Source organism: Bos indicus, chromosome 9, assembly GCF_029378745.1.
Source record: "Bos indicus isolate NIAB-ARS_2022 breed Sahiwal x Tharparkar chromosome 9, NIAB-ARS_B.indTharparkar_mat_pri_1.0, whole genome shotgun sequence".
In the NCBI taxonomy this organism is placed as follows: domain Eukaryota; kingdom Metazoa; phylum Chordata; class Mammalia; order Artiodactyla; family Bovidae; genus Bos; species Bos indicus.
Window position 1 is genome coordinate 84,301,785 of NC_091768.1, and position 1,153,433 is coordinate 85,455,217.

Here is a 1,153,433-nt window from a genome sequence, read left to right on the forward strand (position 1 = left end):
AAAATCAAGGGTGTTTTTCCACAAATCTCTGTATCGCACTCACTCTCTTGGCCATTTTAAGTTTGATCTCTTGGATACATCTCAATTATAAGATTGTTTGTAATTTCTCAACTGTAAAGATACATTTTCCCTTACATTCAAATGTAATATGGGGCGTGTGCTACTTTGAGACTATCCCTTTCTTCAACAATGTTCCATTTAACTATCTTAAGCATCAATTGATGACACTGAATTATGAAAAATATTATTCCAATTTTACCAATGAAAAAACCAAGCTCTATCTTCTTTATATTAACTTTAGATTAGCTAGCTAATAGTAGTCAGGCTTCAAACGTACCCAGGGCCACAGATTCATAATCAGTTTCCCTGTGGGGTCACGCTGCCTCAATAAGATGTTGGTAAAATTGGCCCCAATTCCTATACCATAACCCAGAGAAAATGTATTGTCTTTTTAAAGATTCCTGTAACTCCTTCTGGGCCTCACACTCTCAGGGATACTCCTGGTTCCAGCCTTCTGGCCCAGATGAATCAGTGTTTCCTGTGCCACACTAACCCAAAGGCTGAGTCCAGTTTCAGTCTCTTTTCTTTCCTTGATTTCTATACACACACACACAAAAAATCTTCTGAGTGGGCATCAGACTTTACTGAAGGACTGAAGAGATGTTAAAAGAAAGGAAAAGATTGATTTTTCCTCTCCACCAAAAATCTAGAATCAAATAAAAGCGATTTCTAGCCTAAAAGTCACTTGTCTTGCTCCCATTTCCTTAGCCTCACCCACCCCAGCTTCTCTGTATTCGTCCTTATGTGAACACAAAGATTAACTTCCTCTCACTTTTATGGAGAACAATTCAGCACTCCCCAAGCCTTACAGTAAACTCTGATATTCCTGCTTCCCAATGTTCATTCAGACCCAGACAAAGATTTAAATTACACCTGATTAAAATATGATCATTTTTTCAGCTTTCAGGTCTTTCTCAGTTGTTCTGAGAGGGACTGGAGGAGGCAGGAGGAGTGGAAATCTTGTTAAATGATATCTTAGGAAAATCAACCAAATAAGGCCTTAAGTTAAAGCCAGTGTCTAGGCTTATATGCCTTTGAGTTTTCATGGAGATAAAACGTTAATTGGAATTGGCCACCATGAAGATGGTAAGCGGTTGACAGTATCAGTAAAAATGATACAGTGTTGGGTTTCAGACTTACAATAACTGACTCAGGATTGTATATGGAGTTATTCTTTCCCACAGAAGAAAGTGGCCCTTACATGTACATACAAAAAGAATAAGAGAAAGGGAAACATTTTTTATAGAGCATATAAAAGAGTAAATATAGGTACCTGGGCTCAGAATCAAGCTAAAAGAATTATTTTCTGCCTTTGAAAGAATCAAGACAGGATCTTGTAAGCAGAGAGAAACACCGAATGTCCCCAAGCCAATATCTCCATTGTGTCTTTGTTAACATATGAGAAAAGAAAGACCTACAAGATGACAGAATCTGCAATTGTTGTCTTAACTTTGTAAATATTTTTAGAATGCTTTATGAGACTAGCCATTTTTCAAGCAGGTTATTTTGTTCGTTTGTTTATTTCTTTGACCACAAAGAGTAAAATACAGGGAGAAACATCAGAACTTCAGGAAAATTCTATGCCTACTTTAAACTTTGTATACACATCTATGGAGACTTTTGTGGGTGTTAAATATTAATGTTTTATTCAAATGATATTGCCAACATATTTCCCCAAATAGGAACTGTTCCCAAGAAAACCACCTTTCCCAAAGCAACCACTTACTCCAGACTTTTCTTATATATTGTCCAACTTTGGGTCATCAGTCGGTGAAGCATTCAGTCCACATCACATACAACCTTTTTATTGATTTGGACTTGAGATTCTCTGATGGGCTACTCCATCAGCTTGTCACAGGGGAGCGAACACCACTTGTGGAAAGGGACAAGGTTCCTGGCTCTGGCTGGACAGCTCTGAGAGGTACCACTCTGAGATGACTTTGCTTTGTTCTCTGCAGCCTATCCATACCAACTGTCCATCTCCCCTCCCCTCCTTGTGCTTATATCTCTACTTTTTCCAACCACTGACTGCTTCCTAGATTTGAAGGAGTCTTTTGCTCTGTGGTTGGGACTGAGCCAGAATTAATAAAAGTTTCACTATCGTTGTGCACCTCTGCTCACACCATCTCAAGAGAAATAACTCAGACAAGAACTGTTCTGAAGAGGAAAAGAAGAAAAGCCAAGAAGAATAAAACTAAATGTAAGTCACTCTCTCTTTTGAAGATCTTCTCTCCTTTGTTAGGATCAAGATGAACTATTCCCCCCTGCAATGCGCCCTTCTCCTAATCATTGTTATAAACTCCTGTGGGCAGATCTGCTTCATTTTTATCTCTGTCTAGCTTCCTGAAACTATGTGGACTCAAAAGAAATGGCAGAAAGAGCATGGTGACAAAGGTCGGGATCATCCAGAGGGATGACTTTGAAATATGGAGGAGAAGAAGATGTAGGAAAGTGTCAGTTGTTCTTCTGAAGAGGAAACTTGGAAAAGGGAGTAAGAACAGGCAAAGCTGGAATAAAGCTGGCGAGATGCTGGTTTGCTGCTGTTAACAAAATTTAAATGGTTCCAGGGAGCCACAGGTAAGCCATTTCTTTGTTCTTAAGGAAGGGTCTATTTTTCTTTCTAGGAGTAGGAAACAAAACAAATTATAAACATTTTTCAAAAAGCTTCAAAGGACTCCATCAGCCTGATAAAAAGGTCCAACTTCTTTTGTACATTTAATTCTCAAGTTACGATTGCTCTCAAATAATAAACAGTAGTTCACAATTTTTTAATGCTTGGTATGAGATACGTATTATGTAAGTGCCTTGTATGGATGGCTTCCATTTTATAGATGAGGAAACTAAAATTTAAACAAAACAATTTGCTCAAATTTCCAAATTTGCATAATGAGTAAGTAGTGAAACGGTGTGAACTACCGCAACTACTCGAGACCCCTTATTTTGAAGCTGGATTCACCAATATAGGAAAACATCAAAAGAAAGATCCAGGACCATGGAGGATCAAGAGTTACACCATCTTAAAATAACCTTTGGCGCTACCAGATCCTCTAAAATCAACTTCTTGTAATCTCATCAGAACTACTTTTAGGTAAATTGAATAAAAGTGTCAAAAAAAAAAAAAGAAAAAACCAAGAAAGGGCAGTAGAGTTTTATTGGTCCTAGGAAGCCAGAAAGCTAGCCAGCTGTTCTCCCATAGCTGTCAATGTGCTTGACAAAAGAGATTCACATGTGAGGTGGAGGAACAGGGGGCAGGGGTAGGAAGAATAGCTAAAGGTTGTTTTCTTCTGAGACAGAAAGCATTGCAGACGTGCCTGATGGTGAAATTGCTCACTTTGAGGAGGTCCCATTCGAATGAGTCAGAAAGAGAAGAGGATGCTCTAAGGACAGCCAAGCAAAACTGCCTCTGTCTCCCTAGAGGGAAGGACATGGGGAACCCACAGGTAGCAAAGAGTCTGCCATTGTAACAGGAGCATTTAGGTAGAAATGCATATGGGCTTTTAAGTGTTTCAAATTCTTGCTTCATTTAAGCCTTCTAGGGTAAGTAAACACCAGCACAGCTTTCCAATCAAACTGGCAAACATTCTACCTTTCTGTTTGCTGACAGTCAACAGTTTATCTTCGATATTTCTGCTGGATCAGTGCTGAGAAATGGGACCTTGGAGAATCAAGGTCTTTCACCTTGCATTAATCCCTCTGCCTACTGAATAACAGAAATAACACTGCACTGCTCAGAGTCCTGCTGCAGATAAATTAGCTATTGTCTACAGAGGATAATGAAGATTAAAATGGTGTGTGTACTGTTGTCATGAATAATGAACACATTCGCTATACATCGTTATCCCAAACATATGTTTTGAAGCTTATCGACTGCAAAACCCATGACATTTTACGAGATGCTGGTTCAACTTAAAAGAAGGCCCTTTTGAAAAATGATGTATTAGATTCAATAAGATTTTAAAATAATTTGCATATTTCAAAAGATTAACTGTTTATTTAGGATCCCATTTTACATGGTCACTTGTCATCCATAGGTCATGCTGAGCTTTTCACAAAAGGATTTAAAATAGGGCCAGATTTTTTTTCAGCCTAGAGAGTAATGAACCTTTCTTCTTAATTGGTTAAGAAAATTGCAGAGCATATTAAGAAAAAAATAAATAAACCCAGTTTATGAAATTCTACCCACTCTTTGGATCTTCTAAGTCCTCCTGTCCCTGCCATTTACCCCACCCACTGGCACAACCTACTCGATGTACTTCTCTCAGCTAAGCCCCACTGTCTGTGTGCCCCTCCATTTAACTGATCAACCCCAATTTAAGTGCCTGAAACCATGATGAATCTCAAATTTTTCTTTGTGGCTTATGTGGTCAATCAGTCATCTATGGCAGTGAATTCTAGAATAACTAACACCTAAGGAACAGTGTCCCATGCTTACCCAGGGCCGCCTTATCATGTGAATCAAGTGTTAGCCACTCAGTCATGTCTTACTCTTTGTGACCCCATGGACGATAGCCTGCCAGGCTCCTCTGTCCATGGGATTCTCTAGGCAAGAACACTGGAGTCAGTAGCCATTCTCTTCTCCAGGGGGTCTTCCCAACCCAAGGATGGAACCCGGGTCTCTCTCATTGGAGGCAGATTCCTTACCTTCTGAGCCACCAGAGAAGCCACTGTTTTGTTTCCAAATGTCTGTGTACCTACCAGAGGTTGTTGGCCCTGTAACTGCCTCTATCGACTGACTCTGTGGCTGCCTCAGTCCTGGGCCCTCCAGGGCATCCTCAGCTCTCGCTTCCCTTTGGGCTCTTTGGCTCTTTATTTATTGTGCAAACTGTAAATCTGTTGTGGCATGTCCTTTGGCACTTTGATTGGACCAGCTTCTTTACTAGAGCAAATTTTAAACTAATCTGCTCTCTGTGGCTGCTGGTTGGGAATTTCATCATTTGGAGCCACAGAGGAGAGACAGAAACAGAAGCTCCAGGCACTCATTTCTGAACAAAATCCTAAAATAAGCAAGCTTTCCAAATGTGCATAAAATTTTGGTGGCATCTGCATGTCTAGCACACAGCGGTGAGTTGAAAGTTCTGTTTGTCTATGATGTGCTTAGTCATTCCATTGTGTCTGAACCTTTTTGACCCTTGACTGTAGCCTGCCAGGCTCATCTGTCCATGGGATTTTTCAGCCAAGAATATTGGAATGGGTTGCCATTCCCTTCTCCAGGGGATCTTCCTGACCCAGGGACTGAACTGCCATCTCCTGTGTCTCCTGTATTGCAGGCAGATTCTTTACCCTCTGAGCCATCTGGGAAGCCCATCTCTGGTACAGTGAAGCATAGAAAAATTGCCTCCAGAACTTGCCCCCACCCTCCAATAATATTGACAGTGCCAGTGGAGGGTGGCAGGGCGGGGGTCCTTGTGGAGAAGGAGAGAGAATGTCTGTGGAAGGCAAACTGGAGGAGTCACCCCTTAGACTCTGCATGTTTACAATTGCAGGGCTGAGTTTGGGGCAACGAAGGTGAAGGTGGGGAAAACCAGGTGCCAATTATTTATATGGGATTCGTGGTAAAGTAAAGTAGTCTTCTAAAGAAAATCTTTAGCTAAAAATAATAATTGGGAAGGATATTTCTTCATCCACGGTTTTAAATTGAGCTTCTTTAAGCAGAAATGCTTAATTCAGGCTCTATGGAAACTCTAAAAGTTCCTGGGGGTATTCTACAATTAGATGCAGAATGACAAGGTATGTATACTGTGTGTGACTACTTCAAGACTAGAACTCTTAAATGTTCTCAGTCTCAAAGAACAGTTCATAATTGCAAAACAATTATAAAATTGAATTAAACATTATAAAGACCCAAAGAGAGAGACATTCTGAACTATTGTATGGAAATATTGTATCTAGACATTGATTTATAGAGGTATGGTATATGACGGTCAAAGTAAATGAAAGGTACTATTTACTTATTATTACTACTACTACTATTTTTATATCACCTTTACTTATGCACAAACCCAGTGACAGTAGAGTGCCTCATGGAGGACAGAGAGAAGGCAACAGGATTAACAGTGCTGTGAGATTTAGGGAGGCATGGAAACCCTCTAAGCCTCTAAGCTCAACTCTAAGGACTTGATCTGACAGCATTTCAAGTGAACTTTCAGCTATAAACTTCCATAGCAAAGCCTTTTTTCCATACTATAATTTAAATGTCTGTTCTCAAAGGCACAGTCAATGCAAAACAGAATTTTAAAATAACAAACACACAAGGGAAAATACGTAAGCTTTTACATTTTCCTAAAATCTCTCCAAAAATGATCTTCCTTATCAAAACCCACTTTGGAGTATCTAGAGAATTTATCCCAAAGTGCAGCTTGCTTATGACTCGGTGACAGTCATTGAGAAAAAAACAATTATAGTTTGGGGAACAGCCTAATTTACTGATAGCTAAACACTAGCAGTTATTCTTAAACTTTAGCCTGAATCAGAATCACCTGACAGGCTTGCTAAAATAGATTTCTGGGCACTCCCCCCAGAATTTCTGGTTCAGCATGTTGGTGTGAACCCTGAGAACGTACATTTGGAATATGTTCCTAGATGATGCTGAAGCTCCTGCTCCAGAGACAAGTCTACCCCGTACCTCCTCCAACCTGTACTGCCTCCAACCTGAACCACTTCCAACATGTACCACCTCTGCAATAGAAGATTGTCTGAGCTCAGGAATACCCCCATTTGATTGTCATAGAGGAAACACATCTGTCTAGGTTTTTTTTTTTTTTTTTTATCTCTGAGAGCAGCCAGATGATGTTTAGAAACTCATAACTCTCTCATGAAACTTTGCTCCCTACATCCACATATACACTCATTCTTTGGTAAATCATCAATTTCACTGACTTATTCCAACCTCTGGGTGGCAGTAGCTTTAACCTCTCAGATTTCCCCAAAGAGAGAAAAAGAGCCATGTGTAAATTTACCCCAAAAATAGAAAGTAAAGGTTAATACCACCGAGACTTAGATCATGACCAGGCAATTGGATGTCCTGACTTAGCAGACATGAAAGAGTAGAGTCCATGCCTCCAGGGAATACTGAGGGGGGTAGAGAACACGCACTTGCTGCCATATACGTGCCACCCACTCATTACAACTCACTTAAAATAAAAGACAGGGACTTTTTTCCTCGAGATCCTGAATCCATAGGGTCGCAAAGAGTCGGACATGATTGAAATGACTGAGCACTCATCCCATGTCCTGAGCTTGAACTTAATATTTTCTTTCAAAGGTGGTGCTGTTTCTGGTGAGGAGCTGGAAGCGCAGCAGATGAGCATGCAATATGTACTCATTCACTCAGTCGTGTTTGACCCCATAGACCATAGCTTGCTAGGTTCCTCTGTCCATGGGATTTTCCAGGCAAGAATACTGGAGTGGGTTGCCATTTCCTCCTCCAGGGGATCTTCCCAACCCAGGGATCAAATCCACATCTCCTGTGTCTCCTGCATTGCAGGTGGATTCTTTACTCACTGAGCCATGGGGGAAACTCACAGCAGATGAGCACGGGAGGTTAAGACAAGACAGAGCCCAGGTCCTGCTACACCTCTGCTCTGGGACCTTTCTGAGCTCCCATTTCCTGGTGGGTAAAACAGAAACTACTTTAATTGTCATGAGTCTTGGAGGAAAATTTGCACTTTCCTTTCAATTCCCTACAGGTAATTGACCTTCATTCACCATGTGCTTTATCAGCCTGTTTCAAAGGTCCTAGTACACATCAGAACTATTTGGATGACACTAACACATAAATCTGTTAACTTTTAGAGACTGTATAAAGTCCATTCTTTTACACATGTGTAAGTGAAAACCATGATCATTTATATTAGACACAATGCTGCTGCTGCTAAGTCGCTTCAGTCGTGTCTGACTCTGTGCGACCCCATAGACGGCAGCCCACCAGGCTCCTCCGTCCCTGGGGTTCTCCAGGCAAGAACACTGGAGTGGGTTGCCATTGCTAAACATCTTAATAAAACACCTACTGAATTTTTATCAATAGTATCACCAGGGAACTTATTTAACATGTGGATTCCTGGGTCCCATGCTAGAACTACTGAATCAAAAATGCTGGAGTCCTAGCAATCTGTATTTCAAAAAGCCCACCAAGTAATTCTGATGTTTGCTAACATTTGAGAATCACTGCCATAGTGAAAGGAAGTATTAAAGGACTTCCCTGGTGGTCCACTGGTTACGAATCAGCCTGCCAATGCAGGAGACACGGTTTCCATCCCTGGTCCAGGAGGACTCCACATGCCGTGGGGCAACTAAGGCTGTGAGTCACAACTGCTGAAGCCCACACGTCTACAGTCTGTGCTCTGCCACAAGAGAAGCCACCACAGTGAGAAGCCCACACACCTCAGCTAAAGAGTAACCCCTGCTCACTGCAGCTTGAGAAAGGAATGAAGACTCAGTACAGCCAAAAGTTTAAACAATTAATATATATATATTAAACAAGCTGACTGTAATGCAGGGAAGCTTAGACAAGAGTTCAAATAGCAACCACGCAGAGCAGTGTAGCAGCTGTGTGAGTGCGACAAAGCTTGGACATTCCAGAGAGGGACCAGACCCTTCACACTGAAGCGTTAATAGAGGCTTCAAGGGGAAGGTGTAGGAGAGTGAAGACTAACAAATCTTAAGATGCAGAACAAGGAGGAAGGCAAAACAAGCTACAGGAACAGCCTGAGCAAGGCTCTGGAGGGAGGTAAATGATTAATTCAGAGAGCCTCTGGGTGATGAACCAAGGGAGGCAAAAAGTTGCTATATTATAGAGAATTTGGAACACTGTGCTAGAAATTTACTCCCAAAGCAGTGGGAAACCATGTAGGTTTTTGAGGAGGAAAGTTACTCAGGCTAACCTGTGTTTCAGAAAAACAGCTCTGGGAGCAAGATGAGGGATTTGGCCTACAAGAGTTTAGAGGCAGATAATGATGTGTTATATCCCTTCTGCAAGAGCCTCTGAATTCAAATTCAAGATCCCTGATATTGCTTAAAAATCATGGCATCAAAATAAAGACTGTTTTGTTTTAATGAGACAGTCTGCCATCTGATTGCATTCTGATACAAATCATGTTTCATAGCTCTAACTCAGGTGATTAACTTAATAAATGCTTACTTGAATGCTTTTTCTCTGCCACAAAACAAATGAAATTCAATAGCATGGTATTTCTTTTCCCAAACTTTCTTGTTAAGCAAAAATGTGTTTTACAGTCAGGGATCTTGTGTTCGTGCATTATCTTAACTTCCTCTTTCCTGGGAAGATGACGCAGCCTTTGGCGTTTATCAGTCCATCCGGCATATTTTTCAGTTCCTTCCACCTTTCACGAGCTGGGCCCGGTTTAGAACTTCCCTACCGGGTAGTGCCTACATGCCTCTCAGGAAATTCAGCCCACACATAACTGGCTCTTCAACCATGACCTCATCTCTCCTTTGGTAAAACTGACCTGTCCCAACCCGCAAAAGTCATTCTTTAGCTAGGAATTATCTATGTGAACTCAGTGGAACTTGATAGATAGGTAGGACTTGGTAGGCATAGGCAGGAAATAAAGGGGTTTGAAACATGCTAGAAACCACATTTGGGTTTGGTTTTGTTTGTAACCTGACTTCTTGTACATGGTAATGTTCAGTGTTGAGTTACTGATGACCCTGTTTTTAAATCTCAGCCAAACTACTATTTTGTGATCTTTTGCATTTGTCATTTTCTCTCCATTTATTCATATTCAATAGGGAGAAAATCCTGGAGTTGTAGTGATATAAAACAGTTAGCACAGGAACAATCATTATCATTTTTGAATTGTTGCAAGCAAATTGAAGTTTGAGAAAAAGTATCAATCTTGATCACTAAATTAATTAATAATGGAGAAGATCCACATCAACTGTTTTAACTCAGTGATGTATATTCTATTCTAGTTATTTAACAAGAGAATGGGGTGTATTTTGTTCAGGTAATACAAAGGAGAAAGGTTTTAAGTCTCTAGTCAAGGAATTGAAGCAAAGGATTATTCTCAAACAGCAATACAGACTACGTTTATGTTCCAAATATAGGGAATAAAATACATCAAAGTATGCAGAAAATAGATTTTAGGATTTATTCCTATAAAATTAATGAGAAGGACAATCTAGCTTTAAAAATAAAAATTTTAAATTGCTTTCAAGTTAAATTTTGCCCTAGAAATCAGCGTACTATAACCAACATTTTGGGTTGTAGTGACAACTACTCCATTTCACACTGAAGGATTCAAAGCATCAAAAAAGAAGGAAGTAGCTTAAATTCATGTTTATCACATGAGTGAAATCTCATGTAAGAACTAAAACTGATTCTTGAGTTAGAGGAGGGAGAGATGGACAGGCAGAACACAGAGGGTTTGAGGGCAGTGAAAATACTCTATATTATATTATAATGAAGGATACAAGCCACTCTACATTAGTCCTAACTCATGGAAGGTACGACACCAACAGTGAACCCTAAGGCAAGCAATGAACTTTGGGCAATGATGTGTCGATGTGGTTTCATCCTTGTTAGAAAGTGTACTATTCTGGTGAATGTTATTGATAATGGAAGATGCTATGCATGGACATAAAGAGCCTGCCAGGCTATAATCCATGGGGTCGCAAAGAGTTGGACAAGACACAGCGACTGAACAACAACCACCACACAGGTTGAGAAGGCTGAAAGCAGAGGTCACTGTGATCAGAGAAGGGTCTTGGTAAGTGTGGATCCTAAGAATGAGGAGCTGGAGTAGAAAATGGAAGGTGATTGAATCTGAGAAGATCAAAAATTCAAGAGACCAGGGGGTTGCATGAGTAATCCATGTGAACAGAAAAAGTAACCCACGAGAGAAACAAAGCTATAAACCAGGTGCTTCCCAAGAATGAGGAGGAGACCGAGGAATTTTGTAAAGGGGTGAGGTAAAGCAGGATGGGGATTTAGTTGGATGTCCCAAGTCTCCAAAGAGCAAGGCTTTAAATAACAGAGAAGCACTCCTGCCTGAAAGCAGCCTTAAGAATGAGAAGTCCACTGCCCAAGTCACTGGGTCTGGGGAACTGGGCTACCTCCACTTGGTGGGGAAAAATATCCTCACACTCAAACACTAAGGAAGGGTGTAGGAGGGATGTTCAGTGAAAGAGCTCAGGGAAAGGGGAGTTGTGGGTATAGCATAAGAGAGGACACAGAAAAAAAGCTGGAGAGGGAGGGCAGAAGAGAAAAGCGAGGTAATAGAAAGAACAGCATGGGATCCTTTGGGGATGAAAAGATGGGAGAGAGGAAGAGGAGCTTACATTTTGAACAGTCAGCGGAGTAGCAGTGGCAGGAGGCATTTTTTTCCATCTGACCCCCAGCGAATGGGAGGGAAATATTGTCAAGGAAGGATGGGGAAGTGTCCATAGAAGGAGTGTCAACTACAAAATGGCACTTGCTGAGAACCTTTGTCAGCGACTGAACAACAAGGGCATCTGACATCTGCCTCTGTGGAGACGGAACCCTGTGTGACTGCAGCTTCTGAGCTTCAACACCTCTAAGGGGAATTCAGGGTGGAGAATGAGGCACTCTGTGCTCCAGGGAAACAAGTGGAACAGGTCTTTAGCTAGTTAGATATTTTTAGGAACGGATTTCATGATCCCAAATCCTTGCATCTCTTCATATCTAGAAAAGCACTGAATCCCTTCATGGTGACATCAACTCCTTGCAGAAAACCTTGTAAAGTAAGTGTCTGACTGCACTGAAGTCCCATTTCACCAAAATCTTATATATTGACCTTCTCTCACGGCCTCTTTGGAGCAGTCTCTCAGAGCTCTCTGAGGTTGTTTCCTGGGCTGCAGTCCTCATTTTGCCCCAAATAAAACTTGCAACTCTCACATTGTGCATCTTTTTAGTCAACAGGAAATCAGGACCTGTGCTGATAGAGCTTTCAGGGAATTAGAGAGGTTTGGATAGCTTTGCTTCAAGAGAGAGACATAAAAGGTGGGGTGGGATAGGGTGATGGAGTCAAAATGGAGCAAGATACCTTTATTACTGTCTGCCTTTCAATAACCCTGAGCCCAAAGACATGATAGCTGAATGCCTTCAAGAAAGAAAGCTTCACCTCCTCTCCATTTCCTCCTGGGTTTCTCTCAGCTCAGAACATTTCCTCATATGAGGACTATGAGTCATTTGGGTATAAAACAATGTAGATCACAGAGCAGTGCAAGCAGTAAAAAGAAAGTAGGAATCTTATAGTACATCCACAATAGTGTACATGTTTTAAAGTTACACAGGGCATCAGTGTATTGAATTGAGGGGAAAAACACAGCATGCCATTGTATCCCCCCATAAAGCAGCAGAGCATCACCTCTTCATAGGGTCTGTGTTCTTTCAGAAAGATAGTGGGTCTCCTCATCTGTGCTTCTGTTCCTGTCCTCCCTCTCCTTAAAGCAATATCTTCTGAACAGCTGACTTTCTGAGAAGAGATAAGAGGATTTGGGTTTGTCCCAAATGCAGTCTGCACAGATCTGGCTCTTATCTGTTCAGATTCCCTGGCCTTCATTAACTATTAAACAGTAACCTTTCCTATTTAACAAGAGGAGACTGATTTTCAAGGCCTGATGAGAGAGATATGGGGGTCTATCAAGGTCATGTCTCACATTTTTGTGTTCTGGATGATATATCCTTAAAGAAGTTCTTTAGGCATTTCTAACTACTGCACAATTGCACTCATCTCACATGCTGGTAAAGTAATGCTTAAAATTCTCCAAGCCAGGCTTGAGCAATATGTGAACCGTGAACTTCCAGATATTCAAGCTGGTTTTAGAAAAGGCAGAGGAACCAGAGATCAGATTGCCAACATCTGCTGGATCATGGAAAAAGCAAGAGAGTTCCAGAAAAACATATATTTCTGCTTTATTGACTATGCCAAAGCCTTTGACTGTGTCGATCACCATAAACTGTGGAAAATTCTGAAAGAGATGGGAATACCAGACCACAGGACCTGCCTCTTGAGAAATCTGTATGCAGGTCAGGAAGCAACAGTTAGAACTGGACATGGAACAACAGACTGGTTCCAAATAGGAAAAGGAGTATGTCAAGGCTGTATATTGTCACCCTGCTTATTTAACTTATATGCAGAGTACATCATGAGAAACACTGGACTAGAAGAAGCACAAGCTGGAATTAAGATTGCGGGGAGAAATATCAATAACCTCAGATATGCAGATGACACCACCCTTATGGCAGAAAGTGAAGAGGAACTCAAAAGCCTCTTGATGAAAGTGAAAGTGGAGAGTGAAAAAGTTGGCTTAAAGCTCAACATTCAGAAAACTAAGATCATGGCATCTGGTCCCATCACTTCATGGGAAATAGATGGGGAAACAATGGAAACAGTGTCAGACTTTATTTTTGGGAGCTCCAAAATCACTGCAGATGGTGACTGCAGCCATGAAATTAAAAGATGCTTACTCCTTGGAAGGAAAGTTATGACCAACCTAGATAGCATATTCAAAAGCAGAGACATTACTTGGCCAACAAAGGTCCGTCTAGTCAAGGCTATGGTTTTTCCTGTGGTCATGTATGGATGTGAGAGTTGGACTGTGAAGAAGGCTGAGCGCGGAAGAATTGATGCTTTTGGACTGTGGTGTTGGAGAAGACTCTTGAGAGTCCCTTGGACTGCAAGGAGATCTAACCAGTCCATCTTGAAGGAGATCAGCCCTGGGATTTCTTTGGAAGGAATGATGCTAAAGCTGAAACTCCAGTACTTTGGCCACCTCATGTGAGGAGTTGACTCATTGGAAAAGACTCTGGTGCTGGGAGGGACTGGGGGCAGGAGGAGAAGGGGACGCCAGAGGATGAGATGGCTGGATGGCATCACTGACTCGATGGACGTGAGTCTCAGTGAACTCCGGGAGTTGGTGATGGACAGGGAGGCCTGGCGTGCTACGATTCATGGGGTTGCAAAGAGTCGGACACGACTGAGTGAGTGAACTGAATTGAACTGAACCATTCTCATGAGTATACCTGCCCTTTTCTTAACCCAGAGCTAGTTAGATGAATTTCATGTCCTCTGTATCTACAGCCACTCTGTTCACAGTGCCCACAAAAATGAGTGGAAACACCTCGTAGCTACTAATACTTCAGTCATTTGGCCACAGTGGGTGGATACAGTTCTCCTGGACAACTCTCTCTTTGCCCTGGGGGTGTCTGGGTTTCTGAGCTATGTATGACTCAGTCTATTTTTTGGGGCATTTTACTTCCTTTTAGTTGTGCACTTCCCTCTCCTAAGTCTCTGAACTTGTAATATTTACAATTCCTAAAGCAAAATTAGGTGAAATCATTCTGATAGTGAGATCTTTAGAAAAGCGTCGGTAACATGTTCTTTTTCTTTGTAATAATCTGGTTATCATTTTAATTTTTTGCAGATTAAATTCTGAGACCCAAGATTGACTTAATAATTTTCTGCCCTTTCAAACTGATGGTTTAAATATATTTGTTCGACACCTGTAGAGAAGTTATACGTTTTGTGGGGTGAGGTAGAGAAGGAGGGGTGCACTAGCTGTGCTGAGCTGTTCTGACTAATTCAATCCTCATCCCTGATGAACTTAACACTGTTGTACATCTCCTCACCCTTAACTGACCCACTAACCTCAGAATCAGATTAGAGATTTTTTTTTTCTTGTAACCTGAGCACAAGTCTTGGATGTCTTTGTTCTCATCCCCAGAGTCTTATCAGAGTACTTCTTGCAACTCTTTTTCCCTAGAGGAATTCTGGTAAATATGACTCCTTCTTATTATATTTCCATTGATGTCTTTGTACCCAGTGACCTTTAGTTCTCTTCATAGATGAATGAGCTGTCTCATCCTTTGACTCAGAAAATAACTAAGGTTCCAAAATATACATAAATGTACAACTCTGATGCTGTAGCAGTGATAACATAACACAAGAATACTGTTTGCTATATGTGACAAAGTTATGGCCAAGACCGGAAGCCAAACTAACAGAGACTTTGATAATTTTTTAAAGTTTCTTTTCATTTAACTTTTTAATGATTAATTCCAGTTTGGGAGGAATTCTGAAGATTTGCCAGACAAGTAACTGAAAGGGATGTTCTTGACCAAGGTTATTTAGATTTCAGCAAAACATTGGGCAAAGTTTTTGCTGTATGGTTAGATGAGATGGCTAAGCCTGGGTATAAACAAAAGGATAATACATGGGTAATATTCTTTAAAAATTAACTTGGAAAATTTTATGCATATGAAAAATATAAAACAGCAGAATAAGCCACTATGCACCTGCCTCTTAACTTCAACAATTTTTCATCACATGACTAAGTTTTTTTCATCAGTATGAGAAACTTCCCCACTAATCTTTCACCAAGATTAAAAAACACCTCAAAAAGCTGAGAAAATATTAACTGACAAAAGTCAGACAAAGACAAATACCATATGCTATCACTTATTTGTGGACTCTAAAAAAGTGATATGAATTAACTTATTTACAAAACCAAAGCAAACTCACAGATATAGAAAACAATCTTATGGTTACCCAAGTGGGAGAGAGGGGAAGGATAAACTAGGAGTATTGGATTTACAAATACACACTACTATATATAAAACAGACAAGCAACAGGGGCCTACTGTGTAGCACAGGGAACTATATTCAATATCATGTAATAACCTAGAATGAAAAAGGTTGTGACTTGGCCAGGCCTCTATCGGTTTCATTTGGTGACAAATTTTAGACTCTTTCAGGTCCTTTACTTCAGTATAAGCTTAATACCAGGCACACTAAATACTAGATGTTTGCTATTTTCTAACTGATGAACACATCAACTCTAAATTTGAAAAATGGAGTCCATATTGAGCATGGGAATGAAAATTTTAAATAGGTCTAGTAACTGATACCATAGAATTCCGCTAAGGTGAGATCAGAATTACTTTTAACAAGAGAAAAAAAAAAAATTCCTGGAGACATTGCTCGACAACTTGAACTTTCCAGAAAAGGATGGGTTATTGAGGGCAAGAGAAGGGAAGTCATTATCATTTCCAGAGCCTCACACAGAGCTTGGCAGATGTGGTCTTTAAATGCTAGTAGAGCTGATACACACAGGGCTGTATGCTGCATCAGGGGCCGACACTGAGAAGACCCTCTAAAACGCACTGCTGTTTTACTCCCATCCTCTCCAGTTTCTGAAAGTGTCTGGAAGTTCAAGTTTGGCACTCATTGGACCCTTTGAATATGATCACAATAAAAATGCAATTATTCTAGAACAGGCACAAAGTGGCCACAAAGATGAGCTCAGAGTCTTCCCAGTTGGGGATTCATTCCCAGCTCTGCCACTTACAAATTGTGTAACATAGGACAAATCTCTTAATCTCTCTGCATTTCTTTTAATATGGCCAAAGCTGGATTTTTAAAAGGATTAACTGCCACACGTGCTCAAGTAAGGGTAGCTGTTGTTAGTATCATCTTTCATCTGAAAATTTTGAGAGAGGAAGAAAGATCCTGAGGAAAGCAGGACTGAGGGAGGGGGCAGGAAGGCACACCACCCAGAAGAGGAGGTTAAAGAAGCCCCTTCAGCTTGGTGCTGGGGCCAAGGACAACCTCTGTGGACACCCCACCCAAGGCAGCTCACTGCCTGTCCCTCCCGTCTTACCCAGTCACTTTCCTGTACGGCCTCGACTCCCCTTCCCACACTTCACCTGCCCCAACTGCTTCCCTTCTTCAAACAAACCACTTGGTACAGCCATGCTTATGGCAGATTCTCCTGTGCTGATGGACCTTTAAATCAGTACTGATTCTTTATATAATGACAGATTCTACCTATAAGAGATAGAAGCCAATGAGATAAGAAAGCCAAAACAAAACAACAACAACAAAAAAATAAAGTCAAAGAAAAAGGCCAAGACAGCACAGGACATATCTAACATCTACCACTTTTTAGAACAAAATATATAAAATGTGACTTCTAGATCTTATTGTGAATTTACACCAGATTCTTCAGGACAACTGAATAGTTTTCAAGCAGTCAGTGAATTAACTTTGGAAGCTGTAATTTCTTTTGAAAATAGGGGAAAAAAAAAAAACTTTAAAGGACAAGAGGGGTAAAAAATGTTCCAAAAACGTTACTATGATTGTTACTTATCAAAATGGGGATCAAAAGTGTTGTCAAATCTTCTCAAAAAGACTTTGGAGGAGAATTGACTCTCACCGGTGATGATTCGCATTATAACTGGGTCAGCAGGCGAGTACTCAAGTCCCCTTGATGACCAGGCTGGTGACACTCTCAGGATAGTAAAATCTTAGAGTGTTTTTAAGTAAAATCTTAAAGTGTTTTTAAAATCTCGGGCCAGTAAAATCTTAGAGTGTTTTCTAAAGAGTAATGGGACCCATAATGTGAAAAAATAACCTCATTTGCGTTTGCGTGTCCATGCTCAGTCTTTCATTGTGTCCAACTCTTTGTGACCGCAGGGACTGTAGCTCACCAAGCTCCTCTGTCCAGGGGATTTTCCAGGCAAGAATACTACAGTTGGTTGCCATTTCTGACTTCAAGGGAGCTTCCTCACCCAGGAATCTAACCTGCCTCTCCTGTATTGGCTTTACCACTGCGCCACCTAGGAAACCCCACCTACATTTAAGCAGTTCCAATTTGTATCCTCCCACTCACAGTGGGCAGGCTGATCTAGGGGAGACGAAGAGCTGTGTAATGGGGGTCGTCCATACCGGGCAGCATCAACACCAGGTGAGCAGTTACTGCAGTCACTACTTTGCTCTGACTGTTCCAGCCCCGGGCAAAAGAAATTCATCCTAGGAGACAGGACAGGCTGCAGGCAGTGCTGGCCGGTGGTTGTGCTCTCTGTCCCCCATGCCAACTATCTGGTGTCTGAGATGTGTGTGGAGCTGTATCTCCTACCCTGAACAGAGTGCAGAGCCCATGTGCTAATCTGGAGAGTCTCTACTCTGAGCATGCGCTCTTGAGCTGTGATCTATTTCTTCTACACATTGAACATCAAGCTAAAACCCAAACTCTGTGATATGGAGGGACAAGGGTCAATTCCTTTAGTCTGGTAGGCACACACTCACTTTAATATCCTCATTCCTACCGTTCAAATAACTCTACACGAACCCAGGTAGAGGATCACTCGATTGGTAATTGAAGTTACTGATCCATATGCTGTTAGAATATTTGATTTTATTTATAAGGTCTAATTTAAATATGAACATGTGGAATATCAGATGAGGTCACACAGTAATATTCTATTCCTTGGACTTATGACAAGAACATAGTCTGTATGAAAAGTACCGACTGTTTTTTTACAAAACAACAACAACATCATAGGCATTTCTAGGCTCTGGCCCTAGCAACATCCTTCCTTTATGATCCTGCCACAGCTCCTACTCCCTAAACTCCAATAGAGACCCATTTGATCAGCAACTAGGTTTAGTGGGTAAAAACACATCTAGCCCAGGGCTAAGCTGGGTTCTGACCTAATTCTACCAAGTACCAGCTTGGGCACATTGGGCAGTCTCCTGGTGTGCTGGATGTTTCACTGTCAAAGGGGATTTTTATCAGGGTTGTAGAGAGGGCATAATGTGAAAAAGAACCTAACCTAGCACCTGGTGCTGGAAAATCTATTTCTTGGCCTGCCTCAGGCTCTTGGCTTTTTGCCCCACATTCCTGCAAACCTTGCTCTCTTTTATCCTTCAAGTTTCAACACACATGTCCTGATGTTAGGAGGCCTTCCCTGGCCACTTTATGTAAAATTGCAACACTCTCCCCCTTAGGGTTTTCTCTCCTCTTCTTTGCTTTACTTTTCTCCTTAGTTTCTATCATCCTCAAACAAACAGAATGTTTCACTTATTTATTGTCTGTAATCCCAGCTAGAATGGAAGCCCCTTTAAGGTAGGGAACTTTGTTAGTTCTTGCCTGGATTGATCTCTTGCATTATCTGTCATGCAGACTACACGCATAGCATTTTATAATATTTGTTAACGAGTGAATGAAAGGGTAGATCTTAGCAACTCTTAATAATATTTGTTAATGAGTGAATGAAAGGGTGGATCTTAGCAACTCTTAATATTAGTGCTCTTTTTTCACTCATTGCCATAAGCTCTGACGTGGCCACCCCTCTGCATTTCCTATTTGTGTAATAGCTACAAAAACACTTTCTTCTGCTGAGTGTTGAGCTCCTATTATTTAATCATGCTCACATGTTTGACAGAAACCCTGCTTCACCACTGACTGTTACCCTCCCCTGGAAAGAAAGCCTTGTCCCTGGTCGTGTTTGCACCAGGCAGAAGTCAGTTCACCTTCTTATGCACATCTGGATATGACAAATATGAGCAGGCATTTCATGTTCGTCTGTGTCTCAGGTCACTGGTTACAACTGCTTGTAGTACTATACCTGCAGCTAGGCTACTATATTGTAATGTCAGTTTATTGAAATTAAAAATATTTGTCTTAGGATAGATCAATTGAGTTTTGGTTGTGAGCAGAGTGTGAATAATGTGATGACTGGGCGTCCCTCATAGCTCAGTTGGTAAAGAATCTGCCTGCAATGCAGGAGACCCCAGTTCGATTTCTGGGTCTGGAAGATCTGCTGGAGAAGGGATAGGCTACCCACCCCAGTATTCTTGGGCTTCCCTTGTGGCTCAGCTGGTAAAGAATCTGCCTGCAATGCAGGAGACCTGGGTTCGATCCCTGGGTTGGGAAGATCTCCTGGAGAAACGAAAGGCTACCCACTCCAGTATTCTGGCCTGGAGAAACATCGGCTGTATTGTTCATGGGGTCTCAAAGAGTCTGACACGACTGAGCAACTTTCACTTTCACTTTTCACTTTCACATAGTGGAAAAAGTTGGCTCCATCAACATCAACTGGTCACAAAACCATGTCATGTATAGAACACTGTGAGTCCTAGAGTTGTCGTCTTTGCCACTTAATATCATGACTTTTGAGACTTATACCTGAGCTGGAGTGAGTAATGAAAGCACTTTCTCCTGAGTCATCACAGCACCCATCACCACGAACATGGTCCATTCCCTAAGGTGTATCCTGGCACATTGGACCGTGACACTGCGTATGTAGCAGACATATTATAATTTGGATGAACAACTTGGAAAGATACGAAGAAAATCTTTACTCCCAGGAATATTGGTTTGGCATTTTAAAAGATGTTTGTTGTAGAGACAATTTGGGAAATGTAGTGGTTAGTATTTCCACGAGATGGCACTCATTGTCTTCCTTACCTTTTACTAAGGTTTTGACATATTCTTAGTTAAAGAATCTGAATGAACACATATGCATGTACATATGCACATATATGCATGAATATATGTATATATACATACATGCCAATGAATACTCATATATACATATATGTGTACATTTATCTAAGGTTCTATAATTTACCTAGCTCATTCACATCCTTAACCAAAGTTTCATTTATTGTGGCCCCTTGGGGCCATGGGAATAGGGCACTTGTTGGTGGGTATAGAGAGGGAATCACTGCTTTCATCCTCTTCATTTCCACTGTATACTCTGCTTACGCCAAAGGATAAAAACACAAAGCTGGCCTTGAGCCTAGGAATTTATGAACAGAAGGCAAGGATGAAGCACAAAACCATTTAGAGAATAAACAGGAATGTAATGATATAAGCTATTTATAGAAAGACTACTATCTAGGTTGTTAGGGGACTGAGCAGGCTTGTAATTTGAAAAGCTGGTAACTTTTTAGAAAAAAAACAAACAAACATAAAAACACAGAGGTTCACTAACCTTGTTCCCGTTAACATCTGAGGCCCAAGAGGACTCTCCTTTCCTTTGTTGGTGGGTAATAATGTGAATTAAAAGAAGATCCTTTTCACTTGAATTTCTCCCACTGCCCACTGCAGTCTTGGGCTCCAGTTAGAATGCTTCACCATTGACAGACTTCACTGTGGATTTTGAGGTCAGAGAATCACAATTACAGTCAGCTGGAGAATTAACTAGGACTTCGGATCATTAGGAAATAATTCTGTTTTCATTACATTAGCACTAAGGGCGGGGGAAAGATCAGGAATTCAGAATCTATAGAAAAGCATATCAAATCATCTCTGGGGGAAAATACAAGTTTCTCAGCAACCATGACATCAACACAAATCAGCAAACTGGAAATTCAACTCACACTGACCTTGCAGGCCCTCAAACCAAGTGGCCACTTGGGAGACAGAAATGGGAAAGGTACTTATTACACAGTCTCATGCCACAGGCCTTAAATAATGGCAGTCAGTCCCTTCCACCTTTTCAGGAGCCTCTCCCTCACTGGGAGGAAGGTCTTTCCTTTCTATTAATATTTACATGCATTAGTTTTCCTCTGTGTAAATCCTAACATCATGGGTTCCATTTGTAAAGTACTTTGTTAATTTCAAAATACTTTGATGTCTAAGAATCTCCTTCATGCTTTTCTGTCACAATGGTATGGAAATCAATATGTTCATCCTGCTTTTACAGATAAGAATCCTGAATAGGGAAGGTGACTTGTCTGAGGTCACAAACTAGAGTAGCCCACAAGGCTCCTCTGTCCATGGAACATTCCAGGCAAGAATACTGGAGTGGGTTGCCATTTTCAACTCTGGGGATCTTCCCGACCCAGGGATCAAACCCATGTTTTTTGCGTCTCCTGCATTGACAGGCAGATTCTTTACCACTGCGCTACTTGGGAAAACCCAAACTAGACAGAATCAAAGCCTAAAATGGAAAGAACTTGATCCCCAGACCCATAGCCCACTCTGCCTTTTGGCTGATTGTGCATAAGCCCCAAATTGACATACCATAGGAACTAAAATCTCCATTTTCTTTCCTTGCACATCTAGGAGTAGTGTAATTTAAGCTCTCTGTCCAGTGCATATTTTACATGTGATGTTTTTCACCCTTAAATGTTATTTGCTCTAACCTCCTTGAGAATAGAGCCATGACCTCAGACAGAACACACAGTATATTAAGTTTCTCCTAGTCCTAAAACTGGATTTTCATTAAGGCCACTGCCTGATTCTTTTTTAGTACTGCCCCAGGCATGCTGGAGAGAGCTTATTTTCATGGTTAGCAAGGGCATCATTCAAAAGACAATCTGAATGTGGTCATTTATGAGGGGTTTTTTTTTTTTTTTTTTCCAACCCTACTGTTTGGATAACCTGCAGGGAAATCTTTAAAATACCCTGAAAAGAAATGCCATTTCTAATCTGGTGGACACACACATATAGAACAGCAGATAGTTCTGAGTGCATGTGTGTGTGTGTGTATTAGTGTATGTGTGTATGTATGTTTGGAGGAAGAAGTGAAGGGTTCTTTGGGAAATAACTAGCCTAGAAACTTCTATTAGTTCATTGCTGCTGCTGCTGCTGCTAAGTCGCTTCAGTCGTGTCCGACTCTGTGCGACCCCATGGACTGCAGCCTACCGGGCTTCTCCATCCATGGGATTCTCCAGGCAAGAACACTGGAGTGGGTTGCCATTTTCTTCTCCAATTAGTTCATTAGCCAGTGTCAATTATCTGTATTCCAGCCCTTCTACACTAGATTTAATGAGTTGAGGATGTAGACACAAACCAAGATAAAGAATCTGGAAGTTTGAGGTATAAAGACCGTTCAGAAAAGCCTTTGAATTTGCTTCTGAGCCACCCAGAAATGCTTGAGACATGACAAACCATTAAGACATGGCTAACTCAACTTGATCAAGTTTCTTCACACCTGCTGTGTGGGCAACTGAAATGTCATCATGCATATGTGCACGTGTGTGCAGAAATACGAAAGCATCTCTCCCGTTCTCATTCCCTGCATGTTTTCTCTGTCCATGTATGTTTAAGGGTATTTTTCTATTTGAATTTTTGCTTCTGCTTCTTTTTGAAAGGCCAGCGGAAAAGTGTTTAGAGAGAGCAGAATTACATAAAAAATCAGTTTCACCAAATTGACTTCAGTGTCTGTTGACTGTACTTACATGCATGCACACACAAGAACACACACACAAACTTACACACACAAACCTTTTCCATACTCCCTGCAGTAATCTAAATAATTAATAGTGACTTTCTCCTAGGTCCTTTGAAAGAAGCATTCTTAGACATTAGAATCCCCATCATTCTCCTGCCAAGTTGCAACGAATTCCTCTTCAAAGCTGTGACCCTGTTGATTTTGCTTGCTGCCAAATTTCACAACACGAAGAAAAATAGCTTGATATTAGAGTGATTAAATTTCAGGGAGAGCTGACAGAATGGAGTTCTTCAGAACCTAAACTCTGCCAATTTTGATGTCTCTAATTTATTCCAACAACCGTTTAAGTCTGAACGCCTCCATTTTAATCACATTAACAGTATATTACAAAGAAACTGAACACCCAAAGAACTCCAGTTGCAAAATGAATTTGGCTCTTTCCCCTCCTCTTTATGTTTGTGATGATCAAATAGCTGCTAGCAGGATCCATTTGCTGGAGCCAGTCCTTTGGCAATTTCCCTCTGCCTCCTGCTTCCTTAGCCAGAGGCCTGGACCTGGGTGCTTGCCCAGGTATCAGAGGGAAAATAAACACACCTACCCCTCAAGCAATAGCATTGGTAGTGAGCTCACAGTGTCCAAGAGCCCACATTTTTCTTGCATTTGGCTGGTGGTACAGAAAATTAGCTGTGTGAACTTCACCAACATCAATATATACCCACCCAGAGCCCAGGTCTGACAGACATCATGCCTCACTACGGAGGCAGCACCAATGCCCCCAAGAAACTATGGGTCCCTGGGCCCCCTCCTAGGTCTGACTAGTTGATAATGTGTTATTCTGTCAACAGGGTCAATGCAGAGATTTGTTCACACCAGGCCTGAGCCCTTGCCAACTGGCCCATTCTGTTGGTTCTGTACTCGCATTAAGCTGCAGGAAAGCTGAATATTTAATGCAGACAGTTTATTTGAAACCAAGTGCTTCTGTTCTCTAGAGTCTACTTTCTGTCACCAGCCTACATCCTAGAAAACAGAATAAATATTTTTCTGCCCTGCACAAGCCAAGTTATGTTCCTATTTCGATTCACAGTAGCCATCAAACTGCATGTGTGAACAGACTGAAAATTCAAACACCTCTTCACTGTCTTGGCAATATCTCCTGGTGTCTTGGTTTTTGCTGTTGGCCTGGCTGTGCTAACCTCTCAGGTCTGCCCCTCACTAGGTAACTTTCAGCAAGTCATTTATGTTCTCAGAGATTTAGTTTTCTCAATTATTAAGATGGGAAAAAATAATTGTTCCTACTTCACACAGTGTAGCCATGAGTAACAAGTGAAATAAAGCACAAAAAGTACTTAACGGAGACGGGCCTATGGTGAGTGCTTAATAAAGCACTTAATACAGCAAGTGCATAAAAAAGTGCTTCAGTTCAGTTCAGTTCAGCTCAGTTCAGTCGCTCAGTCATATCCGACTCTTTGCTTAACCAATGTTATTGCTAATGTGATCTTTATTAATATTATCCACTTGTAAATTGCTTTAATTCAAGATTTATCATGACTTGATAACAACACAGAAAAGGAGATGAGAAAGCTACAAATTACAATTATTCCTACTTAGTATGGACTCTAGAGCAGTAATATGCTTGGAAGAGGAGTTGGGGGAATTGTCTTAAAGTTGCCTTTGCATACTAAGCCTACTCGTTTTCCTTAGACTGTGCGATTATTTAAGGTGGCTTGGTGAATACAGGGATGGATGGAGATTCAAGGATGCCATCTTTTTGTATCTTCACATTTCCCATCTATTCTCCCCACGGTTTTCCCACGTCATACTTTCCCTTCAACATTATCTCCCAGGCCAAGAACAAATTTTTTTTTCAAGATAATTTTACAAAGTGCTTGATTTCCACTTGAAGTATCTTTGAAAGAAATGCATCATAAAAATAGAATTAAATGCCTAGCAAAGATTGTTTTCCTCTCATTGTTAAGACAAGGAAGCATCTTGTAAAGCTGGGCTCTGTTGATAACATTAGGAGATTTCACAACACGCGGGTGGAATCCCATAGTGAAATATGAATTGAGTCAAACATGAGGTAACTGCCCTCAGTCAGGCACTAAAGGTGATGGGAAAACAAGATTTTTGTTTTTAGAATTTACCATTAGTTCAATCAACAAATACTTTGAAGAATAAACAGGAGAGCTTTGGGATTGTGAAAGGTGAAATGAAACTTTTTTGGCATTTCAATGCAGATGGCATGTTCAAATTTCTGTTCAAGCAGCAGATCTATTTACCCTGTAAAATCAGTAATATTTCCTTGTCTATTGGTTATACCAAGGGAACATTTCATGCAAAGATGAGCTCAATAAAGGACAGAAATGGTAGGGACCTAACAGAAGCAGAAGATATTAAGAAGAGATGTCAAGAATACACAGAAGAACTGTACAAAAAAGATCTTCACGACCCAGATAATCACGATGGTGTGATCACTGACCTAGAGCCAGACATCCTGGAATGTGAAGTCAAGTGGGCCTTAGAAAGCATCACTACGAACAAAGCTAGTGGAGGTGATGGAATTCCAGTGGAACTATTTCAAATGCTGAAGGATGATGCTGTGAAAGTGCTGCACTCAATATGTCACCAAATTTGGAAAACTCAGCAGTGGCCACAGGACTGGAAAAAGTCAGTTTTCATTCCAATCCCAAAGAAAGGCAATGCCAAAGAATGCTCAAACTACCACACAATTGCACTCATCTCACACTCTAGTAAAGTAATGCTTAAAATTCTCCCAGCCAGGCTTCGGCAATATGTGAACCATGAACTTCCAGATGTTCAAGCTGGTTTTAGAAAAGGCAGAGGAACCAGAGATCAAATTGCCAACATCTGTTGGATCACTGAACAAGCAAGAGAGTTCCAGAAAAACATCTATTTCTGCTTTATTGACTATGCCAAAGCCTTTGACTGTATGGATCACAATAAACTGTGGAAAATTCTGAAAGAGATGGGCATACCAGACCACAGGACCTGCCTCTTGAGAAATCTGTATGCAGGTCAGGAAGCAACAGTTAGAACTGAACATGGAACAACAGACTGGTTCCAAATAGGAAAAGGAGTATGTCAAGGCTGCATATTGTCACTCTGCTTATCTAACTTATATGCAGAGTACATCATGAGAAATGCGGGGCTGGAAGAAGCACAAGCTGGAATCAAGATTGCGGGAGAAATATCAATAACCTCAGATATCCAGATGACACCTCCCTTATGGCAGAAAGGGAAGAGGAACTAAAGAGCCTCTTGATGAAAGTGAAAGAGGAGAGTAAAAAAGTTGGCTTAAAGCTCAACATTCAGAAAACTAAGATCATGGCATCTGGTCTCATCACTTCATGGCAAATAGATGGGGAAACAGTGGCTGGCTTCATTTTTCTGGGCTCCAAAATCACTGCAAATGGTGATTGCAGCCATGAAATTAAAAGACGCTTACTCCTTGGAAGGAAAGTTATGACCAACCTAGATAGCATATTAAAAAGCAGAGACATTACTTTGCCAACAAAGGTCCGTCTAGTCAAGGCTATGGTTTTTCCTGTGGTCATGTATGGATGTGAGAGTTGGACTATAAAGATAGCTGAGCACCAAAGAATTGATGCTTTTGAACTGTGGTGTTGGAGAAGACTCTTGAGAGTCCCTTGGACTGCAAGGAGTTCCAACCAGTCCATCCTAAGGGAGATCAGTCCTGGGTGTTCATTGGAAGGACTGATGTTGAAGCTGAAACTCTGGTACTTTGGCCACCTGATGCGAAAAGCTGACTCATTTCAAAAGACTCTGATGTTGGGAAAGATTGAGAGCAGGAGGAGAAGGGGACAAACAAGGATGAGATGGTTGGATGGCATCACCGACTCGATGGACATGGGTTTGGGTGGACTCCGGGAATTGGTGATGGACAGGGAGGACTGGCATGCTGTGGTTCATGGGGCCGCAAAGAGTCGACACAACTGAGCGACTGAACTGAACTGAACTGAATGAACTAGAACAGATTTTTTTTTCTTCCCTAAACAGTTGACCCATCACATAAAGATTCAGACTTAAAAGGACTGGATAAAACCCAAGCATTAATACTGCCTCTGAGCCTTCTGAAAGGAAGTTGCTCAGCCAAACAGAAGTGTATGCTGTTCTGGTTTTCTCATCTTTCTCCTCATGTTTTCAGTTGAGAAAGGAGAGTGGAATTTTTGGACACTTAAGTCCCCAAGAAAGTCGAGTCCGCTCTTATCTGTCTGGAGAATGGATGGCACTTCTATACTGGAATTCGGTGGTGTTAAGAGTGGGAAGGCATTGCATGTGTGCCCTGTTGCCTTAGGCTGCCCTGAAATTATAATATTGGGTTCCCTTTCTTTTGGGACCAGTGCAGTATATTCCAACTATACTAGATACAGTGCTTCCCCCAGGGTGGCTAGTGGTAAAGAACCCACCTGCCAATGCAGGAGACACAAGAGACTTAGGTTCCATCCATGGGTTGGGAAGATCCCCTAGAGGTGCACACAACAAGCCACTTCAGTATTCTTGCCTGGAGAATCCCATGGACAGAGGAGCCTGGCAGGCTTTAGTCCATAGGGTCACGAAGAGTTGGACATGACTGAAGCAACTTAGCATGCACCTACTAGGTATAACCAGTCAATCAAAGAGCAATCAGCCCAATCATTTGGAGAGTTAGCATAAATCTGCATCAGGTTCTGAATCTCATCCAGAGTAATGGAGTAGTCCTCTGCCGAGGTTCCCTAGGGAGAATGTTACTTAACGCTCATCTTTCAAATATAGCTAAAACTCAATCACATTTTTATTACAAATATAGTATGAATTATATATAAACCAGCTATATGTCTAAGGTCTACAGGGAAAGGTCTCTTAAAATGTAACATTTTCTTATATAAATCAGAACTACAATGAGGTACCTACCACCTCATACTGGTCAAAATGGCCATCATTTAAAAGTTTACAAATAACAAATGCTGATGTGGAGAAAAGGGAACCCTCCTAAACTGTTGGGTTCCTCAAAAAACTAAACAGGAGTTGGATATAATCTAGTAATCCTACTCTTGGGCATAGATCTAGACAAAACTATAATTCAAAAACATACATGCATCCTTAGTTCATAGAAGCACTATTTACAGTAGCCAAGACAAGGAAGCAATGTTAATGTTCATCGATAGATGAATGGATAAAGAAGATGTGGTTATTGTTTAGTTGCTAAGTCATGTCCATCTCTTTTGCAACCCCATGGACTATAGCCCACCAGGCTCCTCTGTCCATGGGATCATCCAGGCAAGAATACTGGAGTGGGTAGCCATTCTCTTATTCAGGGGATCTTTCTGACTTAAGGATCAAACCCGTGCCTCTTACACTGACAAGTGGATTCTTTGCCCCCAAGCCACCATGGAAGTACATGCACACACACACACACACACACACACACACACACACAATGGAATACTACTCAGCCATTCAAAAACAATGAAATAATGCCATTTGCAGCCATATTTGCAGCACCTAGAGGTTACCATACTAAGTTAGTCAGAAAGAAAAAGGCTAATACAGTATAATATCACTTATATGTGGAATCAAAACTATGACACAAATGAACTTATCTATGAAACAGACTCACAGGCACAGAGAACAGACTTGTGGTTGCCAAGAAGGAGGGGTGTGGGAGGGATGAATTGGGAGTTAGGAATTCAGTTCAGTTCAGTTGCTCAGTCGTGTCCAACTCTTTATGACTCCATGGACTGCAGCATGCCAGGTTTCCCTGTCCATCACCAAGTCCCAGAGCTTGTTTAAACTCACGTCCATCCACTCGGTGATGCCATTCAACCATCTAATCCTCTGTCATCTCCTTCTCCTCCTGCCTTCAACCTTTCCCAGCATCCGGGTCTTTCCAAGTAAGTCAGTTCTTCCCATCAGGTGGCTGAAGGAGTGGAGCTTCAGCTTCAACATCAGTCCTTCCAATGAATATTCAGGACTGATTTCCTTTAGGACTGACTTGTTTGATCTCCTTGCAGTCCAAAGGACACTCAAGAGTCTTCTCCAGCACCACAGTTCAAAAGCATCCATTCTTTGGTGCTCAGCTTTCTTTATAGTCCAACTCTCACATCCATACATGACTACTGTAAAAACCATAGCTTTGACTAGATGGACCTTTGTTGGCAAAGTAATGTCTCTGCTTTTTAATATGCTGTCTAGGTTGGTCATAGCTTTTCTTCCAAGGAGCAAGTGTCTTTGAATTCCATGGCTGCAGTCACCAGCTGCAGTAATTTTGGAGCCCAAAAAAGTAAGTCTCTCACTGTTTCCATTGTTTCCCCATCTATTTGCCATGACGTGATGGGACTGGATGTCATTAACTTAGTTTTTTGAATGCTGAGTTTTAAGCCAGCTTTTTCACTCTGTTTTACTTTCATCAAGAGGCTCCTCAGTTCCTCTTCACTTTCTACCATAAGGGTGGTGTCATCTGCACATCTGAGGTTACTGATATTTCTCCCAGCAATCTTGATTCCTGCTTGCGCTTCATCCATACCAGCATTTCACATGATGTACTCTGCGTATAAGTTAAATAAGCAGGGTGACAATATACGGCCTTGACGTACTCCTTTCCTGATTTGGAACCAGTCTGTTGTTCCATGTCCGGTTTTAACTGTTGTTTCTTGAACTGCATACACATTTCTCAGGAGGCAAGTACGGTAGTCTGTTATACCCATCTCTTTAAGAATTTTCCACAGTTTGTTGTGATCCACACAGTCAGAGTCTTTGGTGTAGTCAATAAAGCAGGGAGTATTGGGAGTTCGAGATTAGCAGATGCAAATTACTGTGTATAGAGTCAATAACAAGATCCACTGTATAGCCCAGGGAACTATATTCAATATCCTGTTATAAATAATAAACCATAATAGAAAAGAATATAAAAAAAGAATGTATATATACATATAGCTTTAATCACTTTGCTGTACAGCAGAAATGAAGATAACATTGTAAATCAACTCTGGTTTAAAAGTAGTATTTTCTTGGAGGCTCTTAGATCCCTAGGTTCCTTGGAGGGACTGGAAACCTTTCTAACACACAAGGGGAAAATAAAATTTCTTTAATGAATGAGATAAAAGTGCAAGCTTCTTTATCGAATTTAGTATTCTGTGAACTAAATTCATTAATTTTTTTTACAATGTTTCTTTTAGGAAGCTGAGGATACTTGGAAAAATACCATGTCCTGCAGACTAGTCTGTTTAAGCACAAGTAACTTCAGTCTATGCACAAGAGGACACGAGTATTATTAACTGATTACCATTTGATGTTAAGATATATAATTTAGCTCCTTCAGAACAATCTGCAAATTCTTGTTTTATGTCCCTGATATGTTTCAGTGTCTCCTAGTTTATAGTCTATCAGATTTTGAATAAAATTTGTATTCTACTGTTGTGTGAAAATTGGATAAATCTTAATTATGTTGAATTGGTTCATGGTGCTTTTGAAGTCTACTACATCCTTCTACTTCTCTGTATATTCATTCTGCTAATTTTTGAGAGTTTGATATTGGAACTCCAACTAAAAATATTAATTTATCTATTTAAAAAATAATTTTAACATAGAGTGGAACTATATGTAACTTTGTTCTGTATTTTCCAAGTCTCCTGAAAATGTGTTATCATACTTTTATAATTTAAAAAAATTTAAAAAGAAAGAGAAAAAAATTTAAAAAGAACAATCTGCAAAGAAAATGCAATAATGCCAGTATAAAATGTAAAGAAATGACCTTTCTCACTTACCCTTTATGACACCATTTCTGTCAAGATGGCTCCCTCTTGGGCATTTACACTTTGAATTTTCAGTGTTTACTTCCTTACTAATGTTCCTCTAAATCCACTTCTGGCTATAGATTGTTCCTCTCAATTTTTACTTCCATCCTCTTGGCACCAACTATCTGAGATATCGACTGATCTCTCTTTTTCCTGACATTCTCTCTGACTTACAGAGCCTGAGTCCTTTATGTGCGTTCGGAGCTATCTTTGGAGGCAGACTTGCTAGAACAGGAGGCTGCATGATGATGAAGTACCTTCCCCATTTACACTTGTATAGAAGAATATCATCCACTTATAGCAGTGTACTTCTCAAGTAAAGCAAGTTGGACATTTGTTCCTATGTCAGCCTTTGTGTGTGATTTCTCTTTTAACTCTTGATCATTCTGGCAGCAAATGCATTTGCTGTGAAATGTGCCATACCCTGTCTATGCACGTGATGTCTCCAAGAATTTGGAGAAAATCTCAAAGTCAATGTTAGAAAAAAATAAATATTTTAACCATGGTTGGAAAAATCAAAGACAGTTACTTATAGGAAAGTATGTCCAATTATAATCTTCACAGTATGGATGATAAGTATTTTAGAAATAAAGCAATATCTGTCTGTAGGGGGAAATGAATGCTGAAACTAAATAGTTACAGTGGTCTGAGGAGCAAACAGAAATAAATGTAGAGACTCTTAAGACCTTGGCACAGAGAGTGAAATAATGAGTTGTTTTGACAAGTTCAAAAAAATGTTTCTGTCTCTCCTCTTTCCTATGATTTGGCACCTCCTTTACCTTATATTGATTTGTTCCTCATTTCCCTTGCAACAAAATTTACCTTCTTGTAAACATATCATATGATATTCTTTCCACAAAGACTATTTCTAGAGCCTCTGCCTTCTTCCTAAATGATTTACAACTTTTTCTTTCCTACCTTTTATTATTCCTCCCTCCACTGAGAAACCAAAAACAAAAATTTGACCAGCACAGAATAATATATTATATTTTCCCAATTATCCAGAGAATGAAGATGAAGATGGGTGTCTAGTCCCGTGTGGACAACCACTTCTGCTGCCCATGGTGAATACCCCCAGGGATCCTTTCAACTTGACATCTTTGTCTCTAATTCTTCGTCTCCAAGTGTCTCATAACCAGATGGGTCATCACTGCTCTTCCCACATCTCCATGTCCCTGTAGGTTGATAGGCTCCTTCCAGCCTGAGTCTTCCCACATGTTCACCTACAGCCGAGAGCCAGGAGACGTCTAAGGGGAGAAGCTGAATTCAGTCAACAGAATTAGGAGGAATATGGCCCATATCATTCTTGACATTAAGTCACACTTTATTTTTTAACATTTAAATTCTATCCAACTGGGCATTCCATTCCATTCCATTTCCATTTCAAGCACTAAGCTCTTTCTCGAAGATAAATTCTAAATCACTTTGTCCCCCTTGTCTTCTCAAGCATAAGTGTTTTTGATTCTAAAAGGGACCATTTGAATAAAACATAGCCTCCTTAGGTAAATTGTATGTCCTCTCTACGGACTGCATTGCAGACTGCAGTGTCCATCTTCTACTTTTTTATCTCTTCTTGAGGAGTCATAATTTTTTCGAAACCATGATTTTTTTTGAGAAATTAAAGCAGATTGAGCTGTTTTCTCCTGACTATTATCAAGGCTTTAAACTATATTCAATGAGCTATCTTCTGATCTGTAGGTCAACTCTTCATAATTCCTTCAGTTTCATGGTTTAAAAAATGTTCTGTACTCTAATTCAAATCTTATATTTTATAAATAAGAAAAACAAGGCCTCTAAATTAGGTTAAGTGACCTACATAAGATTACACAGCCAATTTGTGGAAGATAGTGAACAGTACCCAGGTATTTATTATTTTCATTTACCACTCCATAAACAAATTAATTTTCCTGTAGTTCCACAGATAGGTATGTGAAGATCATGCACATCCACTGAATATGTTTAGACCCACTTTTGTGTTGGGAAATCTCTCATGTTTGTACAACTATGGTACTTCCATCAGAGGACAGCAGTCCACCAGCATCACGATAAGCTCTTTATCCTCTAGTTAGTAAAGATAGCCGACATTTGCACAGTATTCTACATTCTTCATATAAAGGGCTTTCACACCCATGGTGACATTCTACCCTTACTCTTACCCTATGAGGTTGATATTGTTAATATTTCTGCTCTATAGATAAGGACACCAAATATTCCCAAGTAGAAACCTACTTATTGCTCAAGTCATTGCTCGAGTCACATGACTTCATATTCAAGTAGTCCTTGCTTTAGCTTAGGATACATTTAGACCTCCTTCAAAACTGATAGATATGTCTGTACCTTCTTAGCTGGAGTGCTCTGAGAGAGGAGTTCTAATGGATGAGAAACAGTAACAGCACAGTCTGACTTCACATTTTTGCCCCATCCAGCAGAACTGGCCAAGTATACATATGTGCTTAGGAGTAAATTTTGATTAAATGGTGCTATAATGACTGGCCCCCAAGTCTTTACAGTGACAAATCCTACATTGTGGTACCCCAGACTTTAAATTTTAAATTGGATTTGAGTAAAAGCAGCTACCATTCCTATTAAATTATTTCTGACAAAACATTTTATAAACAAATAAGCATCTAAATAAATATTTATTTTAACTTCTAGTTTATGAATCAATTAATGCACACAACTCAGCAATTTTTCCCCTCTAGATGACTTTTATTTATACTTTGACATCTTCAAGAAAATTTTCAGTTATTTATAACTACATTTTATAAAGTCGTTTTGCTGCTAGAGCCAACATAAAAGTGCATGTGATTTATCTTCACAATATTTTATCTCTTTCTTTATCCATATGAAGTCTGGCTTCCAAACAGAGCTGTTCTATCATGAGAGGATAGTCTGATAATTCTGTTGAAGTATACAAAAATGCTAAATTTTAAAATAAAAAATAAATATATTGAGGGCAGTTTTCAATATATATTTTGCTAGTGGTGCACATTAATGTCTTGTGCTCATCCTGAGAAGAGACTCATAATGTGGTCACTTGACTTGTAAATAAATAAAATCTCTCACTGCTCTAAGGGACCCAATGCAGAAAGAAATTTATACTCAAAGCATTTGAAAAATCACCAGTATATCATTAATAGAAACATTCTTTGCATATAGAGCCATCAAAATAATCCCATCAGCATGGAGTTGTGAGCATTAAAGAATCACCTGGGTGAGGCACAGATAGATGGTACCGCAAACAAACCAGGGAGTGAAGGATCACCTGGGCAGAACCTCAAAGAGAGTGGGGTTTGGCCTAAGCGTTGCTCACCCCCGCTCCCTTTACCATCCCTCCTGTGAGTATTCTGCATCCACATGCTGCCCATGAGTCACCTCCTAAACATCATCCCATTTCTGCTCTAGTCCTCACCTCTCCTTTAGATGCCAGTCCTGGAAGCAACCGCTCTCAACTTTCTGACTCCTTAGAAAGCAGTCTGTGCGATGAAGTTCTCCAAGGAGTTCATGATTGATCAGTCAACTGATCATTTTCCCCTGATCACAGACTCCCCATGAAATGCAATGCTTTGGCTCAAAGCCTTAGCCCAAAGTGCTGGCAAGGGTAGAGAGAGTTTTTGACTGATAGCCTCGTTAGTTGTGATACAGCAAAAAAGCTCTAAAAAATCCAGAGATCTGGATTCAAGACCTGGTTTACATTCAAGCGACTTTCCTCATTTTAGATCTAAAAGCCACTTGCCTTGCCCTCATGTCTCCATCTAAGAAATGAAGACTTACAGGTTGTTTTAGGAGAGAAAAAAGCAGACTGTCCATTATTTATGTTACTGCCAGCATTACCAGAGTTTAAAATCATGTTTGCATCTCGTGCATTTGTAACACTACTAGTATTGCTTTCATATATCAATAATACCAAATGTACAAGCAAATTAGGATAAATTAATTTTCACACTTTTTTTGGTTTCTTTTAAAAGTAAAAGATCCATATATAATGAATACTGTCAAATGTGTGTCTTGGTCTTACAGCTGGTCCTTGTTAAAGGACTGTGCTTAGTCATTCAGTCATGTCCAACTCTCTGTGACTCCATGGACTGTATTGCCAGGCTCCTCTGCCCATGGGATTCTGCAGGCAATAATACTGGAGTGGGTTGCAATTTCCTTCTCCAGGAGATCTTCCCAACCCAGGGATCAAACCTGAGTCTACTGTATCATAGGTGGATTCTTTATACCATCTGAGCCACCCAGGACTAGGAAGACGCAGCTGCATGGAAATGAGGAGCTTGTGTCTTGCATCTCCCCAGCCCCTTCTGTAGCCAGGGCACAGTGGACTTGGCAGAGCTTGCCAGGCAGTGGCGAGTCTACCCACAAGCTCTTCTGGCTCCCAGGCCTGTTCCTTCCCCAGCTGTGCAGTTCAAAACTGCTGATTCATGCTCCTGCTCCCAGCCTAATGACCATGAACACGCTCTGATTTTTTTTCCTCAGGCACATTTTCTTGGTAACCAGACGGATGATGTGCTAATGTAAATTGGCAGACTTGAACTGAATGTACAGAAACTGGATCTGCCATGTGGAAGAACAAAGGACAAAAGAAACTTCCAGGCTGCCCTTCTGCCTTGGGTTTCCAACTCTGGCACACAATAAATGCTCAACAGAGACGTGGTATTCAGGGGAGACCTGTGGTGACCGTTAGGATTTTAAAACATGATGAGCCATCATTCTTTTCCTTGAATATAAATTTTCTTTGAGCCCTTTTAGTAACCTTGCTTTCAGAGACTCTCCTGCTAATTTCTCTCTTTGTGTGGAATAGCTCTGGGTCAGCAGCCTCTACTGAAGTCAGTGAGGCAGAAAGTCCAAATTTGCCTTTTCTCAAAATCCATCTTGGCCCTAACCTGGCTGCATCTCGCTTCTGAGTCATACAGCAAAGGTTCATTGGAAGTCACCCTAGTTCCGTGGACTAATTTGGAGCTTTAATGTATGGCTGTTGAAATAATGTTTAATCTCTTCTTGTCAGCTGGCTGGATGATACAATAATATTGTCCTGTGTTGCTGCACAAGTGATTAAAGAACAGGAGCAGAGTGAGGCCTGCTTTTCTACTGCTGTCTCACAGGAAAGCGCAGAAGATACTGCAGAAAGAAGGAGCCTTCTGCAACATACAGATATTCCCAGAAAGACAATTCCAAATCCAGCTTATTGCCTGTGTTTTCACTGCACTGCTGAGTGGAATGCCAGGCTGTGGGCTCCTGTTTTATTAAGGTTCTCTTCTAGATGACTGAGACTCACCTATTTTCTGACCATGGACTTGGAATTTGTTGTAAAGTGAGGGAACTGATGTGAACCAATTGAAATTCTGCAAACAAATTCAGCTCAGATTTGCAGTTGTTGTTTCTATTCTGAAATGAGCTTTTTCTTTATTATCCAGGAACTTGTCAGTTAGGTGGGTTGGGGTGAGTCTATTTTAAGATGTTAAAACTGGTAAATAAATCACCTTGGGTAATTTCATGCTGAAAGCGAAACCTCCTGTTGATGAAAAGGAAGATGTTTGGTTTCAATTGGAAAGGTCACGGTCGGTTGCTCTGCTAAGCTGATTTTAAAAGTGATATGGTGATAGGCACAGGAAAGGGTAGAAAATACTTACAAAGCAAAATGAAGATGAGGATTTTTCTCATCACAAGGGAGTACGATTCAAACCAAAGTCCTAAGAAAGAGATCATTTTAAGATCAGAGAATTAAAAGTTGGCTCTAATGGGTTTGAGTTTTTATTAACAGGTTATAACTGGTTGTTTCCTTAATCAGTTGGGCACCTAGAACAATCTTGAAATAGTTATTACCACTCTATAATAAAAATACTAGCAATGAAAATTTTTATTTTTTCCTCTGTCCTCCAGAATACCAAATCTTAATATCATCCAAACAACTAAATGCCTACTTTACCTTTTGAAGTGCTCCACAGCCAATAGTATGCCATAAACCTGCATTGTTGATAAGGATGGTTGTCAGATTAGCCCCAGAGATCTCATTGGATGAAGAGCCAGGAGGAAATAGCCACTGCAATCCCTCCAAGTCCCTAGGGCTGTCACTAAGTGGCACTGGGAGGTATCTGAAAGCCAATCACCATGGACCTGGAGTGTTATAAGCACCATCCACAAGGAGTATCTGGAACATTAAAGGGGGAAATTATATTAAAATTACTATCTCCACTATACAGATGAAAAAAAAAAATGAGCACATCAGTAACACCTCCCTATCCCAACAACCAACTGAACTTGAATCCATTTTTTCTATACTTGTGCCTTAAACTGGACATCTATCAGACCATGCCACTTCTTTTGGCACAGGGAAAAGAAGAAACAGAAAATTGGATAAACAAGCACAAAAGCTGCATTCTGAGGTTAAAGAGAAATCCAAGATGACACAATAGGAGCAATTTTCCAATGACCTGTTGTTTGAAGATTGAGGAGTAGGCATGGGTTCCAGGGAAGCACCAAGAAATGAGTTCCATTTTAAAAGTAATGCTTGACTCAGAGCAAGGATTTGGCAAAACTAATACAATTATGTAAAGTTTAAAAATAAAATAAAATTAGAAAAAAAAATTTTTTTTAATAAATAAAAAATAAAATAAAATAAAAGTAATGCTTGACTCAGAGCAAGGATATAGAACAAAATTCTGAAAAGTTGATCCTGACGTGTGTTTCCTTCTTCTGGGTTAGCAAAGGAATTAAGTTCCTTATTCTTCTCCACTAAAGGAAAAGTAAATTCACTTCTTCACAAGTGTGTTCTCATATCCCAAGCGGTTGAACAGCAACAACTGATTAACATAGAAATGGTCAAAACAGCATGTGTTTCATAATTCAAAAACATAACCAAGGGAAAAAAAACGTCTTGGACTGAAATTGTGCTTGTTTTCAGACAGAGTATTTGAGAAGAGAAACAATAATAAAGGCAAAGATTAGGAAAATATGGAAAAGATGGCAATAAGAGTGGACAGGGTAGACCTAGCTTTGGCCTGGGAGCACTGACTTCTCTGATCTTGCTCTTGACAATGGCTACCTTGAGACCTTCTGTGCCCAAGTCCAGTGAAGCTCTTGTTACCATTAGAGTATTGGAGCTGTGGCCTAGCTCCATTCATAAACCCCCACTCCATGTCCAGTTTTTAAAATATGTAGAAATACAACAACTGAAACAGCCTACTAGGTAAGTGTTACTAAAATTAACTCTGGAGAACTGACCAAGATGTGAGAAAGAGAAAGTATTTATTGAGCATTTTATTGAGCAAGTACTGTATGTCAGTTATCATACCAGAAATTTCAACCTGTTTTCTAATTGAATATTCTCAAGAAGCATGTAGGCTCTGGAAGTATACTAGAAACTGAGAATCAGGGAGGTTCAGTTACTTCCCCAAGATTATACAGTTGTAAATGAAATGACTGGGATTCATTTCCACGTGGGTTTTAATTTCCAACTAATACAAGTTTATTATTGAGCATTTTATTGAGCAAGTACTGTATGTCAGTTATCATACCAGAAATTTCAACCTGTTTTCTAATTGAATATTCTCAAGAAGCATGTAGGCTATGGAAGTATACTAGAAACTGAGAATCAGGGAGGTTCCGTTACTTCCCCAAGATTATACAGTTGTAAATGAAATGACTGGGATTCATTTCCACGTGGGTTTTAATTTCCAACTAATACAAGTTTATTAGTTGGAAATTAAAATGGACATGAGTTTGAGGAAACTATGGGAGATAATGAAGGACTGGGAAGCCTGGGGTGCTGCAGTCCATGGGGTTGCAAAGAGTCAGATGAGACTTAGTGACTGAACAGCAAAGATACAAGTGGAATATCAGCACATATAATGCATGTATGCAAATATTTCAAAATGTATGATAATTACTAACATCATTGTTATAAAATTGTAATGGATCATCCCAGGCCAGAACTTAATGAGGCAAAATTTCCCATTAATACATCTATAATTTTAAGTACAGTGAGATATTGACAACTAATTCTCAGTGAGAGAAGTCAGGGAAGATGAGCACATCAGAATCACTGGTACAACCTGTTTGAGCACATTTCTGATGCCTATCCTCTCCCCAGTCCACTTCACTTCTATTTGCAAATGTTATTGGGAGAATGTATTCTTAATTCTTAGAAATGTTGGGTTAGGAAAAAAATATATTGCGACATCACTTAGTAAATGTTCACACAAGTAAATGTTTTTATGCTTCTTCACTATCTTCAAGTAAAGGAATTTCTAGGTGAATACATCCTCAAGTTTTTTGAATTGTTACATTTTGGTGGGCTTCCCAGATGACTCTGTGGTATAGAATCTGCCAGCAGTTCCAGAGACATGGGTCCAATTCCTGGGTTGGGAAGATCTCCTGGAGAAGGAAATGACAACCCACTTCAGTATTCCTGCCTGGAAAATCCCACGGTTAGAGGAGCCTGGCGGGATACAGTCCATGGGGTCACAAAAGAGTCAGACATGACACAGGGACTAAGACAACAGCAATATTATGGTAGTTCATTTGTGCAACACACAATTTTACATGTAAACAATATTCTCATAAATATGAATGTTTATACCTCTCATTTACTTCGCAGACATATTCCACATGTACACTTTTACTAATAGCACCATTAATGTACTGACTTCAGATTAGATCAAAATTAGAGGAAATCAGTCCATAAATGTCAAAACCCCTAAAAATGGTATAGCAAGTGATATCAATGGATCTGGCTACTATTATTGTATATTCATTAATTTATTCATCTATTTACTACTGAGTGTCTACAATAAGCCAAGTGGTGGGTTTTTACCAGCTCAAGTAGAATTTACCCCATTGTTGAGATAATTAATAAGGTTATGTTGGAGAAATCTCTTTCATAACAAGGATGCACTAACTAATTCTGAAGATGTTTGAAATTATTAGAGTAGTTGTTGGTTCACTCTCAAGTGACTCTGCGTTTATTGGAGATAAAGCATTCATGCTTTTCAGGTGACACTTTCCAGATGTCAGCAATTAGTAATAAGATAGCATATTGAAAAGCAGAGACATTACTTTGCCAACAAAGGTCCGTCTAGTCAAGGCTATGGTTTTTCCTGTGGTCATGTATGGATGTGAGAGTTGGACTGTGAAGAAAGCTTAGCACAGAAGAATTGATGCTTTTGAACTGTGGTGTTGGAGAAGACTCTTGAGAGTCCCTTGGACTGCAAGGAGATCCAACCAGTCCATTCTGAAGGAAATCAGCCCTGGGATTTCTTTGGAAGGAATGATGCTAAAGCTGTACTTTGGCCACCTCATGTGAAGAGTTGACTCATTGGAAAAGACTCTGATGCTGGGAGGGATTGGGGGCAAGAGGAGAAGGGGACGACAGAGGATGAGATGGCTGGATGGCATCACTGACTCAATGGATGTGAGTCTGAGTGAACTCTGGGAGTTGGTGATGGACAGGGAGGCCTGGCGTGCTGCAGTTCATGGGGTTGCAAAGAGTCGGATACAACTGAGCAACTGAACTGAACTGATTAGTAATAATTTAAATCACTATCATTTATCTTGCTATATAGGTTGAAATTTGAGTAATATTGGGTTGTTTAAACTCTAATGGAAGCATAATGAAATGGACCCTCTAGACACCACCTACTTAGTGGTGCTACTTAGGGAATTCATAGTAAAACTCATCCATGAGGGAATCGATATCAGTAGCCTGCACTATATACTACCCAGGACCCCAGAAGAATGGGGATACATAAGGGAATGGCAGCCTTAAGACCTGCATCAAACTCTCAGTTTGCAAGTTCACTCATCTCTCTGAATTATAGCTTCTTCACCTGTAGTAATAATGGCTTTGCCCATATCATTGGGATATTACAAAGATCAAATAATCTAGGGTCAGTGAAAATGCTGCAGACACTGTTAAATGATATATTAATATAAAATATTAGTTTTGTGAAAATGCTTCAGGAACAGTAAAATGAAATATTAACATAAAGCATTAGCTTTGCAATTAGACCTTAAAATTTTATTTTTTACTTTATTTATAAACATAATTAGGTTTATTTAACATAATCTACTTTCTCATTGTAAGCAATCTACAAGATTCAAAGAGGAAGTAATGTTATATAAAGGCAAAAATTCAAGACTGGAATTGGTTAAATTTGAATTCCAGTCACAGAATTTATTGGCCAAGAGTCCTTAGCCATGTTGCTTCTCTGAACCTGTTACTTCATCCATAAATCCCACATGACAATACCTACCTATGTCAAAGAATAGAGTGTATGCAAAGCATGAGGTTCAGTTGCTTACTATGTAGACTCAATTAATGAGAATTACTTCCGTCTAGTCTCATCTATGGCAAATAGATGGGGAAACAATGGAAACAGGAACAGACTATTTTCTTGAGCTCCAAAATCACTGCAGATGGAGACTGCAGCCATGAAATTAAAAGATGCTTGCTCCTTGGAAGAAAAGTTATGACCAACCTAGACAGCACATTAAAAAGCAGAGATATTACTTTGCCAACAAAGGTCTGTCTAGTCAAGGCTATGGTTTTTCCAGTGGTCATGTATGGATGTGAGAGTTGGACTATAAAGAAAGCTGAGCACTGAAGAATTGATGCTTTTGACTGTGGTGTTGGAGAAGACTCTTGAGAGTCCCTTGGACTGCAAGGAGACCCAACCAGTCCATCATAAAGGAAATCAGTTCTGAGTGTTCATTGGAAGGACTGATATTGAAGCTGAAACTCCAATACTTTGGCCACCTGATGCAAAGAACTGATTCATCAGAAAAGACCCTGATGCTGGGGAAGATTGAGGGCAGGAGGACAAGGGGGCGACAGAGGATGAGATGGTTGGATGGCATCACTGATTCAATGGACATGAGACAGAGCAAGCTCTTGGAGATGGTGAAGGACAGGGAAGCCTGGCATGCTGCAGTCCATTGGGGTTGCAAAAAGTCAGACATGACTGCAACAACAACTTCTATTACTACCAAATTATAATAGTCCTTATTCTTTTTACTAACCATAGTTATGAATGTCCATATGGCTGAAAGATTGTATCTATTCTAGTTTTGTGGTCTGTTTATTTTGCTTTTCTGATCTCCTCCCAAAAGCAGAATTTGCCACCACCATAATTGTGATGCAGTTGTACTGGGTGGCTGATTAACAAGTGAGTATTACAGGTATTTTTTTGTGCTAGAGGTTATGTCCCACAGAGAAATCTGAATAGTGAGTCTGGTTTGAAAGGTAAAACAAGGAGAGGGTCATGCATGGTTGGAGACATGTTCTTGTTAAGGTGCCTCTTATCAAGGTTACGGCCTGAGTTTTGTATTTTATATTTTCTTTTTCTTGAAATAAGTGTTTTGAAAAATATTATCCCACCTGGAGGAATCTGGTAATTGGTAAAAGGAAGGCCTGTCTGAGAAACAAAACTCTGCTGCAAAGAATCTAATTTAGTATCTTGACTTTTATTCATTTTTAATATAGAATTTCATGGCTCATCAAGGAGTAAGCCAGTCTATCATAAGAATGTGTCTTTTTGTTCATTTTAGAAATGTTCCTGCTGTTATTGTGTGTGTGTTTGAAAATTCAACACAATTTACACAGAAGAGGGCTGACACTCTTCTCTTTCTCCTCCTCCTGTCCAAGTTGTCTTTGCCCTGAAAATCCCTCACAGTTTTACCAATTCCTTCCTGCAGCCCACAGTGAGTGTCATAGCTTAGCAACAATCATTTCATATTAAATTTATAGTTCAGCTAATATGATGGAATGATCTACATGCCAGAATCTCTTAATTTCTTTTCCTTTCCTTTACACAACTGCAGACTGGAACCAAATGCTCAGTCAAATATCTTTGTTATATAACTAACAGGAGGTGAGTGTTTTCCTGTTTCTCTTTTCTCACTCACCCTTATTCTCTGTGTCCCTCTCTATTTATAGAACCAGCTTTAATCATAATTTACCAGTGTGCTGAGGGCACATCAGTGATCGTCCAGATGGCTCAAACCCACCCATGAGAGTACATTTCCTTTCACATTTGATCTTAGAATAGCCAATATGTTGCTAGCAAGCACTGACTAAGCAGTTGATTAGACAGTTGATCTGTCTTTTTGCAGTTAGTTTCCATTCACCTGCTTTATGATCATGAATACTAATATTCCTTGATATTATATGTCCCCTATGCATCTCTGTATTTTCCCCTTTTAGATTTTCCTTTATGCTTAATCTGTGGATCAATATGAGGAAAGCCTTTAATTAAAATATTAAAATACACACACATATATGTGTTGTTATTTAAACAAGCTTTTCCTTCCAACATATGTTACAGATTCTGTAATGAAAGTCTTAAACTTAATGTCAAAAAGTGCTGGGTATTTATTCTAAAAGCATTTCTGAGAAAGTGAAAACTATATCTATAAATAAATGAAGAGAAAGATGGGGAAGAGAAAGGTATTCTATTTCACATGTTCTTTCATTTCCTATGAACAAATTCACTGCCAAAGTGTTTAAGATAGTTATATAATACCCATTTGGTTACTGTAACCAAGTACTCCTTCTATCAGTGCAGATTCTGCATTACTTTTATTTCAAAATAATGGTAAACAAATGCTCCAGAATGATGCTAAGAACTGTAAATAAGTCAGTGATGGCAAAGTGTTTATTATTAATGGTAATTTGCATATATATAGTAAATATCACAGAGAAGGCAATGACACCCCACTCCAGTACTCTTGCCTGGAAAATCCCATGGGTGGAGGAGCCTGGTGGGCTGCAGTCCATGGGGTCGCTAAGAGTCGGATACGACTGAGCGACTTGACTTTCACTTTTCACTTTCATGCATTGGAGAAGGAAATGGAAACGCACTCCAGTGTTCTTGCCTGGAGAATCCCAGGGACGGGGGAGCCTGGTGGGCTGCCATCTATGGGTTCTCACAGAGTAGGACACGACTGAAGTGACTTAGCAGCAGCAGCAGCAGTAAATAACATATGTATATATTGTAGGGAGCAGTATATGATAAAAGATTCTCATCCTTTCGCTTTTTCTGATCTAAAACCAATTAAACAAAACAGAATAATATTTTATTATAGGTAAAAATATCCTTTCTAAGCTTATTTGAACTGTCAATTTTTGGGGGGCCATATTGGAACCATGTACATGGAAATACTATGAAAATTCTAACAGAATTTAAGAATGTTTCGATATTTATGTTCATATGTAAGGAAACATAAAAGTTTTAGTTTTCAGTGCTACTCTAAGTGTCCATGGTAATTCTGTTCTCTACTATTTACTCACTTATTTTTCACCTGATGTACCTCCTTTGTCCAGCACTATGCATGTATCTTGGGGGTGGGAGTAGGTAAAAAGAGAATTAAAGTAATGCTGAGAAAATTTCAGACAGAGAGTATCAAATGAATGGGGAGATGAAGCACTCTGCTTCATATGGTGATTATCTTGGTTTCTTCCCAGAGTAGGAAGAGAGTCAGAGTTGATGTAGATGAAAACAGAATGTAGATAGTTTTCAATGCTATACTCAGGAATTTGGATTTTGTCCATGATGGGAAAACTGATATTTTTTTGAGCAGGTAAGTATAATGTATCATTGAAATTTCCTTACATATTTACAATAACCACAGTGTGAAGGGTATCATAAGAGAGTGTGAAACTATGGACAAATACATTAGGAGACCATAGCCATAGTCAAGGTGAGAGATGAGAAGGGCCTGAATCAAGACTAGAAAAGTAGGAATTTAAGTAGATACAATTTACAAGACTTAGGAATGATTAAATATCAAAATCAGAAGAAAGACACAAGTCTAGGTTGACTCTTGGCTTTTTGGCTTGAACAGCTTGGTGAACTTCTAAAATGAGGAATGCAGGAGGAAGGTAGGTTTGTGGAAGACAATGAGGTCAGTTCTGGACATGTTGTGAAGTATGTGAAACATGTCTCCAAGGCAGATATTTGAGACACATACTTTTAAGCTCAGGAGGGAGAGACCTAAGATGGATAAAAAGATTTTTTGGACAGATTTGATAGTCATTGGCATAGGTGACTCTTGAAACTCAGAGAGAAATGAGCTTGCCCACAAAGGCTCACTGGAGGAAAAGCAGAGCCCTGGAGAATACAAACACTTAATCCATCACTAGAAGAAGAGAAATTAGGAAAAGAGGAGTTTTCAGATAGGACAGAGGACTACCAGGAGAGAGTCATGATTCGTGAGGGAAGGGAAAAAGCAATTTCAAAATTAAATAAGATGAGGGCTGAATGATAATATTGTCTTTGCCCATAATTATGTCACTGGTAAACTTTGCCAGAGCTAATTAGTATGGTAGATTGCAGAGGCTATGACCAGTAAAATTTAATATGCACCAATTCTATCAATGGATCAAGTCATCACTTCTAAACATTACACAGAAATAATTTATTCAAAAGAATAGTTCATTTAAAAATGAAAAAGTGTTTGCATATGAAACATTAAAAATTGATTTTTGAATTACATTTTCCAGATGAAAATTCCTTCAAGTTAAAAAAAAAATTCTGATTAAAATAATTGTATTTTGGGAATATGAACCCCCACATTTGGCCATCACACATCAACTTATGCAGGACCAGCTCTCTCTCTTGCTGTACACAACTAGAAAGGTAAACAAACATATAAAATAATGTTTTCAGACATTAGACTTCAGGCAACATAAGGCAGTCTCTCCAAAGGAAGGAAACAAAAAAAATGTAATCCTTGTGATGTGTGGGGAAGAGACTTTTTCTGGATATTATGATGAGCAATAGCAATACAGAGCACCTGAGAGTTAAACAAACTTAAAGGATTTCAATAGGAAAAGAAAGGGTCATCGTAATTTGGGAGAATGATATAAAGTGATATGAGGCAAGAAAGCACATGTGCAGCGAACAGTACAATATCACTTGGGTTCATTTCAGAGACTTTCGGGGCTAGACTTAAAACATGTTGTGTTGTTGTTTAGTCACTGTCATGTCCAACTCTTTGTGATCCCACAGACCCCTACAGCCCATTAGGCTCCTCTGTCCATGGGATTTCCCAGGCAAGAATACTGGAGTGGGTTGCCATTTCCTCCTCCGAGGAGATCTTCCCGACCCAGGGATCAAAGCCAGTCTTCTGCATTGGCAGGCAGATTCGTTACCACTGTGCCACTTGGGAAGTCTTTAAAAAACTTAAAACGTCGGTGATGTCATAACCATGGAGCACCTTCAGCTCCAAGTGAGAGTTTGGATTTTATTCCATAAGCAGTTGTTACATTAATGAAAGTTTCTGAGCATGAGAGTAGCAGAGTCAAATAAAGATTTTGAAATCTTGATCTCATAAAAGCTATTTGGACTGGATGGAAGAAAGTTTAGTGACAGAAAAAACAGGAAAAACCCTGCAGTGGTCTGGTATGGTTCTTTGGGAGTGGAAAGAAAGGCACAGTGCCCAGAGGAACCTGAGGGTAGAGTCAATGGACAACAGCCACAAACCTAATCACATTTTCTAAATACTAAGATTAAAAATATATAAGCTACTGCAGACTACACTTTCTAAGCTCAGAAAGAACCTGAGATGGAGTAGAATTTTACTAGTAAAATCTTACCTATACGAGAAGATAAATATTACTTCCATTTATGCCATGCTATTGGTATGAAAAGACCTAAATTTAGTCCCAAATATCTGTGCATAAAAATTATTTTAGGAAAGAAACGAAGCCCTTTCCCACAATTTCTAAACATGAAATTTGTTGTTGTGTTGTTTTTAGGCACTTGTTCATGTCCAAATCTTTTGTAACCCCATGAACTGTAGCCCACCAGGCTCTTCTGTTCATGGGATTTTCCAAGCAAGAATACTGGAGTAGGTTGCCATTTCCTTCTCCATGGGATCTTCCTGACCCAGGGATTGAACTTGCATCTCCTGCATTGGCAGGCAGATTCTTTACCACTGAGCCACCAGTTAGGTTCAAGTAAATTTATAATGGGAAGCAACTAACATACACATTGCATATTCACTAAATTTTAATTGATTCTAGGAAGTTAGATGATTCAGAAATGATCAGTGCTTATTAAATCAGATATATTTGATGATATCCATAGTTTTTATTATTTTGCTCTCAACATGAAATTTGACTAATGTATTTTTCTCTCCTCAATTAACCAAAGTTCATGTACACATATCTCTGAGGTAGCTTCTAATCCCCTGTGTTTCTCTAGTGAATGTTGTCAAGAGACTAAGGCAGACAAGAATTTGATGTGTTGTGATTTTACAGCAGTAAACAAACCACAGTAGAGAAAGCAGCAATTAACATTGTGTATTTGTTAACACCACGATTGAAATAAAAGAATTTTTATGAAAACCAGCCTGAACAAAGACTTGCTATTTCCATGCTAGTCTTCTTTAAACAAACAAAAAATTCAAAACAAACACACAAAAAGTGCTTAATAAATGAATAGTCAAGACAGGCAGGATTATTCTGAATACTTTCAGAGTTTGTTCCTTTGGCTGGATATAGAGAATATGCCCTGTCCCATGCGTCCATTTGTTCAGCAAGCATATGCAAAGCACTGTTCTCTTGGACACTGTGCCGTGGTTTAAAGTGAATGAGATCCAGAGTCTGCCACAAAGGGAAGAAGAACATGTCCTCATATGACTTCAGAAAATACTATAGGCAATACTACAAGCAAAAGATTCCCTTAAAACATCCCCCCACGCTTGCAAACAATGATTTTCAAACATTGTGTAAAGGAAAGAATCCATAAAATCCTAAAGTTTTTGTTGTACTACTTATATAAAATTTTGTAAATTTTAAATATTTCCCTTGCCTGATGCAAATGCCCTCTGCTTAAGAACTAATATTGCACAAATCTAGTAAGCATTTACTGTCTGACAGATACAATTGTGGTAAGAGCTGCCCCTTCCTGGATAAAATCAGTCTAATGGTTGGACACCTCCTATTCTCAGGTGGTGTCAGTGGTAAAGAACCTGCCTGCCAGTGCAGGAGAGCTAAGAGATGTGGGTTTGATCCCTGGGTTGGGAAGATCCCCTGGAGAAGGGCATGGCAACCCACTCCAGTATTCTTGCCTGGAGAATCCCATGTACAGAGGAGACTGGAGGGCCACAGTCCATAGGGTCACAGAGTCAGACATGACTGAAGCCACTTAGCATGCATGCACACCTTGTAAACCAAGTGGGGATGGGTGGGCTATGAAGTACCAACTGCTTAGTCTGAGGCAAGAGAGGTAATGGTTAACAGACATAACACACGGGATTACACTATTATGAGGCACGTGTGCATGCAAGTTAAGTTGCTTCATTTGTGTCCGACTCTGCAAGGCTTTGGTCCATAGCCCATCAGGCTCCTCTGTCTATGGGATTCTCCAGGCAAGAATACTGGGCACGTGATCTCATACAGATGTGGGCGTGAGTCAAAGAATATCTGATTGACTTTACCTGGGTGGGAGCAAGATCAAAGAAAAGACGGGCCAGAGGAGACAGCTCCTAAAAATTGGTTGGTCACCAGGCAGCAAAGGAGTTATAGTAGGTGGTTACTGTAATATTTTGATTTCCAAAGCATTCAAAAGTACATCAAAAGGGTAAAATGCTTGAAGCATTTTAAATAAAGGATAAAATATTTTATTTTACTATTAAAATATTTCAAGAAATTATCCAACTAATTGATCACAGGCTCTTTTCTGCCATGAGTTTGAATTGCTAACAAACCAACCACAATGCACCAAGTATCGTGAGAAATGGGAGAAGAGGGCCTTGCTGCAGGAAGTAGTAGAGAGTAGCTCCTATTAGGTAGTAGGGTTTTTTTTGTTTTGTTTTGTTTTTGCTTATATCCTTTCACTGAGTTTTCAAAACAACTCTGGCTTGTGCTTTGCCCATTTTACAGATGAGAAAATAGAGGTCTAAAGAATTGTCACCAGGAAGTATAAATCTAACATCTGAATCCAGACAATTTTGTCTGATTCCAAAGCTCATGCTCTTTATTACAGGGTATTCTTTGCTTCATTTACCTTGACCTTTTTCACTCTAACCTCTTCAGGAAATACAGATACGAAAGTTCCATCAGGGACCTAAAAGAGCTGCCTGCAGCAATACTCAGCAAACCTTTGCTCAGGGTTGGCCAGCGGAACCTTTGGGAGAAAAGTCAGTGGATTACCAGCTCTCTTTCCCTCCTCCTGCTTTCTCTCAGTCTCGGTAAGATTTGGAGCAAGGTGTTCCTCTTGCAGCTGTGTGTCTTCAGCTCCAGAGATCTGATAAGGGTCAGAGGACCAGGGAGGACAGTGGAAAAGGGGCTACTTAGAACTAGGCTATGTGTAAGGTTTTAAGAGAAAGGAGAAAAGATATTGAGGCTTCTACTTTACCCAACTGAGTTCTCTAGGCAGAAGGTAAAGAAGGTTCCAGAGCAAAAGCCCCAGGTAGGAGAAAGTATGAACTTACTAGTATTAGCACCTAAGCACAATTGGAAGCGGCTGGATGAAGCACAGGACTGGTAGAGCTGAGGGTTCCAGGATGTGCATCATCAGAGGGAAGGACACTTGTAGCAGCGGAGATATATGCAGCCAGTCTTCCTAATCAGGGAAATTCATGAGAAGGATGCCCATCCCTAGGTCAAGGGTAGACTGTTTTTATCACTTATCTGGTCTCTTCCCTGGTGGTTCAGTGTTGTAAATAACTCGCCTGCCAGTGGAGGGACCATGTCTTCCATCCCTGGGTTAGGAAGATCCTCTGAAGAAGGAAATGGCAACCCCCTCCAGTGGACAGAGGAGCCTGTTGGGCTATGGTCCATGCGGTCGCAGAAAAGTCAAACACGACTGAGCGACTAACAACAACAATTTGAGCTCTTTCTCCAGTGTTCTCTCTCTCTTCTTAACCAGGACTAAGATACTGTTCTGAAACCTTCAACAGCTTCTTTTTGTTTACAGAATGACCCATGCATCAGGCAGGCACTCTGTATGCTCTACGGGGTGGCACAACTTCTTTCAAACTAGCGCTCTACTCTTGCAACAGGCGCTCTCCACCACATTAAATTGCTCCATTCCTAAACATTTTTTGTCCTTTCCCACCTCCGTGTTTTCACTCTCTGTATTGCCTCTACCCAAACATTTCTCTTGTATTTTCCACTCTCCTGTTCTCTCTGAACCTTATACACAGTATGGAGCACACAGAAGTTGCCCCATGGAAACTGCATGTTCCATGCAGGGCTTACACATTCATGTCTTATCTCCTTTATATTTTGGAAACTCTTGAAGGCCAGTAAAATATCCATAAAATCCATTATTCCAAGGCATAATTCCTTGTACATAATACATAATAAGTAGTCAATATATAACTCATAAATGAAAATGTTAGAAAGAAATGATGACAACATTAACTAAGCAGTTTGAAAGGGTCATTTGCCAGCCTCTATTCAAGTGGCTTCCAAATCCAGGAAACCAAATCCCAAAGAAATTAATGATCTTGATCTGCATGAGAACTAGTTGAAACACAGTCAGGACTAAGAGTAATAGCTAACTTCATTTGATTACCTATCATGTATCTGGCACAACTATAAGATTTTACTTATTTTGACTTTTGGACATTTTAATAATAATATGAGGTACTTAAGAGCTCATTTGATAGGCAAATAGAGTTGCACAGAAAGATTGAGTAATACATGCCAAGTCAAATAGCTTTGTAAATAGCAGAATCAAGATTTGACCACACTCAAGACTGATTCCAGAGTACCCATACTTAACCATGACTCCACTCAGTTGAACCTTCTATTAATCCAGTATCCATTCTACTATGCCATTTTATCCCCACTTGTTAGCTCAGTAGGGCATAAAGATACTGGCTGACCCACAATCTTTCTGTAAAAGGAAAGGCTTAGAAAGATCACACACATATCTGTATTCACTGGTAGGTATCCCCAGTAAAGCTAATAAAAAAAATGAAGTTAGTCCAAGCTAACACATGATGCGATTCCAGCTGAGAAATGAAGAATAGACCCTACTTAACAAATTCAGTCTTTTGGTCTCTATTTAGTCTTCCTCACAATAGGTAATAAACATATCTGTTTTTTGCTAAGACATGACTTGGATTATTTTGTTGTTATCTACTTTACTTTGGCCACTTGATGCAATGAACTGACTCATTGGAAATGACCCTGATGCTGGGAAAGATTGAAGACAGGAGAAGGGGATGACAGAGGATAAGATGGTTGGATGGCATCACTGACCCAATGGACATGAGTTTGAGCAAGTTCTGGGAGTTGGTGATGGACAGGGAAGCCTGGCATGCTGCAGTCCATGGGGTCGCAGAGTCAGACACGACTGAGTGACTGAACGGACTGACTTGGAGGAAAAACAAATTATACTGATGGTGCGTGTGGAGGTGCTGGGGTTTATGCTTTTGTTGTTGTTGATGGTGGTGGTAACAGTATCTTAATTCCAAATTTTTTCTGTGTATGAGTAAGCTTATTTTCTAGAGCTTCAGAAACTAAAATCTGTCTCAAGGAAGACTGTTTTGAATTGTTTTGTGCTTAGTTTTCTCTGCTAATTAAATTCCAGTTTATAATGTATTAGTGTTCCCTTTTCTCATTCACTGTATTTCTGTGTGAGCTATTTACAGATTAGAATTTTGAAATTTTCTCAAGGAAATATAAACCTTGCCTTTCTGTTAATTATAAGAGCAACTGTGACCACAAGATAATTCTGGAAAGGCAATTAAGTAGTGCTTCAATTTTCTCCAAAGTTGGACATTTGTAGTTCAAATCCACAAGTCTTGGAGATTATTCTATCCAGCCTGCAGCTCATTGGAATCGCCCTCTTCACAAGATCTTCTTTGTCAGCCTCTGCTGTCCCAATGTGGCTAAAGAGATTCTCCAAAAATATTAATACTAACTTGCTCCTGTTCCTCTACTTACAGGCCTTCTGTGTTCTCTTATCCACCATCTTTAACATGGCTACCTCTTCACGCTTGGACTTTTTTACCCTCCCGCTGCATCTCTCACCACTTCAGGTCAGAGCATTCAACTCACCACCATGCTATAATCTTTTCAAGTGAAAGTCTAGAGAAAAAAATCTAATGCTTCTTCCTCATGACCATCTCTCAAATATTCAAGTGCAGCTATTGTGTATTACCAAGTTTTTTATTTTCCAGGTTAATTTCTCTGAGTCTGGCCATTCTTCAATAATTATACCCTAATGTGTTCAACTCTTGGTAAAATCTGATAAAACTGAATCCAATATTATAATAAGGTCTATGCTGTTCAGAGAACAGTGAGCTTTTACTTTTCTTGTTCTGCGCACTAAATTTTATTTATGCAGAACAAAATTTCATAAGCCTTTTCATCATTCACATCCACTCAATTTTCACTGGCCAACTAAAACCTTACATTAATTTGCATTATATTAAAGTTCCCCAAATCTGCACTTTGCACTTATTGTTTTAAACAAAGATATGGTCATTTATATTCACTTTTTGTTGCATTGCATCTCATTAATTTTAATTCATTATTTTATGCTACTAAGATGTTCATCTTTTAGAATCTTATGTTTATATCTTTCAAAAGTTGAATAAATTGGCTGTCTTCATCATCATTCAAGTTATGGATAAAAAAGTTCAAAAGCACATACTCAGTATGAGGGCAGCTGATATATGATCAAAGTCATATTTCATTGTCTCATTATGAAGAATTTTAAAGACTATAACAAAATACTTTACTCGAGTATCAAATCACATGACATATTCTTGGTGAATCCATGTTAGTTCTTTGTGATCCAAAAATATCCTCATAATCCTTTTTGAAAGTGTATTAAGCATTGAAATCACATATATGACCCCAGCAGACCTTTTCCCTTTCAGAAAACTTAAAAAAGAAAGAAAGAAGTCTGAGGAATCTCTTCTATTTTCTGTAAGTTTTTGAAGATAATTTATAATGGCTTCATAATTGTATCAGCAACTTCTTCATTATGAGAAAAATATGCTGTAATCATCTCCTCACCTAGATTGTTATTTGATATTTTTCTTAACCATAGTGACTCTGCTCTTCCTAATGTGAAAATTATTCCTCTTAATAGAGAAGATAGAAGTAAAGCAGGAATTAGATTTCTAAAGTCTGAATTGGTCCTAATGTAATTTTACCCATATTTTCTTAAATCACACTAAAGGAGAGCTAAAGAATGCTCAAAATTGTTTAAAAAAAAAAAGCATTATTTTCTAACTCAGTCCCCTCCAGCAGCATTTCAGAAAGCCATACCCTGTCCTCCAGCAGGTCCAAATTCCCCCAAACTCATTAAAGATGGCCCTATGGATTTTTCATGAGCTTCTGAATGTGTGAATGGATGAATTCCTTGATGGTGAGTGATCAACGGCGACGCTTTGTCAGGGTCATTCCTGCTCCCCTGTCCTTCCTCGGTTGCTCCTGTTATGACGTCACAGTCTCTGCATGACACCCCAAAGCCTTCTGCTGCCCTGCCGCGAGTCCACTGCCCAGGTAACCATGCTTTCTCTGACTCCTGATACTGACTGCTCTAATGTCACTTGCTGCTTCCTTGTCTAGTCTCCTTGACATAAAAAAAGTTACTTTGCTGAAGGGGAGAAATGCCTTTCACTCATAACCAGCTGTGAGCATGCTGTGACTTCCTCCTCTTTCTGAGGTTCTAACACAAATCCCTGTGAGTGAAGGGGATGACAAGCTGAATAGCACACACCCAGGCACACTCCAAACTCTCCCTCTGAACTTCTCTGGTGGTGAAGTTGATAAAAATCCTCCTGCTAATGTAGGGGACATGGGTTTGATCCCTGGTCCAGGAAGATTCCACATGCCAGGGAATGATAAAGTCCGTGCACCCCAGATACTGAATCTAGACTCTAGAGCCTGTGCTCTACAACAGACGCCACTGCTATGAGAAGACCATGCACCGTAATGAAGAGTAGCCCCCACCTTCTGCAACTAGAGAAAGGCTGCGCAACAACAAAGACCCCGTGCAGCCAAAAATTTTAAAAATATAATAAATAAGTAAATAACAAACTGTCTCTCTTGTTGGACAGAGATTCATTATTTTTCAGCACTTTCCAGGATCTAAACTTTCTACTACGTTGGGTCAAGAATAATCCAAGATAATCTCCCTACCTGAAGGTCAGTTGGTCACCAAATTTAGTTCTATCTGCAACTTTAATTCCCCTGCCACATTACTTATGAGGTTACTCTACCTGCCATCCAGTGGGCCATATCTGACCAGAAGAAATACCCATGTCTTGCTTGCTCTGACAGAGTGCTCTCTGATACCAATGCAGACAAGCAAATACTACCACAGGCCACTTAAGCTTTCTTGGACATGACCAGACACTAAGCTCCATCAATGTTCAACTTCAAGGAACATATTTCTGAGTGGTCCTCTCCAGAGCACCCAACTTGGAGACCTATTATATCTCTCCTACCTCTTAGAAATAATGACCTTGTAGAACATCTCTCCAATCTCTGACCCTTCCTTGTGATCCTTCTCCATGGCTGGTGAGTTCATAGTCACAAAACCATTTCTATAACATCTTCTTTGTAAAGTGTGCATAAGGAGATCTACTTTAAAACTGGATTTTATTTAAGTTTTTTTTATTGTCATATTGATAGAAATTTTGCTTTTTGTATCCTGTTACATGGTCTCAACATCTGCTGGATCATCGAAAAAGCAAGAGAGTTCCAGGAAAACATATATTTCTGCTTTATTGACTATGCCAAAGCCTTTGTGTGGATCACAATCAACTGTGGAAAATTCTGAAAGAGATGGGAATACCAGACCACCTGACCTGCCTTTTGAGAAAACTATATGCAGGTCAGGAAGCAACAGTTAGAACTGAACATGGAACAACAGACTGGTTCCAAATAGGAAAAGGAGTACGTCAAGGCTGTATATTGTCACCCTGCTTATTTAACTTATATGCAGAGTACATCATGAAAAACGCTGGGCTGGAAGAAGCACAAGCTGGAATCAAGATTGCCGGGAGAAATATCAATAACCTCAGATATGCAGATGACACCACCCTTATAGCAGAAAGTGAAGAGGAACTAAAAAGCTTCTTGATGAAAGTGAAAGAGGAGAGTGAAAAAATAGGCTTAAAGCTCAACATTCAGAAAACGAAGATCATAGCATCTGGTCCCATCACTTCATGGGAAATAGATGGGGAAACAGTGGAAACAGTGTCAGACTTTATTTTTGGGGGCTCCAAAATCACTGCAGATGGTGATTGCAGCCATGAAATTAAAAGATGCTTACTCTTTGGAAGGCAAGTTATGACCAAATTATTATTTTTTTTATGACCAACTTAGCATATTAAAAAGCAGTGATATTACTTTGCCAACAAATGTCCATCTAGTCAAGGCTATGATTTTTCCAGTGGTGGAAATCCATCCATCATGTATAGATGTGAGAGTTGGACTGTGAAGAAGGCTGAATGCCGAAGAATTGATGCTTTTGAACTGTGGTGTTGGAGAAGACTCTTGAGAGTCCCTTGGACTGCAAGGAGATCCAACCAGTCCATTCTAAAGGAGATCAGTCCTGGGTGTTCTTTGGAAGGAATGATGCTAAAGCTGAAACTCCAGTTCTTTGGCCATCTCATGCGAAGAGTTGACTCATTGGAAAAGACTCTAATGCTAGGAGGGATTGGGGGCAGGAGGAGAAGGGGACGACAGAGGATGAGATGGCTGGATGGCATCACCAACTCAATGGACATGAGTTTGAGTGAACTCTGGGAATTGGTGATGGACAGGGAGGCCTGGCATGCTGCAATTCATGGGGTCACAAAGAGTTGGACACGACTGAGTGACTGAACTGAACTGAACTGACATGGTCTCTTCAATAGTTTAATATTATACATGATTCTGCAGTGAATGTTCTTGTACTTATATAATTTCATAAATATTCAAGATATTAGATAAGTATAACAAGTGGAACTAGTGGCTAAAGAGTCCCCATTTTGACTTTTGATGGATATTGCTAAATTGATGTTTATGTCACTTTCTATTCCTAATTACAGGTATATGCTAATTTACAGTCTCAGAAGCAAACAATTAAGGAAGACTTTTTCCACTCTACCACAAACTAGACATGATGTCTATTATTTGTGCTTTGTCTATTACATGATGCTAATTTTTTATTGCATTTCTCTTCTTGTGATTAGAAATGGACATGTTATATTTGTGATCTATTTGCAATCATAGATGTTTCCTGGCAATTTTAACTAACTTAAGAACCCAAGTAGCATGAAGCCAAAGTGTGGGTGTAACTAATATTGAAAACCTTCCCAAGAGAAAGAATCAAGAAAAAACGTGAGACAAGGAGACTCAGTAACCAGAACCATGAAGCCCCAGACTCTATTGACACTTCCTGATCCTTAGAGATTTCACTTTGACCATTTGAAGCTTGAAGAGTGATAACTGTGAAGATCTTATGACTCTAATGGTGTCTCTTCTCTCTTAGTGGAGGATATAGAAGCAGAGGCTCCATTCAATAAACCTAGAAGTCTCCCTTTGACTTGGGCTCAGTGTGAAAAAGGAAGAGTTAATATTACATAATCTTGAATTAAGAAGGATTATTCTTAAGAATGATGACCTATAAGCAATCCTTAAAATGTGTCAAAACTCCTAATTACAAGTTCGTTGTATTTAAATGTTCAAAATGGATGGGAAAGATATAACCAAACACACTATTCCCAACCTAAAAACTTTAAGGAGTCTATAAATATCAAAATAATATTGATGCATACTTACAAAACCTTAAATTTTGTGTTCATTCTCAAGTTGGATAAAATGACTATAATGCTCTCTGTTATTTCAGATGAACATTGACATTCAGTGCCCTTTACTGTGAGATCTTATACAATTCAAGTTCTATATTGAGCATATAATTTATGTCCAATGACACGCTCTCTTGAACTGCTTAAGGAAAAAGAAAAGGCTTCTTCAATTCCTTTCCCGTGAAAAATATAGGGCCAGGAAATGAGAATGCAGACTTCAGGTATTTTGATCTATTTAGAGAATCCTCAGTTCTGAGTAATGCAATAAATACAATTTTGTGACAGTATTTAATGGTGATTAAATGCTGGATCAAGAAATATCCCAAGGATAGAATAATTTGCTATGTTTTAATAAAACTTTGTTTTAAAGGCTCTTCCTCAACCAGCAAAATCATTTTGTTCACATTATTTTTCCCACCCTCTTATTGCATTAGCACTGTCTGTCTTCAGAATAGTGCCTTACTTTGCCCAGTAGTCCAGGGCCATATAAATGAGCAGGCAAGCTGAGACTACACAAAGTAATCTTATTCATTTAAAGATAAATTAATTTTAAAAAAGATTTTAAAAAATGTTTGTCAAAACTTTAAAACCCTCTCACCATAGTTCATAAATGTATAGGGAAATATGCATGTGTGCTCAGTCGCTCAGTCACATCTGACTCTTTGTAAACCCATGAACTGTAGCCCATCAGGCTCCTCTGTCCATGGGATTCTCCAGGAAAGAATACTGGAGTAGGTTGCCATTTCCTTCTCCAGATCTTCCTGACCCAGGAATCTGGGTCTCCTGCATTTCAGGCAGATTCTTTATCGACTGAGCTACAAGGGAAGCCCAAGGGAAAGATAAAATAAAATAAATATAATATTTACTTAGTACATTGTATTTAAAATATTAGAACTATTGAGAATTTAAAATTATTTCTTTGTGCCTTTATCAAGAGTAGTTTGAACAGTATTTGCTTCTCCTTGTCATGGAATAATTTTAGAGGCAGAAAGAGCATTTTTCTGCTTTGGGGAATTGTCTTAGCACTAAGTTTTTATCAGCTTCAAATATTTTAGACTTTGTGCTTTTAATGTTGTGAAATATCACTGAGAATTCTTTTTGCGTGAGGAGGTCACTTTCTTTAAGACCTTTATCCTTTTTCGTCACAGCTTTATCCTTTTTGTCACACTTTCTTCTTTATATTGATAAGATCACCTTCACTAAGTTTTCACTAAGTTACTCCTGCTGCATATCTACAGTCCCTTCAAGTGGGCCAGTGTCAACATTCCCCACACTCTGCTCTTTCTTCTATAGCCCCATTTATGTTCATTCAATATGCTATCACATGTCTCTTAATTGCATTTTCATATTTCTGTTCATTATCCATTTGTGGAAAATGTCATGTGGGTCTATCACTGGGAGACAAGGAAGTAGCACAACTGCATGCTTTGCTGTCATGTGAGCTGAATAACAGACATGCAGTGACCGGTCTCTGACAAATTCTGAAAGAAGTACCATGATGGGTTACTCATCAGGATGGGCATCTGTTGAGTGACTGTGGACTGAAGAGCAAGCAGGAGGTCTGCACTGATGCACCTGCTCAGTTAACTCGCTATAGTAACTGAAATTTGAATCTTGTTGTTGGAGACCTAATGTTAACAAAGCCATGATAATTTGAATCTTGTTGTTGGGGACCGAGTGTTAACTAAGCCATGATAACTGAACTCTGTACACAGGGAACTGGGAAAAGCAAGGATTGACCTGCTATATATAGAAATGTATTTATTTCTTAATTCATAAGGCTTGTCTTTTGGTAGCAATTAGAAAGCTTCTTTTAGAAATATTGTACAACATCCCCTACATGTGGAATCTGAAAAGAAATGATACAGATGAACTTACTTAGCAAATAGAAAGAGATTCATAGAGAATGAACTTATGGTTGCTGCGGAGTTGAGGTAGGGGTGGAAAGGGATAGTTAGGGAGTTTGGGATGGACATGTACAACTGTTATGATCAAAATGGATAACCAACAAGGAGCTACTGTATAGCACAAGGAATTCTGCTCAATGTTATGTGGCAACCTGGATGGGACATGAGTTTAGGGGAGATGGATACATGTATGTGTATGGCTGAGTCCCTTTACTGTTCACCTGAAACTATCATGAGACTGTTTGTTAATTGACTATACCCCAATACAAAATAAAAATTTTTTTAAAAAGCTCCTTTTTCTAGGTATAGTTTAAGAAAAGGGGTGAAAAGAAAAGTGGAAAAATACTAGAATCTGATAAGAGGTCAATCCTATATACATTTGTACATTTTACTTAATCAGATACTATTACTTTTATAATATTGATTCTGTTAGGCACTTTCCAAAAGTTCACAAACATCATTCCTTGTAACCATCTTAACAATAATGAGGGTGTTACTATTAGTTTCATCATGTTAAAAATGAGAAAGATAGGAAAAAGGAAGATAAGTGACTTGCCTAAGACTACATATTGTCAATGGCAGAGCAAGTTTCAGACCTAAGCAGTCTGGCTTTGGAGCCTGTTTGTTCAACCACTGCACAATGCTGTTTCTGCATCAGCCTGTGTTACTAAGTCTGCAAAGTAACGCATTATCAGGTCATTGCTCTTCCCGGTACACTTAGGTGTATCTCATTTATTGAGTTTATGACTAGAGATATAAAATTCAGTATACGAAGCTGACATTATTTACAACAGAGATTACTAAAGTTCCACAGACCATAGGGGAGACGTGGTGCTTCTTCTTTTTTTTTAGGGGAGCCATGAGTGCAAAGGGAATGATTTGGAGGAAAGTGAGACATTTCCGGCTCAGAATCAACTACATCAGCAGGTCAGAAGGTTGAAGCTCTTATCATAAAGCTCTACATGATGGTAGAAAAAAATCACTGGGGATCATGAAATGAATAAATTACTACTCCATTTCTATCTAGATTACAAGGGTCTCCTTAGGGAAATAGTTGAGCCAAGATAACTGAAATTTAAATGGCACAGATTTTACTTCGCTTTGCAAACAACTATCCACCTTCCCAACTACTAAGCCTGAAAATTATAAAAGTAAATTTTAATGAACCTGACAAATGTTGAGAAGAAAAATAACTCTATTAAGTAAGCACAACTGATGCGGCACTGCAAGTTCAAAAATATTATCCCACTTCTCTTGTTAAATCTCTGTTTGGAGAGTACTAGTAATCAGATAACTCAATCGGCTTCATTGGAATTGTGGTTAAAGATTAAAATGGCTGTTTATTTTTAAATGGTTTTGTGTGTGTGTGTGTGTCATTGCCACTTCCTGAATGTCTCCTTGGTGCCTAGCAACTGCCAATCATCCAATTTTCAGTGCTAACTTTTTCTCTTTCTGACAAATAAAAAGAAAACACCAAAATGTTATGCAGGTTGTTACTAGAAATAACTTGCTTCATAAAACAATATGAATGATCTAGAATAAGCCATTCATGAATTTAAGGTCATGGTGAAGAGCACAAGTGGAGACTGTTTCTCAAGGACTTTTTTTTTTCAATTTCCAAGAGCCAAGCCCACTAGTTATAAGAATATTTTTATTATCTATATAATAGATCCTGGGTTCCTGAGTGAGTTCAGTGAAAAGGAGGAAGAAAGGAGAGGCTCAGTACTGAAGAAAGAAGTGATATGGGAATTATCCATTCTTTGGTGTCTTCTGTCAGTCTCTTCCTCTTCCTTTGCATAATTAAAAATTATCTGAATCTGAAAATAAGCTTGTATGATTTTAAATAAACAGTTAACACATAAAAAATAATTATGTGATATGATAGAGGTGTTTGTTAGCTAACACTACAGGGGTATTCATATTGCAATATATATGTAATCACAGTAACACATTGTATATCTTAAACTTATACAATGTTATATGTCAATTGTATCTCAACAAAAACTTAATTTTTTTTTTAAATGATTACAAAAATTACTGAGGAAAAAACTGGTAACCTTGTGTGCAGGTGTGGGAGAGCCCAGTAAAGAGCATACAAACTGAAAAGAAGAGACAGGCTTGTGTCCCAGGCAAGGGAACTAATCAATGAAGACAGCAGTTTCCATTAAGATGAGAAAATCGAGCTATATGATCTCTAAATTCACATTAGGCTCCAAATTTGAATAATACTACAGAAGTGCTTTCATTATTTCAAGGTCATCCAAGAAACTGTAACATCCATTAGTTCATGCCACTTCATGCTGAAATGCTTCCATTGGTCTTCCATTTCTCTTAGAATGAAATTCAAATTCTTTACCATGGCCTGAAGCCCTGAGTGATCTGTTTCACCCCATTCATGCCATCATCTGTTCGCACACCCAGCTCTGCTACTCATACTTGCTAAGCTTATGTCCATCATGAGACCTTTGCCCGTCACTTTCTTTAAACATTCTATGCTCCACATTCAAGCTTATCAAGACTGCCACCTTCTTGTCCTTCAGACCTAAGCCCAAATGTCACTGTCTTTTCATGGTCTTTCTTTGTTCAGCTGAGGCTTTCCTTGTCCAGCTGACCTAAGGGACATTTTTCCCAGTTAATCTTTATCACCTACCCTGTTTTAATTTTTCCTGTAGCACTTAATACAACTTGCAGTGATCTTATTCATTCACTTGCTCTTTATCTGCTTTCTTTTGTACAAGAGCATAAACTATGGGAGGACATGAATCTTCCCCATCTTATTACCCTATGTATTCTCTGGAACTGTGCCTGGCAGAGAGCAGACACTAAGCAAGTATTTTGAGAACAAATTAATGATCATATATCATTTACTGATGCACTGCCAATGCCAAAACACAATGCTAAATAAGCATTAGCTTTTTTTTTTTTTTTTTTTAATAGAAAGACATACATTCCGTAGACTGAACTCAGTCCATCTCAGAAGATAAAGCAGCCCTGGAATGTAGGCGTGGTTAGTTTTTATGAGCTGGGTAATTTCATGGGCTAATAAGGGGGAGGACTATTCCGACTATTTGGGGTAAGGTACAGGGATTTCCAGGAATTGGGCCACTGCCCACTTTTTAGCCTTTTATGGTAGGCCTCAGAACTGTTACAGTGCTTGTGGGTGTGTCATTTAGCATATGCTAATATATTATGGTGAACACATAATGATGCTCAATATGTTCTTCATGTAACTGAGTGAGTGAACCGGATCACCTTATAAAGGTGTCTGTATGAATTATTTATTATGTGTTCTGTATTTCTTTCCTAGCACTGCTATAACAAATTTCCAGAAGTGTGGTGGAGTAAAGCACCACAGTTATTATTTTATAGCTCTGGAGGTCGGAAGTCTAACACGAGTCTCATGGGGCTGAATTCAAGGTATTGGCAGGGCTGCATTCATCCTGAGATTCTAGGGAATAATCTGTTATCTTGCCTCTTCCAGCTTCTAGAGGCTGCCTACATTCCATGGCTCACGGCCCCCTTCCAGCTTCAAAGCCAGCAATGGCCAGTGAGTCTTCATCACGCTAAATCACTCTGACACTAATTCTCCTGCCTCCTGTTATCATTTACCATGGAACCCTGGGATTATATTGGGTCTACTTGGATAATTCCAGAATAGTCTTCTCATCTAAAAATCCTGAATTTAATCACATCAGCAAAGTCCCTCTGCCATGTACCATGAAACATTCACAGGTTCTGAGGATTAGGACATGGACATCTTTGAGGGGTCATTCTTCTGCTTGCCACCTTGCCATTTGGTGTGATTCTGTACACAAAACACCCTTGTCTTGGGTACTCCTAAAGAAACCTCTTATCTTTCAAACATGTGCTATGTAGTTGCATTCTGGAGAGGAATTCCCCATAAATAATCTTGTCTTTCATTTTCCCACCTCTGTGCTGTGGCCTGAGAATGTGAGTAATACTCACTTCATATAACTTGAGCAAAGGGTTTCGACTGCTACCTCTTGTGCATATAAACAGCCTGAAAATGAGCAGATTTAGCAGACAATGACATCTCTGGGCAGACTAAACATCCATTTCTGTTGCTGGTAGAAGATAATTATGAGAAAAGAAAACACATTCCATTCTCATCACCAAAATTAGAAGGACAGCACCACTGTATATTGTAAGAAGATAGAATTCACTATCAAGCAAGAGTCAAGCAAATTGCATCATTATGAGAAGAAGCCTGGGAGGAGCAGGATGACGGACTCCAGAACCAGCATCGAGCTAAAGCAATTCTCTTCACTTGCCCAGGGTAAGTCAGCCTGCACAATTAAGCAAACCCAGGGGCCTAACACATTAACTTGCCATCGATATATCCTATCTGCCTTGGCACAAGCTAGTGTCTCTGGCATTATTTATGAAGGCAGTCTTGCTATATTTGCACAGCATGCAGCATTGTTCATAGCAGGCTACTGATTATTGTCAATGAATAATGCCCCAGAAGCTCCTAACCCTTTGTACTTATGCCTAATAACTAAATCAGCAATACTGCTTCTCTGTGCTCTGCTTAAGACTCTAGCACAGCCATAAATAAACTACCAGCGGCAGGATCCATTTGGGGTTAGTGTCTACCACCGCCTAGTTACAAGTTCATATTTTTCCCTGTTATACTATAAACAGTTGTCACTGCTAAGACTTTTTTTTTCTTTGGATATCAGAATTTTCTGAAATCTTATATTGCTTGAATTATTCAAGCCAAAATAATACATCAGGCCTTGTTTGGGCATTTACCCTGGAGGGATGGGAGGACTAACAGCAGCAAAGTGGGAATTCCTACAGTCATTCTTCTCTCTAAATTATTTAAAACTGCATGGACATTTATCTTCTAACATTCAGAGGGGGCTTGGACCTTTTTCTCCTGCTAACCAGCACACCTTGTCAGAGAACTTCAGAAGAAGCCCGTGGACCTCGAATTTTGCACTTCATAGCCCAGTTTGATAAAGACAAATACCCCTCAAAGACAAATACCCCTTTCCCTCTTCCTGAAGGCCACGGAGAAACACTTTACCAAATTAAAAGGAAAACTGGTACTCCTTTGGCTAAAATACCATGAGGGTAATCTCTGTGCCTGATGTCTTATAAATGTCTCTAATGAATACCATCCAAATTCATGCAAGAAACAAGCATTCAAAAAGATGTATGCACATTTTCCATGAGATCCCTAAAGGCACGGCTTGATTTATGACCCATGCTTTATGAAGACAGTGCAAACAAAGGGCCATGGGTGTTAAGAGAGGGAAGCAGAGCTGGAGTCCTGGACAGAGCAGTCCTGTTTGTCAACTGCAGTGATGAGGGCTGTCACCGCTAAAGGGCCCAGGAGTGCCCCCTCCTTCCCTGAACTTTCTCTGACCTTGTCATCTGATCAGGGTGAGTGAGTTTCCTGAGATGCCAAAACAAATGACCACAACCTGGGGGACTTGAAACACCAGACATTTATTTCTCTCACAGTTCTAGAAGCCAGGAGTCCAAAATCAAGGTGTCACAGGGCCATGCTCACTCTGAAATCTCTAGAGGAGATTCCTTCTGAGGCAGGAGATAGATGGCTCCAGGCTGAATGGTTTCTCCCCTGTGGCCAGAAACTCCGTAATAGCAAAAACTCCGTAAAAGCAGGATGATGGAGGAGGCTAAGCACTACACAGATAAGAGATAAAAAACTTCATTTTCTTCATTCTCAAAGTCAGGAGATCTCCCTAACTACACATATGCAGAAAGGCACTTTAGAGGTCAAAAAGGGAGGGGGCCGTCATCTCATAGTAAGTGATATGAACTACCCATAAACCTTTTCTCTAGAATCCATCTTGGCTAAGAGATGTGCGCACACACACAGGAGGACTCTGAGATATACCAAATGTGGACTCAGAGTCAGGCAAATCAAAATGATTGGCCAAAGGAAACCTGGAAGAAATGGCCCATAAAAGTCATTCAAAATGCCACAAGGGTGTGACTCAGCGACTCTCTCTCTGAGCCCACACGTGTGTCTATCTACACGTACTGTACTCGTTCTTTCCTCCTAACAAACACTTTGTTTCACTACTTTCCATCTTTTGTGGGAATTCTTTTCTGCAAAGCCTAAGAGCCAGGGCCTTTGTCACTGACCATTGGTCTACTACACGTGTTGCTTCCCACTCTTTTGAATCTCAGATGCACAGAATTGAATGAACTATGCACCACTGACTCAATGGACATGAGTTTGAGCAAACTCCAGGAGATGGTGAAGGACAGTGAAGCCTGGCATGCTGCAGTCCATGGGGGAAGCAAAGAGTCAGACATGACTGAGCCACTGAACAACAGCAATGAACATAAACACTTATGAAAACAACACTCATGAATTAGAATTTTTTTAGCTTGCTCTTTGCACATTATCTGTCCTAATTATTTCCTCATGTCACTAATAATCTCTAAAACACATTTTTAAAAATTTTAATTGGAGGATAATTGCTTTATAATATTGTGTTGGCTTCTACCATAGGGACGAATTGAGAAAGTAGCACTGACATATACACGCTGCCATGTCTAAAACACATACTTAATGGCTGCTTATTATTTCATGGTATACATGCATTGCGATTAATTTAAATCATCCTACCTTATGGACATATAGATAAGGTCCAATTTTAATAAAATAACAGAACAATATATAACTTTATTTATAAATCTTGACTATTTCTGATGTTACATCAAAATACATTTCTTAATCAAAAGATAGAGATGTTTTGATACATAGAACTAAACCTCCAGCTTATAGCAATTTACAATTCCACCATCTAGTTCATTATTCTCTTCAAACACTATTAACTGTGTCAACTTTGACAAACTCAAAAGACAATGTCATAGCATTCTCATTTGCATTTCATTGATTGCTAGAGAAGTTAGAGATTCTTATCATATATTTATGAATCATTATACTTCTTTTCTAATAGTCTCTTCAAATTCTTTACCTATATATTTCTATTGGAATATTTACCTTTTCAGTAATTCATTTGTTCATTTAACACATTTTTATTGCATATCAACTATGTGCCAGACAGTTGGCTGGATCTAGGGAAGAGAATTTTGTGGCTGGAGGCGGGGGGAGATGGTGTGTTGGTTTCTGCCTTCATGGAAAATTACATTCATTTTCTCATAAATTTGAGCAAACTCCAGGAGATGGTGAAGGACACCATAAATTTACAAAGTCTCTTTACATATTAAGGCTATTAACACTTTTCCATGTGTCACTAATATTTTTACTAATTCATCATTTTCACATATGATAAGTATTATTTTATGGAAGTTTGGGGGAGAGATTATTTGTAACTAGGATTGGGGTGAGGGAGGAGGAAGAAAGGAATTTATTCTTTGAAAGAATGTTCTCACCAAAAATGTCAAGCTACTGTTCTTCTCATTCACTGGTGTTTTCACTCTTTTCATGTAATTTTTCCATTTGGTCTTTATTTTGATTTATGATATCAGGTTTAGGAAATTTATTCTTTTCCCAGTACCATGTATTAATGATCTGCCATTTTCTCATTGTTCAGAAGCTCATGTTTATCATTTACAATATTTTATAAACATCTGAGTCTAAGTTTTCTATTCCATTCCATTGTTCTGTCTCTTCTTAAGCCAATGCCGCAGTATGCATTATTCAAGTTCTACAATATGTGTAGTACAGGACAGTGCAAATTATAGCATTTTTTTTTAAGTTTCTTGGCTATTTTCACTCTCTTCTTTTTCCTCATCCAGGATAACTTTATTATAAACACCAAAAATACACAAATAAAAACCTCCCAGGGAGACTTTGGAATTGTCATAATTTCCCTTTAGACTGTAAACTATATAAAATGTCATTCACTTTCATTCTCAGTTGCTAAGCAATTCTTCCTAATTATCCTTTATTCCACGGTCCCTTAACATACCTGACCTTATGGCTCCCTCTTACAGGATTACACTAAATAGAACTGTCAACTAGGGTCATTTGTTTCAAACTTGGCTTCATAAACCAGGAGAGTTGTAGGAAGAAAGGAAAGTTGCTTAGAAATTAAGAGGAAAAAAAAGACAGCTTCAAAAGCAAATTGTATAAGCAAGGTAAGTTTATAAATTGAGAAAAATAAAAATTCAATTAACCTTTCTTTTGTATTGATTAAAATAGTACACATATTTTGATATATTTTACTGAAAATGCAAAGTATTTTAGATATTTTATAATTATTAAAAGATTTGCTGGCTAGTCTGGTCCATTGTAGCATTGCTCTAGAGAACAGAAGTAAATAAAACTTCCCTAACATTCTTATTTATAATAAACTCTAAAAAATGCACTGGGTTCAGATAACTGTCTCCCAAAGCCTTTCACTAAGAACACCTATGCAAGTTTTAATTCTTTCTGAACTTTCTACTTGTCCCACATTGTTCCTGTCCCCGGCTGTACGATCTTCAACATTTGCGTGCATACAAGGAAAATGATTGCTTCAATCACTTCCTTATATACATGCTCACAGAAGGACAAAGCCTCACAAGCAAATGTATGTTATCATTTCCATGAGTCTTGGGAAAAGAAATTAAACAGTGAACTCACTTAAAATTTCCAGAGAAAGTCCTGGAAAATCAATGGATACCAAACTACCCATATTTTCTATAAAACTTGATAAAACTGAACAATTAATGTGCTACATTTACTCAGCTATAAGCAATAATAGCTAGCTTCAAGTTTGTTTTTTTTTTTCATTCCGTTCCAAATAACACAACTCACACAAAAGAATACATGGGATTCATTAAGTATTTATCCTTCTCTCTCTTGGCACCTAAAAGTAGGTCAAATTTCTTACTCAAAAGTCCAACAAAATTTTACTATTGCTGTGTTCTATTCAAGAACTGGATTGAAGCAAATCAGGTACCTTTTAGATAAAGCATTTAAGCTAATTCCAGTGGAAAATAAAGGCTGCATAAGTCTGGTGTGAGGCAGAGAATGAAGGACCAGCCATGAAAACAGGCAAACACTCTCTGAGCCCTTCTAAGTGATGTGTATGTTTTCATACACATTAATCTCAACCTTAACTCCCTGGTGAGTTCTTAGTCTCTCAGCCCCAGCCCTTCTGCCCCTCCGGTGTTTAGCATGAGACTAGGACTTTGAAGGGTGAACTGCAAGTATTGAAGAACTACCCCCAGGTCCTCTATATTTCCTGGCAGCTCTTACATAACACCAGGAAGCCTAGTCCCATCTCAGAAAAAATCACAACTAGGGATTCCTCCAAGGATCTCAGAACTTGAGCATGCCCCTCATGTGTTGTGGAGGGGTCCTTTGCAAACACTGTTGTTGAAAATATCTGTGTAAGAACTGAAGTGCTTAATCACCTACAGAATCATAAGGTCCCTGATCAAAAAACCTGCCTCGACCACGTAGGCATTAGACTGAGGCTGTAAATGTGCAATGGTCACTAGACCCTTAATTCCAAGTAGCTCCTCTTCAAAATTCTCTTTGCCAAAACCTTTGAAATGTCTTATTTTCCCCAATTTCAAGTGACAATCCCTCTATAACTGGCTATAATTTAATTTATATGTAAATGAAATTATATTTTCATTTTCATTTATGTTTCAATTGAAGCTGGAAAAAGTCACTACGTCAGGCTTATTAAAAGCCAAAAGATTGAGTCTTCTATGCAGACTAAAGACAGAATTTTAAGTTATATTTATACTTTCCAATTTAGTAAGCTGATTATATTACATTAGACTTGTGACATTTCCTAAAATGTCTAGAGTTTTCTTATTCAGCAAATTTTTCATTCACATTGCTTATTAAGAGGTCATGAACTTACTGTTTAACATTTTCTTTTTTTCTGATTTCACACTGAAATCATAGTCATCACAGATTTTCTTGGGAATTTCAGGAGATATCTGTTCCTTTTAACATTGCCTTGTTAAATGCAAACTTTACCTGGACTTCCTGGATTCACTTATATCTTATGGTTGCTTTATTGATATTTCAAGTCATTTTTACAGTTCTTACTTTTCCCTACATCTTTGACATAGAACATTTTCATTCCCCTGGTGTGATATTCCAATAGAAGTTGACAAAACTTGGAATGACATAGAGACTCCAATGTACAGGGTCATGCAATTACAATTATGTATAATTCTGACCAATTAAATCATAAATGCTCAGGAATACATAATTTATTACCTTTATATGCACTGAATCAATTCAAAATAGATGCTTTGAGTTCAATGTTATTTATAAGTAGTCTAAGGTTTTAATTTTTTTCTTGATAAATAAAAACATACCCAAAAATTGAGGTGGGTCTTATAAACAATAATAAATAATATTTATACAGCTTTTTTTTGAGGTACCAAACATTTATATTATCTTAATCCATTTAATCCTTACAACAACATGAAGTTAGACATACTTGAAAGTGAAAGTGAAAGGCACTCAGTCATGTCCAACTCTTCGCGACCCCATGGACTGGAGTGGGTAGCCTATCCCTTCTCCAGGGGATCTTCCCGACCCAGGAATCAAACCAGGGTCTCCTGCATAGCAGGCAGATTCTTTACCAACTGAGCTATCAAGGAAGCAGCTCTCCGTACTTGCAGAACCATTGGACATGGAGGGCTGACAGTGTTGCTATTTCATATAAGGGATTTGGGTATTTGCCAATTTGGGTATCCACGGAGAGGCTTGGAACTGATCCCCTGAGATATCAAGAGACAACTGTACTACTATCACAGCTTACACAGATGACGGAGCTAAGGTACAGGAAGGTTAAATAACTTGCCCAAAGTCACATAACTCCAGTGGCAGAATCCAGATCCAAATTCATGTCACTTGTCTCCAAACTCATGTTTTTAACCAAAATTCAAAGCATATTCCCAGGCAGTTTCCATTCAAGTATTACCCAAGAGCCTGACCTTGCTAAACTTCTATTATCAGATGAGCTATGATTAATTCACATAGTTATGCAGTATGGAATTCAGTCTTACAGTAATGTCTGAAGCTCTGTCTTGGCCTGAAAGTAATAACTGACATGCAGAAGGTCCTGAGCCACAAAAATTTTAGGGTTTAGTATATAAAAATATAAGAAGCCCAGTTCAGTTCAGTTCAGTCACTCAGTCGTGTCTGACTTTGCAAACCCATGGACTGCAGCACACCAGGCCTCTCTGTCCATCACAGCTCCTGGAGATTACCCAAACTCATGTCCATTGAGTCGGTGATGCCATCCAACCATCTCATTCTCTGTCGTCCCCTTCTCCTCCTGCCCTCAGTCTTTCCCAGCACCAGGGTCTTTACTAATGAGTCAGCTCTTTGAATCAAGTAGCAAAAGTATTGGAGTTCCAGCTTCAATATCAGTCCTTCCAATAAACATTCAGGACTGATTTCCTTTAGGATGGACTGGTTGGATCTCCTTGCAGTCCAAGGGACTCTAAACAATCTTCTCCAACATCACAGTTCAAAAGCATCAATTCTTCGGCACTTGGCTGGAAGAAGCACAAGCTGGAATCAAGATTGCGGGAGAAATATCAGTCATCTCAGATATGCAGATGACACCACCCTTATGGCAGAAAGTGAAGAGGAACTACAAAGCCTCTTGATGAAAGTGAAAGAGGAGAGTGAAAAAGTTGGCTTAAAGCCCAACATTCAGAAAACTAAGATCATGGCATCCAGTCCCATCACTTCATGGCAAATAGATGGGGAAACAGTGGAAACAGTGTCAGACTTTATGTTTTAGGGCTCCAAAATCACTGTAGATGGTGATTGCAGCCATGAAATTAAAAGACACTTACTCCTTGGAAGGAAAGTTATGACCAACCTAGACAGCATATTAAAAAGCAGAGACATTACTTTTTCAACAAAAGTCCCTCTAGTCAAGGCTATGGGTTTTCCAGTAGTCGTGTATGGATGTGAGAGTTGGACTATAAAAAAAGCTGAGCCTCAAAGAATTGATGCTTTTGAACTGTGGTGTTGGAGAAGACTCTTGAGAGTCCCTTGGACTGCAAGGAGATACAACCAGTCCATCCTAAAAGGGATCAGTCCTGGTTGCTCATTGGAAGGACTGATGTTGAAACTGAAACTCCAATACTTTCGCCACCTGATGTGAAGAGCCAACTCATTATTAAAGACCCTGATGCTGGGAAAGATTGAGGGCAGGAGGAGAAGGGGACGACAGCGGATGAGATGTTTGGATAGCATCACTGACTCAATAAACATGACTTTGGGTAAACTCTGGGAGTTGGTGATGAACAGGGAAGCCTGGCGTGCTGTGGTTCATGGGGTCAAAAAGAGTCAGACAAGACTGAGCAACTGAACTGAATAGCTTTCTTTATAGTCCAACTCTCACATCCATACATGACTACTGGAAAAACCATAGCTTTGATTAGATGGAATTTTGTTGGCAAAGTAATGTCTCTGCTTTTTAATATGCTATCTAGGTTGGTTATAACTTTTCTTCCAAGGAGATAAGAAGCCCAAGCAAACCTAATATATAGGCAAACACAATTCTTTTTAACATATATATGTTCAGGCCTCTAATGGTTATGTCCCTACATCCTCTCTCCTCCCAACCAAACTGCTCCCTTGTGATAGCAACTCCTCAGGCCCAGTGCCCATGCCATGTGACTTAGTGGTCTGAATTACAAGATAACCCCCTGTCCAAAGGTTTAATCCATCTCTTTATATTTCAATTGAAACCTAAGCCACAGAAGCTAGGGTATTTGGATGCCAAAGCATGAGCAAAAACTGTTACAAACTCCAAAGCATCATTCTCACTCCCACCGTTCTCCTGGTCCCAAATTCTCAGTGTAATAAAAACATTCAAAACTTCATATTGAGAAGAATATCTTTCTCATTCTATTGCATTCTGGGTACTCAGTTTCAATCACAAGACATAAAGAGCTGATGGACATGGTCTTTGAACATCTGAGGACAGAATTAAGTCCTGGAAGCTGTGTATCTGATAGCCTTAAAGCCTACACTGAGAATCAGGCCAAAATACAGGATTTCATATTAAGTTAATTACGGGGTGAGCTTCCCATTACTGAGTTCACAGTGGCCTTGAAAAATATTGTCCTTCGGGGTATGCCAAGTCAAAATCATGCAAAGTGCTACTTAATTGATGCATTGAGCTTAAAAGCAGCCAACTTCACCAAATTAACCCTGTGTTGGTCACATCGGCAACTGCTAAATAAATAACTTGTTGGCTGATTGACTGAAGGGATATTGGAAAGGTACTGGGTGATTCTCTCTGCTATATGACAAGATGTCCTTTGCAAAGATGAACTCAGCAGGGCAACAGAAAGCAATTGGGGGAGCTGCTGAAAATTATTCATGAGAGCCAAAAAGGAAGAGAAACACACTGTCTGCTTTCTCTGCTGGTTGTATAAGCACTGGAAATGGAGTTGTCACAGCAGTGAGAACAGAGGACACGGCACAGGATTGAGAGGAGGCTTGGATTTTTGTCCTCTGCCAATAACCCTGTGGGAGGCCATGGAAAAGTTCATGTAAGTTCTCTTTGAAGGTTCAGTAAAACATTGTCTAAGGTCGCTTCTGTTTTTTAACTTTTCTCCTGACTCAGGTTTCTATGCATTTGAGCATCAAGAAATTTTAGCTTCCTGCCTCTTCTCAAGTATCGATTTGTTGTTTTCATTCTTCAACTTCCTAAGTAGATTCCATACTTGAAAAAATGTCAATTTCTTATGAATATCCCTACTGCTAAGTGAGTTCAGCTAGCTAATCAGTCTAGCCCTAGAGGTACTACACAATCAATCCTTCTTATAGCCCTTCACTCTTTTAATTCAGTGAATGCTAAAATTATAGTCAGTAAATATTTAATATGTATTAAGGACCAGCTACATATTGTGCACTGAACCAGGGTTGCCATTTCCTTCTCCAGGGGATCTTCCTGACTCAGGGATTGACCCTGCATCTCTTGCATCTCCTGCATTGGAAGGCAGATTCTTTACCACTGAGCCACCTGGGAAACTTGGTCAATATTTAATGTTTATTAAGAACCAATTACATGTTATGCATTGAACCAGGTGCTGGTGGGAAGATTACTACTCTCAAAGAGCTTGCAGTCTAGGTGGAGAAATAGCAATGTAGACAAGAATTTCACCAAATTGCAGAACATGCTGTAACTGCAGTGTTTACAAAGAGTCGTGGTAGGCTAGAGGGAAGGTCACCATCTCCTATCTGAATCAATCAGAGAAGTCATGCACTGAGCAGAGACTAAGATGAATCTTGAAAGATGAGGTTGTCAGAAGAGCTAAAAGAAGCATTCCAGGATGAAAACACAAGATTATTTTGCAATAATACACACAACCGATAAAGGCTTGAAGGGAAAGGGAGTTGGGGAAGTGAAAGAGGCCACATCAATAGCTAAAAATCTCAGAAAGAAGAGTGAAATGAAGAATCAAAGTAGAAAAATCATCAAAACATATTAAAATAAGTATGTGTGTTTGTGGGGCAAAGCTTGAGGGGAGATTAAGAACATGAACCCCTGCCTTATAAAAGGTCTTACTAAACTGCACAGAGAAGACAACACTCATCTACACGTCGGTCTTTAGAGCAGGACATTTGGTTATAGCATCAACAGATGATTCTGTATTAAGTCTCCCATCTTCCTTAATGCTAGGTATTCACAAAGCTTACTTTCCCATGACCCCCACACTAAAGCTAGTGAGTTTTAGTTTGGGGAAGGAAGGTACTTCCTTCCCCAGCGGGCACTCTCCATTATGTGACCCCATCAATTACAACTTGTAAGTACATTGTATATTCACCTGTTTATTTACTTTGGACTTGAAAAAATATGGTTCCTTCCCACTGACTCTATCATTTGAACTTTAGTTTCTGTTCTTGAGTAAAGAATTAATTACTGTCCGCTCCAAACATGGCAGTGCCTAGCACAGTGTTTGGCATATCAAAACCAAAAACCTCTTGTTAGCATCTTGGAGCAAGAACCGTATATTCTTATACTGCACTAACCTTCACAACACTTCATATTCCCAGGTGTGCTAGGAACTCTTCTGGTCTGACCTTTGGGACCCTTCAGGTCTGACCCTTCAAAAAATAGTCCTGAAATTTGTGATTTCATATTTGTATTACCTTTTACATTTTGAAAATCCCTGAAGTTGCCACTTAAATCCTAATGAAACCTCTTCCCTTCTATGTTAGAATGAGTTAAGGGGCTGAAACAGACACAGATGGGGGAAAAAAAGGTATAATTAAGAATCAGCAGAATGGATGGCTTTCCTATTTGTATTTTATGGTTCCTTTCATTGAGTATAATGTATGAGCCTCGGTATAATAAGTAATGTGATCATCAATTTTAATTTTGCCAGCCTTTCATTTGACTATTGCTGTCATTCCTCTCCAAATCTTCAAAGAGCACTGCCAAAATAATTATCCCAGGCACCAGATCTTTCTCCTATAATAGTATCACTGAATCTGATCAACCTATTTTCTTTGCAACTTGGAATCATAGGTGAAGAGCTGTTGTACTCACTCTGATAATCATCTTTCTCCAAAAGCACAGATTTTAAAAGTGGTAATTACAAGTTGCATATTCTGTATATAACATTTAATACAATAATTAATAATATGAATAAACAGAGTCTATTCCACACTGAAATGGTTATAGCACTCCTGCCTCTATTCAGTAAAAGCATAGTTTACATCTTAGTTGAAAACACAGGAAAAGAAAGCATTCTCAAACTTGGCCATTTTACCAAAGAATCTCTCTGATGCTTAAATGTTTCACCTTAAAATAATTCTCAACCAAGAGTCCACTGAACACCGAAGAATTGACGCTTTTGAACTGAGGTGTTGGAGAAGACTCTTGAGGGTCTCTTGAACTGCAAGGAGATCCAACCAGTCCATCCTAAAGGAAATCAGTCCTGAATATTCATTGGAAGGACTGATGCTGAAGCTGAAACTCCAATACTCTGGCCCTGATGCGAAGAACTGACTCATTTGAAAAGACCCTAATGCTAGGAAAGATTGAAGGCAGGAAGATAAGGGGATGACAGTGGATGAAATGGTTGGATGGCATCACCGACTCAGTGGGCATGAGTTTGAGTGAACTCCGGGAGTTGGTGATGGACAGGGAGGCCTGGAGTGCTATGGTCCAAGGGGTCACAGAGTTGGACACAACTGAGCAACTGAACTGAACTGAACTGAAGAGTCTGCTTCTTTCCTCTAACGTAATATACTGCACACAAACTGAGTTTATGCAGAAATCAGTAGTTAATGCTGGAATTCATGAATAAATGTTATTCCAGTAAGTTTTTTAGTTCAAGGGAGATGCTTTCAACACAAATTTATATGGCCAGATTTGTTGAGTTACCAACTTTAGTTAATGTTTATAGTCTCAGATTTCACCTGAGATTCCCCAAGTAATAAAAAGGCAAGGCATTTTTTTTTAGGCTGGTGGTTATTCCCTTTTCTCTAAAATTTGAAGAAATTAATTTAGTATCTGATTATTACTTTCTCATCTGATAAATGTCTTTCCCCTGGATCTTCCCCAGTTATACCAATGAAGTTATGAAGGAAAACTATACAAACTGTGAGTTCTTGATTTTCTACAATAAATTCACAGAGGAATAGACAGAATTTCTATTTTGGCATCCTTGTGGCCTAAATGCACGTCACTCATCATTTTCAGGTTATTGTTTTTCTCACCTAGTCCTACCACACATATAATTAATAAAGGCTCCCACATTGCATATTGCCTCATCCGTGCCCCTGAAATGAATTTATTATCAAATTTATTGCATTTAATGCCAGTACAAAATCCTAATCTAAATTCATACTTTTGTGAATATTACTGACGACATACGCTATACAGTTCAATTCTTTTTAAATGCTTTCAGACACACGCACACGGGCATACACCACAAGATTATAAACAGTGGCATTTTGCATGGCAGGCAATTACTTTCTGAATAATCAGTGCCCATTAATACTCTCATAAGTCATTGTGTTTACAAATAAATGCAACAATAAGTTAACAGTATGAGTCTCCAACTGACATGCAGGGCAGTAAGGAATTCTTATTCACCATTTACCCAATGCCTAGAACAGTGCCTGAATTTTAAAAGTATTTTTTAAATGAATAAATAAATTCTCTATAAATATTTTATATTTAAATATTTATATCATATAATTATATAAATATTTATATTTATTACATGCAAATTCTCTATAAATATTAAGAATTTCACCTTTGAAATTCTTTTCTAACAAAGCAATGTAGAGGATGGTATATTTTGGTTTAAAAGAAAACATAAAGTTTGACACATTCATTTGACACAGAAACAGTAGGAAGATAGGAAGGATTTAAGGTGAATATTTCCCTTCTATAGGAGAATGTATAATTACCTAAATGTTGAAAAACCACAGTGATTTACATGTGCTGGAAAACCTTACATGCAGTAAGTTGTAGTAACCAAGGAGATCGGAGTGGACTGGCTGGCACAAAGGGCAGAGTGAAGGCAGGTAAGTACCCTTAATTGAAACTGTCTTTGGAACATGCCTCTGAGGGTGATGCTCTTACATGCTCAGCTCTAAGGACTACAGTCATCTCTTTGCTTGAAGGTATTTGGTCTAACATATCAGTTTGGGGGGCTTCCCAGATGGTACTAGTGGTAAAGAATCTGCCTGCAAAGCAGGAGATACAGGTTTGATCCTTGGGACAGGAAGATCCCCTGGAGAAGGAAACTCCAACCCACTCCAGTATTCTTGGGTGGGAAATACCATGGACAAAGGAGCCTGGCAGGCTACAGTCTATGGGGACACAAAGAGTCAGACATGACTGAGCACACACACAAAAATCAGTTTGTGAAGAAGAGCATGCAGTGTGCCTGGTTCATGGGAAAACACAGTTTTTCACAATTTGTTAACTCTTGGCCAGCTCTGCACCAGACCCATTTTTAATGTTACACTCTCATTTTCTCTCTTAGGCTGAACATGTCTGAGTTCTACAACTTTCCCTTTTGTGTGCGATGAGTATGAAAACAGAATAATGGAAAAATGTGACACGTTTGTTCTAACAAAGCTTCTTAGCTAAGTAATTCATGACATAAAACAAGAAACTTGATTTTCCTGTTTATTCTGCTCACCCTCAGCCTGGTCTGATTCCGAAAGTCTCAGTGAGGTTGACTCTTTTGGTCCAGGCTAACTCTTTAATCTATAGTCCAAGCCCTTTTCTCAGATCTGCAGCAAGTGTGTCGCTGGGGGTTTTATTGTGCTAATAAGAAATTCTAGGTGGATAGGGACCACTTTCAGATTTTTTAACTAAACCAGAAGACGTCTGCTTGTGGACTCAAAAAATTATGTTTCAGAACTTCTAAAGGATCCAGTGACATCTTGAAATGTAGATAGGTATATGGGGTGGGGGGGGGGGGAGATAATCATAAAAAGGAAAACTACAGTGGAAAAACAGAAGTCAGAAGTTCACACTTCTGGTTTTTTTCCATCCTTCAGCTGTTTTTACTTGCTAACTCTTCAGTCTGTTCATGGGTGCTGCGTAGCTCACAGCCAGCGTGATTTACACTGTGATGGTTGCACTGTCAGCTCTGGTTCCACATTTCCCTTCCCAGTACAGCCAGAAAGGTGTCACTGGAAAAACTGAAATACTGCATGTGAAAGTCAAAAAGGAAAGTACTAAGTGGGACATCTAGCCTAGGGGAGGGAAGGCCAAAGAAAAGGCAGGTAATAGTATTCAGACAGGTGCAAGGTGCCTGCAGTATCTGCTGACCTATGTTTTCAGTAAAGATTGAACTAAACTGAAGCCTGACGTTTCACCGATTGAAGGAACTTTAGAATTTATCTGGCTCAACATTCTTACTTTAAAGCCAAGACATTTATGGTAGAGACATAACCCTTAGAGGCTAAAAAGCTGAACTTGACAATCCACATCTATTTTGCAAAGGAGATTGATGTACTGAGGGCATGGTCAAACTACCACTTTATAAATCTGTTTTCTATTATGCAAGGTGATTTCAGGTGGTACAAAGGCAGATATATATTTTACTAGTTGTGTGTTTACTTCTCCCATATATACTTCGAAAAATAGAATCAGCATGGCAATTCAGTAATATATAATTTCCTGTAAGTGAAAATAAACAAATCCCATAATGTGCCACGCTCTTGGAAATGTGGCCTAGAATTTGTCCTTGATCTTCACTGCACCATCCCAGCCACCTCCTTAGAAGTGAAAAGGGCTGGAGTGGAGGAAATTGAGCTTCTTTGAGAAGCCAACAATGAGGAAGATTTTCCTAATATCTGGGGTCTTCATTTTAAGGGAAATTGGGTTACTCACTGAGGTCATAGGAACTCCTCTGGAAGTATCCCAGGAAATGATTAAATCAAGCCTTCCCTGAAACTATGAGATATTTGATGAACTTTGTCACATTTCCATCAGTAAGTGTCTGTTATTACTGAGAAAATGTGAAACCCAATAGTACTGCCAAATGGTAACAATACATTTAATATCTCACATATATCAAAGTGTTAGTCATTCAGGCATGTCCGACTCTTTGCAACCCCACGGATTGTAGCCTACCAGGCTTGGCAGACAAATCAAGTATAAATTAAACCTCACATTCAGTTTAGTTCAGTCGCTCAGTCATGTCCGACTCTTTGTGACCCCATGAATCGCAGCACGCCAGGCCTCCCTGCCCAGCACCAACTCCCGGAGTTCACTCAGAGTCCCATCCATTGAGTCAGTGATGCCATCCAGTCATCTCATCCTCTGTTGTCCCCTTCTCCTCCTGCCCCCAATCCCTCCCAGCATCAGAGTTTTTTCCAATGAGTCAACTCTTCGCATGAGGTGGCCAAAGTACTGGAGTTTCAGCTTTAGCATCATTCCTTCCAAAGAAATCCCAGGGCTGATCTCCTTCAGAATGGGCTGGTTGGATCTCCTTGCAGTCCAAGGGACTCTCAAGAGTCTTCTCCAACACCACAGTTCAAAAGCATCAATTCTTCGGCACTCAGCTTTCTTCACAGTCCAACTCTCACATCCATACATGACCACTGGTAAAACCATAGCCTTGACTAGACGGACCTTTGTTGGCAAAGTAATGTCTCTGCTTTTCAATATGCTATCTAGGTTGGTCATAACTTTTCTTCCAAGGAGTAAGCATCTTTTAATTTCATAGCTACAATCACCATCTGCAGTGATTTTGGAGCCCCCCAAAATAAAGTCTGACACTGTTTCCCCATCTATTTCCCATGAAGTGATGGGACCAGATGCCATGATCTTTGTTTTCTGAATGTTGAGCTTTAAGCCAACTTTTTCACTCTCCACTTTCATCAAGAGGCTTTTTAGTTCCTCTTCACTTTCTGCCATAAGGGTGGTGTTATCTGCATATCTGAGGTGATTGATATTTCACCCAGAAATCTTGATTCCAGCTTGTGCTTCTTCCAGCCCAGCGTTTTTCATGATATACTCTGCATAGAAGTTAAATAAGCAGGGTGACAATATACAGCCTTGATGAACTCCTTTTCCTATTTGGAACCAGTCTGTTGTTCCATGTCCAATTCTAAATGTTGCTTCCTGACCTACATATAGGTTTCTCAAGAGGCATATCAGGCGGTCTGGTATTCCCATCTCTTTCAGAATTTTCCACAGTTTATTGTGATCCACACAGTCAAAGGCTTACATTATATAATCCTAAATTCTCATTACAATTTATTGATTGGGTAGCAGTAAAACAAGAAAAGAATAAACAAACCATGAGAAAAATCTAGGCTTGGGAAAAATATTTTTATCATTATTATTTATATAAACTACACAGTCTAACATTCCCCTTAAATCAATACAAGCATTAAATGACAGTATTTCAACATTGAGCTTCAGCCTCTCTGTAGTTAAAACGAGTAAAGAGGAGGAGCACCAGAGTTAGGTCTTGTTTCTTTTACCAAAGCTAAGCTTGACCTAAATACAGACTTCTGTGGCACTTATGAAGACATGGCTCCATACGAGAGTCAGCTCAACTGACTGCTTCCTACCACTGAGCTCAGAAAGGAATCCAGCAGGAACTTTGGACCACTCCTTTGTGTGCATGCACATGTATGTGTCTGTAGCCCAACAGGCTTGGCAGACAAACCAGACCTCACATTAGATAATCCTAATTTCTCATCATAATTTCATCATCTCATCTCATCACAGTTTCAGACACAACGCTCAATTGTGTCTGATTCTTTGCGACCCCATGGATTGTAGCTTACCAGGCTCCTCTGTCCCTGATATTTCCCAGGCAAGAATACTGAAGTGGGTTGCCATTCTCTTCTCCAAGGGATCTTCCTGACCCAGGGATCAAATCCGGGCCTCCTGCATTACAGGTGGATTCTTTCCTGTATGAACGACCAGGGAAGCAATATGTCTGTATCCCATTCGCCAACGGATCGTCTTCGGTGCAGTGGTGTCATTGTACCTGTGCTTCTTGCCCATGAATTCCACTCAATCACATTAAAATAATCAGTACTATTTAGCTACTGATTTTTGTAATTGACTATAGAACTTAGTTTTTCAGACCTAAGAGATTCGTGATGGACTCAGCCTACTCTCAAAAGATGATCAGACTGAGTTCCTGCTTAGTCACTTCTCAAGAACAGCAACTGCCTTCTAAGATTTATATCAAGTCTCCTGGCAGAGGATACACTGCTATGATTTTTAAAAAATTAGTTTTAGGCCACTAAATATAATTTATACCCAAGCTCTCAGGCTAATTACTCCTAGCAAAGTTTTATGTTACCAAGATAATGTGTCAACGGTCTTCTAAAATAACAATATAATTGACCTGGCAAAATACACCTTGTATTTATAGAAAATATGTTATCTTACTAATGGTTTAAAGTTAACTGACTTTCCCACTACTCACTACTCTCTTCTTTATTAATGTGAGACATGAGACAATTTAGGAGCCTATGAAGTCAGTAAAGGGTTTTATGTCTTTTGAAGAGGTAGCTCAGGGGCTACTTCTAAAAACAAAACTTTCAGTACAGTTAGCATAATAGATTCTTGGATATGCAGTGAAAAATTTATAAGTGAAAAAAAAAAAAGATTTGACTTAACCTATAGCCACAAATTATATCTATACATAAATATATATACTTATATATCTGTTTATTATTAGGCAAAGTCATCAGTAAAATTTTGTGATCATGCAAATTATAAAGACAAAACCAGAGACAGGGTTAAGCACGTACTTTTCTCATTTTCCTTTGTACAATAGTCTCTAATTTGCAACAGTAGTAATAAGTCAGGCTAATCAGTTTTCTTACCAAAATAATAAGCATTGATTGAACTGAAGAATTTTCTATTTATGACTCACTGTGCCTGCTTTTAAGCATTTTGAAAAGCAACATGTTTCTTGCAAAGTCATCATTTGATCCAGATGTTAAACGGATTCTCTAGGTTAGATCATCCAGCCATGTAATTGAAACTTGTTTTACTTTACAATTCAGCTCATCATATTTCTCTTCTACTATCTTTGGTTTCTTTGACTTGATGTCAGTTGACATAATTACGAACATTGACTTCAATTGTGTATATGAATTTTGTCTGTTGGGATCTCAACTCTACAAATTCTAAATACTGGAAAGTGAAATTGAAGTTGCTCAGTTGTGTCTGACTCTTTGAGACCCCATAGACTGTAGCCTACCAGGCCCCGCCATCCATGGGATTTTCCAGGCAAGAGTACTGGAGTGGGGTGCCATTCTTTGATCCTATGGCCTCAAATACCTACTCTGCACTGGGCTTCCCTGGTGGCTCAGATGGTAAAGAATCCGCCTGCAATGTGGGAGACGTGGGTTCAATCCCTGGGTTTGGAAGATCCCCTGGAGGAGGACAGGACGTGGCAACCCCCTCCAGTATTCTTGACTGGAGGACCCCTATGGACAGAGGAGACTGGCAGGCTACAGTCCATAGGGTTGCAAAGAGTCGGACACAACTGAGTGACTAAGCACAGCACTGTACTGGTGACTGGCAGATTTTATGTCCACTCCAGCCCTTTCTCTTGAAACACAGGTCTATATGCAATTGCCCACTTCACATCTCCACCTAGATATATATTAGGCATTACAAACTTAATATGACTAAAACTAACAACTGATCTTTACCGTCCTGCTGAATATCTTCTCCCCCTCAGTTCACTGCAATTCCACTCTTCCAAAGTCTTTGCCCCAAATCAGTGGCTTCATCTCTGAATTCTCTTTCCCTCATGACCCACATTCAAACCTTAAGTAAATCTTATTCATTGCTGTTGTTCAGTTGCTAAGTCATGTCCAACTCTTTGCAACCTCATGGACTGCAGCACTGCAGGTTTCCATGTCCTTCACCATCTCCAGGAGTTTACTCAAACTCATGTCCATTGAGTCAGTGATGCCATCCAACCATCTCATTCTCTGTCATCCCCTTCTCCTGCCTTCAATGTTTCCCAGCATCAGGATCTTTTCCAATGAGTTGCCTCTTTGCATCAGGTGGCCTAAGTATTGGAGTTTCAGCTTCAGCATCAGTGCTTCCAGTGAATATTCATTTTACTTCAAAATAGTTTCAGAATCTGGGAACTGTTCACCATGTATACGGCTGCCAAGCTAGTTCAAGTTTCCATTAGCTCTTGCGTGGATTATTGGGATAGCCTCCTGCATGGTTCTTTCTTTAATCCTTATTTCTTACAGTTTATTCTTACCATACAATAGCCAGATGGATCCTTTTATAAGTTAAATCATTCTATGCTCTTCTCTGTCTCCAATGCTGTAATGGTTTTCCATATCATTCAAAGTAGTGGACAAAAAACCCAATACAACATCCAGGGTTCTACATGATCTCTCCCCAACCCCTGCCCTCAACAGTTCTGAGCTATGTCCTGCTACTCTCCCTCCTGCTGAGATCCAGATGTCTGGGTTGTGAAGAAGGAGAGGATTGAGGAATGAACCATGATCATAGGCAAAGTGTTTAGATTGTATGGAGGGCTTTTTTTATCCCAGTGAGTTTTCTGCATGGCTGATTTATGATGACAGGGAGAAGCTTGGTTATAAAAAGAAGCAGCACAACTCCCAGCCATAGCAACTGAGCACTCATTGCCTCCTCCCAGGACAAAGATTGTGTCCCTCATCTTTTGCGCTATGTATACTAATGCAAAACCCAACATATAGCAAGAAACTAAAACAGATGTGATATGTGCTAAATTTCTAGAGAACACACAATCTTTTCAATAATTTTGGCAAATAGTCTTTTGGAAAATAACATGTTAATGCTATGCCATACCCAGCATCCATTACTTCCATGCTAGTTAGGGACAGGCTCACCAATGCCACAACATCCCTAACACTGTTAGCCTGGTAGTTCCTAGGTCCCCTTGTTAATAATCAGGACACTTAGTGCCAAGTTATGTAAGTAGTTGAGAGACCTCACATCTAGGCTTCATTTTCAGGAATTCTGAATGAGAAACCTTCCCAACATATCCCTTATTTGTGCAGCACATATTCTCCATATCTTTGAGTTTTCGAGTAGTTTCTTGGTAAAACTTTCTAAGCCAGAATATCTATATATTATCAGTGAAATTTCCCAGAATTTATTTCCCGTATCCCACTGACCCCAAAGAGAACTCTTTCTACATGCTAAAAACATCATTTTACATGAAGAGTTGTTCCTTTAATTTCTGTGACAAGAAATTATGCAGGCTTACTGACTAGAAACTTCTCCTGAGACATTTCAAACATTAAATTGAGAAACACATTAGGGAGTTTCAGCATGAAATTTCATATCCAATATAACCCAGCATCAAGTCACCTAAGAAATAATAGTAATGAAACAGTATTTGGAGAGGTGATGCAGTTGTGAAACAGCATAAGCATTTATTCTTTTATGAGAATATAAAACTCTCTTTATAAATGTTAACCTCCAGTCATGACGGGATGGTAATCATTAATGCAATGTCTGTAATATTTCAACAGTTACAGAAAGTACCAGTTTAAGTGTGACCTGAATGTAAAGATTTAATGATGACATATATTTAGGTCCTACCGACTGAAGGAACATTTGTTTTATATTTCTCATTTTTCCCATTACTAATTTATTTTACCCCATGTGAAATAAATGAACATCAGAAATCAAAATGACTAATCTTAAATGGTATGGACCTAACAGAAGCAGAAGATATTAAGAAGAGGTGGCAAGAATACACAGAAGAACTGTACAAAAAAGATCTTCACGACCAAAATAATCATGAAGGTGTGATCACTCACCTACAGCCAGACATCCTGGAATGTGAAGTCAAGTGGGCCTTAGAAAGCATCACTACGAACAAAGCTAGTGGAGGTGATGGAATTTCAGTTGAGCTATTTCAAATCCTAAAAGATGATGCTGTGAAAGTGCTGCACTCAATATGTCAGCAAACTTGAAAAACTCGGCAGTGGCCACAGGACTGGAAAAGGTCAGTTTTCATTTCAATCCCAAAGAAAGGCAATGCCAAAGAATGCTTAAACTACCCCCATGATTGCACTCATCTCACACGCTAGAAAAGTAATGCTCAAAATTCTCCAAGTCAGGCTTCAGCAATATGTGAACAGTGAACTTCCAGATGTTCAAGCTGGTTTTAGAAAAGGTAGAGGAACCAGAGATCAAGTTGTCAACATCCACTGGATCATCAAAAAAGCAAGAGAGTTCCAGAAAAGCATCTATTTCTGCTTTATTGACAATGCCAAAGCCTTTGACTATGTGGATCACAATAAACTGTGGAAAATTCTTCAAGAGATGGGAATACCAGACCACCTGACCTGCCTCTTGAGAAACCTGTATGCAGGTCAGGAAGCAACAGTTAGAACTGGACATGGAACAACAGACTGGTTCCAAATAGGAAAAGGAGTACGTCAAGGCTGTATATTGTCACTCTGCTTATTTAACTTATATGCAGAGTACATCATGAGAAATGCTGGGCTGGAGGAAGCACAAGCTGGAATCAAGATTGCTGGGAGAAATAACAATAACAGATATGCAGATGACACCACCCTTATGGCAGAAAGTGAAGAGGAACTAAAGAGCCTCTTGATGAAAGTGAAAGTGGAGAGTGAAAAAGTTGGCTTAAAGTTCAACATTCAGAAAACTAAGATCATGGCATCTGGTCCCATCACTTCATAGCAAATAGATGGGGAAACAGTGGCTGACTTTATGTTTTTGGGCTCCAAAATCACTGCAGATGGTGACTGCAGCCATGAAATTAAAAGACGCTTACTCCTTGGAAGAAAAGTTATGACCAACCTATACAGCATATTAAAAAGCAGAGACATTACTTTGTCAATAAAGGTCTGTCTAGTCAAGGCTATGGTTTTTCCAGTGCTCATGTATGGATGTGAGAGGTGGACTATAAAGAAAGCTGAGCGCCAATGAATTGATGCTTTTGAACTGTGGTGTTGGAGAAGACTCTTGAGAGTCCCTTGGACTGCAAGGAGATCCAACCAGTCCATCTTAAAGGAGATCAGTCCTGGGTGTTCATTGGAAGAACTGATGTTGAAGCTGAAACTCCGGTACTTTGGCCAACTCATGCAAAGAGCTGACTCATTTGAAAAAGACCCTGATGCTGGGAAAGATTGAGGGCAAGAGGAGAAGGGGACGACAGAGGATGAGATGGTTGGATGGCATCACCGACTCAATGGACATGACTTTGGGTAAACTCCAGGAGTTGGTGATGGACAGGGAGGCCTGGCTTGCTGTGGTTCATGGGGTCGCAAAGAGTCAGACACAAGTGAGTGACTGAACTGAAGTTTAACTTTGCAAGAAGTCTTCAAAGTAGCCAGTTTTTTCATAGCGTTATCCACAGTATCCCTCGTATGCATTATCCCCTCTGTCTCTAATACTTGTCCACCTTGTTCACAGAATTCCTACTTCTTCTTCAAGGATTCCTTCTTGTGTAATCACTGTTCTACCTCCTCTGAGGAACTTCTCACTCACCACTGAAGCCTTCATTAGGGAATCATTTTCACTTTCCCTTTTGGCCTTAACAGTGTCTCTCATATTTATTCCATCCCAACTTCCCAGGTTGTGCTAGTGGTAAAGTATCCACCTGCCAATGCAGGAGATGCAAGAGACTCAGGTTTGAAACCTGGATCAGGAAGATCCCCTGGAGAAGGAAATGGCAACTCACTCCAGTGTTATTGCCTGGGTAATCCCAGGCAAGGGCCTGGACAGAAGGGCCTGATGGGCTACAGTCCATGGGGTCGCAAAGAGTCAGACACAACTGAGCAGAGAATCTTTCTTACTGGACTGTGATCATCTGGATGCCAGAGACCATTTCTTTTAAAGTCCAAAATCTCAGTGCAAAACAGATAAAGCATTAGACAATGCTTGTCTAACAAGCAAACAAACCTTCCCTTTTATAGAATCTATGCTCTGCAAGCCTGAATCTGTAGTGACGTATCACTGTGACCTGAGCCACAGTCAGAATGGCTCTGCTGATGAGCAAATCATGCTCAGTGTGCATTTTCTGGTATCTGGGCTGATGGTCCTGGCCAGAGTTCACTTCATGTAGATCGAGGATGGCCTTTATAGGAGAAGCTGCCCTATCAACTTCAGGAGCAAAGAGTATTGATATTTCTTAAAAGTGGGATCACACTATTTGTTCTCATGTAGATCATTTCTAGCAAAATCACATCCTCACTGAGACTTGCTGGACAGTGGAGAACAGAAGGGGTCATCAGTAACCATTTCCCACCCACTTCTTTTGTAACAAAATTACCTTAAACCAATTATCTTCAAATCACTGCTGTCCTCAAACCAAAGCAACAAGGTGACCGAAGACTTGATCCACCACCATGCTCCAGGCACACAGAAACTCCAGACTGTTGCTTTATATAAGCATTGACCCCCAAAGGGACAAACCAGTAAAAGGATAGCGCTGACTTGAAAATCAGAGACAATGAGTTTAACTGGTACAGATTCTAATTTCACTACTCTCAAGAACATTATTTCATCTCAACAAGTAAATATGTGCACCAGGATGCTTTCTTGATTTGGTATTCCTGCTCCATCTGACATTGACATTGAAGTCTCTGAGTCATGTCAGACTCTTTGCGACCCCACGGACTGTAGCCTACCAGGCTCCTCTGTCCATGGAATTTTCCAGGCAAGAGTACTGGAGCGGGTTGCCATTTCCTTCTCCAGGAGATATTCCCCACCCAGGGATCGAACCCAGGTCTCCCGCATTATAGGCAGACGCTTTATGGTCTGAGCCACCAGGGAAGCACTTTGCAAAGGCCAGCAAATACTTTGGCCCTGAGAGGGCACAGTAGTAGTGGCTTTAAAAATCCTAGAGCAAGCTGGTGAGGAGACGACAAAGAGGGTGTCTTTGGGTCAGGCTCCAAAACACAGGTTCATTTTGTTAGTGTGACTGATATGTTGTGATTCTATTAGAGACACTGAGAAGAGGTATACTGGATTTTTCAGGGGTCTTCACATGCTAATAATCGTTCACCACTGACAGTGGAACAATTTAACACATTGGAAAATAAGTCTGTATTTCAAATCCTCTACACTGTGGAACTTCGTGTTCCCAGCTTGTTCTATTTTTGCCGTTGGACCATTTCATTTTGAAGACACACTTGGGGAGGATGACAGCATTAATTTAGCTAACAACATTCATTTTGTTTTCATTAGTTGTTTTTGTAGTTTCATATTTTGATGCTGAATCTGATAAATGTATAATACCCAGAGGGTGCCTCTGTTTGTATTAATAAGAGCATCTCATTCACACTTCATCAGTGATAGAACAGCTTGGCTTCACTGTCAAAGGAGCATGAATCAGAAACAGTTCATGAGAGGAGAGATGTTTATCATGCAGATGGAAACCACAGGGATGGTGGGGTGAGGTGGGAAGTGCAAGGCACTGTGTAGGGAGAACAGACACGGGTGCTCTAAACAGCTGACGTGGGCAAGTCAATGAAACCAGCTAAACCTCAACAATTTCATCTGCAAAATGGGTATGGGTCAGTCACGCTATAAAAAAATGTATGATTCTGTAACTGTATACTTGCATACATTGAGTTTATAATGGTATAAACACTATTTAATTGAGAGACGATGACCCTTGTGATAACCTAACAGAAAACATTAAAAAGGAGAAATGCATGGTGCAATTAAATTTTGTAAGTCAATAAATTATAATAACCATTTATTGAATGCTTGTGTGACAGGCATTATGCTTTTTATTCATGTTATATTATTTAATCACCACTATTGGACTGGATCGGAGAAGGCAATGGCAACCCACTCCAGTACTCTTGCCTGGAAAATCCTATGGACAGAGGAGCCTGGTAGGCTGCAATCCATGGGGTCGCTAAGAGTCGGGCACGACTGAGCGACTTCACTTTCACTTTTCACTTTCATGCATTGGAGAAGGAAATGGCAACCCACTCCAGTGTTCTTGCTTGGAGAATCCCAGGGACGGGGGAGCCTGGTGGGCTGCCGTCTCTAGGGTCGCACAGAGTCAGACATGACTGAAGTGACTTAGCAGCAGCAGCAGCAGCAGACTGAATAGCATCACCGACTCAATGGACATGAGTTTGAGCAAATTCTGGGAGATGGTGAAGGACAGGGAGGCCTGGCATGCTGCAGTCCATGGGGTCACAAAGAGTTGGACACAACTGAGCAACTAAACAACAACAAATCACATGGTTCTATGGGTATTTCAACCTTATTTTAAAAATTTAAAAATCTAGCCTCAAAGGTTTTATGTAGCTTGCCCAGTCATATAGCTAGAACCAAAAGTCGAATCCAGAACTCTGTCTTCCAAGCCCAAGCATTTACCTATATCTCCTCTGAGTTAAATTCCACAGCAGCTATATTTATAAAGTTTCATTTTACAAGGGTACATTGCAATCACAAATGTCCATCACCGTGCCACACAAATGACACACCATTTTGTCATCAGCGTGAATGTCCATCATATAATTTGTTCCACTATACTATACTACACAATTGCTAGAACGGGGAGAAAAAGGTAGCCTTAGAAATAAAGGCTTCGGGAAACATTCTAAGAAAGAAATAATAAGTGCTTGAATTTATTTTATCATGTGTTTATGACTGTTGACTCAGAATGCCTTTGTCTGGGAAAGTATGTCTATCCTTCCTTTAATACCTTCAACACACTAGATGAAATCATCTTTATATGTGTTTATCTCAGTAGACTTAATATTTCTGAAAATGAGGGCCCAAGCCTTATTTATCTTTAAATTCCCAGTAGGTAACCCGAGTTATATATAGAATAAACAATAAACATTGGCTATATACATAATTTAATGAAAAAGCATTTTCCCCAAACCAATTTATCCTGAAAATTCACCTTGATATCCCTTCCTTCGTGTGTCTCTCAAAAAACAAACAAAAAAGTAAAAAAGAAAATGTTCAATTCCACTTGCATAGAAAAGGGAAAGCAGCTAAGGCAGAAAAAGAAACTGAATATTTAAAATAAGGTTGAGCATCCATGCAAAAGAGGAAACAGTGCTATCAGCCTGAAAACAAACCTTACTGAAAGTGAGGTAACCCGAAAATTATGTTTTTTAATGCATATGTTTCTTATTTGATATAATTTATAGAAAAAATTTTAATAGTGTTTTCTATGAGATGACTTATAATGACTCCGAGTGATTTATCCAACTCTACCAAAAGAAATTTTGAAAAGTAGGCCATTGTTAAGATCCCGATGACTGATGGGGAACTGAGCCCATTAGCAGCTGAGTGAGCATGGCCTGAGAAGATACCAAGGAACCCATTAGGTCTTAAATTATGGTGTGAAGACTTAAAGGTGTGAAGAGAGATCAAAAATAAGAGTTCTCCTGTCATGGTAGGATCTCTATCTTTGATTATCTTGGGGGCAGGTAGACTGTCTTGCTCTCCTCCCCATCCCCCTTCCTCATCAGTATCCTAGAGTAAATAATATCCCAGTAAAGTTAACATATATGGAAAATAAATCTATAGTTATCCCAGATTAGATTTCTCATATATTTAGAGAACATGTCCACGTCAGTGGCCATGAGTCATAAATAAAATGACCATTGCTCCTTAACCATGCTCTTAAAATTATGTACAAAAATAGCTACTTTACTTAAATCCCTGCTGAGACCTTCTGTTGTCTTTGAATGATGATTCAGAAGGACTATTTGGTATTTAAAATCTTCAATGCCTTCTTCTCTAGTCTTTTTTTTTAATTATTATTGTTTTGCATGGGAGAATAAAAAAGTCTAAGTTGTACTGCCGGGGACTCACATTTGCATAATTTTTTTTTTTTCCGATGCAATTTAAAGGTGCCATCTTATGATGAAGAAAAAAAGAATGAAATCAGTCTTTGGCACAATGGGAATAATATTGTGTAATCAGTAGTAATTTTGCATAAAAGTATTTAATTTTAAGTGATTGTGATAACATTAAGTGGTACTATCTTTGTATTTCTCCTGCTTTCATTAAATTGCTCCTTTAGCTGTGTCACTAAACAGACAGAAGTATTGATAGGTATCTGAGCTTGTAAAAAATCAATGAACAAAACTCATTCTGGTTTTTTCCAGTTTCTCCCTGCCCTAGATCTCTCCTCCCTTTGCTGCCTTTCTCTGTGGCCCAGGAGACTGATCCCTGCCTTTGCATCAGTCAGGCTCCAGTTAGTCTCTAGAGGGGCAGTCAATGGGGAGCACTCCTCATAGCAGATTAAAGGAGGAGAGGGGAGTAAGAAGGCTGGGAAAATGTTTCCCTCTCCCTCTATGCTCTGAGTGGCACCCCCAGCCCAAAAACTACAGCTCCTTATCATTTTTCAAGCTCTCTCTGATTCCAGATACATCATTTTCTCCCCCATTTTCCTTTAGCCCAGGTTGTGGCATCAACTTCCTGCTGTTGCTAGTCTCTGTGTCTAATACCCTTTCTTTTCCCTACCCAAGTAAATTACGTCCTGCATTAAACTCTCTTTTGTTGGAGTTCAATCTGTTTCCAACCAGGTCTTGACTGAGCAAATTGTGAACTTGAAAGAAGATCAACTTAAACTTTTCCCATTCCAATCGCTTAACTCTGTTGAAATAGCTATGAAAATAACTCCCCTTCTTTTTGTGTAATTGAGGCTGAAATGAAGCAGTTCAACAGTAATGTAGCCAGAAGGGATCCTTAATATTGGTAATCAGGGAGCATACTGATGGTCGTGAATTTTGTACACTGGAGAACTGCATCTCCTTGCTCCCACTTTGGGGTCACTCTTCTTGCTAATGGGAATGGGACATCATCTGCCCTTTAACTGTAGTGAGAACAGAGAAGGACAGAGCAATACTCAAAGGTTAGAGAGGAGTGCCAGAGAGGTAATACCTTGGAATCTGAGACAAAATGAAAACTCAGTAACACTGATCATGTCTTGATTGAAATGTTTTACATATTCATCAGAAACTTTTTGCATTAATTTAAATTGTGAAAATACTGCATTTTAAAATTATTCATCTTGGTTACTGAGTTTTTTGGTACCCCCTTGTATTTTATACCCAAAGTGGGTGCCTCACTCACCTCCCCCTAGTCCAGATCTTTTTAGAAATAGCATGTAAATGGAAAGTTGCTGAAAATTGAAGGACAGCCAAGGTTAGACTATAGTACTGTTATTAAAGATGCAAATTTGGAATTCAGACACACTTAACGTGAATTTTTCCCCTACCACTTACTAGTTATGACCTTGGACAAATTTCTTAAACTGTCCTAGCCTCAATTTCTTCATTGTAAGTTGAAGATAATAATATAGGTTAACAAACCCTAATCTATATTGCAATATCCAAGGAGTTCTTAGAACCAAATGATCGTTCATATCTTTGGCACAAACTAATTTGCAGCAAATTCTGACTGAGCTGAAGTAAGGCAATTCATGGTCTGTATTTATCCTATACATAAAGCAAATTACCTATGGGGTACTGCCTTAGATCTCACTGGGGGTGGTACAAGCTAATGTTAGACTTACCATTTAGCCTGTCTGAAATCTAAAATTTCTGAATTCAAAAACTTGGATGAGCCCAAGTATTTCGGATAATGACTGTGAACCTGTAAGAGCTCTCTGTGAGGATTCAATGAGACGCCACATGAGAGGACATCAGAGTGGACCGCCTGGTGACACTTGCTGGAAAACGAACTTTCCCAGAACCCTGGAAACTCAGAAGCAGAGATTCCATTTTAGGCCCAGACACAGCTTGCTGGAAGATGAGAACTTGCAGACACTGAGCTGGGTTCTAGAGGCAAAAAAGTTATATAAATCCTTCCAGAAAATGACGTAAACCCTGAATATTAAAGGGCAGTGACATGGCAAGAATGAAGATGTGTCTTCTTTGTGTGGCCAGTGCCCCAGGCGGCTATAGGCTCTTGTTAGATTTTGAGGGGAAGCCAAGGAAGCTATGCTGGCATATGCGGTGTCTGCTCCTATCCTGTGTGGCTACCCCCCTTCTGATTAGGTTTGCATCCTTGGCTAATTAAATTAGGGACTTCATCTAACTGTGCAGTAGTGCAGTATGTGCCTTGGGAGTAGGTCTCTTCTATCCATTGTAACCTGGCTGAAGCACTGCAGTGCTCAATAAACATGGCTTATTAATGTCATCTTAATCATGATTGTTTCCTAACTGGCAACAGGCATTTTTCAAAATTGAAGCTTTCTTAGAAATCAGTTGATTTACTGTATAATCTTTGAGCAATTGCAGATGCAGAGACTAAAATTTCACTGTAATTATGACTAAAAGCTTGATTGAAGAAAGTGAAAACGTCATCTCAGCCTGGGGAGGGATGGGAACTATATCAGCAGACCATGAATGATGAAGAGACATCTAGACTGGACTATAACAGAGACAATTCCTTTAACGGTAAATGACTAAGGATTTTATCAATTTCCAATAAGAATTAGAAATTAACTTCAAGCCTGTTGTATATTCTTCAGAGTTTCTTATTTTTAATTATGCTTAAATTAACTGGTAAGAACAGTATAGAGTTTTTATTTCAAAGGATGGGTTTAGTCATTCTCTTTCTTTTTTTTTTTTTAGCCTATCCATTGTCTTCATAATTTTAGATGATTAATCTGATTGAGGGCTCCATCTGCAACTTCAGTCAGAATTATAGTGCTCAGAATGGGCAACACAGATTAGAGTGACTCTCAATGGTAGCCTTGTATCAGGGAAGAGAATTACTTGTGAAGATGACTCAATGCATGGATACAAACACCCCCTCAGACTTACTGATGATGTTAAAGAGGAGTTTGTGTTCTTAACAGAGTCATCCGACAAGATGAACGTTGGAGCACATCACTTGACTTACTGTCCCTCAGCTTTATTTATAAAATTAGGAAGTTGAACTAAAAGATATTTTCAATTTATTTTCTTTTTGCAGAACTCTTCCCTTGCATTATTTTTAATTGGGAAGCTGAAACATAACATAAAAATAGAGGCTTTCTGATTGAAGTGGAAGTTGAGGTACAAGTGACCCCTTTTATCCCTAGAGTGTCCGCCTCCTCCTAGTAGAAGGCTCCAAAAAGTCTTATGAGAATCAATGGGCTAGATGGTTCCTAAAAAAGAAATCTTTTTGCTCTAGCACTCTTTAAATCCACAAACCTATGAGATTCTAATAGTTACCATTTACTACATGTCTAGTGTAAGCATTTATATACAGTATCTTAATTAAGCTTTAGATAGACCTTTTGCAGGGAGAAATATCAATATGGTTGGATGGCATCACTAACTCAATGGACATGAATTTGAGCAAACTCTGGGAGATGGTGAAGGACAGGGAAGCCTGGTTTGCTACAATCCATGGAATAGCAAAGAGTCGGACACAACTGAGCCACTGAACAAGAAGAAAGATCTAAGGATGGTTTATCCCCTGAAACAGAGTAAGGAACTGAGGCTGTAGAATGAAGTCACACAGCCAGTAAGTGCATCTCCAGGATTCAAGCTCCAATCAGCTGGCCCTCAAAGCCCGTATGCAAACCAGCATGTCTATTAGGGAATCTGAAAGAGGGAAAACCAGCATGGTGAATAAATCACTGGAAAGAGTCTGCCTGAAATTCATCTTAAAAGAATCTGGATTTTATCTTTCAATGTGTTAATATGGTATACCACATTGATTTGCAAATATTGAAGAACCCTTGAATCCCAGGGACAGTTACTCAGTTTCACCAACTTACACCCTAGGAATCCAGATAGCAAATGAGTAGGACACTTCTTAGGGGCAGTTACCCATCTCTGACCATTTCACTGTGGACCCATTTAGGGGAGCAGATAAGGCATAATATGGCTGTTCCTGCTGCCACTGGATAGCAGTCCTCAGACAAGAAAAATGGGAAAGTACTACTACTTGGAACAAAACATTAGATGGTAAGTCTCTTATAGAAAGATGGTCCCAACTTGATTTGAAAAAGATGGCCCTTACTTCTATTTTCTCATTGAAATTCTTAACTATTAAGTACCTGCTTTGGTCATGCTTTATGAGTATGCAAAAATCTGGAAGTCCAAGATGGTAATTTTATTTAGGGTTTTCTATCTACTACTTGGACAAATGACTTCTATACTAGTTCAGTTTTGTTTGTTTGCTGGTTGATTGTGTTTAATGATTACCTTTAAAGAACTCTTGACAGATCTGCCCAGACAATATTTGTAACGTCCAATGTAAATCCAAACATTGGAGAGATCAGAACATAAATACTAACAATTTTCAAGCAGTGGCCTGAGGGTTTACACAGTTTCATGTAGGCTTTAGAGAAGGGAATGGCAACCCACTCCGGAAGATTTTAGGGCTTCCCAGGAGGTGCTAGTGGTAAAGAACCTGCCTGCCAATGCAGGAGACATGCGGGTTTGATCCCTGGGTCCAGAAGGTCCTCTGGAAGAGGGCATGGCAACCCACTCCAGTATTCTTGCCTGAAGAATCCCTATGGACAGAGGAGCCTGGTGGGCTATACAGTCCATAGGATCTCAAAGAGTCAGACACGACTGAAGCAACTTAGCACTCACACATGTAGGTTTAATGTAGTTTATGTAGGTTTTTCATGTAGAGGCCATTTGCTCCTCTCTATAATTCTTTAGGATGGTGGTCCAGATGCCATTATGTCATTCCTCTTCTGTGCAAGGAGAAAGCATATCAAAAGGTTAAGAAACTTGCTCATAATCATGCAAGTGACAGCATGCCTTGAACTCAGGTCTCTGATTTAGAGTCAGTATGCTGAGGTTATTTGCAATAATTTCCCCTAGCCATCAGACAGTCTCCATTTTAGCCCCTGTCGTTTCTCTGTCATTAGTTCCTAGCTCTAACTAGATGAATACGTAGAGGATACTCTGGAGGTCTGACTGCCCCATTCCTTAAAGCTGTTCACTTGGCATTTCAGGTGGTATCATTAGTGTTGTTAGTTCTAGAAATGCAGCCTTTCTTACTCTGGGGCATCCATCTACAGTTAGAGAACTTCTAGTTCTGGTCTGTTTGACAGTCCACAAGGTGGGCTATGAACACCGAATCCTATTAGGCTCACTGTGTTTTATAGCTGTCGGGGAGTGATGGGGGGGCGGGGATAAATAGGAAAAAACCCCCACAGATTGGGCAGTATATCTTCTTTGTAATTTTCTGCTTTCTTTACTCCCAGTTCATCTCTTGTAACTGAACCAACAATCTATCTCTTTCTAAATGAGGTTATTTAGCCAGCATACCCAGTGATATTTGTACCTCATATAATAAATCCTCTGTTCAGAATGATCCTAATAATGCAATCTTTTCAGCTTCGGGGGAGGAAAATTAGACTCTTGTTAGAATAGTCCTTTCTATAATTCGCTTTCAATCATTTGACTGTCAGTAACCACATATGTGGGCTTCCCTGGTAGCTCAGCTGGTAAAGAATTTGCCTGCAATGCAGGAGACCCTGGTTTGATTCCTGGGCCAGAAAGATCCCCTGGAGGAGAGCATGGCAACCTACTCCAGTATTCTTGCCTGGAGAATCCCCATGGACAGAGGAGCCTGGTGGGCTACAGGCCATGGGGTCACAAAGAGTCGGACATGACTGAGCAACCAAGCACAGCACAGCGCACAGCACAACCATATATGTGCCTAAATCAATTTTGGATCAGACCTTAGGTTGGATCATTGGGAAAGAATATCAGGATGATGAAATAATAGAACAAACATAACCACAGCTCAGATGGTATATAACACTTTCACCTCTTTTTCCTTAACTTTTCAAACCCAGTTTTGTCCCTATCAATGAATACTAAAATAGCATTATTAAAAGAGATTATTGACCTCCTAACCATCCAAACCATGGCCCTTCTTCAGTTCTTACTATTTTTGAACTGTACATAGCAAATGATTTTGGTAATCTTCTTAAAATGGTCTCCTTCTTTGAGTTTGGGGATATGAAGCTATTGCATTTTTTTTATCCTTCTCAAAATCCTGAGTTTTTTTGTATGTTTTTTCTTCACTTGCTACTAATGTTAATTGTTTTTCCTTTTCTATCTATTTATCATCTATTTCAGATGTCACATCTAGTTTCTAGCTCAAATATCATTATATGGAAGACCTCCAAATAATTATAAATTTCCTAGCCCAAAGAAATAAAACAATGGGAAAAAGATACATAGGCAGTGAGTAATCCACACACTGCTAGTCACTCACTGGAAAGAGAATCTATGTGTTTCCTGGGAAAGGTATAGATTAGACTTAGAATTTATGAACTGTTCAAATTTTTATCCTTTGTTAAAGCTAATAGTCGGAGAAGGCAATGGCACCCCACTCCAGCACTCTTGCCTGGAAAATCCCATGGACGGAGGAGTCTGGTGGGCTGCAGTCCATGGGGTCGCTACGAGTCGGACAAGACTGAGCGACTTCCCTTTCACTATTCACTTTCATGCATTGGAGAAGGAAATGGCAACCCACTCCAGTGTTCTTGCCTGGAGAATCCCAGGGATGGGGGAGCCTGGTGGGCTGCCGTCTATGGGGTCGCACAGAGTCGGACACGACTGAAGCGACTTAACAACAGCAACAACAAAGCTAATAGTGACTCCCTTCTGCTTTTGGAGTTTGGGCAAGTTTCTTGAATCCTCTTTACATAAACTTTGCCTCTTTTTTCTCCTTTCTGAAAACATACGGACTTTTATTATTTGGATTTGATATCTACATTAGTATTAGAATTATGGGGTTTTGAATATTGACTCATTTCTTTCATGTCATGCTCCATAGCAGTAGACCATGCACAGAACAAGGCTTAAGCAAGAAAAGCTTACAAGAACTAAATAGGAACTCATATGAAAAACGTTAAAATGAAACTGTTTATGGTGTTTTTATGGCTATCCTTCCCAAACCTTTACTTGAATAAAGACTTTTTTAATATATAAATTGAAGCATCCTTGGTAATTTTGAGGGAGACAGTACTGAAAGGAAGATGGGTCCCTGAGTCAAGTCACAGTTTCTTACAGAGGTTTCACAACTTTCTAGTTCAACCTCAGTTTCCTTATTTCTGAAACAGAATTATTATAAATTCCTGTTATGGTTCTTGGGGGTACTAAATGAAATGATGTAAAATGCTTAGAACATTTTAATTCTTATAAACATTAGTTAATCTTATAATAGTGTCTCCGTAGTAGAAGAGGAGGACCAGGAGACTAAAATAAATCTAAATGATATAAAAGAAACCAGACTGTGATTTAACTGAAATCAGGAAGCCAAGTTCAAAACAGATCAAGATATCCTGCACTGCACTCCTATTCAGTATTGATGACACGTATAGTTACGACTACTGTTGACGTTTTCTTACTTGTGTAATGGGCTTCTCAGGTGGTACAGGTAAGGAACCCCCCTGCCAATGTAGGAGAAGCAAGAGATGCAGGTCCGATCCCTGAGTCAGGAAGATCCCCTGGAGAAGGAAATGGCAACCCACTCCAGTATTCGTGCCTGGGAAATCCCATTGACAGGGGAGCCTGGTGGGCTACACTCCATGGGGATTACAAAGAGTCGGTCACGACTGAGCAACTGAGCACACATTAGTGTAATAAGGGAACGAGCTAAACAATATAGCAAAATCCAAAATGGTTAAAAGCTCTCATACATGCAACAAGAAAAGTTAAGAATTTAAAGGCTGCCTGGGTGGTTTGTTGCTTTATGCAGGGTTGTCAAAGAGGTTTTTGTATACTTGCTTACTTGCACCACTGGATTATTTGATCTTAGCTTTATGAAGTGTGCTATTAGCCTATGAAGTATTGAAAAGAATTAAAAGCCTGGATATGTGCAGAGAATAGTTACGAGAACCTGACCAACGAATCTTACCAGGTTTAGATTCAGGAAGGCAGGGCTCGTTGCTCTGAATCTGCCATCCGTGGTAGTCGGTGGGTATTAAATTGCATTTTCATAACTGATTGGGTAGGGTTTTTTTTCCCCCAAGTCTCTTTGAAACAAACCTGAATATAAATGCTTTGTGCCCCCTGCAAGTCTTAGTAGACTCAAATCTTCATGCAGTGAAAAAATGTTTCCCCTGCTTCAGAAATCAATCACTGCAAACAGCAGAGGGAACTTAAACTGCCTCATGTTGGTGTCAAGTTTAAAGAAAAGCAAAAGAAAATATTGATACCTTGCTCCATGAGGATGAATAGCAATATCCTAGCAACTGACCTTTGACTGAGTAGTTATAGGAAACTGCTGTTTGCTCCCCTGAGCCAATTGAATCACAATGCTCTTTGTATCCTGGAAAAATATCAACTTCAGCTAGGAAAAAAAGAATAACTGAAGAGAGTGTTTGAACAATGAATGGCTTCCTTTTAACCATGTCTTTAGCAGGATAAGCCTAAAAGAGTAGGCCATTGACAAAACTCACAAAACAGCTAACCTATATTAGATTATTCCTAGAAGGTCTTGGATATATCTCCTAGAAAATGAACAAAGAAATCATGACACTATTTAATCAGTTTTCAATTATCTAGAAGTTGATAATCTTATTTGTGGATGGTTCATATCTCTATTCTCCTTCTGCTGTCTCTGGCTGAATGCCTTTTGGCTATTACAGTGTCCATTTGCACTTCTATGAGAGGGGGTAGGGAGAGATGTCAGCAAGCATATAAACTGAGAGATCTGCTAAATGAGGCTTATGTATTAACTGTAGATCTAAAAATTCCATGCTTTTCCTGAAGTCATATTATGATGTCCTGCCAGCTCAAGGCTTTGTATTACCAGCATTTGATAAATATTACTATGAAGAAAGTATAGCATAGTGATAAAAAGCCAAAGGCATACAGTTGGGTTACTTCTGTTCACATCTCATTGCTAAAGTTCAAGCTGAAGGACTGACTTGCTAGACCACTTTATGCCTTAGTTTCCTTATCTGAAAAATAGCATTGTGATAGATTGTATTGTTCTCAAAATACCAATTGAAGGGGTAAAGTATGGAAATGAGAATGAGCCAAGGCAGAGAGACTAATTAAATTCTGCCATGTTCACAGCTCCCAACCAACAATAACAAGGGCAGCTATTTATGGTGGAGAAAATATATACACTTTCCCAAACAGAAAGTCCACAGACCATGTGACAGTCTTCCCAAGCACCCTTTCACTAATGTGATTAGTTCACCATAAAGAAAGTGAATCAATAATTGTTGTATGCTCCTTGGCAGGAAATAAATAAAAAGTGGGTCAACAGTGGCTTCAAAGAGGAAATTTAAAAATACTTTGAAATGAATGAAAAGGAAAATATAACTTTCCAAAACCTATGGGAAGCAGCAAAAGCAGTTGGAAGAGGAAAGCTCGCAGCAATATAAGCCTACCTAATAAAAAAGAAAAAGGTAAACAATCTAGTTTTACACCTAAAGGAATAGAAAAAGGACAGGCAAAGCCCAAAGTTAGTAGAAGGAAGAAAATAATAAGGATCAGAGACGAAATAGAGACCAAAACAAGTAAACCCAAAACAATAAAAATGATCAATGGACCTAAGAGCTGGTTCATTGAACAAAGAAAATTGATAAACTTTTAATAAGATTCATCAAGAAAGAGTTTTGGCCCAAATAAATATAAGCAGAAATGATAAAGAATTACCGATATAGCAAAAATACAAAGAATCATGAGATTACTACTAACAATTATATACAAAATAAATAGGACAACCTAAAAGAAATATATAAATACCTGGAAACTAACAGATCAATTACTAGTAAGGAGATAGAATCAGTAATCAAAAAACTTTCAACAAACAAAAGTCCAGGACTAAACAGCTTTACTGGTGAATTCTACTAAACAATGAAATAAAAATTAATAACAATACTTCTTAAACTTTTCAAAATAATAGAAAAGGAAGAAGCACTTCCAAACTCATTTTATGTGATCAGTATTACCCTGGTACTAACCAAAGACATCACAATAAACAAAATTACAGACCAATATTCCTGATGAAGGAAGAACAAAGGTCTGTCTAGTCAATGCTATGGTTTTCCTAGTGGTCATGTATGGATGTGAGAGTTGGACTACAAAGACAGCTGAGCACTGAAGAATTGATGCTTTTGAAGTATGGTGTTGGAGAAGACTCTTGAGAGTATCCTGGACTGCAAGGAGATCCAATCAGTCCATCCTAAAGGAGATCAGTCCTGAATATTCATTGGAAGGACTGATGCTAAAGCTGAAACTCCAGTACTTTGGCCACCTGATGTGAAGAGCTGACTCATTAGAAAAGACCCTGATGCTGGGAAAGATTGAAGGCGGGAAGAGAAGGAGATGACAGAGGGTGAGATGGTTGGATGGCATCACTGACCCAGTGGACATGAGTTTGAGTAAACTCCGGGAGTTGGTTAGGGACAGGGAGGCCTGGCATGCTGCAGTCCATGGGGTAGCAAAGAGTTGGATATGACTGAGTGACTGAACTTAACTGACCTGAACTGATTCCTGATGAACATAGATGCAAAATATCCTCAAATACTAGCAAACAGATTCTAACAATACATTAAAAGATTATATACCATAGCCAAGAGAAATTTATTCTTATGGTACAAGGATGGCTCAACATCCACAAATAAGTCTATATGATACACCACATTAACAAAATGAAGGATAAAAATTATATGATCATTTCAAAAGATGCAGAAAAAGCACTTGACAAGATTCAATGTCTATGTATGATAAAAACTCTAAACAAATGAGTATAGAGAAGACATACCTCAACATATAAAAAGTCATACAAGACAAGTCCACAGCTAACATCATACTTAAGAATGAAAAGCTAAAAGTTTTTCCCCTAATATCAAGAAGAAGACAAGGATGCCCACTTCCACTGTTTTTATTCAACACAGTATTGGGAGTGTTAGAAACACAGCAATCTTATAAGAAAAAGAATTAATAGTAATCCAAACTGGAAAGGAATAAATAAAACTGTCAGAATACATGATAATATGTATAGAAAACTCTAAAGATGCCACTAAAAACCTGTTAGAAGTAATAAATTAATTCAGTAAATTCACAGGATATAAAATTAATATACAGAAATCATCAAGGAAATGCAAATCAAAACCACAAAGATATCATCTCACACCTCTTAGGGTGGCTACTATCAGAAAGACAAGAAATAACAAATGTTGGCAAGTATGCAGAGAAAAATAAAATGTAGTGCACTGTTGGTGGGAATGTAAATTGATACTGCCTCTACAGAATCAGTACCAAGTTTCCACAAAAAGTTAAAAATAGAATGACTACATGATCCAGTAATTCCACTTTGGGTATTTTTTCAAAGAAATAAAAACATTAATTGAAAAATAATTACACTGTCCAACATTCATAGCAGCATTATGTAAAACAGCCAAGCTGTGGAAACAACTTAAGTGTCCATCCACAGATGAGTGGATAAAGAAAATGTAGTGTCTTCATACAAGGGAATAACACCCACAGAAAAGAATGAAATCTTACTGTTTGTGACAGTGTGGGTGGCCATAGACAGGATTATGCTGAGTGAAATAAATCAGACAGAAGAAGACAAACACTCTATGTGGTCACTTACATGTAGAATCTGAAACAAACAAACAAGCAGAAACAGTTCATGAAGAAACAACAAAACAGAGGTTGACTGAATAGATACAGGGACCAACTGGTGGTGCCAGACAGGAAGAGAATGGGGAAGATGGGAGAAATAGGTGAAGGGAATTATGGGGTACAAACTTCTGCTTATAATATAAATGTCACAGCATGTAATGTACAGCAGAGGAAATACAGTCAATAATATTGCAATAATTTGTATGGCAACAGATGGTAAGTAGATTGTGGAGATCATTTTGTAAAGTTTAAATTATCAAATCAATATGTCGTACATCTGAAACTCACACGATATTGTAAATCAATTACATGTCAATTAAAAAGCATGCACAAAGAAAGCAGGAGGAAATTAATAAAAAATAAACAATAAAATGGTGAATTAAAGCCAGAAAAACCATAGATTTAACTAGTAAACATAAGGATGAAGAGTGTGAGGAGGATAACATTACTTACCACGTCCTGAGATTCTCTTCAAAAATCTCTAAAATACTCTTCCTCCTCAAATCTCCAAGATTCTCCTTTCTCCCATTTATACAAAATGTAAGATTTTGCTTAGAAATAATACATGTTCCTAAAATGTATTCTTATTTCTAAAATGGATAAAGCGCTCTTAGAATTCAGCTCAGCCAAATTAATGTCACCAGACTCATACTAGATATGAAGGACTGGCATTCAAAGAGGAGAAGGTCACTGTTCTCCTGTAGTTCAGTCTAATAGGGAAGAGAGAGCTGTACGGAGAAATGCACTTTTAGGGTAGCAGCATTAGATAATGGAGTTAAGGAAACAATAATAATAATTTATTATTTTCCTATTGCAGAAAGACAATCTACTCTACTCAAGACAATTTACTAAACAAGCTTTAGCCAGGAAGAACAAAAACTGAAGTGACACGATTTGAATTACAATTGTGTATTAATAATAAAATTTTACAAAAAAAGAAAAAAAATATTGTAAAACCTATGATATATCACTTAATTTTGTTGTGCCTCAGCTCTCTCATCTCAGAAACTAGGAGAATGACTGTACTCACAGTACTGAGCTCACAAGGTAAGAGATTCAATGAGATGATGTTCCTTAAAACCCTTTTAAATGTGCTATGTGCAAAAGTTATTTTCATTAACACCATTACCATCAAAGTGTAAATGATTGTGAATTTCACAAGTATATTTGAAGTTCACACTTCCCTTGCTCTTGAAAACCATCTTTAGTCACCGTTTTTTAAGTCAACACTTTCTTAAATGAATAGTGTACAGAGGATCTTGATTCCAAATTTAATAGCTACACTCCTTCATCTTAAAACCACAGTCATACCTCAAGTGTGTTGTCCAGAGTGTCAAGTTTTTTGTAACCTAAATATTCAGGCTGTTTAGGATATGTTGTGTTTACTCTTTTAGACTCCATTATTTAGACATCCGTGTTAATCATGTAATTGTAATGTGGTTACAAAACAATAGAAGTTCTCCAAACTGACCTCAGGTTAAGATTCTGTTTTATCCACAGCTTTCTGCTACAAGATGAATGCTCATGAATACACCTTTTGAATGCTGACATTCTTTTTCCATATTTGAGAGATATGCTAAGAGTCGATGTCTATTCCCAAACTCTTTAGGTGGGTTTTACTGATAATTATAATTATTGCTATGTACTTAAACTTATTAATATCTGAATAAACTAAAATTGTAAGTGGGAGAAATAGAATTGTTTCCATGAACATGAGGTTGAATGTCTTAAAACAATTCAAAAATAGGCAATCATCAATTTAAAAATTCACTATGAAATGAGTTGTGGAAAAGATAATTGTATAAAGTTAAGAGGGAAGAAGATAATAAATCCTAAAGGATTCTGAGCCAGTATTGTATCAGAAGTATCTCACTTAATATACTTTCAAGAATATGGAGGACTTCCCTGGTAGTCTAGTGGCTAAGACTCTGCGCTACCAATGAAAGGTACCCAGGTTCCATCCCTGGTCAGGGAACTCAACCCCACATGCTTTAACTAAGAGTTCTCATGCTGCAACTAAAGATCCTATGTGCCACAACTAAGATCTGGCATAGCCAAATAAATAAATAAAATAAATAAATACTTTTGAAAGTTAAAAAATTCTCTGAAAAAGGAATATGGAAATTTAGGACCATACCTTATGACTAACGCAATAAAATAAATCAGAACTTTTGTCAATGGACATGAAGAATAGAGGAAGAATAGAGTCTAAATGGCCAAAGAATAGGCCTGAGTACTATCTCAAAAATTGTTGAATGCATATACACTTCATGTCTTAAAATTTAACATTTTTTAATGTATATAGGAATTGTTTTTATGATTCTGTTTTGACTTTTTTAAATAAACTGACCAATTATGCAGTATTAAAATAGTAATTTGTAAACTGAAAGTAAGTCAAAATGAGAACAAATATTATAAGAACACATACAATTATTTTAAAATTTCACTAAATAAATAAATATGAATTAATTCCCAATTCAGCCTCAGATAAAATAATACACACTTTGGGGAATAGAAACATGAGTAAAGTTAAGTAACCACTTTCAAGGCCCGAAAACTCACAAACCTCTTACAATATGAGAAAGTTCTCAGGTCCCTTTGTACCCATCGTAGAACTGTAAACACAGGGCTTCCCAGCTGGTGCTAGTGGTAAAGAATCTGCCTGCCAGTGCAGGAGACATAAGAGACACAGGTTCAATCCCTGGGTGGGGAAGATCCCCTGGAGCGGGGCATGGAAACCCACTTCAGTATTCTTGCCTGGAGATTCCCATGGACAGAAGAGCCTGGCGGACTCTGGTCCATAGGGTCACAAAGGTTTGGACATGAGTATAAACAAAGAAGAGAGCATTTTTGTTTACTACTCAGTTCTGTAAGGATTAAAGTTGCAACCTGCTGCAGTCCTGACCAGCAGTGCACTCTGAAAAAAAAAAACTGAAGATAACAGGATGAGGCACTCTGTGCTTTGGACCAGCAGCCCCCTTAGACGGATGTTTATCTCAGAAAGGATTTTAATGAACCCTGATTATTGCATCTTCTCCTACACGGAAAAGCTCTAAGATCATTAAATTGAGATACCGCTTCTTGACTAGCAGTAATCTTTTACCAAGATGTACACTTGAGGGCAGGCTTCCCCAGTGGCTCAATGGTAAAGAATCCGCCTGCAGTGCAGGAGACTTGCAGGAGATGTGGGTTCGATCTAGTGGTCAGGAAGATCCCCTGAAGCAGGAAATGGCAACCTACTCCAGTATTCTTACCTGGATAATCCCACGGACAGAGGAGTCTGGCGAGCTGCAGTCCATGGAGTCACAAGAATCAGACATGACTGAATGACTAAACAGCAAACCACAAACACTTGAGGGTATGCATTCCCTAAACAAAAAATCAAATATCAACTGGCTTCTCTTTCTACTTTTCAGAACAGCTTCCTCAACTGAGTGGTTGTCATCTGGGCTTCAGTCCTCAGTAAGACCCTGAATAAAACTTAACTCACAACTCTTACATTGTGCATTTTTCTTTCTGTCCACACCCCTGAAGTTGTGCAGATCACAAATGGCATAACCTTTTAGAGTGGTTATAACATGGTCAAAATGAAATGTATCCTTGATTTTGGTGAATCAATCAGACTCTAGCACTAAAATATCTGATATTTTAGAGTCTGTTTTCCACATCAGCCACATTAACCTTTTTTACTGATAGGAATTTTCATTACATTCCTACCACTGTCTAAGTAGGAACAAGCAGAAAATACAATGATTAACAATTTCTGAATTATTTTCGTAAGATGGAAGGTCCTGAAAGGATTTTAAGATTAATGACATGATCCAGTTTACATTGTAAACTGTCTCAGATTACAAGGAGAAGAAAGGGTTAGAATGGGAAGAAAGAGAAAATCAGAAATGATGCTAATACGTTCTGTTATCTCCAGGTTTCTGAAATTGTGTTATCATGTTTAAAATGTGGTGAGCACATTTCAACTTCCTTATCCTGGATTCTAAGCTCCTTGATATTAGGAATCACAAATCCCACTGCTTGATAACATATGGTCCAGAATTTTCTCTAATTATCTTTAAGAGTTTGTCCTGAAATTTCTGTATACAGTATGTCCAATAGTGTTGGTGGCTTAGACAGTAAAGAATTTGTTTGCAATGCAGGAGACCCGGGTTCCATCCCTGAGTCTGGAAGATCCCCGGAGAAAGAAATGGCAATCCACTACAGTATTCTTGCCTGGAGAATCCCATGGACAGAGGAACCTGGTGAGCTACAGTCCGTGGGGTGGCAAAAAGTCCGGCACAACTGAGTGACTATCACTTTCACTTTCCTATATGCAGTAAACGACATGCCAGAAATTCTAATAGGGCTTCCCTGGTGGCTCAGCTGGTAAAGAATCTGCCTGTAATTCGGGAGACCTGGTTTGATCCCTGGGTTAGGAAGATCTGGAGAAGGAAAAGGCTATCCATTCCAGTATTCTAGCCTGGAGAATTCCAAGGACTATTTAGTCCATGGGGTTGCAGAGAGTCGGACACAACTGAGCAAATTTCATTTCTCTTCACTTCAAATGGCATCTCACCACATCTTGCACCCAGAAGCAATGTAAACCATTCCTCATTCTGGTTCAGAATATATGGCCACTGACTCAGGAAATCTAACACACTGTAAGTTTAACTCATCACCTATTTTTAAAACTACATTCAGGTAACTTTTGAAAAAGTGAAAAGACACACACAAAAAAATGATGTAAATTCTTTGTCATTTTCAGCTACTTCCCTAAAACTAGATACATTTGCTATTTATCTTTTTTTTTTTTTTTGACTCATCAGCGAATTTTCAAGGCAATTTGAGTTCACTTTTTGTGAAAGAGTCTTCAGGAAAATATTCTGTCAAGGGCTTTGGGACAATCAAGATAAATGACACTTCTACATTTCACTCATACTAATCACTCTTTCATGAATCTGCCCAAAAGAATGCATTTCTCTGTGCTAAGCTGCTCTGTATACAGTCCTAATGGTGCTACCTTCTGAGTCCTCTCTGCTTCATGCATTATCACTTCATGCTCTATCCTGTTCCTTCCTTTCCACCTGAAATTCTATTCTCGGAACAGTTCTGCTTGGGATTTTGGATACTAGAGATTAAAATTTTGAAAGAATGAAATAACTGATTTTTCATGCAGTCTTCCTCACTGTCATCTCCTAGACATTGATATTTTTCTATTTCTTCACTTAAAACTTAGATCATCTGTATAGATACATACATATCCTCTCCAGTGAAATTGGCTTCTTCAAAGCCAGTTTTCACAACTATAAGCAGAAGAGTTGGATCCCATGCCCACCAAAGTCCTTTCAAATTCTCTGGCACTTTTGTTACAGGAAGGGGGACCCCTTCCAGGGCCCGAAACTGGGCTCTTGTCTAACACTCGGAAATGAATTGTCCGAGGAGACACATGTGCTGACAAAGCAAGAGATTTTATTGGGAAAAGGCACCCGGGTGGAGAGCGGTAGGGAAAGGGAACCCCGGAGAACTGCTCTGTCACACGGCTTACAGGTTTTACGGTGATGGGATTAGTTTCCGGGTTGTCTTTAGGCAATCATTCTGACTCAGTCCTTACTGGTGGCGCACGCCTTATTCAGCCAAGATGGATGCAGAGAGAAGGATTCTGGGAGGTGGTCATACAGGTGGTGTCTCCTTTTGACCTTTCCCAAACTCTTCTGATTGGTGGAGGCTTATTAGTTCCCTGTTCCTTACCAGGACCACCTGTAGTAAAACAACTCAGGCAAATGGTTACTATAGTGCCTGGCCAGGGTGGGCGGTTTTAATTAGCGTGCTTCCCCTTACACTCTGAGCATATCTTTTATATTTGTTCTCCTTAAAAACATTCTTTTAATTACTACTGTAAGGTTAGGTATTATTCTTGATGTTGGGGAAACAGCAGTGACTGACTGTATAACAAGATTCTGGCAGGAAAAGAAAACTTTACCACAGATAATATATATATATATATATATATATATATATATCATGGATTTGGAGGAATTTGAGGTTACTCAAATTCTGTTTGCTGTCAAAAGAAATATTAGAATGAAATAATGGTATGGTAAAACTATCAAAGAATATGGTTTTTTATTGGAATATAATTGCTTCACAATGTTCTGTTAGTTTCTGCTGTACAACAACATGAATCAGCCATATGTATACATATGTTTCCTCCTCTTGAGCCTCCCTTCCATCCTCCCCCGTCCTCTAGGTCATCAGAGAATAGGTTTTTAAACTTTCTCTAAATGAGGCTGGAATAGAAAGGAATCATAAATAAGATTAAAATTTGATTGATAACTTGATGTGATTGATGTGGTGGGGAAAATGACAAGGTCGGAGCTGAGCTTTGGTTTTTCCACCTTTTTGTATTTGCTAGAACTTCAGATAATGAGGGTTTGTTGTAAAAATAAATATGGAAAAAAGAACTAACGGCATTTTTGCTAACCTAGTAACAGATATATTCTGCACCTCAAAGGAGAAGAATAGAGTTTGAGAATTAGAAGATGATTTAGGATCCAAAGTCATTTTACCACCAACATTAACTTGTCATTCTTTAGTTAGACAATCTCTTGCCAATATTATGACTCAGCTCCTCTCTCTAGCTCTACTGCTGGGTATCTTTTAGCTTCTGCTTAGTCATGACATCTGCACTCTGAACTTGAATGCATTCACAACCTCTGCATATTCAGTCTGTCTTTCAGCCACTGCCATCTCTGTTACCTGACTTTCGTGTCTTTTCCAGCATCAGCTTTCATCAGCAACTGGAATACGCTCTTTGTATTTTGCACTCAAATTCTCCAACAGAGAGAATCAGATGAGTGTTCTTCAGTCATCATTTTGTTTGGGCAAAGTTCTCATGCCAGATTTCTCATGGGCTGCTACTAGCCAATAGATGGATCCATAATACAACAGTCTGTTTTCCAGCCCTGACCTAATCTGCTACAGCTGGTGGTACACAATCATGTGGTAACTGCCTGTGCTGTGTTATTATTTATGTCCATCTATCAGCACCTAGGGCTGTGCTGAGAGCCTAGATTTCCTCCTCAGTGAACTTGGCTTCTTTGAGGCTTCATTTCTACATCTATAGCAGGAAAAGTTGGATCACATGTCCTTTAAAGTCCTTTAAAATTCTTTAACATTAAAGTCCCTTAAAATTCTAAAGTACTATGAGTATATATTTTGTATCTGTGCTCTTTAAAATTTTTTTTTTTAGTTACTACTGTGAGATTAGGAATTATACTCAATGTTGGGGAAACAGCAGTAACTGAGGCAGATCAAGTGTATAACAAGATTCCAGCAGGAAAAAAAAAACAAAACTCTTAACCACATATGAGTGAAAGTGGCTCAATTGTGTCCAACATTTTGTGACCCCATGGGCTGTAGCTTGCCAAGCTCCTTGGTCCCTGAGATTTTCCAGGCAAGAATGCTGGAACGGGTTGCCATTTCCTTCTCCAGGGGGACCTTCCCAACCCAGGAATTGAACCCAGGTCTCCTGTCTTGCAGGCAGTTACTTTACCGTCTGAACCATCAGGGAAGCCTACCCTATATGATACCAATCAAATTGTTTTCATGAAAGAGCTGCTTAGATTATATTAAGAAATGTTTAGGGAATAGATAAGGAAAGTTGAGCAGCAAGAGGGAGAAGCTACTACCACATCTAATGTTGAGTGGGCAAGTGGGACATGACATTAAGCCAATGAGACTTTGAGACTTAGAGGAAGAGATGCCTGGAAGAAACAATAGTCACAGAGGTACAGATACTGCCCAAAGATAAGGAAAGTTTTTCAATACCTCTCCTCACACTCCAGTTTACCAGGGTTTCACACTGGCCAAATACAACTGAAAATATGAGAGAAAATGATTCAAAGCGATATAGTCTTTAACCTCAGAGAGAACAATGCAGAACCAAGAAAATGGAAAATGGTTGCTGGAGGGGGAACCAAATGGAAACTAATCAGTGCATGGATCTCACCGTCAAGTGGAGTCAATAGATAACAAAATTAAACTAAAATAAATACAAAAGAAAACAATAAACTTTTAGTTTATTATTCTTTCCCCATATGGCTTACTACAAGACATTGAATATAGTTCCCTGTGCTGTCCAGTAGGATCTTTATGTTTATCCATTCTATATGCAATAGTTTGCACTTGCTAACCCCAAAATGCCACTCCAACCCTCCTCCCCACCCCACTTGCAACCACAAGTCTGTTCTCTATGTCTATGAGTCTGTTTCTGTTTCATAGATAAGTTCATTTGAGTCATATTTTAGATTTCACATATAAGTGGAATATGGTATCTACTATGGTATTTGTGATGCCATATGGTATAGTATCATATGGCATTTGCCTTTCTCTTTCTGACTTACTCCACTTAGTGTGATAATCTCAGGTTCATCCATGCAGCTACAAATGGCATTATTTCATTGTTTATGGCTGAGTAATATTCCATTGAATGTGTATACACACACACACACACACACACACCCCCCCACGTCTTCTTTATCCATTCCTCTTCCGATGGATATTTAGCTTGTTTCCATGTCTTGGCTACTGTAAATAGTGCTGCTATGAACATAGGGGTGCATGGATCTTTTTGAATTATAGTTTTTTCTGGATATTTGCCCTGGAATAGGATTGCTGGATCCTTCAGAAACTCTACTTTTAGTTTTTTGAGGAGCCTCCATAATGTTTTCCATAGTGGTTGCTCCAATTTACATTCCTACCAACAGTGTAGGAGGATCCCTTTTCTCCATACCCTCTCCAGTTAATCACACTCTTCTCTTTTAATACCTGTCACTTCTAATACCTGTCAGTTCTGCATAGCTTTTGAAATTCATAAAATAGAAATCTTATATTCATTTTTTTCAGTCTTGGTTTTTACACTCAATAATACTTTTTAATATTTACCCATGGTGATACACACTGTTGTAGTTCAACTTTACTGTTAAAAAATGCTTCATTTTATGAATATTGTATAATTTGTTTATCCATGTTCCTAAGGACATTGTGTTATCACCAATTTGTTGCTATTATAATACTGGTGCAAATATTCATCTATCTCTCTTTTGGATACATAAGCAGGTATTTATTTGTGATATATAGTGCATGCAAGAATAGAATTGGTATATTATGTAGACTATGCATGTTAAACTTCATAAAACAGTACCAACTTGTTTTTCTTACTGGCTGTATCTGTGTATACTCTCACCAGCAACATTTAAGAGCTTCCCTTGATTCCTGGACTCTCTATCATTCAATGCTATGGATTAAATGTTTGTATCTCTCCCCAAATTTATATGTTGAAATCCTAGACTCCAAAGGAATGCTTACAAGTAGTCCTGAATTATAACTCAAGACATCACCATGATAAGAAAATGAGATGGACACTCAGCCTAACAGCTACTAAGACTTACTATTAATAGAATATCATTTATAATATAAACTGTATAGTATTAACACAAACATAGAAAAATTGACCAACAGATCAAGATGACTGTGAGATAGACTCACATTTCAGAGTTTATTATATAATAAAGATGGTGCCACAAGTCAGACTGTTTAGTAAATGATGATAGGAATACTGCTCATGTGGAGAAAAATTCATACATACTATCATCTACGAGAATGAAGTCCAGATTCATCAAAGAAATAAATCAAAATAAACCATTAAAGCAGAAGATAATGTACCCTAGGGTTAGGGAAGAACTTCTTAAACAAAATTCCAAAATCATCGTTAATAGCTTTAGTCACATCAAATTAAGAATTTCTGTGAATCAAGCTAACATAAAAGCTGTTGCAGAAAGACGATTTTGGCCATGTCTAAAACCACAAGGAAATTATTATCTAGAATATACAAGAAACTCATGCAAATGAAGAAAGCATAAGAATCTCAAATTTCAAAACTGAGTAAAAGATATTTGAGTCAGTTCAGAGTCAAAGAAGCCCAAATATATAATCAGTGACGAAAATCATTAGCAATCAGAGGAATGCAATTTAAACTAAAAAAAGAGAGATATTGCTTTAGATCCATCATATTCTAAAAACAGAGTATTGAGTGAAAAACCATCATATTCCAAACAGAGTATTGAGTTAAAAAAAAAGAAATCCAATGCTATCTACACAAATCACAACCCATGAAATAATTCATGGCTTACACTAATACTTTAGAAAAGAGGAATATACATCAAATATGCTGTGGGGAGTTAGGAGTGAGGAGTGGAGCAGAGACCTTGCAAAGAGCAATGACTCCAGATGCCCAGAACTGCAGAGGGTTCCTAAGGAGCCCTCAGCTCACTAAAACAAAGCAAGACCACAACGCCCAGATGAAATCCTACTGTGTCATCTTAAATTCCAAATTCCATCATGAGAGTCCTAGGCACCGGACACCCAGCTCAGGAACCCACCATCACCTGAGCTCTTTGTTTGCGTGGGAATCTCTTGGTTCCACACAGTCATAATCATCCTTCTATAGGCTGAGAGTAAAATGACTCTTTATCTAGTTTTCCAAATATCTATATTCTTACAGAAATATAGCAACAGAATAAACAAGTGACAATTTTTTTTTAATAATTGCATTTTTAACCAAAACTTTTTTCTCTCATTGTTCCCCACCCCCCACCCCCTCCATTCCTTTCACTCAGTAGAACTCATTGCCTCGGGGAAGAGATCATATAGCAGAGAAGCAGAGAAAATGTTTTGGTGTTAAAAGCATAACTATGAAGTATATAACTTCTAAGCCATAAAACATTATCTTTGGGAAGCCAGAGACAGAGCCGGGCGAGCCTGTCCTCAGACTACAAAAAGGTGACCAGGACTGTGGGGAACAAGCAGAGTCACAACAGAAGCCGAGTTTAGATGACAGTGCATTCCTGAGCCCTGTGTCCTATAGAACCGTCTCCCCAGAGGGAACCTGGAATCACAGATCCAAGAGAAGTGGGCCCCCAGTCCCAGGGAAGCACCTGGAGCCAGCAAGATCCCTGTGTCTTAACCCTCAGCCTGGCTCCCCAGCGTGGCACCAAAGCAGGCCTGAGGCCACCTCACAGAGCATTCTGCAATCATGCAGCAAGAGCTGTGTGCCTGAGAGCAAAGCCAAGAGGGCTGCTCTGAGAGCCATTTGGAAGTTCATGGTAGATGCACAGCGGTCCAGAGTCAGGGTGGAAATAGGGACCTCTCCTATGAGTCTAGGTGGATGAAGAGGGATTTCAAGGAAAGGCCTTCTCCATCCTGCCTTAAGTTCTGACCTATCTCTTAGACATCACTCTGCAGAAAGGACAGGGCACTCCACTAAACCCATGGGCTCTCCATGTGGGACTATCTCACCCCATAGCAGACATTTGGCAATATCTGGAGACCTGTTTTGTGGTCACAACTGGGAAGTGCTACTGGAATCTGATAGGCAGAGGTCAGAGATGTTGTTGAACACTCTACGGTGCACAGAAAAGCACCCCCAAACAAAGAATCACCCAACCCCAAACGTCAGCAAAGTCAAGGATTAGAAACTCTTCTCCAAGCTGAGATTAGATCTTGACCACTTGGCACAAGAAAAGATTTATCATGTACAATGTAACTGTTCATTTGTTTTAAATATAGAAAATTACACCAAGTTCATGGACTAAAATGTGGAACCACTAGCTTATGGTCAGGAATATATCTGTTCTTTCATATAAAATAATCAACAATGATCAGTTTTGCATTTAATGAAATGGTTTTGAGTTGGGAAGAAATGCTTAAGTAGCTTTAAAGCAAGATAAAGCACCTCACTTACAAGGAGGAAAGAGAATTAGAGACATGAAGACAGATGCTAGAAACTTACAACAATATCTGAAGCAAATGGGAGGAGAGTGGAGAAAAGGAAAAATAAGCAGGTAAGTCATCCATGGAGTAACATTCAGAAGAGACAGATGATATGGGGAACTTGAGCATTTTTCAGAGAGATGAGATGGGTTTTCATCCAGAATCTACAATCAAAGTTTACTAAGAAGGTGACCAGAGAACTTCAGGTCAACATCAACATCCCATCAACATCCTGGGAGAATATCAGCAAAGGGAAAAACTGGAAGGGCTTTCCAAAATAGCACAGTGAAAGCAAAAGCCAAAAACAATGAAGAGAAGGAAAAAATGGGAAAAGAGAAGAGAGGGAAGAAGAGGAGAGAAGAACAGGGGAAGGGAGAGAGAAAGAAAGAGAGATTCAGAAACAATTTCAATGAATAATAAAAGTAAGTCAGTCTGATGTTAATGACATGCCAAAGTGCTCCATTTTTATGCAAAAGCAAATAACTGTGAAGTATCCCCAACATAAACACTGATTAAAAGAGATTAAATGTCTTGGGATGAAATGTCATAATATTACACAGTGTCAGTTTGCGGTGTTCTCAAAATGTTAATGACCTCCAGCTTCAGCTGCTTCCATTACCAGCAATCTCAAGGGAGAGCAACCTCAGCTCTGGGGCTCCCAGGAGGAGCTCAGAGCCTCATTCCATCTCCTCGCCATTAATAGATAAAATTTCACCGAAAATGATACGGTGACATTTGGCCATAATTCAGAAGGGACCACACATTTTAAAAAGAATTTTTCTTTTATCAGAAAGCGCTTGAGTTTATCTTACCATTTCAATAATGTTCCAGACCTGATTCAGTCAGTCTTCAGTCCTCTTTGGAATAATAGTTTTCTATTCTCTAACAGTGACATTTCCCCAGCAACGGTAGCATCTGCAGAAAATTTAGGAAGTGAGAGTTCATCATTTTACAAACTAATTCTGGAGCAAAAGCGTGGGTCAGGATGAATTTATAACTGTTTCATCAGGACTGATCCCAGAATTCTTCATGAAGTGTTAGTGTACTCTGAGGGGCCACGCCCCCTCATTTACTTTAATAAAAATCATTAGTACTTCCGAGCTCCACGACTATTTTTGCCTCCAAGCCAAATAAAATAGGCTAACACCCTGTGGTCTCTTTACAGATTAGTCATTCTCTCCCACCTAATCTACTGACCCAGTTTCTCTCACACAGCCAGTACATGTGCCTTTCCATCCAACTGGCGACACTTCTGAACATAGGCACCTCAGTGGGTATGTATGTTGCCCAGTAATATCTATGCCTCTGCAGTACAAAAGTGGGTTTTCCTTGTGGCTCAGATGGTAAAGAATCTGCTTCCAATGCAGGAGACTGGGGTTCGATCTCTGGGTCGGGAAGATTCCCTGGAGAAGGAAATGGCTTCAGACATATATGGTTGGTGCAATTTTATCTGCCTTTATTCAACATATGCTCATTGAGCTTTTAGTAAGTGCAAGCTTCTAATCAATCTCTCCTCTCAATAAATTTCTAACATCAGGAGTGGGGTCACGGGTGAGAGAAAGAAAAACATGGTGTGGCAGGACAGATCAATGCCTCTTCTAGGGCCAATTACAGTCCTCAGTGGGCTTCCTGGTGGCTCTGATGGTAAAGCGTCTGCCTACAATGTGGGAGACATGCGTTCAATCCCTGGGTTGGGAAGATCCACTGGAGAAGGAAATGGCAACCCACTCCAGTACTCTTGCCTGGAAAATCCCATGGATGGAGGAACCTGGTAGGCTACAGTTGATGGGGTTGTAAGGAGTTGGACAAGACCAAGCCACTTCACTTTCACAGTCCTCAGTAATTAACATATGATGAGAAGTCTCTTAGCTGGAGACTTCAGGGAAAACCTCAGGATGGGTGGGTTATATAAAAATGAACTTTGTAAATTTTGACAGTGTTGACTGAGATGCACTGAATGAAACAATCTATAAGCCCTGTCTGAACAGAGTAGCCTACGGCCACATGTGACTCTTTAAAGTTAAGTAAACTGAAATAAAGGTCTTTCCTAGTGGCTCAGGTGGTAAAGACTTTACCTGCAATGCAGGAAACCTAGGTTCTATCTCTGGATTGGAAAGAGCCCCTGGAGAAGGGAATGGCTACCCACTCCAGTATTCTTGCCTGGAAAATTCTGTGAGTAGAGGAGACTGAAGGTCTAAAGTCCATGGGGTTGCAGAGTTAGATGTGACTGAGCACAGCCACACACACCCACTGAAATAAAATTTAAACTCCAGTCACACTAACTTCACTTCAGGTCTCACTAGCCACATGTGTGGCCAGTGGTGACCATATTGGAGAGTGTAGAAAAACATGTCCATACTGCAAAAAAATTCTTTGGACAGCTCTGTTCTAAGTCAAAGAAATGGGATAATAACCCTGAGAGACTACAGGCATTTTACAGATATTTAGAAACTAGCAAATACTCCCCATTGGCTGGCATATACGGTGAGAATAAAACAGTAGTGGTAGATAAGACTGAAAAGAGAAGTTGAAGTCAAGTCCAGTGAGTCTTGAACTCATTCAGGTGGAATCAAGGGTTTGTTCGAGGCAGAGGACTGAGACTCTGGATTAATGTTTGGTAATGTGCAGAATGATGACCTGGAGAAACCACTGGGCAAGGATTCAACCCTGGCTGCACATTAGAATCACCCGAGGGGCTTTTTAAAATCCCAGTGCCAAGGCCATACCTGAGAAGAACTAAATCGGAACCACTGGAGGTGAGACTCAGGCAACAGTAATTTTTAAACCTTCCCAGGTGAGTCCAACGTGCCAAGGGACTTCGGGATAACCAATGTTTTTACATGCCAGCATCCCTTCTCTCACTTCTGTCAACAATAACCTCTGTCCTTATTATGAACTTCCCCTTATCATTTCTGCTCAATCCTGGTGGAGTTGCCACTCCTAATAAGTTGACTCCCTGACCACTAAAAGTGGCCTGGGAACCAAATCTTGACAAATACCCAGGTAATACTGGTCATGGTGATTGACCCAGATTTAGACTACAGTCCAAGTCAGGCAAGAAAGAACCTGATCTGGGATTTTACATACTGCTGGTTAGAAAGGTTCTCAATTCCATCTAGAAGGTCAACATACTTGGATGATGCTGGTCTGAACATCTCTGTGAATGTGTTCCCTTCTATGCTCCATCACCACCATCGCTCCATTGCAAGGCAGAAAGCCACTCACACAGGAACATTACAAAATTCATAGGCACAAGCACAACTACGAGGTCCCTTTTGAATCTGTGTAAAGGACTGATCAAGATTGGGGATCATGGACAGTTCTTGACCTATTTCCACCTTGGAGAGCACAACCAATGTCCTACTCAGTTACTTTGGCCAGTCATTCCCAGGTATAAATTAATGGGGATTTATTGTATTCTCTGTTGATGATTCATTACCATAGGCCAGTGAAGCAGAGAAAGTATCAGAGGCAGTGAACATAATTGGTTGGAAATGTGGGTGGGTCTTAGGTCTACTCACAGGAAGGGAAAATAAGGCTTTTGATGGGAAAAGACAGTACCTGGTAGTATAGGCATTATTTCCACCCCTGCAATCTGTCCACTGCTGATGTTTCCCATCATTTTTACCTGAGCATACAACCTCTACCTTGCACCACCTCAGGCATTTTATGTAACTTAACTCAGGCAATTTTCAGATGCCAGTCTCTATAGGATGTGCTCTGTATTTTAAAGGAATTTTACAATATATTTCCATTTATAGCATTTTAAGATGTAGGCTTCTCTTCCCTAGTGGGAGGTTGTTCAAGATGCCCTTTACGAGCCCTCTTCCAGTTCTAATAGTGAATGAACATATTTAGCAGGTGTGCATGTTTTGTGAATGTAAAAAAAGAAAAGAAAGAGACTGAAAGGTGAGAAATTAAAGGTCAAAAGTAGAGAACTTTGTTCTTCCTAGTGAGAAGATCTTTCCATTCTATAAATTCACTCACTTTTTAAAAAATGGATCTGGACTTCCCTGGTGGTCCAGTGGTTAAGAATCTGCCTGCCAATGAGGCACACAGGTTTGATTTCTGCTCCAGGAAGATTCCACATACAACAAAGTCTGTGTGAGACAACAACTGAGCCCATGATCTAGGGCCTGAGAACCACAACTCCAAGTCAGTGTGCCGCAACTACTGAAGCCTGCGTGGTACGCCCTACAGCCCGTGCTCCACAAGAAAAACCACAGCAATGAAAAGCCCAACGCTGCAACTAGAGAGCAGCCCCCGCTCATCACAGCTAGAGAAAGCTGGCACAAGGAACAGAGACCCCGCCAAATATAAATAGATCAATACATCCTTCAAGTTAAAAAAAGGATCTTACCCTACACCTATGGACTTCACACCTCCTCTTTAAAGGAAACAGATGTCCAATATGGAAATCATGTAGATGGTCCTATAGGGGCTGTGGGAACAGGGCTCTTTGAGTTTGCTCTTTCTAGTCCCTACATAATCCCTGAGATGCCAGTGAGCAAGGCTTGAAAACCACTATACCAAATTATTTCCATCACTGGCTGCCAAGTGTGGTACCCCCTGTACAGCATAGCCTTGCCCAAAAGGCCTGAAACATAAATTAATTCATTAGAATTAGGATGGCTTTGTATCTTCCAGAGTCTTCTATAAAAATGCAAATGTTCCTGGGAGGAGAAACATCTTAAGCAATCATGGAGTATTATTTTATCAATTCAATTTGCAGCTTGGAAACTTAGCTGACAGCAAAGCCCTGTAGGACTGGGCACAGATAAAGGAATTGAAACAGATATAACCAAGGAAAAATGTCTTTACTTCCTGAAGTAGTACAGGACCCCCCTAGCAGGCTATTAATAGGCTTCAAACAAAATTATAAAATGGTAACATCTGAATATATTTTGAATGTCAGATATTCTTGCAAGTCTCAATCTATGTTGTAGCTCATTTTATGTATTCCTTGACTCTTTTATGTAATTAACTCATATTTGTATTCCTTACAAAAACTACATGATGAAAGTACAATTTTTATACTCAGTATTACAGATAAGGAAACTGAGGCACAGAGGAGTTAAAATCATGCACCTAATAAGAGGCAAGATTGAAGCTAAGCCATTCAAGTCAAGATTCAAATCTGAACAATCTGACTCTAGGGACTGTGATAACCTCACACAATGGTTCATCGTCCAGAGGTGGACAATTATTTCAATTCACCCTGGCATTTCTAAAAGGTGGCCTTCTAAACTTTAACTCTCTAACCTCTGGGATCCTCTTGAGTTTGGCTGACTATCCCAAAGAAAACAAGAAGGATGAATTTCCAGTAAACTATGTGCTTATTGATATGGGACTTATCTTCTAGTTTTGCATGCAATCTAACCAGTTCAGTAAGGATTTCACTCAGTTGAGGCCAGGTGTTTTCAGGTCTTCCATGGACTATGGCAAGAACTGTGCTGCTAAACTCAGGAAAATGACACATATAGAATTTAACTGAACACCATCATCTAAAGCTGAATTGTGAAAACTGGTGACCCTAGGAGTTTGGCCCTTGCCAATATCATTAAAGCATCCCTGTTTTCCTCTAGGAGTTTTATAGTTTCAAATCCTATGTTCAAATATTTAAGCCATGTTGAGCTGAATTTTTTGACTACTGTAAGGTAAAGGTTCGATGACACTCTTTTGAGCATGGCTATTCAGTTTTCCCAGCACTGCTTATTAAACAGAGTATCTTTTCCCCATATTCTTGGCTCCTTTTTTTAAAATTAATTAATCATATATGCATCAGTTTGTCTCTCGACTCTTCATTCTGTCCAATTGATCTATGTATATGTTTTTATGCCAATACCATACTCTTATGATTACAATAGCTTTGTGATATAGTTTGGAATCAGGAAATGTGACATCTCCAGCTTTGTTCTTTTTTTCTCAAGATTGCATTGGTTATCTGGGATATTTTGTAGTTCCATACATATTTCAGGACTTTTTTCCTAATTCTGTAATCAATGCCATTAGAATTTTGATAGTGATAGCATTGAATTTGTAGATCACTTTGGGTAGTATGAACATCTTAACAATATTAATTCTTCCAATCCATGAACTTTGGTAAAATCATTTATTGGTTTTAACATTTTTTTGGTAGAGAGAAGACAACATTTTAAATATAATTTCCCCAAATTAATACAGATTCAACGCAATCCAATCAAATGCTCATCAGTCTTTTTTGGGAACTGATGATCTGATTGTAAAACTGATGTAGACTAGACAAAACAATTTGGGAAAAAATAACAAAGTTGAAGGACATCCTCCACTGATTTCAAGATTTGCTTTACTGCCTTAGGATCGAAAATAGCATGATATGGTGTAAAAATAAACACACAGGTCAATGAAAGCAAATAAAGAATTTAGATACAAACTCACACTTGTATGGTCAATTGATTTCAACAGTGGCTCCAAGGTAATTCAGTTGGGAAGCAATACTCTTTTCAACAAATGGTACTTGAACCATTGAATATCAGAGGACAAAATAAATGTACTTTATTTTTACATCATACCACATATAGAATATAACTAAAAATACATTATAGGCTTACAAATTGTGAGTTAACACTAAAAACTTCTGGGAGGAAATAGAGAAGAAAATCTTTGTGACCTTGAATAAATCCAAATTTCTTAAATAGGATATTTTTTTAAAAACTCAAAATGATACATTGAACTTCATTTGTAAAAAATTGCTTTTCAAAGATATTTTTAAGAAAATGAAAATGCAATCCACAGTCTACAATATTTGTAAAACATTCTCACAGACTGTAACCTGCCAGGCTCCTCTGTCCATGAAATTCTCCAGGCAAGAATATTGGAGCAGGTTGCCATTCCCTTCTCCAGGGAATCTTCCAGACCCAGGGATCAAACCTGGGCCTCCTGCATTGCAGGAAGATTCTTTACCATTTGAGTCACCTGGGGAGTGCCCTTGTAAAACATAGATCTGTTAAAAGACTTGTGTCCATAGTATATAAAGAATTCTTACAACTTAATAAAGAAAACAAAGCTATTTTTGAAATGAATGAAATATTTGAATAGAGAGCTTAACCAAGATATACCAATGGTTAATAAACACACAAATCAACATGATTAACCATTAGCAAATGCAAATTAAAACCACAATGAGATACTACATGCTCTCCAGAACTGCTAACATAACCAAGTGTTTGAAAGAATGTGAAGCAACTTGAGCCCTCATACATGATACACGGGAACATACTTTAGAAAACAGTTTGGCCACCTCTTATACTCTTATGAAGATACATATACACTACTCTACAACCCAGCAATTTCTTTTTTATATGTTTACCCAAAGGAAAGAAAGCATATGTCCACACAAAGATGTATATGCAAATGTTTATAACAACTTCTCTTATAATAGTTCAAAATGGAAGCTGAAGCTCCAGTATTTTGGTCATCTAATACACACAGATAACTCATTGGAAAAGTTCCTGATGCTGGGAAAGATTGAGGGCAGAAGGAGAAGAGGGTGTCAGAGGCTGAAACGGCCGGATGGCATCAACGATGCAATGAACATGAACTTGGGCAAACTCTGGGAGATGGTGAGGGACAAGGAGGCCTGGGGTGTTGCAGTCCACGGGGTGGCAAAGAGTCAGACACGACTGGGTGACTGAGGAACAACAACAACATAGAGAAAGATAAATAGAAATTGGTTTATGGTATTTTGGAGGCTGGCAAGTCCAAAATCTGCAGAGTCTGCCAACAGCCTGGAATCCACAGAAGAGTAGCAGTTCCAATCTAAAGGCAATCTGCTGGCGGAATTCCCTCTTCTAGGAAGTTAGTCCTTTTCCACTAAAGCCTTCAACTGATTGGAGGAGGCCCACCCTCATTATAAAAGTCACTGTGCTTTACTCTAGCTTCCCAGGTGGTACAGAGGTGAAGAATCTGCCTGCCAATGCAGGAGACACAAGAGATGTGGTTCGATCCCTGGGTGGAGAAGAGCCCCTGGAGGAGGGCATGGAAACCCACTCCAGTATTCTTGCCTGGAGAATCCCATGGACAGAGGAGCCTGGCAGGCTACAGTCCATAGGGTCACAAAGATACGACTGAAGTGACTTAGCATGCATGCACTATACCAATTATCTCATTTGTTCCTCATTATAAACCAGTTAGATAGAAGTTACAACTTCTACCATATACTGGGAAAGAAACTGAAATTTCAGTAAGTTTAATTTTTTCAATGAGTTAAATGACTCCCCGTTTCCCACTGCTAGCAAAGGCTGACTCTGGAATTCAGGGCAATTATCCTGTCTCCAGCTACATGCTCCTTTGACCACAGTGCCCTAGAGAAAGACAGTAAGAGTAAGGGATTAAATATATCCTTTGTTCCTTGTGAATTTCCCCTGGCATTTATTCAAGCCCAAGACATTTAAGGGTTACATAATTGTTCATGTTCATTTTTAGAGTTAGTAAAATCGATGATATATTTTATAAAGACTTATTTCACTTTTATCCCACGACAAGATGAAGTTAACAAAGCAGCAAACCACTGATTAGAGGCAGAAAGAAAATAGCATCTGAAGATGAAATTCCTACTTGCTTTCTCTTGCTATTTATTTCAAAACAGTATTATTAAAGGGGTGGGAGAAAGTCATGGACCATAAAAACCTGCTAACAGATGTAGAAAAAGAAATGTAAGAAAAGGAAAAAAGATTGTAAGATGATAAACCATGGGTCATCTAAACTAATTTATTTAATTGGCATTTTCCTCACCAAAATGCAGAAACAACATATAAATGCATGTTTAACAACACATAAAAAACTTATTCTACAACTCTTTGTCATTTTTTATATTTTCAATTTAAAGGGACAGAAATTTCTCCCACTTCAGTATAAATGAAAAGCTTATTCACTTCTATGTAATTTTAAATTCATTTTGGAGGTACATACAAAGAGTCGTTTGTTTAGCCCTATGGAGAAAGATGGAAGAAATCCCTTAGGCATTATCTTTGCCCTTCCACTACATGACCATGGAGAGAGCAAGCTTAGCACCATAGGTAACCACCTGCAAAAGTAGTATGATATCTACTTCACAGAAGTGTTAGGGGAAAGATGCATAAGTAAGCATCTAGGCAATTGGGAATCTACCCATTCTCTTGTGCTGCGCCTTCCCAGTGCCCCTCAGCAAGGCCTTCTCATGGTACAGCACCATTGCCCTTCATCCCAGGCCCAAATCTAGCCTATTTTCTTTTTTGTCTGCCAAGGAGGTCTTCTCACTCACAAATAAGAGACAAAAGAACCCAGGTGCCTTCTACTCCTTCAATACCATCTCTCAAAGGTGAGCGGTATCTAAGAAACCTCAGAAAGCATTAGCACAATGGTTCATATGTAGACAAACATTCTCTTTCCTCGTGGAATTACACAAGAATCTGTTAAAAAGCATAATATTGACAGCCAACTGGAAATGAGCCATGGAGTCAAATGTTATCAACAATATCAGTGACAAACTATTATCTGTTTTAGTGAGTGTTGTTCAAGGCCACGAACATTGTCATCTAATCCTACACCAATTCACCAAGGAGGGTATTTTTAGTACTACTTTACAGATAACAAATGAGTTATCATACAATTCAGAGACCCCACTCCTGAGCATATATCCATAAAAGATGAAAATTCTAATTTGAAAAGATACAAGCAACCCAATGTTCATTGCAGCACCATTTACAATAGCTAAGATATGGAAGAAACCTAAAGGTTCAATGATGGATGAATGGATAAAGAAGATGTGGTGCATATACACAATGGAATATTATTCAGCCATAAAAAAGAATGTATGCAGCAACATGGGCAGACCTAGAGATCATACTAAGTCAGAGAAAGAGAAATATCATATAATATCACTTATATGTGGGATCTAAAAAATAATACAAATAAACCTATTTACAAAACAGAAATAGACTCACAGACTTAGAAAACAAATTCTCCTTTGGTCTTTACCAAAGGAGAAAGTAGGAGAGGGAGGGATAAATTAGGAATTTGGAATTAACAGATATTCCCCAGTGGCTCAGTGGTAAAGAACTCACCTGCAATGCAGGATACACAGGAGATGTAGGGTCAGTCCCTGGGTTGAGAAGATCCCCTGGAGAAGGAAATGGCAACCCACTCTACTATTCTTGCCTGAAAAATCCCATGGATAGAGGAACCTGGTGGGCTACAGTCTCTGGGATTGCAGAGTCAGACATGACTGGGCAACTGAACAGGAACACTACTACGTATAATATAAATAAAAACAAGGACCTACTCTACAGCTATATAGCACAGGAAACTATTTTCAATATCTTGTAATAGCCTATAATGGATGAGAATCTGGAAAAGAATGTATATGTGTAATATGAATTCATGTGCTCAGTCCATGTGTATTCATGTGCTATAGTCCATAGGGTTACAACTCTTTGTAACCCTATGGACTATAGCCCACCAGGCTCCTCTGTCCATGGGATTCTCCAGGCAGGAATACTGGAGTGGGCTGCCATTTCCTCCTCCAGGAGATCTTCTGACCCAGGGATCGAACCCACATCTCTTGCATCTTCTGTATTGGCAGGCGATTCTTTACCACTGAGCCACCTGGGAAGCTCCCAGTATGTAAATACACACACATATAAAATCTGAATCACTGTGCTGTACACCTGAAACTAACACAATGTTGTAAATGAACTATACTTTAATTAAAAAAAGAGAAATTTATTAGAACTTAAAGAAGTTAAACAATTTGATTATAGCTATTAGAGTCAGGATTTAAACCAATGTGAAGGAAGGGGACCCTATACATTCATTCATCCTTTAGGACCTGGTACACAGAATAAAAGGGAATACAGACTTCTCAAAAATGATAATGGGTACAGGTTGTTCCAGAAGATGTGAGAAGCTGTAGCTTCTTCATCCTGAGGCCATGAACCCATGCCAAGGCATCTAGTGGAGAAGACTGAAGGAAAGACAAAGAGGGTACATGCGTTGAGATACAGGGGTACCCATTCTCTCCTGGCATTCCAACTCCCAAAACACTCATATTTGACAAACAGCTTTCATTTCCTTCCATACCTTTCCAACTTAATACCATTATTAACCAGCACATCCTCTGTGCAAAGCTTTCTTTTGGAAATTGATGGGAAGTAAGTAGGTGGGTGAGGCAGCAAGGAGAAAACATACTAAGAAGAAAAGGTGGTAAGTGGGTGGATGAAGGTCACTAGAGGAAAAAAAGAAACCAGAAATATATTCATCCTCGCTTGGACAAAATGACTAAGTAAAATAAGTGTGATCATTTGAGGTAGTCAGTCAGTCTGACCTTTATAGAAAGGGCAGGATGGATTCTTCTTTTCTCCCACTCCACGTTATTTTAAAGCAATCCATAAGGGTTCACTTCCATCAGAAGGCAGTGAGATGCTGTTGCATAGCTGTTATCCACAGAAAGAGTTTCAGATGGGTCAGCTCACATTTTCCCACTTTCTTTAAAGCAGAGAGGTGATAGACTCCAAAGAAAAAGTACATGGTTACTCTTGTTTGACTTTTCTTGGATATAGCATAAACAGAGAGGCCAGGTAAAAATACTGTAAGGCAAAATCTGATAGGAACAAAAGAATAACCTATTTTATCCTTTTTGACCATGTCAACCTTTTATTTCCAGATGAACTCCAGAGATAGAGAGTCCAGAGGTGCCACATGGGCAAGATGGGGCGGTAGTCCAAAGTGACTCCTTAGAAGTGACCCAGACGGAGCAAATACCGGGTGGGAAATCTTGTCTCCCAGAATGAAAAGAGTCTCTCCTGCAGCATAAGAAAAAATGTCCAGTTATGAGGGGAAAACAGAACAAAATGGAAGCAGGTAATTATTCATCTTAAAAGGTTTTCAAGTCTGATAATAGGATTTGTGATCTTCAGCAGGTTAAAGGTTTAGGAGATTCCAGCTCATTAATGCAGAACAGTAAGGCTCGCCCTAAACAAACCTACATTACTTTCCTCGGGCTCCTAAAACAAAGTAACACACAGTGGGTGGCTTAAAACAACAGAAGTGTATTGACTCACAGTCTGGAGGCCAGAAGTCTGAACTGAGTTGTCAGCAGGACCTGCTCCGTCTGGAGCCTATAGGCAAAAATCCTTTCTTGCTTCTTCTAAATTCTGGGAGAAGCCATTAATCTTTAGCATCACTCTCATATAGTTGCCTCAATCCAGTCTCTACCTCTATCGTCATGTGGTATTCTCCCTGTGTGTTTCTGCCATCACTTGGCATTTTTCTCTTTTTATAAAGACAGAAATCATTTTGAATTGGGGCTCACCCTACGGCCTGGTGGCTGCAGCTTCCCTGGTGGCTCAGATGGTAAAGAGCCTGCCTGAAACATAGGAGACCCAGGTTCTATCCTTGGGTCGGAAAGATCCCCTAGAGAAGGGAATGGCTACTCACTCCAGTATTCTTGCCTGGAGAACTCCATAAAAAAGAATGAATGCAGCAACATGGACGGACCTAGAGATTATCATACTAAGTCAGACAGTCAGATAGTATTCTTGCCTGGAGAACTCCATGGACAGAGGAGCCTGGTGGGCTACAGTCCATGGGGCTGCAAAGAGTTGGACATGACTGAGAGGTTAACATTAATGACCTCATCTTAACTTGATTAGATCTACAAAGAACTTACTTCCAAATCGAGTCACATACACTGCAGGCTAAGATTTCAACATATTTTAGGGGGGCCTCAGCAGCTCAAGTCCACCTCTTCATTCATTCAAGAATAAAATATCTGTGCTGTTTGCTGACTCCTAAAGGAGCAGCTCCACATAACAGGATGGGTGTGAGGTGGGAAGTAGGTAGAGGCGGCATTCAGGACAGAAAGCCTGGACAAAATTCCAGTGCGGCAGGAGGGGCAAGTGTCGGGTGTGTCAGAAGCAGCAGATTGAGACCAAGAAATATCATCAATTTTGGGTAACACTTTGGCAGAGTACAAAAAAGAAAAAGGAAAAAGTAGCAGTGTCAGGTTCCTAGAAAGGGCCAGTGAAATAAGGTCTGCAAAGCAAAGCACAATGATCACTTTCTCTTACATTCAGTGCCAAAGTATATAGTTTTAAGGAAAGTTGACAAAATATTCTATCCAGATTGAAATGTTTCTATTACAATTAAGCTGTGTATATATTCTTATGAAACCTATTCCACAAATTTTAAATACTGTATTTCAGAATGATTGGGTGAGGAATGATAAATTACCTAAATAAAGGTACTGAACTATTTGAAAATAGATCTTTTTCCCCCAAAATTCATATGTTAATTAAAATTAGCTTAATATATATTGTCTTTTAGAAGAATGACTGGCTCAGTTGGTGCAGATACTACATACACTTCAAATATATATAAAAATGCTTGGTAAATATCAGTTCAGTTCAGTTCAGTCACTCAGTCGTGTCAGACTCTTTGTGACGTCATGGACCGCAGTACACCAGGCCTCCCTGTCCATCACCAGCTCCCAGAGTTTACCCAAACTCATGTCCATTGAGTCAGTGATGCCATCCAACCGTCTCATCCACTGTCAGCCCCTTCTTTTCCTGCCCTCAATCTTTCCCAGCATCAGGGTCTTTTCAAATGAGTCAGCTCTTCCCATCAGGTGGCCAAAGTATTGGAGTTTCAGCTTCAACATCAGTCCTTCCAATGAACACTCAGGACTGATCTCCTTTAGAATGGACTGGTTGGATCTCCTGGCAGTCCAAGGGACTCTCAAGAGTCTTCTCCAACACCACGGTTGAAAAGCATCAATTCTTTGGTGCTCAACTTTCTTTAGAGTCCAACTCTCACATCAGTACATGACTACTGGAAAAACCATAGCCTTGACTAGATGGACCTTTGTTGGCAAAGTAATGTCTCTGCTTTTTAATATGCTATCTAGGTTGGTCATAACTTTCCTTCCAAGGAGTAAGTGCCTTTTAATTTAATGGCTAAGTGTCTTTTAATTTCAAGGCTGTAGTCACCATCTGCAGTGATTTTGGAACCCCAAAAAATAGTTTCTCACTGTTTCCACTGTTTCCCCATCTATTTGCCATGAAGTGATGGGACCAGATGCCACAATCTTAGTTTTCTGAATGTTGAGCTTTAAGCCAACTTTTTCACTCTCTTTCACTTTCATCAAGAGGCTTTTTAGGGAGGGAGGAGGGTTTAGGATGGGGAACACATGTATACCTGTGGCGGATTCATTTTGATATATGGCAAAACCAATACAATATTGTAAAGTTAAAAAATAAATAAATAAAAACTTAAAAAAAATAGGCTTTTTAGTTCTTCACTTTCTGCCATAAGGGTGATGTCATCTGCATATCTGAGGTTGTTGATATTTCTCCCGGAAATCTTGGTTCCAGCTTGTGTTTCTTCCAGCCCAGTGTTTCTCATGATGTACTCTGCATATAAGTTAAACAGGGTGAGAATATACAGCCTGACGTACTCCTTTTCCTATTTGGAACCAGTCTGTTGTTCCATGTCCAGTTCTAACTGTTGCTTCCTGACCTGCACACAGACTTCTCAAGAGGCAGGTCAGGTGGTCTGGTATTCTCAACTCTTTCAGAATTTTCCACAGTTTATTGTGATCCACACAGTCAAAGGCTTTGGCATAGTCAATAAAGCAGAAATAATTGTTTTTCAGGAACTCTCTTGCTTTTTTGATGATCTAGTGGATGTTAGCAATTTGATCTCTGGTTCCTCTGCCTTTTCTGAAACCAGCTTGAACATCTGGATGTTCACGGTTTATGTATTGCTGAAGTATAACATTTGTTAAATATAAAACTAATCTGAAAGGAAATACTAAGTTAATAAATAAGAGAGTAAATATAAGAGTTGATGCCTCTGCCACTGGGAGGAAAAGAAACCAATGGATCCCAGTATAGATCTTGAGAGAAAAAGGTTAGGTTTTTAATACCTAGTTTCATTCAGGGACATGAGACATGGAAATAAAGCACTTAAATAAAGCCAAGACCCTAAAACAGTCATGTTTTCTATTAAAAAGTTTCTAGGGGTAACAAGGAAGCCTATAGTCTGTTCAAAACACTGAATAGGGAAAAGTTAAATTTCCCAAGAGAAATTAAAATTGTATACATAATTAGGTGTGAGACCTAAATGTGCACTACACAATTGGCACAAGACTCTCAAGCTGGGAAATCAATTTTAAAAAGAAAAGCACACAGAAACTAATGTTTCTCAAAGTAGTAAATGGAAAACAAAACAAAACAAAACAAAAAAGATATAAGCAAAATCCAGATCACATGTGACTTTCCCAGATAAATAAGTGTATGAGCTAACCCCAAGGAATTTTAAACCATTAAAGGAAATGAGTCACTATGAGAAAGTCAGTAAATAAAAGAGGATAATCAGTAGGCTATTTAAAATCTTAAAATAGTATAAGAAATACGTTAATACCTAAAAATAAACAAGAATATGAAATAAAGCACTAAGAAAATTAATGACACTATGTTAAAAGCCAGATTAGTAAAATAATCAAAGATCTTTCTAGAAATTAAAAAAGACACTGTCAATAAAATCTAAAATTCAAGGAATGAGTAAAACAGTACATAAACATAGTCAAAAGGAAGGCAAATGAACTGGAAAATGGTTTAGAAAAATTACCCAGAGCCATAAAAAAATAGAAAATATGAATACAAAGTTAAAACATAAAGAGGATAAATTGAGAAAATCTAACATACTTCTAATAGGAGTTTCAGAAAGATTAAGAGAGAATGGTGGCAACACAGAAATTTAACATTAATAGTGGAGAATTTTCCAGAACAGAAAATTAGTCCACAATTTAAGCAAATAAAGTTAATTCTGTGCAGGAATAAAAAAATAAATTTGCACCAAGTCACATCAGAATGAAACTTCAGAATACAATACCAAAAAGAAAAATCTTAAAAGCAACTTGGAGAAACAGAGATTACCTATAAAAGAATAACAATTAAAAGGACTGTAGATTCACATCAGCAAAATCAGAGGCCAGAAGACAATGATAAAAGTCAGTCTATAATTTTATGCAAGCTAAGTAATTATTCAGAATAAGTTTTCAAACAAACATAGAGAAGCTAAACACAAAACAAAACATGCTAAATGGAAGAGATAAATTCAGAGGGTCAAAATGAATCCAAATCAGTGATTACAAGAAATAGAAAATATTAATCTCAAACTTAAGAAAACAGACATTCTAGGATAGGATAAAATGCATTTGCCAGTTACACAAAACATACTTAATACTCAAATATAGAAGAATTATGTTGAATAAACAGGGGAAAAAATAAACCAAGACACTGCCAAAGGAATAAAACCTATGGTAGCAGTATCAAGCAATAGGATTTTAGGCAAAATTTAGGTTTAAGAAAATCATTACTTTTAATAATACAGGGACAGTTCCCTGTGAAAATGGTCCTGATGTACCATAGAATATTGCTGGAAAATACAGAACAAAATGGACAGAAATTCATAAACAAATATCCCCGATAACAGTGAATAAAATACTCTCAAACACAATTTCTTTAAGAATAAAGCTTTTATAAAAGTGAAACCGAGTTAAAGTTTAAGACCAATTATCTCCACTGTCATCTTAGTTATACTACACATGAGCCTATGAAATCACAGTTTTAAAAACTCTTGCTCTGTCACAGATTATACATTTTTAAATAATGAAGTTTAAATATAAATAGTTAAGCTTCTTATGTCAAACTTTTTAAAAAACAATAATCCTTTTTGATATAGTGCTTTTCTGTGTATAAAAGACTTTCACAAGCACTGATGCTCAGAGAAAGTAGGTCACAAACACACAGTATATTAATAACTAAGAATAAGTGTAGAGCTCTTAGTTGTAAAACTTGGGGTCCTTTACATGTTACCAAACTGTCTCTCAAGCATCTTAAAGGATTTGTTAGAAAATATAACCACTGGTCCATTTATTTCATCCAGAATTTATTGGTGTGTATACTGTCGAAAAAATACCTATAATGAACCAGATATACATAGACCATGCACATTACCTTAAACATTGATTTCTAATCTTTCCATTTGTGGGTTTCCTCCATCTTTCTCATTGCTCCACCTTGGTCTCCATTTTGGGCTACTCTCTTCCTGCTCAACTCTTAACTCCTCTCCAACTCTGTCCTGTTGTATTCCTGGTCTTCTACATACTCTGACTGAGCCATCTCGTCATTACATTTCCCTCAAGTATCAAGCAGTGGTTAATCTGATGACTCTCACAGTGGTAACTCCAGTCTAGATCTCCATTTTGAACCCAAGGACAAATATCCATTTCATATTGGATACTTCTATCTATAAAAATTCTAGTTATTCTCTCAACTTACTCATCAGCTGAGGGTTACTAAAGTAGGTTTTGTGTTTCTGCTTCTTGGATCTCTACAAATTTATTCCTTCCCCAATATTGCCTTGTCTAAATTTCATCAACACCACTAATGGCACTGACCTTAGAAATGGATTCATCACCATCAGAGCAAAAGGATGAACTTAGCTACTTGTTCACTGGAACATAAAAGTTACTGTTGGGTTGGCCAAAAAGTTCATTCAGGGTTTCCTGTACAACTTATGGAAAAACCCAGATGAACTTTTTGGCCAGACCCAATACACATAAACTTCCTAGCCTTCCTTCTTGTCCTCTCCCAATTTCTCACTATTACACCCATTGGCTTCCATTCCCTCCTGACTCCTGTTGCAGAAGAGTCTCTTTTGCTTACAGAGACATTCTAGTAAGGCAGATGGGGGTGTCAGCAAGATACTCTTCATAACTTCAAGTCTGCATGCTGAGAATGAAATTGGGAGAAGTGTAATTAATGAGATTAGCCATCTGGACAAGAAATGTCCCTCAATAATGAATGGCTAAAGTGTTTCAGGAACATCCAGGCTCAGTAACCTCAGTGTCCTCAGAAAATCATTAGCTTATCTAAGCTTGTAGTTAATCAAGACATGAGATTTGGAGACAGACAGTTTAAATTTAAGCTAATCTACTTCTGTAATTTTGTTCAATCTATCTAACTCTTCTATGCCTCAGTTTTCTCATATGTAAAATAAGGTTAGTGGTACTTACTTCATATAATTACAAAGATTAGGTGAGTGAATTTATACCTAGCCTGTACACAAAATGTCTGGAGAAGGGAATGGTTCCAGAGTTCTTGCCTAGAGAATTCCATGGACAGAGAAGCCTGGTGGGCTATAGTCCATGGGGTCGCAAAGAGTTGGACACAACTGAGCGACTCACACACACACAGAATGTATCAATAAAGCATTATGGAGGCTAGAATTATAGCTGGAGAAATAGTGCTAAATGAGGTATAAATTCTTTATCATTGATTGTTTTAATGTGCAAATAAGAATTAGCATGAAGCATAAAAAAATGATGTCTAAGGGCAGCTACAACCTGTAATATAAAACTGTACCCAACATGTGTAGGTCTAAATGACATAGTTCTCTTTCTCTTCTTTTTTTTCTTTTTAAATTACATACCAATGACTCATTTATTTTATAACTGGAGGTTCATACCTTTCACCTTCTTACCTTCTTAATTCATTTTTCCCACCCTCTACCTCTGGCAACTACCAATCTATTCTCTGTATCTGTGTTTGTTTTTTCTTTGTTTTGTTTGTGTTTATATTCCACATATAAGTGAGATCATACAGTGTTTATTTTCCTCTGTCTGACTTATTTCACTTAGCATAATGCCCTCAATGTCCTCTATATTGTCACAAGTGACAAGAATCCATTCTTTTATATGGCTGAATAGTATTCCATTGTATAGATATACCACAACTTCTTTATCTGTTCATCCATCAGTGGACATTTAGGTTCTTTCCATGAGCCAGTTCTCCTGGTATATAGATTCCTACATTCTTCTTTGGGTTACCATAGCTCAGTAACCATGAAAATCATCCAATTAACTCTTTTTATTCTGATTCTGTGATCGTCAACCAATGTACTATTTGTAATTTGACTTCCAACTGAAACTGAAGTCACTCAGTTGTGTCTGACTTTTTGAGACCCCGTGGACTGTAGCCCACCAGGCTCCTCCGTCCATGGGATTCTCCAGGCAAGAATACTGGAGTGGGTTGCCATTTCCTTCTTCAGGGGATCTTCCCAACCCAAGGATCAAACTTAGGTCTCCTGCATTGCAGGCAGACACTTTAACCTCTGACTTCTAGGGAACATTCTTATCTAGAGAAAATATGCTGAATATCCCACCACCCAGTCCTTGTGACCTATATACATTCTATTATAAAACATTGGCATTCTGGATTAGGCACCAATTTATTGTGAATTGATTTGTAGAGTACATCCCTGAGAGACTGGTTATCTGTGTGCAAATTGACACTGTGACATAAGAAATATACACAGGTATCCCTTGGAGATATTGCAGGTTTTGTTCCAGACCACAACAATAAAGTAAGCATCACAATAAAGCAAGTTACATGAATATTTTTTGCTTATCTAATGCATAGAAAAGTTAGGTCTTTGTACTATAGTCTATTAAGTGTGCAATAGCACAATGCCTTAAAAATATATGCATACCTTAATTTAAAAATACTTCAGTGCTAAAAATTTAACTATATCTGAGAACATATAACAATAATGAAAAAGGTTGAAATATTGCAAGAATTACCAAAATGTGACACTGAGAAATGAACTGAGTAAGTGCTGTTGGAAAAATGGCACTGATATATTTGCTTGATATAGGGTTACCACAAACTTTCAATTTTTAAAAAATCACAGTATCTGTGAAGTGTGACAAAGCAAAGAGCAAGAAAACAGGTATTCTTGCATTTGGTCTTTGCCCTCCCCTTTCTGTTCCCCGGCACACAGCTCCAAAAACTCTAGGAATCTCTGAAATGATGTGTCTTTTTGTATGTTAATGAGTGACTAGTGGCTGGGGGCTCCTGGATAGCTCCTAGGGATGGAGAGATGGTTGCCGGGGGAAGCAACCAAGTGATTAGAAGGTTAAAACTTCCAAGTCCACCTACTGACCCCCTGGGAGCGAGAGAGGCTGGAGACTGAGTTCAGTAACCAATAGCCAATGATTTAATCAAATATGTCTATGTAATCAAGACTGTAAAAAATCCTAACTAATGGGTTTAGAGAACTTTTCCACTGGTGAACACACAGAGATGCTAGGAGGATGGTGCTCTTAAAGAGGGCATGGAAGATCTGTACCCCTTCCCCATTCCTTATCCTATGCATCTCTTCTATCTAGTTGTTCCTAAATGGTATCCTTCTATAATAAACTGGTAAATAAACTGTTTTCCTGAGTTCTGTGAGTCATTCTAGCGAATTATGGAACCAAGGAGGAGTGTGGGAACCTCCAGTATATATCCAGTCACCTAAGAATACAGGTGACACCCTGGGCTTGCGATCGGCATCTGAAGGGGTTGGGGAGGCAGAGGCAGTCTTGTGGGACTGAGCGCTTAACTTGTGGGGTCTGACACTAACTCCAGGTAGAAATGTCAGAATTGAATTGAATTTTAAGTCACCTGTCTGGTGTCAGGAAAACTGATCAGAGTTGGGAAACAAACAAACAAACAAACAAAAACAAAACCCTAATACAGACATAAAGTTCTCCCTCTAAATGGATAATAATCTTACCATAACTTAACCTCACTGAAACAATGCCAAAGTGTCTGACCAGTGTCACTCATGCCAAATCCATGTCCTCATCTTTCATGTTCAATGAAATTCCCCCTTAGTCTTGGGATATCAAGCCTCTTTAGTTTCTTCTAAGATTCTCTCTTTTCTTTTGTGTAATTGTTCTTTCTGGCTTCTCTATCTTCCCACAAACACATTTAAGTTTCCTCTAGTCTATATATTTTCTCATTTACTAATTTTTCTTCTCAAACTACTGTTTTTCCTTTTACATTTTTAATTGCAGATCTTCTTTAAAGAGTAATTTAAGATAAGTATGGCTGATTAAACACACATTGACACATCCTCTCTCCTCAAAATATTTAAAGTTACAGAAATAGTTTTTTGTTTTTTTTTTTTAAATAAAAGTAACTACTTGAGCACCATAAAAAAAAGAGGTACTTGGAAAAACATAATGGACAAGCCTTCAAGAGACAGACAACCCCAATCTTATACTAGCTGTTCTAGAGAAATAAAATAACAATAATAAAAATCATTTACCTTGTTTTATTAGGACAACAAGTCCAGATATCAAAAGTATCAGAGTATAAGAAAATAAACACATTGGCCAATTTTACTTACAAAATATACATTAGTAGCCAAATAAAACATTTGCAGATCAAATCCAATAGGTTATATGAAAAATGTGCTCACAAACATGTATTTTTTATCCTTTCTTGGAAAACAAGAGTGACTAAGAAATAAGAAAAATCAATCAACAAAATTTTCCCTATCAACAGATTAAGGGAGAAAAGTCATCTTACTACCTAAATATATTTTTAAAGCTCACAAGCTGTGGTAAACCTCGATATTTATTTCTGGTTTTTAAAAAACTGTTAAATTATAGTTAGAAGAATACTGTCTTAATCTGAGAAAATGTATTTACAAAGATCTTTATAGCAAGCATTATGTTTAAAGATGGAACTTTGAAAACATTCCTTTTAAAGTCAACTATAAAAACAACAAAAACTCTGCATTATCACTTCTGCTATGCAGTATTCTATCGATGTTCAAGTCAACATAATAATATAGCATAAGAGAAATAAACTAGAAATAATGAAGTAGAAGAAATAAATCCCCCCTTTTTCAGCTTGCATGACCACTCACATAGAAAACCTAAGTAGATTAGACGAAGAGATTTTACAGATTTATAAAAATATTCAACAAGCTTACTGAATACATAAAAAAATATATAAATTCCTTGAACACTACCAGGGTCATGATCACAAGTGGATGATGTCACTGTGAGAGGGAAAAGAGCATCATCAATGGACACACACTTATCTGCTTCCTCTTTCTTCCATTTGCTGAGACTGATCACCTAGCTCATCTCCCTTCCTCACCTGTGTGCCTAAGTAAGCTGGCATCACTCCAGCTCCCTTTGCCAAAAAGCTGGCCTGAGTGTGAAATGTCCCCAAATTTGCATTTGTGCAGAGAAAACAGGAGAGATTATCATTGGCCTTTACTATAAACGGCATATTCCAAATGAGCCTCATCAGAACTCAACACAGTAAGCATTGACAGTAACCCAACTAATAAGTGACATCTTGTTTCCCATCTATTCCTTTGGGAATGCCCAAAGTTTAGGCGTTCTTTTTTTTGCGGGGGGGGGTGGTGGGTGAGGGTGAGGTAGAGGTTGTTTTCTGTTCGCTTCTGCTTAATTAACTTAGTTGTAGAGGATCAAACTATCACCTTGAATGCTTATGCACACTAACTTCCTTTTGTGCATTCTCCAATAATTTTGTTCATGCTGTTCATTTCCTCAATTAGGAATGAATTCTCCCTTCCCCAACCAAAAGTTTATTCTTCATAAAAATTCTGCTCAAAAGTGTTCTCTATGAAGCTTCCAGACACATTCCAGTTAGTATCATCCTTGTGTTTCTACATGTCCATCTTTCTGTCTGTGTCTGTTCATGCATCACTGTGGGACATTGAGCATTGTAGAGGGAAGTACCTTAACAATACCTGTGGACCACAGTATTACAAAATTGATCCTAGTGTTGTCTAACAGCATTTCCTCCAATAAACAGAAAAGTTATATATCAGAATTCTCCAAAACTGTAGTCACTATCTGTATACGGCTAATAAGCACTTAAAATGTAACTGGTATGACTAAAGAAATGAGTTATAAATTTTATTCCAATTTAATAAATTTAAATGTAAACAGTGAAGTTTGAAAAGCTTTCTTGTGACAGAAAATGAAAGTCACATAAACTAATATGACATGCTATTTGACTTAGCTGGCAAATAACTGAAATTGAATTAATTTCCAACTTCAGTTATCATCTTAGGTGTCTGGTAGCATCTACTTACTGGTCTTTAGATCTACTTGATGGTCTCTAGAAAGACATCATCTTTGGTCTCTGCAGTTGGAGGAGACTTCATTAAGGAGAGAAAACTTAGTGCTGGTTTTAAAGGAATAGTAACCCTTTCACAATGAATGGTAGAAATATTCGAGAAATATGAGAAATGAGGACCATAGAAGTATGGAAGTGAAATTACCCCTTACTGAAAAAAATAATTTATTTGAAGACAAATTGTAGAAGGTACAGACTAAGACTTGTACTTTCTCTTGAAGATTGTATCCCATCTAATCTACCTCTAGTATTCTTCTCAAGGATATTTTTCCAGTATCTTGTCTCTTTCTCTCCATTATCATCAATTATTCCATATTTGTTTCTTGATGACTTCCCAGTAGATAATGTAGCTATTATTTCTGACACCCAAAAGAGGGGAAAAAGCACTTCCTTTGGATTCCTTTTCCCCAGCAATGCCCATCTCATTTCACCTCATTTATCTCTTTATTTCTCAATGATGAAGCATTTGATTGATGTTTCATCAGCTGATGGGCAATATTTGACACAATTGCTTAGAGCAGATATTAATATCCTTAGGAAAGCCAGGATTCAGGATTCAATAATTCTCAAGGAGACACAAACTACAGGGCTTCTGGGATACCATCCTATCTAGCTTTTCCTCCTATCTGTCCAGCAGCTCCTTTTCAGTTTCCATTATAAACAGCAATCAACTCATCCAGAGAGGTCAATAACTTATCATGCGTGTGCTAAGTTGCTTCAGTCATGTCCGACTCTTTGTGATCCTGTGGACTGTAGCCTGCCAGGTTCCTCTGTCCATGGGATTCTCTAGGCAAGAATACTGGAGTGAGTTGCCATGCTCTCCTCCAGAGAATCTTCCCAACCCAGGGATCAAACCCACATCTCTTATGTCTCTTGATTGGTAGGCAGGTTCTTTACCAGCAGCACCACCTGGAAAGCCCCAATAACTTATCAAAAGACCATAATCAATAATTGGCATACCTGGATACCAAACTCCATTCTTCTTTATTTCCAAGCCAGTGCCTATTACAATAATGTTAAATACTTTTATAGGCTATTGGATAGAGAAGGTCCCAGAAAGACATTTCCCACTTGACTATGCCCCAGAGAAGGGAAAACACAGAGATTAGAGAAAGATTGCTTCTGAAACATAGTTGCCTCATCTAAATCTCATTTGATGTACTCATGCATTGCATGATATTTCTTAGATCACCAAATTAATAATAGTATGTGGTCTATTCTGGGACACAAAAACTTTACAATTATGGTCACTAGCAACTGGTGTAGTCCACAGCTTCAGAAAGAAAGAGATGAGGAGGGGGTGGATTAATTTAATTCATTTGTTTTTTCATTTGTTTAGTCAGTAAGTCGTGTCTGACTCTTTGCAACTCCAGGGACCATAGCTCACCAGGTTCCTCTGTCCATAGGATTTCCCAGGCAAGAATGTCAGAGTAGGTTGCCATTTTCTTTTCTAGGGGATCTTCCTGACCCAGGGATCCCACCTGTGTCACCTGCATTGGCAGGTGGATTCTTTACCCCTGAGCCACCTGGGAAGCTCCAATTTAATTCATAAAATTAAATTAATCAAGCAAATGCATACTTGTACTATGGAATCATTATTCTCCTGGTTGTTTCTTCCTGGGCTGAAACAGACTCACAATTACCATATGGATTACCTGCACAAGGATCCAATTCTAATAACTCGTATTTGTGTAGTATTGTTTGCTTTGCAAAATCTTTATATTATCTTACTTAATTAATGTAAGTGGCAGTAGACTAAATTGATAAGAAATACAATATTTGCAGCTTGTTTGAAAATCACTTAGAAAAATTTTAATTAGTGTACTGTATTGGCTTCACACCTGTGGCCTGCAATCTGCAAAATGATTACCCTCCAGGTGTGCATCAAGGTGTTGATCATTAATCTGTGTGGTCTAGGTATTCCAGAATTCGATGACCTTACAGATGCTTTTCTCCCTGTACGCTGGTGAAAACTTCTAGAATTGAATGTAGTGGATGATAAAAGTAGTGGATCTTTGAAAGCTTTCTCTTCTGGTCCAAAGCACACAAATAAACTAGTAGTCTAGGGCATTAGACAAAGTCCATCTGTTTGGTAAGGCATTTGTCCAAAAGGAGACAAAGATTTTATATTCTTCTGCATGGACTGTTGTTTGTTTTTTTTTTTTTTAATTTAAGTATTCCTTCCTAGTAAAGGAAACTGAAATTGAGCCATGGTGGCTATACTTGAATGTGCTCAAGAATGATGCCCCTTCAAAGTGTTTTATTTTATTTCTAAATCTTTCCGTACTCCACCTAACAACTACCATGTAAACAACTATTTACATTTGTCTCTAGATGTTGAAATTAATATGTTCTCATTGCATCTCTCTTCAGATTTTACAGTGAAGACAGAAACTTTCTGTTAGATTCTTTTGGATATATTTTTATTTACTTATTTTTGGCTGTGCTGGGTCTCCATTGCTGGTGAACTTGTCTCCAGTTGTGGCAAGCAGGGGCTACTCTTTGTTGCAGTGCTCGGGCTTCTCACTGCGGTGGCTTCTCGTCGCGGAGCACAGGCTTTAAGGCACACAGCTTCAGAAGCTGCAGCTCCCGAGCTCTAGAGCACAGGCTCAGTAGTTGCGGTGCGTGGGCTGAGTTGCTCCAGAGCATGTGGGATCTTACCGGATCAGGGATCAAACTCATGTCTCTTGAAGATTCTTTACCACTGAGCCACCAGGGAAGCCCCCATTAGATCCTCTAGCTCTGTGCTCGCTCTTATGTCTTCAGCGAATGCCTTCCCTGCTGCACTGTAAGCTCCAAGAGTGTCAGGGCTGATATGACCCAGGGCTGATATGCAGGACTTCCCACTGCATATCGGCATCCATAACGGTATCCTGACAAATAACAGTTTCTTTTCCCACAAGAAGTTTGCTCGCTACTCAATAGTAAATGTAGAGTTAAGTCAATACTGTCAGAAACATTCTAAATGTGTAGATAAATATTCGCAAAAATCCCACAACTTAAGACTATTCAGATTTCCAATGCTGTTTTCCTGACTGTATGAAGATGAAGTACCATGCAACGTATCACAATACCAAGCATCACTCATAACTTGAGAAAAGTCTGAATGCGTAATGTGTCTTGTGATCCAACCATGATGGAAAATGAGGATGGACCCCCCTTCCTTAACTGAAAAGTAGCACTAACCTACAAAAAATACAGTACTTTCCTAGCAGGGTATGGGCAGTATATTTTTCTGAAGTAGAGTTGTGATAAAGTTGAAATAATAATAATATGTCATCACTAGATGCCAACCAAAAATCAGAGGACACAAAAACTCTAATATAGCAACACTGTGAGTGCAACTGAGGCAGATAAACTCTACTTGTATTGAAAGCTCACACCCATCTCCCAACAGGGAAACTGAGTTAATGCAAGAAGAAAGGACAGAAAAAGGAAAGGAGAGGAGAAAAAGAGAAAAGGAGGAAGGGAGGGAGAAATAAAGGAAAAGAAGGAGGAAGATAAGAAGGGAAGGGGACCACTTAAAACAAATTTACCTTAGATTCTTCTTGCACTAACTGGAACATAATAACTAATGTATTTCACAAAGGAATGCACTTTTTGCCCACACAAATGCTTAACTGACAATAACATGTTGAATTAGCTTGGACCTATCTTGTAAATGCAGTAAGACTCAGCTATATCCAAAGGGCAAATCTGAGGGATTCTGGAACTGCTGTCCAGCAGTTAATTAGCATGAAAGACCTAAATGGCTCTTGGGAAGGAACCTACCTTCAGGCTAAAGAGCAGCAATTTCCAACACAGCATCTAACTGATATTCAGATATGCCCTCAGCCCCACATCCCATGAACTTGGCCCAAGTCTATTATAAATGACTGTGACTAAATTGTCTGTGAGCCATCAGGAAATACAAATGGCTCTGAGCTGAGATGAGGGAGTACGTACACCAGGTAGAAGAAGTCTCTCCATTTAGTAGGACACATGGCATGATGTACGGGCACCAGTGCTCAGCTCTGAATGATTAGAACAGCTTCTGACTTCCTTACAGCTGCCACTTTAGCATCCACAAAGAAATGCAAGCACAGCAAGAGGCACATTTGCAGTTTTCTAGAACCATCTCCCACCATCATGGTACCAACACTACAGCAAGAGACTGCTCTTGAATATTCTGAGACACTCATAGAGGGGAATTGAAATAAAACTCACCCCTCTCTAGTTGGTACCTAGAGGATTCTTTAGAAGGGAATTATAGGTTCCACGATAGTAAGGAGAAATGAGATCAGAGAAACACTAATTCTATAACTGTACATCCCTCAGCTCTTAACCAGTGTGAACTGGTGAAAAACAAAATGCACAAAATCTTGAAACAACTAAACAATTTTAAAGCTTCCAAAAGGCCAATGCAAAAATATTCTTATTTCTATGTTAAATGTTTCTGGTTTCTGAGTCAGTACCAAGAGCAAATCATGCACACATCATACAGAACTATCAAATGAACCACAAATAAATGCAAACTTGTCAGACAGCAAGTGGTTCAACTATGGACCAGCTTCACACGTCACCTCTCCAACATACACAGCAGCTGCACTGCCAAGAGCACGTTCTAACTGAAATCTTAAATAAGTCAAAAATGATACAATTACAACTAGGATCAACTCAATAAAATAACTCGAGTTCCCTGGTCTGTCTACTCCAAAAACACTAGTAAATTCTTGAAATCATGAATGCCTGAGACTTTCATATACTTTTTTTAGTGGACTTATTATTCCACATTGCAGAAGTCAAGATTAAAAATGAGCTCCAGATTATTACACATTTGGTTTACAGAAATAGAGAAGTATCTTAAAAATTCAAGCCTAAGTACCTGATAAATGGATAATGGAGTTAAAGAGCTGATATTCCTATACTGGATCTCTGAACTGCTCAAATTTCTAAGCTTGTGTAGACCATAGATTAGTAACTTCAGAAAACTTGGAATTCAGATACTCTCAGGCAGACACAGTATGAAAGAAAGCTCCAACAAATGCTTGTAAAAGTCTGTAGTTTGCTTTTTTTTAACCTCTTCCTATTGACTTCAGTAAGTTAAGCAACATTACCAGAATTGGCTTTAAAATTAGACAGATTTGAGCTTGGTTTCCAGACCTACCAATTACTAACTGTAGACCTTAGAAAAGTTACTTGAGCAAGTTGACTGACATTGTAGGGATGACTACTAATACTCTGTAGAGTTTTATAAAGATAAATGCAATACTCTGTGAACCATATCTAGCACGGTACCTGGTACACAACACACATGTCAATGGTAGACATTACTGTAATTCCAACTGATGCTTTTATATTCACTACTTTTACTGTCACTATTACTTAATGCCATTATTACTACTAAGAGGGGCTTCTCTGGTGGCTCAAGTGGTAAAGAAGCCACCTGTCAATGAAGGAGACATGTTTCAATCCCTGGGTCAGGAAGATCCCCTGGAGAAGGGAATGGCAACCCACTCCAGTATTCTTGCCTGGGAAATCCCATGGACAGAGGAGCCTGGCGGGCTACAGTCCCGGGGGTTGCAAAAGAGTAGGATGTGAATTAGTGACTAAACAACAACAAAACTACTAAGGGACCAAGGATGAAAACTCTGGATATGAGAGCAATAAGTAGAGTTCATTTGTTTTCAACTATAGAAACCCAAGAATAAAAGTAATGAAATAAAAAATAAAATAAATTTTATTTATAAAATAAATAAAAGTAATAAAATAAAATTCCTGAATATCAAATCATCTCTAATAAATTTTTCTCTATGGTCAGGATGATGGAATTAACATTAGCTTCTTTAACTAAAACACAGAGGGAATCCTCTCTCTTTAGCCATTTTATCCTTTGGAAAGCCTATCCAAAAATATGCTAGGATACAAGAATTACAAAACAGCTTCAAATAATAGTGGGTATCCTTTTAGGATTTTAAATAGCTAGTGATTGCCAATTAGAAATGACAAAACAAAATAATATGCCAGTGGTATTTTTTAAAGCATACAGTATATTTATGAAGCCCATAGAATGTTGTAGATCCTTAGGCTTGAACCAAAGAGACCACCAATAACATGCAAGGTAAGATATCTAAAGTCAAAGAACTTATTATTACAGAAAAAGCAAGAGTAAACCATCTGAAACATTACATCTTCTAAAGGCTGCAGAAAGATGTGATCCTTGAAGAGTGAAACAGTCACAGAAAACTACATGAAAGTGATCAGAGATGCTTGAACTAAGCCCTAACAGGTAGCAGAGAGGAAAGGAAAGAGTTTCCAGGCAAGAAGTTTATCATAAACCAAGTCATGGAAAAAAGATTGAGCTTTAAATGTTTGCAGGAATAATGGAGGTCAGTGGTTTGCAAAGTATTTTGCCAAATAGTGGGACCTAAAATTGTACATAAATCAGCAAGCTGGTAACTTGAGAAAATCTGTTTAGGGAAAATGAGTCTACATCAGAATGCCACATGATTTGTGGATGGTGAAGACTGCAGACAGGAAAAATTTGTAGGAGGCTGCAATAATCCATAGTCTGTAAAAATGAGGCAAGAGGGTTTGGGCAGAGTGATTACAGAGAAATAATAGGAAAGATGCAGTATGAGAAAGAGTCTAAGGGAAGATGGACAGGATGCATTAACTGACTGGATGTGGGGATATGTGTCTACTGGGTTAAAAAAAAAATGAGTCCAAGGTTAAGCCTGGATACTTAAAAAGAAATAACATGAGATTCAACAGAAATAGAGTCCAGGACTACAGAGACTAGGCCAAGAAGAGGGGAACCAGGTAAAAATTACACCAGACAGGTTGAGATAAGTCTGTGTCAGGGGAAAATATTTAGGGGTGGATTTGGGTACTACCGACTTTCCTGGTGGCTCAGATGGTAAAGCATCTGCCTACAGTGCAGGAGACCTAGGTTCAATCCCTGGATCAGGAAGATCTCCTGGAGAAGGGAATGGCAACCCACTCCAGTATTCTTGCCTAGAAAATCCCATGGATGGAGGATCCTGGTAGGCTACAGTCCATGGGGTTACAAAGAGTTGGACACGACTGAGTGACTTCACTTTCCTTTGGGTACTACCAGCCTTGAAGTATGAGGGACCTATCAGAGCAGAAGACATCCAGAGAGTCTGAGGACAAGAACTTGTTCTTGAAGATGCTCATAACTAGAAGACAATGAATCACAGGAGCCAATGGTGAAGGACTTCCAGAAGGAGAAGTGTCTTTAAGAATTTCCCAGAAATCATCTCTATGAAACAAGCTTTATATGTCTTCTGAATTACATATATGATGGAAACTGCAAGTTAGGATTTATGCAATAAATTTTTATAGTGTATCCCTGTGTGCCAGCCACAGTGCAGGCAATGGGGAAAGAGAAAGCCAATGAATTGGAAATGAGGGCCTCAGTCTGCCTCCTATCCATTCAGAGTCATGGATTCTTTTTTTTTTTTTTTGGCTTGGGCTATGTTTTTTAATTTATTATTATTATTATTATTATTTTTACTTTACAATATTGTATTGGTTTTGCCTTACATCAACATGCATCCACCACGGGTGTACACATGTTCCCCATCCTGAACCCCCCTCCGACATCCCTCCCCGTACCATCCCTCTGGGTCATCCCAGTGCACCAGCCCCAAGCATCCTGTATCCTGCATCGAACCTGGACTGGCGATTCGTTTCTTATATGATATTATACATATTTTAATGCCATTCTCCCAAATCATCCCCCACCTCCCTCTCCCACAGAGTCCTAAAGACTGTTCTATACATCTGTGTCTCTTTTGCTGTCTCGCATACAGGGTTGTCGTTACCATCTTTCTAAATTGCATATATCTCTTTAACAAGTGGTGCTGGGAAAACTGGTCAACCACTTGTAAAAGAATGAAACTAGAACACTTTCTAACACCATACACAAAAATAAACTCAAAGTGGATTAAAGATCTAAACATAAGACCAAAAACTATAAAACTCTTAGAGGAGAACATAGGCAAAACACTCTCCGACATACATCACAGCAGGATCCTCTATGACCCACCTCCCAGAATATTGGAAATAAGAGCAAAAATAAACAAATGGGATCTAATTAAAATTAAAAGCTTCTGCACAACAAAAGAAACTATAAGCAAGGTGAAAAGACAGTCTTCAGAATGGGAGAAAATAATAGCAAATGAAGCAACTGACAAACAACTAATCTCAAAAATATACAAGCAACTCCTACAGCTCAATTCCAGAAAAATAAATGACCCAATCAAAAAATGGGCAAAAGAACTAAATAGATATTTCTCCAAAGAAGACATACAGATGGCTAACAAACACATGAAAAGATGCTCAACATCACTCTTATCAGAGAAATGCAAATCAAAGCCACAATGAAGTACCATTTCACACCAGTCAGAATGGCTGCTATCCAAAAGTCTACAAGCAATAAATGCTGGGAGGGTGTGGAGAAAAGGGAACCCTCTTACACTGTTGGTGGGAATGCAAACTAGTACATCCACTATGGAGAACAGTGTGGAGATTCCTTAAAAAACTGGAAATAGAACTGCCATCAGATCAGATCAGATCAGATCAGTGGCTCAGTCCTGTCAGACTCTTTGCGACCCCTTGAATCGCAGCACGCCAGGCCTCCCTGTCCATCACCAACTCCTGGAGTTCACTCAGACTCATGTCCATCGAGTCAGTGATGCCATCCAGCCATCTCATCCTCTGTCGTCCCCTTCTCCTCTTGCCCCCAATCCCTCCCAGCATCAGAGTCTTTTCCAATGAGTCAGTTCTTCACATCAGGTGGCCAAAGTACTGAAGTTTCAGCTTTAGCATCATTCCTTCCAAAGAAATCCCAGGGCTGATCTCCTTCAGAATGGACTGGTTGGATCTTCTTGCAGTCCAAGGGACTCTCAAGAGTCTTCTCCAACACCACAGTTCAAAAGCATCAATTCTTTGGCGCTCAGCCTTCTTCACAGTCCAACTCTCACATCCATACATGACCACAGGAAAAACCATAGCCTTGACTAGATGAACCTTTGTTGGCAAAGTAATGTCTCTGCTTTTGAATATGCTATCTAGGTTGCTCATAACTTTCCTTCCAAGGAGGAAGCGTCTTTTAATTTCATGGCTGCAGTCACCATCTGTAGTGATTTTGGAGCCCAGAAAAATAAAGTCTGACACTGTTTCCACTGTTTCCCCATCTATTTCCCATGAAGTGGTGGGACCGGATGCCATGATCTTCATTTTCTGAATGTTGAGCTTTAAGCCAACTTTTTCACTCTCCACTTTCACTTTCATCAAGAGGCTTTTTAGTTCCTCTTCACTTTCTGCCATAAGGGTGGTGTCATCTGCATATCTGAGGTTATTGATATTTCTCCCAGCAATCTTGATTCCAGTTTGTATTTCTTCCAGTCCAGTGTTTCTCATGATGTACTCTGCATATAAGTTAAATAAACAGGGTGACAATATACAGCCTTGACGGACTCCTTTTCCTATTTGGAACCAATCTGTTGTTCCATGTCCAGTTCTAACTGTTGCTTCCTGACCTGCATACAAATTTCTCAAGAGGCAGATCAAGTGGTCTGGTATTTCCATCTCTTTTAGAATTTTCCATAGTTTATTGTGATCCACACAGTCAAAGGCTTTGGCATAGTCAATAAAGCAGAAATAGATGTTTTTCTGGAACTCTCTTGCTTTTTCCATGACCCAGCAGATGTTGGCAATTTGATCTCTGGTTCCTCTGCCTTTTCTAAAACCAGCTTGAACATCAGGAAGTTCACAGTTCACATATTGCTGAAGCCTGGCTTGGAGAATTTTGAGCATTACTTTACTAGCATGTGAGATGAGTGTAATTGTGAGGTAGTTTGAGCATTCTTTGGCATTGCCTTTCTTTGGGATTGGAATGAAAACTGACCTTTTCCAGTCCTGTGCCCACTGCTGAGTTTTCCAAATTTGCTGGCATATTGAGTGCAGCACTTTCACAGCATCATCTTTCAGGATTTGGAATACTCAGCCACTAAAAAGAATACATTTAAAAATAAAATAAAATTTTAAAAAAATAAATAAAAAAATAAAGAATACATTTGAATCAGTTCTAATGAGGTGGATGAAACTGGAGCCTATTATACAGAGTGAAGTAAGCCAGAAAGAAAAACACCAATACAGTATACTAACGCATATATATCGAATTTAGAGTCATGGATTCTTGACAAGGACCACCCAGCCTCACCCAGTTCCAGAGAGAATCCAGACCAATGCAGGATGTCTGCATTAGGATCAGGAAGGCAAGACCCAGAACCAATCTTGCTACAGGAAAGCTGATACCTGGTGTTTTGAAGTTGATACTTAGATATATCCACACTCAGAACTTTCCCCCATCTCCAAAGTTTATCCTCATTTTATATTAATACTTTGATTATAAACAGAAACTGTTCTGTTTAAAGACAGTGCAGCTTGGATTACTGCTGAACTTCTCTGCATTCAATCTCCCTAGAGAAGAATTATCACCACTAAATTGTTGTTGTTCAGTCTCTACGTCATATCTGACTCTTTGTGACCCCATGAACTGCAGCACGCCAGGCTTCCCTGTCATTCACTGTCTCCCGGAGTTTGCTCAAACACATGTCCATTGAGTCAGTGATGCTATCCTACCATCTCATCCTCTGCCGCCCCCTTCTTTTCTTGCCCTCAATCTTTCCCACTAAATTAGGCTTTTCCAGATTTCTTAACTTCCCTACATATAGACACTCAGAGGAATTTTTAATGGATACTATTTTAAGAGGGATTTGAGAGTAGTAAAATTATACTAAAATGTCTCCAATTTCACATATATCTCAAGTAAAATATTCACTTATAATCTCAAAAGAATCTTCATTCTTTCACTGCAAAGGGTAGCCTCAGGTTTAACTTTCTAACTGAAAACTGAGCAAAGCAAAAGGATTCTCCAGCTCCAGGGAAGTCCCCAGACATCAGAGTCAGTGAACTCCCATCGATACAGTTCTAATAGAATTACATCTGTCCTCCAGCAGGGGTTTGTTCTGTTTATCAGGGCTTTTGGTCTTCTGCCCCTCTGTAACAATTGCTCTTTTTGGGTCCCATGCACAATTTTTCAAAACTGAAACTGGAAAAGAAATGTGTAAGAAGACATCCAAAATGACCAAAAAAAACCCCAAAAAACAAACAAACAAAAAAACCCAAGTAGTTTCAAAACATCAAAAACCAAATAAGAACAATTCTTTGTCTAGATGCAGTTAGGATTTACCCTTGCATGAAGAGTCAAGATATTCCCTCAAGCTGCAAATCAGATTGCAAAATTCAAATTCCATTTACTTAATCAGCAGTTTATACTATTTCAATAGCAATGAGTCTAGTTTCCAACAACCAAGGAAGTAAAATACAAGGTGACAATTTTGTCTACAAATCACTGATATAGTCACTAAATGGGTTTCTTTCTTCTGATTTTTAGACCTAGTCTGAATTCAAAAGAGATTTAGTTCCAGGTCTTTTACATCTGCTGTATTGGCCAGAGGTTCTTTACCACTAGCACCACCTGGGAAGCCCTCACTAAATATTAATGCAGAATTAGATATGCAAAGATGAATAAGGCTCAGTAGCCCTAACCTCCAGGAGTTCTTAATTATGAAAGTGTTAGTCACTCAGTCGTGTCCAACTCTCTGTGACCCCCATGGACTGTAGCCCACCAGGCTCCTCTGTCCATGGAATTCTCCAGGCAATAATACTGGAGTGGGTTGCCATTTCATCCTCCAGGGGATCTTCCCGACCCAGGGATTGAACTGGGACCTCCCACATTGCAGGCAGACTCTTTTATCAATTGAGCCACCAGGGAAGTTCAAAGGGAACTATGGCTCTTACAGGGACAAATTAATGATGAAGTCAGTTCAAAATCTTAACAAATCAGGGATAATGGCTGGTAGGAATTGAAGCAGCAGAGAGGAAGGTCGGGGTCAAGAAAGTGAACTTTATTCTGTGTGCTTGGAGGAAGGGGTAGACACTGAACTATTTTAAGCTGGAGCATCATGGGATCCAATCTGCATTTTAGACAGATCACTATGGTGATGATGGGCTGGAGGGAGGCCATTTGGGAGCAGGGAGAATGAGAGGGAAGAATTGCAGGCGCAGCAGTGGCAAAACAAAACGGGGTTGCTGGGAAAGACAGATAAGTATTAATAGAATCTGATTGGATCTGGCTTGAAAAGAGAGAGGAATCCATCTCCTCTGAGAGTTCTTTCACACAGCCAACCACATTACCAGACCTGAGGGCCTGCACGCCAGAGGCGAGCATCTCTCTGCCCAAGGCCCTGCCCCTTCACCACCTCCTTATCAGGCTGGCCCTTGTATTCTAAGTCCTAATGGCAACCGGTGTCCTTCAAAGTGAGCTAGGATGATCCAGTCTGATCTCCACATCTGCTACAATTGAATTTACTCTCACTTTTTCTTCACTAACCCTGATGCAATGGGAATGACAAAACTAGGGAAGTTTCATGGTCTTCGGATTTCAATATCGGTTTAAATGATAATGAGATGTGTGTGGCCTTGGGCAAATTACTTACCTTCTCTGAATTCATTTTGTCTATAACTTGGGGTTACCTTTGCCGTCCGTCTAGTCAAAGCTATGGTTTTTCCAGTAGTAGTCATGTATGGATGGACGGAGAGTTGGACCGTAAAGAAAGCTGAGCGCCAAAGAATTAATGCTTTTGAACTGTGGTATTGGAGAAGACTCTTGCAAGCCCCTTGGACTGCAAGGAGATCAAACCAGTCAATCCTTAAGGAAATCAGTCTTGAATATTCATTGGAAGGACTGATGCTGCTGAAGCTGAAGCTCCAATACTTTGGCCACCTAATGTGAAGAACTGACTCATTGGAAAAGATCTTAATTCTGGGAAAGATTGAAGGCAGGAGGAGAAGGAGATGACAGAGGATGAGATGGTTGGATGGCATCACTGACTCAATGGACATGAGTTTGAGCAAGCTCCAGGAATTAGTGGTGGACAGGGAAGCCTGGCGTGCTGTAGTCCATGGGGTTGCAAAGAGTCAGACTTGACTGAGAGACTGAACTGACTGAACTACAAATAAAAGCCCTTCTAGACACATCTGTCATTCATCCCAAGTAATTCTGTTCTAGTCTATCCACCAGTTATTAGTACCCAAAGAAAATACTGATTAACTCCCAAAGCAGTTCAGATAGGTTATATACTAAGTGACTTCTTGAAAAAGAAAGTCCCTGAAGCATAAAAGACAGAGGAAAAAAATAGACTTTGATTAAAACAAAAACATCAAGAAGGCAAAACAATTCAGTGGGATTTGATTGCTTGTTCTGGTTGTGAATTAGATATCTATCCAAGTTAGTTAAGAAAACAACCCAGTGAGTTTAACTGGCTGGCACTAAATCTAAGGAGAGGTGTGTGCCACTTCTGAACCAGGAAATCTCCGTTCCCTGGTTGTTCAGTTACTTCTGATTCTCACTGGTCATCTCATAAATTCATTTTTTTTTGGTGAAACATGCTGTTTATTTTTTCTTTTTATCTAGTAGTGTTCTCTTTCCCTGAAAACAGCATCACTCCATTCTTTTATGAACCAGTCTCATCACCCACTCAGATTCATGTTGGGAGTGGCTATCTTACTCCATAGCCTTGACTCCTTTCTTACAGCAATTTGACCATTCTTTTTTTTTTTAATTTTAATTTTATTTTATTTTTAAACTTTACAGTATTGTATTAGTTTTGTATACCTGTGGTGGATTCATTTTGATATTTGGCAAAACTAATACAATTTGACCATTCTTTGGGTTTCTGACCTAACCTGACCACTGTGCTTCTTTAAGACTTTGCCTGTTGAAGTGAAAGATAGAATCCTTTTTTTCCTAATGCTGAAACTGCAAAGATACAGCCTTCAAACTGTCAGTGGGAGATGTTCTGCTGAGGGGAAAAAAAAGGGGGAGGGGGGAATGAGAGAAGGAAAGGAAAAGTGTTCAAATGTCAGTCCTTAAGACACCCCTGGAATTGCTCCCTGCTTTTTCAAAATGTCTTCTTTGAGCTTTAAGCTTGCCAAAACTAGTTCAAGTGAGTTTCTATATTTTGCAATCAGAGAGGTCCTGATTGACATAGTAATTTTCACCACAAGAAGACATATGGAAGGGAGTGATTTAGATCAGAGATTGAACCTGGGTCTCCTGCATTGCAGGCAGATTCTTTACCATCTGAGCTACCAGGGAAGTCCCATGTCATCATCATCATGACTAGAAAAATAATTTAAGTGCTCAATTACAAGTGACATGTTAATGATATCATCTTCAAGTATATTGAACAACTATATATATATATTACATATATATATAATTACATACATATGTATATATTTGAAGTACAGTACTTGCTGGGCCAAACAAACACAAGAGTCCTTGAAAATAAACAATAAACAAGGCTTTGGTTTAGTTATTACTACTGTCGTCAAAATGCAAAAACTCATTTGCATTGAGTCAACTGCAAGAAGTTTATGAATTTCCTTTTTAGATGCTATTGATCTTCAGTAAAATATGTAGAAAGAAAAATCCATGTGATGTGTAAAGCTGGATGCACATGTAGATTATAACCTCACAGGACAACATTAGGGACAGTGTGGCAGAGGACATGTATCTACCCATCAGGGAAGGCCATCTGGACCATGTCAAGGGAATACAATAGAGCTACACTGAAATGACTGGTCTGTCCACCATTCAGACTGATTCTGGGAACAAAAGAAATTAAAATCATTTTCCACCTTCAGGAAAAAATTGGCTCAAACAGCTGGAAAAAAAAAGATAGGAGAAACAAAAATAACTACAAATCACTTTTCATGAGAGTCACTTGCTAAACTTGAACAGCTGGGCCTTGAAAGGCTTGGGACGTATTCAACAAACGAGTGTTAAATTCATTATGTTCTCACTTCTGCTTTGTGGTAAACCAGTTTGACAAAGATCATCTTCACAAATCGTTTTATTATCAGATCAAGTATGTAAATTGGGGGAAAATGAGTTCCCAAGAAGATAGGAAAGATAAAAGAAAAATTATCTTAAGAAATGTGGAAACACAGATTCATGCACAAAGAACTGTAAAGCAAGATTCTTAATCTTTCTGTTCCATAGGGCCCTTTGGTAATTTTGTGAATCCTATGGGCCCCTTCTCTATCTCAATGGAGAGTAACACCACTTTCCCAATTTAAGTCAAATATTCAGAAACCCTTATTTCCCTTAACCACAAACTCAAAAATAAGCTGTCAACAAATTCTGCTAGCTGCCTTTCCCTGTCCTCCAATGCTTTCACCACAGTCAAACCCAACTGATCTACATTACTACAAAATCCTGCTAACCATCCAGCATCTACCCAATCCCTTCTCCATACTCCAATCTATACATGGCAGAAAAAAACTATAAAAATTCTGATCATGTTAGCTCACTCCTTGCATAAAATACCCCCAATGACTTCACAATTTAATGTGAAAAAAAATTTAAATATCTTATTATGGTCTATGAGACCCTACATGATCTGAATTGTGAATCAATGATACGATAGCAATGGCTAATCTTTATTGAGCACCTACACATCTCAGACTCTGGTCAAATTGTTTTTTTATGTCTTGATTGACATCTTTCAATAATTCCATGAATTGTGTATAATTAGAAACTTGAGATACAGATAGGTTAGGTAATTTGTGCAAAGCCAAATAAATAATATGTGCCAGGTTTTTTATTTAAACCTAAGGCACAAGAGGCTAGGTTCAAAAAAAAAAGTCTTGAGTCTGGATTCTTACACACTATACGATTTCACTTCTCACCTCCTCCCATTCCCCTGCCTTTGCTAGCATTGTGTGCCAATCCCTCATCTTTCTCTTCTTTGAATATACTGAACTAGAACCTACACTCAAGGGTTTGCATGTGCTATTCTCTTCTCTGGAATGTTCTTCCTTCAGATCTCCATATGGTTGACTCCTCATTACTCAGGACTCAGCTTATTATAGGCACTGATAGTTGCCTGTCCAAATCTAGCCCCTCTTTTGTCCCTAATTTATTCATTTTTTTCACCATCTTTGGTCGTTCTTAAGAAAAACGACTCAAGATCCAGGAGTGGAATCTTAATTTAAAAATCTAAGTCTTAGGCTCTAGTCCAGTCATAGGAATTTCATTTCCCATAGAGGTGACACAATTTTGGCCAATAAGCTGCAATATGAGGTCTGCTGGGAACAAAGAGTTTATTGCTGTTAAAAAAAAAGAAAACAAGATTTATAGGAAGAAGCTGTCCCTTTTACTACAAGACTTTGCCTAAAAGAGTGTGAGGATGGAACACCTAGAAGTGATGTGACCATCTCGCAAGCAAGGCAGTAGGTAGAGGCCACATGCTGAGACAGGCATATAAGAACTGACGTTCTCTTACACCCACTAGCCTCTGATAATTAATCTAGAGCCCTTCTACCTGAAGACATATTTTTTGTAAGACAACAATTTCTTCTATTGTTTAAACTATTTTGTGTTCAGTTTTTTGTCACTTGCAGCTGAAGGTATTCTGGCTTATCCACAGTTAGCCACTTGCCAGAGAGACCTTCCTAGACCATCTTACAAAATTATTCTCCTCCAGTCACTATCACATTCCCATGTGTTTTTCTTCATAGTACCTATCATCTGAAATTATCCTGCGTATTTATTTACCATTTGCTTTCTTCTCTAGACTGTACATTTCCCAAGAGGGAAAAAAAAACTTCCTCCACTCTTGTCCATTGCTAAATCTCTAGTACTTCCTGGTGGCTCAGATGGTAAAGAATCCACCTGTAATTCAGGAGACCTGGGTTTGATCCCTGGATCTGGAAGACACCCTAGAGAAGAAAATGGCAACCCACTCCAGTATTCTTGCCTAGATAATCCCATGGACAGAGAGGCCTGGCGGGCTCTCTGTTGGGGTTGCAAAGAGTTGGACACACTGAATGACTAACACTTTCCACACTTTCCAAATCTCTAGCACACAGAATACTGCCTCACTCTTCCTCTTAAAATCTGTGACTTTAGAAAATTTTTTAATATCTCTGTGTCTCAGTTGGATTAAAGATAAAATTTATTAATTCATGGCAAGTGCTTTAAAAAGCATTACCACATTGTTAATGCTCAATAGCTTAGTTATTGTTATTGCTATTCTTAGGCACCTAATAAATATCCATTGAATGAATGAATATAAAACTGAATCTCAAGTGATGAAATCACCCTCTAAATTGGAACATAATAGGAGGACCTGTCTTACTCAAAAGAAATACATTTTTAAGAGAAAAAGAGGAACAGTGAAAAAAGGTCAAGAACATTAACCTCTGCATAGAAATCTTCATTTCCTGAAGAGAGAACACAGAGTATTAATAACAACAATGGTGGCCATTATGGAGCACTCATCATGGTGCAGGAATTAGATGTGAGCAAGACAGGTGAGGTGCCTGTAGCCAGTGAATGAGTCTTCAACTATCCATGAATAGCCCACACATTTTATTTGGCTAAAAGCCAACTATACAACAGATGCTCATATATCATTAATGAAATTTAATCTCTAAAGCAACAAGGAAACAATGGAGGAAATGACCCCTTTGACCTACTTCTGAGGACAAGAATAGACTGGTAAAGTCAAAGAAATGTGAATCTTAAAAGAAAGTGACCATGTTATCCTGAATTTTATTTTTTCCGAGGACAGCAAGAATTGTACACTCCATGCGAATGTCTTCAAAATGTTTAGAGAAAAGATATGCATTATTCATGGCATGAGAATCCTAAAGAGATTATGACTCAAAAGTGTTATGATGTTCTCAAAAATGCAATTTTGAGTGCAATTGCAAATGATAAAATAAGGAGAAGAGTAGAAAGAAAACCAAAAAAAAAAAAAGTAACTGAAGATATTTTTAAAAGAAAAAAATACAATTGCAAAGTATCCATCTCCATCTTACTCATCATCTTGGTAAATGCAGTGCCAAGAACCTAGCAAAGAGTCAAAAGGTATTGTCAAATGAATGAATAAATGAATGAACAAATGAACATGGAATATGAGAGTAGTAGGGCTAGAAAGACTCATATCAGAAAGATTAAGGTCTCAGATGAGCTGAGATTTGAGAAAAAAATTAAAATAGCTAAGTGTTTTATGGTTTTATTTGGAGCAAGAGAAGGCCGTAAGTTTGAGCTAATGATATAATACTGATACAGTGTTTTTCAACCTCCAAAACTCAGATAAAACACTATTAGGAAGAAATTGAGGCCTGGCAAGACTTTCTTGGTCAGCACCTAAATGAAGGCATATCTTCTGATGATAATGCATTTCAAACGACATTATGAAAATAATTTTCAATTGAAGTCTCTGGGTGTTAAGAAGAGTATTAGAAGATTAGGACTAGATGAAAAAGCCAAAAGAGTGAATTCCCAAAATCTGAAATGAGGTGAGCCATGGTTGATTCCTGGTGCATTGTGAGTGACTGGTCAAAAAAGCAAATACACTCACATTTCCTCCTTTGATATCATCATTAACCAGATAGGTCACTACTAATCTGGTAGATCATGTGGGTTTACACAAGAAGGTTTACATCATTCATGTGTAAATGCCTGTGAGACAGTCTGAAATACTAAGATTTGGAAACTAGTTTAACTTGATAAATTAGCCATTGGCTCCACTGACATACCCTTATATCTTCGCAGTAAGGTGACTCCCCTGATCACCTTGCTGCTGCTGCTGTGTCGCTTTAGTCGTGTCCGACTCTGTGCGACCCCATAGACAGCAGCCAACCAGGCTTCCCGTCCCTGGGATTCTCCAGGCAAGAACACTGGAGCGGGTTGCCATTTCCTTCTCCAATGCATGAAAGTGAAAAGTGAAAGTGAAGTCGCTCAGTCGTGTCTGACTCTAGCCACCCCATGGACTGCAGCCTACCAGGCTCCTCTGTCCATGGGATTTTCTAGGCAAAAGTACTGGAGTCGGGTGCCATTGCCTGATCACCTTAGCTAACGACTATAACAGCTTTCCCCTCATGTTAAGTCATTTCAGTTATGTCTGACTCTTGAGACCCCATGGACTGTAGCCCACCAGGCTCTTCAGTCCACGGGATTTTTCCAGGCAAGAATACTGGAGTGGGTCCCAATACCATTCTCCAAGGGATCTTCCTGACTCATTTCCCTCACCTACATCTATTATTTTCATCTTAGTTTATTTTTCTCTCCCAAACACTCATCACTCTCTAAGGTACTCTATATTATTTATCTCATATATTTTCTATCTTCTCCAAGTAAATGTAAATTCCCCAAGGATAAGCATTTTAATCCATTGTGTTCACTGCTTTATCCTCAATATTGAGTATTGTATCCCGAGTACTCAGTGAATATTTTCTTAACTGAATGAATAAATGAATGATCCTTGAAATATTGAGTGTTAAGTATAATAATGAAGAAGGATATAGGCCCACTGAATTTTTTTTGAGGGGGAGTCACTTGTGGAACCTCAAAATATGTTCCACAAAGAACGGAAGAAAAAAAGAGCACTTTTAGCCTAGGGGAGAGGTGATGGGAGAGAGTAGGAAGAGGATGATATAAGTTGTTTGACATGGTAGAAATCTTCAAACAACTCAGGACTATTATGAAAAGGGATTATCCTATTGTTTCTATTTCTAAATGATCAACTGGTATAAATAAATGGACTCTACAGGTAGGTTTCAACTCTATTTCACATAGTCCAGGCTTTCTAATGATGTCCTAACTGCCACTGAGGAGGCACATTTCTCCTTCTTGAAGGTTTGAAATGAATGAAAAATCCATGAGGATGATGGTCAGACTAGATAATCTTAATACTGTGTCAGACTATGATACATTTATTCTGTGAGTAAAATCATACAGCTTCCTTGTACTGAATGTATCATTTGGACAAATGGGTACAGAGAATATATTTACAAATGAAGCAGAATAACTAAACTCAATAGCTTGCAAATATGAACCTTAGTAATTTTTCCAGCTTTCTAAGTAGGAAAAGTTTTAAGACCAGTGAGTGCTCCATTATATGAAAAAAATTTCCCAATTTCTCTCTCAATTTTTGGATGCTAATCTTCTGTGCCCCTTTCCTTTTTTCTCAACACACATACACACGTAAGTTGTAATCACTGTAAAGATTACTGACTCATGTTTCTAGAATTCCCTCAGTTTTTTCCCAGATTTAACTGAAAAACAAAGGCTAAGAGGTGCTGATGGAGCATCTCTTCTTGATATACAAAAAAAAAATGCATATTTGAAAAAGAGTCGTATGCTAGTCTAGTGTCAGTCACTCAGTCATGTCCAACTCTGCAACTCTATGGACCGTAGCCCATACAGTCCATAGACAGGGGCCTGTATCAGTCTAATTTTCTTGATTACAGTTTCATATGTAATACATTCATCGCCTGTGATCATCTTTTCCCTTCAGATCTAGGTAAAATTGAACCAATTCCATTCCACATCCTACTGAAAGTCTAATGTGAGCCTTAAGAAGAAAGTAAGGTGGGGATGTGTATTTGGGATGAGGAGGGTAAGTTCTTTTGTTGCCACCAAATTCTTACTTCTGCTAGATTATCTCAGCATGTGGTCCATCTCATAGTCTCCACAAACTCCCAAGTTCTACACAATATCTACCACATGAATGAATCAGCTCCTTTCCTTTATTTCCACCAGAAAACAAGGAAACAAAGAAACAAAAAGTGTTCATACATATATTAATAGATTAGTGAAAGTATTAGTTTCTCAGTTCACTCTTTTTGATCCCATGACTGTAGCTCACAAAGCTCCTCTGTCCGTGGAATTTTCCTGGCAAGAATACGAGAGTGGGTTGCCATTCCCTTCTTCAGGGGATCTTCCAAAACCAGGGATCAAATCCTGGTCTCCTGCATTGCAGGCAGATTCTTTACTGTCTGAGCCATCAGAGAAATCAGGTAAAATTAATGCACTACCATATGTAAAATCGATAGCTACTGGAAAGTTGCTGTATAACTCAGGGAGCTCAACTTGGTGCTCTGTAACAACCTAGAGGGGTGGGATAGGGTGGGGAGTAGAAGGGGGGTTCAAGAGGGAGAGGACTTATGTATACCTATGGCTGATTCATGTTGTACAGCAGAAACCAACACAACGTTGTAAAGCAATTATCCTATTAAAATTTTTTTTAAAGGAGTGTTCACATATTCTTTTTAGTAAAGCAGACTTCATAGAAGTTTTGGAATAAAGGGGAGTTTATATTATAAGAAAACACACACGCACACAACACATATACACACATGCCCCTCAAAATGGAATATTAGACATCTTTCTTCAAATGTGCCTTTCCACTAAGTGTGTCCCAGCTTCTAAAAAGTTCTATAGGTCTCCCCTCTTTGTTTTCCTTCACTCAGAAATTCCTTCTTATTTTTGAACAGAGCAACAGAGCAATATGGCAATGTTAACATTTATTAGAAATCCACAAAAAAAAAAGGCATCTTTGATATTTCCTTTCCTGTATTCCCTATAACTAAACTGTCCCCAAATTTATTTTTGTTCTTCAGACATCACTCAGAATGAACTTTTCTTTCCTGCTACCTGTTCTACAGTGTAAATCCACAATCTACCACACCGTTCTCTCTGTCTTCCTGCAGTGTCAGTCAGTCAGTTCAGTCACTCAATCATTGTCTGACTCTTTGTGACCCCATGGACTGTAGCATGCCAGGCTTCCCTGTCCATCACCAACTGCTGGAGCTTGCTCAAACTCATGTCCATTGAGTCAGTTATGCCACCCACCATCTCATCCTCTGTCATTCCCTTTTCCTCCTGCCCTCAGTCTTTCCCAGCATCAGGGTCGTTTCCAGTGAGTCAGTTCTTTGCATCAGGTGGCCAAGGTATTGGAGCTTCAGCATCAGTCCTTCCAATGAATATTCAGGACTGATTTCCTTGAGGATTGACTGGTTTGATCTCCTTGCAGTCCAAGAGACTTGCAAGAGTCTTCTCCAACACCACAGTTCAAAAGCATTAATTCTTCAGCACTCAGCTTTCCTTATGGTCCAGCTCTCACATCCATACATGACTACTGGGAAAACCATAGCTTTGACTACTACCTGACCAAACACATGGAGCTATATTTGCTCATACTCCTTACTTAAAAGTTTAAAATGTGCTGGCAATTCTTAACTTTCCACCCAAAGTTTAAGAAGCCTCTTATACTTAGACCAGCTCTGTCTAACACAGGTCTTACAGCTCACACAAAGCATCACCACTGCCTATACCTTCTTGATATATATATATATATATACCTTTGTTCTTGATATATTCACATTCTATGGCAGTTCCCTGTATCTGCTTTGTTTATTCAAATCTTACCTATGTTTGAAAATCCCCCTCCCAATTCCATCCCCATCTTACAGATTTTAAACTTAAACTTCTCTCTCCCTTCATCATACAACTGTTCAGACAGTGACACATGGGTAAGAATACAACTGCTTCAAAGAATTTTATTTGTTTGCTTATATGCTTGTTTCCTAAACTTGACTTGAACTCATAGGAATAGAGAAGATTCTATTTTATGTGTCATTGTGTCCTATCACAGAGCTAAGGCTAAGAAAGCCTGGACATATAGAAGCTATTTGGGTTTACTGAACCTGATGGCAGCTAAGAACTTAGGCTGGGGATGGCCATCACTTACGCAGTGTGAGATATCAAGGCAACTTTTAAAATTTCTTCAGGGTTTTGTTTGTAAATGTGAGTAACTGGGTCACCATGAAGATTAAGTGATATGAGACATATAAAGCACTTGACCATAATATCTTCAGCATTTTCAGTTCAGTTCAGTCACTCAGTCGTGTCCGACTCTTTGCGACCCCATGGACTGCAGAACACCAGGCTTCCCTGTCCATCACCAATTCCAAGAGCTTGCTCAAATTCATATCCATCAAGTCAGTGATGCCATCCAACCATCTTATCCTCCCTCGTTCCCTTCTCCTCCTGCCCTCAGTCTTTCCCAGATTCAGGGTCTTTTCTAATGAGTCAGTTCTTCTCATCAGGCGGCCAAAGTATTAGAGTTTCAGCTTCAGCATCAGTCCTTCCAATGAATATTCAGAACTACACTTTATGTTTGGCGTTTTAGCCAGACAGTTTTTTTTAATTTAAATTTTATTTTATTTTTAAACTTTACAATATTGTATTAGTTTTGCCAAATATCAAAATGAATCCACCACAGGTATACCTGTGTTCCCCATCCTGAACCCTCCTCCCTCCTCCCTCCCCATACCCTCCCTCTGGGTCGTCCCAGCGCACCAGCCCCAAGCATCCAATATCATGCATCGAACCTGGACTGGCGACTCGTCTCATACATGATATTATACATGTTTCAATGCTATTCTCCCAAATCTCCCCACCCTCTCCCTCTCCCACAGAGTCCATAAGACTGATCTATACATCAGTGTCTCTTTTGCTGTCTCGTACACAGGGTTATTGTTACCATCTTTCTAAATTCCATATATATGCGTTAGTATACTGTATTGGTGTTTTTCTTTCTGGCTTACTTCACTCTGTATAATAGGTTCCAGTTTCATCCATCTCATTAGAACTGATTCAAATGTATTCTTTTTAATGGCTGAGTAATACTCCATTGTGTATATGTACCACTGCTTTCTTATCCATTCATCTGCTGATGGGCATCTAGGTTGCTTCCATGTCCTGGCTATTATAAACAGTGCTGCGATGAACATTGGAGTACACGTGTCTCTTTCCCTTCTGGTTTCCTCAGTGTGTATGCCCAGCAGTGGGATTGCTGGATCATAAGGCAGTTCTATTTCCAGTTTTTTAAGGAATCTCCACACTGTTCTCCAAAGTGGCTGTACTAGTCTGCATTCCCACCAACAGTGTAAGAGAGTTCCCTTTTCTCCACACCCTCTCCAGCATTTATTGCTTGTAGACTTATGGATTGCAGCCATTCTGACTGGCGTGAAATGGTACCTCATAGTTGTTTTAAGGATCAAGTAAAAACCGCATTTGAGGCAATCTACTCCCAACAATCAACATTCAGAAAACTAAGATCATGGCATCTGGTCCCATCACTTCATGGCAAGTAGATGGGGAAACAGTGGAAACAGTGTCAGACTTTATTTTGGGGGGCTCCAAAATCACTGCAGATGGTGACTGCAGCCATGAAATTAAAAGATGCTTACTCCTTGGAAGGAAAGTTATGACCAACCTAGATAGCATGTTAAAAAGCAGAGACATTACTTTGTCAACAAAGGTCCGTCTAGTCAAGGCTATCGTTTTTCCAGTGGTCATGTATGGATGTGAGAGTTGGACTGTGAAGAAAGCTGAGAGCCGAAGAATTGATGCTTTTGAACTGTGGTGTTGGAGAAGACTCTTGAGAGTCCCTTGGACTGCAAGGAGATCCAACCAGTCCATCATAAAGGAGACCAGTCTTGGGTGTTCATTGCAAGGACTGATGCTGAAGCTGAAACTCCAATACTTTGGCCACCTCATGCAAAGAGTTGACTCATTGGAAAAGACCCTGATGCTGGGAAGGATTGGGGGCAGTAGGAGAAGGGGACGACAGAGGATGAGATGGCTGGATGGCATCACCGACTTGATGGACATGAGTTTGGATTAATTCTGGGAGTTGGTGATGGACAGGGAGGCCTGGCATGCTGCAATTCATGGGGTCGCAAAGAGTCTAACACAACTGAGCGACTGAACTGAACTCCCAACACATCCACTTCACAAATAAGAATATTAAGTTTCAGAGAAATTAATTAAACTGAAAGACTAGATTCTTCTTCTAGGAAAACCAGCTGGTGACTTTCTCAAGGAACTTATTGGCTGGGTCTGACCAATGACCCAAACTCCTGACTCAAAGCCCATTGCTCTTTTTGCAACTTTCCAATGCCACTAAGATTAATTTGGAAGTTTAGAAACCTTCAAGTGATTGACAAAAGTTTTACATCAGAGGTTGTACTTGGAGTACCATGAAAAACTCTAGAGAACAGCTTTTAAGATGGCTTTAGATCATTTTGGAAACATTTAAAAAATCGATAAAGAATTAAAAGGTGTTATCTGTATTTAAAAAAATAAGAGGACACAATTGTTCTCCCTTTGAACAAAACAAAATGGATTTTAATATTTATCCTCTCAAAGCTTATACCTCCAAAATACCATCATAAGTTTTTAAAAGTATGTGTGTATGTGTGTTCACGCTCTAAAACACCAACAAAAGTGTCTGCACACAAGCATAAACATTTGCTTGTTGAGTGGGGAAGAGAAATCTACATCACCTGCTGAATTGTTTTCTACACTGACATCCTAACTCTTGATAACCCGAGCTGACAAGGCTCCACAAAGAAAACTGGGTAAATTCAGGCAGAATGTCAATTAGAGGGGTCCCCTGTAGCTCACCTCTTACAAAGAAGAATTTCAGACACAGTGGGATCCAGCTGTATCATACATATCATCTTGGGCCAGTCCTCATTCTCTCACCTACACCCATGCCTCTTCATACACACACACACACACACATACACACATACATGCACATACTTGGAAACCTCCAGGATATCTGCCCATAGAAACTGTATAATGGTTGTTAAAGCAGAGTCCCACTGGGAAACTGATCCATTTCTTGAGAATTCTGAAAGAGAAACAAAGCCTGTATCATCTATGCTCAGACCTACAAGGAAATTTTAGAAACTAGCTAGCATTTACCAAATACTTTTCATATTCCATCTATTTTTCCAGGGAATCTAATATGGACAGTATTGTTTACTTCTGTTCTATGAACAATTCTGTGTCCATCTGCTGCCATAGGACCCAAGAGATGCTCAAAAATACTTAGCAAAGGACTTCTAAATGAACTTGTCCAAGGTCCCACAATAAGTCAAACTAAGATGATATTGACTCCAAAGAACATGTTCTTTAGCTAGTAAACTATACCACCTCACAGTGTGTTCAGTTACTCAGTTGTGTCCAACTCTTTATGACCCCATGGACTGTAGCCCACTAGGCTCCTCTGTTCATGGGATTTTCCCAGCAAGAATACTGGTTGCCATTTCCTTCTCCAGGGGATCTTCACAATCCAGGGGCTGAATCCATGTCTCCTGCACCTCCTGAATTACAGGTGGATTCTTTACCACTGAGCCACCAGGCAAGTCCCAGAATTGTATGCACAACCCCAGCATATTCAAAGAAAAGAAAACTATGTTTGTTGGTTTGTTTTTTCTGTCAGGCTCTACTCATACCACATCTCACCCCCTGCTCCAACTGAAACTAAATGGGAAGGAGAGGCGGGTAGATTGTGACAAAATAGTCAGTGTTATTATATATTCAAAATAGTTATTAAAAACATATTGATGGAGGAATGATTCATGATTTGGATAAGAGTACCGCAAGGAGATCCAACCAATCCATTCTGAAGGAGATCAGCCCTGGAATTTCTTTGAAGGAATGATGCTAAAGCTGAAACTCCAGTACTTTGGCCACCTCCTGCCAAGAGTTGACTCATTGGAAAAGACTCTGATGCTGGGAGGGATTGGGGGCAGGAGGAGAAGGGGACGACAGAGGATGAGATGGCTGGATAGCATCACTGACTCGATGGACGTGAGTCTGAGTGAACTCCGGGAGTTGGTGATGGACAGGGAGGCCTGGCGTGCTGGGATTCATGGGGTCGCGAAGAGTCAGACACAACTGAGCAACTGAACTGAACTGAAGCTAAATATGAAAGCAGCAAAACTGTTTTTCCCCAAGCATTCTTCTTAACTTCTACTTTTTTTACATAGCAGACAACAGAATCTACAAAGAAATATTTATACCCATACAGCAGAGTGTGGAGTTGAAAAGAGATTTTCACAGAGCACTGTGAAACTCTTATAGGCCCCCTCTCTGGAACATAGCAACCTTGGACAGCTCCAGAACCTGTCCAGGACTCCTGAGCAGTACACACAGCTGCTCTAGTGGCCAGAGTAGGAAAACAAGATGAGGTCAGATTCCTCTGGGAACCTTTCAGAATGGCCTCCACTTCGTTAAAAAATATCTGAAGGTCATATATAATAATCTGGCACTCCTGTGGAAAGATTGTTTGTGGTCTGCTGGTGTGAGCCATAGATATTAGGCTCCAGATTATTCACCACAATGTCCCCAAGGCCTTTTTTACAGTAGAAACTCAGTAAATCCTACTTCTCTGCATCAATAACACAATACTAATTAGACAAATGCAGACAAGAAATCTGTACTTGCCTAGAAAACTCTGCTTAGTATTGAAGAACACGATGGTCTGAAATTAGGATCTCACTAAAATGTTTCATCAGGCAGACCTAGTTTTGCTATAAATAAGCTACCTCCCACATGTATCTGAAACTTATTTATTCCTCCCCCAAATTGCTGGCTGGCCATAATAGAGTCATCACTGTAACATAGACTGGATCTTGCGCAGACTTCCTCCTGAAGCACATTCACCAAATGGTCACAAGATTGTGGAATGTTAGGAGTGAGAGACAATCATTCAGTTCAACCCTTTCATTTCAGAGACGAAAAAACTGAAGTCCACAAGTTCAAATAATTTACCAAAAGTCACGCAGGTGAGTGCATCCTGTTTTTCCATCCTGTTCATTCCCTATTTTCATACAACTCCCTCTCAGCCTGCCTCCACTCTCTTCTCTGGCCATGGCCCTTATTTCACTATAGCCCCAGCTGTAGACCACAAAGGAGGTGACAAACCCAAGCAACCCTCTTCCTGCAAGCAGATTCTCACCGGAAAACTGGCACTCGGTGCCTTGGCAGAGAATTGCTAAAGCAGGAGCAGAGAAATGGCCACCATCTGGACAGTGTGTTGCTTGATGCCAAATGGGCCCCAGCCATGGGGAAGGAGGAGAAAGGAAGGGTGTCACCCGACCGCACACATTTATTTTCATTTTGAGGGGATTTGTTAGTAACCACGCTGTTTGAGAGGAAGCTGTTGTAGGTGGTTCTGATGGCTGACAAATGTGTAGGCAAGGATGAATCAAGGTGAGGGGTAGCCAGGCAGTCTGCAAATGATTTGTGAGCCAGAAATCGTCAGTGGTATCTGATTACTGTGTACAAATGAAAAGATGCATTTTTGAAGGGTAAAACAATATCAGTGCTTTCCCCTACTTATACCCGCCTCTTCCTTTTTAGTAGGCATGAGAATTTCTCTGACAATATCTAGGAAAAAATCTCTTTTTTTAACACGGGCTTCCCTGGTGGCTCTGTGGTAAACAGCCAGCCTGCGATGCAGGACATGTGGGTTCTTCCTCACGGGGAAGATCCCCTGGAGAAAGAAATGGCAACCCACCCCAATATTCTTGCCTGGGAAATCCCAAGGACAGAGGAGCCTGGCGGGCTACAGTCCACGGGGTCACAAGAGTCGGACCCAACTAAATGACTAAACAATAACAATCTACCAACATTTCTCTCTTTTTCATAAATTTTAATCATATTAAATTTTCCTATGTTACGGCTATGTGTCCCACCTGTGAAAACCACCCTGATGTACATGTTTTCCAGTGGTTAATTAGCAGCATCAAAGTGGAGGTTTTCCTCTTAGCAGTCCTGATTTCCTATGTACATACTTGTTTGGGCAACAGTGTTCAAGTAATGTGGACTTAATTATTATTGTTCATGTTAATTATGAAGATAGCTTGAATAAACTACATGATATTGAGGGCATGGGTGTTTTAAAGTGTCTTCCCCGCTTTAAGAATGAAATTGAATTTTCAATCGTATATCCACAAAACATCATCTCCATTCTTGGGCATTTTAGAATTTGCAAAGCACATTCACATATGTGATGCCATTTTAATTTTGACACCAATAATCTGATGTTGGCAATTATTCCTATTTTATAGAAATACTAAAAAGCTTACCAAATAGAACTCAATGCCTCTGAAGCATTGTGGAATGTGGATCAAGAACACACACTGGAATCACACACAAGCAGACTTGGATCTCAAAACCTCTTGCGACCCAGGACAAATTAATGAACATCTCCACATTTCAATGGTAGCAATTTCTGCCTCTAAGACTCATGTACATCCAAATAAGGTAATAATAGGAAGATCCTTGGCTTCCCAGATGGCTCAGTGGTAAAGAACTGGCCTGCCAGTGTAGGAGACAGAGGCTCAGTCCCTAGGTCAGGATGATCCCCTGGAGGAGAAAATGGCAACCCACTCCAGTATTCTCCCCTGGAGAATCCCATGGGCAGAGGAGCCTGGAGAGCTAAAGTCCATGGGATCTCAGAGAGTCGGACATGACTTAGCGACTGAGCATAAGCTTGAGAAAGATCCTTGGTGTGGAGGCACCTGTTTATGCCTTTTCCCTTTCTAAACTAACTTCGGGTCTCATGCTTTTCTATTATACAATGATATAGAAAAGAGAATGCCTTTCCTCTTTTTTTTTCCTGACATCTTTATGATCAGTGAGACACTTTCTGAGATATTTGTAAGAGATTATGAGAATAAAACCTTTACCTATAGAACTCAGCCCTGAGGAAGAACAGAGAAAAATGTATGCTCCAAACTTGAGCTAACCAACCCAATCAACACTATTATTAATGGAACAAAATTGGAATCAGACATAAATTTTTAGCATATTAAAGCCTCTCCCAAACTTAATGCGGTCATTTTCCTTTTATTTTTTAAAGGGCTTTTAGTCTATCACCATAAATTACCAGAAGGTAATGTTTCTTTTTTCTGTTTTACAGTGATTTAAATTCATATTTAGTAAAAGTAGGCTACTTATAACCAAAATGCTGAAGTCTAATAAGCTTCTTCTGTAATGATTTTTATCTTATTTGTTGCTGCAGTAATATGAAATCTAATGATGAAGCCAAAAAAAAAAAAAAAAAAAAGGCAACTGCTGCAGCTGATTCATTCAAAGTCTGCTCAAGCTCGAATGAGAGCCTCAAGGCAAAATCCTCAGTACTTGGGAGTATCCTTTTGGTTCATCAGGATTCAACGTCTGTGAATTAAAATCTGATGCTTTAATAGTTAATTCTCCAGTCAAGAAGAAAGCACTGCATCCTTGCTAATAGGAATCCACTTGTTATACTGTGTGTGTCTTTGAATACAACCTAGGGTGGATGACCACATGATTTCATTACTTTTTAGCAGACCATAAGTTCTACTCTCAAACTGCAGGCAGAAAAGATCTCCTTCTCACTAGAAAGGGATGTTGCTGCCCACTTACCATGTTTTCTCCCATGCAAAGAGTGCTACGTTATTGTGACCCTTCTAGGCTCTCCTCTCCCCTTCACTCCTTCTTCCCAAGGAAGTAGGAATAATGCAATGCGTTATTCTTAAAGGGAAAATCTGGAACGTACAGTCCAGGCTTATTCTTCCCATTTTCTCTTGAAGAAATGACTTTTTTTCCTGTAGCCTGTAATCTGGCAACATCTGACACCAAGGACATAGAATATTGTTTCATAGCTCCAAAAACATGTGACGCATCTAGATAGAATTACCGAAACCTGGCAATTTACCAAGTGATTACAACATTTTTTAAAATGAGGAATAAAATTGAGGTTGCTTTACAATGTTGTCTTAGTTTTTGCTGTATGATGAAGTGAATCAGTTATATGTATATATATATATCCTCTCCTTTGTGGGCCTCCCTCCCACCCAACCCCCATCTCACCCATCTAGGTCATTACAGAACAAGCTGAGCTCCCTGTGCTATAGAGCAGGTTCCCACTAGTTATATTTACACATGGTAGTGTATGTATGTCAATCCAATCTCCCCACTGCCTCCCTGACTATGTACTAAGGTTTGCAACAATCTTTATGGCTATAATAGAATTAATATCTACTTTTGAAGGGATAAAAACACTCAATATTTAATATATCTTCTTATACATTTATTTTACTTCTCCAACTCCAAAATTACAGAAAGGAAACCCTAATTAAACCATTATTAATTTTTAAAGCATATTCACAATCTAACCCAATTGCTCATATCATCAAATCTAATTATATATATTATAATTTATAGTATTTACATTTTCTATAAACATGTACATTTATATAATGTATATTATATAACTAGACTTGACATGATATATAAAGAAGTATACGTAGATGTAAAGGGAAAGAGATTAACATGTTGTCTTTTAAATTTGAATTATACATAAATCATGAAGTGGGATATTTTATTCTATTCTACCCTCCAAGTTGATGTTTAGTATGGGATGAGAGAATTTAAAAATCAAGTGAAATTTTTTGCTTGTTTTTTCTATTTATTTTAAAATTTTATTTATTTTTAATTGGTAGAAAATTGCTTTACAATTTTGTGTTGGTTTCTGCCATACAAAAACACATATTAATCATAATTACATATATATCTCCCTTCCCTCCTCAGCCTCCCTTCCCTCCGCCATCCTACCCCTTTAGGTCATCACAGAGCTCCAGGCCAATAAACACATGAGATGCTCAACATCTCTCATTATTAGAGAAATGCAAATCTAAAATGCAGTGAGGTGTCACCTCACACCAGTAAGAATGGCATCATCAAAAACCCTACAAACAATGAATGCTGGAGAGGGTGTGAAGAAAAGTCTCCTCAGCCGTGTCCAGCTCTTTGTGATCCCACAGACTGCAGCCTGCCAGGCTCCTCTGTCCATGGGACTCTCCAGGGTCCAATGTTGAACCCAGTTGCCATTTCCTCCTCCAGGGGATCTTCCTGACCCAGGGATTGAACCCGTGTCTCCTGTGTCTCCTGCACTGCAGAGGGATTCTTTACCCATCGAGCCATGTGGGAATATAAACTGATACAGCCATTAGGGAGAACAGCATGGAGATTTCTTTAAAAGATAGGAATAAAACTACCACATGACCCAGCCGTCCCACTACTGGACATATACCCTGAGATATTTTTGAATACTATAGGATATATGTTCCAAATAAAGATTTATAAATCAAAGGAATTGAGCCACTAGAGAAACCGTTCCACCCTCCATATGCCTAAAGACTACCCCAAATATCCCAGACACATGGGTATCATGAGGTACATTACTCGAAGCCCCGCAAATTAGGTTATGAAAGAATAGGCCAGAAATGCTCTCGTGTGTTCAGGCAGTTGATGTTTTCACTGGTGGCAGGTGGCTCTTCCCCTCCCTGGCCCTGGAATGCCATCCTAAATCCAGGTCATCTGCAAAACCTCAGGCCACTGGCTCTGTCCAGCCTGCTCTTCTCCAGATCCAGTAAGCTCCCCACTTGTGTATCATGTCCTCCCAGCCTCACTTTCCCTAACCTTTCAGGATCTTTTAGGCCATTTGCAACACTTTATTTACCCTTCCTCAGTGTCTCTTCAGAATTCCAATTCAAAGCTCTATTTATTTTTTTAATTTTTAAATTTTATTATTGGAGTAAAGTTGATTTACAATGTTCTAGTAATTTCTTCTGTACAACACAATGAATGAACTATAAGTTTTACAAATATCCCCTCCCTCTTGTGTGTCTCTCTCCCATACCCTCATCCAGCCCATCTAGGTCACCACAGAGCATCAAGCTGAGCTCCCTGACTATACAGCAGGTTCCCACTAGTTATCTGTTTTATACATGGTAGCCTGGTGGGCTGCAGTCCATGGGGTCACTAGAAGTCAGACATGACTGAGCAACTTACTTTCACTTTTCACTTTCCTGCACTGGAGAAGGAAATGGCAACCCACTCCAGTGTTCTTGCCTGGAGAATCCCAGGGACAGGAGAGTCTGGTGGGCTGCCGTCTATGGGGTCGCACAGAGTCGGAAACGACTGAAGCGGCTTAGTAGCAGCAGCAGCAGCAGTGTATATATGTCAATCTTACTGTCCCAATTCAACTCACCCTTCTCTTCTTCCATCCTATGTCTGTATGTCCATCCTCTATGTCTGTGTCTCTATTTCTGCCCCATAAATAGGTTCATCTGTACCATTTTTCTAGATTCTGTATTATGCATTAATACACAATATTTGTTTTTCTCTTTCTGACTTCACTCTGTATAACAGACTCTAGAGGCCCATCCGCATCTCTACAAATGATCCAATTTTGTTCCTTTTTATAGCTGAGTAATACTCCATTGTATTTTTATTTTAACATCCTTTCCCCCATTTATGCCAAAAATGTGCAGTTTCATATTAGCCAAAAGGAATGAAACACAATATTTCTCCCATATTTTGGAACTATTAGTTACAAGGTACATCATGTTAATAAAGAACACGATACAGGGTTGCATATACATAAACACATTGCAAAGAAATCGATTAAAGAAAAAGCCATTACTGCGATCCAAAAGTCTACAAATAATAAATGCTGGAGAGGGTGTGGAGAAAAGGGAACCCTCTTACACTGTTGGTGGGAATGCAAACTAGTACAGCCACTATGGAGAACAGTGTGGAGATTCCTTAAAAAACTGGAAATAGAACCGCCTTATGATCCAGCAATCCCACTGCTGGGCATACACACTGAGGAAACCAGAAGAGAAAGAGACACGTGTACCCCAATGTTCATTGCACCACTGTTTATAATAGCCAGGACATGGAAGCAACCTAGATGTCCATCAGCAGATGAATGGATAAGAAAGCTGTGGTACATATACACAATGGAGTATTACTCAGCCATTAAAAAGAATACATTTGAATCAATTCTAATGAGGTGGATGAAACTGGAGCCTATTATACAGAGTGAAGTAAGCCAGAAGGAAAAACACCAATACAGTATACTAATGCATATATATGGAATTTAGAAAGATGATAACAATAACCCTGTGTAAGAGACAGCAAAAGAGACACTGATGTATAGATCAGTCTTATGGACTCTGTGGGAGAGGGAGAGGGTGGGAAGATTTGGGAGAATGGCATTGAAACATGTAAAATATCATGTATGAAACGAGATGCCAGTCCAGGTTCGATGCACGATACTGGATGCTTGGGGCTAGTGCACTGGGACGACCCAGAGGGATGGTATGGGGAGGGAGGAGGGAGGAGGGTTCAGGATGGGGAGCACATGTATACCTGTGATGGATTCATTTTGATATTTGGCAAAACTAATACAATTATGTAAAGTTTAAAAATAAAATTAAATTAAAAAAAAAATGTCAGCCAACAAACCTAAGATGCTAAACATCATTGTTCATTAGGGAAATAAAATTTTAAACCACAGTGAGATACCATAAAAAAAAAAAAAAAGAAAAAGCCATTTGTCAGAAATTTTGGTGAGTTTATATTCTAAATTTCTCTTTATGCTATTTACATATACACTTTATATTGATAGGTTCAATAAGAATATTTACATCAAAGTCATTAAGGTAAACAGATGCTTTAAGTTTCATTAAGATACTACAAAGCTCGTCTGCTTCTATTTGCTGCAGGTTTTAAGTCATTGTGATCCATGTGTTGTATAATGCCTTACTGTATCAGATCAGATCAGATCAGTCGCTCGGTCGTGTCCGACTCTTTGCGACCCCATGAATCGCAGCAGGCCAGGCCTCCCTGTCCATCACCAACTCCCGGAGTTCACTCAGACTCACATCCATCGAGTCAGTGATGCCATCCAGCCATCTCATCCTCTGTTGTCCCCTTCTCCTCTTGCCCCCAATCCCTCCCAGCATCAGAGTCTTTTCCAATGAGTCAACTCTTCGCATGAGATGGCCGAAGTACTGGAGTTTCAGCTTTAGCATCATTCCTTCCAAAGAAATCCCAGGGCTGATCTCCTTCAGAACAGACTGGTTGGATCTCTTTGCAGTCCAAGGGACTCTCAAGAGTCTTCTCCAACACCACAGTTCAAAAGCATCAATTCTTCGGCGCTCACAGTTGGCTTCACAGTCCAACTCTCACATCCATACATGACCACAGGAAAAACCATAGCCTTGACTAGACGAAACTTTGTTGGCAAAGTAATGTCTCTGCTTTTGAATATGCTATCTAGGTTGGTCATAACTTTCCTTCCAAGGAGGAAGCGTCTTTTAATTTCATGGCTGCAGTCACCATCTGCAGTGATTTTGGAGCCCAGAAAAATAAAGTCTGACACTGTTTCCACTGTTTCCCCATCTATTTCCCATGAAGTGATGGGACCAGATGCCATGATCCGGTGAAAAGCCAACTTTTTCACTCTCCACTTTCACCTTCATCAAGAGGCTTTTTAGTTCCTCTTCACTTTCTGCCATAAGGGTGGTATCATCTGCATATCTGTTATTGTTATTTCTCCCAGCAATCTTGATTCCAGCTTGTGTTTCTTCTAGTCCAGCATTTCTCATGATGTACTCTGCATATAATTTAAATAAACAGGGTGACAATATACAGCCTTGACGTACTCCTTTTCCTATTTGGGACCAATCTGTTGTTCCATGTCCAGTTCTAACTGTTGCTTCCTGACCTGCATACAAATTTCTCAAGAGGCAGATCAAGTGGTCTGGTATTCCCATCTCTTTCAGAATTTTCCATAGTTTATTGTGATCCACACAGTCAAAGGCTTTGGCATAGTCAATAAAGCAGAAATAGATGTTTTTATGGAACTCTCTTGCTTTTTCCATGAGCCAGCGGATGTTGGCAATTTGATCTCTGGTTCCTCTGCCTTTTATAAAACCAGCTTGAACATCAGGAAGTTCACAGTTCACATATTGCTGAAGCCTGGCTTGGAGAATTTTGAGCATTACTTTACTAGAGTGTGAGATGAGTGCAACTGTGTGGTAGTTTGAGCATTCTTGGGCATTGCCTTTCTTTGGGGTTGGAATGAAAACTGACCTTTTCCAGTCCTGTGGCCACTGCTGAGTTTTCCAAATTTGGTGACATATTGAGTGCAGCACTTTCACAGCATCATCTTTCAGGATTTGGAATAGCTCAACTGGAATTCTATCACCTCCACTATCTTTGTTCGTAGTGATGCTTTCTAAGGCCCACTTGACTTCACATTCCAGGATGTCTGGCTCTAGGTCAGTGATCACACCATCGTGATTATCTGGGTTGTGAAGCTCTTTTTTGTACAGTTCTTCTGTGTATTCTTACCATCTCTTCTTAATATCTTCTGCTTCAGTTAGGTCCATACCATTTCTGTCCTTTATCGAGCCCATCTTTGCATGAAATGTTCCTTTGGTATCTCTGATTTTCTTGAAGAGATCCCTAGTCTTTCCCATTCTGTTGTTTTCCTCTATTTCTTTGCATTGATCACTGAAGAAGGCTTTCTTATCTCTTCTTGCTATTCTTTGGAACCCTGCATTCAGATGTTTATATCTTTCCTTTTCTCCTTTGCTTTTCGCTTCTCTTCTTTTCACAGCTATTTGTAAGGCCTCCCCAGACAGCCATTTTGCTCTTTTCCATGGGGATGGTCTTGATCCCTGTCTCCTGTACAATGTCATGAACCTCATTCCGTAGCTCATCAGGCACTCTATCTATCAGATCTAGGCCCTTAAATCTATTTCTCACTTCCACTGTATAATCATAAGGGACTTGACTTAGGTCATACCTGAATGGTCTAGTGGTTTTCCCTACTTTCTTCAATTTAAGTCTGAATTTGGCAATAAGGAGTTCATGGTCTGAGCCACAGTCAGCTCCTGGTCTTGTTTTTGCTGACTGTATAGAGCTTCTCCATCTTTGGCTGCAAAGAATATAATCAATCTGATTTCGGTGTTGACCATCTGGTGATGTCCATGTATAGAGTCTTATGGTCAATGTATTTGTGTGGTTAGATTATGTTTTCTATGAATTTTATTTCCAAATAGAAAGTTAGTCATTACAAAATATTTGCTATATAAGGGGCCAGAGGACTGATCAAGCTGAGGCCCACTTCCCTACAGGGCTACCCCCCAAGACCTCTCAGCCTTCTGGCTCAGCCCCGACCTTCTGTTTTCCTTGCTGCCTCTCAGACACATCATGCTTGTTTAACAAGTGACACTGATACTAGTTAGTTCATTGCCTGCACCACTTTTCCCATAGTTATCCATCTGGTTCACCTCCTGCAGCTGGGTCTCTGCACAAAGGTTAGCTTATCAGGAAGATATCAGTGATCATGTTCATAAAACTACTCTGTCAACTCACACACACTGACAACCCTCAAACCATATCCCTTTACTCTACCTGCTATGAACTGAATGTTTGAGTTCCCCCAAATTCATGTGCTGAAGCACTAATCCCCCAGAGAAGCTGTATTTGGAGATGAGGCCTCTAAAGAAGGAATGATAGTAAAATGAGGTCATAAGTGTGGGGACTTGATAAGACAGGAATCGTGTTCTTTATAAGAAGGGACACAAGAGATAGCCCCCAGCTCTGTGCAGACACAGAGAAAAGGCCATGTAAACACAGTGAGCTGGTGACCGCCTACAAGCCAAAAGAAGAATGAAACCTTCCCTGCTAGCACTTTGGTCTTGGACTTCTTTGCCTTCAGAACTGTGAAAATAAATCTCTGTTGTTTAAGCCACCAATCTGTGGCATTTTATTATGACAGCCTCAACAAACAAATACACCATCTTATGAAGGTAAATGAAGGCAATGAAGAAACAGATGTCTTCACATAAAATATATCTTCATTACACTTCCATAACCTGTCTTTGGTTTTCTGCCTTTGGTGCATCTCCTCTCTAGAAAGGAAGGACTGGGAGAACAAGGCCCTTGTCTCTTTCATCACCAAATCTGCAACTGCATAGATATTCGTTGGACAAATGACTGTTAAGTAGTGAATACTAAAGTAATATTAAATCTATTGTCTATGGTTTTATTATCCCTTTCTCTAGTGTGTCTGAAATGGCAAGATCTTTCAAAAACAAAACCCCCAAAAAATGCATTTTGTGTCTTTTCTGGCTTGTAGTAATGAGACATAGCAAGAATATGAAACCTAGTTCTCTAGTGTCCACAGTAGAATGTGCCATCACCTCCTGTGATCTCAAAATGAGGGAGAAACTGGGGGGAAAAGAGCAAAAGAAAAGCACGAACATTTCATAACCAAACAGGGAAGTCATTCCAATCTAAAAATGTTGATCATGTGTACTATGCTCGATAACATGAGAAAGGAGGAGACAAAAATATGCTCTTTCGTGCTATTTTGGAGGGACGAGCAGCTACATTTGCTCTTCCAGTTGTCAGATGTGTTCTTCTCGTATTATGAGGCTCCACGATGGCCAGCTAGAAACTGCGGGCTGACAGTTCTATTGATAGAGCCGAGCCACACACTGCCGTCTGTCATGTTTCACATTTACATCTTAGACTCTAATCTGTTTTTCTTTCCTTCATGAAATCAATTCTGTAGCAATTAAATAACCAGCCTACAAGGCATTTTAATATCCCAAGCCTTTATCTATATATAGCCCAGGAAAGGAAAAGTAATTAGAAGTGACCTAGTCTAGCTGGTAAAAGGAGACAGGTTAGACAAATCAGTACTTCAACATTACTCTAAGCAGGTATCACTAAATCTGCCTCATTCTTGATTCAGTCCTTCTCAGTGACATACTGTTGAGCCTTTTATTTGATCCCTGGAGGACACAGACTCTAAAATGGGTGTCATTATCTGGGATTTTGTTTCATTTTCTGTGAATTTAAGGCATCACAGAAATAGACTCTGTTTTTAGCTGTGGGACGATACCGTCACATGCACACAGCACTGGATGAAGTAGGCTTTGAAAGATATGAAAAGGCTCAAGGAAATGACTTTTCAAATTCTCATCCATTTGAGTGTTTTGAGCTGAGCCCTGAAGGTTGAAAATTTCTTGTCTAAGTGATTTTTCTAAAATGATAAGAAATTGTCACAAGATCCACACAAACTTTATTGGTCTTTCTCTTTGAAAATTTAGTTTACTACTTCATATCCATAAGCTTGCATATATGAGGCAGCTATCAGCTCAGTTCAGTTCAGTAGCTCAGTCAAATCTGACTCTTTGCAACCCCATGGACTGTAGCACACCAGGCTTCCCTGTCCATCACCAACTGCTGGAGCTTGCTCAAACTCATGTCCTTTGAGTCAGTGATGCCATCCAACCATCTCATCCTCTGTCCTCCCCTTCTCCTCCTGCCTTCAATCTTTCCCAGCATCAGGGTCTTTTCCAAGGAGTCAGTTCTTTGCATCAGGTGGACAAAGGATTGGAGCTTCAGCTTCAGCATCAGTCATTCCAATGAATATTCAGGGCTGATTTCCTTTAGGACTGACTAGATGGATCTCCTTGCAGTCCAAGGGACTCTCAAGAGTCTTCTCCAACACCAGAGTTCAAAAGCATCAATTCTTCAGCGCTCAGCTTTCTTTATGGTCCAACTCTCACATTTGGAAAAACCGTAGCTTTGAATAGATTGCCAAGGTCTAAAAAGCATGGAATTTAGCTTCAAAAGACTCAAGTCCAATTCCTGTTCTGCCTCTTACCAGCTACTACTAGTCATCAAAATCTCTGAGCCTAGATCTCCTTATTTGTATGATGGTTATTAAAAGACTATTCTTTGATTATAATTGCATATTTTTCCATTTTAGAAACTGAAATTCAGATGCATATTACAATGTATGGCTACTTTCAACAATCCACATTAATGTTTTGGACCAATCTGCTGCTTAGGGCCACTCTAGACTCCAGAAAGAGCTGAGCCACTGCTAATCTGAAGACACAGTCATGGTCCTGTCACCACCTCCTCGACCCATCTCCCTGGCTGTATGCACATAGTCCCTTTGTTCCAACCTCTTTCTCTGCTGAACCCAAGTTTGGGAACCTCTGGACTGAAAACTCCAGGATTTAATGTGGCACAGCATGGCACAAAGCAAGGCAGATGTTCTTGATCTATTCCCTAGTTCTATTACTTGTCTGTTATGATAATGCACCTATTACACACACTTCAAGCCAAAAGTCAGACAGAGTACCTGGTGAACTCATTTGGGGCTAAGGGAAAGATTCAAAGTACATTTACAGTAAGAGCAAAATAAATTTTCCAGGTGATTAGAAAACATTTTATCATGGTTAAGTAAAATAATTTTTTGCTTTAATAGTGATACATATTAAACAGAACTTTTATAATCTATGGTATGTTAGAGTCAATGAAACAGCAGGATTAGGTGAGAAAAAGAAGGTAAAGTGCTTTGTAAATGACAGAAGTCAATATAAATGAAAAATATGATAATGATTCTATGTCTTTTAAGCTGAAAGGAATTTGTCAACGTTCCTACAAAATCACTGGGAAGACAAAAAAAGGAGGTTCTAGACATTGCCTTTCAGGATGCCACTGTAACACTGGGCTATCAAGACATTTGCAATCTCTGCGACAGTCAGACTGTTAGGACATCAGGAAGTCATCTCTGCAAGTATTAAGTCCCAAAACATTCTGTCTTAAGTACAATCCAGAGATTAGGAGACTATTGTTCACTGCAGAGTCAGCCACAAATCAGATAAAAAGATGCCTCATACCACATGACCTGCTTCTCCACAAACACAAAACTAATGACAGGTAATAGGGACCTGTGTTAACACAGTCACAGAAACACCCACTGCTTCTGTGACCATGCTGGACAGCAAGAAATGGGAGAAGCAAGAGAAAGACAACCTCAGATTCACATTTTCCCCTGTGTCTCATGGAGTACATCTAACCAGTGAAATTTAAGTCATACCTAGAACCTTGGCTGCAAGGAAGCTTAAATGGAGTTCTTAGTTTTTCAGCATCTGAACATAAGGAGGCATACGAGGATGGTGGTGGTTCAGTCACTAACTGGTGTCCAACTCTTGCAACCCAATGGATTGCAGCCTGCCAGGCTCCTCTGTCCATGGAAATTTCCAGGCAAGAATACTGGAATGGGTTACCATTTCCTTCTGCAGGGGATCTTTCCGACCCAGGGATTAAACTCAGGTCTCCTGCTTTGCAGGTGGTCTCCTGCATTGCAGGAGAATTCTTTACTGACTAAGCCAGCAGGGAAGCACAGTATATGAGGATGAGGAAAGAATAAATGTACAGGGGCAATTCAGGGCATCTAGGGAATATCAGAAGACCATGTCTTTCTCCCACCCTTAAGATGAGAAGAGCTACCAGTAATAGTCTTCTTTAAAATCCATCCCAGAGCTGAGAAGGTAAAAAATCAAAATGACTTAAATTCCAAAACGTGACAAACCCTTCTCAGAAGAAGAGAGACCATTGGTTGTTTTAATTCTGGAGGAGGAGGAATTAAATTTAATTCTATCAAGAGGAGGAATCCACATCGATGGGGTATGGAGAAACCTGCCAAACTCTAACAAACTACAAATAGCCACATGCGAACTAACACAATGGACTGGAGTCTTAGGAACTCGTCACAGGGTCCGAATCTGCATCCACCCACCAGCACTTTCCCAGGAGCTTCACTGATGCATGGGCTGACATATCAAAGCCTGGGATGGGAAAAGAGAGTTGGAAGAAACCCCTCTAGGGTGCTCCAGTCCTGCCTGCTCCTAGTTCAGCCAGAAAGAAGCCAATTGCAGGCAGTAAGAGAGTCAGAACTATGAGTAATCTCTCCAAGGCACTTCAGATCTCTACCAAGTGCATTCCAGAGGCCCTTCACAGTCGGGGATAGCGCATCAGAGTGGAGAGATTTCCAAAGGAACATAAGGCCAGGGTGGAATGATAGAGCAAAGAGGAGTCCCCACAGAATTACAAGTCCTAAGAGAATACATGGGAAATTTAGAGAAATGCTCAGTCTAGAGTTTAAAGTTTATCTCTCTAGGATAGTAAGCACATAAATGAGAGTGGTAGGGTGCGTTTTAAAGTTTTTATAAGTAACATCTGTATACTACAAAAATTAATTATGATAACCATCAATTGGTAGATGTCTACATTGGACATGGATTCAGAAAAACATTATTCCTAGGTGGATATTTGGTGTAAGGGCTTTACAAGAGGCTTTAAATTCACTCTAGAATCAACATGGAGAAAAAGAGACTCATACCGTCCAGCAACAACCTACATTCTAAAGGCATTCTGAACACCAAGCTCCACCACCAGCATCCACTCCAGTATCTGAACATGCTGATTACTCATCAATCGTCTATTGAGACCTTACTAGGTATTTTCCTGGTAGTTCAGCTGGTAGAGAATCTTACTGCAATGCAGGAGACCTGGGTTTGATCCCTGGTTTGGGAAGATCCCCTGGAGGGGGACAAGGCAACCCACTCCAGTATTCTTGCCTGGAGAATCTCATGGACAGAGGATCCTGGTGGGCTACAGTCCATGGGGTCACAAAGGGTCAGACACAACCAAGCAACTAACCACAGCACAACATTAGGTACACAGCAGAACATGAGACACTTCAGAAACCGCATGCAACAAGGAACAGGATACTGGTTCTGACTCAGGGAAATTACTTTGCCTCTTAACGTCCTATAATTGAGACTTCCACACTCTAGGAAAAAACAATCAAGTGAATAATAATGTGTTCACTCAACACTATCTAGCAAAGATTTCAATGCTCTTTTCTCAGAGCCAAGAGGAAAATATCTCAACATGGTACATTCTACTACATGTGTTCTTGGGTATCAAGTGGGTAAAAATAAGTCAGTCATAAGTAATATGTCATGATCATTAGCACCTCCTCCTTTTCAAATACCATTTCAACTACGTTTCTGGGTAAGGGCCCTCCTTTTGCTTCATAGACAACTGCCTTCTCACTGTTACCCTATATGATGGAAAGAGAAAGCTCTGGTCCCTTCACTGACTTATAAGGGCACTATTGCCATCCTGTGATCACTATGCTTATGAAATCATCTTAACCTAATGGCTTCCACTGTGGCTCAGCTGGTAAAGAATCCGCCTGCAATGTGAGAGACCTGGGTTCGATCCCTGGGTTGGGAAGATCCCCTGGAGAAGGGAAAGGCTACCCACTCCAGTATTTTGGCCTGGAGAATTTCACAGACTGTATAGTCCCTGGGGTCGCAGAAAGTCAGAAACAACGGAGCAACTTACACTTTCACTATGCAGTGACCTCCCAAAGGCCCCGCCTCCAAATAACATCACCCTGGGGATTAAGGCTTTAACATCCTCATTTGGAGGAATACAAACAATCAGTCCCCAGCATAGATGAAAGATATTTATTAGTTGTGGGACCAAGAAGGAGTCTAGGAAGCCAAAGAAGCTTGGGAACATAGTAAGATCATGAACGACACTGTTCAAACTCACAGAAAAGCAGTTCTGGGAAGATTAAAGGTTCAGCCTTCTAGTTATTGCATTCTAATGTAACTTCTATGTGTTAATATCTTGCAGACAGCTAGAAATAATATTATGAAATTCAGATGACAAAACTACATCGGAGACAGAGTTTTGAATGACTGAGTTGGCACTGTGAGGGTAGGTAAGATCTTTGTGCTCAAGGTTGGAACCTAAGGAACGCTCATGGAGCCAGAGAATTAAGTTGCCATTGAAAAAGACCGAGGAGTGATTGCAATAAGAAATAACCAGAATAAAATGATGTCATAGGAACCACAAGAAAAAGGTGCAGAAGAATAATCACAACCAATAACAACTGAGAAGTGTATATTGCATTGGCTACTAGATGGTATCAACAGAACATTGCCACCCTCCTCTCAGAGTCTAGAAAGTAGGGAAGTGCAGAAAAAGTACAGGCTTGTCAGAGAATTAGACTATAATCATTAAAAAGGCTGTATATTCAGATGGCTCTGGCTTTGAATCCTGGCTCAGTCCTTCATTTTTGATGTGACCTAATTAATTTTTCTACATGGCAGTTTCCCATCTGTAAAATGGAAATGATACTAATTATATATAACTGTTATGAAGCATTCATAAAATGATAGATAGTAAGGTGCTTAATACATACCAAATATTTAATAATCAATATAAATTACTAGTACTAGCATATCAAATTTGCAGCTTTATAAGACATGATTATACCTACTAAGGAGATCAGCCCTGGGATTTCTTTGGAAGGAATGATGCTAAAGCTGAAACTCCAGTACTTTGGCCACCTCATGCCAAGAGTTGACTCATTGGGAAAGACTCTGATGCTGGGAGGGATTGGGGGCAGGAGGAGAAGGGGACAACAGAGGATGAGATGGCTGGATGGCATCACTGACTCGATGGACGTGAGTCTGAGTGAACTCTGGGAGTTGATGATGGACAGGGAGGCCTGGCGTGCTGCGATTCATGGGGTCGCAAAGAGTCGGACACAACTGAGCGACTGATCTGATACCTACTAATGGGCACAAGATTAAGAGAAAAACAATGTTTTAAACTTTGAAATTGAGCATGTTTATAGACTATCAACTTGATGTTTGTAGAAATAGACCTTGTAATTGACCAAGTACAGTCCTGGAGGATATAAAAGAACAAAATCAAAAATACAAATGACAAATTAGAGTATATATATATATTTTTAAGTTTAAAATTTTTTATTTATTTTTTAATTGAAGGATAATCGCTTTACAGAATTTTGTTGTTTTCTGTCAAACCTCAACATGAATCAGCCATAGGTATACATATATCCCCTCCCTTTTGAACCTCCCTCCCATCTCCCTCCCCCTCCCACCCCTCTAGGTTGATACAGAGCCCCTGTTTGAGTTTCCTGAGACATACAGTAAATGCCCATTGACTATTTTATATATGGTAATATAATTTTCCATGTTACTCTTTAGAATTGTCTACAAGTGTGTATGTATGAGAGAGCTACGGTGTGGGAGAAGAATCGAAGAGAGGAAAAAGTTAACGGAAGATGAGCGAGTTCCACCCAGTTAGTAAAATTATGGAGAAAGTCAGGTTAACACTTCCCAAGGGACCAATCTATAGGAGGAACTAAAATGTCACTGGAGAACATTATTTTTACCTGAACTTCTTGCAAAAAGAGACTGCAGTATTCTACATGACAAGGAGGCAACTTTGATCGCTCCTTGAGGTGGGGAAAAGTGAGACAGCAAGTTTTCGCAGCTAGCAAGGCTCATGCACAAGTGCTCACAACAAAAGGTGACTAAACTACTTTCTATAAAGGGGAGTGTCTGATGACATGCAGAGGTTGCTCTGCCTAGTGGGGTGTGCAAGGCTGAGGCCATCAGGAATTGCAAGGAATAACAGGGAAGCTGAGCTCGGCATCAGTCCTTCCCTCCTCCTTCACCAGTCTAAACAACACTGGTTTGAAAGCCTCCATGTCATCAGTCTCTGTGAGGTGCTCACATCTTGGCCTTGGTTAGGAATGGAAATGATCTAGTGAGAATCCGGGTAATGAGGAGGAGGTTAGGGTATTTGAAGAGTGGTGGAAGTGATGATAGATTCTGTGAGAAATGTGAAACCAACAGGCAGGGAAGATAGAAACTGTGCAAGGGGCTGACAGAATGAGAGAAAAGGGAAAGACCAAGTGACTAGAATTCTCTATAAGGTCATGTATGTTTCTCTTCCTTTTCTTTAATGCCTTCCATTTTACCAATTCTTTATGCCGACTTTGAAACTCTGCCCTTCTTCCTTGCCTCTTCCTTCCTATCTTCCCCACTCTGCATCACCTTTAGCCTTTATTGTAGTTCAATATTCCCCTGAGAGCATTGCTTTGTTAGCTCTGGAGGTAAACGCTGGCATATTTGATCTTATTGGCAGGATATTATGCTTCTCATTACAGTGGGGGGGCATGTATATAAGTCCCAATGTCTATGATCAAAAAATGGAGTCCAAAGGATTTAGATATGCTACACTTTCCACGTGTACACAAGTTTTCTCTTCTATTTTGCACTAGAGAACTACAGTCAGCACCGTTTGTAAACTTTATCACAGCTTGTTCAGTCCATCCAGTACAAAAGAATTCAAGCAGATGGCTTTAAATATGCATAGTCAAGCCAGAGTATTAACTTCAAAATAAGACATTTCCTAGGAATAATGACTGTTGTAGTTAATGACCTGTAGCACGGCTTGGTCCATCAGCTCCTCCCAGCTGGTTGATACTCCCGAGGAACTGTCCAATGTCTCAGTCATTATTGATTAATTAGTCCATCTTTCCTGGATGTGTCTGTGCTTTTGTGACATCACACCTCCAACAGCTGTGTTCAGTTATCCAGTAACCAAATACTGTGGTCTCATTTCAGCTCCTTCTAAACCAGCACTGAGTGATGCTCTAGTTTACTTTCACATAATTACAGGAACAAATGGAATGAGAATATAAAATGTGACTTCCAACACAATGCAGACTTTCTTTCTAAGGTAACTATCTACTAGCTCTGGGATACTAAAGAAGTTAATCTCTTTTGTACTTCATGTCTTTATTTCTAAAATGAGGATAATAATAACAGCTGCTATCATAGGAATCTCTTAAGAATTAAAAGACAAAGCAGAAAAAGCATACAGGACAATGTATGATAAATAGTAGGGCTTCCCTGGTGGCTCAGTGGTAAAGAACCTGCCTGCAATGCAGGAGATGTGGGTTTGATCCTCGGGTCAGGAAGATTCCCCTGAGGAAGGAAATATGGCCTCTATTATAATAATGATAGTAAAAATGATAGCATTCCATTTGATTATGACCTTTAAAAACTTCTTTTATGTATTATCCCATGTTGTTATCCAAACCACATGGCACATAAGTAGCTAAGAATATTATTGCCCCGCCTAACAGGAAAAGCTAAGAGAAACCAAGACTTGACTTAATCTAAACTCTCAAACTGCAGTAATTAATGCTCAGTCAACACTCTCCCATGACCTTGTGCTCATTTCACTTCCACAGTGGTTCTCAAGCCCCCCAGAGCCGCCCAGAAAAGCATGCCAGTGGGAACTCTCTTAACTCCCAGTTCCACCTGCAGTTTGTACTAAAATGCACTGAAAGTGAAGGACAAAAGAGAACAGAGTGCGGATGTACAAAACTGTACCTAACAACTGCTCTTCTTCTTCATCAAAAGCCACCAAATGTGGCCACTGAAATTGAGAGACTGACATATACATACAACTATGTATAAAATAGATAGCTAATATGGACTTACCATCCCTGGAGAAGGAAATGACAATCCACTCCAGTATGATTGCCTGGAACATCTCATGGACAGAGGAGTCTGGTGGGTACAGTCTATGGGGTTGCAAGGGTCAGACACAACTTAGTGACTAAACCACCACCACCACCGCCAAGGACCTATTATTTAGCACAGGGACCTCTACTCAATACTCTGTAATGACCTAGATGGGAAAAGAATCTAAAATAGGGTGTATATACATATATATATATATATATATATATATATATATATAAAACTGATTCACTTTGCTGTATACCTGAAACTAACCCCACATTGTAAATCAATTATACTTCAATAAAAATTAACACCATCAACAACAAAAAGATGTGGCTACTGAAAGTGGTGAGCAACGGGTAAGAGAAATCATGAGGTCAGGTCAGGGTTCTGATGTTTTTTCAGACACCAATGGGTGCATGCAGACCAAAGAATTAAAATGCCTGGGGCAGGGATTGAGGCTGAAAACCCAATGGGAAGGCAGGAAGGAACCCAGCTGGCTGGGTGCCTCTGTGCTGGATTAAGGCAGAGCTTCCACTGATGGTTCCCCCAGAGGCAGCCATGGCCCAATGGGGAAAGCCATCTTGGGAGTAACAGTGCCCTTCAAAGTTGGAACGCTGTAATCTCTGCAGACCCTCCCCAGGTCCCTCCCCTCTCACTTTCATGTCATCTTACTTTGCCTCTCTAAAATCAGGTAGAAGAAATAACAGCCTAGAAACTGAAAAGATCAAACATGCCTCACTGAATGTGATCTGTTATATGAACTATTACAAGTCAATGGTCTGAGCATTCCTTTTTTTAATTTTCAAAATCTTATTATACCCTTTAATAGGGTTCTTTTGTACATAAAGATGATTCAGTGCTTTTAAGTACAAGATTCTTGCTGCTTATAAATATTAGCTAGAATCACACAAAGGGAGGAAATTATGAATGTGAAAATGTGAAAGTAATAGGCTTCTGATGAGACCATGGAGTTGTACATTTTCTTAGCCCTAGAAACAAAAACATACAGCTCTTTGTTATAAATACAATCATAATAATTCTCCCTTAGGTTATCATTTTAACATTTTTAAGCCAATACGTTGAAGGAAAACATGTTATAAAATATTTTTTGTGCCAATAATGTAAAATAGTGACACTGTTACTTTCACTGCAGTGTTTGAATATCGCCCTTCATTTAGAATGCCCTCCGTATCTAAGTATCAGGTAGGGTCACAAAGGAATTATTGAACAACAAAAGCCTTGATTCCCATTTCAATTTCTACATGAAACTCCTGACAACTTGAAAGTATAATTGAAATAGGAAAATGAGGTTTGGTCCCAATAATGGCAGGAGAATTGTGCAGCCTGAAATTTCAAAATGTGAAAAACGTAATTTACTACCATAAATATCTAGAAAATTTGGATCTATACTAACTTGCTTTAGAAAGAAGGGAAACCTTAGGAAAATGTGCTGCCATTTCTGTATTGCTTATCAAAGTGATTTCATAGTTGGCTTTGCCGTACTCAACATGCCCTTCTCTGAGAAACACCAGCCCAGGAACCGGCTCACTTCCAATAAAGCTGATGCAGTTGTTAGATGTACAGAGGTGCTCATAAGGATTCCAGAAGCAGTAATAGCATTTATGTGGCATGCTGGCAGAAGGGAAACTTTCATTTAGATGCTTCGGTCACCTAAGATTTACCAAAAAGCGATGGTGACACCAGAAACTGTCAAGATCAAAACAAAGCGATGTGGGATGCATTTTACATCAAGGCATGCCATCACCGAGCTGCAAGAGGCCCATGAGAACAGACCAGTTATACTTAGGAACATGTGAGTTTTCATGATGGGTCAGTCAGGGCCCACCAAACTCAGCCTTTTCCATTGAATAATATGTCAACTGATGATCTGTGTGAGAAGATAGCTTACTTCTCCATCATTAAGAGGAGAAGATTTTATATTCACTACTCCAACAGTGGCTTTATTCAATTGGCATAGGGTTTTTGCTTTTTTTTTTTTTCAAATCATAGCATAACCGACTCGGTAGACATGAACGTGAGCAAATGCTGAAAGATAGTGGAAGACGGGGAAGCCTGTTGTGCTGTAGTCCACGGGGTCGCAAAGAGTCAGACATGACTTAGCGACTGAAGAACAATGACAAATAACCAGAGTAATGATACGAAAGGAACAAGTGGTCTGGTCCACACAACAGTCAGGAAAATAAGCCACAACTGTTCTGGATTTGGACCCTATTCAATTGAGTTGACCATCCTCCTTGGAACACAACACCCACTACCTAGGGCATGAAATTTAGTACCTTTAGCCTGCTTTTCAAAAAAATAAAAATCATTAAGCTCTAAGTTCCCTAGATAATGTTGTGCATTGTACAAAATTTAGATTCCAGACTTAGATGAGGAAACAGGCATTTCTTCTGGTCAAAGATGAAAGAAGCGCATCCTTCCTCTCTATGCCAATGCAGCACAAATTGAAGAGGCCACAAAAGTTGCTTTTCCTATCCCATATGCAACATTATGAGAAGATGCCAACTTGTGGGCCAACCTTCATCAACTTAATCCTGCTTATTCCTCATTCATGCCAGGGAGCCCCTGAAACAAAGAGATGGAACCCTTCTAAATGGAGACTGTGTCCTCATTGGCAGAAAGCATGCTGGCAGAGTCAAAGGGCAGACACTGCATCTTCATCTGCTCTCAAAAGAAGTGACTTATTTATGCAAGACACCGATTAACTCCCTACCCAGCAATGTAAGTGAACCAGAACTGCAAAAACGTATAAGGAGACACATTGTTTGGGGGACATTTGAAGACATTAACCTTTACAAAAAGGGAAAAAAAGATAAAAAGAAAGGAAGAAGATTTCTTCACTGTTAAGGGCCTGGAAAATTGTCACAGAAATTTACTCTTAGCAAATCAGTCACTTTGAAAAGACAGTTCTTTTTCAAATTAGCCTAAATACCACCTTCTCTGGGGCCAATTTATACTTCATCTTTACCGTGACTGAAACCATGATTTTGATGCTGGCTGTGAAAAGTTTGCTTAAAATCTAAGGCAGAGGATATGAATGGACACAATAGTATAGGATTTATACTAAGGTTTAAAGCTTTGACTGGAGAAGGAAATGGCAACCCACTCCAGTATTCTCACCTGGAGAATTCCATAGACAGAGGAGCCTGGCAGACTACACAGGCCATGGGGTCGCAAAGAGTCAGACACGACTAACTATCACTCACTCACACTTAAAGCTTTGAACAAAGACTCTGGTCCCCTGCAGGAAGAGAAAGCCCTAATTGGCTAATTATTTGGGGACTCCTTCAAAGTAAGAAGAAGAAAGGTCGAAAGGATGGGAAGAAAGGGAGGGACAGCCAATCAAAAGAGCAGTATCTCCAAATCTAGAAGAAATAAGAACAAACTTAAAAGCAAAGGTAATTTTCATTTAAAAACTTTCTAGCAAAGAGTCACATTCAATAGTTGCCTTTATTTATCTCAGTCATCCCCAGACCTTTCTCACTTGAAGCTCTGGGGAGATTTAAGGCTTAGTACCTTAGGATATATATACCCTTAGTAACTTAGGGTATATAACGAGAGGATTAATTTTTCTCCAGCATCTGGAATACTAGTCACATACACCCTTGGGAGAATCAAGAAAATGGAGATTCAAGTAGTTTTCCATTTCTGTGACTCAAATGAAGAATTCAACCTAAAAGAAATAATTTTCTGTAATACTGGTCCCCAAACATACAACCCCTCTCCCTCTCTCTTTCTCTCCACCCTCCACCCTGCTTTATTACAGTCAACCTAAACCTAAATAATCTACTCTTTGAGACCCCATGGACTGTAACCAGCCAGACTCCTCTGTCCATGGGGTTTTTCTAGCAAGAATGCTGGAGTGGCTTGCCATTTCCTCCTCTAGAGGATCTTCCTGACCCAGGGACTGAACCTCTGTCTTCCGCATCTCCTGCATTGGCAGGTGGAATCTTTACCACTGAGCCACTGGGAAGCCCAAATAAGCCCCACTTTCTCTCAGCCCCATGACTTGGAATCCTTTCTACCCACATCCCTCCCCTCCCTTAAGATTGCATCTCCCGGAATCTCTCCTGACCTCTCCCAGGCTGTTTCACACACGTTCTTGCACCTCCCATGGTGCTCTATCCTAATTTCTAATTTTAGCACTCATCATTATGTTGCCATGAACTGTGTACTGTCTGTTTCTCCCCTTCTTTGAGTCCAGGGGAAGCAGCTTAGTTTTGCAACTCCCGATGACTGATTTGTTTCTCAAATAAGAGGTGTTTAAAAGTGTCTACTGTTTTATTTTAAACAATTTTATCTATAATACCAGCCTAAAAGCATCTTAATGGAAGAAAAAGCCATAATATCATTTGATATTCCAAATGTTTAATTATCTTTATAATCTGTCAAAATGGCTGTGAAATTCTACTCCACTCAGAGTCTGAGGAGTCCTTGGAATAATTTATGGTCTTCTTTAAAGGCTTCTGTACAACAAAGGAAACTATAAACAGGGTGAAAAGACAGCCTTCAGAATAGGAGAAAATAATATCAAATGAAGCAACTGACAAACAACTAATCTCAAAAATATACAAGCAACTCCTGCAGCTCAATTCCAGAAAAATAAACCACCCAATCAAAAAATGGGCCAAAGAACTAAATAGACATTTCTCCAAAGAAGACATACATCCTTCTTTGGAAGGATTTACATCCTTCCAAAGGATGATGGCTAACAAACACATGAAAAGATGCTCAACATCACTCATTATCAGAGAAATGCAAATCAAAACCACAGTGAGGTACCATTTCACGCCAGTCAGAATGGCTATGATCCAAAAGTCTACAAGCAATAAATGCTGGAGAGGGTGTGGAGGAAAGGGAACCCTCTTACACTGTTGGTGGGAATGCAAACTAGTACAGCCACTATGGAGAACAGTGTGGAGATTCCTTAAAAAACTGGAAATAGATCTGCCTTGCTAAGTCACTTCAGTCATGTCCGACTCTGTGCGACCCCATAGACGGCAGCCCATCAGGCTCCCCCGTCCCTGGGATTCTCCAGGCAAGACCACTGGAGTGGGTTGCCATTTCCTTCTCCAATGCATGAAAGTGAAAAGTGAAAGTGAAGTCACTCAGTCGTGTCCGACTCTTAGTGACCCCATGGACTGCAGCCTACTAGGCTTCTCCATCCATGGGATTTTCCAGGCAAGAGTACTGGAGTGGGGTGCCATTGCCTTCTCCTAGATCTGCCTTATGACCCAGCAATCCCACTGCTGGGCATACACACCGAGGAAACCAGAATTGAAAGAGACACATGTACCCCAATGTTCATCGCAGCACTGTTTATAATGGCCAGGACATGGAAGCAACCTAGATGTCCATCAGCAGATGAATGAATAAGAAAGCTGTGGTACATATACACAATGGAGTATTACTCAGCTATTAAAAAGAATACATTTGAATCACTTCTAATGAGGTGGATGAAACTGGAGCCTATTATACAGAGTGAAGGAAGCCAGAAAGAAAAACACCAATACAGTATACTAATGCATATATATGGAATTTAGAAAGATGGTAATGATAATCCTGTATGCGAGACAGCAAAAGAGACACAGATGTATAGAACAGTCTTTTGGACTCTGTGGGAGAGGGAGAGGGTGGGATGATTTTGGAGAATGGCACTGAAACATGTATAATATCATATAAGAAACTAATCACCAGTCCAGGTTCGATGCATGATACAGGATGCTCAGGGCTGGTGCACTGGGATGACCCAGAGGGATGGTATGGGCAGGGAGGTGGGAGCGGGGTTCAGAATGGGGAACATGTGTACACCTGTGGTGGATTCATGTTGATGTATGGCAAAACCAATACAATATTGTAAAGTAATTAGCCTCCAATTAAAATAATTAAATTTAAATTAAAAAAAAGAAATATATTGCTTAAGTTAAAAAAAAAAGAAGAATTTATGGTCTTGTACATGTATTTGCTAAGTAAATACTGAATAAATGAATGACTAAACAAATGAATGAATGAAATATATAGGATATGTGAAAATTAATATATTGGATCCTAGGCATTCCAAAACAATTTTCAAAAAAAGTAAAGGAATAAAAAAATAAAACATCTTTGCTTTATATTTTTTGTAGTTTAATTGCTTTGTATTTTGTAACTACAAATTTGTAATTTATAATTTTCTATAAACATTTTTATCTAATAAAATGTTAAGGTCCTTTATATCTTAGACCACATCACAGATTATTGGATATACCCAGCATTCTAAGCACAATGATCAACATAGAACAAGAGCTTCATAAATTCATTAATAGCAGCATTAAAGTGAAATAAATTCTTTTTTTTTTTATAAATGGTCTATTGAATTGCTTCCCATGTAAAGAGTATTTGCTTCTAACACACTCTCAAATAATACTTGCTATTTTGATCATCTCACAACTCACACCACATCCAGAAATTACAGTAAGTTAATTATAATATGGATATGTCACCATTCCTGCCCTGCAGAAGTAATGAGAAAATAATAAGGAAGGCAAGAATGACCTTCAGTGGACAACAAATGTCAGGTTAAGGAACTGTGTCTTAATTTAACAGGAAGTGAGGGAGCTTTTTAAAAAGGCTTTTAAACAAACTTTTGGATAAAATACACACTTATATTCAAGAGAGCCGGAAAAGTTCACATGACATTTCACCTAAAACTCCTAAGAATATCAGTTGGTTCCACAGAAATCATTGTGCAACATCATTACGGGGAACAGAGACCTGGAGCCAGAGCATCTGAGTTCAGGACCCAGCAAAGCTGCTTACTGGCTGGATAACCGTGGGAGGTCTCACACTCCTGGGCCACTGTAGTTTCTCCATCTCTAAGACAGAGACAGAAATAAAACCTGCCTCATAGAATTACTGTGACAATTAACTGAGATACTATGCGTAAAACACCTACCAGTGACTAGCATAGAATAGATGCATGTAAATAAATGCATGTTAGTAATTAATATAATTGTAGGGACTCATATCTGAAAAGTATTTAGGTATCAAAAAGAGGATTAAATTCAGAGGAAATGGAGATTTTTAACGTAGGAGTTTCACTGTTACTTTTCCCCAAATGTTCATTTCTCACTTCCTGTCCCCTAGAGGCTGTCTCTTCTATGCGCCAGGAAAACTTGAGAGGATGAGAATAGGAATGGAAGGTTTTATTTAATGAAATTCCAACCAAAAAATTACTTACAAGCATTCAGAAAGAGAAAAAAATATGGGAAACCCAAACCAAAACAAAACAAAAAATCAAAATGGAAGAGCTGCCCAAGGGACAAGAAGGTTCCTCATAAAAAGAGAAATCCATCAAAGTCCATTTTCCTTCTGTTGGCCCCTCCCCATGTGCTCTCGGGCCAGCATCCATGTACACAGCATCCGTCTGGAAGTGTGCACTTCACAACCCAGCACCGAGACCAGATGGCACAGCATGGAGACTTCATTCCTGGTTGCAAATGATTTCGTAAATCAGAAGAGGAAACCTTCTGAGTGAACGTGATTTCCTAACAGGATTAAGCACACCCGGGGCTCCGACCCAAAAGATAAAAGAAAACCAACTGCCTCGGTGCACCCACTACATGTCTGGTCTTATTTGCAGAATACACCAGAGAAACATTTGAGATGATAGTTTCAGATTAAGAAAAAGAACGTAGCCAGGGAATGGAGAGGCACATAGAGAAAGGGTGATGGCGTAGCATCTGACTTCTCACTGCAAAGCCCTGAATGAAGAAATTCCTTCATTAAGAAAATATTTACTGAGGGTTTATCATACAGAACACAGTTTATCTAGGTAGCAAGCAGTAGTAGACAAACACCTCTGCCTTCTTGGCACCTATGTTCTAGATAAGGGAAGACACAATCCCATGGCAAACAAGTGAATTATCATATATTATATTGATGAGGAAAAGTCTGAAGATTAAGGGGAAATGAAAAAATAGTACAGCCACTTTAGAAAACCCTGGAGAAGGAAATGGCAACCCACTCCAGTATTCTTACCTGGAGAATCCCATGGATGGAGGAGCTTGGTGGGCTACAGTCCACGGGTCGCAAAGAGTCGCACACGACTGAACAACTTCACTTTCACTTTCACTTTAGAAGACAGTCTGGTGGTTTCTCACAAAAGTAAACATACCCTTATCAAACGATTCAGAAGTCATGCCCCTTGATATTTACCCAAGGGAGTTGCAAACCTATAGCCACACAAAACCCAGCACGTGGATGTTTCCAGAACCTTTATTCATAATTGAAGAAATTTGTAAGTGATCAAGATGTTGTTTAGTAGGCAAATGAATAAATAAACTTTAGTATATCCAAATAATGGAATACTATCCAGCACTAAAAAGAAATAAGCTCTCAAGCCATGAAAAACTAGGGAGGAAACTTAAATGCATATTACTAGTGAAAGATGATAGTTTGAGAAAGTGACATACTGTATGATTCCAACTGCATGACATTCTAGAAAAGGCAAAACTATGGAGACTGAAAAATATCAGTGGTTGCCAGGGGTTGGAGGGAGAGAAGAAATGAATAGTTGGAGTACAGAGGATTTTTCAGAGTAGTGAAATACTCTAATGATGGATACATCATACATTTGTCCATCCATAGACTGTGCAACACCAACAGTGACTGTTGTGAAGTCTAGATTTGGGGTGGTAATGATGTGCGTGGAGGTTCATCAACTGTAACAAATGTACCAGTCTGGTGGGGAGTGGTGATAATAAGGGAGGTAAGATATGAGTGGGCTTAGGAGTTCATAGCAAATTTCTGTACTTTCCTCTTAATTTTGCTTTGAGCATTCAGTTCAGTTCAGTTCAGTCGCTCAGTCATGTCCGACTCTTTGCGACCCCATGAATCTCAGCATGCCAGGCCTCCCTACCCATCACCAACTCCCAGAGTTCACTCAAACTCACATCCATCGAGTTGGTGATGCCATCCAGCCATCTCATCCTCTATCGTCCCCTTCTCCTCCTGCCCCCAATCCCTCCCAGCATCAGAGTCTTTTCCAATGAGTCAACTCTTCACATGAGGTGGCCAAAGTACTGGAGTTTCAGCTTTAGCATCATTCCTTCCAAAGAACACCCAGGGCTGATCTCCTTCAGAATGGACTGGTTGGATCTCCTTGCAGTCCAAGGAACTCTCAAGAGTCTTCTCCAACACCACAATTCAAAAGCATCAATTCTTCGGTGCTCAGCTTTCTTCACAGTGCAACTTTAACATCCATACATGACCACAGGAAAAACCATAGCCTTGACTAGACAGACCTTTGTTGGCAAAGTAATGTCTCTGCTTTTCAATATGCTATCTAGGTTGGTCATAACTTTCCTTCCAAGGAGCAAGCATCTTTTAATTTCATGGCTGCAACACCATCTGCAGTGATTTTGGACACCCAAAAATTAAGCCTGACACTGTTTCCACTGTTTCCCCATCTATTTCCCATGAAGTGATGGGACCAGATGCCATGATCTTAGTGTTCTGAATGTTGAGCTTTAAGCCAACTTTTTCACTCTCCTCTTTCACTTTCATCAAGAGGCTTTTTAGTTCCACTTCACTTTCTGCCATAAGGGTGGTGTCATCTGCATATTTGAGGTGACTGATATTTCTCCCAGCAATCTTGATTCCAGCTTGTGCTTCTTCCAGTCCAGCGTTTCTCATGATGTACTCTGCATATAAGTTAAATAAGCAGGGTGATAATATACAGCCTTGATGTACTCCCTTTCCTATTTGGAACCAGTCTGTTGTTCCATGTCCAGTTCTAACTGTTGCTTCCTGACCTGCAAATAGATTTCTCAAGAGGTATGTCAGATGGTCTGGTATTCCCATCTCTTTCAGAATTGTCCACAGTTTATTGTGATCCACACAGTCAAAGGCTTTGGCATAGTCAATAAAGCAGAAATAGATGTTTTTCTGGAATTCTCTTGCTTTTTCCATGATCCAGCAGATGTTGGCAATTTGATCTCTGGTTCCTCTGCCTTTTCTAAAACCAGCTTGAACATCGTTAAGTGGCTTTAAAAACTGTCTTTAAAAAAGGTTAAGGGGCACTGTAAATGTGGCAATCATCAATGACTCCTCAGTCACCAGTGTATAGAGCCAAAACCACCTGGTGGGTTCATAAAGATACAGCAAAGCGAGGGTTCCCATAAGAGGAATGGAAATCAGAAGAGTATGCCTCTCAAAGGTGAGCAAGAAAGATTCTTTTTCTGATATAAATAAAAAATGTACATGTATAAAATATAAAAAGCATTAAGAATATAGTCAACGAATTGTGGCAAATTTATCACACCCATGTAAACCCATAGATGTAAAGGATGCTATACATGCCACTGAAATTCGTTTTGGGGGAGTAAGACATTTATCCCTTCAGTTGTCAAGAGTGTTGGTTCCTCAGAACTCACATCTGAGTGGCTCTTGGCCAAAATTGACTGTCTTTTTTTAGGTTATACAGCCTCTCTGGGACAGAACTTATCCAACGACAGGTTGACAAATGAGTACAAAGGCCCAATGCTCTTTCCTTGAATAAGACAAATCTCAAAGGTAAAGGTTGAGGAAGAAGTTTTTTAAGGAGCGATCCAGTGTTAGTCACATCAGAGCCAAAGTGGCTTGCCCAGGTAACACAGCAGGCTTCGATCCATGTTTACTGGGTGACTGGATTAATTTCATAAACCCAATTCAAATCATAAACTTCCTCAAGATCGTCTGGCCCACCAAACACTAAAATGTTTGGAATACAGTTTTAATTAATGACAGCTGAGACACCTTTGAGACATCCCAAATGTGGCTCAGACGGTAAAAAAATCTGCCTGCAATGCAGGAGACTTTGGTTCGATCCCTAGGGTGGGAAGATTCGCTGGAGAAGGGCTTGGCAACCCACTCTAGTATTCTTGCCTGGAGAATCCCATGGACAGAGGAGCCTGGTGGGCTACAGTCCATGGGGTTGCAGAGAGTTGGATAGGACTGAGGCAACGGAGCACACACGCACAGACATGCACTCTGACATGCATGTTTATGGATTTTCTTCATTGAACCTCCCTGACCAAAATATGAGTTTGCTATTACTCTTACATACATTTTACAGATAATATTGAAATAGGACATAATTTGTTGTTATTTAGTCACTAAATCATGTCTGACTCTTTTTGTGTTCCCATGGACTATAGCCCATCAGGCTTCTCTGTCCAAGGGATTTTCCAGGCAAGAATACTGGGGCAGGTTGCCATTTCCTTCTCCAGGGGATCTTCCTGACCCAAGATCGAACCAGCATCTCCTACACTGGCAGGTGGATTCTTTACCACTGAGCCACCTGGGAAGCCCAGGACATGATTTCAGTTCAGTTCAGTTCAGTCGCTCAGTCGTGTCTGACTCTTTGCGACCCCGTGAATCGCAGCACGCCAGGCCTCCCTGTCCATCACAAACTCCCAGAGTTCACTCAAACTCATGTGCATCGAGTCTGTGATGCCATCCAGCCATCTCATCCTCTGTCATCCCCTTCCCCTTCTGCCCCCAATCCCTCCCAGCATCAGGGTCTTTTCCAATGAGTCAACTTTTCACATCAGGCAGCCAAAGTATTGGAGTTTCAGCCTCAGCATCAGTCCTTCTAAAGAACACCCAGCACTGGTCCCCTTTAGGATGGACTGGTTGAATCCCTTGGACATAATTTAGATGGGGTCAAAACAAATGGAACTGCAATTCCAACCCAGGGAGTCAGGTTCCAGGAATACTACTCAAAGCACAATTTGAAAACAAGTTTAGTCAAGGAAGCATAGGAAACAAGGCATCTGAGGGAGCTTAGTGCTAAAAAATTATAGCCCAAATCAATCAATCAACTCCTCAAAAAGCTTTGCCCCCCAAATCAATGGACTGTGTCAGTAAGTGGAATACAGGCGAGAGTATTAGTGGTAAAATCCTTTGCACATCTGAGACTAACTGATACTGTGTAGACATTAGAAAGACATTGATTAGCTAAGAAGGCAAACGTCTTAATTGATAAACCTGTTAAGAAATACAGAAGTTTTGCAAATAAGATCATCTGTACCATTTTTCTAAATTCTACATATGTGCACTAATATACAATAGTTGTTTTTCTCTTTCTGACTTATTTCCCTCAGTTTGACAATCTCTTGGTCCATCCATGTCACTACAAATGACCCAAACTATAAAATGGGTAACTTAGGGGAACCTACTGTATAGCACAGGGAACTCTACTGAAAGCTGTGGTGACTCAAATGGGAAGGAAATCTGAAAAAGAGGGGCTATGTACGTACATATGGCTGATTCACTTTGTTGTACAACAGAAAGTAACACAAAAGCATAAAGCAACTAAACTCCAATAAAAATTCATTTAAAAACAAAAAGAAACATCTATTACTGCTTTATTGACTATGTCAAAGCCTTTGACTGTATGGATCACAATAAACTGTGGGAAATTGTGATCAGATCAGATCAGTCGCTCAGTTGTGTCCGACTCTTTGCGACCCCATGAATCGCAGCACGCCAGGCCTCCCTGTCCATCACCAACTCCCGGAGTTCACTCAGACTCACGTCCATCGAGTCAGTGATGCCATCCAGCCATTTCATCCTCTGTCATCCCCTTCTCCTCCTGCTCCCAATCCCTCCCAGCATCAGGGTCTTTTCCAGTGAATCAACTCTTCGCATGAGGTGGCCAAAGTACTGGAGTTTCAGCTTTAGCATCATTCCTTCCAAAGAACACCCAGGTCTGATCTCCTTCAGAATGGACTGGTTGGATCTCCTTGCAGTCCAAGGGACTCTCAAGTCTTCTCCAACACCACAGTTCAAAAGCATCAATTCTTCAGTGCTCAGCCTTCTTCACGGTCCAACTTTCCCATCCATACATGACCACAGGAAAAACCATAGCCTTGACTAGACGAACCTTTGTTGGCAAAGTAATGTCTCTGCTTTTGAATATGCTATCTAGGTTGGTCATAACTTTCCTTCCAAGGAGTAAGCGTCTTTTAATTTCATGGCTGCAGTCACCATCTGTAGTGATTTTGGAGCCCAGAAAAATAAAGTCTGACACTGCTTCCACTGTTTCCCCATCTATTTCCCATGAAGTGGTGGGACCGGATGCCATGATCTTCGTTTTCTGAGTGTTGAGCTTTAAGCCAACTTTTTCACTCTCCACTTTCACTTTCATCAAGAGGCTTTAGATGGGAATACCAGACCACCTGACCTGCCTCTTGAGAAACCTGTATGCAGGTCAGGAAGCAACAGTTAGAACTGGACATGGAACAACAGACTGGTTCCAAATAGGAAAAGGAGTACGTCAAGGCTGTATATTGTCACCCTGATTATTTAACTTATATGCAGAATACATCATGAGAAATGCTGGGCTAGAGGAAGCACAAGCTGGAATCAAGATTGCTGGGAGAAATATCAATAACCTCAGATATGCAGATGACACCACCCTTATGGCAGAAAGCAAAGAAGAACTAAAGAGCCTCTTGATGAAAGTGAAAGAGGAAGTGAAAAAGTTGGCTTAAAGCTCAACATTCAGAAAATGAAGATCATGGCATCTGGTCCCCTCACTTCATGTCAAATAGATGGGGAATCAGTGGAAACAGTGGCTGACTTTATTTTTGGGGGCTCCAAAATCACTGCAGATGATGATTGCAGCCATGAAATTAAAAGACACTTACTCCTTAGAAGGAAAGTTATGACCAAACTAGACAGCATATTAAAAAGCAAAGACATTACTTTGCCAACAAAGGTCCCTTTGGTCAAGGCTATGGTTTGTCCAGTGGTCATGTATGGATGTGAGAGTTGGACTATAAAGAAAGCTGAGCACTAAAGAATTGATGCTTTTGAACTGTGGTGTTGGAGAAGACTCTTGAGAGTCCCTTGGACTGCAAAGAGATCCAACCACTCCATCCTAAAGGAGATTAGTCCTGGGTGTTCATTGGAAGGACTGATGTTGAAGCTGAAACTCCAGTACTTTGGCCACCTCATGCGAAGAGCTGACTCATTGGAAAAGACCCTGATGCTGGGAAAGATTGAGGGCAGGAGGAGAAGTGGACGACAGAGGATGAGATGGTCGGATGGCATCACCAACTCAATGGACATGGGTTTGGGTGGACTCCAGCAGTTGTGATGAACAGGGATGCCTGGCGTGCTGCGATTCATGGGGTCGCAAAGAGTCTGACACGACTGTACTACTGAACTGAACGGAAAAAAAAAAAAAAAGAAATACTGAACAGGGAATCTTCTTGCTGGTTTTCTTAGTGGCTGAATCAATTCACATTCCCACTAACCACGTATGAGAGTTCCCTTTTCTCCAAGGCTCTCCAGCACTTATTATTCTTGCTTTTCTGATAACAGCCATTCTAAGGGTCATGAGGTGGTATCTCATTGTGCTTTTGATTTGTATTTCCCTAGTAATTAATGAAGGAGTAGGAAATGGCAACCCACTCCAGTATGCTGCCTGGGAAATCCCATGGAGAGAGAAGCCTGGCAGGCTAGAGTCTATGGGATTGCAAAAGAGTCAGACACAACTTAGCAACCAAAAACAACAACACTCAGTGGCGTTGAACATATTTTCATGTGCCTGTTGGCCACCTGTATGTCTTCTTTGGAAAAATGTCTATTCTGATCCTCTGCTCGTTTTTTAATCAGGTTGTTTGATTTTTTTGTTTGTTTTCAACTTGTATGACTTCTTTAAGGGGAAAGCAGCAGATTCAAAAACATTATTACTTGAGATGCCACTAGCAGACAGGTAAATGCTGGCACAGAAGCCAAGTCAAAGCAGGTCAGGTGCTCAGAAGGGCTGGCCTCATGCCTCCATTGCTGGAGCCATCAATGTGCCCAGCACACACTTGGTAAAGGGAAACTGTGGCAGGAACAGCCAGGGGTAAACCCAAGAATAAGGAAATAGGCCACATATGCTGCACAAACTTCAGTTGCCCAAAGCTTTTACAGAGAATGCTTGTAAATGGGAACTGAACAAGTGTACTCAGGAAACCAGATCAATGAGAGATAAACTACTGTAAATGCTTTCTGTTTTTGACCAGCTGTGACAGGAGAAACCCGTGTAGGCAATGTTTTCTTAGCAAGAGAAACAGCTTGCCCCAGGGAGATATCTCAGAGAAATGTTCCATTTGAACCAGTATGTTCTGTCCTATTTAAAATGTTTCCAGCAAATCCTTAACCTTACATCTCGTGCAAATAATAAAACCCAGGAGAACCTCCTGCTCTCTTCCTCTTCAACCAAAGACCACGTGTAACTGCTAAGCCTGTCTCCTTTTAACTGTTAAATAGAATTATGTTTTACTTAATTACTTAGCACTTTATAGCATACAAACCGCTTTCACAAATATTAGGATGCTTAATCCTCTAATGCCAGTTGTTTCTAGTTCCACTTTCCAGAATACAAAAACAGCATTCCTAGTTCATCTACCCTGGGCCAGAATTCAGACCAAAGCTTCATTTTGTCTAAGTGAAAGTGAAAGTCGCTCAGTCGTGTTCAACTTTTTGCAACCTCATGCACTATTCATTCCACGAAATTCTCCAGGCCAGAATACTGGAGTCAGTAGCTTTTCCTTTCTCTAGGGGATCTTCCCAACCCATGGATCAAGCCCAGGTCTCTCGCACTGCAGGTGGATTCTTTACAGCTGAGCCACAAGGGAAGCCCAAAAATACTGGAATGGGTAGCCTATCTCTTCTCCAGGGAATCTTCCTGACCCAGGAATCGAACCAGGGTCTCCTGCATTGCAGGTGGCTTCTTTACCAACTGAGCTATCAGGGAAGCCCTCATTTTATCACAGATAACCCTATATCTCTTGGATAACTTTAGTCAAGTAAAAATTATCACAGTTTAAAATATTGAGCTAGTTTTTTGTCAATAAAAGAAAGTCAGCTGACTAAAGAATTCTCTCCACAGGTTAAACACGGCTGTATAGGAACCTCCGAGAAGCACAATATGAAGAGAGTAAAGAGAGGCTGGAGATAAAACTTGAGAAACATACAAAGAAACCGAAAAAGAGACAAATGAGAAGGAAGCTAAAAAACACAGGAAAAAACCTTCTCAACATGAAGTGGATTTGGCAGGGGGTCTCTGACCCTTTCAGATTCAATCTCTTTAACGTCTCTTTGTATTTTTCCATTTTAGTGCCTGCTTACTACTCAACTATCTGAGTCCCTGGTGCTTGATTTTAGTGATTTACCTAAAACTGGCAATAAAAGGTGTTTATGTGCTATGTCATTGAGAATATCAGGAACAGTCAATTATTAGAATTACCAGAGAAGTGAGCCCTGATTGCTGGAGAAGTAAGGCAAGGAATCCCATAGAGAGCTGCCATTTGCAACCACCCAGTTCAGTGGAGCACAGTGAGGTGGGAAGAGGGCGGATTACCATGAACCTCTTGAGAAAAATAGCACTTGCTTTGAGTTGTCAGTAAAAAATCAGGAGCCATTTTTATCACAATAAAACAACTCAAAATTGGAATAAATCTGCACAAATTCAAAGTTACATCCATGAAATAGAATCAGACCATATTGTACTAACTTTTCCAGAGAGAGCTAACAAATACACAACTGGACATTTATGGCTTAAAATTCCATCAATACTTTGAAAATGTAGCAGAACCTACTGAACCTCAGAAGAACATCTGGGGCAGGGCAGGGACAGGGGCTGCTGTGATTATTTCTTAGTAAGAACGTAGAGAATTCTGCCTGAGGTCATGCTGAATGTTAATGAATTCATGCTCACAGAAAAATGTGGCAAAAGTTAACCATGAATAGATGAATTGGGGACTTTTTTTTAAGGTTGAATATATGTTTCTCGATATAATCACCAATTAGAGGTTAAATGGCATTATCAATAAGGTTTTAAAATCACAGTGCAATACTTAAGTCAAGAACTGACAAGTCTATCAATTGTTCAAATAATAAAAACCACATTATCTAATTTGAAAATAAGCTATGGCAATAGAAATAAAAAATACAAAAAACATAATAGTTACTAATAGAAACATCATAGTTTGTTCTTAAAATGCAATTTTCCTAATAATTTTGAAAATTTTTCATCAGAAAATAACTACTACATAAGTGAAGCAGTCAAAACTCCATTTAACCCTCTGCAGGCTCAGCTTCTTTATACTTTGCTGGAATCCCACTTATGTTCCCTTCATGACCTCCTGTAACCTATCTAGTTGTTTGAATTAATTATTTTTTTAAATGATATATATGCCCTGCCTTGATTAGAACACTCTTGGTATCTAAGAGCAGGAGTCATACTTTCCAAAGGATCTAGCAAAATCATTTATATGCAGCCTTTGTTAGAAAAGTGGGTTGACTAGTAGGTCTAATTGCCTTTTTGGTTTTTATAAATTTTAAGAAAATGAAATTCAGATTATAAAGGAAGCAATAGCTTTTGGATTTAGGTTAAAACATTCCTAAATCAAGATGATATTTTTTATCCCAAATCTGCATATCAGAATGACATTCTGATCTTTTGGAGAAACCAAAGTATGCCATGAGTGTTTTTGCCACTCTTGCTCATTTTTTCTAAAATACAGTAAACTAGTTTTCTAATTTATCATGGTGGTTATTGAGATCAACCTGATTTGTAACAGTTTCAATGCTTCAGGCGTGTTGGGATCACAGTTCATTTACTCTTTAAGCGTTTATTGAGCCCCTATTCCCGGTACAGAAGGCTTGAGAGAAGAGTTACTATTTGCACAGCACTTGAGAGTTTGCAAAATCCTTCGCCACACATTTTCTCTTTTGACCTGCAGGGAAACCCTGAAAGGTAGGGCAGGTATTATGGGTGACCTTTTACAGGGAAGGGAAATGAAAGGAGATCCAGTCCAACATCACGGAACCTGTAAACAACAGAATGAAAATTCAAATCCGTCATGGGAATATTTCCCGCTTTATCTCTGGACCTTTGATTTTTAAATAAATCCGTAGGATTCCAGGTGACTGATTTCTGAGGAGTCTAGGAATTTAAGATCTTAGTGTTTTCATATCAAAAATGTTTTGATCTGTTGTTCTACAGCAACGTTATCACTTATTGACGGTTCACTTGGTACATCTCGGGCCTTTCAAGCAGCTGTTTGACAACATTGCTTCATCACTTTCCCAGGGCTGTCAAACATCCTGCAAACCTATCTCTTGCCATGTACATGCATGAATGGTTGACTGGAGTCTGTGTACAAAAGCAGCTGAATAATGAAACATGGCATACACAGAAGGTCAAAGATAACCGAACCAAATTAGACTGCATTGTTTGCAGACTGGTGACTCTGTTAATTTTAGTAATTTTCCAGCATAAATAAAGGTCATTCCAAGCGGGAATCACACTCAGCAATCCAGCTCATTCGACAAACTGGTTTGTTTGCATTTCTCAAAAATGACAGCTCCCATGAACACTGTGAGTCTACGGTGGAGTCAGCATCCGAAAGAGGGATAAGGAGGAGGATAACATGATGGAATACATGAGACTGGAGTGGGTATTAACTCCCCAATTTCCAGTTTTCTTTTGCTATCCCAGAACTAAAAGATAATGGTTGTTGGTTCACTCCTAGGAACACAGTATGCAATTTCTTCCTGGAGTGAGCCTCTCAATAGCCCAAGAAATGCAGAATTCCTTCAGTAGGCTTTGGATTTCAATTTTTGAGCCCAGCAATAAGTTGCAATAGGTTTCAGAACTATTTTTTAATATTATTTGACTTTCATTGAAAACTATATTCATCTGATTTTTTTTGCTAGAGGTTACTTTTCAACATTAATAATTTCTACATATATTTTTAATGTTTTTTATCTTGTTTTTTTTAATTAAAGTATAATTGCTTTACAATGCTGTGGTAGTTTCTGCTGTACAACAATGTGAATCAACTATATGTATACACATATTCCCTCCCTCTTGAACCTCCCTCCCACCATCTCACCCCCTAGGTCATCCCAGAGCACCAAGCTGAGCTTCCTGTGTTATACAGCCGCTTCCCACTAGCTTTATATACATCACTATATGTAATGTATATATGTCAATGTTGCTCTCCAAATTTTCTACACCTTCCCCTTCCCTCTGTATCTACATGTCCATTCTCAATGTCTGTGTCTCTATTTCTGCCCTGCAAATAGGTTCATCTGTATCATTTTTCTAAATTCGATATATATGCATTAATATACAATATTTGTTTTTCTCTTTCTGACTTACTTCACTCTGTATAACAGACTCTAGGGCCACCCACATCACTAAAAATGACCTCTACATACATTTTTATTTTAAGGAAGGTATGTAGCAAGTATTTGACACTTCTCTGATTTTACCTTGCTGCTGCTGCTGCTAAGTCGCTTTAGTCGTGTCTGACTCTGTGCGACCCCGTAGATGGCAGCCCACCAGGCTCCCCTGTCCCTGGGATTCTCCAGGCAAGAACACTGGAGTGAGTTGCCATTTCCTATTCCAATGTATGAAAGTGAAAAGTGAAAGTGAAGTCTCTCAGTCGTGTCTAACTCTTTTCGACCCTGTGGACTGCTGCCTACCAGGCTCCTCCACCCATGGGATTTTTCAGGCAAGAGTACTGGAGTGGGGTGCCATTGCCTCACCTTAGCATCCTCCAAAATAGTACAGTTTGATTATAGCACATATGTAATATTTTCAATAGCATCAGATATATTTTACCTGCAGGATCTTACAATATCACAATATTCTTTTGTCCTCTTTATCTTTTGACTCAATACATTTAAGGTAGGCTTATTTATTGCTGAAGCAGCAAGACAACTCCTAGCTCCACTGGAAATAAAATTAACATGGCACTTTACTAAGACAATGAATCCTTAAAATGTCCCACCATGAAGACAAACTCGAGTGCTTAGAGAAATGGCCAAATTGTATAAAATACCTGTAATACCTGAAAACATGTTAGACTCAAGGAGGACAGGGCTGATACAATCTGGCTACCCAGGGAGCTGAACACTTTAGCAAATTACTGACCAGAAGAGGAGTTGCCCCGTAACCGCACAAGCACGGGCTTGATGGAGTGAGGTCAGTAAGCAAACTGGGAGGACTGGCTGGACCTGAGTGTACTTGAGGTCATCCTCCATCTGAACTCGTGTAGTTCCTTACCTTCACTCTCCTATGGCACAATGGTTTTCCACCTCTTATTGGAGTGATTGGTAAACACATTTTGGTCTCTTACTAGATATTGCTATTGCTATTGCTAAGTCACTTCAGTCGTGTCCGACTCTGTGTGACCCCATAGACGGCAGCCCACCAGGCTTCCCCATCCCTGGGATTCTCCAGGCAAGAACACTGGAGTGGGTTGCCATTTCCTTCTCCAATGCATGGAAGTGAAAAGTGAAAGTGAAGTCGCTCGGTCATGTCCGACCCTCAGCGACCCCATGGACTGCAGCCTTCCAGGCTCCATCCATGGGATTTTCCAGGCAAGAGTACTGAAGTGGGGTGCCATTGCCTTCTCCGTACTAGATATTAGGAGCCTTCAAAGCAGGACCCATGAGTGACTCATGTCTGTGTTCACACACCAAGCCCAAAGTCATGTCCAGTGTGTGATCAATAGGCACTTGTTAGCCCACTGATGGCTCATATCCAAGGTCCAAGCCTCATATCCAAGATCCAACATCTTGGATCTTCTCTTGCAGGGCCTCTCCTGGCTGCTCATCTCATCCATGGGAAATGGGAAGAATGAATGTCTCTGGGGTGCTATACCACTTGCAAGAACCCTTATTAATGAAAGATGCACTACCATTATGGGTTTCCCTGATGGCTCAGTGGTAAAGAATCCGCTTGCCAATGAAGGAGACATGGGTTCAATCCCTGGGTCGGGAAGATCCCCTGGAGAAGGAAATGGCAACCCACTCCAATATCCTTGCCTGGCAAATTCCATGGACAGAGGATCCTGGCGAGCTATAGTCCATAGCGTTGCAAAGAATCGGACACAACTTACCATCTGAGCGTGCATGTATGATCATTAGATAAAAACAAGTTGTGACTGTGTTTGTCCACTCTCAACTTCTCCTTTCTCTTGTAAAGAGAGAGTGAGGATAAGAAGTTCTCTTCTCCTCAAGATCTGTGTTACTGACATCAGGAAAGCCAGGAACACTGAGTGAACAAAGAAGGATGTTTATATGTTTCCCAGAAGACCTAAATGATTAGCAGACAGTGACTTAGACAATATTAAGTACAGAGCTCATTTAATTTCTATTATGAATCTACTGAAAATAGAGTTTCATATTTTATCCATTCTGTTTCCTCATAATCATAGACACTGAGGGCCAAATTCTGGGCTTTAATGCACACTCACAGTTGCTATTAAATTAATCAGGAGCTGTGTTCATGCATTTGGCAACTGCATTTGCTACCATGGAATATTTCTTGACTTAGGGCTACATTTCTACATGTCTTAAGTTTTATTCAAGGAGTACAAATGCTTCCAATATAAAAAAATATATAACAAAAGGGAAACTAAAAACCTAAGCCCATGGTCAAGTATTTTTTAAACAAATTGACAACTCTAGACAAATTCACAGCTTTTTATGAATCAGAAATGTTTGTGAAAATTCAAGAAAACCATGAATCCTCTACCCAGAAAAATTCACATAGACAAAAAACTATTTTCATACTATTTCAGGGTTTTTTTGCACTCCCAGAGTTTATCTGTTAATCTTTTTCAGATCTACTGACTCATGGGAATAACTTCTACCCTAGACCAGTATTTTCTAAGGAAACTCAGGAAATAATAGAAAGTCTGCATCAGGACAATAGTACTTGATTTCTCACTTTTGTCCTCAAGTTCCTCCTCCCCTTCTCCCTTCCTCTTTTCCTCCTAAATAAACATATTTGCCTCAACATTTAAGATTACAGCAGTTTCTTTCTAAGTGGTGACTAGCCAAAGAATGAGTCAAATTCTCCAAAAGTAGGTAGGCGTATCTTAGCCTTGATATTCTCTGAAGCCTCTCCTACGGAATCTCATCAGGATGGAGGAAACTACGTGGGTGGACAGCATGGCATGTTTGCTGTATTAGGCTGACAATTGTAAATGACCAGGTAAATACCTCTCGGGAATATCAAAGAGCTTATTTTTCATTGTGGTTGTTTAAAATGCTATTCAACTTTGTTTCTTTAAAAATGCAAAGTGAGTGTTATCCTAGATTCAAATTTACCATTTAAAAGTATCACAGGGGCTCTAAGAAAACTCAACTGTTTCCGTCTTGAGACTTCATAAGACCTCAGACCTTGTCCTCGATACAGAGGTGCTAATTAATACATTGGTAATGTATAGGCTAACAAGCAAGCTGAGAATCTATAGATAAGCAGTTTGTATTAGTATTATATTATTAGAACGTAAACTTTGCCCAAGAGGTTCAAATATGAGTGCTCATTACTAATGTCTTGACTGTATCAAGTTTCACCTCTATGAAATTTCACATGACATGCAATACTAAGTTCTTAGGTTTATATTAAAACTTGCGACACTATTGTTTATGACGTGTTCTAGAAAATATTCAGCCATCAATTGTATATTCTATTTTCCTTTGTTGTTGCTATTTTTCTTTCTCCTTCCTCATTCCCATTCTTTTTTCGAAAATTTATCTCTTTTTTTTTTCATATGGTCTTTCTCCAAAGCAACACAACTGATACGGTGACAGGCCAAAATTCACAAGAATTACTAAGATCTCTCCCCGACCCCCAAAAAGTTTCTTGCGGCTTCTTCTACCCTTTGAAGAGGCCCTCCTATCCTAGTCTCTCACAGGGTATCCTTTGGCCACAAAGAAAGGACACAAACAAATACAGAGATTCTAAAATCTACTAATGTTTTACAATTAGATTCTAGACAGACTTTTAAACAATCCCAGTGGAGAGCATAGTCTTGAAAGTCAGGTATATACTATTTGAAAGAGATTTTTTTTTTTCATTTTTCCTTTTTTTTTTTTTTTTTTTTTGAGAGTGAGAAAGGAGCATTTGTTGAAAATCCAGGAACAAAAATCCAAGTCACCAGTGTAAAAGCTATACAATAGAGTTGAAAACAAAGCAGGATTTAACAGCAATCTCGCTGTCCAAGATAAGATAAAATCAGGAGGACATGGCATAAGGATAGATATGTAGACCAATGGAATATAATGAAGGGTCCAGGAATAAACTCATATATCCATGGCCAATTGATGTTGGACAGGTGTGCCAGTTACATTAGGGGGAAAAAAAAACTGTCTCTTTAAGAAATAGTGCAAAAACAACTACATTTTTCACTTGCAAAAGAATACAGTTGGGTCCTGATTTCATACTGTATACAAAAATTAACTCAGTTGGATCAATGTTTACATATAAAAGCTAAAATAATACCAACATAGAAGAAGAAAGAAAAATTATAAATCTGATTATCTTAGATTTGGCAAAATATTCTTAGATATGATACCAAAAGCACAAGCAACAATAACAACAAAAATAGATAAACTGAACTTCATGAAAATTAAAAGAATATTTGTGTATCAAATGACATTATCAAGAATGTGAAGAAAACAACCAACAGAATGAAATGATATGTTTTAAATCATATATCTGATAAAGATTTAATAGTTTTTAAACTCAACAACAAAAAAAGATAATCAATCCAATTAAAAAATAGGCAAAGGACTAAAATCAATACTTCTCTGAATAAGATACTTAAGTGGCCAATAAGTATGTGAAACTATATTCAACATCTCTAGATATCAAGGAAATGAAATCAAAGCTACAGATACCTCTTTCTATGTACTGCTGCTGCTGAATCACTTCAGTCATGTCCGACTCTGTGCAACCCCATAGACAGCAGCCCACCAGGATGCCCCGTCCCTGGGATTCTCCAGGCAAGAACACTGAAGTGGGTTGCCATTTCCTTCTCCAATGCATGAACGTGAAAAGTGAAAGTGAAGTCGCTCAGTCGTGTCTGACCCTCAGTGACCCCATGGACTGCAGCCTTCCAGGCTCCTCCATCCATAGGATTTTCCAGGCAAGAGTACTGGAGTGAGGTGCTACTGCCTTCTATGTACTAGGATGGCTATAATAAAAAAAAATAAAATGGGAGTTCCCTGGTGGGCTAATAGCTAGGATTCGGTGCTTTCACTACTGTGGCATGGGTTCAATCCCTGGTCCGGGAACTGAGATTCTAGAAGCCATGAGGTATGGCCAAAATATTTTAAAAATTACAAAACAAGTGCCAGTGAGATTGCAGAGATATTGAAACCCTTCATACACTGGTAACGCTCGGGGAAAAGCAGCTTGGCGGTTCTTCAAAAAGCTAAAGGTAGAGTTGTAGTTACCATAAAACCCACCAATTCCACTCACAAGTATATTACCCAAGAGTTGAAAATAGACCCTTGAACAGATATACTTGTATGCCAAGATTCACTATAGCATTATTCACAATAGCCAAAAGGTGGAAACAATGCAACTGTGCATCAACAGAAAGTGAAAGTGAAGTCGCTCTCTCCTGTCCAACTCTTTGCGACCCCATGGACTGTAGCCTACCAGGCTCCTCCATCCATGGGATTTTTCAGGCAAGAATACTGGTGTGGGTTGCCATGTCCTTCTCCAGGAGATCTTCTCAACCCAAGGATTGAACCCAGGTCTCCTGCATTGTAGGCAGACCTTTACCATCTGAGCCACCAGGGAAGTGTATCAACAGAAGAACAGATAAACAAAATGTAGTGTATATGGACGATGGAATTTTAGTCAGGAATAAAAATGGATGCAGTTCTATTACATACTAAACATGGATGAACTTGAAAACATTGTGCTTGGTGAAATTAATCAGATACAAAGGGACAAATATTGTTTGATTCCACTGAAATGAAAAATCAAGAATAGTTCACCTGAAATTATCACACTGTTAATCAGCTATACTGCAATATAAAATAAAAAGTTTAAAAAAAAATTAGACTGTGGTTTTCAGGAACTGGGGGAAGGGATCCAGAGCTCAACTGGAACTCATTTCCAACTTGACCCTTGACAACTGGGGCTTATATCTGAGGCCCTGACTCTGCAGAGAGGAAGGCACTGGCTGCGAGGACCACGAGAAGGATGGGCTACCTTTCTAAAGAGGCTGCTGTTCCTCTCTTCTTTCTTCCACTCAGAGAAGCTCTTCCTACTTTCATGTCTGAGCCAGCAGGAAAAACACGGCATCATGGGAATCCTTCAGGAAATAGTGTTCCTGGTTGAGGGAGGTAAGAACTTCACTTGATAGGTTTCTCACATGATGCTAAAGCTGAGGGCAGAAGATGATTCCACAGCCATGCACTGCCTCGTGTGTGAGAGGACACATCTGGAGAAACATTCTGCACAGGCACCCTGATGCCATTTTCTTGGGAAAGTAATGACTAGAATAGGTTGAAGGGGAGTGCTCTCTGCAGGGTGAGAAATAATCAGCATGGAGTTAAATGTGGAGAAATAAAATTCTGTGAAAATCAAACATTTTCTTCTCAGCATTTTGCTGATTGCCCAGCAACCTCTTATCCACTGAATCCCTTGGGATGTGTTTCCTCAGTAGACAGAGCTGTGAACATGAGGCAACTGAGTTTACAGATTTTGGAACTCTCAGCAAAAAAAAAAAAAAAAAATTTGAAAGCCAAGGTGTTCTTGATTGCAAGAAACAAGCTTTTATTGTTAAAGAATAAGGTTTTTAAGTGCCAAAAGCTTGGCTTCAAACATAAAGAGCCCCAATACTGAAGGACCCATAAACAGAGATTGAAAGAACAGTTGCCTCTTCAGTTTTTCCAACCTCCCAGGACGAAAGATTTCTGGACTAGCGGAGGAGAATGTTCAGAAATGGAGAGGAAGGAAATCATTAGCTAACTCTTGCATGGTCTCTGAGAAAGAGGGTCATTCCCTGCAGTCCCCATACAAGAGCTGAGCTTAGGCTGTGGAAATAACAGAAAAGCCAGTTAAATATGTTGGTATCCCAGAATAGAGAAGATACACGCCTCCCTTCCCAAAAATGTACTCTAGAGAAGCTTCAAACTTGGTGAAGGACAATGGCACCAAATGCCTTCTGCTGACTAAGCCATCTAGACAGATGAATCCACAAGACAAAATCATGGATACCTGGCAAAATCTTGGACACCTACACTATTTAAGAGCTTCCCTGGTGGTTCAGATGGTAAAGAATCCACCTGCAGTGCAGGAGACTGGATTCAATCCCTGGGTCAGAAAGATCCCCTGGAGAAGGGAATGGTAACCCACTCCAGTATTCTTTCAGAAGAGCCTGGCGGGCTACAGTCCACGGGGTCACAAAGAGTCGGACACGACTGAGTCACTAACACTAACGGCTAGGAAAGCGGTTCCCAAGACACCGAAGAGGAAGTAAATAAGGTTGAGAGTGGGTCTTGCGGTTTGAGAGAGTCAGCTTCAGAGCACTTGGACCTAGAATTCAGGAACAATGCATAGCAGTAAGTGAAAAGAAGGTGAAAGTCCCTCAGTCGTGTCCAAATCTTTGCAACCCCAGGGACTATACAGTTCAGGGAATCCTCCAGGCCAGAATACTGGAGTGGGTAGCCTTTCCCTTCTCCAGGGGATCTTCCCAACCCAGGGATTGAACCCAGGTCTCCTGCATTGCAGGTGGATTCTTTACCAGCTGAGCCACAAGGGAAGACCAAGATTACTGGAGTTGGTAGCCTATACTTTCTCCAGCAGATCTTCCCAACTTAGGAATCTAACCAGGGTCTCCTGCATGCAGGCAGATTCTTTACCACCTAAGCTATCAAGGAAGCCCATGAATAGCACTGAACAGCAGGAGTAGATGCCCAAACTCAACAAAGACCATTATGACCTGGCCAAGATAGACAGAGAATGCTCACAGACTGGATCCCCTCTCTTCTGCAATGCTGTGGTCCTACTGTAAACCTCCTGTAACTTAAACACAATCCGATAAAGAAAGACAAGAAAAACCCTGACTTGATTAAGTATATGATCAGAATAGTCATTATTTGACCAAGTTTGCCCAATAGGAACAAATTTCATGTTCTGATATCTAATGCAATGAAAAAAAAAAAAAAAAAGAAAACACTCAAATTTTATGGAAAAATTAAGTAACAAATTTGAACTTGAATTTCACAAATTCAAGTTTTTTTCCTGTGAAGTTTTCACCAACTACATATGATTTCTAACCCCAATTAAATTTCTGTTCCAAGCTTATTCTCAAATTATTTTGTTCAGCATTGTAATCATACTTGCAGTCTCTTGGTTTAGTTTCCCGAATATTCCCCTAAACATAAGCACCATGTGGTGATTTCAGTCATTAAGTTTTATGATAATAAAAGTGAAAGTATTGGTTGCTTAGTCATGTCCAACTCTTTGCGACCCCATGGACTCTATATAGCCTGCCAAATTAAAAGAGTTATCCAATACTTTGCAATCAGTGGTTGGAATTTTCTGAGTAAAGATGCTATAAGATACCTGAACAAATATGCTTTGTGGATAAGCAAAAAAGAGGGTAGGGAACAGCTGGCCTAGTCTTCCCCAGGCAAGCTGAAGGAGAGGACTAACCATGTTTCTTTTCTTGTTGTTTTTTAAACCTTGCTGTAGTGTTTAGCACAATAAAATTGCACATTATATATGTTCAATTAATAGCTATCTGTGGAAATGGATTGAAAGAAAATTTAAATAAATTTGGGGAAATTTTATATTTTCCAGGGGATCTTCCCAACCCAGGGATCAAACCCAGGTCTCCTGCATTGCAGGTGGATTCTTTACCAGCTGAGCCACAAATTTAAATTTAAATTAAGATTTAATTTAAAACTAAATTAAAATGTAAATTTGGGGAAATTTTAAATAAATTTAAAAAAACAAGCAAATATGGCTGGTTTTTACAGTTTTTTGTACTTTGTACAATTTATATACAGATATAAATTGTACTTGCAGATAATTTACCTTCCCCAAACTCATCAAATGGGGCTTACCTAGTGGCTCAGAGGGTAAAGAATCTGCCTGCGATGCAGGAGACCAGGCTTCAATCCCTGGGTTGGGAAAGTGCCCTGGTGGGCTACTGTCCACGGGGTCACAAAGAGTCAGACACAACTGGGTGACTAAGCACACCACAAGCTCATCAGATAAGTAAATGGCCAAGTCCAGAAAGGTGAGGGGGTAAGCTTGAATAAACATGGGTCATTATCTCAGTGTTGCAGGGGGCTTTGCTTGACTCCTAATAATCTATAAATGGCTTCTGTTTTCTAACTGGAGGAATTCCTTGAGTTCCTTTTAGTGCATTATCCCCTCAATTCTTGTTGAGCATCCTGAGATGTTAACCTTCAGGCATGGTTATTATACGAGGCAAATGAACACAACCTTCAAAGCCCCTGTATTCAAGGCTTACTTCCCTATAGGATGACCTTCAGAAAGTCCCTCAATCTCTTGAGCTTTGGGTTCATTATTTATAAAACAGGAATAATATTACCACCTCAGGTTGCTGTAGATATCAAACTAGATAAAAATTTTTTTAATGCTTAGTGCTTTCTTTTATCTATAATGTGCACAGCAGGAAAGGCATTCCATAGCTGATAGCTTTTCACGACATTGTTACATCAGAATACAATAATCAGGTGCCACTCTTTAATGTCTCAGGGATGAAGGTTTTACTGGTCTTTTCTTGACTATTTGATGTGAAACAAAGGCAAGTTTTCCTCCATTATATATTAATCTTTATATATACACATACATATACTCTGAGGCTTCCCTTGTGGCTCTGTGGTAAAGAACCTGCCTACCAATATAGGAGATGCAGGTTTGATTCCTGGGTCAGGAAGGTTCTCTGAAAAAGGAAATGGCAACAGACTCCAGTATTCTTGTTTGGGAAATCCCATGGACAGAGGAGCCTGGTGGGCTACAGTCCATGGGGTCTCAAAAGAGTCAGTCACGACTAGCGACTGAGCATGCACACATACGATACACTACAGCTAAAAGGGATGGGTTCATATTCCAAATAATTATCTCCGTATCCCCAAAGGTCTTCAGAAATCATTATTCATCATATTGTCATTAAGCAAAGTCATTCAACCAGCACACCTCAGTGTCTCTCAGTGCCGTGAAAACAGATGGATCCCTGTCCTCCAGGGGCTTCAAATGAAAAGTGCCCAACACCATACTACCTCACACAGAAACAGCTGAACAAACACTGAGTGAAGAAACAAATTTAAAAGCTAAATAAGTAGAAAGCACGTTAGCCATGTGTTAGCAACGTTCAGCAAAGGGATATGATCTTCTCCACAGGTCACCTTGTAGGAAACAAAACAACTTAACACCCCCTTCCCTGCTTAAGAAAATATACAAGGAACATAACATGTGTGGTTTGACTCTACTGAACTCTCCATAGTCCTTATATTTCAGTTCTGAATACATCATGGGCATTCAAGAAACACAAAGAAATTTTAAAGAGTCAGGCATATTGCTCTATCACTGATCATTTGGGAATGCATTTTGGGTTTTGCATCTTTTTTTTTTTTTTCCTGGGAAAGTGTTGAAAACGATGTAAAGCATTATGCCAATACAAAGTCTTATTATTTTTATTATTTCATGAAATTCAGCAATCTATATGCACACGCCAGGGGCTAAGATTGTTTTTACAATCCAGAAACGGCCCCAGATGCTATAACTGCCTGCTCCTTTGCATACATATCTCTCAGGTTGGCCTCATTTCTTAAACATGGCAGTTACCGAATGGCAAAGAATCTATATAAAAAGTGAAACTTATTCAATCATCCAGATGTTCTTGTTATATGACAACAAACAATGGAGTGATTGATTAACTGAACCTCCCCTTTGTATTTAAATTTCTGGCATTGTATATCACTAATTTAAACTTAATCTAACAATTGCAATATCAGCATCCCCATGAATTGTAGCTTGTCCATATATACAGAAATAGTAGTATATGTCAATATCACCATTTGGTTAGACACTTGTTGAAGGCATAAAGATCATGATCTACTGAAAAACTGCAGTTTTCTTATTTTCTGAATAAATTGTCTATTTGGTTCATATCTTCACCATTTATCAGGCAATCCAAACAAGAAACATTCATCGTTGTCACCTCTTTCTCCCACACATTCTGCAGTAGGTGTATATTCCATTTTACCATTCTGTACACATTGCCCTGTTTTAAGATCTCATGATCTCTACCTTAGACTTTGCTTTGGTTTTGTAGCATTTAAAAACCTGGGCAACGGGTTCCACCACCTATTTTCCACGGAGCCTGTATAACTCTCTCATCTATAAAATGTGGTTGATAATAGGACTACCTCTTAGCATTATTTTATGTAATGTATGTCAAACCCTTAGAACGTACCCAAGCACAAGGCCATTGGACTCTCTTCTGTTGTCATCCTCCTCCCAAATTCAATTATCTTTCCAAGAGAAGTATGATCACACTTCTCAGCTTGGAAACCCGTGAAGGCTCCTTCTGTCTATAAATAGCACCATTCAAGCCTTTCACCTCATTGCCTGAAGGTAATGTTCCAGCCTTATTCCATCCAACACACTCCCTGTGCTTCGGCCACAGCAGGCTTTGTGATACTTTATATATCCATATATTTCTGGTCTTCTATCTTTACTCGCATTGTTTGTTTTGATTTAACTATTCTATCTTATTCTTTACTTATTTCTAGTCTATGTTCGCTTCAAGACCCAGATCAAATGACAAGTTCTTCATGAAATCTTCCCTGAAACAACCCAAGCAGAAAGAATCATTCCCATGTGAACTCTTCTATGGAATTTTCTTCATCAGTGTAGGGCTCAACACATTCTATTATCATCACTTGCTTAAGAAAATGTTTTCACTCTTAGGTTTCTGTCCCTTGAAGACAAGGATCATGTCCTAATGGTCTTTATTTCTGGATAGTCTAATCTAGTGCCTGGTAAACTCTAGGTGCAAAATAAGTGAGTAGGCATTTGTTGAGTGAATAATAGTCACTTATCAGAAACTTTACTTTTCTTTTTCACAAGATTCAACCTGAATTCTAATTCCTTTAAACAAGCCTTCTAATTCCTTCAAAAGATTCCTTCCATCTTCCTCAGCACAAATGACTTCCCCCACTTTGAACTTCTCTACTGTTTTTTTAATCTGTCATTAATCTGACATGTATAATACATTGCATTGAGGCTTCGATTCCTTTTTCATGTATTTGTAACTCAGATGTCAGCTAGAGCCCCTCTACCCACTAAGATCTAACTAAGTGTGTTTCAAACCCCACCCCTGCCAGTCCTTGACACACCACAAGATCCCGGTGAATTCCTGGGGAGGGAGGTCTCCCGTGTTCTTAGTCATCTCTAGCTCTGAACCCCTCCTTGTGTGACTTAGTTCAGTGTGTAGCTCATCTTCCTCTCCTGAACTTGCTATTCCTATTCTGTCCTTGGTCAATGTGGAAGTTAAAGTCAGCCCTTTTCCCTGATGTGATAAAACAAAATCAACCAATGATAAGCAGATAAACCCTAGTCATACAAGATTTCATATAAGTGACAGACTTAACCACAATTTCAAATTTATATCACAATTAAAGAAATATCTAGATGGTGTCTGGCACCATATTCATTCAGAAATGTGTGTGTGTGTGTGTGTGTGTGTGTGTGTGTGTGTGTGTGTTCAACAGTCATTACTAAATCACGAGGAGACAGAGCAGGGGTCTACATTCCAACAATTAAAAAAAAAGCAACATAATTCATTAAAACCTAGGGAATCACAGTGAGGGTTTCTATGGCCATTGTCTCATGTAGCGTCTCAGATTTACTTCACTTCATTGGTTTCTTTCTTTCTCCTTTCTCCTACCCACTTCTGTCACCCTCAGTTCCTCCCCCATCCATTCTGGAACATCTTCAGGAGATTTTTTCTGTAATTTTTTTCATTATGTTTGATAGAACAATTCAATTCCTTTAGTCCTTACTCTCAAAATCAGCATCAGGCCTACATTTGCATATGCAAATTCAGCAAGATGCACCACCAAATAAAATGGTTTCTCATATTAATAGAATTTATTCTCCTTAAAAAACTGTTACGTTTTAACCCAAGATTTATTTTTCCTTTTTATATATGTATGTTTTACTCTGCTAATTAGATTTTTAAGTTCCTTAAGGACTAAGATAACCTATATGCTTTGATTCCTCAAAATACAGTGTCTTCAAAACCATTCCTTCATCCATTCAATAAATATTTATTGAGGAGTTGCTATGTACAGGTGTTTTAAAATAAGCAATCACTGCTTTTACCCTCAAGATGCTCCTAGGAGGTGGTTTACACACAAGAATAAAGGATAACAGTGCACTGTGGAAAGTTATACAAGACCAACGTGCAAACTCGATTCTGTAGGACCCCAGAAAGGGAAGTCTTCTCACAGTTTCAACCTTGTCTCCATGCCAACATTTCTGAATCCTTTCTAGTCTCCAAATAAAATCAGGAACTCTCTACAGCAGAGATTCTTGCCCTCCACGGGAGCACATCAGGGAGAATTTTCCTTCCCCCTTAAAGGATGGAGCAGAATAAAAGCAGGGAGGAACATGGCGATTTTCAAAAAGACTTGTAAACATCAGTGATTCTGATAAACCTGCTCAGGGAATGTACCCTTTGAGAATCATTGGTGTAAAACTTTAAAGATACAATTAAATTAGAACTCAATTTTTCAAAAATGCATTAATTCCATAAAATGGGGTACACTGGGCATATTTGTCTAAGTGCAAGCAACTGGTTAATGTATCTGCATAACAATCCCAGTGCCATTTGCTTAACTCACTAGCAGCAAGGCATAAGCAACTTGCTGCAGGTCTGTTTGTAATGGCAGTATAATGAGGTCTCCGGGGCCTTGAGCTGAAAATGACTTGAGATTTCTCTTTGAGAATATCCTTTATTGGCTGAGAACTAGGTTTGCTTTATGCCACACTCAGAACGAGAAGTAAAAAAAAATCATTTTATAGCTATTTTTTTTCCCAAATGGGAGTACAGTCTTAGCTATTTTTAGATCATTGTTCTAAATCCCAAATACTATTTTATTATGTTTTTTTCAAATAGAACTAGGCATCTGTTGAAAGCTATTTGCTAAATCCTTTATCAAAAAAAAAAACAAAAAAACCTGGCAATAAGCATATATCCTCCAGAGAACAATTTGCTTTCAGATTGAAATCACCTGATAAAACCATCCAGCTCAAGTGAAGCAGAAGTTTGTTTCCTTTTAGATCATGGAGATCAATGCAAAGAGAGAGGTAATCGCAATTCAAATCCAGACCACCTTTTGACCGTTAAAAGAGGAAACAAGATACAAATAGAAAAGAGGAAGAAATTTTTCTCTGAATCTGGTGAATCTTCCATAATTCAAGGATGCTTATCTGGATGACAACTCAGGCCTCTGCTTGGGTTTCTAATCAGATACCTATATGTGCTAAAGAAGAACAAGCACCAAGTCAAATTTCTTAGAACATACATTTATTGACAGTTGCTAATTTATGCTTCCCTGGTGGCTCAGACAGTAAAGAATCTGCCTGCAATGCAGGAGACATGGGTTCAATCCCCGGGTGAGGAAGATCCCCTGGAGAAGGGAATGGCAACCCACTCCAGTATTCTTGCCTGGAGAATTCCATGGACAGAGAGAGGAGCCTGGCAAGCTTGAGTCCATGGGGTCGTAAAGAGTTGGACACAACTGAGCAACTCACACACACACACACACAATTTATGCATACTCATTATCATATAAACAAAAAGAATACTCACTTTATATTACAAATATTAATAATTGTTTTAAAGTATGCAGCCCCTTGGGCTTTATTATACATGAATACTGAAGTGAAAAAACAATTTTCTGAGCAGCCTAGATCATAAAGGAATTTTATCTGCTATATTCAGCAGAAAAGAGAAGAAAAAAAAATGGAGTAAAAATGTTATTTTGCCGTTCCTCTGCCTGGAAAGTTCTTCCTCCCAGAAATAAGCATGACTTGCTTCCTCAAATCTTTTCTCAAATGTCACCTTCTCAGTGAGGCCTTCCTCCAAAAGGGAAACTGTAAACCTCCCCCTGCCTCCAGTTCTTTGAGCCTTCCTTGATTTATTTCTCTCTAGAACTCTTATGTCTTCTAATAAGCTGTATACACACTCAGTCGCTCAGTCGTGTCTGACTCTTTGCAGCCCCATGGGCTGTAGCCCCCCAGGCTCCTCTGTCCATGGGATTTCTCAGGCAAGAATATTGGAGTGGGCTGCCATTTCCTCCTCCAGGGAATAGGCTGTATAATGTATTTATTTATTTTGTTTGTTATCTGTTTATTTCCAAAAGAGTGTAAGTTCCAGAAAGGCAGGATTTTCAGTCTCTTCTTTGTTCTGCTCTATCTACAGGTCCACAGTTCACTGGACGTGCTCAAAAAATATGTGTAGAATAAATAAGCATATGGATCTAATGATGGGTGCCCCTTAATTGATAGAGGTTACTGTAGGCTCAATTCTATGGGCTTTTTCTGACTCCCTTCTGCAACAAAAGTTTAACCACTCTATGTCTAGTTACCCTTGCCCATTAGTCCCTATGAATTGCCCCACAGAGCCCCTACCTTTATACACTACATGATACCGTAGTAGATGAGGTTTTCAGAGAAAGTTAGCAGACTGAAATGATCAAATTCTCTCCCATCACAACTAAAGAAATGTACACACTTTAAGTAAAATAGACATAAAAATAAACCAGTAGCAACCAAACATAAGAAGAGACACAGATTTATGCTTCTGTTGTGAAAAAGCAAAGCTGAAAGGAAAAGGAGAGTGAGAGATTATTCCAGGAACTAGTATGGCTACTAATAGTGAGTGAAAAAGAGAGAGAAAGAGAGAAGGTAAAATCAGTAAAATAATATATATACATACATATATATACACACACACATACATATGTATGTATGTATATGCTGCTGCTGCTGCTAAGTTGCGTCAGTCGTGTCCGACTCTGTGCGACCCCATAGACTGCAGCCCACCAGGCTTTGCCATCCCTGGGATTCTCCAGGCAAGAACACTGGAGTGGATTGCCATTTCCTTCTCCAATGCATGAAGGTGAAAAGTGAAAGTGAAGTCACTCAGTCCTGTCTGACTCTTCTCGACCCCATGGACTGCAGCCCATCAGGCTCCTCCATCCATGGGATTTTCCAGGCAAGAGGTGCCATTGCCTTCTCCATGTATGTATATGCTGCTGCTGCTGCTGCCGCTAAGTCTCTTCAGTCATGTCTGACTCTGTACAACCCCAAATACTCCCAAATCAACTACAGTTCAATTTAAATTAAAAAAAAAGAATAATCCCAACTCTTTTTCTTGTAGAAGAAGGCAACAGGTGTAGAAAGAACGAACGGTTGGGATGGACGAGCTACTGAAGAAGGTGCAGCTTGTCTCTACGTAAAGATCAGCGTCAACGATCCACCCTAAGTTGGGTATCCCCAGGCCTTGGACATGTCATCACAAGGTTTTAGTAAAGTCTAGGCAGGACTCTGAATCAAACTAGAGTAGCGAGTGCAGAGAACAGGTTCATGAAACATAGCTTTCCACAATCCAAACAAGCTGTCATCCTTCACTCTGTCCCTCGCACAATAGAAAACAGGCAAAAAACACACTACGCAGGCCCCATGACACCTTCTAAAACATATGAACAGTTTCACAGATGATGGGAAATAAGCTATCAGAGACAGCTGTAGGTCTTGTAATACTAATGCCAGCTAACATTTCTTGTTTACTGTGAGGCAGGCACTAGGCACTTTATATATGTTAATGCATTGAATCCAACAACAGCCCAATAAGATAGCTACTGTTATTGGTACACCATTCATATTCGAAAATTCTAGAGTCAAACATGTCTTGAAATTTGTTTTTTGGTTTGTTTTTTTCCTTAGTTTTTAGAAATGGAATAAAGTATACGTGTCTTTAAGATATAAAACTCACAGGTCTCAAAGAAGCACTTTGTATTCAAACATGTAAATATTTTGCAGTTAAGTCTATGAATAGTCACACTAAGTCAGAGAAAAAAAATGTGTAAATAACTCATATCAATTCAAATCAGGCTAAGTTTTGCCAACAAAATGAGTTTGTGCCAAACCTACAAAATCATAGGGTTTTCAGAGCATTTTGGATCTTGGATTCATGGGTAATTGTTTAGATGTGATAAAGATAAGATGGCTACATTAAAAGGAAAAAGTCTTTATTTATTGTACATGTCAAGATAATGTGATGCCTGGGATCTTTTAGAAACCTCCAAGGGATGGGGGTAGGGGACAAGAGTTAATGTGGTTAGTCAAAATAATATAAGCGAAATACTGATATTTGTTGAAGCTGGAGAATGAGTGCATGGGGCTCATTATCACCACTCCATTTCTATATGTGTTTGAATTTTTTTCAAAATAGTAACTTGTTAAAAAATGATTCCATCTATCTATCTGTCTGTCTATCTAGCTGTCTATCCTCCATAAGCTCCTGCATTGACTAGTAAGTCACAATGGTGTATTGCGTATTTAGTGATCAACCTCAACCCAGGATCAGTATTTTATAACATATGAAAGGTCTGATGATTTTCCTTTGCCCAATGCACAGTCACCCTATAAATGCCCTGTGAGGAATGCGTAGAGGAAGACTTTTACAGTAAACATGAGATTAAATAGTCCAATCAGTATCATAGTAGATTATACATTCATTTCATTCAAATAGCTCCATGAGCAACTGACCACCACCACAGATTCCAGTGTGTCAAAACAGCTGGTCACTTTGATCCTTCCTGTTGTTACTGGAGCTGTGTGCACTTTGTCTCTCTGACCCTAAGCACCCCCACCTGTCCTCTGCCTAACCAGGGTTTCATTATTCTGGTTAAAATTGGGATCCCAGGTCTTCCCTAGCAGTCCAGAGGTTAAGAATCTGCATGCCAATGCAAGGGACTCAAGTTCAGTCCCTGATCCGGCAAGATCCCACATGTCATGAAGCAACTAAGGCCATGCCACAACTACCGAGTCCATGCTCTAGAGCTCGGTAATCGCAGCTACTGAAGTCCATGTGCCCCAGAGCCCCTGCTCTACAATGAGAAGCCACTGCAAAGGGGAGCCTATACACCACCACAAAAGGTAATAGCCCCCGCTTGCTGCAGCTAGAGGAGCCCTGTGCATAGCAACAAAGATTCAGCACAGCCAAGAACAAATTTAAAAAAAAAAAAAAAGTGGGATCCCATTTCAATGGCGACACTTTCAACCATCATTTCCAGGTTCTGGAGCAGAGGTCAGCCAACTCTTTGTGTAAAGGACAAATAGTAAACAATTATAGCTTTGAGAGCCATTTTGTCAAGACTACTCATCTGGTAGCACAGAAGTAACCATAAGCAAAGAAGCATGGTTGTATTTTAATAAAGCTTTATTTATGGACACTGATACTTGAATTTTATGTAATCTTTATGTGACATAAAATATTTTTTTTAACTATTTAGAAATGTAAAAATCATTCTCAGTTTGCATACCATACAAAAACAGGTAGTGAGCCATTGGCCCACAAGCCAATGTTGCCAACCAGCAGTTCTAAACCCTTAGAATTCATCCTTTTATGGGCTCCCTAGGGTCTAAGCATGTCTAAAAGAACTGAAAAGCACTTGCAGTTCCTTTTATCTATTTATTGTCTCCCCCTGGAAATGAATTTACAGTTCTCCCCTGTGCCATGATGTGATTTAACTCTACTTATAAGCATAGAAGCCTTGTGGATTCTAGAAAAACAGGCATTTCCCCAGTAAGGCAAATGCCTCAGGGAGTATCATTGAAAGGTCTCAGTGAAAGAGGAGGGTGATTTCCTGAGTCAGGGGAGGAGGGACTCTGCAGCAGCAGCAGAGAGGCTAGGTGATTTGGAGATTCCAATCATGTCTGCACAAACGTCCTTTTCTAAAGTCTCAGAAGATCTTTCCTTCTCAATCAATGCTCTAACCTTAGCACAAGAGACCTTCAAAGGTTGCATACTTAACCAGAGTTGTAATTCTGCAACTGAGCAATTCGATGTTAGGTCTGATCCTTATTCATGTCTGCTCTGCAGCTATAGGCAATTAGGGATTTTCTTAAGGCCTCCATAGGAGCTTTCTATTTCTCTGCTTTTGTCTTGAATTGTAGGTAAGGCAATATATTTGTTGTTACACAAGCTCTCCTGGCACAGACAGAAGCAGGTAACGTTCTCTATAATGTTTGTTATTATCATAACATCAGAGAGTACGACCACCTGATGATCGTCCAAAGCCTTACCCTCACTGGCTCTGTTTTCTACATCTCACTATGAGAGTAACTGAAGTGATCTTTACTGTCACAGCATGTCACTCATTGCTTGTGTCCTATGTTCCCAGGCATGCAGGTCATCCATTAATCTGCTTGCTGTATTAGTGACCCAGTCTGAGAATTTTATCACTAGGGCTATCTCTGGTCCTATGGACCAGTGGTCCCTGACCCTTTTGGCCACAGACCCTGGTTTTGTGGAAGACAATTTTTCCACAGACTGGAGATGGGAAATGGTTTGGGGATGATTCAAGCACATTACATTTATTGCGCACTTCATGTCTATCGTTATTACGTCAGCTCCACCTCAGATCAGCAGGAGTTAGATCATGCAGGTTGGGCACCACTGGTATAGACTGTATCTTTCAGGATCCTGGCAGGGAACATGGTTCACCCCAGATATTTCAAATGGAGAAACCTGAATAAAGGAACTACTTCAAAAGGTAGTCAGGGTTAAAGGAACAACAAGGTATGGCAAGATAGAGACAAGAGCAGTGGCATATGTTTACTGCCTGCAGGACGAGGAAGGAGAGGAGACTGTCTGGTGGGAGCTGGAGCTGGAGAGGAGTGGTCACAGACAGGGACTGTCCTCATAAGGAGTGCAGAGGGAGAAAGCAAGAAAAAAAACCCATTTCTCCCACTCCCACCTGATTTCCTGCAAGCCTAACTTTCCATTGGCCTAATCCAGCTGGAAGCCAGCCAGCCACGGAGCCCAGATGATGCGGAGAGCACAGTTCAGCCTCCTGGGGTACAGAAAGAGGCAAAGCAGAGCCTAGAGTGAATCCGGGGCAGGTGCACAGTGGGGCCAACAAATGGAATAAACTGGAGGATAAGGGTCCCCTCTTGGCTTCCTTGGTGGCTTAGATGGTAAAGAATCTGCCTGCAATGCAGGAGACCTGGGTTCGATCCCTGGGTTGGGAAGATCCCCTGGAGAAGGAAATGGCAACCCACACCAGTATTCTTGCCTGGAGAATCCCATAGACAGAGAAGCCTGGCAGGCTATAGTCCATGGGGTCACAAAGAGTTGGACACAACTGAGTGACTAACACTTTCTTTTAAGGATAAGGAAACGTGAGCACAGTTTCTTATTCAACGTCACATGGTGAGTGGAAAAGCTAAAATTCAATCCTAGTAAGACCTTCACACAGAGCTTAAACTCTCAGCAACTGCACTAAATATCCTCAGGCAGACACTACCAAACACTGGAGCATTTAGGAACGAGAACTCACCAGCTTCTTGAAAAAAGTTAGAAAAATGACATAGCAAGAGAATCCATGACAAAAAGATTACTGATGAGCAACAAATAAATATATGGGAAAAGGTTATGGAGGAAAATGCTATGATGTTATCAATTTAACAATAGTAGTACAAGAAAATGTGGAGTTAGTGGCAAAAGGTTGTTTAAGGACACGAACATTTTCATCTTTTTTTGTGAGTAATCAACAGTGATAAAGTTGATGTAAGAAATAAATTTTTTTGGTAATTTCTGTATTTTTGTTAGTCATAGTTTTCAAATGCTTATACATCTTATTTAAAAATTTTTGTTTTCCTAATTTGTCCATGGGTTACAAAAAGAGTTAATGTTATCATCACTGGGTTTCTGTCCATTTTTGAACATTTTTGTCCATTTCTGTCCAAATGTGTTTGTGCTATATTTCCTGATTTTTATGCAAGACATAGTCTTGATGTTGGAGTAAAGGAAAATTCACAGAAAATGTGAGCATTAAGAAAAGTATTTTATCTGCAAAGCTTTCCAGAAGACCGGGTTTCTTAAGTAAAGGATGTAGCCAATAAAGGATTAAATATAAAGTTGTAGTTTACTTATTCATTATTCCCCTTGGTGGTAAAAGAAAGACCCTTTCCCTCCCATGATTGTCCTGTCTGCAAGAACTGCTGCAGATCTTCAGATGTCAGAGAGATAGCACCATTCTCTCCTGGAATCAGCAGCTTTTACAGAGAAGGGCTTTGAGGCTTTGTTTCCAGAGGATACTCAAGAATTCTTGTTTTGTTTTTTGATTGTGTATGTGTGTGTGTATCCTTTATCTCGGAAAGTTTTTTGCCTTGGATGGTGGTGTGGAATATACACATCTCACTGTGATGGCCTGGCCCAGCATCAACTTTGGTTGCTCATTTTCATATTTACTGCATGAAGTTTAAAATAGTCACATCCATTTGTGATTTTTACTCTTCATATTATTCTTAAATCACACTTCCTTGTCTCATTTAACACTGCATGGGCTGATGTTAATGTCAAAACTACATCATTTTTTGCTTATCATTTGCCTTCTATTTCCTTGTCTGCCTTTTAAATCTTTCAGAATTACTTTTTAAAAAATATATCCTTGGCATTGAGCACTTAGTTTGATTTTACATCCAACCTGAAAACCGATTTATGACCAGTAAGTTTATGTTACTTATATTATTTATATGTATTTAGGTAATAGATAAATTTAGTCAACTTTTTCATTGTGTTTTCTATTTTCTAATTTCTTTACTCTCTGTGGTTATTGTCTGTGATAGATGTTTAATGGTGAAAAAATAGAAACATTCTCACTAAAATCAGGAGCAAGAGAAGGAGTCCAACACCAACCCTTCTATTTAATTTTATGTAACACTACTTTCTGGAAATAACCAGTCAATGTAGTTAAGGAAGAGCAAGAAATAAAAGCTAAATATACGACAGAAGGAGGAAACTTTTTCAATAATTTCACATAGCAATATAATAATTCTGGAAAATCCAAGAGAATCAACTGAAAAAGATTAGAAACAGAGAATTCAATAATATGCCTAGTTTCAAAATCAATATACAATAGATCTATAGTTTGTATCAAGGCAAAGAAAAAAGGAGAATATATAATAAGAGGAAGGATGATAGTAAGAACAGCAAACAAAAGGAGAAAATGTCTAGGAATCAGTTAACAAGAACTACATAAGTCTATATACGAAAAGCAATAAAATGCTACCAAGGAACATTAAAAAAGACTCAAATTCATCAAAATAAAGCTCTTGTTCTGGGATGGAAAGTGTATTATTGTAAAAATATCAATTATCCCTACATTGATCTAAAAATTCCAGGAAAATTTAAATTCAATTAAACTTTTCTTTGAAACTTTATAAAATAATATTAAATTTAAACAGGAAAAATAAGCATTCCAGAAAATTCTTATGAAGAATATTAAGGTAAAACTAGCTCATTAAAACATATTACAGAGCTTTAATGCTAAATTAATTGGGTACTATTTTACCAATAGAGTAATAATACAGAGTTTGGTAAAAGATCTAAGTATAGGTAGGAGTAGTACATTTAAAAGGTTACATTTATAATCAATAGTGTTGGTACAATTTGAAAATTTATCATTTTAAAAATAATTAAAAGCTGGACCCCCAACCTTTATGTTATATTACTTCCAAGTTGTTCAAAACTTAAAAAAATTTAACAGCCAAAAAAAATCATAAAATGTAGTTGTGTTTTTGCTACATACAGGAAATTTGTATTATAATTTCCTTTCTAATCTTTGGGTAATTTTAAAGTGAATTTTTAAAGTTTCCAGATAAATTTTTAAAGCTATCTTTCCTTATTTCTAATCTAAGAGATTCTAGCCTCTGTGATATCAATTTTTTAAACTTCGTAGAGATTCCTTTAGAGCATGTCTTGATTCATGGTTAGTTTTTGTAAATGTTTAATGTACATTCAATGAAACGGCTGTATGTTCTTTAAAATTGAGTATATGAATCAACCTTGTCAATTGTGTTATACAGATTTTTTAACCCTCATTAATTTTTGGCATGATTTGTTTCCATCTGAGGAATATATACATAAATAATCCAGTATAATGTCGATTTGCCAATATTCTCTATTATTAATTTACTTTTCATATGAAATGTTTATAACAGCTTTATTTATAATAGCTCAAATCTGGAAACAACTCAAATGCTCATCAACAGACAAACAGCTAAATATACTGTGGTGTAGCCATCAATGGTGCACCAATCAGTAATAAACAATAACTGTTGATGTAAAAAAAATAAATGACTCCCAGAAACATTTTCAGCAAAAAAAAGCCAGAAACAAAATAACAAATACTGTATAATTCCACTTATATAAAGTTCAAGATTAAGAAAAAAATCTATGGTGACAGAAATCAAACTAGTAGTTGCCTATAGGACGGGGAGAGTAGGAACTGACTGGAAGAGGACACACGGGACCTTTGAGGAGTAACGGACATGTTCTGCATCTTGATTGCCATGTTGATTATGGGACTCTCTATATTGGGCCAAACTCAACATCTCCTTTTAAATCAATCTGCAGTTTGTGTTGCCCAAGGCTCTTACGTTAGATGTATAAAGGTTCATTATTCTACCTTCCTTCCTGTAATGTTCATTTTTTTAACAATCATTTTGAATCATTTTCTTTCATTTTTAATTGATTTACCTCAAATTCTATTTTGTCTGGTATTATTGTTAAATCAGTTTATTTTCATGTTGGCATTCCATGATATATCTCTTTTTATATAGTTTTGTTTTAGGGATATCTCATAAGTAGGGCTTCCCAGGTGGCTCAGTGGCAAAGAATCTACCTGCCAATGCAGGAGAGGTGGGTTCAATCTCTGGATCTGAAGCTCCCCCAGAGAAGAAAATGGCCACCCACTCCAGTATCTTTGCCTGGGAAATCCCATGGGCAGAGAAGCCTGGCAGGCCACAGTTGATGGGGTCACAAAAGAGTTAGGCATGGCTTAGCAACTAAACAAAAACACAACATCTCATAAATAGCAAATAGTTAACCTTTAAAAAATTCATTCTAGGGAACTGCATTTTAACAGAATATGGTCTATTTGTACATATTATAAATACTAATGTATTTGAACTTACATATATCATTTTACTTTGTTTTCTATTTGTCATCTTTTTCCTTAATTTTTATCTTCTTTCCTGCCTTCCATTGCATGTGTAATATTTTTATTTCCTCATTTTTCTTCCATTACCATAGAAGCCATGAACCATCTTTAATTGCTAACCATTAAGATTTTTTAAACAAAATCAACAATTATTTAGTGTTTTCATTCTCCTCCTGACAAATCCTTAGTTATCCAAAGGAAACCAAAGCATTCACCACCATCTTTTTAAAGGTTTTAGTTTTATCCATTCTAAAAATAGTTATGTTTATATTAAATGTTAGGTCAATGAACATATTTTCATCAGCTTCACATTCATTGTTTTCTGTTGCCCATCCATAACTTCTGGATTGACTTTTATTTAACATACAAAGGTTTGCTAATTTTTGTTGTCATTAGCAGAATAAACGCTCTTAATCTTTGTACGTCTGAAACATTTCTATCTGCTCTTCCTTCACCCACCGGAGGAGAGATCCTGGTTGTGTTTCTCCACATTGAATTGAATACATTTGGCTGCCTATACTCCACAAGAGGGTTAATCCCCACTGGGAACAGGAGACCAGGCTGCTTGTCCTTCCACCCTGCCTGTACTTTATGCTTGCTCCAATTCTGCTTGATGGAGATATCCATCTTGTTTATAAATCCAGCTATGTGTCTGTGCTTTCTGCTTTTATGTATTATCTTTCACTGCAGTGCATTTGGTGGAAAGGGGCTGATTGAAATGGATTCACTCTTTCCCCCATTTCAAACTCTTGCTTTCCACGAAAAGTTATGTATTCTGAAGTTTCTGTTTCAGTTCAGTTCAGTTCAGTTCAGTTGCTCAGTTGTGTCTGACTCTGTGACCCCATGAATCGCAGCATGCCAGGCCTCCCTGTCCATCACCAACTCCCGGAGTCCACCCAAACCCATGTCCATCGAGTCGATGATGCCATCCAACAATCTCATCCTCTGTCATCCCCTTCTCCTCCTGCCCTCAATCCCTCCCAGCATCAGGGTCTTTTCCAATGAGTCAGTTCTTCGCATCAGGTGGCCAAAGTATCGGAGCTTCAGCTTCAGTATCAGTCCTTCCAATGAGTACTCAGGACTGATCTCCTTTAGGATGGACTGGTTGGATCTCCTTGCAGTCCAAGGGACTCTCAAGAGTCTTCTCCAACACCACAGTTCAAAAGCATCAATTCTTTGGTGCTCAGCCTTCTTTATAGTCCAACTCTCACATCCATACATGACCACTGGAAAAACCTTGACTAGTCGGACCTTTGCTGGCAAAGTAATGTCTCTGCTTTTTCATATGCTATCTAGGTTGGTCATAACTTTCTGTTTGTTAGATTATAAATTCTGAATAGGATGATAAAAACAAAAGTTTCTCTTCTGACATTGACACCGATTTTATTCCCTAGTAAACTCTCATTATGTTAATAATTAATTAACATGATTATGTTCATTAATAACCTATTGTGTATATCAAGCTTGTTATCCCTTTTTATTAAGTCAAGGTTTATGGATGTTTAGACACTGAGCTATTAATTCTGACTAGGATTAGAGAAGGTTTTACAGATTAAAGGACATTCGATCTGTGTCCTAGTAGATGAATAGGAGTTTGTCATACTAACAAAGGATGGGAGGCTTAAAGCAAAACATCAGGGGTTAAACTGCCCCACAGAGACAATTTGTCTCACAAAATGGTTTCAGAACATGAGCCAGTATTTTAAAAACAAGAGACTTCAATAAAAATGAGAATTTCTAGCTTCTGATGGGAGAAAAACAAGTAAAAGTTTTGGCAAAACATAAAAGTTTGCTCCCACAGGACTGAAGCTGAGTAGTTCTCCAACTTTTTAATAGAGGTCACCATCATCCTCCACCTGCTACTCTTCTCTTCCTTGTACCACCTGCTTGGGATATAAGGCTTGTGGGTGGCCCCTGCAGAAGTCTTGCCAACTTCAAAGGTATGTGATACATTTAGAAAAGGTTTGAAAATAGGAAAGTGATATGATACGATCTTTGTTTTCACGGAGCAACTCTGGAAACGAAAGGCCCTGGGTGGGCAGGGAGAAGAGGGAATGATTTCAAAGCAGAGAAAACAATTAGGAGGCTCTTGCTATAATAGTTCAGGAGAAAGATGACAAAGTGTAAACCCAATCAGCAACAGCAAGACAGCAGGGGTGGGCACAGTTTTGGAGAATTTTTAGAAGTAGAATCAAAAAGACTTGGAATTGGGTTGAAGGCCAGTTGTGAGGGAAAATGTGTCAAAGATGATTCAAATATTTCAAGATTTGGGGACAGTATGTTGCCATCAACTAAGATATGGAACTCAGGAGAAACTGAAAGTTTTGGAGATAAAAAATAATTGTGGGGCTTTTGGTGACCTCTTTGGATGAGAGGCTGGATCTTAGTTATCTTTGTGTCCCCAGCCTCTAACACACCTCCTGAAAGGGATTCAATAAATAAATGTTGAATTGAACTCAATTAAGCTTATTGATTTTTAGTTGTTTGTGGGAAGGTCATCCAGGTGGAGATGTCCAGAAGTCAATTTGTCATTTTAGAGCTCGAGATAAAGGTTAAAGCTGGAAATAAATTTGAGTGTTGTCAGCATCTTTTAGTTTCCTAACTGATTTCCTTTCATGAGTTGTATTTTATTAAGGCATAACAATTGATAGTATATTTTGAGTAAAAAGGTTATGATTTTATTTACAATTGCCACATGTGCTTAATATACTACACTAATTGAGGAGATATTGATATTTTCACTGTCTCTTTTGTGCCTTTAGCAATATATATAAACCATGAGAAAATATTTTTAACCAAAAAGATATTTCTGATAGACTCTAAAATGCCAACAAATCTAACTTCTTATAGAGTCATCAGACAATGTGAAAGGAATTCGAGTGATTTAAGTACAAATAAATCAACTCTAACTTGACTAAAGTTTCAAATAGAAAATAAGTTCAGGAAGAAAAATGATCACTCAAATGACAGAAGCATTCATGCCCGAGTTTTGTTCAGCAACACTACCAACAACAAAATGATATAAGCTATAGTCTAAAGAAAACGTCCATTGTTCACTAAAGGTAGTGTCTACATAATACTACGCATCTTTAAAATCAAGTAGTCATTGTTCAAATTGTTGAGTTAGTTTTTAGCTTAGCTTTGCTATATGTACTGAAAAAAGAAATATGTTCTCCGCTGTTAATTAAGTATGCCAGGAACATCCTTTTCTGGGTTTATCCTTCCTTTAGAAAGCATGTAAGTAGGTTTTGTTACAAAATGGAAGTGGGTACACAGCTTTTTTCACAGTTCCCTGTGGTCTCCATCTTCTTTCACAGTTTCCTGTGGTACTTGGTGATTCAGCGCTTAAAAGACTTCAAGGGATCTGCCCTCATCACTCTCCACGTTCCCTGCCTGGAGACACAATAGATTCGTCACCTTGGTGACCACTCCAGAGGAGGGGAGCCCTGCCCAGAGTAGAGTACAGGAACACTTAGGATGACATAGAAGAGGAGCTGGAATTCAAAAAGGAGTGCTCTCTTCTATTTCCCATCCCCCCCCCCTCCTTTTACGTTTCATTGACAAAACTAAAGAACACCAAAAAAAAAAAAAAAAGTGGAATATGATTTTCCCATGTAGTTGTCACCCAGCTACAAACCCTTCAACTCGGGACTCTGCTTCTTTCATCTATTCACCATCTGCTTCTTCCTTTCCTCGCAACAATGGGAATCTTTCAAGGCAAATATTTGCTATGATATTATTTCATTCATAAATATTTCAGTACACATGTCAAAGTGATAAGAACTCTTTTAAAAACATAACTAAAACGTCATTATTCTCTTGCCCCACCCCCGCCAAACAAAGGAATATTCTCTGATGTCATCACATATCCAGACTGTTTGAATTTCTCTTACCATGTGTTTATTTTTACCACTGAGTTGGTTTGGAAATGAATCCAAACAAGATGCATGGTTCTTATATTTGTGTGACAGGTTATCTCTTTTAATTGCTGAGTCCGTCCTCCCTCAGTTTTCTGCTGGCAATTCATTTGCTGTAATTTATTCCTAAGATTTGCTGACGGCCTTTGTATCACATCATTTGACATGTTCCTGTAAACTGTAGGTAGATCTAGAAGCATGCTTTAATTCAGTTTCAGATTTTGGGTAGAGTGTTTGTAGAGGTGCATAGTATAGAGATTCCTGCTTGGGAAAGATTGGGGTGAATGGGAGGGCTGTTTCTAAACCCACTAGGGAAGTGATAGTGAAGAGTTACAGACAAAAGAGGTAAATGCAAAGAAAATATGGAACTCTAACACAGAATTATGTGAAACCCTGGTGACCTGGCATTGCTATCAGTCTTCCAGTTGGAAAAAGAATGTCTTTTTAGTGAGACCAATATGCTCTTGTTATATGTCAACTCTCTCTAGAGCTATAATCACCTAATTTTCTAGTAAAGGAAATTATATTCCCTCTCTTAAATCCTTTCTCTTTCATTGCACCACAACTTCTCACTCATTGTAATTACATGAGAACAGTCCTGCTCCTCATTCATTATTCAGAATACCCTAAACAGCTAAACTTTAATGTTGAGTAAATCACTTTAATCAATGAACGTTTTTGTTTACGAGTTCTAACAAGCAAATAAACCAAAATAACCTCTCCAAAAGTGCTATAAATATACACAAAATGCCATTTAGTCTAGAAACTTTTCATGACAACTATAAGTTTTCACTGCAATTTTAAATTAAGACCTCACTCAATAAATGCAAAACAGTAAATTATCTATATATACATACTTCTTTTTCCTAAAGAGATTTCAGATTAAGGATTTTCTAAAGTGAATTGTCACTGAAGATCCCACCTCTAGAATTCTCCCTATGTGATATCATACTTGGCTGGACTGAGAGATTAGCTGCATGAGTTAGAAACCCTACTCAATTTGAAATCATAAGACCTAGATTTGAGCCCTGGCTCTGCTACTTCTAAGCTGTGCAAAATTGGACATGCCACTTAAACATGATTAAATGAAAGAGGAAAGCTATGTAAGGGCAGTGCCTGGTATTCAGTTGGCACTTAATAGGAACAGACATGGCATATCATTAGATCTAAAGTATTTGACAATTAGGAGTGAAGGGTGGTGGCATGAAACAGAACCACGCTCTCATTCTAATTTTGCCACTCACCAGCTTTGACTGAACCCATCCAGGGACTCTCTCAGCCTCAGTTTCCTCCTCTGTAAAGAAGAAGCATCAGTTCCCATCCCACAGGGTTCTTACAAACATTAATAAATATAACCCATAAGCAGAATTTAACACATTACAATGCTAGCAATTGTGTCTAGCACATTGTAAGTACTCAATAAGAACTTTTGTTAATAACTAGTTAATGTTTCAGAGAGATGCCTTATTGATTCTAAGTTTTTGGAGGTTTTAAATATTAGGATACTGAAGTAAAATATTTGAGCTACTTTGTTTTTAATTCAAGTTAATTCTAAATTATCACAGGCTAAAATCTGAACTTTAAAAGGGTTATGATATTAGTAAAAATAAAACATAACCAAAAAAGAATATCAAAATATTTTAATACCAGAATGCAATACATAGAGTATCCATCCAACTCATATTCTTTCTCTAAAAGTACTAGCAAGATGTGTTTTTATGGGAGGATTATAGGTAAAGGCACATTCTAATACATATTCATTTTACTATTTCTGTGTCACTGGGATACTATCTCCCAAATTGTCTCCTGTTTCCTGGTTTCAATATTCAGCCATAAGAGAGTTAGTCCTTTGCTGAAAAACATATTCCCTAGAAGGAAGACAATGTGCTATCAGAATGAACATCTAAGCATAAATGAGGTTATCAGAGGCATTCCAGAAAAAAGCATGGATTCATAAATATTAAAAATCATAAAGAGTAACAATCCAAAGGGAAAATAAAGGTAAACAGATGTTATAAAGACAAAGTTCACTTTCTTCCCAGCTAAAACTGTCTCCAGCATTGGTAACCCTGGTGGCTCAGATGGTAAAGAATCCACCTGCAGTGCAGGAGACCTGGGTTCCATCCCTGGGTTGGGAAGATCCCCTGGAGGAGGGCATGGCAGCTCATTCCAATGTTCTTGCCTGGAGAATCCCCATGGACAGAGGAGCCTGGAGGGCTACAGTCCATGGGGCTGCAAAGAATTGGACATGAGTACGAGACTAAGCACGGGATTGGAAAGGGGGAAACTAGGAATTTTTTATAGATTAAAAAAACTGCTTTTATTTAAAAACAAAATAATATATGTTCTTACATCTGGGTAATTGTGGGGGAAAAAAAAAAGATCTGATTTTAAAATTGCAAAGGATTTAGGCTACTTTTTTTTTTTTTTTTACATTCTGTCAATGATCCAGATCCTTGTGATAATTTGCATAAAAGAACATGCTACTTTGATAGAAAACTGTCTTATCAAAGATGCTTTTATAATATCCATTGTGGAGTTATAATTTTATTAAGGATGACCTGATGAAATGGAAAGCTTTTTTTAAAAAAAATCACCTATTTTTAGTTCTTGCTTACACATAAAGTAATGTAAAAATGTGCATGAGACTGGCAGGTCTGTCTTTTGGCAGCCAAAGACACAGAACCAAAAAAGTATAATTATAAAATCACTCAAAAACTATTTTGTCATGTAGTATGTCAGGTAAATAATGGTTGTTTTAATGTGAGAATTATTTTAGTACCCCATTATGCAAATATAGGCATTTGTTCAAAAGAAGGTTAAGCCTCTGAGAGGTAATGGCTAATATCCCTTGTGAATATTCTTTATTCTCAATAAAGGAAGTGCAAGTTTTTTATCTTGAGTACTCTAGAACTATGTACTTCTTTATTGTAAAAGGATTGATAAAATTCAAAAAGAAATATGTACTTATTTTTTTAATTTCAATATACAAAAGTATAATTAAAATATGAATATATCACATTATCTACTCTCTTAATTCTGCCCTTCATATATTCTTTACATATGTATCTATATGTGTACATATACAGAGAAACAGACACAAAGGGGGAAAAAAACCATTCTTCATACTTTATTGCCCATGTTATCAAATTCTAAGATGGAAATTTATAACAGCTAAAGATACATCTTTACAAATGTGGGAACCTTCTGAACTAGGATTTTTTCACCTTCATCTCATCTAGGCTCTGAACCAACTGTCTTACAAAATCTTGAAACTGTTCAAATTGGAATCATGGATATTCATAGCCCTGCGTTGTTCAGTTCAACATCTCACAGTTCTAGCTGCTAAAGCCAAAAAGGGCATCAATAGGCAAACTCTGAAAGCTTTTTAGGATTCAGTTTCAGTATTTACCTCCTATTTTAGATAAGCTTCCAAATGCTGCTCACTTTTTGCCATCTAACAAATGGCAACCCATTCCAGTGTTCTTGCCTGGAGAATCCCACGGACAGAGGAGCCTGGAGGGCCACAGTCCATGGGGTCGCAAAGAGTCAGACATGACTGAGCAAGTAACACTATACATCTAACAAATGGACAATAATCCTGATTTGTATCTCTGTGCATTAGACTGTAAACTCCTTGAGGAATCTTTCTGTCTCTAGTCTCAATGACTAACATAGTGCAAAACATATAATACGACCTCAATAATGTTGCCATATAGGGGGTAGTGGTTAACAGCACAAACTCTAGAACCAGTCTGTTAGGGTAAGTATTCTGGTTCTCCCACTTACTAGCTGTGTAATATTGAGCAAATTGCTTCGACTTTTTGTGCTTCCTAGGTTTACCATGAGGATTTTAAATAAATTATATGTTCATTTCTCAGAATAGTGCCTATCACCTTACGATGCTGTATGTTTGCTATTACTATAGTTACAATGATTTTGATAACTATGCTGCCCCCCCAACACTAACTTTAGAAATTCCTCATAGCACCAGAACACGTTCTCTGCCACATCTGGTGTCTACTAATCCTCTAGAAACTAAGATGGTTGCCCTTTTTATGTCCTAATAGATTGTGAGGACTAAGCTACCAAGTAGAATACCTTACCTGACTGCAGTTTCTGCCCCACGGGAAAAGAAACTGCCAAGTGCCTCTGCCATGGTTTCAATGGGCAAAATCAAGTCTTTTCTTGCTGTTTTGTGAGCAACATCCAAGCATGATCAGAACTGTGGCATGTGTGCTACAAGAAAATAACAACGTTGTCTAAATTACTGGGTAAATTATATTTACTAGTGACACTAATAGGGTTTTGGTATCAAATTAGAGTAAATAAGTAAATAAGGCACAATAAACCTATTCTCTCTAAAAATCAATAAATAATGCTTTTAATTCACTTGATGACTGGATTTGGCAGGAGAATAATTGTGTCATGAAACTGACACTCCAAAAAAAATCATTATGCCAATAAAAGCAAGTAAGAAGAAGCCAACAACTGAGCTGCAGAAAGAAAAAATATGCCAGGAAGTAGTTTCCGCCACAAGATGAGAAGCGCAGCTTCTGCCAATGGCCTCGGCGTGAGCGGGAGCAGTTGTCTTTTGCAAATTGCCCTTATTGCAGCCGAATGATATTATCTCTACCTGTGCAGCAATTCTTTCTGCCAACAGTTTCCAGAAGCAATGTGAAAACTGCATCCACCATCTCCTTAGTAAACAGCGCGAGTGGACGAGGTCACATTTGCATCAAACGGACTCTGCTCTAGATGCCTTTGTCGTGCGGACGGGACCACTGACTCACGTTTGGGTTCTATCTGGCCTCATGGAGTCATTCTAAAATGCTGAAGGAACAGCAGTTCTCTCCTCTGAAAGGTGTTAATTGTTGCTAATTTCAGTTAACACATTTCAGATAAAGCATCTTTTTTTTTTTTTTACCCCCTCTTTTTGTTTCCGGGAATCTATAATAAGAGCATCCCAGGTCAGCAAGAGTCGCAAGAGGCCCCTGCCCGGGTAGAGAGGAAGGAGGCTGTGCGATGGAGCTAGGGAGACCTATTCAGACAGCGGGCTTTGATTTCCACACTTTTGAGTTATAGGAGAAAATTCACTGTCCTTCCGGGGCCTCAATTCCCTCAGCAAAAGGGAACAGTAAAATCTGCCTGAGGGGGTTCTCACAATTTAACAAAATATGTAAGCACTTGTGCTTAGTCGCTCAGCTGTGTCCAACTCTTTGCGACCCCATGGATTGTAGCCCTCCAGGCTCCTCTGTCTATGGAATTCTCCAGGCAAGAATACTGGAGTGAGTTGCCATGCCCTCCTCCAGGGGATGTTCCCAACCCAGGAATGGAACCTGGGTCTCCTGGATTGCAAGTGGATCCTTTACCATCTGAGCCACCAGGGAAGCCCATAAATACTGGAATGGGTAGCCTATCCCTTCTCCAGGAGATCTTTCCAACGCAGGAATCCAACTGGGGTCTCCTGCATTGCAGGTGGACTTTTTACCATTTGAGCTACCAGGGAAGCCCTGGTAAGCACTTGGCACACAGTATAAACACAATGAATAATAGATACTATTATCAAAAATATCTGGCAAAATGACTCTTTTTTTCTTGGCCTTCTATATGTGGCAGAGACCTCAGGCTCCTTTGTGTAAAAGGACTGACATCAAACTGGAGTAGCCCTTGGAAGATGAAATGAAATCGTCTGGAATCTGGAGATGACCGGGACACGGTGACCCTTACAGGAGGTTTGAGACCTGGACAGCAGCCTCTCGAATGAGAATGAGATTGTCACATGTGAGGTAGTCACAAGGGCCCAGAAATCCCTTCTTAGGCTCTCCTGTCTTTACTTTTATTTTTAAAATTTGTACTCTCCTCTCTTTGTTACAATATGCTCTTACTCATATAACCTAAAACATTGCAAAAGGAAATGATTGCACCAATGCTATGGCTGTGGAGACTTCAGGAGAGGCTTACAAATGGGCTCTTCTTCCTGCAAGTTTCCTGACAGCTCTCCAGCAATCACCATCCTGCTTGCAGTCCTTTTGATGATTCCTTTGCCTTCTCTGTTAAACACACAAAAAGTTACAAGCCTGGAGCAAGCATGTGCCTCCAGCATGGGCACCTAAGGCTTATTCACAAACTTGGATGGAAAGAGGACTTGTTCTCATTTCCTTTCCAGATTGTTATTGTTATAGTTGCTGTGCCCACCCTCTGAGACTGAGGCATAACATTCATCATTCACAAACAGACAAAAAACTGTTTCACATGCCTCTCAAGTTCAAGAGCTAAAAGAGAAACAAAGGGTATGCAGTTAGAAGCAAAGAACTCTCAGTGAAACATGAGTCACTCACAACACACTCTTCCGACAAAGAAGCACAACAAGGGCTCAGTTCTCTGCTCATCCCTTTGCCCCAGGAATACCCAGGAGGACAGAATTTAGCAGGGCTTGGGCAGAGAAGAAAAGGCAAGAGAGAGGATTGTTTTTCTCTTTTACTTTCTCTCTTGGTTAATCAACAAGGCAAGGTGAGCTTCCAGTGGCTGACAGTGAATAAGGCTGCAGAGAGGTTTTATTTTACCTCTTCAAATTAGGTTGAATAAAACTTCTCCCAGAAAACCTCCTCACAATGTATCTACAGCTAAGAGATAGGAAGATCTATCTACATTCACAGTCAAGCAGCTACCAACCTTTCCCATCCCTCACCTCTCCTAATGAATGCCCAGAAATACGTGGGAAAGAACAGAGAGATGCCACCATGTTGACTCAACATTATTTTTTTTTTCAATCAACTGTCTGTAAAAACAATCTCATCAAGAAATATGCACTATGTATGTCAATCCCAATCTCCCAATTTTTCCCATTTCCCCTTTTCCCCTCGGTGTCCACACATTTGTTCTCTAAGTCTGTGTCTCTATTTCTGCTTTGCAAATAGGTTTATCTGTACTGTTTTTCTAGATTCCATATGCATTAATACACAATATTTGTTTTCCTCTTTCTAACTTACTTCACTCGGTGTGATAGTCAGGGAGTTGGTGTTTAATGGGAACAGAGTTTCAGTTTCAGTTCAGTTGAGTTCAGTTCAGTCGCTCAGTAGTGTCCAACTCTTTGCGACCCCATGAATCGCAGCACGCCAGGCCTCCCTGTCCATCACCAACTCCTGGAGTTTACTCAAACTCATGTCCATTGAGTCAGTGATGCCATCCAGCCATCTCATCCTCTGTCGTCCCCTTTTCCTCCTGCCCCCAATCCCTCCCAGCATCAGAGTCTTTTCCAATGAGTCAACTCTTCGCATGAGGTGGCCAAAGTACTGGAGTTTCAGCTTTAGCATCAGTCCTTCCAAAGAAATCCCAGGGCTGATGTCCTTCAGAATGGACTGGTTGGATCTCCTTGCAGTCCAAGGGACTCTCAAGAGTCTTCTCCAACACCACAGTTCAAAAGCATCAATTCTTCAGCACTCAGCCTTCTTCACAGTCCAACTCTCACATCCATACATGACCACAGGAAAAACCATAGCCTTGACTAGACGAACCTTTGTTGGCAAAGTAATGTCTCTGATTTTCAATATGCTATCTAGGTTGGTCATAACTTTCCTTCCAAGGAGGAAGCGTCTTTTAATTTCATGGAGTTTCAGTTTAGGAAGGTGAAAAATTCAGGAGATGGATAATGGTGAGAGTTGTACAACAATGTGAGTGTACTTAGTGCCATTAAACTGTACAGTTAAATATGTTTTAACTGTACAGTTAAAACAGTATGTTTTATGTGACTTTTACTACAATAAAAAATCACTTAAAAAAAGAGGAGTATGCACTAAACACATCTATAATGAGCTACATTGCACCGCTTCATTCACAAATTCCCTGACAACACAGATTCTTATCACCAGGAGACATGGTTAGTACCAAACACTTCAGCACATTGAAGTCTTGGCTCTCTGCTTCAGGGGAGTAGTTGAGAGAATGGGTCTGAGCACATGCAACAAAAGGAAAAAGAGGTGAATTGGACTTCACCAAAATTAAAAACATTTGTGCACCAAAGGACATATTCAACACAGTGAAAGGTACCCCTCAGGATGACAGAAAATATTTGCAAACTATATATCTGATAAGGGATTAATATCCAGGATCTATAAAGAATTCCTACAACTTCATAACAACAAAACAACCTTCTTTAAAAATGGGCAAAAGACTTGGATAGACATTTCTCCAAAGAAGATTTATGAATGGCCAATAAGCCCATGAAATATCCTCAACATCACTAATCAGTGAGAGTGAAAGTTGCTCAGTCCTGTCCGACTCTTTGCAACCCCGTGGACTATATAGTCCATGGAATTCTCCAGGCCAGAATACTGAAGTGGGTAGCCTTTTTCTTCTCCAGGGGATCTTCCCAACCCAGGGATAGAACCCAGGTCTCTCACATTGCAGGCAGATTCTTTACCAGCTGAGCCATTAGAGAAATCAAATCAAAACCATAATAAGATACCATAGGATGGCTATTAGGAAAAAATATTGACAAAAACTTGAATAACCTGGAGCCCTGGTGCATTGCTTGTAGAAATGTAAAGTAGTGTATCCACTATGGAAAATAGTATGGAAATTTTAAAAATTAAATATTTAATTATAATTCCACTGATATATACCCCCCAAAAATGAAAGCAGTAACTCAAACATATATTTGAACCTTTATGTTCACAGCAGCATTACACACAATAGCCAAGGATCCACCAATGGTTGAATGGATAAGCAAAATGTACTATATACAGTGGAATATTATTCAGCCTTAAAAAGGAAGAACATTGAGACACATGCTACCACAAGGATGAAACCTGGAGATCTTTTGCTAAGTGAAATAATCCAGACACAGAAACATGTTTATGATTTCACTTACATGAGGTACCTAGAGTGGCCACACGCAGACAGGAAAAAAGAATAGTGATTATCAGAGTCTGGGAGGAGGGAGGAATGGAGAGCTATGATTTAATGGGTGTGGAGTTTCAGTTTAGAAACAGGAAAATGTTTTTCAGATGAATGTTGGTGGTGGTTGCATAATAATGCGGACACAATGACACTGAACTGTACATTTTTAAATGGCTAAAATGTGAATTTTGTAAGATGTACGTTTTCCAATAAAAATATAAAAATTAAGAAAAGAAAGAGCACAAAGACTGGAATCAAAAATGCCATGATTGATATCCTAGTTACCCTCACACTAGCTGTGGGGCAAACAATTTACCTTTCTGTGACTCCCATCATTCTCATTTGCAAAATGGGATAATCAGAGTGCATAAGTCATTATGAAGTATCTAAGAGATGATAAAAAAGAAAATTCTGACACATACTGAGTCCATAAAACATGTTAGCTGTTGTAATTATTTCTTTGGTGTATATGATTGAAAAAAAAAAACTCTTTGATGCCACGGACAAATATTTCTTCCTTTTCTGCATCCCCCATAGAGTATGGTGTATATACTTCTAAATACTTATTGACTGATGTATGTATTTATACACAAAGATGAACCTATTGACTCACTATCAGTGGTTGTTTCTCCAACACAGAATATAAATTAATATTGATCCATTCATATTCTTGAATAAGCCTCTTTGAACCAAAGATATTCATTTAGACAGCTGGCTAAAGTGGAGGTATTATCTTGAAAAGGACATAATTCACACTGCTATGTTGCAAGGCCAGGGGAAACATGAGGTCTTCCCCTTGCTGCTATGTTATTCTGAACAACCTATAGAACTAGCCACAGAATACAAAACCACGTAATTGTTTGGGACACCATCATTTAAAGAAAGAGTCAAAATAAATAGATGGTAACATCCCTGAGCCCCAGAAGCTGATATCTTCTTAAATCTTTCCACACCACTGACAGTGATTTCAGGTATGAAGGACATTCAGACCACTATTAGTAAACTCTGGCCCAGCTGAGGTTAAAGACCTCTATTACATTTAAAGGCAAGTGTATCTGAGGATAGTATTGATAGCAGGTGATAAAGGCATGCATACTAAGTCGCTTCAGTCATGTCCAACTGTTTGTGACCCTATGGCCTGCAGCCCACCAGGCTCCTCTGTTCATGGGATTCTCCAAAGAAGACACTGGAGTGGCAAGAATACATGCCCTCCTCCAGAGGATCTTCCCGACCCAGGGATCAAACCTGCATCTCGTATCTCCTGCATTGGCAGGTGGGTTCTTTACCACTAGCGCCACCTGGGAAGCCCAGGAGATACAGGGCATTTGCTAATTCTGTCTATTTCAAACAAAACTATTTTAAAATAAAATCCTTTCCCCCCTAAAAAATGCTATAATAAAATATTAACATCCATTCTCAGAAATAACAGGTGGTTTCTGAAAAGTACAGAATTTTCACAAGGTTTTCCTATTTTTCAAAACCTTGGCTGATGCTGGTTTCTAAAGTGATCTTCTATCAGACTGAGAACAAATTCATTTAACGGTTTATTTCTCCAACAGTTTGAGTGACTATTTCCCCTAGATATCTTTTTCAGAGCCCACACCCTAAAGCTTCATAATTCCATTAAATCAGTGCACAGCTGGGCAATTCTTTCATTGCTCACATTATAGTGATCCCTGGGGAATTTATGTAAATCTATGGAAATTCATTTTCAAGTCTGTACTCTGTAAAGGAGGATGCATCCTCATTAAGTAAACGATTATATCTACAAACAAGCTAAAAGCAACATGCTGGAGAGCTAAATTAAACTTTCCATCAGGAAAACAAAACCACTCACTTTCACATATAGGCTTTACCTAAATGCCACCAAAATTATATGACAAAAGACTTTTACGAAGTCCAGATAGATGCCAGTGAAAGTGTGGCTGTGCCACTACTGCAGGGCACAGGCTCTTTTCTCATACCACCACTTCATTTCCTGCTGTGAGAATGAGTTCAGCCTTAGAATTCATGGGCTCTCAGGAAAGACTTCTCATATAAAAGTAGAAAGAAATGACCTCCCTTAGTCCTTCAAACGGAGAAGGCAATGGCACCCCACTCCAGTACTCTTGCCTGGAAAATCCCATGGCCGCAGGAGCCTGGTAGGCTGCAGTCCATGAGGTCACTAAGAGTCAGATACGACTAAGCAACTTCACTTTCACTCTTAACTTTCATGCATTGGAGAAGGAAATGGCAACTGACTCCAGTGTTCTTGCCTTGAGAATCCCAGGGACGGGGGAGCCTGGTGGGCTACTGTCTACGGGGTCACACAGAGTCGGACATGACTGAAGCAACTTAGAAGCAGCAGCAGTCCTTCAAAGGGCACCTAAGTCAATGTCAAGAATCCCTGATAAGACCAGAGCATCTGAAAATTAAAGGACAGATACTGTAGACTGGACTGAGGACAGGAGAAGGGGATGACAGAGGATGAGATGGTTGGATAGCATCGCTGACTTAATGGACACGAGTTTGAGCAAACTCCAGGAGATAGTGAAGGACAGAGAAGCCTGGCATGCTGCAGTCCATGGGGTCGCAAAGAGTCAGGCACGACTTAGTGACTGAACAACAGTTACAGGCTGGAAAGAGGAAAAGCTTTGTTTATAGTTAGACTTTACAGTCCAATCTTTGCTCCTTCATTTATTAGCTGAGTAAATCACCTAGATGTCAGGGTCTCATTTTCCTCATCTGTACATTAGGGATAATAATTTTTTACAATGTTATAAATTTTTAAAGAGGTAAACTATGTAAAGCCCTTCACCCAAAACCTAGAACATGACTGGTGCCAAGTGCTCTCACCTGGACCAAAAGATGAGATCTGAAAAGATCTAGGCTACAGAAATGAGGAATTCCTCCACTGAAATGTTTTGGGTCCTCAAACATCTATGGTGCCTTCCCATATTAGTAGATCTGCCCACCTTTCCTACTGCTGGCAAAGTAAGGCTGAGGGATCCATGGGAACATTGACTCACTATTGCACATTCCTTTCTTCTTAAGCCATTCCAACATTTACTCCTTTGAGTGTAGACCTTCTCATGTCTCAAAACTCCAGACTCTGCTCTCTCCACCACTGGCTAAGTCCTCACGTCCTTAACTAACCACATTCCTCATTGCTTTCTTAAAGACCAACCATTGTCTCTTGGCCTCAGGTGTCTTTTGTCTCAGCTGCTGCTGCAGCAACCAATTCTGCATATGTGTGGAATGATTTGATCCAGGTTAAGACTTGGCAAACTTATTTTAAGGCCATGTCCATATGCCTCTCATCAACCCCAGACTTTCTTGTTGACACTGAGGTGTGGATGGTCTTACTTAGTACCCACAAATGCAGTCTGGAATTTCAGGGATGTCCCATCCCAGTAGTGCAAAGCTTAAACCAATGGCTGACAAGAAAAATAGATAAATATTTCCCCTTTCTCCTCAACTATATGTGGTCCTGAGATGCCCTTTCATAGCACAGTCCAACAGCATGAAGCAGTCTAAATTAGTGCTACTAGTTCAGCAACACACCTTCCAATCAGCTTTTCCTCCTTCCCTATCTTGATTCCTTTTCACTCACTCTGGTCTCCCTTCCGAAAAATAGTAGCCTAAATTCTTATATCAGACTCTGCTTTCTGGAGTACTCAGGCTAAACCACCTGCCTGCATCATGAGGCCTTATTAAGGGGACACAATCATGCCTGAACCATGTTACTCTCCCACTTTTCAGGGGAAGATTGAACAGGGGTGAACATCTAACACAAAGGCTGTCAATCCACACCCTGAGCCAGTAAGCAAGGCTCTAGACTTCATATGAAAAGATGAAGTAAACTAAGTGAATTCCTCTCTAGGGAACTGGAAGATACAGAACAAGAGGTGAAGCTAGTTAGCAGATTGTAAAGAGAGAGGGTACAGAGCAGCCATGAGGGTCTAAGGGCTCCATTTCAGTGGGGAAAGAGGAGGAACTGTATTCATTCATCACTGTAAGCCAGTACCTGGCATAGTGCCTTCCATACATAGGAGTTGAATATATTTTTTGGTAAATGAAAAATGACATTTTTCTCCCACTCTTCTCAAGTTTAACACTCTGCACCCAGTCCTTCCCTGAAGAGACAAGAATCGCCTAGCATTTCCTCAATCCCATCAACACTCCGCTACTTTACTTCCACTCCACATAGCAAACGATAAACCACACCTTAAACCTCACCAGGTCTCTTGACTGCATCCCCTTCAGAAGCCTCTCCCTGATTATCACACGTTCTAGTCTCTGTTATCTCACCGGTCCCCTCACTTCTGAGCATGCTCTTTTCCTCATCAATCCTCCTTTATCACAGTCCTTCTTTCCTTTCCTGGCCTTCCTTACTTCACGCTCTCCACCCAGTCAGTACCCCATGGTTAATTATTATAATAAATACTTCTATTTCTGTGTTTAACTAATCCTTTTATAATACACATACAGGCATAAAAGTACCAGTTCCAACATTAACAGACTACACTGTCTGTTTTCCCCATTCCTGTTCCTGATATAACAAGCACAGCTAGAAAACATCACAGGTAACTTCAATTAGACCTTCCACACAAATGAAATTACAAGTTTTTTTCCCTTGTATCCCATGATCTTGTTCATACTACTTCAATTATTTCTCCTTCTGTAGTCCATATCTGGTAAACAACAAGATCTCAAGTTTTTTTCATGATTTTCTATGAGTTCATAAATGGAGAGCTTTTTCAAGTTCTTTCCCAATGGACTCACGGACACCCTGAAAATCAGGAGATGTGGCTAGGTGCTAGGCATATATCTAACTCCATCCACTAGCATATCAAAGCTTCAGCTATGACCCAACCAAGACTCCTTGTCAAGTAAGTCAGTGACCTTCCCCACTAACTGTGTTACAAACTTTTTATATATCCTATATGCAGGTCAAGAAGCAACAGTTAGAACTGGACATGGAACAACAGACTGGTTCCAAATAGGAAAAGGAGTACATCAAGGCTGTATATTGTCACCCTGCTTATTTAACTTCTATGCAGAGTACATCATGAGAAACGCTGGACTGGAAGAAGCACAAGCTGGAATCAAGATTGCCAGGAGAAATATCAATCACCTCAGATATGCAGATGACACCACCCTTATGGCAGAAAGTGAAGAGGAACTCAAAAGCCTCTTGATGAAAGTGAGAGAGGAGAGTGAAAAAGTTGGCTTAAAGCTCAACATTCAGAAAACAAAGATCATGGCATCTGGTCCCATCACTTCGTGGAAAATAGATGGGGGAACAGTGGAAACAGTGTCAGACTTTATTTTGGGGGGCTCCAAAATCACTGCAGATGGTGACTGCAGCCATGAAATTAAAAGACGCTTACTCCTTGGAAGGAAAGTTATGACCAACCTAGATAGCATATTCAAAAGCAGAGACATTACTTTGCCAACAAAGGCCCATCTAGTCAAGGCTATGGCTTTTCCAGTAGTCATGTATGGATGTGAGAATTGGCCTGTGAAGAAAGCTGAGTGCTGAAGAATTGATACTTTTGAACTGTGGTGTTGGAGAAGACTCTTGAGAGTCCCTTGGCCTGCAAGGAGATCCAACCAGTCCATCCTAAAGGAGATCAGTCCTGGGTGTTCATTGGAAGGACTGATGCTAAAGCTGAAACTCCAATACTTTGGCCACCTCATGCGAAGAGATGACTCATTGGAGAAGATTCTGATGCTGGGAGGGATTGGGGGCAGGAGGAGAAGGGGACGATAGAGGATGAGATGGCTGGATGGCATCACTGACTCGATGGACATGAGTTTGAGTGAACTCCAGGAGTTGGTGATGGACAGGGAGGCCTGGTGTGCTGCGATTCATGGGGTCGCAAAAAGTCAGACACGACGGAGTGACTGAACTGAACTGAACCTTAAAAATAACTCCACAAGGTTCTCATTATCATAGTTTCCATATGAGGAAACTAAGGTCCAAAGAAGGTTAAGTAAATTTCCGTAGGTCACACAGTTAATCATTGGCAGAGTTAGTATGGAACCCAGGCTTTCTTATCCCAAAGGATGCTCTTTCAGGACTACTATAATATAAAGATGCTTAGCATTTTTTTTAAATTCTCAATGGTATCAAAATAATATTAAGCCTTCAGGATTACATCCTTGGATAACCAATAGTATTAGTATTACTGGCAGGTTGCTTCCTTCTCTCTCTAACTCCTTAAATGCTACCAACATTTATGAAGTCTCTCAGAGAATAGCTTTCCTTTCCAGCTCCTAGTCATTATTTTAATTCAGCCTTTTGCCATCATGTCTGATTAATTGAAAGAAATGGGCTTCTAATCTGTATTCCCTGATCTCAGTATCTTCCTAACTCAATTCATTATTATTCATAATTGCTATCCTTCTTGAACAGTTTCATCATATCATTTTCTCTTCTATGAGAAAAGTTAATAACTTTTCCTTTTTTGATAAATGTAACATTAAGTGACTTCCCTCCTCCATCAGTCCATCAATATTAAACTCAGTTTCATCTTTTATGCTCTTTTCACTAGGATTTCACCCTCAAGCCTTATTCTTAAAACACAATTTATGGACTTCCAATTCAAAGAACACCACTGTCTTATTTGTTCAACAACTCTATATTCCTAAAACTATTGAAATGACCCAAGAAAAAAGTTTTAAGGGTAAAATATGTATCTATGTTAGAAAATATGGAAGATTTCCCTTAAAAGTAGAAAAATTTAACAGCTTTTATAAACCATGGTGCATGTCAGATCAGATAAAGGGAAGAAATGACTACAATTCAAATCAGCCAACAGAGCGACTGGAGAAAGTAGTATGTCAAGATAATCTGGATGATAAGATACAAAAGCTAAAATATATCTGGTTATTTGATAAACTACAGCCCATGATCTGGAAAATATTCTTCTGGACCCACAAGAAAGTAAGGAAAAACCTCAGGTTTACATTACCAGACAGAGACAGCACACCATGAGTTGAAGCTGGAGAGGAGTAAGAAAAATTAAAATCTGGAGTTACTATAAGGGAAACCTGGTACTGAGATACTAAGCCTGCCTCAGGGTTAGGTGAACAGCATCTTAAACTCCAACATTAGAATGAGATCCCTGATGGTGAACAAGATGGACCTAGGTTAGTAGCAACCAGAGAACCCAGGTAAACTGAACTCAGTCTTCTCTGTGTACCTGCTCAGTCATTAAGTCGTGTCCGACTCTTTGCAACCCTGTGGACTGTATCTCACCAGGCTCCTCCATCCATGGGATTTCCCAGGCAAGAATACTGAAGTGGGTTGCCACTTCTTCCTCCAGGGAATCTTCCTGATCCAGGGATCGAACCCATGTCTCCTGTGTCTTCTGCATTGGCAGGCGGATTCTTTACCTCTGAGCCACTTGGGAAGCCAGTCTTGTCTAGAGGAAAGCAATTCAATCATAATCCCAAGGATTTCCATAGATCATGAAATCATCATAAGAAAGGAGACAGCCTGCCTCAGGAATGAGTCAGCAGAAAAAGAAAAACAACATATTTAATCCCTGATAACTTCAAATTGTAGAATTATCAGCTATAAAAAATGAAATCATTTCAAATAAAATATTAAAAGAAAGAAAGAATAAATTGAAAAAAAAAGAAGCAGCCACGATGGGATTATTTTCAAAAGATCAGGTAACTTTTAAAAATACAGTTTTTAAAATAAAAACATAATCATTGACATCATAAAGTTCCTCAGTAAATAAATCAACAGTTTAGATAAAGCTGAAGATAGAATTAGGAAATTAAAAGATCACCCTAAAAGAATTACAAGGAATGAAGCAGACAGAGAAAAGACAATGCAACGTGTGTGGTGGTGGTGGCGGGGTGGGGGTAGGGGGCGGGGCAGGGGTGGGGAGACTAGATAATCAGACATAAAGAAATGAATGAGAATGTCTCATAAAGTAATAATAGATTGTAGGAGAGGAAACAGTCAAAGAAATAATGTATAATAATTTCCCAGAACTGATAAAAGATTCTGGAGATATACGTGAAAGATATCCATTCCTACACATATTGTAGTAAAAGTTCAGAACATTACAGCTTAAGAGATCTAAAAAATTGCCATTTCTTCTGCAAAGCAATGATAATTAGTCTAGAAGCAGACTTTGAATAGCCACAATAAAAGCCAGTAGTCAAGAAATTATTTCAAGAAAATAACTGTCAACCTATTTTGATTCCATTAAAATTTCTTCAAGATTGAGAGTGAATGAAATAGTGGATTAAATATATTTTCAAGCATTTTCTATGAGCAAAATCTGAGAGAAAAACAGTGTGCTTTCATGAGAAATTTCTAAAAGATATACTGCTGGGGGGGAAAAAAAAAAAAAAAACATGATCCCAGAAGGAAGATCTAAGAAAAGTGAGAAGAAATTGGTAAACATATAGATAAGTCTATATAAACTTTGTCTTACAAAATAATAAATAAAATGTCTAAGGAAATTAAATGATAGAACTTAAAGAGTAATAGCAGCGACGTCAGAATAGACAACTAGAAAAATTGGTTCAAAACCCTGGTGTTGTTCTGAAAGGGGAGAGTATAAATGGTTGATTAAACTTAGTTATTGTTAAGTTAGTGGTCACCCCTTAAAATGTCAAAATTTTAAAATACGTTAGGATATATCATTTCTAGTCAGTAAAGTGAGAAAATCGAATAATAAAACAAGCAAATTTGAAAGTAAAAGAAAAAAATAAAGGAAGAGAAAGAAACATAGTAGAAATTAAGATTATAGAAATAAGTAAATATATGACTAATCACAATATTTATGTTATACTCCAAACCTGCCACTTAAAAATAGAATTTTAAGGCCAGATAAGCATAATTCCATATCAGACAAACCTAAAAATGTAAAGAGAAAAGGACTGAAAGATATGTCCAACAAATAGCTCAAAGAAAGCTGGGAAGAATTATATTAATATAATAAAAATAGTCTTTAAGATAAAAAACATAAATTAGGAAGAAAAGTGATACTATCTGGTTTCAAATTATCAGTAAAATTGAACAACTAGATAGGTAGTAATGGCTCTATCTCAAATTACACAAAGTAAAACAGTCAAGAACTCCAGAAAAAAATGACAAATCGTCATAATAACATAAAAATTAAATTGAAACACATCTTTTTCAATTACTGATAGTTCAAGCAGAAAAAAGTTTATAAAATATGAATGTTTTGGACTACCAATCTTGATTTAATGTTGATAGATGACAGATTTCTTAGCACACATGATACACTTCTCAAAATTGAATATATTAATCCATAAAACAAGACTTATCTTACATATATAATACATATCCTTGTGTGAATATACATATGCTCTACATTATACAGAGAGAATATATGTGGTGTATGTTTTTGTGTGCTTATATATGTATTACATTCTCTAGCCACAGTGAAATTAAATCAGAAATCATATTTAAGGAGATGAGTTTTTAATATCATCTCATGAAAAATGAAATGAAAAATTCCCAACACACATGAGTAAATGAAGTAACATATAGAATGCTCATGTATCATGCATCAAGCTTCAGTGATTATTCAACTCATAGTCAATCTTTTATCATGTATACATCCACTCCCATCTGAATTTTTCTGAAGCAATTTCATCCATAAATACTTGCAACTTTATAAAGTAAGGACTTTTTTCTTTAACATAACCATAATACCATTATATATATTTTAAAATACATAAAATTCCTCAAATGTCCAGTCAGTGTTCATATTTCCTTAATTATCTTACAGTTTTTCTTAGTTTATTCAAATCAGGATCCAAACAAGGATCATACATTGTATTTGATATATATGTTAAGTCTCACGTAGATACTTATTATTAACAATCCATGTGATTGGAATTCTAAAAACACACTCCAAATAACTCATAGATTATAGAAGAAATAAAATTGGAACATTGAAAATACTTGTAACTGAACAAAGAGCAAAATGCCAGCATAGTTTTACTTTAAAATGCAATGAAAGCAATCATTTGAGGAAAACTTTATGCTTTAGTGCTTTTATTAGAAGAATAAATGGTGGAAATTAATGATTTAAACATCTAACTTAAGAATTTGGGTGGGAAGGCAGAATGATAGACTATAAGCAAAGAAAACAGAAAGGAATTTAAAGAAAGAATGGACTACTGAAATAGGAAACTAAAATACAACACAAGATCAAGGTGATGGAATACAGTGAAAGTGAAGTCGCTCAGTCGTGTCTGACTCTACGACCCCATGGACTGTAGCCTACCAGACTCCTCAGTCCATGGAATTTTCCAGGCAAGAGTACTGGAGTGGATCGCCATTTCCTTCTCCAGGGGATCCTCCCAACCCAGGGATCAAACCCGGGTCTCCCGCATTGCAGGCAGATGCTTTACCGTCTGAGCCACCAGGGAAGCCCTTGATGGAATAAAGATAGCCCCAATTCTTTGACACTCATCCCATTGATAGGAGGGCTGTATATTGACACCCTGTTTATTTAACTTATATGCAGAGTACATCATGAGAAACGCTGGACTGGAAGAAACACAAGCTGGAATCAAGATTGCTGGGAGAAATATCAATAACCTCACAGATATGCAGATGACACCACCCTTATGGCAGAAAGTGAAGAGGAACTAAAAAGCCTCTTGATGAAAGTAAGGTGGAGAGTTAAAAAGTTGGCTTAAAGCTCAACATTCAGAAAACGAAGATCATGGCATCCGGTCCCATCACTTCATGGGAAATAGATGGGGAAACAGTGGAAACAGTGTCAAGACTTTATTTTTGGGGGCTCCAAAATCACTGCAGATGGTGACTGCAGCCATGAAATTAAAAGACGCTTACTCCTTGGAAGGAAAGTTATGACCAACCTAGATAGCATATTCAAAAGCAGAGACATTACTTTGCCAACAAAGGTCCGTCTAGTCAAGGCTATGGTTTTTCCTGTGGTCATGTCTGGATGTAAGAGTTGGACTGTGAAGAAGGCTGAGCGCCGAAGAATTGATGCTTTTGAACTGTGGTGTTGGAGAAGACTCTTGAGAGTCCCTTGGACTGCAAGGAGATCCAACCAGTCCATTCTGAAGGAGATCAGCCCTGGGTGTTCTTTGGAAGGAATGATGCTAAAGCTGAAACTCCAGTACTTTGGCCACCTCATGTGAAGAGTTGACTCATTGGAAGAGACTCTGATGCTGGGAGGGATTGGGGGCAGGAGGAGAAGGGGACGACAGAGGATGAGATGGCTGGATGGCATCACTGACTCCATGGACGTGAGTCTCAGTGAACTCCAGGAGTTGGTGATGGACAGGGAGGCCTGGCATGCTGCGATTCATGGGGTCGCAAAGAGTCGGACACGACTGAGGGACTGATCTGATCTGATTTCTCCTTCCCTTAAATCTTTGTTCTGCGACTGCTCTGACCAAGAGTAGAGTAGAAGTGACGCTTTGCCAGCTCTAGGTCTAGCCTTCAAGAGGATATGTGATTTCCACTTCCTATAGAACATTCTTAGTGTTCCAAGCTACAATGTAAGAAGTGCAGACTGGAGAGGCCTTGTGGAGGAGTCCTGTGCTATGTAAATAGAGGGAGAACCCAACTGAGTTCATCCCTGTAGTTTTCCTTGCCGAGGCATCGGGCTCGTGAGTGAAGCTATCTTGGACTCTCCAGACCAGACCAAGAGCCAACTGAATACTACCAAGTAAACCCAGTCAAAACCACATGATGCAAGAGAATGAGCCAGGAAGACTCTCCCTGAATCCTTGACCCGCAATAAGTTTTGAAGGTTGTTACATAGCAAAAGATGATAAGAGTAATAAACAAAGTCAAAAGTTGATGCCTTGAAAAGACTAAAAAAATTTGTCTGTAATCTCTAATGATATTTGTTAAAGGGAAAAAAAGAATAAAACATTTAAAAAAAAGAAACAAAGGGCTTGGTTGCTAACTAGACATATCATGGGGTGCATTTTGCAATATACACAAATATCAAATCATTACGTTGTACATAAGAAACTAATATTATATATCAATTATACCTCAATCGATTAAAAAAAGACTATATATCAGATTATATTCCAAGGAGGTGACTCTGGATTAAAGCCTTGAGGCAGGATTAAGACAATGTGATGTGGTAGAACAAACAGTTGTTTGAGGTTTGAATTCTTCCACTAAATAACTTTGGGAAAGTTATTTAAATCTATTAGACCTAAGTTTGGGCTTCCTAATAGCTCAGTTGGTAAACAATCCACCTGCAATGCAGGAGACCTGGGTTCGATCCCTGGGTTGGGAACATCCCCTGGAGAAGGGAAAGGCTACCCACTCCAGTATTCTGGCCTGGAGAATTCCATGGGCTGTATAGTCCATGGGGTCGCAAAGAGTGGGACATGACTGAGTGACTTTCACTTTCACTTGCAGACCTCAGTCTGGTAAAAACAGACTAACTAAAGCTCCTTCCATAATTTTAATTCTTTGACATTGTGATTTTTTCATAATAAATTTATTCTCTGCTCTTTATAGGGCTGTACTTAAGAAATGATGAATTTAGGGTAAGGAGTAAGTTCAGTTCTGGAGGTAACCAATACTACTTGTTCTCTTTGCTTAAAGAGGGGAAAAATTTTGGAGACTAACCTGCCTTTTTTTTTCTTTTTACAGAATTTCACTATGTCTATTCAAGTTCTTTTTGTGTTAATAAGTCAATAAACATGTTATATTAAATTCATACACACAAAAGTTTATTTCCTAAAATAAAAGAAGTATCACGTTAGCTAGTTTGATAGGCATAGCTTATGAAGAAAGAACTAGTTTTTATCTTTATATATTCTGTACAAACATTGTATACTAAATTCTTGTTTTTTTTAAAGATTTTACAAGACTTTGAGACTCCTACAAATGACTTATGCTACAGTATGACATGGAATTCAGGTGCATTTAAGTGCTTAATGAAAATATGGCCATAACTTTTATTATACTTGGCACTTCATTTTCAACTATAACTTAAAAGTTGTATGAAAAGTGAAGGAAAGTGAAGTTGCTCAGTCGTGTCCAACTCTTTGTGACCCCAAGGACTGTGGCCTACCGGCTCCTCCATTCATGGAATTTTCCAGGCAAGAGTACTGGAGTGGGTTGCCATTTCCTTCTCCAAGGGATCTTTCCAACCCAGGGATCAAACCCAGGTCTCCCGTATTGCAGGTAGACGCTTTACCATCTGAGCCACAAGGGAAAATTATTGGTTTTTAACATGGTTTTTAACAACCAACATAGTTGGTTTTTAACATGAAATTTAGTTGATGAAGTTTTCTAGCAAGTTAAATTTCTTCTGATATTTTGGAATGATTTTGAAGCATATGGATAGAGGGGGTGGAAAGGGCCTTAGTTCCATCAAAATGTTCTAGCTTATCACCTTAGAGCAAATAAAAAGCTATACCATGCTTTCAGCTTAGTTTCTGGCAACAAAGTTTATTAGTTTAAATGCCTTTTCAAATCCCCAACTATTTTTATCTCAATTCTGAAATATAGTGTACAAAAAAGAAAGTTAGACCAGTTGACATAATGAACAGGTTAAAGGCTCCAATGAAAACATTAGGCCATTGTAAAAAAGATATCATTAGGATTTTTTGAAATCTCATTTTAAATCAGCAAAACTATTTCACATATTCAGTTGTTTTCTAATAAGGATAAATATCTGCATGATAAAATTAAGAAACATCTATGATTTAATGTATACAATATAAACATGAGAAACATCATACTCACTAATAGATACAGATACCTCTTACTCTGAACATAGACTATGTAAAACATCTTTAAATAGATAGCTAAATAATATGATATATTTATGTAAGAGTTCTTCACATTCTTATTAAAATTAAGATTAGGGCATCAATCTTGACCTTTATCCATTACTATTTCAAAAAAGAAAACCCTAGCTACATGCTTTTTTATTTCAAAGTGTCTTCTTTATCTTTGTGAGCTAGCTAGGTATCAGCTACAAGGCATTAATAATTCCTTTCTTTCCAGGTTATTTTTAGACTGCTTTAGCTTTATTAAGATGTCTACCAAATGCTAAAACGTTAAATAATGAGCTTTCTCTTCTATGCCTACCCCATATATAGGAGATTTCTTGTTTCAAACCTCAGTGCACACATGTAAACACAATTACTCAAAACAAGGCAACAAGTGAGAAGCAGGATTAAAATAAGAACTCAGACATTCTAACTCACAATCCAGCATTCAACCCCCTAGAACTTGCTGTTTTCTTTTGTCCTCTTTGCTGTAAACCAAGATACTTGTTCTTTAGCAGGGTGTTTCTGCTGCAAATCCAGTTGCTACTGCATTATGCAATGAAGTCAGAAGCCTGAGCTGGTGACATCAATATAGGTTGCTATGGTAACTCTTTCCATAAGTATTACAGGTTCATTGTAGGCTCAAAAAAGAGGACTTCAGCAGAGTAGCAAAATAGCTGGCATTATTCAGCCTAAATTACAATAGTAATTGATGCAAAAAAATGTCTTACACTAGCTATAGTAAATGCAGATTTTTATATTTGATTTATGTCATTCTTGAAAGTCATTTTCTAATCTTTTTAAAGAAATGAAAATTATTCAAAAGAAATAACATTGCCACTGACCTTCTGATATAAGAAATCCACATGACCCAGGCAGAAGAGAGCACTACAGTAACATAGCTAATTATTCCATGCATTGTGTCATTCCAGAAGTCAAGTAATGTTATACATTATCTGTTATGAATACACTCATAATTGCATGATTCCAATCCAGTTTTCTCATTACAGACATTATAAGAAGGTCCCACAGAGCTGTTTGTATGAAAGCAATTTTAGATAAATTTTCCCAATGAATGTGCCTATTTTTAACCAAACAATAGGAAAAAAAAATCACCTTTTTATTGCACATGTTTATCCCTATTTCCCCAGAATATCTTTGCTAACACCTCAGTTTTAATGGTTAAATCCATCTCCCTGTGTAGGAGACATTGGGAAATATTCTTTCTCCATTACATTCTTTTCACCTGAATTTGAAGCACATGGCTGCTGGTTGCAAAGCCAGAATTCCTTTCTTCCATAGCTCCTTTTCTTTATCATCTTTATCATCATCAACATGAGGATTTTAGTTCAAGTCTGCAATCATGCTCGAGCACAGCAGAGGGGTTGAAATGTGTCACACATGAGGTATAAGAAGCATAAGACACAATCCTTTCCATGAAAAGTTCACACTTATAGTAACAGCAACAACTTTAATAATATTTACTTAGTACCTGCCATGTGCCAGACACCGTCCTAAGCACTTTATATCCATTTGCTCATTTAATTTTTACAACAATTGGGAAGAGAAGGAGTTACTATCCCATTTTTCTGCATTAGAGAATTGAAGCTCAGGGAGATAGAGTCACTTGCCTGAAGTCACAGACATAGTTAGGGAACACTGCTGGCATTTGCACTTAGATCTGAGTCCAAATACTAACGATCTTTTTACAGAAATTAAGGAAATTTCTTGTTACTGTGGTAAAATTGAAAATTGCATCATAATCCTACTGAGAAAAATCCCACCCATATACTTCACTGAAGAAGAAAGGCAATGATAGTCTTCAGAGTGGCTTCATAAATACTTTTGATGACTGACTTTCCTGTTTTTGTAACACTCAGCAGTTCAGAAAGTGTTTGTCTGAAGACATTTTTATTCCCTTAGGTTATAAATGAAAATATCTCTCAAAAAGATTGGTCTATAAGTTTTCTTAGACAGTTGCATTGATATTTTCATATACTCCAAGCTACTGGACTATTTTCAGCTCAGATAAATATATTAATAATGTGTACAGTGTGAAGCTATTTACAAATCATACTAAACATTCACCCATTCAGCACATATTCATTGAGCCACTATTATGAGTCAGGCACTGTGCAAAATATTAGATATGAAACTCCAACAGAAAAATGAAGCGGTCCACAAATTAAAGATGCACACGATATAAAATGAGAGAGAGTCATTGATCAAAGAACAACATAATAAATGTAAAATAAGGACAGTGTCCAGACAGCAAATAAGAAAGGCTGATATAGATAATCTAAACATTCAGCCTTGAGTAGTGTACAGAAAACAAAGGGAACACAAAGAAGAAGGAAGAAAACAATAAAAAGAAAAAGAGAACCTAGGGAAATGTAATGCAACATACGACAGGGACGTCAAATGGCCAACCTGGTTCTTTGAAAAGATAAATAAAATTGACAAACCTTTAGCAAGGCTGACCAAGAAAACAGATGCAAGGCAAAAGTAAACAACATTTGAAATGACAAAGGGAACACAATTAGAGCTACAACAGAGATTAAGAAAGAAACAAGATACCATGAACTTTATGTCAATACATCTGAAAGCATAGATAAGGGGAACAAACAAAATTGATCAAGAAGAAACTTTAATAGACTGAGAAACACCAAAGAAACTGAATTAGAAATAAAAAGACTTCCCAGATCAAAAGCATGGATGGTGTTACAGGTAATGCTATCAAAATTGAAGAATAGATAATTCTAATCTTACAAAGTCTTCTAGATAATTTTTAAAAGAGGGAAGTATTCAAATGAATTATTTTATGAAGTTAGTATTAATATAACTTGATTAAAATAAAAAACTCAACAAGAGTAGTATAAGAAAAGAAAAATAAAGAATATCTCCCATGAACATAAATATAAAAGTTCTAAATAAAGTACAAAATCTAGCAAGTGTAATAAAATCCTGTATCCCTCTTCTTCTACCAAACTCAACCATTAATTGGCCTTTTGGATCTATTATTCTCTACTTCTTATTTTACATTTTAGTAATAATACTGAACTGTGGCATTTCCATGGACATACCTTACATTTCTCACCTCTGTGCCTTTCCTGATAATACTTTTTCCTGATAATACTTCTTCTACCTTGACGTCCATTCCTCATTTAACTAGATAATTCTTATCTTCTAAAAATCACCTCATCTCTTTCTCCTTCTGGCCTGAACTTTTTCTTATGATTTACCAGATAGTACAGAGTATTTTCGGAGAAGGCAATGGCACCCTACTCCAATATTCTTGCCTGGAAAATCCCATGGATGGAGGAGCCTGGTAGGCTCTAGTCCATGCGGTCACTAAGAGTCGGGCACGACTGAGCAACTTCACTTTCACTTTTCACTTGCATGCATTGGAGAAGGAAATGGCAACCCACTCCAGTATTCTTGCCTGGAGAATCCCAGGGACAGGGGAACCTGGTGTGCTGCCGTCTATGTATTTTAATGGATGTCTTTCCCACAGAGAACCATATGGTTACAGATTATGTGGTTTTCATCTTCTGCTGCTGCTGCTGCTGCTAAGTCGCTTCAGTCGTGTCTGACTCTGTGCGACCCCATAGATGGCAGCCCACCAGGCTCCCCCGTCTCCGGGATTCTCCAGGCAAGAACACTGGAGTGGGTTGCCATTTCCTTCTCCAATGCATGAAAGTGAAAAGGGAAAGTGAAGTCGCTCAGTCATGTCTGACTCTTAGCAACCCCATGAACTGCAGCCTACCAGCCTCCTCCATCCATGGAATTTTCCAGGCAGAGTACTGGATTGGGTTGCCATTGCCTTCTCCATTTCATCTTCTAACCCTTGGCTATTGACATATACCTGGAATGAAACTAAATCTTCTAAATCAACTGCATGAAGTCTGTGTTTTGACCACATAATCAGTCTTATGAACTAACTGAATGACCTTTACTTGGTTCTTCAGCATCACCTATATTCATAAAATCCACTTCTTACATTTTCTTTTATTTTGTATATAAAAATGAGATGATCATATGATTTTTAGCCTTAATTTTGGTAATGGGATGTATCATGGTGAGTGATCTAAGCAAGCTGAATCATTTCTTGCATACCTGGAATAAGTCCCACTGACCCTGGTATATGATCTTTTTAAAGTACTGTTGAATTTGATTTGATAATATTTTGTTGAGGCAGAGTGTCACCTGTTAATCATTATGTTATAGTTAACATTTTCAGAGATTATATTTTCTTCTGTGGCTCAAGGAATAGATTCAGTATAAATTACCTGGAAAATTGAGTTTTTAGTTAACCTCACATAATCTCAGGTTCTTGCATGATGTAAGTCCAACCTCTTTCTCTCCGTAAATGTATCCAGAGGCAAAAAGTCATCCAGGAAGTCTGTTTGAGAGGAAAGTGAATGAAAAGGACTAGAGAAAAAGCATGGTTCTAGCACGGTAGAGGCTTTTGGTTTTGTAATAGCAAAACAAACTAAGTGGCACTATTAAGGGTTGAACTGTGTCACCCCAAAATAGATATTGGAAAAGGAAATGGCAACCCACTTCAGTATTCTCGCTTGGACAGAGGAGTCTGTCGGGCTACAGTCCATGGGGTCACAAAAGTGTCAGGCATGACTTAGTTACTAAACAACAACAAAATAGATACGGTAGAGTTTTTACCTCCAGTACCTCTGGATTGCAACCTTATTTGGAAGTAGGGTCTTTACAGAGGCAATCAAGTTAAAATAAGGTCATTAGGATTGACTCTAAATCAATATATTAATAACTGAAGTCTTTTTTCCCAATAGGAAACCTGGAGAGAGAGACATTTCACAGAGCAAAGACGATATGAAGGAAGAATGCCATGTGAAGATAAAGGCAGAGATTAGGGTAATGCATCTACAACGCAAAGAATGTCCAAAATTGTCAGCAAATCACCAGATCCTAAGCGAGAGGCCTGGAATATTCTGTTCAAGAACGCTCAGAAGGAACCAACCATACTCACACCTTGATCTTAATGTTTACCCTCCAGAACTGTGAGACAATAAATTTCTCTTGTTTAAGCAAAGCCTCCCAGTTTGTGGTACTTTGTTACAACCCTAAAAAAATAGTATGAGTATCTTCAAGAAATCTGAGAACAAATCTGAACTTCTTGCTTAATGAGTAAAGCAATTCCCAACACTTTCTTCCATTGGGTTCCACATTGATAGAGCCAGTTCACAATGAAAATAGCTAGATCAAACCTCTACCTGTGATTTTATAGCCTCATAGGGAAAATTTGCAAATAATTTTGCATAGATATTATACCTGGTGTTTCCTAACGTGTTGCTAAAAGAAGATGAATCTTTTTTTCTGGAAAGAATGTGTCCCTTTCTGCCAGAAGACTGACACCTGATTCCTAAAAGATCATTACATTTTTTTTTAAATTCTTGGATTCTAAGACACATCTAAATACTCAGAATGGATTGTTTACCCATCACTACATAGTTAGGTTCGCATAAAAACATTCTCAAATACCAGGAAAGTGTTTTATTTTAACAACAATTAATAATTCATCTGTCTAAGGAGTCTGATGGGAAGCACAGTGGAAGATTCTTACCAAGGTTTTGGAAGAAGACAAAAACATGACATGAGTCATAGTTGGGATCTAGATTAATAACCACATTAGCAAGGAATATACAGAACTGAAAAGTTAAACATTTGTTATATTCTTGAGTAAACGGAGAATGTGAATAAAATGTATTAATGTTGAACACTGCAGTTCCCTTTAGGGGAAAAGGCAAGAATAAATATGCTCCTCTAAACTTACTTTTTCCAGACTGGTGGGGCTTGAGGGATGTTCTGAGCCAGGAGAACAGTCACTCCTATGCGCCCTCAGGGGGAAATGTCTGGCTTTTAGTAGAATTTAACAGAGTCACTGATCCCGTTGCTGGATTTGATATGCTTTCCTTCCTTTCTTCCTCCCTTCCATCTACTGTCCTTCTTTCCTTTTTAGTATAAACACATTTTCTATTAAAGTAATGCATGTTTGAAGTTTTAAAGAAGCCCCATTGTTTTATGCACAGAACTACCCAAACGAAGAAGAAGCATTTTGAAGCAGGCATCCTGTTTCTTATTTTCTCAATTCTGAGTATGAATTTAGAAGCATGACGTATTGGTTGGGTACATGTTTCAGAGTCAAATAGCCCTCGCCTTAAGTTGACAAGTTTTCTTATTTACTTAGGACTAGTACTTAGCCGTTCTGTGCTTCCTCATTTGTAATAAAGAATGAAAACTGTCCCTCCATCATGTGGTCTGCGAACCAAAAAAATATACTACCTGAAGAGCACATCACATAGGGACATCCACCTGGTGAATACTTAATAAATGTAAGCTAATAGTTATGCTTATAAAGAAAGAAAACATCAGTTATATGACAGTCTGGAGAAGTCAAAACTATAGCAATGGTAAAATGGTCAATGGTTTCCAGGCCTTTGAGGCAGGGAGAATGTTAGCTGAGGTCAAACATACGAAGCACCGTTTTAAGGTGATATACCTATTCTGTACGATACTATAATGGCAGATATATGATAGTACACGTTTGGCAAAATATATCAAACTTTATAACATAAACAGTGAACCTCACTGTATGCACATTAAAAAAAGAAAAAAAAAAAAACCTGTATCAGAGGTCTGAGTATCCCTGGGCAGCATGTAGAATGTGATTAAACTAATTGTACCATGAATGTATGAAATAAATGTAACTATTACAAATATAGAAAACAAACTCACCGCAAGGGGGGGTGAAGGGGAAAAGATGACCTAAGTAAATTTGGAAATGAAGGGAGTCTGTAAGACAATAGGCAAAATAAACCATTATATAAACACTGTGTGCTGGTAAAGCTGATTCTCATGAGGATGTAAGTAATTTTGATACTGCCATACATATATACTGGAATTGAACAATTAAGTAATTGGATACTGGATGTTAGGAGCAAGACTTCTCAGTGTTCGAGTGGGAGATTATACATAAGAAAGGCTGCTGCTACTGCTAAGTCACTTCAGTCGTGTCCGACTCTGTGCGACCCCATAGACGGCAGCCCACCAGGCTCCCCCATCCCTGGGATTCTCCAGGCAAGAACACTGGAGTGGGTCATAAGAAAAGAGAGGAGGCCAAAATGAGTCATGTGGGAATAGATCAGCATTGGAGACATGAGCATAAATGCATTTTTAGTTTGGTATAGGTGTACATGATTACATATAGAAATAATTGTAGAAATATGTACATACATGGGTTACTACACACACATATAACTCCTTGCTCAGTCAGTAGAAATAATGACACCTCAGTAGCAACAAGAACACCTATGACTCAGATCTTGCTTTCTAATACCATTTTCTAACTAAAAATAATATAAAGAAGGCCCCTTGGAGATAGATTCTAGGACTGAGACAAAAAATATACAAGATGATCCTAGAGCATCTTTTAGTACCAGAAAGTAAAGGAAATGTTATTTTAAAAAATAATGGAACATGCAAAGGGACCAAGCAGAGAACTGAAAAAGTCCCCAGTGGTCAAGCTGGAAATTTTTATCAACAAAATAAGTAAAGTGGTATTAGCTTATAATCCAAAACAAAAAATAAATCAGTGAATCCATACAGATATAGATAAATAATTTAAAGAGAGATAAGGGAGAACAGACAAATCTCCTAGACAGAAAATTTACAAATAATTAGTGTCAGTACTCTGCCCTGAAGGAGGTGAAGCATAAATTCTCGCACACTGGATGTGAGCTGTTCATAGTGACTTTCTTCCCAAAAGTACAGTGTAGAAAAGGAGATAACTTTATAGTAATGTTACAGTAGAGAAACCTGACAAACACTAACTCACCCAGTTGACCAAGGTAAATGGAGACAATGATAAACCATGTTGAAGTATGTACCCTTGACATGATGTGATGAAAATGGCCCTTTACCTCTGTGGTCTTCCTCCATAAAACCCACAACCCCAGTCTAATCATGGAGAAAAACATCAGACAACTCCCAGTTGAGGAACACTGTGCAAAATAGTTGAGTCCTCAAAACAGTCAAAAGTCACCCAAAACACGGTAACTTTGACAAACTATCATAACAAGAGGTGCCTCAGGACTCATGAGGATTAAATACAGTGTGGTAACCTGGATGAGATCCCCAAAGAGGAAAAGGACATTAGGTGAAAACTAAGGAAATTAGAATAAATTATAGGCTACAGGTAAAATAATATATCAATATTGATTCAAAACTGCAACAAATATCCTATACAAATATATGATGTTATTAACAAGGAAATATTGGTATGAGCTATATAGAAACTCTGTAGTGTCTTTAACTGTTTTAAAATTTTAAATCTGTTTTTAAAAAGAAAAAACTTAAAGACAGATTATTATATTCAACCTAAAAACAAAAACATTAACCAGCATTACTAAGAATTTTTTTTTTTTTTTAATTTGGTCGACAATTAGTACAAGAAATACCTAGCAACTACAAAGACTTATAAACTTGAATGTTTTAATCATCACTCCAACTAATCCTGGTCTACTTCTTATACTCAATTCAATTCAAGTTGAATCTCTTCTCAAAATTAGACCCTCCTTGAAGTTGATCTGTTATATTCAAAACCTTTATCACCCACTTTAATTTGTCTACAAGGAAATCTTACAGATGTCAGTGACTTTTACATTCAATCTGCAGTTTCTAATACTCTAAATACTCCATTACTCAGCACTCCTTGATTTAGAGCTCAAAGGACAATTTGCCCTTTGTAATCCAGTGAAAGACTATTTAAAAAGTAATAGATCAGTCACAAATTACATTAACTAACTGGTAACACAAATCCAAACATGGTGATTTTTCCCAATGTTAATTAGGTTTCACATCACTTATGTCTCCTGGGTTTAGTTCTTGGCCTTCTGAAGTCAGAATTTACATATTTAGCTTTTTCTCAAGTAAGTCCTCATCTAACAAACTTCCCCATCTACAACAGACTTTCTGTTGTTCTGCTGCTGCTGCTGCTGCTAAGTCGCTTCAGTGGTGTCCGACTCTGTGCGACCCCATAGACGGAAGCCCACCAGGCTCCCCCATCCCTGGGATTCTGTTGTACTATTTTCTGTTAAAAATGTGGAAATGCAAAACAATCACTAGTAGTTTTCTATATACTCCCAGAAAGTTATTCGCTCCCTCGCTACTGTTGCATAGAAAGGTACCTCTCTGAACTGAAGCTTTTTGTGAAGCCTGTACTTTGGGATCTTGAAGGTAACTATGAAGAGAGAGATGAGAAGAAACAGACAGAAAACTGAGCTCCCCCATTATATAGTTTTTGAAGGAGCTGTTTTTTATTCATCCCATTTATCTCTCATCTGCACACTGAAGGTTACACCCCATAATCTCCCTATCAGTGTTCTTAGGTCTTACACATGAGGAATCTGATAGGAGTATAAGATAAGAATAATTTAGAATTTTATGTTTCTTCACAAGGTCCTAAAACACCTAGAGACAATGGCCCTTGAAGTAGATGGGGCAAGTAGAAATGCAGATAAAAGGAGAGAGACTGAAAATTTTTACTTCTCTCAAGTGCCCCAAACCACCTTATTTATTCCCAAGTACAGTGGACCTTCCCTCAACACTACATATCTCCGTGTACATCCACACTGAAAAAACTTTAACCTACATTTGGAGGATATGAGCCGTAATTTTATTCAGTGTGAGTATCCCCTTTTCCTTTCTTGATGAAGTATAAAGTTATGCCGTAATTTGGTGATCGGCTCAGTGTGCCTGTCTTATTCACTGGAAGGAAGAGACTTCCTCTGTTGACTGGTAAAGGGAACCAACCTGGTACCCAGATTGAAACTCTAACTTGAAAATCCCTCCCCACCAAAATTCCAGCCTGGCCAAATTCCTATCTGGCTTCTGAGTAAAATGGAAAAAGCAAGTGGAACCAATTTATACGCTCTATACTTCTTGAATATATTTGGTAATTCACAAGTCTTGCAAAACCTTATGCAAATGAAAGCTTGGTGTCTATGGTTGTTTATGTATGTGAGTGTTGAGTTATGTTGCTTTTATGTACGAGTGAAGTCGCTCAGTCGTGTACACGAAAGTCAATTACAAGAGAAAGCTAAGCTATCTTGTGATACACAAATTCTTTCAGCCGTAGTACTTGTGACAACTGCTACTGTATGTTTTATCAAATGTCATATGGACTTAAATTGAGATAACACATTTTTAAGCTGTGGGGTCTCTTTCAAATTAAATGTACAGACAAGGTTATATGTACTGGACATGGTAGACTCCCATGGAACCATGAGACAACATGATACAGAAGACAACACAGCTATTTACACCTTACCTCACCTCCAGTTCTGGAAGCTGGCTTAATTCCATAACCAATCCTGATTGTGTCTGGCCAAAGCGATCTTGTTCTGCTCCTCAGAGGCCCTGGGAATCTGACTTGTCCCTGGTCCTCTTCATTCTATAATGCTGAAAGGAAGCCAGATTACGTTAGAATCAAACCTTAGAAACATGTCTGCCCTGGGGCAAACCAAGCAATCCATTTAACAACTTAACTTTCCCAACCAGACCAGAGCTAACCTAAAATTAACCCTTCCATAAAAGTGACTCAAATCTGGTGGCCGAATATTGGACTTTTAAAAGACTTGTCTAAAGGAAAGTGTAAGACTGGACTATTCTGGGTACTCACAACCCTTCTTTTCTCTACTAGAGCCCACTTCTGTGGTCATTCTAGATTGGCCTACTGAGTGCAGGATTCAAAACAGAGGCTCAGAAATGTTTTCATTAAAATGTATTGCAACTTTAGGTCAAAATCACATGATTAATTGTTGTATTTTGTTTAGTTCCCAGCCAGAGTAATTTTATTTAGTTCACCAAAGTAGGCCTTTGCAGTTTTAATCGAACTCTTTTTTTTTTTTTCATTATTAAATAGAATAGCCAAAAAACTATATGTCTGCTAGTTTTCACCCTACAAATAGATACAGTTTTGGTAAGTGATGCTTCACCCTTTTCCCATCACAGATTTGATTCTTGTACTAACCATTTGGATAGTTCAGGACCTGCAACATTGTCAGTGTCATTCAGTCTAAACCCTTTAAACTTTAAAAATTATTATTCATCTGACACACTGTTTTTTCTGTCACGCTATTGCTCAGCAAAGTGATATTAGGAATGAATAAGTGATTATAGAAATGAGCAAGCTTCTCCAAAAAGAGGAAACATAAAAAATAAAGGTGACATTGAGAAGTAGAATCTCATTTTTAAAGCCCAAGCTAAAACAAACTGAAAACCGCTCATCCCACTGTGAAGGGCTACTAAGTCAAATTGGGTTTCTGCTTTTTTTTTTTTCAAGATTGTATCAAGTATACTAAATTTATAAGGAAACAGCCTGTGGTTTTATAGAGCTTAAGAGTCCTTGCTTTATCACAGGAAGAAAGCTGCAGACTGTCAGGTTCTGAACAGCGATGGCTTCATTCATTGGCTAGAAGGCAGCATGATGACAATGGCCAGGGGTGTCAGGCTCTGGGAGTAGTAGGAATAAACAACACTTCCTAATATCTAGTCATGAATAAGGTCTTATTTAGTCTTTCCCCAAAAATGACCCCTTGTCACTTTTCCCATTTATGTCCCATTCCCCTATATAAATCCTAGTTATTGTAACTTTTACTTTTTATAAATATGCTCAGGAGAAGACTTGGTTTTAGAGAATCATTTCCCTACTCATGGGTGTCTTTATAAAATTGTAGACTAGTAGAAATCCAGTAAACTATGACAGAGTCATATCTACTGCTCTGTTACTGAACAGAAGCAAGGGCATTACCTTGCCATTTAGTGACAAAATTTTAGCAAGTGGCAGTTCTTAGCCTCAGAAGAAATATTTTAAGAAGGAGAGAATTTTGAAGGCCTCTATAAGAAGGAGAAATTACCCAAACATTATATATATAAAATTTATATGTAGTCTTGAGCTCACAAAAAAGTAAATAATAGATTTTCTCTTAGTTAACAGTTTAAATATGTTTATCTGCTACATGCCGGGAAATTTCTAGGCACTAAGGATGCAGTGGAAACAAGGCAATGTCCCTGTTCTCAATAGAGCTCTTACATTCAGAAGAAGAAAGATGGAGGATAAATTTGTAAATATACAAGATTATTTAGGAGATAAGTGCTAGGAAGAGAATAAAGAATTATTAACTGGGGGTGCTTCTTCAGCTAGGTGGTCTGGAAAAAGTCATTTCAGTTCAGTTCAGTTCAGTCGCTCAGTCGTGTCCAACTCTTTGCGACCCCATGATTCGCAGCACGCCAGGCCTCCCTGTCCATCACCAACTCCCGGAGTTCACTCAGACTCACGTCCATCGAGTCAGTGATGCCATCCAGCCATCTCATCTTCTGTCGTCCCCTTCTCCTCCTGCCCCCAATCCCTCCCAGCATCAGAGTCTTTTCCAATGAGTCAACTCTTCGCATGAGGTGGCCAAAGTACTGGAGTTTCAGCTTTAGCATCATTCCTTCCAAAGAAATCCCAGGGCTGATCTCCTTCAGAACGGACTGGTTGGATCTCCTTGCAGTCCAAGGGACTCTCAAGAGTCTTCTCCAACACCACAGTTCAAAAGCATCAATTCTTCAGCACTCAGCTTTCTTCACAGTCCAGCTCTCACATCCATACATGACCACTGGAAAACCATAGGCTTGACTAGACGGACCTTTGTTGGCAAAGTAATGTCTCTGATTTTCAATATGCTATCTAGGTTGGTCATAATTTTTCTTCCAAGGAGTAAGCATCTTTTAATTTCATGGCTGCAGTCACCATCTGCAGTGATTATGGAGCCCAGAAAAATTAAATCTGACACTGTTTCCACTGTTTCCCCATCTATTTCCCATGAAGAGATGGGACTGGATGCCATGATCTTCATTTTCTGAATGTTGAGCTTTAAGCCAACTTTTTCACTCTCCTCTTTCACTTTCATCAAGAGGCTTTTTAGTTCCTCTTCACTTTCTGCCATAAGGGTGGTGTCATCTGCATATCTGTGAGGTTATTGGTATTTCTCCCGGCAATCTTGAGTCCAGCTTGTGCTTCTTCCAGCCTAGCATTTCTCATGATGTGCTCTGCATAGAAGTTAAATAAGGAGGGTGACAATATACAGCCTTGACATACTCCTTTTGCTATTGGGAACCAGTCTGTTGTTCCATGTCCAGTTCTAACTGTTGCTTCCTGACCTGCATATAAGTTTCTCAAGAGGCAGGTCAGGTGGTCTGGTATGCCCATCTCTTTCAGAATTTTCCACAGTTTATTGTGATCCACACAGTCAAAGGCTTTGGCATAGTCAATAAAGCAGTAATAGATGTTTTTCTGGAACTCTCTTGTTTTTTCCATGATCCAGCAGATGTTGGCAATTTGATCTCTGGTTCCTCTGCCTTTTCTAAAAACAGCTTGAACATCTGGAAGTTCACAGTTCACATATTGCTAAAGCCTGGCTTGGAGAATTTTGAGCATTACTTTACTAGCGTGTGAGATGAGTGCAATTGTGCAGTAGTTTGAGCTTTCTTTGGCATTGCCCTTCTTTGGGTTTGGAATGAAAACTGACCTTTTCCAGTCCTGTGGCCACTGCTGAGTTTTCCAAATTGGCTGGCATATTGAGTGCAGTACTTTCATAGCATCATTTTTCAGGATTTGAAATAACTCAACTGGAATTCCATCACCTCCACTGGCTTTGTTTGTAGTGATGCTTTCTAAGGCCCATTTGACTTCACATTCCAGGAAAAAGTCACTTATGAGATGGCATTTGAACTGAGACCTGTTAAAGTCATATACATCTGTGATCATGTCTTTATAACTGTAGTTCTGAGATTGGCTTTCCTACAGGGTAAATTTGAAATGGAGTTTTCTGGATATGGGCCTTACATTTATATTTCTATCAAGGCATCATTCTTTTTGTGTGTGTGTGTCCTTTTCCCTGTCTCCCAATCTAACCTTCCTCTCTTTCTACCTTTGGATCATGCTCCTTTTTTTCCCTCTGTCCTCATCCCCTTTTTCCTTTTATCTTCCCTTTTGCCTTCTTCCTACCTCTTCCCATCAAGCTCATTATGCTCTCTCTGAAATGTTTTCCTTGCTTCTTAAAAAAACTTGTCCATCTGGCCCACTGGGGCCACCTGAATTTCTGTTCTAACATCTTCCTTCTTACTCTACTTACTGTTAAAACAGATATAAGCAAAACTCTTTGTATTTCCTGTGGAATTTAACAAACACAGTCTCACAGTGGTTTCTCTAAAGTAGTTGTGTCTTTTTTAACTTCTTTTGATTCTTGAGTTCTCTTTCTGTGCTCTCTCTAGGAAAAAAGTAAAATTAGATATGACGTGTTACGCCAGGTCAACAACATGTAAATACTTGAAATTTTTTGATCGCTTTAATTCTCCTGAATACATGTAAATTTCAAAACACAGTGCTATATTTTATATTTGGAGGAAGTATGTGCTCCAGTTTTATGCTTTTAACTGCAATCCCATCGATGTGTTTCAATGATTTTCTCCACAATAAAAGTAGGCAATTATCTATACTTATTAAAAAAGTCATCTTAACAGAACTTTTATTAAAACTGGGAAGGCTTAATATATCCATAATAAGACACACTGCAAATATTTATTTTCAGCTATAGCCTCATAAAAAATGTACTTTCTCTTAGAAAGGAACTCTGCATGGAATTGTTTTATGTTAATTTAATTCCAATAAAATTGAAGTGTGTTTTACAAATTAATACATAATAAAGTAACACATTCTGGTAGGTTATTTCTAATTTTTGTTGTAAGTTTTTTGAATGAAACTATAAATTTGAAGCTATCCACAAACCCTCCCCAAAAAAAGACTTGAATAAGACTAGGTAAAAATAAGAAAGCACAAGGACATAAATATTTAAACAATGTTGAATAGGACACACTATAAAGATATTTCACCCCCATTACATTCCCATTTCAGAAATATGGTAAATACTGGGGATTCCTTGGTGGTCCAGTGGTCGGGACTCAACCCTTTCACTGCCAGGACCCTAGTTCAATCCTTGGTCAGGGAACTAAGATCTTGTAAGCTGTGTGGCACAGCCAAAAATTTTTTTAATTTTAAGGAAATATAGTAAATACTGTAGGTTTATCTGGTAAAATGTCCAGTAATAAGACAAATCCTCAAACTGATGAAGATTTGTAATAGAGGTAATAGAAGATTCTATTACTGCTGACATTGTTCCCGGGCCAATAACCCTTCCTTGGCATGCTCACACAGTGTCCCATCTTGCTGCCAGCTTTGGCCTGGGAGGTTATAGTCTGGCCTCACAGCTTAAACAGGAACTTCTTACTCAAATTTACAAAAAGGGATTATACTTTTGTCTTCTGCTTTTAAGGAAAGGCAGGCCCATCTTCCAGAAAGCAAAGTATTTCAAAGAGAAAACTGTAGTGTGAGGGACCTCAGTGAGACAAGAGCACCTGTAGAGCCCTAGGCATGAGGCAGGAATGTGAGGCATCTTCTGCTGGGCGTTTTGCTTCAATCTGCACCAGAACACCAATAGTCTAGGACAGATTGAAGTGTTAAACAAAAGAGTTTTTCATCATATTCTCAAGCAAAATACCTATTAAGTCCTTTCCACTTACTCTTCTGACATAATTGCTCTCTGCTTCCTTTTTCTTGGTTTAAAAATGAGAACAGGATAAATCCCATAGTATTGTTATGGGGATTGAGTTAGTTAATTCAGTTAAAATATTTAGAATCTTACGTGAAACATATTTATCATTCAATTAGTGGTAACTATTATCCTTGCTGCCACTGCTGCTGTTATTATGGTAGTTAATAGTATGAAACGCAGATATGGTAGTACTTGTGCAGTTGTGGGACTTAAAAGAATTTGTAAATCAGAAACATATATGCAGCCTAGATGCTAGAAACATCCAAGTTTACCATCTTTTTCTAAGATCCTTGTCAGATATATTTCATAATTAAACTCATCTTTCTAATTACCTAGAAAGAAAGCCTTATAAGTCTAACTTTATTTAATATATTTTAGGCAAGTATGCCTGAAAATGTTTTAAGGAATAGAGAAAACAAATTCAAATTTTGCTCCTAGTTTTCAGGGAAACAACCAACGTAAGAGACCACTGTCATCTGTAGGAGAGTCATTTGGAAACTATGGACTTTACCACATAGAACAGATTAAGGAGGACTTTGCCCATCTTGGTTAAGTGTTTGCAAAAATGGCTGACCTAATATCCCTCTCTGTACCATGGAGAGTCCTGTCCTATGTTGACTCTGGGTCTGGATATGAGACCTGCTGTGGCCAACAGGATAACAGCAAATTTGGTACAAGCCACAGAATGAAAGGTGCTCGTGTTGGTCAAGGCTCCCAAGAAAAAAAAGAATTTAAAAATTATCATTTTATATAAAATATTATATTATTATACTAAAACACATTATCATATTAAGGTATACTATTCAATAATATATAGGTTTATATAATTCAATACATTATGTATACCATAATGATAATGTTTATAATATGTGTGTTAAGTCGCTTCAGTCATGTCCAACTCTTTGAAACCCAAAGGACTGTAGCCCGCCAGGCTCCTCTATCCATAAGATTCTCAAGAATGCTGGAGTGCATTGCTGTGCCCTCCTCCAGGGGATCTTCCCAAGCTGGGGACGAAACCCATGTGTCTTACATCTCCTCATTAGCAGGCAGGTTCTTTACTGCTAACATCACCTGGGAAGCCCAATGTTTGTAATATATATAATATAAAGCCCAATATTTGTAATATATATAATACAAATATATATTATTTGTGTATATAAAACCTGTTGGTTCTGTTAATTGGGGGAATCCTACTAATATAAGAATCTTTCATTCCTCTGACTGCATCACATTTCTCTTACACTCTTTCTATCTCTTAACAGAAAAAAAGAGAGAGAGGGAAAGAGAGAGAGATTTATTTATTCTAAGGAATTGGCTCAGGTGATTATGGAGGCTGAGACATTTCATGATCTGCCACATGAAAACTAACTACCCAGAAGGGCTGGTGGTGCCAGTCGCAGTCTGAGTACAGAAGACTGATATCCTGACTTGAAACCAGTCAGGCAAAGACAGCAAATTCGCTCTTAATGCCATCTTTTGTTCTAGTCAGGCCTCCAAGGAATTGGATGAGGCCCATCCACACTGGGGAGGGTAATCTTCTTTATTCAGATTAACAATTCAAAGGTCAGTCTCATCTCAAATACCCTCATAGACACACCTACAATAATGTTTAACCAAATATCTGGGCACCCGTGGCCCCATCATGTTGACACATAAAGCTAACCATCAGTGTTCATCAGAGAGCTAACCCTCTTTTGCTGCTGGACTCTTTCTCCATCAGGTAAACAAACCCAGGTAAGCCTGCCGGAGGCTGAGGACCACATGAAGGGACTGCTAGGCTACCTGTCTCAGCTAAGGTCCCAGGTACATGAATGAGATCCCCCTCAACAAAACCAAAACAGACTGGCCTGCACAAGCATGACAAACAATAATCGCTTGAAATTTAAACTATTAGGTCTTGAGATAGATTTTTATACAGCAAAAGCAAATCAAATTGCTAACTGGACACAATTTTATTAATAAAAGCTGATGTCACACTTAAAACCAAGGCCATATTATAATCTGTGCTTAATAAATTTCAGTCTGAGACAGAAAATTCTAATCTATACTTACTGCTTGGACACAGAACTTTTGAAATATGTAAAACTATTTTCGTTCTTTGTTATTAGCATCAAATGATTTATAGTTTTTTAAAATAACAGATCAAACTTTTAAAAATTCATAGTTAAGTACACACATAAAATGAATCCCAAGATTAAGTTACAAAAAATTGCAAGAAGCAAATTAAATTTCAGGTGAATATTAAAAATGCTGGAAATACCATTTCAGTTCTAAAATAATGACATAAACATTAACTTCAAGCACCTTCAATATCAAATAGTAAAAGATTTTGTAATATAACTCTTATTCTATAAAATTCACTGAAGTGTACCATTCAGTGAATTCTAAAATATTAGAGTTGTGCAAGCATTGCTACTACTAAATACCATAATATGTCACCCCAAGGAGAAACCCTGTACCAGTTAGTAGTCACTGTCCTTTTCTCCCTGAGTCCCTGGCAACTACTAATCTACTTTCTGTCTCTATAGATTTGCATATTTTGGACATTTTACACAAATGGAATCCTACCATATGTGGCCTTTTATATCTAGCTTCTTTCACTTAGCCTTGTGTTTAAGTTCATTCATGCGGCAGCCTTTATCAGTACTTTATTTCTTTTTATTGCCAAATACTATTCTCCTATATGGATATGCTGTATTTTGCTTATCCATTCATCATGGGCATTAGGTCATTTCCATTTTTTGTATTACAAATGATACTGCTATAAACATTTGTACACAACTTTTAATATGAATATATATTTTTTCAATTCTCTTGAATATAAACCTAGAAGTGAAAATGCTGGGTTATATGTCAGTTGTATTTTCAACATTTTGAAGAATTTCCAAACTGTTTTCCACAGTGTCTGCACTATTTTTCATTCTGGTCAAGAATGTATGAGGGTTCTTATGTTTCTTCATCCTTAACATTTGTTTTTTTCCTTTTTATATTTTTATTATAACCATCCTAGTTGATGTGAAATTATATCTCATTTTGATTTTGAGTTCTTATCCCCTGATAACTAATGATGTTGAATATCATTCATATGCTAATCTTCCATCTGCATGTCCTCATTAGAGAAATATCTATTCAAATTATTTGCTCATATTTTCATTAGGATATTTTTGTTTTTATCCTAGAGTTGCAAGAGTTTCTTATATATACTAGATGTAACATTCTTATCAGATACATGGTGTGTGAATGTTTAATTCCGTGTGTGTGTGTTAGTCACTCAGTCATGTTCAACTCGTTGCGACTTCACAGACTGTAGCCCACCAGGCTCCTCTGTCCATGAGATTCTCCAGGCAAGAATACCGAGTGGATTGCCATACCCTTCTCCAGAGGATCTTCCCAACCCAGGGATCGAACCCTGGTCTCCTGCATTGCAGGCAGATTCTTTAACATTTGAGCAACAGAGAAGCCCTGTATTTTATTCCATACTGTGAATCATTTTTGCATTTTCTTGATTTTTTGAGGCACAAAAATTTTTAATGTTGAGGAATTCCAATCTATTTTTCGTGTTGTTCATGCTTTTTGTATTACATTTTTAAAACTATTGATTGCTTAAACTAAGATCATGAACATTTACTCTGATGTTTTCTTCTAAGAATTCTATTACTTTAGTTCTTAAAGGTTTTATTCATTTTGAGTTAATATTTGGAGATAGTGTGAGCCACAGTCCAATCTCATTCTTCTGTATGTGAATATGAAGATGTACCAGCTTCATATGTTGAAAACACTATTCTTTCCCTCGTTGAATTTTCTTGTGAAAAGTCAAATGACCACAGATGTGTGCGTTTACCTCTGGACTCTCAGGTTAAATGCTACGTGATCTATGTGTCCATCCTTATGCAAATACCACACTGTCTTTTTTACTATAGCTCTGTAGTAAATTTTGAAATCAGGAAGTGTGAGTCCTCCAACATTGTTCTATTTTTTTCAAGATTGTTTGGGCTATTCTAGGTCTTGCACGTTTCCATATGAATCTTAGGATTTTCTTGTACATTACTGCAGAAAAGGGAGTTGGAATTTTAATAGGGATTATGTAGATAGATCACCCTGAGGAATACTGCCAGTTTAACAATAGTAAGTCTTCCCAACATGAGCATGAGATGTCTTTCTATTTATTAGGTCTTCTTTAATTACTTTCAACAATAATTTGTGGTTTTCAGTGTATAAGTCCTGTACTTCTTTGGATAAATTGATTTGTAAGTATTTTATTCTTCCTGATACAATTGAAATAGAATCATTTTCTTAATTTCATTTGGTTTTTTTTATTGCTAGTGTACAAAAATACAATTAAATTTTGTATATTCATCTTTTATTGTAAGCTTCAGCTTCACCAAACTCTTATTTGTTCTAATACTTTGTGTGTTTGTGCGTGTGTGTGTATACTTAGTGTTTTATATGATATACCTTATCTTATATATTTATGATAATGTCATCTGCAAATGGAGATACTTTCACTTCTTTCTTTCCAATCAGGAGGCTTTTTGTTTCTTTTTCCTGTCTAGCTGCCTAGGTTCATACATCTAGTACATCGTTGGATAGAATGGATGAGAGTAGACATCCTTGTCCTGTTCTTTATCTTTCACCTTAACCATGATACTAGCTGTAGGGTTTTGTAGATGCCCTTAGTAAGACTGAGGAAGTTCCCTTCAATTTCTAGTTTGCTGAACGCTTGATCCTGAAATAGTGTAGCATTTTGTCAAATGTTCATCTTGAATTTTTATCTATTATCATGATCATTTTCTTATTTATTCTCTTCATATGGTATATTATACTGATTTTCATATGTTGAAACAACCTTGCGTTCTTGGGATAAATGTCACATGGCCATGGTGTTCACTTTTTATATGTTTTGGATTAATTTGTAGGTTTTTGTTGAAGATGATGGTATATTTATTCATAAAGGACATTGGTCTGTAGTTTGATTTTCTGTGATATTTTGGTTTTGGTATCTTTGTAATACTGGTCTCATAGAATGAGATGGAATCTCTCTTCTTTTTTTTTTTTTTTTTTTGAGGGGGGATTATGTAAATAATTGGTGTAAGCAATATTTTAAATGTTTGGTAGAATTCACCAGTTTGCTTGATATTACTGAACTAATTCTGTAAAGGCTCTGTTCTTTGTCATGTGTGGCTACTAAAATCTCCGTTCATTTACTTTAGGAATCAGTTATGATTGAGTAATTTTTTAAATTCCTGGAACCAATAAATCTACTATTCTTTACTGAGGAGCTTTGTATGCACGTTAAAATAACCTCCAACACTGAGTTAACAACTGTCTTAGCTTCTACTTCCTGGTTGGCTGCTTCAAGGTCAGCCAGAGGTGAGAGCTTAGGACTTTCTCAGGTTCCTTCTGAGAATGCACACAGCTCTACACATGTGCACGAACTTTTAGATTCCCAGGAATCCATCCACACTTCCCAAAGCCCCTGTGGACACCTCATTTTCTTTTCAGGCTTTTTTGGTTAATCTGTTGTTTGTGCCAACTGTTAACTATCACCTCAGGCATTATGGTTTTGAAACATTTGCCTGTAAATGTTTTCCATAAATGCCCCTTAAGGAGAGGCTTTTAGCACTGGGCAAGCTTGAGTCAGATCAAACACAGACAAGCTTTTCCAGTCAGAAAACCACCTAACACATCAAATAAGATCAATTCTTTGGAAATGCAGCTTTGAAAGAGCCCAGCTCTGTCCTGCTTTCTCAACTGTTGAGAATGCAAGCTCTTCTTCTTCAAGGCCACTGCTGAGTTGAGGAGTGGGAGGTTGGAGTTGCTATCCTTACCAATATTCGGTAATTTTTCTTGAATAAATACTTCCTGGCTTGCTACAAGCCTTTAGTTAATTTCCAGAGTTCTAAAAAAAATTTAAAAAAAAAAATTGATTCTATTTCATCAGTCTGTTGTTGTTGCTGTTGTTGCATTTATGGAGGGATACATTTTTGGATGTCATTTTCACTGCACATCACCATTAAATTAACCCTATCAAAACTGAACTAATATAATACAGGCAGTTCACCAGTAATGACCTGTTATTTTACAACAATCCAATCTTGCACATTAACAAAGGGAAAAACATACTATAATTAATTAATTAATTAATTAATTAAAATAAGTAAAAATATGCTAGTGTGAATCAGGGCCTAAACTGTGAAACATGACTGCAGATAGTGACACAGGAATATCTTCTGCAAATATGAAGAACAATTAAATATAAGCTACTCGGGTGACTACTTAAGAAAAATCACTATCCAATGGCAGCTCCAGGATCTTTAGGAATCAGTCAGAATTTTTAAAATTAGGACAACAAATTATAAGAAGCAGTTAATAAATTTACAGTAAATTCTACTTGTAGAGTTAACAAAATGAAAGTAAAGGCTTTTTATTAGAAACTGCATGCATAAGAACATTAAATTCACATTGTACTTAAACTCTCATCAAGGATGATTGATGATAGAAGAAAAAACCAAGAAGAAACATATTTTGGTGACTGCACTCCTATTTGCTGACACTACAGAAAAACCAAATCTTTACTACACAAAGAATGAGTTCAGAATGGAAAAACACTGAAGCATCTAAATTTGACTGTATACTATACTAAGTCAAAAACCAACTCTGAAAATGCTCTACATGAAAACAAAGTTGTTTGCTAATCATCGTATTGGCAATTTTGCATTTTCTTTCAGCTAGAGGTTTATTTTTAAATTCAATCTCCCCTGATTGAAATGAGGTTTTTAAAAATCATATATTTCACATTTGTCCTCACAGCAATCGATGAGGTAGATGAGATAAATAGAACTATTCTGGGAGACACAGAATTCTAAATTAAATGATAAAATATGTCTTAAAATGACACGGACTAAGTGCTCTTTCAGTTGGATCAGTATTTAAGAGGCCGCTTTAATTTGATACCACTGGGGGCACAGACAACAAAGACACTTGGTTAATGACAGTGCATCATTATAGAAGACAATCTAGAAGTGTATACAGAGCTAAATCGTACCTATAAAGTCATCCCAAACACCTAGATTAACCAAGAGGACTGCGATCACCCTTTAAATTGTATCACTTGGCTTTAAATAGCTAATGTCCCTCTGAGAGTTTGACTTGTCTCTCATGCTAAGTCGCTTCAGTCGTGTCCGACTCTGTGCAACCCCATAGACGGCAGCCCACCAGGCTCCCCCGTCCCTGGGATTCTCCAGGCAAGAACACTGGAGTGGGTTGCCATTTCCTTCTCCAATGCATGAAAGTGAAAATGAAAGTGAAGTCGCTCAGTCGTGTCCGACTCTTAGCGACCCCATGGACTGCAGCCCACCAGGCTCCTCCGTCTCTCATGAGAGTGGATTAATTTTTAATCTCACTTATCTGACCTCCCACAGCAATTACAGTCACGTCTACAACATGAACAATTTATTGTCCATTATTAGTTTTCTGTGTTTTAACGTTGTCTTCATATTTAAATAATATGTTCCAGGAGTTCTTACATTTCTATGTCACCTTCTCTTTCCTCCTCTTCTCTCTTCTTTTACTCATGAGGTCTCCTTATTCCATTCCATGCCAGCTCTTTGCTGGGCAAAAAGTGCCCCAATGTTTCTCTCAAGTAGAGCAATTCATTCAAACAGTTTTGAAACCCTAAAATCTTACCTAATTAACTGAAAGAAACATTTCAGCTTTACAATGTTTCTGTCCTGTCTAAATATGATTTTGAGACTGCCTCCTATTTTATTCCTCATTTTCAAAAACTCATTGTCCAGTCGTGTGTCAATAGAGGGTTGCCTGTTTTACCGTCCCTAGACCTCACTGAAATATAGATTCTATCTCAACTATGCCACTGCAACACTTCACACTTTAAAGACTTTATCTAACTGGAAATTGCTGTAGCAATTTCCAGTTAGATAAACTTGAAACTGACCACACTCGCCTTATTAAACATTTTTTTTTCCCTTTGACTTCCATGATACTAAATTGCCTTCATTTTTCTCAGCCTCCTCCTCAGACCCACCTCATATGCTCAGTGCTTGTTTTCTTCTCTGATCTCCTAGAGACTCTTCTGTTTTTACTGTATATACTATACTTTTCATGGGTGATTTCATATCTCCCTTGGCAAAAATTTCTAGCTTTAAATTCATGATTCCCAAGTAATCTTTAGCCAGGAATTTTCTCTAGGGCTTCACATCTCCATAATCAACTGCCTTCCGAATGTCTCCACTTCTATGTTTGATAAGATCCAAAATGTAATCCACTGAAAACTGAACTCACTTCTATTCCCATCATTTCTGCTTCTCTTCCCGGTGTCTGTATCCCAGTGAAGGCTGCCACTGGCCAGCAAATGCACCTGGATGCCTCACCGAGTCCATCCTGGCCCTTTCCCTCCTCTCAACAGAAACACAAGTCTGTTCCAGATTTTCACCCTCCTCCACAAGACCCCTGAGCTCTAGCCCTGGTGTGTCTTGATTGGTTAAAACTACTTTAAGTCAATAATGATAGAATCATTCCCCTCCCCAGTAAGTGGGTTTGCGTGACCATGTGATAAAATTCTGGCCAATGAGACAAGAACTGAAATGCACTTTGTTTCTGGAAAAAGGGTTCTCATTTAATAACAGACACAGGAAGAAACTCCCCCCTTGGTTGCCCTTTTAACTTTGTTGCCATGGATTGTTACCTAAAACTGTTAGGCATCCTGTGTTTCCAGCCAGAATTTGCCTGAGAATTTGCCTGAGGACAAAGCACATGAAACAACAGAAGACAGAATCAAAAGAATGCAAAGCCTATTATACAGAGTGAAGTAAGCCGGAAAGAAAAACACCAATACAGTATACTAATGCATATATATGGAATTTAGAAAGATGGTAACGATAACCCTGTATGCGAGGCAGCAAAAGAGACACAGATGTATAGAACAGTCTTTTGGACTCTATGGGAGAGGGAGTGGGTGGGACGATTTGGGGGAATGGCACTGAAACATGTATAATATCATATAAGAAACGAATCGCCAGTCCAGGTTCGATACAGGATGCTTGGGGCTGGTGCACTGGGATGATTTGGAGGGATGGTATGGGGAGGGAGGTGGGAGGGGGGTTCAGGATGGGGAACACGCGTACGCCCGTGGCGGATTCATGTTGATGTGTGGCAGAACCAATACAATATTGTAAAGTAAAAACAAATTAAAAAATTAAAAAAAGAATGCAAAGAAGCAGAACTAGAGCCCCATTCCTCAGATGTTCTTCTCTCTCTCTTTCTTAAACTTTTTATTTTATATTGGAGTATAGCCAATGGATAATGTTGTGAGTTTTAGGTGCACAGCAGTGACTCAGCCACACACACATATCCATTCTCCCCCGAACTCCCTTCCCATCCAGGCTGCCACATAACATTAAGGTTGCTCTTCTCTCGAATGGTGATTCAAATCAGTGGTTTTGGTGATTCAAACCAGTGGTTCTCAAACGTAACCTGCAAAAACTTCTGAAATAGATACTGCTCAATTCCAATTCCAGAGATTTTGATTAAGTAGGTATATAAGTGGGACTCAAGAATTCACATCTTGAACATGCTCCCAGGTGATGTTAGTACCGTTTGTTCAAGAAATGCACTTTAAGAACCACTGATTTAAAATCACTGACCCACGTTTCCTACCATGTGCAGCCAAACACGGTTTAATGGATAAAGCTATGCACTTCACTGTCAAAATCAGAACCCCGTGTCTCATTTGAAGCTCTCTTCTTTTCTCCACACATACAACCTATCCCGAAATGTTATTCATTCTACTTTCTAAATATTTCCCATATTTGCAGGATTTCTCCATGGTGAACATCATTTTCTAGTTCAAGCCATTATCACCTCTCCCTTGGATTAGTGCAGTACTTGAACTGGCTTCTAGTCCCACCACTCTGTCCCCTTTAGCAGTTCACCACCATCAGGGTAAGTTTTCAAAAATGCAAATTCTGTTGTGTCTCATTTGCTTAAAGCTTCACAGAGGCTCCCCAGGCCTTCCAGTACCTTGAACCACAGTCCTTGGCCGCACATTGCACAGACTTGCTCCTGGTCACTCTGCATCTTACACTTGCCCACAACGGCTTTCCATAATGTCTCTAGTTCCACAGTGTCTTGAGTTCACTGTGCTCTTCTGTTTCATAGGCTCTTCTGTTCTCTTCCACCCTGGGCCCTTCTCTACTTGCATTGCACTTATTTATTTTGAATTAAAGGTTGTGTTCAGATATTTCTTTCTCAAAAAATTTTTCTATGATCTCCCAAGTGTGGGTCTGAGACACCTCCTGCAAGCTCACACAAAACTCTTTGCTTCACCTCCGACAGCATGTTTTTTATTGCCTTGTAGTGACCTCTTTCCTCATTAGCACACTTTCAGAGATCAGGGACCATGTCTATCTCATCTGCCTCATAATCCCTCACATAATGCTTAGGACCACATTGTCATTATCCTCATCCTCATCTTCTTCATCATGTTCATTATGTCGTCTTCCTTCTCCTCATCTGGCAAACAGACAGTAAGCTAAGGGCCTTACATATTTAATGTTCTAACTGCCATATTTTGCCATAAGGAAAATTAGGTTCAAAGAGACCAGGTAATTCACTGCAGGAGGCAGTGAGCAATGAAAAAGCAGGATTTGGACCCAAAAGGAATCTAATCCTAGAATTCTCCCTCCATTCCTCCTTCTTCCGATAACAGTATGACAATGCCTGATTGTCCTCTAGAAAATCACCCCTTCTCCACCTCCCTTGCCTGAGATTTTAATTCTTCTATTGTCAACCCTCCCCACCCCCAGCAGCATACATCCAGTGGCCTGTGAGAAGAGGCTTAATTGCAGTTTGCCAGATGGGTGCAAAACCTGTCACTGGTCCCATTCCCAGTTCACCCAGGTAGCTCTTCTCCACTCTCTGGGGAATGACTGGCCAGTGATGCTTTTCACTACACAGGTAAGACTGGGCATATATTGGAGAGAAAGGGCTATCCTTTCAAGTATTTAAGTCATCTGTCCCAATCCAAACTCTGAAAACACTAGGTTCTAAGAGGAAAAATAAGTGTTGACAGACTTTTTAGGCTTGATAAATTAGTAAAGCGAATAGAAAAACAAAAAAATATTCTGAAATACAAAAATGAAAACTCCAGCTATTCACAAAGCCCATCTCCAGGCCACTCCTGACAATGGCACACAGCTCAGTGGCTAATCTGTCTGGCTCTATGGCATATGACAAATTCTGTGAACTCTTGAGCACAAGGACTGTTTTTCATCCCTGGATGCCCATCATTGAGAACAGTTACTGACATAATGGTACTCAAAAAAAAAAGAGAAAGCTGTTGTGCATATAATCCAATATTTTCATGAAAGGTCTCTTCCGTCTCAGCAAGATAGTTTAAAGAGAAATTTGGTTGCATAATTTTGAACTTGAGCTTTAATCTGTCTGACCAGATGCTAGTGCGACCATTTCAGAATTGAAATGAAAAAGTTAAGTTGTCCTCGATTCTTTCACCGCCAATTCTCTGAGGCAGAGAGATTTACATAACTGTCACCCTGTCCGTAGTCCAGCCAAATTTCATTTTGCTACCACGCCTGGCCCCTGTGACCTTGGAGTAGCCCTCTCTTATGCCTCAATCCACTTTCTTCACCCTGGGGCAGCCTGTACGCAGCCTCTCATTTTCTGCACAGGCAGGCATCTTGACCCCATTCAATATTCTCTGGTGACAAGACCACATACGATAGAGCAGCGGGAAGGACAAGGTGAAGGACAGACCCCAGGGCCGGCCTGCCATCACTCCTGGTTCCTTAGCCAGGCAGCGGCTGCCCCGGAGAAAAAGTGCGCAGATGCCTGGCAGCCTACTGGAACAATCTATTCTTGACACTGATGAATTTTTTTCTAGTCAGCACTGTAATGAGCAGACTCAGAGCCTCAAAATTAAAGTTCCTGAGAAAAGAACATCCTGAAGATTGTTTGCCCTACATTACAGAAATTCATCTTAATGGGTAGTGACTCAACCTTCTTTGTTCATTGCAAACGTAAACAGGGCTGATTTTTAAGGGTGTGTGCCTGGTTAAACATATTGTAGACACCCTCTTTATAAAGACTAACACCTGGTTAGAAGCTGCAGTTTATTTTGTGGAGAGTGTTTAGTTTTCACATAGAATAGAAATTGAGATAGAGGTAGTTAAATGAGATCGACAGATGCGAGATCATGAGTGTCCTTCTAGATCCTTCATTTTTACTAAAAAGGACGTTATCAGAACATTTGGCAAAATTTTGAGTGCAGTATGAAGATGAGCGGGAGGTAATGTATCATTGTTAATGTCCTGATTTTGATTGTTGTATTATGGTTATCTTGCACATCTACCACATGCAAAAAAATGGTGAGGTGCAGACTAAAAAGAACAAAAATTGTCCCAGGTTGCTTATAGCCTAACAGGACAGATATCAGATGCATGTAAGATGACGGAAAATACAAAACGCAATTCCATAAGGACCAAATATCACACAAGAACAACGGTTCTTTATATTTTCTCCACCAATAACATTGATCCTAATACTCCTTCTTGAAGCTTTATGGAGGTTGAGACCCAAGTCACTGTGAGCTGGATCCAATTCCATTCCATTCTCCTCCATTAAAGGAGCAGGGGCTTTCTTGGTGGCTTCACATTATTCTAATACTGGTTTTTAATTTATGCTAATTTAATTTTAAAAGGTAAATGCGGGACTTCTCTGGCAGTCAAGTGGCTAAGACTCCACTCTCCCAATGCAGAGGGTCTGGGTTCAATCCCTTGTCAGCGAACTACATCCCACATACCACAACTAAGAGTTCTCATGCTGCAACTAAAGATTCCACAGGCTGCAACTGAGACCCAGTGCAGCCGAATCAATAAATAAATAGTCTTAAATAACATAAAAGGTAAATGATGCACCATCTTGAGGACATCATCTCTATCTAACTCATCTCCAAAACAGTTCATTATTATCTCTCAGATTAACTCAAATTAATACATTTTGAGTATGGCTAATTTTTAAATGTGCTTCTCAGGTGGCTCAGTAGTAAAGAATCCACCTGCCAATGCAGGAGACTCAAGAGGGCCAGGTTCAATCCCTGAGTTGGGAAGATTCCCTGGAGGAGGAAATGGCAACGTATTCCAATATTCTCTCCAGGAAAGTCGTATGGACAGAGGAGCCTGCCAGGCTGCAGTCCACAGGGTAACAAAGAGCTGGACATGACTGAGTACACACACAATCTTTAAATGGGGCAACAAGTACAATTACCACCCTTCCCACTGTCCCCCCATCATTAAGAAGTATTTCCTGCCCCCTCTAAGAGCAGCAATCACAAACCTTACCTAGTATAACAACTTGGGAATCTTAATGCCTGCCACTTTCTCGGTAGCTCTTTCCATATCTACCAATAACACTGTGATAATAGATTCATGAACAGCTCAAGTTTACTCCAAAATTGTGGAGTGTGCTAGGTGGTGAGAGGAATACAGTTCCTCAAGATGCTTGTAGTTAGAAGAGGGAGATGATAAACATGACTGAACTCTTTAATACATACAGACAAAACATGCACAAAGTCTCCTTCTCTTCCTCACACTACAAGATTTGGAATTTTTCATCTCACCTTCTCTGTCCACTGACTTTTAACAGAATGCCATTCTCTCCCAGCAACCCCACTCCACAAACAGGCAAATTTCACTGCCCTTGTTTGGGAAAGTTCATTTTTCAGGAGCCGGGGAGATGTACTTTGTGGTGACAGCAGTTTTCCTTACTTCCCTGAGTGTATTTCCACTTGTATAAATCCAGGACTGGCACACCCACTACCGAGCCTGGAAACAGGATGAAATGTGATCATGGCCATGGAAACATCCGCACTAGAAGGATTCCCCCCAGCTCTCTTTGCGTCTCTCAGGCTGGGGTAAGTCAGGGTCTAGGAACGCAGGGGACAGGTAAAAAGAAACTGGTGATGGCAGAAAAGGAAGAAGAAGGGAAGGTTAAAGACTCCCCTCTTCCACCACAGCTTTTTGCACTCCTAACCCAAGCTCATTTCTTCATCTTTCACTCTTGGAGAACAGAGAAAAGCCTCTGTAATGCCTGATCTTCTGTCCCATGCAACTGAAGTATCAGGCCACCTGTTCAGGTCCTTTTCAGTATCATAGAGCAAGAGTGAGCGGGCTCACTCAAGCTGATGTTGATCTTCTTCCTGGGGGCCTACGGATCTCTGAATTGACGTCTTCTCAGAATCCTCCATATTCCTTAGCTCAGCACCCTCCAGTGCTGGACCCTAAACCATGGTCTGGTGCAAGAGGAAAGACTTCTCTGCACTTCCTGTCAAGCCACCTCAAGAGCCTGGAGTCCCCCAGTACATGGCCACCTGCTTGTCCCAATGCCAACTATAGCTCTGAGCAGGATGGGTGGATGGGCTGGATATTGTCATTAGGTGGAAAAACGATGATACAACTATGTCTCATCTTTCCAAATTCATCTGCAAACTCTCAGTGAATCTCAGTTCTTGAATCTTCTTTTCTCTTCTACCCACTTTCACCACACATAAGAGTTACTCGTATGATTTTCCCAAATGACTGAACTGCCTGAGCCCTTCTCACTCTTCTTCTTACCTCACAAAAGCTAAATAAACCCTCCTTAGAGAAAGGCGTAAAAGAAAGGGAGAGAGACACAGAGATGAAACCAGGAAGAAGGTGGAAGCTGGGAATATTCATGCGACTTCAAATTTTGATTCATCAGAAGTGTACCTCTCCCTCCCCCTTGACTTCTATTAACATCAATCCCAGATCCCCATGTAATCACAGACTAGTTCTCCATTAAGCTACCCCACGCCCCCAAGCCAGAGGCCAGGGGCGGCGGCCGGGAGGAACAACCCCACGACAAAGGAGCTGTGGCTGCGCGAGGCCTAGAGGAGCTATCCCACGCTGAAGGTCAGGAACGGCTGCGGTGAGGGGATATCCCTCCTCCAAGGTAAGGAGCAGTGGCTGCACTTTGCTGGAGAAGCCGTGAAGAGATACCCCATGCCCAAGGTAAGAGAAACCCAAATAAGACGGTAGGTGTTGCAACAGGGCATCAGAGGGCAGACACACTGAAACCATACTCACAGAAAACTAGTCAATCTAACCACACTAGGACCACAGCCTTGTCTAACTCAATGAAACCAAGCCATGACCGTGGGGCAACCCAAGACGGGTGGGTCATGGTGGAGAGATCTGACAGAATGTGGTCCACTGGAGAAGGGAATGGCAAACCACTTCAGTATTCTTGCCTTGAGAACCCCATGAACAGCATGAAAAGGCAAAATGATAGGATACTGAAAGAGGAACTCCCCAGGTCAGTAGGTGTCCAATATGCTACTGGAGATCCATGGAGAAATAACTCCAGAAAGAATGAAGGGATGGAGCCAAAGCAAAAACAATACCCAGCTGTGGATGTGACTGGTGATAGAAACAAGGTCCGATGCTGTAAAAAGCAATATTGCATAGGAACCTGGAATGTCAGGTCCATGAATCAAGGCAAATTGGAAGTGGTCAAACAAGAGATGGCAAGAGTGAACGTCGACATTCTAGGAATCAGCGAACTGAAATGGACTGGAACGGGTGAATTTAACTCAGATGACCATTATATCTACTACTGCAGGCAGGAATCCCTCAGAAGAAATGGAGTTGCCATCATGGTCAACGAAAGAGTCCAAAATGCAGTACTTGGATGCAATCTCAAAAACAACAGAATGATCTCTGTTCGTTTCCAAGGCAAACCATTCAATATCACAGTAATCCAAGTCTATGCCCCAACCAGTAATGCTGAAGAAGCTGAAGTTGAACGGTTCTATGAAGACCTACAAGACCTTTTAGAACTAACACCCAAAAAAGATGTCCTTTTCATTATAGGGGACTGGAATGCAAAAGTAGGAGGTCAAGAAACACCTGGAGTAACAGGCAAATTTGGCCTTGGAATATGGAATGAAGCAGGGCAAAGACTAATAGAGTTTTGTGAAGAAAATGCACTGGTCATAACAAACACCCTCTTCCAACAACACAAGAGAAGACTCTATACATGGACATCACCAGATGGTCAACACTGAAAACAGATTGATTATATTCTTTGCAACCAAAGATGGAGAAGTTTTATACAGTCAGCAAAAACAAGACCAGGAGCTGACTGTGGCTCATGATCATGAACTCCTTATTGCCAAATTCAGACTGAAATTGAGGAAAGTAGGGAAAACCACTAGACCATTCAGGTATGACCTAAATCAAATCCCTTATGATTATACAGTGAAAGTGAGAAATAGATTTCAGGACCTAGATCTGATAGATAGAGTGCCTGATGAACTATGGAATGAGGTTCGTGACATTGTACAGGAGACAGGGATCAAGACCATTCCCATGGAAAAGAAATGCAAAAAAGCAAAATGGCTGTCTGGGGAGGCCTTACAAACAGCTGTGAAAAGAAGAGATCAGATCAGTCGCTCAGTCCTGTCCGACTCCTTGCGACCCCATGAATCGCAGCATGCCAGGCCTCCCTGTCCATCACCAAATCCCGGAATTCACTGAGACTCACGTCCATCGAGTCAGTGATGCCACCCAGCCATCTCATCCTCTGTCGTCCCCTTCTCCTCTTGCCCCCAATCCCTCCCAGCATCAGAGTCTTTTCCAATGAGTCAACTCTTCACATGAGGTGGCCAAAGTACTGGAGTTTCAGCTTTAGCATCATTCTTTCCAAAGAAATCCCAGGGCTGATGTCCTTCAGAATGGACTGGTTGGATCTCCTTGCAGTCCAAGGGACTCTCAAGAGTCTTCTCCAACACCACAGTTCAAAAGCATCAATTCTTCGGCGCTCAGCCTTCTTCACAATCCAACTCTCACATCCATACATGACCACAGGAAAAACCATAGCCTTGACTAGACGAATCTTTGTTGGCAAAGTAATGTCTCTGCTTTTGAATATGCTATCTAGGTTGGTCATAACTTTCCTTCCAAGGAGTAAGCGTCTTTTAATGTCATGGCTGAAAAGAAGAGAAGTGAAAAGCAAAGGAGAAAAGGAAAGATATAAGCATCTGAATGCAGAGTTCCAAAGAATAGCAAGAAGAGATAAGAAAGCCTTCTTCAGGGATCAATGCAAAGAAAGAGAGGAAAACAACAGAATGGGAAAGACTAGAGATCTCTTCAAGAAAATTAGAGATACCAAGGGAACATTTCATGCAAAGATGGGCTCGATAAAGGACAGAAATGGTATGGACCTAACAGAAGCAGAAGATATTAAGAAAAGGTGGCAAGAATAGACAAAAAACTATCCAAAAAAGATCTTCATGACCCAGATAATCACGATGGTGTGATCACTGACCTAGAGCCAGACATTCTGGAATGTGAAGTCAAGTGGGCCTGAGAAAGCATCACTACGAACAAAGCTAGTGGAGGTGATGGAACTCCAGTTGAGCTATTTCAAATCCTGAAAGATGATGCTGTGAAAGTGCTGCACTCAATATGCCAGCCAATTTGGAAAACTCAGCAGTGGCCACAGGACTGGAAAAGGTCAGTTTTCATTCCAATCCCAAAGAAAGGCAATGCCAAAGAATGCTCAAACTATCACACAATTGCACTCATCCCACATGCTAGTAAAGTAATGCTCAAAATTCTCCAAGCCAGGAGTCAGCAATACATGAACCGTGAACTTCCTGATGGTCAAGCTGGTTTTAGAAAAGGCAGAGGAACCAGAGATCCAATTGCCAACATCCGCTGGATCCTCGTAAAAGCAAGAGTTTCAGAAAAACATCTATTTCTGCTTTATTGACTATGCCAAAGCCTTTGACTGTGTGGATCCAATAAACTGTGGAAAATTCTGAAAGAGATGGGAATACCAGACCACCTGATCTGCCTCTTGAGAAATCTGTATGCAGGTCAGGAAGCAACAGTTAGAACTGGACATGGAACAACAGACTGGTTCCAAATAGGAAAAGGAGTACATCAAGGCTGTATATTGTCACCCTGCTTATTTAACTTATATGCAGAGTACATCATGAGAAACGCTGGGCTGGAAGAAACGCAAGCTGGAATCAAGAATGCCGGGAGAAATATCAATCACCTCAGATATGCAGATGACACCACCCTTATGGCAGAAAGTGAAGAGGAACTCAAAAGCCTCTTGATGAAAGTAAGGTGGAGAGTTAAAAATTTGGCTTAAAGCTCAACATTCAGAAAACGAAGATCATGGCATCCGGTCCCATCCCTTCATGGGAAATAGATGGGGAAACAGTGGAAACAGTGTCAGACTTTATTTTTGGGGCTCCAAAATCACTGCAGATGGTGACTGCAGCCATGAAATTAAAAGACGCTTACTCCTTGGAAGGAAAGTTATGACCAACCTAGATAGCATATTCAAAAGCAGAGACATTACTTTGCCAACAAAGGTCCGTCTAGTCAAGGCTATGGTTTTTCCTGTGGTCGTGTATGGATGTGAGAGTTGGACTGTGAAGAAGGCTGAGCGTCGAAGAATTGATGCTTTTGAACTGTGGTGTTGGAGAAGACTCTTGAGAGTCCCTTGGACTGCAAGGAGATCCAACCAGTCCATTCTGAAGGACATCAGCCCTGGGATTTCTTTGGAAAGAATGATGCTAAAGCTGAAACTCCAGTACTTTGGCCACCTCATGCAAAGAGTTGACTCTTTGGAAAAGACCCTGATGCTCGGAGGGATTGGGGGCAGAAGGAAAGGGGACAACAGAGGATGAGATGGCTGGGTGGCATCACTGACTCGATGGATGTGAGTCTCAGTGAACTCCGGGAGTTGGTGATGGACAGGGAGGCCTGGCATGCTGCGATTCATGGGGTCGCAAAGAGTCAGACACGACTGAGTGACTAAACTGAGCTAATAGGACAACAACAGGAAATAGTTCATAAATTTTTGAGAAATCATTTTCAATGAGTCAGTTTGAGAAGGAGTTGATCAAGGACTTATATTTGCCTTCTTCAGAAGTTTCTGGGCATCACCTCAGGCACTCCTGAGGAAAGCCTTTATATAGTTTTTGAGCCAGGGGTTTTCTATGGTCCATTATAATCCTTCCTCAGCTATTTTTAAGCCTTGATTCTGTTATTTTGGGCTATTTTAAGGGACTTAAAGAGTTTGGTTTGTTACATTGGGAAAGAAAATGTTACGTACTATATTTTAGTGGTACATTCCCCACAGCTTATCAGTTCTTCCTTTATTTACCTTGCTTTTCTAGGAGAAATGTATAGAATTAAAACAAACTAAAGTTCTAGCCTGTATAACTATTTCAGGAACCTCAAATTTAGAGCCAAGGCTCCAATTCTTACTCTATTAATAAACTACTTGCTGTGCAAATTTTGGGAAACATTGACCTGTCTCTCTCATGAGGTTGTCCTGAGGAGCCTATTAGATGATATGTAAAAGTAGGTTGACAAAATATAATATGTGGTGTAAAAATAAGGTGTCATATTTAAAGAAGTTACTAAAACAAGAAGATAAATGCAAAGCCTATATGAAAAAAACACATGAGACTTCTTTTTGCTAGAATTGTCTATTTTCTCTAAATACTTTAAAAGACTGTTGGAGTAGGGGAGAGTTTCTGAATCTAAAGGGCTTCCCTGGTGGCTCACACAGTAAAGAATCTGCCTGCAATGAGAGAGACCTGGGTTCGATCCCTGGGTTGGTAAGAACCCCTGGAGGAGGGCATGGTAACCCACTCTGGTATTCTTGCCTGGAGAATCCCCATGGACAAAGGAGCCTGGCAGGCTACAATCCATGGGGTCACAACGAGTCAAACACGACTGAGAGACTAAGTACAGACGTCCTCTGCTACCATGTGGATTGCATCTATAAGTAAATTTAACCCTGTAGGTGCTAGAATATGTTCTTTGTTGTTCATTGTGGTTTAATCGCTCAGCTGTGTCCAACACTTTGTGACCCCATAGACTGTAGCCCACCAAGCTCTTCTGTCCATGGGATTTCCCTGGCAAGAAGACTGGAGTGGGTTGCCATTTCCTTCTGCAGAGGATCTTCCCAATCCAGGGATGGAACTGAGGTCTCTTGCATTGTAGGCAGATTCTTTAGTGACTGAGACACCAGGGAAGCCTGTGGTTTTCGTTACTTGGCTGCTGCTGCTGCTAAGTCGCTTCAGTCGTGTCCGACTCTGTGAGACCCCATAGATGGCAGCCCACCAGGCTCCCCTGTCCCTGGGATTCTCCAGGCAAGAACACTGGAGTGGGTTGCCATTTCCTTTTCCAGTGCATGCAAGTGAAAAGTGAAAGTGAAGTCGCTCAGTCGTGTCTGACTCTTAGCGACTCTATGGACTGCAGCCTACCAGGCTTCTCCATCCATGGGATTCTCCAGGCAAAAGTACTGGAGTGGGGTGCCATTGCCTTCTCCGTACTTGGCATAAATGTCCAAACCAAAAACTGAAGTGCACCTCTTCTCTCCAGACAATTTGATCAATTATTTCTTAGAACTATTTAGAAGTAAGGTATGACATAACCAAAAGACCAACTGGCTATGACTAACAGACTAACATCCTACATCAGTGTAGGAAACATAATTGATTGAATAACTTGGGCTCAGAGTGGATATGAGAAGGTAGATTCTACTCATTTTTTTCTGTGCACGGAGCTTAGTTCATACCTCAGGATTTCATAGCACTGAAGTCACTTACAAGAGAATAAGATTCTTACTCAAGTGCTTAGGACTTTGTTCCTGTATCACAGCATAATCATGTAAGTCTTACATCTCATCAATATATCCTTTTATCTCATACAGTAAACCCTTACATTTGTTATCAAAAAACCACCATATAACACCCTTTATTCTGTGTTGCTATTTTTTTTAATGTTATGCTTATATTCTCAGACAGAACTACTTATTTTGTAGCATATTTTTACAAAATTAAAAAAGGTTGAAAACTTTTTTTTGGTCTACATATTGAAGACAAGTTCATTAAGGTAGTATAGAGTGGATGAGTTTTCTAAAAGATTTCTTTCATATGTTCTTTGCAGACTGCCCAAGAAAATAGATAAACACTCCACCAAGTCACATCGTATTATGAGTGATTTGATCACTGGTAGCTGGCATGAACAGCAATGAAAATGCAGTTTTAAAAAAATTAAATGCTGAGCTGGTCACACCCAGTCACCAGGCAAATATTATAAACACAACTCCTGTGATTTTTACCATAAGGAGGCTATTTGTCTTATTTATTTCTAGCTTCTAGCACAGTGTCTGATCCTAGTAACCATTCAATAAATATGTTTAACATAGTCTGGTAAAATAGAAATAGCCAGAGAAAATAGCTGGAAATAAAGATTATGGTAAGTTTTCCTCTTTGCTATGTTTTTCCTTTTTTTCTAGAAGAAGGCAAAAGTATATTCTTTATAGGTAATTCACACCAGCAACTCCCTTACAGCAAATTTCCAAGTAACTATAAGTATCTTTAAAAGGATGCATAGAAAAAGTCACTGTTCATGGTGGTTAGAAAGCATGTTGATAAGACAGACCGCAGCTTTTGAAAAGGATATGAAGTAACCTGAGCCTGCACAATAGTCTCTTATCCCAGACCACTCTGTATACAATTGCTTCTTACAACATGGTTTGCAGGAGTCAACAATCACCAAGGAAGAATAAATTGAACATGCAACCATTTCTCAAAGCAAGTTATTTTATATTCTGTTAGTGTTTGTATAAGAGACTCTTTCTAATTTCTGTCCAACTCTTCAACATAAGCACTGAACAATAAACCCTGAAATTTCATTTTCTAAACAAAATGTAAAGTTGAGACTAAGTATACTGATTGTGGAACTGATTCGTCCAATGATACTGAAATTCTTTCATTTTCTTCCCATCTCCCTACAAAGTGCTATAACCCAAGAAGAATTTTCTACTTGAACATCATTATAACTTTAGGGGACATGGTAGATACAAATGACAAAACTGAATTAAAATGATAATATAGACACAAGGTCTGGAAACCATTGTTTGTCTATTTTTAATTTGTTTAAGTGGATATGCTATATGCTGTAAGGCCAGGAAGTAAACAAAGTTATCATGTTATAGTCAGAAACTGGTCACGTTAAAAGTTTTTGACCAGACAGGTATGGACCAAAAACATCCAGAGGAAGGTTTTTTTCAAGTTTTGAAAGTACTGGTACAAGAAGAAAAGAGTACAAAAAAACAACTAAAATAGAAACTCAAAGATGATGGATATAAGAGACAGTAATACAAAGAGGGTGTGAGAGAGAATGAGAAGATAGAAGAAAATCAGAGAAATATGTTCATTTTAACATACTTCAAGAGTTTTAAAAACAGATACTTTGACATGGTAATTGTACTTATAGGAGTGTATAATAAAGGAATACTGCTAACTTTGAATTAATTCATGAGTTCCTTTCATTAAAAAAACAGAAAACAATCTTGTACAAAGAAGGGAAATATTAATTAAATTATGAAACACTAATAAGATGGAATATTTAAGATGTTTAATGTCTGCATAGAGTATTTCAATGACCTCAGGAATTATTGTGGTATAACATTAAAAAGAAAGAATAAACTTAGAGTATAATATCAACTTTGATATTAAAATATTTTATTTTTCTTAAAAATAAAAAAGAAATAAAGTTTGAAGTAAATATTTTTAAATGGCAAAAAAAGAGATAAATATATCCATTCCAAAGAGAAATTCCTGGGACCAAAGACAATGATCCCATCTACTATATGGCCAAACCCTTCTTAGCATATCTTCAAATTCCCAGGAGTTTACCTTCTCATGATTCTTTGTCCCCAGTCCCTGCATGCACTCAAACTATTTATTTTACCTCATGTCAACTTAATCTGGAGCCATCAGTATCAAGAATTATCATCAACTTTCATAAAAAAATGACACTCACCTTGAACATTTCTGAGTTGAATAGAAATCTACTGATGATCTAAACCATCAAGGATGACTGACAGGAGAATGAATGAAGAGACAGAAATCCACTTCACATTATTTCTGCATTTTACTGGCCTCATTCCATCTTCTCTTCTCTTTCTTTTCAGGACTTAAACACAAAATCTATTTTCCTGTCTTCCTGTTTGATCTTAGCAATGCCTCTGAAACCTCTGCACCAGCAATAATTAAGCCTCTGGATATATATAGAATGAGGGGAGAGTTGTGGAGACTGACTTTCTACCAATAATTGTCAATGTTTTCTTCTATTTAAATTAAAATGTGCATATCATATTTTCACTTCATTGCAAATAACTTAGGGATCTTATGCAGTCAATAAGATCTTATTTTCAAATAACATTTATAAATACAAAATGCTTATGATATGATAAATGAGGCATAAGGATATATGTGTGATACAATAATTTATATAAAAGTTGTATACATTTATAGCCTTAAAAAAAACTTCAGAAAAATACAATAAAATATGTAAAGTATCTGGACAGTGAAATTGTATGTGATTATTACTTTCTTCAGTAGATATTTTATCATATGAAGAATATTTTTAATATCAGGAAAAAAATGTAACATATTTAAAGATGACTCAGGGTCATACTCAGTAAAATTGTTTTTATATTAAGGTAATATCTGATAAGTTAGAGTTACAGAAAGAAAGTTTTCCTTTAAATGTGAAATATTAATACATACTTCATTTGTCCTTGAAACTTAAGCCATTTGATTCCTTGAGACACTGTGGATTTGATTTCTCCTTGTGGCTGCCCTGGTGGCTCCAATAGTAAAGAATCTGCCTACAGTGTAGACCTGGGTTTGATCCCTGGGTTGGGAAGATCCCCTCAAGGGAATGGCTACCCACTCCTATATTCTCACCTGGAAAATCCCATGGACAGAACAGCCTGGCAAGCCATAATTCATGGGGTTGCAAAAAGTTGGACACATTGAGCACCTAACAGTTTTTCACTTTGGGGAATTCAATCCTTTCCAGAATTTAAGTGATACACTAGCTGAAAAGAAAGGGAAAGAGAAAAAGAAATTATAAAAATAATATATGAACTAGAGATACAGTTGCATACAAAGTATTTCTTTCAATAAAAATTTTCATTATGAAGGATTTAACCAAGTGTTTTAGTTTGAAGACTTGGCTATGATCCTCTGAAGTTAAGTGAAATGATGGAATTCTACCTGAGGGCCAAGTTTTTAAAAAGTTGCTGATAATGATAATGAGATGAATAAGAAAAGTTCCTGTCCTTAAGGACTTCATGTTTTTTTGGAGACACCCAAGATGCTGGTAGGAAACCAAAGTTTATACAGTTCCTTTTTGCTTTGAGCATTTAATTATAACTAATGCTTACTTTTTACTTCTGAAAAAATATTCTTACTGCTTTGAAGGAACCATATGCAACTTCCTCCTCCTTCCTCCAGAAAAAAAGAATGTAAAATATCTCAATGATTTTTTTCATTCATTACATGTTGAAATGATAACATCTAGGATACAGTAGGATGAATAAAATACATTATTAAAATTAATTTCACCTTTTTAAACTTATTTTAATTAGGCTGATTAAATTTTTAAAAATTATATATGGCTCACATTACACACTAGTACCTGTTCATTGCACTAAATGGACTCAGTTTATTTCTGTGGAGGAAAAAATAGAGAAGACCACTTTTCAAGGCATATTTGTATAAAACACACACTTAACACTTACGCTTCAATTTTAGTAGTCAGCCAAAAGTGAAGTGTCAGCCAAAGTGAAGAAGTACACAAGATTTAGCTAAAAAAGAATTGTGTATGAGCACTGAGAGTTTTTGTGACTATATTGTGATGACTGTATAATACAGTGGAAACTAGTGACTCACCTCTTTTATCTTTGGGGGTAGAGTGGAAAAGCTCTTTTCCAACTTAGCAACTTGCAACTTGTTTTATATGACTGAAAACAAGTATTTTATTTTCAAAACTCATCAATAGATGCATTCTTACAAGTTTTATAATTTAGTCTTCTTCAAAGGATTATTAGACACTTTAAGTACAAATTCTACATTCATCTAGATGCATCTTTATACCAGAGAAGAGCCTCTTATTACACACCCAATGACCACAAATACTGTAAGAATGAAATTAGCCCTTCTCTATTCTCGAGTTGAATAAATCAAATTCTCTTATATTTGCTGTGATTCAGACTTAGTATTTGCAGTTTCTCAGTTAAATGTATGGAGTTCAATGAAATGTCACTAGAAAGCTTAAGACTCACAATACATTAAAAAAAAAAAAAAAGACATTTTTGTTCTTCTCAGTATACTTTCATGGACATCAAGAAGGTATGTTTAGAATTTATAAATAAAAATTCAGAATTGCAACTTCTTAGAATTCCTCCCTAGAATCCCTAGTTCAAGGCAGAATGACCCACACCCATTCTCTTCCCACCTCAGGGTCCCACGCACATGTACAGGCTGTTCCTCGCACACATGTGGGCATCTCCACAAACAGCTCCTCCCTTGTCCGCCATCCCTGGCGTCTAGGAATAAACTGTAGAATTCCTGTCTCTCAGTGATTCTCTTCAGATTTCCATCACCTGATGTTTTATAACATTCCAGGATTTTTGATGAACATATACCTTCACATCTAGTATTTGCTAAAATTGTTTACTAAACATCTATCGTTTTGTTTCGGCTTCTCGGGTGGTGCCAGTGGTAAAGAATCTGCCTGCCAATGCAGGAGACACAGGAGATACAGGTTCAATCCCTGAGTCGGGAAGATCCTCTGGAGGAGGAGATGGCAACCCACTCCACTATTGTTGGCTGGAAATTTTCATGGACAGAGGAGCCTGGCAGGCTACCATGCATGGGGCTGCAAAGTCAGACATGACTGAGCACGCACTCACCAATAGCTGTGGTTACGTAGCATTTTATTTCTTTTCTTTTTATGTAATATAAATAATAACGTATCAATCTTGAATTTGTTTTGTTGCTCTAGAATAAGTTTTGGAGATCTATCCAACTTTACTATGATTTTGTCCTTAAAAACCATAGATATTATTGTGTGTGTCAGATTGAATGTACAACAGGCCATATAAATGGAACTCTGACACACAATCTGAAGCAACCAGCTCAGGAAACCAAGCTCTTAGCTACAGTAACCAGTCCAGAAAGCCAGCCTGGTATCTGTAAGTCAACCTTGTTTGTTGTTATTTGTTGTTGAGCTGATAAGTCGTGTCTGACTATTTTGCCATTCCATGCACAGTAACCCACCAGACTCTTCAGTCCATGGGATTTCCCAGGTAAGAATACTGGAGAGGGTAGCCATTCCCTTCTCCAGGAAAGTCAGACTTGTAGGAACCAGCAATCAACTGTCCTAGGGAGTCAAAAAACAATCTCTAAAACAGCCCCAAATGGCAAGAACTTGATTCATAACTGATAGCTTCCCTGTTATCCCGGTTTCCAACTTAGGGCCAACTAGAAAAAGCAAATGGGCACCCCTGAACAATCACATGGGCTTCCTGGGTAGCCCAGAGGGTGAAGAATCCACCTGCAATACAGGGGACCCCAGGTGGATCCCTGGTTCAGCAAGTTTCCCTGGAGAAGGGATAGGCAACCCACTCCAGTATTCTTGGGCCTCACTGGTGACTTAGATGGTAAAGAATCTGCCTGCATTGTGGGAGACCTGGGTTTGATCCCTGGGTTGGGAAGATCCTCTGGAGGAGGGCATGGCAATCCCGTCTAGTATTCTTGCCTGGAGAATCCTCATGGACAGAGGAGCCTGGTGGGCTACAGTCCATGGGGTTGCAAAGAGTCGAACATGACTAAGCAACTAAGCACAGCACAACCAATTGTATAGGATTTCCTATTCTTCTTAACCCATCTACAGCTTTCCTATACCAACAGTCTTCCATCAGAGCACACCTAAGTCTTCCCTTTTATTCAGTATAAATCTTTCTGGCTCCTCTGCTTGTCTTTGAGTCTCTGCCAGACACAAGTATTGGTAGCCGACTCCTTTGCTATAACAAGCTCTGAATAAATAATCTTTGCTTGGTCTCATTTGGTTAGTCTTTATTTCCACACATAGCAGGCAATGATAGCTTTCATGCTTAATATTATTTATTGTAATGAAGCAGTTGGCAAATTTAACTCTAGCACATGTTGGTTAATATTTATTTATTTTTAATTTACTGAATTAAGTAAAGAATTTAACAAATAATTATTTCATATTTTACCATCAAAATTTCAGTTGGCTTGTTTCCTTTATAGAGCTAGCGGTGGCTCTAGTAAAAATGGAATTTAGACGGCTTAAGGAAAATATTCGCAAGGTTTTATTCATTTCCAGAGTTAGCAATAAAAGCAAACTTCTCAACAGTAATTTACCCAGTGAATGACAGATTCTTTGAGTTCTACACATAAGGATGAGTCATCCCCAAAGGATGTATCATATAGTGAAAAACAATGCTTATATCTATAAAGACTTTTTACATAATTTGCTTTAAAAAACGATGTTAAATCTGAATATATAATTGATTTTGTTATTTCAAAAGCATTTGGTAAGAGGAAGAAAACAGTGTGATATTTAGAGCAGTAGAATTCTAACTCATCACAGGTTGAAAATTAACATGAGTTCCCAGATATCTTCTCAGTCCTTATAGTAAGCTGTTTATGAGGTCTGTGACATGAAGCTATTTAAAATTCAGACCATAAATCAGAAGTAGTCATTTTGAAGACAGATAAAGTAACTGGTAAACTTTAACTCTGGTTTTTCTGTTTTCTGCAGATAGTAGCAAAGCATTTCCAAATTGCAGCCATCTATTCCTCTCCCCTTCACTGAGTATACATCTTTCTCCAGTCTCCCAAAACACTCACGAAGTAATTTCTTCAACCTTTTCCTCCTCCCAGTATCCAGTAACTTCTCAAGGTGAGGATGTGAGATTTTCCATCAGAATCATCAGAAGGTGCCTATCAAAATAAAGATTCCTGGGCTCCAACCCAGGCCAACCAAACCAGAGTCTCAGGGAGTAGGGGCAGAAGAATGTGCATTTTCACCAGCTCTCCAGGTGTGTGGGAAGATCCCCTGGAGAAGGGATAAGGCTACCCACTCCAGTATTCTGGCCTGGAGAATTCCACAGACTGTACAGTCCATGGGGTGACAAAGAGTCGGACATGACTGAGCGACTTTCACTTTCACCAGGTTATCCCATTGCACATCTGGCCTAGGGGTTACTGTTTAAAGCAATGTCTACCTCAGAAATCTCATCAAATCTCTTGGATTCACAGATGGTCTAATATGATAATGACAACATAATATATATATAAACATAATACATATATATTATACATATATATAACATATATATATATTAACCTTAGACTCATTTTTTAAATTCAATTTGTTTCTCTAACTTCTGATAAGAAACATTTCAGCTCAAGAAAAATAAAACCAAATTTGTCGTATTTGCCACAAAAGAATCTCCTTGGCTTCTTTTTATCAGTCTCCTAGTTACCAACTATTTAAACATTTAAAAATAAGAGTCACCTTAGGACATCCCTGACAGTCCAATGATTAAGATTCTGCACTTCCAATTCAAGGGGCATGAGTTCAACTCCTGGTTGAGGAACTGAGATCCCACATGGCATTCAGTATGGCCCAAAAAGTATTTTAAAAAAATCATCTTTGGCCTTTGTCCTCACACTATAAATCAAATTTGTCACCAATCATGTATCTTCTTCTTTCACTAAACATCTGACTAGCCAGATTTTATCTTTAAGTCAATTACTATTACCTGAACACCTGCTATATGCTAGGAAGTGGTGATATAAACGATCAGACCTGACCCCTGAGAAGGAAACAGCAACCCACTGTAATATTCTTGCCTAGGAAACTCCATGGACAGAGGAAGCTGGTGGGCTACAGTCAACACAACTGCACAGAGCTGGTCATGACTTAGCAACAAAAACAAAACAAAACAAAACAACCTGATCCTTGCCTTGATATGCTTACAGTTGAACTAGCATGAGAATCCAACAAATAAATAATTCTCTGTGCTAAGTGTGTGTGCGTGTGCTACGTTGGCTCAGTCGTGTCCGACTCTTTGCGACCCCATGGACTGTAGCCTACCAGGCTTCTCTGTCCATGGGATTCTCCAGGCAAGAGTACTGGCATGGGTTGCCATTTACTTCTCCAGGGTATCTTCCCCACCCAGGGATCAAACCCAGGTCTCCCTCATTGCAGGCAGACACTTTACCCTCTGAGCCACCAGGGAATACTATTTCATGATGCAGAAAAATTACATGAACGTTAGCATTCTTTAGCGTAATTTTATCATTTGTAAAGTTTTATTGAAATATTACAATGTTCAATTTTTACATATTATCTGTGGCTGCTGTTATGTTACAACTGTGTAACTGAGTAGTTGTGACAAAAACTGCGTGGCTTACAAAGCCTCAGCTATGTACTATCTGACTCTTTTTACAGAAAAAAAATATTTACTGACCCTTTTCCTAGAATAACTAGTCGGGGCAATGTGAAGAGCCTCAGGTATGAGGATTGAGCCCAGGTAATCTAGATAAAGAAATAGATCAGAAGTAGAGAAACTGGGAGGAAATAAATTAAACGTGTTTTCTGCCTCAAGTTTTTTCTTCAATGATTTCTGGTAGTCATCATTCTTCTGGTTAATATTAAGTCACAGAGCATTGTTGTTGTTCAGTCACCCAGTCATGTCCAACTCTTTGTGACCCCATAGACTGCAGCATGCCAGGCCTCCCTGCCCCTCACCATCTCCTGAAGTTTGCCCAAGTTCATGTCTATTGCATCAGTGATGCCATCCAGTCATATCATCCTCTGATGCCCTTTTCTCCTTCTGCCCTCAATCTTTCCTAGTGTCAGGGAGTTTTCCAGTAAGTCAGCTGTTCACATAAGATGACCAAAATACTGGAGCTTCAGCTTCAGCATCAGTCTTTCCAATGAGTGTTCAGGGTTGATTTCCCTTAAGATAGACTGGTTTGATCTCCTTAACTATCCAAGGGACTCTCAGGAGTCTTCTCCAGCACCACACAGCATTGCTGCTGCTGCTGCTGCTAAGTCGTTTCAGTCGTGTCCGACTCTGTGCAACCCCATAGACGGCAGCCCACCAGGCTCCGCCGTCCCTGAGATTCTCCAGGCAACAACACTGGAGTGGGTTGCCATTTCCTTCTCCAATGCATGAAAGTGAAAAGTGAAAATGAAGTGGCTCAGTCGTGTCCAACTCTTTGCAACCCCATGGATTGCAGCCTACCAGGCTCCTCCATCCATGGGATTTTCCAGGCAAGAGTACTGGAGTGGGTTTCCATTGCCTTCTACCCACACAGCATTAACCCTGAGCAAATTTAAATCATTACTATTTCTCCATGGAACTCGCCATGTGAGCTCCCCATTTCACTCTCTCCATATCATTACTGTCTATACCACTTATCAATATATCTTAAATTATCTGCATCAGTTCAGTTCAGTTACTCAGTCATGGCCGACTCTTTGCAACCCCATGACTGCAGCACAACAGCCTTCCCTGTCCATCACAAACTCCCAGCACTTGCTCAAACTCATGTCCAAGGGCATGAAGTCAGTGATGCTATCCAACCATCTCATCCTCTATCGTCCCCTTCTCCTCCCACCTTCTATCTTTCCCAGCATCAGGGTCTTTTCAGTTGAGTCAGTTCTTTGCATCAGGTGGCCAAAGGATTGGAGTTTCAGCTTCAGCATCAGTCCTTCCAATGAATATTCAGGACTGATTTCCTTTAGGATGGACTGGTTGGATCTCCTTGCAGTCCAAGAGACTCTCAAGAGTCTTCTCCAACACCACAGTTAAAAAGCAATTTTCCACGCTCAGTCTTCTTTATAGTCCCGCTCTCACATCCACACATGACTACTGGAAAAACCATAGCTTTGACTAGATGGACTTTGTTGGCAAAGTAATATCTTTGCTTTTTAATATGCTGTCTAGGTTGGTCATAACTTTTCTTATAAGGAGTAAGCGTCTTTTAATTTCATGGCTGCAGTCACCATTTGCAGTGATTTTGGAGCCCCCAAAAATAAAGTCTGTCACTGTTTCCACTGTTTCCCCATCTATTTGCCATGAAGTGATGGGACCAGATGCCATGATCTTCGTTTTCTGAATGCTGAGTTTTATGCCAACTTTTTCACTCTTCTCTTTCACTCTCATCAAGAGGTTCTTTAGCTCTTCTTCACTTTCTGCCATAAGGGTGGTGTCATCTGCATATCTGAGGTTATTGATACTTCTCCCGGCAATCCTGATTCCAGCTTGTGCTTCCTCCAGCCCAGCGTTTCTCATGATGTACTCTGCATATAAGTTAAATAAGCAGAGTGACAATAAACAGCCTTGATGTACTCCTTTTCCTATTTGGAACCAGTCTGTTGTTCCAGGTCCAGTTCTAACTGTTGCATATTTACATGCAAAAGACCAATTTTTCAAATTAACTGTAAAGCTCCTAGTGTTTTTCTTTTTTTAAGGGAAACTGCTGTACCCTCTTTCATTTTCTTGTATTTCTAAGACCTGGAACGAGGTTCTTATCCACCATGCTCATGAATGTTGATGGTGATAATGATCTCCTGGACATTACTTGTACTTTTTTCTCATAGGAAAGAAAATAAATCTTCCCCAAAAAATATATTTCAAATTATAAGAATTCCAACAAGACAGACTTTGATGGAGCTGAAACTTTCAGATGAATAGCACAGTCTGGGAATTTGGAAAGTATCCAATAGAACATGTGTTCTATGGCGGAAGAGTTGATGAAAAGAGACCTTTAAGCTCTGTCTTAATTTCCTTTCTTTGGGACTCCAGCCACCCCCTAACACACACACACACACACTCTTCAATCATTCTATTCTACTGTATTCAAAATCAGAAAGAAAATTTCTTGACAGTGAAATGAAAGTAGAGGAGCTTTCAAATGAGCATGCACTAAAGATGTAGAATGAAAAGAAAACAAAATCCAAAAATACCTCAGGCCGCTGTAGCTTGTGTCTCTGAATTTCACCCAGGATTCTGAGGGAAGAGTGAGCTGCAGTTTTCATTTAATTCAATAAGACACCCATTTGGCAGGGTTAACCTTTTCCCTTTTGTGTCTTCATTGTGACTTAGTTGATACAAATTGCCTTCATTAGGGTATTAACGGGCTTCTGGCTGTAGTCTCAAATGGAACCTGTTGTAGGGGTTCAGTACATAAGTGATCAGGATGCTGTTAACTGTGGTTTAACATTGGGAAGGAAGAGATGCAGGCTTATAAATGATTGCTGAAAATGTCTGTCTGAATGGAAATTCTGGAACCTTAAGGGATCAAAACAGAATCATAGATTATATACCTTTTTAGTCTAAGACAAGATCACTGAAGACCGTCTCGAACTTTCTTCAACGACATCAGCTATATAATGAATATAGGAAGGCTTGGTACATTTGACACTAATATATTTCTCTAATGTGACCAAGTAAGAGTAAAGTTGGAAAAAATGGAAACAAAGTGCGCTACATGGGCTGAAGGATTTGACAAATGGAACACAACAGAATGCCTAAGGCTCTGAGACAGACTTTAAGGAGTGATAGGCCAGAAAAACAAACTGGCAATTTTTCAGAAATTATAATAAAGATTAAACTTTCAACATCTCTTCCCCCACAATGCCAGCCGACTGACAATGTAGAGATGCCAAACTGCTTTGGAAACAGTTCTCCTAGCTTGACTCACAAACAGAGGATGACATAGATCCAAGATGTTTGGTACTTTGCTACTAATTTTGGAACTCAGATGTAAGGAAATACTTGTTCAGTCATCTCAGTAATCCCACGCAAAACACAAATTATAACAATGGATACATTAAGCATCCTCCACCTTCATAACAACTGAATATCCTTCATTGTTTGAATCATGTCTGGGCTATAAATTACAATAAGGAAGCTGAGAACATGGCATGTACTAGGCACTTGGTAAATATCTTTCAAACAAATGTATGGATGAACTACTAGCTAAATAACTGGAGGTCCCGGTGTATGGCTGCACAAATCCTGCCAGTACAGACAAAACAAAGCCTAAAAGAGTTTGTATGTATCACAGATAATGGTAAATATTTTAAAGATGAGGTCCAAGCAGATTCGTTTGTAGAATTCTATATGGGAGGGTTCTTGGTGAACACATTTTTAATCGTGATAAAAATATCAGCAGCACATTAGAGAAAAACATTCATTTATTTCTCATCCAGCAGACTTTACCAAATTAGTGTCTATTCTTATCATTACTGTTTGATAGATCCTGTGTATTAAAAAAAATCAGTGATTTCTCCTTGGAAAGAAAGGATTGTGATATTGCTATGGAATCTTTCTTCTCTTCATTTAGGTAACATTTTGATCTTCTTTGGAATAATATACATCAAGCATCAGTTCAGTTCAGTAGCTCTGTCATGTCTGACTCTAAGAAACCATGGACTGTAGCACACCAGGCTTCCCTGTCTATCACCAACTCCAAACATAGCATGAAAATATTTTTCACCATTTTATGGTGTGAATGGTACCTAGAATTTGGAAAACATGCTATATTCTACGTGAAAGTTGAGGAACTTGCTTGAAGGTACATAGAAGAGTAGAGAAAGGACAAAATTATGTGTCCCAAGATTTTAATCTGACCCTAAATTCTTTTGCTCAGAATAAAGCTCAGCACTAATCCTTTAATTCTGAGGAATAAATACCCATCTAATCTAAAAGCCACCTTTCTGAAATTCCCTTTTATAAGCGTCATTAATTATTTTATTTCCGCTCCTGGAAAACAGTGTTGTTTCAAGCATGACAAAATTAAATGTATACAGGGCCCAGGCAGGTAAAGCACATAAATGAAGTGATGTGACCAGTGGTGAGCGACCCTGAGCCCCGATTTCTGGGAGATGAAGATGATGAGAACTCTGAGAAGTTAGAGATTCAAACCCAATGTTGAGGATCCAATTTTCTAAGAGAGGGCAGAAATTCAGATTTGTGTACAAGGCTTTTCAATTTCATTGTGTTTATTTTGGGAACTAATTAAAATGTAAAACACTGTCCAGGCCAAAACCACAGACCAAACTAAGCATGTCTGTGGGCTGCATCTAGCTAGAGGGACAGCTCACTTCCTTTTTATATTGCCAGATGGAGCTGCTGGGGGTATTTTGCTTTCGGTTTAGATTGGCTTCTAATTTATTGGCAATAAATTAAAGAAAGCACAGGAATTTTTTCAGTAATGCCAACATAGATGGACTTGCACAGCCTCCCAGGATGAATACACAGTAGGAAAACACATTTGAAGTTGAGAGGTAGTGTTGTGTGCTAGTTAAGTATATAAACTCTGGATCCAGCTGTCTGGGATCTTTGACTTACCAGCCATGAAACCTTGGGCAAGAGATGTAATTTCTCCATGGCTCAGTTTCTTATCTCTAAGATGGAGATAATTAATGACAGTTATCATGACAGTTATATGAATACACACACACACACACACACACAGAGTACTTAAAATCTAAGTTGCGAGAGTACATGCCCAGTAGCTTCTGCTGCTGCTGCTAAGTCACTTCAGTCGTGTCCAACTCTGTGCGACCCCATAGATGGCAGCCCACTAGGCGCTGCCATCCCTGGGATTCTCTAGGCAAGAACACTGGAGTGGGTTGTCATTTCCTTATCCAATGCATGAAAGTGAACAGTGAAAGTGAAGTCGCTCTGTTGTGCCCAACTCTTTGCGACCCCACGGACTGCAGGCTACCAGGCTCCTCCGTCCATGGGATTTTCCAGGCAAGAGTACTGGAGTGGGTTGCCATTGCCTTCTCCATCAGTCACTTCAGTTGTGTCCAATTCTTTGTGACCCGATGAACTGTAGCCCGCCAGGCTCCTCTGTCCATGGGATTCTCCAGGCAAGAATACTGGAGTGGGTTGCCATGACCTCCTCCAGGGGACCTTCCTACCCAGGGATCTCCTGCATTGGGAGGTGGGTTCTTTACCACCAGCGCCACCCGGGAAGCCCAAAATCTAAGTTAGTGCTATCTAATTATTTGCTATTACCTATGAATCACAAATCATAGCACTGTTGAAAAGTAACAAATATTTACAGGTCTATGTCACATTAGACAACTGCTGACTCCACAAGTGGCCTCAGGAAACTTTCTTCTTCAGACAGAACAGGTGTGAGAATCAGGCTGCTTGTGGTAAATTCCCACTATTTTGTCCTTAACACCAGATGCCACCACTTCTTGGAAATGTCACAACTGCATATTTTAATGAGAGGAAGAAAACTTTTGAAGAACCAAAAATACTAGGAGTTAATAATATGTTAAGTTATCTTTTCACTTTTCCCTTTTTTTTTTTTTGGAGATCACCCATTTTAAAGTCAGAGATTTTCTATTCTGTTCCAGAGTTGAAAGGCGAAAAATCAAAGGACTTTATTTTCCTCTTTCAGGTGATTGAAGCATGAAACTTATGACAGATGCTTGAGTTGGATAGAAGTTATCATGCTAATTCACTCAAGATGATTCTCACATTCTGGAGGTTTTTGTCTTTTTAAAGGGTACCCTCCCAATTTTTTGGAATGTCTAGAAATAGAGAAAACAGAAGGTCACATGACATCGTATCCATGTTACTGAATCAATCATGTATTTTTTAAAACATTTCTTTAATTTATTTGGCTGCACCAGGTCTTGGTTGCAGCATGCTGGATCTTTAGTTGTGTGTGTGAGCTCTTAGCTATGGCATGTGGAATCTAGTTTCCCGACCAGGGATTGAACCCCAAGCCTCTGCATTGGGAGCATGGAGTCTCAGCCACTGGACCACCGGGGAAGTCCTAACCATATGTTTTTGAATAGCAAATTGTGACACAAAACTCATTTTCTGTGGCACAAGCACATTTGCTCACCAAAGAAATTGAAGGTACACTACCCTTTAAAGATTCCATAACTTGGCTTTTTATTTCCCATATTCCTGCAAAGAAATTAAAATTGCCAGGCCCACCATGTTTTTCATGCTACCAAATTCTTTCTTCCAAAGGCAGGAGGGACAAGTGTGAACTCTCAAAAACGATGCTGGCCAAATTTATCAAGACTGAGAACATCTATTTCCACTCTGATCTTGTCAAGTGCTGCTAGGCAGTGGCCTGATGCTCATGTGAAACCCAACCCAGGAGCCAAGAAAAGCAGACGTGCCAAAGCACAGAGTCACATTATAAGACGGGAAGGCACATTAGAATTAACAGGCTCCACACACCACGTCACCCTGCACTTAACAATGAAGTACCAATGCCCAAAGAGAGATGTGATTTACAAACGTGCAGCTAGACATCTGGGGGCTGGCAAACAAACCTAATATTGCCAATTGATTAAAATATTTTTTCTATCCTATACTGTGTCTACATGTTTCTAGAAGTGTATTGAAATTAGAGATGCATAACGTACAACATTAACTGTTTTTCCTCTCAAAACTATTTGAAAATTCTCAGTTTTTCTCAAATATGATGGCTGAATCACTTGTATGAAAATCACCTGATGTCTATAGAAACTCCAGATCCTCCAGCTCACTCCAGACCTACTGGGTGATGAGGAGATTGGCTACGTGAACTTTCAGTACACATCTCAGGGGACTGTTATAAAAAATAAAGTTTGAGAATCGCTGATGTCTGTGATCTGTGATGTACATAATTCAGGTGGGATTGTCAGAATAAGGAAAAACATTCCTACTTAATTTATTCAAAAAATTAATATACTTTAAAATCTCACACTTGAGTCTGCTTTATAAATTCTAAATGTGCTCTCGCCTGTGTGTACTCAGTGATTTTTTCATAGTCACTTGCTCACCTGGCTTTGAATTCTGGGGAGGGACCCCAAAATGAGTCTTCTTACTCAAAAGTCAATGAAAGCATCTGGCATATATTAGGTTGCATGCCGGGGTGCTCAGTTGTGCCCAACTCTTTGAGACCCCATGGACTGTAGCCAGCCGGGCTTCTCTGTCCATAGGATTTTCCAGGCAAGAATACTGGAGTGGGTTGCCATTTCTTCCTCCAGGGAAATCTTCCTGACTCAGGGAACAAACTGCGGCAGGTTCTTCACTACTGCGCCATCTGGGAAGCCCTAGGTTAGGTTAAGGAGTTATATTTTTCTGCCTTAAAACAGACCTACAGCTCGAATGTAATACTGTTTCTGAAAGTAAAGTGTACATACAGGCCAGAGCATTTCAAACTCAAAGAATGGCAAAGGAACTATCATGTAAAGATAATGCTTTTGTAACACACTGCTTTTCTTTTTAAGTGAAAGTGTTAGTTGCTCAGTCATGTCCAAGGCTTTGCAACTCCATGGACTGTAGCCCACCAGGCTCCTCTGTCTGTGGAATTCTCCAGGTGAGAATACTGGAGTGGATTGCCATTCCCTTCTCCAGGGGATCTTCCTGACCCAGGGATTGAACCTGGGTCTCCTGCATTGCAGTCAGATTCTTTACTGAAGGAGTCACCAGGAAAGCCCACTTTTCTTTTTAATTCAGTCCTTAATGTAAAAAGAAATACTGTAATTAAAATTAAACATTAACACAGGTTAGAGTTTAAACTGTACATCAAATTCAGAAACATGACAACTTTTAAAACACATTAAATCAGCAAGTGGCATTTCAAATACAGAAGATCCACAGACCAACTTTGAGAATTTGAACTTAAATTTGGCTCTCTTCTTTGTCCCTCAGCCACTATTCCCGTCAGTATCATTCAGAACAGACTTGGCACTCTATGGGTGAATTAGAGTGTTTTTTGTTTTTTTGTTTTACATTCTAAGACCAAAAATAAATAAATTTTGTTTTCATTTAAAACAATAATGATTGGAAAATCCCAAGGATGTATGCTCAGTGTTTCATTATAAAGGAGATATTTTTCCTTGTTTTCTGAAAACAAATATAATATTACATTGTTTTGGTATTCTTATTATGGTAAAATCTCTCTGTTTACTACATTTCTAGGATGCATAGTTCATTTTTATTATTTCCACATTAAACTTGAGCTGTTTTCTTGCTGACAGCTATTCCATTTAGACAACTAGATACTCAGCACTATTATACCCCTGATATTTATATCTTTTAGGAAACAAACATATTTAGAACAATAGTCAAAACTAATTTAACAACCATCTAGAAAGATGAAGAAAGTGAAAATTATCTCTCTGAACTACTGTCACCAGTCCATTGGATATGATGGCTATCTATAAAGTAGGGTTCATTGTGCATAATTTTCATCACTTTTTCCATACATTGCTTTTATGTTGTCATATAAAGCTATAGTCATCTGTAATACTGTGATAATTATAACTGGACATGGAACAATGGACTGGTTCCAAATTGGGAAAGGAGTATGTCAAGGCTGTATATTTTCACCTTGTTTATTTAACTTGTATGCAGAGTACATCATGCAAAATGTCAGGCTAGATGACTCACAAGATGGAATCAAGATTGCCTGGAGAAACATCAACAACCTCAAATATGCAGATGATACCACTTTAATGGCAGAAACCAAAGAGGAACTAAAGAGCCTCTTGATTGAGGGGGAAAGAGGAGAGTGAAAAAGTTGGCTTACAACTCAACATTCAAAAAGCTAAGGTCATGGCATCCAGTCTCATCACTTCATGGCAAAGAGATGGGGAAAATGTGGAAACAGTGACAGTTTATTTTCCTGGGCTCCAAAATCACTGCAGACAGTGACTGCAGCCACAAAATTAAAAGACACTTGCTCCTTGGAAGGAAAGCTATGGCAAACCTAGATGGTGTATTAAAAAGCAGAGACATCATTTTGCCAACAAAAGGCTGTTTAGTCAAGGTTATGGATTTTCTAGTAGTCATGTACAGATGTGAGAGTTGGACCATAAAGAAGGTTGGGCACCAAAGAATTAATGCTTTCCAACTGTGGTGCCAGAGAAGACTCTTGAAAGTCCCTTGGACAACAAGGAGATCAAACCAGTCAACCCTAAAGGAAATCAACCCTGAATATTCATTGGAAAGACTGATGCTGAAGCTGAAGCTCCAATACTTTGGCTACCTGATATGAAGAGCTAACTCACTGGAAAAGACCCTGATATACTGGGGAGGACTGAGGGCAAAAGGAGAAGGGGGCAACAAGGATGAGATGGTTGGACAGCATCACCAACTCAATGGGCATGAATTTGAACAAACTCCAGGAGATACTGAAGGACAGAGAAGCCAGGCGAGCTGTAGTCCATGGGGTTGTAAAGAGTCAGACATGATTGAGTGCACACACATGCATATCTAAAATTTTATTGGGAAATGAGGGGCAGAGGAATTCCATCTGATTGGCTGCCATTTAGAAGAATTAAGACCAATATTAAACCAAAATGCAAGGGTCCAAATCCTTCCATATCTGAATTGTTACATTAATACAAAGAGATGGATGACTTGCTGTGAAATTCTACACCTGGGACCACATTTCTGCACCTGGTCAGCCTCACACTTCTAATCAGTAATCTCTCCAAAGTTCATTCCAGATTAGAGATCAAAGCTAACATTTACTGCTACACGTACCATTCTGTGGGCCCTTATTTTGTTCCAGGAGTTGTACTAAATTCTTTACAATCCTATTAGCTTGTTTAAGTATAAATCCCATTTTACAGTTGAGAAAACTAAGAGTCTGTGCCCTTAATAACTCTAGCACATAATTGGAAGAATCATTTTTTGTAAATGTTTTATTTTTTATCCATATATTTGGTTGCAATTCTTTTTCTTTTGCTAAAAATACTACCTAGGTGAAGAGACATAAATATATGCTACCATACTGCAGATAAACAATGTAATATATCTCTCTTAGGTTCCAAATGTAAACATTTGTATCTCTCTGGGAATGGAAAGTATGCTTTCTTGTTGTTGTTGTTCAGTCGCTAAATTGGGTCTGAGTCTTTGCAACATCATGGACTGCAGCATGCCAGGCTTCCCTGTCCTTCACTATCTCCCGGAGTTTGGTCAGACTCATGTCCATTGAGTCAATGATGCCATCCAACCAACTCATCCTCTTTCACCCTCTTGTCCTCCTGCCCTCAATCTTTCCCAGCATCCTTTCTTATGTAAACAACACTAGTGACTAGGAGTGTAATATCTTTGGACTGAGAAAGCATTCCAGTCAATCCTACCCAGTATTCTTGTACTGCCGAACATTAGTAAGGGCTTGTTGTCTATAAACCCTTAACATTCTCCAAGTGGATATTTGACGATTCCAACTCCAAGGTAAGCAGCAAAGAGATTATGATCTTTACTTTAGAGATGAGATAACTGAAAGGAGAGGCTCTCTAGTCAACTGATTTACTCAAGATCATATAGTTAAATAATGGCAGAATTTTGTCTAGAACCTTGGCCTTCTAATGACTCATTCAATGTATTTCCAGTAGACTGTCCCTCAAATAACATTTAACTCTCTGACTATTCAGCCTTTATAGCTCACAACATTTAGGGATTTGATAATTTTTCTGGAAATAAGCAACTTTATGTAGAATACAAAATTAAGCTGAACAAAAAAAGGCATGGCAATACAAAGCAAAGATGTAATAAATTCCAAACCTATCATAAACAGTCATAAAAATATTTTTTGGAATATTGGATTTGAGCTGTCAAAAAATTTATTTTCCTCTCTGAAGATGCCTCTTTTTTTGCTTATTAAAATCCTTGTTTTTCTGTTTTCTGTCTGTGGTTTTGTATCTATTTCTTTTTTCCTTTCTAAGGTCCTAAATTTTCATATTTTACTATTCTAGCACCGATATTAACCACCCATAGTTTTGTCTCTTAATCCAAATTTTCATTAGATATGACAAATATACTCAGTCCTGTCTTTGGGCATCTTTCAATCAGATAATGATAAATAGGGTTAATATATAAATTAAAATATTTATATATATATATATATATATATATATATATATATATATATGTAATACCACTGAAGCCCACCAAGTCAGGATAGAGGATGGGCCAGGCAAACATGCAAAACACGTCTACTATATGTTAATAAATGTTTATAGAACATTATCCTAGTTGCTACAATAAAGGAAAACATACAGCATTATGGATGTACATGGAATAACACTTAAACTAGACCAGAAAGCATAACGAAAAGTTCCTAGTGGGGTAATATACGAGCTGAGATTTGAAGGATGAATGGTCAATAAGAGTTCAGTAAAGATAAGGAAGTTGTGTGTTTAAAGCAATGGAATCGACATGTACAAAAATAAGATGTATTGTAGACTTTGACATCTTAAAAAACTGTAGGTATTGCAATATGAATAAAGCAGAGGGTTAGAAGGGGAGAATAACAAGAAATAAATCTGGAGGGTTTAATAGGGACTAGATTAGAGAATATTAGTCAGGCTCATTAAGGGGAGTGATTTTATCCTAGAAGCAATAATACTCTCTTAAGGAATCCTTTAAGGAATTACAGGATTAATTATTAAAGGAATAATAATCCTTTAAGGAATTTTAAGAAGGGTTATGATATGGAAATGCTAATAATAATGTTAACAATGGCTAACTTTTTGAGTACTGATATATTTCAGGAACCATGTAAATGCTTAATGCTACCATATCAACTAATTATCAGAAGAACTCCATAAGGATACTATGAGTATCTGCATTTTTCAGATGAAACTATTGAGATAGGTTATGATATGGAAAGAGTTATGATATGGAAATGCTAATAATAATGTTAACAATGGCTAACTTTTTTTTAGTACTGATATATTTCAGGAACCATGCTAAATGCTAAATGCTACCGTATCAACTAATTATCATAAGAACTCCATAAGGATACTATGAGTATCTGCATTTTTCAGATGAAACTATTGAGATAGTATTTACCAGCTCAATAAAATCATAGCCTAGTATGAATATGAGAGGAGCAAGAATAGAGATAGAAAAAGAAGGTATAGGGTTGCTGCATGAATCCTAACCTTAGATGACTGGGACTCAATCCAAAGCAACAGAAAAGTGTAAGGAGAAAAAGGGCTGGAGAGGCAAGTGCTAAGGGAGTCAGAACCAAGAAGTCATTCAGATTCTATGTGGGTAAAAGGAAAAGGAAGTATCGGATAAGAACTCGACGTGTAATGGATAAGTCATCTGGGATGGCAATGACGCCAGAAAGAAGTAAATTTGAAAAGAAATACGTTAGACTTGAGACATCTGTGAGATACTAAGGTAGAAATATCTAGTGAACACTTGAATACACAAGAAGGGTGCTCAGGAGAGGCACCAAAAAAAAGGTAATTGGCTCAAGCAATTGGAAAATATTTCTAACTCACATGAAATTCTAGGACAAGTATTTCAGGCTGGTGGATGGCTCTTCCTCATGCAATTATTCAGAGGCCCTGGCTGATGGCAGCTGTTTCATGTTCAACTTGTGGTTTCTCTAGTCTCTCTGCTTAGAGAAAATAGTGGAAGGTTGAGGCCAGATATTTCCTCTTAAGCAAGGAGGAAGTTGAATATGTAACTTTTAATCATCTTCCCCAATGCTAGAACCATGACATGCCCATACCTATTGCAATAGGGCTAGGAAATGCTATCTTTAGTTTAGTGGACACAAAGCAGTTAAAATTCTACAATTGTGGAAGAAAGAACAGCTATAGAAGTAGTTGGAGAGTTTAGCACCATGGAAGTGAGTTAGATTACCTAGGAAGAATGTTTACAGTGAGAGGAAAAGAAGGCCAAGAATGGGATGGACAGATTAATAATCCTTTTCAGTCTATGCGAGAGCTGTCAGAGAGATTTCCTTGTCTTTTTGTAAATCTCGAGTCACATTTCTTATATCTTGGCCCCCTGCTTTTTGAGCACTTGATTACCTGACTCTTATTTATTTCATAACATAAAATACGATGGCAAGAAATGACCCCATTTCCTGCCACAATTTCAGGTTTATCACCCTCACCACCAACAGCATGCTGTACTCTCAACCATCTGCTTTATCTGCAGAGATCAACCAAAGCATATAGAAAGCATTTTATAAAACATTTGTATAACAGATGATTTGTAGGACAATTAATATATTACCTACACCAGGGTTAAAGGGGCTTAAAGGGGAGGAATGGTGGTCAAATGAAATTTATCTGATGATCAGATAAAATTTCACAGGCAAACATACAACACAGTTTCAAAAAATTAAGCTTATATGAAAAGCAGTATCAGATCTTGCTTGACAACAGTTAACATAAAGACCTCAAGTTTTCTTTGACTACAAGATCAATATGCAGGAACACTGTGCTACAGCTGCTTAAAAAAGTAAAGCAATCTTAGGCTTCATTAGCTGGTTTGGCACACACAACAAAAAATGTTGGTACATAAAACATTTTACACTGTGCAATTGGGAGTGCCATGCTAGTACTTACAATGTATATTCACCTTGAATTCCTCCTCTCCCTTCCGCTTACATTCAATTAGTATCAGTTCAGCTCAGTTCAGTCGCTCAGTCATATCCAACTCTTTGTGATTCCATGGACTACAGCAGCCCAGGCTTCCCTGTCCATCACCAACTCCCGGAGCTTACTCAAACTCATGCCCATAGAGTCGGTGATGCCATCCAACCATCTCATCTGTCATCTCCTTCGCCTCCCACCTTCTATCTTTCCCAGCATCAGGGTCAATTAATATCAGGTCCCACCTATTCTACATTTTAAATATTTTTTGATCGTTAGGATATTGAATTGGAATTGGAGATAATGAGTCTGAACTCATTTATATAAATACAGACATGTATACACATAATGCACGGTATATAATTTTACAGGAAGAGGTATAAATAAACAGGGTAGGGCAGGAAAACCATAAAATAAGTCTAGAACTTTTCATTGTACCAGAAAGTACGAAACTATTAAAATAGGGACATGTCAAAAAAGACAGAGGATCCAGCCTAATGAATATTAAAAAGAAGGGATGAAAGTTTGGCAAGCATGAAAATACACAGTTTGAGAGTAATTGCCACAAGTTACTTATTAATTACAAAGAGGAAAAAATAGTAACTTTATAGTAAATTAACCTAAAAATACAAATTTATTTAAGTTATCAAGATTAATGTCACTCATAACAAAGGCAAAATAATACTATGTGCTTCCTGATATGATACCCTGAGAAAGGCACAACATAACTGCTATGCTCTTACAATCAAAAATACGAAATCTGAAGCTGGTATGAGGAAACATCAAAGAAACCCAAACTGAGAATATTCTGCAAAGTTATTGGCTTTACTTTTTGAAAACGTTAAGATCATGGGAATTCCCTGGTGGTCCAGTGGTTAGGACTGGGTGCTTTCACTGCCAAGGCTGCAGGATTGAACCTGCAGAGGGGGAACTAAAAGCCCACAAGCCACATGTGGCCAAAAAACGGAAAAAAAAAAAAAAAAAAGATCTCAAAACACATTAAGATCATGAAAGAAAAAGAAAGGTTGAGGAACTGTTTAGGATTAAAGAAAAGGAAAGAAACATGACAATACAACAAGTGATCCTGGATTGTATCCTGGGTGAGAAAAAAAGCTACATATTATTTGAATAAGTTGTGAACTTGGAACAAAAAAGTAAGAATTAGATATAACATTGTACAAATGTTACATTTCCTGATTCTGATAGAGGTACTTTGGTTATGTAAGAGAAAGTCCTTAGGAAATACCTATTAAAGTATTTGTGCATAAAAAAGAAGACAGAGGGAAAGAACAATACTGAAGTAAATGGGGCAAAATAGTAAGAATTGTTGAATCTGGGTAGAGGATATAATAAGAGTTCTTTGTAATATGCTTTCCAACTTTCAATGAGTAAGGAATTGTCTCAAAATTAGAAACTAAAAAGGTAAACTTCTGAATCTGGCCCAAGTTATTAGCAATAGATCGTTTTCTAAATGTGATAAATATTTCCAAAGCAATCTAGGAGGGAGATTCCATCTGCTATGTACAAAGAAAAAAAAAAATGGAACAGTATATAAAGCCTCTGGTTTACATGTTGTTCAACACACCTATTAAAACATACCCTGTACCAGGGAAATCATATCATCATCCAGCAATCATCAGAGTAGTCAGCTTTCAATAATGGAATTTCAAAAACTAAGAAAAGTATAAAACTAGATGTAAAAGACTACGTTTTAGGGTACTAAGAGATCTCAATGTAAAAATATGCCAAAGGTGTCACATGTGGGCATTTTCATCTTTAGCATGTGTCTGCTAGAAGCAACATTGAATGCTCAAAAGAAAATTTTTCCCAGAGTGCTTTACCCTGTTATAATTCAATGTCACTAGCTACTAGATGAATTTTAAAAAGATACCACTTACATATTTTAGTATATTTGTATTCCTAACAAGGACCCTATGAATAAAATACTATTATCCCACTTTTACAAATAAAGAAGCTTAAACAAAGAGATGTTGACTAGCTTTCCAAAATTCATCTGGTCTGTAAGAACTTGACCTGGGACTCAAGCACTGTAGCACCACAAAAGATGTTACCATTTCTTCTTTCTCCTCTCTACCTCTATGTCACTGACATAGAAAGACTCCAAGGGTCCAGTGGTTAAGACTCCACCTTTCAAAGCAGGAGTGGGTTCCACCCCTGGTCAGTGGTCTAAGATCCCACATGCCTCGAGGTACAGCCAAAATTTAAAAACAGTATGAATGACTGTCTTTCAAAATATAAATGAGCAAAACTGATACAAGAAGAGACAGAAAATCAAAAATGCTAGGAGAGATGGAAAAGATTGTTAAACTTTACCTTTAAGAGAAAAAAAAGACTCTAAAGACACACATGTTCTAAGAGAGACTTTGCTCAGGCATGGTAAGTAGAAGAAAAGCTATATAGAGTCAGCACAGCTATCCTCTCACCCAAGAGTGTCCAAAAATGTTATTCATACTGGCAAAAATACATTCGAAGCAAGCTAAATGTCCAACAATAGAAACTGCTTAAATGAATCACAGTAGATACAATGAAATATAACATTTTCAGAAAATGCTAATGATCATAAGAAAATGAATGCCATAGAATGATTATTTTAAAAAAGTATACAGAATTATTTGAACAGTATGATTCACATATACAGACCTAATCTTTTGTATATATATATATATCTGTGTGTGTGTGTGTGTGTATACACATACATAGGAAAAAGGCTAGAAGGAAATAAATTTTTATCATGAGTATTGCAGGTTTCATAGGTTTACATTTGTGTAAGAAAGTGTTAGTCGCTCAGCCATGTCTGACTGCAAACCCATGAACTGTGGTCCACCAGGATCCCTGGGTTGAGAAGATCCCTTGGAGAAGGAAATGGCACCCCCAGTACTCTTGCCTGGAAAACCCCATGGATGGAGGGGCGTGGTGGGCTGCAGTCCATGGGGTCGCTAGGAGTCAGACACAACTGAGCGACTTCACTTTATTTTTTCACTTTTATGCATTGGAGAAGGAAATGGCAACCCACTCCAGTGTTCTTACCTGGAGAATCCCAGGGACAGGGGAGCCTGGTGGGCTGCCGTCTATGGGGTCACAGAGTCGGACACGACTGAAGCGACTTAGCAGAGGGTGTATGTATCTTTTTGAATTATGGTCTTCTCTGGACATATGGCCAGGAGAGTTTGTCTTCTCTTTCACCACCACCTTCAGTTAGATACCCAGGATTCTCCCTTCTCAATCGCCCTTTATCTGTTTCCTCCTCTCCTCCCTGTCACACCACTCACCCTACTTTGGATCTTCATTATTTGCCCTTATTTTATTGCAGTGTTGAGTTCACTGGCGTCCTGCTTTTAATATGGAACCCCTTCTTGCTAGGAAATTTCTAAAATAAAAATCTAATCTTATCATGTCCTTATTCAAAGCTCTTCATATCTCTTCACTCCCTGCCTCCAGTATAAAATTTTCACTCCTCGTCACGTTGTCCCTTATTAATTCTCCAGTATATCTTGTTTCTACTCATCTTTCATTTTACTTTCCAGAAACATGGAGCACTATCTTCTCTTGCCCAGTTTTGCTTTGACTAATGCTTGGCAGATGCCCCCCATCTTTCATCGTGTTAGTCTCAAGTCCTCTGTCACTTGGCCTACGAAGCCTCCATCACTGCCTCCAAGAAATGGGTGCCTCGTTGTGTATGCCCGCATGGCCCATCTTTCTTTTTGTTTTGTAACTTTATATAGGACAAACAAGCAATTGCAAGTTATAACAGTCATTTCCCTGTCAGCTCTGTCGATAGCACCCTGGAGTTAATGCAGTACACAGCATGTATATCAGTAGAGGTGGCCCTGACTGCATGTCTGCCTCTCTGCTAGACTCTACACCTTCTTAAAGGGCAAACATTTGCCTTGAAACATTGTTATCTCTAGTAGCTAGCTCTATCATCTATGTATCCACATGTAAGCCCACCCACTTGCACATGCACACATGTACACACTCACCCAAAAAATAATTTTCCCACTTTCTAAGGAATGTAGGCATAAAATACAGAGGCACATATTATAATTTAAATTCAAGTAAATGCAACAAGATTAAATCAATTCAAATTAAATCAATCCAATTAAATCTCCTTCAGTGGTTTCATAGAAAGTTGGATTTATAAGCAAATTCCATTTTTTTTAATTTTATTTTTTACTTAGTAAACTTTATTTCTTAGACTAGCTTTAGGTTCACGGTAAATTTAAGTGGAAAATACAGAGAGTTCCCATATATTCTGTCTCCACATATATAACATCTTCAAATGACTGCCCTGGCCACCTGGCTTGGTCACTGGATGAGCAATGATAGTCTTTTCTGAGGAGAAGAACATAAGGAAGGAATCATGATCAAGGGAAGAAATGAGAATGTTGAATCTATGACCCACCTCCCAGAGTAATGGAAATAAAAAATAAATAAATGGGACCTAATTAAACTTAAAAGCTTTTGCACAATGAAGGAAACTATAAGTAAGCTGAAAAGACAGCCTTGAGAATGGGAGAAAATAATAGCAAACAAAGCAACTGACAAAGAATTAAACTCAAAAATATACAAGCAGCTCATGCAGCTCAATTTCAGAAAAATAAATGACCCAATCAAAAAATGGGCCAAAGAACTAAACAGACATTTGTCCAAAGAAGACATACAGATGACTAACAAATACATGAAAAGATACTCAACATCAGTCATTATCAGAGACATGCAAAAACCACAATGAGGTACCATCTCACATCTGTCAGAATGACTGCTATCCAAAGTAGGGAACCCTCTTATACTGTTGGTGGGAGTGCAAACTAGTATAGCCACTATGGAGAACAGTGTGGAGATTCCTTAAAAAACCAGAAATAGAATTGTCATACGACCCAGCAGTCCCACTGCTGGGCATACACACCAAGGAAACCAGAACTGAAAGAGACACGTGTACCCCAATGTTCACCGCAGTGCTGTTTACAATAGCCAGGACATGGAAGCAAACTTGATGTCCATCAGCAGATGAATGGATAAGAAAGCTGTGGTATACACAACATATACACAATGGAGTATTACTCAGCTAATAAAAAGAACACATTTGAATCAGTTCTAATGAGGTGGATGAAACTGGAGCCTATTATACAGAGTGAAGTAAATCAGAAAGAAAAACACCAATACAGTATATTAACGCATATATATGAAATTTAGAAAGATGGTAACAATGATCCTATATGTGAGGCAGCAAAAGAGACACAGATATAAAGAACAGACTTTTGGACTCTGTGGGAAAAGGTGAGGGTGGGATGATTTGAGAGACTGGCATCAAAACATGAATATTACCATATGTGAAATAAATCACCAGTCCAAGTTTGATGCATGAAACAGGGCGCTCAAAGCAGTGCACTGGGACAACCCTGAGGGATGGGATGGGGAGGGAGGTGGGAAGGGGTTCAGGATGGGGGACACATGCACACCCATGGCTGATTCATGTCAGTGTATGGCAAAAACCACTACAATATTGTAATTAGTCTGCAATTAAAATAAATGAATTAATTTTTTAAAAAAAAGGATGCCTGTGTGGTATCCACATAGAAATGTTCTGCTGACAAGGATATTTGGATAATTTCTGTTCCACTGACATGGAAAAACCATTGCCTTCAGGATCCTCTCTATTTGCTATGCGGACACACGAGAGGACCATGCAACGTGCAGAGGGAGGTGGTACTGTTAGCTCAGAGATGATGTTCACCCCAGGAGCAGGGAAAGACTGACGCCGGCCCTGAACCAAGGTCAACAATTTCCTCTCTTCTAAGGCATTATTCTTTTGCTGCCGGGCTGCTATTCTGGAGCATGCTGGCAGGACAGAGCATGCGTCACCTCTCAGCTCAGGGTGGGTGCTTAGCTAGTGTCTTCATTCGTGCAAATGATACAAATGAAGAAAAACAAATAAACCACTTTTTTATCTATCTTGCTATATGAGCATCAAGACACACATTTATTATTAACAATATTACTGAATGAAGCCCTCTGGTAGGCATTCCATAAAATTATTAAACACTGTCCATCATCCCAGAGATTCCAGAGAAAAAAACTTCAAAAACAAAAATGGCAAACAGAAATGCAACCCTCAGGTTTAAAGGGTTTAAATGAACAAATACATAAATATGGAAGGATGTAGTTTGAAGAATGGGGAGCTCAGAGAGTTGCAGGCAAAATTAAACAGAGAGAAACAGCCACCTCCCTTCCAAACTACTAAGAAAAACTTCAGTGAGGACACAAAACTTTTATGTAGAATGATAAGTTTGCATTTCTGGGACTAGGAGAACTAGCAATATAAAAGAAATCTCCTGGAAGGGTTAGTAGAAAGGGGTGGAATAATCTGATAAAAGGAGAATCATGTCAGTTTTCTTGGGGAGAGATAATATGTTGGATTTCAGAGGCAGAGAGTGGAGATCCAAGTGTAAACTTTCAACGGGAAACCGTTTTGATTACTGTTACTGATATAATGCCTGCACTTAATAGTATTTATTAAATTGATCTATATAAGTTATGAGGGTATATAAAAGTTACCCTATATCGTGGCTTATTTGATAGAAGTAAAATTCAAATTACATCACAGTTTTCTTATGCATTTTTTCCCAGGGTTAATTTGAGTGTTGTTACCTCTATTGTAAGTTTCCAGTTTTCAAGTATAATGACAATGTGCTTAAAAGTGCATATTTTAGCAATTAAAAATACATTTCTATTTTAGGTGAGAGAAATAAGCTGACAAGAGGGACTCTTGAACAACAAGGAAATTATTTTCATCCAAATATCCTTAGTAATTAAAAAGTAAAAAGAGATGGAAAAGAATTCAGAACATGTTCAGTACTATATTTCTGCCACAAAATATTGGTACAATGAACATTTTTATAACTGCAACCAAAGAACTTTCACCACTGGTAACTATCAAGATCTTCTCTTGTGTTGTTGGAAGAGGATGTTTGTTATGACCAGTGCATTCTCTTGGCAAAACTTTATTAGCCTTTGCCCTGATTCATTTTGTACTCCAAGGCCAAATTCACCCGTTACTCCAGGTATTTCTTGGCATCCTACTTTTGCATTCTAGTCCCCTCTAATGAAAAGGACATCTTTTGGGGGTGTTAGTTCTAGAAGATCTTGTAGGTCTTCATAGAACTATTCAACTTCAGCTTCTTCAGCATTACTGGTCGAGGCATAGACGTGGATTACCGTCATATTGAATGGTTTGCCTTGGAAATGAACAGAGATCATTCTGTTGCTTTTGAGATTGCATCCAAGGACTGCATTTTGGACTCCTTTTGACTATGATGTCTATTCCATTTCTTCTAAGGGATTCTTGCCCACAGTAGTAGATATAATGGTCATCTGAGTTAAATTCACCCATTCCAATCCATTTGAGTTCACTGATTCCTAAAATGTCAACGTTCACTCTTGCCATCTCCTCTTTGACCACTTCCAATTTGCCTTGATTCACGTTGCCTAGACCTAACATTTCAGGTTCCTATGCAATATTGTTCTTTACAGCATGGGACTTTACTTCCATCACCAGTCACATCCACAACTGGGGGCTGTTTTTGCTTTGACTCCATCTCTTCATTCTTTCTAGAATTATTTCTCCACTGATCTCCAATAGCACATTGGGCACCTACCGACCCAGGGAGTTCCTCTTTCAGTGTCCTATCTTTTTGCCTTTTCATACTGTTCATGGGGTTCTCAAGGCAAGAATACTGAAGTGGTTTGCCATTCCCTTCTCCAGTGGGCCACATTTAGTCAGAACTTTCCACCATGACATGTCCATCTTGGGTGGCCCTACAAGGCATGGCTCATAGTTTCATTGAGTTAGACAAGGCTGTGGTCCATGTGATCAGATTGGTTAGTTTTCTGTGATTGTTGTGTTCCGTCTGTCTGCCCTCTGATGAAGAAGGATAAGAGGCTTATGGAAGCTTCCTGAAGGGAGAGACTGACTGAGGGGAAAACTGGGTCTTGTTCTGATGGGCGGGGCCATGCTCAGTAAATCTTTAATCCAATTTTCTGTTGAAGGGCAGGGCTGTGTTCTCTCCCTGTTATTTGACCTGAGGCCAAACTATGGTGGAGGTAATGAAGATAATGGCGACCTCCTTCAAAAGGTCCCATGCACACACTGCTACATTCAGCCTCCCAACCCTGCAGCAGGCCACCGCCAACCCACGCCTCCACCAGAGACTCCTGGACACTCACGGGCAAGTCTGGGTTAGTCTCTTGTGGGGTCAGTACTCCTTTCTCCTGGATCCTGGTGCACACAAGGTTCTGTTTGTGCCCTCCCAGAGTCTGTTTCCCAGTCCTGTGTAAGTTCTGGCTGAAGTATGGTGGGTTAATAGCAATCTCCTCCAAGAAGGGATATGCCATATCCCATATACTTTGCAGCCAAAGATGGAGAAGCTCTATACAGTCAACAAAAACAAGACCAGGAGCTGACTGTGGCTCAGATCATGAACTCCTTATTGCCAAATTCAGACTTAAATTTATTCAGGTATGATCTAAATCAAATCCTTTACAATTTTACAGTGGAAGTGACAAATAGATTCAAGGGATTAGATCTGATAGACAGAGTGCTTGAAGAACTATGGATGGAAATTCATGACACTGTACATGAGAAGGCCTGACAAACAGCTGTGAAAAGAAGAGAAGCAAAAGGCAAAAGAGAAAAGGAAAGATACCCATTTGAATTCAGAGTTCCAAAGAACAGCAAGGAGAGATAAGAAAGCCTTCCTCAGTGATCAATGCAAAGAAATAGAGGAAAACAATAGAATGGGAAAGACTAGAGATCTCTTCAAGAAAATTAGAGATAACAAGGGAAGATTTCATGCAAAGATGGGCACAATAAAGGACAGAAATGGTACGGACCTAACAGAAGCAGAAGATATTAAGAAAAGGTGGCAAGAATAGACAAAAAAACTATACAAAAAAGATCTTCACAACCCAGATAATCATGATGGTGTGATCACTCACCTAGAGCCACACATCCTGGAATGTGAAGTCAAGTAAGCCTTAGGAAACATCACTATGAACAAAGCTAGTGGAGGTGATGGAATTCCAGTTGAGCTATTTCAAATCCTGAAAGATGACACTGTGAAAGTGCTGCACTCAATATGCCAGCAAATTTGGAAAACTCAGCAGTGGCCACAGGACTGAAAAAGGTCAGTTTTCATTCCAATCCCAAAGAACGGCAATGCCAAAGAATGCTCAAACTACTGAACAATTGCACTCATCTCACATGCTAGTAAAGTAATTCTCAAAATTCTCCAAGCCAGGCTTCTACAGTATGTGAACCGTGAACTTCCAGATGTTCAAGCTGGATGTAGAAAAGGCAGAGGAACCAGAGACCAAATTGTCAACATCCATTGGATCATCGAAAAAGCACGAGAGTTCCAGAAAAACATCTACTTCTGCTTTTTGATTATGCCAAAGCCTTTGACTATGTGGATCATAACAAACTGTGGAAAATTCTGAAAGACATGTGAATACCAGGCCACCTTACCTGCCTCCTGAGTAATCTGTATGCAGGTCAAGAAACCACAGTTAGAACTGGACATGGAACAGCAGACTGGTTCTAAATAGGGAAAGGAGTATGTCAAGGCCTTAAATTGTCACCCTGCTTGTATGCAGAGTACATCATGAGAAATGCTGAACTGGATGAAGCACAAGCTGGAATCAAGATTGCTCGGAGAAATATCAATAACCTCACAGATATGCAGATGACACCACCCTTATGGCAGAAAGTGAAGAAGAACTAAAGAGCCTCAGTGAAAGTGAAAGAGGAGAGTGAAAAAGTTGGCTTAAAACTCAACATTCAGAAAACAAAGATCATGGCATCTGGTCCCATTACTTCACGGCAAATAGATGGGGAAACAGTGGAAACAGTGTCAGACTTTATTTGGGGGGCTCCAAAATCACTGCAGATGGTGACTGCAGCCATGAAATTAAAAGACGCTTGCTCCTTGGAAGGAAAGTTATGACCAACCTAGACAGCATATTAAAAAGCAGAGATATTACTTTGCCAACAAAGTCTGTCTAGTCAAAGCTATGATTTTTCCAGTGGTCATGTATGGATGTGAGAGTTGGACTATAAAGAAAGCTGAGCGCCAAAGAATTTATGCTTTTGAACTGTGGTGTCGGAGAAGACTCTTGAGAGTCCCTTGGACAGCAAGGAGATCCAACCAGTCCATCCTAAAGGAAATAATTCCTGAATATTCATTGGAAGGACTGATGCTGAAGCTGAAACTCCAATCCTTTGGCCACCTCATGTAAAGAGCCGACTCACTGGAAAAGACCCTGATGCTGGGAAAAATTGAGGGCAGGAGGAGAAGGGGATGACAGAGGATGAGATGGTTGGATGGCTTCACCGACTCAATGGACATGAGTTTGAGTAGAATCCAGGAGCTGGCAATGGACAGGAAGGCCTGGCATGCTGCAGTCCACAGGGTCGAAAAGAGTCAGACACAACTGAGTCACTGAACTGAACTATCGGTGTAAAACAGTTTTTCCAAATCATAGCTTGTAAGCAGAAATTTACCTGGATAGAATTATTTTATTCCTTGTAGACATTAGTGATAATATTTATTTTAAGAAGGATTTAAAAGTGACTTAACTTTGTAAACCTACAAGTCAGAAGAACAACATACATTTGACCTTTAGAATTGAATAGATCTTAAAATCTTCCTCAATCTGACCTGAGAGAGATTTACTTCTCCCACCATATGCCAAATAAAAATACTATCAGTAACAAAACTGTTTTTACTGAGCGTGTACTGTGTACAAGGCATTGTTCTAAATGTATTTCATGGGCGGAGTAATCTAAGCCTCAAGGTCCCAGTGAGGAGGTACCTTACATGATGGTAAAAGATATGGACTATCTACAGCTTTAGGCCCTGAAACGTTTTTATAAAGGTTGCTCAGTCGCTCAGTCATGTCCAACTCTTTTACAACTCCATGGACTGTAGCCTGCCAGGTTCCTCTGTCCGTGGGATTTCCAGGGCAAGAATACTGAAGTGGGTTGCCATTTCCTTCTCCAGGGGATCTTCCCACCCAGAAATGGAACGGTAGTCTGCATCTCCTGCGAATTCTTTACCACTGCGCCAACTAGGAGGCCCCTTTATAAAGGTTAATTAATATGCTTGAAAGTGAAAGTGTTAGTTGCTCAGTCTTGTCTGACTCTGCCACTGTGTGGACTGTAGCCCGTCAGGTTCCCCTGTCCATGGAATTCTGCAGGCAAGAATACTGGGTGGGTTGTCCTGCCCTCCTTCAGGGGATCTTCCCGACCCAGGGGTAGAACCTGGGTCTCCTGCATTGCAGGCTGGGTCTTTACCATCTGAGCCACGTGTTTGGAGTATTAAGTTAAGATACTCAGAAATGTAAGAATGTAGGACAGAAGGGATTTCCCTGGTGGTCCAGTGGGCAAAGAATCTGCACTCCCAATGCACGGGGCCTGGATTCAGTCTCTGGTCGAGACACTGCATCCCACATGCCACAACTGAAAGATCCTGCATGCTGCAACTAAGACCCAGCACAGCCAAATACATTAATCAAGGCTTTTAAAAACAATGTACTACAGGAAAGTCATGGTAATTGTACTTTAAAGATTCTTAATGGAGAGAAGAAAATTTAGCAGATGAAGAGTGAAGAAACTTTACAGCTGAGTCAGATTTTACTTTGAAGAAGAATTCACAAGGAAAAGGATATCGAAAGAAATGGGGAAAATCAGGTAGAAGATAGGGACTAATCTTCCAAATAAAGCTGAAGCAACACATGTTCCCCCATAATCCTGGTTTCTTGTTTGTTTCGTTTGTTTTTTTGCCATTCTATAACTTGGGCTAGTCACAAAGTGAGTGTGGGTAGAAGAAAGGGTTCTAGACAGATCATCCAAGAAACTGGGTTTTCTTCTTTACTCTCATTTATTGACTGTGTGACACTTTACAAGTCACTCTTCTCTGAGCTTTATTTCCTCACTGCTAAAATAGGGGCAGTACTATGTGGGTATTGTGAATATTAAACAGATAATATGCTTTTAAAAGTGTAAAATGCTATACAAATGAAGGATATCCTCTACATTATTTTCAGGTTCAGTCACTGAACATGATTCTTCATTTTCTTGATCTTTTTTTTCTTGTTGGCATAACAAAGTATCTTGGCATCAGCTTAGTATTCCGTTATGCTAAACTTCTGAAATTCTTAAGTTGAAAGGCAGTTAGATGACAGAACGCAAAAGCATTTCTAAGCTGGAGCAGGACTAAATTCCTGAGCCCACACTTCAACAACCCCTAGACTCAGGTCAACAAGGCTCAAGTCAATAGAATTCTTTGGACAACCCAGTTCATCACCCATCCAGGAATCTATTCTTGGTGGATGGCTCCAGGCAAGGGATAAACCTAAATTTGGAATCAGACATAATTAAACAATAGATAGCACAAATGACCAGCTGAACAAGTCTATGTTGTGGTAAGATATAGTTAATTTTCTGACCATAGTATATACATCTTGGAGCAGTTTAAGTTACTAGAAGCTTACTGTATATACTTTAAAAAGTGAAAGTTACTCACTCAGTCATGTCCGACTCTTTGCTGTCCCATGAACTGTAGCCTGCCAGGCTACTCTGTCCATGGAATTTTCCAGGCAAGAGTACTGGAGTGGGTTGCCAACTCCTCCTGCAGGAGATTCTCCCGACACAGGGATTGAACCCAGGTCTCCTATATTGCAGGCAGATTCTTTACCATTTGAGCCACCAGGAAAGCTCTAACCCTTTTCCTCACTACCCTGTCCTGATGAACTGAGCTGTTACTGTATCCTGAGGTTTGATATAGCACAACAGTGCATAGGGGAAGCAGAGGTAACCAGTCTGCCTCAGAGTTACAGTGGTGATGGCTGGAGTCAGTGGAAAAATATATGTTGTGCTCAAAGGAGTGCCGTTACCCCAGAGTCAGAGGTAATGGCAGAAAACCATGTAATGTATCCATTGCTGCTGATGCTAAGTCGCTTCAGTCGTGTCTGACTCTGTGTGACCCCATAGATGGCAGCCCACCAGGCTCCCCCGTCCCTGGGATTCTCCAGGCAAGAACACTGGAGTGGGTTGCCATTTCCTTCTCCAATGCATGAAAGTGAAAAGTGAAAGTGAAGGCGCTCAGTCGTGTCCGACTCCTAGCGACCCCATGGCTGCAGTCTACCAGGCTCCTCAGTCCATGGGATTTTCCAGGCAAGAGTATTAGAGTGGGATGCCATTGCCTTCTCTGATGGGGCAGAACAAAAGGCCGAGCCAAGATCTGGAATAAAACAGGATAGAGCAACTGAGCCTACAAGGTGGGAAGCCAGCCTAACAGAATTATGATTTGTTGTGCCGACATTCAGTGTGGATTTACTAAAAGAAGGTACAACTGAAGAGTATGGTGGTCTGGTGGTTAAGACTCCAAACTTCCAATGTAGGAACACTGGTTCAATCCCTGGTTGGGGAACCAAGATCCCACATCCTGCAAAGCATGGTCAAAATAAATAAATAAAATGTTAAAATAAAAAGTTTTTAAAAAGAAAGCATATAACTAGAGTATAATATATGTATGCACATTTATTGGTGTTGCTTTCATTTGGTTTTTGTTTTTCTCCTAACATGTTGAATCAATATCTCCATACATAAAACATTTCAGTAAATAATTAATTATGGATTATTGATAATGGAAACACCAGCACAAGGCCCCATCACAGCAACATCACTCTGACCACCAACTGTGACGCTAAACCTTAGGATTGCTACAGTCTTTGGGGTTTTCTAGTTGTTTGGATTGTGAGCAATCAAGAGTCCATGCAACATTCTCCAAATTACTGATTTAGAAAATTAATTAATCACAAAAAGTAAATAAAAAGTCAGTGCTAACAAAGGAAAAATCACAAAGGCAGAGATAATAAAATATTAGGAGGAATGGCATTTATTCCAGTACTTGGGTAGAAAATCAACTAAAAACTTTGAAATAGGATGAAAATCTGAGAAAAAAGATAACTGACTGCTGGAGAATTTGGTTAATTAAACCTGGGAGGAAAGTCAAAGTCAAGGTGAATGAACAGAATATTTGCTATGATGCTGCTTAAAACTTTTATTTTGAATCTTAAATTTTTCCCTGATGAGGTATATCCCTAAATTCTAATCAGGAAGGAAAGGTTTAAGAGTTATATATAAGCATGGGGAGTCCTACTCCTCCCACACCCTCAGATGGAGTGCAGAATTGGTGAAAGGTACCACACAAATGTAACTATTCAATATCTTTTCAAGTATCTTCTTTCTCCTTTGGCTCTCTTCTCCACAAGTGAAGAACCTGTGCTTCTTGAAACTGAGCAGAACCCTGTGGGGCCTCTCCAAGTTCAAAGGTCCCTCCATGTCCTCCATCTCTTACATGTAGAAAAACTGAGGTCTTCCAGGTCTCCTCTGAGTCGAAAAAGAGTGAACTCAAGCAGTTAATGATTAGGACAAGAGAGTCACGGAACCCTTCCATGTCTGATGCACATTCTTGAGTTGTTTTACAGATACCATAACTGCCACCAGAGGGAAAAGAACTAACTGCATGATGACCAGACTATAGCTATGACATAGCTGCTCCTTCTTGAAAAGCACTGAATCTGTGGCTAGCACAATTCCAAGAAATGGCCTTAAGAGAATGGGATTAACAATAATCTGTATTTTTGTGGGCATCCAAATAACGGTGGCTTGTACTGCCTGTATATGTAAGCAGACACTAAAACTGCCAGCAAAGAAATGTTACAGACCCACGGACAGGGGAGCCTGGTAGGCTGCAGTCCATGGGGTCGCGAAGAGTCAGATACAACTGAGCGACTTCACTTTCACTTTTTACTTTCACGCACTGGAGAAGGAAATGACAACCCACTCCAGTGTTCTTGCCTGGAGAATCCCAGGGACGGGGGAGCCTGGTGGGCTGCCATCTATGGGGTCGCACAGAGTCGGACACGACTGAAGTGACTCAGCAGCAGCGTGTCAGCATCTTCCACTCTAAGACTATGGTGTCCTATGTCAGCATGAAGAAGTTAAAGAAGATAGACCTTCACCCGTAATCCCATACAGATGTAGTCATGTTTGACACTGGGGATTTGTAAGCAGCTCTTTGCAGGAGGCTCTCTGTCTTGTCACATTACTTAAGCTATATTTTATCTAACTTTCAAATGTGATGTCCCCGTGCTTAACTAACTTCTGGCCCAAGCACACCTTTCAAATGCTTTACTCACACAATGCCTCACATAACCTGCTAATTCTTTTCTTAAAGAGGTAGAAATGAAGAATAAGTGCCTAACAGATGACTACAACTTTTCCCCAGCTTCCCCTTTAGTAATCTGGAGAGCAGACTCTGTGAACAAGATAGCATCGAAAGAAGGCTCACGAGGAGTCAGCACTTGCATGCAATGACAGATGGCAAAGAATCTGATGCTCTATTTTAACAATTCACTGAGATTATTTCCCCCTTTTTCCTTTAAAAACTTTCATGGCTGTGCAGAATCTTCGGAGTTGGTTCTAGGACACAAGCCTACCTTCTCCCCAGGTTGCTGATCTCTTGAATAAAGCAAATTTTCCTTTTCCAACCAACACTTGCTTTTCAAGTATTGGCTTTTGAGTGGTGAGCAGCTGAAACTGAGTTCAATAACATTTCGTTCCAGGTGAGGTTCAGAGCAACTACAAGCTTCCCAGAAAAGAAAGCAGGTACCCCCATCCAGTTGGTGAAGCCAGGAAAACAAACATATCAGGATATAGGCATGGGGAGGCTGATAAAGGTCCCCTTGTTTGAGGCTCACAACTGGACAAAGGATGTCATCTTAGATGGGTATAGCATAGTCACTGCCCCCTAGAAATCTGTTGATACATGGCTATATCTCAGCAGATCCAGGGAGTAGAGTTGGGCTCCTAGTACCATCTCTTTGTCCTTTGAAAGACTGTATTTATTTCCTGTGTTGAAGACCTGGTGAGTCAAACCAAGGCTGACAAGTCAACACTTCTCTTTCTCCACAAGGGCAGCATTGAGAAAGGGGACAAAAAGCAAACACCTTGGAATGACTATTTACAAACTTATGGTTGAAAAAGCCCTTAGTTTACCTGATGTAACAAGACTAATTTTCCACATCCGCTTCAAAAAAAATGGTGGGTAAGCTTCAAGTGGAGAAGGCAATGGCACCCCACTGCAGTACTCTTGCCTGGAAAATCCCATGGACGGAGGAGCCTGGTAGGCTGCAGCCATGGGGTCTCGAAGAGTCGGACACGACTGAGTGACTTCACTTTCACTTCCATGCATTGGAGAAGGAAATGGCAACCCACTCCAGTGTTCTTGCCTGGAGAATCCCAGGGATGGAGGAGCCTGGTGGGCTGCCATCTACGGGGTCGCACAGAGTCCGACACGACTGAAGTGACTTAGCAGCAGCAAGCTTCAAGTAAGAAAATAATTTTATCATTTGAAGATGAAGAATGTTTCACTCTCTTGTACACTGTAAACTTTGTGCCTGCTGCTGTAATAATCATGTTTCAAATAAGCAAAAGAGATCCTCTTTTGGGAATCTCTGTCCCTTTCTGAAATATGCCCCTGGATAATTAGTTGGCTGCCACCAAAGCAACAATGAGAGCTGCATGGTGGCCAAGAAAATCTCAGATCCTATGTTTGCTAATTGGACATAACAATTCATGCTCAGGGACATCAGGCAAAACGGGATTTATTCTGCCAGGATTGTTTTGGCTCCCATTTTTTTGGTTAGCATCAATATCTTAGTTCAAGTTTTTTGATCCCTAAAGCTACTTTCTTGGCAAGTAGCACCCAGTTATCTACCCAAGTATAAGAAACACTCATTCCACACTATATCTGGATAGACCAGAACTTGCTGTGAGAAAAGAGGAGGATTTGTAGCTGGGTAGATCTTTGTGCTTCTCAGAAACTTGATCACTTTAGAATAAGACCAAGTGTGAGAATTAATTTACCAGGAACTAAAGTTATAAACGGATGACAATAATATTCTGGCATACAATCTTTCCATTTAAATATCCTATTAATATAAATCATAGCTTGTAAATCAAATTACTGAGAAACAAATAGGCCATAACTTAACATGACATAACTTAAGGTTTAATCAATTAAAATTTGAAAACTTTCAGTTCTTCAATTACAAAATGGAGGCCCAAATAATCAGCCTTGCCTGATCTCTGTAGTAGATGCTTAGGTTATAAAAGAGTATTGGGGAAAAAAGGAAATCAGATTGAATCTTTAAAGGATTCTTAAAGATTTCAATTTTTTCCTCTGTATACAAAATTTGAAGCAGAGAAAGTGACCTAAAGAGGACACTACTTCAGTCTTGTAGAACTCCAAATAAGTCAAAGTTCTTTGATTTTTAAGAATAGTCATTTTTTCCTAAAAGAGATTAGTGTGCAGTGTACTGACAAACAAAACTTCTATTTCTATTACTTTTTATTTTTTGATTTTTGTTTGTTGATATTTACTATCTGATTTGATCTCTGTAGCATGTCTTATCTTTTTCCCACTTCACAAAGGGACATTTATAATCTGAGGGGTTAAGTGACAACTAAAGGGTTATTTGGCTTATGCTAGAAATGAGAAGGAACTCCTGCCTTCGGGCCCAGAGCCCACTGATTCATTCTGTCTCAGTCAAGTGTTCTATGCCCCAGGGACGCAGCAGAGATGAAAACAGTCCCTTACAAATAAATGGGCAGTGTGTCAGGTAGTGAGCAGGCTTGACTTTGCCAGGATTATTCTGGCTTCCATTTGGGGGTTAGTCCCACTCCCTCATTCCAAATTCTCTGACCCCTTAAAGCTACTTTTCTGGTGAATCCTCAAGAATTTCCAGTTCTCCACGCAGGTGTAAGAAACACCCATTCCATAATACCTGGAAAGACCAAGGCTTTCTGTGGGAGAAAATGAAGGTTTGCAGCTGGACAGAGCTTTTTGTTTCTTTCAAACTTGATTATTTTAGAATTAATAAGGGCAAATATTAGAATTCACAATTAATTAGAATTAAGTAGAGCAATTAATTAGAATTAATTCACAAGAAACTAAAAGTCTCTTCCAAAAAGGGAAAAAAATAAGGAGTCTAGAGCAGATATGGGAAGTACCAGTGTGTATGTTTGTGTGTGTGTGCACACACACACACATGTGCACGTGTGTGTTTGGGAGGGAGGGAGGGGTGAAACATGGGAATGGATCACATAAGTATCTGAGGAAAGAGAAATATTGGCCAGAGGTCAGAGGTCGGCTAAATTCAACTCACCGCCTTCTCATGTAAATAAAGTTTTATTGGAACACAGCCACACTCATTTGTTCAGTGTCTATGGGTTTTTGCACTATATTGGAAGTGTTGAGTCACTGTGACTGAGGCTGTATGTGACCCATAGAACTGAAAACATTTACTCTCTGGCCCATTAAGGAAAACATTCGCTAACTCCTGGTTCATGCTGAAGGAAAAACAGGCGCAAAGCCCATAAGGCACAAAGTGTGTTTGTTGGTTTCAAGGATTAGTAAGAAACCAAGTGTGGCTAAGGTGAGTGAATCAGTGAAGCATGAGATAAGGACAGAGTGAGCCCGGACCCTGCAGGGTCTAGCCCATTGCATAGAACTTTGACCTTTATTCAGAGTGAGGTGGGAAACTACTGGAAGAGGTTGAGTACCCACAGACATACTCTGACTTACATTTAAATTGATCACTTTTTTAAGAATAGAGGCTGCTGCTGCTGCTGCTGCTAAGTCGCTTCAGTCGTGTCCGACTCTGTGTGACCCCACAGACGGCAGCCCTCCAGGCTCCCCCGTCCCTGTGATTCTCCAGGCAAGAACACTGGAGTGGGTTGCCACTTCCTTCTCCAATGGATGAAAGTGAAAAGTGAAAGTGAAGTTGCTCAGTCGTGTCCGTGAATTTGGTATATACTGAAAAAATCCAAGTGAAAATTATTCTGGCCTGGACTAAAGCATGAAGTTGGAAATTGTGAGAACTGGTCAAATTCCTAATACATGAATATTCTGTAAAGAAAGTTTTGATGGGATTTTTTTGGTAAACTTGAAATAGAGTTATGTGGTATGTGTGGGTGTGTGGTGGGGGCAGGTAAGGAAGCAGATGATCCAAGATGACTTATGTGGTCCTGTACATCTGGGTGGACAGTCACCATTTACAGACAATTATGAGGGATATAAACTGTAGATTGTGGCTGGAAGTGAAGAATTCAGTTTGGACACTAAAATTTTAGATGTCTTTTGAATATTCAAGTGGCAATGTCAAGAGGCATATATGAATCACATATGGAGTTCAGGAGAAAGGTTTGAAACAGACATACAAATCTGGGAGTTATCAATGTTTAAATAATGGTGAAGTCACAGGAACAGAATAAGATCACCTAGAGAGTACTTATAGACATCCACAGAAATTGATTTGAATAAAATCCTAAAAGATGATGCTGTTAAAGTGCTGCACTCAATGCGGCAGCAAATTTGGAAAACACAGCAATGGCTACAGAACTGGAAAAGGCTAGTTTTCATTCCAATCCCAAAGAAGGCAATGCCAAAGAATGTTCAAACTACTGCACAACTGCACTCATTTCACATGTTAGCAAGGTAATGCTCAAAATCCTTCAACAGTATATGAAACTGACTTCAACAGTATATGAAACAAGAACTTCCAGATATACAAGTTGGATGTAGAAAAGGCAGAGGAACCAGAGATCAAATTGCCAACATCCATTGGATCATAGAAAAAGCAAGGAAATTCCATAAAAACATATACCTCTGTTTCATTGACTATGTTAAAGCTTTTAACTATGTGGATCACAACAAACTGTAGAGATTTCTTAAAGAGATGGGAATACCAGACCACCTTACCTGCCTCCTGAGAAATCTGTATGCAGGTCAAGAAGCAACAGTTAGAACTGGACATGGAACTATGGATTGGTTCAAAATTGAGAAAGTACTACATCAAGGCTGTATATTACCCTGCATATTTAATTCATATGCAGAGTACATCATGCAAAATGCCAGACTGGATGAAGCACAAGCTGGAATCAAGATTGCCTGAAGAAATATCAACAACCTCAGATATGCAGATGATACCACCCCAATGGCAAAAAGTAAAGAGAAATTAAAGAGCCTCTTGATGAGGGTGAAAGAGGAGAGTAAAAAAAAAAAACTAGCTTAAAACTCAGCATTCAACAAACTAAGATCATGGCATCTGGTCCCATCACTTCATGGCAAAGAGATGGGGGAAAAGTGGAAACAGTGACAGATTTTATTTTCTTGGGCTCCAAAATCACTGCAGACAGTGACTGCAGCCATGAAATTAAAAGACACTTGTTCCTTGGAAGAAGTTATGAAGAACATAGTGTATTAGGAAGCAGAGACAAAAATAAAAAATAAAAAAAGAAGCAGAGACATCAGTTTGCTGACAAAGGTCCATCTAATTAAAGCTATCATTTTTCCAGTAGTCATGTATGGATGTGAGAGTTGGACCATAAAGAAGGTTGAGCACTGAAGAATCTATGCTTTCTAATTGTGGTGCTAGAGAAGCCTCTTGAGAGTCCCTTGGACATCAAGGAGATCATACCAGTCAATCCTAAAGGAAATCAGTCCTGGATATTCATTGGAAGGACTGATGCTGAAGCTGAAGCTCCAATACTTTGGCCAACTGATACAAAGAGCTGACCCATTGGAAAAGGCTGATTCTGGGAAAGACTGAGGGCAGGAGGAGAAGGGGGAGACAGAGGATGAGATGTTTGGATTATACCACTGACTCAATGGACGTGAGTTTGAGCAAACCTCAGGGAATAGTGAATGACAGGGGAGCCTGGCATGGTGCAGTCCATGGGGTTGCAAAGAGTCAGACACGATTTAATGACTGAACAACAACAATTTCAATGTATGTGACAGGTTTTGAGCTAAGAACTTTGTATGGTTTTTTCCTCATCTTACAACCCTCTACTTGGGTTTTCTTTTACATATGAGGAAATGAACACTCAGTTAGCAGTCTGATGTAACCTAGCTAGTGACACAATCTAGGTATGCCTGCCTCTGTGGTAGAGTCCTCTCTGCTCTGCCAGGACATAAGGAACAGGAAGACAAGAGTGAGTATCAGCTCTATATGTCCGAATACTGAAGGAGGCATAGAATTTCCCAAGTAGGCTACCCAGTAACACAAAATTATCACCAGATGGGCACCTCTGCTTTAAGTTTAAACTGCAGTGAGAGGCTTCTTAAAGGAAACCACTAGGCTGGTGAACCACGATAATGCTATCATGGAACTTCCTTCTCAACTTCCTGAATTTAACAAACTCTCGCATCATGAAGTAGCAGAAAATTTCTTGTTTAAGAGCAGATTAAGAGGCAGACACTGCAGAGGAATGCATGCATCAGTGTAATGCACTGCATCATAGGCAAGCTGTGGATTACTAAGGTTAGATGCTCTTGCAGGACACTGGACAAATCCTTCATTAAGTCACAGGAGAGACACCTCATGACTGAAAACTGAATGTGAATCATTTAAAACAGCACAGAGACAGAGGCTATTACTCAACAATAGATCTGACCCATGGTGTTACTAAAATCCTTATAGCATTGCTTTAATCCTCACAAAGAAAAAGTTTCTTGGTTGACCGGTAGTCTCAAACTTGATCTTGCTTCCACTGGCCTCACAGAAGTGCAGTCATTCAACTGCTAAATATAACATGGAGCATCATGCCTCTGTCTTCCTACAGGCCTGGGCTGAAAGTAATCATCACTTATTTTACCTCTACAGAAATCAAAAGAGGTTCATCTCTCCATGTTGAAGTGTGAACAGGAACTAACCTATGTGCTCAAGGGCTTCCACGTAACCTAGTTAGGAAGCCACACCTTGAGGTTACACCCTCTTTATGGTTATGAGGAAACCAAGGAAGAGACGTTGTGTTTTGGGCCCTGCTGAACAAGATTAAGTCTTGGCAAAAATATTTAGGTCATGCTGGTCTGGATGAAACCTAGTCAGAGGTTTTGGATGAATAATAGGGAACTGAGTGATTCCAGGGTCTTTCCTCCTCCACCCTTCATGTTTCCCAACCCCAGGTGTTGCTTCCACAGAAACCCATCCTCTGGCACAAGGTACCATGATGATAAGTACATACCCAATGGGAGGGCATTATTAGTGTGGAGAGTTTGAAATGATATACAGTAATAATCCTCAGGAGAATCAAAAGATGCTTTCGGCATTGAGGTTTGTCATTCCTTTTAGGGATTTTGCTTCTTTATCACTGAACTGCCATCTTATTGAGTGCCATAAGCAAGTTCATCGTGTTTGTATTTCCCATAACGCTCAGCAAAGTACCTGTCACCAACTGGGTACAGAGCAAATCTTGGTGAAATGAATACCAGTCATCACCCTGATGCAGATAAACACAAGCACCAGGATTCGGACTCCTGATCCTGTCTTCTGTAAACTGCGCTAGGGCAGCACTCTTCTGTGTCTCCCTTGCTCTATAGACTTTAAACATTTTGTGTCCTCAACATCATGATTATTATCTCTCTGGATGTATTTATGAGCCAGGAACAAACAGAACTAAACCACTACAGTGTACATAATCATGTTTCTTGTCCCTTCCCTGTGAAAAGTATTCTTTGTTTGTGCTTCCAGGCTGTTCACTTTTTTTTTTTTTTTCCCCCTGATTAACTGAAAATATTAGGTGAGTGTCAGAGAGAAGGGAGTAGATGCTGTGATACAAGAACATGTCTAAGCAGATTGAGGAAGGGGGGATTTGGAGACAGTGAGTAAGCCATCCAGCAAAGGCCAGGATTTCTAAGGAGACAGGGATCTGGGGTACTGGAAAAACTGCCATGAGGTGGGGAACAGTAGCGGGGCATGTATAAATAGGTGAGGAGCATGTCCTGTGCTAACTGTTTTACCTTCCATCAAAGTTTGTCTTAAGAAATCATTCAAGAAAGATCGAATTCCAAGGCTTCAAGAGCTAGGGATGTGTAACATTTTGGTGTACTGACGTGTTAGTAGGTTATTTAATGGGATTCCCAGGTGTCCCATTTGTGTGTGCATGTTGGGCGGGGGGACCATAGTTGGAGACAGGGGACAGGTGAGGTGGAGAAGAACAAAGCAGTGGGGTCGAGGGTGGAACAAAATATTAACTTTAACTGCTTTTCAAAGCTTACTCAGTTTCTACATATTAAAAGTGATTAATTGCATAAAGTACAAACTTTATGGTTAGCTCTTCAGTCCACAAATCAAATACAAGACGTTATTTACAGTAAGATTTAAAACCTAAAATAAGATACTATAATTAAAAATTCTAGAAGCATTATTTTTCACCTCAAATATGGTCCTATTGTAGGACTATCATTCCCATGGTAGAAAGATTATATAATTAGAAATATTATAGAAATACAATATTATAGAAATATGTATAAATATGTATAAATATATAATAAATATTTATACTATTTATATTATATAAGTATATATAATAAATAAATATTTCAAAATATATTTCTAGAAATAGAAATATTATGTAATTATAATGTATTATAATTTGAAATGTATTAGAATTTATTGAGGACCTGATTGCTCAGTTTCTAATTTTAAAGAATCTGACAGTATTTCTCTCTTATATTTCTGAATGCCTCACATTTTCTGTTTAAGTGCTTATTTGGTTCAATTTGTATTGTTTTGCACTTCCCTTGAACTTCAGTTCAGTTCAGTGGCTCAGTCGTGTCCAAATCTTTGTGACCCCATGGACTGCAGCATACCTAGCTTCGCTGTCCATCACCAACTCTCGGAGCTTGCTCAAACTCATGTCCATCGAGTCAGTGATGCCATCCAACCATCTCATCCTCTGTCATCTCCTTCCCCTCCTGCCTTCAGTCTTTCCAAGCATCAGGGTCTTTTGCAATGAGTCAGTTCTTTCCATCAATTAGCCAAAGTATTGGCGCTTCAGCTTCAGCATCAGTCCTTGCAATGAATAGTCAGGACAGATTTACTTTAGGACTGACTGGTTGGATCTACTTGCAGTCCAAGGGACTCTCAAGAGTCTTCTCCAACACCACAGTTCAAAAGCACTACTGTGGGCAAGACTCCCTTCAAAGAAATGGAGTAGCCCTTATAGTCAACAGAAGTTTGAAATGCAGTACTTAGGTGCAATCTCAAAAACAACAGAATGATCTCTGTTCATTTCCAAGGCAAACCATTCAATATCACAGTAATCCAAGTCTATGCCCCAACCACTAATGCCAAAAAAGCTGAAGTTGAACGGTTCTATGAAGATCTACAAGACCTTCCAGAACTAACACCCCCAACAGATATCCTTTCATCACAGGGGACTGGAATGCAAAAGTAGGAAGTCAAGAGATACCTGGAGTAACAGGTAAGTTTGGCCTTGGAGTACAAAATGAAGCAGGGCAAAGGCTAACAGAGTTTTGTCAAGAGAATGCACTGGTCATAGCAAACACCCTCTTCCCAACAACACAAGAGAAGACTACACATGGACATCACCAGACGGTCAATACTGAAATCAGATTGATTATATTCTTTGTAGCGAAGCTGGAGAAGCTCCATACCATCAGCAAAAACAAGACCAGCAGCTGACTGTGGCTCAGATCATGAACTCTTATTGCAAAATTGAGGCTTAAATTGAAGAAAGTAGGGGAAATCACTAGACCATTCAGTTCAGTTCAGTTCAGTTCAGTCACTCAGTCGTGTCCGACTCTTTGCGACCCCATGAATCACAGCATGCCAGGCCTCCCTGTCCATCACCAACTCCCGGAGTTCACTCAGACTCACGTCCATCGAGTCAGTGATGCCACCCAGCCATCTCATCCTCTGTCGTCCCCTTCTCCTCCTGCCTCCAATTCCTCCCAGCATCAGTCTTTTCCAATGAGTCAACTCTTCGCATGAGGTGGCCAAAGTACTGGAGTTTCAGGTATGACCTAAATCAACTCCTGATTAATTACTGATCAATTTTCTTTCCCTTGAACTTACTGATCTTTGTCTAGGCACTTTTGTATTTAGTTTAATGATAATCTTACAAATAATATTAAATAGTAATAGAGGTGATCCATGGAATAATGAAAGCTCATTAATATCTGCCTAATCTATTTTTCTAGAAAGGCCAGAGCTTGACAAAGAAGATCACAACATAGTGGATCCTGCTTGTTCCCAGACAAGGCTTGTTTATTTAGCTGATGATATTTGTCCAGTTCATGCAGGCACAAATGGTAACTGGAAATTCTCCAGAAGTCATAAATGTGGAAATTAAATTGCAACACCACTCTTCTAAGTGCTCAGGCTGAAAACGGGGGCATTATCCTTCCCTTTTCTCTTTCTCTGATACCCTCCCTCATTCTGTCAGCAAATCTTGGCTCTACCATTAACATATAATTCAAAGTCAGACCCTTTCTCACAGTAACCACTACTTTTAACCTTTCCAAGCCACCATTTGCTTGCTGGGCTACTGCAGTAGCCTGTTAACTGTAGGCAGAATTGTGAGTATAAACTAAAAAGGGCAGTGAAAAATGGCTACACTATCTCTACATTCCTTTACATTTGGGGCAGGTTGTACCTAAATTTCTGACCAGAATATTTGATTGCAAGAATCAGAAACCTATTAGAACTCATGAACACAAAGAAGGAAAGTATTGCCAGATTTCCCAAGGAATAAGGATTGGGAACTGGAAAGTCAGGAATGGAGACTTTCCACCTCACTAGAGTCACTTCTCTGGTATAGTTTGTGTGTCTGCTTGGTTCTCCTAGGTTCCACAGATGTCTGGGAACTCTCAGCTTTAATCCCAGCTCTACATGACTTCTTAGTAGAAGACTAATTAGCATCTTTATGACTCAATTCCAGATTCCCAGAAGAAGGTGATCTCTTGGTTTGGCTTACTTCAGGTGTGTCTGCCTTTGAATCAATCAGTTTTGACCAAGACACATGGTCATGCAATCAAAACAGAGGTGCCCAGTTCTAGCATTTCAGCAGGGCCTAGGGGACCCATTCAGAAAAGGGGGCGTGAACCAGGCAAACTAACTAATTAACATCTCTACTGCAATTTACGGATAATTTAAATTCAATATTCTGTTAAATGGTGTAGTGAATCAATTATTGTCACGCACACATCCTTTGGGACTCAGTAAATGAAAATTAAGTCAATACAAATGAATGCTTAGCAGGTGAGGTAAAGTTTGTTTACCTTCCAGAAAGCTTTTGCCAATAACATAATTTCTTTTTAAAATATTTATTTTCAGTTTCTACTTTATTCTTATCAATCAGTATCCAGCTGCCCCTGTGAGACCAATAACAGGGCCTTTGTTAGCCTGGTAGCCTATAAACAAGATAATGAAGATGGGCAGATTCAGGAATGTTATGAATTCTTGGTCTTTGGCCTTTCGTGACAAATAATTGAATAAGCTGCCTTTCCTTCTATGTATCAATTATTTTTTTACCTTTTAATTTCTATTGAATTAACTGAGTATTGCTTAGAGCTGTCCTAACTCAGCTAAATGTATTAATAATACAGCTATTTATAATTTGTCAGTAGTATATATTATTATGTCATCATTTCCTGGTCCCTTCTTCAATAAGCAGGTAAGAAAGAACTCCATTTGGGAAAATATCATAGAAAGCCATTGAATTCTCCCAAAGGCAGAAAGCTATTCAATTGTTTGGAATTGATACACTGAGTCGTTCCAGCAAACAAAACAAGAATAAATAAATAAAATTTTGTTGTGAGATTACTATGGGTAAAACTATCCCATATGCTAAATTTTTAAATGAATAATATAAATTATTGATTTTTTAGTCATTTTTATTGTAAAATTTAAATTTCTAATTAATTTTAATTTTAAAATAAAGTCCTAATTTAAAACCAATTGACTAGTTGAAACTGATACAAAATGAGTTTGAGGATCTCATATTTTATCTTTGCCATCACAAAAGTAGATATTTGGGAGTGTTGTTGCTTTTTACCTAACAGAATTCTAGATATGTCTCTGAAACAGGAGAAGATGGATTGCAAGTGTACAAAGCTAACCTACAGTAGCAGATATGCTCAATATTCACCCTAAATTGTTTAAAGTTTACATGTCCTCTAGGAACCAAAGTTTTGAGAATGTCAGGATGAGCTCATAATCTGATGAGAGAGATGAAGTGTAAAAATCAACACAAAAGTTGATTTTTCCAAAAGTCCTCGCCCCTTAAATTGGTGGGGTACTGGCCTAACCTGGTGATTTGTTGAAGTCCCTTTCTCCCCAAGGACCCTGATAGTAGTTTTTCCATTTTACTGTGTGTACCTAATTAGTGCAAACTTTACATTTTTCTTCCCCAGTTTATCCTCCAAAACCCAAGGAAGAAGGTAGTATTAATCTCATTTTACACATGAGGAATCTGACCCTTAGGAAAAGTAAGGAATTTGTCCAGGGTTGCCCATATTACCAAGGTCCGGATTGAAATCTATGTCTGGCAGACAACGGAGTCTAGGATTTTTCCACTATACCACAAAGCCTCTCAGCAAGACATTGTCCCTTCTCCAAAGAGTTTCATAATCCAGTGATGACAAATCATCCAACAGATATAATTTTCAAACTAGGTGAAAAGGTGGATCATAAAATTCTGTGGGGAAGTGATCTCTCTGTTTTGCAATTTACTCCTATGGAGATATACCTATTTTTTAAAAGCTCTCCAGGTAATTCTGACCATCTCCCAGCTGGCTTCTAATGCTTTTCTCCCTCCTCTTCACCTAGCCAACTCCTTCTCACCTGGACTCAACTATGATGAGTTCCCCATCTTGGAGGCCTTCTGCTGCCTTCTCTTAACCCTCTTCAGTCCTTCTCTTGCATGATTCCCTCAATGAACTCATCACATTGTTTCACAATTATTTATTTACTTGAGGTTTGCTCCCATTTGACTGGGGAGCTCGTTGAAAGCTTTGAGTCTTCAATACCTAGCAAAGTGTTTGACACTCAAAAAATGTGTTTCACAGAACTAAATCAGTAAACAAAATTTTCAGAGCCACTTAGAAATGGCCTGAAAAAAATCTTAAAACTTGTTTTTATCGCTGGTTACGCCTAGTGAATTAACTAGGTAATTCAATAAATATTCAATAAATATTAAATTCAATACATATTAAAACAAATTTATAGGTTTCCAGTGAGAGCGTTCTTGGATGCGGAAGCTCCAGAGTACTACATTTCCCGAAATTCCTGAGGCTCAGCCGCCACTGGTTTGTTGACTGTTCTTGACTGCCTGTCATTTCAACCAATACACTGATGAGAATTTCCCTGCACCGGGCGGGAGGCGACCAATCATAAGGAAGAGGGCGGGCACTTCTGATTTGGGCTCAGAAAACCCTCTGTAACTCAGAAGCGTCAGGGGCTGGGAGTTGCTAGCTTTGGAAGAGTGTGCTTCTTCCCACTCCCACCTCACGAATTAGAATTCGTCTTTATGGGTTTCCAACCTTTTCTTTACGTTTTTCCTAGTTTCCACTCCTTCCTAATCAGTACATCTGCTTCCCATCCACCTTTCCGTGTTAAACTCACTCTCCGGAAAAGGTAACAGCATCATGAATCTATCTTTTCAAACTTGAGCTAGACATCTGTCTGTGAGCATCCAAGTGAGATTGTGACAGTGAAGCAATGGAAAGATTCGAGCGAAAACTTCCTTCTTTCCCCTTTTCTCCTTGCAAGAGTGAAGAAGCTACTGGAGATTGCTTAGTGGACAACAGGATTACAGGACGGACCGAAGATTTCTGAAATGAGTGCCCGCGCTGTTTACTTCCCTCCCTCATCTCCACCACCTTAGCGTGCGGACTGAATCCAGGGCTGGTGTGTCACTGGTTGGGGCAGACACCCAGCCCTGGAGCCGGTTCCCTTTGGCAGCCTATCCCATTCTAGCAGCTACCTGCCAGGTCCACGCTTCCATCCTACCAATAGTAAGAGCTTCAGGAAAGAATTCAACTCCTTTCCTAGTACCTTTCTAAGTCTGTCATACTCTTGCCACAGAAATAACCGTTGTCTAGACGCTCTTTTTCCAAAATTCAAATCCAAATCAATCCAAAACAAAGACCATCAATAAAGCAGCAACAATCATTGTGCAGCCAGCAGCCGGGAGTGTGTGCCTCGTTAAAGGGTGAGAATATAAACCCTCGCTTTAATGACCAATTTTGAAATAAAGGTTTCCTGCTGCTTGGTACTCATCAACATTTTTACTACCCCAGCTGCAGGAGAAGCAGCTGCATCCACTGGCAGGGCGATTGAGATGGGAGAAATTTAGCCACGGTCTGGGATTTTCGCAGAGGATAATTTGAGCCCCAGCTCCACTCCGACGGCGGAGGGGGGGGCGGGTACGCGCGGTGCGCATGCTCAGCAGCCCGGCTCCGCCGAGGCCCAGCTGCCGCCACCGCCGCGGCCAGCGCTGTAACCGCGGCTGCCGCTGCTGCTCGGAGCGGGCGTTGGTGCCCTGTGCCGAGGCGCCCTGTCAGGCGGGAGGGAGCGGCCGGGCGGGACCGCGGACGGCGGCGACGGCGGTGCCTGAGGAGGGCAGCCGGGGCTTTGAAGGAGCGAGGGCGGGCCGAACCAGCCGCGGAGAAGCGAGGCAGAGGGCGCGGGGACCCACCCCGGCGTCCTGCGTGCGATGCCCGGCGGGCAGCGGCGCTGAGCGGCAAGGAGGCCGAGCGGCGAGCGCGGACGGAGAGCCGGCGACCCCCGGGAGAAAGAGGAGGAGGAGGAAGCTGATCCGGAGCGGGAGGAAGCGCTGAGGGACTGCGGGGGCCCGGGCGGGCGACAAGCGGCGGGGCCGCGGGCCATGGACGCGGCGGCGGCGGCGGGGGCGAGCCGGGGCGGCGGCGCGGCGCAGAGTCAGCCCGCCGCCAGGTGAGGCTGGGCGGCGCGGGCTCGGGGCGCCGCCGCCACTGCTGTGCCGCCGGGCCGCGGAGCGAGGCGGCGGCGGCGGCGGCGGCTGAAGCGGCGGCCTCGGAGCGAGAGGGGTCGCCGGCGGGGCTTCTGGTCGCCGCTGCTCTCTCTCGTCGTCGCAGCATTTCCTGTTCGGATTATCTCTCGCTTCTCCCCAGCTGCCTCCTTCCCCTCACACTCCCACTCGCGCCAGCTCCTCTGCGTCCTCGGTCGAAGCTGCTCTCGGCCCGGGCCGGTTCCCCCCCGCCTGGGGACGCCCCTTACCTCGGCTCCCGGGGTGCGAGGGAGCCCCGCCGCGACCATGAGGAAATTCAACATCAGGAAGGTGCTGGACGGCCTGACCGCCGGCTCGTCCTCGGCCTCGCAGCAGCAGCAGCAGCAGCAGCACCCACCTGGGAACCGGGAGCCCGAGATCCAGGAAACGCTCCAGTCCGAGCACTTTCAGCTCTGCAAGGTGAACGGAGCGCGCAGCCCCGCGAAAATTGGGGTCGTTCTAGGGGCACCTCGGGCTTTAAGCCCGAGTGCCAGGGTTAGAACGCCAATAATACTCAGTACCGCGAATAAAGGGCTTGCTCCCACAGCACACATTTGCTTGGTGGGCTATTTTGGAGATTGACATCATCTTACTCCTGTTTTCGTTGATTTTCACATGCGGCAATCATTTCAGGATTGCTTCCAACATACTGACCTTTAATTCGTATTCTTAATCAACAACTTTTATATTCAAGCATTCTGATAGATCTTTCACCGACTTCCAAGTTTCCTTTGGGAACAGTGTCTAACGAATATTGTTTATGAAAAAGCTAGACGTGTTCAACTGGATGTTGGCTCATTTTCACCTTAAAATGTGGTAGGAGACTTCACATATGAAATCACAGGGTCTTGTTAGCCTTGTGTTTGGTGGAAAAGTTAGAAGTGGAATTTTTGCCTATTAATGGTACGGCAATTGCCATAGTGATGTGTAATTCAGAAAGAATGATGCAGCGAATTAATTCACCAGCTGCTCAGTGAGAAATACAAACTTGTGTCTGTATTAATACCTGGCTTCTTCATAAATACCAGGCGTTCGTAAGTCGGAGTTTAAGTGTGTATTATACTTTTTGCTTCAGTATCCTAAAATTAAGGATTTAATACCAAGATGCAAAAATAGATGCTGTATTTATTTTCATTCTGTTACGGTTGCAACATGATGAAATAGATTTTTGCTAATTCCTTTGCTGAATCCTTAATTAAGACAGCATTTTCGTAAACGTACTTGCATTTAACATAGAAATAAAGTAAGGATGAAGTTATCACACTTGAAATAAGCATGAATTGCATTTTTAAATGAATTTATAGAATTTTTTTACCACTGCCAACTTTAATAATTTGTTCTCAGACATAATAGTAAAAAGAACGTTAAATTTTTTTCTAAAGAGTACCTCTGTGATGAGAAAGTAGAAATGTAACAATGGGATCGATTTTCTTTTTTTGGTTTCAGTTTTTACTTGCAGAAGTTTTTATGTGATGTAGAATTCATAGTTTTCATAGTGTTTTTTTTTAAATAGCAGTGCATGTATGTGTGTTTTGTTTCAGTTATAATAGGTTCTTAATTGGTTCTAGGTTCTAATGTCTCTGTTGACTTTTCTGTTTTAAAACTTTGCTTCCTGCCCTGGTTGCTGTGATGTCACTTGCCTATGCCTAGACTGTTCGCCATGGATTTCCCTATCAACCCTCAGCCCTGGCCTTTGATCCTGTACAGAAGATCCTGGCAGTGGGAACACAGACTGGTGCTTTAAGGCTGTATCCTTTCATTTAAGTGAACTTTTCCCCAGTCATTCTCTATTGCTGATTAGTTGCTTTTCCTGTGTAATTCCAAAGAAATGGTATGATCAGGTATTAACGTGAAATCCTGTGGTTGTGTTTTTCCCCGGGATTATACACATGAAAGGTTGTGTGTTGCCTTGTTGTGTCTTGACTCTCAATTTATACATCGCTAAAAACATGTAAAAAGAGTTCTAAAGGTTTGCGATAATAATTACTGTCTTTGCGAGGAGGTAGAAGTTTCTAAGGGGAAATATATCTGCTTATGGTAGTGGTCTATTGAACAGACTGTTGAGGATGAAGCTTAAGGACAATTGTACAAGGCATATTTTATTTGCTTTTTAAAAATATTGTTCATAGTAGATGTTCCAGTTATGACCTATTTATTATTCTATTGAATTAGAAATTGAATTTGAATTTGTTTCTGACCCGATCATCTAGAAAAATTAGAAAACAACTGTAAATTTTATATAGTTACGAAGTGTTGCTGTTTTCTTAGTATAATGCAAATAGAGAAGTATACTATCTTGATATGTTTTCCTGTCATGATCTACATTTGTGATGTATATGTAAATACTGTGAGGTTAACTGTACTCTTAAGTATTATAGAGAAATTTTTTCTGGTTATGCATGAACTATAATTTTATCATAGAATGTTTTTCCAAATATCTATTCATTCTTCAAGATCATTTTTTCAGCCTGAACAATGGAGAATATTTAACAATTCCTCTCAAACTATTTAAACTTGAAGTAAAATTGTGTTTACACTTACTGTGGCATTCACCTACATTGCCCTTATTTTTAAACTTAAGATTTTAAAAAGAAAATGCTTTGTTATAGGAAGCAGGGTATCTGCTTCCTATATATTAGTGAAGTAATGTGTTGGTAATAAATAGCAAAAAAACACCAGATAATAAACAGAGACACAAGGAACTGTGCTCTCCACATTTTAGATTTATCTGCCTCCTGAGAAGAGGGAGGGGGTGGGAAGCTTGCCTTTGATTTAACATGTATCTTGCATTTCCTTACCTTTCAAAGTCTTCATTTCAAGGTAGGGCTATATATGGTATCAGGATATGCCTCGTTTCCTTTGTGATTAATGTGCTATGTTCCAAATGCTTATAAAAGTTTTCCTTGAATTGTGTTACTAAGTTAAGACTATCACTCATAGTAAATATCAATAGTACTCTCATACCTAGTAAAATGGTAATATCTGACCAGGCTAGATCTCAGTTTGTGAGTTTCTAAGACAGTATGTCTAAATGGTTCTTGCCCAAATATCTAGTTGATACTGAAGTATTTTTTACTTCATTTGTTTAGATATTCCTATATCCAGTGATCAATACCTTTCTAGTCTAGGATTCCTGTTTTAGTCTTGTGCAGATGGGACTTAAATTTTGGCAGTGTGGGTACTAGTTGTCCAGCACAGCTCTGTGTAGTGACAAAAGTAGTGTGTTGTTGGATCTAGATGGACTGTTTAGAATGAAAAGCAATTTTTTTTGTTCCCCAAAAGAGTATCACCTGGACTCAAAGGGGGAAAAATGTGGAACTACATTAGTTATTTTTAGATTATTTTGGTTTTCTTTTCAGTGGGTTTAATTTTTACTATTTTCCCAATTGAGACCCAATGTGTTCTCAATTTTTTTATGTACATAACTGTTTTAACAGCCAGTCTGCTCCTTTTATTACTTAATATAATAAGTACTGCAAGCAAGGCTGACTTTATAAAACCAAGTATTTTTCTTAAACAAGACTTTTTATCCCTAATGCATTTGAGTAATTAGCATATTAATACACAAAGGGAGAGGTTAAAGAGTTAGGCCTAATGTTAATTGCCAAATGACAGCAGGGATCAGGTGTACAAAATCATCACATATCAGTCTTTTGCTTTTGTACATGTTTAAATAGTTAAATACTATATGAAAAGTAAACCTATAATTTACATTTACACCTAATTTTTTAGAACTTTTCTTACTATATTTAGAATGAAATTAAGAAAGGAATTTATCAAATATATTTCTGCTTTCTCTTTTATGAGATTTACATGAACATTCCAGAGTGATAAATTGGTTTGCCTACCAGTAATAACACCTAGTCATTCCTCCTGTTAAGTTTAGGTAGAAGATAAGCTCATGAGCTTTATTATGGCTTTGATTTGTAGAAAGTGACTAAGATCTTTTTATTCTTATATAATTTCTACTATATGTGGTTTAAAATTTGTTCATTTCTCCATTCTTTGTTTTGAAAACTGGGCAGCTATAGTTTATTTCCAAGCTCCATATTGATTTAATGTGCAGACTTATTCTAAGTCTGTTCTTTTGCCCTAGCTCTTTTATGTTTTTCACTATTTTATTCAGCTTCTTTTAGTCCTTTGTTTTCTTCTCATATTAGACTCTTATAGCCTATAATACATTTGTTCTAAAAGATGTCTTTAGGACAGAAATATACTTGTAAATCAAAGTCTTTTCTTTCATTTAACTGTGGAGCAGAGTAGGGGATTTTTAAAAGTGGGATTGGGCTATTAGAATTTGGATTGCGTATCTAATTTAACTAATAGAATATCTTCCTAAATGTTGAAGGACTAGATTAAGTTCTGTTTTGAGATTAGGAAAAAAATATGGAATTTATATCTGATATCGAATGTTTGTAGATAAGAACTGTAGAAATCTGAATCCTTAAATAATATCTAACCAATAATGATGCAAGATAAATTGAATGTATTTGCAGCATTAATGTATAGCAAATGACTGATCTAATTATATAAACATGCTTTATGTTCAGCCTTCTTGGCTTCTGGAGTGAATATGAGGTTGGAGTGAACTTACTGATAGGAAGCAGGAGAGCATAATTTTATATGCCAAGTCATATAGTAGTGATTTAATTATCTTAATTCTCTTGCCATGTAGAAGTGGGTGCAGTTTGATTCTTCCAAGTAATCTAGGCATCAGAACTATTGGGATAAAATAATCATTTGTCCCCAAATGGAATACATAAAAGGGAGAAAAATGGTTCTAACTGAAGAATGAAGGCATTGCTAGGAATGCTGCTGTTGTCCTTATGTAGACTCAGGGTTTACTAGTATAATTTTAACCATGGTCTACCCTGATCTTATTTTTAAGGTAATTTTTTCTAAACACAATGAGGTCATTTTACATATGAATATTTCAAGGACTGTGCCAAAAAATGGAATTTCAAATTTACTGAAGTTTTGTAAAAATTCATGAGTTTTTTAAGTATCAAAATTATCAAAGAACCTCATTTTTGTCTTTCTGACTTGTGGAAAACATGATCGGCAGTCTCTGCTTTGATAAGGTGTAGACCTGTCTTTCAAATTTCAGTGTAAGGTTATTGAATGCAGAGTTATAAAAGGCTTTCTGTACATTGGAGTTCATTTAACAAGCACTTATTAAATGTTAACATTTGATTATGAATTGTGCCCTTATCTCTTGTTCATGTCTTGCCACTAAAGAATTATGTGTCCTTGAGTTAGGTTTTTTTCCTTACTTTTAAAATGAAGATGCTGTATTAGATGATTTCTTCAAGAAACAACTTTTTGATTCTAAGTAGCTATATATTGTCCTGAATGGGGAAAAGAAGTGAAAATGTTTCTTACTTTCAAGGATTAAAACTACACATAGTTGAAGCTAGAATTATTTAGGAGTCTACTTCCCAGGTGGTGCTAGTGAAAGAACATCCTTGCCAATGTAGAAGACATAAGAGATGCAGGTTCGTTCCCTGGGTGGGGAATATCCCCTGGAGGAGGACATGGCAACCCACTCCAGTATCCTTACCTGGAGAATCCCATGGACGGAGGAGCCTGGTGGGCCATGTTCCATAGGGTTGCAAAGACACAACTGAAGCGTTTTAGCTGCAGCAGCAGCTACTGACATAACACAAAGTGAAACTACAGTTGAATTTATTGCATTTGCTGACATTTCTGCACATTAGTAGGTGAGGATCCAGAATGGTAGAAAAGAAGAAATTGGAAAATTATTCTAGGCTAACTGAGGTCAAAAGTAGAGAAAAGAGAGTTATGGTACTTTGGAGGGATACTAAAGAGACTGGTTGAAATTGTGATCCTAATTGAGTTGGGAGAAATAAGGAACCAGTTGGTGGAAAAACTTGAGTGTCAACCTGAGTTACCTGGGCGTTATTCAGTAAGGAATCATTGTAGCTATGTGAGAGATATGCTGTCCGGTAGACTGTGACCTTTCGGATTTTTAACAGGGCAGTGTGTCATGGATGAAAAGAATAGAACCAAGGCAACCTTTGTATGTAACTATTAATCCCTGTGGGTAGTAAAGTGGATCTAAAGCAGGGGAAGTAGAATGGGAACTGGGGAAGGACTTGAGGACTTGTTTGTATCAGGTTTTAGAGGGAGTCACTGCAGATAAAATTCTCAAATACTGCCCTGAGGCAATTACAAGACAGAAATGGAAAACTTGGTAAAGAAGGTGGCAGAGTAGTATTGAGTTTGGAATTACGTCATCTTTTAGTTTACTCCTCTTGCCATTTTGAGAAGGTAGCCTAGACGTATTTTAGCTTAAGAAGTTGATACAGTTTTATATTTGATTGCCTTTGAGTTGCTCCCCAGTGATTTCTTGGATTTTGTTATTGAGCTAGTGTAAAGTCACTGTTAGCTGTTTGGCTTTGCCCGTTTATTCTTGGTCAGCATCTCTCAGTAATGCTAGCATTTGGGGCCGGATAATTCTGTGGGTTTGTCCAGCATGTTGTAGTCTGTTTGATATCCATGGTTCCTACTTACTAAATGCCAGGTTACCTCTGCTGTCAGTGTGCAACCCAGATGCCCTCGTACTTCCAGATGCCCTCGCACTTCCAGATGCTTCTGGTTGAGAACGACTACACTCTGTCTTAGGTCTTCTACCAGCTAAGTTGGAATAACCCTCCTAGCTCATGAAGTGAGAATCAGAATTTAATGCAATAATGTAAAAGTATAGTTTTTAAGAGCATGCCAGGACTGTTTCAGTGACTGTTCAATATAATATTATTATAAATACGAGTTTTTCCCGTGGTTTTAATTCTCACTTCTTTCATTTATTTCAGCAAAATGCTTACTGAGAGGCAACTCGGTGCCAGGCACTGTGTAGGAAGGCCTTAATTTCATTTACTTTTATAGCTGACACAGTCTTTGAAGAAAAGATCTTAAAGTACTATTTTTGTTTTTTTTTAAGTGGTTGTGTTTCTTTCAACCACAGGTTTGCAAAATTGTTACTTAGATGTGATAAGATAATATGTGAAGATTTGTTACACACAGTGGTTGATAAATGACTGCTTAAAGATTTTGTACTATAAGTTAGCATTGCAATGTTTGACTTGCTGCTTATTTATTTTACAGAACATAATCACAATGTTGGAAAAATTTGGAAATAGATTTTTGTTCAAGTAGTTAAAAGTGAAACAGTTTAGCTAGAAACTGTTTTTTAAAAACCACATTTTTATTACTCTTCTTCCCCACCATCCTTTTTGTTCATAGAGGAATTCTAGTCATTTGAAATTCTAGCTGTAGAGGAGAAACAAGGACTTTGAAACACTTTTATTCCTCAACTCTTAACTCATTAAAGAGGACTTTGTATAAAAGGAAGAATGAGTACTGTGTCAGCTATAGGTTGTGATTCTCAGCATGGATTATGGCAGCAGGAGAAAAAGACACATTGACTTTAGAAACTACCAGAAAAGCTGTCTGCCTGAAAGCAGTTATTTTACAATGAATTTCTTGTGGAGGGGAAAAAAGTATGATAGAATGTGAATGGAACTGAAAAGGGATATGTTAGTTACTGGTGAATCAAATTTGTGGTTGGTAAGCACTTTTGGCTTAAAGTAAGATAGGTGTTTTTTTTTTCTGTTAGGTATTCTCTTTGTTTTCCTTTTTTTTTTTTTTAGTATAATTTGCTTTTAAAATTATAACCTGACTTTGCCATTCTGGCAGAGAAAGGTAAAGGAATATTGGAGGAATTACCTTATTAAAAGTTTATGTTCTGGTCTTCAGACTAATTTTGGATAAACCAACTAAAATCTCTAGGCTTTTAGTTTCCTTTTTTGTAAAACTAGAAAATAGGGATCTGTGATTTCTAATAGTCCTTTCAGCTCTATGATTTTGAATTTCTGCTGAGGATTTGGGAATGCTGTGGACCACCTCTGTCTAGAGTATCTTCTGATTGGTTGTCCTGAGTACCTGTTACAGAGGGTGAAGTATTGGACTCACTTCCATTGTGGGTTCCTTTACTTTGTACCCATTGACTGCATTCATAACTCAGCAGATACAGAGTTGTAATCTTTTGTTTACAAAAGGGGGCAAGGAATAACATGTGAAGAACATTTTTTTGTTGTTGTTGAAACAACAGCTCACTTTGAGTAAGATGGTGAATTGTTGCTTTTCCTTGTATAATCAGTAAGTCCTCAATATGACATAGGAAAGTTGCTGCTGCTGCTAAGTCGCTTCAGTCATGTCGCACTCTGTGTGACCCCATAGACGGCAGCCCATGAGGCTCCCCCGTCGCTGGGATTCTCCAGGCAGGAACACTGGAGTGGGTTGCCATTTCCTTCTCCAATGCATGAAAGTGACAAGTAAAAGTCAAGTCTCTCAGTCGTGTCCGACTCTTAGCGACCCCATGGACTACAGCCCACCAGGCCCTCCGTCCATGGGATTTTCCAGGCAAGAGTACTGGAGTGGGGTGCCATTGCCTTCTCCGATAGGAAAGTTAGGGAATTTTTAATATTGTTAACAAAGTTTACTTTCCTTTCTTGAGTGTTAGTGGTCAGGTTGTAAAATTAAAATGAGATTACTTAAAAATAATGCTGGGTTCCTAATTATATGATTTAATTAAATTTTATATAAGAAATTTAAGAGAGACTAATTTCATTGACTTGCTAGCATGTAATTTGAGTAGCAAATCTGGTAATTGTATAGTACTTGGAATAGTAATAACTAGCAATGTACATGTAAATAAGTGAACTATAGGGGTGATTATCCTTAAAAAGATAAGCTTTGGTTGTCTTTCTTTGACTTTTAACTTCATGCACTGGAAGCAACACCTTATTTACAAGGAGGAAATTAATAATCAGAGTGTCAGCATTGATTTGTAATGTTAAATTGAGAATATCCTGTCCTGATTTGGTGCATTATCATCATTAGAAGGTATATTTGGTATTTTAAGGTTGCAGATCAATGAAATGTCTTTGGTTTGAACTAAACAGATGTCTGTTTAAGGATATAGCAAAATGATACAGAGAAAAGGACCTTTGCCTATATGATATCTTTTAAATTTGGGGCTTCCCTGGTAACTCAGCTAGTAAAGAATCCACCTACAATGCCGGAAACCCTGGTTTGATTACTGAGTCAGGAAGGTCCCCTAGAGAAGGGATTGGCTACCCACTCCAGTATTCCCGGGCTTCCCTGTGGCTCAGACAGTAAAGAATCCACCTGCAGTGCAGGAGACCTGGGTTCTACCCCTGGGTTGGGAAGATCCTCTGGAGGAAGGCATGGCAACCCACTCCAGTCAGTATTCTTGGCCTGGAGAATCCCCATGGACAAAGGAGCCTGGGGGACAAAAGTTCATGGGGTCCCAAAGAGTGAGACACGACTGAGCAACTAAGCATACCTTTAATATTTGAATGCCTTTTGTTAGACATAGTATAGTACTATATAACTATGGAGGAAGTAGAACAGAGTAGCTGACTTGATTTCTATTAAATAAACAAAGAATACATAAAACTGTCATTGTCAAAGACTACCAAAAGGTACTTGATATATCTATCTCCCTTGCCTTAATCACTTGTGAGATAAATCACTCTAAGAAGAAAATAGTACCTTCAGATTTAAATACTCAGACTTCTTACCATGAAGATGTTCAGGCTTCCATATAATGTCTTGTACTTTTAATTTGAACCCATTTCTGATTTTTATTTGTAACATCAAAGAAGAAAGATAAGTTAGTTATCTTCCATATATCATTATTACAACTTTTAACATTTTTGAAGAATTTAAAGACTAGTCATCTACTTCTGGATTTGGTGATCCCAGTTGCTGTAATCTCTCACTGTTTTGCATTCATTTTAAAGAAATATTGAATTCTGTTAATCGCTCCATTCAATGTGTTACTTTTGTTTTTTGGGTTTTTTTGGGCAGGAGAGTGCTTGAGTAGGAGGAGGGTTAGGGGAAAGAATCATTGACACAGTGACTCCTTACTACTTGTGCTCCACAGTGGGCCATGTGTTAATGATTCCTTAAGTCTAGAATCCTTTTTTTTTTTTCCCCATTAAATAATTCTTTAAAGCTGAATGCTTTTGTCTTTGTGATGTATTTTTCGTTTTAATTTCATCCCTATTTCCATTCATGGAGCCATCTTTTTCTTAATTCACTATTGAAAATCTAAATTTCTATATTATCATCCTTTTATATGTAATATGATATAGTCATTAAGTATCTAAAAATAGACCTTTAGGAATTTATTAACTGTCAGAAATGTTATGAGAAGATGCAGTAGAGTCCGAAGCAGTGCAAATTAGAATCAACCAGTATCCTCTGCCTTATATAAAGTTCAGAAATTTGGACAGAAGTCAGTATACAATTATAAAATCAAAACAGAAGGAACATGCAGATTCTTAAATGATTAGCTTAGTATGGTCTCTACTAAAGATCATATAAAAGATGAGTGTATGTGTGCATCAAATGAGGTAATGAAGACCTAAATCTTTAATTCAGGAGTCAGCAATTTTTTTTTTTTTGGTAAAGTGCTAGGTAGTAAACATTTTGGCTTTATCATCTCTGACCCAGCAACTCAACTCTGCTAGTGTAGCACAAAAGCAGCATAGACTGTGTGTGCAGGAAAGAATGTAGATTCTCCAGTATATAACTTTATTTATAAAATCAGGCAGTGGGGTAGATTCAGCCCGCAAGCTGAAGTTTGCCAATCCTTGCTCTAGTTTATTAGGCTTCCTTGCTCTTAAATTAGGGAGGAATGCTCAGGAAGGAATTATTGGGCTTCCCGGGTGGCTCAGACAGTAAAGAATCTGTCTGCAATGCAGGAGATCCAAGTTCAGTCCCTGGGTTGGGAAGATCCTCTGGAGAAGGAAATAAACCCACTCCAGTTTATTCAGCTTCCTTGCTTTTAAATTATGGAGGAATGTTCAGGAAGGAATGACTACAGAGATTTTTATAGTTTGATAAATTACACTTCCACACTCAATTTAAATTTAATCTTTTAGCCATAAATAGAAAAATATAGAAAAATACTGTAAAGAACCAATGATACATGGTACCATTATATACCAAGTTAATTTATTTTCATAAGTTTTTTTTGACCCTGTGAAAGATGAATTATTTTTCTGGTGAATTATAATTACTATGATAATGAATATGACTTATCAGGCATCCTTTGGGGACAGTTCAGTCATCAGTTGTATTATTGAAGTATTCAGCTTGTTTGAGACCTTTTCTTCCTAATTTTAATTTAAAATATATTGATTGATATTTGTATTTTTTTCTTAATATTTTCATTAATGTTATATTGAGATAAGTAGGAGCATTTAGATACTTCTAAATATAAAAATGAATGTAAACATTTTGTTAAAGTATTGTGATTTCTTAGATGTCTGCAAATTTTGATGAAAAATCATTTTCATTTGTGGAAAAAAACCTGCAAAAATGTATTAACAACAACAAAAACTGATAAAGCTCTTAGAAGTAAATTTATGTGCATGATAGGTGCATGATAGGTCAGATAGGTTGCTCACCCTTTCTTGGAATGAATATACATGGTACTTAAATTGAAAAATTATATCTACTTTGAAAAAAATTTTTTTTTAGGTTAATTTCCTTCATATGATAATAGGTATCTAAAATCTATATCATACATTATATTTAATGAAAAATAAAATTAAAAAAATGAAAAATTTTTATCATTGTTCACTGTCTATATAACTTTTCACTAGCAGTAACTACAAACTTTATTCAGTAAATAAAGCTAATTTCCACTTAGTTTCACTTTTCCAACTGGTGTTAATCCTTCTAAAGGTTATTATATAAAGACAAATGAAATGATGACATACTGAACATATGTATTTTTGCTGGTGCTATGATTTAAAAATGAACATTGATCTAAAATAACATTCCCTTAATCTGGGCGTAAATACAAAGAAAAAAAAAACTAGCTAATGCTTTTGACTTTAGTACAGTCTTCATTGGGAAATTAGAATTTGCTAAGCACATGATGCTATTTGCAAAATAATGTAGACTTAGAAATTATACAGTAGTTACTATTGAATAATGTTTTATTTTTTTAATTAGGGATATTTTTATAACACCTTTTGGTTGTGTTTCCCTTTCAATAAGGGCTATCTAGAACTTTCGAAGCTTTTCCTGGTGAGGTTGTCTGTTGAAGAGTGATTAAACTTACCCTTTCTTGAAAGTACATAATCTTTTGTGGTAATAGCCGCTACCTCGGCTTTTTTACAGCAGTACTCTGCCAAACGTGACTAAATCTAGTGGTATCAACTATTGCAGTACTTTCTGCCAAATTGCTTTCCTTTTGTGTGTGTGTGTGTGTATAATATGTATATATTAATATATATATAATATGTATATATATTTTATCTTTTGAAAGGGACAAAAAATATTGAAACAGATTTTCCATATTTGTAGTCTCTGTACTATATTTTTTATAATGTGTTTTATTTTTCTTCTAAAATTCACTTGGCCATACATACTTAAGAACTTAGCCATTAAGCATCTGAGAATGGATGCTGGGATAAAAGATTGTTACTTGATACGTGAGAATGTATGTTCCTTCTTGTTTCTTTAACCCAGACCACGATTATTTATGACTGTATTTTACAGATGACTGAACAAGTGGTTCATTTGAAAGTATATTTATGTATCAAAAGCCATTCTAAAGAACTGCCTGTGATAGTAAATATAATTCATTTTGACCCCTTTAGAGATAGTCCTAACTCCAAAGCAGTAAATAATAAGTGAATATTTTTCAACCACTCTATTCAAAAACAATAAATTCTTACTCAAAACAATAGTGGACGATGTAGCTCGAGACCTATTTCAACCAGTTAATGCTATAATTGGGGCTGCCCAGGTGGCACTAGTGGAAAAGAATCCACCTGCCAATGTGGGAGATGCAAAACATAGGTTAAATCCCTGGGTCAGGAAGATCCCTTGAAGTAGGAAATGGTAACCCACTCCAGTATTCTTGTCTGGAAAACTCCATGGTTAGTGGAGCCTGGCGGACTGCAGTCCATGGGGTCGCAAAGAGTCTGATGTGACCAAGCACGAGCACTATGCTGTGATTATACTGTAGTCTAGACGCTGCAGTCAGTTTGAGTTGATGTGTCACTCACAAGAAAAGCAGCCAAACACATTGGACATTCACTGTAAATTACTAAAAATTGTGTTAAGAAAGTTTTAAATGTTGACCTGTGCATCTTAAGTGGTTAATTTTAGCATTTTGTTTTACTGTAGAAATAGTCCACAATATAGTTTTGCTTAGGTAGCAGACTAGCAGAATGTTAGGATTGTGAATAAGAAGTAAAAATTACGTCCACCTTTATGACAGTGTGGCTAGTTTCACTTCTTAACGTATAAATTTTTTTGGTAGACCTTACTCTTCAGAGCAGTTTTGGCTTCACAGCAAATTTGAACAGACAGTACAGAGATTTCCTATACATCCCTATTTCCACTTGGCACAGACTCCCCCATTATCAGCATTCCCCCCAGAGCGATACATTTGTTACAGTTGATGAACCTACACTGACACGTCATCACTTAAAGTCCATAGTTATGGAAGGGTTCCTTCTTGGTCTTATACATACAGTGGGTTTTGACAACTGGATATTGACACGTATCCACCTTTATAGTATCATACAGAATAGTTTCACTGCCCTAAACATTTTCTGTGCTTTACCTATTCATCTCTTCCCTTCCCCTACCTCTTGGTAACCAGTGATCTTTTTCCTGTTTCCATAATTTTGCCTTTTTTTCAGAATGTTATATAGTTGGAGTCATATAGTCAGCAGCCTTTTTAGATCGTCTTTCATTCAGTAATATACGTTTGAGTTTTCCTTATCTCTTAATAGTTGATAATTCATTTCTTTTTTGTGTTAAATATTATTCCATTGGCCGAATATACTGCGGTTTGTTTATCCATTCACCTACTGAAGGACATCTTTAGTTGCTTCCAAGTTTTGAAAAAGTAGAAATACACATCCATGCATGGTTTTATGTGTGGATATAAATTTTCACCTCCTTTGGGTAAATACCAAGGAATAGGACTACTAGATTGTATGAGTATGTTTAGTTTTATAAGAAACTGCCAAATTGTCTTCCACAGTGGCTGTACATTTTGTATTCCCACCCAGCAGTGAACAAGAGCTATTTGGCCACATGTCATCATCATCATTCGGTGTTGTCGGTTCTGAATTTTGGCTCTTCTAATACATTTGTAGTGATATCTCCTTGTACTAATTTGCATTCCTCCAGTGACCTATGTGGGGCATCTTTTCATACGCTTATATGCCGTCTGTATATCTTCTTTGGTGAAGTGTCTATTAAGGTCTTTGGCTCATTTTTAATTGGGTTGGTTGTTTGCTTATTGTTGAATTTTAGGAGTTCTTTATATATTTTGGATAATGGTCCTTTATCAGTTGTCTTTTGCAATTTTTTTCTTCAAGTCTGTGGTTTGTCTTGTTATTCTCTGATACTGTGTTTCACAGAGCAGAAGTTTTAAATTAAGTCCTGTTTATCTTTTTTTTTTCTCTTTCATGAATGGTGCCTTTGATGTATCTAAAGAGTCATTGCCAAATGACTAGGTTTTCTCCTATGTTATAAGAATTTGATAGTTTGGCATTTTACATTTAGGTCTGCCATCCATTTTGAGTTCATTTTTATGAAGGATGTAAGGTCTGTGTCTAGATTAATTTTGGGTGGTAAGGGGAGAGGAAGCATTCTGTAGGCCTGTGTGTAGGTCGTAGTCTTTTTTCGAGCCTGTGCTTCAGGACTGTGAACTTCTCAACTGTTCTCAATTCCCTGCTCCTCCCATCTTTGCCAAAGGAGTTAGGGTGGCTGGAGAGGGTTGAAGTTGATTTCCCTTCCTTCAGGCCAGTTAGGCTCTGATAAACCCCCAGCAGTTTAGGCTCTGTTTATTGCTCCCGAGGGTAGACCTTGTTATGAACAGAACACTCCAGTAAATTTAAAAATGGTTGCTTTTCCCTTTCCAAGAGGGCATTTTCCTCGGATAGAACATGGTAGAGAGCTCTTGGAGGTAAAACTCACAGAAGTGTGGGAAATCCCCCCTCCCCATGACTGGGTCCATCTGGGGTTTCTTACAAACTTGTCTACATTAAGCCTCCAGCAGTTCATCATCAAGTGTAATCTAGGTTTTCGTGCCCCAGCACTGATTGCTGCACATGTGTCTGCTGGTTGGTTCATTTTGGTATGTTGTCATTCTCTGTATTGGCCTGTCTCTGCAGTTTTGGGAGCAGTCGTTTGCCCTGTGAATTCTTTTAAATCTAAGATAAGTTGTTGATCTTTAGTTTATTCAGCTTTTTATTTGTTGTTAGGATGAAATGACAACTTGCAAGTGTCTTATGTGCTGGACCAGAAATCAGAAGTCTGTATTAATTTTTATAGGTGAAAAATACATGATCTTTAATTTTTAAAAAGGTGTTTAAATTGATGTTTGTCAAGTCGATGAAACTATAAAGTTAGGGGTGCTATGCTAAGTCGCTTCAGTCATGTCCGACTCTGTGCGACCCCATAGACGGCAGCCCACCAGGCTCCGCCATCCCTGGGAGTCTCCAGGCAAGAACACTGGAGTGGGTTGCCATTTCCTTCTCCAATGCATGAAAGTGAAACGTGAAAGTAAAGTCGCTCAGTTGTGTCCGACTCTTCGAGACCCCATGGACTGCAGCCCACCAGGCTCCTCCGTCCATGGGATTTTCCAGGCAAGAGTGCTGGAGTGGGGTGCCATTGCCTTCTCCAAAGTTAGGGGTACTATACTATAAAAGTGCAAATAATTGCTATTTGACAAAAATTTTAGTATTGTAAATACATTCAAAGTTCATAAAATATGGAATGTTCTTCACTATCTTAAACCTATCAAGTTGATTAGAACTAGTTCAGATGGAAGTAGCAAATTTTTAGAAGTATGAAAAGTAAGACCTAAGATGAGATTAAGGGGATTCATAATTTTTCAGATTTTTTTTCTTCAAATGAAACAGTTTAATTTGTTGTTCTTTAATCACTAAGTCATGTCTCACTCTTTGTGACCCTGTGGACTGCAGCAGGTCAGGCTCCTCTGTCCTCCACTGTTTCCTGGGGTTTGCTCAGATTCATGTCTATTGAATTGGTGATGCTAACCATCTCATCCAGCATGAGGGTCTTTTCCAGTGAGTCAGCTCTTCGCATCAGATGGCCAGAGTAATTATTCATATATAAATAAACACCTTGTGTCTGTGTGCGTGCGTTTCATAGAAGATAATGCTTAATTATGCTTTTGCCACAAGGTTTCCCAGTTTTTCTCAGCCATGGCTACACATTGGAATGATTTGTGGAACTAGGGGGAAAAAAATGAAATAAAGCAATGCCCAAACATGTGCTTAGATTTCCACTCTAGATAGAAAATTCTGATTTAGTGAGTCTGGCATGGAGTTTGACATTTGTAATTTCTTTTTTGTTGTAATTGTTCATGGCTGCTTCTGATGTAGAGCCAGAATTAAGAAAGACTAGTTAAATGTTTGGTAGACAGGGTAGTGGTGTTCTTAGTGAGGCAAACGATAGATCAGAAACACATTCAATATAGTATATGTAGAGAGGATGTCATTTTAAAGCAGTCATAACATCTTGAGATTTATGGTATAACCGTGAGGAAACAAGCTGACACTTTGTTCTGTCATTGCCTTTGGAGACATCACTGTGAAACTGATGTACAAAGTATTTATGAAGATGAAAAGGAACTGAAATTCTGGGGGTGCCTTACTCATCTTCCTAGCAGTGTATTACTGGACATGAGAAACAGTAGTGAAAGGCCATGGAGTCTGATTAAGAGGTTGAAAAGTCTAGTCTTAGGTTTGCAGGTGATCCTTAAACCGATGAGGTAAGGGAGGCAGGGGCACAGTTCACAGGTGAGAATGCTGCAGCCCACATAGGTTGTCTTCGTTATCACAGTTCAGTTTGCGTATTTCCCATTTTTTTTCTGGTTATCTGCTACCTCTAGAACTTTCTTTGAGAACAGATTGTATGTATTGTTTGCCCTTTTATTTGTTGCCCCATTTATTCCTCATAACAGTACAGAATAACAGAATTGAAAGCTTTCACGTGCAATGTGATTTGTTTATGTTCACACAGAATAAATGGTAGACTAAAGCTCATTCTCTTTTCATTTTCAGAATCCTTTTGTCAATATTCTTTGACCACACTATGGCGGTATTTGGAATTTATCTTTGTTACTGAGAAATAATCACATTACAGTTTAAGACTTAGGCCATTGAAAGTAAAAATCATCCACCGACCTTTTATTCACAGAATAGTATGCTGGCTCAGAGTAGACACCTTGAAGTCTTACTGGAACACTTGAAGAGGTATGAATTACCCTGTTTGCTGAAAGTCTAAGGATGTACTAAAAGAAGTGGTAACAGAAGTTAGTGGAAATCTTCCGGCTTTCTGATGGATTCAAATGCTGTGCCTGGGCTTACTGTTTTTAACGATGTCAGGGAAGAACAGTTTACTCTTAAAAGTCTTTCTTGGTTTGTTGGCAGAATGTCTGCTCAAAGTTACATTCACAGAATGTGACATAATTAAACATGGGATAATTTATTAGTTACTAATTTATGAGTTCATGAAAAATATGGTTATCCACATCCTTGTTTTAAACTTTGCAGCATATAAATGTATTTTCAGATACTGCACAGGATATCAAAGTCCTCCAGTTGCTTTCCACTGTATTAATACTCCAGTCTTCTGTTTCTGGTTGCAAAATTGAATATGTCACTTCTGTTGCTGTTCGAACAATACTGATACTTTCTTTGACTTTTTCTTTGTTGACAGGAATTGATGAACAGATTCTCTAAGAAGATATATAATTTAAAAGATCTTAATAGTTTATTAAGTACAGTATGTAGCACTAATCATTACCACATTATTCATAAAAAGTAGAGGTTGTCCAAATATGTGTATAGTGCATAGTGGCAATGACAGCAGTGAAGTTTGCTGAGGAATTATTCTTTCAGAACGTGTGATTGGCTGAGGTCCCATTGCCTGCTTCTTTTACTGTTTTTTATTCTATTTTGCTGACAGTACAGTGGAAAAATCCCAGAAGAAAGAAGAAGCAATATGAGGAGCTGTTGCTATGATTGTAATACCGACCTAACAAATGAGTGGAAGGTCAAATGAATAGGCTGGAAATATAGATTTCCTGGAATTTTGAGAGCTATAATTGACCCTAAAGACAATTTAGTCTAGTCTCCTGATAGAAATAAGAACTTTGAACGTGTTTCTAGTATCCTGTACTTTTGGTTGACTTTCTGAAAAATGAGCTTAATTTTACCTAAGAAGATATGACAGGACATAAACAGGTTTCTTAGATTTTATAAAGTCATTCATTCATAGATATTTATTAAATGCCTGCTATGTGCCAAACACTATTGCAGGTTCTGGGAGTGAAGAGATAAGATCACCATATTCCTGTTACCTGAAACTCTTAAAAGTCTAGGTAGGCTGTAAGGAAGGCTTTCAAAACTTTATTGGTTTTATGGTATTTACTTGCAACTAAAAGTTACATTTGGTCTGGTTTTATTGTTTCAGACTAGTCTGACTTTGTAGTCTCAACTATAAGTGTTTCCTCTGTATTTTCAGTTTTAAAATGACTTGAAATAAGTCAGGTGATGTTTAGATGTGAAAATTGGTCCTTTCTTTTGGGGAAGTGAGGTTTGATGATGGTGTGTTCGTGTTTGTGTCTCTGTGATGTCCTGGAATTATTAATAGACTGCATGAGTTCAAACCCCAGCTTCCTTACTAACTAGCTATATGGCTTTGGGTAACTTATTTAACCTTGTGTATAAGTTTCCTCATTTGTAAAAATGTTGCTTATAATAGAGGGTGCTGTTTGTGAGGTGATACATGTATAGTACTTGACACATTGTTTTCAACAAATATTAGCTGCTATGATGATGATGATGATGATGCACTTACTTCTTTACTCCCTCCATTTCCAACCAAATATATATGTGTGTATGTGTGTGTGTGTATAAAACCATTTAGGCGACTGAATGAATGCTTATTTTGAATTTAAATTTGGTATGGTAGTATAAAAGATTCTACTAGATCTAGATCTAGTAGATCTTTGTTTCTGCTTATGTGTCCTCTGTCCTTACATATATCTTCCTGATTATTCTTCATTAATAGCTAGTTTTATTATATTACTTATTCCTGTAAATATTTCCCTCTCCCCCTCCTCCCCCCCCTCCCCCCCGCCCCCATTGCTTTCTTAGAGGATTTCCTGCAGGACATCTGGGCCTATCTAAAACATTCATAAGATATTTGGTCCATGCCAAAAGCTTCTTGAATTTGGTCCTGTCTAAAATGTCTATGAGCATACTTGATCTATGCAAAATGGCTTTGGACAGGACCCAATTTCAGGAACCTTATGGTGTGAACCCAATGTCTTAATGGTCATTTGAGACAGGATTCCATGTCTGTTCACCTTGAGGGTCATGTCTAAATTGGGAGATCATGTCTGTATTCAGAGACTCTGCTCCCAGTCAAACAGCCTTATCTTCTGCAGTTCCTCTTCAGGAGTCTTGCTGGTTGGTGCTTGTCTGGACAAGAACCATGAGTGTAGCTGTGCAGGAAGTGTCTGGTGTATGTCATGGGTCAGGTATATTGTTGGTTTACTCCAGAAACAAAGATGACTGGTAGGATTAGGTAGATATTAAAGCCTTTGATAGGTAAGCTGTAGACAAATTGAGACTAAAGGTATCTAAGGTAGGAAGATTGCAACATTTTGAAAAGAATACATTGGAATTCAGAATTAGAAGGTAAGATAAATTGACACAAAGAAATATCAGTGTAGCATTATCTCAGCTATACTTCCTAGTTGTGTGACTTGAGAGAAGCCATTTTCTCTGTGCTTCAGTTTCCTTGTCTGCTTGTGTGTGTGCATGCTGTCGCTTCAGTTGTGTCTGACTGTGTGAGACACAACTGGACTCTCACCTATGGACTCTGGCCCGCCAGGCTCCTCTGTCCATGGGATTCTCCAGGCAAGAATACTGGATTAAGTTGCCATGCCCTCCTCCAGGGGATCTTCCAATCCAGGGATCAAACCCACATCTCATGTCTCTTGCATTGGCAGGCGGGTTCTTTACCACTAGCATCACCTGGGAAGCCCCCTTATATGTTTATATGTGGGATATTTTATATTCTTTATGGTTGTGAGGATTGAATGAATTAATATGTATACTAAGTTTAATATAATGCCCAACATACAGAAAATGCTGTCTGTTTCCTGTTATTATATGGAAATTAATATTTACATCTTAATCTGTATTCTAGTATATTGTAAGAGACTGATAACATTCATTGGTATTATAACTTGCCACAGTTACAAACATATATATGTGGTTCTTTGTTATATTTTTAGCCTATGGTATTTAAAAATGACACTACAGGAATAAATACTAGTGAAAAGATAGTTGTTTCTAAAAGCAGTATTGCAGAATGACATATGTCTACTTTTCAGACTTGTTTACTGACTTGGGAAAAATTGGGTGCTCTATAGATCAACTACCTTTTCTTTTACTTTAAATGAAAGAAAAAGACTAGGGCTGGAATGAAGTATATTCAATATATGTAGCTTGTTTCTGTATATTGCTGTTTTTAACTTTTTTTTCTAGAAGAGATAGCTGTCTTATTTCTTTTAGATATAAAATCTCTGAGATTTCTGACTATCAACAGAAAGTAGCTGATTAGATCGATGCATAATCTAATTCTAAATCTCAGCCTTAGTAAATAGCCTGTATTGAATATGAGGCCATGGAAATATTTGTCTGTTATATAACTTTATCAATTGCTATAAAAAGCCCACACATACCATAAACTCCTTAATGAAATTCATGACAGCTTTGGTCGTCCAGGAGTAGAATGTTACTGCCAACATGACAGTGGAGCTGCGGTAATTCAGCTTCAGTTCCTGATAAATGAGGTTAGTGAGTTGCTTTACTCTCTCTTTGCTTACCTATGAAATAGGGCCATATCCCATCTTTCAGAATTCTTGCATGCAATTATATTTCAATATTTGAGCAAAACCAAATTTCTTGTAGGCCAGCGCTAATAGTAATTCACTTTAAGGCATCATCATGGACAGTTACATAAATAATGTAAGATGTTTCTCAAAACAGTGTTGAAAATAGAATGACATAAGGTAAGATCTTTCTGGTACAATGTGCTGCATTTAAATTTTATTCCACAGATATTGAAAGTTATGTAACATATAAAAATCTGCATTAATTTTTTTCAAAGATTGATCTTATTATAAATAACAAAATGCACTTCTTGCCAATGAGTTGTTTTGAAATACAACCAGGAAACCAAAATCCATTAGACACTGGTTATTGTCCAGAGTTCTTGCTGTATCACTTATTGGGTGAAGTAATTGATACCTTTCTTTCCACTACAGTGTAAAGTTGGGAGGGAATTAGAGATACATCATTTTATTAGTAGAATAAACAATGTGTTTGCAGGTTTTAAACAAGTTTGAGCAGCTCTGACAATAGATGTTTTCAGATGTAGGGACAGGCAGGAAAAGTTGGTCATAGAACAAAAGCAAATTACTCCAGAAAAGATTCTGCTGTACTTGGATGTGAGGGTAGTTTATGGGCATTCTTTTTGCCCCTGGGTCCTTGGGTTCCATGGAATGAATTTTTAGATGTAAATAAGAGAAAGAAAATATTTTCTTCATATCAGAGGATTTAAGTGAGGCAGTAGAGATATACAGAGCTAAAGAGAGTAATATAAACATTTTAGTAAAACTGTGATCCAAATGATACACAGTTGTGTAGGTTTTTCAAGGTCAGAGGGAAAAACTTCAGTATTCAATTCAGTATTCTGTGTAAGATTGAGCAATAGGCCTTGTAAAATGTTAAGATACACATAAAAAATCACTATGTAGAAAGTTGTTGAATCCATATGTGAGGTTTTTTTCCTTTTTAAAAAAAATTATGAAATAATTAGAATGGCCACTAGCTTCAAGATAGAGACCCTATGTACCCTCTCCCCTTTCCCCCATAGTAATGTTTTACATAACAATAGTAAAATATTAAGCCAGGAGAAAGACATCAATGCTATTTACTAGACTACAAGCTGTATTTTGAGTTCACCACCAGTTTCTACACTCTATTGTGTGTATGTGTGTATAGTTTCACGCAATTTTATTGCATACATACGTTTCATGTAATGACCAACAGGAACAAGGTACAGGTCAGTACCAGCACGTAAAGGAATGCCCTCAGGCTACCTCTTTATACTTGCAGCCCTTTCTGCTCTCAGACCCTAATATGTGGCAACCGCTAACCTAGTCTCTGTCTTTATGTTTCTGTTAAGATCATTTTTTTAAAAGCAATGTAAATAACATTGCAAATTGATTAACTATGCACCTAAATTTGGTCTACCCTGGTAGCTCAGGTAAAGAATCCACCTGCAATGCAGGAGACCCCGGTTCAATTCCTGAATCAGGAAGATCCCCTGGAAAAGGGACAGGCTACCCACTCCCGTATTCTTGGGCTTCCCTTGTGACTCAGCTGGTAAAGAATCTGCCTGCAATGCGGGAGACCTGGGTTTGATCCCTGGATTAAGAAGATCCCCTGGAGGAGGGCATGGCAACCCACTCCAGTATTCTTGCCAGGGAAATTCCTGTGGACAGATGAGCCTGGTGGGCTACAGTCTGTGGGGTCGCAAACAGTCAGACACGAGTGAGCAACTAAACACAGCACACCTAAATTTTTGAAATCTTAACTAGTCGATTAAAAATCTTATAATCTTATTAGTTGATTGGTGGCTCAGACTGTAAAGTGTCTGCGTACAACATGGGAGACCCGGGTTCAGTTCCTGGGTCAGGAAGATCCTCTGGAGAAAGAAATGGCAACCCACTCCAATACTCTTACCTGGAAAATCCCATGGACAGAGGAGCCGGATAGTCGATAACCCATGGGGTCGCAGAGAGTCAGACACGACTGAGTGACTTCACTTTGACTTTTCACTCTCATGCATTGGAGAAGGAAATGGCAACCCACTCCAGTGTTCTTGCCTGGAGAATCCCAGGGACAGAGGAGCCTGGTGGGCTGCCGTCTCTGGGGTCACACAGAGTCGGACACGACTGATGAGACTTAGCAGCGGCAGCAGTCATTATTCATAATGCAGGATTGTTTTCTGTAGAATTTATCATAAAGTTCTTTGATATTTTACATGTTTAAATGTTACACTTTAAGTACTTCAAAATGACAGTTTTAAAACATGCTTAACAAAATATGACTGTTTAAATGGGAATGGCTATGGAAATGTGAAAATTGAGAGTAGCTATTTGCTTTCAGTTTTGGAAAAGCATTATGTAGGTAAATGAGCCACCATAAGCAGTCAGCTGTATTTTGGCTCTACATCTTCTCTTCTTCCTTGAGATACTAAGATGGGACAAACATCTTGAGAAAGAAGATGACCTGGTCTGAAACTATGGTGGAAGTAAGAAGGAAGAGTACAAATTTGGATACTCTGAATCCTTTGAGTTTTCTGCTTCAGAGTGATGAAGATGTCTTCTAGTGAAAAGGAGAGTATGTGGACTTTAAGTATTTCTGGTTTCCAATTAGTCATATTGGGGCAATAGGAGTAGAGTACTTTACCCAGTAGAGTACTGGGTACTCTACTTTACCCAGTAGAGTAGCCCTCATCGAATTTCAAAGGTGGAAAGGACGTGGTGAGATCATTGAATGTAAATCGTCTTCAGAGCTGTTTTAGTTCTCTTGGATAAATGATAAACTCTTCCTATTTTAAAAGAGAGATTTTAAGATTTCTCATCATAACCTGAAGGATTGGAATTGCAAATCTTTTTTGAAATTAAAATAAGTTCTTCATGTTGCATTTATTATCTTATTCTCTGTTAGATGAAGAGTATCTTCTTCCTCTTTTGAGGAAAAACATTGATATGTCTTAATAAATCAGCCTTAGTCTATAGATTTTTAATCCAATTCACACATCAAAATCACTCCTGGCAATTAAAAAAAATAAATCTGCAATGGTTCTTGATCTAAAAATTCTGATTTGTCATGTTGGAGGTGAGACTGAGTCCCCTACGTGATTCTCACACGGTGCCAAAGGTTTTCTTTTTCAGACCTGATAGTGTTTAATAGTTTTGGCTATTCTAACTTTCTAAATTAGTCAGATTCTTCAACGCTTTGGAATGTGAAATTGTAGAGCTGAATGCTATCTTTGTTTTCCATATCATTATAGTAGTAGAATTATGATCTAAGCAAAGTACGTTAATTTGTCTTAAGCCAAATCAAAGTTACTTCATACCATATATTTTAGTCAAGGGAGTATGTATGATAAGGACAAAGTAACTTATGGTCTGACTTCTAATTTTATATAACTAGTTGTTGATAGCTATATCCAACTAGATCCTAGTATCAGTTCTGAATTCAGTTGCTCAGTCATGTCTGATTCTTTGTTACCCCATGGACTTTAGCATGCCAGGCTTCCTTGTCCATCACCAACTTCCAGAACTTGCTCCAATTCATGTCCATCGAGTCAGTGATCCCATCCAACCATCTCATCCTCTGTCATCCCCTTCTCCTCCTGCCTTCAGTCTTTCCCAGTATCACGGTCTTTTCTAATGAGTCAGCCATTTGCATCAGTGGCCAAAGTATTGGAGCTTCAGCTTCAGCATCAGTCCATCCCAATGAGTATTCAGGACTGATTTCCTTTAGGATTGACTGATCCTTGATTGACCCTAGGATTGATCTCCTTGCAGTCCAGGGAACTCTCAAGGGTCTTCTCCAGCACCACAGTTCAAAAGCATCAATTCTTCGGGGCTCAGCCTTCTTCACAGTCCAACTCTCACATCCATCCATGACCACTGGAAAAACCATAGCTTTGACTAGACGGACCTTTGTCAGTAAAGATCCTAGTATACTTTTAGTTTATAAGATATTAAATTGTACTTTAATTAAATTGTTTAAGTTTAAACATAATTTTTATACATCCATATACACATAATACACTCTTCTACGTCTGCTGCTTAGAATTTGGGTGAGGCAAATGTTTCTCAGAACTAAAGCTAATATTGGCAAAAAGCTTTGAAATTTGAGGAGATTTTTTGGCAGCCCTTTTAGTAGCATTAATGTTTGTAAATATATTCTATATAAAGTATATTACACTTTATTTTTAAGGGAGCTCTTGTGAGTGCCTTGGCTGATGACACCTTACATTTATGGAATTTACGTCAAAAGAGACCTGCCATACTACATTCACTTAAATTTTGCAGGGAAAGGTAAGAATTTCCTCAGTTATTTTATGTATATGCTATTTTATACTTCTTGAAATTTTTTGAATATCATTGTTTAATTTTTTGTGCGTGTGATGGATTTTGTGTGCAATCTAAAAAATAATTCAAAAACTTAAGCTGCTATACAATAAAAAGCAAGTTTCCTTCCTTTTCATACCTGTCTTCCTCTATAGAGGTACCCACAGAAATTTCTTTTGTGTCCCTCTAGAACTATGTAAATATATAAACAAAAATCTCTGTATATAGCTTTTTTATTTGCATAAAGGTAAGGCATTACATATTCTCTGTGAAACTTGTGTTCATTTAATAAAGCTGATCGATTTTTTTCATATTGCTATATTTAAATCTTCTTTAGTCATTTTTATAACTGCATAATACTTCACTGTATGGAATTGCCATAATTTATTCAGACTGTCTTCATGAATTAACTGGAAGTTTGATATATCTAAGACTGGGTTTAATATGAATGAACATTTCTGTCATTTTCAGTTTATTGTTCATTATTCTTTGTGATGTTACATATTTCTGTGCCCACTTAGGCAAGTATATCTATAATATAAATTTGTAGAAGTGAAATGACTTGGTTATAAAAATCTCACATGACTTGTGAATTTTGTGGGTGATTAGAAAGGGCTTTTTCATTCCAATTTTGTTAAACATTATCCCATATTTTTTTAAAGTGCTCTGAAAGCTGCATTTTTGTGCTTAAACTTTGATTCATGTGGAACTTCTTTTGGCATGAACTATGCATAAGGAATACAGTCTCTCCTCCCCATTGTTACGAGGTGTATTTTTTTGGTGTGTATATGTGTATTTGCTATGCTCTGCTTAGTCACTCAGTTGTGTCATACTCTTTATGACCCATGGACTATAGCCCACCAGGCTCCTCTGTCCATGGGGATTCTCCAGGCAAGAATACTGGAGTGGGGTGCCATGCCCTACTCCGGGGACCTTCCCAACCCAGGGATCAAACCCAGGTCTCCCACATGGCAGGAGGATTCTTTACCATCTGAGCCACCAGGGAAGCCCAGGAATACGGGAGTGGGTAGCCTGCCCCTTCTCCAGGGGATCTTCCTGACCCAGGAATCGAATTGGGGTCTCCTACATTGCAGGAGGATTCTTTACCACTTGAGCTACCAGGGAAGCCCATATATGTGTGTGTATATATATATGTATATCTGTGTGTATGTATATATGTGCATGTGTGTTAAGGTTAAGAAATCTGAATCTAGCTAGCATCTGAATGCAGTGGAGTTAGTGTCAGGCCATGTCTGTAAGAAGGTAGGCATTAGACTGCCCAATCCGTGTCCAAGAATCAGGCCATGTCCCTGCCTTGATAAATATCAATCCATTCAGATTATATAAACTGATCAGTCTGTTTGTGAATTTGGGCTTCTGCCCACAGTGGCCTTCCAAAGTAGACAAGCTAAAGAGGCTGCTGGGAATATAGCATAGCCTTTCCTAGCCAACACCAGAGCATGTCTGCATTGTATGCCAGACCAGAGCTGGCAGGTGGTCAGTAGCATAGTTAGCTATTGGGCTACATCTTGTCTGGGAAGATAAATCCCTAAATGGGTTGGAATCGTGGTTCTACTACTAGGAAAGGGGCAAACATGGTAGAGGAGTTGATGGAAGGAGGGAGCAACGAGATAAGGGAGAAAGGGCAAGGAAAAAGTCAAGGTTCAGTTCTTCTCCACCCAATGGGAGTAGAGCCAGCCTATCAACTTGCTGGGCAGAGTTTCTTAGTCTGTTTGCCAGTGGGATGTCAGAAGAGGCTCTCCATCAGCCTCAAATGCCATTGGACTGGTGAAAGTAGTGGTGAGCATCTTAGTACTCATCTTCTTGGTGTTGGTCTCCAAGCATCTACTGACAGTGGAAGTGTAGGTATAGCAGAGTTGTTGTCAACCTGGTGTATTTTTACCCTCCAGAAGGCATTTAACACTGTTTGGAGACATTTTTTGTGCACTTGAATTGGGTTGGGTGAGCAGTGGTACTGTTATCTAGTGGATAAAACCACAGTTCCTGTCAAACACATTAAAATGCATAAGACAGTCCCCCATAACAGAGAATTATCTGGTCCAAAGCATCAGTCGTGTCAAAGTTCACAAAAGCCTGCTAGTTTCACTAGCCTGCTAGTTCACTAGCACATCAGAGTGAAATCATTTGATCACTGTGGGGTGCTGTGCAAATTCTCTTAATCCACCACCCACTGAAGGGATTCTTCCAGGATGTAGAATTCTAGTAGAAGAATACCTCTGATAATTCATTTCCCAGTGGCATACCCATATTGCTCGCTGGGACACAGGAATGCGGCAGTATGTCATCCAAGTTCACATACATACACTGCAGGTTATCATGGCAACCTTCATGCAGGAGGGATCAGGCCTTAAGGAGTCCCACAGTGGTCAGAGTCCCATGATTGTCTGGTATGTAGTAAAGTCTCCTCTGTGGTACCCCTAAGGTTGGTTTCCAAAAAATTCTAATAAATGTGGATAAGGAACCATAAGCTAGTCAATAAGGTGCCTATAGGCACATATATTGGCAAACGGATGGCACCTTTGTCTGAAATATGAAAAAGTAGCCCTTTTTGGTGGATACAACTTCAGAGTCCACCATTCTCCTCCTTAGTGGGGCACCATTGTGCAGGGTGAAGTGGATACAATTGTATGAAGTGATCTTAAAAGTTACAAATCAAATCAACTGATGGAGTTCCCCATTTTCAGTTTTGTAATATACTCTACCCACCTCACCAGTAGAAACTAGTTGGTTCTGATCAAAGTTCAGCTTCCCCTCAGCCTTTATTGTGCTGTGCTTAGTCACTCAGTCATGTCTGACTCTTTGCAACCCCGTGGACTGTATCCGGCCAGGCTCCTCTGTCCATGGGGATTCTCCAGGCAAGAATACTGGAGTGGGTCGCCATGCCCTTCTCCAGGGGATCTTCCCGACCCAGGGCCTTTATTAGGACAACAAAGAGCAAGACACTGTAGCATGGGTAACTTGGTTCTTGAATATGCTCTTTGGATGAAATCCTCTAGGATGGCCACAGACTTCTATAGCAGCTGTTGTACCTCAGTGCTGAGAAATGGGCCCGATGCCTCATGGTAGAACTTAAGTTCAGATTTCCTCAAAAGGTAGGGAGGGGCCAGGTGCCGTTTGGGAGTCTACTATTATGCAGCATCTGGTTCCAGGTGGGGAGGGGAAGGCATACTACTATGCCTACTACAGCTCTAGGAACCTGCCCATGGTGGTAAGACTTATTCTGCCCCTCATCCTGAACTCTTGTCATTTACGACTTTTGACTTTTCATAATGTCCTGTAATCTCTGCTCTGGTGGAAGCCTTCTGTAGGAGCAGCTGACCCAGGCAGGAGGAGGGATGGAATCCTATCATTTCCTGCCCATCCTTCCGTCTCCCTCATTTGCAGGTATCTGTTTTTTTTCTTTATGCAACTGCTTTGCGTTCCGTTTTTATATCCGTATCAGTCAGAATAGTCTGGTATTATAAAATACTCTAAAAAATCTTAGAGTTAAAGGAACAACAGTTTATTTTTACTTATGCTATATGTTCTTTGTGGATTTGCTGGAACACTCTTTATTATCATTATCATTTTTATTCCAGAATCTTGGCTGAGGAACAGCCAGTCTTTACAGCATTACCAGTCAGTGTAGTGAAGAGAAAAAGAGTATGGAGAAACACGCTTGGCTGTTAAAACTTCTGCCTGGACATGATATATATCTCTTCCATTCTCATTTCTTGGGCCAGAGCAAGGCACATGGCCATCCCTAGTTTTACTCAACTAGAAGAAAAAGAGCTGGAATATTTATGAATACTTACAACTACCATGCTGCTGATTTTTATTATTGACATTGAAGTACAATAAGCAGTAACCTAGTTAATTTTCCCCTCATTCCATGATGGATTTGAGCTAACTTAATAGTTAAGTTACTCTATTTCATCTTTATGCTATGTGTTTTTATTCTGAAACTAGGAAAGGCAGCAAAAGTATGAAAATTTTATAAATCTATCTTATTACATTCTGAACAATTGTTAAATGCATCAAAGTTTTTATTGTAATATAGTCTTATTTTTTATTGTAATATAGTCTTATTTTCCAGAGAATGCAATGGCACCCCACTCCAGTACTCTTGCCTGGAAAATCCCATGGATGGAGGAGCCTGGTAGTCTGCAGTCCATGGGGTCACTAAGAGTCAGACATGACTGAGTGACTTCACTTTTCACTTTCATGCATTAGAGAAGGAAATGGCAACCCACTCCAGTATTCTTGCCTGGAAAATCCCAGGGACAGAGGAGCCTGGTAGGCGGCTGTCTATGGGGTCGCACAGGGTTGGACACGACTGAAGCGACTTAGCAGCAGCAGCAGCAGTCTTATTTTCGGAGAAGGCAATGGCACCCCACTCCAGTACTCTTGCCTGGAAAATCCCATGGACGGAGGAGCCTGGTAGGCTGCAGTCCATGGGGTCGCTAAGAGTCGGACACAACTGAGTGACTTCACTTTAACTTTTCACTTTCATGCGTTGGAGAAGGAAATGACAACCCACTCCAGTGTTCTTGCCTGGAGAATCCCAGGGACAGGGGAGCCTGGTGGGCTGCTGTCTCTGAGGTCTCACAGAGTGGGACACAGCTGAAGTGACTTAGCAGCAGTCTTATTTTAATAAATAGTTAAAATTTCTTATTTTAGTAGAAATTTATATAGGAATTACAATGATTTAATTGTAATTTTCCATAATGTGGATTTTTTCTGGTTTTAACTTTTTGAAATTATGCTATAATATGTTTGGCCACTAAGTTGTGTCTGGCTCTTTTGTGACCCCATGGACTGTGCTACAATATATATAACATAAAATTTACTGTCTTAACCATTTCTAGATGCACAGTTCAGTTGTGTTAAGCAACCATACAATGTAGATATTTTGATAAGATTTCACTTCTATAATTAAGAAAAAAAATGTAGAAATTGAAGTCTCAAATTTTGGTTTAACTATATGAATTTAGACATTACATCAATGCTTTGTTTGTTGGTTTTGGTAGAAACTTTGAATTTGACAAGTAAAATTCTATCTGGCAGTTGCCTTATCAGATTATGTTCAATTTAGCTTCTGTATTTCTTTTTTTCCTTTAAAGAAAGTTTAATTGGGAGAAAGTTGTGGTTTTATAATTAACTACAACTGTCTGCTAATCTTTTTTCATCACCTTGAACTATCATGGGTAGGATTCTTTTTAAAAAAAGTTTTTATTAGAGTATAATTGATTTACAATGTTGTGTTAGTTTCTGCCGTACAACAAAGTAAATAGCCTGTATGTCTACACATATCCCTCCTTCTAAAACCTCCCTCCCATTTATCACTCCTCTAGGTCATCACAGAGCACCAAGTTGAGTTCCCTGTGCTATAGAGCAGGTTCCCACTGTCTGTTTTACACATAATAGTGTATATATGCGCATGACCAATATTCTTAACTACATTACATTTTTCCTAATGGTTTTGAAGTAACAGTATATGAAACATTTGAAGATTAAAGAATAAATTTATATATCTATGCTTTCTTATGTAGGATCTGTTATTCTTTTAATGAAATTTCAAAGGCTAGAATTTTTCTCCATAAATATATTAGGCACCTCAATAGCCAAGTCTTTATATTGAAACTAAAATATTTGTCTTAAAGATACGTTTTCTTTTATTCTAACACTCTGATTTACAGTTTACTCTCTGATTTAAAGCTTTTCATTTGATGATATGTATTTTTAGAGAATAAAATAAGCATGCATTCTAAACTAATGGTTAGGAAAATATATGGATTGATAATCCATTAATAATCAAAATTTCATCTTAGCAATCATCAATGGAGCATCAGTGACCAAAGTCCTCTAAAGAAAAAAAAAAGTAATCAATAATAAAGTAACCAATTCAGATACCAACATAGCAGTAGAGAGTTGATGCCTGTAATACTTTAGGAATTGACTGCTGCCATAGCGTAGGATTTTCTTAGTAGCATCAATAAAATAATGTAGGGACAAAAACTAATTTGTCTCATTATATTCTTATTATAGTATTACCTAAATACTATTCTTTGCATATTTATGAGGCTTAAAATTTGCTTAGTTTTCACAAGAACAAGGCATAGCTATAAAAGAAAATTTGGCTGGGTATCAGCCCTCAAAGTTTCTAGAGGTCTTGGAAATACTTTAATTCATTGCACATATTTAATGAGAAAAATATCATAATATTGGAACAGATTCTATACCTGGAATTACAGTTTTTGTGGTAATTGCAAAATATTTTTCTATGAAAGCAGCTTAATGAAAAGTATACATGCATTAGATTTGAGAGCAATTTGGTGAGAGGAAATTCAGAACTAGAACAAAGGAATGGAATGAAAGCCAGACCTGTTAGGAAGGCAGGCAGAGAGATCTTCCACTCTGGACCTAATTCTAGTCCACAGAGAGAATTGCTTGCTCATATGGAAATGATGAGTCACCTTGGGAATTCTCAGTGTAGAGAACCACACGCTGAGACAAAATTTAAAAAGGGAACAGACATTCTAAGTGTTCAGAGAAAAAACAGTTGTGGACTGGTGACCTTGAGACTATAAAAGTCAGGAAGGGTTGGATAACTTCCTAGAGTAAACTTATAACTAAGGAATTCTGACAAGGAAATTGAGGCAGCCGGAGAGACTGATATACTTGCACCAGGGGTTTATAATATACTCAAGTGACAGTGGTACTCAGTGCAGAAGACACAAGAGACTCAGGTTCAATCCTTGGGTCAGGAAGATCCCCTGGAGAAGGAAATAGCGACCCTCTCTAGTATTCTTGCCTGGGAAATGCCATGGACAGAGATGCCTGGCGGATTGCAGTCCATGGGGTCACAAAAAAGTCAGACACGACTGAGCATGCTTGCACGCAGGTGCAAAAAAGATGTAGAAGGAGAGGATCCCTGTAACAAATACCTAAAAATGTAGAAATCACTTTGGAATCAAGCAGTAGGTAGAGGTTGGAAGAATTTGGGGAAATACGATAGAAAAGCCTAAACTGCTTTGACTGGCTGTTTGTAGGACTTTGGACTCAGAGACTGCTGCCAGAGAGAGCTCAGAAAGAAGAGAGGAACATGACTTTGGAAACTGAAGGAAGAAGTTCCTTGTGCTATAGCAGCAGAAAGCTTAACAGAAGTGTCTCTTTGTACCATGTTTAAATGTTAACTTGTATATTTAGCTGAAGAGATTTCCAAGGAAAGGCTTAGAGGTGTGATCTGACTTTTTCTTGCTACTTTATAATAAAATGCAAGAGGAGAGGAATAAATTGAGAGAAAGAATTTTTAAATGAACTAGGACTTGATTTGGGAAATTCTTACCCCTGATCTATTTGGCACAAGACAGCTTCTGAAAGTGTGGCATAGGGAAAAACCTGAGGATGTGGCTGAACAACTTTTCAGTAAAAATCTTTGGCAGAACAAAAGGTCATAGTATTTAATTACATAAAGAACTCTTTTAAGAGACTGAAAGTATGCCTTGTAGACCTTCTCAACCAAACTAGACAACCTGTAGGAAGTTTGAATATCATTCTTGGGCCCTCTCAGCAGGAGCCTAGATAGAGAAGGTATTGCCTCCAAAAGATTTGTGGGTATGACTTTTTCTAATGCAGAAAACCCAGTGAAAGGTATTCAAGTCCACAACTCAGCTTGGACTTAAAGAGAGTACAGAATGAAAGGAGGCTACAGCAAAAGTACTTGGCTGTGAAAGTGAAGTTGCTCAGTTGTGTCCGACTCTTTGCGACCCCATGGACTGTAGCCCACCAGGCTCTTCCATCCATGGGATTCTCCAGGCAAGAATACTGGAGTGGGTTGCCATTCCCTTCTCCAGGGGATCTTCCCAACCCAGGGATCAAACCCAGGTCTCCTGCATTGTGGGCAGAGGCTTTAACCTCTGAGCCACCAGGGAAGCCCTTTCATGAGAAAGGATGGTTAAGAGGGCAGAACTGGGGTACATGGAGGCTTATTCCCAGGCCTTGAAGCCTTATTAAGAAAAATCCAACATTTGGCCAGTTGGACTTCAGAAATTTTATGGACTCATTTTCACCTTCCCTTTCCCCCCATTTTGGACAAGAATTCCCACAATTGTTATGCCATGCCTGTTCAGCCTGAATCCTTGAGGAGCTGGGAGCAGATAATCGGTCTCTTCAGTTTCAGATGTGGAATTGTGCCCAAGATCAAGACTGAATAGTTCTCAGGACCCTCATCTGCTACAAATTTAGATGGTGAGATTTGAATTTTTGAGCTGATGTTTGGATGAGATTTTGAAGTTGAATTAATGCAGTAATTGGTTGAGACTTTGGGAATATTGAGATGGGTGAATGTATTGCATTTCGAAAGGATGAATCTTTGGAGGTTGAAGGACAGACGATTAGAGGCAGAATTCTAAGATGGCCTCAAAGATTTTCACTCTTTGGTAAACACACACCTTCTCCTAATTATTCAGTTCTAATCTAAGTATACTGCCATGAAGGAATTTTGCAAATGTAGTTGAGATCCCAAATCAGTTGCCCTTCATACAGGAAATTTATCTGATTGGCTTGGATTATCTGACTTAAAATGGCAATAAGTGAGTGGAATTACCCACATTGATTTGGCCTATCTCTGGAATTCAGTTTGGTTTAAGTGTCTCCCAGAGTATGTGGGTAACTTGAGGAAGATATGGGCACACTGATGAACCTCTGACTAGTGTTAGAAAGGAATGTACTGAAGAGTAGATGGTAGATAGGTAAACAACCGTGTCCACTATACTTTCCACTGTCTTCAAAATGAAGTTGAAACTTCTACTCAGCATGCCCTAAAAGGTCTTGTAAGATCTGCAACCCTTCTTTTTACTCACCGTAGTTTCTTTTCACTACATTTCTCCCTCTCTTTATGCATTATAATCCAGCCACCCTGGTTTTTCAGCTTTTTAATAAATTATCCTCTCTTATGCTTATTTGTATGAGCTGACCTCCCTGCTCAAAAATCACCTACGATTATCTTTCCATGGCTCACCAATGCCTTTTCATCTTTAAAGTCTTGTCATTTCCTTTACAGGTTTTTCTGTAAGTTCCCAAGTCTGGGTTTTGTATTACCACATAGTATGGTGCTCTTTCCCTAAAATAGCACAAACCATTGTTGTTGTCTAGTCATTCAGTCATGTTCAACTCTTTGTGACTCCATGGACAGTAGCCCACCAGTCTCCTCTGTCCATTCTTCAGGCAAGAATACTGGAGTATTTTGCCCTTTCCTTCTCCAGGGGTATTCCCGACCCAGGGATTGAACCCACGTCTCCTGTGTCTCCTGCATGGGCAGGCTGATTCTTTATGGTGAGCCACCAGGGAACTCTAGACTTACTCTTATGGCCTTGGTTTCTTAATTGTCTTCTCAATTAGAAAATAAATTGTATGTATTTTCCTTATTTTTTTCTCAGCAGCAGTCTCAATGCCTGATATTCAGTAAATACTCTAAAAAAGTTTGATTCTTACCTGGTTGCCTTTGCAGAAACAGAGGAATCTCTTTTCTCTTGAAGGCATGACCCTCCACACACTGTTACTGTGTGGGAAATAGGTTCCAACAGGGAGAGTCTTCAAATGAAAAAAACAGGAGTGTTTGCTCCAGGCTAATTTGATATAATCTTTATATACCTCCCACTAATCCAAAACTTGCTAGGTTGTTTGATTATCCTTCAAGTGCTATTTGGTCCATAGGTCCATAGCAAAGCTTTTACATTTTTTCCTTTTTTTGTAAAAAGAGTGAAATGGGAGAATAGAGCTTTGAGCAGTGTATTTCTTTTTCCTAAACCAGCATGCCTGGGAGTTAAAGCACACTTCAATCTGTAATAATCTGGCAGTGATTTTCAAAATGAAGATGGTTTTATTTTTTGTTTTTCTGCCTTATTAGCAAGAATTTTCAGGAAAAGGTTCAATGATATTGTTGATAGCAAGTAGCTTTTTCTTTTTAATAATTATAATAGTACTGCTTCTAGAGTTTTATTGTTAGCATAATATAGGTTTTTGATTTAAGATAAGAGTTTTTCCCCTTAAGAATTGGTTGTCAATTATGGAAGTTAACGAATCCACCTGCAATGCAGGAGACATGGGTTTAATCCATGGATCGGGAAGATCCTCTGGAGAAGGGAATGGCAACCCACTCCAGTATTCTTGCCTGGAAAATCCCCTGGACAGAGAAGCCTGGTAGGCTACAGTCCATGGGATCACAAAGAGTTGGACACAACTGAGCAACTAACACTTTTATGGAAGTTGTATTTTATTTTAATGCCTTTATAACATATTTTTAGATGACCGTGTGATTTTTCACCTCCCTTCTCCCTGAGGATTTAATCTGTGACATTAATAGATTTCCTAACACTAAGTTTTGGAGTTTTATGGTTTAGAAGACAGGAGAAAACAGAACAATGGGAAGAGGAGTAGTGACCGGAGGCATAAGTGAAGGAAATTTTGTGGAATTAGAATATCTGTGTCAGGAGTTAGCCCTTTCAGCCTAACCAGTAGAATTAGAAATACCTTAGTGAGCTGTATTGTAACACTCTCAGCACGGAAAGAACTCAGAAAATTTAATGCTTATCTGACACTAAGCCCCCACAAATACTCAATCTTTTAGACTTTGTTGGAAAGCTATGAAGTTAAATGTGTCTTAGATGTGGAGTTACTGCTAAAATAGAAAATATATAGTATTAAAACCATTAGAGAAGGAAATGAAGAAAATAAATAGGGGTTAGGAAAAGAGATAAAACATTAGAAAAACAGATGTTTAAGGAAAAAAAATTGGTTCAACTAAATCAGTAATCAGAATCATTTAGTATTCAACTAAATCAACTACTAAAATCAACTACTGAAATTTGGGGGTTTTGAGACTGGATTTAAAAACAATAAAATATAGCTGTTAAACTGTTTATAAAAGATATACCTAAAACATAATTACACAAAGTTAGAAAGTAAATGGAAGGAAAAAGGGAAGAAAAGCACAGATCATGCAACAAAGGTTACAGTGTTTATAGAAATACCACTAGCAAAAATAAAAACTTCATTCCAGGAATAAAAGAAAGGTTTAGCAAATGGAAAGTTTCACACTAAGGAATACTCAAGTTTTAAAATGTCACTCATCTCCATGTCTATAAATTCAGTACTGTTTGAATCAGAATTTTAGCAGCATTGCTCATTGAACTTAATAAGGTGATCTGCAGTACATTTGGAAAAAAGAAAGTCTCAGAGCAACCAAGACAGTTTTGAAAAAGAAATACGAGACAATAGGGCTTATTTATTAAATATCAAAAATCATAAAAGTATAGATTAAAAGGGTTCAGTAATTATAAGGGAAAGACAGATGAATCAAAACACAGTAAGTGGACTCTAGAAATTTGTATATGAAGAGAAAGAAAGATACACACACGCTTGATATACGACAAAGGTGTCATTGCAAAAAAAAAGGATGCTGCAGTAAACAAAAGATGCTATGACGGCTTTTATCCAAATGGGGAAAAGTGGTCCCTACTCCATGACTAAAATAAATTGCATGCCAGTTAAAAACCTAAATGCAAAATGAACAAAGAAAATGTAAAACTTGAAAGGAAATGACAGGGAGTATCTGTAAGACCTGAGCAAGGTGTGCTTAAATAGCATAAATAAAAAACACAAGCTAAAAATGAAAGGATTAAAAGTTCTGTACAGTACACTTACCATAAAGTTAAAAGGCAAACCTCATTCACCAGGTACTGATAGATAAGAACAGGAAATTCAGAACAATTTGTACAGTACTCTTTTTAAAACAATGACTCCCTCCGCACTCCAAATTCATGTTGTCTTATGTGTATGTTATGAACATGGAGCAAAAATATGGAAGAATATGCTGCTGCTGCTGCTGCTGCTAAGTCGCTTCAGTCGTGTCCAACTCTGTGCGACCCCATAGAAGGCAGCCCACCAGGCTCCCTCGTCCCTGGGATTCTCCAGGCAAGAACACTGGAGTGGGTTGCAATGTCCTTCTCCAGGAAGAATATGCAGTTCCAGGCTATTACTATGACTTACAGGGAGAGTATATTTTAGAGAAGATGAACATAATAAAAAACTATTAAATGATTTCAGTTCAGTTCAGTCACTCAGTTGTCTCCGACTCTTTGCGACCCCATGAATTGCAACATGCCAGGCCTCCCTGTCCATCACCAATTCCCGGAGTTCACTCAAACTCACATCCATCGAGTCGGTGATGCCAACTAACCATCTCATCCTCTGTTGTCCCCTTCTCCTCCTGCCCCCAATCCCTCCCAGCATCAGGGTCTTTTCCAATGAGTCAAGTCTTTGCATGAGGTAGCCAAAGTACTGGAGTTTCAGCTTTAGCATCATTCCTTCCAGAGAACACCCAGGACTCATCTCCTTCAGAATGGACTGGTTGGATCTCCTTGCAGTCCAAAGGACTCTCAAGAGTCTTCTCCAACACCACAGTTCAAAAGCATCAATTCTTCGGCATTCAGCTTTCTTCACAGTCGAACTCTCACATCCATACATGACTACTGGAAAAACCATAGCCTTGACTAGACGGACCTTTGTTGGCAAATGATTTAAGTCTGTATAAATGTACAAATAGAATAATATTAATGCATTTGTGTATGCATATATATATATATCTGTATAATATTTATGCACTTTTGTGTGTGTATATATATAGAGAGAGAGAAAGAAACTTCTTCAGTAGTCAAGCCATAGACTCAAGATATTTAGAGTATGCCCTTTACTCTTTAAGTAATCTAATATATAAATGGAAAAGTATAGTTAACAACTCAGTTGCACATGAGTTGTTCATTAACTAAATTGTGTCCGACTTTTTGCTACCCCAAGGATTGGAGCATGCCGTGCTTTCCTGTCCTTCACTATCTCCCAGAGTTTCCTAAAAGTCTTGGCCATTGAGTTGGTGATGTCATCCAGCCATCTCATCCTCTGTCACCTCGTTTTCCTCCTGCCCCCAATCTTTTCCCAGCATCAAGGTCTTTTCCAATGAGCCAGTTCTTCTCATGGGTACCAGATAGCTTTTGTTTATCATACCATTTGTTATATAATAATACTTTGACACCTTTATTTGCAAAGGTGAGTAATACTATTAAAAACAGAACTGTAAGAAACCCAGAAACCCTCCATACAACAAGCAACAGTGTTTTTCCGACGTTGTTGGTTATTTCTGTAGTTGACATACACTGTTTTCATATATGATAGTCACTGTTTTACTTACTGATGCTCAGTTTTTTGACATCCATTGATGATGTTAAGGTCTCATTTCACAGGAAGGGTTATTAATAGCATGATTTATTCGGACATATTTCCAAGTTCTTAACTGTTTTGTAAAAATTGAGATGTAATTGATAATATAGTAAATCAATACAAATGTAAAATGACCTTCAAAGATCTCTGAGGCTTATTTTTTGAAACTTTTATTACATTTTACTTCTGTGTTATAGATATGATGAAGATTTTTCTAAAGTAGCTGTGACAGTTTATCAGAAAAGATATGTGGGACTACAAATAGAAAAGTCCTTTGGACAGATTTATAAATTGCTTTCAGCTGACTCTGCTGTTTTGAGAATATTTGAACATTTCCATGTCATTAATGCAAACTTAAGTTTTCATCTAATAATAGGACAGTATAAGGTACAATTGATTTAAGAAAAATTCCAAATAACATTTGCTTTTTTATTTTCTTCTGCATTAATTCACTTGATAAACAATGATTAAGATCCTGACTCATGCAAATACTATAATAAATTCTGGAGAGACATGGAAGTTATAATTGTCTAAGGGAGATGGAATAGCTAATTACAGTGCAATGGAAAATGTGATATAAATATAGTGAAATTTTCTTATGAAATTATAAAGATTAAAATTAACCAGAAAAAGGGTGTATCACCATGTTTGGGGAATTTTAGATAAAGCATTACAAAGGAGCCCATATGAACAGATTTGTAGGGTTAGTAGGAATTTTCTACAATGGCACAGGGGAAAGGGAATTTCCATAATTTTCAGATGTTCTGATTTATAAAGCAATCTCACATGTTTCAGGAACTATATTTTGTTAGACATTGTTAGCTGTATAATCCATAGAGGATAATTTTGGAAAGATGAACAGGGTCTACTTCCTGAAAAGCTGTATGCAATTATAAGAAAGTTATTTTCAGCCTTTTTCCAACTTTTAAATCATTAAATGAATAATGTTGTCTGAACAAGACATGTTATTAAGTAGGTGTTTTTTGATCACTTTATACTATCATATAGATAAGTAGCTGATGAGGTACATCTCTTTGCTGTGTTAGCCAGGGTTCAACATAGGAACAGAAAGCCCTGTAGATATTTTTAGCATAAAGGAATTTAATTTAAGGATATTACTGTTTATAGTATGTTTGGAAGTGTGCCGGAACTGTTAAGTTTTAGACTTACTATTACTGCCGTACAACTGCCTCTTGCCATGTAAACCTCAGGAGCAGATCTTGGAATGCTGTGTTCGGTTTCCACTGCTCTTAGACCTCAGGTTTCCATGAACATTCTTGTCAGCAGAAACAGCATCAGAAAAAAGGTCTTCACCTCACTTCTGCCTACAAATCTTAAGCACATTCAGTTAGTAGAAACATAATAGCATCTAGAATTCCAGTTGTAGGAGGGTTTGGCAAATACAAGTTTTAGCTTTCTAGCATCTCAAAGACGAGAAGGCCTATAGGAGGATATGAAGAGAATACTGAGTAGCAGTTGACCAAATCCAGACTATAACCTCCTTTCTCAGACATTTATACCACAAAGTGTCAGTAAATATTGCCTAAGAAGCATCATGGTAGAAGATAGGAAGCCGTTAGAATCTTTCAAGCAAGATAATGGTGTCTGTGACCTCTCTTTGCTTTGAAAAGATAACTCTTGGGGCAGCTTGGAATTGATTTAACAATCAGTGGTAATGGTTTAAATTAGACCCAGGCCACAGGGCTAGAGAGAGATTAAGTCAAGAATATCTGATTGTTTTGTTAACTAACTTAATAAATTCTCACAACTTTTTATAGTTCATTTGTCCATTTAATGAATATTTGTTGAGTATTAGGTGCATGATAGTGTAATATTTGCAAAGACTATAAAAGTGATGACGTATTTCTTGTCATGTTGGGCTGATCGAATGGTAGTCTAAGCATGTAGAGGAGTTTATTGGCTCATATTTCTTTCTATGGATTAAATTGTAAAGTTGTAATCATCTGTGTATTATGCCCTTCTTTATGGGTGGTTAATTTCAATATAGGAGGCTATTTGTGTTCTCCTGTTAAAGAAAATTGGTAATAGTAAATCTTCCTTACAGTGCTTATTGACTACATAGTATTTGACAGATTGCTGCTAAGGATAGTGAATAGAATATTTGTATCACTCCCTAACAGTTAACATATTGCACATTTTTTTAAAGTTCTTCAAGCAAATATAAAAATTGTTGTGTTCCCAGTAATACTTTGTGTACATTAAATACATTTATGTGTAAGTTCAGTATAGGGAGTTAGAATACAGCTCCATTTAGTGTCACACTGAAGGAATTCAACTTTATTATCTGTGTATTTCTAATGTATTAGTTTCATTCACACTTTTTATTTTTTTGGCTCAACTTGTTCATTTTAAAGTTTCTTTTCAGCCTCAAGTTAATATTCCATTCTTATTTAACCTTATTAGTATTTACTGGGTTTTAATGTTTTCCATGTGGTCTCAATTGTATGTAGTATTATAGATTATTTTTAGTATAACCTTTTCCCTTAATAATGTCAGCACATAAACTTAACTTGGTTTCCTGGTATTAGTAAAAATTGAAGTCACTGTCATTTATTATGATGTTTATCACCTGAAAATTAAAAAATCTTTATGATAAAAGTACATGAAAAAAATAGTTATGAATTTGATTTTAATCACAGGTAATGTTTTAGCTTCATGATAAATACACTTACATTCCTAAAAAGTTTTCCTGAGGCCTTTTTAACATAACTCTAGAGCTTTAAGAATTGGTTTGCCCATGTTTCATGACTTCATTTTCAACTAAAAATTTTAGTTGAATAGATTATATTATGTAATAGATCAATTATCTATTCCTGAATATCAAAACATCCCAAAATTTAAGAGGCTAAAATAATGATTATTTTGTTTGCTTATCATTCTCTGCATCAGCCACTTGAGTTGGGCTTCGAAGGAGTCGTTTTCTCCTGTAGTCAATGTACCACACTCATGTGGTTGCTCTACTGACTTGGGTGATCTAGGCTTGCCTTCTCATTTGTCTGATGGTTGATGCTTGCTATGGACTGGGCCATTGTCTCCAGAAGTTTCTTCTGGGTTTCATCACATGGCATCTGGGTCCCAAAAGTATAAGGAAGAGGGAAGCCATAACGTGCAAGTTCTTTTCAGTCTCCGCTTGTGGCACAACTAAAGTTCCGTTGCTCAGTAAAGTCACATTACCAATCCTAGCATTAGCGTTGGGGAGATGGTGCAGGAGAGAGTGTACAGTGGGTGGAGATGAGATCTTCTGGAGCTATCACTGTAGTATTTTCCATATGTGATATTTGGTTCATTGTAGAAACCTTATTTCCAGTATTTTTCACATCTTTTGATCTGAACTCTTTTTGAAATGATAGTTCAGTCCCCTTTGTTTCATGACTACTTTTACTGAAAAAAATTAGATTTCCATCATGGATTGCTTTCTTCAGTCCAGTCACTCAGTTGTGTCCAACTCTTTGCAACCCCATGGACTGCAGCATGCCATGCTTCCCTGTCTGTCACCAACTGCCGACAGTTGCTCAAACTCATGTCTATCGAGTTGGTGATGCCGTCCAACGATCTCATCCTGTCATCCCCTTCTCCTCCCATCTTCGATCTTTCCCAGTCAGTTCTTCGTATCAGGTGGCCAAAATATAGGAGATTCAGCATCAGTCCTTCCAGTGAATATTCAGGACTGATTTCCTTTAGGATGGACTGGTTGGATCTCCTTGCAGTCCTGGGGACTCTTCAAGAGTCTTCTCCAACACCACAGTTAAAAAGCATCAGTTCTTCAGCACTCAACTTTCTTCATGGTCCAACACTCACATCCCTGTTTGACTACTGGAAAAGCCATAGCTTTGACTAGATGGACCTTTGTTGGCAAAGTAATGTCTCTGCTTTTGAATATGCTGTCTAGGTTGGTCATAGCTTTTCTTCCAAGGAGTGAGCGTCTTTTAATTTCATGGCTGCAGTCACCATCTGCAGTGATTTTGGAGCCCAGGAAAATAAAGTCTGTCACTGTTTCCATTGTTTCCCCATCTGTTTGCCATAAAGTGATGGGACCAGATGCCATGATCTTAGTTTTTGAATGTTGATTTTTGAGCTAGCTTTTTCACTCTCCTCTTTCACTTTCATCAAGAGGCTCTTCAGTTCCTCTTCACTTTCTGCCATAAGGGTGGTGTCATCTGTGTATCTCAGGTTATTGATATTTCTCCTGGCAATATTGATTCCAGCTTGTGCTTCATCCAGCCCAGAATTTTGCATGATGTACTCAGCATATAAGTTAAATAAGCAGGGTGACAATAAACAGCATTGATGTACTCCTTTCCCAGTTTGGAACCAGTGTGTTGTTCCATGTCCAGTTCTAACTGTTGCTTCTTGACCTGCATACAGATTTCTAGGAGGCAGGTAAGGTGGTCTGGTATTCCCATCTCTTGAAAAATTTTCTGCAGTTTGTTGTGACCTACCCAGTCAAAGGCTTTTGCATAATCAATAAAGCAAAAGTAGATGTTTTTCTGGAATTTTCTTGCTTTTTGATGATCCAGCAGGTGTTGGCAGTTTGATCTCTTGTTCCTCTGCCTTTTCTAAATCCAGCTTGAACATCTGAAAGTTCATGGTTCACAGACTGTTGAAGCCTGGCTTGGAAAATTTTGAGCTTTACTTTGCTAGTTTGTGAAATGAGTGCAATTGTGTGTTAGTTTGAACATTCTTTGGCATTGCCCTTCTTTGGGATTGTAATGAAAACTGACGTTTTTCATTGCTTTCTTAGATTCATTAAATAACAAAATGTGCATATAGTTTTTAGTATGCCAATACATGTTATTCTTTTTAAGTAACCAATTAATATAAATTTTCACCAATTTAATTATTTAATAAAAAGCTTCCTTAGTTATATATCTTAATTTCCAACAGAGAAGACTAAGATTCTTATTTTGTAACAAGGAAATAAGGTCATGTTTGTATAACAAATTTAAAGGACACTAGCTCATTATAGTAAGTCAAGTCCAGTTTGTGTTAACCACCAGCTTCATATTTTGGTAACTGACTAATTAAATTGCCCCAAATTTTAGAATCTTGTATTTCTTTGTAAAGCATGTTGATTGACTTGCTTCATTTTAGTAGTGCATTTCGAGGAACCGTATTTTCTTATTGGCCTTTCCCTAAGGCACTGGCATGGTATTGTTTTATTTGATTGCAACATGGAATTTTATTTTTCTCATTATATTCCTAATCCAATATGTTCATGAAAATTTGCTAGTTAAATTATCAAGTTAATTGTGATAAAAAAAAAAAAAAAAAAAAACATTTGACTTTCCCCCTCCTCAATTGACTTAAATAATCAAGGTAGTTTTGGAACTGAGTAAGTTTTAAATTTGGTGGGGCATTGTACAAATATACCCCTATGGTTCGTATTGTTTTTAAGTGTACAAGACTCATTCTAGGGATAATATTAAAGTCTTTGTGCCAGATCAGTAAGTAAACATTTTAAGTTCCTTCTTAAAATGTTAAACATTAAATAGGATAAAGATTAAAAGATAAAGATGCTTAAAATTTCCCAGCAATGTAAGTTGGTTTTATAGTTGACTGGAGGGAAAAAAAAACCTTACTATGGTAACTAATATTGAAAAAGTGAGTCTAGGGAAAAACTCTAGATTTCCTTCTGAACAGTAAAGAATTTGTTCTGACTTCACTTTAAATATTTGAGAAACAGCTGTAGTGTGGTGTTGCTGTGCTAAGAACAGAAAATATTGTATGATATATCCAAAATCTCTACCATTAAGGAGGTAAGTTTAAACTTTGTAAACATATGACTTAAATAATGTTAGTATTAAAATCAAAGGTGGATCATGTAATTGTATTAAGCCAGTAACTACTGCTTTTTTGAAGAATAATGGATAATTGCAAAAAAGCAGTACAGATCAGGAAGATGGATATTTCTGGGGTTTTTTTTGGTTTTTTTTTTTAGGTCCAACTCATGATTTTGGCTTATTTTGAAATTATTTTTGAATTTTCAGAATGTTTCAGCTATACTCATGTTTCACTTTAGGGCACATTTCAAATGAGATAGTTTATGATATTTATCGCATTGTTCATTTTGTACCTGGCATGCTATTAGTGTAATTTATTTTCTTCATGTTGTTAAAATTTGCCTATAACTTAATTGGTAGAGTAGCGTTTAGTTTTTTATAATAATTAGCTAACACTTATTGAGCACTTACATATGTCAAGGCTCCATTTTAAGCATCTACCATGCTTTGTCTATTTGATCCTTTCACTGAGGCTCTGCTGCTTAGACACTAAAGCTCTAAGAGATTGAGTGGGTTCCTGAGGGTCATGCTAGTGAGTGTTGGAGCTGGAAGTTACACCAAGGCAGTTGTATTAGAGTCACAATCTTTTTTTCATAATTCCTAAAACCACACAGCTCTGAAAAATTTATTTTAAAAAGCTTGATTTAGGTATAATGGACATACAGTAAACTGCACAAATTTAAAAGTGTGCAGTTTGATAAGTTTTGACACATACGTACACTCATGAAACTGTCACCATAATCAAAATAATGAACCTGCCCGTCATCCCAGAATGTTTCCTGTGGTAATCCCTCCTGTCTTCTGTTGCTGGTCCCTACCCCACAATTCCAGGCAAGCACTGACTTGTTTTCTGTTACAATAGATTAGTTTACATTTTTCTATTGCATATAAAGGGATTCCCTGGTGGCTCAGAGGTTAAAGCATCTCCCTACAATGCGGGAGACCTGGGTTCTATCACTGGGTCGGGAATGATCCCCTGGAGAAGGAAATGGCAACCCACTCCAGTATTCTTGCCTGGAGAATCCCATAAACGGGGTCGCAAAGAGTCAGACACGACTGAGCGAATAGTCTAGTCTTATTGCATATAAATTGTACATGGAACCATGTAGTATATCTTTTTTGTCTGGTTTTCCCTCATCTTCAGTACTTTGAGATTAATTAGTATTGTTGCATGTATGGTTTATTTTTATTTACTACTGAATAATATTCTAAGTATATAACACTTAAAATAATATTCTAAATATATAAGTTTGTTCATTTACCTGTTGAAGGACCTTTGGTTTATTTCCACTTTAGGGCTCTTGCAAAGTTTCTATGAACATTTGTGTACAGGTCTTGTGTAGACCTGTACATACACTTTCCTTCTTCTGGTTAAATACCTAGGAATAGCATGGGTGGTTCATATGGTAGGTGTACATTTAGCTTTTTAAGAAACCACCAGTAATTATAGGTAATAACACAGTGTTACATATTTCAACTTTTCTGAGAGAGTAGGTATTAAACGTCCTCATCATAGAAAAAAATTCTTACTATACCTGTATCTATGGAGGATAACTAGATTTATTGTGGTGATCATTGCATAATATATACATATGTCGAAGTGTTATGTTGTACACCCAAAACTACTGTTATATGATGATTATGTCTCAAGTAAACGCAATTGCCAGAAATTATTCCTCAAAAATAATCAGTGCATTCACCAGATGTTACCACGTAAAGAAGCCACCTGCCAGAGCAGGATATGTAAGAGACATGGGTTCAGTCCCTCGGTCAGGAAGATCCCCTGGAGAAGGGCATGGCAACCCACTCCAGTGTTCTTTTCTGGAGAATCCCGTGAACAGAGAAGCCTGGCAGGCTACAGTCTATGGGGTTGCAAAGGAACAGACACGACTAAATGACTTAGCACCCATGTACTTACATACTCAGGAAGATCCTCTGGAGAAGGAAATGGCAACCCACTCCAGTAATCTTGCCTGGAAAATCCCTTGGACAGAGGAGACTGGTGGGCTACACCCTATGGGGTCACAAAGAGTCGGATACAACTGAGCAACTAACACACCACTGTACTAGGTAATACACAAAATACTCATTTGTACCTTTCTAAAATGTGGAAAATTCTGAAACCTATATAGGCCTAAGTTTTTGTAAAAGTACTGTGGACTTACTGCCTTGTGGAGTAATGTGTGTTTGCTTAGTTGCTCAGTCATGTCCTACTCTTTGAAACACCATGGACTGGAATCCACCAGGGTCCTCTGTTCATGGTATTCTCCAGGTAAGAATACTGGAGTGGGTTGCTATACCCTCCTCCAGGGGATCTTTCCAACCCAGGGATCGAACCCAGGTCTCCCACATTGCAGGCAGATTGTTTACTGTCTGAGCCACCAAGGAAGCCCAAAAAGTAGTAAGATACTATAAGATGTTTTTTTGATTCAGTAATCATTTCTTTGCTTTGTTCAATTTACACATAAATCCTTTGGAAAGATGACATGCTGTCATATAAACCACTTAACAAAAAATATAGATGATGAACCTTAAGTAATTATCTATTTTATTACCTTTGGGAAATAGTGAGACCATGAGTTGCATGTATTTGAAGTGTTTTCATCTTGAAATTTCTCTGTGATGAAATTATGTTAATAGGAATAACAAATGTTCGGTATGTTGTATCTTGTCTAATGCTTAGTGTCATTTAAAGAGTTCAGCAGTGATTATCTTCATTGTATATTATTTGAAGGGCTATTCCATTAAAATCTTAAATAGTATATTTTGAAAGACACACACGTCTGAAAAAAATGAGTTTATATGGTTTCATAACATACAATGTTTTACTAAAAATGAGTTCTACGAAAAGGACAAGGTAGGTTCCATTCTTTACCTTGTAATCAATTGAGCTTATTTAGAAAATGTTTGAAATTGTTTGAATGATTATAAACTTTAATTCATGCCTGTAAATTTTTATAATGTGTCAACAAATATCTCTTACATCATTGGAAAGAGATCATTTGAGTATATTCCAATATCATTACCTAAGCCTGAGTACAGAGGATCTTTGCCCTCCAGAGGCGTAGAAGTTGGTGAGAAAGGTAGACTGTTTTATAAGGCAAGCCAGATAGAGATACAAAAGTATTGGGATATTGATTTGAATGAAGGTGGTATTTTAACTAGATCTTGAGCAAAAGAAAATTGTGAGCAGGAGGAGTATTTTGCATGGAAGGAATAGTCAGCACAGGTATTGAGATGGATTAGTGTGTTCAGTAACTTCTGAGAAATATGGTAGTGCCTAGGAGTGATGAGTGTTAGCTCAGTTTGTGGCTTTACAGACAGTTTGTGATGTGCCTGAAGTGACACAATGGATTTGAAATAGCCAGATATGAAACACATACTAATGTCAAAACTCGTCTTTTCTCTGTTTTGCTATTTATTTTTGTAATGACTTATATTTGACATTAAAGTAGAATTAGCATAATTGAATATTAACTGCAGTGAGGTAAATATGATGGTTGTATCTTTTTTGTTTCCTAAATTGTATATATCAGTATTACTCCTCTAATACTGTTAATAAAATTTGCCAAGTATTTTTCTAATTTCCTTTGGATATATTTTGTTTTGCAGGGTTACATTTTGCCATCTGCCTTTCCAGAGTAAGTGGCTCTATGTGGGCACTGAACGAGGTAACATACACATTGTCAATGTGGAGTCCTTCACACTCTCAGGCTACGTCATTATGTGGAATAAAGCCATTGAACTGTGAGTTTGAGCAAATGTTGCATATGTGTTTCTACTCTGTAGGCCTCAGTTTAGCTGAATGACTAAACTGTATGACTTCTTTTTCTCTGAGTAAATATTAGTAGAACTTTTTTTTTTTTTTAAGCATAATGCTACTTTTCTTATTTTTGATATGAGCTATAGAATTGAATGGCATACCCCAGTTGGAGGCTAGAATTCAGTAAAATAAAAATAGCAATCATTTACTGAAATGTTTTCAACCCTTGTAAATATATCTTTATTTTCCAGTTGTTATTTCTGTTGTAATAAATGTGTAGTTGTATTGCCATTTTTGGTTGAGAAAAAAAATCTTAACTTTTTTTCTTTCAGGTCATCTAAATCTCACCCAGGGCCTGTTGTCCATATAAGTGATAATCCAATGGATGAAGGAAAGGTAGATTGTTTCAAATAAATATATTTGTTATTTAAATGCATGAATTCCAGTATTTTTTACATATGCAAACTCTTCTGGAATCATGCTTACTCTGCAAATTTGAGATTGCTAACAAAGGTTGTATATCATATAAACAATTGCTTATTTATAGATTATAAGGAACAAGTGAAAGAATTAAAATCACTTACATTTTAAAGAAGAAAACTCTAAAACAAGTAAAATTTAATAAATACAAATTAAAGCTTATTAACTTGTTTTTTGCTTATTTGTAGTAATTCCCCCAATTCTCTGATAATCCTGACAAAACCCATTTTCTTCTAGTTTTGAATTCTTTTTTATACTTTTTGTAGTTATTCAATTTTTATTATACTTACCACATAACACCTCTCTCGCCTAAATTTTTCTTCATAAAAATCTCAGGTTAATCAGTTCAGTTCAGTCACTTAGTCGTGTCCGACTCTTTGCAACCCCATGGACTGCAGCACGCCAGACTTCCCTGTCCATCACCAACTCATGGCGCTTGCTCAAACTCATGTCCATCGAGTCAGTGATAACATCCAACCATCTCATCTTCTGTCCTCCCCTTCTCCTCCTGCCTTCAATCTTTCCCAGCATCAGGGTCTTTTCCAATAAGTCAGTTCTTTGCATCAGATGGCCAAAAGCATTGGAGCTTCAGCTTCAGCATCAATCCTTCCAATGAATACTCAGGACTGATCTCCTTTACAATAGACTGGTTGGATCTCCTTGCAGTCCAAGGACTCTCAAGAGTCTTCTCCAATACCACAGTTAAAAAGCATCAATTCTTCAGCACTCAACTTTCTCTCTGGTCCAACTCTCATATCCATACATTACTACTGAAAAACCATAGCTTTGACTAGACGGACCTTTGTTGACAAAGCAATGTCTCTGCTTTTTAATATGCTGTCTAGGTTTGTCATAGCTTTTCTTCCAAGGAGCAAGCATCATTTAATTTCATGGTTGTAGTCACCATCTTTAGTGATTTTGGAGCCCCCCAAAATAGTCTCTCACTGTTTCCCCATCTGTTTGCCGTGAAGTGATGGGACCAGATGCCATGATCTTAGTCTTTTGAATGTTGAGTTTTTTTTTTTTTTGAATGTTGAGTTTTAAGCCAACTTTTTCACTCTCCTCTTTCACTTTCATCAAGAGGCTCTTCAGTTCCTCTTTGCTTTCTGCTATAAGGGTGGTGTCATCTGTGTATCTGAGGTTATTGCTATTTCTCCCAGTAATCTTGATTCCAGCTTGTGCTTTATCCAGCCAGGCATTTTGCATGATATATTCTGCATATAAGTTAAATAAGCAGGGTGACAATATACAACCTTGATGTACTCCTTTCCTGATTTGAAACCAGTCTGTTGTTCTGTGTCCAGTTCTAATTGTTGCTTCTTGACCTGCATACAGATTTCTCAGGAGGCATATAAGGTCTGCTGTTCTCTTTAAGAATTTTCCACAGTTTGTTGTGGTCCACACAGTCAAAGGCTTTGGCATTTTTATTTTATTAGCCAAAGTTAATATTAATCAAAGGCTCATGTTAATAGGTATTTTTGAAAATAATACTTTTTTTATACTCAAAACCAGTTCCATGCAGTCATTACCTAGCTGTTGTTAATTTAGGTTCCTTAATACCCTGAAAAGCAGTAAAATTTAGTTTAGTTTCTTTAGTACACTAAAAAAAAGTAAAATTTTCTTTTCGTGAATCTGTTTCATAATTTAAACCAGTCTCAGTTCTTTTTAATTACGTTTTTTCTACTTATAAAGTTTCATGATAATTAGTCTGCATAAATACCAGGAAGTTAATCACTATCAGAAATCAGTGAAATGAACCTTCTGGATTTTGTGATGCAGTTTACTCAGGTTTTTCCTTTCTTTAATTACTGGGAGTAGTGATGCCTCTATGTTGTGTTAACACCGTTCTCTTATTTGACACAGAAAACAAAAGGATGGCTGTACTGTACTATTGGGAGCTGACTTTATCATGCCATTGTATGTTTTGAGAGAAACTTTCCATGAAGCAAGTTATAGTAACCTGTATCTTCACTTATTTATTTTTGGTATAAGATAATTGTCTAAAAGCCAGCCTTTAGGTAGGGGACCTGGTAGAAGAGCTGAAAACTTCCCTTTCTTTTACTCTGAATCCGTCACTAAATCATTTCAGTCCTTCCACTGCAGTGTCACTTTCCTATTCAGTCTCCTTCCCCTACTGCAGTTCAAGGCATTCCAACCCATTCTTGAGTCGTCTCCAGATCAGTCTTCCTCAAGTGCCATTTTAATCTTCTTGTTCTCCTGTTCCAAAGCTTTCAGTGGTTCTGTATTATCAAACAAACAAAGCAGTGTTTCTGTACAACATAAGCCTAGGTTTCATTATCTTTGAGAACATCCTTACCTGAACACTGTGCTGAAGAAAATAGTTACTGTTGCCCAAATGTGAGCTGCTCTTTACTATCTCCGTGACTTATTTATGTAAGACCTTTTGTTCAGAATTCCTTCTCACCGTTCTTTCTCTACTGAATTCCTACTCACATCTTAAGGCTCAGATTAAAATATCATATCTTTCATAATACCTTTCTTGATAATCCTGACATAAAATGCTTTATCACTTCCAAATTTATTAGCACCTTAGTTGTGCAAGTTTTACAGTATTTACCACATATTGCCTTGAATTAGAAATGTGTTATCTCAACTCCCCTGAACTTGAAGGACTCCTTGAGCACAAAGATAGTATTTATGCAAGTTTATATTTTCTATAGCACTCAACATGCAATAAAATAATAACTGTTCAATATGTTTGTGCTAAGTCACTTCAGTCATATATGATTCTTTACAACTCTCTGAACTGTAACCTGCCGGCTCCTCTGTCCATGGGATTCTCCAGGCAGGAAATCTGGAATGGGTTGCCATTTCCTTCTTTGGGGCATCTTCTCAACCCAGGGATCAGACCCATGTCTCTTATGTCTCTTGCATTCACAGGCAGTTCTTTACCACTAGCATGACCTGGGAATCCTGGTTCAATATGTACTTAATTGAAAAAATTTGTATCATCCTCATTTTTTGAAACGTGGCATTATATTATCCTCCTTAATTCCCAGAATTAATCTCTTTCAAACATTTTTACGTATTAGGGTACTAGAACAGATGATATTATCTAACTTTTGGTTTCTAATAGAAAATTTTACTTCATGCTACTGACACCTATTTCTAAAGATCTCTTTGACATTGTGTCACTGAAAAAAGAGGTAAGGTGATAGGATATGTCCTTTCAAAGCTAACCTTATGGTGGATGACGCTGCCACATTAAGCACAGGTCCTGGCCAAAGAAAGTTAAGTGTTCGTGTCAAACCCCTTACTTAACGGTAATAACTACCATTTATTAACCCCTACTTTGTCGGGCACTGCTTTCCACTTTATGTGCACTAATTTTATTTGATCCTGCCAACAAATCTTAAGTGAGCTGTTTTCCCTGTTTTATAAATAATCAGGCAGAGACTTGATCCAGTTATGTATTCCAGAGGTACAAAGCTAGATATTGATGGAGCTGGGATTTTGAATAGTGATTTCTCTGATTTCAACCTCAGAGTACTCTCCATTATGCTACATTTCTTCTGTAAGATGTAGATCATGTATTAATGTGAAGAGCTGTATCAGTATACCTGATGAATGCTTTTTATGAGAGAAAAATTCAAAGAAAATTCATCAATAGTACTGTTAAAAAATTAACATTTCTATGAGTTATAGAAGATTCTAGTGGGAATAAGCTTTGAATTTTCTGTTTATAAGTACCACATCCTTCAGTTCTTCTATTTTTTACTGTTTAGGAGATTATAGGGGTTAAAGTCTAACTTGTTGGCACAGATTTCTGATATTTGTAGGAAGGTAAAGCTGGCTGGAGGGGTTAAAGTTTACTATAATCCTCTTATGTTGTTAATGTCTGGATGGGTAAAATATTTAAGTTGAATAGTTACTATTGGTAGATCTGGGCCTAGACTGTAAGTTACCTGTGTCCTGAACAATCCAGTATTGTTTTACACTATACATAAAATATACACTATACATTGATTCTTAAATGTTATCTTTTTCCATCTCTTTTCTTACTCCTGAAGTTTCTCTCTTACTTCCCCCATCAGAAAATGCCATATACATGTCCAGGATGCTTAGAAGGACTAAAAAGGGTAAAGGAAACAAATACCAGTTTTTTTCCCAGAAGGAGTATGTATTACAGATGGTCAAGGAAAGAAGAGTTTATGTTAGGAAAATTAGCTCTACTTCGTACCAAGATGTAAATTTGTTTTATTAGTTTCAATGACTGGGTCTTCTGAGTGCCCCTATACACTGAAAATACACTAAGTTACTATATAGTGAAAATTACTGGGCCTGCCTCCAAATTTGTTCATATCTCCAGATTACGTGAATGATTATTGACTAGTTGCTGGTTATTCATGTACTTATTAAACAAATATTTATCGAATATCTACTATGTGTTAGTATATTAGATTCTAGAGACATCTATGGAGACTAGAGATGAAAATGCATGTATTAATATGGAGAAGGAGCATCTTTGTCCAGAGGAACTGGTTAGACTTACCCAAGGAAGCAACACGAAAAGGGAAGAAAAAGGGAGGAGCTTACAAGCAGACAAAACACAGTTATTTATAAAATGCCAGTGTAAACAGTAGGCAGTTTGTGAGGCAAGAACATGGATTTCATTCTAGAACTTATTTATTCACAAAAAATGGATTAAGGACCTATATTAGACTGTATGTCTTATGTTAAAAGTATAGTAGTAAACAAGATAAAACCAAATCTTGCTTAAATAAACCAATGTTATAGTCTGCAAGAGAATTCAGATAAGGAAAAGGACATTATTAAATTGTATAGTGACCTTTCAGGCTAAAAAATGTACAAGTTGCTGTTGGAGCATATAAGAAGGCACTGACTTAATTTGGTAGGTCAAGGAAGGCTTCCAGGAGGAAGTGATAGCTAAAATGACCTGAAGGATTAGTAGGATTAGTCAGGCAAAAAGGATGACTTCAGACGAAGTGGTCCAGTTAGGATGACAGCATGTGCAGAGGCGTAAAGGTAAGAGAGAACATGACCTGAAAGATGTACTGAAATGTATTGGGTAATAGGAATGTGGAACAGCATGAAGCTGAGGGGTTAAGCAGAGGTCAGACCATGATATATCTTGTAGGTCAGATTATTCAGTTTGGACTTGATCCTAAAAATAAGCATAAAGCATTAAAATTTTTAAATAAAAGAATACATTACATGATCAGACTAGCTACGATATGAAGTGAAGTAAATAAGGAACAAGACTAGCGAGTCAGAGAGACCAGAAACTAGAAAAGAGATCTTTGTGTATTGAACCAGGAGAGATGTATTGAAAGTGGAAAAATAATAAATTATATATGAGTGTAATTTTTAAATTACTTGAGGATTTTACCTAGTGGGAGAGACATTAGGATTAAGGATGACGCCAAAGTTTTTACTTGAGCTTCTTAAAGAATATTTTTAAAAATACTGAGAAAGCCTCTGTAACAGGAAATACCAGAAAAAGACAGTAGGGAAAAAAATAATGAATTCAGTTGTGGATACATTTGCTTTGAGGTTCTTGTGGAATAATATGTGAACATATGACCATTAGAATTATAAGTCTGAATCTCACAAGAGAGGTCTAGGCTAGATATAATTTGGAACTAATTAGTAAATGAATAAATGATATTGCCTGATAGTGTGTTAAATTAGAGAAGTTTGTAAACTTTAAAGCACATGTAAATTTTTATTAGTAAGTTAATGAATGGAAATGTACATTCTGGACTTCAAAATGGTACTGTTTTCATTTTCAATGATCGGTTGTATGATGTATGTTGAAATCCTAATGATCAAAGGTGTATGAATATGCAATGCAGTATTCCCATATGTCATCCATGTGATTAGCGATTAGCAATGCCGATGTTTAATGATGCTATAATTTTGTAGCCAAAGCATATGAATGATAATAGTTATCTGTATTGTCAGCAAGTAAATGTTTCACATGACTAACGTCAATCCTAGGTAATGTGGCATTTTCTTTTATTACAGCTTTTGATTGGCTTTGAATCTGGAACAGTAGTGTTATGGGACCTCAAGTCAAAGAAAGCAGACTATAGATACACCTACGATGAGGTAATAGCATTGCTTTTGTCATTTCTCCACTTCACAATGGCTTCTCTCAGAACTTCTTTAATTAATGACTTTAGGCAATCTTTGTGGTTACTGTAACACACAAATTTTTGCATATGTATCATATAATATATTTACATAGCTCAAAAGACACAAAAATGATCTCTCCGGCTCCTGTCATTTGACCATCCAATTCCCTTACCTCATCCCAATGTTACTTTCTCATGTATTCTTCCAGAGGTATTTTCTGCATTTACAAGCAAATTAATAAATGTGTGCTAGCTTTTTATTTTATACAAATGATAGTGTACTGGAAATATTTATAGCTTGCTTGCTTTAGAATCCAAATAAAGATTGTGATTAATAAAAAAAAAAGACTTTTATTGCCTTCAGATTTCCTATAAATTGGATGGTTTATTGAGACGACCAAATTTAGGTTCATTTTTTTGTTTTGTTTTTAGCAGGACTATTTCTTAGATGATGCTGATGCTCTTCACCCAGATTGAACAGTAGTGTCTGTGATAATAGCAGTCAGTTATGTTCAAGGCCTAAATCCATTACCATGCAGTTGTTGCAAAGTAGAGAGGTTCTAATTTTATGATTCCTTCTCTATCGATTATCTGGGATACTTCTGTAAAGAGAAGCTTCTCACCTGCTCTTTTGATTATATAGTTGTACAATTTGGATAGGAAAGGCAGGATAAATGCTTGTTTCTTTTATTTCAGTAAAAGGGGCTGTTCTCTAGCAACATTAATGATAAGCAATTTGATTTTGTTTCCCATTTCACTATGTACTAAAAGATTTAAACATTATTTCATATGCCTCAGTACACTACCGTTATTAGCCTTACTGATTTTCAAATTGTCCCGTCTTTCATCAGTGAATCTCTTCCATTTGTTTCCTGAGTCCTTTGATAATAGTCTTGGATAGCTTCTTTGCCATCTGTTAGAACAAAGCATACCTATTAAACTTGAATATTTCTGTCCCAAATTTAGAGTATCTTTTTCCGTGAAACTGGGTTCTTTCGGTGAGAAATGGTGTCTGGTGACCATAATTTGGTTACCAGGAGTGTTCATAATTTCTAATTCAGAGAATAGATCTAGGAAATGTGTGGAGTTTTTTTGTTTATTTTTAAGAAATGTCATGTGTTCATATTGATGCTCTCAGTTAGTCAAACAGATTACATTGAGTAACTATAGCAAAACTAGGAATACTTTGTAAATGTCTGCATATTATCTTTATAAGCCTGACCGAAAGAGAATTTTGTTTTCATAACTGTATACTTTTTTTTTGTATTTTAAAGCCTTTTAGTTAATAAATATTCCGTTGTTTACCAGTCAAGATCTTGAGTTTATTTTAAAAGAGTATTTTTAATAAAGAGTTCTTGTCATTTCTCTGGAAGCTTTGGCCTGTAGAGCTGTTTATTGTGTCAAAATGAAAGCATATTGTAAGCATATTTGACTTTTTTCTGTTTGCTTTTGTAATTTAAATAGTTATCTTGGCTTTAGCCACTATTGAATCACAGGGAATTTACCCTCTCAGTTTAAACAAACACACTGGGAAAATACATGTAAGAACAGTTTATAGAAATTAACAGATAGTATAGAACAGGGATTCCTTAGGGGATAAAGGTGAGCTTTTCAGTTGCATTAGCTTATGGTCTGGAGGTGCTTCCCTGCTGGCTCAGATGGTAAAGTGTCTGCCTACAATGCGGGAGACCCAGGTTCGATCCCTGGGTCGGGAAGATCCTCTGGAGAAGGAAATGGCAATCCACTCCAGTACTATTGCCTGGAAAATCCCATGGACAGAGGAGCTTAGTAGGCTACAGTCCATGGAATCGCAAAGAGTTGGACACAACTGAGCAACTTCACTTCACTTCATGGTCGGGAGAGATTTTCCAGGTCTCAATCCATGAAGGAAGGTGGGCAAGGGGGAACCTGCATTAAACCCAGCAGTCTCCCTAAATTGAGGAAACAGAGTTGGGAAATGGGGAAAGTTATCCATAATTTATAAAACAAGGTAACAGAATGTAGGGACCTGCCTTGTGAGAGAGTTTTAAAAATCCACAAGGAGCCCTTTACTTGGTCTTAAGTTGAACTGAATAATGATTAGTGTGAGGTTTAGAATAGATTCATTGGAAAGGAGTAGGTAAAGCAATTCTCATAGCACACACAGGGCTAAGAATAGGTCACATTCCCAACAGAACAGAGAATGCTTGTAATGGTCAGGGCATCAGAAGAATACTCACAAAGGTATTGCCTTGTCATTGGGATAGACTAGCCCTGCATTAAAAACTGGCTTAGCTAGCCTAACAGAGCTTAAGCAAGCCCGTTTCCAGGCTGTTTCCAAGTAGTATTTTTAACTACATACCAGAAGAAAAGGTGAAAAGTATTTAAAAGAGTATAATTGGGCTTCCCTTGTGGCTCAGTGGTAAAGAATCTGCCTGCCAATACAGGAGGCACGGGTTTGGTCCCTGATCTGGGAAGATTCACACATGAGTGAAGCAATTAAGCCCTTGCCCCACAACTTCTGAGCTTGTGCTCTAGATCCTGGGAGCTGCAACCACTGAAAGCTGCACACCCTGCGAGCTCATGCTCTGCCATAAGAGAAGCCACTGCAATGAGAAGGCTGCACACTGCAACTAGAGAAAAGCCTGCACAGCAACAAAGACCCAGCACAACCAAAAATAAATAATTTTTTTAAGCTAATGTCATGATTTATGAGACTGTTCTCCTATAATGAAACATTTGCTAAAAATTAAGAGTATAATTTATATATACCTACATATCTGCCATTTTGGTATTTTTCATTCTTTTGAGTAGATCCAGATTTCCATCTCATATCATTTACCTTCTGCATGAAGGACTGCTTGTAACATGTTTTATAGTGAAAATCTGCAAATTATCTATTCTTTGAGTTCTTTATGTGTGTAAATGTGTTTATTTTACCTTTGTTTTTGAGAAGATATTTGTGATGGATATAATCCTAGGTTGACAGTTTTTTCTTTCAGAACTGTTAAGGTATTACTCAACTGTGTTCTTGCGTTGTTTCTAAGGAAATATCTGCTGTCATCTTTATCTCTGCTTTTCTATATTTAATGTGTTCCCCTCCTTGTCTCCACCCTCTGGTTGCTTTTAAGGATTTCTTATCACTAAAGTTCCAGTTTTAAGCAATTGAAATATGTACTTTTATGTAGTTTTTTCCAAGTTTCTTTTGCTTTGAGTTCACTGCATTTCTAAGATATGTATGTATTCTAGAAGTTTATAGAGTTTAAAGTTTTCATCAGATTTAGGAAATTTTGGGTCATTATTTCTTCCAATATATTTTCTGTCCATAGGCTCCCTTCTGAGACTCCTATGACACACATATTAGTCTTCTTGAAGTTGTACCACAGTTTACTGATGTTCTGCTTATTCTTTGCCCATCTTCCACATTGAGCAGTTTCTGCTGCTGTGTGTCTTCAAGTTAATCAGGCTTTCTTTCTGCTGTGTCAAATCTGTTGGCAAACCCATTTGGAAACAATTTTTCATCTTAGACATTTTCATCTCTAGAAATCCACTTGTGTTTTTGAAGGCCTGCATGTCTTCCCTCAACATTTTCATGTTTTCACTTACCTTTTAGAGCATGTGGAGTCTGTTTAAAATATTTGTTTTAATATCCTTGTCTGCTAGTTCTCCCATAGAGAGTATCATTTCTGAGTCTGTTTCTATTGACTACATTTTCTTCTCATTTTGCATCGTATTTCCTGGTTTATTTGCATGCCTTATAGATTTTTGTCACCTGTCTTGAAGTTCAATATGAGGTATTTTCAATCAATCTTAATTCTAAATCTGCATTCTTGTCTCCTAGAACTTTAGTTAATTTATAAAAATTTTTCTGAACAGTCAATGCAACTAGTTTTTCCAGTGGGATATTGATTATAATTACTTGGTAATTTATGTTTAGTTATTGTTTATTCTAAGAAACTACAAGAATGCATTTTGTTTTCTTGAACTTGTCAATAATACATAATCACTATTATATTATTATCATCCTCCCTTAAGGAGTAAATAAAATTTTGAAAGTTAAAAGAGTGTTAGAACCAAATTAAATCTCATTTTTTTGGCAGGACAATTAAGTTATGGGAATTTAATATTAACATATGGACTTCAGCTTAGGAAATAAGAAAAAGGTTAATATGAAAAATTACTTCCAGTTTCAATTATGAATAACTTGATGTTTAAATAAGTTTTTGTTTTTAAAGGTGGAATTCTTTACCCCTCTTTTATAGGCTATCCACTCTGTTGCTTGGCATCATGAAGGAAAACAATTTATTTGCAGTCATTCGGATGGCACCTTGACTATATGGAATGTGAGATCCCCTGCGAAGCCTGTGCAGACCATAACTCCACATGGTAAGAATGGATCCCTTTTAAACACTACCTAAATTGTGATGGACAGAAAACTGTTTTGAGTTTGCATTTGGGTTTGTTTTTGATGACAAGGATGGGTTCTATTTTGAATTTTAAATTTTAATTTAATTTAAAATTTCTGTATTTACACATATAGAAATAATTTGTAGCAACTGAGTAAATGAAATCTCGAATAACTATATTTGCAGTTGAGATTGCAAATTTGAGCTTTCAGAAAATTAAAGTTACAAAATATTCTGAGTAATTTTTCTCCAATAGTCCAGAAAGTTGATAATTTTGTGAGTGATGTAGGACTTATTTTGAATTTTTGTCATCTTAATATTATCAACTGCAGGTTGCTAGTCTACATATAATATGTATTGAAACACTTGGCACCCTATAGAAGGTAATTGTATACCTTAAAATATTGTCTTCAGAAACCCCCAAATGACCCCAAGTTTGAGTCACTAGGAACACTCATGTTGCTGCTGCTGCTAAGTCGCTTCAGTCGTGTCTGACTCTGTGCGACCCCAGAGACGGCAGACCACCAGGCTCCCCCGTCCCTGGGATTCTCCAGGCAAGAACACTGGAGTGGGTTGCCATTTCCTTCTCCAATGCATGAAAGTGAAAAGTGAAAGGGAAGTCGCTCAGTCATGTCCGACTCCTAGCGACCCATGGACTGCAGCCTACCAGTCTCCTCCGACCATGGGATTTTCCAGGCAAGAGTACTGGAGTGGGGTGCCATTGCCTTCTCCGAGGAACACTCATAGGACTCAGCAAAAGGATGCAAAGTGAAATCAGCAAAGGGAAAAGGCACAAGGGATGGAGTCTAGAGGAATCCAGGCTCAAGCTTCCAGCAGCCTTCTTCCAGTGGAGCCACACAGGATATGCTTGTTTCCTCTTGCAATGAGTTATTACCACATGTATGAAATGTCCTGTACTAGGACAGCTCACCTGAACCTGATGTCCAGGGTTTGTATTAATGTCAGTCTATATGCACCCTCTGCTTTAGTTAGCTGGAGAAGGCGATGGCACCCCACTCCAGTACTCTTGCCTGGAAAACCCCATGGACAGAGGAGCCTGGTAGGCTGCAGTCCATGGGGTCACAAAGAGTCAGACACGACTGAGCGACTTCACTTTCACTTTTCACTTTCATGCATTGGAGAAGGAAATGGCAACCCACTCCAGTGTTCTTGCCTGGAGAATCCCAGGGACGGCGGAGCCTGGTGGGCTGCTGTCTATGGGGTCGCACAGAGTCGGACACAACTGAAGCGACTTAGCAGCAGCAGCAGCAGCAGCTTTAGTTAGCATGTACCAAAATTTCAGATGCTTAGAAGGAAAACAGAGATTGATCGTAAACCGTATTTTTTGTACAAGTAGTACAGACATCGTGTGCCACCCTTTTCAGTCTGGGAGTGGTGGAAGCTGTCTTGAAAGTCAGGTTACCAGTTGTTAAGCAAGAGAGCTAATCCTGAAAGCTGCCATTTTTCTAGGGATGGTGATCTCAAGCTGGTGTGTTAACGCTTAGTCTACAAGTAATGTATATAAAACCTCCATGAAAGTTTTATTAGAGTGGCTTACTTGGTGGATCAGATGATAAAGAATCTGCCCTGCAATGTGGGAGACCCATGTTTGATTGATCCCTGCATCTGGAAGATCCCCTGGAGAAGGGAATGGATATTCCAGTATTCTTGCCTGGAGAATCCCATGGACTGAGGAGGCTGGCGGGATACAGTTCATGGGTTTGCAAAGAGTGGGATACAACTGAGTAACTAACAGTTTCACTTTTTATGAATAGATTATGAAGGACTTTGAATTCTGGATTAGGCCTGGAAATTTGCATTCCTTTATTAATCTGCATTCTCATGATTCTACGCTAAGTAATTCTTAACCAGCAAATTTAGGGAAATGAAAGGAACTGTTGTTTGCATTAGTAGCATACGAAAAGAGTATTTTTATAATTGTATTTCATTGTTCACTTTAAAATATGACTGCCCATTTTCTTTAAAAATTGGTACATTCTGAATTATTGCAATGTAAAAAATAAAGTCAAATTAAAAATTTACTTTGTCTGTCATAGTATGAGTTTTTAGACTTGCTTGTTTCCTGGTAAAAATAACAGTTCTTTTAGCCACATATTGTAATATATTTTACCACTGTTTTTTGGTTGCAGTCAGAGACTCTTCTGGAAAAGCATTTATTTTAAATTTGCTACAGTTCTGTTTATGTGTGCCTCCAGAAGATAACCCTTTTCATAATAGGTTCCAGTTTTCCCTAATATATTTTTGTTCTTCCTTCTCTTAGTGCCTACGTCCCTAATCTTTGTGGTATTCCTGAGTATTTCATACATTTTAGAATCTCCTATCCCCATTGGAATCTAGGAATTCAGAAAATCAAAAAAGTTGAAGATTAGTTTAGAAACCTTTAATTTCAAACCCAGAAGGAAGTATGAATAATATTGAAGTTAGTAGAAATATGTATATTGGTTTTAAAGTTTTAAGTTTATCTAAATTTTCATCTTTTTTTGTAAGTATAGTTCAAAGAGGTTTTTTTAACCAGTTGAGAGTAAGTTGTCAGCATATTGCTTAATCACCCCAAAATAGTTCAGTATTAGTCTCTTACAGAGACATTCTCCTATATCACCAGGTTTTGCCTTTTGTCGAAAGGGTCTATATGCAGATTAGGTTTAGTTACCATGTTTCCTCAGTCTCTTTCAAACTAGAACTCTTCTTGAGCCTTTACTTGACTTTCCTTACAGATAAATTTTGAATGTTGCAGGTCAGTTATTTTATAGAATGTGCTTCCATTTGGTTTTGTCTGACGTTGTTTTCATGATTAGATTCATGTTGCACATCTTCAGCAGGACCATCCCAAAAGGATTGCTGTCTTCTTTTAACAGCCTCAAGTGGAGCTTGTGTTTGATTTGTCATGGTGATGTCTCATACCCTGATTCCTTGATTAAGCTTCTGTCTACTAGGTCTCTCCATTATAGCGTTATTTTTTCCTTTTGAAGTTAATAATTTTTTTGATTTTTTATTGTAATCAATAAGTGTTTTGATTTGAAGGAAATAGTTGAGACTTTATAAACATACTGTTCCTCATCAAAATTTATACCCCCTGGTTTTAGCATCTGTTGATGTTTCTTTGAAGGATTACTTATTACCATAATGGTTGCCAAATGATGATTTTTCTATTTTAATCTTGATTCTCTTTTAATACTAAAAACGTAAATTCTTGAGAGCAGGCTTTTAGAAGTAGCAAAATTAGATTTCTTCAGAATTTGTAGTATCTTAGTAAAAAAGGCAACCATACACATATTTGTGGTATGTAGTTTTTAGTATACTAAATATCTACTTTGATGGATTAAAATTTAGGGATTTCTTTTCATTACTGTCTGTGTTGTGGGCTCTTGCTCTTCCTTTCCTACAGGAAGGAAGGAAGGATTTATGGTAAATCATGGATTTTTTTCATATCTAAATCCATGTAATGTAATGGTTAAGTATCCTATTCTTAAAAACATTTATAAGCATTACCTTGGTAATTGATTGGAACTGATTGTACTTTTATTCATTCAACAAATATTGGTTCTACCATGAGATAAGCACCATTCTATACATTGGATCAAGTAAGCAAAATTTAAGTAAAAGTACTTGAAAATTATGACATGCTATATACATATATGATTATAATAAATGTAAATTTGGATATCTTATTTACTTGGTAGGATAGCACAAAATATACTTAGATAGGTTTTCCCCAAAATATATTTTATAATGCTAATGTTTCCTATGTTAGTGAGTTATTTGGTGAAAAAGCATGTTATGATCAAAGAAGTTCTAGAAATGCTGAAATAAAGTTGAACATTTTCTTCACTGAAAGACGTCTTAGTTTTCAATGTACACTGAATTTATAAAGGGAAAATATGTATAAACATACATACATATATACAATTGACTCTTGAAAAGAGCAGAAGGTTAGGGGTACTCATTGCTGCATATTAGAAAATCTGCATATAACATCAAGTCAGCCCCCAGTATCTGTGGATACAAATCTGTGGATTCAACCAACCACAGACTGTGTAGTCATCTAGTATTTACTACTGAAAAAATTTTGCCCTTAAAGTGAACCCATGCAGCTCAAACTCCTGTTGTCCAGGGGTCAACAGGATATTAATTATTTGTGCCAGTTTATATATTTTATGTGGCTTTTCCTAAATTTACTTGACTTTAGCATCTTTTATTCACAGAACATCTTACAGTACTCTAGTGTTCCTCAAAATAGCACTTTGAGAAATGATGGCCTGGTGCTTGAACTATAATTGAATTATAGCTTCAATATTCAGTTTGCCCTCAAATGGAATCATTCATTGCCAAAGTTGTTAGATAGTAGATTCTTATGAGGGTCGTGACAGTTATCTAGACAATGATGATAAAATGGCCAGTAAAGGAAAATAATTTGAATTCACTTAAGATAATTTCCTGATATAATGTTGGATAATTTTATGTGTATCAAGATGGTTGACAGTCATATTTTTTCAGAAATTTTCTATTTGGGTGTCTGAAATATATCAACTGGTGATTTTTTGACTAAAATAAAAAATGATACTTCCCTTTAATCTAGTTTTTATGATTATCAAAGAACACTTTCCCAGTAATCAGACAATCTGGTATGTAATTCTAGCACTGCTGTTTGTAAGTACTTTGTAGAAATAATTACTATTTTCTTGGACTTAGTTTCATCATATGTAAAATGGAAGGATTGAATGGGTGATTTTTAAGGTATAAGTTTTTTGATTATGTGGAAATTAAAGAACCAGGATTAGAGAACTTTTATTAAGGGTTGCTAAAGGGAAAAATAAATTCATACTTCACATAAATAAAAGTGAATTTATAGTATTTTAAGGATGTGACATATTAAAATTATATGAATCTACTTTTAAGATTTACCTGAAGCCTAAAACACTCAGTGAATCATAAATCCATACTGCAATTCTTTAATGTATTAATAGTTCATTACAAAAGTTTTTTCCCTAGTTCTTCGATTTGGAAGAACTTACCAGACTCCACAGAATATACTCAAATAAGGCTTTTGTTTAAAGGCAAAGGATACTAAGCAGCAAGAGAAAAAGAATGTGTATAAGCATTCTAAGAGATAGCCCGTATGAGTCTCCCACTCTGTACTTTTGCTCACAAGGACTGTACTGAGTCACCAGCTCCAGCCCCCAAACTCGGGCTTCTGAGAAACTCTCAGAGTGATCCTTTAAATGAATAAGCCGGTATTGCCAGTTAGGCCAGTTGCCGGCCATCCAAAACTACTACTCCAAGAGTCACCAAGGGGAGTTTGGGGAGTTTTGGATCTTGAAGAAACACATCATAAATCCCACTACTCTTGGCCATGATCCAAAAACCAGATATCCCATTGGTCATCGGTCCAGCTATAAATCAGCTCTCTCCACACTCATCAAGGAAAGAACACCTTCCCCATTTCAGACTAATGTTATTAACAATGTGATTCTCCAATTTAATTGTCTTATTTTCTAGAGCATCTTTGTTCAATAGAAATACGAGATCTGCATGTGTAATCTTAAATTTACTAGTAACCATATTAATAACAGTAAAAAAATTAAAATTAATTTTAGTAACAAATATGATTTACCCCAAATATGCAAAATATTACTACTTTAGCATGTAATCAGCATATAGAATCGAAGTATTTTGCATTCTTTCTCTGTACTCTTTGAAATCTAGTGTATATTACAGCACATCTGAACGTGGAGTAGCTACATTTCAAGGGCTCAATAGCCATGTGTGAGTGGTGGCTGTCGTACTACGTAGCCCACTCTTGAGTGAGCCCATGGCTGCTGTGTAGCAACAAATGTGTTCTCCATTCTAAGTGGCATTCTACTTCCCCAATTAGAAACTAGGGAAGCACTTGTTTTCTGACGGTGATCCTCATTTATTTGTTAATGCATCTCATTCATTCATTCATTTATTCTTTCAATAGACATTTATTGAGCACCTCCTCAGTACCGGAGATTAAATACTAGAAATATATTGCTCTTGGAGAACTCATAGTCCAGTGAGTGAAAATGATGTATAAACTAAACTACATACGATGAGTGCTGATAAAGGCCTGCATAGTATGATGTAGAAACAGAAGTAATGAGTATGTTTTAGGTGAAGGCTGTAGGAAGATTTCACAAATTTAGGCTGGATGAACTTGGTCTTAAAGGATCAGTGGGGAGTTATAAGAACAGAACAAGGTTATTTTAGTCAAAAGGTACAAAGACATAATCAAAAGCAGGGTATTTTTGGAAAACCGCTAGTTTAATATGAACAGTATTTAAAATTCCTTTGAGCGAGTAGCCAGAAACTAATAACTGCATACAGAGGCAAAAATATACATCATAGTATGCTAAAGAGTTTGGACTTCATGAAGGGAGACCTAGGAAATGATTTCACAGTGAGAAACATAAAATTTATATTTGGAAATACCCCTTTGATGATAGTGCGTCAGATGAGCCAGGAGTAGAAAAGAGAAGCCAATTAGGATGCTAATGTCAACAATAAATAAGGAGGACTTCAAATATGATTATAAATGGAAGAAAGTGGACATGAATAAAATTCTGGAGTTAGAATCAACAGGACTTTGTGTCTGAGTAGTTTTAGGGATGTGAGAAATAGGGAAGACATAAGAGACATGAAGAAATCACGTGTTACATGGAGGTTTGTATGATTTATTAAGTCAAGTTTTATATTTAACCAGATCTTCTCAGTGATTTTTTAAAGTAGTTCACAGGTAGTTGAAAGGGTAAGGACAAGTTTTTCTACTGAGGTGACTTAGCAGTTAAGAAGTCAGATGACAGTGGTGAAATCCAGTGATCCTCTAATTTAATCCTAAACTAAACTAATCCTTTAGTTATATGAGCTTTGTAAAATCTTAGCTAGTGCCTTATTACTTGATTTGACTTAGAAAATGGTTAGTCTAGGATTATCAGTTCAGTCGTTCAGTCGTATCCGACTCTTTGCGATCCTGTGGACTGCAGCACACCAGGCTTCCCTGTCCATCACCAGCTCCTGGAGCTTGCTCAAACTCATGTCCATCAAGTGGGTGATGCTATCCAACCATCTCATCCTCTGTTGTCCCCTTCTCCTCCTGCCTTCAGTCTTTCCCAGCATCAGGATTATAGATGAATAATCTAGAACATGAGCAACAATCAGTGACATAATTTTAAAAATCTGAGTTAAAAAAAAAAAAGATCAGAGTATGCAAATCAAAAGGACTCACTAATTTCCAAGCAAGATTTATGAAGAAAGATCACTATAAAAACAGCAGCATTTTTACTTTACAAAGATAATGAAACTACTCTTAACATCCATGCAGGGGGTGGACAGAAAGTATATAAAGAATTAAAAATCAGACTGGCTTTACATTTTATTGTAAGTATAAATATTGGACACAATAAAGCAGTAACAAAAGACTATATTGAGCAAGACGAAAGTCAAGAATTTCGTACCTGGCTAGGTTTTATGCAAGATATATAAGCTCAAAATTAAGAAGGCTCACTAATTATTCCACCCAACACCTGCCCTTTTTCAAGATTGTTCCAGCCACTGAAAGATTGGTGGTGAATATTGAAATAGATTAAATTGAGTGATATCTGAATAATTGTTTTGCTTCATAAAATAAAATGCATACAAAGTAATTTTTTTAATGTAAAAATTTTACCTATAATCTCAAATTATATCCATCTGCCACTCCTATTAGAACTTTGAGTGGTAGAGGAAGGCTGAAGTTCTGATGGTAGTCTTCTTCAGAACAGACTTTTAAATTCTTCACTGAAAGGTCATATCTGAACAGATTGAAATCGAGGTTGAAATTCTTAGTTTGTTCCTTGTACAGCATGAGGGACTAGTTTTCAGATTTAAGACTCCTTTTTCCCACACCTTTTTTATTTCCTCATTCTCTCTCCCACCTCAAAAATCCAGTCTTCTTCCCTGGCAGTCCTTTCCAGCCTCTTGATCTGATGTTCTCTGCTTAACTCTCTCAGTAGTCACTCTCTGGTTCTAATAAATTAGGATGCAAGAGGCTCAAGGTTCCATTGCAACATTATTTTCTGCATAAAGAGGGGAAGAGATGTTTCCCTAGGATCTTAAGGCAGGAGCATATGCTCTAATACCAGTTGACCGGTGTATATTTATGAAAACTTAATGTAATAAAGGTGAATTTCACATTAGTGGGGAAAGCTCTGGTGGTTCAGTGAGAATGCTGGCAGTTGTTTTTGTTGTTTGGTTGCTAAGTTGTACCTGACTCTTCTGTAACCCCATAGACTGTAGTCCTCCGGGTTTCTCTGTCCATGCCATTTCCCAGGTAAGAATGCTGGAGTGGGTTGGGATGCGTCCATCTTCCCGACTCAGGGATTGAACCCACATCTCCTGCATTGCAGATGGTTTCTTTACCACTGAGCCACCTGGGACACCAGTGCTGGCAGATGCATAACTATATCACAGCTCATCACATTATACACTTTAAACACTTGGTCTTTATTGTCTGACAATTATAGGTCAATAGAACTACACAAATAGTGATGAAACTATTAGAGAAAAAAAATCTTACCTATACCAAAGTATACCTCAGAAAATTAATGTAATAAATGAAACTATAAAGCATTTACAAGAAAATGCTTCCCAAAGTTGTAATGGTATTTGTGTGGGAAGAACTTCCTAACCATGAAACCACAGAAGTAGTGACCAAAAAAAAAAAGTTTTTTATACACATATACATACATACATATGTCATTGTTGATAAAAAGGATCATATAATACCAGCCTCTTCTCCATAAACCTTCCTCTATATTAGCATCCCCTTCCCTTTTCCTGCCTCACCGGATAAGCTATGTCAAAAATCTTGCAGATGTTCTTCCAAAATACATGTATTTCTAAAATCATACATATTTATAGACACATATAAGAGCATATGAGATTTTTTGGTCGTTGTTTTACATAAAAATAGAATTATATTATTCTTTCTTGCATCTTTTCTTAATCCTCTGTACTTGAGGAAAATCCCTCCTTTCATCTGGCATAGCTCTTAATTCCTTTATTTTAATGCTTGTGTATCAACCAGTTGTTTGTCTCACAATTCTTCATAATTTATTCAGCCATGCCTAATTGATGGATCACTGCAAATTATGCTGTAGTGATAAATTTGAAACTTTCAAATAAAAGTTTCAAATTTGAAACTGTATTTTCAGTTTCTGATCACTACAAATTATGCTGCCTTTACCTTTCTTGTACGTATTCAATAGGAATTGATCCTTTTATTCGTATGGAATAAATGCTTAACAGAATTGCTGCTCCTCAAAATGGACTCGTTTTATATATTTCTATTTTTCATAAATGCTCTCAGCCTGCTTTTCAAAAAAACTGTACCCTTCGCATTTTTACTAGCCATTTTCTCTGTTCCATTGTTCTTGCCAGCGGTGGTATTATAACTCATTTACTTCCTCCACTGATAGTACAGTTCATTTTACTTTTCTTACTTTTTTTAAAAAAAATTTTGAGTTTGCTCAGGGTCTCAGAGTTGGCCAGAGGTGAATGACAGGGACCTTGTCCTTTCCCAGGTCTTCCCTGGGCATGTACACTGCCTTAAGTACAGCCTGGAGTATGTCTACTTCTTAAGGACTTTTTTTTAATTCCTGCCCAGCCTCTTATTTGCCTCAACTAAAACCACAGCCTTAGGCAGGCACCATATTGCCAGCAGATTACTGTTATTTCTGTGATGTCTGGAGGTAGGGTTTTTGGTCTCCCTGAGCTGATGTCTGTTGTGTCAAATGAAATTGCCAGAACATCTTGGGATTAGAGTTTTTCAGGAAGCTGCAGTTGGGGATAATATACTGATTGGGCTCTAGGGAAACTGGTTTTAATGGAACTGCAAATAAACTTGAGTCCTATCTCTTGGCTGATGCTATTGCCTTTTTAATGGCACCATGCCACAGAGCTGAGGCGCGTAGGGGATGGAAATAGCCCTTCATCAGAACATCCAGGCCCGCCCCCACCCAGGTTTTAACAAGCTTCGGTCATTTCCACTGAGTAGACTGTGTTGTGTTCATTTTGTGGCTTCAGTTAGTTGGCAGAGTTCTGAAGTGATTACCCTTAGTTATCTTGCTAGTATTTCAATTTTACTAAGTGAGTGAGTTCACAGAGGTCTCACTTAGTCACTCCGGAAATCATCTCCTTTTGAGTTTCTTTAGCAGTTCATAGGCATTGAACTTTAAGGCCATTTTGTCAAAATTCAAACTTTTGAATAAACTGTTTGGAATAAACAGAGCTGTTGGAATTCTAATTCCATTAAATTTATAACGAAGTTTTGGAAGAAGTGCCATTTTAGGATCTTAAGTTTTCTTAAATGGAAGCGTGATTAGGACTGATAGACTCAATTATTTAAATGCACACTTCTATGCAATTTTTTTAAAAGGTCTTAGAATTCACAAGTGACACTAGGAAAAGTGGTTGCAACATATGGACACAGTGTTAATGAATTTGGAATGTTAAATTTATTTTTAAATATAAAGAAGATAACATATAACCATGGGTAAAAGATATAAGCTATTTTTAAAGAAGAAATACAGATGACTAGAAAGCCAAAGAATTTTCAGAGATTAAACAATACACTTAGCAAATCAGAAAAAAATAATAGCCTTGTTCAGGAAAGGTGGGACAAAGTACTCACATACTTTCTTCATCCTTTCTGGAATACAGTTCTACCTAAATATCTCTTTTCTTGGAATTAATCCTAAAGAAAAACATTAATTTATTCACTTATTAAATTGTTATTGAGTGTCCACCCTGTGCCAAACAATGTCACCATGGATACATAAACAAAAAACATATACACCCTTAAAAAGCTTTGCTTTCATGGAGTTTACATTCTTGTTGGTGAGGCAAACAGCAAACAAAAGAACATTAAAAATACGTTAGAACGAGCTAGTTCCTGGGAGGAAAAAGCTGGGAAAGAGGATAAGAAGTGTTGGGTTAGCAGTGTGTGCTTGGGGCCTTCACTAATAACATAATGGTGACACTGATTAATCTCTAAGAAACAGGAATTAGTATATCTTATTTTCTCTTAACTTTTTCTGAATTATTAATACAGTGAACGTGTAAAACTTGATAATAGAAATCAACCTTTTTAAAAATAATCAAAATTCTTTAACAGTATGAGTTTGACACATTTTACAGAGATTGGTTTATTTTAGCAGTTTCTTGGACATTACAATGGATGGATTTTACTTTAACAGAGTAAATATAATTGACTTTATTAGCAGAAGGATTAATTTTGCAGCCTGTCTCTTTGGGTGAAAATATGATTTAGACTTATTTTCCTCAAATAAGCTATATTACAACTTGAATTCATTTAGCAAATAGAAATCCTATTTTCCGTATCTTTAAAACACTGCAAAGAATAAATTTCTCATACTAGAATGTTGTCACAAATGTTGTTGACAAGTTATTCATTTTATTTACTTTTTAGCACTAAAAAGTAAACACTTCACTGGATTTCAAACACTAAATTGATCATTTAAAATATCTTATTTTGTATTAAATACTTTCAAAATTACTTTAAAATATTTCATGGTGGATTTCATTATATTTCATTTTATAAACTATCAATGTATAAGAATTTAGAGTAACTTAGAATTTTAGAATTTAATGCAGAAAACTATATTTTAGGAAAACAGTTAAAGGATGGGAAGAAGCCAGAACCATGCAAACCTATCCTCAAGGTGGAATTCAAAACGACTAGATCTGGGTAAGATTTTATTTCATTGACAATATTCACTGTATACAATGACTAAAATAGCACTGAAGACTGTCATTACTTTTAAAAACCTACTTTACAATGGTCCAGTGAGTTTTTAAATTTTATTCTTGCTTTATTTAACAAAATAACTAAAATTGGTAATTTCAGGATAAACTATTTCACGTATTCTCTGTCTTTAGTAGTTTTACAATATATCTTGGAAAGCTTGAATTACTTTTCTTGTCAAACTTCATATGTTCTCTTAGTCTTCAATAACTGTTTATTCACTAGTGAAAATTGTGGAATAAGCAATGAAGACAAAAACTGAAAATTTAACCTGTTAATATGTGTTATGTGTTAACATATATGCAATATGTGTTAATTATGAAAGTTATATGTATTCTTCACAAATTAAATCTTATTTTAAGAATATTTGGCAATTTCAATAACAAGTACAGCTGGATACTAAAGGAAGAGTGTCAGTTGTATTTGAATAGATTAATTGACACTGTGACTCGGGTAAGATTTATATGGTTTTTACAGTTTACATATCTTACAGATAGTTTTTTGTATATCTGTGTATGTGCATGCTCAGTCTGTCTGACTCTTTGTGACCCCATGGACTGTAGCCCTACAGACTCATCTGTCCATGGAATTTTCCAGGATACTGGAGTGAAATACTGCCACTTTTACAGGGTACTGCCAGGGAATTGTCCTCCAGGGATCTTCCCAACTCAGGGATCAAACCTGCCAAATGTTATATTTTAAAATATAATAATGAAAACAAATAAACATTTCTTTGAAAATTCTAACCTCTAAAGGAGACCCTTTATGTTCAAGTTTTCTAGGAAAAGTGTATGGTTTTATTTACTAGAACTGTGTAAGAGAGTGAATTTAGGTAGTGTATATAGTGCAGTGGTTCTCAAACTGTGACCCCTGGAGCAATAGGGAGCCGTAGTATTGGATGCTAAGTCACGTCAGTCGTGTCCGACTCTGTGTGACCCCATAGATGGCAGCCCACCAGGTTCCCCCGTCCCTGAGATTTTCCAGGCAAGAACGGTGGAGTGGGTTGCCATTGCCTTCTCCAGTCGTGGATGAGAACTCATTAGAAATGTACATTCTCGCAGTTCACCCCAGATCTCTGAATCACAAAGTCTGTGTTGTATGGGTGGAGCACCGCAGTCGGTGTGGGTGGAGCCCGGCAGTTGGTTCTCACTAGACCTGCAGGATACACACTTAAATTTAGAACCACTGGGACATTTTTTTCATATGCCAGTTTAGAACCACTGGTTATTATAACTGGCTTGCTTTTCTTTTTAATCTCTTCTTTTCTCAGTCTAATTCTAGTCAACCTTTTTTATCGAGAGTTCAGTTCAGTCACTCAGTCGTGTCCGACTCTTAGCGACCCCATGGACTGCAGCACGTGAGGCTTCCCTGTCCATCACCAACGCCCAGAGTTTACTCAGACTCATATCCGTCTAGTCGTTGATGCCATCCAACCATCTCATCCTGTCACCCCCTTCTCCTCCTGCCCTCAATCTTTCCGAGCAACAAGGACGTTTCAAATGAGTCAGTTCTTTGCATCAGGTGGCCAGAGTATTGGAATTTCAGCTTCAACATCTGTCCTTCCAATGAATATTCAGGACTGATCTCCTTTAGGATGGACTGGTTGGATCTCCTTGCAGTCCAAGGGACTCTCAAGAGTCTTCTCCAACACCACAGTTCAAAAGCGTCAATTCTTCAGTGCTCAGCTTTCTTTATAGTACAACTCTAACATCCATACATGACTACTGGAAAAACCATAGCTTTGACTAGATGGACCTTTGTCGACAAAATGTCTCTGCTTTTTAATATGCTGTCTAGGTTGGTCATAGCTTTCCTTCCAAGGAGCAAGCGTCTTTTAATTTCATAGCTGCAGTCACCATCTGCGGTGATTTTGGAGCCCAAAAAAGTAAAGTCTGTCACTGTTTCCATTGTTTCCCCATCTATTTGCCATGAAGTGATGGGACTAGTTGCCATGATCTTAGTTTTCTGAACATTGAGTTTTAAGCCAGCTTTTTCACTCTCCTCTTTTACTTTCATCGAGAGGCTCTTTAGTTCTTCTTCGCTTTCTGCCATAAGGGTGTTGTCATGTGCATATCTGAGGTTATTGATATTTCTCCTGGCAATCTTGATTCCATCTTGTGCTTCTTCCAGCCCAGCATTTCTCATGATGTACTCTGCATATAAGTTAAATAAGCAGGGTGACAATATACAGCCTTGACATACTCCTTTCCCAATTTGAAACAAGTTTGTTCTTCCATGTCCGGTTCTAACTGTGGCTTCTTGACCTGCATACAGATTTCTAGGAGTCAGGTCAGGTGATCTGGTATTCCCGTCTCTTGAAGAATGTTCCACAGTTGGTTGTGATCCACACAGTCAAAGGCTTTGGCGTAGTCAATAAAGCAGAAATAGATGCTTTTCTGGAACTCTTGCTTTTTTGATGATCCAGCAGATGTTGGCAATTTGATCTCTGGTTCCTCTGCCTTTTCTAAATCCAGCTTGAACATCTGGAAGTTCACGGTTAACGTACTGTAGAAGCCTGGCTTAGAAAATTTTGAGTATTACTTTGCTAGTGTGTGAGATGAGTGCAATTGTGCGGTAGTTTGAGCATTCTTTGACATTGCCTCTCTTTGGGATTGGAATGAAAACTGACCTTTTCCAGTCCTGTGACCCCTGCTGAGTTTTCCAAATTTGCTGGCATATTGAGTGCAGCACTTTCACAGCATTATCTTTTAGAATTTGAAATAGCTCAACTGGAATTCCATCACCTCCACTAGCTTCATTCATAGTGATGCTTCCTCAGGCCCACTTGACTTCGCATTCTAGGATGCCTGGCTCTAGGTCAGTGATCACACCATCGTGGTTATCCCGGTCATGAAGATCTTTTTTGGATAGTTCTCCTATGTATTCTTGCCACCTCTTCTTAATATCTACTTCTTATGTTAGGTCCATACCATTCCTGTCCTTTATTGTGCCCATCTTTGCATGACATGTTCCTTTGGTATCTCTCAGTTTCTTGAACAGATCTCTAGTCTTTCCCATTCTATTGTTTTCCTCTTTTTCTTTGCATTTTCTCAGAGTAGGATGAAGAATCTTAAGATTGCTGTTATTTCTCCTTGATCCTCTTCAGCCTTCCTCTGGGACCCAGAACATGTATTGTGCTCAGACAAAAGGTTGAGTGACCTCCAAGAGGAATAGCATCTGTTTCATTAACTCTGGCATCCCTCACTGTTTGACCTTTGGCACTGAGTTCTTTGACTTCTTTATGCTGGTTTCTTCATTTAAGACATAGGTGAGATAATAGGTAAAAAGTTTGTTGTAATGAATTGAGTGAGATGATCATGTTTTCAAAACAGTGCCTGGTACATTATAAACTTTCTATGAGGGGTTGCCCTTATATTTTTGGGAAACCTCCTACTACCAGCTGCCTTTTTTTTTTTTTTTTTTGCTGTATTTGTCTTGTGGCAAAAGTACATGAGTAGATAACATGACAGCAAAGGAGGGTGGGGTGGGTGGGGAACCAGGAAGAAAAAAAACAACCCTGGGCTTGTAATACAACGTAAAATGAATTGTCTAAACATTTAAACTAACAGTGCTGCTTGTTCTCTGAATTATCTAATCATGTTAACAACTGTGGTTTGGCAACAGAGGCAGACATCCTGGGAAGATTTTTCTCTTTGTGTGTTCTACCTGTTCCCATGTTCATTCCTATATATTGGGAGTATTTGTAAGTTGCTGATTTCTTCAGGGTGGCAGGGATAATTCTCCTTTCTTCGGATCACAAACGTAAAGCAGTCTGACTCTTTTATATGCATTCATGGTGGTGGTTTTGTCGCTAAGTCATGTCTAACTCTTTGCAACCCCATGGATTTTACCTCTTTAACCTCCTCTGTCCATGGGATTTCCCAGGCATGAATACAGGAGTGGTTGCCCTTTCCTTCTCCGAGGAATCTTCCCAACCCAGGGATCAAGCTCAGGTCTCAGGCATTACAGGTGCCACCAGTGTGCATTTGTAGGTGCTGTTAATACAAGATAAATGAATAGGCTAGCCATCTGGTAACAGTTCTCTCCAGCTTTCCAGTATCTTTTTCCACCTGGGATAAAATTTTCAGTAAATTAAATGAACTCTTTCTTTAACTCCATGACTCGTTTCCTTGTGATAGCTCCCCAGAACTGCAGTATGTACCCAACATTGAGAACTGCTGCACCAAGAGAAGGCTCACCTCCTTTAAGCCAGCTGGGCAGCACTCAGCCTTTCCTGTTCCGGGCAAGTGTGTTGGGCAGGTGCCCACAGAATATGTTCTGTCAGTTTATGTTGGAAAATCACCAGATTTTGTTAGAAGGGCTGTCCTCCCCTGCTCAGGATCTACCACGTCATCTTCTCTTTACCTGGAAATAATTCGAGGCCAAAAGATTGCCAAATATCCTCTGTAACTCTGCATAGATGTCACTGCTTTTCAGGCTGTCTTGACCATGCGTACTGGATCATGTCTGCTGGTAATTACTCTCAAAGCATGCTGTATTTTTTCCTTTCTAAAACTTATATCTGTCATTAGTAATGAAATTATTTACTTAACACATGCCTTTCCCGTTAAATATTCAGCCTGATGAAAACACAGGACATACCTGTCTCACTTTTAATTGTCCAGGCACAGCACTATTGAACATAAAGAAGATAGACAGGTGTATAGGAAAGTGCAGCCATGAAGAATTAGCATTACCTATTAACGATAAGAGCTAGCTGTTACTTTTAAAGATAAACTCTGACAAAAAGATGAGTCAAGATGTTGTGTGCCTTTTATTTTCTAGTAAAGCATAAATTACTCTAGGAGAGACAAGATTTTCCCCTTATGTAGAGAACAGTGACAATTTAATTAATACAACATTTTAATAGCACTTTTATTAAAGACATGCAGCTATTCTTTACACGTGCTGTGCTTTTAATTGCTCAGTTGTGTCCAACTCTTTGTGACCCCGTGGACTGTAGCTTTCCAGGCTCCTGTGTCCATGGGAATTCTCCAGCAGAAATACTGGAGTGGGTTGCCATGCCCACCTCCAAGGGACCTTCCCAACCTAGGGATCAAACCTAGGTCTCCCACATTGGGGTGGATTCTTTACCGTCTGAACCATGGCCCTTGACCAGTTCTTAATAAAATTTCACAAAGTAAATGTTAAGTCAATTCTGTTGAAGTTATTTCTTTGAAAATCTAATGTGACTCAGGTGTGAAGTCGTGCAGCCATTGGTGCTTGACCAGTGAGTGTGAGTGAGCAAGCTCTTGAGCCAGACCTCCTGGGTCTGAATCCAGCCTCGGCTCTCCACTGGTGTGCAGTCATCAGCTAGGCTTCCTGTGCTTGTTCTGTCTCTATAAGATGGGAATAATGGTAGTATGTACGTCAGAATTGTTGTGAAGGTTAGAGACTTCCCTGACAACAGAGTGGTTAGTACTTTGCCTGCCAAAGCAAGGCGTGTGGATTCAACCCCTGGTCAAGGAGCTAAGGTCACGCATGCGTTGTGGCCGAAAAAGCAAAACATAAAACAGAAGCAATATTGTGACAAATCAATAAGTAGTTTAAAAATAATTAAAATAAATTTTTAAAAATGTTATGAAGACTGAACAATATATATAAAGCACCATTCATAGTACCACCAGGTTGCAGGGAAGCTTCTCTTGTTAGGGAACCTAAAAGTGAATATTACCACAGTCAAATATGGCAGTTACATTTGGAGAAGCACATCTAAGAGATTCATTGAATCCCTTTTGTCATAACACATACTATGACCAGCTTTTGTGTACAGGGACAGAGAGTAAATACTTTAGGCTTTACAAATTGTTTGGGTCTCTTGCAGTTATTCAGCTCTGCCACCGTAGTCCCAAAGCAGCTGTGGACACTCATGAATGAATGAATGAAAAAGTCTTACAGTAAAACTTCACAGACTTGAAAATTTGAATTTTCACAAAATTGAAATTTTTCACATAATTTTCACAAAATATCATTATTATTTTGTGTGATTTTTTTTCAACTTTTTAAAAACATAAAAACCATTCTTAGTTTGCAGGCCATACAAAAACAGGCCGTGGGCCATGGTTTGATGACCCTTCATAAGCACACATGCATACACATGATATATTTGTTAACCTTTAAGGAAAAGTTGGGATTTTGTGTTTGATTATTCCCTTACTGTATTCCTCACTCCCATTCCTGGTGCCAGAACATGTTTTCAAGTAGTTTTGTAGATACGGTGATTTAATTTACTGAGTGTGCTAAAAGCTATAGGTAGATTATCTATAGAATATAAAAGACCAGATTACAATAAAAACTCAGGATATGCTGGTGATATTCTGGTTCTAAAAATATCTAAAGATATATTTCAGTAACTCCCACAAACTTGATACCACTGAGTCCTACTGCTAACAAGGCTGTGTTTCTGCTAAGAGAATCCTAACTTTGAGAAGTCCCAAACTCCTTGTACATGAAGTAATTTCTCCAGAACATGGGCTCACTTTTTGTGATTTTTAATCCTTCCAAACTTTTTTGGGGGGGCTGGAAATTGATTTTATTATTAATAAGTCACATGATACAAAAGGATAAGGATATTCAAGTGGAACTAAGGCACAGTGGAGGCATAGACAACTGGAAAAAGAGGCTGCAGAATCAAAACAAGCAATTTGTCTACACACACACATACACCCCGCACACCCCTCACGCCCTCAGCCATCAGATAAGAATCCACCTAACACTAAAACAGTGAGTGGGACCAGATAATCTGAGGTCTGGGAGCCAGTGAGGACTCTAGGAGAGATTAGGTTGTTCTTAAATAACTACATCTATTAACACTCATACTGGGCTTACTATGTGTGTGCTGCCCAACACTGTTCTAAGTGCTTTACACATATGTATTTAATCTCAGCAACTACCCTGTGAGGTAGGTATTATCTTACAGATGAGGAAACTGAAGCAGAGAGGTTAAGTAACTCACCCAAAATCATAGCTGAAAGAACCCAGAATTAAGTCTGTACTCTTAACTGTACTCGACTGCTGCCTACTCTGCATTAATGGCCAACCCCGACAATCATGCTTTACAGATAGATTGAACACTGAGAACAGTGTTTTGGGATCCAGGTTTCGTAATAGTCTTTCAGTTCAGTACAGTCGCTCAGTTGTGTCCAACTCTTTGTGACCCCATGAACCACAGCACGCCAGGCCACCGTGTCCATCACCAACTCCCAGAGTTCACCCAAACCCATGTCCATTGAATCAGTGATGCCATCTAACCATCTCATCTTCTGTTGTCCCCTTCTCCTCCTTCCCGCAATCTTTCCCAGCATCAGGGTCTTCTCAAATGAGTCAGCTCTTCGCATCAGGTGACCAAAGTACTGGAGTGTCAGCTTCAACATCAGTCCTACAAATGAACAGCCAGGACTGATATCTCCTTTAGAATGTACTGGTAGGATCTCCTTGCAGTCCAAAGAACTCTCAAGAGTCTTCTCCAGCACCCCAGTTCAAAAGCATCAATTCTTTGGTGCTCAGCTGTCTTTATAGTCCAACTCTCACATCCATACATGACCACTGGAAAAACCATAGTCTTGATTAGACGGACCTTTGTTGACAAAGTAATGTCTCTGCTTTTCAATATGCTGTCTAGGTTGGTCATAACTTTCCTTCCAAGGAGTAAGCGTCTTTTAATTTTCATGGCTGCAGTCACCATGTGCAGTGATTTGGGAACCCAGAAAAATAAAGTCAACCACTGTTTCCACTGATTGCCCATCTATTTGCCACGACATGATGGGACTGGATGCCATGATCTTAGTTTTCTGAATGTTGAGCTTTAAGCCAACTTCTTCACTCTCTTCTTTCACTTTCATCAAGAGGCTCTTTAGTTCTTCTTCACTTTCTGCCATAAGGGTGGTGTCATCTACATATCTGAGGTTATTGATATTTCTCCTGGCAATCTTGATTCCAGCTTGTACTTCTTCCAGCCCAGCATTTCTCATGATGTACTCTGCATAGAAGTTAAATAAGCAGGGTGACAATATACAGCGTTGACGTACTCCTTTTCCTATTTGGAACCAGTCTGTTGTTCCACGTCCAGTTCTAACTGTTGTTTCCTGACCAGCATATAGTTTTCTCAAGAGGCAAGTCAGGTGGTCTGGTATTCCCATCTCTTTCAGAATTTTCCACAGTTTATTGTGATCCACACAGTCAAAGGCTTTAGTGAAGTCAATGAAGCAGAAGTCTTAACAATTCTTATATGCTTACTTGAGATAAAAATAGCATCTTAGATCTTACTGTTTTCAATACCCTTACTTAGATGGCTTGGCTTTCGAGCACCAAGAAGAAAAGAATTAGTAGATACAGTGAACATTTCTTACTTGCTTACTGTGTGTCAGATATTCTCCTGTGCAATTTGAATGTATTATCTTTCATAATTCTCCTAGCAGTACTATGACTTGGGTGCTTTTATTGTCTGCATTTAGGATTATAGATAATGAGCCATGGAAAGCTTAACTGGCTTGACCCATGAAGTAATAGAGCCAATTTTGAGCCCAGGTTGACCCCAGAGCTGGAGCTCTTAATCAGTTTACTGGACATGCTCACAGATAGCCTGGGTTAGGATTGGATTATACTAATCACTCATAAGTCACTCAGTTCACCAAGAACTGCATTCTTTTTTATATTTGCTAGCTTATCAGATTGTCTTTTTAAATTTAGTATTAAATCATACTTGGTACACATAATCACACTAATGCGAGCTGAGGAATCTGTCTGTGCCTCTTAGCCTGGATAACTTAATGCAACTAACCCTAGCTACTCATGACCAGAGAGCTTTGTAGGTTGCTTTCAGGCTGCAGATTTAATTCTAACCTGATGATACCCACTGTTTTTTATAGTATCCATGCATGATCATAGCACTTGGTCATAGACCCACATTGTGGAAAATTCCACAAGCAGATTTATATTTAATTGTACCTAATGGGAAAAGACCTTTCTGAATCCACGGACTCTTAAAATTTCAAGTGTCTCATCAGATAACCTTCCCTATTTACTTGTTATTTTTACAAGTAAAGTTTCAATCAAGTCAGCAAGTTTTAATCTCAGATTGGCTGATTTTCATCTTATCACTGTCTTCAGAGACATTCTTATGACCCACTGCAGATTTATCTATATTATTTTCATTCTCTCAAAAGTAAAACATTCTCTCCCAGTCTTACTCTTTAAACCTCATACCTAACTAGTATAAGTTATTATTCACTTTCTTGCTTATAACATAACTTTTGACTTGCAGTGCCTTAACCTTATTGTATAATCCTGTGTAGCTAGAACACTGAGACTGCTGGATTGATAGCTGTTTCTTCTGACATCAGAACACTTCATTTAGTAGCTATATAAGTATATGCTCAAGATTAGGTTTTGTCCATGGCATCTATCAATTTAAAGTACTAAGATTTTTCTATTTTTAAGCATCTTTATTAATATTTAATTTATTACAGCTAAATTAAATATTATATCCATATTTAATTAAGTCTACTGATATCCAAATCCATTTTCTGTCATTAGCAAATTTTACTTGTTAACTTTCTTGGAAAGGAGATGTGTTATCAAGCCTTCAAAGTATATTTAACCAGTGGCAGTTGCTAAAAAGGAGGTGGTGTTGCTTCCGTCTGAAACAGAGCAGCATATACAGGATGCTTCCCTGACAGCTCAGAACCCTGTAGCACCAGCGCTCCCAGCACCGGTGTTTTACCTTGAAAGACGCTAAAATAAAATAGAAATGAAAACTAGCAGACTCCAAACAGGGGGAATGGAAATTTAGGATAATCATAATCCTGAAGTGTTTCTAGGAAAGAGTAAGCAAGCACTGTTTACTTCTGTAGAAAGATAACAGAAGAAAAGTTAGCAGATATATATTGTAGGAAAGATTAACTTGTAAAAAGGCACTTGAATAGTATCATTTCAAACATGAACCAGAATGTAGGGACGTTAAAGAAAAAGAAATGAATGGATTCATAATGGAAAACCCTCATGTAGAACATGTGTTTAGTGAATTCACCAGTAGATATAAGTAGCAATTATGTGTCATCAAGAAGAGTAAGGTGCAGATTCTTTTTTTTTTTTTTTTTTTTTTGAGAGTGGAAAGCAGTATTTATTTATTTTGGCCATAATGCATAACATGTGGGATGTTAGTGATCAAACCAGTGATCAAACCCTTGCTGCTTGCGTCAGGAGTGAGGATTCTTAACCACTGGTCCACCATGGAAGTCCCAAGATGCAGGTTTTTATTTTCATTTTAAATTAGAGAAGACCTCCATATGACTAATGGCAGAAAAGTAAGAGCCTTTGGAATAGGAGACACTGAAGATGAAATATGTTTAGAAGAAGGTTCTAGAGTGGATTTCTCATAATGATTACAAAGTACAGATGGAGAAGATAACCTTCTTTCTTAAATTTTGAAAGCATTTTTATATGATTATGTGATCTGCTGCTGCTGCTGCTAAGTCGCTTCAGTTGTGTCCAACTCTGCGCAACCCCATAGACGGCAGCCTACCAGGCTCCTCCGTCCATGGGATTGTCCAGGCAAGAATACTGGAGTGGGGTGCCATTTCCTTCTCCAGTGCATGAAAGTGAAAAGCGAAAGTGAGGTCGCTCAGTCGTGCCCGACTCTTAGCGACCCCATGGACCGCAGCCTACCAGGCTTCTACGTCCATGAGATTTTCCGGCAAGAGTACTGGAGTGGGGTGCCATCGCCTTCTCCAGATTATGTGATCTATTCTTTTAGAAAACATTTTTGGCATCGGACATGACTTAGCAACTAGACGACGAACAAAACCAAAAATCTTAGAATTATATAGATTTTAGATCTTGAAATGTAACACTGAAGTAGGTGAAGTAGATGATAAGAATAAACAGTGTGGCAGAGGGGAGTGCACAAGTTGAAGAATGGAATGAAACTAGGGAAATTAAAGGATGGAAAAGAAGAATTCTTAGCCCCTGCTACAGTGACTTCCACACATAAAGCACTTAGTAAAATGATAGTTGAATGAATGAAACATAATAATATCATGACTTAATTTGCTTTTTCTTGAGTGATCTAGAAAGCAGAAAAATTTTCAGCATAAGGTACATTTTAGCAGGATATAAGTATACTTTGTATACTTATATACAAAATATAATAACAGATATAGAAATGACATTAAAAATTGGCAAGCTCTTCAGATATTTCACAGGAAAAATGCACTTTTAAAAAGTTTAATTAGTCACGAAAACGTAACTTCATTTAAACCACTGTTATTATCTTATTCTCTGAACTGTTTTTGGAAGTATCTAGATTTTTTTTTTAATTTGTGACATTAAATAAAATCCTAACAAGAGAAGCATAGGACCTGTAATTCCACTATTCTAAAACAATTTTTTTCATGTGTTCATTTTCCCTAAGTCTTTTTTCACATGCATATCCATTTTCACTTAACTTTATTCTTTGAGGATATTGAGTCTGGTATATTTTTGTCCTCTTACTCGATCTAAAGTATCCTAGTTTTACCAATTTTTAAAATTAGTTTCAAAGGCTGTATAGTTTACTCAGACATGCCTCCCTTTTTTCAAACATTTAGTTTTTCACATTATAGATAATAAAGTTATGATATTACTAATATAGTAGTGAACATATTCTCTCATGATACTATAGAGAATTCAACAGATTTTTGTTATTATACTGTTTCTTTACAGTAAATTGCCAGTGATAAAATTTTGAAGATAAAATATTTTTAGGAGCCTTGACAAATAGACACATTTCTTTTTGAAAGAAGTATAAAATATAATAATTTCATAGTCTTATCAATGCAGTATGACTTTGTTTTTTAATTTACTGCCTTAAAATCAGCATTTATGCTTTAGAATTATCTTTAATTCTCTAGCCATAATGTGAACTCCTAAACTAATGATGTTAATGGAAAGGCAGCATGCTGTCATAATTGGGGGTTGAAGTTAAATTTATTTCTATCTGCAGGCAAAGCAGCAATGATTCATAGAAACTTTCCAATTTAATTTTTTGTAAGCATTTGTCCAGCTAAGCTTTTATGTTTTGACAGGGACCAGAAATTATTCATAAACTTGTCTATAGTTTTGTATATGCATTATTTATTAAAATACAAAGTTTTATTTCAAACCTAATCATTTTCAAAATTGTTGCTTATTTGTTATGGCTATTAAGACATTCCCTTCTTATACTGCCTCTAGTTGATTTTATTCTACTTTGCCTACTACTGAAGTTCATTCTGAGCTTTCCTACAGTTTCTTTTAGAGCCATGCTTACTTTTCATGTAAGTTGGTTCTCTGGGTAGTCACTCAGTCGTGTCTAACTCTTTGCAATCCCAGGAGCCTAGCCTGCCAGGCTTCTCTGTCCATGGGGATTCTCCAGACAAGAATTCTGGAGTGAGTTGCCATTTCCTTCTTTAGGGGATCTTCCCAACCCAGGGATCGAACCCAGATCTCCCACATTGCAGATGGATTCTTTACCTTCTGAGCCACCAAGGAAGCCAAAAAAAAAAATTGGTTCTCTAGTGCATTCTTAAAGCCTTATGTATTATTCAAGCTAATCTAAGGGTATATTTCCCATCTTTATTCATCATCCTAATCTGCAATTTTTCCTGTACCTAAAATGACTTCACTGTGATCTGTACATAGATGCAATGTCTTAGTGATAGTTCACTGGTTGTTGTTTTTGTTCAGTTGCTAAGTCGCGTCCAACTCTTTGTGACCCCATGGCATGCAGCAGCATGCCAAGCTTCCCCATCCTTCACTATCTCCCTGAGTTAGCTCAGATTCATATCCATTGAGTCGGTAATGCTATCTAATCATCTCATCCTCTGCTGTCCTCTTTTCCTTTTGCCTTCAATCTTTCCCAGCATGAGGGTCTTTTCAAATGAGTTGACTCTATGCATAAGGTGGCCAAAATATTAGAGTTTCAGATTCAGTGTCAGTCCTTCCAGTGAATATTCAGGACTGATTTCCTTTGGATGGACTGGTTTGATCTCCTTGCAGTCTAAGGGACTCTCAAGTCTTCTCTAGCACCACAATTCAGAAGCATCAATTATTCAACACTCAGCTTTCTTCATGGTCCAACTCTCACATCCATACATGACTACTGGACCTTTGACTATATGGACCTCTGTCAGCAAAGTCATGTCTCTGCTTTTTATTACTCTGTCTAGGTTTTTCATAGCTTTCCTTCCAAGGAGCAAGTGTCTTTTAATTTCATGGCTGCAGTCACCTTTCACAGTGATTTTGGAGCCCACTACTTGGATGTTTATAATATATATTGATACTAGCTTACATAGTTTAGGTTATATTTTCCTAGACGACAACAATAAAATCCCTGTAAGACTGTTTGCAGTAAACGACTTTTTAAATGTTGTTCTATAAATAAGCTTTGAAATTATACTTGTGACACTGTGAACCACATATATGATTCATTTCATCATAATTTAATTCCATATGGCAAAGACAACATTAAAAAGTTTAGATTTCTTTTTGGGAAAAAAAGAAAGTCTAATTGTTACATAGTAAAATTTTTCTATGTATATTGATACAAGAAAAAACCAGAGTGTTACACTGATAAGAATTACTGTTATGTCCTTATAAATCTTATGTATCCTAACGAATCTGTATGTAAAAACTGTAAAATCCACAGCATAAGTTTTGTGGAATTTGTATGGTTAGGATAGGTCTACTAAACTCTGTATCTTTATCTCATTGATTTACCATATGATGCCTACTGTTTTGCTTTCTGTTTAACTTCACACTACAACTGATGCTCTGTCCCAAAAAGCACAGGTGGAGAAATGTTATGTTGCCATTGCATGGCAACTTCATCATACTAGCTTTTATTATCATTATCAGCCTTTATGGGCTACTAGAGAGTTATTGTAATTCTTCTGACGTTTTTATGATTCATGAAATTTTCAGTTCATAGTAGCACTTAAGGAAGTTTTTGCCTCCAATGTGGGAATGGTGTTCTGAGATCCTATTTCCCTTTCATAATTAAGCAAGGACTTTAGAATTCATGGATTTTTCTGCCTTTATCTTTAAATTTGTGGTTTGTGGGCAGTTATTTAAATGAGATTTTCAGATATTAGAGGACCAATGCTAAATAACTCTTAAAAATTCTTAAATGATTAAGGAAGACTTTAAAATTTGACTAGTATAAAGAGAAGTCATTTTCCTCGGTTGCATTAGATCCCCTGGAGGAGGGCATGGCAAACCACTGCAGTATTCTTGCCAGGAAAATCCCCATGGACAGAGGGGCCTGGCATTCTATAGTCTGTGAACTATAGAAGATTGAACATCATCTTCATCATACTAGCAAATTATCTCATTATCATAATGATTTATTCTTATGGTACCCAGGTATTTCTCTGTTCAGTCAAATGATACCCTGATGAAAACTTCTTGTAACTAATCAGTAGTTCTCTTTTTATCAAAGAGTTGTTTTTGTGATCAGCCTCTCTATCCATCCAGGCCCAGCTAAAGAGTTCTGTGGTTTCTGATTGAAGTCTGCAGAGTGTAAGGGGTGTGCACTTACACTCTGCAGACTCTTATTAAGAATCTCTCTATAGTGAGATCCTTAATGACACTAAGTCAAGTAGTGCCAGTCATTAGGAGGCTCAACTATCTGTGCTCCACTACTCAGAGTGTGCCTGTATGAATGAGTCCACTCTGCTAACTGATCTGAGACAAAACAAGTATAGAAGTCAAGAGTAGACTGTAGAAACTTTCATCTCATTTGACATTGCCACAACAGCTACACACACTTTAGTTGTTGTTTTTCTTACAAAAAGTATAGATTTCCAGTGAATTTTAAAATTTTTAAATAGTTCTTGACCACAGATAGTTTGAGCAGCATTGTTTGAGACTGTAACATTATATGATTAGAAATTCATCTCCCAATGTTTTCTTCTTTTATTTTTATTTTGTATTATTTTTTTGCCCATGCCAACCACATGCCAGAATCTTAGTTCCCCCACCAGGGATCAAACCCACATCTTCTTCATTGGAAGCCCCTGGACTGCCAAAGAAGTCCCATTTCCCTGTATTTTCAATTTTATTTTCTTTTTTGCTTCCTGGCCCTTACATTGAAATATTCACATTTTTGAAACCTTTGTTTTTGCTTATTCCATTTTGATTTCTTGGCTCAAAAACTTTGTAGAAGGAATTCAATATTACTTATTGCATGTGCTTCACAATTTGTGTGGTAAGGATAAGGTATTTGTTACCTGGTAGCTTTCAAGAGCTAAGGTACAATTCTCCTCACCAAATGTAAAGTGTTAAACCACTCCAGTATTCTTGCCTGGAAAATCCCATGGACTGAGGATCCTGGCAGGCCCATGGGGTCACAGAGCAGACACAACTGAGCCACTAAGCACAACAGAGCACACACCTCTGAAATAGAATGGCATATCTTCATTCGGAAAAACTTGGGGAATTTGATAAGATTAGTAGTATAAATCAATGGCATATGAGATTACGTATTTAGAACTTAAATTCCAATCTTAAAAATATATAGGAGTAGTGAATAACATAGGTAAGAGTGCTGATTATGCAGGAGTATCAGAACAGCACAGCACTTGTATTTCAAGCTTCTTTAGACAGTGTTTCTCAATGTTGTTCTTGTTGTTTAGCTGTTGTTTAGTTTCTAAGTTGTGTCTGACTCTTTAAGACCTCATGGACTATAACCCACCAGGCTCCTCTGTCCATGGAATTTCCCAGGCAAGATTACTGGAGTAGGTTGCCATTTCCTTCTCCAATCTGACTGGGATGTGGGGCTTCTCCTACAGGAGTCAGTAAGTCAGTAGGTCTAGCACCAGTGAGCAGTAGGTTTAGTGATGTTTACAATGTACGTAACAAAAACATTTGGGGATACCTTGCCTAAGGCCTATGAGTACAGGGATTAAATACCATTCTGTGTCCTGAAGGAGCGCACAATACAAATGGAAAGTAGATAATGAAAATTCGGTGTGGAAATGCTGAAAAGAGGTATGGAGGGTGCTTAGGAACACAGGAAGGGCATCCAACTCAGGAAGAATGGGTCAGGAAAAATATGGAGAAATAGATATTAGCCCAATACAAAATGAGGGACAAGCATATCTCAGGCACTGAACAACCAAACGCTATTGTAAGAATATAAGTTGGAGGTTATTAGGGCCAGAACTCATGTTGATTAAGAAGTTGAAATAGAGAACGGTCAGGTTCTTGAGATCATTATGGTGTAAACAGAATGTGTTTGCAAGATTTGGGGTCATGTCATCTACCACATATTGCTTTACTCAATGTGTTGCAACCATGGTGGCCTTTTAGTTCCTCAGGTAGCCCAAGCTCATTCTAGACTTGAGGTCTTTGCGGTGGTTATTCCTGCAGTCTAAACTGTATATCCTTCTCTTCCAACCCCGAGATCTTTGATTGGCTGGCTCCTCTTCATTCTGATTCCAGTTCACCTGTCATTACTTTAGGGGCCTTTCCTGACTGCTCTGTTCTACAGTAGCCCCTCTAGTCCCTCCCTCACATTCAGCACTCTACCTTGTTCTGTTGTCTTCATACTTGTCACGGTGTGTTAACTGTCCGTCTAGAACAAGCGTGAAAGCACCATTTTAATCTCAGGAGTACAGGTGTTCAAATGAATGGATAGTATTACGGACTGAGTTGAGCAAATTGGTTATACAAATGACTTCTTGAGTAGAAAAAATGAAGAATGCTTAACCTGGAAACACAACTTCAGCCAAATCTATTGTCAAGGCCAGCCTCGGGAACTTAATCAGAGTCAGAAAGCATGTATACTTTCCTAAAGTGTCTAGCCTCTTAAAAATAACAATCAAAATTGTAAAAAGTTCCAACTAATACCTTCCTAACCTGGATACTTTCAAAAGGCAGACTCTTGGATAAAACTTATATTACTTCTAGACCTTATTATGATATCAAAAAAGATAATTTATTTTAAAAAAGATTATCCATATCCACAGTTCACATGTTATCTAGAAATAATCTAGATTCCTAGAACTTTGAATATAATTCCAAGTGTCAGCGAAACTTTTGAATTTTTATAGTTTTACATGCCAAATGTTAAAATATTTAACTCGATTTTATCATTGTATTTAAGACTGGTTTCTTCTGGTGAAATATTTATTTCCTTAATGTTTATGTCTCAAGATTTGGGACATTAAGTTTGTAAGTCAGGTGATTCCTGCCTGGCAAACTGAGGTGATTTTTTTTTTAAATATCCCATAAGATAAGAAAAAATATGCATACACATGCATTTATTGCTGAATTATGGAAACTTTTATTATTATGAAAAAGAATATTACCTTGATACTCCTTGCAAACTATTTCTTATTCATGTACTTTTACCCATAATTTGTTGTTGTTGTTGTTTCTCCTAAATTTACAAAAGAAGTATAGGCATTTACAAGGCAAACATAGTTGCGTTTTGAGGACAAACTTAACATGGTTTAAATAACATCATGACATTTTGTTAAGAGTTTGTCTAATAAACTGATTACCTACCTGTCAGTACCTACTTGGTATCTCCATAGGAATTTTATTCTGTAATGTACCTTAGCATCTTCCTGTTCATAGTTCTTGTATTGATAATTCAAGTTTTATATATATAAAAACAAACTTGTCAGACTTTTTTTGAAATATTACATATTAAATATGTGGCCCATGCCTCTCATTCTATAAAAGTGTAAGTTGTTAGACTCTCCACCCTTTTTAGTATTTTATATTCAGTTGTATGTTGTATTTCAGAATACAAGAGTTAGTTATATTGTTTATTCACTGTATGTAATGAAAAGTAGAAGAAAATTAAATATACTTTCCTGACTACAGTCAATAATCACAGTAAGTCAAGAATTGAGAACAGTGAAAGTATGGATATAGGTCTGTTACCGAAATAGTTTAGTGCTGAAAAATCTAAATGTTAGTAAGCTAGACAATAGTTAACATAACATACATTTTTGTTAATGTACTTATTTAATACCAACAACACACTGTTCTGCATATCAGATCAGATCAGCAGTGAACAAAACAGATAAATACCCTTGCCCTCATGGAGGTCATGTTTTCATGAGGAAAACAATAAGCAAAATAATTAGTTCCATGAATGATAATTTAAAGATAATGATATAATAATAGGTAATTCTTTACACCAGGCACTGAACCCAGTGCTTTGCGTATATTAATTAATTCAGTAATTGAGAATAAATACGCTTGCTTCTTCGAAGAAAAGCTATGACCAACATAGACAGCATATTAAAAAGCAGAGACATTACTTTGCCAACAAAGGTCCATCTAGTCAATGCTATGGTTTTTCTAGTAGTCATACATGGATGTGAGAATTGGACCTAAAGAAAGCTGAGCACTGAAGAATTGATGCTTTTGAACTGTGGTGCTGGAGATGACTTTTGAGAGTCCTTGGACTGCAAGGAGATCCAACCAGTCAATCCTAAAGGAAATCAGTTCTGAATATTCATTGGAAGGACTGATGCTGAAGTTCCAATACTTTGGCCACCTGATGCGAAGAACTGACTCATTGGAAAAGACCCTGATGCTGGGAAAGAATAAAGGCAGTAGGAGAAGGGGATGACAGAGGATGAGATGGTTGGATGGCATCACCAACTCGATGTATATGAGTGTGAGCAAGCTTTGGGAGTTGGTGATGGACAAGGTAGCCTGGCATGCTGCAGTCCATGGGATTGCAAAGAGTCGGACACGACTGAGTGACTGAACTGAAATACTTACCACTCTAGCTGCATGTTATATAGATGCAGAAACTTGGCAAGAAGAGATTAAGCACCTTATGCAAGGTCATGGGGAAAGTAGAGCCAGAGCTGAGATTTAAACAGAGGCAGTGTTGTTCCAGAACTAGCTATGTTTAACATTACATATTATCACATACTACTTGTACTAGGTGTGAGAGGAGGGGGATAGATACACTGGACCTAGAGGAAGCACTATGAAAGTACCTCAAAAATTATAAATGAGGACATTTAAGAAGATCATATAGGAACATTTTAAGTCATCTGCGTGATTCATAAACACAACTCCCCAACAACAAATTGAATGATACATGTGGCAGATCAAGAGCTGATTTCCTTAGAATGCAAAGAACTCTTAGAAAACCGTTAGAAAAGATACTAATCCAATAAAACATGGATGAAAAACATGTGCAGGGAAGTCAAGAAATACACATAGATCAAAGCATATGAAAGGATATTTAGGTATTTTTCTTTTTTCATATTTAAATATGTAGCTTTTAAAAGTAAATCATTACATTTACTAATGATGAATAAGGAGACAAAATTATAGGGCTTATTAGAAGTGTCAAAAGGGCAGTTGATCGATGTGCATGGGAGTTATATTTCTGAGGATACCAGCCAAGCTTCCAGAAGAGAATTAACCACTACAGAAAATGATTTGAGTGACCAGTTTTTCAGTTTTCTCAGGGGGATTTATGGCTAGTACATTCTTGATGCATCTTTGAGAAGCTAATTCATTGCGTACAATGGGTGCCTTAGGGTATTCACATTCTCTCTTAGAATGTCTGTTGAGAAGGTCTGGTTATTAGGATTGAAAATAATGACAGTACATTTAAGAGACTTAACAGGAGAAACCCAGAGAGAATTTTTTGAAAATTGTATAAAGAAGATAAAGGGAAAAAAATACAAGGACCAAAAGGAGATATGAGAGTAGAATGTGGTCAGTGTTCATAGGCACTGTAGATTATTTTTAAGAATTCACCTGGTTTTTACCTATTGCAGTTTAAAAATCTACATGTGAGTAATCAATTAGATGGTGCCTAAAAATGTTAAAATTTAATATTTTATTATTTCTCTAAAAAAGAATTTATGATACAGCAAGAAGATAGACTCCACTATGCTGTTTATAATCCTGTGTATTTTATTTCCAGGGAACCTTTTATTATTTTATCAGGAGGTTTGTCGTATGATACTGTAGGAAGAAGACCTTGCTTAACGGTAATGCACGGGAAAAGTACTGCAGTGCTAGAAATGGACTACTCAATTGTTGACTTTCTGACGCTGTGTGAAACACCATACCCAAATGGTAAGTGTTGTATCTTTAGAATTCAGTCTCTAGGTATGTCTGTTACTCAGAGCAAGACCTCCTTGTTTTCCAAGTAGTTAACTTACCCTGTTGTGCTAATTCTTCTGGGTAAGGAATGCTGCCTTCATAACTTTATACATTTTATTTGAGAAATTTTGTTTAATAAGCTGTGTCTGTTTCATTCTAAATTTTGGTAGTAAGTACCTCTGAAGGATAGACAAAAATGTCCACATTAAGAGCAACTTAAAAATCCTCTAAAAATCTAGTGTGTCAGTTACAGTTTTCCAGAATAACAGAACCAATAGGAGATTTTAAAAGGTGAACGAGAGCAGAAATATGAATTTATTTTAAAGAAATCGTGAAAATGTACTACCAATTTGAAAATTCAGCCAAGAGTTTGATTTGCAGTTTTGAATCTGAATTTTTAAGGCAGGAAACTCAGGCAGATTTCCAAGTTGCCATCTTGAGGCAAATTGCTTTTTTCAGAACACCTCCTGTCTTTGTTCTTCAGGCCTTCAACTGATTGAATGAGACCCACCCAAATTATCTACAATTTTCTACTTTACTCAGAGTCTACTAACTTAAATGTTGCTCACATCTAAAAAATGCCTTCATAGCAACATCTGCACTGGTGTTTGACCAAACAAATGGGCACCATAGCAGAGACAAGCTAACACGTGAAATTAATCACTATCATTGACATGTTATTATTTCAGGGGAAATTTAGCTGGATCTTTTTTACTTTTATTTAAAGCTAATTGAGATATAAATATGTAATGCATTTTATAGTTGATATGCACATAGAAAATACCCAAGAAAGAGTTATAATATTATAATGGTAATCTAGTGGATTTCTATGAGATCCAGTAATGAGAGTTGTTCTTAAGGGTATTCAGATTTAAACTTGAGATATATTATTCATGTACTGTCTTGGACTTTGCAATACCATGGAAGGTACTGAACTTGTCTAACTCATCTTTACAAAACAAATAATTATTTATGGGGTATTATATAGATTTCCCTCATCTAAAACATACTGCCCTTACAGTATATGAAGTACAGTATCAGAATGTTAAATACTTGAGTGAATGGAACAAAATAAAAACCACGCCCACATGTTTTGTTATCTGATTTGCAGCCCTCTTGCATATTTGTAACTATTGTTCATGCCTTGTTTTCCTGTTCCAGATTTTCAGGAACCATATGCTGTGGTTGTTCTACTAGAAAAGGATTTAGTACTAATAGACCTTGCACAAAATGGGTAAGCAATAAAATTTGGTGAACAGTTACTTTAGTATGTGGTGAAGAAAGTGTCTCTTTAGGATACACTATTTCATTTCTTTGAAAATGCTACATTTATATTCATAACCTGGACCCCCTTTTAGAACCACAGATATACATTTCTCATTACCAGCCAAATTTCTCCGTTATGGTACTCATATAGAAATCCAAGTTTAAATCAAAATTTGTTGAATTTCTGAAATTTTTTATGATTCAACCTAATACTTGAATACCCTGAAAGTGAAAATGAAAGTCGCTCAGTCATGTCCAACTCTTTGTGACCCCGTGGACTTGGACTATATGGTCCATGGAATTCTCCAGGCCAGAATACTGGGGAGTGGGTTAGCCTAACCCTTCTCCAGGGGATCTTCCCAACCCAAGGGTCGAACCCAGGGTGAATTCTTTACCAGCTGAACCACAAAGGGAGGCCCAAGAATACTGGAATGGGTAGCCTATCCCTGTTCCCAAGTTCAGTTCCTGGGTTTGGAAGATCCACTGGAGAAAGGAGTAGGCTACCCACTCCAATATTCTTGGGCTTCACCTGTGGCTTAGCTGGTAAAGAATCCGCCCCAGGTTCGGTCCCTGGGTTGGGATTATCTCCTGGAGAAGGGAAAGTCTACCCACTCCAGTATTCTGATCTGGAGAATTCCATGGACTGTAAAGTCCATGGGGTCGCAAAGAGTCAGAGATACATGACTGAGCAACTTTTACTTCACTTCACTTCACCAAACTTGTTACTCTTTTCTTTAAATCCCTTTGGATCTCTGTTTTTTATGTAAAAACAGCTTCTCAGCCTGCTACTCTACATAGAAGGGACTCAGCGTACATTTCCAAGCTGGCACCTGTTCTCTAGGAAAACTGAACAGTGTGTTAAACAAGCATCACACTCCCGTGTCTTTCCTGATGTAGCTCCCAGCAGCTAAAATGTTCCACTTGCGTCACTGACATCAAAAATCCACATAACTTTCAAAGCGGCCTTCTTTTCCTCTGCAAGCTTTTCCTATTCTCTCTTAACCAGATATATCATAACTGACCTGTAGATTCTCACCATAGATCCTGTGCAACTTTTTGTGGTATTTCCAATATTCTGCTTGTTCTAGATTAGATGATAGCATGTTTACTTATAAATTTTTTGAATGGAAGAACATTGTATTATATTAGTTGTATTTCCTGAGAGATAATCGTTAAATATGGTTTTAAATGAGTTTACCCATTCAGTATTTCTGGATTGGGGGCAGTTTTGCCCCTCAAGAGACAATGTCTGTGTAGACATCTATGGTTAGGGAAGGGGTGCTGCTGGCATCTAGTGGTAGAGGACAGGGGTGCTGCTAAATGTCCACAGTGCACAGGACAGCCCCCATAATAAGCTGTCTCATCCAAAATGGAAATGGCACTGAGATAGGAAAACCCGAAAGTGTAAGTGCATGGTATTATTTACCTTACTTTAAGGCATTCCAAAATTCACATCAACTTAGTGTGTGCTAACTGCAGTAATGATTTTTTTTTCTTCTTGAAAACAACAAGACCATGTCAAACAAAGGAATTTAAAAACATTCTCTCTAAATGATAGCCCTAGAATAACCTATTATTAAATAAGTTTAAATATGTTTTTCATTGTTTCATTAATCATAGGTAATGATTCATTAACAAATATTTTTTCTTTTCCTCTTCTTAAAGATATCCTATATTTGAAAATCCCTACCCTTTGAGTATACATGAATCCCCTGTTACATGTTGCGAATATTTTGCTGATTGTCCTGTGGACCTTATTCCTGCACTTTATTCTGTTGGAGCTAGACAGAAACGTCAAGGCTACAGCAAAAAGGTATTGAACATTAATGTTACTCATTACTTTACATTTCAGTATTTTATACTTCTCACCTTGATGTGGTTGATAATGATACCCTTTCTAGAGAAATTAAAAATCCTTTTTGGAAATGAAATGTGTTGTTTACTATTATCATAAATATATTATGAAAATACATGCTATGCTTGGAAATTGCTTTATACAATAATCTTTTCTTATAGGAATGGCCCATTAATGGAGGTAATTGGGGCTTGGGTGCTCAAAGCTACTCAGAAATAATTATTACAGGGTAAGTAAAAGTCTGTTTTCTCCTTAAAAAAATCATTAATAACTAAATATGGTTAGGACTACATGAATATTAATTAGTTGGGCAGGTAGTGCTTTTCTTTATATAGTAACATCATAAGTAATAAGTTATTGTATAGAACCTATGAATTTATCCTAAATTTTACCTTTTTCCTCATTTTGGTAACTGTGTTTAAGTAACAATATATTTAACTTCAAAGAGAAAAATAGTGTAAATTTTTTCGTCAACACATTCTTAATTCATTTGCTTTTCACAGGCATGCTGATGGGTCGATTAAGTTCTGGGATGCTTCTGCGAGTAAGTATTCTGAATATTATTTGTTACATGCTATGCAATATTACTTTTGTGTAATCTGTTTTATAATAATTTCATAGCTAACATTTAATTTGAAATTCAGAGGCTGTAAAGTTAATGCTTGATTTATCAAGTATTTGAGTAGAATTTATAATAGATGAAGATATTTGAAGGATATTAATTAGTAAATCAAGAATAAGTCTCAGCAGAAATACTCAAATCCTTTCTTCAGTATTTTTTCAAACCTTCTCTTCCTAACTCAGAGATAAGAGAAGTGAGAGTATGTTTCAAATCAGCATAAATCTGTTCAATAATTTTAGTGTCTGATTCTAAACTTATATCATGAAAGTTTATGCTCTCTATGTGAATTATATACAGTGGTTACATTAGCAAAAAGGAAAGAATGCTTTGAATGAGTAGTGTACAAACACTATTAATGAAAAAATTAGAATCCAGTTAACTCAGGGTATATTATGTTTGATCATGAAGAAGTGTGTTAGATAATAGTGGTACCTTTCAGAGAGAAAATAATTCTGTAGAGCAAAATATGTGCTTTATTATTTTTATTTACGCTTTTCTTTTTTTATAAAATCTTTTTGTTACTCATTTTTTCAGATAATCTAAATTCATCGTGATGGTGATTTTTTTTTTTTTTAAATGAATACGAGTATACCTTCTTTGGTCGATAAAGTATAGTGAATACATTATATAAAAGAATGTGAGAAATACAGACATAGGAATAAAAATATGATTCAAAAAACAGGCTGTTTTTCTGATGTGGTATGACTGATTAAATATTCCCTTTTATTCTTTTTGTACTAAGATATTTTATCCTTTTTTTTTCTTTTTAGTAACTCTACAAGTATTATATAAACTAAAGACATCTAAAGTATTTGAAAAGTCAAGAAATAAAGATGAGAAGCCAAACACAGACATTGTGGATGAGGATCCATATGCCATTCAGATCATCTCCTGGTGTCCCGAAAGTAGAATGCTGTGCATAGCTGGAGTTTCAGCTCATGTCATTATTTATAGATTCAGCAAACAGGAAGTGATTACAGAAGTCATTCCGGTAGTAGTCTCTTAATTATTTTCAATGTCAAATGTCTGACATTTAAGTTTTCAAATCACTTAGGAGACTATCTGTAGTCATTTTTAAAACACCTCAGTATTTACATTGCATTTACCTTTTGTGAAGAAAAGGCATATTTTTATGTATATCGTTTTACTGAACATTTATTTAAATCTTTAAATGCATTCTGTTTCATTTAAGGAAAGCTAATATAAGTATGAGCCTAATCTAATTTAGTACTAACAGGAGTGCCATAAATCCTAAAATCATAATGTGTATGTGTGAATGTACTTGCACACAAGCACACAATCATTTTTAAAAAGCTGAGTCAGAAGCATTTTTTTCTTTGTGAAATCTTTACCTTATTAACCTCACCAAATTTTTCCTTTAAAAATGTTCTTCCCACTGTAGTGTACATGTGTGTATGTATAAACTGACAAAATGAATAGGAATTGTTAGGAGAGGGTAACCTGTCTTGTTTTACAACAGATGCTTGAAGTTCGATTGTTGTATGAGATAAGTGATGTGGAAACCCCAGAGGGTGAACAGGCACCACCTTTGCCAACACCGGTTGGGAGTGCCAATCCACAGCCCATCCCTCCTCAGTCTCATCCTTCTACCAGTAGCAGTTCATCTGATGGACTTCGGGACAATGTCCCTTGTTTGAAGTAAGTTAAAGAAAAATACAGATGGTTTGGAACTTACCTTTTAATTTAGATAAATTATAAGCATTAGTAAACTTAAGTAATGTTTTCCTGTGACAGAGTAAAATGACATAACCACTTCTCTTTCTGCATTTCACTGTGGTTAATCCAACTCATTTTTTTGTGGCACCAAGAGGAATATGATTGCATTCCATGATTTTATCCTTAAAGTAATATGATTTGATCTCTAAACCCTACTGATGGACCAGCGTGGATTTTTCCTTTGTATCTAGCTCATTCTTCTCAATCCATCATCATTTTTTAGTCTGGGTTTATATGTGGATCAAACATACACGTTGACTGCTTCCTGGCACTCTGAAAATTCTGTTTTTTCAGCCTTTAGAGATATAGTTGTTTGGTAATCATTTTCTTTTTCTGAATCTTCTTTAATATCACAGCATTGTTATGTAAATGCATTTATTGTAGAAATCCAAATTTAATGCATTTTGCTTTTCTATAGGAGTAAATTGGACAAAATTTATTTTTACTTTTATATTATTGAATGGTTAAAATTTTTAAAGCATCAGTTCAGTTCAGTCGCTCAGTCATGTCCAACCCTTTGCAACCACATGGACTGTAGCATGCCAAGCTTTCCTGTCCATCACCAACTCCTGGAGCTTACTCAAAGTCGTATCCATTGAGTTGGTGATGCCATCCAACCATCTCATCCTGAGTCATCCCCTTCTCCTCTTGCCTTCAATCTTTCCCAGCATCAGGGTCTTTTCCAGTGAGTCAGTTCTTCACATCAGGTGGCAAAGTATTAAAGCTTCAGCTTCTGCATCAGTCCTTCAGTGAATATTCAGGACTGATTTCCTTTAGGATTGACTGGTTGGATCTCCTTGCAGTACAAGGGACTCTCAAGCGTATTCTCCAACACCACAGTTCAAAAACATCAATTCTTCAGTGTTCAGCTTTCTTTATAGTCCAACTCTCACATCCATACATGACTACTGGAAAAACCATAGCTTTGACTAGACGGATCTTTGTTGGCAAAGTAATGTCTCTGCTTTTTAATATGCTGTCTAGATTGGTCACTTGTAAAGCATATGAGCCTTAAAAATGGCATAGAAAGAAAACAAAGAGAGAGTTAAAATCACTGAATGATTTCATGAAGACTGAAGTGGGGTGCCATTGCCTTCTCCCATGATTAAAAGTATTATATTTACAGAGAAGTCAACTAGGATATAAAGAGAAGTCAATTAGGGTCATCATGACTGAAAGTGTGTGGAAAATATCAGAGGTTGAATACAAAAGTTGGGGGCGAAAGGCAGACTGTAGTAGGTTCAAGATAGGGAGGGTAGTCAGAAAGACAGTTTCATTTGTTATATCATGTATGAAACAAGTTGCCAGTCCAGGTTTGATGCACGATACTGCATGCTTGGGGCTAGTGCACTGGGACGACCCAGAGGGATGATATGGGGAGGGAGGAGGGAGGAGGGTTCAGGATGGGGAACACATGTATACCTGTGGTGGATTCATTTTGATATTTGGCAAAACTAATACAATTTGTAAAGTTTAAAAATAAAATAAAATTAAAAAAAAAAAAAGAACCAGGCTTTATACTGTTTTGACTTTAGGTCTACTAGAACCATTATTGAATGGTTCAATAGTTGCTGAGGAGAGTGTCTGCATAATCAAAAATGCATTCAACCAGAGATAAAGCAGATTTTTTTATATCACGATCACTCATGATATAGATCTATAGAAAAGTACAGCTTTTTTAATCTTCTTTATATGCTTACATAAATTTGAGATTGTGTTCTATGCCAGTGGTTCTCAAACAGGGATGATTTTGCTCCTCAGAATGCTTGGCAATGTCTGGAGACAAAATTTGTCACAACAGGAAGGACTGCTACTGGCATCTAATGTGAAAAGTGAAAGTCGCTCAGTGTCTGACTCTTTACAACCCCATGGCCTGTACAGTCCATGGAATTCTCCAGGCCAGGATACTGGAGTGGGTAGCCTTTCCCTTCTCCAGGGGATCTTCCCAACCCAAGAATCGAACCGGGGTCTCCTGCATTGCAGGTGGATTCTTGACCAGCTGAGCTACCAGGGAAGCCCAGACCAGGGTTGATGCACAACATCCTGCAGGGCACAGGACAGTGCTGCACAACAGATTCAGCCAGCTCAGGATGTCAGTAGTGCCAAGGATGAAACCTGATCTGACCTCAGAATATAAGCATTGAGGTTAAGCAGCTACTTTCGTAGAAAGGTCCTAGGTTTCTTCCCTCTTTCTCTCCCCCTTCCCCTCACTCCCTCCCCGCCCTCCCTACCCCCCGCCTTTCCTTTCTATCCCATGTATATACTTCCTTTCTGCTACAGTCTGGCATGCTTAGATAGAATGAGACTTGGCAATAAAAGAATTCTACATCTTTCCCTTTTGTTACTTACTCTGTAGTACTTTAAACTTAAATTTGTAAAATTTACATTAATGTCACTTCTTCCGATTTTCATGTATATTTCTGTTTTTTGTTTAATGTTTATAAGCATGTAAAGTAGTTTGTCTTTGAGGTTTGTTTTGGTAACAAATTTGAGATTTTTGTCTAAAATCCACATATTCACTAGTGACTTTTAAATCACAGGCAATTTGAATTATATATATATATATATATTTACACACACACACACACATTGTTTTTTTTACCATTTTAATAGTTTTCAGGTAAATGCGGTTCATGTTAACTGCACATCGTTTTAGTCCACAATCTCAAAAACCAATTTTAAAAGTCAGAGATATAACTAAATTGATGTGAAAATAACTAATACTTAGATTTTGTTTGTTTTTTGTACAAATTATTTTTGTACTTTGTTTTTTTTCCCCCATTGAAGTATAGTTGATTTAGAGTGTTATATTTCTGCTGTACAGCAAAATGATTCAGTTATACCTATATATATGTATTCTTTTTTAAATATTCTTTGCCAGTATTCTTTATCATAGGATATTGAACATCGTTCCCTGTGCTATATAGTAGGACCTTGTTGTTTATTCATTCTATATAACCCCAGCCTCCCACTCCATCCCTCCCTGTACATAATTGTCTTTTGAAGAAACTTTTTAAAAGTAACTGTTTGATTTTGTTTTTAAGTATTTTAATTGTGCTTTTTTCAAAGTATTAGTCACATCAGACAAACTGTTTTGTAACTGCCAGGCCTCTAAACATTATTTTTAAATTTAAAATACATTTGTACAAATTACGGAGCTTTTCATAAAAATAAGTTCTACCCTTTGTCTTTAAAAAGTAAACAAATGTATACCTGTGGCGGATTCATGTTGATATATGGCAAAACCAATACAATATTGTAAAGTTAAAAAATAAAATTAAAAAGTAAATTAATATATTAAAAACATTAAAATGATAACTTGCATATAACCATTATAAACATTAAATATAATGCCCACCCAGCCCTCATTTTGTATTTTTAAAATCTAACATATGTCATCATTTCTTGATTTGATTTCTAATTTTTTACCAGTTGAGGCTTTTTCAGCATGTTTGACTGTTTAAAGTTATTTTTGCCTAAGAATGTTTTTGTTTCATACTAAGTAAAATAAGAATTCCGTGACTTCTGTGTGTCTTCATCACTTACATCTAAAATGTGCCCATATATGCCTATCTGAAATTATCCCTGAATGCCTGTTCCTGCTCTTGAAAATCTGAGTGTGAGTATATAAGTGTGAAAGTCACTCAGTCCTGTGCAACTCTTTGCGACCCCATGGACTATATAAGTCCGTGGATATCTCCAGGTCAGAACTCTGGAGTGGGAAGCCGTTCCCTTCTCCAGGGTATATTCCCAACCCAGGGATTGAACCCAGGTCTCCAGCATTGCAGGCAGACTTTTTACCAACTGAACCACGAGGGCAGCCCTGAGAATCTAAGGTGCACATAAATATGCCAGAGGGAGAGTGGATACTTCCTTGAAGCTTATTTAATTGGTACAGGGAGAAAATAGCACCCTCAGACTCTGCAGGCTATGCTTGTATCAACAGAGGCTGTCTCTCGTGGACATGAAATGCTACTCAGTGTTTATTTTTGTCTTTTGGGGTGGATGGCTGTAGCCGATCAGTGGGTGTTTCCCAGAGGAAAATTAGAACTTCTGCTTCAGCCAGTGTGTAGTTCTGAGTATATTAACTTGCAGACTGCACAGGCAGTTGTGACTGCAACTCAGTTCATTTTAAGAGTACTCTTGGTGATTCACATTTCAGAAACTTGGACAATATCATGACCCTTTTCTTACCTGAACTGAGTCTAGCAAATATGACAGCAAGAGGTCTGGTGTGGTATTCTTCATGGAAGTACCAGCTATAAATGATCCAAAGGGTTCTCTGAGTTTAGTGGCAGGAGGTTAAATATAGAAAAGACTTCCAGCTGTCCTTCTTTGTACATTTACTTCAAGGCAGATGCCTCAAGAATCATTAGAATAACCAGGCTTTGTGTATGTTTTACAAGAACAATTACTGGAGAGTCTGTGCAATCAAAAATGTCCCCACCTTAAAGTAAAAGTAGATTTTTTTAATAGTAAAAGTAGTCACACAGATAGCTCATATTTTATACAAATTTTATCTTCCAAATTCACTTGAAGTTTACAAGTAATAAAGGTATTAGCTTAGTAACTTTATTCCTTAGAAAGTCTCACATTTATAGACAAACCCCTTCTTCGCTCCCTCTAACATGCTTATAACAAGTTTAACCAACATAAGTTTTGTGGGAACTCACTCAACGTAAGTGAGTATAACTGTTTTGCTGAATAGTTCACTTGAAGACCCCTACCATCCCCTCAAAGTTACCACATCTTCTAAGACTAGCTCTTCATCCTGACACCTTTTTTCTTTTTCAAAACTTAGAATCACTGTCTTCTTTTTCTCCCCTCCTCCGCCTCTAATCAGCCTGCAGCTCATTTTTTCATTCCATAAATACTGAATACCTCATCTGCTGGAGTATTAAAAGTAACCTTAATGGAGTTTATGAACCTTTTTGAGACTTAGTTCATGCATTTCAAATCTCTCTTATTATTTTACATCACACGAATCACAGGAAGTTCCTCATGAGTCGTCGTCTTCTACTTCATCTTGCGAAGTTCTACAGTTAATCTTCCCAAAATATTTCTCCTAAACCCTTCACTGTCTTTTAATTCTTTAATAATGAAAATGTATGCCTTTTGCATAATTTGGCCATTGAAAAAATTCTCTCATAGGCACTCACAGTATCCTTATACTGTGATTAAGTAAAATATTCCCACTTTCAAACAGGAAGACGTTAAGTGGCAGAACCAAGAGTCACACTGTAGCACTTCAGAGCCCTGAGTTCTTTCTACCAACATCAGACCTTTGCAGCCAGACCTCACAGACCCTCCAGTCTGGCCCTGGCCTATCTCGCTATAGTGACTTTTTTTTTTTTAATTCTTACTACACATACCTTCTACTGTGACCAAACATATACACTTGTTAATCTTTGTCTATGGCTTTCCTACTTCTTTATCTTGTTAGCATACTTTTTTGCAAAAGCAATTTTTTGACAGTATCCAGCAGTTTTGGCAGAGAAGGCGATGGCGCCCCACTCCAGTACTCTTGCCTGGCCAATCCCATGGACGGAGGAGCCTGGTAGGCTGCAGTCCATGGGGTCGCAAAGAGTCGAACACGACCGGGCGACTTCAGTTTCACTTTTCACTTGCATGCGTTGGAGAAGGAAATGGCAACCCACTCGTATTCTTGCCTGGAGAATCCCAGGGACGGGGGAGCCTGGTGGGCTGCCGTCTATGGGGTCACACAGAGTCGGACACGACTGAAGTGACTTAGCAGCAGCAGCAGTTTTGGGGGGAAGAGGCTCTGCTGTCAAGGGGCTTCCCTGATAGCTCAGTTGATAAAGAATCCTCCTGCAATGTAGGAGACCCCGGTTTGATTCCTGGGTCGGGAAGATCTGCTGGAGAAGGGAAAGGCTACCCACCCCAGTATTCTTGGGCTTCCCTTGTGGCTCAGCTGGTAAAGAATTTGCCTGCAATGCGGAAGACCTGGGTTCAATCCCTGGGTTGGGAGGATCTCCTGGAGAAGGGAAAGGCTACCCACTCCAGTATTCTGGCCTGGAGAATTCCATGGACTGTATAGTCCGTGGGGTCTCAAAGAGACGGACACAACTGAGAGGCTTTCACTTCACTTGACTTCTATGCTATCAAAAATACTACCAACTCAAAGTCAAAATAGATTTTTTAGTAGTAAAAGTGGTTATGCAAACAAAAATTGCTCACATATTTTATACATTTTCCTTAATTCCTTATGTTTTAAGCCAGTTTTCATCTACCTACACTGTACCTTTTTCAAGTTTTAAGTCTACTCTTCTATCTTGGGTTTTTTCTGTAACTTGATTTTTTTTCCTCTTAAGACCTAGAATGCAGCTTCTCTTTGTTCTTCTCTCCATCCTTCCCTGGTCTTCTTTCATTCCTCTCTACCCACTTCCTCCTTCTCCCCTTTCACTTCTCCCCTCCTTCCCCAATTTATATGTGGAACTTACCTGTGATTTCTTGCTTATCTGTGTGTTTTATCTCCAACTAGATTAAATGATTCTAGAGGACAGGATTCTGATTTTTGCATTTTATATCATATATGTTCAAATATAAAGTTATTTTTATATAGTTATTGATGGATGACTTTATAATTATATAGGCTAATAAGATAATTGAAGATGTGTTAAAAGACAACACGTTTTCCTTTCTTACAGAGTTAAAAGTTCTCCACTTAAACAGTCTCCAGGTTATCAGACAGAATTAGTTATACAGTTGGTGTGGGTGGGTGGAGAACCACCACAACAAATAACCAGTCTGGCAGTTAATTCTTCCTATGGATTGTAAGTATAATTTATGTATTTCTGTGTCTCTTCATTGTATTCCATGCATTTTTATATTTTTAAAAAGAGAATGGGTGATCCTTATTATATCATTTAAAATGTTGTATAAGCTTCAATGTCAGATCAAATTCAGTGTTGATTTGGAACATAATTCTGTTCTGAATAATTTACTCTGGATGTGCTTATTACTACTTCCTTATCTAAAGTTAAATATCTCATGGATCAATGAATCTGTCCTCACCTTGATGTACTCTGAGAAATAATTTCCTTGTTAATATTTGGTATAATAAAGATCTAACATCAACCGAAAAGACTATGTTCTAAATTGATTCTGTAAATGTTGAACCACAGCTGCATAATTTATTCTTTGTCCTCCCATAGTTAACTTGTAAAAACTGTAAAGACATAGTAATAGCTTAGTAAAGTATTCATCTGTACTTCAGGTGTGTTTTTATTTATCAGTTCATGCCTTCAAGTGTATAGTGTTCGTAGTACATACTTTTTAATATAATAGGATAGAATCATAAAGTATTTACTTTTGTTTTAAAAATCAACACTGTCAGGCTTCCTGGTAGCTCAGTGGTATAGAATCCACCTACCAATGCAGGAGACACAGGTTCAGTCCCTAGTCCGGGAAGATCCCACCTCCCCAGAGTAACTTATGCCCGTACACCACAACTACTGAGCCTGTGCTGTAGAACCCAGGAGCTTCAACCACTGAGCCACGGACCTCAACTACCGAAGCCTGCATGCCCTAGAGCCTATGATCTGCAACAAGGGAAGCCATTGCAATGAGAAGCCCACGCACTGTGACTAGACAGTAATCCCGCTCGCCTCAACTAGATAAAAGACCATGTAGCAACAAAGACCCATTAAGTCAACATTGTGATAAAAGAGGAACCACATGCCAACTGTTTGGTCCAGAGCTGTTTATCTTGTGTAGGTCACTGTCTCCTTCCTTGATTCTAGCCCTAGGAACTCATTCCTCTTCCTTCTTCCTTCTAACAGCTACTACCACCTACACCATCTCTTGCATTTGTACACATAACTAAGACTGGCTACAGTCTGAAATAGTCTTCTCTATTGTCTTTTATTTGCTCTCCCACAATGTGAAAGTACAGACGTTTCTTTTGTTTTTTTTTTTTAATATTTTGCTGTCCACAGCCATAAGAGAAACAAACCTGAAATAAGAAGCAGTAGAATGTTTCAAAGGAGGTTGCAGATCAGTTGCTCACAGTCCTGATTGGGTTCACAACTATATTTTGTTTAGGCTTTTTTGTGTATTTTTAAAATTTGAACTAGTTGCCAAGACTTTTTAATGTGAAAATCCATATTTAGAGCTTTAATTGAAAAGTTTGGTTATCTAGCCCATGTCTCCATTCCTGGTCGGCCATAGTTAGCAGGAGCTGAGGTGAAGCGTCCCCTGTTTAGATGAGTTGTTCACTCTTCAGGTCACCACAGTACTTAGTTGGCATGTTCTACTTACCTATATAGCCCCTCTATGTATGTTAGTTCTCAACACCTGGCTTACGGGATCTTAAATGAATAAAGTTCCTTCATTCATAGTCGTTTTTATTCATAGTTTGTTTGTACTTCCTGACTCATGATTGAGAAAGTATTTGGAATACCCCAAAGGGAGGCCTCCGAGATTTATGCTTTCTATGTTTTACCCTTGACTGTGCTGCTGCTGCTGCTAAGTCGCTTCAGTCGTGTCCAACCCTGTGCGACCCCATAGACGGCAGCCCACCAGGCTCCCCTGTCCCTGGGATTCTCCAGGCAAGAACACTGGAGTGGGTTGCCATTTCCTTCTCCAATGCATGAAAGTGAAAAGTGAAAGTGAAGTTGTTCAGTCGTGTCCGACTCCTAGCAACCCCATGGACTGCAGCCTACCAGGCTCCCCCGTCCATGGGATTTTCCAGGCAAGAGTACTGGAGTGGGGTGCCATTGCCTTCTCCAACTCTTGACTGTAGGGATTACCAAAACTTTTCCAAATGTATAGTGCCCTATTCCCCCTTAGGAACGAATGTTTTCCCCTGAGGAATTCAAAATAGTCAGAAAAATAGATGTTCTATTGCTTAGTGTGGAGATTTATGTCTTTGGTTAAATTTCACCTCCTACATCAGATTTTTTTGTTGATTTGTACACATTGATACAGAAGATCTGCAGAGCTCCATCAGAAGGCATATGTAACCTGTATTTGCATGTCTGTAATAGTGTTTTGTTTCAAAAGGAGTTTTCTTAAAGACCCATCATGCTTTTTTAGCCCTATAGACTACATTTTCTTCCAACTATGTAATTGTGCTAAAATGTTTGTTCTTTTCCTATTCCTAGGGTAGTTTTTGGCAATTGTAATGGCATTGCGATGGTTGACTACCTCCAGAAAGCAGTACTCCTCAACCTGGGCACTATTGAATTGTATGGCTCCAATGATCCTTATCGGAGAGAACCCCGATCTCCTCGTAAATCTCGACAACCTTCAGGAGGTAAAAAGAAAGAAATCCTGAGCTTTAGGATTTCCATAAATGCCAAGTTACTTCTGTGAATATAAGTATTTCCATTAGGTAAATAGCTTATCTGATTGTATCTGTTTTGTATAAACTGTCAAAAAAAAAATAGTAAAAGGTATCAACCTCCTTTTTAGTTTTGTATTTTTATTAGTTTATGCATTTGTTTTTAATATTCTAGAGTTTTATTTAACATTGGGAAGGGACCACAGTTTCAGACTTCTTTGGCTAAATTACTATGACAGGAAAATTTATCATTACAGAACAAAAGTTAATTTCATAGTTCTGTCCCTTTTACTGTTTAATAGTGTGAGACCAGCAGTTTATTGTTTTGAGTATCAAAGAAATAATTTCCCACATGGAAAAAAAATGTAGATGCAAAAGTCAATTTCAACTCTGTGAGATACAGCATTCTTGGACAGCTTGGATTAAGTGCAAGCCCAGATCCATTAAGAATTCTCTCTATAGCATTCTTTTGTGTTTGCTAGATAATTAATCTTATTTTAAATGTTTCAATACAATGCCTCATGGAACACATATATATTTTTAGCTGTTTATACCAGTATTACTCACCTTTTTTTTTTCCAAACCTCATGGCAGACACAGAAAATGACACTGGATCTCTGGCATGTAGACAGATGTTAATGGGGCCTCCAGTGGTGGTAACTGGCCTCTGAGCTCCAGACTCCCCAGGACCTGCCCAAGGGGACCAGGGATTCAAGAGAACTCCATCTGTGGCAGATGTAACCTAACCTGTTTGCAGAATGCCACTGGGAAGCCCTTATCTGCATCTCCTAACTCAGGCTCTCTGAATTAAAATTCTTTCTGACATTCATTTCTCAGTTGCTTTCAGGACATTTTTTGCTGATACTAAATACCTCTCATAATTCGCAACAGAAGAAAAGAAAAAGGTGATGGGTTATAGACCTTACTGTCACTTTGGCAATAGTTGAATATTTTTTTCTGTTTTTGTCTATGTGATCATTTTGTCATGTGTTATCTTCAGCAGAAATTGTTGTCCCAACCATACCATTCTAGTATCTGTCTCCTTTTTTTTCTTTTGCTTTTCGTTGCTTCACTGAGGCATGCTCATTGCGACTTCTTGCATGTGCGGCGTTTCTAGCTTATATTCTGAATCTGTGAAAAAACTCCGTTCTTCTTTTTTAAGTAAGTTATTCATTCCACGTCAGTAAAGTCATGACAGTGTATTTTGTCTGTAAAACTATTTTTTTCTCATTTATTTTTAAAAGAGCCTATCAAAGCATTCTATATCTAAAATAATATACTCATTACTTAAATTCATCTCATAATATATAAATGAAAACAGCTACTGAAATATTTGTGTTCCAATCCAGTTTCTTTATAAAGCAAAGAAATTAATATATAGTGTCAGAAAGTTAAACATTGTCTTGATAGAGAAGGAGTGGTAAAAGTTTTATTACTCACAAAATTAATTTCTTTTCTTGTTAGTACCTCATCATAGCTTACATAAAATTACTAGAAATTAAATACCTAAATTCATCCAAGGTTAGAGACCAATTCTGCCATGTGATTTTAATGTTTTTTCTTGCATTCCATTGCATCCTATTTTATTCTTTAATAAGCATTATTATATTATTCATATTATTATTTGCTTCAGTTTGTATTGAAGAGTTACACATTTAGGTATAAATGTGTAAGCAGGAAAACTACTTAAGTTTTTATCAGTTTAAGATGTTATTGTTGTTATGCTCACTTGAACAATATTAAGGAGAAAGAAAAAGTTAAAAATTAAGAGAAAATTATTTTAAAACATACTTTAACATTTTAAGAATATTTGTGTCTTGCCTCTAATATATATTATTTATATTTTAAATTAAATCAAATATAGAATAATTGTTACTAAAATTCTTTGATTGCATTGATGCAAAAAAGAATTTTTTGCTAAAGTGTATATTTTAGCATATATTCTTGAAGTGAAGCCCAAATACCATGAAATTGTTCTTCTGTCTTTCATGATAGATCAGTATGAATGGAGAAACTTTTTTTTGCTGCTACTTGGTGCTAGTAGGTTTTCATAAAGAATATGATGGCACTCATGAAATTATTTTGTGAGATAAAACATTGTCATTGAAGTGTTTTGTAGCTGTCTTAAAATACAGTTGAACTATTGACTAAAATATCTACAGTATTTTCATAATAAAAATTATGAAACTCACAGGGTACAAGTAGGGGTGGTGAAGTATTCTGGCTACATATATGTATCTGCTGATTATCGTAATTCTGTTGGGTTGTTGACCAGAAAGTTCAATTGGGTTTTTCTATACCATCTTACCAGGTAGTACAGTGGTAAAGAATCCACCTGCCAGTGCAGGAGGCAAAAAGACATGGGTTCCATTCCTGGGTCGGGAAGATCCCTTGGAGTAGGAAATGGCAACCTACTCCAATGTCTTTGCCTGGAAAATTACATGGACAGAGAAGCCTGGCGGGGTACAGTCCATTCATGTCTCAAAGAGTCAGACACCCCCCGACACACACACATACCATCTTATGGAAAAGCCCAAACCAACTTTTCAGCCAGCACAGTGTTAAAACAGACCAAATTCTCTACCCTCATGTAGCTCACATTATACTGGAAAAGACAGAGTTTGAAAAGGTAAGTGGTATATAGTAAGTTACATAGAGGTGCCAAAGGAAAAAATAGCCAAATGAGGGGGATTTGAAATAGTGACAAGGGTGTTACATTCTAAATAGAGCATCTTGAACAAAGATTTAAAGGAGACAGCTGTTCTCCTTGAGGATGTCTGTAGAGAGAACATTTCAGGTAGAGAATAGCAAGTATAGTGGCTCAGAAGCAGTGTAACTAGTGAGTTCAAGGTTACAGTGAAGGGTCAGTGTGGATGAAAGAGTCAGGGAGATGGTGAAGTAGGTAGGAGAGGAAATAAAGTCAGAGAGGTAATGGGATACCCATAGTCACGTAATAAATACCACAGTCATGTACCATAGGATCATACACATCAACCAGTCTTCTTGGACTTGACTAGCTTTTACCCTGAGTCAGATGGAAAGCAAGCAAGGGATTTTTAGCTTATTCCAGAATTTAATAACTAAATTATTCCTATCACATTTAATTTAGCTTCCTAAATGATTCCTCCTAGGCTATTTTAAGAAGGAAAATTAACATCTCTCACTACATTTTTATAGAGTTTAGTTGTCGTTCAGTCGCTAAGTTGTGTCCAACTCTCTGTGACCCCATGCACACACGAGGCTCTTCTGTCTTCCACTGTCTCCCAGAGTTTGCTCAAACAGTTGACAAAATACCAAAGACTTAAAATTTCAAAATTGATTATTTTTATTCAGTACCAGGCTCATTGTAATCCTGGAATATATTATCACTATTGATTTACTTAGTTGAGGAATATGAGATCACATGGTATTTGTCTTTCTCTGCCTCACTCACTTCACTTAGCATAATGTCCTCAAGGTCCATCCGAGTTGTCACAAATGGCAAAATTTCATCATTTTTATGGCTGAATAATATTCCATTGTATATTTATAACTCTTTTTCATCTAGACACTTTTTCATCAATGGACACTTGAATTATTTCCATATATCTCTACTGTTTAAAAACCTGTTATCTTAAGGCTTTATCAAGAAAAAGTTTATTTATATATATAGATATTATGTCAGAGATTAATACATGCATACCTATAATTAATCTATCATCTTAGAATTATAAAGAACTAGTTTTGCTTTTTTTCTAGAATCATTAGTTTGATGAAAGTTAAAAAGAAAAAAAAAACTGTCATTCAAAAGCTCCCTATTCAATGAAGACAGTAATACACAGTTCAAAATAGAAGACACTCCTTATAAACTCAATTCAGTACTCGTGTGTGCTCAGTTGCTTCAGTCATGTCTGATTCTTTGTGACCCTATGGACTGTAGCCCACCAGGCTCCTCTGTCCGTGGAATTCTCCAGGCAAGAGTACTGGAGTGGGTTCCCATCCCCTCCTCCAGGGGAGCTTCCCGAGCTAGGGATCGAACTTGTGTCCCTTATGTCTCCTGCGTTGTCAGGCAGGTTCCTTACCACTAGCGCCACCTGGGAAGCCCAGTTCAGTGCTTAGTGAAAGTGAAAGTGAAGTCGCTCATTCGTGTCCGACCCTCAGCGACCCCATGGGTTGCAGCCTACCAGGCTCCTCTGTCCATGGGATTTTCCAGGCAGGAGTACTGGAGTGGGATGCCATTGCCTTCTCCGAATTTAGTACTTAGCATTCTCTAAATGTTACTGTAAGAGCTCTCTTAGGGACTGTAAAGATTGTGACGTTATGTCTTTTACCAGAGGAATAGAAAGGTAGATACTGTTAATAACGTGCACATACATTGATTTCATACCTGATAACTTCTGAGGCCTAGACATGCAGCTTTTGTCCAGCTATCCCAAGCTCCCTGGCTATGAGTGTCCTAGATGGCATCTTCCAATAGAAGGCTGTTTCATCTACACTGGAAATCTGTTGACTGGTCTAGCCACCTCCATTAATTATCTTACTAGACTTCCTGGATAACTTGCTGCTTCACTTTGTACTTTTATGTTGTGGAGATGGCTTCTGTTCCTAATCCTTATGAACCAGCCTCTTCCAGCTTCAGAGTTTTGTGCAGCTTCCATGCCTCTCTCAGTCTTCATAAAATTAAAGAGAGTTAGGGCCTTGCTCTGGATTGGGTTTTGGGTTAAAGGGATGTTGTGACTGATGGAATCTTCTATCCAGACCACTGAAGCTTTCTGTCTGTCAAAGAGTAAGGCCATTTCACTTGATCATTCATGTGTTCATTGGAGTAGCACTTTGAACTTCCTTCAAGAACTTTTCCTTTGCTGTCACAACTTGGATAACTGTTTGCCTTAAGAGGTCTAGATTCTAGCCTTTCTGAGTTTTTGACATGCCTTCCTCACCAAGCTTAATTATTTCTGGTTTTGGATTTAAAGAGAACGGAGAGTGACTGACTGACTCTTCCTTTCACCTGAACCTTAGAGGCCATTGTAGGGTTATTAACTGATGTACTTTTAGTTTTGTGTCTCAAGGAATAGGGAAAACTGAGGGGAGAGAGAGAAAGAGAAAGATGGGAAGGGCAGGTCAATGGAGCAGTCAGAACACAGATGTTTCTTAGCTAAGTTTGCTATCTTATGTGAGTGTAGTGTGTGGTGCCCCAAAACAATTAAAAATAGTAACATTAAAGATTGTGATCACAGATCATCATAGAAAATGTAATATTTCAAACTCTTTTGTTATTATTATGAGAATTAACGAAGATACGACATACAAACATGAAGTGACAAATACTGTTGAAAAAAAGGTCTCTGTAGGCCATCTCCATGCAGGGTACCCATAACCTTCAATTTGTTTTTCAAAAAAAGCAATTTCATCAAAATGCAATAAAACAAGGTATGATTGTATTTTAAATGTTGCAAATTTGATGGTACAAAATATTTTCTTAATTATTTGTCAGTAATATTTAAGGGAGTGTATTTGAAATATACTTAGCAGAAACAACTTTGAGATATGAGTTGAGAGTCCCTATAATGTAAAAAAAATCACCAAAAAAGTAACCAAATATTTTCCCTCAAGAGAAATTTAATAAGCAGTGTATCATATGCCCTCAAATCACTGACTTTGAACAAAATCCTGTGTTATGTCTAATGTCCTTGAAGAACAGCAGATTGAAAATTGTTACTTATTTAACTGATGACTTCTGTATTAGTTTTAATATCAGAATGCTCCTATATTCCTGTCTCAAAGCTATTAAACATAATATCAATGCCAGCGTAGTCTGATAACCTGCTGAGTTTTTAAAAATGGACTGTCATTAGATATGTACTGTAAATATCAGGTACAACTGCAGTTACATAAACTTGTGTGTGGTATGACTTGGTCTGGCTTTTGTTTTTCAGCAGGTCTTTGCGATATTAGTGAAGGGGCAGTAGTCCCAGAAGATCGCTGCAAATCTCCAACTTCCGGTAATTTGCTTTTTATTTTATTAATAGTTGTAGTGCTACAAAAAATATAATGTGCAAAATTTTTATAGATAAACATTTAAAATACACCTACATGGAGCTTTTGTGTTACCTATTTATTCTTAAAATTATAACTATATTCTTTGCATTCTAATTAAGTTAAAAGAAATGCATTAGATAAAAATCTACAGGTATTACCTGTTGAGAGTAATGCAAGTGTTTTCTTAGCTTTCTAATATTTACACTTTTGGGGGGGAAATAGATCTTATTTCTCATCGTTGGATCAGAAGTTTAGTTATCTGCAGTCTTATCTTTGCTCCTGGTAGTCCTGGAGTCAGCTGGTAAAATAGTGCTCTAATCCTTGAATAATGTCTATTTAAATGTTATGAGAGATTTTGTTATGAGAGATTTTTAACACTTATTGTCTAATGGTGACTGTGGACAGTTAGAATAATTGTAGACTAGTTATATTTGGTTTGGATTTGATCAAAGTAATATATAATTTTGTAGCTATATTAAAGCATTTGTCCTTTGTTATCCATATATTGGCCTTATGTAACCTATGTATATGTTACTGTTTCAGAAGAACATTACTTTTAATTCTCCTTAATTAAAACTAGGAGGATCCTGAATTTATTGTTTTTTTTTTTAGTGGATTGAAAATTTGCTAAAATTTAATAAGTTTAACTTGGTAATTTTAACAGACATGTTTGAAGGCTGGATCTTTTCATCAGCTTTCTCCTGGAAAGACTGTTCTTAGCTTAAAGTAACACTGTTCATGGACAGATTTTGATCTTCCATAGGTAGTTCTGCGATATCATAAATAGTTAAAAAATAGGAAAAACTAAAGTGCATTTTACTTCCTCATATTTCAGTTGACCATTTTATTAGCTATAGGACCATAAAAGCTTTTTTGAGGTTTTCTTTTTAAAATTGCATTTTCCTGATACTGCTCAAGCTAATCATTTCTTCTCTTAAAATATATACACCTTCTGGTTTTCTTATTATTTAAGTTTCACATTTAAGTTCAGTCATTACACTAATAAAACACATACAACTATAATATATATACTATTATATACTATATTAGGGCTAAACATTGGTAGCATAACACTGAACAAATAATGTGGAGCAGTATGTACTTCCTGTCTCACAGGATGAAAACTATTTCTGAATATAATTTTGAATTATAATCTCTCTTAATTATTGCTATTTTTCCTCCAACTATATACAGTACTATTCTGATCTTCTCCTGCTCCCAATCCGTCCCCTTCTCCTCCTGCTCCCAATCCGTCCCAGCGTCAGAGTCTTTTCCAGTGAGTCAACTCTTCACATGAGGTGGCCAAAGTATTGGAGTTTCAGCTTTAGCATCAGTCCTTCCAATGAACACCCAGGACTGATCTCCTTTAGGATGGACTCGTTGAATCTCCTTGCAGTCCAAGTGACTCTCAAGAGTCTTCTCCAACACTGCAGTTCAAAAGCATCAATTCTTCAACGCTTAGCTTTCTTCACAGTCCAACTCTTACATCCATACATGACCACAGGAAGAACCATGGCCTTGACCAGACGGACCTTTGTTGGCAAACTAATGTCTCTGCTTTTCAATATGTATCTAGGTTGGTCATAACTTTCCTTCCAAGGAGTAAGCATCTTTTAATTTCATGGCTGCAGTCACCATCTGCAGTGATTTTGGAGCCCAAAAAAATAAAGTCTGACACTGTTTCCACTGTTTCCCCATCTATTTCCCATGAAGTAATGGGACCAGATGCCATGATCTTAGTTTAGTTTGAGCTTTCTTTGGCATTGTCTTTCTTTGAGATTGGAATGAAAACTGACCTTTTCCAGTCCTGTGGCCACTGCTGAGTTTTCCAAATTTGCTGGCATATTGAGTGCAGCACTTTCACAGCATCATCTTTCAGGATTTGAAAGAGCTCAACTGGAATTCCATCACCTCCACTAGCTTTGTTTGTAGTGATGCTTTCTAAGACCCACTTGACTTCACATTCCAGGATGTCTGGCTCTAGGTGAGTGATCATACCATCGTGATTATCTTGGTCGTGAAGATCTTTTTTGTACAGTTCTTCTGTGTATTCTTGCCACCTCTTCTTAATATCTTTTGCTTCTGTTAGGTCCATACCATTTCTGTCCTTTATTGAGCCCATCTTTGCATGAAATGTTCCCTTGGTATCTCTAATTTTCTTGAAGAGATCTGTAGTCCTTCCCGTTCTGTTTTTTTCTTCTATTTCTTTGCATTGATTGCTGAAGAAGGCTTTCTTATCTCTCCTTGCTATTTTTTGGAACTCTGCATTCAGATGCTTATATCTTTCCTTTTCTCCTTTGCTTTTCACTTCTCATCTTTTCACAGCTATTTGTAAGGCCCCCTCAGACAGCCATTTTGCTCTTTTGCATTTCTTTTCCAGGGGGATGGTCTTGATCCTTGTGTCCTGTACAATGTCACGAACCTCCGTCTATAGTTCATCAGGTACTCTTGTCTATCAGATCTAGTCCCTTAAATCTATTTCTCTGTAATCTATTTCTTAAATCTATTCCACTGTATAAAGGGATTTGATTTAGGTCATACCTGAATGGTCTAGTGGTTTTTCCTACTTTCTTCAATTTCAGTCTGAATTTGGCAATAAGGAGTTCGTGATCTGAGCCACAGTCAGCTCCCAGTCTTGTTTTTGCTGACTGTATAGAGCTTCTCCATCTTTGGCTGCAAAGAATATAATCAATCTGATTTTGGTGTTGACCATCTGGTGATGTCCATGTATAGAGTATTCTCTTGTGTTGTTGGAAGAGATAAATATGTAAGTATACTGAAATATAAGTAAATAAATATAAAAAGTTTGTTGTGGTAAAAATCCAGATTCTCTCTTTTGTACCAGAGCAACTCAAACATCATTCAGCATTTTCAAATATTCTGTGCTCTTTGGTTCAGAGGAAAAGATGATATAGTTGTAACATGCAGAAATTTATATGACACCAGGCATTTTTCAGGTGTTTGAAATGCAAAGTAAAAATTGTGACCACAGAAATTATTGATAAATCACAGACTCTCATCTTTAGACACAAACTCTTATTTAGTTTAGTCTTTGATTATGCTCTGAAGAGTTTTTGAAGACTTGTATCCATTCACACATACCAGGAAAGACCGCTTTTACAAAAGCAAACCAAACTAGTAGGCAATAATGGTACGTAAAACATGTTTTATATACCAGGAGATAGATGTTAGTCATGCATGAATACTAAGAACTATCATAGAAATCAGAATAAACCTCTGGAAATAGTTACTAGAAAACAATGTTTGTGTTTATGAAAGAAGAAGCATAAATACTGAGTTGGAAGTTCAACTGAATCATAAATACTAAGAAGAGTACCTCTATTATAGAAAATGAAAGGTAGTCATGTGCCCTTTATCACAACTAATGTGTTCATTTGAAATAATACATATAAGTGAGGAGGAACTTTTTGAAAAGCATTTAAACCCCATAACCAAAATTTGTGATCTGAATAATTTAGCCAATGAATATCAAATCTCTATTCAAAAATCATCCTGAGAAAATCCAAATTACAAGTATAGTTTTCCCTTTCTGTTTATTTTTAAATAAACCAACAATAACTCTGAAATAGAAAATTTTTGCCATCCTGAATTAACATAGAAAATTATTTCTGCCATCTCTGTTTGATCTTTATTTCAGAGAACTCATATTGCTTCACTGAGCACTTTAGTAACGTTGGGATATTTTTAGTACTGTATCCAAAATTTATGTGTATTTGTGTATATGTACGTATGTATTTGTATATATACATTTCAAATTGAAGAAAACACAGGGCCACATATCATGAGATGGTGACCTCAGGAGTTTCTATGTACCCTAGAGAAAAAAAATTTTTAAGCTATCTGTATTTTCTGTGCTTGTTTAATCATAGTCATTTGTAAAATATATTCAAGTAGGAAATGCTAAAAACATTTTTGGAACTTTTTCATAAGCTATCATGGAAGTTATGACAACTAGTAGTAGGCATTTTCAGTTAGGGGGAAAAAGATTTTCTTTACTTATGTTTGTGGCTTATGTTGCCTATTTTTATGTTGGAGTTACTGAACATTTTTATAATTTTATATTCATGTTTAGATATGCTATCTTGCTATTACTTTTATATAAAATATATAGAATAAAATAAGTATTAATCAATTTTTGTACATTCAAGTGGTTATATAGTGTCAGAGATGAATAGTATTTTAAATTATATATAACATCTTCTCATAACTATTATCTTCTTTAAATCTGAATTATATTTATATGAGAAAGGAGGGTACTTATTTGTATTCCTGAAAATGTTGCTGAGCTCAGTGTTTCCCGTGTGATATTTTTGGATATAACATTTATAAGGCTCTATAAATGCTATTTAGCAAAAATAAGGTAGTTTTAGAAGAGTAATTTTTATGAGACTATTTTAGAAGTTATTGGCTCCTGCCAATGCTGACAGGTTTTACTTGTTCTGAGAAGAGACTTCAAGGATATTTTCCACCTGTCCAAAGAAAGAAAGTGATTTTGTGGGGAAAGGTCAAATTTTGACCTTCTTTATTAAGGCTCAGTACTTTCACTGGGAGAAAAAAGAAATCAGCACAGAAAAACCGCTCTATTTACTTCCAGTTATATTCTAGACATTCACTTCTAGCAGAAAAGCTTTATTCGTTCAGCAAATGTTTACTTAGAGATTCCTACACGCAGAGAACTCCACTGAGTCCTGAAGGGATGAAACGATCAGATAGGGGTCCCGGCTTTTCACTTCAGTTCAGTGGGAAAGGTCAAGTGTATTGAAACTCAGAATATAAGGTGTTAAGTGATTAACATCATAAGAAAAATAACAGGTAAACTTTTACAAGAATTCAAAGGAGGGGAAGTGATTTATAAGCTGGAGAGATTTTGAACATTTTAATGGCTATCATTTGAAATGTGTTATAAAGAATAGATAGTTTGACTCTCATAGTCAACTAGAATACTGCTTAGAATTTCCTTAATAAAAAAAGATATGTGTTAGAAGTTAAAGAAATACAATGAAAATTTAGAAACATCTTTTTAAGAAAAAAGGACAAATAAAATCTCAGTTATAAAAGTATTAGATATGCTTATTGAAAGTCAGAGTCGAAATAAAATATTTCATACCTCATTAAAGTAAATATTTGAACATACCTAAAATTGTAAGTATTATCCTCAGTATTTTAAAGACCTGTATGGTAATAGTACAGTATGGTAATAGTACAGTTTATATAAAATTTTAAAGTTTGTATCTTGAAAGCTAACTCTATAAATTAACCTTATCAGGATAGTACTTGTACAGGATTCTGTGTGCCACTCTGTTCAGTTCAGTCGCTCAGTCGTATCCGACTTTTTGCGACCCCATGAATCGCAGCACACCATGCCTCCCTGTCCATCACCAACTCCCAGAGTTCACCCAGACTCACGTCCATCAAGTCAGTGATGCCATCCAGCCATCTCATCCTCTGTCGTCCCCTTCTCCTCCTGCCCGTAATCCCTCCCAGCATCAGAGTCTTTTCCAATGAGTCAACTCTTCGCATGAGGTGGCCAAAGTACTGGAGTTTCAGCTTTAGCATCATTCCTTCCAAAGAAATGCCAGGGCTGATCTCCTTCAGAATGGACTGGTTGGATCTCCTTGCAGTCCAAGGGACTCTCAAGAGTCTTCTCCAACACCACAGTTCAAAAGCATCAATTCTTCAGCGCTCAGCCTTCTTCACAGTCCAACTCTAACATCCATGCATGACCACAGGAAAAACCATAGCCTTGCTAGATGGACCTTTGTTGGCAAAGTAATGTCTCTGCTTTTCAATATGCTATCTAGGTTGGTCATAACTTTCCTTCCAAGGCGTAAGCGTCTTTTAATTTCATGGCTGCAGTCACCATCTGCAGTGATTTTGGAGCCCAAAAAAATAAATTCTGACACTGTTTCCCCATCTATTTCCCATGAAGTGATGGGACCAGATGCCATGATCTTCGTTTTCTGAATGTTGAGCTTTAAGCCAACTTTTTCACTCTCCACTTTCACTTTCATCAAGAGGCTTTTTAGTTCCTCTTCACTTTCTGCCATAAGGGTGGTGTCATCTGCATATCTGAGGTTATTGATAGTTCTCCTGGCACTCTTGAGTCCAGCTTGTGTTTCTTCCAGTCCAGCATTTCTCATGATGTACTCTGCATATAAGTTAAATAAGCAGGGTGACAATATACAGCCTTGACGTACTCCTTTTGCTATTTGGAACCAGTCTGTTGTTCCATGTCCAGTTCTAACTATTGCTTCCTGACCTGCATATAGGTTTCTCAAGAGGCAGGTCAGGTGCTCTGGTATTCCCATCTCTTTCAGAATTTTCCACAGTTGATTGTGATCCACACAGTCAAAGGCCTTGGCATAGTCAATAAAGCAGAAATAGATGTTTTTCTGGAACTCTTCTTGCTTTTTCCATGATCCAACGGATGTTGGCAATTTGATCTCTGGTTCCCTTGCCTTTTCTAAAACCAGCTTGAACATCAGGAAGTTCACGGTTCACATATTGTTGAAGCCTGGCTTGGAGAATTTTGAGCATTACTATACTAGCGTGTGAGATGAGATGAGTGCAATTGTGCGGTAGTTTGAGCATTCTTTGGCATTGCCTTTCTTTGGGATTGGAATGAAAACTGACCTTTTCCAGTCCTGTGGCCACTGCTGAGTTTTCCAAATTGACTGGCATATTGAGTGCAGCACTTTCACAGCATCATCTTTCAGGATTTGAAATAACTCAACTGGAAATTGAAAATTTGAAAACTCAACTGGAATTCCATCACCTCCACTAGCTTTGTTTGTAGTGATGCTAAGGCCCACTTGACTTCACATTCCAGGATGTCTGGCTCTAGGTGAGTGATCACACCATCATGATTATCTGGGTCGTGAAGATCTTTTTTGTACAGTTCTTCTGTGTATTCTTGCCACCTCTTCTTAATATCTTCTGCTTCTGTTAGGTCCATACCATTTCTGTCCTTTATCGAGCCCATCTTTGCATGAAATATTCCCTTGGTATCTCTAATTTTCTGAAGAGATCTCTAGTCTTTCCCATTCAGTTGTTTTCTTCTATTTCTTTGCATTGATAGCTGTAGGCTTTCTTATCTCTTCTTGCTATTCTTTGGAATTCTGCATTCAGATGCTTATATCTTTCCTTTTCTCCTTTGCTTTTCACTTCTCATCTTTTCACAGCTATTTGTAAGGCCTCCCCAGACAGCCATTTTGCTTTTTTGCATTTCTTTTCCATGGGGATGGTCTTGATCCCTGTCTCCTGTACAATGTCACGAACCTTATTCCATAGTTCATCAGGCACTCTGTCTATCAGATCTAGGCCCTTAAATCTATTTCTCACTTCCACTGTATAATCATAAGGGATTTGATTTAGGTCATACCTGAATGGTCTAGTGGTTTTCCCTACTTTCTTCAATTTAAGTCTGAATTTGGCAATAAGGAGTTCATGATCTGAGCCACAGTCAGCTCCTGGTCTTGTTTTTGCTGACTGTATAGAGCTTCTCCATCTTTGGCTGCAAAGAATATAATCAATCTGATTTCGGTGTTGACCATCTGGTGATGTCCATGTATAGAGTCTTCTCTTGTGTTGTTGTAGAGGGTGTTTGTTATGACCAGTGCATTTTCTTGGCAAAACTCTATTAGTCTTTGCCCTGCTTCATTCTGTATTCCAAGGCCAAATTTGCCTGTTATTCCAGGTGTTTCTTGACTTCCTACTTTTGCATTCCAGTCCCCTATAATGAAAAGGACATCTTTTTTGAGTGTTAGTTCTAAAAGGTCTTGTAGGTCTTCATAGAACTGTTCAACTTCAGCTTCTTCAGTGTTACTCATTGGGGCATAGACTTGGATTACTGTGATATTGAATGGTTTGCCTTGAAAACGAACAGAGATCATTCTGTTGTTTTTGAGATTGCATCCAAGTACTGCATTTCAGACTCTTTTGTTGACCATGATGGCTACTCCATTTCTTCTGAGGGATTCCTGCCCACAGTAGTAGATATAATGGTCATCTGAGTTAAATTCACCCATTCTATGTGCCACTAGGTAAACCTTATTCAGTTAACTAATATCAAGAATTTTTACATTTTCTTTCACAAACAGTTAGCTTCTTATGTTTTATTTATCTATTCTCTAAGTTAACAATATATATGAAGACTTTGCCAAATACTTGTATCTTATGGAAAAATTATTATAGGTTAGAGTTAATACATATACTAGAGAGTGGTCTGCCACGAAAGATAATGTATTACTGATTGCTGTTGCTACTTAATATTATATGAATTTTTATTAACTATATACACGATATTTTCTTGTGGCCAGTAGTGTGGGAACTTATCCTAGGGGTTACCAGATTACTTTGTTTGTACTTTTCCCTGTTACAACTCAGTGTTGGTGACTGATCTATGCCTGTTCCTTCCATTGTCTTCATTTGTGTAGGTTCTCCATCACCCCACAATTCAGATGATGAACAAAAAATGAATAATTTTATAGAAAAGGGTATAGTATCTTTAAAGTATTTTCTTTTAATTATATTTAATTCATTTAGTTTACCTTGAATAGATTTTGACATTTTATATCAAAATATTATTTTCAGTGAAGATCAAAAGCAGAAAGTTTTCCAAGATGGTAGCCAGTGATATAGGTAGGAAATAGACATTTCTATTTTGTTTCTAATCCTTGCTATATGCAATGCTAACGCAGCATCAGAAAATTATCTAATGCATTGCATTTTGTATATATTAATTTTTTATTCCTATGCTAAATGATAATCTCTTGGGCTGTGTTTCTTCTAAACTCATTGGGACAGTAATTATTAAAAATCAGTTAAATTGGGGTTGCAGTTCTTCCTCTGACTTAACCGTGTGAATTGCTCTATTAATTTTTATTTTTGCTTATTTTAAAATAAAGCAGGGTTCAATTTATGACAAAAGTAGTACAATTTTTTACTCCAAGGTTGTGAATTTTTTTAATGTATTTTTCCTGCCTTTAGTCTAACCTCACATTATTAAGACTCCAGATTTCAAGGAAATGGTTCTTTGAAAGATTGACTTTTAGGCTATAATCTGTACTACCCTTGAGTTAAACAGGAATTTTCTAGGACTCTTGCCCCCCAAGTAAAAATGAGTGGTACTTTGAAATTAATTACTCAGGCCAAGATTTTCAAAATTTCATGTTGGGGGATAAAAGTCATAGTTAAATTTAGGGATATAACCCAAATAGGATTTTTTAGTCATAAAAGTTTGAATTTTGTCTGAAGATTTTTAAAAGCCAGAGAAACACCGTTTTACTAAAAGAGAATACATTTAATCTTTGATTTAAGTCCAAATTTTTTATTTTATTATTATTTATTTCCCCTCAAACTCCCTCCATATATTCATTGAATTGTATTAAATTAGATGAATTTCTAGGTAGCTGGGATAGATTTACTTTTTTTCAACTCAAAGCTTAATATGTAGTAAAATTAAATTTCAAAAACTCTTAGAAATAGCACCATGTTGTCTGTCTGTTGTAAATTGAACCCTGTTGAGTCATATTAACATTGGCTGACTTTTAGCACCTCTGGTCATTTTTTGAATAAGGCGATTTATTCTTGGGCAAAGGGCTCTTCATTTATGGAGAATCAATTGTTCACTTCTTTGTATTTGTGGTACCTTAGTGAATCATCTGGTAATATTTCAATCACTTTCGTTAGCTACGAGCACTGTTGCATAATTCTTTTTCAACAAATTTCCTTTTTAGTATATACTATCTTAATAGTACTTTAGAGGTTCTTTTACTTTCATATAATTTGAAAAATTTGAAGGGACTTTGTATGTACAATTTATCAAAGAACTTGCAGAGTTTAATTACTTAAGAATTTTGCCTTGTGTGAAAGTTACTTTGTATATAATTAAAATTTTTGAATAATTTATCTGTTTGATTTTTGATCCTAGGGTTATATTGCTTTGTTAAATATATTGACTTAATTTTCATTTTTTTTCTGTGTAATGAATATATAACATTGAATATCTATCTGAATGTGATTATTTGAAAGACTTCAATTAATTTCTTAGAATTGAGAATATTATTGGAAGGATAGTTCTTTGGTAGCATAAAAAAAAAAAGCAAGAATGTTATCAACAAGTTTTTTTGTCATGCTGGTTTCTATAGCTATATTTTTGGGGAGACATGTTAACTTTCTTCAACTTTTCAAACTTATGTTAGTTTTTCACTTCCAGAAACCACAGTTGCAGCTGTGGTTTATATATGTCTGTATTTGTTTTCAGTTGGAATCTTTTAGTATTTTCTATTGACATATAATTGACTTAAACTATTAGATTAGTTTTATATATACAATGTTGAATACAAGATTCAACATTTTTATAATTACCCACCATACAGAGTTATTACAGTATTTGTGACTATGTTCCCTGTGCTATACCGTACATTCCTGTGACTTACTTTGTAACTGATATTTTTATATTTCCAACATATATCCCAGGTGATACAGAAGGAAAAACGTACTTCTCCATTTCTTCTTCATTTTCTTATTTAATCCACTCAGTAACTTCAGTTAGCTACTCATTGTTATTTCCCTGTTTTCAGTATGACAGCACTGTCAAAGAGTATACACAATATCTGTTGGTTACACAGCTAGCACACGTCAGAGCCACGATTTATACTGAGCTTGTCCAACTCCACTCTTTGTCCTCTTCCACACTGTACTGTATTACCTCTTAAGAAAATTTACTGAAGCCTGTAAGGATTCAAAGACAAATCTGTCATATGACTTACAACTAGATCATCTGGTTATGACTCTGTTCTATCTACATGGTAACCTGGAAAAGTAAAAACATGGCTCATATCAAACCCTGTCTAAGCTCCAGCTCATGGGTGCCATCATGGTACCCATCACCCAACTATAATATACAATGCCTGGAAGTCTACCTTTCTCAAAGAGCAGACTCAAGTGAAAGTAACAGGAGTCAACAGTAGAGTTCCCTGACCTGTCCATCTGAAGCCTGGCTTCACTGTTTCCTAACTGACAGTTAGCTCAGGTAAATGACACTGACAGTGAGGTCATTGTTCATGCATAAGAATAACAGCCTAAAAAGACATAACTGTAGTATTGTGAATTAACAGTAAAAATACAGCAGAGTGTACTGTATAATGCAACTGTAGCATCCCTGTGCATATAGGGATTTGTTTGGCCTGTTCATACCTTATGATTAATTTTTGTTACTAAAAATCTTAATGGCCAGAATTTTAAAAATCAATAATTTTCCCATAGTTAGCAATTTCTGTAAATCATTTTGAAAATAAGATTGGTTATCAATTTTTTATTCATTATTTATATTTTATAAAATTTCAGAAATATATAAAGCTTTTTGTTATTCTAAGTTTATGTAAAAATAGTCCTAAAATATGTATGTTTGTTAAAGTATTAAACAAATTTTTCATGATGTACTTGTGAATAAAATATGGTCCAGATGTTAGCATTCTTTGGTAGATTTTGATTAAACTTCTCTAAAGATTATTCTCTCTCATTATGGGTACTTTATTCAGAAAGTAGATACCTAGCTCTATTCTGTAGTCTCTTATCCTGCCAATGTCCCATGTTATTACTAATATCCATACAGAAGGAATGAAAGTGTAAGGAGGAAGTTATATTGGAGATTAAAGAATAAAGAGTCAGGAAATAAGGTCACTTAATTAGTGCTGTGCCAAAACAAGCAGGAGTAATAGCTCTATGTAATGAGCACCCCTAAGTTCTACATATTACACTAGGCGTTTGTCATATGGTATTTGTTAATTATAAGAAAGATAATACCTGCAGAGCCCTTTTTAATTTCTCAAATTTCTGAATTAGCTGTTACTTTGGGAATGATTGGTTTTCTTGCCTAGCAAAAACTGAAGTAAGTTTTGAAGTCAATTCAAATGAAAATAATGCCCAGGTGCTGTTTTCATGAGTTCTCCTATACACGTGTACATGCTGAGTTGCTCAGTCATGTCACTCCTTGCAACCCCATGGACTGTAGCCCCCAGGCTCCTCCGCTATGCATGGGATTCTCCAGGCAAGAACACTGGAGTGGGTGGCCATTTCCACCTCCAGGGGATCTTCCCAACCCAGGATCGAACCCACGTCTCTTGCATCCCGTGCACTGGCAGATGGATTCTTTACCACTCTGCCACCACATGGGTCCCAGTTACTCCTTTTTTATATTTAAGTGTTCTAACAGACTTAAATCTGTTCTGAATCATATTTTAAATCACTGACTCATTAAATCCTACATTTTAAAGCAACTCAGCCCTTTTAGTTTTCAAGAAAAGAACTTGAGCCTCAAAGAAGTCAAATGCATATCCAAAGTGATAGCACATGGTAATGACTTAGTCAAGGTCAGAATCCCAGTTTCTTGATCCTATACTACAGCATGTCTCTGCTTTCATAATGTGTGGCCTCTTTTTGTGCTCTCTTCCAAATTCATTTATGTTTACAATTTGAAAAACAATTTCTCAGAGGTTTGTTTGGAATTTTCTATATGAATTTGAAAAGATATGTATGTAATTAAGGTTTGTTTTTTGTTTACAATTTTAATTTTTTTATTTTGTTCTAAGAATTTTAAGTTTTAAAATTATTCTAATTTATTATAAAACAAAGTAGTACTGATATTTCTAGTTTATATCCCCCAATATTCATCCCAAAATGCGGCTGCTACATCTATAGAAGTTCATCTTTATATTTAATCCTCAATATGGCCATTGAAAGAACAGAAGCTTGTCTTGAAAGAGAAGATGAGTCAAGTATTCAATAAAACCCCTTTTACAGGTAACTTGAATATTTTCTACTTGGAAAAAAGATTATTATGTAATATTAATACTACCCTTACTTGGCCAAGAACTAAATTTCAGACAGGTACTTTAAAACCACTGTATAAATCAGAGTTCCTCTAAATGAATTTCTTTTTCTTTTTCAGGATGACTAAAGTCTGAGGATTTGGGCATATCATATGTTCAAACTCTAATTCTGTTTCTGACTGTATTTTCTGTCAAATTGCATAATAAAATCTGCTCAGCAAAGTCTGTGTCTTATATACCAGTACTTACTGTATATGCGTCTCTATAGAATCATCTTTTTTTAACATTCAAAGGCTATACAGTGATCTTTCTAGAAATAACTTGCTGTTTGCTTCCTAACATAAAGAAAATTAGTCCAAACTAAAGTTACATTATTGAAGTATTTTTGTCAACTATTGTTTGACCAGAACTATTAATATTAATGTGGCCATCTAGTTTATGTCACTACTTATTATATTTATTTTGTAGAGTTGCCATAGGAAAATACCACAAACTGAGTGGCTTAAACAACAGAAATTTACTTTCTCTAGAATGGTTCTGGAGGCTAGAATTCCAAGATCAAGGGAGTGACAGGTTTTTGGTTTTTGTGTGTTTTTGTTTTCTCCTCTGTCCTTGACTGCTTTCTTGCTGTGTTTTCACATAGTCTGTCTTCTAGGCACATGCACCCCTGGTGTGTCTGTGTGTCCGGATTTCTTCTTATATGTGCCAATCAGATTGGACTGATCTACCCACTTAGTGGCCTCATTTCAACTTAATCACCTCTTTAAAGGTCCTGTCTCCACATAGGTCACATTCTGAAGCCCTAAGTGATGCTTAAGGCTTCGGCATACCAATTTGGGGGAACAGTTCAGCCTGTGGCACTTAACTATGTTAAGTTTGTTTAATGCCTTCTCTAGGAAATGCTATGAGATGTCTTTTATGATGATATCCTAGATGTTATATTTTATGAATTTGTGAAACGTACATAGAGATGGGGAAAATATTGAAGACAAAAGCTCTAGGAGTTCAAGAATTAAGAGAGCTTGTAATAGCCAGGTCTTTACCAGGCAGGTATTAGTATCTCTTTAAAATTTCTCCTTCATTTTAGGTAATGGATAGGTGTCTTGTATTTCCAAAAGTTGTCTTTTTGATTAACAAGCTTATATTTAATTTGTCCTCTTTTTCTCTTTATTTGATTTCACTTGTGAAGAAATTCAGCTTCTTTCTAAAAATTCCAATGACAGCTTTTGTTTATTTATATTTTCTTTCATTATGTTTAATGAACATGCATACTAAGAGTTAGACACATATACATGGATGCAGTATTTTGCAAAATAAATTGCTCCCAAATTAACAGAATTTATATTCTAGCATGGGAGGTAGAAATTGATATTATTAGTTCCAATAGCTATTAAAATAACGTGTGATAGGAGTTTCTACTTCTTGGTCCCACTTTCCCCCTGGGATCATTTGCCCTAACCTATAAGCTGATTTTTAGTCTTTTTCTTTTTTAAGTTCTTATTGCTCTTATTTTATATGCATACATTTTAACATTATCCTTGAAAAGAGTTGCATTGGATCTCTGCCAGTGAGAAAAGTTATCTTGCCACTGTATTCTAACTATTGAACCTTTCTCGATAATAAAGATCCATTTGCTTTTTTGGCATCTTCTTCATAGTGTGATAAGAAAAAGTCATTTTACCTTGTATTGTGGGTACATTGTTTAATATAAAAGCCACATTCTAAAAAGCAGAAGTTGCAGTTCTGTTTTCCTTTAAGGAATCGTCCTTAGAAAAATAAGATGTGAAACACAGTGGGTAGAGAAGCTAAAGGAAAATTACAAAGCATCTGTTTAAATTCAGAGAAACAGTAGGAATCTCTGTAACAGAGAAACTTTTCTTGCAAAGAACTAAAAAGCATCAACCATGACAGAGCTGTCATCTCTAGTATAATGGTTTAGCCAGTCCCCTTTCCTCAAGATTTGCTTTTCTTAAACATCACACATCTTTCATTGGTATTGAAACCACTATTGCAGACTTGATTATTGTGATCAAGTATAACTTCATTATTCTTTCCAAGCAAATGCAGCTCTTTACTGCTTATTCAGCCAGCCAGTTTGATATTCTCATTCAGATTTATAAAAAGAGCAGAGACTCGGGTTAGCAGCCTGCTGAGATATATCTCTGACTGCAGTTTTCTCCAAATTTAATAAACTTCTTTACTGTCATTTCGTTGTTTCTACTGTGGACAAAGGCATAGAAAATGAGAGCTATTTTATAGCTTTGAGTGACAAAGAATTTCAAAACAAGAAAGGTATGGGGTTACAGGGGCAAGAGTTGAAGAATACACAAATGAAGAAGAGAAAAACAGATAGTTTGCCTTCCAGGAACTCATTCAGATGATAATGTTTTCAGTTTGAAGACCTCATTGGAAGCTGGATAACTTCAAAGCATGGACAGAAGTTTCTTTTCCAGAGTGATGAAATCAACTGACAAGATAACTGTGTTGGCAAGTGCTTCTGAGACTCCTGAGAAGTAAAAATATAATCTTCAGGAAGTGCTGGATAAATTATGCAGTTGCTTTATGCCCCACCTCTCTCTGACTGGAGAGTACTTTGCTGTTGCACTGCAGAGTGATTTGAACTCAAGTGGAATTGTAGCCTCATTAAGCTAAGGAGGAAGAAATGGAAGTTCTGGGCTGCTAAAGTGACTTGAACTTGTGAGGGTGGGCACCGGAGAGAAAGGAACTGCTAAGGGGCATTCCTAGAAGTCTTGTGTGTAGGTTCAGTGTAGGTCCCTGCCTTCGGCCTGGGTCACATATGAGCTGGTCAAGACTCCACCACCAGACCTCAGGCGCCTGCTCTGAGGCTGAGAGCTGCCCAGTGACATGAGAAGTCATGTGGTGCTAGGAGTAGATGTAGTGAAACCTTGCTGAGCACCTCAGTCATTCTACTGAAATCCCAGAAAGGCCACTTATTAAGAGTAAGGATCACTTCTTAGCGTGAAAGCCATACCCTAAAACAAAGTTCTAGCTGATATAGACCCACCCTAATAAAGAATAAAACCAAGAGTGATTAGAAGGATCCACCAGGAATTTAACTGCATGACAGACTAAAACTCAACACCTGTTAAGGTTGATGATATAATCCATACTCAACTTCAACATATTGTCCACTATTCAGTCAAAACTTATGTCCACATTCAATCAAAAAGTCCTAGGCATGTGAAATAAAGATTCAAAATCACAAGAAATATTGGGTTGGCCAAAAAGTTCAGGTTTCTGTAGGTGCTTATGAGAAAATCCAAACGAACTTTTTGGCCAACCCAATATGACCCATAATCAAGAATTTTAAAAATCATTCAGTAGAAACAGACCACAAGATGGCCTAGATGTTGAAATTAGCAATCAAGAGTTTTAAAGCAGCTGCTGTCATATGTTCAAGTACTAAAGTGGGAAAATGGCCATAGTAAGTGAACAGATGGAGAATATCAGCAGATAAAATTAAAACTTTATAAAAAATTGAAATACTACTGTGGAAAAATTCAGTATCTGAAATATGATCAGTTCATCAGATGAGTTTAGATGGAGACTACAAAAGAAAGGGCTATGGATCCTGAAGACATGAATGCAAATTATACAAGAAGAAATGCTGAGGAATTAAATCTTTCCCCCCTCCACCACTTCCCCTCTCCCCTTCCTCATAAAAATATCTTTCAGGTTACTCAGATTGTTTCTCTTTCTACAATTAGATATATATTGAATTTACTTTTTGAAATGAACTTAAAAAAGGTTGAGCTTATAGTTGTATATGCCATTCTGTATGTCCTAAAAATTGTTTTCCATTTTGTTTTTTTAGTTAATTGGGGTAGAATTGGGGTTGAATTACTGTAGAATTAAATATTTGGCTGTTTACAAGTATATTAATAGCTCATCTGTATAACATTTTACAGCTTACGAAAACTATTTCAATTGTTTAGTATTAATAGTAACTAATGTTTATCAGCTCTGTACTGTGTCAAATATTGCGCATAATGTTTTGCTTATGTCTTCTTATATAATCTTCAAAACTATGAAATTGGCATTATTATCCATCTCTGTTTTCCAGGTGAAATTTGAGGTTTAGAGAGGCAAAGTGGTTGGCCTAACGTCACACACCTAGTAATTCATTGAATTAGATACACGGTAATATCTGTTCTGATTCCAAATCCAATCCTCACCACCATACTTGACATTTCATGTTTTACAAACAAGATTTTGAAGCTTATTCAAGAATTGTTTGCTGTGGACTTACTGTATCTACGTATGGATTTGATGAATTAGTCTTGTTTCCTAATCTTTAAGTTACTTGTAGTCTAGGGACCTTGATGCTCCACAGACCAGGAGCATCAGCATCTCGTGGGAGCCTGTTAGAAGTGCAAGAATCTGATTTAACAAGTTCCCCAGATGATGAATATGCACATTCAATATTTATAAGCACTGGTCCTAAAGATACAGAGTAACTTAATCGAATCAGAGTAGTTAGGTCTAAAGAGGCATACACATCTGATTGTGAAAGGATATCTTTAGACTGTACCAGGCTAGTTTTTCTCCTTCAGTTACTATATAATATTATTTATCAGTCTGTGTACATTGTAGTTATGATATGTAATAAAAGATTAACTTCTTTCAAAAGTTAAATGTTGCATTTTAGAAAATGTTTTGAGTTGGGTAGACTTCAGTTTAGTTGCTCATTCATGTCCGACTCTTTACAACCGCGTGGACTGCAGCTCACCAGGCCTCCCTGTCCATCACCAGCTCCTGGAGTTTACTCAAACTCATGTCCATTGAATCGGTGATGCCATCAAACCATCTCATCCTCTGTCATCCCCTTCTCCTCCCTCCATCAATCTTTCCCAGCATTAGGGACTTTTCAGTGAGTCAATTCTTTGCATCAGGTGGCCAAAGTATTGGAGTTTCTGCTTCAGCATCAGTCCTTCCAATGAATATTCAGGGCTGATTTCCTTTAGGATGTACTGGTCGGATCTCCTTGCAGTCCAAGGGACTCTCAAGAGTTCTCCAACACCACAGTTCAAAAGCATAAATTCTTTGGCGCTCAGCTTTCTTTATAGTCCAACTCTTACATCCATACATGACCAGTGGAAAAACCATAGCTTTGACTAGGTGGACCTTTGTTGGCAAAGTAATGTCTCTACTTTTTAATATGCTATCTAGGTTGGTCATAGCTTTTCTTCCAAGGAGCAAGCGTCTTTTAATTTCATGGCTGCAGTCACCATCTGCAGTGATTTTGGAGCCCAAAAAACTGAAGTCTGTCACTGTTTCCACTGTTTCCCCATATATTTGCCATGCAGTGATGGGACCAGATGCCATTTATATGAGATCAACCATGATAGATTTCATTTGGCTTTTCAGTTTTCTATTACTTTTTATGCTTTAACCGAGGTTAAGTCTGTCAAAATGGGATAAGACTGATTCATATATTTGACACTTTGTTATGGTTTTTTTGAAAGGATGCTAATTAATGAATCTTAGAAATGAAAACCTGATTTCCCCCTATCCCTTCCCACTTAGCCTAATGCCTCTTCCCTAACAATGAATTTGTCATTTTTTTAGATGTGGAAGTTATGTGCTATGACTGGATTTCTCTTTGTTTACATGGCGCCCTTATGGACTAGCAGGGTCTGTTTTTTAAATATCTCCTAACCATCCAAAATTTAACCCCATATACACATTCATGTATTAACACGCAAATGTGTATTCAAAATTTCACTTAGGAAGCACTGTTCTGTTACGCATGCACTGCCACTAACGTAATAGATGTAGTAAAACACCTCCTAACTTTAAAGCACTTCGTAGATTTAGGCAATAACTGAGGATGGAAAGTGAATTCCAGTAAGGTTTTTACATAGACTTTTTAAATATCATAATCCAAAATAGAAATATCTGTAGTTTACATTTTTGTAAATACACTAGACTGAGCATGGTTTTGTTTTTTTGTTTTTGTTTTTGTTTTGTACTAAAATGTAAATAGAGATGTTAACATACATGAAGAAATGGATGAGCCAGATATTTTTGTGATGTAATCAAATACTTCAGCTTGACGTAGGTTCATCCTATATTCAAGATACTAACTTTAAAAAGAATGATCCCAATAGCTGTGAAGATGAGGAGCTGGAAAGTTTGTATTGTATCACATACGCAGACTAAGTCTTATGCCTCTGTTGCCCCTATCTGCAACATCTTTCTGAGAAATGACTGCTTCTCTTAAAGAAGCCTAACCCTTTCCTACGAGCCTAAGAAATAATTAACAGAATTTAAAAGGCTTCCTTGAAGTGAGAGCTTCAAGCACTCAAAGATATTATATCAAGTAAGTACAAACTTTTTAAAAAGCTGAAAATAAGATTTACTTTCCAACCATAACATTATTAATCGTATTTTAATTAGTCTCTAGAGTTAGTAATAAAAACATTCACTCCTATCTTGAAGAACAATTGATAGAAATAAGAATGAATCAGATATTCTTCAGAACTTTAAAAGTGCATTTTATTTTTCAGCAAAAATGTCAAGGAAGTTAAGCTTGCCTACTGATCTAAAGCCTGACTTAGGTAAGTAAAATAAATGAAAATATGCAGTAGTTAAAATCTCTCTAATGGGAAGACAAAAAGTCAGGAAATTTAAAATGACCATAGAATAGCTTTTCACTGAAAATTAAGTTTAAAATGACTGTTTAAGGAATAATAGCCTTTGGATGCCATCTGTATATTATAAGATAATTATAATATAAATTTAAGCAAACCAAAATAATCTATTTACTCAATCCTCTCATACTTTATATCTAAACAAAATTCAGTGTAAGATTAAAATTTATGTGATTTTTAGATTAATTTCTATTAGCTATCTGAAAACTCATCTTGAGCACTATGATTTATTAACTTATTTTTATGAGAATAATATTTTCAAAATATATGACTGGTTTTCTGTATTACAGTGAACCTCATGTCAAGAATCAATATTACTTTTTGATGATAATAAGTTGGGGAATATTTGTTTCTCTGTAGTACTTTATATACAACCTATCCATTAGGAAAGCAGAGTGAATATATCTAGCATATTCCTTTTGCTTTATATCCAGCTCTAAAACAGCTTCCTGATACTCCAGAATAGGGAAAATTGATGTTTCAATGAAGATTTAAAGAAGATTTCACATAGTGCATATAAAGCAGATTTCTTTTAGAAATGTCTACTGCTTTTATTTGAGTAGCTGCATATGGATGATTTCACCTATGTTTGTCTTAGAAACTAGACTTGCTCCTGTGTATTTGCTCACCCACCTCGTCTTCTCACTTGTAATTCTCTAGATTCCTTGACTATCTTTTTATGTATAATAGAGACTTAGATGTTGGTCCATTTCACCTTACTGATTTTAGGTCTTATCTCAGTTGTGATAGAAAATGTGTTATTACGAGTAGGCATAATATCATCCACTGTCATCAGAAAGAGTTTCCATTCCTGAACATAGGAAAGATAGCATGGTTGACCCCTGTAGTAACGCTGGTGTTAAGGGACCCAGAAGAAGTTCTAGAATGTAGTATAACATGTTTTGAGAAGAGGGGAGTTCCCTTCACTATAAAAATGAAATATGCAGTTTGAACACAAGTGTATCTGAAGCTAACCTTATGCATTTTTCCTCCCAACAAAAGTATCCAGAGTTGTCTTCAGTCTGTGAGAGTCCCAGAATTTCAGTAACATTAAATACTATTAGTTTAAGTTTTGTGACACTGATTTTGTGTCACTTAGTATCTACAAATCTGAGAAAACACATGTAGGAGTACTTTTTAAAAATCAATAAAATATGATATCAATTTAATTTTAAAAGAATATTCACACTTAGGTACTATTTAAGTATTTTAATCAAAGTGTGTGCTCCTTACTTTTATTGATTTATCTTTCTTTATTCAGCTTATCTTTTACTGTGTGCCCATGTATTTCAATGCCCTAAGCTAATTGCAACTTCATTTAATACATGCATTGAAACAATACCTATATTGCCTAAATAATTTCCCTTTAAGGTCATCATGCTACTGAACTATCTTTTGGTAGAGATTCTTAACTGGTAATTATTTTACACTGGCCAGAGGCTTCCCTTGTGGCTCAGCTGGTAAAGAGTCCACCCACAATGCGGGAGACATGGGTTCGATCTCCGGGTTGGGTAGATCCCCTGGAGAAGGGAAAGGCTACCCACTCCAGTATTCTGGCCTAGAGAATTTCATGGACTATAGTCCATGGGGTCGCAAAGAGCCTGATGACTGAGCGACTTTCACTTTCTGAGAGCCACTGGGGAAAAACAAGTGTCATCAGTAGGTGCAAACGGCCCAGTGTTGCCATGTGGTGGTGGTTACAGTTCCTGAACTGCTAAGATTCTAACTTGTTTTCAAACAGTTCCACACGTAAGATAAGCGACTTAGTTCTATAAGTTCAAAGTTGATTCTGATTCAGTTCATTTTCCCATATTGATCTAGCTATAGGAGTTTCTTTGATAACCTAATTTTTATAGAGAAGTCATATAATAAAAATGCAGTTGTAGTTTATAAACTTTATATCATTAAATTAGTCTATTAAATGAAAATGTTTTGTTGGCCTATGAATTAACATTTGAATTATAGATTGTTGTGAATCACCTATTGTAATTCTTAATAGATAACAGTAAAAAGCTTTTATGCAGCTTAATTTTTATTGAAATTTACAATATCAGGTTTTCTTATATCACTGATTTACATTTATATCACTAAGTCCCAACTGATAATATAGGTCAGTATGTGTGTTCATCTTGTATGTGTCTGTTTTATTAAAATAACAAATATTTTAATCAAAAGAAAATAAATTTTGAATTTCTATTAATTTACTGTAATAACTGTGGAAATCTGAAGAGTTAAGATTTGGCATCACTACCATATTACACTTATCCAATAGTGAGCTGTCGCTTTTGAAGGTTGTTTTATTTATATTAACTAGTTCTTTTCTCCTGTGTCATAATCTGTAACAGGATGCACAATCTCAGGCAAAAGAAGAGCATTTTTAGAAACTATAGTTAAAAATAATCCATGCTGCTGTCATAACTAGTGGCTTTATTGTTTTCAAGGCTAACTATAATCAAAATTATGTTGTATATAATTATTTGGGGGGAGAATTTTTTTTTTAACTTATGAATCTAAATTTGACCATAAGAAGCTTTTGTGGAGGTGTACATAGGATTCAGTAATACCTTTTTTAATTCATGAAATACAGTTTACAAGACTTGAACATGTTTTTCATTTTTCACAATATTATGAAGTCATTTCTTTCACAGTAGCATTGAAAACATACAATTTGAGGAATGACTTACTAGATGTGAACAGTAGAAGCTACTGGAAAGTTTAATGTCTCCCAGTGGTGTGGCAGAAACACCTTGCTCTAGAAACTTTGAACTGTGGGTCTGTCTTCAGCAAGTATCAGTTTACTGCTTTCATATGCAAGGCACTTCGCTAAATTCTGCAGGGAGTCGAAAGCCCTTGTTCTCAGGAAATTTTCAGTCACGTTAGAACAAGGCCCAAGACAAGTCAGAAATAAGTACAGAACAAATGTGCTATTAGTGCCATGGGGGAGATAAAAAGCTCTCAAGATTCAAAAGAGAAAAACTATAGATGGTTTTAGCAATCGGGATAAACTTCATGAGGATGACAGTACCTGAGATGGAGAATAAACACCATCTGGGTAGGTAGAGAAAAGGCAAGGAAGGAAGGAAGTCAGAAGGAAGAGCATGGGCAAGTGCCAAGTATGTATGGAAAACACTGAATAGCTTGGTTTACTTCCCACAGTGAACTGAAGCAAGGCAGCACTGGCAGAAGGGGCCAGGATGGTAGGCTGAAGATGTTTTGTGGACAATTTTATAAACCTGAGTAAAACTATAAAAGGAATCACTGTGGATTTTTAAGGTAGAGGTGATAGAATTAAAAGTGTACTTTGTAAAATTTGAGTTGTGATCGAACAATGACAGAGTGAAGGTGGGGCGGTCTCTTGGGAATTATAGATGAATGGTGATAAAGGCCTGAACATAGGGCCGTGGAACTTGATCGGTAATGGAAAGAAGAAGATAGAAATATTAGAATAATGCAGGACTTGTCATCCCATCAGAGACATACAGTTAAAGTGAAAGGGAAAAACCAAAAATGCGACTCATGTCAAATGTTATTCCCGAGGAGAATGGGGTTGTTGTCAATATAAATAGTACCATTAGAAGAATTTAGAGACTTGGGGAAATGGTGTGTTTTGATTTTGCATAGTGAGCCATAACGGGAAAAAATTTCATGAAGCATTTGGAAATGCATTCCAAGAGAAAAGAGGCCAGAGCTTGAAACAAACTTAAGATTGGTCACAGAGAAGAAGGTAACTGTAGACAAGAGAGGGTTTATTAGTAGAATTTATAAGTATCCCTGAATATACCTGGGATCGAGTTAAGAATGAGCCAGGTGCTAATTGTCCAGGTTAATGAAAAATGCCTGAGTTGAATGTAGATTCCAGTTAAAATAGCATTTAAGAAAAATAAAAGCTAAATTTTTATGGATTAAGGCTTTCATATGGACAGATTTGAAGAAAAAAGTCCATCATACAGTAAATTTGAAGGTAGAATCAGAGTACTTATAAATGCATTTTTTTAATCTAGGAAATTGAAAATACCCACTTTGCTAGTACTGCCTAATCGTGAACTATATTATACCAAAGGAAGAGGCAGCACATGAGAAAAGGTGGTGGTGGTGGTGGTTTAGTCGCTAAGTCGTATCCAACTCTTGCGACCCCAAGGACTGTAGCCTGCCAGGCTCCTCTGTCCATGGGATTCTCCAGGCAGGAATACTGGAGTGGTTGCCATTTCCTTCTCCAGGTTGCCATTTCCTTCTCCATGAGAAAAGGTAGTAATGACTAAAGTTGGAAAAGCAGCCAAGATATCAGCAGAGAGCTACACCGAAGCTGCAGAGATCATGCATCCAAAAACCCCCTGGCTGCCCCCAGCTCAGTTCTCACAAGTGTGGATTTTTCCCTTTGTTTTATGTATGAGCAATGGGCAAAATTGTTAACATAAAAGTACATTGTTTTTCTTTTCAGTGAAAATTAAATATGCTTTAGATTTTTCTCTTTTTGCAGATTAACTATTTGATAAAATTTAAAACAAACTAAATGGACTTCCTGGTGGTTCAGATGGTAAAGAATCCACCTGCAATGCGGGAGACTTGGGTTCAATCCCTGGGTTGGAACGTATTCTGACCCGGAGAATTCCATGTACCATATGGTCAATGGGGTCGCAAAGAGTCAGACACAACTGAGTGACTTTCACTCTCTTACCAAACTAAAAACATGATTATTTTATAACTTGAGTAATCTCACAACATTTGAAATCATTTCAGACATAAAAGATAATTCCTTCAGCCGATCACGGAGCTCAAGTGTAACCAGCATTGATAAAGAATCCCGGGAAGCAATCTCTGCTCTTCATTTCTGTGAAACTTTTACTCGAAAGACAGATTCAGCCCCTTCCCCGTGTTTGTGGGTTGGTACTACACTGGGAACAGTGCTTGTCATAGCACTGAACCTTCCCCCAGGAGGAGAGCAAAGACTTCTTCAGCCAGTGATTGTGTCTCCGAGTGGTATGTATGCTCTGCTGCTGGACTACCCTTGAAAGTTTGCTTTACTATAATTTAATAGAAGCCTTTGCTTTTCATCTTTGAATCAGTCTAAGAATTCTGAATGGAGATAGTTACAGTCTTTTGCTTTTAATTGAAGGAATACATGGATTAAGATTCCAGAATATCATTTACTTATACAGCCATTCAAGTTTTGCATTTTTTTAAACGTTAGGATCATGTCTAAAATGATAACTACATAGAAAATAAAACAAAATACTATTGTCTGTCTCATTCTAGGATACCTTGAAATAGTATGTTCTGTAAGCAAAAGGATGGTACATATGTAGGGAAAAAACTGAAAAGTTTTTAAAATCTTGTACACTTAGCTATTTTTAATCTCTTAAGTGTGAAGTCTTAAGATCGTATTTCTTCTCTGAAGAATTAGAAAAGGTAATTTAGCAAAAAATTTTAAGAAGAAAAAATTTATACTCTTCCTGTATTAAAAATGAGAGGAAGAAAAGCATGATTTTGCTTTCTAGTATATTCTTTGTTTATATATTGTACATGTAGTATTTTAAATTTTCTAATAGCCATATTAAAATGTAAAAGAAAAAAGTGAAATTAATTTTAGTATAACAAATTTCATTTAGCCCAGTCTATGCAAAGTGCTAAATCATTGTAGCATTAATCAGTATTTTAATTTTATTGAGTTATTTTATTATAATTTCACTGTGCTAAGCCTTCAGATCCAGCCTGTGTTTCACTCTTACAGCGGGCCACAGTGTGGTCAAGCCGCAGTTCACGTGGCTAGGCACTGGGTGGCCACATTGGACCTTGCAGCCCTAGGTGCCCTCTGCTTACACTCAACGACAGTACACTCGGCAGGTGTGGGTGTGAGACCTAGTTCTAGACATCCCAGCATTTATCAGTTTGGTAACACTTATTGAGATCTTTTTCCAGATTGAGATACCATGCTTGAGGTTTGAATCCTGTCAGCGAGCCAGTATACAATTTTGGTTCAGTATATATTCTGCATATTTTTGAGTGTCTAGTGTGTGTCAGAGTTGGAATAAACGTATTTACTGTCTGGACTAAAATACTTTTTGTTTACTGAAATTACAATTTTAGGTACTATATTGCGGTTAAAAGGGGCGATCCTGAGAATGGCGTTCCTGGATTCCACAGGCTGCTTAGTGCCACCTGCACACGAACCCTGGAAAGAACACAATGTCCCTGAAGAAAAGGATGAAAAAGAGAAATTGAAGAAAAGAAGGCCTGTCTCTGTATCGCCCTCGTCTTCTCAGGAAATCAGTGAAAACCAGTATGCAGTAATATGTTCTGAAAAGCAAGCAAAAGTGATCTCATTGCCAAGCCAGAACTGTGCTTACAAGCAGAACATCACAGAGACCTCATTTGTGCTTCGTGGAGACATCGTATCGTTAAGTAACAGCATCTGCCTTGCCTGCTTCTGTGCCAATGGACACATCATGACTTTTAGGTAAGAGGCTTTTGTTTGTTTGTGTTTTAAACACAAATATAGCATTTCCTCCCGTCAGGACATAATATTGCAGAATTGTATTTGGAGAAGTGCTTTTAATTTGCTTACAGTCATATACACAGAGAATTTATTTTCATTCAGTTACTAGTAAACAAGTACATGAGGAAAAGAAATCAGTTTTATCTCCCGCTCAGGTACACTTAATCATGAGGTTTAGAAAGTCCCTGCCATTTTTACTTCCTGTAGTATTTGTTCAAGACTAAAGCCTTCCTGTCTGTTAATAAGTCTCCATTGTATTCTCAAGTTTGCCGAGCTTAAGGCCTCTGCTGGATGTGTATTACTTGCCCCTTACCAACATGCGGATAGCCAGAACGTTCTGCTTCACCAACAACGGACAAGCCTTGTATCTTGTCTCACCTACAGAAATCCAGAGACTCACTTACAGTCAAGAAACCTGTGAGAATCTTCAGGTAAGTAACAAAACTATCACTAGCATTTCTTCAGAGGTAAAATATTTTCTAAGGTCGCTTACATTGTCCATCCCTTCTACTCCATGAGAAAATTCAAAGCTTTTCTTGAGAACTTGAGAGCATATGCTTTGATACTGGTAATAAAGTGTCTTCATCAGATTCCTGTTATAAAAGGGATTCCATCTCATCAATTCATATTTTTTCTCCCCAGTGATGTCAAAGAAATACAAAATACTACATCCGTTTTATGCCACTCTCCACACAGAATAAATATCTATTATATAGAAACAAAAGAAAAATCCTTTTTAAAGGCAAAAGTTGATGTGAAAATAATTATATCTATTTTAGGACAAATTGTGTCATTCCTTCTCATATACTCTGTATTCAAAGGATATATACACATTATCAGAAAAAATAAGATTTGATAATTTTCCTCTAAATATTTTTGTTGATCTATTTGTGAGAGATTACAAAATCTTTATAAAACTGTGTCTTTTAAAAGTATTGAGTGCTTTATGTGCTTGTATATTTATTAGAAATGATCAGTTTAGCTTGAACTTTTTAAATACAAGTGCTCTTTAAATATTAGAGCTAAAATATTCATTGATATTTAGAGAAACCATTATCTAAGGGAACTTTATTGTGAAAGTTTTTAGTTAATTAGCCATATTTTACTGGTTTATATATTTAAATTTGTGACTTATTTTTAGAATATGAGCTTTGGAGTCAAGAAGAATGAATTTAAGTCCTAGCTTTGCTAGTAACACAATTATGTGACCTTAGACAAGTTAGTATGTCTGAACTTCATTATATTTAAAATGAGGATAAAAATAATATCTAATGTCATAGGATCTGTTATAAATTAAAGGAGACAGTACACATAAAGTTCTTACTAGCACAGTGCTCAGTAGAAAGTACGTGCTCTCACATTTTAGTAGTATTATTTCTATACTAGAAACATACTCCTGATATTATAAACCTTGAGAGTGAAACAAAATTACAGTTATAACTGTATTACAATTAGAACTGTATTCTGGTAGCTCAACTGATAAAGAATCCACCTGCAATGCAGGAGACCCCAGTTCGATTTCTGGGTCGGAGAGAGCCCCTGGAGAAGGAATATGCTGTCTACTCCAGTATTCTTGGGCTTCCTTGGTGGCTCAGGAATCCACCTGCAATGCAGGAGACCTGGGTTCAATCCCTGGATTGGAAAGATCCCCTGGAGGAGGGCATGGCAACCCATTCCAGTATTCTTGCCTGGAGAATCCCCAGGGACAGAGGAGCCTGGTAGGCTCTAGTCCATGGGGTTACAAAGAGTTGGACACAACTGAGCGCCTAAGCATGTATACTTAAAAGTTAAGTAGGAACATAGAAGATATAAAGACCAAAATTGAACTTCTAGAGATGAAAAGCTGCAGTGTTAGAGATGAAAAATATACTGGATGGAATTAACATCAGATTAGACATTAGAAAAGAAAAGATTAACTTGAAAGCATAGCAATAGAGAAAAACAATTGAGTGTTTATACTTGAAAAATTTATAGCACTAAAACATCTGTATTCGAAAAGACATGACATGTATGCTCTGTCATGTCTGACTCTGCGAAAAGAAGTTGTCATCAAATCAGTGACTTCAGCTTCCACCTTAAGAAACTGAAAAAGAAGAGCAAGTTAAACCCAAAGTAAACAGAAGAAAGTGAAAGTGAAGTCGCTCAGTCATGTCTGACTCTTTGCAACCCCATGGACTGTAGCCTACCAAGCTCCTCTGTCCATGGGATTTTCCAGGCAATAGTACTGGAGTAGATTGCCATTTCCTTCTCCAGGGGATCTTCCCAACCCAGAGATCGAATCCAGTCTCCCTCATTGTAGACAGACGTCCCAAGGAAGTCCCAAGAAAATAGTAAATATCCAAGTGGAAATCAATGAGACAGAAAACATCAGTTCAGTCGCTCAGTCATGTCCGACTCTGCAACCCCATGAATCGCAGCACGCCAGGTCTCCCTGTCCATCACCAACTCCCAGAGTTCACTCAAACTCACGTCCATCAAGTCGGTGATACCATCCAGCCATCTCATCCTCTGTCGTCCCTTTCTCCTCCTGCCCCCAATCCCTCCCAGCATCAGAGTCTTTTCCAATGAGTCGACTCTTCACATGAGGTGGCCAAAGTACTAGAGTTTCAGCTTTAGCATCATTCCTTCCAAAGAACACCCAGGACTGATCTCCTTTAGAATGGACTGGTTGGATCTCCTTGCAGTCCAAGGGACTCTCAAGAGTCTTCTCCAACACCGAAGTTCAAAAGCATCATTTTGATATTTAGCAAAACTAATACAATATTGTAAAGTTTAAAAATAAAATAAAATTAAAAAAAATTTTTTTTTTATTAAAAAAAAAAAAGCATCAATTATTCGGTGCTCAGCCTTCTTCACAGTCCAACTCTTACATCCATACATGACCACTGGAAAAACCATAGCCTTGACTAGACAGACCTTTGTTGGCAAAGTAATGTCTCTGCTTTTGAATATGCTATCTAGGTTGGTCATAACTTTCCTTCCAAGGAGTAAGTGTCTTTTAATTTCATGGCTGCAATCACCATCTGCAGTAAATTTGGAGCCCCCCAAAATAAAGTCTGACACTGTTTCCACTGTTTCCCCATCTATTTGCCATGAAGTGATGGGACCAGATGCCATGATCTTCGTTTTCTGAATGTTGAGCTTTAAGCCAACTTTTTCACTCTCCTCTTTCACTTTCATCAAGAGGCTTTGTAGTTCCTCTTCACTTTCTGCCATAAGGGTGGTGTCATCTGCATATCTGAGGTTATTGATATTTCTCCCGGCAATCTTGATTCCAGCCTGTGCTTCTTCCAGCCCAGCGTTTCTCATGATGTACTCTGCATATAAGTTAAATAAGCAGGGTGACAGTATACAGCCTTGACGTACTCCTTTTCCTATTTGGAACCAGTCTGTTGTTCCATTTCCAGTTCTAACTGTTGCTTCCTGACCTGCATATAGGTTTCTCAAGAGGCTGGTCAGGTGGTCTGGTATTCCCATCTCTTTCAGAATTTTCCACAGTTGATTGTGATCCACACGGTCAAAGGCTTTGGCATAGTCAATAAAGCAGAAATAGATGCTTTTCTGGGACTCTCTTGCTTTTTCCATGATCCAGCGGATGTTGGCAATTTGATCTCTGGTTCCCTTGCCTTTTCTAAAACCAGCTTGAACATCAGGAAGTTCACGATTCACATATTGCTGAAGCCTGGCTTGGAGAATTTTGAGCATTACTTTACTAGCGTGTGAGATGAGTAAAAACTTGATCTCTGAAACCAATAAAATTGATCTCAAGCCAGACTGATTGTGAAGAGAGAAGTATATCAAGAATGAGAGAAGTGACTTCTGTAGATTCTACAAATGCTACTTAAAATGGATAATAAGGAAATACCATGAACAGCTTTAGGCCAGTAAATTAAAAAACTTAGGAAATGGGCACATGTGGTGTGAGACACATATTACCAAAGTTCACTCAAGAAAAAAAATAGATAACCCAGAGAATTCTATAGGGAAATTGAAGTTAGAAACCGTGGACAAAGACAATTGAGGCCTCAGTGGCTTCATTTGTGAATTCTATCAACATTTCAGGAAGAAATGGTACCAGTTCTATTTAAATCTCTCAAAAGTTAAAGAGGGGAAATGTTTCCTAACTTGTTAATGGTATGTTCATAGAACATGTTACCAAAACCAATGATTTTAGAGTAAAGAAAATTACATATAAATCAATATTCTTTACAAATATAGATGTTAAAATTCTAAGCAAAATTTTAGCAAGTTGAACCTAACAGTATATCAGATGGATAATTCTGGTCATGATAATTCATCATAACCAAATAGGATTTATCCCAGGAATGTAGAGTTGACTTCACATTTATAAATCAATCTATGGAATTCACATTAGTAAATTTAAAAAACAAAAGCAGTTGACAAAATTCAACATCCATTCCTGATTAAAGAAAAGTCACACAAGGTATAAATGGGAACTTAAAAGGCATCTAGGAAAATCTGCACCTGACGTAATACTTAGTGTTGAGACAGTGCCGTGAATATTGGTGTTTTCATTTTCTTCAGCTGTATACCCCGGAGTGGAATTGCTGGATCATAAGGTAGTTCTAGTTTTTTGGAGAACTTCCATGCAGTTTTCCATAGTGCTGCACCAGTTCACATTCCTACCAGCTGTGTGCTAAATTCCCATCAGCAGTTTCCCTCCCTCCACATCCTTACCAGCATTTGTTATTTGTGGACTTTTTGATGATAGCCATTCTTAGAGTAGCCAAGATATGGAAGAACCTAAGTGTCCCATCAGCAGATGAATGGATAAAGAAAATGTGATAGATAGATAGATATACGCACACATATACATACATATGATGGAATACTACTTAGCCAAAATGAGAATGAAATTTTGCCAGTTACCTATATACCATAATATCTTAGTGAAATAAGTCAGAGAAAGGCATACAGTATATTATCACTTATATGTGAAATCTAAAAAATAAATATCTATAATAAAACAGTAACAGACTCACACATGTAGAAAACTAGGGGTTACCAGCGGGTAGAGGGCAGGAAAGAAGAGCAATATAAGGATAACGGATTACATCTATGTATAAAATAAATAAACTATAAGGATATATTGTACAGCATGGGGACTACAGCCAATATTTTATCATTATTTTTTTAACTTTTATTCATTTGTTTGGCTGCTTCAGGTCTTAGTTCTGTCTTCGTTGTAGTATGCAGGCTCTTTAACTGCAGCATGTGGGATCTAGTTCCCTGACCAGGAATCAAACCCAGGCCCCCAGCACTGGGAGTACAGTCTTAGCTACTGGGCCACCAGGAAAGGCCCAGTTTCATGATAACTTTAAATGGAGTGTGATCTGTACAAATATTGAATCACTATGTTGTATATCTGAAGATAATAAAATAAGTCAGCTAATATTACAGTTCAGTTTAAGAAAAAAGTGATAAAGCGTATGCATTGACTCATTCATGAAATTAGATTCCTGTATTTTATCACTTATTAACACAAATGAGATACAGTTGTCTAACATCAGACAAGTATATTTGTTTCTGTACCTTCATATTTTAGAGTAGTTTAAAAGTTCCAGACATTGTTTCAGATGTATTACTATTACTAGATGTAGAGAAATATCACAGATAATAAAAATCTATTTAGATTTCACCATTGTTTATTAGTCATTAAAGTTAATTATCCTAAAGAATATGTTTATCATAATTAAAATTTTTATTTAAATACAAATGAAAAGTATTTAAGATACTATTCAATGGTATTGAAATACATAACTTTTTTAACATCAGTATTCCTCTCCAAATCCTAATACTAATCACAGACTGTGCAGATTCTTTAAGAAATGCCTAATTTTAAACTTCCTTTAAAGGTATATGTTCACAATGGTAATCTAAAGATAAATGACTTCATATTTTCTAATTTGTTTCATCTCCATGTGAAAGGAGGTTTTTCTATTTAATGTATACATCACTCAGTATCTAATCTTGGCATTTTGTGTTATCCTTAACTCATTAAAGATATTCTTCATTATCTTTAATCCTGGTAACATTCCTGAGAGGTAAGTATTAATATTACTTCTTTATAAAGTTACGGAAACCAGTTCTCTGAGAGACTGACTTGCCTAAGATCCCTCTGCATGTAAAAGGCAGAGGTGAGAATCAAACCCAGGTCCATGTGGTTCCAATTTATACTCATCCCAGTACACTATAGTGACTCTTAATTTATAACTATAATCTCTGCATTTTAAATATCCTACTTTATACTTACAAAATTACATGATCATTAAATACTAAGTAAGAAGAGTAAACCACTGTTCTAAAGTGAGGTAAATTTGAAAGAGTGTATTTTTATGCTGTGACTCTATATCTGTCGTATTACTCTATGCTGTGACTCTGTGCTGCTGCTGCTGCTGCTAAGTCGCTTTAGTCGTGTCCGACTCTGTGTGACCCCATAGACGGCAGCCCACCAGGCTCCCCCGTCCCTGGGATTCTCCAGGCAAGAATACTGGAGTGGGTTGCTCTATATATGTCTATATATCTCTTATTATTGATTTAGCATAAAAGACACTCAAATGGTAGCTGTTTGCAGTTTGTTGTATCGACTTAATAAATGCAGTTTAAATTATAATCTGTAGAGTATTGTATAAAAAAGATTGGAAATATGTCTAAAATCACCTTTGTTATACAGGCAAATGTAAATTTGAATTAAATAATAGGTATTAGTATATTCTATGGTGGATTTTAACAGGTTTGATTGATTGACTTTAGGGAGTTTTTCATTCTAGTTTTACTCCACTTTATAGAAATCAAGAGGAAAGAAAATTTAAATGTAAAGCCTTCAATCCACTTCAGCCTTATAAATGAAACTCTGTGTTGTATATTGTTAACATTATCTCCTTTCATTTATAATCTGGTTGGGGAGACAACATTAATACGGGTGTACCTGTGAATTCCCTGGCAGTCAGTGGTTAAGACTCCATGCTCTCATTATAGCTGAGGGCCTGGCCTCAATCTCTGGTCAGGGAATTAAAATCCCACAAAACAAAAGGTGCAACCAAAAAATGAAAAAAAGAAATATGGATATGTCTAAAAGTAAAATCTTGGGACATCCTTTATTAACTTGCTTAGCCCAGCCCTAAGAAAGAAACTCTAAAAAGTACATATTTTTAGCTCCAACTATAATGTAATATCAGACAGAACTACCTGGAACCAATCGTGTACTTGTCATTTCCATTATAGCTACTTCTCTTTACTGGGCAGAAATGCAGTCCCAAGCCTCACTATACTTTTATTTTGCTTTTAAAGGTTCCCAGAGTTGCCTTGTAAATAATATTGCTACCATCCTTCTTTTATAGAAACTTCTCTTCTCTCTTTATGTCTCATCTACAAAGTCAGTAAAATGGCAGCAGTTTTTCTTGTCTGCTGACTTACCTTTACCGTTTCTGTGCTCTGAAGAATATTGACAAAAATTTCAGGAAAATCTGACAGTATAGAAAGAAGCCTTTCCACCTTTCAGCCAGATGTCTGGAATTCCAGGTGTATGTTGGCATAATTCTGTTCCCAGCATATGTTTATGAAAAAAGATGTGTCTTTCTAAACTACTGATTTTCTGACTCAGCTATCATTACACTAGACTTCCATTTGCTAATATATTTTCTTATTTCTAATGTAAGAAGACCTAGTTATTAATACAGTTACCAATTCTTGATAATAAGTTATAGTTATATGAATATTTTATCATAAATATTGGAATCTCCTTACAGTTTAAGCTTAAATCATCTTTGTTTAAAATGTGAAGAAAGTAATCTAGCCAAAGTAGCAAACAACAAGTTACTCTTAATCAAATTAATCTTAATTTACTGTTTGACCAAATCAGACTGTTCTAGATCTGATCATTTGAAATGTGCTCATTAATTGTGAACCTCAACAGCTGATGTTATAAGTTTTAGTTAAAGAGTTTACAGGGCTGGTTTTGTGATTATAGTTTAGTGTCCCTGAAACTTTAACAATTACAATCTGTTTTGATTTTAAAGGAAATGTTGGGTGAACTCTTCACTCCTGTAGAAACACCTGAAGCACCAAACAGGGGATTCTTTAAAGGCTTGTTTGGAGGTGGTGCACAATCTCTTGATAGAGAAGAACTATGTAAGTTGATTTATTTAATTTGGATAATATATCTATAAAACAAACATTCAAGCCATGTAAATTTTTATTACGTGTATAAATTTATGTTCACCTTTTTCCTCTCTGTCACGACAATTGATGGATCCATCTTTTAGCAAAATGCATAAAATTGTTTTCTGCCATATTCTAACTCAAATCAGGGGAATAGTTTACTCAGCAAATCAAAATCAGCATGGCTTCAGGCTAAAAAGGAATAAACTTTAAGTGAGTAATTTGAAAATATTTTCTAACTTTCGTTAAATATGATCTTTATTATTATTTTAATTCTGTAATAGACTTTAGTTGATAACCTTAACTTCGAAAAAGTTTTTACATAAACATTTATTTTATCTTACAAAACCTCCGGAACTACTCTCATTGCACTTAGAAGCTTATTTAAAATGTAAAGTCTAGTTCATGTACTATCTTCCATAGAATTGGCACAAATTGGAAACTGGTCCTTGAATGAACTAGTAAATTGATGAATGTTTCACCTTTCTTTCAAATAGGAGCTATTAGCTATTCTTGAATTTTTATTTTCTTTTATTCTTTGTTTTTTACTAGAATATTCTAAAATTTTCCTTTTCTGTTTAGTTTACTAGAAAAACTGTAAGACTAAATATTAGCAAGTAAGAGTGTAGTACAGTTTCATTTTAAAAATTTATCCTAATGATTGGTCAGTCATCTGGGTAATGAGGATTGGTCAGTTGTAATTCATTTAAAAAATGACTGCTCTTCAAGTCATGGGGGACTGATTATTTAGAATAACATTCTTACCAAAATTAATTGATAAAGCTGTACAAAATTCAATTTTTATAAACATCAATGAGCTAACGACATAATGAAGAAAATACACATGGGGAAAGGTGGTAAGTATTGCAGCCTGAGGCCACTTTTGCCCTGGAGTACTTCGCTAATCTAAAGCAGCAAGCTGCAGTTCTGAACTGTGTTAAGACCAGCCAGGTAGGCTCCCAGAATTGGCTAAGGTGGCAACCCTGATAAATAACGCTTCCTCTTTGAAAGGACCCCAAGGACCAAGCTTAAGGACTTAAGCCATAGCTTAAGAGTAAAACTGATGTGAGCATATACACAAATAAACATTTAATGAAGCCCTTATCAACTCGCTGCCCCAAACTTTGTAACTTACTCTAAATTTTATTTGGGAATTCAAAAGTTCTCTCCTTTTCTGTTTAACACTGTACTAGAGTCTTTAACCAGGGCAATTAGGCAAAAAGACTATAGCTGGCATGCAGTTGGAATGGAAGGAATGAAACTGTCTCTCTTTGCAGATGACAGCCCTGCCTGTAGAAAATCTTCAGGAAACCACACACACAGTGGTTCACTACTGGTGGTTAGGACTCAGCGCTTCCACTGCTGTGGCCCGGGGCTCAATCCCTGCTTGGGGAATAAGATCCTGCAAGCTGCACTGTGCAGCCAAAATAAAATTTTAATTAAAAAATAAAACACATTCTAGGCAATAAACATGTTCAACAAGATTTTAGGATACAAGGTCCATATAAAGAGTCAATTGCATTTCTATACACTAGCAATGGACAAAACAAAAATTAAGAAAGGAGTTTCCTTTATCAAAAAGATGAAATACTAGAACATACACTAAAAAATATGCTAAAAAATTCAAACATCATTTAAAGAAATTAAGACATAAATGGATTAATATCTGCGTTCATGGATTGGAAAATTTAATGTTGCTGAGACGGCAGTACTCCCCATATTGATCTATATATTCAACACAATCCCTGTCAAAGTCCAAGCCGGTTTTTTGAAGAAAGAAATAAGCTGCTTCTAAGATTCATATGGAAATGGAAAGGATTCAAAATAGCCACACACACACACACACACACTTTTTTTTGTAAAGAAAAAAGATCTGAGTCACATTTTGATTTCCAGTGTTGTTACAAATCGGGGATCGATCAAGATAGTGTGGTACAGGCATTAGAATGGATACATAGACCAATGGAAAAGAATTGAATGTCCAGAAACAAGCCCATACATGTGTGGTCAGGTGATTTTCTACATGGACGCCAAGAAACTCCAATGGTGAAAGAGTGGTCTTTTAACAGATGGTATTGGGACAGTGGATATCCACATGCAAGAGAATCCAACTCATACCATACACAAAAATTAATAACTCAAAATGGATCAAAGACCTCAATGTAAGAGCTAAAACTATAAAACTCTTAGAAGAAAACCTAAGTATAAATCTTTGCAACCTTAGATTACACAATGGTTTCTCAGATATGACACCTAAATCAAAACCAACCAAAGAAAACAATAAATTGAGTTCTAAAATTAGAAGTAAGAAAACATAATGATATCTATTGAGTCTAATAGCCAGAGTGTTAAAAAAAATTCTTAAAATTTTTTTATTCTTACTCAACAATAAAAAGCCAAATAGTCCAATTTTAAATGGGCAAAGGGTTTGAATAGACTTTTCTCCAAAGAAAACATACAAATTGCCAATAAACACATGCAAAGATGCTCAATATCTTTTGTCGTTAGAGAAATGCAAATGAAAACCACCATGAAATACCACTTCACATTTACTAGGATGGCTGTATTCAAAAAGATGATCTTCTCAAGAATATGGAGAAATTGGAACCGTTACAAGTTGCTGGTGGAAATATAAAATAGTGTAACCTCTTTGGAAAACTCCAGCAATTTCTCAAGAAGTTAAACATGAAGTTACGTGACCCAACAATTCCATGACTAAGTGTACACCCAAGAGAATTGAAAACATGTGTTCACACAAAAACGTACAGATATTCATAGCAGCATTATTCATAACAGCCAAAAAGTGGCAACAACTCAAATGCCCATCAACTGATGAATAGATAAACAAAATGTTATATATCCATATCCATACAATAGAATATTACTCGATTATTAAAAAGGATGAAGTACTGCCACATGCTACCATATGATTGAATCTTGACATTAAGTGAAAGAAGTGTGTGAATCATTTGTATGAAATGTTCAGAATAGGAAAATTTATGGAGACAGAGGGGATTATTGATTGCCAAGGACTGAGACGAGGAGGAAATGGAAAATCACTGCTAATAATCATGTAGTTGTTTGGGTGTTTTGTTTTTGAGTGATAAAAATGCTTGAGAATTAGTAGTTGTACAGCCTTCTGAATAAACTTCAAGTTACTGAATTGTTTAGGAGTAAATTTTATGGTATGAATTACATTTCTAAAGAAGGAAATGTATACTAAAGTAAGAGGGAATCTGACATCAGTTTTTAACAGAATTTTGAAGACTTGCAGGCATTAGGTTGTTAGGTCATGAGGGTCTAGGTTGCAAAGAAAAAGGAAGCAATAAATTCCTGAGATCTGTTGAAGACAAACGTGATCTATTTGGTAAGCAACAAGATAAATGGATAGAAAGAAAGGAATGTGGTTACATACAACTTTTGGAGACTGAAAAGAAATACTGAATAAATTCTACATTTTTCTTCTAAGCCGAAGCATAGTATTTCAAGTGTGAGGAAAGTACAGAGTGAATAAAACAAATACGTATATTTAAATCTGTGTCTTTGAATTTAAATATCTTTAATTTTTGGACACTTAAGAGTGATTTTTTTTACTGTTATTAAAGTGGTATCAGTGTACCCATCATCCATTCCAACAAATAATTGTCACTTTTTTGCTCAAGTTCTACTATATGAACTAGAATGAAATATTTATTAATATATGTTGTATTTCTATATACTTGAAAAGTATCTAAAAGTTAATTGCTAAAACAATCATAATAAAATACATAATAGTTACAAAGTAATATATAAAAATACTTCAATTATATTGTCAGTCAAGTGTGTTTTAATGCTATCAGAAGATAGAATTTTACATTAATTAAAGTTTTCATTTTCTGGGTTACTCTTTCATGTGTCAAATCATTCAGTTGGAGAATCGTCCTCAGGAAAGGCTTCAAGGAGCCTTGCTCAGCACATCCCTGGCCCTGGTGGCATTGAAGGCGTGAAAGGAGCGGCATCTGGCGTTGTTGGTGAACTCGCACGAGCCCGGCTGGCACTGGACGAGAGAGGGCAGAAACTTAGCGACCTGGAAGAAAGAACTGCAGCTATGTTATCCAGTGCAGACTCATTCTCTAAACATGCTCACGAGGTATGTCTGTCAAACAGATACCTAAGGCAAAAAGCCTAGATAAAGCAAGTATGAAAATTATTGTATTTTTATATCTGTTGTATTTTGACACACAAATTTTCTTCTCATATCCTCAGTATGGTTGCAGATTCCTAAATTTTGCCACTAGAGGGAACCATTACAAGACTCTAAGTAGCCTTTGATCTCTTAACTGAAGTTTATTAATTTTGAAGGAACCTGCTCCCCCTTCAGGCTTTTTTTTTTTAAACAAAATCAATAAAAACAAAGTTAATTTTCCTAAATTCCTCAGATTGTACTACTAACTTCTGCTAGAAAAGAAAATAATTTATCTCTTGATTCTTTAGGTAGATTTAATCCAGCGAAATGATACTAAATGTGTCTGTAGACCAATTCATGCAGAGGAGTAATGTGCATTTTTGCAGTGAATTCATGATGAACGAGGAAGCTGTGGTGGAGGTTAGAAACAGAGACTATGAAGTAAGGGAGCCCTAATTGGCCCTCCTACAAATACACTTTGTTAGCCAGAGTAACACCCTTGAAAAACTGAAGTCTGTTAGGTGGAATGGCAGAGAAGGCAATGGCAACCCACTCCAGTACTCTTGCCTGGAAAATCTCATGGGCAGAGGAGCCTGGTAGGCTGCAGTCCATGGGGTCGCTAAGAGTCCGGCACGACTGAGCGACTTCACTTTCACTTTCATGCATTGGAGAAGGAACTGGCAACCCACTCCAATACTCTTGCCTGGAGAATCCTAGGGACAGGGGAGCCTGGGGGGCTGCAGTCTCTGGGGTCGCACAGAGTAGGACACGACTGAGGTGACTTAGCAACAGCAGCAGGTGGAATGGAGTACATGTTTCTCATTTTGACAGGTCTGCCACTCCCTGATACTTCATACTGGGCTACTTCTCACATTTAGTTCCTAGCCTAGCCCTCAAAGACATTTTGCTTTTATTACCTGAAGACACTGTATTAAGGTTGTTTTTACATTTGAGTACCCAGTCTGTCAGTAATAGCTCTTCTTTAAACTTTAGGTCAAAAGCCATCTCTTGCTTGCTCAATAATGTTGACAGCTAGCATGTATGAAAGAGGTAACTTGAGCTAAGAGATTTTTCCAGGTTTTCAAAGAGATTTTTGTGAGTCCTTGTATGAGGGCCACACATCTCAGAAAAAGGCTGCTGCTGCTGCTAAGTCACTTCAGTCGTGTCCGACTCTGTGCGACCCCATAGACGGCAGCCCACCATGCCTTCAAATCTAAGTCAAGACTTATGTTCACATAACAATGAACCTGACTATGATCTCTAAGGCATGTAACATTTCAGTCAGCCTCAGAATGTATCTACAGTCTAAATATTTAGCCAAGAGCTCAATCCCTAGCTGTTAGCTTTTCCCTTCTACCAAATGTTCCTCAGCCATATTTGAGAGTATAAAAAAGACAGTACATTGAGTTGGTTAAATCATGGGTTTTTAGATTAGACTACATGAGTTCAAATCCCAGTTTCACCACTGTGTTATCTTGGCTAACCTCTTTAAGCCTCAGTTTCTTCATTTGTAAAACAGGGAGACTAACGATGCCCAGCACATAGAGTTGTTGTGAGGATCAAGTGAATCCATGCAGGGAACATGCATGGCTCAGAGACAGCGGCTCAGCAAACTGTAGACGGCAGCAGTACTAGTCTCGGCCTTGCCTTCTCCAGGTTCTTTAAGCTTTATTTTTAATTCAGTTAAGAGAACTGAAAGTTACTTATTTTTTAAGTTATTAGCTTATGTCACCAAAGAATGCACTGAGCTAAAACTTACTTATATCATGTCTTTTAAGAAATGTGAGGACCTTCTATGCTCGTTCTTCATAGTTATAGTCTTTTTTTCCTTGAAACAGAACAGTTCTTATTTCTTGCGTTCAGTATGAATACTGAATATTAAAAACTGTAGAATGCTTCAGAATAATTTTAATGTTTTAGAAAACTAGAGAAACCAGTTTATAAATGTTGTTATTCTGTTATTCTGTTGTTATTCTTAAACATTTTTTAAACATGTTTTTTTCTTATTTTCTCCCCTTTAGATGATGTTGAAATACAAAGATAAGAAGTGGTACCAGTTCTGATAACCAGAAACCCAGCTAAAGTTCAACATCAGCCAGAAGGAAAAAGAATTTTCCTTTTTTATGTTATTGATTTCACTTTAGAAAGTTAACAAGAAAGGGATGTTTGTCACTGGATACTGCTCTTTCCTAGCACAATCACGCCCTGTCTTACCTCAGTCGTGTGGCTTTAACTGAGGCGTGCTCACACACACTCAAGGAGGAGTAGATGGTGCGGGCCAGCTATGAGCTGACAGTCTGGGAATTAGCATGGTGGTCACTTGTTACAAATGAAGAAACAGAGAGATTCGAGGAGACGTGGCAGGGACTATTCCTGGATCATTCCTGTATTAAACTTTCATATGCCAACAGATTCCGTGCTGTCCTGTTTCCATCAGTGTTTGACCTCTTTGAGGGAGAAGCAGTAAGTCAGAAGTCTCGAAGCTGAAACAGTTATGTTTGTATCATTGACTGAAGTATAAACTGCTGTCTTGGACTTTCCCTCCCTTCAGCTGACTGGTCATCAGTATCATTAGTGAAAAAAAAAACAACAAACTGTTTGTTACCATATCTTTAGACAGATAAGCTGAATGGTGGGCTTTAAATAATAAAAACATACACATAGTTGACTTGTGTATGGGCTACCCTTGGATTCTTGTTATTGTATACTTGTGTTTAGTCCATATTTTGTCAAAAGCAAAACAAGGCGATACATCACTTTTCATTGAAAAGAAAAGTGTAGAGCATGACTGAACTGCTCATCATTCTGGGAGTTTCCATGTAGTGACTGTGCAGTGTGGAAAGTGAGGAAAACCTCCATTGTGCTGAGGAGAATACTTCAATGTCTCTTGTCATTGTGCTCATTAATTCAGCTAAAGGTGGATTTGACCAAAATACTTACTGGTTAAATTTGTGGAGATGTTGAAATCAGCTAAGTTTTTAATTTTGCTTGAATTTTTATAAAATGTTTAACCCAATGTACCTTTGCATTGTTTGATTAAAATTGCTTTAAAAAATGTTTCATTATTTCAGTAAAATGTTCAGCTCCCTTTAAAAATAAAAAAAAGCGCCCTTCATTTGCTAACAGTTCCAGTACACTCAGGTGATGAGGCAATTAACTCTTAGTGCACATGCCGTCGCATGGAAAAACTCAAAAGCATCCATTGTCAATAATTATCTAAGAGTCTAGTCTGACCTACAAAGTATTTTCTGTAGAAATATACTATAAATCTGTACGTGTCCTTTCAAGGTTTTGAAAAACCGAAAAGGAAAATACGTGCATTTTGGTCACTAAATTATTTCTGTACTGGAGTATAAAGCAAATGAGACCATCAGTGGACAGTAAGTGACTGGTAGTAAAACAGCACACACAGACAGAAGAGAGATAATGGGATAGACCCGGAAGTAGGTGAGCTCATTCTGCAGGCTCATCCGAGATTATTACCGATCGTTCTGAAAGCGACAAAGGATGAATAATCTATAAGCATTATACTTAATGAAATTTAAAATATTTTCTTCTACAAAAAAATAGTTTAAAACCATTTTCTTTTGTCATTAAGAAATAATCAGAGCACAAATTGATAGCAAACATGATGGTTGTTTTTCTATTCCATACAATCATTAAAGGTTTATATAGAACATGTTAATTTCACAAGTCTGTTTTGTGTTTTTCCTCTTTACTGTTTTCATTGATAAAGCTCTTATGTTTACATTTTATGACGTGCACTACGGGATATGAAAGTTTACATTAAAATTTACTTTGTCATTAGGGAGAGATTGAATATATGTGATAGAGATGATTGATCAAGCCAAAAGAAATATTTTTAAAATACAGTCATTTTCAAAAGTTTTTGAATTTGTAGGAAGACCTATGAGTAACATTTCTGTTTAGTTAATGCCAGCTTTATAATGAACATGTAGCAGTTTACAAATTGCTTAATTTGTATCATATATTATCTAATAAACCCACTGTTCCATGATATGTCACAGGAAGTTTTCAAAGGCCATTTTTTAAAGGTACAGTTTCGTGTCATCAGTAAAATCAGTAGTTAATGGATTTGAAGTTGAGAAGCACTAAGTAAAGTAATATACATGAATGGTTGGTTCCCCATTCATGTGTAAGGGCATATTAGCTCCAATTATTTGATTTGCTATGTTGTTTTGTGTTAATTGTATATCAACTTAATTTTTATATCAACTGTCATTTTTCCTGTTGTATATAAAATGAACCAATCTTGTAATTATTTTCAAATAGAGAAGTAAATACATTTACCTGAGGTGGATTTTATAAGAAAACCTTGAATCAATATTTCGAGTTATTTTATTTCATTTTTAAATTAATCTACAAATTATGCACAGCAAACTAGAAACTCACGTAGGATTAGAAAGCTTGAAGTATTTTTGAAAATAGGAAATAAGCTTCTCAGAGTTATACTTGATTCAGTCTGTAGATAAGAGACAGTCTGCAGTAATAACTAACCCAGGGAATTTATTGTAATTTGAGAGGTAACATCTCTATTTTTTTTCTAACACAAAAAGTTATAGTCACCAGCAAGCCAAGATTTCAGGAAAACAAACCAAAAAAAAAAAGTCAAAATAGAAAATATTAGAAAAATGAAAGATTTTTATGTGCTTCCTCCATATCTTCAAACATTATTTTTTGTTGCCTTTGTCCTTGACTCTAAAATCATTGAAGTATTCATTGACTAGCAGTCTGTCAATAGGAAGTGGTTTCCATATATGTACCACATATCTGGTTCATTTCACTTTTCAAACCAAAATCCATATGTATTTGCTTTAGAAGATTATTTGAAACTTTCTGATAACTTCTGTATATTACATCATTTGAAGTTTTGCATCATCTTAATTCCCTTGGTTTGCATTTCAATTGTACTGTTTCCAAAAATGGTTATAGATATAACTGAGCTATTGCTAACTTCTTATGGTTAGCTATTGCTAACTTCTTATTTGATTTTCTTATGGATGTGAAAAAATGCTGCTAATGGTCTGTTATTATGTGTAGTAGATGACAATTTAAGTACAGAACTTTAAAGAAAGACATATCTCTTTTCCTTAGAACTTTTTAATTGTAGGTTTCTCTGAAGTTATTTTGTGTAGATATCTGTTTTAAACAAGTCTGAAAGTGTTACATAGTTTTTGATTACAGGAGTGGTGGGAAAACAACTGAGGAAAGGAAAAATAGGCGAAAGACACCATGGACTTCAAAGTTTCACCCTGAGTTCTATATTCCATATATGTTTTGCTTAAGGCATTTTCTCACGTGACATTAGAAAAGCTATATCCAAAGGTAAATTTTGTGTGGCAGAGATTTATTTTACATTTTAACTTTTGGGATTTTGTTTGTTTTTGCAAAATAAAGAGCACTGAACTTTAAACTTGAATTTTTTCTGCACTTTTTTAGGTAAAGAAGACTTTTTATTGTCATTGAATTCACATTTCTCCATTCAAATCAAGTGACACATATGTATAAAACATACCAAAATCATGAATATGCTGCTAGTTTAAACAATTAAACTGATCATAGTTTTAAAACCTTCAATAGGGTTTTATATAGTTTTCAAGGATAAAAAATAGTAAAATCATATGCTGTTTGTTTCAGTGTTCTAGGTCTTAAATTATTGCAACACTTTCAGATTTGTTTTAAGATCATACAGTAACATGTTATATTTATACATACTGCTAGAGAATATACTTTTAGTTTTAAAATGGAATTTTTATAAATGTATTCTTTAATTTTAAAAATGGTGAACTTGTTAAGTTTAAGTCGAAGTACTTAAAAAGTATGTATATTATCCATACAAAAAGTTATGTTTTACGCTTATAATAAGAAATACTGGTATCTCATATCGAGATACAATTAATTTTAAAGAAGCATACATCATTCAAAAGTCTTCACACATGACAGGAAAGATACCATTCCTATGGTTAAAAGAAACCCTCTATTGAGCATTTTCAAATATTAATTTTATTTTGGGGAAAATGCCCACAACAATAATTACAAGGTCTTTCTCAATACCTGCAGCTTGCTGTTGGATGCCTACCTTAACTATTGTTTTAAAATATATATATATATATATATATATATATATATTTAAAATAGTTTTCCAGATATTTTCTTCTACCTTTTTTAAAAATAAATTTCCAAAAATGAAAACAGAGTTTATGTATTTTTGTCAATGAAGGTTTTTATTTTGTAGTTTATAGAATTTGTTCCTTATCAGTTTGATACTTGATCAATATTCCTAGACTTTTTAATCTGTATTTACTTTGAAAAAGAGCATTTCTCTATCTTTAAGTGTCTTCTTTTTGTTCTTTTCCCTTTCAGGGTGTTTGTTTTCTTGAGTTGAAATTTATGCCCATAAGTTATTTTTTTTCATTTGAAAATGAATGTGAAGATACTGTTCACAGTTTTTTTTAATTATACTTTTCATCACTGATCAATTTCTTGTAAAGTGCTATGGGAATTATTTTTCCTGTGAATATTAATGATCTTACTATACCACAGAAGTTTTAAAGGTTCTGTGGACAGAAAATAGTGGTAACAACAACAAAATTAAAGGGAAAACTTTTGCTTACCTTTCTCAGCTGAATTAAATGGTTTTAATAACTTCCCAGTTGTCAAGCTTATAACATTGCTTTCTTCAGTTTCTAATACAGTCTTAAATTACTAGACACACTCATTTACAAATGGAGTGCAGTAGTCCAGGACTATGTGTAATTGCGCTTTTTATTGCACTCTTTACATCAGAAAAATCATGAATGTCAGTTTTGCCAGTATTTCACAATGAGGCTTATAGGGTAAATTAAAATTTTATAGTGTATGTGATGTAAATAAATCAGTATTAATTTATTGTAGGTTGTTTGGCTTGGGCATTTAAAATGGATATAGGCTAATGACAATGGAATCCTATTTATTTGGGAGTTTTGGGGTTTTTTTTATGCAGTGTGTTTTGTGTTGTTTAAATTTTGCTTCCACTGAAGACAATGTAAGGAATTGGAAACAGATTCAACATACCAATAGACAGTAATGCAAAAAGGGTAAATCATGTTTTAAATTTTAAATTTTTTTTGTAAATAAATGGTACTGTGATCCTTAGGTGTGACCTCTGCTTAACATGATAGAACTGGAAAAACATCTTGCTTTCTAGTTATACTATTGGTTCATTGTAAATGCAACACCAAAAACAATGTTAAAAAGAGCAAGATTAAGTTTTGCTAACACTGTCCACTTCAGGGGCAAGCATGCTTGATATAGAGCTCGAGCTTGGGTCCACCTTGAAATGTACATGCAGATAGTTTTCAGTTGCTGCACTTATTTTTTTTTTTTTAAATCTTGCTCAGTCCAGTAACTATCTCAAAGGTGATTGCTGGAATATGCATTTTCAATATGATTAAAAAACCCATCTCTGTGTACTGTTTCATTAAAAAAAAAAAAAAGCACTATTGCAAACACAGAAAAATGTGTTAAACTTTGTAGTTATTTTGCATTCCTGTACTTTACAAACTGTCATCACAGCAAAAGGTTTAAAAGTAGGTAATGAAATATTTTTGTAAATAAATACCGTTAAGCTGGTATTTTAAAAAATGTATTATAAATTAATGTTTCTGGAAAATGTTCATATATATGTATATGAATGTCTCTTTATGCTGAAGGGCTCTGATTGGGCAAAATAAAATACTCTAATCTCTCTGAAAACTAAATAAGCCCTTTTTTTCTGAAAAATTTGTTTTAATTTTTTCTCTAAATTGTGGAATTAATCCAGTAGTTTAACCTCAGCAAATAATGAAGTAGATTTCTACATCTGCAAAGGAAAAGTCAAGTTAATCAGATAATTCAAGTAAAACAAGCAATACTTTTCTTAACTATCTGAACTTTTTGGTGAAAGTTACCCGCCCCTTCATTGAGTGGGAAGTACAGGTAAGGGCGGGGGTCCAGCTGCAGATGAAAGCATCTTGACCTTGAGCATGTAGGACAGTCCTCAGCATCTTGTCAAAATTCAGATTTGGATTCCAAGTTTCTAAGGTGGGGCGTGACTTTGCATCTCCAACAGGCTCCCAAGTAATAACATGCTGTGGGCCTGTGGAACACACGAGGTAGTGAGACTAGATAATTTCTGTAATGGCATTTTGCTAGTTAATTTTGTCAGTGTCCCACCTACTTGTACCAAAAATGAACATCACATTGATGGATATAGAACATGAAGCTCACAGAGGACTGACCATTCTTATCATTGTTTCCATTGCATTTTCAGAATAAAGAATATGGTCATTCTCTTATTAAACTGAAGGTTTATTTGATTTTGAAATCTGTATCATTTTATTGCCCACATGGTGGCAGTCATGTCTCATCGTATTATCTGAGCCTTTAAGAAGAGTTTTCAGTATGGTATAACAATGGAAAGGTGCGACTTTGCAAAGGTTAATTTTTACGATTGATACTTTTCATCCAGAAAATTATTAGATATGGAACAGACGAAATATCTAAGTTATTATAAAGTGATGTAGATCATTTAGTAGTGATCCTCTATGTAATCCAAAGAAATAGTATTTTTTCCAGAAAATACAGGCATAAAGTGATAAAATTTTGAAAAGTAAAGAGACTGTCTTCATATCTCTGTTCATGGCTTTTTTTTTTTTTTCATGGCTTTTTAAAGAACTTTAATTTAGGGTGTGCCCTGCTTAAATGGTACAGTGCTTTTCACTGTTTTAGATAGAAATATTCTTGTCATTGTCAGTCTTCATAGGCCTATATAAGACAATTCTGATTTTCTTCCATTATTTTAAAAGATAATATGACTGCTGGTGTAATAATACTTTTTTTTAGTTTTTGTACAAATGTTATCCTTTAAAGAAGAAAAAACCTCTCAAAGTCGTCATACTTTTTCAAATTTTAATTAACATCTATATATATATATATATATATATATGTATATTCACTCAAAACTTAGGAAAATATTCTGACCTTTAATTTTGGTCACATTGTCTCATTGTATACTGTTTTAAAAACGAAACGTCATAGTTTTTTATCACTGTTAAAAACCACATAAAAGTAAGGTCCACAATTCATAAGAGCATTTTCAGGGAATATAGACTATGTTATTACAGTATAGAAGTCTGAGAGCTTCATTTAAACATCAAACTCAAGCATTTAACTTGTCTGTTGCATATTTGTCATCCATGGAAGACCAAGTACAGCTCTCAACAGGTATCCTAAGGGACTGTTAACCAGCAGTGTTACTATCCCACAGTGAGCGTGGGAGCGCACGCATGTGTGTGTGTGAGTGTGTGTGTCTGCTCCCAAATAGAAGACTGGTTGAATTTATCTCTGAATATTTCTCTCCCCCTTCCTTCCTCCCTCCCTTTTTCTCTATTTCTTTTCCCTATCTCTGTCTCTCCAGTGCCTCTCACCCCAAATCTCTTTACTCTTTATTAATGTTTATTTTAACCAAGCACATTTCTTTGCCAATTTGGGTCCAAAATACTGTTGGGTTGGCCAAAAATTTCATAAGATAGTATGGAAAAACGCAAAGGAACTTTTTGGCTGATGCAATATAATTCCTTATATTTCTCAAGGTCCCCCACACTCAATATTGGGTGAATTTGTAAACAATTTTCATAAGCAATAATGCCACCCCTATTCCTTATGGTTATCTCCAGACATGCAAAATCTCAACAGATAAAAACAGTTTAGCTCACAGAAGACCTGTGCTGATTTTGAAGCATAAGCGCTAGAGAGGTGTGAGGTGACAGAAAGCACCGGGCTGACAGCCCTCAGGTCCAGCCCCGCCCTCTTCACTAGAATGATTGACCAAGAAAGCATTGGCTTTGCATAGGTGTAAAAGCCAAAAGACTGAAATTAGAAAAGGTAGTAACCTCTGTGTTCCTTTAACAATAATGTGACTGCAGGTACCATTAGTCCAAGCAGCTGTGCTCAAACTTGGGCATCAGCATCTCCTGGAAACCTTGATAAAACACAGACTGCTGGGCCACATCCCCAGAATTTCTTGTTCAGTAAGTCTGGAGTAATAAGAATTTCTATTTTCAGCAAGTTCCCAGGTGAAACTGATACTGCTGACTCACTCACCACACTTGGAGACGCCTAATCTAGAGCATGCCCTAGAACCAGTTTCGCATTTACATCACAGATATTTCGGATGTTTCCTTTACTATACTCGCTAATGAATTCATAGATAATTGTTATCGTTCAGTCACTAAGTTGTGTCTGACTCTGTGACCCATGGATTGCAGCACGCCAGGCCTCCCTGTCCCTCCCTACCTCCTGGAGCTTGCCCAAGTTCATGTCCATTGAGTCAGTGATGCCACTCAACCAAGCTCATGTCCATTGAGTCAGTGATGCCATTCAACCATCTCATCCTCTGCCACCCTTTTCTCCGTTTGCTCTCAATCTTTATTAGCATCAGAATCTTTTCCAATGTGTCGACTGTAGATGACCTGCTTGCCTATATATGTAAATTTTTTTTAATTGACATAATACAACACTGTAAATCAACTGTACTCCAATAAATCTTTTTAATTGATAAAATAGCCTAATAACTACAGAGGTATGAAATGAATGTGATTTATAATTTAAAAGTTGTTTTTCAATACACTGCCAGAACAGCAACAACAAAAGGCCCCACAAATTTCCAAAACACTCCCTATAGGGTGGTCCCTCTTTCTGGCCCTCTTCTCCTTCTAACTAGCACTCACTCCCACACTCACAAGAACCACTGACCCAGAGAATAAGACACATTCCGAGGGGCTGTCAAGAATGTGCTCATAAATGGCTCTGCCATGGTGTATATAAGAAAGCGTAGAGAAGAAGTCCAGGCTATTTAAATGCTAGTTTAGATCTTAGTGTCTTTGCATTAATTTCTCTTACAAGTTCGCTTCCTCTTTTACATTTAATCTGTGCTTTTGAACTGGTCAGAGTGGGTGAGCAAGCCAGGTAAATTTGTGGCTGAAGCTCACAAATCTTAACACCTGATGTGGTTCTCTGAACAAAAACTCCTCTTGGTAAGATGAGCAGTGAATCCATTTATAAGGTTCTATTATATAATTTTTCTAACAGTTAGTGGAGTGAGAATCTGTCAAGTCCTACTCTTTGAGACCCCATGGACTGTAGCCCGCCAGGCTCCTCTGTCCATGGAATTCCCCAAGCAAGGATACTGAAGTGGGTAGCTGTTCCCTTTTCCAGGGGATCTTCCCAACCCAGGGATCGAACCCAAGTCTCCTGCCATCACAGGAGGATTCTTTACCATCTGAACCACCAGGGAAGCCCAAGAGTACTGGAGTGGGTAGCCTGTCCCTTCTCCAGGAGATCTTCCCAACCCAGGAATCAAACTGGGGTCTCTTGCATTGTGGGTGGATTCTTTACCAGCTGAGCTACCTGGGACACCCTTCTAATGGTTAGCCTACTGGAAAATTTTATCCCTCCTGATCAATCATGAAAACTCAAGGAGTGGTTATTGGTTAAATATTAGGCAAGTGGATTTACCTTGCATTTAATGCCAAGTTTATTAAAAACGGGCCTTATATGTAGCTCCTTTCAGAAGTGCAGGTTGACGTGAGTATGAAAGCCAGTCTTCCGTTCCTAAGTTTAGTACTATGCCAGTGACCTTTCCAAGTCACTTGACCTCTATTTGCCTGTTTCCTTATGTGTAAAACTAGGATGCAAATACTAGCCTTACCTACCTCACAGAGTACTTGTAGAAATAAAATAATCCCTGAAAATGGTTAGAAAACAAAATTACCACACAAACACAAGGCTTTGTGACCTTAAAAATATTAGTCCCTTAGAAGATCTGTGATTCAGAAATACATGTGAATAGGACAGAGCAAGTAGCAGCCTGGTACCAGGATCAGCAAGTCAGGTAATATTAAAACTGCTACAATCAGGATGAAAGCAAAGTGACACATCGTCTTTAACACAGTACCTAATGGAGAATCAATGAATTTAATCATGTTTGAATTTAATAAGCCCCTTTAGTTCCAACCAAATTTCGTGTTTGCAGTGTGAGACTCCAGAAAGCCAAACCAGGATGTGTTTATGGCCAACTATCATCCAGATATAGGATCGGATTAAAATTCAGATGTAGTTTCCTTTAAAATAAAACAGCCAGTATCCCAGTGCCTGGCACTTTTTTGTAACAAATACAAATTTACAAACGTTATTTTGTTTCTCCCTGGTATAGAGAATAAATTCTTTGGAGGGTTCAGTCATAGCAGATTTAACATATATTTTCACAGAGCATTTATAAAATATCTCTATAAATAAGAATTGTCTGAACTTAGGATGTTGCTTTCCTGTCCCTTTATTGTGCAGACTACCTTTCAAAGTCTTTGTTTGCATTTAGCTGGTAAAAGAGAGACCGGATCAGGTCAGGTCCAAGTCCTTTTTTGCTGCTTACCAACAATATGACCTCACGTTACTTAACCTTTTTTAAACACTTTCCTCAGATATTAAATAGGAAAGAAACAGCACCAATTTATGATTGTGTTAATGACTCCATGTGATAATGTGTAAGGTAACAGCAGAGAAACCTAGCTGTTGGGGCACCCTCTGTAGCTGTAGAGACACAGTGTACAGATAAGCATGCGCTCTGAAGAAAGCTGTTTTAAATCCCTTCTGCACGATACACATGGCTTTTAGCAAGTTATGAAACCTACCCATGCCTGTTTCCTTGGCCGTATGATGGTAGTGATTACTAATACAAGTGCTCAGGACAGTGTCTGATGCACATAGTATTGCATTAAACTAAGATGCCACTGAAAATTAGGCACCAGTATTTGTACCACTAACAACAATGCTAATAATTACATTTGCATAACCTATCCTGATTTCCAAGATGTGAGCTATACGAAAAAGGATCTAAGAGTTGATGAAATATGGTAATAAGCTTTCAAAAGTCTACCATTTTCCAGAGAACTAGGAAATGAGACTCCTTCCACTTATATGCAATTCTAGACTATCACCTGGAGGTGCAGGAAAGAACTTCTAATAATTTCTCTCTTCAGTGTGTTCCTATGCATAGATCTTGTTCTCATGAACCTACTGAAGCAAGAACTTCCAAGGTTTGTCTCAGGCGAGGTGGTGTTCCAGAAAGCACGACATGACAGATAAAAAATAATTTTAGAAGAATCCAACACTTAATTCAACTTTCTCAGAAGATGCTAAGGAACCCAACTCATAACAACAAAACACTTTTCAAAGCCTTTTGCCTTTAGAATTTTTCATAGCTGCTTGCTCTCCGAAGACTTTCAGATACTAAAACCTTCTTATGTTTCCTCCCTCTCTCCCATTAGACGCTGGCTCCTAGACGTGCCTGAAGAAGAATGATCTCAGCTCGCCTCCCTCCTCCTGAGCCTCAGGCAAGATGCTGTCCTATATCACTCTGGTTGCTGGACCCCAGGGGGAGCTCTCCCAGTCTCTCTGCCTGGGGGTGCCATCCCAGAATCTCAGCTGTCAGGCCAGCATGGTGTGGAGCACTCCTCTGAGTTCCAAAGGGAAATGGGGTCTCAGTTCTCCTTCCTCTTAAACCCTCAAACTTTTCAGCCAGTTGCATCTTTCCTCTGTCCTCCTTGGACCTAATCCCTGAAGGGTGTCAGGCTCAGAGCTCTGCCTTCTCTCCCCATCCCAGCATCTAATATTCTCATCTAATCTGGACAGACAGGAGAAAATCATAGTCTGCTTCCTGCTTAAGCCAGGGCCTCAGCTCTTGACATGGAAATCCAAGTAACCATTTACTCAAAGCCCCTCCTCCCACTTTTTTTTTTTTTTTTTTTGCCTAAAAGCTGTTGTCTATACCATGAGCTCCAAAATTCCATTTTGACATTCAAAATATTGGCTTTATTTTTAATTCAACAAATATTTATTGGACACCAGGATGTGTTAGATTCTGTTCTACATATTAGATATGGAAAAGTGAGCAAGATAGAACCCTTCCCTGGAGTTACATCCAGAGACACTGCCATTAATCTTTCTGTTTCTTCAGTAATAACAGTAAGTTAAGGACACAGATGGTAACATGCCTTTGCCACCTGAGTGAGAGGCAACAGGAATTTTGTATGTGGGGTGAGGGAATGCATCGTTTAAAACATCACCACACTATCACACCAGAAATACTTATTAAGCACCTACTCTTCTCCCTACCTCCACATCTAATCCGTCACCAGTGCTTCCTTTTTAACCTCACAAATGATTTCCAAATTTGCACTCTTTCTTTCCTGCTCAGTGATTGCCTGTACTTCAACATCTTACTGATTCTATTCCTATCTACTCTTCCTTTTTCAACCTCCTCTTCCTCTGGTATATTCTATCCCAGCTGCATAAAGCTGTTCTCTTTTTAAATTTCTCAGACTCCTGCGGTGACCGACCATGAAGTCCAAAGCTTTCATTGTCAGCTTGGCTCCTTAACAGTCTACCTTCTGTGTTCCATGGTTCTGGTACCATATACCATTCCAAACCCATTTCCTGCCATTTCCTCCTGCCCTTACAACCCACGCTGTTAACTTTCCATGCTCTTGTTCATGCTTTGAATACCCTTCATTTCTTTCTTATCTTGGAAAAATCCCACCAATCCTTTATGGCTAAACCACAATGTCATCTTCCATTGGAAGCTTTCCATGCCCCAGGAACGATGAATTGCTCTCTCCTCTCTGCTACAATAACCATTCCTCATACTTCTAGTTGGGTTCTTATCACAATGTGGGCCAGCTATTTGTTCACGCATCCATCTCCTCTCTAGATTATGGGATCCTTGAGAAAAGACTGTTTTATCCATTTTTGTAACTCCTCTAATACCTGGCATAATACCTGTCAAGTACAAGGTGCTAATTAATATTTGTTGCTAAACTCCAAAACTCAAGAGCTTTGTCACATACAACATATTTACACATATGTATAAGCTTTCAGATATACCCACATGCACATATATTTTTATATATATTGTATTTCATCTAATTTTTAATATCTCTGTACTTCTGTTGTGAATGTTCAGTAGCTGCTATTTCTGTGGAAATTTCTCATTAAATATAAAACATAAAATTGTCCTTTATTTTAAATGGACTAATATTCCATTCGAAGGCTTTTATAGTTCTGACAGTTCTGAAAACTTGACTGGTACCTGGAAGCTTATTATTAATTCCATAACACTTTATATTCTGTACTATGCATTATATTTAGTACACTGTTTAATTTCAATAAGATTGCCTACATGGTCAATAAGTTACAAGTGAAATGTATAAGTCAGCGGCAGCAATCTAGCAATGCCAAATCAAGTGATATGATAGTCTGAATTAAGTAATCAAATTCTTAAGTCTATATCATGATCACTATATAACTACTCAGAGAGGAACAATTAACTTTAGCTTTTTAGCTAAGAAACTAAAATGCTGTAATATCCAGGAGATTATTCTAGTCTTATTTCTCTTCTTTTTTTTTTTTTGCATTAGTCTGTGAAATAGTTTCCCATGGAAAGACTTGAGATCTTCATTTGAAAGTTATAGTCTAAAGAAAGGTAGAAATTACAATGGAATAAACTAATAAGAAGTAGTTTCATGTGCTGGGTTAAAAACCTGATTTATCCCTCCCCATCACCGCATTTCCCTTCCGATAACTGTAAGTTTGTTCTCAGTGTCTGTAAGCCTGTTTCTGAACAGTCATTTTTTGAAGTGTGGAAATTCAAGCAAGTGTCAGCTTTGGATATCATTGGGAGAATGATAAGGACTTGTGAACAGTCTAAGGAGAGGATGACTGTGGCCAATGAGACAAAATGGTGTGTAAAAACACTAACGGAAAGGAGGCCCAGAGGCAAGAAATGGACCCTTGTGGTTAAAACAGGAGGTCTCCATGAGGGGTGTGGAATGTGGACCATGAGAGGCCCCCAGTGGCCAGGGAGTCATTGCGTTGGTGAAGAGGTCAGGGCATTTGTACAACATCCTAAACTCTTTTCTCCCTGCCCATGACTGTCCTGCTTATTTTCCTGTTTTCATTTCATTGCCTGGAATCCCTTTTCTCTTACCATTTCAAGTAGTCCAAATTGAGTTTGGGTCTTACTCCCTATTTAGCTATATTTTTCCTATTTGAAGACTCATAGACTGAGCAACTTTCAAAGACAACTGAGTGACTTTCAAAGAGCCATAGAAAATTCAGTCTAGTATCTGAAGGTGTCTGAAGGAAAAGTGTTAGTCGCTCAGTTGTGTCTGACTCTTTGTGACCCCATGGACTGTAGCCCACCGGGCTCCTCTGTCCCTGAAATTCTCCAGGCAAGAATACTGGAGTGGGTAGCCATTCCCTTCTCCAGGGGACTTCCTGACCCAGGGATTGAACCCGTGTCTCCTGCATCACAGGCAGGTTCTTTACCATCTGAGCCACCAAGGGATGTTGTGCTACATAAATCTGAAGATAAAGAAAATGTCTACTTTATTATAAAATATGCACAACACAGTGCATTTCCAAGAGAGCTGACTTTAAACTAAGTCCTCACACTGAATATTTCATATATATTCTGCAGCTTACATTGATTAAAGTATGTATTTACTTACTTATTCATTCAACAAATACTTGAGCATATAATATATACCAAGCAATACATTTAACCATCCACCTATGAAGATGGTTAATTAAACAGAGCTCCTGATCTCAGCGACTTGGAATCAGCTACTAAAATTCTCCAGCAAACATCAAGAAACCTCTTTTAAGAGGGTTCTTTTTTTTAAATAGCAAAAAAAATTTAAGATATAAAAAACAAAAACTGACAAAGGACTAAAAGATATAATAGAAAACTCATGGAACAGAATTGTAAGGCAAAGGTAAAAATCAGAAGTTGAACACAGGTCAAGAGAAATAATCCAATGTGAACAACAGAGAGAAAAATGATTGCTAGAAAGGATCAGAGCCTTGGTGATATCAGAAGGATATCAAAACAAGTTTTAGATGGGGACTTCTCTGTCAGTCCAGTGGTTAAGACTCTTCGCTTCCAATGCAGGGAGTACAAGTTTGATCCCTGGTCAGGGAACTAAAATCTCACAAGCTACTGCTGCTGCTGCTACTAAGTCACTTCAGTCGTGTCTGATTCTGTGTGACCCCACGGACGGCAGCCCACCAGGCTCCCCCGTCCCTGGGATTCTCCAGGCAAGAACACTGGAGTGGGTTGCCATTTCCTTCTCCAATGCATGAAAGTGAAGTCGCTTAGTCATATCCAACTCTTAGCGACCGCATGGACTGCAGCCTACCAGGCTCCTCCATCCCTGGGACTTTCCAGGCAAGAGTACTGGAGTGGGGTGCCATTGCCTTCACAAGCTACTAGGCCAAACCAAACAAATCACCACTACCAACAACAACAATAACAACAAAAGATAGGTCTTAGATCTGAATCAGGAGAATCACAGAATTGTGGTCACAATGGATCTTTTCCTCTCCAGGTGCAGCCCTGAGGTGGAGGTTCCTGCATGATCTTCGGGCCTGGAAGAAGGTCAGTTTTTGAATTAGAAATTCATCAGCTTGCCCACCCCCACCCTTGCCTTCTCCTCTCTGCATACATTTCTCTTCTTCCACTGAAATCTGGCTCATTTCCTTCCTGTTATCCACCTGCCCCAGAATCTCATGATCAGACGTTTGGCACAATGTTTGCACTTCATGTTAAAGGTATCCCTGCATGCCTGCTAAGTCACTTCAGTTTTATCTGATTCTTCTGTGACCCTATGGACCATAGTCTGCCAGAATCCTCTGTCCATTGGATTCTCCAGGCCAGAATACTGGAATGGGTTGCCATGCCCTCCTCCAAGGGATCTTCCCAACCAAGGAATCAAACCCAAGTCTCTTATGTCTCCTGCACTGGCAGGCAGGTCTTTATCACTAGCGCCGCCAGGGAAGCCTGAAGGTATCCCTAAAGAGCTACAAAAGTCCTGATTTTTTTCCATGAAGTCTGAAATCCAGAATGGAGCTGGGAGTATCCTGGCAGCCTCCCACTGTGCAGGAGGTGGGTTAGTGATCTTTCCTCTGAAGTCCTTTTATGAAATGCATGTGATACCACCACACATCTTCCCAGCAAGACTCCCCACTGGAGATCCCCATAGAGACCCCTGAGTTTCTCCAGGGACTGAAGCCAGCTCCCTTGGTAGATCACATCCCTAGTTCTAGATATTCTTCCCCAATAGCTGATGGTAAACTGTCTTCTCTCCTGGTGGCTCCTGTGTTGTGCATCTCTGGGGTACATGCATGTGGCAAGCTTTAGAGGTTTGCTCTACTTTAAGCTTTACAATGGCCATATGGGGCAAAGCCCCCACAAGGTTTGAACTCACTTGTGATCTCCCAGACTATGACAGCAACAGTGAAACCATCTAACCATCTTGTAGTGACCAGGAACAATCCAGAGCCATAGTGATCAGGGTTTATCTCTCATTTTTAAAAGACAAACTAGAAATTATGCTCTGATCCTAATCTTAAAGAAAATCAGCACTAAACATTTATTGGAAGGACTGATGCTGAAGCTGAAGCTCCAATACTTTGGACCAACCTGATATGAAGAGCTGACTTACTGGAAAAGACCCTGATGCTGGGAAAGATTGAGGGCAAAAGGAGAAGAGGGCAGCAGAGGATGAGATGGTTGGATGGCATCACTGACTCAATGGACATGAATTTGAGCAAACTCTGGGAGATAGTAGAGGGGAGAGGAGCCTGGCGTGCTGTAGTCCACGGGGTCACAAAGAGTCAGACACAGCTTAGTGACTGAACAACAACCTAAAACTTGGATTGGGCTTCCCAGATAGCGCTTAGTGGTAAAGAACCTGCCTGCCAACACAGCAGACACAGGACACGTGGGTTCAGTCCCTGGATTTGGAAGATCCCCTGGAGAAGGAAATGGCAACCCACTGTAGTGTTCTTGCCTGGAGAATTCCATGGACAGAGGAGCCTGGCGAACTACAGTCCATAGGGTGGGAAGGAGTCGGACACGACTGAAGAGACTTAGCATGAACATAATACTCACATCAGTTACTAACACGTTTACTTAGGCTTAAACACCATTCAAAACATCCAAATCATTACAGCAATTCACAGGAACCCACCTTAAGCTGCCCAGCCTTCTCACTAACACATCTGGGAATCTGATTCTCAGCCTCCCTCCTAGTCCTCCCCCCCAACCTTGTAGGGGTCAGTCTGACTTTGAACTCAAGAATGTATCCTCCCCTTCTCGCCTCCTTCACTGCAGCCTTAATATCTTGTATGGGCCCTCCTTCAATTGCACGTTCCCAAATGAATTGCCATGGTGTGGAATATATGTGTGCACTTAGCTTCCTCTGCACAATTACCTCTCAGCGCCTCTTCCTTCATGCTTTCCTGGGCCTATTACTCAATCCTCCTACCTCTGTCCTGCCAGCCGCCCTGAGAGCTCTACTTTCCCCCTTTTCAGGTCATTTCAGAACATTCCAACCGCTTTTTCCTGTAAGTCATTCCTTCTGTATGACCTGTTCTTTATTTCTTTCATGTTTTTGCAAATGACTCTTTAGACTTCTACATTCAGAATAGAGAGGAAAAGCCAACCCGCCTTCATAATGTGCCAGCTGCCTTCCAATGTCCTCAGGTAATGCTCTCAACTCTTTTACAAGAGAGAAATGACTGAATGCATGAGGAGGCCTGAGGCCCAAGGAAGGAGATTCCGTAATTGTCCTGGGTTGCACGGCTGGTAAAGGACAGAACTTAGATTTAAACACAGAATCTGTATGATTCCAAAACTCCAGTGGTCTTTCCATCCTACAGCACTGCCTCAGTGACTTTTTTTTTTTTTAGTATTATCACATGTGAATTTTTAAAATTTTATTTATTATTGGCTGTATGTGGGATCTTTGCTGGGGCTCGGGCTTAGTTATCCTGAGCACGTGCGATCCCTGACCAGGATCGAACACATATCCCCTGCCTGTGGGTAATGCAGATTCTTAACCAGGGTACCACCAGGAAAGTCCCAACACAATTGAATTTTAAGTAAAAGTATCCAAAGATACATTGAAATCCTATCAATAGCCCTCTGAAAGACTCAGCGTGGTACTGTTTCAAACTACACGTAGGTGATCCCTTAATAAACAATCTCTTAGAATCAAGAATTCTGGAAATGGGAAGGACCTGAGAAAGGACTCTTTACATTTGAGGTGCCCAGAAACACACACAAATTTATTATACATTAAAAGACACAGTAAAACAAAGCCAAATCTAAAAAAAATAAAGAAAATAATTTGTAACATATATGACAAGATAAAGTGACATTTCCAATGTACAAGGAGCTCCTATTAAGAAAATAATAACTCCAAACAAGCAAATAAATGAATAGGCATTTCATAGAAGAGTTAATTCAAGTGGCCAAGAACCATATAAGGTGACGTTCATCTTCCTCTATACTTGTGAACGGAGAAGGCAGTGGCACCCCACCCCAGTACTCTTGCCTGGAAAATCCCATGGACGGAGGAGCCTGGAGGGCTGCAGTCCATGGGGTCGCTGAGGGTCCGACACAACTGAGCGACTTCACTTTCATTTTTCACTTTCATGCATTGGAGAAGGAAATGGCAACCCACTCCAGTGTTCTTGCCTGGAGAATCCCAGGGACAGGGGAGTCTGGTGGGCTGCCGTCTATGGGGTCACACAGAGTCGGGCACGACTGAAGTGACTTAGCAGTAGCAGCAGCATACTTGTGAAAATACAAAAGAAATGATGAACAGCCAGTTATCTGTCAAATTGACACAACTTTTAAAGAACAAGTCCAGGCTGGGAAAGACATAGGAATAAGTACTCTGTTCACTTGGGTTTCCCTGATAGCTCAGTTGGTAAAGAATCTGCCTGTAGTGCAGGAGACCCCAGTTCGATTCCTGGGTTGGGAAGATCTGCTGGAGAAGGGATAGGGTACCCAGTTCGGTATTCTGGCCTGGAGAGATCCATGTACCATAGAGTCCATGGGGTCACAAAGAGTCAGACACAACTGAGCAACTTTCACTCTGTTCAATGGCTATGAGATTTGTAGCTGATCTGTTCCTTCTCTGCTTGAATCTGGGCTGGCCTTCAGTGACTTGCTTGACAAATAGAATACAGAAGAAGTGACTAAAAGAACTTGCAAACGATAGGTTGTAAAAAGACCTACAACTCTCACCTGAGCCCTGAGACTGCCATATTGGCAACACCTCTATTTTGGAGATGACATTTTGGAGAAGAGGCTCTGAGAATACGTGGAGAGTCAGAGATGTCTGGCAAGCCACCAACTGTGCATCCCCAGCTATGCAAGTCATCTCAGCTCTGGGTCCAAACACATGAGGAGCAAAAACTAAATGATGCCCCCTAAATGTCACTCAAATTGCAGATTCATAAATAGGGTAATCAATTGGTGGTGGTGTTAGCCATTAAAAGTTGAAGTGGTTTGTAATACAGCAATGGATAACAAGAACAGGAATGAACTACCATTCAGTAAAGTAACCTGGTAATACAACTAAAATTAAAATACAATTCCCTTCAAACCAGAAATATCACTCCTTGGAATCTATCCCAGGAAATCAAAGCACCAGTACATAGAATATATGAATAATAATATTCACTGCAGCATTTTTGTTGCAGAATTAAAAACAAACAAAAACTAGTGAAAAAAATGAAGGCCCATCACTAGTGGAATAGTGAATATATTTTAAGCTAAGCTAAGTCGCTTCAGTCGTGTCCAACTCTGTGCGGCCCCATAGACAGCAGCCCACCAGGCTCCCCCGTCCCTGGGATTCTCCAGGCAAGAACACTGGAGTGGGTTGCCATTTCCTTCTCCAATGCATGAAAGTGAAAAGAGAAAGTGAAGTCGCTCAGTCGTGTCCGACTCTTAGCGACCCCATGGACTGCAGCCTACCAGGCTCCTCCATCCATGGGATTTTCCAGGCAAGAGTACTGGAGTGGGGTGCCATCGCCTTCTCCGTTCCCCACCCCTGGGAGGTAACTAAAAGACCACCAGAACCAGCATCAAGAGAACCCCATCACACATGTGGTGTGGTTTCTAGCTCTGTGTACCCATGAGGGTATCATTTCTCTCTCTGAGGCTCAGTTTTCTCATTTATAAAAGAAGGGTGAAAATCCTCAAGGATTGTTAGGAAACCTAAATGAGAGAATGTGGTTGAAAAAATCTAAATTATGACTGCCATGTAAGAATATGTGCTACATTCCAAGCGTCGTAATAAAGATGCAATGGAAAGAGAAAAGGAGTGAGGATCAGAAACTAAAGGTTTTTTCTCTCCATCACCGTAGCTGAGTGCTTATGGCCATTCCGGATCACCACTCATGGCCTTAATTTTTTCAGCTGTCCAATAAGCTGATGACAAGGTCTAATGACCTTTTCCAGTGCTTTATTTCTAACATTTAAAGAAAAAAAACCTCAATAGTTAATATTAGAAAACTTTTTATACATTTATTAATTTGTATTTCTTTGGGGGAAGAGAATTCTTAAATTCTTTACTCAGCCCTCTAAAGCTAAATGGGTTTACCTGGTGGCTCAGCTGGTAAAGAATCTGCCTGCAATGTGGGACACCTGGGTTCGATCCCCAGGCTGGGAAGATCCCCTGAAGTAGGGAATGGCTACCCACTCCAATATTCTTGCCTGCAGACTTCAATGGACAGAGGAGCCTGGCGGGCTATAGTCCACGGTGTCAAAAGGAGTCAGACATGACTGACCAATTAACACTTTCACTAAAGCTAAATATTATCTTAACTGAATGTACTTCAGGTATATTTAGTCACCAAAACCATTTCTGTGTTACTCAACGATAATGAAAAGGATTTCACAAGGTTCAGATAACAAATGAAGACAAATGTTTCTATAATCCTCTTTCCATAAAAGTACACAATCTTCATTTATCTTCAGGGATGACATTGTTCCTTTAAAAATATTTCCTTTATTAGATGCGCTTTAGTGTCTGACTGTGCCTCTTCACGACTCTTACATCTATTATAGACTGTCCAGCCCTCAAATCTCTCAACTGAGACTCAGATCTGCTGACTCCCTGCATTCTTCCAGCTGATTGATGGACTTCTTTCTAATGCAGCTGCCGAAAGAGCAAAATGCACAAATTGTACTTTGCCCCTATTATGACTCTGGTCCAATACAATTCTTGTCAACTACCGTATTTCACTTCTGCCTCTGCTCTCTGAAATGCGTGATTTATTTTATAATTAATAATGTTTCTAAATGAATATAAATAAAGTATAACTGATTCAAGCTAATTTTTGAGTCTTTTGGTCTCATGTTTAACTCATTCAGCATCTCTCTTGCCAGTTTTCAAGATAGCATTCATCTGCCAAAAATAGCCCATGTCTCAGACTAGATACGGCTGTGATGGTTAATTTGATATATCAACTTGATGGGGCCAAAAGGTGCCCAGGTATTTGGTCAAATAAGCTGAGTGCATCAGTGAGGAGGTGTCTACTTGAGATTGATATTTGTATTGGCAGACTAAATGAAATGGCTTTTTTTTTTAAATTTTGAAAGTCACTCAGTCGTGTCTGACCCTTTGTGACCCCATGAACTACACAGCCCATGGAATTCTCCAGGCCAGAATACTGGAGTGGGTAGCTATTCCCTTCTTCAGGGGATCTTCCCAACCCAGGGATTGAACCCAGGTGTCCCACATTGCAGGCAGATTGTTTACCAGCTGAGCCACAAGGGAAGCCCCACCCCCGCCGAGGGGGTGGGACCTTCCAATCCACAGATCCGAGAGAAAAACAAACAAGCTGGGTAAGAGTGAATTTCAGAGCCTGTCAAAACCTGGCGTGTTGGAAGCTGAGGCTGAGTACAGCTCAAACTCACACTGGTACTGCAACCACATATTTAATACTGAAGAGTATTTTTTAAGCAAAGGAAAATTCCTTGAAGTATTATTCCTCATAGCGCACACCTTTTGCTGCTTCGGTTAGGCCCGCAATGCCTAAAACAGTGTCACAAGACTGTCATCTCCTAACACATCCCTAGTCTATCCCCCCAGCAACCTCCACAGCACCTTTCCTGACTGCCTCCCCACCCCCACCCCCGTACTTGGCGCTTTGCCACTCTCTCCCCTCTTCCAAGACCAGCTGCAATGCTTTTGCTTTATGAACCCGGCCTCTCCGCCCACTCACCGATGGTAAATTCTCCCGGCTTGTTGGTTGCAAGTTTTTCTATCTTTGCATTAGGGATTGTCAGAGGGGAGTTTAGGGGCTGCTTCTGTCACCTGGAGCCTATCCATCCCAAAACCCCCATCCCCATCCGACCACTCAAAGCGCTCCTGCCAGGAACAAGCCGGCCAAGCCTGCGCAGTGTCTGCTCTGTTCCTCCGGAGGCGCCCAGAGACTGCTCCTGCTGGTCCCAGGCTGCGGAGGCATTCCTCCCCAACCCCACTCCCACTCCCCATCTCAGCCCGACTCCCGTCCCCCACCCCGCGATGATCAGCTAGCCAGGAGCCTCTCCTCTCCCACTTTGCCACTGCCTTCCCTGGGGCTTCCCTTGACACGTTGTGTCCAACTGGCTTCAGTCTTGTCTTTATGACCCCATGGACTGTAGCCTGCCAGGCTCCTCTGTTCATGGGATTTTTATTTTGTAGTTAAAAGAAATGACTTCCCTGACAATTAAAAAAAAAAAAAATCTGCCTACAATGCGGGAGACCCAGGTTTGATCCCCGGGTAGGAAATATCCCCTGGAAGGGGCTACTTGCAATCCACTCCAGTATTCTTGCCAGAAAATCCTATGGACATAGGAGCCTGTCTGGCTACAGTCTAGGGGGTCTCAAAGAGGGAGACAGGACTGAAAAACTAACACACACACACAAACACACAAAGAAATTTAAAATAGTTTTGCATTAATCTTATCAACATAGTTCAATACAGGTTGTGTGTGTATACATAGGACGCACACATAGATATGTATACAGTATACCCAGTAGCCAAGAGATTAGTGTGTTTATTATCCCTATTAACAGTAGACAGAATATGGTCATTCCTTTTTTCAAGTTGAATTGGATTTGCTTAACTTCTGAACTTCCTTCCTTTACATCATCCTTCTTTAAAAAAAAAAGTATTTGTCTACACTGGGTTCCAGTTGTAGCATTCAGGGTCTTCAGTTTTCACTGGGGGCATGTGGGATCTTTAGCCGAAGCGTGCAAACTCTTAGTTATGGCATGTGGGATCCAGTTCCCTGACCAGGGATCCAACCAGGGCCCCTTATATGGACAGTGCTGAGTCTCAGACACTGGACCACCAGGGAAGCCCTTGCATCATCCTTCTGGACACAACTATTACCATGTTGCTCCTGGACTAATCGTATCCAGTCATTAGACTTAAGTTGTGTCTTTTTTGGTTTTCTTTCCTGCTTTATTATCAAGCTTTGGAGTCTTTTCAGATTTTAGATCTCTGTTTGCTTTGTAATTATTCCCAACTCAGTTTCACTATTTGCAAAATAACTCAAAACCTAAAAAGCCCTCCATGTTCAGGACTCTAAACTTGTTCCCTAAAACTTACCAAAGAAGACTTAGAAGCATCCAGGAAGTTATTTATTTTTCTTTACCCTCATTCCACTTGACTGTGTCAAAGATGGAATGAAGAATGACAGCAAATCTACTCATAAAATGAGCTGAAAATTCAGAGACTGTGAATTCTGGCTCTGGCTTTGATGTTCACATATTTATAACCCCAGGAAAGTTATTTAAGCTTTTTCTCTGGTGTATGACACATTTGTCAAATCATATAGGATTTATGATAAATGTCATGTGTGATATATGATAGATACTGAAAACTAAGCCTGGGCTTATCTGTTGAGCAGGATAGAACAATTAGCAAATTCATTTATTACAACAATAGTTTGCAAATTCCAAAGATGAACAGAATCATCTTTTTTGACCTTTAAAAAATTCAGATGGTTACAGTTCATCCCAAATTGGCTGTAGTTGTTGTTGTTGTTTTGTTTTTAAAGATGCATTTTATTTTATTTTCTGGCTGTGGTGGGTCTTCTTTGCTGCCTGCTCTCTTCAGTTTCAGTGAGCGGGGCTACTCTTTGTCAAGGACCACAGGCTCTAGGTGTGTGGGCTTTGGTAATTATGCTGCGTGAGCTCTAGAGCATGGGCTCAGTAGCTGTGGTGCATGGGCTTACTTGCTCCACGGCATGTGTTATCCTCCCTGGCCAGAGATCAAACCACTGTCCCCTGCACTGCAAGGCAGATTCCTAACCACTGGGCAAAAAGGGAAGCCCCACATTTGTATTTAAGGAGGTCTCCTCACATAGAAGGCAATGGCACCCTACTCCAGTACTCTTGCCTGGAAAATCCCATGGATGGAGGAGCCTGGTAAGCTGCAGTCCATGGGGTCACTGAGTTGGACACGAAGAAGAGAAGCGAAAAGCAAAGGAGAAAAGGAAAGATATAAACATCTGAATGCAGAGTTCCAAAGAATAGCAAGAAGAGATAAGAAAGCCTTCTTCAGCGATCAATGCAAAGAAATAGAGGAAAACAACAGAATGGGAAAGACTAGAGATCTCTTCAAGCAAATTAGAGATACCAAGGGAATATTTCATGCAAAGATGGGCTCGATAAAGGACAGAAATGGTATGGACCTAACAGAAGCAGAAGATATTAACAAGAGGTGGCAAGAATTCACAGAAGAACTGTACAAAAAAGATCTTCACGACCCAGATAATCACGATGGTGTGATCACTGACCTAGAGCCAGACATCCTGGAATGTGAAGTCCAGTGGGTCTTAAAAAGCATCACTACGAACAAAGCTAGTGGAGGTGATGGAATTCCAGTTGAGCTATTTCAAATCCTGAAAGATGATGCTGTGAAAGTGCTGCACTCAATATGCCAGCCAATTTGGAAAACTCAGCAGTGGTCACAGGACTGGAAAAGGTCAGTTTTCATTCCAATCCCAAAGAAAGGCAATGCCAAAGAATTCTCAAACTACCGCACAATTGCACGCATCTCACATGCTAGTAAAGTAATGCTCAAAATTCTCCAAGCCAGGCTTCAGCAATATGTGAACTGTGAACTTCCTGATGGTCGAGCTGGTTTTAGAAAAGGCAGAGGAACCAGAGATCCAATTGCCAACATCCGCTGGATCATGGAAAAAGCAAGAGAGTCCCAGAAAAACATCTATTTCTGCTTTATTGACTATGCCAAAGCCTTTGACTGTGTGGATCACAATAAACTGTGGAAAATTCTGAAAGAGATGGGCATACCAGACCACCTGACCTGCCTCTTGAGAAACCTGTATGCAGGTCAGGAAGCAACAGTTAGAACTGGACATGGAACAACAGACTGGTTCCAAATAGGAAAAGGAGTTCGTCAAGGCTGTATATTGTCACCCTGCTTATTTAACTTCTATGCAGAGTACATCATGAGAAACGCTGGACTGGAAGAAACACAAGTGGGAATCAAGATTGCTGGGAGAAATATCAATAACCTCAGATATGCAGATGACACCACCCTTATGGCAGAAAGTGAAGAGGAACTCAAAAGCCTCTTGATGAAAGTGAAAGTGGAGAGTGAAAAAGTTGGCTTAAAGCTCAACATTCAGAAAACGAAGATCATGGCATCCGGTCCCATCATTTCATGGGAAATAGATGGGGAAACAGTGGAAACAGTGTCAGACTTTATTTTTCTGGGCTCCAAAATCACTGCAGATGGTGACTGCAGCCATGAAATTAAAAGACGCTTACTACTTGGAAGACAAGTTATGACCAACCTAGATAGCATATTCAAAAGCAGAGACATTACTTTGCCAACAAAGGTCCATCTAGTCAAGACTATGGTTTTTCCTGTGGTCATCTATGGATGTGAGAGTTGGACTGTGAAGAAGGCTGAGCACCAAAGAATTGATGCTTTTGAACTGTGGTGTTGGAGAAGACTCTTGAGAGTCCCTTGGACTGCAAGGACATCCAACCAGTCCATTCTGAAGGAGATCAGCCCTGGGATTTCTTTGGAGGGAATGATGCTAAAGCTGAAACTCCAGTACTTTGGCCACCTCATGTGAAGAGTTGACTCATTGGAAAAGACTCTGATGCTGGGAGGGATTGGGGGCAGGAGGAGAAGGGGACGCCAGAGGATGAGATGGCTGGGTGGCATCACCGACTCGATGGACATGAGTCTGAGTGAACTCCAGGAGTTTGTGATGGACAGGGAGGCCTGGCGTGCTGGGATTCATGGCGTCGCAAAGAGTCGGACAGGACTGAGCGACTGAACTGAACTGAGCAACTTCACTTTCACTTTTCACTTTCATGCATTGGAGAAGGAAATGGCAACCCACTCCAGTGTTCTTGCCTGGAGAATCCAAGCGACGGAGGAGCCTGGTGGGCTGCCGTCTATGGGGTCGCACAGAGTCAAACACGACTGCAGCGACTTAGCAGCAGCAGCAGCCTCACGAAGAGGCAGGTGGGAAGAGCCCTAGAATTGTAGAACAGGCTTGAGAACTGTTCCTGCAGTGGATACTTATCATCCATCTTTCAGAGAAATTAGTTCAAACTTTTATCATCCTGCCTAATTTATCAGTAATTAATGAAAGATGACCGTGTTTGAATAATTGCAGATGTGTCAAATTTGGAACCCATGCTGTTCACAGCAAGCCCTAGGCTGTCAGATCGCTCATGTGCACTTTCCTGCAACCAGACATGGAGATTTTTACTTATACCAATTAATGATTTTATTTAAAGTAAAACTATAAGTAAATGGTAGTGGGAGAACAGGGCTTCCCTTTTGGCTCAACAGTAAAGAATTTGCCTGCAATGCAAGAGATGCAGAGGATGTGGGTTTGATCCCGGGGTCAGGAAAATCCCCTGGAGGGTGACATGGCAACCTATTCCAGTATTCTTGCTATCTCATGGACAGAGGAGCCTGCCAGGCTACAATCCATAGGGTCACAAAACATCGGACTCAGCTGAAGTGACTAAGCATGCAAAAAAACAGGGTTGATGCTTTCCATCATATAAGTTTCTGTTGTATATTTCAAAGTCTCAAAAAAAAAGTTGAATGAAGTGAAATTCCTAAAGGAATCTTTAAAGGAGAATCTCAGATATGAAAGTGTGCCTTTGGGTATTAGGACATATAGAGGTTATTCACAAATCAACCATTTCTTAAATAACTTTGTGCCAGGAAAAAAAAAAAAAAAAAAAGATCACCATGCCCCCACAAAGCAAAAATTTTCCTGCAAAAGATGAATTCTTAAATTTTTTTCACCAGAAAATATCCCCCCACCTCCTGCTTCTTTGTATACTTTTTTTTCCTGCCATTTCAAAATAATAATGTTAGTGGCTTAAAGGGCACCAGGATTTTAATCTCTTCTGGTACAACAAAATCATGGATTGTAGAGCATATTTATGATAGGCAAGGTTAGCTGAGTCAAATCTCTCAGGCTCTCTAATCCTCCATCCCAAGTCAAGGGTTTATCTTGCAGAAACTGTGCACCTCTAATAACTATGTCTGTTAAAACTGGACTTCAATCCATCTCTTGACTTATGGACATAACCATTTCTTACAGTCACAGGAATCTTAACGCAGTGTTTCTTTGGGCTCTGTTTTATAGGTTACTTCCTAAACATCCCTAGAAATCACCCCTTCAATCTGAATTGCCTTCATGGGACTTGAGGGTAAGAGGAATTGATGCGAGCATGCTGACTCATGCTGCTTATTTCCTGAGTAATAACATCCTTTGTTTCTGACCCAGGAGTTCTGTCTTCCCTCAGCAGTGGCACCCTGACTTGTTAATTGGCAAGTAGTAAAATCTCAGAACGTTCACAGATCCTGACACATGTCAAAATGTCAGAAAATAATACAGTGAGTAATGGAAACTGGAATGGTGGGGGAGAGAGGTCAATGGAAGTATAAATTTCAATCTCATTTTTTTTGGTAGAGTAACAATAAATGCTATCTAAAATTGAAATATGTAGTTTAGAAAGGGAATAACTGTATTTTAGTGATTTTCATTATCTTATTTCTTATCTTTTTAAAAAGGAATATTTCTTCTTTTTTTATTGTTAAGCTTTTTCCTTTCAGTTTAGTGAGATATAATTGACATACAGCACTGTATAAATTTAAGGTATACAGCATAATGACTTGATTCATCTTCATCATGATTATCACAGTAAGTTTAGTGAACATTCATCTTTTCAAAATTAAAGACATAGACAATTTTCCTTGTGATCAGAACTCCTAGGATTGATGCTCTTAAAAACTCTCATGTATAGCAAACAACAATGTTAATTATAGATATCATGTTATATGTTACATTCTTAGTACTCATCTGTCTTATAATTGGAGTTGGTATTTATTGACTCCCTTCATCCAGTTCCCTCTACCCTCATTCCCCAGCCCACCCCCACCTCTAATTATAATTGACCCACAACACTATGGTAATTCCTGTTGCACAACATAGTGATTGGATATTTCTATACATTTCAAAATGATCACCATGATAAGTCCATATCATTCCCCTACTGATAACTCTTAGGAAAAAAAGCAAATCAAAGTAAGTGCGAAATAGAGACCCCCTGCTGAGTCTGGGAAAAAAAATTTTTTTTTTCGTTTTTGAGAGACTGACCCACAAGACTTGTCTTTCAAATCATGCAGCTCATGATGATAGTATACAAACCTGGTTCTGTAAACAGCTGCAGAGCCAGGACCCCACTGTGCTCATGGGTTTTACTGGCCTCTGAGAAAATGTAAGCTTCTGACAAGAAATTCTCCTGATGTAGAAGGCATCGGGAATCATGAGAAGACCATTAGCGCGCAGAGAACATTTGTCCCATCCACCTGTGGAGTCTGTGGATCTGGAGAAAGCTACATGGACTGCAGGAAATCTGCACACTCATCTCCCCCTTTCAACAAATGACATGTGTACTCCTTCCTGCTGCTGGTCCACTTCCATATTCACAGCTGGACTCATGTCATAAGACATCTGAAGGAATAGCCTCCAAAGTGGGGCATCTACTCTCTGGGAAATGTGTATGACAGAACAAGGAGGAGCAAAAAGAAAATATAAGGTAGTTTGCTTGTATTTGCTTTTAAAGTTTCCATTTTTGTGATATTTATAAATGTAAAAATCAAAATATACTTTCACATAGTACTGGGTGCTCAAAAGCTCTTTCTTAATAAAGATGAGTAGGGACTTCTCTGGTGTTCCGGTGGTTAAGAATCCACCATGCAATGCAGGAGACACGGGATCAATCCCTAGCCAGGGAACTAAGATCCCACATGCTGCAAGACAACTAAGCCTGAGCACGGCAACAACTGAGCCCATGCGCTCTGGAGCATAAAAGCCACAATTAGAGAGAAGGCCATGTGCCGCAGTGAGGATCCTGCATGCCACAGCTAAGACCCGATGAAGCCAAGAAATAAACAGAGTGACAACGATAGAGCGATGGACTCCAAAGACATTGAAATAAGATGCATTTGCTGTTTCAAAAACCTGATCACATTCAACTCAATTACACTTTTGGACGCCTCAGCTTTGGGGGGGTTCCTGGGCTGTCTGTGCCCTCTACACAAACCCCTAACCCCTTCCCCCACCAAAAAAAACACACACTGAGACGCATCCAGTGCAGAGTAGATGAGGCCCCAAGGATGAGAATCCACCCTAAAGCACTGACAGCCTCCTGGCTTCAGGATCATTAGGAAATCATTAGCAGGGAGGGATTGTGGTTTAAATTAGAATGACACTGCAAGACTTACACTTAGTAGAAATAAAAACTGTTAATTAAAATTGCATCTTATTCCCCCCAGGCATGATCTCTATTTGCCACTTGGTTGAATAAAGTCTTTTGATACAATTTGTCAACCCAAAAGAAACATTGGGAAAGTAGAAAAACATTTTAAAAGCTTCACTTTTTAAGGATGACAAACTACCTCCCTCAGAGCTCGTGTTTAAATTAGACTGTGTCTTGATTTAAAAAAAAATTTTTTTTAACTTTTTTGTTGTAAATTGTTACGGGCTGAATTTTGTCCACTCAAAATCCATGTGTTGAAGTCCTCAATATAAGGACTCAGAATATGACTGTTCATGGTGATGGGTCTTTAAAGAGGTAATTGAGGTTAAATACTGCCACTGGAGTGGATCCTACTCAAGTCTGACTGGTGTCCTAACAAGACGAGGAGACTAGGGCATAGATAAGCGCAGAGAGAAAACCATGGAAAATACAGAGGAGGATGACCATCTGTTAATATTTACAAGCCAGGTAGAGATCCCTCCTTGATGACCCTCAGAGAAAACTAACCCTGCTGACACCGTGGTCTCAAACTTAGAGCCTCCAGAAACACGGGAAAATAAATTTCTGTTGTTTAAGCCGCGTAGTCAATTTAGGAACACCCAGTACATTTTAGGGACACTAATTTCACCTCTTACTGAATTAACTTTCAGAAGTATCAGAATTCAATAGTCCATAGATTAATCCTGCCTGTAAAAAGTTCCTCTTTACTGTCAGTAGTTAGCATATGACTTAGCCTATTGAATGTGTTAATCAATATGGAACAGTATGTTATTTGTTGAAAATTTTTATGCATCAAATTATCATCTGTGGTTCCAAGAGTGTACATCTTATCATAAATGTCATCTTCCTTTTAAAAATGATTCAGAACAATCTCTTTTTGCTACAGTTGAAAAATGTTCAAATAAGAAAGGAAAATGCACACTACAAATGGTGTATACTCCAAAGTTATGTGTTCTTTTAGAGATCTGAATGCTTTCACATATACATTCAGGACTTTAGATGTAAACGCACTGACAAAATCAATTTCGTTTTCTCATGACTATAAATATAACTTTTGAAATACAAAGTTATGAATTGCCCTCCACTATCTCTTGCAATTATAGAAGTTTTCCACAAGTAGGTATAGATCAAAATGAATTGTTGCTGATGACCATCATGAATACACTGAAGATGGTATCTTTATTTATTTATTTATATTTGGCCGCCCTGGGTCTTCACTGCTGCGCTCGGGTTCGCTCTAGTTGCGGGAGGCGGGGGCTACCCTCTAGTTGCAGTGGGTAGGCTTCTCATTGCGGTGGCTTCTCTTATGGAAGGGCACAGGCTCTAGAGTGTTTGGGCTTCAGTAATTGTGGCATATGGGCTCAGGAGGTGTGGTTCCTGGAATCTAGAGCACAGGCTCGATACTTGTGGCGGACAGGCTTAGCTGCTCTGCAGCACATGGTATCTTCCCGGATCCGGGATCAAGCCCATGTCTCCAGCATTGGCGGGTGGATTCTCTACCAGTGAGCCACCAGGGAAGCCCCTCAGCTGGTAAGTTTATAAGAAGGAAACAGGTAATACAGAGTTAAAACCACAATAGTTGTCTGCTGTTATGGGCTACATGCTGATGGTTGGGCTACATGCTGATGGCTGGGCTACATGCTGAGGGCTGGGCTACACGCTGAGGGCTGGGCTACACGCTGAGGGCTGGGCCACATAGATGTTTCACTGTGACTCACGCTGTCACAGCCAAGAGGAAAACAAGCACAAGAGCACTTGTTTATAGACCCCAGGAATGACAACCCCTTTGTGCATAAGTCGTATTCTAAAACAAATGACTTAACTCTCTGCTGTTTTTAAATTTTCGTGAACACCCAGCACTCCTCCCAGGCAATGTCCCCTCCACCTTGTGTATGTTGCTGCTGCTGAGTTGCTTCAGTCACCTCTGACTGTGCGATGCTACGGACTGCAGCCCGCCAGGCTCCTCTGTCCGTTGTATTCTCTAGGTAAGAATACTGGAGTGGGTTACCATGCCCTTCTCCAGGGGATCTGCCCGACTCAGGGATAAAACCCGGGTCTCCTGCAATGCAGGCAGATTCTTTACTGCTGAGCCACGCGGGAAGCCCACATCTCATATATTCTTGTATCTAAACTCACATGTATTTAGATACAGGTGATTAGTTAACATAATTTTATATTCTATAGATACTTAGTCAAACATTTGTTAACATTTATTAATTTGATTCTGCAGTATTCCTTCAAGACATGAAATCTCTCTTTTTTAAAATCACAAATATTTCATGGTACCATGAAAAGTGCATAGGCTCCAGTGTTGTGTTTATGGTGTCCAGTGGATTAAAGAGTCCTGCCATGTTGTAGGACCTTGCAGACCAATGATTTACTACCGTAACTGACTAGTTGGCTGTGTCTTACAGACTAATTCTCAAATTTTCAGTTTCAGAAATGGCTTAGTCAGTTCATCTAAAAGCAATTGGACAAATAGTACTGACAAGCAGTGGAGTGGTAAACCAGAAACATGATGGGACAATTTATAATGAAAAATGCAATACTTCATAATGTTCACATCATCAATATGGCATATAATTATCTCTGGAGGGAGAATGACTTAAGTAAATTAAGTTTGGAAGTCAGATTATGAGTCATTCCTATACATCTAAGACTGAAGCAGATTTGTCTCTTTGGTTACCTCTCTTTACTAAGGAGTATCTGGCCATATTAGTTGTCTGGGATACTTATCAACATTTCACTTGGTTATTCTGGTTTGAATAATGAATGTATGGCTAATTGTGTACAAACCTAACAAACCCTTCCAAAGTGGCTGCAAAATTTTGCATTTCTCTCAGCAGTGTATGACAGTTCCAGTTATTCCAAATCCTTGTCAACCCTTGGTATTGTCAGTTTTTTGTTTTTTTTTTTAAATTGTAGCCATTCTAGTAGGTATATGATGGAATCTCATTTTTATTTTAATTTGCATGTCCTTAATCACTAGTGAGATTGAATACATTTTCACACTTATTTGCTGTTTTCATCTCTTTTATGGTCAAGTCAAATATTTTGCTTGTATTTGCCCAGTATTTTGTTATGGTCAACCAGCAGATTCTGTATAAGTTTTGCTAGATCTATCCCTAGATTTTTCTGTTTTTGTTTTTGGAGCTATTGTAAATGGTACTGTAAAAAGCAGTTTTCATACATTTCTGCTATATAGGAAGATGATTCAGTTGTATGTGTTGACCTGGTATCTTATACTATGACTTGGCATATGAGTATTAGAGTGTTTTTGTTTATTCCTTGAGATTTTTATTGTAGATAATCATACCATCTGCAAATAGGGCAGTTTTATTTCTTACTTTTCAATTGGTATGCTACCTTCCGATCTATCATCTATCTATCCATCCATATAAAATCTGTCTTGTCTTATTGTACTACTTAAGATGTACTATGCTCAATAGGAATGGTAAAAGTGGCCACCCTTGCCTTGTTCTTGATCATTTTACTTTTTCAGTTTCAAAATTTCAGCTTGGTTCATCTTTATATCTTCAATTTCTTTGCTGAGGCTATTTTTCCATTAGTTTCTAGAATGTTCACAATTGCTGGCTGGAATATTTGTATAGCTACTGCTTTCACGTCTTCCTCAGTTCCTTCCAATATCTGTGTCATATCAGCATTGGCATCTGTTGATTGTCCTTCCCTGTGAAAACTGTCCTGATTCTTCATCATCCCCCAAAGAAATCCCATACCCATTAGCAGTTATTTCCCATTTCCTCTGTTTTCAGGCCTGGTCCTAGGCAATCTACTTTCGACTTCTGTAAATTTTCCTATTATGAATATTTTATATAAATGTAATCATTCAATATAGTCTTTTGTTATTGGCCTCTTTCATCATTATAGTATTTTCAAGAGTCATGCATGTTGTAGCATGTATCAACACATCATTCTTTTATTGCTGAGTAATTGGAAGGACTGATGTTGAAGCTGAAACTCCAGTATTTTGGCCACCTGATGCAAAGGGCTGACTCACTTGAAAAGACCCTGATGCTGGGAAAGATTGAGGGCAGGAGGAGAAGGGGATGACAGAGGATGAGATAGTTGGATGGCATCACCGACTCAATGGACATGAGTTTGAGTAAACTCCGGGAGTTAGTGATGGACAGGGAGGCCTGGCATGCTGCGGTTCATGGGGTCGCACAGAGTCAGACACAACTGAACGACTGAACCGAACTGAACTGAATTTTCCATTATATGGATAGAAGCTATTTTATGCATTCATCACTTGATGAAAATTTAGGTTGTTTCCAGTTATTCATTATTACAAATAATGCTGCTATGAATATTCCTGTACAATTGTTCATGTAAACATATGTTTAAATTTATCATGGGTAGATACTTAAGAGTGGAACTGTTGGATCATATGGTAAATATATGTTAATATTTTGAGAAACTCCCAAAATCATTTCCAAAGTAAGTGCATTATTTCACAATTTCATTAGCATTGTTTAAGTGTTCCAAATTCTGCACATCATCACTGTCATTTTAGATATAAAGTCGTGTATCATTGTTGCTTTAATGTTCCTTTCCCTGATGGCCAGTGGTTTTTTTTTTGCTGAGGACTAAGGAAATGTCTGTTCAAATCTTTTACCCATTGTTACTTGTCTTTTTATTGTTATGAGTGTTCTTTATATACACAGAATACAAATCCTTTCTCAGATGAATAATCAGGTAAATTTTTTCTCAATTTATAGGTTGTATTTCATTTTTGTAATGTCCTTTGAAACATAAAAATTATAATTTTAATGAACATCTTTTTCTTCAGTTCCTTGTACTTTTAATGTCCTATCTATGTTTCATTCTAAGACTTTGAAGTTTTACCTCATATACAGAGGTCTCTGAACCATTCTGAGTTAATTTTTGTAAATGGCATCAAGTAGGAGTCCAGTTTTATTCATTTGCATCGTATATCCAGTTGTTGCACCCCTGTTTGTTGAAAAGGCTATTTTTATCTTGTTGATTGGACTTGGCATCCTTGCCAAAGAGCAGTTGACTGTAAATATGAGGATTTATTTGTGTACTTTTGATTCTATTCCACTGATCTATTCTACCCTCTGCATCTACCCTTATGCTGGTACCACCTTGTCTTATTCCTGTAACTTTGTAAAAAGTTCTGAAATAAATAAATAAGAGTTCTCCAGTGTTGTTCTTTTTCAATACTTTTTTTGCTTATTTCTATTTCATGTACCTTAAATTGACATCTAAATTTTAGGATCATCTTGTTAATTTCTTCCAAAAAAGCCAACCATACTCTGGGTTGAATAAAATTTGTAGATCAATTTGAGAAATATTGCCATTTCAACAATATTAATTCTTCTGAACCAAGAACTTGGGACATCGTTCCACTTCTTTAGGTCTTCTTTAATTTCTTTAAGCAATGTGTTATAATTTTCAGAGTATAAGTTCTATACTTCTTTCATGAAATGTATTCCTAAGTATTTTGTAAATTGTAATTTACAATTGTAAATGATACTTTTCTTCTTGCTTTCATTTTGCATGGTTCCACTGAGTTTTAACTTCAACACTGTATTTTTAATTACTGAAAGTCCCATTTGTATCTTTTTTCATAGTGACCTAATAATTCAAGCTTTACCATATATTCTTTTAATGTAAAAGGTGATCAGATTTGGTATTTCAATATATGAAATCTCTGCAAGTATATTTTGCTCATCTGTTCTCATCTATGTCTCTATTGTAGAGATTTCTTTCCTCCTTTGTTTTCCCCCTTTAATTGCACGAATGATGTAAGATTTAGCTTGAAAGTGTTCAGAGATCCTTTGGAATTGCTTCTGCCAGATCTCTGGGGACACCGACAACCCTGATCACTTGGAATTACTTTACCACCAGGGTAAGTATGCATTTCTGTACCAAACCTACCTGGATGTTAGGAATCTTCTAGGGAAACCTGTGTTTCCTCTGACACTCAGAGCCAAATTTGAGATGTTTGCCAATGCTCTCCCTTCACATGGTGATAGTTCCCGGACTTAGCTTATTACTGAGGTTATCATCCTTTGTAAGTTATATTTTTACATGGGGGGATCAACTATACAAACCTCTACTCTGCTCAAAGTGCCAGGTTTTGTTTGTGGCTCTTTTTTTTTTTTAAAGGCCTCATATGTTATTTATTTTTCAAATATTTATTTATTTATTTGACTGTTCTGGCATGGGGTATAATGAGTTGCAGCATGTGAGATCAACTGGATCTCTAGTTGACCACGATTCAGTCCAGACCCCTGCATTGGGAGCGTGGAGTCTTAGTCACTAGACCACCAGAGAAGTCCTTGTATGGGTTCTTTAAATCCCAAATTCTTGTCCCCCAGAGATTGCCAAATACCAAGGACAAACACCTGATTCCAGCACTTTCATGCCACACCAAATTCACACTTTATTATCATTTTTGGTCTTATTATTATTTGTACTTTTCTATCAGATCAACCATACGTTATAAAATACTTAAAATTATATAGCAATTTTTCTTTCTTCTGAACTTCATTTCTTCTGCAATATTAACTGCAGTGGATTTTAATTAATGTCTTTTTAATTTCACTCCAGCGAAGGTGGGGAATTTGATTCTGGTTCTAGCAACATGACCTTTGGTTAGTCTTTCTTTCTCTCTGTGTCTTAGCAACTCCATCTATGAAAAATGAAGAGATTGGGCTAAATTATCCTTATGGACCCTTTCAGCTGTAAATGTTCATTGCAGATGCAATAATTCTTAATTGTGCAGAGACTTCAATAGTTATTAATCACGTAGTGGGAGTTTTTTTTTTTTTTTTTACATTGCAGGGATGAGATTGTTTTACTCAAAACTATAGTTTTTCTCTGACCTGAGTGGCTCATTCATTTTCTCTTCTATAGTGGGAGTTCTTGTACTGGGGCCTGTACACCTGATTGATGACTATTATAATTCCACTTTAAAATATTAGAAGAGTAAAAAAAATACACCAAAATAAAAATTGTTTTTTTCCTTCACTTCGATTTTAATAGTACCCAGAAGAGGTAAAATAGCAATGACATATCCTTGAAAGCAAGATGTTCCGTAATTACTATTAATGACTTTAAAATTTTATTTTATTTTGGCAGCATCACATGGTTTGTGGGATCCTGGTTCCCTGACCAGGGATCAAACCCAGACCCCTGGCAGTGAGAGCATGGAGTCTTAACCACTGGACAACCAGTGAATTCTTCTAAAATTTTTTGAGATATGGTTTGGCTTTCTTTAGAAGAGTTATTGGTTATAGAAATTCTCCAAAAATTTCAGATAGCATTCAGAGATAACTATATATTTAGCCAATTCAACACTTTCAAAGCCATTCAAAAAACAAGCCATAAATCGGCAGCAGACATTGAAAAGGAAAAATCCTCTTGGAGCAAACACTATTTACTACCAAGAACCCATGAATGATAGAGAACAATATAAACCAAAAGGGTGTTTTCTTCTGTCATTTGAAGTTGCAGGAGCAAGTCTATATCCTTGAAGAAATGAAATGCACTGAGACAGCATGGAATACATTATTCAGTTGCTTGCTACATAATGTGATTTAAATTGTTTTTCCTTCCATTATCCTCGGCTCATGGGCACTTAAGTTGAGGCAGATTTATGAGCAGTTCATAATTAACAAGTGTTCCTCTCCAACAAAGATAGTAGCCTCATCTGGGGGGAGATGGGGTCTTTCTCTCTGTCCCCACTGAGCTTCTCCATCCGCACCTTTGCTTCCCTCCAGTGTACGACTCCATTAACTTCAAAAGCAAATTAGAATCTAGTCTTTTTAACTGTAGTTACTCCATTCAAATCAAAAGGTACTTAATTAGTTCGTGTCTAGGATATATTAGTGTAATAACAGCATCTAGTATAAATAGTATAACAGGATGGTCTAAGACGAAGTGGGTTCAGAAAAGATTTTGAACCTGAATTATGACCAACGCCTAAAGGACAGCCTGGACACCATCTGTGATTCTAGCCTACATTCGTTAGACTGTCACCCATTCATAAAGTCTTAAAAGACCCATTTGGCCATGTTTGGTGGGTCATGAGTCAGTCTTGTGACACGAGTTGAAGTTGGAAAGTTGTCTTCTCCAAGATGGTTTCGGCAAAGTCTATTTTCAGCAAATATGAGAAGCCCCAGAAGGAAGTGATTTATCTAGTTTTCTTCTCCTACCTCCAATTTGCCCACGCCTGGCGCTCCAAGCCCCGAGAACCCCTTGTTGTACTGGCAGAGCCACAGCCGCAAAACGTGAGGACAGGAAGGAGGCTTCTGACTGTCATGATGTTGCTTTTCTCTCTGTCTATACCTCGTGATCACCTGGGAGGAAGTCCCTGGGCATATATTAAATTCTAACTCGCTTTACCCAGCTTTGGAAAGTGTGATATACATCCTGCTGTGTTTCACAGGATGGTTTAGTGATACAGAAGCCAAGAAAAGAAGTATTTCCAGAGAAGGGAGTGGGTAACTGCATTGAATGCCGCTGAGAGAATAGAGAAGAGCTCTTTAAATTTGAGAACGTGAAGGGAGTCATGGGTGATCTTTGAAGAGGGGAAAGACATTTGACTGGGAGGAGCTAAGGAGAAACAAGAGGTAAAGATAACTCTGGTACTTATTCTATAAAGAATAATAGGAAGGAGGGATGTACCTCAAGAGGATCATGAGAGTCAGGGAAGTGCTCCTAAGAAGGAAAACATCAGAGAAGTTTCTGTGCAGATGACAACAATCCAGTGGACATTAATAATGCATTTCCTCTTCTAGGAACTTACGAATATAATCAGAAATGTGAACAAAAAGAAATGTACAAAAATGTTCATTTTATGTCCATTTAAATTAGTGAAAAAATGTATAAAAGTGGAAAAGAAATGTGCCAAACTGCCAACAGCAGTTATCCTTGGTTGATGGAATTATGAATAAGTAGTGATAAAAGTAAGAAGTAAGAAATTATTTTCTCCTTCATTGTTTATTTTCTAAATTTTCAATGTGAGTATATATTTCTCTTAAAATAAATGTAAGAAAAACATTTTCTTTTTAAATATGTGAATGTATCAAATCCCCATTAAATATGTTTAGATATTATTCCTCATGATAACATCTAACACAGTCTGATTAAGGAGAAATAAATTCTTATTTGTAGAGAAAGCCAGAAAAGACATATGTCTATAAGAATTTCAAATTTTTTTATATTCTCCATTTCAAGATGAGAATATTTATTTCCAAACCTAGCCTATGACTTTAAAGATGGAAAAATAAAATTTGCAGGTAATATTTATTTTTACAAAAAGAGAGTTGCTTACTTTCTACTAGACCTGCAAGCATTTCATATGAATACACAGTTCAACCAAATGGATTTAGGTGCATTTACAAAAATTGCATTAGGTGTGCAAATTATGATTGAATAAAATGCGTCATGGTAAGTTAAGTGTGTAAACCAAATGTTTAAGAAATGCTTCTGTTAATATCTTAAGTATAATAACTCTACATGTGCAGGTTGTCCAGTTTAAAACTCATAATTAGAATCTAGTGAAGCAGATGACAAAACAGATGCCTAGAATACAAATGTGTAATTTATCCTTGTATATGATTAATTTATGATCCGCTCTGCTTTGAAAATTTTGAAATAAGCCCATACATATTCCAAAAACTCATTTTTATTAAAAGTGGTTTGTTTCACAGACAACACAATTTTATATTTAATTTAATTTTCATTATTATCTTCTGGAACAACTGTTTTTTCCCTGAAATATTAAAGAAGAAAAATGTTTTATTAGGTATACAATTTACAACAACAGCAGGATCTGCTACTTTATTTTTTATGACATTTATTGTCTTGTGTTTTTAAAAATTCACAAGACAGTAAATTCCTTAGTGAACTATTTTTCCCATCTTCAAAGCATTGGTTTTATTTTTGAAATTCTGGTTATGTCCAAGGTTATAACATGTGTCCCTTATTTTTATGAGCACCAATTTCAAGTATCATAGCTAAAAATCAAGTAAATATCTTTATAAAGAAAAGTAAAATCTGAAACATTTCACAAGAAATACACAATAGACTGTGACCTTATTAAGACTGCTTGACTACCAACCACACAGAAGATCTTGTTAAACTTTAATCCCCTTCTTATACCTTTAATAATAATCACAATAATTTTTTGAGCGTTAGGAGGTACACTGTGGCTCTACAGAAACGCTGTCGGCACCTGGAGAGGCCATTTATCTCCACTGTTACTACCCTTCTTTCTTTCTGTGAAGTCTCTAATTTTACTTTATTTTGACATCTCTTCTGATTTTGACACTGACAGTTGGTTTACTGCCTGCTTCTCAACCTCTTTCTTCAATTATGGAACATCTACTCTTGGCAAGGTTTTTTGCCATTGCTTTTACATAGCTGCCTCTGGAAAGTTTTTAAAAATCAGATTATTTCAGGTGCTTTGATAATTGTTGATCAAGGATCCACAAGGATATGTTAAATGTAATGCAATGAAAAGAACATACAATTTGGAGCTGTGAGACCTGGGGTTGATAATCCTTTGTCTGTCACTTAATAGTTATGTGACTATAAATGACCAAGAGCCTTTCTGAACCCTGGTTTCCACACCTTACAGCGATAAAAATACTTATATCAAGGCTTATAGTGAATGAGGTGCACAAAAGATAAAGTTCTCAAAAGTGCTTTGTACAGTGAAATACTAACGCTATTGTTATTTTAAAACTGTAATGGTTCTGACTTGGTCTTCCTTTACTCCTAGTTGTCTCTGAGGCTTTCCACATCTATAATTGAATCTGCTATTTTCTCTTTGTTAAAATTAAAGTTTATGCTAAAACCTAAATGCAACCATGCTCTGGAGCCCACAAATTAGCACATTATTCTTTCCCAGTTTATCTATAGGACACACGCATGGTTCTAGGCAGAGGAGCGTGCAATGCAGCACGCTTAACTTTAAACAATGAAACGACAGAGATAAATTAGAAAAGTGCTAGGAAGAGCTGGGAAGAATAAGACCACTTTTCATTTTATTTCAAAGTTCTTTGAGGCTGCTCTAATCATTCTGGTGCAAATCTGTAAACACAATAGGCAATCAATGGTTCAAAATAAAATCATCTGAAGGAACAGACCAAGAGGGCCAGATAACTTAGAGGGCTTTAAAAATCCTAATAACTAAGTGTCTTTGCAATCTACAAATGGATTCCAAATAACAGGAGTCATGTACATATACATTATTACAGTAACATACATTATTCCAATTATGCATATAATGAAAGTATTATCTTTACCAAGAAATTACAGAAATTATGCATGCTCTTTAATGCAAGCTTGCTAGGTCTAGAAGTGCCGTGTGGATTTTTCCACCATGGAGATCTTTACAGATCTTTTAAAGAACTGCTCATCGTTTCTGCATTCATTCTAAAAATAGTCGTTAAATACCTCTCATATATTAGGAAATAAGTATAAACAGTATATAAAACAGCCACTATCCCACCCCCAATCTCTATTCTGATTGAACCTCATTAAATATTGTGTCAGATGATAATAAGTTCCAGGGAGAAAAATAAAATCAGGGAGGAGAGTGAACTGTGTGGTAGTGGGGGAGAATTTTTGCTTATTTATTTGCTTGTTTGTTTGGCCCTTTAATTAGGGTAGCCAAAAAAATCCCATTTGAATAAAGATGAAGGAAGAAGTGAAGAAGCAGGCCTGGCAGGTCAGGTGGGGAAGCTTCTTCAGGCGTAGGCAGCAGCCAGGGTTAAGGTTCCAAAGGTCAGCATGTGCATCTGGCATGCTTGACCATCAGCAAGGAGATGACTGTCCTGGAGCCGAGTAAGGCAGTGGGAAGGTTGCTGGAGCTGTCGATATATCCAGTAGGGCTTTACAGAACATCGTGAAACCATTGGTTTCTCTTCTGAGAGAAAAGATGGACAAACATGGAGGGCACCAAACAGAGGCCTGACTAAATCTGAATGGGATCTCTCCGGCTGCTGTGTGTGGATACACGGGATGGGGGCAAGTGCAGGAGTCGGGAGATAGGGTTAGGATGCTGCTGTGAGAGGTGATGGAAAGCCTGGACCAGGCTAGCGATGCTAAGATTACCTGAAAGTGTCATTGCAAGCATCCAAAATGGTGGCCAGAGAAGAAGGAGATAATTCAATTTAGAAACACCTGTATTTGTAAGGGCTTCCCTGGTGGCTCAGATGGTAAAGCGTTTGCCTGCAATGCGGGAGACCCGGATTCAGTCCCTGGGTCAGGAAGATCCCCTGGAGAAGGAAATGGCAACACGCCAGTACTCTTGCCTGGAAAATTCCATGGATGGAGGACCCTGGTAGGTGACAGTCCATGGGGTTGCATAGAGTCAGACACAACTGAGTTACCATCCTGGGAGTATTTGTAAGATAGAAAGAAGAAGAAGAGGAAACCAGATAGTCTCAGAGTTCCCAGAGGTCCAGGTCTCTGCTAGAACCTCCACCTAAATTTTGGTTCAGATGTCGAGACTGATAATGCCACACATACCCTGAAAGGTTATGAAAAAGTTGCTTAAATAATTGAGGTTTCTGGGCAGCAGGAATTAGAGGGGAGGGGATTGGAGGGGAGGCTCGTCTCTCAGGTCAAAATGGCCTGAGAGCGGAAGGAAAGGAAACTAACTCAGGGTTTTTATTGTGGTTGAGTGTTGGGACGGTGGTGAGAATTCTAGTGGATGTGCAGAGGTTTGTGTGGTTTGAATTTTCCATTGGATCCACTTGCTCTTTCTTATCAACTTGCCAGTTCGTGACACACCAGGGAGAGAAGGGTAAGGATTAAAAGCTGTGGGCAGTCAAACATCAAAATTGGAGTCTGACTCTTTATTATAGCCCCTAACCCAGTTTTAAAGAAGTCGGGTCCTCTAAAAGGTACTTCTCCTCCTGAAGAAGTAATGCCAGAGATAATATAAATATTAGCAAATGATATTTATTGACTCACAATTTCTTGTTTGTGCTTGTAATATATTGTAATTGTAAAAATAAAAAAATACAGAAAAGTATAAAACAGAAATTAAAATTTCCTCATAACCTCATCATCCTAAAATAATTACAGTGATCCTTTTTGTGTATTGCCTTCCTGTATAGATTAGTTTGATTATCAGAAAAATAAATTAAAAAAATAATGACATGAACTTTTTTCTGGTGTACATTGACCCCTTTCCTCAATTCAATCTCTATATAACTGCTGTTCTCAAACCTTTTTTAACTTATAATAAAGTTAACACTACTGTTCAATTTTGCTTACTGTCTCTGGTAATGCTTTCAGCCTATTCTCTTGTTTTTTTAAACATGGCAGAACTGAATCTACTGTATTTTTTAAAAGTCGGCAAATCTATGTTTCTTTGTCAGAGAAGTGTTATTTTTACCAGACGTATTTTTATTTTGCTGTCAAGAATCCACGGGAATTCGAACTTGATCTTTACTATTCAATGCCTCTTGGAAAGTTAAGAATCACCATAGGACCACACACCTCTACACCAGTCCACAAAAAATACATTGTATATTTGAAAATCCACAGTCTCTTACCACTCTCATCTTTCAGGTGCTTAAAGAACTTGTCAGATTCAAAGGCAGAACCACGAACTTTTACGTTTAAAAGATTTCATGGAAGTTTGGCAATGGTGCTTCTGAAGTCAACTAGAATGGGCACTGCTTACCCCCACTACTCTCATCTTTTCATATTTCTTACTGCTGTTTCTCAGAGCACTTTTCATTGCCACAACGCAGGGACAAATAGGAAAAAGAATCCTGTGTCATGTGTTGCTTGTCATCTACTCTTTCTTGGTCACTTTTTGTTTGTTTGTTTGCTGTGTTCCATTTAGTGAATATCAACCTACATAGTCAGTTCCACGATAAAGCTAGTGGAGTTAGCTCGGTCATAAGGCGAAGATGGCACGGCCTTGCGCTTTGCAAAGAAAACCCTCAAACATATGAAGACCTTCAAAGATTTTGGTTCTCAGGGACTTCCCTGGTGGTCCAGTGTGAAGACTGCACCTTTCAATGTCGGGGCTGTGGGATCAGTCTTTGGTTTGGGAGTTTAGATTCAATATGCCTTGAAGCCAAAAAACCAAAACATGAAACAGAAACAAGATTGTAACAAATTCAGTAAAGACTTTCAAAATGGTCTACGTCAAAGACATCTTAAAAGAAAAAAAAAAGACCTTGGTTCTCAAGGTGGTCCCAGAAAATCCCCCTGCATACATGCCCCGACACTTCAGTCATGTCCGACTCTTTGCAACCCCATGGACCATAGCCCACTGGGCTGCTCTGTCCTTGGAATTTTCCAGACAAGTAGAGTGGGTTGCCATACCCTCCTCCAGGAGATCTTTCTGATTCAGGAATTGAACCTGTGTCTCCTGCATTGCAGACAGATTCTTTACCGCTGAGCCACTGCAAAAGCCCCAGGAAATCACCTTATGGCTTTTCAAAAGAAGGTTGACCTTGGATCATAGAAATATGTGAATGTGTTTCCACTTCACTTACATCAGAGACATTTGTGTAAAGGATACAATATAAGTATATGTAGATAACAAACTTTTTCAGGGGGAAATGCATTTCGGGCTCTTTGTGGAATGGTCTAGAAGAGTGTTTTCTGATACTTATGTGGAACACAAAGCCTAGAACATTTACTGCTGGCCCTTGACAGGAAAGCAGATCCCTGCCCTGGTCATCCACATTCACACGGAGAGGACTGTTTATGTCAAAGTTTATTAAAAATTGGTAGTTAATTTAGCATTATAACTATATACATTAATTATAAAAACTAAATTATTGTCAGGTACTGACTCATAAATAGTGAGATTATATTTATTGCAAAAATGTCTAGAAATGGGGAATATCATTCTCGGGCAGGACATTGGAATCACATGGTAAAAAGAAACAAAGCAAGTGACTTTGGAAGAAAGCATGTGGTCTTTTGTTTAACTCATTCTTTGTCGTTGTTTTTGTTCAGTCACTCAGTCACGTATTGGAGCTTCAAGGCCTTGTTAGTTCCTGCACTTGAACTACATTGTGATAAAAACCAGCGTAAGACCTACTTTAACTTTATGAACAGTATTAGGTGAGCTTAGCTTGGTGTGATATATACAAAGCTATAAAAATCTACTTGTTCTCTCAAGAAGTTAATATTAACATTATTATTAATAATCGTACTAAGCAGGGGCTGCTGGATCTGAGAATTCATCTTTCACTGGTGTCTTTAAAGCCCATTAATTTGTACTGATATTAAGAAGCAGAAGACATTTTTTTCTTATGTACAAAGAATATTTTGAATTTCCTCTTGTCTTAACTTGATGTAGGCACATGAAAAATCTATATGAAAGGGAAATTCAGATTGGGATTTTATTACAGAAAAATGGAATTTTACAAAAAGAAGTTATGTTAAAATATTTTACTTACAAATTACTCTGTCCTGTGTGAGACACTTAAAAAAAACTTTTAGGTGATTTCTGTGACATATCATATCACATATTTGTGCTCTGTTGCTCGCTCAGTCACATCCAATTCTTTGCAAGCCCATGGACTGTAGCCAACCAGACTCCTCTACCCATGGAATTTCCTAGGCAAGAATACTGGAGTGGGTTGCCATTTCCTACTCCAGGGGATCTTCCCGGCCCGGGGATCAAACCTGCCTCTTTTGTGTCTCCTGCACTGGCAGGTGGAATCTTTACCACTAGTGCCACCTTGGAAGCCCACAGCATTCCCATAAAAGTGTAGGAGCTATGTGCGTTTTAAAGAAAGGCATGACCCTGTATCTTTCTACTACACACTAACATCTATGACATTTATTTCAAATAATTCTGCCCTTACCCAGAAATTCTGTAAGGAATTAGAAAATACACAGACATAAGTTCCTGTAATATTGCATATTTATCATTTTATTCATATTTATCGGGCTTCCCAGGTAGCTCAAAGTGTAAAGAATCTGCAATGCTGGAGACCTGGGTTTGATCCCTGGGTTGGGAATATCCCCTGGAGAAGGGCATGGCAACCAACTCCAGTATTCTTGCCTGGAGAATCCCATGGACAGAGAAACCTGGCAGGCTCCATTCCATGGGGTTGCAAAGAGTAGGACACGACTGAGCGATTTTCACTTCACTTCACATTTATCATTTAGTATTTGCTTCATAGAATTTCTACTTTAGTGGACACCCTAAGTTTTTTGTCAAGAAACTTTTAAACAGTTTTTCCCATTAATCTTATAAAATTTCTTGGAAAAAGTAGTTTTCTTAAAGTTCTTCTTTTTGGACGTCTTCAGGAAAAGTCTACTTTATAGCTTTTACATTTTATAAATCTTTCACGATATAAATTATTCCCACCTTCCTTTTACCTTTGGCAGCACAATATTTCAGAATTTTCTGGAAAGAAAAAGCTTAAGTCATTTCCCATCATTTCTAGGTATAAGATTAAATTAATCTAACAAAATTTAGAGAAGAAACTCTTCCTTTCATGGAGCATTTGTGCTCTTTTCTTTTATTTCCTTTGTACCTGAAATTTATGTGCTCAAAGGGATTTGTAAATCATTTTCGCCATCCACACCACTGATCTCAGACACTGGAAAAACATTTTTGAGTCTTGATTTCCTTTCCTGCAGCATTTTCAGGATGACAGATTATACTAAGATAATTTCGATTAGAATGTAAATTGGATTATCTGGAATTCTATCAAGTATAGTCATTTTCTCCTCTTCACTCTAATATCAAGATTAGTACAGTAATGATGTACTGATTAGTACTGTACTGTACTCATGTACTGATACACTGTAATAAGTAACTGATGCTCCTATTTATTACCCCAACGTACCACACTGTCCTCTGAATCAAGAAGGTTGCCAGTATGGTTTCAGTAGTTATTTTATTTATACTAATCCTTTAAATATGTACAATCTTATTTAACAGAGTCCTGTTAGCCAGATTATTCAATTAACTAGATCAGTTCTTTCCTTGCTTTATGTTGGATAACAGAAAGACTGTCAAATTTTAAGTTTGTTGGGTTATCCCACTTTTTCATTTTCTATATGTAAATCCTTTCTTGCATCTTATTCTTTTTTTTTTTCTAAGTCAAAGTGTGTTTAAAGTGAATTTTCCAGCAGCTCTGCACTTGCACCAGAGCACCTCAGTGCCACTGAAGAAGAACACACAATGCTGCCAACTGGTCTCATTCAATGTATGGCCATAGGTGCAAATATGACCCCGGGATTCCTGGCATCCCTGCTATATTTCTCTAGTCAATTCACTCTCCCACTCTCTAGGATGACTGTTCTTACACTATCTCCTATCTCCCTTGCCGCCTTCTTCTTTTTCATCAGATGACTTTGCTTTTGGTCATCAATCAGAACAGAACTTCCACATCCTTCCATCCCCACATCTACTCAGCTACCTGTGTCTGTCCCCACAGACTTGCTTTCTCACCTGTTACAAATGAAATGCGCCAGCTGGGCTCCTACCCAAGGCCAGAGCACCCACGCCTGCCTTGGATTCCATTTACATCCCCTCACAGCCACCCAGGCGCTATGCTCCTGTATCACCCATCCCCCCCACCCCCAGATTCCTGAATCCTTCCATTTGGCAGCCCCACATGCAGAAATTTCTCATTACTGAAAAAGACCCTTCCATACTGCATGACATTCTCTAGCCCCCACCCATTTCTCTGGTCCCTTATGGTTACAGCCCCTATATTGTCACAGCCACTTGCTCCCCTCAGTGTCCCTTGAGCCCACCCGCATGGATGAGACTGCTCTGGGCAAGGCCAGAAACTAGCCTTCCTGTTGCCAATCCAGGTCAGCTTCAGTCCTTACACCTCTGGATCCCTCGGCAGCAATGGACGCAGTTGCTCATCTTGAAATGGCTTTATTCACAGGTTCCATGCTGAGCTCACCGACTGATCCTTCTCCTCTCCTGTGGCTCCTGGGAGTCCCTCCCAGAGTCTCCATGTTGAGGTACATGTTCATTGCATGCCTTCTTTAATCTAATCTCACTTTATCCTATGATTTTATGTACCAACTACATGCTGAAATGGCCAAGGTGGCTCAGTGGTAAAGAATCTGCCTGCAATCCAGGAGACTTGGGTTTGATCTCTGGGTTGGGAAGACGAGGAGGAGGAGAGTATGGACCAAGCTGGAGGAGGGTATGGAAACCCACTCCAGTATTCTTGCCTAGGAAATCCCATGGAGAGAGGAGCCTGGTGGGTTACAGTCCATGAGGTCACAAAGAATCCAACACAACTGAGCGACTAAACAACACAACAATGATATTTCTACCTCCTGTTCTCCCCTGACTGCAGACACCCCTTGAATAACTCCACTTAGATGACTGTCAGGTGCCTGAAACTTGGTATGTCAGAATGAGGACTCTTGCTTCTTCTCCCTCCCCACTCCCAAACTCACTCCTGTCTCTTCCATTTTAGAAGACGGCAACTGGTCCCTCACCTACTCATGTCAAATATTTAGGAGTCCACAGCCCACATCTAGCAAGCATTCCTACTGCAGGCAGTCTTTGGAGATATTGCAGGTTCAATTCTAGACCACTGCAATAAAGTGAATATCACAATAAAGCAAGTCGTAAGAATTTTTTTTTGTTTCTCAGCGCATATAAAAGTTATGTGTACACTATATTGAAGTCTATTAAGTGTGTGATGGCATTGCGTCTTTAAAAACAATGTACATACCTTAATTAAAAGATAATGCTGTTGGGGAAAAAAAGGATGCTGATTGAATTGTGCAACTCAGGGTTGCCACAAACCTCCAATGTATGAAAAATGCAATATCTTCAAATGAGGTATGTCTGTGTCATAAATTCTGAACATTTCTCACCCCAGATTTGCCTCTGTAGGGACCAAGTTCAAGGCTTTGCTAGACCTATTGAGCACTGCTTCTGCCCTTGATCCCTCTGGTCTCTATTCCATGAAGTAGATAGAATAGTCCTATTAAATTATGAATCAGCTCAAGTTCTCCTGGCCCAGAACCCTCCAGTGACTTTTCATCATATTTGTGTGCTGTGTGTTAAATCGCTTCAGTTGTGTCCGACTCTTTGAGACGGTAAGAACTGTAGCCTGCCAGTCTCCTCTGTCCATGGGATTCTCCGGGCAAGAATACTGGAGTGGGTCCCGATCCAGGAATCGAACCTGTATCCCTTATGTCTCCTGAACCGGCAGACGACTTCTTTACCACTATCACCACCCAGTTTAAAATAGGGCCAAATACGCCTTGCAGCAATTTGGTCCTGCCTCGCCTCTCTGATTCCTCTTGCTTCCACTCTCCTGTGCTTTTCCTTTTCCCCCCACAGTTCATAAACCTTCTCATTTCTCCCCAAATGCACCACGTTTGATCCTGCCTCAGTACCTTTCCATTTGGTGTTGCGGCTACCCAGAGCACTCCTTCCTCCAGGTATTTCATGACATGTTCTCTTCCCTTTATTTTTCTTTATGTTTTTATCTGCATCTGAAATGATATAGTGTTTTATTTGAACGTTTCAAGGACAGAAACTGTGTCCCTCTTTAGGCAGTGCTATATCCCCACACTTACAAAAGTGTGAGAAACATGACAGGCACTCAATGAATATTAAAAGATAAAAACTAATCAATGAAATAAGGTATTTAAAATTTTTTTAGTTCTAGTTCCACCTACTTGCGTACTGGACATTGATTATACTCTTTGAAATGGAGCTTTTGTCACAGGTATGGTTCTAGTTGTCTGCAACTCTGGACCTTTACATAATCTCTCTGATCTCTGTCAGTGTCAACATCACCTCTTGAGAGTGGCGTGAGTGCCCCGTTGGTTCAGTTGTGTCTGACTGTTAGCAACCCCATGGACTGTAGCCTGCTAGGCTGCTCTGTCCATGGTTTTTCCAGGCAAGAATACTGGAGTGGGTTGCCATTTCCTTCTCCAGGGAATCTTCCCAACCCAGGGATTGAACCTGTGTATCTTGCATTGCAGATGGATTCTTTACCATTGAGCCACCAGGGGAAGCCCCCTTGAGAGTGGTAAGGACTGTAATTACAACAGACCACCTTGTGTTCATTTAAGAGTTTCAAGTCACCCACAGAATAATGTGGAATTTGCGCTGCCTGTATATTTGTTTACCTTTTATTATGAAAATCAGAAAATGTAAGATCATAAAGAAAATAATATAATGAACCCAATTTAATATCACCCAGCTTCAACAATTAATTAATCGTTGAGCTTGTTTCATGTAATGGGTTTTTCAAAAAGTTTGTTTTGGTTTGTTAGCCAAAACTTTTTGGCCAGCTCCGTATCTCAACTTCTTACTTCTCCAGGTTAACTCTGAAACAAATCTAGGCATTATCTCATTTCACCTGCAAAATTTGCATCTCTATTGTGTGGTTACATTAAAAAAAAAAAAAAAAAACACAGTTAACCATAATACTGGTATCACACCTTAAAATTATCAATTTCTTAATATCAACAATTAGTCAATATTCACATTTTTCTCATTTTCTTATAAAAATATTTAACAATGTTTGTTTGAATCAGGTTCCAGAAAAAGTCTGTATTTTTTAATTGTTTGATCTGCCTTTTGTTCCTCGTCAAAGTCCCTGTCTCCTAATTCCCCTCCCCACCCACTCTCTATTTTGCCACTTTTGTGGAAGAAACAAGGCCTTTTTTCCCCTGCAATCTCCTTTCATTCTGGATTTTGCTGATTGTACCTTCCACATTTTTATTCTCACACTCTTGTAAGTGTGGAGATATAGTGTTTCCTATAAATTGCTAAAGTGAAAGTGGAGAGTGAAAAAGTTGGCTTAAAGCTCAACATTCAGAAAACGAAGATCATGGCATCCGGTCCCATCACTTCATGGGAAATAGATGGGGAAACAGTGGAAACAGTGTCAGACTTTATTTTTTTGGGCTCCAAAATTACTGCAGATGGTGATTGCAGCCATGAAATTAAAAGACGCTTACTGCTTGGATGGAAAGTTATGACCAACCTAGATAGCATATTCAAAAGCAGAGATATTACTTTGCCAACAAAGGTCCGTCTAGTCAAGGCTATGGTTTTTCCTGTGGTCATGTATGAATGTGAGAGTTGGACTGTGAAGAAGGCTGAGCGCTGAAGAATTGATGCTTTTGAACTGTGGTGTTGGAGGACTCTTGAGAGTCCCTTGGACTGCAAGGTGATCCAACCAGTCCATTCTGAAGGAGATCAGCCCTGGGATTTCTTTGGAAGGAATGATGCTAAAGCTGAAACTCCAGTACTTTGGCCACCTCATGTGAAGAGTTGACTCATTGGAAAAGACTCTGAAGCTGGGAAGGATTGGGGGCAGGAGGAGAAGGGGACGCCAGAGGATGAGATGGCTGGATGGCATCGATGGACGTGGGTCTGGGTGAACTCCGGGAGTTGGTGATGGACAGGGAGGCCTGGCGTGCTGTGATTCATGGGGTCACAAAGAGTTGGACACGACTGAGTGACTGAACTGAACTGAACTGATAAATTGCTAACTATTTGTAGAGCTTTGATCAGAATCAAGTTCAACATAACTTTTAGCAAAACCTCTTCATAGGTAGTATCTACTTCCAATTGGAAGTAATAGTAATATCTGGATGTTTCTCTTTTAGTGATGCTGTCAGCTGTTAACATACTACTTAGATTAGCGGTCATCGAATTTTTTGCCTTATGAGTATATTACAGTCTTAAAAATTATCAAGGATCCTGCAGAGCTTTTGCTTTTGTGGATTTTATCTACTGATATTTACTATTTTAGAAAGTTAAAAAAAAGAAAACTTTAAAATATTTCTTTTTTGGGAATTAACTGGCAGTCCAATGGTTAGGACTCCACACTCTCACAGCCAAGGGCCCTGGTTTGATCCCTGGTCAGGGAACTAAAGCCCACAAACTTACAATAGTTATTTGTTTAAAATAACAATAATCAAACATTATATGTTAACATAAATAGCTTTTATGTGGAAAACTCTATTTTCCAAAGTAAAAAATTAGCAAGAAGAGCACTGTTTAATATATTTATTAATCTCTTTTATTAATCTCTTAAGCCAGACTGCTGGCTTCTTCCTTTTGTTTCTGTATTCAATCTGTTGCAATACGTTGCTTTACTTGAAGTACATTAAAAAAAAAAATCCATCATCACAAAGATGTGTTGTTAGAAGTGGAAGGATTGTTTTAACACCCTTTTCAGATAATTGTAGATATTTTTCTTGGTACTATATGAAGCCTTGATGAACACCTTTAGTTTTCTAAAGATTAGTTGCAATGTGAGATCTAAAACCACATCAGTGAACTTTTCCTATTCAGTTACAGATAGGTTTATCTTCCTTTTTTAGTGGATCTCTCAGCAGGCATGAATTTGTGACAATATTCGGAAAATATACTGATATAGGTAGAACTTCCAAATGTTGACGTATTTCTTTATTCAGTATCAAAGAATCACATTGATTAATAACCACTGGCTATTTTTAAAAAATCTGTCTTAGAAGCTTTCAAGCTCATCGTAACAAACTAAGGTTTCCATAGGGGCCCCAGTTACATGCAGGTTTCCTTTAAGTTAAAGGTTCAAGAGTGTTCAAGAATTTTAGACTGTATATCCCAACAGCAAACTTAAACCAAGTAAGAAGAAAGAGGTGAAAACAAATATATAAAATTAATCTACCTCAAAAAAGAACACCTACAACCTCTCAGTCAATAGGGAGCCAAATAGACCTCAGGAAGTAGCCTCACCAAATCATTTGTCCTAAGACCGGATTGGAAATCAACTGTTAGGTGGGAACAACTAATATTTGTTCAGTTTCTGACACCTGTTCATAAACTGAGTGATTTCACAGTTGTGATTAGGTAAATAACTTGCACTTGTCAGAGATAGCTTTCATCAATATTATTTCACTTGTATTGAGATTATTTTGATTATATCAGTATAACCTAATTTTCAGGTGGTAAGTTAACTTTGCAGATTTAAATGAGAAAAAAAAAAGTTACTGCTAAGAGCTTCCTATCATTTAACAAAATAGCTTCACCTATCATCTTTACCTTGCTGCTGCTGCTAAGTCGCTTCAGTCGTGTCCAACTCTGTGAGACCCCATAGATGGCAGCCCACCAAGCTCCCCGGTCCCTGGGATTCTCCAGGCGAGAACACTGGAGTGGGCTGCCATTTCCTTCTCCAATGCATGAAAGTGAAAAGTGAAAGTGAAGTTGCTCAGTCGTGTCCAACTCTTAGCGACCCCATGGACTTCAGCCTACCAGGCTCCTCCATCCATGGGATTTTCCAGGCAAGAGTGCTGGGAGTGGGGTGCCATTGCCTTCTCCATCTTTATCTTAGGAAACACCAAACTAATTCTTTCTTCTGGTTCCTGAGAGCATTTGAAAATATAGAAATTGGGGGGCTTACCAGAATGGTAAAGAATTAGGCTGCAGTGCAGAAGACCTGAGTTCGATCCTTGTGTCAGGAAGATCCCCTGGAGGAGAGCATGGCAACCCACTCCAGTATTCTTGCCTGGAGAATCCCATGGACAGAGGAGCCTGGTAGGCTACAGTCCATGGGGTCACAGAGAGTCAGACACAACTGAGCAACTGAACAGCAGGAGAGTGGACCAGAGATAAGAGTATAAGATTGTTAAAAAAACATATCTCATTTTATTTTCTATCTCTATTAATCTCTTGCTTGGCTCTTTCTGTTAGTGATCTCCAGGTCTCTGACTTTTTGAACATTTTTTTTTTTTTTTACCCTTTGTTCCTTCCTTAAAGAAAGAAAGGCCTGTTATAATAGTAATGAATTATCTAATGGAATCCTGCTGCTGCTCCCTACTGCTCCATGTCTCTCCTTCTTTCATATACGTGTTGTCACACACAAGTATAATGTATACGGCTCAGACATATTAACAGACAACCCCGCCCACCCTGCCCCCAATTAAGTTGCCAACCCAATGCCTGACTCCCAGCCACTGAACAGATTGCCTGTTACATCACTCAAGTCCATTATTCTTTTTTCTCCCTATGGCATATGCTCCTCCTAGATGCTTTTCAGCTCGTAGTTTAAACAGAGGCAAGACATATTCTGCATTTGAAGATTAATATTATATATCCTTGACTTTTACAAGCCTAGACACCCTGGGGACTGACATTTAATAGATGTTAATGGAATTTAATTTTTACACACCCTATGTGTGAACATTTATCTTCAAAAAAAAAAATGGTGTGAAACCTCATGAAACCTTATGTGGCACCAAGAAAATTTCACAACAAATTATTTTTCATTCTATATCCTTAAATCAAGTTACAGAGCCTGAGCAAAGTAGAAAAGCTGTCTTCTGAGATTTAGAATTTAAAACTTGAATATAATTATCATTAATTTATTACACTGAGTATCAACAGGCATTTTGCCAGTTATTACCATTACAAAACAGTTCAAAAGAATGTCTAAAAAGAAACATTTAGAAACTTTGTCTAAGATAGGTTAAAAAAGAAAACCTATTTTATTTTTGATTTTCATCAGGTGAGGGGTCCTCTCTCAAAAAAAATATCTGGCCCCAAACATTAAATAATAATCAGCATCATAAATGTTTTGGACATTTTCTTAAAAAGAAATTCTAATAAAGCAATACCACTTGAGAATACTTGTAAAATTATAGGTACTTGACAATGTGTGTTGAGTAAATTAATTTGGTGTTCTAAGGCTGTGCCTAGAAGCATAATAGCCACTTGTATTTTTTAAAGTACATTTTTGTCTGGATGTAGAATAGTTTAATTACAAATTTTGGCTAATGTAATGATTCATGGAATTTGAATAATTAATTAAAGATAGAAGAAAATATCACCTTCGTAATCTTAATTCATGAACCCACATACAAAAAAACAAAAAACTATGGGTTTATTCTCTGCATATTTAGAATGCTGAAATCTCTCCAGTTCCAATTAATGAAAAAAAAACTCTTCTCTTTTTGCTTCAGTGCCTGGCACTGAAGTGCCTACTTAATAAACATTTGATGAGTAAATGAATGATTTTGACAGTAGCCAGGCGCTTACAGCAAAATGAGGTAATGCAGGGCATTGTGAAGAACAGGGGAGGAAACAGATCTGGGTTCCTGTCCTAGATCTGTCAACAACCAGGGGCGTGACCTTAGGTAAGTGACTTGACTTTCAGAGCCTCAACTTCCTTCATGTAAACATGGATGCTTGAGATGACCTTGAAAGGCCTTCTAGCTCCAAAAAACTACAGTTCTAAATCTTTAAAATTGCCTGTTTTACTTTGGATTTTAGCCTTGTGTCTCTCCCTCCCCTTAAACCTAAAAAACTTTTGTATTTGAGATTACACATAGTTGCCTTTGGAACTAAATCTATTTAGAGAGGTTCAATATGCCAAGGCAAGCAGAAGAAAGAGCCTTGAGGGCTCACACATAAAAGGCTTGAGCAAGTGTAGGAAAGGAGAGAGGTTACTAGAAGTATCTGGAAAGTGTTGTTTGGACTAGTGAAGACTCCACATAGCAGGCTTTCTCTAGAGGTAATAGTAAGTTTTATTTATGACTGATTAGCAAGTGATTAATTTAGAAAAGGCTTCCCTTCCAAAGAGAGTACCAGGATGCTTTATTTCCTAATTGGATACTGACTTGCCCATAAATAAAGGGAGAATCACTGCCGCCGGCTGGGGAGACACTTTGACGTAGCAGGTTTGTTCTTATCTCTGCCCTGATTTACTGTATGACCTTGGGCAAGTCATTTATCTTTCCCCAAACCAGTTTCCCTAATTATAAAATGGAAATAAAAACACTGCTGCCCTTCTCTAAGGATTAATGAGCAAGGTGAACATCTCTCAGCTCACAGAGGGGAAAAGGCTGTAGATAAGCAAGCAAAGAACCCCTTGGTAACACTGTTGGATTTTTCATACAACTGGGGAAAGGAAAAAAAAAAAAATCACAGCAGTACAACATGGACCTTTCACTTTCCCACTCTAAAAACAAAATGCATTCCCTTATTACAACCAGTCAGATGTTTTCTGCATGTTCTCTAGAAGCTTCCTGGCTGAACACAAGCACTGAATCAATGCCTCCGGAGTTCTAACCCTCGCTCTCCTGTGAACAGTGGTGACATCTTGGGTGGGAGGAACAGGGATTCTTTTAGCTGCCTCCCTTTCTTCTGTAGGATGTTGTTGTTGTTTGTCACTAAGTCATGTCTTGCTCTTTTGTGACCCTGGTGTACTAGGGCCCACTAGGCTCCTCTGTCCGTGGGATTTTTCCCACAAGAATACTGGAGAGGGTTGCCATTTCCTTCTCCAGAGGCTCTTCCCATCTCAGGGATCGAAGCACTGTCTCCTGGAAGATTCTTTACCACCGAGCAACCAGGGAAGCCCCATACTGTATAATAATACGATATTTGCCGTATATACAGAGAAATGTGTAGGTTCCTGGCATATAGGAAGTTCCAAAGAAATATCTGATATAACTTCTTTTCTCAGCAGCATTATTCAAAGTGCTGGAATATTTGCCTCCTACAAGTCAAAGGTCCTTATGAAACAGTGTCTGGGTACAACGGTGAATCTGATGCAAAAAATAAACATTCATATTTTAAAAGGGGGCCAGGAACTAGTATAAAACCTTGAAGATACTTCTTTCGCTGAACTAAATCAAGTTTGGGGTAACTTATGGCACCCCACTCCAGTACTCTTGCCTGGAAAATCCCATGGACGGAGGAGCCTGGTAGGCTGCAGTCCATGGGGTCGCTAGGAGTCGGACACGACTGAACGACTTTACTTTCATTTTTCACTTTCATGCATTGGAGATGGAAATGGCAACCCACTCCAGTGTTCTTGCCTGGAGAATCCCAGGGACGGGGGAGCCTAGTGGGCTGCCCTCGGGTCGCACAGAGTCGGACACGACTGAAGCGACTTAGCAGCAGCAGCAGAACACCTTAAAATTCAGTCACGCTATCGCTAGGGGGCACTGTGAGTCCGCCTTGGAGCGAGAGAGGAGGTGAGCCGCGAGGGGCGGAAAGGACTTAGTGATTTCAGCGCCGAGGCGCGCAGAAGACTAGCATCCTAACAGAGCCGACGACTCCAGCTCGAGCTCCGGAAGGGATGACCCGGGTGACCCAGAGGGGATGGGGAAGGGCTACTTGCAGCCCCACGGCACTCCGCGCTCGATTTCCCACCTCTCACCAGGTTCCTTCCAGGCAGATCCTTCCTGGCAACTGTTCTTAATCTGCTAGTCCCGAGGCTTGGGAACCCGGGTCATCCTCTTCCCTCCGCCCCCAAATATAGGGAATATTTTGGGTGCAGTTAGGTGCGTTAGTTTCCCGCCTCAAAGGGCAAAAGCTATTTGATTGTTTAAGGGGTCTACATCCCCAAAGGGGTTACACTCTTCTGATTTAGGTAAAGCGGACCTTCTCCCCGCCCTAAAGACCAAATGTGCAGATCTGGAAACGACACTGAAATCATCGTGGTCCACCTCCAGGGTCGGGGCTAGTGGCTGGAACGTCCCCACGGAGACTCCAGGAGAAAAGTCCAGTTCAGGTCCTGAAATGGCTCAGGTGCGTAGCTGAATCGCCCATCCCCGAAAAGAGAGGAGACAGTGACCTTGCCCACCGAGTACTTAGACCCAAATTTCCCGAGCCCAAGAAGAGGTCAAGACACTCAAGGAAACTCGGGCGAGGTACTCGGGCTGTTCAACCTACTTCTCGGGTCCCCACCCCAGGGGCCTGTTCAGGTATTGAGCGCGAAAGAGACAAGTCGGTAGATTTCGTTCTTCCCAAGAGAGAAAGTGTGGCGGGCGGAGGTCCGCGTGTCTCCCCTAACGCGAGCTGGGTGGTGGTGTATCGAGGTCCACGCGATCCCGGGGCGGGAGGCGTGCGCTCTGCTGCCCAGGCTCCGGGACTGAACACCTCGAAGTGCCGTCCCTGGAGGACAGAGCCACTCGGGGAGGTCGGGCAGGATGCTGGGTGGTGGCGGTGGGAACGGAAGGAAAGCGTAGTGGACACGAGGGTGAGAGGACCCGGTGGGGGACTGCAAGGGATGCGCCAGCGGAGGGAAAGCACAACCCAACCCAAACTTTCGCGGACCCCGGGGTCTAGGAAGCGCGAGCCAGGCAGAACCACCAGCCTCTCCCACCGCCCGGTGCGCCCAGCTGTAGCGAGGAGGGGCCGAGCGCAGCGCGGGCTGGAAACGGGCGGTCCCCGCGTCGCGCCCACTCGCCGAGCCAACGCGCCGCTGCTCCCGGCGCTGAGCGGCGGTCCACCTGAGAAGCCGGACCGCGGGGCTCCGGCCTGCGCGCGGGCTCGGACGAAAGGGGAAATCCAACACGGATCGGGAAACCAGAGTGGAAACTTGACCTCACAGCCTCGCCCCGCCGGGGGAAGTGCCCTTGGGCGGCCGGCGAGCGCGCAGGCTGGAGTCAGGCTCGGGAAGTGAGCGCAGAGATTTTCACGGGCTAGAGAAAACGGATTAAAAAGACACGTAAAAAGCCATCCAAGGCGGCCGCTGGAGCCCGGCAGTTTGGAAGACCACCCCCTTTCCCGCTAGGAGGACAACCGTGACTCGCACTCGCCGAGACCAGGCGCTCCTGGGCGGCCTCGGGTCTGCGTGGAGGAGGTGTCTCTCCAACGCCGGGAGCATATTCAGACGCCCACGGCAGCGGCCAGGGATTGAGATGCGGCGCGCAGCCGGGGGACCGTCCCGGCTGAGGAAGGTCCGGGGCGGAGCCGGGCACCGCTGACCTCGCGCGGGTCCGAGGGGTGTGCCCGGGCCCCGCCCGCCTCCGCCCCCTCGCGCGCCCGCCGTGCGCTCCTCCCCGCGGCGGCTGTGGCGGCGAATCCAGGGGCTGCGCGGAGCTGCTCGCCCAGCCGCCAGTGCCTGCAAGCTCCGGGTTGCTTGGGGAATTCACTTGGCTGCTTCGCCGCTACTCCCTCCTCAGGCTTCTGATGGCTTTCTGTCTCCGGCCCTGTCCCTCTCTTTAAAAGGAAAACTTTACCGAGATTTCGTTTTCCCCTTTGGAGGAAGAGGATTAAAAGTTCTCAGAACTGGTGCCGCTCGGGCGCTGTTTGCCGGCGGGGTTCCGGTGCCACCATGTGCACCAACATAGTTTACGAGTGGCTGAAAGCGCTCCAGCTCCCGCAGTACGCCGAGTCCTTCGTGGATAACGGCTACGATGACCTGGAGGTGTGCAAGCAGATCGGGGACCCGGACCTGGACGCCATCGGGGTGCTGGCGCCCGCGCACCGCCGCCGCATCCTGGAGGCCGTGCGCCGGCTGCGCGAGCAGGACGCCGCCGCCGCCGGCCTCTATTTCACGCTGGAGCCGCAGCCGCCGCCCGCGCCACCCGGGCCGTCCCCGCTCGCCGTCCCCACCCGCCGCCTGGGGGAGTCGTGCGGCGGCCCGAGCCAGGGCCCCCGCGGGGACCCCCGCGGCCAGACGACCGCCCCTCGCGGCAGGGAGCTGGTGAGCTACCCGAAACTGAAGCTGAAGATCATGATCCGGGATAAGCTCGTCCGCGACGGCATCCACCTGAGCAAGCCCCCGTACTCCCGCAAGGTAAGGAGGCGCCGCCCGGACAGCGCGGGGCGCGCGGCTTAGGGACCCGCCCAGCCGCTCGGCTCCGGCTTGGGGCAGCCCATTCCGGGAGACGACGCGAGACGAGGATGCTTCGGGCGATTGGGATCCTTTTCTGTGTTCTTTCTGTCTTCGCTCTTTTATTCCCTCCTCCCTGGTGTTAAGACAGGACCTCTCACCCAGGTGTTAATAATTCTCCACTAGGACCAAGTCCCCCGCGTAGTCTCGGTCAGCAACTGGACGCCCGGTGCTCCCCCAGTGGGGCCCCGGGCAGTTCTTGATAGCCTCCGTGTATTTTTGGGTCTAGGGGTACCAGAAGAATGGTTAAACCCCACATGGTTCTCGACCTTTCTTTTTTCTCGTTCTTTTCCTTGCCTTTTCTAGAAGCTGCCAAGGGAAACTGGCCAACTCTTTTCATCAAAGAGTGAGAATTGATGCCCTGTTGCTCTCAATTCCATTCAGTCGCATCCCAGCACCGCTGCACATTTGGAACGCGAATGACTGGCCTGAACAGTGTAGGGGAAAAGTTAACAGAAAACCAAGTCGGCCCACTTGGAATAAGTTCCTTCGACTTAGGTAGAGGGAGGTAGTGGGTGCTCAGGGCGTTGGAGGTCCCAGGGCCACTGAAGGTGCGCTGCTGAGTTCTGTGCTGGGTCACCAGTTTGGTTGATTATTAATTCAGGTGAGATGAAGCAGGTGCTACGGACTTCTCAGTGGGTTCGAATGTGGGAAAGGAGGGCACAACCCAAGGAAGTGAGATTTTTCGTCACCAGTGAGGAATTCCCTAGGGAAGGAGCCTGGAAAGAAGCAGGGAAGTTGTGGCAGCCGCTGTGTGAGGAAGGCTGAACTGTGGATTTGAGCGTTTAATGATTATTTCTTTCGAGAACTCGGCCTCCAGCTGAGACTGTTCAGCTTAGGCTTCTGCAGCCATCCAGGTAGAGGGGTCCTAACTTGAAAGGAGGAAGTAGACAGTACATGGAATCCTCAAGCCTGCCTGGGGTTACTGTAGGAAAAGGAGCGCCTCAACGAGAAAGTCAGGACAGAGAGAGGCTCAGGGGGAAATGATGGTGGTGCTGCTCTTGCTGGCCAGGAGTGAACACCGCCTGCAAACAGGGCCAGGCGGATAATCCACACGTTGTGTGCTTGTCTGGGGCGCTTGCATTGCTTTATAGTCTGAAGACCATAACGTCTGGATTCAAGGAAGTTCCAAAGAAAACTGTAAAAAGTAGACAGAGGAGTTCAGGCCACTCAGACTTCTGTGATAACAGCCCAGGAAGTGAGGTGGGCTTGGGCTGTGAGAGTGTGAGCACCTGGGCACATGGTGAGAGCACAGGTCAAGTCCTGGCCAGAAAGGGATGCCAAGAACAAGTTCATGTCACTTGGTATTGCTTATGCTTCAGGAGGAGAGCTGGGTGCTGGGCTGGGAGGACAGAGGAGAGGATGGGCTGTAGGCAAGGTTGATGTGCAGGAAGTAACACATTTTGATTCTGATGCTTAAAAAGACAGACTAGATATCAAACAGAATCTAAAAAGAATCAGTGGAGGAGGATTCTAAGCTCATGAGTGCCCGGCCATCGGCTTTGGACTGTGCATTCCTGCCTAAATCAGTGTATGATATGGGTAAGAGCAATTTAATGAAGAAAATTTCAGCTTACATTGTAGTACGATTTACTTTTCATGTAAATAATAATTTTGGTCAACTTCTATATGTAAATCCCATAACAATAATGTTCGATAATAAAAATGTACCCTTTTTCACTTTCTATGCCTATGTAATTCTCTTTCTCAAACTGAAGAATAAAATGAGGCCAGAATGTTTTTGAACCACTTCCACTGATGCTCCCAACTGGGGACCAGAAAAATGTGGCTGACAAATTTAATTGTAAAAATATTCTGTTACTTTATATATTTTTTGCAAGAAAAACATACACTAAATTATAAATAATTATACTTAGAAACCAAAATATAATTAGTATAGTCCAAACTGAGCATGCACGTGTATAGTGCCAGATTATGTTGGTCATTCTGAATTTGTTGCTTATGTGTCCATTATCTCTTTCAGTTTTGGATTTTAGTTTATTTAAGATGTTTTTGGATGCAGCTTGTTTCTTTACAGACAGGTTTAGGACTCCTCTTTAAAATGTGATCCAATTTTTAATTTCCTCAGATTCCTTGGCTCTGTTATGATCAGAAAATATAATGTTTATTATGTGCATTTGGAATTCTGCTTATTAGAGAGGCCTCACCTCTTCTTTATAGTCTCTGCATGGCTGATCCTTGTAATTTTTTTGTACTGTGGTGAGATTATTAGATGGTTTGAAAGCAGATTTTACCAAGGGTGATCAAGGCAGGAAGAGTGAGCCCTTACAGAAGAAAGTAAGTTGCAGAGTTTCCCCAAGAATTACTTGAAAGGACTGTAGGATTGTAGTATTTGCCTCAATAACAGATAATATTACCAGGAACTCTGCCACACTGCTATGTTCATTACATCTTATCAACAGTTGTTAATTTCCTCTTTTAGGTCAGTTAAAGTGTAAGAAAAGTAAGTTTCTCTTTGTTTTCCAAAGGCAGTATAGCTTTGGAAAAAGCGCTGCTTAAAATCTAAAAACATTGAATGACTCCCTCCTTTGCCCTGTCCTTAGCTTCTCTGACTGTGGTGATTTTCTACCTTCATGAAATGAGGACATGTTTTCACAAAGTAAGTATTAGGTAAAGCTTGTACAAGAAAAAAAGGAAGTGAAGTTGCTCAGTCATGTCTGACTCTTTGCGACCGCATGGACTGTAGCCTACCAGGGTCCTCTGTCCGTGGGATTCTCCAGGCAAGAATACTGGAGTGGATTGCCATTTCCTTCTTCAGGGGATCTTCCCAACCCAGGGATCAAACCCAGGTCTCCCTCATTGCGGGCAGATGCTTTACCATCTGAGCCACCAGGGAAGCTCCTTCTCAATACCAAGCTTCTCTCTCTGGAGGCTCTGCCAGGCTCCAGGTTACTGAGATAAGCAGAATGCACCAGCCCTGCCCTCAAGGAACTTGGGATCTGGTGGGGAAGACAGAATAGAATGAACAACAATGATAAGGTATGCTGATTGCTTTCATGGGAGGCACATGAGCCATGGACAGGTGCCTCCAATCTAGTCTCGGGAGGTGGGGTCATGACAGGCTCTCTAGAACCTGTCTTTAGTCTGAGAACTGAAGGATGCAGGGGTTAGCCTGAAGGAGAGGAGCGACCTAAAGAGAACAAATGTTCTAGGCAGAGAGAATGGTGTGCTCAAGGGCCAGAAGGCGAGGGATGGCACCATCTAGCAGGGCAGAGGGGATGTAGAGGGATTCAGTCTGGCTGGAGCACAGAGTGCTTGGAGGAAGTGGTAGGAGGTGGAGACAGGCGGGGGCTGGTCCTGAATGGACTTGGACTGTATCTCAAGAGGGGAGCTATTGATGGATCCTGACCAGAGATGGAGTAAATGATTAGGATGAGGTTGCAGTGTCAGGAGACACGTGCTGCAGCCTGGACTGCTTGGCGACAGCGGGAGGTGCCATGGAGGTAAGTGAGCCAGGATTGGATGACTATTTGAATGACAAGGGTGAGAGAGGAGGGAGGTTGAAATGACAGGTAGAGAGTTCCAGTCTAGGGTTGTGAAGCCCTCTCCTGAGTAGGGAACCCAGGAGAAAAGCAAGTTTAGAAACAAAGATGTTGCCTTCGGGTTTAAACACACTGAGTGTCCAATGCCGGAGGCATATTTGTACATATTTATCTAGTTAACAGTTAGAAACATGGCTATGGAGCAGAGAAAAGATGCTGGGGCAAAAGATACAGATTTGGGAGTTGTCCCCATGTTGAAGCAACAAATATGAGTAAGCTGTAGAGGGAGAAGAGAGAAGGGACCCAGACAGAACCCTGGGGAAAACCAGGATTTGAGAGATGGGCGGAGGATGAAGAACCTTGGAGGGAGGTGAAAGGGTGAGTCTTCGGAAGCAGTGTTGCTTCAAGGAGGAGGGACTGGTCAGGAGGTCAGAGTGCGACCAAGCAGGATAAGAAATAAGTGTATCCATGGGAAGTAGCAGCCATGCCAGCGGAGACCTCTGAAATAGCAGGTTAAAGTGATGGACAGAGAGGAAGTAAAAATGGGGAGCACAAACTTTTTCTTTTTAAAGACTTAATTTTTTTAAAGAGCAGTTTTATTTTTTTTAAGATTTTAAAATAAGATTCTTTTATGTGGACCATTTTTAAAGTCTTTATTGAACTGGTTGCAATATTGATTCTGTTTTATGCTTTGGTTTTTTGGCCATGAGGCGTGTGGGATCTCAGCTCTCCGATCAGGGATAAAACTCATATGCCCTGAATTAGAAGGTGAAATCTTAACCACTGGACCATCCTGAAAGTCTCTAAAAGCACAGTTTTAAGGTCACAGCAAAACTGAGAGAATGGTACAGAGATTTCCTATCTACCCCGGCCCCTACCCAAGCATGGTTGCCTGTCTTATCTGCATCCCCCACCAGAAGTGGTACATTTGTTATGATTGATAAACTTACATCAGTATATTGTAATCATCTAAAGTTCAGATTTTACATTAGGGTTCACTATTGATGGTATGTATTCTGTGACTTTGGACAAATGTATACTGAATGACACATAGCCATCATTATGGTATCAAGCAGGGTATATTCACTGCCCTAAAAATCCTTTGTGTTCTGCCCATTCATCCCTCTCTTTTCCAACACCTGGGGACAAATGATTTTTTTTTTTTTTTTTTTGCTATTTCCATAGTTTTGCCTTTTCCAGAACATCACATAGTTAAGAGTTCTGTAGCCATTTCAGATTGGTTTCTTTCACTTATTAGCGATAGGCATTTATGATTCCTCTGGGTCTTTTCATGGCTTGATAGCTCATTTCTTTTTAGTGCTGAGTCATATTCCATTGTCTGGATGTACTGCAGACAACTTTTTAACGAAGTCAGACTGAGAAGATAGAACTGAAGCTACATCTGGAGGAAGAAGGGGGAATTTGGGTCAAGCGAGGAGTTTTGTGAATTTGTATTTTTTTCAAGAATGAGAGAAGCTATAGCGTGTCCGAGTGTTGGTGGGAGAATGTCAGGGAGAGGGAGCCTGTGAAGATAATGGGAGAAGGGAGATGACCCAAGAGATCAAGGAAGTGGAGGGAATTGTGTCCAGAGAACTGGAAGGAAAGGGGGTGGAGACGCTTTCTCTGTGACAGAGGGGTAGAGAGGAGGATGGATGAGCAGACTGGGAACTTTGTTGGGGTGACATTGAAGAGTCTTCCTTTCTCTCTCTGCCCACATGATACCAGTGAGGGGATAGATGGAGAGATTAGAGATTTTTGGCGAACATTGTGTTAATAGATAAATATTAGGTATTTTGAATCTGGTGTTTATGCTGCTGCTTCTGCTTAGTTGCTTCAGTTGTGTCCAACTCTTTGTGACCCCATGGACTATATATAGCCTGCTAGGCTCCTCTGAAAACTGGAGTGGGTTGCCATGCCCTCCTCTAGGGGATCTACCCGACCCAGGGATGGAACCTGGTCTCCTGCATTGCAGGCAGATTCTTTACTACTGAGGCATGAGGGAAGCACCTTTGCCTAAATAGAAATATTGTAGAACAATGCTAAAAGGATTTATATAAGTAAACATGAATAGAAACCACACTCACTATTCATATATTTGTGCTGCAGGTTATAAGCTATGTATGATGTTGTGTTATGTAAGTTTGGCCATGCTTGTGCATGGGGGTTATGGTAGATGTGGATGGTTCAGTTCAGTTCAGTTGCTCAGTCGTGTCTGACATTTTGTGACCCCATGGACTGCAGCATGCCAGGCTTCCCTTTCAATCAACAACTCCTGGAGCTTGCTCAAACTCATGTCCATCATATTGGTGATGCCATCCAACCATCTCATCCTTTGTTGTCCCCTTCTCCTCCTGCTTTCAATCTTTCCCAGCATGAGAGTCTTTTCCGTGAGTCAGTTCTTCACATTACATGGCCAAAGTATTGGAGCTTCAGCTTCAGCTTCAGCATCAGTCCTTCCAATGAATATTCAGGACTGATTTCCTTTAGGATGGACTGGTTGGATCTCCAAGAGACTCTCAAGAGTCTTCAACAACACAGTTCAAAAGCATCAATTCTTCGGCACTCAGCTTTCTTTACAGTCCAACTCTCACATCCATACATGACTACTCGAATAACCATAGCTTTGACTAGATGAACTTTTGTCGACAAAGTAATGTCTCTGCTTTTTAATATGCTGTCTAGGTTGGTCATAGCTTTTCTTTCAAGGAGCAAGCGTCTTTTAATTTAATGGCTGCAGTCACCATCTGCAGTGATTTTGGAGCCCAAGAAAATAGTCTTTCACTGTTTCCATTGTCTCCCCATCTACTTGCCATGAAGATGTGGATGGTAGGGAACTGTAAAGGTATCCTGTTTTCTAGCAGACTTGGGAAAGCGGAAGGGGGCTCTAGGGTAGATTGTGGATGAAGCAGGTATATAGATTTCACTGGAAAATACCTCCTAGGCACACGCTACCAACTAGAGCTGTTTCAGTTAGTATAACCTTACTTAATAATACTATAGGAGTGTTAAACTTCATTCACACCACAGACTTTCATGGTAATAGGGTTATTCATAGGTGTCTGGGAGAGATGGCTTGGGATGAAGGTGTTTGGAGGTAGCATGAGGGCTCCTGTGTCTGGCACCAGGGTGAAGGATATAGAAGAAATATTTAGAAAGAGGTTGGCACAGATAGGCTTGTGTCCTTTGGAGTTGTGCCTTGGGTCCTGGCAGAAGCTGAAATGACAATAAATATCCCTTCTCCCAGGAATTTCTGCCTTTATGAAGTTACTTTGGACAGCCTGGACGTTGGCAAATTTCAGCTTTTTCAAATCAAATCAATATCATCAAGTATCCTCAATCTGGGCAAGATATGATCTTTCTAGGTTTTTTTGTTTGTTTGGTCTTATTCCCTGAAAAGAATACTGTGGATAAAAAAGAGAGAGAGGAGATGAGCTTGGGTGCTGGCAGGGCTGCCCGTTTCATCATGCTCCTCATAGTTTAGTTTCTATGGAGTTTCAGCATCCCTGGACCCTCAGCCATCCATCCATCCACGCATCCATCAATCCATCCGCCCGCCGTACTTGATGAACATTGAACAAATGCCATGTGCCAAGCCCTTGGCTTTATTGTAGAGAACTAGACAGATATCCTTCTGCTTACTCTTTAATGGACCTTGATGTTGAGGGTCCAGCCCATTGCTGAATGGATGCACCATGTAAAAGTTGAATATTACTTCCAAAAGTTAGCAAGGATTGGAGAATTTTATGCTTGTCTTCATTTCAGATGTTAAAAAACAAGATCAACTGTGGTTGAGACTCCAGTCAGGTAATGAAGTTTAAAATCAAAATGTTTTTCTTCATTAAGTAGTATCAAAGAAGAACTAGGACTTAAAGTGCTATTCTTGCAAGTCATTTGAAAAGAAGATATTGGCAGCAGGGCCAGGACCAAGATAATGCAGGTAGGGTGCCAAGGTGCAAAATTGAAGAAAGGGATCACCCTCGGGGTTGTGCCAGCCTGGGCAGTCTGCCATTAACAAAATCAATCCCTTACCAAAAAATAGCGGATATTTGTGGGGATTGCAGGGAGCCTTCAAGTCGAATGCTGGGCAGTCACCTACCCTTCAGATACTCAGAACCTGCCTTCAACAGCAGGGTGCTGAGAGCCTAGTTAGAGAGCTGAGCTCCCAAACTAAGAGGACATAGTTTCTATGGTGATGACAGCCCATTCAGGTTATCCAGGTGAGAGAAGCATGTGGGTTCCTGTTACTCCTCTGTTGACATGATGGTCTAGTGGTTAAGAGCACAGGCTCAGAAGCAGACTGCAGAGTTCATGTCCCACCTCTGCCCCATGCAAGGTTATCTTTGGCTCCTCTCTCTGCTGTGTGCTTAGTCACCCAGTCGTGTCTGACTCTTTGTGACCTTATGGACTGACCTGCCAGGCTCCTCTGTCCATGGGATTCTCCAGGCAAGAATACTGGAGTAGGTTTCCATGCCCTCCTCCTGGGGATCTTCCCAATACAGGAATCCAACCTGAGTCTCTTACGTCTCCTGCATTAGCAGGTAGATTCTTTAGTGTCTGAGCCACCAAGAAAGCCCAAGAATACTGGAGTGGGTAACCTGTCCCTTCTCCAGGGGATCTTCCTGACCCAAGAATCGGACCAGTGTCTCCTGCATTGCAGGCGGATTCTTTACCAGCTGAGCAAACTGGGAAGCCCCTCTCTAAAAAATAGTAATACTCGTGACTCTTAAGGTGATTGGTCCTTGTACAGGTGGCACTAATGGCAAAGAATTGCCTGTCAATGCAGGAAATTTAAGAGTTATGGATTCGAACCCTGGGTCAGGATGATCCACTGGAGGAGGAAATGGCAACCCACTCCAGTATTCTTGCTGGGATAATCACATGGACAGAGGGTCCTGGTGGGCTGTAGTCCTTAAAGTGATTAGATGAGCTAATACCCTTGAAGTCATTAGAACAAAATTTCTATCCATTTCTTAGGACTGTGATCATAAACTCCCACAAACTGGAGGTGTGAAAAAATAGGAATTTATTCTCTGCCGGTTCTGGAGGCTAGATGTTCAAAACTAAGGTTCGGTAGAGTCTTGTTCCAAGATCCTAAAGGTCTGCACCGATTTACCTTTGGAGGTTTCCCCAAAGCACCTCCAAACAGCGCATCTCTCCCTGCCACTGAGAGGACAGGCACTGCCAACCTGCTGGAGCATGTGCCCAGATGTCCAAGCTGTCTGCATGGCAGCCTGGACCTGGTGCCTAGCCTTCCCCTGCTCTCAAAGTGCAAGTGTCAGTCGCTCAGTTGTATTTGACTCTCTACGACCCCATGGACTATAGCCGACCAGGCTCCTCTGTCCATGGAATTTCCCAGGCAAGAATACTGGAGTGAGTAGCCGTTCCCTTCTCCAGGGGATCTTCCCGACCAAGGATTGAACTTGGTCTCCTGCATTGCAGGCAGATTCTTTACCGTTTGAGCTACCAGGGAATCCCTTGGTCTGGGCCCCACTCAAACTAATGGATTTGGAGGGGTCTTTTGGTAAAAGGGCTGAAGCAGCACATCCAGAAGGGACATAGGTTTTCTCCAGAATCCAAAGGGGCACTGTGCCCCTTCTTTGATTGTCAGAGTGGCCAGATGCAACAGCTCATCCTTACTTTAGATAGGATATCTCAGTATAACCCACACCACTGGACCCCTGACAGTTGCACTGAGATAGAAAGCCCCTGAATTTTTGTTAGATTTCCCACTTTCTGACATGCAGAAGTCTTACCAGTACATCTAGAGTAGTTGGTACATCTTGCCCACTAGGTTCAAGCAGCGTGATGTCATGAGTATAGTGGTCCAGTGTGTCATTTTTCAGAAAGGAAAGGCATTTGGAAGAACATTGCCCATGGTGAGGGCAGGTATATCCAGGACTGTGATAGTTGTCACTTTTCAAGGTCGTAGTCTGTGTAGAGCTAGAAACAGCATCGAATCCTTGGCTTATGAAAGTTAAGTGAAAGTGAAAGTCAAGTCGCTCAGTCGTGTCCGACTCTTTGCGACCCCGTGGACTGTGGCCCACCAGGCTTCTCCATCCATGGGATTCTCCAGGCAAGAATGCTGGAGTGGGTTGCCGTTTCCTTCTCCAGGGGATCTTCCCAACCCAGGGATTGAACTGAGGTCTCCCACACTGCAGGCAGACGCTTTAACCTCTGAACCACCAGGGAGGCCATCCTTGGCTTATAGCTAAGGCTTCTTATAGCTAAGGCTTATTATTGCTACTGCCAGCATGTGAGCTAAAGGTTTATAACAGTTATTTTCTAAGGTTTATGAAAAGTGCTATTTGCGATCAAACTGCTGATTTGGGCTTGAGGAGGTTTGGGTGGAGTAGGAAGAGAATCCTTGTTTTCAGTCAATATGAAAGTATTAAGGACAAGGAATTGTGGATCATGCCAAAAGGCATTAAGTATACAATCTGTCTTACATAGAGACTAAGTGATATCTAATAGTTTAAACAGATTTCATTACCGCTTCTAATCGAAATAAATGGTCTGATGAGCCCTTAAAACCTTCCTATTATGTTTCCATAAAGTTATAAATACCAGCAAAATAAGATCTACCACATTTGGAACATGCTCAAAAGACAAGGAAAACAGTTCGTGTGTATTCTTTACCAAAATCCTAATGAACAGCTATTCCAATTTTAAGGTATTTTTCTTAGAGCATAACTTTATAATGAGACTAGAGATGAGCCTGTTGATTTGACACCTGTATTTTTTTAGCATTCTACCTCTATTTGACAAGATTATTTTAAGTACAAGTCAGAAAATAATGTACAGTATTTATTTTCTTGATTTTTTGTTTTAAACAGTTAACAATTAAAATAAGGAATGCATTTCAGTTTTAAAGAATTCAAATTTAGTAAAACCATTTCATCTATGGAATAGAATTTGCACTTAACCAAACTAACATACGACCCGCTTGCAGTTTGTACCAGTTTGTACTGTGTTCCCGTTTTGACTTTTCAACACAAATGAAAACTCTTTAAGTGGTCACATAAGAATAATAGAATTGAACTAATTCAAGTTTTGTTTGTTTTTTAACCAATCATGGTGCTAACATTGTTTATTTTCAGTCTGTTTGACTTATTCATGTAGTACCATGGGAGAGACATGACCACTTTTACCAGCTTATTTTAGAAAAGGACTCTTAGAACCCAGTTTGTGGGTTGGTCCCAGTTATATAACCAGGAGTTCTGTGAATTAACTCCCACGTAGAACACGATGCTTATAAAACGACAGGTAATAAAAGATGCTAGTTTGAAGTGAATGTAATACCATTATCACTTGACAGTAACTGTGACAGCTAGAAGTTAGGCCAACAAAAGATTTTTTCAGGGAGAAATGTTGTATCACTGACATTGTTTAGAGTTTCTTTAGGGCATGCTCATAATTCAGAGTTTCATTTTCTTTTAAGGGCTCGTCTTTGCCTGCCCCTCTCTCTGCCCTGTCCTTGGAAGACATAAAGAAACTTAATCTTTTTAGTTTAATAAAAATTATTTATTTTGTTAAATGGTGCCAGTATATATCTCAAAAGACTGTTGTGTGAATTAAATGGAATAATATTTATAAGGTTACTTTGTAAATTCTAAAAGAACTATACAAATTTAAAGTGTTCTTATTGATAGTGTATAAATCATTGTTTCTAATACAATTTTAAAATATTTCTGATTGAAAAGTGAATACACTGAATTGAGAAAATTTGGAAAATACTAAAGCAGATTGAGAAGAAATTTAAAATGGTCTGTACAATTTCTAACCCTCATAGTGTATTTCTTTAAAAATTACCCATGAATTAGAATTTCTGTCTTATACACATGCACAAATCTGGTATTGGATAAGAAGACGGGTAAGGCTATTCTTGTGTTAGCAAATATCATTTGATGATTTTAATACTAAGACATATTCCATCTTAGTTTAACACCATAATTAATTCAGTCATTTTCTTATTGGGTTGAAGCCTTACCCATGTTATTATTGATTATTTAATTTCTTTATTATTTGAAAATGTCATGTTTGAGAAGTAGTATTTCATCATTCTTTGAATGATATTTCTTAGATTACCAATCAACATAGTTTTATATTTGTAGCTTTTATATTTATAATTGCTACTGCTAAGTCGCTTCAGTCGTGTCCGACTCTGTGTGACCCCATAGACGGCAGCCCACCAGGCTCCCCTGTCCCTGGGATTCTCCAGGCAAGAACACTGGAGTGGGTTGCCATTTCCTTCTCCAATGCATGAAAGTGAAAAGTTAAAGGGAAGTTGCTCAGATCTCGAAGTTGCTTCATGATCCCATGGACTGCAGCCTACCAGGCTCCCCCATCAATGGGATTTTCCACGCAAGAGTACTGGAGTGGGATGCCATTGCCTGCTCCGATATTTATAATTACGTAGTGCTTTTAATGGTGTTTGCCTATTTTTTTTTTTGTTGGTCTTACACTATTTCCGGTTGCTTTGCGAGAATTCTTTCTATATTAAGGAAAATAATAATTGTTGCATAAAGGTTTCAGAGGTTTTTCAGAGTGTTGGTTTAGCTTAGAATTTTATGATTTATTTTTGGATGTCCAAAATTTTTAAACTCTTATGTATTCTACCTTATCAATAATTTTAGTTGTTTCTTTGAGACTGAAGGAATATAGAGGATACAGACTTAGAATTGAACTTAAAATCTTTTTTTTTTTTTTACCATTTACTTGGACAAATTATTTAATCTTTCTAAAACTGAGTTGCTCCATCTATAAAATGGGTGCACTATCACCCACTTGTTAAAGAGTGTTGAATACAGAGACAGTATATGAGAAACACCTCAGAGAGTAACTGACGGATAGTAATTCCTCGAAACGTCTGGGTAATGTTTGTGGTATAATACAAAACCGTATGATTATGAGGTTATTCTTAATATGAAGACTTATCTTAAATTATTAGTTTATGTCCTTGTGATTCTGTTGAGGCTAGTTGTTCTTTTCCTAATTTCAAAAAGCTTTTATACTATCAATAACATATATACTTTATTTGTCTGGTATAACAGTTGAAAATATTTTGCCCAATTTACCGTTTGCTTTTTATGGTTTTCTCTTTTTTTAATGAAGAAATATAATCAATCTCTATTTTCATGATTACTTTTATCCTTATAATATTTTATGATATTATCCTTATAATATTTGTGATTATTTTATCCTTAAATTCCTTCTCTATTAAAAAAAATCAGTTAATATTTACCTATATCTCCAATTAATTTTTTTGGTTTCAGATTTACACCAAGCTCTCTAATTCATCTGAAATTTATTTAGGGACATGATATAAGATAAAGTTCTAATGTTATATGTAATCTGATATAGACAAAATTTTGTCACCTACTTTCACAGGAATTATAGCTTTTATTTGTCTGTTCTGGTCTTATTGCATTGGCTAGAGTTTATATGGCAGTGCTAAATAATAATGGTAAGTAGATGTTTTTGTCTTATTCCAAATTTTAATGGACGTGCTACAAGGATTTTGTTAGTATTCTGCCATTGGCTCTCAGCTTAGGGTATCCTTCATGATGTTGAAGAGCATCTTGGTTTTAGTAACTTTGTAGGCATTTTTTATTAGGAATGGACATTTGATTCTAGTAAATGTCTTTTTTTGCAACTTAAAAATAGTTGAGAGTCTTTTTCTTCTTGGGCCTGCTGCTTGATGTATTGCATGAACAGATTTCCTGACATGAAACCATCCTTAAGTGATGTCTTTTGAAGCAACCTGGGTGTGAGGGTAGGAATTTTGTGATCTCACGCCCAGATTATTGTCACATTCTTTTATACTACGTATCTTTCCTTTCACGATGATGTTTGACATTTACCTTCAGTTTGGTAAGCGCTGCGACAGTTGTTGTCATGATATTATTACAGTTGACTTCTGCCAGTAGCTTTTGGAGGTTGTCATCTCTGTCTAGACAAGCAGGAGAGGCAGTGACAGCGGGGAGATGGGGGGACCAGCGCCACACTCTTCTTACTCAAAAGGCAGTTGACACGGAGTTGTGAGTAATGATTTAGTTTTCTGGTTTGTGGAGACATTTTGTCTTTGAACCAGAGGGCAGAGACTCTGAGGGGGGTGAGGGGTTAACTTGAATCTTTATTGATTTTACCGTTTTCACAGCCAAAATGGGCTCCCCCCCTCACCACCATGTGCAGCTCAGGAAATTGCTCCCAGATTCTAGAATTACATTCTTCTCCTCCTACTCTTCCACTTCCCCCACATACCTTGTATTCCCTGATCAATTAGTCTTCGCCCTTTCTGCCCCCACCCCACCCCACCCCTTTTAGTGGAAAATACAGATGGGGCTGCTTGTCAGATGCCATGTTAAATAGAAAACCCTTATAAAAGAAATGGAAGTGGCATTCATTTTAATGTGAATGTTTGGCTTTGTATAGAAACAACAGTCTACTTATAATAAAGATAAAACTGGAGAACTCTGTAAGAAATATTATTGGAGCAAGTCCTTGATTGACAAACATTTGTGGAAAGGTCAAATAGAATGACTTTCATTTAAAAAGGCCATTGAAGCGAATATTAAAGATGGGATACAAGAATGGTATGTTTCTAGATGAAACAGCTACCTCAGTTGCTGTATTCTGCTTAGTTTGTAGAAATGGATGCACCCAACGCTTCCCAAGCTGGCCATCAATCATGCAGTAAAGATATAGGCACTTTAAAGTAGCCATGCACCAGAGAAGGCAATGGCACCCCACTCCCGTGCTCTTGCCTGGAGAGTCCCATGGACGGAGGAGCCTGGTAGGCTGCAGTCCAATGGGGTCGCTAAGAGTCGGACACGACTGACTGACTTCACTTTCACTTTTCACTTTTGTGCATTGGAGAATGACATGGCAACCCACTCCAGTGTTCTTGCCTGGAGAATCCCAGGGACGGGGGAGCCTGGAGGGCTGCCATCTATGGGGTCGCACAGAGTCGGACACGACTGAGGCGACTTAGCATTAGTATAGCAAGGTAGTCATGTATCAATGCAAAATGAAATACTGCTGGATTAGGATGCTGTTCTTGGGAAACTCTTGATTGACAAAAGTAGTACTGCTTTAAGTATTAGGCATATTTTCATGGCCAGAAAGTAATAAAGTGGTAGATGGTCTTTATGAAGGGGAAATATTTTACATTAAAAAAGTTGAGTAATTTTTGTGCGTGTGTGTGTTTAGCTGCTCAGTTGTATCTGACTCTTTGCAACCCTATGGACTGTAGCCCACCAGGCTCCACTGTCCTTGTGATTTCCCAGGCAAGAATACGGGAGTGGGTTACTATGCCCTCCTCCAGGGAATTTGCCCAACCTAGGGATTGAATCTGTGTTTCCTGTGTCTCATGCATTGGCAGATGGATTCTTTACTGCTGAGCCACCTGGGAAGTCCCTGAGTAATTCTTAGGACTTGCTAACTACAGGATCCAGTTAAGATGAAAAGTTCAGTTCAGTTCAGTTCAGTCGCTCAGTCGTGTCCAACTCTTTGTGACCCCCATGAATCACAGCACGCCAGGCCTCCCTGTCCATCACCAACTCCTGGAGTTCACTCAAACCCACATCCATCGAGTCAGTGATGTCATCCAGCCATCTCATCCTCTGTCGTCCCCTTCTCCTCCTGCCCCCAATCCCTCCCAGCATCAGAGTCTTTTCCAATGAGTCAGCTCTTCACAGGAGGTGGTCAAAGTACTGGAGCTTCAGCATTAGCATCATTCCCTCCAAAGAACACCCAGGGCTGATCTCCTTTAGAATGGACTGGTTGGATTTCCTTACAGTCCAAGGGACTCTCAGGAGTCTTCTCCAACACCACAGTTCAAAAGCATCAATTCTTCGGCGCTCAGCCTTCTTCATAGTCCAACTCTCACATCCATATGTGACCACTGGAAAAACCATAGCCTTGACTAGACGGACCTTTGTTGGCAAAGTAATGTCTCTGCTTTTGAATATGCTATCTAGGTTGGTCATAACTTGTCTTCCAAGGAGTAAGCATCTTTTAATTTCATGGCTGCAGTCACCATCTGCAGTGATTTTGGAGCCCCAAAAAATAAAGTCTGACACTGTTTCCACTGTTTCCCCATCTATTTCCCATGAAGTGATGGGACCAGATGCCATGATCTTCGTTTTCTGAATGTTGAGCTTTAAGCCAACTTTTTCACTCTCCTCTTTCACTTTCATCAAGAGGCTTTTGAGTTCCTCTTCACTTTCTGCCATAAGGGTGGTGTCATCTGCATATCTGAGGTGATTGATATTTCTCCTGGCAATCTTGATTCCAGCTTGTGCTTCTTCCAGCCCAGTATTTCTCATGATGTACTCTGCATATAAATTAAATAAGCAGGGTGACAATATACAGCCTTGACATACTCCTTTTCCTATTTGGAACCAGTCTGTTGTTCTATGTCCAGTTCTAACTGTTGCATCCTGACCTGCATATAGGTTTCTCAAGAGGCAGGTCAGGTGGTCTGGTATTCCCATCTCTTTCAGAATTTTCCACAGTTGATTGTCATCCACACAGTCAAAGGCTTTGGCATAGTCAATAAAGCAGAAATAGATGTTTTTCTGGAACTCTCTTGCTTTTTCCATGATCCAGCAGATGTTGGCAATTTGATCTCTGGTTCCTCTCCTTTTCTAAAACCAGCTTGAACATCTGGAAGTTCACGGTTCACTTATTGCTGAAGCCTGGCTTAGAGAATTTTGAGCATTACTTTACTAGCGTGTGAGATGAGTGCAATTGTGCGGTAGTTTGAGCATTCTTTGGCATTGCCTTTCTTTGGGATTGGAATGAAAACTGACCTTTTCCAGTCCTGTGGCCACTGCTGAGTTTTCCAAATTGGCTGGCATATTGAGTGCAGCACTTTCACAGCATCATCTTTCAGGATTTGAAATAGCTCACCTGGAATTCCATCACCTCCACTAGCTTTGTTTGTAGTGATGCTTTCTGAGGTGCACTTGACTTCACATTCCAGGATGTCTGGCTCTAGGTGAGTGATCATACCATCGTGATTATCTCGATCGTGAAGATCTTTTTTGTACAGTTCTTCTGTGTATTCTTGCCACCTCTTCTTAATATCTTCTGCTTCTGTTAGGTCCATACCATTTCTGTCCTTTATCGAGCCCATCTTTGCATGAAATGTTCCCTTGGTATCTCTAATTTTCTTGAAGAGATCTCTAGTCTTCCCCATTCTGTTGTTTTCCTCTATTTCTGGCTCTACCTAAATGTGAAAGAAAAAAAAAGAATTCGATGAGTTGTTAATTGCATCCAAAGCCAGTGCTCTAGTCACCGTCATTTGTAAAGCATCTAAAGAAAAGATGGGATTAGTTCCTGTCTGGGGTCCCACAAACCCCCTGTATCTCCGGCTTGCTTAGGCTTGCGCAGTAGAAGAAGAATTCAGGATATGCATATTACATCCATTATAGATTAGATTGGAGCCAGGGGGTATGCAAAGTAATTTATTCTTTTGAGACCGACTTCATTATAGAGAGGTGGTGGAGAGTTGGAGTTAGGTTGGTGACATTAACTTTGAGTTTTATTGCCATGTCATTTTAAATCAGAGTTTTTACTGCCACTTCTTGGCAGAGCAGTTTGGGCCATGTTTTTATCTCTGTTAATATGGTTCCTTATATTGATATACTCACCTTGAAAATAGTGGTGAATTGAATCTTCTAATCGTTTATTAAAACATTGTGACAGTGACACGCTTGACCTGCTGAGTCATATTAGTCCTGCTGTCTGACAGGAAGCATGATCTTCTTTATCACCCCCAAGATTGCTGTTTTGGGATGCACATGCTGAATTATGTTACAAGTGATTTGCAGGAAAAGTAGGAGAGGTGTGCTTTTGGAGGCAGCAAACTTAAAAAGCAGGAGCTTCCTAGAGCAGCGAGCTAACCCTGTAATATGACCACTTCAGTGTGCTTCGATTCACTCATTGTGAGATTTAGACGTATTCTTGGTTCAAGGGCTTTCCAGGTGGCTCAAGTGTAAAGAATCTACCTTCCAAGGCAGAGGACACAGACAAGAGAGGTGGGTTTGATCCCTGGGACAGGAAGATCCCCTGGAGGAGGAAATTGCAACCCACTCCAATATTCTTGCCTGGAAAATCCCATGGACAGAGAAGCCTGTGAGCTACAGTCCATATAGGGTTGCAAAAAGGAGTCAGATACGACTAGCGACTGAATACATATACATTCTTGATTTAACCTTATATGAATTAATTATGGATATGTCTGATTTTCCTCTTCAATCAGGAGGGGACTTCTTGACTGAACTACCTCCTTCATGCAGGATAATAATCGTGGTAACAGTCTATATTATTTGAGTGCTTTATCACAGTATTTCATTTTGTCCTCATCACAGGTCTCTGAGAGCAACGTTATTTGTGCTATCCGTTTTATAGGTGAGGAAGATGAGGACTAGTTGTGGGGAAGGCAGTGGATATGTCCTAGAGATTTTCACTTTATTTTTAAAATTTAATAGCATGCTAATCAGTGTAAATTCCACAGGCTCATGATAGAATGAATCCATATTTTATGTTTGATAAGACAAAGAGAATGCCTTCATTCTTCCAACATGCATTACAGATACTGATTGGCAAAAGGAGACTGGAAAGAGACTCATATAGAAATTGAATCACATCAGTTTGGTAACACAAGACCCTGTTAATCTTGTGTTAATCTTCATCAGTGTTAATCCACTGATGAAGCAATTAGTCATCATTAACTGTGAATGTTACTGTGAACATATTCTGCACAGCAAATACTAGTTCTTTTTGGTTCTGATTTTCAAGAGTTTTTACTGTATTTTTAATAAAAATTTTTTATTTGGCTGTGCCAGATCTTAGTTGTTGCTTGCAACTGAGCTCTTTAATCTTGGTTGTGGCACATGGGATCTTTAGTTGTGGCATGTGGGATTTAGTTCCCTAATCAGGGATCAAACCTGGGCCCCCTGCATTGGGAGCACAGAGTCTCAACTAGGGAAGTCCCAGTTTTTACTGTATTACTGTCTTTGCTATATATATAACTTGTGATTTTAGTTTCTTTTTTTTCTTAATTATGTTTGGCTGTGCTGGGCCTTCGTTGCTTCACCAGCTTTCTCTAGTTGTGGTGAGTGGGGGCTACTCTTCTTTGTGGTGCTTGGGCATCTCATTGCAGTGGCTTCTGTTGTTGTGGGACTTACCAAGTGGTGCAGAGGTAAAGAATCTGCCTGCCAGTGCAGGAGATGCAAGAGGCTTGGGTTCAGTCTCTGGGTTGGGAAGATGCCCTGGAGAAGGAAATAGGAACCCACTCTAGTATTCTTGCCTGGATAATCCCATAGACAAAGGTGCCTGTCCTTGGGGTCGCAAAGAGTTGGGCACGACTGAGCATGCTCCCCCTCTTGTGGAGGCTGTAGGGCACGTGGCTCTGTAGTTTTGGCCTAAGTTGCTTGGTGGCATGTGGCATCTTCTCTGATCAGGGACCCAACCCATGTCTCCCATGCTGACAGGCAGATTCTTTAACCACTGAGCTACCAGGGAAGCCCAATTTTAGTTTAAGATAAGTTCTTAAGATCCAGGGCTTTTCTTCATTTAGAAAAAGTGTAGAATAGCATGGGAAGCGGACGTTTAATCAAGTGATTCTCTTCTTTCTTGGAATACTTCTTCTGAGTTGCTTTTGGAGCCTCCAAGACAGGTTTTGAACATCTGTAATATGGTTGGATGGCATCACCGACTTGATGGACGAGAGTCTCAGTGAACTCCGGGAGCTGGTGATGGACAGGGAGACCTGGCGTGCTGGGATTCATGGGGTTGCAAAGAGTTGGACACGACTGAGCGACTGAACTGAACTGAACTGAATGGCATTTTGGTGTTTGAGGTGGGGTTCTGAAACAATTGCAAGTCATTTTAGTAAACAAGTTAGTTAGTGTGTGCTCAGTCACACAGTCATGTCAGACTCTTTGCAATCCCATACTAGTCTCCTCTGTCTATGGAATTTTCCAGGCAATAACACTGGAGTGGGTTCCCATTTAGTTAGTGGGTAGTCCTATTTTAGTTCCAAATCCCAAACAAATGGATGCTTGGGGCTAGTGCACTGGGACGACCCAGAGGGATGGTATGGGGAGGGAAGAGGGAGGAGGGTTCAGGATGGGGAACACATGTATACCTGTGGCAGATTCATTTTGATATTTGGCAAAACCAATACAATATTGTAAAGTTTAAAAATAAAATAAAATTAAAAAAAATAAAATAAAAAGTAAAACAAACAAACAAAAAATGTGACTGTATCGAGACAGAGCTGATTTTCTTAGAAATGTGCATTCTAGGGAGAAATGATTTATTAATATTTTTATCATGTACATAGCGCTACTGTTGTAATAAGCATTGTCTCCCAACAAGTTACTTTTTAAAAGATTTTTATTTTTAAATTTAAAAAATTTAATTTATTGGAGTATGTTTGATTTACAATGTGTTAGTTTCAGATGTTGGAGAAGGCAATGGCACCCCACTCCAGTACTCTTGCCTGGAAAGTCCCATGGATGGAGGAGCCTGGTCGGCTGCAGTCCATGGGGTCTCTACAAGTCAGACACAACTGAGCGACTTCACTTTCACTTTTCACTTTCATGCATTGGAGAAGGAAATGGCAACCCACTCCAGTGTTCTTGCCTGGAGAATCCCGGGGACGGGGGAGCCTGGTGGGCTGCCGTCTATGGGGTCACACAGAGTCAAGACATAACTGAAATGACTTAGCAGCAGCAGCAGTTTCAGACACACAGCAGTGATTGTTATACATATATTCATTGTTTTTTTAGATTCTTTTCTCATACAGTTATCACAGAATACTGAGCAGAGTTCCCTGTGCTGTGCAGTAGGCCCTTGTTGGTTATCTATCTTCTATGGAATAGTTCCTGTGTGTTCATCCCAAGCTCCTGATTTATCCTTCCTGCTACCCTGCTGTGTTTCCCTTTTGGTAACCTTGTGCTCAGTCGCTCAGTCGGATCCGACTCTTTGTGATCCCATGGACTGTAACCCACCAGGTTTCTCTGTCCATGGGATTCTCCAGGCAAGAACACTGGAGTGGTTGCCATTTCCTCCTCCAGGGGATCTTCCCAACCCATGGGTCAAAGCCAGGTCTCCTGTATTGAAGGTCTCCTGTATTCATTACCATCTGAGCCACCAGGGAAGCCCATATGTTTGTTTTTGATATCTGTGAGTCTGTTTCTGTTTTGTAAATAATTTTACGTGCAATCTAATTTTTTTTAATGATACAAATTTGTATCATTAAAAAAATTAGATTGCATGTATCAGTGATATCATACACTATTTGTCTTTCTCTAACTTACTTCGTTTAATATGATAATCTCTAGGTTGCTGAAGTGATAATCTCATCCATGTTGCTGCAAATGGCATTGTTTCATTCTTCTTTATAGCTGAGTAATATTCCAGTGTGTGTGTGTGTGTGTGTGTGTGTGTGTGTGTATACCACATCTTCTTTATCCATTCTTTTGTCAATGGACATTTATATTGCTTCCATGTCTTCGTTATTATAAATAGCCCCAAAGGATATGTGCACACAAGTGTTCATTGCAGCACTGTTTACAAAAATTACTTTTAAGGATACTTTTTTTTTTAGCACATGTGTCTTGATTTGTTTGTTTAAAAAATATATTTATTCATTTATAATAAGTACCCCCTTTGCTTAGGTTCATCCATTTTAATGGTCTTACTTTGCAATAAAATTAAGGATATTTGAAATTGAGTAGCAGTTCCAAACTTGGGGAAATAAGCTGTCTTGATCTGAAGAACTAGTTGACATATTGTTGAGTTCCAGTAAAGCTCAGCCCACATTACATCTGTGAGCACCATGTGTGTCTTAACTGGAATATGCCTAGGAAACCTTCAGATCATTTCAGTCTGAAAAAAAGACTCACATACTGAATATGAGGCTTAATTTTGTTGGAAAGAAGGAAAGTTTCAAAATAATGAGAAAGCCTTTGGTTATACTGTAATGTCCATTAGGATCAATAACTTGTTTTAAATAATATTAAGCTCTATAGTTCTGCTTTCATTTAAGGTATAGAAAGCCACAAGAAGACACTGCTCCCACTTTAAGCATGAGAAAAAGATGCATAATGTACAATATCATGCCTATCTTTTGTTCCATCAGAGATCTGAGTTCTAAAGGCAAACAGGTGATCCAAATTCCAAGGAGAGAAGAGACACATCATGGTCAGTTCAGTTCAGTCGCTCAGTCATGTCTGACCCTTTGTGACCCCGTGGACTGCAGCACACCAGGCCTCCCTGTTTATCACCAACTCCGGGAGTTTACTCAAACTCATGTCCATTGAGTCGGTGATGCCATCCAACCATCTCATCCTCATCCTTCTCCTCCTGCCCTCAAACTTTCCCAGCATCAGGGTCTTTTCCAATGAGTCAGTTCTTTGCATGAGGTGGCCAAAGTATTGGAGTTTCAGCTTTAGCATCATTCCTTCTAATGAATATTTAGAATTGATTTCCTTTAGGATGGACTGGTTTGATCTCCTTGCAGTCCAAGGGACTCTTGAGTCTTCTCCAACACCGCAGTTCAAAAGCATCAATTCTTCGGCACTCAGCTTTCTTTATAGTCCAACTCTCACATCCATACGTGACTACTGGAAAAACCATAGCTTTGACTAAATGGACCTTTGTTGGCAAAGTAATGTCCCTGCTTTTACCAGCTGTCAACGCAGATGTTAAGACAACAAGCAAAATTTTTTGAAAAATTTAAAAAGCTAGTATGGGCTAGCAGAACAGTTTTAAGTGGTCACAAACACAAACACACCCCAGACACAAAGAGGATCTGTATATGCTTGCCACTCTTTTCCATAGGCCTTCACTCAATACTCATGAGAAAGATTAGGAGGGGGCAGAAAACCAGAGAGAGCCTGTCAGTGATGCAGGCATGCAGGTGATGGGAGACAGGCACAAAATCCCCCAGAGTCCCAGAACTTTTGTCATAGGATACAAAAGGTGTCATAGGCAGAGGATGGGCAAGAAAGCTGCCCAACCACCTGGATCCAGGTTCTTTTTTTACAGATTAGTTGTTTAGGTATAGAAAATAACTGTTCCAGCCCTGCACTGATGCTGGATAAAGCCCATCTGTACCAAGGGAGCTACAAGACTGAAGGCAGGAGGAGAAGGGGACAACAGAGGATGAGATGGTTGAATGGCATCACTGACTCAAAGGACATGAGTTTGAGCAAACTCTGAGAGACAGTGAAGGACACTGGAGCCTGGTGTGCTGCAGTCCACGGGGTCGCAAAGAGTCGGACACAACTGAGCGACTGAACAACAACCACCACCAAGGGAGGAGTGGGAAATCCATTTATGCCCAGGATCTGAACTGACATTAACCGGGGGTCTGCCATAGCTGGGGAGGAGCAGGCATGGACCCACGGCCCTCCAGCAATGCAAGGTAGAGACTGGCTGTCATTCATGGGTAGAGAAGGAAGGGATGCTGAGAAAGCCTCACCTCGGAAGCTTAGGTGCACAAGGTCTGTCAAAGACATGTGCAACAGGAGAATAAAGAAAACTCCTTTTGACTCCACCATGGAACACTAAGAAAAACTCCTCTGTTACTCCAGATCTCTCACTAAACATAAGGTAGCTGGAATCCACTGCTAGAGGAATTCATAGTTTTTGCTGTACCTTGTTACTATAGCAACAACAAAACATGCATCTACTTCAGTACTCTTAGATTAACACAGCCACTCACAATAATAGCCTGATAACAGAAGAGATGTGCCCCTCCCAGAAGTAAATTCATTTACCTTAGTCTCAGCTGCTCTTTTACATACAGTGTTTTGCATTTAATCAAAACTCATAGATATGCAAAAGGAATGGAAAAGTAAATTGACTTAGCAGAGAAAAAGCACTCAATAGAACCAGACCTAGGAATGACCAGGATGTTGTAACTGAAAGTTAAAAAATGGCTATTAATTATAAAAAAAATACCATAGGGGAAAATGGGTATGGGATTATATGGAAACTCTTTATACTACCTTCTTGATTTTTCTATAAATCTGAAACTTTTCTAAAATAAACTTTATTAAAAATTATATTGTTAAAGAACATATTTAAAATATATTATTAAGGAAATTAAAGTTTAAGCCAGAGACTGAGAGAAAGAATTTGAAAAATGCTTGTCGGATTAAAGGACTGATGCTGAAGCTGAAGCTCCAATACTTTGGCCACGTGATGCGAAGAACTGACTCATTGGAAAAGACCTTGATGCTGGGAAAGATTGAAGACAGGAGGAGAAGGGGATGACAGAGGATGAGATGGTTGGATAGTTGGATAGCATCACCGACTGGATGGAAATGAGTTTGAGCGAGCTCTGGGGGTTGGTGATGGACAGGGAGGCCTGGCGTGCTGCAGTCCATGGGGTTCAGAGAGTTGGACACGACTGAGCTACTGAACCGATGAACTGACTGACTAGAATATAGAAAGAACTCTAACAATTCACCAATAAGAATAAAATCATTTCAGCAGGAAAATAGACAAACATTTTGACCTTCACTAAAGATTTATGGATTGCAATTATGCCCATGATAAGATGCTCAGCATCATTAGTCATTAGATAAATGCAGATTAAAACCACTGTGAGATACTGTTCAGTTCAGTTCAGTCCCTCAGTTGTGTCCGACTCTCTGCGACCCCATGAATCGCAGCACGCCAGGCCTTCCTGTCCATCACCAACTCTGGGAGTCCACTCAAACTCGTGACAGTTGAGTTGGTGATGCCATTCAACCATCTCATCCTCATCCTTCTCCTTCTGCCCTCAATCTTTCCCAGCATCAGGGTCTTTTCCAATGAGTCAACTCTTTGCATGAGGCGGCTGAAGTACTGGAGTTTCAGCTTTAGCATCATTCCTTCCAAAGAAATCCCAGGGCTGATCTCCTTCAGAATGGACTGGTTGGATCTCCTTGCAGTCCAAGGGACTCTCAAGAGTCTTCTCCAACACCACAGTTCAAAACCATCAATTCTTTGGCACTCAGCTTTCTTCACAGTCCAACTCTCACATCCATACACGACCACTGGAAAAACCATAGTCTTGACTAGATGGATCTTTGTTGGCAAAGTAATGTCTCTGGTTTTGAATATGCTATCTAGGTTGGTCATAACTTTCCTTCCAAGGAGTAGCGTCTTTTAATTTCATGGCTGCAATCACCATCTGCAGTGATTTTGGACTCCCCCACCCCAAAAAAAAGTCTGACACTGTTTCCACTGTTTCCCCATCTGTTTCCCATGAAGTGATGGGACCAGATGCCATGATCTTAGTTTTCTGAATGTTGAGCTTTAAGCCAACCCTTTCACTCTTCTCTTTCACTTTCATCAAGAGGCTTTTTTTTTTTTTAGTTCCTCTTCACTTTCTGCCATAAGGGTGGTGTCATCTGCATATCTGAGGTTATTGATATTTCTCCTGACAATCTTGATTCCAGCTTAGAATGGTTAAAATGAAAAAGCCTGTCAAAACCAAGCACTGTTAAGAATATAAAGCAAGTAGAATGCATGTTTCTGATAATGCAGAATGGTCCAACCTCTTTGGAAAACAGTTTGGCAGATTCTTATGAAGGTACTCATAAGCTTACCACACAACTAAGCAGCCTCATCCATAGCTGTTCCCAAGAGACGTTAAACGTATGTTCATACGAAAACTTGTGCATGGATATACATAGAAGCTTTACTGAAAATAGTCCCAAGCTGGAAACAGCCCGAATCTTCATCTGCTTGTGAGTGTAGAAACAGATTGTCATATATTCATACTGTGAGATACTACCAAACAAGAAAAAGGAACAAATAACTGACCCTTGGCAATAACCTTGGAAGCCTTATGCAAGATGAAGGGAGCCAGATTCAGAAGACTATATAGTGTATACTTCCATTTGTATGATATTCTAGAAAAGACAGAAGTATAGTGACAGAAAAAAAGACCAGTGATTGCCATGGGCTGGGATGGAGGGATGGGAATGACTGCCAGAGGGCACATAGAAAATTTTTGAGATGATGAAAATGTTATATATTTTATTGTGGTTGTGGATTCATGACTGTATATGTCTGTCAAAACTCATTGAGACAAATAGATTAAAAGGATACACTGTTGTATGCAAATTATATTTAAACAGACTTATCGCCAAATGCTAGTATACTCTAGAAGAACACATAGTAAGGTCTTAGAAAAAATTTAAAATATAATTTTGAGATCGTGTGATACTTCCTGTTTACAATAATGCTGTGCTATGTGAGGAGGGTTGGATAAGTTACCGCTCTTCTTGGGGCCTTATTTTCCTTATCTGTAAAATGGGATAGCAATCCTTGATACCTTATATGAATTTTTTTTGCGAGCATTTAAATAATACACATAAAGGACTTAGAAAAATTCCCAGAACACAGTAAGGACTCAAATAATGTTATCTCTGTGTTGCTTTAGCAATTGAATGTAATAGGGGACAGAAGACTTAGATCTCCACGTGTTCTTGATGACCTGAAGTAAGAATCTAGATAAGTGTTACTATTGATCACTGAAACACTGCAACCTAAAAGTTGAGGATTATGTTTTATTTAGTGGCCTTATGGGTTATAGCCTCTCAGATAACTTGGAGAGGAGGTAAGGGAGGTAAGGGTCTGAAGAGGTAAGTGAGGAGCCAGGGTATATAGGAGATTTTGCCAAAAAAAAAAAAAAATCCAAACCAAACAAAAATCCAGGTAGTCTAAGTATCAAAAGATGACTGCTAATTAAAGAAAAAACATACACCTCAAGTTAATGAGTTTAGCACTTTTCTCTGTATGGGAAGATGCAAGAGTCTGAGCTTATTCAAATTACTCCTTTGATATACACTTTAACCATCTAGGGCCAGTGTCCTGTTTTTCTCCAGCCTGTGTTCCCCTTAGGTTCACCATCAAGAGTGGCTGAAGAGGTTGATGACTTGATGGCTGCAACACCCTTTGTTTACTGAAAGGCAGGTGCCATTCTTTGTCCATGCTGTTTTACTGCAAAACTGATGTTTGCTTGTGCTGTGCATAAACTCATTTCTGCATTCATTTGACATTTTTTGACTCTCTCTGTTAGACTTTGTTTGTTCGGTGGTGGAATTATCTTGAAGAATAAGACTCAGTCTGTGCTCTCAAGAACTTATTATGAGAACAGACCACTCCATAAGGAATTACAATGCTCTAACTGTGATAAGTACTGTGAGTAGGTGTGGGAGCCTGTTATGAGAGTCAATGGAGTGGGTATCTGATCTGGAAAGCAGGAAGATCTTATGGAGGAGGTGATGATGTGGTTGACCCCTGATGCAAGCTAGTCATCAGTTGGCCTGTTTGGGAGTGGAAATACATTTTTAAAACTTCATGGAACACCCATACAGAGAGAATAGAACCTTAAAAAATAGAACTCAATCTGTATAAATAGTCTTCAGTCTTTAAGTAAAATCAGTTGATATCCAGAGTGTCCATAGCTAGAGCTTACAAAGGATCTGATTCAAACCTTTTCCCGTTTGTGACTTGGCATCATTGTTAGTCTTAATGGAAAGGTCAGACTTAAACCAAAGCCCTCAAATTGCTAAAGAGAGCAGTTAGGATTGTAAGTTGAGGTGTGAACCATGGTGGTTGGTTCCTGTGTGGGCAAAATCAGCTGAAACCTGTGTCACAGAGTCTCATGAAGAGAGAAACATCTGTCAACCTGTGTTAGAGAAGTGCTGGTTATTGTCAGTGTCCCTGAATGTGCTTGACAAATTCTGCTGCTTTTGAAGGATCAGTCTGTTGATATGCTTACCTACAGGTAGAAAAGCACAACCGAGACAGCCAGTATGCCATCTGGAAAGCTAGATGGTTTATGATGTTCATTTCAGTTCAGTCACTCAGTCATGTCTGACTCTGCGACCACATGGACTGTAGCCCGCCAGGTTCCTCTGTCCATGGGATTATATAGGCAAGAATACTAGAGTGGGTTGACATTTCCTCTTCCAGGGGCTTATTTAGTGTAGGATGCAGCTTAGGGCTGGGCTGGGTTTTTGGGGTGCTTTGCTTTAGTGCTGAGGAGTGTAGAATTTATTCCATTGCGTGGGACCTGTCAGATATGTTTGACCAGGACAGTTACCTAAACCTGTTTATTTTACAAAGCTTCTTTATGCTTTCACCATTCTCTGTTTTCTTCCCTGTTATCTCCTCAGGAATTCTGATTCTCTTTCTCCACAAGCACCAGTTTATTGGGTTGCTACCCTCCAACTTCGGGGCTTTGATTTAAAAAACTGTCTCCTATATTTCTCTAATGGTAATCAACTACTTTTCCTTTTTTGTTGGTCAAAAGCATATAATTCAGGATATTCCTGCAAGGGTTGAACATGGATTTAATTGCTAAACTGTATTAGTTGACTGGGGCTGCTATAACAAAATACCACAGAGTGGGTGATATAAACAACAAAAATTTATTTTCTCACAATTCTGGAGGCTGGAAGTCCAAGGTCAAGGTGTGGGCAGGGTTCATTCCATTCTGAGGACTCTTCTTGGCTTGCAGATGGCCATCTTTTCCCTGGGTCTCCTCTCTGTGCGTTGTCTGTGTCCTAATCTTCTGATCGCCTCTTATCTTATAAGGGCACCAGTCCTATTGGATGAGAGCCCACCCATATGACCTTATTATCCTGTAATTACCTCTTAAAGGCTCTATCTTCAATACAGTCATATTCTGGAATTCTGGGGCTTAGGACTTCAACATGTGAATTTTGGGCAGGACACAGTTCAACCCATAACACTGACATAAAGGGGTTGCATCTATATTCTACCACCTGACAGGCAGTCATGCTGTTGGGGTTTAAGTCAATCTGTGGCCTACCAGGCTCCTCTGTCCATGGGATTTTCCAGGCAAGAGTACTGGAGTGGGGTGCCATTGCCTTCTCTGTCTGAAGAGCTCAGTCTCTCCCAAATCCAGAAGCAGTCCTTATTACAATAGTTTTAAGTAAGTTTGGAAAGGAAGAAGATAAGTCCGTAGCACGATTGCATGATGTTTACTAGAGAACAACGAACTAAGCAAGTGCTCGACAGCATGTATAGTTGATGAGATCCCAGGCACTCAGGTCTTATGCCCTGCAACACCATATATAGTTGATGAGATCTCAGGCGCTCAGGTTAGATGCCCTGGGCTCCATCATTTTTGATTTGTGTAACCTCCAACAGAGATGGCTTAATCTTTCTCTGCCACTCTTTTCTTATCTATAAATGAAAGATAATGTTCCCTACCTTATAAGATTGTTCTGAAGATTAAAGGAGAAAATGTATACCAAGTATTTATCACAGTGCTTGGTACATAGTAAGCATTCAGGAAGTTAACTAATATGTGTTCAATGTTTAGCTGCTGTTAGAGATAAAAATGGTGAATCTTTTCACAGGCATGTTAACAGTAGAACTATTAGCAAAATATTTGTCTTTCCAGCCATATTTGTATAAATAAAGTAAACTTTTTCTTATATATTTAAAAAATATTTTAAATATAGTTCTGGTAACCTTATCAAATAATGTGTACTTTTTATTCTTGTGTACACCATAATATTTTTGAAAAATAACTCTCCTTGGCCTTAATCCAACAATTTGAGAAATATCAATTTAGATGTAACTTCAATTTCAGTTCAGTCACTCAGTCATGTCCGACTCTTTGCAACCCCGTGGACTGCAGCACACCAGACCTCCCTGTCTATCACCAACTCTGGGAGTTTACTCAAATTCATGTCCACTGAGTTGGTGATGCCATCCAACCATCTCATCCTCTGTCGTCTCCTTCTCCTCCTGCCTTCAATCTTTCCCAGCATCAGTCTTTTCCAATGAGTCACTTCTTCGCATCAAGTGGCCAAAGTATTGGAGTTTCAGCTTCAGCAGCAGTCCTTCCAATGAATATTCAGGACTGATTTCCTTTAGGATTGACCTAGGTAGATTTATCTTCTAGAATTGAACATTTGATTCTGTTAACAGTATAAATTTAATTGTCTTACTTATGTGGAGTAGATGCAAATAAGTTATTTCTTTGTGTTAAGATACCCAGAACAATTGGATACCATTACCATTTTGTTACAGATAATGTTATAGGAAGGTTTGCATAAAGAAAGGATGGCATTCACAGAAAATGCTGAATAAACTCACTGGTAATGATTTTCTTGAACCTTTTGTGCTTTCTGCCTACTTCTTCCCACTTTGAGCAAAGCAATTTATTATTAATGCTTTTCATACCACTTTGCTAGTCCTATACTCACTTTAGCATATTTTGAAACATCCAATAAAAATGAGTTGGGCACTTATAAATACTTTGTAATATATGGCTATTTTTTTTTTTAACAAAGGGATTGGATTTCATTTTGGCCACTCGTGCTTCAGCGATGGCCACAGAAGGAAAGAGCTATATGGCTATTTTGAATAGTATCATAAAATAATTCTTTCAAAAGTTGCCCAGTTTATACAATGCAAATGGTAACTGAGATACTTATGATTTGTATTGCATGTTTAAAAGAATAAAGTCAGCAGAAAAGGTTTGTTAGTTTTAGTAACAGATTGAAAGGACATTTAAAAATGTCATAAATAGTTGGGACTCTTCAGCATCTTTTTTTTTTCCCCTTAAGATAGATTAGTCTTTACCACATATGGAAAAGGTACTTTTCTAATATTTATAGTCTCCTTTAAACAATCCTACAAACAGAGCTATCCAGCAAACATATTCAGAGGTTCTGCCACAGGAAAGGAAGTATTTGTTCTTTGTGATTGGGATTTCTCTTTAGCAATAATTACCATAAGGACAAATATCATATGATACTGCTTATATGTGGAATCTAAAAAAGTACAAATGAGCTTATTTACAGAATAGAAACAGGGTTATAGGTGTAGAACACAGTCTAATAGCTACTGGGGGAAAGAGGTTAGGGATAGCCTGGGAATGACCTATACACACTGTTACATACGAAACAGATAACTAATAAGGACCTACGGTATAGCACAGAGAACTCTCCTCAGTATTCTATAATAACCTCCATAGGAAAAGAATCTAAAAGAGTGGACATATGTATAACTGATTCACCTTGCTGTACAGCAGAAAGCAGCACAACATTGAAAATCAACTATGCTGTGTGTGTGCCTCGTCGTGTCCGACTCTTTGCGATCTCATGAGCTGTAGCCCACCAGGCTCTTCTGTCCATGGGATTTTTCAGGCAAGAATACTGGAGTGGGTTTCCATTTCCTTCTCCCGGGCATCTTCCCTACCCAGGGGTTGAACCCATGTCTCCCGCTTTGCCAGGCAGATTCTTTAGCTGCTTAGCCATCCAATACAAATGAAAAAAAATTAACCTTTTAAACTACAAGTAGAGGTGACTAGGAAAGGAATCAGGTTAATACTAGTGTAGGAATGTTTTCAGTAATAATTACTTACCACGATCTTATACACGTGTGTCACATACACACATGCACATTTTTCTTGTTGGCATTTACCTTGGAGCAGGGCCGGTGGGCAGTGTGCAGGAGGCAGGTGCAGAGAGCTTTTTGTAAGTGATAGGGCATGTCAGTTCTCATTTCCTTTCTGCAGAGAAGTGCAAAGTGAAACAGCCCACGGTACCCTCTGGGGCCTGCCAACTCCTTCCTTTTGCTGGCATCCTAGAGACGTGCCATCCAGCCCCCACCCCTGCCTTCTCAACCACAACTGGCTGGTCGTTTTTGTTTTTTAAATCTTTGTGGTGACTATTGAGGGTTGTGAAATTAATTAATTAAGCAGAACAAACAGTGAGAAGCAAACCTTACCAAGGCTTTGCTGTAAATGCTAAGGATCACCAACTAAAAGGCAGAAATCAGGGGTGCAGAGTGGCTTGGGCTGGAGTTGAGGAGTTGGCGAGATGCATGGCCGGGCTGTGCTTCCTAAACTCTGGGAGAAAAGTCCTTGGTTCTGAGCTCTGGGCATTTTGCATAACCAGCCTTCTTTGCAATTTCTGCCATTTGACGTCTTAATCTGTTATTCTAAGAACTACCAAATCACATTACACAGATCCAAGTTAATCCAAGTTAACCTCTGAACTTGACCTACTTTCATTTAGAATTAGCCTTATTTAAAATTGTAAACTACTGTCTTGACTGTGGCACATTAAACAGTGTTCTGTTTATGAAACATGCCTTTTTCTCCCCACTGTAGATCCCTTCTGGCTTGAGAAGTCTCTGTAACAAAACCAGAATATACATTTCAATTATCCCAGGGCACTTGAACTTTCAAGGATTTAAAAATAATGTATATATTTTTCTTTTCCATTTTGGAAACCAAAGAGATTCTTTAGGATTGAAAATGCTCAATTGGTTTTTGTTCTAATGTTTCCGAAAAAAATTTAAACTTGTTTTTGTGAATGAAGTCCAGTCCACATATGAAATCTATACCCAAGTCACAATAGTTATGATTATGTAAATTGTAGAAGTGAATTTGGCGCAACACTTAAAATATTCTGCCTGAAATTGCAGTACTTAATTGTAATCTTAGATGACTGTCAGGATAATTGCTGTTTTAAGTCTCTTCAGTCTATAAGATGTGAAGGCAGGCCCTTGTCTTATTTACCTCTTCAACCCCAAGGCAGGACACCATGCCCGGTGCCTGGCAGGCACCCACTGAATGGAATGTGCGCTAAGAGGACACTTGCCTCCATTTTCATCTTGCTGATTAATTTCAACAAACGAGCAACCAACATTCAAGTCAGAACCATGCTATTTATTATTATGGGTTGGCTTCCAACACAAGCATTCAGCCCAAAGCAACAAAAGCATACTGTGAGAATCACTTGGGTATTATGGAATTTATCATAAGGGGTGTAAGTGTTAGTTGCTCAGTCGTGCCCGACTCTTTGCTACTCCATGGACTGCAGCCCACCAGGCTCCTGTGTCCATGAGATTTTCCAGACAAGGATACTGGATATCTTTTTGTAAGTGATGTGCTATGCATCATTTATATCAGTTACATGTGTAATATGTTTATGAATGTATCTGTGTGCATTCATTTCCCTCCTGTGAAAGTGAAAGTCGCTCAGTCATGTCTGACTTTTTGCGACCCCATGGACTTTACAGCCCATGGAATTCTCCTGACCAGAATACTGGAGTAGGTAGCTGTTTCCTTCTCCAGGGCATCTTTCCAACCCAGAGACTGAACCAGGGTCTCCTGCATTGCAGGCAGATTCTTTACCGGCTGAACTACTACGGAAGCCCTTCCAGCTTGTTGTTGTAATTCAGCAGCACCGTGCCCTGCTGGGTCATGGTCGCCACCCCGGGTCCCCACTGCTGCAACCACGGTTACCACCTCCCTGCCGGCACCTGCACACTGCCTTGGTTTGTCCTGACCCCTGGGGAGCCAGTTATTAAATATTAACTGAACTCCACTGAGGAGGCCTTATTGTGTGAGTTACCTTTAGGAATTTAAGTAGTCAAAGTTAACTTAAATTCTTCTGAGCTGAGATTTTACACACCTGCCATGCAGCTTGGTCCCAGGAATGGTCAGACCTTGGGCAGGGGAGGAGTCTGGTGGCACTGCCAGAGGTGGGGTGGGCAGGTTAGGAGCTCAGACTCCAACTGGGGGCCCAGGCCCACCCATCTGTGGAACCCAGGGATGGAGCCAGGTCTTTTGGAGATGAAGGCTTGCCAAATTGAGTGGGTGGGCCACTTTCAAGGAACAAAATGCACAATTAGGTCAAAGCCCTGGGAAAAGCCCAGGTATGAAGCCCAGAAGCTTCAGTGTGTATGTGTTAGTCACTCAGTCATGTCCGACTCTTTGTGACCTCATGGATTATAGCCTGCCAGGCTCCTCTGTCCATGAGACTTTCCAGTCAAGAATACTGGAGTGGGTTGCCATTTCCTTCTCTAGGGGATCTTCCTGATCCAGGGATTGAACCCAGGTCTCCTGCATTGAGGGCAGATTCCTTACTATCTGAGTCACCAATGAAGCCTTCATGGCAGACCTGACTTTGATCAAGTAAAGGGAGCATTTTAGGGATCAGGCAAAGCTTTCAGGGACAACAGGATTGTAAGACATGATACCCAGGAAGCTTAGTGGTGGCAAAAGACAGTAAGAGACTTACTGAAAAAGGGTGAGGATTCTGTATTAGAGGATCAGAATAAATCAGTAGGGTGTGTGCATGGTGTGTGTGTTTGTGCATGTATGTGTGGAGAGAAAAAGAAGGAGAGAGTGAAAGTCTGATTTATTTTAAGGCATTGGCCCACATGATTGTGGGGGCTGGCGTGTCTAAACCTGCAGGCCAGGCTGGAGACTCAGGAAAGAGCTGATGTTGTGGTCTTGAGTCCAAAGTCAGTCTGAAGACAGAATTTCTTCATTCTTGGGAGACCCGGTTTTTCTCTTAAGGCTTTGAACTAACTGGATGAGACCTACCCATGTTGTTCAGGCAAAACTGCTTTAGTCTGTTGTAGGTTGATTTAAATGTTAACCACATTAAAAAAAAAATATCTTCATAGCAATGTCCAGACTGTCTTGGGGCACCATAGCCAAGCCACATTGATACAGAAAATGAACCATCGCAAACCCCAATGTGAACTCCCCACTTGGACACAACAAAGGGTGGGAGGGGGTCAGGTCACCTCCTGCCACAGTGTGATGGTCTGCCATACCTAGCACGCAGCAGAACGACACAGGTGGATTTTGGGGGGGTTGATCCCTGCTTTGCCATTGGCTACTTTAGTTTGGGGTCTTGAGTGAGGTGAACGCTTTAGCCTTTTCAGCCTGTCTCCTTCCTTATAAAATGACAGTTTTTGTAGAGACATGCTTTGTCAGAAGTGAAATGGCTGGGGTTTTCAATTTTTTTGTAGTACCCTTTATGAAGCAAAAATCTCATAAGGAATTCCCAAGCAGAGTTAACAGGAGCTTGTCTGAAAGAACAGTTAGGGCAAGGAGAAAGAGTCAGATAACACATACACAGCAGGTTGGATAACTCATCGGTTTGAGAATCACTGATTCATGTCATTCTAACCCTCTTTCCCATCCTGGCTTTGACAAAATCAAGATTTGAAGTCACATTTCTCCTGGCTGCAAAATTGGCTAGAAAATTCTCTGTTGAAAGTTGTGTCATTTACCCTGGTTTGCACTGATTTGCGTAAACACAAGTGTACATTTTGACATCTAGAAACATTTTTTTATGATTTTTAAATGAGAATTTCCTCTGCTCACTCCTCTGGAGAAAGTTCTAGTGAGAGCAAGTCAGAAACTTAGAAAAAAAAATTTATTGGTGTACAGTGGATTTAAGATGTGTTAGTTTCTACTGTCTAGCAAAGTGAATTGAATTAATTATACATCTGCATATAACCACTCTTTATTATTTTCCGGTATAGGTCATTACTGGATAGTAAAGTCAGAATTATAGAACTTACTTGAACTTATATAAAAGTGAGAAAATTTTAATTAAAAAAAATTTACTATCAGAGTCTTTGCTTTGCCATGTCTATAGGTTTGATTTGCTTGGAGCCAAACTGGATATTATGACAACATTTAGGTCTAAATAACTTGAGGAAGAACATCTAAACCTAAAATTATGGAACTCTGGAGTATTGGGAATTATGGGCAGTTTTTAAAAATACTTCAGCACGATGAGGGCATGATTTCTGTTGATGAACTTACAGTTGATAAGAAAAATTTGTGAAATATTACATGTGTAAATTAAGTGATAGCTTAAGGCAGCAAAGATGGGGGAAGCAGGGGGGCTGCTAGTTGAACTGAGTTTAGAATAAGGAGGATGAATCCTTCAGGGTGGGGTGATCTGGGAATTTCTAACATAAAGGATGAAATTTGAGTCAGGTTTAGATATGAATTGAGAGAAGGAATGGAAGCATTCCAGGAGAACGTGAAATATAAGCAAACACATATAAGCAGTGGGAAAGGAATGTTCAAGGGAGAGCAAAATCCTTTTTTTTTTTAAAGTATATTCAAAAATAAGATACTCAAAGGAGATTAAGGCCCTTCAGATGCCAGTGCATTGTGATTGGAAAATTATAATGCATGCAGTTTATAAAAAGGCTCCCTATGGTGGCACAACCTCATTAAAAGAAAATTGTTAGTTTTGCAGGGCTGTAACCTCTATAGTGGACATTAGGCAAATTAGTAGGAGTTAGTATATAGGAAATTTAATTTTAATAGGATGGTTACACTGCATGCTGAACCCTGTGATGTAATAGTAAATACTATAGCTACACAGATATGTGCATTCATGTGAATGCCAGTATTTATGGAATATATTTAAGAGGCAGTTATTACATCATTAGCTATTAAACTTGCACATAAAGTTATGTTCATAATATCACCATCCCTTCCAGTGGCTTGGTGGCCCTGTTCATTGCTTATATGTGTGCCGACGAGAATGTTGTCATTATAAACTTTTTGTAAATGGAGTGACATCCTTTGGTCATTTTTAGGAAGGAGATTGATGCTGCTGCTGTTGGGACTGTTGCAGTCCCCATCACATCCGATTGGTGAGGGTGGCTGTGGCAGTGATTTGTTGTTTGTTGTTCAGTCTCTGAGCCCTGTCTGACTCTTTGCAACCCCATGAACTGCAGCATGCCAGGCTCCCCTGTCCTCCACTATCTCCTGGAGTCTGCTCAAATTCATGTAAAGAGTCACTGATGCTGTCTAACCATCTCATCCTCTGCTGCCCCCTTCTCCTCTTGCCCTCAGTCTTTCCTAGCATCAGGGTCTTTTCCAATGAGTCAGCTCCTTGCATCAGGTAGCCAAAGTATTGGAACTTCAGCTTCAGCAACAGACCTTTCAATGAAGATTCAGGGTTGATTTCCTTTAGGATTGACTGGTTTGATCTCCTTGCTGTCTGTCTAAGGGATTCTCTGGAGTCTTCTCCAACACCACAATTCGAAAGCATCAGTTCTTTGACTCTCAGCCTTCTTTATTGTCTAACTCTCACATCCATACATGACTACTGGAAAAACCATAGCTTTGACTATACGGACCTTTGTCATCAAAGTGATGTCTCTGCTTTTTAATATCCTGTCTAGGTTTGTTGTAGCTTTTCTTCCAAGGAGCAAGCGTCTTTTAATTTCGTGACTGCAGCCACCATCCACAGTGATTTTAGAGCCCAAGAAAATAGTATCTGTCACTGCTTCCACTTTTTCCTCTTCTATATGCTGTGAAGTGATGGGATGCCATGATCTTAGTTTTTTGATGTGGTTTGGGGAGGGATGCACTGTTTAATATGCTTTTGTGGATGGTATATTCTATTTATCTGTTCTGTTTTTCTTTTTTCATATTATGATTTTCCTTAGAAATGTAAAATCCTGGTGATTAAGAAACCATCCACATAGTTTTGCTCCAAAATTGACTTCCCCTAATTTGGCAGTGTAAAATGCTCTTATTGCTTGAGACAAAGCAAATGCTTTCAAAGTTAATTCTGAATAGCTGAAATTCTTTGGCAACAAAATAATTCTGAATACTAGCAGAAAATTTATGGATTTCAATTAGAGTTTGTAGGGTATCATAATTCCAGTTTTATATTCCATGCAGTTCAGTGTTTTGGACTTTTAATGGGGCCAGTGCAGTAATAATAAAAGTGATTCAAAATGCACCCAGTAATTACAGAGATTTGCTGTTGCCTTTGCATTAAAAATGATGATGATTTACACTCAGTGAAATTGCGGTCTGTGGCTCTATTTAGGGTATTCTTGCTATTAAGCTGCTTATTAGTTATGGTCAGTGATTTAAAGCTTAAGAGCTGTATTAGAGGGCTGTGAAATTATTTATTCTTTAATAGATAATAGTAAATTTGAAACAGACGTTAGGTTAATTATAATCTTGTACATTAAGAATATGTATTAGCCCTTTGTCTTTTCTTAGGTCTTTTGAAATTCATTTCAAGTAAATGGCAGATGGGTGATTAGGTTAGAAATCCTGGTATATTCACTGCTTCTCCTGGTTTCTAAATGGTTAAACACCTTTTCTGAATGTTCAGGGAAATAATTTGACTTCTCATTGTGAGTCCTTCTCTCTGCTAAACAATTGCTTGTTTTTACTTTCAACTTGTCCTTGTTCCAGGTTGACATTGCTTAAATTAGGCTGAGAAGATCATAGGGTTAGCCCCATCTTCTGACGTGAGGGTCAGTGTGGGACAGAGATGTGGTTGAGGCCAATACACTTTTAAAACTGGTACTGCAGGAAGGAGTTTGTCATTATTCCTACTGCTGATAATTACATGTATGTTATAAATTTGCATGTGTATATGTGCTCCTCATTGTAGTTTTATGTAAGACAGAAATTATCCAGTGTAAATATCAGATGTGTCAGAATGTGAGTTTCTCATAACAGTAATTAAATTTGATATTCAAGTTCCTGTGTTAATGTCCTCGTATAATGCTTAGATGTTGCACTGAATCAAGAAAAAGTCTAAGATAAAGAGATTCTGTCCAAACTTGTTAAATTAAATCAAATGAGCAAATACACATGTATTATTTAGGATAAATTAATATTATTAAGTTGTGCCATAATAAGAAAATGACCCCCTACTCAATTTCAAAACCTTAACAGATACTTATGTATGGCCCCAAGAAAGTCTAGTATTTGTTGGTGGAGGCTGTCTTCCACACAGTGACTCAGAGATCCAGACTCCCTCTATCTAGTGTCCTGTCATCTCAGCACAAGGCCTCTTCAGGGACAAGAGTGCTTGAGATTGGATCTTGCTATTTTTAAAGAGTGTGACCTGGAGATGACTTCTATTATTTCTACTTAAATCCTGTTTGCCAGAACTCCATCATATCCCTAACATATTTGTAGGGGAGCCTGAAGCAGTAATCTTCCTTTGTGCCAAGGAAAAGGCAGAGCCGTCAGCGTGTTCCCTCTGCTGCAATATGCAAATACTTCTGAACTCTGTGTATAATCATGTGAATTTATCATTGGAAAAATGCCAGGAAGGCATGACATCATTTGAGCAGTTTTATCATCCCCCCATCCCCCTACTCCATGTGCCAAGAATCGATAAGAAAATCAGCTGGTTGTACCCAGTTTCCTGTCACTTGTGCTGCGGCACATTTTAGTTTTTCCTAGCTTTTCTCTTTCCTTCCTTTAGAGAAGTTGGTGACCCAGCACAGCTGAGACACTGCACCTGGGCAGGGTAAATCATACAGTATGTTCGCCCTGAATCTGTCCCACATTGGCTCCCACTTTTTCATCGCTGATCCTCCTCCCTTTTTGTTCCCAGAAAATTCCCCTCATTTCATTAGAATTAATGATGCACATTCTGAAGGTGGGAAGGAGTCATTATTTAGCCATTTAAGATAAGGAGCAGCGGCTGCACTTTGCTGGAGCAGCCATGAAGAGACACCCCACATCCAAGGTAAGAGAAACCCAAGTGAGATGGTAGGTGTTGCGAGAGGGCATCAGAGGGCAGACACACTGAAACCATAATCACAGAAAACTAGCCAATCTGATCACATGGACCACAGCCCTGTCTAACTCAATGAAACCAAGCCATGCCGTGTGGGACCACCCAAGACGGGTGGGTCATGGTGGAGAGGTCTGACAGAATGTGGTCCACTGGAGAAGGGAATGGCAAGCCACTTCAGTATTCTTGCCTTGTGAACCCCATGAACAGTATGAAAAGGCAAAAAGATAGGATACTGAAAGAGGAGCTCCCCAGATCGATAGGTGGCCACTGACTCATTTGAAAAGATCCTGATGCTGGGAAATATTGAGGGCAGGAGTAGAAGGGGACGACAGAGGATGAGATGGTTGGATGGCATCACCGACTCAATGGACATGAGTTTGGGTAAACTTTAGGAGTTGGTGATGGAGAGGGAGGCTTGGCATGCTGCGGTTCATGGGGTCACAGAGTCGAACACGACTGAGCGACTGAAACAGAACTGAACAATAGAACACTAGGTTGATAAATCTGGTTACATGTTGTATTAGTTTTCTCTTGCTGCATGACAAGTTTCCACCAACTTAATGGTTAAAAATAACCCTCATTGGTTATCTCACAGTTAGTTCTGTAGGTCCACACTCTGGGCAAGTTGGCTGGATTCTCTGCTCAGGGTCTTAGAAAGCCAAAGCCAAGGTATCAGTCAACTTGGGCTCTTATCTGGAGGATTTGGGGGAGAATCTGCTCCTAAGATCGTTAAGTTGTTGGGAGAATCCAATTTGTTCAGCTGTAGATTCGAGGTTCCTACATTTTTGCTGGCTGTAGGGTTGGAGACGACTGTGTGACTTCACTTTCACTTTTCACTTTCATGTATTGGAGAAGGAAATGGCAACCCACTCCAGTGTTCTTGCCTGGAGAATCCCAGGGATGGGGGAGCCTGATGGGCTGCTGTCTATGGGTCACACAGAGTTGGACACGACTGAAGTGACTTAGCAGCAGTGCTGGGCAACCAGGGGCTGACTGTATTCCTTCTCATGTAAGCCCTTCCATCTTCACACTGGAAGTGGTGAGCCAACTCCTTCTCTTGCTCCCAGTTTCTCTGTCTTCTAGCCAGAGGAGCATTGTGTTTTAAAATGACTAGAATTAGATTAAGCCAACCCAAAGAATCTGCGTTTTGTCATATAGTGTAATTTAATCATGGGAGTGACATCATGTTTTCATGGGTGTCAGCCTTACTCAAAGGGCAAGGGGTTTAGAGAAAGGCGAGAGTCAGTGATGACATTCTTCGAATTCTGTCTCCCTTAGGTGTTTCTGCCCAGGATAGGTTCGGGAGGAAGTTTTTATTGTGCAGAACCTGTTTTTTTTTCCTCCCCCAAACACAGCTTTGAAAGGGAAGAAATCTTTCTACAACAGGAGTTAAATGCAGGTAGGGGAAGAGGAGGAAACTGAGGTTGGTGAGGTGGGAGGATGAATTTTCTTGCAAAGTATTCATGATGTATACAAAATACTTAAAAAGCAACTTAATTTGGATAATGGGGATATAAAATAGCTTATTTTTTTTAAAATTAAGACTGCTGCTGCTACTGCTGCTAAGTCGCTTCAGTCGTGTCCGACTCTGTGGGACCCCATAGATGGCAGCCCACGAGGTTCACCCGTCCCTGAGATTCTCCAGGCAAGAACACTGGAAAAATTAAGACTATAATCATAAAAATGCATTTAATAAATAAAGCGAGAAAAGAATAAAATACTGGGCAATTAAAAGAGAGATTTAGTGGAGAATGGGACATGGGGGAGAGCACAGAGACTGAAACATTCAGAAATCTTAGTAGAGTAGCAATAGCCCTTAAAGGATAATGTTGCTGTGTCTAACAGCCAGGTTGCTCTTTACATACACAGTGTCATAATTTTCTTACATGTTGCCAGTTCAGAGAGATCACCACTCAGAGATGGGCATCCCACCTCTCCCCTTCAAACTGCTAGTACTGTCTTTAAAGACCTGCCCTAATTTGAAGTTGTCTCGGTTATTTGCACATCTCATTGTTTATTCTCTCTATCCCCTCCCCCTCCCTAAAGTGTACACTCCATGAAGGGAGGGGCATAGCTGCCTTGCTCTTCTAGGCATTGCACCCAGTGCCTAGAACTGTGCTGTGCACAGGATGAGCACTCAGGAAATACAGATGGAATGAATAAACGACTGGAATGGTCTACCACCCTTTCATCATTGGCCCCTGAGGCAGATCAAATTAAATAAAGGCTTGGAGGTTACAGTTTTCTCTCCCAAATAGGGACTCCCTTTATTTCAATGAGGCTCTTCTAACCTCTTCCCTCTTCCCACTTGGTTGTTTCATCTAATAGAATTCTGATGATACTTAAGTTTGTATTCATACAAAGACCTCGATGTTTCTGGTCAGCAGGCTGATATATCAAATGTTCTAACTGTAACATGCTTACTTGCAGTGGTATTTATTAATAAATTAAATTGAATTTTGTCTTGTCGGGGAATGCTTGCCTTGCTATTTAAATTGTTTCATTGTTACATTAAGTTGTTAAATTAAAAAAAAAGAGAGTTTCTGTAAAGTGTTTATACTTTTCAGGTAACTTGAATATAAAATGATGATGAATGTTCCCTATCAACCTTGCCCTGGAATGGGAATACAGAGAATTGAAGCCTCGGCCCAGGTCTGTCATTAATGTCCTTAGAAGTCAACATTATTTGTGATTTCTGAGAATCATTTCAACATCCATAAGATGAAGAAATTCACAGCATAGGACGTGTGATGGTTTCTTATCCTTCCCCATGAGGTATCCCTCATGCTTTTTTCTTCTTCATTGGAAAAAGATTTAGTTTCTTTGATTGAGACTTAATATTCCTAAATATTGATTGCCATGTGCTCAAAGAAAAGATGGTACCATGAAAGAATTTTCACAGGGTTCCTTAAAGTGAATTGCTCCTCTTACCCTTGGCTTTTCTCCTGTGAAAATGAAAGTATAGAGTAATAGACTGTGTTACTGTATTCTCAGTCACCTTGCTACATTATATGCCTTTCTCCCGAAGGATTATATATTCCAGCCCTTTGAATTAAATTTAGGCAGATGGCATGTTTTAGTCAATGAAAGGTGAGTAGACGTGATACGGACCTCTTCCAGGCAAAAGCTTTATAAAACCATGCAGAGTTCACAAATTTAATATCTTCCGTCAAACCGCAATAATCGGCTATGTTTTTGATGGAGACTGATTTGTCAGCTTTGGTCCTGGAGTCATGAAAATGTCCCAGAATCATAGCATACCCACCTTGGAATTGCATCATGAGTAAAAAGAAAGCTTTGTAGTTGGAATTCATTGAAATCATGGGGTCATTTGTTACTGCAGCATAAGTGGCCCATCCTCACTCATACACATGCTGACGCTTGTGTACATCAGTTCAAATCATCTTGGCCTTATTTCTTATCCCACTCACTGCTGAGTGAACAGTTCTGCACAAGCTTCAACAGGTAGCTCTGAGATGTAGCCTGACGGCTCATTGGCTCAAGCCTGTGCTTCTTGTTTTATAGCCAGGATCTCCTTTGACTTTGTCAGTAGCTCCTATGAGAGCCGACTGGGCACTCAACGTGTGTAAACACGAAGTGCAGAAAAATGACCACCCACGAAGCAAACCTTGACAAGTGGGTAATAGAAGATGAGGGCTAAATGTTTCTTCTTTCTTCTCTCGCATGCATGGTTTTGAAATGCATTTCCTGAGGTTCCTCTGACCATCTTACAGAATCAAACAGCACATCACAGAGTGGTCAGTTGCATCCTTGTGTTTATTTCACTCTCCCTGGCCACTATTTCTGCTCTCTGGGATCACATTCTCAAATAAATGACTGTACCTAAAGCTTTCATCTCAGTTTCTGTTTTTGGAGGAGCCAGTCAGACATTTTTTTAATTGACCCAATTAGAACATTATCTACCACTAGAGTGAATTCTTTAAGTAATTCAGTGGTGTCAACTTTAACTTGACACTGTAAAGGATTTTACTACATTTATAGAAGCTCGTGAAGCAAGCATAAGCACTTTGTTACTCAGCCTGGAAGTTATTGTTAGATTTGCTGATTCCAAAACACGACTTTCCCCTCCACCTCACAGAGATTAATTTCCTGTCCTGAGTTCTCAGTCCATTCTGATGCTGTAACACAGACTTTATTTGGGAGGAATCATGTATTTTTGAGGTTCAGTGATTTATTGACTAACATACTGTTGGGGTTCCCTGGTGGCTCAGATGGTAAAGAATCTGCCTGCAATGCAGGAGACCCAAGTCCTGTCACTGGGACGGGAAGATCCCCTGGAGGAGGGCATGGCTACCCACTCCAGTATTCTTGCCTGGAAAATCCCATGGACAGAGGAGCCTGGCGGGCTACAATCCATGGGGTCACAAAGAGTCAGACATGACTGAGTGACTAACACTACTACTATTACTACTAGGCGAATGTTTATTTGTTTAAGTTTTATTTATTCATTTTAAAAGCCAATTAGATCTTCACCTTTCCTCAGTTGAATTTTCTTTTATAACAGGTGTCACAGAGTTCCTTGCATGAACAATGGAATGGATTGAATAAAGTAGGCAGATGTTTAAATGTTAATACAGAATTGTGGTTTTGGTGAAACTGTTGCTTTGGGGAGCTCCAAGTGGCCAGTCCACTGACAGAGACAAGTGGAACGTGTGTCTGCATCGTGGGAGATACTGCCTTGCTTAGGAACTGAATTGGCCAAGGTCCCATAGCGTCTTGGCTCTGTTTCCCCTTCACCTCCTTGTCAGTCTGTTCTCTAGAAGTCTTAAAATCACAGCATGATAAGACCAGAGGGTATCTGAAAATCATCTCATCAAACTCTGTGTTCCATAGATCAGAGGACAAGCCTGTAAAGGTTAAGGAAAATGACCCACTTTGGTGGTAGAAGCAAGAGAAATGGAGGGGGTGCCATTTTGGTTGTTAAGAAGCTACCATTCTTTTCTGACATAATTAAATTCTTGATTGTGATGCTCTTAAATGAACCATGAAATTCTAAGTGCTTCCGATGCAAGTGTGATTTTTAACTAAGGCTTTTTCCCCCCCTAATCTGAATGTTAAGGTGGCAGATGCATAACTAATCTTAGCTGAATCTATATTAAGAAATCAGCAAGGTGTCTTTATTTAACTTGCATCATCTGTGAATATAATGTAGTGTCAAATAACATGATTTTGCACATGATATCCTAAAATAAAAACAACTCTGCCTTCAAAGTGATGGTAGAATGCAGTTATGTGAGAGGTGATTTTACATTAGGTCCCAAAGGAAATGAGAAACACAGAAGAGAATAACTGAAGAACTGGTTCCTAAATGTGATTTCAGCAGATGTTTATACATATTTTTTAATGGGCTTCCCTGGTGGCTCAGAGGGTAAAGTGTCTGCCTGCACTGCAGGAGACCTGGGTTCGATCCCTGGATCAGGGAGATCCCCTGGAGAAGGAAATGGCACCCCACTCCAGTACTCTTGCCTGTAAAGTCCCATGGACAGAGAAGCCTGGTAGACTACAGCCCATGAGATAGCAAAGAGTCGGACACAACTGAGCGACTTCACTTTATACATATTTTAAATACAGTTTTATCTGAGGGACAAAAAGTCAGCTCTTGGGATTGTGTTCCATGTCATACAAGGGAAACTCCTATCAACAATAGGGGGTTTCTGAAATCTCTTGTTATCCTAGTTTTGAATTGTCTGAAAGATGTGCAGTCCATTGAACTTCTCTGTTTTTGCTTGGGGATGTTTCCATGGATCTGTATTAGTTTCAGGAAATTTCGGTCCTTTCTATTATCTCTGGAACCAGACATGATTCTTGCAGAAACTACATGGGATTATCTGTTTCTCTGTTTTTTAACATCTTTGTTACAGTGGGTCAGATTCCTAAAGGAGTAAACAATGAAAAATTGTCAGGCTCAACTGTGGAAGATTGTGTGAAGATGAAAGCAAACTATTCTGATTTAAGTCATAAAAAATGTTGGCCTTTAGCTTATTGAAATACTGCTGTATTCAAGCAGTACTGAACTGTATTCAAGAAGTACTGAAATACTTCTTGACTGGCATACTCACCCATGCATGACTGGAGCAACCACACAGTATTAAAGAAGTTGCAATTCTGGCATTTGACTTTCACTTGGTTAATCTTTTATTTTAATGTATTTGAATTTCTTTAAGAACATGATCTTAGTTTCTGATGATTCCCTTTCTTCTGTGAAAGCATCTTCTAACATGAGAAACCGAGACTCTTAGGAATTAATCCAAGGGTCTTGGAACCTACTTGGGTACCAACTATTCTCAGTGGATTTTTACATAAATACTATGTTTCATATAAATTTATTTGAAGGAGTTCTTGAATTCTTGGTCACTTTTTTATACAACAATGTACATTTTATTTTATTTTTCCTTATTTTTGACTGTATCATGGGGCTTGTGGGATCTTAGTTACCTGATTAGGGATTCACCCACATCCTCAGCAGCTAAAGCTCAGAGTCCTAACCATTGGACCACCAGGGAATTCCCTCTTGGTCACTTTTAAAGCAACAATTTTTCTCAAACAGTGGAAAGAAAGTAAGAAGAATGTAATATGAAGTTACTCTCTTTTGTGGTGTATAGTGGGGGTGTGGGGGTGCATACACACATACCCTATGGCAAAAGTGGGCGGTCTTATGTTTTAAAACAATTAAAAAGAGGTTTTTATGCTTGAATAAGCCGAGAACGACTGCTATGGGAGTTATGTTCTATAGAGCATGCTTCACAAAGCTAACTGAAATTTTTAAAAGTTAATGGCTAGACAGTGCTTAAAGCATACACATTATTCCTGATTTATTCTAATAACATTTGTGGATGACTAACTTAATAATGTTGCCGCACATCCATTATGTTTTTCTTCTGAAGATGTGTCTAAGTATCTGTGCCTCCTTAGGGGTGGGTTTATATCACTCCCTGATTGAATGAAGAAATAGAATTCCATGCCTGTTATGGGGCATGTGTTAGAAAAAACATTCAGACACTTATATCGGCTTACACTGTGCCAGATACTGTTCTAAACCGTCTTGCAACTATTTTCTCTTTTAATTCTGATAATAACTCTCTGAAATGTAGGTAGCACTGTGGTTCCCGTTTCAGATGGGAAAGAAGCACAGAGAAGCTCTGTGTCCATGGCTACCCATCTAGGAAGTCGTCAGCCTGGAGTTTCCTTCCAGAGTCTGAGCATGGATCTCTAACCCTGCACTGCTTCCCCCAGGATTTCACTTCTGTCCTGGCAGGAAGGGATGTGATGATTGCTGAGGAATACCTGGAGGATAGGCTGGTTTGGTTTGAGGAAGTAGACCCATGCTTCCTCCATCCTCCCCCACCCTCCCCGCCTCAACATCTCTCTCACACACATACACACATACAGAGCCACCCTGGACTTACTCTGGACACCTGACATTAGGCTACCTTGAACTGTAACTGTTTGAAGCCCTCTGATTTGTGTTTTGCACCCAAACCTTCTCAGAGTACCACTTCATAACAGCAAGTGTATGTGTGCAAAAGACCTTCAGTGTATGATGGAACTCAGTCCTATTTACATGTTTTGCTGCTTCAGGTAACCCATTTACATGTCCTCAGAGTTCATTTGGACAAGGCTAACATTTTGAGGATTATTCAGAAGACTTCATAAGTACTGTTGATTTCTTTAAAAAAAAAAAAAACAGTTAGCTGATGGTTCTTAAGACCCAGAACAAGGGCATCAGAGTTTGTGGCTTTCTTGAGATGTTTGAAAGTGTCCCTCTTTCCCCTGCAAAAATCAGAGAAGTGGAGTGATGGAAAATAGCAGAGATCCCCTGAGTAGTGCTTCACTCTGCTGCCACTGAACATGCAAATGTGCTTTCCAAGGAATTGCTAAAGAGGATTATGACAGTTGTCTTGCTTCCCTGCCCATTCCAATTTGGCAGGTGAGGTTAAAGCCCAGTGGAGGCCACGCTTCAGTATTCAGGGAGCTGGGACTGGACGCCAAGAGACAAAGGGTTATTTTTGATCAGAATTGCCTAAGTCACTTCAAAAGCTCTTGCTTTTGTAAAGGCTGGCAAGCACAGTCCCTTTGAGAAGTGTTTCCCTGCCCACCCCTTCCACCCAAGCCAGCCTAGCTGTCTTTACAAACCCTCTCCCCAGAGGAGGAAAGTCAACTCACCTTCAAGGCAGAAAGACTATCTACAGACTTCCTAGTTTCAAGAGGTTGAGGCAGGTAGGGAGCCAGGAAGGTAAATGAAGAGTGGTTGGAAGGAAGGAGTTATTGCAAAGGGCAGAATTATATTCCATACTGATGCACTGGTCTGAGATCCACTGGTGATTTTGTGTGTGTGTGTGTGTGGCCTGTATCTTGACTCTGGTGGTTCTCAATGTGTGGTCCACAGATTCCCTGGGGGTCCCCAAGACTAAGTTTGCAAGGTAATAATTATTTCATAACAATACTCTTTGACATTATTTGCCTTTTTCACCTTGTGGACAATTGCATTAGTAGCACAAAAGCCATTAAGTGTAAAAATGCTATCACATTAATGCCAATCAAGGCAGTGACACTAAACTACGGTAGTGCTTACGGCATTCTTGTACACATGCCAAAAAAAATGACCATTTTTCTTAAAATGTCCTTGATGAAGCAGTAGAAATTAGTAAGCTTATTAACTCTCAACTTTTGAGTACATGTTTTTTGATAACCACTCACAAAGATTTCTGTTGCAAATGGAAATGAATGTGAACCTTGTCTCTCTTACCAGTCCCTTCTATTGTTGTCTAAGTTACTAGCTCAACTAGCTGCTTTAGTCGTGGAATATCATTTTCACTTAGAAGAACACTATGGAACAAACTATGGTTACCTATTGGATATTTGGCAGCTAAATTTCTTGAAAGTGAGTAAAGTGAACCTTTCCCTGGTGGCTCAGATAGTAAAGAGTCTGCCTGCAATGTGGGAGACCCAGGTTTGATTCCTGGGTTAGGAAGATCCCCCGGAGAAGGAAATGGCCACCCACCCCAGTATTCTTGCCTGGAAAATCCTGGGAGCCTGGTGGACTACAGTCCATGGGGTCACAAAGAATCATTCACTACTGAGCAACTAGTAATATTTTAAGAAAAACAATGGACAATATATGTTAATGACAAAATTTGAATATTTAAGTAAAACTTACATTAAAAACTTGTGTATGCCACAGTAAAACTGACAGTTTCCCAAGACTTGAAGCCTTTTTTGATGGGGTGGGTGGTGATAGTACCATATGTTTCTTTTTTGACATTGAATGATGATTAAGTGTTAACATTTAGAAGATTTGCATAACTCAGGAACCCAGTACTTTCCAGATGATTAATGCATGATATTACCAAGTCACATATGAGAAAGGATCTGTTAATAGTAGAAGACAGACAGATTTTCATGTAGTTAATGGAGTACAAAAAGTTTATTGATATGGTTTCAGATTTCACATTGTAACTGACTTAAGAAACTATACGTTATCAATTTTGGCATGGTATCATAAGAAGTCTACAATTGTTTACCTAGAAAATCTATTAAAATATTTTCCTCTTTCTAATGACAGATTTCCTTCATATATTTCAACTAAAACAACATACTATCACAGTTCAAGTGTGGAAGATGTAAGTACTCGGTAGCCTATTAAACTAGCCATTAAAGAGATATGCAAAAATGCAAAACAATGCCATGTTTGTTATTAATTTGTGGGTAAATATATTTATCTTTCATAAAAATGTTGTTTATGTTAACATGATGAATGTACTATCTTAATTTTTAAATGAATTTAATATTTTAAATATTTCACATTTGCAGTTTCAAATATGGTAAATATCAAGTTATTTTATTTATATATGTGTATATATACATATATAATACATATATACACATATATATACACATATATATATGAGTTACAATTCATGAACAAAAGCTCTTTGAAATCCTCAGTGGTTTTTAAAACTACAAATTGTTCCTGGAACCAGATGTTTGAGAACTGCTAATATAGAAATTGCCATGTTGACTAGCTGGAGGTTTCTGGACTGTTAAAGGAGTCAAAAAAGTTCTCCAGGTTGGGAATAGTAACTCCTTCATTACATATCTTTAAGTGTACAATGGAAATTATTTAAATATTTTCCTCTGTGAAATGAAGACCTCTTGGAGCTCAAATATGCTTACATTGCACGTTAAACTCTCATTCTTCAATTCTTCAATAACTGATAGCAGAATAGAAAAATACTGGCGTTTACATTCATTTTTAACTTATTGGAAATAAAAATGCCCACGTATATAGTATGTGATTTGTAGAGAAATACTTACAGGTAGTCACTGAAACCTTTTTTCTTATCTTGCAATTTAAAGCAAATCATAAATATTCAGGTATATAAACTAGTGGACATCAAGCAAAATAAAAACGTTCACCCCAACTGCTGACTATTTTATATTTTTGATCTTGTAGGAAATAGTTAAATCTCAGTCTGCATCCTAATATACATGGAGGCCATGCAGAAACACAGTATTTAGTTTTTAATGTATTTTTTATAAATCATATTTTTCCTATATAATTAAATAGTTGGCATCATTTATTTAATAGGATGAAGTTAAAATTTTCTTATATATTATGAATGACATTAAATATAATATCTAAGTAAGTATTATGCACATTTCTTACCCTGAATAAAAATGAAATACTTTTTGCTTAAAATCACATTTGCATGTACTGCTGAAAATGAAGTGATTAAAAATACTCCTAAGCTCATTTGAGAAATTATATATTTCTATGAAAGGGTTCCATATTAGTTTCTGAGGGCTGTACCACAGACTGAGTGGCTTAAAGCAACATACATTCACTCTCTAGCAGTTTGGGATTCCAGAAGTATGAAAACACAGTTTTGGTGAGGCCATGCTCCCTTCCAAAGCTTTGAAGGGAGAATTCTTCCTTGCCTCTCTCCCAGCGTCAGGTGGCTCCTGGCATCACTGGGCTTGTATTAATAGCTGCATCACTGCATTCTGCATGTCCATCTTCATATGGCCTTCTTCTTTGTGTGTCTCCTCTCGTCTTGAAAGGACACCAGTGATGGCATCTGCAGAGCTTACATCATCTGCAAAGGCTGTATTTCCAAGTTCACATTCTGGAATTTCAGGTGGCTGTGAGTTTGGGGGGATGTTATTCAACTATTGTACATTCCCAATCAAAAATGGTGGGGGGAATTCCCTGGTGGCCCAGTAGTTAAGACTCCTTACTTCCTTTTCAGGGAGCATGGGTTCAATCCCTGGTTGGCTGAGTCCTGCATGCTGTGCAACCAAAATAAATAAGTAAATACATAAATAAAATAAAACAAAAATGATGGGGAGTGCAGACATACTTTTACAAGGGTGAGCTTCACTGTTGGATAGAACGGTTTTGCCACTAATTTGACACTCTCAGGATATCTACACTTGAAAGCCTCAGATTCTTTGTAAAACTGAGTTCAGGACAGCCATCATGTGGGCTTATGGTAAGAAGTAAAGGAGATTATGTTTAAATATGCTGTGTCCTCAGCACAGTGCCTGGCACAGAAGAAGTTTATTCAGTTAATATTAGTAGCTGTTGACTGTTACTGAGGTAGACTTTTTATAATCATAGTATGTACTATAAAGATAAAGAACTAAAGGAACTAAAGAGCCTCTTGATGAGGATGAAAGAGGAGAGTGAAAAAGCTGGCTTAAAACTCACCATTTAAAAACCCAAGATCATGACATCCGGTCCCATCACTTCATGGCAATTAGATGGGGAAAAAGTAGAAACAGTGACAGATTTTATTTTCTTGGGCTCCAAAATCACTGTGGACGGAGACTGCAGCCACAATATTAAAAGGCATTTGCTCCTTGTAAGGACAAACCTAGATAGGGTATTAAAAAGCAAAGCCATCTCTTTGCCAACAAAGCTATGGTTTTTCCAGTAGTCATGTATGGATGTGAGAGTTGGACTATAAAGAAAGCTGAGTGCCAAATAATTGATGCTTTTGAACTGTGGTGTTGGAGAAGACTCTTGAGAGTCCCTTGGACTGCAGGGACATCCAGCCAGTCCATCCTGAAGGAAATCAGTCTTGAGTATTCATTGGAAGGACTGATGCTGAGGCTGAAACTCGAATACTTTGGCCACCTGATGTGAAGAACTGACTCGTTGGAAAAGACCCTGATGCTGGAAAAGACTGAGGGCAGGAGGAGAAGGGAACAACAGAGGATGAGATGGTTGGATGGCATCACCGACTCAATGGACATGAGAACCCATGTCTCCTGCATCTCCTGCATTGCAGGTCTTTTTTACCACTGAGCCACCTGGGAAGCCCTAGTATTCAGCATCCTGTAGCATTTATCATTGTTTCTGTTCTGGACTTCTATTGAGCGTTTCTAGGCCTGTGTCTTGATCACTATTTTGGGTAGCATTTGGAGACTTTGAAGCATAGTACAGAAAGTCTCTAAAAGCCCTTTCTTTGTAATTCTGTACCAGTCCTGCCCAGCCCAGCCTAATCTGTCCTCTTGGAACTGTCAAACTGATTTCATGTCACAATTCTCTTGGTGACTGTTCCAGATCCCCCCATGCCACCTTCGGGTGCCTTAAAATTACCCCTGCCCCCTCACCTCCCCTTCTGCAGACGGCCTTGGCTACGTCATTACCTAGAACATCGAGTCTGCTGCACAAGAGCTCCCTGCCTCTCCCCTCCTTCATCTCAAAGTGTGTTGGCATCTTTGCCCATCTGTTCTTTGTTCCCTGTTTCTGGTGAAGAATTACCCTCTCCCCTCTAAGACTAATCCGTCCTCTGGGTATCTACTCATGGCCCTAGTCATAATTATGGCCCATAATTATCCCTTTGTTTTCTTGCATTTGGTCTCTCTCCATGGAACCCTTCCACTCCTTCTGTAAACGTGCCCAGATCCTTCCTTGTTCTTAAAAGCACTGTCCCCTCCAGCTACTATTTTGCCTCCTTAACTGTGCTATTATACTTCTTGAAAGTGTGGTGACCTAGCCCCAGCTTCATGTTGTGACCGGCTGTTAATTATTATAAAATTGCTGAAAGAACAATTCAGAATTCCTAACAGTTCAACTCCTGATAATTTCTTCCTGGTAGAGATAAGTCAGGACCAACTCTGGGCAGTGAGGGAGGTCCTAGGCCTCTTGTCTCCAGTTTTCTGCAGCTTGCAGACCACAGCCCTGTGGGCTGCTCTCCATGTGGGGGAATTTTAGCATATTTGGAATATGCGATGACTGCAACAAAGTGCTTTTAAGAAATCGGGAATTTACATAGCTATTCAGTTGGAAAAATTATAAAGCCAGTTAATGTCTGGAGGAGAGAATAAACAAAGACACTTTTGTCTTTTAACCTCTGAGTTTTTTCCTGAGGGTTTGCTGAATAAGAAGGGGTAGAAAAATTTCCATCCTCTCCAGTATATTTCAATTTGCTGAAAACCTGCAAATTTAATCCTGAGTGAAGCCTAGAACTCTGTGAATCCAGAGAAAGTGGTAAGTAGCAGTGCAGTTTGTTATAACCCATTTAGTTTTGTCCAGGAACTAGCTAGTAAATCAGTACTTAGCAAGGACACTCCATACATGAAGACAGTTCAGTTCAGTTCAGTCGCTTAGTCGTGTCTGACTCTTTGCGACCCCATGAATCGCAGCACGCCAGGCCTCCCTGTCCATCACCAACTCCCGGAGTTCACTCAGACTCAACGTCCATCGAGTCGGTGATGCCATCCAGCCATCTCATCCTCTGTCGCACCTTCTCCTGCCCTCAATCCCTCCCAGCATCAGAGTCTTTTCCAATGAGTCAACTCTTCTCATGAGGTGGCCAGAGTATTGGACTTTCAGCTTTAGCATCTTTCCTTCCAAAGAAATCCCAGGGCTGATCTCCTTTAGAATGGACTGGTTGGATCTCCTTGCAGTCCAAGGGACACTCAAGAGTCTTGTCCAGCACCACAGTTCAAAGGCATCAATTCTTTGGCGCTCAGCTTTCTTCACAGTCCAACTCTTGCATCCATATATGACCACTGGAAAAACCATAGCCTTGACTAGACGGACCTTTGTTGGCAAAGTAATGTCCCTGCTTTTCAATATGCTATCTAGGTTGATCATAATTTTCCTTCCAAGGAGTAAGTGTCTTTTAATTTCATGACTGCAGTGACCATCTGCAGTGATTTTGGAGCCCCCAAAAATAAAGTCTGACACTGTTTCCACTGTTTCCCTATCTATTTCCCATGAAGTGGTGGGACCAGACGCCATGATCCTAGTTTTCTGAATGTTGAGCTTTAAGCCAACTTTTTCACTCTCCTCTTTCACTTTCATCAAGAGGCTTTTTAGTTCCTCTCACTTTCTGCCATAAGGGTGGTGTCATCTGCATATCTGAGGTTATTAATATTTCTCCCGCAATCTTGATTCCAGCTTGTGCTTCTTCCAGCCCAGCGTTTCTCATGATGTACTCTGCATAGAAGTTAAATAAGCAGGGTGACAGTATACAGCCTTGACATACTCCTTTTCCTATTTGGAACCAGTCTGTTCCATGTCCAGTTCTAACTGTTGCCTCCTGACCTGCATATAGGTTTCCCAAGAGGCAGATCAGGCGGTCTGGTATTCCCATCTCTTTCAGAATTTTCCACAGTTTATTGTGATCCACACAGTCAAAGGCTTTGGCATAGTCAATAAAGCAGAAATAGATGTTTTTCTATGAAGACAGGATAGTGATAAATAACGGTTTATATTGCATTTGGGTATTTGTGTTTACAGTCAAAAAAAAGAAAGTATACACAGATCATTCTGGAGCGGGCAAACATTTTTCTGGTCTATAGAATCCCTAGGAAATCTACCCTGTGGAACTCCTGTAGCAGGAAAAAGAACATCCATGCCAGCTCATTGTGTAACACGACATCGTGTACTCCAGACTGTTGTTCTGGGAGGCAGCCTCAACCTTCCCAGGAGCTCAGAGGCACCCCTCAGAGGCCTTTGGAGGAACTGAAAGGTGACCATGAAGATACTGATAGGATTAGTGAACATATTGATATTTTTTTCTCAGCCGTGGAGGCAAAGGTATCTATACTCCTGTCTGACTTGCTAGACTTAAATTTCTTGATAGCAACTTAGTTTACTGAGAAATTGGATGTAAAAATTTTACTGTGGACAGTTGAATCAGCCAGCAGCAGTAGTATGTGATGTGCTCTATAATATTCCCAGGGTGGATATTGCTGTTGTTGCTCAGAGGCCAAGTCCTGTCCGACTCTTTGCGACCCCATGTTCTGCAGCAAGGCAGGCCTCCTTGTCCCTCACCATCTCCCAGAGTTTGCCCTAGTTCATGTCCATTGAATTGGTGATGCCATCCAACCATCTCATCCTCTGCTGCCCTCTTCTCCGTCTACCTTCAGTCTTTCCCTGCATCAAGGTCTTTTCCAATGGGTTGGCTCTTAGCATCAGGTAGCCAAGGATTGGAGCTTCATCTTCAACATCAGTCCTTCCAATGAATATTCAGGGTTGATTTCCTTTAGGATTGACTGGTTTGATCTCTTGCTGGACAAGTGACTCTCAAGCGTCTTCTCCAGCAGCACAGTTTAAAAACATTAATTTTTTGGCACTATGCATTCTTTATGGTCCAACTCTCACATCCATACATGACTACTGGAAAGACCATAGCCTTGACTATATGGACCTCTGCAAAGTGATGTCTCTGCTTTTTAGTACACTCTCTAGGTTTGTCATAGCTCTCCTTCTTAGAAGCTGTCATCTTCTAATTTCATGGCTGCAGTGGATATAAAGAAGTGTAAAATGTGGTTATGCCTTTGGAGAAATTTGAAGCTAAAATGAGGCTGGATTTATACACACCTGCCACCTCCCCAGTCTGTTAGAGTATTACCAATCTTCCTTGGGTCCATCATGATAGGTAGTGTGACATGGCTAAATGTTGAGAAAGTCATGTGGTAAAAAAAAATCGTGTGTATCACCAGATTAGTGCATGTGTGCCATCCAGGCAAAATTTTTACTGTTATTTTTAATTTATTTTTCCTAAGAGATAGTTGCTGCTGCTGCTGCTGCTACTGCAGCTAAGTCATTTCAGTCGTGTCCGACTCTGTGCAACCCCATAGATGGCAGCCCACCAGGCTCCCCCGTCCCTGGGATTCTCCAGACAAGAACACTGGAGTGGGTTGCCATTTCCTTCTCCAATGCATGAAAGTGAAAAGTGAAAGTGAAGTCGCTCAGTTGTGTCTGACTCTTAGCGACCCCATGGACTGCAGCCCACTAGGCTCCTCTGTCCATGGGATTTTCCAGGCAAGAGTACTGGAGTGGGGTGCCATTGCCTTCGAGAGACAGTTGACCCACCCCCAGTTGTAAGGAAATTGCATGGATTATTATTGTACAGTCACCAGTTTTTTGTTTTTTTAAATCTCAGCTACCAAATGTGGAGAATTTATTGGTTCTACATCTGCAGTGGGGCTACCTCCTTTTAAATACTATCACAATAGCAAAATAACTTCTAAATGGCTTATCTTGCATCTGACACTGATTGCCTTTTAATTAGGGGGAAATTAGAAGCTAAAAAGTGTAGCAGACCTGAAGTCAGTTAAAAATCAGAATAATCAGCTAAGAAAAAAACACACATTATCTCATAAAACTTAATATTTAGCCACAGGATAATAGTTTTTTATTCTCTCAATAACTTTTTCTGTGCCTTCGTGCACCCCCTTCGTTTCTCCGATTGGAACTCTAACAGATTAGAATTGCCAGATATGTGGGAAATGAAAGACTTCCTCTCTTCTTCTCTCACCCTCCTTAATAGCCTAGAACAAATAAAACTGAGAAACCCACAGTTCAGCCCAGGAATTAGGTTTGTATGGCCCTGAGGTAAGAACTCTGAGTGTCTCAAAGCAGGTCGGGGAAGAATTAGGCCAGTTAGGATTATAAACGTTTTAGTAATATCTTCTCAGAAATAGATAATAATTTGGCACATTACAGACTACAGCCATTCAATTTTTATAAACTCTGTCTTTAAAAACAGTAAAGCTTCAAGAACGTTAGTAGAACCAAAAATATAATTTACCATTTATTGGTCTTGTGGTCTCCCTGATAGCTCAGTTAGTAAAGAATCCGCCTGCAATGCAGGAGACAAGGTTCGATTTCTGGGTCGGGAAGATCCCCTGGAGAAGGGAAAGGCTAGCCACTCCAGTATTCTGGCTTGGAGAATTCCATGGACTGTATAGTCCATGGGGTCGCAAAGGGTTAGACACAACTGAGCAACTTTCACTCACTCACTCACTCATTTATTGGTCCAGAGATGGAATTTTGCGAGTTTTGAGAAAGGACCAGATTTGAGGCAATTTTTTTCATGATTTTTTTTTTCTAAGTCAACCTAGTCCTGTATCCAAAGAAGGCTGTAAATGCTTATAAGGTGTGTGTATGTGTGTGTTCTCAGTCATGTATGACTCTTTGTGACCCCATGGACTATAACCTGGCAGGCTCCTCTGTCCATGGGATTTCCCAGGCAAGAATACTAGAGAGGGTTGCCATTTCCCCTTCCAGGGGATCTTCCTGACCTAGGGATGAATACGCGTCTCTTGTGTCTCCTGCATTGGCAGGCGGATTCTTTCCCACTAGTGTCACCTGGAGAGCCCAAACTTATATAAAACAGATTTTTGTTCCTTGGAGGAATGAAGAAAGGGCTTTTTTTTTTTTTTTTTTCCTCTCTGTAGGAATATGCTGGACAATTTAGGGGGAAAATGAAATGGAAAAATGTGAGCTGATAGGAGCAGCTCTGTGAAGTGAGACTGGACTGACATCGCTTGTTTGCCCATAAGACGTCTGTTTAGCAGTTATCTCCTTAATGCTGATCAGAGTTGTAAATGTGTTCATTTCTCTTCTGCTTGAAGAGTGGGATCTATAAGGAGCAGGATCTAGGATGTCACGGTGCATGCCAGGTGCCAGAGCGCCAAGGAGCCTTCCTAGCAGGGAAATTACTAATGTCTCCTGTGATCATGAAGCAACATGTGCTCCGCTAATTACTGTTCTCTGAGACTGCTCTCACATCTTGAAACTCTCCATGACCCAACTGCGGAAATCCTGTTTGTCTGCCTCCCACCCTTTCCCCCAAAGAATGAAAACTAGCAAATGGCAAGGCTGGGCTTGTTTAATCAATGCAATTTGTTTTTGCTGAACCTAAGATGCAAGAGGTTTCAGTTGGGGCTGTTAGCTTGATGCTGTATTTGTGGATGACTTCGTGGCCCACATCTTTAGCTAAGTTTAATGTGGAGGGTGCCTGCGTTTACTAGATGACAGCCTGGCCAAGGCGTTTTCTTTCTTTCCATAGGTTCCTGGAAGACGATGATCTTTAACACAGTGACCTTTAATGGTTGGCAGGGGTATCTTGCTGACTCCAGGCAGAGCTGTATCAGGCACGGTGCAACACCTGAGAATCTTTTGTTTTAACAAGAGTCTTCTCAGGATGGTGTCGCCTTCCTTGGTGACTTTGTCAAAATTCAGCTGTAGTCTTCCTGAGGTCTTTTGCTGTTCAGTTGTCCAGTCGCTCAGTAGTGTCCGACTCTTTCCGACCCCACGGACTGCAGCACTCCAGCCTTCCCTGTCCTTCACTATCTCCCAGAGCTTGCTCAAACTCATGTCCATTGAGTTGGTGATGCCATCCAACCATCTCGTCCTCTGTCATCCCCTTCTCCTCCTGCCTTCAATCTTTCCTATCAGAGTCTTTTCTAATGAGTCGGCTCTTAGTTGCCCTAATGCTGTAATCAGAGGCTCCTTCTGGTTTTTCAGGTAGAAATAGCAAGTTAACTCACACTCTAAAGCAAATACATTTTTGTTGCAGCTCTTTTTCATTTATTCATTTATTAGAGCATTAAAAATGAAACAGTTTTGCCTTCATGTTAAGCTAAATTTCCCTCACTTCTCCCCTCAAAAGAAAAAACACCAAAAAACTTAGCTTGTCAAGTTAGATCGAACATTGCTTTTACATAGTTTATAATAGGAGCTTAATTTTCATAGAAGAATGGATTGGCTTGGAGATGGGTTTATCTGAGTGACTATTTGAATATATTAGTGAGTACTAAGATATTACTTGGTATTACAGGGACAAAAAGATCTCAAAACAGCCTGATTCTCTGGGGAAAGAAACTTTCTGAGCATGGCTAGTAATACTTTCTGTCCATTTAGATGCAATTGTTGGATGATTTTGCCCAAAGTAATTAATAGTGACACATTAGTTAACATATTGCTATCAGCAGGTGGCTGTTTGAGCAGGGGTGAACATAGCCTGTGCTAAAACAAATTATTGTACCCTAGAGAAATGTGCAGAATCATTTTTTAAAGTCTTTTGATAATGCCTGCAATACAATTTTTCTGCAAGAGATAAAACTGGGGGTAACACTGGAGAGTTGTAGACTAGAAAAACAAAAATGAAAGAGAGCATAAGTGATTCAGCCTTTTCCAAAAGCATTTTCAGTTAAGCAACAATAAAAACAAACACACCAAAAAACAAGTAAATGGTTCAATACAAGCAGCACAGTCTGCCTGTCGTATCAAAAATCAAGGGAGAGACCCAGGCATCCTCATTCTTCCTTTACACTCTTTTTTTTCCTTCTCCTTTGTCCATTCTGATCTGTCAAGGGACTCTTGGCCCAGGACACAACAGTGACAGATGGGCAGGAAACTGGAATCTGTTGCTGCTTTTCATTTGTGGAGGAATCATGGTGACCATGAAGGGGTTAAAAGTGTCAACACCAATCAGAGCTTGGCGATAATTAGTGTAATATCAATCCCAGAACACTGGTGCAGACGACCACACAATAGCAGATGAATTCTGCTAGGTTACTGCTTTGTAGGAAATCCTTATTCACCTCTTTCCAGCTTATGCACAAATATGCTTAAAAGCCTGTGTGAAAAAGTTACTGTTTGTGCACACAAATGATTATGATTAAAGATGATTGTGAATCTTTTATTTAGGAAGGTGCATTTTGAATTAGCCTTTACACAGACAAGCTGGATAGATACATACCTCCTGAGCACGAGCTAGGTAGCGTTTCAAATATTTCAAATATTCTGCGGTATGTTGACTGATATTCTATGACTAAGGCTACCAAAGTGTAGATTTGAGTGATGTGATTTAGGAAGGCAAACTATTACAAGATATATTTTTATTTAATTTTGTTTTACTTTCCTATTCTCATAAGAAACATTAAAGGAAAGAGAAGTAGACCTTTTTAAAAAAACAGATATAGGCTTGAGAAGAATAAAATACATTTTCTTATTATTAGCTTCAAAGAGAAAATTGATTGATAAACAACAGTCTTAAAGTTAGTTTTCAAAAGTCCATATGGTAACCAGAAAAGGACAAATATGACTTAAAAAATGGAGCAGAAATCCGTGATGGACTAGGGGAAGAATGGGTAAAGGAGAACTTAAATAACCCCGATATGTTCAAATCCACAGGTCCCAATGGCTGGCATCCTAGAGTTCTTAATGAATTGGCCGAAGTCATCACAGAACCGCTAGATATCATTTTTGAAAACTCGTGGAGGACTGATAAGGTGCCTGAAGACTGGAAAAGGGCATATTTAGAACCTTCTTTCAAAAAGGGAAATGGATGATGACCCTGGAAATACTCATCAGCCTAACTTTTTGCTTGGAAAAATTCTGGAATTATCAACTTAGTACACTGGGTAACACATTCATAATAGCTAGACAAAAGGCAGTGAAATATCACATATAAAGAAGTACTGAATTCATTTTTTTAAAAACATACCATTGTTAGAAACAGTCTTCTGCGTGTTTGAGGGTTCTGCCCTCCACACTATACATTCTTGATGAAAACAAATGAGACTGGCTAAGCTTTTGGTTAATCTGACTAATTTTAAGTGTGTAATACAAGACAAAAAAGTTTCTGGCAATAGCTAGATATTATATCATTTCTAAATTAGCCTTTAACTTGAAAACAGTCATTTTAATTTTGTATTTAAACATTTTTTTTCTGCTTCATATAAGATTGTGTTTTCATAGGTTGAGATATTTTGCATAATTCTATATAGAATAGTTTGGTGAAGGAGCTCTTACTTTAGGTGCTTTAATATAGTTATTTCACATATAAGTACAATGATAAAGGTGACAGATTTATGTTCCTTATAAGATATACTTATAAAGAAAGAAAAGCAAAGGAAGAAACTTTTTTCTAACTTCTGTTTTTAAATTTCATCTGACTGAACTTGAGTGTTGGGACCTGTAAGAGTGTCTTACTCTGACGTACGTTAAGCAAGGGCCAGCTGTGTGGCTTGATGGCTGGTTTTCCTCAGCCCTGGACGCTGCTATGTCCCAGACTGCCTCCCCAGATTCTGATTTCAGGCCTTTGGCGGGGGGTGAGCAGTGGGAGTGGATATTAAGAGCCCTTTATAACAAGAGACTAAAAGGAGAGTAGAAGGAGGTGAGAGGAGGAAATGAAGATGAATCTTGAATTTTTTCTGCTTCCTGATGTTCTTGCCTTTGGATGTTGGCAGTTTTCTTTTCTGCTTAGAAAATGCAACCATGTTGAGAAGACCAAAAACTTAGTTGAAAGGAGACAATCAAAAAGATCTAGAAACACAGCCAGCCCCATGGTCAAACAGCTTCTGAGAACAGCTAGGCAGAACTGTATTCCAAAATCTTCTCTGGACTGCTTAGATATACATAAGAGGTAAAAGTTTACATCACATAATACTCAAGAGTAGGAAACTCTCAGAAAAAAAAAGAAATTTACCTTCATTTTTTCCTGGTGCATACTGGAATGGGTAGGCAGTTAAGGTCTCCAAGGGCCATTTTAATCACTTTAAAAATATCAGGTTTACATAGTTTAGCCACTTCTAAAGATTAATTTAGACTGGGTAAATTCAGTCTCATTCTTAAGTACAAATGCAAGGAAATTAAGCTCTGAAAGTATGTATCCATTGTCTTTTAAACAACGTGCTGTAGCTTGCAGCTCTGTAAGAGTTATATTCCAACCAATCTTTCATCATTATTTTTTTTAAGTGAACTAGAGTCTTTAAAATTTCCAAACTAGGTTTTCTTTCTTTTCATGGAGTGGGGATCTCTATAGATTTATAGATATGATTTATTGTGATAATAAATGGCTTCCTGTTCTAGACCTCATTTCCAGGTGCAGCATCTGTGGCAGATTTATTTCACAGATGTACATTTTCATGCATTTATTGAATTGTTGCTGGAGAGGACCCGATTTCTGAAAAATCTATTATTTTCACCCTGGGCATTATGATGCGACCTACAGGAACTAGAAAATTCTTCAGTCATTTCAAGTTTGATTTTCTTTTTGTATAATATGTACCTTCAATTATTTTGCCAAGTTTAAATCTTCTCTTTGGGTTTGCTCTTAAAATTTGAAAATGATAATCCTCTACCGACATTGCCAGGAGAAATATCAACAACCTCAGGTATGCAGATGATACCACTCTGGCAAAATGGCAGAATGTGAAGAGGAACTAAAGAGACTCTTGATGAGGGTGAAAGAGGAGAGTGAAAAAGCTAGCTTGAAACTCAACATTCAAAAAACGAAGATCATGGCATTCAGTCCCATAACTTCATGGCAAATAGATGGGGAAACAATGGAAACAGTGACAGACTATTTTCTTGGACTTCAAAATTACTGCAGATGGTGAGTGCAGCCATGAAATTAAAAGACGCTTGCTCCTTGGAAGAAAAGCTATGATAAACCTAGACAGCCTATTAAAAAGCAGAGGCATCACTTTACCAACAAAAGTCTATAAAGTCAAAGTCCATAAGTAGTCATGTATGGATGTGGACCATAGAGATGACTGAGTGCCTAAGAATTGATGCTTTTGAACTGTGGTGTTGGAGAAGACTCTTGAGAGTCCCTCAGACTGCAAGGAGATCAAACCAGTCAATCCTAAAGGAAATCAGTCCTGAATATTCATTGGAAGGACTGATGCTGAAGCTGAAGCTCCAATACTTTGGCCAGCTGTGCGAAGAGCTGACTCACTGGAAAAGACCCTACTCGTAGGAAAAGATCCTCATGCTGGGAAAGACTGAAGGCGAGAGAAGAAGGGGACAGCAGAGGGTAAGATGGTTAGATAGCATTATCCACTCAATAGGCTCGAATTTGAGCAAACTCGGAGAGAATGGAGGACAGAGGAGCTGTGGTGTTCTGCAGTCCACAAAGTGGCAAAGAGTTACATGACTTAGCAACTGAACAACAACAGCAATCTAAATTAAGAGGCACAATCTAGAACAGTGAAATAGCCTATGGAGTTGAAAGATTTCTTACCTGAAAGTAGAGGAAGAAAGCTTTAAGCAGAAAAGTATTGAAGGAAGCCCATTAATTCCTTTGCATTAAATGAAGATGAGTTAAGAGTTAGACTATAGATATGAGAAAGGAAGTAATCTTACCATGAATTGTATCTGGAGATAATAATGCTTAAGAAGAGTAATTTTTCACAGTGTTTTTTTCTTTTATCTAATATTCATGGTATCCTTAATTTTTTAAGGAGAAGGAAATAATGGAGGGATAAATAAATATATTATCAAAACTAGAGGATTATCTTGATTTGTATTTCCTAGACCATCGAGAGAGGTTAATTACAGACTTCATAATATTGAGGAATTGGGAGGATTATAGCAAAATTTTCTTCATTTGATCTAAAATTTTTGAAATGAAGATTTTACTTACTCACATATTCTTGGCAGAGTGAATGCATAATTTTAAGAGTTCTTTCCTCACAAAGGAAATTATATCAATTTAGAATAGCTGTTACTCAGGCATTTTTTCTGTCTAGAGAAATTTATAGCATCTTGATGTTGTGAAATTAATAACAGAAACAGTAAGCATTGAGTTTTCATTTTGGAGTTCCTCAGATCTGAGTTCAAATTCTAGAATCATGTTGATAGCTTTTTCCTGTGGTGATTGTGTTATGAACATAAGCTAACTGTTATATATACAAATAGATAATTGATAAGGACCTACTTATTATATAGCACAGGGAACTCTAGTGAATACTCTGTAGTGACCTATATGGGAAAAGAATCTAGAAAAAAGGCTGGATATATGCCTGTGTATAACTGATTCATTGTACTGTACACATGAAACTGACCCAACATTGTAAATCAATGATACCTCAATAAAAATTTTAAAAAAAAGAAGACAAGCTGAGACTTTAGCACGGGAAATGATCTTGAACAATTACTGAACTCATCAAAGACTTTTTAATCCTTGTCCATAAAATGGGAAGAATAAATACCCTTCCTTAGTTCTTAGGCGGCTTAAGAGTTCTGCAACAAACCCACACAGTTCATGGTGTTTGACGCATAGTAGGTGCACAGTGCCTCACTCTCTTGCCTTCTTTTTTTTCTCTTATATAAAAGATTACCTTGAAACTAACTAGACCACTCAAGCATAAATTGACATGTCCTTGTGGCTGTCTTCAACCCACTGAATAAGGCCCTTTGCTTTCTTTGGGGTGTGTGTTTGTGTGTGTGCTGAGTTGCTCAGTCTTGTCTGACTCTGCAACCCCATGGATGGTAGCCCGCCAGACTGCTCTGTCCGTGGGATTTCCCTGCCAAGAATATGGAGTGGGTTGCCATTTCTTTCTCCAGGTGATCTTCCCCACCCAGGGATTTAACTCACATCTCTTGCATCTCTTGCATTACAGGCAGATTTTTTACCACTGTGGCACCTGGGAAACCCTTGCTTTCTTTTAGGAAGGATAAAACAGGATTTCAGTGCCTGCTCATAGTAGGGTTGAAGAAGCGTTTATTGATAGAATGAAAAGGCTGTGATTTTTAAAAACAATGAACCAATGACTAAGATCAGTGTTTTTCAAGTCTGGGGTAATAGTCACATATAAAGGAACTCTTTAATTTACCTCTTTTTAAAACAGCTCTAGATTTATAAATTTGCTCTGCAAATTAGTGAGGGCAAATGTGCATTTTCCTTTCATTTTATGACTGTGATTTACAAATTAGGAGTGCACGTGGGCATTCCCCCATAGCCTTTTCTGAGATGAATCCAGCCAAGACACGAAGCAGATGATGGCGGATCAGCAAAATCTTCTAGATGAAGAGAAACCAGATGTGCTATGCCTGGGATGCACCTGCCAGCAAACAGAAGAGCCTTTCTGGTTTGTTCTCAGTGAAGAGTCTGGGTGTTATAAAAAGGTCTTTGCATGAGCACTGAGCAGTAACAAAAAAAAGGTCAAAGAAAATTTAGTTCTTGGACAAAATGATTAATATTTACATGTAATATTTAATTATGTGTTAAAATATCATGTTCAGACAGGCATAGCATTTCTGAATTTCAAAATAGAGAAGAAGATTATATCCAGAGACATATGTAAGACATAAGCAAGAGCTTCACCTTAAAAATGGCCAGATCTCCATTCATACCAAGGACGGAGTAATAGGGAATTCTTAGAGTAGATCAGCTGACAACTTGTGCTTAGAAGAAAGCCATCATAGATCATAGATGCTGTATTAAATTAAACAAAGTTAGTTCTGCAGAGCAAAGTGAATCAGCTGGGCTTTCTCTTTTAAATTTCCTAATTTTATTCTTATTAATAGTCTGAGTGGTAATCAATGAAACATTCCTATATCAGATGTTTTACCTATCAGATTCTTTGATTCAAAAATCCTCTTCAGTTTTCTGTTATTAATCTCTTAAGGAGATAAAATATAATCATTTTGTATTTCATGATCATTATTTTAGATATTTCCATAAAAGGAAAGAAAAAAGAACAGTAGTTCAGAAAAATGAACAACCTTATTTTTTAACTGATCAAAATAGAGATTTTCTTTTAAATTGTTTAAATTCCTAGAAATTAAATTTTATTTTTTATTGTTATTATTTAAAGATAATATTTAGAGGAAAATTGCAGGTTAAAGACTATTTCAAGAGCTTGGTGGGTTTTTTTTTTTTCTTTTTACAATTTGGCCAAAATTTCTTCCACTAGAACAAAAGGAAAGAAGTTGGCTATTTAATGTTGATGAGAAATACCTTTTATAGATATATTCTGTACCATGCCCTTTGTCAGATGAATTTTCCTTTGTTATTCCAAAAACTGAGATGCTGTATTGAGTATCTTGAGGGCAAAGTGGAATATTGATTAAGACAAATGTTAGAAATTCTGTTGTTCATTGAAGTTGTTGCTCAGCTTGATAAACTGGACAGTATTCTCAGATACCCTGTGGGTTATGAAAGCATTGTTCTTTGAAAAGTTCTAATCATACAAAAATGTGTGCACAGGCCTGAAAAAGCACCTCGTGTCTGTCTAGGCAGTAGAGCAGAGATGCATTCTAAATGAAAGTTGCCCTGTGGTTTTGTATATGTAATTGCAGTTGACACCTTTTTCCTTTCAGTTACCGTTTGAAAAAGGGACTGTGTGAGAAAGCTGAATTGGAACCATGTTATGAATCCTGGAATGTATGCTCATGCAACGCTGTGATCTGCAAACATATGTCCTCTGTTCAATAAATGTTACAGCTTTCACTGCGATTCCCGCCTTGGCTCTTTTGTGATCATTTACATTTCAATGAATGGGACCTAGTATGTGCGTTATTTAAATGGATGATATATAAATGTTTACGATACTGGAGCATTATGGTTAGCATGGGAAATCAGAGTGCTAACACAGAAGAAAGGAGAAAGCCTGGCTCCCCACACTGCATGCAAAATTCAAATAAATCCTTAATGATGTTTGCCTGGATGCTTTTGTGTGATGGTTATGTATATGTGTGTTGTGGCTTCTCCCTTCTCTCCCCACCTCTCTTCTGATTAAAAAAGTACTTTTGAGGGTGATAAATAGCATGCAATTCTGTTCCAGTTATTGTGGCCCCCCAGAGTGGGAGGGAGAGTGCTGGGATATATTAGGGGGTCAGTGGGGTCATTTGTGGAGTTTCTCCCATGGATTCTGCTGTGGCTCCCAGAGTCCCTGAAACTCCATCACCCACAGGTTGATGTGATTCAACTATAAATAAGCGGCATCTTGGGGGTCATGAGACCTAAACATTTAAATTCCAGCCTTACCACTTTCTGCCTCCAGGACCTTTGAACAAATAGAATAATTACTGTAAATGCTTAGCACACTAATTAGCACATGATAAGCAGCCCCCAACATTAATTCAAAGAAGTTTTGAAATAGTGTTTTGGGTTCTCTATATATGGTATCATGTGGTATGTTTTGATGATAATGAATAGCTGTTTTTATTCACACTGAATACAAGATGAGAGGAAAGTAAATTTAAAACCAGGAAGATGTGGAATAAATATTAGGAAGAAATGTGCAGATTTCTGATTTTTAGAAACGAAAAAGGACCTGAGGAAGACCTAAACAGATTCAGAAATTGTGTAGTTAAGACACACTGGAGCCTGGACTGTGTGACAAGCCCACCATGACACTGGGCTGGTGATAGACAGTTGAGGTTTTCCCAGATCCTCTAATCCTGGCTTTTTGTCTGATGTCAGGTCCTAGAAAGATACCTACAGGGATCTGTGGCATCTTGAAAAAAGACCCATCTTTGTAGACTGGCTTTAATTTCAACTTAGTTTCAGAAGTTTTCAAGACATGCTTTTGTTCATAAACTAAAGCTCCAACCAGCCCCTGGGTTCTGCGGGAGCCAGCATTATGGTATGAAAACCTAATCTTTCAGCTCTAAAATCTCATGCTTCAAATCTTCCTTGATCTGTTGAGCATTATTTAGAAAAGTCAATAATGTTGGTGAGCAGCTGCAAAATGTATTTTTTAAAAAACGTTTCCCCTACGAGCATGCGGTAGTGATCCCAAGTAAGGAGGATTTAATAGAAAATAAGATGGTTTATGTTATTAGTAAAATCACTTCGCCTAAGGCAGCCTTTAAAGTCTGTCAACTGAATCCGGAAAATGAATACCTTTTAGTTTGATTGCAGGTCATATGCTGTCCCATTGAGGATTTCTTAATTTATAAGAGGAATCTTGAACAATTTTAGTGAAAAGCTTACTTCCCTCCCTCCCTGACCTTAGAGTTACTCTGAGGACAGAGCGTCTTCATATAATTATGGACACTTTTTTGGCCCACTTTCTCCACTTTAATACATCCACATACCATTAACAGGATATCTGTGGAATCTCATCTGTCTCTTGGTTGAGTAATGAACACCAATCATAGGTTGTATATATTCGGTGTGCATTCTTGTACATCTGCCGAGCTCCATCAATTCAACTTCAACTTCATTTTGGAAATTAATCAATCTACATACTAGCATTTGCAAAAATAGCCATTTTGAGTGAAGAATATACATTTAGTCTTTTTTCTAAATCCTGACCTGTAAATCAGAAGCCCTGATTGCAATCTAGTCTTGGTTTTTCTGGTGAGTAGCTGTTTAACCACTTCCTTTCACCCCTTTGCTCCTCTCAGGTCTGTAAACATGTCCACTGGATAGCGTTGCCTAAACACACCCTGTGAAAGGTCTGGGAAACAGATGGTATCTGTGAATAACATCATGTCCTTGAGAAGAAAGTCACTGAGCGGCATGGTCTGTTTTTTGACTGTGACCACCCCAAGGCTGTGAGCACATCTGGTTCACCCCCACTAGAGTTGTTCCCTGCTTATGACTGATCCTTATGTAGTTCTGGTGCATTTCTGGTACGTGGTAGGTGTTCAGTAATGTTGTTGAATGAAGAGCCAAGTGAATTGCTCACATGCATAAGGAAACTGAAGTCAAGTTGTGTCAGTTGGTTCTACCAGGGCACTTCTGGTCTCGGGGAACTTGCAGGAACTTGATGGCCTTTGTGTTTGAAGGAGAGCATGCCTTTCACTGGGGCTTCCCTAGTAGCGCAGATTGTAAAGCTTCTACCTGCAGGGCATCAGACCCAGGTTCAGTCCCTGAGTCAGGAAGATCCGCTGGAGAAGGAAATGGCTACCCACTCCAGTATTCTTGCTTGGAGAATCCCATGGGCAGAGGAGTCTTGAGAGCTATAGTCCATGGGGTCACAGAGAGTCGGACACAACTGAGCACACATACGTGCCTTTCACTCCAGGACCCAAGAAACCAAATTTCTCTTTATCAGAAGTTCACCTTGAGGTGGGGTTTATTGTTGTTCAAATCCTCTGGGTTTCCTGTTTCCTTTTGTATAAAACTATAAATGCAAATATTTTATAAAATAAAAATTTACATGCTCATTTAAGTTTTCTTCTGCAGAAATATATCAAATATAATTTGTGAAGGCGTCTGAAAGTACCAAATTGCCACACTATTGGAATTATGATTTTCCTTTGGTTATATTTTTCTAACATGGATTGTGAAAAGGATATCACCTATTCCTGCAATTAAAGTTAATAAAATATAAATCTATTGTTGCAATTAAAGTTAATCAAACTCTGATGAATGTACTTATCACATGAATGCTAGTGTATGCTGTGTTACTAGAGAAGATGCAAAGATACTTTGATAACCTGTCCTACACAAAGAGTGAGGCTTCCCAGGTGCCACAGTGGCTAAGAACCTGCCTGCCAGTGCAGGAGATGCAAGAGGCACAGGTTCTATCCCTGGGTTGAGACGATCCCTGGAAGAGGAAATGGAGTGAGTAATACTCGCTCCAGTATTCTTGCCTGAAAAATGCCATGGACACAGGAGCCCAGCAGGCTGTGGTCCATGGGGCTGCAGAGAGTCAGGCATGACTGAGCTCCTTAACCTTTATCTACGTTTTATAGGGTTAAATTATTATGAGACCACACATGTTCTTAGTCGTTCAGTTGTGTCTGATTCTTGTGATCCCATAGCCTGTAGCCTGCCAGGCTCCTCCGTTATAAGGGCCTTACATTAAGAAGCAGGAGGGGTCAGATGTATGAGAGAAAGTTTATCTTAAAAGACAGTGTGTTAGAGGGGTCAGGAGACAAGGGGAAGAAGGGGTGAAATATACTGCCAGTCTAAGGTGCTGTAGAGGGTAAGGCCACTGGTAAGTGCCACTGGAAGAGAAGAAATGTTCAACTAGTACACCATACAGCTTTTTCATTAAGATTTTCTTTTTAGCTTATCGGCAGAGCTATCTTGATATTTATGCTTTATCACTCAGACACACGCAGCTGTAAAAGTAAAGCAAAGGAAGCATGAGGTCATCCTCCAGCGTTTTTCTAGGCAGACTCTTCTGAGTCACGGTTGGACTCAGGTCTGTCTTCACAGTGTCCTGGTCCGCAGGAGGATGGCTGACGGAGCCTGTCTGAGAGCCCCTGTCATCACTGGATTTCATCCAAGCCCTTCTATTCATACGAGTTTAGATGGTGGTACTATCTTGATCTTACTTGTCTGCAGAAGGTTTCCAGACAGTGTCTCATTCTTTCTTCAAATGGTGATTAAATGGTTTGTTAGCTGAAGTGTAGGCTGGAGTCTCTGCAATTGTCCTACCAGGAACGGCATCCGAGTTTGCATATGCACACCTCATAGCAATTGTGTCACTAGTCCTGGGTCGTCAGCTGTAGCTTCCCTTCCATCGTTCTCTGTCCTGATGTCATCGAAACGGGACAAAGTGTGCTTTCAAATCCACAAAATACACTTGTCTGTAAAATTATGAGGAAAATTAGACCACCCATCTCATTTTACTTTCTCTTCCTCTCTGTATTATATATTAGTAAGTTTTGATAATTCTATATTAGTAATTTCGTCTGTAACTACCTTAGACTGCATAAGAATTTCTTTTGACCTTTTTTGTAGTTGAGTCTGTGTTAATATTATTCTGTGGTCTTCTGATCTGATTTACCCTACAGTCATGGCATATATGAGCTTCCCTGTTGGCTCAGGTGGTGAGGAATCTGCCTGTAATGCAGGAGACACACCCAGGTTTGATCCCTGGGTTTGAAAGATAACCTGGAGAAGAGAATGGCTACCCACTCCGGTATTCTTGCCTGGAGAATCCCATGGACAGAGATGCTTGGTGGGCTATAGTCCATAGGATTGCAAAGAGTCAGATAGGACTGAGCAACTAACACACACATACATACACACACAATACATACTGGTAAATTTGGTTTACTGTATTCTGTATTTCGTGGGGATCTCTGGTTCATGGAGAGTCTTTAAATGATGATTTAAATATTATATTTTATAAAATGTAGCACCTTCTGCTATGGAATGATAATTTTTCATTTGAGTCCTTTAATGGTGTATGAAAGTCATTCAGTTGTGTCCAACTTTTTGCAACCATATGGACCACACAGTCCATGGAATTCTCCAGGCCAGAATACTGGAGTGGGTATCCTTTCCTGTCTCCAGGGGATCTTCCCAACCCAGGGATCGAACCCAGGTCTCCCTCATTGCAGGCGGATTCTTTACCAGCTGAGCCACCAGGGAAGCACAAGAATACTAGTGGGTAGTCTATCCCTTCTCCAGGGGATCGTCCCGACCCAGGAATTGAACCAGGGTCTCCTGCATTGCAGATGGAGTCGTTACCAACTGAGCTATCAGGGAAGCCCGAGTCCTTTAATGATGATGCCTTATTATAGAGTTAACCATCATAGCACCAGTGTCCCCAACCACTGCTGAAACCAGGAGTTTGTTCTCACTAATGCTTCAGGGCAAGAAATACTCTATATTGTAATTAGAATTCCAAGTGGCAGCTCATAATTTACTATTTGACCTTTAAATATTAGGACCCTGTTAAAATATTTGAAGTTTCTAAATGTCCACAGGAACTATTGGTCTTCCATGCCTTATGCTCAGAGGATGTGTGGTGAAGCAGAAAGAGGCTGGGGCATTGGGAGAAAGGAACCCCAGCTCCCTACTGAGTGGCCTTGGTGGAAAAATACCCAGTGCTTTCACTGGTCAGAGCAAGGTATACAAATTCCATTTAATTCTTATAATAACCCAATAAGGTAGTTGCTGCTGCTGCTCCATTTTATAGGTAAGGAAGCTAAGACACAGAGACTTTTTAAGTCTTAGGAAATTCATTTCACCTCTTTGATTTCAGGTGTCCTTAGATTTATAAAAGGTATGCTTGTGAGTACTAGCCATATCCTGAAAACACACTGCATATATCAGGTGATTGAAATGGAAACTGATTTTATTACACTGGTTTTTAATTACTTTTTCCTCCTCCATGAGTGCCCCCTAAGGTATAATAGTTTTCCATTTGAAATCACTTTATACAATCTGAGAGGAAAACAAACATTTTGGAATTTTTGACCCTCCCCCAAATAATTTTCTCTTACACATATTGATTCTTCTTGTTTTGTCTTAATTGATAACCTTTTTTTATATTGGAGTATAGTTAATTAACAACATTGTGTTAGTTTCAAGTGTATAGCAGAGTGATTCAGTTACACATATACATGTATCTATTCTTTTTTCAAACTCTCTTTGCATTTAGGTTTTTCATAGTATTTGGCAGAGTTCCCTGTGCTATATAGTAGACCCTTGTTGGTTATACATTTTTAGTATAGCAGTGTGTGCATGTCAATTTTTTTTTTTTTTTTACTAATATAACCCAGTGGGCAGCTTTGTACCAAGATCCAAACATTTCCACATGTCTGTGAATATTCTCCATGATGCCTGAACTGAAGGAATTTGGTGACCAAATTTTTTTTAAATTGGGCCTTTGGGGAGAAAACGTAGTATCTTCTCTACTTTGAATGAACCGATGATCATTCAGTTAGACATATAACAAACTATAACTTCCAATAGATCTCATCTTGATAAAATCCCAATATTAGCATTAGAAATATTATTTTTAGAAAATTACTTTATTGCCCCCCATGAAATACAAAACAGGGTAATATTTATGTACATGTTAAGACAAAGGAGTTCATTGAAGAGTTTGATAGAGGTAATTGACTAAGGCATAGTGTTAGGAAACACTGGACTCATTGCCTCAAATTTTTGAGGCTGTTTTCTTTCCTTCTTTCTTTTTCTCTCTTTCCTTCTTGTAACTGACAACAAAATGAGTCAAATATATCTCTTTTAGCCCACAAGTCCTATTCATCTGCTTTTATTTTTCTATGCTTTAATCTCCCTCCAAGTACATTCAAAGAATAAGTAAATATGTTTTTTGAAAATCTTGGCACATTTCCTAGATTTTAGAGGTGTGAGGAAAGGGTTGGCAAAGAAGTGACTTTTGAATGAAAAATTAAATCTCTACTTAGATTTAAAATCTCCAGACCTCATTGATATAAACCAAAATAGTGTTTGTAGTATGGAAAACAGCCAGTTGTATGTGATTTAGAGAAATGAGTTTTTTAAAAAGCATGTAGCAACTAAATCTGTATATAAATCTAGTGTTTGGTGTTTTTAAAACACAAACCGTAGTATAAATCTCAACCAATACTTGAATAAACTGATGAAGGCTATATTCTAGCATGGAGTATAGTATTTAAAAAGTCCAATCTATCAAAATAATAGGTCTGTTAAATGCAATAATAGGAATAAGGCAAGGCCTCTGACTGTATCATTCAATGGGGAGAAGTTGGAACACATTTACAGAGCGTGCTTCACAGAGTTACGTACAGCTGACGGAATAAGGACAAGAAAGTGCTGGGAATTAAGCTTACTGCCATCAGAAGTTTATTGCCCTTCTGCTTTATATTTTGAATCTTGCCTTTAGATTTTTTTAACTCTTAATTAATAGTTGCTTAAGGTTTACTCATTTTGATACTCTGCTGCTTAGCTGTGGTGTTAGTAGAATGTTTGGGGTCTGTGTGCCTGCTGAGTCGCTTCAGTTGTGTTCAACTCTTTGCAGCCCTATGGACTGTAGCCCACAAGGCTCCTCTATCCATGGAATTCTCCAGGCAAGAATACTGGAGTGGATTGCCATGCCCTCCTCCAGAGGATCTTCGTGACCTAGGGATTGAATTCCAGTCTCTTATGCCTCCTGCATTGGCAGGTGGGTTCTTTACCTCTAGCACCACCTGGGAAGCCCCATGTTCGGGGTCTACTTATATATAAATTCACCTTGTTTCATAAATAGTAAATAATCTTGGGCAAATAAAATGCTATGCCCATTTTCATTCCCACCTCCCAAACGAAGATTGACTTCCAGTTAGGAGAGTAACTTGGACTACCCAGTACACCTCTCTGCTCACCTTGGGGATCCCAAGGGAGCTTCTAATTATTGAAAAATTGCATGAGTATAAATATGTCTTCACAATAAAGGATGAGTTTATTTTTTGCATGATTCAAAAACAATTCTAAGGCATTATCTGGTTATAGAAAAAAATTAAGCATAATTTTCCCCTTGATGGTAAACTTGGTTACAGTAGACATAGAGCATGATAAATATTAATAGGTTATAATCCACATCCTGTAGTTAAAAATGCTTTCAAACATTTTGGAATTAACATCCACAGGAAAAACATACAGCAGAGGTTGAGAGTTGTCTGTGGGTAACACTCATTCATATTTTATAGAGTCATATATTCAAAGTGAAAAAATTAAGCTGATCCACACTTATTACAGATCATAAAACACAGTGCAAAGAAAAGAAAACACAAATGTCAGTGGAAAGAAAAGAGTTACACGTGGATTTGACTTCTTTCTGCCACCTAAATCCATGTGGCCTTGGGTGAGTTACCTCACCTATGTCAGGGTTATATGAACTGTTTATGTAGTTCTTTGCTCAGATATGCAGATGACACCACCCTTATGGCAGAAAGTGAAGAGGAACTAAAAAGCCTCTTGATGAAAGTGAAAGAGGAGAGTGAAAAAGTTGGCTTAAAGCTCAACATTCAGAAAACGAAGAAAATGGCATCTGGTCCCATCACTTCATGGCAAATAGATGGGGAAACAGTGGAAACAGTGTCAGACTTTATTTTTTGGGGCTCCAAAATCACTACAGATGGCAATTGCAGCCATGAAATTAAAAGACGCTTACTCCTTGGAAGGAAAGTTATGACCAACCTAGATAGCAATTCAAAAGCAGAGACATTACTTTGCCAACAAAGGTCCATCTAGTCAAGGCCATGGTTTTTCCAGTGGTCATTTATGGATGTGAGAGTTGGACTGTGAAGAAAGCTCAGTGCCGAAGAATTGATGCTTTTGAACTGTGGTATTGGAGAAGACTCTTGAGAGTCCCTTGGACTGCAAGGAGGTCCAACCAGTCCATTCTGAAGGAGATCAGCCCTGGGATTTCTTTGGAAGGAATGATTCTAAAGCTGAAACTCCAATACTTTGGCCACCTCCTGCGAAGAGTTGACTCATTGGAAAAGACCTTGATGCTGGGAGGGATTGGGGGCAGGAGGAGAAGGGGACGACAGAGGATGAGATGGCTGGATGGCATCACCAGCTCGATGGACATGAATTTGGGTGAACTCCGGGAGCTAGTGATGGACAGGGAGGCCTGGCGTGCTGCAATTCATGGGGTTGCAAAGAGTTGGACACAACTGAGCGACTGAACTGAACTGATGCATATAGTAAGTGCCCAATAAATGTTAGCAGTTTCCATCAGAATTCACTTTCATATTTGACAACTTTGCTGTTAAGATTGTGTGATGAACCAAGGCCCAATTCCTAAATGACGCTATTTGAGGAGAGTTTATTGAGCAGTGTTCCTGCAGGTACCACAGTGGGCTCCTGAAGGGACCCCAAGGAGGAATGAAGAAAGTATTTACTGTGTGTAGGAAGGAGGTGGGTGTACAACAGTGCTTGTTGTTCAGTCGCTGAGTCCTATCCGACTCTTTGCAACCCCATGGACTTCAGCACACCAGGCTTTCCTGTCTGTTACTATTTCCTGGAGTTTCCTCAAACTCATGTCCATTGAGTTGATGATGCCATCCAACCATCTCATCCTCTGTTGCCCCCTTCTCCACCTCCCCTCAATCGTTCCCAGCATCAGGGTCTTTTCCAGTGAGTCACTTCTTCGCATCAGGTGGCCAAGGTATTGAAGCTTCAGCTTCAGCATCAGTCTGTCCAATGAATATTCAGGACTGATTTCCTTTAGGATTGACTGGCTTGATCTTGCTGTGCCAAGTAAATTCCTGTTGCATGATGTGTATGATTTAGATGAACAGTCTTAAAAGCTGGGTAGGATTTTGATTTTTGGGAGGGTGAAAGAGGAGTGAGGGGGAGGGATTCTCCAGTAGGGGAGCTGCTTGAGCAGCTTGAGGCCTAAAGGGATGTGGAGGAAAGGATGTCGGCCAGTGGCTCTGGAGCCTAGGCATGTAAGGACGAATAGGTGAATAAAGGGAAGATGTGTCTGTTGGCTTGGAAAGTGGTCTCTGATTCCTAAATATTATGAATATCCTGAGAGGCCCTACTTTATTTTTTAGGCTGGATATTTTCAAGCTCTTGTTTCTCAAGGTGTATGGCTGTCGGCATTCACATGCCCAACGTATTTTCATATGACAAATGTGTATTGATGCCTTACTCATGCCAGACACTGTTCTAAGTGCTAGGGAAAACGAGACATAATCCTGCCATCATGGAGAGTGATTTTCTGAAGAAATATAGGTGTGGGTCATTTAGTGCTGTATTAGAATGCAAATCCATGATAATCTGGTTATGATAGGAAGAGCCTAGTGCATAAAATCACCAATTATGCACAAACTGCCGCTTTAAATATTCTTGTCAGCAGATTACTGGTACACTGAAAATCCACACCAGCTCTTCTGGGTGTCTGGCTCCCAGCACTGACAACTGCTGCTCAGGTCTTTGAGGAGGGAAGTGATGTCATCTGAGAAGAAACCAGAGCATGCTAATATTAAGGCTAGCCTTGATTTCCCTGGTGGCCCAGGGGTTAAGCCTCTGTGCCTCCACTGCAGGGCGCACAGATTTGATTCCTGGTCCAGAAACTAAGATCTTGCACGCTGTGCTCTGCGGCTAAGGAAAAAAAAATGCTAGTCTTCCTGTGAGCACCATTATTCTGAGAATTCATGACAGCCTTTCCCTGGTTCTCCCCTGAGACTTCCTCCTTCTTATTTGGTCGTCACCACCTTTATAAAGGCCAAAGGCACAGCTCTTGTCAGCGCCAATCTACCACTGGCCTTTTCCTCTCATTCAATCTTAGCTCCCTCTATTTTATTTCCCATTCTCATTAATTATATTTGTCTGGACTGGCCCTGTCAGGTAGCACTCTGTGCGGTGATGGGAATGTTTTATTCTGCCCCATTCAATACTGTAGCCACTAGCCATACGTGACTGCTGACTGTTTGGAGTATGGCTCATGCTACTGAGGATTCAACATTTTAAAATTTAATTTAATTTTTTAAAATTAATTAACTTACATTTAAATAGTCTTAGGTAGCTAGCAGTAACATGTTAGACAGTATAGAAGTAGATGTTCATAAAAACTATCCAAGTCCACATTCTGTTTGGTTGACAATCATATTTCTGGAAAATTCATACATTCGATTTTTCTAGTTTTCATGTACCTGGAATTCCTTTTTTGCAGCCAATCTATGATTTTTTTTTTTAATGAAAATTCTCACCTAGATCTAGGAGCAGGAAGGTGACATTACCTCTTGCTGTTTGTCTACACATGGCCTTCCAGCCATAGCAGCAGGCAGGAAAAAGATGCCATGTTGGGGGTACAGCTTTGTGGTGGCTTTTTATTCTATTCTACCTCTTGTCAGTCTCTCACCAAGGAAAAGAACAGCATTTTTTTCTTCCTCTCTTTTTAAACAGGCTTCCTCAAGGTAAGAGTTGCAAGAGAGAAGAGATAGTACTGTTGAGACAAAAAGGTACTCTGAAAAGTGATATGATTCCCCTTTACTGGCTCCTGCTGGTTGGGGGATGGGAGATGAAGGAGAGGGAGGGGTCATATATGACCTGACAGGTATCTCCATGAATGATGTCATTCATTCGTGAAGGATGCACAAGATAAGGAGTCTGTTAGCAGGGCTAGGGATATGTTGAACTCCATTTTGGATGCAATGAGTTTGAGGTCTTTGGGGTGAGATGTGCAGTTGGATGGAGAATGGATTTCTGCACCTCTGGAGAGTGATCTGTGCTGGAGATAAATGTCTGGGAGTCATTGGCATATGCTAATTAAAACCACAGGAAAGATAGGGTGGCCCAGGCACAGTGTGGAGAGTGAGAGAAGGAAAGGCCAAGAGACAGCACATAGCCCTAAGCATCAGTATTCACATGAACCCATGAAGCATAGGAGCTTTGACCAAGGTAGGAGGAAACAGCCAAGAGAAGATGGTCACCAAAGACAAAAAGAGAGACAGTTCCAAGAAAAAGAACATTTGACAATGTCATGTGTTGTGAAAGGTCTAGGTAAGGAAGGACTGAAAAGTAGCCATTAGATAAAGTCCCACGACATGGAAGGTAGAGACTCCAATGAAAAAGGGTGACGTGGCTTTGACAGATGGATGGAAGACGAGCAAACAAGGCCTGCAAGAGGGGTCCACTTAGAATAAGTGTGGCTGTGAAGGGGCGGGAGCTGGAATGGCTGGAGCTGCGGTGGGGAGATGGCTGGAGAGGTGTTTGGATTTGGTTTTGTTTAGTTCTACAGGTAGGTTAGCGATGGTTGAGGGTCTGTAGAGAGGGGTTAAAGGTGAGATGTGGGAATAGAGTGAGCAGATCATCCAGAGAGGGGCTCCTAAGAAGGGTACAGGTAGAGGGGGAGACAGCAACCTTAGGCAGGGGGAGGAGGGTGTCTTTCCATCTAAGATAGAAAGGACCAGTGTGGAAAGTTTATAGGCTAGTAGATAGAAAATCCTGAGTGCTGGTTTTGGTGAAGCTAGTTTTATGTCTAAGATTCTCTGTATCCCTAAAGTGACCTTTATATTTGACCTAATAGAAATAGTAATATGCTCATCAAAAGAGTCCCCATCGGAATAGGCTGTGCTCCCGAAGTTGGTCCAGGGCTTTACGAAAGGGCCTGGCCTGCTGTCCTCTGCAGAAGGACTTCTTGGCAGCAGGCAGTATGCAGGCTCTCAAATCAAGGGGAGCTCTAGGTATCCCCCTTGAGTATGTTAAAAGCAGAAAATGAGCACAGTAACTGTTTTGGCTTTTCCTCTCTGCACTTTGTATTGCAAATGTGTGGTTTTAATTTTAAAAACTCTATGAAAATACCTCCCTGAGTTTCTAAGTCATACCATACCATAGTATGCATGTGTGCTCAGTCATGCCCGACTTTTTGTGACCCTGTGGACTATATCCCACCAGGCTCCTTTCTCCATGGAATTTTTCAGGCAAGAATACTGGAGTGGGTTGCCATTTCCTCCTCCAGGGGATCTTCCCCACCCAGGGATCAAACCCATGTCTCCTGTAATCCTGCAGTTTCAGGTGGATTCTTTACCACTGAGCCAACGGGGAAACCCAAGTTTGAGTCTCTAAGGTGCAGAGCCCCGAAAGCTGTGAGCAAGACTTTGGATTGTACCAGTACTGCATCCAGAGGCCTGGTGTTAGCTGCACCTGCTTGTGTGCGATGGGGTTCCGTGGTGCCTGCCTGCCTGCCTGCTGTGGTGCACAGCTGAAACCTTCATTGTTTTTGCAGGTGCTAGAAAACACAGTTGCTTTAGGCGGATAGGGTGGGTTGGGGTCTGTGTGGCATCAGCTTCTGGGAAAATCTTGTTACACGAAATGAAAATCTGACTAAACATTAGAATACTTAATGATTTCTTAAAATAACATACCCCTTTCATTACATAAAAACAGGATGTATAAAATCCATATCCAGTTTTAAGCATAAACATTTCATTATGTGAATATTTTTCCAATATGAAACAGAGCAGCTGTTTCTCCAGATGCCAGATCAGCGCTCTGGAGGGAATAGTTGCTCAATCCAATACCACAGTGAGCTGGATATTGAAAAAAATGCTACAAGATGTATCTGGTCTAATCAGTAAGCCTCAGTGAACCAAAATATAAACACACAACACGGAATTAATGCAAGAATTTGGATTACATTCTAAACAAGGGAAATGTAATCGCTATGTTTTTGAGCTTATCATGTTCTAATTTTTATTATTTAAAACCTATTAAGGATCCATCGCAAGAAACCCTCTTTGTTTTTCCTACAATCAGTTGTCATTGTGGCAGCCAATTGTTTTGAGAGAGAAAGTACAACATTATTATTTATGAGAAAGAGCTGACACATACAATCCATATATTTAGCTGACTCTAGTATGCCTGGGCCAGCATATTAAATCATATGCATAACTACTTGAAAGATAGATCCAGAAGGTTACAGGTAATTTTTATGCAGGAACCATCAGCCCTATACTGAAATGAAAAACTGCTCATAAAGTAGTCCATAACCTCTTGCCATTCTGCTCGAAGAGTGGTAAAATGAAGAGCAAGGGAAATTTATGGAAGGATTCCGTTGCTCTGGAATGAGTTACCTGATAATTATGTGGAATTTAAAAAAGTCTGCAAAAATTGGCAATTTACCTGGAAGAAACTTGTTAGAAAAAAAACTAGTTCATTTTTTATTTTATTTTTTGCAAATAAAGCTACATCTCTGGAATATTTGTCTAAGATGTATATACTTAAAATGTTCAGTTATATTATCAAGTTTAAAATACTTTAACCTGTTTCAGAGCATATAGGATTTCAGTAAAAATTTATACAGCCTATCCATGTAGGAAAAATACCAGGCAGTATGTAACAATTTTTATCTTTGATTGGTTGGATTTATAGGCATTGTTATGATTTTTCCTTTATTGATGAATATTAGCTCTGAGCGTGTACTGCTTCCATGATTACTAAAAGACAGCCCATCAAAAAAAAAAAAAACCAAACCAACCTGTTTCATACATTTTTATGGACAGTTCATGGAGACCATTCAGATGTTCTTGACTAAGGACTTTCTTTTGTTTTTCAAAGAACTGTCATTTGTCTTTTCATTATATTTATAAAGGAATTCTTTAATCTCTATAGTGTGATCCACTGCTTCTTTAACTCTTTGCCACTCATATTCCTTATCCTAAGATACCAGAGACCCAGTGCTGGTTCTGGGTAGGGCTTACTTAGCCTGAAGCTGCCCAGAGCCTACGCCTTCCACTTGCTTTTCTAGCCCAGCCACTGTTGCTCTGTACTCACAGCTGCTGCGCTGGCCAATTCCTGGCCCACACCCCTCTGCTTATTACTGGATAATGAAGCCCAGCGACCATGCCAGGCAGCGTGGGAACATGGCTTTGGGTGACATTTGCTTCCTTGATTCTACACAATGTCTTACCACTGATGAATTATTATATAAATTCCAATTATATACTTATTTTGTTAGTGTAACATACCTTCTTAGAATAAATAAATGAGGACACATACTTATCGTTAAAGGGTTTCAAGCCACTAATTAGATTAGCTCTGTGAGTGCCTGGCAGAATGTAACTTGTGTGTTATCTTTGGCAAATGTGCTATCAACTATAAAACCCTTAATAGGAAATGTGACAGGAAGAAAAGAGCATGAGAGAAAATCATTGAGTTTTCAAAAGTAGCTTCCTGATAGAAATAGCTATAACAAACAAATGGTTCTTAATATTATCAAGGATATATAAATGCATAGCTATGTTAACCGTATTTTGGAGGGGAAGTTCTAAAAATTGCACCCATCCACATTGACTCCTGGTGGCTCAGATAGTAAAGAATCTGCCTGCAGTGCAGGAGACCCAAGTTCAATCCCTGGGTCAGGAAGATCTCCTGGGGAAGGGAATGGCTACCCACTCCAGTATTGTTGCCTGGAGAATCCCATGGACAGAGGAGCCTGATGGGCTATAGTCCATGGGGTCTCAAGGAGTTAGATATGACTGAGCAACTCAGATTACCAACACACTGACTTATTAAGTTTTATTCCCAACCACCAATGCCCTAGCCCTTGAATGAGTGTCTCTTATTTATAGGAGGTGTATATGGTGCAGATAAAAGGTTGAGAACCACTGATAGTGATACAAGAATCTGGAGAATGTCGTGGCAACTAGTTGAGGATCTATTAATGGAGAGGGATGGAGACCAGTGGTTCCCTGGTGGCTCAGATGGTAAAGAATCCGCCTGCAATGTGGGAGACCTGGGTTTGATCCCTGGGTTAGGAAAATTCCCTGAAGGAGGGCATGGCAACCCACTCTAGTATTCTTGCCTGGAGAATCCCCATTGACAGAGAAGCCTGGTGGGCTACAGTTCATGGGGTTGAAAAGAGTCGGACACGACTGAGTGACTAAGCACAGGAGGCCCGTGGAGGATTTTTAAACATTGACAGTTTCAAATAAAAAGCTACAGAGATAACTCCAAATGCTGCTGTAAATATTATCAGAGGGAAAGGATGAGGCTGGATGGAGTTATAGCATGAACCCTTTCCCCAGTGATTGTTAAGTCAGAAAACATGCTCCCAAAGTCAATAATTAATCTCACCAAAGAGAGTAAGGTGTTGCTCTTAAGAGCAGCAATGGGCTTGCTCCTGCCTCTTATGAACTTTATGAAATGGGCAAGAACTATTAATGAGAAGGCAGCAAAGTGCTTCTGTTAGTAGGTGCATTGAGTGTTCAGGTCACTAGGAATTCATTTAATAAATTACTACTCTAGCATAAGAAATTACTTCTTCATAGCTTGAAAAAGTGTTCCAATGGAGTAGCAATTTACTTCCTTCTTTTCAGGAGGAACAAACCCTATATACAGTATGAAGAACCTGCCATTTTTTGGTGTCATTTAAAGGATTTTTATTTTTGGTCTTAAATTATGGATTTGTAAAGAACTTTGATTTTCTTAAGTCCTAATACCATCTCAGTTTGAGAGAGGAAATATATACATATATTCACACCATGAATGCAGAAAACAGCTAGTGAAAAGTGAAAATTACGTGTTAAGAAAATCAAAGTTATTTTAGTGGTAAGGACCACAAAAAGATAAGAGTTGTAGTTTAAGTGAAATTTTCTTGGGGCCTCATTTCTGAACAATGTGGTCATGACAAAAAGAAATGGGTCAGATCAGAGAATGGGGTGGGAAGTGAATATTAGCTTGGAGCTGAGGTAGCAGTCATCCTTAAGGGTGGCCATCACAGGGCGCCATGATTAATTAAGGAATCTGCCAGTCATATGGGCCTGTATCGTGGCTTCAAAAGGGCAGAATGCCTAGATATTTACACAGGGATCATACACTCATATTCAGAGTGTTGTCACCGCTTCTCTTGGCAGCCTGGGGCTTGTTGGCAAAACGTCTTCAATTATGGGCAAACTGCCTCGTTTCATATCATCACACACCAATTTGTTAGGATGTGTGTATTTGGAAAGCTTTGGAAACAGACGTATTTGACTTATTTTTTAAAGGGTGGGGAAGAATCCTTGTGTACATATATTCGAAAACACCCAATCTTCTGAAATTTCACTCATATAAATATTTAATAAGAATGCTTCTGCCTTTCGAAAGGGAAACAAACTGAAGGAGGGATATCTGTATTAATGTTGATGTTAGTAGCTCTTTGGGTGTTTACAGAGAGATTGCCGAGTGGAGAGTCTAGAATATTTCTGCCTGAATATCCCCCCACATTTAAACTAATCAATAATACCATGGTCTTTCTCTAAATAAGTCCATACTGCCTAGGTTTTTCTTTTTATCATTTCCTCCATACTCTGTGAAAATAATAGGGGTTAAAGTATTAGCCATTATAATTCATATTGCAATAATATAAAGATGTAAGTGATATAAAGATAAATATAAAGACACAGAAAGAATGGAAAAGGGCCTTGACAGCAAAAATAAAGGCCAATTAATAAAAGTCAAAATGAAAAAAAATTTAGCATTCTTCCTTTTTTTTTTGCTCCTCACTGGCCTTTCTCTAATAGGCTGAAAAAAAAAGACAATTATGAGAAATAATAAAGAGTTATTAGCACATAAATGATGTATTCTGCTGCACCTCGTCTATGGTTTTATATGTTATTTTAAGCTTTGAAGAAAATAGCTGTTTTCCTGCGACGTTGATTGTAACATGAATGCCAATAAAATGAATGTTGTTTTCCTGTTAGATTTAGTTAGGGAGTTTGACAGTCTTTATTTGTGTGTGCTAACTGCTACTGCTAAGTCACGTCAGTCGTGTCCGACTCTGTGCGACCCCATAGACGGCAGCCCACCAGGCTCCCCCGTCCCTGGGATTCTCCAGGCAAGAACACTGGAGTGTGCACTTGTTTAATTCTTGTCTTCTCTGCTAGACTGTAAGCTTTTAGCGATAAGGCCTGTAACTTCTTCACCATTCTGTTCCCATCACCTGCAACAACTATGCTGTTACTGTTCAGTCTCAAAGTCACGTCCAGCCTCTGTGGCCCCACGGACTGGAGCACGCCGGGTCTCCCTGTCCCTCACTATCTCCCGAAGTGTGCTTACGTTCATGTCCATTGAGTTGGTGGTGAAATTTAACCATCTCATCCTCTGCCACCCTCTTTTCCTTTTGCCTTCAATCTTTCCCAGCATCAGGGTCCTTTCTAATGAGTCAGCTCTTCTCATCAGGTGGCCAAAGTACTGGAGATTCAGCCTCAGCGTCATTCCTTAAACAACTCTATTTCTTGCTAAAGATATTTTTTTAATGACTCTTGAAGACATGCTGTTCTGTAAAAGTATCATCAAGTATAATAAATCTAAAATCTTGTAAAATAAATGAATATAGATAGTTAGATATTCTCCACTCAAGTCATGGTGAATTTACTAACACCAGCAGAGATGCACCTGTAAGCCCTTGAACTGACTGTGTGATAATTTTTTCTATTGCAGCTTTTTCCAGACTTGATGGGACTTCTCCGCTTCTGTGTTTTCCCTTCCACTGTCTAAAATGCTTTGCCCCTCTCAGCCTGCCAGAGCAATGACTTATTTTTGTTGTTTAGTCTCCTAGAACTTAGCCTCTCCCTCTGTTCCATTTCTGAGTTTATAATACCAAATAAAGTTGGACTGTGAGGACTCATTTGCTGGAAAGATAGTCTACAACCTGGAAACTTTCCATGTTTGAAGCTTTGAATTTTTCAAAACGAATGAAGATCTGTTTCCACTTTTAAAATTCTATTGATTTCTTACAGTGGTAGATACTTGCTACTATAGGATTTTTAAAATGGAAGCCAAGAAATTAAGGTGAAACAAGCAATAAGGTGAGTCAATAGGAAGGTGAGAAGCAAAGGCCAGGGTAAAGTTGCTTTCAATTTATCTCATTTATTCTTGAGAATCATTTTTATGCTAATTAACAAGTCTTCCTAGGAGTCTGAAACATCTGATTTGTTTTCAAGTATTTTAGACAAATATATCATGTGAATGATATTACCTGGTTTCAGGCAATTATTTCAGTTCCCTGAATAAAATTCATTTTCTTACTCTATGATATGATTTTGAAATACATTTTAGAGGACTACTAAAAATAATCATCTGTTTGTCAACATAATTTATACTTTTGTTGCTCATAAGGATCACCTAACCTAGAGAAAGTGGTATGTGGGTTATTGTTCCTATGCATCTTTTTACTCACTTCAACTAATAAGGTGAATCGCATCAGAGTGCTTTTGGGTGATCACACCTCTTGGTTTATGCCTGTTGTCCGGGTATTATTATTAACAGCATCCATTTCACTTTCAAAAGTTTGGACAGTAACTTTTGTGGTTAGTCAGTCTGTAAGACCTTTTAGAACAACTTCTTCATACTCTAAACATGTCCCTCTTTTCTCTAACTCTGCTTCTCAAACATCAAGCTTTTCTTCCTCATATATGCCACAGAGACGAATCTAGCATGGCCATCATACCACCAGGACATAAAGGATTGGGAGCTGGAGACAGATGACCTAGTTTGAGAGCCCAGCTTGGCCACTTGCAGGGTACGTGACCTTGGGCCAGCCAGCCAGCCTGCCAAGCCCCAGCCTTCATTTGCACGTGGGATTACAGCAGCATTTCGTGGAAAGGTAGTTGCAGGCCTTGACTCGTGCCCAACTGCCTGAGTGCTCTGCCATAACATAAGACTACGAGAGCCTTAAATAAGACGACATATTTACAGGCTCTTAAAATAGAACCTGGCTCATGGAAAAATAAAAGTGTTAATTGCTCAGTCATGTCCAACTCTTTGCGACTCCATGAAATGTAGCCTGTGAGGCTCTTCTGTCCATGGAATTCTCCAGGCAAGAATACTGGAATAGGTTGCCATTTCCTTCTCCAGAGGATCTTCCCGACCCAGGAATTGAACCCGGGTCTCCTGCCTTGCAGGCTGTGTCTTTACTGCCTGAGCCACCAGTACTAGGTATGTGATAGTAATTGTTTCTAGTGCTCTGAGAGAATTAAATATGATATAAATGCAAGTGCCTAACACATAGTCAGCACTCAGTAAATGAGATCTAGTGGTATTACTGGACACTAACCTGATGTGTCTCTGGTTTTTCTCCCTCCCTAATTCCATCAAAAAAACATTCATCATAGATATTCTAAATATGTACATTCATGTGTGTGTGTATATGGGCCCAGAATAGGAGCTCTGAGCAGATATTGCTCTATATTCCCAAATAGATGGTTCAGTGCTGCCAACTACAGTTAAAAAATCTAGCAAAATGCCAACACATTTTGAATAAGATGCAAATGTGAAATTCACTTGCTCTTAGAGGGTGTATAAAGGCCTTGCTAAATTAGAAATGCAGAGAAGGGAGGGTTTATTGATCCTGTTTATTTGAAGTCAGAGCCAGAATTGTGATGGTTTAATGCTCCCAAATATTTCTTTGGGTTTTTCCAGGAGAGAAAGATTGTATTTATCTCTTAAATGGCCCATAGCTATTTTCACATAGAAACTGGGAGAAATTATTTTTCTTTAGCATTCTTCAAAGAAGGTATAACTCCCGTGGAATACAAGTTCCTTCAGTGAATGAAGTATTTCGTATCCCTCACGTGCCTTGCATGGGTCCTGTACATATCAGAAACTAGTGAGCATTTGCTGAAGGCAAGGAGGTCACACCTCACATGTGGGGTGCAGCCATTACTTGATTTCATGGTCTTTTTTTTTTTTTCTTCCCATTTCCTGTTTACCAGGAACAAACTTCAGTAGTCAGAAGTCGGCTTGACCTCACTGAGTGACATTTAAATGAAAAGTTTTGAAATTTTCTTTGTGATCAGCTTATGATGATTTTTTTAAAAATATGAAGTCATGTCCTGGGATACTGCAGAGGTAATTAAGGCTGTGTAGAGGGAAGAGCGCTTCCCAGGTGGCTCAGCAGTAATGGATCTGCCTGCCAATGCAGGAGATGTGGGTTTGATCCCTGGAAAAGCAGATGGCAACCTACTCCAGTATTCTTGCCTGGGAAATCCTATGGACAGAAGAGCCTGGTGGGCTAGTCCATGAGGTCACAAAAGAGTCAGACACAACTTAGTGACTAAACAACAATAACAACAACAGAGGGAAGAGAAATTGTGGTGAAGGGGAGTGACTTCACTTGGTCACATCAGAAGTTCGTGGCCAGGGCTGAATTCTAGTACCTGTGTATTTGCCCACTCATTCATTCTTTCATTTATTTTATTGAATATTGAGAGCCTCCTCTGTCACCCTGGAAAATATATGAATTTATAATGGCAAACAAAATAGACTTGGTTCCCTGTCCTAACAGAGCTTACCATCTAGGGGAGAGGCAGACAAAATACTGATATGAATAAATATTCAAATAAATATATGATCAGTGTACTAAAACCAAAGTACAGGAGACTAGGAGGAGGGGTAGGTGACCTACTTTAGACCAAGGAAACAAGAAAGGCTTTCCGTACAAAAAGTTGCCAATTTAATAGACCTGTTATTAGTACTACAGAATGATTGGTTAGTACTTCTGGTGGATTCCTTATAGTTAATGTGTTTGAAATTGTAGCTAATGCCCAAGCTTTGTATAGTGGTGTTGGGTACCAGGCATTTGCAGTTGGCTGCTGCTGCTGCTGCTAAGTCACGTCAGTCGTGTCTGACTCTGTGCAACCCCACAGACGGCAGCCCACCAGTCTCCTCTGTCCCTGGGATTCTCCAGGCAAGAATACTGTAGTGGGTTGCCATTTCTTCTCCGCAGTTGGCTGAATGCAGTACTTTCAGGCTGTCTGTGTCTGAAAGGTTGTCCTAGATACTGGCATGACTTGAGCCTGAACTTCAGAAGAATTAAAACTGCAAAATCATTCACTGACATCAGACTCCATTGTGCTTTCTTCTCCCAGATCATCTCTTGTAGTTACTTTCCGCCTCTATGTCCTGAGGCTTAGCAAACACATCCATTGTAGGAGGTTGACTTAGTCTTTCTGCAAACTCATTTCTGTGAAGGTAAAAATACAAAGCACCAGAAGCCAAAGAGAAAAGCACAAGCACGAGCACTTGCATTTCACAGCCTTAATTATCCATTGGTATTATCTGAGCACTTTGATCTTCTTTGCGCCCCTCCCTTGTTCTTTCTCTCATTTCTTTGCTTGTTAAGACTTCATCAGAGGTTAGGGAAGAGCAGAAAGAGGAGAATGCAGTAGTCTCTTTTCCTTTTTATTAACAGCTCTTGTAAAAGGTTTTGGTGGCAGGGAACATTGAAGGTAAAATGAGATTATAATGAAGTTTACAGATAATGCCATTGACTTTAATTATACCAAGTTCTGAGCAGCAGAGGTAATTGAAACTGAGTGGATTTTTACAAGTTTTCATCTAATCCATTATGTGACAAAGGTAGGTATTGGTAAATAGCTGTTTCCACTTGAAGGTATATAATTAAATGGATTTCAGAGAGTTATTATGATGGCTGATTCTTTTCAGAAGTGAAAGGAGAAAGATACTAGGCAGGAGTATGGAGCAAGGAGGTGGGTGTTCGGAGCTCATCCACACTTGAGACATATTACTGGAAAGGAAACTCTGAACAGTCTTTACTAACAGTCGGTTAATCAGAAATTGTCACCAACTTGCATGTCTGTGAATTCTGGCCATTAGAGGAAAACTGAGGTTCAACCTGACTGGTCCTTGGGTAATTCAAGAGCCTGAAGCATCTTCGAAGACTTACAGAAACGCTGAAGTAACTTCTATGTCATTTTAAAATGTGTGTGTAGTACGTGTGTATATTTTCCTCTGGAGAAGAAATGACAACCCACCCCACTCCAGTATTCTTGCCAGGAGAATTCCATGAACAGAGGAGCCTGGTGGGCTACAGTCCATGGGGTCACAAAGAGTTGGTCATGACTGAGGGACTAACACTTTCACGCTTTCCCTAGAAGTCAATGTGTGTACCTTAAAATGTGACAATTCTATTATATTTACTCAGTTGAACGTCCCTCCTCCAGGCACAAATGGAGGACAGAATGTAGCTTCTCTAAAGCTACAGAAGAAAACCTTGGTAAAGCTATTAGTTTAATTTTATATGGTAGAAAAATTTTCATCAACTGCCTTAGAACTTACTCAACATGATAACACCACTGCATAGTATGTCACCCTGAAAACTGATCCTGCTCTGAGACCCACTGCACCTTGAGCAGCCCCCTCAAAACTCCCCATTATGTGTGGAATGCTCACACAGACCGTGAAATCTTTTTTTTTTTCATACTGAAAACAATAAGTATTACTGTTTTAACATGGTGCAAAAAGCTTTATACACAATCAATAACTTAATGCTCACATCAGCCTTCTGAGATGGAGGCTATTATTTTTCCCAATTAGTACTGCAGCTTAGAATAACTTCCCAGGAGCTAGTCAGTAGAGTTCAGATTCTAACTCAGGTCTAGTGCAGCCCTTATGCCCTTGTTTTTTGTCCTCCCTGGTCGTGAAGGTGTTCTGGGCTACTTGCCCCCCACTTCCCACCCCATCTCACAGTGATTGCAATACTGAATTTTTTAAAAAAATTATTGCTTTATTGCTTTAAAAAAATTTATTGCTTTTGTAAGTATTGAATTACAATGTTGCATTGATTTTCAGTTCAGTTTAGTCGTTCAGTTGTGTCCAACTCTATGCAACCCCATGGACTGCAGCACACCAGGCTTTCTTGTCCATCACCAAGTGCCGGAGCTTATTCAAACTCATGTTCATCAAGTCAGTGATGCCATCCAACCATCTCATCCTCTGTCATCCCCTTCTCCTCTCGCCTTCAATCTTTCCCAGCATCAGGGTCTTTTCAAATGAGTCAGTTCTTTGCATGAGGTGGCCAAAGTATTGGAGTTTCAGCTTCAACATCAGTCCTTCCAATGAACACCCAGGACTGATCTTCTTTAGGATTGACTGGTTGGATCTCCTTGCAGTCCAAGGGACTCTCAAGTGTCTTCTCCACACCACAGTTCAAAAGCATCAATTCTTTGGCACTCAGCTTTCTTTTTAGTTCAACTCTCACATCCATAGATGACTACTGGAAAAACCATAGCCTTGACTAGACAGACCGTTGTTGGCAAAGTAATGTCTGTGCTTTTTAGTATACTGTCTAGGTTGACAATAGCTTTTCTTCCAAGGAGGAAGTGTCTTTTAATTTCATGGCTGCAGTCAGCATCTGCAGTGATGTTGGAGCCCAAGAAAATAAAGTCTGTCACTGTTTCCACTGTTTCCCCATCTATTTGCCATGAAGTGATGGGACTGGATGCCATGACCTTAGTTTTCTGAATGTTGAGCTTTAAGCCAACTTTTTTGCTCTCTTCTTTCACTTTCATCAAGAGGCTCTTTAGTTCTTCCTCACTTCTGCCATAAGGGTGGTTCATCTGGTATTTATCCTGGCAATCTTGATTCCCACTTGTGCTTCACCCAGCCCGGCATCTCTCATGATGTACTTTGCATATAAGTTAAATAAGCAGGGTGACAATATACAGCCTTGACGTACTCCTTTCCCAGTTTGGAACCAGTCTGTTGTTCCATGTCCAGTTCTAACTGTTGCTTTTTGACCTATATACAGATTTCTCAGGAGGCAGGAAAGGTAGTCTGATATTTCCATCTCTTGAAGAATTTTCCACAGTTTGTTATGATCCACACAGTCAAAGGCTTTGGTGTAGTCAATAAAGCAGAAGTAGATGTTTTTCTGGACTCTCTTGCTTTTTCAATGACCCCATGGATGTTGGCAATTTGATCTCTGCTTCCTCTGCCTTTTCTAAAGCTTGAACATCTGGAAGTTCATGGTTCACATACTGTTAAAGCCTGACTTGCAGAATTTTGAACATTACTTTGCTAACATGTGCTGCTACGTCACTTCAGTCGTGTCTGACTCTGTGCAACCCCATAGACGGCAGCCCACCAGGCTCTGCTGTCCCTGGGATTCTCCAGGCAAGAACACTGGAGTGGGTTGCCGTTTCCTTCTCCAATGAGTGAAAGTGAAAAGTGAAAGTGAAGTCGCTCAGTTGTGTCTGACTCTTCACAACCCCATGGACTGAAGCCCACCAGGCTCCTCCTTCCATGGGATTTTCCAGGCAAGAGTACTAGAGATGAGTGCAATTGTGCAGTAGTTTAGCATTCTTTGGCATTGCCTTTCTTTAGGATTAGAATGAAAACTGACCTTTTCCAGTCCTGTGGCCACTGCTGAGTTTTCCAAATTTGCTGGCATATTGAGTGCAGCACTTTCACAGCATCATCTTTTAGGATTTGAAATAGCTCAACTGGAATTCCATCACCTCCATCAGCTTTGTTCGTAGTGATGCTTCCTAAGGCCCACTTGACTTCACATTCCAGGATGTCTGGCTCTAGGTGAGTGATCACCTAGATGGATCACAGGGAACCATACTGAGTATCTTGTAATAATGTATAATGTAAAAGAATCTAAGAAAGAATGTATATATGCGTGTAGTTCCCTGTATTGTACAGTGGGTCCTTGTTGGTTATCTATTTTATATAATGTATATATTTTAATCCCAAACTCCTGTGTAATTAATCCCTCTCCTTTCTTTTCCCTTTGGTAGCCATAAGTTTGTTTTCTGTCTGTAGATCTATTTGTGTTTTGAATAAGTTTATTTGTATCCTTTTTTTAGATTTCACATGTAAGTGATATCATTTGATATTTTACTTTGTCTGACTTACTTCACTTAGTGTGATAATCTCTAGGTCCACCTTTGTTGCTGAAAATGGCATTGTTTCATTCTTTTTTATGGCTGAGTAGTATTCCTTTCTGTATATATACTAATCTTCTTTACTCATTCATCTATTGATGGGCATTTAGGTTGCTTCCATGTCTTGTCTATTGTAAATAGCCAATGAGTATTGGGGTGCATGTATCTTTTCAAGTTATATGTGTTTCTCTTGAGGTATGCCCAGGAGTGGGATCACTGGATCATATGGTAACTCTATTTTTAGTTTTTTGAGAAATCTCCATACTCTTCTCCATATTGGCTGCACCAGTTTACATTCCCACCAACAGTGTAAGAAGGAACCTTTCTCTCCACACCCTTTTCAACATTTATCTAAACTTTAATTTGTAGGCATTTCATCCATACCCTTCAATGCCTCTGAGTTCTTATCTGGAAAATAATGATAACAGGAGTCCTTTATACAACTCAGTATTATTATTTTGTCTTTATGATACAGATGAATGTGATATAGACTTATGCAGCATAGATTTTGCTGGCATGGGTATCTAAGGAAAATATATTTGGACTACATCCTGTTTACATGATGTATTAGCTGGAACCCCTGCTGTGTTTGCTGGGTTCCCAGTTAGGTAAGGTACTTAAGGCCATGTAAAAGTAACTAAAATTTATCTAGAAAATCACATTATTTTAGTATTTCTTTTATCTTCATTAATGTTTTCTTCTTTGCCAGGATATGTACTTGTCTTTTTTTCCTCTGTTGGTTTTTTTTTTTTTTTAATACCTCCTCTACTTTTGTCAAAGAATATGTCATGATGTAGATGGACTTACTGGTCCATGACTGTCTTTGTCTCAGCACAGTCATTACCATGAACTTTCTTATGCAGTGTTCTCAAGTTGTGAAACTTAATGTGATTTGCAAAAATTGATTAAAAGTATATTTCTGACTGCCTGTTTATTAAACTACTGGTGTTTCATTATGGCCATAAATGCTACTTTGGCAAAATTTTTGATTCTGTGTATGTGTACTTGAAAATTGGAGACTAACGTCTATTCTCTAAACACACATTTTCCAGCGAAATGACATTATATTTTGCTCTAAGAATGCCACTTGAAAAAAATTCTATTTGAATAATGAGTTATCAAACGCTCAAGTGTTTCTCTGCCCCCAGTTATTAATAAGCTGTTTTCCCAAACCATTTTTCCTCCTAACTTGACAAACATGCCCATTTATTAATATTTGTACATGCCTGCTTTATCTGTTAGATAGGTGATATGGAATAAAGTTCTGTCTGTTTCTGTTTCATCTTGAAAAATGTCATATGGACCAATCATGCTAGCTCATGGCAATCTTTCTTTAAATTTATTCGGAGCCTTCTTTCTAGGAAATGGCATGCTTTATTTTGGTGTCACATGTTTCAAGTTTCAAATAAACACCATCCAGGGACTTCCCGTTCATGCCATGAAGACTTGTGGGGTTATGATGGTGGGGGTGAGAGAGGAGGAGTGTTGACCAGCTGAAAAATCACCTTCATGGCACTGAGCATCCTGGTAGCTGTTGTCCGGTTAGCCAGTAAGTGCTTGAGAAGGATATTTATCATACAGATGGGGCTTTAGACAATCAGCAGTTTCTCAACTGTAAGGTTGTTGATTTTTAGGATTAATTAGTAGGGTTATTAATCCAAACAATTAAATTCTCTCCTAAGAGTACAGCTGTCTGATTAATTAATCTATTAATTAATCAGTGGCTTGTCCAGATGTCTGTTGAGATACTGTCCCCTGAGCACTGCTGGGATGTGTGTTCAGACCATGAATTAATCCCTTTCACTTACTCAACTTTACAGTAAAAGGAGACTATTTATAACAGAGCTTGTTGTGGGTTTGCTGTGAGCAAAAATCTATTTGTAATTATTTCAGGATATCCTTCTCACTCTCATATGAGACATACTTTGGTGTCATGAATTGATAACATTTGATAAAATCTTAATAGCTTTTCAGATATATTTCCTCTCACCTTACGGGAAAGTGTACTTACAAAATTAAACATTCCTGCTGAAAAGAGAAGAGTCATCACATTCTAAAACATGATTTATTTATTTCAATAAAGCAAGAAAATTATACCGATATTTCTAGTCATATAAATTTCATGACTTCTTTGAGAGCCACTGTTTTCCAGGTAAAACTTTTCATGGCAAACTGTGTTTTCCTGAGTCTTAACTCCAAATCCATGACTGACTCCAGGTTCCCAGAATAGCCTTTCTGGCGCAATACCTGGGACTCCCCAGAGAGCCACTGTCTGTAGGTAAAGGAATGCCTTGCTCCTCTGGGCATGGCTGAATTACTGTGGCCTCTGTTTACTTGTCTACTGCAAGAATAGGGCCACCTCTGTCCCCTGCAGGCCGCCCATCACCTCAGCTCTGCTTGGCCAGTCCTGCTGCGTAGCTGTCTCCTTCCTGGAGTTATATTACTTTGGCTGGATGATGCCAGTCTCTCTAGTGCAGCCTTACCAATCCACTGATGCAGTGGAGTCCATGAGGTGACAAAGCTTCTGAGTATTCTTTTTAAAAGTGGGAAAGAATGGTTCTCCCCTCTTTTTGTGGGAACATATAAAATAGCAAAAGATAACATGAGTTTAGAACCAGAAAGACTTGGATTTGGGCATTCATCCATCTATTGTCTTGTTGTTCAGTCACTCAGTCGTGTCCGACTCTTTGAGACCCCGATGGACTGCAGCACGCCAGGCTTTCCTGTCCTTCATTAGCCCCTGGAGTTTGCTCAAACTCATATCCATTGCGTCAGTGATGCCATCCAACCATCTCATCCTCTGTCTCCCCCTTCTCCTGCTGCCTTCAATCTTTCCCAGCATCAGGGTCTTTTCCAATAATGAGTCGGCTCTTTACATCAGGTGGCCAGAGCATTAGAGCTTCAGCTTCAGCATCAATCCTTCCAATGAGTATCCACTGTCTACATACATTAAACAGAGGGTAGTGATGATGATGGTGACTTTACAAGGGTAGCTTTGAGCTATTGCAAGATTGAATGTAATCCAGGCTCCTCTTTGGAAATTCAGCTATTGATTTCCCCAGCAGAGTTAAGAACGTTCTGTAAATCAAACGCATGCATGCATTCATTAATTCTTCAGTAGGTACCCAGTGTGCATCCATTGTGTCCAACACTGTGTTACGTCTTAAAGATGTGTGCCAGGTGCATAAGGGTGTGGAAGAGGACCAGAGGGAAGAATATGCCATGGGAAGTAGTTGAGGTTGTGGACCCATTTGAACTCACTAGCAGGAATGTGTGGAAATTTGAAAAAAAAAAAAAGACTATTGATGGACCTTTGGGCAACGGAGACATTTACAAGGAGAGCAGAAGAAGGGCCGGTAATGAAAACTGAGGAGATGTGATCAGTGGGGTGGAGGAGAACCAGGAAGGGGGATGAAAGCCTCAGTGGGTGGTGTCACAGAAGACAAGGAAAGAGTTCCAAGGAGCCAGTGGGCAGAGGGACACATTTTGAATGCTAAGTGTCTCTTGGATTAGGCAAGACCAAGGCGTTGGTGGCCTTGATGGAGTCATGGCAACGGATGCCAAACTGTCATAGTTTTGGAGGTGGATAGGAAGGTGGAAATATAAATTTCTTGAAAGAAGCATGGCTTTGTAGGAAAGAAGGCAATAAAAGAGGCAAGGAGAGTTAAGACAGGTTTGTTTTTTCAGATGAAGGAGACTGAGCATGTTGTGATATGTTCCAGATAGTTTTGCTTGCCAAAAAAGTGTAAAATTTGCAATGAACTAAGGTTTCTATAATTATGAAAATGGAAATTAATCTGTCACCTCCATTTTAATGATTGAAGTAAGATATATATTCTAACCTAACACAGTTATTGTATTTGTCAGAGTTGGAAGGGAAATGCATTTACTTTAAATTTTTTATTCAGTTTTTCCAGATTAAACCTGATATTTTGACTTGTGAAATACTTTGGGGGAAAAAGACCCAATCTAAACAGTTTTCCATGAACATCTTTGACGCCTCAGTGTTCAGCTCAGATGTTTCCTTCCTGAGTTGGAATTAGAAGCAATGAGAACCAGACCCCTTGTCAGGTCATATTTCAGTCAGTTCCTTGTCATAGGAGATTTGTAGAAAAGAGAACATCTTTGCCTGACTGCTTGGTTAAACTAAAGATCCTGCTATATCAAACTGATCCTGGCCCTTTCTTTCAGTCATTACATAGATTTTTATTGGATGAGCCTGACTTGTGAGGTCAGGTCACCCTGAGCCCAGCAAAAAAAAGCCCAGGTCAGTTTAGCAGCTGACCTGTGAGCAAAAGCTGCTAAACTCAGGAATTTTGCTGGGCTCAGGGTTCTCCCCATTTTCCCTCCCCTTTTTGTCTTCCTCTGGATTCTTATTTTTAGAAGGGAGAGTCACACTATTAACAGAGAGAGGAAGGAAAGTGACAAGGAGATAGGACTCTCTTTGCAGTGTGGTCAGAACTGCTGCTTGTTCAGCCTCTGGGTCCTTGAGGAGCTCCTTTAGGGCAGGAGAGCATAGGGCAAGGACCCCTCTTAGATGTTCTGTGTAGCAGGGGATGGTGATGATTCTTGCAGTGGTTCTCCCTGGTCCTGCCTCTTCTAGCTAACTTCACTCCAGCGCTGCTTCAGGGAATTCACAGAGGAGTCAATGTATTCCTGCAAAGGAACTAACCAAGTGTCTCAGTTTGAGATGCCAAACATTTTTTTCTTTCTTCCCTCCCTGCTTTCCTTCCTTTCTTGCTTCCTTCCCTCCTCCTTCCCTTCTTTGTTTCCTTCCTTCTTGGATTCAGATACATTCTTTATCCCTTGATAGGTAAAAGAGGTCAGTAAACAGAACTGAGAAATGGCTAGCTTCCCTGTCTTTTCCCTTTTGGGGAGTTTCATTTGCAATTCTTCTTCCTCACTTCTCCTCCCAACCCCCAACCCCAGTCTAGCTCAGAGTGCTCCCTGGCCCTCTCGGGTTTATCTTTCTTTCTCTTCAATTTCAAAATTAGATGAATAAACACATCTATTCTTGGAGTACATTCCTTTCCCTCACTTTCCCTCTCCTCATTTAGAATCCTGTGTTTTGACATAATTTATCATGGGTTGTCACCCTGGATGATTAAAAAAGGCACTAATGAGATGAAGCGTGTCAAGACTCGATCACAGGGTCTCTACATTCTGTCTGATGGTAATAGGACACCTTCAGGAGACTTGGAGAAAGTGGGAAGTGTGAGAACAAATTATGGATTCTTGTGGATGAGGGCAGAGGTGAGGCGAGGAGATGCCAAATCAGAATTCCTTAAGGAAATCAAACAGCTCGAGAGCAGTTCTGTTCCTGACTGTGTGACTACTTCATCAAGCGATGGGGGTGACTGCTAAAGCTTAGAACGACCTAACCACATGAACAGACTCTTCAAAAATAGGTGTAGATTTTTCTTGCAGTGTTCGGGACTGGACTGTGATGATTGTGTAACATACATAATATGAAAGGCTAGCAGATTGATTCATTTTCCATAGATTTCACGTGGAACTCACAAGCTGACTCTGAGACACACCGAGTTTATTTGCTTCTCCAGTGGGACTTCTTGTATGAGGTCTATCTCTTACTCTGAATCAGTGCAGCATAGCAGGCAAGTTGGCAGTGGTTCATTAGGAAACGAGTATACAAAAATAAGCAAGTCATGAAATCCATCAGGTTTCTGCCACAAAAATTTATAGATTATAAGTTAATAATATTGTTCGGTATGTACCAAACATCACCAATTAGATCTTTTCTGCTGATCTGCATGCAACTGTTTCATTCAGATGTTTAATCAGGTTACTTTTATATCCAGAACAAGTCCTCTAATTCATGTAAGAGTTTATTTTAGTTCAAGACTTGTATTTAACTATAACTTGTGATTTATTATTTTTTTTAAAAGACCACTGTATGTGTGTCTGCTTAATATTGTTTTAGAGACTTGAAACCTCGGTACATCTTGAGGACACTTTCTTCACAAACCTTCACAGAATGAACACATATCCACATTGTGTGAACATAAATGTACCTTAGATTACAATCCCCAATCCTAGTCATGTCAGAAAACTTCAGTTCAGTTCAGTTCAGTCGCTCAGTCGTGTCCGACTGTTTGTGACCCCTTGAATCGCAGCACGCCAGGCCTCCCTGTCCATCACCAACTCCCGGACTTCACTCAGACTCACGTCCATCGAGTCAGTGATGCCATCCAGCCATCTCATCCTCTGGCGTCCCCTTCTCCTCCTGCCCCCAATCCCTCCCAGCATCAGAGACTTTTCCGGTGAGTTAACTCTTCGCATGAGGTGGCCAAAGTATTGCAGTTTCAGCTTTAGCATCATTCCTTCCAAAGAAATCCCAGGGCTGATATCCTTTAGAATGGACTAGTTGGATCTCCTTGCAGTCCAAGGCACTCTCAAGAGTCTTCTCCAACACCACAGTTCAAAAGCATCAATTCTTCGGCGCTGAGCTTTCTTCACAGTCCAACTCTCACATCCATACATGAGCACTGGAAAAACCATAGCCTTGACTAGATGGACCTTTGTTGGCAAAGTAATGTCTCTGCTTTTCAATATGCTATCTAGATTGGTCATAACTTTCCTTCCAAGGAGTAAGTGTCTTTTTAATTTCATGGCTGCAATCACTATCTGCAGTGATCCTGGAGCCCCCCAAAATAAAGTCTGACACTGTTTCCACTGTTTCCCCATCTATTTGCCATGAAGTGGTGGGAGCAGATGCCATGATCTTCGTTTTCTAAATGTTGAGCTTTAAGCCAACTTTTTCACTCTCCTCTTTCACTTTCATCAAGAGGCTTTTGAGTTCCTCTTCACTTTCTGCCATAAGGGTGGTGTCACCTACATATCTGAGGTTATTGATATTTCTTCCGGCAATCTTGATTCTAGCTTGTGCTTCTTCCAGTCCAGTGTTTCTCATGATGTACTCTGTATATAAGTTAAACAAGCAGGGTGATAATATACAGCCTTGACGTACTCCTTTTCCTATTTGGAACCAGTCTGTTGTTCCATGTCCAGTTCTAACTGTTGCTTCCTGACCTGTATACAGATTTCTCAAGAGGCAGATCAGGTGGTCTGGTATTCCCATCTCTTTATAAAAAATAGTTCAGTTAAAGCATTATTTTTGTCTTATATTACTGTGATTCTCTTCTCATATGGTACAAAAAGATTAATCATGGTATGTTGGCTGACCTATAGAACTGATAGAGCTAACCACATTCACTGTGAATGCGATGATGCAGTTCAGAATTTTCATGAAGAAGCAGCTGCCAGAAGGAATGTGTGCTGGGGAGTGTTCATATTTTATGAAAACTATCTTGGTCCATTGCCTCCTTCCTTGAATTAGTGCTCAATTATCCTTAAGGAAGGGGCTGAAGGCTCAGCAGAGCTGGTAAGATAACCCCCAATCTCGTTAGCACAGCAGCAGCTGCCTGAATTTGCTCATACCAAATTGCAGCAACTTGTTTCGTTTCATTTGTGCTGTCTTAGTTTGTAAAAGAAACAAATGTATTTTACACTTTTGAAATGTCTTAGCACAGATTGAGAGCTCTGTAACAGCCTGAAAATTGGTAAAAATCTCTCACTTATGAAACATCTTTCATTCCCCTTTGAGGTTGGACAGGCTGAAAACCTCACATTCTTTTTTTCTTGGCAGTGAAAGTTCATCATTTTCAACATAACATTTTGAATTCAGAACACAACTTCTGGATTAAAAAGAATGGTGGGGCTGAATCAGTGTCATAAATTCTGCAGTTTTTTTGTTTACTAAACTAATCTATTTTAAAAATTACATATGGGGGTAGTTTATTAGATCGTATTTCAGAATGTGCCTTTACTCTGTTTGAAGGGATCATTGTGGAAACATAGTCACAAAAGTTTCTCACCCTAGGAGTATAAGTATAGTTCCAGAATAAGGAAAATTGTTAGGTAATTAAAAATAGCAAAGGAAAATATTGGGTCAAGAATACTGAAGCAAAAGGGTGTAGGATGGGAAATATAGGGACCCTGAAAGCACACAGTTTACTAGGACTCATGTCAAAACAGCTACATTACTTGAAGTTGATGAGCCTCTACTAGAATGGATGTAATGGAAATACATTGTCTATGTATGAAGCAGATTAACATGCTGTAATTTTAAAGCCATGTAAAGGTAAAGACAAAATTGAAAAGATAAGACTTTAAGTTCAAGATTCACATTCTTTTAAAAAGAAACTGATCTTATGTTTCTTCCTAAGGAATTGCATCGAGTATGTTAACTGAAGTTATTTCTAGGTGATTACAGCAGAAATTAAATTGGATATTAGGGAGGAAAAGATCCCATGTATTAATAAAACAGACTCTGTTGTCAGCATAATTTTAGGCCAACTGGTATAATATTACCCAGGCAAGTGTGATGTTTTTCGTGCTTTGTGCAATAATTTTGTGTGTGGAGGTCTATGTAGATATTAATGTGGGTTTATATTGACAAAACGAGAGATACTGTTTATTGGATTTCTAGTTGAAGGCACTCCTTCCTTTCAAGCTACAGGAATCAAAATCAAGATCTCAAAGCAATATTTGCACTCCCTTACTTATTGCAGCATTATTTATAATAGCCAGGATGTGAAAGGAACTCAAATGTACATTGACAGTTGAATGGATAAACAAAAATAAGGTTTATATTTGCAACAGAATATTGTTCAACCTTAAGGAAGAAAGACCTCCTATAAAACGTGACGACTTAGGTGAACTCGGAGGATATGAAGGTAAATGAGATAAGCCAGCCACAGAGAGACAAACACTGCATGATTTCACTTACAGGAAGTATCTACAATAGTCCAACTCATAGAAGCAGCAAGTAGAATGGTGGTTCTGGGGCCGGTGTTGTTCAGTCACTAAGTTCTGCCCAACTCTTTGTGACCCCGTGGACTGCAGCATGCCAGACTTCCCTGTCCTTCACCATCTCCTGGAGTTTGCTCAGACTCATGTCCATTGAGTCGGTGATGCTGACTCTGGAGCTGGAGGGAGGGGGAAATGGCAGTTGCTGATCAAGGGATAGAAAATTTCAGTTATGCAAGATGCCTGAATTCTAGAGATCGCTGTACAACATTGTAGCTAGAGTTAATATCTCACTGTGCTCTTAAAAGAATTGTTGAAAGGGTAGGTCTCGTGTTAAATATTCTGACTCCAAAGAAAAAAAGAAAAAAGTTTAGAGAATCAGTACTTCAGATGTGCTCCGTTAGAAACTGACAATAATAAGTAGATTGAGTTAGGGGAATGATGGGCGTTCGGTGCCCTCTCTCAGAACGCCAGGATCCTCGCCTTCACTGATGTCTGCTCTTTAGCTTTTTCAGTGTCCATTGAGGGAGGGTTGCAGAGCTAGTTCTCTGTGGAGTCAGGTCTGGATAGTGGTTTCCCAAGTTCCTGACCAATAGCTTTCCATTAAGTTGTTACACAAAGATTTCAGGTACATTAACATTTTAGCAGGTCTGTGAATGGAGCAAAGTCATTTGATACACAAAAAAACTGCCTTTTCTGTGAGATAGAGGTTTTTTAGATCTTTCTGTATTTATACAGTAATTGAAAACTGGGCATGACAGACTGAGTTCCTGTGTGCGTCTACCTTTCATTGGAAATATCCTCTAGGAATTTTTGTAAAAGAAATTTGGTGTTAGTTTATGAGGCCGTGTGTGTAGTTTTAGGCCTTAATTTTTCATAGAGGCTAGATTAAAAATACACAATTTTAAATTTAATATATTTTTTTTAAATTTAGAACATAGACTTAATATTAGTAGAAAGCAATGTTTCATTTCTTAACATGAAGACCAACAGCTGGAGAATTTTAGATTTAATAAAACCATCAAAAATGAGCTATGACAAGATTGTGAAAAAAATCTCATTTTTAATAAATTTATGTATTTTAAATTGAAGGATAGTTACAGTATTGTGTTGGTTTCTGCCATAGGTCAACATGGATCAGTCATAGGTAAAAATCTCATTTTTAGTACTATTCTTAATTTTTCCTACTACAAAGACCTGGCAGTTCTCGATGAATATAGTTTGAAAAGACAGCACAAGTGTTCTGCAGTTGGTATGAGATTGTGAGGAAATTATACCCTTTTCCCTCCGACCAGGTAGATCGGAGCCAGGAGATAGATTCCCTGTCAGATTAAGTGCTATGTAATTACAAAGTCGTTTTCAAGGTAGGCGGGTGAGGTCAGTTGTCAGGTTTGGGGAGTTTTGAAACACATAAGCATGTGCCAGCAGTGTTAGATGGGAATTCAGTTTCAATTCTAGTTGTTGAGGAGGGAACTAGCATTGGCTTATCTTTCCTTCAAGTCCCATGAATCCTTTGCTGAGCTTGGTGGGAAGAATTCTTTTGATCCTCTGACACATTGACTTAATATTGGCTTAAAAGCTTCAGCATCATGGAATTTGTGAACCAAGGCTGGCAAATTTACCAAATGAATTAATGTCGGGTGTAATTGCCTTACTGATAGCTTCCCAAATGCGTCTTCTACGACACCTTCTTTCCATACATGCTGTTGTTAGGAAAACGCTAGGCTGTGCCTCATTGGATAACTGGAGTGATAAGAGTAAGATAATTTTTTAAAAAATGGAGAGCAAAAATTTTTACTGTAAGAACTTCTGAAGCTCTGAACTGTGGCCACTGATTTGTATCTTAAGGCGGACAGTCAGAGCCTCGGCCACTAAAATACGGCCTGGCTGCGTTTTTGCAGCCAAGGTTTCTCTGACGCTATCTGCGTATCACTTCCCGTGCCCGGTCAATGTTGTGCTCATATTGCTGCTTTTAATTTTGAATTTTCTAAAATGTGTTGGTAGGAATGGATGGTGAAAAATTGAGTAATCTCTGTGGCTTTAGTCTTAGTCTGGAAACCAAAGAATTATGTAGGATATTTGAAATAAATTTAAATATTTTTCAAGTTTTTAAAAACAAAATAGCCTATGAAAAATGTGAAGGATAGAAGGGATGTTTCTAAAAAATATTAACACATTAAAAAAAAATCTATTGAAATTCCCTAAAAAGCAATCATTTACTTAGTTATGTTTTCTTCAACAGAATTTACACTAATTAGATCACAACATTTTGCAAGTTTACCATGCAGTAATTCAAGATGGAGTGATGAGCTGAACCAAAATGATAAACAAATTAACTGTTAGGACTGAAAGATAAACAAAATAACCATAAAGATTCTATCTGGTTCTGGGCAATATACTTTACAAGGAGAAAAATTCTTCTTTTAAGCAGAAAAGCCACAATGATAAAGGGAAAAGAACTATTTCCCATGAAGGATGTTTGAGGCACAAGACTGTTTACCATAGACAGGATTCTAGTTGGAGTAGAAATGTGTTGCCATATAGTAGGTACATAGCAAATATTTGTTGAACGCACGAATACCTATCTTCATAATGCTTGGGGACTGTCATGTGAAAGGAATTAGATAGGTTTGTCCCATCGATAGAGTTAGGATCCGGTCTACTCAATAAAAGGGAGAACTTCCAACTGTATAAAGAGGGACCAGCGTCCCCTGGGTGAGTTTGCTGAGTAGTACAGACTGCACGGCCCTTTGCTGTGGTTGCCATGGAGAGGATTCAAGAAGTGCACGGAAGATGGGGTCAGGGGAGTTTGCTGGCTTTTTCTTTTTCCTTTTGATTCTGACATGCTGTAAAGTGATCTTCTGTGTTTGTTTGTTTTTCTTGGATTCCTACTCAATTTCCTCATTCTGTTTTGGCAAATGTTGAGGTTTTATAATACCAGTGCCTTTGGATTTATTGAAACAGAACAAAACAAAATGGAAAAGCCATGCGTGAGATGAGGCAGGCCTGGGTGGCCGTCACTGGATCCTCTCTCCAGCAGTCCCCAGCATTTTCAGCGCCAGGGTCTGGTTTTGTAGAAGACAATTTTTCCATGAGCCGGGGTTGGGCGGGGGGTGGAGGGGGATGGTTTTGGGATGATTCAGCCACGTTACATTTATTGTGCACTTTATTTCTATTATTACTCCGTCAGCTCCACCTTAGATCATCAGGCAGTAGATCCTGGAGGCTGGGGACCCCTGTCCTATACGCTGTATGTGTGGCAAGAGGAGCTGATGTTTCCACTCCATTTTAGTGTTTAGAATTCTTTTATAAACACTGATGGAGTTTAAAATTCCAATTACATTTTAAAAGCTGCTTACTTTCCTGTATTAGGTAGGTAAGAACTACCTTGAAAAGCTGTTATTTTTAAATCCCCTGATATGGGCTTGACTGTGTCTCCCCTAAAATTCCAGAGAAGGCGATGACAACCCACTCCAGTAGTCTTGCCTGGAAAATCCCATGGATGGAGGAACCTGGTAGACTGCAGTCCATGGGGTCGCTAAGAGTCGGACATGACTGAGCGACTTCACTTTCACTTTTCACTTTCATACATTGGAGAAGGAAATGGCAACCCACTCCAGTGTTCTTGCCTGGAGAATCCCAGGGATGGGGGAGCCTGGTGGGCTGCCGTCTCTGGGGTCGCACAGAGTCGGACACGACTGAAGCGACTTAGCAGCAGCAGCAGCAGCAGCCCCTAAAATTCATTTGATGAAGTCTTAACTCCTAATACCTCTAAATGTGATCTTCCTTGAGATACGGTCTTTATAGAGGTAATCAAGTTAAAATGAGCTCATTAGATACAAATACAATACAACAGTGTGTGCTCAGCGTCTGACTCTTTGTGACCCCTTGGACTGGAGCCTGCTAGACTCCTCTGTCCATGGGATTCTCCAGGCAACAGTACTGGAGTGGGTTGCCATTTCCTCTTCCAGGGGATCTCCCCGACCCAGGGATCAAATTCACGTCTCTTGTGGCTCCTGCACTGGCAGGAGCTCATTAGAGTGGGTGCTGATCCGAAATGACTGGGGTCCTTATGAAAAGAGAAATCTGTATACAGACACATGTATAGGGAGGATACCAGGTGAATGTGGAGACAGACATCTACAAGCCAAGGAGAAAAAGCTGGAATGGGTCCTTTCCTCACTGGCCACAGAATGAACCAATCCTGTGAACACCTTGGTCTTGGATTTCTAGCCTCCAGAATCATCAGACGCTAAATCTCTGTTGTTTAAGCCATTGAGTTTGTGCTACTTACTTAGCTACTTGTGCTAGCAAAGTCGTGCACTCCCTAAAAGACAGTACTTTACATCTCTACCGGGTCCCTAACAGGGGAACATATTTGGTAGATAAGAGAAAACGGTTGCTTCATATGAAATATTTATTTTCCTCAGATACACCTGGCTTTAATTTTTCTCACAGTCCCATTTACGTTAACACAACTCGTTGCGACTTTTGTCGCTTCCATTAAACATTTGGGAAAAGAGCCACCAGCAAAGCGTGAAGATCCCACATTATACTCTGTGCTGTGTTCTGTAAACGAGGCACATAATTTTCGCGCTTATGAGATACTTTCCATGCCGGGCACACACCTCTTGTCACACATCTGACACTGTCCCTGTTCAGGTTTCCATTTACATTTATATGTGAACAGTATTTGGGCTGGCTGATAAACACACAGTGGAGGGAAGGAAGTAATTTACCTGAAGCATTTAGTCCTTTGCAACTTTTATTATTCCTAGCTGATCCGCCCCATCGGAGTAAAAACAGGAGAAAAATGTCCCTTTTCAACAGAGACTTTATTCAGGACACGGCTGGGTCTCAGGCAGTGACTGCACTCCTGGGAGCAGTTGTCAAGCCGGGCGATGTTGTGTGTAAGCACTGCCCGGGGGATGTGATTCTCCAGCAGTCTCCCCACCCCAACCATCTGTTGTGCAATGTATCTCCCACAAAATCGTATTCAAGCATGGAAGTGAAATTTGTCTTATTACCAGTATTTTACTATGAGTGAGACACTTGCTGGACATGTCAAAGTAACAGCAGACGGTCTTTGAAATTCAGATCACCTACTAGTCCTTTAAATCAGACTTTCACACACTGTCCTGGAGCCGAAGTCTTCTGATATGGCCTGAGGTCCCTGAACCAGTCACTTGGGGGAAGGTCTGACCTTCATTTTCCTCGATGCCACAAAAGGTTTGATCAGGATTTGGGGCTGGGCCCAGGGGCATGACCTGGGATGGGTGTTCTACTGAGGGGAGACAAGGAAGAAAGAGCCGGGGGGTCCGTAAAAGTCACAGGTCTTCATAGGAAATTAGACCTGGCTCTGGAGTGACCAGATATTCTCAGATGGAAAGTGCAAGTGAGGAAGGTGAGAGAAGAGACTGAGGACTGATTAAAGTGGAAGCTGTTCAGACGTACCCAGGCAGTGGGCATGCCGGACTCTTTGTGACCCCATGGACTGTAGCCCACCAGACTCCTCTGTCCATGGAATTTCCCAGGGAAGAATACTGGAGTGGGTTGCAATTTCTGCCTCCAGGGGATCTTCCCAACCCAAGGATCAAACTGAGGGGAGACAAGGAAGAAAGAGCCAGGGGGGGTCCGTAAAAGTCAGAGGTCTTCATAGGAAATTAGACCTGGCTCTGGAGTGACCAGATATTCTCAGATGGAAAGTGCAAGTGAGGAAGGTGAGAGAAGAGACTGAGGACTGATTAAAGTGGAAGCTGTTCAGACGTACCCAGGCAGCGGGCATGCCCGACTCTTTGTGACCCCATGGACTGTAGCCCACCAGACTCCTCTGTCCATGGAATTTCCCAGGGAAGAATACTGGAGTGGGTTGCAATTTCTGCCTCCAGGGTATCTTCCCAACCCAAGGATCAAACCCGTGCCTCCTGCTTGGCAGGGGGATTCTTCACCATTGAGCCACCAGGGAAATTCACCCAGAGAGAGTGAGGGGCAATCACCCTGACCTCAGTGAGGTGTTCCACGATAGGAATGGACTCCTCTGAAGACTAGAATGGAGCCAGACAGTCCTCAGCTTTTCTGCTGCTTAAATTATTTATTTAGGAGGAACAGAGACTCCCTGAAGTCACCTGGAGTAGTGCAGTCTCATTATAAGGCTCTGGGACAGGAATCTCACTTCAGTTGCCTAGAGCTCCAGGAACAGTCATACAAATGTCATTTGGGAAAAGGATGGTTGTCATCAGGGCTCTAAGGCAGCTGGGATTTCTGATTCTCTTCCCGCCTCCCCAGCTCACCAGACTTTAAATAAATGTCTGTTTTCCCTCCTGTTCAAGTTCTTATTGAATAAGTAAGCTTTCTTATTTAATAAATCCTGGAATGCAAAGTCAAGTGGGCCTTAGGAAGCATCACTACGAACAAAGTTAGCGGAGGTGATGGAATTCCAGTTGAGCTATTTCAAATCCAAAAGATGATGCTGTGAAAGTGCTGCCCTCAATATGCCAGCAAATTTGGAAAACTCAGCAGTGGCCACAGAACTGGAAAAGGTCAGTTTTCATTCCAATCCCAAAGAAAGGCAATGCCAAAGAATGTTCAAACTACCACCCAATTGTACTCATCTCACATGCTAGCACAGTAATGCTCAAAATTCTCCAAGCCAGGCTTCAACAATTCATGAACTGAATTTCCAGATGTTCAAGCTAGGTTTAGAAAAGGCAGAGGATCCAGAGATCAAATTGCCAACATCCGTGGAGTCATTGAAAAAGCAAGAGAGTTCCAGAAAAATATCTACTTCTGCTTTATTGATTATGCCAAAGTCTTTGATTGTATAGATCATCACAAACTGTGGAAAATTGTTCAAGAGAGGAATACCAGACCACCTTACCTGCCTCCTGAGTAATCTGCATGCAGGTCAAGATGCAACAGTTAGAACTGGACATGGAACAACAGACCGGTTCCAAGTCAGGAAAGGAATACAACAGGCCCTGCTTATTTTACTTATATGCAGAGTACATCATGAGAGATGCTGGGCTGGATAAAGCACAAGCTGGAATCAAGATTGCCAGGAGAAATATCAATAACCTCAGATATGCAGATGATACCACCCTTATGGCAGAAGGCAAAGAAGAACTAAAGAGCATCTTGATGAAGGTCAAAGAGGAGAGTGAAAAAGTTGGCTTAAAACTCAACATTCAGAAAACTAAGATCATGGCATCTGGTCCCATCACTTCTTGCAAATAGATGGAAAAACAATGGAAACAGTGAGAGTCTTCATTTTGGGGGGCTCCAAAATCACTTCAGATCGTGACTGCAGCCATGAAATTAAAAGATGCTTGCTCCTTGTAAGAAAAGCTATGATCAACATAGAAAGCATATTCAAAAGCAGAGACATTACTTTGCCAACAAAGGTCCATTTAGTCAAAGCTATGGTTTTTCCAGTAATCATGTAGGGATGTGAGAGTTGGACTATAAGGAAAGCTGAGTGCCAAAGAATTGATGCTTTTGAACTGTGGTGTTGGAGAAGACTCTTGAGAGTCCCTTGGACAACAAGGAGATCCAACCAGTCCATACTCAAGGAAATCAGTCTTGAATATTCATTGGAAGGATTGATGCTGAAGCTGAAGCTCCAATACTTTGGCCACCTGATACAAAGAACTGACTTACTGGAAAAGACCCTGTAAAGATTGAAGACAAGAGGAGAAGGGGACGACAGAGGATAAGATGGTTGGATATCATTACCAAGTCAATGGACATGAGTTTAAGCAAGTTCCGGGATTTGGTGATGGACAGGGAAGCCTGGTTTGCTGCAGTCCATGGGGTTGCAAAGAGTCGGACACGACTGAGTGACTGAACTGAACTGAAAATTGAAAAAAAACCAAAAAAACAAATGTGGCGCCATTGATGCAGTTCATGTCTCTCTCTGATTCTGTTTTCCTTTATCTGTCGTGGCTTCCATTGCCCCCACCAATTGCTGATCTATCATCGTAGGTCTCAAGTTCATACTCCCACAAAGCAAGGGTGGTGTTGGTTTAGTTGACTTGACTATGACCTAGTTGCTGTCCAGCACGAAGGTGGGCTGATCTTGGGTCAAGGACCCATCTCTGGCTGTAACGGGGTGGTCACCTGGTATCTTGTGTGGTGCTTGTGACAGGGGCTGTAGGTTGTACATCTTGTGACCTGGCCACCCAAACAGAAGCAGCACCATCTGTCACGGTGTGCATCAGTGCCGCTCTAATGCAGTTCCCATTGTTTTGACTTGAATCTCCTCTCGTTAAAAAATCCTTATTTTCGTTACTGTTTCCCAAGGATCAAGTTTGCACTTTCTTACTTGGAGTGCAAATTCTTAGTAATCTGACTTCAGACTACTTTCCTCACCTCCCCTTCCATAACTATTCTATTCTGACCTTCCCTCATATCTTGAATTGCTCTAAAATTTATTTCCCTAATAATTGTACTCCTGAGCCTCTTTTTTTAGGAAACGTGGTAGGCACAATGCTAGAATTGGCCTCAAAAGAAAAAAAAAAGTAACAATGCTGGAGAACAGAGGAAACTGCTGTGTGATATTGGATAAGTTACTAGTCATCTCTGGGCCATTGTCTCATTTACAAAATATACTAAAGTACATCATGTTATCTAAATTTCTTTCTTCCTCTTATATCCCGTGAAGGGCTGAACCAGTGCCTGAACTCAATCTTATCTCTCTTTTTCTTTTCTGAAGTCATTGCATTTGAAATCTCAGCTTTTGTTTGAAAGTTCATTGTGATATTTTATAGAGTCACTCGCTCTATTATCTGCCCCCTTGCTCCTGCACCCTCTATAGTGGCTGTACAGTGCAGGGGAGCCCTGTGACCTGTGGCTTTGCTTCCCTGTTGAGTGTCCTGAGCCTCTTATTAAACGCCTTCTTTGAGCCCCATGCGCTAGGAGACCAGTCTAACCCACAGTCACGGTCTGACACCTTCCTGGCCAGTTAGATATTTGGGCGCTTGCCTGGTCACACGCGCAGGGATTACTCTGTACTCCTAACAGCTCTTCTCTTCCATGGGCATAATTGAGTCACTCATTTTCTTCTCGTGATACCCTGTTCGGTGACCACTGGTCATGTCACCTGTTGTCTGGGCTCAGTAGCCTGATATTCCATTAAATGTTTTTCAAGTGAATTGACTAACACAAGAAAAGAAAAAAAAATGAATGTAAAAAAAATAAAGAAAATTAAGAGACACAGGGGGAGATGGAAGGGGTAAGGAAGAAGGGGAGGGAAAGAGTAGAGAAGAGGGAGAGGTGGAGAGGCCAGAGGAAAGGAAGGTGGCAGAAGAGGCAGGAGAGAAGGAAAATTGTGAGACTAGATCTTTGCCTAGATTACACATTTTTCTCAACCAGCACTCCACAGCTGCACCGCCCGTTCACATTTATCCTCTAAGTGACTATCCATCTGGTCTTCTCTCCTTTACTTCTCCTGGCGATTGCTCTACAGAATGGGGGCATCAAACCCCAAGAAGCAGATTAAAATATGTTTTAAAGAAAAAGACATGATCAGAAAAGGAGCTGCTAATGTCTGCGGAGATGGAGAAGTGCTTGATGAAGGAGATGACACTGGGTGAGCCCAGCAAGATCAGCAGGCTGTGTTAGGCAAAGAAGGAGGCATCTGAGTTGAGTCCAGCCTGCAAAAAGATGTGTGTGTGTGTGTGTGTGTGTGTGTGTGTGTGCACACGTGTGTGTGCTTAGTCATGTCCAACTCTTTGTGACCCCATGGACTGTAGCCCGCCAGGCTCCTCTGTCCATGGAGTGTTCCAGGCAAGAAATACTGGGGTAGGTTGCCATTAATGACTCCAGAGGACTCTCCCCGACCCAGGGATCAAACCCACGTCTCTTGCATCTCCTGCATTGGCAGGTAAATTCTTTACTACTGGACAAATAGACGATCTGATACAAATGAAGGAACTACTGTTACATACAACATCGTGGTCTCAGAATCTCAGAAACACTATTTGAGTCAAAGCCAGACACAAAAGAGACATTCTTATGACCCCATTTTATAAGGATGCTTCCTGCTCAGTCGCTTCAGTTGTGTCTGACTCTTGGCGACTGTATGGACTGTAGCCTGCCAGACTCCTCTGTCCATGGGATTCTCCAGGCAAGAATACTGGAGTGGATTGCTGTGCCCTCCTCCAGGGAATCTTCCCAACCCAGGTGTCTTCTGTGTCTCACGAATTGAAGGGGGATTTTTTACCCACTGGACCACCTGGAAAGCCCTTTATAAAGGTGAAGAACAGGCAAATTTAATCTTTGATTTTAGAAGCTGTAAAGTGATTACCTGGAATTGAGGGTAATATTCCATGGGACAAGGAGACTAAAAACTTTCTGTGATGTTGTAACTTTGCTATGTGTTGATTTGGATAGTGAGGAAATGGGAACATATGTATGTAAAAATTCATCATTCTGCACACGTAAGGTTTTTGCATGTCCTTATGTCTGAAATATACTGCAATTAAAAAATACTAAGTAGAAGAAAGTTTACATGTAGAATTGTACATTTAAAATAACAACAGAAAGTCTATTAGACAACTAGCCCTGATTTTAAAATGTATATTTCTGTTTTTTTGAAGCTTGTTGAAATTTAAAATTAGGCTGCATTAGTGCCATGCAAATACATTATAGTTCTGATTTGAAGGTTAAATTTAATAAATGAGTACCTTTAAATATTTATCAACTTAAAAATAGATCACTGGTAATGTTTGTCTCATGCCATTTGGGCACCTGTTTTTTATGACTTGGGGAAAAGTACTCATTTTTATTTATATCAGCAACTAGTAAAATTGAAAAAAATTGTTATTTTTATTTATTTGAGGAGCAAAGTATCCATTATTTCATTCATGACTGTGAACTTGTTTTTATAAACGCCCTGCACAAATAGTTGAGGAATTTGCTGTGCATGCTCTACTAGCAAAATCCAAATATTAATAAATGTTTAGTTCTTTGAAATATGCCTGGGGTGTGTGTCAGTATAAACATACTTTCCTTAACATAGTAATGTGAAAATATTGGCTGGAAAGATTCATATTTTTGTGAACTGAAAGTGTATCCATAAGTATTTTTTAATAAATAAATTATATTAGGCACAGTTTGAAATATACCAAAGACATAAACAGTTTCTTCACTGGAACTCTGCAGCTCTAGACTGAGGTCATGACTTTAATCTTGGCTTTGATGTTGGTAAGAGAAAATGCTGCAAAGGTCCCAGGGGACTAAATAACCCAATGCCTCTCCCCTTTACCCTTGGCTATTAGGACGTTCAGATATAAATGCATGTTCACTTAAGTACGTAATTCATTTCAAGTATATGGTGAGTTTCTATTTATTTCTTTCATTTTAGCTTCCCAATTTTGTATATTTCTTTTAAATAAGAATGGGGGAAGAAGTTACTTATGAATGATTTGAAAGCACATCTCCCATTTAACTGTGTTTTTACAAAGAGTTTCAACGTCCCTTATGTGCTCGTTGCTTCCTTCTTGTCTGACTCTGTGACCCTTATAGACTGTAGCCCACCAGATACCTCTGTCCATGGGATTTTCCCAGCAAGAATACTGGAATGAGTTGCCATGTCCTCCTCCAGGGGATCTTCCCAATCCAGGGATCGAACCTGCATCTCTTTACATCTCCTGCATTGGTGGGTGGGTTCCTTACTTGCTGAGCCATCAGGGAAGCCCCAGTGTCCTTGAAGGATGAAGTAATTTAGAAAACACTGGTGAGGAACTTCCCTACTGTACAGTAGGTAAGAGTCTGTGCTTCCAGTGCAGGGGGCCTGGGTTCACTCCTTGGTTGGGGAACTAAGATCTCACATGCCTTGTGGCTGAAAAAATTAAAAAAAAAAAAAAAAAAAACAGAAACAGAAAACCTCATCGTTGAGCCATGGAAATGTACCATGGGAAAACAGGGATTCATATTCGAAGAGATGAATCCCTGGGTAGACACGTGTTGCTTAAGTGACTTACTGAGAAATGGAATCCCAGCTCCTAATACCTATCTCCATGTGTAGCCTCGTGAGATGCGAATGCATGACAAGCTATAAACACAGGGTCTGGCATATGATAGGTGCTCAGTGAATGCTTCTCTCCACCCTTCCTTTCTTGCTTTTCCAGAAATTCCATGGCCACTGTGATCCCTCTATTAGCTATACTTACGGTAGCTTTGGGGGCTTCCCTGTAGCTCAGATGGTAAAGAATGTGCCTGCAATCCAGGAGACCTGGGTTCGATCCCCAGGTCAGGAAGATCCCCTGGAGAAGGGAACAGCTACTGGCTACCCACTCCAGTATTCTTGCCTGGAGACTCCCGTGGACAGAGGAGCCTGGCAGACTACAGTCCACAGGGTTGCAAAGAGTCAGACACGACTGAATGACTAACTCTACTACTACAACAGTAGCTTTTAATAGTTCTATTCACTGACCATATGGTAATTTCAGAATATATATTAGTAAGAAGAGAGTGAGTGATCTTTGGTTCAGATAGTTTTTCTCCCTTGTTTTCAGTGTTAATAAATACGTTCAAGTGGGACCTAGCAAGTTGAAGCTATGGGATTTCTCATCTGTGAATTTGAATAATTGGGGTCATGTGGCTTTCTCTCTTCATCATCTGAGGGATACTGTGGACAGTCTTTCTCCGAGCAACTCTTACCTGGTGTAAAGATGCTGTTCCCTGTAGAGGAGATTTGCATAGGCTATGGTGACCCAAAAACATATTAAGAAAAATTAATAGTATGTCTTGAAAAGTAAGTGAGAATCACAGGAACCTCAGTTGAAGCAGCATCTCCTGTGTAGGCTCTGTGCACAGCACTGGCTGCCATGCCACGAGGCCCCAAAGGACTGAAAAAGATACCTGGGAAAAGCAACTTTTCAGATTCATTGGCCTTTGGAATTGGTTTGTGACTTATAAACTCAGCTTAGAACATAATTATGTCATTTCCATCTTCGCAAATGCGGCATGCTCTCAAATCTAAGCTGCGGGGACTGCTTTATGAAATGAAATTGCTCCATAGTGCTTTCAATGGAAATTGCTGCATCAGCTACATGGTAGTGTCTATTCTGGAAGCTAATTGAAATTGCTCTGGCAGATGCTGGAAACAAATGCTGGGTTGCATTAGCTTATGGGGGTCACTTTCTCCACTGTCACATGTAAAACTTGTCAAACTGGCTTGCATTCTAGGAAAGCGCACAGGCCTTGGAGAAAGGGAATTTGGCTGCTGCCCTCCATACAATGCATACTTGTGGTGGCATTCCAGCCCTGTGCCTCATACAGTAATAATACCTACTTCTCATCATGGGGCTTCCCTGATGGCTCAGATGGTAAAGAATGTGCCTGCAATGCAGGAGACCCGGGTTCGATTCCTAGGTCAGGAAGATCCCTTGGAGAAGGGAATGGCTCTCCACTCCAGTATTCTTGCCTGGAGAATTCCATGGACAGAGGAACCTGGCAGGTTATAGTCCAAGGGATTGCAAAAAGTCCGACATGACTGAAGTGACTTAGCCTGCATGCATGCACTTCCCATGATTGCCACATAGATTTGTTGACACATTGTATAAAAGGAAAAGTCTACTGAGTATGTGTGTCTTGTACTTCTTAATATTGATTTTGTCGTTATAAAGTGAAAGTGAAAGTCACTCAGTCGTGTCTGACTCTTTGAGACCCCATGGACTATACAGTTCATGGAATTCTCCAGGCCAGAATACTGAAATGGGTCCTAGGGAAGATAATGACATTATATTCATTATATTCCTATGTCATTATATTCACAGTCATTTATTCAATAAACATTTATCAAATGCCTAATAATTTGGTTATTTATTTGAGTGCTTAATAAAAATGGTTAACTTTTATTGAATGCCTAGAATATGCTAGAACACTGTATTTTTTATGTTTTAGCTCACTTACTCCTCACAATAGCCCTATAATCTCTGTTTTATAAATGAGAAAACTGATATAGCTGAGGCATAGAGGTGAAATGATTTGATCAGCATTTGTTGAGTGCTTTAAATCTAAAGCACTTTAAAAAGTGTTTTAAATATAAATAAAAGCAGCATTTTTTGAGTGCTTGCACTGTACTGGGTGGTAGGAACACACAGGTCAATAAGATACAGCCTGAAGTATGAGAACATTAAAGCCTAGTTGTGGGTAAAACAAGAATAGGAAAACTGATGGGCCTGAAGATGGAGAACTGGCTTGGTCCTCGAGGAGCTCCATGGAGGGACACCTGGAAGCATTTTGGACCAAATGATGGGGAAGGGGAGTTCCAGCAGCTTGGGAGAAAGCTTGGACTAAAGGGAGCCTGGAGCATACACGAGGCAGCTGGACTTTGAAGCCAGTGGTTAAACTATCAGAAGTCAAAATAAAGGGAGCTTTACATTTTATCAGGAACTGAACAGACAGAGCAAGTTAAGGTCAGCAACTCGGGGGGACTGTCCACTCCCAAAGCCATATGTGAGGAGACAGAGAAGACCCTCTAATGCCTAGACCTTAATGGGGAACCCATTTTCTAGCAAGCCTGGAGAGCTTTGGTTTCTGAGGAAGCTTAGAACCAATGACGTACTTTGTCAATTTGGGACCTGTCCCTCAGGGTACCTGGATGTCCAAGCTTGTTCTTCTGAGTGTCTCATTTTTCAGTTTAAGCCATTTGAGCAACATAAGTCTGCCTATAGGATTCATCTCTTTCAAGTATTGTATTCCTTTGGTACATTCCCCTGGCTCGACAATGTTTCTTAAGTTACTTCATCTTTTAAGGAGATTGTGTCTCTAAGTAGAAAACTGGAATTCTTTGCAGAAACATAGTTAAATGGGAGCTATGCTTTCAAACCATTCAAAAATAACATCTTCCCCATTCTTATTTAAGAGAAATATATGAGATTAGAAAATTAAAATAAAAAATAATAGAAAGTCATCATGTACTTGAAATGAATTAAATACTTAATTGAACATTGCATTTATCGCTGAACTTTGTAGAAGCCGAAGTATAAAGGAAAATGCTCTGGATCCTTTAGTTCCTATAACCTGACAGAAAAGAAGCATAACCCCTGATCTGGAGAGAAACTTTCCTGAGTTCTCTGTAAGCATTTTCTCTACAAGCATGGCGGGTATGCTACTCTTGAGGATACTTTCAAGAAAAGATACTCCTTGTTACTCCTAAAGTCACAAATTAATACAAGACGAGATGCCTGGTTTTTGTCTCTAAATAAATGAATTGGAGAGGAAATCGGACCAGTTGTGCTCCATTGTGTTTTCTAAGAATGAGGGAGCATAGCCTCCTTTACAAATTCTTGAGGAACAGAGCAGACAGGGGAACTGTTCTCAGTATCAGTGACTAGAGACATCTGTTTAAGTGCAGTTGGCTGCAGGCGGGTTTGGACCATAGTCACTGCTATCCTCAGTCTAGAGAGGCCACTCGCGTCTCAGCTAAGCTGCCCCCTTGTGGTGATTACCCAAAAGACTGGCACCCCGGCATTAGGGTTCCAGGAGCCCCTGCAGGCTTATGCCCCCTGGAGAGGTCTGGTGGAGTCCTAGTAGACTAGCGAAGCTTCCACTGAAGTTCTTTTCTGGTTAATGGACAGGTGATATGTGATCACCATTTCAGTTGTGGATTCTGTAGGAAGTATAATGTTATTTCATCAAATCAATTGAGTGTTGGTGTTTCCTCCTTTAAGCCACATGTACTCCTTGCGGGAAAGAGCCAAGGCGCCGTGCTCTTCCTTGGTCCCAGGCCACCCTGTGGGTCTCATCCCTTCCTCTGCCCTGCCTCTATCCAGCCTGCTGTCTGCTCCCCTTCAACTTGGAGCTCAGCCTGCGTGGGTAACCTGCCCCTTTTCTTCTCAGGACTCCCTCCTCTTCTTCTCCTCACAGATTCCAGCCTTAGCCTTCCTCCTGGCGGACCCCTCAGCCACAGACTTTGCCCACTTCCTCCTCAGCTCTGCTCTCAGAACCAAGACCACAGAGCACAGTGTTTGCTTTGCACGTTCATTCCTGTAACCTGAGCAGGCGTCGTGGGCAGAGCCTGGTGGGCGTTCACCATGGGGGAGATTACATACAGGAATAACTAATGCGGGTTCGAGGCCGCAAGTGCGTGTACATTACAGAAGGTAAAAAACACTTCCAGAAAGACCCGGAGAAACTTCCTGAAGGAAACCATGTTCCTAAAGCAGAATGCACTTCTTTCCCTGGTTGCTGGAAATAGGATACGGGTGAGCTCATCTCTTGAGCTCAGCCCACTGGAGCGCCCGGAGGTAGTCAGACCAGTTTTCCTCTGTGGACTGTACAGAGTTATATTTTCCTGCGTGTATCCTGATGGGAAAAGGGTAGGGAATTTTTATTTTTATTTTTTTAGAGGGCTTAGATTTGGACATCGGGATTGTGACTCTGAGGGAGAGTCCCAAGGGAGGCAAGGTTGGAGGGAGGCAGTAGAGTCTCTTCTGTGTTTTTATGTTTGTGGATATGGCTGGGTTTTTGTGTGCGTAGCAATAGCCAATGAGGCTAAAAAGATGGATCAGTGCGCCATCAGGCAGGGCCTTTTTACACACCAGGGTCCTGAGCTTGACTTTTACTTTGAAGTCTGGGTTGTCGGTGAAGTTTATGCCTGTGGAGAGTGATAATCAGAGCAAAGCTTCTTAGGTACTTAGGTATTTCTTGGGGTAGAAAGGAAGATGGGCTGGAGAAGTCCTTGGGGGAGGTTTTGAAGTTTTATATGTAAGGAATAAGATAGGGTTGAATTGCCAATGTCAGTTGGATCACCGCAAAAGAACCAGAGTTCCAGAAAAATATCTACTTCTACTTTATTGACTATGCCAAAGCCTTTGACTGTGTGGATCACAACAAACTATGGGAAATTCTTGGAGATGGGAATACCAGACCACCTGACCTGCCTCCTGATAAATCTGTATACAGGTCAAGAAGCAACAGTTAGAAATGGACATGGAACAATAGACTGGTTCCAAATTGGGAAAGGAGTACAACAAAGCTGTCTGCTGTCACCCTGCTTATTTAACTTACATGCAGAGTACATCCTGTGGGATGCTGGCCTGGATGAAGTACAAGCCAGAATTAAGATTGCCGGGAGAACTATCAATAACCTCAGATACACAGATGACACCACCCTTATGGCAGAAGGCAAAGAAGAACTAAAGAGCCTCTTGATGAAAGTGAAAGAGGAGAGTGAAAAAGCTGGCTTAAAACTCAACATTCAGAAAACTAAGATCATGGCATCTGGTCCCATCATTTCATGGCAAATAGGTCGGGAAATAATAGAAACAGTGACAGACTTTATTTTGCGGGGCTCCAAAGTCACTGCCAACCCACTCCAGTGTTCTTGCCTGGAGAATCCCATGGACAGAGAAGCCTGGTAGGCTGCAGTCCATGGGGTCGCACAGAGTCGGACACGACTGAAGCGACTTGGCAGCAAAGTCACTGCAGATGGTGATTGTAGCCATGAAATTAAAAGACGCTTGCTCCTTGGAAGAAAAGCTATGACCAACCTAAACAACATATTAAAAAGCACAGACATTACTTTGATAACAAAGGTCCATCTAGTCAAAGCTGTGGTTTTTCCAGTAGTCATATGGATGTGAGAGTTGGACCATAAAGAAGGCTGAGTGCTGAAGAATTGATGCTTTTGAACTGTGGTGTTGGAGAAGACTCTTGAGAGTCCCTTGGACTGCAAGGAGATCCAACCAGTCCATCCTAAAGGAAATCAGTCCTGAGTGTTCATTGGCGGGACTGATGCTGAAGCTGAAACTCCAATATTTTAGCCACCTGATGCGACGAACTGACTCATTTAAAAAGACCCTGATGCTGGGAAAGATTGAAGGCAGGAGGAGAAGGGGACAACAAAGGATGAGATGGTTGGATCTCATCACCGACTCAATGGACATGAGTTTGAGTAAGCTCTGGGAGTTGGTGATGGACAGGGAAGCCTGGCATGCTGCAGTCCATGGGGTGGGAAAGAGTCAGAAGCAACTGAGCAACTGAACTGAATCCTTCCTTGTCAAAGGCACCGGGAACCTTTTCCTGTCTCTCTTCTCCAGAGACCAACCCAAAGGAATGTAGTTACTTGACTGCAATCTTGCATTCTTGGGCAGACGGTCTGGCTTGGTGTAATTCACTGCCCAGGACGGTAAGACTACGGTTTACAAGGAGGGCAGCTGTATGTGTGTGTGGATATGGGGGAGAGGGGGCCGGGGGCAAGCAGGAGGGGTCCTTGTGAGCTGCCCATACTCCCAGAATAGGTGTACTGTTCTATATGCTCACTGCTTACTTGGTTATTAGTTTCCAATAACCCCTCACACACAATAGGATTCTTAATGGCAAAGCTTTGCCGCCTATGGCAAACCATTTTAATGTTAAAATCGTTGTTCTGATTCCGGAGGACTTGGACATAAAAATGGTATGCCCATATTTTAGGATATATGCTATGCTTTTGAACTGTAGGAATAGTACATTAGCATTGTAAGCGGTGACTGGCTCCTTCCCCACTGAAGATAATACAGGAAGGGATAGGGTAGATGGAGTAATGTGATATTATCTTTGCTGTTTCCATGATTTGTTTTCCTGTGAGAACATTTTCATCGAAAAAAAACCAATATAACTCAGCAGATCCTCGTAACAATTCTTCCTAAAAACAGTGTACGTTGTGGAAAAATAAGCATTTGCTCGTCGTAACTCTGACCGCATTATGCCTGTGTATCTGAAGACTTATGATCTCAAAGGGCCATTAAACTTAGTAAGATTGCGCACATTACAGAAATGAAGGATCGGTAAATGGTAGCTGCCAATTTCAATTAGACTGAAATTTAACAGAGGGCATATACGTTTTTGTGTGTGTGTGTGTGTGTTTATTTCCTGGCTAAATTTATTTTCTGAATTTTTGTAGTACTGAAATCAAAGGAGAGGGAAGAATCTAAAAACCCCCAATTAGTCTTACAAGGAACCTGAAAGTGGATCCTAGCTTGGTGCATGAATACCTCCGTCTGGCCCTTGAGGATCCAGATGCTAATAACAGGGTCCTTTGGTGGGGCCTTGGGAACCAGGGCTGATCTGCCTGGGGCGTTGGTTTTACTTAATATGAAGTCATTAGAAACAGTTTTATGTTAAAGGGATACATTATGTGTAAAATAGATAGCCAATGGGAATTTGTAGTATGACTCAGGGAACTCAAACAGGGCCTCTGTAACAACCTAGAGGGATGGGATGGGGAGGGTGGTTCAAGAGAGAGGGGACATATGTATGCCTATGGCTGATTCATGTTGATGTTGGGCAGAAACCAACAAAATTCTGTAAAGCCATTTTTCTTCAATTAAAAAATAAATTAAAAAAAAAAAGAAAACAGGGGTACATTATAGAGAGAATACAAGAAGCTCTTGATTTTTGGTTTTTTTTGAAATTAAACTTTTTTAAAATTAAAAATTGTCTGTTTAGGACACCCCTCCCTTGGTTGGACATTGTGGTGCTGGGAGTTGTTGGGAAGTGGAGAGTTGGAATGAGATTCAAGTTAGGAGACTGAAAGAAATGGGTAAATTATTTCAGACCAAATATTCCTTTGGTGTGGATTTTATGGGGGAGGGGGCATATGTGGAGAGTCTGTGTGAATATCAGGGAATATCCGTATGAATATTCCATGTCTGTGAAGGGCTCAGGGTCTCCTAAGGATTGTAGAATCAATCTGATAATATTTTCTGGTTAATACGGATGGATGGTCCCACAGTTTGGGCTTTTAGTCATCATGATAAATGCTGCTGTTTTATCTTTTATGCTTTCATAGAGTTAGAATCACTCAGTATTGGAGCTGGCAGGGACTTGTGGCTTTTTTCAGTCTCTTACTCTACAGAATACGGTCTGGTTGAAAGAGTTAAAGGTATTAGGTGAGTTACTGAAACAATTTAGCTATTAAGTCACTCAGTTATTTATTAGTTAATTTATTAATAAATTTATTAGGCTAGGAATTTGGTTTTCCTAACTTACAGTCTTATTCCTTTTGAGAAAATAAAGGTTTAGATGTAGGGATATGTTAATACTTCTAACCAGTCTTAACTTAATTGAATTTCTTCAATGCTGTATTTTATATCTGGATCCTTATCTGAAACCTCAGGCAAAGTACAGTCCCACTCCTAGCTGATTTTTAGATAGCTCAGGAACTAAGAATTTTGTGTTTGTTGTTTAGTTGCTAAGTTGTGTAGGGGTTGTGAAAACAAAAACAAAACAAAGAGGAATATATGTCAAAAATCATATGTGGCCCTCAAAGTCTAAAATATTTACTCTCAGTTTCTTTATATGAATAAAGACCCCAAAGGCAGATGTCCAACTATGTAACTCCAGATCCAGTCTCAGCCTTACTAACAAAACCCTACTTTAATTCCAGGCAGCAGGGTGCTCAGCTCCAGACAATTTGTCACAAATCATCCAGTCAGTCATGATAATTCTGTTCATATTTCTCAGCCTGTTTTGTTGTTAAAAGTAGACGTGTAACTTAATTCTGTCTTCTGAGCTCTAAGTGGAAATCTTTGGATTGGGGGACTGGGAGTCATTTGGGGAAAGCTTTTGCTTTTCTGGTGTATTCATCTGACAACACCTTGTTCACGTCTTTGAATGTGATGTGGTGGATGGTGTTGCAGCAGCTCTTTTGTTACAGTGAGGAAATGGCCACAAGGTTTGCAGGGTCATTGGCCTTAACATTATAAAACTAAGAGCAGCAACCACCTATCTCAAGATATCTTGCTATGTGTAAGGAAATTAAATCTATGTTTATTTAAGGCACTGAAATTGTTTTATCTGTTATCAAATATCTTCCTACTGATAGGGGCACTATCCAGACTGAAAAATTTCAATTGTTTCCAGTTTTTTTCCCATAGGAAATGGTTTCTGGTTAATCAAGAATTATTGGACTTTTCTTAGCCTCTGTTTTTATCCATGATTGCCCGACTTCCTTATTACTTAATATTGATACAGGTTTGAAGTGAAAGTCACTCAGTCATGTCCAACTTTTTGTGACCCCATGGATGATAAGGTCCATTGAATTTTCCAGGCCAGTATACTGGAGTGGGTATCCTTTCCCTTCTCCAGGAGATCTTCCCAACCCAGGGATCAAACCAGTGTCTCTTGCATTGCAGGCAGATGCTTTAACAACTGAACTATGGGGGAAGCCCAAAAGTAGTTGCCTTTGCTGAGGGAAATTAATTCTCCAGGCAATTCTCCATGTCAACTCCTCTGTTGACATGATGGTCTAGTGGTTAAGAGCACAGGTTCAGAACCAGACTGCAGAGTTCATGTCCCAGCTCTGCCCCATGCAAGGTCATCTTTGGTTCCTCTCTCTGCTGTGTGCTTAGTCACTCAGTTGTGTCTGACTCTTTGTGACCCCATGGACTGAGCCCTCAAGGTTCCTCTGTCCATGGGATTCTCCAGACAAGAATATTGGAGTAGGTTTCCATGCCCTCCTCTGGGGGATCTTCCCAACGCAGGAATCCAACTTGGGTCTCTTAAGTCTCCTGCATTAGCAGGTAGGTTCTTTAGTGTCTGAACCAACAGGAAAGCCCAAGAATACTGGAGTGGGTAGCCTATCCCTTCTCCAGGGGATCTTCCTGACCCAGGAATCGAACTGGTGTCTCCTGCATTGCAGGCAGATGCTTTAACAACTGAGCTATGGGGGAAGCCCAAAAGCAGTTGCCTTTGCTGAGGGAAATTAATTCTCCAGGCGAGAATAATAGAGTAGGTTGCCATGCCCTCCTTCAGGGGATCTTCCTGATGGAACCCATTCTCCTGCATTGGCAAGATAAGGTTTTTTTTCTTTTTCTTTTTTCTTAAAAACCACCAGCACCACTTGGGAAGCCCAAGCTGAAGGCAGGAAGTGGAAGCTGCAAGCTGACAAGGATGGGATACAAACCCACGTGTGCAGAGCACAGTGGATTAGCAGTAGTCCATCGCCTTCACCACTCAGCTGCCTCGTCCTGGCAAAACTGAAGTGAAAGTTGCTCAGTTGTGTCTGACTCTTAGTGACCCCATGGACCGTACAGTCCATGTAATTCTCCAGGCCAGAATACTGGAGTGGGTAGCCTTTCCCTTCTCCAGGGGATCTTCCAAACTCAAGGATCGAACCCAGGTCTCCCTCATAGCAAACAGATTGTATACCTGCTGAGCCACAAGGGAAACCCAAGAAACAGGTTGAGCCTTTGTAATTTGTATTAACTTATGCATTTTAAATAAACTCCATAACCTTGGAAAATTACTTATCCTTTCAGTTTCCAGATTTCTAAAATGGGAAAAATAATAGTACCTACATTATAAGGTCCTTTGGGGCTTAAAAAATTAATGCATATAAAACATTTAGCAAAGTGTCTGGCACGTAATTACTGCTCAAATATGTGTGTGTTGTTGCTGTTGTTTTATTGTTATAATTCTTCTGTTTCTCTTTCTCTTCCTCCTCTTTCTTTCTCTAGGTCTTCCACAAAAGAAAAACATTTTAAGTTAAATATAGAACTGCAGCACTTCACAAATAGTACAAATGGCTTTAGAACTACTCAGGAAATACATAAGAAGGAGAAACTTGAACCTTTAAATTCAGTGTTGGAAATAGCCTGACTGTTTCTCATTCCTGATGTAATTTTAATTTGGGTTTTTGATACTGGGCAGATTTGGAGTATAATGACAGCAACGGAAACATTTCTTTCAGGTTTTGAAAGCTACCTGGGTAAACTGGAAAAATTTACAAAAGCACCTTATTGCTAACTGAAGGCCTCTGCTTATGTTTAACACAGTTTGATTTTTTTTTTAAAGGAACCATGTGGCGTGTCACCTGAGTGATATACATTTTGTGTAGGATTTTTTTTTATCATACAATTTATATTTCTCATAAAGTACCCTTGGGGTTTTGACAGGGAAGAGAATCTATTAGTAAAATTAGGTACAGGGGGTAAAAAAAAGTGCCTCTTTTTAAAATGATGCTTCAAAGGGAGGAATATTTCTCTTGCAATAAATTATTTTTTGATTGCCTCTATACCTCTTCCTGCTCATATCCCCATTCTGAATGGCATCATTAAACAGTGCCCGATGTGAATATTAATGTGAGTCAGGAGAAGTCTGCCAGCCACACACAATGCATTCAAATGTTGGCTTTACATAATTATCCTTCCTTTTTCCTGTGTTCTTTATGATGCCCAGTCTAGATTTTGCAGTGCTATCTAGTAAATCTGTGGTGAACATTTCTTTGTATTTGGATGACAGCCTAAAGTATTGCCAGTCTTATACCTACATGAAATTTGGCTCAAAAGAAACCAAGCTATTTCTTGTAAGCTATTTTGCCATTTTCATTGGCAAAAATGAAATTTTACCAGAGTTTTAAAGACACTGTTCACATTTCACTGATGTTTTGTTTCCTTTTTTTGTTTTGTACAGATATTCCTTGTCACTCGATTATTGTTCTACATTTTTAATATGTGCAGAAAGGTTGATAATGTCAGCCTCCATAGCCCAGTGCCTGGGATTTGTTCAGAATAGTTATTGAATATTGAAGGAAAGCCTAGTAAATATTTTAGTCTATGAAGATGTATAATTCCTCATGAATGAAATTATTATTATTATTGTAGGCCATTTGATAGTGCTGATAGATGTGCTTCTTGTTTGATTCCCAAATGTTGATGACGTTTCTTTAATCTCATTACAAGTCTTAGGTAGAGGAATGAGGCTCCAAATACAAGGAGATTATACAAGAGCTCCTGACTCCTTTAAATGACTTTCACCCTTTGGTAGGAATGATTTGCAATCTAACACACTGAAATAACTTGAAAATTGCATTTTTACACCATTGCTGACCATTTTTAAGAATTTGTGGGGAAAATAGTATTAATAATTTCTAAAAGTCTATGGTTTGGCAAGTGTGGCCCTAACTTTTAAAAATAATTAACTTAATGCTCATTCCAGTAAGAGGGTTCCTTAAACAAACATATTTGGGGAATTAAAAAGAGAAAAAGAAGCCAATCACCAGGAACCAACTGAACTTGGGAAGATGATTTGCTTTGATGGTAGAATTAAGGGAGTGCTGGTGAGGGGAGGTCAAGACAGGCTATCTGAATTTCAAAAGATAATTGTCAAAAGGACCTCATAATGCACTCATAGAAAATAGAGAAATTTGGTCTAAATCAGTGGTTTTCAAAGATTTATTTGAACACAAATGATTTTTTTTTTCCAAACAAGCATCATGAGGAAATACAATATGTAAATAAAAGAAAGAAAGAAAGAAAGTAAATGAAAAAGAGTTGGCTTAGGGAGATGAGAGAGTTCCCACCCTTTGCTCCCTTCTCTCCTGCAGTCCCTGGAACTGCTAATACTCTACAGAGGATAGATGGGAAACCACTGGCCTACAGAATAACATCTTTGGTTGCGTTCTAATTGGTTGAATGACCGTATCCAAGCAGTGCCCATTGCTATCTTGAGGACATTCTGGAATACGTCCTATAGTGGAATATCACAGAGATTCATTGTCTGTTTCTCATGCTCCCCATTTTCTAATTTTCTTGGGTGGATAAAGGTATTTGTGAAGATCAAATCCCTGAATATGATGCTAGGGAAAATATTAATATACTGGATGGCAAAATCAGACTCTAAACAGCTCTCAAGGTGTAGAGTGACAGGCAGTCCAATAGGATGAAATTCAGGGGAATAGATGAAAAGCCCCACATTTAGGTTATTAACACCAGTCACATGCCTCCAAGACACAGGATGTAATTTAGCAGAATGAATTTAAGTGTGAAGAGGTTTGGGGGTTTCAGTCCATTTTAAAATGACTACTAGTCAAAAGTAGTAAAAGAATAATGTCTAAAAATGGACAGCACAGTGATCTCATACTGATTGTCAGAACCAATCCGAATTGTGGGGTTCAATGTGGTCATAATGATTGTTAAATGCTTGCTCTATGTCAGACTTACTTTTACTTTGTGTGGACTGTTATCCCTGGCTTTCTGACCATATGAATTCTTCTTGTGTGGGTACATCGGGAATCTCCCATTTGTGTCCCCTCTTCTCACAGCCCAGAGGGCGTGTGGAGGGGGTATCCTGGGTGCCATCCTAGTCACCAGCAGTGGTTGCCCTGAAAGATCCAAGACCTCCTCCCGTCCACTGAAGAGTTTTCAGTGAGTCCTAATCCTTTAATTTTCTTCAGACAAAATTGGCATAGTTTTCCCCTATTCTAAAGAAGAAGAAATCAAAGGATCAGGGATGATTCAGACTATGGGCTTGATATGGGTCCTGTGACAATAGACTGCTCTTGACTGCTCACTTCTAATCCAGTCCTGACTCATAAAATTTGAAAGCATGTGTCAATGGCTAATGCTCATTTAAACATAATAAGCCTTAAAAATAATACTCTTTCCAAGTTCATGCTTGGAAAGGACATTAGATCAGTTCCACTATTTACACCTCATAACTTAAATTTTTAACAAGCTATTCTAATTAAAATCTTATAATTTATATAAATTCTTCCTTTCTCTTTTTTACATTCTTCCCTTGCCACTGTCTTAACCTCTTTCCTTCCTTCAACACATATTAAGCATTTCTATGCCACAGGTTCTAGAAAACAAAAAGAACAAAGCGTGGTCGGTGAGTCAGTGTTCAGGTGTAACCCATCGACGCAGCAGACAGATGAATGAAACAACAGATAGAAGGCAGTTTTCGTTTTTGGTTACTTTCTTAAAAGAGACCATCTTAGTATTCTTCACAGAGCTAGAACAAATAATTTCACAATTTGTATGGAAATACAAAAAACCTCGAATAGCCAAAGCTATCTTGAGAAAGAAGAATGGAACTGGAGGAATCAACCTGCGTGACTTCAGGCTCTACTACAAAGCCACAGTCATCCAGACAGTATGGTACTGGCACAAAGACAGAAATATAGATCAATGGAACAAAATAGAAAGCCCAGAGATAAATCCACGCACATATGGACACCTTATCTTTGACAAAGGAGGCAAGAATATACAATGGATTAAAGACAATCTCTTTAACAAGTGGTGCTGGGAAAACTGATCAACCACTTGTAAAAGAATGAAACTAGAGCACTTTCTAACACCATGCACAAAAATAAACTCAAAATGGATTAAAGATCTAAACGTAAGACCAGAAACTATAAAACTCCTAGAGGAGAACATAGGCAAAACACTCTCTGACATACATCACAGCAGGATCCTCTATGACCCACCTCCCAGAATATTGGAAATAAAAGCAAAAATAAACAAATGGGACCTAATTAAACTTAAAAGCTTCTGCACAACAAAGGAAACTATTAGCAAGGTGAAAAGGCAGCCTTCAGAATGGGAGAAAATAATAGCAAATGAAGCAACTGACAAACAACTAATCTCAAAAATACACAAGCAACTCCTACAGCTCAATTCCAGAAAAATAAATGACCCAATCAAAAAATGGGCCAAAGAACTAAATAGACATTTCTCCAAAGAAGACATACAGATGGCTAACAAACACATGAAAAGATGCTCAACATCACTCATTATCAGAGAAATGCAAATCAAAATCAGTATGAGGTACCATTTCACGCCAGTCAGAATGGCTGTGATCCAAAAGTCTACAAGCAATAAATGCTGGAGAGGGTGTGGAGAAAAGGGAACCTTCTTACACTGTTGGTGGGAATGCAAACTAGTACAGCCACTATGGAGAACAGTGTGGAGATTCCTTAAAAAACTGGAAATAGAACTGCCTTATGATCCATCAATCCCACTGCTGGGCATACACACTGAGGAAACCAGAATTGAAAGAGACACGTGTACTCCAATGTTCATCGCAGCACTGTTTATAATAGCCAGAACACGGAAGCAACCTAGATGTCCATCAGTAGATGAATGGATAAGAAAGCTGTGGTACACGTACACAATGGAGTATTACTCAGCCGTTAAAAAGAATACATTTGAATCAGTTCTAATGAGGTGGATGAAACTGGAGCCTATTATACAGAGTGAAGTAAGCCAGAAAGGAAAGCACCAATATAGTATACTAACGCATATATATGGAATTTAGAAAGATGGTAACAATATCCCTGTATACGAGATATCAAAAGAGACACTGATGTATAGAACAGTCTTTTGGACTCTGTGGGAGAGGGAGAGGGTGGGATGATTTGGGAGAATGGCATTGAAATATGTATAATATCATATATGAAACGAGTCGCCAGTCCAGGTTCGATGTACGATACTGGATGCTTGGGGCTGGTGCACTGGGACGACCCAGAGGGATGGTATGGGGAGGGAGGAGGGAGGAGGGTTCAGGATGGGGAACACGTGTGTACCTGTGGCAGATTCATTTTGATATATGGCAAAACCAATACAATATTTTAAAGTTAAATAAAATAAAATTAAAAAAAAATAAAAGAGAGAGACCATCTTACTCCGTGCCTAAGGCTCAATGATGTTTCTTCCAAAATGCACCAAATACAGCATTTTGGGGGCAAAGTGCCTAGTTCTTTATTTTAAAATTGTAGTAATTATTGCAGATAAACTCTCATTAGAGTTATACTCTTCTTCCTTTGAGAATATGAAAATTTCCAGCTGGCACCTCCTGCTCTGACTTCTCTTTATGAGATTTCCTGACCCTCAGGCCACAATTTCTTATTCCTTCTGTCACCGGAGGGAAATGGCCAATGACAGCATTAGCTTTGCTGGTTGCTGAGTGGGTTGGGAGTGACGGGAGACGTCATCTGCTGTCACTAGTCTAGCCTTTTGTGGACACCCCCATGAGCTGACAACTGCTACTTCTCCAACTGAAGTTCTGATACTGGTATGGAAATAGTTTTCTCTAGAGGCCAATGCACAACAGCTTTTATGCAAAGCATTTAACTTGATCTGGTAATTTGCATATAATTTGAACATTCCAGATAATTTTTTGACAGCATTCCAAAAAGTTATGGTACTGCTGCTTCTCCTTCTTCCTATTCCTCTTTTCTGTTTCCTTTGGTTCATTTTGAGAATTTTAAAATTATTAATGCAAACTGTATTTTTCCCCCTTTATTTAAAAATAGTATCATTGAGATGTCATCCACATACTATACAATCCACATACCATTCACTCATTTAAAGTATACAATCCAGTGGTTTTTTGTATATTCACAGAATTTTGTAACCACAGCTCAGCCAATTTTAGAATATTTTTATCACCTCAAAAGTTAATCCTGTATGTGTTGGTAGTCATGCCTTATTTATCCTCAGCTCCCATCTACCACCAACCCTCAGCAGCTGCTAATCTGCTTTTTCTCTCTAGAGATTTTTCTGTTTTAGAAATTTAATATAAATGGAGTCATTTATCTGTTCTTTTAGATGGTCTAATAGATGGTCTTTTATAATGGGCATCTTTATTCAACATAATGTTTACAAGGTCCATCCACAATGAAGCATGAGTTAATGCTTCATTCCTTTTTAATGGCTAACTGATATTCCACTGCATAGAGATTACCTCTTTCCCATTCTCTTATCTTCTTGAGACATCGAAGATTTGGCTCGTTTATTAGATTACAAGTATTTTAAGAGGACAGATTCTTCTCCTATGAGGCCTATGTGTTCTCCAGCATACAATAGAACACCTGCCAGTTCAGTTCAGTTCAGTTCAGTGGCTCAGTCCTGTCCGAATCTTTGCGACCCCATGAACTGCAGCGTGCCAGGCCTCCCTGTCCATCAGCAACTCCTGGAGTTCACTCAAACTCACGTCCATCGAGTTGGTGATGCCATCCAGCCATTTCATCCTCTGTCGTCCACTTCTCCTCCTGCCCCCAATCTCTTCCAGCATCAGAGTCTTTTCCAGTGAGTCAGCTCTTCTCATGAGGTGGCCAAAGTATTGGAGTTTCAGCTTTAGCGTCAGTCCTTCCAATGAACACCCAGGACTGATCTACTTTAGAATGGACTAGTTGGATCTCCTTGTGGTCCAAGGGACTCTCAAGAGTTTTCTCCAACACCACACTTCAAAAGCATCAAGTCTTCAATGCTCAGCTTTCTTCACAATCCAACTCTCACATCCATACATGACCACAGGAAAAACCATAGCCTTGACTAGACGGACCTTTGTTGGCAAAGTAATGTCTCTGCTTTTGAATATGCTATCTAGGTTGGTCATAACTTTCCTTCCAAGGAGTAAGGATCTTTTAATTTCATGGCTGCGATCACCATCTACAGTGATTTTGGAGCCCCTCAAAATAAAGTCTGACACTGTTTCCACTGTTTCCCCATCTATTTCCCATGAAGTGATGGGACCAGATGCCATGATCTTCGTTTTCTGAATGTTGAGCTTTAAGCCAACTTTTTCACTCTCCTCTTTCACTTTCATCAAGAGGCTTTGTAGTTCCTCTTCACTTTCTGCCATAAGGGTGGTGTCACCTACATATCTGAGGTTATTGATATTTCTTCTGGCAATCTTGATTCCAGCTTCTGCTTTTTCCAGCCCAGCGTTTCTCATGATGTACTCTGCATATAAGTTAAATAAGCAGGGTGACAATGTACAGCCTTGACATACTCCTTTTCCTATTTGGAACCAGTCTGTTGTTCCATGTCCAGTTCTAACTGTTGCTTCCTGACCTGCATATAGGTTTCTCAAGAGGCAGGTCAGGTGGTCTGGTATTCCCATCTCTTTCAGAATTTTCCACAGTTTATTGTGATCCACACAGTCAAAGGCTTTGGCATAGTCAATAAAGCAGAAATAGATGTTTTTCTGGAACTCTCTTGCTTTTTCCATGATCCAGCAGATGTTGGCAATTTGATCTCTGGTTTCTCTGCCTTTTCTAAAACCAGCTTGAACATCTGGAAGTTCACGGTTCACATATTGCTGAAGCCTGGCTTGGAGAATTTTGAGCATTACTTTACTAGCGTGTGAGATGAGTGCAATTGTGCAGTAGTTTGAGCATTCTTTGGAATTGCCTTTCTTTGGGATTGGAATGAAAACTGACCTTTTCCAGTCCTGTGGCTACTGCTGAGTTTTCCAAATTGGCTGGCATATTGAGTGCAGCACTTTCACAGCATCATCTTCCAGGATTTGAAATAGCTCAACTGGAATTCCATCATCTCCACTAGCTTTGTTCGTAGTGACGCTTTCTAAGGCCCAGTTGACTCACATTCCAGGAAGTCTGGCTCTAGGTGAGTGATCACACCATCGTGATTATCTTGGTCGTGAACACAGTGCAAATTCAGTAATGTTGAATTGATGCTGTAGAAGTAGATGTGGAAGAAATGAGTTTGTTCTTTTAGTTTTGACAAAGTGAAGGTTATGAAGGAAAGATATAAAAGGGACCATGAGAGAAATGATTTGACATAGTAGATTGAATGAGTAAGAAATTAAAAAATAATAATAATATAAAGAAGAGGGGCAAAACTCCTTAGATGAACACAGAGGGATTTGGAAATAGGACTCAAAGAGTGGGAGTAGCCAATTAGAGATACATGTAGACACATAGGAGCAGTTTGAGTTGAGCCAAAATTTTAGAATGTTCATCACAGCTTACGGGCAAAGACAACTGCCAAAATGTTGCTTTGCTTTGTTTGTTTAGTTTTGTAAATATCATGTAGTTGTTGAAATTGGAATTAGTACATTCATGAATAATTGAAATTTTTTGTGACTTGTCACTGTCATCTCTGCTGCCATCGTTGACATCGCCCTCAAGTCACCCCTGTTACCACCACCACCAGCAGCTGCAGTATCATGTTTATTGAATGCGTATTTAAACGTACTGAAAATGACCATTGCTTGGTGTTTAGGATGCTAGGCTGAAGTATTTTACATGGATAATTTTATTAGTCTTCCTAACAGTTCTATGAGGTAGGACCTATTAATATCCTCAGTTTTATTAATACATATGAGAAAAGTGAGGCTGGATTTTTAACTAGATTTGAGGGACTCTGATATCCATACCTATTTTAAAGTAATTTCTAGTTGCAGCTCCTAACCTTTTAGTCTAATTTCTGCTTCAGTCCCTTTTTGACTTGGTGATGATTTCATAGTTATGGTATAATAACTAATAATTTCATAGTTATGGGTACTTGTCAGTAAATATTCACATCCCTTCTGCTCTCCCTGCGGATGGCATGTGCTTCTCCTTCCATTAATTGGGGCTCATGTGACTGGCTTCAGCCAATGGAACTGTAAGGGACATGACCTAAGCAGAGGCGTTAAATGTGCTTGCACTCTTTGAACTTTCATGCACCATACATCCACCACAAAAAGAGAATGCCCAGATAGCCTCTGACCCTTCAAGACTAGGGCCTAAAATGAATATGTATGGAGCAGACCTGAGCAGACCTGTCTGGCATCACCCCCAGCTAACCCTCAACGTGAAACCCACTGGATCAGCTTAACTATGCAAATCTAAGAGCGTGAAACTAAATGCTTGAGGTTGCACACAACCAGGGTGAGATGGTTAGTTACACTGACTTATTGTGGCAGTACTGAGTATTATAATAGTATTTATTTGTTTCATTCAGTTAGTAATTGATTTAACCAAGGCTGATTTGTTTGTCTACCTTGTGTCAGTCACTGTAGCGGGTGTTGGGCTTACAAAAATGCATCCAGTAAAGTCTTTATTGTCTTGTGTTTGGAAAGTCAGGAAAGATGATGTGTCCATAACGTTATTAGAAGACAGGATAAAGTGCCTGTCAGTGCCCTAGCAAGTAGCTAAGTCTATGCTCTAGAAGTTCCCAGGAGAGGATATTATGACTGATTGAAAGAATCCAGAAAGGCTGGGGGACTCTGAGAATGCAAAGTAATGTATGTAAGAACTAAGAGAATTAAACTCTGCTGAACACCAAGAAAAGTACACATTCGTGAGGTTTGACTGTCATGTTTTTAGTAAACAGAGATGACACGCTCACCAAAAATCTAGAAATTAGAAAGCCATCAGTAAAAATTGAGAAATTGAGATGTCTCCCAAGTGTTCATTTGTATCAGCATATGATCGAGGTATTTGCATGAAACCATAGGGATGAAATATGAAATCTCATTCTGTTCTTTTTATGTCTCTTGGCCTGGATCATAAAAAGAAGATACCTGTCATTGGATTCCTACATCTCTCACTTCTTACCAGTTTTTTTTCCTGTGGCCAGTGCCTGGCATGATGTTGCCCAGTGGCTAAGCATTTAGATGCTGGGGTCAGATAAACCTGTGTGAAGGTCCAGCCTTTCTGCACCAAGTAATCTTCATAAAAGGTCAGTCATGTGGCAGACCATTATCAGATGTTAAATACTATTATTCACAGTATGATCTAAACCTTTGATGAACAGCTCCCGAGTCACATGCATCCCCTGCTGCTGCCTAATGTTCTGACATGCTCAACAGACAAATTTTAAATCTATCTTTAATTCAGAAAAGATGTTGACTTGGATGAATAGAAGAATGTGTGTGAGAATCACTCATCCCAGGAGTGATCCCCCAGCTACGTGAGAACAGCAGAGAGAGAAGTGGCAGCAGCCAGGAGTAGGCTGAAATCTGGGACAGACAAGCCCACACACTGGCCAGCCTCCATGCTCTGGGACCTGCCGAGATACTCTAGGCAGCATGACTTCATCTGCTAAGCCCTCATTGTATTAGGAGACAGGGGATTCCACCACAACAGGGGAAGTCTAGGTTGGATGAAGAGTGCCCCCCATCTTCAGCTTAGTACCTAAGGGTCTCCGTCAACCTTGCATTGAAGGAGTAAACTCATTTCAGCTCCAGATCCCTGGTGAACGTGTGTCTTCATGGGCAAGTATGTCTTTAGTTCTCTGAACCACAGCTCTTCCTCTCTGAAAAATGGAGAAAATATTACCTATCTATTGTCCTTTGGGTTATTTCAAGGTTGGAATGAAATACTGCATTTAGATGGACTTAAACCCTCATGTGCCTATTGAATGTAAAGGATGGACTTGAAAGCTATTTTGCCATTTTTGATACCTCCCCAGATATGTCCAGGTATGAACATCTCAGCGAAGCTGGCTTTTTTTTTTTTAATCAACAGTGTTCTCTTGAAAATGTGCAGTTTAACTGAAAAGTCTTAGCTGACACTTGTATGGCTTTTCATTTTAGAAAAAGAAAAAGGAACCCTCCATCTCATCAACAGTTTTAGCTTTAAGCACCCCACTGTGGGATCCAAGGCTGTTCACCATGATGGGGACATGAGGACTTATGTGTTCGTTCTTACTCGTTGGCACAGCAGCTGTTTCAGGAAAATGGATAGGGGACTGTCATCTGAGTGCATTCCTGTGTGTGATTTAACCATCTTCCTTTTCATAGGCAATTTCTGCTTTTTTTTATTCATTTAAACCAGTTTAATACTTTTGTTCAGTACCAGCCATTATTAATTTTTATCATGTACATATTTTAAATTCCTCACCTGACAGTTTTGAGAAACTAATGAAAATTAGAGTGTGTTAGCATATCACATCCCTACAGAGACCTGCTAATACATTCAATTACATTTAGTAATGGTAGTGGGACTACAGAGAAAAGCGTTACCATTTATACCTGCTTGCTCCTGTGCTGTCTCTCAATCTCTCTCTCTCTGTCTTTCCACCAAATATTTAGAAAAAATATAGCATTAAGCAAAGGAAAACCAATTTGGATGCTATTTTAAAATACAGTTATTTCTGAAAATGCTTTGCTCTTGGTAAGAAACAGGATGGTTATAGCACATGTAACCTACTTGTTATTTGTCAGTTAGGAATATTAGTCCATTTATCTACACGACTGAGAAATTTTCTTTTGCTCACCAAAGGCTTCAAAGGAATTACATAAAGATATTTTTTTCTGCCAAGATATATACTTTGACATTTTGATTTTGTTTTAAAGTAGCATAATTACATTTTCTCTGTCCATTCTGTGAATCACAGCTACCTTGGGAATTCCTTTGAAAAGCCTGATTAGGAATGTAAGATGCGACTGACTAGAATGTATTGATGTTCATCAGTCTCCTGAGCCAGGTTTGAAATTCAGCTTTGTCCAGCAGGGCCTGCCCTGAAGTGGATGACATTATTTTGAGAACTGTGGCCTGAATAACCTTGCTTGTGCCATGGCCAACAGATTGGCCAAGTCATCTGAGGGTAAATAGTGTGGGGGCCCTCAAACCTTGATGCCAGCACTTTTATGGCTTAATTTGAAATAAATTAAATGCAGAATTTATTCTTCATGAGTCTGTCAAGTTCAAAATTTTCTGTTTTAGATGGTAACCTTCTCTAAGTCAGGACAATGCTGTTAAGTTTATTTTGTGTTACCTGTATATGTATTTTAATTCAAATTTAATAATCTATTCATTTACTAGCTAATGATTTGGTAGACTGGTGTTTTCATATATGTTGATTAATTTGTTTCAGACCAAATACTGGCTGGTTTTTCCCAGTAAGAAAGAATAGTTAGGGCACAGAGCTGGACATCCTTTGACCTGGGTATGTTATGCACAGGCATTGTGCTGTGTATTCTGGTTCTAAAAATAGGCAGGATAAAGTCAATTATTTAAGCTGTAAATTTCAAAACCTTTGCAAGTGAAAGTTATTCAGTTTCTAACCTCCTGTGAAATTTTTAGCCTTGGCATCCATGCCAGGATGCCAGAGTTTCTAACTTTGATGTGGTTTCAGTTCTGATCTAAGTATAATACTCTAGTTATATGAATTAGTAGCAAAATACAAAAGTGCAATTAATGAGATTTGTAATATTAAAAATGCTGAACATTATCGAGTATTTGATCTGCGAAAATATACGTATATTCAAGGTATACTCAAGGTAAGGATATTCAGGATATTTATTCTGTGTAGCTAATGTACATATTTATGAGTGTGAACGATATTTTCCTTTTTTTTTTAATTAAGGAACGATATTTTCAATATGAGATGTTGCTAAGCTTCATGCATAACTCAAACCTCTGCTCAGCCTGCTCAGGAAGGATGGAGCTGCTGTTCTGGGATCCCCCTGAGGAGTGATGGCTCATCATCTCTGTGGGCTCCATTACCGAAGTGTGGGTGCTCCATCCTCCTGTCAACAAAGTTGTCTTTTGTTAGCAAGAAGGCCTGGAGGAGTAGAGAGAAGAGAATAGGTTTCCATTCCCTCATAGGAGCTGCCTTTCTAACTAAGAACATGCTTATACATGTTTCCTTTGCTTCTTTTTTGGAAGAATCCTTTTTTTGGAAGGATTTTCATATGTTCACTCTTAGAAAATCAGGAGATAATAGTTATTCAGATTCATCAATGTGAACATCCACTCTGTTTTAATTGGGTACCCATTCCCTAAAAACTTCAGCATAGGTAATTTCTGATAACCATGTAGAAACAAGGACAACTTCCAATCAAGGAAGTTATTGATGGATTGATTTTTACTAGGAAAGGTTGCTGCTGCCAGTTGTAAAGGGCAAGGATATTGCAGAGTTTTTTATGAGGGTAAAGATGGGGGACAAGAATAATTACTATTTGAGGCTGAGACTGTACACATTGCAGTTAAAAGGATTAGAGGTAAGAGAGAATAAATATAAAATTCAGCAGAGCTCTGCAAAATCTAGCAAAATTCCAAGGAGGAATCCTAAAAAATGGTTAAAATTCTAAAATGTTCTCACAACTTGAAGAAAGGTACATTTTCAAACTTCATAGTTCCCCAGTAAACCAGGATTGCTTTGCTCACCCCATTTAAAACAGGTTCCATGTGAAATTTCCTTACTAAAAGAAGTAAGATGTTATGAGGCCTTTTCCTTAAGGGCAAAATGGAAAAGCATCTAGAAAAGTTGCCAAGTCAAATGGTCACTGGCTTTGTCAGATTTTTGCTTCAAAGCCATGACCTCCAAAGTTAGTTAGACCTGAGGACTTTCTTCAAGAAGATCACTCAGATGCTTATCTCGTTGCTAAGCAGTTAAGCATTTTTTAATTTAATGTTAGCTTCCCTTGTTCTGCCTCCTCAACTCAAATATCCCTTTGAAGATTCATTGAACTCTTGTAGAAACTTTAAAATTGCATAATAGTAACTTTAGGCTCCTTAATCCTCTGTAAACCTGCTTTAACATCCAAGAGACATTAATAATAGTTGGACAATGATAGATGGGAATTGCTTTGTAGACTGGGGCGGGATACAGGATCTGAGAAATCCAGATTTTTAACCTGATTGCTGAATACTTCTACCTATAATAACCCCTTTAGCACTCAGCTCTTGCAGCTGAAATATTTGTTGTTGTTGTTTTAAAACTTTTAACTTTATATTGGGGTATAGCTGATTAAGAATGTTGGGATAGTTTCAGGTGGGCAGCAGAGGGACTCAACCATACATATACATGTATCCATTCTCCCCGAAAACTCCCCTCCCATCCAGGCTGCCACATAACATTGAGCAGAGTTCCCTGTGCTATATCCTTGTTGAAAGTGAAAGTGTTAGTCACTTAGTCGTGTCTGATTCTTTGCTACCCCATGGACTGTAGCCCGCCAAGCTTCTCTGTCCATGAATTCACCAGGCAAGAATACCAGAGTGGGTTGCCATTCCCTTCTCCAGGCCGTCTTCCTGACTTAGGGATCAAACCCAGGTCTCCTGCACTGCAGGCAGATTCTTTACTGTCTGAACCACCAGAAAAGCCCCCAGTTCCTTGTTGGTTATCTATTTTAAATCTAGCAATGTGTACATGTCAGTCCCAAACTCCTTAACTATCCCTTCCCCTAACATTCCCCCTGGTAACCATAAGTTCTTTCCTTAAGTCTGTTTCTGCTTTGTAAATAAGTTCATTTGTCTCATTTCTTTTTAGATTCCACATGTAAGGGATGTCATATGATATTTCTCCTTCTCTGTCTCCCTTACTTCAATTAGCATCACAATCTTTAGGTCCATCCACATTGCAACGGAGATATTTGATTCAAAGTTGGAGATCCAAGATTGGAAGATTTCCTCCAAGAATTTCTTTTCCCATGTCCTTCTGTTAAAACAGGCACCAGCAGGACGTGATGCAGTCAGTCCTCTGCTCTTTTGCTGGGGGAGGCTCTACTTAGATGCGAGCCGATTCGTTGGCTACAGTGAAGTCAAAGTTGGCTACCCACTGTGAAGCTCTCTTCACAGTGGGTTGATGGAGCAAATCAACCCCATTGGGAAGGTGGACCTTTTAAACATGGTAAAGGGCAAAATTGGCAACCCACTCTAGTATTTTTGCCTGGAGAATCCCATGGACAGAGGAGCCTGGTGAGCTACAGTCCATAGGGTCTCAAAGAGTTGGACACGACTGAAGTGACCAAGCACAAAGGGCAGTGTTCAGGAAAGAGGCAGAAGGAAGGGTGCTTTTCAGAGCTTCTGCAGGTCAGGCTGGTCTCTCCAACTTGGTTATCACCTTATGCTACTCTGACTCTCTTCCTCTCTCTGTCTTTTTGAAATTTTTGGCTCAAAAATTTAATGGTTGGATAACAAGACTCTCATCATAAAATTTCAAAATGTCTATAAAGAATGTGTGTTTTTAAATGAGCCAGATCCTAAATTTTTAAGAGCTTTGTACGTGATTAACTTTCAGCTGCCTCAGACTCTGCTGTGAGCTTTCTTTGGTATTCTGCCCTACATGCCACTGCAAGACTGATGTGGTTACATTTATAGTGTTTGATGAGAGGCAAGCAGTATAGAATCTATTCATTTTAACTATAAACTTGAGATAATTTAGCTTTTAGAGTTTTGCAGTAAAATTCTTGCTTGTTTCACTGGAGTTTGGATTCATGATGTATTTAGTAAAGTAAATTCCTCTTAATTCGGTTATAAGATGCTTAGGAGAAAAATCATATTCTTGGAATACTTGTTTTTTTGTTATAGCAATGACAGTAGAACATAAAGATGTTTGATTTGTTGTCCTGTTTTATTGTTCTATTTTAATTCCTAGAGTCTGGAAATAATGAATTACACCTTTTGTTAAAACTTTCTCTTTTGTTTCCTGTAAAGTGAAGAACGAGGTTATTACACACACATCACACAATGTGTTTTGTTTTTTTGTAGGAAAATAATGAGCTAGATTGTAGCTTACTGCAAAAATGTATGTGGCACTTGTGATTATTTCTTAGTTTAAAGAATCCATTTTCTTTTCAACTTTCTTGCTTTAAAGGTTTGATAAAAGTTTTCAGCTTCCAGCTTTTCTCATTTTTATTCATTGTTATTGGTGCATTCAATTTCATGTATCACAGGCTATGAAAAAAGCCCTAAATATTGTCCTTGTTGGTAGAAATGTCAGCTATCTGGACTTCAGCTTCCTTATCTATAAAATGGGAGGTGTACCCTCAGTTCAGTTCAGTTGCTCAGTCATATCCGACCCTTTGTGACCCCATGAACCGCAGCACGCCAGGCCTCCCTGTCTACCACCAACTCCTGGAGTTTACCCAAATTCATGCCCATTGAGTCGGTGATGCCATCCAACTATCTCATCCTCTGTCATCCCCTCTCCTCCTGCCCTCAATCTTTCCCAGCATCAGGGTCTTTTCAAATGAATCAGCTCTTCGCATCAGGTGGCCAATGTATTGGACTTTCAGCTTCAACATCAGTCCTTCCAATGAACACCCAGGACTGATCTCCTTTAGGATGGACTGGTTGGATCTCCTTGCAGTCCAAGGGACTCTCAAGATGTACCCTAGATGATCCCAGAAATCTTTTGAAGCTCCAGTTTATTTATTTATTATTTTTAAATTGAAAGATAATTAATGTGCAGGATTATGTTAGTTTCAAGTGTGCTACATAATCAGTTGACATTTGCATATGTTAGGAAATGATCACCATGATAAGTCTAATATCTGTATTACCCCTTAGACAGTTATTATACTATTATTGACCATATTACTTATGCTATATAGTACATCCCCATGTCTTATCTATTTTATAACTGAAGCCTATACAATAGATCAGCCAGCTTGAAAAAGCTGGTTTAAAACTCAACATTCAGAAAACTAAGATCATGGCATCTGGTCCCATCACTTCATGGCAAATAGATGGGGAAACAATGGAAACAGTGACAGACTTTATTTTATTGGGCTTCAGAGTCCCTGCAGATGGTGACTGCAGCCATGAAATTAAAAGACGTTTACTTCTTGGAAGAAAAGCTATGACTAACCTAGACAGCATATTCAAAAGCAGAGACATTACTTTGCTGACACAGGTCCATCTAGTCAAAGCTATGGTTTTTCCAGTAGTCGTGTATGGATGTGAGAGTTGGACTATAAAGAAAGCTGAGCACCGAAGAATTGATGCTTTTGAACTGTGGTGTTGGAGAAAACTCTTGAGAGTCGCTTGGATTGCAAGGAGATCCGACCAGTCAATCCTAAAGGAAATCAGTCCTGAATATTCATTGGAAGGACTGATGCTTAAGGTGAAACTCTAATACTTTGGCCACCTGATGTGAAGAATTGACTCCTTGTAAAAGACCCTGATGCTGGGAAAGATTGAAGGCAGGAGGAGAGGGGGAATACAGAAGATGAGATGGTTGGATGACATCATCGGTTTGATGGACATGAGTTTGAGCAAGCTCCAGGAGTTGATGAAGGACAGAGAAGCCTGGTTGCAAAGAGTCAGACAACTGAGCGACTGAACAAAAAGCGACTGAGGCTTTTATGTCTTAATCCCGTTTATCTATTTTACCTACTTCCTTACTCACCTCCCTTCTCGAAGCTATCCCTTTATTCTCTGTATCTGAATCTGTTTTCAGTTTGTCTTGTTTGAATGTTGTGTCTTTTAGATTCCCCACTGAAGTGAGATATTGTGGTATTCTTCTTTCTCGGCTATATACTACTGTAGTGTAATAGGTTTATAATACCTTTCACACAAATAGTACATAAAAAGTGACTTGTGTGAAAAGTATTATAAACCTATTGCACTACAATAATAATACATAGCACAAATAATACGTGAAAAACAAACATAAAAAATAAATGTTTTTAATTTTACCATACAGTACCTTGAATAAAGTACAGTTGTATAGTACAACAGCTGGCATACAGGGGCTGGGATCAAGTGAACAGGCAAGAAGAGTTACTGCCTGGAGGAGGGATAGGAGGTGGGAGATGGTAGAGCTAAGGGTCCTCTGCAGTAGGAGATTGAGGGCAAGTTGTGATTTCACTCGTGCCTGACATTGGTGGCACAGGTTGTGATTCCTTGCTGGATTCAATTCTGTCTCCCCTTTTGCTTCTGGACATCCTGAGCTTGAAATAAAGATACTGCTGCACTGCATGCAGTCCTGCACAGTGACGTTCACAAAAGCACAACCACTTGTAGAGGATGCACACACGTGACAGTGTATGCCAGACGTGAAGTAACTTACATGACTGGACATGCAAACACGTGTTTGCAATCTTTGAAAGTTCACAACTGGAAGGTTCGCAAGTAGGGGACATACTGTGTTATGTTGAAGTATAGTGCCTCTATACCCAGTTTGTTGAATTTTTTTTAATCGTAAATGAGTATTGAATTTTGTCAAAAGCTTTTTATGCATTCAACAAGATAACTATATGGTTTTTGTTCTTTAGTTTGTTAATGTGATGTATGACATTGATTGCCTTGTGAATATTGAACCATCTTGCATTCCTGCAATAAAGTCTATCTTGATGAATGATCATTTCACTGTTGATTTTTCTTTGATAATATGTTGTTGAAGAAATTTTCTTCTATGTTCACCAGGGATATTGGCCTGTAATTTTCTTTTCTTTTTTTTTTTTTTTTTTTTTGTGGTCTCTGTTGGTTTTGTGTCAGGGTGATGATACATGGAATGAGTTTAGAAACATTCCTTTCTCTTTGGAATAGTTTGAGAAGCATAGGTGTTAACTCTTCTTTAAATGTTTGGTAGACTTTACCTATGAAGCCATCTGGTCCTAGACTTTTTGTTGAGAGTTGTGTTTATTACTGATTCAGTTTCATTATTGGTTGCTGGTCTGCTCATATTCTATATTCCTGTTTCAGTCTTTAAAGATTGTATGTTTCTGGGAAATTTATTCATTTCTTTTAGGTTGTCCATATTACTGGCATATAATTATTTGCAGTAATCTCTTATGATCTTTTGTATTTTAGAAGCTGTAAAATTTTATTTTATTTCTGATTTGATTGATTTGAGTCCTCCCACTCTTTTTTTTTCTGATGAGTTTGACTAAAATTTTATTAATGTTGTTTATATTTTCGATGAGCCAGCTTAGTTTCATTGATTTTTCTGTTGTTATTTTAAGTCTCTATTTCATTTATTTCTGCTCTGATCTTTATGATTTCTTTCCTGCTGCTAACTTTGGGTTTTGTTTGTTCTTCCTTCTTTAGCTGATGTAAGTGTAAGGTGAGGTTGGTTATTTGAGATTTTTTTTCCTATGGTAGGCTTGTATCACTATAGACTTTCATCTTAGAACTGTTTTTACTGGGTCCCATAATTTTTTAATCTTTATGTTTCCATTTTCATTTTTCTCCAGGTATTTTTTAATTTCCTTTTTGATTTCTTCAGTGACCCACTGGTAGTATAGTAGTGTACTGTTTAAGCTCCATGTGTTTATGTTTTTTATAGTTTTTTTCTTGTACTTGACTTCTAGTCTCATGCTGTTGTTTTCAGAAAAGACTCTTGACATGATTTCAGCCTTCTTAAATTTACTGAGACTTGTTATGTTTCCTAGCATGCACTCTACCCTGGAGACGGTTTCATGTGCACTTGAAAAGTGTATTCTGAAGCTGATGCCCCAATTCAGATGACACTGTAATCATGGCAGCAATCAAGGTTAATAAGTCATTACAGTGACTGAATTACTCTGCTCATGTACTGCATTTTTGAAATATGACCTTTACATTCTAGCTGCAAGGTCCTCTTTTGCATGTTCCCCAAAAGGCATTCTTAGAGACATCTGCCAGCATTTAGTGCTAGCAGTCATGTAGTCCAACCTTTTCATTTTATAGATAAGGAAAGCAAAACAATGTTTTATTAAAACGTCAGTGTGATAGCAAATAAACTGACTTTTAAAAATTTTCTAATACCTATGGGACCCTAGTCTTACTATAAATAATCCCAATCCAAGGTTGCAAAACCTCAAAGCCAATTCTGTAGCATATTCCTACAGTCTAAGTCTTCCCACTGTCCTGGGGCTGCCCTCTTGCCTATCTGGGTGCAGGGCTCAGGGTGAATGTGACTGGGGTTGGCCCCACTGGTTAGTTGGTTATCATCTGTACCATTATCATGCCAGAATGAAGTCACTGAAAAGAAACAGAAAACACAAACCACTTAGGGTTTTCTCACTCTGTGGAGATAATTATTACTTCCCCACATACAATAAATTTAGTCAATAAACTTATGATATAATAATTTTATTCATTGTTTTAGTGAGGAACACTTAGCTCTTTCATATCTATTTCATACTCTCTATTTTGATACTTTTTTGATATATGGACATGTGAATAGTTACTTCTTACCTTTCATCTTAAAAGATTGAGATGTTTAGTGCTTAAGTTTTTTACATGCCAGAAATGTATAGTTTAAATTTAATGCTCTATGCCTAGCCCTGTGATAAGAAAATATTAGAAGGATAGAATTGCTTGGCCTACAGAAATGAAGATATGATGGGAGAAGGTTTGGCAGTAGATGGGAATGGAGTTGTGGGATCAGATTTTTGTTATTCATTTTCTTTTAAGACCTTCAGATTACACAATGAGTATGACACTGCCAGTTCATAAAACTTTTTGTGGAAACAGTTTTCCATCTTTAACAATTTTTGCCTGTGAAGCTGACTTTCCTTTAAGGACATGGATCATTAGGTAGGACCTTGAGTTGGGTTGGGCAATAAATGATGACCTTTCCTCCTGTATCTGCAACTCCTTCCTACTGGAAATTTTGATTGGATTCTAAAGATATCCCCAGTCTGATTGATTTTTCCAGCTGGGATGAAAAAAAAATCATAAAATCATCCCATCTTCATAATGTTGTATTTTCCTAGTGTCAAATATATCACTGTACTTTATTTGGTGAGGTTTATCCAGTGCCTTTCCAGCTGAAGCCCAGCATCTCTCTCTGCCAAAGAGTCAGCGACATAAAATTGCTTAAATAGTCATTTGTAATGGGAGTTGTGTGAGATTTCAGGATGCCATTGAATGATACAGCATCTATTATAACATGGCTCACCCTAAATTGAAAGCCAAATTTTGTTATGCATGCTGGGGGAAAAGGTCTGCCTGGGCTCATAGCTTTGAGAAAAGTGTCCATAGTTTTCCTAGATTCTCAAATAGCTGTTACTGTATTTTAAATGCCTTTAAAGGAAAAATACGTAGCTAAACTAAAGAAAAGACCTCAGGTTTTCATTAAGGGACAAATAAAATTATGTTGTTGCCTCTGTACCAGATATGTGGTAAACTTACAAGTAGCCTGATGGCTGTTGGACCAACTTGGCCACAACCGGTACCACAGTGAGTCACAGCCAATCTGTGAGTTTTGTTATATGGAAGCAGGAGAAATGGACATTTTTGCCCTATGACCAGTAAGAATGGGGAAAGAGAAGAATGTAATGACTTGTGCAGTGTTCATGGGTGAGCCCTATGTGTTCAGTAAAAATATCCATAGCATAGTTTTCTGTTTGGTAGTGATCAACACATAAAACCCAGGTGGTGCTGATGGTTAAGAACCCACCTGCCAACACAAAAGACCTAAAAGATGCGGGTTTGATAGCTGGGTTGGGAAGATCCCCAGGAGGAGAGCATGGCAACCCACTCTTGTATTCTTGCCTGGAGAATCCCATGGACAGAGAAGCCTGGCAGGCTACAGCCCAAAGGGTCTCAAAGAGTCAGATGTGACTGAAGCAACTTAGTACGCATGCACACAACACCTAAAAAAGTAAACCTCAGTGATTTCGATCAGAGCAGCGATGACTGGAGGGAGGATTCATAATCAAGTGACCATAAAACACCTATAATAAAAAGTATGAAATAGAGGCATTTTAAATGAAAGGTGCTCAGTGAAAGGTATGCAGTAGAATGACTGAATAGGTGCCATAATTATACTTGAGGAGTATTTGCAATGAGGCCGGAATAATAGCTTAATATTGTAATACATTGAGAGGTCTCAAAAATTATTGGCAAGTTGAGAAAACCATATTTCATTCCATTTGTTAATACTTCTTTTAAAAACTAAGAATTTACTTTTATTTATAGCAAATACAGTACACAAATTTGATTTTTATATGTTCTATATTCTATATATTTTTCTCTATACTTGGCATATTTTTCTGAATACAATTTTCTGTGGGATTTAACATCCATTAAATTTTTAAAAGGAATTAAATATTTGCTTAGCAATTAGATGTCCTGTCTACAGTCCTTTAAATCTTGTGGGTAGAATTTTTTCTTAATTATCTATGCAGTGGGGATGAGATCAACTAACATACAGTAAGGAAGATAATTTTATCCCACTGTGTAGTATTAATAGTAGCTCTTTTCGTTCATTTGACTTGGATATAGTTTAAAGAAAAAAGTGGACTACTGTTCTGTACATCAGTGTCTCTTTTGCTGTCTCGTATACAGGGTTATTGTTACCATCTTTCTAAATTATATATATATATATGTGTTAGTATACTGTATTGGTGCTTTTATTTCAGGCTTACTTCACTCTGTATAATAGGCTCCAGTTTCATCCACCTCATTAGAATTGATTCAAATGTATTCTTTTTAATGGCTGAGTAATACTCCATTGTGTGTGTGTACCACAGCTTTCTTATCCATTCATCTGCTGATGGACATCTAGGTTGCTTCCATGTCCTGGCTATTATAAACAATGCTGTAATTAATGTTGGGGTACACGTGTCTCTTTCCCTTCTGGTTTCCTCAGTGTGTATGCCCAGCAGTGGGATTGCTGGGTCATAAGGCAGTTCTATTTACAGTTTTTTAAGGAATCTCCACACTGTTCTCCATAGTGGCTGTACTAGTTTGCATTCCCACCAACAGTGTAAGAGGGTTCCCTTTTCTCCACACCCTCTCCAGCATTTATTGCTTGTAGACTTTTGGATCGCAGCCATTCTGACTGGCGTGAAATGGTACCTCATACTGATTTTGATTTGCATTTCTCTGATAATGAGTGATGTTGAGCATCTCTTCATGTGTTTATTAGCCATCTGTGGGAGAGGGTGGGATGATTTGGGAGAATGGCATTGAAACATGTATAATATCATATATGAAACGAGTCGCCAGTCCAGGTTCGATGCACGATACTGGATGCTTGGGGCTGGTGCACTGGGATGACCCAGAGGGATGGTATGGGGAGGGAGGAGGGAGGAGGTTTCAGGATGGGGAACACATGTATACCTGTGGCGGATTCATGTTGATATATGGCAAAACCAATACAATATTGTAAAGTTAAAAAATAAAAATAAATTAAAAAAAAGTGGACTACTGGTTTGATTTGAATTTTATTTCTGTTACCTTGCTGTAACAATTAGAGGGAAAAAATAAAATATCCAACTGGAAAATCATCCTAAATTCATTAGACTTATCCCTTGTTTGCCAGTAAGAAGCAATTGTTACGCTATGCTTTTCTGCCAAGGTAAAGTGTATAGTCTGAAGATTTTGTTACACAGAATGTGGTAAATGTTTATGGAAGACTTTACTAAACAGATATGAGTTTCTGACACATTAGCAAGGGTTTGTTTGGAATCTTAGCTTGCCTGGGGTTAACTAGTGTTGTAGGTCCAAAGTAACTGAGTTTAAATGTCACATATAATGACAAGTAGGAAAATTGGGAAGCTATTTGCATGCGGATGGGGATAAAGGTGACTGGTCGTTGATTCATTGCGTGATGAATGTTTGCCCTTGGTGAAATGTTTTACCTTCCGTGAAATTATAAACAGTATTTCTTGCTGACTGTAAAATGTAGACACCAAGCCTGGAAGTGTTTGCTTCTGAAATGCTGCTCCAATTAGAAAACTGTTTTTTTAAACCCAATCAGAAGAGGCAAAGAGACTTGGGATTTTTCCCTTTTGAGGTTTAGACTTCTCTTAATGTCTGTCTTTCTCTTTAGGAGAAGTGAGACAGGAACTGGATCATATACACCAGGAAGCATTAGAGGTTAGAAGACCAAGATGTTTTGCATATGTTCCTTAGGAACGTTTTTGAAGTCTCTAGAAGAAATTAGGTTTATTCTTATATCGTTTTGTTTTATTAGAATTCCTCTCTATTGATTTATGTGCTTTTTTATTTATAAAGTTAGTATCTTTTTGGAAATAAACACAATTCTTAACTGTGTAGGAACAAATTTTCCCCAACCATGTGTCAGTATCTCTTTAGGACTTTGATAATTAGAGCCTCAGAACTTGGTCAAAAAAATAGATGTTTCTTTTTTTTCTTGTAGAAACATTATCAAGTACTTTCATTGATTGAAAAGATTGATTTCTTCAAGACCACTTTGCTTCATACTGCTTCCATTTCATTATATTAAAGTTAGAACTTGATTTTATAGGGTATACATTTGGAAATTGTTTTATGTGCCTATGTATGTATGTGTGTCTGTATCATGTTTTATAACCCCTAAATTCTTTAAGGCATCAAAGAGAAATAAAATTCACAGAAGCCCCTTGATAAACCTCTTGGTCAAATAGTAAATTAGGATCAGGGTTAGAATTAGAGTTCACCAACAGCGCTGAATTTTAAGCCCGTTATTGAAACACACTGGTTGTGGTTTGATCTGCATAGAATTGTAGGTCAAGATGTTCACAGACGGATTTCTGTGTTTGTTGAAAAGACACAACAAAACCGAACATCAGAGACCGCCCGGGAAGCCCCCTTCATGTGATATGAAACACCGGCATCCCGGGACTTGAGGAAGAAGAGGCCTCAGTCAGAGGCTCCGTGGGGCTGCACCGCTGGAGCGCCCCCTCCCACTCCCCCGCACAACAGGACACCTCGCTGATTTGAAGAAATGCCACCAACAGCTGATGGCAAGTGTAAAGAGGGAAGACAATCCCCACTTGGGGGTCACTGAGCCTGACATCTCTCTTTCAAGAAATTGAGCAAAGGCCAGCTCCCCTGGGCTATGTGAGGTCAACATGCCAGACAGCACCACCTGTGGAAACGGGCTTGGAAATTGTCTCTAAAAAAAGCACTCTCCAAGTTCATTTCTCTAAGCTCACGCAATCTGTTTCTAAAACAAAAGGAACATTGTCCCTTCCTTTGCTTTGAGGTGATAAAGCTGACCTGTAGGTTAGAATCATAGACTTTTTCTGTAGAGGAATATATTTATGAATTTACTTCAGCTTAAACATGAAGGCCATCTGGAGAAAGGGAAAGAGCCAGTTATATTGAATTCCTTTGTACTAGGTATAATCTTGCACCATGTATGCTAACACTTTTCATCTCAAAGGATTTTCCATAACTGCGTGCAGTGAGGGTCTTAAGCACGGATGGTTTTAAGCTGAGAAGCTGGTCAAGGATAAGGATTAGTGAGGTCTGTGGCAAACGAAGGCCTATGTCTCATCCAAGAAGAGTTGGTGTTACTTGACTCCAGCTGATTGTTGCATAAAAAGTACCTATCCAGGGCTGTTAGGTCTTAAAACTTGTTTTCATAATAAAGTAAAACCTTGAGTTTTTATTTGAGAATTTTCAATCTTAACATTTTAAAATTGAGGTATAGGTGCTTGATGGGCTTCCCAGGTGGCGCTAGTGGTAAAGAACCAGCCTGCCAATGAAGGAGACAGAAGAGACGTAGGCTTGATCCCTGGGTTGGGAAGATCCCCTGGAAGAGGGCATGGCAACCCACTCTAGTATTCTTGCCTGGAGAATCCCATGGACAGAGGAGCCTGGAGGACTAGAGTCCATAAGGTTGCAAAAAGTCGGACATGACTGAAGTGACTTAGCACACACGCATAGGTGCTTTATAATATTGTGTTAGTTTCTGCTGTAAAACGAAGTGAATCAGCTAAATGTATATTATATCCCCTCCCTCTTGACCTCCTTCCCAACACTACCCCTGTCCTATGCATCTTGGTCACCACAGAGCACTGAGCAGAGCTCCCTGTGCTATATAGCAGGTTATCACTCAGTTCAGTTCAGTTCAGTTCAATTGCTCAGTTGTGTCCGACTCTTAGCGACCCCATGAACTGCAGCACGCCTGGCCTCCTATCCATCACCAGCTCCCGGAGTCCACCCAAACCCATGTCCATCAAGTTGATGATGCCATCCAACTTATTACTAGCTGTGTATTTTACAAATGGCAGTGTGTATATGTCAATCCCAATCTCCCCACCACCCTCCCCTATGTCCGTATGTCTGTTCTCCTCATCTCTTTTCCTGAAAATAAGTTGATCTGTACCATTTTTATGTATTCCACATATATGTGTTAATATACCATATGGTGTTTCTCTCTAATTTACTTCACTCTGTATGACAGACTCTAGGTCCATCCACGTCCATCCACAAGTGACCCAGCTTCATTCTTTTTTATGGCTGAGTAATATTCCAATGTGTATATGTACCATGTTGTCCATATGTACCTTCTTTATCCATTCATCTTTCCATGGACATTTAGATTGTTTCCATGTCCTGGCTATTGTAAATAATGCTGCAATGAACAATGGGGGTACATGTGTCTATTTGAATTATGATTGCTGAACAAATACAGATATATGCCAGAAATGGCCCTTGGCTCATCAGTATACTGGGATCATTATCAGTGGCTCACTGAGGTCCTTTATCTTCAATACAATTTTGTGAAACAGGAATTATTATTCTGTTTTCCTGATAAGGATGCTACACTTCTGTGTAGTTAGGTAACTTGCATAGGATTTAGCAACTAATATATAGCTTCCCAGGTGGCTCAGATGGTAAAGTGTTTGCCTGCAATGCAGGAGACCCAGATTCTATCCCCACGCCAGGAAGATTCCCCTGGAGAAGGAAATGGCAACATACTCCAGTACTGTTGCCTGGAAAATTCCATGGACGGAGGAGCCTGGTAGGCTACAGTCCATGGGGTCGCAAAGACTCAGACACGACTGAGCGACTTCACTTTCAGTTTTTCATAGAGGAAGAAAAGGAGACCAACCTCAAGTGCAAAATTTGAGTTAAATATTTATTGATATATAATAATCTTTCAGAGACATGCTAGGCTCTAGGGAGCCAATAAGAAATTAATAAATGCAGGAGGCTTATAGTTTATTTAAATTAAAATACAGCAGATGAGGGCAAGGATAAGATGCCTGAGCATGTGAGAGTAGAAGGATTCCAGGGGGTGATGTTCTTCTGGTGCTTGAGAGATGAGTAGGAGCTGACTAACAGAAGTACATAGCAATGGGATTTATGGTGTTCTGGGCATAAGTAGGAAGGATTCGCAGAGGTGAAAGTGGACAGGGGACCTTCTATGAAGTCATAGATGTTTGGTGTAACTGGAGATAGAGTTCCAGATTGGGGTGGAAAACGGCAAGAAAGATAAAACTGTTGAGATGAAGCAGAGGAGGCAAAATAAAGACTTTTATATTTTCTAGCCTTATTAAGGTATGATTGACAAATAAAGGTTTTATACATTTAGATTTTACAGTGTGATTTTTTTTGAAGGTGTACAACATGGTGATTGAATATACATATCCATTGTGATATGATTACCACTGTCTAGTTAGTTAACACATCTGTGTGTGGTGAGAACACTTAAGATCTACTGTTAGAAAATCTCAAGCGTATGATAAAGTATTATTCCCTTTCATTACCTTGCTGTACATTAGATCCCTGGAACATATTCATTTTATAACTGAAAGTTTGTACCCTTTGACCAGTATCTCCCCATTCCTTCCACACATTCTCCACCACCAACCCCTGGCAGCCACTGTTCTGCTCGCTGGTCCTCTGAGTTTGACTTTTTTAGATTTGACATGTAAGTGAAATCAAACAGTGTTTGTCTTTTTGTGTCTGACAATTCATTTAGCCTAATGTTTTCCAGGTTTACTCATGTTGCTAATAGCAAGATTTCCCTTTTTAATGGCTGAATAATATTCCATTCTGTGTATGTATGGTGTGTGTACACCATATTTTCTTTATCCAGGCATTTGTTCACCAGCATTTAGGTTCTTTCCGTATCTTGGCTATTGTGAAGAATATTTCAGTAAACATGGGCATATAGATGCCTCTTCAAGATACTAATTCATTTCCTTTGGATATATGTTCAGAAATGAGATTGCTGAATCTTACATTAGTTCTATTTTTCATTTTTTGAGGAACCTCCACACTCTTTTCCATAATGGCTACACCAATTTGCGTTCCCACCCGCAGTACGGAACTGCTCCTTGTCTCCTTGCCAGTGTTTTTTAGCTCTTATCTTGTTGGTAATGGTCAATCTAACAGGTGTGAGGTGATATCTGATGTGATTTTGATTTGCATTTCCTTGATGATAAGTGATTTTTCAACAACTTTTCACATATCTGTTGACCATTTGTATGTCCTCTTTGGAAAAAAGTATATTCATGTCCTTTGCCCATTTAAAAAATCAGGCTATTTGTTTCCTTTTGCTTTTGAGTTGTATGAGTTCCTTTTATATTTTGGATATTAGCCTTATCAGATATATGGTTTGCAAATATTTTCTCCCATTGCATAGGCTTCCTTTTCATTTTGTTGATGGTTTCCTTTGCTGGGCAGACGCTCTTTAGTTTAATGCAGTCCCAATTGTTTGTGTTTGTTTTATTGTAGGTTCTTTTGAGATTGTATACAAAAAAAGAAAAAAAATTACCAAGACCAAAGCTAAGGAGCTTTTCCTCCATGTTTTTTTTTTTTTTTCTAAGAGTTTTATAGTTTGGGCCTTACGTTTAAGTCTTTAATCCATTTCATGTTGATTTTACACAAAGAGTTTTAAAGTAGAGAATGACTTGATAATGGCCACAATATGGAGAGAATAGATTGAAGAGGTCAGTGAATATGAGGTTGAAAATAGAGGTGGGGAGATCTTTAGGAAGGTAACTGGAATAACCCAAGAAGAGGGTAGTGATGTGAAAATGCCATTAAAGTTTGCAGGCAATCTTTAAGAGGTACAATAAGTCAGAGTCAGAACTGGGACCAAGTAGATGCAGGGAGTGAGAGAGGAGATATTAACCAAAGATGAGATTAAGATTTCTGGTTTTATGAATTGTGCAGATGGTGATGCCATTCACAGAGATTCATAGTTTGAAAGAACTGGCTTTGAGGGGATGGCAGATAAAGCAATCAGATTTGGATGAGTGTGAAGTGCCAATGGGACCCTCAGGTCGAAATTTCTAGAAGTCAGTCAGTGATATTGATCTCATACTCTGGGGAGCAATGATGATTAGACAAATAGATTATAAGTGTGTAGATGGTGATGGAAAGTATGGAAAAGGATGAGTTGGCTAATGCAGGAAGTGGCATAATTGCTCTCAGAGTATTGGTTCCAGACACTGAGTTGCTCAAAGCACCCTTACTGGGGCTTCTGGATGAAAACAGCCAACAGGATGCCACTCTAAGCAGGGGTACCATCCCTGCCACGTTCATGTCCCAAGAGGAAATTTAGGTGACTTGGCAGACTTTATTTTCTTGGGCTCCTAAATCACTGGTGACAGTGACTGCAGCCATGAAATTAAAAGATGCTTGCTCCTTGGAAGAAAAGCTATGACAAACCTAGACGGTGTATTAAAAAGCAGAGTCATCACTTTGCTGACAAAGGTCTGTATAAGTGCAAGCTATGGTTTTTCCAGTAGTCATGTATGGATGTGAGAGTTGGACTGTAAAGAAGATTGAGTGCTGAAAAATTGATGCTTTCAAACTATGGTCTTGGAGAAGACTCTTCAGGGTCCCTTGCACTGTAAGGAGATCAAACCCGTCAATCCTAAAGGAAATCAACCCTGAATATTCACTGGAAGGACTGATGCTGAAGCTGAAGCTCCAATACTTTGGTCACTTGATTCGATGAGCTGACTCATTGGAAAAGACCCTGGTGCTGGGAAAGATTGAAGACAGAAGGAGAGGGGGACGAGAGAGGATGAGATGGTTGTATGACATCACTGACTCAATGGGCAGGAGTTTGAGTGAACCCTGGGAGATAGTGAAGGAGAGGGAAGCCTGGCGTGCAGCAGTCCATGGGGTTGCAAAGAATCCATGACTTAGCGACTGAACAGCAACAGCAACAAGGGGATCATTGCTCCCCACGTCCTCTTCTGAAAATGTATCCTTTGAGCTTTTCTCAGACATAATGCCTCTACAGTTTAGGTGACAGGGTTCATACCCACTCACACCCAGTGTCTTGGAGGGACTCTCTTTCAAGAGAGTAAATTGAAAGGTTATGTGACAGAATTTGAACCTGATTCTCTGGGACTCGATGCCGCCGCATCATCAGCTGGTTAGCCGAATCCTGGCTGGTGCAGAACTTCTCTCTCTGAGGCTGCCCATCATTGTTAGAGAAGCAGATTGTGGGTGTGTCAGTGCACTCTCTACCCACTGCCAGAAAAGGAAGTTGAAGGCTCTGGCTGGCCAAGATGCACCCCCTCACCATGGTCCTCCTTTCAGTTGATGTCCACAATCTCCTAACCATTCCTTTGCCAGAAATAGTCAGCTCTGGGAGAGATGCAAGCAGTCATCTCAACTTGGACTCCACAAAGGTGGAGATGGTTTGTCTTAAATAACCCCATCCGGGCGGAACAAATGTGCTTTGTACTGTCCTCTTTTAGAGGCATCTGCAAGTCAGTGAGAAAATAGAGAAAGTAACTGAAAGTAATTGGCTTGCAACTTTATATGGAATTGTAACTTGATCAAAAGTTGGCTATTACTTTATATATTTAAGTACTGGTTAAAAGTTTGTGACCAGTGATGCTTCACTATATACGTTTAATCACGATAAAAACCTGATAGAAAACATGATGACTTACTTTTCTTCCACAGTAAGATTCCGTAAGTTTTTGAACTGATAAAAGTCATTGCTCTGTGAGGTAGAATTGATTGTGGAAGCACTTTTACACGAGGATGTTTTTTAGATTACCTCTGTTGGATTCTGATTAGCAATGTTTATGTCCCATTTAACGTTTTCCATATGCTGTTACTATTTGAAAGTTTGGTCTGTGAATTTATTCACATTACCAGCTGTGGAAGTCTAGACCCTATGCAGCAGCTTCAAACCAAATGTCTGGATATTCTGGCATCCTGACTCTCAGAGCTGTTTATTTTAGTCGAGTTTAGTTTCATTTTTCATGCAATGTGGGGTTGGATGACATTTGTGAATATAATCACAAGCTTTTGATGTCCTTTATCTTTATGATGGGGCCATTCTGTCATATGCTTAGTTGACCTACAATATGAAAAATCTTGACATTTTCCACAGCCCTAAAGATAAAGCTGAATATTCTAGAAAATTCACTTGAGATGAATTATGCTATGACTTTTTCAAAGTCATTTGACTAGCTTTATAGAAGTGATCTGTGCTGAATGGATGAAAGCAATTTCAATTAATGAAAGTATGACCAGGAGAAAAAAGTCACCTGAAATGTTACCACCCAGGCTAGAACATCTTGCCCAGTGATCATCTTTCCCAGATCTCTCTCTGTGAATGTACGGCCATGTCTTTAAAATGATATTCTTAATAAGGCTACAGGTGCACCTGGTATGTTGACTCATAGACAATGATCATATGATTTATTGTCCACATCTGGACAATTGGGAATGAAAGGGAGATCTATTCTTAATCAGGCTGGGATGACCTGGGCTGGATCTGGGTGGACCTGGACTGTCCCAGGCACCTGGGACTAGGATTACTCTCCTCATAGCCCCCCTATTATGTGCATAGTTGTTCATTTATTGCACATTTATTATATGCCAGTCATCAATCGGTGAACTAAAGAAAATGCAGACTCTGCCTTTATGGACACGCCATACAATAGTGGTTAAAATGCCGCACAGTGGGGACTGTAGTAGAAGTGTGCCTGTCACGTTAGGAGAACACACATGGACAGTCAGTGAAGGCTGAGACTGAGCCGTAGAAGGGCTGAGGTGAGTTTCAAAGGATTAGTGAAGTCAGCCTGACACAGAAGGGAATAGGAACTGTCCCACTAAAAAACGATGATGTACACAAAGACTAGAGGAAAAGAGTATGTGGGAAATTGGGAACATGTTAAAGGCTTAGGATATTAACAACTTTTAGTGGAAAGTAGGAAGTGACTGAAGATGTGGCTGGCCATAAAGGCAGAGACCTGATTATGAAGCATCTTGAATTGATATGTCCTGTTAGAGAGATTGGGCTTTACATTAAGTGAAGTCGCTCAGTCGTATCCGACTCTTTGCGACCCCATGGACTGTAGCCTACCAGGCTCCTCTGTCCATGGGATTTTCCAGGCAATAGTACTGGAGTGGATTGCCATTTCCTTCTCCAGGGGATCTTCCCGACCCAGGGATCGAACCCAGGTCTCCCGCATTGTAGACAGATGCTTTACCGTCTGAGCCACCAGGGAAGTAAGCAGAAAGGTCATCAGATTTGCATTTCAGAATGCAGGATTAAGGTTCTATTCATAGGAAAGTTTGGAATCTATCTGATGAAATTAACGGGAGTTGAATCAACAGTGTTTGGAGCAAAGGAGAGGAAAGTGTCTTGGAGCCAAACTCAGATACCAAACTGGGTGATGAAAACATTCTCAGAAACACAGAACACTGAAGGAGGAGCTGGTACGGGGGAAAGGGAGAAGGGTGATGGATGTGTTCAGTCTGAGGCTCCAATAGGACATCTGTCAGTGTGGTTTTGTCTGGTGATGTCTGTCGGTGTGATTTTGGCTGGAACTCAATAGAGAATTCTAGGCTGGAGAGAGATTGAGGAATTGATAGCTTATAGGCTGTGTGAAGCCACGGGAATTTGAGGCCAGTTTGATTTTTATTACTTATCATGAATTTCTATTAACTCTGGTTCAAGGTTATTGAATTTGTAATAGAGTAGAATAAATGGTAGCTAAAATGATGACATTTTGAAATTCATTCATCCCCACCCATTTTCATGAAAGAAATGTTTGTCTGGGAGATATAAAATACCACTATTCAGAATTTATTGTCCAAAGGAATTGGCAAAGAGATTTTTAGTCAAAAATCAAGTTTAGAACAGTCACTCTTCTTTCTGTTTCATAACAAGGAGAGGTAATTAAAGCTGTCCGATTTAAAATAGCAAAGGATTGTGTTCCAGACTGCATTCTGGGGAGAGGGAGACTTTGGGTCATAAAATCAAACAAGCGGGAGAGTGATCAGAGAATAAGGGAGTTATGAGTGACGTTGTAACGGAAAGTTGGAGTCCAGCTGCTAATGGCTCAAAAGCCAGCATAGAGGCAAAGGTAGTGTAAAGGAAAGTTTGCTTTATTCTGGATGCTGGCAACCCACAGGGAGGGCGGACTCCTGTCCAAAGGCTGACTCTCCAACCCAACAACCAGTGGGCAAGAGCTTTTATAGACAGAGGAAGGAAGCTACATTCAGAAACAGCAGTCAGCTCTGACAGTCATCTTGAAATTGGTCATGGGTGGTCTGACCAGCATCATCTTGATTGTTTTAAGTACAGTTAATGTTCAGTCCCAGGGTTGGTTTGTCCTCATTTCCTTGGGGACAATTCTTGGAATTGTGGCAGCTTATGTCATGCTACAGTCTGGTCATCATGTAGTTAAGCTTCTTCCACTTGGTAGGGGTTTCAGTATCTGTAAGACAGCTCACAGGATGTAGCTCAGAATATTATCTGTAGTCCTTGAGAAGGAACTAAAGGTCCTTGGCTATCCCTAATGACTAAACTATTATTATTTAGTCTTGTAAGACTATTTTCTCTGGTTTCTGCATATTCTCACTTCTGTGATTAAACTTATTCTTTGGCTGAAGTTTTTCTGCAGACAAAAAGCAGACAGAGCACATGGTGGGCAAGGACCATAGAGTCCTGCTCTGTTTCAACATTAGAGATTCTTTATTCAGCTGCATCATATTTTAGAAGAGGAAACGGGAGACTAGAGTGTTTCAATGCCTTCTCCCAAGGTCACACATGTGCCCATGGTCAGAATGCTACATACAGCTCGCCGACTCCCTTCTGGCACCCTCCCAGCCAAGGATTCTGCAGAAATGAATGATTAATTCATTTATTATTCAAGAAGATAAACTTTTATTTGATTCTTTTTTGCTGTTTCAAAGCCATTGCTGTCTCAAAATACTGATAAATAAAAGCAGATAGTAACTACATCTAAATTGGCCAAAGTTTGGGAACAGACAATGAAAGGAGACAAAAGAGCATTTCTTAGGCAGTTGCTTTGCATTTTTCTCCTTAACTTCAAATATACAAAGTGTGTTGTCTCTGTGGTTACATGTCCTTTATTTAACTGCACTAAGAGCCATTTGGTTCCATTATAAGGTCCAAATATTGCCTTCAGTTTAATAAGTAAGATTTTTTTTGTCAAGTGGTTTTAACCGTATTATAAATGTTTTATAATTGCCATTCTCCTCTCAACCTGGCAAAAACATATAGATATAAAAGGGAAATAACTCAGTGATTATGTTACTGTCCATTATTTTCTCCCATTAATTTTCTGCAGTGCTATTGAACAAAAGCTCAGGGAATGAGAGGGGTCTAGATGGTGGCAACACCGTGGCCCAGTAGAGATATTGGCTAAGGCAGGGACTGCTCAGCGCCGTGGCCTTCTGTGGCCACTCATCTCTGAGACCCTGATTCATTCCCTTCTGTCTATGTGTGTTCTTATGGCTCCTTGCAATTCTAACAGTCTTTTATCCTGCAGTCAAGACATACATGTTCATTTCCCTACAATTTTTGACTCCTCACACTTTTTCTTTTCCTATCTAATGTGTCGCTGGAAAATGTCACTTTTTTCTGGTCAACATGAATTTGGTATTTATTATTTATTTTCTTGGTGCCAGCCAAGGTGTAGAAGATGCCTTTTGTGCCTGTCATCTCTTACATTCGTTAGACCTGCCTTCCCTGAGAACTGAGAATACCCAGTTTGCTTTTCTCCCAGACATGAAGCATTGCTTTCCTAGTTACAAATGAAATGTCTGTGCTTGAAGTATGTACATACCTTCTGAGTAGTCCAAGATGGTAATGTTTTATTATCTTGATTTAGTGTTAGAAAATGAGAAACAAGTTGAATGAATTAGGACACATTTAAAATCCACATATTTCCTAAAATGTGTCAGATTTTGATCTAAATAAGAAGTAAAAAGTGAAACAGTGTTAGAAATAAATACTCTCAGATGCAGTTAATTAGACTTCCCCTAGACTGAAGAGTTCCAGTAGAATTATCTAACCCTTGATGGCAATCTTCCTATTTTTTTATTCCATTTTCATTTTGATTGTTGCATTTACAAAATGGCAGCCAAAGACATTTAGGAGAGTGAAAGTGTGTGTCTTCACTACACACAACACGAATATCGAGTGTGTACATGTGAAGACTTCATACATCCATATGCATGTTATCTATTGCTCCATCGAGCAGTCCTCTTAATTACGCTTTATATGTGCTTTGTGCAGCCAGGCATTGATCTTTCAAGTACCGTTGTCTGGTTCAAAGACTTGTAATTAGGCAGAAAGACCTGGTAAAACGAAGTCTATGGAATTATTCAAATGCCCTGTGTGTATGAAATTGTTCATCTAGAATTATTTATCTGGAAAAAGGCACTTTTAAAGATGCACTGAGCCTATTTTGAAATTTCTGTTCCTCTCCATTATTTACTGATGTTTCATGCATTTTGTTGGACATTGGCAAATTGCTGGGCTTCTTTTCTGTTTTGATATGAAACTGCTTTGTGCTTTCCTGTGGGCCTGTTAATTGGTGAGCTCTTTATTCAGGAGATCAAGAATCAGCGGCTTCTTTATTAACCCATTGTGAGCTCTGAGATATTCCCAGGAGTGTAGAAAAGAGGAGTTGCCTTTGAGACTTCATGCTCTTCCTATTCTGTTACAGCACCAGTCACAGCATGGACGATGCAATCAAGAAAGACAAGAAGAATTTAATAAATAGTTTAGAATAGCATCCCCTGATACTGAGGATTCTGTAATGAGCCTTTTTGTCCTTTTCTCCCCGCTTTTGGTTAGCATTTGCCATTCCTTTTACTTCTGGGACTTTTCTCCTGCAGGATGAAACAATCCTGTTAGGGATTTTAAAATAAATAATTGAATTTCACATTGCAGTTTTGGAAACCCTGAAAGGAATGATGTTTATTTTCCTGGAAGGCATTGTCCTGGTCTGTAGGTGGTGGTGTGAAATGTCTTTGAATTTTCTCCCTTGAAAATGGAGAGACCAGTAGATTCCTTGTTTCTCTTTCACACTTAAATACACCATCGTCACATGCCTTTCTAAAGATGTATGACTTTACCTTCTAAGCAGTCTGAGAAATTATCTTTGCATAAAGAATTCCCTGGGGATTTGCAAGGTTTATAACTGGAGGAGGAGGAGATAGCTAGCCCTGCGCAGTCTCCACCACTCATAGGGGTTTAAGTGCTCCACTGCTACATGGCTTATTTTTTTTACCCAAACACATGACACCCCTTCCTAGGGCCTTGCTATTGCTCCATTTTAGCATTTGCAGAGTATGTTTTTTCCTTCCTTCTGATTAGCCTCTGCTTCCTTCCCCTGCTGCTGCTGTTCTGATACAAGTGCCTGTGAGTAAGCAGTTAGCTCCAGCATGCAGGGAGAGGGTTTTTTTCCCTCCGTGATTCTTAACAGTTTTTACATCAGAATGATTTTCTGCCTGGTTGGTTTGACTTTTTTTTTTTTCTTTAAAAAATTATATATGTATAAACAAAATCCTAAAGCAGACGGAAAACCTAAAATGCCTTCCTAACACTTTGGAAATCTGCTTGTTGTCAGTTTGCCATCCATTCTCCTCCTTTTTTGTTTTTTTGGATGATGCCATCAACAACTTTTGTTGTTTGTTATTGCTCTTCAGTCGCTCAGTTGTGTCTGACCCTTTGCAACCCCACAAACTGCAGCATGCCAGGCTTCCCTGTCTTTCAGTATCTCTCAGAGTTTGCTCAAACTCATGTCCATTGAGCTGGTGAAGACATCCAACCAACTCATCCTCTGTCGCCCCCTTCTCCTGCCCTCAATCTTTCCCAGCATCACCGTCTTTTCCAACAAGTCATCTCTTCGCATCAGGTGGCCAAAGGATTGGAGCTTCAGCTTCAGCATCAGTCGTTCAATTGAATATTCAGTGTTGATTTCCTTTAGGATTGACCGGTTTGATCTCCTTACAGTCCAGAGGACTCTGAAGAGTCTTCTCCAGCACCACAGATTGAAAGCATCAGTTCTTCAGCACTCAACCTTCTTTACAGTCCAACTCTCACATCCATACATGACTACTGGGAAAACCATAGCTTGGACTATACAGATCTTATTTATTTATAATTAATTGTTTATTTATTTATTTACTTTTGGCTGCATAGTTTCTTCGCTGCCACCCAGGCTCTTCTCTAGTTGTGGGGGGGGGGGCGGTTGGGGCTCTTCTCTAGTTGTGGTGGGCAGGCTTCTCGTTGTTGCAGGGCACAGGTTCTAGACTCATGGGCTTCTGTAGCTGTGGCTCATGGACTCTAGAGCTCTGACTCAATAGCTGTGGCACCTGGTCTCAGTTGCTCTGTGGCATGTGAGATCTTCTCGGATCAGAGATAGAATCCATGTCCCCTGCATTGGCAGAATGATTCTTATTCACTGTACCCCCAGGGAAGTCCACGTTGGAATCCTTTTAAGTAGAATGACAAGCCCATGTGATCAGGACTCCGAGTGACACTTTCACATCCCTGTTTAGTCATCATTATAATGGACACCAGACAATTTTAGTCTCAGACACTGAAATTCATTTCACGCATTTCTATTGTCTTTCCTTGTCCTCCCCACGTTTTTTCCTAAAGAGGAAATTGGAGCACTTTAAGGTTTCATTTCTCATGTAAATGGCCTGTGAAAACAGGATAAACATAACACATTGAGTGTCACATAGGCTTGTTGGGGCACACAGAATTTTTCTGTTTGCCAAGATGTTTACAAAGAGAAAGCACTCTGGTGTGTGCAGAAGTAGACTTCATATGTAAGTGTGAAAAGCATACTTGACTAGCGATTAAGCAACCTGTTTGGTAGCAGTGGTTTTGTACTAACTGGCTGTGTAACGAGGCAGGTCATGTCACTGGACCTCATTTGTGTCATATATATGAAAATCTTGGTTATGTTCATTTATTTTTGTTTTTTTTTTCTGAAACAATAAACATGTATGTCCACTTTGTCCTCTTATGAGCTCTTTGGTTGAAAGGTTGAAGTTGCTCAGTCGTGTCTGACTCTTTGTGACCCCATGGACTACAGCCTACCAGGCTTCTCCGTCCATGGGATTTTTCAGGCAAGAGTACTGGAGTGCATTGCCATTTCCTTCTCCAGGGGATCTTCCCAACTCAGGGATCGAACCCAGGTCTCCTGCATTGTAGGCAGACGCTTTACCCTCTGAGCCACCAGGGAAGCCCTAAGCCCCCTCAAAACTTGAATATTGCTGAATGAACAGAAAAACAAAACTCTACACAAAGATATTTAGAGTGATTGTATTAATCAGAATTTGTGTTACAAATCATCTCTTGCTGTACACAATTATATCCAGCACAGTAAATGTAAAAGAGCATTTATGTAATTTATTAATTGCAATATTTACTTGATTCTCTAGAGTTGCCACGTCAGGTAAGCAGAAGAGTCTGGGAACTCTCTACTTCATACATCCAATTAATTACTTTGCACTGTGTTTTTCTAGTACAGAGCAGTGCTAGTGATCAAAAAATGTGTTAATCAAGGAGTACAATGGATGTGACATTTGAAATCATGTAAATGCAAACTCTTACAGGTTTTTAGAAAAAAGTAGACTTCAAACCCCCCAAAACATTAAATAAGACAAAAATGTAACATTAGAAGCCATTACTACTATGAAATTGTAACAATTATGAATATTTATGTACCAAATAACACAGCATTCACTTCCATAAAACCGAAACCAATGAAATAAAATACAAACTCCAGAGTAATCCAATTACACATAGAAATTTAGTATAAAATAAAAGTAGTATTTCAAGCATGGGGATAAATATGGTCTTTTATAATAAATGGTGTTGGGAAAATCGAATAGCCATTTTGAAAAAAGTAAAATTAGATCCATTTCTCATACCATGCACAATAGTGAACTCCAAATGCATCAGAGATTTTTAAAATGAAAAGAGTATACACATATGAGAAGAAAATATCACTAAATCCCTCTAAAACCTGGGTGTAGGGAAAGACTTTTGAGTGATTGTTAAAAATTCTAATACAGTGAAACAAAAGGTAAATTTGTCTACATAAAACGTAAAAACCTTGCATGTTCAAAAGCAAACAAATGACACATTCAAAAGAAGAAAACACCATAAGCAAAGATGTTCAAAGACGAGTGACTATTGGGAGACAATATTTTCAGAATCCATCAGTGATAAAGGGCTCAGATAAAGGGCTAATACCTTTAATTAGTAATCATCTTTTAAAAATCAATGGGAAATGAACAGCAATCCTATAGAAAAGTGGGCAAATTACATGGATAATTCACAAAAGAAGAACACATGAAAAAATGTTCAAATTTGCTCACAATGGGAGAAATGCAGATTGAAACAACGGTAATCTATTCCTCATTCGCCAAATTGGCAAACTTAAAAGCTTGATGAGACATTCTTTTGGCAAGGCTATACAGAAACAGGCACTGTCATACATTGCTGATGGGAATAGAAAATGGTACAGTTTTTACAGAGGAGGACTTGGCAGTATCTACCAAAACTCTATGTGCGTTTGCTCTTTGACTCAGAAATCTTATTTCTAGGAATTTACCCTGAAGATAAACCTACAGTGGAAAAATATATATGCACAAGGTTGTTCACCGAAGCATTTTTTGTTATTGCAAAATACTGGAGGCTACTTAAGTGTTCAAGTGTAGAGACTGGTTGCAGAAACTATAGAATAAACACACTCTTATTATTGTGCAACTATAAAAAAATTATAAGGAGGACCTCTATAATAGAGTGATAAATGCCATTTATATGAAAAAGCTATATGCCAAAGAGTATATTCCTTTTATATGTAAAATAAGGAAAAACTAGAAAATTGGAAAGCATACATATGTGCTTGCACATGTGCTAAGTCACTTTAGTTGTGTCCAACTCTTTGTGACTCTATGAACCATAGCCCTCCAGGCTCTGCTATCCATGGGATTCTCCAGTCAAGAATACTGGGGTGGGTTGCCATGCCCTTCTCCAGGGATCAAACCAGCATCTTTATCCCTCCTGCCTTGGCAGGTGGCTTCTTTACCACTGGCGCTACCTGGGAAGCCCACATATGTGCTTATCTTTGCTAAAAGTTATATAAGAAGAAGTAAGCAGGAAACAATGAAGATGCTTACCTAATAAGGGGTGAGTATAGAATAGGATGAAAGCGCTATGGAAGGAATGACACTTCTCTATCTTTTTTTATATATTTTTAACTTTTAAAAGCATGTTAACATGCACAAATTCTGTGTTCATGGGGTCACAAAGAGTCAGACACAACTGAGTGACTGAACTGAACTGAACTGAAAGCAAATAAGTAAATATGTTGCTGTTGGGATCTAACTGTAGAATATAGGGTAGAAGAAGAAAGGAAAGATGCCCTTTGGGGATACATGAGAGTGGAGATCCTGGGTAAACAACATGTGGTTTTAAAAGATATACGTGTTTTGTGGATATGCATATACATGTGTAATTGCATTAATGTATATGGATAATTGTATGTGAATGTTTGCATCTGCGTGTATTTCTGAGCTCTGTTTGTTGAATGTGTGAAGGAAAGAAACCCCAAGGAGACTCACCCTAAGGAGTGAGTCTACTTAGCTCCATATCTTGGTCTCTAAATACCATTCCTCCCTAAGCTGAACCAGAGGTACATGAGAAAATGCCTGATTGCAGGACAGGGCTAAGGTGGGTAAAAGGACTTGATCTTCTTACTACACCACAAAGGAAGAAGGTACTGGGCCCAAAAAAGATGGGAAAGGACACAGAAGCCAGCAAGAAGAGACTTCTGGCCAAACCTTAGACAGTTTGAACACTAAAATGGTTAAGTGCAATAATGAATTATAAATCATTAAAAATAATAGGAATTCATGAATCTGTGCCAGAAAACAAAAGGTAAAAATGATACTCAAAGGGACAGGAAGGCAGGCTGTACTTCCAGCAGAATCCTGAGGGTTGACTGGTAATGGGGAGGGTGGAGATTGTGCAGGAGCCAGAAAAGTCATGGTAAGTAAGGAAGGGATCAGGCAAAAACCAGCACTGGATGCTAAAGGTAGGAGAAATTTTGATGAGAAGGAGGTGGATATATGGATGTTCTTAGTGTTTCCCAATGTACTGCTTATTACTAGTGATAGAGAAAATCTATGGTAAATTTACAGTCCAGGAATTGGGCAACACCTTGACCAGCGATTGAAATTAACATCACCAGTGAGACATTGTGTATCATCAGCTGTGATATCGAGGATACATCACCTGTGCAATATTCTGGCCTAGAATTATACCTGAATACAGTCACAAGGAAAATGAGACAAAATGGAAATGAGCAATGTCCTATTAAAATAAAGAATACATGAGAGTATGGAACTACATTCTTCAAAAATGTCAATTCCATAAAAGACGCTGAAAGTTATTTTATAACAACTATGTCAGTGCCCCAGACTAAAGGCTGTAGAGACATGACAAGCAAAGGAAACACTTGACTCTAGACCAGATCCTCTGCTGGAGGGTGGAAAAACAGGAGAAAAGATGTATTTCAGACAAATTTGATAAAATTTCAAGTACTAACTTTAGAGAAAAATATTTCTGTAAAATTTATTCAAGTTCATAACTATATTGTGGCCATGTAAGAGTATATCCTTATTTTTTAGTGATAAACGCCTTGATGTACATAATTATTTTGTTGATAAAGGGGAATGTAACCTACCTTCAAATGATTCAGAAAAAAAATGAGAAAGAGGGAGAGTGAATTGTAAATAGTGTAAAATGTTCAACGTAGGTGAATCTAGTCAGAGGGTAGATGACATTCTTTTTAATATATTTTTGCATTTTGTAAAGCTTGAAAATGTTTCCAAATTAACAGTCTTTAAAGACAGAAAAAAATAAATTTCTCACATACACCCAGTGGACGCTCCTGCAAGAGATGGCCCTGGCTCACTCTGTTCAAGGGCATCAGATAAACTTTTAAGGTCAGCTCTGTGGTCTTTGGGATAAGTTCAGAGCTCTCTCCAGAAACTCTTCCAGGGACCCATCTGCTCAGAAACCCAGGGATCCTCCTAAACAGCAGCCCAGTGATGATGGGCATGTTTAATTTGTTTCACTGTGATTGTCTTCCAGAGGATGTTAATAAGATAGTTTGGAGATTGGTATTATTTCCTAGCTCTTTCTGTGAACTGCAGAGGATGCTGACTCTCCTTAAAGCCGTCAGAACTAGTAGTGCCCAAGATGAAAGGCCACAGTTAAACGTAGAATTGTCTCTCCTGAATCTTTCCAGCAGAACCACAGTTGATTTAGCAACTGGGACTCCTCTCAAAATATAGAAAGCCTTAGTGAGAAAGTGAAAACTGTGGCTATTAAAGGGCTTAACATGGTTTTCTACCCATCTGTGCATTTCAAATTATTTACTAATTGAGATGGTATGAGAGATATTAAAGAGCCAGCTTTTCATTCTCCTATTGGGATAATGTGGGTTTTGTCCACTTTCGAGGCAGAATGTGAGTAGAAGAGAGCATGTATTGAGCATATGGAATGAAGGTAAAAATGTGCCTTGTTAATAGATTAATAGGTATCCTTTGGGGAGATGAATTTCCTAATAAATAAGATTGGGAAATAGAGCATGTTCTCAGAACATTTAAAAAGATGACTTCCACATTATTGGTCCTAGGAATATGTTTGAGAAATCATGGGGTTTTTCATCTCCCTGGTTCTGTGAATTTCTTTTTTTTATAGATTGTGTTATTAGCAAAGCATATCAAGTAAATACCTTAATACTAAGTATTTACTTACCTATAGTATTTTCCCCAAAGATCATGTAATCAGAAGAAGAGAACAAATACAAAAGAATATATAATTTTGCACACTAGCTCAGCTTCCTCCTGATCAAATAGGGTAGTTTGAATGGAGAGAGGTGGTTCCTTAGAAAGATAAAAAATTCTTAGAGGTGATCAAGAAAAGCAGCAAGCCCAATTTTCCCTGTGGTTCTCCCAAAGTGTAATAGAATGAGTGTATTCCATTTTTGCTTTTGTTAAATATAAGAGAAGTGCCATCTAGAGCATAAGTAATAGGCTCTAGCAAATAGTTCTTTGAAAATATCTAGCAGTAGGGTATGTATTTATAGCATTAGGGCATATTTCCCATTCCTCCCCCCAGCGTTAGATTTTCATAACTTGTAGTGGCTGAAAATAGGACTACGAAAAGCTACAGTAAATCTCCTGTAGGTCACCGCCCTATTGTGCCTGTAGAAAGAAGCAGCTCTGTGGGGAGGGGGCAAGATGGCCACGAAGTCCTAATAGACCATTTCTGTCTTCTCCCTATGATTGTCCTCAATCACTTGACAATCACGATGCTATTAGGAGCACCCTGACCGAAAACACTCACATGCTTAGATTTGCCGTTAACAACATTGACAGGAAGCTTTGAGGTTGCTGCAGACCTGACGGGTCTTGAGAGCCTTGAATTAGAAGTCTGCCTGTCCTTATGACATGCTAAAATGGTCCAGCTCCTTCTGCAGAAGGATGCTCAGGCAAGAATCGGAACTGTACACACGCAAATGTCTCAATTATTTCTTCTATATCTCTTTTCATATTCCACAGATTATTACATGAAATACAGTAGATTCCGGTTGATGTATGTGATTGTGGTAGTGGTTTGTACTAAAACGGACATTCTGAGCACACCCTAGAAACAGGATTTATAGAGTGATTTTCAGAACTCCACCCTTCCTCAGACCTTTGCCTTCTGGCCACCCTGCATTCCCACTATGCTGAGCCAATGTGAGGTGAGGCGAACATTTCCACGGTTTAATACTGCAGCTGCGCCCTGTAGATTTCATGATCTGCTCGGCATTGGGAAGTCAGGTTAAGGTTTCTCTGAGAGAGGGTTTTAAGATTGATCTTCCAAGTTTCATTAGATCACCTCTCTTCTCTGCCAGTCTACTCGATGAGGTCAAGCACAGACTTTTCCCTAATATATAGCACCAGGAGGATATAAATCTCCAAACTGGCCAGTGCTGAAGTTCTGGATGGCAATTTGGCAGTTATACATGTGTGTGTGTGTGTGTGTGTATATATATATATATATATATATATATATATATATATAATCCCTTTATGAGCAAAATTGCTAATCTTTCCCCCTTGACCTCAGCTGGGAAAAGAACAACCATAAAAAAAAAAAAAAAGCAGAATCTTAAGATTCCAGATAAGTATTATCCTTAAAATTGGGCTTCACAAGTGGTGCAGAGGTAAAGAATCTTCCTGCCAATGCAGGAAACGCAAGAGACGCGGGTTTGATCCTTGGATCAGGAAGATCCTCTGGAGTAGGAAATGGCAACCCACTCCAGTACTCTCGCCTGGAAAACTCCATGGACAGAGGATCCTGGTGGGCTACAGTTCATGGGGTCCCAAAGAGCTGGACATAACTGAGCACACAGCACACACATTACCTTGAAAGATAATTTCATTTGAGACGTCACCTTCAAACTTTTTACTGGATAATATACATTAAAAATATAAAACCAAAGATTAAAATGTTGTATTTTACTTATAAGAAGGAAGTACATAATATATTTGGGAAAGCACACTTGGTATCATAGCAGATTAAAATTAGACATCATACTGTAATGGAAAAGTATCTTTTAAAATGTTTAAATCAAGGGTTTCTCTAAACGTTCCCATGCACATCTGAGAAGTATGGGAGGACTGTATGATCTTGGAAGACATTGTTAGTCATCAAATTATTAATCACTCTTAAAACTCATTATGTAGGAAACTGACTTGCTGGAAGGAACAGAGCGAAGATTAGCAAGGAAATCCTCATTCATTAGAAGGACCTTGCTCTGTTTTTTTGTTTTTTTTTTAAAGATAGCTTGTCAACAGTTTAAGTTCATGGTTTCCCCATTTCCCCTCATTTTTTGTAGATTGATTATCTTCCTTTATTCCTTTCCTTTCCTTCTTTATGTCTCACATCCTCTCAAGAATAAGAAGACATGGCAGCAAAGGACAGACGAGGCATATAATACTCTGAAAGAGAGAACAGGCTTCTTGGCTACACACTTACTGAGCAGTGTTTCTGTGATGTAATGACCTGACTTAACTGAAAGATGAAAGAAGTACAGTATTTTATGGACTCATTCACCTTTCTCAATTAAACAGCTCAAGTTCATCTCATTTGTAATGTATCAAACTTTGGCCACAGAAAACAAATGAGATTATAACTACCTCCTTTCAGAGATGGATGTTCCAGGCAAGCCTTTGGGACACTGCAGTCCACTTGGTAATTAAGGGTCTCATTCTAAACTAGTAGTAAACTTGCTCTCTGGCTTCTTTTGAAAATGGAAATGAATGAGGATGCAGAATCTTAGACACTGAAAGGCATGACCAATTTCCATTTTGATGTGAAAGAACATTATTTGAATTAGTTACGGACTTAAAAGTTAAATATGAAACTGAGGAACCTGGTCACTGAATTGTGCAATAAATTGTGTAGTAGGTGAGTCTTTCCCAAAGTTTTGACCCCCTTCACCTTGTTGATGGACGTGCATTAGTGTATCAGGACCCTTCACTCCAGGCTCCCCAGTGTGGGTGAGAATATTTCCAGGGTGCAGAGGTTTGGGTTAAATATCACTAATGGAATATTTCCAGTTTGGGAATCGTTCTTTTGTTTTTGATTGTCCTAGAACAACAACTGCAGAGAATTCCACCCTTAAGCTACATCACTCTTTTGCATGCATTTAATCATTTCAGTGTGTCAGGTCTTCCCTAAACCATGTGCTTAATTGGATACATGTACTACAACAAAAGGTCCACTTTGACACCTGCCATTTCGGAAAAACAAGCACGAGTAAAGAAACAAGGATATTATCATAGACAGATGTATTTATTTTGACAAGTGTGATTTGTTTTTAATTATTAATATCTCACAGTATACTAGTAACTGTCTTGTAAGATATTTTGTACAAGCAACATCTGATAATGTGTCATTACCACATTAGCATTCCTCTGTGCAATTAAGGATCTAGTCAGAATAGGGGTTGACTTTCATTTTTAGTGAGAATTACCATGAAGCTAGAGAAAAATATGAATATGAGAATTCATAATAATATTGCATTTATGTTAAGCTTTTCATCAGCAATTTGAAAGCTTTTCATTGTTTCTACCACAGTGAAATCCTGAAGCCTTGATACAAAAATCTCCAATGATAAAAAATTCTATAATTTTTTCAATCATGTATTTATCTAAGTTTATAACATGGAATTCTTTTCTTTTTAAAAAACTTTGTACACTTTGTCTTTTGGAAGTTTGTAACGGAACGTATTTTAGCTGTAACAGATTGAGCTGTGAGATCAAAGCTGAGAAGGACCAGAGTTCATCTTTTTGTTTGGGTAATGGTTAGGGAAATCTGAGGAAACATGGGTGATTTCTCTGCAGTGGTTGTCTCTCTCTACTTCACACAACAATTAAAACTTTCTCATTGCGTGTGCATCATTTCTGTTTAAATGTTCTGGTGCTGAGTTTCCTTGACAAACTTGAAATAGTGAGAAAAGAGATATGGAAGCAAAGATTCTGCCCCTCCCCCATTCCCACCACTCTTTCGGAGACTAAGAAATCTGATTTTCCTTTAATTTGTACTCAGCAGTGTCAGCTCTGTCATAGGAAAGGGCATCCCCGCTGACAGTAATCATTATAGCTCCAGGAGACCAGCAGAGATAAATATACGATAAACCATCTTCTGAGTGGGTCATACTTGTCCTGATACTTTTGAGGTCCAGGTACTTTGCACAAAGATTTCTTCCATCAGATGAGTTTCTCACTCATGATCAAAGATGTGCTTGTTTTTGATCTTTTCATAGAAAAATATTAATATATTATACCTCAAAATATGCCAATTGTGTTTATTGAAGGATTCTTTTTTTAAAGTGAAAAATAGATGCTAATATTCAACAAAATAGGATCTCCATAAATTAAAAATAAACAAAAACACAAATCCAGAAACATTTCACACCAGATGTAAATTTAAATGGAATTTTGTTCTAATCTCTCATGACAGAACCTGATATTTGCAGAATTAATTTAAAATTGAATATGTATTGGGCATCAAATTCAGAAGCATGCAGCATATAGGTTTTGGGGGTTTTTTGTTTGTTTGTTTGTTTTTGCAGTCAGAATGCAGTTCCTAAATCCTACAAAAGGGAAAACAAATAGCACCAAGCAAGCATCTGCTGGTGGAATTAAATTATGTTGGTATTCATCACTGCTTTGTATAATATTGGTTTTTTTCTCTTTGTACTCTGAGTTTGGTCTACTGTTAACCTTTATAAAATTTACTTAGGTAGCAATTTCTTTATCATGTCCCAAGATTGGAGAGAAGCAAGTAGGAATCACTCAACCTTGTTTAACTAGAATGGGCATTTGCACTGTTACCAGACTACATGGTTCTGGTAATGAATATCTTCCCTTAAAAGAATGTTTTTATTGTATTTTCTACTGTATTGCTTTTATTGCATTTGGAGATAAAGTTTAAGCAACTGAATCTACAAACAGAGTTTAATGTAGTTTCTACAATTCTGCCAGGATGTTTTCTTTTTAATTTTGCATGGCTAGGTCTCTTTCTATTTTATATCCATCAATCAGATAAACCCTATGATGTATCACATAAATTAATGTTTTAAAAGCATTGAAATAACATAGGAAAAAAGGAGAGAAACATCAAAAGTTGTTATATTGGCATGGTATAATGATGGTAAATTTTATTTCCTTTTTTGAATTTTGGGGTACCTTATAAAAATGTACCATTGACAAGGAAGTGTTTCCATAATCAAAAGACAGAAAAAAGAACCTTGTTTTAGAAAGAATGGTTGTCGGATCAGTGATGATCAGGCTGCCAACAGCACTTGCGGAATTCCTACTGTGTACCTTTCACCAATCAACTCCATGGTCAGGATTCAAGCCTGATATAATTAGAGGGTGACTGCCCACTGCTTTTGGAATCTGCCCTTTCAACCAGCCATAAAAACCATTTCCACAGCTGGTGTCCCTGAAATGTCAACTGACATAATTTTTGCCAAGATAATCCTTGATGTGATACCATCTTTCAATGAAGATGTCTCTAGTGTGACTGTCTTCTTTCCAGAATCTAGTGAGATAGTTGTTACATCTCTTTTTCTTTTTTCTCCTGCGACAGTATTAGTGTTTTTAACCTTTTCTGTTGTTTTTGTCCTCTTAAGCTGCTGATGTAAGCAAAGAAAGATGGTCATTTCCCTCCATTTAAGATATATCTTACCACGTTCTCTCTGAATATGCTTTTTATTTTTTGCTTTCAGTACAAAATAACTCAATAAATTTGCCTTACTCTGACTTAAAACAAAAGAGTTGCATAGGGTGTGTTTGTACCAGCTCATTAGGACGTGTACGTGTATTTTGAGAAAAAGGCTTTTAAAAAATGTTTTCTAGTGAGTCCCCTCAAGACTTCATCTGTACTCTGTCCCTGAGAACAGGGTGCATTCCCAGTTCTGCTTCCTGTTGGCTCTCACAAGCTCTGGGCCCTTCTTCGTCATCCCTGTATCAGGGAGCTGGCCCCCCCTCCTCTTGGGTACCAGGCTGCTTTGCAAAGCAGAGGAGGGCTGAAATGAAGTCTCTCATGGTGGCCCCCAAAACTCACACTCTCCATCTGCATCTGCAATGGTAATCTTTCTTTTTGGGATCAGATTACAAATGAAGTGATTTAGGAATAGCAAGTCTCCTTTATTTGATTTGAAATGCCCAATTTAGTAAATATTAGTAAATTTAGTAAATATAGTGAAATATGGGGAAGTCCTCATTACAAATCCCAAGCCAGACAAACCCTCGTAAGATCCTCAGATAAGCATAGAGACATTTACTAGAATGATGATGAAAATGTATGCCCAATTTGTGTGTTTTTTTTTTTTTTTCAGATTGATTCCCATTTATATCTATCTCCCTTTTCCTTTGCCTTTCCCCAGTCCATCAAGCTTCCCCACCAAATTAAGGGCAATTCCCACCCTTAGTCTCTCAGTCATATCTGACTCTTTGAGACTCCATGGACTGTAGCCCACCAGGCTCCTCTGTACATGAGATTCTCCAGGCAAGAATACTGGAGTGGGTCACCATTCCCTTCTCCAGAGGATCTGGAAGAGATGTGACCAGAGGGTGGCAAAGAGTCAGACATGACTGAGTGACTAATGCTTTCACTTTCCCACCCTTAAGACTTTGGTCATATGGATCTTTCCTGGAATATCCTTCTCTCCCATTTTTTTCTGGGTTCAGATGACATGTCATTTCCCATATGAAGCCTTCTAGAGCTGATCTCGTTGGCTGTCACCCTCTTCATTGTGAGCAATATGGATATTATAGCCTTTTTTAAAAATCTTCAAATAAATGCTAGAGAGGATGTACAGGAAAGGGAACCTTCTTGCACTGTTTGTGGGAATGAAAATTGGTATAGACACTGTGAAGAATAGTATGGAAGTTCCTTAAAAAACTAAAATTAGATTTACCAAATGATCCAACAGCCCTACTCCTGTGCGTATATATGGAAAAGATGAAAACTCTAATTCTAGAAGATAAATGTACCTTAGTGTTCATAGCAGCACTGCTCACAATAGATAAGACATGGAAGCAACCCAGTGTCCATCAGCAGATAAATGGATAAAGAGGATGTAATGTGTGTGTGTGTGTGTGTGTGTGTATATATCTGTGTGTGTAGATGTTTATACACACACACACACACACACACACACACACACACATCCACACACTCAGTGGAATAGCGCTCATCTATAAAAAAAGAAGTAATACCATTGCAGCAACACAGACGGACCTAGAGATTATGATACTAAATGTAGTAAATCAGGGAAAGACAAATATCACATGATATCACTTATATGTGGAATTTTAAAAAATGATACAAATGAACTTATTTACAAAACAGAAATAGACTCACAGACAAAAGAAAATAAATTTATGGTTATCAAAAGGGAAAGAGCAGGGGAGGGATTAATTAGGAGTTTGGGATTAACAGGCACACACGGTAAAGCATCTGCCTGCAATGCAGGAGACCCGGGTTTGATCCCTGGGTCAGGAAGATCCCCTGGAGAAGGAAATGGCAACCCACTCCAGTATTCTTGCCTGGAGAATTCCATGGATAGAGGAGCCTGGTAGGCTACAGTCCATGGGATAGCAAAGAGTCGGACACGACTGAGCGACTTCATTTCACTTCACTTCACTTCACTGTATAGGACAGAGAATTATATTCAACATCTTAAAATAACCTGTAATGAAGAGAATCTGAAAAAAATTATACATATATATATATATATATGCATATAATTGTTGTTGTTCAGTCACTAAGTCGTGTCTGACTCTGTGACTCCATGGACTGCAGCACGCCAAGCTTCTCTGTACTCCATTGTCTTCCAGAGTTTGCTCAAGTTCGTGTCCATTGAGTTGGTGACGCTACCTAACCATGTCATCCTCTGCCTCCCTCTTCTCCTTTTGCCTTCAATCTTTCCCAGCTTTCAACAATGCCTTCAACATTTCCCAGGGGAATGTGTGTGTGTGTGTGTGTGTGTGTGTGTGTTGTGTGTGTGTTGTGTGTGTTGTGTGTGTGTGTGTGTGTGTATACATGTATATATCTTTGTTGTTGTTAGTTGCTCGGTCATGTCCGACCCTTTTGCTACTGATGGACTGTATCCTGCCAGACTCCTCTGTCTGTGGGATTTCCCAGGCAAGAATACTGGAGTGGGTTGCCATTCCTTCTCCAGGGGATCTTCCTGACCCAGCGACCGAGCCCGAGTCTCCTTCACTTCAAGCAGATTCTTTACCACTGAGCCACTGGGGAGCCCTATGTATACATACATATATATACACACATGTATATTTATATATAGCTATGTATATAAATATATATGTGTGAATAAATGAGTCACTTTGCTGTACACCTGAAGCTATCACAACACTGTAAATCAACTATTCTTCAGTTTTTTTTAAAGCCTTTATTGAGGTGCTGTGGACATTCTTGTCCTCTCTGTTACCTTATAGTGTAAGGCCCGCGTCTAACTCATTTGTTTTCTCACACTTTATTGTTTAGAGTTTTGCATGTATTGGGCACTAAGTAAAGGGTTATTGTCATTGTTTAATTTGAATTCCCAACATTTGTTTATTTTTATGGTGAGGTGTTGATTAGAGAAAGGAAGAGAGGCATTAAAAAGTAATTTGCAGGAATTGATAATAATCACATCTAACAATTTGCATGGCGATTTGCAGTTTTACAAAAAGGCGTTGGCACATAATAATAAGGAAGACTTAGTGGCAAAACCTGGTCTGGAACATCTTTATGATAACATCCAAAGAGGCTAAGAAAAAGCTGATAGTAGGCAGTTTGGTCTTATCTACATCTTGTGTGCAAGTGCCCACAAGGAAGTCTGTAGGTATTTTGCTGTCTACTTTTGTTATGATAATCCAAAGGTTACGTTCAAAGCTGTTTTCTACCAGTCTGTTTTGGAGAGAGATGACAAACAACCATATCAGTAGAGTACAGTTGAGCTTTTCCCACCTCTTCTGGAATTACTCAAATTCTTCTTATTTCCTTCTATTTTCCCTCCTCCCCTTCTCCTTTTCCACAAAAAGACTTTAAATATCATAGTATCATAGTAAAAACAGGTAATGATAAAACTGAAAATTAAACATTTAATTTTGGGTTCTGTACTTCTCATAATTTTTCTTTCTTACACAAAACCTGAGTGGTAAAATTAAAATTTCAACTTAAACATGAAATGATAAAAATATACTTGCCATAAGCTTTCCATTTTTGTTAGACTGGTTTATAATATTTTAAAGGGTACATTATGAAAAAAAATGTTTAGTTTCAAACAGAGGCAAAAGTTTCTACCCTAAGCAAAAGTATCAAATTTATATGAGAATGTATGAAGTATAATGTGAATTTCTCTCTCTATCCTACCCCTGTCTCACTCTTGTTTTCAGAAGAAACTTCTGTTAAATGTCTGTTGTACATTCTTGGAAACTTTTTCCTATGTACATATGTACATATGGACTGCAAATCAACTATTTTTTCTCCAGGGGATCTTGGACTTGGACTTCCTTAGACTTCCCTGGTGGTGCAGACGATAAGAATCTGTCAGCAAGTGCAGGGGACCTGGGTTCGATCCCTGGTTGAAGAAGATTCCACATGCCACGGAACAACTTAGCCTGTGCTTCACAGCTACTAAAGCCATGCATCCAGAGACTGTGCTCTGCAACAAGAGAAGCCACCCCAATGAGAAACACATGCCCCGCAGCAAAGAGTAGCCCCCACTTGCTGAAACTAGAGAAAGCCCAGTCAAAGCAATGAAGATACACTGTAGCCAAAATAAATAAATGAATAAATTCATAAATAAAACACATTTTTCAAAAGTTTAAGATTAAAAAACCCTTATATTATACTCTGTATTATGTTCAAGAAAATTAGAGATACCAAAGGAATATTTCATGCAAAGATGGGCTCGATAAAGGACAGAAATGGTATGGACCTAACAGAAGCAGAAGATATTAAGAGGTGGCAAGAATACACAGAAGAACTGTACAAAAAAGATCTTCACGACCCAGATAATCACAATGGTGTGATCACTGACCTAGAGCCAGACATCCTGGAATGTGAAGTCAAGTGAGCCTTAGGATGCATCACTACGAACAAAGCTAGTGGAGGTGATGGAATTCCAGTTCAGCTATTTCAAATCCTGAAAGATGATGCGTGAAAGTGCTGTACTCAATATGCCAGCCAATTTGGAAAACTCAGCAGTGGCCACAGGACTGGAAAAGGTCAGTTTCATTCCAATCCCAAAGAAAGGCAATGCCAAAGAATGCTCAAACTACTGCACAATTGCATTCATCTCACATGCTAGTAAAGTAATGCTCAAAATTCTCCAAGCCAGGCTTCAGCAATACGTGAACTGTGAACTTCCAGATGTTCAAGTTTTCAAAAAGGCAGAGGAACCAGAGATTAAATTGCCAACATCCACTGGATCATGGAAAAAGCAAGACAGTTCCAGAAAAACATCCATTTCTGCTTTATTGGCTATCCCAAAGCCTTTGACTATATGGATCACAATAAACTGTGGAAAATTCTGAAAGAGATGGGAATACCAGACCACCTGACCTGCCTCTTGAGAAACCTATATGCAGGTCAAGAAGCAACAGTTAGAACTGGACATGGAACAACAGACTGGTTCCAAATAGGAAAAGGAGTCCGTCAAGGCTGTATATTGTCACCCTGCTTATTTAACTTATACACAGAGTACATCATGAAAAACGCTGGGCTGGAAGAAGCACAAGCTGGAATCAAGATTGCTGGGAGAAATATCAATAACCTCAGATAGGCAGATGACACCACCCTTATGGCAGAAAGTGAAGAGGAACTACAAAGCCTCTTGATGAAAGTGAAAAAGGAGAGTGAAAAAGTTGGCTTAAAGCTCAACTTTCAGAAAACGAAGATCATGGCATCTGGTTCCATCATTTCATGGGAAATAGATGGGGAAACAGTGAAAACAGTGTCAGACTTTATTTTGCTATGCTATGCTAAGTCACTTCAGTCGTGTCCGACTCTGTGCGACCCCATAGACAGCAGCCCACCAGGCTCCCCCGTCCCTGGGATTCTCCAGGCAAGAACACTGGAGTGGGTTGCCATTTCCTTCTCCAATGCATGAAAGTGAAAAGTGAAAGTGAAGTCGCTCAGTCGTGTCGTGTCTGACTCTTAGTGACCCCATGGATTGCAGCCTACCAGGCTCCTCTGTCCATGGGATTTTCCAAACAAGAGTACTGGATTGGGGTGCCATTGTATATTGGGGGGCTCCAAAATCACTGCCCATGGTGATTGCAGCGATGAAATTAAAAGACGCTTACTCCTTGGAAGGAAAGTTATGACCAACCTAGATAGCATATTCAAAAGCAGAGACATTACTTTGCCAACAAAGATCTGTCTAGTCAAGGCTATGGTTTTTCCAGTGGTCATGTGTGGATGTGAGAATTGGACTGTGAAGAAAGCTGAGTGCTGAAGAATTGATGCTTTTGAACTGTGGTGTTGGAGAAGACTCTTGAGAGTCCCTTGGACTGCAAGGAGATCCAACCAGTCCATCCTAAAGGCAAGCAGTCCTAGGTGTTCATTGGAAGGACTGATGCTGAGGGTGAAACTCCAGTACTTTGGCCACCTCATGCGAAGAGTTGACTCATTGGAAAAGACTCTGATGCTGGGAGGGATTGGGGGCAGGAGGAGAAGGGGATGACAGAGGATGAGATGGCTGGATGGCATCACTGACTCGATGCATATGAGTCTGGGTGAACTCCAGGAGTTGGTGATGGACAGGGAAGCCTGGTGTGCTGCCATTCATGGAGTCACAAAGAGTCGGACACGACTGAGTGACTGAACTGAACTGAATATATTTCTAGGACAGAGTTCTAGAATTAGAATTTCTGGGTCAAGATTAAAGCACATTAACATATAGATTTTCTGACAAATTGGCCCCAGGATGGGTAAAACAAGTTGCTGACACAAATAGCACATGAGAACACGTTTTCTCCATGTATCTTCTTCTAAAATTGGATATTATTAATTTTTTTCTTAATAGTTTCAAGAAATTGGGCAACAATTAGCTCATCACTTAATTGTCATTTATCTTATTATCAGAGAAATTTAGTATCTTTTCTTGTGTCCATCAGGTTGGTTGTGAATTGTTTATCTTCTGCTTCTGTTTATCTTCTTATTTATTCCAGTTCTAATACCACATTTTTTAAGTACTAGAAGTTTATAATATATTTTATAATTTAGTAGATCAAATCCCTTTTTGTTTCCTTTTTCAGAATTGTTTTAGCTTTTGCACATTTACTTTTCCAGATAAATTTGAGAGTCAACTGGACAAGTTTCATAAAAAATTCAGTTGGGGATTTTGTTGCAGTCTGCACTGAATCTATAAATTAATTTTAGGAGAGTTTATGGGTTTACAGTATTGAGTTTTCCAACCAGGAACATGGTTAACCTCTGTCCTTACATTTTTTTCATTTGTAGCTTCCTATAAAATGTATGGGTGCAGCTCATGTGTGTTTGCTATTTGTCTTATTGCTAGTATTTTATGCTTTTTGTCCCCATTGTGAATGGGATATTTCACATTATATATTCTAATGATTATTAAAGAAAAATAAGGAAGTTCTTGGTTTTTGTTCATCTTATTGTAGATACTTCCATCAGTTTTAGCAGGCGTTTAGTGGATTTTCTTAGATTAAGAAATTCTTATTTTTTAATTACAAAATAATACTGTAAAATTTGCAGTTTAAATCCATAACATAAAAAGGAGAAAATGCTTTTCCATCAAATCAGTAGCCAATAACATTAAAAAAGCTTTTAATGAAAAAAAATCAGTGTCCTTATCACAACCCTTTCCACCCTCATCTGACCTCCCCAGAAGCTACTACTTAAGTAGTCAAGCAATTTTTGATGATATTTTTTCTGGCACTTTCTTGATGTATCAGCTTCTATAGATTTTTCTAGGTGGAAGATTCACTTTCTTTTAACTCATCTTTGCTCCTTCATTTCCTTTCAAATAATATATATCACAACCCACTCTAGTATTCTTGCCTGGAGAATCCCCATGGACAGAGGAGCCTGGCGGGTTATAGTACGTGGGGTTGCAAAGAGTCGGACATGGGTGAGTGAACACAGCACAGCACAGCACAATGTATATATCACATTAAAAAAAGAAAAAAGGAAAAAGACTAGTGGCCACTATTTACATTATTGGAACTATTTACCATCTTTATTGCTGGGCCAAACGGCATGCCATGTTTGATTTTTGTTTTGGATTTTTTGAAGATAATAGATGTTCTTCTCTTCCTACAATTATGTCATTACATTTAGTGTCTCTTTCTCACTCTTTTTTTTTTTTTTTGGTATTATTGGCTAAAACTCTTAGTATAATGTTAAATAGTAACAATAATATTGGTTACTCGTATCTTATCTCTAACTCTTACGGAACTACTTTGAATATTAATTAGTGATTTTGAAGCCTACACGAAATGCAGAATAAAAGGAAAAAAAATAGAAAATTGTACCCCATCTCACTGATGGTATTGCAGTGAATGAAGCTCACCCAAGTCTAGGAGCAGCAACATAAATGAGAGATGGGAAGTGAGGAGAGGATTTAATCTCTACAGGAAAAAAATTTTAAAAGAAAGTGGAGGTCCGTTTACTAGAAATAAAAAGCATAATGGGGTCTTCAAGTGTCTGAACAATAAAAAAAATAATTATAGTGTACAAGGCCATTTTAAGTTCTATAATTATTAGAAAAGGCTAGCAGGAAGTTGAAATTTGCCTTTAATCACACCTGTTCAACTCGTGCATTAGTGATGATGTACTGTAAATATAAACCGCGAGGTACTCTTTTATGTCATTTTTGGGTAGCAGAAAAAAAGGGGACAGTGGCTGTGATAAGTGGTCATTTTCTAAGAGCTCCACATCCCCAGAGCTCCCTGGACAGAATTTCATAGGAAATGAAGGCTGTGGAGGCTTTTCTTGGGTAATGTAGACGGAGCCGGTGGAGGGTGGAGGGTGACTGCTGGTAGCCCGGCTGCCTGTTACAGCAGCACGTGCCTCTGGGAAGCTCTCATCAGAGTCCGTGTGGACTTGGGGCTCAGCAGTTCACTCTCAGACTGAAAAATTCATCTGCTTCCACCCTCCCTTTCACATTCCCCAACACGGACCTGAAAGCCGAGATTAGTAGCACAAACACTGGACGCCTAGCACTCACCAACATCAGGTTTTCCTCATTAAACGTCTGATGGGTAATTTCTGAGTCCTCACCTCTTTCTAATGGGTTTTGGGGTGATGCTGCAGGGCTCTGCCCCTGTATGCAAGACTCCCTTCCATTATTGACTTCTGCTGCAGAGCTCTGGATAAAATCTCTTCCTGTTTAAAGTTACCTGCAGTGGGTCCTGTTTTCCTGACCAAACTCCAGTAGGTACAGTGACATGCTCTCATGTTTTAATGTCCCAGGGGATAGCTAGTTTGTGCTCTGCAAAGAAGTTACCTGCCTTAATAAAACAAACAAATGAAAGTAGATCCAAGGTTTTAGCAAAAGAAGGAGAATCTACAATTGAGTAGGGACAGCTGGACAAAACAATTGCCTAAGTCTCTTTTTACCGTTTCATCTTTCTTTTCAGTTCTCAAGTTATAGTTTCTCCTCCATCACCATGCCTGCTTCATGCAATAATGTATTATCATCCTTTGAAGCCAAGAATAGCATATGTGACAATATTAACCCTTGCCCAAGGCAGACATTAATAATTGATCATAGCAGTCTTACCTGCTGATAGATTTGGTCTGCATTCTTCTCAGCATTGTGGTCTGGCCAGCCACTAAGAACCAACTAAAATTGACATGTAAGAATAACTTATGTATTGGCTACAACTTTGACAAAAATCCCTCAAAGACATAAAAATCATAATGTTTATATAAAAACAATTATACGAAGAGAGTAAAGGAGGATCGTATATCAAGCATTTTTTTTTCCTTAGGTTTTGTGGATAATTTATCATTCTAACAAGGAGACTAAGTGCTTGTTTATGTATGACAAAAGCGTGATTCTAGCCTATGTTCATGGGCTTCCTTTAAGATTATAACCACACGTTCTGAAATGTGAGACCCTCAACCTAAATGCATTCCCTCTGCTTAACTAGTAAGGTCATCTTGCCAAGTGGGTACCTAATACACACCCACACTATACAACATGCCTGCTTCCCTGACATTATTTTTTTTTTTTAGTTGCGTATAATTGCTTTACAGTGTTGTGTTAGTTTTGGCTGTACAACAATGCGAATCCGATTTATATATATAGACACATATCCTCTCCCTCTCACCCGACGCCACCCCACCCCTCTAGTCATCACAGAGCGCCTAGCTGAGCTCCCTGTGCTATGCAGCATCTTTCCACTAGCTGTCTGTTTTGCACATTAGACAGTGTATATACATCAGTGCTGCTCTCTCAATCCATGCTACCCTCTCCCCCACTGTGTCCACAAGCCTGTTCTCTACATTCTGCAAATACAGGATTCCATACATATGCGTTAATATACGATATTTGTTTTTCTCTTTCTGACTTACTTCACACTGTATGACAGACTCTAGGTTGATGAAATTCACTACAGATGACCCAACTTCATTCTTTTTTATGTCTGAGTAATATTCCATTGTGTGTGTGTGTGCATACCACATCTACCACATCTTTTCTATCCGTTCATCTGTCGATGCACATTTAGGTTGAATCCATGTCCTGGCTGTTGTAAATAATGCTGCAGTAAACACTGGGGCACACCCTAACACCGCTGACACAGATATGCTAGAGATAGTTTTACTCTTTGTTCCGGTCATCTCAGTAGGTAGCAATCCTTCTTTGTTCCTCTTTATTAGTAACTTTAACTTATTCTACTTATTCAGAGGGTTTTGTATCTGTTAAAGTTGTCATCTGGTTTCTAACTTCTGGTTTATTTTGGTTGAGACTTGAAAGTATTAGTCACTCAGTCATGTCCAACTCTTTGTGACCTCATTGGCTGTAGCCCGCCATGCTCCACCATCCATGGGATTTTCCAGGCAAGAATACTAGAGTGGGTTGCCAGTTCCCTCTCCAGAGGATCTTCCTGACTCAGGGATCTTCCCCACCCATCGATCAAACCCAGGTCTCTCGCATTGCAGGCAGACGCTTTACCATCTGCGCTACCAAGGAAGGGCTGAGACTTAACACATGTTATATATCATTAAAGTCACCCATTTAAATGTGCTGCCTTTGAAACAGCACTGTAGCCATTTATTGGTTCAATAATATCATTTAAATATAATTTTAGGATATTTTTATACAAGGGGAAAACTGTAATACCCTCTCAGAATCCATTTAAAACTCACTGACAGTGATTTTCCATTAATGCTGTGAATCACTATAGTTCAAGGATAATGCATTGCATGAAACTTTTGGTCATTTACATTAATAAAATGCCATGCAAAAGAAATAAACTTACTTTGCATTTTATTAAACACTTGTAAATATGTTGGAGAAGGCCAAGAATATAGCTTTTAGGTTCAGTGTATCCATGCCAAGGACAGTTACCTTTTAACTGTTTATTTTACAAGGAGCGCTGAAAGCATGCAGCGGGTTGCTTTTATGGTAATTGAAGTTTGTTACCATGCACTCAGTTGCCTGTTTGTAGTGTTATCTCTGAGAAAATCACCTGGAAATGTGAAATTTACCCAGACAGAGATAAGCAGAGCATGCCATGGGTATTAACTCAAATATCATTTTTTGAACCCCTACAAGTTAACCAGGAAGCTGGAGGCCCAAATATCCATACAAAACAGTCTCTGCCTTCACAGAATTTACAGTTCAACTTTGGAAGCAAAGATATTAGCAGTGAAAACTGATCTTGTCTTTCCTCAACTGTAGGCTCACTTCCTTAGCTCCTGCATTGCTTACTCAATGCAGCTCAGTGCAGCCTCCTTGGATCACTTTGCATTAATACAACAAGTCCCTTACATACAAACATTCGAGTTGTGGACTTTCAAAGATGTGAACACATGTTTGCACATCCAGTCACATAAGTTAGTTCACGTGTCTGGTGTACATTGTCACACGTGTGCATCCTCAACAAGTGGTTGTGCTTTTGTGTACTTTACAATACTGTACAGAGCACAGTGACACAGTATCTTTGTTTCAAACCCAGGATATCCAGAAACAAGTGTAAAAGTGGTGCTGATGGAGCTACAGTGGTGCTGATTGTGATAGTCGGGTACCTAGGCTAACTTCTTTGGACTCACGAACAAATTGGATTTACGAATGTGTTCCTGGAAAGGAATTTGTTTGTACGTAGGGCACTTACTGTACTGCAGTTTCCCTCACGAGTCTCAGCATCCCTTCGTCTTTGATCCCAGCTTGTAGCATGCTTTAACAAAGTACGTTATTAGTAAATAATATACTGTGTTTTTTAAACCTACCCCCCTTGTTTATTATCAGTTCCATCTTACTAAAAAGTGGGTTCTAAGAGGGCAGATATTTTAGTTTCTTCACTTTATTGATGAGCTCCTAGATCCTATAAAGTGTTTGACACATCAAAGGCATAGGAATGAACAATCCTAAAAGAGTTGAGAAAGGGATTTAAAGAGAAAGTAACATTTAAACTAGACCAAAGAAGAGATAGAAATTTCCAGGAGGAATATAGACTTCCAGTAGACGGATGACCATATGGAAAGGGACAGCATGTCTAGGGAGCTAAGAGTGACTGCAGGTGGCTAGGGAGCTGGGACTGAGATGGTAGAAAGGGACGCAGGATTGAGGAAGATGTCAGGGAAGTAGAAAATGAGAGAAGATGGGGCTGGAATGCAATGGTGAAGGGCCTGATAAAAATGAAAATCAGCATATAGGTGGGCTTGCTTTGCTAAGTCAAGAGTATTTTTTTTTTTTAAGAGAGTGGCTCTTTTCCTGAGGATTCTGACTTTAGCTTATAAACCAAATCTTCAAAGCTACTAACGATGCTACCCTTTCAGTTCAGAAAGCTCGCTGTCCTCATTTTTGTGATGGAGATCCTATTATCAACATTGAGTCTGTGCCGAGGTTTAGCATCAGAGGGTGATAACAAGAAAGCGGCGTGACAGTGGACAGTCAACTGTGATTAGCCAAGGGTGTTTCAGAGGCTGTGAGCAGGGCAATGTCAAAGTGTGTGTGACAGCGAGAGATGAACCTGACCTTCCCTGTATTGGACCTGAAGTTGGTGAATAAGGCAGAGGAAGGGGTGAGATGGTTGCCATGGACAACATGAACTTCCATGAACCACCGCTCCGGTGAAATAGAAAAGTGCCGGAGCCGGCATATTGCATATTGAGTGCAGCACTTTCCACAGCATCATCTTTCAAGATCTGGAATAGCTCAACTGGAATTCTATCACTGCCGGGAGCCAGCGTGAGGAGCTCCGCCCATGACAAAGGTCATGAGGAAGGAGGCTCGGCATACGCAAAGGCGGGATCGAGCCTCAGGAGTCCCCCTGGAAATTCTCGAGCTTCTACCCCCAAAACCAGAGTCTGCCTACTTTCTGCTTTGTGCTTTCACCTACACCTCTGACTTTATGGGGGGGCTGTCCCCCACTACCTCTCTGAAAAAAGAGTTAGCTTACAGCTCCAGTTAATAATTCCTGGGCGTGACAAGAGTGTTTCAACCTACAAACTCCTTTGGAAATCCTCTAGCCTGCCTGAATAGGTTTTTCCAGCCACATGTGATTGTTCAGAGCCTCCCAACTGTGAGAGGCAGGAGATGTTCTAAACTGTCTAAACAGATTCCTTTGAGTAGTTAAAAGATTGATTAGAAATTGTATTGGTGAAGGGATTTTCACTTATTGGGCCAATGTTTGCTGCTAAGTCTCCATACCCCTTACCTACTGTGTCCTTGGCAGTGTATTGATTGATATAACGGGTGTATAGAAATGTAAGTAGTAGCCTCAATGTTTGTAACTTAGGACCCTTGAGTTAATTCTTTTCTTGACTGAGCTCACCTCACCTTTGCCCTATAGGAATGCAGCTTCGTCCAATGCTTTTTTGGAGGCTGGTGCCTGACTTTGGAATAATCACCTTTAGAGAAAGATAAGTTTCTTAAAATGTTAACAGGCCTCCTGGCCAGAAGATGATGTAATTCACCTGAACTTTTGCATATGATAAGTTTGAAAGCCTGGCTTCAATTAGGACCAGGAACTGCTGTCCTTGCATGACTCCACCCCTTCCCCCATTATCCTCTATGCACAACTTAAGGTATAAAAACTACTTTGGAAAATAAAGTGCGGGCCTTGTTCACCGAAACTTGGTCTCCCCATGTCGCTCTCTCTCTCACTCTGGCTGAGTCTCCATCTGGAGTGCGGAACCCGCCATGGTTACTAATTATGCCTGGGCTTCTAAGATCCGACCAGGGAGGCCTTAGTGTCTCCTCTTCTTCGGGAGAACGGAAGGACGCCTGCGGCCTACGTAAGTGGTGCAAACTTCTTGTCTTGAAGTTTTATTGGTCTCCCGCGTAAACCAAGCTACTCAGCCTCTTTCCTCCACTGAATTTTCCTACTGAGCTATCCTCATCCTATTACTCTTTATATCTTTGATAAAATATTTAAATAAATAGGTCGACGCTGTCCCCGCTTCGAATACCCTGGATCAGCCGGGGCTGGTCCCCGGCAGGAAAGTGGTGATTGGAAGCAGCCATGAGGAACAAGACAGTGAGCAGGAGAGCAGGACTGTCCTGAGGTTAGAGAAACAGTGGCTGCACTAGGAAGATTTTGAGAATAAGTTCTGAGCTGGAGGAAAACTAAATTACATTTAACATGAGAAAACAGAAGAAAAATCTGATCGATGCTATGGTCAGTGTATAACACAGAGAATGAAACAGACCTGTGGACATGGTGGGGAAAGGAGACGGTGGGACGGTTTGAGAGACTAGCATGGAAACATACACAGTACTGTATGTGAAATAGATAGTCAGTGAGAATTTGTGCTATGACTCAGGATGCTCAACCTGGTGCTCTGTGACAACCGAAAGGGGTGGGATGGTGTGCGATGTGGGAGGGAGGTTCAAGAGGGAAGGGATATATGTATAATACTTGTGGCAGATTCATGTTGATGTGTAGCAGAAACCAACACAATATTATAAAGCAATTATCTTTCAAAATTAAAAAAAGAAAGAAAGAAAGAAAAATCCAGAGAGGATGAAGTGCTTGGAGTGGCAGAGGTGGGGTGGGGACCAGAAGACTTCTGAGTCAGGATGACTTCATGAAGGAGGCAGGGAGGATGCCCAGGCATGGTAAATGGTCCAAGGAGAGGCTGGAGGCTGGGGGTCATACCACAGGGATGTCAACACTCAGGGGCACTTGGAGGGCAGAGGAACAGTTGGTGGGTGAAGGTGAAAGTGTTAATCGCTCAGCCATATCCAACTCTTTGCAACCCCATGGAGCAGCACGCCAGACTCCTCTGTCCATGGTCATAGCTAATAGCATGCTAAGTCACTTCAGTTGTGTCCGACTCTCTGTGACCCCATGGACTGCAGCCCCCCAGACTCCTCTGTCCATGGGATTCTCCAGGCAAGAATACTGGAGTGGGTTGCAGGCTCTCCTGCAGGGGATCTTCCCCATTCAGGGATCAAACCCACACTCTCCTAGGTCTCCTGCATTGGAAGGTGAGTTCTTTACCACTAGCGCCACCCGGGAAGCCGCATAGCTAATAGTGAAAGTGAAAGTCGCTCAGTTGTGTTTGACTCTTTGCCACCCCACGGACTTAAGAATACTGGAGTGGGTAGCCTTTCCCTTCTCCAGGGGAGCTTCCCAACCCAGGGATCGAACCCAGGTCTCCTGCATTGCAAGCAGATTCTTTACCAGCTGAGCCACAAGGAAAGCCCAAGAATACTGGAGTGGGTAGCCTATCCCACCTCTGGCCGATCTTCCCGACCCAGGAATTGAACTGGGGTCACCTTATTGCAGGCAGATTCTTTACCAACTGAGCTATGAGGAAAGCCCAAGGGAATCTTGTAAATGGTCACCTTATGTGCTGTGCTGTGCTTAGTCACTCAGTCCTGTCCGACTCCTTGCGACCCCCATGCATTGTAGCCCTCCAGGATCCTCTGTCCATGGGATTCTTCAGGCAAGAAATCTGGAGTGAGTCACCATGCCCTCCCCGGTCCCCTTATAGGCCCAACCGAAAAATGAACAAGTGAGCCAGTTCCAGGCAAGGCAACTTCCCAGTAGTTGAAACACTTGTGGTGCCTCCCAGGTGTCATCTTATATTACCCTGAAAATAGCTGCTCCATTTAGGGTTGCTGTTAACAGAGTTTATGCAGAAAAGATAAAGAATGGGGCAAGCTGTTCTCATCCTGCATCTTCAGTTAAGGGCATTTACTGCCTTGAAGGGTGGAGGTGGGGGCAGGATAATGGGTAATTTATAGTAAATGATCCTAGATATTTATAGATACATTTTACCCATCAGATTGTCTTCATGTTATTTTATATGCCTGACTTATAATTCTGAAAGAAGGCAAGGCAATTCTTATCTTTCCACAGGCACATTAAAACACACGTATGCATTTATATTAAAATAACACTAATGGCATTTGGTGTCTTGTTACTATTAAAAATAAAACAGTAGAATTTACAGAGAATAACAAAACTTGTTCTTGCAAAGTACCACAGTCCCTCATTGTTACGCCCTTAGAGCATCTTCATATTTTAAGGAATTTGCAATCATGTAAAATGTATTGAATTTGATAGACTCCCACCATAAAACAGCCGACTGCTTCATAACAACCAACAAAGGGATTGCATTTTTTCTGCCTGGCAGATTAACTGCTGGTTTTGTTTCCTGCCAGATCGCTCGCTGTAACGTGAGTAATAAATCAGCATGATTTTCTTCCTTTTTAAGGTTTTTATCTTTGTTTTTTTAAAAAAGCACATCAAAACTCTCTTTTCTAGTGGACAGAAAGCTTCAGGACCTAATCTGTATGTGTTCCTTGCCCCCATCAACAATTTTATTCAAATTTAGACGAGAGGATGCCCTGATTTGGGGAAAGAAGCATAAAAGGGCAGTTTGATAAATGCGAGTTTGTGGGGAAGGTGGATTGTTTTCATGGGTGTCTGAGCCATTTTTTAAAGACCTTCAATCAAGTAGACTTGACATACAATAAACTGCACATATTTAGAGTGTACAATTGTATACGTTTTGACATAACACGAATATCACCATTAAGACAATGGACATAAACATCATCCCCCAAATTTGTTGTTGCGTGTATCAATAATTCATTACTTTTTATCAGTGAATATTATTCAGTAATACTGCTGTATACTATTGTATGGCTATATGCCCCACAATTATATGGGTGTATAAATGCCAAAATTTGCTTACCCTTGCATTTGGATTGTTTGGCTATTACAAATTAAGCTGCTGTGAACATTTATGTACACATTTTACATATATCAGTTGTCAGACCTGATGCTTTCCTTTCTCTAGAAGTGGAATGGGATCAAATAGTAGGGGTCCATATAGCTTTTTAAGAAATTGCTAGGCTGTTTTCCAAAATAATTGTGTTATTTTACACTCTCGCTGGTGGTATTCTAGTTGCTTCACATCCTAACCAACACTTGATATTGTCAGGCTTTCTAATTTGAGAGATTCAAAAAGGTTTGTGGTGAAATCTCATTAGAGTTTTTATTTGTATTTCGCTACTGCACAATTGTACTCATCTCACACGCTAGTAAAGTAATGCTCAAAATTCTCCAAGCCAGGCTTCAGCAATACGTGAACAGTGAACTTCCAGATGTTCAAGCTGGTTTTAGAAAATGCAGAGGCCAGAGATCAAATTGCCAACATCCTTTGGATCATGGAAAAAGCAAGAGAATTCCAGAAAAACATCTATTTCTGCTTTATTGACTATTCCAAAGCCTTTGACTGTGTGGATCACAATAAACTGTGGAACATTCTGAAAGAGATGGGAATACCAGACCACCTGACCTGCCTCTTGAGAAACCTGTATGCACGTCAGGAAGCAACAGTTAGAACTGGACATGGAAAAACAGACTGGTTCCAAATAGGAAAAGGAGTATGTCAAGGCTCTACATTGTCACCCTGCTTATTTAACTTATATGCAGAGTAGATCATGAGAAACGCTGGACTGGAAGAAGTACAAGCTGGAATCAAGATTGCTGGGAGAAATATCAATAACCTCAGATATGCAGATGACACCACCCTTATGGCAGAAAGTGAAGAGGAACTAAAAAGCCTCTAGATGAAGGTGAAAGAGGAGAGTGAAAAAGTTGGCTTAAAACTCAACATTCAGAAAACGAAGATCATAGCATCTGGTCCCATCACTTCATGGGAAATAGATGGGGAAACAGTGGAAACAGTGTCAGACTTTATTTTTTGGGCTCCAAAATCACTGCAGATGGTGATTGCAGCCATGAAATTAAAAGACGTTTACTCCTTGGAAGGAAAGTTATGACCAACCTAGACAGCATATTGAAAAGCAGAGACATTACTTTGCCAACAAAGGTCCGTCTAGTCAAGGCTATGGTTTTTCCAGTGGTCATGTATGGATGTGAGAGTTGGACTGTGAAGAAAGCTGAGCGCCAAAGAATTGATGGTTTTGAACTGTGGTGTTGGAGAAGACTCTTGAGAGTCCCTTGGACTGCAAGGAGATCCAACCAGTGCATCCTAAAGGGGACCAGTCCTGGGTGTTCATTGAAAGGACTGATGCTGAGGCTGAAACTCCCATACTCTGGGAGTCATTTCCCATGAGTCATTTCCCATGAGTTGACTCATTGGAAAAGACCCTGATGCTGGGAGGGACCGGGGGCAGGAGGAGAAGGGGACGACAGAAGATGAGATGGCTGGATGGCATCACCGACACAATGGGCATGAGTTTGGGTGAACTCCGGGCATTGGTGATGGACAGGGAGGCCTGGTGTGCTGCGATTCATGGGGTCGCAAAGAGTCGGACATGACTGAGCAACTGAACTGAACTGAACTAAATGGTTAGTGATATTGAGTATCTCTTTATATGTGTATTTGCATATATTCTTTGATGAAATGTTTGTTCAAATATCTTGACCATTTTTAACTTTGGTTATTTGTTTTCATGCTGTTGAATTTTAAGAGTTCTTTCAGTATATTTCCTATTAATTTTTAAGTCATATAAGCACAGGGACTTTGTTTTGTTCAGATCTATATTTCCAGCTTTTGAAACAAATTAGGCACTTAAGGTATCTTTTCTAAGTAAATGAATTAACTTTCTAATGGAACATTTTATTTTACAAATGAGGTAATAGTTTATCCAGAGTACTCGAGGAATCTGGATTCTAGGTTCCTTGATCAGTTGGCTAGAATGAAGATATCAACTAACGTTTAATTTTTTTTTCTGAAATGTTGGAGTCAAATGTCTTGCCTTAGTAAGGACTGTGCATCAAGCAATATTTATTCTTTGAGGATCATGTTTTTTTCCCCTATGTATCTGAAGATGAATTAGAACCAAAAATGTCAGAGAGTCCCTTATCTGGAATTCAGTAATACTCCTGTTCTCCATGTGTGGATAGCGCTCGGTCATGTCCGACCCTGAGTGACCCCATGGATCTGCCAGGCTCCTCTGTCCATGGAATTTTCCAGGCAAGAATACTGGAGTGGGTTGCCATTTCCTACTCCAGGGGATCTTCCTGACCCAGGGATCGAACCTGCATTTTCACACCCCAACCCCAAGTTCCCCATGCAAGTGAGACAGAGGCTCGAGAAGAAGATGAAGTCAATTATGTAGCATTAACACTTTTACACTTCCTTAAACAACTGACTAGAAATCTGTTTTTTCATACACATTTGTTTCTGATTATGTCAATGTATATCCTTGTTTCATTTTTCTTTTAGACTTTTTAAATTCATTTGATTTTTTTAATATTTGAGATACAAATCCTTTATTTGCTTTATATCTTATATTTTCTTTTAGAAAGTCCCTTTATTTTTAACTTAACTGTGTAGACCTTTATAATTCTTATATGGTGAAATACCATAGTCTTTTATAGTTTATACTTTTTGTGCCAGTTTAAGAAATCTTTCCCAAGAAATCTTTCCCAAGAAATCTTTCACCTTTATAATTCTTATATGGTGAAACATCATAGTCTTTTATAGTTTATACTTTTTGTGCCAGTTTAAGAAATCTTTCCCAAAATCTTTTCCTGTATGATCCCAAGAAAGATCATACAGGTATTTTTTACACTTTTCTGATAGTTTTAAAGATTTGTTCTTAATCCACTTTATATATTTACTCTCTCAGAAGTTTATTGTTTTGATTTAAAACTTTTTAATAATATATTTTATTTAAAAATGAGAGTCAGCAGGAAACAGGAACAAGACAGAATCTCAGAGTCAATAAAGCCTTCTTTGAAGGCAGTGAATGAGAGAGGGCAAGCCTAGCACCAGAGTCTCAAAGGCAAGGTATTTGGCCTGTAGAGTGCTGAAAGCTAAAGACAAGCTCTCTTTACCACACTGTGATTCTAAATTAGTTTGACGCTGAAATGCAGTCAGCCCGGAATGGGCTTAAGACATAGCTCCAAAACATATAGGCTACTCACTTTGGAAAAAAATCTAATTAAGCTTCTGAGTGTATGTGTAAAATGGTAACTCCTTTTCCTTCCCCAGTTATTGAATGAAATCAAAAAGGAAGCAACCAAGGGGGTATTTTTTTCTAGATAGTCAGATGTCTTTGCTAGTGTATCCATATAGTAACACATTTAACATGGCAGTGATGCAATTTTGAAAACAGAGAAACTATTTTGGTGTTTTAGGAGAGCAATCATTTATTGTAAAAAAAAATAATTGTTTCTTCATGCCAAGGGGCTTACTAGGAAGTAGAATGATAGTGAGTGATTTAATTCTCCACTGAAATATAGCTGTCTCTGGGATGGGATGCTTATGAGATTAAATCCAAGATCTTTACATTTCTTTCATCTCTTAAAATGTTACTCTGTTTGGAACATTAATATGAAGAAGAGTACTATCCTGGGAGAGCTATGCCCAGTGAGTGAAGAACCAGAGCAAAAAGTAATAGGCTGTAGAAGCTAGATGTCCAGAATCTCCTCTAGAAACACTCCTGTTAATGGGCTAACATCATTATGTCATTAGCTTTTTTTTTTTGTCATTAGCTTTTTGATACTAAAGATGCACTGCTGTAAGATTTCCGTGTGTGTGTCTGTGTATGTGAGCACGCCCAGGATGTCTCTTTGCCACCGTATGGACTGTAGCCTGCCAGGCTCCTCTATCCTTGGAATTTTCCAGGCAAGAATACTGGAGTGGGTTGCCATTTCCTACTCCAGGGGATCTTCCTGACCCAAGGGTCAAACCCATGTCTCTTGCATTCGCATGTGAATTCTTTACCACTGAGCCAAGTGGGAAACCCATAAAATTTCTAGAGATATTTAAAGTGTTATTTATTTTGTAGGTATGTAATAAAAAGTTTTCTTAAAAATTTATGACTTCTTTAAAATACTGTTTCTAGAACAACAAAGTATAGTGGAAATGTGGAATAAGACTTTGATCTATTATTTTCATTCTACCTCTTTTAATATATGGGGTTGGATAAAGCAGTCAACTTCTCTGAACTTTATGTTTCCTCTCTGAAAATGAGAGAATTGGTCTAGACTCCAGATGGTGTCCAAGATCCCTTCCAGCTCTCAGGTTTCTATAATTCAAGACATATTCCTAAGTCTTACCTAACAGAACTCTACTGCTCTTTTTCTAATTATTTCTTAATTTTATGTGCATGCATGCATGCTATGTTGCTTCAGTTGTGTCCAACTCTCTTCAGTCACTAACTCGTAGAGTCTGTCTTTGTCTCCAGCCTATAAACTAAATATCTTCTGATTTTTTTTTCAGCTCTTCAGATTTACTGAGAGAGTCTAGATTTGTTCCTTATATGATGAGGCTTGTATAGCACAGGGATCTCTACTCAGTACACTGTAATGACCTATAAGAGAAAAGAATCTAATAAAGAGTGGATATATGTATATCTGACTTACTTTTCTGTACACCAGAAAACTAACACAACATCTTAAATCAACTATACTCCCATAAAAAATTTAAAAATTAAAAAATAAAATGGCCATGAACCTTGCATTCTTCTGGAGTGCAGTTTAAAAAAGAAAAGAAAAAAGTGAGGTTTGGTTATAAAATAATGAAAAAGTGTATTTCACAACCCCCAGTGTCTACATGGCAAAATATCTGTTGGGTTTGAATGTAGTCACTCAGGTAGTTACATGCTTACTCTGCCAAACCTGCCATTATTCAAAGCAGTCTTTTTCTTCTTTTAATATAAATTTACTTATTTTAATTGGAGGCTAGTTACTTTACAATATTGTATTGGTTTTGCCATACATCAACATGAATCCCCCACAGGTGTACACATGTTCCCCATCTTGAACCCCCCTCCCACCTCCCTCCCCGTACCATCCCTCTGGGTCATCCCAGGGCACCAGCCCCGAGCATCCTGTATCATGCATCGAACTTGGACTGGCGATTCATTTCATATATTGCTGGGGTCCAGCCCTGGTGGATCCAGGGAATTCGAAGGGGAGACAGCTTCAGCGATCAGGATATGATAGAATTAAAGATATAAAGAGTGGTTAAATAAGGATAGCTCAGTGAGAAAATTCAGTGGAGAAAAGAAGCTGAATAACTTGGTTTACGTGGAAAGCTAATAAAATTCCAAAATAAGGAATTTGCATCACCTACGTAGGCCGCAGGCGTCCTCCCGTTCTCCCAAAGGAGAGGAGACACTAAGGCCTCCCCGGTCAGATCTTAGAAGCCCAGGCACAGTTAGTAGGCTTGATGAGCCTCCATGCTCCAGATGGGAATTCAGCCAGAAGGTGAGAGAAAGAACGATATGGGGAGACCAAGCTTCGGTGAACAAGGCCCGCACTTTATTTTCCAAAGTAGTTTTTATACCTTAAGTTGTGCATAGAGGATAATGGGGGAAGGGGTAGAGTCAGCAGTAAGCCAGGCTTTCTTCCTGCAAACTTATCATATGCAAAAGTTTCGGTGATTTACATCATCTTCTGGCCCGGAGGCCTGTTAATATTTTATGATCCTTTCTTCAGAAAACTTATTTTTCTCTAAAGGTGATTATTCTAAAGTCAGGCGCCACCCTCTGAAAGCATTAGATAAAGTTGCATTCCTATAGGGCAAAGGTGTGGTGGGCTATAACAAGAAAAGAAATAACTCAAGGGTCCAAGGTTACAAACATTAAAGCTACTACTTACATTCCTATACACCAATTATATTAATCAATACACTCCCAGGGACACAGTAGGTAAGGGATATGGAAACTTAGCAGCAAACATTGGCCCAACAAGGTGAAAAACCCTTCACCAATACAGTTTCTAATCAATCTTTTAACTGCTCAAAGGAATCTGCATTTAGACAGTTTAGAACATCTCATGCCTCTCACGGTTGGGAGGCTGTGAACAATCACATGTGGCCGGAAGAACCTGTTCAGGCAGGTTAGAGGACTTCCAAAGGAGTTTGTAGGTTGAAACACTCTTGTCACGCCCAGGAACTTTATTAACTGGAGCTGTAAGTTAACTCTTTTTCAGAGAGAGGTGGTGGGGGACAGCCCCACGTAAAGTCAGAGGTGTAGGTGAGAGCACAAAGCAGTAAAGTAGGCAGACTCTGGTTTTGGGGGTAGATGCTCGAGAATTTCCAGGGGGACTCCTGAGGCTCAATCCCACCTTTGCGTATGCCGAGCCTCCTTCCTCATGACCTTTGCCACGGGCGGAGTTCCTCACACTGGCTTCCGGCAATATATGATATTATAAAAGTTTCAATGCCATTCTCCCAAACCACCCCACCCTCTCCCTCTCCCACAGAGTCTAAAAGACTGTTCTATATATCTGTGTCTCTTTTGCTGTCTCTCATACAGGGTTATTGTTACCATCTTGCAAGTCCTCCTTTGGAGTTGCCTTTAGTCGTAAGTCACCCAACCAACTCTCCCCTTGTTTTGATAGAGTATGTTTCAATTTTGACCCCAAATTTTAGTTTCTTTTAGACTCTTTTATTACTCTCACTTCTGAATGACAGCACTGTCCAGAACAGGAAGTTTTTCCAATCTAAGATTGGCCTTTGCAGGTATTAAACATTAGTAAATCTTGCTAAAGAGAAGGTGCTGAAGACTCAGAAAATAATTCAGAGGAAATTCAAAACAATTGCATTTTGATCAATTGCAACCTCATTGGAATAAATACATTGTCTTCAAAGACAAATAGGATATAGGTTTTATATGTGTGTGTGTGTGTGTAAGCTTCCCCAGTGGCTCAATGGTAAAAATCTGCTAGCCATGCGGTAGACACAGGAGACAAGGGTTCGATCCCTGGGTTGGGAAGATCCCCTGGAGGAAGGCATGGCAACCCATGCCAATATTCTTGCATAGAGAATCCCATGGACAGAGGAGCCTGGTCAGCTACAGTCTGTGGGGTTGTAGAGTCAGACACAACTGGAGCAACTTAACATGCATGTACATAAGTATATGTGTGTGTGTGTGTATATATTTCACACACATGTGTGCATACACATGTGCACCCCTTCTGCTGCATACCAAGTACTAAAACAGTGATTTACCCTCCTAATGTCACTTGAATCTTGCAATAACTATTTGAGTGATTATTTGAAAATGATGATAACTTACTGAAATATGGAAATTTTAGTGGCCCTGTATAAAAAGGTACTTTCCATACTTTAGAGCCCCATCTCATATGTTTGTCCATTCATTGTTCATAAACTTTTCTAGATGAGAATAGCTATGGCTTTCTTTAGTACACTGTATTTCAACCCTACCTAGCCTTTATAATAAGAAACTAATTGTATTTTATATCTTAAATTCATTATGATGCTCTTAAAGAGAAACTGTCTTCTTACTCTGCTTTCAATATGAGGAGCTATCATAGAATTCTGTATAGTGTGAGTTTTATCTTGTTTCAGGGCCTTCCTCTGTCTGTTATGGGAGTAACCATTTATTTAGCAGTGTTTTAAAATTGAGAGAAGTCCATCATGTGTGGAGTCTTAAGATTAGGCTATGTAAACACCAAGAAGGTTTTACATTTGTATGACTGTGGTATGTTCCTAGTTATTAAGTGACATCATCATTATGACACAAGTGATTTTCATACTCATTCCAATAAGTGTGAGCACGAGACCATCCTCTGGAAACTGTAACCACATGTCCCAAACTCTTATAGGATGTAATCAGCCAGGGACACAAGTGCTGAGCCTGTGGTCCCCAAGTGGAATCACTGTGTTTTTAAGAGAGCCTGCTGTCAGAATTCAGGGGGCCTCTCGTGTGTCTGACCTGCCAATAAAAGTTTGCTGCAGTGACAAGTTAGGTTCCCAAAAGTATAGCTCAAATAATAATTATTTTAAAACTATATGTACATATGTGGAGATGGGCCCAGAATAGCTGCTCTTTTCTTTAGCACAGAATCTCCAAAAGTTCAGAGTCTCATCGGATTTGGATAGAGTAGGTGGGGAAGATGAAAGAAAAACCTGTCGCCACTTACAAAAGATTCATTTGGTTTTCAATCAGTTGAAGGACTGTGCCGAAGACGGTACTTGTGAAATTGATCTCAATTAAAATCAGCCTGAGTGCCGCGCTCTCCCACAATAGCTCCGCGGGCCCAGGGAGAGCACAGCACCTGTCTGGACTCTCCTGGCACTTTTCCTGTTTTTAATTTTCACCTCAGCCTTTTCCTCTAAGCAGTCTTTGACCTCCGGAGCATTCCCAACGAACTCCTTTCAAGGCGCGCGCCTCTCCGGTCCTTGTTGTAATAGAAACGCGGGGAGGAAGAGGGGTGCCGCTGTCTTTCACCTCTGACAGCAGGGCAGGCACGTGGCCCATAGCTGTCAAGACACTGACACACCGCTGCCGCAGGATAATTGGGTCCTTGAGGAAGATTCCTAAGGCAGTATTCTGCCCCGGACCAGCAAGGAGCAGCCAGAGGAGGAGAGAAAGAGAACTGGTTCCAACCCGGGACTGAAATCTGCTCTTGATAAATAATCTATTTATAACAGGACAGGATGACGACTTTTGTTCCCAAGAATTGGTCATGATCCATGCAACTCAGGGGATGATTTTGAAAGATTTCAAGATCGAACTTTATGTAACGTGAAATCAAAGCTAGGTTACTGTGAGATCAGATTTGTAATGTGAAATCAAAGCTAGGGTGAGAAAGATGCGGAACATCTCATCTAAGAGGAAGCAGTAAGCCTCACACGGGCCAGGTCTTTTCATGCTGGAAAGTTTGTTGTTTTAATCAAAGCAACCTATCTGACAGCTCATTATTAAGAGACAACGAGAAGTGACTTTATTAATGTAGCATCGAGTTGGTTTCCTCTGCAAATTAAAGTTCTTTGTTCAGTTGTGACAGTTTGCAGAGGAGGCATCTGTTGAGGACCAAGTGGGATAACATTTTAAAAGTGTAATGTGATAACAATTAACCTGTAATTCCTCTTTCTTATATTCCCCCCTTTCAATTTTATTAGATAAACTTATCATGAAAGGCGATGAAGACAAAATCTTTCATGTGATTTCCTTGTGAAGTGGCCCCTTGTGATTGGCATCATCTGTCACAAAACTTCTTGGTGTTTATTTCCCTCAATATTTATGATTGTGCTTCCAAGATGTGGCAGGCTGGTGGTTACTATGCCTGCCTTGGTTGTGAAAGGCCAGAGGTCTTCATTAAACATAATATTTTAGTGGGGAAAATAATAATGCAGTCGATGTATTCAGTTAGCGTGTGTTATTACCAAATAGAAATTTAGGTAATAACATGTACTGTCGGCAATGGCACCCCACTCCAGTACTCTTGCCTAGAAAATCCCATGGACAAAGGAGCCTTGTGGGCTGCAATCCATGAGGTCGCACAGAGTCGGACACGACTGAGCGACTTCACTTTGACTTTTCACTTTCATGCATTGGGGAAGGAAATGGCAACCCACTCCAGTATTCTTGCCTGGAGAATCCCAGGGAGGGGGGAGCCTGGTGGGCTGCCATCTATGGGGTCACACAGAGTTGGACACAACTGAAGCGACTTAGCAGCAGCAGCATGTACTGTCGGAGCTGTGCAAAAAGATTTTTTCCTTCTGTAGTGATAGCCAGAGCATTCTGAAATCTTGAGTCAATTAGTAGTCAATAAAAACCATTTTAATTATAAGCGATTTACGTGTGGTAAACAGGAAAATGATTTTGAAAGGCAGAAGTGAGCATCTGTAAATAACAGCCCATAGTAGCAAAGTCTCACATGCTCTTCAAAGTTCTGTCACTGGCCGTCTGGAACTTGAAGGCTCCACACCGTCTCTCTGTTTTCCACCCTGGATGTTTTCCCTCTGAACATTTTTATTGCAGTGGAAATCACAGCAAATTTGACCCATGAAAGAAATATGACATGAATTTTAGCAAACTCCAGTACCTGGCGTGTTGCAGTTCATGGAGTAGCAAAGAGTCCTAAACAACTTAGCGAGTGAATAGCAACAAGGCATTTAAGTAAGGAATGATGTTGCATTTGTCTTCCTTGGACAGTGAACAGAAACTTCTATGACTTGTTGAATTGACATTTTCAGTTTGGTTAGTTAAATATTGTCAGAGGTAAATTTCCTCTTGTGAATTTTTTTTTAGAGATCAGCTTTGTTTCTAGGATTTTTTTTATCATAAAATTTCTAGAAATCAAAATGCTTGAGTTATACTTAGGCCAATAACACAGATAGATTCAAATGGTTCCTTATCTTGGGTGATAATGTAGATGTTGTCATAGTTTTGCTTCTTGATAACTAGAGAATACAGGGCAAGTGTGGTCAGTGGATCAGGACATTAAATAAGGAAATGATAATATATTGACATTTAAAGTTCCTGCCAACAGAAACAAAGATTATAACTTGTTTCTTTCAACTTGCATTATATCTTTATTTGAGAAAGCTCTAGATTTTCTTTCCTTTACTTACTGAGTATTTACTCGGAATCTCCTGTGTGCCAAGTATTGTACTAGCTACTAGCCTACAAAGATGAATAAGACAGGGTCATTGTCCCAGATGATTTAAGGGCAATAAGCACCCCAAACTGTAACAAGAGGAAGGCGAGAAGTTTGTAGGAGGCACACCAGGTACATTAAGAGTGTTACTATACAAATACACACACACACACACATATGCTCAGACATACAGTAATTTTCCTCTATATTATGCGGTAAGCCAAAAGAATTTTGAAGACTAGAGAAAATTTCTTCTCCCCTTTAATTAATCTCATTGTCCTTTACCAGATCTTCTGAGAATTATCAAATTAACACCTCCCTGTTGAGAGAGATTAGGTAAGTTTTCTTCCTAACATGCCCACACATGACTCTGGTTTTGGATAAAGATGACTAGCTGGCGGACTTGTGGAGAGGTGGCAGGCTCTTTCTGGGGTTCACTGAGGGACCTGCTCTTTCTGAGTTCTCTACCCTCCCCTCTTCCCTCCACCCCATACTCCCAGGTTCCTCACATGTAAATCTGCCCCTTCCACCTTCATCTTGTCTGCTCCTCCTTCACACCCCACTGTGGGCTTGTGTTCCATTCTCTTCTGTGCTGCTCTGGGTATGTACCCAATTCAGCAAGTCAGCTAGCTTGCCGTAAACTTTGAATGTGGAGTGATGGCTCAGCCATTCCGTCTCAACCTTCTTCCCAAGATCACAGATACAGGAAATGACAGCTTTTGTCAGGCATCTTGGGGGTAAACACACAAGTGTTTAGGGCCTGAGACTGTCACCTGGATTCCAGCCACCCTGGCCCCACTGGCCACCAGGAATGTACGGGATGATGCGTCAGGTACATGGATTACCATTTGCACCATGTCTGAGTCCAGTATACGGAATGGACTTCTGGTTTTCATCCCTTCCTATAACATTCTATCATTTCATTGCTGCTGCTGCTGCTGCTGCTAAGTTCAGTTGTGTCCGACTCTGTGCGACCCCACAGACGGCAGCCCACCAGGCTCCCCCGTCCCTGGGATTCTCCAGGCAAGAACATTAGGAACCTCCAATGCACAAATATAAAAGGAGTGGTGTTTGGCTTGGTAGTTCTGAACTCTGGAGTTTGACCAGCCTAAGCTGAAAATCTGGCTCTGTTCTTTGAGCAGAGTGACTTTGGGCTGTTTCACATTTTTTGTATCTCAGTGGCCTCCTCGTGGGGTTGTAAGGTGGATTGGATTCTGTGAGTTAAGGTACATAAAACAGTGTGGAATTTCCAGGCAGTGTGTGTTTCTTTAAGCAGTTCTGCCATTGTTGGGGGCTATTTCAGCCAGTAACAAGGCTTCTGGAGCAGAGATTGAATGAGAGAACTATTTTACATCTTTTAGCTCAAAACAAATAACCTATGTGCTTTCATACATGTATGCATAAATGAATGCATACACACACACACACACACACACAGTTGTCCCTTGGCATCCACAGGGATTTGTTTCCAGGATTCCCCAAATCCCCAGATGCTCAAGTCTTATATCAAATTATGTAGTATCTGCATACAACCTACATACATCCTCCTATATACTTTAAATCATCTCTAGATTACTCACTTAGCTGTGTGCAATTCTTTGCGCCCATGGACTGTAGCCTGTCAGGCTCCTCTGTCCATGGGATTCTCCAGGCAAGAACAGTGGAGTGGGTTGCCATGTCCTCCTCCAGGGTATCTTTCCTACCCAGAGATTCTGCTCACATCTCCTGCATTTGCAGGCAGATTCTTTACCATCTGAGCCACCAGGGAAGCCCCTAGATTACTTAGAATACCTAATTCAATGTAAATGCTATGTAAATAGCTGTAAATACGATGTAAATACTATGGTAATAGTTGCTAGAGAGTGGCAAATTGAAGTTTTGCTTTTTGGAATTTTCTGGGATTTTTTTTCTTCCTGAATATTCAGTTCACAGTTGGTTGAATCCCTGGTTGCAGAGCCCATGGACACTGAGGACCAGCTCTATATAGTGTTTTCTGTACTTGGAAACCACTGCTCTACTTTCTCCTTTGTTCCCCAGTTAACTCTTCTTTGTGTTTTCAACTTAGTTCAGATGTGATGTCCTCTCAAGAAGGTCCCTGCCCTTACTCCATTTACTTTTTAGTGGAGACAGGCAGGCAGTAAACAGGTAAACAAATAAATCAAATTATTGAGAATCGTGATGGTGATTATGACGAATGCTGTGTGGAATTCCTAGGAGGTAACTCACTGGGGGAGAACTGAAGGAGGGGGAGGTGCCCACCTGCAGGGTCTTCAGCAGAGGGATTCTCATGTGTGGGTCAGAGGGAAAACTCATTTGAGCATATTTTGGGCACAGAAAAGAGGCTATTGCTGCTGGAACAGGAGGAGCACAGGGAAGGTGATATTAAAGGTTGGAGATTTGGCCAGAGCCTTCTAAAAGATTACCTGGTCCTCCCTGGCCTCTAAATGTTGGAGAACACAAGCCTTGGAAACTGATTGCTACAACCCTCCTGGTAGAATCTCAGAATCTCATTTATCTAAAGTCAGAAGTAAACTAACTTTCCCACCCCATCCTTCAGCCACAGCTTCCTGTTGTTTGTGACTTTGCATCCTTCATCATCTAGCAATGGCACAAAGTAATGGCTAGATATATATCACCAAAATATTCACATGAATGAGTTGAATCCAAGATACACATGGGAAAATGAACTGTTGGTTTAAGAGCAGACTACACTTCTTCATGCAGAAATATTACTTCCTCTCTTAAAAGAGCCCTGCGGCTCCTTCGTCCCACCTACTCATTCTGTGTTTCTTTTGAAAATTCTTGAATGCCATTTAGCATTGAATAAAATGTCTTCCCCCTCCTCTCTTGCTAATTATAATCAAACAAGCAGTGAACTAAACAGTTGGGGGTGAAAGAAATTCTGATGATGTTAAAAATGCAAATAGTTTTCACACCAGATTAATTCATTTAACTAAGAGTCCTGATCTTTAAGCATTAAATGTTATAGTGTGAAACGTTTTATTCACCGGGGAGATAGTCCACAGAGAGGCTGGTTTGAAGCTCATTTCTCTATTAGGAGCGATGTTAAGATAAACAGGATGCATATTGTCAGCTGGTTATTAACTAGCAAGTTGTGAGTTCTTTAAAACATTTCAGGATGTGATTTACATGATTCAAGACTAGCAAGTCTGGGGAACTCTGCGGCTATTTGAGGTTAGCAGAAGCCAAGTCATACACGAGTCTGAACGGATGTTTGTGTTGTCTGTGTGTTTGACTAATATTTGAATTAAATGTTTTATATTTAATCAAAGCAAGATTGAAATTCATTATTACTGCTGATATGCAGCACTAATTACAGGAAAGAACCAGCCCTTCCATGTTCAGTGCCAAATGCTGATGGTGGAAGGGGAAATCATAGGTTTTAGATCTGGAAGAGAATTTAGTTTACTGTGTTTCAGCTGTTTTCAACTTAGATTTCCTTTTAAAAACATCCCTTGCCTTTATTTTCTTCAACCTTCATTTTCTTTAGTTTGTATTATTAAATCAGAAATTTTCCAAAGATGAAATTATATTATAATGATAAATGTAGTTGTTCAAACTACACATCTGCTATATCCAATCCTGCCTTAACCTGGTTGAGAACCACTGTGTTCTTTAGAGAGAAGAAAACTGAGGCTTTGGGTAAGTAGGTTTTGAGATTAAGCTTGATTATGGACTTTTTTCAGGTAAAACAGGTTGGGATTCCTTCCTCATGTGTCTTATATAAATGCTCGAGGAGGCTAGACATTCAAATTCAGGTTTTTCAGATATTCAGGCATTCCTCCTATCCTTGTGCAACGTGGATGTGTGTTCAGCTGTGTCTGACTCTTTGTGACCCCGTGGACTGTATCCCGCCAGGCCCCTCTGTCCATGGAATTTTCCAGGCAAGAGTTCTGGAGTGGGTTGCCATTTCCCACTCCAGTGGGTCTTCCTGACCTAGGTCTCTTGAGTCTCCTGCATTGGCAGGTGGATTCTTTACCACTAGTGTCACCTGGGAAGCTCTCTTCCTGTCCTTATCCTAAAATGTTCTAAAACCACTGTGTTGGGTACGTCTCCCCATATGAGCTGGTATCACAGGTTTGAATTTCCCTCTGCATCTCAGGCCCTGTGCACATATGTTTTACTTGTATAGCAGCAAACATCTGGGTCACTTTGTTACCCTGGGATGGTCTCTGGAAGTAATAGTATACATTAGAAGCATGTATCAAATTCTTTTAGAAAAAGGACTTTGTTTTAACTTTATGATCTCACAAAGAGAACAGTTGGCATATTTTAACAACATTATTAGGAAGGATAATGGCAAGTGTGATCTGCTGGTGGAAAATTGAAATCACAGATTAAATTACATTTCTTTCTAATAAATTCACTAGGAGACTAGACCAAAGCAAATGCCAGCAGAACCCAGCCCGAAGATATTAAATAAAGATTATTTGATTGAAAAGGAAGATAAATCAGGGTGGGAGCAAGAGTCTTGTGAATGTGCCTGGTTCTAATTGTTTCTAGCTGGTGTTAAAAGGATTCCTGAATCTTACGTGTTCAGTTAAACAAAATGAGCTGGTTCCTTCTAGTAAACTTGACTGAAATTTGTTTCCGGGGCCCCTGCATGGGAAGGTAGAAATGGGATAATAATAGCATTTACTGCTATAATAAACATTAAACCGGTATTCAAGGAGTCTTGAACATTGGTCTCTACTACAGAGTAAGATACCTCACTACAGAGTAAGATAAAAGTTGTGCATGCACGCCAAGTCACATCTGACTCTTTGCTCTCCATGGACTGTAGCCTGTCTGGCTCCTCTGCCCACAGGATTCTCCAGGCAAGCATACTGGAGTGGGTTACCATTTCCTCCTCCAAGGGATTGTCCTGACCCAGGGATTTAACCTGTGTCTCCTGCATTGGCAGGCGGATTCTTTATCATTGCGTTACCTGAAAAGCCCAAAATAAGAGTAATTATCCACTAATAAGTGCTGTGCACATTTGTTAGTGCTGAAAAACCATAATATATAATAGTTTCAAAATTTACGTGAGCATGTATATAGCATCAGATAAAACACATAATTATATGAAAGATATAAAATAGTTTAAAATTGAAATGCATTAAAATAGAAGGATTCATTTTATTTTGGTTTTGATCCCACGTTTCTATCCTATATTTTTAGATAATAAAAATCAAGGTGTCGTTGGGAATCCTGATCAAAAGCCAGTTGATCTCAACTGCATGCTGACTTTGAATAAAGCAGAGCTTGAGAGGTCAGGAATAGAAAGTGATGTATAGGATGAATAGGGAGAAAGTACATATAGGATTAAAAGGGAGAAATCTATAGAGAAGTTTGTTTTTCCGTTTGATTCTAAATTATGACTGACTTGAGGAATCTGTCTAAAGAATGGGACTGGGAAGGAACCCCCAGGTAAGACTTGAGTTTTGTGAAATTTTGAAACTGTAGATGAGAAGCTAGGGAGCATTTGGTTAGATTGGTGAGCATATGAGCATGATCGGAATACTAGATAAGAAGTGACATATGTTTGAGCTGATTTATAGAGGAGAGGCAATAGAGATGTTTGGTGATAAAAGATTTTCTACAGAGTGAGGGATGAAGCATGCTAATGAAAATTATGGTGTGTGAAGGTTATTGCTGAGAGATGAGTTTAAAAAACAATGAATTGGGAAGCTGGAGAATTTAGGAGTTTATGGACAGACGACAGAGGAAAATCCATCACTTTGTGGCCAGATGTTTAGTATTCAACATCACAGATTCTGTTGGATGCAAGCTCTCTTGCTGTTGATATAGTGAGTGCTCTTAATTTCATTTGGCCTCATTAATGATGGACCACTGGAGCTTCTGACCTCTGATATTTTAAGGGTTAGAAGTCTATTTTATAGTCTATTTGTGTGTGTTATGTGTGTTTCATAAAATCTACGTCTACATACAGACCGCTCTATTTCCCATCTTGAATTCTAGCAAACCTGCTTCCGTGGGCCAAGTAACTAGAAATTAATTATAAGGAACTCAGAAAGGATCTTAAGGAAACTCTGGTCCTTTGAGTTTTGTGTTTCTACCCATAGTGTGTTACAATGGCTTGTCTGTTGGTTCGTACTTTGAATATTTAATCTCAGATTTGGCTTTGAAAGACCTCATTTCAATTCTTTGAATTGTCTGCCTAGCTAAAACAGTACCCTACTGTTAGAGATGTTAGTTAAAGATGGAGCACATTTCCACACACAAACACACTTTAGTCAAGCAGAACCTCAGAGCACGGGAAACCTTGGTTTACATATTGCCTGGTTATTCTGACCTCCTTCTATTTGTTTTATTAGAGAGATGTGATAGGCAAGAGATGTGAGCCACAAAATCCAAGTCAGAAACTCCTTTTCTCAGCTGGAGACCACACAGCACCGCCAAGGAAATGCCTCAAGAGGTACAATCTGGTAATATTGTGGAAGGATAAAGGACGGTGCTTCCGTCTGTCCTAGGTTTCTGTCTCGTCACAACAAAGATTTGGAGTGACGCTTCTGTAAGATAGTGGTCAACAGGAAGGCCTAGGAGCTCCACACTCCTGAGTGACAGGCCATCTTCAGGGCAGCCTTTCTGTGCCCATTCTTCAGTCAACTTTGATCCCTTACTATAGCTAATTCTAGATGCCCTTTAATATTGTGAACAAATAGACCATCTGGTATTATGAAGCCCATGTGTGCAGGAGCCTGCCCCTCTGAGATAAGTGGCATGTAGGTGGCTGTATTTATAGCTCCGCCTTCTCCAACCATTGTGTTCTCTGACCCATTTCTGTGTGCAAACCCTACCCCCCTTTATTTCCAAGTGACATTTTTAGTTTTTCAAAATCTCTTTAAAAAAGAAAAAAAAAAAAAGTGGTGCTTTTACAGTAGCTCAGAGGAGGTGAAAACTTTCACATGCAGAGACCAGGATGGTAAACACATTCCAAGGGGACATTCCGGCCTTCATTATGATGAGGCTGAGAGAAAGCATCACGTGGGCAGTGCTGGTGTAAGATGTAACTCCCCTCTGAAATTTTAATACCTTAAAACATACCTATGTGTTTATAGCTTTTCTACCTTTTAGTCAACTCTTGAGGAAGAGCTTAGTTTTAATATTTTACCAGAAGGATCACCAGATAGAGGCTTACAAAAAGAAGCACACAGAAACTCTGCACATCTAATTTTCTGGGGAAAAAAATTTCTACTACTAATCATTGTCCAAACCCTTCTCATTTTATTAGGCATGACTTCATTAATTTATATTCTTCACTCATCATCTCTTTAATGAAAAAAATTACATTGAAATACTCATGTCAAGTAGAAACTGAAGCAAAGTAGATTGGATTACGCTAGTAATCCCGGAAGAGAAATTTAAATTCTATAGTTAATTTGTAGGCAATTACAAATTATATTTCCAATGCAAATCAGAACAATGGGCTGTGACAAGTTAAGGGGATGTAGGGTGGGGAAGGTTGGAAAATACATTGTTTTCCTGTGTGATGATGGCCTTGGGAAAAAGATAACCAGATCCCTTCAAGTTTGACAATAATAAGAATTAAAAGACATGGGGCCCATGAGGAAGCCAATGGAGAGGGAAGAAAGCTTTGTGTTATGTGAAACAGATGACCAGTCCAAGTTACATGCATGAAACAGGGTACTCAAAGCCGGTGCACTGGGACAACCCAGAGGGGTGGGATGGGGAGGGAGGTTGGGAGGGGGGTTTGCATGGGGGGGACACATGTACACCCGTGGCTGATTCATGTCAAGGTATGGCAAAAACCACCACAGTATTGTAAAGTAATTAGCCTGCAATTAAAGTAAATAAATTAATTTTTTTAAAAAAGAGAGACAGGATGAAATAATAAAATCCAGTGGTCAGTAGTGCCTAAGGAGTATGGTCATTCACATTATCATAGGACTGAATATCAGTGCAATTGTTCATGGACAAGAAGCCAAAAGTACTTGGTTGACTCTGCCCTGTTCTTCTTTGGGGATGCACTGGTAGAGCTCAGGTCACCTCCCTGAATCACATTAGCAGTCTTGTTGAGATAGCACATCAGTTAAATGAAATTGTCATCCCCACAGGGCACCCAGCATAAGACACCACATTTTGTCACCAATAAGTATGGCTATCGGCACTGAGAGAATAAGATGGGGATTGTGAGCAGTGATTTAGGAGAGGAAGATTGGAACACTTGTATATAAAAGATGTTAGGATTCTCCCCACTAGACTAGTAAGGTTAAGGCAAACCCTGTAAGACAGAGTAAGGAAACCCAAGTAGAAACTAGATTCCACTACTATGTTTTAATGTTCTGAATGTCCTCATTTTTCTTCTTCTGTATAAAATGCATTCCCTTTGAAGGTGAAAAAACATTTTATGTACTCTCCCCATTGAGGATACATAAATATCCATTGTGAATGCATATGGAACTAGCAGAGAAATCTCTAAAATGAACTGTATATGTTATAGTGTCAGATTTTTACCTCTCCAAGAATTACTATCAACTTCTTTCTTTGATATTACAAAAAAAAAGAATACTTTGCTAGAACTCTCTTGATGCATCTGTCCATTTCCATAGTCATCCTACTTTAGGCCAGCATATTATTTTTAGATTTTTGAGGTGAAGTCTTTTTAAATGCACAAAACCTAATACTTTGCTGTGTTTCTGAAAGATTAAAGAAAATTTTCATTAAGAAATAGTAAGAAAATTCAACTATGTCTTCTCATGTGTTACCAGCATTTTGCATGCCAAATAGAAAATATGCCAAGCTGCATTGTGTATTAATCAATCAAAATGCAAAAGTAACAGCACAATTCACCATAACAACCAAGAATATTCCTCAGGGGAGCTTTCATTGAATTGCCTGGGTTTTGACATAGAGTAACCCAGCTGTCCAGCTATTGATTTGAGCATAATTATCTGCTGCTTAGTAATTATTTACATATGCATTGGAATTGTGTCACTGTGCTTTTCAGTGGAATTAGAAGAAATAGTGACAGTCCATTACTGTTTCAGGGCATCACTATAGCTTCCAAAGATAAGAATCCATTGTTAGGCTTTTCAGTGGGGCTGAATTTTTCACTGGACATAGTCCCACCCAAGGAAACTGGGCTTCTGGACATCTGTTTTAGATTTTTTTTTTTAGTCCTTAGTTGTATATCATATTCCTTTACACATTTGAGCTTGAAGCCATTTCTTAAGCTTGCTGCTGCTGCTGCTGCTGCTAAGTCGCTTCAGTCATGTCCCACTCTGTGCAACCCAATGGACGGCAGCCCACCTGTGTGTGTGTAGCCACACTCTCTTGACAGATTTTTTATTATAAGAAATTTTACTATTTGGTAAAGATTGTCGCTTGGACCCAAGATGTTTACTTTTTGACAAAGTTTTATGAAAGAAAGGGGAAAAAACAGTATTCAAATTGATTTTTCCTAAATCTACAGGCTAACATCTGAGTATACAATGTAAATAACTCTTCAGGACGATGCTAAAAAGATGCTTTCCTCTGCTTATTCATAGTCCTCTGGGCAACTCCATGGGTGAGACTGCTCTTGAGGGGTCAACACTATTTAGCCTTGATATTAAGATGCGTGATCAAGCACATTGTTTTTTTTTTTTTTTTTTATTTTGTCCAAATTAATTTCCCACATGAAATGGACTAACATTTCACTATTCATAAATTTCATTTAAAGCCTATTTAAGCCAGAAACTTGTGATCAAGTTGGTATCACCTGAAAATGTAAAATGTAAAATGTATAACCTGAAAGGTAAAATGAAGTTTACTCATTTGAGAGATGTTTCCACATATGTATGGAACTCAGTATGATTATTTTCTATTGTTTATATAATAGTAAAGATATTGCAGATTTTTTCTGACTTGCTTTTTAAAAATTATTTGTATATTTATTTTTGGCTGCACTGGATCTTTGTCGCTGTGCAGGCTTTTCTCTAGTTCCGGCGAGGCAAGGGGACAGTACTTTTCCTTGTAGAACACGAGCTTTAGGGTGGTTGGGTTCAGTGGTTGTGACTCCCAAGCTGGAAAGCACAGACTAAATAGTTGTGGGGCATGGGCTTAGGTGCTCTGCAGCATGTGGGATACTCTTAGATCAGGGATCGAACCTGCATCCCCTGCCTTGGCAGACGGATTCTTTACCACTGAGCCACCAGGGAAGCCCCTCTGACGTGCTTTTAAGTGACAGAAAAACTTAGCAAGATGTCTCTTCAGCTAATTTTGATGTTTTACTATACTATCAAACTTTTGTAAGATTCGGTGTTAGATTTCATATTTATGACTTAAATAATTAAAATTTTTTGTGAATGCCATTTTGTTTAGAACCATGTTTATAATATCTGTAATGGTAACACATTGCTGAGGCGCTGAGCAAAATATGTAAAATGTAATGTGCTTCACAAAATAAATTGAGGAAACACTGAACTGTTTTCTTCGGAGGCTTCTGAAACCCTCCCTTAGTTGTGCTCAAATAACAGGAAGAGAAATGCAGATTTCCTTCAGACCAGCCTAATCTAAATATGAAACACCCTTCACTTCCTTTTGGTTCCACTTTATCTCTTTGCTCTTGTTTAGTGGAAATCCTTTCATTATCTAGTTAATAATAGACATTTATTCAGCTTTTACCATTTATCTTTTGAACTTGTTTGCACTGGTGTTGTCCGTCATTAGTTGAAAGATCCGAGATTGCAGGGTCAAGTTCTCTTTCATTCTGTTTCTAAGATGCTTATTACCATCCCATGCTAAGTAGATAATAAATGGAAGCTTTCAAAGTGCCTTTGTTTATACTACCCATTACCCCTGTCAGAAAAATATTTTCCTCTATTGCTCATCAGCTGATGCTCTTTCATACCTATGGTAAGCCTAGGGATGGGGGGGATAGGATAAGATATGGTGTAGGGTCTGAGCTGAAAAGAGTTTGGAAGTGTTAGTCGCTCAGTCATGTCTGACTCTTTGTGACCCCATGGACTGTAGCCTGCCAGGCTCCTCTGTCCATGGAATTCTCTAGCCAAGAATACTGGAGTGGGTTTCCATTTCATTCTCCAGGGGATTTTCCCGACCCAGTGATTGAACCTGGATCTCCTGCATTACAGGCAGATTCTTTATTATTTGACCCACCAAGGAAGCCCCACAAGGTATCAAATAAGAGCTTGCTTCTGGAATCAGTAAACCCAGGGGAATAGTCACTTCACATCTTACTCTCTTTCTGACCTTGGAACTTTCAAGGTCAAATTCTTCATCTGTAAAATGGGAATATAGTACTGATGTTCTGGACTGATTTGTGTCCCCCACAAAATTCGTATGTTGAAGTCCTAACCCTAGTACCTCTGAATGTGACTGTATTTGGGACAGGCTGTTTACAGAGATAACTTAAGTTAAATCTAGGCATACACACTAAAAAAAAAGAGAGAAAAGGGAAATAAAAATCATTTTTTTTTTGATGTGGACCATTTTTGAAGTCTTTATTGATTGTGTTACACAAGACTGCTCCTGTTATATGGTTTTTGTTTTTTTTTTTTTTTTTTTTGGCTGTGAAGGATGTAGGATCTTAGCTTCCAAACCAGGGATCAAACCCACACACTATGCATTGGAAGGTGAAGTCTTAACCACAGGGCTGCCAGGAAGAGGAAATTTGGACATAGACATGGACAGAGAGAGACATAGGGAGAAGACGCCCATTGACAAGTCAAGAAGAGAAGTCTGGAACAGATAGATCCTTCTCTCACAGCCTGCAGAAAGAACCAACCCTTGATGCCAGATGTCTGGCCTCCACAACTGCAAGGCAGCTAATGCTGTACACCACCAGTATAAAGAGGTTGAAAGATAAATGATAAGACAGTATCTGTTTTTCAAGCCATCTAGTTTGTACTGCTTTTTGTTATTGCAGCCCTAGCAGGCTAATGCAGCTTCATTCATGATATTGTTGTAATTAGATAAGATCCTATTTATAAAGTGCTTGCCATAGTGAATGTTGTGTAGTATACGCTCAACAATGGTAGTTTCAGGAAATGATCAGAGATGAGAAAAGAGAACAAAACTGGAAACTTTTTTAGAAATGCATTTGTATCCTCAAGGCCTTTGTGGGCACGGAGGTAGATTTGGAAGAAAATACAAATGAATTTCTTTCTGTTTAAATTAGGTCACATGCAAACATGTGAGGTTTTATGGATCGACAGTATTCAATTGTGTTTTCCTTTGCAGTTGTCCCTTTGGGATGATAAATGAGCCCAAATACTAACAAATGAGCCTCACAGGAGGATTTATGATCTTAAACTATAGGCTTCAGATGATGTCAGCATGTTGAATGCTTGGTAAAAATATGGAAGTACTGGTGTCCCAATCTATCTGGTTTCATTGGATTGGTTTCACACTTCATTGCTTTCTGGCAAAGAAATATTGTGAACCCAAATAATTTAAAAAATGGCCAGTGTTAAAATGATGCTTCCTGCTATTCATTCATGCTCTTCTCTGAAGAACCAGCAGTTCCTGTATTTATGTGGGTCTACGGAACATTTTTAAGCATCCGTTAAACATTTTAAACATCCATTCTACATGCCAAACATCACTTTTGCAAGCCTTTCCCTTGCTAACTTTTTAAAAGTTCTTTTATTTAAAAGTTCTTCGAGATGAATAAGTATGATTCTTTTTTTCTTATTTTGTGCTTCCAAAGTGTAATTCCTTCTAATTTGAAGTTTAGTAAAATTGTAAGTTAGAGTAATTGCTTCTAAAATGCCTTAGTTTCTCATAAGACTTTCAGAGTCGGCACATTCCTTAAGCTATTAGAATTCTTCAACTACTTTGCCCTTCAGCTGCATTCATGTGTCATGTTTTATTAAACACTAATGGGTCTTCCCAAGTTATAGCAGCAGTAGTTAGGGAAGGTCATTTCAGTGGCAAGATTATATTTCATGAAACAGTCTTCCCCTCTATATATACATGTACAAACTTAACTATAGTCAAATAGATTCTCTAGAAAGCTAGTCAGGTTTTTTGTTTTGTTCTGTTTGGTTTGAAGGTAATTTTGTCAAGAAAGGTCTACTGGCACAGAAAGAAGACACTAGTCACCAGTGAGGAAGAGGACGAAATCCACAGCGATCATCAAAGCAAGCTGGACTCTAGCTCTAGCTTACATACCATGGCTCACAGAGGACATATGCAAGTGAGAATAGCAAATACTTGTGCTTATAGTTAATACCCAGGTAGGTGGGGAAAATGGTAAAACTATTTGACTAAGTAGAAACTTCACAGAAGTTCCCAGGCTAATCCCAGGAAGAAGGGATAATTAAAAATCCTACCTACTCTGATTCTGCCTGTCCATCTCTTTCCGTGGAGAACGTCAAAAACTTTGTAGCTGGCCCCACTATCTTGACTAATTCCTACATCACCTGCTCTGTCTTTCTAAAGCATAAATTGTATTCTGCCCCTTCTCCACTTAAAACCATGCAGTAGTCCCTAATTGCCCTCTAGATAAAGTTTAAATTTCTCGACAAGGTCTATAAAGTACTTCAAAATCTGCCTTCTGCCTACTTCCAAGTTCATGTCCCACAATTACTCTGCCTCCTGCCAGACAGAACTACCTACAGGTCCAGGCTTTCTCTCACCTCTGGATTTTGCATGTAATGTTCCTGCTGTGCACCAGCCCTCTGTCATTCATAACCTACTGCTTGCTATAAACTCAAACCAGTCAATCCTAAAGGAAATCAACCCCAAATATATATGGAAAGTATTGATGCTGAAGCTGAAGCTCCAATACTTTGCCCACCTGATGCGAAGAACCAACGTATTGGGAAAAGCCCCTGATGCTGGGAAAGACTGAAGGCATGAGGAGAAGAGGGCGAGAGAGGATGAGATGATAGGATGGCATCACTGACTCGATGGACATGAGTTTGAGCAAACTGTGGGAGATAGTGAAGGACAGGGAACTCTGGCGTGCTGCAATCCTTGGGGTCGCAGAGTCAGACACAACTGAGTGACTGAACAACAACAAAGCTTTGTTGCTCTGGAACTGGATTACACGTTCCTTTCATGTGCTTGACCCACACACCAGCCATGTACTTATCCTTGTATTAATATTAAAAGTACTTACTACTGGGACTTCCCCGATAGTCCAGACGTTAAGACTCCATGCTTCTAGTGCAGAGGGTGAGGGTTCCACCTGTGGTTGTGGAACGAAGATCCAACATGCTGTGAGGCACAGCTAAATAAATAAGAAAATAAAGATCCACAGAAATGGCATCATTGATCCCAGATGACATTTAAGATAAGGTAACTGTACTCATTACTTGTCTACCCTACTAGAAACTGTTTGAGTGCGTAAAGAGTGTCTGGTGCCTGTCATATATATGGTGTTCAGCTGGTCTCTAAAATGCACAAGAACAAGTGTGAAAAAAAGTAACTATAGAAGGAAGAGAGGCAGGAAGGCTGACCGCAGTGGAAAGTCCTAGAAGTGGGAATGGATCATGAGGAGAAAGGGGCTGGCATTAGTACTGAGCTTACTATTTATTGTACCAGTTTCTCTCATTAAATCTTCCTGACAGCGTTTTTAAAGTGGGAATTGTTATCTGTCATTTCAGATGAGGAAGGTGGGCCTCATAGGGTTCAGCCCACTGTCAGAGTTCTCGAAGCTCGTGAGTTGTGGGCTGGGGATTTGAATGCACCTCTGCTTGATCCCCACACCTGGGCTTCTCCTCCGACCCTATGCTCCCTTGTGCATTTCCCAGAAGGAGCAAACAGGCGTTGTCACATGATCACTGTGCGTCTTCACCCCAGTCTTGATCAACTCGGGCAGGTCTTATTCTCAGCTGCTGCTCATTACCCAAGACTTCCTGTGTTTTATGCTGAAATAGAAGTAAGCTCAAAACAGACTCACTGGCCTATTTTTGTTCATCAGTATAAACTAACGGTTGTAGCAGAGCTGATTCATTTAATTGAAGGTGCAAGAAATATTGCAGAAAGTAAAAAAAAAAAAAAGGAATGCTGAATTAAATTTCTTTGGAAACAAGCAGTTCGGGTTCTTGGAAGGGGTCGTGGCCAAATTCATAATCAGACTGTGATGAATTCCAGCCCAATGATTAAGTCTATGTAATCCAACACGAGGAAATATGTTTGTGCTCTGAGTCTCTTGCATCACGGCATGTCATATGCACAAGTACACTTAATTAGCTGCTCTGATGACATCAGTTACAGTGTCATGTGTCATGAATGGCTAATTGCTTGTGAATCAAAAGCCCTATTTAAACAAACACCGGGGGGGGGAGCTCACTCTGAGTTCTGTACCAACTGTAGTTTAAGCTGACATGACATATCTCTGGTACGTGGCAGCAAAGAAATAGGCATTTTCATACAGAAATGCAAGAGACATCAGTGGAGCAATGAGGACATTTTTTAGAAAAGTTCTCTTATCTAATCCGAAAGTGCAAATTGTAAGAATTTTTGAATACTGGTTATTAAAGGGCACAATCACATTTCATGGCCATTTTATCGAACTAAAGCACAATTCTATCTTCTCCATCTTGTGTCTTCTAAGTGTACTTTGATTCTGAATGAATCCACCTAGCAGCTTAATTATATTTTGAAAACACTTCTGGGGGTTTAAATTTTACAGAGTCAACCACTCACTTGTGCTCTAACACCCAAATAGATTAGCATCAAGTAGATGAAGGAAAATGACTGATCAATTTTATCTGGACATATTACTTGTGTCTTAAGACTTTTTTTTTTTTAAAGCATACAACCAGAGAGACTTTTATTGACTATTCTTTTCTTTGCTAGATTAAAAAAAAATCAGAATAGTTTTGTCTTTCAGAATATCACATGATAGTAACCATTAACAGTTCCTTAATTTACCTTTGTGTCCTTTATCATCTAGTCATTAAGTCCAGTGGTCATGCTTACATATGTTGTTGGCACACTTAAAGTCTGTCCCACTGTCTTGTGGCACAGACCAACAAGTAACTACTAAAAGCTTTTCTCCTCCTACTGTACACATCCCAGCTTTCCAATGAAGAGTTGATGCTTTCAAACTGTGGTGCTGGAGAAGACTCTTGAGAGTCCCTTGGACAGCAAGGAAATCAAACTAGTCAATCCTAAAGGACACCAACCCTGAATATTTATTGGAAGGACTGATGCTAAAGTTGAAGCTTTGATCCTTTGGCCACCTGATTCAAAAAGCCGACTTATTGGAAAAAGACACTGATTCTGGGAAAGATTGAGGGCAAGAGGAGAAGGGGGTGACAGAGGATGAGATGGTTGGATGGCATCACCGACTCAATGGACATGAGTTTGAGTAAACTCCGGGAGATCGTGAAGGACAGGGAAGCCTGGCATGCTGCAGTTCATTGTATCACAAAGAGCTGGACATGACTTAGTCACTGTACAACAGCAACAACAGCCTTCCTTACATTTACAGAAGAGACATTCTCACCAGTGGAGTGTAAGCAGAAGTGACCTGTGCCAATCCAAATCTACCATTTACAGAATGACCACGAGTGGTCCTCTCTGTCTTTCTCCCAGTGCCTTGGCAACATTGGAATCTATGCGTGGAAGATTTCAAAGCTACCATCCCTGTGGATCCAAAGGAGAGAAAATATGTTATGCTCATTTAATAACCCAGTGTCCTAGGCTTTTAAACACGGGACATGAACGCGACTCACATCCAACTTTCCTCATTCTACACATGAGAAACTAAGCCCAGAGACTAAAAGTGATTCACCTGAGATCTCCAAGCTCACTGTTATTTCTACTCCACCCTTCCCAGAAGGGTAGAGTTGGAACAGTTTTTTGGTCCCTATAGATAATCGTAACTCATTTTTATAAACTGTTTTTCATATCATCAGGAATACTAAGCACCTTTCTCAAAAATCATAACTTGGTAACAGAAATGAAACCAGTGTTTAGACCTTCTGAATCACAATCCAGAGCTTGTAACACCCAGGATGTTGCCTTTAAGAAAGAAATCTGTTTGTGAACAAAGAGCCAAACATCAGTTTTACTATGGGGGAGCATTCTCATGGAGACTCTGTAAGGCTAAGTTGGTCCACTTCATTTCTTGTCCTTTAACAAATTCTGTGGTGCCACTGTTCTGTTCAGGTTCAGGAAGCTCATTCAGTGGTATTGCACATTCTCAAAAGGCAGCTTGTCTTCTCACCAAGTATCGTCAGTCAAATCCAGGATCCTTCCATCTCTCTGTACCTCAGTGTCCTTTCTCCTGTAGTTTTAATCTTGCCAAATCAGTACTGGGTCAAGCCTGGTGCCCACCTCCTCCAGGATGTTGCATTTTTATGGGTAACATATTTGTGTTCGATAATCTTTTAATTTTTTTCACAATACCTGTTCATTGACTGCATTTTTCAGACTCTGTGTTTGCTGTCCTTGATCTTTTGGAGACATTGCAAGCTTTCTTGATATGAGAAAGCTTTAATGTTTAAAATTTTTTTCTTATGTGTTCAAAGAAAAATAATCAGTGAAGATTCATGCACAAGCCAACAGAAACAGGAAGAAGTTAACCAGTGGAAGAGATCACAGATTGTTTGTGATCCAAGGTTGTTTGAGTGTTAGGTGACTTGCTCAAGGTTCCATTGAGTGTTGGGTATTGGCTGAATGGAGTTGCCCCCAAAATTCAGGGCTAATTCTGTATCCTTCCTAGCTTAAGAAATAATTATGACAAAGGAATGAACCATAAGGGTAAGCTAGGTAATAAAGGAGTTCATCTCTTTCTCTTTCTTCCTTTCCTTTCCTCTCCTCCTCACTCCTTCCCTCTTCTGAATTATTTTTTTAATGTCTATTTGCTCATTTAGCTGTGCAGATCTTTGATCTGTAGCTGTGGCATGTGACATCTCTAGTTTCAGCCTGTGGGATCTAGTTCCCTGACCAGGGATCGAACTCAGGGGTGTGGAGTCTTAGCCACTGGAGTGATTTCCACTACACTTCATGATTTCCTCTACACTTAGACTAAAATCCAAATTTCTCATTTCAACTGGTAAGGTCCTTTTATGGCACAGCCCTGCTAAATGTCTTTTATCTCACTCATCTCTGTAGTCTTATGGCCTAGTACAGTACCTATCACAAAATAAATGCTTGACAAATATTGGTGAATTATAAAATGAATGAATGAGGAATGATATTCCTCTTCCAGAGAACCTGTGTACCCTTGATTGGATTTCCTTTCAAAAGCTACATCTGGTCTTTCCCATTGGTGCTGATGACACCCCAGGGAGCATATTCATTTCCCAGGTTTTATGCCTTCCTAGTTGGACAGTTACAATCTCTTATGGGTCCCTGAAGTCCAGCCAAGTTCTCCTCTGACATTGAGGTCAAGTGGCTGTGCTTATATGAGATGGAGCAGTGATGAGTGGATTCTGGCCAGGACTCAGATGATCTGCCTGTCTATTAGAACTGGCTTGATGGTTTCCCAGTGCTTGTTTGCTCAAGAATCACTGACAGAATGTCCATTCTCCTTCCCCTCCAGGCCATCCTGGTTTATACCTCAATAAACTCATTTTTCTCACAATGAATAGTAACCAGCAAAAGTCTTTTGATAGGCCACCAAGATATCAGCATCATTTCCTTTTCATTAACTACTTGATAATAGGAAATCATAACTGTCATCTTCTAAACAGTATCTGGAGTTTAAAAAAAAAATGTCCCAGGTTTAAGATTCCATTTGTAGCATAGTCCATGAGAGAAAGCCCCACCTTTTGAAAAGTGTCGGCTTTAATCATGTAACTGAATTACTCTCAAAAAGTAGATTGCTTACTGTATGAGGTAAATTCATTTTTATAGTGATGGAAGTTAACACATACAACCAGGGTATCATTTAGTATGTTGGAAGAGGTAATTTTTTCTGAAAAGTGGTTTGTTTATTGTCTACTTAGCTGAGCATTGAAAGGAAGACACCAATGACAGGCACACACCTCCTTCTCCCCCACAGGCTGTGCATGCTCGGTCGCTCAGTCATGTCCGACTCTCTGCGACCCCATGGTCCATGGCCCGGCAGGCTCCTCTGGCCATAGAATTCTTCAGGCAAGGATACTGGAGTGGGTAGCCATTTCCTTCTCCAGTGATAAAGTGCGAAGTGAGAGCATGAAAGTGAAAGTGTTAGTTGCTCATTTGTGCCCGACTTTTTGTGACCCCATGGACTGTAACCCTCCAGGCTCCTCTGTCCAAGTGATTCTCCAGGCAAGAATTCTGGAGTGGGTAGCCATTCTCTTCTCCAGGGGATCTTGCCAAACAAGGGATTGAACCCAGGTTGCCTGCGTGTGCGTGAAAAAGTCTCTTAGTCCTGTCTTACTCTTTCCGACCCCATGGACTATCCTATCTCTGGAATACTCCAGGCCAGATTGCTGGAGTGGGTAGCAGTTCCCTTCTTCAGGGGATCTTCCCAACCCAGGGATTGAACCCAGGTCTCCCTCATTGCCAGCGGATTCTTTACCAGCTGAGCCACCAGGGAAGCCTGAGTATGTGTAGGGAAACCCTAAATCAAGCCTTGCATGTGAAGTCTGCGAATGTCTCTGAAGGCTGCTTTACAGTAAAAGCAATTCTTCCCATGGTTTTATAGCCTGCTGAACTAAGTGCAAGAAGGGTACAAAAAGAAATAGAAAGGCTGCTAATACGTGTCCTTTACAGACACCTCTGAATGGTTGTCTTTAGCACCTCGTGAATTTTTGTTTCAAGGGCAAGGCATTCCCACAACATACAGATATTAGAGTTCTGTTAGACTGAACGAAGGCAGAGTGGCCTAGAGATGTGGAGAGACTTCAAGGGCTCAGTGGTTGAACCAGGTGTAGAAGCAGCATTGTTGCTAGAAGGTGTGTTGTTTTTTAAGATGTGGACTATTTTTATAGTCTTTATGAAATTTCTTGGGGCTTCCCCAGTGGCTCAGTGGTAAAGAATCTGTCTGCTAATGCAGGAGATGTGGCTTCGATCCTTGGGTCAGGAAGATCCCCTGGAGGGAGGGCATGGCAACCCACTCCAGTGTTCTTGCTCGGAGAATCCCATGGACTGAGGAGCCTGGCAGTCTCTAGACCATAGGGTTGCAAAGAGTTGCACATGACTGAAGCGATGGAACATATAGGCACATTGAATTTCTTATAGTATTGCTTCTGTTGTTTATGTTTGGGGCTTTTGGCCACGAGGAATCTTAGCTGCCAACCAGGGATTGAACCCACACCCCCTGCATTGGAAGGTGGAGTCTGAACCACTGGACTGCCCAAGAAGTCCCAAAAGGTGTGGCTTTCATGCAGAGTTCATAGAAGTGGCCCTTTCTCTTGTTTTAATTACAAGGAGGGCAGATCGTTAGCTTACTTGTATCGTAGAGAACCCGTCTGAGGTCTCTATATCTAGAGAGGAATCTGGTGGTGAGTGTGATTCCCCCCACCCCCTGCCCCTGCTTCGCACCTCTGTGTCTTCCTTTGTCTTTGGCACTCAAAGCTCAGAGGGCAAGTAGCTGTTACAAAGCAGGGCAACTTCCCTAAGAAGAACAGAAACAGTCATAGTAAAAGGGAGAGAGAGGCAGTTTATAGAGCCAGCAGTTGTTCCTCACACTGTAAATTCTCTTGGGGAAACTGCAAGCTGAAGTCCAGTGAACTGTATCTGGTCAGCAGATGTTCAGATGGCTCGTGTGCTGGGGAGAGCCAGCTCCATGTACTAGTTGTAGAGAGGGGTCGGTGCTGTCGAGGGGATGCTCTCAAAGCTATTCCTGAGAGTCAGAAAGCATATTGCCCGTGGAAAATCTGTATCATAGCCCAGGGGAGGACAGGGATCCGAATATCTGAGCCCCAAGGCCACTTAAATCTCAAGAATACATTTTTCTTGCTGTTGGGGCTGTTTTTATTGAGCTGTGACTTTTCCCCTAGAGTGCCCATCTTATAGCTGGTCATGCTGAGCCTGGAACATTGAGAAAATGAGAGCTGGATTCATTCTGTTGAAGACCTGTGGCTCTTGGACTCAGGAGACACCATAGGCTCAGCAGAAATTCTAACGTCATGAACTCCTTTTTCGGGCAGTTCATGGTAGCTGTGTTTTTGTTTCATGCATTTTTTAACACTTGGGACCTCTTAAAGAGTTACATCATGACTCTCATTGAGCTGCCTCCTATTAGCTACTATGACCTCCTAGATTCCCATACTTCACATATTATTAATAATTCACCGTAGCAAACATCACCGTAGCAAATGCCAGAGTTTCTTTTTTTGGCTGCATGGCATGGCTTGCTGGGTGTTAGTTCCCCAACCAGGGATCAAACCTATACCGCCTGGAGTAGAAGCACCAGTGGAGTCCTAACCATTGGACCAGCATGGAATTCCCCACAGTTTCTTACAATATCTGCTATCATTTCAGTTCAGTTCAGTTCAGTTACTCAGTCGTGTCCGACTCTTTGCGACCCCATGAATCACAGCATGCCAGGCCTCCCTGTCCATCGCCAACTCCCGAGTTCACTCAAACTCATGTCCATAGAGTTGGTGATGCCATCCAGAAATCTCATCCTCTGTCATTCCCTTCTCCTCCTGCCCCCAATCCCTCCCAGCATCAGAGTCTTTTCCAATGAGTCAACTCTTCGCATGAGGTGGCCAAAGTACTGGAGTTTTAGCTTTAGCATCAGTCCTTCCAAGGAACACCCAGGACTGATTGCCTTTAGAATGGACTGGTTGGATCTCCTTGCAGTCCAAGGGACTCTCAAGAGTCTTCTCCAACACCACAGTTCAAAACCATCAATTCTTTGGTGCTCAGCTTTCTGCACAGTCCAACTCTCACATCCATACATGACCACTGGAAAAACCATAGCCTTGACTAGACGGACCTTTGTTGGCAAAGTAATGTCTTTGCTTTTGAATATGCTGTCTAGGTTGGTCATAACTTTCCTTCCAAGGAGTAAGCATCTTTTAATTTCATGGCTGCAATCATCATCTGCAGTGATTTTGGAGCCCCCCAAAATAAAGTCTGACACTGTTTCCACTGTTTCCCCATCTATTTCCCATGAAGTGATGGGATCAGATGCCATGATCTTCGTTTTCTGAATGTTGAGCTTTAAGCCAACTTCTTCAGTCTCCTCTTTCACTTTCATCAAGAGGCTTTGTAGTTCCTCTTCACTTTCTGCCATAAAGGTGGTGTCATCTGCATATCTGAAGTTCTTGATATTTCTCCCAGCAATCTTGATTCCAGCTTGTGCTTTTTCCAGCCCAGTGTTTCTCATGATGTACTCTGCGTAGAAGTTAAATAAGCAGGGTGACAATATACAGCCTTGATGTACTCCTTTTCCTATTTGGAACCAGTCTGTTGTTCCATGTCCAGTTCTAACTTCCTGACCTGCATACAGGTTTCTCAAGAGGCAGATCAGGTGGTCTGGTATCCCATCTCTTTCAGAATTTTCCACAGTTTATTGTGATCCACACAGTCAGAGTCTTTGGCATAGTCAATGAAGCAGAAATAGATGTTTTTCTGGAACTCTCTTGCTTTTTCCATGATCCAGTGGATGTTGGCAATTTGATCTCTGGTTCCTCTGCCTTTTCTAAAACCAGCTTGAACATCTGGAAGTTCACGGTTCATGTATTGCTGAAGCCTGGCTTGGAGAATTTGGGGCATTATTTTACTACGTATGAGATGAGTGCAATTGTGTGGTAGTTTGAGCATTCTTTGGCATTGCCTTTCTTTGGGATTGGAATGAAAACTGACATTTTCCAGTCCTGTGGCCACTGCTGAGTTTTCCAAATTTGCTGGCATATTGAGTGCAGCACTTTCATGGCATCATCTTCCAGGATTTGAAAGAGCTCAACTGGAATTCCATTACCTCCACTAGCTTTGTTCATGGAGAAGGCAATGGCAACCCACTCCAGTACTCTTGCCTGGAAAATCCTATGGACGGAGGAGCCTGGTAGACTGCCGTCCATGGGGTCGCTGAGAGTTGGACAGGACTGAGCAACTTCCCTTTCACTTTTCACTCTCATGCATTGGAGGAGGAAATGGCAACCCACTCCAGTATTCTTGCCTGGAGAATCCCAGGGACAGGGGAGCCTGGTGGGCTGCCATCAGAGTCAGACACGACTGAAGCGACTTAGCAGCAGCAGCTTTGTTCATAGTGATGCTGTGTAAGGCCCACTTGACTTCACATTCCAGGATGCCTGGCTCTAGGTCAGTGATCAAACCATCATGATTATCTTGGTCATGAAGATCTTTTTTGTACAGTTCTTCTGTGTATTCTTGCCACCTCTTCTTAATATCTTCTGCTTCTGTTAGGTCTATACCATTTCTGTCCTTTATCGAGCCCATCTTTGCATGAAATGTTCCCTTGGTATCTCTAATTTTCTTGAAGAGATCTCTAGTCTTTCCCATTCCACTATAGTACCTATCATAAGAGAAGAGCATGAACAGAAAAGCCTGGTGGATCTGGGGAAGTATCTTGGGGCAAGAATGAAAACAATTTTTAAATTTATTGGTTTTAGTTTAAGTATATTCTAATTCTACTGTGCATTCTAATTCATGACATAGTGGAATTTATTTATGAAAAAAGTAAAGTTTAATACAAAAATATTTGAGGGAAATGAATGTTCCAGGAAGATGCTTCACACCTGTCCTACTGTCTGAACTCTCAGTGCATTTTGCACATCCCCTGGGAATTCACCTGACTGAGAAGGAAGGGTATGTGGATACTCCTTGTTGCCCTGAGTTGCAATTCCATCTTGTCCTGCCCAGATTTAGATAAAGAAGTACAGGATTGCAATGAATGTTTAAATAAACGAGTGATAAGGGATCAATACAGAATCTGGAGTGCCTAGTCCCTCCCCATCTAGATGAAAAAGAAGGAGAAAAAGATCAGTGATTCCAAAGGAGATTTAAATGTTCCATCGCACCCTGACCCATGGAGCCCGCACAGTCCATCCATACCTGTGTAGAGGCTGCACCAAGACTGCGAGAATCAATTTCTGCACAGAGAAAATGAGGAAGGAAGTGAAGATTAATGACAAAGCATTTGTGCAGCTTTCCAAACTACTCAGAGGCAGCCTATAAATAAACTGTACTAACTATATACGAGAGCTTAAATTTCATAATGAAATCAATTTAAACTAATTGTATTGAAAGTTCCGTGTAATTGCACCATTTCCTCTGTATACTTTATATTCAAAAGCTCTCATAGTTTATCTTTGTTTGGGTGATTTTCAAAAGGTTATAATTTTTATATCTCACTAAGACACACATTTGAGTGTTTATGATGTTCAAATGCAGAAACTAATTACCATTAATGAGAAATGTTACAAGTTATACATTTCTCTTAATTCAACTTTTCAATAAGAAAGCGGAAAAATGTTTAGTCTTATTTCCTGTGACTAGAGAAATGCAGGAAATTTATTCAAATTTATGGCAATATTCCTTTTTAAAAAAAACTATTCTTTGTGATGCTCAATAGACACAGTGATTATATATGTTTTTATTTTCATTTGAGTATTTTTAAAATTAAATATCAGCTAGCACCAGTAGCAAGAAAGCCTAACCTTGTCAATAGCAGTTCAAGGTATTCAAGAATCTTTCTTCCAGAAGCCATGGTGTTAAGGAATCACTTCACTCCCAGCATATAGTCAATTTGTTTTTCTATTTTCAGAGAACAGTTAGCATTGTATACTCATGCACATCCATGGACACCATGAAAAAAGCACCAAACAATGAGAGAACTATTTTTCCCCAAGGCTCTATTGGCCTAACTGTGAACTTGCCAATATTTCATGTCCTCTTCATCCATCCATGCCTTTGCACAGCAATTTCCTCTCCTGAAATGCTTTGTTCTATTTCTCCTCATGGCAAACTCTCACTTAATGTCTCGTATTTGATTTCCCTGGCACCTCCCCTAGGCAGAAATAATTACCCATTTCCCTATATATGTAATACTACTAATACACTTTGAAATATTTCTAGTTTTATGTTATAATCCATTTTAGGTATTGGCTAATAGACCTCTCCCTCAAGCAGGAACTAAATAAAGACAAAGTCTTGTTTAGTCATCTCTTCTCTTGCTTTTTTATGTGCCTTGTTATTTTTGATTGAATTTCAGACATTGTGAGTTGAAGAACTGAAGTGCTTAGTCACTCAGTTGTATCTGACTCTCTGCAACTCCATGGACTGTAGCTCACCACTCTCCTCTGTCCAGGGCGATTATTCTCCATGCAGGAGTACTGGAGTGGTTGCCATGCCCTCTTCCAGGGGAACTTCCCAACCTAGGGATCGATCTGAGGTCTCTTGCATTGCAGGTGGATTCTTTACCCTCTGGGCCACCAGGTATACCTGAAGAACAGAAGAGACTGAAGTAAATAGTGTTAAGATCCAGAAATGAACACACTTCTTGTTTTCTTCTGTCATTATTTTGAGTGGTTGCAGGCCAGCCTAATCTGAGGTTGGGTTGGATTTGGGCTTTGTGGTTGCTACAGTTATCACTGCAGATGGTGATTGCAGCTATGAAATTAAAAGACGCTTACTTCTTGGAAGGAAAGTTATGACCAACCTAGATAGCATATTGAAAAGCAGAGACATTACTTTGCCAAAGGTCTGTCTAGTCAAGGCTATGGTTTTTCCAGTGGTCATGTATGGATGTGAGAGTTGGACTGTGAAGAAGGCTGAGCACCAAAGAATTGCTGCTTTTGAACTCTGGTGTTGGAGAAGACTCTTGAGAGTCCCTTGGACTGCAAGGAGATCAAACTCGTCCATTCTGAAGGAGATCGGTCCTGGGTGTTTGGAAGGAATGATGCTGAAGATGAAACTCCAGTACTTTGGCCACCTCATGTGAAGAGTTGACTCATTGGAAAAGACCCTGATGCTGGGAGGGATTGGGGGCAGGAGGAGAAGGGGACGACAGAGGATGAGATGGCTGGATGGCATCACCGACTCGATGGACATGAGTTTGAGTGAACTCCAGGAGTTGATGATGGACAGGGAAGCCTGGCATGCTGTAATTCATGGGGTCACAAAGAGTCAGACACGACTGAGAAACTGAACTGAACTGAACTGATAGTTATCCTTGAGTGCACCATGGACTTCAAATTCCATCAATGGTGGTCTACTCTTATCTTGTGCTTAGAATAGATCTTGTGGTGCTGAAGGCTTTTTCTTAATGTCCCTACTCCATCCTCAGATTGCAGCAACCCATGCACATCTAGGCCATTCTTATCCTTCCCCCAGCAATAGACTATGATTGAGTGAAGTAGCTCAGTCGTGTGTGACTCTTTGAGACCCCATGGACTGTAACCTACCAGGCCCCTCTGTCTATAGGATTTTCCAGGCAAGAGTAATGGGGTGGGTTGCCATGTGATTGCTTGTTACTAAATGTTAGGCTTGTGGTGAGGCCAGTAGAGCGGGGGGTGGGGGATGAGAGTTGGATGCATAGTGGGAGGATTCCTTAGTTCTCATGGTTCAGCCCCGATTTTAGGGAGGTCTTGTGAGCCTGAGCCTTGGGTATAGAACTTTCTCAGCATTACTGTCCCTCCATCCCCTCCCTTCATCACAGCAACCAACTATGAGTAGGAGAGCTTTCTGCCCCATTTCTAGCAGTTACAGTTGTCTGCTTGGTATCAGTACAGGATTTGAGGCCCAAGTGAGTTCCTTATCTCTCCTGCCCTGGAAGCAGTGAGACTTTTGTTTCCATCTGTCCCATAAAGCATTGGATCTTTGATTCAACCATGGGACAAGAGGAGTTCCTGCTCCCATCCCCCACAGCTTTACCTAAGAGATGGTCTCTGGGGAAGTGGATGGACATTCTTGTTGTCCTGAGTGGCAGCCATTCACTTCCTGACACTTTTAACACTGCTTTCATTCTTCCCTGCCCTCGGTCTTGTTCATGAGCACACTACTGTGACTCATGAGATACTATGGATCCTTCTCATATCTTGGGTCTCCAGTTATTCTAAACCATCATGTTAATACACATGCTATCTTTAAAAATTTGCAAAATTAAAGCTTTCTCTTCTTACCAGGTTTTCCCATACCTTGGGGCTGAACAGTTTGTGTGTCCCATCTTTCCTTGGAGAAATTTGTCGTTCTTTGCCTTGTGACTTCACCTCTCTGATGGGCTTCAGAAAAGTTACAGTTTTGTAGATTTTCTACCTTTTTTTCATTGTTAAGGAAAGAGTAATTTTTATGGCTTTCTATATCCCAAATGGAAATTGAGCTTCCCTGTTCTAATCACATAAGTGCCCCAACAGCCAGCAAAACATCGTGACAAAGGAAACACTCCTTAAACTGTATGGACATTTTTTTTCTCATTCAAAAAATCCACATATCATGCTGTGGGAGATAGCTCAACATTTCTTCTTAACATTTTTCCTCAATTCTGTTGATGAAAGTGAAATAGTGCAGGAAAATGGTTTTTATTCTTTTAGGCTTGACTTTTTTGGGAAAGCTCATAAGTTAAATAGCAACAGATTTCAAGCTTTACCCAATGTCTGTTAAGCCTTCAGTCCTCATGGAGAGATGCACTTGTCGCAAATAAACACATTGGGTTATTTTTAAGTCCAATCTGAGCCAATCCTTTTCACTTGCTGCCTGAAATAAAAATTCAGGTGAAATAACTGTGACAGCTTGTAACAAAAGTGCTCTTTGACTATCTTTTTTGTCAATAATAAAAAAAAGAAAGTTCTTTTAAAATGTGCCACATTGGAAAAGTCACCTTATCCTGGTCCTCTGTATAGATCATGCTGAAAATGGCAAGCTACAAGACTGCCCAAGACCAGGCATCAGGGCTTTGCCTGTGCTTCTGGCACCTTGTACTGATGGGGGAGGGAAGCAGCCTGTTTGCAGTGTTGAGAAAAATCAATTTTCATCTTCAAAAAGATGAAACTACCAAGCCAGATATTGACTTAGAAATAAAGTGTTTCTTAAAGACTTCCTATATCCTATAAATGTCAGACCCAAACCTAAGAGTTTGGTGATTTAAAGTTTATTGCTAATTTCAGACAAACATGCATATAGCTTTGCCTCAAGAAAAGAACTAGTTACAGCTAATTTTCTGGCAGAACATTTGGTACATGCATACAACTAATGTCAGAACTCTCAAAATCAATCACTTTTTTATTCATAGGTATCACTGGATCCCAGGTCTTTTTCCATTTATTTTCCATTCTAAGGTTTTATTCTTCTTTGTCCTATAAATTATTTCCACACATTTATGATGAATTATATATAACTTGGTTGGACAGGCCTTTAAATGCAGCTTCTGCAGTGTATAATATCCATAGTTATTTTCTAAAATTTAATAAAGTGAAGTGAAATTCACTTAGTTGTGTCTGACTCTTTGTGACCCCATGGACTATACTGTCCATGGAATTCTCTAGGCAAAATACTGGAGTGGGTTGCCGTTTCCTTCTCCAAGGGATCATCCCAATCCAGGGATCAAACCCAGGTATCCCGCATTGCAGGCTGATTCTTTACCTGCTGAGCCACAAGGGAAGCCCAACTTTAATAAGGAACATGTTTAATCAGTTGGGGAGATCTTTAGTTCTCTTCTGACTTGAAGGCTAACCAACGTGATGGCTGATAAACCAACATACAAAGTAGACATGGATGAAGAAGATAGGGAAAAAAGAACAGCAGCTGCACAGGACCTGAGCAGACCTACTTTAGAAAGAATACTTTGGAAAGTCTGAAGAATCTGTTGCCTCATCACCTGCTTCCTGATAGTTTTTGTTGAGTGGGTTTATCCTGATTTGAAGCATACACCTGGATGCTATTTTAGGGAGAGGAAGAAGAGAAGGAGGAAAAAGGAAACCATGAGAAAGGCTGAGATTATTTTTTTTTTAAAAAGACTCAGCATTACCTCAAAGGATTAATTAAACTATTGGATCAGGCTAAGCTTTACACTCAGAGAAGGCAATGGCACCCCACTCCAGTACTCTTGTCTGGAAAATCCTATGGATGGAGGAGCCTGGTAGGCTGCAGTCCATGGGGTCGAAAAGAGTCAGACATGACTGAGCGACTTCCCTTTCACTTTTCACTTTCATGCATTGGAGAAGGAAATGGCAACCCACTCCAGTGTTCTTGCCTGGAGAATCCCAGGGACGGGGGAGCCTGGTGGGCTGCTGTCTATGGGGTCGCACAGAGTCGGACACAACTGAAGAGACTTAGCAGCAGCAGCAGCAGCAAGCTTTACACAATAAGAATGTGCTTTCGACTCTTTACCTGTGTAGGGGATGCTTGTAAAGAAAACAGATCAGCTATAGATAAAATAAAGGAATTACTTCATTTCCCCTACACATTAGTATTGTATTATGAATTAAATTTATAATCCCACTACACATTCTTGAGAAACTACTATTTGCTAGAAATTGCCAGAAATAGAAGAAGTAAAATCTGGTTCCTACCTTGAAAATGCTTTTCCCAAATGAAAAATATCCTGAAATTATCAACTTCTGTCTCCTAAATATGGTCCACTCCCATTTCTCCCACCTGTCCACACATTTTTTTTTCTAGCTTAGTGAATATTACCTCCGTGGAGAATATAGAGAATATTATTGAATAGTCACATAATAACACAGTTTTACATGTGTGCTTTCTTTATGCTAGACATTGTGCATCCAGTTGACAGTTATTTGTGTTAATCTGCAAAAATCCAATTTTAAGATTTTTTTAGACTTTATAGTTTAAACCGAGACTCGGTAAGATTAAGTAACACTCTATTTTGGATGGGGTTTCAGAGCAAGCCTTCATATGAGACCTTTCTGCCTTCCAGTTCCAGACCTCTGAATCTTTTTTTTTTAATTACTTATTTTTGGCTGCATGGGGTCTTAGTTGTGGCACAGAAACTTCTCTCTAGTTGTGGCACATGGGCTTAGTTACCCCACAGCATGTGGGATCTTAGTTCCCCAGATCAGATCAGATCAGATCAGTTGCTCAGTCGTGTCCGACTCTTTGCGACCCCATGAATCGCAGCACGCCAGGCCTCCCTGTCCATCACCAACTCCCAGAGTTCACTCAGACTCACGTCCATCGAGTCAGTGATGCCATCCAGCCATCTCATCCTCTGTCATCCCCTTCTCTTCCTGCCCCGAATCCCTCCCAGCATCAGAGTCTTTTCCAATGAGTCAACTCTTCGCATGAGGTGGCCAAAGTACTGGAGTTTCAGCTTTAGCATCATTCCTTCCAAAGAAATCCCAGGGCTGATCTCCTTCGGAATGGATTGGTTGGATCTCCTTGCAGTCCAAGGGACTCTCAAGAGTCTTCTCCAACACCACAGTTCAAAAGCATCAATTCTTTGGCACTCAGCCTTCTTCACAGTCCAACTCTCACATCCATACATGACCACAGGAAAAACCATAGCCTTGACTAGATGTGTACCTTTGTTGGCAAAGTAATGTCTCTGCTTTTGAATATGCTATCTAGGTTGGTCATAACTTTCCTTCCAAGGAGTAAGTGTCTTTTAATTTCATGGCTGCAGTCACCATCTGTAGTGATTTTGGAGCCCAGAAAAATAAAGTCTGACCCTGTTTCCACTGTTTCCCCATCTATTTCCCATGAAGTGATGGGACCGGATGCCATGATCTTCGTTTTCTGAATGTTGAGCTTTAAGCCAACTTATCAGGGATTAAACCTGTGTCCCCTGCATTGGAAGACAGTTTCTTAACCACAGGACCACCGGGAAAGTCCTATAGAGCTTCTCTTGACTCCATCCATTCAGAACAAGGTAGGCACTCAGTAAGTTATTAGTACATGAATGTGGAAAGTAAATCTGATTTGCCAGTACATATTTATAATCTTACTTGGGAACACGTTCCTCCCAGGATAATTTTTCAACAGTAGGATAACAGACACATTAGCACTTGGACTTTTTTTTTTTTCCCCCATATCTGTCTACTGAAGACTCATCAGAGGTCCAGTGTGAAATAAACATCCTGCATTTGCAACCTCAACTAAAAAAGGCAGTGCTTTGTATTTGCACCCCAAAGCATCAGACAAAAACAAAGAACTTGAAAAGATACCACCTTTTCATCTCAGCATAATCAATAAGGATATTTTTTCAAACATTAAATGATCACATTCAAAATATGATAGGGGACCATCTCATTATTTTGAAAACTGGTAGAGGGAAAGAATCTAGCATTTTACCTGCCTTTTCTCTGTGAACTGTACAAGTGGGTAATCAACCAATAAAGGAGGGAGATTGCCTTTTTATAAAAGCATTCCCATCAGCAAAGGAACATTCAATTAAAGAATTAGGGTATCACCATTCTGCATCCCTAATGAGTTAGTAGATCTGGGTTTTGAGTATCAAGAGTGCTAATGTCACTAAAAGAGAGACAAGCAGTTGTCATGTGCCTCCTGATGGAAAATAAATAATAAATAAGGCACAACCTGTGTTCTACCTAAAGGGATTAAACCTGATTCTGATCAAGCCTTGGGATCACACTTCCCCTTTGCAGCAAATACAGAGGCACCTTGACTGGCACCACCCGTGTGCAAGCTGTGCGAAGCCTAGAGGACCAATGACCTAGCTTCTTCAGTAGAAATTGCAATGAAAAGAAGGATAAGGTGGATGGAGTGGGGCAGTGAGGTGAGGGGCTGTGGATTAAAGGAGACATGAACACATGAAGTCTTTAAAAATAGGCACGCCTAAACCAAAGTGTCTAAGAATTCTATTGCTTTGGTGATGAAAATGTAAAGAAACACAAGGAAGTGGTTTCTATGAAAGTCAAGATTGTGGTGGTTTTCTCAGGGGAGGGGATTGAGATATGGACAAGGTTGGGAAGGCTTTTGGAGTGGCTGACAGAGTTCCATTTCTTTCACTGGGTGGTGGTTATAGAATATTTGCTTCATAATAAATTTATTAAGTGATATATTTGTTTTAGGAGGTTTTCTGTATCTGTTTTATTTTACAATAAATATGAAAAAAGTGTTCTTAAATATGATTTTGCAAGGCCTATGTTTCCCTTAACTGTTTTTAATACTATCCACCGCTTCCCTTATAGCTCAGTTGGGAAAGAATCTGCCTGCAATGCAGGAGACCTGGGTTCGATTCCTGGATCGGGAAGATCCCCTAGAAAAGGAAATGGCAACCATTCCACTATTCTTGCCTGGAGAAGCTCATGGACAGAGGAGACTGGCAGGCTAAAGTCCATGGGATCGCAAGAGTCAGACATGACTTAGCAACTAAATCACCACCACCACACATCTGACCTTGCAAAATACTAAAAAGGGTGGACTTGATGACTAAACCACCACCACAATATGTCTGACCTTGCAAAATATTAAAAAGTGCCCAAAGAATTCATTCATCTCACTCACTTATTTACTAATTGCTCACTATGTGCCAGGAACTGTTCTAGATATTGGAGAGTCAATGTTGAACAAAACGGACAAAATTTCTCTCTGTATAGATCTTGAAATCCAGTTAGGAAACAAGGAATAAACATCGGCATGCATTGGAGATACTATAGATTCAGTTCCAGACCATTGCAATGAAGTGAGGCACAGGAATTTTCTGGTTTTCCAGTGCATATAAAAGTTAACATTATGGCCTGGATGCATCACTCAGTCATGTTCTACTCTTTGTGACCCCATGGACTGTAGCCCACCAAGCTTCTCTGTCCATGGAATTCTCCAGGCAAGAATACTGGAGTGGGTATCTTCTCCAATGGATCTTCCCAATCTGAGGATTGAACCTGAGTCTCCTGCATTGCAGGCAGACTCTTTACTGACTGAGCCACCAGGGAAGTCCTGTTAACACTGTACTGTAGGCTATTAAGTGTGCAATAGCATCATGTCTAAAAAAACAAAAAGCAATGTACATGCTGACATTGAAAAAAATACTTTATTTCTAGAATATGTTAACCATCATCTGACAACACAGGGTTGCCACAAACCTTCAATTTGTAAAAAATGCAATATCTGCAAATTATAGTTAGGCAAATTGGCATAAAATGAGGAAGGCCTGTATGATAAAATATATTGTCTTTTGGGTAGTGGTAAGTACTAAGAAATAAAAACTAGGGGGGAAAAAAAAACACCATCAGGAAGGGGTTACAATTTTAGACAGAAGGGCCAGGGGAGGACTTACAAAGAAGGTGAGCTGGAGTCAGGATCTAAAGGGAATGAAATTGTGAACCAAGTGGATGGCGGGGCAACAGCAGGGACAGAGTCTCTGAGAGCTCCTTTGTCTGGTGTGTTCCAGGAATAGCAAGGAAACTGGTGTGGCTGGAGCCAGTGAGTAAGAGGGAGAGACATATAGGAAGTCAGCAAGGAGTCTTGTAGGAGATAGAAAGGACTGGGCTTTCACTTTACATGAGATGGTGAGATATTGGAGGAGTTTCAACAGAGGCAGGAAATTGTCAGACTGATTTTTTAAAGGATCTCTCTGGTTGAGGTGTGAAGAATAGACTAAAATGGGGGCAAGAATAGAAGTAGGAAGAACAGTAAAGGGATTCTTGCAATAACCTGAGCAAGAAATGGAGGAGCTGTGGTCCAGTGAAGTGGGGTGGGGGAGGCGGTGCTTGCATTCTGACTGTTTTCTGAAAGAAGAGTCAAATAGAAATAAAAGACACCCTAAGCTGTGGGGCCGGAACAACTGCAAGGGGAGAGGTGCCATTTCCTGAGGAGTATCAAGAGTTCAGTTTGGGACAGACTGCATTCGGGATGTCCAGCTGGTGGTTCAGGGGCATGACTTGGGAGACATAAGCATATAAAGAATTTAAAGGCAGGAAGGAGATGGAACAGATGACCTAGGCTGAGTATGTATAGAAAGGAGACAAGGTCCAAGAATGAAGCCCTAAGACACTCCACTGTTAGACGGAACACAGCCCCAAAAAGGAGGTGGAGAAAGGAAAGAGCAGAGAAAACCAGGAATGTGGTGCCCTCGAAGCAAGCAGTGGAAGTGAGTTTTAAGGAGAGTGGTGATCATGGGGTCAGGTACATTGGTATGTAAATAAGATGAGCTCTCTGAATTATCCATTGACACCAACACTGTGCAGACCGTGGTGACTCTGATAAGAGCAGTTTAAGTGGAGATAGTCAGGGAAGCCTGGGCAGAATGGGTTTGAGAGAACATGCAAGGAGCAAAACTGAAGACGATGGAAACACACAATGTTTTCAAGGAATTTCACTGCAAAGGGAAAGGAGAAAAATTGGGGGAGTTGATGTTTATGTAAAGCTGTTTGGGTATCCGTAGGGTTTGGTTCCAGGACCTGCCAAATCATGGTTGCCTTCTATAAAATGTCAGAGTACAGTCAGTTCAGTTCAGTTCAGTCACTCAGTCATGTCCGACTCTGCGACCCCAAGGACGGCTGCATATCAGGCCTCCCTCCCTATCGCCAACTCCTGGAGTTTACTCAAGCTCATGTCCATCAAGTCGGTGATGCCATCCAACCATCTCATCCTCTGTCATCCCCGTCTCCTCCTGCCTTCAATCTTTCCCAGCATCAGGGTCTTTTCCAATGAGTCAGATCTTTGCATCAGGTGGCCAAAATATTGGAGTTTCAGCTTCAGCGTCAGTCCTTCCAATGAATATTCAGTACAGTCAGTCCTTCTGTAATCTTGGATGTAGAACCTACAGATATGGAGGGTCAATGCTCTGCTGTCTTATGAATTCAGTTTTTTTTTTATTAACTGTGTGCTGTCTTTCTAGAATTATAGTAAGAGTGAAAATACTAGGTAAATATTGAGCCCCAACCACGTGGCAGATATGGCACTTCTAAACACTTAGGTAACTCTTTATCCTCATAACTGTCTATATGAGGGCCAGGCTACTTTGTTCCCATGTTGTAGATGACAAATTGAAGCACAGAAAGAAGTAACTTGCCTGATAACCACAAGCTGGCAAGTGGAGAAACCAGTTGGGAGCTCAGACATTTCAGTCCAGCACTCAAACTCTATTCAGCTCCCCATTTTAAGTCTTTTCTTAAACTAATGTTTGCACGAGGTCAGTGTTACTGGACAGTATACTATATCTAGAGCTGCCACTGTCAGTCAAGAACACATAGAAGTTCTCAGTAGGTTAACTGTAAAAGTATCACTGTGCTCATTATAAACTATTAACCCAGTGAGGTATGTTCATGTGTGCTGTGATGGGAAAAAAGGACTTCACTTTATTTTTAGTGGTTCTAGGTTCTTCTCTCCTAAGCATCTTTACTATAGATGACTTTGCCACAAACATTTTTGCCACATAACTAATTGACCATAAGGCAATTTTTCTGTAAAAGATGAAATGATTTTAAAAAGAGGGACATTAAAAAGGGGATGATGAGACATAAGAAATGAATGACAAGGCTTTAATGCAAAATACAAAATATTTGAATGCATTTAAGATGTGTGTAGATTCATGACAATTGATTTTATTTTATGGGTTGTACGTAAGTATTTGTCTTCCAAGTCTTTCATTCAGTGTTATACTCTATCCATCTATCTATTTATTTTTGTTTGTTGATTCCTCTCCTCATTCAGCACTGCACTTTTTTTCTTCTGTCTTAAAAAGTTTATTTTATTGAAGTATAGCTGATTTACAACGTTGTCTTAATTTCTGCTGTATAGCAAAGTGATTCAGTTATGCATATATCCATTCTTTTCCATAATGGTTTGTCCCAGGGCACTGAATATCATTCCCTGTGCTATCCAGTAGGTTATTGTTTATCTACTCTTTGTATAATAGCTTGCATCTGCTAATCCCAAGCTCTCACTCCATCCCCGCTCCACTTCGCTTCTTAGCAACCACAAATCTGGTCTCTATGTCCGTGAGTCTGCTCCTGTTTTGTAGATAAGTTCATTAATGTCATATTTCAGATTCCAAACACGAGTGGTACCATCTGATATTTGTCTTCCTGAGTTATTTTACTTAGATTGCGAATCACTAGGCCCATCTGTGTTGCTGCAAATGACATTATTCAATTCTTTTTTATGGCTAACTAATATTCCACTGCACCTGTACACCATATCTTATTTATGCATGCATCTTTTGATGGAAATTTATCTTGTTTCCATGTCTTGGCTACTGTGTATAGAGCGTTGAACATTTTCTGTTGACTAAAAGTGTTTCTTTCATTTAAGAGGGGTGTCAGTTTCTAAACAGCAGGATCCGTATTTGTAATTGAGCTTTCTACTGCATTATGAACGCCTCTTCGCTGTCGTTTGTGTTCTTGACATATTGTCTCACATCCTTTGATAGATGTTCCAAAGTCCTGTGGGAAATGTGGGTTCAGCTCTGTACCTTCCAAGCCCTCAACCTCTTTCTCCTCCAATGTAGTGTGCTTCAAAATAAGAGATCAAAATTTGGGACAAATTATCATCTGTCAACTCAATGAAGCCATCAATAAGTTCTCTAACTAGAATAGAATAGTTGAAACCAAACTGTTAAACCAAAAAAAAAAAATCCTTACAGCCAATTAGTTATGCAGGGAAAGCATTTTTGGCAAAGATGTTTATGGCAAATAAGCTTAGGGCAAAAATATCAGACACAATTTTCAGTGACTTAGCAAAACATTGAAACATTGGCAGTCAAACTTTGAAAATCTGTTTCTTTTATTCTCTATTCTGTACTCTCTCTGCCTCCCTAACCTCTCTCTCCACTGGTTCGTTGCCCAGTGAATAATCCACGTTTAGAATTCCATTTTAGCACTCAACTCTCCCTTTTGCTCTCCAGTCACTACAGAAAAGTGTCCTGAATGCACTGCTTTTCCATGAATCATTCATTCTTTCATTTTTTTTTTCCCTTGGCTCCAATAGCAAAGCAACCCATGGAATTTGGAGTGACTAGTTATCATTCATTTCACTTTCTGTATTTGTGGAGCAAAGGGCTGTCAAAGATAAAGAATTATGTCATTAGCATATTAAGAAGCAGGACCCACATGTCTTTACATTTGTTAAGTAAACAAGTGGCAGCAAGGGGAACAGGCTGATCACAGTATTTCTGAAATTTAGAGGTTTGAAACTGGAAAACAAGACATTTGCCAATATGACATCTTACCCAAGTCCAGTGCTTTGTGGACTAATGAGATTTTTTTTCAATGAAAACGCAAAATCATAAAATGTTACTATTAAATGAAGAACTGATGAGAAGCAATTATTGGAAGGCATTGTATTTTAAAAGTGGATTGGATTTCAGAAAAAGGACCATCAGCCAACATCCCTCATCTTGCTTTGTAATTGCAATTTACAGGCCATCTGAACAATTGTGTGTGACCCTTGAGAAAAGAATTAGTGATTGCAATCACAGCCTTCTAATCAGGAGTCTTAAAAGGAGCATTACTTGACAATCTTCCTCATACACAGGGCATGCCAACTGATTCTGCAGTTTCTTTCACATGATGTTGTGTTTTAAGTTTGCTAATAATTGTCTAATCTAATTAAATCAAATACAGAACTTGAAATAGGGGAGCTCAGTAACGTCATCTATAGAAAAATGGAACCGAAGGCCTAATTGCTGTCACTTTATGAAGGCTGAATTCTTGCAGAAAGTCTATAGTAAACACAAAAATTGTGTTAAGGTAAGAGCTTCATCTCCTGAAACACTTGAAAATGATGAGGCAGGAATGTTGCATGTAACTCACTATGAAAAATGAATATATTACTCGATTGAGCTTCAGATTTACTTTTGGTGGAATGGGTATTGTTTTCCCCAGTGTAATAATCTTTTTTGCCAGGGTATTTGTTTTTGAAATCTTGTTAGAGGGTATCTGGCTCTGATGCCCAATCTTTCCCTTCTCCTCTGCTCTAATCCGTTGTTCTCCAGTAGAATCCAGAGTCATTTATATGGATAAGCACCTGTTGTAAGAAGCAGTTTTACATCAGATATAGAGAAAGAATTTAAGGGACAAATGAATTATTCACTCTAAAAGAAACACAGAGCTGGTTGTAATTTGTAATTTAGCAGGGTATTTTTCCTGAAACCTGCTAGGGATATGAACTCCTTCTTTAAGAAAGGCCTTAAGCATTCCTGGAAGCTTCTGTGTATTTCTTTAGTGGTCAGCTGATTCCATCTCAGTCATAGTCAGGTGTATCACGCTGCCTACATTTTGATGTTTCTAGGTTTTATTTCTTTTATCATGGAAGCAAGTTCCATGGAAACTGCAAATATTTTTCACTCAAATAGTTGAGTGGATTTACCATTTTCCTGCATTAACATTTAGCAGCTCATATCAAAAGGACTAATGACACAATATAGAATTTGAAAGGATGTCAGTGATTAAATAGCCAAAGGCTTTTTTTAATGTATGTGTTTTATAACAAGATTTTGCTTGGGTTGTATATTTGTGTGAGTCATAGTTCATTAAAATTGGTTTGTGTCTTATACCCTTTTCTCTTTTCCTAGAAGTGTTGAGTTTTGTGTATATCTTTGCAGAGAATGCTCGTTTGCTCTGGTTTTGTGATTTGGAAATACAGCCCTGAAACAACTGGGCTGAGACCACAATTCTCATTTCACTTTGGGCCTTTCTCACATCAGTGGGCAAAATGATTTTTTAGTCACTCCAGTCGACTTGAATCCCAACTACAGTCTCAGGGGTGAAAAGTCAAAGGGTTATCCATTTAGCCATTGAATTCTCCAGGTAGACCTTTGATAACCATTACAATTATTTTATTCTCTCCTCCCTTCTCCAAGCGCTGCTATAGTTAATGTTATGTCAGAATTTCCATTATGATTCATGTTTTTCTGGGATTTAAAATGGAAATTCTTCAGGCAGAAAATGGGCACATATGGTTATTGCAGAAAAGCTGTTGTAAAGCCAATTTGAAGGTGAGCTGCTGAGATTTTGCAGAGTTAAAAACACTTGGCCCGTTCCCACAGCTGGAAAAGGGCCATTCCTTTCCTTGGACAGTGTTAATTATCAGCTGCTTGAGTTAATTTCTAGTTCCTTGAAATTTGAGTTTATCCTTGTTCTCCTTCCTCCTTCCAAAATGGACAGGACCAAGAATTAGGTATTAATAAAAATAGGCGTTTCACCTTAACTCATGTTTACAACCAAAATTTTGTTTTTTCCCTATGATATAAATTTCTCCTCTGACATAAAAGTATTTGTATTGCAGAAACTGAGCAACGTTGACAGGCGTGGTGATAGCTTATTTGTGTCAGAGAGGGTTTGACTGTATATCCATGCTTTAAGTGGTTTTAGTCTTTCCATGGTGCACTTCCTTGCAAAATTATTAGTCTTAGAAGAAAAGATGACTGAAGAAGGGGTAATAGGTAAAGGAATATGTTTCAAGACAGTGTTCCAGTGGCATCTGTTTTTTTCCTTTAGATTGTTAACTAACCTTCCATTGACTAAAGACTCTGAAGACAAAGCCAATAGTGGGTTTTACCTCTTTTTGTGCAGCTGACTGCTTTTTGTGTCTTTGTGTTAAATATTAAGACTTAGAACATGAAAGTATATACCTGAATAATTAAATCCACATCTAGAGACCGCATGGTTGGCACTCAGTAAATGTTTTTTAAATAGTTGAAAAATAAACTTAACTAGCAGTCTTTTGAGGTACAAGTACCTAGGAACACTGACTGTATGACTTCTGCCTGGTATTGACTCCCTTAATTCCATCATGACTTGATATTGGCTGCCAACATGATATATGTGCCTAATATGTTCTCACTAAATCACATAATTTTTGTTTTAAAAAACCAGCACCATTGAGAGAGAGACAATTATATGAAAAGCACTTATTGATGAAGAGGGTAACATACAATAGAAGAGCTGGCTAAGCATTTCTGTGATGAAAGCCTATTGTTTACTGAAAGATCCTACTCTTCTTTTACTGGTTTCAATTATTTCCAAGTTGACAAATTGTGATCAATACTCTGTTATTGGTCTGATAATTAACAGATGATGGCCTGTCTCTATGAATAGTAAATGCTGGGTGCTAATTAACATTTGTTTTGATTGCTTGGTATTTAGTTGTCAAAGGCAGCTATTATAATGGCACAGAATGTTAGGAGAGGGTTTGTTTGTTTTTTTTTTTTTTGGTAGCTTTTGATTGTTATCAGAAATAATTATTTTGTTTATGTGTGTGAAGGGATGGCTGATCTCTGTTACTGCTCACTGTAATGTAACTACAGTAGTCTAAGAACTCGTCTAAAAGCCAAAGTATTTCTAATTAATTTTATCTCAAGGGAGAAAGGATCTGTAATCAAAGTGGAGACCGCGAGATTTCTGAACAAGAACTAAAAGAGCTAAATATGATTGGTTGGACTATCACTTATTTAATTAAAAATTAATATAATATGGACTCTTAAAAGTTTGAGGGGTTATATGATCTATTTTATAATTAAAAAATAAGTCTTCATATTCTTTTCCATTTAAGGGGGGGTTCACTGTAGTTTCAAGGTATGCAGTTATCTATGGAGATGTCTAATGGGTCACTGTTGTATAATAGAATTGGAGAATTTCCTAGAAAAACCAAGGAGTTGATGTTTTCTTTTGCCTGAAACCTTCTCATCGGTATTCTGATGTTCAGAGAAGTATCACAATTATCTGAAAAGTGTATGGAGTCTGGGTTTAGACTTGGAATCAAATCCTGGCTGTGAAACCTGTTCCCTAGCAATATAGCTTTGGACATCATTTTGGAATATCTATAAAAATGTGACTAATATTTCTCTAGCTGGGTAGATGTAAGGATAACCTATAAAAATGTGACTTACCTGTAAAAATGTGACTAATACTGAGTCAGTGATACCGTCCAACCATCTCATCCTCTATCTCCCTCTTCTCTACCTGCTCTGAATCTTTCCCAGCATTGGGATCTTTTCCAATGAGTCAGCTCTTCACATCAAGTGGCCAAAGTATTAGAGCTTCCTTCAACTTCGGCATCAGTCTTTCCAATAAATATTCAGGGTTGATTTCCTTTCAGATTGACTAGTTTGATCTTGCAGTCCAAGGGACTCTCAAGAGTCTTCTCCACAGTTCAAAAGCATCAATTCTCTGGCACACAGCCTTCTTTATGGTCCAACACTCACATCCGTACATGACTATTGGAAAAAGCATAGCTTTGACTAGATGGACCTTTGTTGGCAAAGTGATGTCTCTGCTTTTTAATATGCTGTCTAGATTTGTCATAGTGTTTCCTCCAAGGAGCAAGAGTCTTAATTTCATGGCTGCAGTCACCATCTGCAGTGATCTTGGAGCCCAAGAAAATAATATCTGCCACTGTTTCCACTTTTTCCCCATCTATTTGCCATGAAGTGATGGGACCGGATGCCATGATCTTAGTTTTTTGAATGCTGAGTTTCAAGCCAGCTTTTTCACCCTCATCATGAGGCTGTTTAGTTCCTCTTTGCTTTCTGCCATTAGAGTAGCATCATCTGCATATCTGAGGTTGTTGATATTTCTCCTGGCAATCTTGATTCCAGCTTGTGATTCTTCCAGCCCGGTATCTCACATGATGTTCGTTGCATAGAAGTTGAATAAATAGGGTGGACAATATGCAGCCTTGATGTACTCTCTGCAAAAAAAAAAAAAAAGAATTCAGTTTTAATCAGTGTGGGATTCTCTTCAGACCTTCAGCAGGTTGGATGAGGTCCCCCCATATTGGGGAAATCAATCTGCTTTACCATTACCAATTCAAATGTTAATCTCATCCAGAAAAACCCTCCCAAACTTGCCCAGAATGATGTTTAACCAAATATCTGGGTATCCTGTGATCCAGTCAAGTTGATACATGAAATTAACCATCACAAGATTTTATTATAACACCTGGCACGTAATTAAGAGAAGAGGCTATGGGGGCACGCTGTGTCCCTTCAAATCCTGATTTTGCCACCCTTTAGCAAGGTGACACCAGGCAAGTTATGTCACATCAAAGGTCTCAGTTTCCTCATCAGTAAAATGAGGATGGTATTATTACCAGCCTCATTCAGGGTTGTTGTACAGGCCAAAGTTAATACATGTTAGGTATGTAGAACAATGTTTTCACTTAGTCAGTGGTATGTGAGGTTTCCTGTTACTAGTATCATAAGTATAATAAGTGATGAATAAATCAGTCATTTTACATACTTTAATTTACTCATTCAAGATACTGACTGAAATTTTACCACAAAATTATCTCCTTGATCTGAAATGTTGAAAATGTCATAAGTGAGAAAGTCTTATTTTCTAGAATAACAGCTAATTTATACAATTTATATTCATTGAACAGCAATTATGCCCGGTGTAACTTAGGAGGGTTAACACACAGATGTACATAATCACAGGAAGGCAAAGGATTAGCATGGTTGTATCAATTGTTGGCATATCCTTTTTTGAAAGCACGTATTTGATGAGTTTGAGCATTGAGGATAACTCACAAGGCTGTTTCAGACAAAGACTACATTTTTCACATATCAACCAAGAGAAACTTAAAAATAATATATTTAAAAACTAATCTTTAAGCATGTGTCTTAGTATTTAGTCCAAAAATTGGGTTTCTCTTTTGTGTCTCATTTTTCTTTCTTAACACATCATATCCTGATTGAAGGTACAAATTTTAGTCTGTTGGTTGTTCTCAAACTCATTGATTTTTTAAATATCTCAAGACATTTATTTATTCATATTAACTAAAAAAGACACACCAGTCCTATTTGGGTTTTGAATTCCTCCCTATGAAATAGTAGTATTATGAAAACTAAAAAGATGAGTCAATATTTTAGTAAATATTAAAAAAAGAGAAGGTCGATCTCTGGTTAGATTAATTTTAAAATACATATGTATTTTATATAACATATAATGCAATATTATTTATTATCTAGTGTTATAGTATATATTATGTAAATACACTTTTTTTTCGGTCAGGTTTTTCATATTTGACAGCTTGTCCTTCGCGTCCTTAGGCAGGCTGGACTTTTTGTTTTCCATCTTTGTTTTGCTTTTCCAGTAGGATTTCACTGGCCAACACTTAATTAAAGCTCATTTCCTCTTTTTACGCTCCAGGTATTATTGTGCCACTCCCTTCAAGAACTCATTTGCACGCTGTTTATTTGAGCTGTGAATGTAATCATCTCGATCCTACACTATTGCAGGATGACTGTAATAAGATGTATTGACTTTTCTCTGGAACATATTTTTGCCTCCATGGTGTGTTGTTTTGCTAGAATGCTAAAGGCAGTGTTTGTCTAATGGCACATCTTAGTAAAAGCAGTCCCTCCTTTTAAGATAGTGATGAATTTGCATTACTTGTGTCGGTAATGTCTGAAGTTTTAAAATAAAAGCAGTCCTAGAAAGGAGGCTTAAAGTATACATGATATATAGGTTTGGAAAAGAAAGAGAGTTGGGCTGGTACTAGAGTTGGGCTTTTCTGCTCCTCAGTTGAAATAGAATGGGAGCGACTTCCCTGGTGGTCCAGTGGTTCAGACTCTGCACTTGCACTGCAGGGGGTGCGAGTTCAATTCCCGATAGGGAACTCAGATCCCACATGCTAAACGGCACACTCAAAATAAACAGGTGAATACAAATTTTAAAATTTTAGAAAAGAAATAGAGTGGGATGAATAAACAACCAGAATTCTCCCAACCAACCTTTCCCCATTATGTGTACACACGTACATATCTGAAGTTTCACCTGTGTTATGTGAGTACATGTGAACATATGTGTTTATATTTATGCAAAAGCCAGGACACTGGGTGTTTTGTAGTCTCATTTCCAGAACAGATTTTAAAAAATATAGAAAGTAATGATATAAGCTGAGGAGGATGGAGAAAGAGAGAATATGGTATATGATAATGATGTCAGCTGACACCTTTTGAGAGCTTGTTATGTGGTTATTATTCTCAAATGTTGTACATATATTAAGAGGGATATATTAAGAATTATGAACATTTCCGTAGCAGAGGGTGGAATAATGTCCATAATGGCCTGAAAAAATGCATCTAAACATTCATCTGCAGATTTTACAAAGTCAGCATCTACAAAGACTAAACAAGATTCTGCAGATGAGTGAAGCAATCCTGAGATTTAAAAAACCCACATTGAGCACAAGGGTCTGTCTGGCCACCCCTGATTGTAGCTTTGCCCAGAGGTGGTATAACCTTCAATTAAAAATTTTTTTAATTAAAAAAAGTTAATTGAAGTATAGTTGATATGGAGTCGTATAATTCATATGATTCCATATAGTGGAGGACAGAGGAGCTTGGCATGCTTCAGTGCATGGGATCGCAAAGAGTCGGACACAACTTAGTGACTGAACAACAACATGGAATAATGTTAGTTTCAAGTGTACAGCACAGTGATTTGATATTTTCATAGATTATACCCCTTATACAGTTATTATAAAATAGTGACTGCATTTCCTGTGCTGTATGTTATGTCTTATTTTTTTATACCTCGCGGTTTGTACCTCTTAATCACCCTCACCCCTCTTGCTCCTCCCTCCAGCCTTCTCCCCACTGGCGGTGATCACTAGTTTGTTCTCCATATCTGTGAGTCTTTTTCTGTTTTGTTATATTTTTAAAGAGAAGCCATGAATTAGAATATTTATACATGGAATCTTGTGATTTGAAATTTCTGGAAATAATTTTTTTTTTAAGTCTTGTGTTTCACATCCTGTGAAGGGTGGACCATGCAGCCACCTGTGGTCAGGACTCAGCCTGTGGGTCATCTGCTGCTTGAGCCTTCAGAGAATTACCAGGGCAGCATCAGGCTTATGAGAAAATACTGAATGACAAGCTAAGATCTTCAGTAATTTCTTTGGCTGATCATTTGACTGTTTTAAAAATCTGCCTGTCCACGATAAGTTGGGGAAAAAGCATCATGGAAATTATGCTTTGTACACAGCAGCACAGTTTCTACTTTCCTTATGTCTAGTCAAACATGTGTAAATCCAAACCCTCAATGATACTGCTCTACCCAAACCTTAAGTCCTACTTCTAAGATGTGGCCAAAAATATTCAAACAATGGACTTAAAATATTATAAATAGTATATCAGTTCTTTAGGTCAATGGGCAGAAACTTTTAGAACTGTCATCCTCTTTCCTCGAAGTAGGAAGAAACAGGTGATTTACTAAGCAAATAGATAAGTCATTTTGAATCAACATTTATACTAGTTTGTTATTTACACATTCTAGGTCCATTATTTTGAGTTATTTATATTATTTTGAATGACTCGTATTATTCATCACTTTTATTAGGTAAAATTACTTGCATTTATTACATTATTGTTTGCTTTATTTTATGGTATGTATTCCTTTATCTTGTGCCTTGTTACCTCTTTAAAACAAGTAGGTTCCAGACCAGAGGTTTCTATCTAAGGTTGTACATCAAAAACACCTGGGTGATTTCCCTGCCCCCTGTAAATATCTAGAGGTGAGACCTCCACATGGGTATTTTGGGAAAAGATCTCAATTTGATATTAAAGTGTTTTTCTGAAACTAACACTAGACCAAATGAGATTTAGATTGTATTTGATTGATTTCCCACTACATTTCATTATTTTTCTTGGATCTGAATTCCGCTAGAACTTACCAACCCGTGGGATTCAAATGTAAGGAGATATTTCAATTCAAGTAAAGGAGATAATCTCCTTTTAATTAAAGTATACGCCTCCACTGCCCAGTTGTGGACGAATCGGCTTACATTTTGGATTCCAGCGCTTCAGATTCACACAAGCCTAACCTTGACACACTGCAGCTTTCCCCCTCTACAATATAGACTTGTTTCTGAATGCTTTATCAGATGTACTGATAGAAGCAGGAAGAACTAGGTGATTTTTAATATGCTCATTTCTTTCTAAGCACTTAGCTGATCTTTTTAACAAAAGAAGCAGAGATTTATACATAACTAAAAAAGATCAAATGAATTGCCTAATGTGGCTGTGACCTGTCTTCTCACAGAAATTTTAGCCTTGATGGCTTTGTTTTTCAAAAAACACATTCAAGGCTTTCTCAACATTAAGCTAACCTTCTGTCTTAATGTTTCTCAATTACCTGTCAGAGCAGTTGGGATCACTCTGAGAAGCCTGCCATTACCTTAGATAAGGGCATGACCTGGGCTTTAAAATTGACTGTGTTAAGTGTGTTGTTTGGCTTGAAAAATAGGAGATTTGTTTTTTCAAGATACATTCAAGCATTCACCCTAAAGTGACAGCTCTGGTATTCTTTCTTGGCTTCTTCTTGAAAAAAGCAAGATAATCTTGATTTGGGTCAAAGTCCTGGTTTTATAGTAAGACAAATGGATATTAAGCCTCCAATAGGCAAAGAGGCTTCCCTGGTGGCTCAGTCAGTAAAGAATCAGCCTGTAATGCAGAAGACCTGGGTTCGATCCCTGGATCGGGAAGACCCCCTGGAGAAGGAAATGGCAACCCACTCCAGTATTCTTGCCTGGGAAATCCCATGGTCAGAGGAACGTGGTGGGCTACAGTCCATTGGGTCACAAGAGTTGGACATGACTTAGTGACTGACCCACCACCACAAGGCAAAGAGAGGGAACCCTACTTTTTGAACCAGAGTTTTGATAAACCTAAGCACCGACACCTAGGGGAGACACCCCAGTGCTTGGGGGCTGCACGATGCTCAGACCCCCTGTGCTGACATGCCTACCTCCTTCCTGAAGCCAGTTATAGCAGCTCCTTTGGATCAGCCCCTTCCTCCCATGAATTCTCTGTTGTGCTTCTTTTTTGTGTGTTCATGAAGCTCTCTGATTTTATTTTGCCAAATTATTGAGTGTTGTTATTTTAGATCATGATGCATTTTGAAATACTGTCTCCATTAGTCCTACATCACTTAATATTATTTATATCATCACTTTGTATCACCCTGGCCTGGAGTAGCAATATAGAGAAAGAAAGATACTGATCTGGATCACAGAGTCTTGCCAGGATTTGTTGATTCCATGATGGCTGCAATCTACATTGGCATAAAGCTACAGATAAATCCAGCCAAGTTCAAATGATATATCTCTGACCAAAATTTATTTTAGCTAAATACACACAGTTCAACTTTTTTAAATTAAAATAGTTACATGCTTGTAAAAGAATCTTTATACCTTACTATTAGTTTTTAATAAACAAAGGACTATGTTAAATTCTTACATTTTCCATATATCATCTGTATTAAATTATTTCATACTTGAAAATATAGATATTAAATGTTTGCTTTAGCATATTGTTGTATCAGAAAATCTTCCATCAGGTTTAATAGAAGTAAATATGTTCTTAGAAAATTTATTATAGGTTCTTTCAAGATGAGTTCTGCCTCAAAAAGACTTGAAGTTTGCCTGATACTATAGAGTAATCTTTCATGATAGCTGCTAATATAAGAATAAGACTATAAATAAGTTCAGCTCAGTTCAAGGAAACTTTATAATGTAGCTTCCAAGATTTCTTTCTTTACATCATTGAAGATTTCAGAGCAATAATTTTATACCATAGCAAGAACTTGAAAGCTCTATAGAAATATAATATTTAAGCTAATAAGATATACAAGCATAAATAAACATAACAAATAAGACATATTATTCAGCGTAAGCGTAGGTTTAGTCTCCAGATTAATCTGTTGTCACAAACAGCAGGATTCCATTTTTAAGGCTGAATAATATTCCATTGCATGTGTATACCACATTTTCTTTATACATTCGTTGGTCAGTGGACATTTTAGTTTGTTTCCAAATCTTCACTAGTGTGAATACTCTTCAAGATTCTGACATCAATTATTTTGGATATATACCCCAAAGTGGGATTGCTGGATCATATGGTAATTCTATTTTTAAAAAATTTGAGGCAGTGCCATACTGTTTTCCATAGTGGGTGCGTCAGTTTACATACATACACTCTTACAAACAATTGTTGTGCTTCTTTGATAAAGAAGCTTCACAAGCCTTTGACTAGATAATTGTTCAGCATTTTCTTGAGTTTCACATTGGTTTGTAGTGGTCTAATAGTTTGACTGAATCCAACAATGACTTCAATGTGTAGCATATTGATTTTATTAGGACTAGTATATTCTGAATTGTTGAAATATATCTACTTTCAAGATATGGTGGATAAGTGTTAACCTAGAAAGGCAAATAGAAATGGGTGGTTTGGAGGGTGGTTTTAAATGACTTGTGTTTTTGCTGTTAGTGATAAAGCTTACATGTATTATTGGCATGTTGCCATCCCAGGGATCTGGGCAGCATGCAGTGTTTGATTATAACTGCACAGAAGGGGAAATGGTTGAGTAAGAACCTTGAATACATGCAGAAACACGTATTTTGTATGTTCCTAACTTGAGGGCAATTAGTGCTTTACCGTAAAACACAACTCTTCGGTTGTGGATATGTGTGTGTCTTTGCTTCCTTCTTTCTTTTTCTTTGACATTTTCAAAGCTTCTCGTGTTGGCCTTTTTTTGAAAAGGTCTGAAAGTTTTTGTATTAGGTTCCTCAAAACTCGATCCTACACACTTCTATTTGTAGTGTGTGTATGTGTATTTGTTTATATAAAAAACAAAGGACTTCCCAGTCCTGGTTTACAAATATAAATTCTGACAACAATGTTTGAAATACATAAAATTTGAGTCCGGTTGGAGTGAGTGAGAGAAAGTGAGTGCAAGTTGCTCAGTCGTGTCTGATTCTTTGTGACCCCATGGACTATACAGTATATGGAATTCTCCAGGCCAGAATACTGGAGTGGGTAACCTTTTCCTTCTCCAGGGGATCTTCCCAACCCAGGGATCAAACCCAAGTCTCCTGCATTGCAGGCAGATTCTTTACCAGCTGAGCCACAAGGGAACCCCAAGAATGCTAGAGTGGGTTGCCTATCCCTCCTCCAGTGGATCTTCCCCACCCAGGAATCAAACTGGCATCTCCTGCATTGCAGGCAGATTCTTTACCAACTGAGCTGTGAGGGAAGCCCTGAGTCTGTTTGGACTCTTTGTCTAATAGATGTCTTTTTAAAAAATAAGGGTGATTTTTATCTAGGCAAAAAAGACAAAAACAACAAAACTGTAGTAGTATTCTGAAGCAGCTGCAAGTTGGTTTCTTGTGGTCTGAGTTGAATTCTTCCTTGTTCACTCCTGAGCATATTCACTCTTGTGTGTGTATGTGTCTCTGTGTGTGTATTTTCTTTCATCTAAGTGCAGTAGTCTGCTATAGGGCCCTAAGCCCAAGGTGTTTATTTGTAATTGTTTAGTTGAAATGGTTCATAGTCATGAAAAGCCAACAGTAATTTTCACATGAGCTGCATGTGTTAAGGAAACTGTCTTGGGGTGTTTGCTGTGTGCTATACAAACCATGTAATTTCTATGATATAGAAACTTACTATCTGTTGAAAACAAACACAAATCATACCAGGAAAACATTTCATTCCTGATGTTAGAGCTGGAATGGGCTTTGATTTTTCTCCATACTAATTTATCTGAGAAAGCATTTAGATTGACTCTAAGAAAAGCTTTTGGCCTCTCCTGTTTAAGAAGGGGGAAGGAAGAATGCTCTTTCCAGTGGGAGTTAATGAAGTTGGACATTTGGTCACTGGAATGTAACAAAGGCTTCCAAAAGATCAAGATAATGAGGTTTCATTCTGAAGGCCTTTGCAGGTTTATTTTTAAAGAACAGATGAACAGCCAAGAACTATGTTGCCTCTTCAATGGAAGAGTTAAGTTCTAGTTTATCATTTTCCTTTAAAAAAGTAAAAAAAAAAAAACAACAAAAAACATTGAGCTTGACTAATTTGACTTGTTTTAGGTAGAGGATATCACTTTGTGCTCTATCTGTGAAAGTGCATTTGAAATAAATTTTAAAATGTGGAGAGACAAGAAAACCATTACTCTCTAAATTGCTGTATTACTGTAAAAGTAAATTTAAAGGGAATTTTAAAGAGCATCAGATATCCCATTATTGTGACAGTCCATCAATTTACGAAAGTAATCTGAGCACACACTTCAATTTATAAACAATAATTGTTCTGGGAATGCTAACACCCAAGCTCGATAAGAACAATAATAAGTTGATGCTTGAATTTGGGCTTATGGTTTAAGTTTAATCCAAGCTCTTTAATTTACTCCTCAGTTATTCACATCCTATTGTTGTTTAGTTGCTAAGTCATGTCTGACATTTTTGCGACCTCATGGACTGTAGCCCCCAGGCCCCTCTGTCCATGGGGTTTCACAGGCAAGAACACTTGAGTGGGTTGCCATTTCCTTCTCCAGGTGATCTTCCCAACCCAAGGATTGAATCCACATCTGCATTGCAGTCAGACTCTTCACTACTGAGCCACCAGGGAGGCCCATTCACATCCTATAGATTGTTCTTATTATATATATAAAATATAACATTTCATCTTCTAAAGTTCAATAATTTTATTTGCAGCAAATTCATAGAGTTATACATGATATTGATTGCTTTTTCATCTTTTGACTATTTAGACATGATATTTTATGTATTTTTATCAGATGACAACTACAGTCTCTTTAATTAATTCATCCTGCAATTAGTTCATACTGAGCATTTTAGTTGTGACTCAGAGCCCCAACATGGTAAATATTTGTTCATTCATAAATGATATGAATGCCTAATTACTGGAGAAAAACTGCCCAAAGATTTGGGAATTTAAAGAGACTGTGTACTGCATTTCTCACGGGTATGGTTTATCATAAGGTGAAATTTTATAAAAGAGATTTTACAGTTAACTTTTAAAATGGATGTCTGGATAGGATTCACGTTTGTTTATTAAACGCTCTTTGTATATCAAGACATCACAGACGGGGCTTCCTTGGAGGCTCAGTGGTAAAGAATCTGCCTGCCCATGCAGGAGACACAGGTTTGCTCTCTGATCTTCAGTTTGGTCTCTGATCTTCATGCTCCGCAGCATGAAGATCCCACATGCTGCGGAGTAACTAAGCCTGTGAACCACAACTATTGAGCCTGTGCTCTAGAGCCCACGGGCGGCAACTACGGAAGCCCATATGGCCTACAGCCGTGCTCCGCAACAAGGAAAGCCGCCGCAACCGGAAGCCTGCGCAGCGCATCTAAAGAGTAGCTCCCACTCGCCTCGACTAGAGAAAGCCCATGCACAGCAAGAAAGACCCAGCACAGCCTAAAATGAATAAATAATTTTTTTAAAATTCACAGAGGGCAAGGACCTTGCTCAGAGGCACATAACTAATATGTAGAATAGAGTCAAAATCCATATCTAACACCTTTTCAGCTGTGTAACACTGATGATGAAAAATGGTTTGTTCAAGAGTTGATAAATAATTAAAACTGGCAGGTAGGCAAGATACATGAAAGTTTGTTATACTATCCTTTCTAATTTTGTACATGTTTGAAATTTATAATAAAAAATATCTTAAAACAGAAAAAAGAAAGGAAAAAGTCTTTACTGGAAAAACTATTCTCAAGAGTTGTTACAGTTAATAATATTAATAGTATCTGACATTTGCAGAGTGCTATAGATGAATTATCTCATTTAATCTTTAAGACAGCTCTGTAAGGTAAGTCTGATTTTTGTAATCATTTAGAAGATAATAATGTGGACTCAGTCTTAACATCCTGAGGAGAGAGATGTCTAAATGAAACAGAAGCCTTCCAAGAACTGTTGTCCAGAGTGGCTGAGTCAGGTATATACTAGCCTCATCAATGGTATTCTAACACAGTGCTTGCTGTCTACCGGGACTTCATATTACTTACGTCCACTTTGAGTGTTACTAGTGACTTAGAAGATTAGGTCAGGTTAATGGGAATATAAACCTGCATAGCTGCTATGAAGAACAGTATGGAGGTGCCTCAAGAAATTAAAAATAGAGCTGCCATGTTGTTGTTTAGTTGCCAAGTTGTGTCAGACTCTTTAGGGACCCCATGGACTGTGGCCTACCAGGCTCTTCTGTTTATGGGATTTTCCCAGACAAGAATACTGGAGTGAGTTGTCATTTCCTTTTCCAGGCAATCTCCCCGACCCAGGGACTGAACCAATGTCTCCTGCATTGGCAGGCATATTCTTTACCACTGAGCCATCTAGGAAGCCCCAGAACTACCATATGATCCAGCAATGTCATTTCTGGGTATTTATCTGAAAAAAACAAAAACACTAAATCAAAAAGATACATGCGCCCCTGTAAATTACAGCTTTTTATATGATATATAAGGAAATATCTAAAGTGTCCATTGATGGATGAATGGATAAAGAAATTTTGGTATATATATGATGGAATACTGGTAAGCCATAAAAAAAGAAATTCTGCTACTCGTGACACTGTGGATGAACCTTGAAGGAATTATGCTAAGTGAAATAAGTCAGATGGATAGACAAATACAGTTAGGATAAATTCTTAAAATACCTGCCTTTTTCACTTCTGCCTCCCTCCCTCCTTTTTCAAACTTGGTTAAAAATTAGAAGTGGTCTCCTGGGCCATCTGGACTCTCTCAGATCTCAGCTTTCTCAATTTAGAGGATGGCTGTGATGAAGTTAAACAGTGGAGGTAAAGTCACCTGGCTCTGTTGTGTGCTGATTCCACATACACATGCTGGATTATCTCTAAGGCCTGCAGTGGTTCAAGTGGTGGGGTTTTGTGTTCGCGTTCCGTTTTGTTTTAGTGTATTTTGCCAAGTAGAGTAATCTGTAGTCTGCAAATACAGAAATGATCATGGTTGAAGGGGAAATCTGAGATGAGAATGCAGTAGGAAAGAAGGCACAAACTTAGCTGAATGAGGTAGAAAGATACAGAAGGAGCCAGTCAGATGTCTTTAGGAATGAACAATGGAAGATCTCAGAAGGTTTGACTCAAAAGTGGGAAAAGGTGGATTTTAGAAACGAGGGGTAGATACTTGATATTCACTGTCATAACTGGGAATCAAGGTCTGGTACATTTTACCAAACATCCTGAACACAAAGCACAAATCACTGGGAGCTGGCGTGGACTCACCAAGAAAAAGGCATCCAAAATAAAGAGAATTTCCTCTATATTGGAATTATAAGACTAGGTCCTGGGGCTGCAGCAACCCTGACTATCAGAATTTCGGTGTTCATGTAACATACCCTCTCAATTGATCCACTAAGACAACATTTAATAATGTCCACAGCCTCTTGAGCACCATAATAAAAGAAAGATCTGCTCTGCTCTGGGTACCAATGTTTTAGAGAGATGCTGACCGTGAAGATGACGTAAAGTCTGGAAATCTTAACTCATCAAGTAGTTGAATGGGTCTGAGGTGTTTAACTTGAAGACACAATTCCCAGTAGGATACTTGAACACTATCCTACAATGTTGGGACATGGGGAGAAGAAGAGAAGGTTTGGGAGAAATGCTACAACACGGATTCATGACCACAGTGAAGGGCAGGACAGGGCGTTCCATTTCACAGTGGTCCAGGTCAGAAGTGGCAAAGACCTGCCTTCAGGGGCTGACTTGCACGCGGTGTGGAGGACGCTGTGTAGGGGATAAAGGCAGTGGGCTTGCTGACCAGCAGTCATGAAAGCTGGGACTGAGGGGATGTTCTTTTGGAGTTTACCCAATTGGATGTGGCCTTTCCTTCTAAATCTTGATTTATGCCACTCAAGGAGTAATTTTGGCTTATATTTTGATGCTTTTTTAACCCATCTTACCATCTCTATTTATAAGCCATAGATAGGAGCTCTGCTTTATTCATCTTGTATTCCTAAGCTACTGGGTTGATTGTCAGTATCAATTTAGTTGAATCATTTGTAAAACAGCATTAATATAGGTTAATGCATTACATAAAAATGTCAACTCTGGTCACAGATTGTGTATCTTGTTTTCGTCTTAAACATTGTTACCTTCTTATATTTTCCTTCTAAGACCATTTTCAGCTGTTTTCAAACAGCCATTGAATTTTCAAAACTATATTTTGTTTGTGTTTTCATTTTTTTCTGAAAAGACAAAGATCAAAGGGGAAATGGTTGGATTTTGAAAATATTTCTCTCCGTGGGCATAATTCTGGCCTCTTTTGACTTAATCACAACAGACAAGTTGCTCTTCATAACTAGAGGACAAAAATTCTTTATCCTTTTAATGCCCCAATCATCATGTTGCAGTTTCTCCCCAACTCAGTTAGGAGTAATATGTTCTCATTTTCCTGACAGTAAAGAATCCCCCTGAAATATAGGAGACCAGAGTTCAATCCCTGAATCAGGAAGATCCTCTGGAGAAGGGAATGACTCAGTTCAGTTCAGTCACTCAGTCGTGTCTAACTCTTTGTGATCCCATGGACTGAAGTGTGCCAGGCTTCCCTGTCCATCACCAACTCCCGGAGCTTACTCAAACTCATGTCCATTGAGTCGGTGATGCCATCCAACCATCTCATTCTCTGTCCGCTTCTCCTCCCACCTTCAATCTTTCCCAAGCTCAGGGTCTTTTCCAATGAGTCAATTCTTAGCATCAGGTGGCCAAAGTATTGGAGTTCCAGCTTCAGCATCAGTCCTTCCAATGAATATTCAAGACTGATTTGCTTCAGGATTGACTGGTTGGATATCCTTGCAGTCCAAGGGACTCTCAAGAGTCTTCTCCAACATCACAGTTCAAAAGGTTCAGTTCTTCGGTGCTCAGCTTTCTTTATATTCCTACTCTCATATCCATAAATGACTACTGGAAAAACCATAGCTTTGACTAGACAGACCTTTGTTGGCAAAGTAATGTCTCTGCTTTTGAATATGCTGTCTAGGCTGGTCATAACTTTTCTTCCAAAGCACAAGCATCTTTTAATTTCATGGCTGCAGTCACCATCTGCAGTGATTCTGGAGCCCCCCCAAATAAAGTCTCTCACTGTTTCCACTGTTTCCCCATCTACTTGCCATGAAGTGATGGGACTGGCTGCCATGATCTTAGTTTTCTGAATGTTGAGTTTTAAGTCAACTTTTTCACTCTCCTCTTTCACTTTCATCAAGAGGTGCTTTAGTTCTTCTTCACTTTCTTCCTTAAGGGTGGTGTCATCTGCATATCTGAAGTTATTGATATTTCTCCTGGCAGTGTTGATTCCAGCTTGTACTTTATCCAGCCTGGCATTTCACATGATGTACTCTGCATATAAGTTAAATAAGCAGGGTGACAATATACAGCCTTGATGTACTCCTTTTCCTATTTGGAACCATGTCCAGAACAGTTCCGTGTCCAGTTCTAACTGTTGCTTCTTGACTTGCACACAGATTTCTCAAGAGGCAGGTCAGGTGGTCTGGTATTCCCGTCTCTTTAGAATTTTCCAGTTTGTTGTGTTCCACACAATCAAAGGCTTTGGCGTAGTCAATAAAGCAGAAGTAGATGTTTTTCTGGAACTCTCTTGCTTTTTCGATGATCTAACAGATGTTGGCAATTTGATCTCTGGTTATTCTGCCTTTTCTAAATCCAGCTTGAACATCTGGAAGTTCACAGTTCATGTACTGTTGAAGCTTGGCTTGGAGAGTTTTGAGCATTACTTTGCCAGCATGTGAGATGAGTGCAATTGTGCAATAGTTTGAGCATTCTTTGGCATTGCTTTTCTTTGGGATTGGAATGAAAACTGACCTTTTCTAGTCCTGTGGCCACTGCTGAGTTTTCCAGATTTGCTGGCATATATTGAGGGAATGACTACCCCCTCTAGTATTCTTTCCTGAAGAATTCCATGGAAAGAGGAGCCTGGTGGGCTGCAGTCCACTAGAGTCCCAAAGAGTTGGACATGACTGATTGACTAACACTTTCACTTCACCTTCAATGTATTCTCACCACAGTAGGTATTCACAGAAAAGCAGATTTATCCCAATCATCAAATCTGATTATGAGGAGTCTTTGAGCTGGAGTCTATCACATGATAGGGAGCAATGTGTTCGTGGCTCAAGATCAGCCTCCTTATGCATGTGTAGTTGTAGAGGTAAGATTATTCAAGAGCACAGTTTGGATTACAGCCAGATTCTATCACCCACCAACCTTGTGACTTTGGGCAACTTACTTAAACTCTTGGAGTCTCAGTTTCTTCACGTGTACAAGAGAAATAGTAATAGTACCTACCCCATATGGTTGTGATGATTTTTGAATGACTTATATATGAAATACATCAGTGCCTGGTAGTAAGTGCTACATTCAGTGTTTATTTTATCATTATTATCCTCAAAATGAGTGAAAGGACAGACGAAAAAGGGAAAGAAGCAATGAAAGAAAGGAGGGGAAATAGATAACTGACAATATTATTCAACTTTTCATCTCTACCAGGAGATGAAGTCCAGGGAGCATTGACAGATGATAATTCCCTGGAAAAATAAATCCCAGCATTTGTACAAACAGCCATTGATTCATTATTTAAATTTTACATCTGCTGCATTCAGCCAGGGACAGAACCAACTGGATGTCCCAGACAATCAGTGGTTTGCTCTGGCAGTACAATTAAGTCAATGGATGGCTACTAAGCTACTCTCCATGTATTGACTGTTGTTGATTTAAAGTCTGAGGCCCTTCTATCTGTCTCCACTGCATTTTAGTTAATGTCATTTAATTATATCTTTATGCTAATAACCTCAACTTGCTGACATCTTGAGATGTATCTCTTTGGCTTCTATATCATAATTTTCTTTGATAACCAAGTTTTGGATAGCACATTGTGTGTGCTACTGAATAATTTGTATTAATAGAAACAAAATTATAACTGTGCAAAGGAATCTTGTTAGGGGTAAAAAACCTATATTGCATATTATAAGTTTGATAGAGATTGAATGAATATGAGTTTATTTTAGGCAGTTTATACCAAAGTGCCTAATTTAACAAGACAAATAAATGATGTATTATAGCCACGAATGACAAAGAAGCCAGAGACACCTTGAATTATATCCAAAGGAATATATTGACTGAAAATAAAAGGAAAAGATATGCAGATGACACAATCCTTATGGCAGAAAGTGAAGAGGAATTAAAGCACCTCTTGATGAAAGTGAAAGAGGAGAGTGAAAAAGCTGGCTTAAAGCTCAACATTCACAATGGAATATTACTCAGCCATTAAAAAGAATAATTTGAATCACTTTCTAATGAGGTGGATGAAACTGGAGCCTATTACACAGAGTGAAGTAAGCCAGATAGAAAAACACAAATACAGTATACTAATGCATATATATGGAATTTAGAAAGATAGTAATGACAACCCTATGTGCAAGACAGCAAAAGAGACACAGATGTATAGAATAGTCTTTTGGACTCTGTGGGAGAAGGTGAGGGTGGGATGATTTGAGAGAATAGCATTGAAACATGTATATTATCATATGTGAAACAGATTGCCAGTCCACGTTTGATGCATGAGACAGGGTGCTCAGGGCTGGTGCACTGGGATGATCCAGAGGGATAGGATGGGGAGGGAGGTGGGAGAGGGGTTAAGGATGGGGAACACATGTACACCCATGGCTGATTCATGTCGATGTATAGCAAAACCACTACAATATTGTAAAGTAATTAGCCTCCAACTGAAATAAATAAATTAAAAGAAAAACAGTCAAAAAACTAAGATCATGGCATCTGGTCCCATCACTTCATGGCAAACAGATGGGAAAACAATGGAAACAGTGAGAACTTTATTTTCTTGGGCTCCAAAATCACTGCAGATGGTAACTGCAACCATAAAATTAAAAGACGCTTGCTCCTTGGAAGAAAAGCTATGACCAACCTAGACTGCATATTAAAAAGCAGAGACATTACTTTACCAACAAAGGTCCATGTAGTCAAAGCTATAGTTTTTCCAGTAGTCATTTATGGATATGAGATTTGGACTATAAAGAAAGCTGAGCAGCGAAGAATTGAAGCTTTTGAACTGTGGTGTTGGAGAAGACTCTTGAGAGTCCCTAGGACTGCAAGGAGATCAAACCAGTCAATCCTAAAGGAAATCAGTCTTGAATATTCATTGGAAGGACTGATGCTGAAGCTGAAACTCCAATACTTTGACCACCTAATGTGAAGAACTGATGCTTTGGTAAAGAACCTGATGCTATGAAAGATTAATTGTGGGAAGAGAAGGGGGTGACAGAGGATGAGATGATTGGATGGCATCACCAACTTGATGGACATGAGTTTGAGCAAGCTCCGGGAGCTGGTGATGGACAGGGAAGACTAGCGTACTGCAGTCCATTGAGTTGCCAAAAGTCGGACACTACTGAATGACTGAACTGAAAAGGAAGAGTTACAAGAGCATCTTGGCGTGATGCTCATAACCATTTGCTATGATTAATGCAAGGAATATTGTAATCCCCAAAATAGAAGAGTGATTTTTCTTTTCTGTTCCTAAATATAAATGTCTGTTTCTGTGCATTTGTGTGTTTCTTGGTATATATATACAAAAAGCAATTACATCTGAATTTTCTCACATAAACCTCTTTGTTGTCTCATTGTACTAATTGTTGTCATTCAGGCTCTTGATAAATTTATTCTTTTCTTTCATCTTCTTATTCTTGATCTGCTGCTTGTGTTTCACATTTCTCACTAGACAGGAACTGTTTTGTTATGATATAAAATAAAATACATCAAGATGTTTGGTGCATATAGGTGCTTTCCTGTTGGAGGAGACATAGAATTTTGTATTTGTCTTGTTAATTTGATCTGCTAAAACAAAATATTATAGACTGGCTGGTTTATAAATAACAGACATTAATTTATCAGAGTTCTGGAGGCTAGGAATTCCAAGATCAAGACACTAGCAGATTCGGTGTCTGGTGAGGACCCACTTCTTAGTTCATAGATGGCATCTTTTCTCTGTGTCCTCACCAGTGGGTGGGGACAAGGGATCTTTCTGGAGTCTCTTTTATAAGAGCATATGTCTTATTCATGTAGGCTTTACCCTCATGACTTGATCACCTCCCAAAGATCCTCTCTTCTTTCCTTTTAGGGGTTAGGATTTCAACGTATGAGCTTGGGGCTAGGAGCACAAACATTCAGTCCATAGCAGTATTCAATAGAATTAACAGAAAACAGTCTCTACCTGCTTAGAAGTAGAGACCCATTGAATGTGTTGAGGAGTGGGTTTTTTCTTAAGCAAAATGATTGCTTGTTAGGATTCAAAATATAAATATGAGGTCATGGTAGATCTTCCATGCATAAGCCTAGATTGTATATATATTCTTCTTTAAATAACAGAGCAGTGCAGAATGAGCTTTTTTGTTAAATAAATGCAAATAAAAGATTACATTTCTTGAGAACAATATATACCATTTATTAGCTCCATATTCTAAGTATGGATCGTTATATTATTAATTTATCTTACCCACTTGTTTTCTTCCCCCCTCTTCTCCTCTTCCCTTTTATTCCTCCATCTCCCTCCCTCCCCACTTCTCTTCCAGTGATCTATGTCTCCTGGCTTCCTTTCTCCCTCAGAGTAGAATTGCAGTGATCCATAACTTCTCTGACTGAATCTGCTATTACCTTTCCTCTGCTCACTTTGCTTCAGGCTGTGTTCTTACACTTTGGTGTAATCCCAGTAACTGGGAAGGGGAGGGGAGTTGTCAATACACAGATGGCCATTTTACCCCAGCCTCAGTTTATGACCAAAAAGGTCTGAGAATTTGCATTTCTGTCGAAGTTTCATGCCTTGCTGCTGTTGGGCAGGGAGAGATATATCTCTGCTCCCACTCACTGACTTCCTTTCTCTCCCTCGAGCATATCAGGCTTGTTCCCACCTTACAGCTTTTGCACTTGTGAATCCCTCTGCTTGGCAGGGCTTCCCTGGTGGCTCAGAGGGTCAAGAATCTGCAGGCAATGCGGGAGACCTGGGTTCGATTTCTGGATTGGGAAAATCCCCTGGAGGAGGGCATGGCAACCCATTCCAGTACTCTTGCCTGGAGAATCCCCATGGACAGAGTCTGGCGGGCTATAGTCCTTGGGGTCACAAAGAGTCAGATACAACTGAGTGACTAAACACACTGCTTGGAAAGCTCTTTCTCTGATATCCTTCAGGTGTGTTCTTAAATGTTCTTTTCTCATGAGAGTTTTTTAGGCCACTGGGCTTTAAGTTGCAACTCCCTCTCCCTACAATACTCCCTGACTTCCATTTATCCTTCACCCATTTAGCATGCTATATACTTTATAGTGTTTTTTCCTCCATCGTCTCCCTTCCTAGAACATAAGCACCCAAAATGTAGGGATTGTTTATATTAGGTTGGTATGTTTCCTATTGTATTCTTGGCACCAGAAATAGTTCCGGGTACTCATAACCTCAACAAAAACTTGCTGAAGGAACAAATGATCAAGATTAAGATTCTGTAACAGGGTTCCAAGAGAATTGTTGAAACCTCAAAAAAAAGGCACGGTCAGTGATGACTATAATTAACGCATGCTGAAGGCTCAGCCCTCAAAGAATGTAGAGAAAATCTTTGATTTTCAGGAGCATATGTCCTGAGAGAGGTGAGATTATTAAACCCCATAAAGAAATTGATCAAACCAGATGACTGAAACCCAGCCCTATAATGGATGCAAAAGAATTAGGGTTTCTGCTAGACAGAGAAGCTCACTCTCCCCTTGCCAAGAACTTTCTTTTTTCTTTGTCCTTGGATTCGTGGGCAACATTTTTATGAATGTTCATTTTTTCCATAAAATATCTGAGGTGATTTACAATAAATAATTTAAAATTCATATAATAAATAAAAGAGGGTACATGAATAATTTTACAAAGTCTGGAAATATAATACAGAGATGATAATAAATGTCAATAGAAACTATCATTATATATTAGATATCAATTGATTAGATTTTATTGTAGTCCTATGTCATAACTTTGAAACAAGCTACATCCATGGCTCTCTACTTTAATTTTTTGATATAATAGAAATAATAGTATAAGAACTTACCTTTGTGTCATTCCTTATATTTCTGTGGTAAAACTGAGGGTAAAAGCACCTAGTTCTTAAATCTAGATTTTAAATCTTCTCTATAGTGCCTTTCTAATAAGTGCAAAATTCAACTCATATCACCTTTGATTTAAAAATAAACTGGTGCCTTAATAAAAAACACAAGGAAGAGTGAGATACTAAGTCTCAACTAGTGCAATCATGTTTCATTGTGATATTAATTCTCAATCTTTTTTTAGTTACTTTTTTAACTCCTGAAATTTAACCCTAGTAGTATGATTTTTTTGGTCTGTGATTTATATACTTATGAAAATTTCAATATATTGCTGTGATGGCAATTTTTGGAAAGCCAAAAGAAATATTCATTATTCCATCATCATTTGCAGTAATCTGTCTCAAATCCTTTTCTGGAATTGATAGAGATATTTTTCAAGGCTTGCAAGTAATAATTATAGTATTGGAAAAAAATGACAGCTTGTGTGTGCTAACTGTGAGCTGTGTACTTTTATTGGAAACATGCAAATCAGGACTCATAGAGGACTGCATAATAATAGCCTTTAATTATGTCATATTTCCCTGAAATTGATTTGTATTTACATATACTCACACTGAGGATGACACTATAGAAGGTCCTCTGGTAACTCACTGGTTGGATCTGACCTTCTGACAGGCTCAGTTAACATGGGAATGAATAGAGGCAGCTATGCTAGCTGGAAGAGACCTCAACACTTAGGCATTTCTCCAAAGAAATATGTTAAGAGGCAATTTGAAGCATGTTGGAATTTGTTTGGAATCCAGATTCTGCTTTTAGAGCTACTTACTATGTACTTAAGGAGTTCTCAGACAATTGGAAGCAATTTGTGGGTTACTGCATTTATTTTTGCCTTTCTGCCCTATAGCAGTAAACTGTCAGAATATAACAGGATTGGAATGTGATGCTTGTTTCATTTGATTTTACAGAGAATATGACCGATTTAACTTTGAAAAAGAAACGTAACAGTCATCGCATTTGCTTCAACGTTAACCCTGTTATCAGTGTTGATTCTGACATTCAGAAAGTCAGGGCCTCTTTCCTTTACTGCATACCTCTTAAAGATGCAAGCATACATTCACAGGGAAATGCAGTGTGCATGGGAGGCAGGTCCTGGGAGGTCGGAGAGGAATTTATCTGGACCTAGTTCAGTCCATGGGGTCACAAAGAGTAGGACAGGACTGAGCAACTTTCACACTCACAGTGCTTACCAGGCCATGTGCATACTGTGAACAAGTTATCAACACACACACACGCCTATCTATAGTTATAGCTGCTTTGCTCTCATTAGTACAATAGAGTCATCACTCAGTACGCACGAGGAATTAGTTCCAGGACCCCCACCCCACCCTTGGCCCATGCTATAAAATGTGTGTGAGTGCTCAGTCATGTCCTACTCCTTGCGACTCCCTGGACTAGAGCCCTCCTCTGTCCATGGAATTTTCCAGGCGAAAATACTGAAGTGGGTTGCCATTCCCTTCTCCAGGGGATCTTCCCAACCCAGGGTATCAAACCCTAGTCTCCTACATTGGCAGGCAGATTTTTTAACACAGAGCCACCTGGGAAGCCCCTTAAACCACCTCTAGGTAAAATATACAGAATACAATGTAAATGCTATGTAAACAGTTGTCGACAAGAAGCAAGTTTTGCTTTTTGGCACTTCAGGGAATATTTTTTGGGAATATTTTTAATCTGCTTTTGGTTGAATCCATGGGTGTGGAACCTGCTGATATGCAAGATGAACTGTACTCTCAGTGTTCAAGAGTGTGGTTGAGGAGTGCAAAAGTAATCTTCAGCATAAAATATAATATATGGTAACTACAGTCACTGGTACTCTAACTTTTGATGTCTTTTTTTTCCCTAGAAAGTGGGAAAATGCAGAAAATTGCTCTCCAGGATGGAATGAGTTTTCTGTTAAAGATATAAAAGGCAAACTCTAACTGTGCAGTTCCATACCATCACCTCCTGTATCATGCCGGAGGCCTGCCTGAGTCAGTGGTGTTTATGCATACGCTTTCCCACTCCTAATATCAATCACATGAAATCCCAGACTTTGGGCATAAAACTTAACCTGGAGGAGTTAAAGATCATTGTGTCAGTAATCCTTCCTGAAAGCAGGCTGTGTATAGAACACTTCATTCTTATGGGGACCATAGGGAACGCTAAAAGGAAACCCAGTGTTTCAGAATTCATAATTAAACTGTAGAAATGGGGCTAATGTAAACAAAGATATTTAACCATAAAATATAAGTGCAATTACTAACTTAGTTCTAAAACCAGCATTCTTTTTCTTCTATATTGAATGCTTCCCATGTGAAACTAGTCTCCTTGAGCAAATAATAGAAATTTGTCTAATAATGGGATTATTTCTCAAAACAGTTTTGGAACATATATCACATTTTTGAGCATTTGGTTAGACTGAAAACCATGTTTTGAACCAAAGAACTATTGTAATAAAATAGTCTCTGGTCTTAACCAATGTGCTTGTGTCATATAGAATTCCTTAAGGGTTGAGATAGCTTCTAACATTTTGACATCTTAACACTGATTTGGGTTGTGTGGTATTGCATGCAGCATGTGTGAAAGGCAGGATTTTCTCCTTCAACAAAACCAGATACCAAGAAACAAAACTTGCTGTTCAGTTATATTTTTAAAATTGGAAGTTGTTTTTGTTTTATTTCCTTATTTTTATTGGGCTATAGTTGCCTTACAATGTTATGTTAATTCCTGCTGTACAATGAAGTGATCAGCTGTATGTCACACATAAATCCCCCTCCCTCTTGGAGCTCCTTCCCACCCACTCCACCTTAAGGTTCCATTATATTAATAATTTTCATACATGTGTTTTTGGATCCTGAGGATATGGGAATTTTCCAGTAAAGGCTTTGAATATTTTATATCTAGATATACTTTTGAGATATTTAAAATTTTAAAAAGTGGATTTTAACCTACTCCTTTTTGAAAATGAAAGAAAATGATCTATTGTAATTTTTTTGTTATTCAAAAATCCGAGCATAATGTTTTCCAAAGTTTTTCTCATGACATAGTTCCTTTCAAAACAAGTAAAATTAGTTTTAACTCTACCATGTAGGAGTCATTTGATTTTCATCTTAGTTTTCTCATGTGTAAAAAGAGGAGGCCGGACTGAATGAACATGAATATCCTAAAATTGATCATTTTCAGCCCTAATATTTATCGTTATTTCTTCTTTGCTTAAATTTAGTCCCTTCAGTTCAGCTCAGTTCAGTTCAGTTCAGTCACTCAGTTGTGTCCGACTCTTTGCGACCCCATGGATCACAGCACACCAGGCCTCCCTGTCCATCACCAACACCCGGAGTTCACCCAAACTCATGTCCATAGAGTCGGTGATGCCATCCAGCCATCTCAGCCTCCGTCATCCCCTTCTGCTCCTGCCCCCAATCCCTCCCAGCATCAGAGTCTTTTCCAATGAGTCAACTCTTCGCATGAGGTGGCCAAAGTACTGGAGTTTCAGCTTTAGCATCAGTCCTTCCAAAGAACACCCAGGACTGGTCTCCTTTAGAATGGACTGGTTGGATCTCCTTGCAGTCCAAGGGACTCTCAAGAGTCTTCTCCAACACCACAGTTCAAAAGCATCAATTCTTCAATGCTCAGCTTTCTTCACAGTCCAACTCTCACATACATACATGACCACTGGAAAAACCGTGGCCTTGACTAGACGGACCTTTGTTGGCAAAGTAATGTCTCTGCTTTTCAGTATGCTATCTAGATTGGTCATAACTTTCCTTCCAAGGAGTAAGTGTCTTTTAATTTCATGGCTGCAATCACTATCTGCAGTGATCCTGGAGCCCCCCAAAATAAACTCTGACACTGTTTCTACTGTTTCCCCATCTATTTGCCATGAAGTGATGGGACCAGATGCCATGATCTTCATTTTCTGAATGTTGAGCCAACCTTTTCACTCTCCTCTTTCACCTTCATCAAGAGGCTTTGTAGTTCCTCTTCACTTTCTGCCATAAGGGTGGTGTCATCTGCATATCTGAGATTCTTGATATTTCTCCCGGCAATCTTGATTCCAGCTTGTGCTTCTTCCAGCCCAGCGTTTCTCATGATGTACTCTGCATAGAAGTTAAATAAGTAGGGTGGCAATATACAGCCTTGACATACTCCTTTTCCTATTTGGAACCAGTCTGTTGTTCCATGTCCAGTTTAGGCCCTTAGCCACCATATATGTCTTAATTAAATTAATGGGATCTTTGACATTTTTCACACTTTTATGAATAAATCTCAAAGACTGACCAGATAATCATTTTGTGTAGCAACATGAACAGGTTCCATAACTTAAAAAAAAAAAATTTCTTGGCACCAAAATTGTGACTCTCAACCTTCTTTCATTCCTAGAAGCTTATTTTATCATGTCAAGGGGATATGCTAAAGATTTATCGCACAGAACTCAGCATTAATTTTTCCCTTTTAGTGATCACCCGTTTTTGTTCTGACATGAAGCGCTATTCACCGCAGCTGTTGGCGTATGACAGTTGACTGGCTGAACTTGGAAATACTACTTGCTGCTCGTTGAAACATGTTGCCATATATTCTTGCTGCAATGTGATTGCTCTTCTGCTTTCACAAGCTATTCAGGAAGAAAATTAGTCTCATTTCTTTATCGAGACACTTTGCATAAACATTCAGTCATCATTTATCTACAAATCATATAAAGTTAAATGTAATCAATTACAGTTGTATGTCAGTATTCAGGGTGCTGCTATAGAGGTGTCCTTGCTGCCAATGGCTGAGATTTGATAGCATCGTATCAGGGACCCTCATTCATTTGCAGCTGGGATTCCTTGATGTAAGAATGTACTGACATGTTTTTATGGGTATAAATACTCACAGATGTCCCCATTCTCTCTGAGTGGTTTGGATGCCATTTTGAGACTAGTTAGAACCACCCCCCTCCCCCGTCCCGACACACACACACTATTTGGTGTATGGACAGAATTATGTTACATATAAGCCAACACCACTGTAATCCAGAATTCATTTATACATTTGGCATCAATTCTGGTGGTTCAGTTTTCTACTGTTGTTTGTATCACAGCAAGAGATTCTATTTAAGAGTCACTGATGTTTGTAGATGTATCCGTCAAGGAAGTGGTGTGTGAATGGGTTGAGAAGAATTTCTTCTAGTTATGAAGAGTTAGTGACCAGGGCTGACACTTTTTTAGCCCTCAGAAATCTTGACAAATTCTATTTCCCTATTTACTGATAAGGAAAGTTGAGAAACACTTTTTTTTTTTTTTTTGGTAAAATAAAATAAAAAATAGTCTCTCACTTTCCATCCCCAATATTTTTTCTATCTAGAGTGACTCCTGGAGAAGGCAACGGCAACCGACTCCAGTACTCTTGCCTAGAAAATCCCATGGACAGAGGAGCCTGGTAGGCTGCAGTCCATGGGGTCACACAGAATCGGACAACACTGAGTGACTTCACTTTCACTTTTCACTTTCATGCATTGGAGAAGGAAAAGCAACCCACTCCAGTGTGCTTGCCTGGAGAATCCCAGGGATGGCGGAGCCTGGTGGGCTGCCGTCTGTGGGGTCGCACAGAGTCGGGCATGACTGAAGTGACTTAGCAGCAGCAGCAGAAGAGTGACTTCTTGGTAAACACTAACCTTAAAAAAAAATTACCAAAACAAGCAGTACTGTCAGTAAGACCAGTGACTTTTTCATTTGATTGAATGAAATCCTAACAAAATTATTGGTTTAGACAGTGTTTGGCTCTATGATTTGTTGTTTAGTTGAGGAGAAGTTGTATGCACCACTGCACACCGACAGTCTGGATATACACACTTTCAGAAGCTTTGCTCGGTGACAGAATGGGGTAACATAGTCATAATTTATAGTCACTAATATGAAGATGTTATATCAATTACCTAAGAAAAATACCCTACTGGATTTATATCCTTTAGTTATTAAAAAGTGGCAGCTATCTTAAATTAGTTATAGAAAATAAAGAATTTAGCAACAGAAATTAATCACTGTCATGATCCATACACAGACTCTGAGTTATAGCGCTCTGCAAAACATTTGTTTGGAAAAAGGAAAATTGCTATTATGGTCACCTTAATAGAAACAGACAATCAAACAAATCTTAATTTAAAAAATTTCATGCAGTCATAAATCATAATGGCACCGAGATTTAAGGCTGAAAAACCAACTTCATAAAGAAATGAGGCATGCCAAGGAGAACCAGTCACCCAGCCTGGTGCCCTCCTGTCCCCACATCCTATTAGTTATGTTGCAAATGTTATGACACATTAGCCCCAAGCAAAACTGTTCATTTTGCGGTAAAATGCAACCATCTCCTTAATGTATTTTCCTACTGTTGGCTTCCCCAGTCTCCTCCCATCCATTCTCCATCCAGCCAATAGAAGGAAGGCCTTAAAATGTAAGTAAAGTCACGATATCCCCCCATTCAAAATGCAGTAGTGCCTTCCATTTGCAGTTAGGATTCTGTCCAACCCATCAAATAACTTGATCTCACCTCCTGCAACCTACCTCCTACATGTTGGCTGCCTTTTACTTCCTTGAATATTCCTTCCCTCCTCCTGGGGTACTCAGAGAGAGAAGCCAGAATGATACTTGATCTGTTGTTGTTCAGTCGCTAAGTCGTGTCCCAATCTTTGCAACCCCATGAACTGCAGCTCACTGGGTTTCCCTGTCCTTCACTGTCTCCTGGAGCTGGCTGAAACTCATGTCCATTGAGCAGGTGATGCCATCTAACTATCTCAGCCTCTGTCACCCCCTTCTCCTCCTGCCCTCAATCTTTCCCAGCATCAGGGTCTTTTCCAATGAGTCAGCTCTTCGCATCAGGTGGCCAAAGAATTGGAGCTTCAGCTTTAGCATCAGTCCTTCGAATGAATATTCAGGGTTGATTTCCTTTAGGATTGACTGGTTTGATCTCATTGCTGTCCAAGGGACTCTCAAGAGTCTTCTCCAGCACCACAATTCAAAATCATCAATTCTTCAATGCTCAGCTCTTTGATCCAACTGTCATATCCATACATGACTACTGGAAAAACCATAGTTTAACCATAGGGACCTTTGTCCACAAAGCAATATCTCTGCTTTTTAATACGCTGTCTAGGTTTGTCAGGGCTTCCCTTGTGGCTCAGCTGGTAAAGAATCTGCCTGCAATGCAGGAGACTTGGGTTTGATCCCTGGGTTGGGAAGATCCTCTGGAGAAGGGAAAGCTACCCAGTGCAGTATTCTGACCTGGAGAATTCCATGAACTGTATGGTCCATGGGATTGCAAAGAGTCAGACTCAAATGAATGACTCAGCTCACTCACTCGGGTTTGTCATAGCTTTCCTTCCACGCAGCAAGAGTCTTTTAATTTCCTGGCTGCAGTCACTGTCCGCAGTGATTCTGGAACCTAAGAAAATAAAATCTGTCACTGTTTCCACTTTTTTCCTATCTATTTGCCATGAAGTGGTGGAACTAGATGCCATGATCTTCATTTTTGAGTGTTTGATCTGCATTTGGCTTAATCCATTACTTCTGTCAATAGTAGTATCTTTAGGTCCACTGAAGCTAGGACACATAGCAAAAATAAAACAAAAGAAACAGCAAGAACAAAAACCTCTTCATGAGAAAAAAGAGATTGGGGCTAAATCAATGAAATTCTGATCAGTTACTTAATAACTGCTGTATGCAATTTGTATTCTAATTGTCATAGTTCCTGAATGTTGTGTTCTTTTTGTGTTTGATGAGATTTATGACCAGCTTAACTGATATTTTGAGCTTGAGCACAAATGTTTGCATGCTTGTGAGTCATAGATGTCCCATTATGGAGTGTTGTTTGGGACTTACAACATCCTCTTGGAAAGCAAAATAGGCATTGACATAAGCTAGGTTTTCTTCATTGTTGTATTGCTTTACCATCTGTCTGCCTAGGCTTCTCAGGCTTCTTTAAATAGGCTTCAGACTGGCCAGGGTCACCAAGCATCCAATTCTTACAGATGGGGCCTAGCATGGCCATCTGAATTGCAGCTGTGTCTCAGTGCAGGCCAGGACACATTCTTTTTGGAAACTAACTCTTGTTTGTTTTTGACAGTGGTCTGATAGCATTAATATATCAAAAGAAGAAACTCCTCTTTGTTGGCAAGGGTGTGTGTGTGTGTGTGTGTGTGTGTGTGTGTATTTGGTTTTTAATTTTTTTTAACCCAAGTTGCAAGTGCCAGCTCTCAGAATTAATAGTTCTTTCCAAAATCTAGGTTTCTAAGGTAGGAATAATGGGGAAATTGTCTAAGGCAAGTCAGCATTTGGCAGTATATTTTGAAAATGGAATAATCAGTGTATTCTATGTAGTCTGTTCCCAAGACCTCAGTATGATCTTTCTTTAGGATCAAAGCACAAATGGAGTTTGCCAAAAACCCTCAAATGCAATTTTATTTTTTTCCAAATACCATACTGAATATGTGGATTCTCAGGCATCATTCTTCTTTAGTGGAGTACAATCTCATGGAAAAATTCCATTTCTGTTCTTTCCCTGTGAATGCATTAGGTGAAATATAGCTCAAAATTAGAGAAAAATAAACAGGATTACATATAATCTTTCTAAATGGCTAAAGTGCAAATGACAGTTCAGTTTTTCAGGTAAACATACAGCATTAGAAAAAGGAATGAGATGTGTAGCTCCATAGATTAATAGATCATTTTTCACATCTGAGGCCAGAAAGTAATGACTCAGATGTAGCTTAGCTTTGCTTGGTAACCAATGAGCATATTGATTAAAATGGTGACTCATTTAAATGACAGGTCTCCTTTCCACAGCCATCTGTCTAGTAGCAGTAGACAGTTAAGGTGTAAATTTGGATGTCTCTTAATAATAGCTTTATATGACAGCACACCATAGCTAAAACTACCACAATAATTCAAAAGCTTATGGGATTTATTTGCTTTTTACTGTCTTTGATAAAGACATCATATTTGGTAATGTAGTAACTTTTAAAAAGATTGAAAGAAATTAACAAATTCAGTAACTCTACATGAGGTAGAGACACTGCTTTTGGCTCTGTCAAGCATGGAACTAACTAGTTGCCATTTGCCATTTCAGTAGTTTGCAAGTTACTTAGTACAGCTTCTGGCTTTTAAGCGCTTTGTATTGCATTGTATAATAGGAAGGAACACACGCAAACATGGGGATTTGTTTTTTACAGTATTGGAAGCATTGATGTTGAATTTTAGTAAGTATTTCTCACCATTCGCAAAGTCACGTGAATGTAGATAAATGGCACAGTGTGACTGTGACAAGATCTAGAAGGATTAGAGAATGTTTGGCTTTAGCTAAACTGTATTTGTTTTGCCTAAATTTCGTCATTTATCTATATCCTTCCTGATTTCTAGAGCCTTCTGTTGGCCTCTATTTAATCAGAATTAGTGGGAAAATTTTAATAAGCAGATACATTTATGTTTCTGTGTGGGGGAGGAAAGGAGATGATTTGCTAAGTTATTTTGAATTGAAATAAATTACAAAAATAATATTTATTGTACCCACAGAAAAAAATGTGGACTACATTGCAAATCCCTTTAGCAGTTTACATTAAACAATCCTAATTACAGATAAGTTCTTAACAATTCTCTAAATAAAATCCTTTAGAACTTTTATACTTTTGTGGGGAAGTTCATTTATGTAAAACATAATCTTTGACTCAAACTATTTATTAATTTCAACCTTAGTATCTCCTATTTCCACAAATTACTCAAGTCATAATATATACCCAAGGGTTTAAGGCATAGTATTATATGTTATGTTATGTTAAATAAGGTATTTTATTAATTTCTTTAAATATAATAACTTGCTTTTTAGAAATGAATGATAAGAGATAGATTATCATTTATTTTGTGATATTGTGAAATCCAGAAATGAGGATTTTATGGCCCAAATATGACATTATTAGAAAAAATTAAGTAAGAGATCTGGGTATCTAAAACAAGATATGATTATGATTTTTGAACAGATAAGCACAATTATTGTAACATTTTATAATGCAATATGGAATTATCTTTCTAGTATATAATAGTACATAGAATCCTTTACATATTATAGAAATTCAATATTGAATATAGAAGATCACTTATATTTAACTATAATTATGGAATGATGGTTATATTATAAGGCTTATATGGTAGCTTTAGAATTTTAAATACTGTTTTCTAGAAAATAATTTCTACAAATATATTAGATTCTATAAGACTATATCAGGTCAATCCCAGGGTTAAAAGTAGACTTTTGTGGAATACTTAGTAATAAAATGAGTAATTTTTTGCATTTTTTAAATAGGAAATCCCATGTACAGTAAATATTTGGGATGCCAGGGATGTATCTGTTAATTTTAGCTATTAGAATTGGTGTTCTGATCTCTCAAGATGTCCAGTTTGTAGCCACAATACCACATTCAGCTTTTTGTCCACTTAAGAACTCATGGATTCTGTGATAATCTACACCCTTTAATTCTATTTTTGATGATATCAAATGATTAACAAGTGAGAAAGCCAATTCTTTTGTGTTGTAATATTTTGTTTAATATGACTTTCTTAATTGTTCATAAGTGGAAAAAATAAACTAAAAATAACAAATCTATAAACTTTTAGAGTCGTGGCTCTTCAGAGATAGTCCACCTCGATCAACTGAATAGGCCAGATCCTTGAGTCCCAATGAGATAAAGTGCTTTGCTGTAAACAGTGGCAGAACCAAACTAGAACTCAGGGCTCTTTACTTCTGGTTTATCCCCCACCCTCTCCAGTTCCATCAGTCCAAATATTCATTTAGTAGTTCAAGTAAAATATTGAAGGTTTAGGTAATATGATGGGTAGAATTAAATATATTTCCTTTGTTCAGGAAGTTTGGCCTGTACCTAAGGAGTTTACAGACTATTTAGATGAATGATATTACTCATTGGTACAATTTATTAACTTTTATGTTGTGCAGATGTTAATCATCTGACTATCTTTTTTTATTTTTGAACACACAACAAAACAAAAAAGCATTGATAAATAAATACACAAGTACACACCTGTACCATACTGAGGTACGCTGGAGTTTGATACAAAAATGAAATTCAGTGATATAGTTGTCTTTATTTAAAATTTTGACATTTCATTCACTGCATATTTTTTTATTAACCAAAGTCCATACTTTATTCACACTTATTTGATTTTTACCTAATGTCCTTCCAGGAGCCCATCTGGAACTCATTACCTTTAGTTGTACCATGTAGAGATTTCTGCCTTAATATTGATTTTTTAAATGTTATATAATAAGATTATTTATTAGAATTACTGAGATTTGGGGGCATCCATTTAGATTTTTACCTGTAATGAGTATTTCACTTGCCCTACCCTGGTCCTTGGTACATATACAACTTGGATACACATATTGACACAAACGCACACTTATGGATTTTATTTTTGAGAAATGTTTATTTGACCATCTTTAAGCTTCCCTGGTGGCTCAGATGGTAAAGAATCTGCCTGCAATATCAGAGACCTAGGTTCGATCTTTGGTTTGAGAAGATCCCCTGCAAAAGGGCATGGCAACCCACTCATATTCTTACCTAGAAAATCCCATGGACAGAGGTGGGCTACACTCCATGGGGTCTCAAAGAGTCAGACACGACTGAGTGACTAAGTACAGCACAGCACATCCAAAAGAAGGCCCTGAGTGGGCAGACAGCTTCATTGTGAGAAAATGTGTTATTGTGTACAATGCAAACTGGGAGCATATGTCATAAATAACTCAGGTATGTTAACTGGTATTTATGGATAAAGCTGCAAATTTCTGACTGTAAATATCCCAAGTTCCATAGTATACAGATTATCTGAGCTCTCAGATCAGGCTTCATACCAGTGTAATAACATGAAGACATAAACCTGACAAGTCAGAAGCCAGCCATGGGTCTGTCCTTAATCATAGCACATGGATTAGCATTCCACTTTTAAGATTATTCTTGAATTCCTATAATAAACAAATATGAAGTTTGTACTTAATCTTCTTCAAAATATGTCATCATTTTGCAACTTAAATGCAGGGTAATTATTTTCACCAGATGTTATTTACTGAAATAATTTCTGGACCAGACGATAACATTTAACATTCAGTGTAATGTTTGGATGTTCTCTCATGCCCCAATGCATTTGGACATATTACCAAATCATTAGTACAAGACTGGAAGTTTCAATAATTTATAGAAGTCATTACGCCTGGCAGAGCAGTAACTCTACCAGAAATTACTAAAATGTCCCTCACACATCCCATATTCTCTAGTCCCTTCACCTGAATTTCTCTCTCACTCATTTTTCTCATCTACAAAATCACAGAAAAACTATTTTGAGCAGAATTTTAAAAGAAAGGCTACTTTATCACATGGCCTAATTTCTTCTTTTCTGTTTACACATCCTGTACATGATACAGTTTAATCATGTAACCATATCCGTTCAGTTATTTGCTGATTACCTTTGATGTTGAGATTGGATTTTTGCCTTCTCTTTGGATGTGTAATGGTTTGATATCATCATTCTGATTGCTGCCACTGTCTGCACAGAATGATATCATTCTTGGTTTAGAATCTCTGTCTCTGGAGAGGTTTGCATGATGGAAACAGTATATGTCAAGATTCCTTGTGTAAGCTTGACTGCTCTGTGCAGAATGAACAATGTGTATTTTTGCCTGCATATTCCACTATACATATGGCTTTGTAAAAAAAAAAAAAAAAAAGGTCTTTAAGAATACTTTTTAAAGGAAAATTGTATTGAGCTTTATAGTATAGCTATCACTCTTCCTTTGAACACCTGGGTTCCCCCCCACCACCTTTTTTTGTTGCTAAAGAGAAAACTCTTTAATGTTGGCTTTGCACCTTGAGGGAACTATTTTCTCAAAGTTTATGAAAGAAGACTTTCATCAAGAGGATAAATTCTTGTCTTAAAAACTACTCTTCATCATAGGACATGTGAAATCATAAATGCGTATTTGGAAATAAAACACAGGGCTTCTACTTAAAAATGACAGTATGCCCACACATGCATTTTCTCCTCCCCACACTAGCTAAAAGGCACCAAGAGAATGGGAAAAAGTGTTCATTTACAAGGGCAAAGAGAACCAGAGAGAAAGCAATGGTGGAAAAATATTTTAATAATCATTACTGAAGCAAGAAGGCAGACAGTAATTGGCTTATCAGAGCAGAGGAAATTCCCTCTAACCTTAAGAGGAGAATATCACCAAGAAATTAATCACTGTGCTCTTTGGAAACCCATGTATCAGTTCCAGTCACTTCCAAAGGCTGAGGTGAGGTGTGGGGCTGAAAGAGCAGTCCTGGAGGAAAGGCTGTCATACATTAGGTATACATCAGCTCTTCTCCTCAGTTCATCCTCCTTGTAGGATACTGGGGTTCATTTCCCTGGAGAAACTCCTCAGGGACCCCAGTTGAAGGCTCAAGGGAGGCCCATGAACAAATAATGATAGGTTTCAATTGTAAACATTTAAAAAGTCAAGGATCACCCCCAAATTATAGGGAAACCTCAAATGAGAGAACATAGAAACCTGGAGGAAACAGAATTTTGTAAGAAATGGAAGAAGACTTCAGAACTTCCACCAATATTTGAGAACTATGCCCATAAAATAAGAACAGAAAGCTCTCTAAAAGAAATAGGGATCAAGAAAGTGTTTGAAAACTAAAAATACTGTAGCCAAAAGGAAATATAGCATAAAAGTGTGGGAACATAATGTAATGAATAAACTCTTCCAGAAAGTGGTAAAAAAGAGTGTAGAGAACTAGGAAATAAAATTATGAGATTGATCTAAGAAGTCCATTAGTCCCCATTGTAAAGAATTCCTGAGACTTGGGAGGAAATAATAAGGAGAAAATTATCAAAGAAATAATAAAGGATTTTCTAGAACAAAGGGACAGAACAACCCAGATTGAACAAGTGCACAAAGCACCCAGCCCAATGAAATCAAGAAGGCTAACCCAAAACATATTATCACAACATTTCAGAACACTGGGGAGAAAAAATATTTTCTTTAGCTTTGAGAGAAAATTATTCATACCCAATGGAGAGAGCATTGGAATGGCTTTTGATTTTTCAGTGTTAACCAAAATAGGGTAAAACTTCAAAATTCAAAGAAAAGGTGATTTTCAATCAAGAATTGTATGCCCAGACAAACTATCAATCACATGTGAGTGAAGAATAACGGATAGGTGCACGCATGCTAAGTTGCTTCAGTCATGTTCAGTTCTGTGCAGCCCCATGGACTGTAGTCTGCTAGGCTCCTCTGTTTATGAAATATTCCAGGAAAGAATACTGGAGTGGGTTGCCACGCTCTCCTCCAGGGGATCTTTGTGATCCAGGAATCTGATCCACATCTCTTATGTCTCTTGCATTGGCAGGCAGGTTCTTTACCATGATTGCTACCTGGGAAGCACCAATAGATGTGCATGTATTTCCACAATATACGTCTCACTCATGCTTTCTTAGAGAATGCTACTGGAGAATAGACTCCAGCAAAACAAAAGAATAAATCAAGGCAGATAAATATGTGGATTTGTGAAATAGAAGTTCAGGCACAGAAAAACATTAAAAGGAATTTTAAGGATGACATCTATACCAGGAAATAAATACAAATTGGAGTAGGACGGTACAGGGCTGCAGGAGAGAAGTATTTGAGAACCAAATAAAGCTGCTAGAGTATTGAATATGTATGAAGTTTGTGAAATTCCAGGTTGGATGAAGCACTCACTGGAATCAAGATTGCCAGGAGAATATCAATACCTCAGTTAGGCAGATGACATCACCCTTATAGAAGAAAGTGAAGAGGAACTAAAGAGCCTCTTGATGAAAGTGAAAGAGGTGAATGAAAAAGCTGGCTTAAAATTCAACATTCAAAAAACTAAGATGATGGCATTCGATCCCATCACTTCTTGGCAAATAGATGGGGAAACAACGGAAACAGTGAAAGACTTTATTTTCTTGGGCTCCAAAATCACTGCAGATTGTCATTGCAGACATGAAATTAAAAGACACTTGCTCCTTGGAAGAAAAGCTATGACCAACCTAGACAGCATATTAAAAAGCAGAGACACTACTTTACTGACAAAGGTCCATCTAGTCAAGGCTATGGTTTTTCCTGTGGTCATGTATGGATGTGAAAGTTCAACTATAAAGAAAGCTGAGCGCTGAAGAATTGATGCTTTTGAACTGTGGTGTTGGAGAAGGCTCTTGAGAGTCCCTTGGACTGCAAGGAGATCCAACCAGTCAATACTAAAGGAAATCAGTCCTGAATATTCATTGGGAGGACTGATGCTGAAGCTGAAACTCCAGTACTTTGGCCACCTGATGCTAAGAACAGACACATTGGAAAAGACCCTGATTCTGGGAAAGGTTGAGGGCAGGAAGAGAAGGGGATAACAGAGGATGAGATGATTTGATGGTATCACCGACTCAATGGACATGGGGTTGAGCAAGCTCCAGGAGTTGGTGATGGAGAGGGAAGCCTGGCGTGCTGCAGTCCATGCGATTGCAAAGAGTTGGACACAACTGAGCGACTGAACAAATGATTTGCAAAATGTATGGAGAAGTATTTGACAGATCTATTGACACTGGGAGAAAGTAAGTTCATAGAATCTCAGCAGAGGCACAAGCAATAGCTTTGCCAATTCCAAGACGGGCATATGAGAAAGGAATGGTAATCATGGGGTGCTGTCTGGCTCAGCAGTGAAGAGTATTTCATTGTTCTCGTGATATGAACAATGGCTATTGATTTAACCAAAAGTCATGATATAACTGAGCTTCCATAGTGGCTCAGTGGTAAAGAATCCATCTGCCAGTTTAGAAGATGACAGTTGGATCCCTGAGTTGGGAATATATACCCTGAAGAAGCAAATAGCAACCCACTCCAGTATTCTTGTCTGGAGAATGCTATGGACAGAGGAACCTGGTGGGCTCTCCATAGGGTCGGACACAAAGAGTCAGATATGACTTAACAGCTAAACAACAACAGCATGATTTAACTATATAGAGAGGATTAGAGGAAAGGAAGTGTGTGCATGTGTTAGATCCACTACTATGACAGAGTCTACAGTGTTTTAGTCAGGTTCCCTGGGAAACGCATTCTGTGCTGGAAATTTACTGAGGCGTGTCCTTGGGATCAACTCTTGAGGAAAATGGAGGAAATAGGATTGGCCAGAGGGAGCAGTTGAGGAACTATAAACTTTCCCCCCCTTATTTTCCTCCATGGTACTCTGCTCATGTGTTAGAGATTAACAGTAGTAAAAGAAAAAAATTCCTGTGTCACACATTTACAGAAATACTCCATTTTGAACCAAATGTATCAGCTGAGAAATGAGCATCGCTGGAAGTGGATGAGATGCTTTGGAGCCAGACTGGCTTCTAATCCTGGTTTCATAATTTCATAGCCGGGTCATTTGGGACAAGTCATTTAAATGTGCTGTGCTTCTGAGTTCACCTTTGTGAATGTGGTACAATAGTCCTAGCTGCTCACTGAATCCTTGGGAAAATGACACGCATTCAAACCCATTATGCACAAAGACTGTGTTTGGCTCACGAAGCATTAGCCATTATGTATATTATATACAATGGCACCCCACTCCAGTACTGTTGCCCAGAAAATCCCATGGATGGAGAAGCCTGGTAGGCTGCAGTCCATGGGGTCGCTAAGAGTCAGACACAACTGAGCGACTTCACTTTCACTTTCCACTTTCATGCATTGGAGAAGGAAATGGCAACCCACTCCAGTGTTCTTCCTTGGAGAATCCCATGGACGGAGAAGCCTGGTAGGCTGCAGTCCATGGGGTCGCACAGAGTCGAACACGACTGAAGCGACTTAGCAGCAGCAGCAGCATATTATATGTATTAGCCTAAAAAAAATGAGGGTCTCAATGGATCAAGTGCTCTCAGGACACCTCTAGAGTGAAACACCATCATTTTATTTAAATAACATTAGTTTCCTACATTTCAATTCCTCCTCATCATCTTTTTTTAATCTTCCTATTCCTTCTTCAATATAGACATGTTATATAAACCTGAAACTTTTATAAAGCATTTCATTCTTTTTGTTTGTTTGTTTTCCGTGTGTTTGGTTTCTCCCACTCTTCTTCTTTCCCGAATACAGATGAGAGCACTTTGTTATTCAATGATGGTAGAATTAGGAATAATATCACTGTGCTCTGCTGCCTTGGGATTCCCATGTAGTGCAGTGGTAAAGAATCTGCCTCACGTTGCAAGAGATGCAGGAGATGCAGGCTTGATCCATGGGTTAAGATCCCCAGGAGGAGGAAATGGCAACCCACTCCAGTGTTCTTGCCTAAAGAATCCCACGGACAGAGGAGCCTGGTGGGCTATAGTCCACGAGGTCGCAAAGTTGGACATTATTGGGTGACTGAGTATGCTCACTGCTGCCTTACTTTCAAAAGGGGAAACAAGTTTAATACATTATAATAATTGGTACGTATTTATTTTCCATTGGCAGAAGAAAGCCTCATTGTAACATTTTAAAGTTTATGCAAGTAATAAGTTCCCAAAGTCTAAAGGATAATATTTACACAGTTGGGTATATCGATAGGTTTTCACTTCCATTGCAGAATTTCTATTTGCCCATACATAGGGGGTTATGGAGTTAGAAGGGATTTGTCACGTTTGGCCAGAAACTAGGCTGCAGCTCTGCCATTAGCCCATAATGTGTCTGTTTTCTTGGTCTGTCTCACTATTTGGAAATGGAAATTGTACTTTCTTTGCCTTTAGTCTGCTTAAATGTCACAGAAGAGTAAATTGTACTGAGAGTTTGAAACGGCATAGTGAGATGAATCTTGTGGCCCCCAGTGCTCAGAAATTCTTACAGTAACTAGTGCTTGGTGTCATTGATCAGCGCCCTTCATTTCAGCTGTAGAGTGATATGCTCCCTGGGAATAGGCTGAATGCTGACCGGCTTTACGTTAGTTTCTTAGTTGGAATCAAGGGATGATTTTAAGATTAAAAAAGAAATGCTGGGATATGTAGCTGGGGATTATGATCAGATCAGCTTCCAGTTTATCCATTTTAAATCTCCATTTAGTCAGAGCTTTTAAACACATTTTGGATTAACTGCTTTTTGAGGTTATCTTGGTCCCTGCTGCCTTCCATTAGTATTGACTGTACTTTAATTTTTTTTTTTATAAGATCTAGTCTCGGTGTAGATGGAGCTCTGTGCAGTAACGGAGGATCATCTTTCTCACATAGGGAAAGAGATTAAGGATCTGAGTCATAGAGGTACTCAAAGGGACAATTTCTACTCTAAGTCCACATGAATTTATGAATATCAGCATGATTCAAGTGATGAGAGTGCTGACTCAGGAAACCTGAGTCTTTTCCCATGAATTGACTAATTGGGTTAGCCACAAAACTGAGATGATTTTATGCACCATTCTTCGGGCAATGTTAATCTTCAATCTGATATGAAATGGGGCTGCCATGAAGATTTTTTAAAAATTCAATTTATTGAGTACTTTGAGGGTTTTTTTCATTGTTTTTACTAATGAAGTAGACTCAAATGGACTAGATTGTAAGAGAAGTTGAGACTCAATGTCAATTCTAAGATGATTTGCTTAAAAAAACATTATTGTATTCCTTTGGATATTTGTTTTGCAGTTCATCTTGAGAAATAGCATCTTTTAAAACGTAAATTTCAGACCTCAGACAACTGAATGGGCTGGGAGGAGGTGTTCAAGGGTTAGGAGCTGAGAGAGCTTCCCAGGTGGCAAAATGGTAAAGAATCTGCCTGCAAGGCAGGAGATGCAGGAGATGCAGGTTCGACCCCGGCTCGGGAATATGCCCGGATAAGAATTTCCCCGGAAATTCTTGGGAATTTCCCCAGAGGAGAAACCCACTACTACACTACTGTAGCTCACTACAGTATTGTTTCCTGGGAAATTCCATGGACAACAGTGCCTGGTGGGCTACAGTCCATGGGGTCACAAAGAGTCAGACAGACTGAGCGACTGAGCACACACGCTTGCAAACGCAGCCTCTAAAAGGAAACAATGGAGACAGTCATTAGTGACCGCCTCTGAAGTCGTTTGTCCCCCAGAGATTATACAAACATCGGATTATACAGGCATCCAAGAGTCATCATAGACTCGTAGAAGGGGGAGAATGGCCCTCCATATTAAAAGGAACAGATTTTTCTTGGGCAGAAATGTTACTAAAAGGGGTGAAAAATGGTCAGTTGAGGGTGAAAGGCTGCTGTTTATGGCAACTCGGTGAAAAACTTTTCCCTAAAAGGTCATTGTTGACTCTCAAGGATGCTCCTGATGGTCCAGATGCTCTCTTTGCAATTTTCTGCCTTCAGGATAAGCAGTAGTATGCCCAGGGGGACCCAGAATACTACCTGATAAGCCCTATGACATGACCGTGGTTCTTCTCTGTCCTTTCCCTCACAAACTTCCCTTTCCCCAGAGCGGCTGTACTCTTACCTGGCTGTAAAAAGTGATGAAGGTCCTGGTAATCATTGCTTGCAAAGTACCTTACTGTCTTCCTCTGTCTCATCCTTTTTCCTATTCTAATTTGAATGGATTTTGTCCCTATTAAATGAGTGGATTCATGTAGAGACAGAATTGTCCAAATTCTAAGTGTGTGTGTATATATATATTACTCATCAGTGTTACTCATCACTGTCTCTCCAGAGTAACATGAGGCCAGGCCTCAGTGGAGCATTCTTATTTGGTTGGTTTTAGTAGGGTTGAGTCAAAATGGAAAGCTATTCATCGCCAAACACTAAGTGGAAAAATTGAGTCTGATGTGAACCCCGTTTTGCACCACTTGGCAAACATTGGTCCCAAAGACAATGGCACCCCATCTCTGTGTTACTGGTATCCTCCTCCTCATCCTTATGTTCACCAGCAAAGAAAGGTAGAGTTTTTACTGCAAATGTTGCTTGATATTTAAAATAAAAAATGAAATATTTTATTTCTAATTGAAACATCTCCAATGCAAACTTGCCTGATCCAAATGCCTCCAATAACACAGCGTCTACATTAAATAATCATGTATTTGCTCCCAGCACAGATTGCATGCTTGATAAATGTTTTGAAAAGGAACTAATTTAGATAAATGCTTCAAAGTTTTTTTCTGAAAAGGTGAATCTACATACACTGTTCTCAATGTTTTAGTCGTGTCCGACTCTATGCAACCCCATGGACAGCAGCCCACCAGACTCCTCCGTCCACAGGACTCTCCAGGCAAGAACACTACAGTGGGTTGCCATTTCCTGCTCTGATATATATATATTTGGAGAGAGTTAATTTCAGTCTTATTTCATAGTGAATCTCAGATATCATTGGTCTCCTTCTCTTCTCCTTCTCAACAGTAATTGAGTTCCAGGATATGAGGTCTACTACTAAATATTCACTTTCAATTTGCATTGAAATATCAAATACATTATTTGGGAATACTCCAGATAACTTAGAAAGGTATTTAATTTAAAAATCTTCCTGAGGGGAAAAGTGAGTCTGTATTAAATGAAATAGGAGGCACCCCTAGCAGTTTTAGAAATCAGATGGACAAATGGGATGTTCAGAATTTCATGAAAGGATGGGAAAGAATCTTCATCCTAGATAGTGACATATCACTTTAAGCACTCGTCTGGCGCTATCTGGGAGTCTTCAAACCCTGAAAATGCTTCGATTAAAATGTTCACTTAAAAACTGGGACTATCGTAACATTTGAAGTGCATTTTAACTCACTCTCTTTAAAAAAAAAATCTATAGTTTGCTGTGGACAGTAGTATAAGCTCAGAAGGTCTTCAGGAGGTGGTCTTTGTAGTCCCTCCCCCTATTGTTATCTTAAAGACACCATTGCTTTCAAAAGTGTAGAACTGTTAGTATAGTTCAATAACCTTACACTAAGGGAATATTTAAAATATTGTTTTCAAATGTGGTGACAAGGAATGGAGAACAAATGATTCTTCAGAGGGATTTTCCTGGAAAAAAACAAACTGACTGAGGTTAATGTCCAGAGGTAATGGACTCTCCCAGTGGGTCATTAATTCCCGGGAATTGGCCTGTGCTTCAATTGCTATTGCTTAAGTAAACAATAAATAACATCACACAGATATGTAATGAACTATAAAACGGCCACTTCTCTACCTGCATTGTAGATACGCCTGCAGCACATACCAGACTGCTTTCTATTAATCACCTCCCAACTTGATTGATTAGTTTCAATCAGCATCCTGTCCCCTATTTTCTTTTAAAGTAGATTAATTTCATACTTTGTAAGTCAGGGAATAAAAGCATTCAAATTAGACCCAGTAGAAATGGGGCTGTGCTGGAATATTTTTGACTGCTTTTTCCTCCTCTTATATCTCTCTTGCACTTTCTGTTGCTCTGTAGCAGTTAGTTATAACTCTTACCATGCTTCAATAATGCCAAGATTTGTGCTAACACTGGCTAGTGGAAATTGAATGAAACTTCCAAGGACAAGGACTTTTTAAATTAGCTTAATAAGCTTTCATGAGCTGTCCACCCACTTCCACCATAGTTCCTCAGTCATTCTGCTTAGCTCCCCAGTAGCCTATTAACCCTTAGGATTATTTCCTTCTTTAAGCACTTTCTTTGCTTCTCTACTTTCTCTTCTCTTCCTACCTCAATAGCTATTCCTTCTCAGTCTCTTCTGTTGGCTGTATCTTTCTTTTTGGTTTTTCTATTGTGGTAAAATATGTATAACATGGAGTTTACCATGTTAACAGTGTTTTAAGTGTACATTGGCATTAAGTACATTCGCAATGTTGTGTAACTATCACCGCTATTGACTGCCATACTATTTCATAACCCAAAATAGAAACTCTGTGACCATTAAGCCGTAATCCTCCATGCATCCTCCTCTAGCCCTTGGTAAACTCTATTCTGTTTTCCATCTCAATAAATTTGCTTATTCTAGATACTTCATATAATAATACAATATTTGTCCTTCTAATTGTGGGCTATTCACTTAGCATAATGTTTTCATTGTTCATCCACGTGGTAGCATTTGTCAGGATTTAATTCCTCTTTATACCTGAGTAATATTCCTCTCTATGTATGTAGCACATTTTGTTTATTTAATAGTGCTGCTGTAAATATGAGTGTACAAATATCTGTTTGATTTGCTGTTATCAAATATTATTTTGGTTACATACACCAAAGTCCAGTTGATGGATCATATAGTATTCTCCATCAACTTTTTGAGGAAACACCAAACTGTTTTCCACAGCATCTGCTGTACCATTTTTACACTCCTAGCACAAGGGTTCTAATTTCTTCATATCCTAAGTCACATGTGTTATTTTACTTTAAAAAAATTAGCCAACCTAATGAATGTGAAGTGGTATCTCGTTGTTGGTTCTAGAGTCTTCTAAACTTGCCATCGTTGGAGCATTTGAGGACTTGATCTCTGTGTCTTGTCTTCCCACTTATGTCCACTCTTTTAGTGGACTCTCCTAAGTTCCATGGACATGCTGATGTATATTGCTAGCCCCAGCCTCTAGGCTTAAGTAAACCACTGCATGGTGGGTATTTTTACTTGGATGTTCAACAGGCATCCCAACAATAGAATGGCCAAAATGGAACTCATGTCCCAAGCTCCCCATCCCCTACCAACCATGAACTTACGCTTCCCACAAACTTCCAGTGTCTGTTAATGGCATCTCCAATCTACCAGTTTCTCAGGCTCCAAACTTTGGATTCATCCTCACTTTTCTCTTCCTTGCCCCATATATCCACCAGCATATTCTGTTGGCTCTGCTTTCAAAATACACCCAGAACTTCGGTCTGGTCTCTGTTCAAATACTATCTGCACAGGGAGGACTTCATATAAAAGAGCCCCTGTCCTAATATTTACAATCCCCTTCTCCTGCTCTGTTCTTTGTAGCAGCTGATATCATATATATTTGTGTCCCCCGAACCCTGGAGTGAGTGCCAGAATTTGTCTGGTTGGTTTACTACTGACCCTACAGCGCCTGGAATAGTACTCATTCAATAAATACTTATCGAATGGATGGTTGGAGAATAAGTGGAAAACAGTGTATCTGCTCTTGGGGAAGCAACAAAATCAAGATTCTAGGTATCAAACAACTAAAAATGATAAGCTTCCATGGATTTTTTTTTTTTTTTTCAGTAAAACAGAATTTTCCAGAAAAATCCTACCCTATCCTATGACCAGAATATATGTTGGTGAGCTAAAATGTCTTTATCATGTTAGACATTTTCCTTGTAAAAGTTGTTGTTTAGTGGTGTCTTATTCTTTGCGACCCCATGGACTGCAGCACGCTAGGCTTCCCTATCCTTCACCAACTCCTGGAGCTTGCTCAAACTCATGTCCATCGAGTCGGTGATGCCATCCAATTGTCTCATCCTCTGTCACCCTCCTTCTCCTTCTGCCTCAATGTTTCGCAGCATCAGGGTCTTTTCCAGAGTTGGCTCTTCGCCTCAGGTGGCCACAGTATTGGAGCTTCAGCTTTAGGATTGACTAATTTCATCTCCTTGCTGTCTGAAGGACTCTAAAGAGTCTTTCCAGCACCACAGTTTGAAAGCACCCTTTCTTCGGCGATCAGCCTTCTTTATGGTCCAACTCTCACATCCGTACATGACTAGTGGGAAAACCATAGCTTTGACTATATGGACCTTTGTCAGCAAAGTGATGTCTCTGCTTTTTAATACAATGTCTAGGTTTTTCATAGCTTTTCTTCTAAGGGGCAAGAGTCTTTTAATTTCCTGGCTGAAGTCACTGTCCATAATGATTTTGGAGCCCAAGAAAATAAAATCTGCCACTGTTTCCATTTTTCCCTATCCATTTGCCATGAAGTGATGGGACTGGACACAATGATTTTAGTTTTTTAATCATCCTCTGTCTTTTCTAAAAGAGAGGATACTGAGTAACTGGATCAGTTATGTTGCTGTAACAAACAGGCATTGTTTGACTGTAGCTACTTCTAGTTTTGTAAAATCCTGCTTTGTTGAAGTTCTCCTCATACTCACTCATTTTTCTTCCACATCTGTTAGCTTGTTAAGAATTTTAAGTCAGAGAGAAAATGTTGCAATTATAATTAAAATGCACTAGAAAATTTAGAAAACATTGATGGAATATGAATAATAAATTAATTATTATTATAACTTGGGTTATATTAGATTTTCAGCTCCTTGAAGGCAGAACAATGTCTTGGGCTCTGCATTCTTTTCAAGGCCTGAAGTCACTTTTTTTACTTAATAGATGTCTACTAGTTGCTGTATGACGGTACTGAGTATTTTCTGCAAAGGAGAATTGTAGTTTTTCTTGGTTCTTTGTGGAGGGAAAGCGTGAGGTAGTAGAAGGGGTACTTGTAGGCCCAGGTTCTGATGTTTTCCTGCTCTGTGACTTTGGGAAAATCATTTTGAGGCATTAAATGGTACCTTCCTGTTAGTAACAAAAGGAATGTGAGAACCTCAAGTCTTCCTGTCTTCATGGAGGATTCTTATAACCATATGTGAGTAATGTGTAAATTGTAATATGGACATTGCTTAGGATGCTTATGACTTTTATTTCTACTGTGTTTATTGTCATAGGATAAAAGAATTAAAGAAAAGATAAAAACATACTTTAAGCCTTATTCAGGTCAAATGAACTAAGCTTTGGAGCCCTGCCGTTCCAGCCACAGGGCTGGACATCCAGTCAGGCATTTTTTCAGGCTTTGTCTCATTCAATTTTATTTTTGTTGGATCACTCATATCCTCCTGTATAGATTATCTCAGAATTCCCATTAACTTATAACTTAATTCTTAATTATTTTTTAAAGTTTAAAGCCCCTTAAAGAAATATCGTTAGTCAAACACAGATTAGTTTCTCAAAAACAAACTATTTTGAATTAGTAAGTTTTGAAGGCTTATTGATTCTGTAAATTTTTTTAAATGGAATATCTCATGATATTGTAAATACATTATACTTCAATAAAAATTTTAATACAATTTTTAATTAAAAAATTAAAAAATGAGTCAATCAAAAATAGACAAATTTTTATACAGGTAAAGTTTATTTTTTTAATTAAATATTTTCTATTAAAAATTATTTCCTTCTTCATATAATAATAAGCTCCTTTAAAGGAGTAGAAAGTTATTCAAGGAAAAATATGACAATTTGTTTTTGAAAGTTTAAAAGCTTATTGACCCATTTTAATGAGACGAGACCTTGCAGAGCCTAAGATGCTAATTCTTCATATGATATTTTTAGATTTTATTAAAAGTAACAAAGTAATTTAGCAATTCAATAATTTGAATAATTATTCAAATTCAATGAAATGAAAAAATATTTAATTTAAGTGTTTCTGGGCAGCCAAAAGAAAAGAGACACTCAATATAGAGACTCAATGTGTTCACTGATTTTGTAATTGTCTTAATTTTAGACAATGAAAAGTAATTTTGTCATATGCCTTAAATTTGATGTGGCCTCTGAGACTGTGAAAGCAAGCCTCCTTATTTTATTTAAATTTTTGCACATCATGACAATTCGAATCCATCTGAATGCTTCTGGTGAGTATTTAGATTAATATAAATAGCCTTAAATAAACAGGATTAGTAATAGAAGCCCTGTCACAAATTGTTGTTAGGATTTAATATGTGTGTATAATATTAATTAACATATCTATATATTATTATAGTTTGTATATTATATATATATATGATTGTATATATACATATATATGCCCAAATTATATTTATCACCTATCACCCAGTTAGGGTTAGAGTTACATTTATAAAACTTTGATATGTGTGTTTTAGTCTCTCAGTCATGTCCAACACTGTGACCCCATGGACTGTAGCCTGCCAGGCTCCTCTGTCTGTGGAATTCTCCAGGCAAGGATGCTGGATTGGGTTGCTATTCCCTTCTCCAGGGGATCTTCCCAACCCAGGGACTGAACACAGGTCTCCCACATTGCAGGCAAAGTCTTTACCATCTGAGCCATCAGGGAATATGTATGTGTGTATGTGTGTGTGTATATTTATACCTACATACGGCTTGGAACCAGTGCCTGCCCATTAATATATAAACTATAAGGATTAACTGTGACATTGATGGTGGTGATAATGATGATTGTGATGATGTTCAGTTTCCCAGGATATCAAAAAGGAACAAAAAAGACTGCTTTGTCATTGTTTTTATCTTACATGATGGATAAAGGGACAATATGAAATGGACGACAATAATGCCATGCAAGTAGCTTTTAATTTTATTGCTAAAGCATCTGTATATCTTTTTTTTTAAATGACTCTAAGAGCCGTTGATGAAGTGCATTCAAGTTTAATAATTCTGTTTTCTAAAATCCCACTCAGCTCTTAGAGATAAGAAAAAGAATCAACTAAAAGGAATAAATGGCCAGAAGTCACACATTGGGGGAGGTCAAAGAAAATAAATATGTTCAGCACTAGGCCTAAAGGTTGAAAGAGATTAATTTAAATGGCTCCACTTAGAGAATGTGACAAAGTTCCAACACTTTATGGCAGATACAGTATTTCATGCTTAAGAGTTGTGTCCGGCTACATTCTCTCTTCCCTCTCCTATAAATGGACGACAGCCAGCTGCACACGGCTACAGCTTGAGAGAAGAATATGAATACATGAACATGCCATCCAAGTTAATGATGCCATGGATTATAATGCAATAAAATAATAATCCATTTCTGCTCCTAGCACAGCACTTTTTAATTCAGCCATGACATCCTATATGGAGATGTTTATCCTGCACTTCTCCCTGGCCATGGAAATGATTCTCCCACAACCAGCAGGGGCCTATCTGATGTTACACCACTAGGGTATATCAGCCCTGGCGATTAAAAGGATTACTTATTTGCTTACTCAGAGAGGATTAATGGCAGAGAGCAAAGGCTTTGTTTAAAAATCATGTGCCACGACTTCCTGGAGCTTAGGAAAGAGACCAAAAGGTATTTGACCATTTTTGAAGAAGCATTTTATTCAAAAATTAAAATCTTGATCCAGCAAATGGTCTCTTGCTGATGAATTCTGAACTAACATCAAATAAACAGTCATTTTCTGGTAATAGAATGCCATTGTGCTCTCTGGCATTGCTTTAACCCAGTGTGCGCTAGAACTGTTTTACTCTAGCTCATTATTACGGGAGAAGATTTTTGGGTGTATAATTGAAGTCTAAAGTATGGAGTCCTTTATACTCAGTTGTTTACTAAAGCAACATGATTAAAGAGGATTTATTTAATAGTTCTTGAAATATCTGGGGACTTTCCTTTTTACAGTGTATCTATGATATTCCAGTTTATGTATAATACAAATCTTCATACTATTTTTTATTTTTTTGGGGGGGTCAATAAAGGTAATAATAATTATAAATGTTTTCTTTTACTCAAACATTGCTTGATAACAGTTATTAAGTTTTATATCTAGACATGTCATTCCAAAAGTAGAAAATTTTTAGGATATGCCTGGGATATCTTCTGTCATTATTAAAAATATCAACTTTAATAATGTACTAGAACATTAACAGAAAAATAGCTGCATTGAACATTGAAATACACTAAACATTATGTAATCTATTTCTTTCCGAAATTTTCAATTTTGAAAATAATCATAATTTTCCATTATTTCACTTTCCAGTTAGTTTATAATGAGATTTAGTTATGGTGAATTGACTTTTTAATAAGATATATTTTTACTGAGGCTTTTCCAAAAAAAAGTTAGAAATTAAGAATTGCCAAATTTCTTGTTGTTCTTGTTGGGTCACCAAGTCATGTCCAACATTTTGAAATCCCATGGACTGCAGCAAGCCTGGCTTCCATGTCCATCACCACCTCTTGGAATTTGCCCAGGTTCATGGCCTTTGAATCAGTGATGCCATCCAACTACTTCATCCTCAGTTCAGTTCAGTCACTCAGTCTTGTCCAACTCTTTGCCTTGTAGACTGCAGCACGCCAGGCTTCCCTGTCCATCACCAACTCCTGGAGCTTGCTCAAATACATATCCATCGAGTTCTCCTCCTGCCTTCAATCTTTCCCAGCATCACGGTCTTTTCCAAGGAGTCAGTTCTTCCCATCAGGTGGCCAAAGTATTGGAGTTTCACCTTCAGCATCAATCCTTCCAATGAATATTCAGGACTGATTTCATTTAGGATGGACTGGTTGGATCTCCTTGCAGCCCAAGGGACTATCAAGAGTCTTCTCCAACACCACAGTTCAAACGCATCAATTCTTCAGCACTCAGCTTTCTTTATAGTCCAACTCTCACATCCATACATGACTACTGGAAAAACCATAGCTTTGACTAGACAGACCTTTGTTGGTAAAGTAATGTCTCTGCTTTTTAATATGCTGTCTAGGTTGGTCATAGCTTTTCTTCCAAGGAGTAAGCATCTTTTAATTTCATGGCTGCAATCACCATCTGCAGTGATTTTGGAGCCCCACAAAATAAAGTCTCTCACTGTTTCCATTGTTTCCCCGTCTATTTGCCATGAAGTGATGGGACCAGATGCTATGATCTTTGTTTTCTGAATGTTGAGTTTTAAGCCAACTTTTTCACTCTCCACTTTCACCTTCATCAAGAGGCTTTTTAGTTCCTCTTCACTTTCTGCCATAAGGGTGGTGTCATCTGCATATCTGAGGTTATTGATATTTCTCCCGGCAGCCTTGATTCCAGCTTCTGCTTCATCCAGGCCGTCATTTCTCATGACGTATTCTGCATATAAGTTAAATAAGCACTGTGACAATATGCAACCTTGATGTACTCCTTTCCTAATTTGGAACCAGTCTGTTGTTCCATGTCCCGTTCTAACTGATGCTTCTTGACCTGCATACAGATTTCTCAGGAGGCAGGTAAGGTGGTCCGGTATTCCCATCTGTTGAAGAATGTTCCACAGTTTATTGTGATCCACACAGTCAAAGGCTTTGGTGTAGTCAATAAAGCAGAAATAGATGTTTTTCTGGAACTCCCTTGCTTTTTCGATGATCCAGCGGATGTTGGCGATTTGATCTCTGTTTACTCTATCTTTTCTAAAACCAGCTTGAACATCTGGAAGTTCACAGTTTGTGTACAGTTGAAGCCTGGCTTGGAGAATTTTGAGCATGACGTTGCTAGCATGTGAGATGAGTGCAATTGTATCATAGTTTGAATATTCTTTGGCATTGCCTTTCTTTGGGATTGGAATGAAAATTGACCTTTTCCAGTCCTGTGGCTACCTACACCTGAGTTTTCCAAGTGTGCTGGCATACTGAGTGCAGCACTTTCACAGCATCATCTTTTAGGATTTGGAATAGCTCAACTGGAATTCCATCACCTCCACTACCTTTGTTCCTAGTGATGCTTCCTAAGGCCCACTTGCCTTTGCATTCCAGGATGTCTGGCTTCAGGTGAGTGATCACACCATCGTGATTATCCGGGTCGTGAAGATCTTTTTTGTATAGTTCTTCTGTGTATTTTTCTCACCTCTTCTTAATATCTTCTGCTTCTGTTAGGTCCATGCCATTTCTGTCCTTTTTTGAGCCCATTTTTGCATGAAATATTTCCTTGGTATCTCTAATTTTCTTGAAGAGATCTCTAGTCTTTCCCATTCTATTGTTTTCCTCATTTGCATTGATCACCAAGGAAGACTTTCTTATCTCTCCTTGCTATTCTTTGGAAATTTGCATTGAACTGGGTATATCTTTCCTTTTCACCTTTGCCTTTTGCTTCTTTTCTTTTCTCAGCTATTTTTAAGGCCTCCTCAGACAACGATTTGCCTTTTTGCATTTTGTCTTCTTAGGGATAGTCTTGCTCAGTGCCTCCTATAAGATGTCACAAACCTCCATCCATAGTTCTTCGGGCACTGTCTATCAGGTCTAATCCCTTGAATCTATTTGTCACTTCCACTGTATAATTGTAAGGGATTTGATTTAGGTCATACCTGAATGGTCTAGTGGTTTTCCCTATTTCCTCCAATTTAAGTCTGAATTTGGCAATAAGGAGTTCATGATTTGATCTACAGTCAGCACCCAATCTTTTTTTTTTTGCTGACTCTGTAGAGCTTCTGCATCTTTGGCTGCAAAGAATGTAATCAATCTGATTTCGGTGTTGACCATCTGGTGATGTCCATGTGTAGAGTCTTTTCTTGTGTTGTTGGAAGAGGGTGTTTGCTATGACCAGTGTGTTCTCTTGGCAAAACTCTTATTAGTCTTTGCCCTGCTTCATTCCGTACTCCAAGGCCAAATTTGCCTGTTACTCCAGGTGTTTCTTGACTTCCTACTTTTGCATTCCAATCCCCTATAATGAAAAGGACATCTTTTTTGGTTGTTAGTTCTAGAAGGTCTTATAGGTCTTCATAGAACCATTCAACTTCATCTTCTTCAGCATTTCTAGTTGGGGCATAGACTTGGATTACTGTGATATTTGAATGGTTTGCCTTGGAAATGAACAGAAATCATTCTGTCCTTTTTGAGACTGCACCCAAGAACTGCATTTCGGACTCTTTTGTTGACTATGAGAGCTACTCCATTTCTTCTAAGGGATTCTCGCCCACAGTGGTACATATAATAGTCATCTGAGTTAAACCTGCCAGTTCCAGTCCATTTAGTTCACTGATTCCTAAAATGTTGATGTTCACTCTTGCCATCTCCTGTTTGACCACTTCCAATTTACATTGATTCATGGACCTAAAACATTTCAGGTTCCTATGCAATATTGTTCTTGCAGCATCAGGCTTTACCTCCATCATTGGTCACGTCCATAACTGGGCATTGCTTTTGCTTTGGTTCCATCTCTTCATTCTTTCTGGAGTTATTTCTCCACTCTTCTCCAGTAGCATATTGGGTACCTACCAACTTGGGGAGTTCATCTTTCACTGTCATATCTTTTTGCCTTACTGTTCATTCTTTTCATACTGTTCTCATATTCGGTGAGCCACAAATAAATGCTGCTGACAGCATATTAATAGATTAAGAGAGAGAATCTGAAATAAAATTCTGATTTGTACCTGCCTTGCCTGGGCCTAACTGGAGTGAACAGAGCAAGAAAATAGCCTCATGGAGGTCCACAGATCTCAGAGAAAAAATGGCATGGGCCCAGTGGCATAGATGTGAACAGGATTCATTTCTATTCTCCTGCTGCCATTTTTCTCGCATTGATCTTCTCTGAATACTTTCAGAGCCTTTACCCACTCTTGTAAATAGTGATACTAGAAAATTTATTTTAAAGGTATTAACATCTTAGGTAGAATTATCTTCCTTACCTTGTAGGGAGATTCTGTTTTGAAACTAAAGGTGTTTAATCTTTTTTTTTCTTCCCCATAGAAGGCACAGATGGCTAGTATCTTCTTATATAATAGTTAACTGTTACTAGCAAAATGATATGAGGACAGTTTAGCATTTCTATAAATATTCTCTCTGTTTTTACAATCATTTTATACAATACATATGAAAAGTTGTTCTGACCCACTTGTAGCTTTGCTAGGTTATCTGCCCAAACAGCACAATCCTGTCATCTGTTTTGTGTCCCATATTAACTGAAAATTTTCTTATTAACCCTAGTGACATCTAAATATATGTTTGTTTACTGCCAGACTGTACTAACTTTATTGATATATTTTGCATTAAGCTGCCTGGCAAATTTGCAAATGCAGCAATTATTGCAGTGAATTGAATTCCAGAGGTAATGCCCTGGATTTTTCCTTCAAGACAATACAAATGATGCTGTCTAATGCCAGTGATAACTAGCCACAAGCCAAGTTCTTTCCAATAAATACAAAGTTTATAATGAGATAGAGCAAAGGAAATTGGTAATGAAAATCAAGACCTGCCCCCCTCCAGCCCTGAATTTTATTAAATCAAACAAATGACAGTTTGATGTTTAAAATCAATAGCTCTGACTAAAACAAACTGTGTTGTATGTGATTATGTACCTCTTCTAAAATTAAGATAATAAAGATAGTGAAAGTTTCCTTTTTTAACTAGTTCATTGCTGTTGTTTAATTGCTAAGTCATGTCTGACTCTTTTGCAACCCCATGGACTGTAGCCCACGAGGCTCCTCTGTCTGTGGGATTTTCCAGGCAAGAATACTGGAATGGGTTGCCATTCCTTCTCCAGGGGATCTTCCCAACCCAGGGATCAAACCTGCATTTCCTGCATTAGTGAGTGGGTTCTTTACCACTGAGCCACCAAGGAAGCCCCTTTGAACTAGTTAAGTTCGTTCAAATAACTCAAAGTTTTGAGTCAGTATTATGCTCTTTGCTGTTTTCAGGGAATTGCTAAAGTGATTACAGTTGTTGCCCCAGTTCTTTGCAAATTAAGCATTTCTTGTTGCATCCATATTAGGTTATTTCGGCCTAGTTTTTAAGAAGGAGCATGAGCATGTTGACTGTCATTCTTCTCACTAAGGTATCTAAAAATATTAATGCTCCCACCATGCTTGTCATTCTTCAGTTCTGGAACCATGCTGGCTTCTAGTTAGAGAACTGGAACTACCTGTCAAGCTACCCTGTGCCAAAGTACCTGCCTTCTTTACTTGCTTCAGTTCCTTTGAGAACTGTAATCCTGTCCTAAACCTTCTTACTGTCACAGGCTCCATGTCCCAGCTCTTGGTGTCTCAGACACCGTGATTTACCCACCCTTGTTACTTCTCCAGCAGACCCCCTGGCATAGATCAGCTTTGGTTGGGCCCACCTCTCCTAGGTTATTCACAGGAACCTAATTTCTATCCTAGACCTTTAGAATTCTATCTAATCTTTATTAGGTCCTGGCCATCCTACATTGATTTTGACATTCCTCAGGCATGAACCTCTTGGTAACACCCAATACTAGACTTCTTCTGATACTGAGAATTTAATTTTAGAAGTGTGCACATATGTCTTATATCAGTATACATACTCTTACATAAAATTGAATATGTAAATAATGTGATGACATCTGCTGTTGTTGTTTAGTCGCTAGGTCGTGTCTGACTCTCTTGTAACCCCAGGGACTGTAGCCCACCAGGCTTCTCTGTCCATTGGATTTCCCAGAATATGGGAAGAATATTGGAGTGGGTTGCCATTTCCTTCTCTGGGGGATCTTCCTGACCCAGGGATCAAACCCATGTCTCCCACTTGGCAGGCAGATTCTTTACCACTGAGCCACCTGGGAAGCCCAATGACATCTGCTGCTGCTGCTGCTAAGTCTCTTCAGTCGTGTCCGACTCTGTGTGACCCCAGAGATGGCAGCCCACTAGGCTCCCCCATCCCTGGGATTCTCCAGGCAAGAACGCTGGAGTGGGTTGCCATTTCCTTCTCCAGTGCATGAAAGTGAAAAATGAAAGTGAGGTCGCTCAGTTGTGTCTGACTCTTTGTGACCCCATGGACTGCAGCCTACCAGGCTCCTCCATCCATGGGATTTTCCAGGCAAGAGTACTGGAGTGGGGTGCCATTGCCTTCTCCAAGTGACATCTGAGGGAATGCTTAATGAGTACACTGAATAAAAGGTATAAATGCTAGTGTTTAAAATACTTCTTAGGATACTAAAGCAAAATGATGAGGGAAAAAAAGGCACTGGTTATTAACAGTGTTATTACAGGATGGTCTCAAGAGATTGTTAACTGTTAGTCCTGTCAGATAATGACTTTTGATAAATTCCTAGTTTTTAAGTTGAGAATTTAAACATAAAAATTGCTTCTTGAATTAGCCACATAATTGTCTATACTACACAGACTTCTGGTGTTTCTTGAAGTGTTGGTGATGTGAACATGTGTTTTCTGGCTGATTTTCAACCCTGGTTTGTCCCTCTCAAGCTAACTAAATTGCCTGTGTAATTTCAGCAGAAAAGCATGCTCACTTTTTCACGTTTTCTGTTTACTTTGGAGTTTCAGCTTTAGGAATGTATGATATTTGAGTTCTGCAAAATGTCTCCGAAACCAACTGGTCTCTAACTCCCCTTATTTTAACACTTTCCCCAGTGTCTGCCTATTGTTTTAGCAGATTTTGGTAGCCTTATAACATTTATATCAGCTAAAGTTTGAAATACCTGGTTTTCATTTACTATAATTGCCTATGCCTTTGTTTATTTAATTGTAAACATGCCATCATAGTCTATCGTCCTTGAAAAACACTAAACACTTTTTAGAACTGGAAGCCTGTATTATGGTTATTTCCATATGGATGAATATTGTGATCTGCTGTCTAATTTATTCATCTGGAAAGTCAAAACTTCATTTTGCGAGGCGAGTATAAGCTCATGGACTCCCCTGTGATAAATCTAGATGAATATTCTCATTGCTTCAGAATATATCATGCATTCCTAGTTAAGAGACCTTGCAGCTAAATTGTCATTTCTGAATTTCATCAGGCAAAGTGTATGGATTTGCCTTGGCTTTAAACTTGCTGAAGGAGAGAAGCTGAGGTGGAAAATTTTCTCAGGTGCAGACTAGCAGACTATTAACATATGGATGACATGGTTTCATTTGCTTGTCCTAAATTACATGAATTGGATTCATTTGGATGCTACGCATTTTGCTGCCAATGTTTTTCTAATTTATTTTGAAGTCATTCAGTCTTTTTCAAGCTTCTTTCAAGCAGGAGGTGGGGGCGAAGGAATCTTGCCTTTAACATCACATAGGCTGAAATATTCCGCTGTGTTTGACTTGATGGTTTAAATACAACAAAAGGCAAACTATGCTCTGTAGTAATATTGGTTTCTTAAACTTTTAAGTTTCCAACATGTAAAATATTTGCAAGGATTTTTGCCTTTGGTCTTGGTCAAATACCTTGCATGTAGAATTAAGTGATTTCATTAAAGTGCATTGGAGGAGAAAAATAATATATGACAGGAAGTCTGCAAGTATAAGGAATTCAGCCAGAAGTTGTGATGTCATGTTAAGCAAATAACCTTCAAAAATTATCCTGATAGATTTATTTATACACCCATAGGAATACCTAAAATTTGTGATGAGGGCTCCAATCATAAAGAGTTTTGTTACAGAAAAGCCTCGATGAAGTGGCTAATTTATTCTTGCCAATTGCCCATGGAAATAGAATTAAGCCTCGTTAACTTGAAATGGAATAGATGTCCTCCATGATGGAGGAGGACAGTGCCTCTGAAATAGGCAGATGCAGAGTCCTCCAAGTATATTTCCCTCACCTGGTGTAGTCAAAAGGATTTCTAAAAATTACTTTAAATATCTGACTTTTTGATGATTTCTGAAATTGAATTCAGTTGAGCTGAAGCCTTTATTGCACTGAATTTTCATACAAGTCAAGGACCACTGGACATGAATAAGAATTAAAGAGATCCACAAATAGAGCCCTAAAAATTCCACTTACACTGCATCTGGATACTACCGTTGGACTGAGTCCTGAATTGTCATTGACGGGTTTCAAAGTCTTGTCAGTAATGATGGCATCCTAGGGTGCCAGCAAACAGAGAGCAATTTTCTGCAGGAGCTGTTGTGACCCGTTTGTGTTAAGATGAAATATTGTCATGAGACAAATATATGAAAACCTTGTATTTGCTGCTGTCCAAGGCAGGACCTTTTTTTTTTTTCTCTTGGCTTGGTCAAACACAGAGTATCGTCTCCAAAAAAGAGATTTGGAAAGAATACATTGGCATTTTGATTGTACAATATTCACTGTGTCCTTTTCTGAACACAGCCTTTTTATTGGAAAGGTGGAGTGAGTGAAGTGTATGTACAATCACTTGTTACGTAGTGTTAGGACTCATTTGACCATTTACAGGTTACCAAAAAGCAGATTTGGTTTACATTGAGGGTTACAAAAGGACTGGATGAATGGCTAATAAGGGTTTTCTTGTGATTTGGGACCATAATTTGAAAAAAGTCTGCTTGGATGTCAACCCAAACAGCTGAGCTTGCTATTTGATTAAGGAATCTGAGTTGCATGGGTGGGTTTATTGGAAATGGCAGACACCGCACTGACAGATGTCTGCCCTAAAGGTCTACAATTCTTAATCTTTTGTTTCCAAAATGTTTAGGGTGAAATGTGTACACAGAACCCTGTGTATCTTTAAGTCTTTTGTGCTCATAATTAAGGCTACCTAAAGGATTTTGAAAGCTGGGACAACTGCAGTTAGCTTAGAGCACCAATAAAATGTAAACAGAAATGCTATTAGAGGGTGTTACTGAAGGCTTTGGCATATTACTTTTGCAAATGAAACATCATATACATGCAGCTCAAATAGTAGGTTGAGAGACAAATGAAAGTTGGCTATATAATTAATCATGAAGTGTTTGGAACTTTTTTCCCTTGAGGACTGTAGATTTTTTAAAAAATGCGACTACAACGCAAAGACTATTAAAAATATATAGAAACATGTGGGGGGAAAGAAAAGGAGAGAAAAAGAAAAGAAACAAAAATACCAGTGCTTATACCTGCAGGAGTCTAGCCTTGGTGGGATGATCGACGGGGTAAACAGTTGTGTAGATACTTGCATAGTCATATTTTCCCATTCAGTGAAGTCACTTTCAGGAGATGATGTAGCGTGGCTAAGAATGTGTATGAAGTTTTTCAGACAGTTGTAACAGCTATTAAGTACTACATAAATATTAGTCCTTGACTAATGGAGGTGTGATAATGCTGCCGTTGAATTGCAAGTGTAATTTCTTTGATAAATTTGAATTCAGGATCAATTGAAAAACAGAGGAGAGGTATACCTTTATACTCATTCTTCCTATTCCTGCTTTCCTTTCAGATATTGTATTTTTTTATTTTTGAGAGTCAATTTTTAGGAAGATTATTTTTCAAATAAACTTTTATTTTAGAATATTTTAGAATTGTTTCAGATTTACTCAAGAGAGCACCATTCCATAAGCCCTATACTCAGCTTTCCCTATTATTAACATCTTACATGTTTTGGAACAATTATAATTAATGAATAAATACTAATACTTCTGTACTTGATTTGCATTTCCTGGATTTTGACCTCGTGTCCTATTTCTACTTCAGGATTCCATTCCAGATACCACATTACACTTAGTCATCATGTCTCCTGAGGCTCCTCTGGGCTGTGATGGTTCTCAGACTTGCCTTGTTTTTTTTTTTTTTCTCTTTCTTCTGCCATTTTTATTGAAGTGTTGTGGATTTATGACATTATATTTGTTTCAGGTGTACAACATAGTATTCACTATTTTTATAGATTATGTTCCCTTTAAAGTTATTACAAAGTAATGGTTATATTTCCTCATCCTATACAACCTTTCCTTGTTGCTCATTTACTTTATGTATAGTATTAGTAGTTCATATCTCTAATCCTGTGCTGCTAGCTTGCCCCTCTCCTCTCTTCTCTCCCCACTGGGAAGCACTAGATTGTTCTCTATACCTGTGAGTCTGTTTCTGTTTTGTTATTTGCATTTATTTATTTTGTTGTTTAGGCTCCATATGTAAGCAGTAACAGAGTTTTTGTCTTTGACTTATTTCATTAAGCATAATACTTTCTAGGCCCATCCATGTAGTTGCAAAGTGCAGACTTTCATTCTTTTTCATGGTTGAGTAGTATTCCATTGCACATATATACGTGTGTGTATGTGTATAAACAGTGGGATGTGGACTTGCTTTGTTTTTGATGACCTTAGCAGTTTTGAGGCATACAGGTCAAGAATTCCATAAAATGTCTTTCATTTAGGATTTGTCTTGTGTCTTTCTCCTGCATCAAGGAGTTATGGGGTTTTGGGAATAAGACCACAGACGTGAGAGTTCATTTTCATCAAATTCTGTCAAAAACACATGCTATCAACATGATTTACATTGTTGATGTTGACCTTAATCACCTGGCTGAGCTAGTGTTCATCAGATTTCTCCACTGTCAAGTTATTCTTTTCCCCCTTCTCATCTTGCACTCTTTGATTGGAATACATAGCCCACACTTAAGGAGTGGGGAGCTGTGCTTCATTTCTTTGCGGATACATTATCTATATAAGTTATTGGAAGCTTTTGGCATGGGATATTTATCCATTCTTCCCCCATTTATTTATTCAATCATTTATTTTTTATCAGTATGAGTTAATAGATATTATTTTGAACTCTGAGTTATAATCCAATATTCATTCTTTTGTATTTTTTTTCCTTTTTTTTAAAAAAAAAGATGAAGTATAGTTGGTTCACAATGTTGTGTTAGTTTCAGGTGTACAGCAAAGGGATTCATGTATATTGTTTAGTTGCTAAGTCCTGTCTGACTCTTTTGCAACTCCATGGACTGTAGCCTGCCAGGCTTCTCTGTCCATAGGATTTCCCAGGCAAGAATTCTGAAACGGATTGCCATTTCCTTCTCCAGGGGATTGTCCCAACTCAGGGATTGAACCCACATCTCCTGTGTTGGCAGGCAAGTTCTTTACCACTGAGCCACCAGAGAAGCCCAACATACATATACATACATATATATATATATATACACACTTTGTATAAGTGTACTTATAAGTGTATATACTCATATACACTTATACTTATAAGTGTATATACTCATAAGTGTACAAATTGTGTATATATATATATACACAATTTGTATACTTATGAGTATATATACATATGAGTATATATATATATATGAATATATATTTACTTTCACATTCTTTCTCTTATAGATTTTTGTAAGGTATTGAGTATTGTTCCCTGTGTAATATACATTAGGTCCCTTTTGCTTATATATTTTATATATAGTAATGTGTATCTGTTAATCCCAAACTCCTAATTTATCCCTCCCCCACCGCCTTCCCCCTTTGGTAACCATGATTTTTTCTTTTATGTCTGTGGGTTTGTATGTGTTTTGTAAATAAGTTCATTTGTGTCATTTTTTAGATCCACACATAAGGTATATCATATGATAGATAATTGTCTTTGTCTGGCTTCCTACTTTCTTTTCTCACTCACATTATTTCAGCTTTGGCCATGGGGAATGCTTTTAGTTGGTTTCTGTGTCCCTTTGATGTGACCCCATGGTTGTCCTTGTTTTCTAGCACTTCCTTACTTCCTGGCACTATAAGATGCTCTAGGCTCATCTTGTATATTTCCTATCCCAGACCTAGAATCTTCTGTTTCTCCAAGGAACTCTGGTTCTTGGTTCCAGAGATCTGGGCCAAGGTAAACTTGTTAGTATTGGGGTGTTGTTATTTCTAGGCTCTTTCAGTTTGATAAGAATCCATATATATACACATAGATATGTATGGGACCTATAAATATAATCTGTATCAACTCTACATGTACACATATGTATCACTATTTCTGTATATATTCATGTGTACCTATATGAGGCTAAGCATGGGTTCATAAGAGATGTCTGCAACTCTAACCTGTTACCATATATGTAGATCATTCTAGCCTTTTCTCCTTCCTTCTGATCCATTGCATTTACCCTGGGATCCTGGAACAGATAAAGGACGTTAGACTAAAAACAAGGAAATATAAATGAAATATGGACTTTAGTTAATTATAATAAGTGTACATACAAATGATGTATATACATGTAAGACAATGTCCATATCAGTATTCATAGATCTCTTTTTTTTTCAGTAGCTGATTATTATTACATTTTGTAAATGAAAAATAGAAAATATGAGGCTACACATATTTAGGGGTGACTGAATTGTTTCTATTTTAATTTTTGCTCTTTTTAATGGTTTTTGAATACTTACATTTTATAACAAAAAAAAATCCCACCAAGAACATTGAATATATTTCTTGTGGTCTATTTCTGGATGCTCCATTCTGTTGCATTATCTTTTATTTCACCAATATTGCACAGTCTTGGTTACTGTACCTTTATGGTAAATTGTGAAATTGGATATTGTGAATCCTCCTACCTTGTTCTTCTTTAGTGTTGTGTTGGTTGTTTTAGCTCCTTTTTCCTCCCATGTAAATTTTAGAGTCTGTCCATATCTACAAAATAGGCTACTGGTCATGATCCTCATGGGCTTCCCTAGTGACTCAGTGGTAAAGAATCCGCTTGCAATGCGGGAGATGCAGAAGATGGGAGTTTGATCCCTGGGTAGGGAAGATCCCTGGAGAAGGGCATGGCAACCCACACCAGTATTCTTGCCTGGAGAATCCCATGGACAGAGGAGCCTGGTGGGCTATAGTCCATGGGGTCAGAAAGAGTCAAACACGACTGAGTGACTAAGACACACATATAGTATTGGAGTAGGAAATGGCAACCCACTTCAGTGTTCTTGTCTGGAGAATCCCATGGACAGAGGAGCCTGGCGGGCTACAGTCCATGGGATCACAAAGAGTTGGATACGACTGAACAAGATGATCCCTTTCCTTAATTATTCTTGGCTGTCAGTAATTTTTTACCATCTCACAAATTCAAATCTATTATTAAAAATTTGCCTGTACTGTGAAAATACTGACCCTCAAAATATTTTAACAATTGTAACACCTTTGGAAAAAATGTATTTGTCCTCTTCAGGTATTTTATTTCATGGATAACACTTAATAGAATGCATAAATTTGAATATTTAAATATTTTAATCCCCTATTTTTCTTTGATAAACCTCTCACTAGACAGTGATTATAATCTACCACCAGGATTGTTTGGAGAGTTAAATTAGAGGACTAGCAAGAATTAAATATGCTTAGAGATTTAAAAGTATTCAATAAATGTTACTTATTCTTGTACTAAACCCATTTTCTCATTTAAGGAAAAAAATCTATGCAAAGTTTAACCTCATGTAATAGTCTGGTACAAGATTTATCATTTCTTTAAGTATTTTTTAACATCATATATTTTTAAAGTACAATACTGCATTATACAAAAAGCCCTGCTGCCATATAAATGCATTTAATTTTACTCAAGGATACATTAAACATTTGTAATGTTAAAGTTAATGGTTTTTGAGTATCAAGTTTTTATTAAAAGCACAACTTTGCAACTATATAAATGCATAGTTTTAAATATGGCAAATTTATAAAATGAATATTGAGAATTTTTATAGACTTCTCAGATTGAATGTTTGACAATTTGAGTTTGTATGGTATGTTCATGCAGGGTAAAGTATGAGAAACATAAAAATTGAATGTCCATGAGCCACAGAATAACCTATAAAGAACAGATTTGTAAAATTTCTTTCAATGTCCTTGGGTGTTAGATCCTGCAATGATCCATCGTTTCAACAGATCATTCTTCAGCTCACTTGGCATTTGAATTTTTTTTTTTTTTTTTTTTTGTAATTGACTAGAGTCACAATGTTGTGTTAGTTTCAGATGTACAGCAAAGTGATTCAGTTATATATATATATAATATATGTATTCAGTTTTATATATATATACATTATGTAGTATATACAGTTATATATATTTTCTTTTCTATTATAGGTTATTTTAAGATATCGAATATAATTCCTGTGCTCTACAGTATGTCCTTGTTGTTTATCTATTTTATCTAACTTAGTATTTGGCTTTCATGCTGACGCTAACACTAAGAGCAGCCAGATGAGTGAAGCTGGAAAGATGAACCGTTGAGTTCTGTTCTAAAAAGTTAAGACCCTACTCAGGGTGATTCAGTTCAGTTCAGATCAGTCGCTCAGTCGTGTCCGACTCTTTGCGACCCCATGAATCGCAGCACGCCAGGCCTCCCTGTCCATCACCAATTCCCAGAGTTCACTCAGACTCACGTCCATCGAGTCGGTGATGCCATCTAGCCATCTCATCCTCTGTCGTCCCCTTCTCCTCCTGCCCCCAATCCCTCCCAGCATCAGACTCTTTTCCAATGAGTCAACTCTTCGCATGAGGTGGCCAAAGTACTGGAGTTTCAGCTTCAGCATCATTCCTTCCAAAGAAATCCCAGGGCTGATCTCCTTCAGAATGGACTGGTTGGATCTCCTTGCAGTCCAAGGGACTCTCAAGAGTCTTCTCCAACACCACAGTTCAAAAGCATCAATTCTTCAGCACTCAGCCTTCTTCACAGCCCAACTCTCACATCCATACATGACCACTGGACCTGGGTAATTAATATAGTCTATGTAATAAAAAAATATATATATATGCCAGAAACCTGTTGTAACATGACTCATTATAAAGCAAATCAATACATACTATATCACATTCTTTCAGTTTTAAAAAAACTAATGTTATTTATATTTGAGTAATTATTTGAAATAATATTATTAATGGTTTAATGTTCAACTTTAAAAGCCTAATGAGCTGTTAGCATGTTAATAATAGCATTAATAATGACAGTCCTCACAATGTATCAAATGCATAAATAATGTTTGCAACCTATTAATGAGGGATTGTAATTTATAAGTAAAATATATGCACTTTTATAATAATTACCATAATTATTAGAAAGAGGCTTGTTTTCCCAGTTATGATACTTCTTTAGATAATGTAGAAAACTGAAGCTTGATATAGTACAAGTGTTTATATCCCACCATCATGAAAAATTTTGACAAACTAAATAGTGCAAGTCAAAGAAATATCTTTATTTTATGAAATTCTAATTTTATTACTATTAAATCATTTCAGTGACTTTAGTCATTCACTTAACAGCTGTATTTTGAATTCCTTCTACCTGAGCCCAGGAGTCAGCAAAGTACTGAGCACATAAGGATAAATATTTCTCGGAGTTCATGTTTGGTGTTGGAGACAAAAGTAAAAGCAGAAGTTGTTGAAACATTTACATTAGGATCAGTGACAGAGGTGAGAACGGGAATTAACTAAGAACCATTGAACAGAAGCTCCAGCCCTGATGGGGTCTGTTTTGGGCAGTGCTGGTATGGACAGAGGGAAAGTAAAGGAAAGCTTTCTAGAGTGGTGAGCCTGATCTTTGGGAGGAGTCTTGACCTGGTGTGGTCAGTGCTGGGCATTCCATATGAAGCAACTCTTTTCAGATGTTGGACAACAGGCAGCACAGGGCTGTAAACCTTGAGGAAAGGAAAACTCCACATTCACCCTCTCTTTCTACCTGAACTTTCCAAACTGCATCACAGGAAGATGAGGCCAAAGGGAGAAGAACCCATGGCAATGACTTTAGAATAGATCTGAGGGTTGATAGAATAGACTAGAGAAACCAGAACTAGTGCTATATACATGTATGTGGTCAATTAATTTCCAGAAAGGGAACAAGTAAATTCAGTGAAGAAAGGAAAGTCTATTTTTATTTATTTAATTTATTAACTTTTTTTTTTTTTTTTGGTTGTGCTGGGTCTTAGTTGCTGGGCATGGACTTTCTATAGTTGCAGAGAGCGGGGACTCCTCTCTAGTTGTCGTTCGTGAGCTGCTCTTTGTCCTGGCTTCTCTTATTATGGAGTGCAGGCTCTAGGCACAAGGGCTTCAGTAGTTCCAGCTCTCAGCCTCTAGAGTTCAGACTCAGTAGTTGTGGCATTCGGGCTTAGTTGCTCCAAGGCATGTGGAATCTTCCCAGACCAGGAGTCTAATCTGGGTTGCCTGCATCGGCAAGCAAATTCCTATCCATTGTACCACCAGGGAAGTCCAGGGAAGTCGTCTTAATCAGTGGTGCTGCCATAACTAGATATCCATATGGAAAAAATAAACCTTGACCCTTGTCTCATATTATACATAAAAATTGCTTGGAGATGAATCAAAAGCCTAAACATAATATCTTTAATTATAAAGCTTCTAGAAGGAGACAAAGGAGAATACATTCATGACCTGAGGAAATGTAGATTTCCTAGGACATAGAATTATTAATCATCACAGAAAAAATTAAGTTGGAGTTTATCAAATCAAACACTTCTGTTCGTTAGGAGACCTAACTAAGAAATGAACAAGCAGGCTACAGAGAGAAAGTGTTTCCAGTGCATATAATTGCCAAAGACTTGTACCTAGAATATTGAAATAATTTATATAATCTAATTGTAAAAAGGCAAAATATATGATTTTTTACTTAAAAATTTAAAAGATAAAATGGGCAAAATACTTGAATGGAAACTTAATAAAAGGAAAATAGACAAATGGCCTGTAATCACACAGAAAAGTACTCAACATAATCATCAAAGAAATGCAAATAAATCTAAAAGGAATATCATTGTTAAATACCAGAATGGCTAAAAATCTAAAAGACTAATAGCACCAAATGTTGGCAAGCATATAGAGCAACTGAAACTTATAAATTACTCATGGAGTGTAAAATGCTACAGCCAATTTGGAAAACACTTTGGCAGTTGCCTGTAAAATTAAACATGCGTTTGTCTGTTCTATGACTCACCAATTCAACCATGAAGAGAAGAAAAGAAGGAGAACATTCGCCCACAAAAGATTTGTACAAGAGTCTTCATGGCAACATCATTCATAGTAGTCTAAAACTTGAAATAATTCAGATGTCCATCAAATAGAGAGTGGATAAACAAATTTTGATATGTTCATACAGTGAAATACTTTTAACCAGTATTTCCTTTAACTATTTATTCTTTTAACTAACGAAGAATTCAGTACTAACACACAAAATTTAGAAAAAAATCTAAGAAACCTGCTCAGTACAAGAAACCAGACACAAAAATGTACAGGCTGCAGAATACCATTTATAAAATTTCTAGAACAGGCAAAAGACTCAATTTTTATAGATACCACAGCAATGATTGCCCTTTTGTTCAGAGGCATCATTCAACCAGGAAAGGACCTGAAGGAGTTTTCTGGGGGTGTCCATATCTTGACTGATGTAAACATTTGCTAAAACTCATCAAACTATACAAAATACAATATTTGTGCATTCACTATACATCAGTTATGTTTCAGTAGATACATTAGTAAATATTGACAAATGAATATACTCTAAATACTTCTTTCCTGTATACAATCTAAGACTTTTTATCCTCTTTTCTTTGCGTGTGCACGTATCTCATATATATGTTAGCTACTGTATAAATTGTGTAGGTTGTAGATATTTCTTAATTGATGTTTACACCTATCTTTGACTTTTTTCTATGAAAAAATTATCATTTAGAAGGGTGTGATCATTCCACTTGCAGAACATATCTCCAATTCACTCCTTCACATCTGTACTTAACTATGTACTGCCCTCATCATTTTTTAACCTGGATATAACACTAGTCTCCTACCCAATATCCCTATCTCTGGTCAGTTATTTCATCTATCTTCCTTCATAGTAAAACCATAACTTTCTAATGTTCCAATCCATTTATATGGCTTACTTGATACAAGTCAAGTATAGTCATGTAAGTATGACTATATTTATAGAGGTTCATCAGCTATACTGGCCACATGCCCATGTCTCAAGGCATAACATTTAAAATGAAGCTAACCTTTAAATGTGCTAGACTGAATATTTTATGTTTATAATCCCTTGCAGTTGTCACAACCCCAAGAAGTGAGTGCAGTTATACTCACCCTCACTACACAGATGAAGCAGTTAGCAGATATGTTGAGCAGCTTGCCCCAAAACACATACATGGCCGGCAAGTAATGAAGTCTAGACTTGAACCTATGCTTTCTGACTCCAGAGCTCAAATGCATGTCCTCTATCCACACTTCCTCTCTTTATAGTCTGCTTCTAGACTTTGTTGCCCAAACTAGTCTTCTACTTCAGCCCTGGGCTCCCAACTTCCATTCACACCTGGCTTCCTTGTATCCTCTTACACGTAGATCTTTTTGTTCCCGTGTCTGCTTCTGAAGGTCCAATTCCTTCTGACTTAAAGGCTGTTCATTGAAGTTTCCACCCAAGAGTCACTCCCATAGTAAAGCTGTTCCTGAGGTCCTCCAGGTGGAGTCTTACCCATAGCTCTGTTCTGCCATAGACGTGACGGTCATGGGACCTTTGTCCTATACATCATTGTTTATTTTGAGGACATGTTTCTATATTTGTGTCCCCTCATTGGAGCTCCCCCAGAACAGAGTGGCTTCCCCATCATTTTCTCATTCCTTAGCACACAGAGAAGCAGGTCCATAATAATTATTCATTGAATAAACAGACCTTTTGCTGCCAGACAACCTAGCATCACAGTTGCGTTTGCCTAATTTTGATGTCTCACTGTAAATTATTTGTTAGTAATAAAACGGTTTAAAGCTCATCTGAAAGATATAAAATTAAAAAGGAGAGAAAAAATGGAGATGAGGTATCCTGTGCCTGGGCTGAGCAGCATTATGAGGTTATTTTTTAAGAGCACGGTAGAATGTGGGATTTTTTAGAGCTTAAAATGATTGGCTGAGATATTAAGCTGCTTTGCCAGCTGTTCAAAAATGGATTGCTCCCAGCATATAAATAACTACTGTTATGTCTCTATAAAATTCTAGACCTTGAATGGCATATTTGATTAGAGTGAAATGAAAAAGAAAGAGTTGTTATAAACAAGAAGCTGAGATTAAAAGGATGTATTCAGTAACTGCCTGTAGTGATTTTCAAATAGCCTTTCCAAGTATGCTGCTGCTGCTAAGTCACTTCAGTCATGTCCAACTCTGTGCGACTCCATAGACGGCAGCCCACCAGACTTCCCCGTCCCTGGGATTCTCCAGGCAAGAACACTGGAGTGGGTTGTCATTTCCTTCTCCAGTGCAGAAAAGTGAAAGTGAAGTCGCTCAGTTGTGTCCGACTCCTCGCGACCCCATGGACTGCGGCCTACCAGGCTCCTCTGTCCATGGGATTTTCCAGGTAAGAGTACTGGAGTGGGGTGCCATTGCCTTCTCCGCTTTCCAAGTATAGATATAGACAATTAAATAAAATACTCGCAATCTTAAAGAAACTAAAACATAGACCTTACTGGAGTTTAGTCATACTCTTAGCAGTCTCTTCATTTTATTCCTTTGGTGGGATTTATTGCAAAGGAGAGCCAGTAGTATGTCATTTTAGCAAGTTCTACCCCAATTATATCAATGTAGCATATAATATTTATTTGCATGATATTTATTAAGAGGGATTTTCTTTTATACTTGTGCTTCTGGGTAATATGAATTACTGGTTCAATGTGTTAAATATGAATGGTTGTTGTTGTTGTTTAGTCGCTAAGTTGTGTCCGACTCTTGTGACCCTGTGGGTGGTACCCAGCCAGGCTCCTTTGTCCATCAGATTTTTCATGCAAGAATATTGGAGTGGGTTGCCATTTCCTTTTCCAGGTGATCTTCCCAACCCAGGGATCCAACCTGTATCTCCTGCATTGCCGGCAGACTCTCAGACACTGAGCCACCAGAAAGGTAGCAGCTTGTAAATACCCAGGTGCAGGCATGGGAGTATGAGTATTTCCAGAATGAGTATTTCAGTGTCACTCATTGCCCTACTTGATTTTAGCTATGTTTACATACAACTGATGTTGCTAAGCTCCATTCATTATATGTTATAGGACTGGAAATACAACTGTCTTTATGGAGATGCTAACAATTAAGTGATTTGAATAGTCCTAATATAAGGAAAGCTGGCTGATAAAAATGTAAATGATAGGGAAAAAGTTTGAAATCAAACTATTTTTTCAAGCCAACAAGTGTTTATTGAACACTGAATCCGTATGCCCAGCCCTGTATTGGATCCTGAGAACACTCACAGATACTCAGCTGGAAATGCAAGAGCCTCCTTTCAATCCCTCAGCAAGACAGAGTAAAAGATACAACGCAGTGGAAACTTGAGTATGGCCTGAGCTCTATAAACTTTTAGTAATTTCTTACCAGGTGAGTCTTCCCAGGTGGTGCTAGTGGTAAAGAATCCTCCTGCCAATGCAGGTGAGACATAAAAGACACATGTTTGATCCCTGGGTTGAGAAGACCCCCTGGGGTAGGAAATGGCACCCCACTCCAGCATTCTTGCCTGGAAAACATCATGGACAGAGGAGCCGCAAAGAATCAGACAGTCTATGGAGCCACAAAGAATCAGATACAACCAAGCACGTACATGTACATACTGCAAATAGATCAAAGAGAACTGCTGAAGGAGTACTCACCATCTACTGACCTAAGATGGAAGAGCATGATCATCGGAAGGAGGTAGATGATTTAGAGCAACAGATCCATCTAAAGTTCTGGAATTTGTGAGAATAGGAATAGGCTTGCTGTACTATTGGTGGCATACCACTTAGCCCTTGGACTGTAGCCCACCAGACTCTTCTGTCCATGGACTTCTCCAGGCAAGAATACTGGAGTAGGTTGCCATTTCCTCCTCCAGGGGATCTTCCCAACCCAGGGATCAAACCCGGGTCTCCTGCATTGCAGGTGGATTCTTTGCACTTAGCCTCAGATTCATCCTTATGATCGGCTGCCTCAGAGTTCATGTAGGGACCACAGCAGAGAGCCATCTTTGGTAGGGGTATGACAGAAGCCAAGGGCGGGAACTAGGAAGAGCCAAAGGCAGTGCCTGGTGTGCACAAGGAAGGCAGTTGCATGAATGGGACCAAGACTTTGGTCCTTCGCAGACGCCTTAGTCTTCTGGTGGATGAATCTTGGGGCATGTTTATACCAATAGGACATCCTTGGGCAAGATTATAAATGCAATTAGCCTGTTGATTAAGGACACCAAGAGAAAGCCATTCTAATGTGAGGTAGACAGCAGAGATGGGTAGACTTCTTATTCATGAATGTGAAAACACTAAAATGAGCCCTGTACACATAGACATTCATGGTGATTCATTTGTTACCACTCATAGTTCACCTCCGTCAACCCCCACCATTGGTACCTCTCAGGCCACAAACACATAGAGATAGGAGTTGGCCAAGTGCAGCCTCTTAACTGGTGGTGCCGTGTGTCTGTTTGACTTGTTGCCCTGGCTTTGGGAGTCCTCTTGCTGGGGTTCAGCCACTGCACTATGCTCTGACTTCTAGCACGTGCATGTTTCATCATTTCTAAATGTTTGTCTGACTTACACCTCTTAATTAGATCCTTCTAGTTGATAGCTGGCTTCTGACCCAAATTTTCTTTCCCCGTTTCTTTGTGTTCAGTAGTTTTTACGCTGCTGACCTGGCCCACTTTTTGAGATCCTTTCGTGCCAAGCACTGTGCATTCTACTTGGCAACTTTCATTGAGTCCCCTCCTCCAAACTCCCGTGTTGAAGCCTGACTCCTCATGTGATGGTGTTTCGTTTTCAATGAGGTCATAAGGGTGGAGTTCTCTGCCTCAGAAAGGACACAGAAGGTAACCTTCTCAATCCAGGAAGAGCTTGCTCACCAAGAATGTCATCAGCTGACATCTTGACCTAGGGCTTTCCAGCCCCTGGGACTGTGAGAAACAAATTTCCATTGTTTAAGCCACTCAGTCCAGGATAATCTTTTAGAGCAACCAAAGCTGACTAATATTGACAGGGACATACAGATGGGGAAAACAAGACTCAGAGAGCAAAGCAGTTTGTTTCAAAAGTTAGCTAATTAATTCTATTCAAGTAAAAAAAAATTTTTTTATTCTTTTTAGCACACTGTACTGCATTAAAAATTGGATAATTCGTCCCACCCCCATAGTAAACACGCTATTACTGAAATGGAGATAAGGTTTAACTTATCCATCTTGCTTGTGGGCAAGGTGTTGAGGATAACAACCTTAGATTTCCTTTAGACGCCTTTTTTTGTATTTTACTTGCATCTCTATCTAGGACTTATCTTTCCTTTCCATTGTACATGTATTTACATAAAAGCACTTGTATCCATGGAAAAGGAAATGGCAACTCACTCCAGTATTCTCGCCTGGAAAATCCCATGGACATAGGAGCCTGGTGGGCTATAGTCCATAGGGTCACAGACAGTCAGACACAACTGAAGCGACTAAGCATGCACACACGTGTATCCAAGTGACTTCTAAATTATTAGGCTGTAGGACTTAGTCTGTTGGCTTTCTGTAACATAGCACTTAGCTGAACACCAAGAGGGCTTCTTTTAGATAATTCTTCATTGTGAGAATGTTTGGTCATATTTTGGTGAAATGGGACTATGTATCAGGAAAATAGAAATAAAAATTTGAGTCTGTTTTCCCTCAGCCTCTTTGAATGTATTTTGAAGTAAGAGGCATTTCTCTTAAGAAGCCAGAATGAGAGACCAGCCAAGAGGTTAGTATCATCCTTTAGAGAACCATGGGGGAGACTGGGGGGAGACCTCCCCACCCCCGAAAGCCTGAAGATCTCCATGTGCTGGAGGCCAGCCATGCAGCAACTGTGGGCATGAGTATGGTCCTGTATTTTCTACGCCTTCTTGGTGAGTGAATCTTGGCTTGTCCTATATTTTCTACGCCTTCTTGGTGAGTGAATCTTGGCTTGTCCTGTCACTAAAAGTACAAGGGTAAAAATAATTCCAAGGCATTATCAGAATTAATTTTACAACTCTAAGGTTAGGACCATTGGGGAAATGACTTGTTTAAAACTTAGTTTTAAGCAAAACTATTTTATTTTCCCAGTTCAAAAAGAAAATGAAGTGAATGTATAATATATTGAATCCTAGTAGTTCTTTAATGTTATTGCATCATCTGTATATAAAATCCAATTCATCTCTTGGTTTGGAGCAGCTCTGCTTAGGTCAGCAGTTTGAAGCCAGAGCCATGGATTTACAAGCAGGGGTGGCAAAATGATCGGGTTCCTATGCATGTGGCTTAAAGCAAACCCCCACTGACTCATATTAAGCAGGACTTTTGAAAGAAGATAAGAATTCCATCCAATAATGTTTTCATATATTTATAAATGACAGAAGCAAAGTTTATGATGTTGGGATTTAATTTAATGGGTCTTGTATTGCGTGTATAGTGAGTTATGGCCAAAAAAATAGAATTTAACGTTGTAGTAAAACAGGCATTTATTACCAGAGTCACTGATCTGTTCTGGAGACTTGTGCTTACTTTTTTTTTTTTTTGCCATTTGTCCAAATGGATTTCTCTTTTTATTTCTTCTATTTATGTTATTTTCTTGTTTTTTAGTTCTCTATAGTAGATGCTGTGTGCAGAATCTAAAACTCTCAGTGCTTTCGCTTGCATGGGAAGTTAGATCTCATCCAGAAAGTCCAGTCTGGGAACAGATTACAGACCTTCAGCGGCTGTAGTCTGGGCGTGGTGACCCATCCCCTGTCCAGCTGACATGAGGAGACCTCATCGGAGGAGCCACTTTGTGGAGAGCATGTCATACGGGTCTGCCCTTGAGTCATGGGAATCAGGAAACAGGGTTTCTGAAGCTGATGTCTCTTGCAGCAGGGTCTTAGGGAAAACAAAGTTTCTGGTCATCTTCTTTTTAAAAGACAAATGCAATTAATAAAGTATGAAGGCAATAGAGAATTTATCAACTGGGAGAAATAACAGAAAATTCACTGTGAAACAGTATCCTTCATTGCTATTGCATATGGCTGTGTAGATGTTAATTTCACTTCCAGTCTCAGATTCAGGTTATCAGGAGTAAAATTTTAGCACCCTGAGTCTGTCTCAGGATTTCTTAACCTTAACACCATTGACTTCTGGAGCCAGGCCGTTCTTTGCTGTGGAATTGCATAATGTTGAGCAGCATCTCGGCGGGTGTGTGCACACTAAGTTGCTTCAGTTGTATCTGACTCTTTGTGACCCCATGGACTATAGCTGCCGATCTCCACTGTCCATGGGATTTTCCAGGCAAGCATATTGGAGCGGGTGGCCATTTCCTTCTCCAGGGGATCTTTCTGACCCAGGGATCATACCCGTGTCTCTTATGTCTCCTGCGTTGGCAGGTGGGTTCTTTACCACTAGCACCATATGGTGGAGAAAGCAATGGCACCCCACTCCAGTACTCTTGCCTGGAAAAATCCCATGGATGGAGGAGCCTGGTAGGCTGCAGTCCATGGGGTTGCTACAAGTCAGACATGACTGAAGGACTTCAATTTCACTTTTCACTTTCACGCATTGGAGAAGGAAATGGCAACCCGCTGCAGTGTTCTTGCCTGGAGAATCCCATGGATGGAGGAGCCTGGTAGGCTGCAGTCCATGGGGTCGTACAGAGTCAGACACGACTGAAGTGACTTAGCAGCAGCAGCAGCAGCAGCACCATATGGGAAGCTTCTAGCAGCATCTCTGGCCTTTACTAAATATATTCCAGTAGCACTGACCACCCCACTCCATCAGTGTAGGACAGCTACAGATATCTCCAGACAGTGTTGAATGTCCCCTGGAGGCATCTTTCCCCATTGACAACCACTGCATATATTTCTTGAGCACAAAAACTTAATTATTCATCTTTGCATCCCTGGTCCCTAGCAGTGTCTAGCTCTAGCATTTACCCAGCAAATGTCAATTGAACGACTAAATGGAAAGTTGAAATTAGTGTCTTTATGTATGTAACCATTTTTTGTGTGTGTGCCTAGATAAATTAATACATATAAGTTTTCTTAAGAGAGGGATTTGATGTATTTTTAAGAAAGCTTTTATTATTACTAGGATAACAGTTTTCATGTAATTATTCATTCCTGTTCCTTCACTAGTTATAATTACTTCATAAATTTGTATTATATTGCTATAGTCCTATGAATCTCATAGACATTAACATCAATGTATTTATCGTTCTTTCTGAAGTTTGGTCTTATTGAAGGGATATCTTCCAGAAAGGCTGCTGAAAAGTTAACTGACCCTTTTGATCCTACCTGGCCCTCAGAAGTCAATGACTCAGGAGTACCCGGCATGTGGTGCTGACTTAGTCCTGCTCCGCTGGGCAGCATGACAGAGTGATGGTTCTGAGTACTTCCTGGAAAATGTGATGATTCTGAGTTACCTGCCAAAGAAACTGAGGCAATAAATAGAGATGAGAGAAAAGCTGAACCAGCCCAGCATAATGCTGAAGTCTTTCTTCTCTTAGGATTAGCGCTTTCATCTTGGTCGTTTACAGGGCACATATTGGCAGCAATCAGCATGGCGGCTCCTGGTATAACTAACATTCAGGTGGCCTACGCTCTGTGCCGCGCAGTGTTCTAAGCACTTGACTCGATTTACTCATTTAATCCTAACAGCAAGGGCACAAGGAAGGTACTTTTATTATCTCCATTCATAGGAAAGAAAACTGTGTCACAGAGATGTTAACATAACCTGTCAGTTCAATACATATCATTGAAGTGCATCCCATGCGCTAAGTGCTGTGGATATGGTACAGTGTATTTATATATGCCATTCTCCTTTACACCAAGAAGCTTATCCTGTCTGGTAGAGGTGATAATTCAAATATACAAAGTCCCAAGTCAAACATGTTAAATACCACAAAAGGGGATATAATCACGTGCTCTGTTGCTCGCCGTGCAACCTTGGGCAAGTTGTGTAACTTCTCCAAACCTGTTTTCTCATCTTTAAAACGGGTTCAATCACAATACCTTATGAGGTTGTTGTAAGTGCAATGTCTTTACTTTTATAAATTACTTAATAAATGTTATGTCGTAGGAGAGTAACAATAGAATGCTGTTTCCACTTGGCGTACCAGAGGTTTCACGGAGGGACTGTAGCCCGCCAGGCTCCTCTGTCCATGGATTCTTCAGGCAAGAATACTGGAGTGGGTTGCCATGCCATCCTCCAGGGACTCTTCCCAACCCAGGAATTGAACCCACATCTCTTACATCTCCTGCATTGACAGGTGGATTCTTTACCACTTATGCCTCCTGGGAAGCCTAATGATCTGGTAACAGAGGGGAAAAATCTGTTCTTAATGGAGAAAATAATACAAATAGAAGTATGGTGAAGGAAAGCTCAGAACATAGGGACAGCCTAGAGTTTAGTTTCTTTGTGGCATGAAAGAATATAGGGGAAAAAAGGGTAAGAGAGTAGGTTGAGGTCATATCATTACGTTAGCCTGAGGTTAAGTCAGAACTTTTCGTTAGGCAACGTGTAAATGTGGATAGCTTTTGAAGAGATGAATAACAATGCTTTAGGGAGATTTGTCTGTTGTTGACATGTAGAATGGATTTGAGTGGAGGAAGTAGCATCCAGGGGCGTAATCAGAAGCCCATTACACTGAGGACCACAGAAGGGGCTGGTGTGGCCTCATCTCTGCTTGTGGCTTTGAGAGTGGCTGTGGGGGGAGACAGAAGGGTCCTTTGGATGACAGATCTGACTGGGTCTGGCAGAGGTGAAGGAGGGAGTTGTCACAAGTTTGAAAGGTCAGAGAGTAGACACCAGGAACAAGTAACTGGAAGGACTGTGCAATGATCATGAAGATCCAACATACGCTGCGGGGTTGCTCACGATCCTACTGTCTGACATGTTGAGTTTGAGATGCCATGTGTTTGGGGATGTACAGGAAATACATCTCCTTTCCAGGACTGAAACCTGAGCTGGAGATGGAAACGCAGAAGTTGTCTAGGTTGCTGTAGTCATAAGAACTGGCAAAGGATGAAAGCTATTGTTTTCACAGAGAGGGTGGTGCAGAGCACTTCCTCAGGAACAGTGCCTGAGGAAAAGGAGGAAGACATGGAGAGATAGGCTGAGGTCCAAAGGAGAGACCCCAAGAAGCCCAGACGGAGGGAAATCCGGAAAGCAGGGTTGGTTAATGGCTTCAGATATTTCAGAGTCTGAGGAGGAAGAAGAAAGAAGGATCAAAAGGGCTGGTGATGGGATTTGATAATTAGGACTACATTTACTTTGAGATCAGTCTTCCCTGTTGGCTCAGACAGTAAAGAATTTGCCTGCAATGCAGGAGACCTCAGTTTGATCCCTGGGTTGGGAAGATCCCCTGGAGAAGGGAATGGCTACCCACTCCAGTATTCTTGCCTGGAGAATCCCATGGACAGAGGAGCCTAGTGGGCTACAGTCCATGGGGTCACAGAGAGTCTCACACAACTGAGCGACTTCACTTTACTTTGAGATCAAATTCTCTTTTCTGTAATGGAGGCAGAAATGCTGTGGCAAGGAAGGAAGGAATGTCTAGGGGGAAGGCTGAAGTGGCTATATGGAACAGGGTGGAATTCACACACCCACCATGGAACCTTCCAGTGTCAGGGGGTTGGTCAGTCTTTGAAAAGAGCATGTGCATGCGAGTGTGTGTGTGATTAGGGAAGCAAATGGGGAGTGGAAGCGCCCACGCCCCACTTCAGCCCCAGTCGATTATTTCCATATGGCTGTGTGAGCCCTGTGTTGCCAGTGGTTTTGATTTTTCAAAAGACGCAGACAATCTAGGGGTTTCTTGATGTAAATTTGCAGATTTGCAAATGTTGGCTCAAAGTTTTAAAAACTCTGTCCAAACTAAACAGGGCAAACCTGCCCTTGAGGCTGCAGTTTGCTGCTCTGGTACAGACCAAGGCTGCCTGATGGTTCTTCCTGGATAGGAAAAGCGAGAGAGCCTGGCTTATCACAAGCACTGGACAAATATTTGTTGAATGAGAAACAAGGTGCGGGAAGATTATTTTTAGATAGGAGGAAATGGAGAGCTCTAATTTAATGTAGCTGTGACGGAGTGGCTGTCATGGACATGTACAGCAGCTTAGAGAATGTTGGCAAATTAAACAGTGAGACGTCTCTATTCAAAAACTGTTTTATTCCCCTGTCAATATTGGCCTCTCGGTACCTATTAATATGATTGTCTTCACACCAGTGGTAATTGACAGTGGCAGTAGAACAAAGATAAATTGGCAATATTATCATCACTATATTAGCACCATTGACGATTAGTAATTATTAGAGCAAGAGTAAATTATTGGGTGAGCATGCCTTATCCATCCTTTGTCATATATGTAAAAGTAGTCAAATTTTTCTGCTGGAGGTAAACTCAGAGCCTGGACTTTTCTTGAAAAACAGATATACAGGGAGGGAAAAATGTGTCAGAGCAGATACATAGAAAGTGTTTCCATTCAGGGTCCTATTTTAAACCTTCTGCAAGCTGTTTGCTTATCAGTCTCAGTCTTCTCCGAAGTACATTTGTCCTGCTCAAACTCAAATTGAATTGAAATCACAAACAGTGTGCAATGCAGACATACAGACTGGTCAATTACTACAAGTAGTTGGTGACTGTCAATTTGGGAAATTGTAGAAATGCCTATGTATGGATTTACCTGTGGGTGTTTCCCCCTTTAGATGCAAGAACCCTATCAGGATATCTCACTTCACATAAGTATTGTCCCCTTTTGACAGGTGAGAAAACTGAGTCTCAGAAAGGTCAGGTAACCTGCTTAAGGTCACACACTTAGTAAGTTATATAGCTGGGATTGAAAACAGGCTGACTCCAGTGCCTCTGTCTTGCAGGCAGCTTTAGCCAAATTAAGTTCTGAGTGACTTGTTCCATTGAGTTCCATGAATAGAACTCACATTTCTCTGTTTTTCTAGAAACAATAGTCCTTTTTTACTCTGGTCTTTGGGGACAGCTACATTTTTTCCATTTTTCTAAAAGAAATTGCAGAAGTAACACTCAGAACTCAAGACCAGTGATTTCCAAGGGGAAGCTTATGGTTGCAGAACCCTGCCTACATTTTAGTTGTGAAGGCTATGAGACTTTTAATTTCTTACCTCTCTTTCATTCTGAAAGCATTTCATGAAATTACCATTTCCTTGTTGGGCCTGGCCATGTGTGATATCCTTAAAGGAGAAGTCAAGCGTCTTTGCCCCATTCTTTTTTCCTTTATAGTCAAAGTTCTTACCCAGGTCATATTTTTCAGGATATAAGCAACTAGGGAGGGGATTTGTAAGACTATAAATAATTAACCTTTCCTTTTATGAAGCCTTCAAAAAGATGCCTATGGTTGTGACAGGCAAGAGGCCCAATGGAAAGCATTAGTATGCTTGACTCTTTTCTCCAAGCGCTCAAATGTATCTCTGCTCTTTGTCATACTTGAAAAGAAGCATCTAGGGTTTTGTCTTTTAACTAAATGTATGCATGTATTTGAATGCAAAGATATAAATATTTAAATATGTAATCTATAAGGATATCCACATATATCCAAATGTAAACCTGTGTACGTAACTTCAGACAGATGTTAATGAAATAATAAATATTAATACACTTTACAGTTATACAACTTTGTATGACTCTATTTTTTGAGGCAAAAATATGCTTCTCTGTACCCGCACCACACAGACTAAACATCTGTTTTAAAGTGTGTTAAAATCAAGCAACTCAATGTCAACTGGATCTGGCTTTACGGTATTGCTTGCTTGATTATGGCTCTCACTGGGGGAGGAGAGCTTTCTGATATCCTCCAAACCTCCAGAGTACCATTCAAAACAGCTGGTATTCTATATATTACATAATTATGAAGCACACAGTGTAGTTTAGAATACTTAAGAGGCACTAGGGGCCCACTTCTCAAAATATTTACAGCCTTTTATTCTTCTAAAAACAATAATTTGCATGCCTAAAATGATATGTGTACCTTTGCCATGCAAATTTCCTTTGGCTTCTTTTCTGGTGAAACTTGCTCTGAAAATATCAGTGTTTATCAGTGAAAAGACCAGAGGGAGGCGTAGTTGGCAGGAAACGGGATCTTAAACTTTCTTTTTCCAAATTTTGAATATTCAGGGGGAAGTGGAGAAGCTCTGAGCGAAGGATCCCCTGCTGAGAGTCAGGCTGAGCATCTGAGGAGAGGCTGGAAGAATGCTGTCAGCCTTTGCATTGAAAGAGATGATCAGGGCTAAGTGCCTCCCCAATAGGCCAGCTCTGGAGACTCTAACTTCGAAGAACGTTGAGAAAGTGGTTTCTTTTGTGCAGATCCCAAAGTCAGGTACTAAGGCAAGGCTTCTGCCAAAGATTGGCGAAGTGCCCCTTGTCAGAGCTCAGTGAATCTGATCATGTAGCAGGCTCCCTGTGTCCACTTTTGTCTTTCCAACTATCCTCCACCCTAGGACCTCATGCAGTCAGCCATTCACTCGGCAAACGTGAGCTACACCTCTGCATGACCAGAGCTCTTTGGGCGATGGGAATATAAAAGTGAACGTGGTGATATTGTCCCTCTGAGACTCATGTGTTGAAGAGTTGGGGGAAAGACATAGAATCAAATCTGTGTGTCCAGGTGTCGTGGCATGGTAGTAAAAGCAAAGATGGGAATAGTGACAGTGCCTAGGAGAGTAGGTTCAGCTCTAACTTAGGTGAGAGTGCACGTGTGTGCTCAGTCGTGTCCAACTCTTTGCAACCCTACGGGATGTAGCCCTCCAGGCTTCTCTGGGATTTTCAGGCTTCCATGGGATTTTCATGGGATTTCCATAGGATTTCCATGGGATTTCCATGGGATTTTCCAGGCAAGAATACTAGAGTGGGTTGTCATTTCCTCCTCCAGGGCATCTTCCTAAAGTGGGGACTGAACCTTGTCTCTCCTGTGTTGCAGGCAGATTCTTTACCACTGAGCCACTGAGGAAGCCCTAGATGACAAAAGCCATCAGGAAGGGCTTTGCAGTGGAGACGATGCTTCAGGCAGACAGTGCAGGGAAGCAATTCTTTAAACAGGCTAGAAGCAGGAAAGGTATGGGAGGGTTTTGAGAGGTGGAGGGGCAAGGTCGGGCTTTAACATTTTGTTTGTTTGTTTAATCACTCTTTTTAACAAAGCACATTGGAGCATTCCTAAGCAACCATTTTTTTATCTGAGTGGTCTGTGTCTATAAGGGACCCAGGGCTTGGTCTTTGCTGTTTATTGAAAATGTTCTAGATGATGGTCTTGCCATCTTGGTTGAAGGTAACTCCTCCCAGGGGTTAAGTGAAGGCTTGAATATATTGGGTGAGTGTCATATGATTTATACCCAAAATAGAACTGATAGCAGAGTATTTAATGTGGCTTCAATTCCATTCTGAAAGAGATGATAAAAAAAGTTAAATATACTTTGATAGCAGACTAAGAGTGAGCAAGCTTCTTTTAGAGCTTAAGCTTAGTATGTCCCTTTTGTTTGTGGGAGTGTACTAATAAAAATATATTAGAAAGATGAATAAATCAACCAGATCAAAGCATTCATTAATTATACATATATATATTGAAATGGTACTAAAAAATTAAATGTGTTAGGACATATATTGAATATATAATATTAAATATATGCAGAGTACTTAATATTACCACATAAAAGAGACAAGAAAATGGGTCATAATCTGAGTGAACAGAGTACAGAAGACAATTTTTAATGTTTTTTGGTGTGTATGCAAAACGATATATGATGAAGCTACATTTATTTTACAAACAGAAAAAATATTTTTTTCCTATTGGGAATACACTATGGAAGTAACAAATTAAACAAAGTTCTCCCTCAGAAAAGGACAGTAGGACACTTCTAAACCATTCCTGGAAATTTGCTACTGTCTGGCTAGCCTGCAAGTCATGTGCTAAAGATGATGCCGTTTCTAATGTGTTCTGTTCATTCAGCAACACAAGAGCACTTACCATACGTTATCAGATCAGATCACTCGCTCAGTCGTGTCCGACTCTTTGCCACCCCATGAATCGCAACACGCCAGGCCTCCCTGTCCATCACCAACTCCCGGAGTTCACTCTGACTCACGTCCATTGAGTCAGTGATGCCATCCAACCATCTCATCCTCTGTCGTCCCCTTCTCCTCCTGCCCCCAATCCCTCCCAGCATCAGACTCTTTTCCAGTGAGTCAACTCTTCGCATGAGGTGGCCAAAGTACTGGAGTTTCAGCTTTGGCATCATTCCTTCCAAAGAAATCCCAGGGCTGATCTACTTCAGAATGGACTGGTTGGATCTCCTTGCAGACCAAGGGACTCTCAAGAGTCTTCTCCAACACCACAGTTCAAAAGCATCAATTCTTCGGCGCTCAGCCTTCTTCACAGTCCAACTGTTACATCCGTACATGACCACAGGAAAAACCATAGCCTTGACTAGACGGACCTTTGTTGGCAAGGTAATGTCTCTGCTTTTGAATATGTTATCTAGGTTGGTCATAACTTTCCTTCCAAGGAGTAAGCATCTTTTAATTTCATGGCTGCAGTCACCATCTGCAGTGATTTTGGAGCCCAGAAAAATAAAGTCTGACACTGTTTCCACTGTTTCCCCATCTATTTCCCATGAAGTGATGGGACCGGATGCCATGATCTTTGTTTTCTGAATGTTGAGCTTTAAGCCAACTTTTTCACTCTCCTCTTTCACTTTCATCAAGAGGCTTTTGAGTTCCTCTTCACTTTCTGCCATAAAGGTGGTGTCATCTGCATATCTGAGGTGATTGATATTTCTCCCGGCAATCTTGACTCCAGCTTGTGCTTCTTCCAGTCCAGCATTTCTCATGATGTACTCTGCATATAAGTTAAATAAACAGGGTGACAATACACAGCCTTGACGAACTCTTTTTCTTATTTGGAACCAGTCTGTTGTTCCATGTCCAGTTCTAACTGTTGTTTCCTGACCTGCATACAAATTTCTCAAGAGGCAGATCAAGTGGTCTGGTATTCCCATCTCTTTCAGAATTTTCCGCAGTTTATTGTGATCCACACAGTCAAAGGCTTTGGCATAGTCAATAAAGCAGAAATAGATGCTTTTCTGGAACTCTCTTGCTTTTTCCATGATCCAGTGGATGTTGGCAATTTGATCTCTGGTTACTCTGCCTTTTCTAAAACCAGCTTGAACATCAGGAAGTTCACGGTTCACATATTGCTGAAGCTTGGCTTGGAGAATTTTGAGCATTACTTTACTAGCATGTGAGATGAGTGCAATTGTGTGGTAGTTTGAGCATTCTTTGGCATTGCCTTTCTTTGGGATTGGAATGAAAACTGACCTTTTCCAGTCCTGTGGCCACTGCTGAGTTTTCCAAATTTGCTGGCATATTGAGTACAGCACTTTCACAGCGTCATCTTTCAGGATTTGGAATAGCTCAACTGGAATTCCATCACCTCCATAGTGATGCTTTCTAAGGCCCACTTGACTTCACATTCCAGGATGTCTGGCTCTAGGTCAGTGATCACACCATCGTGATTATCCGGGTCGTGAAGATCTTTTTTGTACAGTTCTTCTGTGTATTCTTGCCATCTCTTCTTAATATCTTCTGCTTCTCTTAGGTCCATACCATTTCTGTCCTTTATCGAGCCCATCTTTGCATGAAATGTTCCTTTGGTATCTCTGATTTTCTTGAAGAGATCCCTAGTCTTTCCCATTCTGTTGTTTTCCTCTATTTCTTTGCATTGATCACTGAAGAAGGCTTTCTTATCTCTTCTTGCTATTCTTTGGAACTCTGCATTCAGATGCTTATATCTTTCCTTTTCTCCTTTGCTTTTCACTTCTCTTCTTTTCACAACTATATGCTATACAAAGCTACAAAAGATAAGTTTGTTCATGGCCTCATATGGACTCTAGTCTAGTTCAGGAAAGCAACATGTAGGCAACAAAAGCAAAGACATAATGAAAGTCTGATCAAGTTAGAGAATGATTAATTAAATGGAAATCTTTCCTCGATCATCCTTAACTTCCTTAGATCTGAAAGCCTTTATTTACTTCAGACGTCCTGCCAGATTGCTCCTCTTCCATCACCTCCATAGTTAAATGTTCTCTTGAGAGCCGTGTGCATTTCCATGATGTAAAGTCCCTGAGAGCCATATTATGTCATATTCATATTTATATGCCCTCTAATGCCTCGAACATAGTAGAAATTGAATACATATTTATGCACCCAGTGACTGGTCCAATATTGTGTGCGGCTACACATACAGTAGTAATAGAAAGTGTTTCATTTTAGGCTCAAGCAAACTGTTTATTTCATAAATCTGACGACTGCAGTAGTGAAGGAAAGTGGCTCCGTCTGATCTCGGCAAATATTGATTGATTGATGGATGCTCCTTCCAGTGGCCATGTGGCAAGGGAAGAGGTTTCTTCATAAAGTGAGTGGCCTTTGACATGCACTACAGTGTCTTTTTTCTTAATAAATGGTCTTCTCTGTCAGCTAAGGTCATGCTCCCTGGTAAGTAGGAAAAAAATCTCTTAGAAACATGAAAAGACAGAAACTTCTCTTTACTAAACCATAGTTTTGTGGGAAGATGCTGCCCAGAAAACAATGGTTTGTGAAGGGATTGGTTGAATCATTTCAACCTCCGTGTTGTTGTTGCTCAGTCGCCAAGTTGTGTCTGACTTTTTTGTGACCCCACTTACTGTGGCACACCAGGCTTCCCTGTCCTTCACTATCTCCCTGATTTGCTCAAACGCATGTCCATTGAGTTGGTAATGCCATCCAACTATCTCATCCTCTATCATCCCCTTCTCTTCTTGCCCTCAATCTTTCCCAGCATTGGGGTCTTTTCCAAAGAGTTGGCTCTTCGCATCAGCTGGCCAAAGGATTGGAGCTTCAGCTTCAGCATCAGTCCTTCCAGTGAATATTCAGAGTTGATGACTTTTAGAATTGACTGGCTTGATCTCCTTCTCTGGGAGCCTGGTTTTTGTGTGATGTCCAGGAACTGCCTGGGTAGTGGCATCCACACCACCAGTTCACAGAGCCTGACACCCCTGCCATGTGTCATCATTCAATTTTCACACAGCAAGAGTGACAAGAGCTAATTGTTTGGCCCCTGCTTGTGTCCTTCCGGGTCCATGGAGCCGACTGGTTTGCATAATAATCTGAATGACTAATTGAAGCCCTAATAATTGTGTTCCTAAATCTGTAACTAAGATGTGCCAGAAAGGTTGGTCCCATATGGTGAAAAGAAAAAACATTTCAGTGAGAAAAAAATCTTTCCAAAATTTTGCTTTAGTTAAAAAAAGGTAACTTAACAGAAATTTCTCCAAAGAAGACATACAGATGGCTAACAAACATATGAAAAGATGCTCAACATCACTTATTATCAGAGAAATGCACATCAAAACCACAATGAGGTACCATCTCATGCCAGTCAGAATGGCTGCTATCTAAAAGTCTACAAACAATAAATTTTGGAGAGGGTGTGGAGAAAAGGGAACACTTTTACACTGTTGGTGGGAATGCAAAATAGTACAGCCACTGTGGAGAATCTCCACAGTGTGGAGATTCCTTAAAAAACTGGAAATAGAACTGCCATATGGCCCAGCAATCCCACTGCTGGGCATACATACCAAGGAAACCAGAATTGAAAGAGACACATGTACCCCAATGTTCATCGCAGCACTGTTTACATAGCTAGGACATGGAAGCAACTTAAATGTCCATTGGCAGACAAATGCATAAGAAAGCTGTGGTACATATACACGTGGAATATTACTCAGCCATTAAAAAGAATGCATTTGAATCAGTTCTAATGAGGTGGATGAAACTGGAGCCTATTATAAGAGTGAAGTAAGTCAGAAAGAAAAACACCAATACAGTATATTAACGCATATATATGGAATTTAGAAAGATGGTAACAATAACCCTATATGTGAGACAGCAAAAGAGACACAGATGTAAAGAACAGACTTTTGGACTCTGTGGGAGTATGGGATGATTTGAGAGAATAGCATTGAAACATGTATATTACCATATGTGAAATAGATCGCCAGTCTAGGTTCGATGCATGAGACAGGGCACTCAGAGCTGGTGCACTGGGATGACCCAGAGGGATGGGATGGGGAGGGAGGTAGGAGGGGTTCAGGATGGGGAACACATGTATACCCATGGCTGATTCATGTCAGTGTATGGCAAAAACCACCACAATAATGTAAAGTAATTAGCCTCCAATTAAAATAAATAAATTAATTTTTTTAAAAAGGTAACTTATTTTGGGGGGAAAACCACTACTTCTAATTCAAAATTACATCAAAATTACATTATACTGTAAGGGTGTATGCATAGCTATGTGAACACCCACACACATGCACATGCCTGAACACACATCTCTTAATGGATAAGCCAAACCATTTTGAACCTTGGCCAGTCAGAAACATGAACTCTAGATACTTCAGTGGACAATAATGTCCTATAAAATTAAACTGATGCTGTGGTCCATTTTGGAGAATAAAGCTGATGTTTTCTTCCATGGAAATAATGCTCAAAATTTTAGCGTGCTGGGCAGAGGGATGTGAAGAAATGTTAGGGGTTGATGCATATGCTCACTATCTTGAATGGGGTGATGGTTTCATGGGTGCACACATATGTCAAAACTTAGCAAATTGTGGACTTTAAATAGGTGCAGTTATTGAACGTCAGTTGTACTTCTATAATTAAAAGTCAGTTTCAGTGTGCTGGATTGGAAAGCCCCCATTAAACGTCTCATGAAGAGTCATGTAAGACAACTAAGAAAAATGCCAGTATGCTTCATCTTCCAGTATGCTTGCATGTATCATTCCTCCAACCACCCATCACTCCTTCCAGGATCTAGGAAAATAAAAAATAGCGAGTGAGTTTCGTGATAAACATGCGGTACCCCATCAGCACCCAGGACCAATCACCACTTGCCTGGATCTGTCTCTGGCTTGGAGAGAGGAAGCAGGATGTCCAGTCACTGATGGACTTGGTTCTAAGCTTGGTTAAAATCCAGTATCTAGATTTAGGACAGTGACACCATCAAGTTACAATTACCCCTTGTGACCCTTCCATCCTAAGTGGTCAATCTGATGTCTTAATACATTGAAACGTCAGATTCACCTCATTTTTTCCCTGACTCCTCCATACATTCTTTCCTTTCTATTCACTGTAAGCAATGCAGACAAAACTGTAGGAATAGGGCAAAAAAGAAAGAGCTTACACATTCCAAGTGACTTTTATAAAAGGGCAACCACCTTTGTGTGAAGGAGCTTCTAACAGTAAAAGATAACCTTATGTTTATGAACCTCAGCCCCACTCTTCCAGCACAAGAAGCTGGATACATGTCCAACTTCTGTCTGGAGCTTGGAGGGAGAGGGGCTTCCCAGGTCCATGCCTGTGGGACCCAAAAGCTGAGGCTGGGATTAGAGTTTAAGAAGACTGGAATATAAGTGGCTGGAAAGATCCTGAGAAAGAGGCAGCTAAGACGAGGTAGGATGTCAACTGGGGGTCCTCCCCGCTAATCCTGAGAGTGATGGTGGAGACTTACTACCATAGATCCAGAGGCAGGTATACTCTTGTACATGGGTAAAGAGAGGGGAAACAAAAAAGTTGAGGACACTAGGAGCATGGGGCATGTATGGGAGAACAAAAGGGATGTGGAGGCAGTAGCATACACAGATCCTTAGGAGGTGGGGTGTAGGGGATTAGGGAGACCTCTGGACCCACTGAGAGTGGATAAGAATTTCAGTGTTTTCAGGTGGAGAGATTAAGTCCACGATGCTTCTCAAGTGGCATAAGTGGTAAAGAACCCGCCTCCCCATCCAGGAGATGCAAGAGAAACGATTTCGATCCCTGAGTCAGAAAGATCCCCTGGAGGAGAGCATGGCAACCCACTTCACTATTCTTGCCTGGAGAATTCCATGGACAGAGGAGCCTGGCAGGCTATGGTCCATAGTGTTGCAAGGAGTCGGACATGACTAAAGCGACTTAGCACAGCACATGGTTTTGCTATATCTCTTTCTTTCCCTCCATTATTTTTTATTCTCTTTCCTGAAAACTATTTGTTTCATTTAAAATTAGAATCAATGTTTCAAGTTCAGACTTCTTTTCCAGAAATGAACTTTTGACAAACTAGTATCCCAATGTCCAGATATTAAAATGAACTTTAAAATTAAACCAGGATCCCATCTACATTTCTGAATATCTGAAAACAAAGCACAATTGTTCTTGATAGGTTGAACTATCCTGTTATAATTAACGTTAATCCATACTAATGGGCTTTAAGAAAACAGGCTTTCCTTTCCTCGGTTCAATTTCATTTCTCCGCGTTAATGATTTGCAGTAGCTCCTGCTCATTTTTGTTAGCCATGCACAAATGTAAATGGTAATGAGGCTTTTGTGTATGTGTGTGAAATTCAAAATCCATCCCTAGTCTATTAACTCTGTAAAGAAAGTTACACCGTAGGAGGCTGTAGTCGTCTGAACAAAAAGGCTTCTATTGTACAAAACCAATTTCCATGTAATCAGGTTGGGCGATAGTGTTTTCTCTTGAATGATATTTGTGCAGCGGTAGAGGTGTCTGACCTACCCACTGGACAGAGGAGTTCTATCACTTAGTGGGTGTAAAGGTCAAATGAAAGAAATGTGTCCTGAATGACTTGGCTGAAATGATGGTGCTTTGAAATAGCGTTGTTTTCCTAGCCACCTTGATTACTACTTTTGTCAGAGTAAAACCTATTAAAGCTTGTGCGTGGTTTAATTTACTTAGGAAACAGCAAGTGATTTCTGTAAATAAAAAGTACCTCATTTTGGTTTTAGTATTTTCCTTTTTTAAAAAAAAATGTACTAATAGTAATGATCAGCTAATGCCATGTCATGTGGTGAACTACAGTGCCTGACACATAGTGGGAACTCAGGGAATATGTCTTGAATGAATGAATGAACCACATTTCTTTTAAGCAACAGATGCCAAGGAGTAAGACTTAATCATAACATCCTACTCTGGAAAGCTTTTTTCCTTTTAGTCTAAAATGTTTGTTTCCTATCATTTGCTGCTAATGCAAACATTAATTCATGACCTTGTAGAATTATTTTTCATTTCAGTATATACCTTTGTAAGATTAGGAATAAAACTTTATAACATAGGCAGTTGTTCGGAGTTTTTTATATCCCTGACAGCATTTTAGCTCAGGATCCCACAAGTACCACCTCTTCACCACCACTCCTAAAATGGTTCTGTAGAAACCTCTGAAGGGTCCAAACAGCAACCGGATTGTAATAAAAGTGATGCTCAAAGCTCACATAGGATTGTCCCAGAACCCCGCACAAGAGCCTGAGTGCTGCATTTATGAACTGGCACCACACTGATACGCCGCAGGGCCTTGCCTTATAAATCAATGCTGATACAATTCGACAAGTCTATAATCAGTTTGAGATCATGCTCCAGTATGTTCTACAGCAGACAGATTGCAATTTTCACTTTAGTTTTCTAGTAAAACAGACGATGATTGGGCAAGTTACCCTGCAGTATTCTTGTTAATAGCTTGGGGGTGGTGGGGAGGTAATATATTTTGTTCGTTTAGTTGCTTCAAAATAGAAAACAGTAGATTTTCAGTCTCTCCCTTTTCTAGAGTCCCACTTTTTTTTCACACCACATCATATTTTATATGGATGTGTTTATATGTGTTTTCCCCTCCAATCGTAGATGACACGGGCCTCCAGAGAAGGGTCTCTCCAGATGTTTTGCATCTTTGTATCCCCGGAGCCTGATGCAGCATCTAGTATTACTTCAGAATAAAGTAATAGAAGTATGCTTTTAAAATTTTTTTAAAAATATGAGTCTATGTTGATTCAAAATCACATGTTCTAATATCCTCTTTTTGTTCGCAGATCTACATCTGCAAATTTGAAATGAACTTGAACTCCTTTATACAATACTCTTGTACAGAAGAGCAAACGAAATGTATATGGTGTGTGTGTGCTCAGTTGTGTCCAACTCTTTGGGAACTCTTGGACTGTAGGCTGCCAGGCTCCTCTGTCCATGAGATTTTCCAGGCAAGAATACTGGAGTGGGTTGCTATTTCCTTCTTCAGGGGAATCTTCCCCACCCAGGGATTGAGCCTGTGTCTCTTGCATCTCCTGCATTGGCAGGCAGATTCTTCTACTGCTTCACCACCTATATATGGTAAATGCTGCCAGTGTATGTAATCAATCCAACTGGTCCTAACAACTTTAACATGACAAGTGATGTTGTTTTTCTAAAACGGGTTTCATGCTTCAGCATTTTTAAAAAAACCCTGTTTGAGCTTTTTTTGTTTGAGTTGCCAATTTGAGTTTTACAGTTTCAAGTATGATGGACCATTGTGTGAATTGTTATTGTTGTCTGGGTTCTTCTTCCTTTTAATGGTGAACATGAATTTAAATCACCATTTGTTTTGAAAAGTTGATTAATGCCATAGAGCACCTTAAAGGTCAACATTCATTTGTTTCTAAGTACTATGTGTGGAAATTCTTCAGTGCATATTTACTTCCATAGCCACTGTGCATGTCACGTTTGAAGTCGATGTATCCTGTCACTATGAATATGGTTCTTACAGGCACAGTCAGGTTTCTACACTCCTCATGGTTATACCTGTTTTGTGAGGTTTAATTCTCCCACTAGTTTTCTCTGGGAAAACTTTGAATAATTTTTTTATGTGTTGACTCCTGTTTATAAGGAGTCATCCAGATGAATCAGATTTTTAATATTTTCACAGGACTTGAAAAACCAGAAATCTTACTTTCCATCCTCCCTGTGCCAAGATTTAAGAAGCACTGCAGTAAATGTACTTTTTGTGGGTGAATGAATGCAAAACCAACAGTGTGGCCTAATTTAGCGGATTCCTTAAATAGCCGTTTACATATTTCCTTGTATGTTTGACTTGCCTATGTTTTAGCTGTTTTGCCTCTAGTGTGGTAAAACTAACAAAGTTATTGGATTAAAAAAAATCTCATGTTTCTGTGTCAAATTTCTTAAAAATAGTAAAATATTCACCTGTATTCAATTCTGGGAGATTTCTAAGCCTCCATTTTCTCCAAGAGTATCATGCTGTCCCCAACCCAAACTTTCCGAGGCATCAGGTATTACTGGAGTTTAACTCCATGACTTTAAAAAACAAAACTCCTTAAAATAAAATCCTAACACTTTAGGGTTTAAGTTCCTGTGATAGAACACACAGTCTCATTCCAGGATACCAACCTATTAGAAAATAATTAGGCACTAGCAGAATTGAGCTTGATGCTATAGAGAAATGCACGGATGCTGTTAAATGCTATTTTTTTTTAAAAAAAAAAGCATGCACTCTGCGATTATTTCTTCAGTTTAGTTCAGTTCAGTCATTCAGTCGTGTCCGACTCTTTGCAACCCTATGGACTGCAGCACACCAGGTTTCCCTGTCCATCACCAACTCCCAGAGCTTACTCAAACTCATGTCCATTGAGTCAGTGATGCCATCCAGCCATCTCATCCTCTTTCATCCCCTTCTCCTCCTGCCTTCAATCTTTCCCAGCATCAGGGTCTTTTCCAGTGAGTCAGTTCTTCGCATCAGGTGGCCAAAGTATTAGAGTTTCAGCTTCAGCATCAGTCCTTCCAATGAACTGATGAATCCAATATTCCAATGAATATTCAGGACTGATTTCCTTTAGGATGGACTGGTTGGATCTCCTTGCTGTTTATTCCTTAGTTTATTCAATATTTAGGGACTCAGAATAAAATAATAATAATGGCAACAAAACTTACATTTATATATGTAGAGGTAAGAAATAGAACTTCTTGGTGTGCTTTAACACACATCATCTCATTCAATGCTCACAAAACCCTCTGCCTTGAGAGTTACTTCTGTTTTAAATTATAAGGGAGTTTAGGCTGAGGACTGTGACTTCCCCAAGGGCTGTCAGCTGAGCAGGGACACTTGACTGGAGCTGCAGCTCATCCTCAAACCTGGATGGATTCCACAGGGCTCAGAGCCTGCCTGGCCTTCCACACTCTGGCACCTTGAGGTCCTCGGCACTTCAAAGATAGCTTCTAGCTTTTAGATTATCTTTAAACTGTTGCTGACATATTGCTTTGAAAAATTATGTACACTCATCTCTTTTAAGAATATAAGTCTAACACATGAAATTTTGGAAATGAATTTGATAATTGTGGTCATATTCTAAGAATGAATTTTTAGCATTTTTGCACAACTATGAGAAATTCTATGAAATGTGGTTTAAAAGATTTTAAAAAGATCAGAGTTCACTATATGTGTTAACAGATGGGCCACACTAAAAAAAAGAAAAATCTAATATAGAAAAAAAAATCACTCCCAGAACAGATAAACCAAAAATTGGATAATTGCATTTTTTTAAAAAAATGAATTCTTTATAAAAAGGTCCCCAGGGTTCCTTTGTGTGCTCAGCTTTCCTGGTGCATTTATATGTTTGATTGTAGATCATTAGCCACATGATGAAATGGCTGGGGAAAAAAGAGAAGGAAACATTGCTAAAGGTTTGAGAGATAATGCTAATTGCAAAACAATTTAGAAATGACAATGCATTTCTAAATTTAAAATGTGAACTAATAGGGATATTTTACTTAAATCACCCAGATTTTATTTGTATAATTTTATGAAAGACACCATTGTAATCTCAGATTCTTTGTTACCCACGCTGATAGAGTGTTTTATTTATCCATGCAATACATATTTATTGAGTGTTTAATGTGTTCCAGGCACTGTGTGGATCAATGATGAGCAAAACCAAATACAGTTTCTAGCATCATAGCATATTCACTGTCATGCTCACCAATTTTATTTTGAAGTTTTATGGGCGAGAAAACGTGAGGTGATGACGAAGGATAAGTTCTCCTTTTAAAGTCATACTCAAGCATCTCCTTGTGATACCTTCTTATACCTGCTTTGCCTTCTGTAGTGTTATCTTTTTATACATTTTCTGAAATATATTATTATAATAAATGATTATTACTTTCAGGGTTATTTGTAAAAGATAAAGGAAAAAGTTTTCCTTAATTTGGTTCTTGGCACATTTATATGGATGTTTTGAGGCTCCAGAAATGGCAATTAGCATAAATATCCCAACTGGCGCATTTTGTTAGCTTGAGTTCACATAACATAGATGAATCACCCTGACTTTTTTTTCCCCTGAGCTGTTTGCTTACCATCGTAATTGGTTCTATTACAGGTGGGTAGTGTGATCTTGGGCTTCCCAGGTGGCGCAGTGGTAAAGAGTCCATCTGCCAGTACAGGAGACTCAAGGGACATGGTTTCAATCCCTGGGAAGATCCCCTGGAGTAGGAAATGGCAACCCACTCCAGTATTCCTGCCAGGGGAATTCATGGACAGAGAAGCCTGGCGGGCTACAGTCCATGGGATCACAAAGAGTCGGACACAACTGAGGGACTGAGCACACAGTGTGATCTTAATTTCCTTTGGTAGATTTGAGTGATTTAATCTCATGAATGACTGATGAGTTGAAGATATATTTTAGATTTTAAAATTCCATCATTATTGTTAACATTTCTCTGCCTGATGGATTTAATGAAAGAAAGTCATCTATTAATACTTCACATGTACTCACTGATTCATAAGGAAGTAGTGTAACAACTCTGAAGTCTGTTTATATAAATGATCCATAGGAACTGGTTCTAATTCATTTATTTTCACCATGATTACAACTTTTAGTTGAGCAAATATTGAACTTTATTAATCCCACCTATGTATCCTGCTGGGTAATAATATGTATTGGCACATGTATTTAAGATTCTTCAGGCTTTGAACAAAAATGTTGCCATGGGAACTTGATTTCATAGCCCATAGTCCTTTGCGGAACTACACCTGCCTTATGGTAGAGGTTTCCATGGCAACAGTTTTGTTCAGGGAACATAGAACTTGAACCGAATATGCCACGAGTCTCTTTTAAATGTGTGCATTGATAGTCGTTATATTACTATAGTTAATGGTGTATTAGAAATACCAGTGGCCCCTTGGTGGGCCACAGTGTTGTTCTTTATTTCAGTGAATAGATTCCTATTGAGTTTAGTAGTCACAGGGCATAGGATTGGAAATTAAAGCCATTTCTAGTCTCTTTTCACTGTCTCTCTCCACCCTTCACTCATTTGACCCTCCTGCTAGAATGTAGTGAAGTAATCCTCCATGGCTGGCATGACCAGAATGATCATTTGTGATAATGCAGAGCTGTAAGGAAAAGATGTGTAACTCATGTCTGGCCAAGCTCAGCAGCCTCTATTTTAAAGGGCAGCATCCATCTTGGGAGCACTAATGCTCCAGAATATTCCACTAATGGTTCTTCACATATACTTTTCTCCCAAGAAGGTCATAGGCTCTAATAATAAAGCATCGTGAGGATGGGATAAGAATTAGTATTTGTATTTCTGATTCACTGTCTGGTCTCTTTATTTCTTATATTCACTTGTGACATTAAAAATGTTGACAACTCCTAAATTAAAGTAGCCTGAGTTTGTTCTTTGCTCGTCATTCATTTGCTTCATATAACATTTATAACTGAGGCCATGTGGGAAGAGTATGCGAGGGCCTTGCATCAGATAATCCAGGGTTGTCACTGTTGTGTTATTATGGTTCTATCAGCTGTTAGATGCATCCTCATCCTTCAGGACACTGCTCCTATTGCTGCTAGGTATGCTGGCATGTTGCTAGTTCTTGGCAGGTCTCAAAACATGCTGCAGAGAATTTTGCTGCAGCCTCAGCTGCTGCTCACAGTCTACAAAAGAACTGACTGAGGGCTATTATTAGTGCCAATCATCCACCACCCACAAGGGTACCAAAGGGACGTTAAAAGACCATGGGGCTGCTTTCAGCAGAAACCCTAATCAGATCATCTTCCTTGATCAGGGAAAGGAATGTAGGAAAATGAGGTGGGTTAAAGGAATTAGAGCAAGTCAATGCATTCTGAATGCATTCAGGACAAATTAGCTTGGAGTGCAAACAGAGATTGATTTGTCTGATTGAGTGGAAGCATAACTTAAGAAGCCTGAGGTCAGGCTTCTGCCAATTTAAGGCCTTGGAAAGTTAAACAATTACAAGGGAGTATGAGAAACACATTTATTTATAAAGAAGGAAGGGAGGGAAGAAGGGATGGTGAAGGGAGGAAGAGAAAGGAGGGAAGGATAGAGGAAAAAACAGACATAGCAAATGGTAAACTTAGGAAGTCCATCTAGAGGAATGTCATTACAAAAACTGTAGGTGAGTTTTTGGTTTGGTTTTGTTTCTGGCTGGTGGGATCTTAGTTCCCCAAATAGGGATTGAACCTGGGCCCTTGGTGATGAAAGCATGGAGTCCTCACCACTGGACTGCCAGGGAATTCCCTAGGTGAGTTTCAGTAAAAGGAAAATACAAGGAAGAAAATACAATGTAAGAGAGTATGTACTAGATCGGGAATCAGATAATCTTGATCCTCTAACTCACCTGTAACCTTGGATTCATCATCTTAGTTGCCTTTCTGTAAATTAAATGATGAGACCAGATCCAACTCTGCATTCCATGGAGTAAATGAGTGAAAGTCACTCAGTGATGTCCAGCTCTTTGCAACCCCATGGACTATACAGTCCATGAAATTCTCCAGACCAGAATACTGGAGTGGGTAGCCTTTCCCTTCTCCAGGGCATCTTCCCAACCCAGGGATTGAACCCAGGTCTTCTGCATTGCAGGCGGATTCTTTACTAGCTGAGCCACAAGGGAAGCCCATATTCCATGGATGTGTCTGCAAATATGGTGGAAAAAGGCTTATGGGAAGCACTTTTGTCTCCTGAACAACTCCTTGGAATAGACCATCTCAGCTTTTATTTGCTAATGTCTATAATGAGCTTTCCTTTGAAGAATTTCCCTCCTGGATTATACAAAGTTGTAAAACTATTGGAATGGCTGATTTCCTAAATTCTGTCCGGCACCAATACTACATTATGACCTCAATCTCTTCCAAGCTTATAAAATGATGGCTTTTAGCTGTTGTTTAAAATAGCTATGAGAGTGTTGAGTTCACAAACATCACTCAGTCAGTATTTCTTAAGTTGAACTGAATTGAATTCCATCAGTCCTGAAAATGGACTGTACAGATTCTTTTTGTAAAATGCCAGAGAGATGATTTAAGTCAATGAGAAGGCTGGTAACCCCAAACAAATCATAGTCCTGCCCTTGCAAAAATGAAAACAAAGTTTGGCCACTTTGGGGAGATTTTGTGCAATTTGGGTCACTGGATATTAAATTCAAAGGAAGCTGAAGACCGTAACCTCTGAGGGAGCTGAAGAAAGAAAGATAACCACAGCAAGAACAGGCAAAGGAAGAGGGGCCTGACAGGTATACCAGAGGAGGAAAGATTAAAACACCAAGACTTTAGCCCTTTAAACATGAAAGTGGAGGGGCTATAATCAAAGTCTGAAACCTGTAAGGAATATGAATGTGATGAACACAGATTTGGTCATCCACTTTTGGATGATTATTACTAGGGAATCAACACTCCTTGCAACTTTAGAGAGATGTTTGTTGTTGCTGTTGTTGTTTAGTGGCTAAGTCATGTCCGACTCTTGCAACCCCATGGACTGTAGCCTGCCAGGGTCTTCTGTTCATGGGATTTAGAGAGATGAGTTTAAGTCAAAAGGAACTTCTGCTTCACATGTAAAGTCATTCACTAGCAGGATTTATTACTCTCAAAGTTTGAATAAACTGGACATGTAAAACTTAGATCCAGTGAGGGCGCATGCAGTAGGTTGATTATTTAAGCCCCTGCCACTACAGCAGTTTTCTATGTGTGACCTGGCTCCTGTGCCAGAGGTGGGAGGAGAAACATGTCCCTCTAGATTTTGCTCTCCAGATGGGATGTGGAAGTCTACTAAGACAGGTGAGCTTCTCTTAGTTCACAAGGAGTTGACTTAATGTACAACATAGTCTTAGTTTCTATGCCTGATCTCACAATTATATCTAAGAAGAGAGAGGCAAGTTCTCCCATCCTTTTTCTCCTGAAATTTTTGCTTACTTTTGCTAAAATCTAGGAGGTGATGATTTTCCTCCAAAGTATATGGGTGTACGCATACACACATATAGACATATACACATATAAATTCCAGCAGAACTGTTCGAATCCCTAAAGGATGACACCATCAAGATTTTGCATTCATTATGTCAGCAAATCTGGAAGACCCAGCAGTGGCCGCAGAACTGGAAAAAGTCAGTCCTTATCCCAGCTCCCAAGAAGGGTACCACCAAAGAATGTGCTAACCATCAGACAATTGCACTCATCTCCCTTTCTAGTAAGGTCTTGCTTAAAATCTTGCATGCTAGGCTTATGTAGCTCAAATGGTAAAGAATCTGCCTGCCATGCAGGAGACCAGGGTTCGATTCCTGGGTTGGGAAGTTCATCTGGAGAAGGGAATGGCAATCCACTCCAGTATTCTTGCCTGGAGAATTCCATGGACAGAGAAGCCTGGTGGGCTACAGTCTGTGGGGTCGCAAAGTGTTGGACATGACTGAGTGACTAACACACACACACACACACACACACACACACACACACACAGGCTTATGTGAACCTAGAACTTCCAGATGTACAAGCAGGGTTTAGAAAAGGAAGAAGTACTAAATATCAAATTGCCAACATTTGCTGGATTATAGAGAAAACTTCCCTGATAGCTCAGTTGGTAAAGAATCCACCTGCAATGCAGGAGACCCTGGTTCAATTCCTGGGTCAGGAAGATCTGCTGGAGAAGGGATAGGCTACCCACTCTAGTATTCTTGGGTTTCCCTTGTGGCTCAGCTGGTAAAAAATCTGCCTGCAATACAAGAGACCCAGGTTCAATCCCTGGGTTGAGAAGATCCCCTGGAGAAGGGAAAGACTACCCACTCTAGTATTCTGGTCTGGAGAATTCCATGGACTGTATAGTCCTTGGGATCACAAAGAGTCAGACACAACTGAGCGACTTTCACTTTCAGAGAAAGAAATTGAATTTCAGAAGAAAAAAAAAAAAGACCATCTATCTCTGTTTCACTGACTATGCTAAAGTTTTTGACTGTGTGGATCATGACAAACTGTGGAGAGCTCTTAGAGAAATGGGAGTACCAGACCATCTTAGCTATCTCCTGAGAAACCTGTATGCCGGTCAAGAAGCAACGGTTAGAACCCTGTATGGAACAACTGATTGGTTCAAGATCGAGAAAGGAGTACAACAAGGCTATCTGCTGTTACCCTGTTAACCCATATGCTGAACTCATCATGAGAAATGCTGGGCTGGATGAGTTATAAGCTGAAATCAAGATAAGCGGGAGAAATATCAACAACCTCAGATATGCGGATAATACCACTCTAATGGCAGAAAGTGAAGAGGAACCCAAGAGCTTCTTGATGAGGATGAAGGAGGAAAGTGAAAGAACCAACTTATGACTAAATATTAAGAAAACTAAGATCATGGCATCCAGCCATTACTTCATGGCAGATAGAACAGGAAAATGTGGAAATAATGACAGCTTTCCTCTTCTTGGGCTCTAAAATCACTGCAGACAGTGACTGCAGCCACGAAATCAGAAAATGATTGCTTCTTGGCAAGAAAGTGATGACAAACCTTGACAGTGTATTGAAAAGCAGAGACATTACTCTGCTGACAAAGGTCCATATAGTCAAGTCTATGGTCTTCCCAGCGGTCACATATGGTTGTGACAGCTGGACTGTAAAGAAGGCAGAATGCCAAAGAATTAATACCTTTGAACTGTGATGCTGGAGAAGACTCCTGAAAATCCCTTGGACAGCAAGGAGATCAAACCAGTCAATCTTAAGGGAGATCAACACTTAATATTCACTGGAAGGACTGATGCTGAAGCTGAAGCTCCAGTATTTTGGTCATCTGACGTGAACAGACACCTCATTGGCAAAGTTCCTGACGCTGGGAAAGATTGAGAACAGAAGGAGAAGAGGGCATCAGAGGAAGAGATGGCTGGGTGGCCTCAGCGATGCAATGAACATGAACTTGGGCAAGCTTCAGGAGATGGTGAGGGGCAGAGAGGCCTGGAATGCTGCAGTTCATGGGGTCACAGAGTTGGACACGACTGGGTGACTGAACAACAAGAGCATGTGTTTATATAATCTTTGTGTGTACACATAGGTCACTAGCGTAACTTTCCCAGTGGTGCCTCAAGAGCCCCATGATTTATAATGTTTGCCTGGTGGATGAAGATGGAATGAGGACTGTTCATGTAAAAGCAGCCTTGTGTGGAAAGCCCAGATGTATAAGACTGCCTTAGAGGTTCTCATTCTAAGCAGTTGCAGATGGTTCTTCCTGGGCAGCTAGAACTTTGGGTGTGGTGAGCTGTGCCAGAAAGGAATGATGAAGCATAATAAGGTTGCCAATCTATATAGATGCCAGGTTGTGGGGGTCCCTGGTTGCTCTGTTATAAATGGGTTTATTATTTCATAAGTAATAGGACTCCAGTTAAGCATGATTTGAACAAAATGAAATTTGCGGTTGAGGAGGCTCGTTCTAGAAGTGGATGAAGAGTGGGTTGCTGGCAACGGTGAAGACAGAGAGATCTGGGTTTAAAGGTGATGTGTTAATATAGGAGAGAATAAAAGGGCCTGAATCTACAATAGTCACAATGGGCTTGGAGAGGAAGAATGGAAAGAAGTTTGTCTCTTTCTCCCTCCTGATAAGCTCTTTCCATTTGCACTTCTGTCTCATTAAGTGGAGGATGATGTCACGGAAGAGGGCAGCTTGGTGAACTTTGTGGATTTGTTCCCTACCACACACCCTGTGCTTTCGTTTCCTTCTCCTTTTTTTACTACTTGTTAAATTTCATTCAGGTCTTCTGGATAAGAGAAAAGGAAAAAAAAAAAAAAAAAAAGGAAGTGGGATCATTCTAGTTCCTTAATAGCAAAATAGCTAATAGGTTATGAATGAGATGAGTTTATTATTTTTTCACTAAGCCAGGATTTTCTGTAATGAATTTTGTCATGGAGATCTAATTAAGCCCTAATAGCAGTCACTGAGAATAGTAACAGGAACCATGTTAAGTAGGTTCTTGGTAGGTTGTTTTTTTTTTTTTCCCTCCTATTGTTACCTCTTCTAACCTTTACAATGCACTTTTTTGGAAGAAATCTATAGCCTCCCTACCAGGGACTTATTTAGGTACAAAGTTACATACATCTTCCAAACACAAAAGCTTTATCCTCTGGCAAAGGGTAGAGGTTCCTAAAGTAGTGTAGAAAACTTCCTTTTTTGTTTTCATGTGAGGATGAAGTTAAAATATCCAGATCTGACTAAATTACCTCATCTTTAAGTAACAAACATAAGTCACAAAAGAAGTTGAATATAAGCTCTTTCATCGCAAAAATAAAATAATATCGAATATGGAATAAATATATCAAAGGCTTTAAATTCTGTGAAAAAGCAGTCAAACAGTCAAACTCTGACTTCTCTCCCTATTTGAACAACTATCACACTTATTTTTATTTTATCTTTTTCTTTTCCATTATGGTTTATTACAGGTTATTGAATATAGTTTCCTGTGATACACACTAGAACCCTGTTGTTTATCCACTCTATATGTAGTATGCTAATTGCAAACTATCTGTCCCTCCCCCGCCCCGATCAAACTTAGTAATTCTGAATTTTCTTATAGTAAATTCAAGCATATGTCAATGGTTTGGCACAAAACAACAAAAAAGAGACTTTTCACCCCAAATCTGCTCAAGCTATTAGCATTCCCTTTGCTCTTGCTCTTTTTCTTTTCCTCCCAACATAACATCTCGAGGCCAAAGATGAAAAGACTTATTGGATTCTCTGTTGTCAATTGGACAAGCCCTCTCTGGGGTCCTTTCTGTCAAGATCCTCAGATTCCAGTTGAATTTAAAACAGATCTAGAGACTTAGGGAATGTGGCAGCCGTGTGTTCAGGGAAACAGAGAAAGTTATTTTTAAAATATCTTACAAGATCTTCATTCCCAAGACTGTTTGAGGGAAACTTGGTGGATGGTTCAGTGTTTGTAAGCAGCAAAGTACACAAGAGTGCTCTGGAAACGAATGGTGGTCACTTATGACAGCCATTAATGAATGCACACACTGAAATTTTCCAGCCAAAATTTTTTTATTTATTAAATGAAGACATGTAAGGAATCTGTAACATTTTCACTGTTTGAGCAAGACCCTGTTCCTTTGGTAGAACCTCAGGCTATGTTTTCCTTTATTTCAAAGAACCATGACTTTAATCTCTTATTAAAATCTAGAAGAAATGATCTTATATTGCATTTTCCAAAAAGTTGTATTCTATTTCTTTCTTATTTTAGTAGAATCTCAACTGTCTAATCAGTGTTCTAATACTGAAATATTTTCAGTTGAATTGTGTGATATGGCAGAAAAAACAAGGATAACAAAAAAATAACATAGTCATGTCAAGAAGAGCAGGGAAAGGTAGTGTATAAGATAAGAGATATTATTGCTGACAAATGCTTATATGACTTATAAAAATAGTTTAAATATAAAAATAAGTTTAAGTTTGCTGTAACATTTTTCTCTCTTTCTTAAGAGTGTTTTTTAAAGCACAGTGCTTACCAAATTCTCTTTTAAAATATTAGGGACAAGAATGAGTGTTCATACTTAATTTCTCTTGTATTATTATCCACACTGATATTTGTCTCCTTCATTGCTCAAGCCATAAAAAAATGTGAATTTCCCTGTCTTTTTATGTGTACTTAATTCCGATTGATTTTACTGACAAGAGTGCGTTTAGGAGAATTCTCCAAATATTCCACAATGTAAAATTGTCCCTGTAATCTGTGTAGTCTCCTGATCACCAACCTCACTTATTTTTATTCTTTCTGTCCTGTCATGCAAATTTCCGTTTTGATTCAATGTCCCTGCTCCTCCTCCTTTTGAGCTAAATCACCACCCATCCCAGACCAAAATCACTCAGCCCTCTGGTCACCCTAATTATTAATCCTTTGGTATCTAGTCTGCTTCACAATGAGTACTTTTCACTACCTAATTGCTTTATCACATCAGTATACATGGCTTCTTTCTCTAGACTATAATCTTTTGTGCCCAGGATACTGTCATTTATCACTTCTATATTAAAGTATACATTTAGCCCTTAGAATTAACCAGAGGCTCTCAAATCCTAGTCTGTAAAAAAGTTTCCCCAAAATGAAAGAAAAAGTGATAGTAATATAGTGAGTTAGTCACTAAACTCAAGTTACTTGATAGTTTTTATTCTCAAATAATGTTCTCTAGGAAGTTTAGTAATAAAGGTCCTTTTTAGAAGTACAGTACTAGTAATTTTAAATAGCAGTTTAAATAAAAATTTTTATTTAAAAAAAAAAAACAGAAACTTAATGCCAGTCCCTGAGATCCTTTGGAACTGAAATCCTAACGTTGGGAGAACCACAGGTTGATGGTCTAGTCCCATCAAACCTTGGCAATTGTTTCTTCCTGGGAGCTCCTATCACTAATTGCATGACTCTTTGGCCACTCAGCCTAGGCTCTGTGGCTCTTCATCTTTTTAAATATATTCCTATATCTGAGCTGATTTAAAGAAAAGCCTCACTTAATACTTATCTTTTCATATTCTTGACACCTATTAAGATTACTGACAGCAAATCTTGAAAATATACTTGTTGAATAATTGAGTACTCAGAATTAGTCAAAATTTGGAGAGCTAAAAGAAGCCATGGATTTTGGTAGATTAATTTTTATTAAGTGAATTAAGCTTACATATTTCATACACTAAAATATCAAAAGCTATGATAAATTAACTAATGTATTCTCTAGATGCCATTATTGGAAGGGTATTGAAAACTACATTGATTTTACAAGTCCTATATAAAATTCTACTAAATGCTTAAGGAAAGAAAAAAGAGTAATTTAACAAGACTGCATTGTTTTGCTAGTCAGTTCAGTGACTATAAACTTTATTGTGGTTCCAATGGAGAGTTATTTCTTCTGCATTTAGGCATATAAAATAGAATCTATTTTTCTGTGTAGGTATGGATAGTTTTAACATAGTTTGTTTTTTTTCGAATCAAGAAATACTCTTCTAAGTTGTGTCTAGCTATCAGTTCCATTCTTACCAATACTCTTAGTCTGTGGAACATATTTTCTGCTGAGCACTGTGAAATTTAGTTCAGAAGTAGTGCTTTATTGATGCTTCGTTTTTGTGACCTTTCCAGTCCTGTGTTGGTGACATATTGGTCCTCTGTCTCCAGCGCTTTGAGAATCTAATAGATAGGATGGAATGGGTCAGATAATGAAAGTCCCTGGTACATTAACTTTCAATTTCATGAATGTCTGAATATTGCAGAGAAGATGAATAGCAGGACTTTCTTTGCTTTTGCATTTTAACATTTATAAGCTAGTTAAATTCCCCTTGTATTATCAGCAGCAGAGTCCAAGTCTACAGTATTAACACATACATTTATATTTTGGAACAGCAGTGTAAGAGTTTAAAATAATTTATAAACCACAGCTCAGGCAACTTACAAATGCCTGTTACTAAAAGAGATGAATAAATAGGAGTTTGATTTCTTGAGTTATGGCATATGAAGTACACATTGAGAAGGCTCCTTCATTTCTCTTCCTGTTACTGATGTGAGAAGAGAGTAGGAGTGTGTCATAAGTCATATGACTGCTCTATTATCAGGTAGTTACAATTCTCCCCCAAATGAGTGTTATTGTTTTGAAGCATTCAAAGATGTTATAGCAAGCATAGTTGTTTGAAAGAATCTTTTGAAACAGACTAATTTTGGAGATAAGACTCAAAATCACCAGCCTGATAAGAAATAAAGAAAGGGCCTGAGTGATTAGGTGAAGACAAGGATGAGAAGGCACACAGCTGAGTGTTGGGGTTTGGACACTGATATGTAAACTCATTTGTATTCTCTTGGGTAATTTCATAGACATTGTAACATCTGCCATTGCCCTGTTTCATTCTCACCACTATATTGATGGTATCCATTTTTATGAAATATAGCCAGAATTACAAATACAAGATTATGCTTGGTCATCCAGCTATGCTTAAAAATTTGTGATGGATGCTACAGTGCCATTTAGCTTATCACTGCAATTTTTATTGTATTTACCCTTCTCTGTAAAAGTTCTAGATTTCTCAGTTGGGATGCACTGTGCAAAATAGCGAATGAAACATGATAAAGTGATGAAATTAACATCATTAGACTTTTTCTTATGTAGAGAAATACGTGTATACTGACTTTTGTTATGAAACAAACTGGGATCCTAAGTTTTCAGAAATACACTCTTTACTGTCTTTGATTGTAACCATGAATGGATATGGAATATCAATTAATACAGCAGTTTTAGAAACATCAAAAAACAACAACAAAAACCTTGTGCTGACGTGCTGTGCTAGAAAAACTGTTTGGGGGTTCTGAGATCCTGCTCTGAGAAATGTCATCATTGGTTTGATCCAATGGGAAACTCTGATGGGGAAACTTCAGCTGACCTATCTCTCTAAATACATAATCAAATGTATGTAGTATATGCTTTTATATCTTGACAAAGAAATAAAAAGTCAGTCTACAATAAGGCAGGGTGTATATGGCAGTGTGTAATGATTGTGGTGTTTGGACCACTGTTTTATTATCTGATTTCTTTGAGAAGACATCAGGCTTCTGGTTCTGGTTCCATGCTCTCCCATAGTGCCATCATTCTCTCAGAAAAGTCATCTGTTTTCTCAGTTGCTAGTTCATTTAAATAACTACCCAGGAACATTTTTCTTCAGCTCATCTTAACTTCAACCCAGTTCACACATGCAGTGTCCACACATGATGAACCACCTCTGCCTTCATTTCAGCCTGTTTAGATCCACCAGGTGGCCTCACCTATTAGACAGGACATCATTGGCAGATACTTAATAGCACTCCTTGCATTTTCTAACTGTGCCATTCCTGGGCCTGTTTACTCTGACTTCCATTCCTCAACTTTATTCTGATCTGCTACATATCACAAGTGGCTGATCCCTGCATCACCCATATCTGCTGGATTCTGACAGGGTTGGTCCAGGGGGGAAATGAGCACTCACATGAGATGGGGAGGGAAAGGAAGAGGCTGAGATATTCCTCCCCTTTCCACTGCCTCGGGTCAGATCTCCAGAAGGAGCTGCATCGTCTCCTTGGCTCCAGTTCCTTCTGAATAGGTCCTCTAAGACTACAGAAAGCGTGGGAGGCTGCGACCGGTCTTTGACTGTGTGGATCACAATAAACTGTGGAAAATTCTGAAAGAGATGGGAATACCAGACCACCTGACCTGCTTCTTGAGAAATCTGTATGCAGGTCAGGAAGCAACAGTTAGAACTGGACATGGAACAACAGACTGTTTCCAAATAGGGAAAGGAGTACGTCAAGGCTGTATATTGTCACCCTGCTTATTTAATTTATATGCTGAGTACATCATGAGAAACGCTGGACTGGAAGAAGCACAAGCTGGAATCAAGCCGGGAGAAATATCAAGAACCTCAGATATGCAGATGACATCACCCTTATGCCAGAAAGTGAAGAAGAACTCAAAAGCCTCTTGATGAAAGTGAAAATGGAGAGTGAAAAAGTTGGCTTAAAGCTCAACATTCAGAAAATGAAGATCATGGCATCCGGTCCCATCACTTCATGGGAAATAGATGGGGAAACAGTGGAAACAGTGTCAGACTTTATTTTTGGGGGCTCCAAAATCACTGCAGATGGTGACTGCAGCCACAAAATTAAAAGACGCTTAATCCTTGGAAGGAAAGTTATGAACAAACTAGATAGCATATTGAAAAGCAGAGACATTACTATGCCAACAAAGGTCCGTCTAGTCAAGGCTATGGTTTTTCCTGTGGTCATGTATGGATGTGAGAGTTGGACTGTGAAGAAGGCTGAGCGCCAAAGAATTGATGCTTTTGAACTGTGGTGCTGGAGAAGACTCTTGAGAGTCCCTTGGACTGCAAGGAGATCCAACCAGTCCATTCTGAAGTAGATCAGCCCTGGGATTTCTTTGGAAGGAATGATGCTGAAGCTGAAACTCCAGTACTTTGGCCACCTCATGCGAAGAGCTGACTCACTGGAAAAGACTCTGATGCTGGGAGGGATTGGGGGCAGGAGGAGAAGGGGACGACAGAGGATGAGATGGCTGGATGGCATCACAGACTCAATGGACGTGAGTCTGAGTGAACTCCGGGAATTGGTGATGGACAGGGAGGCCTGGCGTGCTGCGATTCATGGGGTCGCAAAGAGTCAGACACGACTAAGCAACTGAACTGAACTGAACTGAACTGAAGACTACAGATGTTGCTGAGTGGTGCAGGCCTCTGGTCTTGGTTACTTCACCTCCTCCTTCCGCCTCTCTCTCTAAGTAGCAGTGGCTTCCCACTATGTTTATCTGCAGGTTGTATTACTACCCGTGTTTGGCTTCTCAGCTCTTTAATTGCCTGTATTATAAACAAGTCTTTGCAACAAATATGCTCTTTATAAATGCAAAGATTTGCTTCTGTTTTCCTAGTTGGAGCCTAATATACACTGTAACTATTTCATATACATTCTCCTCTATAGGCTATTCTCAAAGAAGGGTAAATTCAAAATTTCTCATCCAGCTCATTTCTTCAACCATAACAGACTCATTTCCTGATGAGCGTTTTAATTGATTAGTGTGCAGATTCAAAAAGATTACCATTTCTAGGAAGTTTGGGATCAAATTGTACACACTGTTATATTTGAAATTGATAACCAATAAAGACCTACTAGAAAGTACAGAGAACTGCTCAATGCTACATGGCAGCGTAGGAGAGGAGAGGAGAGGAGATTGAGGGGAGAATGGATACAAGTATATGTTTGGCTGAGACCCTTTGCTGCCCACCTGAATTTATCACAACATTGTTAATCAGCTATACTCCATTGCAAAATTAAAATGTTAAAAAAAATTACCATCCCGAATTCTTCTTGCCTAGTGTACACAATTAGAAATCATCTGTCTACCTGTGGATGTTTTGGGTTCTTTGTACTTATTAAGCATGCACCAATCCTGCCTTAAATCCACTATTTAAAAGCATAGATTGCAAGTCCTTTAAACTCAGTCACTGCATTTTTTCTGTGTATCCCTCATGGACCTAAAGTAATACGGTGTACATAGTAGGTTTTCAAAAATATTTTTAAAATGAGTTAATGACATTTGCTTTTAAACAAAAAAATGAAGTTTATATTAAAATACTCCTTTGAAAATAATGAGGTCAGTTGCCAATTGCTAGAAAGAACCCAAAAGAAAAACAGAGAACATGTTCTTCTGAAACACCTGAGACAATTGGACTACATATATGGAAAGGATGTGCTCTTATATTCTGATAGACAGGCTGAGAGTGTTAATATTCTCTTTTTAGAGATAGACTCACCCTTCAACTTTGCCAAGAGCAATCAATCCAGTAAGTATATTCTTACATTCTGATGGTTACATTATTTTCTTTTATATAAGTGGAGACTGTTGGTTGTTGGTCCACACAGTATTCGCTCCCTTTTTATTCCTTTCTGTGTATTTCCACCTCAAATCTCATGGCTTCTGGGGAAAATGGCACTTTGCTAAGTAGTGGAAGATATTAGTCTAAAGCAGGCAGGACAGTCTGATTCTCCTCACTATCATGATTGGTTCAGATAGCCTAGAATTAAGCCAGTCAGTTCATGGAATTCCTTTGGCCCATCTGGATATAGATTGGTTTAAGAAAGGATTTATGACCCAATTTAGGTCAGTGAGATATAGAAGAGAAACCTAGAAACTTCTGAGAAAGTTTCCGGAAGAAATGTTATGCCCCATTCTGGACTATGAAGTACATAAATATGATATTTAGAGTTGCTACAACCATCTTTGCTTTCGTGATGGAAACGGGCATTAGGATGAAGCTGACCCTATAGGAAACAGAGTGGAGAGATATAAATAAACTGGGTCCTTGGTATAATAACATCATTGATTAATTGACTCAGAATTACTCCTATGTCTATACTCTCCTGTTTGACTAACCATTTGAGTAGAGTTTGCTTTTGAATGCAGTGGAAAATATCTCAAGTGGTAGACCATGCTGCAAACTAAAATAATGACTCAAATATTGAGTCAATGAAGGCTCTAAACACAGGGGGAAATTAAACTATCAGAAGAGGAACCAAAGGGGAAGAACTCCTGTGCCTCTTCCTTCCTTCGTTCTTGCTTTCTTTTCTTGTAGTCATCGCCTTCCAGATGCTCATGGTATAGTGATTCACTGTCAATATGGGTATTTAATTATCAAAATGTGTGTCATGTTAAAGGAACATGTATAGGCAGTGCTTCCTTCACTCAACAGATTCAAAAAGAATTTAGGATTCTCAAGTACTGAGGAGCTTGAAAGAGAGATTTGCATGACTAGAGGCCTTCTACCAATACATTTTGACGAGTGTGGAAAATAGTTTCAAAACTACAGACCTGTTGAGAAAAACATATGAATTGGCCATTGAAATATTATGACAAATACTAGAAAATAAAAATGCAAAATGAAGAGTTGGAGGTTGAGTAAGAACCTAGTGTCAAAACATATCATGATTTAGATCTAAGCACAGGGATCTTGAAATAATCAGAGACTTCTGTGTTCAGTTCTTGGCCCTGTCTTTGAACCAAGTTTTCTTATCTGTAAAATGGGGGTTATAATGCTTGTTTCGTGGTGTTGTAAAAATTTAAACAACAGTGTGTATTTAAGTGCCCATAGAATATTACCTAAGACATAGTCGGCATAAGAATCATCTCCTCCTCCTTTTATTATTGTTTCTAGTATCATCATTAAGCAACAGCTGTCACCTCTCAACTTCCTGTCCCTTGATGCTATTTTCCTGACTTAGTTCAATCAGCCTGACTCTGGAGGAGTGAGACTTCCCCAGCCCTGGATTTGTGCTAAGATCTCTGAATTGGCATATCTCAGGGATCGATGACAGGTAGATGAGATTTATCTAGGCTCAGGGTTAAAGAGTAAACTTTATTAAACTAGGACTTACTTGTAAGCCATATTCACTTGGTGTGAATAAGGAAAATGAGCAGCAGTCCTTTTTCAAGGTCAAAGGCAAAGACATCCTGGGGTCTAGAAAAAAATCACACTGATATTCATCTCCCACATTTTTAGCAAGTATAAAAAAGTTTAAATGAATTTCTGGAGTAGCTTGAATGTTATAACCTCTGAGATAGCATGTATAATTATCCCAGGCTCCATGGCTTCTTCCTACTTATGAAGTCTGCCACTGTGCCCACACTTCTATATGACCACTTGTCTACTCAATTGTATCTCAGCGCTCATATGTGTGTCCCTCACCCCTTCAAACTGAATTCCTGATAAAAAGGACCACTGCATACTCTTGTTCATTGTCTCAAGAACCTCCCTTAGGATCTTGATGAAGGAACATACTTCACAAGATTCCAGTTGGGCAGAGTCCTGTTTCTGCCCAGATCAGAGCTTGAGGCATCTGTGTCTCCTTCAAAATCTTTAAAATGACACGTTTCAAAGTCTCCATATTTATAATATGCTTATAAAGAATTTGATATCTGGATCAATCCAGTAGTTTATCAATTCTTGAAAAGTCACACTTGAATTTGACACTCATGGCTTAGGAGAAAAATGACAGAAGTGACATTTATAAGGTGACTGTTATGTGTCAAAAGGCACTATTCAAACATTACACCATCTGACCCTCATGATAATCATGTGAGGGAGATGTTATTAAGACTGTTTTAAAATGAAGAAACTGAAACTCTGGAGTAGTCCAGTAATTTGTCTAATGGAAGTGGCCGAGTTGAGAATAGGAGTCAAGCCTTTGTTCCAAAGCCCATGTTTTTTCACTGTATATTTAATTTTTCTAAATAGATGTTCCTTTTCATTATGAGGTGTAGCATTCATCAAAGGAAATGTCTGTATATGTAAATTCCCTGTACTGATAAACCAAGTGATTATTTATAGCCTTTTGACATTTGCTGAGTTTTCCGCTCACATTTACATTAGCCTGACACCCCCTAGAGAAGGCTTGGAAATGTTTCAATGGCATGTCAGAGAGTTCTAATGTATACTCACATATTCATTCTAAAAACCTTTATTGAATGTTTTCTATGTGCAAGGCACTGTGCTCAGGTCAAATATATAAAATTTTCAAGGTGTGGTTACATAGAACATCCATGGCAATCATTCTTCAAAACTTATTCTGGGCAGGGGTTCAAAAATGCATGTATGGGGACTTTATCTGTGAGAAGCAGGTATATTCCTGGCAAATCAAACATAGACATTTAAACTTGGGAAGAAAAGCAGAGGATATAGACAGAAGAAGAAAACTCAATGGGAAGGAGCAAGAGTTGAAACTTGGAAAACATTTGTAATCAATGAAACTTGACTTGTAGTAGTGGAAGAGTGAGGATATGATATAGAAAACAAAAATCCAAGTACATTCTCTTCTGTTTAGAAAATATGTCACCTTGGACACATAACTCAGTTCCTTGAAGCTAAGCTTCCTAACTGGTAAAATACAGCTGATACCGCTCTCAAATGAACCAGTAACAGTTTAGTAAAATATAGAGTAGAATACAAATGCCAACATGGTATCATTGTCAGTATTTATTATAAATTTTCTTTGATGCTCTGAAAATCTTGGAGATGAGCAGAAGCAAATGCAAGGTGAAGTGAAGAGAGTGCATGGTTGATGACTGACCTGGGGTTGGGGCATAGAGCTATGAAGAGGGAGAACTCATTTATACATATGTGTAAACATATGAGCTTCCCTTATAGTTCAATTGGTAAAGAATCTGCCTACAATGCAGGAGACCTGGGTTTGATTCCTGGGTTGGGAAGATCCCCTGGAGAAGGAAATGGCAACCCACTCCAGTATTCTTGCATGGAGAATCCCATGGACTGTAGCCTGCCAGGCTCCTCTGTCTATGGGGTTGCAAGAGTTGGACACAATTTAGTGACTAAACCAGCACCACCATAAACATATGATTCAAAAGAGGCAAAATAATAGATGAAAAAAATGGAAATGGAGTCTGGATTTTGAACTAGAAAAGTCAAAATGTTTATTCAAAATATATAGCACAATTAAAGAGGAATGGGAAGAGTTCTTTTTCTAGGATCTACATACAGCTCCTGCTCTTCAAAATTTAAGAGACAACTAAAAGAGACAGAGATTTGTGATTCTGCAGATAGAGAAGCTTCAGTTCATGTGCTTTGTTTCTTTATCTGCTTTTTGTTATCATCCAAAGGAGCATTTCTTGGTATGAAACAAAAACTATTTAATCTGAGTTTATTTAAGGTCAGATTATCCTGATTCAGTGCCCCGCTATTCAGAGTTACCTTTAGACTCACCTTTAATAAACTTGAAACATCAAAGATTTTCTATCTGAGCCAGTCAGAGAAAAATATAAATAAAGCCATGGAAGTTGTTTTATTTTGGTTTAAAGATCAAGTTCAAAGTGGTCTTCCACAATATTAAGTCAGACTAGATTTCCAGTTTGTATTTAATAGAAGGAGAACTCAGGTCTCTTTTCTCCTACTCGCATTAGTTTGGGCTCAGAGGCTATTTATTAAACAAAGGACAGCAGAACAAACTAATGTTAGGGGAGGAAATTGGTTTTCCTGCCATCCAACCTGTTTTTAAATTAGCAGAAGCAAGTGCTAATATAAAACCCTGTGACCAGTAATCACATTTTCCTTTCGCTTTGTTGGAAAATCACAGCCATCCGTATTAGCATTTCACACTAGTTAAGACAGTGCAGTAAAATGGTCCAAGGAGACCGTTCAGGGTGAGAACTGGAGAGGGAAAGGTGATTTGGGCAGTGAGATTTCCTGGGAAAAGCAGCTCAGTAGGCAGTTCCGTGTGGAGGCTAAAGCCTTTTTTTGGACAGCAATTCAAAAAGTAAATAAATAAATAAAGCTCAAAAGACAATGCTCATTGCTCCAGACCCACACGGGGTTATAGTTTACACAGGTGCTGACACAAAATCAATATTGCCACCACCTATTGATGATTTATTTCAGTAATTACTCTTGAACCCATACCTAAAATGCTGTCAAGATAGAACAGCCATGTCCTACTAAATGCTTGTGCTTTCTTCTTTCAGTAAATTAATTTACATGTAATAATGAAAACGGCACAGTGCCCTGATTGTGGCCAGTCAGCAATCTATTGAACGCTTTAGAAAACAGGGAGGGAAAATTAACAACCACTTTCAAACACCTTTGGCTGGGTGACTCAGGATTAGACCCCTCAGCAGTTATTTTCCCATTGATCTGGTTGAGGTTGCAAGTCTCAAGAATTCAATCTGTAAGTAGGAGGCACTGACAACCTTTCTCATCTGTCTCATGGGAGGATCTTAGCCAGGGTCCATAACAACCCTCCCATTGAGTTCCTAGTGAGTACTCTCCCAAGCTGTTGGGAAATTTTCCAGAAAGGAAATATATGTCTTTACTGGACATCGGAGAAGCATTTATAAACAAATAGTTGTTCTAGTGCTCCTTTATGATTTCAGCTGAAAGATACCTTTGTCATGGCTAACAACTGACCCTGGCTTTACCATCTCTAAATCCATTTCTTCTCCTAAGTCAGGAGTTCTTAATCTGGGATTCCTAAAGGTAGATGGGGGAAATGCATCATTATACTCAGTAACATTAGACAGAAACTTGGAATTTATTTTGATTATAATGTTGGCAATTAAGCACAATAGTTCTAGCAGTACCTATGGCTTTGAAGCCAGTAGAACTCACACACATTTTCTCGGAACTCTGAATCCTATGATAATTCAGAGCCCCACATCCTTCATCCTTGCATCTCGGCTCTCCCAAAGCTTTGAGTTGAGAAGACAGTGTTAGCTACTGGTCACTGTGCATTTGTCACATGCCAGACACTGTTTTAAGGACTTCACACACGTGAATCTATTTAACCCTTGAAGCAACCCAGTGAAGTACATCCTATTGTTTTTAATATCGTCATTTTAGACGTGGAGAAACTAAGGTTCAGAAGGTCAGTTCACCTAATTGATGATTAGTGGTGGAGGTGGAACTCGATCCATCTAGCTCTTGAGCCTAAATTCTTAATCACTCAGCCCTATTTCCCTATCAAGATACACAGGCTTTGCTAGGTGGTGTCAGGATAAAGCACCCACTGTCCACCGAAGCTGCTGAAGGTGCAATGTTCCAAACAGAAGCTCCTACACGCTGTGATGACATGGTGCAGACCTCAACTGAACAATCTGGTCCCCCGTTAGATTAGCTATAGCACTCCAAGATGGCAGCACCACATTTTCTGGTTTTCAGTCATTCCATTTCTGTACAAAACAGACAAATCCCCTTGGGTATTCAGGTTTGAATCATTTTCTCAAACAAAGATCAGATATCTTGCCTAGTTCTGAATCCTTTAGGTCAGGGGTTGGCAAGCTTTTCCAGCAAAGGGCCTGACAGTAAATATTTAGGCTTTGCAAGTCATAGAATCTCTGTCACAGCTATTCGACTCTGCTGTCATAGCTCAAAAAGTGGCCATAATTTGCTTATTTAGATGACTTGGAATTCTCTGTGATGGTTACTCTGATAATAAAAGGTATAATTGTTGAAGATAAATTTCTAGTTCTATTTGGTGTATACTTTTTTTTTTCATAATTCTAGGTTTTAGTGATCTACCCAAGCAGGTGACTCCTTGATTCAGAAAACAAAACAAAACTTTCCACTTGTATCAAAAGATAATTTCTAAGTTATGAGAAAAAACATCCACAGCTGCAGCTTATATGTCATAGTCAGAAAGAGCAAAGTGTGTTATCTAATTTCCAGGGCATTGTCTTTAAAATGATGTCTTTTACTAACTTGGGATATTTCAAAATATTCATAAATATTCCAGATTTATGAAGGAGGTTCATTTTGTTCACTGATCATGCAGTGTTTTTGTTTCTTCTGCTTCTAAAAGAAATATACATTTTTTTTTCCTCCTAAGGATGGCTCATATCCAAGGGTTTTAATTTACTTAGAAGTGGTGCTCAAGGCCATATTTCAGTACTATTAGGATTGTGTTATGTTGGTGCTAAACCACTTAATGGACATTCAGTGTTATGTTTTGTGTCCTGATTTAGCACTAATGTTGGATAGTTGCTGATCTAAGCAGCTTGGCCCCAATTATTTCAAGACCAGCCTCAGTGTGTGAAAGAAAGATTCAAAACTCTTTATGTTACCACAATATGGAAATCATGCACCCCCTCACAGCTTCCAGGGGTTTAGAAAAGGATACTCCGTGTCTCCTAAGGCATTTGTTCGGGCTGGGGCAGGGCTTGGACTGATGGTGGGAGGTGAACCTACACAAAGAGTTTTGCTTTATACTGCAGAGCATTTGAGGACAATGTTTACATGCAGCTGTATTCAATTTTTAGTTGGTTTCTGGCATTCAGTGACAAAGGCATTTGTTTGAAGATAAGAGTGACATACTTGTGGAAAATGAAGATGTGTTGTGATGAAAATGAGAGAAAACAAATACTGTGACTTAAAAGCAGTCCAATATATTTGGGGTTTTACTGTGCATTCTTTAACGTGTGTGTGTGTACTCCATCACTCAGTCTGTCCGACTTTGCAACCCTATGGACTGTTGCCTGCCAGGCTCCTCTGTCCATGGGAGTTTCCAGGCAAGAGTACTGGAGTCAGTTGCCATTCCTTTCTCCAGGGGATCTTCCTGACCCAGGGATAGAAGCTGTTATCTCCTGTGTCTCTTACACTAGCAGGTGGATTCTTCACCACTTGAGCTACTTGTAGTAAGTTTATTTAAAATTTGCATTCCTTTATTTTTTAATAAAAGCTCACAATAGCTAAAGGGATCATGAATGCTGTTTAAATGATTCTAGAGCCTTCAGAAAGCATAGGTATACAAATCCAGCAAGCTTTACGGTTTTCTGGCCTTTAAAAGACAGCGTGATACAGAGTATACTTATGAGTTAATTAAATGATAACATACCAAGGCAATTTAATATGGACATCAAATAAAGCCTAGTTAAAAAAATTGTATGATAAATTTAGAAAATCTAGGACTTTCTTGAGATGAAAATTGACTGGTTTTTAAATTAACCTCGGGAGGACTGTATCTAAAATTAAATTTCTATTATATTTAGTAGAGGAAATAAAGTGCTGTGTGAGAGCTTTTTTTAAAGGACTCTTTAAGTATAGGAGGTTAGTATTTCAATAATGGCATCAGAAACACTGAAGTAATATATTCTCAGCAAGTAGGCACTTTCTTCCCTAAGAAAAATGAAAATAGCTTGTCAGTTATGTATCCTAAGTTGTGTGCTATATTGGTTTTAATTATTATATGGCTGCGCTCCACTCTGAATCTTAAACTCTGTCACTGAATCATCTCTAAGAAGTAACTATTATTTAGATGGTAAAACTTCATGGTGAAGTCTTTTAAATGGAATCATGGAGTAAACCTCAGAGAATTATAATGTTCTGTGTCCCTAGCTCAAGTCTTTGTCACCTCTTAATTTTTTCAGGAGGTAATTATTTGCCACCTGCTCTTGGTTCAACACTGCTGCACATTGTTCCAGATATTTCCAGCCACAATCAAGGAATTTACATAAAAAGAGAATTTCTGAAATTTTGAGAAAAAGTATTCACAGGTGCAGTTTACATGTCAGATATAATCAGAAAGAGACGAAGTGATACTTAAATGTGAGGGCATTGTTTTTGAAATGATTTCTTTGATTTCCTCGGGATATTTCAGAATATTAGGGAATATTCTGAATTTACCCAGGAGGCTCATTTCATTCACATAGACTGTGCTATGACTTTTTTCCTTCTGCTTATAAAAGAAATACATACATTTTCCTCCTAAGGATGGCTCATATACACGAGTTTAGACTGGCTTAGAAGAAACACTCTAGGCCATACTTTGAACTATTAGGATTGGTTATGTTGGTACTAAAGTGCTTAATTGATGTTCATATGTATATTTTTAAAATTTTGAGAATATATTTACCATCAAGAGGGTATGGATAGAAAATTAAATAAAATCAACTCTCTTCCAGCCTGCCCCAAATCTGTGAGCAGATTGTCTTTCAATAGACCACATTGGTTTAGCTATCCCAATAAAATAGTGAAAAAGAAAATTCTCATCTCTATATCACCCAAATTTCACTTAAATTGTATTAGAAAATAAAATGTTGCATGTCGATGTTTAGGTGTTTTTCTGATGAGCTATAGTGTAGCTCAAATAAATTTTGCTGAAATAAATTTTACTTTTCAGGACAAAACCAACAATTTCTTATGTCCAAAATACAGTTGCTGGTCAGAATATATTTTTCTAATATTGTAAATCTCCTAAAATAGATCTATATGTACTTTTGTATTTATTAGTGTTTGTTTTGCAAAGGCCTGGAATTTAGATAAAAATATAATACTGGTTTTAGAATTCATAAATATCCTCAACATTACTTTATCTATATAAAGAGATAGATATAAATACATAAATATTTGTTAATATGGCATATAGAATATTCCTATAAATAGAGTACCCTGTGATATTTACATAGATACCATAGATCTATGGGTTTCCCTGATGGCTCAGATGGTAAAGAATGTGCCTGCAATATGGGAGACCCGGTTTCAATACCTGGGTTGGTAAGATCCCATAGCAACCTACTGCAATATTCTTGCCTGGAGAATTCCATGGACAGAGAAGCCTGGTTGGCTACAGTCCATGGGGTTGCAAAGAGTCAGGCACAACTGAGTGACTAACACTTTCACTTTCTCATATGATCTATATATCATGCCCATATAAACACTATATGTTGCAGTTGAGGTTTAATGTATATGGAGCTTTATATTTAAAGTCAGTACAATAAATAATAGTATTAATAATCTTTTAAAGTGTGGTCAAATAATAGTATTGGTATTTTTCTATTTAAGCAAATCAAAAATATTTGAAGACCTGAGAATAATTATGTTTTATTTCTTAAGGATCTACATATTGTAATACCACGCTGTGTGAGCTGTGCTTAGTCGCTCAGTTGTGTCCGACCCTTTGCTACTAACATATGTTTAATTTCTTCATAAATTCTCGCTAGCCATAGTTCCAATGATATGATTTCCTATCTAAAGATTGAAGCTGGGATTGTTATCATTAAGATTGAATTGGCTATATGCAAAGTGATGCATAATGCAAGTAGCACTTATAAAAAATAACAGCTTAGCCCTGCATTTTAATTCATACTCTGTGTTAATTCTCCCAGTGATTTTTATTAGCTTGATACATAACAGAAGAGCAATATTCTCCATGGGCAATGAAGACATCTAATTTCTTAAATTAAAAGTACTGATAAGGAGACAAAGAACTACCCTTCCCTCCTTGAACCAATACACTGCTCTTTTCTATTGCCCATTCCACTGACCTGTCATCCATTCATTTGCGTTAAATTACAGCCAAACCCTTAAGTAATTTGTTAGAAACATTTAAAAACAAAAGAGTCACATGCAACATTCACATCTATTTCTCATAGGCCCCCCATCTGTCCATCTTTCTTGTCTCATCTACATTAAAAGAAGTAACTCGCTTCTGGTTCACTGATCTAGAGTCAGTAACAAGGGAAACAGGACCTATATCCTAAAATTTAATTCAAGGTTTGTTAGAGTATACAGATTCTGATGTCTCCTTCCGTTTCAATCTAAAGAATGGACAAATTTGAAGCAATGCTCTCTGACAGGTCATCTCTGTTCAAACCAGCCAGATATACTGATGCCCTGGTTGCAGCAAATTCCTCTCCTGGCCTTTTTCGTCTAAGCCTTGGTAATATGCCAAGTCGGGAAGATCCCCTTGGAGAAGGGAATGGTAACCCACTCCAGTATTCTTGCCTAGAGAATCCCATGGACAAACCATGGGGTCGCAAAGAGTCAGACACGGCTGAGCAACTAACACTTTCACTTTCCGTAACATGACTGTCAATTGAGTCCCTGCTGTAGGAACTCTAAGGAAAAACTGCTTCTCAAGGAAGAGAAGGGAAAGCTCTGTGAAGGATGTAGGGTGATAACATGTCCCTTGTCAGCACTTCTGGCTCCTTTGAAATCCCAGTATTTGAACCGTGAGCCACACCAAAGTCTAAGTAAACATCATAGTGGAGGCACTTCTGGGACAATTCTTACACATCACCAGATCAGTAAACCTGTTAACATAGATCCCTGATCTGATTAGGCATAAAAGAGTAATTAATACTACATTTTCAAAGGATTATTAGAGTAATAGAGATAGCAAAGAACTAAAATATATGCATTTGGGGGGCTTCCCTGATAGTCCAGTTGTTAAGATTTGCACTTATAATGCACAAGACACAGGTTTGATCCCTGGTCAGGGAACTAAGATCCCACATGTTGCATTATATAGCCAAAACTTTAAAAAACATTTTTCTAATATATCAATTTTATCCAAGTAATACTGTTTTTTTTTTTTTTTCCTCTTCAGGTAAATTACTTTTTGGAGAGCATGAGAAAAAGATATTTTCTTTTACTTAGCAATTAAAATCTCCTTCCAACATCCTCATTTATTTCCTACAAATGAAAACATTGTTTTCTAAGATATCTATCCCAATGACTCTGATCTTTTAGTTAACATAGTATGTGAATGAAATGCTTTATCATGATGAATCAATCCTCCATGTAGTAATACCTTTCAGTTGAATAAATAATATTATCTTACTACCAGTAGCAGCCCTTACAGTCAGAAATAAATGTAGAATGCATATTAAAACTATTTTCCATGTTCTGAAGATACATTTTTTATTGCCTTTTCTTATCTATTCTCATTTCATTGAATAGGTTAGTTGCTTTAAAATATTCATTAAGTAGCTATGAGGCACCAGATACTACCCCGACTTAGTCTGGACACTGGTATTTTTAAAAACCTCTCCAAGTGATTCTAATATGTGGTTCCAGTTAAAAATCACTTTTCAGGAGGCCTGAGGCAGGAGAAAGCCTAGGAGGATTTCAGAAGATAGGTGACATTTGAGAGAGATGTGAAGAGAGAGTAGAATTTTACCAGGGGTGGAGAAATGGTGAGAAATATATGAGAATAAACAAGAAGAACTGTTACCAGGCAAGCAGCCTTGATAGGAATAGATCATCTGCTCTAGCGAGGAAGGAAAGGAAATGACCAGAGAAGGCAAGATGGTATAGTCAGGATCACATAGAGAAGAGCCTTCAAATGCCTTATTGAGGAACTGGACTTTGCTCAACTGAAACCACTTATCTTAACATAAATGGGTCACTACCTATTGACATTTTAAAGTAGTAAATATGATACACCCTAATCTGGGTTTAAGCATGGAGAATTCCTTAGAATGTGAGAACTTTGAAATTGGCAGAGGTTTACATTATTATGAGAGATCATGGGAGATTCTGATTGCTCCAAACTGACTTTAATTTAACTTGAATAATTATAGGTACTTTCACACATTTTAAAATGTTATCAACAATGACAGCAAACATCATGTTAATACTATGCTCAGAATATAAAGATAATACCATAATTCACAAGAATGATAACAACTCATTTCTTGGACTTAAGCAGAGAAGAATTAAAACACAAGACAGTATTTAGTATTGAGTGTCCTTTAAAAAAAATCAATTTTATTCAATAGCTTTGAGTCAATAACTAATCAATAAATGCACTTGTTATCAGAAACATTGAACAATGAAGTGGTTTACTTAGAGAAGACAAGATTTAGGGGCAAGAACATGTCTTCAAATATCTTTTAAAGTGGTTTTCATCAGAAAATCTATGGCTTCCCAGAAGGTAGAATTAGACCCAACAAGCACATGCCAGAAAGATATATTCTTTCTGAGAATAACCTAAAATCTATATAAACTGAAATAATAACCATTTCCAGTAAATTTTTCAACACTTTTGATTTTTATTCAGAGGATATGTTATGGTGGAAATTTGAGCATCAAATCGATAAACTTCTATGGCAATAGATCAAAGGGAAAAAGAGAAGGCAAACTTACCAGTATCGAGAGTTAGAGAATAGCATCACAGACCCTAGAGAAATTTTAAAAAAATAGTGAAGAAGTATTATTAACAACTTTATGCCAATAAATTCAGTAATATAGATCAAGTTTATTCAACCTCAAAAAAAGTGACAAAAAAATGTTTTTCTGGAACTCTCTTGCTTTTTCAATGATCCAAGAATGTTGGCAATTTGATCTCTGGTTCCTCAGGCAAATTTGGCTTTAGAGTACAGAATGAAGCAGGGCAAAGGCTACCAGAGATTTGCCAAGAGCAAACACCCTCTTCCAACAACACAAACACCCTCTTCCAACAACACAAGTGAAGACTCTACACGTGGACATCGCCAGATGGCCAGTAATGAAATCAGATTGATTGTATTCTTTGCAGTCAAAGATGGAGAAGCTCTATACAGTCAGCAAAAACAAGACCGGGAGCTGACTGTGGCTCAGATCATGAACTCCTTATTGCCAAATTCAGACTTAAATTGAAGAAAGTTAGGAAAACCACTAGAACATTCAGGTATGACCTAAATCAAATCCCTTATGACTATACAGTGGAAGTGACAAATAGATTCAAGGGATTAGATCTGATAGAATGGTCGAGGTTTGTGACATTGTACAGGAGGCAGGGATCAAGACCATCCCCATGGAAAAGAAATGCAAAAGGCCAAATGGTTGTCTGAGGAGGCCTTACAAATGGCTGAGAAAAGAAGAGAAGTGAAAGGCAAAGGAAAAAAGGAAAGATATAACCATTTGAATGCAAAGTTCCAAAGAATAACAAGGAGAGATAAGAAAGCCTTCCTCAGTGATCAATGCAAAGAAATAGAGGAAAATAATAGGATGAAAAAGACTAGAGATCTCTTCAAGGAAATTAAAGATACCAAGGGCACATTTCATGCAAAGATGGGCACAATAAAGGACAGAAATTGTATGAACCTAACAGAAGCAGAAGATATTAAGAAGAGGTGGCAAGAATACACAGAAGAACTGTACAAAAAAGAGCTTCATGACCCAGATAATCAGGATGGTGTGATCACTGACCTAGAGCCAGACATCCTGGAATGTGAAGTCAAGTGGGCCTTAGGAAGCATCACTACAAACAAAGGTAGGGGAGGTGATGGAATTCCAGTTGAGCTATTTCAAATCCTAAAGATGATGCTGTGAAAGTGCTGCACTCAACATGCCAGCAAATTTGGAAAACTCAGCAGTGGCCATAGGACTGGAAAAGGTCAGTTTTCATTCCAATCCCAAAGAAAGGCAATGTCAAAGAATGCTCAAACTACCCACAATTTCACTGATCTCACACGCGAGTAAAGTAATGCTCAAAATCCTCTAAGCCAGGCTTCAACAGTTCATGAACTGTGAACTTCCAGATGTTCGAACTGGATTTAGAAAAGGTTGGTTTAACATTTAACAATTAATCAATGTAATTCACCATATTGTTAATAGCAAGGTAAAGCAGAAAAACCACATGGTCATCTCAAAGAGATGCAGAAAAAGCATTTGATGAAATATAACATCAATTCCTGATTTTTAAAACTGTGGGAAAACTTGAAATAAAAGAAGCCATCTTTAGCTTGAAAAAACTACATAAAAATGCCTATAACTAATAGTATACTTAATCATAAAAAACTAAATGTTTTCCCCCTAAGATCAATAATAAGACAAAGATATCTGCTCTTACCACTTCTAGCCAGTGCAATAAAACCAGCAATCCATCATTCAAACATAATAGTATTCAGACTGGAAAGGAAGAAAAAATAAACTGTCTTTTTTTTCACAAACAGTATAATCATATACATAGAAAATTAGATGAAATATACAAAATAACCTCTAGAAATATTAAATGAAGTTAGTAAGGTTGCCGGATTCAAGACTCGTCCACTGTGTATGTCATATACTAGCAGTGATAATTGAAAGTTGAAATTATAAAACACCGTGTAAAATTACATAGAACTATGAAATACTTAGTGATAAATCTAAAAAAACGTGTGCAAAATTTGCCTTCTAAAAACTATACAACATTATTGAGATAAATTAAGGGCCAAGACAAATGAAGAAATATATGGATGCATCAGAATTTTCAGTATTGTTAAAATGTCATTTCTCCCTCAAATTTATCTATAGATTAAATGCAATATAATCACCTTTGAAAATAGTCTAGCAATTTCTTTAAAAAGTTAGAAATACACTCATTATGTGGTTCAGCCATTCTACTGAGAGGTATTTACCCAAAAGAAATCGAAAACATATGTTCACGCAAGACTTGTATATGCGTGTTCATAGAAATTGTATTTGTAATAAACAAAACCTGGAAACAACCCAAATATCCATCAATGCATAAATGGATAAGCAAACTGCTAATATAGTTATAAAACAGAATACTACTCAGTAATAAAAAGAATAAACTATTGTCTGCAATAATATAGATGAATGTCAAAATAATTACAGTGTTTGCAAGAAGCCTATGAGACAAAAACAATGATGACACTTCACAGTTTCATTTATATAACATGAATTCCACCTATAATAGCACCCATTTCATTTATATAAAATTCTATAAAATGCAAACTTAGCTTTAGTGAAAGTGTTCAAATCAGTAGTTCCCTGGGGGTGGGTTTTGGCAGTGGAGGCCAGTGGGGAGGGGCAGAAGGTAGAGATTACAGGGAGACATGGTGGAAACTTTGAGTAATGAGTATGTTTATTATTTTGACTGTGCTAATACTTCCATGGATATATATGTATAGTACATATATGCTTTAAATATGTGCAGTTGAATGTACCTTTATGAGGGAAAAAAATCCAAGATTACAACATAGTTAAGTAGAATATAATTTCAGAAATTAAATATTAATATTTTCTTTCATGAGATATAAGATATTTAGAGTAGAAGAGTAATTTACCCCTAATAGTAGACCCTCAAAAATTATTATTGGAATAGGCTAAGAGAAATACCACCAGAAATCATCCGTATGATGGTCAGGTCTTATGCTATGTATGGTTATTAAACCACACAATTTCATAACATTCACCTAAACTTCTAAAGCTTAATCCAGAAAAACTATCCCCCAGTTGCTGTCTTTTAATGACCAGATAGACCAAGAATCTGGATATAATGCGTTTCATTAACATTTTCAAAACCCATGCATCATGTTGATCAATAAATCAGCTTTTAAGAAAAAGTACTCTGTGTCTGCATGTTGTTGAGTTTTAAGCTTTCTGGAATTATGTATTTTTCAGTAGCAAAAATTCTACAAAAATGCGTTCTGTGATCATGTGAATGAATAGCTTATGGTTAGCTACTCTTTCCCACAGTCTTATTCTTGAGCTTCTGCAGGACAGGGAGAGGTGACACAAAAGGATCTAAACAAATAAATGCCATCTAACCGGGAGATGCCTGCCCTGGAAGATGGTAGTATCCAGAATCATCCCCATTGATATTTCAGGCAGAGTAGAAAACTACTGCCAGATACTACTGACCTCTGTGGAAAACGAAGCAGAGTTGGACCATTCTAGCAAGACCCCAGAATTTCTAGCCAGCAGCCACTCAGGGTCATCTCTCTACTTTGTTTTCCAAATAATAATGCCAACGTGCACTTTATGCATTAAATTTCTTTGGCCCTATTTCTGCCATTATAGGTGGAATTGTATCATGTATGTATGCATATAAATAACCTTAAAACCTCATTTTAAATTATTTTAGCATTTGAAAAAATTTTATCATTTGGAATATGCTTTTTATGAATCAACACTATAGGGGGGACTCCTTATACATTGCTTATATTTTAATAGCTATCAAAATAGGTACAGTGGGCTAATAATTAGCATAAAATATTAAGAAATACTTTTCATTGGTGGTTCATGACAAAGTTTACATTACAGGTTTGGGGCTCACCTAGCATGGAAGGACAGCTTGCCTATGCCAGGTGAACCCCACACCTGTAATGTAACCTTTGTAGTCTAGAAATCTCTTGAAATCTTATCAGAATGCCTTCTTTAGGTTCTGTCGCTTAACTGGTTAGAAGCCGACACATCCCCTGTCAGCATCATCTCTTATGCCTCAAAGTGAACCCTCCATGAAGAGTGCTCTCAGAGGGCTTTATGTGCCTGCTGGCTAATAACAAAATGGTACTTTGGGAAGAATTTGGAGGTAGGCTTGCCTTGGGTATAACAAGTCAGGATGATCCCCTGGAGAAGAGAATGGCAACCCATTCCACAATATTCTTGCTTGGAGAATTCCATGGACAGAGGAGCCTGGCAGACTACAGTTCATGGGATCACAGAGTCAGACACAGCTGAGCAACACTATGGTGGAGGACATGTGTAGGCCCCCACCTCCCTCTGATCATGGTAGTTTACCTTAACAGTGTTTCTTAAATGGACCTGATCAATGTTGCCTGGCTAAACCGCCATTGAACATTTAGCAAAACTCAGTTAATAGACCAGATCAGAATTGCAACTCAATCCCTTAGGTGCCAGTATAGCTCTTGGGTCTTCTTCTAACGTTTCTTTCTGCTGCTAAGTATCTTCTTAGGTTGCTGTGTTTGAAGCTTATAGTGAGAATTATTGAATTTGGGCTTTGTTATTCTATCCTCTTTGAGCAGTCTATTGTGTTTAGGGGTGTTGGAGGCACCTAATCCACCTCTGGTTGGCCTATGAAGCCCTTAGATATAGTACACTGGTAAATGCTTCCAAAGCAATTAAGCATGCTGGCTTTGGCAGTAGGAGATGATCAGTTCTCAAAAGTGATACAATGCTTATCATGTGCTAGATGCTTGAGTGGGTAGCCTAGAGAAGCAATCCCTCATCAGTAGAAGTCTACTCAGGAAACTCCCCAGCCAGGCCTTGGAAATATATAAGCATAAGCTAGAACACTCCTCAGTCTTATAAATTGGACAAAACTTGTGGTTAGTTATCTGCTTCCCTAGTAGCTCAGATGGTAATGCATCCACTTGCAATGCAGGAGACCAGAGTTCGATCCCTGGGTTGGGAAGATCCCCTGGAGGAAGAAGTGGCAACCTACTCCAGTATTCTTGCCTGGAGAATTCCACGGACAGAGAGGCCTTGTGGGCTACAGTCCATGGGGTCGCAGAGTCAGACACAACTAAGCACTAACACACACATCCATGGTTGGTTAGTTCAATCCACCAAAAGCTCCTCACACTGAGCAATAAAGCTAGTACAGGCCTTTCTCTCTGTAGTTCATTTATTCTAGAAGTATTTATTGAGTGCCAGCCACTCCTTTTTGAGAAGAAAGCCAAGATCCAAGGGGTAAAAGGCCCTCTTGGAATTCACATTCTGGTGGGGAAAAGACTGTAAATGACATAAGTAAGTAAAATATTTAGTACATAGATATATGCTAAAAAGAGTTTAAATAAATAGATATTAAAGAGGGAATTCCCCAGCAGTTCAGTGGCTAAGACTGACCTTCCAATGCAGATGGCACAGGTTCAATCTCTTGTCAGGAAACTAAGATCCTAAATGCCATGTGACCAAAAGATTTAAAACAAAAAAAAATTTTTTTTAAGATATGTGTAAAGAAGGAGGCAAAGAGGCAGAGAAAGGGGATTGAAAACTTGAGCAGGCCTCACTGTGAAGGTGACTTGTGAGGATTAAACTTGTGTGTTTGTGGAAATTGTCCAGTAGAAGAGATTCTTAGGAACTGTAGAGCTGGGCCTTCCACCATGACTCCGAGTCTCCATGTGGAAGCTCCCTGTGCTGTAATCTGCTGCTCAAGCTGAAGGCATAGGTGGGGGTCAGGGATGGAAGGATCCTATCACACGTGGTGCTCCTTCAGCCCACCACACCATCTGGTTGAAAAGGAGAACCAGCTACCCTTTGCTCTTTCTCCAGGTTACTATTTCTACTAGCTGTCTAAATAATAATTCATACATGAACATGATTTATCACATATCCAGGTGACTCTTGACATGGTAAAGGCTGAATTTTCCAGCTTGCTTGCTTTCCACACTCATTTGAAGCATTTGGCTGATCGACAATGAGAAAACAACCTAAAGAAGAGAGATCAAAAAATTCTTTTTTTAGAAACATTAAGTTTCTTAAGGAGAGATGATGGGTAAAAATATGTCTTGCATGTTGTTGCTGTCGTTCAGTTGCTAAGTTGTGTCCAACTCTTTGCAATCCCTTGGACTGCAGCATGCCAGTCCTCCACTCTCTGGCACGGAGGAGAATAATTGAATTGAGCAAATACATATCCATTGAGTTGGTGGTGCTATCTAACCATCTCATCCTCTGCCACCCCCTTCTCCTCCTGTCCTCAATCTTTCCCAACATGAGGGTCTTTTCCAGTGAGTTGGCTCTTCGCATCAGGTGGCCAAAGTATGGAGCTTCAGTTTTAGTGTCAGTACTTCCAATGAATATTCAGGGTTAGAGGTGATGAAACTTTTTTGACTTTCCTTCATACGTTGACACAGGTTTAGGGAATATGGCCAAAAGATTAACCAGCTATCCAATTTTAAGATAAATTTTCTAAATATTCATTTACTTTTGGGTTTCACTAATAGCTGTCCAATGAGGGAACCAATGTTGATAATTAATCATGCAACTTAAAAGCATGCTGTCTTAACATGGAGTCTTCATTAGGACTGCATGTAAATCACAGTGAGTGTATATTCTCAAGGTTTATTAGTTCTTTATTTGTTAGTTCAAAATTCTGAAACTTTGTCTCTGGCATTCACTTTTTGAAGTTTAAGATAGTTACATAAGCATAGGTCAGAAAATACCTTGTGTTTATCCATATTTAGTGCCATGGATATTATTTATCAGTCACTATATCAGAAAGTTAGTTTCCTGTAATTAATTATCACATTTGTTTTAAAAAATACTTAAACTTGTGTTTTAGTTTCATAGGTCTATTCTCATAAGCATCACAAACTGGGTGCCTTAAAGCAGTAGAAATATATTGCCTCACAGTTCTAGAGAACAGAAGTTTGAAATCAAGTTGTCAGCAGGGCTATATTCTTCCTGAAGTTTTTAAGGGAGCACCCTTCCTTGTGTTCTCTTAATTTCTGGTGATTACCAGAACTCCTTGAATTTCCTTGGCTTGTAGATTCATCACCAGTGTAAATTTTGCCTCTGCTGTCACATGGCCTTCTCCCTGTGTATTCTATTTTTATTCTCCTCTTATTATAAGGATATCAGTGATATTAGATTGGGGCTTCCCTGGTGGCTCAGGTGGTAAAGAATCTCATCTTAATTTAATTACACCTGCAAAGACCCTATTTCACCCTGTGCTGTTGTGCAGTCACTGAGTCATGAGCGACTCTTTGCCACCCCATGGACTGCAGCCCAACGGGCTCCTCTATCCATGGAATTTTCTAGGCAGGAATACTGGAGTGGGTTGCCATTTCCTACTCCTGGGGATCTTTCTGACCTAGGGATTGAACCCTGTGCCTCTTGCATCTCCTGCTTTGCAAGCAGATTCTTTACCACTAGGGGCTTCCCAGGTGGTAAAGAATTTCACCCTAGGTCACATTTATAGGTACAGGGAATAGGGCTTCAACATATCTTTGGGAAACACAGTTCAACCCATAACAATTAGTATCTTAATTAAGGACCTACTTAATACAAGACTATTGCAAGTCTTTAAAAAAGTCAAATATGTTAAGACACTTCCATTCATAGATATTTATAAAGATACTTTTTTACTTCACAATCCCTGGAATATGAATGAAGCCCATGCATCTTTGAGTAGTAAGGTTTTCTAACTTCCAGCAATATATTTAGGATCCATAATTCCTCCATAGCCCTACAGGCACTGGGAACCAACTAGGAAAGAAGTTGGCTGTTTAGATACCAGAAGATGTAAATGCTATCTGTTCCTAGTAGTAACACAAAAAATAAGAGGACTGAAAATTTGCTTTCTTCAACAAAACGTACCCTGTGTCTTATTGGTTTGTTTTGTCAAAACTTTTTTAGTTTGTTTTGTCAAAACCTTAAGTATACTCATTTCTATATGAACAACTTCCATGTGTAATTTCAAAATAGAAAATAAATTATTGGAATGAATGGATTCATGTTTTTCCTTTTCAACACACAATAAAAATTAAGAGATAGCAGTAGTGTATGGATGACAGTTGAACTGTTGAAAACATCTGTATGATGATCTGAAGTTTTTCTTTTTCCACCATGGCGTCAGCAGTTACAAAAGTAAAGCAGACATTGGGTCTCTGGTGTTAAAATTTCCAGTATTAATCACCTCTAGTCTTTCTGTCATCTTGGCTCCAGTGGTGGGTAGTAGGTGAGAGACGAAGAAGGCTCCTTCTCCATTTCTGCTGACTTCTTTATTTCCAAAGGATGCCTGGCTAGCCAGACCCTCAGCTTTCCCAGAAATCATAGCCTGGGGCAGCTGCCCACATTCACAGTCTAGGTTTCTATCCAGAAAAGTCACATTCATTTGCATGAAGCTCTCATTTTGAACTCGATGCTCAGGGCATGTGCATACTTTTTGTATTACCAGACTTCTTAAAACTGATCACTAGGAAATGTGGAATTTTTGTAGGATCAGGAAGAATTTCTGCATAAGTTATCAGAGTTTGCATTTCCAACCTCCCTTCTTCAGCTTCATTTCTGTACCCTTGAAGCCCAAGGGGAAATATGCCAAAATAAATTCCGGAAAGTGTTGTCTCTGAAGGGCTGCCCCTTGTGTGACTTTGGGGCAGATATTCTTCCTTTCTCTGTGACAGCAGCTGTTATTCAGTGACACTGAGCTGAGAGCAGCCCAACTGAGCATAGAGCCTTGCACAGAAATAGATACATTCCCATGCTTTCTGATGGAGATGACAGCTCAGAAACGGAAAGGTCCGGTTTCGGGCCAGAAAACATCCTTGCTAAGAATTCTCTGAGGGTATCCTTCTCCATCCTGAGTTTTTACCTTCCTTTGTACAAAAAATGTGTGGAAAAGTCCATTCGATGCTATCATATGTGACTGACAAATCATATCAGACATGAAATTTATTGTTTGTTGTTTCGTTTAGCTTTTGAAAAAAAAAAAATTATTTTTTACCTGTCCCAATACTCTGGAGAATCAGGTTGACTCTAAAAAGTCTTTTGTTTCCCTTATTCCCTTGAAAACATGTTTCTAAGACCCTGACAGATATGTGGTGGAAACTTAACTCATCAGGTTTCTATACTTTTGAGTCTTTAGACCTCCGTATTGCCTGGGAATCCTATTCTGTGACAACCTCTAGCTCCCTAGAATTTATCAGTCCTCTTGAGAGACTTGTTCTCTTTCTTACATCTTATTTCTTCAGATTTCAAGAATGATGTGCGTTCTACCAAGCTGAAAGAAGCTATCATGGTGTGAGGGGCTCCACCTACCCCTCTCTAAGTCCTGGGATGAATTATGGCATCCTCCAGAAGTTTCACTATTATCCTGGGACCTGGGATGGATTTTGAAAAGCTAGGTTTGAGGGAAGAGCCTTTGCTCCTTATTCAGAATTTCAGTTCAGTTCAGTTCAGTTCAGTCACTCAGTCGTTCCGACTCTTTGCAACCCCATGATCGCAGAACGCCAGGCCTCCCTGTCCATCACCAACTCCCAGAGTTCACTGAGATTCACGTCCATCGAGTCAGTGATACGATCCAGCCATCTCATCCTCTGTCGTCCCCTTCTCCTCCTGCCCTCAATCTTTCCCAGCATCAGGGTCTTTTCAAATGAGTAAACTCTTTGCATCAGGTGGCCAAAGTATTGGAATTTCGCTTCAATATCAGTCCTTCCAATGAATACCTAGGACTGATCTCCTTTAGGATGGACTGGTTGGATCTCCTTGCAGTCCAAGGGACTCTCAAGAGTCTTCTCCAACACCACAGTTCTAAAGCATCAATTCTTCAGCACTCAGCTTTCTTTATAGTCCAACTCTCACATCCATATATGACCACTGGAAAAACCATAGCCTTGACTAGAAGGACCTTTGTGAACAAAGTAATGTCTCTGCTTTTTAATATGCTGTCTAGGTTGGTCATAACTTTCCTTCCAAGGAGTAAACATCTTTTAATTTCATGGCTGCAATCACCATCTGCAGTGATTTTGGAGCCCAGAAAAATATAGTCAGCCACTGATTCCACTGTTTCCCCATCTATTTGCCATGAAGTGATGGGACTGGATGTCATGATCTTAGTATTCTGAATGTTGAGCTTTAAGCCAACTTTTTATTTCCTGGTATAAAACAATGTAAAAAGATCACCCTAAAATAAATGCATTTTTATGTTATCAAATAAGAGCTCACATATGAAAGTATATTAATATTAAACAGGATTTTATGGTAACCAAAATTCATAACTCTTCTTTTTTGGCACTTCTAGAAATAGCCTCTTTGGGATCTCAAATGTGAGATTACATTGGTGAAATTGTCTGATTTTGTATTTTTACCCAAAGATGGTATATATTCTCTTGACTGAAGCTTTTTGGAGGGGTGACAGTTTTCAGTCTGATTTAAAGTTAAACTACTGATGAAAAACTGTTCATTGCACTGGCTGTTTTGACTATTAGTCTTAGCTTAAAAGGTTGTATCTGAAAGCACACTAAATATAGGCTTAAGGATACCAATAGACGTATGGATGAGGGAAGAAGTTACTGCAAGTCCCAACATATTTTGAAATGATTTCCCTTTACAAACTGATCTTATTTACAGGTACTTGGAAGAAGAAATCATCCACTTAGTAGGATCATAAGGAAAAGGGTCATAATTTTAGAAGTAACATCAATATTTCTTGAAATATGGAGCAATAAATTCAGAGACAGAGTGTCTTCCACAGTTTATCCCATTCTTCAAGCTCAGGTTGGGATTTGAAGGCCTGAGTTTACCTGGGCCCTCAGGAGTATCGTTTCAAAATGGATTCGTGTAGGTGAAGAAGGACTGGTGGGTGTGGGGCTATCCCAAATGAAAACACTTCTTTGGTGTTTTATAACTATTCTTTGAGTTGTAAGACATTAATAACTCTTTACCAACTAAAACTCTTAATAGAACTTGCAAAACACCTGAATATTCATTTAAAAAGCCCATTATACAGTCCGGAGTTATTCTGAAGCTAAAAGATTTTGTTACCTACCATAGAAGCCACTGAAGTGAAAACTTAAGTAGAAGGTTGTTTACTGGGCACTTATAAAATGAACTTAGAGATTAAGCTGAACAATATCTTTTCCTCCTCCTTCTGTCTCCTTGTAATGGCATTTTTCACTCAACATTTATTGGTAGTGTATAAGTCATCGTTTGAAAGAAGACCCAAGGTCTTACCTTTCACTACTGACCTGTCGCTGTACTTCTGAACTGCCAACCACACTTCACTCTCCCCCCCACCATCACCCACCACCCCAGCTATTCGGTTTTATCTGTCACTGAAGTTATCTGTGTTTGCAATGTGACAAAGGAGCTGCTTCTTGTTTCTTTTCAGTGTTCCACTTTGATTTCTTCCCCCCTTAAAGGTGATTATACAGAAACCTGCTACTCAAGAGCATAAATATCATCTTCCTCTACACGAATCTTGAATCTTGAGTCACTGGAATTCCACAGGCCAGGGGAATGTCCCACTTGCCTTTCATGCACAAGGACTTGGTTAAAAATGTCAATTTCACTGTTTGAGAATTCTTAAGAGAAAACCTCATTCCTAAGTGTACTTGAAGTGGATATAATTAGCTTTAACAACCTTTTCATATTTTCCTTTAAGAGGATTCTAAAAATCAAAATTCACTTGGTGAACCTATGATCTCTGAATGAGGCTCCACATAGAACACGCCAGAGGATGTCAAAAATGAGATGTCTGTTTCAGGCAGTGGTTTTGGAATATCCCAGAATGCCATAACCTTCACAGACCCCAGGAATGTAAAGAACAATACCATACATTTTATGAAACCTGTTACATCAGAGAAGTGTGAAGGAATCCTGTTACAGCAGAAGAAAGCCTAAAGTCCATCTTTACTTTATTAAATCCCTTTATTTTGATGTGTAAATACATATTTTTATAATTTTTATAAAGTGAGATCAAAGTGTCCTGGCAAGAAAGATGGATATCTTATGAACAGTACTGCATCCCACGTATGTTCAGTCATAATATTTGAAAGGTCTGAATCATAGGATATTGAGTGTTCTTATGTCATTGCCCGTTCCCCATGGTTGATAATATATAGTAAACAAAATAAGCAGATATTTCCAGATAAAAGCATCCTGAGGCAGATGACTTTAAAATAGGTTTCTTTATTGCAGGAATTCTTTCAGAGTCTTTACTATGCGAATATGCGTTATAAATCTCCACTATGGGAATAAAATATATTGCTTTCTAAACTTGTTTCACCAGGAACTGTTTTCTGCGGGGCATCTTTCAGTGTCCCATATATCATACGCTCTTATTTTAGAAAGAATTGAAGGTGAGACTCCATGGTAAGTATGTGGAGACTTCTTTACATAGAATATTGAGTGTCACTGTATGTTATTGCGGAGAAGGCAATGGCACCCCACTCCAGTACTCTTACCTGGAAAATCCCATGAATGGAGAAGCCTGGTAGGCTTCAGTCCATGGGGTCGAGAAGAGTCGGACACGACTGGGTGACTTCACTTTCACTTTTCACTTTCCTGCATTGGAGAAGGAAATGGCAACCCACTCCAGTGTTCTTGCCTGGAGAATCCCAGGGATGGGGGAGCCTGGTGGCTGCCATCTATGGGGTCACACAGAGTTGGACACGACTGAAGTGACTTAGCAGAAGCAGCAGCAGTACGTTATTGACACAGACCCTGATTTGTGTGCCTGTATATGTGTGTGTGTGTATATATGTTGTGGGGGGATGGGCAGGAGAGACAAAGACAGAGAAAAGGAGAGATAGAGCCGAGAGAAAGATGAAAGATTGTCTGAGAAGAGGTCACCGGATGGTTTGAAACTAGGATTTGCTTAACATTTCTGCTGCATGGATGTAATATATGTGTGCGTTTTGCCTCACTTATGCAACATTAAGTTCAGCTGTTTCACAATTCTAGAACCTGACATTCAATCATGGTTAGGTGAATTAGTAAGCATGTAAATGAATGCCTCGAAGATTCTCTTTTTGTGTATGTTTTCCTGATGGTTTTTGAAATGTCTTTGAATGAGGGTTTGTCTCATCCAGGGGACACCTGGATGTCACTTGAGGACAACTACTGTGGATATTTAAAGACTGAGCCTTCAGTGTCTATGTTAGGCAGTATTCTAAGGCAGAAGAACAAGGAGACTCTCTTTCCTTGTGTTTTGCCAAAACCTGCTTATTGTGAGTGCAGAGCCAGTTCTAAACAGACAGGTAAATATCTGATTGTCCATTCTGAGCACTGTTGTTGTTCAGTCCCTCAATCGCGTCTGACTATGTGTGACCCCATGGACTGCAGCATGCCTGCTTCCCTGCCCTTCGCTGTCTCCCAGAGTGTGCTCACACTCATGTCCATTGAATCAGTAATTCAATGCTTGCCATCCAAGCATCTCATCCTCTGTCATCCCATTCTCCTCCTGCCTTCAATCTTTCTAAGAACTATATAACCTATTGTTCTAATAAAAAACATTTCCCACGGCATATTTGAATTGTAGGTATAATATGATGATACATTTTAAAACTTTTTATTCAGTTGAGTTCTAGTAATTTTTTATTAAAATATTTAATAAAACTTTTATGCCTTTTGCTGTTGTTCAGTCACTGTCGTGTTCAACTCTTTGAGACCCCATGAACTGCAGCATGCCAGGCTTCCCTGTCCTTCACCATCTCCCAGAGCTTGGGAAAACTCATTTCCATTTAGTAATTGATGCCATCCAGCCATCTCACCCTCTGTCATCCCCTTCTCCTCCTGCCCTCAATCTTTCCTAGCATCAGGGTCTTTTCCAATGAGTTGGCTCTTCACATCAGGTAGCCAAAATATTGTAGCTTCAGCTTCAGCATCAGTCTTTCCAGTGAATATTCAGTTGATTTCTTTTAGATTTATGCCCTTAATAGCTATTAGAATAGTCAGGTTTTTATTTATATGATTATATGATTTTTAATGTTTTTAATACTTTTAGTGTATATTAGTAAGCTGGGATTTTTTTTCTAATAGACTACTTCTGAGAATGCACGAGTATAAGTGTGTATATACCTGCAGCCAGATATACATTTGTTCTCTGTTAATCAGTTTACAACTTGTCCACTACTCAGCAGAAATCAGTAGATTAGAACTAGTTTTCTTAAATAGCATTTCTGAGAAGTCTGAAACTTAATTTCATGGGAAGGACACATTTCCTCTGCTGTTATGATGAAAGCAATCATTCTCTAGACAGCTAAAAAGCGAAGACCACTGAAAAGTGCCTACAATGTAATGAAAAGTAAAACAGCAAGATGTAAAACTTCATGAGGAAAGACTTCATTCTATAATGGGTGCACAGAAAAAAAAAATAGTATGCCAGTATGTTAATGAGATTATCATTGGTGATGGGTCTGTGAACAGTTTTTATGATTATTTTCTTTGCACTTTTCCCTATATCCCAAATTTCTAAAACAAACTAAGTACTCAGAAAACAAATGTAATGAAAAAAATACTCAACTGTCTCTTTTTTCTACTCAGTTTCACTGTTTTCTTCCTCCAATCTGGCAAAAATATCAGTAAGCCCATTACATGTAATTAGAGGTACTTTTGCACTTCCGGAGAAGGCAATGGCACCCCACTCCAGTACTCTTGCCTGGAAAATCCCATGGATGGAGGAGCCTGGTAGGCTGCAGTCCATGGGGTCGCTAAGAGTCGGACACGACTGAGCAACTTCACCTTCCCTTTCCACTTTCATGCATTGGAGAAGGAAATGGCAACCCACTCCAGTGTTCTTGCCTGGAGAATCCCAGGGACAGGGGAGCCTGGTGGGCTGCCGTCTATGGGGTCGCACAGAGTCAGACACGACTGAGGCGACTTAGCAGTAGCAGTAGTTTGCACCTCTACATGAGGTGAAGTGAAGTCGCTCAGTCGTGTCCGACTCTTTGCGACCCCATGGACTGTAGCCCACCAGGCTCCTCCATCCATGGGATTCTCCAGGCAAGAATACTGGAGTGGGTTGCCATTTCCTTGTCCAGGGGATCTTCCCGACCCAGGGATCGAACCCTGGTCTCCCGCAATGTGGGCAGATGCTTTAACCTCTGAGCCACCAGGGAATCACTTTAGCTAAAAGCACTTTAAAAGAGCACCAAATATTCTGTAGATTTACAAAGGGGGTGGATGTTAAGTAGCATTCCATCAATTTGACCCTATTGAGCTTATTTCCTATAAAAGCTTATGACTCCATTTTTGTTAAAATATATAATCCAGTGGAGTGGGTAGCCATTCCCTTCTTCACAGGATCTTCCCAACCCAGGGATCAAACCCGGGTATCCCGCATTGGAGGCAGACTCTTTACCATCTGAGCCACCAGGAAAGCCCTAATATAATTCACACAGGGATGTAAAGAAGAAATTGAATTGTTTTTCAGTGTGAGAAAGTCTAATTGGAAAAGAGTTATATGGAAGGAATGCTAAAGGACAATGATTTTATACATGCTAAGATTCAAGCTAGGATAACAAAAGATTTCTGAATATTTGTCCTGATAAGAGTGAACAAACTGCTGTTAGACTTTATGACAGTAAAAGAGTTTGCCAAATATTCCTAAAATATATATATCTCAAAATTTTAGTCAATTAACCATACTTTAACACATTCAGTGTTAAAAAGTTTTACTTTGCTCTGGTGATATTTTTATATTTTGTATTCTCAAGTAGAGCAGTCTATGAATACACATATATAGAGAGAGACATCTTCAGACTTAAGGAAAAATCTCACATGCAACCTAGGAGATTTTCTCCACACTCCTAGGTGTGGAGATTTTTTTAAGCTTTAGAAATAATATGTAAACTGCTATTTAAAGAAGTTCATGATAAGGCCAGTGAATTTTTGATGGGAGGGAATGATTTGCATTTTTAAAAAAAGAATATTAAGTTTTCCCCTAGCTGACCTGTTCTCTTCCCTCTCCCAACCACTTGCTATCGGGAGACACAAGCAGCAGAGGCCCTCTTTTCATTGCCCATCAGGTACGTGTGTGCCATAGAGTTTTTAATAATAGTGTCATGGAGATTACAGCTGTAAGGTACATTAGATCCCTAATGCCAAAGCAAGATTCATTCATATAGTTTGTTTCTAAGTTAATGCTTAAACGATCTCAGTGTTGAACTTTCATTGGGCGCTCTGACATCCAGCCTTGGTATGGCATTTCCCCATCATTCAACTGAAGATACTGTTCACTGAATATTTGGTGTTCCTCATATTGCTGAAAAATAATCAGGACAGTCTCATCCTATCAAGCTTAGAATAAGAATATAAAAATATTCTTCATTACTGCCAGTGCCTTCATTATTACAGATTTACATATCATTGTCTTTAGTGCAAATTCTTTAAATTAGATGTAGCAAGAAGGTTGGAGGAAATGTGAATCACGTATCTTTTACAAGATGTTGACTAAAGCTAGAAATGACTAGGAAATTTATTTTGGAACAGATTGATTTTTATTTACAGTTGCGTGCTTGTGTGCTAAGTTGCTTTAGTCATCTATCTGACTCTTTCCGACCCTATGGACTATAGGCCACTAGGATTCTCTGACCATGGGATTCTCCAGGCAAGAATACTGGAGTCAGTTACCATGCCCTCCTCCTGGGGATCTTCCTAACCCAGGGCTCTAATTGCTTCTTATATGTCTCCTACTTTGGCAGGTGAGTTCTTTGCACTAGCTCCACCTGGGAAGCTTGCATTTTTACAGTTATTAGAAGCTAAATGACTATTGGGAAGATGAATGTAAATATGCAGAGAAAATTCCTTCTACTGAAGCATGCTTGTGAGTTCTTTCAGATGGCTTCTTGGGTTATATAAATTTAGTTTGAGGTCATTATATGGATAATTTGTTACTAAGTAAAGTAGTTTGTCAGGTTACGAGACATTAATCTTCCAATAGGTCTTTAATTAGGACAGATGCACTAAATAATTCATAGCAAGACTTGGCCTGGAAACATTTATAATACTCAATTATACCATTTTACAGGCAATGGCAAATTGTTTTTGTGTAGTCTGGAAATCGTGGGACTTAATTAATTACCTTCAATGTTTTAGACATCTGCTCTGCCCTCTTTAAATGCATTAAATTGGCAACTCATGAAATGGCTAAAAATAGAGTTCAAATTCCCAGATGGTAAAGGGTGAAGATCAACTGTGATGGGGGAAAAAAAAAACACTGTCATTCAGAGGAAATATGAAACCAAATTACATATCCAGCAACATTCTACTTAAAAGACTCTAAAGTATGTGACAGTTATTTTTAAAAGAATGAGAAATTTACACGATATTTAAAAGCATTTAACTTGCTGCTAAATACACTTCTTCCTGGTTTCCTAAGATAGGCTGCTGTAAACAAACTGGGAAGCCAAGCAGAGTCCTGATAGAAAACACCTATCAGTCTCTGTCATGTAAACACCTCTGAGTGAAATTTATTTCTGCACAAACAAATAACTTTGGCCCTATAAGTTGTATCAAAGACATGACATAAAATAAGCACTCTGGAAGTATTCGCAGAGGCATTTTCATGTCGTAGATCTTAAAATGATGGAAAGGGGAATTAAGAGCTTATTCCATTTGTAATTAGATCACAGAAAACAGATGGTGATGGCTTTGGACTGAGTAGGAGGATGTGACCATTTAAGTAAACAAAGGAAAAAGGAATGTTCACTTCATTTTTCATCCTAGAAATTTCTGCAAGGGAAATGTGCGTGATCCTCTGCTTAAGAATAATATGTGAGTGAGTTGTAAAGGGAAAAAAAAAACATTCTGAAAGCTGTAAATCGGAGACAAATTTGCAGACAAAGGTATCCCCTCTTACAGTGATAGTCAGACACTGCACAGAGCAGCCTCTGAGCCTTGGAGCCCAGATTCCTGCAGCTTTCTAGTAAGGCATTTCTCCAAGGCTGTGCAGTTTCTGCAGGGTTGTTGAGAGATTTTGGGTTCAAATGAATACAGACCCAAGTCCTGCCCCCAGGAGCAGCCATACTGGGTCAACATGTAGGATTGGGCTGGAGGCAGAAGCATTTCCCGTCCCAGTAGGTCCTGAATAGATGGGTGTAGTGGATATGACTACCTACATGTTCAGTGGGAGGACACAGCTTCGTCCCCAGATCACTCAGAGAGAATCTAGATGAACTTTCTACCCAGAAGAAACACAGTTGCAGGCCACTTACTGTAATTTAAGGTCTTCTAGAAGCCACATTTGAAAAAGTAAAAAGAAATAGATATAGCTAACTTCACCAGTGTATATGTGCTACTTTCCTGGAGGTTCAGTGGTCAAGAATCTGCCTGCCAATGCAGGAGAAGTGGGTTCAGTCTCTGGGTCAGGAAGATCCCCTGGAGAAGGCAATGGCAACCCACTCCAGTGTACTTGCCTGGGAAACCCCATGGACAGAGGAGCCTGGCAAGCTACAGTCCACGGGTCGCAAAAGAGTCAGAAATGACTTAGCAACTAAACAGCAACAATGTATTAATGTATTTAATGCAATATAGCCAAATTATTATCCTTTCTGCTTGTAATCAGCATAAGCATCATGAATGTGATATTTTGCATCTTTTTTAAAAAATACATTAAGCCTTACAATCCAGTGTACATTTTAGACTTAAAACATATCTCAACTCGGACAAACCACCTTTCAGGTGCTCAGTGGCTCATTTGACTAGTGGCTCCCATACTGGACAGCAGAGCCCTGCATACTGAGCAAGGATAATGAACTACATTCCAGGTGTGATAGGGGTAGCAAGACAACACAAAAACCCCAGGGTATGTGGCACTCGTGGTGCCTGGAAGAAACAAACTAGGTATTCATTGTAAATGCCATTCCTTCTCCAGGGGATCTTCCTGACTCAGAGATCGAACCTGAGCTTCTTGTGTCTCCTGCACTGAGCGGATTCTTTTGTAGCTGAGCCACCGGGGTCCCACTTACCTGGCAAATACCAGCTTTGTATTCTGGAGGGACCCGCCTTTATTTTCATCCATGCCCAAGACTATTACAGAAGCATTTTATTTTCCCTTTTCATCTTTTTGTTGTTATTGTTTTATGCTTGGTGTGTATATATGTATGTATGTATGTATGTATGTATACTGACATGGTGCTAGGATTTTTTTAATAATATTCCCTATAGTAAATAGTAAAGTTCTTGAGGATAGAGTCAGTGCCTTATGACACTTCCTGACACAAGAGGGATGGTCCATAAATATTTGTTAGCTTGAATGAGTGAAAAAATTCAATCTGCAATTCAGATGAGATAAAAAGACCAAAGTGCACATAATCAAAACAGAGCAGAAGTTAGAAGTGAAGGTGAGCGAGAGAAACTGGGGAAATGGAGAGCAGGGAACCATAGGGGTGGAGGGAGCGGGGAAGGAGAAATAAACGCCACTCTGAAGGAAGAAAGTCATGTAGACTTACAAGCCAGTCTTTCCCATCATTTCTCCACTGGGTCATTCTGCTTTCAAGGTCAAACAATCCTTAAAAAGCAAGGATGGTAGAGTTTGGGAGTGGGGGTGGTCATAGAAATATCTGCCAGCCACTGTGACGTTTATAAAGGTAACGTGCGATTGTTGTGCTCATATAATTTTTCTTTGTTAGAAAAAGAAAAAAAAATGAGACACTTTTGCATCCTCTGCATCCTTTCGCCTAGACCAAGTTACCATTAATACAAACCCAGTCTAAACATTTTTGACGTGTTATTGTTCAGTCACTAAGTCGTGTCTGACATTTTGCCACCGCATGGACTGCGGCACACCAGGGTTCCCTGTCCTTCACTGTCTCCATGAGTTTGCTCAAGCTCCTGTCCATTGAGCTGATGATGCCATCCAACCATTTCATCTTATGTTGTCCCCTTCTCTGCCTTCCCTCAATCTTTCCCAACATCAGGGTCTTTTCCAATGAGTCCTCTTCGAATCAGGTGGTCAAAGTATCAGAGCTACAGCTTCAGTATCAGTCCTTCCAATGAATATTCAGGATTGATTTCCTTTAGGATTGACTGATTTGATCTCCTTGCAGTCCAAGGGGCCCTCAAGAGTCTTCTCCAGCATTATAATTCAAAAGCATCAATTCTTCAGTGCTCAGCCTTCTTTATGTTCCAATTCTCACATCCATCCATACATGGCTATTGGAAAAACCATAGCTTTGACTTGTTAAATTCCAATAATTTAATTAGAACTCCATTTCTTGACCAAATCTCTGGCGGGTGTGGGAGAACATGTTAAAAATAAACTGGTACGTTGGAGTTATGTACAATGTTAAAAGTAGTAAACTTTTTAGAATTAATTATATCAAAAGGAATATGTTTCAGCTCAAAAGTACAACTATAAAAATGATACAAATCCACCACTGCACTTTTCTAGTCTTAACGTTATTAGATTGCTGTTTGAGGCTACTTTTCCTACTGAATTAAAAAAAGAAAAAAAGCAAGCAGGACAAGATAAATCTCTATTTATCTTAATAAATACAACTTTGTTTTAAAAATTAGCCAGCTGAACCTCAGAATGAAAGAAATGGAGATGTTACTGCAAGGTATGCGTTGGGGGGGGTCTGGCTGCTTGCTGCTCAAAAACCAGTAAACAGGCCAGGTTGGTGGAAAGGAAAGTTTGCTTGATTTCAGATGCCAGCACCTGGGGTGGGGGAGGATGGTGGACATTTGTGCCAAGGCTGACTCCCCCCCATGACAAGCAAGGGGCTGAGAGCTTTTTAGACAGAGTAGCAGGGACAGGGAGGGGAATTACATGCAGAAACAGCACAGTCATCTCTATCAGTCATCTTCAGTTGGTCATCAGTGGTCTGACTAGCATCATCTTGGCTGCTTTAGGTACAGTTAATCTTCAGTTCTGGGGGTGCACTTGTTCCCATTTCTTTGCAGTCAAATCTCAGAATTGTGGAAGCTCAAACCCTGCGTACAGTCTGGTCATCATGTAGTTAACTTCTTTACCTGGGTGTTTTGGAATCTATAAGACAACTCACAGGATATGGCTCAGAATGTTATCTGTAGCCCTTGAGAAAGAACTAAAGGTCCTTGACTATGCTTACTGACTACAATGTTATGATTTAGTCTCCTTAGACTGTTTTCCTTTGTTTCATCATTTCCCACTTCTCTGATTAAACTTTTTGACTGAAGTTTTCCACAGACAAAAGGCAAGCGGAAGACATGGTAGAGGGCAGGGGCTGGGGTAGGGTGGCAAGGACCACATGGTCCTGCTCCGTTTCCGAGGTAAGAGAGATACCAAGGTGAGAAAAGAATTTTGTTTCTCCTTCCATTCAGTTTATTGGAAAAGCACAATTAATGGTGTGTTGGCACTTTGTTCCTCAGATACCAAGACCAGCTTGTGGCTTATCTGCTGGCACCCTGAGCAGATCACCTTCCCTGGAGAGACAGTGGACACTTGTTTTCATAAATTAATTTACTCTAAAGGAAACTGTCTACCTTTTCCATCCTCTGGGGTTTTCTGTAGGATGGCTTTTGCTGAATTGTGTCCTCCCATCTGTGTCCTACTAGAGATATCCAATGAGGCAACAACATTAAGGAAAGGACATACATGATCACATCATTCAAAAATGGTCCATTTGTTCCAGTTTTCTCTTAGACTTTCTTTTTCCATCATCATTCCTCTGAAGGGCCAAATCCTCTTTTCATGATGCAACTAGTTGTTTCGAATACAGTAAATTAAGTCTGTAATGGTTTTTCTGCAAAGTAATTAGAGAAAAAGAAATTGAGCCCTCAGAAAAATAAAATTATATATATAAAGTTATTTTAACTAACAGAGATCTAATTAAGGAAAGAAATGGAGGAAAAAAAAGTCTTCCCTACTGAGAAAAATCATGAGCTGTTTTCCACTATGTACAACTTCATTTCTGATTAACAGTAATAGTCCATGCTTACTGGGAACACACTGTATGCCAGACGCTGATGTAAGGCTTTATCTGAATTAACTAATTTGATCCTCAGAGGATCCCAATGCGGGAGGGTGATTATTCTCATGACATACATGAGGAAGCATATCAGAGGGCTGGGTTACTTGCCCAAGGTCACAATGCTGGGAGGAGGCAGAAGTCGTATGGTGTGGTACCACCCATCTGCATTTAGTGAGGGATGAAGATTTGCAGAGACTGACTTGGTTCTCATGGACTTGCCTACTTCGTGGTCTCTGATGGACTAGAAATGAAGAAAATCCCTTTCTCTGGTGTCCTTGCAACCTGGTGGAACTGTGTTCAGGCCATAGTCGTGAGGGCTATAATGAACACAAATGGACAGGTCAGTACAACCTGATGGCATACTGAAAAAACCAGGTCAACAAGATGGAAATTATGTTCCCTTAACAAATCCCATAGCTCCTTGAACACAGGTATGTAAGTGCTAGTCACTTAGGTCCTGTCCAACTCTTTGTGACCCTATGGACTATAGCCCACCAGGCTCCTCTGTCCATGGGATTTCCCAGGCAGAAGTACTTGAGTGGATTGCCATTTCCTCCTACAGGGGTTCTTCCCAACCCAGATATCAAACTCGGGTCTCTTGTATTTCAAGCAGATTCTTTACCATCTGAGTCACCAGGGAAGCCATTTCTTTTTTTTTTTTTTTAATTAATTTGAGGACTAGATGTAGCATCTAGCACAAGTGAGTAATCAACAAGTGTTTGGCAAACTGAACTAATCTATGGCTTAGTAGCATCATCTGTAATAATTGTACCTTGAAATATTATTACAACTGTTATTGAAAGCATAGTGAAAGAATAAACATGTATGTGATATCTACTTTCATTTACTACATTGTTAGTTGACTTTTCAATAGTCTAGATTTTTTTAATGTTGTTATCAATTATAAGTTTCATACAAAGAGGATAAACAATAGCTTATGACATACAAATAAAATTCTTTTAAAATATGTATATGAAGTAAAAAGGTTTTCTGTTTATATATGATAGTAATACTAATAGTTCAGTTCAGTTGCTCAGTCATGTCTGACTCTGTGACCCCATGGACTGCAGCACACCAGATCTCCCTGTCCATCACCAACTCCTGGAGCTTGCTCAAACTCATGTCCATCGAGTCAGTGATGCCATCCAACCATCTTGTCCTCTGTTGTCCCCTTCTCCTCCTTCCTTCAATTTTTCCCAGCATCAGGGTCTTTTCTAATGAGTCAGTTCTTTGCATTAGGTGGCCAAAGTACTGGAGTTTCAGCTTAGCATCGGTCCTTCCAATGAATATTCAGGACTGATTTCCTTTAAGATTGACTGGTTTGATCTCCTTGCAGTCCAAGGGACTCTCAAGAGTCTTCTCCAACACCATAGTTCAAAAATGTCAGTTCTTTGGTGCTCAGCTTTCTTTACAGTCCAACCCTCATATCCATACATGACTACTGGAATAAACATAACTTTGACTAGATGGACCTTTGTTGGCAAAGTATTGTCTCTGCTTCTTAACATGCTGTCTAGCTTGGTCATAGCTTTTCTTCCAAGGAGCAAGTGTCTTTTAATTTCATGGCTGTAGTCACCATCTGCAGTGATTTTGGAGCCCAAAAAATAGTCTCTCACTGTTTCCACTGTTTCCCCATCTATTTGCCATGAAGTGATGGGACCAGATGCCATGATCCTAGTTTTCTGAATGTTAAGCCTACTTTTTCAGTCTCCTCTTTCACTTTCCTCAAGAGGCGCTTTAGTTCTTTGCTTTCTTCCATAAGGGTGGTGTCATCTGCATATCTGAAGTTATTGGCATTTCTCTGGGCAGTCTTGATTCCATCTTGTGCTTCATCCAGTCCAGCATTACTCATGATGTACGCAGCATATAAGTTAAATAAGCAGGGTGACAATATACAGCCTTGACGTACTCCTTTCCTGATTTGGAACAAGTCTGTTGTTTCGTGTCCAGTTCTAACTGATGCTTCTTGACCTGCATACACATATCTCAGGAGGCAGGTCAGGTGGTCTGGTATTCCCATCTCTTGAAGAATGTTCCACAGTTTGTTGTGATCTACACATCAAAGGGTTTGGCGTAGTCAATAAAGCAGAAGTAGATGTTTTTTTCTGGAACTCTCTTGCTTTTTTCTGTGATCCAGCAAATGTTGGCAATTTGATTTCTAGTTCCTCTGCCTTTTCTAAATCCAGCTTGAACATCTGGAAGTTCACGGTTCACGTACTGTTGAAGCCTGGCTTAGAGAATTTGGGGCATTACTTTGCTGGCACGTGAGATGAGCGCAATTGTGCGGTAGTTTGAGCATTGTTTGGCAGTGCCTTTGTAATTGGAATGAAAACTGACCTTTTCCAGTCCTGTGGCCACTGCTGAGTTTTCCATATTTGCTGGCATATTGAGTGCAACACTTTCACAGCATCATCTTTCAGGATTTCAAATAGCTCAACTGGAATTCCATCACCTCCACTAGCTTTGTTCATAGTGATGCTTCGTAAGGCCCACTTGACTTCGCATTCCAGGATATCTGGCTCTAAGTGGGTGATCATACCATCTTGATTATCTAGATCGTGAAGATCTTTTTTGTACAGTTCTTCTGTGTATTTTTTTTGGGGGGGGGGTCCTATGATATTTTTTTAATTTTATTTTATTTTTAAACTTTACCTAATTGTATTAGTTTTGCCAAATATCAAAATGAATCTGCCACAGATATACATGTGCTCCCCATCCTGAACCCTCCTCCCTCCTCCATCCCCACAGCATCCCTCTGGGTCGTCCCAGTGCACCAGCCCCAAGCATCCAGTATCGTGCATTGAACCTGGACTGGCATCTCATTTCATACATGATATTTTACATGTTTCAATGCCATTCTCCCAAATCTTCCCACCCTCTCCCTCTCCCACAGAGTCCATAAGACTGTTCTATACATCAGTGTCTCTTTTGCTGTCTCGTACACAGGGTTATTGTTACCATCTTTCTAAATTCCATATATATGTGTTAGTATACTGTATTGGTGTTTTTCCTTCTGGATTACTTCACTCTGTATAATAGGCTCCAGTTTCATCCACCTCATTAGAACTGATTCAAATATATTCTTTTTAATGGCTGAGTAATACTCCATTGTGTATATGTACCATAGCTTTCTTATCCATTCATCTGCTGATGGACATCTAGGTTGCTTCCATGTCCTGGCTATTATAAACAGTGCTGCGATGAACACTGGGGTACACGTGTCTCTTTCCCTTCTGGTTTCCTCAGTGTGTATGCCCAGCAGTGGGATTGCTGGATCATAAGGCAGTTCTATTTCTAGTTTTTTAAGGAATCTCCACACTGTTCTCCATAGTGGCTGTACTAGTTTGCATTCCCACCAACAGTGTAAGAGGGTTCCCTTTTCTCCACACCCTCTCCAGCATTTATTATTTGTAGACTTTTGGATTGCAGCCATTCTGACTGGTGTGAAATGGTACCTCATAGTGGTTTTGATTTGCATTTCTCTTCTGTGTATTCTTGCCACCTCTTCTTAATATCTTCTGCTTCTGTTAGGTCCATACCATTTCTGTCCTTTATTGTGCCTGTCTGCATGAAATGTTCCCTTAGTATCTCTGATTTTCTTGAAGAGATTCTCTATTCTTTCCCATTCTATTATTTTCTTCTATTTCTTTGCATTGATCACTGAGGAAGGCTTTCTTATCTCTCCTTACTATTCTTTGGAACTCTACATTCAGATGGGTATATTTTTACTTTTCTCCTTTGCCCTTAGCTTCTCTTCTTTTCTCAGCTATTCCTAAGGCCTCCTCAGACACCATTTTGCCTTTTTGCATTTCTTTTTCTTGGGGATGTTTTTGATCACTGCCTCCTGTACAGTGTCACGAACCTCTGTCCATATTTCTCAGGCACTCTGTCTATCAGATCTAATTCTTTGAATCTATTTGTCACTCCCACTGTATAATCATAAAGGATTTGATTTAGGTTACCTGAATGGTCTAGTGGTTATCCCTACTTTTCTCAACTTAAGTCTGAATTTGGCAATAAGGAGTTCATGATCTGAGCCACAGTCAGCTCCTGGTCTTGTTTTTGCTGCCTGTATACAGCCTCTCCATCTCTGGCTGCAAAAAATGTAATCAGTCTGATTTCAGTATTGACCATCTGGTGATGTCCATGTGTAGAATTTTCTCTGGTATTGTTGGAAGAGGGTGTTTGCTATGACCAGTGCTTTCCTTTGGCAAAACTCTATTAGCTTTTGCTCTGCTTCATTCTGTACTCCAAAGCCAAATTTGCCTGTTACTCCAGGTATCTCTTGACTTCCTACTTTTCCATTCCAGTCCCCTATAAAGAAAAGGACATCTTTTTTGGGTGTTAGTTCTAGAAGGTCTTGTAGGTCTTCATACAACCATTCAGTTTCTTCAGCATTACTGGTTGGGGCATAGGCTTGGATTACTGTGATATTGAATGGTTTGCCTTGGAAATGAGCAGAGATCATTCTGTAGTTTTTGAGATTGCACCCAATAGATACATGATTACTGGAAAAACTGTAGCTTTGAGTAGACGAGTACTTATTTCTTATTATAATTAGGATTACTCATTAAGAGTATAATTTTTTTCTTTTAAATGATCCTAATTTTATAACTTTTGTTTTATATATAACTAGAGAAATTTTGGAGAAGGCAATGGCACCCCACTCCAGTACTCTTGCCTAGAAAATCCCATGGACGGAGGAGCCTGGTAGGCTACAGTCCATGGGATCGCTAAGAGTCGGACACGACTAAGCGACTTCACTTTCACTTTTCACTTTCATGAATTGGAGAAGGAAATGGCAACCCACTCCAGTGTTCTTGCCTGGAGAATACCAGGGACGGGGGAGCCTGGTGGGCTGCCATCTATGGGGTCGCACAGAGTCGGACACGACTAAAGTGGCTTAGCATAGCGTAGCATAGAGAAATTTTAAAGTATTTGAGTTTAAATATTGACTAGCTACTTTATTTGGGTTACTTTTCTTGTGACTAAAAGTCTATACTTTCTTTTATCAGATTTGTCTTTACTTCTTCATTAAGTAGCTGGGACAGTTTCCCCACAAATTCTTCTAATGTCCTATACATCTTTGTGTCCGACTCTTTGTGACCCCATTGACTGTAGCTCACCAGGCTCCTCGGTCTGTGGAATTTTCCAGTCAAGAATACTGGAGTGGGTTGCCATTTCCTACTCCATTTGAAAAGTTAGGATGTATTTTATGGTGCATCACCATTGTTATTTCAAAAACCCCCAATTAGTGGTAGGTTTATATAGAAGAAAGATAGAATTAAGTTCAGTGAGTTGTTGGCTCAGCAGTAAAGAATCCGCCTGCAATGCAGGAGGTGCAGAAGACACAGGTTCAATCTCTGGTTGGGAAGATCCCCTGGGGGAGGAAATGGCAACCCAATCCATTATTCTTGTCTGGAAATTTCCATGGATAGAGGAGCCTGGTGGGCTGCAGTCCATGGGATCGCAAAGAGTCCGGACATGATTGATCTCATGTAAATTGTTGCATAATATTACATGCCTCTGGGAAACATGTCATCAAAGTTTACTAAATCTTTTAAAACTGTACCACATATATAGTGGAAATATATCTCAGCTCGTCTGCTCTTAGTGAGTATGATGTGATACATGTTAAACTGCTCAGAAAACTTCAGATAATGCTAAACATAAGTAGAAACTTTCAAGGGTGAGAAAAATGGCTTTCTGATTTTCCTTCCTTACCCTAATCATGGCTTCAGAGTTTAGTCATTGCCCAAATATTACACACCTCACTCTGAAGGTCTTTACCCACATCATATTAGATCTTAGATTTCTTCATCCCATTATTGATCTAAAATGTCTCCAGCTCTCATGGGTAAGAGAAGAACATGCCCATGTGTTGCATCAGATAATTCCTATTATTGAAAAGCTGTGTTCAATCTAAAATGACCTTTTCTTATATTTATTGTCAGGCTGGCTTTACAGCCCACATTAAATTGAAGCTTTTGTGCTAGGACTGAAAAGCATGTTGTTGTGTGGGAAATGGTGCTCTCAGTGTGTTTGCTCAGGATGGCTCTCTATCCAGACAGCTGGCAGCATGATCTGGGCGTTTGGCTGGGTGTTCATTGTGAAGTTAGCAGTGGAGGAAAGCCATTATATCTTCATTTGGACAGTAAAGAAAGATGCACGAGTGATTACTGAGAGAAAGTTCATCTGTAAAGAGGTGCTCTGTGCTTTCAGCATCAGAACTCACAGCATTAATAGCCCTTTTGAAGATGGTGAACAAGAGTGTTTCAGGGGTCGGAGAGGCCAGCATGAACATTTGGACTTTTCCCCAAAATAAATTTTGTAATATCAGCATTTGGTTTTACTTTAATTTCAGTGATCTTTTGTGATTGTACGTGTTTGTAATGACAGATTCATACAGTCTGTGGGATTTGGGCAAGACTTTGAAGAAGAAGAGAATATTATGTTAAGCTGTGTTTAGAGTTTTCTGGGAAGCCTGTGTCACATCACTCTGAGAAAAGGCCCAAATAGTAACAAATGAACTCCCTTAATTGTGTCCTATTCTTCCCATGTTGCTCTTTTTTAACCATCTATTGGTCATTCACTTACCTTTTCAAATTTGCATTTGCATTTAGAAGTTGAATTTTCAAACCTCTTTATTTAAGATAATAATAAATTATAATTTAAGAATTCCCCCAAGGAATCTCTCAAATTTTACCAGTAACTTTATGCTTATCAGATTTATTCTGATTTAAGTTATATGCACTATTTCTTTCCAAAACCCAATGACATATTCTAAAAGTATGAATTATGTGATGAGGATGGCAGCAAGTCCTAAGTCACCAGAAATAGTACAGTGACCCACACTATCAGGGAAGTAGCCTAATAGTGGCCTCACTTAAGTCTCTGTCTGTAAGTGAAGACCTTCTTCATACCTCCAAACGTCTGTTGTATACATTCAAGTTCAGCCTACCCAGAAGTGTCAACAGCTACATTGAAATTTTCCTTCCATTGTTCTCATCCTTCTTCTCTTGCATTCTCTTGTCATCTGAGTCTCATAAACCCCAGAACACTACAGGAGAAATGAGGCCATCACGGGCATTCAACTTGTACAGTTGCACATGACTCTACACTCAGAGGGGCCCCATGCTCTGTTGAATACAATAAGTTCCCTACATACAAATGAGCTCTGTTCTGAGAATGTGTTTCTAAATCCAAGTTGTTCATAAATCCAACAAAGTTAGCCTAGGTACTCAACTAACACAATGGGCTATATACAGCTGTCTTTACACTTGCTTCCAGACATCCTGGGCTTGAAATAAAGATTCCTTACTACTGTACTCTATACAGTGCTGTAAAGTATGCAAAAGCACAACCGCTTGTAGAGGATGCATTCTTGTGACAAGGCACACCAAGCACATGAACCAACTTACACAATTGGTCACGTGAATACATGTTCACATCTTTGAAAGTTTGCAACTTGAAGGTTCATATGTAGGGGACTTGTGATACCTTACTGTTGCCATCTTGAAATTCTTGGTAACTTTTGAACAAGGGGTCCTGCATTTTCATTTTGTGCTGAGCCCTGCAAATTATGCTGCCTGTCCTGGGAGGGAAGATATGAGGAACCAAGAGGGCCCTGAATCCTTAGAGTTTCTCACTCTTTGGTGAGTTTTATTTTGGAGTAACCAGTCACTAAAACTCAATATTCAGAAAACTCAGATCATGCCATCCGGTCCCATCACTTCATGGCAAATAGATGGGGAAACAATGCAAACAGTGACAGACTTTATTTTCTTGGGCTCCAAAATTGCTGCAGATGGTGACTGCAGCCATGAAATTAAAGGATGTTTGCTCCTTGGAAGAAAAGCTATGGCAAACCTAGACCGCATATTAAAAAGCAGAGACATACTTTGCTGACAAAGGTCTTGTATAGTCAAAGTTATGGTTTTTCCAGTAGTCAGGTATGGATATGAGAGCTGGACAATAAAAAAGGCTGAGTGCCAAAGAATTGATGCCTTTGAACTGTGGTACTAGAGAAGACTCTTGAGAGTCCCTTGGACAGCAAGGAGTTCAAACCAGTCATATGTAAAGGAAATCAGTCCTGAATGTTAACTGGAAGTACTGATGCTGAAGCTGAAGCTCCAATACTTTGGCCACGTGACCTGAAGAGGCCTCATTAGTAAAGACCCTGATGCTGGGAAAGATTGAGGACAAGAAAAGAAAGTGGTGACAGAGGATGAGATGGTCAGATGGTATCATCGACTCAATGTACATGAGTTTAAGCAAACTCCAGGAGATAGTGAAGGACAGGGAAGCCTGGGGTACTGCAGTTTATGGAGTCACGAAGAGTTGGACATGACTGAGCAACTGAACAATAGCAACAAAAGCTTCTAGTTAGCAGTTCCCAGAAATGTGCCAGTGAATATGTGAGAAGCACTCCCTGAAAATTGCCAGTTCCTCAGCCGAGGCAAATGATCAGACTCGGGGGACAAAGCCCAGGAATCTGTATTTTCATAGACATTCTGTGATTCTTGGTTCACTAAGGGCTGACAGTCTCTGGTGAACCACACCTCTGATTCAACATACATCTTTTTGTTACTCCATATTGACTAATTCAAGACTCAAGAGAAAACAAAAGAAAATAAATTCTATTACCTTCAGTATGCTTCATGTTGCATTGTCAGAGCACAAAAATACTGGTTTGTTCTAAAGAAAAAAAACTCTTTGATTTGGTGGAGGAGAGTGATGTCTTCATTTGGAGCTAGGCTACTTTAAACTTTTGGGGGGCCAGTTTTTATTTTATTTCTACTACCACTGTTAGAAAATAGAATGTTTGGAGTAAGCAATCAAGGGTGATCAAGCACCTATTTCAGCCAAACATTGTCCCTGTCAGTGACTTTGCAAAGATCAATCACAATGATAAGATCATTGTATTAAAGTTAGCTGACCTAGCCATCAATCATTGTTTGGAAAAGAACTTTGGCAGACACTGGAGTTCAGTGGTTAAGAGTCTGCATTTTGGAGACAGACAGGCTCTATTTGAATATAGACCCATCACTTAACAGTGAGACGTTGGGTAATTCTTGAATGCTACCTGCCCCTCCACACACACACACACACACACACACACACACACACACACACAGTGTTTAGTTCTCAGGGAATCAGTCATCTCTGACTCTTTGCAACCCCATCAACTGTAAACTGCCAGCTCCTCTGTCCATAGAATTTTTCAGACAAAAATAATGGAGTGGGTTGCCATTTCCTACTCCTGGGGATCTTCCAGACCCAGGGATTGAGTCTTGGTTAATTTTTTAATCCATTAGTAAGGATATTAGAGTTGTCATGAGGATTGACTTCCCTGGTGGCTCAGATGGTAGAGCATCTGACTACAAAGCGGGAGACCGAGGTTCGATCCCTGGGTTTGGAAGATCCTCTGGAGAAGGAAGTGGCAACCCACGCCAGTACCTGTGGATGGAGGAGCGTGGTAGGCTACAGTCCAGGAGTTCACAAACAGTCGGACATGATTGAGCGACTTCATTTTCTTTCTTTCTTTCTTTCATGAGGATTAAAGCAGATAAACAAGTAAAATCCTAGTACACAGTGCCTAGAACACTGAGCACATTTGTTTTAACAAGTGTAGTGATTAATTTGATGTGCCAACTTGGCTTGGCTATAGTACCAAGTTGTTTGGTTAAATAGCCATCTAGATGTTGCTATGAAGGTATTCTTTAGATAGTATGAGTTTAATAATATTATGTGTGTGTTAGTCACTCAGTCATGTCTGACTCTTTGTGACTTCATGGACTGGGACCCACCAGACTCCTGACCGTGGGATTCTCTGAGCAGGAATACTGGAGTGGGTTGCCATTTCCTTCTCCAGGGGATCTTCCTGACCCAGGGTTTGATCCCGGGTCTCCTGCATTACAGGCAGATTCTTTACTGTCTGAGCCTGCAGCACGGAGGCCTAATAATATTACAGTTGATCCTTAAATGACATGAGTTTGAACTATGCAAGTCCACTTGAACATGGATTTTTTTTTCAATAAAAACATGCTCTGCAGTACTATACAGCCCATAGCTGGCTGAATCTGGAGATGAGGAATCATATATATTGAGGATATGACTGCAAGAGAGTTGGTGCCCCAACCCCATATTGTTCAAGGTTCAACTGTATTATATTTTACACTATCAAGCAAAACTTGAAACTTAAGGCCCATGAACACTTAGTCACTGCAGCCAAATTGAAATCCTATAATCAAATACAGTTCAGATACAATAGATGATTCTTATATATTTTGCCATAATTATGTATAATACATGATAAGCTCATTAATTCAACTACAACAGAGATATCAGCTTCAAATTATCAGGCTTGCACTCAAGCATGAAAGCACAGGTGACTATATATAGGAAAGACAGAAATATAGTGTCAAAATGGATTGGACACATTTGTTTTAACAAGTGTGATGAATAATTTGATGTGCCAGCTTGGTTTGGCTTTGGTGTTTCATTAAATAACTATCTAGATGTTTCTGTGAAGATATTTTTTAGATAGAATTAGCATTTAAATCAATAGATTTTAAGTAAGGCAGATTACCTTCCATAATATGATTGGGCCTCATGCAGTCAGCAATCAGTTGAAGGCTTTAAGAGAAAAGACTAAAATCCCTTGAGAAAGAATTCTTCCCACAGACTGTATATGTGTGTGTTTGTATACATATATATACATTTCCTTGGCTGCCTCAGGTCCTAACTATGGAATACAGGATCTTCTTTGCATCATACAAGATCTCTCATTTTGGTGCACGTATCTCTAATTGTGTCACTCAGACTTCTTGCCCTTCGGTGTGTGAAATCTTAGTTCCAGACTAGGATCGATCCCGAGTTCCCTGCATTGCAACGTGGATCCTTAACCACTGGACCACCAGGGAAGTCCCCAAAGACTGCTTTTGGACTCAAGATTGCAGCATTAACTTTTCTCTCATCTCCTGCCTGACAGTCTGTCCTACAGATTCCAGAGTTGCCAACCTTTAAAATAACATAAGCTTACTGCTTAACATAAGTTGCAAAATCTCAATCTCTGTCGCTGTCTGCCTGTGTCCCTTTCTTGCTGTTGCTGTTCTGCAGTCGCTCAGTTGTGTCCAACTCTTTGTGATCCCATAGACTGCAGCAGACCAGGCTTCCCTGTCCTTCACTATCGCCCAGAGTTTGCTCAAACTCACATCCATTGAATCGGTGATGCCAAACAACCATCTCATCCTCTGCCGTCCCCTTCTCCTCCTGCCTGCAATCTTTCCCAACATCAGGGTGTTTACTAATGAGTCAGCTCTTTGCATCAGGTGGCCAAAGTATTGGGGTTTCAGCTTCAGCATCAGTCCTTCCAGTGACTATTCAGGATTGATTTCTTTTAGGATTGACTGGTTGGATCTCCTTGCAGTCCAAGGGACTCTCAAGAGTCTTCTCCAACACCCCAGTTGGAAGGCATCAGTTCTTCAGTGCTCAGCCTTCTTTATGGTCCAACTCTCACATCCATACATGACTACTGGAAAGACCACAGCTTTGACTAGACTGACCTTTGTTGGCAAAGTAATGTCTCTGCTTTTTAATACACTGTCTAGGTTTGTCCTAGCTTTTCTTCCAAGGAGGAAGCATCTTTTAATTTCATGGCTGCGGTTACCATCTACAGTGATTTTGGAGCCCAAGAAAATAAGGTCTGTCACTGTTTGCATTGTTTCCCCATCTATTTGCCATGAAGTGATGGGACTGGATGCCATGATCTTAGTTTTTTGAATGTTGAATGCTAAGCCAGCTTTTTCACTCTCCTCTTTCACCTTTATCAAGAGGCTCTTTAGTTCCTCTTCACTCTCTGCCTTATGGGTGGTGTCATCTGCATATCTGAGGTTATTGATATTTCTCCCAGCAATCTTGATTTTAGCTTGTGCTCTATCCAGCTTGGCATTTCACACGATGTACTCTGCATAATTTAAATAAGCAAGGTGACAGTATACAGTCTGTCTTGCTACATATAAAACAGTTGGTTCTATTTGATATATATCTCTGGAGAACCCTAATAAGAGTGTGATTAATTTTTACATTTTTATATCTCACTTACTTATATCTTACTTATATCTCATTTTGTATCTCACTTAAAGTATAAGTGAGACCCAATGATCCAACTTAGGATTTGGCTCACAAAAATCAATATTTTGGAAGGGAATTATTTTAAGGAAGGGCTTGGGTACTGAATCTTTGCTGTGACATCCGCCGCAAAGAGAAAGTCACTTTCCTGTGCCCGAAATTAGAGGAACTGCAGATCAACAAAGGATATGTCCAACCATTACCTGTGTTTGAAATTGGGACTCTTAGCACTGTTTAATGCTTCCCCATATGCACTGCTCTGCCCTCCATGCTGTGCTGAAGAAGCTGTGAATTTCACCAGCGCTCCTGGGCGAGCAATATGGATACAGAATTTTGCTTTTCCGTGAAATGGCTCAGCTAGAGTAATTATTTATCTGAACAGGATGATGCCTCGAGCTTAGTGCCTTTGGAGTTCTGTGAGGCCAGACATGGGCGTGATTGACAGATAGCTGAAACTCTGTCACCTGGGTAAAACCCTGCTGGTAATGAAGCATTCATACTCAGACCTCACCTTTCTGGACCTGCCAGGCTGCATTTGCTGGCAGCAACTCTAAAAGCTTTCCATGGGAAAATGATGTTTCAAAGGTGCCAATTATAGCACATATGTATTTCACCTTGAGAATTTCAATTGGCAAAGATAATATCATGGGTTGCCCTTAGAGTTTTGATGGGAGGTTCATTTGTACTAAGAGATCTGATCGAAATGAGGTTATTAACAGAGGCTTTGGAAAACAGTGCACAAAAAGCAATAGGAGATTGTTTTTGAAAGCATGTCCGAAAGGACCATTTACCAGCGAGCTCTCAGTTAATGTTTAAAGAATAATGGTGTGCAGATAAGCATGTTCTCCTAGAAATTAAATGGATTGTGACTCCCCAGTGGAACATTGTATGTAAATATAAATCAGCTCGTTCTAACGCATGGTGCTGGACATCTAGAGGTAGTTACTTTCCTTATTGCACGTACAGGAGCTGATGGGAAGGAGCACAGAGATTCCTCTCACCTTAGGTTTGTCTGGCTACTCCTTACTGCCTTTCTCCTCCTGCTTCTAGGGCAGCTCTTAGACAAAATGATAAAGGAGGAAACTAACATGAGTAATAAAATAAATGCTTATAGAATGTCTCTGTTCAGCTCAGTCACTCAGTCGTCTCTGACTCTTTGCGACCCCATGGACTGCAGCATGCCAGGCCTCCCTGTCCATCACCAACTCCCGGAGTTGACTCATACTCATGTCCACTGAGTCGGTGATGCCATCCAACCATCTCATGTGTACTATGGACCAAGTGCTTTACGTGTGTTATTTGCTTTAGTCTTGACAAAAATCCTGTACGGTGTGGATTGACGAGGAAGCATTTTTATTCCTGTCTTTTCTGGAGGGAGCTGAGATTTTGAGATGTCAAGTAACCAGTCCAAGGTTGTCTAGATAGGTCAGGTCCCAATGTCTGTCTCTTTACATTTATTCCCTACATGTTTTCTTCTCTTGCATGTACAAGTAAGTCTCTGACTCTCCCTCTGTTTCTATTTCTCTGTGTCTCCCTCTCTCTGTCTGTGCTCGTCTCTGCATGTCTCTCCCTGTCTCTGCCTCTCTGCCTCTCCCTCCCTCCCTGCCCCCACACACATGCACACACGCATGCACAAGCACACTCTGCTCCCTTCTATTCTTCCAGACTTCTGTTGTATTGGGTGAAAGCTTCTGACAAACTCATTCACACTGAGATGGTAGAGACTTAATATACTGTGCCTTCCCTAAGCATTTTAATATAATAGGTCAGAAAGAGGATGAAACTTAGTCGAAAGAATTGCTTTGTAAATGGATTTTTCAAAATCTGTAGAGAATGTGGCTTTGGGCTGGAGGTTTTCTTTGAACGCCTCAGATAATCCCACTTAGGAAGCCTGCTCCCTCGGGCCGGGCTCTTCTGTGGTTTACCTGCATCTCCTCCCTCACATGCCACCTGCTTTCTCCTTAGCATCTCTTTCCTGCCACTCAGACTTAACATCTTACATCCTTACCATCAGTTAAACTGGTACCTTTTTGAAGGAAGTTCTTGTGGAGGAATCAAAAGGTTGGTTCAATTCTTGGTGTAATTATTCTCGATTTCTGAAGAAATATTTCTGATTTTAATAATTCTTAACTTCACATCCTTTTCATTGTCAAAGGTTTCTTCCTTCAGCAAGGGTCTTTATTTGCAAGCCTGAATACATTGGACACTGAGCTGGATTTAAGGTCCTTTTTTTTTTAACATTTCCTTAAGCAGTTTGACACAGGTTTTTGGTGAACCAAGTCAGATATCCACCTGCTCTAGCAAATAGGATGATAAACACCTTCTTCCACTTGGATCACCTCATCGTACCATCACAGCCCAGGAGAGGCTGTAACACACAACAGAACCCATTGCTTAGTTCTTTTCAAAAATGACAGCTCAGTGGCAATTATGGGGAAACCAAGATCTTTGTTTTTGGCAGGAGCTCTTAGCATTCAGAGGGAGAGTGATAAGCAGCCCAGCAGGGCAAGGCATTTCATTATCTGGGTGGGGGGCGGGATAACGTACAAAGTCACTCCTGCGGGTTCATTTAGATGCTCTCCTGGTCAAAATTAAGCTTTCTACAAGGCCCACATCAAGGCTCCCTGGGGTAGAAATAGGTAAATGGTACATCAAATCCTCATGGGCTTCAGTGGCCTTGTCCCATCTTTCTGGGGGGCACAGTACAGCATCCCAGAGCGTTAGAAGTCCAAAGCTGCTGCCCTACCTGTCATCTGCCCAGGCGCCTCCACACAGCGGAGGTGACCCTTCCCTTCAGCAACTGATCCTCAGAGCGAAGCATCAGCCTTGACTCCCGCTTGTCAGAGACCTAAACCACCTGAGCTCCTTTCCTACAGCAACACACAATAGCTGCTGGCTGTGCTCTGCATCTCAATTCAGAAATGCCTGCTCCCATCAAATCCTAGCAGAGAGTAGCAGCCCCAGGGACCTGTCAAACATCTGCTCCTCAGAAATTTGTCGGTTTCATCGAGTCTGGCTGCTGGAAAGTTACATACTTGGAATGTGTAACTCCAGCTTCCCACAGCCAGGTCTTCACAGAGCTCCGGATATAACATGATGTCCTTGGCTTTGGTTTGGGGTTGGTCTGAGAAAAGAACACACGAAGAATTCCTCTGCATTTCACGGAGCTGGTCTGGAGAGTTCCATAACCAGCACTAATGCTGGTCACTGCCCCATAGAAATCAGGAGAAAATCCTAGGAAGAGCTGGGTCATCAATGCAGAGAGTTCTTCTGATGAAAGGGAATGCTTCTGTTAATAAAATAATGAGAGCTCTTTAATGCATCCTATTTCCCTTTTTACTTCAGCTGCCAAAAGCCCCAGGGCTAAATTTCTGTCTCAGTTGCAGTGGATTTCTTCACTCAAGCTGGGGATAAACTGTCCCACTCTCTATCCCCTTTTATTACTCAGCATTTTCCTTGGCCCTGAGCTAGAGGTTATCATGTTTCTTCTTACCACCCCACCCCCAAATAGCTATTTATTACCCTTATTTTAGAAATGAGGAAAATAAGGAAGTGGGAGATGAAGTGACTTGCCACAGCCAAAAAAAAGTCCCTTTGGGAACTGTTTTGGTTATAAGCAGTAAGCAAGGGAGGGGAAAAACAGCAGTGAGCAGTCCAGTACAATCTCTAAGTCTAGGTAACCATCTCCTAGACAACCTCTGGCGGTGGTTGTCATCGAGTGACACTGGGCAGAGCCACTCATTCTGTTAATACAACACTTAGTCAGCAAACCAGACCATTTAATGTCAAGGAAGCCATTATTGTGGACCTGCCAGTCTGAGGGTTAAGAAAAATGTTGACAATAAAAACTTTACATAGAATTCGAACATCCACATTTAAAGGTAGAGCATTGACATATATACACTGCTGCTGCTGCTAAGTCGCTTCAGTCATGTCCGACTCTGTGCAACCCCACAGACGGCAGCCCACCAGGCTCCCCTGTCCCTGGGATTCTCCAGGCAAGAACACTGGAGTGGGTTGCCATTTCCTTCTCCAATGCACGAAAGTGAAGTCGCTCAGTCGTGCCCGACTCTTAGTGACCCCATGAACTGCAGCCTTCCAGGCTCCTCTGTCCATGGGATTTTCCAGGCAAGAGTACCGGAGTGGGGTGCCATTGCCTTCTCCAATATATACAGTACCATGTGTAAAATAGATAGCTAGTAGGAAGCTACTGTAGAGCACAGAGAGCTCAGCTCAGTGTTCTGTGGTGACCTAGAAGGGTGGGATGGGAAGGTGGGAGGGAGATTCAAGAGGGTAGGGATCTATGTATACATATGGCTGATTCCTGTTGTATGGCAGAAACTAACACAATATTATAAAGCAATTATACTCCAATTTAAAAAAAAATTAGAAGAAAACCAAAGATCGAGATCTTGTATATACAATTTGCCCTATTATTAGAAAACAAAATTGAGAAGACAACTAATTATCAATGAAGTAATTTGTTTAATACAGTACCTAAAATTACTGTCAGATAAACATTTCCTGAGAAGATCAAAATATATGGTTATTTTACATTTTCCCATTTGGATCTCTTTCATTTTCTGCAGTTTATTAGCTTGGTTCAGTGTCTTTGAGCATTAGTCAACATTTAAAATGTAGGTTTTTATGATGCTGGGGGAAGCAATTGCTTCCAAGGGAGAAAGCATTCTGTAAATTACATGTAAATGTTTTTACTTGGATGAGTTCTTTTGCATCTGTGCAGAGGATCATTTTAATTTACACAAGAATGAAGGTTTTCCGTGATTGAATGTAGTCTGCAGGCTTGTGTATCTAATTTCCACTTCATTTATACGGGAGTCTAGCAGACACAAGGGGCATTTTGTTATAATGTAAGTGCTACTTAAAAATAAAATAAAATTATAATAAAAAGCCAAGGATTAGTGTGCCATTTCTAATTTTATTTCAAAGTTGTCCCTCAGAGTGGGTTGGAGCAGATCTGAGTCATGTAATTTGGCATCATGATGCTTTAAAGATACAGGCCATAAAGACTTCATCCCAGGAACAAAACAGATGAGAAGCTCAGAAATGTGATTGACAAAAAGCATCAAACCATCTCCCCTTTCCTCCCAGCAGTACATTTCAGGGTGTAATAGATTCTTCTTATGTAGACACTGTTATATAAATAATTTCCTTTGCCTTTTTTCTCAGTCTTTAAGATTATATAACCTTCTTTAAAAAACTGAACCCTTGAAAATCCAACTGATTAAGAAGGTATCAATTAATTCAGTTTCCTCTATGCTATTAAAGCCCTTCAGAGAATTAACAGCGGCTAGTCTCTGTTTATTGACAGTGAAAAGGATGTGACATTTTGACATTAATCAGTTTCTAGAGTGAAGACAAAGGTGCAGGTTTTGATGTCCTAATTTTATTGCTGCATCACTGCAAATGTAATAATAGAGCCCACTGAAATGTGGAAATAGGTGTGAATATTTGCCTTTTCCCATTTCAGAGCTGTAAGACCTTATCTTATTAAATCTGCAGTATTAAATGCCCTAAACTAAAGAACGGTGATTACTTAGAGTGTAAATGCATGCATACCAGCCAATTCTAAGTTTTAGTCTCCAAGCTGCTCCTTTTCCTTGGTGTCTCCTTTGTAAGATACACTTAACATTTTTAGCAGTTTTTTTTCCCTACAGTCATTTTTTCCCCCCCAGATTTCTTCCCATTGACCATCTTGGGAAATCAAGTGATAGAGGTTCCTGTGACTTACAACAGAGAGACACAAGGTTCTGGAGGAGTATGGGCACCTTGCCCAAGATGTGTTGGCAGAGAGAGCTGATAGCTTACCATGTCCAGGGAACTCCGGGACATTTAAGCAGGTGTGGCCGCGGGGGGAGAAGAGACTAGTGACCACATGACATGCTTCCTTTACATCCATCAAGATGCCTCCTTCCAACTTGCTTGGCTGTGGAGCCCATGGAAAGCAAAGGCAAGCCTCAGGTGGGTTTCCTAGCACACCTGCAGTTGAGTCTTTGGAAAGGACTTGTGATTGAAAGGTTTGAAATCCAGGTGCCCCAGTCTCTGACATTCCAGTTAGTTACTTGCCTGTCATGATACCTCCCATAATTAATAAGTCCATTCATCATAAACAGTTTTAAATTAATTTCAAATTCCCTGAAATTCAGATAATTAACTGAATGTGCATATGGGCTGTTGCTATAAAGTCATTCACTTTGAAATAAAAGGAAAGTGTATCAGATAAGTGAAAAAAACTTACAACTTCGTGTTTATTGTCCTCAGAGTTGGCTTTGGATGGCCCATCTTATCTCAATTTAGTTGTTTTATATTAGTTGTTCTGATTAGATAAACACTAATGATCTAATTCCATTTAATTCCGTAATAGTCGGTGTTATCTGGCAACTGTTACACTGAACAACACCTAAATATGACTGTGTGATTTAAATGTCACAATATTTGCAGCACCGGGGAGCTGTCATCTTGGGAAGAAATAGAAACCTTAAACAATTTATTCACCATAGCTTTATTTAATAATAGGATAGAAGCTACTTCTATCTTGGTGCTCCTACTAATTTTGCTTTCAAACTAAGATCCAATCCTTAAAACTTAGAAAACCTTGAATAACCTTTTCAAAAAAGCTTTAAAAATCCTGTATTGTACCACTTAATTCTATAAGTCTAATTATTAGTATTTATTGTTGTTCGGTAGCTAAGTCATGTCCAACTCTTTGAGACCCCATGGACTGCAGCACAACAGGCTCCTCTGTCCTTCACTGTCTCCTGGAGTTGTTTAATGTCCCTTGAGTTGATGATGGTATCTAACCATCTCATCCTCTACTGCCCGATTCTTTTGCTTTCAATGTTCCCCAGCATCAGGGTCTTTTCCAATGAGTCAGCTCTTCTCATCAGGTGGCCAAAGTATCAGAGCTTCAGTTTCAACATCAGTCCTTCTAATGAGTATTCAGAGTCAGTTTCCTTTAGGACTGACTGGTTTGGTCTCCTTGCAGTCCAGGGGACTTTCAAGAGTCTTCTTCAGCACCCCAATTTGAAAACATCAATTCTTCAGTGCTCAGCTATCTTTATGGTCCAACTTTCACATTTGTACATGACTTTCAAAAGATATTTTCACCAAAGAAATAATTCTAGGTTGATAGTATTATTCTTTCAATACTTTCTAAGCTGTTGCTGCCTTGTCTTTTAGCTTGCTTTGTTTCTTCTGAGAAATCTGCTCTCATTCTTTCCTTTATTCCTCAGTACATAATGTATTTTTTTCTCTGCTTTTAAGATTCTCTTCTTACCACTCCTTTTAAGAAATTTGATAATGGTGGCCTTACTGTAGTTTTCTTCATATTTCTTATGCATCTGATTTCTTTTTTGGGTCTTTTGTCTCTATAGCTGTAAATGTTTTCATGAAATTTGCGAAGATCTTGGCCATTTTCTTTCAAATATTTTTCTGTTGTTGTTTCCCTCACCCTCTCCTCTTTTTTGTGTAAGCCAGTTGCGTGTCTATTTGATCACTTGAAGTTGTCTTCAGATCATTGATGTCGTATTCCTTTTTTACCACCTGTTATCTTCACAATCTACAGTTTCTATTGCTACGTTTTCATGTTCACTGTTTTTTGTTGCTGTTGGCAATATCTAATCTCCCATTAATCTCATCCACTGTATTTTTACTTCACACTTAATTTTTAGAAGTTTTATTTAGGTCTTAAATATCTTTCATGACTCTACTTAACATGTTCAGACTTAACATATTCAGTTGTTAGCTTCTCAAACATATGGAACACAGTTGTAATAACTGCTTCAAGGTCTTGTTCTACCAATCCTAAAATCTGTGTTGTTTTCTGGGTCAGGCTTGATTGATTGATTTCCTCCTCATTAAGCATTGTACCTCTTTGAATGCTGTGCAATTTATTGTTAAATGCCAGGCAATTCACATTTTACCTTATTCATTGCTAGACTTTTGTATTCCTAGAAGTCTTTTTGAGCTTTGTTCTGCAACATAGCTAAGTTACTTGGAAACGCTTTGATTCCTCTGGGTCATTATTGAGGTAAGCGCCTTCTTAGCATCCAAACCAATGCTCCTGAACTCTGAGGTTTTCTGATCTCGCTTCCTGCCCTGTGTGGACTCTGGGCACTGTCCACGGTGACCTTTTAGGTGGATTCTTTTCTTGGCCTCAGTTAGTTTCCTCCCACACATGCACTGATCAGTGCTCAACTGAATTCTCCCAGAGCACAGGCTGCAGATCTCTGGAGGTTTCTCTCTATGTGTACTCTTCTGTCTGATACCCTGACTTCTGTCTGATACCCTGCCTCCCCAGAATCTCAACTCTGTCACCTCAACTCAGGAGGACTGCCAGTTTCTGCCTGGGTTTCCCTTCTCTGCACCATGCCTAGAAACTCTCTCTAGATACTCAGATGGGGCATTCATAGTATGTTTACTTTTGGTAACATAATTAAATATTTCTTTTTCTGAACCAGGAAAAAGATCAGATCAGATCAGATGAGTTGCTCAGTTGTGTCCGACTCTTTGTGACCCCATGAATTGCAGCACGCCAGGCCTCCCTGTCTATCACCAACTCCCAGAGTTCACTCAGACTCACGTCCATCGAGTCAGTGATGCCATCCAGCCATCTCATCCTCTGTCGTCCCCTTCTCCTCCTGCCCCCAATCCCTCCCAGCATCAGACTCTTTTCCAATGAGTCAACTCTTCGCATGAGGTGGCCAAAGTACTGGAGTTTCAGCTTTAGCATCATTCCTTCCAAAGAAATCCCAGGGCTGATCTCCTTCAGAATGGACTGGTTGGATCTCCTTGCAGTCCAAGGGACTCTCAAGAGTCTTCTCCAACACCACAGTTCAAAAGCATCAATTCTTTGGTGCTCAGCCTTCTTCACAGTCCAACTCTCACATCCATACATGACCACAGGAAAAACCATAGCCTTGACTAGACGAACCTTTGTTGGCAAAGTAATGTCTCTGCTTTTGAATATGCTATCTAGGTTGGTATAACTTTCCATCCAAGGAGTAAGCATCTTTTAATTTCATGGCTGCAGTCACCATCTGCAGTGATTTTGGAGCCCAGAAAAATAAAGTCTGACACTGTTTCCACTGTTTCCCCATCTATTTCCCATGAAGTGATGGGACCAGATGCCATGATCTTTGTTTTCTGAATGTTGAGCTTTAAGCCAACTTTTTCACTCTCCACTTTCACTTTCATCAAGAGGCTTTTGAGTTCCTCTTCACTTTCTGCCATAAGGGTGGTGTCATCTGCATATCTGAGGTTATTGATATTTCTCCCGGCAATCTTGACTCCAGCTTGTGTTTCTTCCAGTCCAGCATTTCTCATGATGTACTCTGCATATAAGTTAAATAATCAGGGTGACAATATACAGCCTTGACGTACTCCTTTTCCCGATTTGGAACCAGTCTGTTGTTCCATGTCCAGTTCTAAGTGTTGCTTCCTGACCTGCATACAGCTTTCTCAAGAGGCAGATCAGGTGGTCTGGTATTCCCATCTCTTGAAGAATTTTCCACAGTTTATTGTGATCCACACAGTCAAAGGCTTTGGCATAGTCAATAAAGCAGAAATAGATGTTTTTCTGGAACTCTCTTGCTTTGTCCATGAGCCAGCGGATGTTGGCAATTTGATCTCTGGTTCCTCTCCTTTTCTAAAACCAGCTTGAACATCAGGAAGTTCATGGTTCACATATTGCTAAAGCCTGGCTTGGAGAATTTTGAGCATTTCTTTACTAGCGTGTGAGATGAATGCAATTGTGCGGTAGTTTGAGCATTCTTTGGCATAGGATATGGGATAGGAATGAAAACTGACCTTTTCCAGTCCTGTGGCCACTGCTGAGTTTTCCAAATTTGCTGGCATATTGAGTGCAGCACTTTCACAGCATCATCTTTCAGGATCTGGAATAGCTCAACTGGAATTCTATCACCTCCACTAGCTTTGTTCATAGTGATGCTTTCTAAGGCCCACTTGACTTCACATTCCAGGATGTCTGGCTCTAGGTCAGTGATCACACCATCGTGACTATCTGGGTGGTGAAGATCTTTTTTGTACAGTTCTTCTGTGTATTCTTGCCACCTCTTCTTAATATCTTCTGCTTCTGTTAGGTCCATACCATTTCTGTCCTTTATCGAGCCCATCTTTGCATGAAATGTTCCTTTGGTATCTCTGATTTTCTTGAAGAGATCCCTGGTCTTTCCCATTCTGTTGTTTTCCTCTATTTCTTTGCATTGATCGCTGAAGAAGGCTTTCCTATCTCTTCTTGCTATTCTTTGGAACTCTGCATTCAGATGTTTATATCTTTCCTTTTCTCCTTTGCTTTTCATGTCTCTTCTTTTCACAGCTATTTGTAAGGCCTCCTCAGACAGCCATTTTGCTTTTTTGCATTTCTTTTCCATGGGGATGGTCTTGATCCCTGTCTCCTGTACAATGTCACAAACCTCATTCCATAGTTCATCAGGCACCCTATTTATCAGATCTAGGCCCTTAAATCTATTTCTCAGTTGCACTGTATAATCATAAAGGATTTGATTTAGGTCATACCTGAATGGTCTAGTGGTTTTCCCTACTTTCTTCAATTTAAGTCTGAATTTGGCAATAAGGAGTTTATGGTCTGAGCCACAGTCAGCTCCTGGTCTTGTTTTTGCTGACTGTATAGAGCTTCTCCATCTTTGGTTGCAAAGAATATAATCAATCTGATTTCGGTGTTGACCATCTGGTGATGTCCATGTATAGAGTCTTCTCTTGTGTTGTTGGAAGAGGGTGTTTGTTATGACCAGTGCATTTTCTTGGCAAAACTCTATTAGTCTTTGCCCTGCTTCATTCCATATTCCAAGGCCAAATTTGCCTGTTACTCCAGGTGTTTCTTGACTTCCTACTTTTGCATTCCACTCCCTTGTAATGAAAAGAACATCATTTTTGGGTGCTAGTTCTAAAAGGTCTTGTAGGTCTTCATAGAACCGTTCAACTTCAGCTTCTTCAGCGTTACTGATTGGGGCATAGACTTGGATTACTGTGATATTGAATGGTTTGCCTTGAAAACAAACAGAGATCATTCTGTCGTTTTTGAGATTGCATCCAAGTACTGCATTTCGGAATCTTTTGTTGACCATGATGGCTACTCCATTTCTTCTGAGGGATTCCTGCCCGCAGTAGTAAATATAATGGTCATCTGAGTTAAATTCACCCATTCCAGTCCATTTCAGTTTGCTGATTCCTAGAATGTCGACATTCACTCTTACCATCTCTTGTTTGACCACTTCCAACTTGTCTTGATTCATGGACCTGACATTCCAGGTTCCTATGCAATATTGCTCTTTACAGCATCGGACCTTGCTTCTATCACCAGTCACATCCACAGCTGGGTATTCTTTTTGCTTTGGCTCCACCCCTTCATTCTTTCTGGAGTTATTTCTCCACTGATCTCCAGTAGCATATTGGACACCTACTGACCTGGGGAGTTTCTCTTTCAGTATCCTATCGTTTTGCCTTTTCATACTGTTCATGGGGTTCTCAAGGCAAGAATACTGAAGTGGTTTGCCATTCCCTTCTCCAGTGGACCACATTCTGTCAGATCTCTCCACCATGATCTGCCCATCTTGGGTTGTCCCACAGGCATGGCTTAGTTTCATTGAGTTAGACAAGGCTGTGGTCCTAGTGTGATTAGATTGACTAGTTTTCTGTGAGTATGGTTTCAGTGTGTTTGCCTCAGGCAAATACAAAGGGCAAATGTAAGGTTGAAGAAAAATATCCATTACATGTGTAGCAGATAAAAGATTGATATTAAAAATATACAAAATATAAATCCATAAGAAAAAAACAATAACTCAAGAGAATAATGATCACGTTTACAGGAGTGGAGCCAAATATATATTAAATGGTCTAATTTAAAGGAGATGGAGCCAAATATATATGACTATATATATGACTGAAATACATATAAACTTATACCTGGTCTACTTAATTACCAAGGCAATGTAAATGAGGCATAATTTTTTAAATTATCTGATAGTAAGTAATAAAAAGATCAACAACTTTCGGTGTTGGCACTGGTGCATGGAAATGGAGACTCATAGAGACAGTGGAGAGTAGTGTACGTTTGAATATTCTTTTTGGACAGAAGTTAAACATTTTTTATTAAAGGATTCGGTACATATGTTCTTTGACTCAACAATCCCAACTCTAGCAGTCTGTCCTGTATTTATACCGATTTGCCTATGTGCATAAAAATTTTCAAAGGACTCACTAAAAATAAAAGTTGGAAACAGGCTAAATGACCATCCATTGAGAATGGTACAGTATGCTGTGGTATATCCATATTGTAGAAAACTATAGAGCTACTACAAAGAATGAGGTAACCCTATATGCTTTGACACATGATTATTTCTAAAGGTATTCTTAAGTAAAAAAAGTATGGAGTAAAACATAGAATACGATCCCACTTACTTTTACAAACACAACTTTATAGAAATAACCCTATGTCTTCTTAGATGAGAATATATTCTTATGAAAATATTAAAGCATTAAAAAGAATTGGAAGGCTATGAGTTTAATGGTCAACCATGATCATGTTGGAATGGGAGGAGCTGGTTAAAGGGGAACATTCATACTGTATATAATTTCTGTATCACTGGAATTCTTACAACATATAGTCTTTGTATTATTTGTATAATTATAAAATTAAAACATAAGGAAAATGGAATGCCAAAATAAAGGCCAGGAAAAGAAAGTAAAAAGGAATGAAAAGAAGGGAAATGCAGTTTTGGTATTTGTAACTGATGAGTAGAGGTCATGTGAACTATTTCAAGTTAGTTTACACATTTGTGGTCTGTTTTGGCGGCACCATAATATGTAGAGTGATGTAACAGAATTTTAAAGGTGTTGTAAGTAGTAGGCTGCTCCCCTGGTGGCTCAGACAGTAAAGCGTGTGCATACTATGTGGGAGACCCGGGTTCAATCCCTGGGTTGGGAAGATCCCCTGGAGAAGGAAATGGCAACCCACTCCAGTTTTCTTGCCTGTAAAATCCCATGGACAAAGGAGCCTGGTAGGCTGCAGTCCATGGGGTCTCAAAGAGTCGGACAGGACTGAGCGACTTCACTTCACTTCACTTCACTTCAAGTAGTCATTGTTCATTGGTGAACTGTGGATTTCGTACTAAGAGATGAGATTAAATGTGTAAGAGAAGCCATACCATTGGAGAACCAGAGGCTTTTAACCCTTCAGCTGATTGTTAAGGACAGACAGGTATTATTGTAAAATCTAATGTAAGAAAGTTTAGTTTAAAAAATCAGAAATCCAGTTTTGAACTCATTTAAGCATTCTTCCCTGATCTAAGATTTAAGATGAAAGCTTATCAATTGTAAACACTTGGCATTTTCTACAGTGATGGGAGTTTAAATTAAAACAACAGCAACCAAAATACGGAGTTGAATAGGAAAGCAGAGTCCACTGTATAAGTGAACTTTGTAGACAGAGCTGCCTGGGGCAGGAAGGACTGAGGCTAAGTTCCTCTAATGTCCCATTTCTCCAGGCTCTAGACCTCTTTCAGATTCTGAGTGTCTAAGGAATGTTTGTTGAAACAAGAATTTACCCCTGGGCAACAACCCTGTCCAGGGATCCAGAGACTCTGAGCGTCTGACAGCAAGACTGATCACGTTGCAGGGCTAGCCTTGGGTGACAGTGACAGAGGAGTCAGGCTTCCTTTGGCTGATGACACTAGTCCCCGAAATCACCCTCCCCCTCATTTCCACCTCCCCTCCCCTTCCCATGCTGTCTCCTCCTTCCTTCCTTTGTTCTTTCAGTCTTTTATTCAACTCAATTTATTGGGCAAGTACTGTATCCGGCATTGTTCTAGGGAAAATGCTGGAAAGAAAGTAGTGAACACAACAGAGAAAAAGCTTTAATGGCAACAACTTCTTCATTCTTAGTCTATTTTCAGAAATTGAATTTTTCACTATAAAAATTGGTTTTCCCATCAGGGAGAGTAACTCCTGAGTGATTGTGAATTTCTAGCTGTATTTTCTAGCCATACCTGTGTTATACATTGCAAATGCATATGAATTAGCATTTCAGTTTATAAACCAAACGGCTCAGTGGTAAAGAATCCACCTGCCAATGCAGGGGATATGGGTTTGTTCCCTGCATTGGGAAGAGCCCCTGGAGAAGGAAATGGCAACCCACTCCAGTATTGTTGCCTGGGGAATCCCATGGACAGAGGAGCCTGGCAGGCTAGAATCCATGGGTTTTCAAAAGTGCTGGACACGACTTAGTGACTAGAACAGCAACAACATTATTTTAACTTAGTATGAGTGAATTCTTAGAGTAGAATTCTGTCTGGAAAAAAAAAATTCAGATTTATGAACCTGTAAATCTAAGTTTACATCTGATGCTCTGTGTCCTAAAGGTCCTGTCTTGGTTCCTTATTTGAATGAAATCTTTTTCCCATCTCTCAAATGCCTCAGTAATATTTCATCCTTAGTTAGTGGCTCCAGTAAGTATTTAACTGAAAAGATCAGAGAATTTGGAATAAGAGACAGGACGAGAGAGGTGGCAGCCAACATGTAGAGGCAGATTGGGGTGGTGGCCCTTAGAGACATACACCATCTGTTCATACATTTTAAAATTCCTTCAGATTGCAATCAGGTCCTTTCCAGAAGTTCCTTTATTCTATTTCCATGACTGTAATACTCCTCTCTGAGCCTCCAAAAAATACTCTGGCTCACTTCAACCCCTAACACTGTTTTATAATAATGTTGTTGCTTAGTTGCTCAGTCATGTCTGAGCAACCCCCACTGACTGTAGTCCGCCAGGCTCCTCTGTCCGTGGAATTTTCCAGGCAAGAATGCTGGAGTGGGTTGCCATTTTCGACCTTAGGGGATCTTCCCAATGCAAGGGTTGAACCTGTGTCTCTTGCATTGGCAGATGGATTCTTTACCATTGTGCCACCTGAGAATCCCCCAGGGGAGGGATAGAGTTTCAATATCTGAATCTGAAGGCAGGACACAGATATTCAGTCTACAACAATTGCTTTCTAGTCTTTTCTCTAGATATACATTTATATGTACACATTTATATAAAAATGCATGTATGCATTTTTGGTTAACAGCCTCATTTTTCTTAGTGCATATATCATGAATACTTCTCCCTGTCATGAAATAGTCTTCTGAAACATCATCTCAAAGTCTGCATAGTGTTCCATTACGTAGTCGTACTTTATTTACTCCATCATTCCTTGGTGGACTTCTCTTTCTTAGGTTTCTAATACTCTCTTTCTAGTACTGATTTCTTGAGTCACCCAGATAAATATTGGCCAAAAGCTTCCTTAAGGTTTTAAGGAAGCTTTTGGCCAACCCAATAACTCCAAAATCTGTCCAGTTCCTAAATAAGGCAATCTTGTCCTAGAGCTATTGTTCAAAGATGCTACCAGTACATCTGCAAGATCTATTGGGGGAGACTCTTGGTAAGCAGTGTTTATGCTTCCTCTAATGCAGTTCTTTAGGAAATTTTATATTAAACACTACATAAGCAGACCCCACTTAACTCTGAGGACTTTGACATGCATATGAGTTTTTGTGAACAGTGTATATTTAAATATAATTAATATCTGTAGTGTGTTTCCCCATATACCAGCTACATACTTGATATCATTCTCATGAGAAGCCCATTTCAGCAGTGAAGTCACTGAGGATCCTCACGCAGCAGTGGCAGAGAATACACTCCCATCTGAGTCTCGTGATTCCAAACTCTGTGCTCGCTTCTATCTCAATGAAGATTAGATTTTGATTCATTAGCATTTCAGCAATAGGCGGTGTTTGCATATCCGCAGGCTGCTTCAGGCCCAGTGGAGCTTTCTCATCTCACCTCTTATTAATAAAAATTATTTTGCAGGGAAGGAATTGCTGCAGAACTTGATTAGTTAAAAAACCAATAGCCTAACTCCAGCATCATGATACCTGGTAATTGATTTCCTTTGGTGAATAGTGTAGCTGCTGGGCGGAGCTGGGGCCAGCCCTCAGCACCGGCCCCACCTACCCTGGCAGATGTTGAAATGTTCTCCTTAATGTATTGTCATTAGAGGTGACAAAGTCTTTAACAGCTGTGAACATTACCAGTGCAACCATAAAACATGATTTTTCTCCCCCGCAAAATGCCCTTGTTACAGTGCTCAAAAATGAGTTAGAGATGATTTCTTTGTTGCCCCCCGGACCTTTAACTGGAATGTATTCAAGGTTTTCTGGAGCTTGCATCCTTATAAATTTATTCTTGTCAGATCCAGCTACATATCGGGCTCCCGGAGTAAAATATGAGAAGGAAAATGGAAGCAGAGTCGGGTGCTGATACATTTGCTGGAGGAATTCAGAAGGAGGAAGATGTTCCAAAGCAAAGCAATGTGTCTGAGCTAGAAGATTGCAGGGGGCAGCCTGTGCTCCCTCGCTGCTCCAGCCATGATTCAGAGACTGCAAAGCTGAGCAAACGAGAGTAATGAAAGATTTGATTCCCTTTCCCTGCCTTGGCTTTGCTGCCAATCATACACCCACCAAATCCTAATAAAAGCACATGGCGCCTCAAGATAGGAGATGAAAGATCGGAGACAGATGCCGACAGATCCATGACCTTGGGCACACTAGGAAATCAGGTTGTCTGTATGGGCTCCACAGCGGTCGGAATTCAGCATGTATACAGCTTTCCCAGTAGGCAGAGACACCATTCCAAATCAACCGTGCTAGTCCCAGGAAACCTGAACTGGAAATACTGACTTTAAAAGGGCATTTTGGAAAACACAGCACTCCAAAGCCAGGGGAGTTTATGGAGACAGCTGATGTTACCCCCTAATATTTGATCAGTGAAGGCAAGAGGGAGTGTGCTGCACGTGGTAGAGTTTTAGCAAACCTGTTTTATCTAAAGATATTTTGTTCACCTTTTATGAATCATCTCTGGAATTGAAGTGTTCCCAGACTGGAGAACTTCATTATTTTCCTATTATTTTAGAAATCTCCAAATGGTGACATCACTGTCTTTGTCCTTGGATTCAATTGGATCTACAGCAGTTTTATTAGGTATAGTGTGTGGCCTTTGGGGACTGAGGGGAATAAGATGACTGAGGTCTGGTCCCTGCCCGCACTCGCTTAGAATCATGACTGACTGAGCTAAGCTGGGTCTGGAGAGAGCTCAGGGACAGGACAACTCATTTTATCAGTGACTTAAAGGAAGGTGATGTCAATGGGGGCTGATCTCAAAGCAGCACCTCCCACCCTACCCAGGAAAGCAGGAGATTAGCAGAAACAGAGGTTAATCCTCTTCAGGACAGCCCACGCCTGCTCCTGCTGCCAGGGAGGAAGAGGGGTGAGTGTAGGGAAGAGCAAGGATGTGCAAAAATGAACGTAATAACAGAAAGAGGGACAGTTTACATTTTTAAAAAGAAACCATGTATTTAAATCAAGTGGAGGATTTTAAATCAACTATGTGCTGTGCTAAATCACTTCAGTCGTGTCTGACTCTTTGCTACCCTGTGGACTGTAGCCCACCAGGCTCCTCTGTCCATGGGGTTTCCCAGGCAAGAATACTGGAGTGGGTTGCCATTTCCTCCTCCAGGGGATCTTTCTGACCCAGGGATCGAACCTGCGTCTCTTACGTCTCCTACACAGGCAGGCAGGTTCTTTACCAATACTAGCACCACCTCGGAAGTCCCCAGAGCACACTTTAAAATAATAAAAACTTAACGATCACACTACCTCACAGAGAAAACTCCGTTGCACCAGGGAAATCAATAATAACGAAGTTCTCCAGTATGGGAACACTTGGCTAAATATTACATTCATTGGAAGTTTCTTTTTAAAAAAAAATCACTGGAGTAAGAGAAATGAATATCAACAACAACAAAAAAACTACATCACCAGCAGTTTCAAGTTTTGGGTTTTGGCCACAACAATCATTCTCTAAGTCTTCATGGCGGCAGTACTGAAGTACTGATATACACACAGAGACAAGCCTCAGAAACATGGTATCAGAGACAGAGGCCAGCCATGAGGGACTTCATATTGTATGATTCCATTTATATGAATTATACAGAGTCGGCAAATGCCTAGAACTGGGTTGAGTGGGGAATGACTGCTAATAGGCTTGTTTTCAGGCTTCTCTGTAGCTCAGCTGGTAAAGAATCCACCTGCAGTGCAGGAGACCCGGGTTCGATTCCTGGGTCAGGAAAATCCCCTGGAGAAGGGATAGGCTACCACTCCAGTATTCTTGGGCTTCCCTGGTGGCTCAGATGGTAAAGAATCTGCCTGCAATGTGGGAGACCTGGGCTCAGTCCCTGGGTTGGGAACATCCCCTGGAGGAGGGCATAGCAACCCTCTCCAGTATTCTTGCCTTGAGAATCCCCATGGACAAAGGAGCCTGGTTGGGCTACAGTCCATGGGGTCGCAAAGAGCTGGACACAATTAAGCACAACACAGACTTGTTGTCTTTATAAGGTGGGGAAAAAAAAGTTCTACAATGAGATTTGATCAGATTGCACTCTGTAAATACACTAAAAATGGCTTGGTTGTGCATTTTCAATGGATGAATTTTATGCTACATGATTTATATCTCAATAAAAGTAATTAAAAAGAAGTGATGTGATGGGGAGAAGGGGTTGAGGATGGGAGAGGTTGGTGAGGGAGTCAGCAGGACAGCAGCCAACTGGCGGCCAGGTGCCTTCAGTAGATGACATTGACTTTGCAGAATCTATCACAACTGAGGGTCTGGTCCTTGGCTTTCCAGGCCCCGAGTCTTGATTTTGGCCAGCACTCTGAGAGCTGATCCTTTCTTGGAGGCCAACTCTTAGCATGCTCTCAGGACTTTGACTTATACACCTGATTGCCAATTTATAAATTTACAGCAAGAAATATGACTGCCAAGTGAGGTAGATAACCATTTCTTTCAGCCAATGCATCCACTCTTAAAAAAAAAAAAAAAAACTAAATAAATGCTGAATTATGATCAAGTGATTATTTGTAAGCACTGAATCATAATAAAAGATTCTAGGCTCTGGTAAACCAGCAGGTTAATTTTCTGATAATAATTTGTTTATCTCCCTCTGGGACAGGCCATGCAGGGTTATATTTTTGAGTCAGAATATCCTCTCCCTCAAGAGAATGGACATTTCCTCTCTGGCATCAGAATTATCAGAATTATTTTGGCACTACCAAAAGATCAATATATTCTCATATTAAGTTCTTCAAACTGCCTATTAGATTGTAACCAAATTCTTGCCCTTTTAGTTTCTGACCTAGGAAATATTTAATCTCCAGAGTCCCTTTCTGCATAGTTCAGTTCAGTCGCTCAGTTGCATCAGACTCTGAGACCCCATGGACTGCAGCATGCCAGCTTCCCTGTCCATCACCAACTCCTGGAGCTCGCTCAAACTCATGTGCATCAAGTTGGTGATGCTGTCCAAGCATTTCATCTTGTCGTTCATCCTTTCTGCATAACCTAGTCTTACTCACAGTGTGCAAATTATGTAGTTTTCCTTTACGAATTTGGGGAGAACTTTGGTGTCAACATATCAGTTTATAACATATAATCATATAGCATCATATATAATATAGATGTATGTATGTACATATGTGTATATATGAATATGAGTGCTCAGTCATGTCCAACTCTTTGCAACCCCTTGGACTGCAACCTACCAGGCTCCTCTGTCCATGGGATTTCCCAGGTAAGAATACTGGAGTGGGTTGCCATTTCCTTCTCTAGGGATCTTCCTGACCCAGGGATCGAACCCACATCTCTTATGTCTCTACATTTGCCGGTGGATTCTTTTCCTGCTGTCCCACATGTTTAATCGTAGCCAAGCAGATAGTAACAGATCAGCATATAGTCAAGAAGAGTATTCTGACCCATGACTATAAAAATTAAATAAGGTTGTGCATTGATGGTTCATTGAAAACCACAAAGCATTCTCCTTGTGAAAAAAAAATATTAATGACCAGCTCTAGAGCCAGATCAGCTTCCGGACCATTACCATACACAACTTAAATATGCAGGAGCTGTGGGGCTTGGGGTGAAGGACCAGAGAGAGAGGACATCATTGTCCAAGGCGATGTCTCAAACTGCATGTCCCTGGGATAGCTCAGATCCGCGGTGTGTTTTCATAAGGCCTGATTTTAAAAGATTAATTATTTAAATCTTTGATTGATTGCCAACATTTAAAAAGTAGAAGAAATCACATAACAGGGAATACTTCCACTTCCATTTAAAAAAAAAGTGGAATAACTGGCAAGACTAGGGTTATAGTCTTACATGACAACAGTAGCAACAGCTTTAGAGAAAGTGTGAGGTCTCCAGAGTGCCCCAGGTCTCACTCCTCCCTTTTGTCTGATTCTTGCCTGTTTAATCATTTACATCACCAGAGCAGTATTTGTAGGTAGGCTTGTGACCCCTGTACGTGGAATAATTTCAGGGGTCCTGGGAACATCACCTTTTTCAAAATCTAATCTGTTTTCTACAATTAGATAGAGGAGCTCACACCCCGGGTAGCAGTAATTTATTCACACCAAGTTTTAAACTTGTTAATTTGAGCCCCTTCCTGGATAGACTTTTTGTTTAGTTGGGAAAATAACTGTTGTGCCCAAGTCCTGGGAGGCAGGCAAGTGAAGAAATCCCAGAAAGAGACAAAATGCAGGAAGCAAGAAGGTAGACAGATGATGCTTAAAGTAAAACTGCATCTGTTTGATAATCTTGTTCATTGCTTTTAGGACAGATGATGGTTCAGATGGTAAAGAATCTGTCTGCAGTGCAGGAGACTCAGGTTCAAACCCTGGGTCAGGAAGATCCCCTAAAGAAGGAAATAGCAAGCCACTGCAGTATTCTTGCCTGGAGAATCCCATGGATAGAGGAGCCTGGTGGGCTACAGTCCATGGGGTAGCAAAGAGTCAGGACACGACTGAGCGACTAACCCTTTCACTAGTCCCCATGAAGTCTTGGAGACTGTCCTAATGCACAGTCCCCAGGAGCTGGACCAACAAGAACGTGTTGTTGGTTTTGAGCAACCAGTAGGGAGCTGTAGAGGGAGTCCCGAGTGAGCGTGTACCCCACCAGTCAAGCTCCTTAGAGGGTGGGTCAAAGGAAAATGACATGGGACGCATTGCTTATACACCAAAGTGGCTCGCATGAAACTGTGCTTATGTTTATTTTTGTGATGCTGAGTTGCTTAAATTTATCAGCCATGATACATTCTGTGAAATAGGCAAGGAATTTTCAAGAGCTCGTTGGAAAATGAGCCAGTTCTCTTTTGTCTTTTGTTCTTTTGCTAGAGATGCAGGAGTGTACACACAGGTCATTCATAATGAGCAGTGTGGTGGTAGTAAAACCAGCATTGTAATGAAGAGCATTGCCCTGGATCATGAAGTTCACGCAGGTAAGATATGAGGAAGGAGGCTAATGGGTATTTGGCCGGCGGGTCATCTGCCAAAGGGAAATGAAGAACTGTAGTAGTTCCCTCGATAATTCTGGACAAACAGGAACGCTCTCAATTTTCTCTCTAATTGTATCAGTTATCTATGTCATTTTGAATGTAGGCAACTTGCCTACTCAAACACTGTAAGCTAACCTTTTGCTGGCAGATCTGAGGAAGGAAGGCCAGGTTACTCCCCAGATTAGATATAAATGACACGTCATGTTTTTATTGTTTTTTTCAAAAGGAAAAATTACTAGTCTGACCCTCTAGAAGTTATTAGCAATGTTTTCCCTAAAATAGCTTATTATAAAAGAGGAAGGTAAAGGTTTTGTTCAGCAATGTAGCTAAATTTGTTTTAATACCCGAGCAGGGTCTAAGTGTTCAGAATCAAATTTTTCTGAAGGCATCATAGTGATATACAAGTAGAAGGAGTATTATTAATAATTTAAGAGTGTTGGATGTGGAAGCAGATGGTTGGGTTTCCAATCATAGCTTCACCAACGACTAGCCACATTGAGTAAGTCACTTAACATCTCTGTGCCTCAATATCTTTATCTGTAAAATGGAATAGTACCACCAGCATTATAGGGATGTTTATATACATAAAGAACTTAGAATAGTGCCTGGCTCATGGTATGTACTCAGTAAATATCAGCTTGTTTATGGTCTATACGTCTATATACACCTGTGTGTTTGCACAGAAGTAGGATACTTAATTGAAACACTGAGTTACTCAAAGCACATTTGAATAAGTGAAAAGAAATTTTTGTACAAATAAGAGAGTTTACCAAGCATCATCTTTGGAAATGGGTATTTGATATGGTTAGATAAGACCTTTTGTTGTCTTCTCCTTTGCTTAAGTTCCTCTGCTTTCACTCATTGTGATGTGTTAAGAGACTGGATGCACTTTCTAAAGTAGTTTTTCCTGTGTTGGATATAGAAATTCTTTGCAAATCATTTCATTCTACTGTGACAGTTTCTGTTACACTCAGGGTAGGGAGAAATCTACCAAGTTTCTGGGACTTAACATATGAGGGTTGGCATCTATGTCAGAGTGCTAAAGAATCAGAAACTCAGCCAATAAGGGAAGCTTTGCTTCAATATACATTGACAATGTATATTTTTCCTCATAATTTTATTTGTTTTTAAAATTTATTTTAATTGAAGGACAATTGCTTTACATATCGTGTTGGTTTCTGCCATCCATCATGAATCAACCATAGGTATACATATGTCCCCTCGATCTTGAACCTCCCATGGTTCATTTATTTATTATTCATTCTATAGGCTGCGCTAGGAGGCTTTGCTGAGGCTCCATGCTGTGCCTGTAATGTGTAGTATATTAATAACCAGCCCTTTATATTCATTTATTCATTTTGATTTCCTTCTACTTCATCAGGGATCTTCTACCAATATTTCTGACCCATTTTCTCAGTCCCCATCAGGCAAATGTGAGTTGTCAAAGACTCTAAGTCTCACAGCCCTGTGTATGACTTGGTATTTTTATATCCAGACTGGCCCTGTCTCCTCTTTCTTGATGGGTTCAGATATTGTTTCTAGTTCAAAAATCGATTGTCTGCTCTTGTGGCAAAAGGCCTGATATTTTTCTGGATTTACACTGCTTCATAACAATGACTTTCCAATTTAAGCCTTGGATAGTGTAGCAATCAAAAGAAAAATCCATTGTTCTTGGTCCAAATAACCTCCAGCATCTCAGCGATGGCCCTAAACATTTGTTACAGCTGACTATGCTCATGTGATATTTGTCATGTTTGATGTATTTAAAAATACTTAAAGTACTTCCCTGGTGGTCCAGTGGTTAATGTCATGGTCCGGGCGTGGGCTGGAAAAGAATTTCCAGACATGAGACAGAATGAGAGGGAAATAAAGTTTATTAGAGTGCAAGACGCTGTTAGAACAGCGGGCCAGCTCAAGGGAGAACCCACGTTGGACAGGGGTCTTTAGTCCACTTTTATACCTAGCATACAAGGAATGGGATAGGGGTCTTGCGGGTCATTTGCTGATTGGACGAGGCATGTATACTGGGTGGGGGGGAGGGTAAGGCAAATACCTTCTCCCTATGGGTTATACTGCTCAGGAGGACCTGAAATCCATTAATAGTTACAACATGGGCGAGGGAAGGATGGTAAGGGTCTGTTTTTCCATTCCTGCATTCCAAGACCCTCCTTGGTTTTTATCTGCTTTTTCATCCTTGAGTCACCACAGTTAAGACTTCACCTTCTAATTGAGGGTACAGGTTTGATCTCTGGTTGGGGAGTTAAGATCTCACATACCTTGGGGCCAAAAACCCAAAACATAAAATGGAAGCAATGTTGTAAACAAATTCAATAAAGATTTTTTAAATATCCCACATTTAAAAATCTTAAAAAAGATAAAATAAAATAGAATAAAAATACTTAAATATCAAAGCAACATTTTGAAATTGAGCAAAGGTAAACTATTCTTAAGATATAAAGTGAGTGAACAAACATGAGGAAGTTTGGGCCTTTATTTACATTTGAAAAACTCTTTATTCACATTTGAAAATTTTTTATTCTATACCCTTGCCTTAGAGTCAGGAAGCTTATTTGCATATCCTTGTGGGCTGAAGAGCACTCAATAATGAAATAGATTTAACCTTACTTACCCTAATATTTCTCTAACTTATATAAACCTTGTTTGTCTCAAAACCCACATTAACCTGTCTCCAAACAAATGATTTCAAAAAATTTGGGAAAATAGAACTAAAGAGCTGGCTGTTTCCTTGTAACTACCACCTATAATTAGTACTAATGAAGATTTAAGTCTTCTGTGCAATACAGGAGACCCAAATTCAATCCCTGGGTCAGGAAGAGCCCCTGGAGAAGGGAATGGCTACCCACTCCTGTATTCTGGCCTGGAGAATTTCATGGACAGAGGAACCTGGCGGGCTATAGTCCATGGGGTTGTGAAGAGTCGGACAACTGAGCAGCTAACGCTTTTGCTTTCACTTTAATATGATTCTACTTGTGGGAAACAGTCTGTGATCTTGCATTTCTCACCCTCCATCCCTATCTCATCCACTGAATTTCTGGCTATTTTTCAAAGCGCAGCTTTTGAAAAATAGTTGACTATTTTTCAACTTTTTTCTTGAAACTTTTCCAGATCCTTTCTCTGTATACGGTATAAAAATTTTTCTGCATCCCTCTTCTCACATCCTGATTTTCATAATTATTATCTGTAAACCTGTATATTATTGGAAGTCAAAAACAGTACAAAGTTATTTTCGATTCCCCGTAAAACTACCTTAAGGTCAGGACTTAATAAATATTTTTGGCTAGATTGAAGGCATCCAGTTTTTAATAATCCTTCCAAAGATTCATTTGTCAGAAATGTTTTTTTATAGCCAGACCTTATTTGCCATCCACAATATCCAAAGATAAAGAGTGATGTTAATTATTTCTTCCATAAGGTCAAACCTTCAAAAGGGGTGGCAAATCCTTGGCCATACAATTATAGCAGAGTCACTCTTCCATGGCTAATTACTTATTAGCCATTTCATTGCTAATTTGATTAATAACATTAATATAAACCTTTATGTTGATTTTGTAAAATGCATTACAAGGTAGGTCAGTAGCTTGGCCCTCATTATCTGGATGCGGGAAGAAAACATAGAAAGTTGATCTGATTGATTACCTCAAGGTTATTCTTTATGGTTATGATAAAATAATAACTCATCCTAGTCCACTTCTAACACACTAAACAGATCTTCTGGCTCTAATAGAGGTCAAAGAAAATGCATCTGTGCTAAAAATACCTTACTTAGTATAGATTCAGAAAGTATGTATTTACCCAACAGCATTTTTGGGTAAGTGACATTTCAAGATGGTGGACTGACCCACAAATGGAATTTGATTTGCTATCACATAAGTGTGGGGAATGCTGGAAAGCTTAAGCAGATATTTCTATTAATGTTGGATTTTTTAAATATAGAAGTTCTAGGATTGGTTAACGTATTATGACTTTTCAAGATTACTCTGTAGTGTGGAGTTTCTCTGAATTTCTGAGTCTGTGAAGCACACAGCATGAAATACTGCTATACATTCTCCACACTGCGTGTTATCACTGTGCTCCCAGGAGAAGCCTCTTAACCAACGTCTACGAGCTGTCTCGTTCCTGTGGTTCACCCTTGCTGTGGCAATAATTGCTAGCTACTCACCGACCTTGGTTCTTCCCTTCTTCAAGAGTAGCCAGTTACATGGCTGTTGTGGTCAACAGCACTCGTTTTCCTCACTGGAATTGTGTATGACAGTGATGTGCAAAACTTAGAAGCCTGGCCCATAAAACATCCTAGAGGCTGCCGTCCAGGATCCTCCCACTTCCTGTGGCTGGATAGCAGCTATGGGAGGCATGACAGAGGCTGGATATTAAAGATGGCAGAGCTGACGCTCAGCCTGGGTCTCAGAAAAATGGAAGGGAACAGTCCATGAAGCACTCTCATTGGATTGTTAGGTGAGAAAGAAAAATATTCTGTTGTGTTTGAGCCATTGCAATTCAGGTCTGTTTGTGACAGCAATTTATCCACATGGACCAATATGTTTATACTCCTGATCTGTCTTCCCTAAGTTAGACTCTTTTGTGACAAAACTCTGTGACTTACCTCACACCTGCTTGTCTGTTCTGCTCTTCCTTTCCTGTCATCACAAGCTAAGCTAAGGAGCTCAGGACCCTCAGTGGCTTTTCCTGCTTCTGGTCACCATCTGTTTCTCCTGTCAGATACTCTGTGTTTGGAAGAGATTCTTTCATTTTGGCCAGTCTTTTATATCAACCTATATGGATGTGAGGGCTTCCCTGGTGGCTCAGTGGTAAAGACACTTGCTCCTTGGAAAAAACGCTATGACCAACCTAGACAGCGTGTTAAAAAGCAGAGACATTACTTTGCCAACAAAGATCCATCTAATCAAAGCTATGGTTTTTCCAGTAGTCATGTATGGATGTGAGAGTTGGACTATAAAGAAAGCTGAGCGCCAAAGAATTGATGCTTTTGAACTGTGGTGTTGGAGAAGATTCTTGAGGGTCCCTTGGACTGCAAGGAGATCCAACCAGTCCATCCTAAAAGAAATCAGTCCTGAATAGTCATTGGAAGGACTGATGCTGAAGCTGAAGCTCCAATACTTTGGCCACCTGATGCGAAGAACTGACTCCTTGGAAAAGACCTTGATGCTGGGAAAGATTGAAGGTGGGAGGAGAAGTGGACGACAAAGGATGAGATGGTTGGATGGCATCACCGACTTGATAGACATGAGTTTGAGCAAGTTCCAGGAGTTGGTGATGGACAGGGAAGCCTGGTGTGCTGCAGTCTATGGGGTCACAAAGAGTTGGACGTGACTGAGTGACTGAACTGAACTGAAATATCAACTTTTAGTTGAGTTTCAAAAATCTATGGTAATAATTTTCTTTAAGTGTTCACTAGGCCTGACCACACACTGAGGTTTCCATCCTCTGAGGCTTGTCTGAATCAGACCAAAGGATACAGAGTTACTTTGATTTCTGCTGTGATGTCCCATTCTCTTAAACTCACTAAAAAGTTCAGTGATTTGAGAACAGTGCATACATTTTCTCCTTTTACAGTCCAATGCTGGACACACGGGGTGAGCTCAGAAAATACTCTGTGTAAAAATAAATTTAAATTAGTTTGGTGGTGGACAGCGTGTAAATGCCATCTTCAAGCATTTCATATGGAAATACGAATGCATCATCCTATATGAGATTGCCTGAAATTTCAGATTACTTTTAGTGAAGAAGAAAGGAAAAATAGTTTCTGGAAAATTACCACCGTGATTATAATTGCTTCAATGAGGATGCTCTTTTCTCTCTTTTGATTGTCTTTAACTTCCTTTCTGCCCATGGTACCCATGGGCAGAGCCTGGAGTTCATCTGCAGACAGAAAGTTAGATTTAAAATGGATTTTCACTTGCTCTTGTGACAATACACCTATTTTCTTATCCACCTCTGTGCCTTACATTCTTCATTGGTGAAACGAGAGGCTTCAACTCCATGGCCTCTGATGTGCTTTCCTTCCTTCTTTCTGACTTTTACACTCCAGCGTCCTACAGATCCTCTCTCTGGCCAACAGAACATCCCTTAAAGATTCTTAGGAAAGAAGAGGGCCAGACTGAAAAACAAACTCATTTGGTGACTGCCAATGACAGGTGCCTGGACCACTGACTCGTTCTTGAAGAACATCTTTCCCTGTGGATGCTTATTCATAGGGACTGTTGAAAGAGGTGTGTATAGAATAATCTGTAAGTCACTTTTGGCTTTTGGAATCAGGAATCAGTGCTCTCAGCTGGGTGGAAGATGATGTCATATACTTATATAAAATCTTTAAGCTGTCTTAAAAATAGATCAAACAACATTCAAAGCAAACCTCCACAAAAATCATGGTAACATTTTGAGTCTTTCCCCTAACATCACTCAAACACATAGTTCTTTTGATTTTCCCTAGGAAAACAGCCTTAGCTTCAGCTAAAATAATTGTAAAATTCTTATACTTTAGGCTCTCAGCTGAAATCTCAGGATTCAGGTGGCTGTGTCCTAACTAATAGTACTTTTCAAAGATACCTGCTTGTAATAGCCAGCCCACGAGGGAGTTTTTTCTGCCTTGACAGAACATTTTGATACTTGAGGTTTGCCTGTGTCTGATTAATCTTCCTTTTACCTCAAAACTGGGTGCTGACTTCACAGAAATGCAGACAATAAATGAATGGAGCCTCTCGCTCTGCCCACCTCCAGATTCTTGTTCAGATCCTGCTGCAGATTCAACACAGGCCTGATGCTTCAGGTGTCCCGAAATCACTTTCAATTTGTCTGGGTCAGTCTCCTGCAGTTGGGCCAGTTTCCCATTTAAGGTGCTGGGTCCAACTAATGTCTGAGTCTACTCTCGTGCAATTGAAATTCTGGAGCATCTTGAAATCAATCTGCTTAACACTCCTGGGCCTGGGGCTAATTCCCTGGCTGAACCTTTTTTAATTTTCCATTGAAAAATATCTTTAAAGCTTGCTAGAATTTGTAGGAAGTAGATAGAAAATGGGAGAGGATGCTTTATGATGAAGAGAGGTTTGAAAATTTTGACTTGGCTCTTTCCAAGGGTTTTTCCATCTTCAGAGTGATCCAGTCCTTTTCTTAGGGGTTGAAGAGTTCTGTAAGTCTGCTGAGGCTATGGGGCTACTGGGCTGTGAAAGCACGCTTGCATTCCTGCATGGGTATGGCCAGGAAGAAAACTAAACAAGTGAAAAAAAGAGGATCCAAATTAAGTGAACTGGCTGGAAATGAGACTCAGAATCTGGGGACTGCCCACCACAGCATGCACCCTCCATCCTTGACTCATTCTGCACCTGGTCCTCTGCACATGCTGTGTCAGGGAGGTTGGCGAGCATACCTACAGCATCCCTCTGGTCCCCTACCCACTGACCGACCCCTACCCAGCTCTTCATTGTTCTGTTGTTTTTTTTTTTTCTCCTTTGTCTTTGCCCTACTTCTCTGTCCATTATTCTCCAGTCTGGATGCTACCATCCCTTTCTTGCATCTTTGCAACAAAAAGGAAAACATTCCCTGATGGTTCAGATGGTAAAGAATCTGCCTGTAATGCAGGAGACCCGGGTTCAATCCCTGGGTCAGGAGGATCCCTTGGCAGTCCACTGCAGTATCCTTGCCTGGAGAATTCCATGGACAGAGGAGCCTGGTAGGCTACAGTCCATAGGGTCACGAAGAGTCGGCCACGACTCAGCGACCAGCACTTTCACTTTTACTTTCTATTGTGGTTTAGCTGTTTAGCCAATTGGTCAGTCAGTTCAAACCTACTGCACATATTGAATTGTGCATTAAAGCACCAACTATTAGAGCGGTGACTGACAGAGTCCTAAAAGAGAAAGTTAGAGAACTATATGGAATCTGATATAAACCACCAGGTGGAACAGAATACTTATAAGACTGTCTTTTTAAATTTTATAATCACAGTTGTTTATCCTCCTACAGATCTTCACTTTATACTATCACATAGAGAGATATATAAGTCAAACCCTGGTAGCTAGCAAATAGATCTGCAGTCCAATTGGGTGGTTACCTATACACTGCAAACACAGGCCTGGTCTGCAGAGAGTTGAAGTGAAGTATCCTGATAGAGCAAAACATATAACATCGAGAATGAATCCTGGCCATTATTTACCAGAGTTACCACATACCCACTGTGGTTTCATAGGAGAGTTTCTTAACTCCCTAAACTCCTTTTGGTAAAATGAAAATAATAAGGTCTACTTCATAGTGCTAATGTGAGAAATAAAGTCACATAGTAAGAGCTCAGTAAATATTATCTCCTCCTGCCTTTGCTTTATCCGTGCTGGGCAGTGGCTCTCTACATAAAGGATGCCCTATACATAGGTTACAGTGTATGAAAGGAAATTGCTCCTCCTCTTATCTACACTGAGATTCTCTCTGTTCATAAGGGCACTGTGTTTGATAGGTGATTTGGAAGTTTAAATCATTTGTGTTCATTGTTCAGTTGGTAAGTCATGTCCGACTCTTTGTGACCCCATGGACTGAAGCATGCCAGGCTTCCCCTTCCTCTGCTATCTCCTGGAGTTTGTTCAAGTTCATGTCCACTGAGTTGATGATAATATCCGATCATCTCATTCTTCACCTGAAAAAAGATTCATTTTTAAGGGGTGGAAAATATGGGCAGAATAGACCCTAGGAGTGGTAAGTGGCCACTGACTAATCTGAGGCAGAATGAAGACACTAGCCGGGACTCAGAAGAGATGGGATACAGTGGGAAGGCATCTTTGTCTGCCATACCTTGGGCTGTACTATCAGAGTTTATTCCTTTGACTGAAGGCCTTTGTTGGTATAAAAATGTAGGTATTCCCAAGAGAGCAGCGCATGAAGCCTTATCATTCATTTGCACAGTTCATTTTTCATTTGTGCTGTTATTCTCTGTAATGGTATTTTTTACCTGTATAAAATGTCACATGCTCAGATGCATTCATTTTATAGAGCTTTAAAGCCAATAACCTGAACCAAAATGCACATTTTTGGTGTTTTCTTTTTTTTTTTTTTTTTTTGCAGTAATTTCAAAGGTGTAACTGAGCTTAGCTGTAAATTACTGGTTTTAGCTCTTCATGGCAGGCAGCATTTGATCATTGACAACTCTGTTTTCTTCATTGTTCCCTGACTAAAATCTCCACAGCCTCTATAAATATGTAAATTACCAAAATCACTAGTTTTCTATTATTTCTGCCCCTAAGCTGCTTAAAATGTTTCTATATTCTTACATTTGCAGTGCAAAACAGAACAGCAGGTGACAGCTTATTACCGAACCTCTATTTAGCAGCTCCTTGTCTCAAAGTTTCTGATAATAAATTTCTCCTCCAATGGCTCCATGTCCTGGGCAGATGCTGGCAGAGGCTGGGGCTCCAGCAGTTTATGCAACAGGAATGCAAGCATGGGCGTGTGTGTGTGCAGGGACCAGGGTCATCTCATGCCACATGCGTTGCTGGGTGTGAGCTGTGATTTTTATGACAGTGAAGCAAATGGGATTCTTTTGATTGCCTTTCCTTCGATTGGCAGGACTCGAGTAATGAAGCTGACACAGTGACCATGTATGGTAGTGTTATCCTCTCCTGATTCATTGCCTGTTCAGTTAATCTGTCATGAGCTGGATCACTGGTTCTCTGTATGGGCTTTCACCACTTTGTGGGAAGGAAGGAGAAAATCTGTATATAGGTTTGTATAGGTACACAAACATGCATGCATCTTGAGAGAAATGCAGAGAGACAGATTGTGAAAAATGGGGTGAAATTGTAGGACATGAGTCATCGACAGGAAAGCCTATATAGAAATGATCCTGGGATCTGTTTATCTAATTCAAACCCTAGTGCTGAGCATGAGAAATATATTTCTGTTATGGCCGCGTAACATTGCTGAAGCAGCCCCAAGAGTGAAAGTGTATGATTTCAACCCAAAAGGCTGGGCTTGCAGTCGTCATCCATCTGAAACAGGCCTTGATGCTCCACCAGAAATTCAGAGGCCTCACGTAGGATGGGACGCCCATGAGCCACGTTCATCAGACTGATCTTTCTGCCACAGTGAGATCCACTTTTATTTTAGAGTGTGAGTTATGATCTTGGAGCCATGATGTTACTTGCAATTGAAGTGAGTAACCAGGCACTGGCAGTTAAATTCCCCCTGGCCTGGCAGAAACAAACATCAGAACACGGTAGGTGTCCACATGCCCCACTGATTTACGGTGAGGAAGGAGGGTGAGATTTGTGATCGGGCACACAGCAAATATTCATTGGCATTGACATTCAGAATATTCCTGTGTGACTGTTCTTTCTTGTTAAGTATCTTCCTCTGGCTTTTTTTGAGGGGAGGGCAGAGGTGGATGACAGCTTCTCCCTTTGGAGAGACCAGGCCAAATCGATGGACTGTCTGAATGCGTGCAGTTCTTGTGAAGTTGAGTTTTATGTCTAGACTTTTAAAACATATGTTCATATGTTCTGTTGCCCCCTCTTTCTCATCTCCTTGAGTACCATCTAAGAAATGTACAAGCATAAAAATTTACAGTTAGAGGAAATTTAGGGGAATATTTAGGGGATTATTCCATCAGGTCTCCTTCGAGTCCTGAAGATGCCCATGTGATCATCCTCAGAAACACTTGTGATTAGTGAATGTCAAAAAAACACCCACAACCAGATACCTGCCTCTTGTCCAGTTTTTTTTTTAAATTCATTTTATTGAAATATAGTTCATTTACAATATTGTGTTAGTTTCTGCTTTATAGCAAGTGATTCAATTATACATGTATGCATTCTTTTTTATATTTGTTTCCATTATGGTTTATCACAAGATATTGAATATAGCCTGTGCTATTATATAGTAAGACGTTTATCAATTTTGTATATAAGAGTTTGTATCTGTTAATCCAAAACTCCCAATCCATCCCTCTTCCAATCTCTTTCCCTCTTGGCATCCACAAATTGGCCAGTGCTTTTTTAATATTACACTTGATTATTATTAAATTCCTTTTACATCAACTATTTACTGGCATGCTTCAGAGATACTCTGAGTTCGATATCACAGTAAAGCAAGTCACACACATATTTTGGTTTCCCAGCGCATATAAAGCTTATGTTTATACTGTGTTGGGTCTATTAAGTGTGCATAAGTGTAAAAAAAACCAGTGTGCATGCGTGCATGCATGCTAAGTTGCTTCAGTCGTGTCTGACTCTTTGTGACCCCATGGACTGTAGACCACCAGACTCTTCTGTGTCCATGGGATTCTCCAGGCAAGAATACTGGAGTGCCTTGCTGTTTCCTCCTCCAAGGGATCTTTGCAACCCAGGGAGTGAATCCCTGTCTTCCTAAGTCTCCTGCATTGGTAGGCGGATTCTTTTTCACTAGCACTATGTGTATAATGTGTAAAAAAAAAATGTACACACCTTAATTTTAAAATACTTTATACTATTAAAAATTGCTAACCATCACCTGAGCCTTCAGGGAGTCGTAATCATTTACTAGTGAAGGGTCTGAAATATTTCACGAATTACCAAAATGTGACATAAAGACAGGAAGTGAGCAAATGCTGTTGGAAAAATGGTGCCAGTAGACTTGCTGGACCCAGGATGCCGGGGACCTTCAATTTATTAGAAAAACTCAGTATCTGTGAAGCACAGTAAAATGAGATATGCCTGTAGTTCCTTGTAATTTGATTTAATTTTCAGTACCTATTTGACTGAACTTAAAAATCATTTTAGACAAGTTATTTAATACCATATAATTGAAAAGACTGTCAATCTCCACTTTTCCCATCAAATTCCCATTATAATGATCTGGAGCCAACAGTCCAAATTATAAGGAAGATAAGCAAAGAGTACTTTAATCAAAGGACTTCCCCAGTGGCTCAGGGGTAAAGAATCTGCCTGTAATTCGGGAGATGTGGATTCCATCCCTGAGTTGGGAAGATCCCCTGGATCCCTGGATCCCCTGGAGGAAGAAATGACAACCCACTCTAGTATTTTTGCCTGGAGAATCCCAAGAGTCCGTGGGGTTGCAAAGAGTCAGACACAACTGAAGCGACTGAATACACACGCACTTGAATCAGAGGTGTATTTAATTTCACAATATCCAGAAAGCAAGCATGACTGTGTGGAGTAGTGTTCAGTTCAAGCCCCTGGATAGAATTATTTCTCAGGAACAATACAAAAACACCACGGGTGGTCAGTAACATGTTAGATAATGCCCTGAGAGAACAAAACTGTTCAGAACTAAAATATGTCTTAGATTTCCCCAAACTGTAATCTCCACTGTGTTGTTGTCTCTGTTACAATTTTTTTACAATTACAGGGGAAAACAAAGCATTCTTAAAAGTCTTTGCCCTGAGTTGTCTTATTTGAGGCCTTTCGACATTTCCATATTTCTGTAATTTGTTTGTTAACCACATGTCAATTAAGCAGCTATTCCAAACCAGAAAACCAGACAGAGGTTTAAAGTAAGATACTGTTGAACAGCCAGTGCCCTCATAGAACTTATAGAAACAAAACAGATGAGCAAGACATTGCAGTCTAGTGGTAAAGTTACACTTGTGGCTGTTAACAAATCTGGTTCTGTCAGTATCAGAGAATACTTCTTTAATGTAAAAGAGAGAGTGATAAAACACAACATCCTCCACCTCCACACATGCACACACACACACACACAAGCAAACAAAATCAAAACCAGAACAAGAAGTAGGTCTTACTAAAGGAGAAGCAAGAAAACGTGTCAACTTTGGAACACAGCCATTTGGTAAGAATTTGTGACAAGTTGATGTCACCATAGCAACCCTCACTGTTAGTTCAGTTGTTTTTACTTCTTAAAAGAGCTAACTATTCCCAAACTTAAACTCGTGTCAAAGTTATGGAGGTCAAGTTTAAAATTGGAAGATAATGAAAAGAACTTGTCCAGCTTATTTTCCACTGAGTAGACCCAGGGCAATAATGTGACTTTTCTGAGACGAAACAACTGTGTTCAAGCTATAGATGTAAGTTCCGCTTTATCCCAAACCTCAGTGCTTTGGGAGATGGTATTGTTGGACACAGGTGATTCTGTATCCAAAGACAACCTTGGACAGACATTTCTCAAGCCAGAGGTCAGCGTCCCCCAGGCCGTTTACCCACGGTGTTCTCACCTTTTGACCCAAAGTTTACAGAGACCTCAGATTTATTCCTCTGCAAACACAGTCCTGGGATTTCTTTGGAAGGAATGATGCTAAAGCTGAAACTCCAGTAGGTTGGCCACCTTATGCCAAGAGTTGACTCATTGGAAAAGACTCTGATGCTGGGAGGGATTGGGGGCAGGAGGAGAAGGAGATGACAGAGGATGAGATGCCTGGATGGCATCACTGACTCGATGGACGTGAGTCTGAGTGAACTCCGAGAGTTGGTGATGGACGGGGAGGCCTGGCGCGCTGCGATTCATGGGGTCGCAAAGTCGGACACGACTGAGTGACTGAACTGAACTGAACTGAAACACATAATACTACTTTATTTAATGGTTTAAAAGAAGAAATCATCTTGAAAAATATTTCATTGCAGGAAAAACAATACAACGTGAAATAACCCTAACACAGTACTGAAATCTTTCATACGATAGTCAAAAATTATCTTAAATGACAAGATATTTTTCCATAATGAAAAATACATTTAAAGACTCACTTGCATTTAATCTTACAAGAATCGTAACAACTCAGGTCTTCTTTTATTTAAATATAGAATCAGCTCCTTCTACATCACTTCTCTTGACTATACCCATTTTCCTGACTAGGTAAGGTTCCTCTTCCTGAGTTTTAGGTACCCTGTGCATATCTCTGTCCTCAGGACCCTGCATCAACACTGTCCCTTCATCTCACCAGACCTGAACCCTCTCCAAACCCAGGCTGCAATTTCCACTTTGTATGAGCAGAGCTAACAGTGCCAGGCAAAACCTAGCACCCAATAGAACTTTCAAGAGAACTGAAATAATTTAATGGAGTTACAAGCATTTGCATGTTTTTTAGCTAATTATCATTAAGTCTTATAGTGTGGGAAAAAAATACAGCTTTAGGGTATATGTGGGTTGTTAAGGAAAATTTCTCCTGTGGTTTTAAAGATGAAGATGAACCTGCCTATCTCTTCTGAAAAACTGAAAAGATATATTCTTACCTGTATCTCCAGATTAGAATTCATATTAAAATATCATGGATGTGAGTGGCCATAGAATGAATAAGGAGGTTTCTTGGATGGCATTCCCCCATCAGTTCTGCTGTAATTAATATAGAATATAAAACTCAAAATCCAGACGTTCAGTGATGTGTCAGATAACTCGTGCTGAGATCTATTTTTTCAGTAAAGCTTATCTTTCCAAGGGGCACAGTTAATTTCTTCAGTAGTCTGTAAATTATTACAGAAATTACAAATCTACTAGAAAATCAATACAACTAATTGTGAATTAATAGATTTCTAAGTGTGAAGGAGCATGTGATAATGTAGATGAGTTCTTTAAAGAACACGCCAGTTCCAGAGTCAAGGACTCAGGGCTCCAGCTGTTCTATGTGACATTGTCAAGTGTAAACACATTTCTTTCTTTTCCCCAACTCTCCCCCTCCACCCCCTTATTTCCCACTGATTTAGTCTGCCACTGCAGCAAATAACATTTCCATTAGCCACCTACTGTTAAATCGCAGAGTAACTATGATAAAAAGAAATTCTAACACGCAAACAAACCAATAGAGTAGCAACTGGGGTTACCGTCTCTATCCAGCATTTTTTATGAGGCCTACCAGTGGTTCAATGGAAGGAGACCAACACGCAAAGTTAAATAAATTGAATCTAATAGCAAGGTCCAGAATGTGCATTTCTAACAAGTGCAAATCTGAATAGAGTGAATTTATAATTCTATACTTGACATGTTGAACAATTAATCTTGACTATTATATCTGTGCATCTATGAGTTTTAGCATAAGATGCATTATTTTAATGTAAATATCACAACATTGCTAATCAATTTTATGCAATGATGGACTTGTCAATAAAAAAACGTCTCTAATTATCATAATTATATTGACATAATCAATGAGAATGTATCACAGCCTTGTTCTGCCCTATGCATTTGAATGAATAAAAAATAATTATAATGTAACTTGATATTAATTTAGTTCTTCAAAATTTATAAAGTGCTTTTGGTTTAGTTTTTGGTTCTATAGCCATGAATTAGGGCAGATATAAATATCACTCTACCAGCTCAAGGAGGTTAAGAAACCTACTCAGCAGTTAGGATGCTTTCACAGTACTAACAGTCTCATGTCTAGGGATAGTTACATAAGTAGTGTTATATTTCAGTATGTAATGTGGTTCTGGAATTGTATGTAGAGTTCAGAGAGCTCAAAGTTAAGCTCTAGGCTTACATAATATTGTAAGTGGCACCTGAACCACTGGTGGTTGGGACTGGAGAACTTACAGGAACACTAGTGTCAGGCAGAAACAGCAAACAGCAGCATAAGGGCCCACCACACTGGTCCAGGCCTAAATGGAAAGGAAGTCCAAAAGGGAGGGGATATATGTAAATATATGGCTGATTGATGTTGCTGTATATTCTCTGCATACTATGCAGTAGAAACAACATTGCAAGCAACTATATTCCAATAAAAATCAATTAAAAATAATAAATACTTATGGGGCTTCCCCAGTGGTGCTAGTGGTAAAGAACCTGCCTGCCAATGTGGGAGACATAAGAGACATGGGTTTGATCCCTCAATCAGAAAGACACCCTGGAGAAGGAAATGGCGACCCACTCCAGTATTCTTGCCTGGAGAATCCCACGGACTGAGTCACCTGGCGGGCTCCTCAGTGCATAGAGTCAGAAAGAGTCAGACCAGCTGAAGTGACTTAGAATGAATACTTGTTATAGAAACTATGTAAAATTAAGAAAATCATACTTAAAAAAAAAAAAGGATTAGAAGTTCTAGCATCCAAAGGTATTGCCTTCTGTGTTCCTGTAGGCATACTTTTTTCCTATTAAATTCAGAATTTTGATTCCTAATTTTTATTTAACTTATAAAACATGGGATTTCCCATGTTTTCAATATTATCTTTTAAGATTTAAGTGACTGCATAATTTTAACAGAAACACAAAGAGTGTACATGGTCAATTCTTCCTTCTTAGAATTCTACCTAATAGTGTTCCTCAATTTCCCAGGTAACCATAGTTGTCCTTATCTAGAGCTGCTGCTGCTGCTGCTAAGTCACTTCAGTCATGTTCGACTGTGCGACCCCATAGACGGCAGCCCACCAGGTTCCCCCGTCCCTGGGATTCTCCAGGCAAGAACACTGGAGTGGGTTGTCGTTTCCTTCTCCAATGCATAAAAGTGAAAAGTGAAAGGGAAGTCGCTCAGTCGTGTCCGACTCTTCACGACCCCATGGACTGCAGCCCACCAGGCTCCTCCATCCATGGGATTTTCCAGGCAAGAGTACTGGAGTGGGGTGCCATTGCCTTCTCCTTATCTAGAGCAGTCAATTACATTCAGCACTTTGCACCAGTTCCAAAATATTTACTTTGCCCAGTTTCCTAAGCTTTTTTCATTTTTTCAAAGTGTTTTTTAAATAGAAACTAATATCTAGGTCAGGGAATGGAGATTTAAAATTGAAAGTGATCTACTGCAGCCCACCATTTGCTATTGTGTGGACACGGGGTAACACGGCTTCTCCAAACTCAGACATGGTTGACCAAGATTGCAGATCAGGTCTCCTAATGTACCATTTCATTTATGCCAATGAGTCTCAACTCTGTTACACCCAATGGTCCTTTTTAATGTAAATATTTTCTGATTTTCTCTTTCCTATCCTGAAATAAAATTCATGAATGGTATAACTTACTCACACATGTATTTTTAGAAACAACCTAAAAAAATTTAATGTAATGGGAAATAAAAGAAATTACAATAAATGATACAGCTTTAATGGAAGACCTCATGATGTCAGATGCTCACACCTGTGTGAACATCCTTTGATCAGCATAAATGTGACAGCTGCAAACACGGAGAATCACCATAGATGTAACAGCTACAAAAGCAGACTAAGACGCTTATGTTATACTGCATTTTGTATACAGCCAGTGACATTACACTTGTTGATGTGATTTTTCTGGACTGGTGAACAAATTTTGGTAAGATTTTACCAAAAAATAGGTGTAATGCTCCTTTGTTATATACAGTACTTGAATTTCTAAAAGAAATCAGTGTTGCTTAAAATCATTCTCAGTTGAATTTACTTTTGCATTTGAAACAGATTCGGGGCTCTGGTAATTATCAGCTGGTTTTCACCTACATAAATGTCCTAGAGTGCTCAAAATCCCTGTGAGAAACAACTCTTTATTGTGTGGAACTCTCCTGCACGCTGTCAATGATACAGCATCCTTGGCATCTGCCCACTGAACATCATAAACTGCCTATCATTTTGACAGGTAAAAACAGTGCCCCCACAAATTTCTAAAAATGCCCTTAGGGGGTGGCGTCAGCTCTCTTTAAGAATTTCTTGCTAAGGCTATGCTGCCTCCCATTGCTACAAGAAGAACAGAAGAACATTCCCGACAGAGAAATTGGGAGAAAAGTTTTGATCTTCCTGGTGCAATGGAGTTTTCTTTGCGGTGGTAGTGGTTTAATCTCTAAGTCATGTCCTACTCTTGTGACCACATGGACTATAACCTGCCAGACTCCTCTGTCCATGGGATTCTCCAGGCAAGAACACTGGAGTGGGTTGCCACTTCCTTCTTAAGGGGATATTCCTGACCCAGGAATCAGACCCCAGTCTCCCACATTGCAGGCAGATTTTTTATGAGGTTGTGTGCACGTTGTTTTCTGTTATTTTAAAGTGTGCTCTAGGGATTTTCCAGGTGGTGCTACTGGTAATGGAGAAGGCAATGTCAACCCACTCCAGTACCCTTGCCTGAAATATCCCATAGACGGAGGAGCCTGGTAGGCTGCAGTCCATGGGGTCGCGAAGAGACATGACTGAGCAACTTCACTTTCACTTTTCACTTTCATGCATTGGAGAAGGAAATGGAAACCCACTCCAGTGTTCTTGCCTGGAGAATCCCAGGGATGCGGGAGCCTGGTGGGCTGCTGTCTATGGGGTCGCACAGAGTCAGACTTAGCAGCAGCAGCAGCAGCAGCTACTGGTAAAGAACCCACTTGATAATGCAGGATACGTAAGAGACTCGAGTTTGATCCCTGGATTGGGAAGATCCCCAGAGGAGGAAATGGCAACTCACTCCAGTATTCTTCCCTGGAGAATCCCATGGACAGAGAAGCCTGGTGGGCTACAGTCCACGAGGTCACAGAGTTGGACAGGACGAAGCAAATTAATAGGCACACACTGGGCACTTTCCTAGTGGTCTGGTTGTTAAGACTCAGCTTCCACTACAAGGGGTGTGGTTTGGATCCTGGTCAGAGAACTAAGACCCCACATGCTGCATGGTGAAATTAACTGTGCTCTGTGGTGGTGAATATGGACACTGGATTGGGGTTGTGAAAAGATGGTCTGATACTCTCATTTCTCCCCCAAAATAATATCTCTCCTCACTCAGCGCCCCCACACACACACCTCACACGTATCTTTTAACACATTTACTTCTTGTTTATACTCATGTTGTCTTCATTTTTCGAAATTATTCACTAGATCTTTGCCCCATCTTTGCATAAACCTCAGTCCAGTAGTGTATAGATCCAAATTCAGGCTTTGCCTGATAATCTGGACCCTCAGAATAATTTTCTAGCTATACTCCAAACCACAGAGTTGGGTTTCAAAAGGAACATTCTAGAAATTAACATTTGGACTGTTTGAATCGTACTGACAAATGCATTTCTCTCTTTGATGTCATGTGTTTTGGAATAAGAAATGACAAAAATCACTAATTCATATTTAACTTGCAGAATGTCTTAAAAATATTTGTTGTGCTGCAGAGCAAGGAAACACGCTGCTTGTCTGTTCTTTATGATAAGAACGTTCTTCTTTGAATTGCAATTTTACTATGTATTTATCCTTCTTATTCAAGAGCCTGTGGCGATCAGTGAGAAGAATATCTGCATCTTTGGTTTTATAGAAATTTGTGTATCAAAAATCTGCCATGGTGTAGTGCTATATCAAATAGGAATATCCAGTTCAATAGGCATTGTATATTCTTAGCATTTTCTAGTGGAAAGAAACCAAAGCACTATTTTGTTCTGGGTTCAAAATGTTTTCCAAAGAAATCTTCCATATCTCTCTTTCATTCCTACTTGACTTAATGAAGGATAGAGATGTTGCAATGTAATACCTTCTTGTATAATAGCATTAGATTAGCCTCTTCTGTAATGCTCAAAACAGTTTTCTGCTTCCTCATTTTATCATTATGTACAGCAGATTTGTGGAGTAGGACAAGACAAGCATTACTCTTATATTACAAGTAAGCACACTTAAATTTTAAAGACAAGAAGAAATTGAAAATATTAATAACTGTGTGCATGCGTGCTAAGTTGCTTCAGTTGTGTCCAACTCTTTTCGACCCTATGGACTGTAGCTTGCCAGGCTCCTCTGTCCATGGGATTCTCCAGTCAAGAATACTGGAATGGGTTGCCATACCCACCTCCGGGGGATCTTTCTGACCTAGAGATTGAAGCCATGTCTCTTACGTCTCCTGCATTGGCAGGCAGGTTCTTTACCATTAGCGCCATCAAAAATATAAGTGAGGGCCCGCACCAAACTATTTCACAGAAGAGGGAACTTAGTAGGGAGCTGGGTCCTATAGTAGCTGACTAGGGACAGCCAGGATGTCCCTGCTGCCGCCTGAGTCACAGACGAGGAGGTCAAGCCATGGCTTGCAGGACCCTGGGATCTCAACTTGATTCAAAGGTACTCATGTACCTCACAGCATGGCATGCAGGCATGCCATTAAAAATCACTTAGGGAAACTTTACTTCTTCCTCAGCAAATGATTCAAGGATAATGTACTTTTAGTTTGTGTGTACTCAGTTCAATTTAGTTCAGTCGCTCAGTCGTGCCCAACTGTTTGCAACCCCATGAACTGCAGCACGCCAGGCCTCCCTGTCCATCACCAACTCCCAGAGTTCACTCAAACTCATGTCCATCAAGTTGGTGATGCCATCCAGCCATCTCATCCTCAGTCGTCCCCTTCTCCTCCTGCCCCCAATCCCTCCTACCATCAGAGTCTTTTCCAATGAGTCAACTCTTCGCATGAGGTGGCCAAAGTACTGGAGTTTCAGCTTTAGTATCATTCCTTCCAAAGAAATTCCAGGGCTGATCTCCTTCAGAATGGACTGGTTGGATCTCCTTGCAGTCCAAGGGACTCTCAAGAGTCTTTTCCAACACCACAGTTCAAAAGCATCAATTCTTCGGTGCTCAGCTTTCTTCACAGTCCAACTTTCACAATCCATACACGACCACTGGAAAAACCATAGCCTTGACTAGACGGACCTTTGCTTTTGAATATGCTATCTAGGTTTGTCATAACTTTCCTCCATGTCCAACTCTTAGTGACACTATAAACTGTAACCCTCCAGGCTCCTCTGTCCATGGGATTTTTCAGGCAGGAATACTGGAGTGGGTTGCCATTCCCTTCTCCAAGGGATATTCCCCACCTAGGGATCAAACCTATGTCTCTTGTGTCTCCTGCACTACAGGCCAATTCTTGACCGCTGAGGCATCAGGGAAACCCAGTGTATTTTAACTCAGTCAAATATTAAAATTTCTGGCTCTCCCCCTACTCCCCCCTTTTTTCTTTCTTCTTGTGCATATATATCTGTGTTGGGGTCAGGAAATGAAATTATAGTGTTGCTAAATATTAAGTAACATACTAGCTACAGCTAACTTGTAACTGAGTGTTTTTCCTTCCCTTCATGTTTACTGCACATATCCAGATAGTTGCTGGTGGGAGGAAATAGTGGTTTGCCCACTGAATATTATCTGAGTAACTATTCAGTGGCTGAAGCACTTTTTTTTAATTGTGATGAGTTGATTTTTGTATCAAAATCATTGTGATTATGCAAAATTAGCATCTTAAATAACACATTAAAGAGGAATGAAATCCATCGCTTTTTTTTTTTTTTTTTATTTCCAATGAGGAAAAAGACAAGCAAAATAACAACCAGCTTGGTTTTATTGAGCTTTTTCAGTTTAACTTAGTATCTTTGACCAAACGCAGAGTCGCTTGATATTTTACACATTTGCTTCAGATAACTTCCTCCCTCCCAACAGTGTGGATAAAACCCCATCCCAGGATAGGAGATTGAGAAGCCTCAGTGATCACCAGAGACAAGAGATTTGACAAGCTATAGTCATGGTCTAACTCACCAGAACAATGAGTAGGACTGTGAACATCAAGTCGTGCAATTGGATTAGGAAACAAAAGTGATGGCCGACCAGACACAGCCCGTGGTGTCTGCCAGATGAGAAGAGAATAAAGCAAGGATCTTGGGGACCTGGTGGGAAAACAGGAAAAAGATATGAGATAATTGGATTATAGAAGAGAGATACCTGTTAAGGAACTTCACAGGAATTTAAACACAGGGCACTGCTAATCCACTCTACTAACTATTGGCTGATTTACCTACAAATGTTGTATTTAGGATGAAACTGTGGCAGGCCAGAGAGTAGGGAGCCGGGGTCCCCCCTTCCTTGCTGTGTGACCTTGGGCAAGTGCCTTTGTTCCTTCTTGGCTCAGTGTTCTCTTTTGCAAAAATAGACTGAAGTGTTTCAGAAGCCCCTTTTAATTCTAAACATTCTAAAATTCTGTGACATCTCAAAATAACCTAAAGTAATGCAAATGTCACTTTTTGGTGGCCAGCATTCAAAACAACCAAAATAGCAAGGACTGCCTACAGGCGCCAGCCAGTATTACCATGAGCCCAATCAGACACATTCATCACTAAGCAAAGAAAAATGCATCTGATCTATTCTACAGAAATCGGACCATTCTAAGGAAGAGAAATGTGTCAAAAGGTACCGGATTATGTGCTGAAATAGGAAATATTGTTCTAGTTTTAGGTGACCTTTCATAGCAAGATCATTCACTTGCTGGTTATGCTGTCAAGTAACTTACTACTGCCCTTTAAAGGTCATTGCCATGGGTGTGCCCCTGGGTGCTTCCTAATATATGTCTCTGATTTACTTCTTCCTCCTGAAATACACCCAATAATGAAGCATGTCCCCCCAACACTCTGAGTTGGTGGGAAACATATTTCCCCATTGTAAACATTATTGCATTTAAACATATTGGTGGAGGTGGGGGAGGGAAGGAAGGACCCTTCATTCAAAACCTTTGTAACCTATACTGATTAGGGAAGTCAAAAGCAGACCCCAGTGGTACGGCAGGGGAACTCTTTTCTTGTCTGCTATAAAAGCACATGTAGGATTTGTTTGTCAGAGACTATGTATATATGTATATGTGTGTACATGTGTGTTTGTGTGCAACTTTTTGTGACCCCATGGACTGTAACCTGCCAGGGTTCTCTGTCCATGGGATTTTTCAGGCAAGAATACTGGAGTGGGTTGCCATTTCCAGGGGCTCTTCTGGACCCAGGGATAAAACCCAGGTCTCTTGCCTCTCCTACACTGGCAAACAGATTCTTTTACCGCTGTGCCACCTGGGAAGCCCTTGTATGTATATATGCATGTATATAAACTCAGCTCCTGGTGAGCCTCCTCTTCAATCTTTTCTGGTTCAAGGTGCTGGTCCTAGAGAGGCCAAGTTACACTGAGTTCTGATTCCTTAATAAAAAGGCCAGGAGTCCATGACTGGAAACACTCCTTACGGGGAGGGGTACCTGGGGCAGGTCCAATGGCAGGTGGGGAAATGAAGAAGATGGACAGAACAGGATGCCCAGTACACCTGCCTAAAGCCAAGCTACTCGACTGAAGCTTCTCAAGAGCCCACAGGAGTAGTCCTGTGACCATAGGTAGCTTTGCACCCAGTTAGGGAGAGAGGGCGGAGAAGGCGACAGCACCCCACTCCAGTACTGTCGCCTAGAAAATCCCATGGACTGGGGAGCCTGCTAGGCTGCAGTCCATGGGGTTGCAAAGAGTCAGACACGAATGAGCAACTTCACTTTCACTTTTCACTTTCATGCATTGGAGAAGGAAATGGCAACCCACTCCAGTGTTCTTGCCTGAAGAATCCCAGGGACGGGGGAGCCTGGTGGGCTGCCGTCTATGGGGTCGCACAGAGTCGGACACAACTGAAGCGACTTAGCAGCAGCAGCAGCAGCAGGGAGAGAGGGGAACTGGAGCAGTTAGCTCATTAGGAATACATACAACATATTTGCCAAATCGCTCCTTTAGTGAGTGTGGTACTACATGGTTTCCCAAGTCACAAGTCAACCCTCATGGATTATTTTAAAAGTGACTAACAGGCAGCTTTACCTTTGACCTTATGGCTACTGTTAGTATTATGAAGCAGTAGAGAAGGAAAAATTGAACCAATATATTTCACAGGTAAGGTTGTATCTTATGAAATATAATTCATACCTATTATCACCTGAATTATTCTCTTGGTACTATGTCTCTTAAAGCAGAATTTTTAAATATTTTCATTTTCATGAATAAGTTTTTTTTTTTTTTAAGAAAGTGTTTTTCTTCATGTAAAGCCATTTTCTTTTCATGAAATTTAATTTTAAAGTAAAGGGGAAGGGATACTGAATCTCAAACCACAAGATAAGGTTCTAGAATGGCCTTCACTGCCAACTAGGTGACTTTGGCAAACAGTTCCTGGGTCTTATGTGATTGTCCTTTGTAAACCAGAGGGAAGCAAGTCACTCATATGCCTACCTAATTCTATGAGAGAGTCATAGCCTAGAAATCAATGAGATCACATTGACAATCCCAGGGCCAAACAGATGTTCCCACAGAGTTGAGGAATTTATTAATAGAAGGTATGGGGAACCAATAAAATGTCTATAAAATTAAAAATCTGAAAAGTCTGTGAGGATCTTTCCCAGGTTTCTTTCCCTACACCACTGCAGACACTTGCTGCAGATGCTTGCTACAGACACAGTTACTGGTGTTATATTGGCTTGGCTGACCAATTGTCCAACTCAAATCGGGAGCTAGGAAAGTCGGTTCCACTAATGCTCAGAGAAAGAGTATAGGCAGATTAAAGTCATAGTTACTAGTAGTTTCTCTCTACAGTAGAAGAGAAATCATTCCTGCAGGTATTTGGGGCAGTTTGAAAGGCCCTTGTGTCATCATCTTACCCAGCTTATTCTCCCTTAGTCTGACTATGACCATTACAGCAAAAGTTAAATCAGGGAAATGAGATAACTTTTTAGCAAAGACAGGAAAGTGCCAACCTGCCTGGGAGGAAAGCAATGCATTGCCCTCTGATTTACTGCTCTGTCTTTCATTCAGCACAATCAGCTTTCATGCCCAAATAATTTTGGAAGAATTTTTGTTTTGCTTTGTTTCTGTTTGTTTTTTGGCCTCACTGCGTGGCATGTGGGATCTTAATTTCCCACCGGGGATGAAACCTGCACCCACTGCAATGTAAGAGCAGAGTCTTAACCACTGGACCACCAGGGAAGTCCCTGGAAGGAAGGTATTCATTTAGGTTAATATATTCCTGGGGCTTTGGAAAAGTACCTTACCTTTGAGTCTTCAGAGCAGGTGGCATGGGTATTGACAGAAACTGTGTAGATTTGTACGTATGTGATGCTGGGTTGAGGAGAGAAAAAGAGACAGATATGGAGTTAACAAAAATTAAATCCTACTTACCAGGGACGTGAATACAGACTGGAGAATAGAGTTACTAGTCATGATCCTGGGAACTCAACAGCTGACCCTCAACAACTGGCAGGTTATATTACCAACCCACCTGTGTCTCTGCCATTTACCCCTATCAGACAAAGAAACAATATTTAAGAGTTATTGCAGGTAATAATATTTAAAGCCTTCAAATAACCCCCCAGGTGTCTTTTATTTTGAGATTCAGTCAGCCACATTCCAGGAGAAGAATCTTAGTGATTGAGAGGTATTGTTAAAATGGGGCTGTCTGCAGGTTTCCTGGTCCAAGTCATTGAAATAAGCAGCCCTGCTGAGGATGTTCTAAAAATCCACACAGCACGGGGAGGGAGAAGGTGGGATGAATGAAGAGAGCAGCACGGAAACATATACACTACCATATCTTAAATAGAGAGCTAGCGGGAATTTGCTGTATGATGCAGCGAACTCAGACCGGGGCTCTGTGATAACCTAGAGGGGTGGGATGGGATGAGAGGTGGGAGGGAGGTTTGAGAGGGAGGGGACATGTGTATACTTACGGCTGATGCATGTTGATGTATGGCAGAAACCAACACAATATTGTAAAGCAGTTATCCTTCAATTAAAAATAAATACTTTGTAAAAAAGAAAAGGTTTAGGGAGATGCTATTTCCTTAGACTTGAAAGCAGGAAGAGTTGATCATTATTTAGCAATAAAGAGGCAGGACTCAATAGAAGAAAAAATTGCACCCCAGTCAAGTGTTTCCAAATAGGAAAAGGAGTATGTCAAGGTGGCACCCCACTCCAGCACTCTTGCCTGGAAAATCCCATGGATGGAGGAGCCTAGTAGGCTGCAGTCCGTGGGGTCGCTAAGAGTCAGACACAACTGAGTGACTTCACTTTCACTTTTCACTTTCATGCATTGGAGAAGGAAATGGCAACCCACTCCAGTGTTCTTGCCTGGAGAATCCCAGGGACAGGGGAACCTGGTGGGCTGCTGTCTATGGGGTTGCACAGAGTCAGACACGACTGAAGTGACTTAGCAGTAGTAGCAGTAAGGCTATATATTGTGACCCTGCTTATTTAACTTACATGCAGAGTACATCATGAGAAACGCTAGGCTGGAAGAAGCACAAGCTGGAATCAAGATTGCCAGGAGAAATATCAATAACCTCAGATATGCAGATGACACCACCCTTATGGCAGAAAGTGAAGAGGAGCTAAAGACCCTCTTGATGAAAGTGAAAGAGGAGAGTGAAAAAGTTTGCCTAAAGCTCAACATTCAGAAAACTAAGATCATGGCATCTGGTCCCATCACTTCATGGGAAATAGATGGGGAAACAGTGGAAACAGTGTCAGACTTTATTTTTTGAGGCTCCAAATCACTGCAGATGGTGATTGCAGCCATGAAATTAAAAGAAACTTACTCCTTGGAAGGAAAGTTATGACCAACCTAGATAGCATATTCAAAAGCAGAGACATTACTTTGCCAACAAAGGTCCGTCTAGTCAAGGCTATGGTTTTCCCAGTGGTCATGTGTGGATGTGAGAGTTGGACTGTGAAGAAAGCTGAGCGCCAAAGAATTGATGCTTTTGAACTGTGGTGTTGGAGAAGACTCTTGAGAGTCCCTTGGACTGCAAGGAGATCCAACCGGTCCATTCTAAAGGAGATCAGTCCTGTGTGTTCACTGGAAGGACTGATGCTAAAGCTGAAACTCCAATACTTTGGCCACCTCATGCAAAGAGTTGACTCATTGGAAAAGACCCTGACACTGGGAGGGATTGGGGGCAGGAGGAGAAGGGGACGACAGAGGATTAGATGGCTGGATGGCATCATCGACTCGATGGACATGAGTTTGGGTGAACTCCGGGAGTTGGTGATGGTCAGGGAGGCCTGGCATGCTGTGATTCGTGGGGTTGCAAAGAGCCGGACAAGACTGAGCGACTGAACTGAACTGAACTGAACAAGTGGTTCAGACCAAAGTCTGCAGGGGCCTTAGGAAGTTCCTCCAGACAAGCATCATGTGATATTATTAATAACCAGAGAACTAAACTATCCTGATTGCAGGATTATGTGGGTCAAATGTCTATAGAAGAATATGAAATCACATCATAGATTTAGGAAGATTTTATATTGTTGTGTCTTTACTTTTAGGTTGGATATTGCCTAGGACTTATCTCGGGTACTTAAATAGATCTTGATTTTTAAACCAAGATTTAGAATGTGTATATGCATGCGCAAGCATACACAGCCCTCCTAGGGACTAAGACTTCACATTCCCTAAGACACTTTAACAGATGGGAATTTTTCAGTGGGAAAATTCATGGCTGGTTAATTTGAGTCATTTATGAATAATAGTAGAGCTTCAAGCGAAGTAAAAATTCTTTGTAATTCAAGAGGTGATTGAGTCTTCAATGATCCCATGCCTTGTGTTCAACTTCTAAGAAATACTGGCTTAAAGAAGATGAGTCTATTTTAGGAAGTGTGTGAGGAGGAGTGAATCAGTTATATCCATCACTAATCTGTGCTAAGCAAAGCTACAGTCCGTCAGTTTTCTCTCTAGTTGTTTTGAAGACTATGGGAAAGAAGCATTTTTTAGTCAGTACTTTTATGACTAAATCAAATAATTTTTGTTTTTACTGACAACATGATTAATCAAAGGGAAAGCATACAATGCTTTTCACTTATTCAATTGCTATTTATTGAGCACTTCCTTTGTACTGACTGTTGTATCAGATAATAGGCACTCAATAGAAATTTAGATACAAACTCTGCCCTCATAGAGCTTATCAAGTAGTAGAAGAGACTGACTAGTAACCAGACAATTGCACGCAGTGTGATAATCAATAACGTGACTCCCCTTGTCTGAGAACAGCGCCCCTAAGCACAGGAGTGGACCTCAACATCTCTGTGTCCTTTAACCATCATAATCATCCCAAGGATGGATGTTCAATTTTAGCTGGCCAGGTAGAATCTCTTTCTTGTCTTTCAGGATTGGGGTTGAGAAATTCTAGTGTATCAGGGTGGATTGCTTGAACTGGATAAATAAAATCTAGGGCCACAAGGGTCTCCCTGGTGGCTCAGTGGTAAAGAATCCACCGGCAATGCAGGAGCCACAGAAGACTCAGGTTCAATCCCTGGGTCAGGAAGATCCCTTGGAGGAGGGCATAGCAAACCACTCCATATTCTTGCCTGGAGAAATCCCATGGACAGAGGAGCCTGGCAGGCTACAGTCCATAGGGTTGCAGAGTCAGACACGACTGACGTGACTGAGCATGCATGCATGCAGGGCCATGAGAGAAGAGGTATTTTATCTGGCATGGAGCTGCCTAACAGAAAAAAGAGTGACAGGATATTGCCACACTCTGAAAAGAGGAAAAGAGGAAGACTGAGCCATCAGTAACCCCATTTTCTGATGGCTTCCCAGTCATTGAATTCATTCTCACCTTTCTTGAGGCATAAGTTTTTCAAATATGCTTTTGGGTTTCATGAGATACCCCAGCACATGTTTCTAATAATTTTTAGCTTGCTTTATTTAAAATGGGACTCCACTGATTATTACCAAAAGTATCTGGACTAAGACATGTTCATAAAGGAATTAGAATATGATGTGATGGGATCAACTAGGAAAGAACTAACTCAGTTTTATGGGAATCTGGAAGGGTTCCCAAGAGAAGTGATATCTGAGCGGAGTTCTAAAGAAAGAGTAGAAATTAGCCAGGCAGAGAGCAGGTGGGGAACAGGCAGAGTAAGTAGCTTGTGCAGAGCCCAGAGGTTGGGTAACTTGGCACAGTTTAGGAGCTACAGAGGTTCTCTGTGGGGGAAGCACTGGCAGGGCGCTATGTAGCTTTGTGGGAGGCAAGGATCAGTGTCAAGAGATGAGGCTGGAGAAGTCAACAGGCCCCACCCACACTCAGTAAAAGGCCCTTACACGAGGACATGGACTCCAGGAGTGGAAGCCACCTTAAGGTCTGTTCACCACAGACACCCTGGACTGTATTCAGTCCGGTTGCAAAAGAAAAGTTGGCCACAGAGGATCTTCTTTGGCTCAAGCCACTGTTTTATAATGAAGGGACTTTGATCTTGGTAAAATTCTAGAAACTGAAGTCTACCAGGAAATATTTATGCAATATCAACCAATATCGTATATTCTACTTTTCCACAGATGTCATATTTGCTGTGCCTTGTGATCAAAGGTAACATTATGATTAGAAAGGGTACGATTAATTAAATTATGCCAGACCATGTTCAGAGGACTTCTGAAAACAAATGCTCAAAGTTGGCAGGGTCTTTCCTGAATGCTTAGTAATTAAGACATCTTAAAGTCTTTTTTCTCCAATTTACTATGTTGTGTGTTATTTTTCTCTTCATTAGGTTTATCTGTATATTTTATACAGATACAAATAGTAGAGACAGGCCCACCTGTGTTTAGTGTGCTTTGTGTGATGTGTAACGCACCATCAGGGAGTTTAGGTCTCTATTACATGCCATCTGGTGATTCAGTGATATGTATGTGAATAAACAGTGACTCTGCTGTTTAACTACTTAGTATGTGCATTTAATTAAGTGCACAAATTCCTACAGGCATGTGGTTAAAGGGGCTTTGGCAGATTTCCCCTCCGGAGGGCTTGGCACTATGTAGCTGAAACTCTCACTGGCATTGGAATTCCAAACATGCCTGCATTTGCGACAATAAGTAGTGCTTTAATATCATCCAGGCCTTTATCATCTCACATTTCAGTTTATAGCCCAAGCAGTTTAATAACTCACACTGAAACAGAGTCTAGTTATTGTAGATGTACTGTGTCTGTCTGCTTTATACAAAATTATCAGTTATGAACCCCAAAAAAGGGATGACAAAGGCAACCCAATGACATGGTATTTAAAAAAAAGAAACCTACCAAAATAAAATGTCTTTTTCTAAAATGTGATGACCAAAACAGGGTACTTTGGAATTCAAAGTGTTTCAGACTGATTGTGTGTATGTGTGTGTGTGTGTGCATTTTTTAAATGGGCACCTTTACCAGTTCAGTTCAGTTCAGTCACTCAGTCGTGTCTGACTCTTTGTGACCCCATAAATCACAGCACGCCAGGCCTCCCTGTCCATCACCAACTCCTGGAGTTCACTCAGACTCATGTCCAATGAGTCAGTGATGCCATCCAGCCATCTCATCCTCTGTCGTCCCCTTCTCCTCCTGCCCCCAATCCCTCCCAGCATCAGAGTCTTTTCCAATGAGTCAAATCTTCACATGAGGTGGCCAAAGTATTGGCGTTTCAGCTTCAGCATCATTCCCTCCAAAGAAATCCCAGGGCTGATCTCCTTCAGAATGGACTGGTTGGATCTCCTTGCAGTCCAAGGGACTCTCAAGAGTCTTCTCCAACACCGCAGTTCAAAAGCCAGTAGATAGTCTTAAATCCCATTTGAAGTGGTACAGGGGACAGGGAGAATGACCAGGAAGAGACCACCTCTGGCTTTCACACCTTCTCTGATTTGGGAAGAATGAATATTTCCTAGGCCTCAGTTCATCTCTGACAATCATATTCCCTGAAAAAATGCAAAGTAAAAGGAAATATAAACGAGCTGTGATAGAATGTCCCATTTGACTTGGTCTTTAGACATCAAGACATCTGGTGACTAAATGCTTTGCTTAACTTCTCAGTAACTTGTTTGTGATTAACAAAGGTCGGGAAGGGATGCAGATTGGAGTGCAAGAAAGCCCCTCTGGGTGTGAGCATCTGAGGAGGTCAGTGTGAAAGCAGCAGGAACACCATGTCTTCCAAACGGGCAGGTATTGATCTGTCTGTTGTTGGCTAAGAGCTCCCTGTGGGAAGGCTGCAGCAGCAGCTGTGGGCTTGTAACCATGGTGTGTTAAGGGACTTGCTGAATAAATTCCTAATTAAGCCAAAGAATGAAGAGACGGTGGATTTATCTTTCTCTCTGGCAGAGGACAATGGGTTGGAGAGAAAAAACTTGTCTAGTGTAAGAGAGAGACATTGCCATGTAAACTGCATCACTTAAAAATATATATTTGATGCTTGTTGTATTCCCAGTGCCTCTTTTCTATTGTATTTTATTTCTGGAGACCATGAATCCCAGAAAAGATACCTAAGGGTTTTATTGGCAGTTCAGGAGCTGAGAAACACTGTATCTTTTAGAATTGTGGTCCCTAATCTTTTGCCACCGAGAACTGATTTCCTGGAAGACAGTTTTTCCACGGATGGGGGAGCGGAGTGATTCACGCACATTACACTTATTGTACACTTTATTTCTATTATTATTACATCAGATCCTCAGGCATTAGATCCCAGAGGTGAGGTTGGGGACTCCTGTGTTAGAACATCATTGTGTCTGATAGGAAGTGTTCAGATAATACTCAAATACCAAATATTGTCCCTCAGAATATCAGCTGGTTTTTTCCCCCTTAACTCCTGTCCTTCTTCTGCTCACTACCAGGAAAGGAATAAATATAACGTCTGTATTTGCTGGTCCATGACCTGACCTCACACAACTCAGACTTTCACCTCCATCACCTTCTTGAAAGTTCCCCTAATCATGGAAACTCACTGCTTCCCTCTCTAGTCATTCTCCTTGATCACTCTGCATATCAGACTCCACAACCGCTCCTCCTCCTAAAAAACCTTTCCCTGGGCTCCCAGGACGGGGCAGCCCTGCCCCAGGAGGCCTCACGTATCTCTTGTGTGTGTACATGTGTGCTCAGTCATGTCCAACTCTTTGCGAACCAATGGACTGTAGCCCACTAGCTCCTCTGTCCATGAGATTCTCCAGGCAAGAATACTGGACTGGGTTGCCATGCCCTCCTCCAGGGGATCTTCCCAACCCAAGGATCAAACCCACATCTCTTATGTCTCCTGCATTAGCGGGTGGGTTCTTTACCACTAGCGCTACCTGGGAAGCTCCATACATCTCTTACTCTCCTCTAAAAACCTTGTTAATGTGGATGCCTCTTTCCTATTGGTTAAGTTTGTGGCTTACACGGGGGTCTCTTCTTTTCCCTGGCCCTTCATCATCTCATCTGCTCTCCTGAAACTATAGCCATTTTTACAGAAATTCAATCTCATCCTCTCACTTGCACCCCTGAGCCCCCTTTCCATCCCCTGAGCATACAGTTGGTGCCTAACACTCTGCATATGTAGAAACTGAACTCATCTCGAGGCAGGTCACCCTTGTCTCTTTTCCCCAACTATCTGATTGCCTAGAGGCCATGAGAACTCCTGATTGACAGAAGGCACGAGGTCAGACGTCATGCTCCTTTCCAGTGACCTGGTGCAGAACATGGGGATGCCAAGGATCCCTCCCTTCCTGGGAGAGGCTAAAGGAGCCTCAGTGACTTTGCCAGATTTTTCTGAGGCTGCAGTCCAAGCACCTCCCACCCAACTGCCCCTCACTTGCTCCTCCCCTTGGGGTCAGACAGTGGTCATAGTCTCCCAGCCTCCCTAGACTTTCTCCCCAGACACTTCCTCTCAGGCATTTTCTCTCACAAATCTTTGCATGTTTAATCCTGTCTTGGCATTTGATTCTCAGAGGATCCAAACTCATATACATTCCTATCCAGATGGACTACAGAATATCTTCGTAATGATCCTTACAGATATTTTTTCCTTTCCATTCCACAAATCTGTATTAATTTCTTAGGACTGCTAGCACAAACTGTGTGTGCCTTGAACAATGGAAATTTATTGTCTCACAGTTCCGGAGGCTAGAAATCTGAATTAAAGTTGTCAGTAGGTTTGGGTCTTTGAGCTGGGGGTGGGGGCAAAGGAAGCATCTGCTCCGGGGTTCTTCTCGGTTCTAGTGACAGCCAGCAATCCCTGGCATCTCTTAGGCTTGTCAATATTTTTTCACTTGATAACCAATTAGCACTGAAATTAGAAAGTTCATACAAATCGTAAATGTTCTGCACTTTGAATAACTTGACAATAAAAATGTTTTGAATCAGAGTTAACCTAAAATCATAAAAACCTATGTTTCATGATCACTGAGCTTTTGGGAGCCAATAAGCTATCATTATTGCTTCTTCCTAGAAAACTTTGAACATACTCTCAAACCATTGGTTAAATCTAGGTATGCAGGCTGGGGATGGTCCAGGTGTGGTTAAGAGCGTAGCCTCTCTTGGTGGCTCAGACAGTAAAGAATCCGCCTGCAATGTAGGAGGCCTGGGTTTGATCCCTGGGTGGGGAAGATCCCCTTGGAGGAGGGCATGGCAACCCACTCCAGTATTCTTGCCTGGAGAGTCCCATGGACAGAGGAGCCTGGTAGGCTGCAGTCCATGAGGTCACTAAGAGTCGGACAAGACTGAGCGGCTTCACTTTCACTTTTCACTTTCATGCATTGGAGAAGGAAATGGAAACCCACTCCAGTATCCTTGTCTGAAGACTCCACATGGACAGAGGAGCCTGGTGGGCTACAGTCATGGGGTCGCAAAGAGTCGGACACGACTGAGCGACTAAGTACAGCACAGCATTCCCTTCCATATCCTGTTACAAGTTCATGGCAAAGCATGCTTGATGCCCAGTTCCCTGACAATTCGTTGCTCTTTGTAGAAACACCTGAAGGATGTGTTTTCATTCCTTTCAGAATCTTGTTAGCATCTTCCCCTTTGTGCTTGCCTGTGGGTATATGTCAGTGACTTGGGGCAAAACGAGCTCACAGGAGATTTTGCAAGATGGTACCATCTTGTTGAAGTCACTTCTCATACAAAATCCCTTTACGTCATAAATAAATTAAAACTTGGTTTGAAAAGCCTAATAATGTTCACTGAGAAAATCCAGGCAGTAAAGAGGATGGGACAATCTAAGAACCGCTATAATTGTCCTTAGGTGATAACATCTTAATCTCTACTCCTTTCTTCTTTTCCTAGGTAAGTGGTGTTTTCTCTTCGTTGCTTCAGGGAGTGGTGATTTGTCTGGTAAGTGTTCGTTTTACTGTGCTGCGTGGTGTTGCTTCAAAGCTGCATGTGAATTGCCTGAGAGAACCAAATAGCAAACCTGAACACGTGAGGGGGCTTTGGACATGCTTTCTATTTAAAGTGCTGGTATGTGTTCAATCTTTTTTAGATTAAAGTTTTTCCCTGAGATCGTACTTTGGAGTTGCGTCATAGCATACATTGTTTTCCAGTCTGGAGAAGGGCCCAAAAGTTGACTGAGTGTGGATGAAAACTTGGCTTTCATAAATTATTTTTGTGTTGTTTTCTTTTCTTTTTTTTGCTTTTACTTCTTTCTGCCTTTATTGACTATTTTTTGACTGCCTTCCATTCAAATTTTGATCAAATATAAAACTCCACGTAGAGGCATTTTGCTCAAGTTTTTGCTTGCATTGTGTCGTGTTATTATAGTCTTTTAGGTTAATCGTTGCCAAGAACCTCCTTAATCTGGTATCCTGCAGTAGAAGAGCTCTTTCCTCTGTAGTGTTTTGGATGGTCCACGGGTACTCTGCACAATGTGGTGATTAAATCCTACTTTCCGAAAGCATGTTTATTAAGTTACTGAAATTGATATGTCCCTACCTCTTCTCGTGATTGTGACACAGACACAGTATTTTACAGATGTCCTTCTCTAAGTTAGTTACTGAGAGTGTTGTTTTTCTAGGTATGTTGTTACTGCCAAGATTTTGCCTTTAAAAGAATGGCTGAGGAAGAATCCAGAAGGGAAATGAGAAACAGGGGAAAGAACAAAAGCCCTTTGATTTGTAAATCAGATTTCATAGCAGAATATACACAACTTCGGGTGGTTTTATTCTAGTTTTATGATAGTGGACTTCCACTTTGAGATAGCAAGGAAAACGCTGGACTACATTGTCTATTGCATTTAACATGGGAAATTAGGGCTTTCTGTGTCTAACATGGACTTGATTTTCTTATTAGCTATTGGTTCAGGTTATTGGTTTTGTTAGAAGTTGTTGTTGCTATTGTTGAGTTGTTGTGTCTGACTCTTTGTGACCCTATTGTTAGAAGTGGTTGTTCCTTGAAGACAGTAGCTTTGGTTCCACTATATTTTGTTATCTACTCCTTCACACTGTTTATTTAAAATGTCTTGCTTTCATATTAATTAATTGAACTGAGATATATATGTTGATTAAAGAGTATTTTATTTAAGCATTTAGGTTTATCTGGTTTTTGGCTTTTGATAATCTCATCTTAAATATGTTTGACTTGTGTTTATGTGTGTTTAATAGAACGTGTTTGAAGAAGGGTACCCAGAGGTGAACTAAATTGCTCTTGAAACATTTAAAAGACTGTAGATGTTGCTTTAAATAACCTGTATGGGATGTTGACCCCATGCTGTTTTCAGTCTGGCAACAGAATTTTTCTATTAAAGGTTCTGGATTAAAAAGATCAGAAAACAGGAGACAGAAAGATGGAAGGGTGAGGAAGGTTAGATTTCAAACTTGCATAGGCCATTCCCCAGACTTTGAAGCCTTGCAGAGACCCACAGACATGTGAACCAAGACATTATTTGAACAGCTTGCTTAACAACGGGCTGAATAGTGAACCACATTTTAAATTGACAAAGTTAGCCCATGCTGGGAGTTTTTATTCTTTGCCTTTTGACCTTATTGGATGCCATAAATGAAATATAGTGGTACAGATTTGAAAAGGCCTGAGCTTCTTATTTACACTCCTGTGCTGGGGGGAAAAATACAAGAGTGAACAAATACATTATATTTAACTCTACCCCCTAACTCAGGCAACAGTAATATAAAGACACTTTGTTTCCAGTGTATAACCCCATTTTGGTAAGAGAGCTTCTTTTGTTATTTTTAAATTCTTCTCATTTTATTCAGGTAAGCCACCCAGAAAGGTCAAATCTGGAGAAGTCGCTGAGTTTTCTTTTCACTATAAAGAGAACCTGCAAATATCTTGCTTGAGACAAAGTCTATTTTAACTTGGCTTCATGATTTATATTATATGTCTTTTATGAACATCTTCCACTTTGAAATAAGAGGTACTAGAGTTTCTGCCAATGAATATGTCCAAGATGTCATTATTTTTCTTATTAAAAAATGCCAGCTATCTGTAACATATAATGACCATAATGAATTTCCACTGTTGGGTAAAAGTAACTGTGTGATTATGTGAGTGATAATTGCACAACACTCATTTCTGTGTTGATTGAAAATTCTCTTCTGGCACTATAAGCTAAGAGATACCATACCTCTTCAACATGAAATGTTTAATTATGCTAGGTACATTCTGTAATAGAAAATTTATTATATAATCCAAATATGATCAATATGTATAGAATTGGGCAGAATTATGAAAAAGCATTATAATTAATATTGTTGCTGTATGTGTGAGTACCATGCTTATAATATATAGTAAAATATAGAAATATAATGTGTCCTTGTCCTCATGAAGCTATATTATCAAAAGCAGACACAGGACATCCTAGCTTTAAAAAAGATAGATAACAATACAAAATAGAATATGAAACATGGTATAGAAAACAAGTGTCTTAGGACAATGAAAGGTGCTGAAAATTTGCACATAATTATGGGGTCGCACAGAGTCAGACACAACTGAAGTGACTTAGCAGCAGCAGCAGCTATGCTGAGAAAACCCTAGTTTATTTTTCTAAGACTGATCTGATCATTTTGAACTGTTACCATACCAGGTAGGGGGCATTTCAGACTCGCCAGTTAAACATGTCTCAACCTCTTCTCATTTAAACAGTCATGGATAAGTAGGTGAGACTCAACGTCCTATAGATTCTGGCCCAGGTAATACCTGCTCTTTCTACCCCAACCATCACCCTTAGCATGGTTGGGTGCGTGGGAGGCTTGAGGCATTTTCTCTTGGTATTATGCTGGCTCACATGTGGGCACTGGCTGGGGCCCACTGAATTGTATCTAGGTTTGCGTGTGGCAGACAGGCTGCTGCTGTGAACTGTGGGTTTTGCCTTTGGGGGCTTGGCATATCCTCCTGAGGTCTAGCTGACTCACGGTTGACCCCTAACTGGTCTGATCACTCAATAGCCAGGGTGCAGGGATGGTTTGAGCTGGAGATATGTTAGCCAGTGCCATTAGCTGCCTTCGCCACTTTTCTGATGGAGTGCAGGGGAACTTTGGAATATCTTCCCAAAGGTACCCAGGTTACTTGGATTCCCTCATTGTATCCAACCATTTGGACTTCCCAGATTGTTCCGGGCACCCTGCGAAATTGGCTGTCCCCCAAAACCCATATAGGAAGCAAGATAAAGCCTCTGTACACTCAGCACACTCTCATGCAATCTAACACATCTACCTGCTGGGATTTTGAAATAAAGAAAGAAAATCAAGACATCTTTCTCTGCTTCCCTTACCTCCACAACTTTCTCTTCCATAGCCCTGCAGTAGTGTTCTACCTTCTTTCCATTACACTGAGTTCTCTCCACCTCTGGTATATAATAAAGTCCTAGATCTAGTAGCCAGGATTGGCTCTCAACAGGCCAAATGAGAGTGAACGGGACTGTAAACAACTCTTCCCTTTATCAATTCTGACCTTCATGACTGTTGACTCAAGACTTGATTTTGGTCATCAGAAGCTGAGTGTTATTCTTTCTTTTCTTCCTCTTCCCCTTCCTTGCTTTTTTTCTTTCATTCCTACTAAAGCAGCTCTAATGACTTCCGTACGTTACACAGGTTGTTGCTTCGGGCTCACTAGTGAGCAAATTATATATACAGAAATGCAAACAAGGAAAGCATGTTAAATGTGTCTACCACAAAGAAAAAACAAACAAACAACAATGAAATAAGAGGGAGGGGGGAAAAATGCATCTTCCGTATTGTGTCCCCTGCAAGGAGATTGGTACAAGTTCAGCAAGATTGTATGTTTGATAAACAAAGAAAACATTAGACATCATTTACTATTGGACACATTGTGTTAGAAGCATCTAGAGGGAGTGAGCCTAGAATGAAGGGGAATTTGGATGGTTGGCCAAGGGTGTCAACCATACACAACCTCATTTTCAAGGTGATTTTAGCAAAACAGTAGTCCAATGAGATGTTTCAAGAGATACAGAACAAATCTATCTGAGGTGGCTACGTACCATGTATCCCCCTTGGAGACTTGTAATATATGTCAGCACGTTAATATTTCAGATAATTCCTGCCGTGTAAGGGACGCATATCACATCATTTAACCCCTGTTGGACATATTTATATAATAATAACAACCCAGAAAACTCTCTTTGACAACCACTGCTCAGGTACAATGATGAAGCTGGGAATAGTTTTTGGTGGGAACTAACGTAAGGAGAATAGGGCTTTAGCAACTTCATTCCATTTTTATTGAGGACTTACTGTGTCCAAGGCATCCTGAAGTTAATCAGCCCAAAAAGTGTCAAACTGATTCTTGGGGATTTAGAATTTCTCAAAATTGCCACCTTTCTATTGAAGAAGTGTAAAATATTAACAGTTTGCTTTATAGTGCAAATAAAACAGTCTGCTTTTATTTGAAATCTCAGGATAATCACAGAATCCCTCAAAGTAATTGCTTATGGTAAATGGCTACTATATTTCCTTGCCTGGGTAGAACTGATGTATTAACAGTGATAGCGATCAATTTTATTCAACATTTTAAACAGATCATTAAGATATTCCAAAATAGTCTTTCATGGTAATATTGTTTAAGCCTTTTTGGTGATCTCTGAAAGGACTTATATGAAATAATACTTGGGGAGGCCTACATTTCATCTTATAATGAATTATCTCCCTTTTTAATTGAAAATGTTACAACTCTTTATGTTAATCGTGATAGAATGCCTCAGAGGACTTTTTTAATTATATTTTTATGACTTGACCAATTTTATGTTTTAATTTTTAATTTCTTTCTCCTTTCTTCATATAGCGTTCTTCTTTTTATGGGCTTTTATCTTCACTGAGTAACCTGGCATATTCAAAACATCCTACAGTCAATGTCAATGGCCCTAAGGTGTCAAGAGCTCCAAATTTATTCAAGGGCACTTTATTTGTCAATAATCACTTTGTCCTCATTTTTTAACTGTAGTACATTAAAAAAATAATTACATTTTTAAAAATCTTTGTACAACTTGGGAGTTCACTGTAAATTCTTGCTTTATCAAAGGTTTTATTTGGCTATAACTTCTCTAGTTTGGGGGTTGGAGATCCCAGTTCGATTCCTGGGTCAGGAAGATCCCCTGGAGAAGGGATAGGCTACCCATTCCAGTGTTCTTGGGCTTCCCTTGTGACTCAGCTGGTAAAGAATCTGCCTGCAATGTGAGAGACCTGGGTTCAATCTCTGGGCTGGGAAGATCCCCTGGAGAAGGGAAAGGCTACCCACTGGCCATTCCATGGACAGTCCGTGGGGTCACAAAGAGTCGGACACGACTGAATGACTTTCACTTTCTCCAGTTTTTAAACTTTTTTCTTTTTCTCTTATTTTGGCCATGTCAGCCATATGGGGCCATTTGGCTATCAGAAGTCCAGTCAGGAAAAATAAATGGAAATGAAATATGAAGATAAAGGCTCGCAGGGACAGATCAAAAGGATCATGCAGTGGTGGGGCTGAAAAGGACCTTAGAGCATCCAGTAGAGTTAGAGAAATTTACTCCATGTTTTATTTACAGTATAATGAGAATGAAACATTAGGAAGGTGAAATGTCTTGTCCAAGTTCAGCCCTATCTATTGGGTCCCAGTTCAGTTCTCTTCCTGTTGCATCAAGCAGAGTTTTAAAGACATTTGAAATTATGTATTTTAATGGGATTTGGGTATGACCTATGGTAATTTCCAATTCTGCTTATTTTTGATTGTTAAAACCAGCTAAAATATATAACATAAATATACTTCTATTCAGCATGATAATCTTCCTTCATTAAGCTAACACAACATATGTTATAGGTAAACACTCTCATTATTTGAATTAAATAATTACATGGATAATATCTTAATTCCCCAAAATGGGTCATAACATACCCCATGGCTTATTTGTCCATCTACACATATGTTTTTGAGCACTCAATTTTAAGTACAATACATTTTGGTCATTTACGTGCCAAGGAATGACCTATAATCATGATGAAAATTGGGCTTTACATTGCAGTGAATTATCCTCATTTGCTAGAAAAAATTACAACTTGAATCCACTTTTATCATAAAACAACTTGAAAGAAAACGTGATTATATTTTTATCGGTAAACCTTTTGGAAGCTTCACGGATAAAACAGCTTAACAGCAGCTTGTGACAGTGTTAAGCTGCCAGAGAGACATCTCAGAATGGGTCATAACATACCTCTACACCAATGTAACTTACACTGTACTTTGAAGGAGTGGATGTGGCCTATGTTTTATTCTTTTTATTTTCACTGAGTTATTTTTATTCAATACAGAAAGTCATGGTTTTATCACCTGTTTTCCATTTCAATTGTATTGAATTCCATTTAATGAGTGAAATGGCCTGTATTTCTGCATTTAAATTTAGAAAGTGCTTTCTGAAAGTGATCAAGTTCATGTTATCAAAATATCAGATTAAAAACAGCAACCTAATCATGAGATATTTGATACCATCTTCATGTCAGGTATGTTTGCATTTTGAGGGGTTAGCTAGGAGTTTTCCCAGACATGGAGACAATTTTATGAAATCCTAGAATTATTTAATAGAAGGCTTACAGGTAAATTTTATAACTTTAAATAACAATGGACAAGCATTGCAGATGGAAGGTTTTAACTCCATAAAGCCTAATTTTAATAATGATATTTAATTCCACTTGTTTGAAATTAACAAAGAGTAAGTTAGAGGTGACTTTATCTTGTTAAATTGTAGATCTTAATTTTGATTGCAATTCACCTGAGAGCACTTAGCACAAGTATTTACCTGAGTTAATTTACACCATTTACACCTCGACTATAATGGATTAAAAATCTACGTTTTTATATAAAAACAGTTAAGTCATGTATAAATATTTTATTACTTGTAGATAATATTTCAAGGCAATTGTGTATTTCATTTTTTTGCCCCAGTAAACTCCAAAACCTAACGCTTTTGTTTAATATAAAAATTAAGGTTTCAGAATCACCATGGTGATTGTATACTATGGAAAAATGTATTACTTCATAGATTTTAAATTGCTCAAGGGTACAAAGAAATATTAAAAAGTAATTTCATAGATCATAACAAAGCCAACATTTTATATTGTTTTTCACAAAATTTAAAATTAATTTGAACAGCTAAGTCTATTAACATCAAAGAGTAAATCTATTTCAGTGAAAAATTATTTTCATATGTAAGCTTTTTTATGAAACAATTTTATGAAGAATATTAATGAAAAATTTTTCTTACATATTGAATCATTTACTTATTTGATATGTTTTCTTGGAAAGCAAATACATTTTCCTGATTATGTCCCTCTGAGGAGATATTAAAAAGTCATGTATAATATTTTTGTTTTACAACCAGTGATACAGCATTTGTACAGTTATCTCTGAGAATTTCATTCTGGTTGCCTCTGCACTAATGAGATGCTTCTAGGTATAGATACTCTCCACTACATGGAGAGCATAAGCGACACAACACCTTTGCTCATATTCAGTTGAACTTATTTAATTTTGCAGCCAAATGCACCACACTCCAGTTCCCATAATCCCATTTTTGTCCCTTTTCAACTGCGTTGTTGATGGACAGGGAATTTGTCTTTACTTATTCTTGAGTCTCATTCTCTACCTTAACCCATCTTATAAGCAGATTTGACTGCATTTGACGTTCAAAGTGCAGAGAATTTCATTACCAAGTTAAAGATATAATTGTTATCAGTCATTTAATCAATTATCAAGTGCCACCACCAAGCAGACCACAGATAGTATTGTCCAGATATGCACATTTTAATCAAAAAGGAAAATATGTGCTTTTCTCCACCATAAAGAGAGAAGGAAATTTTCAAGAAAAAATCCATGTAGACACTTTACCTAAAACTAAAAGAACCACAGGTTTTTTTGCCTAGAGAATCCCAGGGATAGGGGAGCCTGGTGGGCTGCCGTCTATGGGTTGCACAGAGTCGGACACGACTGAAGTGACTTAGCAGCAGCAGCAGCTGGTATTTTTAGTTAAGTTTTGTCTTTTTTCACAACATAAAATTCATAAATAGTTTTCTTTCTATTAAGAATTCTAGTGAAAAGTTGAAACTCACCTGAATGCCAGGATGAGATCTGCAGCTCAAAGTCATCTCCTCCCTTCTCCTTCCATCTGCTCCTCAGTAGATCAGAAGCACAGTTTGGCTATCCTGGACGTGGGAAACTATCCAGTTCCTTTCCATTGACTCTCCAGCCCAGTTGTTTTTTTTTTCTTCTCTGACCCACACGTGATTAGGGACGTCTGGGTCCCTTGGCATATTCTCGGTTGAAGGAAAATTTGACAGTCCTTAAATTCCACACTAGTGTCTTTGTGAGTTTCCAAGGAATACAAAGCAGACCTTTCCCTGGAGCTTAGCTTGGAGAGGTTTCTCCTGTCTGCATCCTTCAATGCACAATTTATGTCTTTGTGGAAGTGCTGAGGGAAGAAAGCCAAGTTTTTCTTTGCTTCTTTCTGCTGCAGTGCAAACTCATTCACAAAGTGTGCCCTGCTCTGTCTTAGTTTCCAAGGGCAGAGCCTGGTGGACTTGTTCCAAGTCAGGGGCTACATGATTGTGCTTTCAGGCATTGCTGCTCCTCTGCTTCTGTACCAAAGAATGGCAGATTTAATCTAATTGAATTCCACTGCAGTGATTTATTTATGTTTTGCTCAAGGAGTATTCCCATTACTTAAGTCTGGCATTTGAAGTGAACTATGGATAGTGTTATATATATAATGAATACTGTTAAGGATACAAGTTCTTACAATCTGTAACCAGTGAACGTTCACTCCTTGTTTCATAGATTGAAATAAATATCAAGAGCTGTAGGTATTACAGTATGTTTTGATGACTTTTGTTGATCCAGTAATAAAAGTGACTCTGTTGTTGGGCTTTACCCCGATAGGTGACTGTCTTAGCATTGATAGAAACCTCGGAAACAACCCAGGTAATATTTAAATTGGCAAGTTTTGCTCTAGCCTTAAGAAACAAACCAAACCATAATTACTAATGTATTTGCAGGTAAAAACTATTCGCATCCACATTAACTTAACTATTGAAAAGTTTGGTGGTAAACCATGTCCTCCAGGGGAAAGTCTGTAATGTATTAGATAAAATAACCATTTAGAAATTAGAATGCTGCAGTTATATAAAGTTGTGAAATTTATATGAAATGTAAAAAAGTTTACCTAAAGCTAACTAGCAGATTGAATCATGCAAAAATGCCAGTATACAACTGTGTTTGATCTGCAAGATGGAAAGATCATACCTTCAACCTGACAAGCAGGAGTTACACTGTCTAGTAGAATTTTAACTTACTGTGGTAACTATTGTTTAAATTTTAAAGGGTAATGACTGTCACATTATGATTTCACTAATGGAGACTTGGCATATCCTTTATAATTTTCTCTTGGGGGAAAAAGAAGGCATTGGATCATTGTTGTCAATGCCGGGCTTTCTTCTAATTATGTCTCAGTCCCAAATCCCCAAATCTAAAGTGCTAGTCTAGCATTTTGGAATAATTTAAGAGAAAACCAAAGGCCTTCTGAATGTTACATATTTTACAGCTATCTCTCTGAATCAAGTGTAACATAAAAATGTGACCCCGATATTAAAACTGAAATAATTGCCTTTGTTGAAGTATCAGAATGAAGTGTCCCTAATTATTAACTCATCGAATTCCTCCTCAATGCCTTAGGCAGAAGCAGCTCTGGTTTTTGAACAGGTAGAACGCCTCTGTTTTTCTGTCAGAAGAACTGTAGCACTGTAACAAAGCATTTTTAGCCTGTAAATCTGTAAAGTGAGCTACAGGATTTGAAAAGCAAAAACAGTTCTGAAATATACAGAGTAGCTTACATTCCATGTCTGGGATAAAGTACATATGACAAAATAATATCAAGGTCATACTATGAACATTTGGAATATAGAAATATGTTCATAGAAAGACGTTATGGGCATTGTTTCTTAACTAATATCAGATATTGTCATTTTCTGGAAATAGTAGATATGTATACAAATCTAATCACCTGACCCATCTCATTTTTGCATTATGGCTCCAGCTGAATTTTTTGATAGAATTATACATACATTACCACCAGCTGCCTCTTCTTAGTCTTAAGTATAATTCCATTTAGGGACTCTGTTATTGTATCAAAACAGAATAGAAATCCAGTTATGTAGTTCAAGAGTCTTCACAACTGGTACTCTTTGATTGTGCATTGTGTGAACCACTCCTCTGATGAAATTCTTGATTCATCATTATGTCCTGGTCTTATTTTAGCATCCTTGAACAGCACCTGCCTGAAAGTGACTGCGATAGTTCCAGTTGTATGAGCACCGTGTTACTAGGGTATGAGCAGAGAATTTTATAACTGGGAAGAGCCTCTTACAGTGAGAACAACTGCAGCTCAGAAGGTCACACCCAGTCACACAACTACTTCCTGGCATGATTAGAGTTCTTTCTGTTCAACCTTAATTCCTTGCCTCACATGTATGTAGGTTTATTTATTTATATTTTTTGGATGTGCTGCATCTTCATTATGGCACAAGCTCAGTAGTTGTGGCATGGAATTGATTGCCCCATGGCATGTGGGATCTTAGTTCCCCCACCAAGTATCAAACCCATGTCCCCTGCATTGGAAGGCAGATTCTTAACCACTGGACTGCCAGGGAAGTCTGTGCATGTAGATTTAGGTGCATTCACCAAGTGTGAACCCAATAGGGATACCTATACCAACTGGGCTACCCTGGTGATTCAGACAGTAAAGAATCTGCCTGCAGTATGGGAGACTTGGGTTCGATCCCTGGGTTGGGAAGATCCCTTGGAGGAGGACATGGCCACCTACTCCAGTATTCTTGCCTGGAGAATCCCCATGGACAGAGGAGCCTGATGGGCTACAGTCCATGGGGTTGCAGAGTGGGTCACGAATGGGCAACAAAACCCAACACATACCAACTGTATTCCTATTCCTATGCCAACATGATAAGAATTCATTAGAAAAGAATCAATGAAGCAAATGAATCAAAAGAATGAATGTATTCTGACTCCCTAGTAGATAGGTTTCCTCAGAAAAGGCAATGTATATTATAAGTTTCTTTAGTACATTTGTAGAGTGAAAACATAAAGGAAGTAGAGTATATTCCCTGAATTTATGTCTTCAAAATATCTTAATGTTTTAACTTTTCAAAAAAAGTCTTGCCAGTGGATTTTTCTGCCTTTCACTCTGCTTAGTTAGAACATCCGGAAATTACAAACTTGGTTGTAGTTCCTCAAAGGACTTAATAATTCCACTCTAAAGAAACAACATCAAAACAGGTTCAGGATGATTAAAGTGCTTTAAATCCTCTTGGGGGCTATTCACTTATAATTTGTTATTTCTTGGGCTGTCAAAGGCAGCTTTTGTGAATGGGAAATAATTGTTATTTACAGTCTTGTTTGCCTTTGATAGAGGCTTATGTTGCTGCCAAGGTTACTCAGGGTTTGAAAGGGAAGAAGATTCACTTTCCCTTTTTTCTCCATCAGTGGTTTGTTAAATCTGAAATAAAGCAAAGAAAACTCTTTTTAGTCTATTAATAAAAAGAGAAGAATGGAAGACAGACTCAGTTGGACTGTGCTCATGTCTAGAGGAATGAAATATTAGTTATGCCATCAAATTAATTTGTATAAATGGGCTGCCAATGTGAAAAACTTCATGCAAGAACTTTTAGCCTGAAGTTATTTTATATTTCTGTTGACAGTCTTTGTCCTGGATTAAATCTCAGATTCAAAAAAGAAAGAAAAAAAAAAAGTAGGTATCCAACAAAGATTTTGAACAGAACTGAGAAAAACATTTTCATTGTGATGGATAGGGATACTGTGCATCATTCACAAATATGACCTATCTCTTAATTCTGCAGAGCTCCAGAGCTCCTCTTGCCGTTGAACTTGGCTTCTTTCTCATATAATTTGAAGATATTATGTACATTCAAAGGTAGCTTTGCTGGCACATGCAGGTCCCCATGCTCCTACTGCACAGCAGTGAAGCTGTTAGCACACAAGAAGTTGCCTCTCTGCCATATAAAAATTCAATTCAAAGCTCCAGATACAACCTTAATTAAAAGTTCATGGAAACAAATGCTTGTCTATTGGGCCTTACAACTTGCCAAACTCTGGCTCCGCTGTACCATCAGAGCGAGTGGATTCTGCAGGCATTGACCTTCCAGGAAAAATATCTGGCTTCCAGTAACGCACATTCTGGGCCGTCACGAAAAACCTGGGAGGAGCCACATGTTTTCTATAAATTAATTGCTGAAAAACTGCCTCATGTATCAAGATCCTCTTCTTGAATTTCACCTGGAATATGCTCCCACTGCCATGTCTAAAAGATATTCAGATTTCCTCCGAGTAATGCTTGTATGTGCTCAGTTGCTTAGTCATGTCCATCTCTTTGTGACCCTATGGACTGTAGCCTGCCAGGCACTTCTGTCCATAGGATTCTCCAGGCGAGAATACTGGAGTGGTTTGCCATTTCCTCTTCCAGGGGATCTTCCTGACCCAGGGACTGAACCCACATCTCTTGCCTCTCCTGCATTGGCAGACGGATTCTTTACCACTTCACTACCTTGGAAGCCCAGTAATGCACAAATCTAACTAAACATACAGATTCTACATTTCACACCGACATCTGGAAATCTGAATAAATGTACACTCTACAACCAATATTTTCTCCTGCTACTATGGACATGTCCTTTGTTGATTCACCCTCCAGGGCCTGGCTCCTAGTTTGTGTTCAGTAAATAAAGCTGAATGAAGAACGTACTCTCATGAAGTGAGTGGTGCTCTTCTTGTAACTGAGGAAATGGCTTAAACTGGTTAAGTATCAGACCCAAGGTCTTGTGTCTCTTAAGTGGCATAGATCCGACTTTTAACCTAGGCAATGCAATTCCACACCCCATCTTCTTAAGCAGTGCAGGCTTTACTCCTTACAAAAGAGCTTGATTTTCTCAGAATCAGACCACTTGAGTTTATTTTATTCAGAGGTAAACCTAGACTTTTTAGAGCTTGAAGCTTATACAACTTGGGAGATCCTTTTTGAGAAATTATGTATGAAATTCAGAGTATAAGGTTATCAATAGGACCTTGAAAGAGGTGTGTGCAAGTAATGGACCCAAAGCTTATACTAGATTGGTTTCATGCAAACCTGCCTCTGCTCCTCTCACTCAGCCTTTTGGTCCCTAGCCTCAGAACAGCATTTTCTTAGAAAAAGCCATTCTAAGGCAGTGAGATAACCTGGTGGTCCATTTAAACACACATTTTGACCTAAAGTTTTGTTGCATCTTATTATAGCAATTTACCCCTAATTTCTGTGTGGTAGGAATGACTGCAAGAGAGATTTTACTCCAAGAACTCAGAAAAATGCCTATTTTCTGGCATCTGGGACACAAGGATATGGTTATTAACCTCAAGTGTCATGTGGTCTGTAAGGGCAGAGAGACATGTTAACAGTCTTAATGTAGTGGGATAAAAGCTTTGTGCTGTGTGCTTAGTCACTCAGTCATGTCCGATTCTTTGCCATGCTATGGACTGTAGCCCATCAGGCTCCTCTGTCCATAGGGATTCTCCAAGCAAGAATACTAAAATGGGTTGCCATGCCCTCCTTCAGGGGATCTTCCCAACCCAGGGATTGAATCCATCTCCTACATTGCAGGTGGATTCTTTGCCATCTAAGCCACCAGGGAAGCCCTGAAAGTATGTAAAATGCTAAAGAAGTCCCACCTGTCTTTAGAGATTGGACTGTTATTCTGCCACCTCCATGGAGCTTTCTCATACTTCTCCATCCCTCACTGGTCTCTGAAGTGATGAGACACTTTAGATCGCTAGTAAAATATCACATACAAAGGTGTATGGCTGTGCCTGGTCTTCCCCATTAGACTGGAAGCTCCTTGAAGGCAGGTAGTTTGCCTTTTGCCACAGGCTGTCAGGGGTGAGTGCTGAATAACTGTGTGGCTGAGTGATGGGTGGATGGATATGAATGGGCCATAGCAATCTTTCTGGACAATATAATCTAAAAACCAGGCAACAGAAGCTGTCACTGAGTGTGAAAGTTGAGGTAAACTTTTTGTTTGTTTAGTATGTTCTTGGGAATTAAGGACATTTGTATTTTATCCCAAAAGGAATTCATAAAATTAATTTGGTCTATATGTTTTCCCCTAGTAGCTCAGCTGATAAAGAATCTGCCTGCAATGTAGGAGACCCCAGTTCGATTCCTGGGTTGGGAAGATCCCTTGAAGGAGGGATTCTGGCCTGGAGAATTCTGTGCACTATACAGTCCAGGGAGTCGCAAAGAGTTGGACACGACTAAGCAACTTTCAGTTTCATATGTTTTTAAATTAAGGTACAATTCACATAATATAAAACCAACCACTTTGAAGTGAACAATTTTGAAATTCAGTGCCACCTTTATCTTGTTCCAAAACATTTTTCATCACCCCAAAAGGAAACCTCCATCCATTAAGCAGTTACTGCCTACTTCCCTACCCCCACCTTCCAGGCCCTGGTAAGCACTATTCTGCTTTCTGTTTCTCTGAGTTTATCTGTTCTGAATATTTCATGTAAATGGAATCAAAGAATATGTGACATTTTGTGTCTGGTTTCTTCTACTTAGCATAGTATTTTCAAGGTTCATTCATGTTATAGCATATATCACCACCTCATTCCTTCTGTGGCTGAATAATATTCCATTGTAGGCATAAGCCATAATTTATCTATCTATTCATCCATTGTTGGACATTTATGTTGCTTATAATTTTTAGTTATTGTGAATAATGCTGCTATGGACATGCATGTCCATGTATTTATTTGAGTCCCTGTCCTTTTAATTCTTTTGTGTATGTATATCTGTGCTTGGTCACTCAGTCCTGTCCGACTCTTTGCGACCCTTTGGACTATAGCCAGCCAGGTTCTTCTGTCCATGGGATTTTTCAGGCAAGAATACTGGAATGAGTTGCCATTTTCTTCAGGGAATCTTCCCCACCCAGGGATCGAACCAGTGTCTCCTGTGTTTCCTGCATTGTGGGTGGATGTTTTACCTTCTGAGCCACTGGGAAGCCCATATATATAACTAGAGGCAATGGCACCCCACTCCAGTACTCTTGCCTGGAAAATCCCATGGACGGAGGAGCCTGGTAGGCTGCAATCCATGGGGTCGCTAAGAGTTGGACACGACTGAGCGACTTCACTTTCACTTTTCACTCTCATGCATTGGAGGAGGAAATGGCAACCCACTCCAGTGTTCTTGCCTGGAGAATCCCAGGGATGGGGGAGCCTGGTGGGCTGCCATCTATGGGGTCACACAGAGTCAGACACGACTGAAGCAACTTAGCAGCAGCAGCAGCAGCGATTCTATGTTTAAGTTTTTTGAGGAAATACCAAATTGTTCTCCACAGTGGGTGTACCATTTTACAATCCCACCAGAGTGTTTTTATTTCTCCACCACTTATTTTAGTTGCATTTTTTAAAATTATAATCATCCTAGAGCAACTGGGATAGATGTTTATATCCAAATGATTCTTCCTATTAGTTTAAAGGTATTCAATAGTCCTGACTGTTAATTCACATTCACTTCCAATTTTCAGTTTGAGTCTCAGAATATGAATTCTTTGGTATTTTAAAACACTTGCTAAGAATCAGTTAAATCACAACAGTATCATATGTAAACAGTATCATATGAGGGTGAGATGTCAGGAGATAAAGAAGGGTGTTCAACCCATCAAGTTTCTTGAAAAAAATAATGAAATTTTAAAATGTTATGCAAGAGAAATGAAGCCTTTTAGTCAAATTTCATCTTAGTCATTTAATTTAGTCTTTATTTTTAGACTTATCTGAGAAGTGGGTTTCTGGAGATGAGTTAAAAAATAAATGCAAGCACATCTTGGTTGGACTTCCCAGGTGGCGCTAGTGGTAAAGAGTCCATCTGCCAACACAGGAGATGCAGAGGACGTGGGTTCAGACCCTGGGTCAGGAAGATCCTCTGGAGGAACACATCACCCCTCTCCAGTATTCGTGCCTGGAGAATCCCATGGACAGAGGAGCCTGGCTGGCTACAGTCCACGGGGTCACAAGAGTCGGACACAACTGAGTGTCTGAGCACCACCACCACATCTTGCTTATCTAAATTGTATATTTTTAAAATTTTAAGTTTATTTTTAAATCGAAGGATAATTGCTTTACAGAATTGTGTTGGTTTCTGCCAGACATCAACATGAATCAGCCATAAGGGTACATATGTCCTCTCCCTCTTGAATCTCTCTCCCATCTCCCTGCCCATCCCACCCCTCTAGGTTGTCACGGAGCCCAGGTTTGAGTTCCCTGAGTCATACAGCAAATTCCCACTGCTATCTATTTTACACATGGTAATGTAAGTTTCCATGTTATTCTCTCCATCCATAAGTTGTATTTTATCATCAACAAATACTGCTTCAAAGTTACTGACTCATGTTCTTCATCAAATGCGTGGGTGTCTTACACCCTTTGGCTTACTCCTCTTTTTACACACAGAACATAACATTAGAAGATCAAACATCTCTAGTTGCATCCTTTTGTCCAGTCTGTCTTTGAGAAGTTACAAACTAAGAGTTAATCTGAGAACTGGACTATCTGAAAATCTGAATGATGATGAGGGTGTTTACAGTGGACAGCTGTCTTGAATTTAAAATCATAGATTCTTATAACCTTAGAGTTGTAAGGAAGCCTTGGAGTCAATGGTTTAAAACAGATAAATTACTAGAACATTTTCCCACATCTTTTCATACAAAGGAAATACTAAGCAGAGCCCTTACATTAAGCAAACAAAAGACCAGACATCAAAACAATTCAACAACAAACAGAAACAATATTGCTGTGGTTAGTCAGGGCTGGAGGCTGGCACTCTGAAGCTACTGAATGGACTGACCATCCTAATTCTATCCTTCTCCCCACCCCAGCACTTCTGTGGACCCTCCTCAGATGCTGCAGAACACAATCTGGAAACACCTCCCTCCTCCATGGAAGAATTCAGCTGCTGTTTGAACAGTTTAAGTGACCAAGAGCTCTCTTCCTCAGAGGAGGCATCTATTCTGTTTATGAACATGTTAGAGTATAAGAGGGCTTCCCAGGTGGCACTAGTGGTAATGAATCCTCCTGCCAATGCAGGAGACACAGGAGACTCAGGTTCAACCCCTGGGCTGGAACGATCCCCTGGAGGAGGAAATGGCAACCCACTCCAGTATTCTTGCCTGGGAAACCCCATGGACAGTAGAATATGAGAAAGAAATTGGATACATTGATCCCAACTTAGCCAATAGACTATTGGCTATTGTCTTAGTCTTTGCAACTCAAAAATCTCTTTTCCAGATCTAGATTTGTAAAGTTAGGTGTAATGTCTTCTTTTTCTAGTCTAAGTATCCCATTTATTGCCATTGCTCTAGAAATAAGGTCGTTTCCAGGCCACTGCTGCCCTCAACATTTGTGCCTGGAATTGTTCCAGCTCACCCTGGATGTACTATTCCAGGTATCGACTGGTCAGTAATAGATACACTGGTGAACACCTCTTTCCCCAATGCTCTCAAGACTGGACTTTTGCTACTGAAACCTAAGATGGTACATTTTTGGCAGTGCGATTTCACTATTGGCACAAAGTAAGTTTGCAGTCAATAGAAAACAGATATTCTCCATAAGAACTGATGATTTTCCAGTTCCCTTAAACCCCTAACAGGTTATGTGTTGTAGTGAACTTATAGACTATTTGGAGAATAGTTACTTAAACACAGTATAGTATTTTAGGACTGGGACTTCCCTGGTGGCTAAGTTGGTAAAGAATCTACCTGTAATGCAAGAGATCGGGTTTGATCCCTGCATCAAGAAGACTCCCTGGAGAAGTGGCAACCCACTCCATTATTCTTGCCTGGGGAATCCCATCAATAGAGGAGCCTGGCCAGCTACAGACCGTGGGGTCGCAAGAGTCAGACATGACTTAGCAACTGAACCACCACCACCGACGTTTTAGGATATAAATATTTTTCTCGTTCTCAACTATTGAGGGTTATTAATTTGGCCACCCTGTAGGATTAAAAGAAATTGAGATGTAACATATTTTTCAATACAATAAATATAAAAAGGCTGAGACCCAAAGACCCAGAATGATGGGCAAATATTTGTCCAGCCAAAGCCCACAATTTGCCCAAAACAGTTGCAATTTATGCAGGCTGTTCTAGCTACATAGTCAGTGAACTTTTTTTCCAGAAATAAGTAAATGTCTAGGTTTGGCCAACAATTTCAATAATCACCTTAAATAAGGGCTCTTTATGCTGAATTACACTGGCTCCTTGCACTAACCCTGGTCCCCTTTGCATCTACATGGGATAGTGATGAAGAGCGGTCAGAGAACTGAGATTACGTTTTCTTCATAGATTCTGAAATCAGAAAACCATTCCAATCCACAGCAATTCGTCTTGAATGCCATCCACTGCTGACATGTCTAACTTAGATATCCTTCTATACAGGGCTCTCAATAGAATATTTCTAACCAGATTATGGAAGGATTTCTAGCAATACATTTTTGGTCCTAGAAGATGTTTGGAGTCAAAGTCAAGTCAAGCCTAAGTCAAGGTTTAAGAAGCCAGACCTTGATAACTCTAGTCCTTCCCTTCTTTGAAAATGTAAAAGTTGAATGCTCTGTAAAGAGTGAGAAATTAGTTTAAAAGTAGGAAAGTAGAATTCTGCCACCTTTTTCAGCTCACTCCTATAAGGCAAAATTATTTAGGGTATTTCAGGAGGTGTTTTGAAGTATATTTTCAGGATTCATAAAAAATTACCATGTATATGTATGGCAAATGAGATGTAATTGTATTCTTGGTTATTCATAAATGCTTGCAGTATTTAGAGTCACTGCTAATAACAGTAAAATGGTATAAAAATAGCAGTATTCGTTAACAGCTAGAACCTAGGTAACCAGATCCTTTAAAAAACATTTTAGTACATAATATACAACAGTGATCTAGTCAAGTAGCTTGGAAAGATAGTGACAATAATAAATGTAAACTATTAATATTATTGTTTGGGGCATCTGTTAAGTTGTATTAGGCCTGAGTTCTTTCATGTGAATGTGTGAGCTCTCATCAATCACCCATCATTCCCAAAGGCAACAGATCATAATGGCTATTTCTCCTTTAGGACAATGCCAGGCTTAACGAATTTAAGTCCCGCTAGTGGCAGTAAAGCTAAGTACTCTCAGGGGAAAAATGGAGCAGTTCTTTGTCTTTTTTCTTTTCTGTAGTAACATTAAAAATAGTCACCAAACAATTGACTTTGATGTGTTAGCTTCCAAGGTATCATTAAAAAGATTTCCTATAATCACTTTTTAAAATTCCTCGTGAGAAGCTTACTTATGATTTAAGTCTGTATTTTAAACGGACTTCTCTCTGAAGACTTCCAATGGGCCATTTTATGTAGGTGTATATGAGTACACATGGGAGCATGTGGGTCTGTGTGTCTCTTTTGTTCCTCGTGATAAAATTACAGATTTAAAAAAAAAAAAACTGGAAGAAATATTATCAAGGTAATGGAACTAATTATTTGATCCCATGTAGATATTTTCAAGACATTTGAGACTTATATCTTGTTTATATGTCTCAAAGCCTAAGCCTTATAGACATGCATTGGCTCATATCTTCTAGACACAGAGTTTTGTAGGTTGTAGACATATAGAGGCCTATATAGGGCTTCCCAGATGGCACTAGTGGTTAAAAACCCACCTGCCAATGCAGGAGAAATAAGAGATGAGGGTTCTACCCCTGGGTCAGGAAGATCCCCTGGAGGAGGGCATGGCAACTCACTCCAGTGTCTTTGCCTGGAGAATGCCATGGGCAGAGGAGCCTGGCAGACAACAGTCCATTGGATCTCAAAAAGTTGGATACGACTAAAGCAACTTAGCACGCATGCACACAGAGGCCCGTATCTTATAAATGCAGAGCTTTATACCTTATAGACGCATGGGCCTACGCTTTGTGGACATACACTGGCTATAACTTTTAGACTCTTAGGAATCTATACTGTATAGATACATACAGGCCTGAAAGCATATGGACTTATAGGGACTTCCCTGGTGGTCCAGTGGTTAAGGCTCCATACTTACAATGCAAGGATTGTGGGTTCAATTCCTGATCAGGAACTAAGATCCCACATGCCATACAGTACAGTCAAAGGGAAAAAAAAAAAAGCATATAGACTTACGTAGAGGCCTATTACATATAGGCCTATATAACTATACACCCATATAAGCCTAGTATTGAAACATAGAGGCCTATACTTAGTTGCAAGTGACTGAAAATTCCTTAATGAGTATTTTAAAGGCCTAAGCATACACAGTTAAGATGTCCCAATAATCACAGAATCTTCAAACTTCAAGATTTATTTATTCCTCTGGGCTCTTCTGTACAACATTTGATGGACAAGGAAACTGAGAATCTAGGTAATTTATACTAGACTCACAGATCTCATCCACGGGGATGAGACGCGAAGTATTTTGATTTAAGGACATTGTAGATGTTCTTTGTGTATAACCATAACTATATATTATATATTAAGAGAGCTTTTCAACCAGAAATCCTCTTCAGATATATATTCAGTGTTGAAAGAACATTGATTCATGTTAACTGAACATGTTTACTTCACCAAATCAGGCTCCAAATTTAGCACATCATTTTTATGCAATGTTTTTTTATTTTTTAAAACCTCCCTCATGTTATGTTCCTTTTATATGCATATATTGACAAATCTACAACAGTATCAAAATGGGGTCTCTGAGATATTCTAAAGCATCCTGATATTTTTACAGTTAATATGTTTCACTTAAAACATCACCAAAGCAGGTTGTTACCAGCTTGTAATTTATTTAAATTGCTATTGACTTCATTTCCATTTTTGTAGTCTGTTGCTTAGCATTTCAGAGACAGAAAAAAATGAATTCAGATTATGCAATATAATTTTTTTGAAAATATGTGTTCAATCTTGTTAGACCTGTAAGTAACAACTAGTTTCAAAAATTAAAAATAACTAAAGATACCTAACGTTAAGCTGGATACCTTCTTTTCAAAATGAGATGAACATTTTCAGAGAGGCTGTCTTGGACATTGGAAGCTGCCAAGTAAGCTAGTATAGGCTGGGTCTTGTATGGAGTATTGATTCAGATGTCATAATTAAATGAGCCTGAGACTGAGCTCAGATAGAAACTGTTTGGAAAGATGGATAAAGAGTCAGGAAGAGAGATGAGTTAGAGTCTCTTTCTCTAATAGTACTTGTCAGAATTTCAAGGGTGAGAGATTCTATCAATTGGAACGAGAATGGTGTGGGTGTGATGGGCTTTGGCACCTTATCAATTCTCTCCCTTCTAAGAGAGCATGTGTGTGACATCTGTGATTTACTTCCGATCTACCAGTCTGGTGAGCATGAGTCTTGAGTTTGCTGCCAAATTACTGTACTCGTCTCCATGCTAAAAGGCTGCTGTCACGTTTAAGACTGTCAGAAATTCAGATCTTTCCCGCGGGTGATCCCAGAGAACACATAAAATAGGGACTTTTTTGCGTATGGAGAAAAATATGTGGAAGTTATGCTGTTGCAAATCAATTTATTTTATACCAGATTAGCCCTCCCAATTTCTGCATATATGGTTTAAACAATATTATAGCTGTATCAATGGAAATATAAAATGTAAAGACAAATTGTCTTATAACCTCAACACCCAAAAAAAATAAAATAAATGCTACTTCCCCCAGTCTCTGTCCATAGGCACCATATAATATTAACTTTTACATTTAGAAAATTTTTCTGATTATCAGCAATTCATCCCCATAAGCAGATTTCCCTCCAAAGTGGAGAGGATGGCATATTCTTGGTTGACTGGAAAAGGAGGTGCTCTAGCATGCATGACACAATAGCAGGATGGACATGAATTTGATTGCAATAGCCCCCAAAGGGACCCACATCTCCCCTATTTCTGGTGTAGCCCTTGGAAGGTCTTCTCATTCACCAGTCAACTTTGTACAGATTAGATTCTCTCATCTTCACATCCTTACTGTCAAAAAGAGAGAAGCGGCTGATATAAGCACAGAGGGCATTAGTAATAGTTGATATTTTTCTTTAAAGGCCACCTCCTCTTGGCCCTGTAGCAAGGAGAGATATCATTTAAAGTTGACACAGCAGTTCCTCCAGCCATCAGAATCGTGACCTTCCAACCTGGGAACTGGTCTGATCTATAGAATTTATCGAAAGGACCTTAATATTGCACGGTGGCAGTGCTCAGTGAACGTTTGCTCACCATCTCCCTCTCTCTGCTTTATCCTCATTATTAGAAGAGTCGTTCTTTCAAGCCATTTAGTCACCTCGGGAACTGTATAGTGACCCTAATGATAATTCTCTTTGCCACACACACACACACACACACATAATCTTTCTCTGATCATTTGGCCTAACCTGCCCCCCTCCACAAAATGAAATTTACAAGCGCCTTTTATTCTTAAGGCCTCTGAAATTTGTTTTCTTCCTTAAGAGCTGTAAACACATTGGAACACCATCAGGATGTACTTTATATACTGAGAAGATAACTTCCTGCCCATTTATAACATGGAGGATAGAGGATATATATGTTTGCAAATTATCAGAAACATGGTAGAAATTGTTTTATAGATATTGGGAAGTGCTTACATTTTTTAGAAATCTATACCTGAAAGAACCTTAGTTGTTCTGCTGCCTAACTCCCTAATCCCACAAATGAGCAGGAGGAGATTCCGAAAACTTAAGTTTATCACCTTGGAACCTGAAATACCTGTTAGTCTAGTATAGACTTTGGAGTCAAAAGGCCTGCTGTGAATCACTGATTTGCCTCGTACTTAATCCCTGGGAATCTGTGGGCAGTTTATTCAGCACCTGTCTGTACCTTGGTTTTCTCAACCATACCATGGAGAGAAGATGCCTGTATCTAAGATTACTGTGAGGATTAAATGAGATCATGTGGCCAAAATGCTTAGCATCTTTCCTAGCACAGTGTAGCTAATAGGAGCTACTGTTTAGCTAATGGAAATAGTGGTCCAGGTTGGATTTGGAGGTGGTAGCAGTAACAGAATTATTGTTCTTAAACCACATAGAGAGCTTGGACCTCTAAGACTGCCTCCCTTTTCTTGCCACACACCCCTATATCTGAGGGAAACGGGGGTCTGATTTTAAGAAACCTCATCTTGAAGAAATACTTTTTCCTCCAGCACTTGGACTTTCCTTCTCATGTCTAGATAGAAGGAAAGTGTGTTGTGCATTTAGACAATCCCTGCTGGAAAGTGTTGCCAGAAATAAACAAGCTGTCAGGAGCAAGTGATTCATTTCTCATCTACACAGATGACATCTGGTTTAAGTGTGATGAATACATGCTTGTTTAAATCATATGGTGACGGTGATGCTATCTGACAGAAATGTTTGCAAATATTTTGGGAATCCCCTAAGTGCTTGCTACCAAAAGAGTGAGCTTATTTAAAAAAAGAAAAAGGCAGAAACTTCAGTCTATCAAATCAATGCTTGTCTCAGTCTCCTAAGGCTACGAGATTTTCAGCTACACCTGCTACACTGCTTGAAGATTAAGAAGCGGCTATTTTGACATTAAATGTGGATGTCCTTAGCGATGTGCTGGTGTGTAACAAATGCTCAGTGGTCATTAGGACATTAGGAAGCAGCGTTTGAATCAAAGAAATGTCAAGCGCACCTACATGTTTGAATGGATTTCAAGAATTTAATGTTTTGGTTATTGTTTTCATTACCTTTACAGCTATTCATTTAATAGTGTTTAGTGGGTTGTATTATGCCAAACACAGAAGAGCCTGAAAGGAAATGAAGACATGTGCCTGCCAGGGGACCTCACATGGCTACTAAGGAAATAATCAGTGTTAACATAATGCTTGATTATTTAGATTCATAACAGAAAGAGGTGACACGTCCTGCAAAGTGTTTATGTCCAGAGAATTATTAGTCATTCTGGGTTGTTCTTGCCAAGGCGATTCCTTGCCATCCTGAATAACCTGAGAATTAGCAGTATTTAACTGAAATATACTGATAGTCATTTATATGCAGGGAATTTAAATTATATATAGAAATTCTGCATTATCTGAATATTGAAAGTTAAAGGCTTATGCATAATGCATAACAATTGCTCAGTGAGTTAGGAATAAACATTTACATGGAGTAAAATCATATGAAGCATGTGTCAAAGCATAAAGAATGCACGCTTGATATATAGCCCATTTAATAATAAATTCATGCAAAGAAGAACAAATTTCTCTTCTTATGCATGACATCAATAGGTACTATTTGTATAACACATTACAGTTTTTAAAGTACTTTCCATGAATGATATCATATGAGATAATATCCTACTTTAATTCAGTTAATTAATTATATTTTCAACAGTATAATCGGCATTTCAAATATACAGTTGTTTTCCTGAAACATCAATAAACAAAATTAATTTTATGTGCTATTTATATAAAATAAGCCCCACATATTTCAAAATAATTTATTTTTACATATGAAGTCTATCATCTCGATCACTGTATTTTCTTCAAGCTATTTGTTTCTAGTTTACATTTAGAAAGATGAGGAGATTTATCAGCGACATTGTAGTAAGTATTTTATGCTGCAACCTAAAAGATGCCAATTTGTATTTAACATAAATTATAAATTTCTCAGGTACATCCTGAAGCATTAATGGTAGTAGGGTAAATGTGAGGGGAAATCATCTCTGCTCTGATGAGAATGAGCTTCAGTTAATGGTAAGATGTGTAGTGATCTAGATTTGAATAGGATCTTTGAGTGTCTTAACCTGATTAGATTTTATAAAAATATAAAATGCACAAGAGTACATATGAACACATGCGTGTGTGAAAATATACATTTATATTCATATGTGTGTGTCTGTGCATAGAAAGAAGAGTGAAAGTGCCCATAAAACTGATGAGTTAAGAGAAAGTTAAAGAGGGGAAGGCGCCAAGATGGCGGAGGAGTAGGACAGGGAAAACACTTTCTCCCCCACAAATTCATCAAAAGAGCATTTAAACGTCGAGTAAATTCCACAAAACAACTTCTGAATGCCGGCAGAGGACATCAGGCACCCAGAAAAGCAACCCAACTCCTCGAAAGGAGGTAGGAAAAAATATTAAAGACAATAAAAGAGACAAAAGAGGGAGGGACAGAGTTCCGTCCCGGGAAGGGAGTCTTAAAAAGAGAGAAGTTTCCAAACACCAGGAAACCTTCTCACTGCCGAATCCGTGCCGAGCTTTGGAAGCACAGAGGACAACATAACAGGGAGAAAAAATAAATAAACAATTAAAACTCACAGATTGCGAGCCCTACGGTAACTCCCCCAGCGGAGAAGCAGCGCAGGCGCCTGCATCCGCCATTAGCAAGCGGGGGCTGGGCAGGGAGGCGCGGCGCGGGCTGCATCGCTGAGAGTAAGAATCTGGCCTGAATACCCTGAGCACTATCTGAGCGAAATAATTTGGGCTAGCAAACCAGACTGTGGGATATCTACCATACGAAAAGCCAGCCCTAACCTAAGACACCGCCAGCCCGTGCACGGAACAAAGGACTAAACAGAGGTAGCCGGCTGCAAACCTTCCCCCTCCGGTGACAGGCAGCCAGAGCCGGAAGGGGGCAATCGCAGCCCCAGAGAGACATTATCTATAAAACTGGCTTCTTTGCTAACTAAAACTTATTGGGGGTCTGGACGGTCAACATCTGCCTGAGAAGGTGCGCCGGTTTTACACCCAGATAACCAAGTGGCGGGGAGGCGATAAGTCGCAGCATTGGCGCTCGCCAAACACCTCATCACCTGAGCTGCTCGGACCTGGGAAGAGCACAAAACGCAGCCCCAACTGAGTCTGCGCTTCTGAGGACTACCTGAGTGCCTGAACCTGAGCGGCTTGGACCTGGGAGGTGCATGCAACCCAGGCCCAGCCTCGGATTGTTCCCGGCGGAACAACCTAGAGCCTGAGCAGTGTGGGCAGGGAGGCTACATGCGCCGTGAGCGGGGGCAGACCCAGTGTGGCTGAAGCACTGCGAGCGCACGCCAGTGTCATTTGTTTGCAGCATCCCTCCCTCCCTCCCCATAGCGCGACTGAACAAAGAGAAGAAATACAGCTCCACCCACCAGAACACCGACACAAGCTTCCCTAACCAGGAAACCTTGACAAGCCACCTCTACATACCCACACACAGCGAGGAAACGCCACAATATAAGAGAACTCCACAAACTGCCAGAATACAGAAAGGACTCCCAAACTCAGCAATTTAAACAAGATGAAGAGACAGAGGAATACCCAGCAGATAAAGGAACAGGATAAATGCCCACCAAACCAAACAAAAGAGGAAGAGATAGGGAATCTACCTGATAAAGAATTCCAAATAATGATAGTGAAATTGATCCAAAATCTTGAAATTAAAATGGAATCACAGATAAATAGCCTGGAGACAAGGATTGAGAAGATGCAAGAAAGGTTTAACAAGGACCTAGAAGAAATAAAAAAGAGTCAATATATAATGAATAATGCAATAAATGAAATTAAAAACACTCTGGAGCCAACAAATAGTAGAATAACAGAGGCAGAAGATAGGATTAGTGAATTAGAAGATAGAATGGTAGAAATAAATGAATCAGAGAGGATAAAAGAAAAACGAATTAAAAGAAATGAGGACAATCTCAGAGACCTCCAGGACAATATTAAACGCTACAACATTCGAATCATAGGGGTTCCAGAAGAAGAAGACAAAAAGAAAGACCATGAGAAAATACTTGAGGAGATAATAGTTGAAAACTTCCCTAAAATGGGGAAGGAAATAACCACCCAAGTCCAAGAAACCCAGAGAGTCCCAAACAGGATAAACCCAAGGAGAAACACCCCAAGACACATATTAATCAAATTAACAAAAATCAAACACAAAGAACAAATATTAAAAGCAGCAAGGGAAAAACAACAAATAACACACAAGAGAATTCCCATAAGGATAACAGCTGATCTTTCAATAGAAACTCTTCAAGCCAGGAGGGAATGGCAAGACATACTTAAAATGATGAAAGAAAATAACCTACAGCCCAGATTATTGTACCCAGCAAGGATCTCATTCAAGTATGAAGGAGAAATCAAAAGCTTTTCAGACAAGCAAAAGCTGAGAGAATTCTGCACCACCAAACCAGCTCTCCAACAAATACTAAAGGATATTCTCTAGACAGGAAACACAAAAATGGTGTATAAACTCGAACCCAAAACAATAAAGTAAATGGCAACGGGATCATACTTATTAGTAATTACCTTAAACGTAAATGAGTTGAATGCCCCAACCAAAAGACAAAGACTGGCTGAATGGATACAAAAACAAGACCCCTACATATGTTGTCTACAAGAGACCCACCTCAAAACAGGGGACACATACAGACTGAAAGTGAAGGGCTGGAAAAAGGTTTTCCATGCAAATTGGGACCAAAAGAAAGCAGGAGTCACAATACTCGTATCAGATAAATTAGACTTTAAAACAAAGGCTGTGAAAAGAGACAAAGAAGGTCACTACATAATGATCAAAGGATCAATCCAAGAAGAAGATATAACAATTATAAATATATATCCACCCAACATGGGAGCACCGCAGTATGTAAGACAAATCCTAACAAGTATGAAAGGAGAAATTAACAATAACACAATAATAGTGGGAGACTTTAATACCCCACTCACACTTATGGATAGATCAACTAAACAGAAAATTAACAAGGGAAAAAAAAACATGTATCTATAAAGCTCACTAAAGCAAAGCACAGTAAAATGAGGTATGGCAATAAAAGGCGTTAAATTTATCAAATAAAAAAAAAATAAATAAAGTGCTGAAAAATTAAAGCTGTCAAAAAAAAAAAAAAAAACAAAGTAGGGGCAGTATTCTTTAACAATGACAATATCATAAAAAACAAAGAAAGGCTGTAAAAGTGTAAAAGTGTTCCAGATTAAAAGAGACTTTATCAACATGACAATGAAATGCAATATCTGATCCTGGACTAGATCTTGTACTAGAAGGAAAAAGTGCTAAAAAGGACACTGAGGGTCAGTTAACAGTATTAGAATACAGACAGTAGATTTAATAAAAGTATTTTATCCATGTTAAATTACTGAAGTTGACAACTGTACTATTACAGTTATTAACCGAATATCCCTATTCTTAGGAAATTCAGAAATATGTACTGAAGTATGTGAGATACTTCATGGGAATAAAAATCATGATATCTGCAGCAGGCCTTCCAAGAGTTTAGAAAAAAACTTTTTGGGTGGGGAGCAGACAAATAATAAAGAAATGGGGTGAAATGATAAGAACAAGTGAAAAATCTGGGCAGAGGTTATATGGATATTATTTGTATTATTTTTGGAACTTTTCTTTAAGCTTGACATTAAAAATTTTAAATGTGCAAAAAAAAAAAAAAAAAAAGAAACCACAGCAGAGACAAAAAAAAAAAAAATATATCAGCATACACAAAAGTAGAGAGATAGTATAATGAACCCCCATATATCATTACCAAGTTTCAGTGATTGTAAACATTTTGTCCATCTTATTTCATGCACCCTCCAAAAAAAAAAAAAGAGAAAGTTAAAGAGAAAATGGGTAAATAAAAGGGTTTTTTTTCAGTCTATATATTATTATAAATAATTATAATAATATGGTTATTTTTAACCATACTAATAATAGCTAAAATGATTTCATTTGTTTGCAATGAGAATATCTGAGAATATATTCATTTGTAACTTGTGTAAAAATAAATAAATAAGCCTAAAATGTTTGATGATACTGGAGTGGGTAGCCGTTCCCTTCTCCAGGGGATCTTCCCAACCCAGGGATTGAATCCAGGTCTCCTGCATTGCAGGCGGATTCTTTACCAGGTGAGCCACCAAGGAAGCCCTTGGAAATATGTATTTGTATTCATTATATGTGTGTCTATGCATAGAAAGAAGAGTGAAAATGCCCATAAAACTGATGAGTTAAGAGAAAGTTAAAGAGAAAATGGGCAAATAAAAGGGATCATTTTTTTTAGTCTATATATTATTATTTTGGTATAATTCACTTCAGTTCAATTCAGTTCAGTCGCTCAGTCGTGTCCAACTCTTTGCAACCCCATGAATCGCAGCACACCAGGCCTTCCTGTCCATCACCAACTCCTGGAGTCCCAACTCCATGGACATCCAAACTCATGTCCATCAAGTCAGTGATGCCATCCAGGCATCTCATCCTCTGTCATCCCCTTCTTCTGCCCCCAATCCCTCCCAGCATCAGGGTAGGTAGCTGACTTATTTTCCAATAAGTCAACTTTTCGCATGAGGTGGCCAAAGTACTGGAGTTTCAGCCTCAGCATCAGTCCTTCCAAAGAACACCCAGGACTGATCTCCTTTAGGATGGACTGGTTGGATCTCTTTGCAGTCCAAGGGATTCTCAAGAGTCTTCTCCAGCACCACAGTTCAAAAGCATCAATTCTTCAGTGCTCAGCTTTCTTCACAGTTCAACTCTCACATCCATACATGACCACTGGAAAAACCATAGCCTTGACTAGACGGACCTTTGTTGGCAAAGTCATGTCTCTGCTTTTGAATATGCTATCTAGGTTGGTCATAACTTTCCTTCCAAGGAGTAAGCGTCTTTTAATTTCATGGCTGCAATCACCACCTGCAGTGATTTTGGTATAATAATGCAGTATTATTTCATTTATTTGCAATGAGAATATATTCATTTGTAACTCAGGTAAAAATAAATAAAGAAACCTAAAATGTATAAGGATACCAAGAGTAAAAGGTAGACCAACCTGGTCAGATCTTTGTTATGTTTTAGAGAAACTTTCTGGCTTTCCTTTTTCAAGCAGGGATTGCACTGAGTATCTCCAGAGGGTGAACCTCCCACTTTGGTCTTTCATCTCTCACTTGATATATTCCTGGCCAGTGGCTCACTGTTGAATAATGGGCTTTGAGGGTAGGAGAGGGGCTCTAATTTGTAGTACTTGTTGATCTTCATGTTGTATATAAACTCTCCTGGTGGCCAGTTTTCAGCTACCAATCTGATGTTAAATGGCTCAAAAAAAAAAAAAAAAAAGTCTCTGGAAATTATTCATCGACTTTTATCCCAGTGACTTAAATTGTGGCATCTACAGCTTTGATTCTCTGCCATAGGATTGTTTCTTTGGATTGGATATCCAATTTCCCTGAAATCCTGTGCTAAGCGTAGGGGGAGGCTAATAATGAGAGGAAGTGGGAGACTCAGTTAAAAATTCTCTAGCCAACCCAAGAGTGAAACTGAAGCCTCAGGGCTGAGTCATGCCGAGCCTGTAGCCTGATCCAAGTGGCAGTTACCAGCCTTCCCACAATGGCAATGGGCATATTCCCAACCCAACACTGCCAGCATGGGAGCAGATTTACTTGGCCTCTTCAAGCTCTTCATTATAAAATGGAAATCATCATTCACAGAATGCCTAAGAATGACAAATCACTTCGAAACGAGAAATGCTCTTTAAATATTTGCACCTAATTTGTTTTCTTTGACACATTTAAAGGCTGTCCAAGTTTCTCCAACTGTTTACATGATTCCTACAGATTTGCACTCTCATTCTGCTCTGCATCAAAACAACATGTCAGTTCTAGAGACAGAGAAGGCAGCTCTCTGTGCCTCTAAGAGGCATCCCTCTTAAAACACAGTTTGCAGTAAAGATGTAAATATGCCTCCTGGGTTGCTCAGATGGTAAAGAATCTGCTTGCAATGTGGGAGACCCGGGTTCAATCCTTGGGTCAGGAAGATCCCCTGGAGGAGGAAATGACAACCCACTCCAGTGTTCTTGCCTAGAGAATCCCATGGACAGAAGAGCCTGGTGGTCTATAGGGTCATAAAGAACTGGATACGACTGAGCGACTTTCACTTTCACTTACAGTAAAAGGCTAGTTAGCTTAATCCTGTGCTTTGGGCTGGCCCATCAAGGACAACTACACTGAGGAAGGGGTTTTGACTTAATTAAGATGAGGCCTCTTTCACGTGACTGCCTGGAAATCAACAGAGAAGAGCCCAGGGGGTAATGCTAGCCTGCCTGCTCAAAGAGCAGAAGCTGCAAAGAAAGAAGTGTTTGAGGCTGTAGGCAAAAATGGATCCAAAAGATGAGAACAATATGCCCTGTCCCCAACCTAAGAGTAGCTTCAGCCACAGATGAGAAGAAAATGCTCATTCCTTTGTGAGACAAACCCATCACAAATGGGAGTTGCAGGTACCAGTTTTGTCCACAATCAAGAAAGCAGCTGACTGATTTTTACAAATTAGACATCTTGGTATCAGCCGGGGTGTTTAGGTGATGCAGACCAGGGAAGGTTCATTAACGTAGCCAGCTCACGAAGTTTGAGATTCTCCAGGAGAGCAGCTTTGCTCAGTGTCCTACAGTGACCTTGGAAGGAGTCCTGGGGCTCCATTAGCAGTCTTTACAGCTATCTAGGGAAGCACACATAAGAAAGAAGTGTTTGATTTGGAGATTATAGACCTAAGAGAGGTAGCCTGAAGAATGTCTTCATCTCGGTTTGCTTTTGTTGCTTGCTGAGCATGCTGGCTCCACGGGAAGATTAGACCATTCTTGTTTGTTTGGACTAAGCATTCAGAAAACCCAAGATCCTGGGCCTCCTGCAGCCACCGGGCCGACTGGGGGATGCCTGGTGCTCTGCCCTGAACTAAAGGTCTTAGTCAAAATTTCTTTTTTTCTCCCCTTCTAATCTACCCTGAACTGAGCTTATGGTTGGTTTATTATGTAGTTGTATTTATTTTATTCTTTGGTCTGTGATTTTTTTTCTTTTGATCTGTGATCTCTGTTTTTTTAGCAGTAATTTGTAGAAAGCATGCTGGCATGGTGGTTCGAATACCACCCCAGGTACTGCTCAGAAGGGCTTACCGAACTTCAGCGGCTGTTAGATCAAAGCATAAACCAAAAACAGAAAGAATGTCTGGTGGTGAAACACTGGCCTTTCTGTGTGCTGGTTCCAATCGCACACGGATTGTCCTTCCTGCCTGGGAGAATCATTTCCAAAGCCTTTCACTAAAGAAATGTCAGCATTAGGATCAAAAGCTCCTGGCACCTTCCTGAGAGTCCAAGTGTAAGGGCTGGGAGGGCTTCTCCCTGGGTGTTGTCCGAATAAGGCAAATAGCAGGTTGGTTGGAGTGAACTTTGCTGGTGTTTGTTTTTATGCTGTTTAAACTTTGAAGATGCCTGTGGTTTTCCGATTCTATTAACTCTTCTGCTGAGTAAAGGTCTGTGTGAACCTTAAGTCTCATTTCTATTCTACATCATGCCCTATAGTATTCAAGTGGTATAACTGAGGTCGCTATTGTTTGTCCTACCTATGTGATGCTCTGGGAAGGAATCTTTCTGATTTCTTGTTTGGAATGTAATTAGGAATTCCAGGGAACCAAGGTTGTTGGATGGGCACCTTATGAACTGCATTAGCAGTAAATTCCCTGGTGACTCAAACGGTAAAGAATCTGCCTGCAATGCAGGAGACCTGGGTTCGATTCCTGGGTCGGGAAGATCCCCTGGTGAAGGGAATGGCTATCCACTCCAGTATTCTTGCCAGGAAAATCTCATGGTCAGAGGAGCCTGGTGGGCTACAGTCCATGGGGCCACAAGAGTCGGATATGATTGAGCAAATAACACTACCTTAACTAACTAAAGAATTGTTCACAAACTGCTTATGATTATAAATACAATCTATAAGCTATGTGAACTTCTGAATAGGCAATCTTTCTACCATATGAATTATTGACATGGATGAGGGTTAGTAATGGCCAGGATTACAGAGCCTCTGATGTACCAGGTAAAGTGATACGTGTTTTATATATTCATTTTTAACCCCCTAAAGTAGCTTAAAAGCTAAGTAATAATTTTACATTTTACATTTTACAATGTGAATAAAATCATCTCTCCAGGATCACCACCTACTAAGTAGCAAAGCTTCAGTCTGAACCTGGGTCTCCCTGACCCCAGAGGTCCCTCTGTCTCCATGATTCAATGCAGCTTTAGCAGGAAATGAGCAAGTGGTAAAAAAGTGGCCTACTGCAAACAGGCAGAAGCACCACTTTGGAGAGGGGATTTCAAATAGCACACTCAATCTACCTATATAACTGCTGGCTTATTTAGAGTTAAATAAATCCTTTTAAAGGAATAAGATGCTCAAGGGAGATAGCATTAACATACAAGATGCTTCTCATGCATTCCCTACATTTTAAACAGAAGTAAGAGATGTTTTGATATATGAATTGAACAGTGGCGGAATTTCACTATTGCTTCCAGAAATACCTTTCAGAAAATAGTGAGAAAAAATTTAGTGTTACCACAGAATTTCCTCATCAAGGATTGAAAGTCATTTTTCTTTCTTAGGACGCTTTGACTGTTAACATTTTTTTCTTTGTGGGTGGTTGATTGAAATTATTTCCCTTAAATATACCATGTATTTATGGCTATAGCAGTTTTTTTTGTTAATGATAGAAAGAATGTACATTCAAGTTCAGCAATCAGGACTACTGAAAAAGAAGGATGTAATTTAAAGGCCAAATTATTCTTCAGTGCCATTGTTGGCATTATTGTTCAGTTGCTAAGACGTGTCCAACTTTGCAACCCAGTGGACTGTAGCCTGCCAGGCTCCTCTGTCCATGGGATTTTCCAGACAAGAACACTGGAATGGGTTACCATTTCCTTTTTTGGAGGATCTTTCCGACCCAGGGATCGAACCCGTGTTTCCTGCATTAGCGGGTGGATTCTTTACCACTGAGCCACCAGGGAAGCCCCTTCAGTGCCATTAGAATATAGTATTTTTCTCTTTTAGGGTTGTTCTTTCTTCCTTTATTTGGTGGTGCCATGCTGCATGTGGAATCCTAGTTCTCTAACCAGGAATCAAACCTGCTCCCTGTAATGGAAGTACAGAGTCTTAACCACTGGACTGCTGGGGTAGTCCTTCTTTAAAATTTGCTCCTTTCAATTAAAAAAAAAAAAAAAAGGTCTTGCAGTACATAAAGATTTCGTGCTTCAAATGGTTTGGCTATCTGAACTAGTCTAATAAGAAAACTTCTAGAGAATTTTTGAAGATAACTCGGTGGCATTAAGAAAGACACATTCAAATGCCAGATATTCATATACACACATACACACAACACAGTACTCACACTCAGGTCACAAATACAGACACACAGGCACATAGGCAAACCCCTTCCCCATACACACTCATACCGAGCTAGTTATGTGCACACACACAAGCTAGTTGAAGTAAACGTGCAGATAACATAATCTGAGCTGACATTTATTGAATGACCAAGGTGTGCCTTCCACTGTGCTAAGCACTTCAGCCTCTGAAGGCATTATCCTGTTTCTTTCTCAAGAGGGAGGTGCTCTGATGACCACCATTTTACAGATGAGGAATTGAGTTCAGAGAAATATAGGAAAGAAGAAAGGAAAGGAAAGAAGAAACACATGCTTCTCTGAACTGCACTAAAACTATCCATATCATCTAAAAACTTACAAGCATTTCAGCTTAAATATCTGCTCTGGCAATTTTTTATTCTACTGTAGAGCCGTGGAAAACTCTACTCAGCAAATTGTGATGCAAAATCAGTGTGCTGAGAATAAGCTTTCAGGACTGGATGTGTGCATGCCAAGTCGCTTCAGTTGGGTCTGACTATTTGCGATCCCATGGACTGTAGCCTGCCAGGCTCCTGTGTCCTTGGGATTCTCCAGGCAGGAATACTGGAGTGAGTTGCCGTTTCCTCCTCCAGGGGATCTTCCCAACCCAGGGCTGGAACCTGTTTCCTTTACATCTCCTGCATTGGCAGGTAGGTTCCTTACTACTAGCACCTCAAATCTTGACTTTGATGTGAAAGGCCTTTTACACACAGAATCCCATACAGAATCCCAACTCTGGGCCTTTTCTATCTCCATTCCCATTCCTTATCAATATTTAGGAAATTCCAAATTCAAGACGTGGTTCACAGGTCATCATCTTTGCAGTGCCCTACCCAGCTCTCTGCCAATGTGCTACTTTATTTTTTTAATATAAATTTATTTATTTTAATTGGAGGCTAATTACTTTACAATATTGTATTGGTTTTGCCATATATCAACATGAATCCATCATGGGTGTACACGTGCTCCCCATCCTGAAGCCCCCCTCCCACCTCCCTCCCCATACCATCCCTCTGGGTCATCCCAGTGCACCAGCCCCGAGCATCCTGTATCATGCATCAAACCTGGACTGGCGATTCATTTCACATATGATATTATACATGTTTCAATGCCATTCTACCAAATCATCCCACCCTCACCCTCTCCCACAGAGTCCATAAGACTGTTATATACATCTGTGTCTCTTTTGCTGTCTCACATACAGGGTTATCATTACCATCTTTCTAAATTCCATATATATGCATTAGTATACTGTATTGATGTTTTTCTTTCTGGCTTACTTCACTCCGTATAATAGGCTCCAGTTTCATCCACCTCATTAGAACTGATTCAAGTGTATTCTTTTTAATGGCTGAGTAATACTCCATTGTGTATATGTACCACAGCTTTCTTATCCATTCGTCTGCTGATAGACATCTAGGTTGCTTCCATATTCTGGCTATTATAAACAGTGCTGTGATGAACATTGGGGTACACGTGTCTCTTTCACTTCTGGTTTCCTCAGTGTGTATGCCCAGCAGTGGGATTGCTGGGTCATATGGCAGTTCTATTTCCAGTTTTTTAAGGAATGTCCACACTATTCTCCATAGTGGCTGAACTAGTTTGCATTCCCATCAACAGTGTAAGAGGTGGGAGTTCCCTTTTCTCCACACCGTCTCCAGCATTTATTGCTTGTAGACTTTTGGATTGCAGCCATTCTGACTGGCGTGAAATGGTACCTCATTGTGGTTTAGATTTGCATTTCTCTGATAATGAGTGATGTTGAGCATCTTTTCATGTGTTTGTTAACCATCTGTATGTCTTCTTTGGAGAAATGTCTGTTTAGTTCTTTGGCCCATTTTTTGATTGGGTCATTTATTTCTCTGGAATTAAGCTGCAGGAGTTGCTTGTATATTTTTGAGATTAATTCTTTGTCAATTGTTTCATTTGCTATTATTTTCTCCCATTCTGAAGGCTGTCTTTTCACCTTGCTTAGAGTTTCCTTTGATGTGCAGAAGCTTTTAAGGTTAATTAGGTCCCATTTGTTTATTTTTGCTTTTATTTCCAATATTCTGGGAGGTGGGTCATAGAGGATCCTGCTGTGATTTATGTTGGAGAGTGTTTTGCCTATGTTCTCCTCTAGGAGTTTTATAGTTCTGGTCTTACGTTTAGATCTTTAATCCATTTTGAGTTTATTTTTGTGTATGGTGTTAAAAAGTGTTCTAGTTTCATTCTTTTACAAGTGGTTGACCAGTTTTCCCAGCACCACTTGTAAAGAGATTGTCTTTAATCCATTGTATATTCTTGCCTCCTTTGTCAAAGATAAAGTGTCCATAGGTGCATGGACTTTTCTCTGGGCTTTCTATTTTGTTCCATTGATCTATATTTCTGTCTTTGTGCCAGTACCATACTGTCTTGATGACTGTGGCTTTGTAGTAGAGCCTGAAGTCAGGCAGGTTGATTCCTCCAGTTCCATTCTTCTTTCTCAAGATTGCTTTGGCTATTTGAGGGGTTTTTTTGTATTTCCATACAAATTGTGAAATTATTTATTCTAGCTCTGTGAAAAATACTGTTGGTAACTTGATAGGGATTGCATTGAATCTATAGATGGCTTTGGGTGGTATATGTATTTTCACTGTATTGATTCTTCTGATCCATGAACATGGTATATTTCTCCATCTATTAGTGTCCTCTTTGATTTCTTTCACCAGTGTTTTATAGTTTTCTATATATAGGTCTTTTGTTTCTTTACGTAGATATATTCCTAAGTATTTTATTCTTTTTGTTGCAATGGTGAATGGAATTGTTTCCTTAATTTCTCTTTCTATTTTCTCATTATTAGTGTATAGGAATGTAAGGGATTTCTGTGTGTTGATTTTATATCCTGCAACTTTACTATATTCATTGATTAGCTCTAGTAATTTTCTGGTGGAGTCTTTAGGATATTCTATGTAGAGGATCATGTCATCTGCAAATAGTAAGAGTTTTACTCCTTCTTTTCCAATCTGGATACCTTTTATTTCTTTTTTGCTCTGATTGCTGTGGCCAAAACTTCCAAAACTAAGTTGAATAGTAGTGGTGAAAGTGGGCACCCTTGTCTTGTTCCTGACTTTAGGGGAAATGCTTTCAATTTTTCACCAATGTGCTATTTTAGTATTTAGTGCCATGTAATGACTTTATTTACATCTGGGCTCATTAGACTTTCAGCTACTTGAGGGCAAGGACTGCAATTTACTCACTGTTGTTTCCCAAGCAATTAGCACAGAGACTGGTGTGGATTAAACCCTCAAAGAATATTTTTTTTAAAGAATTGAGTGAATGGATGGATGTTTTCACCCTGTTGTGGTCTCATTTCTCTCCAACACTTTTCTTGCAATTGTGTGTCATATTTAGTAGGAGGTGCACTTTAATTCAAAGTCCTTTCCAGGGTTTATGCATTCAGCCAGGTAGTTCTTTTAAAACATCCTGTGTTTGTTCTTGCTGTTTCCCCTCTCAAAATGTTCTTTATCTGCTCATCTTTGAGCCAAGCTATTTACAAGGCAGTCTTGCTGGTAGTTTGACACATTGGCCTGGTGTCAAGGGCAAGATCTGGCCCCACCACTCATGGCCCACCATGCTACAGGCAAGTGGCAGTGACAGCTTCTCCAGCTGTCAAGGTGATTCAAAATCTTACCCATGTCCTGGGAAGGAAGAGCCTTCATTTGCCTTGTTCATCTAGGTTATTAAGGGAGATCTCAGAGAGCTCAATGCCAGACCCTTCTGTGTCCTCCTTGTTTGCTATTGAAATATTAATCATATTCGTGAATAGTGTTTCTTCCATGAACTATGTCACTCTTAGCTGTGAGTGTGTCCAGGTGATTTTTAACTATGAGAAAGTAGCATCATAAATATATCACGCAAAGGAAAAATATGCCTTCTTCAAAGCTTTTGTCCTAAATTATAAAGAAATTCTTGAGAGAGAATGAACATTCCTGCTAATGTTATAGAAGTATATCTTATCTCCCCTCTCATAACTCTGAATTATAAAAAAATACTTTAAGTGGTTGTTTACAAAGGCAGAAATGAAAAGTAGGACTAGTGACTGGTAAGCATTCAGTTGATTTGACCCATTTTTCACACATATGATTAGAAAACTGCTTAGGATGTGATTTAAACAAAATCCACACCTAACATTTAGAGGTGTTCAAATATTGATTCTCCTTCTTCTACACTTGATTTACAAAGTTAACTAGAAACTCTGAGAGTTTTGGAGGACTCAAAATTAACATTCCTGAATAGCTGATTATCCAGCAAACTCTCCAGAGAGCCCGCCTGGCCAAGAGGCTGAGCTGTTTCCTAGGGTCCACATTACTCTTGCAGAACAGAAATTCATATTCACACTGTGGTTTGCCAGTCCCTTGCATCAATTTGACATTTCTCTCTATATATGTATAAAGAGAGAGCGAGATGGCCGGAGTTGGGAGGCGGAGTGGGGGAATGGAGGAGAGACAGGGAAAGAGAATCAGCTCATTATTAGGTTTGTCCCTTTTAATTCTGTGCTTGAAGATTACTTTTAATAGCTTCACCAGAATTGAAAACGAACCTCCTTACCTAAAGGTCATCATTATTATGTCGCCAAATAGGTCACATTTTTTTGGTAATGCCATAAGGAGCAAATGTCTTGACTACATTCTGCCACAAAGCATAGCTTCTCACCGTGTTTGTAACTGTGGGTCATGGAATTACCTGGGCGATCAAGAGAAAAACAGCACATCCGAAAAAGACCAGAATCCTGGCACTGGCATGTGTCACATTGTCTCATTGGCATTCAAATGGTGTTTTGGCCATTTTCAATGCTTTCAGCATGTAAACATCTAGCCATTTATCTTAATATTTAAGGAATAGAGGCTACTGATTAACGATTCATAGTTCACTCATGGCTCTTTTTCCTAAGACCTATGGACAAGAAGAGAGAACCGTGTCCAAAGAGCCAGCACTGGCTAATGGCCACTACTTATCTTGCTAAAAGATGGGGGCGGTGAAGGGAGTTATAGTTTCTAGAATTGTTTTTCACCTCATTTCTTAGCCTCCAGAGTTCTATAATTTTTAAAAATTTGATCAAGCTGTGAAAACTGTTTTGTACTTTTTGTGTGTATGTGTGCTCAGTCATGTCCAACTCTTTGGGACCCCATGGGCTGTAGCCCACCAGGCTCCTCTACTCATGGAATTTTCCAGGCAAAAGTACTGAAACAGATTGCCATTTCCTTCTCCAGGGGATCTTCCTGACCCAGGGGTCAAACCTGCCTCTTTTGCGTCTCCTGCATTGGCAGGTGGGTTCCTTATCAGCTGAGCCACAAGGGAAGCCCTGTAGTTTATCTTTCCTAAAAGGAAAGATGTAGATGTTGACCAGAAAGCATTTATTTCACCCCAAATATTTGAATCCATTTTTCAATTCAATTCTAATTCTTCTATTGCCCTCCAAAAGCATGGGCATCTGTTTTAGGTCCTTCTTAGTGTCTGTTATCAGTGGGAGGCAGGGTTGGAGGGGTACGAGAAGTAGATGGAATCAGAATTCGCATATTGTTGGGTGTGCAATTACTCTTTTGTGTTTCTCTGAAAATATCTGTCTGTTTCTACCTTTTCCAAATCTACTTGCTGTTCCCTTAGAGTCATTAAGAAATGCATGTTGTTGTGCTGCATGAGGTTTATCATGAATTTTGAGGTTTACAGATTCCCAAGTGCTGCAGAGATCTAGATCTTGCTGGTAGCATTTGGACAGAAGACTAAAAAACAGAATGATTTGATGGGTGTGGTTCTCTGTCAGGCGCAGGAAAAACCCTGGTGTTACCTTTAGGGGAGAGAACAGCACACAATCTGAGTCTGAAACATGATTTATGCCAGGGAGATCACAAACTGTGCATGGGGTATAACCCTCCAGACAAGATAGAAACACAAAGCTTTGGTCCTAAGCAAGGTTTCTAAAAAAGGAAAGAGTAAAATCTATTCCTGCACTTGCAGCTGCAGTTCCAAGTGAACTGATTGAAAATCTAAACAAAACCAATGTGAAATTCATCAGGAAGCCAAGGCTTTCTATCACCATGTCTGGTTCAAAAGTGAGTTGTTATAGCAACAGGAGAAAAGTAAATGAGCATTGCACGATATAAAATTACGCCTGCCTCTGCTCTAAACAGCGCCTGTCCATGCAATCAAATGAGCCCAAGACATTTAAAGGAGAAGAATTCCATTTTAATTGTTAAGTCTGGCACCAAACCCACCTTTAAAACACAAAGTTCATTTCAATTAACCTTATTCCCCCAATCGATATAATAAATTCTCTGGCAGGATGAGACCGAGCAACGTCCTATCTGATGAAGATGACCTCGGGAAAATATGGTGCCATGGATTTCTGCACTGAAGAATAGCCAAAGTGCTGAGTGGCCCTGGGCTCATGGCAGGGTACACAGAGCCTTTCACCTCTAAATCATTGTTTTTAATCCAGTATAGATTGAAAGCAGGCTAGAGACCTTGCTTTTTAACACTTGTTCGCTGACCTGTATTAAATTGGATGTTGATCTGAGTCCAACTTCAAATAGATATCTATACAGTGGACATTTTCTGAGCCCTGCTGACTTCCAAGAAACTAGGCAGATGGAGATGGGAAAGACTTTGTTTTTGGTTTTGTTTTTTCCACTCATGTGGTTAGTCCACTCCACAATTGCAATGGAGTGTATTGTAGGGAGATTTCTTGGATCAGTGGTTGTGTCTTAGTCATCATATAAGGAGCTTATCTCAAGGCTAACGCATTTCTATTTAGTTAAGCATTTATGATTATCAGTGTTGCAGATTATCACATTTAAATTAATTTGTAAATATGTAAAACAACGAGGGAGGGAGAATCAACTCTTAGTCCCTAAGAGCGACCTTCCCACAAAGCCTAAGGCAAATTTTAATTATTAGCTATAACTGATGTGTATAATTAGCCTGGGCTAATATTCCCTAATGCCTTTCTATTTAAAGGCACAGACACACTATTAACATACCCAGACAAGTTTGCGGTTCTGAGAAATCACCACCATTTTAGAATGAGAAGCACTAAACGAATCAACAGACTGGCAATTTGAGACTGTAAGGGGAATCCAGCCTCATAAAGCTCTCACCAGAGAGGGCCTGCTGTGTAAACAACAGGAGAGACTTTAGCTCCTCCTGACACCCCCGAACCGCATTTGTGGAAGTCAGAGATACTGTGCCCTCCCAATTTCCTAGGTCTCGCTGGCACTGGTAGAATCTACCTGCTCCACTGCCCTGTGCCTGGTGTCCCAGTGCGGCTGATGGTCTGACTCATCCCAGGGGATTTAACAGAAAGAGAGGTGCTCTGGCCCCTTCTGTAGGATTTGATTAAACTAGCCTGGGAGAAGGGCCAGAAACCTGAATTTTTAACAGGCTCCACCAGTTATCTGAGATTATTGATATTTCTCCTGGCAGTCTTGATACCAGCTTGAGCTTCATCCAGCCAGGCATTTTGCCTGATGTTCTCTGCATATGAGTTAAATAAGCAGGGTGACAATATACAGCCTTGACGTACTCCTTCCCCAATTTTGAACCAGTCCGTCATTCCATGTCTGTTCTAACTGTTGCTTCTTGACCTGCATGCAGGTTTCTCAAGAGGCAGGTAAGGTGGTCTGGTAGTCCCATCTCTTTAAGAATTTTCCACAGAGTATTAAGAAGCAGAGACATTGCTTTGCTGACAAAGGTCCGTCTAGTCAAAGCTGTGGTTTTTCCAGTAGTCATGAATGGATGTAAGAGTTGGACCATAAAGAAAGCTGAGCACTGAAGAATTGATGCTTTCGAACTATGGTGCTGGATAAGACTTGAGAGTCACTTGGACTTCAAGGAGATCAGACCAGTCAATCCTAAAGGAAATTAACCCTGGAATATTCATTGGAAGGACTGATGCTGAGGCTGAAACTCCCAATACTTTGGCCACCTGACGTGAAGAACCTGATGCTAGAAAAGATTGAGGGCAAGAGGAGAAGGGGTGACAGAGAATGACATGGCTGGATGGCATCATCAACTCAATGCCCATGAGTTTGAGCAGACTCCAGGAGATAGTGAAGCACAGGGAAGCCTGGCGTGCTGCAGTCCATGGGGTCATAAAGAGTCAGACATAACTGAGCGATTGAACAACAGCAGCAATCACCAGTTTTTCTGATGAGCATCAAGGCTTGGGTAGCATTTCCGAATCACTTAATCTTGGGGGATGCAAGGGGACGATAAGCGGGAAGTGCATACCTTCATCAATGAAGTCCCCTCCCAACACTGGCTGGGAGTTCCGCAAAACATCCTGAAAGCACTCCATCCAACACCACGTGTTTCTTTTCACAGGCAATCCTCCCCAGATATCTAACACTTACATTTTCATACATTCTGGAGCAATTTTATAGAATTCTGTCATGTCTATAAAGGAAATGGACTAAAACCAAGCCCATATCCCAAATCACCAGACCTTCATGATCTTCCAGTCAGAAACTTCTTAAACCGTCTTCTGCTCCTCATTCTATTTTAGCCAAACTCTTGACTGCTCAGTCTTTGTGTTGTTTTGCTCTGATCTTTCTCCAGATCTTTGCTTGACTGCCTATGTCTCATCCCTCACATCCTCCAGCTGATACTTCACCTCCTTGAGTGGTCTTCTCAGGACACTCAATCTGGACACACCAGCTGACACGCCACCCATTTCCCTCCTATTCCAGGATGGACTTTGCATTACAAAACCACAGTTGCCCTATTCCCCAGCCCTCACTATACTCTGCAAATACCTTGTGTATCATTCATGTGTTGTTTGTTCCTCTTCCTCCACTAGAGTAAATGAGTCCATAAGGCCAGGAGTTTATGGTTGCTATGGTGGCTAATGAATTGCGGTCACTGCTGAATTGCGGTCACTGCTGATATCTTTAGAGCCAGGTAGGCTTCTGGACCCAGACTCACTTACTCTGAGACTCTATTACACCACAGCAGAGATGTGGTATGATCTTTCAATTTCACTTTCATGCTGGCAGAACAGATGTCATTGTTATGGGTGTGTATGCTCTGAATGATAAATGAAAATAACTGTAAATTGAGAATTCCAAGTTTCATTTGCATTCACAGGGTATTTAGTCTTTTTGTTTTTCTTTTTGTTACAGGAAGGAATTCATTTCAGATCATTTCCCATCTTAGAGCCCTGTGTCTTCAGCCCAGGGAAATTCTTATTCTACTTTGTAGTTTTCATATTGACCCAGCAGGTGGATATTAACAAAAATAACCCTAGACACACATACAGTTACGATGCGGGAGGAATGAAACAGATTGGTCACTTGCTACTAGAATGTTTTTGTTAGACTGTAGGTGCCTCTAATGTCCAAACTCCAAGGTGCCCTTAATACACAATTTGGCATTAATATTCAAGTTATTTTAAATTCAGATTTTCTTCAAACATTTCTAGTAATCTCCCCCTCCTTTTTTAAAATTCTTCCAAAGCCTTGTTCCTCTTTCCAACCCTCTGAATCCAGATACATTTTTTTCCTTAATTTTTTTTTTTGCAAGAGAACTGCAAAAGAGTTGACACTTGGCATGTGGTGATTCAAAAAATACACTGTCCCTTCTCACCACCCCTGATGTCTTTATCTGACAAAATCCATATGCTGTGTGATCACCATGGCAACTAAGTAGAATTGTAATTGCAACCCTGGAAAGCTAATTTTTTCACTCAAATTGTGGCATACGTTTAACCTGTCTGAAGTTTCAACAAATCATCATTTAATGACAAGTGTTTTGAAAGGTTTAATTTAGTGTGTTTGTTTGAAGGCACATTTCTTCCTTTTTTTAACTTAATAAACCAGCTGTAAAAAGAGGAGCGGGAGAAGCTGCAATATTTTCTGACCTTACCTTACAAAATTATACCTGATCATTTTATAGCAGTACATTCTAACTGTGGGACTCCCTCCTAAGGGTACACAGACATGAACATCCGCAGATCTTGCAGTGAGAATCAAATAAGACTCTAAGTTTAAATTAAAAAAAAAAAAAGACTCTAAGGAGATACAGCTATTGAGACAAAGGGTACTTAAGATCCAAGTTCCAAACTCTTCCTTTCCACTTGTCATTGAGGAAATGCTGCCTCCTCTGTGACCAATGACGTGAACATTCAGATTTAGTAGCTATTAAATTGAGGTTTCTCATTTAACGAACTTTGGCTTGGGTTAAATTTTCCTTCTGTGCTTCTAGTTCCCAGTCATTTCTATGGTGTCAACTTAATTTTTCTAGATAGACGAAGTATTACTTTTGGAAAATCATATGAGCTCAGTCATCAGGTTCCCCTGGGATGTGTGAGGCATGAACTGACCAGTGAGGAACCTAGTTCTGGACCAGCCAAGAATTACAGGCATCGCCACCGAGGAGGCTAGGCTCTGGCCACCAGGAAATTTGTGATGTTGAAGAGAAAAAAAAAAAAAAAACACAGGAATGGAATTTAAAAGACTCAGACTCTAATTCTGGCTCAGACAGTTTCCAGTTGTGTAATTATAACTCAGTAGCATAAAGTCGACAGCTTGACAGCATTAGCTGTGTGTAGCCTTGAGTCCAGGCCTCCCCAGTCAGCCTGAAGGATGCAGGCATACTCCAACACGAGCCAACCTGCCTGAGGGGCAGAAACTTTCCAGGGATGACCTCAGCCCACAAGAAAGGAAAATAAGGCAGCCCAGCAGAGTCCAAAGAGCAAAAGGTCAGTCAGGCAGGGAAGGGAAGTCTTGAACCCAGAACAGTATATCGATTAGAACGCGTGCCCCTCCTTCCATACATACAAATCCCTGCAATGCACCCTAGGACCGGGTCACAGCCCGCCAGAGAGCAAAAGACTAAAAAGAGCAAAATAAACAAAAGAGCCTTTTTGCTAGGTGACCACACCCCCCGATTCAGCTAGGATCTCCTGGGTTTATGTGGCTAAAGTCCTGGCCATATTTTCCATCACTTCTTCACTAGCAAGTGTCCTGGTTCTGACCGTCAGGTATGTGGTCACCTACTTGGTGGTGATATTTCTGTAGGTGGAAGACATCCAGACGGGGGTGCCGTTTGGTACAGTGTGCAACCGTATAGCTCCTGGGGGTGAACTGAGGACTCCTCATCACTCCGCACACCTCCCCCGCACCTTGCTGGCTGGTGATCCCTGAAGCAGTGAGCTGAGTAACCCGGATAACCCAGAGCAAGGCTGGAAGGGGTGGAGCCATGAGCATTACCACCCTCAGCAGAATGGGAGCTGAGGAGAAGGGCCATGGTGGGGGGAGGGTGGAGACGGAGACCAGCGGGTGGGAGAACGTGGACTGTGCAGCCTGCAAGCCCCTAGATGTGCTGGGGCCCTGGGTAGAGGAAGAATAGTGCGGTACTGTGGTATAGCTGTAGTGAGGTGGTGGGACTGTGGGCCACAGATGTCCTAGCTCTGGGGCCCTCACACTTCTTCCATCAGGCTCCCCAGGATGACTGAAGAAGCACATACAATTAGAAGGAGTGTAGGCTCGATGGTGGGGCTTCCTAGGTCACGCAACGGTAAAGAACCCACCTGCTAATGCAGGAGATGCAAGAGATGTGGGTTCGATCCCTGAGTTAGGAAGAACCCCTGGAGAAGGGAATAGCTACCCACTCCAGTATCCAGTAGCTTCCCTGGTGGCTCAGACGGTAAAGCAGCTGCCTGCAATGCAGGAGACCTGGGTTCGATCCCTGGGTCAGGAAGATCCTCTGGAGAAGGAAATGGCAACCCACTCCAGTACTCTTGCTTGGAAAATTCCATGGATGGAGGAGCCTGGTAGGCTACAGTGCATGGGGTCGCAAAAAGTTAGACACGACTGAGTGACTTCATTTTCCTTTCCTTTCCAGTATCTTTGCCTGGAAAAATCCCATGGACAGAGGAGTCTGGCGGGCTACAGTCCATGGGGTTGCAGAGTCAGACACAAGTGAGCATGCAGGCAGTGCAACACGCTCAGTGGTGCAGGCTTCATATCATTCTTGGGCTTTCAGACAATACTCCCTGTGGTGGTCGTTCATCTGGTCCAGCCACCATGCTCACTCATTCCAGGCAGGGTCCTTCCTTGGGTACCAACTCCTGAGGACCCTTCTGGTGATTCCTCTTCTTTCTTTCCTGCCCACAAATTTAGGGATCACTCAGGTTTGGGTGAAACTATCCCCTTCCTGCTTCTGGTTTCTTTTCATCTAGACATTCTACCTAACCTCAGGAATCCTTTTTCCTCCAGCCCTAGATTTCATTAAACAAAGGTCCGAAAAAATATGCAGACTAATTCTGGACACTCTCCCTACCTCATGGCTCCCCATCCCTAGAATACAGAGATAATTTCCTGTTTAAAAGGAGAAAAGAGTTGGAAAATTATAAAAGAAAAAATGATAACTCACAGTGGATTTCTATTGCTGCTGTAACCAATTACTATCAACTAAATGGCTTAAAACAATACAAAATTATCTTACAGATCTGTAGACGAGAGTCATGGTGGGTTCAGTTGGTTCCTCTGCTCAAAGTCTCATGAAAGTCAAATCAAAGTATTTGCCATTGTGGGCTCCTATCTGGAGGCCCTGGGGTCCGATGAGGGGAAAGTCAGCTTTTTGTTTGTTTGTTTTTTGGAAGTCACCTTTTAGACTCATTCACATTCTTGGTACAAATCAGTTCCATGTGGGAACCCTTTCCTTCCGACTGTCAGCCCTACATTCTGCTCAGCTTCTACAGTCACTGTCTCAGCTCATGGCTCCCTTCATCTTCAAAGACAGTAATAATAGATCCAGTCCTGCACATATTTTGACTTTCACTTCCTCTTTTGATGCATCCTTCTTTGCTTGCCAAAAGAGAAAGTTATCTGCTTTTAAGGGCTCAGTGGATTAGACTGCTGCTGCTGCTGCTGCTGCTGCTGCTGCTAAGTCACTTCAGTCGTGTCCGACTGTGTGTGACCCCAGAGACTCTGTGCAACCCCAGAGACAGCAGCCTACCAGGCTCCCCCATCCCTGGGGTTCTACAGGCAAGAACACTGGAGTGGCTTGCCATTTCCTTCTCCAATGCATGAAAGTGAAGTCCCTCAGTTGTGTCCGACTCTTAGCGACCCCATGGACTGCAGCCTACCAGGCTCCTCCATCCATGGGATTTTCCAGGGAAGAGTACTGGAGTGGGGTGTCATTGCCTTCTCCGATGGATTAGACTAGGTTCATCCAATTATCTACAATAATCTCCCTGTTTTAAAGCTCTTACCTTAATTATACATGCAAAATCTCTTTTGTCATGTAACATAACATGGTATATCACCAGAGGATTGAGGTCCTGGCATCTGAAATTCTGACTATCCACAAATTCAACATCTGAAACAGTGGCCAGTCACACTACTATTATTTTAGCACCTTTTCAACCCCAGTTAAAGGGAAAACCCTGAAGAAATGAGCAAGGACATGTAAAATGAAAACGTCCACACACTAAAATGGGATCAAATGACGTTTCAACAGAGAGACTGCTGTAACTTTTCGGGCAGAACTGTTGGCATAGATCCATTTCCCTACAGCCCTTGTCCAAAATTTGCATAATCTCTGCGGGAGAGACCAGAGTGGGCCCCGGACAGTCCCAGGGCTATTAAGAGCGGTTGTGAGCCCTGCGTAGGGCACTTTAGAAATCAGACCAACCAAGCACACCAAACTCCATCCTCATTCCTGAAGGCCTAAGAAGAGAATGGAAGAACAGAGCAGCAGGAATCAGAAGTCCACAGAACACCCAAGGGAAGGGGATCTAGAATGGGAATGCATTTTTATCAGAGTCTTTGTCATCATTTTTTTAGCATCATATAATGCATGGTCAGGATTAGAGTGAATTTAAAGAGCTATGATGTTCTAATCAACCTTGGTGACTTTCTAGTGGCTGAGACTGGAGGCTCAGAAGATAAAGAATCTGCAAGCAATGCAGAAGACCTGGGTTAGATCCCTGGGTAGGGAAGATCCCCTGGAAAAGGAAATGGCAATCTGCTTCAGTATTCCTGCCTGGACAGAGGAGTCTGGCGGTCTACAGTCCATGGGGTCTACTTTCGAGTTCAGGCTCAGTGGTAAAGAATTTTTCTGCCAATGCAGGAGATGAGCGTTCGATCCCCGAGTCAGGCAGGCGCCCTGGACGAAGAACTGGCAACCCACTCCAATATTCTTGCCTGGGAAATCCTGTGGACAGAGGAGCCGGATGGGCTACAGTCCATGGGGTCACAAAAGAGTCAGACACGATTTATCGACTAAAAAACCACAACAACAAAAGGCCACTTTAACCTTACTGCTGCCTGATGACCTTGACCTGTGTCTTCAGAAATCATTAACTGACAGGATGGGGTGCACTCAGTTGCCATGATGGCACTGAACCAACTGAGTTTGAGACTTGCGTAGCTGGAAAACAGTGCGGTATCCACATTCTTTCACTTGAATTGAGTACATAAATTAGAAACTTGAAGGTGGAAGCCAGTGTGTTCTCAGGACAGTTATTTAAATTGCTTTTTCAGTGCTCTCCTCTCCAGCATTACCAAGTTGTTTTTACCAAGTTGTTTTTGTTGGAAAGAAAGTAATTCATGTTTCAAATCTGCTGTCATTATAAAAGGAGTCACAGCTACAAGTCTAGACATTTATGATTATTTCACAAGGACTCATCCTTATGAAATAATCATTGCTTTATGCCAGCTGTAGTTTATTGATCTGATATGTGCCTGAAATTATTTAGAATAGGGGAAACAGGGCTTTCTTCTCTTTCCAGCCTATAGAGGAAAAATTGTCCTAGACTCCTGAAAATATAATAAGCCTCTGAAATTGGAAACACATTAGGGTTATATTTTTCATTTATTACAATCAGTTTAAAATATGTTCCAAATTCAAAGTTTATACTCCTCTCCTTCTTATTTATAAAAGAAAGAAGGCTTCTACAACTGTCTCCCATTGTTAGTATTTTTTGTTTCTGCAAAATAAGAAGGAAGAAGCAGACAGAGGAGGTAAAGGAGGAAGAGGAGGGGGAGGGGAAGAAACGATGGAAAAGGGAAGGGAGACAAGGGGAGGAGGAGGGAAGCAAAAGGATTCTTTTTGTTTGTTTGTTTGTTTTCATATTGTAATACTTTTACTGGTTGGGACGTACAAAGGCTTTTTCCCTAAACCATTTTATAAGTAAGTTGCCAGCACAGGTGGCCATCATCCCCAATATTTTAATATGTATTTGTAACAAACAAGGGAAGGACTTGTTTGCTACTATGTTTGCTACAAACATTGGAAGGACTGATGCTGAAGCTGAAACTCCAATACTTTGGCCACCTGATGTGAACAGCCAACTCGTTGGAAAAAACCTTTCTGCTGGGAAGGATTGAAGGCACGAGAAGAGGACGACAGAGGATGAGACGGTTGGATGGCATCACTGACTTGATGGACATGAGCTTGAGCAAGCTCTGAGAGTTGGTAATGGACAGGGAAGCCTGGTGTGCTGCAGTCCATGGGGGTCTCAAAGAGTCGGACACGATGGAGTGACTGAACTGACTGACTGACAAACAAGGGGATTCTAAGAGAAAAAAAAACAAAATTCAGAAAATTAATGCTGCTACATTGCTGTGCTGCTGCTAAGTCGCTTCAGTCGTGTCCGACTCTGTGCGACCCCATAGACGGCAGCCCACCAGGCTTCCCCGTCCCTGGGATTCTCCAGGCAAGAACACTGGAGTGGCTTGCCATTTCCTTCTCCAATGCATGAAAGGGAAAAGTGAAAAGGAAGTCGCTCAGTCGTGTCCAACTCTTCGCGACCCCATGGACTGCAGCCTACCAGGCTCCTCCGTCCATGGGATTTTCTAGGGAAAAGTACTGGAGTCGGGTGCCATTGCCTTCTCTGAACGTTGCTACATTACATTGTTCTAATCCTCAAACCCCATTCAAGTTTGCCCATGGTTCCAATAATATTCTTTATAACTGGATTTTATCTATCTCCTATGTAGCTCATAGGTAGGAATACAGGAGTTAAAATATTTATGACCATGACTGTAGGGGTCACCAGCTAGTGAGGATGGGTCTAGAGGAAAAATTCTGATGTCCTCTAGCCTCAGCTTTTAATGGTGCTTCCATGATTCATTGTCTTATAACCAAATAATTTTGGAGATAGTTCATGGCAGATGTCTTTGGCTATATATCATTTTTATATGCTCTAGAAATTACTTCTTTTTATCTGTTTTACAGATGAAAATGTTAAGTGTAGCTTTCAGGTGCTAATGCACTACATCTGTTAATATTGATAGGAAGGTATGTCCTCTGTGACTCAATAGTAACCTTTAATATTTATTTTATTGCTTATGCAAGATAATTCAGTGCACTTCATTTTCTGTTGATGTATGTCGGTGGTATTTTTCATTGCTTTGCCTTCCTAAAACTATCTGTCTATTGAAGGACATGGTGATCAACTATACTGTGAATATAAGAAGGAATCTTGTGTGAGAAGCTGGTTTATCTCTGATGCTCTTCCCAAACACTGTAATTTGCCAAAATTAGATTCAGGGCATCCTTTTCGACCTCTGTGGGGTGTCTCTTCTTTTTAGTTAATTGCAGGAACAGAACCCTAAAATGTTAACCTTTGAATGATTCCCTGTGTGTCTCCAGAGATGTCCTATGCCTTGAAGAAAAACCTTTGCCGCAATCCAGGTTGTCAAGATAGTTCCTATTGTCTTCTTTTAAAAGTTCTATAATTCTGCATTCCACTTAAAGTATGTGGTCCAGCTAAAATTGATTTGTGTTTATGGTATGAGTAAAGATCGAATTCCATTTTTAAATGCTTATTGTTTTCAATTGAAAAATTTGCCTCTGCCCAATGATCAGCAACACCAGCTCTGAAATAAGTGAGATCTTACAGATGTGTGCTCCCAGGCTACCTAATCTTAATGTATTTAGTAATAATCTCTGAGTTCATATGAACTGAATTTCCCACTCTATTTTCTCATTTGGGGCCTCCCTGGTGGCTCAGATGGTAAACAATCCACCTGCAATGTGGGAGACTTGGGTTCAATCTCTAAGTTGGGAAGATCCCCTGGAGGAGGGCATGGCAACCCACTCCAGTATTCTTGCCTGGAGAATCCCCTGGACAGAGGAGCCTGGTGAGCTACAGTCCATGGGGTTGCAAAGAGTCGGACACAACTGAGTGACTAAGCATACACACACACACACATTTTCTCTTTTAAGAACAATACTGACTATTCTTGACCCTTTATTCCTCCATATACATTTTATAATCAGTTTACTTTATTACACAAAATCCTTATTAGGGATTGGATTAAAATTTTGATTGAAATTGAATTGATGGATCAGTTTGTTAAGAATTAACCTCATACGGATTTTGAATCATTCTATCTCTGAACAAGATATATCTTTTAGTAGCTGGATGAGGGAATGTCTTTAAATTTTTTTGGTAAAAATTTAACATATACATAAAGCAGAAAAGCAGCTGGATATATTTTGGTGAAATATATACCTTTGATACTGTTATAAATAGTATCTTTTAAAATTAAATTCCCTGATGTATAGAAAAAACTGCAGTTGGTGTTTGTATCTAGACAATTTAAGGAACATAAAATATTCAGGAAATTCACTAAGCTTTCTTAATAGCTGTAATACTTTATCTCAAATTCTTTGGTATTTTTCTGTACAATGTTATTGTCAGCTAATAATGATAATTTTATTCCTTCTTTTCTGTTTTATTTCTTTTCTTATCCTACTGTGCTGCCTCTACTTCTAGTACCACCCTTAATAGAAGTTAACATGGAGTATTTGTGATGTTCTTAACTTAAAAGGAGTATGTTGATGTATCCCATCAAGTGTGTGCTTAGTCGCTCACTCATGTCCGACTCTTTGCGACCCTATGCTCTTTTTTTCTCTATCCTTATTTTGTCAAGCACTTGAATGTTACCCAGTTATTTTAACGAAATTACTGAGATTAGTATGTTAGTTTCTTCATTGAGCTGCTAAAGCAATAAAATATATTAATAGATTGTTTTATGTTAAACCACTCTTGCATTCCTGAGATAAACAAAACTTGGCCACCTTTTATATTCTTTGCTAGATTCAGTTTGCTAATGTATTTAAGATTTTTGCATCTATTGTGTATTAACTAGGCTAGAAACTAAGCTGCTATAACAAATACACCCAAAATAGAGTAACATGCATAAGATAGACATTTACTTTTCTCACCTAATAATAGTCTGGAATAGGTAAGTGGTTCATAGCTGCTTGACAGCTTCGTGGACTTAGTACTTGGCTTCCAAATCCTACCACCTCTCAGACACTTAAAAGAGGGACAGAGTCCTGAACAAGTTTCCTTCTTTTTGTCTTTTTTTTAAAACATTTATAATTTTTTTATTGAGGTGTAGTTGATTTATAAAGTCATGTTAGTTTCAGGTATACTGCAAAGTGGTTCAGTTATACATACATATATAACATATTCTTTTCAGATTCTTTTCAATTATAGATTACTACAAGATATTGAATATAGGTCCCTGTGCTACAGTAGGTCCTTGTTATTTATTTTATATATAGCAATGTGAGTATGTTAATCCCAAACTCCCAATTTATCACTCCCCCTGCCTTTGGTAAATGTAAGTTTTTTTTCTGTCTGTGAGTCTGTTGCTGCTGAACAGATTTCTCAAAAAGATGACCAGAAAATTGCCCTCCTCATATCTCATTCACCCAAAGTTAATTTCACAACTACATACAGATGCAAGGGAAGCAGAAAAATATTTTCTCAGGCTGGGTAGTCATGAGCCCAGATTACATGCAGTTCCATATGAATTTACGTTGCTAAAAGAAACAAAAGTAGGTAGATAGTTAACATTTTCTAATACATACCATTATGAGAAAGAATTAATTATAATTTTCTTTTTTGCGCAGTCCTTGTCTCAGGTATTGACATCGAGATCACGATAGTTCACCAAGAGAACTTGGTAAATGTTCTGGTTTTCTGCTCTTTGGTATAATTTGGGTATAATTTTGGTATAATCTGGGCCAGGAAGATCCCCTGGAGAAGGAAATGGCAACCCACTTCAGTACTCTTGCCTGGAAGATTCTATGGACTGGGGAGCCTGCTAGGCTACAGTCCATGGGGTCGCAAAGTGTCTGACATGACTGAGCGACTTCAGTTCCAGTGTAACTGAAAAAAAATGATAGAACTTAAGGTAATAAATAACACCTGGTGTTTTCTTCCAGAAATATCTTTATTTAGTGATTCCAAATATTCAATTGTACTATTTGGTCTTTCTATTTATTTTCGAGTGGATTTTTGGTGCAGTTTAAAAAGTAATGTGTCTGAGTACAAAGTTATTAAAAAATAACCTCATTGTATTTCTAATTTTTTGATGCATTTGAGTTTATTTCATCCTTTCTTTTGAATCAAAATGTAATTATCTTTTTCTCTTTTTTCCTATTTGCTTCTTAAACAGTTTTATAAATTTTAGTTTTTGTTCAGGAGTGACTTTTGTCTGTCTCAGCTTTCTCTGTTGTGTCGTTGGTTTTTATTCCTGTCATCTGTTCTCTTTTCTTCCTTCTATTTTGTTTGCTTTTATTCTGATGCTCTTGCACTGACATCTCAAAATGGAGGCTTAATGCATTCATTCAGTTCAGTCGCTCAGTCGTGTCTGACTCTTTGCAACCCCATGAATCGCAGCACGCTAGGCCTCCCTGTCCATCACCAACTCCCAGAGTTCACCCAGACTCACGTCCATCGAGTCAGTGATGCCATCCAGCCATCTCATCCTCTATCATCCCCTTCTCCTCCTGCCCTCAGTCCCTCCCAGCATCAGAGTCTTTTCCAATGAGTCAACTCTTCACATGAGGTGGCCAAAGTACCGGAGTTTCAGCTTTAGCATCATTCCTTCCAAAGAAATCCCAGGGCCGATCTCCTTCAGAATGGACTGGTTGGATCTCCTTGCAGTCCAAGGGACTCTCAAGAGTCTTCTCCAACACCACAGTTCTAAAGCATCAACTCTTCGGCGCTCAGCCTTCTTCACAGTCCAACTCTCACATCCATACATGACCACAGGAAAAACCATAGCCTGGACTAGACGAACCTTTGTTGGCAAAGTAATGTCTCTGCTTTTGAATATGCTATCTAGGTTGGTCATAACTTTCCATCCAAGCAGTAAGCATCTTTTAATTTCATGGCTGCAGTCACCATCTGCAGTGATTTTGGAGCCCAGAAAAATAAAGTCTGACACTGTTTCCACTGTTTCCCCATCTATTTCCCATGAAGTGCATTCATTAAGTATTACTATATCTTCATTCATATGTTCTGATATTCAGTATTATTATTGTAAATTTATCCTAAATATTTTCTGATTTTTGTAATTATTTATTTCTTAACCCCTGAGACTTTTAGAAGCAAAATGCCTGTTGTGTAAGAAGAGGAAATAAAAACTTCATATATCTGCTATTCATTTCAAAAAGAAAAACAGGAAAGATAAATCAACAATGTTTCATGACAACAGAATTTTTAATCTATTAGTCAAGGTGGCAATCAGAGAGAATGAAATTTGGAAAGTAGTGACATTTCTATGAATATCTCTTTTTAAAAAAGTTTTACCTTTGGAAGCATGTTCATATTCTACATACTCGGAAAAAGAATGGCTTCCATGGTAAAGAATATGTTTTCCAATGCAGGAGATGTGAGTTTAGTCGTTGGGTTGGGAAGATCCTCTGGAGAAGGATATGGCATCCCAGTCCAGTATTCTTGCCTGGAGATTCCATGGACAGAGGAGCCTGGCAGGCTACAGTCCATGGGGTCACAAACGGCTGGACACAATTGAGCAGGCATGCACAAGTGCTCACCACATGCATACATGTGGATAATATATGTAATACATGTATGTGTGCGCATAGGTGTGTGTTTGCCTGCGTGTGTTTATATATGAAGGTTTTTCTACCTCTAGTCACTGAGAAGACACAAAGACACTCCCATACTGTGATCACCCCTGGCACCTGGTCTTAGATATAATTCCATGCCTCACTAAAAGAAATGATGGCTCTGCTGAGAAGTGGCTGAGTCCAGGTTTTATCTGAAAATATCTTTACTTTGTTTTTGAAAGATATTGTCACTCAGTTTGGTTCAGTTGCTCAGTAGTGTCCGATTATTTGCAATCCCATGGATCGCAGTGTGCCAGGCTTCCCTATCCATCACCAACTCTTGGAGCCTACTCGAACTCATGTCCACTGTGTCAGTGATGCCATGCAACCATCTCATCCGCTGTCACCCCCTTCTCTTTCCACCTTCAATCTTTCCCAGGATCAGGGTCTTTTCCACTGAGTCAGCTCTTTGCATCAGGTGGCCAAAGGATTGGAATTTAAGCTTTAGCATCAGTCCTTCCAATGAACATTCAGGACTGATTTCCTTTACAATTGACTGGTTGGATCTCCTGGAAGTCCAAGGGACTCTCAAGAGTCTTCTCCAACACCACAGTTCAAAAGCATCAATTCTTCGGCACTCAGCTTTCTTAATAGTCCAACTCTCACATCCATACATGACCACTGGAAAAACCATAGCTTTGAATAGACGGACCTTTGTTGGCAGAGTAATGTCTCTGCACTTTAATATGCTGTCTAGGTTGGTCATAGCTTTTCTTCCAAGGAACAATCGTCTTTTAATTTCATGGCTGCAGTCACCATCTGCAGTGATCTTGGAGCCCAAGAAAATAAAATCTCTCACTGTTTCCATTGTTTCCCCATCTATTTGCCATGAAGTGATGGGACCGGATACCATGATCTTAGTGTTCTGAATATTGAGTTTTAAGCCAACTTTTTCACTCTCCTCTTTCACTTTCATCAAGAGGCTCTTTAGTTCTTCTTCACTTTCTGCCATAAGGATGATGTCATCTGCACATCTGAGGTTATTGATATTTCTCCTGGAAATCTTGATTCCAGCTTGTGCTTCATCCAGCCCAGCATTTCCCATGATGTACTCTGTGTATAAGTTAAATAAGCAAGGTGACAATATACAGCCTTCATGTACTCTTTTCCAGATTTGGAACAAGTCTGCTGTTCCATGTCCAGTTCTAACTGCTGCTTCTTGACCTGCATACAAATTTCTCAGGAGGCAGGTCAGGTGGTCTGGCATTCCCATCTCTTTCAGAATTTTCCACAGTTTGTTGTGATCCACACAGTCAAAGGCTTTGGCATAGTCAATAAAGCAGAAATAGATGTTTTTCTGGAACTCTCTTGCTTTTTCCATGATCCAGCGGATGTTGGCAATTTGATCTCTGGTTCCTCTGCCTTTTCTAAATCCAGCTTGAACCTCTGGAAATTTATGGTTCACATACTGTTGAAGCCTGGCTTGGAGAATTTTGAGCATTACTTTGTTAGCCTCATTTGAAGAATTAATGCTGAAGAATTGTCTCAGTTTTATGCTATTTACAGTATAACTACTGCTTTATACTATTTATATTGAACAGAACGGATAAACACAACTCATGGTAGCAAACTGTACAACACCAAGGGCAAAAATAAAAGTATCACTTAATAAAAAATAAATTAATATTTAATAAAAATAAAACATAAAAGTAACAATGGAACATCTTCAATATGTAGAAAAATACATATCAACCTAGGTCGACTTTTATGCTGTTAATTTTGAGAAGTAAGCTCAAATTATTATTTTTACTGGGTTATTTCCTCCACCTCTTTTGCTTTTAAGATGTTATTTTTTTCTTTGTTGTTGTACAGTTTGCTACCATGAGTTGTGTTTGTCTGTTCTGTTCATTATAAATAGTATTGTTGTTGCTAAGTCACTTTAGTCGTGTCCAACTCTGTGTGACCCCATAGACAGCAGCCCACCAGGCTCCCCCATCCCTGGGATTCTCCAGGCAAGAACATTGGAGTGGGTTGCCATTTCCTTCTCCAATTGCATGAAAGTCGCTCAGTCGTATCCGACTCTTAGTGACCCCATGGACTGCAGCCCACCAGGCTCCTCCGTCCACGGGATTTTCCCAGCAAGAGTACTGGAGTGGGGTGCCATCGCCTTCTCCGATAAACAGTATAAAGCAATAATTATACTGTAAATGGGAGACGGAAATGGCAACCCACTCCAGTATTCTTGCCTGGAGAATCCTGTGGACAGAGGAGCCTGGAGGGCTGCTGTCCATAGAGTTGCACAGAGTTGGACACGACTGAAGCGACTTAGCATGCATGCATGCATTGGAGAAGGAAATGGCAACCCACTCCAGTATTGCCTGGAGAATCCCAGGGAAAGAGGAGCCTGGTGGGCTGCTGTCTATGGGGTCGCACAGAGTTGGACACAACTGAATCGACTTAGCAGCAGCAGCAGCATACTGTAAATAGCATAAAACTGAGACAATTCTTAGCCGTTAATTCTTCAAATGTTGCTTCTGTCCCGTTTCCTTTTCTCCCACTGGATTTCCAGTAAGATATGATTTTGAACTTCTCACTCTGTTATTTTATACTACTTCTTTTGTCTTTCATAGTTGCCATCTCTTTGTCTCTCTGTGTTCTGTATAATTTTTTAGATCTAGTTTCAAATTAGTAATTCTCTCTCAGCTACAAATAAAAACTTTTAACAACTGAGTTTTTCATTTCAAAAGCACTTCATGTATTTTCTGGAAGTTCTGTTTTCATTATTTTTCAAATGTTCGGTGTTTTTTGGTCTCGTTTTCATTTTACTCATGTTTTCAAACCTGCTGGCTTTTAGCTCCTTTGTCCATGGAATTCTCCAGGGAAGAATACTGGAGTGGGTAGTCATTCCCTTCTCCAGGGAATCTTCCCAATGCAGAGATTGAACGTGGGTCTCCTGCATTACAGGAAGACTCTTCATTCTCAGAGCTATCAGGGAAGTCCTTTGTATACGTACTAAACATAAGTATTTTTATTCTATACATGACAATTATGACACCTAAAAGCTTTGCAAGTCTAATATGAATGTCCTTTCTGAGCTCTATGCCTTTGGTGCTCTCCATTTTGTGGTTTTATTTTCTTTCAGTCTCATGAGAGGAAGGTAATTTCTGGTTCTTCAATACACTGAAGATAAAGGCCATTCAGATACCTCCTTTTATGCGAGATCTCATATTAGAGACTTTAGGGGGATTCTGGCTTTCTTTGTTTCCTGCCCTGTATGTTTCATAAGATCATGAGCTGATGTTCAAGTTTATTTTGCTGGTAAATGCCCTCAAAGACAATCTTGTCTTTAGTATATGACATACCTCTTTAGGTTCCTGGTTTCACTGAGTTTTGGCCTTTCCATCATTAACACCTTTTAGTATTTTATTTAGAAAATTTTAGTTGTTTTCAGCAAAAGGGTCAGTGAAGATATTTGGTCCACTGTACTGCTCAAGACTTCTAGAAGTCCCCTGAAATATTTTAAACAGCTTGATAAATTTCACATATTATTGCATTTAAAATGGAAAGCTAGAAAATCACTGATTTAATCTAATATGCCCTTGTCACCAAGGAAGAAATATAAAGAAATAATAGTAGCAATAGCAGGGCCATATCTCACTTCTGACACTGCTCTAGTGTTTCCTGTAATGGGGATGCTTGCAGAGGGAAAGGGGGTGGGATTTAATGCCCCTGTATAGTAGAGTGTGTGGGACTTCCCAGGTGGCTCAGTGGTAAAAAGTCCACTTAAGATGCAGGAGACTCCAGAGATGCTGCAATCCCTGGGTCGGGAAAATCCCCTGGAGGAGGAAATGGCAATGCACTCCTGTATTCTTGCCTGGAAAATCCTGTAGGCAGAGGAAGCTGGTGGGCTCCAGTCCATAGGGTCACCAAGAGTCAGACACGACTGAGCACAAACACAAGCATAGTAGAGTTTGTGCACAATTCTTTGGGGACACGTTAAGACTCTGTCCATGTACAACTTTTGCTCCCTGAAACACTCAGACCCAGCATTCATTACAGGTGCATTCTTAAGACAAATACTAAGGCTGAGAAATTCAACAAAATTTAGTGACACACAGACATTTGAATTCTACCAACTATAATATTTAGTTAGACTCCTCTTTTGTTAAACAATATCTCCAGAACATTAAGTGATAGAAATGATAATTAAATAATATATCATAAAAGTTTCCATGTGATATTGTCTTTAAAGATGTGCATTACCCAGTAAATGGTTGTGCCATAGTTTGACCAGTGTTTCATTTCTAGCACACTCACGTTGCTTCTAAGCCTTTACTCTTACAAATTGAGCCACCGTGAATGTCCCTATAGTTCATCTTTACTTAATATCTTTGATCATTTGCATAGAATAAATTCCCAGAAGTTAAGTTGTGAGGTCAGAGGGCATGCATATTTATAAGGCTTTATATATCCTGCCCCACCGTCTTCCTGAGGGCTTGGGCCAGTTTACCTTCCACCAGTGCCCCAAGGAAGTGCAATGATGGAGGTTGGCTTTTTAAAGCGATGTACTCAGAGATCTTCCTCTGATTACTAGTAAAAATTATTGCACCAGACTTTGTATCTGGCTCCTTCTCTAGTCTATAACAGATATATTACAGTACTCTCCGCATTATGCTTACTTAAAGATCTTACATAATATATAGGCTTCCCTCCCCTTTCATTTACTTGCAAAAATTGAATAGTGTAGTGTTAATGCACTTTCTTAAGTTATTGACTTATTTTTGCTTTGACGAAACCCCAATGGTGACTAGTCGCCTGTGGTATTTTTATAATTAATTAGAACTACATAGTATTACTGCAACAAATGAACAAATGATTTTCCTATTGCTATCTCCTTGAGTTATTCTGCTTTTTCACAGACCCACTGGTGGTGACTCATCTCAAGTCCCCTGTAACTAACATGAATTAGTAAGGGATATGGCTTTTTTGACACTAATTCTACTTGGCTTTGATCACATGGGAATCCAATGATACGATTTCTAGCAGATAACATTGAAAGACTGATCTTATAAACAGGCAACTGGCTTCCCAGCATGGTTTTAAATTTGTTTTCACTTAATAAGACACAGGATATTTGTTCATTGGATCGCTCACGGTCCCTGGTTAAATCCTCCTGCCGTACTGTGCCTGCTTTTGACACTGTGCTGTGCAAAATGGCATTTCTATATAAAGAGCTTTTGGCCAGAGGGCGCATACCAGCTAGTACATATTTGAAATGGCTATTTCTTTCTCACCATGAATGAAATGGTATTTTAAGCACACATAACTCCTTCACAAGCTAACATCTGTCAATTGCACGTGTACAGCTTCATCAGCTGGGAATTGAAGCCTATTCATAACACCTCTGTTTGCAAACTTCTGTCATCAAGGCTGTTCAGGTTGTAAGTTCTATTGCAAAGAGAAGCAAAAGTTTGAATGCTAAAGAGAGGATCCGATTTAAGTTAACATTTGGAAATTACCAGACAGTGACAATTGCTTGAAAGCCCCCTTTCTGAGTGAAATTTGGGGAATTTGGACATGGGGTTGGGTTTGAATTATTGTTGACCTTATCAAAGCTTTCCCTGATAGCTCAGTTGGTAAAGAATCTGCCTGCAACTCAGGGGACCCTGGTTCGATTCCTGTATAGCTTGGGCTTCGCTTGTGGCTCAGCTGGTAAAGAATCCGCCTGCAGTGTGTGAGACCTGGGTTCGATCCCTGCATTGGGAAGATCCCCTGGAGATGGGAAAGGCTACCCACTCCAGTATTCTGGCCTAAAAAATTCAATGGACTGTATAGTCCATGGGGTTGCAAAGAGTTGTACAGGACTGAGTGCCTTTCACTTTCACTTATCAAAGCCTTACTTTTCTCAGACACTGGATTTTTTCTGGTTGTCCATGTTGTTCATTTGGTTACAATGAATGTCTTACTTTTATGTTGACTTTCCTGTGGATTTGAACCTAAGAGTATGAATAATACTGAATCTATACAAAGTCACTCCCATAAGAACCGAGTCAGAGAAAGGAAGCAGATAATTACTCTAAATTTGGTGTGAAATTGCACACAGAATCATAAATATAAATGTGACCTGTGAAAATGAAGCATAGAGAGAAATTATACACTGGGAATGGGAATTTAGACAAAGTGCTTCTACATATTTTTAAGGTCCTCTTACTGTGTCATTTGTATAATGATATGTTTTTATTGTAGAATTACAGCCTATACATTTTTTGCTGTTCTTGTCCTTTGGAAGCAATTAAATAGTTATTTTCAGGCCAAGGTTACAGAATTGATTTAAGTAATACTTAAGAGTTAGAGCAATGCATAAGAATTACTTGGGGGATTTGTTTAAAATGCAGATTTAGGGGGTGGTATCCCCCATGATTCTAATCCTTACACCTTGAGTGGAGCCTAGGAATCTACCTTTTAAGAAGCATCCCAAGAAATTCTGATTTTGGTGATCCCTAGGAACAAAACACTATTAAATACACTATATTTTTAAAAAGATAAAACTTAAGGAATAAAATTCAGTTTTATAGAGTATGTAAATGGGAATCTTGTTTTCCTGCATAATTTATTTTTGTAATAAAGGAGTGTGACTTCAGTCCTTATGTCTTAAGAAGAAATGCAGATGTACTACGTATGTATGCTGGGGGACCAGGGCTCCTTGAACACCACCCCATCTGGGATTTAGAGGTGATTTACTAAGTAAGGGCTTCCCGGGTGGCATAGTGGTAAAGAATCCAACTGCAAATGCAGGAGATGCAAGAGATACAAATGTAGGAAATGTTCATGTTTGATCCCTGTGTCAGGAAGATCCTGTGGAGTAGGAAATGGCAGCCCACGCCGGTATTCTTGCCTGGAAAATTCCATAGACAGAGGAGCCTGGAGGGTTACAGTCCATGGGGCCGCAAAGAGTAGGACCCGACTGAGCACACACCTTTACCTTTTTTTTTAACTAACCATCCTGCTTCTCTCTTTCTTTCCTCCTCTCCAAATGGGAAAAGCAAGCAGAAACTTTCTTCCACCTGGAGACACTGAATGTAAAGCAAAACAATCTTGAGACTGGTTTATCAATTCAAACGAGTATCATTGTAACTAATACTTGGATAATGCTTAATTCTTTCCAAATTGCTGGAATTTAATGGACCGTCATGGTAAGTGTGCAAGCTTTAATGTTAGACCCTAAACTCTATCATTGCATCCTCTCAGAAGCTTTGAAAGGTAATGCAAGGTCACAGTTATATTACATGTAAACCAACCCTGAAAGACATCACCTTAAAGGTTTCAAGAAAAAGAAATCTCACAGCTTCCCTTGGCAGTTCTGTGTTCCAAGGTTTGCAGTCTTTCAGCAGAATCTTTCTGAGTTCTTAATCCAAGTTGTGTGTGCTGCACTGGCCTGTTCTTGAGAGAAAGGGAAAAATTACTCACCACAGCTCACACTCCTTTCAACACACTGAGAAGTATTAAGCTTTCTTTTGTTCTTATTGGTGTTTTAATGCAAAATATGAAGGCAATTCCTTTGGTCTTTTCACATGAAGCCACTGGAAACACTCCATCTATATTTTGTTACAGTTCCTTTTCATTCCAGGCACTCAAGTGTAACTTGATGATGATGATGATGATGATTGCAACTATTGCACGTGGAATCTTTCCTGAAACTGTCTTTCTGTAGTTGAATAAATGTTCTTGCAGGCCTTTAAAGAACTCTAAGTTGATCAAGAAGTTGTCTTCATTAGTCTAGTAGTGTGACCTCAGCAAGCCAGTTTGGTCTCCCTGGTTCTCAGTTTTCTCCATTTGAGGGGTTTGAACTAGCTTCTTTTGACTGTTTCTTTACAAACTCTTGAAGTTCTTCATTGTAGCAAAAGGATGGTTTTTTCCCCAGAGTCATTTTGTGACCATAAAGGACTCCTTTTTTGGTAAAGTGCATTGTTAGTTCCTTGCCCTTTTTCTATTTTCTAATATGATATCTTTTCTGGTGATGAGGATTTTCTCTTGTGAAAGAAAAGAAGGAAGGAGGGGAGGGAGAAAAGAGAGGAGGGAAGTAAGGGGAGTAGAAGAGAAAGGATAGAAAAAGAAACAAGGGAGGAGTGGAAAGAAGGAAAGACAATAGTAGTCAGCAATAGCTAGTGGCCATAGATATCACAGATACACAGGTGAAATTTCTACCTGTTCAGTGCCTGCACATATTCTGTACCTGAGGGCAGACTGATGTCCTAGGATCATTTGCTAGAATATATACATATGTGTGTGTGTGTGTGTGTGTGTGTGTGTGTGTGTATTCACTCCAATTTTGTATGTATATATATATTTTTTGGCCACAAGGCATGTGGAATCTTAGTTCCCCAATCAGGAACTGAACCCACACCCTGTGCATTGGAAGGCAAAGTCTTTACCACTGGATCAACAGGGAAGTCCCATATATTATATATATATGTATAATTGAGTCTCAGTAAAACAAAAGGCCTTGTTTACCAGATTCTTCATGGTTTGTAGGACTTCATTCTCTACCCCAGGTCCTGCTAAGATATTTGATGGATTATGCTATTTCTTTTGATGCTCCTTTATTCAGCATCTGTTTTTATTCATAGATTTAAATTTCACAAATGGCATGAATAGCCTGCTAAGATTTTCCTTCATACCTGTTTGTCTTTTTCAAATGGAGAAACCCAGAGGGTTTCCCAGAGGCAGTACCACAGGACGGTACCACAGCCCTGTGTGAGGAGATCTCAGTGTGGGCCTTGAAGAATGCATTGGCCTAAACATTTTCAATGTTTCTATGACTTAAAAGGGGTAAATTGATAATATCCTTCCCTGGTGGCTCAGAGGGTAAAGTGTCTGCCTGCAATGCGGGAGACCTGCTTCGATCCCTGGGTTGGGAAGATCCCCGGGAGAAGGAAATAGCAACCCACTCCAGTATTCTTGCCTGAAGAATCCCATGGACAGACAAGCCTGGTAGGCTACAGTTCACGGGGTTGAAAAGAGTTGGACACAACTGAGCGACTTCACTTCACTTCACTTCATGACTTAAAAACATACTGAGGTTACACCATTCCAAGTCACAGAATGAGCATATAGATTAGAAGCTACTTCTCAGATGGGAAAGAATCCGCCTGCAATGTGGAAGACCTGGGTTCGATCTCTGGGTTGGGAAGATCCCCTGGAGGAGGGCATGGCAACCCACTCCAGTATACTTGCCTGGAGAATCTCATGGACAGAAGGAGCCTGGTGGGCTAGAGTCCATGGGGTCGCAAAGAGTTGGACACAACTGAGCTACTAAGCACAGCACATATGGTCATCATGGCCCAGTAGACACTGTTTCTCCAGAAATGGTAGGAGATCTAAAGATTGCATGCATGGGAATGTCTACAGATCTGAACAGATAAACCATTTTATGCTGGACTGTAGAAGGTTACTCTGGACTTTGCCTTCTGACTCCAGATTACTGAAAACTGATTCGGAAGGAAAGTTCACTCTGGTATTAAATCAACTGAAAATGATTCCTCAAATGATCTGACAATTCATATCCCTTGCCATCAGACGATCTTGATTATTGACAATTCTCAACAGTGTGTCTCTAGAAACAGTACATGAATTAAAGTGCTAATGGACCAGCATTGGACTCCCTGCTTCTCGGCAGGGAAGGTGCTCCTCTGCATTTGCCTGGACCATTGCTGACCCATCTGAGTGTTCTCTCCAAGACACTTAAACATTGATTAGTTGACCTAATTCCCTGAGGACTCGTCTAAGTCATAAGGTGGAGGAAAACAAATTAGGCATCACATAGACTCAGGTAGCTTCATGTGATCTTTCTATAGCCAACGTCAGAAGCCAGAAAGAGCCTCCAAGAAATGTATGCCTTGATGGGTTGACAAGTGTTTCTTTTCTCTTCTTACTAGCTTTTCCTCCTTCAGTTCCCGGAACCCAGTGCTGCTGTGATTTGCCACAAAGGTTGTATTTGTGCCCACCAGGTCAATATTTGAAAGTCTGATTGCCTGTTGTACTGCAACCTGACAAAATAGGTTTTAGTAAGATCTCAAATGGAGAAGACAATGGCAACCCACTCCAGTACTCTTGCCTGGAAAATCCCATGAATGAAGGAGCCTGATGGGCTGCAGTCCATGGGGTCGCTAAGAGTCGGACACGACTGAGCGACTTCACTCTCACTTTTCACTTTCCTGCACTGGAGAAGGAAATGGCAACCCACTCCAGTGTTCTTGCCTGGAGAATCCCAGGGACGGGGGAGCCTCGTGGGCTGACATCTATGGGGTCACACAGAGTCGGACACGACTGAAGTGACTTAGCTGTAGCAGTAAGATCTCAAAAGCTGGTTATTGTAAAGTTTCTTGTTTCAGCAAGAAGTACACCATAAGAATTTTAGGCTTGGGCTTGTACCCAGTCCCTTAATTGATTATTATTATTATTTAGTCCAGATTTTTTCCCCTGGTAACCCATATCCTTGAATAGTCTCCGGGACATTGTAGAAAAGAAACCCTGGCAGTGTTGTTGGAACTTTATGAAACCAGGAGCTTTAAATCACCTACAAATATACAGCCAGCTTCCAGGATATCACCGCAAGACAATATGTCTAAAATTTCATTGTTGTTTAAGGATTTAGCCAGACAACTTTTATTCTGCTTTAATTAATGTAACTACCCGCTCACCACTGTGGAAAATTCAGAGTTGGACAGTGCTGCACTGATTGTGCAGAACCTCGGTCAAGGCTTACTTTTTTTCCTACATACTTTATGACATTGTTTTGTCTAGACGTCTATGTCCTTGTTGCCCGCAGTTATAGCGTTTATTGCCAAATCACTTAAATCACTTATCTCCTTCATTCAAGACTCTTGTCCAAAAGAATTTGAAAGGAAGCAGACTGTCTTTTCTCTTTTAAGATGTTGAAGACACAGGCATGGTATGAATAAAGTAAACAGTGTTTCTTAAACTTCGTGTCATGTGCCTTGATTAAAATACATATGGGAATTCCTGTAACCTCTCCAACCTTCACTTCAGAGCCCCATCATAAAAGTTTAGCCAACTACATTTCATAGGACAAATCTACTGAGTCCCAAATATTATAGAGGTAAACTTACTACTACTACTACTGCTACTAAGTCACTTCAGTCATGTCCGACTCTGTGTGACCCTATAGACGGCAGCCCATCAGGTTCCCCCGTCCCTGGGATTCTCCAGGAAAGAACACTGGAGTGGGTTGCCATTTCCTTCTCCAATGCATGAAAGTGAAAAGTGAAAGTGAAGTCGCTCAGTCGTGTCTGACTCTTAGCGACCCCATGGACTGCAGCCCACAAGGCTCCTCTGTCCATGGATTTTCCAAGCAAGAGCACTGGAGTGGGGTTCCATTGCCTTCTCCATAGAGGTAAACTTAGGCTCCCTAAAACTCTATATCATGTCACCTGGTCTGACCCAGGCAATCTTGTGGAGTATAATGATTCCAACAAAATGATGCCATAAAATACTGAAGGAATCTGATCTTTTAAAATGCTTTTCCTGAAATGGATACTGTACTGGCTCATTCATTTGGCCATTCTAACAGATACCATCAGCATCCATAAATCGATTAAATCATGTTATTATAATAAGAATAGCTAATCTAAGAATGGGCTTCCCAAGTGGCATTTGTGGTATCGAAGCCACCTGACAATGCAGGAGACATAAGATAAGAGATGGAGGTTTGATCCTTGGGTTGGGAAGATTTCTTGAAGTGGAAAACGGCAAACCACTCCAGTATTCTTGCTTGGAGAATCCCATGGACAAAGGAGCCTAGTGGGTTACACTCCCTAGGGTCTCAAAGAGTCAGACACAACTGAAGTGACTTAGCACACACACACACACACACACACACACACACACACACACAATCTAAGAATATTCCAGGACTATTCTGAAATTCTGACAATGGTTCTAAGCTGGGTACTGCTGCCCTTCCTGTGAAAAGGAAGGGAACAAGCAGAAAAGTATGTGTAATGAAAGGAAAGCAGCTATGCCCTCCACCATTATCAAAGGAAGGTCTTTTTTTTTTTAATTGAAGTATAGTTGATTTATAATATTATATTAATTTCAGGTATGCAACACAGTGATTCAGTATTTTTATAGATTACACTCCACTTAAAGTTATTATGGGGAGTGCCTTGGTGGTTCAGTGGTCAGGATCCAGGACTCTCAATTCAGTCTCTTGTCAGGGAAATGAGATCCCACAAGCTGCACTGTGCAGCCAAAAATAAATAAATAATAAAATAGAAAATAACGGCTGTATTTCCCTTTGCTCTATAACATACCCTGTTGTTAATTATTTTATACATAATAGCTTATACCTCTTAAACCCATGTCCCTACTATGCCTCCCTAACATCCTCTTCCCTGTCACCACTGATAGCTACTGGATTGTTCTCTATTTCTGTGAGTCTATTTCTGTTGTGTTCTATACATTTGTTTGTTTTCTTTTTCAGATTTTACATATAAGTTATAATATAGAGATTTTGCTTTCTCTGTCTGACTTACTTCACTAAGTATAATACTTCCTATATCCGTCCACGTTGTTACAGATAGCAGAATTTCATTCTTTGTTTAGCTGAGTAATATTGCATTTTATATATATATATATATATATATATATATATATATATATATATATATATAACATCTTCTTTATTACATATATACAACATCTATCTATATGTATACATATATATATATATCTCCAAAATTCATTCCAATCCCAAAGAAAGTCAATGCCAAAGAATGTTCAAACAACCGTACATTTGCACCCATCTCACATGCTAGCAAAGTAATCCTCAAAATTCTCCAAGTGAGGCTTTAGCAGTACATGAACCATGAACTCCCAGATAGTCAAGCTGGATTTATAAAAGGCACAGGAACCAGAGATCAAATTGCCAACATCTGTTGACTCATAGAAAAAGCAACAGAGTTCCAGAAAACATCAACTTCTGCTTTATTGACTACACCAAAGCCTTTGACTGTGTGGATCACAACAAACTGTGGAAAATATTTAAAGAGATGGGAATACCAGACCACCTGACCTGACTCCTGAGAAATCTGTATGCAGGTCAAAAAGCAACAGTTAGAACCAGACATGGGACAACAGACTGGTTCCAAATCCAGAAAGGAGTACAGTATGTCAAGGCCGTATATTGTCACCGGGCTTATTTAACTTATATGCAGAATACATTACGTGAAATGCCAGGCTGGACAAAGCACAAGCTGGAATCAAGATTGCCAGGAGAAATATCAATAACCTCAGATATGCAGATGACACCACCCTTATGGCAGAAAGTGAAGAGGAACTAAAGAGCCTCCTGATGAATGTGAAAGAGGAGAATGAAAAAGCTGGCTTAAAACTCAACATTCAGAAAATTAAAACTATGGCATCCGGTCCCATAACTTCATGGCAAATAGATGGGGAAACAATGGAAACAGTGAGAGACTTTATTTTCTCAGTCTCCAAAATCACTACAGATGGTGACTGCAGCCATGAAATTAGAAGACACTTGCTTCTTAGAAGAAAAGCTATGACCAACCTAGACAGCATATTAAAAAGCAGAGACATTACTCTGCCAACAAAGGTCCATCTAGTCAAGGCTGTGGTTTTTTCCAGTGGTCACGTATGGATGTGAGAGTTGGACTATAAAGAAAGCTGAGTGCCAAAGAATTGATGCTTTTGAACTGTGGTTTTGGAGAAGACTCTTGAGAGTCCCTTGGACTGCAAGGAGATCCAACCAGTCCATCCTAAAGGAAATCAGTCCTGGGTGTTCATTGGAAGGACTGATGCTGAAGCTGAAACTCCAATCCTTTGGCCACCTGATGTGAAGAATCAACTCATTTGAAAAGACCCTGATGCTGGGAAAGATTGAAAGTGGGAGTAGAAGAGGGTGGCAGAGGATGAGACGGTTGGATGGCATCACCAACTCGATGGACATGAGTTTGAGTAAGCTCTGGGTGTTGGTGTTGGACAGGGAAGCCTGGTGTGCTGCAGTCCATGGGGTCTCAAAGAATCGGACATGACTGAGTGACTGAACTGAACTGAACCAGTATTACATTAGTAATCATCTTCAACTTGTTTCCATTGTGAATGTAAACATTGGAGCCACAGTGGAGAATTCCTAGATTTATTCATTCAGCTGTTGAGGATACTTGGGTTGCTTCCATATTGTGGCTATTTTAAATAATGGGATGAACATTGGGGTGCCTGTACCTTTTCAAATTCATGTTTTCATTTTCTTTGAATATATCCCCAGGAGTGGAATTGGTGGATCATGTTGTATTTCTATTTTTAGTTTTTTAAGGACCCTCCATACAGTTGTCCATAGTGACTGCACCAGTTTACAATCTTAACAGCATACTAGAGTTTCCTTTGGTCCACATCCTTGTCAACATTTGGTGTTTGAAGACTTTTTGATGATAGCCATTTTAATGGGAGTGAGATGATATCTCACTGTGATTTTGATCTGCATTTCTCTGTTGGTCATCTGCACATCTTCTTTGAAAAAAAAATGTCTATGGGAAAGTCTTTTTTAGATTCAGATTTTTCCTTAGTTCATTTATTCATTCTTTTTTTCTTTTTTCTTTTTAGCACTGACTGGTAAAGTTATCCTCTAATTTCTTATTGGTTACTTCCTAGAAACACTCCTTATTTCAGTACTTGATCCTCTCAGGAAAGCTAAGTTGGTCTAATGCAAAGCCTGGGGTTATTGCCCCCAGTAAACTTTCTCTCAGCGCAGCCTGTCTAGGACATCCTCGGGTGAATTTTACAGAACTCCCCTTTGCAGTTTCCTTACCGAAGATCCCATGTGAAGTAAAAGAAGAAACTAATTTCCTCCTCGGATGTCTGTGCTCCTGGGAAACTTTATCTTGCACCATTTTTTAATTAGACAGCCCTAAGCTAGGAATTTCTGAAATTCTGCTTCTTGCTGTAGTTGACTTTGTTCAGGGCACACAGGGACAGTCACAGGGTGTAACATGCAAAGGCTGCAAAGATCACTGCCGGTTCTGATGACCTGTTTAAGCTCTGGCAATTTCCTTGCCACTAGGTCCTTTTAAGTGGACAGCAGTCCTACTAAAGGGGAGTTTGGTGTGGAGGTAAGCGTCCATGATCCTCCTGTCCAAGGTTATCAAATTACTAATTTTTCTGCTGCCTAAGGTGAACCAAAGGATCAAAAGAAAAGCTTAGAGGGAGGGGATGTATGTATATGTATAGCTGATTCACTTCTTTATATAGCATAAATTAACACCACATTGTAAAACAATTCAACTCCAATTAAAAAAAGAGAAAAGCCTATTTTTTTAGTCTTTATTTATAACATCCTTCTTCCTCATCCTCCACCCGCCTCCCCCGTCCAACTTGTTATCCTTTATTTCTGGAACGGAATTAAATAATGGATACTCTATCATAGGCATAACCTATTTCCATAAGGTTGAAGTAACCTCTTTAACAAGTATTTCATTAGAGAGAATAAAAAAAGGTTGACTGAGAAATTTCAGTAAAAGTTTGTTATATAATTTTAAATGCTTTAGAATAACGTCACAATATCCTGCTTAAAAAAAGATCGGTCCTTTGTGAAAGATGTTATTAGTGAAATCCTTGAAGCAAGTGGTGGAAAATGGCTTTTTCATTACTTCAAAGGCAATATTAAAGGACCATGAAATTCAAAGCTCCTGGTTTTATCACAGACATTTTTATGTCAGGATTTAAACATTTTCCCACTCAACATTCTTCTAACAGCTATAGTTTTACAGGAAAGAATTGTTATAATTGGCTTGGATCATATTATGATTAAATGATAGACATCAATTAAACTGATATTTAAATTGACAATATTCATATCAGATAAGAGGAAAGTATGATTATAATTAAATGCATAAAATGTGTAATCTGCTTTGGGAGTATACTTGAAACCATGTGATTATTTGTTGGAATATAAACTGTCACAAAAATTCTTCTGCCTCTTTCCACCTTGCTCACTGTCACTAAGCATGAATAAAATGTTTCATACATATTTTCCTTAATCTTAATGTGATTATGGGAGTGCTTTATGTAGATGATCATGTTGGGAGGCTGTATCACTGAGGAATAAAAAGAAGTTAGAAATGATAACCCAGGATCACTCTTGTGAATGCCGAGTTGTCAATGCACTTGAATTCCCCAGAGTTAACCTTTTGGTTCCTGGGATTTTGACATGTGTTATTATTATAGCATTAGCAGTAATATAACAATACAATTATCATTGCTTGCTAAGGATTTAGGGACTTAGCAGTTGTGAATATAAATTGCTTTTATGGATATTAAAACATATAAAACCTGTTAAATAGCAACATTTGTAAGTTTAAAGTATTATCTTCTTACCTACTGGGGATCAGAGAAGCTCAAAGAAATCAGATTCAACAGATGTCAATATTAATACTTTCTTAAACAAAAATACTAAGACCACAAAGGGATTATTTCATTATGTTCATACATCTTTTCACTTGGAAATTCTTGAGTGTAAGAGAGTTCTTTATTTACATGTGTCTGTGTGTCTGTTCATCCACGTATAAAATATGAGCAGATGCCATTTTTTTTTCCTGTTTTTGTAATGTAGTTCTTACTGGCTGCCTCTCCAGGTGTTGACACAGCCAAGCACTGTCTATGAGGGCTGACCCTCCTCTAGCTCTACATGGTGAGAAGCCAATGGCTTCTTCCCATCCTCCATACCATGGTTGCTGCCCAGAGGAGATTTTGTGATCTAACTTTATCCAATTAGAGTGAAACTTTGGATTTTAATAAGAAAGAAAGAAAGACATTTACCCAACACACCTCCAATCTTATTGCACATGATCTGAAGAGAAAAGTATGTATGCTGAATTCTAGCTGCAGTCACCTATCAAGGGAACCTGACCTGAGGATGAAGCTAGCCTACAAAAGATGGAGGAGCAGGAAGAATCTGTGGAAAATGAAACTGAACCTCTAACTGATCTGCACCCAAAAGCCCACCCCTGCAGTTACATGAGCCAGTTAATTCCCCAAATTGATTCCCTTCATGATTTAAGCCAGATTGTAATGATGTTCTGTTATTATTTGTAGCCAAAAGCGTCCTACCAGATACCAGATTTGGTGCTAAAGGTAATGTTTTGCTCATCACAGATCCCACAATATTGAACTAACTGCATCTAGGTAAGCAGAACAATGGTTAAAAGTTGACACATCTTATTATGTAGTCACAAAATAACTCATTAAATAATTGCCTACTGTACCTTACCACAGATTTCAAGTGCTAGCCAAGATTCACTCAAGTCCTTCAAGAGAGAGATAGATTGACCTGAAACAAACTAATCTGAAAGAAAAGAAAAAAGGTAACATGACTTTTCTAAGAGAAGCCCGTTCTGCAAGTGACTTTCCTTCCTAAATCAGACTGAGAAGTGTGACCAACTGGTTTAACAGCCAATCACCTTCTCTCTTGTTTTACCTGTCAAATGAAATATCTAAACATACTTAGCAATAAGACCCGTGACAGAATCAAATTTTAGAGTGAAGTCAAAAGAGGTGATCTAGCAAAACTATCATGTTAAACCTAAAGAAACTGAAGTCTAGTGAAGTCACGTGATTTATTCCAAGCCTCTTGACGACTTCGTGGCAAGGCCAGTGCTTGAAGGCAGTGCTTTTTTGGTGCCATAGGTAACTTGTCTGTTGCTGCACCTAACTGTGGGTTTCAAGCATCTTATTCAAATTGAGTTTTCTCTATTTAAAAACAAATGCTTTACTCTTCTTGTAAGCAGAAGGGTGTCCCAATTGCTGAATTGTTAAAACTGAATACTGTCTATACGAATATGAGAAAGTGAATTAAATGACTCTTAGACATATGAATCATGGAGTTAGTTAATTCCTGAGCCACGGAAAAGACTAGAACAAGAAGAAATGTGACTCAAGAAGATAAAGATCATAGACTGTTCTTAATTTATTCTGAAAACATAGTAGGTTCTCAATAAATACTTGTTTAATAAAGTAAGGTTTACAAAAGCAAAGGGAAGGGTGGTTCTAGTGTCAGTGATAGAGAAGAGATAAGCACATCTGAATTAAATTGAAACAGAGAAAATGGAGCTTATGTGGAAGAAGGAATTTGTTATCCTCTCACCCTTCTTGGATCTAGAACTCTGAAAGCTGAACAAACTTAAGTTTGTTCCTAAGTGTAGGTCTGGCATAAGGAGATTGATATTTCAGATATTTACTGTCTTTGTGTGTGTGTGTTTGTGTGTAGTCATTATTCTACAATTTTAATGAGTTCTAGATAAATGTCTGAGTTGAGCCACAAGGCATTAAGGAAGGTACGACAGTACTACGTGCCTCTCCTGCCAGTTTCAGATGAGATGCAGTTTCACACCCTGAAATTCAGGAGAAAGATGCCAAGAGTAGTGAAGGGGATCAGGGCACTGGTAAATTTTGGAACTAACAATTGGGACCATGGTTTCCTCTGTGCTTGGTCTTCACCACACAGAGATTATCTCTCTACTGTCATCTGAAAGGCCTTGGATTGTGTTCTGCTAATAAATTTACTAATTTTCCTTACATAAACCTGGATAGATTTTTATTTAAAATAAGTGAGATAATGCTTTAGACACTCCAGGAGTTTAGCACAGATATTTAGAAAGTACTTTACAGTAATTTCAAAGACTTTACCAATCAAATTTGTGTAGGCTTGGATATGGTTTCTATCCTGTCTCAAGAAAAGATAATCCAAAGCATGTCTTTTCATGGAGGATAATCTGAGGAAACCTCTGATGTAAAAAGAAAGAGAGAGAGAAATATTTATACATGTATATGGATTATTAAAAGTTAAATAGATAGGAGCTTTAAATTAAATTCCAGAAATGTCAGCATTCTTTTTTTCATTTAATGTGCTAAAGTTCAAAAACTAAGAAAATAAAATTGCACTGATAGCATTCTAAAATTCTCTCTATAGTCCTGCCCACATACTAAAAGGGAAAAAAAAAAAAGGTCAAGAGGAATTGAGGAAGCTTGTCATGAAATTAAGCTTTGTTAAATCACCAGTTATATTCTAGGTACCTACTTACCTGATTTCAATCTTCTCTCACTGTAATCTTCAGAACTACTTCCTAAGTAGTGTCTTATATATGAAAGAAAGCCATCCTATTGTAAAGTAAAATAACTTCCACAAGGTAGTAAAAATGGATTAAAAACTATGTTGTGCTTAGTTGCTCAGTCATGTCCGACTCTTTGCCGCCCCATGGACTGTAGCCCACCAGGCTTCTCTGTCCATGGGGATTCTCCAGGCAGGAATACTGGAGAGGGATGCCATGTCCTCCTCTAGGGGATCTTCCCAACCCAGGGATCAAACCCAGATCTCCCACATTGTAAGCAGATTCTTTACCATCTGATCTACCAGGGAAGACCATAAACCATGTTGGTCAAGTCCAAAGTTTCAGGAAAAATGAATAAGCAGTGTTAACAAATTAGAAAATTCAATGAATAATGAAATATCATTAAACTTTTTATAAAGGTTATCATTATTTAGAGGAAAATAAAATCTAACTTTTGCACTGTGTAACAAGGCTATGGTTTTTCCAGTGGTCATGTATGGATGTGAGAGTTGGATTGTGAAGAAAGCTGAGCACCAAAGAATTGATGTTTTTGAACTGTGGTGTTGGAGACGACTCTTGAGAGTCCCTTGGACTGCAAGGAGATCCAACCAGTCCATTCTGAAAGAGATCAGCCCTGGGATTTCTTTGGAAGGAATGATGCTAAAGCTGAAACTCCAGTACTTTGGCCACTTCATGCGAAGAGTTGACTCATTGGAAAAGACTCTGATGCTGGGAGGGATTGGGGGCAGGAGGAGAAGGGGACGACAGAGGATGAGATGGCTGGATGGCATCACCGACTCTATGCACATGAGTTTGGGTGAACTCTGGGAGTTGGTGATGGACAGGGAGGCCTGGCATGCTGTGATTCATGGGGTCGCAAAGAGTCGGACACGACTGAGCGACTGAACTGAACTGAACTGAACATACTTAGAGGTGATGATGCCTTGAAAGCAAAGTACCTAATATATGATCATTGAAGCCAAAAGGGCTGATGGTTTGCTATAGGTTAACCATCAAGTGTTGTTGTTTTGTTTTGTTTTTCATTTTTGGCTTTGCTGCAGGATTTTAGTTCCCTGACCAAGGATCCTAACCTGCAACCTCAGTAGTGAAGGCTCAGAATTCTAACTACTCAACCACCAGGGAACTCCCAACCACCAAATGTTGTTAGGGAAATGGATGTGCCTAAAGATGTAAGATATTTGGGAGCTGGGGCCAAGATCTGGTATTCATGGAGTAGGCTCTTTAAATTGACAAAATGTGCTCTTGAAAGTTCATTAAGGTGAAGTTCTCTTTATCAACTCCATTTTTCCATTGACTCTTATTTGAAATATATTCAGTTAATCAAATATTTGTTGAGTCTTCATTCAAGACAAAATTTTCATTAGGTTTTACAAAATGAAGATAGATAAGAACAACAACAATCAGATTAACAACATGAAGAGAAGAGACCTGGCTTTATTTGGTGACAGAGAATCATTTTAATCTTTCACAGCCATTTGCATTTCTTCTTTCTAAACTACACAGACTCAGTCCTTAACTCAACCCTCTTCCTGTTCCCCATCTCAAGTCACTTAAATTTAACACCATGCAGAGCCTGTTCACTGCCAGAGGTAAAGTAGGAGAAAGTCAAGATGCTAAGACTATTTGTTAACTTACTATGTATCAGGAAATGACCTAAGGTTTTAAGATGTATCCATTGGCTAAATCCTAATAAACAGACCCATGGGCGGGTATTTTCATTATTCCTCATCTATCAATGAAGAAACTAAGATAGTACAATGTTCTTAGGAAAGAACAGAGATATTCTGAATGATACGAGAGTTAATGAAGACAAGTGGGGTAAAGATAGCGGTAAATTTTTAGATAGAAAGAAGAAATTGAAAGGACAATCTTATCATCTTCACAAATAGGTGAAGGTGATAAATGGAAACTAAAAACAATGTTAGTAGAGCTTGGCTCTCAGATATTAGACACTTTATGTAAAACTTTTACTTACTGCTTACCATAGCCCTTCCAGGAAGGTAACGTTACTCCCATTAAAAAAGAAATCTGGGGACTAGGGAAGTTGAGTTGCTTACCAAAGGCCACAGAGTCTAGGAACTCAGCACCACCACCAAATCTTGGTTCTTCCCCCTGTGCCCTGTTACCTCTCAGTTCTCAAGTTGGTGGGAATGAACTTGGGAAATTAAGAAGAACAGCACAAGACTGGATGGTCATTAATGATTATAGCCAGACAGAAGTAAACAAAGAATTGCCCAGCCAGGCTGAGGGTTTGGCACTGCAAAGTGTGATATTAAAATGGAGTCATTGTGGGTGATTAATTGACTCTGGATAGGAAGGCATTGTGCACAGCATGAGGTTTGGAGCTTCTAGCGACGTAGAGGTAAGTAGACTGGTCCAACAAATGCTTATAGCACCGGTGTGCACAAACACCCAGAATACAAGGCAGAAAATTATATATGATACAGGCCACGAGAGAGGGCCAGAGAATGCCGTATTTCGTTTACTGTAATTCAAAAATTTCACACTTTAACACTTCAAAATTGGGATGTATCTTAAAATGGATGGCATCTTTCTTTGCCCATGACTAAGTATTAATAGCTACCATGACTTAGTTGTGATCCACGTTCTTCACCTTGGTCATGGGTGTTCATGTTGCCTTGACTTCAGTTAGGTTGTGTTCATTGTGGATGCTACAGGTATTGGTTTGCATATGCCATTTAAAGCATCTTCTTAGAAAACACTCAGTGATTTTACATTGAAAAATTATCATATATGTAGAGGTGTGGGAGTACTGGGTGTTGATTTGCATATGCCATTTAAAGTGTCTTCTTAGAGAATACACTAAGATTTTAAATTGAAAAATTATCATATATGTAGAAGTATGGAAATAGTACAGGGATATATGATATGTTAATGAAGAACTGTGGTGTAGGAGAGGACTCTTGAGAGGGCCTTGGACAGCAAAGAGATCAAGCCGGTCAATCCTAATGGAAATCAACCCTGAACATTCATTGAAAGGACTGATGCTGAAGTTGAAGCTACAATACTTTGGCCACCTGATGCGAAGAGCCAACTCATTAGAAAAGACTCTGAGCCAGAAAAGATTAAGGGCAAGTGGAGAAGGGGGTGATCGGATGAGAGGATTGGATGGCATCACTGACTCAGTGGACATGAGTTTGAGTAAACTCTGGGAGATAGTGAAGGACAGGGAAGCCTGGCATGCTGCAGTTCATGGGGTCACAGAATCGGACACGATTTAGTGACTGAACAACAACAATGAAGAAAATATTTATATTAATGAAGTAAATTTGAACACAAGTTCATATTTCTCTGAAGCAGCAAGGCGCATGCTGTACAGGACCTATGCTCACAAGTAGATGCAGCTTGGTAGTGTTTTGTTACTGAGAGATCTGAAAAAGGATTGCCTAGCACAAATCAAGCAACTCGGGTAAAGCTATGAGAAATTGCCAAATGCCTAGGGCTAGTTATATTCCAGCTGTCTCTCACTAGTAACAAATCACTCCCCAAACAACATGGCTTAGATCAGTATTGATCATCTTCTTATCTGTTGCAGTCTCTGGGGGACAGGAATTCAGGCAGGCTTGCCTGGGTAGTTCTGGTTCAAGGTCTCTCATGCATTCAGAAGAAGACTAGAGCTGTAATAGCAGAAAGCTGAAGCATGTGGAGGATAGTTGGATGTCTTTCTCCCTTGTGTAGTCTCAGAGCCTCTCCCTGTGGTCTTTCTGCATGGCCTTCTTTGGGCTTTGAAGTGTCTTGGCAGCTCCAGAGCAATTGGACTGTTTCTCGGCAGCTGAAGACTTCTAGTGCGAGTGGTCCAATAGGCAAGGTGGAAGCTGAATCACCTTTCACAACCCAGATTCTGAAGCATCACTTCTGCTACAGCCTGATGGTGACAAGTGACTGCGGAGCCTGCCCAGACTCAAGGGGCAAAGAATTAACTTTCTGTCTTGGTTGGGAAGCAGCAAGTTCCTACAAGAGCATATGGGCTGAGAGATATTTTTGCAGCCATATTTGGAAAATACAGTCTGTCACAGATGAAAGTAATGTCAATGCAACAGGAGGCTGGCATTACCAATTCATTCATTGTGCAGGACTTAGCATTAAAGCACTGAACTTTCACTGAACTTCCTGCTGACTTTGAGCAGAAGTTATCTAACTTCCAGCAACATGTGATTCAATCAGGGGGAAAAATGAAACTACAAGGTTATGCTAATTAAACCCTGGTGTTCCTGAAATAAGTTGTCAGTGCTAAAGGTGTTAAGAGGTCAAGATCCTATCTCCAGTTACATGTCTTCTATGTCTAAATGATCTTGAAAAAGCTCATTAGATAAGTTAAAATAAGACTTCTAAGTGATAAGAGAGCCCTAAACCTGTACTCTAACTGGCAACATTTTTTTTTAAGTGGTGCGTGAAATAATGGTATGTCTTACAATCCATGGCATCTTTTGCTTTGGTGAAGGACAGTAATGCTTTGAAAGCATAAAATTGGCAGAAACTTCCTACTCTTGGCATAGTTGGAAGTTCTGGAGAGGTGGTTCTAGGAATTTTTAGACTTCAGAAGGTAGAAAAGAGACTTAAAGATGAGGCAGGAAGTGAAGGAGTATATTTGAAAAACACTTTCTAATCAAAGCTCATCCCATCTACCCAGACTTCGCACCATCACTCCGTATGTAATTCCTAGTCTAATCAGTCTTTCCGCTTGCTCTTGTGAGAATCCTGCCAATCTATTCTTCATGAGACCTTGCAGGTCCTGCCAACTCCATGTTGAGAAGTTTTTTTATTGGTTGCCACTGCAGACAGTTGGGGTAGACTGGCAAGGCATAACTTAGTTTAATCTGTTTTACATGTTGGAATTTCTTATAAGATTGCTATGGATGAATGGGCTTACAGCTTAAAAATAAAAACAAAATGTGAGTCACTATAATATATTATACATCTGTATGCTCAATCTTGGAGCATACCATGAATTAGCTATCATCCATTCATTCAGTTACTGAGCTCCAGTGGCACAGTGGTAATGAATCTCCCTGCAATGCAAGAGACATGGAAGACATGGGTTCTATCCCTGGATTGGGAAGATCCTCTGGAGGAGGAAATGGCAACCAAATCCAGTATTCTTTCCTGCAAAATCCCATGGACAGAGGAACCTGGTGGGTTACAATCCAGGGGGTCACAAAGAGTTCGACACGACTAAGCAACTGAACACACACACATTCATTTAGTTAACAGCGACCTATGAGCATCTTCTAGGAGTTAGGTGATGTGCAAGGCGTTGGCTATTCATGATAACACCTTGCTTCATGAAACTTCTATTTGAGTTGGATTGGACTTACGTTCATTTCTTTTGGACAGATATCTAGGAGTGGAATTGCTGTATTGTCTGGTAATTGTATGTTCAACTTTTGTTAATGTAGGTATAACATTTTACATTCTCACTGGCACTGATGAGACTGTCAGTTGCTCTGCATCCTCACCAAAACTTGGTATGCTTAGTCTTTTTTAAAAGTCTAGCTATTTGAAGGATGTACATTATCATGGCATATCATGGCAGTTTTCATTTGTACTCCCTTGATAGCTAATGATATTAAGCATCTTTTCATGTGCTTTTTGCCTCTTCCTATATTTGTCTGGGCTCCAAAATCACTGCAGATGGTGACTGCAGCCATGAAATTAAAAGACGCTTACTCCTTGGAAGGAAAGTTATGACCAACCTAGATAGCATATTAAAAAGCAGGGACCCAACAAAGGTCCATGTAGTCAAGGCTATGGATTGTCCAGTGGCCATGTATGGATGTGAGAGTTGGACTATAAAGAAAGCTGAGTGCTGAAGAATTGATGCTTTTGAACTGTGGTGTTGGAGAAGACTCTTAAGAGTCCCTTGGAATGCAAGGAGATCCAACCAGTCCATCCTAAAGGAGATCAGTCCTGGTTATTCATTGAAAGGACTGATGTTGAAGCTGAAACTCCAGTCCTTTGGCCACCTGATGCAAAGAGCTGACTCATTTGAAAAGACCCTGATGCTGGGAAAGATTGAGAGCAGGAGGAGAAGGGGATGACAGAGGATGAGATGGTTGGATGGCATCACTAACTCAATGGACATGGGTTTGGGTGAACTCCAGGAGTTGGTGATGGACAGGGAGGCCTGGCGTGCTGTGGTTCATGGGGTCGCAAAGAGTCGGACATGACTGAGTGACTGAACTGAACTGATATCTTCTATTATGAAATGTCTTTTCAAATCTTGTGTCATTTTAGTTGGAGTTTTTGTCTTCTTATTGAGCTGTAAACTTTTTAAATAACTTCTATTTACGAGTACTTTGCCAGATATATGTATTGTGAATATTTTCCCCATTCTGTGCTTTGCATTTTTAATTTTCTTAAGAGTATCTTTCAAAAAGCAAGCTTTTAAATTTTGATTAAGTCCAAATTATCAAAGTTTTCTTTAATGGTTCATGCTTTTTGTGTCACATGTAAAAAATACTTGCTTATCCCAAGGCTGCAAAGATTTTATCTTACGTTTTCTTCTAGAGCTTTGATAATTTTAGCTTTCAGATATAATGACCTTTCATATTATATATATATATATATATATATATATAATTATTAACTTCTTCATTTATTTTAATAGGGTGTGTGATGACAGTTGGGATTATTTTTAAAATTTTCTCATTTACTTTTCAGCTGTCACTGTGAAAGTCACTCAGTCATGTCCAACTCTTTGCAACCCCATGGACTATACAGTCCATGGAATTCTCCAGGCCAGAATACTGGAGTGGGTAAGCCTTTCCCTTCTCCAGGGGATCTTCCCCACCCAGGGATTGAACCCAGGTCTCCAGCATTTCAAGCAGATTCTTTACAAGCTGAGCCATAAGGGAAGCCCAAGAATACTGGAGTGGGTAGCCTATCCCTTCGCTAGAGGATCTTCCCACCCAGGAATTGAACTGGGATCTCTTGCATTGCAGGTGGATTCTTTACCAACTGAGATATCAGGAAAGCCCATCAGCTGTTATTACTTCCTCCTATTACTGCTCTCCTACATTTTTATACCCTCTACCCTTTCTGACTTGTAGTTTTTACTGTTTTATAAAAGCTGGACCGTCAAACTCACTGGAAGACGAACCAAAATCTACTAAAACTGTAGTAGCTGAGAAACAACTATTTTAAAATGCATGGGGATTTCTGGCATCTATTTTGGCAACACAGAAGCCTGATTTTGCTGGCTTTAGGAGTCTTATGTATTTCTGGTGGTTGTATAATAGGATCTCTGGAGAAGTGACATGTTAGTTCCTCTATTATTTTATTTGAGTAAATTTTATGGTGTGTAGTTTGTTAAACCCTAGATCGTTTATTGTACTATTTGTAATTATACTTGCTGTGCCTAGCATAATGCCAGTCACTTAAAAGTACTTGGTAAATTAAATATGTTCTGGTGGTTGACAGTAAAGAGAAATGACAGTTTCAGACTTCCTATTTCCTAGAGCAGTGGACTTGTTTTTCGGCTACTGTACATTTTAGATTATGGACTCTTTCCAATGTTCCGTATATGTGGTCATTTACATATTATATGCATGTATCAGTACCAAGTCTTTCATTTATAGTATTAAAAAATAGACATTTTAAAAATGAAATAAATCTAAATAAAACTTATATTTTCATTTTTATACTCAAACCATATTATGATTTTGTTCTTAGAAACATAGGATTTCTTATTTTCAAATTGGATTCTGAAATTAAGTGCTAGTGTGTGAATATTATAATAATGAACACACTGGGGTTAATCAATAGAGGGAACATGTTTACTAATAATTAGATTATTATATTTAAAACCCATAGAGTTAATAAAATTTCATATCAATTAATAATTTTTTGTAAAGATACAATGAATTGTTGACAGTAAAACTATTCTTTAAAACTGTAATACCATAATCAGTTTTGACCAACCTTCATTTGTTGCTTAAAAAATAGGCATTTCTGAATTGCCTTATTCAAAAATATCACAGAGCTGTGAAGAGGCTTTCTGTGCATTTCTATGAAAACATTTGGATACCCCCCATACATCTGTATAATTCTCATATTTATGATCATTCATATTCAGAATGCACCCTCTAAATAAACCAGTGAAAATAAAATGATTACTTTTCCTCAAATGTTCAGCAGGCACTCTAAATTAGCCAGCTGGTCCCTTGTCATGGCTGAAAATGTGTAGTCTTTTTATAAAAAGTGACAATGAATACATCTATGGCACCAGTCACTTTATATGCAAGTGGAAGTTCTATTGGTGCAATGACTTATGATTGGAGAAGAGCAAAAAGTGTGTAAAGAAAGGGAATCAATGAGAACAGTGCTTCGCATGCCTTGCTCACAGAGAATAATTCATTTTAAGGAAGTGAAATCACCTTATTTTATGGCAAGGCACTAATCTCAAGGTCCATGTGTTAAGTTTTTTATTATTATTGAAGGTTCAGAAGTCATTTAAAAACATGACCTGTTAGAACAATTCAGTGCACCAGGTCTATTTGCAAAAATCATGTTGTAAATCACGATTCATTATGTAATTGTGATCAGCATACAGTGTTAGAAATTCATTTCTCCTGGTGATATAGACCTTTCTGTGAGGTTCCTTTTATGCAATGGAATAGTCCCCACACCCTTTCTATTTATTCTTTTTTTTCCCTTTACTCTAGGTTGTTCTTCTATTTTCTTCTTTGCTCTATTTTAAACTACATTATCCTTTTTTTGGCCTCTGTTGTAATATCACTTGTGTCACGAGTACTATAAGATATATGGGAGGTACAAAATTCCATAATAAATAAAACCATTTTTTATTTTCACTGAGACTGCGGACTTAAAGTCTCTCATAGATCATGAAATAATAAGCAAATGAATGCTTAGATGATGGAGCTATGGGAAGCCGGGGGTCGCTGTAGTGATTTTTTCCCCTTGTTTAAGGGGCTTCCCTGGTAGCTCAGTGATTAAGAACCTGCCAGCCAATGCTGGAGACATGGGTTCAGTCGCTGGATTGGGAAGATCCCCTGGAGAACGAAATGGCAACCCACTCCAGTATTCTTGCCTGGGAAATTACATGGACAGAGGAACCTGGCAAGATATAGTTCATAATGTCCCAAAAGAGTCAGACACAATTTAGTGACCAGACAGTAGCCCTTTGTTTAAAGATGAGAAACTGAAACTCAGAGAGACCAAGAGACCTGGTCAGGTAACAGAGAGGGACCATGAAGATTTGTTTTATTCCCAGATTACAGCTTCCCCCTTCTGTCTCCCTTTGTCATGAAAACCAACTGAATTGTACAATTAGCAGTCATCATCTTGACAGTTAAACTCTTTGTGACAATTGTCTTTTTCAGTGAGGATTCATTCCATTATTCTATGATATTCATTGAGCACCTACCACACACCAGGATTCTCAAGGATACAGCAGTAAACATAGAAAAGAGTCCTGCCTTCAATGAGACAGAGTTCTAGTGGAGTGAGGCAGATGATAAACAGCATAAATGAGCAGAATATGTAGAACGCAAGATGATACTAAGTGTTTTGAAGTCGAACAAGGCAAGGAAAGGAAATTGAGGATAAGTTTATATTTTTGTGTCAAGGAGGATAGGATGGTACAATCTTGAGCAGTGCAGCCAGAAAAGATTTCACAGAAAAGGTGACATTTGAGTAAAGACCTTAGACAGCAGAGAGCTATGCAATCCATTTCCTTCATGACTGTGGAAGAAAGCCAAGATTTTCCATACATCTCTCCTTCATCTTTCTCAAGGACAGTCATACCTAGTATCTGAGGATTAGTTCAGGAGCCCTACAAATACCAAAATCTGCTGATGCTCAAATATCTTGCAGAGAATGGCATAGTACAGCTGGCCTCAGTGTCCATGGATGCAGAACTCGTGAATACAGAGGACCAACTGCAGTCAACCAGTTGAACATCTTGACATCAGAATTCTTTCTTTTACCCAAAGAATTTGCAGCAATCAGAAGCATTTCCTTTATGTTACACATCTAAATGTAAATATAGCACTGTAACTCTGCCCATGAAAAATGTAGATAGATTTAGCCAGCATTTGGGAGCTGGGCAAGGAAAACTGGATTTGTGTCAGCAGAGCCAGAGCCTGCTTTTCTATTTATTCTCTGCCCATCAATTAGGCTTAGTCTACAGGGCTCAGATGAATCACAGCATGAGAGATCTCTACCACTTGGCAACATTTTATCCTGAGACCTGGAAAGCAGAGAACAGGAGAAAAGTCATTTGTTTACTTGAAAAAGAAGCAATTTTCTGATAAATGACCATACCCTTGAACATCTTTTGAAAGAAAAGAATTTTCAATAAGCTCAGGAGGTTTAACCATTAACTAACTTTTATTGTAGGTAGAAGAGAACTAGCTTTGTGACTGCTGATTTTCCTACGTTTTGCATGATGTCAAAAGAAGAAAAGATTTTCTGATTTAAAAAATTTTAAGAATCTCCATGTATCTACCATACACAAGCATAAATGTGAGACATAGAACCAAAAATACTGTATGTATAAATACATAAATTACACATCTGCATCTAACTGTAAATTTCCATCAGAGGCAGTCAGATTTCATTTATGCATATTAGTTACAAAAATTCTATGTCAGAGGAAAAATATCAGCATCAAATACTCAATGCCATCTTCATTTATTCATTCGATCATTTGCAAATACTTATCCAATGTATATTGCTTGCCAAGCACTATACTGGACACAGTCTATGCAGTAATTTCTAGAACCACCTTTCCTGTAGTTTGCGTACTTCCTTATGCTCAAAATCAGATGCTCATTGGACAATGCCTTTCCAAATCTTTTTGTGTATTAGTGTATTATAAAATATAATGATATATGAATTGTCTGTAGTATCATCAATTTTTGGAGGGTGGAGGGAATGGTCAGTTTGAATTAATGCGAATGTTAATTTAAAGGGTAGAGAACTACTCTACAGTGTATTTATACATTATAATTATTCATTATACATTACAATGTAAGTGTACTTCATTTTAGGAGAATAGGCTATCGAAATAAACAAGTCAATTAGGAGGGCAGTGATATTATTAAGTAATAAAATGTTTCAAATTTTTAAATTTCTAGTAGACTCTTCATAATAGTATTATAGTGCCAAAAGAGATATCAAATATGTTTTCAACCAGAGGATGGATGTTTAGGATTTGTTTAAAGAACGTCAATAACTGGAGGCCTTCACTTAGATGGGGTGGACATCCAATTTAGCAGAATTTGCATATTCTAGGCATTATACATAAGACAAACATAAGAAGACTCTGAAAGGTGATAAGAAGAAGGCAGACCAGAAAGGGATCTTGAGACCTAAGAAACAACACAACAGTGAATTTGCTGAATTTTCTTTTTCCTTTTTATATTTTAGACTTATTGTTCAATAAAGCAGCAATATAAAAATGCCACAGATGTGAGTAAAAACAGTCTCACCAAAATGCTAAAGGATCGAGAAAGGGAAAAAAGACTTTTAGACTATTGTTGTTAGTAAATAATAACAAAATAATTGTTTTATTCTACTTTGGGACCCAACAGAGAATGCCAGCCTCTACTCCTACTTGTCTTTTCTGAGACTAGGGAAGATGGGAACTGAGAACACAAGTCCATTGAAAGATCAAACTTAATCATCAAATTATAGAAAACTTCTCCTCCCTCATCTTAGAATCACACTAACAGGGCTCCAGTATAACAGTGGTCTCCAGCTGAACGATCTGCAAGATGCAAAATATGAGAAGATAAAACTATCAGAACTAAAAGGAGAAATAGACAAATCTACAGTTATAGATGGAGACTTTAATATGATTCTCTCAACGACTGCAAGAAAAACTAGAAAGAAAATTAGTGTAAAATTAAGAGTTTGGAAGAACTCAACACTGCCATCAACCAAGAGGATCTAATTGATACTTACCGGACATTCCACTCAACAATAGCAGAATACTATACAGAGTCAAACTTTTAGCACTAAATGCACACATTACAAAGGAGGGAAAATTTCAAATTTATATTCTAAGCTCCCTCCTCAAGAATGTAGGGGGAAAAAGAGAAAAATAAACTCAAAGCAAGCAGAAGATAGGAAGTAAAAACCTGTTTTTGAAGTCCAGAAAACAGTGAAATTGAAAGCAGAGTGTGAGAAGAGAAAATCAACCAATAGTTCTTTGAAAAGATAAAATTGACAGAGACTGATAAGAAAAAGAGAGAGAAGGCACAAGTGATTAATATCAGGAATACAAGTGTAGATGTCACCACAGATACTCTTTTGTAAAAGTTTACTGGGGTTATTGTAAGAATGTACCACAGACTGAGTGAAACCTTGATCAACTGTCTTACAATGCTGGAGACTAAGTAAAGTCCAAAATCAAGGGTTTTGGCAGTTTGGTTCCTTTCAAGCGAAGGAAAGCATCTGTTTCAGGTCTCTCAGTGGCTTGTAGATGGCTGTCTTCTTATTTTCCTTCTGTATTCACCTCTGTGTCCAAATTTTCCCTTTTCATAAAGACTCCAGTCCTATTGTTTTAGGGTCTACCTACTGACTTCACCTTAACTTGATTATCTGTGTATAGACCATATCTCCAAATAAGATCATATGTTAAGGTACTGAGGTTTAGGACTTAAACATCAAATTATTTTGGACAATTCAACCTTTAACACTGTGCAAACGACAAACTGATAACAGGGAAATGTTTCAGAGAATGCTATACACATAAAATTGACAATTCAGATAAAATAGGCCAGCTCTCTGAAAAACACCATCTACCACAATTTACCCAATGTAAAAAAAAAAAAAAAGAATTACTCGAATGCCCCACTACTATTTAGAAAATTGAATGTTTTTAAAGCCTAATTCTGCAGTCCAGACCCAGGTGTTTTAATAGGTAATTGCACCAAGCATCAATTCTATAAATCTCTTCCAGAAAATATAAGAAAAGACCACTTCCACAATCATTTTATGAACCTAGTAAAATCCTGATACCAAGTAATAGAAACAGAAAACTACAGATTAGTATTTCTCATGAATATAGATGTAAAAATTCCTAACAAAACAGAACTCAGCAATATAAAAATAATTGTATTCCATGAGCAATTAGGTATTAATCCAGAAATATAAGACCACTTCAATATAATCCACCATATTAGCAGGCCAAAGAAGAAAAATTGCACAAGGAGAACTGACGCCTGAAAAAAAAAAGCATTTGACAAAATTCAACACACCCATTATTTATTAGAAAAAATAAAACTCAGAAAAACCTGGAGTAGAAGGGAATTTCCTCAATTTCTTCAACTGAGAAAGAGTATCTTTAAAAAACTTAATAATAAAATTTCATTTAAGGGTGAAAAGCAGAATATTTTTCTCCTGACAACAGGAATAAAGCAAAAATATCTATTCATAGACACAGAGATCAATGGATGAGAATTGAAAATCCAGAAACAGGACTCACAAATTTGCCTCGCATATTTTGACAAAGATTCAAAAGCAACTCAATGCAGGAAGGATAGCTTTTACAAGTGGTGCTGGGTATTTGGGCATCCATAGGAAACAAGAGAGAACCTAGATTTAAGGCTGTCATTGCTGTTGTTGTTGCTCAGTCAGTGAGTTGTGTCCAGCTCTTTGAGACCCCATGAACCACAGCATGCCAGGCTTCCCTGACCTTCACTAGCTCCAGGAGTTTGCTCAAACTCATGTCCATTGAGTTGGTGATACCATCCAACCATCTCATCCTCTGTTGCCCCCTTCTCCTCCTGCCTTTAGTCTTTCCCAGCATCAGGATTTTTTCCAATGAGTCATATCTTATAATATATTGACTCAAAAATGGATTAGAAACAAATGTAAAACTCTAAAATTTTTTTTAAAAATGGCTAAAACATCTTTGACATCTGCTGCTGCCAAGTCGCTTCAGTCGTGTCCGACTCTGTGCGACCCCACGCACTGCAGCCTACCAGGCTTCTCCGTCCATGGGATTCTCCAGGCAAGAACACTGGAGTGGGTTGCCATTTCCTTCTCCACTTTGACATCTAGGACTAGGCAAAGAATTCTTACGCTGCTGCTGTTGCTAATGCTAAGTTGCTTCAGTTGTGTCCGATTCTGTGCGACCCCATAGACGGCAGCCCACTAGGCTCCTCTGTCCCTGGGATTCTCCAGGCAAGAACACTGGAGTGGGTTGCCATTTCCTTCTCCAATGCATGAAAGTGAAAGTGAAGTCGCTCAGTCATGTGTGACTCTTTGCGACCCCATGGACTGCAGCCTACCAGGCTCCTCCATCCATGGGATTTTCCAGGCAAGAGTACTGGAGTGGGGTGCCATTGCCTTCTCCAAAGAACTCTTATATTTGATGTCAAAAGTACAATCTACAAAAGGGAAAATTGGGGAGACTGATGTCAGCAAAATGATGAGAAAAAAATTTCTAGCATTTTTTTCTTCTCAGAACCATCAATTTGAACAATGATCCATGCCTGAAAATACCTTCACAAAAACTAAGGATTCTATTAATAGCTGAGATTACAACATATGAGCATAGCACAGAAATAAGAAAAGACATGGAGAAGGTAACAATCGCATGTTGCCCTGTCACCCCTCATTAGGGAAATGCAAATGAAAACAATAGTAAGATATCAGTGCACATCTATGAGAATGGCTAACATCCACAATAGTGAAAACATCAAATACTGGTAAGAATGCAAAGAAATTACATCACTCATAGACTGCTGGATGGAATGTGTAGTCTGCTATGCTTAGTCGCTCGGTAGCGTCTGACTCTTTGCGACCCCATGGACCGTAGTCCTCTTCCAGAATCCATGGGATTCTCCAGGCAAGAATACTGGGGTGGGTTGCCGTGCGTTCCTCCAGGGAATCTTCCCAACGCAAGGATCGAGCCCAGGACTCCCGCATTGGAGGAGAATTCTTTACCGTCTGAGCCATCAGGGAAGTCCAACATGTACAGCCACTATGAAAAATGGTTCAACGGTGCCTTCAAAATCTAAACATTCAATTATCTTCTATCCAGTAATTCCCGTCCCGGGCATTTATTCCAGAGAAATGAAAACTTATGTTCATACAAAAATGTGTACATGAATGATTTTAACAACTTTATTTACAATAACAAAAAACTGAAAGTAAACAAATGTCCATCGAAAGGTGAATGGTTAAACTGCAGTACATTCATACCATGAAACATTCTTAAAAACAAAAAGCAATAAACTATTGATATAAATGAAAGCATGGGTGAATCACCAGAGAACTAGGCTGAATGAAAAAACTCAATCCTAAAGATTATATAATAAGTACTCTGTTTCCATGCATGTATGTGCTAAATCACTTCAGTGGTGTCAACTCTTTAAGATCATATGGACCATAGCCTGCCAGGCTCCTCTCTCCATGGGATTCTCCAGGCAAAAAGACTGGAGCGCGTTGCCATGCCTTCCTCCTGGGGCTCTTCCTGACTCAGGGACTGAGCCCACATCTCTTATGTCTCTTGCATTGGCAGGGGAGTTCTTTACCACTAGCACCACCTGGGAAACCCAAAGTGAAGGTGTTGGTCGCTCAGTTGTATCTGACCCTGCTAATTCCAGGCAAGAATACTGTTTATATAACATTATTGAAATAGCAAAATGATAGAAATGGAGAAACATAGTAGTATATTCCAGGAGTGATGGTGGGGTGAAGGTGAGAGCGAAGATGTTTCACGGCTATGAAACACCACGAGGGATCCTAATGGTGATAGAAATGTTTTGTGTCTTGTCTGCATCAATCAATATCCAGATTGTGATATACTACCTGTGGTTTTACAAGATGTTTCCACTGGGGAAACCTGGGTGAAGGGTACATAGGATCTCTCTGTATTATTTCTCAGAAATGCATGTAAGCTGCAATTATCTGCTAATTAAATTTTCATTTAAGAAACTCCACTGACTCCACTCAAAATACAGTTGCTTGTACTTGCATTGACCATTTAGATTTTCAGTACAGTAAAGGAGAATTCAGTAGGAGACTGAATGGATTTTAAATTCTGTAATTGCCTTCCTTAAAAAGAAATTGGTGTGTTCACCAGAGACTTGCTAATGACTGCAGAGATTTATTCATATTATTGATTGGCTTATTAGTAAGCCACAGAAATAGCAGAAAATCAAAATAAACAGGTTCCAATTTTTTATTCCATAAAAAATGGTTTTTTATTCCATAGTTGTAGTTTTCCTTAAATAAAAAATTAAAAGTTATCCCATGGTTCTTGCTGTTACACGGAATGATCTATTTCTCCATATGAGAATTGCCCAGTTGAAATGTGTGTCTGTTTTATAAAACTCAGTTTGAAAGTCCTCAACTCAGCAAACATTTAATGAGTTCCTGCTATCTGTAAGAAAACAGTTCTGGGCACTGCTATAGATGCTGGATTTTGGGAGAAGAACCAAGCAAAGCCCATGTCCATTAATAAAGACTGCAAAATAAGTTTGTGCTGGGTACAGCCCAAGAAAAAAATTCTTTCTGAATTATGTTGAATGGTTTGTTTCCTTTTATTTTCTTAGTAGAAATAAGGAATACGCAACTTTGTGAGGATGACCTAGCAGTGAGAGTTTTGGGGAACCTCCTCAATGCAAGTGTCTGGAAGCATCTTGTGTTTTCTAGTGGATTCATTGTGTTTCAGTATATAAACTGCTTCCTGTTCACCTGGAAAAAGGGAGAGGGAGGTGTTCCTTTTTCTAGCCTTTATCTGTTCACAGTGTGCCTCCTTAGTTATTCCATAAAGTCCTGTGTTTGCATCACCCTGGGAGTGGAAGCAAAGCAATGATGAATTCTATAGAAACAGAAGGAAAAGCTTATTATTCTATAGTGTTTCCTGCTTTCTTTAGAAAATAACTTACTGCTATGTCCTCTTCCTTTCTGCATGTATATATTGAGTTCCATATATCAAACTTCACCGATTCAGTGAACATGAACTTGGGCAAACTCCAGGAGATGGAGAAGGACAGGAAAGCCTGGCATGCTGCAGTGCATGGGGCTGCAAAGAGTCAGACATGATTTGAGTTTGAACAACAACATATCAAGCTTCCTGATGATCTTGCTTTATTTTTACCATGTATCCTTTTTTAGATTCTAAGTCTAAACTAGATTTACTTTTTAAAGGTAATTTTGTGGGCATGTAAAATCTCAGAGAAACATTATTTATTTTTTTGGCTGCATTGGGTCTTCCTTGCAGTGAGTGGGCTTCGTTGCCCTGCAGCCACGTGGGGTCTTAGTCCCCTGGACCAAGGATCGAACCCATGTTCCTTGAATTGGAAGGCAGATTCTTAGCTGCTGGACCACCAGGGAAGCCCCTAAACTAGATTTAGATTTTAGATTCACTCTTGTTCTGCTGGTAACTACGATAGAAGATTGCTCAGCATACTTCAGACTTCATTTCTACTTATGACATATGGAGGAGAGAATCCAATTTCTCTAGGACCGTCCTGGGAACCTAAAGGAAACACAAAAGGGGGGGAAAAATAAGTGCGACCCCATCGTCTCAGCTCAGATTTTATAGGCTTGCATTTTGGATGAGAATGTTAGGTTAGCTGCCTCTCTTTGGGAATATTTTACTTTGAATTTTTACTAAATGTGAATGCGAAGGATGCTATATTCATTAAGACTGCTTAAGTGATTTCTGCGACCTGGAATTGGATGAGATGTCTGATTATGAATAAGAATTCGCTGCAGAGTGTTGTACAGAGGGTAATGAGGTGCAGGTGGGTCACTGAGATCCACCGACAGGGCTGAGGAAAGAGCGGTTGACAGACACATCTGTGTACAGCGCAGAATTTAAGTTTCTCCCTAGATCCGTGATACAGCTTTCACAGAAGGTTTTTCTTCATCTGTAATGCAAGTATTTTGATTGTCGAATGCTGCCAATACCTGCCTGACCACAGACAACAGAAAGCAGAGGGCAACCCTGGCTGTCCACGTGTACTTGTGAGGTCTACCTCTGATCCTTCTGAGAGTAACTCGCGTGTACTCATCCTTCAAGCAGGATCCCCTTTGACTGCATGGAGGCACTAGACAAAACTCTCTCCCAGTGGGAGGCAGAGGGGGCCGGGGGAGGCAACCCCTCCTCCCTGTAATTTTCCCCTCCAGCCAGGCATCCCTCTGTAGGTTCCATCCTTAACCTCAGTACTAATTCTCTAGGTCTTTATCTGAACTACTTTTAAATTTAATTTAAGCAACTATTTGCTCCACTAATCCATGCGGCCCATTAGCACATGGTGTGGCTTTACTCTACAATATTTCAAATGAAGTGAAACTTCAAAGCCGCTTGATAGGTATGGGAAAAGGGGGGCCTGATATAGCCAGAAGGAAGTAATAATCTCCCAAGGATCTCAGCAGGAGAGCTAAACTTAGCGGCAGACTCCACTTTCCGTTGAACTTTAAACGTATCGCTACTTGGAGCAACTTGGGACCCTCTCTTGTGTTGCAGATAAAGCCTGAGGAATGAGGAGGAGAATGGATAGGTACTTGGTCAGAATAAATATTTCTCATCATCCCAAATTCTCTTTCCCTGCTCCGGTTACCAAGGAAATAGAATTCCCGATGTTTTGCTTACAAATGTATATTCTTGACCTTGAAGCAAGAGTTCTCTGGGCCAGGAGGAAAGCGGTGGGCGGGAGGTCAAAAGCAGCTATACCTGGAGTTGATGGAGGATCTTGAATCTGGCTTCAGGGTGTCATCAAGGGTCAGAGGGAACAAGATCATGTTGCTCCCTCGCCCTTGTGGGAATTAGAATGCGCAAAAGATGGATGCATTTCTCTACTTGGACTTTCGCTCCCGATTACAAAGTGGGCTGGACAGAAGCAGGTGTTTCCAGGCAAGTTGGAAGTAGATGAGGGTGGGCCAGGCTTCTGCAGCTTACCTTCTGCTCTCATACAAAGCCCTCACAACCACTGCCTTTAATTGCAAGGTCCACTTTTCTCCATTTACGTTTCATATTATCTGACAGCAAGGGTCTTTCTCAAATGTGAACACAGCCCCCATAATGTAGTATAGAGGGTACAGAGTTAAAACATCCATGTCTATATGAAAGGGGAAAAAGTTTTGTTCCAAAACCTCCATCTGCAATTAGATCATCACTTGTCTAGAAATTAATGTCTTTTGACCCGAGTCATGAACTTATTTTACTTCCCGTTTTTGGTAAAACATTAATTCAGCAAGAATTTATCATACTAGGGCCTCCCTGGAAAGAAATTATAGTACTTTGGGGGAAAAGACGTCAAAGCTTCACAGAAACAAACTTGAAAATACAGAAAACAATACTAAATAATGAATAGTGAAATGCAGAAAAGGAGTACACTCAGGTGCCAAAAAAAAAAAAAAATTGGTTGAGGTATTGTGGAGAAGGCAATGGCACCCCACTCCAGTACTCTTGCCTGGAAAATCCCATGGACAGGGGAGACTGGTAGGCTGCAATCCATGGGGTTGCTAAGAGTTGGACACGACTGAGTGACTTCACTTTCGCTTTTCACTTTAATGCATTGGAGAAGGAAATGGCAACCCACTCCAGTGTTCTTGCCTGGAGAATCCCAGGGACAGGGGAGCCTGGTGGGCTGCTGTCTCTGGGGTCGCACAGAGTCGGACACGACTGAAGTGACTTAGCAGCAGCAGCAGCATTGTGTCCTGGGGTCTGGAATTCTGGAGTGTATAATTAAGAAGAGAAATCAAAGTGAACCATAAGTCTCTCCTGTAAATGCTAAAAAACAAAAACAAAACTCATACCTCTCTTAGAGACCTAACTCAGGGTCGTTTTAGGTGTGGTCTCATTTCCCCCTGAGTGAGTTTCCTGGTGGTTTCTTGAGCTTTACCATCTGAAAGCTGTATTTCTTTTCCATCACAGTTGTGCTGATGATGACAGTCACAATTAGAGTGCTTACGTAAGAAGCAAGTGCTCTTGCCTGTGAACTTCTGTCAATATGCTGAGTTAGAAGTTGCTCTTGGTTACTGGTTCACTTGACCATACTTCTGGTGTGGGGGTGTATTGTATTATACTTGCCTATACAAATAGCCTTTGTCCTTTCAGATTTTGTGTAGCCTGGTATTGCCGATGTAATGGCTCAGGTTTTCTTTTCATATAAAAAGTGAGTTAGGAGCAGATATAAAGAGAAGCATTTGATTGCCCTCCGTCAGACTCTGGCTTTCACTTGTCATTAAATCAGAGGCTTATTTGAAATGTGTTATTGACAGTAACCCGTTCCTAACCTGCTTATGTGATTCTCGAGTTCGCATGTAATTTCATGTTTTATTTGTTCTTCATGCACTGCTTCCGAGATGTGCTCATTGTTATGCACCATTTCTGGGGAGTCTCACCTTGGAGTGTGCTTAGAAAGCTGGCAGAAAACAGAATTCAGTCTGTAGGTTAGCCATGTGGAAATGACAGCGTAAAAATCAAATTGAATTTATAAGCCTGGTTCTTCATTCGTTGTTTAAGATGGTAACTGCAACTTGAAATGGTAGCATTTTAGCATGTTTTAGTTTCTTTACTATATATATGGGAGGTATATATTGCTCAGAGTCAGCTAAATTATTAAAGCTTTTCTAATTCCCATCAAAATTCTCTTTGGACTGAAAAAATGTGACAACCTCAGGCTGAAAGTGAACTGAAATCTACATGTAAAACTAGGTGGAATGGATGAGTGTTCCACTTCTCTGTCAGCGATTAACGATTCTATATGAATGTATTTTATATATACATATATATATATGTTCGTGTATATGTATATATGTATTATATATGTATGATATGTACTTTATATGTGTGTATATATGTATATATATATACATATGTACTTCTGCCTATGAATATATACATATGTATTTTCACATTGATCTGCTCTACACCTTGTCCTCCATGCCAATTAAATTTCTTCAAAGAGTAATAGTCATGTCATACATTATTGTAAGTAAACAAATGTGTATGTTAAGATCATTTCTTACCCACATGTCACCTCTAACCTTTGTGTAAAATGTCTTTTGCATTAGCATAAATATTAAGAAGATGCCATTTCTGCTATATATAGGGCTGCTTTCAGCTAATCAGTTTTTCATGCATTTAAATAGGAATATTAGAATGATGGTAATTACTTTAGTTTTCCATGAATGATCCATCAAGACATTGCCTTTCACTGGATGGTATTGCTCAGGGTAAGTAGGACAGAGTTAAATTGTTAGCTGGTTTGGAATAGCTTCAATGTTTTGTTGGTGAATTTTAAACAAAATTCATTTTTAAGCCTATTATCTTTTCCAAGAGTAAATGTACCAGCTGCTTTAGAAAGACTGGAGTAATGTGAGACACAAGTAGACGAAGTGAAATTGTAATGAATTGTAAAATAAGAACTGTTTATTAAATGCATGAGAGACAAAAGACATTCAGACAGATGACAAAACCTTACATACACACACACACACACACTCTGGCTCAACGTGGAAAATTTCATACATACTTTTTGAAAAAGTGCCTTTTATCAAAATGAGACTTTTCCTCCTTTGCATAAACATACTTCTATGGTTTCACAAATTATTTTCACATGTAAACTCAAACTTTAGAAGGTTGAATTTCAAACAACTTGCTTTTTTTAGGCACTATACACTTATATCATTAAACTGCCTTTACTCTTCTGGAATTAGATGTCATTAATGAACAAATATTTTAAATTGCTTGGTAGCTGATGATTTCTGTTTTCAGCCATGTTTCCTGCTTTGTCTGCACAACAGTGTTTGCATCAAGATATCAAAATAATTGCATGTTTTGCTTCATTGTTTTCTAAAAATTAGTAGGAAATTGGAGAAAATGATTGGTTTGATACTTCAAAAAAAGCATAGTCATTTAAACCTACAACCCAGATAAGGACAGCAATCTCAACACGTGCTGAAAGCAGCTAATCTTTAGTTCAACGAGATAATTATTGAACTTAAGCCAGACAAATATACATTCGAAGAGAAAGATCAGAAAAAAGATTGAAGCCTTGTATTTTCATCTTTAAAAACCTTCCAAAAAATGGTGGGTTTATGCATGTTTACATACACATGTATAGAAATATACATGCATTCTTATAAATGGCATATAGCGAATAGACAGCAGTAGTTACCTGAGGGTGGGATTTATGAAAAAAAGAAAGACTTCTACTTTTTATTTTAGCATCATCTTTATTTTTTCAATATATTTGTATGTTACTTAGATAATTTTAGAAACAGTTAACATGTAAATGACCAAAAGAACATGTATAAAAAGCTTGAAACACCTAGAGGGGTGGGATGGAGTAGGAGGTGGGAAAGAGCAAGAGGGAGGGAACTTATGTATATATACCTATGGCTGATTCATGCTGATGTTTGGCAGAAACCAACACAATATTGTAAAGCAAATATCCTTCAATTAAAAATAAATAAATTAAATAAATAAAACTCAAAACATATTGACAACATTTCCATTTAAAAGGTGATGTTTAATTAGAGATTTTAGAATACTTTTCAAAGCTCAGAAGATAAGAGCTCCTACAAACCCTGATGTCTATCTTTCGGACAGTAGTCCCCCTTACACGGTGTCAGGAAAGCTTTATGCACCGAAACACAGGGCTACCTACACACTGAGATTTCATCTTCCTCACAAGCCAGTGATGTTCACTGCGCAATTGTAATGATGTCCATGTTATCAGTCAGGTGACTGAGGTTCAAGAAAGCTTATTGGAAATCTGCGCAAGGTCATAGATAATAGAACTGAACATGAATAAGAGCAGATCTTTGGGTATAGGTCCAGAATGCTGCACTAGCTGCTGTGGACTGAATGTGTCCCCCTAAAATTCATTCATATGTTGAAATCCCAACCCCCTGTGGGACTGTATAGAGATGAGCCCTTTAAGAAGGTGATTAAAGTTAAATGGGGCTTCCCTCATAGCTCAGTTGGTAAAGAATCTGCCTGCAATGCAGGAGACCTGGGTTCAGTTCCTGGGTTGGGAAGTTCCCCTGGAGAAGGAAATGGTTAACCCACTCCAGTATTCTTGCCTGGAGAATCCCCTGGATAGAGGAGCCTGGTAGGCTACATTTCATGAGATTGCAAGAGTTGGACACGACTTAGCGCTATCTTTCTTTCTTTAAAGTTAAATGGGGCCGTAAAGGTAGTGCCCTGAACCCATAGACCTAGTTTCCTTACATAAAAAGGAACAGAAACCAGATCTCTCTCTCTCTCTCTGTCTCTCTGCCATGTAAGGACACAGTAGACATCCACAAGCAAGGAAAGGATTCTCATCAGGAACTGAATCAGTTGACCCTGAACTTCTCAGCCTCCGGAACTGTGAATAAAAAATTCCTATTGTTTAAGCCACTCAGACTATGATGTTGTAATGGCAGCTCAGCAGACGAACACCCTGGTGGGAAGGCACTTGTCTTCCCAAAAGTCAAAGACATTCCAGCATCTTTTTGTCCCACAGAATATTTTCAACCTACCAAGGAAAAAACTACATTATCTGCCTTTTCCGGATTATCAGCCACCAATATTTACAATCATTGCATAGACTGGTCTGAGGCCTGCTAGCATTGCACAGAAAATAATGCACAGCCCTCTTACCAATCTAAAAAAGTACTTTGTCACACTATCTTTTTAATGGTAGCTCTTTTTTAAATTTATTTTTTAATTAGAGGAAAATTGCTTTCCAATGTTGTGTTGGTTCCTGCTGTACAACAATGTAAATCAGTCATAATCATGTGTGTGTGTGTATATATATACACACACATATATATTCCCTCTGTCTTAAACCTCCCTCCCCTCCCTCATCTCACCCCTCTAGGTTGTCACAGAGTACCAGGCTGGTCTCCCTGTGTTATATAGCAACTTCCCATCAGCTATCTATTTTGCACATGAAGTGAAAGTGAAGTCACTCAGTTGTGTCCGACTCTTTGCGACCCCATGGACCGTAGCCTACCAGGCTCCTCTGTCCATGGGATTTTTCAGGCAAGGGTATTGGAGTGGGTTGTCATTTCCTTCTCCAGGGGATCTTCCCAACACAGGGTTCGAACTGGGGTCTCCTGCATTGCAGGCAGATGCTTTACCATCTGCGCCACCAGGGAAGCCTGGTGTTTTGCACGTGGTAGTGTATATATGGCAATACTACTTTCCTCATTTGTCCCACCCTCTGCTTCCCTCACTGTGCCACAAGTCTGTTCTCTACATCTTCATCTCCATTACTTGCCTGCACATAGGTTCATTAGTATCATCTTTCTAGCGTCCATATATATACATTAATATTAATAATTCCCAAATGACTCCCGAAAGGTAACCACTGAGCTTTAGTCCAGTAGTAATCTAGAAAGAACAGGATTCTTGGATTCAGACAGACATGGATTCAAATTCCAGCTTTGATAACTGAAAACCATAGAACCACGTCTTTAGCCTAAACCTCAATTGTGCAGGAATCATAGTTGTGCCTGAGGTTTGGCTTGTACCTAATAGAATTGCAAGATTTAAATGTAATGACACACATCAAATAATTTACTGAGATTCTGGCCCATGATGCATAACCAATAAAATGTTCTTATTGTGCCTTCCCTTGCTTGCTTCCTTCATATACTTTTATTTCATTTCTTCTCATACCTTGTTTCTATTTCTGCTCTTTTTTTTAAAAAAAAGCTGTTTTTCTTTTGCCAGTATGTTGTGCAGGTCTTAAAATCTATGGACGAACTCTGTTATACTTTATATTTCCATAACAGTTTGGATTTTAACACAATGGTTCCACATTATTGTTCAGTCACTAAGTTGTCTGCAACTCTGCAATCCCATGGGCTGCAGCACGCCAGGCTTCTCTGTCCTTTACTACCTGGATTTTGCTCAAACTCATGTCCATTGAGTTGGTGATGCCATCCAACCATCTCATTCTCTGTCACCCCCTTCTCCTCCTGCCCACAATCTTTCCAAGGATCAGGGTCTTTTCCAGTGAATCTTCTCTTTGCATCAGGTGGCCAGAGTATTGGAGCTTCAGCTTCAGCATCAGTCCTTCCAGGGAATATTCAGGGTTAATTTCCTTTCATATTGACTGGTTTGATCTCCTTACAGTCCAAGGGACTCTCAAGAGTCTTCTCCAGCACCACAGTTTGAACGCATCAATTCTTTGGCTCTCAGCCTTCTTTATGGTCCAACTCTCACATCCATACATGACTACTGGAAAAGCCATAGCTTTGGTTAGACAGACCTTTGTCAGCAAAGTAATATCTCTGCTTATTAATATGCTGTCCAGGTTTGTCATAGCTTTTCTTCCAAGGAGCAAGCGTCTTCTAATTTCATGGCTGCAGTCAGCGTCTGCCGTGATTTTGGATCCCAAGAAAATAAAATCTTATTTGTTCCTCTAAAGAAATGTGTTATTAAGCATGAACTGGGGCTTCCCTGATAGCTCAGTTGGTAAAGAATCCACCTGCAAGGCAGGAGACCCCAGTTCGATTCCTGGGTCAGGAAGATCCACCAGAGAAGGGATAGACTACCCACTCCAGGATTCTTGGGCTTCCCTTTTGGCTCAGCTTATAAAGAATCCGCTGCAATGCAGGAGTCCTGGGTTTGATCCCTGGGTCGGAAACATCCCCTGCAGAAGGGAAAGGCTACCAACTAGATGGACATGAATTTGAGCAAGCTCCAGGAGTTGGTGATGGATAGGGAGGCCTGGAGTGCTGCAGTCCATGAGGTCGCAAAGAGTGAAACAGGACTGAGTAAATGAACTATATGCCAGTTTGTGTTAAACTTGACATCACTCCTGTTCCCATCTGTTTTGGAGTGAATGTGGGTGTGCACCTAAAGTATATATGTTGAAGCCCTCATCCCCAATGTGGTGGTGGTTAGGTATGGGGCTTTTGGGAAATAATTAAGATTAGATTAAGACATGGAGGGGGAGGGGCCCTCATAAAGGGACTAAAGCCCTTATATAAAGAATAAAAGACATGAGATCATCTTGTTGCTATGTGAGGATAGAGTGTCCTTACATGGCCATCTCTAAAGCAGGAAGAGCCACTCACACCATACATGTGAGCACCTTAATCTTGGACTTCCCAGCCTCCAAAATTGTAAGACACAAATATTTGCTGTTTCAGTCAAAAAACATATATTATTAACCATCAGTCTTCACTAAACAACTTTCCCCTTGATCAGCCAGTTGCTCCAGAGTTACTAGAATCTCGAATATTAACTCTTGGAGAATACAAATTTAATGTCAACCTGAAGCTCAAGATGTGTTTTATGGGGCCCCATGTTTCATGCCATCAGCATATTATAACACTTTGAAAAAAGTTTAAGTAGATATTGGCTTTTGTTGCCAATATCAAGATTTATTGGTTCAAGAGTTATTGATCATGGGCAAATCTTGGCCATTATTATGCCTCGAGGACAAATAAATCTTTATCAGCTGAACATGAATCAATATAATTATGCTTCACTTATGCACATCTTTTTCCTAACCATATTGGGTTTTCAACCAAATCATGAAATATGAGAGAAACTACTTAGGGAGGCAGTTGTGAGGAATTATGCCAAGAACATTCATGTTTTGGAACAGTGTCAATACTAGCTAAAGCCAACAAGCTCTTGCTGACAGAATTGAGGTAATTTCAGCAAAAGGTAGAAGTTAATTTTTGAAGAAACTGACTCAGATATACAAATTATCAGAAGATAGAGTGAAAGACTTTAGAAATGTAAAGAAATTATAACAATCATATCCTATACTAGAACAGATAGCTTCAAGAGTTCTAGAAAAGGTAAGCCAAAAAAAAGTTCCAAAAAGGCCAGGAAATCTGAATTTATTTTAAATCTTTTTCAGTAATGCTAATATGCAGGCTTCAGGGAACGATTGATTCCTCTGTTAGATGCAAAAAATATCTTTCAATATTTCCTTCTATTAGCATAGGCTAATTTTATGGAGGATTTTTGTGGTTGTTAAACAGCCATCTCACCTTTGGTGAAAATGAAGGCTTTGGCTCTTGATTAGATGACCTCTGATTCTTGCTTATGATCTATTGTAAATCTACTCTAAATCCCAGATATTTTTCCTGTTACAATTCAGCCTGTTTTTGTCTGGTGTTTAAGCCTCCAAATCCTTTTGTGTTTTGATTCTGTCATGTTTGTTCATGACCCTGTTCATCTTTGTTTCATGTGTACATTTGATCAGCATCCTTCTCTAGCTCCATCCCAGGTACTGATGAAAAGCTGGACCAGAGAGAGTCCTATTGTACCTCCCAAATCTACACTTTTTCCCATAGCTGTTAATACCTAATGTGGCTTCTTTCCAGCCTGTCTCTACATCTTATACACATGCTCTTATGTTAGGCTTTATAAAATGCAAGGCTGAATTTTTTTTTAAAAGATCTTGAATAGGATTTAAGGTGATTTCTAGTTAGCATCAAGCTGCCTGTCAAAACACAGGCACAATATTAATTATGTGGGCGTGTGATTAATATCACGCATACAACTCTGAACTCTTGGATACAGGAAATCTTTCTTCTATTTTCTTTTGTACTGACCCCGCAGTAAAATGCAAACTAACTCTGTTTTTAATGCCTTTTGATTTCCAGTTGACCCCACAGATAATTTGAAAACTCACCTAGGGTTGCTGTGACAGTATTACTGATGGAGCCTGGAAAGCCACATGCTGTAGAAGTCCATCCTTTATCATGTGGTTTTTTTTTTTTTTTTTTTTTTTGCCCATAATCTAGGTGGACATAGCTAAGCAAATTAAAGCCAATCATGGATAATTTCATAGGATGTAATATCTAGTTCTAAGAATTCATAAAAGAAAACAAAGAGCCCAGAGAGGAAAAAAAAATAGTGATATGCTGTCTTATAATTTTACAACAAAATGTGCTTTCTGTGATGTTCGGAAATCAAAGGATAGTGCCTCAAATGTGGGTGGTGCAGGAACACAGCTCTTAGAAGCGGGTTGCTGTTGGCCCATCAGCATGTACAGACTAACGCTCCTAAAGTGCATGCAATAGTGCTGTGGAGGGACACAAACATACCTCACCATTTGCCAAGTGCCACATCGGGGGTTTGCCACATGGCTACATGAATTGGTGTACCAAGTCAGAGAGCAGCTGGGGTGGAAGACGTCTGTAAAGCATCCACAGTAGTTTGCGAGCGTGGCTGTACTACAAGTGATTGGCATCATCATGACAAAATCACAGCCAACTATTACAGCCATAGGTGACAGTCTATCCTTCACACTCTCTTCCTTTGTGCATTGCTTTATGATGTACACAGCACTTTCCCACTTAACTCCTCTAAACGACTTTGTTATATGAGCCCTCTTCCCGTGACATCATTGACTCAATGGACATGAGTTTGAGCAACTCTGAGAGAGAGTAAAGGACTGGGAAGCCTGGTGTGCTGCAGTCCATGGGGCCACAAAGAGTCAGACAGGACTGAGCGACTGAACAACAAACCACTTTCACAGAAAACCCTGAGGCTCAGAGTCGTCTGGGGATCTACTGCAGGACTCCAGCTTCTCATGGCAACCCAGGCACTGCCTGGAGCTACTCACTTCAGTCTCCAGCTCTCTCTTCCCTAAAACAAGCTCCCTGCTTTTATGCCTAAGGTTTTTCTCTACTTATTCTCCCTATATTTCCAAATGCATCAAAAGCCATGAAGATGCTCTGCACCGTCTTTGTCATGGTGGTGGCTGGAACTGGATATTTTCTTAGACTCATACCCTGTCTTTCCACCTAACTCCTGGCCCTTCTGGGAAAGAACTTTTATCGTGAGCATCCTATACACAGTGTGCTTTGGATACATGCTTCTTCGGGATGTCAATGTGAAACCTTGCAGAAGCTGTTATTTACAGATGTATTTTTAAACTCTCTCTTTAGTCACTTAGCGGTGTGTTGGCCCCTTTGTCCATATTAATGAACCCATAATAGGTCTATAGTCATATATGGACTTGAGAGTTGGACTATAAAGAAAGCTGAGCGCCGAAGAATTGATGCTTTTGAACTGTGGTGTTGGAGAAGACTGTTGAGAGTCCCTTGGACTGCAAGGAGATCCAACCAGTCCCTCCTAAAGGAAATCAGTCCTGAATATTCCCTGGAAGGACTGATGCTGAAGCTGAAGCTCCAATACTTTGGCCACCTGATGCAAAGAGCTGACTCATTTGAAAAGACCCTGATGCTGGGAAAGATTGAAGGCGAGAGGAAAAGGGGACGACAGAGGATGAGATGGTTGGATGGCATCACCGACTCAATGGACATGAGTTTGAGTAAACCCCAGGAGTTGGTGATGGACAGGGAGGCCTGGCATGCTGCAGTCCATGGGGTCGCAAAGAGTTGGATCCGACTGAGCGACTGAACTGAACTGAACTGAATAGGCCATTGCTGTGCTTGGAAATGGATATTTATCCTGTGGTAAAGCAGCAATTAGACTCGAAGTATAGGCCTAGATCTACTGTCAAATTTGTAGGACACCTCTGAGTGTCCTTCCAAGTGTAACAGAGGGAGGAATACCAGAGGAACATCAGGGAACACTGAGACTCCAAGGGGCATGACTAGCGTAATAGAGGGAACACTGCCTTATGAGTTGGAGGCCTGGGTTCTAAAAGTGGCTTTGCTAATACTGTATTATAGGACTTTGGTTGAGACCATTCATTTAGTCTCTAAGTTTCCATTCTTTCATCTGAAAAACAAAGGTTAATGTTACTATGTGAAAGCAGCCCGTGAAGTCCTATAGAAATTTAAGATAAAATTGCCATAGTATACACATTTTATGAAAACCATAATAGTGTATTTCATTTGAAAATGCTGAGTCAGTCTCTTAAAATATACCCCATGAAAGCATTTTTTCGTGCAAACTCCTATCATTCTCTTTGGTCACTATTATAAATCTCAAACAGCAAAAATGGAGCAACATGGCATCTTCGTAACAGTCTCAGATCTTAGAGAGAGCGAATGCTAAGGGCTGGATCATCTTCGACTCTACATGACTTTTTCTCACTCACTCGATCATAATTCTGCATTTCATAGGTGATCACGACTCACAGAAGAACTTACCTTCAGTGTGAAGTCATTAAGTATGCACTGTGCATCTGCTGGAAGTTTAATAGGGCTCCCTTTGCCTTTGTTCATGTTCAAGCGGTTGAATTTATATTTCCTCCTCAGCATTCAGAGATGGTTGAAAAGGTGAACACTTGAACAAATGTTTGAGGCAGCAAGTTGAGACATGTCTCCACTTCAGCCCAGGACAGGAATCACTGCTATGAGAATACTGCACGTGTCACAGGAAGGCATTGCTTGGATGGGGAGGAGAAGCCAAACCAATAATGATGGCCCAAGATAAGATCATGTCACCACTGCCTTATAAACAAAAGCTCTTCAGCAAAACCAGTGTCAGCAAAAGGTTCGCTTATTCTTGCTTTACTGAGCATGAAATGGGATTGAAAGGTGGTATTAAATGGATTATTAAACTGAAGAAATGATGTCTTGTGATCTTTCACACCAGAGCCCCTACTTGAGACAGGCATTGTCTCTGTGAAAAAAAAAAAAAAAAAAAACTCTCCAAAGGCTCAGGTCCTTTATATGGAACCCAAGTCTCTTAAATGTTAGACTGGAAGTTTTATTTCCCATTTTCATGCTGCACTGTGATTCCTTGGGAGATTACTGTTGCTCTTCATTTATTTTATTCTTATGTCAACATGTAGAAAAGGAATGTTTATGAGAACTTCTAAATTTCACACAGAGAAAACTCTTTCATATACCAAGAAAGAAAACAATAATTCATCTTAAAGGATATAAAGCCTTTTTTATTTCTAGCATTCTCCCCTATTTTTAAAATTTCTTAAAATTTTAACATTAGATTAAACATTAGCAATGTGTTTTAACATTAGATTAAACATTAGCAATGTGTTTAAAACCTTGCTTGGTTTAGGCTTTTGAAAACAAATTATACAATGAAGCCTCACTTATTAAAAGCCTAAAGAACTAGCAGGATCAAATAATCATTATTTCCTATCCTTATGCAAATGAAAATTGACATTCTCATGTAATTAAGAAGACCCAAGCCACAGAATGACATTAGCAACAAATACATACTTTATGGTTTTAGAAAGTTGTAATTATTTTAGTAAACTAAATAAAATTTAAATCTAATATGGTTTCCCAGCCTTCAAAAGAACTCCAAGGTTTAGGCAATATCATCGATGATCACAGATGACACACTCTGAAAAGAGCCTCCCTTTGAGAAGAACTTAAAATCATGGACTTTTTAAAAAGCTTTAAAGGCTTACATGAGATAGTAGGAATGTTAAAAATTCATGGACACGGAAAGCGACTTGAGGAAGAAAACAAAGATATGAGCTAATGACAGAAGCCAGCATATACACTGAGGATGTTTGCTTAAGTTGATCTTGAACTTTATGGTCTCAAGGTGAATGAGAGTTACAGATTAAGGGGGTCTCTCCCAGGATGGTGAATCTAATAGTGATATTTCCAACATAAAGTATAAAGGCAAACAGAAATAATGTAGCCCTTCAACATTTATCCTTAGCCAAGGAAAATTACCTGTCTGCGTAAAACAGGAAAATTCATACCTAAAGGGAAATGTTTCCCCCTGAATCTCTGTAATAACATCAGACATCAAACGTGATCACAACCCAGATTCCCACTCTCCAATCATTTATAAACTTCAAGTTGGAAATGTACTTTATAGGAGTATCAGATTTGAAGATTTCCTCAGTAATTTTGCAGAGACAATTGCAAATCCTCTGTGGAAACTCACCTGCAATCTAAGGTTGGGGAATGTCATAGACAGTATAAAGGAATAATGACCTTATAGTGGAGTCATTATAAGGATAATATATATATATATATAATATAAGGATATATATATAATCCTTATATTATATATATATATATATATATATATATAATATATAAGGATAATAAGTGGAGTCATTCTTATAGTGGAGAACCTAAACATATAAACAAACAAGGCTTCATAAGCAAGACTTCAGATACCAGGATTATCAGAAATATAAAAATGTGTATGTTTAATATGCTTTAAAAAATAAATGGACTTGAAGTATATCCCAGAAGCAATAAACTATTTTTTAATGACCAAAGATATTTGTAAAAAAATTAAATCGAACTTCTAGGGAAAAAAAATGTTGAATGGAACTGAAATCAACAGAGAATTAGACACAACCGAAGAGGAGACTAGAAAACTAAGAAATAGATTAAAAGAAAAATATCAAATTGCAGCACAGAGAGGCAAGAAGGTAGAAAATATAAAGCAAAAGTTGAAAAACAGGATCAAACAAGAAGGACTAACATTAGTATAATTGGAGCCCAAGGAGGAGAGAATATAAAAAGAGGAGAAAATACTAATGCTAAGCATCAGGAAGCCCACAAATCTAAAGCAACAAATACAAAGAAATTCGCTCTTTGAAGGGTCATAGTGAAGCTATAAAACACTAAAGGCAAAGAGATTACAAAGAGAAAAAGGCCAATTACAACAAGGGAATGACAGTTACACCGATAACTGATCTCCTAAGTAGAAACAAAGGAAACCAGAAACAATGCAACAGTATCTTAAAAATATTAAAAGAGAATTAGCCAACCAACAGTTGTATACTCCATGAAAACGCTTTTAAGAGAGAAGTCAAAGATATTGTTAAATAAACAAAAGTAGAGAGAAATCTCTGTCTATGTGTCTTTATTAAAGAAATTCAAAAGGATGCACTTCAAGGCAGAGGAAGGTTCCAAATGGAAGGCCTGAGATGTTAGAAGGAATAATGAGCCAGGAAGGTGATACACCTTTTTTCAAGTGACTATATAAAGCAATAAAATAGTATCTTGTAAAGATAGACTAAAATGTACAATTACATCACATAACTCTAAAGCAGTCAGACCATAGAGAGAAAGTGAAAGATTATGGTATTACCTAAAGGCTAGAAAATACATTTATTGTTTTTGAACATTGATCAGTTAAATGTGCATGTAAAATGTGCCTAGGATAGGCATAAAAAGATAAACACAATAGACAAGGTGTGCATAACTGCTAAACTAATAGAAGTGGGAAATATAATGAGAAAAACACTCAACCTAAAAGAAGACAAAGAAGGAAATTTTTCCAGTAGTCATGTACAGATATGAGAGTTGGACCATAAAGAAGACTGAGCACCGCAGAAGTGATGCTTTTGAATGTGGTGCTGGAGAAGACTCTTGAGAGTCCCTTGGACTGAAAGGAGATCAAATCAATCAATCCTAAAGGAAATCAACCCTGAAGATTCATTGGAAGGACTGATGCTGAAGCTGAAGCTCCAATACTTTGGCCATCTCATGTGAAGAGCTGACTCACTGGAAAAGACCCTGAGCCAGAAAAGATTGAGGGCAAGAGGAAAAGGGGGTGACAGAGGATGAGATGGTTGGATAGCATCACCAACTCAATGGGTATGAGTTTGAGTCAACTCTGGGAGATGGTAAAAGACAGGGAACCCTGGCATGCCACCGTCCGTGGGGGGTCAAAAAGAATCAGACACAATTTAGTGACTAAATAACAACAAGAAAAGAAGTGGAAATATAGAGATACAAAATGATAGAAATACATCTAAGTATATTACCTAATTTAAAAAAACTGTAAATGGATCAAATTCCAACCTACAAGACTAAACTGTCAGATTATAGGTAAGTATTGTTTATCAGAGACAACTAAAATTTGAGAAATCAGAGTAATTGCAAGTCAATGGATGAAAATAAAAGGAAACAGAAAAATACAAACAAAAAAGAGAGATTAATTCAGCTTTTAAGACAAACTATTTCTAATAATTAAAATGTTAACCACAGAATGGTGTGCGTGTGTTAGCCATTCAGTCATGTCCAACTCTTTGTGACCCCCATGGACTGTAGCCCACCGGGCTCCTCTGTCCATGGAATTCTCCAGGCAAGAATACTGGAATGAGTTACCATTTCCTTCTCCAGGAGATCTTCCCGACACAGGGACTGAACCCAAGTCTTCTGAGCCACTTACTGTCTGAGCCACCAGGGAAGCCCATAGAATGGTAGGAGATTCAATTCCACAATCCTCTTCACTAATTGATAGATTTCCCATTGACACAGCGGTAAAGAATCTGCCTGCAATTTAGGAGACACAGTATATGCAGGTTCGATCCCTGGGAAGATCCCCTGGAGGGGGAAATGGCAATCTACTCCAGTGTTCTTGCATAGAAAAGTCCTCAGACTGATGAGTCTGATGGGCTACAGTCCATGGGATCACAAAGAGTTGAACACAATTGAGTGTGCACATACACACACACACAGTGATCTTAGACTTCACTTTGTAGAAGGGAGTAAGAATTTAAGGAATCAGAAATATGCTTTTCTAGTATTAAAACTATTATCTTCCCCCATATTTAGATTGAAAATAATTGTAAGCTTTTATTTAAAAGTCAGTTTGTTTAATGTCAACAAAATTAGTCAAATTATGAATTTCTTGTACCTTTTTTCACATTAAATTCTAGAAGATCACACATTTCATCAACAATGTCTTTTTCACAACTGTTTTCATTGTTGTTCAGTTGCCAAGTGAGTCCAACTTTTTGCAATCCCTTGGACTGCAGCACACCATGCCTCCCTGTCCCTCACCATCTCCCAGAGTTTGCCAAAGACCATGTCCATTGAATCGGTGATGTCATCCAACCATCTATCTCATCCTTTGTCGCCCTCTTCTCCTCCTGTGTTCAGTCTTTCCCAGCATCAAGGTCTTTTCCAATGAGTCGGCTGTTCGTATCAGGTGGGCCCAGTACTGGAGTTTAACTTCAGCACCCATCTTTCCAACTTCACAGTGATGGACTGATAGAAAAAAAGCGATTTGTTGTGCCATTAAAAAAAAAAAAAGGATTTGATTTAAATAGATAATGTTCTAATGCTGGGGAATCTATGAAGTAGACCAACAAGTGGGGAGAGAAGACTGATAAGTAAGCAGTTAGTTGTTTCAAGATTAAGGAAAGTGACCACAGTTTTATCTCAGTCCTTTTTGGTATACAAATCCAGCCTCAAATGAAGCTAAGTATTAAGTTTCCCAAGAGAAAGCTAGTAATGCAGGTCAAACTAAAACTGGAAATTCTCAAAAAGCAAAAAGCAAACAAAAACAAAAAAAATCCAAAAGAATACATGTATATATATTTTTTTGTTTGTTTTGTTTTGTTTTTCGTTTTTAACAAGTCTCAAATTCAAACATGGTGCAGTGCTTAAGAGCAGAGACGATACTGCTAAGTGGAAGACATTATCATCAGCTCATTTTGCATTTGTACATTTTGGGTAGCTATGACTGGCCCATTAAGTATCCTCAAAGTAGGATAGCAATTTGCCTGAGAAAAGATGGGGAATGGTAAATGGTGACCTTCTTTTTTAAAATAGATTGATGAACCACATTTTGGGGAGGAAAAAACAAAACACCAGTTTTTCCTTTAATTTGTGATGAATCCTGTCTTGGATGTCCAATTAGAGTACCAACTACAGAATCTTTCAGATTCATCAACTGGAGTGAAATCTGGGTTGCCTGAAGTTTCTGAATTTTGACAAACTGTTTAAGAACAATACTTCTTGAACTACAATAGCAGAATTATCTAATAAAAGACTTCTTGGGGAGAATTAATCTTTAAAGGGAGAATACCTTTTTTCCCATAAAACAACTTTTACCCTTCATAATGCAAAATGAATTTTATATTATTAGAAAAGGGAATTGTGTACCAATGGATAAAGGGGTTCTGGCTAAACCAACCCAGCAGGATTCTTGCTGAAGACAGTCCAGGGTGATCAGACAACACCTGGGTGATAGAGGGTGGGAACCTGATCAGATATCAGGAGTCAGGGATTCTGGTTAAACTGACTTGGTGGGAGTCCTTGCTAAAATTAGGTTTTACAAGGAGTGCAGAGAGGGAGGTTTAGGAGCCTGACTAAGGTTTGATCAAGCAACAAAGTTTTGTTGCACCTTGATCTCAGACTTCTAGGCTCCATAGCTGTGAGACAATACATTTCTATTTTTAAGCCCCCCAGTCTGCGGTACTTTGTTACAGCTGCTCCGGCACATTAATAGAATACATCTAGATGGTAAGCTTCTTCAGAGCAGAAACTGAATGTCATGTTTAACTCTAAGGCTTAGCAGTCCACGTTCTACTCAGATTTAACTGCCGTTTAGATCTTCTTTTATTGCTGTTTAGTCGCTAAGTCATGCCCAACTCTTCGTGGCGCCCCATAGCCAGCCAGGCTCATGTGGGTACACTTTATCTGAGTGTTATTTTTTCATGTTTTGCTTTTTCATACTAAAAGCTATGACATACCTAGAAAGCATATTAACCCTGCAAAGAGTTGGACATGACTTAGCGACTGAACAATGATATTTTTTCAGTATGAAGCAACTAGACAAGGAGCCATTGAAACATCTGAGGACTTAATTTGCAGGGTTAAATTCTTTGTAGGAGTCAGAAAATGGCTGTGCTATGTCATAAGCAATCTGGACCCAGCGTCACAGACTGACATTCATTTTACTGGCTTCAGCTTTATGCCAACATGAAAATGTCCTTAATGCTATTTCTCTTTCACTTGCTGTGCCATTTAGGTGATTGAGCCCAATTTACAGGGAGGGAAATCTCTCCTCTGAATCCAATTCATGGGACCCCCATGAATTGCACTGAGCCCATATATGATTTTGTCTATGTCTTTATGCTATATGTTAGAGGTGTTTTTAATCTGCTTTGTTGAAGAAGGTGGGTACCTGGGTCAAGTACCTCTTTGAAAAATTACTAATTATACTCTGATAATTTATTGAAAGGAGGGAGAATAACGTGGGGAGCTTTGGCAACCTGCATGAATAGAATTGATGATAGAGGGCAAACCATGCTATGAATAGCCTTGGAAGTGGAATATATTTGAATGGGATTAAAGATATTTATCAGCAGTAAGAGTGACAGTTCACAATGTGACTTGCTTGGCTGTTCAGCTACCTAAATATGATGAGATCCCTCTAATGCCACTTCCACTGCTAATCTCAGAACTCATAGTGTAATTGCCCACAAGCAATAAGATTATCATTAAAAACCAACTTCAGCAAAAAAAAGAAAGACACAAGAATGTGAGCAGAAATGCAAAGTTTGAAAATAAATCTGAGAAATGAGAATGCAGGATTTGGAACTGCCTAAAGTGTATTTTCAGATGCCATCGCTCTAATCTATCTATATATAGAGAGATAGATTGGCAACTTTTTAAAGCTTTTATACATCACTGCCCTCTTGTATGTAATGTATTTATATTATATATATATATATCAATATAAAACCTTAAACAATAAGGTTTTAAATCTGTAAAAGTGAACACAGTGCAGGAAGTAACTGAACTAGTTGTTCCAATTATTTGTTGCTGTATAAAACATCATCCCAAAAACTAAGTGGCAAAAACAATACTATCTCTTATGGTCTTGGGTTTGAGGGGGTTCAGCCAGGGTTTCTCACCTGGGGTCTGTCATGTGCTTGTGACCAGACAGTGGCTAAAAACTGGAGTCACCTCACAGGACTTCTCACCCAAGTATCTGGCAGTTGACTTTCACTGTCCACTGAGTTCTTAGCTGGGACTTTCAGCTGGAACACCTAGAGTGACCTCTACTTCCTCACTGTGGCTCAGCTGGTAAAGAATCTGCCTGCAATGCCAGACACCTGGGTTTGATCCCTGGGTTGGGAAGATCCCCTGGAGAAGGGAAAGGCTACCCACTCCAGTATTCTGGCATGGAGAATTCCATGGATTGTATAGTCTATGGGGTTGCAAAGAATCAGACATGACTGAGCGGCTTTCACTTCCTCATTGTGTCATAGGGGTTATAAGAGCCCAAATGCCAGGTGAGAAGGTAGAAGTGCATCACTTTTACAACCTACTCTCAGAAGTTGTATAGTATCACTTCCTTTATAAGTCACAAGCCCATCTGTGTTCAAAGGGTGGAAACAGGCCCCACTTCTCAATGAGAAGAGAAACATCACTTTGTAAGTACTTTGAGAGAACTTCCTTGAAAGTGAAAGTGTGAAAGTGTTACATGCTCAGTCGTGTCCAACTCTTTGTGACCCTATAGACAATAGCCCATCAGGCTCCTCTAGCCATGGAATTCTCCAGGCAAGAATACTGGAATGGGTAGCCATTCCCTTCCCCAGGGGATCTTTCCACTCCCTTGAAATAAACTATCTTCATTAAATTCCACCAACATTTCTTAAATCTTGATTCTGTCCTAGACACTTAAATCTCTACCCCTACCTCCCACTGCAACCCAAGTTTTAGAGGATACAAATACCAATAGTCCTGACCCTCAGAGAATTTATAATCTAGAAAAGTACAAAAGTACAAGGAGGAAAGGGAAAGATATAAGACATATACATAACTATTAATTAAGAGAGCCCTGGAAACATGGTATCAGAAGATCCCAGTTTAGCCAAAGCTTTCCATTAACTGGTGCATAATTTCTGGCAAGTCACTAAATCTCTTTACACTAGTTGCTTCATAATAAACACTAATTTCCTTCCTCGCAATAAAAGTGTCTTCTTCATGGAGCTTTTCCTTAAAAATACATGATATGGTTCATGTAAAGTGCTTAACATGGCTCCTGGTACACCGCAAGCACTCAACAAATGTTCATTCCATTATGATAGCGTGGCAGTGGTGGTAGGGGAGGTGGGAATGCTTTGTAAAGTGTGAAGTCTTAGATCAACATAAGGTATTTCCATTCATAACAGACAGAATATAGAACATCCTATTGAAACCTGCAATTCTCTGCTCAGCTACAAGCTCCCCAAATACTACCTTTTTACTATTTCCAGAGACTCTGAGGGCTTCCTTACTCCATCCCACCCCCTTTCCTGACCACTCAGAGCCCAGTTCGAAGACCATCTCAGCTCTAAATTAGCCTAACTCCGTAAGGCCAAATAGGTAACCCCAAACCATATTCCCTTCACACTTCATCTACACGAGGACACCAGGAATGCTGTTGTCTTACCCACGTTTGCATCCCCAGTGCCCGCAATAGTACCTGCTCACGATGCATGTAGATGTGACTCGGTGTTAACGCAGATGGTGGTGTTAATGAGAATCCAAGGAAGGAGATGTGTGGCACGCATTATAGATGGAGCCCTGACCTTGGACCAGATTTCAGTTATATCTCTGACTTTTCTGAACTCGCTGTTTGACTGGGCACTTGACCTTTAACCTACCCTGCTGAACTGTTGTTTTCTCATCTGGAAAATGGTAATTGACAGCCAAAGATAATTGTGGTGTGCTACAAAGTCTTCACAACTCTGTCAGGAAGATATCATTAACAGATGAGGAAATCCACATTCACAGAGCTTCAGCATCACACGGCTTATATGTGCTATTGCAAGGTCTATCCACCTGAAAGGCCCAAGTTCAAGGCTGCTTTACCACATGGTAGCTTATTGGAACAGATACAATCCTGTTTCTTATGGCTCTGAATTCCATAATGTCATCACACATTTCCTCTTCTTTCCCTCCTATTCTCTGCTTGTCGCATGAAAGACATTCTAAATTTACCCTATTCTATTATTTACTGTTATTCAAGCCTGGACTATCAACCCAGTGGAAGCCAAAGCTATTACTCTTCCTCTTAATTTTCTCCCCAAAATGCAGCTGCCAGACCCAACAGGAGTGCTCAGCAGTGATTTACTGCAGTTTAAGCAGGTTTCAAGTGGCTAAGAGTCAGGCCATAGGAGCCGGATAAGACCTAGGCAAAAAACACATCACAAGATACTTTTCAGTTTTATTTTTCTGTTGGACTCTTGTCCCAAGGCAAACTTTTAGGCATTTGAGCAGCTTTTTGGTAAATATTTTTTTTTTTAATTCTAGATAATCCTGTTATGAAATAAACTAGACCAAGGTTACTCAGCCTTGGCACTCTTGCCACTTTGGGCTGGATAATTCTTTGTTGTTGCAGGCTGTCCTGGGAATCACAGGGTATTGACACCATGCCTGGTTTTTAGCAAAGCAGGGGTAGAGGAGGGTAGCACTGGATACCAGTAGCACGGTCACTCTCAGTCTTGAAAATCCAAATGTCTGCAGATATTGCAAATGTGCCCTGGGCATTAAATACCCAACCCCCCAACTCCACTTTTGAACTAGACTAAATGGGATAGGTGGGCTAAATCTCATTCCTTACATTACAGAGTCCAGTTTCACATCAAAGACATTTTTACCCAATGAAGTTAGAAACTATGATGTCAACTGAGGAAGATTTCTTCTCGCTGGGACCCTCAGGCTCACCCCTCCCTGGTAAGCCACCATCCAGGGCTTCATCAGGACTGCGATACACAGTCCTTCAAAAGCCGAAGCCGCAAAAGCAGTGTTATGGTTTTGTTCCACCAAAGTGTCCCTGAAATTCAAACCTACGTGTTTATCAAGATGTATTCCCCTGTCACCGTGATTACCTGCATCGTCTTGAACGGCAAAGAAAAGACAAGGAGTGATTGAGTGGGGTTTTTTTTCTGTTCGTGTATTGTACCTGAGTTCTGTCTTAGTCTGCTTCCTAAATAGAATAATCAATGCCATTATCTCTTCCTCTCTCGTCTAAATCACATCAGGACTGTACAGTAGATCGATAGTTACAACAAAGAAGGCCGAAGCTCTCATTCCAGGGGGACTCATTACTCTGCAGCCCAGGACCTGGTATGGATCCCAGTAAGGTTATCTACTCTAACGTAGGAGTTAACAACAGCTGTCGGTTATTAATACCGCACCGCGACCCCACCGTAACTGGCTGCCTGTGTGCGGAGAGCACGTCCGAAAACAAACCAGCCAGCTTCCTTCTTTCCCATCTTCCTCTGGTTTCCACTTTCTCTTTGTATTGTTTTAAATGGTCTTCTCTAGCCCTGTGAAATGTTTGGAACTTCATTGAGATTCTTAACCAGTGCAGGTGGCCTATAACCATTCTCAAGTCTGCTGCAGTATTACAAAGACTAATTAAAATAAATTCAGGTCTTAAATTAGCCCTTTCGGTAACATTTAGTGCTTAAGTCGCTGGGCAATAAAATATATAATTTGGTTAAGCTGGAGAGAACAGTATTTTTAGAATTGTATTTCCTGAGCAGCCATTAAAAGGAGAGTAAAATAAAACTGATTATGCACCCACTTATCACTTTTTCCAATAGCAGTTGTGTTTTCTGTGGTTCCTCCTCACTTTGGGGCCATCCTGTCTGATTGTCATTAGACACTAGCCTGTCTGCAGTGTGAGATAAAGCAATGTCAATGACAAATCACACAACAAACCTTTTTTTTTAGTGGAAAGGACTGATGCTGAACCTGAAACTCCAACACTTTGGCCACCTGATGGAAAGAACTGACTCAATTGAAAAGACCCTGATGCTGGGAAAGATTGAAGGAGGGAGGAAAGGGGATGACAGAGGATGAGATGGTTGGATGGCATCACCAACTTGATAGACAAGAGTTTGAGTAAGCTCCTGGAGTTGGTGATGGACATGAAAGCCTGGCATGCTGCAGTCCATGGGTTCACGAAGAATCAGACACGACTGAGCGACTGAACTGAACTGACTGGTCATTACCATCTCCAAGTTCTCCAAGATTCTGCAGCTTCCAGTGTTCAGCAGACAGATTTTTGTTATGTAAGCTCTGTAACTCAGGGAACACCAAAATTATGCTTTCCTGCCTCCTATTCTTCAAATCCCTTATATGAATTGTCTTTTTTTGTCTGCCAGTGTGATATTTTAGCATTTTCACTCTATGGCTGGAATTCAATAAAGTTTCACCTACTTCTGTGTATCCCTTTGTGTTAGTTTCCCATAGACTTACTTCAAAGGCCTAAACTTTGTTTTTTCAAAGAAGAGATTCATTTTTTTAATTAAAAAAAAATCTTTATTGAACATCTGCTGTATGCATAGAGCTCAAATTCTAACCTAAGGATGTTTATTGTTCTTCTGGGCTTATTTTAAAGAAAAATATATCAAAGAACAGAAGCACCATGATATTTTTATACCTATATGCAATTCTCCAGATAAAAAAGTAAAAAAAGGTGAAAGTAGCTCAGTGGTATCCAAATCTTTGTGATCCCATGGACAGGGGCCCGCCAGGCTCCTCTGTCCGTGGAATTCTCCAGGCAAGAATACTGGAGTGGGTTGCCATTTCCTTCTCCAGGAGATCTTTCCCACCCAGAGACTGAACCCAGGTCTCCCATACTGCAGGCAGATTCTTTACCCTCTGAGCCACCAGGGAAGCCCAAGAATACTGGAGTGGGTAGCCTATCCCTTCTCCAGGGGATCTTCCCAGCCCAGGAATCGAACCCAGGTCTCCCGTATTGCAGGCAGAGTCTTTACCCTCTGAGCCATCAGGGAAACCCAAGAATACTGGAGTGGGCAACCTATCCCTTCTCCAGAGGATCTTCCCAGACCAGGAATTGAACCAGGGTCTCCTGCACTGCAGGTGGATAGGTCAATATTTTTAATATTGACCAGCCAAGTTTTTGGTTTATTTGTTATTTTCTTTTTTGGGGACATGCTTTTTCACCCTGATAACTGCCACCCGTGAGCAGATTCATTCAATCTATTGGAAGTTATGCCGTTTGTTGTCCTTGGAGCACTGGACCTCAGGGGACCTCTCCTTTTCTGTCCCCTTGGTAAAATATGAAATGAGAACACAGAGGCTTAATCCAGGTGCAGCTTCCAAACCCACAAAAGTCAGAGCAGTTTGTATATCTACCACCACCAAAATGCTTCGGACACAGGACTGGAAAGCTCTAGATCTCTGAAACGTTAGATTGTTTCAGACCCTTGAAGAGACAACTCTATTTCCAGGCCATCTGGTTGATGACTGGGCTGTTGGCAAACTTTGGAATTCAGGCCATTAAGAAAAACGTTTTAAGTTGTGGAATGTTAAAACATTGCCTCTTACAAACTGTATTTAAAAGAAAGACACCCTCCTTCTTACAGTATTGAGTTCATTTGTATTTGATTTTATATGTGATACTACTTTTATGGAAAATAACTGGCATTGTGTTTATGTGTTCTGTTTACTGTTTGACCTTAATTATTTAACAGCAATTTTTCTTCTTTGTTTTTCCTATGTTTTTATTCCTGTTCCATTGCTATTTATACTATACCTCTTTAAAGTTCAAAGACACTGCTTTGTGCTACAATATTTTCCTTTGTGATTCAGCCCTAGCCTCCTTCCCATTCTCTTAAATATAAACGAAGTAGCAATAATAAAGTCCCCTGTGCCTTCTTAACTGTTTCCTGGGATGCCTGATGCTGGGTAGACTCTGCGGTTTCTCTCCACCAGCTGCCCAGCTCTGGTGTTGAAAGCATGAGCCACTCTCACTTTTACTTCTTTGCAGATGAAAAGTATTTTTACTATTAGACACTATTCTACAATTTCTCCAAGGCCTTTTCTAATTAATCATCTGGTACCTGCCCTGGTGTTAAAAGATACTCCCAGCCTTCCTGTGGTGAGCAAGTAGATTAATGGGGAAAGGCTTGTTTTTGGGGGTATTTGTTTAATTCCTGTGTGAACATTTTGATTCAAGAATAATTTATATCCCTTTCTAATTTCTACTGTAGTTTTCTGCTGGGGACCTATTCTTCTTAAGTTGCAATTAGAGGAAATTGTGTGTGTTTATATATAAATATCATGAATTCATACATGTTAAACAGACTACATTTAGGAGTACTTGGAGTAAGAATATTTTCTATTCCCTGTTGTTCAGCTCTCTCTTGCTTCAGAGTAACAATCAGTAGGGGAATGTTGGGGAACACCCATAGTCTTTTTAATTCTTATGGCTAATTTTTTAAAATTAAAAGCTGTCAGCATTATTTACATAGGGAATGTCCAATGAGCTGGAAGACTGAGAAAAATTGTGATTTCATAACAATAGCTTAATTCACCTGGCTGAAACTGTATGCCCCTCTACCATGGTTTTTAGGTTTGTTTTTTTGTTGCTGTAAAATTTTTCAGACATTTGAAGGTTTCTAGGATGTAACCTTTTTTTGGTCTTTCTTTCTTCTTATTATTATAATTTTATTTTTTCTTTAAGCAGAATTCCAGTGTGAGCTATTGACTGAGCTATGCCTCTGTTCACTTGCACCAGACCAATACTAATTAGAGGCTGTTTAATAAATTGGGAATGTGTTACCTGCAGCTTTTTGACCTTTGTTTCCCTACTGTCTCCCATTAATCCCCTTGCCCTCTGGTGCTCCCTCTAAACTTTGGGAATTCACTGATTCTGGTTCATTTTGTGAACCTTCTGAGCCTGTTCGAGCCCTTTAGGAGATTTCCTCGTGCTAATAACCATCTGTCACTGCCCGTGTTTTACGGCTGCAGCTCATGCTGCTGGAGACCAAGGCAGGGCCCTAAGCATACTGCTTCTATCTTTAAATCAAAGTGTGATCGTTAAGTAACATACCCCCAACATCTTTGTCGTATAAAACTGCAAAGTTACATTAGGTGTAGCACTTTAACCTTTGCCGTATTGAAGAGGTAATGATATCAGAGTTTGGCTTCCATCCCTCAAGGACCCATAAATATGCTGTGTGGATGCTAGCTTATAGATCATGCACGGGCTTACGATATGTACTCCAGCTTTCTTGCCTCTGTTCCTTTAAAAACAAGGCAACTGGTAAATCATGCCCATCATGGACAATCCTACACCTCACCTCTTCAGGTTCTTCTAACCATGTTGGCATTCAAAGGAAGGATGACTGGCTGCCCACTCCTTCAGTCAGTTCAGTTCAGTCACTCAGTCGTGTCCGACTCTTTGCAACCTCGTGGACTGCAGCACTCCAGGCCTCCCTTTCCATCACCAACTCCTGGAGTTTACTCAAACTCATGTCAGTGATACCATCCAATCATCTCATCCTCTGTCATCCCCTTCTCCTCCAGTCTTCAATCTTTCCCAGTGTCAGGGTCTTTTCAAAGGAGTCAGTTTTTCACATCAGGTGGCCAAAGTATTGGAGTTTCAGTTTCAGCATCAGTCCTTCCAATGAATATTCAGGACTGATTTCCTTTAGGATGGACTGGTTGGATCTTCTTGCAGTCCAAGGGACTCTCAAGAGTCTTCTCCAACACCACAGTTCAAAAGCATCAATTCTTCGATGCTCAGCTTTCTTTATAGTCCAACTCTCACATCCATACATGACTCTTGGAAAAACCATAGCTTTGACTAGACAGACTTTTGTTGGCAAAGTCATGTCTCTGCTTTTTAATATGCTGTCTAGGTTGGTCATAGCTTTTCTTCCAGGGAGCAAGCGTCTTTTAATTTCATGGCTGCAGTCACCATCTGCAGAGATTTTGGAGCCTCCAAAAATAAAGTCTGTCACTGTTTCCACTGTTGCCCCGTCTATTTGCCATGAAGTGATGCTAAGATGCCATGATCTTAGTTTTCTGAACGTTGAGTTTTAAGCCAACTTTTTGACTCTCCTCTTTCATTTTCATCAAGAGGCTCTTTAGTTCTTCACTTTCTGCCGTAAGGACGGTGTCATCTGCATATCTGAGGTTGTTGATGTTTCTCCCGGCAATCTTGATTCCAGCTTGTGCTTCATCCAGCCCAGTGTTTCTCATGATGTCCTCTGCATATAAGTTTAATAAGCAGGATAACAATATACAGCCTCGACACACTCCTTTCCTGATTTGGAACCAGTGTGTTGTTCCATGTCCAGTTCTAACTGTTGCTTCCTGACCTGCATATAGGTTTCTCAAGAGGCAGGTCAAGTCGTCTGGTATTCCCATCTCTTTCAGAATTTTCCACAGTTTATTGTGATCCACACAGTCAAAGGCTTTGGTGTAGTCAATAAAGCAGGAGTAGATGTTTTTCTGGAACTCTTGCTTTTAGATGATCCAGTGGATGTTAACAATTTGATCTCTGGTTCATCTGCCTTGTCTAAATCCAATTTGAACATCAGGAAGTTCATGGTTCACGTACTGTTGAAGCCTGGCTTGGAGAATTTTGAGCATTACTTTGCTAGCGTGTGAGATGAGTATAATTGTGTGGTAGTCTGAGCATTCTTTGGCATTGTCTTTCTCTGGGATTGGAATGAAAACTGACCTTTTCTAATCCTGTGGCCACTTCTGAGTTTTCCAAATTTGCTGACATATTGAGTGCAGCACTTTCACAGCATCATCTTTTAGGATTTGAAATAGCTCAACTGGAATTTCATCACCTCCACTAGCTTTGTTCATAGTGAAGCTTCCTAAGGGCCACTTGACTTCACCTTCCAGGATGTCTGGCTCTAGGTGAGTGATTACACCATCGTGATTATCTGGGTTGTGAAGATCTTTTTTGTATAGTTCTTCTGTGTATTCTTGACATCTCTTCTTAATATCTTCTGCTTCTGTTAGGCCCATACCATTTCTGTCCTTTATTGAGCCCATCTTTGCATGAAATGTTCCCTTGGTATCTCTAATTTTCTTGAAGACATCTCCAGTCTTTCCCATTCTATTGTTTTCCTCTATTTCTTTGCATTGATCACTGAGGAAGGCTTTCTTATCTCTCCTTGCAATTCTTTGGAACTCTGCATTCAAATGGATATATCTTTGCCCACTCCTTGGCAATACTCAAAATAATCAAAGATATTGAACTTGCTCTCTGTGATGGCTCCTGAACTTGATCTCATGATGGTGACCTTATTCTTGAGTCCTCGGGAAGTCAGCTGCGTTACTATATCAAAATTCTCCTTTTCCATGTTTATGAAAGGCAAAAGCAAAAAGCCGATCGTGAGAAAGGAAACCCTATTATATACAGTGTTTTTAGAAAAATTTAAATAATTCAAGTCTTTTTAATTGGAGAAGTTGGGCAAAGGGATTTGGGAGCACATTAACTACTGAAAGGTCACATGTTCAGTATACTCTAAATCACAATATCCTCAAGGCAAGCATCTCATGGAATTCTAGAAACATAAGCAAAACATCCTATTATCATAATTATTACTGCAGGCTATTCATCTCCCTCCCTTCCTTCCTTATTTCCTGCCTTCTTTACATCTTAACTTCCTTCCTTCTTTCTTCCCCTCCCTTTCCTCTCTCCTCTTATGTCCGTGGTCCTTAAAGATTTCTCCCTTCAGATGTTATACAATTTGTCTCCACTTCTCAAAAATAAATACTCTGGAAAGAATATTCTATTCTTTCCATTTCCATTTCCTCACCTATTATTCATTCTTGAATTCACAGGAATCTGGTTTCCATCTTCAATAGCCCACTAAAGTCTCTTTCACTAAAAACTTAAATAATATTACTCCAAATCAGGAAATCCAGTCTGATTCTTATCCTTTTTTCTTATCTGCCTTGTTTGAACTTAGGGATCATTTCCTCCATTGAAACCTGTGTATTTTTGTTTTTTCAAAGTTCAGTGCTTCAAGTTCCCCTTTCAGGTCGATAATGACTCCTCCTCTTCCTTCATGGGCTCTGGCCATCCTACCAATGTTAAAGAGGAACACTAGGCTAGTTCCAGGGAAACAGGAAGCATCACAGTCATGAGCTCTGCAAGTACACATACAAAGTTAAACAACAATGAGAGGGACAAGCCCAAGACAATACAGACATCCCTCAGTTTATGAGGAATGCATTGAATACACCCACTACCAGCATCATAGCGTAGCTGAGCGTACCTTAAATGTGCTTAGAACACTTACATTAGCTTACAGTTCAGCAAAATCATCTAATACAAAGCCTCTTTTACAATGAAGTGTTGAGGATCTCATGCAATGTATTGAGCACTGTACTAAAAGTGAAAAATAGAATGGTTGTCTGGGTACCGAATGGTTGTAAGTGCATCAGTTGTTATACTCGTAATGGCCTGGCTGGCTGGGAACATGGCTCAATGCCTGGGAAAAGATCAAAATTCCAAATCTGAGGTATCATTTTTACAGAATGCATATCACTTTCACATCATCATAAAGTCAAAAAATCATACATTCAACCACTGTGAAGTATAGAGGTGTGGGATTTGAAATATGGTTCAGAGAAATCATTGAAGAGTAGGGGTCGAAAGCATCATGGTCACACAGAATATGTGTGGCACTTAGGGTTTTCAGACTGCATTTGGATCCCAGCCCTGAAAGTCATAGGACCCTCCTTGGGCAAGTTACTTGAGTGCAGTGCGCACTTAGTAGAATAGTAATACTTACATGACAGGAGTGTTGAGAGAATTAAGCAAAACAATGTGTCATTATTTTTGTTCGTATATAGTATGTGCTTCATGGGTATTCACTTTCCTGTTTCATAGAAAAGAGGAACCTTGAGAAGTCCTTTAAAAATTTTAGTATCTGGATAAGCAGAAAAAGGAAAAAATATTTTAGAAGAAAAAAGCAGTGTGAGAAAAGGACTAGCAAAAGGTTACTAATAATGCGCTTGAGTCAGTGTGTGGCCCTGGAGGGGAGAATATGTGTGGTAAGTTAAGGGGAAAGAGGTATAAACAGGTAGGTTGTGGCCATAAAAGGGTTTTAGAGCAAAAAAATGTGGTCTGGCTTATTATGCCTTATTTATTAATATAAACAGACCAACTTTGCTTTGTTGTTGTTGCTGTTTAGTTGCTAAGTTGTATCTGACTCTTTGCAAAACCATGGACTGACTGTAGCCTGCCAGGCTCCTCTGATTTCCCAGGCAAACATACTGGAGTGGGTTGCCATTGCCTTCTCGATGTTCTCTTCCAGACCCAGATATGGAACCTGTGTCTCCTTCATTGCAGGCATGTTCTTTACCTCTGAGCCACCGAGAAGTCTTTGCTTAGCTCATTGCACGTTTTGTTTAAATGTATTATCTTAGTTCACTTCCAGTCAGTAAGGTGTTGCAATTTATGTATTGAATCGCACTGTGCTCTTCAATACATAAGAATGAAAGATAAGTGAAATTAATGTTAATGATATGGTGCATCAGAAAGTGGAAAGGGCGGTAGAGAAACATATAAAGCTCTGGGTTGAGAATCACATAGGGTGCAATTTTAAATAAAGTATTCAGCGATATAGGGTTTGAGCTGGTGAAGGAGTGAGTCATGTGGGTGTCTATGACAAGGGTAGTCCAGGCAGAGGGACTAGGTGTGCAGAGCTCCCAAAGCGAGAGCCTTCCTGGCACATTTCAGCAACAGCTCATCAACCTGCATGGCTGGATCAGAGTGATCTGGGGCAGGAGAGTGTTGAAGATGAGGTCAAGGGTGAGTGGGACCAGATCTCCGAGGGCCTGGTGGGCTACCATGAAAGATGGTGCAGTTTCCCTTGAAGGCAATGGGAAGGCTCTGAGGACCTCAGAGAACTCGATGTGATCAAACTTAACCTTCAGTGGGGTCACCCTGCTGCTGGACTAAGGAGGAATGTCTCGGGGCCCTTTCCCTCCTCTCCTCCATCCAAGCCTGAAGAGGTAGGGGGAGCTCTTGGAGAGGAGCAGAAGAGCACAGGGGAGAAGCAGTGAGCACCCCCTCCTCCCCATCCAACTGTGGTCTGCTCAGTCTGAGCTGGGAGGGAGCTTAGGTGGCTGGATGGCTGGACAAAGTCTTCGATTAATGCTGGAAAGATGCCCAGGAAGGGTGAGGGACCTGGTGTGTCCATCAGGGTTCTCCAGAGAAATGGAACCAATCGGACAGATAGGGTTATGGGGATTGGCTCACATGGTGATGGAGGCTGAGAAATCCCATCTCTGCCACTGCAAGCTGGAGACCCAGGAAGCTGATGGCATAATTCAGTCCAAGTCTGAAGGCTTGAGAGCCAGACAGGGGAGCTGCTGGTGTAACTCCCAGTTAAGTTCAGTCACTCAGTCGTGTCCAACTCTTTGAGACCCCCATGGACTGCAGCATGCTAGGCCTCCCTGTCCATCACCAATTCCTGGAGATTACTCAAACTCATGTCCATTGAGTCAGTGATGCCATCCAACCATCTCATCCTCTGTCATCCCCAGCCCAAGGTCAAAGACCTGAGAACCCAAGGAGCCACATATATGAGTCCTAGAGTCCAAAGGCCTGAGGACAAAGATTTCTGATGTCCAAGAGCAGGAAAAGATGGACGCTCCAGCTCAAGATGAGGGAATTTTCCCTTCCTCCACCTCTTTGTTCCATTCTGGCTCCCACATTAATGACACCTGCCTACACTGGTGAGGACAGGTTTTCCTTACACAGTCTCCTGAGTCAAATGCTAGACTCTTATGGAAACATCTTCAAGACACACCCAGAAATAATGTTTTCTCAGCTACTCAGGCATTCCTTAGTCCAATCAAATTGAAATACGAGATTAATCATCACACGCAGTTAAGATTTCACCTGGGTGCCATTCAAAGAGCTTGCTGGAAGAACAGTGATGGAAAAAAAAAAATCTAGTTCTTGTTTTGTTGTTATTGTTGTTTGGTCACTAAGTCCTGTCTGACTCTTTGTGACCCCATGGACTGCAGCACGCCAGGCTCCCCTGTCCTCAACTATCTCCCAGAGCTTGCTCAAATTTGTGTCCATTGAGTCAGTGATGCTATCTAACCATCTCATTCTCTGTCATCCCCTTCTCCTGCCTTCAATCTTTCCCAGCATCAGGGTCTTTTCCAATAAGTCAGCTCTTCGCATCAGGTGGCCAAAGTATTGGAGCTTCAGCTATAGCATCAGTCCTTCCAATGAATATTCAGGGTTGATTTCCTTTAGGATTGACTGGTTTGATCTCCTTGCTATCCAAGGGACTCTCAAGAGTCTTCTTGACAGTTCTTGTTTCGTTTCATCTATATCAAGACCATCTTATTTGAGATGAGTTTTATATACTTAAAATCTGCTGTAGACGTGTAGTACTGTCAAGTCATACATTAAATATAAAAAGTGTTAAATTCTTTCCTATTCTAGATAAAGAAATATCAATACAGGCATCCCAGAGAATGGCACCACGCTTCTCCAATTTGGAGAAAACTGCAAAGGCAGGACCCTCAATTTGAGGGCAGGCAGTGATCAGTAAGCAGTGAAGATAGATAGGAAATGACAAATGAAGGTTGTGGCTGTGGTGCTTGACATTTCTATGGTAGAAAAATGGGAGGAAGATGCAGTGGGACAAGAATTGAGGCTCTTGAGATTCATCCCATGTCAGGGCAGGAAGGTAAAGAGCATTCTGAGAACAATCAGAAAAGAAAGAATAGGAAAGAGAATGACAGTTCTCCAAGGGGAGAAGAAGAGGCAGGTTACTTGTGTTACAGACCAAAAAGGAGTGGTCAAGCATGACGGGGATGGAATGTTTGAGTTTCCCAAGGAGGCTTATGAGAAGAGAATTTCACTAAGAGATCAGGCAATGGTTGTGAAATTGAAAAGAACAAAAGGTAAAGAAACTAAGACAATCGACAGACTGTGGAGCAGGTGGAGGAGTCCCCAGGATAGTTCAACATTCTAAATAGAACTGCTAAAAAATAACAGTCATTTTAGTAAGGCAAGATTGGGTGAGAATTTAAGGATATGCTCATCCTGAATTGGCAGGTGAAGGGCAGAATAATCATGCAGACCATCTTCTGCTCAGTTCCTGGGATGCAGAGATGGTGAGCAGGAACACTTTGAAACACAGCAAGGTGATAGATGGAAGGCACTTGGCTTTCTGAAAAGTATCTCTTCATAGTAATGTTCTTCTATTTCAGAAAGAATTTAAATTGAAAACCTTACTGCTCTCATCATGTCTGAACACACACTGAACACAATGAAAAGCACCCTCCATAGGAATTTCTGATCTCCCTCTTTCTTTGTTGTCATTCAAGTCTCCCCACTTGGCTTTTATGTTTGAGACTCCTTCTAACTTGAGGGGGAGAGGCCACCTGCTCAAGAGGTGGCAGAGCCTCTGGAGAGTGGTAGCCATCAATGAGGTAGAAAGAGAGGCTGGACATTTGAATCCTTTCCCTTTGTGACAGACTGACTATTCAATGACCCCATTTTCACTTCCTGCTGGGCGCGGAGACTGTGAATCGATGTGCCTGAGATCTGCCCCAAGGAAGGTGGGCAGAAGGGATACGTGTGCATGCTCACAGTCGTGTCCAACTCTTTGTGACCCCATGTACTACAGCCTGCGTGACTCCTCTGTCCATTGGATTCTCCCAGCAAGAATACTGGAGTGGGTTGCCATTTCCCCCTTCAGGGTTTCTTCCCAATCCAGGGATCGAACCTGTGTCTCCTGCATCTCCTGCCTTGGCAGGTGGATTCTTTACCGCTGAACCACCTGAGAAGCCCTCCCTTAAAACCTCTCTCAGTGCCCTTTATCTTTTCCTTAGTGAAGTCGCTCAGTCGTGTCCGACTCTTTGTGACCCCATGGACTCTAACCTACCAGGCTCCTCCATCCATGGGATTCTCCAGGCAAGAATACTGGAGTGGGTTGCCATTTCCTTCTCCAGGGTATCTGCCCGACCCAGGGATCAAACCCAGGTCTCCCGCATTGCAGGCAGATTGACTGGGGATGAGATAGACCCCTGCAACACCATAAAGAAGCCACAGAATCAGACAGTCTTCTTCTGGTACTTCTGTAGTACCTCCTGCAATGGCTGCTCATGAAGCACTGCGCATGAGGCCCATTTTTTTCCTGTCTTTTTCCTTTCAAAAATGATAATCATTTTAATTGAGTGCCCACCCTGCAGCAGGTGTTTCTGAGACCTTCTGCTGTGATAAGTACAGAAATGTAGGCTTATCACTAAGTGGAGGCTATAATGAATTTAAACCTCATTCAGCATTTAGGCAGCCTGGATCGTCTTATTAATATACGAGGAGAGGTTGATGATAATAGACACATTATGAAGCCCAAAGGCATCTTGGCAGCACATGCCAGGAAATGATGGAATTATGAGAAACTTCTGAGGAATTCTTCTGATATTTTTGCATCCAAATGTATGTATGTTTTTCCAGTGTTTTATCCTAAGAGGATCCTTAAAAGCACACACAGGCATGCTCTGAGTATGTACATCCAAGAGATATTTCTCAGATCTGTCCCTCTGTCTTTCTTCATCTACACTTTATCAATCAGTTGCCCAACAACTCCCATGATTCTCTGCAAGTCGCATTAAATACGTAATTTGATGCTTCCAAATAAATTATAAAAAAGCAAAAAGATTATGTTTCATGATTATCAGTTCTCATAGATACTAATTACAACATATAATTATTTCTTTTTTAATTTTTTGGTGACACCCTGTGGCATATGGGATCTTAGTTCCCCTGGCAGGAATCGAACCCATACCCACTCCCAGCATTGGAAGGCAGAGTCTTAACCACTGGACCGCCTGCTGGGGTATGAGCATACTCAGTCACTCAGTCATGTCTGACTTTTTTGTGACCCCATGGACTGTAGCCCGCCAGACTCCTCTGTCCATAGGATTTCCCAGACAAGAATACTGGAGCAGGTAGCCATGCCCTTCTCCAGGATATCTTCTCAGCCTGGGGATCTAACCCATGTCTTTTGAGTCTCCTGCATTGGCAGGCAGATTCTTTACCACTGCATCACCTGGGAAGCCCACTGTGGAAGGCTCTACATCATATAATTTTTTTTAATTCAATCCTTTTTTCAATTGGTTTGCACAGAAAAAAACATTTTGTTGGTAGCCTTCTTGAGATTCTAAGAGGGTTTAAACTCTTGCTCCCAGAGGAGGAAACCATGGCTGCCGTTGGAATCCTGATCTTGGTGAACACTGTACAGTGCTGGTTTCCAGAGCGAGCTGACTCCCACCTGCTCCCTTTCCTGAGGAAGGTGGGAAGAGGTGGGATGGTGAGAGTAGGGACAGGCAGAGGCGAAAGCTGCAGTGTCCTAATCCCTTTGGACTAGAAATTTTATTACAGATACTTCTGCCCATCACATGCATTGCTGGATCGAAGTGTCACATGTTCCTTCACAGATGTTATTTCAGATTAAGCCACAGGCAGCAGGGAGTGGACGTGGCACGCATTTTCCTCTTCATTTGGTAGCATTCCGTCTCGCAGCAGTCATTTGCAAAGCAACATTACTTGCATAACAATTGAGCTGATCTGTTATTTTAAGTTATGATGTCAAGATATATTATACTGCAGCCTACTGACTTAAAAAACCGCCAAAGAAAGAGAATGACTTGGGCCAAGTTGGGACTGAAAAGGACCTAAGGGAATGTCATCTGTTATGAGAATCTTAAAAGCTTCTAATGACCTGTTATTCCCAAGAGGCTCTTGCTACTGTGACTATTGAATTTATTTTTGCTAAACAAGCTTTGCATTTAACGATAGCTTTCTGTCTGGTCTCAAACGCACAAGAATTTATTTTGCCTTTTTCTGAATGAAATACTTGGTCAACAATTCATCATGCAGACACCGTTTATGCTTCCATCACTCTGGTTAGTATTATGTATTAAATGTATTTATGAGTTCTTCTGTTAAGATTCTTATCTGTTTTAGAATATTTGACAGGCTATAGCATTGAGGCTAAGTGTCATCTTTGCTCTTCTAAATATATTTTATATTCTTAAGCTGAAGATGTTGTTCAGAGCATTTTCCTGCATAAAATGCACTAAGAAAAGCAGAGAATTAAGGTAAAGCTTTTAAAAATAACAACCATGATTGTATTACAGTGTTTCAAGGGTAACATCCTATGAACAATTACACCTTCCTCCTACATGATAAACGCTACGACAGCAGAAGTCTTGTCTATTTATCCATGGCTGTATTTTCAGGTACATAATGAGTATTTAATGGAGAAGGGCATAGTAACCCACTCCAGTTTTCTTGTCTGGGAAATCCCACGGATAGAGAATCCTGGTGGGCTTCAGTTCATGGCGGTTGCAAGAGTCGGACATGACTTAGTGACTAAACCGCCACCACTGCTGTTGCTGCTGCTAAGTCGCTTCAGTCGTGTCCGACTCTGTGCGACCCCATAGACTGCAGCCCACCAGGCTCCCCCGTCCCTGGGATTCTCCAGGCAAGAACACTGGAGTGGCTTGCCATTTCTTTCTCCAATGCATGAAAGTGAAAAGTGAAAGTGAAGTCGCTCAGTCGTGTCCGACTCCTAGCGACCCATGGACTGCAGCCTACCAGGCTCCTCCGTCCATGGGATTTTCCAGGCAAGAGTACTGGAGTGGGGTGCCATTGCCTTCTCCACTAATGGGTACTTAATAAATATTTGTTGGATAAATAGGTGGAAGGAAGGAAGGATGGATGGATGTAAGTGGTTTGGTATTGAGGGCGGTGTTTCTCTGTGAGCCTAGGCTTAAGTCAGGGTATTTGGAATTACTGAGCTTGACATACATTTACTGGGAGTCAATGTCCTGCTGTCCATGGGAAGCAGTGAAAGCTCAGAGGGCTAATGAACTCTTAGGAGAATGACACCACTTTCCATCAAGTGAAGCCACTTTATTTTTGGCTTAGAAAATCAAGTTAAAATTTGAAATTGCTTTCCCTCAAATAGTGGCAGTCCTTCAAACTGAAGGGCCATCCTGGAAATTGGAGAATAAATAAAGAATGTAGAAACATCCCTGAATCCGCTTCATCCAGTGAAAGTGTCTTTCCTTCGGCGGGTGTGCACACAAGGATGGACATGGACACAAAGGCAACAGTGGCAGCCACTGCGGACGTTTTTCTGAAACGTCTTTGGGTGTGAGTTTCTGAGAAGACAAATCACTTGTGCGGGGCCTTGAAAAGAACTTGGTTAGCTCAACCCCAAGGAAGGCTAAGCGTGGAGCTGGGAAGCAGAAATAATGTATTATTCTGCTGAGCGTATTAATAATTGGGCGGAAAAGGGTAGATTCTCTTTTAGTTAGGCATCCTTTTAACATGCACACTGTAGGTGGTGGCTTCTTTTTTTTTTCTTTTTACAGAAATAAATGTAGCTGTCCCCTAACGGGAGCAATTTCCCTTCATATTTCTTGCAGCTCTTGTCCCATGAGGCGACAGATGAGTATGTGATAGCAATACTGATTCCAGTGCGTAGATGCTGTCTGATCCACTGGGAGAGCTGGTGGATTCAAATCAATGTCAGCGCATGCCTTCTGGGCAGCAGTCTTTCAGTGCAGGATTTGCTCTGTGGATCAGAAAAACAGCTGGCGACTTGCAATATGTTATACAAAAGACCTTTTAAATGTTTTGTTGTTTCCAGCTATGATGTAGTGTGTGACTTCAATTTTTTTTTTTTTTAATCTGTGGGCCTGCTTGATGGAGCAAAATCCTGATAAGCAACTGATAAAATCACAGTACCAATGTAAACTGGTGTCTGCAGAATTCTGAGGTTCAATGGAGCTAAAAATAAGCCTCTGCCTTACTGTACATTTTTTTAAAATATAAAAGTTTTATCCCAGGAAAGAATTTCTTGAGAATTTGGTCCTGAAATTGCCTTAAAACATAAGCAAGTGCTAAAATACATATATACACACATACACACACACACACACCCTATGGGTTATTCAGAATTCTTAGAAACCAAGAACTTTCACCCAATTATTCTGTTGAGTTGCAAGATGGAGTTATTTATTTCTAGTGTATGTTGTTTGCATATGACAGCATTTTGGAGTCTGTTCTCTGTTTTTAGTTTTTTCCTCCATAAAATATGTATAATAATTCTTCTGAATGTTCAAAACACATTTCCATGTTTTCTGCTCATACTTTCAACCCCAGAAACTAAACTGCTTTCCCTTCACTTAGGTTTTTGTTTTTGTTTTTATCTTTTTTTAATGTTTTTGTTGGCTTTTCCCCTGAAGTTTCTTTCTCACTTTTTTGGTCAATATTTCATTTCCTGCCTCTGTAATCCAAGTTTCTGGTAACAATTAAGACCACTAATGCAGAAATACCACATATGTCTAGATAAAGTGGCAAAGAGGAAGGTAACAAGATATTTGGAAGATCCTGATTGACTAAAAGAGAAGGAATTTAAATTTTCTGTGTTAGATTTTAGTCTAGTTAGGGTTGGATAGTATCAAATCAGTATCCCACATCTGATGTGATAACCCAGATTTTCATGTCAAACATTCAGGACGGCCAATGCCAGCATGATGATCTACTACACATCAATTCAGTGGCTATTTACAGCTTCCAAATTGTTTTCCATAGCTCTCAATTGAATACTTTGATGAAATAATTAAATGGATGTCAGCCATGTGTCTCTATGGATGAAGAACTATGTTAAATACTATCATACTCTATATTTGTAAGGGGCAAGTGTTGTGACTATAGTTTTAACAAGGAGTATCTCGCTGCATTTGACCGCAAGCATAATTAGCTGTTAGTATTCAGCGTACAAAAAATTTGATTGATTGGTCTTGTGGACATGCACAAAATATATCACTGAGTTCACCCATCTTGCACAGCTATTTTATATGTACTTAAAATTCCAACAATTCTTATGTCCACTGTACATGCTATGCTGTGCTGTGCTTAGTTGCACAGTCATGTCGAGTCTTTGCAACCCCATGGACTGTAAGGCTCCTCTGTCCATAGGGATTCTCTAGGCAGGAATACTGGAGTAGGTTGCCATGCCCTCCTCCAAGGGATCTTCCCAATCTAGGGATCAAACCTAGGTCTCCCACATTGAGGTGGATTCTTTTTCATCTGAGCCACCAGGGAAGCTCAAGAATACTGGGGTGATTAGCCTATCCCTTCTCCAGGGGATCTTCCCAACCCAGGAATCAAACTGGGGTCTCCTGCATTGCAAGTGGATTCTTTACCAGCTGAGTGACCAGGGAATCCCCCACTGTACATAATGCCCCCTAAAGGCGCTAGTGGTTAAGAACCCACCTAATAATGCAGGAGACGTAAGAGACATGGGTTCGAGTCAGGAAGATCCCCTGGAGGAGGGCATGGCAATCCACTATAGTATTCTTGCCTGGAGAATCCCATGGACAGAGGAGGCTGGTGGGCTGTAGTCCAAAGGATCAGATGCGAATGAAGCAACATAGGACGCATGCAAATAAGAAAGTAATTCCTTGATGAAGATGAGATTTAAAGGAGCACAAAGAATACCAGACCAGAAAAGTATTTCCTGAAGTGTGTTTAGGAACATTAATTCTTGGAAAAATAAGTAGGATTTGGGACAAAAAGTGAGTAAACCCAGTGAAATAAGTTTAAGAATCACAGAGACAACCCCTGAAGAGATTGTCTTTATTTTGGGACTCATCAGAACTTTTAATATGATATGAACATTGTAAATCTTGAAGAAAAACTAGTACACAGTGCATCCTCAACTTGTAAGATGAGACACTTCCCCCTCATCCAGCCCTCTAACTTATCCCGAAAGAATATTTTGAAAAGCAACTCTGTGATGCTTGCTTGGTAAATGTAGACTTAAATACTATGCTGTAGAAATCAATAAATATGATTTCTTTACAAATAAAATTAAACACCAACTGGAACAACTCAGCACCCACATGCAAAAAAAAATTTACACACAGGTTGCTCTTCACAAAAATTAACTCAGAATGGATGAAAAACATCAATGTAAACTGCAAAATGATAAAACTCCTAGGAAGTAGCATAGGAGAAAATCTAGATGGTCTTGGATTTGGCAATGACTTTTGAGGTACCATACCAAAGACATCATCCATGAAAGAAGTGACAAGCTGGACTTCACTAAAATAAAATTCTTCTGCTCTGTGAAAGATGATGTTGAGTGAATGACAAGACAAGACACAGACTAGGAGAAAATATTTGCAAAAGACATATCTGATATGGTTGGTGGTTTCTTATAAAAGTAAACGTCCTCTTACTGTACAGTCCAGTAATTGTCCTTCTTGACGTTTACCCAAAAGGAGTTGAAAACAAATCCACACCAAAACCCAACACATGGATATTTATAGCAACTTTATTCATAACTGCCAAAACTTAGAAGCAACTGAATGTCCTTTAGTAGGTGAATGGATAAACCATGCTACATTCGTACAATGGAATTTATCCAGCTTTAAAAAGAAATGAGCTATCAAGCCATGTTGAGGCAGGGTGAGAAAATACCTGTTACCAAATGGAAGAAGCCATTCTGAAAAGACGATTTCAAGTGTGTGATACTGTGGAAAAGGAAAACTATGGAGATAGTAAAAAGGCAATGGTTACCAGGGGTTGGAGGGAGGAAATGATGAATAGGCAGAGCACAGAGGATTTTTAGGGCAAGGAGACTACTACTCTGTATGATATGTATAATATATAACAGGATGCATGTTGTTAAGCATGTGTTCAAATTCATGGAATGTACACCAAGAGTGAACTCTAATGTAAACTGTGGACTTTTAATAAAGTTCCCTGTCCATCTATGTTGACTGGTTGTAACAAATGTACTACTCTCGTGGGGGTGGGGGTGTTGGAGGAATCTAGGCACGTGTGGGGGTGGGGGATATGGGAAATCTCTGTGCCTTTGCACAGTTTTGCTGTGGACTTACAAATGCTCTAAAGAGAAAAATAAAATTATTTTTTTAAAAATGCATAGAACAGAACTTTAGAAACAATCTAATCCAGTGAATTGTTTGGCTTAGTTTTTTGGGTTTTTTTTTAGTTTCTTCAATTTATGTTAACCTGTCATTTATCGAGGGCCTTCCACTATAGGCCAAACACTGAGTTCAGTACTTTTACAAATATTTAAATTGACAATAACCCTATGGAGTAGGTATTTTTTTCCCTATTTATTGAATAAGGAACTGAAGTTTAGAGAGATTTAATGATGTTCCCAAGGTTGCAGAACTAGTAATGGTGAAAATGGAATTCAAACTTGGGCCAGAACTGGCTCTGTTAAACATAGTATTATAACAAATAGAATGCTAACATGTGACCCCAAAATGCATATATCTGGATGTGTGATAGACAGTTGGATGAGTTTTCATCTTATTCTCAAAGGATCTGCAATCTAAACAATTTCAAGAGTCACTGAATCCAGTTTCAACATGCAGAGATCCAGAGCAATGATGTCATTTTTGCAACAATGTCATTTTCCCACTAATTGGTGAAAAAAAAAAGAGAAATAAGAACCATGTTCTCTTGACTTCCCTTTGATGGTAAGAAAGTACAAGATGTCTATCACTGATGGCTTTTAAATTAACTTATTTTAGAAAATGAAGGAAGACAATACTGCTGTTAAAAGTCTAGAGCCATTTTATTAGTAGCTTATGGGAATTTGCTATTAAGCTCATGGCTTCGTGATGGAGCACTGAGAATATTTCATATCCAAAAACCAAACTGTTAATATGAAGGACAACTTAAAATATTTAAAATTATCTGAGTGTCAGAAAATATAATATCCAGGGAAAAAAAGAATGTCAGTCTATGACATTTGAGTAATAAATGACTCAACTCAAGTAGAAGTTGGATTTTTACTTTTGAAGATCAAAGCATAAGCCCAGGTTTATACAGAGGGGTGGGCTTCCCTGGTGGCTCAGCAGTGAAGAATCCACCTGCCAATGCAGGAGACTCAGGTTCAATATCTGGGTCAGGAAGATGCCTTGGAGAAGAAAGTGGCAACCACTCCAGTATTCTTGCCTGGGAAATCCTAGGGACAGAGGAGCCTGGTGGGCTATAGTCCGTGGGGTTGCAGAGAGTTGGACTTGACTGAGTGCCTGAGCACACATATAGAGGGATAGTAGTCACCTCTGTAGTGTAATTTGGGACGGAACAGTATGTTCTTGCTTCACTGTCCAAATTTCTACTTTTCTACCTATATTAAATTAGATTAAGGCAATAGGTTTCAATAGCCATTTCTTTATTTATCTTACTATTTATTTATTTGACTGTCCTAGGTCTTAGTTGCAGCATGTGGGATCTTTAGTTGGAGTATGTGGGATCTAGTTCCCTGACTAGGGCTGAAAGCCGGGCCCCCTTCATTGGGAACTGGGGTCTTAGCCACTGGCCCACCAGGGAAGTCCTAGTAGCCATTTGTCTAAATGAAAGTAACTAGAACAGAAATGCATAGAGTATACTTTCAAATATTAAACTCAGTGTGAGCCTAGACTTGCTGTGTCTCTTTTTATTGGTGTCAGAAAATTAAAAAGATAGATTTTGATGGGAGGAGACTCATGGAAATGGTCAGAAAAAAAAAAAAAAAGGTTAAGTAAGGCCTTTAACAGTCTGAGTAAAGGCAGCAATAATGACAACAGGGTGTAGGGTATGTAAAAAGTGAGATCACTCAGGAAAATGACCCTAAAAAGAAATGTTGGACAACGCTAAAGCCAGTCAATATTTTTACCTTTCAATATGTACTCCTATATTAGGTATTATCTCTTTACCATAGAGCAACATACATTTGTAAGCTTTTCAGCTTTTATAAATTGTTCCACACCACCCCTCCCCTCCCAAAAAAAGGTTGGGAAAAGGAAAATCTGGAGAAATATATCTCTGGCACTGTCCTTGAAGATGTCATCAGGTATAACAGCTGCTGTGTATATAGGAGAAATGGGGGAGGACGGGGAAAGAAAATAAGCTGTTCCAGTGTGATCTCCCGAAATAGATAGAAGACTTGCAATTTCACACTAAGATCCACAGCCTGGCCTTGTTTTCTGGTTGCAAATCTGAAATAGCAGTAATCCATCTGTCAGCTTGACATCTTTTTATGCTCCCTTTCAATCACTCCCAGAAAAAAAATTTTTTTTCTGTAGACTGATCCTGATTTGGCAGTTTTCTTATTGCCTATCACTTTAAAGACATTAAAAATAGCAGTAAGTTTTATTTCTCTGATCCTTTGGGTTTTTAAAGTTGGAATTTTACCCATTCTATTTGAATCCCAAGAAGAGTAATAAAACTCACAGATAACTGACTCATAAATGAACTGTAGAACAACTATTTTGTTTGCCTTTACATCAGCTCTAAAAGATGGCAGGGTAGGTTTATTCATTCATTAAACAAACATGAACCGAGCACATAATAGAAAACTGAAAAGAGATTTCTACAAAGGAAATGTCATTCTGGGTTGAACAAGGCTGTGCCAGAAGCAGCAAGACCATGAAGATGATGACAGCATCTTACATGGATGCAACGGCCAGTGGAAGAGGCTACTAGTGGGAAATCGGTAACTTAGGAAAATTAGCTAACTGTAAAGGCCAGGAGATTAATTGATACCATGGCATGTGGAGCCCAAAGTCTGAGAGATGTGTCCTCAGGGGACACATAAGGAAGCACGATTCATGGCCTCAGACCCTATAGAAAAACTTCTTTGCTTTCCATTTTATTTTGCATGTTGGGTTAGGATGACCTTGAGTGGTATCTCATACATCAAAAAACTCCATAATTGATTCAGGAGTCTATGTGTTGGGAGAGATTAATTTTATGATGCCAATGTATAAATCAGAATGTTCAGTAGAAAGTAGGCATTGACACCATGGACTGGCCAATTCGTCAGAGTTCCTCTGTGCCTGATACCAGAGAGCTGAGCTTGCCTCATGGTTCCCAGTGTCTTAGAGGGTAACTCCATTAGAAAGAACGTGAACTGTACAGGGATCTTGTAGACAAGTGAGAGGATCAAACTGTATTTCAAACTTTACTGTATGTCTTTACTTGGAAGTACGACAAGTTTTGTTTTGGTTTGGAGTTTTTGTTGCTGTTGTTTGTTGTGTTCTGTGAAAGAGTTTCGTGTTAGGATTCAGAAATGATTACTCTTTTAAAATGTAATTTCATTTGTTTAGTATCTTCACATTCGTTTCCTTGTATTAGAATTTCATCTTACGATATAATTCTCTTAATATCCATAGATTCCATATGAGTATAAAATTAGCTGGTAGGCTTCTTTATGGAAAAGGACCAACTCTAAAGCCATACTTTACCATTTTACTTTGGAATTTGATTCATGATACTGTGAAGAATTTTGAAGTCAACTGACAGTTTGGCAAATTTATAAAGAACTGTTTGATTTTGGAGAACTTCCCGTCTCTTCTGATTAAAATTAATTATACTCCCACACTGCATCTGTTGCATTGTTTTATGTTGTCGTATAGTCACTTGTACATATGTACACATATTATTCATTTCCTTTGTTGAAACTTCTTTAAGACAGAAATTGAGTCATTCATTTTTGGATCCTCAGTGGTAATCACAGAGCCAGCATATAAGAAATGTTCTGTGTTTCTGAGTCAAGGAGAGCTGAGAAGACATCATAATAACAAGGAAGAGTAACTTTTTGTAAAGACAAAATTTTAAAACTTGGGAAATGGATGTTACTTTACAAGGTTGGAGAAAGAGAAGAGAGAAGAAGGAGGAGGAGAAGGAAGAGAGAGGAGGGAGAGAAGTTATGAGTGCCTAGGAATTGTTTGGTTGGAAAGCAACAGATGATCTACCATAGAACAGTAAGATAATATAGAGGAAAAGCGCTTGAACTTTTTGAGTGGAATAGGGAAGGAATCTGACAAAATGTATAGTTCCCATCCTTAGTCATGCCTTCCTTACAATTATAGGCCTTTAAGTGTGGGGGTTCCCTGATAGGAATTGTTTGGTTGGAAAGCAACAGATGATCTACCATAGAACAGTAAGATAATATAGAGGAAAAGCGCTTGAACTTTTTGAGTGGAATAGGGAAGGAATCTGACAAAATGTATAGTTCCCATTCTTAGTCATGCCTTCCTTACAATTATAGGCCTTTAAGTATGGGGCTTCCCTGATAGCGCAGTTGGTAAAGAATCTGCCTGCAATGGAGGAGACCCCACTTTGATTCCTGGGTCAGGAAGATCTGCTGGAGAAGGGATAGGCTACACACTCCAGTGTTCTTGGGCTCCCCTTGTGTCTCAGCTGGTAAAAAATCCACCTGCAATGCAGAAGACCTGGGTTCAATCCCTGGATTAGGAAGATCCCCTGGAGAAGGGAAAGGCTACTCACTCTCATTCTGACCTTGAGAATTCCATGGACTATATAGTCCATGGGGTCGCAAAGAGTCAGACATGACTGAGTGACTTGAAGAAGAAAGTATGAACAGGGGAAAATTAAATATCTGATTTTCCATGTTTAACCTGAAATGGTAATGAAGTAACTGTGTATATTTAGGAGACTGAGGCACATGGATAATAAGGAATGTTTATTTATCATTTTTGGCAGCTTTGTTGAGATAAAATTTGCATACAGTGAAGTTCACCTATTTAAAGCATACAATTCAATGGTTTTTCTTTTATTTGCTGAGCTGTGTAACCATCACTATAATTTAATTTTAGAACAATCGCTTCACCTCCAAAATAAATCACTTTCCATCCCTCTGCTCACTCCCAAATCTTAAGTAGCCACAAATCTACTTTTGTCTATATATTTGCCTATTCTGGACATGTCATATAAACAAGATCATACAATATGAGAGATTATATACTTGTGAAATTAACAATTTGTGAGTGACTTCTTTCTTTTAGTATAATATGTTTGAGGTTCATCTCTGTTGTATATAAAAAAGTGAAAGTGTTACTTGCTCAGCCATGTCCAATTTTTTGTGACCCCCATGGACTGTAGCCCAGCAGGCTCCTCTGTCCATGAGGATTCTCCAGGTGAGAATATTGGAGTGGTTGCCATGCCCTCCTCCAGGGGATCTTCCTAACCCAGGGATCGAACCCAGGTCTCCCGCATTGCAGGTGGATTCTTCATGTCTGAGCTACCAGGGAAGCCCAAGAAGACTGGAGCGGGTAGCCTATCCCTTCTGCAGGAGATCTTCCTGACCCAGGAATCAAACTGGGGTCTCTTGCATCGCAGGCAGATTCTTTACCAGCAGAGCTACCAAGGAATATATCAGTACTTAATTCCTTTTTATTACTGAGTAATATAGATATATCATATTTTTATCCATTCATCACTTGATGAACAGTTGGACTGTTTCCATTTTGGGTTATTATGGGCTCTTAGTTGAAATCAATTGATTGCAAGTGTGTGGGTTTATTTCTGGATTCTCAATTGTATTCAATTGATCTATATATCTCTACTTATGCCAGTATCACGCAGCGTCTCATTATAGCTATGTAATAAGTTCTAAAATTGGGAAATGTGAATATTCCAACTTTGTCCTTGTTTTTCAAGATTCGCTGTTTGAGTCCCTTGAATTTTCATGAAATTTTAGGATTGGCTTATACTTTCATGCCAAACAAGAGGCAGTTGATTGATATTTTTAAAAGATTGCATTGAATCTGCAGTGGAATTTGGAGATTAATACCATCTTCATAATATTGAATCTTCCAGTCCATGAACATGGGATGTCTTCCCATCTATTTAGATCTTTTTTAATTCTTTTCAAAAATGTTTTGTTTTCATTATATAAGTCTTGAACTTCTTTTGTTCAGTGTGTTTAGTATTTTACTCTCTTTGATGATATTGCAGATTACTTTCTCAATTTTATTTCCTGGTTGTTTATTGCTAGTGTATGGAAATACAATTGGTTTCGTACATTAATCTTGTATCCTGCAATCTTGCTGAACTCATTTATTAGTTCTAATAGTTTTCTAGTGGATTCTTTGGGATTTTTTAATATATATACAGGATGATGTCATCTGAAATTAGAGAATGTTTTAAAATTCACAAAAAGTAGAAACATTAAAGAGTAGAAGTACTTAATACAAGAGTAAGTTAGATCTTTGGACCAGTGTGAAAAATAAAGGCCAGGATATTCTCCATAGAAACAGTGGAAAATCCACAGTGGGAATCAGTAGGAAATTCCAATGACAAGCTTATTATGGAGATAAACCTAGGAAAAAACTTGACAGTCAAAATAGTGTGGTGCTTAATGAAGAAGAGCTGTTTGGTCTTATATAGCTGCAGCAACAAAGATTTGTTGGGGACTCCAGCAATCACAGTGTGAGGCCCTGGAAACAAAGATGATGAAAAAACTGGTTTTTGTCTCTCTAACTGCTCACAGTCAGTTGCGGGGAGGCGCATGGATCAAAATAGAAACCACCAAATGAGAGAGCTACTATCAGCAGCAAGACAAGATATGGCGAAATTTCTGGTAATAGAGTGAGTGGTTCTACCTCAATGATTACAGGACATAATGTTTTCATTGGATCTTAGAAATTTAGTTCAGTTTTTGATAAGATGAGAAAGGGGTGTGAACATGAATATTCTAGAGGGTAGCAACAATCTGGGAAACATGAACACAGTACAGCATAATTGGGACCAGGCTGTTGCTACAACATAGGAGGAATGAATATGGGAAAGAGGGAGGGTAGAGGAAGAGAGACAAGGAATGCGCATGTGTGCTCAGTCATGTCCAACTCTTGGCACCACATGGACTGTCACCCACCAGGCTCCTCTGTCCATGGAATTTCCAGACAAGAATACTGGAGTGGGTTGCCATTTCCTCCTCCAGGGGATCTTCCTGGCCCAGGCATCAAACCCAAGTCTCCTGAGTCTCCTGCATTGGCAGGTGGATTCGTAAAGAATATAGTAAACACCGAGCCAACCTGGGAAGCCTAAGGTAAAGTATCTGCATGCTAATGCAGGAGACTCAAGAGACATGGGTTTGATGCCTGGGTCAGGAAGATCCCCTGGAGGAGGACATGGCAAGTCACTCCAATATTCTTGCCCAGAAAATTCCATGGACAGAAGGGCCTGATGGGCTACAGTCTATAGTGTCACAAAGCTTGAGGCTAGAATGCCATCTGAGGAATTTGGAATTAGTCCCTGGAGGCAGTGAAGACCATTATAGGTCTATAAAGAGAGGCTAGTTCCTCCTTGGTCTTTGCACACTGACCCTGGCATCCTTGTGAGGAATAGATTGGAGGAAAGGAATGGAGACAGGAGATGGCGAGGGCCTGAGCTAAGGCAAAGGCACTTAAGCTCGATAAGGAGGGATGAAGACTATTTGTTGATGTGGCAGGCGTGAAAGCAAGTGTGTGAACAGTGAAAATCAGAAATCAACACGACATGGTGATGGAAAGACTATTACATGAAGCCTGCAAACTCTGTTTTGTAAGTTCATTTGTATCATTTCTTTTTAGATTCCTCATATAAGTGATACCATATGATATTTCTCTTGTCTTGCTTCACTCAATGTGACAGTAAAGAAGGAAATGGTAACTATATAAACTGACAGATATGTTAGTTAGCCTTAGATTTTGGTGATTATTTAATAATGTATACATATATCAAAATATCAAGTAGCTACAAATGGCAATATTTCATTCTTTTTAATGGCTGAATAGTCAGTCTGGGTAGTTTGTGTATTTCTAGGAACTTTTCCAGTTCGTTCAGGTTATCCAGTTTGTTGCTATATGCATGTATGCATGCTCTGTTGCTTCAGTCATGTCTGGCTCTTTGTGGTTCTGTGGATCATAGCCCGCCATACTCCTCGTCCATGGGATTCTCCAGGCAAGAATACTGGAGTGGGTTGCCATAGCCTTCTCCAGGGGATCTTCCCAACACAGAGATCCAACTCGCATCTATGTTTCCTGCACTGGCAGAAAGGATCTTTTACCACTGGGAAGGATCTTCCCACCTGGGAAGCTATATAATTGTTCATAATAGTCTCCTAGGGTCCTTTTCCCCTTAGGCATCGGTTGTAATATCTCCTTTCCATTTCTGATTTGATTTATCTGAATCTTCTCTTTTTTCTTTGCTTAGTATCAGTTCAGTTCAGTCACTCAATCCTGTCCAACTCTTTGCCACCCCACAGACTGCAGCATACCAGACTTCCCTGTCCATCACCAACTCCTAGAATTTGCTCAAACTCATGTCCATCAAGTCGGTGATGCCATCCAACCATCTCATCCTCTGTCATCCCCTTCTCCTTCCACTTTCAATCTTTCCCAGCATCAGGGTCTTTTCCAATGAGTTCGTTCTTCACATCAGGTGGCCAAAGTATTGGAGTTTCAGCTTTAGCATCAGTCCTTCCCATGGATATTCAGGACTGATTTCTTTTAGGATTGACTGGTTTGATATCCTTGCAGTCAAGGAACTCTCAAGAGTCTTCTCCAATACCACAGTTCAAAAGCATCAATTCTTTGGTGCTCAGCTTTCTTTATAGTCCAACTCTCACATCCATACATGACCACTGGAAAAACCATAGCTTTGACTAGACAGACCTTTGTCGGCCAAGTAATGTCTCTGCTTTTTTAATATGCTAAGTTGGTCATAGCTTTTCTTCCAAGGAGCAAGAGTCTTTTAATTTCATGGCTGCAGTCACCATCTGCAGATTTTTTGGAGCCCAAGAAAATAAAGTCTCTCACTGTTTCCATTGTTTCCCCATCTATTTGCATGAAGTGATGGGACCAGATGCTGTGATCTTAGTTAGCTAATGGTTTATCAACTCTTAGTTAGTTTTGTTTTTTCTGTTTGTTTCCTATTCTCCATTCTATTTATTTCTACTGTGATATTTATTCTTTCATTCTGCTAACTTTGGTCTACTTTGTTTTGCTTTTCTAGTTCCTTGAGGTATTCCTTTTTTAATGTATGCATTTACTGTTATAATCTTGTCTCTTAAATGCACAGTATGACATGTGCTTTTTTTCTTTTTCTCTCTCTCTCATATAAGCACAGGCCACCAGACTTTTCTTATTTACTTATGAAAGCTGGAAGTCTAATAAAATTTTTTAATTAAATCAATATGTTTATTTTTTAGATAGAATGCTTAAAGTTATACATTTTCATACTTCTAAGTTCACATAAATAAAGTAGGCCCTCAATAAGTATTTACTAAATACTTTTTATTTTAAATTAGTATTTGCTAAATTATTATATTAGTTCTGCCACTATTTAGAGGAAAGATAAGATGATAGCCAATGTTTTTCAAATCAGATGATTATAGTTAGAAATAATCTTTCCATGTTTAGAGAGGAAAGCAATTTTTAGTGGAGGATACACTCTCAAAGGCTCTAAGTTTCAGTGTAATTTATCAACTTTATGAGCAAACTTTTATTTAGTTTTCTCTGTATAGAAAGAGGTAGCTAGTGCTAAGATTATAAGTCAGTTTTTAAAATAGCTAGAGCCTTTAAAGGCTTATAGTATAGTCCAGAAAGAAGGCATGAATAAAATTGAATTATTTAGCGCAGCATTTAAAGCTTATTCTCACGTTACTCTCATCTTCCATTCCTCCTTCCATTTAGCACACACACAAGTTGTCACGGGATACACTCATACTCGCCTGCTGCCTGTCTCCCTGATGCTGGCTTGGGCCACCCGGCCAACGATGGTGCCATTCAGGGCAATAGGAAGCTGAGGAGGAGGCTTTGAAAAGAAGCTGTGACTAGAGGGATGGACATGTTGACTTTCAGGTGCTGATGGAAAATGCACATAAAGGCATTGAGTGACAGTTAGAAAATGATATATAACAACTTGGTAATCACATATGGATTAAAGGAGAAGAAAAGTTTTAAGCCTAGATTTTTGGAAGAAAGATGACAGAAAGTAGGAATTCAGGGAGAGAGCTGATTTTAGGAAAAAGATGAGATCCATTTTAGATTTGTTGCGTTTCAGATAATGACGAGACGTTAAAATTGATGGTGTTTATGTGATCTTCAGAATGAAGGTGAAGGAGAGGTTGAAGAGCTACTCCAGATTGAAGGAGATTAGAGTGACACGACAGTTGGGTCCAACAGGGACGCTGGAATGATGTTTTTGCTACAAAGGCCGTGATTGGGACAATTGGTAAAATTTGACTGGGGTCTTTGGACAAAAGGTATTAAAGAATTCTTCAGACTATTCTTTTAATTTTCTGTAAATTCAAAATTGTTTTAAAATAAAAAGCAGGAATTTCCCTGGTGATCCAGTGGCTAAGACTCTGTGCTTCCAATGAAGAAGGCCCAGGTTTGATCCCTGGTCAGGGAACTTGATTCCACAGGCCGTAACTAAAGATCCCACGTGCCAAAATGAAGACTGAAGATCTTGCCTGCGCACAGCTAAGACCCGCACAGTAAAAGAAGGGGGCGGGGGGGAGGGAGAGAGGAAAAGAAGGAAATCAAAGGTCCAGAAGTAGTTAAAAGTGCACAAACCCAGGACTGGTGATTTGCATTAAGGATTATTGGCCACAGAGTTTTAAGCCAAAGTCTTTGAGAAAGAAAGTATAGAGAAGGGAGATCAGAGTGGGCCAAGAGGGAGCCATAGAGTGTTCCTGCATTGGGAGGAGAGGGGAATGGTGCATGAGTTCATGGAGGATTGACTAGAGAAGAAAACACTGAAAAGTGTGTGTCTGCTGCTGGGGCTGAGAGACACTGGAGCTTTGCAGTATCACCCCCTTGAAAGAGGTGAGGGAAAAAAGAGGCTGAGTTAGAAATTGGCTCTGCTCACTGACCATTTCCCACCATGCAGCCTTCAGTAAAGACAAACACATGTGATTTTTTAAAGTTAATTCTTACGGTTCACATTGTGTTTTAACATGGGAAATGGAGTTTAGAAAGTGCAGCTAGAGGGATTTGAGCCGTGACTGTGTGTTTGTAAGCCTCTCCCGATGACCTTGGAGGAGACGCTGCTCTCCTGTGTCAGAGAAGGTTCTGGACCGCCCTTGCAGCAGCATTTTATCATCAGAAAACGGTTCACTTCATAAGGTTTATAACCTTCCATAAAACTGCAGAACATTTTATTCTTTTTTCATTAAGCCACCTTTGGAATCATTTTGGTCCCTTTATAGTCTCTTATTTAATCTGTTTTTTCATAGACTAAAGGGAGAAAAAATTCTATCAGTGGTCAAAATAGTAATTAGATAGTATAAGTCACAGCCTAATGGCTTGAAGGCACATGTACTTACTAGTTATCTCCTCCATCTGCCTTCATCAGTGAATTCCTTTAAGCCCCAACACATCTTTACCTCCTTCTTAAACAATGGAAAAGAAGAAATGATGAAAATGTACATTTTCCCAATTATAAGAGGTCCTCATATTTGTACTTTTTGTCTCTTAAAGCATAATTTTCATATTGTGAAAACTCTTTAACCAAACTCTAAGGAGAGCATGAATTAATAAAACATCAAGAGATTTTAGTTCCTATATTGAAAAATCTTATATTTGCATAAAATCAACAACTGAATCTTTCAGAAATAAACTTAATCATAAGGAAAGGAGATCATAAAAACACTACAAAATAAATCTGAAAGCCACATTCAGGTTTAAAAAGAGGAAAATATCAGTTCTACTTATTCCTGAAGGATTAAAAAAAAAAAAAAAAACTTTTAATTAATGACAGCCCTCAGGGCACTGAGCAATTGTTAATTAAAACAAGGAGGAAAGGGAGAGGAAGCAGGCAAGAATGCTGAGATGAACACATTTCCTTTTCTCTGCAGGGGAATAACATTACTAAGGTGACATTAATAAATATGAATATTTTTGAGACAAAGTATATAAAAATGTAAAAAAAAAAAAAATCTTAACTTGGCACACAGTAGCAGGTGCATAAATTAATTGGGCTCCTCAAGAATTATCAACCCCAGGGTGTCACCTTTTGTGATTGAGTGGTGGTAGTGATCTCCCACCCAGGACAGGATGGAGTGCTGCCTTTTCGGTACAAGCTGACTCCTGTCAGGGATGGTGCCTGATCAAAGGTCTTCTAAGAGATTTCATTCACTTTCATTCTAGCCATGGGCGGGCAAGCACGTGGGCAACCACCATCGTTATGAAACATTTCTTAAATGCTTCGAGTTAGGAACCAGACCTACAGCCCATTCAATTCATTGCCCTTTCCCTTTCCAACCATTAAATTTTTACTTAGAAAAAAATAATTATCAGATCTTTTGGTTCACCCCCTGTGCTTGCCTAATTTGGCAGGTTATTAGTGATAGCATTTCTCAGGCCTTCCCTACCACTTTCCCCTGCACCCCACATGAAAAAGGCTTTTTATCTTTCTCCTGTGCTCAGAGATCTACTTAACAAGCTGCACATTAGAAGCCAAGAACAAAAAAAAAAAGTAAGAAAATCTGTTACTTACTTTATTTGGAAGGTGACAGAAGCCAGAACCCATAGGCTATATGTTTAGCATGAATAAAGTTATTCTTTGAAATTAGGAAATGCTGGGATCATTTCCTCCAATTTTTTCTATGGCCCTAATTTTCCATAATCTTATAGGTTTTTTAATCGAATTTGGTTTTTCAAAAACAGAACTCATCACCTTAGGATTTGGTGGGGTTTTTTGGGGGGTGGGGGAATGGAGGTTGTTTTTTTAAATTTTTCCCCATGATCTGCATGCATACATTCATTTGATGTCCTGCAAGCTAGGATACCAGGGTCGGTTCATGGGGGTCAGTGTTGTTTACAAAATTTCTCAGATGCCAGCTAAGATCAGTAGCTAGGAGACAACTTTGAATTTCATTTTGCTGTTTGTAGTCAAAATACATTCCTCACCACAGATAAGACCTTACCTCCCTGGTGCTCTATCTCTAAGAGAACAAATTCTAGGTAATCAGAAGACTATATTTCATATAAAATTCCAAATCCCTGATTATTTTATCAATATCCAGCAAATCACAGGTGCCAGGGCAAAAAAAAAAATAAAATAAAATTGTTTTCTCTTTTCATTGAGTGAAAAATTTCCATTGGAAATCTCCTGACTTTTCTCAGATGCCCTAAAAAGCTTTGTCCATCGCTTGCAGTAATGTAGTAGGTAAAGGAGCCCATTTACACAGGTAGAAAGGAAAAATATCCACAACCATCTAAACTGTGTCATTTTTGTTATTCTCTTCACCTAGTCATTGTATCTAATTTTCACTGGGGGCAGTAATTATCTTTTCAAAAGGAAAAAGTCTTAACTGTATTTTTCAAAGTGGACCTAAATAAGAAATGACCTGGAGTAAATCTTTTCTGTTTCCCTCCCCAATCTCACAAATTTGAGGGTGGGACCCAGGAATCTGTATTTCTAAGCTGTGATGGTCATGCACATTCAAATGTAAGAGCCACTGCAGCCAAACCTTTTTATACAGTAATTTGATTTTTAATCATATATATGTAATATATATGATATAATAGGTTTTGTTGATGTTTTATTTACATATAAAACAGGTATATTATTAAATATATGTAGTTATCATATGTAATTGCAAATATATATATGAAACTCGATTCAAACTCCTATCTGTCAGTAGTAGCAGATACATCAGACTCAGAAATATAACTCAGAGTCAAGGTCCTGGAGTTTAGGCCCTGGCTGGAGGTTAGAGGGCAGGGAATACAATCCAAGATAGGAATGTAGAAGAGGAAGAAGAAAAGGTGGGGTGGAGAAAGAGGAGAAGGAAAGAGGAGAGAAAATCCAAGATACCAGGTCTGAGAAAAGACTGCAGGCAGATCAAACTCGGCCTCCTACCCATGCCGAAACATCACTAACCACATGCCAGTTTCCAAACTTTGACTCACCTTCCCCTAATGAGATTTTTAAATCAGAGACTGGTATTAGAGGTGATTTATTAGAGGAAATTTATATTTAGTCTCAAACCTACTCTCCAACCTGAGTGTGTGTTAGTCGCTCAGTCGTGTCTGACCCTTTGCAACCCCTGGACTGTGTAGCCTATCATGTCCTCTGTCCCTGGGATTTCCTAGGCAAAAGTACTTGAGTGGGTAGCCAGTCCCATCTCCAGGGAATCTTCCTGACCCAGGGATCGAACCCTGGTCTTCTGTATTGCAGGCAGATTCTTCACCATCTGAGCCACCAGGGAAGTGCATAGAGAGAGTGAAACCAGCATCCCTAGGAAGCAAGGACCTTGAATCCTTCTGACTTAAACACTTCCTAAAGTTCTAAAGACACTTCCTACAATTCTGAAGCTCAGGAGTTGTTTTTCGCCTCCTTGTAAAATAAAAGAGATGTCAGTCTCTGAATCCACCCACGTTTGTTTGGGAACTCACTGAAGAGAACTTTGAAATAAATTTTAATGGGTATCCAATAGGGATTAGGGGTGGAATGAGGGATGGAATTATTTTTAACTCTAGTTTTGTTCACATAAAGATAGATGGATGGCACCTAAATTTTCCAGAAAACTGTAAAGAAGCTTTGATCTCTCAAAGATTTTCTCAGCCCACTTCAATCTCATTGGTTTTTCTCATGAGGTTGCCTCTGGGATAATGCATTTGATATCAGTGAGTAGGAACACAGACTTCTAGATGCTTTGTGGGCTGATACACAAGCTCTCTTTAGACTTTTGCTAATGAGAACTTGCTCAATAAGGAATTTGTGAGCTCTTTCCAAATTGCTTACCTCTTAAGATTTATGTAACTATGATAGATTTATTGATACTGCTTGCAAAAAGCTTTTAATCTTTTTTTTTATGTTCATTTATAAATATAGGAGCCTGCACATTTCATAAAGGGGCTTCCCTGGTGGCTCAGTGGTAAAGAATCTGCCTGCCAATGTAGTCGATGCAGGTTTGATCCCTTGACCGAGAAGATTCTCTGGAGTAGGAAATGACAACCCACTCCAGCCAGTATTCTGGCCTGAGAAATCCCATGGACAGCAGATCCTAGTGGGCTACAGTCCATGGGGTCACAAAAGAGTCGGACACGACTGAGCAACTAAACAGCAACCACTTTTCTTAAAAGTATATCCAGAAACCTTTTCAATATATTGATGGTTTAAACCAACAATACTAATAATGTTTAAGTACACTTACCAGTAGCAGGCCCACACTTCACACCTTTATGTCTATATAAATTAGATTTAATTGTTAAACCTGTGAAGATGTCATGGTATTGGGGAATTTGGATATGTTTCTTTGTATCATTTAGAAATTTCGTACTTTAAAGTTTTAAATCAGATCAGATCAGTTGCTCAGTCGTGTCTGACTCTTTGCAACCCCATGAATCGCAGCACGCCAGACCTCCCTGTCCATCACCAACTCCCGGAGTTCGCTGAGACTCACGTCCATTGAGTCAGTGATGCCATCCAAAATAGGTTAATACATAAAGAGACTGTTACGCTGTAAATGGCAGCCCCTGATTAGTTATCAATCTTGCTATTATTGCTCTCTCAGGAGAATGGGGCATGAGAGGATGGTCATGTCCTAGGTCTTGGGAGAATCCCTTGGCCGCCACGTGAGTGTCCTTGGCTTAGCATAGGAAAGATTTTAAGAGCGAGCCATAGTAGGTGAAGGTAGGATTACTTAGAAAGATACACATTGTATAGGCAGAATGGGGCTGTCTCAGAAGGCAGAGTGTCCTGGTTTGTGGAGGTGGTTAGTTTTTATGTCCTGGGTAATTTCATACACTAACAAATGGGAGGAATATTCCACTATATTGGAGATGGGGTAGAGATTTCCAGGAATTGGGCCACTGCCTACTTTGGGGCCTTTTATAGTCAACCTTGGAACTGTCCTGGCACCCGTAGCATATGCTAATGTATTACAATGAGTGTATTATGAGGCTCAAAGTCTAGGGAAGTTGAATCTTCTGCCGTCTTGGGCCCCAACTTGGTTCTAACCAGTATTTGTCATTCTTTCAATGGCTGTGCCCTGCCCCCTTCCCTCCTGTTTCACTAGCAGCGCTTCCTGAGTTACTTTCTGCAGTTACAGTCTCTGCTTCCTCACCTTTCTTTCCCTCCACAGTTGGCTTCTGTTCTTCTAGTTCTCAGCTTGTCAAAAACCTCCTAATGACCAAATCCAGGGGCACGTGTCTCTCCTTTTCTCGCTTGACTTCAACTGCTTCATTTGCACCTCTGGACCACTCTCCTTCAGACGCACTCATCTGGCCACCATATTCCTCAGTTCTGGTCACTCCTTTCCATCTTCATTAACTTCTCTTCCCATGTTGACTTGTCTAGGAAATAGTCACTGTTCTTTCTTTTGTTCTCACACTCACAGGAGTTTCCAGATGTGTCGGTATTTCCCCACACCAGTCAGTTCTGTGACCCCAACCAGGTGACTTAAAATTCAACTCAATTCTGACACTAATCGGAGTTAGCACAGACCTCATTGGTTAAAGGCTCCATCCTTCGAGATTGCTCCCACTTCGGATACCAGTCTCAAGCAGTGTGTCTGAAGATTACCCACATCTTTTATGTGGCTTGGCTGCACACGGGAAGTTCCAGTGACTCCCCTCCTCAGGTTCGATAATTGCAAGAGCAACTCAGAGAACTCAGGAAAACAGTTTACTTACCACTGCTGATTCAATACAAAGGATATTTTAAAGGATTGAAATGAACAAGCTCAGGAACCTCTGTCCTGGGAAAGTTGGGTTGCATCACCCTCCTGGTATCTGGATGTGTTCACCAACCAGGAAGCTCCCCAAACTTGTCGTTCAGGGATTTTTAGGGAAGCTTCATTGTGTAGGCACAATTATTCATGAACTCAGTCTCCATCCTCTCTCCCCTCTCCAAGCATGGAGGTGGGGCTGAAAGTTCCAAGCTTCTAATCATGGTGACCAGCCCTAAGACAGGAGTCTGCCAAGAGTCACCTCTAAGAACTGAAGACGCAGTCTTTACCCATCACGTAGGAAATTCCAAGGAATTTGGGAGCTATGTCTCTCAACTGGGGTCAAAGACTAGTATGTCTACATATTTCTTACTATTTCACAACCTTTTAAATCCTATTATTCTTTCATAAGCATCATGCCTGTCTTCTTCCTGCCTCAATCTCCCATATTGCATATTTACAGGTAGATAGTATTAAAATCCTAAAAGATGATGCTATTAAAGTGCTGCACTCAATATGTCCCAGAAAAACTTCTGCTTCATTGACTATGCTAAAGCCTTTGACTGTGTGGATCACAACAAACTGGAAAATTCTTTAAGAGATGGGAGTACCAAACCACTTTACCTATCCCCTGAGAAGCCTGTATGCAGATCAAGAAGCAACAGTTAGAAGTAGACATGGAAAAATGGACTGGTTCAAACTGGGGAAAATGTACATCAAAGCTGTATATTGTCACCCTGCTTATTTAACTTCTGTGCAGAGTATGTCATGCATGCCAGGATGGATGAATCACGAGCTGGAATCAACACTGCCAGGAGAAATATCAACAACCTCAGCTATGCAGACGATACCACTCTAATGGTAGAAAGCGAAGAGGAACTAAAGAGCCTCTTGATGAAGGTGAAAGAGGAGAGTGAAAAAGCTGGCTTAAAACTCAGATTCAAAACAACTAAGATCATGGCATCCCATCTTCACTTCATGGCTCATAGATGGGGAAAAAATGGAAACAGTGACAGACTTTATTTTCATGGGCTCCAAAATTACTGTGGATGGTGACTGCAGCCATGAATTAAAAGACTCTTGTACATTCAAGTATGAGAACTCTCCATAGGTGAAATTTTTTATAAAGTAACATTTTTAGGGAACCAGAAACTGAGATATCTTCTCATTTTCCCTCGCCCTGTACCACAACCAACAGGTCCCTAAGCAGTACTGATTGTATATGTTCTCTCCTGTACCCCTCTCTTCAATTCCATCCCCTCTTTACTCTTTGGGGTCCAAATTCATTATATGTGGTACTTGCACCTCCAACCTACCGCCCACAGTGTTCATGTGTCCTTGGTTAACACTACAATCTGATTATGTTTCACCTAGTTAAATTATTCATTGACTCCATAATGTTTATAGGTTGAAATTCAAAGTCTTTAACACGGTTTACAAGGCAAGTCCCCAAACTCTTATTCATTCTCATATATCCCACTTGACACACTTCACCCATAACCATACAGGATAGCCTCCAGTCTATGAAGACATACACTCTCTCAGTGTACCTTTGGCCATGTTTCCACACTCCCCAAACCCCACCCACCTCACCACTGTCTTTGTCCACTTGGGGAATCCTGTTCAGCTCAAGGTATCCAGGTTTCCTTCTCTTTGATATGTGACTCCCCCAGGCTGACCTGGATTTCTCTACATACCCGTGCACCCTGTACAGTCATCAGTTCGAGCTTTTTTCACACTACACTGCAGCACTGTGCTTGTCTTTCTGCACAGCCATTTCTCATCCTGGCATTTAGGGAGCAAAGAGACCTCAATGATCTTGGCCAGGTTGGTGCCAAGGACTAGAAGCAAGTCAGAAGCCCCCAGAAGTGAGTATCTGTTGAAAGAAAGAAGAAAATTTGGGGCCAAGAAAGGATTTTTTTTTTAATTTAATGAATTTAAACTTTTAAATTTAATCCCACGGAGCTCCTCATCCTGCCTACATGAGATCAAACATAGGTTTGGAGCAAACCAGAGTGTGTTTCAGTTGCACATAAGGAAGGATGGCTTTATTGCAAAGTGGTTGAGAGACTAAAATAGAATGGCAAGAAAAGTTATGGAGCTGGAGTCTCCCTTAGGCTGTCTTTAAAATGAGAATCGGTGCAAGTTTATCTGTTTGGGAGCCATGAGCCTAGGAAATATTTTACTTGCATTCTTTCCATACATCTTGAACTTTGCTGAATTTCATTGTTAAATGTGTGCACACTTCCAATCATTTCTCTAGGATAATTTTCTAGAAGTGGAATTAATAGATTAAAAGATATAAGCATTTTGAATGTCCTTGATGTAAATTACTAGATTGATTTTTAGAAAATTTGTATCAATGTTTTCTCTTCTGATTAGTAAAAATAGTACAAATATTACTGTATTTTTTTATTTCTTAATTAGCTTGTCAAGTATGTAATGTTTATTAGCTATTTGTATTTCCTGGTTTATAAATTGACTGGTTATTTGGGGATGTTTTTGGTCATTGTTTTTGCCCATTCTGCTCCTGAGATCTTAGTATCTTTCTGATTTATTCGAAACAGTTCTATGTCAGTAAAAGATATTAACCCTTTGTTCATCTCTTTTTTCTCTTCATCTTCATCTCTTTTTCCCCTTATTTGATGTATGTATGCTAAGTCATTTCAGTCGTGTCCTACTCCTTGCAACCCCATGGACTGTAGCCCACCAGGCTCCTCTGTCCATGGGATTCTTCAGGCAAGAATACTGGAGTGGGTTGCCATCCTCTCCTCCAGGGGATATTCCAGACCTAGGGATCAAACCCAGGTCTCTTATGTCTCCTGCACTGGCAGGCGAGTTCTTTGCCACCACTGTCACCTGGCAAGCCCTTCCCTAATTTGATATTTGACATTTAATTTTATTAATGTTGTTTTTGACATATGAGAATGTGTCCAAATCATAAATTTACTCAATACAGTGCTTCAACGTGCAGATACAGATGATACATGTACTTTATTTGTAACTTTTCTGGTCTTGCCTACAAACTCTCACCCATTGGATAGGTAGGTAGAAATTAACTGATAGGGCTTCTTTAAGTGTTTGAATTGTGTCTGAACTGATTGTTTCAATAGCCCTTTTAAGCAGTTTTTGGTTTGCTGATGTAATTGTGTTGGCTCTCTTATTGCTGATCCCTTACCCCACCTCTCATCCAGAATGGAGTTGAGTGTACTGGTCGCCTCCTTGTGGGACTGAAGAACAACTTGGGTCCACATGTACCACCTACTCTCTTTCTGGCTCTCTCCTCAGCCCAGCCCAGTGGTGCTGCCTGGCTGGCTGGGTCCCTTAAGTTGATTGCTGTAGTGCCCTCTGCCTGCCACGTTCTTCTGGGCACAGGGGCTTCACCCCCAGCCTCTGCTGGGACATCTCCCACCCTCACCTCAGTGCCAGGCTTGCAGGCTCTCAATTCAGGGCTAACACTTTCTAGGAGCAGGTCCCAGACACACTACATGGGAACCAAGAAGTACCCAGAAAATCTCCACCTCCAGGCCTCCCTAGGTCTAATCAAATGCACCAGCAGTTACCCCTGATACGGCTGCACCCAGGTTGGTAAAAGGCAGCCAGAAAGGCCATCCATTGCTAAAAGAATAAACGGTGCTCTTTGGTGACCTGGAAGGATGGGATGGGAGTGGGGAGTGGTGGGAGGGAGAGAGGTCCAAGAGGAAGGAGATATATATATATAGATATATATCTATGTATAGATATAGAGATTTATATCTATGTATAGATATAGAGATATATATAGCTGATTCATTTTCAGCAGAAACTAATACAATACTGTAAAGCAATTATACATTCATACATGCATACATATATAAAACTGAAAGACTGAATGGAAATGGAGAGAGACCATTTCTGCCTCTGAGTCCCTCAGATCAAGGGGCTTCATCCAGGCCACACATTTGGGACCAATTCTCTTCTTCCACATTCTCACTTCCCTCTTCCTTGCATGATCCCTCTGACTTTTTATTTCTGACTTCCCTTGTGCCAAATATTTTTCCTGCACAGAGCAACAAGCCTCCAGGCCCCAGCCTCAGGGGGCAGAAGGAAGGGGTGTCTTTTCCCATACTCTGGAAGAACTGTAGGGTCTGATCAGCTCTGCCGACCCTTTGGTATGCAAAATGATGGCCTATGCAGATGGAGGCATTAGCAGTCCTCACCGGCCTGACTTTCCAGCCTGGCTCCATAGAGAACACAGTCTCTTCCTCCCCTACTCTGGGCCAGTCGGCCTGTTGGCTCCACCCCTGGAAGGACCAGGCTGCAGACAGGACATGAATAAGAGGGAAATTGAGATGCATCTGTTTGATCTTGGCAAAATTTTGTCCTGGTTACATAAATTTTCAATTTTTCATGCTGTTGTCATATCTCATCTTTTACTCTTGGAAAGTTCTTTTTCATTCAAATACAGGTGAATAAATATTCATCTGTAGATTCTTTTAGTTTTTAAAGATTCTTCTCCTTTTTTAAAAAAGTGCTAGTCCATATAAGATATATCTGAGTAAATACTGTGGATTTTTAAATCTCCAGGTAGTTGTATTTTTAAACAAATAGTCCGTGTTCTCACAACCCGTAATACATTCTGTTCCCTGATTCCACATGCTGCAGTTTTCTAGTACATCAATTGCTCTTCATCCTCTCTGCTTCAAAACATGGACATTCGATAAGTCTCTATCCTTTTTCCTTTTCTTCTCAACTCTCATTCCTGCAATATCACACATATACTTTCAATATCAGCTATGTCCAGAATATAGGCACTAAAAACATGTTCAAAAGCCTGGAGGCTGTTTCAATCGCTCTGTTATCTTGCCCCAGCCCTCTAACT

General features: G+C 39.2%; 2 protein-coding genes, 1 long non-coding RNA gene and 1 pseudogene across 10 annotated transcripts; 2 read left to right on the forward strand and 2 right to left on the reverse strand.

Annotated features, from left to right (window-relative positions):
- Nucleotides 1-27,020: 27,020 nt before the first annotated feature.
- LOC139184944 (uncharacterized) lies at nt 27,021-342,427 on the reverse strand. Its single transcript, XR_011568517.1, has 5 exons — nt 342,288-342,427; nt 263,370-263,500; nt 114,153-114,255; nt 36,749-36,970; nt 27,021-36,512 (listed from the first exon to the last, which is right to left on the reverse strand). It is a non-coding gene; the product is annotated as an uncharacterized lncRNA (long non-coding RNA).
- STXBP5 (syntaxin binding protein 5) lies at nt 342,325-497,791 on the forward strand. 7 transcript variants are annotated; one of them, XM_019967557.2, is made up of 28 exons: nt 342,325-342,477; nt 343,708-343,805; nt 362,965-363,046; nt 367,278-367,378; nt 390,100-390,234; nt 390,583-390,646; nt 396,740-396,823; nt 401,091-401,214; nt 412,941-413,019; nt 433,007-433,161; nt 434,350-434,422; nt 436,120-436,267; nt 436,471-436,538; nt 436,813-436,853; nt 437,702-437,922; nt 438,412-438,590; nt 445,337-445,462; nt 447,794-447,945; nt 453,888-453,953; nt 462,447-462,506; nt 462,604-462,651; nt 473,375-473,425; nt 478,256-478,495; nt 479,603-479,972; nt 480,277-480,442; nt 488,051-488,162; nt 492,101-492,321; nt 494,379-497,791. In XM_019967557.2, exons 1-28 carry the CDS (start codon nt 342,325-342,327, stop codon nt 494,418-494,420), a joined length of 3,459 nt encoding a protein of 1,152 aa, XP_019823116.2. In that variant the 3' UTR covers nt 494,421-497,791. The 7 variants fall into 7 exon arrangements, with proteins under 7 accessions (XP_019823116.2, XP_070652421.1, XP_070652422.1 ...); XM_070796320.1 differs by having other exon boundaries at nt 453,891-453,953; XM_070796321.1 differs by lacking the exon at nt 462,604-462,651.
- Nucleotides 497,792-551,127: 53,336 nt separating this feature from the next.
- SAMD5 (sterile alpha motif domain containing 5) lies at nt 551,128-619,177 on the forward strand. Of its 2 annotated transcripts, XM_070796326.1 has the most exons (3): nt 551,128-553,651; nt 602,239-602,296; nt 613,123-619,177. In XM_070796326.1, exons 1-2 carry the CDS (start codon nt 553,187-553,189, stop codon nt 602,260-602,262), a joined length of 489 nt encoding a protein of 162 aa, XP_070652427.1. In that variant the 5' UTR covers nt 551,128-553,186; the 3' UTR covers nt 602,263-602,296; nt 613,123-619,177. The 2 variants fall into 2 exon arrangements, with proteins under 2 accessions (XP_070652427.1, XP_070652426.1); XM_070796325.1 differs by lacking the exon at nt 602,239-602,296 and having other exon boundaries at nt 551,133-553,651.
- A 148,957-nt stretch (nt 619,178-768,134) lies between these two features.
- LOC109563574 (anaphase-promoting complex subunit 13 pseudogene) lies at nt 768,135-857,148 on the reverse strand (annotated as a pseudogene).
- Nucleotides 857,149-1,153,433: the final 296,285 nt, after the last annotated feature.

Coding starts and splice junctions, on each gene's coding strand:
- STXBP5 (XM_019967557.2), top strand. CDS start 342,325: ATGAGGAAATTCAACATCAGGAAGGTGCTGGACGGCCTGACCGCCGGC. Junction 367,379..390,099: donor CTTAAATTTTGCAGGGAAAG/GTAAGAATTTCC, acceptor TTTGTTTTGCAG/GGTTACATTTTGCCATCTGC. Junction 462,652..473,374: donor GATGGTAGCCAGTGATATAG/GTAGGAAATAGA, acceptor TTTATTTTTCAG/CAAAAATGTCAAGGAAGTTA.
- SAMD5 (XM_070796325.1), top strand. CDS start 553,187: ATGTGCACCAACATAGTTTACGAGTGGCTGAAAGCGCTCCAGCTCCCG. Junction 553,652..613,122: donor AGCCCCCGTACTCCCGCAAG/GTAAGGAGGCGC, acceptor TCAAATCCACAG/GTCCCAATGGCTGGCATCCT.